The sequence below is a fragment of the Chelonia mydas genome, chromosome 7 (assembly GCF_015237465.2).
Source record: "Chelonia mydas isolate rCheMyd1 chromosome 7, rCheMyd1.pri.v2, whole genome shotgun sequence".
Classification (NCBI taxonomy): domain Eukaryota; kingdom Metazoa; phylum Chordata; order Testudines; family Cheloniidae; genus Chelonia; species Chelonia mydas.
The window spans coordinates 100,949,945-101,874,158 of NC_057853.1; the positions used below are offsets into that span (position 1 = coordinate 100,949,945).

At 41.4% G+C, this 924,214-nt stretch overlaps 7 protein-coding genes and 3 long non-coding RNA genes across 29 annotated transcripts; 5 read left to right on the forward strand and 5 right to left on the reverse strand.

Moving 5' to 3' along the window:
- Nucleotides 1-6,073: 6,073 nt before the first annotated feature.
- Nucleotides 6,074-223,098, forward strand: C7H10orf90 (chromosome 7 C10orf90 homolog). Of its 7 annotated transcripts, XM_043550863.1 has the most exons (10): nucleotides 58,822-59,087; nucleotides 71,682-71,777; nucleotides 168,328-168,422; nucleotides 172,536-173,634; nucleotides 194,391-194,684; nucleotides 198,393-198,586; nucleotides 199,658-199,859; nucleotides 217,899-217,962; nucleotides 220,435-220,534; nucleotides 222,203-223,090. In XM_043550863.1, the coding sequence occupies exons 4-10, from the start codon at nucleotides 172,563-172,565 to the stop codon at nucleotides 222,239-222,241; spliced, it is 1,965 nt and encodes a 654-aa protein (XP_043406798.1). In that variant the 5' UTR covers nucleotides 58,822-59,087; nucleotides 71,682-71,777; nucleotides 168,328-168,422; nucleotides 172,536-172,562; the 3' UTR covers nucleotides 222,242-223,090. The 7 variants fall into 7 exon arrangements, 6 of the variants coding, with proteins under 6 accessions (XP_043406795.1, XP_043406798.1, XP_043406797.1 ...); XM_043550860.1 differs by lacking the exons at nucleotides 58,822-59,087; nucleotides 71,682-71,777 and adding an exon at nucleotides 6,074-6,756; XM_043550862.1 differs by lacking the exon at nucleotides 71,682-71,777.
- On the reverse strand, nucleotides 217,874-254,493 carry LOC114018882. 2 transcript variants are annotated; one of them, XR_006292130.1, is made up of 5 exons: nucleotides 253,968-254,493; nucleotides 251,482-251,538; nucleotides 222,334-222,412; nucleotides 221,452-221,620; nucleotides 217,874-218,808 (listed from the first exon to the last, which is right to left on the reverse strand). It is a non-coding gene; the product is annotated as an uncharacterized LOC114018882 (long non-coding RNA). The 2 variants fall into 2 exon arrangements; XR_006292129.1 differs by lacking the exon at nucleotides 253,968-254,493 and having other exon boundaries at nucleotides 221,452-221,615; nucleotides 251,482-253,577.
- On the forward strand, nucleotides 253,578-595,180 carry ADAM12 (ADAM metallopeptidase domain 12). The gene is made up of 23 exons (XM_007053046.4): nucleotides 253,578-253,699; nucleotides 284,825-284,958; nucleotides 349,319-349,392; nucleotides 472,148-472,226; nucleotides 477,886-477,962; nucleotides 497,923-498,106; nucleotides 504,524-504,589; nucleotides 505,545-505,616; nucleotides 508,240-508,409; nucleotides 510,235-510,319; nucleotides 516,661-516,809; nucleotides 542,376-542,553; nucleotides 546,275-546,364; nucleotides 547,877-548,072; nucleotides 558,922-559,030; nucleotides 559,127-559,325; nucleotides 562,600-562,677; nucleotides 570,169-570,277; nucleotides 575,258-575,393; nucleotides 576,012-576,120; nucleotides 576,606-576,788; nucleotides 586,156-586,286; nucleotides 589,223-595,180. The coding sequence occupies exons 1-23, from the start codon at nucleotides 253,582-253,584 to the stop codon at nucleotides 589,278-589,280; spliced, it is 2,784 nt and encodes a 927-aa protein (XP_007053108.2). The 5' UTR covers nucleotides 253,578-253,581; the 3' UTR covers nucleotides 589,281-595,180.
- Nucleotides 586,395-666,036, reverse strand: FANK1 (fibronectin type III and ankyrin repeat domains 1). 2 transcript variants are annotated; one of them, XM_037905738.2, is made up of 12 exons: nucleotides 665,805-666,036; nucleotides 624,848-625,025; nucleotides 622,354-622,478; nucleotides 612,529-612,610; nucleotides 606,906-606,980; nucleotides 606,456-606,521; nucleotides 602,470-602,635; nucleotides 600,374-600,517; nucleotides 599,592-599,669; nucleotides 599,463-599,507; nucleotides 599,272-599,361; nucleotides 586,395-597,137 (listed from the first exon to the last, which is right to left on the reverse strand). In XM_037905738.2, the coding sequence occupies exons 1-12, from the start codon at nucleotides 665,818-665,820 to the stop codon at nucleotides 597,042-597,044; spliced, it is 1,161 nt and encodes a 386-aa protein (XP_037761666.2). In that variant the 5' UTR covers nucleotides 665,821-666,036; the 3' UTR covers nucleotides 586,395-597,041. The 2 variants fall into 2 exon arrangements, with proteins under 2 accessions (XP_037761666.2, XP_043406800.1); XM_043550865.1 differs by lacking the exon at nucleotides 599,463-599,507.
- An 18,638-nt stretch (nucleotides 666,037-684,674) lies between these two features.
- On the reverse strand, nucleotides 684,675-701,548 carry LOC119566843. Its single transcript, XR_005226268.2, has 4 exons — nucleotides 699,283-701,548; nucleotides 697,986-698,068; nucleotides 697,813-697,868; nucleotides 684,675-684,994 (listed from the first exon to the last, which is right to left on the reverse strand). It is a non-coding gene; the product is annotated as an uncharacterized LOC119566843 (long non-coding RNA).
- Nucleotides 701,549-706,813: 5,265 nt separating this feature from the next.
- LOC102941461 (BRCA2 and CDKN1A interacting protein) lies at nucleotides 706,814-727,113 on the reverse strand. Of its 2 annotated transcripts, XM_027819295.3 has the most exons (7): nucleotides 726,982-727,113; nucleotides 721,834-721,908; nucleotides 720,929-721,009; nucleotides 718,720-718,815; nucleotides 716,537-716,724; nucleotides 712,506-712,683; nucleotides 706,814-707,228 (listed from the first exon to the last, which is right to left on the reverse strand). In XM_027819295.3, exons 1-7 carry the CDS (start codon nucleotides 727,102-727,104, stop codon nucleotides 707,058-707,060), a joined length of 912 nt encoding a protein of 303 aa, XP_027675096.2. In that variant the 5' UTR covers nucleotides 727,105-727,113; the 3' UTR covers nucleotides 706,814-707,057. The 2 variants fall into 2 exon arrangements, with proteins under 2 accessions (XP_027675096.2, XP_043406461.1); XM_043550526.1 differs by lacking the exon at nucleotides 720,929-721,009.
- Nucleotides 726,683-763,981, forward strand: UROS (uroporphyrinogen III synthase). Of its 7 annotated transcripts, none has more exons than XM_043550527.1 (10): nucleotides 726,683-726,718; nucleotides 732,439-732,527; nucleotides 734,029-734,112; nucleotides 740,494-740,590; nucleotides 745,293-745,367; nucleotides 749,373-749,447; nucleotides 755,836-755,919; nucleotides 756,483-756,568; nucleotides 758,882-758,980; nucleotides 762,892-763,981. In XM_043550527.1, the coding sequence occupies exons 2-10, from the start codon at nucleotides 732,465-732,467 to the stop codon at nucleotides 763,015-763,017; spliced, it is 789 nt and encodes a 262-aa protein (XP_043406462.1). In that variant the 5' UTR covers nucleotides 726,683-726,718; nucleotides 732,439-732,464; the 3' UTR covers nucleotides 763,018-763,981. The 7 variants fall into 7 exon arrangements, with proteins under 7 accessions (XP_043406462.1, XP_037761706.1, XP_043406464.1 ...); XM_037905778.1 differs by lacking the exon at nucleotides 726,683-726,718 and adding an exon at nucleotides 727,082-727,217; XM_037905780.2 differs by lacking the exon at nucleotides 726,683-726,718 and adding an exon at nucleotides 727,446-727,645.
- An 11,564-nt stretch (nucleotides 763,982-775,545) lies between these two features.
- EDRF1 (erythroid differentiation regulatory factor 1) lies at nucleotides 775,546-823,953 on the reverse strand. 4 transcript variants are annotated; one of them, XM_037905762.2, is made up of 25 exons: nucleotides 823,692-823,953; nucleotides 818,415-818,623; nucleotides 817,365-817,431; nucleotides 812,147-812,272; nucleotides 811,466-811,590; nucleotides 810,852-811,011; nucleotides 808,537-808,638; nucleotides 808,108-808,229; nucleotides 806,767-806,878; nucleotides 805,087-805,234; nucleotides 804,892-805,000; nucleotides 804,410-804,521; nucleotides 797,322-797,579; nucleotides 795,505-795,576; nucleotides 795,244-795,394; nucleotides 792,872-793,060; nucleotides 791,549-791,749; nucleotides 790,868-791,086; nucleotides 789,634-789,857; nucleotides 787,224-787,382; nucleotides 786,722-786,871; nucleotides 782,296-782,449; nucleotides 781,332-781,447; nucleotides 779,853-780,019; nucleotides 775,546-776,425 (listed from the first exon to the last, which is right to left on the reverse strand). In XM_037905762.2, exons 1-25 carry the CDS (start codon nucleotides 823,806-823,808, stop codon nucleotides 776,281-776,283), a joined length of 3,714 nt encoding a protein of 1,237 aa, XP_037761690.1. In that variant the 5' UTR covers nucleotides 823,809-823,953; the 3' UTR covers nucleotides 775,546-776,280. The 4 variants fall into 4 exon arrangements, with proteins under 4 accessions (XP_037761690.1, XP_037761691.1, XP_027675490.2 ...); XM_037905763.2 differs by lacking the exon at nucleotides 808,537-808,638; XM_027819689.3 differs by lacking the exons at nucleotides 818,415-818,623; nucleotides 823,692-823,953 and adding an exon at nucleotides 813,539-813,596 and having other exon boundaries at nucleotides 817,365-817,413.
- A 20,714-nt stretch (nucleotides 823,954-844,667) lies between these two features.
- TEX36 (testis expressed 36) lies at nucleotides 844,668-854,373 on the forward strand. 2 transcript variants are annotated; one of them, XM_037905066.1, is made up of 4 exons: nucleotides 844,668-844,804; nucleotides 847,442-847,573; nucleotides 851,154-851,234; nucleotides 853,382-854,373. In XM_037905066.1, the coding sequence occupies exons 1-4, from the start codon at nucleotides 844,754-844,756 to the stop codon at nucleotides 853,718-853,720; spliced, it is 603 nt and encodes a 200-aa protein (XP_037760994.1). In that variant the 5' UTR covers nucleotides 844,668-844,753; the 3' UTR covers nucleotides 853,721-854,373. The 2 variants fall into 2 exon arrangements, with proteins under 2 accessions (XP_037760994.1, XP_043407258.1); XM_043551323.1 differs by having other exon boundaries at nucleotides 844,683-844,767.
- A 37,576-nt stretch (nucleotides 854,374-891,949) lies between these two features.
- Nucleotides 891,950-905,278, forward strand: LOC122466700. Its single transcript, XR_006292426.1, has 2 exons — nucleotides 891,950-892,031; nucleotides 902,648-905,278. It is a non-coding gene; the product is annotated as an uncharacterized LOC122466700 (long non-coding RNA).
- The last annotated feature ends 18,936 nt before the right edge of the window (nucleotides 905,279-924,214 follow it).

Genomic DNA, 924,214 nt, shown 5'->3' on the forward strand with positions numbered 1-924,214 from the left:
TAGCTACTGTACAAAAAAAAAAAATCTGAGTTCCCATTTCGCTTGGAGGATGAGCACAGCATAAGCTCACCACAGGTGTATGCTGGTTCCAGACAAATTTTGGCCTGAATGCCCCAAATTATAAGCCTAAATAAAGAACAAGTCTAGCTGCTCCTGTTACACCAATACATTCTGGACCCTGGCATACCAAGTGCATGAGAGCCACAAACAGGAATTATTTTGGAGAACTGCTCCAGCCTGTGGTTTATATAGGAGGTCAGACTAGATGATCATAGTGGTCCCTTCTGGCTTTGGAATCTATGAATTCCAGATCCGACACATGAATCAGTTCTTGGTCTTAGCCCTTCATATTCTATGGCATGGATAGAGAATAAGTATTGCCGCTCCTGCTGCACTAAATAATTCTGGGCGCTGAGGTATCCTTGTGTACATGTGTCACAAAGATGAAGGAGTGTGCTTGTGCACAAGGATGCAACAGGATTCAGAAATTTATGGTGAGCAAAAGCAGTCACACTGGTTCCCTATTGGTGTCATGTCATTTGGGTGATGAGGGATGAACACTGGATGGATCTTGGTTTTTGGTTTGCTCAGGCATCAAAATGTTTTGGTGCAGCTGGAAAAGCTAGATTTCGTCTCTATTTAAGCATTCTAGGAGACAGGTTTTTTTCATTTCTACTTGTGTGGGATCTGTTTTTTTACAGCACTCATGCTCCAGAATGTGTTGGGGTCCAAACTGCTTTTGGTGCAGCAAGAATGGCTAGACTTCTCTATTTTAGAGTTTGGTAAATAACTTGTCATATTTGTCCTTCCTAGGAAATCAAGCTACCTCCGTCCGTCCCATCGCCAGAGAAACTGAGCCCTTTTAAGGCACTGCAGCTGGGAGTGAGACAGACTTGTGCTTGCTCAGCTCAAGCTAATACACTAAAAATAGCAGTGTAGAATTGGCAGCTCAGGCTAGCCACCTGATCTCAGACCCACAGGTTCAGGTGGGCTTGAGATCCAGAGCTGCTGCTCAAGCTGCAACATCTACACTGCTATTTTTAGTGTGCTGGTTTGAGCCAAGCTAACCTGAGTCTGTCTGTGCAGCTTGGGAGGCTTGCTCCGAGTTGCAGTGTAGACATACCCTCATTCTCCTGAGACAAGGTGGGTGAGTAGACAATGAGCCTACACCCTATTCCTATGTTATTCCTACAAGCAACCAGCCTGTTTGCCTCTCATTCTCTATTCAAAGCAACTAAAATTCATCTCTTTTCCCTCCAAAAACCAATTTTCCTCTGCCATAGTGTCCTCCAAAGCAACTGCTATCCTGTTTCTCCTGGCCCTAAGTTCTTCTTTCTCTTTTCTTCACAGAGAAAAGAGGTGATAAGAAGAAGTCTAGTATCTGAGACTGGCAATGTCTTTGCCAGCAGGCTGTCTGTGAGAGTTTCCCTGGAGTTATCTCTCTGTATGGATCTATTCTATGACTATAAAGACTGGAGATCATCACTGCCAAACCCAAAGTTCTGGGGATTCTCTCAAAATTAGAGTATGTCTAGCAGCTATTCCGTGTGTGGGGTGTTTCAGTTATGAGCGGGACAGGTGAACAAAGGAGCTGAGCTTCTCCACCTTCTTCCCCAAGTCCTAGTTCCCTCAAAAAACCTGAAAGGCAGCATATCTTTTGAAGTAAAGCAAAACGTTCTTATTGTTTTGCTTTACTAAGAAGAAAATGGGGGAAAAGTAGTGGAGAAAGTTAAACGGATAAAATTTGGAAAGAAATAGAGAGGGGAGGGGCAAAATAGCTATGGAAAATCTGAACGGCTATATTCTGCTACAAAAAAAACTGACAACCGTAGGACCTTTGTGCGCTGATGCCACTTCTTCTCATGCTGACCAGTACTGCCTCATTATTTCCTTGTACTCCCCTGTCTATCCCTCTGTATCCACCTGTTGTCTCTTGTCCTATACATAGATTATATCCTGGAGACAGGGACCATCTTTTTGTTCTGTGTTTGTACAGTACCTAGCACAACAGAGTCCAGCTCCTAGGGGCTATGATAATACTACTACTAATAATAATCATAATCATAATCATAAAACTACACTAAGGATAATTAAACCTAGTATTTTTAGGGTGAGACCTAATCCCTTGCAGGGGTCAGGAAAAAATCTTTACATTCACTGCATTTTGTGTTGAGCCACCTCCTGAAGCATTATTGCCTATTGTTGGGGCATTGTTCCAGTATCTGATCCACACAGCAACCCATTCCTACCTAGTCTTTCCATACACCCTCCCTCCCACCTTCTTTGTGTTTTGTTTCCCAATTCAGAGGTATGCTGCACCATAATATAGATTCCACCACCTAGAACATTGTCTGCCAAGGACTAGACTGAGACCCTGAATCTCATTGCTCTTTTAACTAAAGCAAGCCTTTAGAATTCAAAGGCCATTGCAATGTGTTGAACCACTGTACCCTTAGGCATTATTCCGTGGGGTGAGGAGATCAAAAGTGTTTCAACAGCAGTCTCAGCTCATTATCTTTATCCTGCAGTATTGTGTAACTTTGATTTAAAGAGTTTATATTTAGTAAGATGAATGAAATCAAACTGAAACATTGAAACAAGTGTTCTTGTTCCATTTACTGCTTCTTATCTTTGTTTTTCCATGCAAATGAAAGAACAAATAAAACAGAAATGCAGCACAAGTATTTATGTCTATGGATAAATATTTTGCAATGCTATACAGTCTATTCAGTTCCTCTGGTGCTTCTCTATTTGTGAAGGGAGGCTCCAGAAGAGGTTGGCATCTGAAGCCACTGTCACATGTTGGCTCACAGATCTTCAAAACTACGGATGTAGTAGTCTTTTCTAGCATTTACAGAATAAATGCTAGTCTGGGATCCGATTTGCTTCTCTCTTATCCTGGGGTAAATCAGGAGCTACTCCACTGAAGTCACTAAAGGCATAAGGAATGAATGTGGAGTACAGAATAGTGCCCTTAGATGAAGTTCAGTTAACTGTGGTTTGGTGGTCTAGCCTTTTTGTATGCACTATTGTTTCACATCTCGGGTCCCACGTTCAAATCTGAAATTAAATTTGATGGCCTCAAATCAGGCTATAACTGCACAGCTGTCTACATGATGACAGCAGCATTGGCAGTGTTTGTTCAGGTGGCAAGTAAGGGCCAGATTATGCCTTCAGACTGGCACATACAACTTAATTGGCATATGTATATGTATGTATGTATGTATGTATGTATTGGCTAACTGCAAGTACCTATCAGAGGCAGAATTTAGGCCTAAAATAGGAGGAATCAGAATTCAAGAGAACTGGAAAAACGAAGGACGCTTGTGCAACTCCTACCTGCACAATAAGCTAAATCCTTGTTCTATTTAAGCCAGTGTCAAAATTATCTTTATCTTCACTGAGAGTAGGATCTGGTTCATTGTCTAGTTATACAGCCAAAACTGTTCATTCTTTACCTCTGTAAACACAAAATTCACATAATTAAAAAAATATATTTTATAGACTCACATGAGGATTAATAAAATCAAGTACTAATTATGATCCAGATCCTACAACAGGATCAGCACAGTTGAACCCATACACATATATTGAGCCCTGTTAACTTCAAGTGAGGCCTATATTGCATTGAGTACTTTCAAAACTTTCATTTTAGTGAAAGCCTGTTAAAAACAGGAAAAACCCAGTTTAAACTATGATAGCCAGCAAATAAGATTCCTGCTGATTCATAGTGCACAAATATTCCTCTGGTACTTTCTACAACAAGGGAAAAGTATGTAGTGTGACAAGACTATGAGACTGAAAGTATGAAAACTGTTATTTTTTTTTCAGTAGTCAAATAATATTATGTGTTCTTGGGAAGAAAAACAATAATTTTCCATCAAAGTTTGAAATGTTCTAGTTGACAGATTTTCCATACATGTACATAACATGTTTCTACATACTGCGTATATGGTGTGCATTACTTACCAATCTAAAGCTCCATCCCACTGCTAAACAGCACATCATATGCAAAATTAAAAATTATCTTTAAAAAGTGAAATTAAAATGAGTTAAAAAATAAAACTCAAATCAGGGAATCAATAACAAACAATGTCTGCAAATTTTACAATATCACTGCATCAGCTGTTTGGATCTGCAGGTTCTGTGTAAATGCACCACATAAATTAAGGGTCAACTCTCTACCAGTAATATAACATCAGTTTTAACATTAACTCCAACAGATACTCACCAGCACTGGCCACCAGTTGAAATTCTTGACAGAGGGACTGGGGATATCTTCTGAAAAGGAGGAATAGAGACAGATCTGTTAATCTGGGTCAAAAATTTGTAATAAATAAGAGATACCATATAAATGTACCAAATGTACCAATATAGTCAAGATATATATTACACTTACTGAATACAACTGCATAAGGTGGATGCTTGTTCTGCTTCAGTTAAATGTCACAATTTTTGTAATTAACTATTTCACTGTCTATGCCAGTAGGTGGATTGAATACTTGTGGACACACTAAATATGAAATGACTACCTGCATAGTGAAGTCCCATTGAAGATATTGCCTCCCTGGAAGTGGCATGGACGGTCAGTAGATTCCTAGCTTTGCATAACTGTTTTGCTTTTTTACTTCTGATAAAGATATCCTGTTAGAAATTATATTTCTCCCAGACCAGATAAGAGCAATCAGTTTTTACTACTTGCACCAAATGACCTCTGTGCTCAATAATTCTCTGTTTCATTCTCTGATGAATGGCTGCCTTTACAACCTTGTTTAGCTACAGACGTGGTAAGAGATATTCATACTTCATTAACACACTTTTTTCTTTTATATCTTAGTTTAAAAATATTGTTGTCTTGATCCAAATGCAGATATCAATTATATGAATATTCTGTTGCACAATATTACTTTAACATGTAAGCCTAGTCTTGCAAACGTTTATGCACATGCTTAATGTTGTGTGTGTGAGCAGTCCCACTGAAGTTAGAAGTTGGGGACCACTGGCAGCTGAACACGTTAGAGAAGCCTGTGGTCTGTTCTAGTCTCCATCAAGGATGAGCAGAGAGAAGCAAGGATACACAAATAGCTTCCTGTTGGCCTCCTGTCTTGGCTTCATAGAGCCTAAGATTTGGCAAAGCAGAGACTATAGACCAGCATCTGGGGCTGACCATACTTCATACTCTTCCAAGCTGTGTCCTTGTATTTTGAATGCCTGGCCATTAATAAATTACATTCATTTGAATAAAGGAAAAGGAGTACTTGTGGCACCTTAGAGACTAACAAATGTATTTGAGCATAAGCTTTCGTGAGCTACAGCTCACTGCATCGGTGAAAATATGCAGTGGAAAATATTTCAGAATATCTGTATTCAGTAACATTTTCTAAGTTGAAATGCTTCCTCTTTTACCTTTGTAGAAAAATTTTGTCTGTCCAGTGAATACATTTACGTGCTCTTCACCAACAGAATGTCATTTGGGGCCATTGTCATAACTTGTACAAAACGTGCCAAATGGGAGAGGATAATAAAAATATATGGAGGAACTGTCTGAATTATATGGTATTTTTAAAGGAATAGAATCCATTCTGTGAAGTTTGTCTGCTAGAGTATTATGTGGTATTTAATATCTTTTAAATTGGACCAAATAGAGGAACACATCTCATTTCATTCTGTTATTTCCCAATCAATGTTTACTTCCTTCTTCCATTGAATTTTGATATTTATTGATTATGAGAAGATTCTATAAATCTACAAAAGTGGATGATTTCTTTTTAAAATTGAGAGGGTGAAATGAATTTAATTATTAAGTATTATTTCTCTATTTAGTTTGCCCATATTTTATCATATTTGGCCTGGCTGTATGCAATGAAAATAATTTTGTGCCATGGGTTGTATTCTTTTTGAAGTTGCTCAGGTTGTTTTAGATTATTATGGAAGTGATACAAATGAGGAGAGAAATGTGATGAGTTTGATGTCAAGTGTAAATGTTTGAAGGTCTCCTAGTAATTAGGGTTTCTGTAAGAGCTTCCAAATTGAGGGGTTTTTGGAAGTGTGTGTGCACCAGAGCCATAGCCCAGATTACACGACTCTAGTGTCTTCTCATGTGTTCTAGGATACAGGTTTTTCCACTGGACTTTGATAGTGTTATTTAATGGCAGACAATCAGTGAGAGTCTCTCTGTTTCTACTTGTGGAAGAGGTGTACACTTGAGCATGCCAGGATGTAAGATGTTGCAGTTGTGCTATAAGAAAGTAAAGTAGAAAATTATGAAGGGCCATGCCCCCTCTCAGCTGCACAACTCTCATTACCTTTTTAGGGTATTGTAACAGAGTGCAGGGAGTGATCCAAGCACTAGCCAGGCCCAGCAGGATGGTTCACCTTCCAAGGTCAGAGGTGTTCGGTCTGGTATAGCTGTGCAGGGGGTGAACAGGTGATCCTGCACTGCTAAGTAGTTCCCCAGGAGAAGCTGATTGGGGTAGTTATCTAATCAGGCTGGCAGACTGGATGGGATAAAGAGCCAAATAGCCCACCCACCCAAGTCTGATAAAGAGGCACAGGAAGGAAGTGCTAGGAGAAAGAAAGAAAGAAAAAGAAAAAACCAAACAGGGCTAGCTGAGCCTAATCACATAGATGCTTTAGAGAAGAGAGACCTCTGGTCCTGTCAGGTCCTGAGGAGAGGGCTAAAAGCACTGTAGATATTGTAAATAGACTGTTGCACAGGGACTGTAGTGATATTGGTGGAGGGAACTTGAATGAAAGGTCAGTAACTACACACTTGGTGGGGTTGCTGCAGCTTCTGTAGGGGAGAAGCCAGGAGCAGAGCCAGGCCCTGTTACAGATATATATGGGGATTTTTTTTTTTTTTTGCTCCATAAAAGGGATTATATTGGAGATTTTTTTTTATTATTTATTATTATTATTATTTTATTACTATTATTTTTATGTAGAGTAACTGGGGTAGTGACAAAAAGTAGTTAATTTTGGAAAGAACTGTCACCTTAATGATGTTAACTTTGTCAATAAGTGTAATCAGAATGGCAGGCCACTTTTTAAATCCTTAATAATTTTATCCAGGAGTGGAATGTTAAGTGGAAAGTGTATTTACCTTAATGTCAACTTGTGGTGGAAAAAAGTTGAATTGGGCAGGATTGTGGGAGCTGTGCTATCTAGAAAATTACAGTAACAACTTCTCACACTTAAGGATACAAGTTAATAGTTCACCAAATTTCAGGCAGAGATGTTTAATGAATATGTGAATAAAGTGTTCTGGATTCTAAATCACAGGAAACTTAATTGTTCAAAGCTTACTCATGTCAAGTGGACTTTAACCTTTACTTGAAATCAGTGGAACTACTCACATGAGTAAGGATGCGACAATCAGGCTCAAAATAGTGACATAAATTACTAGTATAAAATACCTCAAAAGGTAAAGGAACTCATCTTAACAGTCAGTCTTTTATTTGCAACCTGATTCTCTTTGCATGAACATTAATGAGCCAACAGAATAGTATTTTATATTCTCTTATTTTAAGAGACATAATATTACCTGTTTTAAGTTATTGCTGAAATATTTACAAGCATTGGACATTCTCGTTCAAAATAAAATAATAAATCCCGTGTGCATAGTTTGAATGGAACTCGCAGACAAGAACAAGCAGAACAAAAAATATCTTTATAAAAGTTAGAGAAGTACCATGCAGGTAAAAACAAGTATTTTGTTTTCAGAGGACCATCTGTTTTATTGTGTAAATTCCAATTGACTCAATATTTTTAAAAAGAATGAGCTAAATGTTTCAAACTTTAGCATCAAAACTGAAAAACATTTAAAGAGAATAGGTGAAAAAAGATTACTTGAACTATAATGTATGCGAGTAAAGTCATAACTGATTACAAGCTAGATAATGATGAGTTAGAGACTGACAAACTCAAGAGGAAAACATGCATTATCCTGTTAATAATACTTTGCACTTATGTAGCACTTTACATTCTCAAAGCACTATAGAAATATTAACTTTCCTTCAAGAGAGAGAAAAGTATCATCTCCATTTACAACTGAGGCACAGCATTTTCAAAACAGGCAGGCACCCAGATGCTGAAGAATCCAAAGTCAGAGACCACTTTTTGAATACTTTTGCCTAAGTGACGTTCAAAAGGCCACAGAATACATCATTAGCAAAGGCAAAGTTAGACTTTAAGAACTCCCTAATTCTATCGTCAGTTCTGTAGCACATGTTCTCCTTACTCTTTTACTGTCGCATGAGTTGGCTGACCATTATATTTGTGAGGCCATGGGCTGTTACGAAGGCCATATATTATGGATATGTCCAGGAACCCAGATTTTTCTAAAACAGCATTTACTCAGCTTTCTGGATTTAAACAATGGGAGCTTTGCTTAAACAATAGATCTTAATAGTTTCAACTCTGTCATTGAGTAACTTTGTTTTTGTTTTTTTTACTTTTGGCTATTTTTAAAGTGCTTCCTGAACTATGAAGGAGTCTCTGTAATATGTTCACAAGTTCACCTGGAAACTATTTCAAACATCATGGGGAGTTGATACTTAACTGTACTAAATTTGAATACTACATTCCTTCAGTATGGTCTATATTTGTAGTTCTTTAGTTCTAAACCTATATGTTGCATGCACATTCCGTTAGTTTCTTTCAGGCCGAAAGTATGGTAATTTGACGTTTCTGGAAGCTTTCTTGTTGAGGCTGATTAAGGTGTTACTATCTGATGGCTGTTATGATGACCTATTGCCCTATTGTACGCGAAAGGAGTCATGATCTCTGTCCATTGCATGGTGGAGAGCACACATTATAAAAGCCACCATCAGAAATAGTATTGTTTTGGACAGTCTGAGGGCAGAGGCCAAGAACTTGGATAACCATGAAGGCTCAGCTATTTCAGCATTTGTGGCGACCCTTCTAGGAAAAGGTTAAGGCATTTTTATTGTGGGGTAATTCATACCGTTGTTCAGTGTGCTTTGGGTCAAGGCCCAAAGTAAACAGAAGTCCGTGGAAAGACTATCATTGACTTTAGTATGCTTTGGATGACACCCTGCATAAATCAACTGAGCACTTCACTCTGTCTAGTACCTTTCATAAGCACTAAACTCACTTTTTTACAAATATTGCCAGTTGTAAAAATTTCCATAGGCTATGTTCGCTCTATAATGTTATGTTTTTGTTCATTCCAGTTCTTATATTCTTAAAAATTTAAAAAGGAAAATTATCAAATTATAAATATATGGATGTACCTTTTCAATCTCTTCAAAGCAAAGACAAAAAAATGGTAAGGCAGTTTTAAAAAGATTGAATAGTTGCATGGTGCTGAGCTTTACATCTAAGCCTGGTGTGTATCTGTGCCATCATTTCCCTTTTTGAGGGATTTCTCTTCGTTCCTTTTCCCTTTATTATCTTTGCTTTCAGTCCTCACTTCTTAGCAACCTGTCTACTTGTCATTGAGGGTGTGACTCACACTCACTTTGGTGCCTGTCATTTAATATTACCTAGATGAGTAAACCAGAGTCAGTCTTCTCAGCAGGTTGAGTTTATTGCCTTTGCAGAGCTGCCATGTCCTGCTGGACTAGGAATAAAAGATCAAGTTCATGATCCAAACTCAATTCTCTTGCATACAGCACAGATTAGATGCTGAGCTCACTGAATTGAAACAAATATTAATGCTTTAGATGGAATTGTGACAGAAGATGAAGATTGTCAAGTTTGGATCAGAAAGAAAGATGGTTCTTAAAATGGCTTCTCGAGTCAAGGCTACTCATGATCTGTAGTGACTTCAAAATACCTGCTATGAGAAGGTCCAGTTATGGCTGAAAGGGACCATCCTGCCTTGAAGGGCTTTACGGAGTTCCCCAGCACACAGAGTGCACCTACTGATCCACGCGCCAAAGGGGTACAGCATATTACAGAGGGGTATGCCTAGCCAGCTCTGATTGTCAGTGCATGGAGGATAGGAGGGTTTCCAAAGCCCCGTTGCCTCCTCAGTTCTTCCTAGCTGCTGACCACACTGCTTGTCAATGCCAATGTCACTTTATAATACAATTAATTAAACTTTAGAATTTGAGAGGTCTACACTTGGGTGTGCGAGTTTATCATTGTGTGATAGCTCTCTTAATACTGTACAAATTTAAATTTCAGTTCAACAGAGTAAGATTTTTCCCCCCTAAAAGCTGGTAACGTATTTGTGTGTTATACCTATCTGTCTTTGGGGTAGACAAGCAGACACAAGAATTGTCTTGTAAAATTGTAGTTTCTCTTTAACAAGCCACATTGACAGGCAATTATTCATGGAGGCTGTTCTGTGCTAAATGTTTTTTCATGCTGTGCATCCCTGTCTCTTGATTGCAGGAATGTGCTCCTGTGAATTCTAATTATAAGTAAATATGAACTGATATGTTCAAAATAACTTACTAGAAATTCTGCTTCTCTGTAATATTGATTCTATTCTCCTGCATCATAGAGATATATGAGCTCTGAAAAAGAGTATTTAAAAGGAAATTTATTCTTAGGAAACAGTTTATTTATTGTAAAACGGTTTCATTATATTCTTTCACTGGCATAAATTTTGTTACTGCTTATCTTTCAGAGTAAACTCAAGTGGCCAAATTCTGCCCTGAAAAGTCAGTGGGCATTGCATAGATGTAACAGAGGGTGAAAATAATCTAATTCTCCTCTCTCACTTATAAATCAGGAGGTTCCACAGAGGTTCTCACACAAAGAGTAAAATCCTGACCATCTTGAGGTTAATGAGAGTTTTGGATTGAAGTCCTGGCCCCACTGAAGTCTAAGTGTTTTATCATTTACATTAAAATACTGTATTCTGAAGAGTTATGGTATATCTGCTATAAATCAGGCTTCCATATGGGAAGAGATTAGTAAGAGTGGGACTTTTCAGGTTTGAAATGAGACAATTAAGGGTGGATATGATTGAGGTCTATACAATCATGACTGGTGTGGAGAAAGTAAATAAGAAAGTGTTATTTACTCCTTCTCATAACACAAGAACTAGGGGTCACCAAATGAAATTAATAGGCAGCAGGTTTAAAATAAGACAGAAAATATCATATTGCCGCTATATAAATCCATGGTATGGTCACATCTTGAGTACTGTGTGCAGATGTGGTTGCCCCATCTCAAAAAAGATATATTGGACTTGGAAAAGGTTCAGAAAAGGGCAACAAAAATGATTAGAGGTATGGAATGGCTCCCATATGCGGAGAGATTAATAAAACTGGGACTTTTCAGCTTGGAAAAGAGATGACTAAGAGGGGATATGATAGAAATCTATAAAATCATGACTGGTGTGGAGAAAGTAAATGAGGAAGTGTTATTTACTTCTTCACATAACACAAGAACTAGGTTTCAGAGTAACAGCCGTGTTAGTCTGTATTCGCAAAAAGAAAAGGAGTACTTGTGGCACCTTAGAGACTAACCAATTTATTTGAGCATAAGCTTTCGTGAGCTACAGCTCACTTCATCGACAGCTCACGAAAGCTTATGCTCAAATAAATTGGTTAGCCTTTAAGGTGCCACAAGTACTCCTTTTCTTTTTACAAGAACTAGGGGTCACCAAATGAAAATTAATAGGCTGCAGGTTTAAAACAAACAAAAGGAAGTATTTCTTCATACAATGCACAGTCAACCTGTGGACCTCTTTGCCAGAGGATGTTGTGAAGGCCAAGACTGTAAGAGGGTTCAAAAAAGAACTAGATAAGTTCATGGAGGATAGGTCCATCAGTGACTATAAGCCAGGATGGGCAGGGATGGTGTCCCTAGCTTCTGTTTGCCAGAAGCTGGGAATGAGCGACAGGGAATGGATCACTTGATTACCTCTTCTGTTCATTCCCTCTGGGGCACCTGGCATCGGCCGCTGCCAGAAGACAGGATACTGGGCTAGATGGACCTTTGGTCTGACCCAGGATGGCCGTTATGTTTCTTATACATTGAAAATTGGTACTTGATACAGAGTGAGAAGCTCCAACTGCAAAAGTTAGATCTGGTTCTGGAAAATCTGAAGCGTTTGGCTCTAAAGGTTTGATTTGGCCCACTGTGCCAGCACTTAACCTTTGAATCTGGGTCTGGATTTATAACATCCCCAGAGCTGAGGGACATTTGGATCTGGAATTTTGTTTCAGATCCAGACTGATGTGCACTACAGTGGTAGATGTAGTTATCTGTGTATACTTACAGTAGGTTCTGTCACAACTTAAAGCAGCACCTTGGGATTCTTTGCCATTGGAAGGCACTATATATGTAAACTAATGGGCCAGATTCACACCCGTGGGCTCAGGGGGTGAAAACTGCAACCACACTTTCACCTGAAGACAGCTGTACTGGGCAGGAATTTACTCTTGAAAGTCAATCACTGCTGTACCTTCTTTGATAGGTTCGGCCAAGAAAAGCTGCTCTAATGACATCTGGAACCCTGTCAGAGGAGGCTGCCCTTGAGAAGTGCACATCTTTTGAATAGCCTACCCTGACCCTTTCCTGGGTCAATCCCACTCAGTTTGTGGGCTGCGTCTGCCAGTTCAGCAAAGCTAATTTATAAATTAAATTAACAAGGCAATGTGTACATAGTGACAGGAAAGTACCATTTAAGAGAAATCCTTCCAAATCAATGATGCACATCTGCTAGGAAGAGTGTGTGTGTGTGACAAATAATTTTGAATCGTAACCAACATGTGTAGTATTAATTATGTTTAATTTAGGAAAATGTTTACTCATGCAGAAACAACTGTTTTAGATCAGATTCTATGTTTATTTCTATAATAAGGTGTAGAATTAAACATTTGCACTTTATAGCAATACTAAATTACATTAAAACATTTTTTAAAATGTAATTACGCTGTTTTGTTAGTGTCAGCTTATCCTGTCAAGTACAAAAACAAACTGCATGATAAAGAAGCACAAGGAAAGCATGCCAGTAAAAATATTATAAAATGCTTCTTACTTGTAGGAGAAAAGCTAAGTGCTGAAATGTCATGCTGCCTCAGTAAATATAGCTCTATAAGGTCATATAACTGACAGAAGTGGCCAAAAGGGGTACATCTCAACATTTTATTTAACTTAAAAAACTAATTTTACATTGATTTATAAAGAAGAAATCCTACCAGAGAAAACTGTTTTTTTTAAATGAATTATGCAATTAGTGGATGAAGGGAATGGACAGCATGTAAAGTATCTACACTTCAGTAAAGCATTTGACATGGTGTTTCACAAAATCTTGCTTGACAAATGACTTCAAAATGGATTGGATACAAACACTATTACAAGGATCAGTAAATGATTTAAATAATGTAATAAGCAACCAGGGTGAAATCCTGGCCGCACTGAAGGCTTTTGTCCCAAGAAAGGAGTTTGGGTAGGTTTCTAGTAGAATGCAACAACAGTCAAACCTTGCTTTGTTTTGATTATATGACATTCATTCTGGGTGAAATATAACTTTATGACCCAGGCCTGGACAAGGGCTATTCACTCTGCATTTGACATAGTGACCACATAAATTAATCTCTGTGGGATGTACCAGGGAAGCACCTACTAGTTTTCCACTAATTTTCTTTTTCTGATATGACTAAGTCACTACACTGTGTCTCAGAATAGGATCAACACCCGATGGGGAATTGGACCTCATGTGTTGAATGTTCACTTTCCTTCTTCAAAATTGCATAGTTTCTAAAGCTTCTGAGACCATATAGAATTTGCATCTTGTGTTCCTCTTACTATGTATGTCTGGTAATGAGTCACGCTGCAAAAATAACACAAAACTTCTGATGATGTTGCATCATGAGATGGGAAGATACTGCACATCTTAGACAGATCTACTTTTGATCTCATTATTGCTGGTGTACATCAGGAGCAACTTCTTTGAATCAGCCTCATTAGTATTTTAACTAGATCTTGTGAATAGTGATGAAGGTCATTCATCATATATGCAGGAAATTAAGCAGAATTACCATATGACACCAAGTGAGATATATTGTTCTTCTTTGAATGCTTGCTCATGTCCATTCCACTGGAGGTGTGTGTGCTCACCACATGCACTGGTGCCAGAAGTTTTTCCCTCAGTGGTATCTGTAGGGGACCAGCTCTGGCGCCCTCTGGAGTGGCGTGCATATGTGCCGGTATAATGGATGCTGATGCCCCCCCGTTTCAGTTCCTTCTTACTGCCAGTGACGGTGTTGAAACATTCCCTTGCCTCAGCAAGCTTTAGCTTTTTCCAGTGTTCTTGACATTTCTACTGTATATAGTTGTTAGAGTAATGTTTGTATAGTTCTTCCTAGTTCCGTTAGTGTTAAGTGTAGAAATAGTTTGTTAATGCCTATCAGGTGTTAAGTGTAGAAATAGTTTGTTAGTGCCTATCAGACTTTGCACAGGGTTGGGGCATGGCTGGTCCCCGGCCTTTAAGTCTTGTGACCGCTGCAAAAAACCTATGCCCATCAGTGATCCCCACCAAAGCTGTCTGAAGTGCTTGGGGGAAACCCTTCATAAGTGACAAGTGTCACATCTGTAAAAGTTTCAAGCCTCACACCAAAAAGGAGTGGGACATTTGGCTTTGAGCGCTCCTTATGGAGTTGGCCCTCACACCGGCCTCCATGCCGGCAAGATTGGACTCCGCTCTGAGGACCTCTGTGTCCCATAAAGGGGAAGGAGAAAGGTGGAGGTGAACAAAGACCCGCATGGAGCAGCTCATCCTCTCTGGATTATAGCCAGGCTTCAGTATCCACAGAGCTGTCGAGCCTCCTCTGAGATCTGCCTGCCACCCCATGAAGCGGCAGGAGCATCTGGCACCTGGCAGTGCCATCCACACCGCAGGCCTTCCAGGCTGCTAAAGACATATTGTCTCTTCCATGCTGCTGACACCTACCAGAGAGGTTGCCAGTTTTGGAGGCAAACCCGCCCTGGGGCCCTTCCAGCACTCCCCATCTGGGCACCGCGGCAGGTGGCATCCCGACAGTGGTCTCCAGAGCAGTGCCACCGACCCTCTGATACAAACCAGCTTACCTGCCAGAGTTCCCAGCTCCGCTTCCCAGACTCTAGGCATCGTTCTCCAGGATGCCAGCATCAATCATTGGCTGTCTGGCGCAGATATCACCAGTGCCCAGAGATCAGGCACCAGTCCCCTGAGCATTTGCGTTGCTCTCCGGACTCATAGCATCAATCACTTGAGTCATGATACCGGTCCCTGGAGTCACATCACCAGTCTCTGGATCGTCTGTACCGGTCTCCAGAGTCAAGACAAAGGTCTCCATGCTCCCAGTCAACAGAGCGGCACTGTTCTCAAAGAGCGAGGCATCAATCACCAGGTTACCATTGCCGATCTGCTAAGCACTGTCACCAGAGATGAGGCACTGAGCTCCACCATCCTGGTCCCGGTCCCCAAGAGAAGAATACGGGGAGAGTCGGCCTGGAAATGGCAAGGAGGAGGCTGTGGTACTGCCCTGGTCCCCAAGACAAGTTTCTTCCTCCTCAGGCCTGGAAAGCGAGGAGGACCATTGCCTGTGGGCCGAGGACACATTGCCTGCGGGCCAAGGTCACCTGCCTGTGGCATTGGGATTTCCCCTGGCACTGACAGGAAGTACATGGCCACAGAGCCAGTAGCTGGCTTCTTGGCAGTTCTGGAACCCTGGGGGGTCCCTCAGATGTTGGAGCATGTGCACTGGTCAGTCTTGGGACATCTGAGAAATGGTCAGCGATGGTCTCCCACCTGCCTCCTGACTGAGAGGAGGAGTTGGAGCAGGGTGCCTCAGGGTAGCCAGCCTCAGCCAAGGCTCCCCCAGCAGGGGAAATGGAGTTGACTGACCACCTGTGCCCACCTCCTCATCCTCTTCACCTTATGAGACAGTAGCAGGGCCTTCCCATGCAGTTTCCCAGGACGAGGTGAAAGCTTACCGGGAGGTACTTAAAAGGGTGGCAGCAAACCTGGGGCTAGAGGCCGAGAAGTTGTCACAACCATCTAGCACCCTATTTGACATTTTGAGTGTAGCCCCCTCTTCTCAGGTGGCCTTACCCATCCACGGGGGAGTGGTAAAGCTAATCAAGGCCTTTGGCAACTCCCTCCTCCCTGCCTCCCATCTCCAAGTGGGCGGAGATGAAATACTATGTCCTGGCCATGGGCTTTGAAAATCTTTATACCCGTCCCGCCCCAAGCTCACTGGTCGTATCTGTGGCCAATGAGCGTGACAGACAGGTGCAATCAGGTCCGACCCCCTCCCAGTCTGAATCCTGGATCCGACACCCCGTTTGTTTTCCAACAGTTTATTGCCCAAGCTGGGCTTGGACTTCAGTAACATCAGACCAGTGAGTGCTCAGCACTGTGATAGGGAGGCATATCCTCCAATTCCTTTCTATCCCTCCCTCCCTCGCTCCCTCCCACCCCATTCCTCTCAGGGACCCTTCTCATGAGCTTCTGCTCGCTCATGAGTTGCAAGGCCTCCTGCGGGTGGGAGCCGTAGAGGAAGTTCTACAGCATTTGAGAGGAAAAGGATTTTATTCCTGCTATTTTTTTATTCCGAAGGCCAAGGAGGGGTCTAAGCCCCATCCTTGACCTGCGGAACCTCTACAAATATCCCAAGAAGTTGAAGTGCCTCATGGTCTGTCTTGCCTCTATCATCCCCTCCCTGGATGCAGGAGACTGGTATGCCGCCCTTCATCTGAAAACACTTTCATATTTTGATATTTCACGGCCACAGAAGGTTTCTATGATTCATAGGAACACCCACTACTAGTTCACAGTGCAATGTCAGATCTGATTGCCCAAGTTGCTGCCCACCTGCTCACCACAGCCCAGGTCTGCCTCAGGCTATTTGGGCAGTGGTTCTCAAAGCCAGTCCGCCGTTTGTTCAGGGAAAGTCCCTGGTGGACCGGGCCAGTTTGTTTACCTGCCGCATCTACAGGTTTGTCCGATCGCGGCTCCCACTGGCCGCGGTTCACCACTCCAGGCCAATGGGGGCTGCGGGAAGGGAAGCCAGCACATCCCTCGGCCCGCGCCACTTCCCGCATCTCCCATTGGCCTGGAGCAGTGAACTGTGGCCAGTGGGAGCCGTGATCGGCCAAACCTGCGGATGCGGCAGGTAAACAAACCGGCTCAGCCTGCCAGGGGCTTTCCTTGAACAAGCAACAGACCGGCTTTGAGAAGCACTGTATTAGGGCACTTGTCGGTATGCATTTACGTTGTCCCGCATGCAAGACTGCAGCTCAGACCCCTCCAGATGTGGCTGGCATCAGTCTAGTCCCCAGCCAGACATCACCTGGACAAATTTCTCACGATCCCGCCACGGGTACTCAACTCCAGGCAGTGGTGGATCCACCTGGATCCAGTGTTGGAAGGTGTTCCATTTGTGAATTCATGACTCAGTGTCCCTGGAGTGAGATGCGTCTGACCTCGGTTGGGGAGTGCACCTCGGGGAGTGCACACTCAGAACTCGGGGCTATGGTCTCGAGAGGAGCTGTCACTCCATCTGCCTGGCTTGTAAAGTGTTTCTTTACCATCTGTCTGGTCGTGTGCTGCAGGTGTTGACAGACAACATTGCCTTCATGTTCTGTGTCAACAGACAGGGCCAAGCTCAATCAGCAGCCCTTTATCAGGAAGCCCTTCGCCTGTGGGACTTCTGCATGCAGCATGCTATCCACCTGGAAGTCTTGCACCTCCCTGGCATCCAGAACATGCTGGTGGATCGCTTCAGCAGGTCCTTCTTCTCTCACATGAGTAGTCCCTCCATTTGGAGGTCATCAGGATGCTCTTCCAGAAGTGGGAAGCTCCCCAAGTGGACCTGTTTGCCACCAGACAGAACAGAAAATGTCACCAGTTCTGCTCTCTGCAGCGTCTCAACAGCAGCTCGCTATCTGATGCCTTCCTCCTCTCATGGTCAGGCGACCTGATGTATGCCTTCCTGCCAGTCCCACTGATCAAAGAAGTCCTCTTGAAGATCAAGAGGGACAAGGCTTGAGTCATTATGATCACCTCGGCATGGCCGCACCAGCATTGGTTCGGCACACTCGTGGACTTAGCGGTGGCAGCCCATGGACGCTTCCCAGCTGCCCAAACCTGCTGTCTCAGGAAAACAGACAATTACTGCACCCTAACCTCGCTTCTCTCCACTCCACAGTGTGGAGGCTGAATCCCGAGGAGCAGGCCTGCTCTAGTCAGGTCCAGCAGCTCCTCTTAGAAAGCAGAAAGCCCTCTACCAGGGCGACTTACCTGGCAAAGTGGAAGTGCTTCTCCTGCTGGGCATCAGAAAGCAATATCTCTCCAATCCAGTCATCTCTACAATCCATCCTGGATTACCTACCTCACTTAAAGCACCAGGGCCTTGCCTTTTCATCAATCAAAGTACACTTGGCAGACATAACAGCCTTCCACCCTCATGTCCAGGGTAGATCCGTATTCTTGCGTGGGATGACAATCGGGTTCCTGGAAGGCCTTGAAAGACTTTTTTGCCACCAGTTTGGGAATCCGATTCACCAATAGGATCTCAACTTAGTCCTCTCCAGGCTCACTGGCCCTCATAAGAACATAAGAACGGCCATACTGGGTCAGACCAAAGGTCCATCTAGCCCAGTATCTTGTCCTCTGACAGTGGCCAATGCCAGGTGCCCCAAAAGGAGTGAACAGAACAGGTAATCATCAAGTGATCCATCCCCTGTTGCCCATTCTCAGTTTCTGGCAAACAGAGGCTAAAGATACCATCCCTGCCCATCCTGGCTAATAGTCACTGATAGACCTATCCTCCATGAATTTATCTAGTTCTTTTTTGAACCCTCTTATAGTCTTGGCCTTCACAACATCCTCTGGCAAAGAATTCCACAGGTTGACTGTACATTGTATGAAGAAATATTTCCTTTTGTTTGTTTTTAAACCTGCTGCCTATTAATTTTAATTTGGTGGCCCCTAGTACTTGTGCTATGAGAAGGAGTAAATAAGGAAGTGTTATTTACTTTCTCCATACCGTCATGATTTTATCGATTTCTATCATCTCCCCTCTTAATCGTCTGTTTCCCAAACTGAAAAATCCCAGTCTTATTAATCTTTCTGTATACGGGAGCCATTCCATACCCCTAATCATTTTCATTGCCCTTTTCTGAACCTTTTCCAAGTCCAATATATCTTTTTTGAGATGGAGCAACCACATCTGCATGCAGTATTCAAGATGTGGGCACACCATAGAGTTATATAGAGGCAATATGATATTTTCTGTCTTATTATCTATCCTTTTTTAATGATTCCCAACATTCTGTTTGCTTTTTTGACTGCAGCTGCACATTGAGTGGATGTTTTCAGAGAACTATCCACAATGACTCCAAGATCTCTTTCTTGAGTGGTAACAGCTAATTTAGACCCCATCATTTTATATGTATAGTTGGGATTATATTTTCCAATGTGCATTACTTTGCATTTATCAACATTGAATTTCATCTGCCATTTTGTTGCCCAGTCACACAGTTTTGAGAGATCCTTTTGTAGCTCTTCCCAGTCTGCCTGGGACTTCACTATCTTTAGCAGTTTTGTATCATCTGCAAATGTTGCCACCTCACTGTTAACCCCTTTTTCCAGATAATTTATGAATATGTTGAATAGGACTGGTCCCAGTACGAACCCCTGGGAGACACCACTATTTACCTCTCTCCATTCTGAAAACTGACCACTTATTCCTACCCTTTGTTTCCTATCTTTTAGCCAGTTACCAATCCATGAGAGAACCTTCCCTCTTATTCCATGACTGCTTACTTTGCTTAAGAGCCTTTGGTGAGAGACCTTGTCAAAGGCTTTCTGAAAATCTAAATACACTGTATCCACTGGATCCCCCTTGTCCACATGCTTGCTGATTCCCTCAAAGAATTCTAGTAGATTGGTGGGGCATGATTTCCCTTTTCAAAAAATATTTTGACTCTTCCCCAATAAATTATGTTTATCTATGTGTCTGACAATTTTGGCCTTCCCTTCGAGCCTCTGGCTTCCTGCTCTCTTTCCCACCTGTCGTGGAAGGTCACATTCCGTGTACCTATTACCATGGCGAGGCGAGTCTCCGAAATTAAAGCCCTGACATCAGAGCCTCCATAGACAGTGTTCTAGAAGGACAAGGTCCAACTGAGTTCCCATCCGGCCTTCCTGCCAAAGGTAGTCACGATTCCATGTCAACCAGGATATCTTCCTCCCAGTGTTCTATCCAAAGCCACACACCTCCAACAAGGAGAGGCATCTTCAGACACTAGATGTCAGGTGTGCCAACTTGGAGCGCACCAAGCCCTTCCGCAGGTCTACTCAACTCTTCGTTGTGGTGGCTGACAGGGTGACGCACCTCCTGGTGTCCTCCTAGAGGATTTTGTCCTGGATCAACACCTGCATCCATACGTGCTATGAGATAGCACAGGGTGTGCCTTCACCGATAGTGACGGCTCATTCCACAAGAGCTCAGGCATTGTCGGCTGACTTCCTGGCTCAGCTCCCAATCCTGGACATCTGCAGAGTCGCGATGTGGTCATCAGTACATACCTTCACGACACACTATGCCATCACCCAGCAGGCGAGAGATGATGCTGGCTTTAGCAGAGCTGTGTTGCAGTCGACACGTCCATTAACTCCTGCCTGCCTCCAGAGGTACTTCTTGGGAGTCACCTACAATGGAATGGACATGAGCAAGCTTGAAGAAGAAAACAACTTGCAGAAGAAAAAATGGTTACTCACCTTTTTAAGCTGTTCTTCGAGATGTGTTGCTCGTGTCCATTCCATGACCCACTCTTCTTCCCCTCTGTTGGAGTTCTGGCAACAGGGAATTGAATGGGGTGGGGCAATGGCATCCCTTATTCTGGCGCATATGCACGCCACTCCAGAGGGCGCCAGAGCCGGTCCCCAATGGATACCACGGCAGGAAACACTTCCGGCACACGTGCATGTGGCAAGCACACAGACCTCCAATGGAATAGACATGAGCAACACATCTCGAAGAACAACAGTTACGAAAGGTAAGTAACCTGTTCCTTTTTCAGTGACAATAAGAAACAAATATAAACACCCCCAAAACAAATAGTTAATGAAATGGTCAATTTGTTGAAAAATGTATTGTGACATGTTGAGCACAAAATCTGTAAAATGGAAAACTTGGTAAATATTAGCTTTTTAAAACAAGGGGAAAAAACGTTGAAAAAATGCTCTGCTTAACCCCAGGAATCTATGATATTGCTCTGATATTACCAAACATGAAAACTTGCTTCCTTTAGTTTGGTAGGAATCCACTCACTTTAACTCTTTGCAGGATTGAGTTCAAAGGGTGATAGCACATCCTCAGCTTTCCTAAGAAGCTTAGCACTTTGCAATATTTGTTTAACTAACGGCACATCTACACCGTCAGCAGTGAGCCTCAGAGCCTGACTCAACTGACTTGGGCTTTTACTGTGGACCTAAAAGAGCAATTTAGCTCTTTAGGCTCAGGCTGGAGTCCAGGCTCTGAAACCTGGTGATGAGGAAGGGTCTCAGAGCCTGGGCCCCAGCCTGAGACCAAACATCTACACTGCTATTTTTAGCCCAAACATCTACACTGCTATTTTTAGCTCAAGTCCTGCGATCCCAAGTCTGGCTCTGAGAATCACTGCTGTTGGTGGGGGTTTTTTTGGTTTTGGTTTTTGCTATTTAGACATACCCTAGGATCCCATTTAAAAAAAATCCTTTCTATATCTTCCTTATTCATGGAGATATTTAAAACCAGCCATGTAACTATTAAGTCTTGTTTCTTGAACTTGTCACTTCAAGAAATAGAAGTGACTTAACTTCTTAACGGATTGTCTTTTAAAGATAATCCACGTTATCTGACATAAGTATTTGAAATGGTAACACCTTACAAAGACAACATAAGTAGCATTATTTTCTGTTTCAGTTCATTTTTATTGGAGCTAGCATTGCAGTGAAAGGTCTGATATTATACTTCCCACAGTATGCAATTGGAATTATCAGAGTTCATAAAACTTGGAGAATTTTGATAATTAGTTTTGGTTTATTAGGTAAACCCTTTGCAAAGTTAAATTACAATTGTGAAATATTAGAAGATAAGTGTATTTAGGTGTCCTGATAAAAATAAGTTTAGTGCATATCTTCCCAGTCATGGATCTGTAAAGAAACACTCCTTAAAATTCATTATCTGTCTTTCACAAATTCAAGATCTTAAAGATGCAACATTTCAGAAGCAACTGGGAGATTTGCCCACCGTAATTCTGTATAAACAATATACTTTTGGGACTCAGTAAAATCCAACTAAAATCAATTATGCATTGTCTTCTTTATCAGTGCTGGAAATTATGATGTTGCAAAAGACCTACTTTCCATGATTTATCTAGGTGTGATTTTTCCCAACTGAATGAGTATATGAAAACAGAACATAGTTTTTGTTCACTGATACTTACCTTTTATGGCTGCACTTAGTGTTTGCAGATAGCTGTATCAGCACCGATCCTGAAGACTGCTAATGAAGACTGACATATTCTGCCCTTTGTATTGCATACTACTTTGTGGGTGAGGGGTGGAGATTTTGGTGCACTCACAGAGAACTAGGATTTTTCAAATATAAAATGGGAAATTAATGTTTTATCATACACATGAATTTTTTAATGTAAGACGATAGCTTGAAATCGACATGTGGGAATGGATTTAGCATTATGCTGTGTTTGTACCTACAGTCTTGGAGAACTATAAAACTCCACCCATCCTCCATGGGAATTCCATTAAATAACGTTGAGTTACTGTACAAAAGTCAAACCTTGCTTGGAATTTTAAGGTGTACCCTATCTTTAGGCTTATTATGAAAAGTAAATTTTCATCGACTAACTTCCCTAGTGGCATTAGTGGGTGCAGCTCCATGACATCGCACTAGTTGTCCATTTGGACAGTGGATGTAATCATTTTGTGTTAGGGACAACAACCTCATATTCAACATGTACCTGTAACCATCAATTATAACAGAGAACTTCATAAATAAAGTGAAAACAGATTAGTTCAATTTAGATTCACACACTGGAAGAAAATCAAATACAGCCAAATCCTTTACATACAACTCTCTTCCCAACCTTACATGCTCTGGGCCAAATTCAGCATACAGAAACAGCCCTGTCAGCTCCATGTCAAGTATACTAAAATTTGGTCCAAAACTGTGTGAATGTGGTAAAACCGTATAATTTGCACAGACCTCGCACTCAGAAAGAAGGAAGTTGGGTCCCCATATTTTATTTTCATCCATCTGCTATTTGCCTTTCCTTCCACACCCTTCCATCTACTGCCAAATTGCACCATTTTTATAGTTCCTTTTCACATTTTCTGACCAACTTGCACATAACACGTAACTTGCATCATCATTTATATCACCACTGAACTTGGCCAAGAGACTTTCATGGGAATTCCACCCACTTACTCAAGGCTTATCCCAGTCTGACTTTAAACCTCTCTCTCTTCCTTCCCAAGACAGGGAACATTATATAAAAAAATAGGAGCTTTGGAGACATAGTTGGAAGCAATTTAAATTAATCTATTGCTTGTGATCTTGGCAGGGATTAGGACTCAAAGTGAGTAGATAGTCTTGGAAATTCTTTTAAATATTACTATCCTTGTTCATAAATATGCTGTCTATAGTTCTATAATTATTTCTACAATTTCTAACTAATTCAATTCAGTGGTAGGCACCATAGATCATGACCCTGATTCTGATCCTGCATGCACTTGTGTTAATTGGTGTAACTTAATTCCAATGGTATTACTCTTGATTTACACTGCTGTAAAAAAGATTGGACTCAGACCTCCACATCTCCACACTAAATAAGATTTTCTGCCTGCTCTTTCATCTCTTCAACGCCTTTGGCTTTTTCTGAAGTAAAAGCACGTCTCACTGTTTCCTCACAACTCACTCCAAGAAAACACTAATTAAATAATCATAGAGATGAAGGGCTGGCAGGAACCTTAAGAGATCCTCTAGTTCAGCCCATTGTGCTGAGGCAGGACCCATGCGTGACAGGTGTTTGTCTAACCTGTTCTTAAAAACTTCCACTGATGGGGATTCCATCTGTGAAACCTATTCCAGTGCTTAGCTGACCTTATTGTGGAAAACTTTCTAATTATATCTAACCTAAATTTCCCTTGCTGCAGATTAAGTGGCACTTCAGTAATCAAGGAAAACAATCTCAATCCTCTCTATAACAGACCTTAACATATTTGAAGACTGTTATCAGGTCTCCACTCAATCTTTTCTCAGGACTAAACATGCCCAATATTTGTAAACTTACCCTGTAAGTCAGGTTTTCTAACTCTTTTATCATTTTTGTAGCTCCACGCAGGGATCTCTCCAATTTGTCTACATCTTTTCTCAAGCTTGGTGCCCACAACTGGACACACTACTCCAGGTGGGGCCTCACAAGTGCCAAGTAGAGTGGGACAATAACCTCCTGTGTCTTACATAGGACACTCCTGTTAACGCACTCCAGAATGAGAGTAGCCTTTTTTCAACTGCATCACATTGTTGACTCATTCACTTGATGATCCACTGTAAGCCACAGATCCTTTTCAGAAATATGACTGCCTAGCCATTTATTCCCCAAGTCAGCTGCTTGATAACTGGAACATGTTAATGGGCAGGAATGAACGCTGGTTCGTTCTAATTGCTCAGAGTACAGCACCACAGAGGGGAGCAATCTGGTGATAGAGGGCTCTAAACATTTCCCACTAAATCCTCTCAATGTGGCAGAAATGTTGGATCAAAAAAAAAATGCAGTAACCAGTACAAGATGGAATCTGGGCTGTAGGCCCCTAGAAAGATGTGTATTCTTCTAAAAGGTCTGAATGGTTGCCTCACTAGGACTTTATCCAAGTTTGGGGGAAGTTATAATCCAGCAGTAACCTATACTTGGCAGGATAGATTTGGACGGGGAACTCTACTTTGTCTGTTTCTGACACTATTAAAGCAGATGTTGGGGTAGTTAGACACTTCACTTCCTACAGGTTCAATCAGCCATAGCCATGTGCAGTTAGCTACATACTTATTTAAATTTACCATACCTTATTTTCCATCTGCAAACTCCAGACTTACTCCCTCACCCTACATTTAGGTGTCTAGGTAGATTTCAGACTCTCATGCTTCTGAACGCTTGTACCGTGCAACTTACATCTTCTCAGTATTTACACCCCAAGGTCCAGACCCTGGACATCACTGTGTGCCATTTGCGCCATGCTGGTGGAACAAAGGGGATAACTTTGAGTGACAAAGGTGAATCCCTTGAGTAACATGAAACTGGCTCTACATCACCTGTTCCTGTGGAGAGCAGAGCAGCAAAGAGAGGAGAAGAGAGGTTGGCCAGAGCAGACTGCATACCAGCAGTTATAGGATGGAGGATCAACTTAAGGGAGCCGTTACTGCTTCCTCAAATTAGAGCAGCTATACGCCTTTTGTAATTATTCTGGAGTCCAAACCGGTCTTGTCTGCCCTTAGGATGAGAGGTACCCACTCAGCCAGATCCAAAAATTAGGTCCCCCAACTGATTAGTTTACATGATAGGTTTCAGAGTAGCAGCCTTGTTAGTCTGTATCCGCAAAAAGAACAAGGAGTACTTGTGGCACCTTAGAGACTAACAAATTTATTAGAGCATAAGCTTTTGTGGGCTATAGCCCACTTCATCGAATGCATAGAATGGAACATATATATATATATACACACACACATACAGATAAGTTGGAAGTTACCATACAAACTGTGAGAGGCGAATTAGTTAAGATGAGCTATTATCAGCAGGAGAAAAAAACTTTTGTAGTGATAATCAAGATGGCCCATTTAGACAGTTGACAAGAAGGTGTGAGGATACTTAACTTAAGGAAATAGATGCAATATGTGTAATGACCCAGCCACTCCCAGTCTCTATTCAAACCCAAGTTAATGGTATCTAGTTTGCATACTAATTCAAGCTCAGCAGTTTCTTGTTGGATATCTTTTTAAGATATCTTTTTTATGATATCTTTTAAAATACCTAATGTAATTGCCTCGGTGTTTGATACTGAAGTGGTAGAAGTGTTCTTAGAGATGCATATCTTGAGTTCTTAGTTCCTGAGTGAATGAACACCAATACTGAGCAATGCATTGTTACAGCCATGGGTAATTAGGTCTGGGGAGCTTCAGTATTTGCTAAAAAATGGAGATTGTGCACCTCTTCTAAAGAATTCCATGTTTCCCTTGAATCATTAAATACCATAATGAGATGTTGTGTACGATTAAGGTACATCTGGTGAAAGTTACAATTTAACTAGTACTGAAACTTTTTAATGTTTGGTGCTTAATCCTCATTTATGTATGGTATACTCATAGCACGCAAGAGAGAATGACAGACTTGAATCGCAGAGTTGCAGTGACAAAATAGGGAAAGTAAAAGGCCTTAAATTGGGACTTGGAGAGTAGTTTTCAGTTAGTCCTTCAAGAGAAGGTCAGTTCTTAATCTGTGAAAAACAGAATATATTTCTGAGAGATTCTATTCAAATAGACAGAAAGTGTTTGGAATATAAAGAGCCTATATTTGTCCAGGGTATTGCTGTTGACTTTTGATGAGAAATTTCCTCATTGATAGAACATGTTTTATAACTGTTTTTTGCACGTTTGGAGTAGTACGCATCTCTTCCTGCTGATTAGAGCCTTTTCCTCTCTAGTTATTTATTTTTAGCCTTTTTGATAAATTGGACTCTCCAGAGGAGCACTCATGGAGTTTTTATGCATTACTTACATGCATTTTAAAAACAATATAGCATATTAAAAATTAATGGAAAAGTTAAATATGCACCGATCACTTGTACTAACAGGAATCTGCAAAATATATATTGGAGTCTGATATATGTTTAGTATTTTCAATTCATTGTGTATGCCAGTCTTCCTGTCATTCAGAGCAGTCCAACAAGATGTTAAATCTTTCTGCTCTCTTTAAAGAAATGAATCTCCTGTGTCCAATTAGGTTTTTCTTTTTTTAGCATCCGCAGGGTTAATATCTACAATTAATAATATACACTTTAGTTAATAGATACTATTAACAGACTTTGTAAGAATTAGTCTTGCATTTAAATCTCTCTGGTCATACTAACAAATAATTTAGGACTAAATGAGTCTGAAGCCTTAAGCATTTGATTGCATTATAGTCTTATTTATACAACTCCATAGGTGTTCGTGGTACTATACAAGGGATTCACAGTCTAAGATACTTAACACAGCAAGATCTTTATGGAGATCGTAGGAAACAGGAGGAGGTGTAGGAGTGTGAGGGTTATACAGTAATGATACTTCATGAATTATGCTCATTGTTAGATTCTTGTCTTGTTAATACCTTTTTCATTTATTAAATACTGGGGACAATGTCTGGAATGAAGGCCAGGGGGAGATCAATGATGGAAAGTTAACCAAAATAAGATATTTTGAACAAGGTCTAAAACAGTGGGCATATGTGGTACACAGGTTTGTAGTGTGGACTTATATCCAAAGCAGTTTTGTTTCCGTTCTGGATTTTCCTCAAAAGGTGATCCAGGTTTTCTTCCTACATTTATTAGTTAGCCTTCCATGAGGGTTTTCCATGCAATGTCTAATAGGTCAAAAAAAAGACAGTAAACTTCACCCTGAAATAATTTTTTAGCCAGTGAAGTTCATGGAGACCAGATGAAGTGTGCTCCCTACAGAAAATACCAAGGTGCCCTGACTTCATCCTTTACCAAGAGGAGGTGGGTCTGTGCCAAAAACATAATCAGTCAAGGAGACCTGAAGACTCTGGATAGCATGGAGCTGTCCCAAATCAATTTCCATCCCCGCTCCCAATCTTCACCAAACAAGAGACAACTCAATACAATGTTACAATCTAAGAAACTTCAATATCAAACGTCAATATCAAGAGATGTTTTTAGGAACGCTCTAATAATTGTTTCTTTTTAAGCAGCTGGGATCTTTCCCGCCTGAAGAAAGCATTAGCAATCAACCACAGCAATGGTCCCAGTATCTCTCTGTTTACCGTCACTAGCCGAGAGGTTCATGACTCATTAGGCCTACTTTCACGCCAAAGCCCACAGTTCCAGTAGCACTTAAAGAATCACACTGGACAAACTTGGAACACTCTTTGCCTCTTTTGGGTATGAGACAGTACAAACATGGAGGGCATGCAGCGATTTGAATTGATCCTTGTTGCAGCAGGGAGGATTATGGCTACAAAATGATTTTGAAATAGTCTGTTTTTGGACCTCAAGTTTGCCAAACATCATATACTTGTATGAAATCCATGGTCATTTCTCAAAGCAGAATTTTACCTGAATTTATTAACACCAGCAGAAGTCTCTACAGAATACTGCTGCTTCTTGCATAGTAACACATTCTGGTATTTTTATGTGATAGACTGATTTATGCTTTTGCACCACAAATCATTTCCCCGCCCCCCCCCCCTTTTTTTTTTGGCCTTAAAGCAGAATCATAGGATTGGCGGGGACCTCGAGAGGTTATCTAGTCCAGTGCTCTGTACTCGTGGCAAGACTAAGTGTTATCTAGAATAAGACTTTCTCCTGAGATTTTTCATCCTATAGACTTGATCCCTTAAATAGCTTCTTAGAAAAAACAAAGGATTCAAATTTTATGATCAGAGGGAACTTCTTTCTTTTTGAAAAACTGATCAATGCCCACCCATTTACCATGATTGGTTAAATGTGGAACTAAAGGGGAAAAATGAAAATAGGTGGGAGAAATAATTGGATGGGATATAATTCTCTTTTGTCACAGCTGGCATTTCTCTGGGTTTTGTGCTACCAAAATTTCCATGACTATGGATCATAATTAGCACAATTCTGATTTATTAAATCCATTATAAGTCAGTTGGCGTTGTAGTACAGTTAATCAGTGTCTTGTTATACTGTTCATTGTGAGGGCCCAGTCTTCAGATGGCGAAAATTGATACAGCTCGACTGGCTTCATGAAACTATGCCCCTTTACACCAGGGAAGGATATATCCCTGTCACAGGGTGCTCTCTCTCACCACAGGTAGCGCTGCCTCCTGGCTGTTTGGAGAATTAGCTCTTTCAGGTCCAACACCTCCCCTTGTGGTCTTTCCCACCATTGTCCTCTTTCTCACTCCGCAGCCCCTCTCTCACTCCAGGAGCTACAGCTTCCACTGTGTAAGTTAGCCCTCCGGTCAGGTGATGGTGTGGTTTCTCCTTCTGGGGTAGAGAGTATCACTGGACACTCTGTCCAGGCAATGCAACTCCATCATTGCCTAGTAGGAAGGAACCCAGGCCCACCCACTACTCCAGGTTCCTGCCTAGGGATCCTACAACACACAGCCAAGGTCTGCTTAGTCCCCATCCTTGCTGCTATCTCCTGGGCTGCTTCCTACACCACCTCCCACAGGTTCTCTTCTCCACTGTGGTCTGTTCAGGGTATACCCTTCCCTCAGGGGCAGGCTCCTAGGGATTCTACTCGTTCCAGAGGTTCCCTTCTTCCAGTACTTAATTTGTGCCAGGGCTGAGCCCCAGCACTCTGGGCTTGGCAATCCATAGCTCCAGCACCTCTTGGCTTGCCACATCAGTTATGAAAGTAAAAAAAATGCTTGAGTTCTGCATCTCTTTCATTACAAATTAAGCACTGCCTCCATCTCTCTATAATACACAGAGGGTAGGTGCACTGTTTCCATTTCTGTTGCCAGCTTCCTGGCTTTATATTAGCCCAGCCCACACCTGCTTATCTGAGCTTCATCCTCCATTCAGGGGTTGCTTCTCCAACCTAAACCCTTCATGTGTGACCTATCACACTAACTGGCTCTTACTCGCCTTCCTTAAACCTTTCCAGGCTGGTGTGGAGTGAATACCCCATCACCCATGATGTCCTTTTTGTTTTTTCAAAAAATCAAATAGTTATGTGTAATAAAAAAATGATCCAAAGCCAATCACGGTCAGGAATTAGCATCCTAAATAACATAATGTGCTTTTACATGTTTGCATTTATTTGATACCTTGTTCACTCAATGTTCTTTTCCTTTTGCAATTCCCTTTTCTTTATATCGTGTTTTCATTGTCTCCTTTCTTAAGTTCTTTACTTCATTATTTTTTCTTTTCACTTTTTACTTTGATATTTCTTTCTTCATGTTACTTCCCATGTCTCTTCAAATATCAGTTCCTCTTCCTATTGTATATGTTTTACATATATTTTTCTGCATTTGTTTTTCTTTAACTTTTCTATAATTTTCATGTTTTTTCCCTTCTATGGCAATTATATGACTAAGTTGACTTGAATTCTGTCAAACTGTGAGATGATGTGAATGAATAGGTCATTTTTGCAAAATTTCTGACTCATGATAAAAAAAATAGTGTTTTTTAATCATGTACAGTGATGTGTTCAGCACATCTTCATGAGTATGCATAACATACATATAAATGTTCCAGAGCCATTGGTAACCTAAGAAAACTCATAAGTCTCCTTGAAAAATATGGCATTTTTTCTTCACATGTAAAAATTAAAGTACCATTTTAGCCTTTATCTTCAAAATCGTACAGTGGATTGTGTGTTTGGGAAACCTCCTTGATAGCTTCCAGAGACTGCACAGCCTTATTCTATTTTTCCTCAATCTATTTCACGTTTGATGGATTCTCTCATTTTTTTTCAGACTTTCTATAACATTCCCATTTCCCATTAGGAGACTCCCTTCTAATAAGTACATCCAAAAATGCTTAATAAAAAGACTTTAGAATTCATTTGGAAATGCAAGAGTTATCATGTCAGAGTTCAAAGGGAACCTTTTGGGAGTGGAAGCTGAGATTCTTATACAGTATTTCTTTTGTACACAGAAAGCTTGGAAAGAATCACTGGAGTTGGTTCTTAAATACTTGTGACACCAGCAAACAGTGAGGTTTCCCATTTCAAAGTGGTCAAAAACTGCTGCATAGCTGTTTTTATTTAAAATGAAAAAATTCTATTATTGAGAACTTATTCTCAAGCGCTGTCTTTACTAAAATTGCTCAGAAATGACTCTTCTGATGAGATTTTACTGAGAACAAGATGGCAGTACTTTTTACTGTATAATCCTCACAAGGAAATAATGAGGCCTAGCTTTCTTCTCATGGCAGGAGTTCCCAAATACAAAAGATCAGCTGCATAAATCATTATTGAAAAATAATCTTTCATCTTCAAGACATAATCACTAGTCAGCCAGTCTTCTACACTTGGTCTCCATGACTGTCTTGAAGTGCATAATTTACCAGCTTTATTTAAAAAAAAAAAAAAAAAAGTGAACAAGAATATAAAAAAGAGTGACAATGGGAACAGAGTGGTTCTCTGCTGCTGTTTGCTAGACACTGAAATTCCTGGACTGAATAGAGACACTGGATTTATGGCTTATTACAACAATCTGTAACCCACTATCCCTCCCTCCCTCAGCTTTTTCCCCTCCTTTCCCCGCTGTGACTGGAAAGATGGCCATTTCACCTTGAGTGGTTCCCTGAAATATGTGTTAACTACTTATGCTAAACAATGTGTTCCACAGTGTATGTTTATACTGCACCTAAACACTGACATCTGGCCACACTGGCATCTGGCCTGTGCTAGCTGACTGAGGCTCGCAGGACTCAGGCTAAGGAGATGTTTAATTGCAATGTAGACATTTGGGCTTGGGCTGGAACCTGAGCTCTGGGATCCTCCCCCCCCCCCCCGAAAGTACATTTCCTAGACCTGAAGAAGAGCTCTCTGTAACCTCAAAAGCTTGTTTCTCACCACTAAAAGTTGGTCCAATATAAACTATTACCTCACCCACCTTGTCTCTCTGCTTCTCTAGCACTCAAAGAAATGTTCGATGCAGAATATTTGTGCATGTTTTATAAAAGACCAAAATACATGAAGTATTTTAAGGGGTACTGTTTCTTGGGAATATTTTTGTTTAAAATGGGATCATGAGAGTATATAATAAAGTACCTAGCTCAGTATTTGTGTGTTCACTTTCCCAGTCCAAATACATAGTCACAGTATTTATGCATGTAAACCTGAGAGTGCATGGGTGGCGTGTGAACCGCTGGTTGGGGGAGGCTAGCCCTGAGTCCCACCTCTTCTGTCCCCCACTACCAGAGCCCAGAATCCCCCACTGCAGCCACCTGCCTCCCACTGCAGAGCACTGGGTGGCATGGCCCTAGCCCCCACAGCCTCAGCCCCAGGGTTCTGGGTGGGTGGCATGGCCCCGTCCCGGAGCACCCGTGGCCCCAGCTCCAGCCCGGGCGATGGCACAGGGGAAGAGCTGCAGACAATGGGAAGCTGGAGGGGGCCTGGGCCCTGGGAGTGGACTGTGGGCGGGGCCATGTCTGGCTATTTGGGGAGGCTCCTCTTCCCCCAGCCTATGATACCCGCTGCCCATGTGAGAGTGCAATTACACGCAGACTTCAGGCTTCCTTTTTAAAAATGTGGCCCTTGCTGTTTGAATGTTGTGTCTGTATCTAACAACCTCAAGGTCTTTAAACTCTCCCAGTGCTCAAACTGAGTGCAGCCAGCCTCAGGACAGCACCTTTTTGGAATACGCCCAATAATTCTTGCACCTCTGATGGAGTATCTAGGCCAAAACCTCACTCCTGACTCAGCCTCGTCTAAGATCTGAGGTCATGGCCGCTCTCTGGATCATCAGTCAGAGTTTATCCTGAATACAACAGTATAAATAAATAACCAATTTCAGCATGTTTGGAGATTTCCTTCATCTGTTACCTAGGGGCTTGTCTACACTTATGGCGCTGCAGCACCAATGCAGCTATGGTGCTGTCGCGCTTAGTGAAGACGCTACCTATGCAGTTGAGGAAGTATCTCCCATTGCCATAGGTACTCACCCCCCACCCCCACCCCCCAAGAGGTGATAGCTATGTTGATGGGAGAAGCTCTCCATCGTCATAGCACTGTCTACACCGGGAGTTAGGTCATTTTAACTGCGTTGCTCAGGGGTGTGAATTTACCACACCCTGAGCAATGCAGTTTACTGACATAAGTTTGTAGCGTAGACCAGGGCTAAGATGTCAATATACATTCGAAAGGATCTCTACGCTATATTTAATCATGTTCCTGATACACAATTTCCTGCTGCAAGCCCAGGCCAGTGAGTGACCTGCACTCTGTCTAAAGTGCCTTGGGGAAACTCAAGTATAGAGAGAAGTGCCAGATCTGCAGGGACTATAGACCACCCACTCAAAAAGACATTTTTCTGAGGGCCTTGCTCATGGAGGCAGTGCTCAGACTGGCCTTGGAGCTGAGTTGCTCTGAATGAGTACCGAGCACTTTGGCTTACATGCGAAGTGCTCCACGAGTACCATGCTCTTCCCTGCACTGTTCTCCCTCCGTGGTGCCAAGGAAGAAGCATAAGAAACAACAAGCCAAGAGAGGGCACTCTCCGGTGCTGAAGAGGGACAAGCAGGGAATGACTAGTGCAGTGAAATCCGTGCTGAACCACTCATCCTCCCCAGAGCCATTGTTGGCTCTGGTGACTCCGCTGAGAGCACCGAGTACAGTCCGGGACCTACCTCCGACTCCCAGGAGTGGTCATGGGACCTCACGCCTGCAGCCCCCTTCAGCTCCAGAGGGTTACCAGGGATAGAAGGGATCAAGGGGCAGTGAGCTCCATCACAGCACCGACCATCCCAGCACTGTCAAGAGGAAAGCCCTCCTTGGTCCCATTGCAATGGTCTCCAACCCGTCATAAGTCACCAGTTCCCTGGCACCCCCTGGAGGTAGAAGCAAGTACTACACCACCAGGTCTCTGCGGGAAGAATCCTCTTCACGGTGCAAAGGGGAATCCTTCACCCTGTTGAAGAAGTATTGGCACCCGACCTACGCACCGGACTTCGATACCAGCCCTGCAGCCAGCGCTTGGCTACTGGGCCACTAGCAAATGCAGTGGCAGTACTGGAACCTCCGGGGGCTTTCCCCGGTACTGGGGGCCCCTTCCCACCATTCATACTTGGTGGTGTCTGAGAGGCTGTTATGCTTATAAGAAGCACACTGGATCTTTTTCAGGGGAGAAGGCAATATGCCATGTTTATTGAAAATACAACAATTAGCATATGCATTCAATCACACACACACACACAGTTGTCCCACCAGTCGATGTTATAGTTACCAGTCCAGAGTCCAGATCAATCTAGTGGCCAGGGAGGAGCCGGAGTCTGTCGGTCATGACAAAATGCTCTGGGGAAGTCTTGGCAGGACGAACCCAAAGTTTCATGGCAAGGCACCCTGTTTATACAGTGATTTTCCTTCATTGGGACCAATGAGTTTTGCATTGTTATTCTGTAATTAATTATTGTTTAACAAGGGCTTGTTTTTTTATTAAGTTTTTTAGAGAGTTATCACATGGTGGTTTTGATCACAGCTATTTTGTCCCCGTTGACAGGTGCCTGTCTTATTTTTAGAGTTGTTAATCTGCCCTCCTTTGACAGTTCAAAAGGGGCGTATTGCAGCCTCCTGGCGCCCTTGCGTTTGTTTTTGGTTCCTCCCAAGAACATCTGGTTCGGTGATGGCCTTCACACTTATCTCTTAACACACACACTCCTCATTCACACACAAAACAGAACTGATTTACACAAAACATTTTGAACAGGGACATCAAGTTGCAATGCAAAAGAAAAACAATCATTGCATTCTTTTACTTATTTTAAAATGCTAAACCTACAACAAAGTAGTGACTCTAAAAGGTCTGTTACTGCCTTGAAATCAGCCCAGACACAGATTCTGGTTGATGCAACTCTACCAATGGCACATTAGGCCATTTCTTTCTGCTGTCTAAAAAGTGTGGCTGGCAAAATATGGTCAAATCATACATTAACACATTTAATACATGCTACATTATTATTTTATTATTTTTTATTCTTAATTCTAAATTAAACAAAATACAAATATAAAATCCTACTACTACATGTCCCCCTTTTGACCCCTCAAGAACAATTCTTGAGTGGGTCATATTTTATACAACTGTTTCGTAGCAATATACTCATAGGCAATTTGAGCTTGTGATTGTAATTTAACAAACTTTTTTTTTTGTTTAATAGCACATGCAACACATTTTTAGCAAGCAAACACAGGACAATACTAACATAACTAATAATGGGTGAAACATAATAGACAATATGCCTTTAGAGGTCGGGAGTGAGCCTGTAAAAAAACAAACAGTGATAGACTGATTTTTTTTTTTTAGATCTAGCAATTTTTAGCATGTTTTTATTTGCATGTAATCTTTGAATGACACACTTTTTATATTTTTTTGTCTTTGTTGTAAAAACATTTTTGGTTTTGACACGTGATTAGTGAGTGTGCCAATTTAGGTCAAGAGTAACAGAGAAATTAACCGGGGTGGCAGGTATAGTGCTTTGTGCTTTTTTTATTTTTGGTGAATAGTATGTGTGATTGCTAGTATATAATATATGGGCATTATATTTACATTTATTTACTGGGGATTGGCTAATACTTGCATTTTTTTTAAATATTGTTTTTTAGGGTGTAACGCATACATATTGTTTGTTGTACAAAACACATTACATTTTTTAGTTTGTTTTATATATATGTTTTTAATTATGTATTTTTGCTGCATGGTTTTGTGGTGATAGGTAGGGACAAGCACACCCATTTTTGAGGGCTTTACTTTGTACACCCTTGGGTGTTTAATAATTTATTTTTTTTTAGCCCACTGACTCATAACCCGGGGTAGCCAAAAGGATTTTATGGTTAATTTTGGGAGCGGGCTTATTTTTTATATTTTTGTTTTTATAGATTGTTGGTGAGCAACTTTAATAATCATTTTACTTAATAACAAATTAGGCTTAACCATGCTGGAAACATATTGCATGTATTTATGTTTGTAAGTGTTAAACAAAGACCTTTTTTGTTGTTTTAAAAGATGCGTTAATACCTGAATATTTTTACCCAGAACATTTTGTGATTAAGTGAAGCTAAACCAAGAATTTGCATTTTAGTACATTTTATGGCTAAGGCAGTTTTATTTGTATTAAGTTTATAGTAGTATTTGCTTGCTTGTGAATGAGACTATTTTGCAGTTGTGATAAGGAACTTAATTTATTTTTAATTATTTTTAGATTTATACTATTTATCATTTTTAGTGTTGATGTGTTTTTATTTAGGCTGTTATAATAGGAAGGGAGTAGGGTGAACATTTGGGTTTTAATTTAGACATGTTTAATTAAGTTTAATTTTATACTAATTTTTATTTTTATTAATAGTGGATTTAATAAAAAATTTATTGGATTATTTTGAGTTATAAACAATTTTGTTTTTTATTTTAATTGAGGGTTTTTTTTTTTTTGAATGCATAGTTTTGGTTTAGGTTTTGGTGCATATGTTTGGGAACCATAGGTTTAATTTATTATGGAGTATTGGATAGTACCCCACAATAATTGTTAGTATTGTTTTTGTTTTAATAGGCTTAATTTTTATTTTTTAGCGGCTTGGTATTTTTTTGGTGTTTATAAGGTGAATTTTAAGTTTTTTGTTTTGTTTTATTTTTTAAAGGCATACACATTGGTATTTTTTAAGGATTTTAAGATTTGGCTAATATTTTTATTCTACCATTTTATGTGGATTACTGGATTATGGGTAGAAATTTATGATTGGTTGGCAGGGAGTGAATTATCTTTTAAATATTGGCTTATAAGGAGGGCTGAATTTTTTTCCCCATGATTTCTTTCATTATTTGGTCACTAAAAGTTTTTAGTAGCAGGTAAAGCTAAAATTTACACTGGAGTTTTATTTTTTGTGGATTAAAATTGTGGTGGTTAAGTAGCGCTTTGTGCTTAGGTTTGGGGATTTTTTTTTTTTGCAAAGAATTTTATCATTATTATTCATGTAAACAATTTAATTTGTGAAATATATACTTATTTTAGTTTTTTTAAATATGGCATATTAATGGGCTAAGGTGGTTTATTATGGAGTAAGGGCCTATTTATTTTGATTTTAGTGAGTGATTTTTTTTTTTATTTTAAGGTATATAATTTGTTTTTTTGTTTTTTATAGGGTTGCCTTTGTGGGCCTTTGTTTTTGAATTTTATTGTTTATGTGTTTGATGGCCTGATAACCCTATACTGGAGGGTGGTTTTATTTTTTTGTAATTGTTTGAGCCATTGAAAATAATTATGCTGGGTTATATTAGAGCTCTTTTTAAAATTTTCTGTCAGGTAATTAGGATTATTAGGCGCACTGAATGTTCAAACGGAATTTGAAAGGGTTGAATTTTTGTTTTTAGTTTATTATTGCTGCGGATGGCAGCCAAAATTAGAGGCAGTTTATTTGACCAGGTTTTTTTTGGCGTGATTTACTACTTTTTGGAGTGCTTTTTTAATAGTGTGATTTATGCGCTCTACTTGGCCTGAGGACTGAGACCGGTATGGTATATGGAGCTTTTGTTTAATTTTTAAGGCTTGTATTATTGTTAGAATTTATTGTTATAAAGATTTTTTTTATAAAGGCTTTTTTATTGTTAGAATTTATTATTTTAGGGGTGCCATATTTGCATACTACCTTATTAAAGAACTTTTTGGCTACTACCCTGGTGCTATTATTTTTAGTAGGAAATGCTTCCACACATTTTGAAAAGGAATTACCGGTAATTATTACCAATTAATATTTGATTTTTAAAATTTTTTGGCAATTTATTAATATAGTTAATTTGAACCCTGTGCTATGGCCCAAGCCTTTGTTGGTGCATTGCAGTTGCCAGTGCGGGAGACGAGCCTTGTCCTGAACGCAGCACACACAATTTCGGACCTATGTTTTAACATTTTTATATACTTTTATTTTGCTACTTGCTTTAGCTTTTTATTATTATTATTTTTATGCATAAATTGATGGGCTACATTAAGTAACTTTTGATTTTTAATTTTTTTGGCATTTGGTTTCTTGTATATTGTTGTTTGTAGGGTTCCATTGTTGAAGCTTATCGTGGTATCCAGGAAATTCATGCTAGTGTGTGTGGGAGTGTTCCAGAGAGAGTTTAATGTATGAATGGTGTTAGTTGAAGTTGTGGTGGAAATCTGAGGGAGTTTAAGTCGTTTGTCCAGAGGATGAAAATATCATCGATGGATCTCAGGTATATCATTTGATTACTACTTATGCTAAATGACCTTGTATTTAGCTATTCCTTTCTTTTGTTTTTTGTCAATAACCCTGCATCAGAACTGGTGCAAATTTTGGAAGCCTGGTTGTTCATAGATAGGAAGTAGTTGGATGGGCTAAATTAGTATATTCATCAAGATTCATCTCCACAAGCAGCATCAAGTATTTGCATTGGGTTTGTTATTGGTATATCACCCAGCAGAGAAGCTGGAGTTTAAACACAGCTGCAGCACTCTCATTTTAGTAGAGAGCTGTGATAAAAGGTTTTCAGGATCAGGAAGGTTTTTTTTATATTGTTAGGGTAGTTTATATGTTGGGACTGCAAACCTTGTTATCATTAATAATGTCTTTTATATTATAGTATACATCTTATTTCATGTTCAAAATTAAATTAGCAGCCATCAGCACATCATAACTCCACAAGCATAAAGGATGGGCAAAAAAATAATAGAAAACTATTTGTGTGGGAAGTGGTAGTTTTCAAATAAAAACATGTGCTAACTATCAGTTTCTATCACACCAGTTGGTCTTTGCTTTGAAGGATCTATTTAATTATCTTCTTTGTTTAAACCCTGCCGGGTGTAAATTCAAGCATATTTGAGGGAAGAATGCTCACAGAAAATCAAAACCTTTCTGGCAAGAGCCCCATTCTGCTTTTATTTTTAATATACAGTGGTGCTGTTTTCAGCACTGTAGCTAAGGATCTGTGTCATTGTTCCTACTAAAACATCCATCATCAGGGATTATAGAGTGACTGTGAAAAATTTTCCCTACGGCAATGTCATGCAAGTGTTGTTTGGATTGAAAACTCTTTGGTGCATGGTGCAAAGCACACTATTGGCAGTCCACTAATAATAAAACTAACAGAATACAACATTTTAATGGTACAGCGCATTGAAAACACTCAAAGGTAGAGAGAAGTTAAAGGTAATTACAGCATAAGAAATTGAGACACAATACAATCACACTAATTGTACTGAATATATATATTGTACAAAAGGGATATTAATACAATGCATCCATGAACATACATAAAGGATCCAGTCATCAGGCAAAGACTCCCATTGACTTCAGTTGACTCTTGTGCCTGGGTAAGGCAAGATCAGACACAAAAGTACATTTAAATACTGCACTTTTTGTCTGTTATCATACGTCCCACTAACCATTACAAATACATGCAAACAGTACTTTGTCTTTGAGTAGGGATTTTTTAATGTCTTTTGATTCAGCCTGCAAAACAATTATAGAACTGTGTATTACAGGTAAAAAGGATATGTGATGGGAATACATCCAGGTCCCAAGAAACCCCCAGACAGTTTTACCAGAGTTGTCCAGCTGGGGCCAAAACCTAAAAAGCAATTTTCCTGGCAGTCTTTGGGAGAGCAAACAAGGCTAGCAAGAGTTAAGTGGCTGAAGGCCGATTCAGTAGGGACTCTTTAAACTAGAAGACCCTGTTCTGAGGAGTAGGAAAGGAGCAGTTGGTGGTGATCCTGGTCCTAATCTGAGGGGAGAGGGAGAGTGCAAGTGCACTGTCCTGACTGTTTCCAACCTGCACAGGAGGAACAAAGTTAAACCCAGCAAAGGGCAGAACTCTGTGGCTTGTGTATTCTGTGAGCCACTAGGAAGCCCACCCAGGGTCATATTGTATTAATTTATCATTGTCTCAACTTGGTCATAAATCCCTGTATTTCCTTAAACAGTGATCCTCGCCTGCTAAAAAAATCATTTACTACTTATGTACTATTTGTGTCCTTATTTTTTTCTTCTAATAAAGGGAAGTTTTTATCCTGTATATTTGACATGTTTTTGAACAGGTATAAGTTCCACTACTACTCTTATATGGATCACCTGGATCGATCAGTCTTCAGCTGTCATTAAGACTGACTCGATCACAACACGCCCTCCATTCTTCTCACACTCTCGCCTTTCATCTGTTAAATATATTTGTTACCAGGACTAAAACTGACTGGATATGTGTTTTGATGTTTTTTGCCATAACTTATTCCATTAGTTCCCCCTCCCCCTTCCCATATTCACCCAGCTCATGTAACTAGGGCAAGAGGTATGTAGTTGGGAATGGAAGTGAATAATTAATCAATATAGTCATAATATAACTTCTCTGGTGAATTTCATGAATATTTTCAAATTAAATATTCAGTTTTTTGGGTCAATGTTCAGTTCTAGATAGACTTTTCAAATGTATAAACACAATTATATTTTCAGTCACTGGCAGGCGTCAGGAAGGGATTATTTTTCCCTCAATATATTATGGGGTTATTTTTAATCTCCTTTGTCTGAAGCATCAGGATGGCCAGGACTGGAGATGGGACACTAGGCAAGTTGATCCAGGGCTCTGAGGTGGTACTGAGCTTTCTCTCTTTCTCTCTCTCTCTCTCTCTCAGGTGTTTGACTGGCTGGTTCTTGCTCACATGTTCTGGGTTTAACTGATTTGCCATATGTGGGGTAAGGAAGGAATTTTCCCCTAGGTCAGATTGGCAGTGACTGTTGGGGGTTTCGCCTTTCTCTTCAGTGTGTTGGTGCAAGTCATGTGCCAGGATTATCTGATTATATCTTACTTAATCATTTCCTTTCCATTGCAGGGGCTTCAAACATTAGTGCATTTCGGAACGCCCTATTCTCTCCCTCTGGCATGTAATACTCTAGTCTCCTGTGGGTGTCATTTACTTTGGTCTCATTTCCATTGCTGCATTTAGTGTGCAAGTGCTAGGTGGTGTTGGTGGTCTGTGATATACAGGAGATGATCTAATGGTCCTTTCTGGCCTTAAACTCATGACTCTAACTAGGACTGCTCATGTACTCACAATTACTTGATGTGAATGTGACAAAAGGAAATCGAACATATAGTCTGCTGGACAGTCAATAAATCAGGCTAATACATTTCTTTCTCCCTTAATCAGACAAATCTGGAGTCTACTTACATAGACAAGTCTAATATGAAAGAACAGGAGAAGACTTAAATCCCCCAATATTTTTTAGGCCTGATTGTCTCCTCTTAGGGCTCCTCCCTAAAACTCTCCTTTCTGGATGGAAGTCACATGTTCAGCACAATAGGAGAGAATTTCTTTGAAGCACAGAGGTTTGTCCTGATCCACTGAAGGGAAAAGTGGCCAGACTCTAGCAGAAATGGAATTACAACGATTCCATATGAGAAAGTTGACCCAAAAGGAGAAAAGATAGGAAGAAAACCATATTCTGGCATTTTCTTTCTTAAATGTCTTGAAATAAGAGACAAGATGACAAAAAAGTAGAATAGTGCTGGGAGAGGGAATTGTTCAAATATGAACTAGTTCTAAGATTAAGTTCTGATGAAATATGAATGATTTTCCCACTAAATTCAAGTCCTCTAAAGGAACAGAACTGCTGGCTACTACTAAAGGTACTGAATGCAATAGACTCCTAGAAAGGGCCACCAGATTGGAACAGACTGTTGGGGCATTGACAATTAATGGGGATATTAGTGACCAGCTTCTAGTCAAAGGATCTATAGAACTTTAATCTTTTTTTTCCCCTCTGTGAACTCACTCTAGTTTTTGGTTGGTTTGTTTTTTTACTTGTAAGGAAGCAACATCTTAACCTAAGCTAATGTCACCTATATTAATCTCAGTGGAGAGGAATGAGTAATTGGCACATTAATGTAAATTCTTTGGAAGAGGGGAAAAACACTTACTTTGAGTTTTAATATTTCAAGTCATCCTTGTTGTTTCTCAATCTGATATACAGTTGTTTTTTCCTAATTCTGTATTTGCTGTTTCTTTTGGGGATCAGGTTAAAAAGGGAAGATCTTATCATAAAATTTTAGAAATGGATGGAAGTTTGCTGGTTTACCTTTAATATTGTTTCTCTGAGAAACTGCCAGCTCTCCTGAACAAGTTTTCCCCTTAGATATTTCTTCCCATGGGATCTTACCTGCCAGTTCTCTAAGTCTGTTGAAGTCTGCTTTTTTTGAAATCCATCATCCTTATTCTGCTGCTTTCAATCCTGGCTTTCCTTGGAATCATGAAGTCATCATTTCATAATCACTTTGACCAAGTTGCCTTAGGTTCACAACTAATTCTTCCCTGATTGTCAGAATCAAGTCTAAAATCTGCCACTCTGGTTACTTCCTTCACCATCTGAAACAAGAACTTGTTCCTAGCACATTCCAAGAACTTATTCAACATTTTGTGTGTTTGCCATATTTTGTCTGGGTAGTTAAATTCTGCCATCACTACCATGTTTTGGATATGTATTTGTTCTGGCTTGTGAACTAGAATCCTTCCTCAAATGGGGTCCAATACAATGCCCTTCGAATTCAGATGCTCAATTTATGAAAGCATCTATATTCAAGATAGCAGAAACTAATTATGCCCCCCAATTTAAGCACTTGCTTGTTTAGAAAGCACTTCAGCACATGTTTAACTGTATATGCATAAGTCCTGTTGAATTTAAAGCAAAGTTTAAGTAAGGGATATGGTTATTCATGTATTTAAGTGCTTTTCAGAATCAGGCCCATAATTAGTTTCAAGATAATAACTATTAAGATTTGTTTGGTATCTGAACTGACCTGTGACTGTTGCTTCAGAATTATAGAATTTAGAAACAGAAAATCTCTACTAGATTATCCATTCAATTTCCTTAAATAAATGTTTAATTTAACTGTCTATGTCCATACAACACAGCACCCAGCATTTCCCCGAGAGACATCCTAATGAATCCCATTGTCGGGAAGTTTGTCCTGATATGCAGCCTAAATGTTCCCTTTCTTCATTAAACCCAATTACTCCTCATCACATCCCTTCTTGCTATCCTAAATAACTCACCTTTTATAACTGAACCTAACTACGGATGCATAAATTAGCTTTCAACAATGTAGCTACAATGGTATGTGAAGATTCATAAAGATGTATCAAAGTACTTGGGAATTCCAAAGGTCTGAGGAATACAAATGAGGACACTTGTGTTGTTATATGGGGTTTCATCTTTTTCAAGGTGTACATGGAGCCAATAGGTAGGTTTGCAAAGAGTCACTGGCTCTGGTCTTTTCAGTATGCTGGTGATTTCCATCTCTATTGCATTCTCATCCAACTCACTAAACACTGCCAAACCCAATAACCACCCATACACCTAACTGAGATATATAATTTGAACACTGGATGTAGGAAATACCTTAACCTGCTTGTATAGGCTGTGCTGTGTGGGGGAACATAAGCAAAAGAGCTATGAAGTGAAGTGTGATGTGTGGTTTGTTGGGAACCATCAGCAGATGTTCAAGGCCTGGCCTTGCTCCCTAGCTATTTCCAAAATACTACATCTGTTCCCTCTGGTATTCTGTGTTAAGTTTTAAGTTCAGCAATAGAATAAATTCTCTAATATTATTATTCCATATAAATTGGTTGCTTATCTTTTCAAGAAGTTTAAAGATCTGTGTTTGCTGAAATCTAAACAAAAAACAAAGTGGTCCATGTGACTTTTTTGCTTGCATTTTAAGTCTTTAATCAAAAGAGGATTTCCCAAAATAGAAAGAGTGAATGGATGTGAGAACTGGCAATTTTTATTTTAGAAAAAGAAAGCTACTTCAACTAGAAAGGAAGCAATTTCAACGGAGAAATTTCAATGTATCTTGTTCTGTGTACTCTCTCTCTAACATAACAGAAATGACCTATGAAGGGGCATGGAGAAGTGCTTCAACTTAATGTATTTTTAAATAATTAATAATGCCTTTATATAGGGCTGTGTTCAAGAAACAGCAAACTTCCTTTTATCTTTTATCAGTGAAAGGGTAACTTAAGTTTTGAGATCAGATAAATCTGAGTCAATGGCTAGATTTTCCTCTGGTTTTTCTGACACTTGTATGAATCAGAAATATGTTTGGAATGATGTACAAAACAATCACAAGTTATCCAAAAATGAAGATGCTTTTCAGAATAAAGATATTTTTTTTTGGATTGGTGAAACCAAAAGACCTACCCAGTCCATTCTGCTGCTCTCCAACATTTGTGGTCTGCTTCTCTGGATGTGATTCCAGTTATCGTATCTTCCTAAAATGTCTTTAAATCCCTCCATGCTACTTGCCATGGTCATTTGACTCTATCAAGCTGCACTAAAGCTTTATGCCACATATCGATAACCTTGGTGAAAGGTTTCTCAGGGATGCCCTAACTATTTATTACTTTCTTCTTCTATTCAAACTGTGACAATGTATTGTTCTTCTTCCTTGCAGTGGGATTAAGTCTTGCCTTGATAAACTTCTTAGATACTTGTGACCTAATTGTGGTCTACTTGTCCATCAGATTTCAGTAAGAATGAACATGTTTTAGCTCCTGAAGTTTATCCTCATAAGTGTGAACCTTGTTAACCCTCTTTTGTACTCCCCTCCTCCCTCATCATCTGAAGGTCTCTTTATAAACAAGGCTACCAATAGTTAGGAACAGCTTAGCTACTTTTCAGTCTTCCTCATGTTCCTGAATCTGATATTTCATCCAGGGAAAAGGATGATAAAGATTTTTAATATTAACACAGTGAATTAAGATCCATCTGGCCCCATCAATTCACAAAGTCTAATAGAAGGGCCTTCAGGCATTGAGAGGGGGAGGGCAATGAAGCAGGAATAATTTCCCAAAGGGATGAGAGAGAGTTGAAAAAAGTCTGAGTGTGAGGTGTGGGAGGCAGTGGAATTATTTTAATGATCTATTAGCCGTCCTTCTTTGTGATTGCATTGTGATGTTTAACAGTCTCTTCTCCTGCTGGGCACTCACACCAAATTCCACCCTGCAACACTGTTGCAAACAAAAAAAAAATGTATTTTTCCTCTTTTGAAAGTTGCGTAAAAATGATGTGCAATGGCTTTAGTCCTAGCACCCTTTTTGTAAGAATATGATTTTAACAGTAATGTCAAAACTAGATTTCAGAGTAACAGCCGTGTTAGTCTGTATTCGCAAAAAGAAAAGGAGTACTTGTGGCACCTTAGAGACTAACCAATTTATTTGAGCATAAGCTTTCGTGAGTTACAGCTTATGCTCAAATAAATTGGTTAGTCTCTAAGGTGCCACACGTGCTCCTTTTCTTTTGTCAAAACTAGAGTTAGTTAGAAAACAAAACTGCAAAAATGTTTCCCCCTGCTTTTTAAAAATGTACAGCTTCTCAAGTTGTAGTCTTCTCTTTCAGACCACAGACTCCTTTTACCTATCTTAACTCTTAATATGAGCACCTGAGACTCCCTGCAGAAGTGTGGGTTTCAACACTCAAATATATCTGGATGTTTTTCAGAGTTTAAGGAATGGCAAGTTACTATTACAAATGTTACCAAACAGCTACTCAGTTTCATTTTGAGCTCAGGTTCCTTACAATCTGCCACACCAGTCCTTCACACAAAGACATGCCATGCAGACATTGAAGATAGACGCAGAACATGAGTTAGCCTAAAACAGTACCCTCTGTGACACCCTTTGCCCTCTGTAACACCCGTGGAACCTCACGGAAATCGCAGATGATTGAATCAGGCCCCATAAGATTTTCAGCGGGATGTGGTAACTAATGGCTTCCCACGTCACAAGAGAGCAGAAAGCCACTGACTTGGTCCAATCAGAAAAGTTACTCAGCTTAAGATTCTTTAAAATCAAAACCCAACCCACAACCAGTGACCACTTTCCTTTAACTTGTGGTTTCCAGCTTCAGCTGAAAAACGTTTCAATGATTTCGTGGGTGATATTGCTGCTACAAAATACAGAAAGAAGGAACTAATATCACTTACCACTATGTATATGTCTACATCACATGCTTCTTTTGGTGGTGTGGAGTGCATACACAGGTAGTCCTCCATAGCATAGGTATAAATAGAGACTAGAGTGAAGACATACCTGGAGAGTGTAGGTTTATATGCCAATACATACCCTACATGGCTTTCTACTCGCCCAAGCTGTGCCTCCCCATTTATGCTGCTGGATCCCTTCTCCACCTCACACAACTCCCCGTAGGGAAAGACTCTGGCAGGGGGAAAAATCTCTCCCAGCTCCCCACTGCTGGAGCCCTTTCCTCCCTCAGGGAAAGACTTAGGCAGAAGGGAGCTGCCGAAGCCTTTTCCTGCTGCCTTCCCCCATGCCAGAGCCTGTCACTGACACGCGTAGCTACAAACCACAATGTGGATGCAGCCTGTGTTTCACTGCTTGTGTAGCTACATGTACCCTACCCACCACTGGCAGTCGCATGTAGTGTAGATATAGCCTGTGATTAGCTTTAGAGTTTTACTCTATGTGCACTTTTAGCTATCCGCTTGTGCAAATGCACAAGTTGTTGAAACTTTCTTCCCAATCACCTGCTATGAGATATTCATACAGAAATAGGATTTAAGTAAAGGATTTATTCATTGACCATTGAAAAAAATGCAGCAGAAGAATTTGAAAGTGACTCCATCACAGCTTTAACTTGGGTATAACAACATCCAAAGGTTTGCACGCTGGTCCCATGTTTGTGTGCAATATGTTGTGAGGACTGGTTTGTCTGAAAATGAAAAATAATTTTGTTCTAAACTGCCGTGTCCCAGGACACTTTTTTAAAGGAATAATTTTTTAGTCTTCAGTGAAGTATAAGAGAGCTTACATCCAGAATCAGCTAGGATTTGCATGAGTCACTTGCCCTTTTGCTTCAGGGCAGGAGGTGCCAATTTATTGAGAGGGTTCTGTTGATTAGTCTGGATCCAGGAAACCAAAGAAAAGATAGCTAAAAACTGGTGGTGATAGGGAGGGAACACTACATAATTAGTACAGCAATGAGTAAATTATATTTATTTGTCTGATAATTTATGATTATTACATGATAGTTTCTCTTCTTGCAGCCATTGCTTTTGGAAAGAATCTATTAGTTTAACATGCTGTTTCAATTATCCTATAACTGAGTCTTCAGCAGCCATTTTAAAACATGAAAATCACATCTCCCATCAGTCAGCTAGTTACATAAGCCAAGCGAAAGGATCTAGAAGAGTGTTTTTTGAATTTTACTGCAGAGTTTTCACACTAAGTCAGAGAAAAAATAATTTGGACTCCCCCCATGGGATTTTTTTTTTTAAAGAAGCTGGTGGATTTCATGCTTTCCCAGTCTTTACCAGGGAAATAGAACACTTGTCAATTATTGATGAGATGTGAAATAAGGGAATTTGTATTCTCCAAGTAAACCCATAGTGCATTGGCATATGGGGATAATTTTCCAAAATGAATTTTTGCTAATTTTGATGTGAGTAAGCTCTTTATTGCTGTTCATTCTAAAATAAATAGTTAGTAGTTTATAGAGGAAAAAATGATGCAGGGCAACTTTGATGTTAGATTCAGGAGCCAAAATTCTTTTAGGATTCTCCCATGGTGCACAGACCAGTGCGAGGGTCTCCTCACCACTTAAGCCTTACAGTGGTGGTGCACAGGAGAGCCACCAGCAAAAGTGTCTCTGCTCTAACTCTGTATACAACAGTGTAGAGAGCAGTGATTGAGTATGCCAGGGCATGGCATCCAAGTTAATACACCTCACATAGAGGGGAACTGGTTTTACTACTTGGGGCATTCTGTGACTTGCAAGTAGTGGTAGGATTTGCCCCTAATTGAATGAAACTAAGTGTGTTCTGCAGTTTATTTGAATGAGAAATTTTTAAGTCATAATTATAAAGGTAGAAGGGACCATTGTGATAATTTAGTCTGTCCTCCTATATAACACAGGCAATCAGTCTTCCCTGAATTAATTCCTGTTTGAACTAGACTATGCAGGGCCAAACACATATAGCAGGGTCTCAGCTGGAGTACAGATGCCAAGCACTGGCTGACAGCCAAGTGTTTCTTGAGTCTGGCCCTGGAGAATGGGAAGCAGGAGGGATTTTCCTTTGCCAACCTCTCTCTTACCCCAGTCATTCCATCATTGCGGTGCTGATAAAGTTTTGATTTGGGATTCGGTTCATCTAGTTCAGGAAGCTGAGCCTTTTCTGGATCACAAGGAGTGTGAGACGAACACTATCATCCCCATTTTGCAGATGAGGAATTGAGCCAGAAAGAGAGGAAAAGACTTGCAAAAATGCCCAGTCATTTTTGGATGCTTTGTATTTTTTTTGCGGGAGGGGTTGTTTGAGTGCTCATCTTACAACACCTTTAAGGGTCCTGATTCTCATAGGGCAGATGGTAAGCACCCTCTGCAAATCAAGTTATTTTATGGTATTTCAATTTGAGTACCCCCATATCTTTAGCTATTTCTGAAAATCCTGGTCTAAAGTGACTTGCCCCAAGTCACACAGGAAGTCTGAGTGCTAAGAATTTAACATCGGTCTCCTGTGACCCACTCTAGTGCCTCAATCACAAAAACTTAATCTGTAAACTGAAAACTGGTTGATGGGAATATCTTCTTCCCAGAATGCTTTTCACTTTTGGAGAAGAGGGGCTAGCATAGAAGGAAATAGTGGGCTGGATCCCAAAGTGCCATGCAATCACTCTGCACTACCCACTGACAAAACCTGGCTGTGGAGCTGGCATAACCAGCTGCAGGAGTGTTACCCCAGTACAGGGGAAGTTACTGATGGCATTCAGCCAGCATAGCAGCACCTACATCACCACCTTCCTTGCTACTAGTGTAGGTGGTTTAGCCAGCGTGAAGGGGGTATGGGTGGATTCCTAATCCACTGATCAGCCATTAGAGCATGTAGCAGGCTGCTGTCTATGAACACATCCCCGTGTGGTATGGCATGCTACCAGAGCCACCCTACCTCAATTTCTTTCCTGAATCTTCACCACCAACTCTCTCAGCTTTCAGCACATTCAATTACCAGCTTTCAGTTGCTGAAGTGACTTAGTCCTCCAGCAGAGTTATGTACAAGTCCTAACCTTCCAGGGCATTAGAGTCTGAACAAACACACATATTACAAGGGCTCGACTCAGTTTCTCCCACTCTTTAATAGAGCACTGACTCTTACAGCTGTTCTTGAGCCCACCCCCAATCCTCTCCCCTAACCCAGGGGTTTCTGTGAAAAGCTAGCTGAGTTCTTCCACTCATTTAAGCTCCTCATGACTTTTTATGAGCACAGGTGCTCCTCAGCTTATTACCTGATTTAGTCACCAGACTATTCAGCATCTCCTCCACCTGGGGGAAGGCTTGCCAGGTCTGTTACAGATGCAGTTGGGTCCAGGGACCTCTTAAAATGGCCAGCTCACCCTTTGACCAAGATTTTGACAGCCACCATAAGGCTGTTCTGATTTCTGTCTGGGGTCTAGACCAGCAGCAACACAGGTTCAGGTTTGGGGGAGTGTAAAAGTGAGCTGTATACCACCTTTTGCATCTTCTCTATCCTGAGTTTCACCAAGTACAGCTGGACCTAAAATCTGTTCCTAAATTTAGTCATCATTTGAACAAATAAATTGGGATAGCCTGCTGATTTTTATCACTCATTTTCACTTATGGCTCAAAGGCCAATTTCTACCTCCTTTGCATTTATACAACTTTAACTAGGGTTGCACAGACATCTTCTGGGGAAGAATTTGGCCTAGGAAAAGCAGAATCCTGGATGTTCTGTCTAGGACATACCGCTCCATTTCTGTGGATTCTTTCAAGAAAAAAGATAAAAGAAGAAGAAAATGTATTAGCTTTTTCATTTCTCCTGAGCGTCCTTGAGTCTCCTTTGAGAGAGATAGGAGCTCTCCCAAAGATGCCATGCAATATGAGAAAATGAGCTTCCAGCTTGAGAAACACTGACAGTGCACTCCCACTGGAAAGCTTCAGATGTGAAAGTTGCTAGGGGACAGATATAGTCTAGGTATTTGAAAACAACCAGGGTCTTCCTCTCTTTGCTCTCTTTAGTATTTTGCATTGTGATATTTACATAGTGATGTTTATATAGCGGTCACAGGCTGCCATATGCTATACAAACTCCATGCAATAAACTCAATATTTTTTCAGAGGTTCCCAGGCTACTGACCTTACTCTTGTAAAAGACAAGCAATTGTGCTACTCCATGTTTTCTTGGCTTCTCTTCGCTTTTTGAGTACAAAGAAGAGGAGCAAGCAGCAGTGTATCTGTGAAGAAACACAGTGGACTCTACTGCAAAACAAGCTGTATTCATTAATATGTATTCTATGGTGATTTTGTATTTCATAAGCTTCTTTTCTATTTCTTCTCAAGCCCTCAGGAGATGGCAGATGTTTCCAAGTATCACATTGTGAGCAGTGTCTCCCTTTACTGTGAAGATTTCTTCTCACTTTAAAGGATTAGGAGAGGAAAACCTTAGTTGTTTGTCAAATGTTTAGTCAGCCAACACACCTGAAATTTCTGCAGTGGGAGAACATTCTAGAGCTTTTGCTCTTTCAAAAGTCTAAACCACTCATTAAAGCAGGCTACATATAAGTTTAGACCCCTTACATTTTAGAGGACACAGCAGATCTACAGTAAAAAATCAGAAGCAGGAAAGCTGCAGAACATCTCTGGGTACACATTTCTTTCATTTATGTATTTATTTTTAAAGCAAATGGTACAAAATATTTTGGTAAATCAGATCCACAAATTTGTTTTCTAAAAAAGTATTTTCTGTCATGTAATGTCTATAACTAGAGAAACATAACATATCAATACAAATTTTTTCCTAGTTGAATCTCACCTACATTTGCAGTAAAACACCATAATATTTTTCCAGATCTGAGAGGAAGAAAAGAAGATAGGAACACTAAAAACCTGTTTTTTTCTACTATTAAGTTGTTATATGTTAGTATTCAGACTCTCAGATCTGATCTGTGACTTTTCTTTTTTTTTCTGGTGGTTGCATTATTTTCATTTGTAATAGAAAATGTTCTTATAAGTGCATGGGAAAAACTTTGTGTAAACAGCTTTTTTGATAAATTACAAGAATTAGTAGCAATAAACCCTTCTTGGGGTAAAACAGCTGATCTTAAAATGATCTAAATGCAGAAAAATATCTACCACCAGAGGGCACTAACATCTTAATGAACAAAAGCTGATGGGCAATTGGCACCATAGAGTATGTTTTTAATACTGTTCCTGAGCAGTGACTTGTGTCAAGACACTTACATTCTCTGTCATGAAGGCAAAAGCCTGCTGAATAAAATTCAGAACCATTAGTCACTTAATTTTACAGGATTCTTACATGCTTTGCTGGAGTATTGTACCTCAAAGGAAAAAGAGGTAGGCCTAAGGCGCATTCATTCATCCATGATGGATGAGCATACGGAAGAGTGCATGTTTTTCAATGGTATACTCAATTGCTGTCTTAAGAATGCCTTGTGAAATGGGGATAAATACTAGAATAACGCAGGCAATGCTTTACCCATTGGGTATAATTAGTGCTAAGTTACTGACTATCTAATAATAATCAAGACTGGAGGCTAGTTAACTTATAGAGAAGCTTTGCTTACCTGCACTAGCAATCAGTGAAGGCAAAGCAGTGGTATAATAAGTTCAGGAGATTTAAATAATATAGAAGATGACCACTGAATAAGTGTTAATTGTACAGCTCAGGTAAAACCCAGATCTTGTTCACCTGGGCTTAAAATGCAGCAGATAATTTTTTTTTTGAAAGGACAGCAAACATGAGCAGTTTCATAAAGTGCTATTTGTTGTATTCTATTATGGAGTTTAAGAATAGCCTCTGATTAGGGGTCTCTTGTACATGGAGTGTCAAGTCTCTGCCAAATATTCTACCCTTTTGACATTTAAAATACTTCACTGCAAGACTATCCAAGGTTTAAAAGGACATGGTCAAGTTGTAAGGCCCTAGTATTCAATTACCTTACTTTAAAAATTATTCTTCTTTTCAAGTCTGAAGATGGGGACTCTGTCTTTTTAACTGAGCTTTCTTTCTTTGAAAAGAAAAGAGTCAGAATATAATAATATAACAACACAATTTATTTTTATATAATGTCCTTCACATAAAGTATTTAGAAATGTTTTACAGAATCAGGCTGGGTATCTTTCAGACCTGGATAAAGTAACTTGTACAAGCAGAAAGAGATGTGAAATAGTTATATAAAGAAGGGAGAGAGAGAGTTTACTTTTAAGAGATGGATTGTGCCTCACAGGCACTTCTGCATGTTGGCTGTGGTGCAAAAAAGGATTGCCCCAGCAAGTGCTCCAGGGGGCATTGTGTCTGGCGTGTAGGTGGAGAAACATAACAGCTGTGCCAACCATAAGAAAGTGCAATATGTTCTCCTGATCAGGGTGTGTCATAGCCCTACCTCCTTCTTTGCCCCACTGCATCCCCTGAGGTGACTAGCGGCACGAGCTTCATGCAGTCCTTGAACACCGGGGAACCCAAGGACTGTAATTTGGCCTTGCTCACAGTTAAAAATGGGGTAAGCTCCTTGTGCAGTTACATTAGAATAAGATGCAACCTACCCTTAAAACTATAGAGATGCAATTATTTCTGGAGGCAAGCTACAGAGACAGGAGAATAGAAGTAGGTATTGCTGGAGGAAGGGAAATATGAGGGAAATTTAGTATCGGACATAGGCTAAACTGAACAGGATAGCTTTAAGGTGAGACATAGAATCATAGAAGATTAGGATTGGAAGAGACCTCAGGAGGTCATCTAGTCCAACCTCCTGCCCAAAGCAGGACCAACCCCAACTAAATCATCCCAGCCAGGGCATTGTCAAGCCAGGCCTTAAAAATCTCTAAGGATGGACATTCCACCACCTCCCTAGGGAACCCATTCCAGTGCTTCACCTCCCTCCTAGTGAAAATAGTTTTCCTAATATCCAACCTAAACCTCCCCACTGCAACTTGAGACCATTGCTCCTTGTTCTGTCATCTGCCACCACTGAGAACAGATGAGCTCCATCTTCTTTGGAACCCCCGCTTCAGGTAGTTGAAGGCTGCTATCAAATCCCCCCTCACTCTTCTCATCTGCAGACTAAATAAGCCCAGTTCCCTCAGCCACTCCTTGTACATCATGTGCCACAGCCCCCTAATCATTTTCGTTGCCCTCTGCTGGACTCTCTCCAATTTGTCCACATCTTTTCTATAGTGGGGGGCCCAAAACTGGATGCAATACTCCAGATGTGGTCTTACCAGTGCTGAATAGAGGGGAATAATCACTCCCCTCAATCTTCTGGCAATGCTTCTACTAATGCAGCCCAATATGCTGTTAGCCTTCTTGGCAACAAGGCACATGAAGAGAGGAAGTGACTCAGTGGATCAGCATGTATGCCTGTATGACCCACTGAATTTTTGAACACCACTAGCCCCAAATCTGTTTCTAGGTCTAATTTATTTAGCTAAAGCCTTTTCTTTTTTTTCCGGAGATGAATATTCCAATGTTTCAGAACCTCCCATTACAGTACTTTAAAAATCACAGTTCAATTAGCTGCCATTCCCATCATTTATTGTAGAGTTCATAGCTTTTCACATATAGTTTATATTTTCAACTCTTCCTCATATGCACAATGTACTGTAAATGAAATTAAAACAGGACAGCTGCAATGGATTTCGCAGCTGGCATGAGAAGCTGCCATGACACCCTTGAGAGAAGGTGAGGAACCTGAGTAATGCTACAGATCATTTGGCAATGGTTTTGTTTGCAGTTTCACAGAGGTTTTTACATTTGTATGTATGTAAGTTGAGTACATTGTTGCTGTGGATCTCCCACATGTGAGTAAGAAATTGAATTCTTATGCAGATGTGTGTCAACAATACGTAAGTATGAGGTTCAGTGAGCATGCAATTATGTGTGAGATTCAATTTTGAGCTTTTGAAGGCATCTTTTTCATTATGAAAAATACTTATATAATTTCTGCAGGATACACATTGCACCGTTCTCTCCTTGTTTAAACTAAAAGAAAAAGTACTGCCAAGACAAAAATTCAACTTGCCTTTGCCCCCCTCCACATGGATTCTTTTGTAAATGCAAAGTGGTATTCAAGAAAATTCTTGAAGCAGCAGATTCATAATTTTCCTCTCTGTCCCCATGGCACACTCTCTTGAAAGAACACACATTCATTCTATCATTTCATATCACCCCTGACACTTTCAAATCACACTTCACTCTGCATTTCAGAATAACACATTCCACACTAGTTTTGACAGCAATTTATTTCCTTCCCTCTTTCAACAAACAGTCAATATCAAACATTACAGCCACAACAGATGCAAAAGTCACAGTCACACTGATATCACACATTGTCATGGATTGGCAGACTTTGTCCTATCACCCAAGAAGTCCTGGAATGACTTAATAGCACAGTGTTTGTCTGGTTTTCAGCCTCCATCCAAGTTTTGGGAAGACTTTCAGAAAATAGCTTTATGACGTGATAGTTTAACTTTTTCCAGCTCCAGTTAGGCTAAAATTGAGTCAAATGGTCTCCAACACTAGAGACTAATTAATAGTTAATCAGTTGGTGGAGTCCCCATTAGCTGACTGGAGCCAAGATTCAAACTGGGATACTTGTCATTGACTGCAAACAGCATTATCAGGTGAGCTAAAAATCAAGGTTGGATCCAAACTACAGTCCTTGACCTGAATATTCCTGAACTTTGAAGTGATTAAAATCCAGATTCAGTTCATAATTTTGCAAATGGTCATTGTCTCTACAAGTATTGACATTCTTCCACCTCCTCTGATTGATCTGTAAGAAAATGTTTCCTCAAATAGATATGTAGGTAAGCTGCAAAATTCTGATCAGATTTAGATTCAAATTCCTCCAAAGTATGATTGAGTTTGGGTGAGGTTCCAGTTTGGGCCATCTCTATCAAATCCTACAAATCACTTCCTCTTTAGAGTAATAAAATAATCTTTCTTCTCACAAGCTTTATTTCTTTTGCCATTGTAAAGTATTGGTCCTATATATAAATATAATGTTACTCTATTAAATCAAGTCTACTATCTTGATTAAAACACAGTTATTGAGATTTATAAAAATTTTAGATGGTTAAATAAAGGAAAAATAGCAAAAGTTTTAAAAAGAGGCTTGGAAGGATTAGATTTTTATTGTCAGTAAACATCTATTTCACCATACCCACACAAAAACCAATGAAAAAATATTTCCATGGATGATAATAGAAGCTTACAAACAGATAAAGTACGAAAAATGCTGCTTGAGAACTTTAGAGCTTGATTTAAGGATACTTTGTATATTTGGACATGAGATGCTGAGTATTCATGTTTTAACGGTTAAGGTTTTAACTTCCTGAATCTCAGTCTCCGCTATCATTAAATAATTGCCTGAAACACCACCCTACTCCATAATTTCCCAGGACTGTGAAAACTTAAATCAATATTAATGTGTATTTTAAAATACTTTTTTATCTGTCAAAACTATAAAAAAAATTAAAATTGAATTCTGCCAAACCTGTTTAAAAAGGACTTGAGATAAGCAAGGCTGCTATGACTGGAATAATTCAACTCCAACTTCTTATTCCGTAAAACAGTGTTGAAATTTGGAGGTATTTCCTTTTAGAAATTAGAATCCCAATAAGGAACTCTATAAGATATGATAATCTTCTATAATAACTTTCACCCATACATTTCAAAGCACTTTACAAAGTATCATTAGACTCATTTTACAGACAGAAATCTAAGACACAGAGAAGTGAAGTGATTACTCCAAGATCAAGGGCAGCAGATGAAGGATGGCTGGTCAGTTGGAAAGCCAGAAATAAAAACTAGGTGTGAAATCCTGACCCCACTGAAGTCAGTGGAAGCGTTGCCATTGACTTCAGTGGGGCCAGTATTTCACTTCAGGTCTCCTGACTCAGTCCAGTGCCCTATCCACAAGAGCATGCGAATTTCCCTACACATAGCTGCTGTCCTAAATATATCAGAGTGGCTGTGAATCCATTCCTTTTTGCAGATGTCAGCATTCTGATATCCCACATCAATTGCACTTCTAAGGATAAGGCTCAGTGCTCAGATACTTTTTGAATAGTGTCTTTGTATATGAACATTCAACACTCTCTTTTCATCTCTAACAATATTTTTTACAGAAGATGGAAACCTTCCCTGTCAAAGGTTTAATGAGTCACACTGATCATAAGTACAATTCACTCTGAATTAAGCTTTTGAAATCTCATTCAACAGCGAAACATTTTCTTTAGTTTCTTTGCTTCCTTTAAGGTGTTTTATGAATGAATTATTCCACCAAGAACATTCTTAATTTTAAAAAATAAGACCTCCTTCTAGCTGTTCAGTTTTTAAAATGTTCATATTAATCTAGATCAACATGGCTCTTATTTTCATTTGTATGGTTCTTAATTCAAAGTGTATTTTTGTTTTCATATATTAAAAATATAATTGGGAAGATGGATAAAGCTCTGGGTAGAGATTTGGGCCAACTTTGCTAATGGCATAAGTGGGTAAAACTCCATTATAATGAATCTGCTTTCTGTTAGCATGAGGCCAATGCCATCAGAGCATGGAATGTTGTTTTTCTCATCATTTATTTTTAATTTTTTAAATAGCACCACAGGTGTGCATGCTGCTAAATTGGCAAATGCTTGTTCATTTATCTCAGCTTCTGAAAATGTCCTCATCCAATGCTCAGAAAACATGTAAAATCTTTATAAAAATACAGATAACAAAAAGGATCCAGTTTTCCAGAAACCAACACCCTGTTAGGTCTCATAATTTAAAACTTAAAGGTGGATTTTCAGAAACACCCAGTCTTGGCTTGAACTCTTCTTCTAATGAAAACCTCACTCTCTTTCTCACCACCCTGGTTATCTACTTGTTGCCCAGCCTGCAAAAGCCCAGGACAACATATGGGTCTTGGAATATGACCTGAAAGTGAATCAAGTTCAGCGTCTGGTAGCTAATGAGAGAAATAAATTCTACATTCCAAGACTTTTCACTGAAAACCACCTGCCTCCAGTCCCTGGTAATTAAATCAGGGGACTGTTAATTCAGGTACCTCAGCTGATCTCAGTTACTGAAGTATCCCACCGGGAGGGATACAGGCTATGGAATAATCAAGACCCAAACCCCTAACCCAACAGCTAAAGTTAAACCGAAAACACAATGAAAGGCAAACCGACACAGAAAGGTGAGAGAAAAAAACTGGGTGTTTAAGAAGCACATTTCCCCATGGACAAATAAAAGTTGCATCACAGATTTTTTTCTCTAGTTACTCTATTAATTTTTATACATATTTGCATAAATATATAAATGAGTGAATCATCTTGAAATGAAGGACTAGCATAGGTAGTCTTTGTGGAAGAATAGAATTTTAAGAAGAGATTTGAAGGAGAGCGTGATCTAGCCAGGGACTTCAGCTCATAGAGGACATGAGGCAACTAAACCACAACTCCCATGAGGCACCATGGCAGCATTTCCAAATCAAAATATTTTGGCTGAAGGCATCAGAGTGTTTTTGGTTTTTGACAAAAAAGCAGATACTTCTTCATGAAAAATTCATTTAGTTGGAAACTCAATTTTCCATCCAAAAATAGTTTAGAAAGAATTTTTTTGACCAGCTTTAATTGCAAGTCTTCATAAATCCTACTTAAATTCTTAAATCCCACTTAAGCCTTACTTTAAATGGTATACAGTCCTCTTGCTGGCCATCTGCATATGGGTGAATTTCACTCTCAGAGCACTGGAATCCAGTCAGGAGGTTAGGTTGAGTACTGCACTTCTCTTGAAGTGCTAGAAGCTCACAGAAGGTTAAAAAGATTTCAAGGAAATAAATCCTAGTTAAAATGGGGAATTGAAAGGAAATTAGATATTCTATAATCAGAATTTCAGATTAACCAGTAACACTGAAACTTTTAAACAAGCATAGTCCAAATGCTGCTTGCCTTAATGTCAATGGTAATCTCCGTAGAGTACATCCTTGAGCTAAAGAAGTTAATAGCTCACCTTTCCTGATCACTCTTGTTACAGTCTGTATGGTAACACCCATTGTTTCATGTTCTCTGTGTATATAAAATCTCCCCACTATATTTTCCACTGTATGCATCCGATTAAGTGAGCTGTAGCTCACAAAAGCTTATGCTCAAATAAATTTGTTAGTCTCTAAGGTGCCACAAGTACTCCTTTTCTTTTTGCGGATACAGACTAACACAGCTGCTACTCTGAAACCTAAAGAAGTTAATTTCAGTTATAGTAAACTACTGCATTGTCCGTGTGTGTGTGTGTGTGTGAGAGAGAGAGAGAATGTAATATATGAGGCTTGTTTGTTTTTAGTTGGGGAGGGGGGTTGTGGTGATGGAGTAAGGAGGTCGGTAGGGTGAAGTAATAGTATTGTTCTGGGTAATCAGTAAGATGTCCCTATGGTTTCAAAACTTAACCCTTTGATCCTGATTCTTCACTTGTGCTGTCATTGTTTACACCAGTGCAATGTGAGTGCAACATAGGACGTCACCAAACCAGAATGATTTTACAGCCATTTTACCCTCCCTTTGTCCAGGTGGAAATGACTACACAAAGTACAAGGCAATGGAGAATGAGGCACAGAGTCTTTATTTCTGTATTTAATTGTGAAGCACTATAGGACCATGAAGTATTTGAATACTTAGTTTTGAGAGAAGAATAAAAATGAAATAGTGAAAGATTGTATCCTTGTTTGCTTTCCATCTGGTAAAACACTTCTAAATAAACTAACTGACTAAACTGTACTCCTCATAATAAGCACAAGCTCTTGATCTAAAAACATCAGCCAGCTTTTAAAAATCCAGTTAATTATTAAACAACTCATGAACATTTTGGCTGCATGACTGGCTTTTGTGCATTAATCTGATTAACCGTATTTCCTTTTTGAGTTTATTTAGATAACCTGAGCTTCTCTTCTTCTGAACGAAAATAATTTACTTTAATTTTTTTTCCAGGACAAGGAAGACAGTAGGTCAATTTTATGTAAGATATACTTTTAAGAGACACTATGCAGAAATGAGACTGCTCTAAAAATGTTAAGAGAAGTGGAATAACTGGATTGTGGCTAACGGCCATTTTTGGCACTTGAAGGTCGCATGCAGAGCTCGTTCTCAGAGGGTATGACGGAAGTGATGTAGGCAGAGGTAATTACTTTGCTCATTCTATAGAAGAAAATTAGATGTATAATCATAGTCTTTCCAATTAAAACATTAGCATGTTTCAGTTAAGTGGAAATACTGATTGCAGTTATATGTACATTCCACCTTTCTAATGCAGCTTCAAGGAAATAGGACAAAACTGTCAGTACTAAAGCCATGCATATTTAAGGGCTTCTGTTTTATAAGTCAGATCACTTCTTGATTTTATTTTTTGTTTTTAGTTTTTTGCATTTCACTTCTTAAAAAGAGATAGCAAATATTTATCCTATTGCTGCTTGATCTTTTTGATTGTGGATTCTTCACAATAATACTGCAAAGCTGTAATGTTAATGTGTGTATTTTCCCTGACAGTGTGTAGCTTAATTTGGGAATGCATGTAATTAAGTGGGTGAATTTTTCATAATGAGCTTTTATGATTCCTTCCAGAGTGTGGAACATACATTTCAAAAGTGGAAATGATTTATATCACAGATCTTCTTATGAACACTATTCTCTGGGGGCTGTTTACATATGTGCAGCATTGCTCTGGGAGTGAACTGCTCACTGCCGCTATCATAGTCCTCTCTTCTGCCCCGTATGTATGAGCTCTGCTGGATGGTCCTCATTAGCTAGCACTAGTTTGGTGGTGGAGTCATATCACTGTGCTGTAGATAAGGAATGAATTTTGTATGAAAATGAAATCTGTGGACAATAATATCTATAATAACAAGCCACTTGGGATCCAGGACAGTAAAAAACAGTTTGGCATTTGAAACATACCAATGATAATGACCAGCTCATGCTTACCTTCCCTTTTATTTTTCCTAGTACAAATTTAGGCTCCAATTCTGCCTGCATTGAAGTCAATGGGGCTCCCTGCATGTGCACAGATCTGTCTGTGTGGATCAAGTTGTGGGACTGGAGCCTTACTACTGTGCAGTATTTCAAATATGTGATTTTGATATGGGGGAGATTTTCAAGGGCTCTAAGGAGAGCGATGTCAATGGAAGTTAGGTGCCTAACTGTATGCCAGTGGGAGTTAGGTGCTGTAGTGTAGTGTATAGGGTAGTAAAGCACTTCTCAGGCTTAATTTGTAGCATGTTGTATGGTTAGTAATAGTAATTTTGAGAGAGAGGCATTTGTAACTTTTTTGTCCTTTACATTAATTCAGGGTATGTTGACACTGCAGCTGTGATGATGATTCCCAGCATGGGTAGACAGACATGTGCTAACTGAGTTCGAGCACTAAAAATAGCAAAATAGCAGTGTGGCCACTGCAGCTCAGGCTAGCCACCTAAGTACGTACCCAGTCAGGCAAGATTATACTCCATCATCTAGCACAAACCACTGTCCATACCACCAGAGCAGCACTGCTGTTTTTAGCACACTAGCTCAGGCAGCTGTAGTGTAGACATACCCTAAAGGGGAGTTGAATATACTGTATAGGAATAGGGTAGTATCCCTTTAAATAGTTGAGTCTGCTAGCGGTGTTCACTGTGTTCTGTGTTTAGCTCATTGCTAGAAGTGAACCCAACCAGAGCAGCAGTGTTGTTTATATTCAGTAAACACAGTTGTTTGAACCCCAGCATGCCAATATGGTTCCTAATATTATGTTTGTGTAAAGAGCAAAAGGCATAATAGGCAATTAACTCCCTTTTGTGCCTTTTTAAATATCCCCCATTATTCTTAATAATTTGATATAGAGCTAATCAAGGTATCAGCTATAATCTAGATTTTAGAAAACTCTTGGCTTCAAGATGATATCATGTAGCAATGAGTGCCACTGTTTTTAAAAATGATAGAAAATAATTTTATCTTCATCATAATTTCAACCCATTCCAAACACTTCAGAGTTCTGGCTAACTCAGAGGTAGAAGTAAAAAAGCAGAAACACGTGCAGGAGCTGAACATTAAAACCAAAAATATTAACCTAATTTTCAAACTGTTAAACATATGAATTGGGTTTTGTCTCAGAGAAGAGATAGGTGAAGTCTAATCATTCTTATTTCCTCAGCCAGTTACCCACCCACACACAAACTCCAACTGTAAATGTCTTTAGAGGTTTAAAAAAACCTACATGCAGTATATGAATTACATTGTAAAATATATTATGACATAAGCACATCCTTAGCTGTGAGCTAATAATAGTATAATGCAACCCAGCAGTGAATGAAATCAAATTTTTTAAAAAGAGGTTGTTTGCAAGTGTGCGACTCCCCAGACAATTGGAGATGGGCCTGAACTACAATAATGGTTCCAAATGCCCCCCTAGATTTTGGGCATTTGGGATCTAGAAGCCAAATGTGTGACTTGGATCCGTCTCTACAGAGGCTAATTTTATTATTGTGTTCAAATAGAAAAATCCTTTCTGATCCTTGTTTAAGTTAGTCATGGTGCAGGACTTACCCCAGCAGCTAAATGTGTTTCCTGGAGTGAGGCATACTAATGTCCCAATCCTGTAACTGAGAGTGTGTTGAGCAGACTGCTGGTCCTGCGGGGAGCCACCCTGAACTCAGTGGGATCCTGGGCAGGCTCAGCAGTAATCTCATCATCTATCAACTAAAGGATTGAGATCTAACCTGTTGCATCACACAAAATGCCAATGTAAGCACGGATAGCACACTTTGAACCTGCGTGTCTCCAAAGTGGGGTGTGGTGCCCCCGGCATCACAAACCTGAATGGAAAGTGGGGTTATTCACTGCCTATCGGTTGGGAAATGCAGCTTGAATTTTGAACAAGTACCATATGTTCTGAAGGCGTGAAGCATGTTTACCCCTAGGGTCATTGCTCTCTTGTGTCTCTAAAGCTGCCACTGCCAGTGCCTTATGTGATTTCTACAATATGTTCCTGAATCATTGATTCCCCCCCTCCCCATAACTACCCACTGTTGTAGTCCAATTTCCAGCTACATGTTTGATGTTTTACTCTTTCAGCCTATAGGGTCTTTGGTGCTCCTCATGTTATTTAAACTGATTAATGGGTTCAAGCATCACATTTATATTATCTTGTCTAACTCCTGCTTTCCTTCTATCAATTGAGTAACTTAAAGTAAGATAGCTTAACATACAATAGCTTATCCCTCTCCACATTACTTCCTTCTGTCATTTGTTATTCCTACTCCTCTTTGCATCTTATTTTCTTTTAAGGATTAAGTGGATATCCAAATGTTTTTAAAACTATTTAAACAAGATATCAGCAGCATATTTCAAAAATACATTCATAAACACAGTGGGCTAATTCTTCCTTCATTTGTGTCTGAGTAACGCCATATGTGCAAATGCAGTTGCTCCATAATGCACACTTAGGCCAACTACGTGTCCTATAGTAGACATGACAGAAAATTTGAGTCTTGTCAATGAAGAGTATAAAAGCTTTTTGTAGAAGCATTTGTATCAAACTTTCTTAGTATAAAATGGACACACGGAAGCATAAACTGGGTCTTAGATGACAATGGTTAAATCATAACTTTAAATAGTGTCTTATGATGGTAAAATATACATTGGAGATGTCAAATCAGGGTGCATGCTCTAATGGCTGTGTCATAAAAATAAAGGGAGGGGAAACCACCTTTCTGTATACAGTGCTATAAAATCCTTCCTAGCCAGAGGCAAAACCCTTTCACCTGTAAAGGGTTAAGAAGCTAAGATAATCTCACTGGCACCTGACCCAAAATGACCAAAGAGGGGACAAGATACTTTCAAATCTGGAGCGGGGGGAACAAAGGGTTCATCTGTCTGTGTGATGCTTTTGCCGGGAATAGATCAGGAATGCAGCCTTCCAACTCCTGTTAAATTAGTAAGTAATCTAGCCAGAAATGCGTTAGATTTCCTTTTGTTTAATGGCTGGTAAAATAAGCTGTGTTGGATGGAATGTATATTCCTGTTTTTGTGTCTTTTGTAACTGAAGGTTTTGCCTAGAGGGATTCTCTATGTTTTGAATCTGATTACCCTGTAAGGTATTTACCATCCTGATTTTACAGAGGTGATTCTTTTACCTTTTCTTTAATTAAAATTCTTCTTTTAAGAACCTGATTGATTTTTCATTGTTCTTAAGATCCAAGGGTTTGGGTCTGTGTTCACCTGTACAAATTGGTGAGGATTCTTATCAAGCCTTCTCCAGGAAAGGGGGTGTAGAGATTGGGGGGATATTTTGGGGGAAGACGTCTCCAAGTGGGCTCTTTCCCTATTCTTTGTTTAAAACGCTTGGTGGTAGCAGCATATAGTTCAAGGACAAGGCAAAGTTTGTACCTTGGGGAAGTTTTTAACCTAAGCTAGTAAGAATAAGCTTAGGGGGTCTTTCATGCAGGTCCCCACATCTGTACCCTAGAGTTCACAGTGGGGAAGGAACCTTGACAGGCTGTATGTTTCATTTTCTCTTTATTTAAATATGTCATGTATAATTTTATATTAATGCACAATCATAAATACAAAAAAGTTTTAAATGTTGGTGTTTTATTTCATTGTTAAATTACAATGAAACTAAAATGGATTTAATATTCACATCCAGCTTTATACTAAATAAAGTTGTCATGATTAATGTTACGACAAGAAAAACCAAATTAATTTTTAATTAAATTGCTCTTGCAAGATCAAGCTAAATGTCTATAACCAGACCTGGCAGCCCTTTCTAGTTCAATATGCCAACTAAAAGTTCATCCTATATTATATTTAATATAGATTACACCAGCCATTCATTTTTCAGTAATACAGAACATTCTCCCTGTTCAGCTGCAGGGGTAGATTTTTTTTAAGCCCTTCTTGGTATCGCGTCCCCTTTTCTTTGTCACCACTTACACACTCTGGGACCAATTCTCAGATTCCATTGATCTGTACTTGGTGCAGGACCTGAGGAAGAGGAGGAATAAAGGTAGTTTTATGCCCTCTTACCTTCTCATTCCCTCAATTCTGGGATTGGCTGGGGGCCAGCTGGGCTCCCCCCACATTTTAGAGCAGTTTACAGTGGTTCTAAATTGCATCTGCCTGGCAACAACCCTAACAGGTCATTCTGTCAGCTGGGGAATAGTTGGATTATAGCTGCATTCCAGCCAGAGACTGCAACTTCTTTGAGGCAGGGACCATCTTTTCATTATGTGTGTACAGCACCTAGCACAATGGTGTCCTGCCTTCTAGGGGCAAACACAATATAAATAATTAATAATAAATAAGGCAATAATATGCTGAGGATTAGGAGGTGGAGTTGGTACAGAGCCAGTACACCTGGCTCAATGGACACCTGCGGTTCCCCCACATCAGGACAATCATCATTTGGCTATTTAAAACAGCTTTACAGCCCCTGGAATATACAGAGTGGCACAAAGGCGTCATTGCAGACCTGAGACTAAGGTAATCTATCTTTTATTTAACCTCTTATGTTTTTATTACATTGTGTTTATAATTTGTCATACATAAGATATAATGTATGGTGATGTCGTGGTGGGAGTCTGCTATAGACCACAGGCCAGGGGGATGAGGTGGATGAGGCTTTCTTCCAGCAACTCACGGAAGTGACCAGATCGCAGGCCCTAGTTCTCATGGGAGACTTCAATCACTCTGATATCTGCTGGGAGAGCAATATAGCGGTGCACAGACAATCCAGGAAATTCTTGGAAAGTTTAGGGGACAATTTCCTGGTGCAAATGCTGGAGGAACCAACTAGGGGCAGAGCTCTTCTTGACCTGCTGCTCACAAACTGGGAAGAATCAGTAGGGGAAGCTAAAGTGGATGGGAACCTGGGAGGCAGTGACCATGAGATGGTCGAGTTCAGGATCCTGACACAGGGAAGAAAGGAGAGCAACAGAATACGGACACTGGACTTCAGAAAAGCAGACTTTGACTCCCTCAGGGAACTGATGGGCAGGATCCCTTGGGAGAATAACATGAGGGGGAAAGGAGTCCAGGAGAGCTGGCTGTATTTTAAAGAATCCTTATTGAGGTTACAGGGACAAACCATCCCGATGTGTAGAAAGAATAGTAAATATGGCAGGCAATCAGCTTGGCTTAACAGTGAAATCCTTGCTGATCTTAAACACAAAAAAGAAGCTTACAAGAAGTGGAAGATTGGACAAATGACCAGGGAAGAGTATAAAAATATTGCTCGGGCATGCAGAAGTGAAATCAGGAAGGCCAAATCACACCTGGAGTTGCAGCTAGCAAGAGATTTTAAGAGTAACAAGAAAGGTTTCTTCAGGTATGTTAGCAACAAGAAGAAAGTCAAGGAAAGTGTGGGCCCCTTACTGAATGAGGGAGGCAACCTAGTGACAGAGGATGTGGAAAAAGCTAATGTACTCAATACTTTTTTTGCCTCTGTCTTCACGAACAAGGTCAGCTCCCAGACTACTGCGCTGGGCAGCATAGCATGGGGAGGAGGTGACCAGCCCTCTGTGGAGAAAGAAGTGGTTCGGGACTATTTAGAAAAGCTGGACGAGCACAAGTCCATGGGACCGGATGCACTGCATCTGAGAGTGCTAAAGGAGTTGGCGGATGTGATTGCAGAGCCATTGGCCATTATCTTTGAAAACTCATGGCAATCGAGGGAAGTCCCGGATAACTGGAAAAAGGCTAATGTAGTGCCCATCTTTAAAAAAGGGAAGAAGGAGGATCCTGGGAACTATAGGCTAGTCAGCCTCACCTCAGTCCCTGGAAAAATCATGGAGCAGGTCCTCAAGCAATCAATTCTGAAGCACTTAGAGGAGAGGAAAGTGATCAGGAACAGTCAGCATGGATTCACCAAGGACAAGTCATGCCTGACTAATCTAATTGCCTTCTATGATGAGATAACTGGCTCTGTGGATGAGGGGAAAGCAGTGGACGTGTTGTTCCTTGACTTTAGCAAAGCTTTTGACACGGTCTTCCACAGTATTCTTGCCAGCAAGTTAAAGAAGTGTGGGCTGGATGAATGGACTATAAGGTGGATAGAAAGTTGGCTAGATTGTCGGGCTCAACGGGTAGTGATCAATGTGTCCATGTCTAGTTGGCAGCCGGTATCAAGTGGAGTGCCCCAAGGGTCGGTCCTCGGGCCGGTTTTGTTCAATATCTTCATAAATGATATGGAGGATGGTGTGGATTGCACCCTCAGCAGGTTTTCAGATGACACTAAACTGGGAGGAGAGGTAGATACGCTGGAGGATTGGGATAGGATACAGAGGGACCTAGACAAATTAGAGGACTGGGCCAAAAGAAATCTGATGAGGTTCAACAAGGACAAGTGCAGAGTCCTGCACTTAGGATGGAAGAATCCTATGCACCGCTACAGACTAGGGACCGAATGGGTAGGCAGCAGTTCTGCAGAAAAGGACCTAGGGGTTACAGTGGACGAGAAGCTGGATATGAGTCAACAGTGTGCTGTTGTTGCCAAGAAGGCCAATGGCATTTTGGGATGTATAAGTAGAGGCATTGCCAGCAGATCGAGGGACGTGATCGTTCCCCTCTATTCGACATTGGTGAGGCCTCATCTGGAGTACTGTATCCGGTTTTGGGCCCCACACTACAAGAAGGATGTGGAAAAATTGGAAAATGTCCAGTGGAGGGCAACAAAAATGATTAGGGGGCTGGAGCACATGACTTATGAGGAGAGGCTGAGGGAACTGGGATTGTTTAGTCTGCGGAAGAGAAGAATGAGGGGGGATTTGATAGCTGCTTTCAGCTACCTGAAAGGGGGTTCCAAAGAGGATGGATCTAGACTGTTCTCAGTGGTAGCAGATGACAGAACAAGGAGTAATGGTCTCAAGTTGCAGTGGGGGAGGTTTAAGTTGGATATTAGGAAAAGCTTTTTCACTAGGAGGGTGGTGAAACACTGGAATGCGTTACCTAGGGAGGTGGTGGAATCTCCTTCCTTAGAAGTTTTTAAGGTCAGGCTTGACAAAGCCCTGGCTGGGATGATTTAATTGGGGATTGGTCCTGCTTTGAGCAGGGGGTTGGACTAGATGACCTCCTGAGGTCCCTTCCAACCCTGATATTCTATGATTCTATGATCCACCTTTTATGTTTGTGTAGCCAGTGCTTAATGTATTTGTTTTCTGTTTTTTTTTAACTGTTGTAACTCTTCCTTTGGATCCTAGAAAGAGGAACATTTTTTTTTCCTGGCCCTTTTGCCTTTTAATGTTTAGTCAATGTCATTGGACCAATAGAGAGTTTCACTTAAAAAGTGACAGCCCATTGACTTTTCTGGGCCTGTTCTGAACGGAGCTGAACGTGACAGGGTTTAATTTGTTCAGTGATAACTTCAGCTTAGAAAGATTCTTTCTGAGCCAAAACATCGTTGTGTTGCAGTGTTAGAGACATATGAGACCACAAATAACATAGGGTACAAGCTAAATGCAGATCTATAGTATAGCTGTGCATAGCATTTGTAACAGAACTTGAAATCAGACAAAACTGTCATGAGCTGGGTTTTTTTGTTTATGAACCTGAAACTCAACCCAGTTTGCAATGTCCTATTTTATTACCACAGAACATTCTGAGGCATTTGTTTGTCATTTTTGGTGGGGAAAAAAGATTCTTTAAGTTAAGTGATCCCACTCATGTACCTACTAAAAATATTTGTAAAAGGAGAAAAGTGCAGTCTTTAGGTAGGTTCTGATTTACACCAGAAATAGATTAGGATTAATGTGCAGTCCCTCATCCTCCTACACAATATTGCTGATTACTTCCTACCCTCTTTTATCATGCAGTTGTTCACTGGCCCTCAGACTAACATGCTCAAACCATTCTGAAAGTGGCAGCTAAGTATGCAGACGTGCTTTATGCACCTGCCCCACAGTCTTTACATCTCTGATTTTGTTCTGCGTTCCTCTTCTATCGTGAGAGCTATTATTTTCTATGTTTTAATTATAGGACTATCACCAGTTGTTAACTTTAATAACTATTCCTTGCTCTTGAGGTAGGCAAGATACATGACCCTCTTCCCCCACTCAGACTGATTGGAGAAGGCAGTGCACATTTAGTGCAAAGACTGAACAACATATATAAAGTCGGGGAGGAGGGGAAGGGGAAGAATCCAGCCTTTTTGACCCTTGCTTGCTGGAACTTTTTAGTGCTGAGGAGTGTTGTTAAGGCTGCTAAGTTGTTAATGCTGCTCGTGCTGCTTTTCTTGGATCTCTGGTGTTAGCTGCCTGAGCAGGGAGTGCAGCATCCTGATTCAACAGACCTCAATATTATTCATAAAGCCAGACCACGGGCTTGGTTTGGCGGCGAAGGTGCTTGGCCAGGTTTATTGCTGGCAAAGCATGATACTAGTACCCTATAGCAGGGGTTCTCAACCTTTTTCTTTCTGAGGCCCCGCCCCCGACATGCTATAAAAACTCCACAGCCCACCTGTGCCACAACAATTGGTTTTCTGCTTATAAAAGGCAGGGCCAGTGTTAGGGGGTAGCAAGCAGGGCAATTGTCTGTGGCCCCACGCCATAGGGGCCCCAATGAAGCTACATTGCTCAGGCTTCGGCTTCAGCTCTGGGTGGTGGGACTCAGAGCCCCAGGCTTCAGTCCCATGCGATGGGACTTTGCTTTCTGCCCTGGGCCCCAGCAAGGCTAACACTGGCCCTGCTTTGCAGCCCCCTTGAAACCTGCTCGTGGCCCGCCAGGGGACCCCAGACCCCTGGTTGAGAATCAATGCCCTAGACCAGCTCAAAGATGCCCCTCCTATGACTTCTCCTTTTATACATTGATACCAACAAGTTAGGTATTACGCTCCAGATGTTGTTAGTTACCACCCTAGTCCTCATACCTGCTAGTTCAAACAAAACATCCTTATCCATTATCCTGTCATGCCCTCCTTATCTTTGTGAGGGGTTGGTATGGTCTTGTACCATCTCTTAGGAATGCGTTTATGTAGTTACTTGAGAAATCTGTGTGTTTTTGTACCATAACTCTCTGGTCAGGAATGTGCTTACCTGGTTAGCTGATAACCAGTGTGTCACTGTTCTGCCAAGGCCAGGCCTTTTTGGTTCACAGCCTTTGGTTCACACTGCTAGTTAAGCCTAGGCCTCCAGCAAAGCCTATATTACTTACTTTTCACCTACAATAATATACATTGTTGTTCACTGCAGCAAGTCTTTGACTCAGTGAACATTTCTATTTCATAACAAAGTCAGAAATCCAGCAACATTTAAAGCAATTTACAAAATTAAATTAATGAGTAATGAAAAACTTGGGATCTGGTTTGCTGCTGATAGAATCGCCATTACTTTCAACATGCTAAGGGCTAATTTATACCATTATGCACAGTTCACACGTAGAGATGAAGCGGAAACTGAGCCATCCCTAGAGTAGCCCCAGAAGAGGCTGAGGCAACATTCCCATCCTTCTTCCCCTTTGCTTTGCGGGTGGCTAGCCTACACAAGCAGCAAATTACAACCCACCCCTGTGTTGGTGGGTCTGCATGATCTGGTGCACTGATAGCTGGAGCCAAGACTCCTCCCAATCCCAACCCTCCCCATCCAGTCCTAGAATACATATGACCAGTGCACCTGATCTAAAGTCCTTACTCCTCGTTATTCTTCTGCACAGACATGCTGTCTAAGTTAATGACCTGCAGTGGGACTGGGATCCCACAGGTCCTGCAGGACCCGCTGCCATAATAGTGGGAGTGGATAAAATATACTTTGTTGCAGGTGGGATTGGATGGGCAAAAAAAAAAAACCCCTAACAGATTGTAGTAATTTATGGGAAAACACTATTTTTTTTTTAAATAAAGGTTTTAATATTTAAATTTAAGTGAGGGACAGAAGAAGATCTGGTGTCTAGTCATAACAGGAGTTAAAGTATTTTTATATGATTTAAGCAAGATTTGTTTTATTCTTTTAGTGGTAAAAATTGTGTCTGAATTCCAGTTTGTGTGTATGTGTGTATATATATTTATTATATTTTGTATATATAAAATTTTATATATAACAGCCTTTTTTTTTTTAGTAATCTGGGGGAATCTGTCTCTCTTGCAGGATTTGTGGGACAATACAAAACTAAGGTTTTTGCAGGTGGGAGTCGGATCACAATGAGGGAGTGCATATTGGGGGGCAGGATGGGAGCAGGATTAAAAAGATGGTGTCACGCAGGACTCTAGTTTAAGTCAAAATATGGTGTCATGAGTATATATTTTCAACAGAATGAACCACTTGCCCCACATTTAAAATGATTAGTTTAGTATAAAGATGTGTTATATGTTCTATACTAGTGTTTTATTACAGTAAACAAATTGTTGCCGGTTCGATGTCTTTAAACATGGAATTTGAGATAAATCCTCTTACATGTAAGAAATTTGCCTAGGTGCAGTCTGTCATATACAGGGGCTTGAAGAAGGCATAGGTACCACTTAAGTGCCATTTTGAGGTTTTACGTAAGACTAAAATGAAGTCTAGGACATGTACTGGTCCGCTGCATGGGGTTAATTTCATTCCATCTGTTGAAAACATGCATGTTCTTATGTTATAACTTCCTGGTTTAGATGCTGGATTTTTTAATTGAGATGCACACTTTCAGTTACTGTACAATACTTGACATACCTTTAATGATTAATAAAATTTGGGGATGTAAATATTTGAACAGTGCTCTTTTAATTATCCGTATTTAACGTGATGTGACTCAGTGAGCTGGTATCACAAGTTATGGGATTTGGAGTCTTTCACCTCTACAGGTCAGAGGTTTATCTGTTTCTATACACCACCACTTATTATCCTTTGATAATTACTTGGATTATGCACAAGCAATACAGTTTCTACTGGGTAGGTGTCCACACCACTAAAATTATCAGAGTAATTTGCACCCTTATTAGTAAAGAGGCTAAAGACTGAATGGGGTGATGACAACTGAACTCTGACATCCTTCATAAAGTTAAGTGAATTAGGTTAAAACATTTTGTCAGGGCAATTTGCATCATTAAATCCAATTGTTGCTTGTTCTGTGAATTGACTTGATTTGAATCTCCAAGGCTGCGCAATTTGGTACATTTCATGAGCACTAAATTCAATTTTAAAATCAAGAAGAAACCACATTAGTTCAGAGCAAGCTAACGTAAGTGAGAGAAGTTGTATTTGAATTTCTGTATCCAGTGTTTTCTGCAAAGATCAAAAATAGAACAAGATACTAATGATATCAGCACTTTTTTGTTTTGGTAAAGAAACAATAGTCCTCTGCTAATTCCATCTGCACAGCTCTCTCTTACACTGCAACAGAGCTGTCCTTTGTTCGCTGAAGGAAGAACACAGTCACTGTTCATATTAGGGTTAATGATATTCTGTAAATTCTTTTAGAAAAGGGTAAACATTGTGATGGGATCTAAATCAGGCAAATAGTTTTACAAAGCTTTTCAGGCAAAACACCGATCAGGGTTACAAAAAAGTTTTCAATTACAAGAAGACAGAAAAGCTCTTAAATATAATAATTATTTTCACTGAATTCACTGAAGAGTTAGTGATAGATAAGCAAGAGTGATGTTCCTTAAAAAAAAAATTGATAAGTAGCTTGAATGTTTACAACTGATCTTCTCTGGAGAATAAAGTCCTCACATGTTCTATTCAAAATGCCAAGGGCATCAAAAGTATAGAAATATTTGTTTCCTTAAGAGGAAAGTGCACACCAGTAAACATAGAACTGGTTCTCATTTTACAGTCGTCATACACTATGATGTTCATACTTCTGCTATCTGACAAGGATCCATTATTTACATGCTGCATGGGGATTTCATTCATGCATAAGTCTCATCAGGTAAGGAAGAATTTTGTCATGTCCTCTGCCTGGATATATTTTCTCTCTGTGTACCAGTCACTATATAGTCTAGGGATGTGGCATGTTGGCGCAAGGCATTCATATTGTGACTATTTTAAATAAACTGAATACTGAATACTTTTACTGAATACTGAATACTTTTACTTGATGCAACACCAAACTAACTATGATGGGTGGAGACCATCCATGGTATATGGGCTCAATGTAAAGAGGGCATTTGTTTGAATTCTTTTAATAAGGGCTCTTGTTTCATGAAGAAGGCAGGAACATGAATCCACTGAGCTGAGTAGTCAATGAAACTCCCAGAAGTAAAAAAATAACACCATATCTCCTCAAAAGAAACTAAATTACCCATTCATGAATTCATGGTAATCTGTTTTTATTGCTACTTAATGGCTTGTTGGATCTGTTCAGCCCTCTGCAGATAAGCTCAGAAATGCTACCTACATTGGAACATCTTTCATAGCTGTAAATGCTGATCTCACTGTAAAACATATTAAGAATCCACAGGCATGAATTTCTGGCATGCTATACCTGTGGTTTCTTTTCTTTTTGAAGAATTTTAAAATACTTAAATTCGTATCAGATACTGCATATCCCATTTCATTACAAGCAAGGAAGAACAGATTAATCCCATATGTGTTAAAACAGACATTGGAGCTCATTTATCATAGAATCATAGGACTGGAAGGGATCTCGAGAGGTCATGTAGTCCAGTCCCCTGCACTCATGGCAGGACTAAGTATTATCTAGACCATCCCTGACAGGTGTTTGTCTAACCTGCTCTTAAAAATTTCCATGGAGATCCCATAACCTCCCTAGGCAATTTATTCCAGTGCTTACCCACCCTGACAGTTAGGAAGGTTTTCCTAATGTCCAACCTAAACCTCCCTTGCTGCAATTTAAACCCATTGCTTCTAGTCCTATCCTCAGCGGTTAAGAAGAACAATTTTTCTCCCTCCTCCTTGTAACAACCTTTTATGTACTTGAAAACTGTTATCATGTCTCCTCTCAGTCTTCTCTTTTCCAGACTAAACAAACCCAATTTTTTCAATCTTCCCTCATAGGTCATGTTTTCTAGACCTTTAATCATTTTTGTTGTTCTTCTCTGGACTTTCTCCAATTTGTCCACATCTTTCCTGAAATGTGGCACCCAGAGCTGGATACAATACTCTAGTTGAGACCTAATCAGCACAGATTAGAGTGGAAGAATTACTTCTCGCGTCTTAGAGTAACAGCCGTGTTAGTCTGTATTCGCAAAAAGAAAAGGAGTAATTGTGGCACCTTAGAGACTAACCAATTTATTTGAGCATAAGCTTTCGTGAGCTACAGGTAGCTGTAGCTCACGAAAGCTTATGCTCAAATAAATTGGTTAGTCTCTAAGGTGCCACAATTACTCCTTTTCTTTTCTCGTGTCTTGCTTACCACTCTCCCGCTAATACATCCTGAATGATGTTCACTTTTTTTGCAACAGTGTTACACTCTTGACTCATATTTAGCTTGTTGTCCACTATGACCCCCATATCTCTTTCCTCAATACTCCTTGCTAGGCAGTCATTTCTCATTTTGTATGTGTGCAACTGTTTGTTCCTTCCTGAGTAGAGTACTTTCCATTTGTCCTGCCAATGAAATACAATTGGTAGCACTGCTATTCTTTTACAGGTAGCACTAAGGATTCAGTTTAGAAGAAATTTAGGAGTAGGGTGACTTTGGTCTTGTGCAAATGCAGGAGTAGGGGTTAGTATAATGAGGCTTCCCTATCACCTCTATCTCTGTACAGTGGGCAGCCATTATGTAGCAAAGGAGTGTAGTCCCTGCGCTAGCATCATTGGTAACAGCAGCCTCCCAAAGAGAAAAGGTCAGAGGAAAGGCTGAGGCATGTTCCTATCCCCTTCTATACCTTACTTAGAGCTTGGTGAGCACAGAGAGGAATGCATACTATACCCAGCAAAGGACAGCTATCTCCTGCCTACACCATGGGCCTGCTGAGCTCCAGGAGGAATGCTGGTGGAGTCCTCCTCCTAGGAATGCCACTACAGTGTCACTCCCTTGACAGCCTTCTGGCATAGGGCTGTGTCTTAAAGGCACAATCTGTCCCCTAGTGTAGGAAGCTGAAGAAATTCATAGATAGATTTATACACCTGGCTTTTATTTGGTATTAGGACTTGGCTGGTTTCTTCAGAGACTAGAGAGAAGAGGACTCACCCTGGAAACACCAGCCATGAATGGCTACCTAATCAGAGATGGATAAAATATTGTATTTTTACTTGTTGCAATGTTGTGAAATATTTTGTGGGGTTTTTGAGTTTTTCCCCTCAGAAATCCTAAACAAACCAAATGTAGAGGTCAGAGGCTGCCTAGCTCTGCACAAAACAGCTGGGGAAGGAGGATCTCCCTCATAATGTTTAGTCCAACGATTAGAGCACTGAACCAGGATATGGGAGACCACTGGTTCAAGTCCCCCTTCTGCCTGAGGAGAAGGAATCTGAACAGGGATCTGCCATCTCTCGAGTGAGTGCTCTACACATGAGGCTACAGAGTCAAAGGAGGGATGGCAGTTCTCTGCAAATGGGAGGATAGAGGGGGGAGTGAGGGGAGGCACTAAGACTCAATGGAAGGGGGAGTAGAGCTGGCTGCAAAAGAGAGTCTGGGGATTCTATCTGGTCCTAGGCCCATTCCAGCCCCTCTGGTTCCCATTCCCTGCTACCCCATCGTATCCTGGTTGCTGCTATAGCTGCTTCAGCCCCTCTGGGTCCTGTTCTCACCTCCACTTCTCCTGGGGGTATATGAGTTTTCATATTTCCATTGTGGCTGTGCTAGCCTCCCCCCACCCATTCCCATTTGGCTGCTGCTGGAGTCATTCTCACTTTTTCTCTGGCCCAATTAATATTTAATCTGCCAATTATTTAATTAAACTGGAACAATTTCAAGAGGAGAGACAGACTATTCAAGTGGTTTAGTGGTTAGGGCACCCACCTGAGAGGTGACGGGTACTTGTTCAGATCTCTTCTGGTCCTCAGGCAGAGGAGGGACTTGAATTAGTGGTCTCCCACATTTCACATGAGGAGTGTTCTAACCACAGGGATAAAGGTTAAAAGGAAACTACTCCTCCTCCTCTCCCCCAACTCCCCCAGCTGTTTTGTGTGGAGTTAGTTAGCCTCTGAGTCTGCTTACCAGATTGGGCCTAACAGGTGACTTAGGTGGAAGAGGCCTATCGTCTCCTGGTTCTTGGATCATTAGCAGAGATGGGCACCTCCCTGCAGCCAGGACTGAGGGCATGTCAACTCTACAAGTGCTACAGCAGTAGAGCTGCTGTGCTGTAGCTAGCCACTGTGGTGTAGACACTCACTACAGCAATGGAAGAGGTTTTTCTGTTGCTCGAGTAAATCCATCACCTTGATAGGTGGTATCTATGCCAACAGAAGAATTCTTCTGTCTATCTAGCTGTGTCTACAATGGAGGTTAGTTTGACCTAACTATGTTGCACAGGGCATGAAATTGCACAGTTCTGAGCAATGTAGCTAGGTTGACCTAAGTTTTAGATGTTGCCCTGGCCTTAGGTCTCCCATTGGCTAGTTTAGGTAGCTCACCACCTAGTGTGCTTACTTATGGATTGCATTCTAAGGCACCTGTCTTTCTTCATTCGTTGTACAGGAAGCCTAGGTGCCTCATCCTAGCTGGGATGATTTAGTTGGGGATTGGTCCTGCTTTGAGCAGGAGGTTGGACTAGATGACCTCCTGAGGTCCCTTCCAACCCTGATATTCTATGATTCTACGATCTCAGGCTTTGTGGATTGCAGAGTAGTTCCTATGATTTTCTCCATGCCTAAAAGTTAGGCAGTGTGATGCTGAGCATCTTAATACCTAAATCACTTTGTGCATCTGAGCCTTAGGCCCCAAACCTGCAATCAGATCTACTTGTGTGGACCCCCTGCGCTTGTGTGAAGCTCCTTCCAAATTAATTATGCCACTGCTGTCACCAATATGAGACCCAGTCTACACTACAAAGTTTTGCTGGCTTAGCTATGTAGGTTAGAGGTGTGAAATGGTATGATTCCCTGACAAATGTAGTATGCTAGCAAAAGCCACTCGTGAAGAGATCGATTTATTATGCCAGTAAAGCTGTGTTGTTGCTGGAATTGCTTATTTTGCTCAGCAGGAATGGGAATAAACTATGCTGCCAAAATCACAATTTTGCTGGTATAAGCAGAGTCCACACTAGAAGTGCTTTACTCTATATGTACTGGTCTAGCCATACTGGAAAAGTGCTCCTAGTAGATCTGGCCTGAGGATGTTAGCCAGAACTGAGACTGTGTAACTTACAGCAGATGCAAGTAAAATTCTAATACTTAAAAAATATTTATAGAGGATGTCCATCTGTTTTGACATTCTTGATCTGCTGATTATATAGAATAGCATTAGTTTAGTCATCTATTACTGCTGCCTGTTATTGCAGTTGAGTGCTCTCTATCACCATGTCAAGGAGTATGGTTTGGCCTGGTCCTCCTTTAAGGCAGCAGAGAATAGACGAATGGGATCAAAAATCATCTACCCATGGGCAACTCATCTCAGCGTAAAGGCCTGGAGTTGGCTTTTCTACCTATATGGGTTTGGGCTTGTTTTGAGTGAGTTCATTGTGGAAAAACCATATTGTGCTACTTCACTGTCTTACCTCAGCTGCTATAAAGGCTCACAGGAAGAAGGTTGGTCTCCTAGATAGTGAAGATCCATCTTCAAAACACTTTGTTAAAAAAAGTGAATAAAACATGATTTTAAAAGCTCCCCCACATAAACATTGAGTAATTTAGATATTCTGTGTGTACATCACTGTTTTTGTAACATGTGTTCAGTGCAGTCCTTAATATGTCCTCCAGAAGATCTAGATTCCATAATGGCCATCAAGGACCAGTCTCTCCTCCTAAAGTAGTCAGGTATGGTCACAGCCAGGAATAAATTATCTGCAGTTGAGTTAGAGAGTATTTTGTCTCCAGAATCAGGATTACGTTTATACAGTATCCACAGTTGTCATCTAAGTTCTTTGCATTCTTCCTCATAAGTTCTACAACTGCTAAAAAGTTAAATAGAAACAAGTGAAATATTAATTTATGATATTTTTTGGAGATGAAATGTTTCATCAAGAAATCACTTTCATGTATTTACCTAGTGAAGTAAAATATGACCCAGTCAGTTACAAATATAAGTATTTTCGTATTTATTATGAAATATTTTCTGTCATAATTGTAACTGACCAATGAAAAATATCATTATTTGGCAATGTGTGAGTAAGCTGAGGAGTACAGAACCCACAGAAACCCACAAAGTGAAAGGTTAACTGTCTTCAGAGGGAACTAGTCAGAAAACTCTGTGGTGATGGGCATCTATATACAAATCTGGATGGGTGAATGAATAGTGCCTGCCCTTCCCCAGAGAAGCTATAATGGGAGGATCCTTTCCACCAAGGTTCATTATGTCAGATATATAAACATGAAGAGGAAATGCCTTGGGGCTTGCCAAGGAAGATGGACATGCTATGTCTCTTTACTCTGTGACAGGGTTGGGCCAGACGGCTATAGGAGAGTAATAGAAGGCAGATATATTAGCCCCAGGTTAAGTAGGTCCCTTTTCCCTGGGTAAGGTAACAGGGAAGGTTCCAGAACAATCAGGAACCTTCTGGAGACAGTTAAGACAGACAGGCTGATTAGAACACCTGCAGCCAATCAAGAAGCTGCTAGAATCAATTAAGGCAGGCTAATCAGGGCACCTGGGTTTAAAAAAGGAGCTCACTTCAGTTTGTGGTGCACGTCTAAGGAGCTGGGAGCAAGAGGCGCTAGGAGCTGAGAGTGAGAACGCATACTGTTGGAGGACTGAGAAGTACAAGCATTATCAGACACCAGGAGGAAGGTCCTATGGTGAGGATAAGGTAGGTGTTGGGAGGAGGCCATAGGGAAGTAGCCCAGAGAGTTGTAGCTGTCACACAGCTGTTCCAGGAGGTGTTCTAGACAGCTGCATTCCACAGGGCCCTGGGATGGAACCCAGAGTAGAGGGCAGGCCCGGGTTCCCCCCAAACCTCCCAACTCCTGGTCAGACATAGGAGGAGTTGACCTAGACTGTGGGTTCACGAAAACGGCCAAACTGCGGGCTACCGTGAAGCTCCAAGGCGAGCAAATCCGCCAGTAAGCACAAGACCCACCAAGGTAGTGGAGGAACTTTGTCACAACTCCTAGTTCGGGGATGTAATTGGGTCAGGAGATTCCAGACCAAGCCCTAACCACAAAGCAAGGAGAACTTGAGAAACTGACTAACTTATTCACAGTAGGGGGACTGCATTTTTTGCCAGACAATTTAAGGTACGGCTGTTTACTTCATCTTTATTTTGGTTTCCCCTGGCTGAAGCAAGGCTGCCTACATTAGACACTGGACTCTCCCCTTTGGGCCAAGATGAGGAAAGCTTTGGCCTGACTGTGGAAGTTGTCCAGGGCAGAGGGGCTCCATGCTTAAAGCCAGCTAGTGTGCTAAAAATAGAATGTAGCTGCAGCTAGCTGCCCCATGCCTGCACACATTATCTGAGATCCTAGGCACATGTATGCTATTTTTAGCACACTAGCTCAATGAGAGTTAGTGCAAGTAGGTCTCCTTGAGCTGGGAATAACTTGAAGTGTAGACTCACCCAAAGAGACAATGGGTGAAATTCTGGCCCCACTGACGTTAGAGAGTTTTTTGTGATTGACATCAATAGGGGCAGGATTTCACCCAATGTTTTGTTTTTCCTTTTTGTTGTGTCCCTCCCTTTTGTTGGTACTGTAGCCTTAGGCTGCCCTTGTAGAGGGAGCTTTAGAACCTCAGTTCCCTGATGAGCTAGAGCAAAGTCCCATGATCTCCTTCCAATCAATAGTTTGTTTATGATGGAATTATGGTTCAGGTCAATGGGTCTCTGTAGAATTCATACAAGGTTCATGCGCTTGGCAACATTCAGGGCACACCCTGAGTGCTGTGTGGGAGCAGTGCACACACTGCTCATGGACCATGGGAAGTCTCTTAGAGGACATGAACCGTGAGAAGCTTCCTTGGGATGGGCTCAAGACCTGAGAGCAAGGACAGTAGTAGATAGAGGCAAGTAAATAAGAATATTAATCAAAGTCATATTATTTCCTTTGTTGTGTCCTTTTGCGGTTGAAGTATGTAATGCGCAGGGGGGAGAGATAATAAAAGGGAAGGTGGAAAGCTGACAGGCGGCAGCCCGTTAGCAGACCAGCCGCTTGCTTGCTAAAAGCTGTGTCCCGTCTTGTCATTGAACCGCCACAGGTCTCTATATGTGGCAGAATCTGATGAAGTGCATGGCTTTTTTAATTTCATCCTAGACAAAATGTTGCTGGAAGACCACTGTAAAAAGCTCCACCGACTTACTTACAGCTTTCCATTCTGTACTGGGGCCAATAGACTTTGGTAATGGGTTCATTTTAAGTAAACTCTTCCATACTGGGACCATCCCTTTGTTATGTGTTTATACAGTGCCTTGCACAATGGGAGTGGGGCCGCTAGGAAATACCATAATAAACATAATATAAGAGGTTTTTTTAAAGTAAGGAGTTTGCAAAATATATCTAATAATCTAGAGTTGTAGATTTGTAAAGACATAACTGGCCTAATTTTGTGCAAATCAGTGCATAATTTGTCACTGCAGCTTCATTATAAATGAAGTTATTTCATTACAGAATGATTGCTGGAATTATTTTCTCTATGTAGGAAGTTTTGTTTCCTACTCAAACGTGTATTTTGTCTCTTTCCTTACCGAGGACATTCACTATACCGATTATATAGTATATGCTCAATTACAAGTCACATTTAAAAAAAAAAAAGCTTTTGCAGAATTCATATAATTGCTGGAGACTCTCTTACGAAGGCCTTTTAAAATTATTTGGATCCAGGGGTTTTGGTCTGAAAAATACAGCATCTTGCTTTGCAAGTGGATAAAATCATTGGTTCAGAATACTTTACTGTAATGTGAAGTAAAACTGCTCCTTTGAAATCAGAGAAGAACTTGAATTTAAGTGATAATCGTGGAGCAGTGGAGCTACCCTGCAAGCAAGCAGATGAAATATAAAATATCAAATGGTGTGAAGGGGCTTACTAAGACAGTGTAAGACCACAGGTGAGACTTCTGCATTCAAATTCTCTTTCTTGATCTTTGGAAATAATAAGCTTGAAAATTTAACTACTCGGTTTGTACATTTTTTGGAAGTGTAACAAGTTAGTTTAATAGCAGTGCCTTTTCAAGAGATTTTCAGTACCTGAACGCTAAACAAAAAGTCCTGTTCATCTACCAGACTTCTTAACAACAGCAACAATATTGTCAATAACATGCAGTATTCTGGAATCTGTATTCACAACTGTTGCAAGAAATATTCTTCAAGGGACATAGAAAGTGTGGCCAGGAAACGTCCAATAAAAACCTAATGTACAAAACTAAAAAAAAATGCAATAACAATGGATTTTGGGGAAAGTAACTGGTTTTCCAGACAAAGCAAAGCTAAAATGTGTTTCATGTACACTTTCTGACAAAATAGAGAGCACGAAGTTTGTACAAGACTACTTAACTATAGGAAAATGTCCATCTGTATATTTAGTGGAAATTATTACATAGTAATAAAAACTTTTAAGATAATCTGGTGATGGATGTCATGGAAATGCCAAAAATGGATGTATACATTAAACTGCATGTTTAATTTATTTATCTGATTTTTCAGTTTAGAACAGAAGCCATACATATGCCCTTACAATGTGCATTACTGGCTATTATAATGTTCTTAATACAGAAAAGGCTGATGAATAAGAGTCTGATCTTGCAATTGGATTGCTTGTTCAAGTAAAATTACTTGCTCGAGTAAGTGATTGTACCATCAGGTCTTTTACATTATAAATTTAGATATAAGACGAACAACTCTAAATTACACAAACTTATAATAGTATCAATTTAAGAGTCTGTTGAAAGTAATTTATTTTCTTCGCCTTTAAAATTCTAGGGGAAAAAATCTGAAGTTAATTTTTTTGATATGTTTCTATTGTTTAATTTAGGCATATGTAATACACCTGAATGGTCTTTATATATACTGAATGTTTCAAGCAATATAACTCATCTCATGTTCAGGAGAGATTATTCTCTTATAAAAGAGAACTGCTATGTGAAAATAACAAGGATAAGAAAGTTTTAAAGATTAAAATGTCAGGGAGATAAACACATTACTTTGAAACATATTTGTATTCTCCAGCTAGTTCAAACACGCAGGCAATTTATCTTTCAAAAAGTAAACATGCATGAAATCTGATCAGCTTTTTATTGTACATGGAATAAATTAGGCAAGACATTGTAATAGACTCCTATATAGCTCATTTACACATCTTTTGATAAATGTAATATGCAGCTTCCCAGTACTTTGTGAGACATTAACCTTCTTGCATATTGATGCTGCTGTTCTGAAATCTGACAGGCAGTCAAAGACCTTTCTTTCACCCTTTGGAAGAAAGCAAGTCTCCTACACAGGAACGACTTGCTCAGTATTCTACACATGTAGTTTCTTCAGAGTCCAGTGTCTTCCCATCTAAATATCAAAGATTTAAGGAGATCAAATAATTGCAATAATAGTAACACAGCGAAGTGTTATTCACAATATTGCAATTATCCAGTGTGGAAGATGGGCAATTAGAATACAACCAATTGGTGCTTGATGGGAAGATACTGCTTATTCACCAGTAATTAACAGGAACCATTTAAAAGTTTTTTTGGTGTTGCAAGATAATACAGTTCATTCAGATCTGATTGAGAGAATGGTCAAGATCTTCAAGAGTGACTAGTGATTTTGGATGCCCCAATTTTTGGATGCCCCATCTGAGACACCTTAAATGAGCCTGACATTTGAGAAAGTGATGAGCCCACTCTCAGAAAATCAGTTCCCTCTCAAGTTAGGCACTCAAAAACTCAAACAACTAAAATCAGTAGTCACTTTTGAAGATCTTGTCAAAAGTGATTGTTACATATGTGTCCTGCAAGAGAGTATGTAACTATAGGTTGTTTCTTTTAAAACCCTTGGTTTGATATATTAGAGGAACTATGCAGCTGTGTCTAGAGAACTTTGAGAAATGGTTATAGAAAGCTTGCTGATAAATGACAGTGAATTTCTACATTGTGTGTGATGGTCTGATTGTGGAAATAAGTTTGCAAAAGTTATTTTTTCCTGCAAAGAGAAAAGACAGCCAGGAAACTGCATCAGAGGCATGTTATAGGTTTTTTATTTTGGTAAGTTCAAAATCCTTACTAGAGAAATACTAAGGAAAAAGTGTAAGAAATCATATTTTAAGGCCAAGAGGCAGCCAGGGATGGACTAAACTTGTTACTATAGTAGGAAAAAGATGCAGTAGTAAATGTAGCAGTATTTGTCCTTCCTTATTTCTGTACTGAATAGGAGGGTTGATGCAAACAAAGCTAGACCTCTCTGCAAAGCAATTGACTAGGCATTCCATCAGGAATGTCTAGATTTTGATGTGCAGCCTTCTTTGCTGAATCATGTGCCATGCAAGCTTTGACTGAGTGGTGAGAAGATGCTAGATAATGTGTCCAGAACTAGTGTAGGCTAGCCAAAGGAGGCTTCTTTTGGGGGGAAGAGTGGGAGCTTCCATTGCGCCCCGTCAGCATTGCAATAAAAGCAAAACATATTAATTCCTTGTGGAGTTCAAATGATCACCCCAGAGCTCTTAGTCAATACATATCAGCTCACAGTATCCCACAGGCCATTAAAGCACGTAAAGTGAATGTCACACTAGAACTGGCAGGGCCATATTAGCTGCAGACCTCTGTGACTGCAGGTTTAACAAAGGTTGAACCAGCCCTGCTGAGGTGTACTGTACAAAGGAACAAGAATAGCCACACAACCTGTTAGTGCTCCGTCTGACCCTGGGGATTAGACTGGAGATAGAATCACTTCTATGGTTGATGCTACGGTCCAGTTTATATATTCTAATTTGCCAAGAGTGAAGGATGAGTAACAGATCAAGTACTGATGTTGTAAAATTAGAAATTAAAATGGATGGCATAGATGATGAGACTACCAGTCACTTTAACCCTAAACATGGATTGAACAAAGTTTAAGGCTGCAGGTTTATGGATGCAGTGGCAGTGGGAGTGAACTGCATAATTCTTCTAGGAATAAGACAACCAGAGTAACGACTGACAGTTAAGCAAGAGAAGAAAGGACTCTTCGTGGTGATGGAAGAGGAAGAAGTTCAATCACAATATTTTACATCATTGAAAAACTTGGAAATATTGATGAGTTACCAGAAACCTTTGCCCACAGTAGAAATTATTTAAAATGACCAAAAATTCATCTGCTCATACTTTGTATTATGGTAGCTCCTAGAGGCGCCAACTGAAATTAAGTGTCTCATTAAGAAATCATGCTAAGCCACATATCTGCTTGTGACTGTCCAGAGCTAAGTGACCTGGCAAACATATGGCTTTGGACCCAGGGACAAACATAGACCCCTCTCCCATCACTTGAGGAAGTATGAAAGACTATCCAAAAGTTATGGAATGGATGTGCTACAGGACCTGATGGTTTTCCGCCAGAGTTGCTCAAAGGTGCCTTCAACTAATGAGCATTGGCCTGCATCAACTGTTCTTAATTGTGTGGGCATCAGGTAAAATACCAGCTGAATGGAAAGATAGCATCATTGTGTCCTTGTGCTACATGCAGATCTCATAGTTACTGGTCCTTGGAAAGATCTTTGCTCACATTCTGCTTGGTAGGATTCAGCTGCTCCTTAACAGACCTTGAGTTCCACAGGAATCAGGTTTCATTCTTGGGTACACAATGGATGTTATCCTTATCCTTCAGCTTCTGGCTGAGCTGCACCAAGAATTTAACTGCCCACTTCATGTGGTGTATATCAATATCAAAGCGACTTTTGATTTGTTTGATAGGTCTTTGCTTTGGCTCACACTGAAAGGAGTTGGTATCCCAGATCTTCTGCTAAATCTGGTAGGTGATCTTCACACTGGCACACCCGGTGCAAGAGTGTGTGTTGGTTCCTGGTATATCATTTTGTCATGTTTCTATGCAACCGCAGGTGGGCAGCAGGGATGCATTCTAGCCTTGCCTCTATTCAGTGAAGCTATTTCTTGGCTATCCACTTGCCGCTATGCATGTCGGAATCAAGGTTGGTCAAGAAGTGTTTGCCGATCAAGACTATGCTGATGACAATGCCTTGCTTGTGGAGAAGTCAGAGAATTGCTGCCATGCCCTTCTTGGTCCCCAAGACTCCACCCACACTGTGGGGTTGAATATCTCATGACAGAAGACCAAGAAGAAGAAGAAGAAGAAGACCAGAACCTCAGAACTGGGCCACCAAAACTACCGATGTAGGTGGGGTCAAGTACAATGCAGTGTTGACAGGTTGTCAACCTAGGCTGCAAGCAGAGTCCAGATGGTTGCGGCAAACCAGACATTCTTTGATAAATAGGTCTCCTCACTCCTTGCATAAAGGTCATGTCTTGTTTATGGACACAAAAACATCTTCACTCAGACAAAGCTCAGGATCTGCCAAACCTGTGTATTACCTGTATTGCTATATGGTTCAGAACCTGGATTCTCTTTCACGCAGACTTGGAGCGGCTAGAGGCATTCTATATGAACAGTCAGTGCCAAATTGAGCAAAAAATGGTTCTACTTTGTGCAAAACATTATAATCTTGCAGATACTAGTCTTCCTTCAGTAGCTCATTATATTCAAAAGCAGCACTGCACGCTCTTCAATCATATCACCAGGATGGATAAAATACCCCAGCACACCATGCACTCAGATGCTTCACTGTTGCCCAAAGGGTACCTGACATGACCCTTCCTGGCATTGCCCGTGGGGCTGCCCAAGAGATTCATAGAGTTGCAGGATTGAGCCAGATCTGGGAACTTCACTCCACAATGCCTGGTGTGACACCATTAACCGTGGACATTCTGGCTGGTGCAATGGTCCTCAGTAAACGATGCATATTTGATGATGATGACTGGGCTAGGCAATGTACACACATAGTAAGAGAGAATCCCTGCCCCCAGAGAGCTTACAGTCTAAATAACAAATACTTTAGATTTGAAGGTCTGCACATTTCTCTATAATTTGTGAAAGAGAGAGCACCATCTTACCTGCCACCACTCTGGTATACTTTCCACCTGGCTAACTTTTGCAAGGTGGCTGGCCTCTTCAAGGGGAGATGGGTCCCAGCCCAACCTGTGATACACCAAACTCCCTTGCCCAGGTGGAGAGAATGAGTAATGTCATGTGACACGTGAGTCATGTAGATAAATCAGGCCTCTGGGGATAGATAAGAGAGGCCTGTGGAGACTATAAGACAGAGAATGTCCTGTGTCCTTTTGAAAAGGAGACTCCAGATAAGAAGTTTGGGAGTTGCTCCTTGATAGGGAGAAAGTTGGCATGATCAGTCCCCCACACAGATTATTCTTAGCTCCTAGGGACCAGGACAGGAGGTAGTACCAGCAGCAGAGCTGGAGAACAGGAACATGTGAGCTGAATGAAAAGCTTCAGCCAGAGAGTTGTTTTTTTAAAGTTCAAAAACAGCCCCCAAGAAAAGGTGTTCTAAAAGGCCACATGGAAGCCTTTATGAGTTACTGAGGAGCCCAAGAGGGGAAACTGGGACAGCAGCAAGGGTAAACCCCATCCAGGCAAGCTGCTCAGTGCCTCTGTGCCCAAACTGGAATAGAAATAATTCAGCACATATGATTGCTGAAAGGTCTTGGAAGCTACTGCCCATATAAAATTCTTGTTCTCATTTTTCAGGCATACCTGATGGTCAGTGATTGCGTGACAGGCATCATCTGCTCCAGAGCATTGGATTAATGATGAAAGGTTGTTCTCTCACTCCCCTCACATCACAGTACAATTGTAGTTAGTGGACTGTATGCTCAGTGTGCAGGCTAATAGCAGTATTGTCAAACTAAACATTCAAAACATGAGACTTTTTAAAAAATGGAATTTTATTTGCCTTCTGATTTTTGAACATGTAAGGTAGATTTAGTTGACATTTTCTGGCTTTTTTCCAAACTCGGAGGCTGAGGAACATACTTTCACTTTTAAAATATGATCCATAAGTCTTTACCTCTAGGAGCTAGGGCTTTAAGAAAAACCTATAAACTGGTGAGACATGGCAACGCTGTTTAATAGTGCCAAAAGATTGCAGCCAGCGGGATTAATTCCTGGTGTCTGTCAATCTCTGTCTGAGAAACTGTCATAAATATAAAGGGAAGGGTAAACCCCTTTAAAATCCCTCCTGGCCAGAGGAAAAATCCTCTCACCTGTAAAGGGTTAAGAAGCTAAAGGTAACCTCGCTGGCACCTGACCAAAATGACCAATGAGGAGACAAGATACTTTCAAAAGCTGGGAGGAGGGTCTGTGTGTCTGTCTATATGCTGCTTTTGGCGGGGATAGACCAGGAATGGAGTCTTAGAACTTTTAGTAAGTAATCTAGCTAGGTATGTGTTAGATTATGATTTCTTTAAATGGCTGAGAAAAGAATTGTGCTGAATAGAATGACTATCTCTGTCTGTGTGTCTTTTTTGTAACTTAAGGTTTTGCCTAGAGGGATTCTCTATGTTTTGAATCTAATTACCCTGTAAGGTATCTACCATCCTGATTTTACAGGGGTGATTCCTTTACTTCTATTTACTTCTATTTCTATTAAAAGTCTTCTTGTAAGAAAACTGAATGCTTTTTCATTGTTCTCAGATCCAAGGGTTTGGGTCTGTGGTCGCCTATGCAAATTGGTGAGGATTTTTACCAAACCTTTCCCAGGAAGTGGGGTGCAAGGGTTGGGAGGATTTTGGGGGGAAAGACGTGTCCAAACGACGTTTCCCAGTAAACCCAGTTAGAGTTTGGTGGTGGCAGTGGTTATTCCAAGGACAAAGGATAAAATTAATTTGTACCTTAGGGAAGTTTTAACCTAAGCCGGTAAAAGTAAGCTTAGGAGGTTTTCATGCAGGTCCCCACATCTGTACCCTAGAGTTTAGAGTGGGGGAGGAACCTTGACAGAAACTTTTAAAGAATTTTCTTATCCATGCAAGAAGTTGGGCCAAAAAGGGATCTGAGAGTAAAGAACAATTAAACAGACTTGCTATTTTTCTGGAATCTTTGTGCCAAATTTTAGACTAATTAGCAAAATCATCCTAATAAACCCTTGACTTGGTAAAACATTTGAAAACTAAATATTTTCAGCTAAATTTACAGTTTATTTGATGGGTTTAGGACTTGTGTGACAGTGAAAAATTGCTCATTAGTGAAATTATTTGCTGGCTGCTGGGATGGAAAAGTGTCTCTGTGTTTCCCTACCTTGGGCATGAAGTGTCAGCTGCTGAGCCTATTGTCTGTCTGCGGTACTTATACGGTCCTGGTTATCAAAGTATCTGAGACCTTCATAATCTGTCTAGTGTGTTTATCCTTGCAACACTCCTGTGAGTTGGGGAAGTGCTATTAGTCCATTTTACAGATGGGGAACTGAGGCACAGAAAGACGGGCTCAGAGTTTTAAATATATTTCAGTGGGAGTTATGTGCTTTTTAACATCCCACTAACCACCTGTCTGCATCTTTAGGCACCAAGTGACTTGTCCAGGGAAACTGGCAGAACAAGAAGCTGAATCCAGATCTTTTAGAGTCTCACGGTAGTGCTCTAAGCACTGGACCATCCTTCCTCTCCAGAGCTCACGACTCTGAAATCTCCCACTAGCCAAAGGCTACTAGTTTTAATGAAATCAAGTTTCAGATAATCTCAAACAAAATCAACATAGTGAAATCAAAAAGAAGGATCGTAATTGGCAGAGCTCTCATAGGCTCTGCAGGTTCTTCTGGGTCATCAGTCCAATCTGACTTACAGGAACTTACTGCCTCCTCCACGGCAGCTATCACTACAACACTGATCATCAAAACTCTTGAAGAACATGAATGTCAGCAATGACTGTCAGGATGGGAAAATCAGTCATGCAGTTAGAGAAGCCATGTGAGTTGGCTTCACCCACAAGATTAACATTTTTCAGAGTAGCAGCCGTGTTAGTCTGTATTCGCAAAAAGAAAAGGAGGACTTGTGGCACCTTAGAGACTAACCAATTTATTTGATGCATCCGATGAAGTGAGCTGTAGCTCACGAAAGCTTATGCTCAAATAAATTGGTTAGTCTCTAAGGTGCCACAAGTCCTCCTTTTCTTTTTGCGAATATTAACATTGTAAATGTGGTATAATAGCAAATGTGTTACTTAAGCCATTTTCGGAGGGGGGTCAGAAAACCCATCAAATCAGTATGAACAACTTCATATTTAAGAAAAAAGGAAGTCAGATCACGTACTTGAACAGCTCTGTAAATCTGTGGCCTACTTCATTAGAAATTATTCAGTACTACAGAAATTGAGTAAACTAAAGCAGAATGGGCTGTCAGTTTTCCACAACTTTTAAAGGTGTCTCTAAATTTAGCCCTTGCCTCCAGGCTAAAATTGTCAGCACGTATTGATTTATGAAAAAAATAGAATAGAATAAATTTTATAGCTTCTTCCATGAAAAATGTAAGTCAGTACACTTTGTAGAGTTAACCAGTAGCACTCTAGAGTTTAACAAATCAAGAGGAGTTAGAAGATATAGGCAAGGAAGAAAGGGTCATTTACAACAGCAGGTTTGGGGAGGAGCAGATCATCCCCAAGATGTGGAGAACAGACAGGAACACAGGCCCTTGTTTCCTCTGCACATTACATTGGGATTGGCTGGATATGCAACGGGACTGAAACGATGGTACATTGTGCATGTTCCCGCCACACAATAGGGAGCAACTGAGCTCCAGTGGATAGTGCTTAAATGGCACAGTTTGGTTCTCAGAACTGTATTGAGAAAGCTCTCCTTCCCCCAAAGTGGCTCTTGTCTTAGATTTTTAGCTGGAGGAAGCTGAGATGAAGTTTCTGTTTTCAGTTCTCTTGTGATTTTAATAGTCCATTTTTGAGATTGGTAAGTGTACTGAAATAAATAAGAAATTGTCATTACTGTGCCTTGGTCTAGGATAACTCTCAGAATACAACTGTGACTGAATACTTCCCTGTATTCACACCCTACACACCATTATAATAATGTTTATACAAAATATGCCTTGTGAGGTATCATTTGAAAAAGAATAAGTTGCCGGTCAATAATATCTTGGTTAAATGTGTGTAGCAATGTTATATGTAAAGTTCTGAACATAAGCTGAAATTCACTGAAATGTGTTGCCCAGATAAGTCTGAGGAGCAGGTAAACATGTTTCTCAAAGACAAAGGACAAGCTGATGCTTCTAGCTATGTGTCATCAAAATTGATTGGCAATTACCAGTCAGGTGGCCATTCTTTGGCATCGGGGGCGGGGGCAGGAACAGGTCAATCTGCATTTTAACAAACAACAACATAGAACCTCTTTCACCATGAGACTGTCTCCATCCTCACAGCAGGAAGGAACTTTATCTAGGAACACTTTATCTACCTCGGGAAAATGCATTTCACAGGGGGACTGGACTATAAAAGTGAGGGGCAAAACACGTCAGGTTCTCTTTCTTTCTCTCCCTCTTTTTTCTTTCTCTTTCACCTAAGATGACAAAGGAACCAGTCTTTGGACTTTGTGAAGGGTTATGACCTGAGAATTTGGTCAGCCCTATTTCTGGGAATGGATGGTAAGGATTTTACCTTGAACCAAGTCTGTCTTTTTAAGTTTTAGTTACTAGAATGCATTTTATATTTATTTCTCTTGTAACCATTTCTGACTTTAATACCTTAGATTTTAAGTGACTGCAAGTATAGCACTTTGTAGTTATACATTTATCTTAGTTTTAATCAAAACTAATCTACTGTTGTGTTTGAACTGTACTGTTTGGGTAACTCCAGTTGAAGTGGCAAACTGTTGGATATTGACCCCTTACAGGGGCAACAGGCCTATAATATCTCAACTGTCCAGGAGAGGGATGGACAGTGCAGAACACAAGTTTTTTGGGGGAAATTTGAAGGCTTGGCAGTGTGTTGGGGTTGCCCTGCAAGTGTCATCCGAAACTGGAGTGTGACTGGAATGTTGCTGGCAGGCTGCAGCTATACACAGGCAATCAGGGTGTGACCTGCATGCTGTTTGGTTGTTTGTGAGGGGCCCAAGTTGGGAGATACAGCAGCAAAGCATTGCGAGGCACCCAAGATTGCAGGGCAGGTGGGGATGCAAGTCCTCACTAGTCTGGACTGCACCCCAGAATGTGCTAACTTACAGCCCAAACTTTGATTACGATAATGTCATTATGGTAGTTATATAATTATTTATGTACACAATAATTAGTACTTCATAGTATACCCTACCGTCTCACCCATTCCTACAGTTCTTTGACTTACAAAACTCTCATTGATTTCATTGTGGTTATGCACACTGCATATGTCATCCAGTAGATGATCTTAAATTAAAATTTCCTCTTGGAAATTGACGTGCATAGATCAGGAGGTAATAGTAGTGAAGACTGATGCAGAGGATGTGCTATTGAATTGGGATAAAAATATTTCACGGGAAAATGGTAAAATCAAAGACCAAGACCTGCATTCACTAGTCCTGCCATTCTCTCTCCTTTAAAAATCTTTAAACTACTTAAACTGTAGTTGTTGATGTACCAAACAATCTAAAAATCATTCACATAGCTTCCAAGCAATCATGCACTTGAAGAATGTGAACCAGCATTTTAATCTGACCTTTATGAACCTTCAGAAACCAAAAAAAAATCACATGGGAGAAGAGTTTTATTCTGTCTCTTCAGTCAGCACTTTCTGAAAAGAATAAAATCAATACAATGTAGGATCTACATTGGGTTTTGGATGAATAGGTTATAAAAAAAACCCTACAAACTGTTCAGATAAGGTCAAAGGAAAAAAAGGACTCAAATAGCAAATTCACCAGTTTCCATAGGAGAATGCTCTTCATGTCTTTATATTTACCTTGTGACTGCAGTATTGACTAGGAATACAGAAATTTCAGGTTGAGATCTGTGTATTCAGTATGCAAAGGTGCAGGATATTCTAGATAATAGCATTTACCACTTATGTAGAACTTCATTTTTCCAAAATTCTATACAAAACAAGTTTCATACCAGTCCCAGGAGAAGAGGGAACTGAGAATTATTGTCACTTTATGGGTGGAAAGTCTGAGACACTCAGAGGTGAAGTGGTTTGCCTAGGCCCACACAGTGAGTCAGAGGCAGCTCTCAGATTAGACTCCGGTTTTCTTGGCACCTGGTGACATTATGCAATCTGCTTGACTGCCCTGCCTCTTGGAGAGGCCAAGAAGGCTAACACTGTATTGGGCTGCATTATTAGAAGCATTGCCAGCAGATCGATGGGAAGTAATTATTCCCCTCTATTCGGCACTGGTGAGGCCATATATGGAATACTGCATCCAGTTTTGGGCCCCCCAATATTTGGGTGTGAACAAATTGGAGAGAGTACAGCGGAGGGCAATGAAAATGATTAGGGAGCTGGGGCATATGACTTATGAGGAGAGGCTGAGGGAACGTGGCTTATTTAGTCTGCAAAAGAGAAGAGTGAGGGGGGATTTGTTAGCAGCCTTCAGCTACCTGAAGGGGAGTTCCAAAGAGGATGGAGCTTGACTGCTCTCAGGAATGGCAGATGACAGAACAAGGAGCAATGGTCTCAATTTACAGTGTGGGAGGTCTAGATTGGATTTTAGGAAAAACTATTTCACTAGGAGGGTGGTGAAGCACTGGAATGGGTTACCTGGGGATATGGCGGAATCTACATCCTTAGAGGTTTTTAAGGCCCAGCTTGAAAAGCCCTGACTAGGATGATTTAGTTGGAGTTGGTCCTGCTTTGAGCAGTGGGTTGGACGTGATGACCTCCTGAGGTCTCTTCCATCCCTAATCTTCTATGATTCTAATTGTATACATCTGGGAACAAATAATGTAGGCCATACTTATATGATAGGAACATCATCTTGGGAAGCAATGACTCTGGAAAAAAATGTGGTTTTGGTGGATAATCAACTGAACATGAGCTTCCAATGCAATGCTGTGGCCAAAAGGGCTAATGCAATCCTGGGATGCATAAACAGGAGAATCTTGAGTAGGAATAGAGAGATTATTTTACCTCTATATTTGGCGCCAGGGATAACAGCTGCTCCGGCGGCCCCAGAAGAAGTCCCAGAGGTCACAAAAAGTCCCGGAATCTGTGATATCCATGACAGAATCTTATCTTTAGTCATAGTGGTCTAGTGAATGAATGCATTCTGAATACTTCCATGCTCAAAGTCATGGCAACCATATTAGATCTGGATATATTTCAGACTGCTCAGAAACACAACCAAGGAAAAGAAGGCAGTGGCAGGAAACAATTCCTCTGTAAAGAGGTTGTTGCATCATACAATGAGCATTTTGGAGTGCCTACCACGCAGGGGAATATTATAAATTAGTTTATATGAAAAAGAGTGTAATTGCAATGAGACACCCACTAACACAACAGAACAATTGTGAGTAGCCACAGATCACACCTGCAAAACACAACCACAGGGGTAGTTTATTGCCAGATCAGGTTGATACAGATGAATTTAAGTAATCTATTTATACAAATATTTTTTAAATTCACAAAACTATTTAAGGTAGAAATTCATTAATGGAATCTGTGCAGACTGAAAATACATTGATTTCTAATTTTTAAAACAAAATATTTGAAAATTGGTACCACATTTATTAACTTGGTTAGACCCAGCGCAGTGTTTCTCCATCTACTGTTGAAGATGTTGCAAAGTCCTGAAGTAGTATACAGAATGCAGCTCCCTGGTCTGCTGTAGGTGTTGGTAACGTTATCACATTTGTAGGGGAAGTACAGACCTCTAAAGTCGTATCAAAAGTTTTTTACTACGCCTTTTAAATTCCTACGTCCCAATTCTCTGCTGGCCTAACTCTACAGAAGTCAGTGGTGTTAGGCCAACAGGGAAATTAAACATGAGTACAGCCATGCTGGGTGAAATTCAGCCCACTGTATACATCCCATACAAGCGCCTATGCAGTAAAATCCTATTTAAATGGCTTACGTGATCCATAGGGTGTCTACACCAAGGTGAATTTTGTTCATAAAAGATGTCAAACCGTTGTTAGTTTATTGTTATAAAAGCACTCACCTATAATAAATGAGTATTCTGTGTCAATTTGGGGTAGGTTCAGAGATGTCCGTGCACAACTAAGCCAATTCATCTCAGTCTAGTGCAACATTTTTTAAGGCAAAATAAAAATGAGGCTCATTTGGATTGTGGAACCATAGCATTTTGATTCATATCCAAACAAGGGAATAATCTACCATTTAAAATCAGACAAGGGATATTATCTCTGTAATAAAAGGCAATTGAGAATCTAAATGAAAAATCTAATGCTTTTTCATGCTGATTTATTTTAGATTAGAAAAAGTTAAACCAGCTGTAAACATGAATTGATGAAGCATGAAAAGAGAATAACTGCAGAGTGATAAATTTCTGTTTCATGGTATAGGTTCAGACTTGCGTTAACTAAAATAAGTTGATCCATAAGCTTCTCCAATACTTAATTACTGCTGCAGAAGAAAATGTAAGAGATCAGTTGTCAACATGATATGCTGGCATAGATCAGTTTGGTCTAGGTTAACCATCAAAGATTTATGCTATCCGCAGAAGGGTGAAATGACTATTGTGATGGAACAAAAAATTCAGTTCTATGCAGGCTGTCCACAAGGAGCCATCAGAACCACTTACACCCATAGATGGATGTATGACAAATGGGTAAACTTCACCCACAGAGCTTGGTAATGCAGGCAGTATGTGCTTAAGAACACCCAATTCTGTCTTCATCTGTGCCTGTTTGCATATCATGTTGAAATGAATGAGAGGCACACGAAAAAGTGATTAGATAAGTAGTGTGTTTTTAGCTGCAATTCGGCAGCTAAGGGAAGGAAAAACCAACACCCTATAACCAGCCATTTCTCTCTGGACAACTGTGTTAAAGAGCATCCATACACCGTATAGGAGAATACGGGGTCTGAACCCCAAAGACTAAGTAATTGAATCAACTGATTCTATACAACATTATTGTACTATAAAAGTGCATTAGTAAGGTTTTTTATGAAAGATGGTGACCCTCTGGTCATTAATATTATTGTGTGATGTATATACAGTTAGTGTGTAAAGAGTTATGTGTGTGTGCTGGAAATATGTTCCTAAAATATGTTTTTGGGGGCATTCCTGATAAACATTTATCCTAGACAAAGGTATGTGGTTTTTCCTGGTTATGTGTGTCTCCAGTGTAAATTGAACAAGTTGATGCCAGGCATACGAGTCAGCAGGGAGATGGGAAGTCAGTGGAAAAAGACAAACAACAAGGGAGGAAAAACTTTATCTGGGGCATACACTTCAAAAGAATACATTTCTAAGGTTTACTGGACTTTAAAAATAAGAGAAGAGAATCCCTTAATTATTCATCTCTTAAGGGCTAAAGAGGACAGCACCCTCTGATGCTGTGAATGTTGAATCCTCCTGCCAGAAAGACTGGAGATGCTTGTAGCTTGATGTAAATGAGAAAGCTGTTTAGGTTAAGATTGTAGCTTGCTAAAGTTAAGTTTTGGCACTAGAAAGTGTGTTTTGTTTGTACCCATACCCGTTTCTGTTACCTCTGCTTATAATCATTTAAGTCTGTGGTCTTGTAGTGAGGCAGAGTGGCCTCCCTCCGGACGTGAGGCAGAGGGACCACTATGCTCTCCCTGGTGGGTGGAGCCAAGCCAGCCTTGCCCCCTGTGCCGGAAGCAGAGGGGTGGGACAGGAAGTATAAGAGGTGGGCCCTTCAGCTCAGTGGAAGCTGGAGCCAGTGAAGGAGGCAGATGTCTCCAGCCTGGCTGCAGGACTCTGGACCAGCCCCTGAGCCATGTGACACTCTGCTCCCAGGGGAGACTGAGAGTGGGGAAGAGCTGCTGTGACTGCTGTCTGCCACTTACCCCAAGGAGATTGAGGACCTGCAGACTATGGAGTCACACCAATGGACTGGGGTAGGAAGTAGCTCAGGGGAACCAGACATTAGTCATGTTGTGCAGTTGCAATAAAAGCCAGTGTGTTTCGGCAGGATCCTGCTGACCCAGTGGCAGGACTCCCTGCCACTCTTAGGGCCCTGGGCTGGGACCCAGTAGTGTAGGATGGGCCTGGGTCTCCCTATTCCCCTGCCACCAACCCCAACCCTAGGGTGGCAGCCTACTCACCGTAAGCAGAAGGCCTGTGCCTTGCTTGTGGCTTGCCTCAACCAGAAGGCTGCAGGCCCTTAGACTGTGTTTGGTGTCTGCCTTAGCCAAGAGGCTAGGCTAAAGACTGCTTAATTGCTTACTGCTCTGCCTCGCCCAAAGGGTTAGAGCCCAGACTGTAGTTACTGCCTGCCTCAGCCGGAAGGCTCAGGCTAAAGATTGCTTGTTGCTCTCCCCTACCCAGGGAGTCAGAACCTCGTGTGGTAGGCAGTTGAGACACAATTTAAGCTCCTGCAAAGCTCTGTCTTGCTGAGGGAGAGGGGTAACACAGTGGTTCCTGGTTCTGGGCAGCCTGAGGAGAACCTCACAACAACCAACAGTCCACTGGTCACAGTGGGCATAACTAGGAGCAGCCAATGTTGATAGAAAGTGACTTCTTTTCCAGGACAAGAGAGTGTACTGTTGATAGAGTGGGGCTTACCGTGTTGCAGTTTATCTGTAAGAAATTCACTTGGGAATATAGTTGGTGAGGCAAAAAACGTTGCTTCCTCTCATCGGGTAGTGTCTTGGGGCACTTTCTCCATATATTTAATATACTTACATTTTTAGTGATAATGTTTTTTTAAAAATCAGATGCAGTGGCTAGAATATTTTGTATTTCATGTTTGTGCAACACAACTCACTCTGTCTTTACAGTGGGAGCAAAACAGGCAATTTATATTTGGTGCTTGTCTCTAGATGTACATCAAGTGCTAATCTCAAATGTGAGTTACTTCTATAGTTGATATTAACTTACTTACATATATCACACATCATTTACGACAGGAAAAGATTGAAACAGTTGCCCTGTAATGACCTATTTAAGATTATCCTTGGTTCATTAACTTACTGTATATATTGATGGTGACAATTGGCACCATCAATACCTAATTACACTTTATACCTAATTACTTTTTCTGGTGAGCAATTGCTACAGTTGCCACAAATGGTCAATGGGAGGGCAAGTAGTTGCCTCCTTAGGAATACGAGGGTAAGTTGTCCAGGAAAAAAAGTTTGAGAAACCCAATCCCAGAACATCTGTCAGGCATATTATACACTAACACAATTGGCTGATGCCACAAGAGATGATGTATTGTCATCCACATGACCCTTCTTCTAGATGAGCTGCCAGCACTTCCATGACATCCCAAAGCAGTTCGGCCTCACTTACAACAATAGTGAGGGAGTCTGAAGATTGTTTTAGGAGTTTTGGCCCCATTCTAACACTGACTGGCTGAATGGCGATAGAATGTTGTGTGGCTATAGCAGGGCTCAATCTCTCCTCACACTTGGTTTGTAAATGTCTGGGGAAAAGAACACAGCTTGGAGTGGGCTTCAGATCTCTCCAGTTCAATTGTATTGCTCAAAACACTGTTCCATTTTATATTCCTAACCAGATAACCCTACTTTCTTTTTTAAAGGATTCCTTTGAAGATGTTCTTAATTAAGTAGAAAACAAAATTGCATACAATTCATATAAAGACACACAGCTAAGCAAATGTCCTGTGGTTTCAGACACCTGCTTTAAGGGAATGGTTACAGAAGTTTAAACTTCTATTTAGTGACTCTGTAACCGTTCCCTTAAAGAATTTATCATTTGATTCGATCTTTCCATTTAATTTCTAACTAGATAATAGACAGATCCTCATAAAATATATTAATTAAATATTACTGAATTGATGCAAATGGCATAAGGGAATTCAGTCTGATAAAAGGTATCTTACTACATGTTTGTACAGCCATAGCACAAGAGAACAATTCATGGCTGGGGCCCTCTAGGTGCTACTGTAATACAAATAATAAACAGAAGTCCGGTAACCATTGGGGGCTGTTTAAGTCAATAGTTCACTCTGACAATCCTGCAGCCACCACCCACAGTGAACTGGATTCTAAATTAAACAGAACATCTTCTAAACAGCTGATAATTACATCAAGAAAAATGGAAATAACATGGCCCCACCTCTCCAACGTTGTTGTCTTCAGTATTATATATGTACACACCATTACTAACTCATTATATCCTATAGAAAAATACCAGAGACTTAAAATATGTTTTTCTCTCCTCCATAACATAGCATAATCTTCATCGGAGGGTATTTAAGTGTGTAGGTTGATCATGGCTTGTTGTTTAGTCTTTGCTGTTTCTTTGAAGTCATCCATATCCCAGCTTCGTTTTCTGTTAGAATTAGCTCAGGGGGAAAAGAAGAAATACATGAGTATGATTCCACAGCTAACTGCCTCTTTGGAGTCCTTAATCAAGCAAAATTCCTACCCTTAGTCCGAAAATGCTAAAATGCTCTAGGATACTGTTTTTGCTTATTTTTATACTGGTATTAATGATTTTAAGATTATATATCTTGTAACACAAGTATGTGCAAGAGTGAGAGTTTTGTTTTTATTTGATCAGTACAGATTGTTCTCATCTCAAAAAGATCACTGTCTATGGATCAGAAATTAAAGTCTTTCTTATACAGACAAAGAAAACTGTTTTCAGGCTATAGAAATATTCGGTGGAGCATTTATTTACCACTTCATTTACTAACTAGTAATAAATAATGATACATTATCTTTGAAGTACAGGCTAGCCACAAATATAAAAATACAGTGCAATGGTAAGGACAAGATGTGAGGCAGATTTGAATTTCTAAATAAAAACAAAAGCTTTCAGAATAAAAGCCACTGAAAGGAAAAGAAATGCAAAAGAAAACTTGTTGATTTGACTTTTGGGATTATGAGAAGATTGCTAATTAGGCCAGGTTTGTACCAGCCATATTGCAGTGTGCCATATAGCATGATTAATGGAACACACAGCACATTTTTTCATGCATGATGCATTTTAAATGTAGATAAAAACCCTTTTTTTATAAATCATGTTTAATGTAATAATGGTACCACTAATGTGGTGTAACTAAATTGCAACCACACAAGTGAGTGTGTCAATGTAAATTGTTTGCAAATCAAGCTTTATTTCTTTGATGAGATCAGTTCTCTATGTGGGGGCCAAACTGTCTAATGTGTATTCACTCATTGCTATTAGGTTAATGGAATGTTTCAGTTCAGAGACTGCAGCAAGAATAAATACAGAAAGAATACTGTAGGGCAGGAAAGTAGGATTTATTAAAATAGCAGTCCCAGTTTCATTTCCAGTTCTCCTAAGTAACAGATTGGTGGCCTAGCTCAGAAAAGGAATTTCTCTTTCATGCATAAAAATGATACCTATGATCAACTGGGGCGTGGGATCAAAGTTGGTATTTCAGATGAGACTTTTGTACCCCACCCTCAGCTGAGAAAGTTTCTTCTTTTTGGAATGCTTGCTCATGTTGATTCCAAGTAGGTGTGTGCGCTCCATGTGCACAGTCGTCAGAAGGTTTTCCCCTAGCGGTACCTGTTGGGTTGACTGTGGAGCCCCCTGGCGTCACGCCTTCATGGCGGTGTATATAGTTCCCTGCCAACCCGCCACCTCTTCTTACCGCCAAGGACAGTGGGAGCTGCTCTCTTCTCTTCCTACTGCAAGCGCACCTAGGCAGACTCAGGGTCTCTGGTCCCAGACAGAACTTTCGCTGCACATCAGCGTCTGGGAGCTGAGAGCGATTCGCCTCGTTTGGCAGATGTTTCAAGCCCATCTGGAGGGCAGATGTTTATTGGTATTGACCGACAACACAACAGTGATGTTCTATATAAACAGACAGGGTGGTGCTTGCTCCTCTCCCCTGCTCTGGGAAGCCCTCAAGCTGTGGGACTTCTGCATTGCCCACTCAAAACATCTAGAGGCATCATACCTTCCAGGCTCTCGGAACGAGCTGGCTGATCATCTCAGCAGGTCCTTTCACAACCATGAATGGTCCCTCCACCTGGATGTCAACCTCTTCCAAAGGTGGAGGATTTCCCAGATAGACTTCTTTGCAACATGGAACAACAGGAAGTGTCACCAGTTCTGTTCCTTCCTGAATCACAGCCCAGGTTCGCTCGCAGATCCCTTTCTCCTCCCTTGGAAGGGGCACCTGGTTTATGCATTCCTGTCCTTCCTGCTCATACACAAGGTCCTGCTGAAGGTCAGAAGAGAGGGAGTATCAATGATCTTAATAGCACCAGAGTGGCCATGTCAACACTGGTTCACCACGCTTTTTGACCTTTCGGTGGACAAGCCTATAACACTGTCGCTGGTCCCAGACTTGATCACTCAGGACCACGGCTGCCTCTAGCACCCCAATCTGGAGTCTCACCATCTCACAGCATGGAAGCTCCATGGCTAAACACTTCAGAGCTCTCATGCTCAAATTCTGTTAGGGAGGTTCTCCTTGGCAGCAGGAAACCATCTACCAGGGCCACTTATTTGGCTAAGTGGAAGAGATTCTCAATTTGGTCATTACAAAAGGTCACTCAGCCTTTACAGACATCAATTCTTCTTATCGTGGACTATCTATTACACCTGAAACAGCAAGGCTTGTCAGTGTCATCAATAAAGGTGCACCTGGCTGCCATCTCAGCTTTCCATCCAGGGTCAGCCGGCCAGTCAGTTTTCGCTATCCCCATGGTTGGCCGATTCCTCAAAGGACTAGATAGACTGTACCCTCAAATAAGCCAGCCAATCCCCGCACGGGATCTCAACCTGGTGCTCTCAAGGCTGATGGGCCCTCCCTTTGAGCCCCTAGCAACATGCTCTCTCCTCTACCTCTCCTGGAAAGTAACGTTTTTGGTAGCTATAACTTCAGCCAGGAGGGTGTCTGAGCTTGAGGCCTTGACTTCTGAGCCCCCCATACCATTTTTTATAAGGAGAAGATACAGTTGTGGCCACACCTGGCTTTTCTCCCAAAGGTAGTTTCGCAATTCCATGCGAACCAGGACATATTTCTTTCAGTGTTCTGCCCTAAGCTGCACGCTAGCAACTGGGAACAAATGCTCTACCCCCTGGATGTCAGACGAGCATTGGCTTTTTACATTAAACGAACAAAGTCATTTTGGAAATCGACTCAACTCTTTGTTTCAATTGTGGAATGAATGAAGGGACTCCCCGTGTCATCCCAAAGAATCTCCTCCTGGATCATGGCCTGTATTAGGATATGCTACGACCTGGCAAATTTACCTGCCCCCACGCTGACAGCACACGCCACAAGGGTGCAGACGTTCTTGACGGTGTTCCTGGCACAAGTCTCATCCAAGACATCTGCAGGGCAGCAACATGGGTATCAATTCATACGTTTACATCACACTACTCCATTACACAGCAGGCCAAAGATGATGCAGCATTTCAAAGAAAAAAAACCGGTTATCTACCTCCTCTTAACCTTTGTTCTTTGAGATATATTTTTCATGTCCATTCCAAGACCCACCCACCTGCCCTTCTGTCAGAGTATTCTGGCAGGAAGAAATTTCAGATGCGGTGGGTCAGCATGGACCTATATACACCACCATGAAGGTGCAACTCCAGGGGAGGCCTCCAGAGCCAACTTGATGGGTGCTGCTAGGGGAAAAATCAGATATGGTAAGTGCTGTTAGAAGTGGAAAGTGACCAATTCCATGTTCTCCATGTCCAGTTGTCACAGAACTTAGCAAAGGCTCTCTGCCACTATCAGGTAGGATTGCTGTGAGGGGGATCCAAGCTCAGAATTCCAAAAGTCTGATGCAAAATATCTGAGGTTGAGGGCAGGAATGAACAACATCCAAATAATAGTCTTGGAGGATGTCAGAAATTCCCTTAGTCACTGAATTCCAACTGCCATCTGAAGGGAAAGCAAACCAAAGCCTAGTGAATTCCCAAGAGTTGTAGGCCATTAGTGGCTTGGCAAACCAGGATGAAAAGGGCATTCCATCCACAGAGTTGGGGTGAAAAAAACCACACTATGGACCAATTTCAGGCTGCCTCTTCTGTATATAGAAGAGTAAGAAATGAGTTGAATGGAGGGAGAACTGTGGGACACAGCTATCAACCAGCAGAGTTCTCATTGCACGTGCCTCTTGATGCCAGAGAGTAGGATCAGGGGTGTGGTGCTTTTTAATACATATGCTGCCTGACTCAGCTGTGCAGACTGCTCATATAGATTGGCTGCCTGTCTCCTTCACTTATATAGTTTAATGGCAATATCAACTTTGTGTGATCATCTTGGGTTAGGGTCTCATTAACAAAGGGACTGGCTAGTAGCTGGAAATAGGATCTTCAAGGAAAACCCAGAGTTCTGTTCACTTGGAAGCAAATCCTGCCCTCTTCTTTGGTGCCTCAAAAGATCCCTTGTCAGTAGACCTGGTGCAGTTCTGCTTCCCAAACAGAGGTGTTACTGAGGGGATGATATGGCCATGTCTCCCACTGGCGGGAAGGAAAGAAGGGTCCAAGAAGTGCTGCTTCAGTCTTTGAGTTGAAATCTGCATCTGCTTTGTTGTTGCTTTGTGGCCTGCTCGGAAGATTAGTTTTCCTCCCATTGCATCTGCCCAGGTACGTGAGTTGTGTGTGGAGGATTTGGGAGAGGTTTATGCCATTAGTTTCCCTTAGCAATAATAGGAGATACATGTACAATTCCCTGTGTGTCGTACTCTCAGCTTAGGTGAAAAAGAATTTTTCCTTGCCGTCTTCTTGGTTTGTCTCAAACTAATCATGCAAGGACATTCAAATACCAAGAGAGGTGTTGCATATTGTAAACAGTGTATCATGAAATAATGTACTGTATAAACATCATGCTTTCCTCAATAATTCATGTATCTGTTTAGCTTCTTGTTTCTTCTACTTTTTTCCAAAGCCAGAGGTTAAGATTTTGGATGGTTGGGTTTCTCCCCTTGACTGTGTTTTTAGGAGGCGGTTGTGTCTGTGGCGATGAGCTAAGAAATGGTACTCCATTTTATCATATACTTGTGTCTAGTGATTTGCTATGGCCCAAAATGTAGTCTAACACTGGTACTGGCTGATGCTAATGCTGATCAGGTTCAGCTTTTTATTTGACAGCTAGACAAGCAATTTTTCAGACAGCAACGAATATTCAAGGGCTTCTGTTGTTTTGCCTTATTACTTCAAAACTGATGTAAATTTACTCCAAAATTAATGCAAATTAGATGCAGCACTCAAACTCTTGACAAGTTTCCCTTGCAGCCCCAAGTAGACAACTCTTTATGGGAAGAGTGATCATGTAGTCTGGCCTCCTGTATAGCATAGGCCATAGAACCTACATGAAAAAATTCCTAAAGCATATCTTCTAGAAAAACATCCAATCTTGATTGAAAAATTGCCATTGATGGAGAATGTATTGAAACCCTTGATTAATTACACTTACTGTTAGGGGTTTTTTTTTGTATTCTTTATTCGCAGTCTCAATGTGTCTAGTTTCAATTTCCAGCCATTGGATCATGTTATCCCTTTCTCTGCTAGCCTGAAGAGCCCACTAGTAAATATTTATTCCCATGTAGGTACTTAAAGGATGTAATCAAATCACCCCTTAACTTTCTTTTTGATCATTTAAATAGATTTTGCTCCTTGAATCTACCACTCTGAGGCAAGTTTTTAAATCCTTTAATCATTTTCATGGCTCTGAACCCTCTCCCATTTCTCAACACCCTTCTTAAATTGTAGACACCAGAACTGGATGGCAGCAGTGGCACCAGTGCTAAATACAGAGGTAAAATAATCTCTCTATTCCTACTTGAGAGTCTCCTTTTTATGCATCCAAGGATTATATTAGCCTTTTTAGTCACTGCATCACACTGGGAGCTCATGTGCATCACACTGGGGCTGATGATATATCCACCCTGACCCCCAAATCTCTTTTGGATTAACTGCTTCCCAAGATAATCCCCCTATCCTATAAGTATGGCCTGCATTTTGTTCCTAGATGTATATATTCACATTTAGCCATATAAAAACACATTGCTTGCTTGCATCCAGCTTACCAAACGATCCAGATCATTCTATATCAGTGACCTCTTCTCTTCATTTTTCATCACTCCCCCAATCTTTCTGTGATCTGCAAACTTACTGTGTTATGTTACATAGAAATGACACTATATTTTCCATAGACTACAGTCCATAGTGGTGCTCCAAACAGAATAAGTATAAGGAAGAATTCTGATCATTTGGGGTCCTTTTTCTCACTTTTGTGAGCCAAAGCAGCATTGTAGGCATTGGATTTGAAGGATTGAGGGCAGTAGTTTTGAAAGTGAAATACATCTTCCTCTTCTAGGCTATCCCCATGCACTGCATCATCAGTTACTCTTCCAAAGCAGTAAGGCATCCTCAGAGTATTTTTTGTTCGTTTTTTTTTTTTGCTAATGATAGACTTCCTGTTGGCAGATTTGTCTGTTTGGTTTGAGTAGGGGTCTGGTCATTTGAACTCTTGGGATCTGTTCCCAACTCTGCTATTAACCAAGTATCCCAATTACTATGTAGCTCAGTTTACCCTTCTGTAGAATTTCCAAACTCTGCCATGGCTTACCAAGGGCTATTGCAAACATTAGTGTTCGTAAAGTGACTTGAAATCCTTGGATGAAAGGTACCATTTAATTTTAAGCATAATTCTGATATCTGTGGGTGAAAAATACAATTCCCCTGGGCTCCCCTATCTGGTTTAATACTGCATATATGTGAAGAATGCTCCGGAAAAAAATATTTATGGTGACTAAGCTTCAAAAGTAACTGATTCATTCATACAAAAAAATTTTCAGGCAATTACTGTACATGAGTCATTACCAAATCCTGCTGTTTGCTGCTTGATTGCTTGTCTTAGTGAAATGTTGTTAATACAGCAGTGGATGGAAAGAGTTGATAACGAGGTAGTGTTTGTGTATTTTTGTGACACTTATGCCAAAATGATCATTTAGCATATTATTATTTTAAAATAAATAGTGTGTGGATTGAAACAACCATGGAACAAAATGATATGTTAACTTGTGCTGATAGATGATAATTATTCATCAGCTATTTGTTTTTATTTAACGCACCAACAATTCTATATTGTCCTCCTGATACAAAAAGGAAAGCCTGCCAAGGGTAATATGATAGAAGCCACTAAACTGAATTGGCTCTTGGGTCAGCTGGAAAATGTTTTCCTCAGATGAATCTACAATATTAAAATATCCATTCTATTACAAGGAGTTGTATATGTTCCCATTTCAGAATAGTTAATGCTTAGTAGCAACAGGTTCTGCTTAGCAATTAATATATCTGTAATAGTAATGAACAACTGTATAAAACCTTTGGTAATATGAAGGATCTATAGAATCATTTTTGTTATATTATTTAAAGTCTTTATGAAGGCTATAATGGGAGAAAAGTTCAAAAGCAGCATGTAATGTTCAACACACAGTCTCTCACACCTACATTTTTAACAGGCTTGAATTTTGGATGGGTAAAAGTGATTTGCACATGCAAAATAGGGAAATACCTGACAAATCAATTTACTTGTGCAAACCCCAGCTGTGAATTTGCAGAAACATGCAATAAGGCACAAGTTTGTAGAATTTTATGTGCCATTTGGAGCCCATTTTGAAAATGTGTCTCAGTGACAATGAATGGCTTTTTCAAATAAAAAACTGTAACTGATTGCATCTATTATGTAGATTGTGGCAGTGTTCAAATTCACAGGTGCTTTGCAAAAACTGAGGAAGACACAGTCCCTGTCCCTTTTTAGATCACCTAGAAAGACAGATGGGAAATAGTAGTAGTTCACCGCTCATGTCAGAGGTGTTTGGAGCCTTTCATACTTCTCAACTCATACTGCCCACTCAGTCTGTGGGCTCCCAAGACTGGTTTCACCTCTTGTAGAGGGCAGGGGAGTCCTGGTAGCCTCTTGTACCTTTGCTGCTACTGCTACCTAGGAATCCACACCCCTCATCATAATGGCTGTTTTGACAGTTGCAAACTCATCTGCTAGTTTCCCCTGGGCAGCTCCACGCCCACAGCCTCAGATTAAATAGAGTCTAAAATCAGCACTGAAAACCATCTGAGCCCAGATTAAATGAAGTGGTTTTAATATTCCTCTAAAAGATTTCTCTCATTGGCAGTGAACCGTGGACTCTATCATCCACGCCTGGAAATCTTGAAATTCTTAAGGACCAGCCTTTCAAATGCAATGAGTTAGAACTGGCTTCTGATGCCCCGGGTTCAGTTTTCACTGTGCCTGACAAAGTCCAGCTGCACCTGGTTATATTTCCTACGACTAACTGAGGCAATAAATAGGCTCAGATTGGGGCAGTCACTGGGTTCTCACCAAACTCCATATAAAGGAGTTCCGTTTTTTTTCTTACACCCATTAATGGATCAGATTATTTGCCCTTCACCCAAGACAGTTTCACCTTTCCCAGAATTTCCCTATCTCTTCCAGATACAAGACAAGGAAAGGCAGCTTTTGCCAGACCCATGCTTTTAATGATACGCTCTTGAGTGGGTGTGGGGTTGCTGTTGTAGCAGAATCAGCCCCAGGGTTTTTAAGCTGTATTCTCAACTGACGCTGGGCCAGAGAATGAGACAGTAAAATGTAAGGTCCTGGTCCAACTTCTATTGAAGTCAATGAGACTCTTTCCATTGACTATAATGAAAGTAGGATTGGGCACAAAGGGGATTGGGCACAAAGCCTCAGCTGGTTTAAAATGTCATAACTCAGTTGAACTTAATGGAATTATGATTATTGAATCAGATGAGTCTCTGCCCTGAAATTGGTGCACTTCTCCAGGAGCACATAGCTCTGTGTCACAGCCAGAAGGATGATCTGTTTTCCAGCTATTATAATGAAACAAATTCTGACATGCAGAATGGGTAATCATGCAAAAGTACCAATGAGAGAGAACTAATGGGTTAGGGCTGATCTTTTTGAAAAAGTTACATTAGCGTAGCCTCACATATCAGGGGTGCGAAAAATTCACACATTGGGAGACATAGTTAAATGGACCTAACCACCCATATAGACAGTGCTATGTTGACAGAAGAAATCTCTCAACCTAGTTACCATCTCTCGGGGAGGTGATTTACCTATTAAAGAGATGGGAGAGGTTCTCCCATTGATTTAAATGTGTACACTGAAGAGGAAGGCTGCAGTTGTATCACTGTAGTGTTTTCAGTGTAGACATAGCCTTACAGATGTACATTTATATACAGCATCTTCAACTACCATGATAAATAGTTCACTGTATTAGCAGAAAATTGGAAGTCTTTATTTTTTAAATGATGGATTGTTTGGGGGAAATCTTCATTTCAGATACAAAACAGATTTAAAACCAATTATTATTATAATCACCAGTAAGATGATATATAAGCAGAGAGATAGAAACTCCATCCAATAGAAATTCTGAGAGGAAGGCAGCAACTCAACCCACAACCAGCAGATGCTGAAACCCACTGGCTTTTACTAGGCTTCTACTAAGTACATTTTGAAAAGGGATAAAATACTGTATTATCCTGAATGGCCATTTTCAATATAATACAAATACTGTGTGCTTTCATATTGCTACGCAAGGGTCTCAAAGAGCTGTACAAATATTAATGTCCATGTCCAGTAGGGAAGTGGTGTTCTCATGTTACATAGGGGAGAAATGAATCAAAGAGAAGTTAGGCAGCTTGCTCTGCATCACAGAGTATATATATCCATGGCATATCCAACCACAGAATCCACATCCCCTGACTCCTAGCTCTGTGCTTTAGCCCTAAGGTAAAGTCCAGCCAGAGCTATTTGAGTTGCAGATACTTTGCCTTTATCTTCATTTGTAAAGTAAGTCTTATTAAAGGTCTTCCAAGAGGATTCTGGTTATTGCCCTATCTATGGAAAGGAATAACTAGTTCTGAGATGATAAGTCTAAACTAATAGTTTTCTTCATAGGAAAGCTAGGTTAGCAGAACTGTCAAGTCAATTAAATAGAGCTGCAATTAAATATTGAACTGTATCAGAAATGACTGAAAAGCACTTGGTCTGACTCATGGGAATCTGAACTTCTTCTCTGTAATGCTAGTCATGCAAGATAATCTGGTTGGGGTCAGCACACCAGACTTTTCTGACTAGTTTTGCATGTGTAACTCCCTCCATTGAAATGCATTTGCCTCCTCTCTCCTCACTTGCTTCCTTTTAGCCATGACTACTCTCTTTAGTCTCTTTAGTAGTAGGTTTCTTTAATCTCTCTAGGATTAGTCTCTTTAGATCATGACTAGTCTTTTTAGTAGTAGGTCAGCCAAGCATTTAATTGTACTTCAAGAACTCCAAGTGGGTGAGCACTGAGTTAAAAAAAACCCAAAATAAACAAAAAACTAAGCATTTACCATATATGGTAACCCAAAATTAGCATTACTTAGGGCACAGGCTAGTGCAGAAGAGGAGACTTAGGAAGTTCTCACAAAATCTGTTGTGATTGCTAATAGGCACACTCACAACTTTTGAGCTACCAGAACTATTAGATTCATATGTATTTTAAATTGTTGACATGCTACATCAAACATGCAGAGTAATTTCTCAGTGGTAGTAAAACCACCTCTAAACAATAGATATAAGCTGTTAAATTCAGAGAGAAGTTACTTTACATACATTAAATTAAAGTGAAGGTGCATATGTCACAGATCTAAGCAGTTACTGAACATAAAAGGTATTTTTGCCCTATCCTTGCAGATGGCAACAGACTAGTTTAGCCTTTTTTTTGCAATGCCAAGGACAGTTACGCTTTCACATAAGAAGAATCAAGGTTACAGGGCTTCTGTTGAAGTGGTTGTCAACTCAACCCTGTTTCTTTAATTGCCAGTGCCGTCTAACCGTGCAGCCTGCAGCAGTTGCACCACTACAGCTCTGTTCATTGATCCTTCTGATTCAGTATTTTTGCTCAGAGGCATACGTCAGCACGTTTAACAGATCAGTTAATGGTTCAGGATCAGTCATTATTTCTCCCTCCTGATCCATTTTAATTCTGATATCAAAGATGGAGTAATCCTCACTTAGGTTAGAAGATATCTGTAAAGCCAGGGCAAAATTATATTATAAAAGCAGTAAGACTCTGATATGCAGATCTAAAGGAAAATCTAAACCTAAGATCTGACTTGAAATTAAGCAGCCAGTGATGCTGAGCTTAGCTTAAGCTATTACACCAAGCAATTCAGTAAATACTTCACCTTTCACTTAGAAGCATTTGAAATATGGAAGGCAGCTTTCTCTCCAGGACAATGGAACTCTAGGAAAATTATTAAGCGCAGACTCAAACTCTTTGTTTTGACATTCAGGAGTGACCCAGTGTGCTGATGGATTCTGGAACATTTGTAATTATAGGTCTGATTTGAACTTAAGCTTTTTTATTTTTAAAGCCCTTCTAGTATTCAACTGGAATTGAAGATGAAAGAGAATGAACATGTCATCACAAAACTGTGGTACATCTTTTGAAAGACATAACAGGAACTGGATGTGGTAAAGACCAATTAAGCCATCTTGTCAAAATGCCTGCTACTGTAGGCATTGCTCTACAGTATTTTTTCTAGAGCTTTAAATATTCAGCCCACAAGGTCTTGCTCTCAAATATTCCATAGAAGAGGCTTGGAAACCTCTGAGTATCCCTTCATGAAAATGGACAGAAACACACACACACTTGTCAGAGAAGTGAGATTTGTGCCCCCTAAAGAAAATAATCTAACCCCAAATTTGACAAATATCCTGGAAAACTCATGGAAGCCCTGTGCCTCAACACCAGCCCTAGCTTCCTGGCAGCAAATTTCCTAGTACCTCCCTTTCCCCTTAAATGGAGGTCCACAGAAAAGATAATACAGCCCTAGGCAAGGCTGTCTTTCCTGACTAATTTCCATGTGTCTGGAAGTAGTTTCCTTGTGGCTAGAAATGGAACAATGTGTGACTCTCCCTCCCTCACACCCCATTGCCAAGTCTACATCTAATACCTGAGCAAATCAAAACACCCAAGTAGCCTCTTGGTTTGGCAGACACTGATTTTTTTCTATATGGTTTTTGTGAAGCATAGGCTCATATGACTCAATTTCATTAACTTCTTTGTTTTCTCAAGATCTGTTTCCTTCTCAACTGCCAGTTTTTCAGGAATGGATAATTCTGCATTTAACTGAAATTGCAACACTCACCTCTGGTTATACAAAGAAGCATTAACATACACAAATCAGGTAATATATCTAACTACCCAACTGGCGTGCACAAATGGGCACTGATGCAAAATCCAGACACACAAATTTAAATGAGTTTGAGCCTGGGAATCAGTGGCAGAGTGCCTTCATTAAGATGGGGGTGAGGGAGAGTGGAAATGGAACAGAGGGAATTAAAAAAATTAGGAAGAAAGTGTTAGCACATAAGGCTGGAGCGGCAGAGAATAACAGAAGGGAAGCAAAATGCAGATTCAGTGGAATGGGAACACACATCAGGTGTTTGGACAGCATACAGGCAATATTAGATGATCTTGTGGCAGGCCAGCAGTAAAATGAGGTCATGCTGCAGACAGATGGAACCTAATGGGCAAGGTTAGAGGCCTTCAGAAATTAAGATGTACAAAAAAGATAGGAGATTAGAGGTGGGGTTGACACTGAACTGCAGAGACAATGAAGATGAGTGAAGAGAAAAGGAGGATGAGGAAGAAGAGATGGATGTTTACTCTCTAAAGATAAATATTCCAATTTGGTAGATAACCTTTTAATAGGCAAAATCCTTTGAAAAAACAACGAGGAGTCCTTGTGGCACCTTAGAGACTAAATACATTTGTTAGTCTCTAAGGTGCCACAAGGACTCCTCGTTGTTTTTGCTGATACAGATTAACATGGCTACCACTCTAAAAGCCTTTGAGACTTTCCTAACTGTAGAGGGAGCCCAAACCCTAACACTGGATGAATGTGGGGAAATTTTGGGACTAACATAACCTGCATGGTACAATCCCAACTCTATAAAGTGGAGCCAGGCCAGGACCAGACACCTTTCACTTTGAGAAAGTTCAGATTCTGCTTTACTAATAACTCATTTAGGTCTGCTCAAAACCCCCAGAAATAAAGAGATATGGTATCCAGGATCCATATTCTGATCCCTGTCTTGTACTCCAGGACTGTCTCTGCTCCTCACCTTAATAGAGAGGGGATAGCCACATCCTATATATTTTAGAAGTCATTGGGTTTGACAACTTCTAAATGACTGAGCTGTTCTCTTCCCCCCACTCCGTCTTTCTGTGTGGAATGAGCTATAGGGCTCAATTCACTCTCTATCTCCTGACATTTTCTGCTCTCTTCCTCCCACCTTGGAGGGGAGAATTTATGTGCCTCTCTTCCTCATTCCCCCCACCATACAATCCTATTTTTTCCACCTGTCTATGTCTATGGCTGTATCTGTCTCTGTCCCCTGCATGTTATTTGTCGGTCCTTCCTCTCATTTGTGCCCCTTGTCTTCCCTTACTTTGCCTATCTCATATTTGTCTCCCGTTTCCTTTTCTGAGTTCTCCCTTTCTTTGTGTTCTCTCTGTTTTGGCCCCCTTGTATGTGCCTTTGCCCTTTCTGTGTCTCTTTCCTTCCTTCCCTTCACTACAGCATACGGAAAAGGGAGCTGATGCTTTCATGGCCTTGAGCAGCAGTGAGGTGAAGGCTGAGAGCTGGGTGCTCCTCTGGTACCTGCTTGAGCCTTTGCTAGCTGATGTCTAAGTGCCCAGAGAAGCTGAGGAGGAAGGAACACTGCTGCAGGATGCGTTGCTTCTGCTTTGCACTGCACCTTCTAGTGGCAGGGAAATATACTTACTTGCTGTGACAGCTGCCTGGAATTGGACTGGGGCTGAAGAGATTCAGGAGTGTATTTGAAAACCCTGGGCAGTCCAGGCCAAAATGAAACAGCTGGCAAGAATGTTCTGTAATTGCATGGACGCAGGTGTGTTTTGTTTTAATGAAGGTTAGCCTCTCCGCACTTGCCTGTGGAGAGGCAAGTTTGTAAAAACACAAACAAAGCACAACCCCTACCTCCACATACACAAATATCCATGAATCAATCTATCAAGTGCATTTGAATAATAAATAACTAGGAGTAAATAGCGATCTACTAGAGAATGTCTGGAAGCAGAAAGAGGCTGAATTCATTAAGAAAATTATTTGCTGTGACTTATTCATGCAGCAATATATGCTCTATGGGAATTCCTATGCATTAATACTGGAAAAGGAGGGCCAGAGAACATAATGCGATGCAATACCCCTGACTTTCATCAGAAGGACTATTCCTGTGTGATGGTGGGATGATTATTTGGGCAGAGCTGAAAAAATTTGGAGTAACAGCTGTTAAAGAAGCAAAATTTCCTAATGGCTATTTCGGAAAATAACTGATTTTATTAAGAGGAAGACATTAATTTAAATGAAACTTCACAAGCAGGCTAGAGAGGGAAATTTCTAGTTTCTTCTGGTTCCCTAAAAGCTCCATCCACTAAAACTACTGCATCTGTCTATTAAAGCAATATATCATCAGAAGGAACTCATCATGGATCATCAAACCCTGTAGACTTGACACTGTTGCCTAGCTGCTGGTGAAAACTGTGGCTCTAGCTTTATACAAATTACAGTTTTTATGGGTATTACATAGATGGTCTCTCCTGGGGCATATATAAATGATTAAATTTAAGAGTGGTCCTGAGTCCATGTTTGGAGGGACATGAATCTTCTACAGTTAATTTGTCGCAACATGAACCAAAAATGTTACTGTTGGAAGGGAATCCATTGCAAATATACTTCACATTCTCAGGATAAGTTTCTTGTTATCTAACTACAGTACTTTAATTCTCGATAAATCCTGTTATAATTAAGCTCCTTATAACAATACTCACTCCTCAGAATGTTGGGCCCCTGCGGATACTGGTGTAACAGAGCGCAATATATCTTCCTGCTAAAAGACAGCAACAATTTATGATCAGATGAGAGGGAATTCATGATTTAAAAATCTCTGGTGGTACTTGAATAGCAGAAAAAGAAACGAATATGGAAGACTGATGCTTCAAATGGAATGCTAGCAGTTGTATTGGTTGCACAGTTTTGTATCCCCAGCCACGCACTATAGTTGGCCTCTACACATTCCCTGGCACATAGACAGTGAAGTACTGAAGACTTTGTTGGAATTGCAAGTTATCACTTCAACAGGGTTTGTTTGCGGGAGGAGAGAAGGGAAGGTCCTTGTCCTGTTTGCAGGCTAGGGGACTCTGTAGAGAAGTGTGTGATCAGCAGTTAGTCTGGACTTTGGAAAGAATCAGCCTAAAGATGCCTTCAGGAGCAGCCTGCTTTGTGTCTTTCTGTTTTTGATTACTGTGTATTGTTGTTCTGGAGTCTAAGAATAAAATAGAGTTTCTCTGTAACCTTCCAGCATGATTTTTTTCTCACTTGTCTCTGTATATGCCATGGACATAACATAGACCCACATATAAGAGTGTACAAAGATAATTATTTGATTAAAAATTAGCTGCTGAAGGGCCTTGTCCTACAAATTCTCACATCAGAGTTCAGTGCTTCCAATGGAATTACTTCTGGTAGCAAGCTCATGCTCAGTAATAAGTGTTTGTAGGATCGGGCATAAAGATAAGTGCCTTCTTTATAAATGCAATAAGATGTTTTATTTTACTAATATGATCTAAAAAGATTCTTGTTTGCTTGTTGCTGGAGTTACTTTATGTTTTTCTCAGCCAGTATGAGTAGATAGGTGATTCTGGATATTACCTGTTTGTACTTCCCCCCCAACACAAGCATATCCTTGAAAGAATTTACTGAAGTTACCTACTCTGTGCCAAGAACTTAGAAAGCATAGTCAAAACTTTGTTTCACATAATAAATAATCAGATCTGTTATTATGCAAAGTGGTTGGAAAATTTTGGTGGTGAAAGCTAATTGGTTTTTATCAATACACACTGTATCCACAATAATACTTAACTTTCTCTGACACCTTTAGGTACTTATGGCCTCCATCAGAGAGTATTTGAGCACTTCCCAAAGTGTTTAAAAATAGAAGGACAAATAACAATCTCTCCCATCTTTCCAGCCTGGGCAAAGTAGCCTGATCAGTTTGCAGTTTTTGTGTGTGGGTGTGTTTTCTGTCTGTCATGTGTGAGTTTGACAAATTTATTGGAGGAAAGCTACATCAGAGATGGGTTTTGCATTAAATTATTAATGTGATTAGGTCATTGGTCATTCTTATCTGTTCTGGTACTGAGTTTTGTTGTCTTAGTGCAGTTCCTGTCAGTGTTTTGTCTCCTGCACTCACAAGCCTCTCTGTATTCTGTAAAAAGAAAAGGAGGACTTGTGGCACCTTAGAGACTAACCAATTTATTTGAGCATAAGCTTTCGTGAGCTACAGCTCACTTTAGCTATGAAAGCTTATGCTCAAATAAATTGGTTAGTCTCTAAGGTGCCACAAATCCTCCTTTTCTTTTTGCGGATACAGACTAACACGGCTGCTACTCTGAAATCTGTATTCTGTATAACTCTTATAAAGAAAAAGGCAGCACAAGTTAGCTAATAAGATAAAACGCTCCTTTAAAGATGTGGTTCATGTTTATTGCATAATGACGAGAAAAAAGTACAGTAATTAATATTAACAATTGAAAGATTATAGCAAAAATCCCCTATTACCAGTTTCTCTAATCCACCTATAATTGTGTACCAAGCTACCACTGAAGCACTTAAACCTTAAAAAGCTTTAGTAAGAACCAGAAGGCAATTGTCTGCTCTAGCATCTCAGAGGAGTGGATGTGGACATAATCCAACTGCTGTCTCTTACTCTTTCCTTCCAATATTTCTTCCATCCCTTGGACAACTTGACAATCTTATAATTTTGACTTCCAAAATGTGATAGTTTGGCTAGCTACTAAGGCTCATGAAATCCACTGTATAGTTTTTGTGGGAGCTCTTACAAGGAGACAGCTGAAATTAGAGTGTAAGGGTCTTCTCTTGTACCATTGAGGCCAATGGGAGTTTTGCTCTAATGGGAACAGAATCAGGCACAAATTAAGCAGGTGTGTATTTTTTCTGGCAAAAAGCATATTCTCTTTTTTGTTTTTAGTTATAGATTATATTAGATATACATGTATATCTATCAATACACAAATGCATGCATGAATATAATATACTGGGGGTAGCTCATCAATGGGTCTATGACAATTTACATCAGCAGATGATTTTCAATATTCTAAAATGGTGATAAGTAACAATAGTTTGGTTTTGTTTTTATGTAATTCCTCTGTAGTTTGTCTTAAAAAAAAATTGAATGATGTAGATCTGATTCCCACTAGTTTGTATTACTTTTTACTGAATATCGGAAATGGTAAAGCTCTAGTAAACTAATTAATTTTACTCAATTTTGACATACTGCTTAAATCAGCTTAGAAATGCCACAGCTGAATAAACCCATCTAAAAGTTTATGATTGCTTCCTTTTGAAGGACCTGGTCACATGCCAACAGCAACTGAAACAGCACACTGAAAAGAACCACTTAATTAAATAACTGTTATAAAAGCAGACAATGGCAAAATGTGTAACATTCCTGATGATATTTTTAAAAATAATAAAATGAAGGGGTTTTTCACTTATATATTTTAAGGAGCATGGCTGTGATTCAATAGTTAAGGTTGTAAAACAGATTCTGTTCTAGCCCAGACTTGATCACACCTTTAATTTTTGCAAAAATATTGGTTCATCCTTAATATTTACATATTGTAGGTCCTAATTTTGCAAACAGTTAGGGATTGCCCATATGTGTAAACTTAATCGTGTGTTTATCTGTTTACAAGATTAGGGCCTTAGTCATGTTCCAATAGAAATTTGTTTTGACACTGGGAGTGGGAAATGCCAGGTTAGTTAAGAAGGATGTTTTTAGATTGCTTGTTTTTAGAAAAAAATGAAAGGGCTCAATTCTCCTCTCACTTTCTTTGGTGTAAATCAAGAGTAACACCATTGAACATAATGGAATTACATTGGGACAAAAGTAATGCGAGAGGGGAATCAGGCCTCAAGTTTTTAACTTTTTGATGACTGGTCTAGGGCTGGGTGTGTGTGTGGGTGTGTGTCTCCCAGCACAACTCATGAGGAGATTGGTCAAAAGACTTCAAACATATTTTACACTTTTATTCTCAAAGTAAACCAGTGCCTATGCCTAATTTTACTATTTTTTGGAGTTCCTTTTTCATTTGTTGCTTTCTTAATTTTCCACCAATATTTTAAATTCTAGTCAGTGTTTGTGTAGATCATTAATTCTGTGTTTATTCCTGCTGAATTTGCAAGGCCCACAAGTGCAGTCTGTGGGCTTTATGAGCTCTATGCTGACTACTGTAGAGTTTAATAACTGTGGACAAAGATGCAGCCATTAGAAGTTACAGAGCTCCTAAATTCTGTATTCAGCACTATGATGTTGTTAATCTCCAATGCAGTGCAACAAAGCTTCTAAGCTTTGTAATATAACCACCAGTCTTCTAAGTTTAAGTATGACCACTCCTGAGCCACATGTTAATATTTCATAGTATAATTATACATCCACCTTTGTACACAATTTTCTGACCTGTGCTCTGTATAGTTCAGCCACCCCCAATGAACTTCTTCTAACTTTCCTACATCCTCCTTAAGTCTGCCTCACTATCCTTAACCACATAGCCCCATCTACCATAAACCACCTCTATCCCACAGAAAAAATTTGCTTGTTACTGCGCCTACTACTTAGTGACTAGAGACCCTTCCACTCTTTGCTCTCCTATTATGGGCAGCAGCTCACATCTTACACTTGGCACACTGTCACTGCTGCCACTTATCATCCCATACGAGATGAAAGCCTAGTGTACCCCATTCACACTCCCCATTATTGTTCAGGCAAGAAATTCAGTTCAATCACATCTAATTTTCTGACCTGGGACAAAATTCTGTTCTTGATTACACCTACTGAAATTGTAATATGTATTGGGTGATGGGGCTGCTTGATCTAACTGTCTTTTGCACCTCTAATTTCTTTGACTTTGAAAAATATAGAGAGACGTCCGCATTATTTGCACATGCTTTATTTTTATTACGTGGAACCCTCCACTCACACCCCATGCAGACATCTAAATTAGTCATATAAGAGTGGGAATAGCATTTGCATTATCCTTAGCACATAATCTTGTCAGTCAACCTAATTGACCTGTTTTAGGTTTTAATTTACCTCAGACCTCTCATTCATTTGAACTCCCTGGGAAGCAACATCCTGCCTAGCATCCTTTGAAATAACAGACAAACCTTTATCTCCTAGTTGCATTCCCCCCTTTGAATTATTTGAAGAGGTCAGTGGTTTCTCAGCTGACCAGGCAAAAGGGCTATACATTTTTAGTGAAGGTTAGTTTTCATAAGTTTGCATCAGGGTAATAATGTAATTAGTAGAGTTAGGAAATAGGATCATGGCCAAAGGGAACTGTGAAACTTCATACAGTGAATGATGGAGTTACTCCTTGTAGCCAATTGTTCTTGGTCATATAGGTTGTCATGCCTGTACATTTCACTTAACATAAAGCACAATATCAACCAATAACAAAGCAATCTAAGTATGCACCAAAGAGATGTATAGTACTTTACAAGGCAAGCAAAGACAGGATGAAATACTGGTCCCATTAAAGTCTGTGGGAATTTTGCCATTGGCTTCAATGTGGCCAAGATTTCTTCCAGGATCTTGAAGAGTTTACAATCCAAACTGACTGTGGGAAATGCAACAGAGAAAGATAAATGGAACAGTGATTCTCAACCTGTGGCCCATTGGCCGCTTGCGGCCCAATCAGCACAGAGCTGCAGCCCATGTGACATCCTCACGGCCATACAGGTAGTATTGGATGCAGCCCACAATGGTAAACCAGTTGAGAACCACAGAATAACATAATAGGTTGCTCAGGCACATCATGTTAGCTTACTGAGTTTTTGTTTTTTGTTCTTTTAAATTTATTAGAAGATCTAATGATTAACTAACTAAGAACAGGAAGAACTGAAAATGCTGAGGTAAGGTTATTTAGTTATCAAAGACAATTGAAAATTTTAAAAGACACCCATGGTACTTTCTTCTTGCTCTGTCTTGCTTGCTGCCACATAGTTATTTTTTCAGAAGTAATGGCTGACTTTCACAGGCTGAGGAGTTGTGTGTTGGTGTGTGTGTATGTACATCTGTTTCTGAATGAATGAGCTAGATTTATTGATCAGTGCTGTGGAGAGGCCAGTTTCCTTAGAATCAACTGGCAAATTTTAGAAACATTTTAAGACCTGATTCTGATCTCAATGACACCAGTTTAATTCCATTGATGTCAGTTACTCTTGACTTATATTGATATATGAGAACTGAATCTAGCCCTAAAAATGTGGCATCACATTTCAGTGATCTACTCTATTAGCACACATTCATTTTCTGAGTTCTTTAACACAAATCATATTTATTTCTTCCGATTTCTAAAATGTAAGTAGAGATGACCACCTTGTGATCTGGGTGCTTAGTCTATAAACTAAATCACAATAATTCAGAAAGATGGTCCATAAACAATAGCTTTATAAAAAAGATAGGGCTGGTCGGGTGGGGGAAGATGGGCTTTTCACCATTCCTAGAAGGCATACTGGGCTCTGACAGACCAGGGGCCTAGCAGTGAGTTCTAAACCTGAGGGTCTCTCATAGAGGATGTCCTCTTGTCTCATTCTTGACTGTGGTGCTATGTCATGGGAAATTATAAATAAAGAAGAGAACCTTAATGAGGCTCTATTCCAGGTATTTGAAATAGGCCATGAATGGCTTCTCTCTCTCACTCACTCATCATATATCCTGGAATATACACTAGATGTACTGGCCACACAGCTTTTCAACAGGGACATCCAAAATAGCCAACTCTGCTTTAGAGTGGAATTATGCCAAAGGTGGATTTTAAATGGAAAAACTGCACGTTTCAGCATCAAATTATACACTCTCCTTGTTACGCAGTGACAGGGAGATGACCTAGTACTCCAGAGCTAATTGGTTTTATTGAACAGTGTATGAACATTACCAAAAGACAGCTTGCTCATGCTACTACTTGTGGTTCTGTGAAGTTCCTGGGACAGATGATTAATATTCTTTGTATTGTAGTAGCACTTAGCAGCTTTATTGTGCTAGGTACTGTACAAACTCATAATAAGATGGTGCCTGCCCCAAAGAATTTACAATCTAAGTAAATACTGAGATAACAGGTGACTACAACCATATGACAAGGAGAGCACAAGATAACAGTGAGACTATGATGATCAGTGTTTAACACTATGCAGGAGGTCAGACTAGATGATCACGATGGTCCCTTCTGACCTTAAAGTCTATGAGTGGGATAAGCAACAGTCACAGGATACTAGTTGCCTTACCCTTGTCAAGTGTTTTTTAGGAGTCATGGCAGAGGTGAGTTTTAAGGAAGGATTTGAAAGAAGAAAATTAGGTGGCTTTGCCAAATGTTCCATGCAGCCATAATGGCTGGCCTCGGACACAGAACAAAGGTGTTTGTTGGAGAATATGGCAATGAACGCTGGCACTGTTGGCAGACTGGATGGCGGAATCAACACTTCAGTAGCATATGAGAGATGATAGAAAAGGTGGAAATAGGTCATGAAGAGCCTTTAAAGTGAAGACCAGTAGTTTGTTTGATGCTGCAGACAAGGGGGAACCAATGGAGAAGTGATGTGGTTTAAGTGAGGAGCTGGAAAAACAATCATTGTAGCCGCAAGGATATAAATGGGGCAGGAAGAGATTTCTCAAGGTCAGAGAGGAGGAGGTTGCGGTAGCCAAGACAAAAGATTATGAGGGCCTGGCAAGGGTTTTAGCTGTGTGGATGGAGAGGAAAGATGAGATCTATCTTAGAGGAGATGTGCAGGAAGAAAGAGCAAGATTATGGACTAAATTCTATGGAGCTACACCAAATTATGCCATTTGATGACATGGCCCCTCTCTTCACAAACTCTGCTCTTAATGTTACTGTGAAGCAGGGGCCTTTGGCAGGCAATATATTAGACAAGATCATTTATTGAAGAGATTGTACATTTATATCCATTCCCATAATTTTCATTTACATGTTTAAGTTTTTTTATGGTAACATTCCCTGGTTGACATGTTTCCACTGTAAATGCAAACTAGAAAATTTAAGTTGAGGGTAAACAAATATTGTTTGTTAATAAACACAGGGATGCTGCAAAGATCAACCTGTGTCCCATGTCCAGAGGTTGTAGTATTTATGCTAGGTGTACAGTGTTGTCAGCTACCGTATATATTTATTTAAGTGCTATGAGCACAATTAAAAACAAATATTTACTAGGCAATGAAATAGCTCGTGTTAAATTGTAAGGTCTTCAGGAGAGAACTAATTTAATAAGTACAGGCCATTTCAAGTGCATTGTCAGTTTAGACAATAAAATTGACTCAACGTATTTTTCTGTTTATTATGGGAACTAAGATGATGCAAAAAGCAAATGCTTCTCCTTTGTACAAATTGCTCTTGAACATAATCATTAAGCAGTAGGCGTGTCTGCTTACAGAAAGAGTTGTTCTGTTTAGCTTGATCTCTATGTCACAGATTCCTGGTAATACAGAAAATGATTCATAAATACCCTTTTCTGCTAAATTAAGGTGAAGAATTTACAGACTGCATCTGTTTTTAATTCCTCAAAATTAGGAAGGATACAGGTCTAAGTTTTAAATACCCTTTGCACCAGGGCCCTGCCTGAATAAAGAGATTCCCTGTTAACATAATTTATTGTAATTTTGATATGAACCTTTCCAGGGTGCTTTTATGTCTTTTTAGGTCCCAGTCCTGCAATTGAAACAATGGGACTTTCCATGACCATAGGGATCTGTGTTAGTGAATCTGGTTGCAAACCTTTAATATCAAATGCTGTGTTATAACATTAGCATTCATGCTGCAGTATACTTAAGGTTATATTATTTTTTCCAATGAAGTTTGTCAGCTAAGATGATTATTTATTTGTATTAAGATAGCATCTAGGAACCTCAAACAAGGATCAGCGCCCCATAGTACTAGCTACGCACTGTAGATATATGTAACAGAGAGACAGTCCCTGTTCCAGAGGCCTCAAAATCTAAATGACAGACCAGATGCGATAAGTGGGTGAAACAAACAAAAAAGATTTAGAGTGAAATCCTGTCCTCAATGACGTCAATGGCAAAATGCCGACTGATTTCAGTAGGGCCAGGATTTCACTGGTATTATACAAGATCTAGGGGAACATCATTGATAGTCAAAACTGAAATGAACTAATCTGCCAATTTTTAAATTACAGGATTATGAAAGAAAGATATTTTGTAATTTCAGATTTTTTTGCATTCCTCTAATGGGAAAAAAGCCAAGAAATTTGGGGGAAAATATCTAAATGAAGTTTAGAAAAGTAGTTTTCATGGAGAATCAGAGAGAATATTGTGGGACAATAGCAGTTAAATTGTTGAGGGCAAATGGCATTTGGTTCAACTCCCTTTTCCTGTGTGAAAGCTTTCCACTTATGTTTTACTGTAAAATTGTTGCTGATGACTTTTCAGCAATAGAAATGCCAAATTGTAAAGCCAGAAAAATTACTAAAATTTTGGCTCAACTGTTGACAACTTGAGAAACTGCACCATCTTTTAGATACTTATAGGAAATGGAAATTTGTGCCCCACTCCTACAATCAGATCCACAAACAGCGAGTCTGGATCCATGCAGAGACCATCTGAAATCAAAGAGGTTTGATATGGATGCAGGGCTCTGTGCTCATAAAGTCAGTTACCAGACTGTGGCCTAAATAAGTGTGGCATAGAAAGTGCTGGGTCCTCTCATCTCCCATTGACTTCTATTGCAACTGAAAATGCTCAGCACCTTGTAAAATCTTCTCCTAAAAAGGAAAGATAGAAGGTTAATTATACTCCAAGTGAATATTTAGTTGCTTTATTTAATGCATAGAAGAAATAAGCCAGCATACTATATCTGTAGCCCAAATATCTATACTGCTGCAACTATCTGTGTCTGTCTTTGCAACCTATCTTAAGGTTATTTTTTTCTCATTGTACTGATTTATACAATGCAGTAATTATATGTCTCAAACAATGGAGCAGAAATAAGACAAATGCATTTTGTGTATTCATACGATCTTTTTCTTCACAAAAAACTACTATGCAAAGGGTTTTATTGTATTAATGTGTAGGCAAAGCTACTTGCTTAATGGCTCTTTTGAAAGTGCCTATAAACATATTACACAGAAAAACACATGTTAAAAGAACATTATTAAGTCTGTAAAATCAATCACTCAAAAGTTAAGAAATTCCAGAATTAAGGTTGCTTCTGCAGAAGGAATCTTCAGGGACTTCAGCTGTAAATCTGCAGCAAGTTTCTACTGGCTACATGTGAACTGACTTTTTCAAAGGCTTATGACTTGGCTAAAGTTTGGCTGACTTTTGCCATGGAGAGCAAAAGGTACATACCTGGCACAACAGCAACCCCATGCCAATTTCAAGTACTTGCTCCAGAGCATGGGGGGCGCTAGAGCTTCTGAAGGAAATAGTTTCCAGAATTTTTTAACTTGGGCATAATGATGGATCTTTTGCTAAACTCATTCTTAGAAACAGCTGAGCCAGTTTTGCTGAAATTTCCCCCCAAAAAATTCAATCTGAGGCAGCCACGTGACATGGAAAACTTCAGCTCAAAGGCTTAAAGTTTGGCAAGGTTATAAGCAATTGAAAACAGAGTCTTATAATAGGAAGTATCGTACAAGTCCCCAGGGTGATGCTACTAAACCCATCTATCATCTATCCAAAAGAGGCTTTTCACTCTAAGGGGTAAATAACTTGTTGCTGCAAAATTTGTGTATCTATATATGTAAGTCTAGGCACAGTCAGTGAGTTTGTTGTGGGAAAACAGCCCCTTTAAGCATGGGGATCAGTGGGAACTGTAGTCTCCAGAATAGGCACAGGATGATGACAGTGAGCTGACTGAGTCATGTGTCTGCCTGATGGAAACTCTATAAAGGAATACTGTTGACTCGGTCTTGTGAAGTTGAGTGTTCAGGTGAGAACCTGAAGGAAGCCCCTCCATGGGGACCAGGTAGGACACCCCGGGAGGGTGTGTCCTCTCCTTTCGTAGCCTGGAAAAAGATGGAAATACCTCTGCTGGCTAGAATCAAGTATTCTGAGTTTCTTTGCTTTTTCTTTGAATCCTTTTGTAGTAAACCAGATCTGAGCAAAGAGCCTTGGACTGAACTACAGTTTGGGCTTTATTTTACCTTCCTTGGGTGGTGTATGTGCCCGCCAGCTTACAAAATAATGTATCAATATGTGCCTCCTAAATGTTCAGAATGTTTAGGCAAGATACAAACCAACAAAAGCTTGGAAGTTCCATTAAATGCTGCCATTCTAGGCTTAAGACCTGCTCCTGAGTTAATGGCTCGAGTTAAGGAATCAGCATTATCTTTGAATTTTCTAGCTTTTGTCATTTGTTTCACAGCTTGACACTTTAAAAATACTTTGTTTTTTCTGGAATTTTAAAAATACAAATGGGAAACAGTGTCACAGTAGAATGACAGGTTTCAGAGTAGCAACCGTGTTAGTCTGTATACGCAAAAAGAAAAGGAGTACTTGTGGCACCTTAGAGACTAACAAATTTATTTGAGCATAAGCTTTCGTGAGCTACAGCTCACTTCATCGGTTGCTTTCCGAGTAGAATGAATAACTCCATTGTAAATCAAGGCTTTGCACTGCTACTGATCTACAAAGCCTTAAAGGGATATGCCTGTACTATCTCACTATCACAACTCATCGCAATATCTATAATCAGCTAGTTTGTTATTCTGAAGCTCACTTAGTCAGAGACCTGAGGGAACTGTTGGTAGGGCTTTTTCAACAATGAAGTCTATGGCTTTGTCAAAGAACCAGCGAAATAAGGCATAAAAAACAGGCCACACATTGAAAGACAGATAGCAATGATGGGTAAACCAGAGGGTAGAATGGAGAATTGATTGATTGACTGACTGACTCACTGATTTTCTGCAATTGAACTGCAGCAACTAGATACTATAGTGATAGCTACTTTGGAGATACCAGTAGACATTTGGTCCCAGATCTCCTCACTCCCAAACCTGTTCTGTAGTTAAATGATCACCCTTTCTCTCCATAAACACAAAATATATTTTCTCTAGGTACTATTATATAAAATATATATTCAACTATGAAAAATCTGGAACATGTACAAACCATTTCAAATTCTATGCTATAACTTATGTGACAAAGCTCCGTCCTTGCCTCTGTGGGTCCCACGTTTCCTGGCAGATTTCGCTAGCCTCAGAGGCTCACAGTGACCCTCCATGTAACCCTTCTCTCTCTAGAGACAAGGGTCACAGTCTACTGAGCCATTTTCATCATAAGCCAGCAAGGGAGGTGAGGAGAAGCTATCCTTCCTTGCACAGTCTCTGTTGTCTCCTAGTCTCAGTGATTAATCAGGGGGCAAAGTAGGGGGGAACCTGGGCCCACCCCCTACTCCGGGCTCCAGCCCAGGGACCCTAATAGTATCAGCTATGGTAGCTGACCTTTTAGAAACATGACATGTACAATTCCCTGGACTACTTCCCCCACAGCAGCCCTCACTTCCTCAAGCTCCACTTCACCATTACCTCAGGGCCTCCTTCCTTGAGCCTGATATGGTGTGTACTACTCAGTCTCTCCAACAGCACAACTTCCTCCCACAGCTCCTGACATGCACACCCACCTGACTGGCTGAGAGGCTTTTAACTAGTTTCAGCCAGCCCCTGATTGGCTTCAGGTGTCCCAATCAACCTAGCGTTCTCCCTGCCTTCTGGAAAGTTCTTAATTGGCCCTAGGTATCTTAATTGACCTGGAGCAGCTGCCATTTCACTTATCCTGGTTCCAGGGATTTGTTTCACCTGGAGCTAATATTCTATCTCCCACTACTTTTCTGTAGCCATCTGGCCTTGCCCCGTCACGCTTAATATGTTCTAGATATACTCTAGAAATAACTATCTATATGGGTTACAATTTTAATATGGTAAAACTGAAGTATGTGAATTTTGGTGATTGATACATTTGTACAAATACAATTTATGAACTATACAGTATAACAGTACATATCTTTGTTTTGTACTGAATACTATCTCTTTGATCTTAGCAAAATCCTTGGAGGGGGTAGCATTTTTGTGATCTTTTCAGTATAGAATCAAAGAATTGTAGGACTGGCAGGGACCCTGAGAGGTCATCCAGTCCAGTCCCCTGCACTCATGGTAGGGGATCTAGATCATGCCTGACAGATGTTTGTCTAACCTGCTTTTAAAAATCTCCAATCATGGAGATTCCACAACCTCCTAGGCATTTTATTCCAGTGCTTAACCACCCTGACAGTTAAGAAGTTTTTCCTAATGTCCAACCTAAACTGTCTTGCTGAAATTTAAGCCCATTGCTTCTTGTAATGTCTTCAGAGGATAAGGAGAATCATTTTTCTCTCTCCTCCGTGTAACAATCTTTTATGTACTTGAAAACTGTTATCATGTCGCCCCTCAGTCTTTTCTTCTCCAGACTAAACAAATCCAGTTTTTTCAATCTTCCCTAATAGGTCATGGTTTCTAGACCTTTAATAATTTTTGTTGCTCTTCTCTGGACTTTCTCTGGTTTGTCCACATCTTTCCTGAAACGTGGCACCCAGAACTGGAAACAATATTCCAGTTGAGGCCTAATCAACACGGAGTAGAGCAGAAGAATTACTTCTCATGTCTTGCTTACAACACAATATATCCCAGAATGATGTTTGCTTTTTTTGCAATAGTGTTACACTGTTCACTCATATTTAGCTTGTGATCCACTATTGACCCCCAGATCCCTTTCCGCAGTACTCCTTCCCAGGCAGTCATTTCCCATTTTGTATGTGTGCAACTGATTGTTCCTTCCTAAGTGGAGTACTTTGCATTTGTCCATATTGAATTTCATCCTATTTACTTCAGACCATTTCTCCAGTTTGTCCAGATCATTTTGAATTTTAATTCTATCCTCCAAAGCACTTCCAACCCTTCCCAGCTTGGTATTGTCCGCACACTTTATAAGTGTACTCTCTCTGCCATTTTCTAAATCGCTGATGAAGATATTGAACCGAATCGGACCCAGAACTGATCCCTGTGGGACCCCACTCGTAATGCCCTTCCAGCATGACTGTGAACCACTGATAACTACTCTCTGGGAATGGTTTTTCACTCATTTATGCACCCACCTTATAGTAGCTCCATGTAGGTTGTATTTCTCTAGTTTGTTTATGACCAGGTCATCTGAGATAGTATCAAAAGCCTCACTCAAGTCAAGATATACCAAATCTACCAAACCTTCATACCTATCCAGAAGGCTTGTTATCCTGTTGAAGAAAGCTATTAAGTTGGTTTGATGTGATTTGTTCATGACAAATCCATGCTGACTGTTACTTGTCACCTTATTATTTTCTAAGAGTTTGCAAATTGATTGCTTAATTATTTACTCCATTATCTTTCCGGGTTCTGAAGTTAAACTGACTGGTCTGTAATTCCCTACATTGTCCTTATTTTCCTTTTAATAGACGGGCACTATATTTGCCCATTTCCAGTCCTATGGAATCTCTCCCATCTTCCATAACTTTTCGAAGATAATCGCTAATGGCTCAGATATCTCCCCAGTCAGCTCCTTGAGTATTCTAGGATGTATTCCATCAGGCACTGGTGCCTTGAAGACATCTAACTTGTCTAAGTAATTTTTAATTTGTTCTTTCCCTGTTTTAGCCGCTGATCAGACCTCATTTTCACTAGCATTCACTATGTTAGATGTCCAATTGCTATTCACCTTTTTGGTGAAAACTAGAACAAAAAAGTAATTTACCACTTCTGCCATTTCCACATTTTCTGTTATTGTTCCCCCTCATTAAATAATGGGCCCGCTCTGTCCTTGGTCTTCCTCTTGTTTCTGGTGTAATTATAGAATATTTTCTTGTTACCCTTTATGTCTCTAGTTAGTTGAATCTCATTTTTTGCCTTGGCCTTTCAAATTTTATTCCTACATACTTATGTTAATTGTGTATATTCATCCTTTGAAATTTGACCTAGTTTCCACTTTTTGTAGGGCTCCTTTTTGAGTTTCAGACCATTGAAGATCTCCTGGCTAAGACAGGGTGGTCTCTTGCCATACTGCCCATCTTTCCTACACAGTGGGATAGTTTGCTCTTGTGCCCTTAATAATGTCTCTTTGAAAAACTGCTAACTCTCTTGAACTGTTTTCCCCCTTAGACTTGCTTCCCATGAGATTTTACCTACAAACTCCTTTAGATTGCTAATATGATTTCTGATAGGAAGGAAGCTTCAGAGGGGTAACCGTGTTAGTCTGGATCTGTAAAAGCGGCAAAGAGTCCTGTGGCACCTTATAGACTAACAGACGAATTGGAGCATGAGCTTTCGTGGGTGAATACCCACTTCGTCGGATGCATGACAATAATACAATACTTGCAATGTAAAGAATTAGCTATTGAACTGTCAACAGCACTAGTGGCAGTAAAAGATGACGTCCTCACAGCAATGGGTATAGGGGTCATATCTTAATACGGATGCTACTCAGCATCTCTGCAGCTTTCAAACACAATAATGCAGAAGCTGCTGCCTACCCACATATATTATATAGGTGAAGTAGATGGATTACATTGCAATTTCCCTAATCAATCTCTTGAACAGGACCCAGAGAGCAGTGACAGGTAACTTCTCTTGTTTACTGGAATGATTGACAAACATCAATGTTAGTATTACTTTATCATTGAAATTTTAGATGAAAATGAAATTGTCAAAATGGAATAAATGACCTACAAAATATCACTTGTTGAAAGCTGATATTTTTTCTTTGCAATTTTTTTTCACAAGTGTTATCTAACAAACCAAGAGATCATTAGAGAAACATGTGCAAGCATTATGCCTCTAGATCTGTTCTTAATTTTGCTCAAGAAGGCACTCAGAAACAAAGAACACCAGCTTAAATATTAACGTCAAGAAAATGAAACATTCATGTGCTGCAGCCAGATATTGTTGCTGTAGCTGCATGTAACAGTGCCTGCCTGAATAAGGTTGGAAAAGCACTGACAATGTATTATTGTCAATAAAGCCTGCATTTAGAGACACAAATACTAACTAATCAGACTAAATAAATCAGCAGACCCAGGTTTTATCTTCACAGATAACCCTCATTAATCCAGTGAGCTTTTTCTGAAGACAAAAGAAGAAATGAATCGCTTCATTTGTGTTGCTTGAATGGAATGCTAATGATGGGAGGTGAAAATACATTAATTATTCATGCCTGTCAGGACTGAGAAGGCAGATCCTGGCTTTTCCTGTTACCATTGCAACAAGTGGCCGCTGGCCTAGTCAGAACAAGGCCATAAAACATTTCAACTGAAACAGACTAGAGATCCCAAGTATGCCTTCTGGAGAAAGGAAACCCATGTTCCTGAACTGTACAGAACACATTCAGATGGATTTAAAAGCTAAACCTTATGCAAAATGGACCCAGGAAATGAAGCCTTTTGTGTCTCAAATTTACTTTACCCTAAACAACTCTTCTTTGGAGAAAGAATGTTGCTTTGGTAAGTTTGTACAAGTTGAGCTTTTCCAAATTAGTTGGAAACTGTTTTATATTTCATGGTAAATGTAACGTGCAATGTTTTTCTGTGTCTTGCAAAGGAATATTGAATAGCTTGCCTTTTTTTAATTTCAAAATAGATTTTAAAAAGCATACAAATGATAATACTGATGACACACAATTCTGCACATTGTTTTAACCCTAGAAAAGATGTAACAGCAATTGCCTTTAAAAGTTAAAATCAAAACTTCTAAAAATTGCTCTGCATTATTAAATAAATTTTCCCTGACAGTCAAATCCTAATAAGATTTAAACAAAAAAATAAATCTTTGATCCAATATCTGGTTTCTTGCAAGCAAAAGAAAGACTAATGCAACATAGTATCAAACTAGAGAGGCCAAAAGAAATCTGAATAGCACTCTGCAGAAGGTATTTTGGTTCTCTGCTTTAAGTTGCATATTTATGTACACTTTGTATTGTTGCTGCTTTGTGCAGTAAAACACATTTTTGATTGATCTGGGCATAGAAATAGAGAACAGTGTAACATTCTTATAGGTTACATAAACTATACTGATGTAGCATAAATTAGTTGAAAGCAAAGTTAGTAATGAATCTTATTTTTCTAGGTAAAGAAATGACAGATGCTGTGCATGTAAAACACATAACAGTGGGGAAGCAGTGTTTGGTGTCTGTTTCCATTAGCATAAGGAAGAAAAGCATCTGAAAGTTTTTATTTGTTAGTCAACACCACTACAACCGTAAAATTTTCCATAGTCTTGATTGAGCAATGAAAAAAATCTTAGTATTTACACTATTCCAATAGAATTCACAAGTCAACTGACTAAGTAGAATTTTTCATCATAAAAAGAATTGGAAATAAATAATCAATGTCTAAGATGTGAGGCCAAAATGTTGTTAACTTTGTCTTGTGAAAATATTGATTGTTTTGGTGTATATTCTGCTTTTGATGTACATTGCGATAACTGTCAAAGTGAAGAAAACAATCTTTTTATTTCATGTCCAGAAGAATCATATTTATAAGAGTTGAAAAGAGCATGTATTAAGGCAATGTACTAAGGCAAATTGCTAGGTAAATTTTATGCAAAAAGTGGGGAAAATAAGGATATGTAGACAGGGCTACACAAATATGGGGTGTGACCTTGCAACTCTTACTCACAGGAGTATGCACATAAGTAGACCTATCGTCTTCAACAGAGTTACTCACATCAGTAAGGATTGTAGCAGAGGGCCCATGTTTTACCAGGAAATAACTGACTGTCTTAGGTGGCTGTTGTGCAATGTAATTTGAGCAATGGTTTTTTAGTGATGTGTTTAAATGACTTAAAGTATTATGATTAAACTAGAGTTTACAGAATGTCTTTTTTTGTTGTTAAAAGTACAAAAAATAAAAATGGAACAATATATTAGATGTGTCAGTAACAAAATACAAGAAGCACATGATTTATTGTAGAGATGTGCTACCGGTGGAACAGCACTACTCACCTTAATTTATTTTATTTGTAAAAGAGATTAATTTTCAGTACATGAAGCATGCAAACTTTACCTTGCTTTACACTGGTGAGGGTGCATCATTTAGCATAGAGAACACAATGACACCATCTCAAGCTACTTTAAGCACTGGACTATAACACAAGTAGAGTTGGTGTCTCTCCCTCGTGAAATGTAATGACTCCATGCCTGTCAAGACTTTATTAGTGGAAATAGAACTCTGGAACCTGTGTTTCTGGCACCGAAGTTCCTATCACTTGGGCTAAAGGAAAGGGTCTATTAGCTGTATTAGTACTAGGGCTTACATCAAATTGTGAACTGGAGCTGTTGGCCTGCCTTAGTGATGATATGGAGCCACGTTGACCCGTGGGGAGCTCAGGGAAAAGTGGTGCCTTTGGGGGCGCAGCCGCTCACTGATCTCTCCCGGGTCCCAGAGGTGTGGTAACATTGCACCATCCCTCTGAAACAAACTTGCTTCTTTGTCCATGAAACAGTACAGAGAGGAGGCGTACAGCCTTCCCTTTGGGGGTGAATAAACCCCCCAGGGGTGCATGGTGACTAAGGGTATAGTTGCACTCCAGCAGCACACCTGCAGCTTTGCTGCTGTAGTGTAGACACTTGCTATAGCGATGGAAGGGGTTTTTCTCTCACTGTAATAAATCTGCTCACTCCAGAAGTGGTAGCTAGGTCAATGGAAGAATTCTTCTGTCAGCCTAGCAGTGTCTAGATGAGAGCTGAGGCTGGCTTAGCTATGTCTCATGGGGTGTGAATTTGTCATACCCCACTGAGCAATATAGCTAAGTCAACGTAAGTTTTAGGTGTAGACTGGTGCTAAGATTGTTCTGTCTCTCAGACCTGGATGCACAAAGAAATGCAAGTTTCCATATGCATTTGTAACCTATCCCATGGTGTACTGGTGCTTATATACACTGCAGGTAGGTAACTTGAGGAGGTGTGCCCACATACACTTGAGGAGGTGTGCCATTCCATCCAGCAGAGGGCAGGGAACACATACACCCTCTGTGCATTAACTGGTAAACATTACAGTGGGAGATTGTGAAAATTCATCATTGAGAAACTCTGTATGATGATAACAGTAAGAACAAACAGTCCTTAGACACTCTTGGTACCCTCAACCTGTATGGTAGCTGTGATAATAGAGCTGTTGCTGTTGAAATGTAAACATGCCAATAGCTGCAGTGATAAAACATTCACGTTGTGGAAACATTCTCCTTTGTACTTTGAAAGGACAAGAACAAAATGGAAGAGCAATACTATGAATATCATAAAACCATAGTTCTGGATGATAATGTATCATTTGCAGATGATATGAAACACCTGTTGGCTTTTTGTAATGGTGTTTGCATTAGATAGAAAACAACAGCTTGACTAATTCTCTAATTTTTGATCTGTTACATGAAAATAATTCTCTTGTTTGCTAAGTGCTGAGTTTTGTTATATTATTTTTACCCACTCATGCAGATTTGTTGCATCCTTGTCTTCTAGTGTTCCTCATTTCTCTTTGCTTCAGTTTGTTTAAAATTTTTAAAATAAAACAAATCAATAGTTTTAAATTTTTGCAATAACTCAGTAAGGATAATAATGTGACTAAAGAAGTTTATCAGGGGAATTTGATATCAAATATTTCCTCAATTGCTATAGGGTTCAATCCTGCTGTAGTTCAATCCTGCAGCTCTCCCACTATAGGTCACCAGAATTATGTGTAGAATCCACAGCTCTGAGCCTGTGGGGTTCATCCTATTTTTAGTTGAAACATAGAGATTTCATTCAGATCTTTGTTTAATGGTCTCCTTCTGGTGATAGACAGTATCAAGTATCCATGCTGATTTTATTAGCCATTTCAGTAGTCTCTGATATGACTGAACATGAGGTTTTATTTAAATGCCTATGGGACCAGGCAAAAGAGAATGAGGCTGCTCTAGAAAGTCTCTGCTCACTCAGAGAGGTGCAGTGCCAGTTGCTCATCTTGCATCAAGAACTATGCTTGTGCAGATTTAATTGTGTATGATAGCCCAGAATACCCCATAGTATACCTATAATTAGTATGCTGCTGATGATTCTCACTACAGCATATCCATTTTATGGAGGATTCTTTAGTCTCCTTTCACTCCCTGACCAAGATAGGTACTTGAATGGGAATTGGATGCTTAGACTTTATTATAGGGCTGTTGATTAATCGCAGTTAACTCACTCGATTAATTCAAAAAAATTAACTGCGATTAACAAATCATAATTAATTGCAGTTTTAATCATACTGTTAAACAATAGAATACCAATTGAAATTTATTAAATATTTTGGATGTTTTTCTGTATTTTCAAATATATTGATTTCAGTTACAAAACAGAGTACAAAATATACAGTGCTCACTTTATATTTTTATTACAAATATTTGCACTGTAAAAATGATAAAAGAAATAGTGTTTTTCAGTTCACCTCATACAAGTACTATAGTGCAATCTCTTTATCGTGAAAGTGCAACTTACAAATGTAGATTTTTTTGTTACATAACTGCATTCAAAAACAAAACAATGTAAAACTTTAGAGCCTATAAGTCCACTCAGTCCTATTTCTTATTCAGCCAATCGCTAAGACAAACAAGTTTGCTTACATTTATGGGAGATAATGCTGCCCGCTTCTTATTTACAGTGTCACCTGAAAGTGAGAACAGGTGTTTGCATGGCACTTTTGTAGCTGGCATTGCAAGGTATTTACATGCTAGATATGCTAAACATTCATATGCTCCTTCATGCTTCAGTCACCATTCCAAAGGACATGCTTCCATGCTGATGATGCTAGTTAAAAAAAATGCATTAATTAAATTTTGACTGAACTCCTTGGGGGAGAATAGTATGTCTCTTGCCCTGTTTTGCTCGAATTCTGCCATGTATTTCGAATTATAGCGGTCTCGGATGATGACCCAGCAAATGTTGTTCGCTTTAAGAACACTTTCGCTGCAGATTTGACAAAACACAAAGCAGGTACCAATGTGAGATTTCTAAAGATAGCTACAGCACTTGAACCAAGGTTTAAGAATCTGAAATGCCTTCCAAAATCTGAGAGGAACGAGGTGTGGAGCATCCTTTCAGAAATCTTAAGAGAGCAAGACTCTGATGCAGGAACTACAGAACCCAAACCACAAAAAAAAAAAAAGAAAAAAAAGAAAATCAACCTTTTGCTTGGCATCTGACTTTTTTGCTTGGCATCTGACTCAGATGATGAAAATGAACATGCGTCGGTCTGCACTGCTTTGGATCATTATTGAGCAGAACCAGTCGTCAGCATGGATGCATGTCCTCTGGAATGATGGTTGAAGACGAAGGGACATATGACTCTTTAGCGCATCTGGCACATAATTATCTTGCGACGTTGGCTACAACAGGGCCGTGTGAACGCCTGTTCTCACTTTCAGGTGACATTGTAAAGAAAAAGCAGGCAGCATTATCTCCTGCAAATGTAAACAAGCTTGCTTGTCTGAGTGACTGGCTGAACAAGAAGTAGGACTGAGTGGACTTGGGCTCTAAAGTTTTATATTTTTTTATTTTTGAATGCAGTTATTTTTTGTACATAATTCTACATTTGTAAGTTCAACTTTCATAATAAAGAGATTGAATTATAGTACTTGTATGAGGTGAATTGAAAAATACTATTTCTTTTGTTTTTTACAGCACAAATATTTGTAATAAAAATAAATATAATGTGAGCACTGTGCACTTTGTATTCTGTGTTGTAATTTAAATCAATATATTTGAAAATGTAGAAAGCACCCAAAATATTTAAATAAATGGCATTCTATTATTGTTTAACAGTGCGACTAATCGTGATTATTTTTTTTAATCGCGTGATTAATCACGATTAATTTTTTTAATAGCTTGACAGCTCTACTTTATTACAATATTATATAATAGTTGTGTATAGTGCCATAGGTGTGTCTGATGGATTTCCTTGTTTGGGGCATGTAGCTGGGGCTATTAGTTCTGTTGTCAGGTAAAGGTAGGCAGGATTAGACTGACTTGCTGTTCATGGTAGCCACAGTTATTGATTTGTTTTTATTCTCATGATGCACCCAGGAAATTGAGCACCTATAAGCACTATACACCTTTAAGCAAACAATAATTAAGTATTGGCAAATGGTTTCTGACCTACTATACTGTTACTTATTAACCTAGTGTAATATTTAAAACGTGCCCCAGAAAGCAGTCTGCACTGAAAATACATAGCAGTAATTTACTGACAACAGGACAAAAAGTACATGTTTTCTGAGTGCAAAATTGTTTAAAAGGAATAAAAAATTAGGGAAACCGCTGGCAAGGCAGCTCGCTTTCCCTTCCTACAGTCAGAACTGAATCAGCACAATGCAACATGCACTATAGTATTTAATTTGATATTTGGTGGACGGTATGGGGGTATCTCTCTCATACATCTCCTTTCATATGAAATCAAATGGTTAGCGTGAGGCAGAAGAAAGCAAGGAAAAAGGAAAAACTAAGTGCCAGAGTGGATACATCAGACTGCTGACTGCTTCTCCAGTAGACTTAGGAGGGTTGCTATAGTTTCTTTTATGAAACTCCTCCAGCCATAGAAATGCCTCCAGTTTCTGGCCTCCTGCAGACAGTTTACATATGTAAGTGTATGGAAGTATTTAATACATACAGCATAAGTTGGTGGGTGTGTGTGAGGCTTTTATGTTGAGGCTGATCCTATGAGATGCTGAGCACTCTGCTATGTGCTACATGTCCTAAGTTTGATGCAGCCATCATCTTCCCCTCCTTCAAATCCTGCCTTAAAACTCAACTCTGCCATTAGCACATACAGAAAATTGCCGTCTGATTATAAATAGGCAGGTGGTGAGCTGAGATTATTGCTACTGACTGGTTAAGAGTTGAGCGCACAACTCCTCTGTGCTGAACCCCTATTGTTTTGGTACTCTGTCCTCTTCTGCTTGTTTGTCTCATCCATCCTTTATTTCTTGTTTGTCCTCTCAGCGGTGAGCTCTTTGGGTCAGGAACTGCAATTTACTATAAATTTGTACAGTGCCTAAAACCTGGCTTTGTCCTCTAGCTACTACCACAGAAAGAATATTAAATAATGTATGCAATTCCCATTGGAGTCAACAGGAGTTGAAGATACTCAGCACCTATAGGCATGTGTGCACTAGAAATATCTCACATAATCCAAACCTGATGCCTTGATCACTAAGATATTTCTTGGAGTCACAAGTTCAGACTCTGGCAGTATAAACAGCACTTCATCTTCCCCAGATAGATATGGTAAGTACTGTGTTGCGCAGTTTGACACGCTGGCCTATCAGATGGGACCTTAAATACAGAGATGGGCTCCAAACAGAAAATGTAATCTGAACCAAAACATTCTCTTCTGCAGCTTTCTGCTTACAAACCAGTCTGCCTGCAAGCAATGTGTTCTAACTATCCCACAGGACTTCTCCTATGAACAGAGGTTTGTCTTGTTCGCCTAAACTAGTATCTCCCCCACCCCTTGCTCCCCATGGTGAAATGGGCTGGTTACTTTTGTGGTTGCCTCCAGTCACCCCAAAGGGGGATGCGCCTCAGAGGTGCTGTGTGTACACAGTTTGTAAAGCACTTTTAAGCCTTTGGGAGAAAAGGCAAGAGATATGTACATATTTAAAAATGTTATTTATTATCCTTCATTAAATTTACTGTAGATAGTGCCACATGTTATTCGCAGAGTAGTCATATTACCACTGTCTTATTTTATCAAAGTCAGATTTGGTGTACTATCCAGTTGTATTTTGTTAGCTAAATAAAATGCCATTTTGTGCCAGGATGGGTAAATACTGAAATAATATACCTAGAGAAATGATCTCATAGCATGGTGGGCTAAAGGTGCTCTAGTAATACAGGGAAGAGGCCATCTAAACTTAATACAGATACTCTCATGCTAATATGTCAGACCCAAAAAACCCGAAACCAAACCCTACAGTAAACTGGAGTTAAAGTTGAGAGTACATATAAGCAATTTAAAAAAATCACAGTAATGTTTTAATTATTCCAGCTATAAGCATTTCTACAACAGATCATTCAAAGTTAAGGTTAAACTTATTTAAACATATGGAAATGCATAGTTAGGGCATCCAAACAAACTTAACTCTACCCTGTAGATTTCAGAGTAGCAGCCATGTTAGTCTGTATCCGCAAAAAGAAAAGGAGGACTTGTGGCACCTTAGATACTAACGAATTTATTTGAGCATAAGCTTTTGTGAGCTACAACTCACTTCATTGGAGACACTCTGTAATAACTATACAAGTACAATAGTTCAGTGTTTGTTGATCCAGATTAGGCTAAACTGATTAGATTAGTTTATTATTTACTTCATGGCACCATCAGAGAAGAGAGGTAAAATCATCTGGGTACCATAACTTCAATTACTGAGATTATTAGGGACAGTAAAAGCCCCAAGAAGTGCTAAATTTCTTACAAAGGATCCATTTAAATTTTCCTTTTAACTCAAAAAGAAAAGGAGTACTTGTGGCACCTTAGAGACTAACCAATTTATTTGAGCATAAGCTTTCGTGAGCTACAGCTCACTTCATCGGATGCAACTATAGCTGTAGCTCACGAAAGCTTATGCTCAAATAAATTGGTTAGTCTCTACGGTGCCACAAGTACTCCTTTTCTTTTTGCGAATACAGACTAACACGGCTGTTACTCTGAAACCTGTCATTTTAACTCAGAAACAGATTTAACTGTAAAATCTCAGAAAATTAATTCTGTACTCAAAGAGTAAGTCGTGTATATTTGGGGAGAAGACACTATATTCTTCATCCATAACAGAGAGGTTGAATCCTTTCTTCAAGGGCAAAACTCAACCTTAATATGGATTTATGACTGGTGCCTCTATGATTACATCATCTTATCAATACCATAGTCACACCTATACTAGCAACATGATACCACAAAGGAAGATTTAGTCATCATCATTGCTCTTTCCTTCCCATATATCTTTCATAGGCTCTGTCAGTTGTAGGGAGAGTCTATGTTGCGCTCCTTCTCATCTTCATGTGAAAGAGGACCCAGAAGCTCCCATATTCCCTGTTCTTTTGCTACACTCTATCCACTCTGCTTGGAATGATCCTGTGAGAGGTACTCTGTTCTCTGTGACTGAGATTCCAGAATTTGGCTAATTCTGGATTTATTGGCAAGGCTACAACATATAAATTACTCTATGCCACAAGAAACTCCTCTTCAATAAATGTGTGTGCATAGAGTATACAGGCAAATACAGTCTATGGAAAGAGTACTGTGAATGTCAAGCTTTTGGCACCTTTGTGGAAGTGAAAAACTATTTTGCTGACTTATCCTGGCAGTTAGACCAGAGTAGGTCTCATTATCTCCAGCTCAGGAAGATTAAAAAGGTAAGGAAGAGACCTCCAACTCAGAGAGAGAAGTAGGTAAGAAAGAGCCAGAGTGAATTCCTGCAGAGAGAAACCCAAGGAATAACTAACCTGGGACAAAGTTCATGTTGCAGTCTAGGTTGAGCTGTCTGTAAATACAGTACTGCCCCAGCGCTTTACTACTCAAGATTTGTCTCTAAGGAAAAGGAGTGAGTTTGGACAAAAGCTTATCATGTGCTAGGAAAGGATGGGAACCCTGTTCCAGGTAGATTGCAGTTGAGCTTGGCAGGTTATCAACCATTGCAAAATCATTAAGGTTTGATCCTGGATGTTTTCTACCTGTCTGGATTTTGAATGTGCTAGCTTGCCTGCTAGTCACATTGGGTTCTGCTTTATTAGTTTTAATGTTTTTCTTTTCCTTTCTGCCCTCCTGTTAGCTAGTCCCTTTTGGATTGTTTTGGAATTCAAAAGTAATATTTTCTGAGACATTTTATTTCTTTAATTTGTTGTTGCTTGTTGTTCTGGTGTTTGACGTTTCCTAATCATGCACAACTCTCACTGGACTCAAGACTCTTTCTGCAGTGCTACAGATTGTAGACACAATTTGCTTTAATCAGGGCCCCTGGAATTTTGTAATACTTCAGGCCAATTTCTACAGCAAATTCGAATATGTTCAGCAACAACTTTTGCAGCCATGATCAAATATAATTGCCTACAATTTCACACACACACACAGGATACTTGGTTGACTACAAAATTCCCGGAACCTCAGCTTTTCACAATTTCATCACCATGGAATCACTCACTTGCTAAGGAATTCAAGACTTTTTAATACCTTGAATATAAATTGTGGGATGAATTTTCAGCATGACATGGGCAATTAGCTATGCAACACTCCTGTTACTGTTTATTAGAGTAACAGAGATGGAAGGATCAAAAAATAGTGATTTGCAAATCTCAAGAGGCTCAGCGGCCAAGTATAATATAGACAATCATCCCAATATTCTGAATCTTACCTCCACCTATGGAGCATCAGCTGGAGTTCGAACAATGAGTTTCACATGAGACCTCTGCCACCTACACTTCTATTTGTGATTAGAATCCTGAATTCAAGTGCTTCTTCCAAACCTACCATTGTTGTTAATAGAACTTGGAACCTAGGTCCTTGTCCAGGTCTTAATATAGTAGGGAAAAGATCTTGGGAAATCCAAACTGCTAACACTTAAAATGATTAATAACAGTAGAAATAGAACAGAACCCAAAGCTCAGATGTGGAGTTGGTTGAGTTTTCATCAAATATGTTATTCAACAAACGTCATCGTTATTCATAGGAATAGAGGAATTTACATAGTGGGTTAGAATGGTGATCCACCTAATCCAGTGTTTTTGCTCAGACAGTGACCACGGCCAGAAGCTCAAGAGGAAAGTGCAAGAAACCTCTTAGTTGACAATGAAGGGGAAGTTTCTTCCTATCTCTTCTAAGTTAGAGGTAGGCTTATGCCCTAAAGCATGAGGGTTTATTTGTGTTCCTTTTCCTTATGTAACTGTGGATGTTCCCATTACCCATAGAAGTGTCTAATCCTTTTGTGAATCCTACTGTGCTCTTGGCCTCAATGATATCTTGTGGGAATGAGTTTGATAGGAGAATGCTGCATTATGTAAAAAAATAGCATCTCCTTTCATCAAATTTACTACCTTTCAGTTTCAGTGATTATCCTATTGTTATTGGATTATTAGGAGGGGTGAATAGGTGCACATGATTCTCCTTCTCTCCTGAATTCATTGTTTCGCATAACCCTGTCATGCTTTTTATTGTTCCCCATCTCTCTAAAGTAAATAGACCTACTCTTTACATTCTCTCTCCATATGGACGTCTTTCCATGCTCCTAGTAACTGTCCATCTCTGAACTATCTCTATTGAAATCCCTTTAGAGATAGAAGGTAAACATTTCAAAAGCACCTAGGTGTTTTAGGCACTTGTGAAAATTTTACCCAGAGGACCAGGACTGGACACAGTATTCTAACATACTATCAGTTTATATATAGACATGATTACCTTTTTAGCATTTTCCATCCCATTATTTATGCACTCTAATATGTGGTTTGCTTTTTTTACTGCTGTTGCATCCTGAGCAAAGTCTTCCGCTGAGCTGTTTACATTGACACCTGATTATTTTTCATCATTCATTATGTGATTTTCTTTCTCCCCACATCTGACTTGCTCTACTCTAATACCATCTCCAAAGTTTGGAGCAGTTTGGTTATGCAGCCAGAGCTGAAATCAAAAATTGATCTTGTATCTCTGCTTGCTGAACCAAAAACCCTCGCTCTGAACACCTATAAACTTTGAGGAAGTTTCAGATCCAAATGTTGAGGCTTGGATCCATCTGTAATATTCAGGTTCCATTAATTGTTGGAAGTGTAACATTCATGGACAGTATAAAAAGTCTTTGTAAATGGAATGCATTTTGTAAGCAGTGCTTGTATATAGGAGAAAGTGGTGCAGGGAAATATAAGTACTGGAAGTTCAGAGAAGAGAAAAAAAGCTATATGTCTGTAAGAAACATCCTGGGTTCTCTTTTATGCTCAGTTAAAACAGAACAAAATGTAACTGTGGGCTGTTATAACTGAAGTCTCCTTTAGCAAGCTCAAACAGAGTGAAATTGCAAGGAAACAAATCCCAAAGCAAAATGGATGCTTGAGATCAGAGCTGGGGAATGGGATAGTTCTACAATTTCAAAGTACAGAATAAATTTTGGATGGAGAAGAAAATAATAAAACTGTGGCTTGGTAGATAGGTGTTGTCAAGACTTCGGGTGAAATACTGTCATCTTTGAAATCAGTGGCAACATTTCCAGTGTCTTCACTGGGGCCAGGATTTCACCCTTGGTTGTCAAAGATACAAAAAACAAAACAAAAGCCTGAAAATATCTGTGTGTCCAGTAGGATAGACTGTGCATCATGGAAAGATCACTGCTAATTGCACCAAATTCATAACCAGGTCAGTTCTGCATGAGGCATCCAACTTTGCATTTGTTATATTTTTATTGATTATGCAGCAGTATTGAAGGGTTTATAAATTAACAGCAAACAGCACAGGAAACCAAGCTGGTATCCAGTTTAAATTGTCATCTGAAATTCTTAGTTCCAGCTCTAAGCAGCATGTCACCACATCTCTGTATGTATTTGGCCAGGAGAGACAAGCCAAACCAAAAGGAAACGTCAGAGAAGTCGTGAGGATAACTATAATGAATGGGGAACTACTTCAATCAAAAGACAGCATACTTGAAGTCAACAAAAAATTTGCACCATAATTTTGAGGCTTTTAAAAGACCATTCCTCTTTTATTTCCTCATCCTTTTTTGTTTTATTTGTTGTTTTATGCTGCCAGCATGAATCATAATGAATCATCACGCTTCTGTTGGGGCATGGTAGCTTTGGTTCATTCTTACTAAGCTATTCAGAATCCTGGAGTTAAAATCTTGGCTCTAGTTTGTGTGGATTGCTCATGTCATTATTTTCCCTTTGTTCACAGTCAAGGAAGAACTTGAATTCCAGAGAGGTGAAAGATTCATGGCCACCCTACTTGTTTATTTATCAGGATTTCAATTGATTGTTGGGAGGCGGGGTCCCCTACTTCCTCCTCTCCATATTTTTCTCCTCTCCTCTTTTTCATAATTTTTTAGAGTCCAGAATTTGGGAATGAATAGAAAATATTCAAGTTCTGGTTGCCCTTCATCCTTCCAAATTTCCCTTCTCCTGGTTTTTATTTTATTTTATCTTTGCACCAGCCTATTCCCCTTCCTCCATTCTTGTTTTTCTCCCCTCCCTTACACAGAAGAATTTTCTGTGTAAAGTTACCAGCACTTGAGAGCCTAATGGCTGCCAAAAGTGAAAATTTAGTTGCTCTCCAATATTCTTTGGTAGCCCATATAATTTTCAGAATAAATATTTTGTTGGGTACTAAGATAAGTAAAGAAGAAGAAAAAAGTTCTTGTCCAAGTACCATTGTCTACTCCTGTACCCTTCTTCTGTATACCTCTCACCTGACCATTTATAGTTTTTCTCCTTATTTGTATCTACTTACTGTTTTCCAAGTTTGTCTTTTTCCTCCTCTTTATTTGTTTTTCCTTTCATTTCTACATCTACCCTCTGCTTTGTTTCCCCCTCACTCACTTTCTGATGACTGTCCTCTGTTTATTTCTCTTTTTTAGCTCTCTGTTGCTTCTTTTAAGTTTGCCTTTGAACCAGCTGGCAGCTGCAACAGAATTCTGTTAGTGCTGGGCTTCTAAGAACAAGTGCTTTCCCATCAGAGCCACCTGCAGAGTGAAACTGACTAGGAATCTACTAGCGCCAGGAGTACAATGCTAATAGAGTTCTTCTAGTCTAGCTGCAGGAACTGGTGGTCCCGTGGACTTAAAAAGGTAGCCCACTGACAGTCAAAGTCTGTACTGATCTGACAGACAGTGGCTTTGTTCACCCTGCAAGCTTGTGATTTTGTCATCAGAAAAGAGTGGGGTAATATGATCAGAGTATTATTTTGTCATATGTAACTGTTTGGGGAAATTTGATTTTATACTGTAGTTGGTGGGGTACAGGGATGGTATTCTTGGAGGGATATGCAGCATTCAGCTGTAACAGGTTACTTTTACAAAGTAATTTGAAATATTTGACCTGACAGAGGGAGTCTCCTGATTAGCACATACCACAAATACTTTCCCTATGATTTACCAGAAAGGACAATAGTACAGTAGTTGGAGATAAACACCTGTTATGAGATTGAATCCATTCCCCTGTACAAGAAATTGTCCACCAAACAATGACCTATTGAATACTAAACACATTGTCACCTGGTTTTGGTATTATGTTTTCTTAGGCAAGACAAGGAGGGGAAGGATGATCAATAGTTAGGGTGTTAGCTGGAGCATAAAAAGACCTGGATTCAGTTCCCTCCTCTATCGCAGACTTCCTCTGTGACCTTTGGCAAGTCAGTTGTTCTCTCTGTGCCTCTCTTCAACATCTGGAGAAAACAGAACTTCCCTACTTCACTGGGGAGTTGTGAGAATAAATACATTAAATACTGTAAGGTGCTCAGATACTATGGTGATCAGGGGTACATTAAATATTTTCAAGAGTAGGTACTTCAGGTTAGGCTCCTAAATCCATATTTACACACCTAAATATTTGGCCTGATTTTTAAACCTGTTAAGCACCTAAGCAGCTGCACTGAAGTCAATGGCAGCTTCTGGTATTTATGCCTTTCTAGAGCACCGATTACTGTAGCATGTGGGTTTGATACAAAATTGAAATATACTTATTATTCTATAAAAGGCAGAAATTTCCGGTACTTCCCCAGTTATATCTGGTTTCTTATACTGATCGGATGGCAGATGACTTCCCCAAGAGTAGCAGTTGCTTAGAAGATTTTTTTAAAAAAAGTCTAGAACCAAATCTGTGGAGAACTTGTAACCTAATATGCGTTATACATTTTCAAAATGACTCACATACCCTAAATGACTTATCCTGCAGGGCCTACGTAAGTCAAAAATTCCTGCTTGGCCTACAGCCACAATACCTTGTGATATGATTCCTTCAGCTCTGGTAAACTAAACACAGTCAGGCTGGATTCATATATGGATGGGGAGACCACCAAAATGCACTTGCTGGTGGGTGCTTCAGGACATGTTGCTGGTGCTTATTCCTCATAGTCATAACTGAGCCATTGCTTCAGCGTTGTATTCAGGGTGCTCATTAAAGCTATAGTGCTGTTTCTGGAGGACATATAAAATTAAGGTCCTGACCACATGTGCACAATTAAAGAATCTGTTTTTTTTTTTAATTTTTATTTATTTATTTATTTATTTATTTTGCAGTAAATAAGAGTGCTAATGCTGCTGTCCTGGCCAAAGATCAACTCAAGCCATTACAGTCTATTTTCTTGAATTCCTCAAGTGTTTTCCGTTTGGTGTAGTATTCGGCCACAAATTGTTGTGTAGGGTAGATTTGCAGCTGCCATGTTTGAGGCATTTGGTGGTGGATAATGTGACCCTTCTGTATAGTTTCTATATCTGTTTGTTTGTGAAACACTGTGGAGATCTTTAAGATGAGAAATCAGATATGCATGGAAGATGACATCAACCCATGCGTACACGATTTACATAGTGTAAGTTTAGCAAAGTATCATGTAACATACACACTGTCAAGGTTTCCAAATATTCTTGCTGTTCTATATGTTAAAAAGTTCTTAGAGTGTAGTTTCAGTTTGGTAAATTAGTTTTCCCTTCTCTTCCTAAAAACACAAACAGGATGTCTTGGGGTTTTGTCTACAGTGTTTATTTTCCCGGCCTATTTTTCTGCACTTTGTACCTGGGCAGAACTGTTGTCTGGGTATCTGCCATCCTACAAACTCTATTTTAAAACAGACTCCAAATCTCTTTGGGCTTGGCAAAGTATAATAGTATAACACAAAGTCAATGAAGCACAACATGATGTTGTGATGGACGGTGTTTGCTGGTGGCATTGCCTACTGGTTAAGAGGTTAGGCCTCTGTTTGCCATGACTCTCATCTTTCCCCTAGGCTATCATCCTGCCCTGTAGTGGTCTGTCTTTTGATGGAAGATGACCATACCCTCCAGTCAGGTCACCAATCAGTCTTATTTCTCCCCACGATGATTGGGTTCCCAGGAAGATATGGGTTCATCTATTGACCCATGTGGGTGTCCAGTTCAAGCCAGGGGTTTCCAAGGGTTTATACCTTTCCCTTCCTTCCTGCAGGGAGGGAGAGTTTAGAACAGGAATTGGCAACCTTTGGCACACGGCCCGCCAGGGTAAGCCCCCTGGCGGAGCAGGCCAGTTTGTTTACCTGCCACGTCCGCAGGTTCGGCCAATCGTGGCTCCCACTGGCCACGGTTCGCCGCTCCAGGCCAATAGGGGCTGCGGGAAGAGGCGCGGACCGAGGGATGTGCTGGCCACCACTTCCCGCAGCCTCCATTGGCCTGAGCGACGAACCGCAGGCAGTGAGAGCCACGATTGGCCAAACCTGCAGATGCGGCAGGTAAACAAACCAGCCTAGCCTGCCCGGGGGCTTACCCTAACGGGCCAAAGGTTGCTGATCCCTGGTTTAGAATCAAGAGTTTTCATGCCACTCTTAGTGAGAGGGGTTGGTAGAGAAGCCAGGGCCCTCCCACTCCACCAGGCTCAAGCCCAGAGCACTGTAAGAGGTACCAATGTCCAGCACCCAGCTTGGTAGCTGCCTCCCTGGCCCACTTCCTACCACCCACTGTCTTGCCAAAGTCTTATAGTTTGCCTCACGGTAGTAAAGGAAAAGATAATAGTTGAACCTTCAGCAAACTATGAGCTCAGCAGGCAAGTTCTTGATCTCTGGAAGAAGGTTTCTGCAGCACCCTTCCCCAGGAGCTCTTAGGGAAGGTCTCTCTCCCTGTCCTGTCAGGCCCTTCTGCACTGCCTAGCTCCCTTTTAAGCATCACCTCCAGCTGCAGCTTACTCTGCAGGTGTGGCTGGGCGGGTCTCCTGTGGCCAGACTTGTTCTTTAACCCCTTCAGTTCCAGTGTGGCGTTTATATACTCTGTCACAGGTATAATCATGTTGTCATAAAGGCAACGACCCTAAACTTTACTTGCAAATTTCTTGCTCTGGGCTGGATTATTACTTTAAGCCACAACCTGAATTGGAGGAGAAGGAGCCAGACTGTAACCGGAACCTGAGGAGGAACTCCAGCTGACTCCTCCAGAATTCTTCTTGAGGCTCGGAAGAAAGCATGATACCACGGAGAGTTCACCACCTTGTGCTGGCCCATGTGAGCTTGTTGGTGCAAAGGAGAGCAGGGTTAAAGACCCATAACCTTGCCCCTTTGCAATGATAGTAATTGCTGTCCTGGGAACTGTGATTCTAAGCCTGCCCTGCTCTTTGGGAGGTGTGGGAGAGAGGTGCAGGCTGGAGCCACAATGGGTCTGCTTTATCTCTGACCAGACAGGAGAAAGGGGAGCCTACTTTGTTCTTAGCAGATCAGTCTCAATCCCAAATAACCCTGTTAGTAGTTTGATTTTTCCCAACAGCTGAATTGTTGCCCCAAGACCACGTCCTCTATCTCAGTCCCCCACTGCCACTCCATATTGTTCAAGTAATGGGTGTATCATGATAATGTAGTAGCATATGCTTATAACATTTGTGGATGATACCACACTGGGAAGGGTTGCAGGCGCCTTGGAGGACAGGATTAGAGTTCAAAATGACCATGATAAACTGGAAAATTGGTCCGAAATCAACAAGATGAAATTCAATGAAGACAAATACAAAGTACTTCACTTAGGAAGGAAAAGTTGAATGCACAGCTCAAACTGGGGAATAACTGGCTACGTCGTAGTACTGCTGAAAAGGATCTAGGGATTATAGTGGATCACAAATTGAATATGAGTCAACAATGTGATGCAGTTGCAAAAATGCTAATATCATTCTGGGGTGTATTAACAAAAATATTGTATGTCAGACACAGGAGGTAATTGTCCTACTGTAGTCATCACTGATGAGGCTTCCGCTGGAGTACTGTGTCCAATTCTGGTCGCCACATGTTAGGAAAGATGTTGAAAAATTGGAGAGTCCAGAGGAAAGCAACAAAAATGAAAAAAGGTTTAGAAAACCTGACCTATGAGGAAAGATTAAAAAAAACTGAGCAAGTTTAGTCTTGAGAGAAGACAGCTGGCGGGGGGTGGAGGTTGTCGGGGAACCTACTAATCGTCTTCAACTATGTTAAGGGCTGTTGTTATAAAGAGGACAGCAATCAGTTATTCTCCATGTCCACTGAAGGTAGAATAAGAAGTAATGGTCTTAATCTGCAACAAAGGAGGTTTAGGTTAGAAACCTTCAAACTATAAAGGTATTTAAGCTGTGGAACAGGCTTCCCAGGGAGGTTGTGGAATCTCCATAATTGGAGATTGTCCAACCTGTTTTACTTGGTCCTGCCCGGGTGCAGGGGACTGGATGTGATGGCTTCTCAAGGTTCCTTCCATACCTACAATTTCTATGATGGTGTGAGTAGTGGAACTGGAGTCAAAGGGCCCATGCTCCCTGAAGGGAGTGTTATGGACGACACACCAAGGGAACTGGTGGAGATAGGAGTTAGGCTGGAAGCAACTCAGCCACATGGTCAGAGCAGTCCACAGGATTTAATAAAATTCCACTTGTTCAACTTAACCTGCATTCAGCTTTGCTCTTCACTAATGAAACAATGGGTAGCACTGGCACAAGACAGTTCCTCTCTTGAATCTTAAAAAGCCAGTATGCCCTACTACAGTTGTCAGCGTGGCTCTTTCTATTGTATGTCTATGTATGAAGAAATCTACTAATCTTCATGTGTGTCGCTTATTCTTTCTGTAACACAAAGTAACATAAAGTGCATAAAGCTAAAAAACAAAGCTTAAGCTTGTCAGTAACTAAAAGCAGAGAATCCTGCAAACTCATCAAAGAGAACACTGCAGTATTTAATCTAGTCTATGAAGTTTCTACCACAGATGCCTCTGCCATGATTGGGGCACTGAAGGTCATTTGTGAGCTCTGAATTGCTGGTTGTGTGACAGCAAAAAAAGAGGGCTGAAAGAAAGGTTAAGTTAGAGAGGCAACTGGAAGTTATTCTTGTATGAAGAAGTACATTAGCTAAATTAATGACAGTAAACCTCCAATTAGCCGAATGTTGATGCTGATTTACAAATTTACAAGGTAAATACGTGCTTTTTCCAACTAAAGAATTGGATAGGGAAATGTCTAGCCTGCACCATTGTAATAAATGGATGTAAGTAGTCACTTGCTATGTATCAGTGCATACTAATTTCATTGATATTATTCACACATTTTATGTTTACAATAAATCTCTCTGGATTTCTGACCACAGTACAGAAAACATAATTTATGACCACATTTTCTAAAATGTCATCCCATAAATATGAGGGCGGACAAAGGCATGGGAATAGGTTCAGTATCCCTTCACTTTACAGTAAGCAGTTTACCTCTTATTTATAAAACAGGGAACTCCTAGTAGGCTCAATGTACCTGCATTTAGCTGATACAAAAAGAAAGTGGAATTTCCAAGTCAGTATCTGTTTCATAATTAATATGAATGTATTGAATGCTGATATTATAGTAAGTAGAGACAAAAGAGAATAGCTATTATAAATTACATCAATTGTTTCTTTTACTGTGTGTTGGAGAGTAAAATAACTAAAATATGAAGCTCTTAATTGGGCAGTGTAATTGTGAAATAGCTATATTGAGACTGTATAGGAGTTTCCTACAAGGTGTCTTTCAGGGGATAATGGGTGTAAACCGCTTGGCATTGTAGAGATTTCTAATAGGAACAAAGCTTTGTGGTTCCCTATACAGTAAATATTTGCAGTGTAGTGCTTGCCTGTGAAGAGGAATTTATTAATGGATACAGGCTTTGCATAGTATCATTGACAGCGGCTACTCAGTCAGTTAATATATAAATCCTTCATGTTATATTATCATGTTTTCTCGTCTTCGAGCCCATAGCTCAAAAGAAGATTTATACAATGGCCACAGTGTATATTACACATAGGATGTGGTATTTTCTTAGCATCCACATATCTTCAGGCCACTGTCTTAATAATAACAAGGAGGAGTCAGGTGGCACCTTAAAGACTAGCAGATTTATTTGGGCATAAGCTTTTGTGTGTAAAAAACCCACTTCTTCAGATGCATGGAGTGAAAATTACAGATGCAGGCATTATTATACTGACACATGAAGAGAATGGAGTTACCTTACATAATGCCTGCATCTGTAATTTTCACTCCATGCATCTGAAGAAGTGGGTTTTTTACCCACAAAAGCTTATGCCCAAATAAATCTGTTAGTCTTTAAGGTGCCACCAGACTCCTCATTGTTTTTGTGGACACAGACTAACACAGCTGCCCCCTGCTACTTGTCCTAGTAATGCTCTTTCATATTGATTCATTTTAGCAAGGTATTGAGATATAAGGTGCATTACCAAAATCCATAGCTTTTCCTCCTAATAGGTGTCCCACCTAGGGTCCTTTTGTATCTTCTTTGAAAGGTCACCTGCAGGCTTGAAATACTTGAGCATCTAGATGCCCGCTAATATTGACTGCATATCTGAAATCAATGAACTAGCTCATTAGAAGAGAGTGTAATCTAAACAAAATAAGTGGTTATATTTGCCTATCTCTGTAAAGAGAGAATCATAGCTATATGTTGTTGCAGGTGCATTTTGTACAGGTAGATGTCCACAAAAATGGCTCATGGATTGGACTAGACAGTGTAGGGAACTAATGTGCAGAAGAACTTAGTTCATATAATGTATTAAAAGTATATAAAAATAAATAGTTGAGTGAAAGTTTCTGATAGACTTTATGCTGAACACTTTGCAGTTATCTATATAAGATAAGTAATGTGGTGTCACTTTAACTGTGGTTCATAGAATCATAGAATCATAGAATATCAGGGTTGGAAGGGACCCCAGAAGGTCATCTAGTCCAACCCCCTGCTCGAAGCAGGACCAATTCCCAGTTAAATCATCCCAGCCAGGGCTTTGTCAAGCCTGACCTTAAAAACCTCTAAGGAAGGAGATTCTACCACCTCCCTAGGTAACGCATTCCAGTGTTTCACCACCCTCTTAGTGAAAAAGTTTTTCCTAATATCCAATCTGTACACTGCAATTAATACAATGTGATGGTATATTGGTTGGTTTGTGCACTTGAGCAAGTAAGAAGTCTGGGTCACTTTGGTCAACATATTGGCAATGTGTCGTTCGCTGCTGCACAATTTGTTGTGGGTATATTGCAACGGATATAATATTAGTAGAGATTTATTTATGGCTGGAGGGTGATCTTGACATCCTTTCACCAGTTCTGGCTATAATATGGATTACTCAGTTCACAATTTTACAGGCATTCAGAAATATTTCACAAGTTTTTATGATAGATTAATATGTTAAATTGACTCAGGTGGAGATGAACTTTATTGAAAAAAATTATTTGTTTCTCATATTTATGAGGATTGGGTAACTTCCTAAACCTTATTAACTACTCAAGTAGAGAGAGAGAGACAGAGTGAGACAGAGAGAGAGAGATCTGCGTTTCTGGTTAATGCTAATTTCATTTCACACTGACCTAAATACGAGTTTGGTGCAGTTTAATTAGCTTCTTTTAAACTTTGTGATGAAAATGTGTAAATTTAAACATGTTACATTGGTACTGTTTTTCTCTGAGCTTTATGTTGCTGTCAATGAAAATTGCTTTGTTTATTTTTTGCCTTCAAAATCTGCTCCATTTCACCTGCAAATTTTCGTCAACCTCAGGTCAAACTACCTGTTAAGAAATGAAGTGCAGATTAGAGAGACTGGACCATATGGTATCATTTCCCTCTTAAGTCATTTAGTGGGAAGGTGCAATAATGTAAACAAGACAAATCACTGCTGAGAAGGTAATTTATTTAGATTGTGTTGTCTCTAATACAGAAATGTATGATGAAGGGAAATGCCCCTAACACTTTTAAAGATGCTGAAATATGGGAAGTACTTTTTGGAATTAAATGGCAAAATATAATGGCTCTGTAAGCTCCACTTTCAAAGAGCTGTCAGACTGCTTTTTGTAATGAATAACATTTAAAGAGAAAGGAGCTAAATTTTATGTTACCTTTTTGGCAAAAAAATTAGCATTTGTTTTCTGTAAGGTAATTAGTGTCTGCTATAATATCTACACAGGCAGCAGTACATCAGCTCTTTTGTAAAAAATGAAAAATGATGGCATCTTTTGCATATTTGATTCATGAAAAATAATTTGTCCCAGAGAAACTCCGTAACGTTCTTGGATAATTTTATCATCTGGTATTTGGCAACCATACATTTTAGAGTAACCATTTCCTGACTGTTTTTTGATACATTATTTTACTATTCCAAAAGTGTAATGCACCTGGTTTAGAAAAAAGAAATGTGTCCTTTATTTAAGATTTCTTTTGCAATAGTTATTGCATCTTTTCAAATTTAATTATGTCTTAGTCCTTTCCAAATCACATAAGTTAAAGGTCCCATCCTACCTCTCTCTGAGGCATCATTACAAAATGTTCCCAGATGGAGTCTACTGCTTAACTGATGATTTTAGAAGAGATTAGCCCCTATGTGATGGTCTTACTCATTGATGAGGTTGTATTTTATGAATTTGTAGCTGCCAAATTATCCTCTACTGTAATATATAGGTCACTTCACCGTAAAATGGACTGAATTTTACAAATGACATGCCCTTTCTGCCAATCATTTGCATTTTAAATCATAATTATTTCTGGCTCACATTTCCATCAGATGAGTCTTTATTAATCTGCATTATTATATCAAATGAGCAGGTATTGTGTGGCTGGTAAAAAGGATGTAAGTAAAGAACGGAGTGAGTGCAAATTGACATAGCAGAAGTGTAAATATTTCTTAGTGACTCAAGCCTTTACTCGGGGAGTTAGGTGACAACAGTAGGTTGGCTCCATTATATTTAGCCCTGGCTTGAACCATCATTCTGTCTTTCATGTGCAATGACCTTCATCGTTCTTTAAAATGAATGACTCAGCATTTTCCCCTCCCAAAAGGAATATTGTATTTTGAAGTCTTTAATTCCTGAAGGTGTTGGAAGTCTAATCTAGTATTAGCCCGCCGTTGAGTCAGCTCTTTCAAGCACTGAGAAGGAGTGAATATCTAAAAAGGACCAAATAACTACATTTGTGATTTCAGTGCCATACATGGTGGAAGTCAGTAGTATTAGCCATTTATTTCCTCACACAGAGAAATGGCCTTAAGCAGAACACACTCTAGGCTGAGTTACTAGCAGGTTGTTCGTTGACGGAAATCAATTTTATTATAACACTGCTTGATATTATGTAGGTTTCTTTCCCTTCCACCGATTTTCTTTCTCTAGCTCATCAGTACTTAGCCACACTGAGGCTACCATAGAGGCTTGTGGAAGAGCGGACGCCACACAAGCACCCCCTGTGGCCAGGGGTGGCTCTGCCGCAGTCTGCCTCTTATATCCTAATTGAGTGATTGGTATATTATTGATTAACCTTTTAGAGCACAGTGGTGTCAAGGGGTTCAGCCATTAAGTCAGCTACAGTATTCTGATTGTCATCAGAGTGAGAGACTTGATGAGCACAAGAGAAATAACTTGAAGTAATTATACTTGTGTTTATTAATATGTTTATTTTCCAAATAGCTACTGCCAAGAATACTCTGGGTACGTCTTCACTGCTACGAACCACCCACCACATGGCTGCGGCTAGCCTGGGTCAGCTGACTGAGGCTCGTGGGGCTCGGGCTGTGGGGCTCTGAAGATAGACATTCAGGCTGGGCTGGAGAGCGGGCTCTGAGGCTCCATGACAGGGGAGGGTCTTGGAGCCTGGGCTATAGCCTGAATGTCTACACTGCAGTTTTTAGCCCCAAAGCCTGAGCCTGGTGAGCTCTGAGGCTGTGTCTACACTGTTTCTCCCGCTGACACAGCTACTGCCTATCGTGGAAGCAGGAGTTATTAAGCCAGTGGGAGAGCTCTCTCCTGTCGGCTTAGAGTGGCTTCACCAGAAGCGCTACAGCGGCATAGCTGCATCAGTTCAGCTGCGCCACTGAAAATAAAGTAGTGTAGACATAGCCTGAAACTCAGTGCCCACTGGTTTTTTCATCTCCCTATAATATAAGAGATGACGTACCCTATAATATAAGAGATGAGAGAGAGATAGTACAACATGTCCAGCACTTGTATATTCATCACTTATGTCTTCTGGTGGTAGAAACCCAGAATAGGTGGGGTGATCATCAGGTGTACATCAGTCTGGAATGTCCCAATGTATCTCACATGGCACGCAGGCCAGGTGACAACTTCTATAATTAGTTATGCTGATTCCAGCCTTTAATACATGCTTATTCATCCCCTTTTCCTTATCTGAGTTTCTGGTACCCTACTAATATTGGGGTTCCCATCTCCTCTAAGCTACTTAATCAGTTTTGTTTTACTTATCAGCATATATGTCAATTACTTGCTGTGGCATTTCTGAGGTTAAATATCTACAAATTTAGATTACACCCATTTCTTAGAATTGCCCAAATATCAAAAACCTGTGCTTTCTGGTTGCTGATAGAACACGCATCAGCCCACTTTAGCCTACTTGTTCACTGCAGAATTTTATCTTGTGATACAGGATCACTATAGATTAGCCTTTTATGTCAAGCTAAATCCAGGCCTTGGCCTTGATCAGTTTGGCTAAGCTAAGTATCTTTCAGGCCTGAAGCCTGTATTCCTCTACCTCCTACTCCTACAAAATCGCTAACATGATATAGTTAGCTACACTCTGTTTCCCCTCTTCAGAGCCCCTTAAAACTTCACACAGTCTTTCCAAATATAAAGCCCTTTGCTGGGTTAATTTATTACAAGAGTGCCATGCATGAAAATCATAACAAAAGTCCAAAAACCATAATCCAGAGTTCCCCAGCACAGTTCAAATATTATATCAGTCATCACACGAAGTACAGTTCTGGCATCTCTCACAAGGGCTTGGCATTCCAGTATGGCTCTGGTGTCTCTCACCATACCCCACCCGCCCTTGTATCTGGGGTGCTTCTCTGCCCTGTTTTTCTTAACATGTATGGTTCTAGCTCTTGTTTGAAGACATCAGCAGGCTCACCGTTCCATCATTCCCCAGCCTTCAGTCCTCTCTGAACCTACGGTTTCAGCTCTCCAGCTCAGAGAGCCAGCCTCTCAGCCTTCAGCTCTCTCCAGCCTTTTCTAGCCATGGTTGTCTGGCCTGGGGAAATTTGTAGGTGACCAGCCCCTTCCCCTTCTCTCCCCCCACCCCCAATGCCTCCCTGCCTTCAGCTTTCAGCAGTCTGATCTGGCTCCACTGCTCACTAGGGAATTGGTTACAATGTGTATGGTAACACCCATTGTTTCATGTTCTCTGTGTGTATAAATCTCCCCACTGTATTTTCCACTGAATGCATCCAATGAAGTGAGCTGTAGCTCACGAAAGCTTATGCTCAAATAAATTTGTTAATCTCTAAGGTGCCACAAGTACTCCTTTTCTTTTTAGGGAATTATAAACACTCTCTGAGGAGTGGTCCCTCCATGAAGATCTGACCCCAGCCTCTGCTCTTCTTCTGAAGTCTCTCTACTTCTTTTGGGGCTTTGAGTGCTGAACTCTCTGATCCCTCTGGCGTTTTTTCTTCTGGGTTTTGAACTCCTTTGCTTTTGGGCTGTCTCTCATTTACAACTCCCAGGGGAAGCTCCGACATTCTCATTACACCAGCCTTGGGTGCACCTGGACTGGAACAGGAGAGCTGGGCCCAATTTCATTTAAGAGAACATCCTCTTCCCCTCAGCATCCAGAGCTGAACTAAAAGCAATCCATGGCCCAAGGCCAGTGGTCCCCAAACTGTGGGGCATGACTCCCTAGGGAGGCATGGAAGAACTTTATGGGGCTGCAGCAGGGCCTACGCCAGCCCTCACAGGGTGTGGGCAGATAGCGCCACCCAGCCCTGCTCTACCCCTGGCCTCAGCCCCCAGCCGCAGCTGTGCCCCGGCTCCTCTCCTGCCCCCGCTCCTGGCTGTGGCTCAGCCGTTGGCCCTTGGCCCCCAGCTCTTGGCCCCTGGCCCCTGCTCCTGGTCGTGGCTCGGCCCCCACTCCTGGTCTCCGGCCATAGCTCTGCTTCTGACCCCCCACCCCATCCATGTCTCCCTAGACTCAGCTCTGGCCCCAGCCCCAGGCCCATCCACAACTCCACTCCCAGCCCAGGGGGTGAGGACACGTTCTATTGCTGGTGGGAGGGAGTGAGAGAGAAAAAGTTTGGGCACGACTGCCCTAGTCACACAGTGACATGCTTCCCTCACAATTGCTGTGCCTCCAGAGTCCCACTCCTGCACTGCGGCCCTGCCTCTGTGCCATCTTCCACATGGTCCCATCCTCCAGATCCTTACCACTTCACTGAGATACCTGGGGCAGTACAGACATCTAAGGGCTGTTTCTTCAGGCTGTCTGATACTGTATCGGTTACATTCAGGTCACATTTCCAAGATCTTCTCCCTAGCCAGAGGGCAGGAACTTACTTTTTCTTTTAAATGAAAGCTTAAATTCAGAAGTAATCATCTGGCTCTAGGAACTTGGGAAGTAAGCATTAGCCTCGAGCGTTTCTACTAGGGCTGTTGATTAATCGCAGTTAACTCACATGATTAACTCAAAAAAATTAATCACGATTAATTGCACTGTTAAACAAAAGAATGCCAATTGAAATGTATTAAATATTTTTGGATGCTTTTCTACATTTTAAAATATATGATTTTAAGATCATTAGCATGGATGCATGTCCTCTGGAACGGTGGTGGAAGCATGAAGGGGCATACACACATTTAACATATCTCTTTAGCTCATCTGGCACATAAATGTCTTGCGACGCTGGCTACAACAGTGCCATGCGAATGCCTGTTCTCACTTTCAGGTGACATTTTAAACAAGAAGTGATCAGCATTGTCTCCTGTAAATTCTAACCAAACTTGTTTGTCTTAGCGATTTGCTGAACAAGAAATAGTACTGAGTGGACTTGTAGGCTCTAAAGTTTTACATTGTTTTATTTTTGAATGCGGGGGGAAGAGGGTTGTACATAATTCTACATTTGTAATTTCAACTTTCATGATAAAGAGATTGCACTAAAGTACCTGTATTAGAAGAATTGAAAAATACTATTTCTTTTGTTTTTTACAGTGCAAATATTTGTAATAAACGTAAGTATAAAGTGAACACTGTATACTTTGTATTCTGTGTTGTAATTGAAATCAATATATTTGAAACTGTAGAAAGCATCCAAAATATTTAAATAAATGGTATTCTATTATTGCTTAACAGTGCCATTAATCACAATTAATTTTTTAATTGCTTGACAGCCCTAGTTTCTACTTTAATCCAGCCCTGTCAGTATGATACAAGTAATTCCCATTACTTTCAAAAGGGCCCCAGTAATAAGGTAGGACAATTCAGAAGGAAGCGTGGCCTCGTAGGTAGAGCACTGGACTGGCACTCAGGAGACCTGGGCTGTATTCCCCACTCTGCCACTGGCCTATTGGGTGACCTCAGGTAAGTCACTTCTTCTTTCTGTATCTCAGTCTCCACATCTGCAAAATGGGGATAATGATGCTGACCTCATTTGTAAAGTACGTTCAGCTCTAGAGATGAGAGGCGCTCTATGAGAGCTAGGTATTATTATTTTATGATATTGGGTCTTATCCTCAGCTGCTGAAATCAGTGTAGCTCCACTGAAGTTAATACAGCTGTACTGATTTACCCTAGCTGAGGATCAGGGCCATTACCTTTTAAAAGAAATGGCATAACTAAAAAAGGCAACTCTCTTTGAAATAAACTGATAGTCTGAAAATCTCTGTAAAGCTCCTAAACCCACACACCATATCTAAAAAACCTGCACCTACTCCCAAGGCACAGCCACACCTGGTCCTCAGTCACCTATTTAAAAATGCCATAGGTGCATAGATTGTCCATATATACCAAACGAGGTGGATTAGTCTGTGTTTAGGTGCCTATTCAGCTTTAAAAATACTGGTCCAGTGTCTGTAGCAAACGTACTATCGCTAATGCAGTAATGCATCCTATGCAGTAATGTGATACTGAATAAATGTGGTAACAAGTTACGGATCTATATTGTTCCTCCAAAGAAGCATTTATGCACTTGGGTGTCAAAAAATTAACCCTTTAAAATCAAAGTGCTTAAGAATGGTTTGACCTTACACTATAGATGTATAATACCCAATTTTAAAATTGTCCAAATACTTATTCACATTATTTCACTTATTTCACAGGTGTTTTAAAATAAGACTTTTTTAAAAAAAATGAAACTGATCCATAAAAACCCTATATTTCAATCTGTTAAATGAGGTAACAACTTCCAGAAACCAAGCAATTCCATTATGGCTAAGATACAGCACTTAATTCACCCAGTTATGTCTACTGTTATAGTTGTCTTTGAACAGTGTGTGACCTTACCTTCAGTACGTGCTGTAAAGACTGGGAACAACAGAACGTATAAAGAATTGTGCAAGAGAGTATTTTCTTTTACTCCTTGGTTTCTCAGACCCTTGACATTATTTGAACTTAGTCTTTGTGATTAATTGAAGTTAAAGTAATGTATGAACCTCAGGTTAATCTATTAAAGATTATTTTAATTAGTAAAATTCTAATTTACAATAAATTCTACCCTAGTAAAAGTCAGCACTATATCCTCAGCTCTTCTAGTATTGCAATAATTTGTAATGAATCAGTGTCTGCATATGTACCAACACCATCCTTGCCAGCCAAACAGCAGACTTGTGGCATGGAGAAAAGAAAACAAGAACTTTGAGCTCTAAAAGGAAAAAACAGGCCTCTACATGTCACTTTGACCTAAAATAATGTTGGTTGTCACTTGATGTATTTTATCTTCTCTATGGGCTGGCCATCAGAGGGTGCTCTGATCCCATGCTTATAACTTCACCAGCTGGGATCCTGTTGTTCTCCATTTTTTTCATGCTGTATGGGAGGTCTGTGAGATTATCCACAGATAAGCTTTTTGACTGTGTGGAAAACATGTCAACTATGCAAACTAATGGAAAGAACAGCAGATCTTTCCAGGTTTTTGAAATTATGAAAAATAATTGTTTTGTTATGCAGCAGCATAGGCTGATACATACATGACACACACAAAATGTAATGAATACCTTCTACATGTGTTCTGTTTGTTACAGATTTTCAATGCCGTACTCAATTAATACTGTCATTGCAAAATTATTGTTGTAGATTTGTCTTTCAAATATACTTCACTCTCATTAGAAGACTCTCCATTTTAAAACTTTCTCTTCCTCTGATATAATGTTACTGAACTGCAGCAAAGCCCATCAATCATTCAGGCTTTTATAATATCTCAAACAAAATGCTCTGTTAACCCAAGGATGGTGTTTAGTTTTCTAAATAACTTGACGTTGTGTAAAGGCACTTGCAGTTATTCCCAATTGATCTGAGGCTCTGTGCACCGCCTATAGGGTGATACTCCCATGTCTGTGGGGACAAATCCAAGATGTAGTCACGAGAGCTGATCAAAAGACAGAATACTATCCTGTGCAAAATTCTGATATTTTGACATTTATTTTCTTCCTGAATTGGGACAAGAAGTCAAAATATTGAAATTTTTCACAAAACAAAAAGTTCAGAAGAATTTTTATTTGGAAATGTTGCAATGCTTTATATTGACATTTTGGATCAAAACAAAATGTTTCAACCTTCCCCATTTGAAATGGTTTGTTTCAAGTTGACATTCATCTCTGCATCTGCTTGATCTCCCATGGCGCTTGTTTCCCACGAGGAAACCTGGCAGCTCAGCCACAAGGACCGAATGTGATACATCATGGATGTAGAATGAGGACATGAGGGACCCAGAGCTACAGCTCCCATGAGAAGCACAACAGCTCAAGCAGAGGTAGAGATTAATGCCAAGCCAAACTGAAGTGTTGCAGTCAGATTTTCCTGACAGAAAATCGCACCAAAATCAAATTTTAGCTGTTGAAAAGAGACTTAAGTAGGATTCAGTGCATAAACCTTGTGGTGGCTCTCTAAACAGGGGTGAGTTTTTTTCCCACAGTGCAAAATTCATAGGTCTTGACTTCACACACAGCAATAATTTTTTTTGAAAAATGGTAGGCAGAACGAACCCTTTTTCTCTCCTCTTTTCTCTTTTTTATCTTTAAATACTTCAGAGATGCTTCATATAAAGGAGCATATCAATCAGCTATCCCTTTGGCTCATATGGGCCTGAAAATCTTCACCTTGTGATCATAGAAACTGTTCATGTTCTAAAATTATTCCAGCCTAAGGCTCAGCTTAACTGCTGCAGAAGTCACTCCCTCAACAATACCTGAGGGCCTGATTCTCCAGCATATCTGCTAATGATTATGGTCCTATGTAAGCATTATACTCAGCAGTAAGTATTTCCAAGACTGGGTCATCAGCCTACAATACTTGTACTCCATGTCAATCTTTTAAATACTGTATATTGGCCTGAAGACTTTCCATGGTTCTTAATCAGTGAGTTTGCCACTAGTTATCATTTCAGAAAACCACCATAATGACTTAAGAAATTTCCTAAGCAGAGTATACCTGCTTTAACTAGTTGTCATAAAGTTATGTTATGGCTTGAGACTCTCAGCTAAATTCTGGTCCCATTGAAGCCAGTGGAAAACTGTCATTGAATTGAATGGGACCAGAATTTGACTTTGAGTGGAAGTTGGGATTGACAGAATACAAATCACTTTTCAGATTGTGATACACTTAGGCTCTGTGGGTGCTTAGTCCATGATTCTCCATAGAGAGAACCAGTGAAACTTCCAAGCTTTGATTAATACATGTACTTAAAATAGGAACCAGTGGGCTAACTGTAGAATGGCCACCCTTAAAAACATTCTGGTTTTGCTTTCTTAGACGAATATATATGGTTACCTTAGCACTTACAGGATTAACATTATCTAAACTGTGCACTAGTTGCTATAGGAAATACTTAAAATAATGCAACCTGAGGTAAAAAAATTTCATTCTCCAATGCATTGTAAAGAATAGCTGACAAGTTTTTAAGGGTGACCACTACAGTAATCACTTAATAAGTGATTGTACATGTGACATGTATTCAGCATAGGGTGACAAGATAGCAACTGTGAAAAAACGGGATGGGAGTGGGGGGTAATAGGCGCCTATATAAGAAAAAGTCCCCCCTAAAAAGAACAACTGGTCATCCTAATTCAGCATAATTAATCAAAACAAAGGTAAAACAATAGTGAGGGCAAACTACTAGAGAGATGCTACTGAGTCACACTTAAGCACCTAACTCACTTTTGTGTTTTGAAAATCCTCCCTTAAAATTGTACAAGACAAAATTTGACATTTGTAACATCAATACAAATATTACCATGATTTTTAATGTCCTAATAGATACAGATATTTTTAAAAGTATGCATTGCAGTGTTTTCAGCCTTCGCATGAAAATATTATTACATGAGAACATAAAGGATGAAGAATAAGCTGACAAAAAAAAAATGTACCCAGGCAGAAAGAAATGCAAAAAGCCAACGGAGAAAGCACAGTGTAAATGGTAAATTAGATTTGTAAAATTCTTTCAGTTTGAATAGTGCATCAGTAATAAGGGGGAAAAATCATCTTTTTTTAAAATACACAGTGACAAATTCTCTGCTAGCATAACTCTACTGGTTTCAGTGCACTGATGCCAGCAGAGAAAGTAGCCCGTGATGTTTAACCCAACAGTAACTCTTTAAAAGACCAGTCATGAAAATACTTATGCATGGGAATGACTTTTGGCCTGTTGTGAGTCAAGTTACTTGCATATGTAAATGTTGGCAGTATTGGCCTCAAATCCATATGTTTTAATGCTCATGAGAAGATGTCACATTGCAGAATAGGAAAGTCCTTTAGGAGATAAAAAGTATAATCTCATTTTCTTTGCTGCTTATTTTGCTGTTGAACGTGTCAATTTGGGGTCTGAGGTTTTAGGTTTGCATGAGATTTTGGTTTGTTGCTAGGCAACTAGCTTCTTGCTTCTTGAAAATGCTACAGAGTCATTGCCTAGTATGAACTACCCTGCTTAGATAGAGGTAACAGGTAGAACTGCTAACAATTGAGAACTTTTACTCATTTTAATTCTGGTAACAGCTCCAAAATCAAATATAATTCTTTGGTAACTCAAATGTCATTCTTTGTGATTTCCTCTGCTGCTTGTGATTTTTTTTTTTAAGTTAAATTCTACGGGGGTTATTTAACTACTAGTATTTTCTAAAAGAATAGAAAATTAAAGAGCTGGGGCCTTAACATTTAAGCCATAATATCAAGCTTTTCTACACTCACTACCACTTTTAAATTTAAAGCTTCAGTGATAAAAAAAAACCAATTACCAGCTATCTTTTGTTGAAACTAGAGATAAGCACAAAATCCGCTTATGTTCTGTTTTATTTTTATATGATTGCATTTTGTTTTAATCTTGGCAATCATCTGTGTTTCTTAACCTGTTGCAGTGGAATTGGAAAAATAGATTCCCAAGACCAGACACATCAGTTGCATGTTACGTAGGTCTGTGAGTTACTGAGTGGGAGAAGTGGAGTGGCTTTAAGCCGCTTGGCTCAGAAGAGACTGTGGTGGGTAGGATGTTTCATTCAGAAGGGTTGAGGTTAGCATGCGCCATTCTTCTGGTTCCCCTCACTGTTGCTGTAGGATGAGTACAGCTCAACTGATGGAAGGAAGGGGGTATATGGATGACAATGGGTGGAACTTGAACTGAAGAAAAAAGTAAGAGTGTAGTTGTGAAGCGCTCCCACTTTATCTCAGCTCTCTGACAGCCGCAGTCAGAAATGGATGTGTGTGACATAATCACCTTTTATCCCAGCCCTACAATTCAAGCACTGAGGAAAAATAACAATGCCAAATGAACTGACTATATAACACTATCCAGACTGAACCTTTCACCTCTCCATGTGTCTCAGGTATTTTATCTTTTAGACCTAAGCAAGCCTCTGCCGCATGCCTATCTAGCTTTCATGATTGTAAATTAAGCATGTCAGAAAAGCTGCCTGAGGGAGCTGTGATGGACAATGTTATATGAGCTAAAGACATCATTTCCATACTATTTAAAATCTTGCTGTAATATCTTCTTTGCATCCCTCGGTTGGAATCATTGTCCTGCATTATACTCAGAGAGTAGATGGGCTCAGCAGGTGAGGAGAGTTCGTCACTACTTCAGGGAGCTGAGAAGATCTGTTAGCATATCCCAGTACTGCAAAGCGAAGCACATGCTTGGGTTCTTCCCTACACAAATAGAAATTTTTTAAAAAGGGACTACCTTGTTAAAAATAACTCTGGATGGCTGATAAGCTGCAGGTAATCCCATAAAGAGGGCACTTTATTTTGTTAAGTAGGGATACAAAATAATAGCAATGTAGAATGAAAGCAGACTTCACAATATAGGTCCTATGCCAATGGCACTCTTGCTAGCCCCCTGATGAGAGCCTTGCTTCTAATAGCACATATAATGAGAGATTTACGACTTTTGGCTTTCTGATAGCAGACCAGAACTCATTCGTCCGTTTCATGGCAGATCCTGTAATCATCTCTGCAGGCAGTCAACTACTGCTTCAAGATGTGCAAGCAGTGAAAGATAATTCAGTTAACAAATCTCATGATGCTCCTTGTAATAAAAGTAAATTTATCCTGACATCTTAAGAAAATAATTTTCTACGTTGTTTACACAATGAATCCTCTTGCGGAGAGGACTGACTTCAGCTTGTTTTGTTTACTCTGTTTTGAAAAACTTCCCCCATGAAGCTGTATTAAAGTGTTGATACTTCTTTAGCACAGACTTGAAGCACTTCATTTTGGGGTGGTTGGTTTTTGGTTTTGGTTTTGATTTTTAATTTCTTTTCTCGGCAGAGTGGATCAGTTTGCAAAAAGGAATCAAAGGAAGGAGATGGCTGTTATTATATTCCCCAATTAAACCAATACTTCACTCTGACCTACATTACAAACTTTTGTCTGTTGCTCTGTGTAGAGATGCTGAAAGAGATACAATAGCAGTGCTGATGCCTTCTCTCTCTCTCTGGCCCTGTTAATTCAATTGAAAAGCTCTCTTAATGCTCATTAACACTATGACTAACTGTAAAAAATAGGTGTGTATTTTTTGTTTAGTGGAGATATGGCACAGGTGGTTTTCAACTCAATGTAGTTGCTTGGGGTAAACCCCAGGTGGGGAATACAGGGTTTATATATGCAGGATGGGATTTTCAAAAATATTCACCATTTGCCTACCTCTATTCCCATTTTAAATGTTGACCTCAGCTTGGTTGTACATTTTTGTGTTAATAAAGATGGCCTGCAATTGAAGAAAAATGCAATTTTATTTGCTTCTTGATGAAATATAAAGAAACCTGAAAAGTGCTGAGTAAGTTTGGCTTTTACCTTCGGCCTTTTTCTACATTAGAAAGGATTTGCTGAGCTCGGAGGAGGAAGGGCTTACCTTCGGCCTTTTTCTACATTAGAAAGGATTTGCTGAGCTAGGAGGAGGAAGGGAATCCCTTCTTGACCCCTGCAGGTGATGGCTGGTATAGCTTATACCAGTTCAACAAATAAAATAAGCTGTACTTGCTAAAGAACTTTTTGCCAGTATAACAGCCTTTATGCTAGGGCTTTTGCTGGCACAGCAATGTTGGTTAGTTACTGACTTGTTTCACATTCTTAACTGACATAGCTATGCTGGCAGAACTTCACAATTTTCAGCATAGAACAGGGCTTAGAAATATCAGGAATGTCAAATCTGGTCTTCCCTGGTCTTCCCTGGTTTTGCTGGATGACTCACTGCAGATCTGAGATGTGCACTGGGAGCTTTCTTAGCCTTTCATTGTGGAGGCTGGGGTACTGAATCTTTGATGATTACATCTTTTCCCCCAAGTATTTTTCAGGTTTTTGAAAATTAAGTATTAAGAAAAACAACAAAAACCCAAACTGTTTTAAACAGTATAAATAAAACTCCTTACATGTCTTTGAATGATGCTATATATAAATATATGCATATAGCTTGGGATGGGAGAGTTGCATGGCTCTCTTATCTATAGATAAAATGCCTTAAACAAAAGTTTTAAATTATACCTGAGATCATTTTGGTTTTTAATGTATAAGTTACAAGCATCTTCAAACATCAATGTCAAATCAAAACAACTTCTGTTAATTACCACAAAAGTTTTGAAGATGGAATCCTAATATAACTGTCCTAGTAACAAACAGTATAAACATTCCAGTGACTTGGGTACAATTTAGAACTTTGTGAAACTCTTTAGCCACAGAAGTGGAAGGCTGGGAGCCTGACTTGCCTCTGAGATATTTTTGGATCTTAAACTGTCGGTTTTGTGCTACTTGAACGTAACATTTATCAGCTGATAAAAGACCTTGTATGGTTTTTAAATCTTTAGTTAAATATGATCAATGAAGGTGAATTTTCGCTTTCTAATATTATTTATATAGTGCTAGAAATTATTTGTATAGTGCTAAGTGTTTTACAGACAACCAAAAAAGTCCCTGTCCTTGAATACTTACTATTTAAACAGACAATTTGGAGATATAGGATAAGGCTCGAGGATCAACAAAAAGCAGATGATTGAGTGGAGATGTTTATCAGCTTTCTTGTTAGTTCCAACGTGTGTGTGTTCCAACATTTCTCTACTAAACCCTTATTTAAGAGAGAACTATAGTTGAAGGACTCTGAGAAGTTTGTTCTGAGGAGAGACTTAAAGATGGAGGTAAGATGAAGGCAACACAGGTCAAGTCAGGGCATAAAGTATATGGGGTGGGCTGAACAAGCAAGAAAGAGCTAAAGGCCCAGTTAGTCAAATTCACTTCACCACAGTGGTCATTACGTAGTTACCTGTCAGCCAGACAAGGTGGGACTGAAAGGATCAGGTGAAAACTCAGCAGACCCCTGGGACTTATAAATAGGCTGAGAGTTCAGTAAAGAGGGAAGGAGCACAGGGAGCAGGCAGGGTTGCTTGCTTGCTTGCTTGCTCACTCGTTTGTTCACTTGCTCACTCTGTGAAGAGCTGAAATGCCAAAGACTGTGGGAGGCTAGAGGCCTGAGAAATACTTTGACTGGGCAGTACAGTGCTCAATACCAGAGGCAGGGAAATACAGTAGATTAAGCTCAGAAGACAGGTTGATTCTCTGGGACTTTGGACTACATTGAACATTTTGTTAACTAATCGCTTCTCAGCTGGAGGGCTGAGTGGCGCATAAAGGCAAACTACCTACAGTGGAGAGCTAGAGAGGAAGAACCCATGCAACACCGTGTCATGACACGAAGAGATGCCCACAGAGTGATAGCATGGATGGGAGTTTGAAGAGAGAGGAAGAGATCAGAGGGTAGTGGGGAAGTAAATTTGAAGTTGTCAACAGAGATTAATGTTGTCAACTGATTGAAAGTGTGCAACTTGCACTACTAAAAATAGGGGTGCTAAATGCTTTTTGGTGCCCCCACACACAATTTCTTCCAATGACAGGCATTCACCCCACTGCTTTGACTGCACTTGCTCTGAGCGAGGTATACCATGTGTCAAGGTTCCTTCTCCACTCTGAACTCTAGGGTACAGATGTGGGGACCTCCATGAAAGACCCCCTAAGCTTATTCTTACCAGCTTAGGTTAAAAACTTCCCCAAGGTACAAACTTTGCCTTGTCCTTGAACCGTATGCTGCCACCACCAAGTGTTTTAAACAAAGAACAGGGAAAGAGCCCACTTGGAGACGTCTTCCCCCAAAATATCCCTCCAAGCTCTACACCCCTTTTCCTGGGGAAGGCTTGATAAGAATCCTCACCAATTTGTACAGGTGAACACAGACCCAAACCCTTGGATTTTAAGAACAATGAAAAATCAATCAAGTTCTTAAAAGAAGAATTTTAATTAAAGAAAAGGTAAAAGAATCACCTCTGTAAAATCAGGATGGTAAATACCTTACAGAGTAATCAGATTCAAAACATAGAGAATCCCTCTAGGCAAAACCTTCAGTTACAAAAGACACAAAAACAGGAATATACATTCCATCCAGCACAGCTTATTTTACCAGCCATTAAACAAAAGAAAATCTAACGCATTTTCTAGCTAGATTACTTACTAACTTTACAGGAGTTGTAAGGCTGCATTCCTGATCTGTTCCTGGCAAAAGCATCACACAGACAGACCAAACCCTTTGTTCCCCCCCCTCCAGATTTGAAAGAATCTTGTCTCCTCATTAGCCATTTTGGGTCAGGTGCCAGAAGGGTTACTTTAGCTTCTTAACCCTTTACAGGTGAAAGGATTTTGCCTCTGGCCAGGAGGGATTTTATGCACTGTATACAGAAAGGTGGTTACCCTTCCCTTTATATTTATAACACCATGTCATTCTGCAGCATGCCCATTTACACAAGTGTAGTGCCAGCCAAGACCAGAAGTTCTGGTGCCATAGTTGCAACGGTGGCCTGTCTGGTTGAGTTTCTATCAAGCTTTCTACAGAGTCCCTGCCTGTAAAAATTGTGCTGTGTACACCTTAGGTTCATAACATACTGTTTCTCACCAGCATACCCATCTTTGTAATCTCTGTGTTTTAACAAGCCAGTTTCAGACATCACCTGAGTGTGCTGCCAGTTGGCCCAAGGCAGATATCCAGGCATTTGTGAGTTGAAGATTCAGTTCCAGCTCCACTCTGTAATTATGAACACCACAGGCTGTGCTATGGTGTCCAGATACCAAGGAGTGTATCATTTGGCCCACAAACAGGGCTGTGAGAAAATAAAAGGGCTAAAGGTGCAATATAGGTAGCAAGGGACAGGATGCCAACAGCTGCCTCCCCCATTTTCACGAACTGGACTGTACATTCAGCATGCAGCCATCTACAGAGCCTGAGGATACTGTTGGAAGTACTGAGGGACCAGAAAAGTCTTCCTCAGCCTTAAAGACAGGGTCTGTGAAAATAGGTTACAAATGGAATAGGATAAAACAGAACTCCTCAGGACTTCATATCAGGCAGGAACAAGCTTTCTTTTCTCCCCACACTGATAGGAAATACTTGAAATGCCATGACTCCCATAGCTGTGTGTCAGGGAAATACTGAACTTTATATTTTGTTGAAAGATAATTGTTATAGCACAAAGCACTTTGTCAGCAACAAGAACCTGTATGGGTGCTCTGAGCCTGACATTTACTTCTAATCTAAGCTGCTGTTATTTCATGCAGTGTCCTCATTTTAAATGAGGAGCTTCAAGCTCTTTTCATAAGGTCAGTATTGGTGTTTTTACTGTTCACATGAATTAACAAACGTGAGGCTTCCAAGAATATGTATTTGAATAATAGCAGGAAGTTGGAGGAGGTTTATTCACTACTTTTATTAATCCATTACAGCAACTGTTAAATTGTTTGCCAAAAATATCTGCCAACACTGGGATTCCCATGGTAGCATACGACTGTCATTACCCAGGATACTATGCAAAAAACCGAACTGAATGATTTAGCAGACAGGAGAAACATTCACTTCCCACTTCTCTTCTAACTTTCTCCGACTACAAAATGGCTGAACAAACCTACACCAAGGAGATCTGTGTGGAGTGAAGAGGTTGAATCTGTGGACTGTAGCCACAGCTGTCTATGTTTTCACTGTGGAAAAAAAGGGGTGTATTTAATTCAGGTTAGCTGACTCAAGTTAAAATATCAGTGAAGACATGGGAACTTGGGTTAGCAGCTCAAGTTAAAGCCTGCAAGTGAGCCTAGGGCTGGACTTGAATTAGCTAAGTTAAGTTGAGGACACATGTTTTTTTGCTGTGAAAACATATGCTAGGAGAGGTTACCTTGAAAGCAGTAATTTACATCTTACATATTTCTCTGTAGACTTCGACATCTTATCCTTGTTTGACCTTGTAGTGTTTCTTCTTTCTCTTGGACTTTGAATACAAGTCATCTGAGAGAAACACAGGGGAAAAAAAACATCTGGTACAGCATGCTTGCTCAGTTTTGGTTTATCTTTATCCAGCCTTCCAGCTTTCCTTGTACGCTGTGATTAGCATTAAAAAGTCAGTATTTACCCACAGTTGCCTCACAGAGCTATCTGAGAGAACTGCAGTTTTCCCACTTTACTTATAATAGGAAACAATTGAAAACTGTAGGTTAATGACTTTTCAATTACTACCATTGCATTTGGCAAACCTCTGATTTTCTCCTGAACTAATTCTTACATTTTGCTTTCATGACCTACCTTGGCCACTTATCCACATTTATTTATTAAAATTAATATTTAAAAAGCACAGAGGAGAGTCACATTTGACAAATAATACAAGAAAATGAACACATGCAACAGTCTCTCTTCATCGAAATATCCACATTTAATTTATCACTGCAAGCACCCCTTTCTCCCTACAAACACCAACCCACATTGTACTTCCCCTTTCCCAAACAGTTGTGGACATCTGTAGGTTTTGCAGCTTCCTCTGCAGGTCAGCAGATTTGTTTGGCCTCTTTCAGACAAAGGGGAGTTTCAAAGCTGAGGACCCCTCCTAGTCACTTCCGTGCCAGCAGCTCCGGGTGTTTTAAACCAAGGAAGTGGCAGCTCCAGAGCATTCATTAGTGGTGGAATGAAGCTGTTATTACTATTTATGTGGCACCTGAGAAGGGTTAATTTGTCACCAGGAATCCTGTGTTGCTAAGTAATTCTGAAAGAATCTTATTCCAAACATCAATCCTGAGTTCTCTGCCTATTTATACCCTACTTCTTGGAGCTTTTATTGGTGTAAAACATGACTCCATGACCTCTGTCTTTCACCTTTGCAAGAACTTCTGTTGGCTCCCATCAAACCCACTCCTTCCTGACTCCCTTCATCCCCCTCCTCATTGCTGGATTCTTCAGCCTTGGTATCTTCTCTGTGGCTCCATGACTGTGCACTTTCCATGGCAACAACAGCCTTCTTTTAATATGGTGACTAGTACTGTACATAGTGAGATTGATCCACCACAGAGTGATGTCAGCCGAGCCCCCGTGGTGGAAACTGTGCCCATAAGAAGCAGTGCAAAGAGGTCTGCAGCCAGTCAGCACTGCTCTCAAAGTGAACTAGGGGCACTCCAAGAGATATTCTGTATCACTGAATCCTTCTGGGCAGCCTCTGCTAGCAGGCCTCCTAGGGCCTTGAGCCCCAGCTGCAATTTGCAGCTGCCTTCCCGCAATGGAACTCTCAGAAGAGCAGTTCTCACTGAAGCAGATGGAGTCAAACAGTACCCCCGCCCCTGAACTCTGCACCAGTGGGAAGGAATCAAACCTGCTATTGCAGATGAGGTTTAATAAGCAGTTTCTACACTTAGAGGATCTGACTTCTATTCCTCTGCTAATACAACAATGTATGTAAAATGAAATTACATGTAGTAAAAACTGCAGCCTTGTGCAGTGTGTTGCGAAAACTAAAGCCTATGTTCCGACAGATTTTTACTGTAGAGTTAGTTGGGCAGAAGAGTGAAGGAATTTTATGCCATTTAAATACTTATTTTATTACTTTACAGATTACATTTTCAAATGAGCACTGAGAAGCAAAGAAACGTAATTTATGTAAAATGACTCACAAGGTGTGGTGTTAAAGAATGCCCAGTTACAGCAATCCCAGACACCATGCTACCCAGAAAACTAAAAAACCCCTCAAACCAACAGCCAAACAAAATAAATCAAACAAAAGTTAGACCAGATAAATATACTGATATTTACTAATGTGATTTATGACCACTTTAAGGCCCCTTTGCACTGCCAGGGTAGTTTATAATGTCCTTAGTTGAAATAAAAACAAGGTCCATAATGTCTTGTATCCGACACTAGTCTCAGACTCTGTAGGCTGCAAAAGACAGCCAATTTGTGAAGACCTGTACTCCAAAACAATGGGAAACGTTCCATTGTCTTCAATGGACTTTTGATCAGGCCTCAGTACAGTGTGAGACTGTCCTGGAACCAATCCTGGGAGCAGCCTCGCAGTGTGGTTTAAAGTGCAACCACTGGAAACAGGGAAATGCGATCTCTCAGATAAGTGGATCCCAGACCATTCAGAATCAGTTAGTAATACCCTTTTGCCTTCTATTTGTACTCGGTTTTATACCCCATTTTAGCTCTACCATCATGTAGTTGACAGTAACGTTTCTACCTTCTTTCCTCCCCCCAGGAATCAGAGAAAAACAGTGTGGTGCTAACGATCCAAAAGAACTCAAAAGCCATCAGAACGACAATGCTGCAGAGAGAGATTCGGACTCCACTAAGGTAAAAACAAAAAAACCCCACCATTGAGCTTTCATAGTAGTCAGCAGAATTCATTTAGGTTTAAAAAATGATCACCCTGTCTCCATATAGTGTGTTTACAGTTGTTTTTTTTTTAGTCACACTCAACTTAGGCAACAGAAACACCAAATAAAGTGATGGCTAAGTGGTCATAATTCTGTTTGCAGTAGATGTAATTCATCTTTTTATCTATATTCTTGTTGAAGAAAAATAAAATGCATATTTTGGAGAAAAGTAAGTTTTTGAGAAATATCCCAGGCAGGCTCAACCAACGATACAAGTGAGCTAAGCAATGTGTGGGATACTCCCATCCTCTGATCCCCTGAAAATAAAGCCATGGATTTGCAATTCACCAGAATTCTCTTTCCTTTTGCATTAAGACTATGAAGCTTGGAAACTCCCAAAAGAATGTAGGGCCAGGTCAGAGAGACTCATTACCATCTCAAAACATTGGGAGGAGACATTATTTGCTATTTATTTTTATAATTTACTCATTCAAAATACTGTTACATGAGCTGAAACTAATCAGAAGCATTTCTGACTTGCATTTGGACCATTACGTGCGATTTCCATCAGTTTTGTACTTAACAAAAGAAATTAAGTAATTTTCATGTTAATTGCTGGAGCACACGAAAGACATACAAAATAATGCATTTCAAAGAACATTTATCCTTATTGATCTGTAAAAATCGAAGGGAGATTGAGAAGATTGGAAGCCATGCAAAGGTCTTAAAGATGCAAGTTGAGGTAAATATAGTACAATACAATATGAAGAAAATATTATTCAAGCCATGGAAAAAAATTAGGGAAGGGAAAAAACACATTCCCTGGAGCTGGGAAGATATTGAATTGTCAGAGTCACAAACAGTTAGTTTAGAAGACAGGGAAAATTTCCCTGGATTTGCTCTAGATTTGATCTGCTGTTTAAGTCCCAAAAATCTACCTTCCTGAAACCTTAATCTGAGGATTATTTAAAAGACAGTATTCTGTGCTATTTTCCTGTTATGGCAATACCACAGTAAACAGGGGAATAGTTTGCACAGAGTGTGATGGTCTTCAACATGGATTCCTCCACAGGAGATACCCCATGGACCTCAGACTTACCACTCTGAGCCTCCCATCTCAGAACACTAACAGCAGGAGGCCCTGTGATCACCTGAGATTTCAGTGCTCTGGTGTGAGGCTCTGGAGCTGGTGCTACTGTTGTAGAAATAAATAATAATGTCAAGAGAAGGAGTTTAGAAGTGCGGAGGGAGAGAGACAAGGGTCTGAGATGACACAGGGAAAATTTCAACAGAAATAGCAAAGCAAGTACAACTTGACTCCAGGGCCAGAAACAAGAGAAATAAACAAATTTCTAAAGTGAACATAGTTCCTTGGATGGAATAGATTGCTGTCAGCCTTCAAGAAAAATATTAAACCTCAGGAGAATATTTTCTCCCTCTCAGGCTATATTTTACAGTGGTTGCTGTCCAAATTAGTCAATATTTATATAAAATGATTGTTTTATCATTGAAGTCTTGGGTGCTCCAATACCATTGTGACAGGTGTGGTATAAGAATAGAGTATTGAATACCACCTAAACTCATGCAAACACACAGTCCTTCTAAAAAAATAAAACATTCTTCCATCTTTCATCATCCCCTTTATATTCATATTCTCCTCATCTACCTAACAAATTCCAAAGCTTTGCATAATTAACTGGATACCAAAGCTTACTACGCTTGTTGTTACTTGCAGCTTGACTATGGTGGGAGGGATGGGGGCAGATGATCTTTGTAAGCAGGTGAGCAAGCCACCTTTCCCCTTTCTTGTTATGACCAATCTGATAAGGGCAAGTAGCCTCAGCAAAGACTTTAAGAAGGCCATAAATTTCTGCCATAGTCCTGTCCCTACTTATGATTTAGCAGAACCTTGTGACCTTCTGTGTGTAATGTGTCATCTAATACCTGGTACAATTACAAATACACAGGGATGGTTCTCATAGATTGAGGGAAATTAGAGTAGCATTTTGTGGCTATGAAGTCAAACTATATGGGTGTTTCATTTTTGTAATATAAGCAAAATGTGTATTAAACGATTTTCTAATATATGAAGATGTCCTGTACTTTACTCCAGATATTCATAACTGTGGTTATCTAAATCTGAATATATATTTATCTAACTATGTGCAAATGTACATCCTGAATACTCTCATGTTCAAGTCAGATAATAGCAGTGTGTCTCTGAATATACAATTGCAGTAGAGTTTCAGAGTTATGAACACCTCAGGAATGGAGGTTGTTCATAACTCTGAACAAAATGTAATGGTTGTTCTTTCAAAAGTTTACAACTGAACATTGACTTAATACAGCTTTGAAACTTTACTATGCAGAAGAAAAAAAATGCTGCTTTTAACCCTCTTAATTTAAATTAAACAAGCACAGAAATAGTTTTCTGTCAAACCTTGTCAAATATTTTTTCTTAATATTTCCCTTCATTTCTTTAGTAGTTTAACTTGAACACAGTACCTGACTGTATTTGCCTTTTTTGGTGGGGGGGCGTCTCAGCTGTTGCCTAATTGCATACTTCTGGTTCCAAATGAGGTGTGTGGTTGACAGAGTTTGTAAAACTCTGGTGTTTGTAACTCTGAGATGATGGCTGGCTGAGGGGGTTGGGTAATGGGCTATGGAGCCTTTGACTTAATGGTCACAGGATTGCCTTTAGCCATATTGGTAACGATCAATGATTTTGACCAATTGTTTGGTGCCATACATGACATGGATTTATACCTCAGCATAGTTCCTGGTAGACATGTGTTTACATCACACAACCCATCACCTCAGTTGGCTGCCTGAATGGCACACACCGCAGAAAAATTAAGGACAGAAGGGATATAAAGAAATCCTGCTTACCCCAAAAGATTGTCCCTCAAGAATAAGGTTGAGGTGTACTAGTGAAACTGTTTTAGAGAAGTTTGGATGGTGGCTGACAGTGGTATCACTTTCAGTTGAGTTTCCAGGGCTATCAATCTGGCTAACTTCATGAGCAATAAAATATCTCCCATAAACCACTTAAATAAAAAAATAAGTCATTCAGATGAGAATTCACCATGGTCCAAATCATGTAGAATTTACTTTGTGACTCAGTGCGAACTTTGACTAAGTGAGGACTGAGGATGCTCAGATCATACGGCCAAATTCCCTGCTGGTATAAATTGATGCAGCTAACATTGACCTTAGTGGAGATGTAACAATTCACAGCAGCAGAGAATTTGGGCCATATACGCTGCATGAAATAAACATTGTGTAACCAGTCATCTAGATAATAATTGTAGGTAGAGTTAAACTTCATGCTTACATTTATCAGATAAATTTTAATACAATACCACACTCTTTGTCACATCTAAGGACATCAGGTACATTATGTTAAGATAGATGGTGATTGTTGTGGTTAGAAAAATGAGTCTGGACTGCTGTCAATCAATCTTGGGCAAATGCCTCCTTACCCTGTCATTTTGTGCATCCAGCAAGTGTTAAGCTCGTGAATTAAATGGTATCCAAAGCACTTACAGAAATCTGTGCATATCTTTTATTGGAGAGAACATGGAGGAGTTTCCCCCTCAGTCATATTTGATGCTTTTGTGCAGCAGCACTGACCCAACTCCCACATAAACACTCCACAGAAAATCACAGTACACCTACGTTGTTCATTTTGTACGGGTTGTAAGTGCTTAAAGCACTTTTAATATTTCAGTAGATCAGCATGAAAGAGCAGGTTATAATCTGAAATTGACAATCACCATTGACACATATATTGTTAGACAAACATAGGACCAGATACTCCAACTGAGAGAATTAGTTAATCATTCACACTAATGGTTTCCGAATGTTTAATTTTTGTGTAAAATGGATCCGATTTTTGCTGAACTTTTCTAGACAATTCTGAATTGATTTTACGAACATGTCTTTGAAATGACAGAAAGCAAACTGAAATTTTGTTAAAAAGAAATTTAACAAGAAACCTTGACCAAACCCTATTATAGACTCTGAAGGAGAAATAGTTGTATGTTTGACAATAGAATATTTTAATAATATGGGTCTTTTTCATTTGCAGGAGTCTGTGGCATCACAAAACACAAAAATGATTTCATCCATAGTCATTTCACAGTTGATTGATGAGACTAAATCAAAAGAAAATGTGTCTGCTTTGCCGATGCAGTCTGTGATCACTCAGCCTAATGCTTATCATACGAAGCAATCTCTGGCTAATCATAGTTCAGTCAACATTAATAGAGCATTCATGTTACTTTCCAGCAGATTAGGAATTCAGGCATCTTTCGATGACAACGTATCTAGAACAAACTCTCGTAAAAAAGGATTCGCATCCATAACAGTTACCACTAGACGGGTTGTTCCACCTTTTAACAACCCAGTGCAGGTAGCTGTTACTGATTCTCTGTGTTTGAAATGCTGGGGAGGTGATGTACTAATGAACACTACTGCTACTTCAAACAATGCAGGACGAGCTCAGCACTGCAAACCTTTGCATAATCAAGAATCTTATAGAAACGGATATGCCACCAGATTAAAGGTTTCTGAATCTTATTCACAAGTATGTGAAGGGCACGGAGACTGGATTTTTAACATTGAAAACAAAGAAAACAGAATATTTCCTCCAGGCAGCAATCACAGGAAAAAAGCACCAGTTTCATTCACTTCATCTGTTCACTTCAAAATTTCCCAGGATTGTCCAAATACAATGTATTACTTCAACAAGTTACTTTCTGTATGTATTGACCAACTTCAAATTAAAAGCCAAAAAATTCATAGATCAATATTGTCCTTCAATATAAATTGCAGTTCACCCAGATTAACACCAGATGGAGCAGATGGCATAGCTAATGGAGAGTCAATAGCAGAGATACTTAAAACAAAGCTCCCAGAAGAAAACAAGACTCCACTCAGAGCAAATTCAAATGCAGATTTAAAAGAAAATAATGTAGATAAAAAACAGACAGCAGAAAAGGAATATTTGGGTACTGCATGCCCTTGGAAAGGTACATCTCCCTCTGAATGTCCAGCATTTGTGGATACAGCCAAAGGAATTAATACTTTAATAGTCACAAAGCAAAAAGAAGATAATTCTGATAAACAGTGTACTGGCAATGACATCAAATTGTCCATTCAAGTTCCTAAGTGGAGTTATGAGACAGGTGAGTAATTTGCATAAACTTGAGTCTGTTTCAGAGATTCAGACTGGAACAGACCCATCATAGCATTATTATGTAAGCAGGTAATACAAATCTTTGCTTCTGCAAGAATAAATCCATGATGAGTCTGAGTGCAAACTGGACATTTTAAATTCTAGGATTGCTGTGGATATAATGTTTACCATACCAGTGATGGATGCCACCTGCCACAATATAGGATAAAGTGGTACCTATGTTTTCAGCATAAAGCCCCTATCTTTAAGTGTCTGTAACTCTGATATATTTGTTCCAAACAACATATAAGCTCTAAGCCCAAAAGAGAATTTCAACAAAGTCTTTGTTCTTAAGAATTCACTTTTAAAATAGAGATTGTGGAAAATAAGAAATGAATGGATTCAGCCTGGTTTGTGCTTTTTATGATTAAAAAAAGGTTGTTTCTAGCTTTAATTTGGAAGGCCATAATAAAATAAAATAATAAGACCAGTCATCTGGCAACTAAAATAGATGGCAATTTTCCACGTGTAAAGGCTGCGGCTTCATCCCCAGCAATGTTTTGCAAGGCTTTAAAATATTTCTTCCAAATATCTCAAAGCATTTGACAAATATAAAATTAATCCTCACATCTGTGAGTTAGGTGAGAAGTAGATGTTGTAGGGATTGCTTTAGTCACTGCTGAAGCGTAGCCTCCACTGGAGTGGAACGCAGCAGCTGTTTTACAGTGCACAAGCAAAAACTATGGATCAGTTTAGGGCAAGAAAAATATTGACCATGCAGGGAGAGAATGCAGAGAGGCAAACATATTCAGATGAGTTGGAATTTGGCAAAGACACCAAAGCTAGCACACTTTCTCTTGTGAACAATACCATCGGATGTAGTAGTGATCGTAGGTGGGCAGAACCTTGATTACATCCCATCTGAAGTACTTTGCCTTTGATCACAGTATGAACATTAATTAATTAAACCTCACAACAACCATTGCATTTTTTCCATTTACGGATGAGGGGAAAAATGAGACACAAAAGGATTTTGTTCAGAGTCACACACTAGCTCAGTGGCAGAGCAAGGCATAGAATCCCGGTGGACATGTTTCCTCGTCCCCTGTTGTTGCCACTAGACTCAGTAGCTCCCCATCTCTGAAATGTGTAACAGTAACCTTTACTGTTATAATTAGTATTATTATTTATTATTTATTTCATTTTATTTATTAAGGCAAAATTATTAAATAGCAGATATTCTATACAGAAAAGCTGCTGCTGTATATCCCGGGTAACTTATCAATGGGAACTTTCTGCAGGATGGATCAGTGAGGACAAGATTTTCAAAACAGAGGACAAGGTTTGGTTTCTAAATCCATATTTAGGCACTAAATCAGTAGCTGGATTTGCAAAGGTGCTAGGTTCCCAGTGGCAGAGTGTTTAACACAATTTGAACATGAATAGTTATTAGACACAAACCTCTTGCCATTGGAAGTCACAGAAACGACAAACCATAGTAAGGAGGATAAGGGAAATGGGGAGGGGCAAGAAGAACATAGGAGGAGCATCCTCTCTGACTGATGCTATTGATTTAACTCTTTCACTTCTCTGCTTAGCCATGATACCTGTATATCTGAGGCATTTGCAAGCTTACTTTGAAGAACAAATGTTCTGTTGGTATTTTGAGAGGCAAATGCTATGCATGCAAGGCTCTGCTGCGCATAGTTTAGACGCTGCATGTGATTTACGCTAGAAGTGGTTATCTAGAATACTTTTTGAGACTACTCAGGGGTCAGGAGAAACAGTGGTTTCCATTAAAAAAGTCTGCATTTGCCAGAAGTTATTAGAAAATGAGGTGTGAAATTATCACAATTTATCCACCTATACTTTAAGAGGAAATAACTGTGGTAACCAGGTGGGAAGTGTTGTCTTTTTAAATTGCTTACACTGTTTATACACATGACAATGTAATATGCAAATGTATATGTTTCTGTATAATACATAACAAGATGTTTTGTCACCTTACTACAGCTTTCCTATGTGAGATTTTTAAATACAACTGATATAATGCCTCCAAAAGGGCATGGTCTTTCTTGTTAGGATCCAAAAATTAATGAGCACTCAAATATTGTCAGACTTTAACTGTGACAAATCTTAGGAAACCTAGCAAAAGTCATGACTCATGTAAACTGCTCATTAAAATGAAAGGAAATTGGTTTGATTTTTTTCACCTGTGAGAAAATGAAAAATAGAGCTCTTTTGAGTTCATAGAATCATCACAATGAGAGATGGAGAAGATCTATTAGGTTGACTAGGCCATTCCACCGCAAGTGCAGTATGTTCGTGCCATTTATCTAGGCTTTTGTCTAAACTAGTTTTAAATATCTCAAGTGATGAAGCCATACCTTCCTGTTTCATGATGTGACACCTCTGTGTATGCAGCCAAAATTGCAGGAGCCTTTTTAGATGCCATATCACGTTGTAAGTAAAACTAATCAACTATCCACTGTCATCTCTAAGTATTTTTCACAATTACTGCTTTCCAAGTGTCTTTCTCCCAAAACGTACTAGCTTGAATTTGTCCATGTTGGAGTCTGAGTACTACTAGATGTGTCTTCTAGACCCAGATAGGTCCAGTTGCATGGAATGTCTTCTTACAGCTAACGCTAACTAGAAGACTCTGCCTATACCTCTGAAGAGGACTAGCAACTGTGATTCATACACTCTTCATTTCAGGCCTAGACTATGACAACTTTCTTTATCTAGTGCTATCAGTCAAGGTTAACAAGAGACTCCAGGTGGTGTAATATGTGGCAGCCTGCCTCTTGAGGATGACTAGCTGCAGGAAGCATATTGTCCCATACCCAGTTTTCCATTGGCTCACCATATACTTACCTTAGACCTTAGTCCATCCCGTGCTTTGTTGCACATTGGGCTACCCACATTTGCCATCCTGGCCTGTCAACTGCCCTTCTCTCCAAATCTTCCCATTTTATGTTGAGGTGCTTGATGTCGTTCAGAACTATTTGTTTCCATGTTATTCACGGTCTTCCAAATGCAGTATTTGCCTTTCCGATTCACCATATGCTACTGGGTCCAAATCAGGAACCTGATCCTGATTTCTACAACTTTTAATGGGCTTGAACTGGGCTACCTTAATGATAGCCTTTCTGTTCTTGATGCTCTGAGACCATTGGAGAGATAGAAACTATCTAAGCCTGGGGTGAAACTACTGAGAGCTAGTGTCAGTGTTTCTTCAGTGTTGGGTCATGGGGTATGTAACAAGCCTACTCACATTATGGTAGCTGAGAATAACATTTGAGTATGAGGGAAATATGTAGAAGGAAGGAACAAGAGAAGAGGAGGATGAGAGAAACAAAGAAAGAAAAGGAATGATGAAGAGGAAGAAATAGTAATATTCCCAGTATAAATGACTGAGCCCAAGAAATACAAGTGGAGTTCCTTCATTTTATACTCGTATACCACTTTTATTCTACCATATGTAGTGCCTATCTATTACAGTGACTGATACTCTATACAGTAGATAAAGTTTTTTATTTATTTTTGCCCTTTCTGGTTAAAATGGAAAGCCTTTTTAACTGCACCCACTAAAATACCTAAATTACAGAGTTAAAAATTTCCAAGGCCAACACTCATTTTCCTTGTCCCCTCTTATAATATTGACTGGTTTGGTTTGAAGATGGCCATGTCAAACTGCACTTCATCCCATGCTTCAGTTAGGGCTGTGCAAGGAATGCAGGATCAAACCATTTGACAAGCAACCCATGCCACCATACAGTGCATTACTACATTAGCTGGCTTGCCAGCTGAGTTCACAGCAACTTAAAACATTTGAACTTATATCAATTTGGAGCACTACATAGTTAGCCAATAGCTTTCTTGGGAATGTGGGAAAGGCAGTAGGTGGATAATATTTTCACCAGGATAAGGAAAGAGAAAGTCAATAAGTGAACTTTTATTTTGGCTTCTAAAATTTTGGCATATTAAAACAAATTCAGTTTTCATGTGACCTGATTTCATGTGACCTTGATATTCATCAAGCAATAGTTAACAACCCTTAGCACTTTTTATGTTTAAATCATTCTAAAAACATAATCTAATTCAGAGGTGCTAAAATGTTTATGTTTGTGTGGGCCTCATGTTAATAAAATGTCTGGTGAGCCTCTTCCAATTTGTGATCACATATCACAGTCACCTCTTCAACTACAGCAATTGCTTACATGGGAAAAAAATTAGAAAATTATTTGATGTGTGTTTAGCTGCCTTGTAATGCAATTTGGAAGCTGTAAACCAGCAGGAGAGCCAGTACCACATCACCAGACGGGTCTCCATGGACCACCCAAGGTGCCTAGACCACAGTTTGGATTGGGCAAGTGAATTGTGCATCAGGAACATCCATCTTGTGGAATGGGAAGGTATCTTCCTTTTCCATAGGCAGGTGATCTGATCCTCCACTGTTCCTTGCCTTGTGTATTAAAATTTACACCAGTGCAAAGTGCTTGAAATGGGGTAAATCATTAACATTCTGAATTGGTAATGTGTTACACTCACTTTGCAATGGCACAGGTGACTATAGAAGATGCAGGGCAACAGAGAGGATCTAGCCCAGTATTCACACAGCTTCATCTCATTCAGCGTTTTACATTTAAATTTTGTTGTCAGGCTTCCTGACAGTAAGTTGTTCATGCTGCAAATAGAGTTTGACTTGGATTTCAACAGCTGAGTTTAATAGTGGGTGGCATCTAAAGAACTGTCAGCTAGCAATAGGCCTGTTCGCTTTTGATGTAAATGTGAAATGTCTGATCTCAAGTTATTGAAATTTTTTGTGTATATCATACCATGAATGTATTTTTTCTATAGCATATTTTGGGGTGAAAATCTGGAATATGTTTATAGATGCTAATTCTCCCTAGTAAACCAAAACTCATTATCAGCTAGTGCACAAAGACATGTTTCATGGTTGTGACATTCAAAAGCCTTGTTTTAGAGCTGTGATTTCACCTCAGTTGACTTTGTATTTTAATTAATCGCATTGTAGAATTTAAATAAATGAAAATAAATGGTGTCTATAGGGGCTTAGTCACTTCTGAAGCTGCAGCTCCTGTATCCATCAAAGAGCTGTACTGTAAGTGCCTCAAATCCATGTGTTACATGTAAAAACAAGCTAGAACATCAGAGGTGGGATTTCTGAAGCTTCCTAAAGGCCTTTGGGCACCTAATTCTTATTAATTTTAATGAGAATTGGACATCTAAATCTCTTAGGCAGCTTTCAAAGTCTCAGTCTGTATGTGCATTTAATACAAAATAGTTTTCTTGTTAAAATCGGTAGAATCCATCCCCATACATAAACTACAACACAGACTAAGCCTAACAGATGCTACATACACACCTCAAGTTCCTGATGATATCACAAACCACGTCAGCTTCATTCTCATGGTGATCATGTTGACATCAGGACCATCTGAGGTCATAATCTGAGCCCTCAGCAATGAAATGTTTGCTAGTCTGAGTCTGGTCATAACTTTTAATGAGATATTGCCTTAACCTTTTTAAGTTAACTTAAACTTTCATTGCAAGCTGTGTGGTATCATGTATCTTACCTGATGTCTCATAAATACAAGGTAAGTTTAAAACTACAAAAATAATTTGTCTTATTTCAACTCAAGACAGGAATATAAAGATCTTTTTAAGTCTTAATTTCATACCCTAGCTTGCAAGAAGAATAACATGGGATCTTGCAGGTTGTGTGTGTGTGTGTAATTCTGACGCTTCCTGGGTTTACACATGGTTATGAGCCATCTCACTACCACGTGCCCTTAACATGAGGGAGCCTTGTCTGTGCCTGCCAGGTGTCAGGTCCCTGCGCCACCTGCCACAAGTCACACAAGCATTCCCCTCTCAGCCCATGTGGGCTTTATTGCCCCTCTTGCAGGCTAGCAACAGGTGCTCCAATCCTCAAGTCCCCTGAGTGTGCATGTCATATCTAGTATCCAATATCTCTCCCCTTATCCACTAGATACTCACAGAATTTCCAGGCCTCCTGTTCCCAAAGGAACAGTACATGGCAGCTTACTAGTCACACCTTGGTACACAGCTCCACTTAACACATAGCACTTATACTTGCTTTCACTATAAACCAATCTAAGTTTAGCAAAGCATAGGGATTTGTATGATAACACTTTGTTTCCAATATTTCTGTTTGCTATGTATACAATAAAATCATAACATGCATTGTAGAATCTACACTCAACTAAAAAGATGCACTCTTATCTGATAAGACACTACATACCCCAAAGTCTTTCTCACAGCCTTTGTCACCAGGATTGCTGAGATCCTTCTTTCATGAGGTCAAGACTGCTGACAGATTGCCTTACCTAGGTGAAGGATGCCAGAGTGTCTCTCTTCACCTCCAGATATACCAGACTAGTCCTTTGGTGTTCACCTCTAAAACAGGGTGTCCCCTCTCCCACCTTTCCCCTCTCCCCCTGCTGTTTACCCTTTCCTGGTAATTTCCTTCTGAAGTCCCTTGGAGCTCTTAATTAGCATTGGACTCAGTATGTGAATAGACTTCTGTGGTAAGACACATAACACAGTTGTCAGCCAGGGAGTTGAGTTTCTCCCATCTCCTGAATGGAGAAGTCTGTTTCAAGGTGCTACTTCTGAGTGACCACCTTTAACGTCAAGGCCTTAAGAACATATTTTCCAATACGTATATCTCACTGTATATTGTCTGCACACATATTTCACAAAGACTATGATGATCCGTGTCACACAGGCTTTCAGTAGAAACCCTACATGACTCTCTTTGGTGAACTAGAATGTAAATACCACACCCCCAGGATTCCTGTAACCTGTATGCCCCTTGTGCCCTCTGCCAGTTGTCATCCTTGGCTCACAGTAATATATACATTTTACATGTCCTATTTGGTTGTACAGACTGAATCTTTAAAAGGAGCAAAGAGAAATAAATTAAACTGTTTTAAAAGTTCTTTTTAACCTTTGCATTAAATAAAAGTCTTTTTTAAACTAATGCAGATTATTAATACTGATATATCAATCTTAGTCCTGTAAGGTGACTTCGTGAGTCTCTGGTGGTCATATCTATAATTTAAACTGGGTTAATTTGAGCAGAACAGTTTATCTATTAAGCCAGTACAGATCAGTCCTTCTGCTGGTGTTATATCTAAAACCAATGACCAGCATAACATAATGAAGCATAGCAGAAGCAGACAGAAACTGAGGTGTGGGAAAGGAATAGAGAGAGCAAATTGTGATATGCAATGTAAGTTCAATAAGACACAGGGATACAGGAAATCTAATTCAGATGGTAGAAGCAGCAGAGAACGCTCTCACACTAAGAGTGGTGAGTAGGGTTACCAATTTTGGCTGGACATACTCCTGGAGGTTTCATCACATAACATAATCTTTAATTAAAGATTAATATTTAATTCCTGGAGACTCCAGGACAATCCTGGAGGGTTGGCAACCTGAGTCATGAGGATAAGTGAAGCCAGAGAAAGAGCCAGTGCTAGATAAGTGAGGAGAGCAGAGAGGAAAGTGGAGATGGGCAAGTTCTGTTGTGATGAAGGGTGGAACTAATCCATGAAAGACACTTGAAACAGGAGAAGCAATTTTGAATAGGGTTATGGAATGAATAGGGAGCCATTGGTGATGTTTGAAGATGGAGGTGTTATGGTCGCCCTTATTAGTGTGGGCAAAAAGGTAGGCATCAGAATTCTGTACATGCTGGAATCTAGGGAGTTGAGACTGGTGAAGAGCACAGAGAAGGAAGCAGCAATAATGGAGATGGGATGTGGCAAAAGCATTCTGCAGATGAAGTCTTCAGTAGAGCTAAGTCATGTGAGGTGGCACATGCATAAACAACTCTGCAGAATTGGGGATAGGCAGACATAAGGGTTGGGAGAGGAGTGTTCAGGATCAAGGATGACACCCATGTTACACATGGAGGTAGTAAATGGAAGGTGCGAATCAATGAAGGGTACAGAGCAGAGAGATGGTGTCATAGACCTAAGAGGAGTGTTTCTGACTGTCAGTCATTTAGTTGAAGGACTGTTGAAATGAAAGCACAAGTTTACTTGATCAAGGCAGCCTAAGAAAATGGATGAGGAAAGCTAAGAAAGGAGCTGATCTTGTGGAAAGCTAAATGTCTCCCAACACATTGTAAACTTGCTTCATTCTTGAGCAAAAGAGTTCCTTCAGCAAATGCTGGAGCAAAAAGAGTCTTATCAACTAGTACTTGAACTTGAAGAGTTCCAACAGCTCTTGGGTGGACAACATAGATATCTGATCACAAGTCTTGGTTAAAGGGGAAGAGAACTGGTTTTCAATTATTTTATTTCAAGATCCCATGTTTAAGTATGTGTCTTGTTATTTGTTTAAAAATATTTAATATTTGTATTTGGGCTATAAAATAATTATTAAAATGTTATTTAAAACTTCATCGTATAACAAAAAAAAAAGCTTGTCATTTGCCTGAACTCCCGTGTCCTGGTCTCATAGACCATTAAAGGACAAACACCTGTGACATCCCAGAATGCATAATTCTGGGATGTTATGTGCACTCAACTACCACATTCGGTGAGTGTGGTAAAAATGCTGAGCTAGATTCCAGAGAAGCTGACGTATCTTTGGGGTACCTGAAATGCAAAAAAAGTCTGTTTAAAAATAGTTATACATTGAACTCTCCTGGATATTTGGAGCATTCAGCACATAAAGATAAAATTTCTTCATTTTTATTGAAATATGTATTTGTCACCTTTAAACTAAAGGGAGCTCATGGTTAGCAGGCTAACCTAATCTGTTACTAAGGCATAGGAGTGGAAAGTAGTGTTAGCATCGTATTTATTTTCAGTTACTGAATACGTTGGAAAGGTTACAGTGGAAAAAAAAAAGTGAGCTTCTGAAGGTTTTTTTGATCATCTGCCCTTGAGGAAGTCACCACACAAAGGCCTAGAATTTAAGGTTAGAAGAAAAAATGATTTGGTGTTTAAAATATTACATGAGAACCATTAATTACAATATGGAATTTATTGTTCAGCAACTCGAGTAGCTGCAGCTGGTGCCAATTTGTTCTCAAGTATTAGTATGAGTGTAGCGGTAGTGGCGGTGAAGACAGCAGAATGTGAAGTGTGACGCAGAAGATTTCACTTTAGTGTACACTTGCTAAACATGAGGGACCAGATCCCCAGATGGTGCAAATCAGCATATATCTGTTGACTTCAGTGGAGCTATGCTGATTTATCCCAGCTGAGGATCTGGCCCAAAATGTTCATAATGGGGCTTTATGGAAGTAGTAACTGGTGCTGACTTGTTCAGAGCCGAGGATCACATGCCCAAAAACATATTAAAAGGAGGACTTTGATGTTTTACTTCAGCCGTTATACATTTAAAAAGAGGGAGCTTGTCAGTTTTCTCTAGATCTAAATGTTTCGTGTCATTGTGTATATTTCACATTAGATTATTTTAGTTTAACAATTTTAGGAAAATGTCCCAATCCTCTAATCTACTGAGTAACTTTTGTAAGTACTAAGCACCCTCAATTTCCATTGACTCTAGGAATCACTCACCACTTGCAAGATGGAGGCCTAGTATTATAACTTGTAGTCAGCAATGTCAAGAAATCCCTTATTCTTGGTTCCCTCTTCTCTCCCCTTATGCTTTTCAATATAGAATGTCCCCTAATCTCAGGGCAATCCTTTTAATTGCTTTAAATAGCCAGAGTATTAAACCCTATAGTTTTGCTCTCTCATTGAAACTATGATTGTCAATTTCCCTGTCATCCCAGAATCTGGTGAGGTGAAGTGAGAGGATGAGGCTCATCATGTCTAAAAGGAAAATGAGGGAATAGCTCAAGTTGTTTTTTTTTAACAGAACTTGCATGAATTTAATTTGGTTAATTATTTATTTGGAGAAAATGTGGGAATCAAAGAACATCTTGTCTTGCCCCAACCCCACTCCTTGTTGATATATAGCTCACATTAGAGGTCATGGGAGATAAACATATACATGAAGGGGAGAATATACTCCCAATTGCATAAACCAAAGCAGCCCCTAGACCTGCTTTCAGTTACATGACTGGTACTTCAGCAGCAGGTCATTAGATGCTTCTGTGACCTTGGCTGTAATCACAACCATAATATTTTCACATGGAACTAATTGTTCACAAACAATTTCTCCACTGTATAAGACTATACAGAGCCCTTCACATTAGCCATGGAGTCCCTCTCATCCCACTCATTTGAGGGCCCAATCCTGCAGCAACTTGTAAATTGACTGGGAAGCACCTTGTACAATCAAGCTTTTATCCTGCAACAAACATTAGGCCCAGTCCTACACTCACTGGAGTGAATGATAAAGCTCTCATTAACATGCATGATGCAGGCTCCATTATTTTCTCTTGATGATGAAAGGAAAATCACATTCATTTGTGTCTGGAATTCCTTTCTGCTCCATTTATGCTATTCTAGGCATTAATCCAGTACAAGATTGTATTCCAAGTTCCTGGAATTTTCCAAGGAGCCTCTTTTAATTTTCCATAAATGAAACTGATTGTGTTAATTGCTCTTTTATTCAAAAGGAGAACAGCTTGTCTGGTAGGGACAAAAGTTAAAATATAGACTGTTCTCATTTTGGCATGTGAAAATCGAGGGCCTGATTGTTTCCTGTCTTCCTACTTTTTCATTCATTTGCACTTGTTCAAAGTGAGTGAAAAATACCATGGTTCTGATCTGCCTACACTTTGTACAGATGTAAAATGCTGTGCAAAGCTGTGGATGATGCTAAGGTAACCTCAGGCATTCATTGACACTTTCAGGACAAATAGTGGAGGACAAGATAGCATTTTTAGGTAATTAGAATAATGTTTTGAAGTGAGCTATGTGGCGTCGCTAACTGTATGCTTCTTTGATGGAGTCAGTGGACCCAATTCTCCTCTCACTTACACTAGTGTAAATCAATAGTAACTTCACTGAAGTCAATGGAGCTGTTACCTGGGGTTCTCTCTACCCAAAGCTCTTGGTAACTGTACTTTTTGTGAGATGGTGTCAGGAGATAAATCACTGGGGACAAAGACTGTCCATCTGGTTAAAGATTGGCACAAACCCAAATTGCTTTTATCCAAAATTTCTGTTTTATTAGCTCTCCAGCACACACACATATGCAAAAGTGTTAGAGTGCCCCCAAGCAATAGTTACGCATGGTCTGGAAGGGTCTTGAGTGGTCAAACGACAAGATTCAAGTGGCCAGCTATCCGCCTGTCACTGGGGATTCCAAGAGCTGTCCCGAAGGTCAAATCCAAATTCCTCAGACCTGTCTACCCCTTTTATGTTAGTAACTGCTAAAATTACATCAACAACATGTCAATCAAAAACAAAACAAAACAAAACAAAAACCATTAAGCAAGCACTTTTAATCTGTTAGTCCAGCAACTGTATTTCCATACAAGAACAGTCCAAAGATATAACTAGACTTCCTGTTTTTTTTTAAAGAGACAGACTTCAGCAATTTCAAAAGAGAGCCTAACTAGGAAGGCAGCAGGGTCATGCTCACTTCTCATGGTCACTCAAACTGCTCCCCTCTGGCTTGCCTAGTTATGCTAAGGCTGCTACAAAGGCCTACTAACTTAGATGTGTTTGTCAATAAGCATAATAATCAATATTCCTGTACTGACCTAGGAATTTTGTTGGGCTGTCAAAATCTCCCTAAGAGCCACGCTATTGGAAATGAGATGAGAATCTGGCTCAGTCTGTCTATAGCAAATTACCAGAAATAGTTGATGAATAACAAGATACCCTTAATATGCTTTGATTAGAATACCATGTGGCCAGTGTATCTCTCTTGTCACTTTAAAATCCCAAGAGCCATTTCACTGTATTGAGTCACACTGACATTTTTTTATAAAAATTAGGACAAAAAATACCTTCTCAGCCACTACGATATAGTGTAACATCTTCTAGTAGGACATCATTATGATGTGAATATGAATGTCTAATCTAGAGAGCATATTAAAATGTTATGAAAAAGCCTCACAAATGCATCAGCCAATTTGAATAATTTTCTTAATAATAACCATTTTCATAATTCTTCTTAAAAATATCAACAGAGACCCACTCAGCCTAAGGACCAGCTACCTGGAAATGTTTGGTTTGTAAAAGATATTGCTTTGCTACAGCATGACCAAAAAGACACCACAAGAAAGGCAACAAAGATGGTTCGAGGTATGGTTCTAGGATTAATTATGATGGAAAGAAGAATAATTAACAGGGGCTTGATTGAGGTATTTAGAATTATGAAGGGGTTAATGAAAACTGAACAGTTCCCCCTTTTATCCTGCCCCTAATTACAAGAAGAAGGGGGAGGACTCAAAACTATAACCACAGTAAATATAGACTAAATAAAAGAAATCTGGTTTATGCAGTGTAGAATTAATTGCAGAACTCATTGGTGCAAGAGGATGAATCAAATAATATTAGTGGATTACTTCATGGCCACTAAAATATTCTGTAGCTGTTCAACATAAGATTCCTTATGGTCAAATCTAATGATTCAAGGCATAAGATGATCTCCTGCAGGTGCAGGTGTTAGGCAGAATTATTCCCCTTCATTCTGATGCAGTTGTTCCACATTGTGCTCTTATTTCATCAAATCTCTCAATTGAGCAGCATTGGGCTAGATCAGTACATCATGTCCTTCCTAAACTGCAGTGCTGTTATATAGTATCTGTATAATTACACTAGTGTTGAGTGTGATTCCTTTATCTATCACAAAATAGTGCTGAGAGGCTTCATTAATTAAGTGCTTTTGAGATCTTAAATTGGAAGGCACTATGGAGTGCTTATTACTATGTGAAGCATTATTAGCCAGTTGTTTAGATACATTATGGGATTATTTTCACCTTCCTGTGAAACATCAGGTATGGCTTAAACCCCAAACCTGCAATAAGCTGTATGCAGGTGGAGCCCTCTACCTCTGCTGTGCACTGAAATCAATGGGCCTCCATCCATTCAGCCCCAGGTTCAGGGCTGGAACCTCAAGGGACAATGCCTACGTCAACCTTTCTATTGCTGTTTCGCAAATACAGCTTTTCACAATCAAATGTTAGTTTTCACAAAAGCATGCCATTTTTATCCTAGAAACTGAAAATATGTGATTCCTAGAGCACCACTGTCATTTTTCCATTTTAACTACAAAATAAGCAATGCAATAGATTCAGCTCCTAAAGCATTTTTTGAAAAACCATTTATTTTCAGAGTAAGAAGGATCGTATACGCCCACACAAAGTGGTGTGATTATTTGTAAGCTAATAGTTCAGGCAGATGTGCCACAAGCTTCATGCAGAGTTCTACTCGTGCCTTTTATTATTGTTGCTATTATTTATTATTGGTATTATAGTAGTGTCTAGAGAGCCCAACCAAGATCTGGGTCCCATTGTACTAAGCATTATATGTACATGTAATAAGAGGCAGTCCCTTGCCTGAAGAGCTAAACTCTAATTAAACAAGCCAGAAAAATGTGAGAGAGGAAACAAAGACAGACAGGGCTGTAGTGACTTGGCCAAGATGTCACAGCAGGTCAGAAAGCTGGGAACAGAACAGAGGTTTCCTGACTGTCTATCCAGTGCTCTGCCCACTGGACCATGATGCCTCTCAAGTATTCCTCTTTATTTGTGACCTAAAATGCTCTTATTAAACTTGTTCTGGGCCTTGAGCAAAACTGGCCAGTTGGGATGAATTTTGTGGTGGTTTGTGATGTGTATAAATGAGGAGTGAGATGGATGGTGGTCACGAAATACATCTTTGCTTGGAAGTCAAACGAGGCTTTGTTGAATTTGTAGTAGGTTTCCAGAGGTGAAAATTCTAAATGGCATACCCTGCCGCCCCACAACCCATTCATTCATTTATATTGAAAAATTAACTTTGAAAGGCAGCTAACGAGATATTTTGGCTTGAGTGCCAGGCAATGGGACTCAAATGTCCGGCTAGTCTCTGCTAAACAACTTGGGCTTGATTTCTTCTTGACTGGGTAAAAAAAAGTGATGATATTGTTCCAAGGGTCACCCGCAGTAGATTGTACAGATCTTCACAATATGTTTGCCACTATTCTTTTACATGCTTTGAACAACAGTGAAATAGTTAACAATATTGACATTTATAGTAACATAACTGGGCATCTGAATTAACACCCCATTAAGATCACCTCTGGGACAGTTCCCACCTTTCAGAGCTATTGTTTCAAGCTCTTTGTGTACTGCTAGATTCATGTTTTGAAGGTTTTGTTTGCAATCATAAGAGCTTGAGACTTATGTTTTTGCTTTAAATGAAAGCTTCGATTCTGGAGCAGAAGTTGCCAGCTTGGGGGAAGAGGTAATACAGCATATAAGCGCATATGGCCTCAATTTGAGCTTTGTACAAAATGTAAACCATCCAGAATGTTTTAGGATTTTTAAAACACTGTGTTATTATATACAGTGACTGCACTTAAACGGTTCCTTTCCAGTTTGAGAGACCATGTGGGTTTGAGAAAGAGACTATGTCTACAGTAGACTTCTGCCACCATAGCTATGTTGGTCAGGTACATGAAGAGGTGTGATCCCTAATTGGAAGTCCCTAGTGTAGATGCAGCTATGTGAGCAAAGGTGTCTTTTTACCAGTCTAGCTTGCTTCATTTTAGGGGAGAGGCATTGGTGGTTTTACTATACTGGTACAAAGAGGAGCTTTGCTGGTATACCTGTGTCCACGCTAGGGTCATGTCTATACTACAAACGTACATGGATATAACTGTCGCACAGGGGTGTGAAAAATCCACACCCCTGAGTGACACAGTGATACCGACCTAATCCCTGGGGTAGACAGCACTATATTGACAAAAGGGTTTCTCCCATTGACATAGCTACTGCCTCTCACAAAGGTGGATTTGTCGGCGATCCCTCGAGGTTGAGGATGATCTTTTTCACAGGTTTTATTTTGTATGGGTCCTTTGGTGACTGAGGAGTCCAATCCTTGAGCCACAGGCTCATTGGCATATGTTGCAGGTGGTGTTGGAAGTCAGAGTTGGGCCACGATTGCTGCATGACAGTTGTCTTTCCTTCCTTTTCTGGTGTTTTTCTGCTACCAGGGCAAGGTGATTTTCCTCAAAAGTGGACGTTCCCTCTCTGACAAGTCTTTGCCAGTTATCCCTATCCTGGGCTGCTGTCTCCCAGTGTGTGGTTTCGATGCCACATGTCTTGATGTTTACCTTGAGGGTGTCTTTAAAGAGTTTCTTTTGGCCTCCCCATTTCCTTTCTCCTTTGTGGAATTGGGCATACAACAGTTGTTTTGGTAAGTGTACATCAGGCATGTGCACACAGTGCTCTCTCCACCTCAGCTGGTGCTGGATTATCAGGGCCTCTACACTGAAGATGTCGGCCTCTGTGAGGAGACTGACATTAGTGCAACGATCCTCCCACTGTATGTTGAGAATCTTCCGAAGAAAGTGCTGGTGCTGGCGTTCCAGGTTTTTCGAGTGTTTTCTATAGGTCACCCAAGTCTCACAGCTGTAGAGGAGAGTTGGGATGACCACTGCTTTATAAACCAGAAGTCTAGTATGTGTTCTGATGTTGTGATTGTTGAACACGGGGCAAGACAGTCTGCCAAAGGCAAGGCTGGCACAGCAGAGTCTGTGCTGAATCTCGACGTCTGTGTCTGCCCTCTGTGAAAGATGGCTGCCAAGATAGGCAAAGTATTCTACATTTTCCAGCTCTTCTTTGTCGATGTAGATCTTCCTTGCTGGATCTGATGAATGACCGGGCACTGGCTGGTGGAGAATTTTTTGTTTTGCTGAAGTTCAGAGTTAGCCGTAGGCTTTTGTAAGCTTCAGAGAAGCAATTAAGGGCTGTTTGTAGATCCTCCTTTGAGTGTGCAACCACAGCACAATCATCTGCGTACTGGAGTTCGGTTATGGTTGCCGATATTACTTTAGTTCTGGCACGGAGACGAGAAAGGTTGAAGAGGTGGCTGTCAGTCCGATATTGGATGCCAATGCCCTGTGGGAGACGGTCTTGGGTTAATGTTTTCATAGCTGCTAAGAAAATGGAGAAAAGGGTGGGTGCCAGCACAGAACCTTGTTTTACATCAGTTTGGATGACAAAGGGCTCAGAGGTAGAGCCACTGCACAGGATGGAGGCAGTCATTTGGTTGTGGTGGAGTCTTACAATGGTGATAAATTTGCTTGGGCAGCCAAACTTTAACATGATTTTCCACAGAGCCTCATGGTTGACAGAGTCGAAGGCTTTGGTCAGATTGATAAAGACCATATAGAGCTCCTGGTGTTGTTCTTGGCATTTTTGCTGGATCTGCCTGGCTGCGAAAATCATGTCGGTGGTGCCTTGTGATGGTCTGAAGCCACACTGGGACTCTGGAAGTACTTCCTTTGCAAGAGGGAGCAGGTGATTCAGTAAGATTCTAGCAAGACTCTTCTCAGCGATGGAGAAAGAGGATTAACTATGCCAATGAGAGACGCTTTCCCGTTAGCGTAGTAGTATCTTCACTGAAGTGCTACAGCAACCCAGCTGCAGCATGTTAAGTGTAGATCTGCCCTAGGAGAGATTTGCCTTTGTAGTATATTGGTACTCCTGTACTAGTAAAGCACTCATAGTGTAGACACAGCCAGAGAGTGCCTCTACTTAAAATGGGACAAACTATTGGAACCAGTAATATTTCTCAAAACATAAGTTTTTAATTGCTACCCCTATGGTTCTGTCAGAGCTTGAGTTGCTGAGCACCATCAGTTCCCACTATCTTGCAGGAAGTGTTCAGCACCTAGCTGGATTGGACCATTATATAAAATGGCCAGTGGCCTAGAAAGAAGATCAGTGGTGTGATCGTCTGACTTCAGTGATGACACAGAGAGAAACAACCTATGCATCTCTTTCTCTGATCTTATCCTGTCAAGCTTGTTTGCTGATCATTGATAATTCATAGTTCCATACAGCTGTTAAAATGATCTTTGATCCATTTCAGAGTTATTTTGTCATGAGTTGTAAAAATCGCTGAAATGAAATAAGAGGAAGCAGCCTAAAAGCCTCCTTATAATGCAGTAAAGCAAGGAGGAATATTTAGAGACAATAGCAAAAGAAGTATATTTTTGCATAGACTGGACAATATTTTTGGGATGATGCAGTTTAATCTATTCTAGTGCAGGACAAAGTCACTTTCTTTTAGTTCCAAGCAAATACTCAGCAAATAAAATTAAAAAACACACATGACAGTGAAAAATATTTGCATTTTACTGTCATCAAGAAACTAGTCACATTTGAAAACCTACCATCAATTTTACAGAACTGTTCTAACCTTTTCCCTCTTTTTGTTACAAGGCTGGGTTTTGGAGTGGTACTTTCATCAAGTGCTTATTTGAAAAATGATCTGCTGTATTCTGCTTCGTGCATCAGGAGGCAGAAATAACTTTTCTTCCAGTTTAATTAATTGCTCTTGCTTTTTCTTTTTTAGTTCAACTTTTTACAACTAGGATAAATATTTTTAGCAAATTTTATTAACGGCAGTCATTCTGCTTTCTCTTTCTGTGGGCTTTGTTCTCCTGTGTTTCCCAAAGCATTACACTTTCATGTCTTTGTTCATTGGTTTTAAAGTCTTTCTTCAGTTGGGATAATAGAAAAAACATCCCTCTACTCAGCCAGTGGCGATTCTAGCTGTTCTCAGAGGGGTATATATATCTCCAGTTTGTTGCTTGGGGAGTTAGATATACAACTCCAGATAGACTTAATGAGAGTTACATGCTTAATTCCCCACACAGTACGTGGAAAATGTACCCAGAATGTGAAGAGTGAGACTCTGTGATTTCAGTTTTAAGCATCTTTGCCTTTTTCTTTTTTTAATGCATTATTTCATCTGCATACATTAACTAAAATTATTGACAGCTGGTTTGAGTTTTTTTTTCCATCTTCTGAGTCTGTGTCTGCTTTTTTTCTAGGGAAGGGCTGGGTTTGGCTGCATCTTTTGAATTGAAAGACTAGCTAATTCATAAGGTGGGGAGAGGGATTTGCCAGATTGGCTCTGTTCTTAACCTTGGCTTTATGTGTGAGCCAAGAACAAGGTACATCAAGGTCCATTGTCCTTAATTACAAAAACGCCCACTGTGAGTCTGACTGTGAGTTATCATATTTAGATATTTACACTTGTACAAGTACTGCGAAAAAATCTGGGTGCAAGGGAATATGGATTTACAGGGGCTGTTGGGGGTTCTGGGTGCAACGGTAATGGGACTCTGCAGGGGGGGTCCAGGTGAAAGTGGTTGGGGCTCAGTGGGGGGGGGTCTGGGTATGGGGGAGATAGAGCTCAGCAGGGGGGTCTGCGTGGGGGGCTCACTAGGGTGGTCCAGATGCAGGGGGAGTGGGGCTTATCAGGGGGTTCCAAGTGTGGGGGGGTGAGGCTCGGCAGAAGGGTCTGGATATCGGGGTCTGGATGCATGGGGGTTGAGCAAATGGAGGTGCAGCTCCCTGTACAGGGATCCCTCCCCATGCAGCTGAGAAGCAATGGGTTCAGAAAGCAGAGGGAAGGGGAGTTTGCAGCACGTGGGTGCTCCGGGGCTGGAAAAATTAGTGGGTGCGCTGTACCCACCGGCAGCCAAGCTCCCCTCACCGCTAGCCCCACCTTCTCCTCCTCTGAGAGCGCCACATCCCCGCTCCTCCGCCTACCTTCCTGCGTTTCCCGCCTGGCTGCCACCAAACAGCTGTTTGGCAGGGTTAGCATGCTCCAGGGGGGCGGGGGGTAGGACCGGGAACGTGGCATGCTCAGGGGAAGAGGCAGGGAAGAGGTGAGGCCGGGGCGGGGATTTGGGGAAGGAGTTGGAATAGGGGTGGAGTGGGGGCTGGGCCGGGGCAGTACGTGGTTTGGAAACCTAAGACTACCACTTCACCCCAAACCTTCACTTATCCGTAATCTGTTAGAGGTGGGGGAGAGCCAAACATGTCCCTGATCAGTCATCTCTTGCTTCGTGGCAGATTTTATTCAGGGATGGAGTGGAGGGGGAAAATTAATCCTGTCATTTGTGTCTCCTCTTCAGGGAAGTATTGGGGCTGGAAAGACAGAGGGTCACATGGCCAGTATTTCTAAATGTGATTTCCACGACACATCAGTAGCTTGTTAAATGTACTTCTATTTGTTGCAGACAGAGGACAATAAAATTCCTGTCTCTTACTTTTGGCCTGAGTCAGGTTTTTCTCTCCCGTTCCTGCCCCCACACCACCTAAGTCTCCAGTCTTCCTTCTCTCTTAGATTTGTTCTCCAAATATTAGATGAATCCAGGTCATTTTCATCCCCCTCAAATCCTCAGGTCCTGGGCCAACTTCCTGTTACGGATCACCAGCAGGCAATATATGCACATCACTAACAATATAAGGCCAGAACCATGCTGATGGGTGCACGGCGGTGCAACTGCACACCTCACAGGAATATAGGGACCGGTTCATGGGGACTTAAAATAAATCTCACCTAACTGATCCCCTTTATATCTTTCTTTCTCTCTCTCCCTCTGATCTTGATGCCCTTTTTCCATGCTGCTGCTAATTCTTGGAATTCTTCTCTCTCCTCATTCAGATTTCTCCTCAGAGCACTCTTCTCATGTGAGATTTACACTGTTGTTCTGTAAAGTGTGTGTTTCTATACACATATATTGTTTGTCTGCTTAGACTGTAAGATCCCTGTGTCAGGGACCATTACATCCCTGCAATTTTGTACAAGACAGAACACATTGTCAGTAGTCAATAAATAATAATGCTAGACTGACTCATGCTTCTACTGCTGCTGCAACAGGCTTCTGCTACTGCAATGGCTGTGCTTCTGGCAGCAGCAGTTTGAGGTTGGAGAGGATCAAAATGGAAAATGCACCGTATGCAAGTTACGCTCTCTGCTACTGGTGCCTGCTGCAGCTTTGTGTGGTGATGGAACATGGCAATTTCCCTTTAATTCTGGGACTTCCAAGGTAATAGCCCAACTATATAGGACAGTACTGAAGCAATTAAAGTTCTGGTCCTAAACTCCTAACTACTTAGGCTGTGCCAGTCATCATGGATCTCACATCTCATCATCATCACCATTGCTGCTGTGGTCCTTACTATGACTATGCATTCAACAATCTCTCTTGAACAGTTCTGCCCAGCCCAAAAATCCATTAGCAGTGAGAGAAAGAAGCAGGAAAAAGTCAAATAGCAGCTGTGTGTGTGGAGTAGCCTTACACTGACCCCTTCCAAAATATCTCAGTAGAATATATGTGTGATTTAGATCAACAGTCTATCCGTTATGGAGAATAGCCTTTGCAATAATTTTTCTTCACAGTTTTTTTTAAGACACAGATAACATTGCATTCCAAACAGTCTGCATCCCGGTGGCAGTAATGCATTGGTATTTGTATCAGATCTGAAGTTTCTAATTTATAATTGCAGGCAGTTGTATTAGGAATAAGAATAACATGCTGAAAAGCAATTTATAGAACAGGGAACTGAGGAAGCTAATGATCTCACACACTGCTTTCTTATGGCCCTGGTACATCATCCCCATTGCAAAGTTATATGGTGATGTTAATTATTATATTATTAATTAATGAATTATTAATTTGATGAAAACATTACTTGTGAAGTAGCAAACTGCATTAAAAAGAAGCTCGCAAAAATATTGTTTTCAGTAGCTGTTAGTGTGAAATGGGCTCTTTTCCCCAGGTGCTTCTTCCATTTGCTTTTACTTTATTTTTTTATAGGAATGCAAACTTTTTCTGGAAACCACAGGAGGCAGTACACTAAAGACAAGTACAATGCAACTGCTCCTGCTTCCCTTATGGAGCGAGCTCCCAAAGATGAATTCAGGGCTGATGTTGGTGGCTCTTTGAAAGACAGAGATCCATCCAAAGGCACTTCAAAGTCCAAAGAGAGTCGAGCACAAAGCTTTCTGAAACCAAAAATCTCTGTGTCTGATTGTGTATGTGATATAAAGGCCTTATCAAAAACTGCACTGGAAGAAAATGATATCCACAGGAAAAATCAGTTCCCAAAAGGTAAGCTGTAAATCTTGTCTTGGATCTTAGGAATGCAATTTCAGTGTTCAAACGAGGTGAGACTTAAAGGTATAAGTGAAATAATACAAAGTCTATCCATAGTTGTCTAGTTTTCAAAACTGTATAAGAGTTATTTGGTGACAGGTCACTTCACATAATTGATCTGTATAAACACTGTACATTGCCGAGGTCTACAGAGACCAAAAAGAAAAAGGAAAAGGAAAAGCCAGTGCCTTTATAAATAGATTACACACACAAATAACTACCTTAAAAATGTTACGTTCGTAGAGTCAAGCACTGAAAAGGAAATGCCAGAATTCAGGTTGTCCTTGCAATCTTGATTTGGCCCCCTTGTTTTAATTACATGATCACATACTGTTTTTTCCACAGGACCCTTGCCTCATTCAGCATGCAATCTCAGCATGGAAACACTGCCTAGAAAATTTCAGCCCAAGTATCTGAAATAGGAACATTGCCAGCAGATCAAGGGAAGTGATTATTTCCCTGTATTCGGCACTGGTGAGGCTACACCTGGAGTATTGTGTCCAGTTTTGGTCCCCACAGTACAGAAGAAATGTGGACAAATTGGAGAGAGTCCAGCGGAGGGCAACGAAAATGATTAGGGGGCTGGGGCACATGATTTACGAGGAGAGGCTGAGGGAACGTGGGTTATGTAGTCTGCAGAAGAGAAGAGTGAGGGGGGGATTTGATAGCCACCTTCAACTACCTGAAGGGGGGTTCCAAAGAGGATGGAGCTAGACTGTTCTCAAGCTAGGCCGGTATCAAGCAGAGTGCCCCAAGGGTCAGTCCTGGGGCCAGTTTTGTTCAACATCTTTATTAATGACCTGGATGATGGGATGGATTGCACCCTCAGCAAGTTCACAGATGACACTAAGCTGGTGGAAGAGGTAGATATGCTGGAGGGTAGGGATAGGGTCCAGAGTGACCTAGACAAATTGGAGGATTGGGCCAAAAGAAATCTGATGAGGTTCAACAAGGACAAGTGCAAAGTCCTTCACTTAGGACAGAAGAATCCCATGCACCGCTACAGGCTGGGGACCGACTGGCTAAGCAGCAGTTCTGCAGAAAAGGATCTGGGGATTACAGTGGACCAGAAGCTGGATATGGGTCAGGGATGTGCCCTTGTTGCCAAGAAGGCTAATGGCATATTGGGCTGCATTAGTAGGAGCATTGCCAGCAGATCGAGGGAAGTGATTAGTCCCCTCTATTCGGCACTGGTGAGGCCACATCTGGTGTATTGCATCCAGTTTTGGACCCCCCGCTACAGAAAGGATGTGGACAAATTGGAGAGAGTCTAGCGGAGGGCAACGAAAATGATTAGGGGGCTGGGGCATATGACTTACAAGACAAGGTTGAGGGAACTGGGGTTATTTAGTCTGCAGAAGAGAAGAGTGAGGGGGGATTTGATAGCAGCCTTCAACTACCTGAAGGGGGGTTCCAAAGAGGATGGAGCTTGGCTGTTCACAGTGGTGGCAGATGACAGAACAAGGACCAATGGTCTCACGTTGCTGTGGGGGAGGTCTAGGTTGGATATTAGGAAGCACTATTTCGCTAGGAGGGAGGTGAAGCACTGGAATGGGTTACCTAAGGAGGTGGTGGAATCTCCATCCTTAAAGGTTTTTAAGGCCCAGCTTGAGAAAGCCCAGGCTGGGATGATTTAGTTGGTGTTGGTTCTGCTTTGAGCAGGGGATTGGACTAGATGACCTCCTGAGACTCTTCCAATCCTAATATTCTATGTTTCTAAGTCTGGCAAAAGGTATAAGAAACTGAAAACAGGGTTTTATAGTGGGAAGTGATGGGCAACCTTAACGATATGCAGCACTACATGCCATGCCTAAAATACTGCCATCTTACAGAATATATCTATGTATTTTCTGTTTTTCAAAATGTAAATACATCCTTTTCATGTCATTATATTAAAACACATATTTTCTTAGGGTTCAGTTCCTGCACAAAGGTTTTACCTCCATACACATTCATATATCTATAACTGAGATGACCCCAAGGGGCCAAAATCACCCTGGGAGAGACACCAGAGTTGAATTTGGCTCTAATATCTATTGGTTTCTAAGAAATTACTCCAGGGATGATTTGGCCCAAGGCACTATGAAGAAATATACTGGTTTTGCTATGATAGTAGCAATTCAACGTATTTTTCCTTATAATTTATGACTGAATAAAACTATAGTATATAACACCTGTTTAACTGACAGAGGACACAGTTTTCAAATATCAGTACCTAAAGTTAAATCTATTTTAATCCACCAACTAAAAGTGACCTGATTTTGCAGATTTGCTGAACATTCACAAATCCCATTGAAGCAATAGGTTTCAGAGTAACAGCCGTGTTAGTCTGTATTCGTAAAAAGAAAAGGAGTACTTGTGGCACCTTAGAGACTAACCAGTTTATTTGAGCATGAGCTTTCGTGAGCTACAGCTCACTTCATCGGATGCATCCGATGAAGTGAGCTGTAGCTCACGAAAGCTCATGCTCAAATAAACTGGTTAGTCTCTAAGGTGCCACAAGTACTCCTTTTCTTTTTATTGAAGCAATAGGCGATTAGCATCTTTGAAAATAAGACCCCTTTATTTAGGGGCTTAACTTCAGGTATATCAGTTTCAAAACTTTGCCCAAAAGAAATAAAGCAAACCATTAATATGAGAGGGGAAATGCATCAAAAACTTTTTTAAGACATGTGTCAAATAACTTAGATAATTTTGATTTTTTTTCAAGTACAGCATAATGTTTATAGTATGTCACGAGGGAAAATATTTTCAGTTTACTGCAACCAATCAATTGAAGCAAACAGCAATGGGCTTTATTTCCAGATATAAAAATCTCAGAAATCGTACTGTTTGGCATGAGAGATGCAGTTAGTGTTGCTGTTTTAGAGCAGTGCATATGGGGGTTGTTCAGAAGTTAATTTGTTAGTCTGGATTAATTCTGCATTTTAAATCAGAGGCATGTCAACTATTTTGAAAAGGTGTCTTTTACATTTTGGGCACAGGTCTTCTTTTGGATCTACATTATGCAGGAAATATTGATTATAAAAGAGCAATAGAGCATAATCATAAATGAGGAAAATCTTTTTAAAAGTCTGATTACAGGACCTATTGGATTAAGTCCAGTTATAATGAATTGCTGTAATGTGTTTTACCTTTTCTTTATTAGCATTTCATATAATCACACCAAAATAGGCCTAATGAATGCCCCGGAACAATACAAAGAAGGAAAACCAATATATTAGAAATTAAAAAACAATACCAATTCTCATTAAAGCCTCAGTTTGGTGAGAGAGAAGTGATATGTGATTAAGTTCCATAGCAGTTTATTATTTTTCATTGTCAATGCAATAATTTTAAACGATCTCAAAGTCTGTGAGTTGCAGTGCAATAATATTGCTTCATATAAAGTCAGTGTGTTATGGAGGTATCTTGCTTTTCAGGAAGCAAACACCAAACAGATCTAAATATCAAAATGGTATATTTACACTTAATTGTGAAGACTTGCTTAATATGAAAGATACTTCTGTGTCACAGGGCAGTGACTAGCACCTATGATTAATGAGGCCTATTATTAACACCTTGGCATTCTTATTTCAGAAATTGTCCTCCATGTCTAATGATGTACGGAATCCAATCAAAAATTAACCACGCACCCTTAATGAACTTTTAAATCTCTCTAAGGTGATTACAAATTCTGTGGTTCAGTTGACAAAATAAAGGATTGTAAGAAGAGTGACAAACAAGAGACGGCCAGCAGGGTAACAACCTCCGCAGCTCACTCACCAGATGTTACTCATGAGAAACAAGAAGTATTCACACAGCCAGAAATCTATGCTGTGCCTGAGAAAATTCCATCCAGCCTACTGTCTCTAAGGGTAAAATATCAAATGTTTCTCTACTGTTAATTCTGGGACTGATTTTTCATGAATGCTGGTTCCTTCCTGGGAACTCACCAAGGGCAGAAGTTCACCATTTGTTCTGTGTTCCTTTTTCACTTAAGTGTTTGTCACTTGCATCTGCTCTTGAATTATTCACAGGACCATCTTGTCTGACTGCAAAAGATACGCAGTACAACTGGTTGCATCTAGAACAAATGCCATCTCCACTGCTTCAGAAGCCAATGGAGTGATGATAAGAGCTGGGAGCTCAGTGTTCATAAAGAGACAGTTTCCATATGCTCTAGAACTGCCCCCCAACCCTTCATGAGCCTGGGCATAATTTACACAAATCCTAAAATGACACTACTCAAGCACAACTCTTAGCAGTAATTATTAGTACATGCTAGCTGTAATGTAAATTGTTATTGGCATTCAGGAAGATGCAGTGCTTGGGCAGAGGCAGCAGCCATGGCAGGAAGGGTAACAGGGAGTGAACTCCTGCCCAGACTCCCACCAGGCCCTGAAAACTGTCTCATCTATTGCAATAAGCTACACCAGCCCCTTTTCTCCCCCATGCCTCAGTCTCATTGGTTGAGCAGGGCTGCTTAGGCTATGGTGCTTCCTAAACATGTCACTGACAGCAGTTTATTTTCTTCGTGTATCACCTGTGAATGAGTTTTCAAGAAGATTTAAATATAAGGAAAGTTTGTGAGCTGCTAGTGACAAGCTGTTTCTGAGCTGTTGTTTTTTTTGAGAAACATTGAACAAAAAGTCAGAATCTTAAATCAGGATAATTTCATAAAAATCTGAAACTCAAAAACAGTTTAATACACTTACTTCAAATTTGGCAGCAATATTCCCCTTTGCCTTTAGAATAAATCTGGCAATATTCAAGCCAAATCAGTTTTCCAAGCTAAAGTTAGAGGGGAGCAAATACAGGGTTGTTACCTTAACTGTTGAGATGCATTGACTTCTCCATGATAATCCTTTACTAAATCATATTTGATGAGCGTCTCAATGTTTTGTATTCCTTATTCTAAAATGAAATGTTTTGACTGTTTTTTTTAGGAGGCTCTGGAAGTCCATAAACCTCAGTTTATTTCTCGTTCACAAGAACGGTTGAAAAAACTTGAACACATGGCACAACTGAGGAAAACCCAGCAGAGTGACACTCCAGAAAAGCAAGAAGGAGCTCTTCTTCCTCGCAAACTTTCCTCAGCATCCATTTCTAACAAAAAGAAGCAATATACCATTCCTCACCCTCTCAGTGGTAAGATGAATTGTGATTGTTGCATCAACATCAGGTTTGTAACTGGATTTGAAATCTCAGCATGAATGCAGTATTTCTACATTAACTTTGGTGAGAATCAGACACAACTGTCAACACGCCAACCTCTATTCTAATGTTCTAAACAGAAGCAGTGCTAGGATGCAGAGGGAGAGAGAGAACAGTTTTAGGGACTGTGACACAGATTATTTAGGCACCTGACTCCCATTGAAATCACCCGTGGCCTTATCAAAACCTTGGAAATTAACCAGTTATGAGGTTACATCGATATACCATGGTGCTACTCAGATGCTACAGAGATGAGCACATGGGAGACAGACTGGTGGATCAATACACCTTAAAACTGGTCACTTTCCTAAGAATAAACCTGGATATGCAAGAGAAGTGGAGAGGTTCTTAGCCCTAGTGAGTAACATACTGAATTGTTTTGGTGTGTGCAGTAGCTGTCCGCCTGATAGACCTCATTGCTCAGATCACAGAGGTGTCCAGATAAATGACAGCAAACCACATTACGTAAAACTTTTACTTTTGGACTTTCTTAGCTTCATCATCCATGTTTTTCTTTATTAATACCATTCACAAAAGAAAAGTGTGTGCTTAAATTTCAGATGTATTTACGTGGATAGCATTCCTCTTTATATTTTTAAGTTCAGTTAAATCTGCAGGCTTCTGAAACCACAGGTTTATACCAAAAAACCAAAACAACGGAAGGCCTCATTAAACAAGTACACAATAAGAAGCTTGTCCTCAGCTATTCTGCTGACAAAGCATTAAAAAGCAAAAATGCAGTTGTTTTTCTTACATGCTAAATTAGCTAGTAGACCACATGCTTGAATGATCTCTTACTGTAGTGTTCATGCCACTGTTTTGAAAGGGACTCTGTTTTCTTTTAAAGTTATAGTTGGACCAGTATGTTGGCAGCAGTGCTCTGCGCTGGGCCAGCAGAGACTCAGGTATGTAACCTCCAGTCCTCTGCTCCCCAGCTACTGAATACCAAACTCATTCCAGGAATGACATGCTTGATACTCAAATGGTGTGACAGGGAGGAAATTAGACGTTTCCTCCCAATTGCTTATGAATGAGAGGCCTTGGAAGAGATGGCAAGTTCTGGTTCTCCAACAAGAGGCAAAATCCTGCACTGAGAATTAGCAGGAGGTTTAATTCAAGTTTTGATGGAGTAGTGGGGAGATGAAAATCCCAGAAAGATAGTTGCAAGGTGCTCACTCATTCAGTCCCAGATTGGCAGAAGCCTTAGGGGGATTTGACTTTCATCTGAACACAGCTGCCACTAAAGTTTTCACTTTGCAGGCCAAGTAGAAATTAGTAGATTTCCATGGCTCAGCTTTTTCTCCTCTTCCCCCGCTGTCTCTTGGTAGTTGGAGTATTGAACCTGTTCTCAGACTCCTGATGCCTTAAATGCACAAAAATAAAGCTTTAAAACAAAATGTAGGGTGTTCTATAGTTTTCAAGGTTACAGCCATTCTATCCTCAACCCCAAGTGACATTGTTAGTGCTAATGCATTTTGGATCATTGCTTTGGGGAATCCTAATTCCTGGTGCTATTTAATGTATAGTATAATACAGTCCATTCTACCTTGGCTGTAAAACTGGTATATAGATTATTGCTTCACAGTTCCATAGATGTAAAAACAAAAGCCAAAGAAATACTTTAAAAAGGTGAATAAAATTAATTCCCCCATCCAATTAATCAGGTTCATGTATTTACTTGTTGCGAAATTCTGACCCCATTGAAGTCAATGGCAAAACTCCCAGAAATTCACCCTTGGAGATTGTGATGCCATAAACCTACTGGTTTCCCAGTCCAAGGAAGGCAGGAAGGCAAGACCTGGATTTGTAATGTAAAAAACAAGAATGAATTACATGGTTGTGGCTGTTTGGGTTTTTGTTTGGTTGGTTGTATTTGTTTGGGGAGGCAGTATTTGGACGGTATTGGAGGGGAACATAGGATGTGGGATATCAGGTTTTTGTCATACATCTTGGAGAAGAAGCAAAAAAAAAAAAAAAAGACACAACTCCATGTTTTCCCTTTTTTAGGTCATGTTAAAGGCCCAAAAGTCCAACTATACAAAGATTTTCTGAAATAAAAATGAAAAATTTAATCTCTTTCTCCTTGAATGATTATTAAATATTAATTTATATGCTTGTTCAATGAGAAAAACGGAATATTGAAAAACATTCATTAATGGCTCAAGTACATGGCTGTTTCCATCTCGTATTGGTTAGTTATTAAAGATAAATGTGTCTAAAGAGGAGCTTTTGTTCCCATAACTCATCTGCCACAACTTGTTACTCATAGAAAGTCTCATTGGATTTTCTGTTTGTGATATCTTGTCATTCTTATCATGACAGAAATAGTCACATATCTGCCATAGTAAATTAGCATATGGATAAATAGTAAATTTTAGGTGTCTGACTACGCATAAATATGTAGGCTACAGATAAGAAATGGTTTACTAAATTGGTAATGACCAAGTAAAACTTTTTAAAAACGACTCTGTTTACTTATTCAATTAAACACAGCCACAACAAAAAAGAGAACTTGGGAAGTATACAAATACACTGAGCATACTTAATCTGTACTGAGTTGTGACCATGGGCATTTTGAACCTTCTACTGATAGTGGCTATTAGGCAGAGCCTCCTGTCATTAATGGTATTAGCAGTGCAGGCAGAGGCCTTTCTAGTAATAGGCAAACTTTGCAGCTGCCCAGGGGCAGCAGATTTCTGGTAGAAGCAGCACAGCAGTCTGGTTTATTGGAGGAGATAGATTAGGGTGGGGTGAATTGCAGAACGATCTAACTGGTCTGTGTGGACCTGGCTGGCACTAACTAAAAGGTACCTACTGCCTGCTCATATAGTTCACAGGACTACATCAATGTGTACTAGATACCTTTTAGTTCACTGCAGCAGGGTGCACATAGGCCAGTTAGAGCACTACACATTAGAGTGCTTTGCAATTCACACCCCCATAGACCCTGCCTCTAGGCAGCTGCCTCCTGAGGAAATAGCTACTTAGTTTGCCTATAGCAAGAGGGGCCTCTGGGTGAGAAGTACAGGGGCTGGAGAACTGTAGCACAAAGCGGCCAGTGTGGCACTGTGTCTCTCGCCTCTCCCTGATCCTATCATCTCCCCTTTCCCCTTTTTGATTCTGGACACAAATATGAGTACTGTTCTGTACTCAAATGTTGAAAAAAGCAGGCAGCTGTCTGGAGCTGTAAATTACCATCCATCTGGGGATGGGGAAAAAGGGAGGTTCTGATGCACTCGAGTCAAACGGGGGAGCCTGGGACCAGGCCTTTAAATGGTAGGCTGAAATGACAAAACATGCCCCCCCCCGGAGCTGGGGTGACCTGGAGCAGAGAGGAAAAGGGGAGTCCTGCAGCAGTCTGACTCTGGGGTATCAGAGGAGACCCAATCTTGCTCCTATTGGCAGGAGAGGAGAGAGCTGCTGACTAACCCCCTTAGCTCAAAAAGAAAAGAAGTACTTGTAAGCTTTCGATGAAGTGAGCTGTAGCTCACAAAAGCTTATGCTCAAATAAATTGGTTAGTCTCTAAGGTGCCACAAGTCCTCCTTTTCTTTTTGCGGATACAGACTAACACGGCTGCTACTCTGAAACCCCTGAGCTCAGTTTAAGCTCCACAGTTTGCTACCTGTTTGCAAGCACCAAGCTCCTCATACCACTTGCTGGGAGGGACAGCGGGTCCCAGTGGAGGGGAGTAACAGGGAGCTGGGTTCCCACTAGTGGCCACAGGTGCAAAAGACTAAACCCTGAGGTGGTGACACCTGTTACTCAGGAGTGATTCATTGCCTGGAGGGTAGTGGGGTGTGTGTCTGAGAACGAAGATGAATGTGTGTGCAAGTTTGTTTGTGTTCAGGCACGTGTGTGTGTGTGTGTGTGTGTGTGTAAAAGTAAATTGAAATGGTAGCACCAAATCCATCCAAAGGCAAATGCCCTGGGCAGGTGGCCAGGGGAGGTGGGGAACTGTCCCCCATGTGGACTTGGGACTCTTTCTGACTCCATACTGCCAGGGCCCCACCAATGAATATTTTATTTAAAAATAAATATTTTAATTCCTGGTGACTATGGCTGAGCACTGAATGCTGCATGAGACAGAGCCCGGCAGCTAGGAACCCGCCAGCTCCCCTTCCAGCTTTTCCACCTACCCCTTTTGCCTTGCAGCTTCCCTATACTTCTCTTTCTTCCCCTGCCTCTCTCCTGTCACCTCCAGCCCCTCATTCCTCACCTTGTGATCATTCCTTGCTCACCCATTCATCCCAGTTGGCTGGTGCTGCCAGCTCCGCAGCAGGCAAATGCTTGCACAGCACCTCATACCCCCTAGAATCAAACGTGCTGCCAACCAGGCAGGCCAGTGTTCCCAGCGCATGGAGCCCAGGCTGCCAAGGGCCAACTGGGGAACAAGCAGAAAGTTAAGGCTGACTGTCATCAGAGCCTGGAAGTGTGGGCGTGGCCACCAGTGTGTTGAGGGCTAGTCTGTCCCTGCCCTCAGCCCGAGCGTGAGTTGGTGACCAGCTGAGCTGACTGGAGTGGGTGACTGAGGCAGGTAAGGCATCTCCAGGACCTGCCCAACTACATGGGGTATATATAGCAGGCAGAGACAAAGGGCAGGGCAAAGCAGGCTATGTGGGGGGTTGGGAGGGAAATACCTAGGGCTACCAGGGGAAGGCGGGTGGTCCAGGAGTTGGGTGGAGGGGCTGTGCAGGGCAGTGCGTCTCAGTGCTGAATCCTGACCGCACTGAGCCTAAACCACCGAAAGGCGGGAGTGTGATCCCTGCTGGTGATCTGTTCCTCAAAGCAGGCAATAAGGGGGTCAGCCTGTCTCAAAGTCTTCAGCTCCACTGTCATTTGGCAGAGCCCCCAAATTCTGATCACTCCAGCCCTCCACTCAGTCCTAGGTCCAGTGTTGGGCAGAAACGGCTGCCTCTTTGTACCCCGCACAGGAGCATGGGCCAATTGTTCTATGTGGGAGCAGCCTGTGGTGCGTATCCCCGCTGATAAATTATAGAACAACTTGACTCAGAATTAAGTACACTTGTGCTGAAGGGCTAAGCCAGCTGTACACTCCCGAGCATGGGAGAGGAGCCTCTCAGTGAGACCGCATTGGTAACAAATGGCTACAGAGTGCAGGCTGCATTGGTAACAAATGGCCCCAGATTCCAGCAGGCTGTCGGAGTGCATTTGTGTGTGTGTGTGTGTGTGTGCGTGCGCGCGCGCATGCCTGGTTCCATTCCACACTTCTGTTCCATGGCTGTGCTGCAATAAGATTTGATAGTCTGCAGTAGGCAGAGGAGCAGCACACTGAAGTTTTGCATAGTGCATCAGCTTGTCTTGAGTAGCCTTTGAGTGCAGGATCCTTATTTAGAAGGTTGTGGAAGAGTTATTGTCCTGCATTAATACTATATAATCTAGCAGATGTATATGAAAGTTTAAAGGTTTGCTTTTAAAACAATTTGAGGCTTTTTAAAGATATTTAATACAAAATTAAAATAGAATGGAGATGGATCCATAGGCTGTTTTGGGGATTTCAACCAATTCACATTCATTTTAGTGGGAAATGGCATCTGTATCCCCTAGGTAGCTTCAGAAATCCCAGCTGTAGTCTCCAACACAGTTCTCTCATGCTACTAGTACAGTGTGCTCAAATGATGTCACTTTGCAACAGAATGCCTGGAAGTCAGTCAGTTCAGAAAAGGTAACATTGTATGACTAATACATAAAGCTGGCTTTCCCCTTTACATGCTCGTGAGCCTGAGGCCAACCCAAAATGCAAGCTGCTCAGATAACAGTAAGTCATCTTAGTTACCTGCAAAGCATCATGCAGAAATCTGATCCTACGTAAAGAATAATATACTCTGGCAATGGGAATATTTATTGTGAACTTAGGTCTTGACAGGTAAGAAAGGGAAGAAAAAATTTTCATTTATTTTGTATTAAAATGTAAGTGTGCTTGTTTCAGAGTGTAAACTCATTTTAGGGTTGTAAGCTCATTGGGGGCAAGGATGGTCATTTACTATACCTTTGTATGGTTTCAGAGTGGTAGCTGTGTTAGTCTGTATCAGCAAAAACAATGAGGAGTCCTTGTGGTACCTTAGAGACTAACAAATATATTTGGGCATAAGCTTTCGTGGGCTAGAACCCACTTCATTTGGTGCCACAAGGACTCCTCGTTGTTATATCTTTGTATGGCACTCACCACCATAGGAACCTAACCTGCTTTGAGGCCTCTCTGCACTATCACAATATAACTGTTAGTTTATTATTTATTATTATTACTTGTTATTTATGGGCCATATTTTCAAAAGTGCTAAGTTCTTCGAAAGTCTGATTCTGTGGGAGACATTTTAAAAGGCAAAAATGACAATTATGTGCCCAATGGTCATTAAAAGTTAATGGGAATTGTCCACTTAACTGAGATTTTGACTTCAAAAATTTCTTAGTCTAATCCGGTATATTCTGTTAAAAAGCTGGGACGTTAAAGTGTTTTTTTGTTTGTCTTTTTTTTTTTTTTTTTAACAAATGCACTGAATTTCCTTTTTAGTGCACAAGTCCTTTGGACGGCTGCTCCGTTCTTTTATATTAGCACTGGCTGCTCCGTTAGGTTAGCAATGGCAGTAGCCTTGTAACCTCACTTCCATTCTCTCTGCTGATCTAAAAGGAATGCTACAGCCTTTAAGCTTCTTCTCCCAGTATCACTGGAGATGAGAATGAATATCCTGCTGCAAAAATTCCAGACCTTGGTATCCCTGAACTGTGAAACAGGTTAAATTAGTATCCGTGCAAGTGTTCATTACCCTGAAGTCCACAGGGCACTTAGCAAGGGCAGTGCCATTATCAAACACTAAGAACTATTGGAATAAAGAAAATAACATGGCAAGGGTTAAACAGCTAATTCTTAACCTCTAAACTAGCATCTTCTGGGGCCATTTTCACAACAGCTGAGGGAAAACTGCAGGGACTCTGCCAAATCCAGCTTGTCTGCACGTTTCTTGGTCTCTGGGGAACAGTATGTTCTTTCAAAACAATAGACATAAAAACAGCATTAGAAAAACAGAGAACCCTAGAGAATAGAATGATGAGATGGAAACCAGGTTAAAGCATATACTGTATTTTTTTAATAGGGTCCATAGGCTTCAGAGTATGGTCTTTTGATTGCCTCTTTAGCCTGAGAATGATGATTTACACTCTTTCCTCCTTTCCTGGGGTCTTTGTAACCATGTCAAACACACAGCTCCTTTTCAGCATATCATCAATGGTAATTCATGCATTTGCCAGCAACTGTTTTTGTAAGGGCAACTTGACTAGCAGGCATGCCTTCCACTGGCCAGGACATAAGTGACCCCGGGGATAGGTTCTGAAACTCTCTCTGGCTGGGCAGCACAGCATCCTTATTATACTCCTGGGCTACTTACAGTGAGTAAACTTGCAGGTGTTACCCTACAACTGGAGAATTGTTAGCATAGTTCCTATTTTTAAGAAAGGGGGAAAAGTGATGCGGGAAATTACAGGCTTGTTAGTTTGCTCTCAGTTGTATGCAAGGTTTTGGAACAAATTTTGAAAGAGAAAGTAGTTAAGGACATAGAGGTAATTGGGAAAAAATACATCATCGTTTTACAAAAGGTAGATGATGCCAGACCAACCTAACCACCTCCTTTGAGATAACTGATTTTTTTTTTTAGACAAAGGAAATGCAGTAGGTCTAATCTACCTGGATTTCAGTAAGGCATTTGATACAGTTCTGCATGGGAAATTATTAGTTAAATTGGAGAAGATGGGGATTAATAGGAGAATTGAAAGGTGGATAAGGAACTGGTTAAAGGGGAGACTACAACAGGTCATACTGAGAGGTGAACTGTCACGCTGTAGTAGAATTCCACAAGGATTTGTCTTGGGATCAACCTTATTTAACATTTTTATTAATGACCTTGGAACAAAAAGTGGGAGTGTGCTAATAAAATTTGAGGATGGCACAAAGTTGGGAGGTATAGCCAGTACAGAGGAGGACCGGAATATCATAGAAGAAGATCTGGGTGACCTTGTAAACTGGAGTAATAGAAATGGGATGAAATGTAATAGTGCAAAGTCTTGCTCTTAAGGACCAACAACAAGAATTTTTGCTCTAAGCTGGGAACTTATCAGTTGGAAGTGACAGAGGAGGAAAAAGACCTGGGTGTATTGGTTGATCACAGGATAACTACGAGCTGCCAAGGTGAGGCACCATGAAAAAGGCTAATGCAAACGCAGGGTGCATCAGGAGAGATATTTCCAGGGTTAGTAATATTATACAAGGCACTAGTGAGACCTTGTGTGGAATACTGTGTTACTGGAGGTCAGACTAGATGATCATGATGGTCCCTTCTGTCCCTAAAGTCTGTGAGTCTCTTTAGTCTATCCACTGCAAATCCCAGCAGCCACTACTTCATCAATCTTTTTTTCTCCTTCTAATTCACATCTAGCTTCGAGTAATTTGACAGATGATTTTATCAGAAAGGTTTTAAAAACTGTGATTGAGATGCTGTTTGTCCTGGTGGCTTGAACAAATCTGTATGCTGTTGTACTGAAATTGTTCCTAGATAAGCAGGGTCTACACCTATTTCACCATGAAGAACACATACTTTTTATCTTAATGTTGCTGTGAAAAAGAAACATGGGCATTTAGAGACATCTCTTTAACATCACTTTAACAGAATGAAGTGTGTTTATTGAGAATATAGGATTGTTAGATCACACATAATCTTCAAACCATTTTGCCCATGTTGTTATAACTTTACTGTTTCTCGCAAAGGAGAAAGATTGGTATCCAATATCATTTCCATATAAATACCAACATCTGTGCAGCTTCCCTGTACCTTCTCATCTTCAAAAACAAGTTGTTTACCATTTCTAATTGTAATTCATGAACAGAATTTCACAAAATGCCCGAAGTAATGTTACAAAAATGTGAATGTTTATCCATCAGAAGATTTTATCATCACAAGTACATTTCTGAGGCAAACAACCTACAACTCTTTTACTAGCCTTTGTACTGTGCACTGTGTACTGTTAAATTTCTAGAGTGCTAATTATTCCAAGAAACACTATTCTGCTGTTGACTATGTCAAACAAATTAGAGATCCCACTGTGATGAACTGAATGGAAACAATGTTCAAATAACTGGATTTAAATCTCAAAAACCATGATGTAATTACTTTAGTGACTAGACGACCAGCTGTTTATAGGCCTTTAAATCCTCCTAATGAACAGCTTTGTGATCGTAGTGTACATAAGCACTTTTAGAGGGTTGTTTTTTTTTAATTCACAAGAACATATTTTTATACCCTCTATTTTCCTTTCCTTTTGGGAGACTGTTTACTGGAAACAGCAATATAGGAAATCATAAAGTTACCATCCACCCCCTCAATAGATGTCTGCTGATTTCTCCTGATTTATATTAATATCCAGCAGTCAGCCTCAAATTCTCTATCTTCAAAAGTATTTTGGAAGCAAATGCATGGAACACCTCCTGAACTGTGTTCAAAGTGACTGTAGAAAACAGGCTTTTTCCTTTGGGCTGTCCTGAGAAGAACTGTATAGACCTGATTCTCATTTAGATTATAGGTTTAATAGGGAATGTGGACAATGGCAATCAGAGAATATGGACCAAAAAACAAACAAACCCACAACCAACCAATCACACAGCTGTTATAATGCAGCCTGCCTGCCTTCAGGTGGCCTTGGTGGTTGATTAAATGTTTGCAGCCACATTTCCATTGCAAGTTGTATATTACTCCCATTTTGACAAGACTCTGATTTTTCCCCCCCAGACATTATTCATTGCTAGCAACAGCATCACTCACACTGTTGGCACCTTGCTAGTAGTTTGGAGCCAAAAGTGATGAATACAGATGAGGGTATGCTCAGGAAAATCTAATTGAGAACAGCAGCCACCTATTTTTGTTATTATTTTATTAACCATGTTTATTATGGTAATGCCTGTGGGCCAAGCAAGACTAGGGCTCCATTGTGCTAGGCACTGTACAAACACAGCCCCCAAGAGCTAACAATGTAAATAGACAAGGCAGACACAGAGTATGGGAGGGGGTAGAACACACAAGCAGAGTGAACAATGGAATGATGACACACATGTTAGTTCCACATTTAGGGGAGGGAAGAGGGGATAAGCTACATGAAAAGACAAGTGAAGGTAAAGGGGATTGAAGGGAGTGGATGAGAGGGACAGGGCAGGGGAGAAGAGAGTAAGAGGGGCAGATGGGCAGTGAAGCTAAGGTGAAAAGGCTGTGAGGGAGGGGAAGGGAGAGGGTTGGAGCAAACAGCCAATCAGCACAGGTCAGAGAAAGTCCAGTCAAAACTGTAGAAAGTTCTCTGAATGTCCAAAGATCCCTGATTTGGCTGCTTCTGCAGCTGTTCCTTCTGGCTTGTTCCTCTCTGCAGTTTCTCCTCAACCCCACATGGGGGGAGGAGGAGAGAGACATGCTTGGGTCCTATTGCCCCAGAGTGCTATACTGTACAAGACAATTGTTATTCCAAAGTTTTCTGACCTATGGGTTAAGCCCTCCAGAAGATCTTGAATGACAGAAAAGTAAATTTGGACAAGGGACTGAATTCATCCCTGGTGTGACTTCACTGAAGTTACACTAGGGATGAATTTGGTCCAGAAGCTTTTAGCCTTACACTGGCACTATCTGGATTTCATAAACAAATTTGTCAGGTTTTATAGGTTTCAGAGTAGCAGCCGTGTTAGTCTGTATTCGCAAAAAGAAAAGGAGTACAAGTGGCACCTTAGAGACTAACCAATTTATTTGAGCATAAGGTTTCATGAGCTACAGCTCACTTCATCGGATGCATCATGAAAGCTTATGCTCAAATAAATTGGTTAGTCGCTAAGGTGCCACTAGTACTCCTTTTCTTTTTAGGTTTTATGGGATAACTGGTGAAGTCTCCCATCGTTGGACCTGTCATGTTAGGAAAGGCCCGTGAGGATGGATATCCAGAGCACAGATCAAATTTGTACAGGGGGAAATGATTAACAAGGGGTGAAGAAGGAGAGAATCAGGCTTACACACTTTAACTTACACCTTCTTCTGGCCCTTTGCCATATAAGTTACACCAATTTAGGACAGATTCTCCACTGTCACCAGATCAAAATGGTAGCATGTTACTCCTACACTTCATCCATTCTGCACTGATGTAAATTACCACATGGGCTGCACAACAGAGGATAATCAGGCCCTTAGACTCTCTTCTACTTCTTTAGGGTTTGTTTTGACTAGGATAAAAAGTGTGCTGGTAGAATGTTTTCTAAGGGTGTAGTATACACTAGGCAGTGTAGACTTAAACATGAGGTAGCTGGTTGAGTTGAAACTTAAGCAGGAGCTCATGTTAATGTATCCACCATGTTGTCCACACTAGACCTTTAGAATGTGTTAGTTAGCATGCATTAGCTAACATGTTCTTACAACACTCCTTTAAATCCTGGTCAAGAAAAAACCCTTTAACTCCCTTGCACAGCTGACCGGCATATAACATATAGCACACTGAATTTGGCTACTCTGAAAACACCACAGGGAAAAATTCTTCCCTCAGTTAGCAGCGTGGCATGTGTGTCACTAAGCAGAATTTGGCCCATGTATTCAGTTTATGTTCAGGGTTAATTTTCTTTTTAAAATGGACACACAGACTAATGATTTAAAAATGCAGTAGCCATGAAGTCTGTATGTACTCAACGGCATCTCTGCAATAGACAGCATAGTGCAGTGCCAGACATTAAAACAAATATTCTGCAGTGCATGTTTGCTGCTGAAGTTTTAAAGAAAGTCAAACCACTGAACTGGTGGAAGTAATTGGCTAATTTGTCAGTCAGTTTGTGTGTTTGGTAGATTCCTGTTTTAGTTGAACGGGAGAGAAGCCCATGAGTATAACTACCTGCAAGTGCAACACCAAAAGTGCAAGTACTTCTCTTTCTAGTGGCTGGCAAGATACAATGCAGGGTCACGTTCTAGCTGTGTTCCCATTTTTAGGGCTCCCACTCATAAGTGGAAGGCACATCCATGTACCAGTTGGCAGAAACTAGCCCACCGAACATTTTGTCTCTCTTTATTTCAGTGGCTCCGTGATTTATTTCTACGTTGGAAGCCAAGGAACCTATTCCTACTCTTCTCATTCCTAAGCTATCTGTCCTCTGTCTAAACATTTAATAGCTTCCCAGCCAGGAAATGTATTTTTCTTCTAAACCATCTCTGGGGTTAGCATTAGCATGTGTTAAAAATATATTGATGATGATGAGCTATTTATCTTGGTTAGCAACTTCAAGACCTTGGTGTGGCTTCCTCACCCCATTAAAGGAATGTCACAAATAAATCACTGCTATGCATGGTATTGTTATAAATACCAGTATCTCAGCAGCCTTACAGGATTTGAATAAAACATGGATGAAACATCTCATAGTAACTTTTTTTTCTGTGGAATTTCTCAGCAAAAACCCTGAGTAGCTGTCAATCTTAGAACTCAGTACTTTTCCCTGCTTCGAATATTTTTCACATTAAAAATCAAAGCTATGAATTTGATGCTGAATTGTAATAATCTAACAAATGTAATTTAGAAGGTGGGCTATTGTCATCTTGGTGCATTGTCTACTTTATGCCTTAGTCTGATCTTCGCTCAATAGGGATGTTAATTCAGGTTTTGATTATGCATTTGGTCCGCTTTTATAATTCTTAGCATGGTGGCCCTTTTGAAGAGCCAGCATGGCAGACTTCCACTTGGAACTGTATTTTGCTGCTTGGATGTTAACAATAATTAAGTACTATGCACATATTATTTTTACTCTATAATTTGCATTGGCTTTTCATTTCCTTTTTAAACAATTTTAAGATTTTCTCCTGGTGCAATCCCCCAAGGTTTCACCTTTTTGTAAAGCCATATTTTATTTTAAGTTATTTTTTTATCTTGAGTATTGCCCTGAGAGTTAGCTGAGAGACGCTATGTGACTGGGTATTGCATGGTTTGCCTATGACATTGAATTATAAGTCTTACGGCTGTTCTCTTATACAGCAGATATTTTTTATAGCAAGGTAGTTTTTTTTTTTTAATTTTCCAGGGAAGATTTTTCAGGATTCACCCTTTTATTCTTCCTCTAGAAGCCTCTACCATGGCAACCTCTCTTTCCTGCCAAGGTGTGCTGGCTGTGTCTTGTTCCAGTGCCCTTCAAGACAGCTCCTAGGTCAGCTGGAATTATTGCTCTAGAGCAATAGAAGGCATATGCTACAGTTGCAGTCCTGCTTCCTGCCTCTGTGGTAATTCTCTGTAATTCAAACATGGAGGCCATTTTGTCACATTGACTTGTGGTAAAATTAGAGAATAGTCTCAACCTATTATTAAGGTTTTCTTTTTGCGAATACAGACTAACACGGCTGTTACTCTGAAACCTATTATTAAGAAGTCACAGAAAAGTCATGGCCCTGCATTTCAGAGCACACCCTCTTGTACCCTGTTTATTCCCAGCTTTATGTGCTGAGGCACTGAGGAATAGTTTACTCCTTTCCTCAAGAGTCCCTGAAGAAGACGCCTTATCCCCCACTACTTGAGCAGGTGGGCAGCCTTATTCTCCATGTCCATCTCTGCCCTGCTGGTGGCCCTGCTTCTCTGCAAAGAAGCCGCTTGGTGCTGGCTTGACCTCCCAGTTCAAGCTGCAGCTCTTCTGCCATTTCATAACCGGAGGGAATAGTATGTAAATAGCATTTGCGGAGAAATCTTATGTAGGCTGGGGGACATGTGTGGCTGGACTAGACACATAAATATGAGTCCCAGCCTAACCTCATCTCCCAGTTGCAGGAAATTCTCCTTCCTCTTCTTGCAATTACTGACCAACCACCCCTTGGAAATTAGCCAGTCCTCAGGTGAAACCTACCTGGAGATTAACTGCTTTCGGAAGAGATGAAGCCAGCTGCCGTTGTCTTCACTGCACTCCAGGGCGAGGAGCCCAAAGCTCGTGGCAGGAGTCTGATTAGTCTGAAGCCAGCTGATGTTTCTTCACTGTGTTCCATGAGTGGGAATCTGGAGGGAAGCCTTTCCAGCTTGCTGGCTGGAAATGTCACTAACATAGCTTTTTATTAAAAAAGTAAAACCTTTTAAGAGATTATTTTTGTCCCAGCAGTCCCAGCTGTGAAAAAATCACTGCTCTCCAGACAAAAAATTAGAGGTTTCCGCAAGTGCTAATCTTGATGTATAGGGAGTTATGTGAGCAAATGCTCTGTGCACACAAATGACATCATTCATCTTATCAGTCCAAATCCACTGCTTGCCCCAAGCTGAATTTGAGTTCAGGAAGGCTCAGTGTAGGACTATCAAGGCCACTGCTGGGGCTACTGGCTCACCCTCACTCCTCCCCGGCTGTCTCCTGCTCTGCACAGGAATGTGGAGGGAATACTCCTGGAGCTGGACTCTATGCTGGGCAGGGGTATGAATCCTATATACTGGATCCCCACATCTTAGTTCTGTGCAACCACAGAGGAGGGGAGTTTGTCCTTTATTTTTAAATATCTGATCAGCCAAATTCTTAGTTCTGCTGTGTTCCTTTGCACCCTTCCATTGCAAAGGGCCTGTTAAGCTGACTTAACAAGACCCCAGAGGATTAATGTGACCTTCTGCAGGTTAGAGGATGTGGCTTAGGGAAAGGAGGAGAGGCAGCTTTAGGGATCCCTGGCTGCCAGAACTGGCCTCTTGTGACCTTAGGCAGCTGGATGCATTTTAGAGCATCAGTGAGGCAGCTCTAAGGTACATGAGGAGCCGAATTGGCCGCACTTAACTTTGCAGCCTCCATCCTGTGCCAAGCTTTGCTTGGTCATACCAGACAATGTGTCCTCATATGTATGGGGGGATATTGTTTGTTTAAAGTTTGTAATACAATATGATTAAGTTTAATTAAAATTTGGCTAAATTACAGGTTTCTTTGCCAGTTATAAAGCATTTGAAAAAGGGTTAATCCTCAAGCACAGAGGAGTTTCTTTTTGCACAACTTTCATTCTGAAAACTGTATCAGCTCAGGAGGGAAATTGCTGAACGGTTCCTTCCATTGTAATTCAAATATGTGAATGACAGTGCTCTTAAAGACAAGTTCCTTTTTTCCTCAGTAAACTGAATGTAATTGAGATGCTGGGTGTGGCCCCTTTAAATGGCTCTAGGCTGTTTGGTTGCCAGGGGCAACCTCCATAAATACCAGTGAAACATATGTGGTGTCTTAAAAAGCTAGGAGCAGAATGTGAAGGGGGAAGGTCTGTACTCAGGGCAGTGGATACAGGCTCAGCTCTGTATGTCAAGTAGTTCTGGAACTTAATATTTATTTCTTCATCTTCAATATTATTTTCTCTTATTTGTAGTGAGACAAAAGAAAGGCACATTTGTCACTTACTGTGAAATATACTGTCTTCTACATTCCTTTGATATGCAGTGGTATTAAGTAATATGCATGTGTTTATCATAAAAAAATAAAGCTAGCTTTGATGACAAAACACTGAGAACATAGGGCCCCTGGATCCGTATCCCTCTAAGTGGTCCAGTAAACTTGCATTACTGAAACCACCCTGATCCAGGGTGGATAAAAATCAGTGATTTTTTTTATTTATATTGGATTTTTTTGATAAAATGCTTTTTGAGGAAAAAACCTAAAGATAGTTTTAATTAAGATACATTATTGCTCAAAGATATCTCATCATGGAATATGGATTATAAATTTCAATTCTATAGTATGAGACAATATATTCATGTAATGTTTAAGAAAAGTTTTGTAAATGAGTTCCAATAGTTCATGGATTAGGGACTCAGTCTTATGGGGGTCCACAGGCTTCTGTATAGATTATTTAGGTTAATCTTTCTATCTAACCAATGGGACTCAGTGCTCAGTCAAGAAGATACCATCAGAGATGCTTTGTTTTGCAGTTGTCAGACTGTGGATGTGTGGCTCCAGAGGTAACGTGCTTGTTAACAGCAAAAATGTTTTAAAATAATAGAGCGGTGAGAAATAACAGACCTCAACTCTATTGCCCCTCTGCAAATTTGTGTACAGAGAGTCAATCCCTTACCTCTCTCTAAAAATGCAAAGTTTCAAAAAGTTAAATGAGTAGAAGATTGTTGGGGGTGGAATAGATCTTGACAAGGAGAAGAAGTCTGGAGATAAATGTGAGAAGCGAGGGACATATGCTTGTTTTGTTAAAATATTATATGTTTGCTGTTGAAGAAAAAAAATCCAGAATACTTAACACTGTTGTTTTAGTTAAATAAAACAATTTAAATGTCTGCTGATGTTCTCCTTCTAATACAGCATGGCAAGAAAATCCTCCAAATATTAATTATTAACCTGTTTAATTGGAGGGAGATAGTTCACTTCCCAATGACTTCATAAATATCTGCTTCAATTACCTTTGGTAAATGAAATAACCAAACAATCGTTCATTTTCTGATATAGCTGTAAAACTAATCTGAAAAAAGTTTTCAAAATGAATCACTGTTTAAAAATGTATAGTGTACACCTTCTAAAAATGAAACCTACATCTGTCTCTGAGTTGTGAAGAATATGTATTAAAGGTTATAACAACCAACAAGAATGCACTTTTATGTAGAAAACCATGATTAATTGAGTCTTCCTGACTAGTGATTTAAATCAAATCCACCTGCCATGACCTTGCTAGTAAATACCCTGTGATGGTCTTTTTTTAAAAAAACAAAAAAACACATGGGTCCAAGGCCCAGTGAGGATCTAGAAACTCATGATATGAGGACCCAGCTTTTCAATGATATGTAGCAATGTTTTCTGATGATAATTTGTAAAATATTGGGTTTTCAATTTTAATTATTTGGATTATACTCTGCTTTGTTTACTGTGTCCTGTACTTTTATAAAAGTCTTGTGTAATGTTTGCCTTTTCTCCTGACCCATCCACTCTTCCAATACAATCCTTAAAATACATTCCCACTGCAGTCCTTCCTCTCATTCCCCTCCTGCACATTCACACTCCTGCAATAGATGTAAGGTCTTCACCCTCAAATCATGAACCAATTCCTGATACAAGTGGGATGACTACTCAGCCACCCTGCTACTAAAAGCCTAGGGGATAGCAGAGTTATTATAAAATTGTAACACATATGTACAACAGGGCAGAATTTAAAGTTGCTGTCAACCGGCAGGACTCAGGAGCAGGGAAGGTGTCTGGGTTAAATTGTCTACCTTTACTTTGCATTAATAAGAGTTTATGAAAGAAGAATATAAAAATTACCTATCTTAGGAATCAAACTAACCATTTTGATCCATAATTATTTCCCCTTGGCCAAGGAAGTGCTGGCTGAGGTTGTTGTGAGAGTCCTCATATCTTGTCAGCAAAGACTACTGAGCCTGATTCTCCACTGCCTTGTGCAGTTATTTACACCTGTGCAAAGTGGGTGTAAAATTCTGTCAAATCAGAATTGCACCCACTGGGCCAAGTTTCTGCAGGTGTAAATCAGATGACACTGGCAGAGAATCTCACCCACTTTGCAAAAATGTTATTTACTACGGAAGATGCAAGGCAGTGGAGAATCAGTCACTTGTGCTCTCCAATGGCAGGAAAGAATGACAGAAAAAGAGGTCATCTTATGCCAGACTAATCATCAGCTGGTTCGTGGCTTGAATTGGAGGTATGCACTGCTGCTTGTGACAGTGACAAAAGTTATATGCATTTAAAATAAATGAACCATGTAATGAGACTGGTGGCAAGAGGTCTTATCCATCCTTCCCACTCTAAAGGGCAGCTTAAGGGTCTGATTCAACTCAAGATGAAGTCATCAGGAGTCTTTCCTTAGACTTCAGTGCAAGCTGGATCAGGCAGTAGGTCAGCAATGATTTAATCAGAAATACCACCATGTGAATTAATTAGGGAAAGCAGTGCTGTTATTGTTTCATTAAAACATGCTAAATAAAGATTCCTCAGAAATTAACTATATGTTTCTTTTATTGAGATAACCTGTTCAAACCAAAGGAAAGGTTCATTTCGGAGAAGGAGATGCACATGAGATCTAAAAGGTACAACACATTTCAGTTTAGAATTCACTGATTCCCTGGGATCCAGTGCCAAGACTTTGCACTTCCTAATTAGCATCATAATATTGAGTTTGTGGTACATCTTGCCTTGTGCAGTATGCACAAACATGGACAATGTTCTTCCCCCTAAAATGACTTGAGTGAATAGGGGCTGTAGCCCTACTTAGTGAATGGTCTGGAGCTGTACTGTCCTACCAGAAGCAACAGGAGGCTCTCCCCTGCAGGGAGAAACAATGGTTCTGGGGGCTGTTATGAGCACTGAGGGAGAGGGAAGAGAGAATACACCCCCTATTATCCCCCTTTATGGAGTGCAGCTTACATTGCCTTGGATGGACACCAGTTCTTCTGCCCAGTGTGTGTAGGTCTTGGTTCTGCCTCCTCACACCCCTTTTTGGGGTATCTAGTGCCCTGGGGGTGATGGCAGGGAGCATCCCTGCACTCAGAGAGCATAGGGAATGCATTTATGGCTGGCCTCTGTGGAGGGGTATAATTTGGGAGGCTTCTGTCTTTGTTTTGTGGCCCATAATGCTCCACTTGCTCTTACATGTTATCTGATGATCTTTAGTAATTTACTAAATGTTATTTCTTCAAATCTATTCATTAACAACATTTTAGAGATTTGTGATAATATTGTGCATTAATTGTAGCCCTCAAAATATACCAGAAGTTTCAGCTCTGTAATACATAATTTCACTTCTCACAATCCCACCTATGTGGAAAGTCCAAAAGCACAATGAAGTTTGCACCACATCCTTCCGAATATTCCTTTGGGGGCTCTTATTCTGCAGGCTGTTTTCTCCATCTTCTGCCATACTTGTTGTTATTCATCTACCATAAAAAATCCAGTGCATTTTCTTGTTAACAGCAGAAGTTAACTTCTTAGATAAGCATTGAATGTGAATAAGGAATCTTTTTCTCCAGTAGTGAGAACTGTCTTTCTGCAGAGGAGTATAGGTCAAGATTTAATAGTGACTAGTGATTTTGGAGGCCCAATTTGAGGCACCTTAAAAGGACCTGATTTTCACGTATTCATCCTGTGAAAACTAGGCCTCTTTAAGGTGTATTAAGTTGTGCACCCAAAAGTTGAAGGCAGAGTCACTAATTTTTTAAAATCTAGACCATAGCACATATCCCAGCAAAGACTGCAATTTATTAGATACTTCGGGGTCTGATCCTCCATTGCCTTGCACCTTATATAGTCATTTACAACAACAAAAAATGCAAAAAGTGATGTCAAGGAGTTTTTCTGAATGTAACCTAATGTCACAGAGATCAGAATCTGTCCCACTGTCCTTAAAAATAAAACACTTCTCATAATGTATAAGTCAGAATAGGCTGCTATATGGACTCTGTAGTGCAAAATTGGTTGGGGGGAAAGTAAAGTTTTATAGTCCACTAAACTAATTAAGTCTGAATACTTGTGATTTAGATCAGCATATACACAAAGAGCAGAATTGTTGAGTAGGAAGATATTTGTTACAGAGAGCCTAATCCTGCTCCCACTTGAGTCAGTGGGAATTTTGCCATTGACTGCAATGGTAAAAAGATCAGACCCAGAGTTACTTTTATGATTGTAACCAAGAACTGCAATTACATTAAGAATTGACTGTTTTGTTTTCTGGTGAAAGGGTCACAGTGACAGTGAGAAAAATCTTATCAGTTAATATAATTATCATTTTATTTTTCTTACACATTTTTGAGCAATCACTGAAGGTTATTGCTTGGAATCTGTATTGTGATATACCTACAAGAAGCTTATGGGACAGATTCTTGTCTCAGTTACACTGCTATAAATTTCAGAGTAACAGCCGTGTTAGTCTGTATTCGCAAAAAGAAAAGGAGTACTTGTGGCACCTTAGAGACTAACCAATTTATTTGAGCATGAGCTTTTGTGAGCTACAGCTCACTTCATCGGATGCATACTGTGGAACTGCAGAAGACATTATATACACAGAGACCATGAAACAATACCTCCTCCCACCCCACTCTCCTGCTGGTAATAGCTTATCTAAAGTGATCATCAAGTTGATATAATGTCTTCTGCAGTTTCCACAGTATGCATCCGATGAAGTGAGCTGTAGCTCACGAAAGCTCATGCTCAGATAAATTGGTTAGTCTCTAAGGTGCCACAAGTACTGCTATAAATCTAGATTACCTCCACTGAGCTCAGTGAAATTACTCCAGAATTGCACAGACATAACTGAGATAACCTGGCCCTCTACTTACAGTTAATCATTTCAGAATAAAGACCATTTCTCAAGTTTCTCAGTTCAAAATCTTTCATTGTGATACCAGTGTTATTGCTAATATCTACCTGTCTGAAATCAAATTCAGATATTTACAAATGCATAATACCACCAGTGATCACCTAGAAGAATTTTTTCCACTTTGAAAAATTAAGTTAGTGGTGACACTGTAGAATGATTATAACTTTATATTCTGAATTTATGCCAGGATTTATAACAACTTGCCTGAAGTGAAAAAGAAAGAAGAAGAAAAACAGAAACGAATAATCATACAAAGCAACAGACTACGGGTGGAGGTCTTCAAAAAGGTAATGGTTCCATTGTGAATAGGCATAATTTGGTTATAACTGTGCCCTACTACATTAAAATCATACCTCTGGTCCCATAACCTCCAAGAAACCCCACTTACCTATCTATCTTATGCATTTCTATAGTAAGCACCTCACAGTCTTTAATGTATTTATCCTCATAACACCTTTGTGAGGTAGGGAAGTGCTATTATTTCCATTATATGGACTGGGAATGGAAGCACAGTGGTTATGTCTACACTGCAACAAAACACACATGGCAGGCCCATGTCACTTGCCTCAGGCTTGTACGGCTCAGGCTACAGGCCTATAAAATTGTAGTGTAGATGTTTGGGCTCAGGGACCCTGTGAGGGGTGAGTCCAGGAGCCCAGGCTCCACCCTGAGCCTGAACATTTACTTTGTAGTTTTATAACCTTGCAGCCCAAACCCGAGTCAGCTGACAAAGGACAGTCACAGGTGTTTTATTGCAGTGTAGGTAAACATTGCCGGAGAGACTAAGACCCAGATCCTCAAAGGAGAAATCAATGGGAGTTAGGCTTCTAAATACATTTTGAAGACCTGGGTTTAAGTGATTTGCCCAAGGTCACACCTGGACGTGAATCTGGGTCTGAGTCCCATGCCAGTTCCCTAACCACTGGACCATTCCATTTCACCACTGTATTCCAATACTACTGGTCACACCCTTTTCTCCCCTGGATGGTGGGCTCAAAGGGAAACCCTGTCTCTACACCCAGGTCCAGAGCATCTGGCTCCCATCTCTGGCTAGTAGAAGGAAATGCAAGAGAGGAGGAAAAATTAGTGCAGTTACAAAACAAAGAAAAAGAGGAAGAAAAAACAAAACTAAAACAATGCAATATATATGTTAAATGATAATAAAATGAGTAAATTTATGAAATAATGAATCCAAATTCCTTACCTCCTCAAGAGCCACTAGTCAAAGATGTCAGAGTTCATGATCCCCAAACCTCCAGATCCAGAGTTGCTCTGGCAGGTGTTTATGGGGAAACTGGTGACTCTCTGCCATGAATTTGCAAAGCCAAGGATTTAGCAGGGTATAGCCTCATGGTTCGTGTGATGCCTCTGTCCTGCAGAGCGATCAAGTATCCAATGGAAGAAATGAAAAAATATCAGCAGGTGCAAATAGAGATTATATGCCATAGACATCCCAACCTGTTCCAGGGAGCTTTGCTGGGAACTGTGGGATAGATAGATGCAACACTCCAAAAGCCCTAAAATGTTTGTGAGCACTGCTGCATGTGGACATGGTGCAATGGGAGAACCAGAGATGAGATGGTTCGTACAGATGATGTGCACAGTTGTAACTTTCAGTTCTCTACCCCTAACTATTTTGACACTAGAACTTTTCAAACATGGAGTCACAATTTTTTTTATAATAGGAAGGTATTGTTTATTCACTGCTGTCATACTCAAATATCAACAGTTTTACACACACACACACACACCCCTGTTGAGGAGAGACCAAACCAGGAACATATGTGGCTGAAGGGTGAAAGTTTCAGAAAGTTTTGAGTGACTGAGGTCAGTAGGTTAGAATGGAAACTGTTAATGCAACCCTTAATTATAGTGGTGACTGTGGCTTCTGCTATGTGTCCCAACCATGCATCCAAATTGTGACCTAAGGGTTTGTTCTTATTTTTACCCTCTAGCAACTACTGGACCAGCTTCTTCAAAGAAATACGGAGTGACAAAGGAGGCCATTGGATCTTGAGTGTCTTTGACTATTAGATAAGACATAAAATTTAGCATTATCTTAATTACCTGGAAACATCTTTCTTACCTTTAACTCTCTATGTAAAGGAAGATAATTTGTTCTTCAGTAGGATTTGAATGAAAGTTCCAAATAACCAAGAGAGAACCTATAAATGAGAAAACTGCTTTAGGACTATCATCTTATAGTTGGTTTACCCAGGGAAAATAATTTTAAGAAACTTTTATGCAAACATTGGATTACAATGGTATTTATTTTCACCTTTTAAATATATATACCCTTTTAGCAATAGAACTGGGTTTACAAGACCTAGGAAAATTATGTTTCCAAAGTATTCTACTCATTGATTTCCTGAGAGTAAAATCCTAGAAAAATGAATATCATTATTTGTTATGTTTAGAAACTAGCTGAAATGGCGTTACCACAATCATATGAGCAGCAGTTTTAAATTAATGGTTAACATACCAAAAGGGACCAATATTTTAGTGCTCTGAAGGGAGTTCATTCCTGTTTATGTAGTGAACCCAAATAGCAGGGTTACCTTGTAGAAAGCAATATTTAGAACCTCAGTAATAATACTTTTTACATGTTCTTCACTATTACATATAATTCTGCTTGCTTCTATGAGCATAAAGTATTTAAAGAAATAGCATATTAAGAAGTGGCGCAGACCCATGCAATGTTTTCCACCAAGAAATAAGTGTGTGTAAAGATTACATAATTAAAAACATCTGTAATGTTTCCTCCAACAATATTTAAATCTTTATTTGTACATTTTGGAAGTCAAATCTACCAATTTTCAAATCAAATGGAATAAACAAATATAATAATCCAAATGCGATTTTTATATTCTTATTTCAGAGCATTTATAAAATCATGGCTTAGTATTAATAAAGAAGTCCTCATTGTGCCATAAATTCTACTGTGAGAAAAAACTATATAATAGGATTATTATACATTGGGCAAAATTCTCATTTTATGTACCCCAATGTAAATCAGAAGTAACTCCATTAACCTCAGTGGAGTAAACTGCTGATTTCTATTCATGTGAAGGAGATCCGAATTTGACCCTTAGCTTCTAAACTCCTAATTTAGATTGAGATTTAGGACCAGATTTTTTTAAAAAGCATCCTCCCTTTTTGCAAGAGCATTTATTTGTATAGGCCATTTAGATATCCTCCAGCCTTGCTCATGTGGAACAATAGTAACTTAGTTCACAAGCAGTCTCATTGCAATCTATGGAACTAACTGAAGTAAGTTACTACTCATTGTGAGAAAGGGTAAAGGAGTCTGGTCTTCAATGCACCCACGTGCTTGGTCTCCCACTGACTGAATCCCACATAAAATATCTTTCAACATTGTTCTTTCCTAGTTTTCTCAGGTCAGTTCCATTCAGGGAGTTTCCAAGGATGAAATCCTAATAGTATTGAAGTCAATGGCAAAATTTCCATTAACTTTCTAGGTTTGAAATTCTGATCCTATTATTTTTCACCCTTGTGATCATACAGTCTTAAATACACTGCTCTGTGATTTCTTGGTTTGACTTTGTGCCCCCCCACCATGGAGTTATATTTGCCCTGGTTATCATGGGAGACTTCAATCACCCTGATATCCGCTGGGAGAGCAATACAGCGGTGCACAGACAATCCAGGAAGTTTTTGGAAAGTTTAGGGGACAATTTCCTGGTGCAAGTGCTGGAGGAACCAACTAGGGGCAGAGCTGTTCTTGACCTGCTGCTCCCAAACAGGGAAGAATTAGTAGGGGAAGCTAAAGTGGATGGGAACCTGGGAGGCAGTGACCATGAGATGGTCGAGTTCAGGATCCTGACACAGGGAAGAAAGGAGAGCAGCAGAATACAGACCCTGGACTTCAGAAAAGCAGACTTTGACAACCTCAGGGAACTGATGGGCAGGATCCCCTGGGAGAATAACATGAGGGGGAAAGGAGTCCAGGAGAGTTGGCTGTATTTTAAAGAATCCTTACTGAGGTTACAGGGACAAACCATCCCGATGTGTAGAAAGAATAGTAAATATGGTAGGCGACCAGCTTGGCTTAACAGTGAAATCCTTGCTGATCTTGAACACAAAAAAAAAAGGCTTACAAGAAGTGGAAAATTGGACAAATGACCAGGGAAGAGTATAAAAATATTGCTCGGGCATGCAGGAGTGAAATCAGGAAGGCTAAATAACACCTGGAGTTGCAGCTAGCAAGAGATGTTAAGAGTAACAAGAAGGGTTTCTTCAGGTATGTTAGCAACAAGAAGAAAGTCAAGGAAAGTGTGGGCCCCTTACTGAATGAGGGAGGCAACCTAGTGACAGAGGATATGGAAAAAGCTAATGTACTCAATGCTTTTTTTGCCTCTGTCTTCACGAACAAGGTCAGCTCCCAGACTACTGCACTCGGCAGCACAGCATAGGGAGGAGGTGACCAGCCCTCTGTGGAGAAAGAAGTGGTTCGGGACTATTTAGACAGCTGGACGGGCACAAGTCCATGGGGCCGGATGCACTGCAGTGTGCTAAAGGATGCTGCAGAGAGTGCTAAAGGAGTTGGAGGATGTGATTGCAGAGCCATTGGCCATTATCTTTGAAAACTCATGGCGATCGGGGGAAGTTCCAGACAACTGGAAAAAGGCTAATGTAGTGCCCATCTTTAAAAAAGGGAAGAAGGAGGATCCTGGGAACTACAGGCCAGTCAGCCTCACCTTAGTCCCTAGAAAAATCATGGAGCAGGTCCTCAAGGAATCAATTCTGAAGCACTTAGAGGAGAGAAAAGTGATCAGGAACAGTCAGCATGGATTCACCAAGGGCAAGTCATGCCTGACTAATCTAATTACCTTCTATGATGAGATAACTGGCTCTGTGGATGAGGGGAAAGCAGTGGACGTGTTGTTCCTTGACTTTAGCAAAGCTTTTGACACGGTCTCCCACAGTATTCTTGCCAGCAAGTTAAAGAAGTATGGGCTGGATGAATGGACAATAAGGTGGGTAGAAAGTTGGCTAGATTGTCGGACTCAACGGGTAGTGATCAATGGCTCCATGTCTAGCTGACAGTCGATATCAAGTGAGTGCCCCAAGGGTCGGTCCTCGGGCCGGTTTTGTTCAATATCTTCATAAATGATCTGGAGGATGGTGTGGATTGCAGCCTCAGCAAGTTTGCAGATAACACTAAACTGGGAGGAGAGGTAGATACGCTGGAGGGTAGGGATAGGATACAGAGTGACCTAGACAAATTAGAGGATTGGGCCAAAAGAAATCTGATGAGGTTCAACAAGGACAAGTGCAGAGTCTTGCACTTAGGACGGAAGAATCCCATGCACTGCTACAGACTAGGGACCGAATGGCTCGGCAGCAGTTCTGCAGAGAAGGACCTAGGGGTGACAGTGGATGAGAAGCTGGATATGAGTCAACAGTGTGCCCTTGTTGCCAAGAAGGCCAATGACATTTTGGGATGTATAAGTAGGGGCATTGCCAGCAGATCGAGGGACGTGATCGTTCCCCTCTATTTGACATTGGTGAGGCCTCATCTGGAGTACTGTGTCCAGTTTTGGGCCCCACACTACAAGAAGGATGTGGAAAAATTGGAAAGAGTCCAGCGGAGGGCAACAAAAATGATTAGGGGACTGGAACACATGAGTTATGAGGAGAGGCTGAGGGAACTGGGATTGTTTAGTCTGCGGAAGAGAAGAATGAGGGGGGATTTGATAGCTGCTTTCAACTATCTGAAAGGGGGTTCCAAAGAGGATGGATCTAGACTGTTCTCAGTGGTAGCTGATGACAGAACAAGGAGTAATGGTCTCAAGTTGCAGTGGGGGAGGTTTAGGTTGGATATTAGGAAAAACTTTTTCACTAGGAGGGTGGTGAAACACTGGAATGCGTTACCTAAGGAGGTGGTGGAATCTCCTTCCTTAGATATTTTTAAGGTCAGGCTTGACAAAGCCCTGGCTGGGATGATTTAGTTGGGGATTGGTCCTGCTTTGAGCAGGGGGTTGGACTAGATGACCTCCTGAGGTCCCTTCCAACCCTGATATTATTCTATGATTCTATGATATGAAGCCGTGCTTTAAGACAACAAAAATTCTCTCTGTGGCAGACCTAATTTCTCATTCTAATCTTGTGAGAACAGAATATCCTACATTATATCCAAACAGTTCTGACACTCATTTCAGTTCTACAGTCAGGTTATTGTAATAAGTCATAGGCCTTCAGGGAAAAATGCTACCTGATAAAATTTCAAACCACCTGAAAAAGCTGTATAGGTTTAGAGTCTTTGTAACCAAAGAATAAAGTTTAGAATTACTGCCAAAGTTTGCACAATTCCATTTTAAATTTGCACCTGCTTTACAATAAAAGAGAAATTTTGCCATTTGATATTATTCAACATGGAAAATTCACAGGCTTGATTCTGATTTCAGTAGTTATATACTACTATAGTTCCACTGACTTAAATAGAATTAACCCAGTCACACTGGTGCCTAAGTTTGTATGCCCAAACCCTTATAACTTAAGTAAGGACACTCATTTTATCGCTGAATATTAGATATTACGATTTGTTCCTCAGTTTTGACTAGGCCAGACCAATTTCTGTGTATAGCTTAATCCATCTTTTTAGTCCTAATATGTGAGCTCCAGCAGAACAATATTGTGCCCTCTGCCAGTTGGCAGATAGAAGTCCCTGGTTCACAGTTGATGCATAGAGTTTTACAGGGATCCCCGGGGTCTGATATCTACATAATAGTTCACCAAAGGGTGCCATGTGATGTTCCTACCACAAGCCAGAGGTCCACTGGTCATCATAATTATTGCAAGATGTTTGTACAAGAAATAGTTTGAGATATGCAAAATATTATGTTCCAAAACTGTTGAAGTAAAGTTTGTCACCTAAATTGAGGCAAGCATGAGGGCTAACTCAGTGAGCACACAGAACAATGGACATCTGTGGAGACAGGCTATGTTTATAGGCTGGGATAGGTGTGGGCCAGAGGATTTACAGAGACAAAGGAACCACAAGGTAAATCTTTGAAGAGCGGACCTCCTGAGGTAAGAAACAATAGTATGTAACTGCATTATTTTTTATTTTTTATTTTTAAAAAAGAGGGAGGACAAGATTTTATCCTTCACTGAGGATTAAAAAGGGTTGCCAACTTTCTACTCACACAAAAATGAACACCCTTGTCCTGGTCCTGCCCCTCCCCTTCTCCGAGGCCCCACCCCCGCTCACTCTATCCCCGTCCCTCTGTCGCTTGCTCTCCTCACCCTCACTCACTGATTTTCACTGGGCTGACTCAGGGGCTTGGGGTGTGTGTGGGGGGGGGTGAGGGCTCCGGCTGGGGGCACAGCCGAGAATGAAGAATTTGGGGTGTAGGAAGGGGTTCTGGGCTGGGGGGTGGAGCTGAAGCATTTTGGAGCATGGGAGGGGGCTCTGGGCTGAGGCAGGGGGTATGGACAGTGGGTGCAGGTTCTGGGATGGGGCAGAGAGTTGGGGTGTGGGCTCCGGCTGTGGGTGCAGGATTTGGAGTGCAGGAGGGAGCTCCGGGCTGGGGTAGGGTGTTGTGGTGTGGGGGAGGGATGAGGGTGCCAGCTGGGGATGAGGGTTTAGGAGGGTGCTCCAGGCTGGGATTGAGGGGTTTGGAGTCTGGGAGGTGGCTCCGGGCTGGGGAAGGGGGTTAGGGTGCAGGGGTGTGAGAGTGCTCCTGCTGAGGGTTTGGGCTCAGGAGTGGGGTTTGGGATAGGGCGTTTGGGGTGCAGGAGGGTGTTCTGGGCTGTGGTGTTCAGAGGGCAGGAGGGGGAAATCAGGGCTGAGGCAGGGGGTAAGGAGTGCAGGCTCCATGCAGTGCTTACCTCAGGCGGCTCCAGGAAGTAGGGGCATGTCCCCCCTCTTCTTCGTACAGGAAGGCACGTCCAGGCGGCTCTGTGTGCTGCCCTGTCCGCAGGTGCCACCCCCGCAGCTCCCATTGGCTGTGGTTTGGGCAATGGGAGCTGCAGAGCTGGCGCTTGGGGTGGGGGCAGCGCGCGAAGCCCCCTGGATGCCCCACACATAGGAGCTGGAGGGAGGACATGCTGCTGCTTCCAGGAGCCTTGCGGAACCATGGCAGGCAGAGAGCCTGCCTTAACCCCGCTGCACCGCCGACTGGACCTTTAACAACCCTGTCAGCAGTGCTGACTAGAGCCGCCAGGGTTGGTTTTCAACTGGGTGTTCTGGTCAAACACTGGACACCTGGCAACCCTACTGAGGAAGCATGCTGACAGCATGGTTGTCTCATGAAAAGAGGGTCACAGTGGCTGTAAAGCACTGGTGAGCACTACTTTATTTGACATGACTGTACCTTGTTAATTAAGTCAAGGCTCTAGAATGCATGTTATGATTTTATATGTAACTGTTTCCATTACTTCTACTTGCTATTACTTGAATCTCTATGCTTTGTTAAATAACCCTATGTTTGATTTCATTATAAACATATCTAAGTGCAGCGCGTTAAGCGGAGTGATGAGCTGAGGTGGAACTGGTAAGCTACGGTGTACCTTTTCTTTGGAAAGAGTGAATCTGTCAATACTGTTAGTGTCCAGTGGACCAGGGGCTGGACATTCCAGGAAGACCTTCAATGGGCTTGGGAGTTGGTGTGTACGTATTGCTAACCTGTAGCGAGACAGTGGCGCCTGCACAGGCCTAGAGGGAAGGGCTTGTGTTGCCCATGGCTGGTGGAGTTGGGGAGTTGACCCCCAGGAGATACAGACAAGGCTTCCTCACACTAAGGGCAGGTGGTAGTGCAGTGCCTCACAAGAGTGGGTACCCCTAGGAAGTGTCACAGTGGCGTTTGCAGTACCTGAACCCCATTTGCTGGTTAACCAAGGGTCACGCTCCAGGAACTTATATACCCGATAAGATGGATATAGATTCAAAAGTGAGAAGGCTGGAAACAGGAAAAGAAAAAGGCTTTGATTTGTTATTTTCTGTTTGTTTTGGGTAAGGGAAATAAAACAAGGAAAGGACAGGATGAGTAAGCTGGAGACCTGTGCTAAATATACCAAATTGCATTTGGAAAAACTATATAGAGTGTGGCTTGGAAACTTCAGGGGAAATGGGAGAGGAGATCAGAGCATTACTCATAGACTATGATGAGCATCAGGAAAAAACCTGTTTAATCTACTGATAGTATCTGAGGCCAAAGAGGATGCAGGCTCAGGAAACTAGCCTGGTATAGATTCCAATGCTGCAGCCATGCAGTTAGAGTTGGGCAGAATTCAGCTCCAAAATCTGGAAATTGTGGAGAGAGGTAGAGAGCAGGAAGCAAAAGAGAAAGCCCAGAAAAGGGAGATGCTAGCAGAGAAGTAAAAAGTGGGAGGCAGAGAAAGCAGTGCAAGAGGAGGCCTATCAAGGATTACTGGAACTGGAAGACTGAAAGTGCAAAGCCTGAAGAAAAATGAAATCTTGAATCAGAGGAGTAAAAGCGGTGGCAGAAGCCCAAGAAAGGGAGATGTATTGCATCAATGAATATCTGACCACCTTTAAAAGCGTATGCAGGATATACACAATCCCTGATGACCAGAGAATGACTGTCTTACTTCAAAACTGACTGGTAAAACTTTACAAGTGTTTAATGACATGGATATAAATTATGCTATGTTGTGTGATCTGTTTAAGAGGTCTGTGTTAAAAAGGTTTCAAAGTATTTCAGAGGCATATTGCCTGACATTTAGAAACTTAAAAAAAAACTTGATTAGTCACAGGAAAATAGGTTTATAAAATGGGGGATTATTTGAGAAAATAGATAAAAAGTAAAGAAGCAGAAAATTATGACAAATTGGTAGATCTGTTTGCTCCAGGAGCAGTTCTTTGATGTCTGCTCTGATGAGGTGAGAACAACAGTGTAGGGAAAGTCCTCACAACTGTGGAAGAGGCAGTTGATACCACTGACTTATATCTGCAAGCGAGACCATTCATAGAGTGCAGGTCCCAAAGGGAAGAGAAAAACCTTGGCAGAAAAGGGTGTCCCTGGTCTGTTCTTGGGGAAAAGGAGGAAGGGGAGGGGACTAAGAGCACACCACCCCAATACCAATTCCTTACTGGTAACCCTAATTATCAGACTGCAGCCCCAGGGGAGGGCCCAAGAAAGTGCTTATTATGTGGGTCCCTTGACCACATGAAGAAACAATGTCCTAGGTATGGGGTATGCAAATACAATGCCCTATCCATCGAGGTTAATGTAGCTAACCTTGAGTCAAAGACTTCAGTGATGGCAGATAGGGCTTAGTTGACCTCCTGGAGGTAGAATTTATCAAAGAGGCCAAGGTAAATGGTAAAGTGTGCCTGGGGTGGAGACACGCTGATGCGCAGATCTCTAGTCAAGAGAGAGGTGATTAATGAGATTGATATGCTCCCAAGGGAAGAGGTAAAACTCCTTTGCTTGGGGCAATTTTGAACCATGGTGCTTTCAGGCAGCATTGAATTAGAGTCGGAAGATTTAAGGGGTACTTTGAATGTGGAGATTCTTAAGAATTTATCATGTGATATATTGATGGGAAATGACTTCAGTCCCCAGAGCTGTTAGCATTGTGACCCATAGCAAGAGGGAATATGTCCCAAACTTCCCAGAAGTAAGGTCTGGGGAGGAAGAGGCAGCTGCAAGAGGAGAGGAGTCCTCTGCAACTTTATCAACAGAAAGCGGCAATAAGAGACGAAGGAGGCGGTGGCCCCCTTACTTGAAACAGCTCTCAGTGCAAGCAAAAGCCAAATGGAGTTTGCTTCAGAACGAAGTGCAGACACCTCCTTGGAGAGCATAAGGGAGGCTACCCCAGTAATGCCTCAGAGAAAGATATCACAAGGGGAGGTTCTTTACAGATGAGGGAAGGATTTACATGGAGCTCCTGGTTTGGAAGAACAGAAGCTTCATGCTGAGTTAATGATGCTAGCCCTTTTGCCGGTGACTTGGGAATGAAGAGGGCATATGAAAGGCTAAAGAAAGATGTATGTTGGCCCAATATTCAAAATGAGGTAAAGGAATACTGCAAGCCTTGTAACTTATGTCAAAAGCAAAAAAAGTATATAGGTCTCTGCAAGGCTCCTTTGCATCCTTTACTATTAGTCAAGGAAGCATTTATCAGGGTTGCTATGGATATCATAGGCCATTACCCAGGCCAGCCCAAAGAGGAAAAAGATTTATATTAGAGGTGGTGGATTTTGCCAACAGGTATCCAGAAGCCGTTTCTCTGTCAAACGTGGAAGCGGAAACAGTTAAAGCACCTTTTTCTATATTCAGCACGGTAGGTTTTCCAAAGGAGATCTTATCGGATCATGGGTCAAATTTCAAATTTCAGCTATTTGGTGAGTTGTGGAGGGTAAAATCTGCCCTATATCACCTAGAAAGAAATAGATTAGTTGAGATGTTCAATTGGACCCTAACATTTCTGCTGAGAACGCATGCAAGCAAGAGGGGAAGTGACTGGGATATAATGTTACCCTATCTGTTGTTTGCTTACTGGGAGGTGCTCCAAGAGTCCACCAGTTTTGCCCCATTTCGCATCCTCTATGGGAGAAAGGTCAGAAGTCTTCTGGATTGCTTAAGGGACTCCTGGGAGGGTGGCACTGAAGCAGAGGGGAAAGCCATTTAAACAGGATGTGCTGTGCAGAGGACAGAGACAGCCCCTTCTATTGATTTGATGACTGAATGTCATAATGATATCCCCGTAGAGAGCATGGATTTATATGAAATGTTAACCTGGACTGAGGAGAGAGATTATGGCTGTGCTGAAAAGTCACCCTTAGATATTTTCCAGCAGGTCAGGCTCACAAAATGATCCTAAATGGTCCATAACATTTCCGGCTTACAGCCTTTGCACCCAGAAAAGCACACCAAACAACTGATAAAATGATGCAGCAAGTTTGTAAGGAAATAGCAAGCATGCTGGACATGAGAATAATTACAGAGCCAAAACAATCCCAGGGTTTCTCCAGTAGCTATGGTCCCCAAAAAGAACAGGACCATAAGACTTTGTATTAATTACAGAAAGCTTAACATTGGCACAGCTCCTGTTGCATACCTTAAGTCCAGAATCAATTATGTGCTAGATGCTTTAGGCAGGGCAAAGTTCCTAAGCACCCTGGATTTAATAAAAGGGTATTAGAAATCCCCTTAGACAGTGAAGCACAAAAAGAATAATCCACCTTCATTACTAATTCAATGCTTTGAGTTTAAAGTGTTACCTTTTGGATTAATTAATGCAGGAGATACATTTCAGGTTAATCAAATATTAGTCAGGTTATAGGACTTTGCTCAGGCCAGCATTGATGATATTGTAATCTTTAGTAGTGCCTGGCAAGATCAGAAGGATCATGTGGAGATGGAACCAACGAGACTCAGAAATAGAGTAAGTGTAAATAGGAGGGAAAACTCCTCAATCTATGTTACTGGGTAGGAAGAAGCTAGATTTGCCCAGATCCACTGAAAGTAGAATCCACTGTTAACTAGTCTGTACCCCAAACCAAAGTGCAAATCCAGTCTTTGCTATCCCAAGCATTTCTGCCTTCTCTTCCTTTGCTGAACTCTCTCCTTTAGAGCAGGCCTCCTTTCCTCTATTGGCTGCAGCTGTGGGTGCCTGCCTCCTTGCTTGGCAGCTGTATGGAGGTGTGGTCTGTAAACAGTAGAGGCTTTCCTGCCCCTTCTATCTATGCTCAGTTTGGGGTTTGTAGACACCATTAGAAGCCCTCTTCAGAAAGATCTTCTGACAAAGGTGGTGTCATAACCGTACAGCTAAGGGTAGCCTAGAATTCCTCCTTACCTGTAAGGCGTTAAGAAGCTCAAATAACCTGGTTGGCACCTGACCAAAAGGACCAATGGGGAAAGAAGATACTTTCAAATCTGGGCGGAGGGAAGGCTTTGTTTGTGCTCTTTGTTTGTGTGTTCTCTGGGGAAGCAGAGAAGCATCAGAGCAGAAAACTCCTTCTTCTAAAATGAGTCTGAATATTGCAAAAAGAGTAAGTAAATAAGGCAAGGCATGTTAGATTATCTTTTGTTTTTAGCTTGTGAATTTTCCCTGTGCTAAGAGGCAGGTTTATCCCTGTTTTTTGTAACTTTAAAGTTTTGTCTAGAGGGGAATCCTCTGTGTTTTGAATCTGATTACCCTGTAAAGTTACCTTCCATCCTGATTTTACAGAGGTGCTTCTTTTAATTTTTTTTCTTTATAATAAAGTTCTGTTTTTTTTTAAGAATCTGGTTTACCTAATTGGTTGGTATATTATTCTCAAGCCTCCCCAGGAAAGGGGGTGAAGGGGCTTGGGGGAGGATATTTTAGGGAACAGGAACTCCAAGTGGTCCTTTTCCTGAATCTTTGTCTAACTCACTTGGTGGTGGCAACAGTACCCATCCAAGGATAAGGAAGGATTTGTGCCTTGGGGAAGTTTTTAACCTAATCTGGTAGAAATAAGCTTAGTGGGTCTTTCATGCAGGTCCCCAAATCTGTACCCTAGAGTTCAGAGTGCGAAGGGAATCCTGACAGGTGGTTTGGTCTACAGCCTGTTGGGGGGGCTTTAATAAAGTGAAAAGAATTCTGTCAGAGAAACTGGTCCTAGGCAGTCCAAACTTTGATAAGGTACTTGAACTCTGTACTGGTGCCTCTAAAGCAGGCCTGGGGGCCATGTTAATGCAAGCAGGCAAAGGCAATAAAAAGCATCCTATTGCTTTCTTAAGTAAAAAAAAGTGATTCCCACTGAACAACATTACTCTACAATAGACAGACTTGTGTGGTCTGTCAGGCATGTAAGGTCTTACCTATTCAATAGGAAGCTGAGAGTCCTAACAGACCACTTTCCACTGGTTTTTAATTTTCACATTATTCAGAAAGGGGACAAAATTAAGGTTGCACAATGTTTTAGGTGTGCAGGATCTAAAGGCTCTCAATGATGTTGGCACCAACAGTTTTATCTGAAAAGAATACATCAGTTAGGGCCAAAATCATGACACCACAGGACACCAAGGGTTATGGTATTCTGGGCATTTATTTTAAACTAATAATTTCTTGTATGTGTCTGTGCAAGACAATAGTTACTTAGGATTCTACTAGAATACTTTAGAATTTAGAATAATTCTAGAATTTACTTAGCTGGTCTGATATATCAGTAGACTCTCTGCATAAAGGGACTTGCTATTAATTTTGTTGCTTACTTGAGTATCTGAGATTTGGTTACATTAGTCTAATGAATTCTGCTATGGAATCAATTTACAAGCAAAACAAAATGGCAAAGGGGGAGAATCTTTCTGGTGGCTCTGTTCATAGGAAGCTGTTCCATGCTACATCATCAGTAGTCACAGGAACACCAGGGCTGAAGATCAGCAAGCTTGCATAAAGATGTTTGACCTCTATGACTTCAATAACAAATAAAACCTTCCACTTATTCTGATAGAGTGGGTAATCGTGTGTTCAAATTGATTTCCCACCTACTTGTTCACTGATAGAATAGATAGTTACACATGTATCTCAATGTACAATACGTCATCTCTCATGTAATGTATCAAGTTATGTGACATGAGTCTATATAAGAGAGACAAGATTGGTCCGTTAAAAGATATTGCCTCATTCACCTTGTCCCTCTCATATCCTGCGACCAACACGGCTACAACAACACTGCAAATAAGCCTGCATTGTTCACTACTCAATAAGCTTTTCGTTGACTTCTCTTCAGGCAGATTGAATGCTTTTGAGGTGGATTTTTTCCTCTGTTGCTCTCTGTCTTGACTTGTTTGTGATTTATAAACAGACCAGGAGGTTTCTCAGATATCAGCCACCCTTAGAAGTGATTGGTTTAAATATTAAATGCTATTGTCACATTTGGCATTCTTCAGTTTGAAAACTGACAAAATAAGATGCAAGAGCTATGCTTTAGTGTTTGGTACAAGGGAAAAAATCAACGTAAAATTAGACATGCAAAATCTGTCAGCTATATTCCTATTTATGGACAAGCAAAAATTAAGAAGCCAAATTCTGCAATTGGACATAAATATGCAACTATCATTAAAATTACTGGGAGCTGATTGAGAAAGTTGAGGAAACAACTATAGGGTCATCCACTTTGGATCTGGCTTTGATCAACAGGGATGAATTAGTTGCAAATATAAAGGTAGTTGGGAACTTGGGAGGAAATCATCATAATCTGATAGAATTAAAGATCCAGTGGAAAGGAGGACATGAGAACAGCAAAACAAGGACACCGCACTTCAGAAAGGCAGATTTCAACTGGCTCAGAGAAATAGTAGGCAACGGCCCACGGAAAGACCAATTAGGGAAAAAAGGAGTAGAAGGGGACTGGCAGTTCTTAAAAGATGTAATGCTATAGGCTCTACATCATGCTATTCCGACATAAAAGAAAGATAAGAAGAGCCACAGGAGGCCAATGTGTCTGCACAAAAAGCTTTTTAGCTATCTAAAAAACAAAAGGGATACATACAGGAAATGAAAGGAGGAGCATGTCACCAAGGAAGTATACATGGGAATAGCGTGAGTGTGTGGGGACAAAATCAGGAAAGCCATGGCATGGAATGAGTTACAGCTGGCAAGAAATGTTAGAGACAAGATGAAGGGGTTCCTTTAGGGTTGCCAACTTTCTAATGGCACAAACCCAAACACCCTAGCCCTGCCCCTGCCCTGCCCCTTCTCCCAGGCCCTGTCCCCGCTCACTCCAGTTCCCCTCCCTCCACCTCTCGTTCTCCCCTACCCTCATACACTTTCACCAGACTGGGGTAGGAGGTTGCAGTGTGGGCTGGAGGTTGGGGCTGAGGGATTCGGAGTGTAGAAGGTGGCTCTGGAATAAGCCCAGGGAAGGGGGTTGGGGTGCAGGAGGGGCTTTGGGATGGAGTTTGAGTGTGGGAGGGGGCTCCGGGTTGAGCCTGGGGCAGGTGGTTGGAGTGCAGGAGGGGGTGTGGGCTCTGGGAGGGAGTTTGGGTGCAGGGGGTTGGGGTGCAGAAGAGGGTGAGGGCGGGTGGTGCTTACCTTGGGTGGCTCCCAAAAGCGACTGGCACCGGTTCCTAGGTGGGGGGGAGGGGCGAGGGAGTGCCGCACACTGTCCCTGCCCACAGGCACAGCCTCCACAGCTCCCATTGGCTGCAGTTCCTGGCTAATGGGAGCTGTGGAGGCGGCGCTCAGGGCGGGGGAAGCTCACGGAGATTCCTTGGTCCCCCCCACAGGGGCCGCAGGGATGGTGCACGGGCAAGGGTAGGCAGGAAGTCTGCCTTAGCTCCACTGGGCTGCTAGACTGTTAGCGTCCAAAATCTCCTGGTTTGGCTGCAGTAGCCTCCGGGAAATAAGGCCTGATTCTGGGAGACTCCTGGCAAAACTGGGTTGGCAACCCTAGGTTCTTCAAATATGTCAGACAAAAAGAAAGATCAAGGATGTTGTGGGTCAGCTCAATGGAGAAGGTGAACTGGTAACAGAGGATGGTAGGAAGGCAGAACGGCTCAATTCTTCTTTGCTTCAGTCTTCTCACAAAAAATAACATATAACTGGATGACTGGTGAAGTTACCATCGACAATAAAGGGGAAGGGATGCAGATTGGGATAAGTAAAAAACATGTCAGAGATCTTCTGACCAATTTGAATGAATTCAAATCAGCGGGACTGGATGCTATTCACCTAAGGGTGCTGAAGAAATCTCAGAGTCTCTGGCAATAATATTTACAAACTCATGGATGACATGAGAGGTCCCAAAAGACTGGAGAAGAGCTACCATAGTGCCCATCTTTAAAAAGGGGGGAAAGGAGGAGCTGGGGAACTACAGACTAGTCAGCCTGACTTCCATACCTGGGAAGCTACTAGAGCAATGAATAAAACATTCAATTTGTGAATACCTGGAGGATGAAGGGGTGATCACTAGCAGCCAGCATGGATTTACCAAGAACAAATCATGCCAAATCAGCTTGATTTCCTTCTTTGACAGGGTAACTGATTTGGTGGATGGGGGAATGCGGTAGACATAGTATACCTGGACTTCAGCAAGGCTTTTGACACAGTCCCATTGGCCATTCTGATAAGTAAGCTGGAGAAATGCGGGCTTGACAGAGCTACCAATGAGTGGATACATAATTGGTTAAACAACTGCAAACAAAGAGTAACTATTAATGGAATGATTTCGGATTGGAGGGAGGTCTCAAGTGGGGTTCCACAGGGAGCTGTTCTATGTCTGGTGGTGTTTAACATCTTTATTAATGACCTGGATATAGGTATAGAGAGGATACTGATCAAGTTTTCAAATGAGATAAAGCTAGGGTGGGGTTGCCAATACTGTGGAGAATAGAGCTAAAATTCAGAGGAATCTTGATAAATTGGAGAACTGGGCTATAGACAACAAAATTAAATTCAACAAAGACAAATGTAAGGAGCTACACTTAAGGAAGAAAAACCAAATGCACAAATACAGAATGGCGGCAAACTGGCTTGGCAGCAGCACTGCTGAGAAGGATCTGGGAGTTGTGGTGGATCACAGCCTCAACATGAGTCAGCAATGCAATGCTGTTGCAAAAAAAGCAAATGCAATTTTAGGTTGCCTTAACAGAGGCATAGCATGCAAGTCATGGGAGGTGATAGTACTGCTCTATTCAGCACTCGTTAGGCCTCAGCTGGAGTACTGTGTCCAATTTTGGTCACTAATGTACAGAAAGGATGTAGAGAAACTGGAAAGGATCCAGAGGCAAGCAACAAAGATGATCAAAGGGATGGAATGAAAGTCATATGAGCAAAGGCTGAAGGAACTGGGGATGTTTAGTTTGGAAAAAGAGGAGATTAAGTGGGGACATGATAGCAGTCTTCAAATACTTGAAAGGCTGCCATAAAAAAAGATAGAGTAAAGTTGTTCTCTTTTGCCACAGAGGGCAGGACAAGCAGCAACAGGTTCAAACTACAGCATAGCAGATTTAGATTAAATCTCATGAAAAACTTCCTAACTGTAAGAACGATAGCACAATAGAACAGACCGCCTCAGGAGGTTGTGAAAGCTTGTTCACTGGAGGTTTTCAAAAGGAGGCTGGATAGCCATCTGTCTTGGATAGTTTTAGATGCAACAAATTCTGCATCTTGACAGGAGGTTAGACTAGATGACCCTTGTAGTTCCTTCTGACCCTATAATTCTGAAATTTGGCCCTACAGGACTATTTTCCTGATGGGCAAGGGATTGTCACATGCCACTACTCCTGGTTAGTGTTACCAGGCCAAATTCTGCTCTCAGTGACATCTCAGTGCATCCATGTCCCTAAGAGTATGATTTAGCCCAAAGAGTGTCACCTGTACAAATATCCTTCATATTGATGGGAGAATATACATATTTAATATTGAAATAATTGTTCAATGAGTCCTGCAAAATATTTTTAGAGTATGGTGCATAAGAGAAGATAGGATTTCGCTTCATAACACAACCTTGCCTTTTTGTATAGCCTTGACATTCTTTCTAAAAGAGAAAAGCCTATTTTGGTTGTCTGTCATGGCAGCACTACTAGCTGACAATAGAATAATATTTGATTCCATTTTGTAAGTGAAAATCCTTTACCAACCAAACCTACTGGAAATATTCCGTGTTTTAGGAGATCATGACTCCAGCCTCCAGCTCACATCTGCTTGGCTATGACAAGGCTGTTGAAAGAAGTATACCAAGTGGAACCATCTCTTGTTCTATTTTGGAGGAAAAACAAATCCTATTTCTCAAGAATCTTGAATCTCTTTTTCACTAGTTCTGTTTGGCTCTTTACCAAAGCTGTAGGAGGTAAAATTGCTCGATATCCATTTTCGATATCCTACAAAATCAGATAATGATGTGTATCATCTGTCTAGCAGATGATGAATGAGAAAAGAAGAAGTAAATGTACCAATGTGCTCATTGTACATGCAATATAAAACACTAAACAGAATTGTTCTAAGGTTAGTGTAGTAAAAGCTTTGTTATCTGGCATGTTGGTGGAATGGGGGGTTAGTCAAAAATTCCAGTGAACTAAGAGTTATACTTACGAATATAGGGAGGGAGTTTGGGTGTGAGAGGGGGTGCGGGGCACAAGCTCTGGGAGGGAGTTTGGGTGCAGGAGGGGGTTTGGGAGAGGGGGCTTGGAGTAGGGGGTTGGGGTGCAGGAAGGGTTTTGGGGTGCCAGATCTGGGCAGCGCTCACCTCAGGCAGCTCCATGCAAGCGGTGACATGTTTCTGCTGCTCCTAGGCAGAGGTGCAGTCAGGTGGCTCTGTGCACTGCCTCCGCTCACAGGCGCCACCCCTGCAGCTCCCACTGGCCGTGCCAACTGGACTTTTAATGGCCCGGTCAGTGGTGCTGACAAGAGCTGCCAGGGTCCCTTTTTGACCGGGCGTTCCAGTCGAAAGCCAGACACACCTGGCAACCCTATTGAAGATTTATATTGGGAGAGATCAGAAATGCCAGTTTCTAGAGCTTTCCGGTTGGTAAAGTGACGAATAACACAGCTTTTACTGTAACTAGAGAAGCAAAATAAATTACTTGTTGATATCACTGTTTCCTTTATAGGAACAAGAAAAAATGAATCCACTAATTACAGAGGCCTTTTTCAGTTTATAAATTAAAAGACACATTTATATGAAGAAACTTCATCTTTTATATATTTTACAATTCTTTTATTGTCAACATTTTACAACAACTGGACATTAATGTGAAATTAAAAAATAATTCATATGCATTCACATATTACAGAGATGCTAATAAATGGCCCTGGATTTAATACAATGCTACAATTCACTTTAGCGAGCTCTAGTACAAAATGGCAATGTGTCTGTTGAATGAATTTTAGTCTTATATTCTTTCTTAGGCCCTCTAATGTTGTAATGATATGTAATGCTTTTTAAGAGAAAAGCTCTGAAGATTTATTTTGAAGTCCATGCTTAAGAAATAACCACACGGACAAAGAATGGGGAGAAAGTTGCAATTTTATAGCTTTATTTCACATTTGGCTTTGCTGTTCTTACCTTTTAGACTTTTTAGTGCACTGAAATAATTGAAATTGTATTGTGCCTGATATCACTAAAAAGGTATTACCCTTTCACTCGTGTTAAAAATACAGGATATTCTTACCACCCTCCCACTGATGTCAGGGAGGTTTTACAGCCTTCCAAAGATGTCAGTGAAAGGGAATTACCAGTGTGTTCTCTGCTGACGATTTACAAAGAAATAAACCAGTATTTAAATATTATATCCACATTAGTTCTTCATGACTAATGTTATTACAATGCATACGAAAGGAATTAGTAATGAATACCCACTTAGTGTAAAGTGTTGCCAAATACATACTTAACTTGTAATGCTACTCAGAGCACATATATAATTTTTGTATGTTACTGTGTAAAAATATAATTCTGAGGACTAGCTGGTCTTAAATGTAATTATATAATGGCATATGTTAAAGCGCATGGAAGATATACAATTATGGGTTAAATGTTCTATCAAATATTATCAGCTGATGTTACAAAAAAGCCAACTTTTTACTTTCCAGCTTTTAGTTTCGCATATTTCACTTGCTTTGTCTATGGTCTGAAGGATGTGAGAGAAAGGTTTGATTCAGATAGTAATCATCAGGAAACCACTAATACCACCAATAATAAAAACAATGATACCCTACTCTTCATTTCATCCCTAACCGGAGATACAGACATTTTTCTTAACACTCACATCACATACACAGCAATGCTTTTTACTGAGTACTGCATGAGGGGTAATTTCTTCTTTTTCATTATAGTGACAAATTTCTCTAGGGGATTTAATATTTTTAGAAAAACATTGTTCATTGTCCCAATTTTTGGTCATCTTATGAATTATTGTATTGCTTTCTGATTGTACACTGCAGAGGATTACACGAGCACAGTAGAAAAAAAATCTGATTTAATTATACTTTTGCCCTGGCTTAATACTACTGTCTCTTATCCTGGGAAAGCTTTAAAAAAAATAATTTTATTTAAATCATCAGAGACACAGTAACATTAAAGTGGAAATAACAGAGACTAAAAGTGTTAATTTTTAAAGTCTGATTAAAGGAAGGAAAATTAAAAAAAAATTTTAAATGGTGTCAAATAAGGAGACTTACTTATTTGGGGACCAGCAAGCATCTGAAAGTGAAATGTCTGAATAAAGGACTCCTGGAGAAGAACATCCTCCCTCTAGATAGGTAGGCTTCTGTCAAGTGGATAGGAAAATTTAAAGTGCTTCTCCCCAGCACCCCAATAGGCTCAAACTGCACATTTGTTGCCCTGCCAGTCTAATAAAAGTAAATAATAATATCTAGTTCTTATAGCCTTTTTTCATCTATAGATCTCAAAGCACTTTACCAAGAAGGTCAGCCTTATTATCCCCATTTTACAGATAGGGAAACTGAGGCACAGGGCAATGCTGTGACTTGTCTAAGGTCTCCCAGCAATCCAATGACAGAGGTGGGCATAGAACCCAGGACTCCTGAGTAACAATCCAGTGCTTTATCCACCAGGCACTGCTGCCCCAGTGGGGTACTATGTGGTGAGTACAGTCTGTTCCTGACCCGTGGCAACAAGTTTCATGGGCTTCTCCATCCCAGGACAGAAAAGCACTGGGGTGGAACAAAGCACTGAGGGAACCAAGGAGGCAGTGGAGAAGCTGCAAAAGCCCTGGGGCTAGGTCGAGGAAACACACTTGGGATCCTGGTTTTGGACTAATAGTGTGAGTTGGAAATAATTCTTGCATGTTTTAAAATCCACATTAGTGCACTGGTGTGAAAACAGAGTAGAAAACAGATGAAGACAAATTGACAGGCCTGATCCATTCAGGGTCCAGCCCATTTCTCCACAGAACCTTGGTTTGGGGGAGTCACTGCTTTCTTTAGCAGTGGTAGTTTGGTATAGGACAGAGGAGGAGCTAATCTACAGCAGGCGGGGACTAAAGCCAGACTTTTGCATGGCAGAGAAGATTGTGACCAGGGCTGGGGGAGGTGAGCTATTGCATAACCCTATTGTCTGCAACAGCCCACTCTAGAAACAGGGCCAGTTCAATGCTGTGTCCTCCTTAACTTCCTGTCCTAACAACTCCCAGTTCTCTCTCTTCCAGCAAGCAAAATAGGGTTCACGCTGTGCTGTTCTCTGGCTCTCCTTTTCCTGTAGGAGGATAACTAGCAACTCTTCAGGTGGGTCTGATTTGTTTGTTTGATTGACTGGAGGGGAAGGAGCTGCAAAGAGAAAGGAACAGGTAGGTGGGTCAAAACCCATGATTCTCTGGCCAAAACATAGCCCTTTGGATTTTTTTCTAAATATAGTCTTGTAGCAGGTTGATGGACAAAGCAATCACAATTTTTTTTCCTTCCTGCAAACCAGTCTTCCCTCATCAGTATAATAGAGGGACAGGTCTGAGAGAGTATAAAGTTATACAAAGCAACAAACAATTTTCCAGAATACTGTGACAAATCTGATGAGACAGAATTTACCCAGTATCTCATATGTCATGGCTACTGTGCTGAAAAGAGAGTCCATCAATTATTATAACAGATTTGATTAAGAAAATGGCAGTACAGGAAAAAAATGATGGGAATTTAGAGAAGCATATAAGTATTTTATTGAGACAGCTTATAGGCTTTGAGAGACAAAAGATTTATGGAGATAAATATACAGATGTGTAGCAGGATATTAAAACAGAAGACAGTATAAATGTTTTGAAACAAATCTGTTGCTTTTTCACAAGAGGCTGGAAGAGGAAGGGAAGTGATATTTCAAAGATTTTAATTCTGTACATAATGAAATTGAGAGCTATACTTGAAGGATCATCAGTGATTTAAAGTTTTAAAGTCCAGTAGTTAGAAGTATCCAGGTGGAACAGGGCAACAGAGACAGTGTGAGAACTTGATGGGGGAAATGGCTCCAAGATTCCACGCTTACACTGCTGGTAGCTAAGCTTGTGAGAATGATAAAATACCCAATTCCTTGGAGTAAAAGTGATACTGTGACAAGGAAGGAGTATGCATCTTTTGATACCTTTGCCAAGGGACTGTGGAGTTACAATACACCCTCTCCCATGAGTGCTCCTAGCAAGAGGCACTACTAAACTGGGGCTTTTTACAGGGCTGGGAGAGAGGGGAGAGTCAAATCCCCACAGGGCTTTTCAGTCTTCTCAAGGAAGAATTCTCAGCAGGGAAGTGATTAGGTGCAGCTGAAACTAGTTAGGCTCAGAATTGTATTAAGAGACTGGGTTGCTGTAATAGAGAAGAGAAAGGAGTTGTTGTTTAGGGGCTGTGGCAGAGAATTTTAGAGGTAAAAGTGCTGGCTTGTTTATGTCTGTGTTTTTTTTTTTTTTTTTATGAGTGAGGGTTTATGCGACAAGAAAAGGATGTGGTTGGAGATTTTGTGAGGTTTGGATTTATGTTTTAATTATATGAAAAACTGATGGTGTCTTTTTGTTTTGGTTTTAAATAGCTTTGAAGTCCTAGTGAGGTGGGTTTATTTGTTTGCTTATGTTAGAATATAGTTTCCTGCAAACTCTCTCTTCAGTTTCTCAGACTCTGGTTCTGTTCCATTTAGCTATAACAATTCTAACGTATCCTCCCTGTTAGGTAACATACAGAGCTTTATCAGAACTGCTTTAAGAAATTAAGCTTATTGTGTTGCCTCATACCTAAAGGTGAGTTAGCCTAGAGAAAAGGCAAGAAGTATCAAGCTCAACAACTTTTTTGGGGAGTGGGGGATGGGAATGAGGTATTATAAGAGCTATACCTCATGTCCTGGCTGTTCTGATTTGAAATTATGCTTGGTAGCAACTTATAAGTGCTGTTTAATGAAAGAAAAGGAGTACTTGTGGCACCTTAGAGACTAACCAGTTTATTTGAGCATGAGCTTTCGTGAGCTACAGCTCACTTCATCGGATGCATAGCATATCGTGGAAACTGCAGAAGAGCAGTTTCCACGATATGCTATGCATCCGATGAAGTGAGCTGTAGCTCACGAAAGCTCATGCTCAAATAAACTGGTTAGTCTCTAAGGTGCCACAAGTACTCCTTTTCTTTTTACGAATACAGACTAACACGGCTGTTACTCTGAAACCTGTTTAATGAAAGGTGTTTATTCTTTCAGAGTAAGCCTTAGCTTTGAGACAGGCTGCTGCTAAAAGATTAAAATTGCTGCATCTCATTTTGTTATAAATGCATAAATAACTTCAGGATGGCTCTGTTTTATTTATATGTGAAAATAATTTTACAGTGCTTTATGCTTTTAATAAGAAACTATGGCCTGGCACATTTCCCCTCTGAAGCTGAGAATGCTGTTGTCTCCTAAAAAAAAACAAAACCCCACAATAATAATCGGGTGGTTTTTTTAAATACTTAACAGTCCAGTCACACTAATGTTGAGGACATACAATGTCTAGTAGTGAATGTGAATTTGGCACAATAAATTCATTAGAGACTTGAAGAAAATATTAATCATATAGGATCTCTTGGGAGTAGCAAGGCTTTTTACAATAACGACAAACACATGCATAATTCATAGATCATAAGGCAAGAAGAGATCATTGAGATCAGTGTAACCTCCTGTGTAATATTGTTCCTTCTATTAATTCCTGTTAGACCTACAGCATAACTTTTAGAACGACATACATTTGTGACTCAATTAATTCAAACCCCTGCTATACATGTCTGAAAAGGAAATATAGTTGCCAGTGGAGTGAAATGCATTTGTGTTAGTGTCCCTTTAATTATCAACTTCAAGTTTTTGAAATTCCCAGACTACAAAAATCTAGTTTGATTGAGCACCCTTTAAACAATGTCTGAATTTTCCTACATTCCTGAGAAAAATTGTTAATTTTTTTGCCACCTTGATTATAAATGTTTGCAGCATTGGAGAAACTGAATAATGCCCTAATTGTTAAATGAACTCCATGCAGGCAGCCCCCTGTGCTCACGCAACCCTGTTGAAGCTAAAGGGCATCTATATGGGCGCAGAGGCCTGCTTGTGCAGAGATCATGGTAGGAAGGGGATCATTAAAAATTAAATCAAGTGTTGTCAATAAACAGAGACAACATTTACTTCCTCCAGTTCCAGTATTCACAGCTGTTACTTGTAAATGTAGAAAGTTCAAAATTTTTACACAGAAATATGACTTTCAATTTGATGTCCTTTTACGATAGGCAGTGAAGAATGCTGTAACCAATGTGGGGAAAGTGCAAGAAGATTTGAGGCAAAGGTTCAATAAAGGCTTGGAGAATAAAATTCTACTGTGTTATACTAGTGAAAATCCAACCAACTTCATTGAAAAGTGAGCCCAGAGAGAGAGTTTTCTACTGAAATCATTCATAAGGTGAGCATCCTATTTGTACATATATCAGCATTATTCAGGGAAACTTAATTTCCTTTTATTTATGTATAAACATTGTGTGATGAGGCATATAGGGGTTAGCAAGTCTACTTAGGTACAGGGACATGTCCTGTTTCTAATAGTCTTTTTCAGACACCACAAACCCACCTGCACCCTCCTTTTCACATTATTTCTAGAACAATGTGACACTTACCACTGTACTTACATTCTACACATTGCAAAACAATCTGACGGATCCCTGATTCCATAGGGAGCCAATGAAGAGAGGGAGACATGATCTCATTGTCTTGAGTTCTGAATTGAGTCAAGCTTTATATAAAGGACAAGCATTTCATTCCAAAATACAGAGAATCTTAATCATCAATCCTTTAGGCCATGAATACACAGATGCCTGCGGAAACAGTCAAAATGTGAGAAGAGCGGATGTGGACTCCTTGCCAAACACAAATGGGCAGCGGTATTTTTTTGTCCCTTGGGCTGTTACGGGTATTTAGAAGAAGTTGAGGATCTAGGAGAACAAAGTCTATGTATGATCCTTAATGATCTGAGAGCATCCTCAGTGGAAGACAGTGTTATAACCTTGGGCTAGTCACTTCTCTCCCTGTGTGTCCTTTTTCCCCATCTGTAAACTAGGGATGATGATACTGACTACCTTTTGTGAAGTGGTTTGAAATCTATGAATGAAAAATGCTACACAAGAGTTGGGTATTATTATGGAGGTGCCATCTCTCCACCAGAAACCTTTGTCTTTCTGGAATCCAGGTTCAGCCAGCCGCCCTTATTCCAGTTGCTGATCTCAGCCAGACACGTAGAACCATTTCCCAGGTGTCCATTTCCATCTGATGTGAAGGGGATGTAGGGCTGGGTACCACCTATATATTGCTGTCAATGTTTCACAATCCACCTTAGTGGCTTTGCACAGATGTTGAGCGGAATGCAGGAGAGGATGATGAATTCCTGTAGGACCCCACAGGTGGGCGCTCTGGAGGCCGAGGAGTTAGTGTCATCAAGACTCTTTGGGTGTAGCCTTAGAAGAATGATTGACACTATCTCAAGCACAATTGTGCTAACTCTTGCCATATATCTGTGATGAGATGCACAGATTCCACAGGTGACTATATCCAATTCCGTGGAGAGGTCGACCAACATGACTCAATGTATAATATTGCCTAGCTCTGACACAATGCTTTTCATCAGCAGATCGTAAAGCACTCTACAAAGGAAGCAAATATCCTAATTTCATAGTCCTTCTTCATTGCCTACTGGAGAAACTTCAGAAATGGTGTTGTTTGCAATAGATAAGAAGGGTGTTATTTAGCAGCTGCAATGGTGGAGGAGAGCTCTATGATGAGAGTGTCAGCTTGCAAGAAACTTTTTTTTTTTCTTTTTCTAATTCTGAATCCTGTCTGCATCAGTTTTTCTTCCTTGTGACCCTGGAAAAGTCATTTTAATCCCTCTCTTTCTCACTCTCCTCATCTGTCAAATGGGCATAATACTTGTCTACTGCACAGATGTTGTAAGGCTTGATCTAGTCATTTTAGTGCCTTCCATCTAAGGATATCACAGCACTTAATGAGTATAACCTATTCCTTGTGCACTGCTTTCTTTAGGCCATGCTTGTCTTTGGGTGACTTCTGCCACACTTAGCATCTTTCTGCTGCCTACTCTCAAATCTACCTTTTCTGCTTCTGAACATACAGACATGTTGCATTTATTATAAAATAATACATGCAAACTTTTGGATAACCAAGCATTTCAATTAGCTTGGATTCTGGTAATCAAAGTGGACCTATACTGATACGTGAACAAAATTTCAGACCAAGTGTCCCCTGGACATGCTTGTCTGGCACAGGCAGGTTGTCTACAGCTGTGAATGACAGCATGTGGTGTTCTTGTGGCTTGAATGTAATACTCCCTGTTGTTACAAGCATCTCTTAACCTCTCAGATTCCTGCTGTTACAGCTGATGTGCTGCTTATTTTTTCATTGTGCCTTATTTTCAACTACTGGTATATTAATCAGTCATAGTGACAGTGCACACCTTCCTTGGGCAAAGTTTTCACTCAATCACCCTAAGTTCTCTTTCAGTAAAGAGATCAGGCCCAGGCCAAGGAACAGGGACTAATTCCACAAACAAACCCTCTTTCACAGGTTTAACACTGCACTCAGAAATATTTTAGCAGCTGTGTTTATTTAAAAACAAATTTATCTGAAAGCAGAGGACGCTAAAGCTCTGTCAATTTTCATTTGATACAGTAATAGGCAGTTCCATGCAATACAGTAAGAGGTGGTTGGGAAGCTGGAGAACAAAGCACACTTTCCTGGCCCCAATGCATTAATGGAAATAAGTTATGATACTAAGCACTTATATCGGATTTAGCCTTTTTGAAGTGCTGTACAGATGTTAACTAATGAACTCTCTCAAAATTCTGTGAGGAAGAATTCGTCTCCAATTTACAGATTGTGGAGATTGAGGTCAGGAAGTGAGGGGACTTGCCCAATCATATAAGATTAGGGTTGGAAGAGATCTCAGGAGGTCATCTAGTCCAACCCCCTGCTCAAAGCAGGATCAACACCAACTAAATCATCCCAGCCTGGGCTTTCTCAAGCTGGGCCTTAAAAACCTCTAAGCATGGAGGTTCCACCACCTCCTTAGGTAACACATTCCAGTGCTTTACCACCCTCCTAGTGAAATAGTGTTTCCTAATATCCAATCTAGATCTCCCACACTGAACTTGAGACCATTGCTCCTTGTTCTGTCATCTGTCACCACTGAGAACAGCCGAGCTCCATCCTCTTTGGAACCCCACTTCAGGTAGTTAAAAGCTGCTATCAAATCCCCCACCCCCACCCCACTCTTCTTTTCTGCAGATTGAACAAGCCCAGTTCCCTCCGCCTTGCCTTGTAAGGCATGTGCCCCAGCCCCCGATCATTTTCGTTGCCCTCTGCTGAACTGTCTCCAGTTTGCCCACATCATTTCTGTAGTGGAGGGCGCAAAACTGGATGCAGTACTCCAGATATGGCATCACCAGTGCCGAATAGAGGGGACTAATCACTTCCCTCGATCTGCTGGCAATACTTTTACTACTGCAGCCCAGTGTGCTGTTAGCCTTCTTGGCAACAAGGGCGCACTACTGACTTATATCCAGCTTCTGGTCCACTGTAATCCCCAGGTCCTTTTCTACAGAACTGCTGCTTAGCCAGTCGGTCCCCACCCTGTAGCGGTGCATGGGATTCTTCTGTCCTAAGTGCAGGACTCTGCACTTGTCCTTGTTGAACCTCATCAGATTTCTTTTGGCCCAATCCTCCAATTTGTCTAGGTCACTCTGGACCCTATCCCTACCCTCCAGTGTATCTACCTCTCCCCCCAGCTTAGTGTCATCTGTGAACTTGCTGAAGGTGCAATCCATCCCATCATCCAGATCATTAATAAAGATGTTGAACAAAACCGACCCCTGGGGCACTCTGCTTGATACTGGCTGCCAACTAGACATTGAGCCATTGAGCACTACCCATTGAACCTTACAATCTAGCTAGCTTTCTATCCACCTTATAGTCCATTCATCCAATCCATTTTTTTTTTTTTAACTTGCTGGCAAGTATACTGTGGGAGACCATATCAAAAGCCTTGCTCAAGTCAAGATATATCATGTCCACCGCTTTTCCCATATCCACAGAGCCAGTTATCTCATCATAGAAGGCAGTCAGGTTGGTCATGCATGACTTGCCCTTGATGAATCCATGTTGACTGTTCCTGATCACCTTCCTCTCCTCCAAGTGCTTCAAAATGGTTTCCTTGAGGACCTGTTCCATGATTTTTTCCAAAACAGAGCCAAGATTACCTCTCAGAAGCGTTTGACCCTTAAGCCTTCACTGTTTTTGTTTTTTCTAGCTCACAGTGCCTCTCAGGTGGGTCAAAATGTCACACCAGTCTAGAAGATTCCATCCAAGCATGTCCATATTATACCAGTGAGACAGGGCAGCTATCTGAGGCTTGACACCAAATGAGGCTGAATTGTCAGTTCAGTTGTGAGTTAGTGATTTTGTTAATGCAGGTTAGTGTCATGTTACCACACGCCATGGAGACCAGCTACCTACCTTTTGTCTCTTCTTCTTCCCTCCCCCTTCTCACAGCACAAGAGAAGTAGTGGCCCAACTGTCAGGAGGAGAAAACCAAGGGGCTGCACAAGTAGCAGTTGCCTGAAGAGCTGCTACTGTCACAGGATATCATGTGCCCCAGATAGAAGGGGGTGTGGGTCCCAAACATAAGTAGTATTGGAAGCAAGGGGGGCAAAAATGGGTGGGGGGAAGGGGGTGAGAGTAAAATCGGGGTGAGAGAATAAAACATGACTGATAAAGGATCACAAACAAGAAAAAACACTGATACCTTTAAGTGGATAAGATTTTTAAAAATTAAAAAAATGACTAGCCAGGCATTTGCTTATATGGAAAAATCTGCAGGACCAGGGCCTACCTTTGAAATATCCAGGGCGCCTAGCAACAGCAGTTTGATTTGCTGCAGGAGCAACTCACTCTTTCATTCATCTAAGGTAGATAAGTTAAGTTTCATAAAATTTATTGCAAGAGGGTTTTTTAGTATGAGTCCTTAAGAAATCAAGGGTTGTTTCGTTTTACGTGGTCAGTAATGAGTTTGTTTTTAATGAATGAGAGTTTTGTTTTAGATCTTTGGCCAGAATTGTATGTCCCGCATTTTTGAGAGTTTGCCGCTGTCCTCTACCCCGAGATGGTTAACAAAGCACTCTGGATTCCTTGGTGATAAAAACTCTGTTAATAGATTCACTTTAAACCCCATGAAAATAACTTGAATTATATATTCCAAGTAGTAGGACAGGAATGATAGTATTCTCAGTTCCCTCATTTGTGTGCTTTGGGCGGGGGGGGGGAAGGGGCAAATCCACAGGTCTCTTCCCCCTCCTCACCCCCCCCCGGCAGACTTGGTGAATTAACAAAAAATAGGGCAACTGGTGAATACTTAATTAATACAAATCACAACATTGAAATGCATTGCCAGTAGTCTACATGAGCATAAAGAGGAGCTGTCTAAAAGCATTCGTTGCTTTTTAATTTTTTACCCTATGTTTTAAGAAAATAGACCTTCAAAGGCCAGAAGAGCGACAGCCTCTCCTGACTTAGTTGGGTGTTATCAAGGGGCATTACTGAAGAATCTTCTGGCTCTTTGGACACAAACGGGTGATTGTTTTTAACCTTCATGTTGAAGGTATTGGGATACATACAATAAATCACCCCTTCAAAAAAAGTCAGTGGCATCACTGACTAGATTTTAAAATTAAAAAGTTGAAATTATGTGGGTCAATAAAAATGAGCACTGGCAACCTTACACCTTGACACTTAACTGTTCCAAAAAACAGATCTGTGGGATCAGGAATAATCCTAGCATAAACCAATTTAAAGTTATACTGGAAAATCATAACACCTGCCTGAGAACTATAGTTGTATGTAGGCAGGGTAGAGAATGAGTTATTTCCATTCAGAAGTTTTCTCTGTTTTTAGGATACATTTTCTCACAATTACTACTTCATTTAAACAACCCTGCATGAATCATTCTACATTAGAGATGACCTGTATTTTGGATAGCAGCTTCCAGACAAAATCTGGCTATTCTGGAGTGTGATCATTTGCAAATTCAAAAAATTGTTTTGCTCTTATTGGGTTTAACTCATTCAGTGTGCTTTGTGCTGTACAGTACACAAAAATGAGAGACTCTGCCCAAAGGGGTTTATCTAGCTGTATAACTTGGAATAAGGTATCCATTAAAGACATACAGTTTAGATTCATCTAAAACTTATCCAGATTTCACCTGCACAAAAGGAAGAAATGGACAAAATGAAACCATATTACCATTTGGTGAAATTTTATCAGAAACATATCCTTGCTCACCTCTCAGACGCTCTCCTTGTCTGTGTGTCCTCCACAGAGCTCAATTCATAGAATTTTCTAGTGGGGGTGAGAAATACAAATCAAAACTCTGAGAAATGAGAGAAACAGAGTTCTGAGAATGTTTTGACACCTTTTGGTGGAGGTGGGGGAATATCTTAAGTCTGAGGAGAGGCAGGAGGCGAAAAGGATTTGTCCTATCCAATTCCAAGTCAGAATGTATAAATCTTTCAAACCCATATGTGATCTGAAGATACCCTTCATGGTAGGGTGACCAGATGTCCTGTTTTTAAAGGGACAGTCCCATTTTTGTGGACTTTTTATTATATAGGTGCCTACTGCCCCCCACCCCCTGTCCCGTTTTTTCATAGTTGCTATCTGGTCCCCCTACTTCATGATGTAACTACTGTCTTTAAACCCTCAAGAAGAGTGGCTCTCAACCAGGAGTGCGGAGTCCCCTGGGGGGGGGTGGGGAGGCTGTGAGCAGGGTTCAGGGGGTCTGCAAAGCATGGCCAATATTAGACTCACTAGGGCCCAGGGCAGAAAGCTAAAGCTGCACCACTTAGGGCTGAAGCCTGAGCAACTTAGCTTTGCAGTGCTCCCCAGCCAATTGGCCGGCTTGCTATCTCCTAAGGCAGGCCCTGGCTTTTATATGTAGAAAAGCAGTTATTATACCACAGGGGGCCATGGACTTTTTATAGCATGTCGGGGAGAGGGGCGGGGGCTCAAAAGCAAAAGGTTGGGAACCCCTGCCTTAGAACAGTCACTATTTACAAATTCAAATTTGCACAGCTCCGTGTGGTTTGTGAGTGTGGTTTTGTCTTTGTTTTTTGTTGGCAAAGGCCCAAGCTTAGGCCCTAATCCTGAAAATTGTTCCATGGAAGAAGAATCTTGAGTGGAAAAAGTTGCAGAATTAGGGCCTGACACATACAAGTTACTTTATGCCTATGAGTATTCCCCCTGATTTCAATAGAACTGTGTGTGTAAAATGCAGGCAGCTTTGTGTTTCCAGGATCGGGGCCTTTCTTTCTCCCTTCCCTGGGAGAAGCCCTAAGATGCATCCATTGCTGCATTTATATGTATTTCAGTGGCAGGCCAGGGGTTTGATGGGCATAATGTACTGTGGGTTTTTTTTGTTTGTTTCCCAGACAACTGTTGACAATGTGAATGAGGAAGATATCTTTTTAAAAAAACAACAAAACAATTTTGTTTGTTAATCTTTTAAACACTGTAAAGTAACAGCCCTGAGCATCAGAAATAACCTACAATATTATGAAACCAATAAAGAATTTCTCTGTTCTTATTACACATTCAAGTTGTTTTTCAGAATAAGCCACCACTACCCTGTGTGTAACAGAAATCACTAGCACACACACTATACAACCCTCCGGGAGCAGGGAGAAGCTTCATCCAGATCACTTATCACTAGAGGGGGGAGACTTCTAACACATAGACCAATCACTCCAGCAAAAGAGGGGGAGACTTTAAAGCCAACCTTAAAATTAATCCTACAGGAGGGAGCCTCCTTCCAACTGAAGGAGACTTGGCAGGTCTGCGAATGGGGGATGATGTGTCTTTTCAGGAACATACCACCGTGCCTGAGTAACCTCTCCTCAACAGAGTAACTGTTACCGTGTGCACAGCGGGAGTGGAGGGCTGTAGGACCCCGCGGAGACGCCCTGAGGCGAGGCAGGAGGACAATAATTTGTTCCATTGTAATGAGAACTGTAAATGTTGGCAAGGGGCAGATTTCCCAGGCAGGCCTGCCTTCTTTCACCAACGATCTTTAGTGCCTCCTGCTAGCCAACACGGACAGTCTGCTCATTTATTGCAACGGTCAACAGATAGTTCTTGCCAAAAAAAAAAAAAAAAAAAAAAGCCAAACCCCAAACAACTTTTTTTTTTTTTTGTTATTTATATATATAAAAGCAAAGCTCAGCTCATCAGCAGTCCATGCAGGAGCAGGAGGGGTTTGGGAGTTAACTGCATGCAGGAAATCTCTCACATCCTGAGTCCCAGCTCGCTCCTCTCTGTAACTGTATATTATGGTGCTATTCTCCAGACCTAGCTGATGAAAGTTTGTCTCTTTCAGTCTGGGCTAAGATGTCAAAGCGTCTCCATGCAGAGCAGCGGCGCTTCCCTCCTCCTCACCCCCCAGCCCAGATATTCATGCTGCTGCTGAGCCTAAGCTGGTTCTTTATAGCATCATCCAGGGCTCAAGGTAAGTTGATTATGCTTTTATATATATACACACACACACACTGCCAGGTCACAAGCCAGCATATGGCCAAGTTTGGACCCCTTCACCCGCGCCGACGCGGTTAGAAAGAAGCAGAGTTTCCCTTGGCTTTTCCCCACCACCCTGGGGCTTCTGCATATTTGCATTTCTCTTCCCCCCTCCCCAAAAACAAAAACAAAAAAAGAACAAACAAACTTCCCCTCCTCTCCTGGCTGCTTTGCAAACGTTGCAGCCCTCCTCTTCCAGTTACCATGCCGTCCCATCTGCTCTGCAAATCCAGCTCAGCCGCACCGCGTTCCCCAGCCTCCCCGGCTCCTCTTTCGCTCTGGTTGTGCCGCTGTGTTTGCGTGTAAGGGGGAGTTAGCTGTCGCCTGGGAGTGAAAGCATTCACGCTGCGTCGGCTGCTCATTGCAGCCCACTGAGCCGGGCTGGAGGATTGCTGCCCGCTTAGCTGCAGCGCCAGCTCTCCAGCCGCAAAGTACCCAAGCTTGCATTGCACTGACGCTTCTCATGCCTCCTCCCGACCCCCCGCACCCCCCCTCAGCCGGGGCAATGTGGCAGGCGATTCTCGTTGCTGATGCAGGGGACGGAGGGACACACACCATACAAAAGTTGTCTTTACTTTCGAGTTTTGCCTCGACAAAATCTGTCCGCTCATTGCACAAATCAGACCTAGTCTCACCCATTTGGGGTTGAAGGAGCATGGGAGACCTTTTTCTAAAGTTTCTCTAGTTTCTTAGGAATGAAGGATTTTGCTATGTGTTTCAACGAGATACCAATTACACTCGAGATTGCTTTGAAACCTCACCTCATTTACATTGTCCTAGCAACTTGAAATGCAGACCTGCATCCGATGAAGTGAGCTGTAGCTCACGAAAGCTTATGCTCAAATAAATTTGTTACTCTCTAAGGTGCCACAAGTACTCCTTTTCTTTTTACAAATACAGACTAACATGGCTGCTGCTCTGAGACCTGCATAAATAGCTCAAGGACTAAAGAGTATTCACACCATAGCCTTTCTTTTGGGTCCTGTTCCAGTATGTAGGGAATCTTCAACTGTCCCCCCGCCCCTTAAACCTGTTGCTTTGGGCTATTCACCTGGTTCCTGTTTATTTTACAATAAACACTTGCATATCTTTAGTGTTCAGTTGAAGATTCCAAAGAACTTTACGGAAAATTTAGCCTTACAACACCCCAGTGAATTTCGTAAGAATTATTTATGGAAGGGCCAACAATTTACAATGAGTAATATATTAAAAACAGTTTGCTTCTCTGTTTATGAATTTTCTTCACATAAATTGGGGAAAATGGATTTATCATTCAAAATCACTTGTGAATACAGCTATTAATCCTGAGTCTGTAGACTCAGTGGAGGACAGTTCCACATGAATATTTGTACTTTGCTGGTTAGTTTCCTGGGTCATGTGGTATTGCTTCTGGTCTCTGAGTGGATAATTTCTGTAAGTAACCACCAACAGTAAGAATTTTGAATTGCATGTTGGTGCAGAATTTGAAATCTGAACTGTTAGTCAGATGTGAGTCATAATCCACTTTAGATGAGTATCTGGGCAATTTGGGTTTAACATCTGTTTTTTTCCCCCTCATTAGTGAAAGCTTTATTTTCTAGCTAGAATATTCATGCTAAGGGAACACAGAGAATTTATTTAAATATTTGAATAAATATTTGCTTAAAATGTTTAACAGTATTGGCTTAGCTCTGTTATGCCAGTTTCACGGATATATTTGGAGTCATCTTGTCCCCAGTTCACTCAGCAAGTTAGTGACAGAGTCAGGAATCAAACACAGAGGTCTGACTCTGTCCCCTGCTTTAACGAGTAGCTGACACTGTATAATTTAAGAGAGAGAGAGAGTTGTTAAATTGCATAAATATATAGCACAGCAATGAAAGAAGTACCTGTTCCTACAGACCTGATTGCATGTGTCTACTATTTCAATTTGAAATTTAGCTTTTGTTTAGTCCCTAAATTTATGCACAGGAGATTTACGCTGGGATTATTGCTTTATCTTTGTTAGGAAAATTAACGTTATGGTTACTAACATGGGTTAATCCATGTTAACTAACGGGTTAAGAAAACATACCTTTATCAACACACTAGTTAACAAGGGTTAACCTGTGTTAGTTAACATACCGTTATCATTTTCCTAGTGAAGACAGAGCCATAGTCCTATCACAAATAGAGCTTCATGATCCACTTGATTTGAGAACACACATATTCTATGTAATTGTGTCTGAGTGAACTGGGGTCATTATTTTAGTCAACTGACATCCCCAGATAGTGAGCTAGGAAGACATCAACTGGTCATGGTCAACTGGTAGCATACAAACCCATCAGATGTGAGAACTAATCCTTGTCTTCAGTAGAACTCTGTGTGGGCCCAGGGGACAACGATGCATATGAGCTTGTGGGATCAAAGCATGTCTAGTGCTTCTTCAGTGACTTGTGTTGCAGCTGGCCTAAAAACTTGCTATGCGGGGTTCATAATATAACCTGCTTGATTTTTGTATTTTGAAGATGGAAAGATTTATACATCTGAGATATTAAACCATATATAGTGGTTTCTGTGCTTGCATAATAGTATTTCACATGGACAGTTTGAGAGTTTAAGTGCCTAAATATTTATACAATGAATGTAAATGGCTCCGAGAGTTTAAGATCATGGATAACTATAACTTCTCTTAAGGGGCAACCATCTGTCAAGAGCCACTTATTGGATTTGGCTCTTTCTTTGTGTCTTCCTATTTCCAATCCTAAACCTTCTATGTTAATAACTATTAGTTCTTACAATTCCCAGTCTCCTGCCTTTCTTACAGTTGCCGTTGAATGTGTCCTTCTCTTTTTTCCCCCTCTTCCCCCCGCCCCATCTTCTCTTCTCTTCTCTTCTGTCATGTCATCTTCTTTGCTGATACCGTTGGATGAAATTTACCCTTTGTGTTGGTCCTCAGCACAGGAATAGATTTCATCCTTAGTCAACCTGCAAAATTAAACGCTGTTACTTTGTCATATTGCTCCCTCTGGAGACTTTTTGGAGTCAATAGATTGAGCCCTACTTGATTCCCATGTAACTCTCAGAGCTCTTTTTAGTGTCATTTTGAAACTGTTGCTGAGGTTGAGGGAGATGAGCACATGGTTGTACAGAGTCTAAGCTTGTTTGACTGTTGACCAAACTGACTTTCCTACAGATATTTTGGACATCCTGGGTAAGATATGTAACTGGTGTACATAGGCGTGGCTCCATTGTCTTTGATGGAACTGTGCCAGCTTACACCAGCTAAGGATGTACCTCTTCTGTTCCCGCCCTGAAAATGCTCTGTTCCAGCTGATCTTGTCTGTTTCCCCTGCCTGCAGTTTGTTTGTTTTTGCCAAGTTTCTAATCTCCCTTTTCCCTTGAAGGTTGTTGGAAATGTTGCTACCTAGCTATGAAGAGCAACTTCTAAGTAATGATCTACTGCATACATTTCAGACTACTTGTCATCCTGCTCACTGCACTGAGACTGCCCTGATAGCAGCTCTCTAATGATCTGTGAGTGACTGTAACAAATCAGGGTTATGTTTATCTGTTATTCCTACTGAAACTGTCAGCTGGAGTTGACACACTATTGATCATGAAATTCTGTTTTAAAAAGTCTGAATTCCTGTAATAGTTTATCTGGATCTTCGCCAGTCTGGTTCAGATCTCCCATTTCCTAATCCTGACAGTTTTATCACTAGTGGCCCTTATGCTTCTAACATTTCTCAAATTGCCAGTGTAAATTGTCCATGGAGCCTGCCAGGGTTTCATTTTATTCAGTATTCATATGCTTCCTTTTGGGCAGTATCATTTCTAGTAAAGGGCTTCATTGTAACATGCAAATTGACAACCGTGAGATCTATTTTTCAAGCAGACCGTGTGTCACTTTCAATCCTCTGCTAGTTCAGAGCCCGTAGGGGCAATGGAGCAATGTGCACATGTGTATCTCTGAAAAACCCAGAGCTGCTTGTTGTTGTTGCCAAGCCTTGCATCTGAGTTCTGAGAATCTAACTATTAGAGCCTGTGTCCCTTACAGGCTGAGAGAATTATTTTGTTCTTGGCTCTTCACAGCGAAAGGTGTCATTAAACTGGAAAATGCCATTTTTAGGGGTGTGTTCAGTTTAGGTTTGAAATATTCTAATGCTTACAAGGCCACGCTCCGTTTACATGGGCAAACTTTCCCTGACTCTCTATCTCCTGCAACAACCAATTCTGCTCAGAAGGTATGACTCTCTTCTTGGTATTCATTTTGGAGGGATCTCTTGTTTGCTCTGATCCCTTTTTCCATTTCCATTTTTCTCTCATTCTGTTTTCGCGTTTTTTCCTGAAGCCTACCTCAAATATTGGGTTTTTTTTAAGTTTAACGTTCAACCATATATAAACACACACATTATACGTTGTGGTGTATCATTCATGTCACATTCAACATCTCTAAAATTCATATGACAAGGAATCTTGATCACAGGAAATCTCTAATATGAAAAGAACTAAGTAAGGTCTGAATTGTGCCTGCTAGGCAGAAACTTTCATTTGGGGCACTACTGAGCCCTGGTCTACACTACAAGTTTAGGTCGAATTTAGCAGCGTTAGATCGATTTAACCCTGCACCTGTCCACACAATGAAGCCATTTTTGTCGACTTAAAGGGCTCTTAAAATTGTGTACTCTGACGAGGGGATTAGCGCTGAAATCGACATCACTGGGTCGAATTTGGGGTAGTGTGGATGCAATTCGATGGTATTGGCCTTCGGGAGCTATCCCACAGTGCTCCATTGTGACCGCTCTGGACAGCACTTTCAACTCAGATACCCAGGCCAGGTACACAGGAAAAGCACCAGGAACTTTTGAATTTCATATCCTGTTTGGCCAGCGTGGCGAGCTCATCAGCAGAGGTGACCATGCAGAGCTCATCAGCACAGGAGACCATGTAGTCCCAGAATAGCAAAAGAGCTCCAGCATGGACTGAACGGGAGGTATTGGATCTGATCGCTGTATGGGGAGATGAATCCATTCTATCAGAACTCTGTTCTAAAAGACAAAATGCCAATATATTTGAAAAAATCTCCAAGGGCATGATGGACAGAGGCTATAACAGGGACCCGCAGCAGTGCCGCTTGAAAATTAAGGAGCTCAGGCAAGTCTACCAAAAACCAAAGAGGCAAACACCCGCTCTGGATCAGAGCCCCAGACATGCCACTTCTATGATGAGCTGCATGTAATTCTAGGGGGTGCCCCTAGCACTACCCCACCCCTGTCCATGGACACCTTCAAGAAGGGAGTCTCATGCAACAGGGATGAGGATTTTGGGGACGAGGAAGATAGTGCACAACAGGCAAGCAGAGAAACTGTTCTCCCCAACAGCCAGGAACTGTTTATCACCCTGGAGCCAATACTCTCCCAAGGTGGACTCCTGGACCATGAAGCAGGAGAAGGCACTTCTGGTGAGTGTACCTTTGTAAATATAATACATGGTTTAAAAGCAAGCGTGTTTAATGATCGATTTGCCCTGAAGACTTGGGATGCATTCGCGGGCCAGTACAGCTCCTGGAAAAGTCTGTTAATGTGTCTGGGGATGGAGCGGAAATCCTCCAGGGACATTATTAAGGGGACATTCAGAGGTGAACATTCTTGCTGGCTTTTTGCCTGTGGCTGAAAAGAAATCATCCCCGCTTTTAGCCACGTGGGGGTGGGGAGGCTGTTCACGCTGAACTGTTCGTGTTTGGCTGGCAGGGATCTTCCCTGATACTAGTTACGTGGTGGGAGGAGGGGTGAAGTGATCATCTCAGAGAACTGGGTGTGTGTGTGTGTGGGGGGAGGGGGGTTAGTTAGGTTTGTGCGGCACGTTAACCCGAAAACCGCAGCCCCTCCTTCTAAATGGCCAAGCCAGCGGGTGCTTGGCATGGGAAAGGAGGGTGCTGCTGTTTGAAATCATTCTCACATGTTATGAAGGTTGGAGAAGCCGAAAAACTGTGGCTTACCATGGCTGCCTGCAAGGTGAATTCTGTTGCCCGGCCCTGCGTGCGTGATCTCTCACACCAAACGGGCAGGCCCTCAATATAAGAGGCAAAATGTGACCTTGTACCGAAAGCACATGTGCTGTGTAATGTTAGCAGCTTGGTTCACTGTGAAAGAGTCTCCCCGTTGTTCTCTAAAATGTCTTTTTAAATACTACTCTCCCTTTTTTTCCTCCCGCAGCTTCAAATGTTTCAACGCTCCCCCTATCATCTCCATCCCAGTGGCTAGTGCAGATATGAAGGCAAAAAAAATGCACTCGCGATGAAATGTTCTCTGAGCTCATGCAGTATGCGTGGAGGCAGAGTCCAGGAAAGCAGAAAATGAACGCGAGGACAGGAGGGGCGAGCGAGATGAGAGGTTGCGGGAGCAAGAGGAGAGGTGGTGGCAGCATGATGAGAGAAGGCAGGACGCAATGCTGAGGCTACTGGGGGATCAAACTGATCTGCTCGGGCATCTGATGGAGCTGCAGGAAAGGCAGTAGGAGCACAGACCGCCGCTGCAGCCTCTGTGTAACTGCCCGCCTCCTCCCCAAGTTCCATAGCCTCCTCACCCAGACACCCAAGAACGCGGTGGGGGGGCTCAGGGCACCCAACCACTCCACCCCAGAAGACTGCCCAAGCAACAGAAGGCTGACATTCAATAGGTTTTGAAGTACACTGTGGCCTTGTCCTTTCCTCCTCCCCTCATCCACCACCCCACTTGGTGTTTTCCTCCTCCCCCACCCCTCCCGGGCTACCTTGGCAGTTGTCCCCCTATTTGTGTGATGAATTAATAAAGAATGCATGATTTTAAAACAACAATGACTTTATTGCCTCTGCAAGTGGTGATCAAAGGAGGAAGGATGGTTGGCTTACAGGGAAGTAGAGTGAACCAAGGGGGCTGGTTTTCATCAAGGAGAAAGAAACAGAACTGTCACACCATAGCCTGGTCAGTCATGAAACTGGTTTTCAAAGCTTCTCTGATGCACAACGCGTCCTGCTGTGCTCTTCTAATCGCCCTGGTGTCTGGCTGCGCGTAATCAGCAGCCAGGCGATTTGCCTCAACCTCCCACCCTGCCATAAACGTTTTTCCCCTTACTCTCACAGATATTGTGGAGCACACAGCAAGCAGCAATAACAATGGGAATATTGGTTTCACTGAGGCCTGACCTAGTCAGTAAACAGTACCAGTGAGCTTTTAAACATCCAAAGGCACATTCTACCACCATTCTGCACTTGCTCAGCCTATAGTTGAACTACTCCTTACTACTGTCCAGGTTGCCCGTGTAAGGTGCCATGGGAGCAAGGGGTAGGCTGGGTCCCCAAGGATAACTATAGGCATTTCAACATCCCCAGTGCTTATTTTCTAGTCTGGGAAGTAAGTCCCTTCCTGCAGCTGTTCAAACAGACCAGAGTTCCTGAAGATGTGAGTGTCATGTACCTTTCCCGTCCATCCCACGTTGATGTCGGTGAAACGTCCCTTGTGATCCACCACTGCTTGCAGCACCATTGAAAAGTACCCCTTGTGGTTTATGTACTGGCTGCCAAGGAGGTCCGGTCCCAAGATAGGGATATGCGTTCTATCGCCCCACCACAGTTAGGGAATCCCATTGCAGCAAAGCCATCCACTATGACCTGCACATTTCCCAGAGTCACCACCCTTGATAGCAGCAGCTCAGTGATTGCATTCGCTACTTGGATCACAGCAGCCCCCACAGTAGATTTGCTCACTCCAAATTGATTACCGACTGATTGGTAGCTGTCTGGTGTAGCTGTCTGGTGTTGCTGGTGTTGCAAGCTGCCAGAGGGCTATTGCCACTCGCTTGTGAACTGTGAGGGCTGCTCTCATCTTGGTATTCTTGCGCTTCACGGCAGGGGAAGGCAAGTCACAAAGTTCCATGAAAGTGCCCTTACGCATGCAAAAGTTTTGCAGCCACTGGGAATCATCCCAGACCGCAACACTATGTGGTCCCACCAGTCTCTGCTTGTTTCCCGGGCCCAGAATTGGCATTCCATGGCATGAGACTGCCCCATTGCCACCAAGATGTCCAAATTGCTGGGGCCCGTACTTTGATAGAAGTCTGTGTCCATGTCCTCATCACTCTCATCACCATGCTGCTGTTGCCTCCTCACCTGCTTTTACAGGTTCTGGTTCTGCACCTACTGCAGAATAATGCGCGAGGTGTTTACAATGCTCATAACTGCTGCGGTGATCTGAGCAGGCTCCATGCTTGCCATGGTATGGCGACTGCAGGAGAGCAGAGTTGCAGTGGAAGTGGTGGCTGATGACGGATGCTGCGAGAATAGATCTTTATAGAGAATGATGAGAGGATATGCAAGGTGGATTCATGAGAGCACAGTTGCAGCAGAAGCGGTGGATGACGACAGTTAGCACCGCACATTTCCCAAGGAAGAACACATGTACCTGGGAGCCCATGACAGACAATATGGAGAAATTCACTATTGAGACAATAGCAGCAGAGCAGAGTTGCAGCAAAAGCGGTGGATGATGACGGTTAGCAATCCTACTGCACCGTCTGCTGAAAGCAGTATGGCGTCCACACGGAAAGAAGGCGCGAAACGATTGTCTGCCACTGCTTTCCCGGAGGGAGGGGCGACTGACAACATGTACCCAAAACCACCCGCGACAATGTTTTTGCCCCATCGAGCATTGGGAGCTTAACCCAGAATTCCAGTGGGTTGTGGAGACTGCGGGAGCTGTGGGATAGCTACCCACAGTGCATCGCTCTGTAAGTCGATGCTAGCCATGGTGGACTAATGCGCTTAGTGTGGACATACGCAATCGACTGTATAAAATCAATTTCTAAAAAAAGATTTCTATAATATTGACCTAATTTCGTAGCGTAGACATACCGTTAGCCTCCAACATTGGAGGTGTTGCATCAAAACTGTAGCCTACTGAAGTCACTTAGAGTGTTGTCATTGACTTCAATGGATTTTGGACTAGGCACATTGTGCCACAAGCATGCAGGCAGATTACTGTATGTTGATTAGTACAGCCTTGTAATGAGTTGCAACATGCACTCCTTTCTTTGTACAGCTAGCTGTAGTGGCCAAAGGAGAGCAAGGATTGTGGTTGTGACAATGTGGGAAAGGTATGCTCCTTTCTCCCCCAGACAGAGACTGGCCACAGTCTGTCCTTAAGTAGAAACTGAGAAGTACTGGTGGTAATGGAAATACACTCAGTGTCACGTATAAATATATAGCTTTCAGCTATATTTATTTCCAGACTGCATTTTCAGAAACCAGTGTCACGTACTCAATGGTTTTTAGTAAAGTGTAATTCTGTCTCCCTAGAAACTGTCAGTCCTTAGTGCTACAGATACGTTAACTGATTAAAGCATAGAATGCTGATTAGCTCCTAGCCTATGTGTAATATAGCTGGTTATTAATTTTATTAATTATATTAACTTTTGTTTAAAAGACAACAAGGAATTAGGAAAATGCCGTCTTCTCTCAGGAGAATCCAAATCTGTTGGTCAGGGTTGTTGACCCATATTCCATTTAGGAAAACTGACCGAGGAAGTTCAGCTGCAAAATGTCCTGCATATAACAGTTTGGTGACATCTGTAATTGTGATAATTAATGCATCTGTCCCGATCATAAGCAGAAACAGAATACCTTTCTTCTCTGCAGTAGCTGCATTTCGTAATGACAAAAATTAAAGATTACTGAAAAGGGCATTAAAGCCCTTGGAAGTTGTAGACTCTCGTGATGGCTATTTGAAGGTTCTAATGCTTGTGATCATCTTGTGTGGTAGGCTAGCTGATAAGCATTTCTTGTGATGACTGGGGCCTTGTGTAGCTCAACCTTAAATTGAGTTTGGGCCAGAATTATTGGAAATCCTATATCCTGTTTTCTGTAGGAAATTAGATTAGATGGTCACAGTAGTTCCTTCTGCCTTTAAAAATCTGTGAATCTACACTTGGTTTGTAACGATCCGTGTACCTGTATTGGGGCAAACCCTAATGTACATATGATTTACACTAATGTAATATAAAACCATATTACTGTAGGGCAGGAAGGGACCTCAAGATCATCTAGTCCATTTCCCTCTCCTTGCCCTGGCGCTAAGTTAGGATTAAATATGCCTGGCATGAATGTCCAGGTGCAGTTTACTCAGGCTTCAAACAGAGATAAGTTGCAACAATGTAAATCATGGGCCAGATCCTCATCTGGTCTGAATTAACATAGTTCTAATGATGTAACCTGTAAATTGTGATGTAAGCACAATTTAAACTGGCTGAGGACTGGTTCCTTGTAGATATTTGAAATTTACACCAGCAGTTAAAACCCAGGACAGACAAGGTCCAGGACCAGCTGCTGAGACAGAGATGCACTTAGGTCCAGATCCTCAAAGCCATTAGGTGCCAAACTCCCGTTTAAATCAATCGGAGTTAAGTGCCTCAATACCTTTTGAGGATGTGGGCCTTAGTCTTTATCCCTATGAGTAGGGGATCTCACCAGCTCCATGAGGCTTGAACTGGTTGGGGTTCCCAGGTGATGGTGGTAGTTCAGGGTCCTGAGTGCTGGAGACAGGCAGAACCCCCAGCACAATCAGTCAGGAGAAGATAGAGTCCCAGTGGAACTGATGCATAGTTTGGATCTAAGCATCAGAACATTTACTTGGGCATAGGTAGGGGTTTTTGTAGAGAAAACACAATGGTTCAAGGGAGAATGCTAGAATTGTTTATGGGTAAACTGATGACTTAAGGGTTTTCTTTAGGCTAGACAATAGGAGCTGATCACTCTTGGCTATGGGTGGTGTTTTCTTCCAGGGACCTCACAATTCAACTAGGCTGCTCAGTATTTTGGATATCAATTGCGGATTTATACTAGAATTGGTCTGATAATTGCTGAGCTGGGTGTGTGCAGGTGTAGGTTCATTAACATCTGGAGCAGAGAGCCCCCAGGATGCCGTGCTTCCCTGCTTTTCTGATCCCAGAGTTCAGTGTGGTTCTCTGTTCTCCATTCTGTATGCAAATTGAAATGTCTCCCTGTCCCATCTTTCATGCAGATGAGGCTAGGGGAGTTGTCTCTGTTTTCCATTCTGTATGCTAATGGAGATGTCTTAATCTTGTCACCCTTGTCAAGAGGGGTCTAGGTGTGTCTCCCATCCACCCTTCATTGCTCTCTGTAAGTCTTTTCTCTGATGGGTTTTGGTTTAAACAGAAGCTGGGGCCGGGGGGTGGTGTCTTTCATGAGTCAGACAGGCTAGATACTGCGCCCTGGTTCTCCAAGAACACAGAGCTGACTGGTATCAGCCCTCAGTCACCAGCTGGCACTCTCCGGCCACCCAGCTCTGAAGGCAGCAGCTCAGAAGTAAGAGTGGCATGGTATTGCCACCCTTACTTCTGTGCAGCTGCTAGCAGGGCACTGTTGGACAACAGCCGGGCACTTGGCCAACAGCCGCCACTCTCCGGCCACCCAGCTCTCAGAAGTAAGGGTGGCAATGCCATGACCTCCGCCTAAAATAACCTTGTAACCCCCTCTGCAACTCCTTTTTGGGTTAAGACTCCCAATTTGAGAAACGCTGGTGTCCCCAATGAAATCTATATAGTATAGGGTAAAAGCACGTAGAAGACAAGATTTCACAGGGGAAGACCAGATTTCACAGTCTGTGATGTGTTTTTTCATGGCTGTGAATTTGGTAGGGCCTGACCTGTGCGATTTTTATCTACTATGAAGAATTGGGCTGTGTGATAGGCTGGTACTCTAGGACTATTCATTGGAAGTAACAAGTGAAGCATCTTTCTGTTGGTGGAGAAAGGCCATATAATTCTACTGAGTGCTAAAATTATTGTTCAGGTGGAAAGTGTTAATTGATGGGAATCCTGTTTGTGTGGCTAATAGCAAGTTTCTCCTCTATTAGTCACAGGGTAAAAACTGAAGTTTGGGCTTTCTTCTCTCTTGGGCTCCCGTTTAATTATAGGTTTCAATTTTAATGTTTGTACTCAATCTTAGGAGATCATTTTGGCCTAGTAACTAAAGTCATCAGTCAGATGGAGGTTAAGGGTTTTCCTTCACTAGAGTCTTTACTTTCGGTTATCTGCCCATTGACTAGAGGTAGTTAACATCAGTAAAGGCTAGTCTGCCATTCCAGAAACTTCTGTTCCAGACAACAAATGCTTGTAGTTTACTCTAGATTTATCCCAGGATAAACCACAACCATTTGGGCAGTTTCCAGACTAGCCTTGGTAAATGTGGTAACTTTTAGTGAAGTAACTTGAGGTAAAAACTCTAGTACAGATAACTCAACTTTTACGTTACTTTACAGAGTTTTAATTTTTAGTAGCAGTTTCTTTTTTTTGTTTTTTTTGTTAAATAAATGTAAGAAATAATTACACTTACCTGACAAAATGGTTTGCCCCTACACAATCATTTGCTGGTACTTTCAGGATCAGGGTCCTAAGGAGGTTGGAAAAGAGAGAACAAATCATTTTGAGAATCATCAGGTAAACTTTGCAGTAAGCGTCTGCATGATATAGCACAAGAAAGCCGTTTATTTGACAGAGAGCATTGCCAGTGGAACGAATGTTATCATGGGAGTTGAGTGGTGGAGTTCTAATTCTTGCTCTGCCATTGCTTTCTTTTGTGACATAGTTAAGTCACTTAACTTTAGCCTCAGCTTCTGATTTGTGAAATGAGCACAATAATACTTATCATGGAGGACTGTTGTCAGAACTAATTGTCTAATGTTTGCACATCTCTTTGAAAACACGTTGCTATCTAATGTGAAGTATTAGTGTCAATGGTTCAGTGAGTGACTTAGCAACTTCAGAATCCAGTCTGTAAAAACTATGTCCACTGTTTCACTTAAAATCTTTAAGCAACCTTGACCAATTTTCCAAGTAATTCCAAAGCCAAGAAATGCATAAAAATGACTTAATTTAAGTGCCCTCCCTGGTTTGGAACTTGAATAAATATGAGAGAGCTGTGGGTTGATTTTGTTTGTTTGCCCATCCAGAAGTTCAACATGACGAATCCATAGACTGGATAAATGCATTCTTTCTTGTACCAAATATATGATCTAATATGGCAACAATGGAACATTTCATGGCCTGTTAACCATGCTGGCTATTCTACAACGAGGCATAAAAAAGCTGGATGCAGAACTTGGCAAAAAAAAGGGTCATCAGCTCGTTTATTCCACAAGATATTTGTTAACAGTTAACATTTGTCATCATTAAAAATATGTTGTAGTTATGTGTACACATTAAGAGAAAAAGTCTTTTCTGACAATATGATAGCAGTTTGCTATTTTCTGTGTTTAAAATCTCTTGTTACTCTGTAGAGAGAGAACTGCTGATTGAGGGGGGGGGGGGGGGGGGGCGGGAGGGGAGAAAGCTCACGTGGCAGCCTATCCTTGAAAGATTTAAGTATGAACTTCCCTGGGCCCAAATGTTGATGTGCCTTTTTTTTTTTTTTTAATACAATCATGAAAAATCCTCCAGCTCCCTTGTATTAACACCACATTAAACAAGTGAAATGAACATACACACATAAATAGATGTGGGGCTGGGCATCATCTGAGTACTATTATTCATCAGTAGTCACAGAAGTGTGCTCCTGGGCATCCACTAATTTCTTAGGTTTCAGAGTAGCAGCCATGTTAGTCTGTATCTGCAAAAAGAACAGGAGTACTTGTGGCACCTTAGAGACTAACAAATTTATTTTTGCCGCAAGTACTCCTGTTCGTTTTACTAATTTCTTAATGTGCCTAACTCTCTGAGGTACTCCTGCTAGTTCATTTAAAAAAATGAGTATTGTGACAAATATTATTTAATCTACATTATCTGAGACTAAATTCTGTCACTGGTTTCACCCATTAAAACTGCTAAGATTGCACACCTGTAGCTGAGAGCAGAATTTGACCTCAGATATAGTCTACTGAGAAGTATTGAGCCATGTCATTTGTAACTGGTGCTTCTCTATGAACTGGAGGTCATATTTATGACCTCCAAATGAATCTTTCTTTTCTTGTATTTTTGCCAGGGCACCTAGAAGACACGACGGATATCTCTCTTGGCTGGAACGTTTGTTATCTTTGAAAGAATGTATAAATAAAATAGGAAAAGATTTAATGGAGATCAGTGTATTTCACAGTTCCTTTGAGTCCCACTAAGGGGAGAGCTCCGAGGCGAATGCATGCATTTTAGGTGTGCTAATAGAATCATTGCTGTACCTTTCAGGTTACAGAAGAAAGGATTTTGTGTATTAATGGGCCAGATCCTCAGCTGGTGCAGATTGGCATAGCTCCATTGATTTGGCCGACCGTGTGTAAATCCACGGATAGGACACCAGGCGTCAACGAATCTTTTATGCCAGAAATGTTACCCTTACTTTTGACTTATATATATAAATTTATCAAAAAGACTTAACTGGTAACTTTATTAGTACAGGTGAAGTAAATTTTCTGTTTCTATCATGTAGCACCAGTAGCAGGTATAGCCATAAAAACAAAGGTGCATTATGGACATACTACCCATCTTAGAATCCTATTCACCAGACTTGGGTAAATGCCACAAAATGCTTCTTTTTAACATTGACTTGAAGTAATGCTGGAATGTGCTTCAGTCACATTCTCTCCTCCTTTCTATGTGCTTTCTGGGAACATTGGAACAAATGACTTTCATGCACACGAATGTATGTGAAAAGCACATTTGAAGCTCACACTCAAGGTATTCCTTACTGCTAGTGGTATATGGGATGGAATACTACCTGACACAGCGGAGGTCTGGGTTCCCTACCTCCCTCACCAGAGCCCTGGCTCAGAGGCTATTGAATAATCCAGAAAATGATCTCACTGCACCCTCTACAACTAGGATTGAGAGAACATTTAAATTTGAGTTCTGCACCCAGCCAATAAATCTTCGAGCAGTCTCTTTCTGAGGGTCCAGAAAGGAAAAGTTTTAATGTTTTCCTTCTGCGTGGATCTCAGCACCTGCGGGGGGGGGAGGGGGGGAACGGAAGGGGGAGGGGGGGGAGAGGCGGGAAATGCTGTCACTAATTTAAAATGGAGTTACTTCAGATTTCTGTTGGTATAATAGTAGCAGAATGAGACTTGTGGTTTAATATAATAAGCTTTATGGTTATTGTGGCTGGGCAAATAATTTGCTGCTAATATTTTACTTGACACACTTCACTGCTTTTTCTGCTCATAGACCGTCTCTGATTTATTTGCTGTTTGATTTTTCTTTTTCTAATTCTGTAGATTGATCACAAAAAAAATCTAAGTATATTTGATACTTGCTATTTAATGTTTGAGCTGTATGGATTACTTCTGATTAACTGATCACAAAAGATACTTGTTTCAGAGTAGCAGTCATGTTAGTCTGTATTTGCAAAAAGAAAAGGAGGACTTGTGGCACCTTAGATACTAACAAATTTATTTGAGCATAAGCTTTCGTGAGCTACATCCGATTAAGTGAGCTGTAGCTCATGAAAGCTTATGCTCAAATAAATTTGTTAGTCTCTAAGGTGCCACAAGTACTCCTTTTCTTTTTGAAAAGATACTTGGTATTTCTCTTCCCTGTAAGTGTTCCTCCTGTTGGACACTATCAAACCCCCTTTGAGATCAATGAGCTGCTTTCCATTGATTTGATTGTGAGATGGATGGAGCCTGCAATCAGAAGGAAGGCTTGGATTTTCTTACGGAGAGGGAGCATTTGAAGTAGAAGAAACAGATGTGCCCGAATAGGGCATGGGTGGGGGTAAGTGAGGTGGGATTGTTCTCCACCCTCAGAGTTCAGGGGGAAAAGACAACACAGTCTTAGGCAGTAGTATCTTTCAGTGGCTTCCCATAACCGTGAGGATTGGAATCATGTTGCCAGGGAGTGAGGCTGCTGGAGACCCAGTGCTGGTGTAGGGACACAGCACCCCCCACACTTGGCCTTGGCCTCCTACGGGCCTCGTTTAGGTGGCAATCCCATGGCCGGTTTCATGAGAGTGGGCTAACTCTTCACTTCCTCCATCCAGCAAAGCAGTTGGGGAAGAGGGCGGTATCCTTCATGGAAAATCTCACTGAGATTTCCTCCCCTTTAGCTTTTTCCTGCTAATTTTTTCATTGGCTGGGACATCTGGGAACGTTATTATTGTAGTCCACGTTGTGTGTGTGTGTGTGTGTGTTGTGTGTGAAGCACTCCTGCCCCTGTGTCAAATCCTGTCTTCAACTCACTTTTTTTCTAAGGCCTTGTCTACACTACGAAATTAGGTCGAATTTATAGAAGTTGGTTTTGTAGAAAGTGTTTTTATACAGTCGATTGTGTGTGTCCCCACACAAATGCTCTAAATGCATGTAGTCGGCGGAGTGCGTCCACAGGACTGAGGCGAGCGTCAACTTCTGGAGCGTTGCACTGTGGGTAGCTATCCCACAGTTCCCACAGTCTCCGCCGCCCATTTGAATTCTGGGTAGAAATCCCAGTGCCGGATGGGGCTAAAACATTGTCGCGGGTGGTTCTGGGTACATATTGTCAGGCCTCTCTTCCCTCCCTCTGTGAAAGCAAGGGCAGACAATTGTTTTGTGCCTTTTTTCTTGAGTTACCTGTGCAGGCGCCATACCACAGCAAGCATGGAGCCCGCTCAGCTAACCATCACCGTATGTCTCCTGGGTGCTGGCAGACGCGGTACTGCATTGCTACACAGCAGAAGTTTATTGCCTTTTGGCAGCAGACAGTGCAGTATGACTGGTAGCCGTCATCGACGTAGTCCAGGATGCTCTTTTAACCGACCTCGATGAGGTCAGGGGCGCCTGGGCAAACATGGGAGTGACTCAGCCAGGTCATTTCTCTTTTAAGTTTCGTCTCATGGCGATTGAGTCCTACCGGCAGTGCACAATGGAGCACTGTGGGATAGTCTTTTAATCTGCAGCCAGCAGAAGATGATGGCCAGCAGTCATACTGCACCATCTTCTGCCGAACACCCAGGAGATGACGATGGCTAGCGGTCGTACTGCACAGTCTGTTGCCAGCAAGATGTATAAAGATAGATGAAGTGGATCAAAACAAGAAATAGACCAGATTTGTTTTGTATTCATTTTCTCCTCCCTCCCTCTGTGAAATCAACAGCCTGCTAAACCCAGTTTTGAGTTCTATCCTTGAGGGGGCCATTCTGTTTCTCGCAAAGCCACCCCCTTTGTTGATTTGAATTCCCTGTAAGTCAACTCTGTAAGCCATGTTGTCAGTCGCCCCTCCCTCTGCCAGAGCAATGGCAAACAATCGTTTCGCGCCCTTTTCCCTGGATTGCCCAAGCAGGAGCAGACGCCATAGTACAGCAAGCATGGAGACTGTTCAGCTCACCGCAGCAGTTATGACCATTGTAAACACCTCGCACGTTATCGTGCAGTGTTTGCAGAACCAGCACCCAAAAAACCAGGCAAGGAGGCGACGGCAGCCCAGTGATGAGGACATGAACACACTTTTCTCTAAAACTGCGTTCCCCTGCAATTTGGAGATCATGGTGTTAATGGAGCAGGCTCATGCCGTGGACCGCTGATTCTGGGCCCGGGAAACAAGCACAGCGTGGTGGGACTCCACAGTGTTGCAGGTCTGGGATGATTCCCAGTGGCTGTGAAACTTTTGCATGTATAAGGGCACTTTCATGGAACTTTTGTGACTTGCTTTCCCCTGCCCTGAAGTGCGAGAATACCAAGATGAGAGCAATTTGGAGTGGGCAAATCTACTGTGGGGGTTGCTGTAATGCAAGTAGCCAATGCAGTCATTGAGCTGCTGCTATCAAAGGTAGTGACTCTGGGAAATGTGCAGGTCATACTAGATGGCTTTGCTGCAATGGGATTCCCTAACTGTGATGGGGCTATAGATGGAACGCATATCCCTATCTTGAGACCGGACCACCAGGGCAGCCAGTACATAAACCGCAAGGGGTACTTTTCAATGGTGCTGCAAGCAGAGGTGGATCACAAGGAACGTTTCACCGACATCAACGGGGGATGGCCGGGAAAGGTTCATGATGCTCCCGTCTTCAGGAACTCTGGTCTGTTTAAACAGCTGCAGGAAGGGATTTACTTACCATCCCCAACGGTTATTTTCTGGTCTGGGGAAATGCCTATAGTTATCCTTGGGGACCCAGCCTACCCCCTAATGCCCTGGCTCATGAAACCGTACACAGGCAACCTGGACAGTAGTAAGGAGCTGTTCAACTATAGGACAGAGCAAGTGCAGAGTGGTGGTAGAGTGTGCATTTGGACGTTTAAAGGGTTGCTGGCGCAGTTTACTGGCTCACTCAGACCTCAGCAAAACCAATATTCCCATTGTTATTGCTGCTTGCTGTGTGCTCCACAATCTCTGTGAGAGTAAGGGGGAGACGTTTATGGCGGGGTGGGAGGTTGATGCAAATCGCCTGGCCGCTGAATATGTGCAGCCAGACACCAGGGCAGTTAGAAGAGCACAGCAGGAAGCAGTGCGCATCAGAGAAGCTTTGAAAACCAGTTTCATGACTGGCCAGGGTACTATGTGACACTTCTGTTTGTTTCTCCTTGATGAAAACCCGGCCCCTTGGTTGACTCTAATTCCCTGTAAGCCACCCGCCCTCCCGCCTTCGATCACAGCTTGCTTGCAAAGGAAATAAAGTCACTATCATTTAAAAAAATGTATTCTTTATTAATTGATTATAAAAATAGGGAGATAACTCACAAGGTAGCCCGGGTGGGGTGTGGGAGGAGGGTAGGAGAGAAGGAAAAGGCCACTTTAAAACTTGTTGAATTCCAGCCTTCTGTTGCTTGGGCTGTCCACTGGAGTGGAGTGGCTGGGTGCCCGGAGCCTCCCCGCCAGCACCCCGCGTTCTTGGGCATCTGGGTGAGGAGGCTATGGAACTTGGGGAGGACGGAGGGCAGTTAAGCAGAGGCTGCAGTGGCAGTTTGTGATCCTGCTGCCGTTCATGAATGTCCACCAGACGCCGGAGCATGTCCATTTGATCCCGCAGTAGCCCCAGCGTTTCCTCATGCCGCCTCTGATCTTCCTGCTGCCACCTCTCCTCACGTTCATCAGCCACCGTCCTGTACTCTGATATTGTGTCCCTCCACACAGCTCTGTGAGTGCCGGACGACTGCATGAGCTCAGAGAACGTTTTATCGCGCGTGTGTGTTTTTTCGCTGCCTTATCTGAGATAGCCTTTGGGACGGAGGAGGGAGGCTTGAAACATTTGTAGCCGCTGGAGGGAAAAAAAGGGAGTGAAGTATTTAAAAAGATACATTTTACAGAACAATGGCTATACTCTTTCACAGTGAACAACACTATTCACATTACATAGCACATGTGATTTTGGTACAAGGTCGCATTTTGCATCTTATATTGAGTGCTTGCGGCTTTGGTGTTAGAGATCACACAAGCAGGGGCGGACAACAAAATCTGGCTTGCAGGCGGCAATGGTGAGCCATAGTCTTTCGGCTTCTGCAACCTTCATAACAGCAGCCCCCTCCTTTCCCATACCAAGCAAAGCCTGTTGAGTTGGCCATTTAGTGCTGCAGTTTTCCTGTTGACGTGCAGCAGCAGAAACCAAACTAATCCCCTCCCTTCATCCAATTTTCTGGGATGACCACTTTTGCCCTCACTCCACTGCCTGGCTGGTATCAGGGAAGATCCCTGCTAGCCAAACACGAACAGCTCAGCGCCAATGGCCCCCCCCACCCCACCGTGTGACTAACTGCAGGGAGGATTTCTTTTCATCCACAGGCAAACAGCCCAGTAGGAACGGGCACCTCTGAATGTCCCCTTAATCAAATTCCCCTATTTCAACCAGGTTACCATGAACGATATCACTCTCCTGAGGATAACCGAGAGAGATAAAGAACGGATGTTGCTTGAATGCCAGCAAACACCAGGACCATACGCTGCCAGGCTTTGTCATGCAATGATACCAGATTACTTGCTACTAGCATGACGTGGTAAAGTGTCCTACCATGCAGGACGGAATAAGGCTGCTCTCCCCAGAAACCTTCTGCAAAGGTTTTTAGAGTACCTCCAGGAGAGCTTCATGGAGATGCCTCTGGAGGATTTCTGCTCCATCCCCAGACACGTTAACAGACTTTTCCAGTAGCAGTACTGGCCACGAATGCATCCCAAGTCCTCAGGGCTACTTAATCATTAAAAAATACTTGCTTTTATAACATGTATTATATTTTAAAAGGTACACTCACCAGAGGTCCCTTCTCTGGCTTCGTTGGGTTGGGAGGGTATTTCAGTCAAGGTGATAAAAAGATCCTGGCTGTCGGGGAGAACGGTGTGCTTGCTGTGTGCTCTCCCCAAGCTCCTCCTCATCCTCATCTTCCCCATCTGTAAAATCCTCAGCCATGGCAGAGAGTACCCCATCATCAGAGACCACGGACAGGGGGTGGGGTAGTGGTGGTGGACCCCCCTAGAATTGCATGCAGCTCAGCGTAGAAGCAGCATGTCTGGGGCTCTGTCCTGGAGCATCCATTTGATTCTTTGGTTTTCTGGTATGCTTGTCTGAGCTCCTTAAGTTTCACCCGGCACTGTGTTGCGTCCCTGATGTAGCCTCTGTCCCTCATGGCCTCTGAGATTTTTTGAAATGTTTTGGCATTTCGTCTTTTGGAATGTAGTTCTGATAGCACGGATTCCTCTCCCCATACAGCGATCAGATCCTGTACCTCCCGTTTGGTCCATGCTGGAGCTCTTTTTCATTTCTGGGACTGCATGGTCACCTGTGCTGATGAGCTCACCTGGCGAAACAGGAAATGAGATTCTAAAGTTCCCGGGGCTTTTCCTGTACACGTGGCTAGTGCATCTGAGTTCAGAGTGCTGTCCAGAGCGGTCACAATGGTGCACTGTGGGACAGCTCCCAGAGGCCAATACCTTCGAATTGCATCCACACTACCCCAAATTTGACCCGGCGATGTCAATTTCAGTGCTAATCCCCTCACTGGGGAGGAGTACAGAAATCAGTTTTAAGAGCCCTTTATGTCGAAAAAATGGCTTTGTTGTGTGGACGGGTGCAGGGTTAATTCGGATTTAAGGCTGCTAAATCCGACATAAACTCTTAGTGTAGACCAGGCCTAAGATGCCATATGCTGCTTTCTTTACAAGCTGCCTTGGTTTTGAATCTTGTACTTCAAATTCATCTGAGACAGACTGAACTCCAGGAGGCTGGGCTCTTAACTTTTTCCATGTCATGGGAAGCACTGTGCACACGTGGAACACTTAACAAACAATATAGCTTGGTTTACTGAAAAGTATTTTATTTCAAATTTTTTATAGTCTTTCCCTCTCGCTGAATTCTGAAATGCTCAATCCAAAAAGAACCAGAATTCTGTTCTTTCACTGACCCTGATTCAGAATTCCTTTGTCAATCACAAACAAACTGCAAACAGGAATGGGCAACACTTTCCTCATCAGAATATATTTATATTGTATTGAATATACACATTTTATTTATTTAAAAAAATATAGAAATAAAATGTGTGTATTCCATACAAGGAAACTAAGCATAGATCCTGCTTGTTAAAATGCACTATAACACTTCTGGCCCCAAACAAATCAATGGCAAAATTTTATTTTCAAAACTCCACTTGTCACAGTTCATTGTGGTGAACAGGCAGGATATTGAAATATACAAGACTCCTGTCTGAGTGCATTAGAGTAGGATTCTTGTGCATTTCAGTATCCATTCTGCCTACAAATCAGGCTCACATTACTTTTGTTTTAATCACCCCAAACACTCATGTTTGCCTTATTTAATCATACTGAAGTCTGTGGGACTAATTGTATAAGGTGAGGAGGGTTTGGTCTGAGACCAAGGCAGAGAGTCAGTGCATGAGCATGAGCATGTATAAAACTGAAACTTGAGAGTTAAGAATTGTCCTGGCTTTAGTATAGAGCCATCTAGCAGAGAACCAAAATTTGAATATTAGCCATGTTACAGCACTGTGATCTGAGGAACAAATAGACTTTCCAGAATCAGGACAGTAGGGTGAACAAAAGTTATTGTTAAAGTTGTTTTTAAAAAAAAAAAAAAAAAAAGTAATTAATCGGAAGGTTAAAAAAATTAATGAATTGGGCGGTTAAAAAAAATGTATCGGCTGATTAATCATGCTGTTAAACAATAATAGAATACCATTTATTTAAATATTTTGGGATGTTTTCTATATTTTTCAAATATATTGATTTCAATTACAACACAGAATACAAAGTGTACAGTGCTCACTTTATATTTATTTGTGATTACAAATATTTGCACTCTAAAAAAACAAAAAAAGTATTTTTCAATTCACTTCATAAAAATACTGTAGTGCAATCTCTTTATCATGAAAGCGCAATTTACAAATTGAAGTTTTTTTTGTTCCATAACTGCACTCAAAAACAAAACAATGTAAAACTTTAGAACCTACAAGTCCACTCAGTCCTACTTCTTGTTCAGCCAATCGCTAAGACAAACAAGTTTGTTTACATATATGGGAAATAATGCTGCCTGCTTCTTGTTTACAAGGTCACCTGAAAGTGAAAACAGGCGTTCTCATGGCACTGTTGTAGCTGGAGTCGCAAGATATTTACGTGCCAGATGCAGTAAAGATTTGAATGTCCCTTCGTGCTTCAACCACCATTCCAAAGGACAGGCGTCCATGCTGATGCTCTATAATGATTCAAAGTAGTGTAGACCGATGCATGTTCATTTTCATCATCATGAATCAGAAGCTACCAGCAGAAGTTTGATTTTCCTTTTTGGTGGTTTGAGTTCTGTAGTTTCCTCATTGGAGTGTTGCTCTTTTAAGACTTCTGAAAGCATGCACCACGCCTCGTCCCTCTCAGATTTTGGAAAGCACTTCAGATTCTTAAACCTTGGGTTGAGTGCTGCAGCTATCTTTAGAAATCTCACATCGGTACCTTCTTTGCGTTTTGTCAAATCTGCAGTGAAAGTGTTCTTAAAATGAACAACATGCTGGGTCATCATCCAAGACTGCTATAACATGAAATACATGGCAGAATGCAGGTATAAAACAGAGCAGGAGACATACAGTTTCTCCCCCCAGAAGTTCAGTCACAAATTTAATTAAAGCATTATTTTTTTTAACGAGCGTCACCAGCATGGAAGCATGTCCTCTGGAGTGGTGGCCGAAGCATAAAGGGACTGTACTGTAGTACTTGTATGAGGTGAATAGAAATATACTATTTCTTTTATCATTTTTACAGTACAAATATTTGTAATAAAAATAATATAAAGTGAACATGGTACACTGTGTTGTAATTGAAATCAATATGTTTGAAAATGTAGAAAAACATCCAAAAATATTTAATATCAATTGGTATTCTATTGTTTAACAGTGCGATTAAAACTGCAATTAATTGCAATTATTTCTTTTGAGTTAATTGCGTGAATTAACTGCGATTAATCGACAGCCCTAATTTTTTGGCATGTGTTAACTTCGAAAAAGTCTCATGCAATCTAGTGCAAGAGAGATCATTTTGTAATTTAATGACATGATACAAGAACTGAAAAGTTATATAGCTATTACACCAATATATAAACCATATGTGTTAGAAAGACAAGTTCAGTTTTGAAATATTTGACTTAACTATGCTTTTCACTTTCAATCTGTGCCAAACATGTGCTTGAATGACTGATGGAGTCATATGGTTCCCTGAATAAAGCACTTTATTGTGCACAGTCTTAGAGCCTTCCAACTGTTGTATTACAGAAGCTGGGAGATTAAGATGATCCAATGTCTTAGGGGGCATGTTCCACAATGAACATTTTATTTTTGTGTAAGGATATTTCCACCCCTCTTTTAAACTGTCACTGGTTTGTTCAGCTGGCTTGTCAGTGACACTGACCACAGTGACCTTCAGCTTAGAAGAATAGCATACTTTAAAGCTTTCATTCCCACGTTCATGTTAATTTTTTTAACATATATTTTCCACAAAATTTAGGGGACTGTTTTGGGAGCTGTTCTCTTTTGCAGACTATTTCATTAACAAAAGTTAAATTTAGGAAGAGCAAGTGGTGACATGAAATAGTTCTTAGAATTAGAAAACTGAAATATTGAAGGGTACGTTTTTAATGCTGCTTAGTTAAAGGGATCAGTAAGACTTAAACTCCTATTTCTCATCTGAGCAGTCGAATCTCATGAAACTGAGCAGTGTGAAAGATCAAGTGGACATGCTACAAAACCATACGCAGCTTAGTTCAAAGTTGGCAGACCTGTCAACTTAGAGAGAGGATCTTTTTTGATTAGAAGCAGAAGGAACAGAAAATTAAATTCAGAAGTGCACGGAGTCCATCTCTCTACTGCTTGTCCTCAGGCTCATCAAAGGCGTTTGACTTTTTTTTCCCTCTTCTTCAAAATTTTATACAAAAGTAGTTATTTTGCAGGGGGAAGGAAAGAGTTGTTTGTTTGACAACTTACAGAATTGTTTCTCAGAAGGCATTGGTGCTTAAATGCCTTGGGGAATGGGTGAGAGAATTTTACAAGTTAATACAATTCTGTGTGTAGTAGATAGGATTATTTTTAATGTGTCTGAGTACTGTTAGTAGGGTAATGGGAAGTACCTCAGCAGACTGGTAGGTCTCTATTGTTTGAGCCAGGTAAACAGTGTGCGTTTGGGCTGGTGGTTAGAACAAAATACTAGATGAGTTGTAATCCAAGCCAAACTACCAATCATTTGACTCTTACTTGTGCCTCTGAAACCGGCCAAGACAAATATGCGCAAGAATTCTTACAATACAGTACAACAAAATAGTGTCCAGTGGATCCTCTCTCTCAGAGCCTTTGAAGCTGATCTGTGAAATACTCTTCATATCTGTCATGGTGACCTTTTGATTCTTGTTTCAAGACACAGTGAAATTTTTATGTATATACACTTAATGCACTCTATGACTTAGGGATATTTTACAAATGGCACAACATTTTACTAAGCATAGTGCTAATAGTAATGTTGTGATCACAAATCCTGGTGCCGAGTCCTTTCTTATGAACCATGGACTGTGTTCTACCTTAATATCAGGAAAGCATAAAATCTACACAGCCAATATGAAAAGGCTGAGTCATCTTCTCAAGCACAAAAACCATAAGGGCCTTATTCTGATCTCACCAGAGTAAACTGTGCAATTCCATTGAAGTCAGTGAAGTTATAAGCAGTGCAAGTGAGATCAGAATCAGGCTCTTAATTATCAAAGGGTGACTCTATTTTGAAAGGTGACTGTATAAAAATGGCTCCTCTTTACTAATCAGAACTTCTTCCCTTGTGTATTCAGGATCATATCTGCTCACTTCTGTGATTAAAATAACATTTTACTAGTTTCTACACTTGTCAGCCCTGGAGAGCCAATAGGATAGGGAACATAACTGGAGACCAAGCCAGACATGTAGAGCAGGCTGGGCTGAGTTGTGAAGGGCCATGAAGGTGAGGGCAAGAAATTTAAAATTTCTTCTGATGGTCAAGGGGAATCCAGTGAAGCAATTTAAACTGTGGGAGGAGTGACAAGGTGTAACTGATAGACAAGGACATGGTTTTGTTTGTAACATTTTGAAGTATTGGAGGAGAGTGAACTTGGTATCTGGGAGGCAAGAGAGAAAGAGGTGCAGTAGTCAAGTGGGAGATGACATGGAGGGTGGACGAGTGTTTTACCTTTGAGGGTGGAAAGGAATATTGTGGAAAAAGTAGCAACAATATTCATGCATGTGTGAGACGAGGAAGAGGTCAAAGATGATGCTGTGTTAGTGAGCCTAAGAGACAAGGAGGATGGTGGTGACAGGGATTGGGAATAAAAGTAAGTTGCATTTTGGTCATATTGCGCATGCGCTGACAGTGGCTGTCCAAGGTAATACCTGTTAGAGAGGTGTGGCTCTGAGTGCAGAAGAACAGGGCAGGCTCAGAGAGGTAGACTTTTATCTCTATGTTGACAGCTCACTATAGTAGAAACCATGGGAGCAGGTGAAGTCTCCAAGGAGTAAGATGTAGAGTGGGGAAAAGGAAGAAGCAGGGAGAGAACCCTGTATTACTTTTATGGAGAAAGGAGAGGGAAGAGGAGGAAAAGCTACCAAAGGAAGCAGTAAAAGAGGTAAGAGAAGTAGAGAGAGAGAGAGAGAAAACAGTGAGGGGACTGGATTACAGAAGCGAAAGGAAAACAAGGTGTTCTAAAAGCATATGTGATCAACAGCACTTCAGTAGAATGTGAAAGAAGTAGAGGACTTGAGACTTAGCCCTGGTCCGCACTCCATAGTTAGGTGGACATAAGGCAGCTTATGTCGACCTAACTGTTTCGGTGTACACACCACAGCCTTGCTCCCGCCAGTGTAAGTGCCCTACTACACTGTTATAATAACTCTGCCTCCACAAGAGGCATAGGGCTTATGTCGGTATAGTTAAGGTGACGCAGTGTCCATGTAGACACTGTGTTACTTACATGGGTTGTTGGCTGTCATTCATATCAATTTCATGGCTCCATGCTGGAGTCCTTACCAGGGCTCTATTACATCAGTGCATACTACATTTGTGAATTTTTTCCACATTCTAATCACCTTGCTCAGATCTGTATGCGAAGGCTGGATTTGGCTGTGAAAAATTCTGGGATAGAATCATTCATATAAAGTTATGTAAAAATAACCTGTGTTGGAGTCTATAAAATACTATAGGCCTGATCTTCATGACCCATCCACCAGTTTAACTCCACTGATGTTGGGAGAGAAGAATACAGTCCTTTTGTCTAGAACTGTTACAGGTTCTGGTTTTGTGTTGGCTGGATTAAGTTCTGGAGTGTATTGTTTTCTACCTTTACTGGAAATACCTTGCCTGATGCATCCTAGCACTGCAACTTAGCCTTTTTCACAGCTGCCTCACATTGGTGGCTCATAAGCATCCTGTGATCTACCCATAAACCCAAGTCTTTCTCCTCCTCTGTCACATAAATCCCCAGCTTACACCAAAAATTCTTGTTGTTAGTCCCGAAGTGCGTGACTTTGCAGTTCTAAATTTCATCCTGTTTCTATTACTCCAGTTTTCAAGGTCCTCCAGATCTTCTTGTATGATATTGCGGTCCTCCTCTGTATTGGCTATACATCCCAATTTTGTGTCATTCTCAAATTTTATTAGCAGAGTCGCACTTTTTATGCCAAGGAATGAAAATGAAATGAGACTGTTCCCAAGAAAGATCCCTTAGGAATTCCACTAGTAATCTCTCTCCAGCCGAACAGTTCACCTTTCAGTATGACCAGTTGTAGTCTCCCCTTTAACCAGTTCCTTATCCACCTTTCAGTTCTCCTATTAATCCCCATCTTTTCCAATTTAGCTAATAATTTCCCATGTGAAACTATATGAAATGACTCACTGAAATCCAGATAGATTAGATCTACTGCATTTCCTTTGTCTAAAAAAATCAGGTATCTTCTCAAAGAAGGAGAGATTAAGTCTGGTACAATCTACCTTTTATAAAACCATGTTGTTTTTTTACCCATAATTACTGTTTACCTCTATGTCCTTAACTACTTTCCCTTTCAAAATTTGTTTCAAGACCTTGCATACAATTGAGGTCAAACTAACAAGCCTGTAGTTTTGTGGATCACCCTTTTTCCCTTTCTTAAAAATAGGAACCGTATTGGCAATTCTCCAGTCATAGGGTATAGTAATATAAACCCCAAGTTTATAGATTTATTAAAGATTCTCCCTATTAAGCTTGCAATTTAATGTGCCAGTTCCTTTAATATTCTTGGCTGGAGATGATCTGGGCCCCCCCGTTTTAGTCCCATTAAGCTGTTTGAGTTTCCACCTCTGCTGTGGTAATTTCTACTTCCATATCCTCCTCGTTCTACTTAGCCACCCTGGTATCATCCCATGTTGAGCCATGCCTAGATTCTCTTTAATCTTCACCCCATCCTCTGTGTTTAGCGGTCTCCTGAGTCTCATTCCAGTGCCTTAATCATAAAATCATTTTCCCGCACTTGAGTGGAGTTAACTTCTGTTTTAACCTGACAACATGGCAGTAAAACCAGGCTCAATATGTGTGGGTTGAGAAGGCAATTAACAGATTAAGGAGAAAAGCAGGTAAATCCATAAAAACCAGACACGTCTCATGAAATTTTTTTCTATTCAAGCTGGCTAATGACTTTTGTTACCCTTATATACAGATTCTCTAATTAGTCCACTCATGGCGAAATCAGCACCAAATGTTAATTGAGCTCAAATTGATTTAGTTGGTGCTGGTCCCGCTTTGAGCAGTGGATTGGACTAGATGACCTCCTGAGGTCTCTTCCAACCCAAATATTCTATGATTCTGTGATTCAAATACACATTGGGCCGCCTTTTCCCTTTAGGAGGAAAATCATGGCTCATTGCCTTTATTTCACATACCCTGGAGAGAGCCCTTGCAGTGGAATCAGGGGGGTTCTACTGTGGAAGAATGTAGGCAGGATTCTGGGGTCCAATACTGGTGGGCCTCATTCTATGTGGTGAGGATTCCCTGATGTTCATTACTATGGTGGAGGCTGAGGGAGGAGAACTGCTTCAGCCATCTAATGCTTCCACCAATTAGCTCTGCTTCACCACCAGCATATCTGTCCAGTGTCCAGCTCAGCGACTCAGGCTGGACACTGATATGGGATTGCTTGGCTGTGTCTGAGGGCGAAATAGGGTCCACCGTTCCAAGCTATCCTGTATTTCTGTGTTCCTTTTCCTTCTGTTCATTGACTCTAGACACCCTTTCTTTCAGGCTTCTTTTGACTGCTTGACTTCTGTTTGCATTCCCCCTTTTTAATTGGATTGTTATGGACTCTATTTTAATTTCTTACTATTTACTTATCTCTCCACCAGACCCCCTACTATATATCTATATCCCTTTATTCAGAATAGGCACCATAGCTCCTTTTCATATCCACACCTTTTCTCATCATATTAATACCTCCCCTCTCTCTACTTTCTTCATTAGCTCCTTTTTTTGTCTCTCCAGGTCATACTTTAAAGCATTGCAGTCAAAGTCTCATTTTAACTCTTTCTCTTTTTAGCCTGCAGCCTACTTAACTTTTATTTCCTGGAGTGTTTACATTTTTTGTCAGTTATACACTGCTGTACCACTGAGCAATGAGTGGGTATGTAGATTTGTAGTAAAAGCATTGCATTGACAGGTGTACTCTGTTTTGTACAATATTTCAAGAATAGGAACTACTTGTGAGGGACAAAGATAGCTGTTTCTCTTCCTTCACCTGTATGCAGCTGTGTAAAGGATAGACCAAAGTTTAGAGACTTTGCAAAGTACAGAGAAATGATACTGCAGCTGGAGGTGCTCCATATCCTAAAGAGGGGGCATGGCTGGGTGGTGTGAGGCAGGAGTGTAATAAGAACCTTGACTTTCTTCCCTCCCTCCCCACCCCCCATGCCACTTGGGAACCATCCCATCCTATATAAATTAAGATTTATTTTTAGCACCAATCCAGAGCCTGTTACAGGGATTTTTAGAGCTGTTCTCTTTGACAAGCATAATACCATTAGTATTTTTGGATAGAAAAATGCCCAGTAAATTATGTTACATGCAGATGGCTTTTTTATTTTTTGACACTGTAATATGAACCTAAGTAATCTGACTGTGTAGGTAGAGCATTAACTCAGTTAGGGCTTATGTTCTCTCTCTCTCAGATATTTTCTTCACTGATGTGCATCCTGGACATGTAGGGATTCTAAATACTTTGTAACTTGCTTGCGTGTCTAGATAGAGAGTTTGAGACCGCTAAGATAAGTGAGTATTAAGGCTTTTGGTGAACAAATTTCATATTAACTTGTTAAGTGGAGCACAACTGCAGATTTCCACATGGAGAAGGATAAGATGGGGTAGATTAAAAGGTATTTGGGGAATAATAAAAAGTCTAGGATTAAAATTGCTAAACCCTTTATGCACAATAAACTTGGAGGCTTCAGTAACCTAAAACTGTATCATTATGTCTGTGCAATGACTCAAATGCTCAAACTATGAGGACCAACTGACTCAGCCAAAGAAATGGAAAGAACATAAGAGGAAATCTGTGATCATCATCTATCTTTTAGGAACTAATATTATGTAACAAGCATAGTAGGAAGCTTAAATTACCCAAGAGAAATCGGGGATCTGGTTACACAGAAGAGAAACCCTATCTACATTTTTATGTACACGGTAGGTCTGATCATGCGAACATGCAGCTGAAGGGCAATGATCCATCTCCCTGTTAACTTCTTACCTTGAATATGGAATAATAATCCTGATAAAATCTGAGCTATACTAGCTCATCCTCTTTCACGTCCCTCTTTAAGGCTCCCCTTAGCCATGAGGTCTGCAGAACCCAATCTGTTGATTGTGGCTAGACAGACCAGCTATTTCACTTGCCCTTCTTTCCTTCTCCTACCCCAAATTTAAAGACACAAAAAATAAGTACAATGTAAGTAACTAACAAAACAGGGTCAATTCTTTACCAGGTTCATTGCTCCTCATGTTGTATCTCCATGTCCTGCCCTTTGTCTGTGTCTTTAGACTGTAAGCCTTTAAGGGTAGGGATTGTCTCTTTTCTGTGTTTGTACGACATCCAGCACAACAGGGCCTCAAAACTGATCAGGAGCTTTGAACGCTACCGTAATACAAATATTTACTATAACTACTACCTCTGTGTCATATTAAATAGAGGCTACTGTTATTAATTAATTACTCTACTTTGCAGTATGGAGTGGGGGTGCAAATATTATGGTATGGCACCAGGGCTACACATCTCGTTTTAAGATTGAGGGGTTTCAACTGCTCATGAGCTACTGTTGCTCTTGTTCTGCTACCTCGAGCCACTGAGTCCTTCTTTTCACTCTCCCATCCAGCCTCTATTTTCATTGCATTTTTTACAGACGTGCAAAGTTTGCTGAAAAGTAGAAATAGCCTTAACAGCCAGAGGGTTCTGTCTCCTGTTCTCTTAGAATTCTATGAGGATTTTGCCATTGATTTCAATGGAAAGAAGCATCTGCCTGTTATGTTTTAATATTTCATTCTTCCTTGAACTTACTGTGTTTTGAAATATTCTGCCAAGTCACCTTAATAAGGATTATGTTGTCAGATCCTATTTCCTACTAACACAAAACTTTTTTTTCCTATCCCAGGAGAGAATGTGGCCAGTAAATTGGAATCCTCCAGGCAACAGATGTCAAAGACCCAGTCAGAACATTATGAGATAATAATTCCCTACATTTTGAATGGAGAACAATGGAAACCAATAAATGGCATTGATTCAAAGGTTAGTTTTCATTTTTCTAACTATTATAGTACAACATTGTGCAACAACTGAAAGACTTTACATGAAATCAAATGACTATATACGTCACCAATAAAATGTCTGCCAGCTAGACATGATTATTTGCCTGATTTGAATGAAATCTTAAAAAAAAAAAAAAAAAAAAAAGTGAGATCTTTGAGTGGTTAAAATGAACATTTGCCTCAATTCAAAGTGACATTTTATTTTTGATAGAAAAAAGTTAAATTTCAAGAAACCTCTCTCAGAATACTGTAGCTAACATTAATTGCTTGAAATCTATTGACAAGTTTTGACAAACATTTGTGGGTTTTTTGTTCTTCAGATAGGAATCTGGGAAAGAAAGCACAGGGATAACTTTGGAAGGGAAGGAGTTTGAAAGGTCGGTTAGGGAAATGGAAGATTTTAGGAAGGTTAGGGAAGATATTTTTGTAAAAGGCAAGACTGGGCTTAGTGAAAAGTCAGTGTATGCAACTGACTATATGCTACTTTTACGCACCCGCTCCCTTACAAATCCTGAGACCATTTACCCCTGGAGTAACTTAGAACATATATGTAGGTACTCTGTGACAAGGACTGCTCCCTGTTGCTTACCGTAATGTTGCTTGTTAGAGCTAGCTCAAGACATTGCGTATCGCCCATAGAGAAATTTCCACCTAGTCATGCTGCTCAAGGAGCAGCTAAGGGAAGGAATTCTGACCTGAGTCACAGTTGCTCCCTGCTTTCCTGCCTTGCTTCAGGGGGGAAATCTGCAACTGGCTATAACCAGTTATATTGCTTCCCCCTTAGCGGTGGCTCAGATCTGGTGGTCAGCACTGTAGAGGATGGTGGAGCCAAGCACTACCCATTCCCAGCCCCACCCACATTTCACCCCCCTACATGGTGGAGGAGGACCAGCCCCACTGAGCTTTCTCTCCCCTCTCATGCACACATTGATGATGTTGGTGGACTACACAAAGGAGTAAGAGGACATTTTTATGCCCCCTTAGTCTTCTGCATGAGCATACAGATCAAGTGCCCAACTTGCTCCCTAACTTTTGTATGCAAATTTTTGTTTTGTTCCAGTTCACTTTTTGAATTATTCCAAAAGTCATGTATGAAAAATAATGTGTAAAATGAAACAGAAGCTTAGCGCACACAAAAAGCAGAGTTGTCTTGTAATTTAAAAACCTTTTACAGCGAAATGGTATTAAATTACCTTAAGAGTTCTCCTTTTGAGGGATACTGCTTTTGAGTTGTGCTAACTAGCAACTGACAGAAGTGGCTGTGAAGAGATTTTAAAGCAATGGACGAGACTTCTTTTAAAAAAAATTCATATTTAAATTTTGCTTCCTTTTTTTTTACCCCCTAAATTGGAAAGAAAGAATAGTCGTATCGTTTTTGAATTTGAATGTCGGTCCTGACAAGACTGATGATGTTGTGAATCTATAAAAACATGTGAAATATTATGAGAGAGAACTGGGATGGCTTTGTCCTAAATGTATGTGCAAGTCTATTTTTAGAACATTTAATTGGAAACAGACGTTCTCCTTGTAGAATACTTTAGGCTGCTGTAGTTTTCTGAAAGGGTTACAATTGAGTACCTTTTATGTAAGTAATGATAATGATTTATATCATTAATTTGTTTCCCAGATTTGCTTGCAGTTTAAGATGAACATTAGAAAAGATTTGTGGTTTGGTAGACAGATCCATTTGCTGTGTCAGCACTTCTTAAAAATATTTCTCTTCCATGGAAACTGTTATAAATTAAATACATAAGTGCAGATCAAGCTGTGGGAAGAACAACAATGTTATGCTGGTTGAGGGAGAAAAATTATGAATAGCTTTTCATGTTATTGATCAAAAGCAGGAAAGTTAAACAATGTGTTGGAAGTTAAATAAGATCCTTTGTTCTTTACCTCTTTTGAAAATGTGCCACCATTTTTGTTTTGTTTTACTGTATATGCTAAGTGAGAGGTAACCAGGGGAGTTACACTGTTGTAGAAAATATAGAAAGGTAAACAATTCAGTCATTGCATGTGTGTAATGCTGATGTATTAGTTACTTGGGTACATACTTCAAAATAGATAATTACACTCCACTCTATTCACCCAAGCAGTAATCTACTTTGATCTCAAAAACTTTAAGGTAGGTTGATCCTGCTTATCACTTGTATGGGAGACCATCGAATTAAACACGCAGAATTGTGTTGGTCGTTCAGTAGATCACAGTAGCTCTGCCCCCTCAAGGAAGATTCTCTTCTCAATTATTCCAGTGTTTGGTGGAGCTACGCCTGATTTACATTGGAGTATCTGAGATCAAAATCTGGTCCTGAATTAATACTGAAGCAGTGTCTCATGCAAGGGTCCACCCATGCAGAATAACCAGCAGAACTGGGGCAATAGTGCCCAGTCTTGCTTAACTGAAATCAGTTACTCTGTCACTGATGGTAGTAGGATTGGGACTCAAACTCTCAGCAACCAGAATTGTTAACCTTCTTAATTGCAGCCTATTTTTTATAGACATAACTGACGCATGAACTTTCAAGGATACTTAACAATATGGGAAGTTCAGAGAGAAATTACCAGCCATTTTCAAGCAAGAGGGGATTAAAAAAAGTGGTAGGGGAAAAAACCAAAATTTCAAATCAGGATAATTTGAAATGACCTATAATTCAAAATTAATCCAGTGATTTTTTTTTCAAACTGTGCAGAAACAAAGAAGAATTTTTATAATGGAAGTTGGAACATTACTATGGAAACGGTACTGCTTCTCTGTAAAATATGTGTGTATGTGTATATATATTAAACATACATATCCACACCCACAAGCTAACTTATCACTTTATATTTAAAAAAATAACCTAGGCATCTTTGACATAAGTTATAGAGAGACGTATATCTGTGATTGTGAATATACAACTCTATATTTGTGATTGTTAGAGAGCCCCAATGTTGTTTGCAGTATTGTTGTAGCTGTGTTGATCACAAGATATTAGAGAGACAAGGTGGGTGAGGTAATATCTTTTATTGGACCAACTTCTGAAGTTAGTCCAATAAAAGATATTACCTCACCCACTTTGTCTCTCTAAAGATTCACAAGGCATTTTTGGTAAGAGTAGAGTTGTTAGCCCCAGTGTTCTGTCTAACCTCCAGTTTGGATGTTTAATTATGCCCAACTAAATTCCTTTCTTAGTTTCAAGTAGATATAGTATTTAATTTCTTGTGCTGCCCTAGGACCCAGTCCTGCAAACACTTTACTCCCAGGAGTAGTGTCTACTATTGTGAGTAATCCAGTTGTTTCCAGTGGAACTACTTATGAGTAAGGTTATTCATGTGTGTGCTTGCAGAATCAGGCTCCTAAACAGTTGTGTGGCATTGCTGTGTGCTTTTAAGCAGCTGCCACATTACACTGAGATATGGCTGCTTTTTAGTGTTTAGTGAAATTATTCCTAAATATGTGTGCATTAAAGAAGGTGCTGATAGTGGTATTATATTTTAAGGCTGAATTCCAGCTTCCATTCTAACTCCCCATTTTTACTTGTTCAAAACTTTCCCTAACAAATCCATTTTAGTGCTGACATTTTCCATGCTTGGTCTCAACCCAAGGTGTTAGCAAAATCATTTCAGGCGCTTTTGTTATTCAAGTGAAGAAAAAAATACTCTCTCCCCAGTTGCTCCAGGCTGAATTTTTTCTTCAAATCTGTTTTGAGTCTTAAAAATCAAGCCAATTTTGATGAAAGTTGGGCCAATAACTTTATAGTGCACAGTAGGACTTTTAAAATAAGAACGTTAAGGGACCATCTGCTTGGCCTCAACCTTCAGTCCTATACCTGGGGTAATAACACCCTACCGATTAAGTATGTAGGCCGGATCACTCAATCACAGGGAACTGAGAAAATCAGGTAATTATGCCTGAGTTAAAAATGGCTCTAATTGGAGCTGGGGCCGGGGCCAGAGCAAGGGTCAGGAGCCTGCCAAGCCTATCAGTACCACAGGGGAGAGAATTGCCAGGCCATCGACAGGCTAGTTTACTAGCTCTGCTGCTGAAGCAAGTGGATCATGTAAATCTCCAAAGCCAGTAAGGTGCAAGTGGGTGGTGGGAAGGAAAAAGCCCTAACTAGTGGGAACAGAATGAATGTAAAGAAGGCAAAGTGCATGAACAGGCAGTATTGTGAGTGGTTCTTCATGGTTTTGTTTGTATGGGTGGTCCACATCAGGATGTGCATACACCGGGCTTCTGGATCAGAGATTTTTTTTTTTTTTTTTGTCAGCAGTGTCCATGGGTCTATACCTGTGCCCAATGCATCCTCCGACTCTGGAATGAGGGTATAGAGCAGTGATTCTCAACCTGCGGCCCATGGGTCGCTTACGGCCCAATCAGTACACAGCTGCTGCCCATGTGACAATCTCAGGGCTATACAGGTAGTATTGGATGCGGCTGACACAATGGTAAATAGGTTGAGAACCACTGGTCTAGAGGGAGGGGCGGACCCCTCCCTCTGCAGCTCAAGACAGAGTATTGTGGTGTCTGCGAGTTAGCTACACAGCTTACTTTGTTTTATTCTTTTATTTACTAGTATTCCTTTTTGTTTAGTTTTATTGCTTTTTGTTTTTTAGCAGAAGCTTGTGCTTTTAGGAGCTTTCCCCCCTCCCCACCCCTTTTCTGTGCCTCCTTGCCCTTGGTCCCTGTTTTGTTTGCAGCCTTTCCTGCACAGGTTATGCCAAAATCCCTGGGTTTAACAGCAGGTCTTCTTCCCTTAGTGACAGGCATTCCAACTGCCTTGGAGAGCCCCACATCCCATCTAAGTTCCAGTTTCAAGAGTAGATTTATAAAGCTGAGGGAAGATAGATTCAAGCCACTTCTTATGGTATGTTCCCTAAGACCTGCTGGGTCCATCACCACCTAACTCTCTGGTATATTGGCCTCAGCCACTCATAGTACTCCAATGATTTCTCCAGCCCTGGTAAGCAGAGGCCATGGGGCAGCTTCAGACACTTCAAAGTCTCCTAAAAGGAAAAGACCCAATTTCCCAGAGGGAGACTCTAAAAGAAGGGAAAAAACCCACCTCTATGGCAGGGAACAAGGAGACCTTGCATCCTGGTGCCTAGTGCTGAGATACCAGTACTTGCAAAAAAGATGTCTGCCATGCCTCACACTGAAAAGTCTTCTGGCAAGCAGGTCTGCATGGCACTGTTGTTGGTGCCAGGATCAGAGCCCTGCAAGCACAAGGACTTCAAGCGCTCCTCAAAGAAATTACCTTTGACCCAGGCTTTGGTACGATCTTCCTTGGGTCCTGGTCACAAAGAGTATAAGAGAAGATTCTTCTCTACCATCTCTGGTACTGCTTGATGTTTTCCTGAACGTTGTTCAACATGAAATTATAGCAAGTTACATATGGCACAATGATCTTGCCAATTCCAACACCAAACCTCCGTGAGGCCAGTAGGACCACCCAGAAAGAGGTCCAAATTCCTAGTAAGGGGACCTCATCTACAGTCACCTCCCAGTCAATGATGATTTTGACCTGTTGGTTGGGGGTTATGAATCTGGATCTCATGCTGCACACAACCACGCTCCTTCCACCCTATGGAAATAGTTTCTCCCATTTCCTACCTACCTGAGAGCTCATTACTTCAGACAGATGGATCCTAGAAGGGATATTCCATCCAATTCAGCTGCATACCCCCTCCTTCCCTCCCTCTGTTCCTATTTAGGGACCCTTCTCACAAGGGTCTCCTAAGGCAGAGGGTAAATCTTTCCTGCTTCTGGAAGTAATTGAACCCATTCCCCCCAATCCGATCAGAAAAGGGTTCTGCTTCTGGTACTTCTTGGTTCCCAAAATAAAAGGAAGCTGGAGACCTCAGCACTCTGAATACCTTTATCCTTACATAAAGGTTCAGGATGGTAACTTTGGCAACACTAATTCCATCTTTAGATCCGGGCTACTGGTTCGCCCAGTCCTCCAGGGTGTATACTTTCATATAGCTATGCACCCATCTCATTGGCATGGATCATTACCAGTACCTTCCCTTTGACCTTTTGACCGCCCCAAGAATGTTCACAAAGGTCCTTGTGGTCATTGCAGTACATAGATTCATAGATACTAAGGTCAGAAGGGACCATTATGATCATCAAGTCTGACCTCCTGCACAACGCAGGCCACAGAATCTCACCCACCCACTCGTGCGAAAAACCTCTCACCTATGTCTGAGCTACTGAAGTCCTCAAATCGTGGTTCAAAGACTTCAAGGTACAGAGAATCCTCCAGCAAGTGACCTGTGCCCCATGCTACAGAGGAAGGCGAAAAACCTCCAGGGCCTCTTCCAATCTGCCCTGGAGGAAAATTCCTTCCTGACCTCAAATATGGCTATCAGCTAAATCCTGAGCATATGGGCAAGATTCACCAGCCAGATACTACAGAAAATTCTTTCCTGGGTAACTCAGCTCCCATCCCATCACAGGCCTATTTACCATTAGGCCTATTTACCATGAATATTTAAAGATCAATTAATTATCAAAATCATGTTATCCCATCTTTCCCTATCTGAATAACTGGCTGCTCAAGAGTTGTTCCTTTCTCGAGGTGCAGTCAGGTACCAACCAGGCCCTAACCCTCTTCCATTTCCAGGACCTTCGTCTCAATGTGGAAAAGTCTATACCCGGACATCTGTAAAATGCATAGACTTAATCAGAACCATTCTAGACAGCTCAACTGACAGAGTGTACTTGCCCGTAGACAAGTTCACCACAATATCCAGCCTCATTTCCAGGCTACAACAGAACCCACAAACCACAGAAAGGGCTTGTCTTCAACTACTGGACCCCATGGCAGCCTGTACATTCATAACAGCCCATGCAAGACTGCATTCTCTGTGTCCTGAAATCTGGATCAGGTCTGTTTACACTCACAACAAGCACAAACTTTTCAAACGTGTGACTATACCTCAAGGTTCTTGAATGCCTGAACTGGTGGAAGGAGCCTTGCAAGATTTGTGTGGGAGTTCCATTTTTGTACCCTCCCCCAGCAGAGGTGTCTTTCTACTGGATTAGGGTGTCCACCTCTAGGACTTCACAGCTCAATGCAAATGGACTCCCCAGGAGTCATCCCTCCATATCAATTTTCTGAAACTCTGGGCAGTGCGCTACGCTTGTCAACACTTCCTACATAACGTCAGGGCCACTCGTCAAAGTGATGTTGGACAACAGAGCAGCCGTGTACTATATAAATTACAAGGAAGAGCAAGATCCCAGTCCTTATGTGCAGAGTCAGAAAGCTATGGAACTGGTGCATATCCCACCATATAGAAATCTCAGCCTTTTATCTGCTGCATCTGCAAAACATCATAGCCGACTCCCTGAGCGGACGTTTCCTTTAGGACCATCGAGGGAACTCAGCAATTGGGGTTTTTCAGGAGATTTGTCAATCCCAGGGTCTTCCAGAGAGAGATCTCTTCGCAGCATTGTCCAACATGAAGTGCCGGTGTTTCTGGTTGAGGGGAGGGCATGATTACCACTCAATGGGGACATGTCTTCCTAACCCTTGGCCTCACATTCTGCCACACACTTATCCTCTGACACCATTTCTCTTCCAGGTTCTGAACAAATTAAAACAAGAGAGAGCAGGAACCATCCTTTATAGTGCTCTCATGGCTGAGGCAGTTACGGTTCCTGGACCTGTTTTTCCTCTCTCTCCAACTGCCTTTTCTCGTTCCTTGGACAGCGGATCTTCTTACCCAGGAATTGGGCACCATAACCCACCTCAACTTCTCTTTGCTGCATCCCGAGACCTGGCTCCTTGATGGATGGTAGGCATAGAATAAAACTGTGCTCTTGAGCTACAGAGTCCTGCTTAATAGCAGAAAATGCACCAAGAGGAAAAGTACTCCAAAAGTGGAAGTGTTTCCATGCCTTGTGGGCTCTTCAGTCCATGTCTCCTTCTGACTATGTCCTTACGAGCATACTCAATTACCTGCTAAATTTTAAAAACACCAGGGTTGTCACTGAACTCTGCTAATTCAATTTTCAGACACATTACCACTGGTAGATTCCTTAAGGGTTAGTCTAATCTTTCCTCATCTATTCCCCCTTGAGATGTTAATTTAGTGCCTTAAGAAAACCCTTATTCAAACCTATGTGAAGCTGTTCATTTCTTCATGTGTCCTTCAAAACTTTGTTTCTTGTAGCCATAATCTCATCCAGAATGGTTGGAGAACTAGGGGTGCTTATGGCTGACCCACTGTACATGATAGTCTACCACAGGGGTCGACAACCTGTGGCACGCATGCCCATTTTTACTGGCATGCTGCTGCCAGCCGGGGTCCCGGCTGCCGGCCCCACTCAGCCCGCTGCCTGCCTGGGTGAATGGAACCCCAGGCAGGCAGCGAGCTGAGCGGGGCCAGCGCCCGGGACCCTGGCTGTCAGGAGCCGGTGGACGGAACTCCAGACCGGCAGTGGGCTGAGCTGCTCAGCCCGCCACCAGTCTGGGGTTCTGTCCGCTGGCCCTGCTCAGCCCTTGGACGGTCTAGAGTTCCAGCCGCTGGCCCCTTGCCAGCTGGGGTCCCAGCCATCGGCTCTGCTCTGCCCACTGTCGGCCTGGGTGAACGGAACCCCCGGCCAGCAGCAGGCTGAGCGGGGCCGGTGGCTGGGACCACGGCTGGCAGGAGTCGGCAGAACCCCAGACCAGCAGCGGGTGAGCCACTGCCGGTCTAGGATTCTGTCCACCACCCAGCTGAGCCCGCTGACGGTCTGGGGTTCTGGCTACCGGCTCCTTGCCAGCCGGGGTCCTGGCCATCGGCCCCACTCAGCTTGCTGCCGGCCTGGGATACCAGCCGCCAGCCCCGCTATCCTCGCTGCTGGTCTGGGGTTCCAGTCGCCCAGCCCCCTGCCAGCTGGGGTCCAGGCCTCCAGCTCTGCTCAGCCCTCCTGCCAGCTTCGGGTACTGGCAGCCAGCCCAGGGTTCTGCTCCCAGCCTGGGCCCAGCACTCTGCAGCCCTTATCAAAAATTACACTACAATTAGCTTAAAAACTTGAAAACTTAAAAACTTTGTATATTACCGTAATCGTTAAAAAATGTATATTGTTAATAAATACATATGTTTGATGAAACAAAGTAGTTGTACTTATGTGCCTGTGCTTAATTTGTGTTTTCGATGATTTACCTTGTAAAAAAATCTCATGTCTCGCACCCCCAGAAAGGGCATCTCGCATCCCATGGGGTACGTGCACCCCAGGTTAAGAACCACTGCACTAAACTGATAAGATCAGCATTTTAATTTAATTTTAAATGAAGCTTCTTAAACATTTTAAAAACCTTGTTTACTTTACATACGATAGTTTAGTTATATTATATAGACTTATAGAGAAAGACCTTCTAAAAACAATAAAATGCATTACCAGCACGTGAAACCTTAAATTAGAGTGAATAAATGAAGACTCGGCACACCACTTCTGAAAGGTTGCTGACCCCTGGTCTACCACGATCAAGTGACTTTACATCCCCATCCTCATTTCTACCTAAGGGCTCATCGGAATTCCACATCAATCAGGATATTTAGCTGTCAGTATTTTACTCCAAGCCTCACTCTTTGAAAGAGAGAGCCAATCTTGATATTCTGGATGTAAGAAGGGCTCTTGCCATCTATCTTGATAGGACTAAACCCTTCAGGGCTTCTCCTTTGCAGAAAGAATGAAGGGCTTTGTCTCCTTTGCAGAAAGAATGAAGAGGTGACGGAGTTCCACATGCAGACTATCATAATGGGTTTCAGGATGCATTCTGACATGCTGCTAAGCTTCTGCAGCTCACCACCCAGCTAAGGTTGACTGCCCATTCCGCTAAGGCCCAATCCACCTCCACAGCCCGACTTAAGAACATACCCATCACAGACATTTTCAGGGCTACCACCTAGCCATCTGTTCACACATTTTCCCAGCACTATGCTATCATGCCTGCTTCTGGAGAGGATGCAGTCTTTTGTGATCCTATCTGCACTGAATGCATCTCCCCAGCACCCTCCTCTGTACTGAGGAACTGCTTGAGAGACTCCTGGCATGGAGTATCTGTAGGGACAATAACTCAAAGAAGCAGTTTTTCTTACATGTACAGTAACTGGAGTTCTTCAAGATGTTTTGTCCCTATGGGTGCTCAACCACCGCTCTCCTTCCCCTCTGATCCAGAGTCCTTGCCTCTGGACTTTGTGTTTGAGAAGGAACTGGAGCGGCAGTGGGTCTGCCCCTTCCCATATACCTGCATACCAACATGAAAATGTATAGGGCATAGGTGCGGATCTGTGGACCGTGCTGACAAAAAGCTGAGTTCATGAGACCATGCTCATGCAGACCTTGAGCCTCGATAGGGACAAAACATCTTGAATTCCAGTTACTGTACAGATCAGTAACTTCTCGCACATCCTACAGTACTACACCACAGAGGTGCACACGGAAGCGCATGTGGCTAATGCTTCTGGCTGTGGACAAAACACAAATGGGAGGGTGTGAAAAAAGGCATAGCCAGGCCAAAATACCAGCTATCTTCACACTGCCGTAGTATGTGCAAATCACCATCCAGAGCAGAGATGAAAGAACATGTGCCCTGCAACACATTAGGCTGTCCCAATATAGAATCCTACCCTCTGCCGACAGGATTTCTGTTAGAAAACAGACACCTGCTGATGCTCCTGGCTTTTTGTCATTTGGCCAGAATTTGGTTCAGTTCTTAAAGCACTTTGGGATCCTTGGAGATGAAAGGCATTTTAAGTGTGCATATGAACACATGAAATAGTCCCCATGTCTTACTAAATGAGTATATACCTTGGGTATATACTCTTAAAAAATGTGGGCTACTTTCCCCCCCAATTTTGTGGCCTAGCACGTGAGGCATTCAAATGCTGGTTTTCCCTTTCTCATTCTTTATGGCATTCATAAGGCACCCACTGGCATTTTGGGGAAATAGGCACATGTGAAGACTGCAACAGGATCAAGGATCAAGATTTACAAATGTATTTAGGTGCCTAGTGGGATTTATACAACTGCATAAGTAGGCTGGGTGCCTAATTCCCATTGGTGTCAGAATGGAAGGCAATGGGAGTTAAGTGCTTGGCCTGCTTATGTGTTTTTGTAAATCTCACTACGTGCCTATTTAAATCTTTTTGTACCCAGATACCACTGTAAATCTGCCCCCTAGTCTTTAGAGGTGGAATATTAGACTACTCCAAATGTTTTTTTCCCTGGTGTCCTCCTTGGAGAAAAGTTCCTCCTTCCTGTAGTGTTTTTATATGGTCCCATGGCACCCTTCTGTTAACTTTTCACACTCAAGCTTTCTTTGACCTGAGCCTTTCAACTGTCAGTGCCTGTTTTCCTGTCAAGTGGCTGTGGTTTGTCTTCATTACTGGTAATCAGCCTAAGCCTCACTGCTGTGTTTCAAGAGGCTCTGATATATTTACATAATCTGTCAACATAGGGCGCATCCATGGATGAAGAGAAAATAGTTTTTAAGGCTATAATTTGGGACACACACAAAGGATAAGAGAGAAATTGATCCCTGGTTTCTTATTAAATGGTGTGAGTGGTCATAAATAGCTAGACACACATAACAAGCTTCCACAGACTATGAGCCTAATTCTGCCTGCTTTAGGCACATTGAGTATTACTGTTTTGAGTAGTGCCAGCGATTTCAGTGAATAAAAGGAACTACTTGAGAAATAAGGTGTTCCTTTAGTGTGCATAAGGATGGGAAAATTGGACTCACAATTAGAAGGAGGAAGCTCAGTGAGTCTCCACAGGTGGAGTTTCTGTTCTCTCTATGGTGTGTGGAGGGCTTAGCTATGCAGCATAGCAGGCAGAGGTGAGACCGACCAAACACACACAGATCTTGAAATCTGCAGAAAGATCCTTTGGCTCTTGGAATCCAGGCAGAAGGCATGGTCATTTGTGTGGATCCCCACTGCCTCCACACAGCTTCTTACAGGGACAAATATGGTTCTAAAACTCTTTGCTCAAAATGCGGGGGGAGGAAGAGTCAGCAGATATATTTGGAGATACGTTGGAAACATTTTCAATACAAAAGAAATTGGCAAAAAATGTTTGACAAAAATTACTTTCTCTAACATATTTTATCTAGGGCTTTATTAAAAATAGAGACTCTTCTAACTCTATTAGAATGCTGTACTGTGATTATGACTCCAGTACTGCTGACTTGAAAATCCAAATATACTAAAAATTCATTATGACTAGAAAAAGTGATTTTGTGTGCTGTTAAGTGACTAACCAAGTTTTAAACTCTCAAGGCCAGATCCTCAGCTGGTATAAATCAGTGTAGCTCCATTGTCTTGAGCTGATTTACACCAGTTGAAGATATGGCCCTCAAACATGCAAAACAAAATCTGGGAGAAAATACTTGGAAATCATAAAAATTGAGTTTCATTTCTCATAGCAACTTTCTTATATTTTTTCCTGGTGTTAAATTATGCTTGAACAGAAACTCCAGCTCCGAACTGCAAAGATGAAGACCAGCTATAAATATGTAGTTAAGCCATATTTCTTCTATTCTTTAACTTGTATTGGTGTCCTACCTCAATAGGTTGTGCATGTAAATTGGCAAGAATATCGTCGTTTTCTATTGCTTAGGGCTTGGATACACTTGCAAGTTAGAGCGCATTAAATCAGCCCCAGGTGCCCAAACTCCTGAGGTGTCCACACTGGCAAGGTACATAGAGCGCCTGGACTCTGCAGCTGGAGCGCTCCTGGTAATCCACCTGCACAAGAAGCACAAAGCTTGCTGCGCCCTGGCTGAAACTCCCGGGCATCAGTGTGGACGACATGTTGCATTACTGTGTTGTGATTGGCCTCCAGAAATGATCCATAATCCCCTGAAGTCAAGCAGCCACTCTTGTCATTGTTTTGAACTCAGCTGCAGGCATGCGGATATCCCCTTTCAAAGCTCCATTTCTGACAAGTCAGCCAGCATGCTTATCTGCTCTGGGAAAAAGCAAACCATTACTGTGGAATTCTGCTGCCCCCCAGGCAGGCGCGTGTGTGAGAGAGAGGGTGGGGGCTGATGTCGGGGTTTCCCCCTGCTGCTGTCTGAACTTACAAGACAGCATGCTGACACACTCTCTGCCCCCCAAAACACACTGTCTCTCCCCCCACATACACACAACACACTCCCTGTCACACTCCACTCCCCCCCATTTGAAAAGCATGCTGCAGCCACTTGCACACTGGGATAGCTACCACAAGCACTGCTCTCTGTGGCTTTGCAAGAGCTGCTAATGTGGCCACTCCACTGCGCTTGCAGCTGACAGTGTAAACACGGCAGCGTTTTCCCTGCTGCACTCTCCAAAGGCTAGTTTAACTCCCAGCGCTCTACATTTGCAAGTGTAGCCAAGCCCTTGTAAGTTCAGACAGCAGCAGGGGGAAACCCTGACATCAGCCTCCTCCTCCCCCACGCAGACACGCCTGCCTTGGGGGCAGCAGCATTCCACAGTAATGGTTTGCTTTGTCCCGGAGCAGATAAGCATGCCAGCTGGGCTGTCAGAAACGGAGTTTTGAAAGGGGATATCTACATGCCTGCAGCCGAGTTCAAAACAATGACAAGAGTGGCCACTTGACTTCAGGGGATTATGGGACATTTCCGGAGGCCAATCACAGCGCAGTAATGCAACACGTCATCCACACTGACACCCAGGCATTTCAGCCAGCAAGATTTATGCTTCTCGTGGAGGTGGATTACCAGGAGCGCTCCAGCTGCAGAGTCCAGGCGCTCTAAGTGTGGACACCTCAGGAGTTAGGGCGCTTGGGGCTGATTTAATGCACTCTAACTTGCAAGTGTAGCCAAGCCCTTAGTGTGTATTTCACTTGGTTGAGTTTAGGAAGAAATAGTTTTTGTATTTTTCCTTGCCTCAGTCATTCAGTTCTTTACGAATTACTCTGATTAACACATACTACATTCTTGATGATCTGCATGTAATCAGGATAGCCTTGAATGTAATTAATAGTTGTCAGAGGATGTGATGCTATTTCACAGGTTGAGTTTCAGGTTGAGGTTTGAGTAAAAAAGTTGGGTTGTCCTTTTTGCGTGCTTCAATGTTCATCTCTACTGTGAGGGCCCAATCCATTGCCTGTAGAAATGAATGGGAAATTGTCCACTGACAGAAATGGTAGCTCAGTTGAGCCCCAGTGGAGGGTTCAGGGAGGAATGTGAAGTAACACTGAAATGGGGGAATGCAAGTTAACAGGTCACAATAATTATGCAAGGTGATCCCAAATCAGAGAAACTCTGAATTTTTATTTGTTGTTATAATGTACCATTAATTTAGGATTTGAGCCTACAAACCCATCCTTACAGGAGAAGTCCCACAGAAGTTTTTCATACAGAGTATAGCCCTCAGGCAAGAGATAATTGTTTTCATTTGCTTCAGAAGAGCTGTGAAAGAAGATGATCTGCCCCTTTAAGGGCAAGAGGCTTTTTTGTCAGTCAGCCCTGTTCAGTTAGCCCCACCATGCTTCACCTGGACAGGCTATGGGACTTAAAAGGAAGAAAGCCCAGCAGCAGAGGGTGGCAAGGGTAGCAGAGAGTGGATAGGTTCCTGCAGGAGACCCTGAGACACAAGGGGAAAAAAGACTTCAGCTAGGTATGGGTGGGAGTGGCCTGGCAAGGAAGGGAAAGACTCCAGGTAGGAGGATCTGGGAGTGGCTGACTGGAGAGGGGAGTTCAATAGCTAAGGACAGAGACCAGCTTTGTAAGGGCTGGGCACAGAAGAATCACTTGCTGCTACATTTTGTTTTATTGGACTGTATCAGGTGGACTCTATTACCCTGGAAGTGGTTTAACATTCTCAGGAAACTTAACTGGAGGGTCAAATCACTGTTATGACATAAGCAGGTCACAAGCTGACAAAAGGGAAATTGAGGCAGAGCTGCAGAAACACCCCATTCTGTCATGAGGTGGCGCTCTGGGACTGTGTTGTACAGGCCCCATGCTGCTCCTTCTGAGGTAAAGTAATTTACAAAGCTTAGACTTGGAGTTGTGTCAATGGAGTTTATGCAGCTCAATCTAAGCAACTTTTCGAAAACTTAGGGGACAGTGTTCCCATTTGTGATGCTGCATACTTTAGAGGAGATACCAGTAAATAGGATATCTGAGCAATTAGCAATTATTTTCTAGAAGATGATAATGTGATAAGTAACAGTCACCATGGATTTGTCAAAAAAAAAAAAAAAATGATGTAAAACCAACCTGATAGCTTTCTTTGATGGGGTAACAAGCCTTGTGGATGGGGGGAAGCAGTAGACGTGGTATATATTGACTTTTTAGTAAAGCTTTTGATACTATCTCACATGACCTTCTCATAAACAAATTGGGAAATGCAACCTAGATGGAGCTACTATAAGGTGGGTGCAAAACTGGTTGGAAAACTGTTCCCAGAGAGTAGTTATTAGTCGTTTACAGTCATGCTGGAAGGGCATAACGAGTGAGGCTGGGCTTGGTTTGTCCCATACATGTCCTGATGAAGTGTGAACTGCCCCTCTGCTCTTGGAGAGTTTTGCCTGGGCCTGTTTTAAGCCATGAGGACACATTTTCAGCCTCATAACTATGTACATGAAATTATAACCTATAACATTACTATAACAACAATGTTCAGTGCATCAGGAATCTTCCGAAGACACCCGACATGACAAATTTTGCATTGGATACCACACAATCATTTTATAAGGATGAACATGGAGACTGGGGTGTTCCATCGAGGTACAGAGCACCACAGCAATATAATGTTATATTACTTTATAATAATAATATGTTATATTACTTTGCATTTATCAACACTGAATTTCATCTTCCGTTTTGTTGCCCAGTCATCCAGTTTTGTGAGATCCCTTTGTAACTCGTCACATTCTGCTTTGGACTTAACTATCTTGAGTAATTTTGTATCAACTGCAAATTTTGCCACCTCATTGTTTGCCCCTTTTTCCAGATTGTTTCTGAATATGTTGAACAGCACTGGTCCCAGTACAAATTCCTAGGGAACGCCACTATTTGCCTCTCTCCATTCTGAAAACTGACCACTTATTCCCGCTACAACGAGCCCTAAGAAAACTGAAAATAAGTATTTAGTTAATTTTATATGTGTACTTACTTTTTTTTTTCATTTACAACAAAGGTTGTTTCTTTAAAAACTTTGCTTTCATTGTATTTGTAGCATTCCACATCTTTAGTAGAGAAAATACAACAGTGATTATATTAAGTTACCAAGACAATTGACCTTTTTAAAGGTAATCACTCTGCTTTCTTTTTAGCATTTAGTGTTGGAATAGCAGCCATTTTAATAAAATAGATATTCATTACAGTCTATTAAACCCTGTTACAGAATGTACCCCTGTATTTGCACCTTATACACTATTGCAATACCTTTGTACAAAGTATGCCTTGTAAAGTATCATTTGGAAACTCATAATTTTCTGATCAGTATCATCCTGATAAAATGTGTGTGGTTACATTGTATGTGAAGTTATAAGATTTCACTGTATGGTGTTATTAACACATGTTCCAAACTGAGATTGGCACACAGGTTGGTCTCAAACAAAGGAATGTGTGCTCTTCTTACTTTGCATTTAAGCAGTAAACAGAGTCATCAAGCAGGAAGGGAAACAGTGGAAACTCAAACAAGTGAGTAAAAAGCTGCAGGGAACATCCTTCCCCATTGATGTTTTGTCTCCTGGTACCCAGCTGGAAATATTTTTCAAGAAGGGTACTGAAACTATAAAAAGGGAAAACACCTCATGATACCCTGCTCCTCCCCATCCATGACATTCTCTATACCTGAAGCAACAAAGGATGCCTTCACTGGATTCTGGAAAAAGGGGTCCTGACCTAAAGGGTTTGGTCGGTAAGACTGTTGAAAGAATATGGTGAGAAACTTTGCCTGAATCTGTTATAGTTTTAAGTTAGGCCCACCAGTAGCGTTTTAACTTTATTTTCTTGTAACAATTTCTGATTATTATGCCTCATTACTTGTACTCACTTAAAATGTATCTCTTTTTTTAGTTAATAAACTTGTAGTATTGTTTTATCTAATCCAGTGTGTTTAAATTGAAGTCTTCAGGAAACTCCATTTGGGGTGGTAAATTGTGTGCCTATTACATCTATTAAAGAAATAACTGATTTTATATAAACTTTGTCTTGTCTAGGACAGGGCTGGGCAATACAAGACATACATTTCTGAGGGAAAAACCTAAGCTTGGGAGTGCGATGGGGTCACCCTGCAGTATAACCCAGACTGGTAGAGCCGCCGTGTGGCTGAGTGGCAGCAGCACAGGAACAGACATAGCTGGGAGTGACTTGCATGCTGGAAGCTATTTGTGAGCAATCCAGGCTGGAGGCTACAGCAGCAATACATTGTAAAGGGCATCCCAGGTTAAAGGACAGGAGTGACACAACTATTCATTAGTTTGGATTGTACCCTGCTATGTCTCAAACCCATATTTGCAAATCAGGTAAGAGCTGCTTATGTCCCATAATGAAAGTGAGTCAGTATCAAACTTCAGAACTAATAGAGGAGCCACTTTGGCCTAGTGGATTGAGCAGTGGACTGGATGCTCTTCCTGGTTTTGCCACTGGCCTTTTTGGTGACCATTCTCACCATACCTCAGTTTCTCCTCCGTAAAATGGAATAATGATACTGGATCTCCTTTGCACAGCATTTTGTTATCTACTGATTAAAAGTGCAATATAAGAGTATAATCCACTTTTAAAAAGTGCCTAATGCAGTACTTCCCATATTAAACTGCAAAAAAATGCATCCTTTAGTACCTACGTGTTAGGATCCTCTTAGATCTACCAAGCTAGGGAGTGTTAGACTTGAGTTCTTGGATTGGAGATGTCAGAGGACTATTAAGAAGTGATGTTGGTAATTCAGTAGGGGATGTTGTTTTCCATTAGTCAGTACTGAACCGATGCTCCAGTTTCAACTGGATATAGTGTTCATTTCCTGCCTCTAAACTACTTGGGTACTGAGAGGTGTTAAAGCATTGTTGGGTTTCATCCTAGAATATGGTGCAATGTGTTAAGTTTGTAAAGTTCTGTGGGATGCTTAAGCTCTATATAAAAGGACCTTGTTATTAAGAGGCATTGCTGCTTCAATATACAAAAAATGTGGGGGCAGGGTTCTATTAGATAATTTATCAGCCTCTTCGTCAGCATTTTGGAGTCCCCTGCAGGGTTAAAATCTCTTCCATAAGCATATGTCATGCTGAGAAGTTTGGCTGGAACTTAGTCCTACTTGGCCAGTGAAGGTTGGCAGTATGATGTGTGATGGTCTTGGCCAACTCAGTTTTCCCACTGATCCTACTACCCTAGTTGAACTTGCCAGGGATTGTTGTATCTAATGGTGCTCCTCAGCGGTTCTTTGTCACATTTGTTGCCTCTGACCCACCAACGATGAGGTAGCGTCTCAGACTTCGGGCCCAGAATCTGTTAATACATTCCTGTGTTACATGATGTAGTCTAATGTGATGTTCTTTAATGTGAATTTTCAGACTGGTATTAAAAAATCCCCAAATCATATTTTCCATCATAAAGGGAAAAAGTAATTTTGATCTTACTTAGGAATACAGTTAAAGCCTGTAACCCAGTAACCCTTTAATCATATTAAAAGCTTCAGCTAATTTGCTGCAATTTTGTTGCATTTTAGTGTGTGTGTAAAATGCTTGTACTGAGACATTTTCATATTGAATTAATTTAGCCCATTCTTGGCTATTTCTTTCTTGTAACAGACTCTGCAAGCATAAAGTATGAATTTCGATGCTGGAAAGTAAAGTCTTATTTTATTCCAGCTGTGAAAATGTGATCTTTCCTCTATAGGCAAAAAGGAATGTCTCCGATGTTCATACGCTTTCATCGTAACATACTTTTAGTGCTTGGTAATAATAAAGCACATGGGCTGCCTCTAGTAAAGTTGAATACATTCTAACTGCTGTGTAAGGTTCTCTCCTGTAATAATAAACCTTAAAGGTGATGAGTGCCCTGAGCTCCGTCGCAGCTGAGAGTAGTATACATCTCACAGAATCAGACCCTTATCTCATAGCATTCCACAGATTAAACTGAGTACAATGCAGCTTACTGTCTTTGAAGGATGAAGGGCTGAACTGAACCTGTAGCTTCAGTAAATCCAGCTATTGTAAATGTGATGTCTGGTTTGTATAACTGGTCGTTTGCAAAACTGGCATTCGTAAAATCAAGGCTTTACTATACTCCGTTTTTAATGCAGCACTAATATCAAGGGCCTTACCTATGAAGAGTTTTCAGACAGCGTTAGCAATTGGCACCTTTCTACAGACTGTATTTGTTTATTTAGGTGTTTTGTTTGAAAGTAAGAGTCTTAACAACAAAGATGCTGTTGACGCATAGCTAGATCCCAGCTCACTTGAATAGTTTCATTGAAATCAGTGCGACCATTTGCATAAATAAGGCAGGCAAGGATTTAGCGCTCAGTTTGTAGACAAGTCTGAACTATGTTATAAAATGGCTTAAAACTCCATAATATAGTCTAGATCCTAAGAGTCATTTGAGAGTCATTTTTATAACACAATCTTGGTCAAGTATTTAAATTGTATAAAAACTTTTCTACCGGAAACTGATTTTGCAAACTGATCTCAAGGAAGCTGCTAACAAAATTAGTAAATTTTTTATATACATGGTTTAGAGGTGGTGTTTCATGTGTTGAGGGGTGCGGGGAGAGGGCGCTGTTAATTGTATTAAATTTCTGCCTTAAATAAATTCTGAGTCCCCCCCTTTTTTTCTCCCCAAGGATGTAATTTCAGAATATAGTTAAGCTTTAGAAGCTCAAACTGTTGCAAATACAGTCGATTCTGTGAGGCAATGAAGCTAAGTGAACATAAAACATGGTTATAGAATACAAGTTAATAATAATAAAGACTTAGGTATTTTGGGTTTTTTATACTTTTTGCCTTATTTCACTTACAAAATCCTTTTTGCTACTTACTTTCATAGATTCCAAGGCCTCACTAGTCACCACCATCACTGTTAATAATTTGCACCTTATTTCCAGTCTGAATTTGTCTAGTTTCAAATTCCGGCCACTGGATCATGTTACTTTTCTCTACTAAATTGAAGAGCCTGTTACCAAACAGTTGTTCCCCAGGTAGGTAGTTAAGGATTGTAATCAAGTCACCTTTTAACTTTCTCTTTGTGAAACTAAATAGATGGACCTCTTTGAGTCTATCAATATAAGGCAGGTTTTCTAATCCTTTAATTATTCCTGTAGCTCTTCCATGAACCCTGCAAATACAGAGGTAAAATAACCTTTCTACTCCTACTCCAGATTCTCCTCTTTATGTATCCAAGGCCCTTTTGGCTCTAGAGCTGCAATGGGGGTTTGTGTTCACCTGATTATCCACTGCGACCCTCAAATATTTTTCAGAGCCACTGGTTCCCAGAATGGAGTCTCCCCCCATCGTGTAAGCACGGCCTACATTCTTTGTTCCTAGATGTATACATTTATATTTAGCCATATTAAAACACACATTCTTTGCTTGAGCCCAATTTACCAAGCAATCCAGATCTTTCGATATCAGTGACTTGTCCTCTTGATTATTTATCACTCCCACGATTTTTGTGTCATCTGCAAACTTTACCAGTGTTGGTCTAATGCAGGGGTGGCGAACTATGTCCCGGGGACCACATCTGGCCCTTTAGAAGTTTTAATCTGGCCCTCGAGCTCCTGCCAGGGAGCAGGGTCCAGGGCTTGCCCTGCTCTGGTGCTCCAGCTGGGGGCTTGCCCCGCTCTGTGTGTGCTGTGGCTCTGCACGGCTCCCGGAAGCAGCAGCATGTCCCGTCTCTGGCTCCTAAGTGTAGGGACAGCCAGGGGAAACCACGGCCAATGGGAGCTGCAAGGGTGGCACCTGCAGACGGGGCAGTGCGCTGAGCCACCTGGCTGCGCCTCTGCATAGGAGCTGGAGGGGGGACATGCTGCTGCTTCTGGGAGCTGCTTGAGGTAAGCGCCGCCTGGAGCCTGCACCCCTGCTCCTTCCCATGCCCCAACCCCTTCCCGCAGCGTTGATCCCCCTCCTGCCCTCCGAACCCCTTGGTTCCAGCCCAGAGCACCTTTCTGCACCCCAACCCCTCATCTCCAGCCCTACCTCAGAGCCTGTACCCCATCCGGAGCCCTCACTGCCCTGCCCCCCAACACCCTGCCCCCAGACCAGAGCTCCCTCCCGTACTCTGAACTCCTAATTTCTGGCCCCACCCCAGAGCCCACACCCCCAGCTGGAGCCCACACCCCCTCCCTCACCCCAACCCTCAATTTTGTGAGCATTCATGGCCCACCATACAATTTCCATTCCCAGATGTGGCCTTCAGGCCAAAAAGTTTGCCCACCCCTGATCTAATGTTTTCTTTCATATCACTGAGAAAAATGTTACATAGCATGGGACCAAGAACTGATCCCTGTGGGACCTCACTAGAGACACACTTGCTTGATGGTTCCTTGTTTAAAGTTTCATTTTGAGACCTATAATTTAGCCAGATTTTAATCCATTTAATGTGTGCCATGTTAGTTTTTGTGTAGTTTTTTTTAGATTTTTAAACAAAATGTCATGTGATAGCAAGTCAAGTGCCTTACAGAAGTCTAAGCATATTACATCAACACTATTACTTTTATAAACAAAACTTCTTATCTTCTTTTGGTGAGATTGCAAGTTAGTTTGACAGGATCTATTTTTCATAAACCCATATTGATTAGCATTAATTATATCCCCCTCCTTTAATTCATTACTAATTGAGTCCTGCATCACCTGATTTATTATCTTGCCCAGATCATCCTGTTTACTCTTCTTGAATACTGGCACAACATTACCTTTCTTCCAGCCTTCTGGAATTTCCTCAGTGTTCTAAAATCAACATAAATGGTAGAATGAAGTCTTTTAGAATTCTTGGATTATCAGGACTTGCGGATTTAAAAATGTCCAAGTTTAGTAGCTGCTGTTTTAACATTCTCCTAAGACACTAAGGGAATGGAAAGAGTGCTATCACCATATTATATGACTACATCATCTGTTTTTTCCCAAATAAACAACAGAAATATTAATGAACATATCTGCCTTTTTTGCATTATTATTGATAATGCTACCATTTCCATCTATTAATGGACCAATATCATTGTTATGTTTTTTTGTCTTCCTTGTATACTTAAAAAATCTTTTATTGTCCGTAACTCTGCTGGCCATAGATTTATTCTTGTCCCTTTGCTTCCCTTATCTATTTTCTACAATGCCTAGCTTCTGATTTATATTAGTTACTATCACCTTCTCCTTTCTTCCATTTTTGTTAAATACTATTATATTTTTGTTTTTATAGCTGCTTTTACTTTGCCTCTAAACCAGGTTGTTTTGTTAACCAATATCTTTCCTCGATTGTGGCTTTTTGGCATCCAGTACAGTATTCTTAAACTATTCTCAATTTACTTTTCACTTTTTACAATTCACTTTTTTTTGCTTAAATTCTTCCTCCAAGCTGATCTGTCTCAACATTGTTTTCAGCTGTGTGAAATTGTCCCTTTTTAAAACACCAAATATATGTAATATGAATCAATGCTTTGGACCGTATTCTGTTTGCACATAATAAATGTGAACAAATCATGATCACTTATACCTCAGTTATCATTAATTCTGTGATTAGTTTGTCTTTATTCGTTAAGATGAGATCTAATAGATGGCAAATTGTACATTTAAACTAAATAAACCTTGAATTCTTGAATCTTAAAATAATTTTTGATTTTGGGGAGAAATGTCACTAAAGGAACAAAACGGACACCATGTAGAATCAAGCACATGGGTTTATTACGCACAGCACTGGCGGAATGTTACCTTGCTTATTAGGCTCAGAGACACTGCCAAACCATTAATTACAGAGGATTATATGGATTTTCCATGGGTGGACAGAAATGACTGGGTAGATAGTCCCAAACCCCTGCATAGGTTTAGCAGCAAGACAAGATAAGCACAGTAGCGAATAGTTAAAGATTACATAATGTCTCTGCCCATAGTTTCAGGTTAACAAGTAACATACAGTTAGTACTTTAAACAATGTATAAAGTGTGTTAGTATAAAATATATATGTTAAATTCTGATTTGGGGTTCATAGGAATAAAGTAGCTCCTTTGATTGTCCAACAGGTACGTACCTGGGGATTAAAGCAGAAAAACAGTGAAAACTATATGGCAATAGAAATTGTCTTTCAAGTTGCTTATTTGTGCTTCTGAAGGCAGACACTGGTATCGTGGGGGGTGAGGAGGAGAAAGCCATATCTCATACTGGCATGCTTGAACTTCTTTCATAAACTCAAGGTTGGTGTGTGGGGGAGCATGGTTACCTCCTCTGCCTGAGGATTGGACACAAACATAATGGGCTTCTTTGGTCTGTTTGCAGCTTCAGATAAAAGCGCCAGTTATTGCTCCCCACCTGGCATTTTGCTGACCAAGCTTATTTTAGTAAAAAGCAAGGTTGTCTTTTGTTTGTTTTTGCTTCTCTTAGCTAATATTGTTCTCTGTTTTTACTGGGCCTCTTGACCAAACTCTGGACTTTGGGCCTGTAAAAAAAAAAAAAAAAAAAAAAAGGTAACAGCCTATATCAGGTGTTTATATTAGCAGTACATGGATTTTGGCCCTTCAGTCACTTATTCCCTTGATTTCCGCCCACTACATTAACTTGGTCTTCGTAAACGAGGAAGAAATAGGTTTTTACCTAGAGCAAAGGAATATATCCATTCTACTTTAAATTCCCAACCTATTCCCCTCCTTGAGTTTCAGATGAAGCCAATGGGGTAGGTTCTTGAGATATAAGTAGGTAACTTCCATTTAATCTAATATTGCTGATGGTTTTTTATATTCTTGTTTTAGGACACTTTCGTTATGGACAAGGGCACTACCAATATCCATTTACTAAGCAAAATCCCAGGGTTAGGACTGCATGTGATTGTGATATTTATATGTATGCTTGTTTTGCTTTTGCCAGTGTGTAAAACGTTAGAGAAGATGTGTCGGACTCCAACTTACAGAGGTTCTCATCCAGGCAGATGCTATTTGGTGATGCTAATTATAGTCCTATTACTGATATTAATTGAATTAAAATGTACCCTTCACCACTTTGAGATGGGATTAGGCCAAATCAATGTATTAGTGGCAGCATTTTGAAACAGGGTTTAAAGTTAGGCACCTGCCCCCGTATTTCTTGATGTTCATGAGAGCTGTGGGTGGTTAATTTAATTTAGATGGAATATATGGGCCCAAAGAGTCAAAGGTATTAACATGACCCTGTCACTGCCCAACATTAAACAGTTTTAAACAATGTTTGGGGTTGGTTTACTGAGCCTCTGCTTAGTACCATGGCAAACACACCATTAAAATCCTTTTAACCTTTTATTGAAGATACAGAACAGAAGGGGAAAAGGTTAAAGCATTTGAAATGTAAACCGTTAAGTAAGGCTTTCATTTTAACAACATCCCGTGTTTCCTTTCTCACTAGCAGGACAGAGGTTTTTAAAAGGAACATCCCTAACCCCATCCTGCTGATTTGACACTCTTTTAGATTGTATTAAAATTGGTGGTAACTGTACTTTTGGGGGGTTGGGGGGGAGAAGAAAAAAGTTAGTTGAGATGGACCGGAGCTACTGTTAAAGTCCAATCCTGTTTCCTAGAGGACAAAACAAGACACATGCACACAAAAGGGGAAAGAAGAGAAGAGCAAAGATAGAAAATGCAACTTCTGTTTTTGGTACGTTGACTTGCACTTGCAGTCTGACACCTGGAAAAACACAAACAACTCACAGTTTTAACAACTGCTCTAAGACCTGGCAAACTTTTATATCAGCAACGGGCTGTTTTAGGGTATTACTTTTAGCTGCCTTTTCTGGTCACAGGCTCACAGACATGTTGCAGAAGGTTCAGATGCCCAAACTCCTATTAGGCAGAGGGAAAAAGGAGATGCATAGGAAAGAGAAGAAGTAAGGTGGGAACACATGGGTGTGGGGAGTGGGAGGACAAAGTCCAACATCCCGGATGGTGTTCAGGATTTGGCTGGAGCTGGTGGAGGTGATAGTGCCATCTGGGTCCCTCTCTTTGGCCTGGTCTGGTAAGGACATCTCTCATGATTAGAACGACAAAACCCCAGTGATATCACAGTGGATCCCTGGGCTCCAGGAGATGATGGGGGTGGCAGCTTGCTCCTTCCCATTCTCTCATTTTTCAGTCAGCCAGTCTCTGCTTCTTTCCTAATTTTCCCCCAAAATCCTTTATTTTAAGGACCCGAGAAAGGAGTGATGTGTGGAATAGCCTGCCCTCTTATTATTTGGTCCATCAATTAGGCCTCATAGCCAAGGCACCAATTCCTGTTCACTGATTTCTGATACCACAATTCTCTTATTTACCAAGCACGATCCTAACATAGTCCTTGAGTTATATCAGTAGGCCTTTTTGTTTGGACTAATTCAGTTACTATCTCCCTTTTGCATCTTTTCCCAGTAACATTTATCTTCATATTTGACTGGAACTTTTTTGTAAACTTTTATCTACTTCCCCACAGTTGAGCTCACAACTAGGGTAAAGTTGTAGGCCCACTTATTACAAGTGTACGGTACCTCAAAAGGGCAGGCCCCTAAAGGGTATGTCTACACTGCATTTAGACACCTGCGGCTGGCCTGTGCCACCTGGCTTTGGCTTGGGCTGCAGGGCTGTTTAATTGCAGTGTAGATGTTCTGTCTTGGGCTGTAGCCTAAGCTCTGGGACTCTCACCTTGAAGAGTCCTAGAGCCTGGGTTCCAGCCCAAACCCGGATGTCTACGCTTTAGATAAGCAGCCCTGCAGCCTAAGCCCCCTGAGACTGAGTCAGCTGGCATTGGCCAGCTAAGGGTTTTTAATTGCAGTCTAGACATACCTTTAAAGGGCTTGATCCTGTACTCCTTTAAACTGCCATTGATTTCATGGGTGCAAGATCAGCCCTTTATTTAGGTGCCTAACTTCATCAACCAAAGCTGGACAATTCTTTTTCTTGTGAATCTGTGTGGGATTGCAAGGTCTTATGCGGCTGAGAACGCAGACCATATTCTAAACTGGTACAAATTGGCATAGCTCCATTGAAGTCAATGAAGGTAAACTAACTTCAGCTGAGGAATCTGTCCCATCATCTTTCTCTGTGCACTGTAGCATTAAGTGCACATTGCATCGAATAAATAATATTGAGAATCTCTTCAAAGTTTGACAAATAAGAATGAGACAAAAGTTCTTAAGTTCATCAACCCAAAATAGGCTTAGCAACATTTCCCGCTTAAAGGGGCTGTTTTTCATTGCCAGGTATTGAACCTCTCCCTTTTTCAAACTGGGAAGGAGTTTCTGGAAATCAATCTGTCACAGAAAAGCCAGTAATAGGAGCAGCATAATTCTATCCTCCTTTGAGTTCCATACAATTATATTCCTGTTTCTAATACTGCATCCTCCGCTTACATTGACACGGTCATGTATATTTTTGGTTAGAGAGGACAGGAGTGGTATACTTAAATCAAATATCATAACCAAATACCATTTTGCTGGTTACAACATACAGAAACATTGTATAAAAGACTTTTTTTTTGGCATTTATGGACATTACTGAGGAAGAGTTGGCAAGGAAAGTTGGCAGATGGAAATAAGCTGGAAAAGCTTTAAAGATATTTTTCTGTAAAATAAATGTCCAGAAGCTGTGTAAATGTACTTTTTTTTAAGTTAAATTCCTGAAACACAACAAATGTACATTTTTTCACTGAAACCATAACAGTAAACAACTGCCCATGTCCTCAGACTCAAAATGGCTCAACAAACAGCCCGTCGAATTGTATTCAAACCAGCCTATTATATTGATTAGCTTGCAAAGAAAACTCTTTTTTGCAGTCAGGGCAAAGTGGATTTTAACCATCTATTGCCAAGAGGTTGGGACTTCAGAGTGCTAGCGCCGCAGCTGCTGGAGTACGGGGGAGGACATCAGCAGTGGAAATGTCGAATATAACTAAGAAGTAGGGATGCATCCTTTCCAGGGAAATAAAATCTTTCATTTATACTTAATTTGGGATATTTGGATGAGTATTAGAGACTCATATTTTCTTGAAAATTAGAAGAAAACCAGAGCAAGTGTGTTCCTCAAATTATTTTTCTGGGATAGCTATTCTCTGATCTCACTCATGCAGCTCCCTGTTTTCTGTTTACTATGCGCAAACTTCTGTTTTCAGTACAAAACCTGAATAACCAAGCTGTATTCTAGCAAGTTCCATGGGGGCAGGGAGAGAAAGGGTAGTTTAGGGAGTTTATGTGACAAGAAGTTACACAGGGCAAGTTACTGGTGAAGCAATCAAAGGACTCAGAACACTAGGGTAACGAGTTTTTGTTTTTTATTGTTGGTTCTGACATGGCATTTGAGTTTTCCTCTTGCTAATGCATACGAATATCAGAGCAGCTCCTGGATCCCTGTCACCCCTTTATAAATGTACATGCTTTTTAGTATACTGAATTGTAACAAGTATTATGGTACAGTATAAAGATATTAATGTTACACCATATTGACCTTCATTTCCCCAGTTTAAGTTTAACCAATAAGAGCAACAAAGACATATGAGCTGTGAAGCTTAAAGCACAGTGTAGTATTTCCTCAGAGCCAAGATGTGTTGCTATTGAGCAAAATGCATGCTTGAGAGTTTATTGCTGGAATGGTTTAGGCCCAGATTGTGAAAGCTGTCCATAAAAGACAGCTCCCCTCCCACCCTCTAAGGGATCAACCCCATGAAGGGCAGTTTAAGAAAAGGAAAAGGTAAAATATTTTACCCTTTCCTGTTCTGAATTAGGTATCTGGATTTTAGGAATGGCAAGTGCTGTGCTCTGTTAAAGAGCTGTGGATTTGGACAAGTCACAGAAGGGTATTTTCAAAGGCACAGATGGGAGTTGGGTACCCAAATTCCACTGATGTTGAAATTGGGCACCTAACTCCCATCTGTGACTTTGAAATTTCCCCCCATAATCTCTTTCCCTCCAATTTTCCAGTTGTAAAATTGGGATTTCATTTACTTGCTTCCATGGAGTTCTGTGCAGATTAATGTTTGTAAACAGCTTTTAAGATTAAAAGTATTATGAAACCATATTATTATTTTTTGTGTGTAGAAGATTGAGGTGGCCAGTAATATGTTATAGTTTTGGGGAAATAGAAATATCTTTCAGGGTTGGGGAAATGAGGTGCGTTTTTTGCAAGGACAGGGAAAACTGTGTGCTCTAGGGATGCGTTCACTTGTGTGTCTGAAGAATTTGGTGTGTGCTGTGTGCATTGTGTTGCATGCAAGTAGTTCACTATTAAATTATGGAACAGTTTATTTTATAGACAGTTCTTAAGTATCATGGAGAATGTTAATTGGAAAGTTATAGTATAGCCAGAGCCCAATACACATTGCTATGGGCTTCACTGCTGAACCCTTCAGTTGAGCCCCCTTCCCTCCTACAAGGCCCAAGACTCAGTGTGAACCTGTCCTGCTGTCTGTCTCAGACTGCTGTGCTATGCCAGTTAGGAGGGTCCCCTCTCAGGGAAACAAGGGGAGCAGGGGTAGTCAATAGGGAATATGCCTACAATGGGGTATGCTGGGAATGGTGTTTCGAGATTTGTTAGAGAGAGGTGTCCCCATCCAGGCCTGTGTTAAAAAGAGGTAGACATTCTGATTTTACTGGGGACTCAAGCTAGAGTCTTCAGATACTACAAAGCAGCTTGCCCATCTTGCCACAGGGCACTGTACCATATATATAGCATGCTAGCATTTAGACCAGTCCCTGCTGGCATGCAGCTTTATGAATGAGTATGAGCTTGCTGCTGCAGGTTTGGCAGTCTTGTCTACCCCACCTTGGTGACACGTTTTGGTGTCTGCCCACCTAGTTTGCTCTGAGTTGTGATGCTTTTTATTGGGAAGTCTTCAGTTCTTTGTCATTCCCTTGTCCTGATGTTTTTCAGAGTTGTGGAACAGAAAACATGGTTTTTATCTCCCCTTTATATTGAGATGAAGTTTAACAGAAGTCAGTGTTTTTCTTTGCTCTAAAGACATGCAGCCTAAACTCTGCAAGCATGTTAGAATGCCATACAGGGGATTACAACTTTCATTAGCCCCTCTCCACTGTAATCCCCCTTCCTCCTGGCAAGGTAAGGAGAAAGGTCCTGAATCAAGAAGCAGCCAAGCTCTGGGAAAGCAGGAGCTGCAGGGAAGCTGGAGACAGAAAAGATTCCCCAGGCAGAGGCACTGCATAACTGTTGATGGGGAAGGGGGCACAACTGAAAGGTTCCGGCGGTATGCAGAGGGGTTCAGGGCAGGGCATATAAACCCTGGCAAAAATCTGGGGAGGGACATGTGACCCCATGTGGCCCCCCACCAGGCATCTCTGTCCCAGGAATCATATGCAGAGCTGTGTGTGGAATGGGCTGGAACTGCTGGACATTATAGCTGGGGGCAGATCTACGTGGGATTTATGAGGGTGGCAGCAGTGGCTGGCCAGGGAACCAGTGCAGAAGGTGGCCTCAGTGAGAGACATTAATTGAGCCTCGCTTGCAAACCTGCAAACTCTTACTTGCTTGGATAGAGACTGGAGAGGACACTCTGTGTGCTAGGCTTGAAGAGCTGTGACTCTTTATTGGATTGTCCCAGGGACCCAAACATTTACCACTATTGCTCACTTTGAACTGTAACTGTTAAGTCTCTGTACCAAGGATATTTGCAACCTTTCCCTTTCCTGTCAGCCCTACTAAAATACCCTTTCACTTAGCCATGTGTCTGAATGGTTACTGGGACCCACCAGGGCTAGTGCTAGCGAGTCTTAGCTGCTGACGCACCTACAGTGCTTGCCTCTACGCTGTGGTACACCTGGCATGCTACTGGCAACTTACAGGTTTGGTCTACTTCAGCACTGAGCAGCCTCAATATTTATAGAAATTTGGATTTTAACTTCCAGAATGGAGAGGAAGACCAGTGCAGTGGTTAGGGCGGTAGCCGGAAACTTGGGAGACTTCAGATCAAGTCCCTGTTCTGCCAGAGATTTCCTGTATTAACTTGAGCAAATCACTTAGCCTCCCTGTACCTCAGTTCCAGGGGTGGCAGGTTTGTATAATTTTTGGTGGTGCCCGGAACAGGTCCAAGTCATGCCGCCCCGTCCTCCCCGCCCCGTAAGCCAATATACAGTAACTCACTTAAAGTTGTCCCGGTTAATGTTGTTTTGTTGTTACGTTGCTGATCAATTACAGCAGTGGCTCTCAAACTTTTTTTTCCGTGGACCACTTGAAAATTGGTGAGATCTTGGCGGACCACTTAATGACCTTTCCAAATGTTGTTTGTACCGTTAGCTAACTATTGCAAAGCGCTTTGGATGAAAGTGCTATATAAAAAAAGCCCTTAATAATAATTAACTTTTTTTGTTCCACATAAAAGCACACAACTCATATTTTAATATCAGTAGTCTTAACCTTTCTAATGTGATGGATGTGCCCTCTCTCCCCCACCGCAGCAACCCCCAAGCTGGGGCTGGGAAGGAGTGGTGGTGGGGTCCCTGGAGCTGGGGAAAGTTGCCTCTTTCTCTGGCCGCTGTAACCCTGCACGTCCAAAATTCCCCTCACCCCCTCTTCTCACACCACTGTCCCCTCCCACCTACTCCCTATTCTCCACAAGGCCACCACCTCACCTTACATGTCTATCTTCTCCAGGGTCCAGGCACCTAATTAGTGGAGCCACGCCTGCGCGGCTCCACTAATTAGGTGGGTGGCCCTTCATTCTCTTGTGTGCGGCTGCCCAGGAGGGCACCTTAGAGGGAACTATCCGCGGACCACTTGAATGGAGCCACTTGAACTATCCGTGGACCACAGTTTGAGAACCTCTGAATTAGAGACCATGCTCATTTAAAGTTGCGCAATGCTCCCTTATAATGTTGTTTGGCAGCCGCCTGCTTTGTCCACTGCTTGCAGGCAGAGCAGCCTGTTGCAGCTAGCTGGTGGGGGCTTGGAACCAGGGTGGGCCAACAGCCCCCAGGTCGGCTCCCCTAAGTTCCCTGTGCGGCTGCCGCCCAGAGGACTATCAATTGCTGGGCAGTTCAGGTGTCCCTCCCTCTCACTGCTGTGTGCTGCGCCTGCCCTCTGCCTTGGAGCTACTCCCCGGAGCCTCCTGCTTGCTGTGTGGGGGCAGGGGGGGAAGAGAGGTGCTGATGTCAGGGTGTCCTCCTCCCCCGCTCCTGCCCCCCCTCCACAGAGCAGAGGGGGACACGATAGGGCTCAGAATGGAGGGAGCTTGTTGGCAGCAGCTGCTATCTCAACGTCTCTCTCTCACACGCGGGGTGTGTCTCTCTGTCTCTGTCTGCCATGCTGTCTCCCCTCTCTCCATTCGTGCTGCCTTGTAGAGTGTGAGGCTACATTAACAACAATGTGTTAACCCTTGAGGGCTCAGCCGAGTGCTAGTTCATCATTTGGCAGTAAGGCATTCACTGGGAAATATCCCACCCTCTAACTTCACCACCTCAACCAAGTTTCACAATCATCATTGCTGTGTACAGTATTAAATTGTTTGTTTAAAACTTATACTGTGTGCGTGTGTGTGTGTGTGTGTGTGTGTAGTCTTTTGTTTGGCAAAAAAAAGTTCTTTGGAACCTAACCCCCCCATTACATTAATTCTCATGGGGAAATTGGATTTGCTTAACATCATTTCACTTAAAGTCGCATTTTTCAGGAACATAACTACAACGTTAAGCGAGGAGTTACTGTATATTTTTTAAAATAATGTAAAAATGTGAGAGCTCTGAGGTGGGGCTGGTGATGAGGGGCTTGGGGTGTGGGAGGGGCTCAGGCAGAGGGTTGGGGTGCAGGGATCAGGGCTGTAGATGAGGGGTGCAGGGGTGTGGGAGGGGGCTCAAGGCTAGGGCAGAGGGTTGGGGTGCAAGGGTGAGGGCTCTGGGGTGGGGCTGGGGATGAGGGGTTTGGGGTGTGGGAGGGGCTCAGGGCTGGGGCAGGGGGTGAGGGCTCTGGCTGGGGGTGTAGGCTCTTGGGCGGGGCAGGGCTGGGGATGAGGAGTTTGGGTGCAGACAGGCTGCCCTGGGGCAAGGGCCAGAGAGGAGGATTCCCCCCAGCCCTCTCCACGCAGGCAGCAGTGAGCTCCGGGAGAGGGCCCCTCCACTTCTCCCCTGCACCACACTCACCTCGCACCACTCTCACTGCACATGCTCCTAGGGCCCCTCTCAGGTACAGGAAGCCCCCTCGCCTCCCTGCAGTGGGTGCCACGGGGGTGGGAGGGCGGCCATCACATGTGTGCCTCTTCCCCTGCTGCTGCCCCTCACTGTAGCCTCGCTGGGGATGGGGCTGCCCCTTGTCCAGCCTGGGGCAGGAGCGGCGAGGGGGCCTCTTGGGCTGATGGAGGGTCCTGCTGGAAAATGAAAGGGTCTGAGGGGGAAGGGCAGGCTCAGGGTCAGTCTGCCCCAGCAGTAGGGGATTGCGGGCACTAGGACCCTGCGTCAGCAGTTGATGCAGGTAGGTAGCATAGAGCTGCATGGGAGAGGCAAGGACACTCTGTTCTGGGGGCCCCAGGAAGGTGTGCTGGGGCAGCAAGTGGGGGCCAGGGGACACTCAGGGGAGGCGCGGGGGCAGCAGGGGGCCAGGGGAGAAACCCGGCTCTGAACATTGGTGGAGCCAGGTCCTGGGATCCTGAATATTGCTGGAGCCCGGGCACCATGGGCCCATACAACTCGCCGCCCCTGCTCAGTTCTCCATCTATAAAATGGGGATAATAGCACCCCTCTACTTCACAAGGGTGTTTCAAGGATAAATTCATAAAACATTATGCAGGGCTCTGATATTACAAGGCTATATAAAGTATTGAAGAGCGATATAGTCATAGCCAATAATAACAGCCAGCATGAGGAAATGGCAGCTCCTGGGCCATGGGGGTTCAAAAAACATACAGCAATGTAAAGGCACCTCTCATTTCCTAAACCCACATAGACAGGATATGAATAGTCTCTTACTTCCATATCTTATTGACACCAGTTCCCACAGTATATGTTCTTACACCATTTTCCTCTGTCTCCCTTCTTAAACTAGTTACTTTGCAGTGCAATGAACACAAATTACGTGCACAGATTAATCTAATGAAAGCAACTGAAATCTGCTTTGTAACTCCATAGTGATTTCATAGAGAAATTGTCACACAAAAATCATCACTGTTGACCAGAAGTATTTTTTGGCTTTTCTAGGAGTATAATGGCCATAAGCCATGTTTTGATGGCAGTGACAGAGCAGTATTTCTGTCACGTATTATGAGAACCATGAAAGCTCTGAAATCTCTTCAGGAAGGGTGGGGTGAGGGCAAGAGGGTTTAACTGCTGTGCCACAAAAATACACAAAATCCTAAAATGACAATTTGACTGTTTACAATGAGCACAGGGTAATTCAAAACACATGCTGGGACATTTGGGCTATATAGGCCTTCTGGTAAATCACACAGGCTATGTCCCTGAACTGTTTTATTTTCAATTAGCAATTAGCTGAAATGTGAGAGCTTTTTCTATTTTAATTTGATGTGAAATGCTCGCACAGAGAGGTGTTCTGCCTGAATTTGCTTTCCGGGCCTTTTTAATTTTTTTTGCAGCACGTGCTTGCTACATTTTACCATTGGTACCTCTGATACAGGCAGCGCACTGTGGAGTACTGAAATATTTTGTGACTGAGGTGGTGGTGCTCCTCTTAATAAAATTTTTCAGATGTTCAGCAGATTTTCACTAAACACTGTCTTGTTTCTTCAGTGTAATTTGTAAAGGGCTGCCAGCTCTTCCTAATGTTAAACTGGAAAATGTTGTGGAGTGTGTTTTTGGTCTTCTACCTGTTCCATTTCTCTTTTATTTCTATTGAGGGCTACTCAGTTTATAATTCCAGATTGTTCTAATGAGGTTTCTAAAACAGGCAGGGAAGAGAACTCTTCAAATAGTGGGGATTTCCCCTTGGATAGAGTGCAGGCCCATTGCTGATGGAAAGTCAGCAGCATTCAATATAGTAGGTGCCTCTAGTATAAATAGCTAGATACTTCACTGGTATATAATCCCTACTTCTGAGGGTCAACTCCTTGCAGATGGATGCCATCAAAGTCTAATCTTTGGACACTTTTTTTCAAATCTGGTTTCGTTTTTCATTTGGTTTTAATATGTAAAATATTCTCCATTCTTTAAATATGTAATCCAGAACTTTCTGATTGAGAAGATAAGCAATGGTTAAGTCATGTTGTTTAAACTGTGAAAGAGCTAATACATTTGTTTAAACAAAATGATACATAAAATAGGCATATCTGTCTCTGATGATCTTAACCTTTTTGTAGACCTGTATTGGTTGTGACAGGGTGAGACCAGATGGCTACAGGAAAGTGATAGAAGATAGATATAAAAGCCCCAGATTAAGCAGGTCCCTTTTCCCTGAGGAAGATCATGGGTTGTTCCAGAACAATCAGGAAGTTGCTGGAACCAATTAAGGCAGGCTAATTAGGACACCGGGAGCCAATTAAGAAGCTACCAGAATCAATTAGGACAGGCAGGCTAATCAGGGTACCTGGTTTTAAAAAGGAACTCACTTTAGTTAGTGAGGCACGTGCGAGGAGCTGGGAGAAGAGGTGTGCAAGAAGCTGAGAGTGAGTAGGCGTACTGCTGGAGGACTGAGAAATACAAGCGTTATCAGACACCAGGAGGAAGGTCCGTTGGTGAGAACAAAGAAGGTATTGGGAGGAGGCCATGGGGAAGTAGCCCAGGGAGTTGTAGCTGCCACACAGCTGTTACGGGAGACACTATAGACAGCTGCAATCCACAGGGCCCTGGGCTGGAACCTGGAGTAGAGGGTGGGCCTGGGTTCTCCCCATCCCCCCTCAACTCCCAATTTGAGGCAAGAGGAGGTGAGCTGGACTGTGGGTCCCACCAGAGGGGAAGGTCCCTGGCCTGTCCCCCGACCCACTAGGTGGGTCAGCAGAGACTGCGGGTATTGTTCTCCTCCCTTTCCCCATGCTGGCCAGTGATGAGGTTAGCTGAGTAAAGGGCAGGTTTGAGCCACTAGCAAAAGTGGCCAAACTGAGGGCTGCCATGAATCTCTGAGGCAACCAAATCCGCCAATAAGCGCAGGACCCACCAAAGCAGAGGAGAAACTTTGTCATATGGTATACCAGTGTCTGGTATTACTTCTATCAGACACAACAGATGGGGTATGAGAAACTTAGAATGAGCTATGAGAAAATGGAAAAATCCATAACATTTAATTTAGGCCAACTCTTTAACTCAAGTTAGGTTGGCACAAGGGGATTTAAAGCTGTCCTGAAGAGGCAGTTGGCTATTCCCCTATCATAAAGGAATACTCTGGTGGCAAAAAGCATGCGTAGCCAGTTCCATGCTGCTCCCCTCTCCTTTTGGGTATGGAGGTAGGCCAGATGGGGCATGGTCAGTGTGCTGAACTCTAGCAGTTCCTAGCTAGCAAAAGAAGTCCCTAGGGGGCAGTTCCCATTTGCATAAATTAGAGCAGCCCTGTGGCTGCTCTAACTAAAATAACACCTCGTTCTTGTGTAGCACTTTCTGTCAGTAGATCTCAGAGTACGTTATAAAGAACGTCAGTATCATTATCCCCTTTTTACAGATGGGGAAACACAGAGAACAGAAGTCATTTTGCCCAGTGTCGCTGAGTAGGCCAAGGGCAGAGCCAGAAAGACTCAGTGCTCTATCAACTAGGACACATTGGTTTCCGAAGACTGGTTTATCAGCGGGCCTGCACTGGTACTGTGGGAGATGCAAAGGTAGCTTAAAGTCACCTTTGTCTTCCTGCCCCTTCAGCTGTTGTGGATCATGCTGTTAACATCTGTTATATTTACAATGTAAACCAAAAATTGTTTATACCTTCACCCACCAAAAGTATCACATGAGACATCAATGAATATTGATTATTGTCCATGAAGCTTTTGAGGAAATGGGGATTTCACCTCCCTGTGCATCCCAGAGTAAACGTTCATCTTGGAGAAAGGAAAATGGAAGTAATGTTTATGGTGAGTTATTCCATTAGCTCTTCATCTTCTGTAATCCCATGATTGATTTTCAGGTGTTTAAATTATTGTATCTTCCCACAATTCTGTTGGGTACAAGACCCCAGCATCTACAGAGTTTGCTGAAAAATAGTCTCATTCATTCTACTCCCTGGAACTGAGGTCAGGTAATTAAAGTGCTTTATGAGCCTCCTGCAGAATTTCCCTTTTGTACTCTGCACAGTCTAACAAACAAGCAATGTATTTTATTCGTTTACATCCTGGGGTAGAGCTGTAGGAAGGTGACTGAACTTTTATAGTATGGTTGCAAATGACTTTTGAGATATTTTTCCTTCTGTTATCTCAGGCTGCTGTAGTGTATTGATTTTTGTTTTCTCTCTAAGGGGCTAAAAGTTTTCAGCAATGACCCTGAAGCCAGCTCTGATAATTGATTGTTACCTCCCTGTTGGTTATTTTCCCTCATGCCCTTCAAATGGAGGAAGGATGTGATATTTTTAGTTGGTTTAGCATGAAGGGCTCTTTGCTGATCTACAATATATTAATTTGTGTAACCTTATTCTTTTTTTTTTTAATGCACAAACTTTTCTGGTATATCATGTGAGAGAGCTTGTCCTAGAAAATACTATTTTGTAGGTTTTTGTCTTTGAGTTTTGTGGTCTATGTTAAAATATTTTTTAAAAGTAACCTCTTTTAAAAACTTGTTAGGAAGATATTTATTGCACTGTAACACTTTCTGATGTACTGATATTGTACAATGGTTAAGCAGATCTCTAGTTAAAATGCTGCAGCAACGCAGCTGCAGCGCTTCAGAGAAGATGCTACTATGCCGACGGGAGAGCTTCTCCCATCAGCATAGTTAATTATCCTCCACAAGAGGCGGTAGCTATGTCGACAGGAGAAGCCCTCCCATCAGAACAAGAAGCAATGGTCTCAAGTTGCAGTGGGGGAGGTCTAGGTTTGATATTAGGAAACACTATTTCTCTAGGGGGGTGGTGAAGCACTGGAATGGGTTACCTAGGGAGATAGTGGGACCTCCATCCTTAGAGGTATTTAAGGCCTGGCTTGGCAAAGCCTTGGCTGGGATGATTTAGTTTGTGTTGGTCCTGCTTTGAGAAAGGGATTGGACAAGATGACCTCCTGAGATCTCTTCCAACCCTAATATTCTATGATTCTATCAACATAGCACTGTCTACTCTGGGGGTTAGGTCAGTATAGTTGCATTGCTCAGGAGTGTGAAAAATCCACACCCCTGAGTGACGTAGTTATACCAATGTAAGTTTGTAGCGTAGACGTGGCCTCATGTTAAAGTGGTGTCCCTTCTGTGGGATAGAAATGAATTTATAATGAAAAGAACTCTCAGGTTCTCTTTTACTAGCTCATTTACCAATTTAAAATATGTTGGGAACTTCTCTACAGCAAAAGTATTTATGTATCACTCTTCTACATAAGCTGCCCTCCTCATAGATCATATGTTACCCCTCATTTGACCCATGTGGCTAGCCAAAAATTCAATGCAGTTTGGTTTATTTACGAAGAGTCTACAAAGTTTTGTGTCTCTGAACAGAGAAGGGAAACAACTTCTTTTGCTCACAGTACCAAGAGCACTCTTGTCAGCCTGCATCCATGACCCAAAAACCTTTCCCCAGGTTTCTTCCAGGGTTATATACCATCCTTTCAGCTGCTCCTTCAGGCTGAGTGTCTCCCTGGTCCCTCTGTGGTCTGTCTTTTTACATGCAGCACAATCCCCTGTCCCCCACACGCACACAAAAATCTCCCGGCTGGATTCCTGTGGTCTTCGGCGGGGGCTTGTGCATAATTTATTTTTAATTATGTTAACTGAAGGGTGCATTCCCATCCATCAATTTCAGCAAGGTTTTAAGTAGACCCATAACAGGGTTTTGCCCAGCTCATAAAGTTATTAGTGACTGGAAGACCCACAAACTGTCAAAAGAAAGTAAATACAGCCTGTTTCCCCTTGCTTTTTCCTCCCCCCCCCCCCCCCCCCCCCCCCCCCCGACATTCTGGTTAAACTTGGATTTATGCTGGAAGTGGCCCACCTTGATTGTCATGCACAGTGTGGGGAGAGTGGTCAGTTTGGATGAGCTATTGCCAGCAGGAGAGTGAGTTTGTGTGTGTGTGGCGGGGGGGGGGGGAGGTGAGAAAACCTGGATTTGTGCTGGAAATGGCCCACCTTGATTATCATGCTCATTGTAGGGAGAGTGGTCACTTCGGATGAGCTATTACCAGCAGGAGAGTGAGTTTGTGTGTGTATGGGGGTGGGGGAGTGAGAAAACCTGGATTTGTGCTGGAAATGGCCCACTTTGATTTTCATGCAGGTTGTAAGGAGAGTGGTCACTTTGGATAGGCTATTACCAGCAGGAGAGTGAGTTTGTGTGTGTGGTTTTTGGAGGGGGGTGAAGGGGTGAGAGAACCTGGATTTCTGCAGGAAATGGCCCACCTTGATTATCATACACATTGTGAAGACAGTGGTCACTTTGGATGGGCTATTACCAACAAGAGAGTGAGTTTGTCTGTGGGGGGGCGGAGGGTGAGAAAACCTGGATTTGTGCTGGAAATGGCCCAACTTGATGATCACTTTAGATAAGCTATTACCAGCAGGAGAGTGGGGTGGGAGGAGGTATTGTTTCATGGTGTTTGTGTATATAATGTCTTCTGCAATTTCCACAGTATGCATCCGATGAAGTGAGCTGTAGCTCATGAAAGCTCATGCTCAAATAAATTGGTTAGTCTCTAAGGTGCCACAAGTCCTCCTTTTCTTTTTGTAAATACAGAATGTTACCAACGTGTGCATCCAGATCTTTTGTGAAAACATATTGAAAGGCCATAATTCTCCCTTGATGGCCGCTAATATTTTGAGGTATGGGGTATTGCTCAGAAGAGAACATTGTTTATTTTCTCTACCCAAAGAATCTAAACGGTGTCCTTTCATCCTAAGGAATGCTTTTTTGGACAACAGTTTCTGAGCTTTCTTGGCTAGTTAGTGTCAGTGATTCATTTTGTATAAGAATGAAGATGTACAGATGAGGTATTTGGAAATAAATCCCATTTCTAATTTCTCAGAAAAATGTGGGAATACAGTTCATGGATTGGTACAGTCATTCATTTTCCTAGAAAAGCTACAGATCTTTATTTTAAGTAGAGCACAGTCCAGGATATAAAAATGATTCATTGGTCTTAGGAATGGAGCTTTGGAAAGTTCCTTGAAGTATCCTGAGTAGTCTGAGAGGAGAGGTGAAATCTCCTCTTCCATTAGTTTATAAAAAATATGTTATCTTTTTTTTGTAGTAACTAGTTTATCATCTTCAAAAGATCATCAAAGACAAATTGCAGTTTAAAGGAAGAGAAATTAGATACTGACTCTTCTCTTCTGGCTCGTATTCCATTATTTCTCACGCAAAAGAGAACATTAATCCAGAAGCACATGTGTGATTGCAATAACAAATTAACAAAGAAGATTTAATCTGAGCCACATATTATGGAGCAGTGGTTCCCAAACTTGTTCCACCGCTTGTGCAGGGAAGGCCACTGCCGGGCCGGGCTGGTTTGTTTACGTGCCGCGTCCACAGATTCGGCCGATCGCGGCTCCCAGTGGCCACGGTTCACTGCTCCAGGCCAATGGGAGCTGCTGGAAGCGGCGGCCAGTATGTCCCTTGGCCCGCGCCGCTTCCAGCAGCTCCCATTGGCCTGGAGCAGTGAACCGCGGCCACTGGGAGCTGTGATTGGCCAAACCTGCGAACGTGGTAGATAAACAAACCGGCCCAGCCTGCCAGGGGCTTTCCCTGCACAAGCGGCAGAACAAGTTTGGGAACCACTGTTATAGAGGGATGTTTAAAGAGCATGAAGTCTGAATTAAGGGATTTTTGCACACAACTGGTGTAGTGAAACAGTGACTGGTCTGGAGCATGGAGGATCCAAAAGGAGAGAACAACATGCAAATTAAGCCAAATAATTAAGCAATTTAAGGATTCATCTGGGCAACCTTGAGAGTTATCTCTCCACAAGGTGGTTTTCCTGATGGATTCTTCCTCCCTATTCATGCTGGTGAGTACCCCTTTTATTCTGTTACGCCCATGCCCATAACCCTTATGCACAAGGGTTGAAACCTGTTTTCTGGACTTCCCAAAAATGTTGGGGTGCCCTGCTTCTCATTGGCTATCCTTTTTGTTCCCCATGTCTTCATTAACATTTAGGTCAATAAGTCCCCATGATAAGGATTGCAGGATTTCCCATGTTGTTATAATCGGGCATCTTGTGGTAGTGACAGGCACATTGTAGCATATTTTCCAAAACATCACCCATTAATACATCTTTTATGATAATCTTGCAACTTTGCTGGTACAAAGTTACCTCTGGGTCAACTACTTAGGCCTGGAAGCAGTTGACATAATGTCTGATATGGGTCAGCTGAAATCTGACAGGCCTCAAGCTTCCTTTACAGCCTTACTTATATCCCTTACCAATAATATATCCTTATCAATCCTATACCCCTATAATAGTATACTACATATTCCTACACTTATACCTACCACGTAAATCTATTCATCACACATTGATTACATATGAATTAACCACAACAATAGATAACACATTAAATTATTATATAAAGAGATTAGCTACAGTGAATTAATGCAAATGGCAAGATTGGAACTCCTTCCTAATTAGAAACCGTATATTTTGAGAAATATGAAAGAACCTAATTTAGAGAATGATATTTGGAGAGCATGAAATGTGGCTTGAAGGAGATGTGTGTATTTCATACAGGCTACTGAGCCCGCCTAGATTTTGTGTTGATGGGAGAGGCAACAAAGTATCTGAAATCCTACTTCAGTGGTAAAAAATAAGTTATGTTGGTCTTTTGAAGCATTCTGTATGGATCTTTAGTGCTCTTCTATTTCAGTGAAATGAGCAGAGGGCTTCAGTTCAGTTCCTAACAGACATGTGCAGTAATGCTGCAGTAATCACCATAGCACCACTAATTAGCAGCTAGAGCTGATTGATCATTTTTATCAAAATGTGTTCTGTGTTTCTGACTCCACCTTCTGTTTTGTTCCCTACTCCTGAAGGCATTCTGCACCAAAAAATTTAAAATTATGCGCCAAAAAATTAAAAATTCTGCACACAATATTTTAAAATTATGTAAGTTTTATTTGTCAATAAATAAATGCAGTGGCTCCAGCATGGCAGTGTGGAACGTAGACCACTGGCTTGCTGAAGGTGGGGGATCACCCTGCAGCCCCCACACCTCCCACTCCCAAGACATGCACTCAGTGGTGAGGCTGCACCTGACCCTGACACAGCACAAGGCCTGGGCCTGCCCCAGAAACACCCTGGAGCCCTGCCCCTCTGCTCCAGGCACACCAGATGTGGGGTAGGCAGCTCAACAAGGTAGGATCCAAGTGTGGAGGGGCTCAGTGTGGGTTGAGATGATTTTGTGTAGGCCAATCTGGATGCAGGCAGCTCAGTGTGGGGATCTGGATGCCCAGAGGCTCCTTGAGGAGTTCCACATGCAAGCGCAATGGGACTCTGCAGGGGTTTCCAGGTGAAGGTGGTTGGGCTCAGCCAAAGGGTCTGGGTGTGGGGGTCTTAGTGGGGGGCTTTTGGGTACTGGGGGAGTGGGGATTGGTGGGGTGGAGTTTTGGGTGCAGCTAGTTGGGGGTCACTGGTATGGGGGTCTGGATGTGCAGGATCAGGCTGTTGCAGGAGATGGGGCATCAGGGTGGGGGTTTGAGTGTAGAGAGTTCAGTGCGGGGTGGTCTGGGTGCAGGGGTGGGCATTCAGAGGCAGGGCGTCTGGGTCCAGGGGAGCTCCAGGTGCAGGGGTTGAGCTTCTGTGGGGTGGGGTTTAGGTATATAGGGCTAGGGGGGTTCTGGATGTACCTGGTGAGGCTTGGCAGGGGTGTCTGGGTATGGGGGTTGGGTGGATGGGGGAGCAGCTCCCTGTACAGTGACCCCTCCCCTTACAGTTGAGGAATGATGGAAGCAGGAACTAGGGGAGGGTGCTGAGCTTCCTGCAGCTGAGGGAGGTTTCTGGGGGTGGTTCTGAGACAGCCACAGACACTGCTTGCAGGAGAAGAGATAGTCCTGTCCTCTCCTGCCTCCAGCCCAGCCGGGACTAGCAGCTCAGGGTAGGAGCCACTGGCTGGGGTGTCCCCAGCCCTGCAGTGATTTACCTTTCTGCCATCTGTTCTGGGCCCCTGAAATGATATACCTGCGCAGCTAAGGAGTGATGTGTGACTGCTCTTGCAGCTTCCCTTTGCTTCCCTGTCAGAAAGTAATTTTTCTGTGGGAAAGCAAAGAAATCTGCAGGTGACATGAATTCTGCACACATGCAGTGGTGCAGAATTCCCCCAGGAGTAGTTCCTTCCAACCGCTTTGGTTCTCCCTCCTTGGGTGGAGAAACTGCCATGCTGAGACAGAAGAGTGTGAGGATCAGGAGGCCGATGACAGGTGGACAGATTTCAGAGTTGACTTCACAGTTTACTGATCCCTACCCTCCGATTTCCCCCACATATTCATCCATTGACCTAAGCACACCTGGACATCCCCCTTCTCCCAAACCAATTCCCCACTACTGCCAGGGCCCCACAGAAACTCATTTATTTTGATGCTCTGCTATCTCCCATCTGTTTGTGGTTTCTTCTTCCCCCTCTCACAACACAGCATATGGGTTGTATGGCAAGGGGGGGACAGGTACTCCTCTCTCAGGACAGGACAGGCAGACAAGAACTCAGCACTTTGAGAAACGAACAAGGAGTTGTTTAGTTCTTATAAATGTGAACCTTCAAGGAGTGTAATTTTCATTGTAAACCTTTTCCATCCTCATGCCCAGATGCTAAAGGGATGGGTGCCTTCTAAATGTGTGCAATAATAAGCAACCTTCAAAGTGGTGGAGAGGAGACACTTGTAGGGTGCTGACATTATTGTCAGGTTCATTATTCAGTTACAGGTTTGGGGAAGCGTGCTGGAGTCCTGGAGATGGGGTCTAGGGGTGGTGGAGTCTGCTAAAGGATTTGGCTGTTGGGAAAATATATTGCAAGATGTGTGGTGAATACAATAAGCATGGTGTTAGAAGCTGCTGCACATAGCCCTTGACTTACCTAGTCAGTGTTTGAATTTGATTTACTGTGTTCATTTTTTACAGTATGGTGATCCTTCTTAGGGCAGAAGGCAGCATTAAAAATGGATCATAGTATACTCTGTCACTAGAGAGGGGAATTGAACTTTACTTTTAACGCTATGCATGATGGATCATCTACTAAATGTGAATCTTTATATGAGAGAGTTTATCAAAGAAGTTTGCCTAGATTTTAAATTGGTGGTTATCATCAGCTGCTTGTTCCCATTACAGTTACTCAGATTGCAGAGGATCTTCTGTAAAAAGTTCTGTTTAATAACTAATACTATCCAGACAGAAAGCTATTGCTTTCTCACTGCCTGCTCTGTTAAGTTTTTGTGTTGTAAGACTTCACTGTAAAATAACATACTTGTTTTCCCTGCAGAGGCTTAGGCAAAGCATTGCATAAGCAGAGCAAAATGTGTTTCAAGAATGATGTATTCTTAATTTGTCTGTTTGATAGCAAAGTGAACAGGTGTGAATCAAACCTGAAGTATAAATACTGTATAATAACTATGAATTTTACTTATAACAAAATCTACTCTGTTTCATCTTAGAATCATAGAATATCAGGGTTGGAAGGGACCTCAGGAGGTCATCTAGTCCAACCCCCTGCTCAAAGCAGGACCAATCCCCAATTAAATCATCCCAGCCAGGGCTTTGTCAAGCCTGACCTTAAAAACTTCTAAGGAAGGAGATTCCACCACCTCCCTAGGTAACGCATTCCAGTGTTTCACCACCCTCCTAGTGAAAAAGTTTTTCCTAATATCCAACCTAAACCTCCCCCACTGCAACTTGAGACCATTACTCCTTGTTCTGTCATCTGCTACCACTGAGAACAGTCTAGATCCATCCTCTTTGGAACCCCCTTTCAGGTAGTTGAAAGCAGCTATCAAATCCCCCTCATTCTTCTCTTCCATAGACTAAACATCCCCAGTTCCCTCAGCCTCTCCTCATAACTCATGTGTTCCAGTCCCCTAATCATTTTTGTTGCCCTCTGCTGGACTCTTTCCAATTTTTCCACATCCTTCTTGTAGTGTGGGGCCCAAAACTGGACACAGTACTCCAGATGAGGCCTCACCAATGTCGAATAGAGGGGAACGATCACGTTCCTCGATCTGCTGGCAATGCCCCTACTTATACATCCCAAAATGTCATTGGCCTTCTTGGCAACAAGGGCACACTGTTGACTCATATCCAGCTTCTCGTCCACTGTTACCCCTAGGTCTTTTTCCGCAGAACTGCTGCCTAGCCATTCGGTCCCTAGTCTGTAGCGGTGCATGGGATTCTTCCGTCCTAAGTGCAGGACTCTGCACTTGTCCTTGTTGAACCTCATCAGATTTCTTTTGGCCCAATCCTCCAATTTGTCTAGGTCCCTCTGTATCCTATCCCTACCCTCCAGCATATCTACCTCTCCTCCCAGTTTAGTGTCATCTGCAAACTTGCTGAGGGTGCAATCCACACCATCCTTCAGATCATTTATGAAGATATTGAACAAAACCGGCCCCAGGACCGACCCTTAGGGCACTGCACTTGAGACCAGCTGCCAACTAGACATGGAGCCATTGATCACTACCCGTTGAGCCCGACAATCTAGCCAGCTTTCTATCCACCTTATAGTCCATTCATCCAGCCCATACTTCTTTAACTTGCTGGCAAGAATACTGTGGGAGACCCTGTCAAAAGCTTTGCTAAAGTCAAGGAACAACACGTCCACTGCTTTCCCTTCATCCACAGAACCAGTTATCTCGTCATAGAAGGCAATTAGATTAGTCAGGCATGACTTGCCCTTGGTGAATCCATGCTGACTGTTCCTGATCACTTTCCTCTCCTCTAAGTGCTTCAGAATTGATTCCTTGAGGACCTGCTCCACGATTTTTCCAGGGACTGAGGTGAGGCTGACTGGCCTATAGTTCCCAGGATCCTCCTTCTTCCCTTTTTTAAAGATGGGCACTACATTAGCCTTTTTCCAGTCGTCCGGGACTTCCCCTGATTGCCATGAGTTTTCAAAGATAATGGCCAATGGCTCTGCAATCACATCCGCCAACTCCTTTAGCACTCTCGGATGCAGTGCATCCGGCCCCATGGACTTGTGCTCGTCCAGCTTTTCTAAATAGTCCCGAACCACTTCTTTCTCCACAGAGGGCTGGTCACCTCCTCCCAATGCTGTGCTGCCCAGTGCAGTAGTCTGGGAGCTGACCTGGTTCGTGAAGACAGAGGCAAAAAAAGTATTGAGTACATTAGCTTTTTCCACATTCTCTGTCACTAGGTTGCCTCTCTTATTCAGTAAGGGGCCCACATTTTCCTTGACTTTCTTCTTGTTGCTAACATACCTGAAGAAACCATTCTTTTACTCTTAACATCTCTTGCTAGCTGCAACTCCAGGTGTGATTTGGCCTTCCTGATATCACTCCTGCATGCCCGAGCAATATTTTTATACTCATCCCTGGTCATTTGTCCAATCTTCCACTTCTTGTAAGCTTCTTTTGTGTATTTAAGATCAGCAAGGATTTCACTGTTAAGCCAAGCTGGTCGCCTACCATATTTACTATTCTTTCTACACATCGGGATGGTTTGTCCCTCAATAAGGATTCTTTAAAATACAGCCAGCTCTCCTGGACTCCTTTCCCCCTCATGTTATTCTCCCAGGGGATCTTGCCCATCCCCTGAGGGAGTCAAAGTCTGCTTTTCTGAAGTCCAGGGTCCGTATTCTGCTGCTTTCCTTTCTTCCTTGTGTCAGGATCCTGAACTCAACCATCTCATGGTCACTGCCTCCCAGGTTCCCATCCACTTTAGCTTCCCCTACTAATTCTTCCCTGTTTGTGAGCAGCAGGTCAAGAAGAGCTCTGCCCCTAGTTGGTTCCTCCAGCACTTGCACCAGGAAATTGTCCCCTACATTTTCCAAAAGCTTCCTGGATTGTCTGTGCACTGCTGTATTGCTCTCCCAGCAGATATCAGGGCGATTGAAGTCTCCCATGAGAACCAGGGTGTGTGATCTAGTAACTTCTGCGAGTTGCCGGAAGAAAGCCTCATCCATTTCATCCCCCTGGTCCGGTGGTCTATAGTAGACTCCCACCACGACATCACCCTTGTTGCTCACACTTTTAAACTTAATCCAGAGACTCTCAGGTTTTTCTGCAGTTTCATACTTGAGCTCTGAGCAGTCATACTGCTCTCTTACATACAGTGCAACTCCCCCACCTTTTCCGCCCTGCCTGTCCTTCCTGAACAGCTTATATCCATCCATGACAGTACTCCAGTCATGTGAGTTATCCCACCAAGTCTCTGTTATTCCAATCACATCAAAATTCCTTGACTGTGCCAGGACTTCCAGTTCTTCCTGCTTGTTTCCCAGGCTTCATGCATTTGTGTATAGGCACTTGAGATAACTCGCTGATCACCCCTCTTTCTCAGTATGAGGCAGGAGCCCTCCCCTCTCACGCGCTTCTGCTCATGCTTCCTCCCGGTATCCCACTTCCCCACTTACCTCAGGGCTTTGGTCTCCTTCCCCCAGTGAACCTAGTTTAAAGCCTTCCTCACGAGGTTAGTCAGCCTGCTTGCGAAGATGCTCTTCCCTCTCTTCGTTAGGTGGAGCCCATCTCTGCCTAGCACTCCTCCTTCTTGGAACACCATCCCGTGGTCAAAGAATCCAAAGCCTTCTCTCCGACACCACCTGTGTAGCCATTCGTTGACTTCCACGATTCGACGGTCTCTACCCAGGCCTTTTCCTTCCACGGGGAGGATGGACAAGAACACCACTTGCGCCTCAAACTCCTTTATCCTTCTTCCCAGAGCCACGTAGTCTGCAGTGATCCGCTCAAGGTCATTCTTGGCAGTATCATTGGTGCCCACGTGGAGAAGCAGGAAGGGGTAGCGATCCGAGGGCTTGATGAGTCTTGGCAGTCTCTCCGTCACATCGCGAATCTTAGCTCCTGGCAAGCAGCAGACTTCTCGGTTTTCCCGGTTGGGGCGGCAGATAGATGACTCAGTCCCCCTGAGGAGAGAGTCCCCGACCACCACCACCCGCCTCCTTCTTTTGGGAGTGGTGGTCGTGGAACCCCCAATCCTAGGACAGTGCATCTCATGCCTTCCAATCGGCGGAGTCTCCTGCTCCCTTCCCTCAGACGTATCATCTGGTCCACTCTCCGCATTAGTACCTGTGGAGAGAACATGAAAACGGTTACTTACCCGTATCTGCGTTGCTGGTACATGGACGTTCCCCTTTTGCCTTCTGGAGGTCACATGATGCCAAATTTCTTCACGATCCTCCTGTCCCCGATGTGCAGCCTGCTCTGAATCTTCAGAACCTTGTGCCTGTAGAAGCATATCCTGACTTCTGTCCAGGAAATCTTCAGTTTCTCTTATGCAACGCAGGGTTGATACCTGTTGCTCCAGACCTTGAACCTTCTCTTCCAATATGGCGACCAGCTTTCACTTTGTACAGACAAAGTCGCTTCTGTCCTGTGGAAGAAAGACAAACATAGCACATCCAGTGCAGGTCACAACAGCTGAACACCCCCCATCCATATTACCTTCCTTCTACGAGTTTCCTCAGGAGTTGTAGTAATTACTCAGAGACTTCGGCAAGATGTAAGCCTCAGTGGGCTCTCCCCAGGCAAACTCCTTCTGTTAGCTGCTGTGCTGTTTGCTGCTCAGCTGGTTCGCAGCTGACATGGCTTTTTATACAGTCAGGCCCACTTAAGGCTCACCTGGAACAAAGCACTCCCAGTTCCCGCCCTTTTCAAACAACCAATCAAGCACACGGTCAAACTGTCCTCACAACAAACACTCAGATACAAACACTCAGATACTCACAACAAACAAACACTCAGATACTCACCAACGTAGCCTCCTTAATGCAGCCCTTAGCGTACCTCCTCTCAGGCAGATCCAAGGCAAACTCCTTCTGTTAGCTGCTGTGCTGTTCGCTGCTCTTAATGTCACCTATTAGTGAAGTGTCAGGTTAGGACATGATTCCTCGCATAGGGCACTCACCATACAGCCACCAGTCTGTTGTGAGTAGACCTGACTGCTGGATTCCATGTGCTTCTAACCAGACTGTTCCTAGTTATGGGTCTATATGTCACACTCCCGGGCTAGAACCTCTTGTTTGAGTCCTTCCTTGGGATGTGGGATTCTGCAGTCCAGCACCTTAGACCCCAAAACCAGTATCTCAGACCTCCTGAGGCTCCCAGTTGCTTACATACCCGCCCTCCGCCTCCCACTACCGAATCCCACCTAGCTGTGGGAACTCTGGCTTCTAGTTTAACTTCTTTTGGGGACAACATGACATGAAAGCAAGGAACACAAGCTTAGCAAAAGAATGTCTTAACCACATTCACTTTACACTTAAAAGCATTTGAGAGTTACAGATCTTTGAAAATAAAAGTCTTGAGAAGCCCCTCCCTGTGGCTAATTTCACCTCTTACACATAAGGCTGAGGTTTGTCAGCATTCAAACTGGGCACAGTGCCTTCTGCTCTCTCTCTCTCTCTCACACTTTCAGCTTCCATGTGGCAATGATTGTCCCACTGCTCAGAGACTTAACCTCCCGCCTTCAGTATAGTCTCTCCCCTTTTTCCATGTGTGCAGGCTGAGAAGCTGCATATTCATCAGTCATGCTACTGCCCTTCTTAGAAAATCCATTGTTCCATGGGGTTTGTTCAGCAGTTGAGGGACAAATGGCCCTACATTGGGTTGTGGTGGCTTCTCAGTGATAGTCCTTCAATGAGGCAACAAACATTTTCCCTACATTGCAATAGACTATGGCACCTATGTTCAGCACATAGAACTAAGTGGAGGTTACAGGACAAAATGGAGTTCACAATTTGATGCAGACACATCCTTCTCTGTCACAAGTATATGATTTTTTTCCTCTCTTGGCAAACCTGAATTGTCTTCTCCATAAAACTCTTGTGCAATTCATCTTTGAAGTAGATGTCTATTGAAAATGAATGCAGTGCACTATATTTTTCTCCAAATGTGTTCTGTCCTCTGTTGCTTATGCTCTTTAGCCCTGGCCACTGGGACCATAACAATCAGGAAATAAGAGAACTTGGAAGGAATACACTAAAATGAAAGATGATCTTGTAGATGACATTGGGTTATTTCACTTGCATCTTGAGATAACCATTGCAGCTTTATCATCCTCTTTGGGAGGCTTCATTTCCACTGCTGCACATAAACTATTGTCATTTTTCTGTTTTTACAACCAAATGAACATTGTGGAGGAATATCTTTAGCTGTTCACAGAAGCCTAAAGTTTTGTCATAAAATAAGCAAAAGTCTAACTCTCTTTATTCTAGAGATAATTTCTTTTAAATGGTCCCTAGTAAAGGTAAATGTCTATAACTTGTCTTTCTTGATCATCAGTGGGAAAAGAACTTTGCAGCCCTGGAAGCTATAGAAGACTCATTTCAGAGTGGCAGCGTGTTAGTCTGTATCCACAAAAAGAAAAGGAGGACTTGTGGCACCATAGAGACTAACCAATTTATTTGAGCATAAGCTTTCGTGAGCTACAGCTCACTTCATCGGATGCATTCAGTGGAAAATACAGTGGGGAGATTTATATACACAGAGAACATGAAACAATGGGTGTTACCATACACACTGTAACAAGAATGATCAGGTAAGGTGAGCTATTATCAGCGGGAGAGCGGGGGGGAAAAGCCTTTTGTAGTAATAATCAAGGTGGGCCATTTCCAGCAGTTGACAAGAATGTCTGAGGAACAGTGCCGGGGGGCGGGGGAGGGTGAAGGGGGAAATAAACATGGGGAAATAGTTTTACTTTGTGTAATGACCCATCCACTCCCAGTCTTTATTCAAGCCTAAGTTAATTGTATCCAGTTTGCAAATTAATTCCAATTCAGTCTCTCTCATTGGAGTCTGTTTTTGAAGTTTTTTTGTTGAAGAATTGCCACTTTTAGGTCTGTAATCAAGTGACCAGAGAGATTGAAGTGTTCTCCAACTGGTTTTTGAATGTTATAATTCTTGACGTCTGATTTGTCCATTTATTCTTTTACGTAGAGACTGTCCAGTTTGGCCAATGTCCATGACAGAGGGGCAATGCTGGCACATGATGGCATATATCACATTGATAGATGTGCAGGTGAATGAGCCTCTGATAATGTGGCTGATGTGATTAGGCTCTATGATGGTGTCCCCTGAATAGATATGTGGACTCATTGTAGTTCAGGCACAGAGAGGGACAGTTGGTACACACTGAGCAATGGATTATGTTTATACTTATTGCAGGGATACAGGTGGGGTTTCCCTTATTTCTGACAGGATGTTTCATGTTGTTACAGCAAGTCATAGGATTGGGCCCTGCCCTATGGAAGGTGAACACTTATTCCTAATCATCGTGGTTATTAGTCTAAGTGTTCGCAGTATTGGGTCCCTCTTTTGTATTTCATTAGTCTTACTCCAACAACTTGTTTTTTAGATATCCCTGAATGATTTTTTATCTCAAAGCTTGCTGTAAAAATAGGGTATTGATTTACCTATTTTTAGCTTATATACTTAGGCTTTACCTTAATGGGATAGCCATTTTAGGAATGAGGTTGGGATCGTTGCTCAGTTGAATATTAATAAACAAAACAAAAAAATGAAAACACTTGACAGTTTAAAAGTTTTTAACTTTCTGAAGTTTCTGTGGATTCCTGTATGCTTGTCCAGAAGCACTTTGATATGGTTTAGTATAGTTCCTCATGGGATAATCACAGTTAGTTTGACTGTTGAATTAAATCTTTGGGCCCGATCCTTCTCTTACACCAGCAACTCAGTAGAGTTACAACAGTGTAAAATCAATGTGAATGGGAAATCATGCTCCCTATCTTTAATTCTGTTTTCAAGACCAAAATTAATTCATGCTGTTTTGATTGTCTGTTTCAGATAGTTAATATTTATTTTGAAAAGATTAAGAAGGATGCCTCTCGAAAAGGATGTAATAAACCTGTCAGTAGGCTTTCCCCAGAATAGGCATAGTGCCCTCATATGTTTTCCTGCACAGAGGTCATGAAACCTTAGTCCAGACCCTCAGCTGGTGTAAATTGTCATGGCTCCATTGACTTCATGAGAGAGAACTCCACTGGGACAGACAGAAGTTTCCTCCCAGGTAGGGGGATTTGCCTGCCCTGCCTACATAAGAATTTGTGTGGTGCTCCACCCTTTAAACCTAAACATGGATCTTGGGATGCCTATAGAGAGCCAGAACATCTTCAGTGAAACCCTTTGGATCCCCACCCAAGTGGAGCCAACTGGCTACAATGAAACCTGTCACTTGGGGGTAGGGTTGCCAGTTTTGGTTGGACGTATTCCTGAAGGTTTCATCACATGACATATTCTTTAATTAGAGATTAATCTTTAATTCCTAGAGACTCCAGGACAATCCTGGGGGGCAGGGACTGCTGACGAATGGAATTTTGGTTGGAAATCTGAGGTGAAGTAAGACACATTCAGCAGCTCTTTCCTGGCTCCACTCACTCTCCCCTCCTGAATCATGGAACCCCAACTCCACAGCAGAGCTACTGTGGTGGCTGAAAAGCAAGAGGAAAGGCATCAGAGCTGCTGCTTTCCCCACCCTCACTGCTTTGGGCCCAATATGCTACTGTGTACATCACCCAGCAAAGGGATAGCATGTGGCCCACCATTTGTGAACAACCCTTAGCTGTGTCTATGGCAGACTTACGGTTTGGGAAGTAGAAATGGAAGGGGAAAAGTTATGAATGTTTGTGGACTTCAAATTGCCTAAGTATAAAAGGAGAGGAGAAAGTCCTACATTGGATATGTTTCCTTTCCACACATTAAGAAAAAAAAATGGTGCAAACTTTTTACTGTGCATGTTTGTGCACATTTATCATCCCATAAATAAAGGTTGGGATTGCAAGTATTTTTGATGTCTCAGAAAGAAAATCTCCTTTGTGTGTGTGTGTGGGTTGTGTTGTGAAGAATTTCTTCAGGTTCCTACATTGAACTCACCCATGTCAACACGTTAAAGGACTGTGGTTCTTTGCTGCTTCCTTAAAAAATGAGTTCTGTTTAAAAATGCTGTGTTCTCTTTAGCTTTTAGTTATATACTTCCAGAGGGATGAGGGCATTGCGCTTTACAAAACACAGTAGAGTTCCCTACCCTGAGGAACTTGCAAAACAATATCAACTACATCTATATATTTATTCTCTTTGTCTGCATGAAATATCATTTGGTTCTATAGGTGTTTGTACAGAGTGTACTCTGCCAGTGTTTGTTTCATTTCCTATGGTTTTAGTTTAGAAAGAAGTTTTTAATAGGAGAGAGAAATAGTCCTAGCATGGAAAGTAGTGCAAACCATTTGTAATACTCTGTAGTAATTGTCTTAAATAGTTACGCTTGTTGGAGAACTTGTGTTTGTTGGGTTGCATTTTAGTTACCACTCTGATTCCCCATCAGGTAGTCTTGGTTCTGATGGATCTCCTTACACCTCTCTCTTTTAGGTAGGTGCTACCATATGTTGTGAGGTATGTAATGCCAACGTAGAAGTCTGACACCTGTAAACATACTTTTCAACCTTCTAGGGTCCCAATGTAGAACACCAATGTGTGACAAATAAGGGAGACAGATGTCCCTTGTACAGAAAACTTAAAATGATGTGGAATTTAGGCCCTGTAGTGTAAGACTTTCTGTAACATGAGTTCCTTGGTTCTGAATTCCTGATTGAAAAAGAGAGAGAAACCCATATTTGTGTGGAACATACCGGTAGTTAATTTTGGTGTCTCCACAAATGAGGGACATTTGAGAAGTAGGCCTGTGAGGTAATGCATATGTCTGACCTTGATTATTTGTGTTTAATTTTTTTCAGGAGCTTAGAGGAGAAAATAAACATGATCCTACCCTTACAGTGAATGTTTGTACTTCTTACAGAGATCAAAAAATTAGTGTGTGCCAGGATGCCCACATCAGAAGCATACCATTGAGCTTCCCTAAATGTCCTCAAGGGAACGGTCAGATCTGGAACTGACTGGGGCCCTGTTAATTCTTCTATTACCCTTGGTTTAAGGTTACCCAGGAGACACACTGTCTTTACTAGTTTCTCCCCAGACCCCTACCACTCCACATATGTGTCTTACACACACGCACTTGGATGTCTTCCTTTTCTTTGCCTTTTCTGAGAGGGCATCCTTTGGTCTGGCCCACTGCTGAGGCAGCTTGGCCTCCAAATAGGTATCTGTTTTCTCCACCGCCTCACCAGCACTGGCCAGAACCACTTGACCCAACTTTGGACTCCCACAGGCAGAATATACAGGAATTGCTCCAGGACCACTAGGTCCATGGTTTTTTTCTGTGGAGTTTGTCTCTGGAGTCAGCCAACAGCTCATGAGGTCCCAAAACTGTTGGGCTATTATCCATGGCCATACTCCCTGTGGGAATAGTTTGACCAGGAACTTTTGCTGATACCTCTTCTGAGTCAAGCCCAGCCAGCCCAAAATAGCTGCATATTAGCCCATCTGTTCATTACTCAGCCTGATATGCTGCCTGGGCCACTGCACTCAGGGGATCCTGTGGCTACCCAAGATGACTCCTCCCAGCTGGCCACCTGCACAGATGTGCAGAGGAAGGCCTCACTGTCATCTTCTGGACCCAGCTTTGCTGATCCAGCTACAGGCCTGCCTGAGCTACCCTTTCCTGATCATCAGATTTCTTAGAGCCTATTTCTCCAGCTTTTTAGGAGCTTCTCCTGGTGCTGTGCCCTCTGCCACTGCTGTTCAGCAGCAAGTTGTGTCTCCTGCAGGTTTTCTAGAAGTTTACAGGTGGATGGGCTGGGTCTGCTCTGCTGTTCCTGTGTTGCTGGCCTACTGCCATCAGGCATAGAATGGCTTCCATTTTTCATTCATAAATACCACCCCACCCTCCATAAAAAGAGGGGAAGGACAACAGAAAATACTTGCTAGTTATCTGCCTTCTATCACTGGCTCTTCCATATTTGTTCCAATAACTCCTTGATTCCAGGGATCTATTGAGTGTCCATGTTCTCCACTAGGTTGTCATTGCATCACCACACTCCCGATGTGCTTCTTTGTAGTGGAGCAAAACACTGCAGCTGCGATACCTCAGTTTCTCAAATGGAGTTTCTAGCCTGCTCTGGTCGTTTGTGGGTCTGCCTGCCAGCTTGGTCACAACAAAAATTCATCCCTCTTCTGCGGTAGCAGAGTCCAGCGCCATAGTCCAAAAGAAACACAAACTAATGGAGTCTTTGTCCTAGGTGGACTTAATTCTCAGCCTTTCTGGTGGTGTTTGTCCCCTTACTTCCCTTCCGGTGGATCACACTCTGCTGAATCCTGCTTAACAGCTGACAGGTCCAGTGACACACAGAGTCCCATGTCAGAGCCTACCTTCCTTCCATGTAGGCAATGACCGGCAGGAATTTTATCAGTTCCTGGCCCCAGCCTGGCTTCTCTCCCCAAGTTAGAGTTGTTGGTCTGCTCCCTTTCCCTGCCAGCTCCCAACTAAGCAGGCTGTCCCCTTTTTAGCCCTGTCCTTCAGGCCTGACATCCACTTCAGGTGTAGTGGTTGGGGCTGATGGAGCTCACAGCAGCTCACTGACCTTTTACAGGTCAGTGTGAGGTTTGTAAAACCCATCACAGTGCTTACCCCCTCACCCTCAAACTACCCTGTTGTACAATACTTTACTTTGACCACCAGATTATCAATTAGAATGTGACCTTGGTAAGTACTTGCTGAAAATAGTGACCATTTGGTGACCTGTCATAGTTGATATGAAACAGGGGTCTCAGTCCAGTTCCTAGTAGACAAATGTCCATGTTAAAGTTGACAAAAATTGTCACTATTACTGGCAATCTCAGCAGAGTTCCAGAGAATAGGCACAGATGCTGAACTAGTTATTCACCCATAGAGGTGCTCCCACAGGTCAGGTTGGAGGTATTCTCATAGGGTGGTGTTTGGGGATTGTTGCACATTCTTGTTCTAGGCATATAGGCTCTATCCAGCAAACACATAGACACCTGCTTTCTTCAAAGTACTTAGCAGGTGTCTAACTGCTTTGCTGGATGAGAGCTATAAGATTTGATTCAGAGTCAACAGCAATTTTCCATTTTGAATCAGGCCCACAGAACTTTAGGTTAGTATTTTCAGAGGATCCTGATGAAGTTAAGCCCCCAACTCTTATTGAAAGTAAATCTCCAATATCTTAATTCTCCTAAGAACTACATCACTTGATTTCCACTAAGGTCAAACTTGGGGAAAAAGTAAGTGTTTGTTACCATATTGGGGTGATTGGCAGGTTCTTGTGGTGAGTTAGGGATATAAACCACTTTCAATCAAAACAGGAAGGACTGAGTTAAACATGCACTAGATGAGTGTTAGAGAGACCATGACAAAACCAAAGAGATGTCTGCAAATCACAGAAGCAGAGCCAATTTCTAAATATTGTCTTGAGTGATTTATGCATCAGTCAGAAATTAATTACTGACTGAAATTTAAATGATATATCTATTTGGTTTCATTCTGAAGATTATTGGTTCCATTTAGAGTTTTATTCTAGTTTATTTATCTTCCTAAGATTTTTGCTTCCCCTCTCCTCTTATTTCTTAACTTCCATTAAGCACACATTATTTTGCCTTTTCCCCAACTCATGTTGCTGTATTACAAATATTGTACATGACAACCACCAGACTTGCTTGGCTCTAACCAACTCTGTCAAAATAAATGACATTAATCTTCCACATTTACAGGTGCTTGGTGCATTCTGTGGGGAAATCACATTCAGGCAGCTGTGGGCAAATCTAGTAATATGTATATTTGACCTAAGCTTTGCACACCGCTGAAACATCCCCCCAAACTTAGTTTCATGTGCTTGTGTCTTACAAGGTGATTTCTCCTCCCCTGAAGTAGAGCCCATGCAATTAATCATTGAATGTGAAGGTCTATGAGCTCATTTTTGTTGTTGCAAAGTTTTCCTGTCTATTTTGGATCCATGTTTACTCGTGGTATTTTTTTTTAGACAAAAGGTACCTGATTATTATATCCATATATCACATATTGTCATTAAATTGGCACTTGGGTGAACACAAGAGAAACCTATGTGTCTACATGCCTTGTACACTCTGATTTGTGCACTCAACTATGGGATTTGACATTTTATACAATTTAAATTTGGACTTCCCAAATTTATTAACACTGATACCTGAAATGTTAAAGAAGACATTTCAACTTTCAAGTTGTTTTGTGCTATTTCTCTAGTCTTTTTATTTAGACATTGTTTTATTTTTATTATATAAATGCTAATAAAACATTTTTTTTAGATAGGGGAGTCCCAGCATAACTCATCTATCTTAATCCAGTAAAAATGTTGAATCTTTTGATAGTGAGAAAAGTACAGAGTCTTATAATTTAGGAGTGGCCACTCCATCAGCTTCCTTTTCCTTCAGATGTAATATAACATTATTTAGAAGTTTTCTATCCTGATCTTGACAGCTAGTAACAAGGGGAAAGCTAAGAGCACTGCAGCATGATTACAGTAAATGCCAAATCTGCAGCCTAAAGCAAGGTGTAGTCCAGCTATGAATAATACTTTTTTGTAGATTACTTTGCAACAAAAATATGCTCTGTGCAATGCCCTTTGTAATTAAACTTGCAGTATGGATGCAACAAACATACTGAATAAATCTACTCCATTAATATTTTCACACATGAAAGCTGAAGATGATTGTATGGCTATTGCTATAGTAACATCTTTGCTGGTTAGTCCATCCATCAAGACAGGGACAGGTTCAAGGATCTGTTGTTAACAAACCAACATTAGGTTCACTTTGAGGCATAAGACGAAAACAAGTGCCAGTGAATATAGAAAAATATACATACTAATCATTATTTTTATTATTTGTATTCCAGAACTGCCTAGAAGTCCCAATCAAAATAGGGGATGCATTGTGCTAACTGCTGTACTTATAGGGTATGTCTCCATAGCATTTGGGAGTCTGCAGAGCAAGCTTCCCAGCCCAGGTTGACAGACTCTAAAAATAGCTTTGTAGACATTACTTTGAAGTTTGGGTCTCAGGCTGCAGCTTGAGTGCTGAAACCTAGGGAAGGAAGTTTCTGAGAGCAGTGTGGATGTTGGGGAGACTTGGCCTAGCCACTCAAGGTTAGATACAGGGAGCCAGGTGGGCTTGAGAGCCTAAACCTCAATGTCCACACTGCTATTTTTAGCATGCTAGCTCACTAGCACAAGTCTGTCTACCCGGATTAGAGGCTTGCTCCCAGCTGCAGTGTAGGTGTACCCTAAACGTGCTAGTCTGTCTCACACAGGACATCTGTGGCCAAGTTGGGATCTGAACTTTGGTCTCCTGAAACCCAATCTAATGCTTTAGCCACAAGACTATCCTTGCTGTCATCTAACCTTTTATCGAAATACCAGTAGATGTCTTGTTGGGAAATGACCTAGAATCCCACCCCCTGAATCTCCGGCCCCTTGTGCGGTTACTCAGAGCAAAAATCAGAAAGCCATAGCCCTTGGCTCTGACCCTGAGCTGTGAGCTTTCTCACAGCATAAGGCCTGGAGAGCTTTCCTGTGATTCTTTTTTAACTTAATAGTGATTTCTAAAAACAATATTTAATTAATTGTTTTACTTCAAAATTCTTCTGCCTGCAGTTTTCAATTTAAATTCAAAGAGGAAAGTTAAGTGCAGAATGACCACAGGAGAGCTCTCCTGAAGGCAGCTTCACTGCCAGGGAATAAGTCCAGACCAGGAAGCAGTTGTTTACAAAAACAGTTCCAGCCAATGATGGATATCATCAGAAGTTGCAGCTGCTTTTAGCCAATCAGGAGCATGGAATTTTTGAAGCCAGGATTTTTTTTATGGAACAAATGATGTTTCCTAGTCAACTTACATTTTCATTTGGCACAATATTGCGCTTGTATTTCTCAATCATTCATATTCCAGACGAGCAATAAATCTAAAGTCATTGGCTACTCTACTTATCAGGTAGACATGCATAATGATTCTAGTTCCATTATAAGAAATGAGAGGGCTTCTTCCCTGCCAGTTGGCTCTTGGATATGTCATATTTTTTTCTCTTTTGGTCTGTTTCTGTCAACAGTAGCCTAGCATCTCATTCACAAGAGATGATTTAAATTGTCCATTATTTGTTTTATCTATTTTTAGGGGGTTTGTCAGAGTAATTCCTGCTTGGCCTCAACTGAAGGTCGAATTCAAATTGTGTACAGTTTATTCAGTGTTTCAATATTTTTTTCTCAGATTACTAAATAAATTGCACTAATCCTAATTCAAACCTAAAGAAAAAAACAAACACCAAAAACCAAAACAAAACAGTGGACTGTAAATTTGTGCACACTTTTTAGAAAAAATTCCAGTACAAGCTAACAGAAGTATGTGCCTTAGAATTATGTCATGGGAGAGTGCATAATGAAATGAATTTAGGTACTCTGAATTAGGAGAGAAGTGAGGAAAACAACAGAATACTTTAAACGTCTTAGGGTCAGGGCTGTTTCTTAACACACAAACCATTCTCTGGTCTCATATGAGTACTAGTTGCGTACTGGAAAAAGCAGTGGATTGGTGGGATATCCCAACAGAATAGGTCAGAAAGCAATAGGCTACTTGGAAAGGCCGTTATAGACTTGGCACATCTGTAGTGTTTTGTTGTCGTGTAAGTAATGTTGTTTTAATAAAAGCATTTTAGTTTCACATTTTGTAATATTGAAGGATCTTGCACATGGAATAAGTGGTATCAGCATGGAAATTAATGGTCTATATCCCTCATTATTTTTCGCTTGTGTCTTACAACAAATGAGTGCAAACATTTTTTGGTTCTTTCTAAAAGAGACTGTACATAACAATTTTTACATACCACAACGATGTGGTGGGGTTTTTTTTTTGTTATTCTAAGCAGAAAACATAAACCATTTAACTGACATCAGCGTTTATCGCGAGTGGGATTTTTATTGAATCTTGCAACTCATTTTCAAAAAGTTGTCTCAAAGTGGAAATTATTATACTTTGCAAGAAACATATACAGTTTTGAAAGACTTGCAAAAACAAATGCCCTAACAGTTTGGAGGAACATTAACATAACTTCCTATGAAATAATAACGTTCAGCATGTTTCAGAGGTTTATACATTAAAACCCACCTTCTTCAGAATAATCCCTGATTCTCTTGCACATTTGAAATATATCTCTGTAAGGTGCTTATATGGCCTCTGTTATCACAACATCTGAGCACCTCACAATCTTCAGTGTAATTATCCTCTCAACATCCCTGTGAAATAGGGGAGTGCTATTATCCCCATTTATTTTCCAGATCAGGAGCAAGGCCATAAGTCACTTAGGACACATAGGGAGTCTATGGAGGAGCAGGGAGTAGAACTTGGATCTTTCATGGCCTAGGCTAGAACCCACACCACTGGACCATCCTTCTCTAGCAGTGACAGAAGGACTCACTATTATGGATGAAATATTATTTTAAATTACCTGTGCACCTTTTGAAGAGTGACAGTTTTATCTTTTGATGGCACGTTCTCCTCTGCATCATTTTTATATCACAGCCTTGTAGTGTTAATTGACTGTCAACGAAATTTTATTATGAACTCATGAATAAACATATCCATCATTTACATATTAACTAAAGGGCCTTAAGGCTAGGAGAACCCATTATGCTTCTGCAATATCTTAATTCTTTACTGTGTAACATTATAGTTAATTCTGTTCTGTCCTCTTAAATTCTGTGGTGTGCATATCTCCTGGGCTTTGGAATCCGTGCACTAATATTAAAGTTGTAATCAAAATTAACTCTAAATATTCATGCAAATAAATGACTCCCATGTGTCTGGTGAATGCCAAGGCTGCAGTTAGAAGCATTTATTTGGTATTGTAGAGCAGGGGTTCTCAACCTTTTTCTTTTTGAGGCCCTGCCCCCGACATGCTATAAAAACTCCAAGGCCCAGCTCTGCCACAACTATTTTTCTGCATATAAAAACCAGGGCCAGTGTTAGGGGGTAGGAAGGCAATTGCCCAGGACCCATCACACCACAGAGGGACTGCGAAGCTAAGTTGCTCAGGCCCTGGGTGGTGGGGCTCAGGACTCTGGTCATCAGTCCCATGTGGCGGGACTTTGGCTTTCTGCCCTGGGCCCTAGTGAGTCTAATGCCAGCCATTCTTGGTGGACCCCCTGAAACCTGCTTGCAGCTCCCGGGGGCCCCAGACCCCTGGCTGAGAACCACTGTTGTAGAGGGTTCTAGTTATTGCAAAGTACACTAGGACACTGTATTTTAATGTTGTTACTGTTTTGCAAGTGGGGGGCAGGGGGGAAGCTGCATGTGAATCTGCACTGGTGATGTTTGAAACAAATGATTTAAGATGGAAGTAACTATCTCTCTTTAAAAGTCCAGTCTGTGCTTCATGGTGTGTTTGAGAGAGCTTGAGTTTTGCCAGGTTTTTAATATAGTGAATTTGTAATTCTGCCTCAAGCTCCCATATACACACACATAGCAATCTTGCCATAATTATTTCAATTTTAATAAAGGGTTGTGATTTTTCTAAATCACTTATAATTAATCATACTCAAAGACATGCTGTCATTCAGTCAATCTGAGGTAGTACAGACTCTTTGGTCCATAAATCAGAAATTCAGAAACATTTCTCTATAAATCAGTGAAATGCGAAATCACTAAAATTCAAGTATTTCAGCTCTGATTGGCTGACCTAAATTTAGATAGTTTTTTCAAAAAGTAAATTAAATGTACAGGAGATCCATTGACTCTCTTAAACTACAAACAATTTCAAAACAAGAAAGTCTTTTCTAACAATTCAATGAAACTTATTTGTTAAGGTGCAAACTGAGCATAAATGGTCTGTGATGGATATACCAACCCGACACTTGGCAACAAGGGGTTAAGGAACTGCTCTGGGCTTAGGCAGCTCTGCCCCATTGCACCTGTACGAGATGCACAGACTGGAGGAGGAGGTAAAAGGGAGCAGAACAATTCACTTGCAGGCAGACAAGGGAAGAGAAAGGACCTCTATCTTGCAGCTTCTGAGGAAAGATCTGAGTGAAGGGAGGACCTGCTTCTGTTACACCCTCAGAGGGAGGCATTTCCCGCTCTTGCAAACTGACTCTGTTTGTTGTGTTAGTTTGCCTTGTTTTGTATGTGGACTACCCTGGAAGGGGAGAGTCTTAGAACAGACCTGGCCACCCCAAGAGGGAGAGAGCTGCCACGCCACCACCAGCTGCGAAGAGGCGCCAAGCGATGAGCTGATCCCCTTCACACCTTCCCGTTACAGGCTGTAAACTTTGGACATTAGATGGGTGGTAGGAAGTGGCCCAGGGAGGGCAGCCCTAAGGCGCTCCTGGGTGTCAATCCCTTTGGTCGCCCGCACAGGACCCTGGGCTGGAGCCCGGTGGAGTGGGAGGGCCTGGGCTCCCCTACCAAAGCCCCCCTCTGCATGTCATAGGGCCTAATCCCCTGACCAGTAGGCAACACTCCCCCCAAGCGAGATGATCACATGGTCCTTAATATAAATGTGGGCTTTGTATTAGGACTGACTTTGCACATGTAAACTGTAATTCAGCATTCAAGTGCAGTATTCAAGAATTACTGGATGGTTATTGGCTCACTAGGCAAAGTAGTTGTGATGGGTTGGGTCACAGAGACCCCCTTGGGACTGCCACCTGATATGCTGAGACTACCTCTGAGTTTTCCCTGCTAGCCTGGGACTTCAGTACCCTGTCTTATTGAATTAGACACTCCAGTCTGCTGCAAACACAGACCCAGATCTGAACCACATTTCCCACAAGCTGCAGACTTAACTGGAAACAGCTTAAGAAGTGCTTGTGTCTCTAGCACCCAGACACCCAGTTCCCAATGGGATCCAAACCCCAAATAAATCTGTTTTACTCTGTATAAAGCATATACAGGGTAAACTCATAAATTGTCCGCCCTCTATAACACTGATAGAGAGAGATGCACATCTGTTTGCTCCCCCAGGTATTAATTATTTGCTCTGGGTCATTTAATAAAAAGTGATTTTATTAAATATAAAAAGTAGTATTTAAGTGGTTCCAAGTAATAACAGACAGAACAAAGTAAATTACCAAGCAAAATAAAATAAAATCACGCAAGTCTAAGCCTAATACAGTAGGAACAGATGAAATCTCACCGTCAAAGATGTTCCAATAAGCTTCTTTCACAGACTAGAATCCTTTCTAGTCTGGGCCCAATCCTTTCCAATCGTACAGTCCTTGTTCCAGCTCAGGTGGTAGCTAGGGGATTTCTCATGACTGCAGCCCCCTTTGTTCTGTTCCACCCACTTATATATCTTTTGTACAAGGCAGGAATCCTTTGTCCCCTTCTGGGTTCCTACTCCTCTTTCTAAATGGAAAAGCATCAGGTTAAAGATGGATTCCAGTTCAGGTGACATGATCACATGTCACTGTAAGACTTCATTATCCGCTTGCCAGCTCACAGGTATACAGGAAGACTAACAAGTAAACAGAGCCATTTACAACCAATTGCACTCGTTAGTGGGAGCCATCAAGATTCCAAGCTACCATTAATGGGCCACACTTTGTCTAATTACAATAGGACCTCAGTTATATTTCATATTTCTAGTTGCAGATACAAGAATGATACATTTATACAAATTGGATGACTACACTCAGTAGATTATAAGCTTTGTAATGATACCTTACAGGAGACCTTTTGCATGAAGCATATTGCACTTACATTATATTCACACTCGTTAGCATATTTTCATAAAATCATATAGAGTGCAACATCACAGTAATGTTTTAATGCCCACTCCTCCACACTCGTAGAATCTTACAATAGTTTGTTTCAGGCCTTTAACCTTCTCTCTGAGTATCTCTTATTTAATGAATGGAGCCTGACACCTCCTTAATATAGGGAAGAATTATTATTGGGAAAGTGGGGAACAGAGAATTGAATATCTTGCCCAGTATCTCCCAGAAATTGTGTCAGAGTTGGAAATAAAATGTAGAAGTCCTGAGTGGGATTTTTAATTTTTTTGGTGCTGTTCTCCAGTTGACATCTGGTATAGAAAGTCCTCCTCTTAAATATTTGTGCATTCTTAATGGTGCTCTAACTATGACCGAGAGAGATCAAATAATTTGTCTGTTTTCACAGAGATTGTTGTGATTATTATTTTCTTTATTTCTGATCACTCTGCCTGGAATGGCAGTGGTGGTGGTTGTTTTTTTTAAGTTAAAAACCTTGGGAGGGAGAGGTTGGGTTTGGTTTGATTTTGTTTGGGTTTTGTTTTGTTTTATAGAAAGCTTATAAAAATACCTGTTAAAATTTACAAATATTCCTAGGGAAAAATAAATTAATTCAGCAGTGGTGCCTTTCCCACTGAAGTTCCAATGATGGTCATAGGTCTGTGCTACCCAGGGGGTCTACACTGTAGGTCCTGATTCAGCAAAGTACTTAAGCACAAGCTTCAAGTACATGACTATTTTGACTGGAGCCATATAGCTGACTCCCCAATCTCAGCACCGCAGATTTGGTTACAGGTGAGGAGGGAACTGGATGTGACTATGAACATTTTAATTGCAAACTGCCCCACAAGGCCTAAGGCTGATTCAGCTCATTTTAAAAGCACAACAGTGAGCGAGAGCTTTCATGAGGCATTAGTGGCAAGATGTCATTACACCAGCGTTTGAAGAAAAAGATTGTTTCAAAATTGTATTGGGGACGTTCCAGAAGGCCTCCCGAAACTGATTTGTAATGTACAGCTGTAGTTCTGTCTTATAAACTGAATCAGAGCTATATTCCTGCCACAGTCTGATCTCAGGAAGAGTGCAAGTGATATAATTCCTTAACGTGTATAGAGTCTTTCATCTGTCTTTATGAAGCAAGTGTGATACCCAGTTGATACCCGTACTGCTGTTCTCTCTATTTATTAACAGAGAAATATTGCTTATAAGCTGTTGCATTGCGAAGAGTTAATGTTCTCTCAACATTACGTTCTCCCTTCTAGGAACAAGGGCCCTATCGTGCCAGGTTCCCTGATTTGCCATTGTATACAGCGGGATTTGGGTGCTGAGCACATTGCAGCATCAGTCCCTAAGAGAATATTATTGGCATTGAACTTAGTTGTCCTCTTTTTCATTTTTCAGAGTCACCCAGCACTGTTGAAGTTTCTAATACAAACTGAAAGTAAACAACTAGTCATCAGTCTGGAGAGAAATGAGTAAGTAGAGCTGATTCATATTCCTTGCACACAGGAGGTGCTAGTGGAGGGATTATAGTCTTAAAACTGATGGGGTGTGTAATGCTTGGATCTGTGGGAAAGTCTACTTCCTAGCGCTTATGGAAACAAACTCCTGCCAATAGTGTTTCATTCCAGGTTGTATTTTGGCTCCTATAATTCTCGTTACCATGTTGTAAGAATCTAGTATCTCTATATAAGACATTGAAAAGAAAACCATTCCCTCTGTGTTTTCCATGTTATCAGCCTTTTGTTTTTCCAGTGGTAACTCCCTCTGTTTACATATTGAGGGAAACCCTGTGGGTCCTGGAGCATCTTCCTGGAGGGTCTGTTCTTCCCTGATACTCCCTGCTGCCATTGGCTGACTGCCTGTGCACTCACCCCCTGCCCCTGAGATGTAGAGCATGAGTCAGTCAGTATTAATCCCCTGCTGGAATTTTCAATGGAGGTTCCATGGGTTTCTTGGAGGGGGAGGGCAAATGATGCCACATAAAGCAGTTACCATCTGTCTTGGTCCCACCATCCCTGGAAAGATGATACTCCCAAACTGCAAAGCCCCAGCTGTGTGGTGTTCATGCAGTAGAGCCTCTGTGCGGGTGGTGAACAATTCCTATTCAGCTCTGTTCTCTCTAAATCTGCACTTACCGGCCACATGGACTGTGTTTTGTGCAAGTTTCAGCTGCAGTTGCTGGTACTGTATGATATGCCCATAGGTAGGCAGGACAGAACTGTGTGTTTCTCTTTGGTACCACTATTATTCGGTCCATTATTATGAGACTGAGGTCAGGGCCCCCTGGTACTAGGCTCTATACATACACATAGAAACAAAGGGTCCATGTCGTGAAGAATTTACAGTCCAGTTAGACAAGACAGACAAGGGGTGAGGAACAGAGGTACAGAGAAATTAAGTGGCTTGCCCAGGGTCACTGAGGAAGCCTGTGTCAGGGCCAGTAATTGAACACAGATCACCCAAGTTTTAGTCCTTTGACTTAACCATGAGGTCATCCTTCCTCTTTAGGCCTAAGTTCTCATGCCAACAGTACCAACCACATTCTCGGAAGCAGACAGAGGTGGAACCATTCAAGTTAACAGAAAATGACCTGTTGTGTTTCATACAAAATACTATACAGTGTGTGTTACATTGCAGATCCAGGGTCAGATACATTCTATGATCACATTTTCCTAAAACTATAGAATAGCGAAAAGGATTTTCTGCAGGTTTTCTAGCTGGTGAACTCTAGCAATAAATGCTTCTTTTCATCTGTCAGCGAAGCTGCAAGCACAGACATACAATGGTTGTACTGTATAAACTTGGGGGAGGGGGGGTAGAGTGGGGGATAAAAACAAATGTCCACAGTATGAAACATGTGCTGCACTCAAGCTCGTGACAAGTAACCAGTGTGGACCTCAGTGAGGGCACCTCTCGACTACTTCATGGTAAAACCAGGAATAATGCTTTTTATTACCATTCAGTCGGATGACCCGAACATCATCCCTCTGTGGCAGTGTCCACTTCACTCTCCCAGTCGGTGTTATACCCAAATCACAATGGTTGCTGATTTTCAGTGCTTCTTAGTAGTTCATTTCCTCTGTCTGAAACAAGATGCAGATTGCAGCATTCTGAGATTATTTAGTTCCAGTTGTTCACTGCAGCTAAAAGAAGACTGAATTTGCTTAGGATGGTATTAGTTTTATATTCTTTTAATCTTTGGCAAAGGGGATCCCTAGTTTCCTGAATGTAGAATATGCCACAATTGAGGAAGCTATTCATATTCTCTATCAAAGATTTAAAAGAACATAAAACCACTAATATTGACATTAGTAAACATATTAAATCCTGTTTTACCTGCAGTCAACAACTGGATTTAGATGTCTTCAGGCCTGCAAGTTGTGCTGACTTTAAGCGATAAAAAGCACATGAAAGGATTGCAGATCAGCTAATGTGAGAACTCAAGCATCTGCTTGATTAACAGGAATGATGATATCATGCATCAATTTGGGAATATGGGGGTTTACTTTTTAAAAAAATCCTTTATTTACAAATTATCTTTACTTACTATCCATTAAGTTTTTCGGGACCAAAATGTGATTTTTTAATTTATATTTTTTATTAATTTTTCTAAATACAACAAATATACTAATATACCAGATTCATCATAATACACAATGTAAATAAAGAGAGTTAGGGTAAACGGAAGGGAGGAAAAGTGACATACCTATCTTCAGGGTCTATGTTAATCCTAGAGCTCTAAAAAGTCATCCCTAATTGCTTTGCATGTTGGGCATTCCTTTTTTGTGGAATGCCAGCCATTTGCTTGCTGCGAGGTCAGCCATATCACTGAGCCAGGCATCAGTATTTGGTGGGGACTGACTTTTCCATTTTTGCAGGATAAATTTTTTAGTGACCAAAGCTGCACATTGGAACCACATTGCCTTGTCAGATAATCTCCAGGTACCAAGGATGTATCCCGAAATGAAACTTAAGTGGGAGGGCATCAGTTTAGCATCCAATATCAAATTGGTCCTCCTCCCCACCTCTTACCAAAAATTCTCGATACAGGGCCATTCCCAAAACATATGAGATAATTTAGCATCAGCAGTGGTCAGAATTTATGAGGTCCATTACCATTAGCCTATGTGGGGACCAGTATGTTAGAACAAGTATTTTTTTATTAATAATCATAGCCTCAGGTCTAAAGTTACTTTTTCAAAATTAGATACAATTGTTTTCCCTTGGGTCGGAGATAGTTGTCCATCCAAATCTCTATTCTAAACAACTCTCAAATTATCAATCTTTGGCAGAGATTTTGGGGCCAGAAAATTGTAGAAGGATACCACTGGCTGAGTAAATCAAGAAATTTCCTCCAAAATATGTAGTTCTGGAGCTCCCAATGCATCTGGTCCAAATACAATCATAAGTAAAAGCTTTAACTGGAGCTATTTCCATGCTCCGGAGCACAGCAAGCCAAATTATTGCTGATGATCTACAAATGGTTTAAATTTACAATTGTCAATTACCTGTGACATTGTCATAATGCCTCTGTCCATCAAATCCTACCATCAGTTTTGAATCCAACAGCAAAATTAGTGCAGCAACGTCAATAACTTGGTTAAGGTACATATTGGTGAACACCAGTTTTGTGTACATTGCTTCACAGTGCGTACTGGATGAATATCTGTGTGCTATTCATTATTACTGTTGACGTTCATGGCAGTATGCTGATGTATAAGAAGAAATAATCTATGCTTCACTGAGTTTACAATCTAAGGACTTGATGTTTTTCCCACAGAAATCAGTGGCTACATTCCAGTGGTGTCAATGGCATATGTAGAGGCAGGCCCTGTGTTGCAATATGTAGCTATAGAATGATGGGGTATGAGAATGGTCGGAGAGAACACGCTCTTGAAATTTGTATTGTTTAGAAGCAGCACTATGATTAACTTTGTTTCCAAGAACTTTGGAAGGTCGTTGTAGCTGGGTTCTCAGAATTATGAAGAGAAGCCTTCAGAAGAAAAGAATAGAATAGGCAGGATGCTTAACTAGGGTCAGATCATTCCGTAGGCAGATTATTTCCATTAGAATTATTTTGTGAGGAAGAGTGTCCCCACCCATCTCCACAGAGCTGGTTTGGATTTCATCTCATAAGTCTCCCCTGAGGATCCACTAAGGCAAAATGGAGCTGCTATACTTGATCGGTCTCCCCTCTCCCCGCACCACATGCATTCCAGTTCCCTGACAGCACAGCTCCTGCACAAGCTATGCTGTTAAGAAATCCTACACTGCCCTGGGATCTCCCTGAAAGGGAATTTCAGCCTCCAGGGCTGAAACCTCATCATCCCTGAGGTATATGAGTTTGTGGAACATGATGTCCTTCACTCCTTCCATCCCCTTTCTAGTAGCACAGCCCATATCCAGTAGAAGGGTTTCTGCGGGCTCACAATAGGAGGTGGGGAATAATTCAACGCAGCAACACAGTTCCTTTCAACTCTCCTCCATGCTGGGATATGCTGTATCCCTGTAACCTCTACTTGTGAATATGGAGGGCATGATATGCCCCCTAGAGATTATAGCTGCTGGGGACTGGGAGTTGGGTGGATTCTATTCCCAGCTCTGCCACAGTCTCACTTGCTCTGATGGTGATTAAATCACTTAACCTCTCTGCTTTGCATTTGCAATATGGAGATAAAGCCACTTGCTTCACACAGGCATTGAAGGCTTAATTGATTAATTTGTGTAAAGCCTTTTGAAATCCTCAGCTTAGCGGCACTAAAGTAACACAAAGTAGAAAGTACCAAAATTAACCTTTTGGAGAATGCAGTTTAACATATGAAACACAAACTGCCTATTACAAAGATGAGTGTTGGAAAAAACTATTGTCAGTGTGCTTGAAATAAAGTGGAATACTAAGTACAAATACCTTTACAATTTGTCCTTAAATAAATGATGACAAAGTCCTGACATGCATGCTCTGTAATGTTACTGCTGATTGTTTCGTGTAAAATATGTTATCCCTTGAGGAATCGGGGGGCAAAAACCTAAATGACATAAATTCTGCATTGGGTTATGCAAAACTGGGTACAGTTTTCCAGACTTAGCAGAAACAGCTGCTCTGAGTAGCCTTCATGTTAAAACCCATTTACTGAAAACTGTAGAGATTTTCCAAAGCTAGAGTTGTATTTCAAGAAATGATTTCAGATGCATTAGCTGACCCAATTGGGGAATGGTGTGTTAAACCATCTGTTATCTGTGGGAATATTTAATGTGAATTAAATAGTTTGTTGATTTTTAGGATCAGAAGATGTGTTCATGTTTTGTTTTTATGCAGCATTTATAGTTGGCACTGGGAAGGATTATGTAAATACATACTCAGACACATACATAGATTTCAGGTTTTCTTGATGTTCTTCAACTATTAAGCATACTTTAAATCTCCCTACATAAATTTTTGCTCAGTGTTTGAGAACTTTTATTTTAGTGACCAGACAGAAGTCATATTTGGTAAAAGCAGAATTATTTGCAATAAATTCCATTTGTCTGTCTTAGAGGACTATCTTGGGAATGTATGTTGCAGGCACATTTATGATTTAGTTCCAAAATATGATTGCACTTCTGGGTGCCTTGAAGTTCTTCAATACCTCAAAATATTTTAGAAACTCTTGTCATCTGAAGATACTTTCAAAATCCGCAAATCATCTACCATCTACAAAATAAAATTTCATTCGAAGTAGCCCTCACTGTATTATACTGCATTACATGAAATAATACCGATGCACTTTTATTGTGCAAGCTACAATAATTTATGTGCTTGCAAATTCCATTAAAGTTAATGGGAGTTATGCATGTGGTTTAAAGGGAGAGCAGATTTAATATGGTAAATGAAACCAGAAAAAAAATTAACATTAAATCTGAGTTTGTCAGTGGAGTGGTATGTGGCAAATCTGTAACTGTTTTCTAGGTGCAATTGTATACTGATAGCAGAAACATACTGTATACCTATGCAAAAATAGGCATCTATTCAGCAAAGCATTTAAGCACATGCTTAATTTGAAGCATGTGAGTAATCCAGTTGAAGTGAATTAAATTTCTCACTCACAGTTAATTATATACTTAAATGCTTTGCTAGGGTGGGCAATGATTAAGAAACACATCCTTGAACAGATGTTAGCCCTTTTTAACTTTGAATCACATGGATGTAAAAGGGTCAGTCAGACAAAGATGGAAGGTTAAAATAGGGTGGTAATTTCATAATAAATTAGAGAGCATATGAGGGAAGAGTGGGGAAGAAGGATGGCTTTGTTCTGAGGGCCCTTCCTTGAGACTCAGGAAATCTGGGGCTTGTTCCCAGCTTTACCACAGACTTCCAATATGACCTTGAGCATCTCACTTATTATGGAAATAATAATTCTCCCTAACCTGAAAAGAGTAATATGGCATAACTAAATGGAGATATAGAACACATGGATTTCACTGCCCATTTCCCTTCAAGTTTGTGTTGTGTTAAGTCCAATTTATAATGTATTTGAATAAAGAAATAAAGAACAGAAAAAGATGATCCTCTCCTGTTCCCCTTGCAAATTTCCCCATGCCTTTCTCTTGCTGGGGCATAGTCTGCCCCACTACAGAAGAGACCAATCATCTAACCCTGCAGATCCCTTGTAAGTGTACATATCCACAAGTCAAAGGCCATGTCTGACTATGCAGCGGCACTGTGTTCTGGCAGTAATGCTACAGTGGAGGCACAATACCAGGGATTCCTCTGGCTGTGAATACCACAAGGGTCCCCTTGAAAAGTGAATCCAAAAGCAGAAGTTTCTCATGGAAAAGACAGTTCAACCCTGGTATGTGTTAACTTTTTCCCTGTCAGCTCCTGGTGGCTGGAAACAGGACGATGTGTATGTCACCATTATTATTATAATTTATCATCAGTTTGACCTGTCTACTCCTGCCCCAATTTGTCTTCTTCCCAAGGGTAGATATCCAACCAGCAGAGAGGTGTTCAAGAAGCCTGGATTAAGCGGGGTTGTAGAGGCTACCTCTTACACAGGAGGAAAGGGGTTGATCCTCTCCATGCCCAGCTCAGGGGCACACTCTCTCCCTGAGATTTATTGTACAATGTATGCCATTACTATTTGCATGTGGGTGCTTTTATGGTTAAAATACAGGCCTGAGAGCCTGTGGATAGGCCATAGACTTCCTGCATGACCTTGGGCAAATCACTGACCTTTACTTTGCCTACGTTTCCTCATCTATAAAATGGCACATTTGGGAAGGAAGGAGATGACTAAAACAGAAATGAAATACCCCCATGGCAGATTTGCATAGTAGGATGACTAAAGCTAGGCATCTAAATCCATATTTAGGCCCATAAATAAAAGTGATCTGATCTTCAGAGGGGATGAGCATATGCAGCTCCCACTTAAGACAATGAAAGATGTCAGTGTTCACCGCCTCTGAAAATCAGAACATTTTATTTAAAGACCTAATTATGGCATCTGATCCAACTCCCATTCAAGTAAGTGGAAAGACTCCTCCTCTTGATTTAACTAGGAGTTGGATCAGGCCTTAAGCCCTTAACTTTAGGCACTCACATTTGAAATTTTGGCCTAAACCGTTCATCGAATCTTTTCTTAGTCATAAAAATACTTTGTGCATGCTTCTGTAGGGAAAAAAAATCCCGATGTTCCTCCCAACCTGTTCTTTCTGAATAGGAATCATGACTGGCCTCTTGATGATGCTCTAGCTGGCATGATTTAAAAGGAAATAAAGGACTTCTACTGCCAAAGAAAATAACTGACAATATTTGTTAATTAATTGACATATTTGTATATAATCATTGGCTTGAAATGTGGATAAAGAAAACGAGTCAAAACAAACAAAATTATTAAATGGAGAAATAGGGCCTCCCAGAATATACTTGCTGTTGTAATTCACTGCTGTAATTTGGTCAAGGAGACTGTAACTCCCTGACTATTTTATCTGCAAGTACAGGAGCCATACTGCAGTGTTTCAGAGCAAGCTGACAATTGTAGTTACACTTTAGTGGCAGTAAAAAGTTGTTCTGAAAGTCAAAAATGCAATTGACTTCCACATTGGTACCAGTCTAAATGTGTGCACTGCATTGAGATATTGGGAGTCAGTTATTAACAGTTAGTGGGAAAGGGTAGTGTTCATACCATTGTTTTATTAATTTTGAAAAAATGAAGTAAGGTCACTTCTTCTGCTTAGCATATGCACAACGTGCCTCAAGTGGCATGTGACCAGGATACATCACCAAAGTTGGTCTAGTTGTTGGATCATTAGCTTCCTTGGCCCGAGTTGGGTACTGATGGGGAGTGCAACATGAACGCCAATTCATGCCCCCAATAAGGTCACTTGCAACAGTTGTTTGGTTGTATAAGGATTGCATGTTTTATGCATAGAATTGAATACTGCTAAGTATTGTAAACTGTCATATCTTTGCTAAAAGTAAACCATGGTATTGTTTTCTAATGTCAGCAATTATTCATTAGTGTTAAAATGTGTGTGCTTTGATCTTTTCGCAAGTTTTTTTTTTAAATAAAAAGGAATATTCTGTGTTTGAGGGGGGAAAAAAGAGAGGTATCTTTCCTGATCAGATGGCTAGTGATGATTACAAATTTCGCTAGTCTCGTTAGTAACTTTGATAATTTTATAGGATAATTACCAACTTTATCTTGCATTAGAACTGGCAAGCAATTTACCAATTGTAGGCAAAAGCTATTGCTAAGGACAGAGTGAGACTTCCCATGTAATGCTCTGTATTCACACGTTTCAGAATAACAGCCGTGTTAGTCTGTATTCGCAAAAAGAAAAGGAGTACTTGTGGCACCTTAGAGACTAACCAATTTATTTGAGCATAAGCTTTCGTGAGCTACAGCTCACTTCATCGGATGCGTACTGTGGAAAATACAGAAGATGTTCTTATACATACAAACTATGAAAAAATGGGTGTTTACCACTACAAGAGGTTTTCTCTCCCCCCACCCCACTCTCCTGCTGGTAATAGCTTATCTAAAGTGATCACTCTCCTTACAATGTGTATGATAATCAAGGTGGGCCATTTCCAGCACAAATCCAGGTTCCCCCCCCCTTTTTTTTCCCACACGCACAAACCCACTCTCCTGTTGGTAATAGCTTATCTAAAGTGATCACTCTCCTTACAATATGTATGACAATCAAGGTGGGCCATTTCCAGCACAAATCCAGGGTTTAACAAGAACGTCTGAGGAATGGGGGGTAGGGGGGGTGTGTAGGTAGGAAAAAACAAGGGGAAATAGGTTACCTTGCATAATGACTTAGCCACTCCCAGTCTCTATTCAAGCCTAAGTTAATTGTATCCAATTTGCAAATGAATTCCAATTCAACAGTCTCTCGCTGGAGTCTGGTTTTGAAGTTTTTCTGTTGTAATATCACAACTTTCATGTCTGTAATCGCGTGACCAGAGAGATTGAAGTGTTCTCTGATTGGTTTATGAATGTTATAATTCTTGACATCTGATTTGTGTCCATTTATTCTTTTATGTATAGACTGTCCAGTTTGACCAAGTACATGGCAGAGGGGAATTGCTGGCACATGATGGCATATATCACATTGGTAGATGTGCAGGTGAGCGAGCCTCTGATAGTGTGGCTGATGTTATTAGGCCCTGTGATGGTGTCCCCTGAATAGATATGTGGGCACAGTTGGCAACAGGCTTTGTTGCAAGGATAGGTTCCTGGGTTAGTGGTTCTGTTGTGTGGTATGTGGTTGCTGGTGAATATTCACTTCAGGTTGGGGGGCTGTCTGTAGGCAAGGACTGGCCCGTCTCCCAAGATTTGTGAGAGTGTTGGGTCATCCTTCAGGATAGTTTGTAGATCCTTAATAATGCGTTGGAGGGGTTTTAGTTGGGGGCTGAAGGTGACGGCTAGTGGCGTTCTGTTATTTTCTTTGTTAGGCCTGTCCTGTAGTAGGTGACTTCTGGGAACTCTTCTGGCTCTATCAATCTGTTTCTTCACTTCCGCAGGTGGGTATTGTAGTTGTAAGAATGCTTGATAGAGATCTTGCAGGTGTTTGTCTCTGTTTGAGGGGTTGGAGCAAATGTGGTTATATCGCAGAGCTTGGCTGTAGACAATGGATCGTGTGGTGTGGTCAGGGTGAAAGCTGGAGGCATGTAGGTAGGAATAGCGGTCAGTAGGTTTCCGGTATAGGGTGGTGTTTATGTGACCATTGTTTATTAGCACTGTAGTGTCCAGGAAGTGGATCTCTTGTGTGGACTGGACCAGGCTGAGGTTGATGGTGGGATGGAAATTGTTGAAATCATGGTGGAATTCCTCAAGGGCTTCTTTTCCATGGGTCCAGATGATGAAGATGTCATCAATATAGCGCAAGTAGAGTAGGGGCGTTAGGGGACGAGAGCTGAGGAAGCGTTGTTCTAAGTCAGCCATAAAAATGTTGGCATACTGTGGGGCCATGCGGGTACCCATAGCAGTGCCGCTGATTTGAAGGTATACATTGTCCCCAAATGTAAAATAGTTATGGGTAAGGACAAAGTCACAAAGTTCAGCCACCAGGTTAGCCGTGACATTATCAGGGATCGTGTTCTTGATGGCTTGTAGTCCATCTTTGTGTGGAATGTTGGTGTAGAGGGCTTCTACATCCATAGTGGCCAGGACGGTGTTATCAGGAAGATCACCGATGGATTGTAGTTTCCTCAGGAAGTCAGTGGTGTCTCGAAGGTAGCTGGGAGTGCTGGTAGCGTAGGGCCTGAGGAGGGAGTCTACATAGACAGACAATCCTGGTGTCAGGGTGCCAATGCCTGAGATGATGGGGCACCCAGGATTTCCAGGTTTATGGATCTTGGGTAGTAGATAGAATATCCCAGGTCGAGGTTCCAGGGGTGTGTCTGTGCGGATTTGATCTTGTGCTTTTTCAGGGAGTTTCTTGAGCAAATGCTGTAGTTTCTTTTGGTAACTCTCAGTGGGATCAGAGGGTAATGGCTTGTAGAAAGTGGTGTTGGAGAGCTGCCGAGCAGCCTCTTGTTCATATTCCAACCTATTCAAGACGACAACAGCACCTCCTTTGTCAGCCTTTTTGATTATGATGTCAGAGTTGTTTCTGAGGCTGTGGATGGCATTGTGTTCCGCACAGCTGAGGTTGTGGGGCAAGTGATGCTGCTTTTCCACAATTTCAGCCCGTGCACATCGGCGGAAGCACTCTATGTAGAAGTCCAGTCTGTTGTCTCGACCTTCAGGAGGAGTCCACCTAGAATCCTTCTTTTTGTAGTGTTGGTAGGGAGGTCTCTGTGGATTAGTATGTTGTTCAGAGGTGTGGTGGAAATATTCCTTGAGTCGGAGACGTCGAAAATAGGATTCTAGGTCACCACAGAACTGTGTCATGTTCGTGGGGGTGGAGGGACAGAAGTAGAGGCCCCGAGATACGACAGCTGCTTCTGCTGGGCTAAGAGTATAGTTGGATAGGTTAACAATATTGCTGGGTGGGTTGAGGGAACCATTGCTGTGGCCCCTTGTGGCATGTAGTAATTTAGAAAGTTTAGTGTCCTTTTTCTTTTGTAGAGAAGCAAAGTGTGTGTTGTAAATGGCTTGTCTAGTTTTAGTAAAGTCCAGCCACGAGGAAGTTTGTGTGAAAGGTTGGTTTTTTATGAGAGAATCCATTTTTGAGAGCTCATTCTTTATCTTTCCCTGTTTGCTGTAGAGGATGTTGATCAGGTGGTTCCGCAGTTTCTTTGAGAGTGTGTGGCACAAGCTGTCAGCATAGTCTGTGTGGTATGTAGATTGTAATGAATTTTTTACCTTCAGTCCTTTTGGTACTATGTCCATCTGTTTGCATTTGGAAAGGAAGATGATGTCTGTCTGTATCTGTACAAGTTTTTTCATGCAGTTGATAGATTTCCACTCCATACGGCTAAATGCAGTGCCTTGCATAATGACAGGTTTCAGAGTAACAGCCATGTTAGTCTGTATTCCCAAAAAGAAAAGGAGTACTTGTGGCACCTTAGAGACTAATCAATTTATTTGAGCATAAGCTTTCGTGAGCTACAGCTCACTTCATCGGATGCATAAAAGAATAAATGGACACAAATCAGATGTCAAGAATTATAACATTCATAAACCAGTGGGAGAACACTTCAATCTCTCTGGTCACACGATTACAGACATGAAAGTTGTGATATTGCAACAGAAAAACTTCAAAACCAGACTCCAGCGAGAGACTGCTGAATTGGAATTCATTTGCAAATTGGATACAATTAACTTAGGCTTGAATAGAGACTGGGAGTGGCTAAGTCATTATGCAAGGTAACCTATTTCCCCTTGTTTTTTCCTTCCTACACCCCCGCCCCCCCCACCCCTCCCCGTTCCTCGGACGTTCTTGTTAAACCCTGGATTTGTGCTGGAAATGGCCCACCTTGATTATCATACATATTGTAAGGAGAGTGATCACTTTAGATAAGCTATTACCAACAGGAGAGTGGGTTTGTGTGTGTGGGAAAAAAAAAGGGGGGGGGAACCTGGATTTGTGCTGGAAATGGCCCACCTTGATTATCATACACATTGTAAGGAGAGTGATCACTTTAGATAAGCTATTACCAACAGGAGAGTGGGTTTGTGGGGGGGCGGGGGGGGAGAAAATCTGGATTTATGCTGGAAATGGCCCACCTTGATTATCACACACATTGTAAGGAGAGTGATCACTTTAGATAAGCTATTACCAGCAGGCGAGTGGGGTGGGGGGAGAGAAAACCTTTTGTAGTGGTAAACACCCATTTTTTCATAGTTTGTATGTATAAGAACATCTTCTGTATTCTCCACAGTATGCATCCGATGAAGTGAGCTGTACCTCACGAAAGCTTATGCTCAAATAAATTGGTTAGTCTCTAAGGTGCCACAAGTACTCCTTTTCTTTCTATATTCACAGTCTCTCAACTTTCTGAAAAAAAAATCTTTTTGATTAAACTGTTCATGCTTGATCTCAGACCAAAGATTATATTTTTGGGAGGTTTGAGCAAAATCTATTTACCAATTTTTGTTTTATGGGGAAGAAAATATATATACCACTACTCCTAGTGTTAAGACATTTCACCCCATACAACATAACAGTGGCTGGATTTTACAAGCTGAAACTTCACAGGCAGCCATCCTTCACCTAAGACTTTTCTCCAGGCCACTTTGTGCAATCAATGAAATAATAAGTAACGGGGTTCCAAGTAACATGGAATTTACACATGCACAATTTGAAATTTCCTCCAGTTGCATGGCCAGATTATTCCACAGTCCTGTAAGTAATACTGTAAATTGGTAATAGAAATGTTAGTTATGTACATGTGGATTTAGCTGCTACTCTGATGTGTAGCTCCATTGTTGTACCAGTTTTGGGTTATGTCAAAATGGAAGTACCCAATGAAATCAGGAGAGAGAGCTTTGATGGTTTGATCTGTCTCCCACCCTCCCTTTTTTTTAAACCCACAAAAAGGCAACTTGGGGAAAAGATGAATTACAAATATTTATATTAATAGAACACATAGAATGGGAAGGAGAAAAGAACCAAACTGCTGTTCTAGAGGTCGCTATTGTGACCACCATGGTGATTGCATGTCACCGTGTCATGAACATGTCCATGCCCTCTTTATCCCATGTCCTCCAATGTCCTGGAAAATAGCTGTTCTGTGTCACACAATGAATTTATGGACGAACATGTTTACACTACCCCGAGGTCAAAAGATTGTGGAGCCAGCTGGGAACTGAAGACGTGTGATTCACTAAGAACATTAGTTTTAGATGCTGCAACCTGGTAATAGCCTTGAATCAAGAGAACACAAGGTATTTTCTCTTGTAAAGTTTCTCTGTCACTAGCATCAGAGTAAAGCAAACAGTTGTATCTGCTAATGAGCTTTATAAAAAGTGTTAGGAGAACATACTTGCTAGTGTACTTAACAAGATAAAGGAATGTTAGCTTTAAATTCTTACTTCCTGTCTTTAATGTCATGTTTTCAGATAACTGTATTCTAACTTCACTTGGTAGGGAGGCTAGAGAAGAGACTCAGCTGTAATAATGCAGGAGGAATGTCTACTCCCTCTCCTGTGGCAAGAAACAGTACTGATGGCGATGTTAATAAAAACACAGACAAAATATAATAATCCATGGCTTCAAAATAAATAATTAGCAAAGAGGAAGGGAGAAAAATATCTTTACATAAATCTTATAAACACCCAACTAAATATTATGTTCCAGCACGTGAGGCACATGAGCATCAGAACTTAAATGAAGGCCTCTCAGATGCCACCAAGTCATTTTTCATTTTGGCAGTTGACACATTAATGTTCCAGCTAACCCCACACATTGTTTGAAAAGCTCTCAGACGACTTCTTGATTATTCCCCCACAATGTTCCCATCTCCCAGCCAGGTAGATCTCAGAGTTTGCAACCATATGGATTAAAGTGGAAATACTTTGGAAAAAGCATGCTGTTTTTCCTTAGGTGTTCAATGTTTTAGTGGCACTGAAAGTTAGGTGGTGACTTTGTCTTGCACTCTCTGATGCGTTAAAATGCTATGCTGAAACGAAGAGGCATCTGCTTCCCTTTGCAGAAAAGTTGGCAGGTACTACATTCTTGTTCTGAAAAGACAAAGAAAATTGTAAACGTTCAGCCCTGATTTTGAAAACATGCTTTAAATGAATTTTCTGCTAGGTATTTTCATTTTGATGCTCATTTCTTATTTAGATTCCTGGGACTGAGAGATGACAGTAAGTCCAGTGGCCTCTAGAATTTATCTTTTCTTTGCTCCTAGTGACACTCCCTGGGCTTGTATTCAATTTCTCAGAATTTTTAGTCTCTTCCAAAAGTTCTGCAGAAAAAAATTTAATTTGTTGCTTTGATAAAGAGTTTTATAGGGAAAAATGCCAGCTTATTAATGATCTTTTATTATTCACTGTTGAATTTTGTATATGTATTTTAAAGGTGTTAGTGACTATAGAATGCACTGAAGAGCAGTCCATCAAGGGGATTTTCCCATTATTTTATGTAACATCTAGAGCAGTGGTTCTTAACCTTTATTCCAGCCTGCACCCCTTTGGTTCTCAAAATATGTTCTCGCACCCCTTATCAAAAACCGTTGAAATAGGTCAGTTCTTTAAACCTGGATATATTTTTTGTTTGTATATTACAGTAATGGTTAAAAAATGTATAATGTTAATAAATACATAGGTTTGATGAAACAAAGTAGTTGTACTTACGTGCCTGTGCTTAATTTGTGTTTTCGATGATTTACCTTCTAAAAAAATTCTGGCATGTCTCGCACCTCCAGAAAGGGCATCTCGCATCCCCAGGGGGTAAATGCACCCTAGGTTAAGAACCACTGATCTAGAGATTGAAGGAATCAAAAAGAACAATACAATTCACTCCCTGGTCCTTCTTCTGGAACCCAAGCTACTGCTACACCATGTGTGGGACTTCAGTTAGTTTCTCTGGAAACTAAATGCAAGTTCACTCTCGGGCCCAGGAGGGCAACAGGATTTTTTAGCCTGCAGTTAAACTACACTAAGCTTTCACTGTAGCTAATGCAAGACCTAACTGGAAACTACAAGATATAATTTTCAAGTAGCATTAGTTGTTGGTCTTTTTGTCAATGTCTGATTTCAATAGACCCACCACTGTCAGCAAGGGATTTGCTGTTGCTGATTTCTTGGGTTGAGTTGCTTAAGACTGACTGGATGTACTTGCTCTTCCACATACCTTTCTTCCCCAACTACCATTCATTATTTGTCATATGTATGTTAATTTAGCCAGAGTTATGGTCTAGATTGCACGTCATTTTAAATATCGATGGAGTACAGTACATGTGCTATAGGATATGTCCCACCTAAAAAACAAAATAAAGCACAACTCATGTATTTTAGGAGTAGCACATCAAAGATTTCTGTAAATAGGTAGTGAATTTTATAGTCTTCCTAAAGCTGCATATTTTAATATGTGGTTCAATCCATTTATTTTATCTTAATAGTATGGCTACAACCAGAGCTGTCCCTAGGGGGGTGCAGGGCCCTGGACATAAGTGCCGAGTTTCTATCTGCCGTGGGTGCTCCACCCGACCCCACCCCCGCCCCACCTCTTCCCATCCTTGCTCTGCCCCCCCCCTTCCTGCCCTGCCTCTTCCGCACCCAATTCTGCCCTCTCCCCCGAGTGCTCTGAGTCCTCTCCCTCCCCCGCAGCGCCTCCAGATGTGGTGAAACAGCTGATTGGCGGTAGGCGCTGGGAGGGAGGGGTAGGTGCTGATTGGCGGGACCACCGGCAGGCAGGAGGTGCTGTGGGGAGCGGGAGGCTGGTAGGGGGGCTCCTCCTCTCCCCCCCACCTACCGCCCACCTCACCTCGCCACCCGACTCCTCACGAAGTGCAGGGCCCCCCGAAGCACGGGGCCCAGGGCTGTCACCCCAATTTGCCGTACCCTAGGGATGGCTCTGGCTACAACATCCATAAGTATTCTAGATCTGTTTGTTTCCAATAAGAAGTCATGTTCCCTTGCTTCAAAGCTTAAAATACATTTTGGATTTGAGGAACCAAGTGGAGGTAACACCACAGAAGGGAGAAGATAGGGTGAGGAAGGACAAGAGCTACAGTAATAAAAACACATGACTTATTGCCAACTCCAAGTTGTTCAAAAATTGAGTCAGACCCCCAACATCACAAGATTGCTTTAAAAATGATGAGGTTATTTTTAAAAAAGTAACAAACATTGAGTTTTTTTTAGTGCCTTCTCGGTTTTGAGCCTTAGGGTTTATGTTTTCAAGCTTGTCTCCACAATCACGAGGGCTGGAAAAATTCATTCTGTCTTTGAATGGGATTGTTCCTAGCAATTTATTTTTTCTCAGACCTCACTGGATCAGAGCAGGGATTGCCTGTTCCTTGCCCTGATCCACATATTTACACTGTCTAAATGTTCTTTAGTTATAGATAAGGGGCACACTGCCCTATTCCTACATGATATTCTATTTTGTGTCTAAGAAAACCGAGTTAGGACAGTTAACATGCAGGGCAGCTTTGATGTGGTATTTTACCTGATGGCTGTGGCAGATGATATTTTTCTAAACTTTCATTGTTGTTTTTAAAATGATGTTCAAATGTCAATAAAACAAGTTTCTAAAACATGTGACGTTGGAATGGTATGTGTCAGGCTCTCCTAACAAAATAAGAGTCTCCTGTCTAGACAAGTTATACTTGAACTGAATTTTACAGGGGTTTTGTAGAGTCAAATTTTAATAATAGACACACACACATTTTCAGTGGGAATGGTGTGCATTCACGTGAGCTGGATATGGTCCATATTATTCTCTATGACTGTTACAGTGCTTCCATTTGTTATAAAATAAATGGAAAGTTTATGTCTGGGGCTGAAAGAGAATTCCGACCCTTTGAATGTTGTGATTTTTGAAAGGTGCATGTGTTTATTTTTTATCATAGGCTTACCAGAAGTGCTGCTTCTTCCATGGTTTCAAAGATGCAATTTTATCACACTACCACAGTTCTTTGCATAAGGCTCTGGATTTCATTCTATTTTCCTTCACTGTTAGTTTTGTCAACACAGTTTTCGGGGATTGTAGTTGGCAGTGGGGATGGTTCTCCATTAACTCAGGATAGAACATGCTCCAAGACTACGTTTTTCTCCTCTCCCCTTTAGGTAAAGCAGGTCCTACATTTCCCCAAAAAACACAATTTATGCTTGTTGTAATTTAATATTGTGGCAATAAATGCCTTATCAGTCCTGAAACAGCAGTCTGGATAATTCTAAGCAGATGTTTCTCTCTCGTTAATCATAACATCATTTATTTCTTGGACAGTCCTGATTAGCTGATTTTTACATAATGAAAAAGGATAGTTAATGGCCACTCTTATGTGGGGGTGAACATGCTAAAAAGAACAACTTATCCGCTTGAGAATAAAAGACTGATGAGCCAGTAAAATTAAGCTAAATGGAATGTGTCTTCATTATGAGTCATTAGAAAAGATGACACTTTGGCTCAGAGATGAAAAATCTTTGAAGACCAGTTGTAAAAGCACAATCTAATGCTTAATAAATATATCATGGCGACTCATAAATTCTATGTATGCATTTTGTTTTTTTGCAGTAAATGTCAAGTTTGATGAAACAACATTTCCTGTATTAGACAGGACCCCTAGTTGGGTGTTGGTTTTGAAGAAACGCTTTTGAAATTATTGGCTGCAAAGATTAGTTTAACACTATAATTTAGTAACCACATCAAAAGTTGGAATAACAGTGTTTAAAACCCACTATGTTCTGCTGGAAACAGGGCATTACGAGTACCTGTTAATAAGCAAAATTTTCCATTATGGATCTGGTGCTCCAGCGTGTATGTGTGCGTACATGTGTGAGTGTGTGTTGAAATTTTACCTACATTTTCAAATGGATCTAACTGCATTTTGTCATGGTGGGGGTGATGATAGGATGGCTGGTTTGATAGACCTTAGTGGTGCTTTCTCTTGTTTCAATTGGACTAATAATAATAAGAATTAATAACTTTATTTATTTATGAACTGCCAAAGTACTCAGGGTGCTACACAAGGAATTAAAACAGAATATATCTCAAAGTATCCTAATACAGATCAGATAAAACCAGATAAAATATTAAAAAGCCACACCAAATGGCACCATTAGTAGGGGTTTGCAGCAGGGTCAACATAAACGCTGGCAATAATTATGATAGAAAACACCTCTGAAACAGAGTTTTGCATGTGTGTGAGAAATTGCGGAGGAGTGGGATGATGCGGGTTTCTTATGAAAATGAATGTGAAATGTAAGCATCTACTGTTTCCAAAGACTCATTCACCTGCCAAACTAAGGTGCAATGTTGCAACCCCTAAAATATGATGTGTCTATTACATAGTTTCTGGTCATTCAAAAGGTGACTTATAAACTGTAATGAAATGTTAATCAGCTATAGCTTTTTAATATAGCATGTACTGGATAATATTTTGTTTTGGAAGGGTGAGCAGGGGGTTGATGGTTAAAATTTGCCCTGACTTGATCAATGACTCGAATTGTTAGTTAAAATGAAAAACACTATTTTAAATAAATACCAGAAAAATGTTTAATTTGTTAAAAGTATAAGTAGATCATTGCTAGTCTGTGCTACTTTGATGAATAATAATAAGCTCTTATTTCATCTGTGTATCTCAAAGTACTTTACAAACCAAGGTAGGTAGCAGTATCCCTATTTTACAGATGGAGAAAATGAGACGTGAAGGGGGAAGGTTATTGGCCTAGATGGGAGTATAACCCAGGTCTCCTGATTCTCAGTCCAGTATTCTGTCTACTGGATAATGTTGCCTCTAGTGGTATTGTTTGTAGTAGGGACACTGTTTTATTGGACACTAATACTCTAATAAATATACTACGTTGCTGTTTTTGTTTATTTAGAAAGAAGATGATGAATCAACTTTTGAGAATCTGTTGCTGCATTTAGCGAAAGGAAAAGGGGAGAAAAGCTAGTATCTTGCCCTAGTGTCCAATTTTAGTGTTTTTCTGAAGTATCGCAAAAGAAAGTAATGCTTAAATAAGAAATGCACTTGATTTCCTTTAAACTCACAGGTATATTGATTTAGTGGAATAATAAGGCTTATTTGAAATGGGCTTTTCATAGTTGTTACTGAAAGGGTTTAGGCTAGCAGCCACTTTCTGATCTATTTAAGAATAATTGGTGTTATTTTCAGAAGAGACGTGGTTGTGTACATATTTGGAGCCATTTCCATCAGAATTGCAAGTGAATTCTTCTAAGAAGGTCACAAATGCGTGGACATGAAAGTGGCTTTGTATTAGGAAAGTTTGTTGGAGTGGTATTATCAGAGACAGAAATGTTGGTCGCTCAACCTGACAATTCTTAGAAAAAAAATGCATGCACATTCTCTTGGCAACGTCAGGACTATGGCACTTCAGTCTGGTTGGAGGCAGGGGAATATGCTACTTTGTTTTCGGGGGGGGGGAGGAGTTCGCCTGCATTGCAATATGCTGCAATTGACTATGGATTAATGTCACAGTCTCAGAAGATGCCTGTCTCCTTGCTGCAGTGAATGCAGCTGCTGTGAACCAAAGGAGTCATGCTAATTTAAAAAAAAAAAGCCCAGAATGAGGGGATGACATTTTTATCTTCTCCCCGCCCCTCACTGAAATTATCTAAGAATGTGTCACTGCCTTGAGGAAGTCAGAGATGCTTCCCTACCCCCACAATTGGCATGCACCCCAAATAAAGTAGGTACACTCTGGAGCAATTAGTTTGAACATGCATGTCAGTGACTGGTAGTGGAAGCAAATGGAATAAAAAAGGACCAGCAATAACTTTTGATAGGTAATGAATTCACTTAGTAGGAAAGGGCAGAGAAGAGACTAAATTGTTGAATGCATTAATGTGAATGTCTTTCACATCTTACTTATAAGCCTTTTAAATCCCTAGTGTGCAGTTCATATGGTGACCTGAGCCATGTTTTGTTCATGTACATGGGAAAGATTTCATGTTAGATTTTTCCAATTCCCATGCAGATAGCACAGAATTGGACTTGATTACATTGGTTTACTTATCAAGTGATAAGAGGCTTCTCTGGTATGCACTGGGGAGAGGAGGAGCCCACACAAATCAAAAGAACTGCTGCACCAGCACAATGTTTTGGAACAAAGTAATAATCCCTCTCTCTTGTGTAAGCTCTCCATGAAGGCCTGGATTCCAATAGCCTTGCTCATGCTGAATAGCACTTTTCTTCCCAAATACCCCTGCTGGCATCAGTGGGGTTTCCTAGGGAGTAATGCACTACAGTATCAGAATCCGGCCCTCACTATGTATAAGCTGTTTCTACTTCAATGGGCAAGCTATGTTTGCTGTGTTGGATATGCAAGGCGAGAGAGCCCAGAAGCCTCAGTGGTCCCTGAGTGCAAGGGCTGAGTGCAAGGTCCCTGAGTGCAAGGGGAGCCACTAATGTTGCAGACAGTTTCATCTCCCCCTTGGGGGCTGGGTGGGAGAGATCATGAGCTGGGTCCTGAAACTCTTTCCCTCATCTAGTGCCTGGAGAGCTAGTGCCTGGAAGGGAGAGAAGGGCAGTCATAATGAACTTGATTGCCACAGCCTGACTCAGTTGTTCAGGGAATAAAGCTCCCCTGCTAGTCCCTGCTCAGAGTGTGGCTCCCGTGATGGTGAGGAGATCAGGAGCTACTCACCTGTCATTCTTCATTGTGAGCCCTGGCTCCACCCCTTTATTCATAACCTACAGCAGCTGGCCAGGTTCACAGGGCAGAGAAAGCTGCTCCACAAAGCAAATGGGGGAGCAGGGGAGGCTTCGTGATTCTCTGAGTCACTCTCAATTCATTCTTTGTTCAGCACCTGGGGTAGTGCAGCTACATGCCAGCCTTATTCAGGGCAAATTTTAAGGTTACAGTGTAGCTCCACAAGTAATGATTTTGGGTGAGATTGTGATTCATTTGGGACTAGGGTGACCAGACAGGAAATGTGAAAAATCGGGATGGAGGTGGGGGATAATAGGAGCCTATATAAGAAAAAGACCCAAAAATCGGGACCGTCCCTATAAAATCGGGACATCTGGTCACCCTATTTGGAACTACTATATGAGGAAGGGTGGCAGAATCTAATTCAAGGTTAATATTGCTTCAGCCACAGTCCCCACTATGGTACACTAACGGTAGCGTTACCTCGTAGATAAGTAGTTGAAAGCACAATTCCTCAGAAACAAATGAATGTCGTTGGTCTTGTTCTCAGTTAAAGAGGGGAAGTAGCTCTTCTCTCCCCACCAAAATAGTAGAAGGCATTAGACAGCTTAGAAATTCTAAAACTGGGAATGTTTTTTTTAACATAACCAATGAACAACTATGTAATATTTTTTTTCTCCTGCTAATAATAGCTAATCATAATTAATTAGCCTCTTACAGTTTGTATGGCAACTTCCATCTTCTCTGTATATCTCTATATCTATATCTTCTTACTATATGTTCCATTCTATGCATCCGATGAAGTGGGCTGTAGCCCACGAAAGCTTATGCTCTAATAAATTTGTTAGTCTCTAAGATGCCACAAGTACTCCTATTTTTTTTATGTAATATTAAGTAGTTTTGCATTTTAAACCACTGGTAGGATTTCTACTGAGTACATTAAACAGAACTAATGCAAACATTACATAAATATTTTAATAGTTTTTTATTGCATTTCTTTAGAAAATGTTTAAAGACCAACTAGTGTATGGCAGGAGCACTTCATATCCATGCCCCTCTTAGTTCTTTTTTAATTGTTTTATTAACACTGTTTAATTGAATATTGACATATGGCACATTTCTGCACGGAGCCTATTTTATGTAGGGATTTCACATGAGCTGTTTAGATGTTGTTAAGTAGGACAACATAAGAATGTTGATTAATTGCATGTGCATTTAATTGTATTTGAACTAATTCCGTATTAAAGGTAAAACACTGATGTTGATATTACTGCTAGAGGTTTCTTTTCTGATTAATGTTCACTATTTTATATGTATACTTTATACCACTTAATTTAGGTACATTTCAGTTCTCAAGATGCCGAGTTAGCCTGTGTGATCAAATTCAGAACTAGGGGTCTAAATATTTTAGTCTACGAAATGTTCTCCCTTTTATCTGTCCTGGTATGAATAATTCACTTTCTGCTTATTTTCAAATCTGAATCCTCTTCTGGGAGAAAAAAAAGAAAAGAAAAGAAAAGAGGGGGTGGGGATGCATACAGATGAAAGTAAGTACTACAGTGTTGTTAACCTTGCCCTTAAAAACTATTCACACAGTATAGAGGTATGTAGATAGATGCATTGTCTTATGTCAACTGTCTCAAGAGCTTGTTGCGAATGTCCTTTACATGCGAACAGAGGAAGGGCTGGCAAGGCCATATATATTTAGCCATACTAACTCGATTGCTTTTCTCAGGGTAAATGGATTTTCTTGCTCTTTTGCTCATATCTTTGTAGAAAGTTGAGATAGGATGAAAGTCAGTCCAGCAGCAAGGGGACCTGTCCAAAATCATATGCAACCTTTAAGCTGCTCATTCAGACTTTGTGTGTTGTGGAGTACCTTGCATGGGCCCTCTGCACTGGGGTGAATGTTACCCTGTTTATAAGAACTTTTGAGCCCCCAAGATGGAGAAGATAATTTTATCATGCTCAGCAAGAAGGTTGAAATCATGACATCTCCCTCCCCTTGAGTAGTCATGTCAGGTGACTGTTTTTGTACATTGCCATGTTTCAGGAGATAAATATGTGCGTTCTGCATTTTCAGCTTTTTTTGATTTAGCTATGTCTGCATTTTAATTTAAAGATGCACTAAAACTAGAACCTTCAATCTGGACCACTACATGTTCTATGGGAAGATTAGATTCCCAGATTTGGACCACCTCTATGATTTTGGTCCTGTGTTAAATAAAAATGTATGGAGCATATTTTCTGAAAATCTTGTGAGAGCTGATGCGCCTATAAGAATTCCGCACACACAGGTAGAAATCTCATGAGAGCAGCAAATCCCACAAGATTTCCAGCACTTTGGGCTGAAATGTTTCTTGAGATGCTTTCGGGGCTTCAGTGATACTGAACCTGAACCTGAAACCTGGCTAAGCTGGGCCTCAAACATGAAATGTAGCCTAAACCTGACCTAGATCTTCATTCCTGCTCCCTAGCCCAGAAGAGTAAATTATTGCTTATGACACTGATCTTTTGTGCCATGTTTTAGTGCTCTTGTGAGATTGTAAAGAATGTCATGACACTGGTGTATACTATAGAAGTGTGTTGGAGGAGGTTATTGACGGACAGAATTTAAGGCCAGAAGGAAGCATTAGATCATCTAGTCTGCCCTTAAATTTCACCCTGTTACTCCTGTATTGAGCCCAATAATTTGTGTTTGACTACCAGAACTACCAGAACTACCAGAAAGACATTCAGTCTTCATTTGAAGACATCAAGAAATGGAAAATCCACCATTTCCCTTGGTAGTTGAGTAGGGGCAGAGTAGCAGACAGTTCTTGCCCCAAGAGCTTACCATCTAAATAGACAAGACACACAAAACGCGGGGAAAGGCTTGTAACACAGAAGCATGCTATGTTGGTGTCATGTTAGTTCCATAATTTTTGTTGGGTTTATGTAAAAGGAGATAAGCTAAATGGAAAGAACTCAGAAGTGCAGGGGAGAAGAGAGTAAGAGTGGCAGGTGTGGAATGAACATAAGAACAGCCACACTGGGTCAGACCAAAGGTCCATCTAGTCCAATATCCTGTTATCCGACAGTGGCCAATGCTAGGTGCCACAGAGGGAATGAACAGAACAGGTAATCATCAAGTGATCCATCCCCTGTTGCCCATTCCCAGCCTCTGGCAAACAGAGGCTAGGGACACCATCCCTGTCCATTCTGGCTAATAGATTGATCTATCCTCCATGAATTTATCTTTTTCTTTTTTGAACCCTGTTATAGTCTTGGTCTTCACAACATCCTCTGGCAAGGAGTTCCACAGGTTAACTGAGCATTGTTTGATTTAAACCTGCTGCCTATTAATTTCATTTGGTGACCCCTAGTTCTTGTGTTATGAAAAGGAGTAAATAACACTTCCTTATTTACTTTCTCCACACCAGTCATGATTTTACAGACCTCTATCATATCTCCCCGAAGTTGTCTCTTTTCCAAGCTTAAAAGTCCCAGTCTTATTAATTTCTTATGGCAGCCATTCCATACCCCTAATTATACTTGTTGTCCTTTTCTGAACCTTTTCCAATTCCAATATATCTTTTTTGAGATGAGGCAACCACATCTGCCCTCAGTATTCAAGATGTGGGTGTACCATGGATTTATATAGAGGCAATATGATATTTTCTGTTTTATTATCTATCCTTTTCTTAATGATTCCCAACATTCTTTGACTGCTGCTGCACATTGAGTGGATGTTTTCAGAGAACTATCCACAATGACTCCAAGATCTCTTTCTTGAGTGATAACAGCTACTTTAGACCCCATCATTTTATATGTATAGTTGGGATTATGTTTTGCCATGTGCATTACTTTGCATTTATCAACATTGAATTTCATCTGCCATTTTGTTGCCTAGTCACCCGGTTTTGAGAGATCCTTTTGTAGCTCTTCAGAGTCTGCCTGGGACTTAACTATCTTTAGTAGTTTTGTGTCATCTTCAAATTTTGCCACCTCACTGTTTACCCCTTTTTCCAGATCATTTATGAATATGTTGAACAGGACTGGTCCCAGTACTGACCTGTGGGGGACACCACTATTTACCTCTCTCCATTCTGAAAACTGACCATTTATTCCTATCGTTTGTTTCCTATCTTTTACCAATCCATATGAGCACCTTCCCTCTTATCCCATGACAGCTTAAATGAATCCTGTGAAGGAAGAGAAGACTGCGAGGGAGGAGGAAGGACAGGGTTTGGAGCAAATGGTCAAGCAGTACAGGGCAGAGAAAATCCACTTAAAACTGAAGAGAGCTCTCTGGATATCCAGAGGTTCCTGCTTTCGCAACTTGTGCTCCTACTATCTGTCTGGCTCTTCTCTGCACTTTCCCCCCAAGGGTATATGGTAGGAGGAGAAGAGGCACCACTTGGGTCCTAATACCCCCAGTGTGTGTGTGTGTGTGTTCCTGCATAACGCTGGGACCAGGGAGGTGCTGGGGGTGGGTTTAGCCCTGTCTGGGCCCCATTTTGCTTCCTTCCTCCAGTGCAGCGGCCCCTTCTTTGGCTGTTTTCTGCTCCTACCAGCTAATGTCTTGGCTGGCTCCTCTCTGCCATTTTCTTTCTTCCTGTGCTAGATTAAAGAGTCCTTCAGTACCCGTATTTGTGCCCCATGAAGGTACTTGTTCTCTGTAATCAAGTTCAGGGCAACTGTATCTGTATTCCTCCTTTGTGGTCAGAAAGGGCAACCACTCTAGGCATTTGGCTCCCCAGCTGTGGCCTCTTCTGGGTGGAGACACGTTTCTCCCTCCTGACCAGGATTTTTCCAGGCTGCACAGTTCCCTGCCTACATTGTGATTCCCAGCAAGCCACACTGCCCAAATGGCTTTGCTTTCTCCTCAGAGGCTATGTTAATTGCCTCTGGTTTTAAGTTACCTTACAGGCCTTTCTGAGCGAGCACATATATTCTTAATGTAAAAGCATTACAGAGAAAACATTAAAAACAAAAGTGCTAATAAGCTTATCAGAGATCTCCCCCTCCCAACTCCACAAGGGCTGTGGTCAGTGTCAGTCCATCCAACCCTTCCCTAAGGACTGGGGCCTTATGCTTGGAGAGAAGGTCCTGTCCATTTGACAGATCAGAAGGAAGGCCCTGAGTCTGTTTAAAGTCAGGTTATTTACTGAAATACCCTTACTTTGTTGTCTGGTCTCTAGAGAATCCAGTTTGAACCTGTGTATGCAAACATCCCCAAGAGATGGTGCCTTTCTGGAGGTGTTACAACCTGAGTGAATTTGCCTAATCACCTCCCACCGATCTTAGTTACCAGAGGACCTGTGGTTACCCTCTTTCATGGAATTACACACAGTTCCTTTACCACAATGTTTCATAAACTTAATACAGCAAGAGCTCCCAAAATATTGTAGGAAATTGCCATATCTGTCTCACAAGTCACCTCTCAAACTTCTTTTTGATAAACTAAATAGACTGAGCGCTTTAAATCTCTCTCTGTAAGACATTTTCTCTAGCCCTTGAATCATTTTATGGCTTTTTCTTGGACCCTCTGCAATTTTTCAACATGCTTTTTAAACTTGATGCTGTATTCCAGTATTGATACCACTAATGTTGTAGAGAAAGGAAAAATCATTTCCATACTTCTACTCATTATTCCCCTGTACATACAACTGAGGAGTGCATTGGGTGCCACAGCATTGCACTTGAAGCTCACCTTGAGTTGATTGTCCACTATGACCCCCTAGATCCTTTCCAGAGTCACTGCTTTCCAGGGTACAGTCCCCCATTCTATATGTATGTCCTGCACTGCTCATTTCTAGGTGTATGTCTTTGCATTGGCTGTGTTAAACCACAGAGGTCGGGGGTGGGGCGTTTAATTGGCCACAGTGAATCCAGCGCTGTGTGACAGCCCAGTCCTCATCATTATGTACCATTCCACCAATCTTTGTGTCATCTGCAAACTTTATCAGCAGTGCTTTCATATTTACTTCTAGATCATTGATGAAAATATTGAATAGGGTCAGGCCTAGTAACAATTTCTGCAGAATCACAGGAGAAACATCTACATTCAGTGAATCCCCATTGACATACTTCTTGAGATCTGTCAGTTAGCCAGTTTTTAATTCACTTAACGTGTGCTTTATTGATATTGTATAGTGCTATTTTTTTAATCGGTGTCACATGGTACTAAGTCAAACATCATAGAAGTCTGAATAGCATATATTATCAAACAAACTTGTAATATTCTCAAGTATGTGAGTTAACAGTAAAGCTCAGAGTACAGTTCACTATTGGCTCTGCATTGCTTTCAGAAGTAAAAAATGGTAAAAACTTATTTTTGTCAATATATTAAGCAGGTCTGACTAAGCAGACTTACAAAGATCAGATCCGTTAAATGAGATGGTATCATTAGAATATGTTTTTAATAACCACTCTAAGGAAACAATCACAGGTAGAGACTTGATATTGAGGACTAAAAGCAGAGGAGTCTATGGAGGAGGAAGTTGTATTTAGCTGGGGAGAAAAAGCAAAGCTGACAGAAAAAAAAACAAATCTCTAGTGGGTTTTGTAGCAGAAAAAGACTGCATGTGAGTAGGAGTAGGACTTGCTCTGTATACTGTTAATGCTGCGGAGAAGAAATGAAGGTGAAGGGAGACCTGGCTCAGGTTTAACATTAAAGGGGCAGAGAGGACAGTAGAAAAAAGAATGCCATTATAGAATTGATGGAGGGTAGGGAAATCAAAGAGTGCACAAGAGAGCTGAAGGCAACCCAGAAGTCTGAATGATTAATAGATTAGAGGTCTTGCCAGGGGCAATTAGAAGACATGTCATCATGTGATACACTCAGCCAGACTACAAAAAAATCTTGTTAACTATGTGGTATCCTGAGGGGTCTTTTGGAAGGAATTTGGTAGGGTGTCTTACATTCCTGCAGAAAGGGGGTGGGGGGATGAGGACAATGAATTTTATACATCAGTCCAAGAAAAAGTAGAATGTCATCTAAATAAGGCTAGTGGTGATGGAGGTATTGTTTGGACTACAATGTGCAAAATATCTTTATGCTGAATGTTGCAGACCAAAACAAGGTAAGAATGTCTGCCTAGTTTTGGAAGAGGAGATTGACATAAATGACATAAAGAAAAGGAGTATTTGTGGCACCTTAGAGACTAACAAATTTATTTGAGCATAAGCTTTCGTGAGTTACAGCTCACTTCAATGCATCCCATGAAGTGAGCTGTAACTCACGAAAGCTTATGCTCAAATAAATTTGTTAGTCTCTAAGGTGCCACAAGTACTCCTTTTCTTTTTGCGAATACAGACTAACACGGCTGCTACTCTGAAACCTGTCATAAATGACATAATTTCCTAAGGAGATTGACATAATTTCCCAGGCATGTGATGAGATGAAATCAACCTGAAATGATGATTCCTGACTACAAGCTGTACAGGAAGGATGCTCGGTCATGTGGAAGCATAACTCATTTAGAAGACCATAGATGGTAATAAGAGAGATGACCATGGGACAGAATCTGTTAGCTTACAAACCCTAGGTAACATAAAAACACAATTGGAGGATATGCAGTAGGCACATATATCAGAAAAACTAAATGAAACCTAGTAGGTTTGCCTGTTAGAGCCCCTATCAGACAAGAGGCAAGTCTGGTTTTGTGTGTGAGATGCACAGTATATTCTAACAGGACATGAGTGTAGGTGTTTGTAACAGGGCGGCAAGGTTCCCCTGTTGACCCACTCCATTAACAAGTGTTAGAGCCCTGGAAAAAGCTACTGAGTAAATTCTGCTGACTTATTGTGGCAAGTGTGTCATATTAATTTCACCAGGCTGTAAAGGAGAAAAAAGAGAATGAGGGTCTTGCGGGGGAGAGAGGTTTTTGCAAGGAAGCATTGGGAACATCCAAGCACTGGGAAAAAAGGACTAGTCTGAGGTTTATGATGTGCTATTGTTGCTTTAAATATTAATGAAGCCAAACTTCAAGAAGTAGGTAAGTTTGGACAGGATACTGACTGTATTCTATACATTTACTGTATATTCCAGGGGCAGCCAAACTTACTGACCCTCCGAGCCACATACAACTTTCTTCGAGTTCGAGGGCTGCCGGAGCTCAGGGCTTCAGCTCCATGGGAGGGGCCTGCTAGGGTTTCAGCCCCACTCCTGGTGAAGCCCTGAGCCCCAGCAGGTGCGCCCCATGGGGCAGAAGCCCCAAGACCCCCCTCCCCATTGGGCAGAAGCCCGTACCCCACCACCTCACTGCAAGGCAGAGGTCCTGAGCTCCCCTCTGCCCAGTCTGGTAGGTGGAGAATGGGGGGTGCTGTGCGGGGCTCTGCAAGCGGCGCTTTAACGGTAAAAGAGCCCCATGTGGCTCATGAGTTACAGTTTGGCTTCCCCTGTTCAGAGCAAAGTGGGAACTCCACTTACTGGACTTCAATGAAAAATAGTGATCATTGTACAACTAGATGAGAGCTACTTTAGTATTTAGATAGTGTTCTATTGGAATATATTAAATGGAGGCACTCGAAGTGAAATTTTGGCCCTATTTAAATCAATGACAAAACTATTGACTTCAGTGAAGCCAGGATTTCACCTTCATATATTTTATTGTCCCTTTTCAATCTAATAGATTTGAACTGCTCCAAATTACCTGTAAAACACTGTAGGGAGGCTTAAGCTGATGTTTATTTCCACAGCTTTTGTCAGTGTTGTTTATAATATATGTTTTTATTTTTATTTTATTTTGTTTGTTCATCAAAATTCACCCCAAACAGACTTGTATCAAGAAAAAATGAAAAGTAAAGGATATTTCTTTCATATAAACCCTGGAAAAATGTAACGAGGAATGTCTTTTCTATATCATTTTTAAAACAATCTCAGAAGTGAAATAAAAGACACATCATTTGCTACTGAATCCTATACGTTGGATTAAATGTGATATAAAGGCTATAAACTGCATGGTGCGTTTTTCAAATAATTTCTATATTACCCATTAGTTTTGGAGAAAATGTTCAAATGCAAAAAGGGCAGTTGGGCACCTAAACTCTTGTTTGTGCCTTTTGAAAATCTTTTCCTTCATCCCTCTTAAACACTATACATTTTTTTTCTCTAAGGAAAAATTACAAAATGTGCTGTAAACATTTTAGTTGCAGTATTTAAGCTTCACTGCATCCCTATGAGGCAGGTAAGTTTTATACCTACTTTAAGATGGACAAAGAGAGACAAAGGTGAAGTGACTTGTCCAGCATTATTGAGAAAAATGGGGCAGAACCAGGAATAGAACCCAGGAGACCGGACTCCTGGTGACACTGTTCTCACGGCTAACCAATACTTCCCTCTGTGGATAGAGTCTTATAGAAAATATGGTGATATTGCAGCTTACTGGAATTTAATGCAGAGTAAATATGATTTGAAACACATTAAAATGTATTTTAACAAAAGTCTATCCTGACTTCTATGTATTATCAGTGCCAGTGTATTAATCATTGCAAAAGGTAGGAAGTGCTGGGAGGATTTTTTAAAACAAAAACAAAAAACAAAAGCTTATTATTTTTCACATCCTGTCAGTTATGACATTTAATCTTAACTGTGTCTGAATTTGACTGATTTTATTCGTTTGCTTCAGCTTAGCAAGAGTTTGTTGTTGCTAGGACACGGCCACTCCATGTGATACCTCTATCATCTGTGTAAAAGATTAATTCTAAAATTGATTGCCGTATTTACACTCTCAAAGGTATTTTGAGTGGCGGTGTCCTAAATACATATGAGCACTGTCACCAGTCTGATTCTGAAATGAAGGCTTCCATAGCCAGTTGAGAGAAGCTCCTTTTTGGGGTGGGGAGAAAAAAAATCTCCCTGATATGTCTGAGATAGGTGCACTCTGTAACATTACCTATGTTTTCATTAATTCTTCACCAGCTGTTTATTGATCACAATCTAGATGTTGTTGTTCAGGGAAGTGAATCTGGTTTTATTTTGCTTCCATTCCACTGTATCTGAAGAATCTCTTAATATTATTCATTTCTTCCACAGAGCTCTCTTCTTCTTTTGACAATAAACTGTTTGTTTATTTCCAAGAAATGACTCATCTATAATGATTATGCATTCCCTTGTAAAATAGCAGTGAACTCATATAGCCTACTCCTTTTTATGTGATCATGACCCAAAGTACTTCACTGCACGTACGTACACACACACACACACACACACACACGTAAAATCTATTATGTTGACTTTCATTCCCAATTTTGTTAACTGTGGGGAGATTTCAATGCAAGCATTGAAGCTGGGGTTTTTAAAAGGCCTGAAGGGCTTTAGGTGCCCATATCACATTGAAATTCAACTGGGAGCTTGACTCCTGTAAATGCCTTTGCAAATACCAGCCACAATAAATAAAACCTGTTTACAATTCAAAATACCATTTGCAAGATAATGATATTCGATGCAGGCCATGGGAATTCCACATATAGTCATTCTGGAGAATCAGTCTCTGTATCTGTAGGAAATGAGATTATCTACTGTTTGGTTTGAACTGTCACTCGAATTCTTGATAGCATAAATAGCTAGGTAGTGGTTGCTTGATATTTCATTTAAATTCAGAGTGCATCATGCTTCCATTTATTTTTTTATGTCTGTGACCTAGCTGCAATGTTACAATACATTTTGAGCTGGCTTCATTTCAGAAATTGATAGCCTGACCTCAGTAATCAGACTTTTTCACCTGAGGAACAAGTGACTTTAAATACTGAATCTTTAAGACTATGCATTAGTGAGGAATCTGCCAAAATTATGGACACTCTTGGAGACTTGGCAACTTACTATGAAATCTGAATTGTCATACAAAATCTTTTGTTTTAGCTCAGTCTTGATTTAGTATTTTTACATCATTAATATATAGTTAGATGACAGCACAGTGACAACAGTGAACCTTTTCACTTACTAGCATTTTTCTATTATCTAATTGAATGTGTTTTGTCCATCTAACCCAATTCATCCAGCTACCTGAAACACACTGATCTAATTTCTGTATTTATTCTGTACTTATAACCGTGGTTTCAGAGTACCTTAGAAAACAGCAAAGTCTAAATTCCATTTGCATTTGATTTTCTTGCCCCTTCTCCCTTTTCCATGCATGTACATCTTTTGCTCTCTTTCACTTTCTCTCTTCATTCTCCCAGCAACATCTGTTAACTTCCTGGCAGAATACTGGGAAACTGCTCACTTGTACTGACTTACTGACTCACTTCTCGCTCAGATGTGATTTCATTCGGTTAACTCTCTTGACCAGTGTATGAAAGAGGGGGTTTAATAGAACTGGCCACAAATGTGTTTTTTGGTTTTCTGTTGTTTTTTGCATTCCCGCAGAAAACTTTAATTTTTTGATGAAAAATTGAAATCCAAAATATTTCAGCTGAAAACCCAAATATTTCAATTCTAAATCAAATGCATCTGCATCAAATGATTTGATCTGACTGGCAGATACTGTTTCATTAGGTTTTGTTTAATTTTCTCCAAGAACACTGCAGATTCCACCAGGATAAGTGGTTCAGTGGTGGCAATGCAGTTGGCAACTGGTAGAGAAGTGGAATTAGGAAATAGGCAGGGAAATTCTTCAGAAAGATGAGGTGGACTTTGCTTATGCTTGCATGAGTTTCTGTCTGAGGAAAATAATATAATGATACACAGGATGCCTTCCGTACCATAAGCATGCCACATAACTTTAGATTTTAAGATACCTAGAAAAGAGAGGGGAAAAAGTGTTCACATAATATTTTACTTCTATCTTTGCATGTAATTCTTGAGGACCTGGCACTAAAAACCTACAGACATCTACCACTTCACTCTGCCACTCCACTGTTCCGTTCCCCATTCTGGGATTGATCAGCCACCACATTGTGTTAGCAATTTTTTACTTCTGAAAGCAAATATGACAGTACAACATTTAGTGATGCACTGACTCCTACCTGTGATATAAATTAAATAATATATCTAATATGTATGTGCTACATACGCATTAGGGTACAAATCCAGTTGAGCTGTTGACAAGTGCTGTTGAGCATGTGCCAAGTTACAATTTAAAGCTTACATCATTTTGTTATTTAATTGATACAAAACAACGGGAGTTAATGTGTCTTACAATGCTGCCAAAATGCAGATTTTCCCTAGTATGTCAGTTTCTTGGGTTTGCGAGTCGTTTTCACTTGATCGTTCCCCTGGTGGACAATGAGTATTTTTCCTCTCAGCCACCTCTGGTTTCCCCTCTCAATGGCCTTTCTTTCGTTGCCCTGTCCCCCATATGTTTCCTCAGGATACTTCTTAGCCAAATGACTTTTAGCCTTTGGTCATTATTATTAGGGCTGAATCTAAGATGCATTACGTTGATATATCTAAAAAACAGAGATGGACTCAGACTGTAAAATTTAGATCTAGATTTTAAACACCTCAAAGTTTTGGGCATGTTTGAGCCTGAAGTGTTGGGTTTGGCCTGTTAAAAAGGACGGGGCATTTGAAAAGTTGGTATCTGGATCCAGATTTGGATTTTGAGCATGCTGCTAAAGTTTGGGAGTACTTGAAACTGTTGCTTTGGTTTGTGTCCATTCCTATTTAAAATTAAAAGCCAACACAACAATAAATAATTTAATGAGACTGTAAAAACTTAGTTACATACGTGGGTGCCAGTACTGCCATGTGCTGTGCAAGGATTGACTTCTGTGCCCACATGGGCCCATGTGCAGTGCATGATAGGATTAAGGCCCAAGGACTTATCTACATGGGCAGTTATTCTGGAATAGCTATTCCTGATTAACTGCCCGTGTGGATGCTCCAGAATAAGAGTGCGGTATTCCAAATTAATTTAATTCATTTTTGAAGTGGATTAAGCTAATTCAGAATAAGGTACTTTTATGCCATAATAAAAACATCCACACAGGGAGTTAACCCGAAATGGCCTTCCTCCACAACCATCGGAGAGGAAGTTTGATCAACTGTAGGGGAAGGAAAAGGACATGGCACTCAAGTGTGTGCATGTGTGGGGGGGAGTCAATGCGAGAGAGCGTGTATTGCTAGGAGAGGAGGGCGCCTGCTGGCTTCCTATTGGCTGGAGATGTGACAGTGGGCTAACTGATTGATTGGCTTCAAGGGCTCTCCCTTTGCCTATTCGTCAAAAGTTTCTTGTTCTGGCCAGCTACCTCACCCTCCCTCCTCTTGGTATGGAGTCAGTACTGTGTTGTTTATGATGTTGGCTGTCTTACCAATTGCCTGTTTTGAATCAGGATGGAATTTTCCCCGTTAGACCAAATTGGCAAAATGTGAGGTGGGCTTTTTCACCTTCCTTTCAGCAGCAGAAGAGACAGCTGGGTTACAACACTGTGGTTTTAAAAGGACTAACTTTGGGAAAATTAACTCTTTAGCTTGTTGCAGCTTGTGTCCAGTGCAGATAAGGAAAAAACAGTACAGTTACCAGAGGCAAATGATCCCTGTAATTGCGCTGGTGGTCATTTTGCCAGTTAGAAAAGGAGAGACCTGAATTCTTCACAGACTGAGGACTTCCCTTAGGAACCTCTCCTGTCCTGGTTCTTGAGGGAGGAAGATTCAGAAGTGAGATGATTCCTGGGGGTGAGCCCCTGTGGCTCTACTCCAAATTATTGGTTGTATGGTTGGAGTTCTGAACACCGCACTGGATCCAGTTAAATATCTGGTAGGAGAAAGCAGGGCACACAATGCCATTCTCAGTGTTAAATCATCAAAGTTGTGGACTGCCATTTAAATCCATCCCAGGTGTCTGTCATTCATTCACTTGCATGTACTGATCCATAGTTACTCTCCTTTAAATTCACACCCTAACTTAATCCTAATTAACTTCTCTGTGTAGACAAACCTTTAGTAATGTACAATAAGAGTATTTAGTCTATTGTCCAGCTGTATATTTCATGTAATACTGGAAGAAATTAAAGATTTATGATAGTGGAGGCAAGGAGTATTTTACTAGAGCCATTCACATCCATCAGTTGCCTGAAATTAAGGATGTTCTCTTATATAAAGTGTGAGTTATGTTGGAAGCTCTGGCAGCCCACATCTTGTTAGAGGCAAAGACTTAGAATGTGATGATAATGGAATAATACTTCAGAGATATATTACAAGATCAAAGTCAATTGATTTTAATATCAAATCTCCATTTTCTTTATCTTTTACAAGAGGTCATTACTTTAATTTTCTGTGATCCATATTGCAGTACTCCATTGTTTCTTTGGATTTTTGTGTAACCCTTGCAGGAAAAGTTGGGATGCATTTTTAACATGCATAAACTGCAGTTTGACATGGTTAGATGAGTTCTTCAAGCAGGCACCTTCCAGATGCAGGATTTTATGTAAAAGTGGGGTGTTCCTGCTTCCAGCATCTAAAACAGACATGCTGAAGGGGAGAAAGGGACAATTTATATTCTAAGAAGCTCTTACTTCTTGAGGGTGGAGTAACATCTGGGACTACAACACAGATTCAGATGTCTTGAAAGAATGCAAGCAGTAATGGTTTTAGCCAGAAAAAATTAAACTGATGTATTGCTAATAAAAAAAATATTTGTGTTATCACCCTTGGCTAACATTCCTGACTTTGCTTGTTGTTTTTATATCAATTATTGAAAATGGTGTTTTTGTGTGTAATCCCTGAAGAACGCTATTTATTATTCCGAATACAGCTGACAAATGTACAGCTTCCAGCACCATCTTTAGAAGATATGATCTTTTTACTCTTGCTGTGTCTTAATGTATACTAAGCCATGCCAGTGCAACACTGCATTAGGGAGGGAACAGTATATCAGATACTTTACATGCCATACCATGCTACCTTTGTAGACTGACACTAAATAGCACTTTGTAGGGTTTTGTTTGTTATTCATAGACACAGAAAGGATTTACCAACAGAACCTTAATTTAGGCAAAGCTGATAAAATGTGAGAAGGATGCTGACTCTGGGCCAGATCCTTAGTTGGTGTTAATCAGTGTAGCTTGATTGACTTGAATTGAGCTGTGCTGATTTACACTAACTGAGGATCTGGCCCAATATATGTTAAAATAAACCTAGGCAAAAGCAAGCAGATATCTTCCAGCAGATATTTGCTAGAGGGAAATGGCCCATTCTGAAGAACATTCAGGCTCATGACTGGCTGAACTGATGCATGCCTTGGGTCAGTTATGCATGTATTGAGTCAATATTATGACCTCCATATTACGACCTGGGAAAATGTTAAGCAGAGCCATCCTCACTGGCATGCCAGAGAATAATAGCTTTCCCTGAATGCATGCTGCTACCAGTTTGATCACACATGCAGTTCTCTGCATCATGATTTGCTCATTAGAGGGATTTTTAGGACCACATTGTTCACCTCTTCTTCAAAATACTAGAACGATCTACACTAGAGTAAAGCATTTTGCACTTAAGAAACTAATGGTTGTAATGGAGAGATTTCTAGAAAAGTTTGGATGAAAATATCCTGAATTCTTTTGTAACATCTAATGATAGATAACAAAACCTTGATCCAAAAGAGCCTGAAGCTTCACAACATGCTCATGGTGCAGGGCTCATCACTTTAAGAGGGCTGCTAAAGAAGTGAATATTGTTCTGGAGTGACATATAGGGAAAATGGGGGGGTATATGGGGTGTGGGTTGGGGACTGTTTTTTTACTGCATGGCTTTTCAGTACTGTTTGTTGTGGAGATGCTATTTATTTTGACTATGCAGATCTGATGCATTTTTAAAAGATTATCAGAAGTGCCTAGCATTCTGATAAGCACCTCTCATTAATTTAGAAATCCAAATAAATGCATCACCTTTGTGTTTTAGTGTCAGACTGTGAACCTTTTATTCCCATCGGTGAATCATTACTCACATGAGTAGTTTCACTGCAATCACTGGGACTGCCCTTGTGAATACCTCTTCACCAATGGGAGTAAAGAGTTCACAATCTGAGTGAAATATCAGGATTTATTGTTCCTATATGTAAATATCTCTATCTATGGTAAACACAGATTAACTTTAACCTTAACAGATATCAGTAGTTGCTTATAGTTACTGTGGGCCTGATCATGCAAATGGCTTTGGAAGTTTTGTATCCAGAATTAACTATTGGAACAATTTACCAAGGGTGAGGGAGGATTCTCTATCACGGATAAGTTTTAAATCAAGATATGATGTTTCTTCTAAAAGATCTGTTTGAGAAATTATTTTGGGAAGTTCTCTGGCCCGTGTTTATACATGAGGCCAGATTACATGATCACAGTGGTCCCTTCTGGCCTTCGAATCTTGGAATCTATGGCCCTTCCATTAAAGTCATTGGGAGTTTTGCATGATGACTGAGTAAACAATGAGGCTATACTTTTATTAGGTCATCTTGGGTGTAGCAAGAACTTGTAGGAAAGAAGTCACATGGGTTTATATAACAAATTTTGCTGTACAATAAAATGGGACTAGAAACTGCCACATACCATGTTTTCTCCTAGTAACAGTGGAACCTAACTGTTTGAGGGAGAGATTTTAAAATAAGCCCAAAGGAGTTAAGTACCCAACTGCTACTGAAGCTCAATGAGATTTAAACACACAAATCCTTTAGGCCTCCTTGAAAATCCCAGCCGTAGGCATTTTTAGTAAGGAAATAGTAGGCTTTTTCTACTAAATGGAAATTGACACAGTACCTTAGTGTAAAATCAGATAAATGTCCATTAGAGAGTCAATTCTGCTATAATATATAAACTACTCATATTTTGTTCCAAAGGTTTGTCTTGCACTTAACTTTTCAGAATAATATTTAAGTACTAAGCTCACACTGACAAACAGTGTGTATGTGAGTTTGGATTGGCAGTTGCAGTATTGATCAGTACTTTTGCAGTCAGCACACAAGGATTTCAGAATAAATGTTAAATTTTCCTTTTTTTGTGCCTATGCAAGTTTTTGTATGCAGCAACACAAAGATGTCTGCAGGGGAAAAAAGATCTGTGAATATAAAATACTGGGTCAGTTTCCTAGAATATCTATCTATGTGAGCCAATACGTCAATAACATTTGCCGGCAGCCTTATTTGACAGAAATAATTGGCCTCTCATTGTTCAACTTACTGTCATAATACTTTTGCTTAATAATTAGTCATATTTAGTCAATTTCCAGTGAAATTTAGATGTTCTGCTGTGCTTTTCCTCACTGTTTTGAGGCTAGATGTTTTGAACCCTAACCAGTTTTGCTTTTTAAAACAGAACTTGCAAACATGTCAAGTTTCCTTTTTCTCAGTTTTTAATAAGCGACCAACTGGGCTGATCATGACAGCAGACTTTCTGGTAATGCTACAAGACTGTTGTCAAATAACTGGCTATAGTTTTGCATAACTGCAGGCACACATGGATTTTCTGTAGAGCAATGTGAAGTTCATTGGCAACACAGTGATCAGAACAACGTCAGCAGAAACATGTAGCTTTGCACCAGCATTTTGTGGTGTTTGGGCAAACACGGGGAAACAAGTAGAAATTTCTACTTTTTAAAATTAAAGAGATTATAAGTTTTTTAACCCATATATGAGAACAGCAGCACTCTAAGAGGCCTGTTTGACCCTTCATATATTGATTTGCCAGCTAGTTATTTTGAAATGTATATCAGCGTCCATTGCCAAGCATATGAATGCCTTGCATCCATTCAAAACAGGCATTAGCAAAAATCAAAATATAAGTCTTTCAGCTTAAAATGTCAAACAAAGAACCTCCTATTCCAAACCAAAAATCGTATAATGTCTATTACGTTAGACCACAGATGGGTCAAAAGCTTGATCCAACAGTTAAGATTTATATTTTATGTGGTCTCCACTGAGAATAGCCTATGAGCAGGCACAGCAATTTGATCCCAAGAACTGGCAACTGGAGCAACAAAGCCGATTTAACTTCTGCAAGAAGAGAGAGGGAGAGAGGGCAATCTCTCAGATAACTAGTTCTTGAGCCAATAAGGCCTTTGCTTGTAGCCAACACCTTGAATAGCTAGCCAGTACAAAGTACAGATCATTTGTGTTGTGTGCTCAGTGTGGGACACGCTGTTATATTTTGCCCTACTTAATATACTGGCTGTTTTTCAAGGATAGCCCCAAGTGGAGTATATTGCGGCAATGTAGACTTGAGATTAATAAAACTTAATTCACTGTGACAACAGTCTTTAGGCCAACCACAGTTGGGAAATGTTACTATGTGCTACACTCCAATAACAGTAATGGACCCGGTTTAATCTTAAAACTGCAGACCAGGACTGACACCTCTAAATAGGATGCATGCTCACAGTCCCCACCCACTACTACAGCCTAATCTATTTTGCACCCATTCATTACTTTACCTTGATGCATTAAGTTGTGCATAGGTCTTGTACCTGGCCCTCTACACTGGTGAATTGTAGGTTGAGAGCGCAGAAACCACAGTATCTGATTCTATGGAAAGGAGATATAGAGCTGGATGTCATTGCCTGTTAATGAGGTGATATTGCAGGCCAAAATGTAACAGGGTTCCTCTGAAAGCTTTGGAAGCCTCGATCTAATCTGCAGAAGAGTTTGGCTTTGGTTTAATGAAATATAGCCTTTGGTAATGGTTTATTTGTAATTTAACAGTTTTTCATGGTTGCTTAACCTCAAATGTTTTGGATTTTAGTGCTTTTAAACTTCTCTGTTGAAAAGTTGAATGAGAGAGCATGTATGGAAATATAACATGAACTGAGAAGACTTGAAAGACAATTTGACTGTTCAGTACCCAGTCAGAAATCGTTAGTTGTGTATCCTTTCATTTGCCTACAGAGGGAATAAATATCAGATTAATAAAGAAAGCATTCAGGTTTGGGGCTGAAAGGGCTGTAGCATTTGATAACAAAAAGATTCTAGACCTAGACAGACCGAGATTGTAAAGGGAGCTGAGAGAACTATGTTTGAATAACATGCTCTGTGTTTATAATCTGGTTTGTCTTCAGGGAATTAAGAATTGATCCATTTGGCGATTCAGCTGAAATTGCTGATACCTCATATATAATGTCATCGGGCAGGTTCTATGACTCAGTGTATTGCATGATAAAATACCTCTGAAATTCTCTAACTATAATTGATTATTTGATTTTGAGGAAACACGTTATAGTATGCTGAAGTAAGGAGGTCACAGGGTATAGGATAAACCATTAGTTTGGAACTCTTCCAAAACTGTAAATAAATGCCAGTCAGGAAACTTGTGCTGTAAGGGAAATGCTAATGTTTAATGATCTCCTCAGGAGTAGATCCTTGTTTGCAGCAGCAAAATGGACATTCCTCAGTTTGGCCTATGAACATGGCTACGTTTATGTCACAGAGGTCATGGAAGTCACAGAATCCATGACTTCCAGAGAACTCCATAACAATCTCTACTTCCGCCCCGGGGGCTGCGGGACTCTGGAGCTGGCAGCCAGCGGGGCCCTGGCAGGGTTCCAGCAGCAGGCAACAGCAGTGGCAGGGGGCCCCCTGCAAGGTTCCAGCGACAAGTGACAGACTCCTGAGGGGGCCCTCCTCAGGGTTCCAGTGATGGGCAACCTCGTGCGGTGGGAGGGGGATGCCTCGGGCGAGCGGCTGAGGGTGTCCCATTTTCTCTTTGGGAAATATAGTCACCCTGCAGCTTCCAACTGCTGTGGGCAGAAGGGGAACCCCACAGCTCCCAGCCATTACGGTGGTAGGGGAAACCATGGAGCCACAGCAGCAAAAGTCACAGACAGGTCACGGCTTCTGTGAATTTTGGTTATTGCCCATGACCTGTCTGTGACTTTTACTAAAAATAACCATGACAAAATCTTAGCCTTACCTATGAACATTCAGAATGTGCTCCTTTTACTGTGGCCCAAAAGAAACCACTGACATGGTGGGTGAGTGTTTCCAAAGTATTCAGCACTCAAGTAACTCATCTTCCATTGAAGTCAGTTAGAGTTTTACCATTGCTTCTGCTGGAAGCAGTCTTAGACCAGTACTGTGTGCTACTGAAAATCCCATCCAGTAGTTTTTGAAGAAGTAGTATGCAAGCCCAAGGGTCAAACAGATTATTTCTAGAAGATCAAGGAGCCACAATCAGTATATTAGGACAGATTATCTGGCATTTGCATTATTCTGGCCTAGATGAAGGGAGCAGAAACCTCCCATAAGTCCCCTGCTGGTCATTCCCCCAGTGAATCTGGTTCGCTACAGCCTCTGGAGCAGGAGGAGCATGACAAAGACAGGGACAGGAGGTGGCTGGCGCATGCCGTGCTGCAGCTATCTCTAGCTACCAAAGTAGTGTTACCATGGGCAGCTGGTACAAGCAAAGAAGATCAGGGAGCTGTAACTAGTTTTGTTCTCAGCTTCTCCTCCTCCTCCTCCCCCCTGCCTTAGCTGGGATTCTCTAGTAGGCTGAGTAGGAGTGGAGGGGGACACACACTTGGGTACAGCTGCCCCTAAGCTCAGTAAAAGCCAATCAAACTACTCTCCTTGGGGCTCTTACGGCCTGGCAGAGAAGCAGACAATGGAACCAGCCAGAACTACTCTGTTCTGTCTTAATTGGCCACCTGCTTCATCACAAGGGGGGAGCTGCTATGCAGCTAGAGCAGAGAAGGAACAGGAGCTCCTTTCTTTTGCCAGAGCTGTTCCTGGAGGGGGAAACAGTGCCTTTTTCTGTCAAACAGTTCAAGTCGGAGTTGCAGGGTGCAGATCAGGAGACAAATTTTCAATTCATAAGCAAATATAAATTTTCTTGTTTGCCCAATCACAATTTTTAGGCTCAGTGGTCACATGTCTCTCGGGCCATAGGTTGGACACCATCTTGTAGAGCTTTCAGAGTGGCAGCATCGGTACCATGAGCACGAGAAGACAATTTAGAGTCCATTTTCCACCCTCAACTGTGAAACCAGCCAACTTCTGCTCTCTACAGTCCCTGTAAGAGTTGATTTGGTGTTCGTAATTAAAAGGTAACATACTCAGTCAGGGTTGAAGTTTGTGCAGTTCTTTGATATGGTTAACGAAAGGGGAATCCTACCAATATTTGTATCTGAACATGAGAGCATATAGTTGGTCAAATCAGCCCACATTCTGCTCTAACGTCCACTGTGTGACACCCTGGCACCCCGTATTCACCACTGTCATACAATTAGGATATGTTGTGCATAAAGTATGCCTTGTGAGGTATCACTCTAAAAGTCTTGATCCGCTAGACATTCATATCTCATTGGATTGTAGGTGCTGTCATTGTATGTGAAGTTATGAAATTTGGCTATGTTTGTGTTACTGAAACATGTTGTGAGATAGAAAACACCCACAAACAGCCTTTCAGCTACAACAGTAAAAAGGCCAAACAACTTAATGTCTTATTGCACACAAGCACAAGGATTACTCCAGGAACTGTGTATAATAGAAACCTCTCAGAGATAGCGCTACACAATGGGAACTGTTTGACCCAGGTTACAGCAAAAGAGCCTTCCAGCAAGTGAGAAGAAGATATAAAAGGGGGAAATGACATCATGATGGTACCTCACTTTCCCTACACAACACACCTGAAAACACCTGAGGAACAAAGACTGAACTGTGGGAAGTGATGGTCCCAGGCTAAAGGAATTTCTAGCCTGTGTATGAAAACCTGGGAAACCCAAGCTGCAAAGTAAGGGCAGCTTGTGCCTTAAGAATCTGCCAGCCTGTTTATCACTCGGGGTGAGAATTTGCTAATTCATATCTTACCTATCTAGTATGTGAAGCTCAGTTTGCATTTTTGTTTATTTACTCGGTAATCTGCTTTGATCTGTTTGCTATCATTTATAATTACTTAAAATTTATCTTTTTTAGTTAATAAACTTATTTTATGTTTTAATCCAAACCAGTGTGCGTTTGACTAAGGTGTGTGGGGAAAATCTCAGCATGGTTACCACAAGTGTGTATGGTCCTCTTCACATTGAGGGAGAGGCAGGCTGGGTAATAAACCCATATACTGGACAGATTTGACCAGGGCAGGACGGTTCTGGGGTCCCAAGCTGGGGGGCTGGTGGTTAGAGAGCTTGCATGTAACTGCAGCTGGGTACTGTGTCCCTATCTGTGTGAATGCTCGTGAAAGTGCAAGCTTGGAGAGCTTTGCAGCTTGTCACAGCAGCACAGTGTGAGAGGGGGCCCAGGCTGGTGAGTCAGAGAGCTCAGTGTTATCCCAGTTCCAGGTGGCACCCCTGGGGGGAACCTGTCACTCGCTGGTCTGGAGCTTAAATGGGCAAAGTGGATGACTTTGAAAACATGGTTGTATAAATTCAATATTGAGAGGTCCAGGAATCAAATTAAATTGTGTGCAGGGGTATGGAACTTGCTTTGTAAGATTATTTTCCGGATTCCCGCTGTTGCTGAGAACACTTTCTATGTACGGTATGGTACATTGTGTGTCAGCCTTTTCCAGCTATTGGCAGGATGCAGCTGGTACAGCAGATGTAGAATGGGTTATAAACTCCAGTATAAGCATTAACAGACCTTAAAAAATCATTTATATCAAGAGAAAATAAAGCATTGTACAGTTCCCCCAGGAAAAAGTTTGTCCTTGTGTGCGTGATCACTTGGGACAATGGGGGCAGCTCTCTCTTTGCCTTCACTTCCCCGTTCTACCTCAGAAAGACTGTTCTGCGTCCCACAACTGCTTGTCACTTAACATTACAACAAATTGGAATGGACATGGCCCAGACTACAATAGGATGATCTGTCTGTGGTACTTGTACGGCCCCCATTACTGTAGTACTGAGCATCTCAGTCTTCATGAGTGTAACCATACTATGCCCTTGTGAGGTAGGACAGGGCTATTATCTCTATTGTACAGATGTTGAACTGAGGCACAGAGAGGCTAAATAACTTGCTCAAAGTCACATGAGAAATCTGTAGCAGAGCAGGGTCTTGAACTCTAGTCTCCTAAGTTCTAGGCTAGCAGCCTAACCACTGGAACCTTTCGCCTCTGAAAGTCTTGATTTTAAGTGAAGTGCTTACTTCACAGGAAGTGGATGGGAAAGCACAGAGACAGTTTTGAGACCCCCCCGGAGATGTTGGCAAACTGGAGCCATTTATCAAACCTCAAATGAAGATTTGGTTTGTGGTGGTTATTTGGATGATTTTCATTGAAGTAGGGAAGGCACTTATTTCATTCAGACCTCTTCACCCATCCCTACTGTGAGGCACATAGATGTGAATTTAGGAACAGAGCGAAGTATCTCTGAAATACTTTACTTTAATGACCTTTGTCTTCAGGCATAGTAGTGTGACCCTGGTTGCAATTTTGAAAGAAATTGTAATTTCTTTGTAATACTAAAGAAAATTAGTTATTTTTTATAGATTTTATTACAAATCAATAAAAAGGCAAACTTAAAATTAGGGCTGTCAAGCAATTAAAAAAATTAATCATGATGAATCGCACGATTAATCGCACTGTTAATAATAGAATACCATTTATTTAAATATTTTTGGATTTTTCTACACTTTCAAATATATTGATTTCAAGTACAACACAGAATACAAAGTGTACAGTGCTCACTTTATATTTTTTTTATTACAAGTGTTTACACTGTAAAAAGACAAAAGAAATAGTATTTTTCAATTCACCTAATACAAGTACTGTAATGCAATCTCTTTACCATGATAGTTGAACTTACAAATATAGAATTGTATACAAAAATACTGCATTCAAAAATAAAACAATGTAAAATTTTAGAGCTTGCAAGTCCACTTAGTCCTACCTTTTGTTCAGCCAAGTTTGTTTATATTTGCAAGAGATAATGCGGCACTCTTCTTGTTTACAATGTCACCTGAAAGTAAAAACAGGCATTCTCATGGCACTGTTGTATCTGGCATCACAAGATATTTACCTGCCAGATGTGCATGCTTCAACTACCATTCCAGGGGACATGCATCCATGTTGATGCCGGGTTCTGCTCGAAAACCAAAGCAGTGCGGACCAACACATGTTCATTTTCATTATCTGAGTCAGATGCCACCAGCAGAAGGTTGATTTTTTTTTTTTTTGGTCGTTGGAGTTCTGTAGTTTCCGCATCGGAGTTTTGCTTTTTTAAGACTTCTGAAAGCATGCTCCCTACCTCATCCCTCTCAGATTTTGGAAGGCACTTCAGATTTTTAAATCTTGGGTCGAGTGTTATAGCTATCTTTACAAATCTCACATTGGTACCTTCTTTGAGTTTTGTCAAATCTGCAGTGAAAGTGTTCTTAAAACAAACAACAACATGTGCTGGGTCATCAACTGAGACTGCCGTAACATGAAATATATGGCAGAATGCAGGTAAAACAGAACAGGGGACATACAATTCTCCCCAAGAAGTTCAGTCACAAATTTAATTAATGCATTATTTTTTTAATGAGTGTCATCAGCATGAATGCATGTCCTCTGGAATCGTGGCTGAAACATGAAGAGGCATATGAATTTTTAGCATACCTGGAACATAAATACCTTGCAGTATTGGCTACAAAGGTGCCATGCAAATGCCTGTTTTCACTTTCTGGTGATATTGTAAATAAGAAGAGGGCAGCGTTATTTCCTTGAACATGTAAACAAACTTGTTTGTCTTAGCAATTAGCTGAACAAGAAGTAAGACTGAGTGGAGTTGTGGCCTCTGAAGTTTTACATTGTTTTGTTTTTGAGTGCAATTATGTAATAAAAAAATCTACATTTGTAAGTTGCAGTTTCAGAACAAAGAGATTGCGCTACAGTACTTGTACGAGGTGAATTGAAAAATACTATTTCTTCTGTTTATCATTTTTACAATGCAAATATTTGTAATCAAAATATACACTTTGATTTCAGTTACAACACAGAATGCAAGATATAATTATAAATGTAGAAAAACATCCAAAATATTTAATAAATTTCAATTGGTAGTCTTTTGTTTAACTCTGCAATTAAAACTGTGATTAATCGCAATTAATTTTTTTAATCACGAATAATTTTGTTGAGTTAATCGCATGAGTTAATTGTGACTAATCGATAGCCCTACTTAAAATCCATTAGACTTCATGCTCAAACTATTATAATTTTTAGTAGCTAATTAAGGATTCAACAACAGAGTTATCAAATCAGTATTAGAATTGAATTAATAAATCAATGAGTGGGAAATACTGTGAAATGTAATCAACAATTGACCAAATTATTGGATGAACACAATCAAGATTTAAATAATGAAGTTAACATGACACATTCTATCCTGGAAACCTAAGGAGACTCAGTCTACTTCTCAGCCCTTGTTAGCAGTCTCTAGACTCCTTCAAGGTTGCTGTTTACTAGACGACGTCCACAGTTGACTTTCTCCGATTAATTTATGTCTGCTATAATACAGAATGATTAAGAACCCATAATTTCCCTTGTGAGAGCAGAGTGATTTCTGCACACACATTTTTGCAACCTAGGCTAAGAGTAATTTAAGATAGGATTTATTTAGAATATGGATGCGCCTGTCCAATTTCTTTCTCTCTCACTCACTCATACCCCTTAAAAAGTGTTAGAGAAAAAATTATTGTGAGTGACAGACACCCCAGCCAAGCCATAAGATAGGAAAAAGAGAAGAAGTTATTTTAAGAGGAAACTGTTAACTCTTGAGCTTGTGGGTCTTTGGAACATCAGAGTGAGGACTACAGTTCAGGGAACCAAGTGATGTCATCTATTGTTTGTACTTTATGCTGGTCAACAGGCATCCTCTCGGCACTTGGCTGGTCAAGCTGGGATAGCCTGTAGAGTCTTGGTCTCGACCTTCCTGGGGACAGGTGGGGGATAGCAGCCCTTCTTGGTGTTGTGGTGGCCTCGGAGGATCACATCACTTTCTGCATTTCCCTGGCTCTTTAAGATTGCAATTCTAGCTTGCTCCACCCGATGATACCTCCCTTGAGATCGTTCTAAGCAAATCAGATGATCCTGATCCCAATAATATGGTCAAATCCAGATTGAAAGCGGGCACACTTGAATTTTGGTCAGTCTGGACAGTCCCATCTCTTCTGGGCATTTCTGTAACCAGATGTACTTCACAAATATGGAGAGCATGGGATTAACAGAAGATGACTCTGTGGGTGCAGTTTCAGACCCCTCCTCTGTGATAGAGGTTAAAGGGTACAGATGGGTGAAGTTTCTCTAGGCCGCTACACATTCTGGATGTGATCAATTTCCCTAATAAGTCTATTATTAATACTTCATTGATACTTCCACTCATCCATATTTCATTTTCTGCATTTCTTAAAATATTTTGAGCCTTTTACTGGCAAAGAATTGGTGATCTAAATGTTCATAGCCTGACTGGGTGAAGGGTCATCTCCTAGCAAATGTTCTGTCTTAGACTCTATTAATATAAACCTTACATAAGCTAAAGAAAAATTAAGAGTTTCAAGAAAATTGAGATGTATAGACTAGGTTTTACTCAGATAAGCCCATTTCCCTCACACTAGTAATAATTCATGTTTCTAAGAATAGTAAGTGCTTTATGTTGAAACTCTGCAGGAAATGTAAAATTATTCAAGCAGGCTCTTGTCACTTAAACTTTTTATGTGTCAAAGCTGTAAAGAAAGAGTCAAAGGATATTCGTACTGCACTAATTTAATCCAGCCAACCTGAATTGCCCCCTTTAGTTGTTATAGTTTCTGAAGCCTGTATGATTCATTAAATTTTATTCGGTCAGGTGTGCATGTTTTCTTTCTTCTTGGAAGAATCATAAGAACTATTTATGCTAACAATGATGTGGTAATGTGTCATCTAAGTCTTTGTCCTATTAGAAATTTCTTCTCTATCGAAGGACTTGTCTACATGGGAAAGTTATACCAGTATAACACAGGATGTGAATATAGTTGTATCGGTATAACTCACCTGTAGGTCAGTCTTTTTCCAGGATAGCTTATGTCATTTTGGAACAGTTTAAGTTAAGTGAAAAAAAGCCTCTTGTATACTACAATAAGCGTGTCCACATAGGGAATTGTAGTGGTATAACTGTAGTGGTTGAACAATATCAGTATAATTATAGCAGTATAACTAGAAAAAAAACCTCCCTTGTAGGTAAGCCCTAAAAGTTCTTGAGCAGCCTTTTTCATTTCAGTAGCATGAATTTGGAATACAGGAGACTGGAATATTTAAAATGATTGATTATTTGATTTTCTGAAACATGTTTCAAAGGAAACTCATTCAGGAGGTTCATGTTTTCATTTCCAGGTTCAGATCAAATTACATGTTCTAGTCAATGCACCTAGAATTTTTAAGTATAGGAGAGATCAAATCTTCACCTAGTCCTTGATGGAAGGACATGCAATATCCAAAATATACAATATGATGTAGTGTTTAAATCTAACTCATTTTTCTAACAAAAAACAAAAAAACAAAAACAAAAAACCACCACAAAACAAATGGGGTGATGGTGAGAGGAGAGGGGTAATTGTATTTTCATTGTCAGCCATGAACATTTTAGATTCATGTTGACCTTGAATGAGTAACCTAAACAAAATATCATAGATTGATCCGTGTATTTATTAATTCTGTACTTGGCCACAAGCAAGATGCAAGCTCAGATCGGAGCTCCTCAGTGGTCCTCTAGTGGTTCTCAACCTTTCCAGACTATTATTCCCTCCCCGTTTTTTTTTTTTTGCTGACAAAATCAAACATAAAAATACAAATATGTCACAGCACACTGTTACTGAAAAATCACTTACTTTCTCATTTTTTACCATATAATTATAAAATAAACCAATTAATCAAACTTGGTTTATTGTTCACTTGGGAGTACAGCTTAGGTGTTGACTGAAGCCATTTTTGGTAACATTTACTGGGTCTTTAGTTTTGTGTTATATCCTTAGTCAACCAATGGTAACATTATGGTCTCAACACCAGATTTTAAAGCTATAATATTTAATATCTAGTTTGCAGTGAGAAATAGGGTTTGAGCAGGTTTAAAGGACTGCTACTAACACTTACGGTTAACGTGTAAATAGCATCAGTAGTAATTTGTTTTGCAGTCATTCAAGGAACGCTGATCAGAATACATTAAATTAGCATTAGTGTTATTATGTCACATTGAAATATTTAGTAGGATTCGTCTCATTCGTTCTTTTGTAACTTACGCCTTCTAAAATGGTAAGCATTCCACATTGTATATTTGATTGCATAGGCCTGAGAAAGACATGTCAAATGAATAAAAACATAAAGAATGATTACTTCCTTCAGTGGTAAAATTCTGGCCCCACTGAAGTCAGTGTGACTTTTGCTGTTGACATTGATAGAGTCAAGATTTCACCCCAAATATCTTAACAAGATGCAGAATAAGCAACATAAACTGATCTTCAAGTTGTGCAGGTCCAAATCCAAATTTTTCTGTTGGTAAGGGTCCAGGGTTTTGGGCTGGGTCTAAATGAAAATTGAAAATTGTGACCAAAAGCAAAGCAATATTTTAAAATGAATGCTTTTATGTCAATGCGTAATTAAGGTGCAGGGAAAACTACACAGAAAGTAGTTTTACACAAATAGGCCATCAAAGAAAGAAACATAAAGGAAGCGACTTGTGCATTCAGGTAGATTTCATGATAAAATCTTATTTTTCAAAGGAAAAAGATCAGTTATCCAAAAATGTGTGGTGAGCTGATCTGAAAGCCTAATGTCAAAGCAACAGCATGCCCTCCGGTTACAGAAGGAGCTGCAACAGCAGCAGGAATTACAGAGTTGGGAGTCTGACGCAGAGCCCGTGTAATGACAGCAAAATGGGTAAAATTCTCTCCTAAGATCATGTAACAGATCTCAGCTCCGTTCTTCCCAAGTTCAGTATGAAAGAGAAGAACATGATATCAGAGTCAAGATCCATCATGCAAATCTGAGAGGAAATTTTGCCCATAAAGGATTATCATTAACCAGTGGTAAATAAGTGACAGAATTTTGTTCATGGTTTGCCACCAACCTCTGATAAATAAGCCATCTGATAAATAGGCCATTGATGAAGAGTACAGATTCTACATGTAGAGTTGTGCATCTAACTTACTAGTGAAAAGTAACTGCTTCTCCATTATCTTACATTCAATATGAAATTGGCAGTAAAATGCACAACAAGGTAAACTTTCTAGATCCCTGTGCACATTTACAAAATTGTTTGGCTTGTAGAATAAAACAAACATGATGAAGACTGGATTAGTTTGTGCATATATAATCACAATGTCCTTTCTGGGGGAATATCTATGTATAAGTGGAAATTTATTCACCGATTTGCATTCAGGCAAAGCCCCCTGTAGTGTCTCATAGATTAGACTTAAATTATGCAGCTAGTCCCAATAATTTATGTGGCAGGCGTGCACTGAATTATGTGGTTATGTTAGTTAATTACACAATCATTCTATAGCTTTCAGTTTATTGAAACACTTCCCAAAATATATCCCAAAGTGAAAACAGAACAAATGTATGTTGTTATCAGCATTGTAGGAGAGCAGTGGAACAAAGATTTCCTGGCATTTCCACAGTGGACAAGTTGAAACACTATTCAATGACAAGTTCTCCTGCCCATATGTGTGCAGTAAATTAGTTACTGTATTGACTCCAACCAGAAGTTTGTGAGGGTTTGAGAGTCAGTGTTTCTAGCAGCACTTAGAGTTACCTTTGGATTTATTGCTCAGCGAGGCAGTGTTGCCAACTCTCATGAGTTTATTGAGAGTCTCATTAAGTTTGGTGTGTGATCTTAAATCTCCCTGGGAATCTCAAATTTATTTACTTATTTTTCTTTTTTAGAGTAAGTTTCTAGCCCTTGTGGTTATGGAGAAAAATTGGAAAATGTGACCCAACTGCACCGCCAAGGCCCAGAAGCCAACAGGCAAATAAAAATGTATTCTTCTTCGAGTGCTTGCTCATGTCAAATCCATTCTAGGTGTGTGTGTGCGCCCACGGTCACAGTCGTCCGAGATTTTTGCCTTAGCGGTATCCCTAGGGCTGGCTGTGGTGTGCTCTGGAGTACCACATTCATGCAGTGGTATATTAGGTGTTGCCGACCCTATCTCCCCTCAGTTCGTTCTTACCTCCCATGATGGTTGGTTGGAACACCTTGTCTTGCATCGCAAGAGCGTTAGCGGTTCTTACAGTCTATTGTTCTGTCTCCTTTGTTGTTAGTTTATAGGTACTGAGTTAGACCTTTAAGTTAAGTGTTAGAGTAGTTGTTTCAGAGTTAGAGCCCTGGGTGGGACTTCGCCTCGGAGTGGGACATGCCCCATTCCCAGGCTTTAAGCCATGATCATGCAGCCAGCCAGTGCCCATTAGTGGCCCCCACAAGAGCTGTTTGGAGTGTTTGGAGGAGTCCCACAGAAAGGACAAGTGCAGGATCTGCAAAAACTTTCGCCCTTGAACTCAGAAGAAGCAGGATATCCGCTTGAGGGCCCTCCTCATGGAGGCTGTGCTTCGTCCTGCCTTGGAGTCCTCTCAATCAGACTCCACACCTAGCACCCTGGCGTCAGCGTGCAGCACACCACCGGGACACACCCAGCACCATTCCTCCTCCCCAGTGCCTAAGAAGTGATCAAAGTCGATGTGCCTGCCAGCACCGCAGAAAAAGGAGGTTTCAGGCCCAGTGGCCAAAGAGCAAGTAGATCGACCGGCACCACAAATGCCAACCAGGCGACTGACCCGGCCAAGACCCCGGCATCTATGGGCAAGCCGGTTATGGGACTGCCCCCTAAAGTAGCAGAGCGTCCCCGATTCCCAGACTGCAGGCGCTGGTCCCCATCACCGTGGCCTCAGACCCTGGCACTGCAGCCTCGGTCCCTGATTAGAAGACCCAGGTCCCTGACGCCAAGGTCTCTGCCTGCAAGGCATGGGACACCTGAGTCATGACACCAATCCCCGTGACCATGGTACCGTCGGGCCTCCTGCCAGAGTTCACCACAGTGCAGATCACCATCGCCTAGGAGGTCTCCCAGGCATCAATCCTCCCCGGCGTGGGATCATTCCTGGTTGCAGCACCAGTCTCCGGCTCCCCAGTACCACTCTTCAGGCAGGCACCGGTCCTCGCCTTCTTGTTACTGGTCACCGATGATGGTCAGTCGGCAGACTCAGGCATCTATGGCTCTGCCCTGGTCACCAGAAGGGCAATGGTCTGAGCCTGAAGGGGGGTTCAACTCCTCACCTATAAAGTTACTGTATTGACTCCAGCTAGAAGTTTGTGAGGGGGCGAATCACCACCTGCTCGTGAGACTGGCACAGATACTGCGGCGGCAGCATGGTGGCAGGAGCAATGGTCCACTCAGTGGCAATACTGGAACCCATGTGGTGTACCGGTTATGCTGGTCCCATTCCTCCCAGGCCGCATCAGACAAGCTGCCCCCGGCACCTGCGTCAGAGCACAGTGCCAAATCTGACACGGCACTTGGGGCGCCAATGCCCAAGGAGCTGTCGCCGGATGAGCAAGGGGAAGCAGCCCCTCCTCCTGCTGTGCAGTCATCTTAATTGTCGCTGGACGAAGCTGTGGTGGGCCCCTCGCAAATGAGCAACCCCCCCAAGACTTCAAGGAGAACCAGGCCCTGCTCAAAAGGGTGGCTGCCAACCTGAACTTGGAGGTCGAGGAGCTAGTGGAGGAGTCCAGCCTCTTTAATGTTATACCGTCTTCCACCATGGCCCAGGTCACATTGCCGGTCCAACCAGAGGTCCTTAAAATTGCCAGGTCTGTGTGGCAGACCCCCCTCTTCCATTCCACCTACTTCCAGGAAGGTGGAAGAGACGTACTATATCCCTGCAAAGGGATTTGAGTACCTGTACAGCCACCCTCCAGCGGGGTCCCTGGTTGTGTCCGCCATCAACAAAAGGGACAGGCAGGACAGGTTAGTGGCACACTGAAAAATAAAGATGCCAAGAGGCTGGACTTTTTTGGCAGGAAAATTTATTTGACAGCCAGCCTGCAGTTTCGAGTGTCTAAGCATCAGGGCCTACTAGGCAGGTACAGCTTCAACCTGTGGGACTCCATCAGCAAGTTCAGTAAGGGCCTTCCACAGGACCGAGCCCAGGAGTTCGCTGCCTTGGTGGACGAGAGGAAAGTGGTGACGAGAGGTGCCCTTCAAATGGCATGGGACGCTACAGACTTGGTGGACAAGGTAGTCACCTCCGCGGTGGTCCTGAGGCACAGCTCCTGGTTACAGTCCTCTCGGCTCTCCCAGGAGATGCAGACTACAATTCAGGAGCTTCCATGTGAGGGAGCAGAGCTCTTTTCAGAGCTTACTGACACATGGCTCCACAGCCTTAAACACTCCCGTGCCACCCTTTGTTCCTTGGGCCTTCACACCCCTCAGCAGGCTAGAAAGCTGTTCAGTCACCTGCCTCCTCTGCCTCTGTCCAGGTCCTGGGGTGTACCCCAGTCCAGCTCCTAAAGAAAGAAGGACACAGACAAAGGATTTAAATGGCATCACCCTTTGTCTTCCTGTTCCTCCACCCAGCCTGTTTCTTCCAGAGGCCAAGGAAGCCAGAAGCAGGCATTTTGAGGATGCACCCGAGGATGGTGCCCCAGTCATTTCCCAGGATCCATCCTCTTGCTCTTTCCTCAACCACCTGTGCCCCTTCCAGTCTGCCTTGTTGTGGCTGACCTTGGATCATTGGGTGCTTGGCATATCATCTTCAGGCTACACCCTACAGTTCATGGCTGACCCTCACTCCCATCCACCCCTTTCCCATCCCTCTTCAGGGACATGTCTCATGAACAACTCCTCGTTCAGGAAGTTGAGCACCTCCTATGCCTGGGGGCAGTAGAGGAGGTCCCTCCAGACTTCAGGAGAAGTCTATTTCCTAATCCCAAAGGCAAAAGGGAGCCTCAGACCCATTCTGGACCTGCATTGCCTCAAGTCTCTCAAGAAGTTAAAGTTTTGCATGGTCTTTCTGGCCTCCATTATTCCCTCTCTGGATCCATGAGACTGGTATGCCACCATCGACTTGAAGGACACATATTTCCACATTTCTATTTTCCCGAGGCACAGACATTTCCTCTGTTTTGTGTTGCCACCGCCGTTTTCAATTCATGGCACTGTCCTTTGGTCTCTTGTCAGCGCCAAGATTGTTTACAAAGTGCATAGCACCTGTGGCTGCTTACCTGAGGTGCTGAGGGGTGCAAATTTATCTGTACCTCGACGTCTGGCTAATAAAGGGCCAGTCCTGGGATCAGTTATGTTAGCATCTCGATCTGGTTTGCTCCACCTGGTGCAACCTGGGGCTGTTGATAAACAAGAAAAAATCGCCCTTAATGCCTGTACAATGCATAGAGTTCATTGGAGTGGTCCTCAACTCTACTCAGGCCAGAGCCTTTTTCCCCAAAGCTTAGTTCCAAGCCATGGTGGACTTGATCTCATGCATACAAGCCCATCCTCTCACCACTGCTCACACGTGCCTATGATTGTTGGGCCACATGGCAGCCTGCACTTACATGGTCCAGCATGTGCGGCTCCGCCTCAGGCCCCTACAGGCGTGGCTGGCATCGGTCTATGTCCCCAACAGACACAGCATGGACTGTGTGATCAGGGTCCCGGAACACGTACTGTCTTCACTCACATGGTGGCGGAACCCTGCATCGGTACTGGAGGGGGTTCCCTTCGCAGCTCCATCCCTGTCGGAGATGCTCATCTCCGCTGCCTCGAACCTGGGGTGGGGAGCCCACCTAGGTGATACCAGCACTCAAGGTCTTTGGTCGCATCACGATCACTCCCTACACATCAACGTCAGGGAGCTCAGAGCAGTTCGCTCTGTTGAGCCTTCCTACCTCACATAAAAAGCAGGGTGGTCCAGGTCTTGACAGACAATACAGCAGCTATATTATATAACAGTGATTCTCAAACTTTTGTACTGATGACCCCTTTCACATAGCAAGCCTTTGAGTGCAACCCCCTTATGAATTAAAAACAGTTTTTTATATATTTAACACCATTATAAATGCGGGAGGCAAAGCGGGTTTGGGTTGAAGGCTGACAGCTCGCGACCCCCCACATAATAACCTCACGACCCCCTGAGGGGTCCCGACCCCCAGTTTGAGAAGCCCTGTTCTATAACAACAAGCAAGGCAGGGCCAGGAAGCCCTGCCCTTTGCCAGGAAGCCTTCAAGCTCTGGAATTTCTTTGTACAACACGGCATCCATCTCTTAGCTGCACACCTCCCTGGGGCCAGGAACTCTTTGGCAGATTGCCTCGGCAGGACCTTCTCGTCTCACCACAAATGGTCCCTCCATCCGGAAATGGCCAGATTCATCTTCCAGAGTGGGGAACTTCCCGGGTGGACCTGTTTGCATCCAGGCAGAAGAGGAAATGCCACATTTTCTGCTCGATTTGGGGGATCAACAGAGGTTCCCTGTCAGATGCTTTTTTGATCCCAGGGTCAGGGGCTCTGTTATACGTTTTCCCTCCGGTGCTGCTGATTCACAGAGTCCTCATGAAAATCAAGCAAGACAGGGTGAAGGCGCAGGTTGGCCTCACCAGCACTGGTTTGGCACAGTGCTGTACCTCTCAGTGGCTGCTCCGTTACATCTATCACTCAGGTTGGACCTGCTGTCCCAAAACCATGGCATCCAAACCTGGCGTCTCTGCACCTGATGGCATGGCTGCTGCATGGTTAAATGCAGTGGAGCAGGAGTGCTCGGCTGCTGTCCAGCAGATCCTGTGAGGCAGCAGAAAGCCCTCCACCAGAGCGACCTACCTGGCCAAATGGAAGTGTTTCACTTGTTGGACCTCAGATAAAGGTATCTGGCATGGGTGGACTTTGCTACAGTTGATCCTGAACTACCTTCTGCGTCTCAAGCTCCAAGGCCTGTCCCTTTCAACTATCAAGGTCCACTTGGCCACTATTTCGGATTTCTGTCTGCCGCTCGAGGATAGGTTGGTTTTCGCCCAGTATGTGGCTGCCAGGTTCCTCAAGGGCCTTGAACGCCTCTACCCACACGTCAGGGACCCTGTTCGCGATTGGGTGCTGTCAGAGCTCACAGGACCCACCTTTGAGCCTCTGGCTTCCTGCTCTCTTCTCCTCCTGTCCTGGAAGGTCACATTCCTAGTTGCTATAACATCCACCCTCCAGCTCTCCAAGATTAGGGCACTTTCCTCAGAACTACCCTATATAGTCTTCCACCAAGACAAGGTTCAGCTGTGGCTTTCCTGCTTAAGGTGGTCTTGCAGTTTTATATGGGCCAGGACATTTACTTACCTGTATTTTTTCCAAAGTCACATAAGTCAGAGGAGGATCATGCATTGCATTCCCTCGACTTCAGGAGGGCGCTAGCCTTTTACATTGAAAGGACCAAACCATTCCACAAGTCAACGCAATTATTCATTGCGGTGGCCGACATGATGAAAGGTCGTCCAGTGTCCACTCAAAGAATTTCTTCTTGGATCACTGCCTGCATTCACTGCTGTTACAATCAGACAAGCGATCGTAACCACGCATTCAACCAGGGTGCAAGCCTCCTTGGCAGCTTTCCTAGCCCAAGTGCCTATCCAGGACATCTGTGGGGCGGCCACCTGGTCATCCACCCACACGTCCATCCATTACGCACTTACCCCAGCAGGCCCGGGACGATGCTGACTTTGGTAAAGCAGTACTGCAAGCTCCTAGACTGTGAACTCTGAGCCCACCTCTGAGGATACTGCTTCTGAGTCACCTAGAATTGAATAGTCATGAGCAAGCACTTGAAGAAGAAAAAAGAGTTACCTACCTTTTCATAACTGTTGTTCTTTGATATGGGTCGCTCATGTCCATTCCATTACCTGCCCCCCTACCCCTCTGTCGGAGTTGCCGGCAAGAAGGAACTGAGAGGGTGTAGGGTTGGTAGCGTGTAATATACAACGCATGAACACAGCACTCCAGAGGGTGCTACAGCCGACCTTACAGATACAGCGAACGCAAAAATCTCTGATGACTGTGCACGTGGGTGTGCACACACCTAGAATGGGACGGATTTTAAAGGCAATCTTATTATTTTGGGTTGCCTGACTTTCGATTTTATTTTTTTTTGAATGCTGAGGGTTGGGAACACAGTTGAGGTGAATGGGCACTGTAGTGAGATAATTAGGGGTCACCTTCTGACGTTCATGTTTCACTTGAGAGCATACAGGGAGCAGAGAGGCAGTTCACATTTGCTGCTGTTTGTGTTTGGAGATGGTGTTGTATTGTGCAAGGTTGAGAGAGTAATGAAATGAATGGAGCGTAGGTATGTTCAGAGGGAAGGCTGCATGGCAGCCATCATATTCAGCAAGCCTCTCCTAAGCCTACAAACCCAGCAGTCACTTCAGGTCCTCCTTCTCAACTCCTCCACCTGGCCACAGTGCCTTCAGTCTTGTGGAGCTGCAGGAGGGGAGCAGTGTTTAAAGATGGCTCATCTCACCCTGGCACAAATGGTAAATCCTACCAGACCACTCCTTCCAGTACCTACACAGAACCCTGAGAGGAGGCTTGGACAGGCTGGCTATTGCTTGTCATTGATGCTGTTCTAAGTGGGGAAGGAGCTCCTTCTCACTGGGCTCTGCTCTGTTGTTTTAAATGCAGCAGTGAGGGAGTGGATGCAGGAATCCCCCCAATCTTCTCTTTTTGGGGAAAATCCCAGAAGAAAAAGAAAAACTGACCAGGGTCCAGAAAGCAGGAAAGCTCAATGAGACCCTCAAGTGCAGGAGGCAGCATTTTGTTGATCTGTGTGATATAAACAGGGATTTAAGCTGTAGCTTGAGCAAAAAATGAGTTGTGTGTCCATTTGCATTGTACAACAAATCACACTGCATGTAGGGACCTGCCTAAAGAAATGGGAAGGAGAATCTTTTTTGCATGTAAAATAACCGATCATATTGCGAACAGCTGACATTTAGTTAGATGCTGATTTAATAAACAGTAGTAACAGCCCATTCTGCAGTCCCACATAACTATCTGGAGTGACACATAACAAAGCTGTCAACTGGCATCACCAGCTTTCTTTTTTATTAACCCCTTTTTAGGTCTCTTTTTTTTTTTTAAATGGGAGAAAGCACAAAGGGACTTTAGCTTACGGAGACTTCAACACTTACCCTTCGACAAAAGATTGGCAATCTGGCCAAAATGTGCTACTATGGCAGCAAATTCTTAACAGATATTTTTTTCAAAATCTCAAGCACAGATGTTCACATGTTGTTTCAATGCTCCTATGATTTTCACAATAGTGTTCTGTTTATTGCGAAGCCGTGGTTGCAGAGTAGATCAGAGTGTGCACTGGTAGGCATTAGCTGTTTAATAGAAGACTTAGTACATGTACTTAAGTAAACATAACTTGGGTCTGAACTTCACAGTAAGTGATGGGGCTACTTGATGCGTTTGGAAGAATTTTTTTTTAAAAGAACTTGAGTTCTAATATATAATAAAATACAGAATGGAAGCCTCCATTAGTGACCACAGTCATCCTCTTTTGTAATGGGAGGCTTCTCCATTACAAAATCTGAGAGGAGGGTTTATTTACACATCTTGAAACAAAGCACAGTGATTAGGGTGACCAGACAGCAAGTGTGAAAAATCGGGACGGGGGATGAGGGGTAATAGGAGCCTATATAAGAAAAAGACCCCAAAATTGGGACTGTCCCTATAAAATCAGGACATCTGGTCACCCTAAGAGTGATGTACATTGTAAGTTCTAACAGATTTATTTGGGCATAAGCTTTTGTGGGTAAAAAACCCCACTTCTTCAGATGCATCTGAAGAAGTAGGTTTTTTTACCCACAAAAGCTTATGCCCAAATAAATCTGTTAGTCTTTAAGGTGTCACTGGACTCCTCATTGTTTTTGTGGATACAGACTAACATGGCTACCCCTCTGATGACAGTAAGTTGATGTGAGGCAGGGGACCATCTTTCTGTTCTGTGTCTGTAGAGCATTTAGCACAACTGGGTTCTGGTCTGTAACTGAGTCTTCTATCTTCTAGGATATCACAATACAAATATAAATAATAATAACACTAACTTGAAAGCAATAGAATCTCAACTCCATAGAGCAGGAAACATTAAAAACTCAACATTTTCCCATCTGTACCTTGGTATCTCCTAATCCAGGAGTTCTCAAACATTACCATAGCATAGGCCACAATTTAATAGAGTGTTTGCCTCATTGACCATCTGCCATTGCAGTCTTAAAAGCATGGACTGCCTTCTCTTCAGCTCATGATGACCTAACCTCCCTGTGAGAGCTCCATGGAGAAGTCATTTTAGGAAATTATGTAACCTCTTTTAATGTGATCTGTGAGTTGGAAATAAGGAATAGAGTCAGCATCATGAGACTGTACCACTCTGTACAGACCACCACTGAGTGATCCATGAAACACTAATGTTGTACAGACTCACTGTGTTAGTCTAATTATAGAAAGGTATCAGAGGTGTTGTAAATATATGGGGGCACATGGATGCTGGGTTCTTGATAGTTACCTGTGTGTGTGTGTGTGTGTGTGTGTATACACTTACCTATTGGTGAAAAGGATCTGAAATCTGCAAAACATAACTTTCTTGGCAGTGGTGTGTACGTTCTATAGAGGAATTCCACGGCAGTGTCATAGGTGCGGGAACCAGGGGTGCTGAGGGTGCGGCAGGACCCCCTGGCTTGAAGGTTTCCATCATATACAGGGTTTACAGTTTGGTTCTGTGGCTCTCAGCACCCCCACTATAAAAATTGTTCCAGTGTCCATGTGCAGTGGCTTTAAAAAAAAAAGAAGTAAAAAGTGTCTCTCTCAGTATTTTCATTAAATGTGAATTTAGCTGTGATTTGAGTTGTGGTTTTGGGGGTTTTGTAGTTCTGTAAGTGTGTTATTCTGTTAAATGGATGCTCAAAGAAAAAACACTGAAAGTCTGATTAAAAATTCACCAGCAGGAAATCCCTGTTACTGTTGTTACCATTATAGATCACATGTACAGCTCTCTGCAGGTGCTAAATCTGGGATGGTTTGGTTAAGAGACCATCAAACTTCAGAAGTATTTGGTGTTGCTTTATCTTTTCTACCTTTTTTACAACTAAGATGCTGAAATGTCATCTTTTATTTTATTTTTATTTATTTTATTTTTTTCCTATTCCAATATTGTGACTAGAGACAGTTGTGAAAAGTGTACCTGTTAAAATAGAAGACCTGACTCAATATAGAAAACTTGCCAAAGCCTGCAAAATAATCATGTAAATGTACCTGCTTAGAAATGGAACTTACCCACCCATCCTTAACGTGATGATGTTGCTATGTATCCATCAAAAAAAATAATTGCTCACTTCAGGCAAACTGGCGACTAGAATTTTGCAAGAGTCAACAGGGGACCCTCTATAGCTATTGAACTTTCTTTTAGGAAGTAAAATCCCAGCACTCTTCACTCAAACAAAAAAACAAAATAAAATGGCAGCCCTGAGATTAAATATGTTTTTTCTTCTCAGTGGTTTGAGGTTTTGAGTCTCATTCTGACCTTTTGAATAATTACAGAGAATCATTTCAAAGAGGCCTCGCCTAGCAAATGTGAAGCAGTTTGGGACCTCATACAACTTTGACGCCAGATGAGTCCTGTACAGCTCTTTCTGGGATAACAAAAATCTTGTTGAAGAAAAATGCTTTTGTCTTTTGGCACATACAAAATGTAACATTCATGTGAGACTGAACTTGTGTTTTCAGTTGAGGCTTTTGCTATGAAGGTTTAACTGCAACTTTAATTTTATTTGTCATAAATCTGCCTTTTGAAAGTTAGTCTTTGAAGTAAGCCCATCTCTGCTGTAATTATAATTCTGCCTAAAGTACCCTTATTTGTAATGATTTCAGAAACCCATTATGTATCTTATTTTGCTTGTTCTTGGATTATAGGGTGGAGTATTTTATAATGAAAAAGGCCATTTTTAGACCTCAATGAGTGTTGTAGACATTATAATTTTTCCATTATAAGCCAACAATGGGTCATATGGCTGGAACAGGCAAAAAGAGGGGAAGAAGTCAGAAAAAAATTAGATGACCTAAAACAACAACAATAAAAACTCTTAATAATTGCTTCTAAAATTAAACCTCATCAAATAACAATCATGATAGACATTACCCTGTTTACGTTCCTGAAGACAAGAAAATAAAACACAAGAAGTCCTTTGCAGATGTTATCACCAGGAGGGAACCTTAAAACTATAAACCAACTGGTTAGTGTTTTTGTGAGCCAAAAATCTACACACTGTCTTCTGGTTTGAAATTTCATGTTAGTTACACAACAGCTAAACTAAAATAAACACATATTGTCCTGTGTATTTTATGACTTATGTAACCTCCGGCTATTTAGCTGAAAAATATATGCTGTTGTATGGAATAGCAACTCAGAATACTATAAAAATAATTACTTTAAAATCTATGTCCCACATATGCAGATGGTTAAGACACTATAGCTGACTAAACAGATAAATGATATAGGGAAAATCCATGCTCTGGAGATGGACACGTTTGTAAACTAATGGTACTAATATGCAAAACATTGATGACTTGCAATATATACTTCATTCACATTGTTCTCCAGATGTTCTACTTCTTGCATCTCTTGCTGTATCAAATAGCTTTTGCTTAAAAGTTACGGTACACTACAGTCTTGTTAGACTATGATAAAGGTATATGTTTCAAATGTGGTAGCTAAAATGTTTGAACGATGATGTTTTAAAAGCCTGATACAGACAGGACGAGTTGTATTTTAATACATGCTACTTGGTCAATGTGACCTCTGGGGTCTCCTTTAAGGCTTCACCTTTATGAACTAACATCCACTAAAATGTTAATTGTCCTGTCTGCACTTGGGTTTTAAAACATGTTGTTGAAATTGTTTTAGGTAACACATTTTTTAAATATATCTTTTATCCTAATCTAGACAAGTTCAAAGGGTCTTAGCCAATGCCGATTGAAGTGAATGAGAGTTTTTCCATTAACTTGAATGAGCACTGGACCCAGGCACTAAGGGACAAATTCTTAAAAGTATTTAGATAGCTGACTCCCATTCATTTGACCCATTAAAGGTCTAAATGTGTAAATTTGGCCCTAATCGAATAGTCGGTACAATCTTGTTCACCTTCCTCCCCTGAGTAGTCTCACTGATGTCAGTGGGACTACTTGCCTGGGTAAGGATTTGTCCTCTTGTAGATTATATAGATTGTGCTATTATAGTTTAACAGGTTAGGAGAGATGCTGTATTCCAGGACCACATACAATTCTGTATTTAAATGTAGGCTTGAACCTAGATTTTACTGAATGGAAGTTGCTAACATAAATTATACTGCTTATATGTACTTTTCATCCTTATGAACCTTGCTTAGTATATTAGTATCTAATTATGGCATGTAACAGGAAGCTACTTAATCCTTTAGAATAATAGCTCTTTATATCCTTCCTTTGTGTGGGACCATTACTAAGGGGCCAGCATTCAGATTGTTTCACTCTAGCTATGAGTCATGTCAGACATAACAGAGATTTGCAACGGCTTCAATAGTCACATTTTTTAATGGAATGTGGTTAAAAAAGTGATTCCTTTAGTTAAATACAAAAGGTTTTCAGTGAATTTCTTCGTTTTTCTTTCTCGGTGAAGACAGCTTTTTCTAAAATTTATAAAGTGCAAGTAAATACTGGAGGTACACAAGGGGATTTTTATTATGGTTTAAATCTATTTGAGTTGTCATCCTTTATCCTTATTCGTGAGTCACTTAAACAGCAATTTCCAAGAGCTACCATAACAGTAGTAACTGTCACAGACATTATAGTTATCAGGAGCCATCAACCCTCCATCCTAACAAAATGTTAATGTTCCTGTTAGTTTACCAGACATTTTTTTAAAATGCTAAATGCTACCGGCATTGTTTTAAATTCCCTTAGAATTTCATAATGGAAGTAAATCTCTCTCTAAACAAGTATGGGCTGCAAATGTGTGAGTCTTCTGGACTATAATGCATTTTCCACATAAATATAATTTTTAAAAAAAGCCAATCTGGTTTAACAGGCATATGACAATTAATAATGCTCTACATTTTAATTTGTGGGGGGAATTGTTTTCTACAAAAAGGACTCATCTTTTTCTAGCCAGGGCTGTGACTTTTGAATATGTATTAAGTATGGGAACGATAGCTAAGCCAGGAATTTGGCAGTAATAGTATATTCATAAATATACATGAAATGTGGGGGGAAAACTTTACAGAATTGAAAGGGCACATTGTAAAGGGTAAGCATACATACCTTGAGACAAAAATTGCGAGCCATTACCAGCATATAAAACTTTTGCTTTAAATGGTTGAATGTTAGATATCATTAGATTTCTTCAGATATAGCACGTTCCTGCTATTCAAAAGGTGTTAACAATTGAATAGTTGTTTAAAAGAACAAACAGGGTCTTATACCAAGACAGTTCAAGCTATTTCATATCCACTGACTTTGGTTAAACATCTTTGGTCTAAATACTCTCCTACAGAAGCAACACATTTAACATTCAAGGAGGAAGCCTGGATTTTTTTATCCACTGATTTCACCTCAACAAACCAGGTGGCAAGTATTTCACTGAAAGAGCCAGTGAAACTAGTGGGAACATCTGGCCACCCCTGATGTCTTCCTTGCAGGAATGGGGGGAAATGATACAGACTAAGGCCTTTAGGTGAGCCCTTCTGGCCACATGCCTGGTTTTATTCATTTTGCATTCTGACACTTCATCAGGCCATTCTCCAGACAGTTTTTACTTATTCTCATTTGTAGCAGGGCAGAGATTGTCTTTGAAATATATTTGTTAACATGGTATTTCATGTGGCATCTGTCAACAGCATCTAAATGTATCTTCAGCCACTATTTATAAATTATATTAATACAAGCTTGCCAGTGTTTCATTCATGTCTGCAAGAGTCTGTGCCTCATCACAGGCATCTGTTATGACTGAAAGCCAGAGCTATTGTATAAAGAGATGCTTAATTTGTATCTTCAAATTTCTTACGAAACAGAACCATTAGCTTGATTAGCTAATATTAAGTAAGAGTTTTAAATCAAACTGCACTTCTAGTGTTAACAGTACACCATTGAACTGGCTAAGTTATGTTTTGATTTTCATTGTTAGCTCTACCACCAAATAAGGTGGATGGAAAGCTGGCTAGATTGTCGGGCTCAACGGGTAGTGATCAATTGCTTGATGTCTAGGTGGCAGCCGGTATCAAACAGAGTGCCCTAGGGGTCAGTCCTGGGGCCAGTTTTGTTCAACATCTTTATTAATGATCTGGATGATGGGATGATGATGATGCATCCTCAGCAAGTTCGCAGATGACACTGAGCTGCGGGGAGAGGTATTTACGCTGGAGGGTAGGGATAGGGTCCAGAGTGACCTAGACCAGTGGTTCCCAAACTTGTTCCGCCGCTTGTGCAGGGAAAGCCCCTGCTGGGCCAGGCCGGCTTGTTTACCTGCTGTGTCCGCAGGTTCAGCCGATCGCGGCTCCCAGTGGCTGCGGTTCGCTGCTCCAGGCCAATGGGAGCTGCTGGAAGTGGCAGCCAGTACGTCCCTCGGCCCACACTGCTTCCAGCAGCTCCCATTGGCCTGGAGCAGCGAACCGCAGCCAGTGGGAGCCGCGATCGGCCGAACCTGCAGACGTGGCAGGTAAACAAACCGGCCCGGCAGGGGCTTTCTCTGCACAAGCGGTGGAACAAGTTTGGGAATCACTGACTTAGACAAATTGGAGGATTGGGCCAAAAGAAATCTGATCAGGTTCAACAAGGACAAATGCAGAGTCCTGCACTTAGGAAGGAAGAATCCCATACACTGCTACAGGCTGGGGACTGACTAGCTAAGCAGGAGTTCTGCAGAAAAGGACCTGGGGATTACAGTGGATGAGAAGCTGGATATGAGTCAGCAGTGTGCCCTTGTTGCCAAGAAGGCCAACGGTATATTGGGCTGTTTAGTAGGAGCATTGCCAGCAGATCGAGAGAAGTGATTTTTCCCCTGAATTCAGCACAGGTGAGGCAACACCTGGTGGTAATAGCTCACCTTACCTGATCACTCTCGTTACAGTGTGTATGGTAACACCAATTGTTTCATGTTCTTTGTGTATATAAATCTCCCCACTGTATTTTCCACTGAATGCATCCGGTGAAGTGAGCTGTAGCTCACAAAAGCTTATGCTCAAATAAATTGGTTAGTCTCTAAGGTGCCACAAGTACTCCTTTTCTTTTTGCGGGTACAGACTAACACGGCTGCTACTCTGAAACCTGGAGTGTTGCGTCCAGGTTGGGCCCCCTACTACAGAAGGGATGTGGACAAATTGGAGAGAGAGTAGCGGAGGGCAATGAAAATTATTAGGGGTCGGGGCACATGACTTATGAGGAGAGACTGAGGGAACTGGGGTTATTTAGTCTGCAGAAGAGAAGGGTGGGGGGGATTTGATAGCAGCCTTCAACTACCTGAAGGGGGGTTCCAAAAAGGACGGAGCTAGGCTGTTCTCAGTGGTGGCAGATGACAGAACAAGGAGCAATGGTCTCACGTTGCAGGGAGGGAGGTCTAGGTTGGATATTAGTAAACACTATTTCAGTAGGAGGGTGGTGAAGCACTGGAATGGGTTACTGAGGGAGGTGGTGGAATCTCCATCCTTAGAGGTTTTTGAGGCCTGGCTTGACAAAGCCCTAGCTGGGATGATTTAGTTGGTGTTGGTCCTGTTTTGAGCAGGGGATTGGACTAAATGACCTCCTGAGGTCTCTTCCAACCCTAATATTCTATGATTCTATGAAACATTTTTAAATTAAGGGGAAAATTAGCATATTTTCTGTAGGGTTTTATTTTTTTCCTTCTGCTTCAGCATCTCACTTGAAACAGTCAAGAAATAAGAAAAATATAGTCTGGAAATTGGTTTCTACATCTTTTCCTGTGAGATTTATTTGACACTGATACTATTATCGCTGTTAACATTATCACATTAAAGGTTTGAACACCTACTGACTAACTGTGAACTATAGTTGTTAGGTAATAAATTATGTAAATTATGCCTGTATCTAAATTTTTGTAGCAAAGTCTAATAGGTTGGAAAAAATATTTCCTTTATTCCACTTATTCCCTCTTTTAAAAAAATATTTTATTTTGCTGTCCTCCAAGTAAGTAGCAACAGTCAGCCTAGTTCTGGATTATTCACAATACAAAAAAGCCCTGCTTTGCATTTACTTGAAGTGTCATCCATTACTAAAGTAAGGTACATGTCATTAGTTGAGTGACTTTTCTTTGTTTCTTAGTTATCTGTCCATGGAAGCATCCCTGCTTTGGAACTTAGGAAAGACACACTGTATCTTGCTGTGATATTTCAGAGTGATCTGGGTCTTGAACTTGTCATTGCCGTATATCTGAACATGCTAGAAACATGTGCAATGCAAATTCCATGTTAAAGTATGGGTTTGGGGATTTTCTGCGTGTTTAGAGTGTTTTTCTTCATAATTTAAGTTTTCATTTACAAAAAATAAGTTTATAATGTAGTCTGTTGTCTTACAAAGACAAACTCCATAAGTGAGCAGATGCAGTGTTGTTTTACTGAGTATTGAGGCTGACAGACTAACAGTAGCTCTGAATTGCCTTCATTCATCTTAACTGTTTGTTAACTCTCAGGCATAATTATGACAATTTTAATGTTGGTATTGTTTGTTATTTCATACTGATCCTCTTACTAGAAGGCAACAACTAATGTGTCTCATCCAGTTTGGTTTGAGTCCACCAGGAAAGTTTTTAAAAGACTTGAATGTTTTTATTAACATTTGCGGTTTGGGGTGAGAGGTGGGGGTTGGTTTTTTTGTCTTGCCATGCCTATGTCCTGTTATGAAAGAATTGCAAATTCTGTATAGCAAGTGGCTGGTACATATACATCCAAATGAGACAAATTCTCTACTGGGTGGACTGTCACTGGCTTCACTGGAGCTTCACCCGCTTATGCCAGTTTTGAAATTGGCCCTCTGAATCCCCTGAAACAGCAAAAGTGCATCTAATGTCCTAGTAGCAGCAGGCTCGGATACTGCAGTTCCCTTTCAGATTTCACGCTGCTGCTCATCCTGCTGCTCTCCAGTGTGTATTGATAAAAAGTGAAAATGATCTGGATGAAAGGAAGGGTAAGCTAAGTGAGATTTCCCTAGGGTGTCATTCTGTTGTATTAGCAATTGTCTACTATGTTAAAAGCTTTACATTCTATTATATTAGTGCTAAATTATCTTTTTAAAATTATCTTTTATGTGGTAACGTAACTATATATACCCTGCCATCTTGTTAGACAAATTAAATGTGGTGAAATGTGAAATCTTTGTACCACAATGATGTAATAAGAAGATAGAACTAAACTATAGCAACAACTAGTTAGGTAAAATAAAATGAACGCTGGAGTGCTGGTCTTGTCAGTTGCAATTCATTCACAGTAAAATCTTTACAGTCAGCTGGGATTCTTCTTCCAGTGATTGTTCACGTCAATTCCAATCAGCTTTGCGCGTGCCACGTGCACGGTTGCTGGAAACTTTTTCCCTTAGCAGCTCCCATCGGATCGTCCAGGGAGCCCCCTAGAGTGGTGGCTGCATGGCGCTCAATATATGACCCTGCCAGACACGACCCTCCTTTAGTTCCTTCTTACCATCCGTGGCAGTGTTGGAATTGTGTTTCGCTTGCTTACAAGTATTCTCTTAGCTATTACTTAGTTCTACACAGTTTTCTTTTTGTTTTGTTTTGTAGTTAGTTTACTGTTCGGTAGTTAGGATAGTCCTGGTGAGTGGGTCATTCTCCCTCATCCCGCCTTGGGCTTTGGGGCATGCTTCAAGCCCAAGGATTTAAATCTTGCCCAATAAAGCCTAAAGCCTTTGCCCAATAGCGACCCTCATGACTCGTGCCTGAGGTGTCTAGGGGAGGCGCATCAGTCCGAGCTCTGGAAGATCTGTAAGGCTTTCAAGCCCAGGACTAGGAAAGAACGCGACTTCCGTTTGAAGCAGCTATTCATGGAAGCTGCACTCCATCCAGTGGCACCTGACCACCAAGTCCCGGGCCTGAGCTTGGTGCGGACCACCCTGGCATTGGTCCGCAAACCAGTACCGAGGAAGGACTCTGGTTCTAGAGACCCTCAGTACCGGAGATCCCTGGCACCGGTCAACATCCCTGCCATAAGCATCAACATCCCCATCAACATAAGCACCATAAGAAGGCTGACAGAGGGCACTTGCCTCAGAGAGTGAGACCATCCGGGGAGACTTTGCTGCCTCAGAGGAAGGATTCAACTTCCAAACAGCAAGACCTCGTGCTGTCGACTCCGGCACCCCAGTTGGCACCGTTGAGCCCAGCGCTCAGTGACTCTCTGGCAGGGCAGTGCTTGGTGGAGGAGTTGGAACCCCCCTCCACCCCAGATACTTTCAAGGCTGCAAAAGAGCTTATAGAAAGTACTGTGCCTTAGCCCCTTGCTGTTAGAGAGAAGCCTCTGGCACCACCTAGACAGGTGCCATCTAGAGGCAAACCTGCAATGATGAGGCCCTCTTCCTCACCAGACTGGCATGGTTCACTGCACGGTTCATGGTCTACATCACCGCAACACCTCCTGGCACTGGTACAGGGAGCGCAATGTTCAGTGTCTCCAGCACCGAGGGGTTGGCACCGTTCGCAGTCACCCTCTATTGGCTGGCACCGAGATATGGCACCGGAACACAGGAGCCATTCTCTGGCACTGGACTCGCGCCAGCGGTCTAATTCACGGGACAGCTGGCACCGATCCTCCTCATGATCGTCGCGGCTCTGATCTCCAACTTCCTCTTCTTGGCACCGAACGCTGGCTCAGGGATCGTCAGCACCACCTTGGACTCTGAGGCCGAGTCCTGCTACTTGTGGCACAGTAGGCACAAGTCGGATATGCGCCGGAGACACGCTAAGCCGACCTGGCAGCCACAGTGGCCACCCGCTGCACAATGGCCCTTTTGGACCCCCGGGCTTACCATCAGGCCCAGAGTAACCCATCCAGGGTTTCTAGGTCCGTGACATCAGGGCATCATCCTTCACGGTCACCGGCAGATAGATCCACCCCTCGTACTACAGAGGTGACCCTATCCAGACTGACCCTTCATATTACAGAGGGCACATCGGAACCGGCCCACCCACAACCCAGGTCACATCTGACCATGCTGAACCACTTGACACCAATGCTACCCAGGACCAACCTGGGCACATAGTGGGCCATGACAACTCTGTACCTCCATTGGCCTCCTCGTCATCTTCGCCTGATGAGGCAGTGGCAAGAACGTCAGTTTCAGGGCCTCCGCCCATTGACCCCAGGGCTCACCAGGACCTGCTCTGCCGCATTGCCCGTAACATGGGCCTACAGGTGGAGGAAGTCATCAAGTCAGAGGACCTTGTGGTGGACATTCTTGCTCCAGAAGGTCCTTCCGGAGTGGTTTTGCCAGTCATTAAAACTATTTGCAACAATTATAATACCCTATGGCATACTTCAGCCTCCATTCTGCCCACCATCAGGGGTGTGGAAAGGAAATACTTTGTTCCCTCCAAGGTTTATGAATTCTTGTTCTCCCATCCACACCCTTGCTCCCCAGTAGTCTCAGCGGTAAATGAGAAGGAGCACCAGGGACAGCAGATGCTGGCTCCCAAGGCCAAAGAGGCCAAACATATGGACCTCTTTGGCAGGAAAATTTATGCCCTGGGGGTCTACAGCTGAGGATAGCTAACCAGCAAGCTATCCTCATCAGATATAATTTTAATTCGTGGGACTCCATGTCCAACTATAAGGAGTTACTCCCCACTGAGTCGAAAGCTGAGTTCTCGGCTCTGGTCGAGGAGGGGAAGGCAGTGGCCAGGTCATCCCTGCAGGCCTCACTCGACTTGGCTGACTCTGTGGCACATACTATCTCCTCGGAGGTGGTCATGAGGAGAACTACATGGCTTCAAGCTTCTAGGCTTCCACCGGAAGTTTGGCAAACCCTGCAGGACCTTCCCTTTGAGGGCGCAGGGCTGTTTTCGGACCAGACAGATTCGAGGCTCCACAGCCAAAAGGACTCGAGGGCAACTATGAAATCTCTGGGGATGCACACACCTGCTACCCAGAGAAAGCCCTTCAAGCCTCAGCCACTACAGCAGCAGAGGCAATATCAGCCTCGCCCAAGGCAGGAAACATACCGCCATAGGGGCAAGAATTCCAGGAGTAGACCCTCCAATCCTCCCTCAGGCCAAGGGCAGGGCCTGACCAAGCCATTGTTGGGATCCAAGCTAGGGTTTTGAAGGGATGCCCGAGGATGTCATACCAGCCACTATCCCGGATACTTCCCCCCGCTTTCTGAACCATCTATCCCACTTCTACCGTGCTTGGTCCCATATAACATTGGACCACTGGGTTCTTCGCACAGTAGAGGTGGGATATTCTCTCCAATTCTGCTCCTCTCCTCCCTCCCACCCCTTCTTCCCCGTCCCTCTTCAGGGACCCCTCTCACGAGCAGCTCCTTATCCAGGAGGTGCATTCGCTCCTTGCCATAGGGGCAGTGGAGGAGGTTCCTCAAGAGCTAAGGAGTAAGGGATTCTATTCCCGTTATTTCCTAATCCCCAAAGCAAAGGGGAGTCTCAGTCCCATTATAGACCTGCGAGGACTCAATCAGTTCGTTGTAAAGTTGAAGTTCTGCATGGTCTCCCTAAGCACAATTATTCCCTCCCTGGATCCAAGGGACTGGAATGCTGCCCTCAACATGAAAGACGTGTACTTTCATATAGCCATTTGCCTGGTCCACAGACGTTTCCTGAGGTTCGTTGTCAACTGCATACGTTATCAGTTCACAGTGCTCCCATTTGGGTTATCAACAGCCTCCAGGTGTTCACCAAGTGCATGTCCGTGGTTGCGGCTCCCCTCTCTGTCAGGAGGCTCTCCACCTCTGGGAGTTTTGTATAGCCCACTCCATTCACCTGGAGGCATCCTAACTCCCGGGAACAGGGACGGAGCGTGTGGACCACCTCAGCAGGTCATTCTGCAGTCAAGAGTGGTCCATCCAGCTGGACATCAGACATTCCATCTTCCAAAGGTGGATAGACCTATTCACCACCAGGAGCAACAGGAAGTGTCCAATGCTTTACTCCTTCCAGAAGCACAGTCCAGGCTCCATCTTGGATACGTTCACAATGCACTGGGGGGAACTGTCTACTGTATGCCTTCCCTCCGATACCACTCATCCACAAGGTTCTCCTCAAGATCTGCAGGGACAAGGCAGAGGTAATTCTGCTGGCTCCCAAGTGGCCGTGCCAACATTGGTACACCACGCTTCTGGATTTGTCCGTGGGCACCCCAATTGCGTTGCCGCTCCTCCCGATCTGGTTACACAGGACCATGGCTGCCTGCTTCACCTGGACCTCCAGTTCCTCCATCTCACAGCCTGGAAGCTTCATGGTTAAACCCAAGGGAGCTCAAATGCACAGAATCGGAAAGGGAGCTGCTGCTGGGGAGCAGGAAACCTTCCACCAGAGCCACCTACCTGGCCAAAGAGAAAAGATTCTCATGCTGGTGCGATCGCAGTCATGTATCCCCACTTCAGGATCTATACCATTCATCCTGGACTATCTACTGCACCTGAAGCTGCAAGGCCTGGCCGGATCATCCATCAAGGTACATCTCATGGCCATCTCAGAGTTGCACCTGGGAGAGTTTGGGCATTCAGTCTTCACCAGCCCTATGGTGGGCCATTTCCTTAAGGGTATGGAATGGCTATATCCACAGTCCCGCCCACCAGTACTGACTTAGGATCTCAACCTGGTCCTAGCTAGACTAATGGGAGCTCCAATCGAGCCACTGGCTACATAGCTTCTTCTATATCTCTCATAGAAGGTGGCCTTTCTGCTTGTCATCCCATTGGCCAGGAGGGTGTTGGAATTAAAAGCACTAACCTCTGACCTCCCCTCCCCACAAACACAGAGTCTTCCACAAGGATAAGGTACAACTCAGACCGCACTCAGCTTTCCTGCCCTAGGTGGTATCCCAATTCCACCTTAGCCAGGACATTTTTTTACCAGTCTTCTATCCCAAGCCACGTGCCAATGCACAGGAGCAGAGGTTTCACTCACTAGATGTGTGGAGAGTGCTAGCATTCTACACTGAGCGCACAAAGCCTTTCAGGAAGTCAAACCAGCTCTTTGTAGCAGTGGCGGACCGAATGAAAGGGCTTCCAGTCTCCTCACAATGCATCCCTTCCTGGATTATGGACTGCATCCATACCTGCTCTGACCTCACCAAGGTCCCAGCCCCAGCTATTATGGCCCACTCGACAAGAGCTCAAGCCTCATCCACCGCTTTCCTGGCCCAGGTTCCCATCCAGGAGATCTGCAGAGTGGCGACCTGGTCCTCAGTGCACATGTTTGCCACCCACTAGGCCATCACTCAGCATGCTAGAGACAACACAGCTCTCAGTAAAGCGGTGCTCTAGTCAGTGATTCCCAATGGCTATTAGCCAGGATGTGCAGGAATGGTGTCCCTAGCCTCTGGTATCCCTAGCCTCTGGGAGTGGGTGACAGGGCATGGATGACTTGATGATAACCTGTCTGTTCATTCCCTTTGGGGCACCTGCCATTGGCCACTATCAGAGGACAAGATACTGGGCTTGATGGACCTTTGGTCTGACCCAGTATGGCCGTTCTTATGTTCTTATGTAACTCCGACCCCACCCCCATGGGAGAGCTGGGGAGTCACCTCATTGGAATTAACGTGAACAAATACTCAAAGAAGAAAAGATAGTTACTCACCTTCTTATAACTGTTGTTCTTTGAGAGGTGTTGTTCACGTCCATTCCAATACCCATCCTCCTTCCTCTCTGTCAGAGTAGCCGGTGTGACAGAGTCGGGCCAGATGGCTATAGGAGAGTAATAGAAGGCAGATATATTAGCCCCAGGCTAACTAGGTCCGTTTTCCCTGGGTAAGGTAACAGGGAAGGTTCCAGAACAATCAGGAACCTTCTGGAGACAATTAAGACAGGATGATTAGAACACCTGCAGCCAATCAAGAAGCTGCTAGAATCAATTAAGGCAAGCTAATCAGGGCACCTGGGTTTTAAAAAGGAGCTCACTTCAGTTTGTGGTCTGCGTGTGAGGAGCTGGGAGCAAGAGGCGCTAGGACCTGAGAGTGAGAAAGTGGACTGTTGGAGGACTGAGGTGTACAATCATTATCAGACACCAGGAGGAAGTTCCTATGGTGAGGATAAAGAAGGTGTTGGGAGGAGGCCATGGGGAAGTAGCCCAGGGAGTTGTAGCTGTCGCACAACTATTCCAGGAGGCACTCTAGACAGCTGCATTCCACAGGGCCCTGGGCTGGAACCCGGAGTAGAGGGCGGGCCCGGGTTCCCCCCAAATCCTCCCAGCTCCTGGTCAAACACAGGAGGAGTCGACTTGGACTGTGAATTCAGAAAAACGGCCAAGCTGAGGGCTGCCGTGAAGCTCCAAGGCGAGCAAATCCGCCAATAAGCGCAAGACCCACCCAGGTAGAGCAGGATCTTTGTCACACTGGCAAGAAGGAACTGATGGGGGGTCGGGTCGGCAGGGTCATATATTGAGCGCCACGAGGGCCACTCCAGGGCACTGTTTTGGCCTAATTCTGCTTCTGTTGAAGACAATGAGAGCACTTCTGAAAATTGCACCTTAACAGTGTCCTGAAACTGAAGCCATGGATGATTCTGCGAGCGAAGGTATGCTTAGGGTTCATTTATTAAAATACAAAACTTCCCCTGCCTATCATTTTTTAAAAAAATAATCCAGTTTTTTATAATGTCAATTCAGTTTCTTTTTTCCTGAATCAACAAGGTTATGCACTGACATGTATATTTGATCCTGGATAGGGAGAGCAACTTGTAGTGAAAAGCTTGAGGATATAATGGTAGGGTGGTGTTCAGCTAGCAGGGAAACGTGAGTTTGAAGTCAAACTCAGTATTCTTAGCCTCCAGCGGCCAGCTCGTAAGTGGAAAAAGGGGGGCTGATGGCACAAGAGAATTGTGTGAAATGCACACTGAAAACAAATGTCTCAAGCCACAAACCTGTGACTGTAATATTGCCTTAAGGAATAATCTGTAAATAAAAAATAGATATAGGTGCTAGGGACATTTAGCATCGTCACAGCTTTTCCTTCTTCTCCTGGATCAGACCCATCAACATCTATTTTATTTTTACTTGAATTTAAGTTGATTGTATAGATTCATAGATTCCAAAGTCAGAAGGGACCATTGCGATTATCTAGTCTGACCTTCTATATAACACAGGGCAAAGAACTCCCCCAAAATAATTCATTTTAAACTAAAGTATATCTTTAAAAAAAATGCCAATCTTGATTTAAAAATTAGAGTTAGAGATGGAGAATCCATACTGATTCTTGGTAAATCATTCCAATGGTTAACTACCCCCACTGTTAAAAATGTGTACCTTATTTCCAGTCTGAATTTGTCTAGCTTCAACTTCCAGCCATTGAAGTTGTTTCCATTCCACCAGAGCTGATTTATTTTTATTTGAATTTGAAATGGATTTGTGTTGTATTATAATGGCTTTTAATACATTGAGCAATGCCCCTGTGATTTTGTGGGGAAATTGTTAGATTATCAAACATCAAGGGTGTGCTTTTCAAAAGTACTCAGTGGTTAGCCTAACTCTGTTCCCATTTGCTTCAATGGGAGAAGGTAGGTTGACGCTTAATACTTCTGAAAATTCCATCCGCCTACTATATAAATAAAGTGAAATATCATTATTTATATGGGCAAAATATAGGTTTATGGAAGAGAGCAGTAATGAGAGCCACTAAGTAGGAGGTTGAAGAAGTATCTGTACTGAAAAGATATAAGTAAGGTGAAGGGTTTGGCAAATTGATGATTACAAGAACAGGCAATGTTATATTCAGTAGATAAAGATGGCAAAATGTAGCACCATCGAAACAGTCATTAGATGGATTTTCCTGGAAGACTTGTGGGAACCTAAGTCTATGTTGAGTATGCTTTGCATTTCTTTGGCTGTACTCTGCATTGTGGGAACCACACTAAGGCCTTGTCTTCACTAGAGAAAGGTCTATCTTTAATGTTTGTTAAGTTGTTAAAACATTTGTTAGCTTGTTGTTTAACTTGTTAAAATCCTATTGTAGTCAAGGCAAGTTATAGTTTTAAGTTAATGTGTTAACTGGTTCAGCAAACTATGTTAAAATTACAACACGTAATTTGGGGAACATCTCTTTGAAGAAGTAAATTACTTCAAAAGGTCTTCTTTCTTATGATATTTTATGGTATTAAATATTTTTTACACTTAGAATAAATATCAACACTTCCTCCTGGTAACTCATCCTGTGAATCAGAGTCTTTTCTTTGTATAAAATGGGACAAAGAGGGTATCTGAGAATGTAAGTGAAATAATAATGTCCTCAAAGAGTTGCTTGGAGCTCACCAGCTACTGAAAATAAAATACAGGCTATGTGTCTGTTCCAGCTCACACTGTTCCAGCTACTGTTTTCATATTGGCTAGATGACTTTTCTTAAAGGTAATAGCTGCTAAGTATTTAAATAGAATATCATAGCCCTAAAGGAATTGTCTAAAGTTACTGTAGCGTGAATGCCTGACAGCAGAACATTGTACATTATAATGTTTGAAGACAAAAGTCAAAGAAGGTTATGGAGTAGACTTTACTGATGCAATCTTAAAAACAGTTAACAGTAAAAGAATTTATATAAATAAAAACAACCCGGTAATTGTATTTTTAGACAATTACAAATATACCTATGAGTACTTATTGAGGCAATAATTTATCCTTTTCCATTTTCCCATTACTTTTTCTCACCATCTGGCCGTGGCACTGGAACAATTTTCATAGTGGGGGTGCCAAAAGCCATTGAACAAAACTGTCAACCCTGTATATGATGGAAACTACTTCAAGCCAGGAGATGCTGCCGCATCCCCAGGACCCCTTGTTCCAGCACCCCTGCCATGTGGTTCTAATGCCTAATAACATTTCCTTCTATTTCTTGAAGTTGTGAAAGCTGAAAGATCCCAAGTAATGTTCCGAAAATATTTTTGCTACTAATAGTGTATTTTGTGCTGATACTTAATAGTAATGATTCATTCGACTCATCTAGCACTTTGTGTCTTTAAAGCACTGTACAGACATTATCTAATCAAGGTCAGCTGTAGGTTGTGCATGGTTCTATGTGAGTGACATGTGAGGACCCAGACAGCTCCCTCCCTATCTCTGACGGGCCGCCTCACTTTTGTACCCACAGTGCCTCCCACCTTCAACCGTCTTCATTTTATTGCAAATCTCATCTGTTTGTAGTGAATTATCACATCTGGTTATTCTTCCCAACCCCATCATTGCTGGCCCAGAGATCTACGTGGTGGCGCCAAAACCCAACTTTTGGGGCAGGGACAGGGATGGGTTACAGGAAAGTTAATGTCATCCATGCCCTATGAGCACTAAATTCTGATGAGATTATGAATGTGAAAATGATTACAGCGTTCTGGTTGGGGGTTGGGTGTATGTGTAGTGCAGGGCAACCTATACAGATGGCATAGGTTTATGGTTACCGCTGTAGTTAATCTTCACAACTTCCTTGTCACTCTGAGGCACATAAATATCTCCATTTTACAGATGAGGAAATTGAGGCTCAGATAGGGTAAGGGATTTATCTAAGGCACCTCAGTGGCAGAACGGGAATAGAAGTCAAGAATTCTTGACACCCATTTCTGTGCTTAATCCTTTTTTCCCATATCCCCTTCCAGTATTATGCTATGTACTGTCAACTGTTATTTCACATGCTTCAGATTTAACCAGTCTTTTATAGATCAAGTATGTTATTTCTTCACCCTGTTGTGCTCCATATTTAGGCAGCAATTTATTGTGCATTTCAGGTATGGTATATGCTAACTTATCTTGACTAAAGAGGTAAAAGAGATCAGGCAACCCCAGCATTTCCCAATACACCCAGTCCTCAGGAGGGATGGATAATTATGCCAAAAGATATGTGTTCCAATTTTCTTCAGCTAAGGAAGCACTTTCCTAGCACTCTTCAGCTAAGACAACTACACTCATTCACCTTTATTCTGTAAGGTACAATCCTGGTGCAATTCACAAAATGAAAGGCTGCTAGTAGGTGACTTGCATCACTTTTATGAAACAGTGATACATTTGCAAAAGTGTTTCCATAGCATAAAAGCCCTTCTTACATTGTGGGCATCAGACCAAAGGTCTGTTTTTATGGCAATAATTCTGTCTCATCAACCAATGTTATGGGCAGTTCGCAGGAGCCTTTGTAACTTAAGCATATGCCTAAGTATTTTGCTGAATAGTGTTGGACTTAGGCACATGCTTTAACTTAAACAGGTGGTGAAGTGCTTTGTTGAATGAGGACCTGAGTCAGTCAGTTTTCTTTTGTTTAGGTGGGTCTATCACTTAGTTACAAGAGGGGGGACATTTAAAAAAAATAAATCCATGTAATTGTAAAATTACAGAAAAGTGGCAGAGGAGCAAAGAGGCACGAGCATACTTGAAACTGCTTTTAACTATGTGTTTTAAATTGACTAGATTTCAAGTTCATTACAGCAGTGATTAGTGGGATGTTCTATGCATACCTGCCTTGTTAGGGGGCTTATTCCTTCACCCACTCACTTCCCTGGTCCTTCTCGCATGAACAGAGAGCAACAATACCCGAAGTCCAAAGGTGCAAACAATTCGATGTTTATTGGGGTGAACTTCCAGCAAGCATGATTCCAGTTTCCTTCCTTAGTATCCTCCTTCCCAGCTCTGACACCACAGAGCCTTACACCTGTGTCCCTGTTCCCATTCCTGCCCTTAGCAAAACAGGATTCCAGTTTCCCCACTCCCATTCCCTGTTCCCATCTCCCCCTTTAGCAAAACATGATTCCAATTTCCTTACCCCCATTCCCTGTTCCCATCTCTCCCACGCATGCCCACCCCCTCCCACCAAGGCCCCCTCACTTCCTCATTGACTACAGATTATATAGTAAAACTTGAGTTCTGCTTAGCTATACCTTAACCAATCATTTTCCTGAAATTTAACTAACCAATCCTAACATATTGTAACATGATTATGTAACCAATTATATCCCACCACCTTAATTAGTTTACACCCAGCAAAATTAATTATACAGCAGACAGGAACAATCACAGAACCAGACAGAGATTATACAGACAAACAATAGCAAAGTGGGAACTATAATGACAAAACAATACAGAAGTGAGGATTTCACATCCCAGTATTGATAAGTGAGTTCTTGCCAGACAGGATGCTGTTTCCTTTTACATTTTCTAGGCACTTCCCTTTCTCTGGAGGTGATAGGCATTATCAGGACAGGATTGTATTCAGGACAGGATTGTATTCCTAACAGCCCAATAGCACCTTATTTCAATGTGACTAGTTTGGAATGTGAGGATGTGACCGGTCACTTCCCAACTTATGGCTGCCTCTGTTGCTTAGCCAAAGGCCTTAGCCTAAGAACAGGGCCTCAAACTGTCACAGTAAGAGAAGGCCCTTACACCAGCAGACAGTGATTTTGATTCTCTTTTGTACCTCTATAACTAGTCAAGTGATAAGAATACACCTAAATTCTTAGAGTATAGGCCTTTACAGACAGGCCTGAATATCTATATCCTAACATGCCTCTTTGCAGATATTGCATAGCTCTGCCTCTCCCTCTCCTATGTGTTGTCCTGTTACATACACCCATGAATAAATATCTTCTACTGAATTCTACCTTCTTGCTCTGTCCAGCTATTAGTTAATTCTCTTTTCTTATTAAAGAATTGTGGGTGAAGTCCTGGCTCCATTGAAATAGATGGGAGTTTTGCCAGGTCAGGATTTCTCCCAAGAGTGGTAGAAAAACATCCTAATCAAACCAATTGCAGAACCAACTGCAGGGTAGAATAAGTAATCAGAGGAGCAAAACTGCTACCAGCTTCTGATGAGGAGAAGAATAATATCTCTCTGGAAATAAAATTAATCATACTATGGTATGCCTGGTTTTTAAGAAAGAGATGTAGAGCATAGGAAAGGGATTTGTCTACCTTTTGTCTTCAGTATTGCCACAATGGGCATTTTATAATAACTATATACTAGTTTCAAGGTTCTGCTGTAATAAGAGCTGCACCTCTTATGGAAGACACTAAGGCTATGTCTGCACTACGAAATTAGGTCGAATTTATAGAAGTCGATTTTTTAGAAAGTGATTTTATACAGTCGATTGTGTGTCCCCCCACACTAATGCACTAAGCGCATTAAGTCGGCAGAGTGCGTCCACAGGACCGAGGTTAGCGTCAACTTTCGGAGCGTTGCACTGGGGGTAATTATCCCACAGTTCCCGCAGTCTCCGCCGCCCATTTGAATTCTGGGTTAAGCTCCCAATGCCTGATGGGGCAAAACCATTGTCACGGGTGGTTTTGGGTACATGTTGTCAGTCGCCCCTCCCTCCGTGAAAGCAATGGCAGACAATCGTTTCACGCCTTTTTTCCGTGCGGGCGCCATACTGCTTTCAGCAGACGGTGTGATAGGACTGCTAACCGTCGTCATCGTCATCAACCACTTCCACTGCCACTCTGCTCTCCTGCTCTTCTGATGCTATGAATCCACCTCGCAGGTCCTTTTTATGACCATTGTCATCCACCACTTCTGCTGGCACTCTGCTCTCCTGGTGGTCTCGCAGGGCCACTTCCACTGCAACTCTGCTTGGCTGCTCTTGTCTCACCATACCATGGCAAGCGTGCAGCCCGCTCAGCTGTTGTGTTCTGGCAGCAGATGGTGCAGTAGGTCTGCAAAACTGGTCATCCAACCACTGCTTCCCCTGCAACCCTACTCTTCTGCAGACGCCATACCACGGCAAGCATGGAGCCTGCTCAGATCACTGTGGCAGTTATGAGCATTGTAAACACCTTGCACATTATCATGCAGTATATGCAGAACCAGAACCTGCAAAAGCAGGTGAGGAGGCGATGGCAGCGCGGTGACGAGAGTGATGAGGACATGGACACAGACTTCTATCAAAGCATGGGCCCCAGCAATTTGGACATCCTGGTGGCAGTGGGGCAGGCTCATGCCGTGGAATGCCGATTCTGGGCCCGGGGAACAAGCACAGACTGGTGGGACTGCATAGTGTTGTGGTCTGGGATGATTCCCAGTGGCTGCAAAACTTTCGCATGCATAAGGGCACTTTCATGGAACTTTGTGACTTGCTTTCCCCTGCCGTGAAGCGCAAGAATACCAAGATGAGAGCAGCCCTCACAGTTCACAAGCGAGTGGCGATAGCCCTCTGGAAGCTTGCAACGCCAGACAGCTACTGGTCAGTTGGGAATCAATTTGGAGTGGGCAAATCTACTGTGGGGGCTGCTGTGATCCAAGTAGCGAATGCAATCAAAGATTTGCTGATATCAAGGGTAGTGACTCTGGAAAATGTGCAGGTCATAGTGGATGGCTTTGCTGCAATGGGATTCCCTAACTGTGGTGGGGCGATAGATGGAACCCATATCCCTATCTTGGGACCGGACCCCCTTGGCAGCCAGTAGAATCATAGAATCATAGAATATTAGAGTTGGAAGGGACCTCTGGAGGTCATCTAGTCCAACCCCCCTGCCCAGAGCAGGACAAATCCCCAACTAAAACATCCCAGCCAGGGCTTTGTCAAGCCTGACCTTAAAAACTTCTAAGGAAGGGGATTCCACCACCTCCCTAGGTAACGCATTCCAGGGTTTCACCACCCTCCTAGTGAAAAAGTTTTTCCTAATATCCAACCTAAATCTCCCCCACTGCAACTTGAGACCATTACTCCTTGTCCTGTCATCTGCTATCACTGAGAATAGTCTAGATCCATCCTCTTTGGATCCACCTTTCAGGTAGTTAAAAGCAGCTATCAAATCCCCCCTCATTCTTCTCTTCCATAGACTAAATAATCCCAGTTCCCTCAGCCTCTCCTCATAAGTCATTTGTTCCAGACCCCTAATCATTTTTGTTGCCCTTTGCTGGACTCTCTCCAATTTCTCCACATCCTTCTTGTAGTGTGGGGCCCAAAACTGGACACAGTACTCCAGATCAGGTCTCACCAATGTCGAATAGAGGGGAATGATCACGTCCTTCGATCTGCTGGCAATGCCCCTACTTATACATCCCAAAATGCCATTGGCCTTCTTGGCAACAAGGGCACACTGTTGACTCATATCCAGCTTCTCATCCAATGTCACCCCTTGGTCCTTCTCTGCAGAACTGCTGCCTAGCCATTCGGTCCCTAGTCTGTAGCAGTGCATTGGATTCTTCCATCCTAAGTGCAGGACTCTGCACTTGTCCTTGTTGAACCTCATCAGATTTCTTTTGGCCCAATCCTCCAATTTGTCTAGGTCCCTCTGTATCCTATCCCTACCCTCCAGCGTATCTACCTCTCCTCCCAGTTTAGTGTCATCCGCAAACTTGCTGAGGGTGCAATCCACACCATCCTCCAGATCATTAATGAAGATATTGAACAAAACCGGCCCCAGGACGGACCCTTGGGGCACTCCGCTGGATACCAGCTGCCAACTAGACATGGAGCCATTGATCACTACCCGTTGAGCCTGACAATCTAGCCAACTTTCTACCCACCTTGTAGTGCATCCATCCAGCCCATACTTCCTTAACTTGATGACAAGAATACTGTGGGAGACCATGTCAAAAGCTTTGCTAAAGTCAAGGAATAACACGTCCACTGCTTTCCCTTCATCCACAGAACCAGTTATCTCATCAAGGAAGGCAATTAGATTAGTCAGGCATGACTTTCCCTTGGTGAATCCATGCTGGCTGTTCCTGATCACTTTCCTCTCGTCTAAGTGCTTCAGAATTGATTCCAGTACGTAAGCCGCAAGGGTTACTTTTCAATGCTGCTGCAAGCAGTGGTGGATCACAAGGGACGTTTCACCAACATCAACTTGGGATGGCTGGGAAAGGTACATGATGCTTGCATCTTCAGGAACTCTGGTCTGTACGAACAGCTGCAGGAAGGGACTTACTTTCCAGACCAGAAAATAACGGTTGGGGATGTTGAAATGCCTATAGTTATCCTTGGGGACCCAGCCTACCCCTTAATGCCATGGCTCATGAAGCCATACACAGGCATCCTGGATAGCAGTCAGGAGCTGTTCATCTATAGGCTGAGCAAGTGCAGAATGGTGGTAGAATGTGCATATGGATGTTTAAAAGCGCACTGGCGCAATTTACTGACTTGGTTAGACCTCAACTAAACCAATATTCCCACTGTTATTACAGCTTGCTGGGTGCTCCACAATATCTGTGAGAGTAAGGGGGAGATGTTTATGGCGGGTGGGAAGTTGAGGCAAATCGCTTGGCCGCTGATTACACGCAGCCAGACACCAGGGCGGTTAGAAGAGCACAGCAGGGTGAGCTGTGCATCAGAGAAGCTTTGGAAACCAGTTTCATGGCTGACCAGGGTACGGTGTGACAGTTCTGTTTGTTTCTCCTTGATGAAAACCCGCCCCTTTGGTTCACTCTACTTCCCTGTAAGCCAACCGCCCTCCCCTCCCCTCTTCGATCACCACTTGCAGAGGCAATAAAGTCATTGTTGTTTCAAATTCATGCAGTCTTTATTAATTCATCACACAAATAGGGGGATAACTGCCAAGGTAGCCCAGGAGTGGTGTGGGAGGAGAGAAGCACCTGGTGGGGTGGTGGAGGAGGGAAGGACAAGGCCACACTGCACTTCAAAACTTATTGAATGCCAGCCTTCTGTTGCTTGGGCAGTCCTCTGGGGTGGAGTGGTTGGGTGCCTGGAGCATTGTTGTTGGTCATCTGGGTGAGGAGGCTATGGAACTTGGGGAGGAGGGTGGTTGGTTACACAGGGGCTGCAGTGGCGGTCTGTGCCTTTCCTGCACCTCAACCATATGCCGGAGCATATCAGTTTGATCCTCCAGTAGCCTCAGAATTGCATCCTGCCTCCTCTCATCATGCTGCCACCACCTTTCCTCTTGATTCCGCCATGTCTCCTGTTGCTCCAGCCATCTATCCTCTCGCGCGTCCCTCCTGTCCTCATGTTCATTTTGTGCTTTCCTGGACTCTGCCATTGTCTGCCTCCATGCATTCTGCTGGGCTCTTTCAGTTTGGGTGGACTGCATGAGTTCAGAGAACATTTCATCACGAGTGCATTTTTTTCGCCTTCTTATCTGCGCTTGCCTCTGGGACAAAGATGCTAGTCGCAGCGTTGAAACATTTGCAGCTGCGGGAAGAAAAAAAGGAAGATTAAAATTGAAAAAGACACATTGGCCATTTAAAAAGAGGGGCTGATGTTTTCGGGTTAACGTGCAGCACAAACCCAATTAACCCCCCCCCACACACCCACCCAATTCACTGGGACGATCGCTTCACCCCTCCCCCCACTGTGTGGCTAACAGCAGGGATGATTTCTTTTCAGCCATAGGCAAACAGCCCAACAGGAACGACCACCTCTGATGTCCCCTTAATAAAATTCCCCTATTTCAACCAGGTGACCATGAATGATATCATTCTCCTGAGGATAACACAGACAGATAAAGAACAGCTGTTTCTTGAATGCCAGCAAACACCGGAACCACATGCTGCCATGCTTTCTTATGCAATGATTCCAGACTATGTGCTACTGGCCTGCCGTGGTAAAGTGTCCTACCTTGGAGGACGCAATAAGGCTGCCCTCCCCAGAAACTTTTTGCAAAGGCTTTGGGCGTACCTCCAGGACAGCTTCATTGAGATGTCCCTGGAGGATTTCCTCCCCATCCCCAGACACGTTAACAGACTTTTCCAGTAGCTGTACTGGCCGCGAATGCATCCCAAGTCTTCAGGGCAAATTAATCATTAAACACGCTTGCTTTTAAACTGTGTATTATATTTACAAAGGTACACTCACCAGAGCTGCCTTCTCCGCCTTCAAGGTCCGGGAGTCCGGGTTGTGAGGGTATAGGCTCCAGGGTGATAAACAGTTCCTGGCTGTTGGGGAGAACGGTTTCTCCGCTTGCCTGGTGTGCGCTATCTTCAACCTCCTCCTTATCAGGAGTCCACGTACAGGGGTGGGGCAGTGGAAGGGGCACCCCCTGGAATTGCATGCAGCTCATCATAGAAGCAGCATGTATGGGGCTCTGACCCCGAGCGGGCATTTGCCTCTTGGGTTTTTTGGTAGGCTTGCCTAAGCTCCTTAAGTTTCACTTGGCACTACTGTGGGTCCCTGTGATAGCCTCTGTCCTTCATGCCCTTGGAGATTTTTTTCAAATATTTTGGCATTTCGTCTTTTGGAACGGAATTCTGATAGCACAGATTCATTTCCCCATACAGCAATCAGATCCAGTGCCTCCCGTTCAGTCCATGCTGGAGCTTTTTGCGATTCTGGGACTCCATGGTCACCTCTGCTGATGAGCTCTCCACACTGGCCAAACAGGAAATGAAATTCAAAAGTTCGCGGAGCTTTTCCTGTCTACCTGGCTAGTGCATCCGAGTTCAGAGTGCTGTCCAGAGCAGTCAGAATGGAGCACTGTGGGATAGCTCCCGGAGGCCAATACTGTTGAATTGCGTCCACACTAACCCAAATTCCACCCGGCGATGTCGATTTCAGCGCTAATCCCCTCGTTGGGGAGGAGTACAGAAATCGATTTTAAGAGCTCATTAAGTTGACAAAAATGGCTTCGTTGTGTGGACGGGTGCAAGGTTAAATCGATCTAGTGCTGCTAAATTTGACCTAAACTCGTAGTGTAGACGAGGGCTAATTCCCAGACATGGACAATTGCAAAGGAAATACTAGCAGAGTCCGGACTATCCAAGAAAAGCTGCATCAGTGAATGTTGACCAACATGTAATGTATATATTACAAGTATCCACTGCTCTGATTCTGTACTATATAGAACTTCATATCTTCCCTTGCTATTTACATACCTTGCTACACACATTTTTAGATTGTTTTGATAGGAACCTATAAACCTATACAACTTGTAAGATTGTTTGTTCTGTTGAGAATCTCTCTAAGATTTCCTCCCATCTGTGATTCAAAGGACAGAATAACATCCTTATGGGAAAACAGTAGACCTTAAAAGAATCACTGATACATTCTAGATTTGCCAGTATTGTGCAAAAGTATGGAGACAGAATGTCAGTATGCATTATATAACTATTTATCTAAAGATTTCATGCAAATCTATGTCTGAGACAATGATATTTAGAATCATGTTAAAGGAGTAAGTCAAGTTTCCCTCCCTCTTTCTGCTAGTTCATTTGTATCTGGCTTCAGAAGCTGTGGGAATGAATTGTACCCCTGGTTTGGCTACTTACCACAGATCCTCCCCAACCAGTGCAGTATAACAGCAGTTTTGGACTGCTCCTTGGGCTGATCCATCTTAAATTTGGTGATGAATGGGAAGGATACATAGAATATTGGTGTGCAGTGTGTTAGTTCTATCCTAGTGCATTGACTTTGATTGAGGAAACGGATTCATGCCTTCCAGAAGTCAAAAGAGAAACATGTTGGGAAGTAATTTGGACTGATACTGTTGGGATGGTGAAGTTTCTTGACATATCTGTTGTGACAGCTGAAGATGTGTGGAAGTAAAAAGTGGAAAAGAAAGACAGTTTTGAGTCCAATAACAAGATGAATCTATACTATTTATGGCAGCTGTTGGCAAGCATGATATCACTTTACTCATGCAGTCTACTGATACTTTGGAACATTACAAACTTCAGTATCATGTTTTTAGGCAACTTGTTAGAGGTAATGGATTTTGGCAGCTGCATGCAGTATTCACCAATCTAGATGCAGCCAAGGCTTTTCTCCAAATACCGGCCAACACATGTAACCTTTTTGTGGAACCTTTATTACACTACTTGGTCACCTCTTCCATTCTGGAGCTAATTACACCTATTAGACTTCTTTGCTTCCAGCCCTTCAAAACCAAAAAGCACATGAGGAAATAAGAGCGGAAACAACATCAGAGTCGTCTGAGATGAAGAGAGATTTTTGTTGCCTTTCTTTTGCTAAAGCTCAGTGCCACAGACCGATTGGTGTGTTATACACTGGGCCAACTTAGAGAGCTTTTCAAGAAAACAATGCCTTAAAATAAAGACAGTAGCAAATGTTCCAGATGCAAAACACTGTTGAAAACTGACATAAATGTGTGTCTCCTCCCTGCTCCCTCCTACCCTGCTGTTTTTCTGCCACCTGGGCTTTCAAGATGTATTAGCCAGGACACCTTTACCTTTCCAACTTTTAACCATCAGGAAGCTGAGATAGGCCAAATACTCTCTGGTCACATCTTGTTAATGTTTAAAATGTGTTGTTTTTGGCAGGCCATTCTGTAGCTTGGCAGATTTGGCTCCCTGTAGCTTCACTCATTTTGCTGTTTCAGTGACATTGTACACTAAGCCTTTCATCCTTCTGAGAGGATAAGAGAAATTTCCTCCAAGGATAGCAAATTTCAGGAATTCCACAATACCTTGGCTTTTTTTCCCCCCCATTCACAAGCTAAGATTACTGTCTTGTGTTGTTTTCAACAGTTCAATCATTTTGTTTGCTGCCTGGTTTTAATTCAAAGAACAGACCCTTTTGTGTGTTTTTTTTTTTCAGGACTATATCTTCAGCTGTGTGAAATGGTGTAGCTCAGGAGCTAATAAAGGAGCTATGCTGATTTACCCCAGCTGAGGATCTGGCTTAGAGTTTATAATGTGTACTGGGGTCACTGAGCACGTGTACAAAAATATCTCTGAAAACAAATACATATAGTCATCAGTTGAGTCATTATCAGCTAATGACAATTAAACCCTGTTCCCCTAAACACACACAGTCATGCACACATCCTTACCTACCTTACCAAACACACACATTTGAATCATCCCAAGGAAAGTCTAAGTCAATAAAAAGACCACGCAATGTGCCTAATAAATCAATGGTATTTGTATTAAAATAACAAGCAAGCTCTTTTGGATCAAGGCAAAGAAACAGCTGTTAAACAGAGGTCCATCTTCTGAGAAGGACTTCTCACAGTCTAAGACTAGAAAGCATCAGCTTGATTGCTACCACTGATTTCAATTGTCACGTTACAGTGTGAAGAGGCAGTCTGCCTCAAAAAGACAACAGGCCCAATTTGTTTTTTGTTGTTTTTTTTAAGCTATCTGGAAGCCACTGCCGTTTCTGGAGCACAGTTGGAATATTCATGCTGTTTGAAACAACACAAAGTGGAAAAGTGCAGTTCAGCAAAGAGTTGGAAGTTTCCAAGTTACCTTCAACTGCAGTCTCAAGTAGAGTAAATCTCCGTAGTTCAGTCTGGAGGAGACAAGCTATGGATAACGGTGCTCTCTATACAACCCTCCCTTCTTCATTAAAAAACATAAAGTTTGTTAAGTCTCTTGGAGAAGCTTAGGAGCTGGCTCCCAGGTGGAAAATTAGACCAAAATGAGAATAAAATGGAGATGAGTGGGTTCCTTTGTCTGCAGTAAGAGAGACATTAGGAAAAGCCAACCACTTGATACTCAAAATAAATAAAGAGGGGAAAAAAGGAAAAAAATGGCAAACCAGAAGATGAATTGTTCAGTACGTTAGAGCCATATAAAGTGCCTACTGCTTGTTGCTGTGGCAGTATTGAAATCTTTCTGACTTGATTTTTTTTCTTGAATTTATTTAATTGCAATGTTGGTTGCTGTATATGCTGGACTAACAGCCCTGGAAATGAAAGAGCTCTGTTCATCTACAGAACAGGTAGAGCATAGTTCAGCTTCAGTGCAAGCCTCTTCACATTGTCCTGTTAATGTGCCTCAGCTCTGACTTGCTGTGACGGGTCCTTATTCAGCCTTCTTTGACCCCTTAGTGGAGACATCAGCACCCTGACATTCCCCATCCAAGGAAAATACACCCAGACCAGGTAGGTGATCAACAAGACAGCCCTCCGGGAGGCATAGAAGGGCCAGGAGGAAATACTGACCAATCAAGAACCAGCAGGCCAGTTAAAAAGATTTGTCTGCTTTTGCTCAGGGGCAGAGCTGATACTGGGACAGAGGAGGAGCACCTCAGGGGCTCACACAGGCCCAGGCCATGGCTTTGACATAAATGCTCTAACTTAGTGCTTGCATTTTGAAAAGTTTGTTGGTTTTGTATCCTTTCCTCAGCTCAGACCAGAAATCCATTTGTCAGAGACTACACTGCAGCTATCTGATGCTAGAAAACTTTTCATTTATACAAAGACCTAATTCAAACAAGAGATACAGAGATGAAAAGCTCAGTATATCATTACCAGTCCTCCAAACCACTAGTTTTCATCTGCAGCTTTAACTCTGATAGTATCTTCTCTTTCTTCACCTATCTGAACATGGGATAAAACTTTTTCTGTTAATTGTGTCTCTACCTCCTTTGCAAGATGGCATCTATTTTTATAGTAAAAAGAAAAGGAGTACTTGTGGCACCTTAGAGACTAACCAGTTTAACTGGTTAGTCTCTAAGGTGCCACAAGTACTCCTTTTCTTTTTACGAATACAGACTAACACGGCTGTTACTCTGAAACCTATTTTTATAGTGTGTGTTTTCTCTTAATCTTTTTCTACAATGCCAGTGTTGACATGTACAAATGTCAAACAGACACAGTAGGAGTAAAACCCCTCCCTGCACACCGTTACTATGCGTTTAGTTGTTTGGGCACCTGGGAAGATATTGATAAAATCCTATCCTGTACTTCGCTATGGTTATTCCTGTTGTGCAGCACTGTGGCACACCAATGATCAAACAAGATATGGCCATTGTAGCCTTTTATTGTATTTAAAGTGCATCTAGTGATATTGTATTAAGCCACCATGAGTTCGGCTTCAGTTGCTACAGTTTCAAGCTCAACAGAACGAAAATGCTGCTGGTGCTTTTCTCAGATTTGGAGGCTCTAGGAACACACGAAATTCAAGGATAATGACCACAGACTCAATCACAAGTACAAAGACTTATCTGTACCACAAGTTTTTTATTAAAGCAATAAGTAAAGTTACAATTACCCATGCGTATAGAAATCCTACAGAAACCTATACAATAATTATAACTGTAATCATACTCACATCATCAAAGATATTCTGGGCTCTGATGGACTTCTCCACAGACGATCATCGGGGATAGTTTCCTCAGGGATTTCCCGTGAGTATTGCCTAGAGTCTTCCCACTCTACCCAACCAAGGAACCCTCTTTTATATTGTAATTCTGACTACACCTAACATCTTATGCATTTGCATGAAGGTGTCAACCCTCTTTTTCCTTTTCTGTAATTCCACAACTCCATGAATATTGGAGTGCTCCATTCTTCATAGGTTGTTTGTAGTGCCTCTTATTCTCATTAGCATCTACGCATGACATGTACCCTGCAGTCAAGACAGATGTTCAAAGATGTTACAGTCAGGTGTCTCATGGTCTTGGACAATACATTGCGGTCTATTGCAGTCCATTTTTCCATAACCTCACCTATTGGCACATCTCATGCATTAACCTTGTGACCTTTGGGTATAGGGTTATTCCTAGGTCACTCACTCATATCAAGTGTTCTATGGCCTAATATGGCTAAACTGAATCTTACAGCTCTCAGCCTGTAGGCCTTGCGTTCCAGCCATGTTTTACTTATATACCTAATACACACTCATCACTCCTAAATACTTATCAGTCCTATACTTCTGTAATCCTAACATTTAAATCTATTTAGTATACATTGATTATATATGAAATAGCATATAAATTGACCATAACATCATGTAATACAATGATAAATAGATGATAAAATGAATTAATTGGCTACACCATGGAATCCATATCAGTCTTTTAACTTAGCTGCCAGACTCTTGCTTAAATAAAGGGTGCCCCTTATTCAGAGTCTGGGACTCTAAAAAAAAAATATACTGTGTATTCTCTTGAATGTTGCTATAAGGAATAAATGTTCAGCAGTGTTTGTGAAGAAGTAAACACAAAGCTCCTATGTTGACAACAATATAAATTGCATATCTGTTTCCTTGAACACCAAATTGAAAAGGAATCCTCAGTCTGTGACACTAAGCTCTCAGAGTATCACACAAAGTTATTTATTTCTATTGAAGAGACAATGGAGTTGGGTTTCTCTTCTAATTTTTCTTTGGATGGGTAGTTTCTTGGCTCATCCAATGTCAACACATGGAGCGAGAAAAACTAGCTGGCAGGAGGTCGACGGAAATAAAACAAAGGAAATGTATAAGGTTTGAGGGAAACAACGAGAAGAAAGAGAGTGGAGATGGTATCTAGCTTTCAGCTGAAGGATATGCCTGCCTTTTGTTAATCTGGATCTTCAGGTTGCAAGCTTTACTTTTGGACATAGACCTTATGCCTTTGCAGGTCTGTTGTGAGGATTAACTAATGTCAGGGAAGCTCTTTGTAAATTTAAAGTGCTATAGCAATGGGTAGAATTACTGCAGTACGGTTTGCACATGGTTTATATATATATATTTTTTAGCGGATGGTGGGTTGCTATTCTTGGTTTTGGGAAAATTTAAGTGGGATTTTATTGTTGTTTGGGTTTGGGGAGTTCTTTTTGGCAGGTATCTATATTTTTAATATGTAAATGTCAATAATTTTAGTAAGCATATTTAAATGTCATATGTTTTGTGCCTAAAATGTCTGAGAAAAATAAATCAGTAATTATCTGTTTTGAAAACAGACTATTGACAATCTGAAATCAAGGGACTTAACCCCATCCATGGATATGAGGCTAGAAATTCCTTTATTCCTCTGTTCTTCTAAACTCCTCCCTCCCTTAGTTTACTACTGCTTCTAAATTCCCAGTAATCCCCTCCTTCAGACTTAGAGATCCTTGATTATGAGAAGACAACTTTGTTCCTACTATCAGATTCTTCTAGTAATAATTGAATCCATCAGTTTCAGGGGCACCTCTCTGTAATTATTAAAGTACTTTTGTTGTCACTTTATATATTTAAGATGAATGTCACTGTTGCTCAGACATAGTTTGAATCTGTGGAAGCTTTCTCCAGGATTGTGACAGTTTCAGACCATATATACAGGTGAACTGTCCATGGAATCTATAGCTATACATCCCTTGCGCATGGCCTACCCCAGAAGTCTCTTCTTCTTTCTGTTGTATGAGGAGTCAAATCTGAAAAAATGAAATTGTCTTATCTTTCCTGAAAGCTAGGTAAACTGCCACTGTCTAATCCCTGGAATTAGACAACATCCTTCTCTTTGTCCTGCTTGCTTTTCTGATTCCTTAGTGAGAATGGTTTCCTTGATTGATACCAGTAGGTGTAGGAATATTTTTATGTAGCTGCCAGAGCTCTGTGAAAAAACTATTTTTAAAATAAAATTGCAATCTACATGTGAAGTATTCAAATAAATGCAAAATGGAGGCGGGTTCTCTCTCACTGACTTTATTCCTTGGGGTGGGAGGAAACCTATGTGTAATCATTCTGTCTTTTATTAATTATCCAGTTTCCAGACTGAATTGACATATAAAACAGTCTTTAAAATATTGATCTGTTCCCTAATATTTGTCAACTCTCAGATTCTGGGTCAGATTCTACCAACTGTGATTTTATTTTTTTCTTTTCTTCTCTTATCTGACTCAGGCATGTTTCTCCTATCCCTTGTTACTGATGTAGCCTTTGTGTACTAATGCTAAATCATTGGAATTATATCCATACTAACAGTCATTAAACAACATCTCTCTGTGTAACTAGAACGTGGATTATAATGGGGGCATGAAAAAGGCATATATATGGAATGTTTTTTAATGTCATCTCTATTTACTTTTAGTTTTAGTTTTAAAGTAACATGGAAAGTCTTGTAAAAATATAAGAATCTGCTGATACTTCAGAGTCAGGGATCATTTATGAGACACAGTCTTCTCTAGTTGAAATACAGTTAAGTGCTCCAAAATTGAGCAGACCTCCACATGAGATTTTCTACTGCTGCAAACCAATCTTAGAAACTCTAGAGACAACCTGAATCTCAGGACTCTCTGTTGGCTAATAAATGTTACCTTAACTTTGACCCTTGTAAACGTTTTACAAATAATTTTATATAAATTCCAGTATCCTTGACTTATAATTGCATAGAAACAGTAGAAGACAATATGCATGATTGCTAACCCTGCTGTTTTTAAATTCAGGCTGTTAATTCAATGGTTTCCTGTAGAAATTTATGGCTTAAATTTATATTCATGGGAAGCTTTTTCTTACTACAAATCATCTAGGTCCTGATGCTGGGAAATCTAAATTAGTTCAGAGGTCTTCTGAAATGGATTTTACAGCTCAAAAGAGGTTTCAGTATAAATAATATAAAACTTAGTTCAGTCAGAATGACACTGTATAATTGTGTCCAGGTGGCTTTTCATATATAGGCATGGTTCTTCACTGCATTGTATCTTGTGTAGTTATTTACACTTGTAAAAAGTGAGGTAATAAACTACCAGATTAGATTTTGCTACTCATGTTAGCAGTAGTGTTGTTATACCTGCTTTGCACAGTTGTGAATGGCTGCATGTGATGTAAGGTAGTGGGGAATCAGATGCATATATATTTTATTATAAACACCTACCTAAAAATACCCATGACCAAGATTTTCAAGTCACTAGTGATTTTGGATGCCCAATTGAGACAACTTAAAGGGGCCTGATTTTCAGAAGCTGGGCACTCAATACTTTCTAAAAAGCAGGCCCCCTTAAGGTGTTTCAAGTTGGGCTTTCAAAATCACTGTCACTTTTGAATATCTTGGCCATGTGTATACACACACTCTGTGTGTGTGTGTGAGAATGTGTGTGTTGTGAGTGTGAGAGAATATAAACCAGTGGTTCTCAAACTTGTATACTGGTGACCCCTTTCACATAGCAAACCTCTGAGTGCAACCCCCCCTTATAAATGAAAAACACCTTTTAATATATTTAACATCATTATAAATGCTGGAGGCAAAGTGGGGTTTAGAGTGGGGCCTGATAGCTCACGACACGCCATGTAATAATCTTGCGACCTCTGAGGGGTCCCGACCCACAGTTTGAGAACCCCTGATTATATACGATTTATTGAAACTGTATTTTCTGACAGATGAGTCAACACAACTTTTTAAGACTCTGAACAATGACTCACTTTCCTGTGTTAGGGAAAAACCATTACAATCAAAATGAAGCATACTTTTAATTATCTCTAGTAATTTGGATGAAATATATAATGAGCTTGATAAATGCAAAATGCTCTAGGCATCAATTCTTCAAGCTGAAATAGAACCAAAAGTGTCGGAAAATGCATTGTTAGTTCAGAATACACCATATTTTTGAGCAATTGGTTACCAGAAATTATTAAAATGACTTATGTAAGATAACTGTCATCTGTGTCAGTGACTATATGTTAAATGAACAGGAGTACTTGTGGCACCTTAGAGACTAACAAATTTGTTAGAGCATAAGCTTTCGTGGGCTACAGCTCACTTCATCGGATGCATAGAATGGAACATACAGTAAGAAGATATATATATACATACAGAGAAGGTGGAAGTTGCCATACAAAAACTGTAAGAGGCTAATTAATTAAGATGAGCTATTATCAGCAGGAGAAAAAAACTTGTAGTGATAATCAAGATGGCCCATTTAGACAGTTGACAAGAAGGTGTGAGGATACTTAACTTAAGGAAATAGATTCAATATGTGTAATGACCCAGCCACTCCCAGTCTCTATTCAAACCCAAGTTAATGGTATCTAGCTTGCATATTAATTCAAGCTCAGCAGTTTCTCATTGGAGTCTGTTTTTGAAGCTTTTCTGTTGCAGAATTGCCACCCTTAAGTCTTTTACTGAGTGGCCAGAGAGGTTGAAATCTTCTCCAACCGGTTTTTTAATGTTATAATTCCTGGTGTCAGATTTGTGTCCATTTATTCTTTTGCATAGAGATTGTCCGGTTTGGCCAGTGCAGAGGGGCATTGCTGGCACATATCACATTGGTAGATGCGCAGGTGAACAAGCCCCTGATAGCATGGCTAATGTGATTGGGTCCTATGATGGTGTCACTTGAATAAATGTGTGGACACAGTTGGCATCGGGCTTTGTTGCAGAGTTTGGTTCCTGAGTTGGTGTTTTTGTTGTGTGGTGTGTAGTTGCTGGTGAGTATTTGCTTTAGGTTGGGGGGCTGTCTGTAAGTGAGGACTGGCCTGTCTCCCAAGGTCTGTGAGAGTGAGGGATCATCCTTCAGGATAGGTTGTAGATCCTTGATGATGCGCGGGAGAGGTTTTAGTTGGGGGCTGTAGATGACGGCTAGTGATGTTCTGTTATTTTCTTTGTTGGACCTGTCTTGTAGTAGGTGACTTCTGGGTACCCTTCTGGCTCTGTCAATCTGTTTCTTCACTTCACCAGGTGGGTATTGTACTTTTAAGAATGCTTGATAGAGATCCTGTAGGGGTTTGTCCCTGTCTGAGGGATCGGAGCAAATGCGGTTGTATCTTAGAGCTTGGCTGTAGACAACGGATCGTGTGGTGTGTCCTGGATGGAAGCTGGAGGCATGTAGGTAAGTATAACGGTCAGTAGGTTTTCCAGTATAGGGTGGTGTTTATGTGACCATTGCTTATTAGCACAGTAGTGTCCAGGAAATGGACCGCTTGTGTGGATTGGTCTAGGCTGAGGTTGATGGTGGGATGGAAATTGTTGAAATCATGGTGGAATTCCTCAAGGGCTTCTTTTCCATGGGTTATAAACCAATTACTTTCTTGAGTAGAAAAGAAAATTATATTCTTCTGCTGAAAGTACTGAAGGATATAGGGCCTTATCCTCCTCTCACACTGGCTTTATACCAGCGTATCTCCATTGATTTCAGTGAAATTATTCCTGATATAGCACACTATGAGAGGGAGTATTGGTCCTTGAGGGCCTGGAGCTTTGCTCAGTCAAAAACCCTGAATGGGTGAAATCCTGACTCCACTGAAGTTAATGGCAAAACTCCCATTGATTTCAATGGAACTAGACTTTCACCCAGTATAATTAAGAAGCTAACTTAGTATTCTGCATATATATATTTTTCCTGGATGTTCATCTGTTTAAAGTTGTATCAGAGACAAGTGCCAACTACCTCTTGGTTCTCAGACCAACCCTGTCTAAACAACATCTTCATGTAAACTTTTCTGAACCCTGCAGTTAGAAAGGCTGTATGTTTTTCCCCTGGGAGGGAGCATCAGTCTGCATTTAACACCCCAGCCCAAATGTTGCCTCTTTTGCTGCCTGCCCCCACACCCTAATACCTCTTTCCTTGGCCTTTCTCCTTAACTGCCCCCCATCCCTCTCCGAATAAGATTTTTGTAGTGCCTTCCAGGCCATTTTGCCTCCAAAGCGGCCATCTCTGCCTGTCAAGTGGTATCTGAGAGATCAGCAGTACTGCAGGGCCAGGCTTTCCCTGGATAGTGGCACCCCAAAATCCAGTGAGCTCTGAAGGGAAGCCCCAGTAGTTGGGATCTTTCTGTGGCTGATTTTATACCTTTCTAATAGGGCAGAATGTATAGCCAGAATAATGGCAGAATATTGAGGCAGAAGGCATTAAAAGGATTTTAATGTTTTCTAATGAGGGCATGGGGAAAATGGTGAAAAATGTAAAGTCAGGATACAAATGGGAAGGAAGAAGAATGGGAAGAAAGTAAAGAATGGAGAGGAAAAAGTGCAAGAAATATAGGGTGAGGGAATGAGGATGGGGAAGAGAGTGAAAGGAGACAGGCATCTTGATGGAATTTGTCAGGGTGTATATAACAGTAAGATGGTGTGCCCTTTTAGGATGGTTGCATGAAGTCCCTGGTCTTTAACAGTGCTTTTGTTTGCATATATTAATATTGCATTGTTCCAGTTTCAAATCAAATATTTAATCAGAGTTAGTGGAAAACTAGCCATCATCTTCTTAGAATGAAGCATAGTAACTGGAAAGCCACAAGTGATTTCTCCTTAGCCGTTTGAAATGTGCTTTGCAAAAGGCTGACACCGCTGGTTGGATAAATTGCAGTGGGTAGAGAGGGAGTGGGTAAGTGAACAATTTGGGATTTCCAGATTCTGAAGCATTGGCGGCTGAAAGGTGTGGTGAATTTCAGCAGAGGTGTCAGGAAATTTGCAGTTAGAGCTGTGCACAAAAGCTGATGCCACTAGTGAAACCAGAAAATAATCCAATTTTTGTTGGACTGGAGAAAAATTTTAAAATTCTGTGATTTCACTCTGTAAAGAGGAACCCTTACTCACTTGAAAACTACAGGAGTCTTGCCCCCACTCAGAATAAAGTGCACTTAGGGTATGTCTACAGTACAATTAGACACCAGCAGCTGGCTGGTGCCAGCTGACTTGGGCAAAGGGGCTCTGGCTATGGAGCTGTTTAATTGCGAAGTAGGTGTTCGGGTTCCAGCTGCAGCCTGAGCTCTGGGACCTTCCCACCTCGCAGAGTTCTAGAGCCTGGGCTCCAGCCCAAGCCTGAACTTTAACACTGCAGTTAAACAGCCTGTCAACCTGAGCCCCACAAGAATGAGTCAGCTGGCAGGGACCAGCCGTGAGATTTTAATTGCAGTGTAGACATGTTGTGGTAATGGGGATCCTTCTGTCTGTTACTCTGCTGCGGTGGAATTGTTGCCCAAAACACTGAAATCGTGGTCATGTTGAATTCAATAAGAATTTGTAATTGATTTCCATGGGACCAGGACTTCACCCTACAGCTCCCAGTAACTATACGTAAGGCTATGTTTTAGTCACAGGTATTTTCAGTAAAAGACAAGAACAGGTCATGGGCAGTAAAGAAAAATTCATGGCCTGCGACCTGTCCATGACTTTTACTAAAAATACCTGTGACTAAAACTTGGGCGGGGGGCTGCAGGGGTGGGGGCAGTCCAGGGGCACTGTGGGTGCTGGGGGAGGTGAGTGGGACCCCTGCTGATGCTGGGTGGGGAGAGCTGGGCTGAGGTGAGTGGCCCGGGATCACCGGCTCCTACCTGGCTCTGCATCTCTGAAGCTCCTAGGCGGTGGAGGGGCACAAGCATTGGCTGCCACAGCTCCCATTGGCTGGGAACCACAGCCAATGGGCTCTGCGGGGGTGGGGCCTATGTCCCCGAGTCGAGCAGTCCCTGAGCCAGGACCAGCCGCTGCAGAAGTCACGGAGGTCACGGAAAGTCACGGAATCTGTGACTTCTGTGTCCTCCGTGACAGACTCACAACCTTAACTATAGGTGTTGCCTTTAGTTTCAATATATATTCTTAAATCACAGCTGAAATTTTGCTGTGGAGCCAGATTGATGGATTTGCATGGAATTCTTTGTTTTAACTGGAAAAGAAAATTGTAAGAAGAAACTGGGAAAGCTCTCTTGGTTCTAGTTCCAGCCATAAGACTCTAGCCCTACAAAGGCTTCCATGTGTGCTTAACTTTAAATGAATATGTGCATAAATCTATGAAGAATTGGGGCCTAATTTAAGATTTTTCAAGGGTGGGTGCCAGAAGTGATGGCCATGCCTTGGTCTCTGCACAGAGTTTTCCCTGCACACATCTCTCTGTTCTTAACCTTATGCTTTTAGGTAGGATGCGAAAAGTGAGCAAGAAAGACAGTAAAGAAAACCAGGGACATAACTGCACAAACTAGCAACATTTTACAAGTAAAATATGAACACTGAGAGGTCATGTCATATAGTTCATTCTTGTGCCAGAAGGCGAATTTGTGGATTTAGAAAAATAAAGCTAAAATATTATTTTTAGTTCCTGTGACTGACAGCTTCATATGAAGTGCACACACATAAAAAGTAGGACTTAAGGGTGGCATTTTCAATGCGGCTGTAGGAGAGTTAGCACCCAAGTCCCATTGATTTTTCAATCAATCTCTAATCTTAAAAGCACAGAGCATTACAAATACAGGGATAGTGCCTTTTGTACCCCTATAGTATTGTTTAAGTTCTGTTAGTTATTTTTTAATAACTGTAAATTTCTTCATTGGAGTTACTTAAATTTCTGTTTTATAGATTTTTTCCATGTTATGGCTAGTTTTCATTGACCCTTTAAATGGAGTTCTGTGCTATTCTGGAAGCGTGCAGATGAAGCTGAAGTTTATCTTGTGTGACAGGATCGGGCTAGATGGCTATAGGAGAGTAATAGAAGGCAGATATATTAGCCCCAGGCTAACTAGGTCCCTTTTCCCTGGGTAAGGTAACAGGGAAGGTTCCAGAACAATCAGGAACCTTCTGGAGACAATTAAGACAGGCTAATTAGAACACCTGCAGCCAATCAAGAAGCTGCTAGAATCAATTAAGGCAGACTAATCAGGGCACCTGGGTTTTAAAAAGGAGCTCACTTCAGTTTGTGGTGTGTGCGTGAGGAGCTGGGAGTGAGAATGCAGACTGTTGGAGGACTGAGGTATACAAGCATTATCAGACAGCAGGAGAAAGGTCCTATGGTGAGGATAAAGAAGGTGTTGGGAGGAGTCCATGGGGAAGTAGCCCAGGGAGTTGTAGCTGTCGCACAGCTGTTCCAGGAGGCACTCTAGACAGCTGCATTCCACAGGGCCCTGGGCTGGAACCCGGAGTAGAGGGCAGGCCCGGGTTCCCCCCAAATCCTCCCAACTCCTGGTCAGACACAGGAGGAGTCGACCTGGGCTGTAAATTCAGAAAAACGGCCAAGCTGAGGGCTGCCGTGAAGCTCCAAGGCGAGCAAATCCGCCAATAAGCGCAAGGCCCACCCAAGTAGAGCAGGAACTTTGTCACACTTGTCAGATGATGTCTCTTCAGCAGCATAATTTTATTTGGACAAAAACGACATCTTTAATTGAATGAAATGTTTCAAGTCTAGTTTGTCAGCTTTTCAGTCCAGTATCTCCCATCTTGCTGTTCAATGAAAATAATTCATCATAGAAACATCACACTGTTACAATAAGGAGATGTTTATAAAGAAGGTCAATGCTAGTGATGTTAAAAAAGCACACATGAAAATATTACTTTTGCCCCTGATAATATTGCCATCTTTTAAAACATGTTGAAACATCTGAACATTTTTTGATTATCTGTTTTTGAGTCGTCACTGTGTAGTATTGTCTGAGTACCATGTATATGTAATTCTATCTTGTATTCTGCATGCAAGATGAGTATGTTAAATGAAGCCATTAGATTATTTGTGTGGGTTTTAGTAGATGTTTTATAATAGGAAGTATGCATTTCATATGAAACCACAGGGTTGTCATCTGAGGAATAGATCCACCGATCCATGGCAGGTGAGCCAGAAGTTTTAGAGTTGTGTTAGTCTTTAGTCTAGCCAAAGCCAATTCAGAGAAATGAAGTAATACTCTGGATTGTGTAAATCTGTCTGGTTTCAATGTACATTACAGCAATGCACATTACTTTTTGCTCTGTGCCTTGGATACCTCAGTGATGTAATGGTTTAGTAGTTATTTCTAGCATAATATTTTAACTTTTTGCACTTTCCTTCAGAATTTCACAGTCACTGCCATTATGGTAAATTTTAAAAAATAATTTAATGTAACTGATATAATAAAATAATGTGAAAGCAGTGTGACTGCAAGGCTTGCCTAAATATATGGAATTATATTTTCAATCACATTTGAATTAGTTAATAATCCCTGACATTCTTTTTAACTAATATTACAATCTGTGGCCAGTGGTGTTCTGTAGCCCTTACTGAAGATTTCTGCTTTTCATGGCATAGCATAATATTCTATTACTTAGCTAAACTGATAAGGTGGTTTATATTTTACTGCTACAGTGGGAAGACCATGGAGGCTTCATAAAATATTCCAAGCAGTTTGTACAGGGTAGTTGGCTACTAGAGAGAGACTGAAAATTAACTACCAGATTCTTTAACTTGTCTTGAAATCTGGGGCATTTGAATTAGAATGAAGAAAATGTTTTAGGGCATCTGTGAAATGTTAACACAGAATAGATGCTGAGAGAGAAATTCTGACTTGAGCTATGTGATCATGTAACGGGGTAAGGAGATGAAGAATGTCCTTCCACTCCTACGTAGACTATCTTGACCAGACATGGATGTAAGCAGGGCTGCTCACTCTCTGTTTGGAGAGGTCTCATTACCTCTACAAGTCGTTTCACGTAGATACGGAAGAGGAACATGTTTGTGCAAAAATGTTGCATTCACATAAGTATTGCAGAATTGCAAATGTAAAATCTACTCAAATATAAATTAATCTCAGCCACCTATTCAGTAGCGGTTCAACTTGCAGGAATTAGTCTGGGAGCTGATTTTCACCATAAAAGTCTGCTGTGGAGTGGTGATAGAGGAATGGGAGTTCCAGGTCTCACTGGCTGCAGTGATTATGCTGTTGGAAATTCAAACATGTCTGTTTTTATTTGAAATTGAGTAACAGTTGTATTCATTATGAAAATTCCTCAGGATCTTAAAATGTCTCTTGCTGTTATGGCCATGGGACAAATCTCCAGTAATTATCCTAGATTGTGGGCAGTTAGTCATAGTCATACACCTTTAAAGCCTCATGGCTTCTTTCAGCAGATATTAGTATTTTCAGGTTTCCACAGTTTGTCATCTGCACAGGCTATTATTCACCAGACACATTCTCAAATTGACTACAATACAGAGAAGACCATTTCTGACATTTCTTTCATTGCTTCATAGCCCACTCAGCAGATCTTTTGGGTTTCCCCTTGTCCTTTCCTTAATGGCTATGTCAGGCATATGCTCACTAATGACATCCCATTTTATCTCTCAGAATGTTTGAAACAGATAAAAAAGAAGAAGATTGATCAAGGCCAATTTGAAGGGCCTAGGTCATTTTAAAGAGAACTTGTCTGGCCATTTCTAAGCATTTAGGAAATATTAGGCTGAGGAGTGTGTGGGGAAGGGTAACTCATGATGGAAAAAGTCATTTTTGCCACACTATCAATTATCAGTAGATCTCCTCATCACTGATTTGGAATTGGGATGAAAAGTGTCTGCTACAGTTGTCACACTTTCTTCTAAATGGCTTAACAGCCATAGAACCAAGATATTTGGCACAGAGCTTTAATCAGAATGGAAGACTGTAGATGTTTTTTAGTTAATCAGTCCCTAACCAGTACATCATAGGAATGTACAAAATAGCCCTGTTGTTTGTTTTAAGACTTTGCATAACTTAGATTTGAGTCTCTGGGATGAAAGATAACATATTTGCTGCTGCTTCTCTGTAGGTTTTTTTTTTTGTCATTATCTACAATTCTGAAATTTCCTTGGTGAGATGGGAGCTGGGAAACAATTATCCTTAGATTCAAAATCATCCACTGACCACCAGCTGTAGTTAGAAAGGATTTTTCCCTATAGTAGTGCACAATTGGCTGGATAAAATATTACTTGCTTTGCTTTGCTTTTGTCTCAAACATTAGATAGAGACTACTTCTGAAGGAAGGTTACTGTCGTAGATGGACCATTGGACTTTTCCAGTATGCCATTCTTAAATAAGTATGCATATGTCTCCTGTCTATTTTTCTCAGGGTTATAAGAAATAAGAAATCATTGAAAATATTTTGTTTAAACATACTGTCTGGAGTCAAACTTTACCAGGCTTCTACATTGGTCTTACAAATTCGTGTGTGTAAATTGGGTGCTTAAACAAAATACTGCTGAGTTTTTGCCTGACCGTGCGGCACTACAGTCAATGGGGAGCATTAACATTGACTGCAGTGGATGTTGGATCACACCCTCTGTGTACACAGTGTAGCAGGTAGAAATACAGAGGCCTATTTTCCAAATGCTGATCATGATTGACTCAAAAGTGTTACCTGTTGGCTGTGTAAGAAATAAGGGAGTGGCTACTACCATACATACAGTATTGAAATTTTGAATGCTTGATTGTTTTCCTAGTTCTATTTTATGCCTCTTTTTCCCTCAGAATCACGGTGCTAATTAAGCATGGTAAGTTTCAGTCTCTCAGGGTCTTTAATTATGACATTGCAGTTCTTCCATAGCAACACCCTGGAGTATAGCAGATAGGATATTATGAAGTGGATATATTCAGTGGAAAAATGTCCAAAAGCATTCCAAATCACTTAAGATAATTAAACAGGGGGGAAAGAATATGGTGTGTTTAAAGAATATGTAGTGATTGTACGACTAGGGTGATGTTAGATGCATGAGCGTGGGAAACTCATTACCATGCTTCATTCATCCTGTATATTGTAATGAAAAACAAAAGTTGAAAAATGCCACTGCCAAGCTAGCCCAGCTGAATATTTAAAGATATTTTCACTGAGACCACCGCTGCAAAAAGACAACGGCTTTAATAGACTTGTTTATTTCACTGAATGCATATGGTAATCCAAATGGTTACCGTTTGGAGAAATAACTAATTCCAATGTAAAGGTCAAGATGACCAGGACTGAGATGCTGCAGCATTAATGGATGACATTTTAAGTAATAGTTTTTTGGTATATCTCCCTGCACCCCTGTTTCCGTCCCCCCCCCCCCCAGTATTTACAGACAAGATTTCAAAATATATATCAAGAATTTTTAATAAGAATTCTTGCAACTGAGATTGAGAGCAAGACAGGGAAAACGAACGGACACTTTATCATTCAGAATCTTTATCTGAGGGAGGGGCAGGAGTAGCAAAGTTAAATAAAGACAAAGGGCCAGCTCCCTAACTGCAGTAAAGCTCTGGCAGCACATCAGAAGGGAAGGTGGAAGGTGGCTCTAAGGCGCCTTGCCAGTGCTGTCTCAGGGCGATTTCAGCTCCTGGAATAAATTAGAACAGCCTCAGACGCTGTTTTGTCAGCCAAGGATGACCACAGTGGAAGGTGTTCTGGACCATCCCCTCCTTTCGCTGCCCATGACATGCCCCTTTACTGAGAATTGGAGGAGTAGGTCACATAAACCAGATATGCCAGGTTTACACTACACAGGGACTCCCCAAATCTGGGAGCAACCCCTGTAGGGCAGCTCTCCAGCTGTTTTATGCTTGAGTGGTTAGATGATGGTCCAGAGATCTGGAAACTGAGCCTTAAAATGATGCATTGCTCTCACAGAATAGTTAGAACACAAAAGAGTGTTGCTAACTCTCATGATTTAATCATGAGTCTTATGATATCTGGAGGTGTTCTTAAGGCCCCAGGTCCTAGAGTCATGTGATTACAGAAGAATCTGCTTTCATTTAAAAACAAAGAAGTAAGTTGCAGAGAAAAGCTTAAAAACATGAGCCCTAAAGGCTCAAAAATCAGGAGGCAAATAAAAAGAACCCCAAATATACTATTTTAAGTCAATCTCATGATTTGGGGGGTTCATGAGTCTTGTATGCTTGGGGTTGGCAATGTAGGGCATTAGTTACAGAGTTAGAATTATAAATAAGAAAATAAAGGAGATCATTGATATAGCAGGATTTAATTAGGTATATAAAATGAAGCTAATGGGCTGCATTTCCAAACCCCTTGCAGTGGGGTTGAGTGCTAGAGATGGGAGTATTGCAGAAGAAATCAGAAACAGATCGTACATCTCACTGTTCTTAGATTAATGAAATCTATATGCTGCATCTCCAAGCCCTATTCCCAGACCTGTCAGCCCTCAAAATCAAAGTGACTGTCAAAGATGGATGTGTATGCAGTGGAGGAGGGATTATGTCTCAGCTTTTCTGGTTACTTTCCACCCACTGGAGAATTTATTTATTTATTTACTTATTTTTAAGAGCAGCTTTTAAAGAGGTTTGGGGAATTGCTTAGAGAATTTCTATTTTAGGACAAATGTGGGATTTCTCCTATTCCTTCAGTTCCTGCTTCACTTCACCACATCTCAGAGTTCTGATATAATTCTTAATGGAACTAACCTGAGAATGACTGATCACAAATACTCCATGTTGTTTTCAGCCAGCCTATGTGGTGTGCCACAATGCGCATTTCAGAGAACGGAAACCCAGACTCCCAACATTGCTTTTGAATGCAGGCTGTTATACAGTGCTGCCAGAAGCAGACCAATATATGGGTTAGTTGTTTTAAAAACTTCTCATCCCTCTTTCCCATAAGCTACTATTCCTCCCAACTTTAGAAAACCCCACCAAACTGATACTGTACGGATTGTAGCAGTGGAAGCGTCATCGTACTGCCATGCCAATGAGTCCTGTTCCAGAGGACATCTACCTGCTGAAATTTATCAGGCAGGCACGACTTAGTGCCAATAGTATTAGCTGTTTTTTGTAATGAGGACTCTTATCCATTGGGGTTGAATGGAGCCCACAACCATGTCTCATGTAGCCCATTGAATCAGTTGTGATTGACTTTTGGACACTAGCAAGCTGAGGCAGATTTGAACCCATAACTTAGAAGTGAAACGTGTCCCAGGCCATAGAATGATAGAAGTGTAGGACTGGAAAGGATATCGGTAGGCCATCTAGTCCACTCCCCTCACTCAAGGGAGAACTAAGTAATAACTAGACTACTCCTGACAGCTGTTTGTCTAACCTGTTCTTAAAAGCCACCAATGATGAAGATTCTACAACCTCCCTAGGCAATTTGTTCCAATGCTTAACTACCTTGACAGAAAGCTTTTCCTAATGTCCAACCTAAATTGCTGCAATTTAAGCCCATTGCTTCTTGTTCTATCTTCAGAGGTTAATGAGAACAGTTTTCCACCTTCCTTCTTGTAAAATCCATGTATGTATTTGAAAACACTGTTATGTCTCCCCTCAGTCTTATCTTCTCCAGACTAAACAAATCCAGTTTTTTCAATCTTCCCTCTATAGGTCACGTTTTCTAGACGTTTTATTATTTTTGTTGTTCTCCTCTGGACTTTTTCCAATTTGTCCACATCTTTCCTGAAATATGGTGCCCAGAGCTAGACGCAATCCTCCAGCTGAGGCCTTATCAGCTCAGAGTAGAGTGGAAGAATTACTTCTAGTGTCTTGCTTACAACACTTCTGCTAATATATCCCAGAATGCTGTTCACTTTTTTTGCAACAGTGTTACATTGTTGACTCATACTTAGTTTGTGATCTACTATAACCACCAGATCCCTTTCCACAGTACTCCTTCATAGGCAGTCAATTCCCATTTTGTATGCACGCAATTAATTGTTCCTTCCTAAGTGTAGTACTTTTCATTTGTCCTCATGGAATTTCATCCTGTTTCATTTAGTTTTGACCAGTGGTTCTCAAACTATGGGACAGGCCTCACAAGGGAGGTGTGGGAATGTGTCAAGTGAGGCATGAGGTGTGTGTGGGTTTGTTTTGTTTGCTTGTTTTTGAAGACTTCTGGTTGTCAGCCCTGGGTAGCTGCGGCTCATGCAGAAGGGCTGTGCATACCCAGGAGGTGAGAATAAAGGAGACAGCCAGAGCCCTGCCACCCCAAGGCTGATAGCTGGAGCCCTGCCACTCTGGCTCAGGCTCTTCTTCCCCCACCCCATCTCAATCCTTCACCTGGAGGCAGACAAGGCTCAGACTCTCCTGCTTCCCTCCAGTCCCTCGCCTGGGGGTGGCAGGGCTCTGACTGTCAGCCCCAGGGTGGCAACAGCAATGCAGAAGGGTGGCAATTGGGGTGCTCAGTCTGCAGTGAAAAGTGATGACAAATATCACTTTTCACATTGCCACTCTTACTTCTGCATTGCTGCTGGTACAGCACTGCCTTCAGAGCAGGATGCCCGGCCAGCAGCTGCTGCTCTCCACTCTGCCTTCAGAGCTGGAGTGTGTGGAGGGCTGTAAACAATTACAAACACAAAGAAGCGGAACCCGATCAAATAAGTTTGAGAACCACTGGTTTAGGCCATTTCTCCAGTTTGTCTAGATCATTTTGAATTTTAATCCTATCCTCCAAAGCACTTGCAACCCCTCCCAGCTAAGTGTCAGCTGCAAACTTTATAAGCATACCGTCTATGGCATTATCTAAAATATTGATGATGATATTGAACAGAACTGAACCCAGCACTGATCCCTGCAGGATCCCACTCAATATGCCCTTCCAGCTTGACTGTTAACCACCGATAAATACTCTCTGGGAATGGTTTTCCAATCAGTTGTGCTCCCACCTTATAGTAGCTCCATCTAGGCGACAATTCTCTAGTTTGTTTTGGAGATGGTCATGTGAGACAGTATCAAAAGGCTTAGTAAAGTCAAGATTTATCACCTTTATCACTTCCCCCACATCCACAAGGCTTGTTACCCTGTCAAAGAAAGCTATTAGGTTGGTTTGACATGATTTGTTCTTCAAGTACTTGCTCATGTCAATTCCATTCTAGGTGTGTGCGCGTCCACGTGCACAGTCGTTGGAGACTTTGGCCTTAGCAGTATCCTTAGGGTCAGCTGTGGTGCCCCTTGAGTGCCACCCTTATGTGTTGGTATATTAGGCACCATCAAATCTATGCCCTCTCAGTTTCTTCTTTCCGCCTATGATGGTTGCTTGAAGTGCCTTGTCTTGCATCGCAAGAGTGTTAGCGGTTCTTACAGTCCATTGTTCTGTCTCCCTTGTATTTAGTTGATAGGTACTTGGTTTAACCATTAAGTTAAATATTTGAGTAGTAATGTAGTTGTTTAGAGTCCAGGCTGGGACTTCGCCTCAGAGCAGGGCAGACCCCGTTCCCCAGGCTTTAAGCAATGCTCATTGTGCAGCTGGCTGATGCCCATTAGTGACCCCACAAGAGCTGTTTGAAATGTTTGGGGGAGTCCCACAGAAAGGACAAGTGCAGGATCTGCAAAAACGTTTGCCCTCAAACTCAGAAGGAGCAGAATATCTGCTTGAGGGCCCTCCTTATGGAGGCTGCGCTTCATCCTGCCTTGGAGCCCTCTCGATCAGACTCCACACCTGGCACTTTGGCATCAGTGTGCAGTGCACTACCAGCACCAGAATCCGCCTGGCACCATTCCCCCTCCACAGTGCCTAAGAAGCTGCTGAAGTTGAAGGGCTTGCCGGCACCATAGGAAAAAGAGGCTCCGGGCAAAGGACCTGTGTTAGGCCACATGCCCACCTCATAGTTTCTCGGGGGGTACCCCTCCAGTCAGACCCCCTAACCCAGCTAGTGATCCACCTCCAAATCCCGGGAGCGGCAGGGGCCCGGTGGCCAAAGATCAAGTAGGCCTGCCGGCACTGCAGACACCAAGCCACACGACGAACCCAGCCAAGGCCAAGGTATCTTTGGTCAAGCTGGATATGGGACCATCCCGTAAGGCAGAAGAGCATCTCCAGTCCCTGAACCACAGGCGCCGGTCCCCATCACCACATCCTCGGACCCTGGCACTGCAGCCTCAGTCCCCGGTTAGAAGACCCTGGTCCCTGACGCCAAGGTTTCCGCCTGCAAGGCATGGGACACCTGAGTCACGACGTCGATCCCCATACCCACAGTACTGTTGGGCCTCCTATCAGAGTTCGCCACAGCGCAGATCACCATCACCTAGGTGGTCTCCCAGACATTGATCCCACCGCCACACCTGGTTCCCGGTTGCAGCACCACTCTCCAGCTCCCCAGTACCACTCTTCGGGCAGGCACTGTTCCTCAGTCCCCGACAATGGTCAGTAGGCAGACTCAGGCATTTACAGCTTCGCCCTGGTCACCAGAAGAGCAATGGTCCGAGTTGGAGGGGGAGTTCAGCCTATAAAAGCCCCTCACCTGTAAAAGACGAATTGCCACAGGCCCATGAAACCAGCGCAGCTCCTGCAGTGGCGGCATGGAGGCAGGGGCAATGGCCCGCTCAGTGGCAGTACTGGAACCTGTGGAGCGTACCCGTTATGCCAATCCCATACTCTCACCCTTCCTCCCAGGCCGCATCAGATAAACTGTCCTCGGCACATCAGGCACCACAGTCGGAGCATGGTGCCGAATCTGACATGGGGGCGACACAGCAGGCCCTGAGGCCCAAGGAGACGTCCCCAGATGAGCAAAGGGAAGCCGCCCCTCCCCCTGCAGTGCAATTGGCTTTCGTTGTCTCCAGACAAAGCGGTGGTGATCCCTTTGCAAAGGAGAAGCCTTCCCCCCACCTCCTGGCGATTTCAAGGAGCACCAAGCCCTGCTTAAAAGGGTGGCTGCCAACCTGAACTTGGAGGTTGAGGAGCTAGTGGAGGAGTCTGATGACCTCTTTAATGTCATACCCTCCTCCACCCCGGCCCAGGTTGGGTTGCCTGTCCACCCGGGGTCCTAAAATTTGCGAAGCCTTTGTGGCAGACCCCCTCTTCCATTCCACCTACCTCCAAGAAGGCGGAAAAGAAGTACTACGTCCTGGCAAAGGGATTTGAGTACCTGTATTCCCACCCTCCAGGGGGTCCCTGGTTGTATCTGCCATCAATGAGAGGGACAGGCAGGGATAGGCAAGTGGCACACTGAAAAATAAAGATGCCAAGAGGCTGGATTTGTTTGGCAGGAAAAATTATACAACAGTCAGTCTGCAATTTTGGGTGTCTACCCATCAGGCCCTGCTGGGCAGATACAACTTCAACCTCTGGGACCCCATCAGCAAATTTAAGGAGCGCATTCTACAGGACTGAGCCCAGGAATTCGCCACCTTGATGGAAGAGGGCAAAGCAGTGGTGAGAGGTGCCCTCCAGATGGCCTGGGACGCTACGGACTTGGTGGCCAGGGTAGTCACCTCTGCGGTGGTCATGAGGTGCAGCTCCTGGTTACTGTCCCCTGGGCTGTCCCAGGAGATGCAGACTACCCTTCAGGACCTCCTGTTTGAGTGAGCAGGGCTCTTCTTCGAGCTGACCGATGCACGGCTCCACGGCCTTAAAGACTCCTGTGCCACCCCGTTCCTTGGGCCAACACACCCCTCAGCAGGCTAGAAAGCTGTTCCATCCCCCACCTTCTAGGCCTCTGTCAAGGTCCTGGAATGTCCCCCGGTCCAGCTCCTACTGGAAGAAGGACAGAGGCAAAGGGTTTAAGCGGCAACACCCTTAGTCTTCCTGTTCATCTGCCCAACCTGATCCTGCCAGAGGCCAAGGAACCAAGAAGTAGGCATTTGAGGTTGTGCCTGAGGACGGCACCCCAGTCTCTTCCCAGGATCGACCCCACCCCACCCCCCGCTCTTTCCTCAACTGCCTGCGCCCCTTCAGGTCAGCCTGGTTGCGGATGACCTCAGACCATTGGGTGCTTGACATAATATTTCGGGCTACACACTGCAGTTCATGACTGACCCTCACTCCCACCCCACCCCTTCCTATCCCTCTTCAGGGACTCTTCTCATGAGCAACTACGCGTTCATGAGGTCAAGAATCTCCTGCACCTGGGGGCAGTGGAGGAGGTCCCTCCAGACTTGAAAGGGAAAGGGTTCTATTCCCGCTATTTCCTAATCCCAAAAGCAAAAGGGGGCCTCAGATCCATTCTGGACCTGTGCCACCTCAATAAGTCTCTCAAGAAGTTGAAGTTTCGCATGGTCTCTCTGGCCTCCATTATTCCCTCCCTGAATCCAGGAGACTGGTATGCTGACTTAAAGGACACATATTTCCATTTTCCCGGGGCACAAGCATTCCCTCCATTTTGTGTTGGGCCACCATCATTTTCAATTCATGGCGCTGCCCTTTGGTCTCTCGTCAGCCCCAAGAGTGTTTATGAAGTACATAGAGCCAGTGGCCGCTTATCTGAGGCACCCAGGTGTGCAAATTTATCTGTACCTCAACGACTGATTATAAAGGACCAATCCTGGAATCAGGTCAGTGTGGCATCAGCTCTACCTGGTTTGCTCCACCTGTCGTGACTTGGGGCTATTAATAAACAAGAAAAAGTCAACCTTAGTTCTGGCACAGCACATAGAGTTCATTGGAGCAGTCCTCGACTCTACTCGGGCCAGTGCCTTCCTCCCCGAGACCCGGTTCTGGGCTATGGTGGACCTGATCTCATGCATTCAAGCCCACCCTCTTACCACCGCTCAGACGTGCCTGCGGTTGTTGGGCCACATGGAAGCCTGTACTTACATGGTCTGGCATGCACGGTTCCACCTCAGGCCATTACAGGCATGGCTGGTGTCAGTCTACGTCCCCAACAGACACAGCATGGACTGTGTGGTCAAGGTCCCAGACCATGTCCTGTCGTCACTTGCATGGTGGCAAAATCCTGCAGCAGTGTTGGAGGAAGTTCCATTTGTGCCTCCCCCCTCCCCCATCGGTTACCCTGGTCTCCGATGCTTTGGACCTGGGATTGGGAGCCCGCCTGAGCAATCTCAGCACGCGAGGTTGTTGGTCCCATCTCAGTTGTTCCCTGCACATCAATGTCAGGGAGCTTAGAGCCATGCCTTCCTACCACACCTAAAGAGCAGGGTGATCCATGTCCTGACGGACAATACAGCGGCTATATTCTACATCAACAAGCAAGGCAGAGCCAGGTCGTCTGCCCTTTGCCAAGAAGCCCTCAGGCTATGAGACTTCTTTATACAACACAACATCCATCTCATAGCTGCACTCCTCCCCAGGGCCAGGAAAACTTTGGTAGATTGCCTCAGCAGGACATTCTCATCTCACCATGAGTGGCCTCTCCATCCAGAGGTGGTCAGCATCATCTTCCAGAGGAGGAGTACTCCCTGGGTGGACCTGTTCAAGTTCAGGCAAAACAGGAAATGCCACGGTTTCTGCTCCTTTCGGGGGTAGACTCTTTCCTGCTCCTTTGGTCGGGGTCTCTAATGTACGCCTTCCCCTCAGTTCTGTTGATCCACAGAGTCCTCCTGAAGATCAAGCAGGACAGGGCGAAGATGATCCACATAGCGCTGGCTTGGCCGTGCCAACACTGGTTCGGCATGCTGCTGGACCTCTCGGTGGCTGCTCCATTACAGCTACTGCTTCAATCGGACCTGCTGTCCCAAAGCCATGGCAGTCTTCTGCATCCGAATCTGGTGGCGCTGCACCTGATGGCTTGACTGCTGCATGGCTAAATGCGGCAGAGCAGGAGTGCTCGGACGGTGTTCAAGAGGTCCTGTTGGGCAGCAGAAAGACTGCCACCAGAGTAACCTACCTGCCCAAATGGAATTGGTAAGCTTGGATAAAGGCATTCGGCCCGAGTGGGCCTTGCGGCAGTTAATCCTGGTCTATCTTTTGCATCTCAAGCTCCAAGGCCTGTCCTTTTCAACTGTCAAGGTCCAGTTGTCTGCTATATCGGCCTTTCATCTGCCGCTCCAGGGTAGGTCGGTTTTCACCCAGGACATGACTGCCAGGTTCCTCAAGGGCCTTGAGCGCCTCTACCCACACATCATGGACCCCAACCCTCCGTGGGACCTGAATCTTGTGCTGTGAAGGCTCATGGGACCTCCCTTCAAGCGTCTGGCTTCCTGCACTCTCCTTCTCCTTTCCTGGAAGGTTGCATTCTTGGTTGCAATAACATCTTCCCACCGGGTCTCTGAGATTAGGGCGCTTACCTTGTAACCACCTTTTATGGTTTTCTACCAAGAAAAGGTTCAGCTGTGGCTGCACCCGGCTTTCCTGCCCAAGGTGGTCTCATAGTTTCATACAGACCAGGACATTTACTTACCTGTTTTTTTTCCCAAAGCTGTATAAGTTGGAGGAGGAGGAGCATAGACTGCATTCCCCAGACATCAGGAGGGTGGTGGCCTTCGACATTGAAAGGACCAAGCCATTCTGCAAGTCGACACAATTGTTCGTCGTGGTGGCCGACATGATGAAAGGTCATCCAGTGTCCACTCAAATAATTTCTTCTTGGATCGCTGCCTGCATTCGCTGCTGCTACAGTCAGTCAAGGATGCCACCTCCAGTGATCTTGACTGCCCATTCAACCTAAGTGCAAGCCTCTTCGGCAGCTTTCCTAGCCCAAGTGCCTATCCAGGACATCTGCAAGGCAGCCACATGGTCATCCGTCCACACGTTCACATCCCATTATGTGCTTATTCAGCAAGCCCGGGACGATGCTGATTTTGGTAGAGCAGTGTTGCAAATGCAAGATCGTGAGCTCTGAGCCCACCTCCGAGGATACTGCTTGTGAGTCACCCCCCGGTAAATCGGCCTGATTCAGCGATGTGTCAGCCTCCTTCTGCTAAGTCTGACACTGGTGCTAGAGAATCTACCCCCAGAGGCCCTCTGACAAGATCGTCTGAGGAACCCAGGAAACACTCTCATATGCATGAGTCTAAGTCTTCCTCAAAACTCACTTAGAAGAAATCAGATGTGACTTGGAGCAAGCCCAGCACCTCGTCCCAAGAGGACTTCGTATGTCTTAAGTCCCAGAGGCTTGACAAGAAAATCCATAAACATTGAGCTTCACTGGTACCGGAACATGATCCATCGGTGCCATCATCCTCAACACTTTTTGCTACATATACATTTTTGGAGCATGGAACAAGAGCAACCTATGGCCCATGAAGTGGAGCATTAAGTACAAATAGTGGATGACGGAGTCAAAGCTGTATTGTAATATATTTGCATTTTAGTAAAGCATTTGATACAGTGTTTTATGAGATCTTATTCTCAAAATTAATACAGATTGGCTTGGATATGAACACTGACAGAGAACTGCCTAAAAGACTGTCAGGAAAAAAAGGTGTAAAGAGACAGAACAAAAGTAGAGTAAAGAAATGTACCAGGGATGGCTTGGAAAATCTACTAGAGACCAGTTATCTAGAGGACTAGCCACAGGTAGATATGAAGAGGCCCACCAGCAAGGTCCAAAAGTGATGCCCATCTCCACTGCTACCCAAGCTGCTGGGAAGGAGGATGGTGGCTAGTCTTTCTATCAGGCTGCTCTCCCTGGAAATTGCTTGGGATTTCCACCTTTCGTATCTGACTAGTGGGTCTTTTTATTTGTTTAAAACTCTCCCCTCCCACCTCAGCTGCTGGAGCAAGAATGAACTTTCTGTCTCTGCTTACCCCTCCAGGATAAGGCTGGTTGGAAATTGCTAATTTTCCACAGGAATTTTCAAGACTGTTTCTTTATAAGTATGTATTTGATACAAAATTCAAACAAAGAATGTTTTTCAAAAAACTTTTGTCCACATTTTCTGGTTTGGAAAACCTGAACATTTTTATGGGCCCCCAAATTTTTGCTCAACACCCCGCTCCCCTCTGCAAAGGGAGGGACAGGTGAACCAAAATTAAAGTTTAATTTTAGGCAAAAGCCATGTTTTGTTCAACAAAAAAAATCAGCCTGCTTGCTCTACTCCATGGGCTAGTGGCTGCTGGGAGAGGGAGGGTCTCTTACTCTTCCCCTCTTTGCTTCGAAAGGATATAGAAAGAGATCACTGCTGCTCTGTCCCTGCCGCCAGTTCCTTCCTCCCCAAGAATTATTCCATTGTCTGCCCCTGCTGTTGCCAGTCATTGCCCAAGTAGCAGGAGTGTGAAATGTGCATGATTCTTGGCACTTCCATATCCTCATGGGAGTATTACTTGGTTAAGTAATGGTTCAGAGAGGACATGGTAACGGTCTACACCCATTTGAAGGATGTATGCACCAAAAAGGAGAGGAATTATTTAAGCTAGTAAAAGGGGTATAACAAGGAGAAATTAAAACATGGAAAATCTATGCTGAATATCAGGAAACAAATCATGACAGTCACCTCTGCAAAGCAGTGGAGGCTGTATCGCTTGTGACATTTGAAACTAGGTGAGGCAAAAATTAGTTGCTGTACAACATCTTGCGTTTGCAGAGAGATTTGTCTGTTTGATCTAGTAGATCTGTTCCATCTCTGGCTTCTCTGATTCTATATCTCTTTGACATTCCCAAACTTATGGAAGGATCCTTATGACCTTTGGAAATAATATATTTTTGCTGGGGGGAAACACAGTGTGGTTTTCTTGTTTTGGAGATAAGAGGCTAAGTTGTGTTGTGCTATCAGACCTGTTAGTGAGTGGATTGAAAAAAGATCCTGTTTGTGTATTTGAATGCAAGATTAGCATTTTTGAAAAATCAACAGCTCAAGTTTCTGGGTCATTAACTTTTTTGTTAAATTATTCCATTATGTACTCTGCGCCTTAGACCAATGGAGGTAGCTAACACCTGAAAGTTTGTAGGCAAATCTGATAGGTAAGTTTAGAACTAATTTACAACTGCACTATATTTGACTTAGCTCAGGGCAGGCAAAGCTTGTCCTGCCCTGCCCTGAGAAGCTTCCACTTGTTTGTTCATAGAGACAGAAAAGGAAGAGCTGTTTCATGACACTGTCATTGACTAAGCAATTTAACTCAGGAGGAGCATGTTTCTCATCTACAAAGAATTAATCAGGAAGCTCTGGTGTTCCATTAGTTTTCTTTCTTTCTCATATGTCCAGCAAGTAATGCGGTTCCTGATACTATTTCCCTTGTTTCCACTTCTTCGTGCAGTGCAAAAAATTGATCATCATTTGGCACTGTTGAACATTGTGGATTGATGGTGTTTGGAACTTCAGATGTAGGCATGAACTAAACCAGAGCTCCTGCACTATGATGTATTAATGTTATTTTGATCCATGTTCTTTCTGAATTACATTGATCCAATTAGGTTAAGTAGCTTGCCATCTAAATTGATTTACTTTCCTGTATTAATCTCCTTTGCTATGAGTCAGAAAAGGGAGATGTAAATCAATTTAGTGAATTACATCTCTTTCTGAGGGAAGCAATTAAATTACCTAAGGGATATATATGTTAGATTTGTTGTTTAATATTAGTGCCATAATGGAAAGTTCAAGCACACCTTTCCTGATTGCTGAACTTGAGTGCTTGTTATACTTTTTTTATAAGCTTTCAAGAAATGCCCTTACATGACTTAGTCTCTTGATACTCATGCTAAATGCTTATTCTACCAGACAGCTTTTAAGGCATTAGATGTTTTGAAAGAGGGGTTAACAGCTATGCCTGCCAAAAAATATTGGCTACCCTATGGGCTGTTGTATTAAGTTAGATGGAATATATGGTCCAAAGGTGTTAACGTAACCCAGGCCCTGTCCAAAATTAAACAAGGTTTGGTGTAGCGAGACCTTAGCTTGCTTAGTACCATGGTGCAAACACGACTAAAAATCATTTTAACCTTTTATTAAAAATACAGAAGAACAGTTAAAGCATTTGAAATGTAAAATATTAAATAAGGCTTTCATTTTAACAACATCCCTTTAGCTGAAGAGAGTTTTTAGAAGGAAAAAAATACCTTGGTTGACAGTCTTTTAGGTGGCATTAAAGATGGTAATAACTATCCTTTTGTGGCAGTGGTTTTCAACCTTTTTTCATTTGCGGACTCCTAAAATGGAGGCACGGACTCCTTTGGAAATCTTAGGCATAATTTGCAGAACCCCAGAGGGTACACGGACCACAGGTTGAAAACCATTGTTTTATGGTTACCGACAACCTTTCGTGGACCCCTTAGACATAGTTTGCAGACTCCCAAGGGTCTGCGGACCACAGTTGAAAATCACTGTTTGTGGGAAAAGAGCAGAAGTAGAGATGGACAGGAGCTGTCATTGTTGCTGCTGCTGCTAAAGTCTGATCCCGTTTCCTAGAAGACAAAACAAAATGAAGAGACACAAGGTGGGTGAGGAAATATCTTTTATTGGACCAATTTCTGTTGGTAAGAGAGAAGCTCCGAGATATCCTGAAACCGACACAGCTACAACACTGCATAAAACAAAATGAACACAAAAAGGGGGAGAGAAAATAACAGCAAAGATAGAAAATGCAGCATCTGTTTCTGGTGTTTGACTTTCACTTGCAACCTGATTGCTAAAAAACACAGCACATGGTCTTATCAGGCAAACTCATACCAGCATTGGGCTGTTTAGGGCATTGCTTTATTTGTCCCTTTCTGGACACAGGCTCACAGCAGTGTTGCAAAACATGCAGTCTTGGCTGGCTAAGCTAGACTCTTATTAAAGAGGTAGAAAAAGGAAAGGGATAGGAAACAGCAGAAATAAGATGGAGCAGAACAAGGCCGCTCGTGTGTGTGTGTGTGTGCGCGCGTGAGAGAGAGAGGTAAGTTTTACATCCTAGGTGGTATTCAGGTATTAGCAGGAACCAGTACAGTTGGCAAATGTCCTCTTGCTCCCTCCTTCTGGCCCAGTCTGGTCAGAACATCTCTCAGGTTCAGGATGACAAAGACCCATGTTCCCAGGAGACAGTGGGGGTGGGTGGTAGGATAGGGAAGCTCGCTTTGATAAACAATTTTTCTCCATATGTCTCTTTAAGGACCCTAAAAGGGAGTGATGGGTGGAGTAGCCCATCCGGTTGTTTTCTCACCAATAGACCTAATTTCTGACACTAATTTTGGTTCATTAATTTTAATTTTGCTTCTCATACTGTGTGTTTACTAGGCATGATCTTAACAAAGTCCTTGAATTATATCACTGGGCCTTTTATTTTGGACTAATTTAATTTGTTGTCTCCCTTTTGTACATTTTTCCATTAACATTTGTTATATGTTATTGTACCATTTTATGAACTTACACTCACTTTTTATAGTTGAGCTTGCAATTAAGGTAAATTTGTAGGCCCAATTTTAACAACAGGGCATGCATTATACAGTCGCCATCTTTACATCATAAGGAAAATCTGTCTGTCTTACTATCAAATTAATATTCATGTGCCACAGTATATGGCAAAAGAGCAAAAGGAGAGGTCTTAAGCAGGGAAATTTCAATTCCAGCTTTAGTAACTAGGCTCAGAGCTACTCAAAAAGCTTTTTTAATGACTAGTATTATTACTGAAACCCTCTGTAGTGAGGCAACGACTCACTGGTGCAGCACCTCCTGCTGGTTGTCTCAGGAATAAGCTCTCTAGCCTTCGGCGCACCCTCTGAAGACCAGCGTCTCACCTGCTCCTGGCCCACTGTCCCTCCCAGACCATGGTGCCCTTTACCCTGGGGTTCTGCCCCAGCAGTACCCCCACACTCCGGGTCTCCCCTCCCTGGGGAACCCCCACCCCTCTAAACCCACATTGCCTCAGTGGCTACTGCCTGTCATCTAGCCCCCACTCACTGGAGCAGACTGCAGTCTGTAATTGCCACTCATCACAGGCAAGGGGTTAGGACCAGCTGCCTCTGCCTATTCCCAGGCTGCCCCTCTGCAGTCCCAGTACCTTTCTGGGCCTTTACCAAGGTCTGCAGGTTTACCAGGCTGGAGCTCCCCAGCTCCCTTTTCCCTTCCCCAGCACTGCTCCACTTCAGGTACCTTGCTCCCAGGCTAGAGTGAGACTTCCCCAGCTCCTGGCCCCCAGCCCTCTTATAAGGGCTAGCTGGGCCCTAATTAAGCTGGCCACAGCTGTGGCTGCTTCCCCAATCAGCCTAGCTTGGCTGCTTTTAACCCTTTTTCCCCAGCTACAGCTCTCTCCAGGGCTGCTTTTAACTCCTTCAGGGCTGAAGCGGGGTGACCACCCCGCTGCACCCTCTCACACTTTTAAAAGTAGAATCGTCCTGAGCAGGCCCATAATCTGTACAGGAAATGTGCAGATCTTCAGCTGCTGCATTAGGAGCAGATCATTTCACCTGATTATCTTCCTTTGGGAAAGTCTGCTGGTGGACTTCTGTTGCCACAGGATTTTTGCTGACCCTTTACCACTCTTAGACTATTCAGCCTTACAGTTCAATCGACTTTTTCAACAGACTAGTATCAGGCTACTGACCCAAAAGGCTTTGAAGAAAGAAGCCTGCCAGGGATTGATAGTAGCACCTTTGGGAGTTTGTTTTGCTTGGTAAACTTTCTTAATTCAGGAGCTGGAACTTTCCAGGAAAGACACAAGAGAAATGAAACCAATGATGTCAGTGAATAAGATCCAGTGGCTGGAAGTTGAAGCTAGACAAATTCAGTCTAGAAATAAAAGACACTTTTTTGACACTGAAGGTAGTTAACCATTGGAACAACATGTGAAGGGTTGTGGTGGATTTTCCGTCACTGGAAATTATTAAATCAAGATGGGATATTTTTTCTAGAAGAAATACTCTACATCAACCACAGCTACTGGATTCGAAGCAGGAATTAATTCAAGGAAGTCCATGGCCTGTGTTATGTAAGAGGTCAGACTAAGGGCTTATCTATACTTACAGTGCCACTGTAGCACTTAGTAAAGATGCTACCTATGCCAATGGGAGAACTTCTCCCATCGGCATAGATACACCACCTCCACAAGAGGCAGTAGCTATGTCAAAGGGAGAATCACTCCCATTGATGTAGCATTGTCTACAGCAAGGGTTAGGTCAGTAAAACTACGTTGCTCAAAGGTGTGGATTTTCCCCATGTGATCATAATGGTCCTTTCTGGCATTAAAACCCATATAGCCTTTCCTGAGCCCTCTCTCGGGAGTTCACCCTAGTCATCATTCCCATTGTTATTATTCTCAGTTTTTGATCTTCGTAATGATGATATCAACATCAACAGTCTCCCTCCTCCAGTACCCAAGGAAATGAGCTTTCCTCTCCAGTCTCTTCCTTAAAATTCCCTTCTTCAGTCTAGCACTCCAGCACTGAGTCACCTCCCCTGGATCCATCTCTCATCTCATTAGATCACTACGTTATTGTGAAACCCTTGGGAATAACAGGGCACATGCCAAGAGTACTGTTCAGTCACTTTGCCTCTGTGTTACATCTCTTACCCTGTCCAATGTCAGTATTTTGTCTGTTTAAATAGTAAACCCTCTGGTGCAGGCATCTTGGGTGAAATCCTGGCCCCATTGCAGTCAGTGGCAAAACTCTCATAAATTTCAATGGGAACAGGATTTTATTCTTTGTCCTTACATGTCTGTACAACACAATGCTGACCAGTGTTGCTATATAAATGATAACACTAATTAATAAAACAGCTGCTCTTTATGATGATGCTTTCAGAAACATTGGCAGTAAGGGACTCTAGATACTTAGGGTTGCCAGGTGTCTGGTTTTCGACTGGAATGTCCGGTCGAAAAGGGACCCTGGCAGCTTCCCCGGCAGCACTGCTGACCGGGCCGTTAAAAGTCCGTTTGGCAGGGCTGGCAGGCTCCCTACCTGGCTCTGTGTATCTCCTGGAAGCAGCAACGTCCCTCGGGCTCCTAGGCGGAGGGACGACCAGGGGGGCTCTGCGCTTTGCCCCCGCCCCATGCACCGGTTCCACAGCTCCCATTGGCCAGGAACCACAGCCAATGGGAGCTGCAGGGGCGGTTCCTGTGGACAGAGGTAATGTTTACTGTGCAGAGCTGCCTGGGCACGCCTCCGCCTAGGAGACAGAGGGACATGTTGCTGCTTCCTGGGAGCCCCCCGAGGTAAGCTTTGCCTGGATCCTGCATCCCTTACCACACTCCTGCCCCAGCCCTGAATCCCCTTCTGCACCCTGAACTCCTCATTTCTGGTCCCACCCCAGAACCCGTACCCCCAGCCCAGAGTCTGTACCCCCTCCACACCCTAACCCCCTGCCTCAGCCCAGAGCCCCCTCCCATACTCTGAATCCCTTGTCTCCACACCCCCAGCCCAGAGTTCCCTCCTGCACCCCAAACCCCTCATTCGCCCCCCCTCCCCAGAGCCCACACCCCAACCCTCTGCCCCTTCCCGCACCCTAAATCCCTCGTTTCTGGCCCCACCCCGGAGCCTGCACCCTCAGCCGGAGCCCTCACCCTCTCCTGCACCCAACTCCCTGCCCCAGCCTGGTGAAAATGAGCAAGTGAGTGAGGGTGGGGGAGAGCGAGCAACAGAGGGAGGGGGGATGGAATGAGTGCGGGGCGAGGCCTTGGGAAAGGGGTGGGGCAGGGACGGGGTAAGGGTGTTCGGGTTTGTGCAATTAGAAAGTTGGCAACCTTAACTATACTTTCCCTTAAATTAGCAGCCATTCCAGAGACTGTAAATGCCTGGGGTATGTCTACACTGCAATAAAAAACCTGCGGCTGGCCCATGTCAGTTGACTCAGGCTTCTGGGGCATGGGCTAAGGGGCTGTTTAATTGCAGGGTAAACATTTGGGCTCAGGCTGGAGCTCAGGCTCTAGGATCCTGCAAGGTGGGAGGTCTTAAGAACATTAAGAATACCACAGTTAAACAGCCCCTTCGCCCGAGCCCCATGAGCCTGAGTCAGCTGGCACTGACCAGCTGCAGGAGTCTAATTGCAGTGTAGACATACCCTTGGTGTGGTGATAATATCTGCTGCTTTGCTACTACCCAGATTGCCTCTTGTGCAACCCAGTGAACCACTGAAAAATGTTGCTGGATTTTAACATAAAATATGACTATACAAAGAAAAGTACCCCACACATGCTGAAATTTGGGATGAGATCCACGATTAAAGCTTGTGGTGCAAAGACCTGCTTTCTTTAGTGTTACTTCATCCTCCTTTTCTCCTCATTTGCTTGATTCCTCCACTTGTCATTTTCTACTCTCATCTAGGTTGTAAGGTTTTTGGAACAGGGACTTCATTTTTTAAAAAGTGTTTGTACAGTGCACCCTTCTAGTGCAATGGGTCCCTGATCTTGATTGGGCATTTAGGCACTACCATAACACTAATCATAATAATAATAATAATTAATAATAATTAATAATAAAAATATTAGTCTACCAGAGATGTTAACATGTGTACAAGCTGAAAAAAAGGTGCGTTAACGAAGATGCAAACATCACCAATTTTGGAAAATATGTATTAATTTCAAGAACAATTCAGTCCATACTTTGCAATATAAAGAGATGGACCAGTTTGGACAAATGAACTTCCCAAACGAAAAACACATTTTTGGAAGAAAGCAGAACATTTCAAAACTCTATGCCAAAGATATATTCTGTAATCTGAATTCTCTGGTCTATTGCAGGTGCGCAGATGATATTGACATTTAGTTTTGATATCATCATCTGTCTGGAGCTTTTATATTTCACTAAAATGTTTGTCAAAACCTCAAACACTCACAGATGGTATTTTTTCACCTATGTTGAGAGCCAATGTAAATATATATTCTTCCTTCTGACCTTGTTAGAAATGCTTTCTAGATGAAAAATTGAAAAACAGTCAATACCTTGACTGGAAGGAATAAAGTCCCTGAGCAGAGACTGCACTCAAAAGTAAAGCTTCCCTATTCCCTGGGCTTTTCGCAAGGAGCAACTTTATATACAAAACTGCAGTTATGAACTCCAAAAATCTGTGCCAAGACCTTTGTTCTTGGTGTGGTTTAAAAGAAGGTACAGTTAGCATTGAACACTTACAAGGTTTGGAAATTCTTTTCCAAAACACCTTAGACCACTTACATTTCCTTGCTGACATTCCTTTGTCCAGGAACCTTTAAGTGCCATGATTATAAATCTTCCTGAGAACTTGAGTCAGAAGTGGAAAGTCTTTTATTAATAACAACTCTTTCTTCAAGAAACAGTTTTATGGGTACCCATAGTAGAACCTTCTGATTTTTTTTTTTAATATTCTGGGGACAAAAAGGTTAATTCTGCGAAGCATCCCTCTCATTTATTGAAAACTAGTCTAATGCAACTGCCAGTCTAGTGGAGCCAATCTCTCTCTCCTCAACCCAAACTGCATTTCATATACTTTTTTCTTGAAAAGTGAACTGCCCAAATAGCTGTTATTTTACATTAGAAACTTATTTCCATAGCAGTGAATTTCTTGTTCCCCTTTGTTTACTTGGATAAATTATTAAGGTGTTGTCTGAGTCTCTAACAAATGGAGGCCCACCTCACAGACATCATATTCAGTAACGGTAGATTTTTCAAAAGTGTCAAAATGACTTAAAAGCTCAAGATTCAATAAAAATAAATGAGGCTTGTACCCTTACGTTGCTTAGGTACTTCTGATAAGTTGCTGTGGGGAAAAAAGAATCCCATTGTGAACATGTTCTCCTTTTGATGTATCCTTGCAAGTTATTGACTGCTGTGTGTGGTAATCCAGTTTATTAGGAGGAATTCTTTCATCTCCTCCTGGATTCTCTCAAACCCTTTCTATCAATCGAACAAGTTTGTTTATTTTACTCTCATGTAAACTAACCTTAGTGCTGGGAGATCATGTTGCTTTTGCCTAAAATAATCAATTATCCTACCATCGCAGGAGGAGAGCCCTCTAATACTTTGGCTAGAAGGCACAGTGATGCCTTGATGAGTAAGTCACCTTATTATGGCATAAAATATACCCCTTCCATAGAACAGGGCTGCTTGCACCATGAAAAAATAATGACAATGTTGGGATGTGTTTATTACTTATAATTACAATTTTTAATCTTAAAGATAAAACCTTATCCTTAGGGAATCTCTGATGGCAGGAGCTGAATGGTGTTAGAAAGTAGGTATCTCTGAATTTCAAAGACAGATGATATTGCCCTGGCACTACAATAGCAATGGTCAGTGATGCTAAGCTTAATACGGTCAGTTGCTGTATAATCACAAGATGCTTCAGTTGTTACGTTCTGGAATGTAACAAAAATTAAATGGGCACTGACAGAGCCCAGGAGATACAAACATATAATCCTCTTCCCCTACCTGCTTGAAATATTTGAAGTTTTAAGGTTTGTGCTCCTTGAAGTTGTGGGGTAAAATTTTCAGAAGAACTCGTCATTGGCCTGACTCTGCTCCCGCTGAATCCAATGGGAGTACCATTGACTTCTCAGGGAGCAGAATTACACTAGAGCTGAGCATTCTTGAAAATCCCACTGATGATATTCCAGTGACCTCATTTCTCCCACCTCTCTGTTACCCAAATACACCAGGCCAATAAATCCATGGTATTTTTCAAAACCAATGTTTTACATTTTTGTGAGCATGTAAATGTGGCAGCAGTGGCTAGCCATTGGCTGATGTACACAGTGCATTAGACAGCAAAGTGAGGGATAGAATGTGGGACACATTACCTTTTTTCCAATGTGTGTCATTTTTTCAGCATCTTTACCATGACTGAATTACTTTTAAAATATTCCAAATGTCTAGATTTCCAGTTTGATTGGAAAGATACTAAAAATGACATGAGGGGTTCAGTATTGAGCTGTGCTTATTTTTAATCTTCATTTGGAAGAAAAGACATCTGGCAGCTTGTAGTAAATTTCAATCAGAACAAAAACTTTTTATTATTAATCGAGGAACTTTTTATGTTCCAGCCTACTAACCTACTAAGTTTCTTTGCTGTTTCGAGTGATTACCCGTCACATTTTTTTCCTAATCTCGTGCACAGTTCTGCACTAGTTCATGCTCTAGTCACGGTGACCTGTTATGAGGCTTTCTGTTTCCAGGCTTGTTAATTTTAAACTTCTTATTCTATCTCAAATGGAACCATGGAAGAACAAAAGTCATGATTATTTGATCTTAATATGACAGATGTGTCATTTTGTTTTGTTTTGTTTTTTCAGAGGCCTCTTAGCTGATGGCTTCACAGAAACGCACTATTTGAAAGATGGCACTGATGTCATTCTCACACGCAATTACACGGTAAGGTTTGTGTCTTGGGGAATAGATGATGCTTCATCATTAAAACACCCACCACGGGAGAGTTGCCAGGATGGGGGGGTGAAATAAAATAGCTAGCTGGGTATTCTTTTTAGAGTGTTGTCTTTGGCAACTGCTTGTCCCTGTGTACCTAAGCAAGAATTTTGAGGGGGAAATTTTCAAAGTGAGGCGTGGGGAGTTTCACCAATGACTGTCATTGAAGCCTATAAGATTTTTGCTGTTAAAGCCTTACACAGCTCTTTGAAAATGCACTCGTTAGAGTTTTCTAGTAGGCCACAAACAGCCATTGTTGCACAAATGAGGAGTGAAGGCCTGATTCAATTAAAAAGAAAGCCCTAAAAAGCTGGCTTCCGCAGGCCAATGCCAAAGGTCACATAAAGGCATTCCAAGGTCTGCGTGGGTTTCCACAGTGCAAAAGCAAGATATATCTTTTATTTTTTGTTTTTATTGAATCAGGCCCTAAGGTATTTACAAAAAATATATCTGGCTAACTTGCTCTTCATTAAAATTAGCATAAAGTGCCCTTTTTTCTCTTTTAAAAAATGCTTTTTATAAATAAAGTACTGTTTTAAGGCACTCACATTTTTGTCCTCTGATGGCAAATATTAATTCCTTAATTAAAAACAGTGCAGCAATTGATTTTAATTATGAAGTTTATCTTTTATCTGGCTTAGTAGATCCAGCTCAGATGGACTATTTCTTCATTTATTTATTTACTTACTTACTTAATCAGTAGAAGCATCTCACTCCATGTTATCTGTAATGATTCTGTAAAGGAAGTATTTTCACTCACGTCTTTTTAATGCTAAGAAAAATTTCCTTATGAAAAGCCAGTCATGTCCAGACTAAAGCAATCAATTTTGAAAGTGATCAGCCTCTTTCTCTGTGTGTGCGCGCACACGTGCATGCATGCATGTGTGACTGTGTGCACGTGTGCACACATGCGTGTGGTGGTCATATCTTATTGCAAATTAGTGCAATGGAAAATGGCTGATCACTTCCTTCAGAAGATTGTATAACATCAATAGCTATCCCATGGGCTAACTTTATAAAAGGAGGGCTGTATAGTCTGTGCTATAAGTAAACAGCAAAAAGGCAAGTAAATGAAAAATTTCAAAATGGTTTTAAAATTCTTAATATTCAAATGAGGAAAGAATATACAATTTTTTGTGGTTCACTATTGAAGCAAACTAATCTCAGCTATGTGTACTGCTGACTGTAGAAAGTTTCCTCTTTACAAATACATTTGAAAGAAAAGTTTTAAGTAGGCAATGTACTTTGGTACAGTGATGATGTCAGAAAGACCCTAAATAAATAGTACTAACGGTGCAGTTTGCTACCAAAAATAGTTTGAAGAGACCAGTACAACACATTTTTGATCAAGAGCAACTGCAATATTGTTTAAAAGAAATGTCTTTCTGAGGTTCTATAATTTGATTTTACATCTTTTTTCATTCAGTATTCCTAAAGTGCCTGAATGGTGCACTCTAAACTAAATCAAGTTACTGATTTATAGTTACCTGGCTGTGGAAATGAAATCAGGTTTTGGTCCCTGTGCTACTTGCAGGTCTGAGCATTTGCTTGGTGCAGATGTTAGTGTTGTATTCTCTTCACATTTATACTAAAAACTAAATAGCCCCCCCCCCCCCCCCCCCCCCCCAAATCTGTCAGTCTCAAAGTTAACCACTGCTTTATTAGTTAATGGTCTGCAATAAAGCCAGAGCACAGCTTTAAATACAACAAATCAGCTAACTGTAATAACTATTCGTTTTTGGAGGGGATCATCTATTTCATTCAGTAATTTAAAACAGCAAAAGTCTTTTTTTGGTGGGTGAAAAATTCTGTAACTCAGCTGAGTTACTGAGCTAGAAACCAATTTTCCAGCAGTCCAATCACAGGATGTGATCTGATAGGTTTACCGTTTTCAATATTGAGCTCAAAGGAACCTTACCTTCTTGCAGCATGTGGATCTTGAAGAAGTTATGAAATGAATAGACAAGTTCAAAGTTAATGAAATATCTAGTTGCATGCCTGGAGTGGGAAGGAATAAGAACCTTTTCTATAATACACTCTTTGATAATGTCAGTTACACTTTAGGTGCAGTCTGTATGAGCCTGGGAATCATCATCCCCTTCCTCTTTCACCAGACACTTTCACAGACCAGGCAAATCCACAGTTAAAAGGCTGCATCAGCTCAGCTGTAGCACTTTAATGAGGATGCTCTAAGCCAATGAGAGAGAGCTCTCCCATCAGCGCACTTAATCCATCTCCCCAAGTAGCTATGTTAATGGGAGAAGCTCTCCTGCTGACATAGGGCTGTCTACACAATGGGTTAGGTCGGTATAACTACATCACTTGGGTGTGAAAAATCCACACCCCTGAGTGTGACATAGTTCTACCGATATAGGTCTGTAGTGTAGTCCAGGAGTTTGCTGCATACAGCTAGAGCATACAGATATCTGGCTTCCATGAGCAGCACCAGTTATAAATTGTGCTCCTGCCTGAGACTCCAGACTACTAACCCTTATGACTTTTAGTGGATGTTTATGTAACCAGGCTGTCTCAATGTCAAGCAGAAATATTGTGGCCATGCCTAACAGCTACATGCCCTTAGTTGTGAGTAAAGCAAACCTCTAGAGAGAATTCAGTGTGTGGAATTGCTCCTCTTTGTGATTTTCTTTCTCATCGGAGTGTTACTAGCACTTTACTGAGGCAGACAATGAAGACACACTAATAATAAGTCACTGACACACCATTTTTCTCATTGCTTTAACTATGGCAAACCATATAAATTCAGGTTTCAGAGTGGTAGCCATGTTAGTCTGTATCAGCAAAAACAATGAGGAGTCCTTATGGCACCTTAGAGACTAACAAATTTATTCGGGCATAAGCTTTCGTGGGCTAGAACCCACTTTGTCAGATGCACAGAGTGGAAAATACAGGAGCAGGTATAAATACATGAAAAGATGGGAGTTGCCTTACCAAGTGTGAGGTCAGTCTAACGAGACAATTCTATTAACAGTAGGATACCAAGGGAGGAAAAATAACTTTTTTGTAGTGGTAATCAATGGAGATACGCTGGTGTAAAGCCAGTGTGAGATAAGGCCCTATATCCTTCAGCACTTTCAGCAGAAGAATATAATTTTCTTTTCTACTCAAGAAAGTAATTGGTTTATAACCCATGGAAAAGAAGCCTTTGAGGAATTCCACCATGATTTCAACAATTTCCATCCCACCATCAACCTCAGCCTAGACCAATCCACACAAGCGGTCCATTTCCTGGGCACTACTGTGCTAATAAGCAATGGTCACATAAACACCACCCTATACTGGAAAACCTGCTGACCGTTATACTTACCTACATGCCTCCAGCTTTCATCCAGGACACTCCACACGATCCATTGTCTACAGCCAAGCTCTAAGATACAACCGCATTTGCTCCGATCCCTCAGACAGAGACAAACCCCTACAGGATCTCTATCAAGCATTCTTAAAAGTACAATACCCACCTGGAGAAGTGAAGAAACAGATTGACAGAGCCAGAAGGGTACCCAGAAGTCACCTACTACAAGACAGGTCCAACAAAGAAAATAACAGAACATCACTAGCCGTCATCTACAGCCCCCACCTAAAACCTCTCCAGCGCATCATCAAGGATCTACAACCTATCCTGAAGGATGATCCCTCACTCTCACAGACCTTGGGAGACAGGCCAGTCCTCACTTACAGACAGTCCCCCAACCTAAAGCAAATACTCACCAGCAACTACACACCACACAACAAAAACACCAACTCAGGAACCAAACTCTGCAACAAAGCCCGATGCCAACTCTGTCCACATATCTATTCAAGGGACACCATCATAGAACCTAACCGCATCAGCCACACCATCAGGGGCTCATTCACCTGCACATCTACCAATGTGATATATACCATCATGTGCCAGCAATGCCCCTCTGCCATGTACATTGGCCAAACTGGACAGTCTCTATGCAATAGAATAAATGGACACAAATCTGACATCAGGAATTATAACATTAAAAAAACAGTCGGAGAACACTTCAATCTCCCTGGACACCATCACATTAGGCCTGAATAAAGACTGGGAGTGGTTGGGTCATTACAAAACCTAAACCTAATTTCCCCCATACTAATTTTCCTCTACTGTTACTCACACCTTCTTGTCAATTGTTTGCAATGGTCCACTCTCATTACCACTACAAAAGTTATTTTTCCTCCCTTGGTATCTTATGGTTAATTGAATTGTCTCTTTAGACTGACCTCACACTTGGTAAGGCAACTCCCATCTTTTCATGTATTTATACCTGCTCCTGTATTTTCCACTCCATGCATCTGATGAAGTGGGTTCTAGCCCACGAAAACTTATGCCCAAATAAATTTGTTAGTCTCTAAGGTGCCACAAGGACTCCTCGTTGTTTTTGCATATAAATTCAATTCAGATTATAACCCACTGTTCTGAATTTTGTTACATTCTCATGTTAAAAAAAATGCTCCAAATAAATATTTTCTTATGAGGGAAACTAATTTGCTTAGGATTCATATCTGAGCTATTCCATTTTACCCTGGTCTTTCTCTAGATTATTGCTTTCTTTAAGAAATCAAGGTGGGCTTTAGAAGTGTGCTGTGAGCGGCTGTGTAATTGAAAACCATTCCCTGACACTGAAAAGGTTAATTAATGCAGCTAGATGTGAATGAACCAAGTAATAAAAAGGCATAGTGAGATGACTGTCAGTTGAAACATGAGTGATAACTTTCTTTTGCACTAATAAGATAGCAACCTTTTAGAATAGTATTTTCAGCTTCCAGATAGCATTTAAAGGAACTGTGAAAAAAAGAAATGCTGAACGTGACACAATCATTACTTTCCAGCCAGTCACATAATTGGGGATGTAGTATAACCTTTAGTCAACAATAAAATTAATTTTGATTGCAGCGAGAGTCAGTAGCTGTGTTGTGGTTACCTTTTGCAAGCAGATGGATTATTAAAGAAATACAATAACCCAGCCACAAAATGAAAAAGGATTGTTGCCTTTCAAAATAGAATAAGACCCTCTTATTTTTGTTTGTTCGTAATAGTGTGCGGCTACCTGGCTAGTTCATTTAATAAAATGCTTCCTTTCCAACCCACTTTTCATTTGCCCTGTGAGTTTCTCAAGCCATAGATTTGAGACTAGTTTTAGTACATCTCACAGTATGCTTAATTACCTCCTATGAATTTACATCTTATTACTAAAGAAAACTTATGTCTAAGCAAAATGTTGATGACAATGTGATTTGTTCAGCTGCTTAATTTTATAAAATGCCCCATATCGTAGCTTTCAGATAACATAATCAAGGAGAAAAAACTTGTCACATTTTAAATACACTGTTGATTGTCTTTTAGCAATTAGGGATGTCACAGGTACTTGTGTGAACTCCTTTGGTCCAACATTAAACCTTGAGAATGCTCATTACAATATTTCATGGAGGCAAAATGATTGCTATCAGTGGGATACTGGATGCTGTCGCCTGAAATCAGACAAGGTTTTTAGATAGAAAGGAAGAACCTTATAAAAACGAGGCACTGAATAGAATTTATGATTACCTAAATGTTTGCTCCTTCCTTCCTTTTTGCAATTAGGGTCACTGCTATTACCATGGTACTGTGCAAGGGTATCCTGATTCTGCAGTCAGTCTCAGTACCTGCTCTGGACTTAGGTAAGTGAGCTTTTCAAAGACATCTTGGACATCTAAAAACACATATAATCACTACAATCAAATCCCATGCTTCAAGGCTTCAGTTGGTTGCCTGCAGGAGTCAAGAAGGATTTTTCCCCCCAATAAATAATTGGCTAGATGTATTCTGGATTGATGTTTTTTCTATCTTCCTCTGAAATACCAAAGCTAGGCCAAACCTGGAGTTGCGACATCAGACAGGGTGGACCAGTGTTCTGAGGTGGTACCAAAAATCCTCTTCCTAGATGCTTGATTGGTGTGTCTTGCTCAGGGTCATACTGCTCTCTAGATTTGGGGTAAAGAATTTTCCTCCAGATCACATTTGGAGGGACCTTGGAGTTTGGTTTCTTGGCACCTGAGTCTCTCCTGTTCTCTGGCTGTGGCAGACAGTTTAGTCCTTGATGACTGACATGCTGTTGTCTCTAACTAGAGTCTCTGAGCTCAATATATGGGAATGTGATTGAAATTTAGTGGCCTGTGATGTACAGAAGGTCATGGTTTGTGCATGATTTGTGCAACCTAAATATTAAAGCTAAACGTGGGGACTAGGAATGAGAATTCATAGAATTTAAGACGAGGAGGAACCATTAGATCATATAGTCCAACCTCCTGTATATCTTAGACCAGAGGTGGCCAACCTGTGGCTCCGGAGCCACATCCGGCTCTTCAGAAATTCATATACAGCTCCTTGTATGGGCACCAACTCCGGGGCTGGAGCTACAGGTGCCAACTTTCCAATGTACCGGGGAGGTGCTCACTGCTCAAGCTCTGGTCCTGCCACAGACCCTACCCCCACTCCACCCCTTCCCGCTGCCTCCCCTGAGCCTGCTGTGCCCTCGCTCCTCCCCCTACCCCCAGAGCCTCCTGCACGCCATGAAACAGCTGATGGGGAGGGAAGGGGAGGTGCTCATTGGCGGGGCTGCTGGTGGGTGGGAGGCGCTGAGAGTAGTGGGGGAACTGATGCAGGGCTGCTGACGTATTACTGTGGCTCTTTGGCAATGTACATTGGTAAATTCTGGCTCCTTCTCAGGCTCAGGTTGGTCACCCCATCTTCGACCATTACATTTCACCCAGTTATCCCTGTATTGAGCCCAATAACTTGGTTTTGGTAAAAGCATATTAACAGGAAAGGCATACCGACATGATTTGAAGACATTAGGAGATGGATAATCCACCACTTCCCTTGGTGATTTATTCCAATGGTTAAATACCTTCCTTTAAAAAAGAAAAAAGCCTTATTTCTACTTTGAATTTGTCTGTATTTGGCTTCCAGCCATTGTTTCTTCTTCAGGTGATGGCCTCTATTTGTATTCTACTGTGGGTGCACATACGCTCCATGCACCAGCGACTGGAAGATTTTTGCTAGAGGTTCTGTTGGTCTGTGCCTTTGTCTTTCTCCTCTTCATGCTCCAAACCAAGGGTATAAGGGGTGATGCAAACTGACTGATTCTACAGTTCCTTTCTACCACCCATGGTCCAAGATGGAATCCTTCAGTGTCCACAGTGTTTGCTACAGCAGCATTTGCTTTATTCAGTAATTACCTGTAAATAATTGTCTATAGTCTTTAGATAGTTGTAGATGGCATCTTAGTTCTTAGCTTAGCTTAGTTAGTTAGTCATAATAGATGAGGGAAATCTTCCTCCAGATACACCTCTAAAAAGAAGATTTGTTCACCGACACCATCTAAGTCTGCACCCCAGTACAGGAGGCTAAGGAGGTCAAAAGAGGCATGGTGCCAGTCTCCAAGATCCTAAGAATAAGAGTGTTTTGAGGCTGCCACCACCCACAGGAGCAGGACCATCTCTGGTACCAACAAAGGAAAAGCATCAATACCCCTGCACAGGCGGTACCACTGCACTCTGATAAGGACTCGTCAGCACCTAGAATTCTGGCCAGAGTGACTGTGCCTGTAAGCAAGAATAGGCATCCTCACTCCCCCCAGCCCTTGTCAGGGGAGAAATACATTACACCTGAGGACACAATCATCCTTCCCAGATCCCAAGTCTGCCATCCTTTCAGATCCAATCATCTCAAGAAAGATCCTGACGCCAATGGCCCAGGGATGGCACAAGAGAGCACGCGAGCTGCTCTCTGGTACCTTCTGCCACTAGGGCATCACAAAGTCTGTACTGACAACAAAACCCATGGAATCAGAGCCTACTTTTTCCTCCTTAAGTGAATCAAATATTAGCGAGACAGCATTACTGCTGAAAGAGGAGATCTAGCTGGATAGTGGATCCAGAGTCTCCTGGGGCTCCCCCCATGCAACCTCATAAGACAGTGTGCTAAACTTGGTACCAGTGGCACACAATGTCATCAAGACCAATCCAGCCACCTTTTGTTCCCACTTACCTGCCTTATTGGGGGTCATGGCACCCATACAAGAACTATTCCGAGTTAGTAAGATGTTTTTGAGAATCATGTCATTCTTCTTCTCACAGGGAGGAGATGGAACCCCCACAGGAAATGGATGAGGAGTGAAGAACCAACATCAATGGAAATGCCTGCTCTGATGGGTCTGTTCTCATCTTCATCCCCTGATTAGAGAGTGGCACCAGCCTTGCCTTCTCCACCTGATGATTGCAAGCAATTCCAAGGCTTGCTAAAGAGGGTGGCAGACGTACTCCAGATTCCCCAGAGGAAGTGCAAGAGATATTTCATTAACTCCTGGGTATCCTACAGAGTGTGGGCCCAGGAAGATGGTGCTTCCCATTTTGCAGACTGCCAGCATGGTCTGGCATACCTCAGCTACATGCACTCCTATGCCAAAAAGTACAGAAAAGAAATACACTTCTACCCCAATATAACACGGTCCTTGGGAGCCAAAAAATCTTACCGGGCTATAGGTGAAACCGCATTATATCGAACTTGCTTTGGCCTCGAGCATTTCCGTTATTAATAGTCACTTCCCGCCCCCTGACTGACCCCTCAGAACCCCCGACCCATCCAAAAACCCCCACTCCCTGTCCCCTGACTACCCCGACCCCTATCCACACCCCCGCCCCCTGACAGCCCCCCCCGGATTCCCCCACCCTATCCAACACCCCCGTCCTCTGACCGTCCTGCCCCCAGAACCTCTGAACCATCCAACCCTCCCTGCTCCCTGTCCCCTGACTGGCCCCTGAGACCCTCTGCCCCTTATCCAACCCCTCAGCCCCAGCCCGGCACCCTTAACACGCCACTCAGAGCAGCGTGTCGGAGTCAGACATGCTGATGTGCTGCTTTACCGCGTTATATCCAAATTTGTGTTATATCGGGTCATGTTATATTGGGGTAGAGGTGTACTTCATACCAGACAAGAGAGCAGAGTTTTAATTCATACCCCTTATCCTGAATTCCTTAGAAATCCAGGCTGCCACTGAAATAAATAGGCAATGTCATCCTTACAGAAGGGATGGATCTTGGAAGCTAAATATTTGGACCTATTTGGAATGAAGGTTTTTACTACAACCAGCCTGCAATTCCACATCAAACTGTCATGCATTAGTGTCTAAATATGGTTTCATTCATTATTCCAAGTTCATGGAATTCACTGACAAACTCATGCAACAGGATTAAGTGCCATTCCAAGCACTTATTGAGATAGGTACAATGATTGCCAGATAATCCCTTCAAGCTTCACTTGACACAGCATCCTAGTCAATGGTTATGGCTTTTTTCATGCATAGACTGTTGTGGCCTCAATCCTCTGGATTCCCCAGGGAAGTCCAATCTACAGTGAAGGACTTGCCCTTCTAAGGGAAAAGCCTGTTCAGTGAGAATATGGATGATTCATTATGCTCATTGAAAGAAGAAAAGGAGTACTTGTGGCACCTTAGAGACTAACCAATTTATCTGAGCATGAGCTTTCGTGAGCTACAGCTCACTTCATCCGATGAAGTGAGCTGTAGCTCACGAAAGCTCATGCTCAAATAAATTGGTTAGTCTCTAAGGTGCCACAAGTACTCCTTTTCTTTTTGCGAATACAGACTAACACGGCTGTTACTCTGAAACCTGTCATTATGCTCATTGAAGGACTCAAAGACAACCCTCCACTCCATGGGAATCTACACTCCACCAAGGAGGAAATTCTATAGACCACAGTCTCATAACCAACACCTCAACCCTTTTTCCATCAAAGGGGCTATGAACCACTACAAAAATGGCAGAGGATGCAGGGGAACAAGTACAATGTTCTCCCCTCTTCCTCCTTCAAACCCCAGCCTCGCACTAAGAAACACTTTCGAGAGATCTGAATCAAGCCAGTTGCCAATCTAACTACCCAACATTCAGATACCCAATTTGGTGACCATCTAGTTCATTTCTCCCAAGCCTAGCAAATGATAACAGAAAAATGGATCCTTGACATCATTGATATCCTCTACACTATAGCGTTCCTCTCTTCCACTCCAAAACCCGCAACTGCATCTATCTTCAGGGACCACTCCCATAAGAGGATGCTCATTCAGAAAGTAGACTCCCTTCTTCAACAGGGACCCACAGAACTGGGACATCACCAACATTGGGGAGAGGGGTCTTACTCACAATATTTCCTCATTCCCAAAAAGAAGGAAGAATGGAGACCCATCAATATCGCGGGCAGCTTGATGCCTTTATCTGCAAATTGAGGTACAGGACAGTAACCGTGGCATCAGTAATTCCCCCTCTGAACAACTGCAGCTGGTTCACAGCTCTTGACATGAAGGATGCCTGTATTCACATAGACATATACCCCACGCACAGAAGATTCCTGAGTTCACTGTAGGTTTGAACTATTGTCATTACAGAGTGTTCCCCTTTGGCCTCACAACAGTGCCAAGAATATTCACAGAGGTGTTATCAGTTGTGGTAGCCTACTTGCACTGCCACAGATCATCACTTTTCCCTTACCTCGAAGACTGGGTATTGCTAGGGAGCTCTCATCAGGAGATTCTGACAGTGATCTCATCTCTGCTTAACCTTCTATGCTTACTGGGACTTGGTGTAAACATAGAAAAGTCCGTTTTTGTTCCCATACAGACTATAGAGTTAATTGGGGCAACACTGGACTCTGTCAGTGTCAAAGCATACCTTCCTCAGATCAGATTCCAATCAACCATGGTATTCAGCTCCAGATGAGCCTGTTCAGTCTGTTCATTTGTCATCCTTCTAGGTCATATGGCCCCCTGCACCTATGTTACTCCCTTTGCAAGACTTTGCTTCATTGCCTACAAGCTTGGCTCCAGACGGTATACGTGCCAAGCAGACACAATATGGAAAAACTAGTCTCTCTCTCCCACAAATCTCTTGGGAGAACAGGGAGCAAGTGTGTGTGGGAGTTTTCTTCATCCCCCACCCCCTGAGAAGACATTGATCACAGACATCTCCTTGTTAGGATGGGGCACCCATCTAGATGAGCATACAATGAGAGGGACATGGAAAGTGGAGACTTTCCAAATGAGTTTCAGGCTGCATGTTATGAGTTAACAAACACCCCTCCTCCCCAAGGTCTGAGAGTCCACTCTACTAGGGCCAAGACCCCATCAGTAGCCTCGCTTTGGGATGTTCCTCTCACTGAAAACTATAAGGCAGCAACGTGGGGTTCTGTCCATACCTGTAATAGACATTACACTCTGCTGCAAGCTTCTCCAGCTGACGCACCTTTCAGCACAGAAGTACTCCAGGCATTGGTACCACAGAGATTCTTGCATCTTCTTTCTCAATTAATACTGCTTGTCAGTCACCCACAGTGGAAAACACATAGGGACTATCACTTGAAGGAGAAAGAAGGGTTGCTTATAGTGTATGGTAACTGGAGTTCTTTGAGATATGTGGTCCCTATCTGTATTCCACTATCTGCCCTCCTTCCCCTTTGCTTCTGATCCTTGATGCATGGTTCATGGTAGAGAAGGAACTGAAGAGGCAGGTGGTCCACACCGCCCTTTATACCCTTGGTTCGGCACATGAGGAGGAGAAGGGTGCAGGAACAGACCAACGGACACTGTTAGCAAAAAACTTCTGGTCTCAGGCGCATAGAGGCAAGGGACGCCCAAAGTGGAATACAGATAGGGACCACACATGTTGAAGAACTGTAGTTACTGTAAAAAATAAATAACTTTTATTTCTTATTGTACCTTTCTCCACTAGATTAAAGATCCCTTTTAAACCCAGTATTTTCTCCCCATGAAGCACTTATGCACTAATCCAGTCACCTCTCACTCTTCTTTTTGATAAGGTAAACAGGTTGAGTTCTTTAAGTCTCTCACTATAAGGCATTTTCTCTAGCCCATGAATAATTTTTCCAGTCCTTTCTCCAATTTTTCAAACATCCTTCTAAAAATACAGACACCAGATCTATACACAGTATTCCAGTATCAGTCTCATCCATAGAGCTGGCTGAAATTCAGGATTGCTGGTTTATGAGAAACGTTGACTTTTTGAAATTTGGTTCCTAGAAAACCTGAAAAAACTTCATTTCAGAAACAGCCACATGGTGTTTCCTAAACAAAATATGCTCCCTGGACCAGAAGCTGCTGATTGAATTGACATACTTGTGAGGGGAAACTGACAAGAATTTCAGTTTGTCCATAGTTGCTGGGATTCCCAAATCTGTGACTCTAGGGCAGACTTGCGCTTGGAGCAGAAAGTGGTGAGGTTTGTGATGGTCCTTTGTTCCTGGGAGGACGGCGTCTTTGTCCCAGAGCTTTAGATGATTTTGTTAGATATCCTGGGCCCAGACTTTGGAGCGCTTTGAAGATAAGGACCTAGACCTTGAACTTGATTCAAAATTCTCTGGTAATCCAGTGTAGGGTGTGGGTTCTCCATTGACAGCTATGTTTTGAGATCTGTCAGTTAGTCAGTTCTTAATCCATTTAATGTGTGCTTTATCGATATTGTACAATGCTATGTTTTTAATCAGAATGTCATGCAGTACTAAGTCAAAAACCTTACAAACGTATGATACTACAGCTACACAGTTACTTCTGTCAACCAAACTTGTAATGTCCTCAAATAACAAAATCAGGTTTGTGTGACAAAAACTGTTTTCCATAATTGCATGTTCCTGCCCTTAATTCTCTTTTAATGGAGAATACATATTCCCTGCAGCTGCATCAAGGGGGACATCAACAGGATAGTAGAATTTTGGGGAGTCTATATGATTGCCATTTTCCCATGGCAGTTGTGCCCAGGTGATGCTATATTTTATTCTGACAGTACACTGGTTGGCATCTACCAGACTGTGACAGAACCTGGTTGCCTTCCGGTCCTTGTTTAGCTGTGGAGTCCTCAAACATGTCCCCCCGGGGTAGTGAGCAATGGTATACACTAGCAATGACAAGAACTGCTGTACCGCTGTGAACTCCTACAGCTTCCAAGAGCCCAGTAGTTCTGAGAATTTGCTTCCTAATGTGGCTATAAAGCTCAATAAATTGTTGTGGTGAAAGATATAACATGTAGCAAGTAGTTTAGATGCTAATGTTAACACACACCAAAAAAAAAAAAAAAGAGTGAGAGAGACACACGTCAAGAAAAAAATTAAATTAACCAATTTAATAATTTCTCAGTCAACTTTCAGAAAGGTACTGACTGATGGTAGTTTTTAAATACACCATAGACACAATTCAGGAACCAATTACCCTTCCTAGTTGGTCAATCACAGAATGGTATTTACTCACAGAGCAGTTCCAAATCACAGTAATTAACTGTAAACTGGCTCTAGTGTTCTCCCTGGAAAACCAGTTTTCCTGTCAAATTTCCAGCTGTCTCAGACTTTTCTGGATTTGTTTAATTTATCTACAAACAGCATGACTATTTGAGCCTTTCCCTCCTCTGTTTTGCATTCTGTATGGTGGTGGTATTGTCAAGGCTTTTATATTATAGCCTTGGAGATCATAGGAGCAGAGGAGGAAGAAAACATAGAGTTTCAGAGTAACAGCTGTGTTAGTCTGTATTCGCAAAAAGAAAATGAGTACTTGTGGCACCTTAGAGACTAACCAATTTATTTGAGCATGAGCTTTCGTGAGCTACAGCTCACTGCATCGGATGCATACTGTGGAAATTGCAGAATATCATTATTATAGACACAGACACCATGAAACAACATAGAGTGAACAAGCAATTTGTTACCAAAATTCTTTTCCTTATTAAAAGGGCAACCTTGGCCATAGTTAGTAGGATTCCACTGTCGTCTTCCAGCAAGAAAACATTTTTTACGGGTGCTTTTCCATCTATCTGGCATTGCCACTAAATTTTATTCTAGTTAACCTATTACGTTTGTGGTATTTTAAAGTGCATTAGTCAAATATAAGCCATTGTCATGGCAGGTAAAAAATAATTTAGTGCCCCTTAAATATTTTAAAGAATTGCATGATTACAGTGAGAGCAGTGCTAGGAGTCTACTGCAGCTAGGGAAAAATTGCCCTTTGTGGGGAAAATAAAAGATCGTATTAGTCCTGCACTCCAGAGCTTTTTACAAAGAAAAAAGCTAACAAGAACAGTTCGGCTGTATGTTAAATGTGGTTTCTCTCTTTTCTCTGATTCCTTCTCTCTTTCACTTTTGGTGAATTTTGTGCTCACAACTGACTGACAAACCTAATCCTCTCTTTGAGTCCAGTCACTGTTTCCCAGCTCCTTACACAGTCATTTATGCCAGTACAAAGTGGATGTAAAGCCTTATCCAGTTAGAATAGAATAGTCAGAATAGAAACATTTTTCACTCAAATTGCACTGGTGCAAGTAACTACGTACAGGGCAGGTTGGTGGTTAATGGGCCCCTTATTGGTGTAGCATCTTCTTTGCCAGGGCAGGCTTTCCCATTTCCCTGCTAACCTTAGCATGCAGGGAGAACATCTAGGGTGAGGATATATCTCAAATCCATGTAACCGCTGCATTCTCTCTTGGGACTGGCCATATGAGTGCCCATGAGTGATAGCGGTTTTGTGATAGGAACACCTGTTGACTTAGACCCCAAAACTCATTTCACAGCCTGGTAACAGATAATAACTTTGTCAGTATCTGAGCTTGAACAGAAACATACAGTTGAAAGACTACATATTGCAATATCAGTTCCCTGAACCATCCACTTCCCCTCATTAAGATAAGTTAGGAATAAAAGGCCAGATGATGCAAAATACTAAGGGCCTGCTGTGAAGTCGTAAGGGCACTGAGTACCTCACAGATTTGGGCCCACCATTCACATAATACCTCTCTCACAAAAACATTTTTAATAATCTCTTTAGTCAGAAACGTTAAAATGCATATTATTAATATGAATGTTTTACTAGTATGCACAAAAAATAGTTTAAAACAGTACAGGAAATTCAGAGCTAAAGCAACCACTTGGTCCTTAACACATTCCATTGTGCCCGAGTATTGTAGAAATTAATGTCTAATGTATTACATTAGAAAGCTAACATGCTGCACTTTCCTTGTTTATGTTGCTTTTCCCTCCAGGGCTCTGTTTTGATCTGATATAGTTCCAGGAATCCTAGCTCCACACGGAGTTTCACAAGAAAGTACTGGGATGCAGTCATGGGTTAAAGAGGGCAGCCTTGCTTAATGCTCCAAGATTCTGTTTCTGGCTCTGCCACACAGTTGCATGAATTCGGACAAGTCACTTCTGTGCCTCAGTTTTTCCATCTGTAAAATGTAGATAATAATTCTTATCTCCCTCCCAGGAGTGTTGCATGAGCCTTAAAGTTTAAATACCATGTGATCCCTTGATGAAAGGACGCACAAACTATTATGATTATTTCATTTAAATTTCAGGATGCCGTCATCTTGCCATCTGAAACTAGCAGTCCATCTTGGACTCCTTTCCATCGATACTGGAGAAAGACACGTGCCTTTCCCATAGACCAAGAGAATGCATTAAAAGGCATGAAACTGACCCAAAAGAGAAGGTTGCACATTTTAGAAAGCTGTGAAGCTTACATATACAATGCAGCCATGTGGCTAAGCATTTAAGACAAATTATTAGCTTATATATGGCATTTGATTGCCTATCCAGTATTGCATAAGGAATAGTGTGAAATCTGAAAATTAAGCTGGATTTGAAAAGCACATGTTGCTCATGCAGGAGGAAGGGGGTTTGAAGGTCATTTTGCCATCCAAAATACTCTTCTTTCTTTCCCAGGAAAAGGGGACCTCCTGTTTAGTAGCAAATACGTGAGTCTTCTGGGGATATATTTGCACATCTGCAAACCCTTTTGCATGCAGGGTATAGAATATACACACATAAAACCTATTTGTCTGAAGAGGATTTGCATGCACAAACCCCTTTACCTGAATGCACAGGAGCAAGTGCTGGAAAAGCTCATATGCAGGTACACGTGCATACACTAGAGGAAGCCATGTTGAGATCTCACTGATCAGCAGACCCTAGGTGGGATTTTAAAAAGTGCCTCCGTGATGTAGGAGCGTGTGTCTCATTGAAAGTCAGTGGAACTTTTGCTCCTGGGTTGCTTATGTACTTTGAAAACCTTACCCCATGTGCCCAGGTGCACCATATTTGCTAAATAATAAGCACAACAGAGTCATACATACATGACATTTTTAAAAAAGAAAAGGAGTCCTTGTGGCACCTGAGAGACGAACAAATTTATTTGAGCATAAGCTTTCGTGAGCTACAGCTCACTTCATCGGATGCATGCAGTGGAAAATACACTGTAAGCTCACGAAAGCTTATGCTCAAATAAATTGGTTAGTCTCTAAGGTGCCACAAGTTCTCCTTTTCTTTTTGCGGATACAGACTAACACGGCTGCTACTCTGAAACATGAAATTTTTAGTCACTGCACAAAAACAACAAATAGAAAGTAAAATCTTCTCTGTAGGTCCTATGGTATTTAAAATCCCGTCTTTATCGACTCCAAATCTGGGGCCAAGTTTGACTTCAGTGTCTCTTTACTGTTTTCCTATATTATTTATTATATAGTTCTACAAAATAACATACTAAAATGGCATTGTTCCTCTAGTTCCTTGCTATCTTCCCTGGTCTGTCTTGCCATTCTAATGGTAAAGCTCACTCATAACACTTTATCTGATAATACAGTTACTGTGCCTTGACTCCCAAGTACAGGACATTACATTCTATTGTCACTCTGTGTAACTCCATCCTTGAATTCTGGGCACCAGGATTTCAGACCAATAAGCAGTGACACTGGATAAATCTGACTTGCAATGTGAAAGGATTAACCTGCCTAACTACGTGTTACAATGGTCTCTGTACATGGGTAATTTTTATATACTGTACTATGGAATAGATTTTCAGATTGATGAAGGCCATTTTGCTAGCATAAAGCAGGTTCATGTGACTGTGGGGTGTATCTAAATGAGAACTCCCTTATTATGCTGCAGTACCTGAAAACAACACAACCATTGTTTTAGTGGTCGCTTTGAATTTCTCTCTGTTGTTGTTTTGAGTCAGACCTTTAAGTTCTGATGTATGTAATAATAAGCTCCTATATTGTGCTGTTCATCAGTAGAACTTATAGCTCTGTACAAAGAAGGGAAGTTTCATTACTTCAGTGAGATGAAGTGAATTACCAAGGGTCATCCAGCAGGCTGGTGGTAGAACCTGGATAAAACCATGGTCTCTTGAGTCCCAATCCTGCGCTATATCCAGTAGGCCATTATGTTACAAAGGGGAAGGAAATAATGCTCTTAAGGCAATGTAGGTCAAATCTTGGACTACTTATTCAGGCAAAATTCTCATTGAAGACAATATAATGTAGATTGGCCTCTACATTTGGAAAATTGGTACACTTCAACACAATAAAGGTTATGTTTCCTTTTCCTTTCAGACGGCCTTCATTTCATGCTCATCCAAAACTTGAGCAAACGCCACATTTGTGCACCCACATGGGCAATTGCACATTTCCGCTGTGTAATTGTCTGCACACTTACCGGATTGGCTTGCACTCTTGAGGGTTCCCAGTGCTCATAAAATGGAGGCTGGCAGAACATTTTCCCCTACAAGTATAACTGAAAAGGAGCTGAAACAATTTTAGAAGACTCTTTCCAGCTGAGCTTGTCTGCAGAGTTATGAACCTTTGAGAACAGTTATACAGAGGAAATACAGAGAGACATTAACTAATGGCAGTAAAGTTTCCAGAACCAGGATGATGTGTGGGCATGGGGAATAGGCAATGAGCATGAACTACTGAAGCTGCAATATTCATAATTAGTTAACTTCACTGCTGAGCAGAGGGGCAGCATGAGATATTCTCAAAACTTAACTCCCTTAGACTTAAGTGGAACTTCACTGATACATAGGCCTTGCATTGAGCCTCTGTATAGAGATGAATTTCACCCAAAATGAATATATAATATATACAAATGAAACAGTCTTCTATTTCAGTACATTTCTTATGTACTAAGGCAAATTACATATACATTCTTCTTCCAGTGGTAATAGGATTTTTTATTGTTTTTATTTAGAAATGAGCATAACTTTGAGCTTCATTAAAACCAAATGTTTAATTGCATTCATGGGTATCAGATTTATTGATTTACTTAACTCTCCACTTGCAATGCAGCAGAATAATATATCATAGCTTCGGATAATGCTGCCCTAGCCAAGTTTTCCTTTAGTATCTCAATTTCTCAGACAAGTATGCATCAATGGTTTATATTGGCAGGGCCCACCCTTCTGCTGACAGGTTGGAAAAGAAAAATCCCTTTTGTATTTTAAGATTTCCAAAAGCCTGTTGATTTATGAAATATTACTGGCTTTGCATTAGGTTTTGTTTTTTAAAAAAAGGAAGGGAATAGACCATTTCACTTTGTCATATTAAATAAGTCGAGTTATTCCCTCTAATTACACTTCCCCTCAGGAGGTTCCTGGCAAGTTAACCAGCAATTAATAACTGCATTTGTTATTTTATGTTTTAAGTTTCCTTTCAGTGGGATGGAGAGAGAATTCCACGTTGTGTTCCCTCCCACTCCACAGAGGGGGATCTGCCCATCCTGAGGAGGGATCAATCCTCTGCAGCCTTGTTTGCCTTGTCAAGGCAGTAGTGAAGGCTAATGGGGCTCAAATTCCTCCTATTTGGGGATGTGGGCAAGGGATTGTTTCTCTTGAGGGCAGGAGAAGGGGAAGGAGTTAACTATGAGGCCAAGGAACCCCTTCTTTTCTGTAGGAAGGAGTAGGAGTATGGAGGTTACTGAGCAGGAAGATGAAATGGAGAAAGTGTGATGGGGCTTTGAGGACAGAGATAGGAGGAGGAGGTGAAGATATGAGCAAGAAACCGTACCCCTGTGACAGATGCTAGTCATGTCACTTAAGGCAATACTGGAAGGTGCTCAGGTACTCTGGTGATGAGGGATTCTGAATTTTGCTTTTGTTGTCACTCAGCTATTCAAGAGGGAGTCCTTTCGGTGGGCAAACTCCTTCCCACCAAGCACAGCTTCTTCCAGTTCCCTCCATGCTCCTTCACAGGTTTCTTCCAACTTCATGACCCACCACTAGCTGGAAGGATTGGGGAGAAATGAAGAGGCACAGGGCCTGTGTGCAGGTAGCACAAGCCTTTGGTAGATCTCGGGAGATCCATGATGGATCCCCATCAGCTCTTTGAGCTCTCCCTTTTTGATACTTCAGTCTCTAATGCTGACGTAGAAGGACACTGGGGTCCGGGAGGGACACCGGCCTGCAGAGGGCGCTCCGAAGCTGGAAAAGAGCTAATTCCCAGGACGATCAGCAGGAGGTGCTGCACCGGTGAGTTGTTGCTTCGTTACATTTACGCACCTTTTATGAACACCTATGCCTTGTCTACACTTGTGGCAGCGTGTAGGATACAGGTAGCTACACAGGGGAGTAAAAGGCTTTGTCAGGAGAGGCAGTGGCAGCTGCCCACTGCCGGAGCCTTTTCCTGCTGCCCCCTTCCTCCGTCCCCCACCACAGCCTTTCCTTGATGCAGTGAAAGGCTCCGGCAGTGGGCAACTGCCAGAACCTTTCCCTGCTGCCACTTTGCTGCCCGTAGATTTTCCCTGCTGCTGGACTCTTTCACTGCAGCAGAGAGAGGTTTTGGCAGCAGGACACTACTCTGATATTTTTCGGCAGAGTAGGTGTGGGAGGCACTGCTTGGGCATGCAGAGAGCCATGTAGGGTATATAGCCTAAGGGTTCTGGCACGTCAACTCTACTCAACATAGCAGTGCCTCACTGTCTACCCTGATATTTATACCTGCGCTAGGGAGGCATGTAGTGTCTGTACCCTTCATGCTGCTGTAACTGTAGATGGATCTTAAGACACTGCCAAGATACTAGGTACCCCTTTCCATTTTCAAATTCATTGCCCAATTTTGTTTCCATTAAAATGGCAAAATTCCCACGGGCTTCACTGGGCACAGGAGCTGGCCATTAACTATTTACAATCTCAAAGGAAAGTTTAAAGAACTGCACCAAAATTGAGCACTCATGTTGCACAATGTCACTTGAATCCTTTAATGACTCCTCTTGTCATATTTGCTCAGGTACATGTTCTGTACGTTATGTACTTATTGCATTTGTAAGGCATGGATCAATGAGCATTAGTGCTGGCTGGGAAATGGAGAACAAAACATAGAATACTGTATAATTTCAATCTGGCATCCTAGCCCTGTACAGTAATACCAGTACTGGGGCCTAAAATAAAAAATAAAGCTCCAAACAGACCACCATCCAGAACCCAGGACAAATCCAACAACTACACCACCAAGCAAACAGGAACGTTCCCAGTTAACACAAAATTTCTGGAACAAAAAAGATTGCTGTAGCCTAGAAAGAAATAGAAAAATGAAAAATAATGGAGGGAATCTAAAAATGGCCCAGGCTAAAGATTACTGCAATCAATGGACTTTACATCAGCAAGGACCCGTGGATAGAGCATGGGTCTGGAATGCAGGAGATTTGGGTTTTATTCCCAGTTCTGTCACTGGGTTGGTGACTAATCTTGAGCAGTCATACCTTCCTTGTGCCTCAGTTTCCCCATCTGTAAAACAGGGGTATACGTACTGACCCCCTTTGTAAAGCTCTACAGATGAAAAGAACTAAATAATTTAATTATTATTCGACATCGTGTTGTAAATGCAGCCAGAAAGGACCTCCAGGAGAGAGGACTGCCAGAGAGGACTGTCAACTGAGAAAACTACTCTTGGCTGAACTCCGATACAAAGGCCCTGACACAAAACTCACTGAAGTCAATTAAATTCTGCCTATTAACTTCAGCAGGCACTGGATTAAATACAAAAAGCCAGCTCACCCCATTATATCATAACTGCTGGGCAGGAGCATAGGGTAGGAGGCATTCTCTCCGGTAAATAGAACCTAGGTTATGGAGGGGTTCATATTCTAATACGAAGTAATAAAAATGTGGAATATTTTAGATAACTGGCCTATAATAATAATAATTCTTCCCCAGCTGTTTTCCAAAATTGGAATGGCTCTTGGTAAAAACTAGTAATATACAATGCAGTGGTGGTAAAATCAATAAATGTCTCCCAGCATTGACTAGTTTTTATTCTTTAAAACAAAAAGGTATTCAACAGAAAATCCCAACTGTTGGCTATTCTGCTTTGGAAGAGATCATCCCAGCGGAGCCATATCCTGTCTTGGCTTTGAGAATGTGTACACTATGCAGGAGTGGGAGAAACCCATGCTCTTGAGGAAGAGGCAAAAGCAGTGTGGGAGTAATCAAGCCTCTGAAAAATCTGCGACAAAAATGTGCAAAGAAAAGAGTAATTTTGGATTTATTTGATTTGAATCGGATTCTGAACACTGAAAGGCTGTAAGGTACAATTATTTTCATCCCCCACCAAAAGAAGGAAAGATGTAGAAGTTTTCAGCTAACTACATTTTTAAGGTGCTGTATTTGGCACTGATTATTGCAAAAAAAGGCATTTGTAGGAAAAGAAAATTAGTGAGAAAACAGAGAGCCAGCCAAGATAATACATATTTGATATTCATTATCTTATTACAAATGGTCAAAACCAGGTGTTGATATCCTGTAGGCAGCACTCAAAGAATAACAATACATTAAACTGAAAGTTATATTTTTCCTTTATGTTGAATTTGCAGATTTTTGTACAGCATGATGGCCTGTATGCAGAGGTAGAGCTGTTCTTAAAAGGTGGTATTCTCATTCAAGATGGAAATTTCAGCAGCACACTGAATTGAGGGTCCCATTCTCGCTACTTTAGTTGGAGAATGAGATTAGTCTCTCAATTAGGTGTCTCCTCTTCTCTTGCATCCACATTTCCTGCTCCTGGGGAAAATACAATGGAAGGGAAATAGTGCTTATTGAGTGACTTTGGACAATGGTTGGGATTACAAAATGATACACTGGGAAAGCTGTAGTAATGATACTACCACTTGCAACTTGTGCACTGTACAGTGTGAGCAATTTATTCTATAAACCCCTGTGATCATGATGCTGATGGAGAAGTGAGAGGTTTTTAACCAATTGTACAGTACAAATAAGGACTTTGTGTAAGTTTAAATACAAAATATAACATGTATTTTAGCAATCTGTATAGTTTAAGAAACACCTAAATGTTGTGTAGTATTTAGTGTTATGTAAAGCTCTGGGGTGGAGGGGGGGGGAGGAGAGAATAATGGTTATCACTGAATTATAAATGCTCCAAAACAGTGCATCTCAGCCTCAGCTATATGGGTTGCTGTAGAAATCTAATACCCATATCTGATGCTTTTAATCTTCAAAATGTTTTTATAAAGGTTTAACAGTCCACAAAACATGCCTGTGTGGTGGGTAAATATGAGTCTCAAGTGACTTGCCAAAGGCTACCGAGGGAGTGGCAAATGAAGAATTTATTGGGCCCTTGTTTTGTTCAGAGCAGTAAATTATGCCTCTCTCTCTCGTAAAGATCTTCTTGTGGATATTACACAGACTTTTTAATATGGTGGAAAAACCCAATCTTCATCCTCAAAGTAAAGATCATTAGCGTTAACAGAAATGAACCTTGGTTGAGCAGGCTGAACCACAGTTGTTTTATCCTAAAACTGTACTGTCAGCTTAGCACCAAACTTTATTTAATTGGTTATGAGACATGGGCTTTGATTTACTTCATTTTTTCTTTTAATTCCAGCTTGTGGTGGGGCAGCAACTCACCGGTGTGGCGCCTCCTGCTGGTTGTTCAGGGAATTGGCTCTTACCAGCCCTGGAGCGCCCTCTGCCAGCTGATGTCCCTCCTGGACCCCAGTGCCCTTTACCCAGGGATTCTGCCACCACAGAACCCACAATCTGGGTCTCCCCATTCAGGGGAGCCCCAAAATCCCCACCTCACCGGCTACTGTCAGTCACCATCTAGCCCCCGCTCACTGAGGCTGACTGCAGTCTGTAAAGGCCACTCATCATTGGCAAGGGGGCGGGGAGGGGTTTGGACCTGCTACCTCTGCCTATCTCAGGGCTGCCCCTCCTCAGCCCCAGTACCCTTTGTGGGCCCTTAACTCAGCCTGGGGTTGTGCTAGGCTGGAGCTCCCTCTGCCCTTCCCCAGCACTGCTTTACCCTAACAAGGCCTACAGCCTGGGGTTTTGCTAGGCTGGAGCTCCCGGCTCCCTCTGCCCTTCCCCAGCACTGCTCCACCCTAGGTGCCCTTCTCAGCTTCCCAGGCAGCTAGGTCCTTCCCTCTCTAGAGCCAGAGAGAGAGTCTGAGTCCTTCTGGCCCATTGCCCTCTTATAAGGGTTAGCTGGGCCCTGATTGCACTGGCTACAGTTGTGGCTGCTTCCCCAATTAGCCCAGCTTTCCTCCCTGCAGCCCGCTCCAGGGCTGCTTTATCCACTTCCGGCAGGAGTGGGGTTACCACCTCACTACACAGCTGCATTGCTTTTTTCCTAATAATTCTGGTTTTTATTATTATTTCTTAAAGTCTGTGTTTATGGTGTTCATCAGTCTTCTGGGACACTTTTCGCTCACTGCCCCAGGAAGCATACAGAGATCCATGGTGCCATAATAATAAGTATAATATCTTATACTTACGGAGCACCTTTATCACAAGCACAAACAGACATATTAAGAGTATACACTTCATATACACAAGGATACATATACACCACTGAAATAAAGCCAGCTCTGGGCTGAAAAAATGTCAGCTGTTTCACAGCACACATGGACAGTACACAGCAGATTAGGGCAGGAATTAAAGAAGAATGTCATAGTCAGTTCCAGCTTTCACAGGAATTTTAGGCAGGCAGAATGCAATTACCTCTGCTGTAACTGTGCCAGTGTTCAGGGATTAAAACTCCTTATGTTACAGATATGGTAAAAATTAATTATACTATGCATTTTTGTAGTGCTTTTCAGCTGAGGTGCTAATTAATTAAGCGTCACAACAGGCTTGTTAGCTAGGTAAATGTTGTCCCCATTTTACAGAAGGAGAAACAGCTGTAGGGAGCTGATTTGCTTTTGTTTCACTGTAACCCAGTAAAGCCCGATCTACTGATGTCATGTGCCATAAGTCTTCAACAATCTCTCTGCTGCCTTTTGATACTGCCTGACAGGTGTTCCCCTTCTGTAACCCTTAATTAGCAAAGGGGCCTGAGAAAGGAAGAAACTGTCTCCAGTGTCCTGCCCAGCATCACCTTTCTAATAAGAGCAGGTGCTAATAGCCAAAGCTTTGAATTCAATTGGTTCTTTTATCCTCTGCTTACCGTTATGTAGTCACTGCACTAAGGATGCAACTCATTGTAAAGCTCTTTGCAATACCATCCAATATGAAAAATAGCTAAATGTCATACTCTCTCTTCCTACTTTAACTTCCACCTTGGAGCTGGAGTCCTGGCTTCTAAACCACCTTTATGCCCATCTGTGCCAGTTTCATGCCAGTCTGGTCCATGATATAAATTAGAGCAACCTTTTGATTCTGTGGTACAACCTTACATGGGCAGCTTTAACTATCCGCTCAAATGATATTATCATACTATGAGTCTATTGTACTTTACGCTAGCCACCAATAGCCCCTGAGGGGCTGTTCCAGCTACTAGGGATTGCTGGGGCATCGGCACACTCTGGTCACACTCCCTATGCAGTGGGGAGTAAGTTGGAGGTGGTGTAAGAGCACTGTTTTAGCGCTCTGACACCAGAGGGGGTTCCCTTAGGTAAGGGGAATTTGCTGTACTGTGGCTATGAATGTGGCAGGACGGTATCCAATGTGATAAGCCTATTTATATGAACTGTAAGAAGTGTAAAAGGAGAGTGGTTTTCTGGCCAGAGCACAGGACTAGAAGCTTGGAAATATGAGTTCTGTTCCAGGCTCTTCCACAGACTTCTTGTGGTACTTCCATCAAGTTACTTGTTTTCTGAGCCACTATCTCTCCATTACATACAATAGATCTCAGGTGTTTAGCAAGGGTTACTTTATTAATGTGTGTAAAGCTCTTTGAGATCCTTAGATGGCAGGTAATATTGCAGTACATGTTATTATTCTTGGGGTTGATTGTATTAAACAGAAATCCAGTGGTTAATGCATCTGGGCTCCATTATAATTCCCTATCATACAGTATCCGATAACTCATTCTGATACTGAGGTGCATCTTTGACCTGGCAGATTTGCTGCTTGCAGCAGCATTCACTTAAAAAGTTATAATACATATTGCTGATCATAATGAATTCGGTATTTTTTTCTTATAGAAGTATTTCACCACATTCTTGTTCGTTCATATTTGCTAGGAGTCCTTCCAAACAGATGCAGTGGTAATGCATCACGGGAAGAATGGAAAACACATCAAACACAAATGTAATTTTGCTCTACAGCACAACATTTCAGAGGAGGAATATTTTCTCTCTGCCTTTGCTTCTTGTAAAGTACAGTATGCCTAGATGACACATACATCACTGATGTCTAAGACCCCAGTAGGTTTTGACATTATAAATCAGTACTTTACTGTTTCATATTTCATCATCATTATTAAAACCTGTAGGTTGGCTGAAAACAAACACACATCAGCACTTAAAAGCAATGTGTCATTTTCTGATCTTTTATAAAACAGGGGACTTATTTTATTTGAAAATAAAACCTACATTCTGGAGCCATTGGAAAATGCTACAAGTGAACACAAGATCTACCAAGCAGAGAACCTGAAAATAGCTTCCGGATCTTGTGGCAACCAATTCAACGTCTCTGGCATCACTATTGACGACACACCACAGTCTTCTCAAGCATTCACTAGCAGGGTAGGTGGAAAGATAGTTTTATGTTTTGGAATTGTTGATCATCTCTTTATGCTAATTTCCAGAAATTGGTGAAATATCCAGATCAAAATTAATTGCTGCACTACATGTGTATCATTTGAAGTAATGCATGGATGGGGACATCAAGGCTCCATTGAGTGGGGCCAAGATTTCACCTTGAGGTGGTGACCATCATGAAATCAAGTAAAATAGAGATAATTGGAGAAGACCCAGCTAAATTCTCTCTTCTTTGCTTGCTGGATGGTTCCCTACACTACAATATCAGATGATTAGCCCAGCCTAGTTCTAAACAGCCCAGCAAATGGAGCTTCTGCCATTTCTCTTGGGATTGAGATTCCATTTTTATATAGAGAGATTTTCCCATTTCTAAATTTCATCATGACTTCTGGTATTATACCTCTCTGGATCTACCTGGACATGTGGTTTAGGACAGTGGTTTTCAACCTCTTTTCATTTGCAGATGCCTAAAAATTTCAAATGAAGGTGCATACCTCTTTTGAAATCTTAGATATAGTCTGTGGACCCCCCAGGGATCTGCGGACCACAGATTGAAAACCTCTGGTTTAGGAGGCTATCACTTCTCCTCCCATACTTAGGTCAAAATGTGGCTTTTTCCAAGGAGAGGCATTGGGGAAATTGTGCAGTTTCTTGCTGCTGCTCCCTACGCACAGCAGGAGCAGTTTGTTCCTTGCATTAGGCAGAAGTTTCCCTGTGGTGTGCCAGCCCTGCTCCATTGACTGACGTAGAGGGAAGAGATGCAGTCACAACACTGCCTTCAACATCCTGCTCCCCTAGGAATAGCAGGAGCAAGCAGGCCTTATGCTGCTCAGATTATGAGTGAGCCCTGGGGAACTTTTTGCGCATCCTTCCAGCCCTGCACAGGGGCCACTCACAATCTGAATCTTACTGCTTTCACAATCAAGCTTGTTTAGTTCTTTTACACTTTGTCCATGAGTTAATCTCTCCAGTTTCTTAGGCTTCTATTCATCAAAGCATTTAACCACATGGTAAGGTCTCTTAAAGACAGTGGAACATAAGCATGTGTTTGAAGTTAAACATGTGCTTAAGTGCTTTGCTAAATCAAGGCCTTTAATCATTTTTCTTGCTCATATTTTAATTCCTCCCTGTTTTCATTAATGGGGTGGTGCAGAATTGTAGGCAGATTACAAATTTTGGTAATATATTTTGATTTCTGTGCCACTTGCAATTCAATCTTAAAGAAAGCAGCTGACAATGTCTAAATAGCTTTTGGCCCACACAAGGAGGAAAGGAGAGTGTTATAGCCATGTTACTTTCCTAATAATACATGTTGAAATTTAAACAGACTTTTACATTGTAATAGGAAAGTATCTTATGCACCCAGAACATGTTCTCAGCATTTTATTCGAGGGATATATCATTTCTAATTGTTTTTATGTAGGAGGAAATGTACTTGACTTGCAATGCAACTAGCTAATGGAAATTGCATAAAATAAATGACTTTCAAACCAGATGGAAAAAATACTGCCACAGATTCATTGGGATTGGGATTGTAGAAGGGAATGTTTGAGATGTTCAAGAGTAACATAGTAGCACAAATCTGTGCACAGGTTTTATTAAATGAGCAATATTAGTGTTTATAGCCACACTGCCTACCTAGTTCATTTAGTCTTTACATTAAGTTCAGTGTTAAGGAAAACAGCTTAAAGGTCACCAAGGGATGTTGTTTATGTACTGGAACAAATTCGTTTGCCTTGCAGGAACATTAAACATTACATTTCCAAATTTCTTTTTCTCCAAATGCATGTACATTTGCTGTAGATATGTTGCTGTTTCTTTTTCTAATGCTGTAAGTATGGATAAGTCAGAACATAGACTGCACCACAATGCAATTAACTGCAGAAGACAAGCTGAAAGAAGTGATAATTAAGTAGTTTTTATAAATAAATAAATATTGTACCTGAGGAACACACACAGCCTCTGGCCAAGTCACGGGAATAGATTCAATATACTAATACATCACCACAGGCTCACATAATTATGCCCCTGCAGTCAACTGTTCAATTTCTAAATCTTCCCTGTTCCAAGCAGTGTTACTTTGGGATGGCTTAAATAGATTGGCATGCCTAGGGTGACCATATTTATGCTGAATACAGGACACCTGGTAAAATTACTCGTATTCAAGCAAGTTCAACGGCAATCAATCAGAACTATGCAGTACAAACATTCAAATTAACATTAAGTTGACTGAACCCCTATTAAAAAGAAATACTGCATTGGATTCTTTTATTTTACCTTCTTATCTTTAAGGCTTTAGGGTTCACATGGGGGGGTGACACACACACGCCCCTACCCCCCCCACACACACACGGGGAGAAGTGACATAGACACACTCCCGTACACCTCTCTCACATGGGGAGGTGACCGACCCTCTCTGTCCGGCGCGCTCCATCTTTCATGCCTGGCTGGGCCCCCAGGATGGACCCACCTCTCCCGGTACCTGGCGCTGTATCTTCCCAAGGCAATAGGGGGGGCATGCAGGGTCACAGCCTCCCCCTCCTCAGATTTCTGCCAGCATTCACGTCAGAAAGTGGCCAGCAGCAGCCTTTCAGCACTGTGCAGGAGGAAGGGATGGGAGCTACTTCCATCCTCAAGGGAGAAGGAGCAGGGGAAGGGATGACCTGGCCCATGTCTTTGCAGAGCTCATCTCTTCTCTCCCCCCCACTCCCCCTCGCACCACGGGGCTGGAGACAGCTTTTCCCTTCCTGCCTGCACAGTGTCGAAAGGCAGCTAACACCTCCAGGCTGCTGCTGGCCACCAACATAACCCAGCCGCCTCTGGTCCCCTTGGCTACAGTGCGGGCAGGAAGGGGTTAAGCCCTAATGATGCATTGTGCACCAAGGCCCAGGGAACCTGAGGGCAGGGGCTTCAGCAAACCCAGTCACAGAGGTGGCTCAGTAGGGGAGGGTGCCTGGGGACAGAGATGCGAGACTTAATGATGAGTGGTTATTTAAAACCAATTTCATCAACCAAAGGGTTCCACTGATCCCAAAGGACTAGTCGCATACCCAGGTCAATATATAACTCAGATCTGACCCAATAATCATGCTGTTGCCAATCCTTTAGTATCTAATATCTAAAGGTTTATTTATAAGAGAAAAGAAAGAGGTGAGAGTTTAAATGGTCAAAGGAAATCAAATACATACAATAATTGCAAAGTTCTTGTAGCAGGTTTGAAGCAATGATGGAATAAACTGCTGGCTTATAATGTCTCTGGTAACGTCCAAAAGCTTGGAAGGTCCTCAGACCCTTGGTTAGAATGCTCCCATTAGTATAGGTCCATAGTCCAGAGATCAGAGCAGGAAAGAGGCAAAATGGCTCTTTCCAGGCTTTTTTATAGTTTCTCCCATGTGGAGGGAAACTCATTGTCCCAAGCAAAGCTCCCAGCACAGTTTGTGGAAAAGTACAGGCACAAGATTGAGTCTAGTGTCACATGCCCTTGCATGCTTCAATGAATCGTAGAAGCAGTCATTACCCATATTTTGGCTAAAATGTCCACAGGAAGACCCATCAGGTGGGAATAAGCTTCTTCTGTGACCCATTGTGCTCATTAATGGGTCAGCAACTTGAATGATCCATTCACAATCGGCTGGCTAGATTGGATGTAAACTACCTGGTGGGTGTCACCCCAGAAGCAAACGCATTTGAAACATTGGTACATAGTCAATATTCGTAACTTCAGATACAAAGATGATACACATACAAACAGGATAATCCTATTCAGCAAATCATAACTTTTCCATTGACATGTTACATGACATACTTTGTGTAAGATTTGTTGCAGTTTTATAACAGTGGTAGCAACAATGATGTACTTGGTCATATTTTAATCATATAACATCACACCCCCATCCTGTAAGTATGACCTACATTCTTTGTTTGCAGATGTATAAATTTACATTTTGCCATATTAAAATGCATATTGCTTGCACCCAGTTTACCAAGCAATCCAGATCACTCTAAACGGTGACCTATCCTCTTCATTATTTACCACTACCCCAATTTTTGTGTTTTCTGCAAACTTTATCAGGGATGATTTTATGTTTTCTCCCAGGTTATTGATAAAGATGTTAAATAGTGTAGGGCCAAGAACATATTTCCCATTTACAGCTACATTTTGAGACCTATCAGTTAGCCAGTTTTTAATCCATTTAATGTGTGCTATGTTTATTTTATATCATTCTAGTTTTATAATGAAAACATTTTGTGGTATCAAGACAAACGACTTACAGGAGTCCTAAATATATTACAGCAACACTATTACCTTTATCAACCAAACTTGTAATCTCATAAAAAAATAAGATTAGTTTGACAGGATTTATTTTCCATAAACCCACGTTGATTTGTATTAATTATATTACTCTCCTTTAGTTCTTTATTAATCGAGTCCCATATCAGCTGCTCCGTTATCTTGCCTGGGATCGACGTCAGGTTGACAAAGCTATAATTACCCAGCTCATCCTGTTTACCCTTTTTAAACACTGGCACAGCATTAGCTTTCTTCCTGGCTTCTGGAACTTCCTCAGTCCTCCAAGATTTATTGAAAATCAACATTAACAATCCAGCAAGTTGTTTGGCCTGCTGTCTTAAAACTCTTGAATGCAAGTTATCTGGACTTGCTGATTTTAAAATGTCTAACTTTAGTAGCTTATGTTTAACATCCTTCAGAGATACTAATGGAATGGGACGTGTGTCATCACGATATGATGAGACTGCATCACCTCTTTTTCCCCCAAATACAGAACAGAAACATTTAGTGAACACTTCTGTCTTTTTTGCAGTATTATTGATAATTCTACCATTTCCATCTATTATATTTAACAAACTCCCTCTTATTGTCCTTAACTCTACAGGCCATAGATTTCTTCTTGCCTCCCTTGGCTTCTCTTATCAGTTTTCTACAATTCCTAACTTCTGATTTATATTCTTTACTATCACCTTCTCCTTTCTTCCTTTTGTTATATATTATTTTATACAGCTGCCTTCACTTTCTATCCAAACCAGGTTGGCTTTTTAACCAGTATAGCCTTCTTGCTCTGCTGTGGGATTGTGGCTTTTTTGAGCATGTAGGAAGATGTTCTTAAATTATTCCCAATTATCATTCACATTTTTCTGATTACATTTTTTTCTCCCAAAGATTTGGCTCATAAATATTTTCAGCTTTGTGAAACTGACTCTATTAAAGCACCAAACATGTATATCACTGGTCTGGACTTTATTCTGCTTGCACATTATAAATGTAATCAAGTTATGATCACATGTACATAAGCGACCATTGATTTTTAGTTCTGTTGGAAGTTCCTCTTTATCTGTTAGGACAAGGTCTAATATAGAATTCCCCCATGCTGACTGCAACACTTTTTGAATTAGGAAATTGTCATCTATAAAGTTTTGAAATTTGAAGGGCGTTTTAGTGCCAGCAGCATAAGACCTTCAGCATATGTCACTCAAATTGAAGTCCCTCATGATCACTCGGTTCTTTTTCCCTACACATTATAGATAGCTGTGTGAGAAGGCAGTTATCCTGTTCCTGTGATTTGGTGGTCTATAACAGGCACCAACTTGTACCCCATCTTGTGCCTTATTTGTTAGGACATTGATCCATAAGCATTCAAGCTCATTTTCTTCTGAGCTATCAGTGACTTGAAAACAGGTAATGTCATTTTTAAGATAGAGCACCATTCCTGCTCCCTTTTCCTCACTCGATCCTTACTAAATAGGTTAAAACCATTGTTTTTAACATTCCAGTTTTGTGAATCATCCCACCAAGTTTCAGTAATACCTACCAGATCAAATTTATGCTGATAAATGAGCAATTCCAATTGCTCTTATTTGTTACCCAGGCCCCTAGAAGTGGTGTACAGTCAATTCAAGAATTTCTACTTCTTATGTCATTTGGTCCCTTGACTAATTTTCATCTCAACATCTCGATTTTGTGCTAAGTGATTAGTTGACCATTATGTGAAATATTACAAGTTGTTACCACAGTGCATCTCTGAAAGTATTGCAAGAAACAGCTGAGGTCTTTCCACCAAAAAAGATTTTCATCGTGCAAGGGTCACCTGAGCATTTCAAATAGAGAAAGGTGGAAGGTTACAAATTACAGAAAGGCCATTTGCCTACCTGTACTGCCCAGCTTTCTTGATGATTGGGTGAGTGTCATGTAAACATCCTCTCCTTTTATTGAAGAGGGAGAGGGTTATGTAAGGAGGAGAAAAGAGACCAAGAATTGAGTGGCATGAAGCTTGAGAAGGAAATTTTTACTCTCTTTGACAATGTCTTTGCTGGGGTGAGCGAGAGCTGATACTCAGGTGTTCAGGGTCATTTGATGCAAAAACAAATTTCTATTTGTTTTGGCAGCACAAAAGGGAGACTCTGAAGATAACAAAATATGTGGAGCTTGTTATTGTTGCAGATAATCGAGAGGTAAGAAAGTTTTAAAGAAAAGATGCAGTTGGTACAGGGAGTATTCGAGGGAAAGTGATTGTTTAGTTCAGTTTTCATGGTGTTGCAAACAACTGTGCTTAAGAGAACAATACCGTGCATTGCAAAAACAACAACATTTGTCATCTAAGTAGGGCTATAGTAACAGAAAGGACTATTTAAAAACAGTGTAAGAGTGACAAGTATTTGTTCCAAGGCTAAAATGTTCCTTGCAACACTTTGGAAGGAATGTAGTGCTCACAAACATCGGGGGCCTCTTGCAGTAATTTAAATGGACGCCTGTAAATATTCACTGGCCATGACCCAGTGAGGTGGTTGAGCCCCCATTGCACTATTTAACTCTGACCTCTGGAGACCATTACTGTCTAGAGTAAACAGCAGAATTCAGTGTTGTTGGTTCTTCAGCTGTAGTTTAGCAATTATGCTGAATTAAGCAAGACTGTATGCAGAGTTTGCAAAGTGGGTTTCAAAACAAATAAAAAAGAGACATTGTTAAAAATATCTCAACGGGCTGGAGTGAAACCAAAGATGTGAAATCTTGGTACGAACTATTTTCCAATTTACATTTTTTCTTTCAAAATGTGACAGATTCCTCTTCTTGAACCTTGCTGGTTAAATAGCAAAAATCATTTTCTTGCAATAGCAAAGACAGCTAAAAGAAGAACCTTTCCATTTCTTTAATAAAAACAATCCTAGGGAGATTCTGCATAGCAGTGTAAGGGATTTTAGAATCTTTTCTGAAAACAAAATCACTTAGCCCAATTTGTGCCAAATTTTGTGCCATTTTGAGACCTGTGGAAGTCAATGGGTCTTTGGCCTTTTATGCATTTAAACCCCAAATGGCAATGTTAATGTCAGTCTGACAATGGTAGGTGATTTTTGCCAGCAAATGTGACAATACTAATGCTGATTATGCATTACTCTTTTACATTCTAAGTTTCAGAGACAGGGCAAGGATGTGGAAAAAGTTAAGCAGAGGCTGATAGAAATTGCAAACTATGTCGATAAGGTAAGAGCATCAAAAATATTTAATTTTCTCAAGCCTCACAAATATTTCCAAGGGGTATTGCTGTGAAATCTATGCCATCTAGGCTTATTGGGAAGGAAAAACATTCTGAAATTCAAAAATTATTACACACCATTTTGCAAAGACAAGAAAATGGCTTCTCAGTGAGAATGTGTCAGCCAGTAAGAATGGCAAGACCTCGATTTCCAACAGATTTTTTACTACGACAACCATGGAACAGTTTGGGGGTGCTGTACATGTGGCAATGGGATGACTACGGTTCTGTTAATGCAATTTTTGAGGCAAACATTAACCTAGACCTGACAAATTTCTTTCGAAGTGCAAGAGAAGAACCACAGACCTAACTTAGACAAAGATACTTTATTTAGGTAATGACCAACTTGGGCATTCCAGTGGCTGTAATGAAAGTTTGTTGCATTCTGAGGCCTTTTCTATATTAGAACATTTGTATGTTGCCAGCACCATTGCAACCCCTCTGCATGCCTGTTACATACCACATGTCCATAAACAGAAGTGCCTGCAACACTATGCAAAAATGCACCCCACTACTGTGACTGTCCTTGCTCTGAGCAAGGCTGTGCACTACATGATCCACCAGTGTGTCACTTTGTACTGTTGCAATGCTAGTGTAGACAGCAAGTACTACTTCAGAGATTGCATTGGTGCAATTAGTCATCCCAGCATAATTCCACAATGCTTTTGCCCATCCTTTGTCACCTCTCAGTCCACCCACCAGCCAGTTCCATGCAGGTCTGAAAGTACCCATTGCAATACTTGGCTGTTGTTGATTACCTACACAAGGGCAGGTCCACAAGTGGCTATGGCTTCTCTGTTTCTGCTGCTCTCATGTGTTGGCTTCTCAAATGCGGTGCTCACCCCATTCACCAATCTTGCAGAATAATATCTCCAGCCAAACAGCAGCAGCAGCAAAAGTATGAACTACCCCACCATGTCCTGTTCAACTCAGTAAGTTGTGAACTCAGTACCCTAAATATCTCAAAGCCTAGCTGGAACCAACATCGTTTTTGAGGCACGATTCCTTCCTTGCAATGCTCTTGGGACACTGCACCAATGTGAAGCCTCTTACACAGAGCCTGTGGTAGAACCACAATTTAGGCCTTAGATTTTATTAGGCTGGCCTGAAAATGTGGGTCATTGTTGGACAGATTGTGGAAAGAAGTAGGTTTTGAGGAGGGATTTGAAGAAGGAGAGTGCGGTTGATTGAAGGAGCAGGGAGCATACTCCAGACATAGGGGCCAGCAAGGGAGAAAGCTATAAGGTATTGTGGAGGTAAGTTAGAAAGAAGCAAGAAGGGAAGTAAAATTAGCAGCACACAGATCCCAAGTTGTGCGAATGGCAGGAAACAAGAGTTGAGATGTGGGCAAGGGCAGAGCCATGTGATAGTTTGAAGGTGACGATGAGGAATGAGATGTAGAGCTAGACTTCTTGTATTTAATGTGGTTTCTTTTAAAATACTATATACATCAGGATTCTTCAGGATGAAAGGAATTGTATAATGTTCAGTGTTGTTAATAAGAGCTTCTTGAACACAAACCAACCACCATGTAAAATGGGATTAAATCTTACAGTACTGCACCATATGTTCAGAAAATCTAGGAGAGTCCAGAAATGGAATTGTGACTGAGTCTGATTTAATTGAGAACTTATCAGCTGGTATCTCAAAGACTCTTACTCAAGGTTAGGCAATTTTAGATTAAAAACAAGGTGCTGGACTGAATTTGGCTTGTTCTGTAACTGTGTTGCTGACTTATTAAAGGAAGGAGGGAGTTTATTTGCTACCTGTTTGAAACTAATTTTGCATGTTATAGTCATTTTGGCTTCAGTTTATGTTCTCAGTAAATTGCACTGCCACCCAAATGACTGCAAAGCATACAAATCAGACAAAGATGCTCTATATGCCTGGTTTTGTTTGGACTGTAAGCCATAACACTGCTAGAATGGTTGCTGCCTACTAGGTATTCTCCATACTAGACTTATTTTCCTAAAATTTCCTGCCATTGCTGGCACTAGTGCAAGTTTATCAATGGTCATTGATATTAGAACCACTTTGTCATCTAGACCTGCTTTGAACAGGATTAGATGACTCTGGCAACTGACATTTTAGTTACAAGTCTTTACTAGCACTCCCACCAGTTGTGCTGCACTGGTGGTAGCAACAAAGGGAAATTTTAGGGGTCACTTGGACTTGCAATGAATTTGTTTGGAATTTCATTGGGTATGGAAGCCATTGCCCTGTTGCACCTTGGAGGAAAGTATCCAACCCTGGCCAGGACATGGAGATTCTACCATGAGGCCTGCCGAGAGTTTTAATGTTTTTTCCTGAACATTTCCTAGATAGTTAGCCATGGTCAGATCTTTCTCTGGGTCAAGGCAAATGTTCTATTTGATGACAGTGATTTCAGGTGTTCATTTATGTGGAGAGACATTGTACCCTCCTCTTTCATCCTAAGAGAAAAGGTTTTTTTCTGGGACCAAATAGATTTCTGGGAGGATTGTGTGAACATTATGATTTTGTTAACGTGCATTGATTTAACACATTCCTCTAAAACAGAATATAGAAAGATTCATTTGTTTGCCTCACTAGTTCTACAGGCCATTAAATATTCGAGTAGCCCTGGTTGGAGTGGAGGTGTGGAATGACATGGATAAATGCTCTATAACACAAGACCCCTTCACCAGCCTCCATGAGTTTCTGGATTGGAGAAAGCTGAAACTACTACCTCGTAAACCCCATGACAATGCACAACTAGTGAGGTATAGCCAGCAGTGTATTTAATATTTGCATGACTATTAGCTCGGGTTTCCAGGAACTGAGAAAAATCACACAAAGTTCTGTTACTTTTTTTTTTTTGTTAAAATGTTTGGGTGATTGTGTTTTTGAAAGGAAAAAGCAGCCCTCCATCCTCATAAGCTCACAATTTCTTCCCAGGACACTGCATTAGTGTGGGCAGATGCTATGTCCGCTTCCTCACACAGTTCTGCAAAAAACTATTACTCATGGGTCTCCTCTGAGCAGCGTCTGTGTAGAATTGTGCCTAGGGCACAGTCACACAAACACTTATTCACGTGCCTAACGTTAAGCATGTGAGTAATCTCAGTGAAGTTAATGGGACCACTCACATGCTTACAATTAAGCTTGTGCGTAAATGTTCACAGGATTGGTGCCTAGTTTTATCCATTTTAACAGACAAGAGGCTTGATCCAAAGCCTGTTGAACTCAATTAAAGACTCCTCTTATTTGTTATTAATTATTATTATGTTATTATTGTAGCACCAAGAAGCCCTAGTCATGGATCAGGACCCTACTGTCCTAGGCACTGTACAAACACAGAACAAAAAGACATTTCCCTGTCCCCACAGACCTAGACTGAGATTGGCATGTTCATTTTTACAGTAGAACCTTGATTTTATAAACACCAGTCTTGTGAAGGACCAGTTATACTAACCATTTTTGCAGATGGAAAAAAATATCCCATAACAAAAGTGTTGTCTACAAAGAACAAGCTGATATCCCTTCACATTCCATTGCCTTCAATGCATTGGAAGTTGCTTTGTAAGTGGTCTGAAAGACATAAGAAATTGATGCAGTCCACTATTCCTCAACTTATGCACCATTCCTATTGTAATTTTGAGATGTTCAATTTTATGAACTTTTCAATTTTTAAGAACTCCTCTGTTCATAATGTAAGGGTTCTACTGTATTTGTGACTTAAGTAAAATGAGAAACCTGTCATTGTATAGCTTAACAAAGAGAGGCAAAGTGGATGAGGTAATATCCTGGGACCTACACGGCTACAACAACTCTGCAAAAATTATATGGCTTAGATTGATTTATTTTCTACAGACAAGTGTTCGTAGGTATAATTACAAAATCTTCCACTGGTCACAATGACAATCAGATCAAGAAAGTATATTTTTATAGAGAATATTTATACTTGACCAGAGCTAGTATACGTTTTCTCTTAATTATTTTAATTCAGTAGACAATAATAAGTTGAAAGATCAAACGTTCACTGTGCAATGACTCTTAGCAATTAAAACAAAAATGTATTGAGGCATTCAGTATCTTACTTAAAGTACAGGAGGAGGTCTTCCAAATTGTTGCAATATCATTAATTGCTCTGTAAATACAAAAATATTTCAGTTGGATTAATGAATTTTAGGGTATACTTTATAGCGAATACATTATAAATTTGCACTGTGTTGTACTGACACTTGCATGAGCTGCAAGCATGTCTATATGCATTTCCCAAGTTAAATAGCAATGGCAGTTTTCAATTGTTGGCATGGTTGTAATATATTGTATTCCAAAAAAAAAAAGTCCTACTACAGCAGAAACTCCAGAGGATGTTCAAATGCATCTTTCGTATAGCAGGGATTCTGTCATTGTCAGTTCCACAGATTTGCATGACTAATTTCTGATCCTCATTGTTTTCAACTTTCAATGTCTGGAGCTGGCATTTTGAAAGTGGGATGGTTGCCTAAGATTGGCAGGAAAAAGAAGTTATAAAATATTAGGATCCTCTCATTTTGTATTAAATGGTGATTATGTGGTTTGTCTTCCCCTCCCCTCCTTCAGTGGGGTGTACTTCCAAGGGACTACCATCGGCATGGCACCTATAATGAGCATGTGCACTGCAGAGCAATCTGGAGGAGTTGTTATGGTAAGTATTGGGAGCACAAAAGTTGAATTTGGTCCATCTTGTGCAAAAAGTTTTCATGTTATATAATACTGTATCTTGTCATGGAAAGTCTGCTTTTTAGTACTGTTTTCAATCTAAACTCTTGCTTTGTCTATATCTACATACAGTGTATGTGTAATTGTTTTAAGTATCATATTTCACAGTGAATGAAATAATACCTTGCATTAAAATATAGTTAAGCCTCTTTATAGAAATCCTTGAAATCAATGGGAGTATTCACAGGGTTCTGAGCATTTTCAAGATTAGGATCAAAATGAGCAAGTTTGCTGTGCACATATGGATATCAGTGCTATGTGCAATGAAAGCCTCTCATAAATCTTTGATAAGAAATAATATTTTGAAATACTGCATTTACCATGCACCAAGGATATACATTTACAAAGCCTCCAGTGTAATAGTTTATTTTCCGTGTTTCTAGTAAAGTGGTTTTACTGTAATTGTCAGACTTCAAGCACAATCTACACTAGCAACAGTGGCAGCATTCATGTTAATTACATTTCTCTCACAAAGGGTATTACTGTTGCTTTTGTTGTCAGCGTCCAGCCATGTGACTAATACACATAATCCATGAGTTAGAACATTTTGGCCTTTATCAGAACTTGTCACTGGTGGTAAATGCAACATAATTACATGTCCAAATAAAGAAAAGATGCACCGAAACCAATATAAACATTGAAATTCTGACTTAAGCTAAAAGAAAAGGAGTACTTGTGGCACCTTAGAGACTAACAAATTTATTTGAGCATAAGCTTTCGTGAGCTACAGCTCACTTCATCAGATGCATCTCTAAGGTGCCACAAGTACTCCTTTTCTTTTTGCGGATACAGACTCACACGGCTGCTACTCTGAAACCTGACTTAAGCTAGCTACTCAGCTCATAACATCCCCTGTTGTGTTGAGTTATTTAAGGATCTTAAAATAAAATATTGTTTTATATACGATGCTTGGCATATACAGCAGGTTCTGGACTGGCATAAAGAACTATTGTTGATTTCACTGAAAGTTACATGCATTGAAAGTCCTCAGAATATTGTATAGTAGGAGCTGGTAACCTGGAGGACCATCCACAGTAGAATTCCTTGATTTCTTCCTTTTAAACTATCTCATACCCCCAGTATTCCCATACTGTGTTACTTCGTATTTTAATGCAAAGTTTTACCTTGTTCACTACAAAAGTTCACTCTATAAACAAAAACTAAATTACTTTATTCAACTGGTCATATTACAAAAATGAATGTCTCTTTAAAATGTTTTCGGGGTTATAGGTATTAGGCTGATAAATAATGCTTTATGTTTTCTAGAACTATACAAAGAGCTCTAGAAACCGTGGGCCAGCTTGTGCAGCTTTATTCACATTGAGTAGTTCCCTACTTCTTAAGAAGTCCCATTGAAATAAATGGAAGCACTTAAGGTCCTACATAATGTAATGCTTGCACAATCTTGGCCCTAAGTGCTTTTCTAATTTTTTAGCTAAATCTTTCTGAAAAACAGACAGTTGGCCCAAAACAAAACAAAAACCTACAACCAAACCAAATCACAAGCACTGAAATTTAATTCCTGTATAAAAATGAAATACACAAAAAACAACACTTCAGAAAGATGGATATGTAGGTGAATTAATCACTGGTTTCTAACCCTAGAGTCTACAGCGCTCAAACCCTCCAACACATGGCACATATTCATGTACATGCTCTTCAAAATGCTACACGCCCTACTCCAAAAGGGCTTTCACCACTCTGGAAGTACATTTCTAAGCACAGAGGTGGTGGAAGTCACTATATACCAAATAATCTGTAAATATCAAAAGAGGGAAGGATCACAGAATCCTAGGATTGGAAGGGACCTCGAGAGGTCATCTAGTCCAGTCCCCTGAACTCATGGCAAGACTAAGTATTATCTAGACCATCCATGACAGGTGTTTGTCTAACTTGCTCTTAAAAATCTCCAATGATGGAGATTCCATAACCTCCCTAGGCAATTTATTCCAGTGTTTAACCATCCTGACAGTTAGGAAGTTTCATCCAATATAAACCTCCCTTGCTGCAATTTAAGCCCATTGCTTCTTGTCCTATCCTCAGAGGTTAAGAAGAACAATTTTTCTCCTTCCTCCTTGTTGTACTTGAAAACTGTTATCATGTCTCCTCTCAGTCTTCTCTTTTCCAGACTGAACAAACCCAATTTTTTCAATCTTCCCTCATAGGTCATGTTTTCTAGACCTTTAATCATTTTTGTTGCTCTTCTCTGGACTTTCTCCAATTTGTCCACATCTTTCCTGAAATGTAGCGCCCAGAACTGGACACAATACTCTACCTGAGGCCTCAGCAGCATGAAGTAGAGCAGAAGAATTATTTCTTGTGTCTTGCTTACAACACTCCTGCTCATACATCCCAGAATGATGTTCACTTTTTTTGGAACAGTGTTACACTGTTGACTCATATTTAGCTCGTGGTCCTCTGTGACACCCGGATCCCTTTCCGCAGTACTCCTTCCTTGGCAGTCATTTCCCATTTTGTATGTGTACAACTGATTGTTCCTTCCTAAGTGCAGTGCTTTGCATTTGTTCTTATTGAATTTCATCCTATTTACTTCAGACCATTTCTCCAGTTTGTCCAGATCATTTTGAATTTTAATCCTATCCTCCAAAGCACTTGCAACCCCTCCCAGTTTGATATCATCCGCAAACTTTGTAAGTGTCCTCTCTCTGCCATTCACTAAATCATTGATGAAGATATTGAACAGAACCAGACCCAGAACCGATCCCTGAGGGACACCACTCATTATGCCCTTCCAGCATGACTGTGAACCACTGATAACTACTCTCTGGGAATGGTTTTCCAACTAGTTATGCACCCATCTTATAGTAGCTCCATCTAGGTTACATTTCCCTACTTTTTTTCTGAGAAAGTCATGCGAGGCAGGATCAAAAGCTTTACTAAAGTCAAGATCTTCCACTTTCCACCATCCACAAGGCTTGTTACCCTGTCAAAGAAAGTTATTATCCTTGTCTGGTCTGATTTTTCTGTCTGCACTCTTATTCAAATCTAATATCTAATCTATCTTGGTTCTTTTATCATGCTTCTCTGAGCACCTGTCCTGCTATATACATTCTAGGTGGTTTGATTCTCTTTGTGATAGATGAGGCTCATATTTTCCATGAATATTAATGCAAGTTAAGTGTAAAGGTAAAATGTTGCTTTCTTGCTCAGACATATTCTGCTGCACACATTCAGGCAAAAACTTTTTACTCTCATGGGAGGTTAGCTTGAGTGAGAAGTACAGAACTGAGCCACTAAGATTTATTTAACTTAAGAAACACCTCAGTGGAAAGTGTTTTTTTGTAAATGTCCCAGTTTACAACTTAATGAGCCTGCCTGGAGTTAGTTCTAGGACTGAGGTGCTAGTTTGGAGCAGCATTAGACAAAGTTATTTTATTATTAATGTTCAAGCTGAATCTCAGTGGAATGCAGCAGAGTTCAGTTGAAAGCAACTGCATATTTGGTATAACAGCCTATAACGTGTTCAACAGGAGAAGATTTCCTGTTTGGCGATTGTGAAACTGTTTGCTAATGACTTTTACTACTGAACTTAACTTAAAAAAATGTAGAGGAATAAATCAAAGCCTCATTCCTTGTAAGTCTATTCATTTCTCAAGTGCTGCTGAGCTTAAATGGTCTTGCTATCAAACTGGGCATATTACTGTTTGTTTGGATAGTCTTAATTTATGCTGTCTTCCAATAACCTCTTTTGCTGAGACATCACATTCTTTGTCTTTAAAAACCCACTCTAGAAACCTGATAGCATTCAGAATGATCCAAGCAAGTAATGAGAACCGCATGTGCTGTAATAATTACATTTCCGATCATTTCTTGCTCTAATTTTGTCATGGACTGTGCAAATCATTATTTTAAAAATTATTATCTTAGGAGATGTTGAAATAAGAAGAATCTCACTGTTTGTACAGAGAAATGGCTGTGAGCATGAAAGTAACAGCTGGGTTCTGTAATAGGGTTGCCCCTTACTGAGCACCCCCTCGTGGCGAGGGGTCACTCTTCAGAACCCTGCCTCTGTTTCCCCTTATTGAGGGCCTCTTACACAGGGTCTCCACACTTTTTCTGTCGTCAAAGAACCCCTCCTTGCAAGTCTGGGTTTATTCACAAAAAATAATTCAAAATGAAATTCAAACTCCCAAATTGACATCCAACAGACAAATGTTTCTCTTCCTACTCCTAGGCCTCCCTGCCTGGAGAACTTTTGCACTCTCTCCCCTGCTTGCTCAGGGTCTCTCCTGACTTAACAGGCTACTCCCAGCCCTTCCTGGCTAGAGTCTGTCCCAAAACCCAATAATCTCTACTTTCCCTGAACATCTCCCCCACCTCCACTGCAGCTTCCAGCTGCTCTTTATAGGAGAAACACCTGATCCCTCTCTAGCGGGGCTCATGCTCTAATCAGAGCTGGCTTATCCACAGGCTTTCCAGCTCATGAGGCAAGCCACCCTGTTACAGGCTCAGTTTATTGTCTCTCTAAGTTGTTCAGGATTTGAAGAAAGTTCTAAATGTTGAGCACATCTAAAAGTGAATGCGGCTGCTACAGATCCCTAATTTAAAGGCATGACTTTCTGTGCTGCTTTGTTAAAATGTGGGGGACATTACATCATTGTCCTGTCAATCCTCAGCCCTGTTTTACTTTTGGTTCTTCTGTGTAGTCAGGTGTAATTACAGCTATTGATTAAATATTTGGGAAATTCAATGCATGCACCCACAGAGATCAATCAAACTAGATATTAAGACATCTTGGTGTGTAACTAAGTGTCATGAGAGAACATTTTTTAAAAAAACATTATAAATGTACATGTGCACACTGCAGTTTGCCATAATAACAACAAAAAATTTGCTGTTCAGCTTCCCCGAAAACATCCATTTTAAAATACGATACACTCACAGCTCAAGCATAAGTAGAATTTTAGAAACAACATTTTTGTATTAAATATTGCAAGATTCAGGAGAGCCTGAAATGAGAGCACTTTGTGGTTGTTTGTTTTGAAGATAAAATTCCTTGAATTTACTCCATGAGCCAAATAACAGTGGCCATTTGCCTTCTGAAATGATTACATTCTTTTTTCAAATGTGTTTTCTACTTGAGAATTGATTGATTTACTAAAAATATTAGAGAGTTGTAAAAGGAATCTATAAAATCTAAAACAGATTATTTATTAAGGATTTCTCTTATATAAGGCTGATATTTTAGACACTTTTTTACCTTTCACTTTTTTTTAGTCCTAAGGCTGGCTAAGACAATAACAGAAGTTATTTAAGCTGAATATATTCATTTATGCTTTTAAAGCAGGCAGCAGTACATACTAATTCCATTTACTGACTGATAAAATGTAAATCATGCATTTCTATTACATGTTTTATGCCTTTTGGGAGAGCTTTTATAAGAAAGATGGTTTTTTTCCCAAGGAAAGTGATTGATGTCATACAGAGCTTTGTGGAAAGATCTCTTTTATTCACGGCCAGGCCAAAACATTAATCTGATCAGTAGCCCCTAATCAAACCACACAGTGCATTTCTCAGAAACATTTGTTTGGGAAAACAACATTCCCACAAGGATCAATGCCAATGTTTCTATTTTTTTACTTTTACACCAAGTAAAACGCTTACAGGAATTAACTAGAGGCTACGTGAGGACTGTGTCTTTTTTACTTTTTTAATTAAAAATGAGGTCCTGTAAAATGGTTGCTTGAGCTCACAGCTGCTATAATTTCTGCTTCAGCTTCATAGTGGATGTTAGAGACAAACCCAAACATCTTCACTGCACTGTGGGGATTGACCTCCTAAAGTGCAGGATGTCCTGCCCTCTTTCACCCATTCCCTCCTCTTATGCCACTGCCATCCCCATCCTTTAGGACATGTGCAAATCATTTTCTGCTGTTTATGCAATATCCAAATTCTTGGACATAAAATGAGCAGGGGTTACGAGAGAATTTCTAGCTGTAGAAGAGAGACTACGAAGATAGTCAAAGCTGCCTCAGCTATCTGAATGCGTAGTTGCCATGAGGAGTTGAATGTCCCGATGCCACAGGCTACTTTGATAATCCCAACCTAAATGGCTTGTTGAGGGAAGAGGGGACGTTGATAATTTGTAATTTTATCCATTTAACAGCAATCGAGTAGCTGCAATTATAATGGAGAGGCTTATAAAACAATTTAGGATATTGAGGATGGATCCATAGCAAACGTGTATTCTTTTATCCGTCATTCCTTCTTGTATATGGGCTTCACGATTCATTTTTTTTCTTTGAGGATCATTCAGACAGCCCTCTTGGTGCAGCAGTAACCCTGGCTCATGAGCTGGGCCACAACTTTGGGATGAATCATGATACGCTGGAGAGGGGCTGTACCTGCAAAGCATCTACTGATAAAGGTGGCTGTATCATGAACCCCTCTACTGGGTAAGTGCAAATATTAGTTAGCGTTAGTTGGTGGGGAGGAAATTATGCTGTAGTTTGTTATCTTGGGAAGCTTTTGAGCAAAAGTTTACACAGTGAGGCCAGTCAAAGCTTCCCACAAAAATCCCTCCAGAAGTAGAAACAATAAAACTTGTTAGTAGAGCAAAATTTCTCATGTTGAGTTCTCTGGTGTGGAAGAGAGAAAAACGCCATAAGAAGCAATGAATTGTTTGTCATTTTGAACAAGCCCTGTTATAATACAGTGCAGGCGTTTGTATCAGAACTTCCAATGCTGTCATCTTGCCAGTGTGACATCACAAACAATCATAAGGGGAAATGACCAGAATAAAGGCCATGACCAAAATTAGTATGTAGGAAATAAAGTGCTAGGTTTTCTGTTATTTCACTTTTGGTGAAGTTCATTCCTGTGCAGATCAGCACAAGCATGATGCACCACATAAGTCCCAACTTAACCCTGTTTTGATGAAGTCTGAAATGGGATGTGAATGCTATGTAGGCTTTGCATGGGGTGAGGGATGAACTTTGCTCTTATTTTTTGCAACTATACCAGCATGAGCTGTGAACAAATCAGATCTCATAAGCTAAGCAGAGTCAGGCCTATTCAGTATTTGGATGGGAGTCTTCCGAGGGGAAAAAAAAGGCAATCTAGGAAGTTATGGTGACGAATCAATAGGTGACACTCTTCTTTCTGAGTCAATACTGAGTGGATACTCAAGCATGGTGTTAGGAGGCTGCTGCTGACAGCCTGACCTTTTATGGACATCAAAGATACAATGGTGTTTTCTAAAAGAGGTCTTGGACTTCAGGCCCAGTTCACTAATTTCAGCCTGTTCTACAATATTAGAAACTGAAACACACCACCTTGGATGCGCATATGTTTTGTCATCCATATTACGTATACGTGGGCTTTTTTGTATATTTTACTCTGTCAGTTACGAAGCTTTTCAGTCTTAGGATTTGTGAACATGCTCAGGGCTCTTTCGTCTCTGCTGGTGCAGTGACTGCATGTTTCTTGGAAAGGAGGTAGGAGAGGAGAGGGAGTGTCATGCAGGAGAGCTCCCTGCTGAACAGCCAAACAGCAGCTTTGGCATCTGCTTCAAAGGCAAACTGTCATTCGTGTTAAGAAAAGAAAAAGGTGCTGGCCAGTGGCCAGTCATAGCAAGCTAGGGGACAAACAATGAAAAGAGATTGGTGTGTTTGTGGGGGAAAGTGAGCGATTTCTAAAGTTTGCATAAGAAAAATAGCTTGGCTTTTCTAAAACAATAGGTAATAAATATCCTTGCAGAATTCTGTTCTGCAGCACATCACAGCTATTACACACACTAGAAAAACAAACTGAAATTGGTAACATGACCACAAGGAGCGGTAATGTGATTGGTAACTCCTGACTTCATATCAGCAATGGGCAGACAGATTTTATATCTTAGTGCCTGAATGATATACACAACCTTTAACCATCAGCCGAATTCGTACTTGTGCACCTGGTCACCCCACAGCTTCAGAAGAAACCACAAGAGGGCCCTGCGGGAGGAAACCTCATGAAGTTTTCCCCAAGTTATTCTGTCAGTTTGCCCTACCTCTGTGGATTAGGAAGCAGTGCTATGCACAGAATTCTGTAAATCCGCACAAAACCCCAGTGTCTCTACATTGGCTCTGCAGCCCTCTGCCCCTATGGGCTCGCTGACAGCTCAGGTCCATTAACTGCTAGGGTTTCCCCTAGCAACCACAAGTTCTGGGCCTCACCTGCCCTCAGTGATGGTTCACCCAAAACAGAGCCGGTTGGGAAACAGTTAACATAGCCTCAAGCTGCATTAGCTTTTCACTGGCTTTTATGCTTCTCCCCATCCACCTCCTGGCCCTCCATGGATCTCCAACCTCTGAAGGGCTCTCCTTGGGGGTCTGTTCAGAGGGAGACTATGGGAGGTTGAAAATTAGAGAAGAGCCAGATTATTTAAACTACTAAAACCTTCTTTTTTTATTCATCCAGCTTCTTTCATTTGTTCTTCCCGGGATGCATGATAAGCACTGAGTGAAGTGAAAGGTCTCTTTAGACACCATATAACCATGCTATGACATGATAAAAGGTCAGGTCACGGACCATGTAGAGAATAGGTGTCTCAGAGCCACCTTTCTGCTCCCCTAATCTTGAGGCCATCTAGAGGCTAGTTTTTCCAAACATACTTCAGTTCTAAATTATGCCAGCAACAATGGCCCACCAGACATGGATCACAACCCCCTTTCCTCCATGCTTCTCCGAGGAGCTGGCCCAAAGGTTTTTAATAGTAATAACATTCTGATTTCTAAGTCCCTGGAGGACTAAGTGCATGTTTCTAAAACAAGGCATTTTGGAGTTAGGAGAGAGAGGAGGAAAACTGAGAACAATTGTCAGAAACCAGAGTACACACAAACTCAACCCTAGGAAGAGATGTGACATTCAGAAATCCGAGCGGATCCGGTTTACTTTTTCCCTGGAAGGCCCAGTCACACTGGTGACCTGCCGAAGGATTGATGTCTTGGCAAGATCTGTGAGGGGCACTACAGTGAAGTTCCAGAAAAAATCATCTTAGTAGCTGGCTACGACTAAAAAGGACCACACCACTGTTTTTAGTCTTTGGGATGGGAGTACTACCCATTTTCTCTACCTTGGTTTCTTGCTTGCCCACCTGGCACTTTTTTGGGATTTACTGTGAGATTGACCTCATGGAGGACTGCAATATTGCAGCCAGATTTTAGAGGTGAATAAGCCACTCCTGGCGGTAGACCACAACATTATCTAGAAGTGCCACTGCATAACAATGGTGAGATCGTAATACCTGCTCTGTCAACTTCTGGAAGATGGCTGGGCCCCATGTAACCCAAAGTCATGGTGGAAAGTGGACAAAGTGGAACAAGCCTATTGAGATAGCAAAAGCTGTGTTTTCCTGAGAGTGAGGAGGAAAGAGGAATCAGCCAGATCTAAGAGGAATTTGGTCAGATCTAAAATAGTAATATATGGGGTCTGGCTAAGACACTCTAGTAAATCATCCACCCGCAGCATAGGGAAGACATCAAAGCAGGAAATGGCATTTACCTGTCTGAAGTCCACACAGAAACAGATGCCTCCCTAGAGTTTCAGGAGCAGGACTACCAAGGGTTAAACGATTCCTTGATTACCCCCAGTCTCAACATTAATTCAACTTCCTAAATCAGTACCTTCTTCACCCCTTATGATATTCAGTAGGATTTCTGTGCCAGCTTGGCTCCTCTTACTATAAGGGAGGTCCACCCTTGTAGCAATGAGAATATGTCCTTAAATACCTTCCGGAGTTTATCCATTTTCCCTCACTGTGCCATAGTTAGCTGCAGCCCTAGAGCTACATTCTCAACACTTGCAGGTTCAGGAATCTGGGTCCTAAATCCTCCGCACCATCCTCTGAGGGAATGAAAACACCCTGCTGAGCCCTCCAGGGTTTTTGCAAATTAATATGAAAAATGTGTCTTTGTTTTTATTTGTCTGGGCACTGCACCTTGTAGTCTAGAGGCCCAACCTGCCAGAGTGCCTTGCCACTTAGCCAGGAGCTTGCTCCAGGGAGATCAGTTTCTTTTGGGGAAAGGTTATTGACTTACAATGGGAATTTTTAGCCTCTGTCTTTACCTTCAAGCTTAACTACGAAGTAGCTGCTGCCTGTCTGTAATAGACATTCCAGGAGATATACTTTGCACTTTTATAAAAGAATTCGAACAATATTTTGTTAGTCTAAAATTACCAATCTGAATATTTACCAAAATATATAATCTCTGGGACTATTCTTATATGTAGGTTACTCGCTGAACCCTGAAATGTTTGCAGGCTTGGAGGCTAAGAGTGCCATCAGTTGAGAAAATGCTAGGTGAATGTTCCCTACCTGGAAAACATTCTTGGAACAGTAGAAACATCAGAAGAAAGAGGATATAAAGAAGCCCCAATACATTCCTAAGGCAGTCTCTGCTTCCAGCATATGTATTCTCTTCCCATCCATGCCCTCTAATTTCTGTTAGTTTAAGCAGGGTGTTACAAAACTATAAAAGAAGAAAAAACTCCCTCAGGTTGAGATTAAGCTTTAAAATAGGATCAGCCCTGAAGAAGTCTTTATTCAAGATCTATAAAGGGTAGGAAAAACATAGGTTGGAATGGACAGTCTCCTGCAGCCTTAATTTTGGAGTCACTAATGTGGTTCTGTAATGAAGGAAAACGTTTGAGGTTTTTTCATTTTAAAGTGATTTCATTAATTATTGCGATCTTCTTTCTTTGAAGAATTTAACATTAAAAACTTGTCTTGGAAATTATTACGTAGTGGAAGCAGCCTCCTGGGATCAGGAACCTAAACTCTGTTGGATCTATCCATTAATGAGCTTCCTGTAGCTTTTAGTCTTAAAAGGTACCTGAAAGATGTGTATGCCACTTTTGTATGAGCAAGAAATGCTTTAAAGAGTCAAACACTTTAGCAAAGTATATTTGGCATAATATTTCATATAGAATTATGGATCAAAAGAGCAACATGGTCCCTCTGCTGCTCCAGAGATTCAAATATCATCTAGCAAAAACATACATCGCAGTACAAGAGGGGGGCTTTTGTGATAAATAAATTGTATCAACAAAAAAGTGTTTAATAAGGCACAATTTCCTTTCTAAGCTTGTCTTTTAATTATACTTTTTGCCTCTTTTAGTTCTTTTGAATTTAAACTCTTTTTGAGAGAGGAAGAATGGTGAAAAGCCCACATGTCAGATCTAGAGTCTTAATGAGTGCTGGAGATAACAAGAATGAGCTGGAGCCAAAGGGATAGAACTAACTGTGGGGCCATTCCTGTATTCCATGTACATTTTATCTTCTTAACAACTTTAATCCCAGAGGCATAAGTATCAGTTTGAAGAGAAAAGCATTTTATAGTTCATATTCCTTGATGTGTCTGTGTTTGGCCTTACACAGCAGACCCACCTTTCTCCTAGATACAGAAGGAGGGGGTCACTGTGGCAACATTTCAATGACAGAAAGGGGGGGGGGGGGTCTAAAAAGTGGCCGCCTTCGAGGCTATGATCCAGTCCTCTTCGTGTCCTGCTGTAGAAGAGGTAAAGATCTCCTTAAAGTCTGCCCCCCAGCCCACCGTGTACTTTATTTCCTATCCAAGTAACTTTACGATAAAATAAGTCCTATTCTCCTAGAAATGTCTTGAGCATCAAGAATAAGGCATAAACAGCCTTTACAGCTGGCAAAGAAACCTGGCATGCGCAGCAAACTAGCCACTTCAGCAATCCGTACTAACCTTACTGCATTCCTGCATTCACCACAGAGCGTACAGGTGGGAATTGAGAACCTTCATGCAGCTGGTTAGTACATAAGAACGGCCATACTGGGTCAGACCAAAGGTCCATCTAGCCCAGTAACCTGACTTCCGACAGTGGCCAATGCCAGGTGCCCCAGAGGGAATAAACAGAACAGGTAATCATCAAGTGATCCTTCCCTGTCGCCCATTCGCAGCTTCTGGCAAACAGGCTAGGGACACCATCCCTGCCCATTCTGGCTAATAGCCATTGATGGACCTATCCTTCATGAATATAACTAGTTCTTTTTTGAACCATGTTATAGTCTTGGCCTTCACAACATCCTCTGGCAAAGAGTTCCATAGGTTGACTGTGCATTATGTGAAGAAATACTTCCTTTTGTTTGTTTTAAACCTGCTGCCTATTAATTTTCATTTGGTGGCCCTTAGTTCTTGTGTTATGAGAAGGAGTAAATAACGCTTCCTTATTTATTTTCTTCACACCAGTCATGATTTTATAGACCTCAATCATATCCCCTCTTAGTTGTCTCTTTTCAAAGCTGAAAAGTCCCACTCTTACTAGTCTCTTCTCATATGGAAGCTGTTCCATACCCCTAATCATTTTTGTTGCCCTTTTCTGAACCTTTTCCAATTCCAGTATATCTTTTTTGAGATGGGGTGACCACATCAGCCCACAGTATTCGAGATGTGGGGGTACCATGGATTTATATAGAGGCAACATGATATTTTCTATCTTATTATCTATCCCTTTCTTAATGATTCCCAACATTCTGTTCACTTTTTTGACTGCCGCTGTACATTGAGTGGTTGTTTTCAGAGAGCTATCCACAATGACTCCAAGATCTCTTTCTTGAGTAGTAACAGCTAATTTAGCTCCCATCATTTTATATGTGTAGTTGGGATTATGTTTTCCCATGTGCATTACTTTGCATTTATCAACATTGAATTTCATCTGCCATTTTGTTCCCCAGTCACCCAGTTTTGAGAGATTCTTTTGTAGCTCTTTGCAGTCTGTCTGGGACTTAACTATCTTGAGTAGTTTTGTATCATCTGCAAATTTTACCACCTCACTGTTTGTCCCTTTTTCCAGATCATTTATGAATATGTTGAATAGGACTGGGCCCGATACAGATCCCTGGGGGACACCACTATTTACCTCTCTCCATTCTGAAAACTGATCATTTATTACTACCCTTGTTTCCTATCTTTTAACCAGTTACCATTCCATGAGAAGACCTTCCCTCTTATCCCATAACATCTTATTTTGCTTAAGAGCCTTTGGTGAGGGACATTATCAAAGGCTTTCTGCAAATCTGAGTACTCTATATCCACTGGATCCCCTTGTCCACATGCTTGTTGACCCCCTCGAAGAATTCTAGTAGATTGGTGAGGCATGATTTCCCTTTACAAAAACTATGTTGACTCTTCCCCAACAAATTATGTTCATGTATGTGTCTTACAATTTTGTTCTTTATTATAATTTCAACCAGTTTGCCCGGTACTGAAGTCGGGCTTACTGGCCTGTAAATGCCGGGATCACCTCTGGAGACCTTTTTAAAAATTGGCATCACATTAGCTATCCTCCAGTCATATGGTACAGAAGCTGATTTAAATAATGGGTTACAGAGTACAGTTAGTAGTTCTGCAGTTTCACATTTGAGTTCCTTCAGAACTCTTGGGTGAACACTATCTGGTCGTGGTAACTTATTACTGTTCAGTTTATCAATTTCACAGATTCATAGATACTAAGGTCAGAAGGGACCATTATGATCATCTAGTCTGACCTCCTGCACAACGCAGGCCACAGAATCTCACCCACCCACTCGTGCGAAAAACCTCACCTACATCTGAGCTATTGAAGTCCTCAGATCATGGTTTAAAGACTTCAAGGAGCAGAGAATCCTCCAGCAATTTGTACCTGCCCTGTACAATAGTAGCCACAGTGGGAGGAGAGTTGTGCTAGAGAATTTTCAGGGGAGCTACTGCCATTGTCTGGTGCTGAATCCTGAAAATCAATGAACCAAGTTTTAATCAGCTCCTCTGTGTTATGAGCTGAGCTTTACTTAATAAATAAATGCTAGGAAGTGATTCAGAGAAGAGCAATGAAGATGATCAGGAGGCTGGAGTGATTGGCTTGTGAGGAGGAGGAAGAGTTGAAGGGGGTATGTATATGTAGCCTAGCTAATGGGAAATAAGTGCACACCACACACCTATCTGAATGGTATAATGTCAAAGAGGGCCAGGGATGCTTTAGGGTTGTACACAAGGGTATAGCAAGGAGAAAAGGATGAAATTAAGAAAGGGGGCAATCAATGAGCTGTATGCATCTATGGCTTTGTCTCCCAATGGGACTGCGTGAATCCCCAGATTTTGGAAATTTGAAAAAAAGAAAATGGGACAAAACACTGTTAAATATGCTGTAGGAAACAATTCTGCATTAGCAGGGAATTGGACTGGATATCCTTAACAGGCCTTTTCCCTCTTTCTATTCCAGGCACTGTTCATGCCTGTGTCCATATGGAGGCCAATGTACTACCTAGGGTTGCACCACTAGGAAATAGCTGCCCCAGCCTCATTTCCCACCATGATGCACCTCTGGCACACCCCCTGCAGTGGGGGAGCACCTTTGAAGGGGGTAGAGAGTTAATTATGCCACCTGTGGCAGCATAAAGTGGCAGTAGCAATACCATGAATTTCTCTCCAAAAGTCTGATTCTTTATAGCTCATCTGCACCTTTACAGCGAGAATGTAAACTGGGTGGAAAATGCTACCTTTCTTATATGGTAACATTGTAAAGCCACCTGGTGTGGATCTAGATGACTACACAAGGTACAAGGAAGTGGAGACTCAGACACTATGATTCTCTGATGACGGTATACTGTTGAGTGTTGGCTGGGCACGTTGCTGTATTAAATGGGTTGTGGCCTAGGGAATCTGGTTACTTGTGCCGTGGTCATAAACTCAGTGAAGAAAAAAAGGAAAATGGAATTGGAACCAACTCTTCGTTAACCTCTTGGCTATTGTTAATTAGTTTACAGGATTTTAGCAGGACTATTCCTCTCAGTAGGAAATGACTAATTTTGATTAATTGCCTTTCATCTCACTTTAATTATTGACTTTGGGGGGGGGGGGAGGACGAGAAGAATATGGAGAATATGAAACAAGTTAGCACGCAGTAGAAATTCTACCTGAGGTTGGAAAAAATATGTTGATTGCACATTCATTTACTGCTGAGGTTTGGAGAAAACTTTTTAGAAAAATCATAAAAGCATCCCCCCCATCATCAACACATTTTTAACTAAAATTGAAACCTTTTGCAGTTAGATGAGAAAGAAAATGACTATGGGGAAGGAGCAGATGGTGTAACCTGGACAAGATAAAAATATTACCTGGTTAGAATCTATTTAGTTACCCTCCCAAATTAATTTAATTGGCTCAGTCTCAATTTTGTTAAAAGAAAAAAGAAAGCTATTGAGGGATTCTTTAAAATGCTGTTTTAAAAGAGCATTACTTTTACAAAGTATGTTCTAATTTCCTCTAGGCACAATTGGATGTTCCTCACTCAGAGCTGGGGTACATTAGTTACAATTAAGGCTAAATAAAATTTTAACATGAAAACATAATTGCGTTTCTGTGTTGATACTGCCAGGTATCCACAACTCCTTTTTTTTTTTTTCCCCCATGAGAGGCTAAAAGAGACTTTGCTATGAAGATTTCATGAATACAGGTTTCCCATTTGCAACATACTGTTTGTGATTTCTTTATACCGTCAACCCAATTGTCCAGGTTGTATTAGATCTAGAAAAATTTGCTCTGGCTTAGAAGTAGAGTTGTTTTGAAAATGTAACCCTTTTGTGCACTTTGAAAGAGTGGGATTTTTTTGTTTTGTTTTGTTTGTCAAGGGGCAGTTCCCATATGACTGAAAAACAGTTGAGTTAAGCTGCTGTAGCACAGAGGGATCGCAATGCCTCTTTGGATGCCTTAACTTGGGTGTCCAAGTTTGAACATTGGGCCCTATATTATTCTTTCTTTTTTACCATTAGTTGCATGTCTGTATTGCTGCTACTGAGGAGAAATTGGTTGTGGTTGATGTGCATACATCTAGCCTACATTCTAGCAAGCTGATTATTAGTGCAGTTTGTTGTAATGTTTTCTGTGCGCATCTGACTTGCAATTTTTAATAATTTACTTTCACTTTTTTTTTCAAACCTTCCCACATTTTTGCATTGGTAATTCTCATACTTTTTGTTCTCTTTTTTTAAACTGGGTCATCCTGTGCTTTTATTAAAAGCCAGATTTGAAAGTGCTCAATACCTGCCATTGGGGCCAGATTTGCGAAAGTTCTCTGAACCCAGTAGCTCCCATAATGACACTTAGGACCATATTTTCAAAAGAGCTCAGCACCCAACATGCACCTACTTTGCTGACCTTTTCTGGCCATTTATTTAGATTCTTAAATGGAAGGTGAGCCCTTTTGAAAATTCCAGCCATGGTCACTAAGGCTTCACATTGCTAATTATTACACTTGTTCTCTTAAAAACAATGCCATGGACAGTTTTAGTAATGTGAATTATAAAGGCTGCATGTCTGCCAGATGAACTATCTGAATGTCAAATTCACTGTCATTGTGTGAATTTCTTTTTGTTTTCTCTTTTTTCGATAATGTGTTGGGGGAGGGGTCTGTTCCCACCTCTTGTGTATTGCCTATTAGTGTTAATGCGTTTTAAGAATGCATATCAAAGGAAGTCTGGTAATAATACAGATTTTATAACTCATCTAAATATATATTTGCATGATAAATGGTTGATTAAGGTCTCTGGAGGATCCATTCTGCTCAGTAGTGTCAAACCTCACAAAAGTTTGGGGAGCTTTGTTATTTTGTCATCTGTTTTTTGTTTTGCTTTTGTTTTTATGACTGACATAGAACAAAAGAAATTAAATCCAAAAAGTACACTATTAACGATAAAACATTTAAATTAAAACCCATTAACAACAATCTAGAAAAGCTTAAGCCTATGCTTAACCGTTATATATATTAGGTGTTCCAACACAATCCCATTTCTGAGCTGTGAAAACATTCTCTCTCATGAGATTTCCAGCAAGCTGGCTCCTGGTCTCAGCCAGATGTGCCATGAGAACAGCGTTTTGGCTTTGGTACCAATCTCAGCTTGAATCTGGAAGTGAAAAACCATTTATCCCAACACTACAGAAAAGTTTAAAAAAAAAAAGTTGGTCTGAGGTTTAGTGCTAAAACAAGCAAAGAGTCATGATGGAAGTGGGACAGAGATCAGGGAGTATGGGGGTCGGCAGGGAGGATTTTTTATTTTATGCAAATTGATTCTCCCCTCCTTATTCCAGAGACCTTTTAGAACCTAGTCACCATAGGGCTAGTCAAACACTGAGTTAACTCTGAATTTCCTAACCTCCCTTGGATTGCTTTCAGTTGAACAGACTTTGCTTTGCATTTCTCAAACCTGCTGTTTACAGACTCATAGACTCTAAGGTCAGAAGGATGTTAAATTGCAGAGTCAGCGGACCCATCTGGAATGATATCTTTAACCATTTGAAGAAAATGAAATTATCTCGTAGATGTAAACAGACCCTAATTAAACTCTGGAGCTGTTTGTCTCCAGCCCAGTGCTAGCTGAGCTCTGCACAGAGGCAGACTTTATTTAAAAAAAAAAAAAAAAAAAAAGTTGAATTACTGATGTAATAAATTGCTTGTGACAGAACTAGCTCTGTTTTGCCAGCAGTACAACTGCTTTTTTAAAAACCTAAGCAACATATCCTTATGCCCTAGTAATTTAGTACATTGTATTCCAGTTCTTCCTTTAGTAGGAAACAACCATGAGATTACAGAACAGACATATGTCAGCATTTCATTTAGCTTCCAGAAAATCCCTGTGTGCAACTAGGAGACTATCAGTGCTCATTTGGCATCCTTTATTAATAATTCAGATATATTACAGATACATTTAATTGTTTGGGGGGAGGGAGAAAGATCACAGTTCAAGTGTTAGTAGCATTAGTTATAACAGGCTGTAAATTTTCCAGCCCTCCTCAGCAGTTTGTCACTATTAACAATTAAAACACAGTGCTGTGTTGTTGGTATGTTTTTTTTAAACAGTTTAGTAGACAAAATTTGTGCTTCTAGAGACCCTAGTACATTACTTTTGTGGTGCATTCCTGATCAGAACCAGAGTTATCCAGAACCAGATCATATTCAGATTTACAGCAGCCATTTTCTATAATTGCCTTGACATGGACAAACATTACTTTTCAAATGAAAACACATTTTATTTTGTTCTAGTTGTTTACAAGAAATGTTTAGGAACAAATCATGTTGTCATGAATATAACCTAGGGTGACAAGATAGCAAGTGTAAAAAATCAGAACTCTTTTTTTCAGGGGGTGGGGGGTTAAGTTGTGTATATAAGACAAAGCCCCTAATATCGGGACATTCCTGATAATTTAGGGACATCTGGTCACCCTAATGTAACCAAATCTGTACTGTTTTGCTAGCAGAGACACTAGTATGTAAGAGTATAACTACATTTTGTCTTGTCAATATAGTATAAATACAGAATATAGCTCTGTTAGGAACACCTTTTCCCCTAGTGCTGTGACCCATATGAACAAATCATATAAAGACATTTCCATTTACCTTTGTCTTGGCTTTACATTTCATCAGTGGAACATTTCAATCTGCAGGGGTGAATATGCAGTGAAGTGCATGGAGAATTAAGCACACAATTTCTATTGTTAATTGGTTGATGAATGCCAAATTCCCTATGTGTCAGTGGATATTTACCCTAAAGGTTATATCCTAAGGTCACTTGAATGCTCCTTTGTTGGGCATATGCTGTATGCCCTGAATCACTTAAGGAGTTGATGTTGACTTGGATGTCTGAATCACTATATTTAAATGACAGGTTTCAGAGTCACAGCCATGTTAGTCTGTATTCGCAAAAAGAAAAGGAGTACTTGTGGCACCTTAGAGACTAACCAATGTATTGGTTAGTCTCTAAGGTACCACAAGTACTCCTTTTCTTTTTATAGTTAAATGATGCTTAAGGCTGCATTTTTGCTACAGCTGTCATGAGAATCAGAGTCCATCATGTCTGGGAGGGATGGGACAAAAACTTCAAAAATTTGAGAGAATTTTTCAAAAATTTGAGAGAAAACTTCAAAAATTTGTTTTACCCGAACAATTACAGCCTGCAAAGTAGCACAAGGGTCTTTTTCTTTTCTAATGGCAAAGTATTGTCGAACTCAGTGTGCACTCACACTAGTTTATTAATTGCAGAAATGCGAGAGTTTTCCATTTCAGCTGTTTAAATGGATTGTACAGAATAAAAATGACCTCCCCTTTTTAGACAAAACTACTGAGAATACAGTGGCAAAACAACTCTGGCATCCAATAGAATCCTCAGGTTTCCCTGACCTCTTTTGCTATGGAGACTGCACTAATCTTGGTCAGTAATATCCTCTTGGCAATGGATAAACGTCCAGGTGTGAAATCCTGGCTCCACTGAAGTCAATAACAAAACTCACCTTGTCTCCAGTGAGATCAAGATTTCACCCCAGGTGTCCATACTGATCCTCTTTAGATCTATCAGCAGCATTGGATTCCTTTTGAATGCAAGGTTTTGTTGGCTCGCCTGAGGACCCTGATGGGATTGATCTCAACTGGGTTCACTCTTCTCCTCTTAAGGTACATCTTCACTGAAATGGGGAGGGTTGATTGTAGCATGTGTGGACATACCTAAACTAGCTTTGATCTAACTGCTCAAGTATGTACCCATGGTATTGGGCAGGCAGGACTAGTCCATGCAGCCTCTCATTCTGCGCACACAGAGAGAGAGAGAGAGCTCACTCTGGAGGTAAGTTGATTGCTGCTAAGTTGACCCGGTCTCGTATCTCCCACTGCTGCTCTCTTATTTTCCCCTTCTTGATCTTCTCAAAAACTGCATGAAGTCATTTGCTAGTCAAATAACGTGCCTTCTTGGGGTCTGGTTTATTAAGAGAACATTGTAGTTCAAGTGTCAACTGAAAACAAGTCTTCCTTCAACTCTACAATTTGTTCAGCCCCTGGCTGGGCTCAAGAGTTCCTTGCCAAAACCCAGGTCCTGCTGACTGGCATGTCCTTCCTCTTAAGGCTTCTGTTCCTGTCTCTCACTGCAGGTAACTTCAGCCAGGCTTTTTCATCCGCCTTGTGTTGAGATGTCCTTCCCCAGTCCTCTCTGTCCATAGATTTTCTTTAAATTCACAGCAGGTCACTCTCCTTCTCTTCATGGATGGAGCAGGTTCCCTCTTCAGGAAGTCCTGCCCCTTCCCTGTCCCCTCAGGCTATCAGATGATCAACTGATCCAAAGGCCAGGCTCAAGCCCAAAAACATCAACCAACCAGTCCTTTCTCAGGGCTGAGTTTGAAGTAGCCCTCTCTTGCATTTGGTGCTATCAGTAGAATGTACATCTCTCTCTTTTAGGGACATTTGCTCAAGCTCAACCAGAAGAAATGGGCTTGATTCAGGAATTACTTAGAGAAATACTGTGGCTTCCCTTATGCAGACTAGATGCCATAGTAATTTCTTCTGCACTTAACCGTTGAGTCTAACTAGCAACATCAATCAATCAACATCAGTCATCCGGCATTATCTTTGAAGTTTCCTACGCTTTTCAGAACCTAGTGCTATTAGCAGTCTCTCACATGGACCCACATATGGCATCAGCAGAGCAACATTCTACAGATGCAGTTGCCACAAGCCATTTCAATACCTCCTCTGTGATGTTGTGGGTATCATCCAGTTCACCTTTGAGTGCTTATTTGGAACACTGTGTTATGATGGGTTCAATGGTTTGGATGTTCTCACCGCAGTCGCACAAAGGGGAGCCTTTGATTTTCAACTTGTGCATCAAGTAGCTGCATCTTCCAGGGTTTGTTCAGATGTAGTTCAGTGTGCTCCAAAATCTGCATGTCAGGTCAAAACCAGGAAGATGGCTTGTTGGGTCAGTAATAATGTGCTAATTTGGAATGGTAGATGAGGTTCAGACACTTTCGCCATTCCCTGGCCAGACACAGAGACATGAGCTGGTTGTGTGTGGCCCACAGTGGTTTTCGTGATTTCAGGTGTTGTTGAGGTACGTTATCCATAACCTGCCAGATGGGAAGTTCAGGGTAGTCTTTGGTATGTTTAAATTCTTGTGATGTAGCTATATCTTGATGGGTAGATGGAGGTTCGATGTTTGCTAATACAGAAACTCACGGTAGAGGTGTTGATTTTAAAGTTCCCATGATGAGTCACACGGTCTGATGCAGCTGCCTGTCCACAAGTTGATTATGGCAATTTCTTGTCCACACTAGTGCACAGTACTCTGCAACTGACTACACCCAGGGCCAAGGCCAACATTCATAGGACAGAGCCATTGATCCTCAGCTTTTTTCCCACTAACTTTTGAATAATTTGACGTGAGACTTCACTTTAGAGGCTACTTTCTTGAAGTGATCATGAAAGGTCAATGTGCGGTCAAGAATGACACCGAGATATGTTAGCTTTGGGTCATAACGCACAGTTTCACCACAAAACTCGATAGAATGTACTGTGCAATTCTAATGTCAAGGTGGAAAGCAGAGACTACCGATTTCTCCAGATTTGGTCTCAGGCACCATTTCTGGAAGCACTCCTCCATCATTTTAAGGTCAAAAGTAAGGGCCACTTCAAATTCTTTAAAGCTATGGAGCTGAGTTGCATCACTGCTAACAGCTAACAAAATAAGCTTTTAGCAGTGATACTACAGTATACACATAAAGGACTGGAAACAGGGAATGAATATATTTATGTTTGGGTATAAATTTCATGAATTTATTTTGGTTTGCTTGCAATTAACTGGGTTTGGTAATCCCACTGTTTGGCGATTCTACTGTATCATCCTGGGTCCATCCCTGATCAGCCTTTCTGGGGGCTGACGTAATCAGTTAGTGATCCCCAGCTCCCTACATTCAATTTTGCCTTGGTACCCAATCTGCTCCCACTATCTGGTATTAAAAATCATTTCCATAGTCCATCAAAGGACAAAACCACATTATAAATGTATTTTTTAAAAAGTCAGAGTCCTGAAATCATGTCATGAGCTAATGAAATTCCATCATCAGGCAATACAGACCTGGTACTTCTCTGAGACACTTGTAAGCCATTCCAGACAGGGTCCCTGTAATCTAACCAAAAAATCAGTAGGAAACAGAATGTCAGCTGTGTATTTTGAACAGCAGCATTAGTCATGTATCTTCATTCACTTATCACTTGTGGAGGATGTTCCGTTTTGTGCAACAAATTTAAACAGAGAGTAATCTAGTTTCGCTTCTTATCTACAATTTCCTCAGATGCTGGGAATCATTACAGGGCACAATGTAACTACTACCATGTTTCTCCTTATCCTAGCATCACCATTGGTCTGGCCTTTTCATCCCTTTCTCTAGTATTTGTTCCCTCTTTAATTTTTTCTGTAGTCAGCATTGGATTAACATCAAGTACTAAATAGTAAACTGTGTAACCTGAACTCTCAGCAATCTGGTAAATTTTTATTAATGTGGTAGCAGGCTAAAAGGAAACAGAGCAAATGATGAGCCAGAGGTGAATTCAAACTGATTATAGCTACTTTCCCTGGCTGTCTGGTTTCCAACAGGAAAAACAGTTGTTTAAGCACAATTCCCATAGAGCTTTTGCAAGGCAGATAACTCCAGAATACAGTTAGAATACTGTCAAGATTGATAAATTGGTTAGTATTGCTTCACCTCCGGAATACAGGAATGAAAATCACAATAGGCCTCTCAACAAGAAAAAACTTTTCTGACTGTACATTTGTCAAAATAAAAGTAACTTCTAATAATGTTTTACTTGGCAGTTTTGTGACTGCAAAAATATTAAGCCGTGGGAGTGTATACTGTACAAAACCATAAGTGTTGTTCCTCTGCCGAAAGTATTTTTCAGAATCATCGAACCATGTTTCATTACTACTTTCTACACGGAAGTCTTGCATTCAGCATTCTAAATCTGCCCTTCAGAATATTTCTAGTAGTTAAATTCTCACCCTGAATATTTCAGCAGAGGACAAATCTACCAGCGGTTCTGGCAATCCAGTCTAGGCACCTGAGGTGAATATTATTTGAATGTAGACTGGGAATCTTCAGAATTACGAGGGCCCAATTCAAATAAACCTAAAGCATTTATGTGTGAAATTTAAACATTTCGGTGAAAAGGCTTTCTTTTTATAATCCTGGAAATTTCATTGTAACACAACAAGCTGTTATCGCCACATAGCAATTCAATTAGCCACTAGCCTGACCTTCACAATTACATATTGGGAGTGTAAAAGCTACATTGTAAAGAACATGCCAAAAGCTATATAAGAAATCTAGGCTTGCTTTTAAACCACTGACCATGAACTATACAAGTGAGAGCTTTGATGTCATGTGTAACAACATGGCCCAATTTCGTGCTCTACTTTATTGATGCTCTAGGGATTAAAACTATAAAGGAGAGAAAGAGTAAAAAATAGGCTAGAAAATAAGTGTGAGTTGTCACACATTGGGTTTCTTTTGAAGCAAAATTCATATTTTAATACTATATAATAGAAAAAGCTCTATCCCTTTAGCCAAATCCTCTCCATTCAGCTGAAGAGGGATAGTGGAAAGATGCCTCCTATCCCCAACCACTCCTGGGATTGGTTGGCTGCTGGGTCAGTCCCCAGCAGGTTGTTCTAATTTATGCCACCTGTCAATAGCCTCAAGGGGCCATTGCAGCAGCCAGGAATCAGTGGAGTGCAGGCATGCTCCAGCTATCCCCCTTTTCCCAGCCACGTCCCCTTTGCCTGTCACGGGCAGTGAGATTGTATAGGAGGGGGGCTCTGCAGAACCGCATGCTTCTCCAGCGTCCAGGTACGCCTCTTTAGGAATGCTCTACACTGCTTGAGCCACATAAAGCTGCCTTAATACCCAGCAGGATCCAGCCCCTAATCTTCAAGCTGTTTGCTTGCATTAGACTTGTGGGATCTACTTTAATTAAATGATTCTGATTTCTTTTAAAAATACATAAATGGATCCATCATTTAAATGGAAGACTGAGACATAACATCCCCCATCTGGCACTTGTCTAACTTGAGACAATTTCTGTGAAAACCTGAGTTATACAAAGGCAGATGTAATGTCAATGATGAAAATCTATAGTATTTAAACACTTGTTTAGATATCAGATAAGGTTGGGTTTTACCTGCTGCTTAGTGCATGACGGCTGCTACATTCCCTGTGCTTATTTAATTCATTACCAGAAGATGCTATACAGGACACTTGGAGTCTGCGAGATCCTGTGTAATAGCAGGATGAAACTGTATTTGCTATGTTTAGACATCTCAAAGGAGGCCTTAAAAAGTTAGTTTGGAAAGATTAAAAGAACATTAATGTCTTGAAAGCTAAACCAAACCCAAGCGGATGATTGTTTTACTGAAAGGGAATGTTGCGTAGTGGGTCAGGAGTTTGTGTGTTGGGAAGCGGGTCCTCAGCCAGTTTAAGTTGTCATAGCTCCATTGAAATCAACACCCTACTGCAGTCAGCGGCACGAGGACACTTTATGCCAGCTGAGGATCTGCCCCTCATAATCCTGAATTCTGTTTCTATCTCTGACATTGATTTTTGCTATGTGATCTTGGGCAAGTCGCTTAGGGATAGATTATTAAAGGTATTTAAGACCTAGCTTCCATTGATTTCAATAGGAGCTAGGTATCTAAATACCTTAAAAAATCTGACCCTTAGGCCTAAATTAACCTCAGGATCGTTCCTCAGCTTGTTCTCTGCAAAGGGGGTGGTGATATTTAAGCCACCTTCATAGGGCTGATGTACATTTTAATTGATTGTTTGTTTGTAAAATACTTCAGGTCCCTGCCTGAAAGGTTCTGTATAAACATTGTTAGAATAGTGGACATCAATGAGGATGGAGAGAGGGCTGAAATAAAAGCAGCATAGAGGTACTGGAATTGTGGTGAGGAAAACTGTTATGGCAATGTTCTAAAATTCCTGGAAATAAAAACACTGCAGAATATGATTCTAAGCAGTGATAGTCATAATAATCTGAATGTTCCTGTAATGGGGATTGGAGGTTTGTAAGAATAAATGGAGCACAGGAAAAAATCTGCTCAGAACAAGTGCAGCTGTTTAACATCAAATTGCTGAAAAGGAAACCAGCTAAAGTTCAAAATGTTACAGACTAGTACATGAGTTTAAGGGCACTGGTGATTAGGAAGACAGGAAAATAAAATCACATTTTACTGAAATGAGAAGCCAGGAGAATCTGAGGCCAGATGGGGCTTGATCCTGGAAGGTGAAAAATGATTCTTTGAGATGCTGAGCATCCTGTACTCACAGTGAAGTCAGTGGGAACTAAGGGTGTTCAGCACCATTGTGGTATCTGGCAGGATCAAGCCCATAGTCATGGGGTCAAATGCCATCTTGGTATAACTCTGATGACCTCAAATAGGTGTGGAGTCAACAGAGTAACACCTGGGCTGAACTGTGCCAATTTTTTCTAGAAATGTGTGACTAATGCATACATATGCTGCCGCTCGGATACTCAAGGTGTCACATCATGGGGAAGATAGAGACTTTGAATTTGGGAGGCTGTGGGTTTGATTAGAATATAACAGAATCACTAACCAATCTAACCTTTAGCAACAACCCAAGCAGGACTCTGAGACACCGCTCCTGATGGGCCATGGTGTTGGGAGTCAGGCAGGGATGAGTGAAGACTGGTCATGCTGGTGCAGCTCTTCTACCTGCCTTTCTCTCAGCAGCTTTTTCACAGCATCCTCCAGTCTGGGAGATTTAAGAGGGACCCGAGCCGTATGGGTAACAAGAGGCAGGTCACACAAGGGAGGTTTGCTAGGAGTCTCCACTGTCTCCTTCATGATGTTCCCTGGGCAGAGCCCGTCTGTGAGAAACTAGCTACCAGGGACAATCCTCAGGAGGATGGCTTAGGAGTGCCACTGATTGAAAAGGGACTCAAATTCTGCTGTCTGGACTGGAGCACCCAAGCTCAGGTAGACTCAGTGGTGAAAATCTAATGATTTCTGAGGGTATGAATCGAGGTCCAGCCTGGCCCTAGAACCACCAGAACAAACTCATGATCCTGTCATTGGAACTCTTGCCTTCCTCTCCCCTTACCCACTCTTTTGGGGTGTGGTCTCCCTTATCTTTATTGTGAATGTAAATTGTATGGAGCCAGGATCTCTCAGGGAGGTCCTACAAGGCTGGTTGGCAGTGTAAAAAAGAGTAAGAATAATCATCTTCAGGTCATCATGAGCCAGGGGTTTCTTCTCCTATGCAACATGCTATGAATTACAAGATATTTTAATAATAGTATCTCATATGGCACTTTTTTGCCATTTATTTAAAAACAGTTTACGAAGGAGGTATCATTATCCTCGTTTTACAATGGGGAAACAGAAGCATACGGAGAAGAACCAGAGTTTTCAAAGTATTTATGTGCCTAAAGATGTATATAGGCATCTAATGTGATTTTCAAAAGCACCTTGATTCCCTGAAGTGACTTGCCCAAGATCACCCAGCAGGCTGGTGGCAGAGCTCAGAATAAAACAGAGGTCTCCTGAGTCCCAGGCCAGTGCTCTATCCATTAGGCCATACTGCCTCTTGTGGTATTCATTGGTGTGGACAATCTGAGAGGCAGTGTGGTCTGGCGGACTGGACATGACTAGGAGTGAAGCTGTCTGGATTCTGCTCCCAGCTCTGCAACTGACCTGCTGTGTGACCTGGTATGAGTTGCTTCACCTTTTGGTTTCTCTTTCACCTTTTGTCTTTTTTATCTATTCAGACAGTAAGCTCTGTGGGGAGGGACAGTCTCTCTTACTGTATTTGTGTACAGTGCCTACCACAATATTCCTCAGCCCTGTTCTAGCAGGTCCACCCCTGAAATTGAGAGGACAAGTTAACCTCTGAGTTCATGCAAAAGACTCTTGACTGCCAGAGTGTACAGGGCAGTAGTGTGTGCTGCAGTGGTAGCATTAACAGAGGATTCTGAGTTTCTTAAAGGGCACTCTCAATGATGCCACTTCATGTAGTTAATGAAAAGAACAGGTCAACAAGGGCTAAACTTAAAAGCAGATGTATAGAAAAAGAGCTGGCATTTACATGGCTTAAATATTTGAAATAATAATGAATGGAAAATGTTCTGAATGGCGCTGTCACATCACTTACTACTAATGGCATCATCTTGCTAAAATGAATGCCTCATTTGTAGATGTGAACAATGGCATCTTGCTTCTGATGGGAACTAGAGCATTAATTTCATGAGACTCTGCACCCAAGTTTCAGTATTAAAGGAACGTGGGTGATGTTGTTACAGAATGCTGGTAATTCAAGAAAGCTAGATGTTGTGGGCCAAACTTGTCCCTGCCGTAAGCCCACTGAAGCCAGTGGTGGTGTACCAGGGATGATTTTGGTGCTATGGGTGTATATCTTCAGCAGGCATGTTTGAACTGAAATTATCCATGGTGGGTAAAATTTACCCTTATGCAGAAAATCTGTGCACCATTTACATGCCACTTAGGATCTCAAAATAAGTTGGACTCAAGTAGTGCTTAAACTGGCCTTGTGCTGGGCCTCTGCACAGCGGTGAAATAAGATATATAAGAAACATATAATGATAGTGGCTTCAGTGATGTATAATGAGCTATATGGTGTATTTTGCTAGCGGTAGGTCAATAACCTGAATCTGCCACAGGACTGTAGTTATGAAAGCTGTTACCTTCTGAAAGTTCTTTAGTGGCCTCTGTGAAATGAGCTGATGGTCTGGAGTGAATTCCTACAAAGGGAGGGCCTGCGATACCATACAAGCTGTCACCACCCCCATTTGGCACCTGTGTTGAAAGTTTCAGGAGACAGATAAAGGACTGCATGGAAGGTGGAGACCAAACTACCTTCTCATGTCTAGAAGTGCTTGCTCTAGGTCAGGTTTGAAGCATTTTGGCAGAGCGGTGTGAGGAAGCTTGCTGTATCTGTTCTCTGGAGGACTACAGTCCACATGATGACTACCCCACCAACTTTCACAAGCTCTAAATTTGTTTAAACTGATAACATGCCTAATGCTGTTGACATATGATAGTTATTGCTCCATCCCCGCCCCCCCCCCGCCAAGTAGCTCATGGTGCTGCTGAAACAGCATAAAAATAACAGAGCCAAAACATCATAGCCTAAAAGCAGAAATATCAAATGATATGACTGTTATGTGGGGAGGTAACATCAAAGAAATGGGAAAAATCTTTACATCAGAATGTCAGTGATGTCAGAGACCAGTCCTGCTTCCACAGAAAATTTCCAGTGGCTTCAGTGGATGTAGGATCCTCCCCTTCATGGGTGAATTCACTTTTCAAATGCTCTGTTTCCAGTTGCTGTGCTTTTCTCATTGTTTGTTTATTTTTGGATTGCTTGGTTGAAGAACAAATATTTTCAAAAAGTTAGTCTTTTCTTTCGTAAATAACACGTGCTCTACTGATGTCAGCTGAGGAAATCAGTGTCAAGAGCAGGAAAAGCCAGAAGATGAATGGGCCTCTTACTTAAAAATAGGAAACAGCTTGAAGTTACTTTTGGGGGATGGCGGGGGGGAAAAGAAATCTCATTCAATAACAATGACATTATTTTGTCCCTGGGTACAGAATAAGGGTTCTGTTCTCCCAGTGGTGGACACATGCACCTTCCATTCATATGAACAATTCTGGGCATTCATAAAGGGAAAGATATAACCCTAAATATTCAGAGTTTTGACCAGCATGCTGCTATAGCAAATTTACTGAGCTGTTGAAACTGTTTACAAAAACAGCAGAGAAGGAAATAAAATGTATTATCTATGTTCCCACAACAAATTTTGACTGAACATATATGTCTTTATGTCTCGCTTCACGTTGGTGGGTTTCAAATAAACCCTTACCAAAAAACTGCAGGATCAAGTATTCAGATATTCACAGCTTGAGGCAAGAATCATGCCTAGTTAAATCATAGAATCCTAGAATATCAGGGTTGGAAGGGACCTCAGGAGGTCATCTAGTCCAACCCCCTGCTCAAAGCAGGACCAATCCCCAACTAAATCATCCCAGCCAGGGCTTTGTCAAGCCTGACCTTAAAAACTTCTGAGGAAGGAGATTCCACCACCTCCCTAGGTAACGCATTCCAGTGTTTCACCACCTTCCTAGTGAAAAAGGTTTTCCTAACATCCAATCTAAACCTCTCCCACTGCAACTTAAGACCATTACTCCTCGTTCTGTCATCTGCTACCACTGAGAACAGTCTAGATCCATCCTCTTTGGAACCCCCTTTCAGATAGTTGAAAGCAGCTATCAAATCCCCCCTCATTCTTCTCTTCCGCAGACTAAACAATCCCAGTTCCCTCAGCCTCTCCTTATAAGTCATGTGTTCCAGCCCCCTAATCATTTTTGTTGCCCTCCGCTGGACGTTTTCCAATTTTTCCACGTCCTTCTTGTAGTGTGGGGCCCAAAACTGGACACAGTACTCCAAATGAGGCCTCACCAATGTCGAATAGAGGGGAACAATCACGTCCCTTGATCTGCTGGCAATGTCCCTACTTATACATCCCAAAATGCCATGGGCCTTCTTGGCAACAAGGGCACACTGTTGACTCATATCTAGCTTCTCGTTCACTGTAACCCCTAGGTCCTTTTCTGCAGAACTGCTGCCGAGCCATTCGGTCCCTAGTCTGTAGCGGTGCATGGGATTCTTCCGTCCTAAGTGCAGGACTCTGCACTTGTCCTTGTTGAACCTCATCCGATTTCTTTTGGCCCAATCCTCTAATTTGTCTAGGGCCCTCTGTATCCTATCCCTATCCTCCAGTGTATCTACCTCTCCTCCCAGTTTAGTGTCATCTGCAAACTTGCTGAGGGTGCAATCCACACCATCCTCCAGATCATTTATGAAGATATTGAACAAAACCGGCCCGAGGACCAACCCTTGGGGCACTCCACTTGAGACCGGCTGCCAACTAGACATGGTCCATACAGAATCTGTGAATCATGCATATGTATGATGCTTGCATTTATGCCAGAATTTGAAAATGCTGTATGTCTGCCTACCTGTTCGCATTCACATACACAGAATGTTCTGTGCAACTTTTTCCCACCAAACCAAGAGTTGTCAGGAATCACCAATTGAGAGAGCTGTGTGTGGCTCAAAAGCTTGTCTCTCTCACAAACAGAAGTCAGTCCAATAAAAGATATTACCTCACCCACCTTGTTTCTCTAATATCCTGGGACCCACAAGGCTACAACTACACTGCATACAATCAAGAGTCCACAGTTATGCTAATCTCCCCTGGTTCTATACAAGGGTAGGTAGGAAGGTTTCCCAATTTCCCTTCATTTCCTTCCCCATTATCCCCAGATCCCTTCCCTGTTTCCCCTAAGAGCCCAAGGCTTCTGAAAAGTAGCCTGACTCCTCTCTCATGCTCCTCTGAACATTGATAGTTTCTCTTCAGCACTGTCATCCTACTAAACGTTAACATTTTCCAGAAACCAATTCCTTAAGCGAAGATTCCTGTTCGCTTATTAGAGTCATGTTTCAGTGAACCACAGCATTGTTTAGTTTAGCAAGTCAAGCCCCATAAGTGTTCGGTGAAAATTATTTTCTTCTTCAGAAGCACATCTGCATCCTGTGCTAGAGAGCTGATTATTTTATTTCAGAAGAATCTGTGAAAAGGTAATTTTAAATAGGAGCAAATTAATTCTTTGTATAAGGTACTCTCCACCTTACTGTAAGATCCTAATTAACCTTTCTAAATCAACATAGGAACTTAAACCTCCATTACATTTACAACTGTTGCAGTCTGGGTTTTTTTAACTAGAAAGGATCCTTTCTCTGCTGTCTCTGGGCATGGTCTCACAGGCTCTGAGAACACTTTCTACTCTCCGTTATTAGAAATAACAATTGATTCATTAAATTCTGTAAATCAACAGCATAGGACTTTCATTTATTATCTTATTTGCCTGTTAAGATTATACCCTGTTCTTAATAATATGTGACTGATAGAAAGCATTTAGGGAACAAAGCCCAGTCATCATCAGTCTGGCTTCCTGTGCTGCCATGATGTTGAATTACTGCCTGACTGCAGAGTGGTGGTGAATAGTGTCCAAAGTCTTCAGGGAAATAAGACAGCTTGCATGTTATTTGCCAGCTGGTTGCGATCCAGATCTAATGTAGCCATACACGTCCCAGTGGAGAAAGGGAGCTTTGGCATTCTTTACAGGGTGATAGCATGATTTCCACGGTAATGTACCAGTGACCAGATCCAAGTACCACTGAAGTCAGTGGGCCTCGGGGGCCTGGGCCTGTTCTCTTTGAATCAAGTGATAAACATCCATTGACAACAGTGGGTGCAGACTTGAATCCTCTGCAGTAAAAGCACAGAGCATTGCAGAGCATGTCTGTAGACTTGGTGCTAACACCCTTTGAGCATCTTAAAAAGGAAGTCAAAATATTCATGCCCATGACCAGTAATCAGGGGAGTCAAATTGTGCTTTTGCACCAATGTAAATCCATAATATGGGTGGCTTCAGTATTTACTTTGGGTCCATCCTGGTATAAAATGAGAACAGAATTTGCCTTAGATCCATGGTCCCTAGGCCTTGACTTCAAGGCGAGTTTTGCTTGCCTGGGGATTGCAGGAGTGGGCTTGGTATTTAAATAACTTGGTATTTTTCTCACTTGATTTCCCTAAGAAAACCATGAGTCCACCAAGATGAAGGCAAAGGGGCCTACAACTTCTCTCTAATAAAATGTGGTAACTTTAAAATGAGAGTGAAATCTATAATTTTGGGCCAAATTTTCAAAGGGGCCTTAAACTAGCTCCTAAGGCCCTGCCGACGATTCTGCACTTGTGGACGGTGCAGGATGGCCTAACCTAGCACTCACAATTTTGCATGCTAATCAGCTATGTAGACATCCAGCTCCTGATTTGCAGGCACAAGTCTTGTTTGCATCCATAAGTTAGGTGGTTAAGCATGGAAATTCTCTTGGAAATAATTGAGTCTAGTCTCAAAATGTTTCTTGGAATGGTTCAACCTACAATGAATTCTGTGTGGAATGGTGAATAATGGAAAGCCTGGTGCTTGTTTGTGCATAGAGGTACAGGGGGGTCATCTGAAAATGCTAATCTTCCTCTTTTTCAATCTTTTTCTCTCCCAGCTATCCATTCCCCATGATGTTCAGCAGCTGCAGTAAAAAGGACCTGGAAAACAGCCTGGAAAAAGGAGTGGGGATGTGTCTCTTTAACCTGCCTGAAGTTAAGGAATCATTTGGTGGACGGAAGTGTGGGAATGGCTATGTGGAAGATGGAGAGGAGTGTGACTGTGGGGAACCCGAAGTAAGGCTGTCTCTCTCTCTGTCTCTTAGAATTACTGCTTTTCTCCTTGCTACCAATCTTTTATGGAGAAGAGGGCAAGAGTGCTTACAAATTAGTCAAAGTACTTTTTTGAGACTGATGGGTATTAAATAAAATTCTCCTTCCTCCTCCTCCTCCATTTCTCAATCTCAAACCTTAATTAAACTCCCCAAAATAGCTGTTAGACTCCGCTTTTCATTGTGTCTGATTGCAGTGCAATAGGCAGGCCTAAGTGTCATATTAGTGTGGTTTTACAAACTACCTGTATCTCTTAAGATTAGTGCCGGAGAACTTTAACCATGTTCCTATTGGGATTTGCAACATGGGAATCCCTTTCAGTACTACTTAATGACCTGAAACCAATACAAATTAGTTAAAATTACTGAGATTTCTCAAGATACCATATATTAGCTGGAGATTTATTTCCTTGGATTTGGAGCTACTTGTTTTTATAAACTAAATAATATCATAAAACATTGCTCCCAGGAAAACCTGCTTCCATTGTCATGCACAATAGATTTCCCATTTTGGTTTGAATGTTTTCTTTGCTGCCATTTGATTCAGTTGCCTTACTAATAGAAGTAACCTACACTACTTACAAAAAGGTTACTGCTACTTCAAAGCTGATTCAATTTAGTTTAGTGAAAGTGTCAAAGGACTGCTCGAATCAGGAGAGATGATGCAGAAAACCAGGATTAAAATGATATCTGATCAGACATCCGTACTTCTTTTGGCCTCAATATTCATTGGTCATATTGAACTTCTCCAAGACTAACTGAATTGAACACATCAGCAGATGAGGCATTTGTCTCCTCTGATAAATATGGAACTGCTGACAAAATAGACCTAGGGCAGTTAAAATAGCAAACGACTGCTGTAGCCTTTCCATACAGTCTATTGAATTTGTACAGCCCATAAGGATTTCCTGACAGCTCACTCATTCTTTGAGGTAACAGGATTGAAGAAGTAGGCTTATCTTCTTGTTTAACTCCTCTAGAGTGTCAATAGCTTGCAAATATCTTTCTAATCCAGTTATCTTTCTCATTTTTACTTGAGTGTTAGTGACACCTTTTTAGAGTTGAAGCCACTTAATGCCATTGAATAGTACCTTGATCTGCCTCTTCTTTCTCTGTTTTCTTAAATATGTTAGAAAACTGTGACTCAGGTACAATGGATTTAACTTGCAGTCTCCCACTATAGTCTGAGAGGTACCAGCAAATCTGTTATATTAGTTAATGTTTCACTGGTCAAGTCGTTTAGACCAGTGTCAGTACACCAGTGCTAATGCAATACTGTATGGCACCAGTCACAGTGCACCTCGGGATATGAGACTGTAGCATGCTGCACATTATAGTTCTTTTTATCAACTTTCAAGATTAAATATCATTGCAAACGTATTTATGTACAACAAGTGGTTTGTCCAACGTGTTAGAATCACATACTACAATTTTCTTTGCTCTGCTCATAAAAGCTTTACCCAGGAGTAGAGGTTTCAGAGTAACAGCCGTGTTAGTCTGTATTCGCAAAAAGAAAAGGAGGACTTGTGGCACCTTAGAGACTAACCAATTTATTTGAGCACACAAGTACTCCTTTTCTTCCAGGAGTAGAGGTGTATTTAATGTCCAGGTTTAAGAAGTTTGTGCGCTATGTGATGATCACACAATGACCTTGAGTTTATGGCTCTGCAGGACCTGTTAACCAGGACATTAGGACCAAGTTCTGAGACCCTTATTCATTGAGTCATTGAGAAGTATGCATCTCAGTATAAGGGTCAGCTAAGGGTAGCTGATTACAGCCCTTGCTACCTTACCACAATTAAGACAAGAGGTGAAATCCTGATTAAGACTGATGTCAATGCAAAATACCAGTTATGTTCAGCATTCCCGTTGTGGCCCACATTAAAGCTTTATGTACAAAGAGAGCTGAAGGATGTGCTGCAGGCGTATTCTGCAGCACCTGCTTCCTTCTTTTATTTTAAAAATTAAACAGTTTTGAAACAGACCACAGAAAACGTGTAAAGTACTGTAACATCTTTTGGGCAGCAGAGAGGTTCATTGTAAACCCCACGTCCTGGAGACAATGGAAGAAATGATGAGAGATGTTGGTGCCTTGTGATAACAAGATGGTCTGTATTATCAGTAACTAACATCTCTTGTGGAATGCAGGAGTTGTAATTTGTTTGGCTGAAATGCTGTCATAGGCCAGGAAACCTACTCCAAGAAACCCAAGTCCTACGCTTTTCTGTTCCTGTGAACAAGAAATATTTTGAAGTAGCAGCCCAGGCTTGTGACTTCCCATCTCTCCTCCATCACAAAACTCTCTTGCCAGCATTTAAAAAACAACACCACAATTATGACAATTTACCAGCCCAGACACAAAACCTATTTGCCTGCCCTTTACCATGATGAGTAACAGGGGAGTGAGTGATTAGAATTTAGCAAGAGGGATTTTGATTTTTGGTTGGAATATCATTCATAGCCTCTATCCTACTTTTGAATATTCTGTAGCATGGATAGATGGCATGCTGACTTAACACTGCTGAACAGCAGTTTCATCTGCTGCTATTTTAGATCTGAGACAGATGTGATTCAAGTGCTAGTGATTTAGCTTGCAACTCATGACTATAATCTCAGAAGCAAATCCACTAGTTTCTTAAAGTTTTTATTTTTTCAGTCTAAGACAATAAAGTTTGTAAAAATCCACCTACATGGGAAGTGCTACAATCTATGCACCAACATGAACTGAAAATGTATCAGTTAGTGATAGTGCCGTTTATATTTTCTACAAAGCCCTATTATCAGAATAGCTCTGATATAAGACTATTGCACTTGCATTCTCAGCAGTATTGAACAATATTATTATCTCATTCTTTATAACAGCCACCAATCCCCTTGCAGTACAGAATTCTGATTAGATACTTTCTTAAAAGGGAGGACTGTAATGCTCATGTTTAATGACACCATAGAGCCCATGTGTCAGATTCTCAGCTGGGGTAAATCAATACCGCTCCACTGAAGTCAGTGAAACTATGCTGATTTACACAGCTGAGGATTTGGCCTCTAGTTATTCTCTAAACTAGTGCAATATCTGTTCAGTATTCTACCTAGAAATAACTAACAATTAAGGTGGGTTAGGTTCATTTTTTTCTTATTCTATCTACGAATAACTGACAATTAGGATTGGCTAGATTCATTTTTTTTTTTCTTATAATGTCTTGGAGACTGTCAGATATCTTTAGGGTTAGATTCGGTTATCAGTGATCCAGTGCAGCCTCATTGACAACAGTGTCACTGCCCACACGTAGCTGAGGTCAGAATTTGGCAATGAGGATTTGGGCCTAATTCACCACTACATTCCTCCAGCTTCATACTAGTGGAACTCCATTGATTTCAGTGGAGCTATAACCACTGGTGAATCTTACATGCATATATTGTACATGTTAATAATATATGGGGCCTGATGGTCAGTAAATAGGCATAGCTCTATGACCCTTGCTGGTTTACTACAGTTACTTATGGGGTCACAGATTTCAAGGCCAAAAGGTCAACTAATTTGAACACCTACATATACTTTCACAGTATTTCTTGCATCGAACCCATAACTTCTGTTTGAGCTATAGCAAGCTTTTTAGAAAAATGTTGACTCTTGATTTATAGCCAATTTTTATTTAAAGTTGTCCAATGTTAATTTACTCTCCATCTAGGAATGTACAAACCGTTGCTGTAATGCTACGACCTGCACTTTGAAAGCAGAAGCAGTGTGCGCACATGGACTTTGCTGTAAAGACTGCAAGGTGAATTTGTAGAAAGGTTTCTTATTTCTGTGGAGTGGCAGAATTCCATAATCCTCTTAATTGCAGATTAGTAAACAAGGAGGCAGAACAAACAAATTGGTATCATTAAGCATTAAGACACTTGTGATGTTTCATGTAAGCAGTTAAAAAAAAAAAATCAGCCAGAAGCAGCAGCTGAAGATACAGGGTCAAATCAATAGGCCCACCTTAATTGTGCCTGCAGTATTTGTGGCTGTTTCCACTCGTGCATGCAAAATCCCTGCATTTGTATGAACTTCTGCATGCAGATTTTTGCAGACACTTCTGGATGCTATGCCATGGCAGGCAATCAAGGTATGCTGGACATGCTTCATATGCTGTATCTGGAGGGGTTCTTAAGGAGGATGAATGTTAATGAATTCTATTAAAACAAACTTTTTTGTTGGCAAGTCACAAGTGACAGCAAATCTTAGCCTTGTGGCTACGGTTATGAGCACCCAGGCAGGGTTGCCACAGACAGTAATATTCCTAAATTCTCAAAATAGCTTTTGAGTTTGAGCTAGTAAGGTATCTAGGCGGGGTTTCACTGAGGCTAGCAGGCACTGTTTTAAGCCTGCTTAGATGCTTTTCTAATGCATACAGTTTATCAGAGTCAGTACTGAAGCCATTCTGTTTGTTGTCTAGAATACCTTGTTGATGCAGTTAAAAATTTAGCTCGACTCCAGTACATAACCCTTGTCATCTTGTTGATAAGTAAGTACTCCAAATGGCTAGGTCCCCAGTTACTGATTAATTGCTTTCAGCTCTGAAGAGAATGAAGTCATTCTGTTAAGCAATGCAAGGACAGGAGCAGCTATCTGGACTGGCTATACTCTATGGAGGGTGGGGAGATTTGAAACATGTAAAGAGAAGCATCTTTTATGAGAAACAGGCCACCCAGAACAGTATGCAGGAAAGGGGGAGAGGAGAACCTGTTCCTGAGTTAGTTGTATTAATTAAGGCCAGTACGTGTAATGTTACATGGTTAGTTTGCTGACTCAATAGTTATGTCATTACAATCACCTTGAGCATGTAATGTAGACGCAATATCGACAGTGAACCACTGAAAATATTTTCAGCCTCACTTTTGATCCGCACGTACAGTTGCCGTTTCCCATAAAACACCACATGCTTTTATGTCTGCAAGAGCAATTAAGGAGGCCCCTTGAAAAATTGATGCTAATTCTTTCTCTGTCCATTTAAAAACCAAACCAGTGTGAAGGTAACTAAAGGCCAAATTCTACTCTGAGGTGTACTACATGATCCATACACTTTCATCTAAGAGCAGAGTTGTGCCCTTGCTTTGAAAATGTGCCAAAAACCTTTACACAATATGTCAAATAAATTATATATAAAGTGCTCTATTGTCTTTATGCTGTGCTTAATGGTCAGTTGGTGCAGAGCTACTGAAATAAAACATTAATGTGTTGCATAAATTATACCACTGGATATCTTTTATTGATTGGAATTACAGCAGCTTTTTTCTTCCTTCAGTTGAAGCCAGCAGGGATTTCTTGCAGAGATTCAAGTAATTCCTGTGATCTTCCGGAGTTCTGCACTGGAGCCAATCCTCACTGCCCAGCTAATGTATATTTGCACGATGGACATCCATGCTACAGAGTAGATGGGTATTGTTATAATGGCATATGTCAGACTCATGAACAACAATGTGTCACACTCTGGGGACAAGGTAAGTTCAGAGTACAAAGAGCTGGGTATTCTAGGTATTATGTCAATTTTTAATAAAATAACGAATATCATATGACTTTGGAAGGATGTGCAAGAAGTGTTATGTAATGCAATATGTACCCATTGTGATCAGAAATACACTTGAAGAAGATGTGCCAGTTTTTTGTTCACAAACATATTAATAGATTTTAAGACCTCTGTATTAATAAAGTTCAGATAAGTAAAGAAGTTTAGTTTTAGGGGTTTAGGGCCGATCCTCAGCTGATGTAAAGCAACATAGCTTCATTGAAGCCAATAGAGTTACTCCAATTTACACTCTCTGAGGATCTGGCCCACAGTATTTTTTGTTCTGATGGAACAGTTTTAGGATTTGTTTTCCCCTTTTGTTCAGAGTGGTGTCTAGTGGTTATAGCAGGAAACTGAAGACAATGTTCCTGGCTACTACTAACTGGCTATGTGACTTGAGGCAAATTACTGTACTCAGGCCCTGATTCTGCCATGACTTCACTGGGACTTAAACGCATATTTAAAGTTAAGCACGTGCTTGAATGCTTTGCTGAACTGGGGCCTTGTGTCATCCTGTAAGATGCTGAGCACTCGCAACTCTCTTTGAAGTCATTAATGCAAATGGAAATGAGGCATTAAGACCTCAGGAGTTTACAGCCTGATTTGTGTGTTTGTTGTGTGTACATACACAGTCCCACACAAAAGTTGCATCTGAACTACTCCATCAAACCCATCAGTACACTAGCAACCTTACTTGCAAACCATAGACATACTCAGTGATGAAATCCACTTTTAAATCCCATGGATACAGGAAGTTGTTTCATGTACAAAACAAAAACACTTTGTAAAACAGTTTTCTATACAATGGAACGTTACTCAGTTGAATTGTTAGTAATTCCTGTCACTGAGATAAATCCAGCTGAAGGTCAGGAAGCTGAATTCTCAGGGCTCCATTGCCATCTTCATTTCCTGAGGAAGAGGTTCCTCTGGAAGCTCCGGTGCTCAATGTCTGTTTTCTCACTACCATCTTTAAAAAATCCTGTGTAATGTGGGCTGTGCTGCATCACAAGCCTACAGCAGAGAGGAGCTACTAGGGCACACTTATTGGGAAAACGGTCCAAGATCTTGTTGAGCCCGGTTGGTCATGAAAGACCTTACCTGGAATTACCTCATTTGTCTCATGATTAGTTTCAATAACATGTGCATGCACACGCACACCCACACCCGTGCCAGCTCTGCACGAGAACAATGATTCTCTGAATTACAGCAACAGCCAGAAATGGTGCAGCTAAACAGGAGGGAGTAACAGTATAAGGTTTTTATGGCATGGTGATAAAACCCCTTGAGACTTTTAGCATTTGTGACGTTGCACTGTTGCCAACCCCAAATCGAGGGGTCTGATTCTGATCTCACTAACACCTTTGTAAATCAGAAATAACTCCACTGAAGTCACAGAGTTACACTGGTGTAAATCCTCTCCAGGTAAGATCAGATTCTGCCTCCTTTATCCCATGAGAATATGTCAAACAGCCTGAGTCTTTCTTCCTAAATGAAATTACAGATACCTGGTATGGTTGTGGCTTCAATAGCTGTGTTATTTTTAAGGCACAAGGCCTGTACCTACTCCTGAATACAGTCGTGTTTGTGAGAATCAGGGCGAGATCCTCAGTTGGTATAAAATGACAAAGCTTCATTGATTTCACAGGATCTACCCCAGTTTATACCAGCTGGCCCAAGGCTTTTAAATAATTGTTGAATAAAACTCCAACACTGAAGGAAAGAAAAAAAGTACAGCAGCTGGGAGTAAAACAAAATACAAAACCACTATGGTGAGTTTGAGGGCTGGATATGTGGACTAGCTTCCAACTAGACCCCACTTAACTACATTAGAGAGGCACATTTTGGGCAGAGAGCGGTGATTCATAATAAGCATCAGTGAAAACTGGAGTATGGTTAACCAGAAGACTGTATATTCTAGGTACTTAGAGGGCCTTGGTTACTGTAGTAGTGAGTGCCTCATAATCTTTCTTTGAGGTAGGAAAGTGCCGTTATCCCCATTGTTCAGGTGGGGTACTGAGATACAGAGAGACTATAGGTAAAATGACTAAAGTGAACCAGGCTTTTCAAAAGCATCTAGATGATTTTGGAGCCTTAGTCCCAATTTTAAAAGTAACTTCGGCACTTGGCAGCTTAAGTCCCTTTGTCTTTCAATGACATTAGGCTCCTAAGAGTATGTTTACACTGCAAAAAAAGCAAAAACAAACAAACATGGCAGTGAGTCTCAGAGCTTGAGTTTACAGACTCAGGCTTGCAGGGCTTGTGCTATGGTGCTAAAAGTAGCAATAGACCCAGGCTCGAGACTTGCTGCCATGGGTTTATTTTTTGCAGTGTAGATATATACTCTGTGCTTAACTCATTTATGAAAATGGGATATAGGCCCTGAGCCACTTTTGAAAATTCTACCCTAAGTGACCTGCCCAAGGTGTCACAGAAAGTCTGAGGCAGAGCAATAAATAGAATCTAGTCTCCCAGATTAATATCTAACCACAGGACCATCTTTCCTCTACGCTATTCGGTGAAAAATGGGAGCAGGGTAGAGCAGAATTACAGTAGAGAGAGAAGGAGACTCAGGCAAAGATAGGAGGACTTGTGGCACCTTAGAGACTAACAAATTTATTTGAGCATAAGCTTTCGTGAGCTACAGCTCACTTCATCGGATGCATTCAGTGGAAAATACAGTGGGGAGATTTATATACCTAGAGAACATGAAACAATGGTTATCATACACACTGTAAGGAGAGTGATCAGGAAAGGTGAGCTATTACCAACAGGAGAGTGGGCGGGGGGGGGGGGAACCTTTGTAGTGATAATCAAGGTGGGCCATTTCCAGCAGTTGAGAAGAACGCTATTCCTCAGACTGCTGGAAATGGCCCACCTTGATTATCACTACAAAAGGTGCTCCCCCCCCCCCACCCCGGTCTCCTGCTGGTAATAGCTCACCTTACCTGATCACTCTCCTTACAGTGTATATGGTAACACCCATTGTTTCATGTTCTCTGTGTATATAAATCTCCCCACTGTATTTTCCACTGAATGATCCGATGAAGTGAGCTGTAGCTCACGAAAGCTTATGCTCAAATAAATTTGTTGGTCTCTAAGGTGCCACAAGTACTCCTTTTCTTTTTGCGGACACAGACTAACATGGCTGCTACTCTGAATCAAGCAAGGATGTTAATCAGTGAAGGATTATAGCAGAGCTGGAAATATTTACCATTATAAATAGCAGTAATGTAATGCTGGCACAAAACAGTCTCTCTTAGAGCCTAACATTTTTATACTAACCTTAAAACAACAGATGTGTAGCTTGACTCTTTTATAGAAAAAACAGATTTTACACTTGATTGTACAGCAAAACTCCCAGCTGGTGCCAATAGATCTCAGATGTGTGAGTTGAGAGCAATTTTTCCCGCTTTAATTCAATGCCATGTAAGAAAGTGAAGTTTAAGTGGCCTCGTCTACACAAAAAATTTAGGTTGACCCAGCAACCTCACTCAGAGGTGTGAAAAATCCACACCACACAGCGGCGAAATTAAACCGACCTAACCCCAGTGTAAACAGCACTAGGTTGATGGAAGAATTCTTCTGTCGACTAGCTACCCTTCTCAGAGGGGTGAATCTTAATGGGAGAACCTCTCCCATCAGCATAGGTAGTGTCTACACTGAAGTGCTACAGCAGCATAGCTGCAGTGCTGCGGCTATGCGGCTGTAATGTTTCAAGTGTAGACAGGCCCAATGTTTTCTGTTGTTCTTTTTATACTGCAGTAATGTGGGAATCATAAAAATACTTCCTGTAAAGCAAAAAGAGAGCCTGAACATTCTACGATGCTTTTCTTAGCCACATCTTTATAATATTAACAGCACCTTACAGTGTATAAATTTCACATTTGAATCCAAATTGTTATAATTATTAAAAAAAACCTACTGTAGCCAGAGAGAAACACAGACCCTGGTTCACTCTCTCACTTGCACACATCACCTGCTCTTCTTTTTCTTCCCAATAAGCAAGTTGGAATAGCAGGATGTCGTGTGGGATAAAGCACAGTAAGGTTTCCTATATAAATATATTCAGGTCCTTGGTCTGGGTGTCCTTTGTACATGTTTACTTACAAAGGCCCAGTACCCCCACTCCATGATAAATGTTGATCCTACCTTTGTAGATCTAGTTAAAGAAAAGCCATGAGAGATTTGAGTTTGTTTAAATTAGGGAGAGCAATGAGAATCTGTTTCAGGAACAGAAGAACTACACTGTATCATGTTTCTTCAATGCTTCAAGCAGATAAGTCCAGTTTACATGGAGAAGTACTTTTCATGACCCTGCCACCCAATAAAACCAGCAGTATTTTAGGGTTGAGCATACCAGGATATCATCTTTCTTAAAATAATTTGGCATGTTTTTCCAGAGTCCATTTAATCTTTGTAAATTAAGTATCCCAAGACCAAATCCTAGTCCACCGTGTATATCCACACAGTGGAGTCCTCAAGAGCTGCCTAGGTGTCACAGAACCTTGCACTTGTCTTCAGGACATTATTTAGTGCTTACATGACTGACCATTCCCTGACAGGGAAACTGTGTGGCTCATCTTGAGTAAGGCTTTGTCTACACTGGCAAGTGAACGACAAAACTTTTGTCATTCAGAGGTGTTAAATCGCCCCCCACCCCAAAAAGGGAAAGCACCGCTGTGAACAGCCCTTTGTCAGCAGGAGCACTATCGCCACTCATTGGGGTGGAATTTTTTTTGTTGGTGGGAGAGCTCTCTCCTGCTGACAAACAGTGGCAACACTGCATGCCTTGTAGCTGCATAGTGTAGACATAGCCTAAGACAGCACCTGAATGACAATTTAGCATTAGAGCTACCAAACAAAGAAAGTAAGGGCTTGTTTGGAACATACGGCATGGGAAGGAGTTTTGCAATACTCATTGAGACCCCCAAACCACTTCCTTCACTCAGTCTTTTGCCCACAGGAGCACAGATCATAGACTAACATGTAACTTCTGGCCTTCTCTTCATTCAGTCAGTTGCAGCCAAAGACTGCAGTGATGTTAAATAATCTAAGTGTAGGAAAGAGAAGCGCAAGCAGCCTCCTACCCCACACCTAGACACACTTGGGAAAAGTGCATAACCTCCTGGAAGCTCAAAGGCCTCCACAGCTAGAGTTTGGTCCTAGATCAAGGCCACTTACAAAACATACATTGTGTGTTTCACCAAGCCTTTGGCTGGACAGAAAACACTGCTGCTGGTGGAATAAAAGCATACGCAGGGAACTGTCTTTAAAAATAAAAGTAAACTTGTTAAAGAGCATCCACATTGTGCTCAGCCCCCCGTACGCAGAATATTTTTTTCCTATTTCACTCTTGCATGTGTAAGTGACCAGGTGGGTGAGGTAGTATCTTCAGAAGAGCTCTGTCTCAAAAACTTGTCTCTCTCACCAACATAAGTTGGTCCAATAAAAGATATTACCTCACCCACCATGTCTCTAATATCCTCGGACCCACACAGCTACAGCAACACTGCATACTTTTGCATGTGTGTCATTTTTAATACTAAAAGGGTAAACTGCTTCTACTTGAAACATTTTTAATTCTAAAAAGTCATATTGCCATTGATTTGACCTATTGACAGTAATATGACTGAAGGATATATCAACCATAAATGCCTTTGTATAATGTCTGCTGCTCCATTGGCATTTTCTGGAAAAGCTAGATATGCAGATAAAACTATTGGAAAGAGACAAATTATTGATTTCCTGGGAGTGGGGGAAATGTTAACCTTTAGACTGCTGGCATTTTTTACACTGACAGGCAAATGAATCTTTAGAAAGGGGGTGTGTGTGTGTGTGTGTGTAATGTGGGGCAGATTGTGCAGCCGAGTGACACATGGCATTCTTGTTGGATGGAGTCTGTCTGCTGGTGCTATAGCCAGCCGTTGCAAGTAACAGGGATTATCATCTGAGCTAGTACCCCATTAGTATGAGAGAAGAGAGGGCTCTGCTAGATGACCATTCACTCCCTATGAGGAGTCTGTGACTCTACAACATGCTGGTGCTTCAGGACATGCTGCGGTGCTCATCTTCTTCCCGGCCTTTTCCAGGCATGGTGTAAATGAGGGCTTTGGGGAGCCAGTTGCAGGCACTGGCTTTTTAATAATTAGCGGGCAGCTGATTTTGTTATGTGGCTGTTTGAACAGCCATGGTCATTTCTTTAGGAAGAGTTCTTCAGCTTGTATGTGTGTGTTTGCTGTGGGTACCTATGCTCAAGGCAGAAGCTCTTAAGAAAACAAAAAACCTACAGCAGTAAATCAAGATAAATTAGGACATTATAATACAGGTTGCCCCCATCCAAACTGGCTGTTTAAACTATGGTTAAATCATTTTACCTGGAACTCTGGTCTAACCAAGCTTTAAATTGATTTATATCTATCTGCATGACCAGTAAATACAAATGAACTTTATATACCCAAATTCACAAGTACTTGAACATGATAAAACATGATTACCACAAATTTAGGCCCAGTTCCTCCAGTCCAACTAGAGCTACAAAGTTAGTATCAAGCACAGACTGGGACTCGTTGGGACCCAGCATGTTCCCCAGTGCAAAGCAGAGCAGCTTAAAAATTGGGCTGTCTTACACAGACTGCTAGCAGCCCACCAGAGCCCATCCAGATGGACAGTTAAGGGCCAGTGATGCAGGCACTATACCAGCTCTGCACCACCAGACTATTCCCCCTATACAAAGAGACTTCTCCATTGGCCAGAGAAAGCAGGTTGAGGTCTGCTTTGCACCACCGAAACAGCACAAAGCAGACTTAACAGGATGGAGAATCACGGCTTTAGCCTGCAAAATTTAGGATTCCTGCGTGTCTTTCTTGTATTTATTTATACACGCTTACATGATTGATACTCATTAGTGTAGTGTCTGAGCTTCAGGTCTCCCACTCACCCTATGGGGTTATTTTCCCCATTTGAGAGACCAGGCACAAAGACACAGAGAGATTAAACATCTTGCCCAAGGTCCCACAGAAAGTTTGTGTCAACATTGAGAATTGAACCTACATTTCTTGAGTCCCAGTCTAGTCTCTTAACAAGACCATCCCTCCTCTCCTGTCTGCTTTTCATTCCAGCACCTGGTACTTCTGTGTTTGTACCCTCCTCTGCTATCAAAACTCTCTCACCTTCCCAGATTCGAACTCTCCTTCTTCGCCTGGACTGTACTCTTTAAGCTATTTTTTTAATTAAAGCCGGTCATGGAAGCATCTGAAACCACACAACATTTCTCTGTTTCTGTATTATAACTAAAGAAATGAATTTATCAGTTTGCCCATCTGAAAAAAAAAATCTATCCAGGCTGACCACTTTAATGGCATGTTTGCACGTGATGTGATTTCAGATGTCTGATTTAATTCCTTGGAAAAAGATTTGGACAGGAAGGGCTGATAGGACCTTAATTATAGGGTTGCAATGCTATAATTATCAATAGCAAAGTGAAATAAACTCCGCTCATCCAGATCAAGGAGCTTAATATCCACTGGAAATATTTTCACAAATCATTTTGTTTCTTCCTCTTGAAGTAGCAAAATAGAGAAAGACAGCTCTTTCTGCTTCAGTTTATGTGCTGAAATTGTGATAAATGGGCTTCTTCAAGAAACACAACATTATGATTTTCTTCCATAAGTGTCCTTTGAAATCTTTCTTTTAACCCAGTAACTCCATCTGTTCACTTTCCTCACACATTTATATGTTTGCAACTATAATAAATCCAAAGCTGGTAAAAAGACCAATCTGGAGAAGGCTTCAGCCATCTGAATCCCAAGCCAATGAATGTTGTGCTTTCAATTAGGAGACAGAAATTTAGAGCTAGGATTTGGTTTCCAGACCACAGTTGACCAGTGGGAGTCAGGTGCTTTTACACGCAGAGTATTCAGAGCCTGGTAGGAATGGACGTTCTGTTCTCTATTATTCTCTTAATAAGTAACATCAGTTGGAGTTGAATGTTCCTGTTGCCCTAGAAGAGACAGATATGTTCCCTGTCCAGCAAGGCCTCTTTTGTCATCTTTAACATGCTGGCTGCTTCCACATTAAAAAATATTGGTGGGTGTCCCACTCTAAAGGTTCAGTCAGAAAATAAAAATATACCCCAATCTGCTCTTCTTCTTCATCCAGATCCTTATCCAAGGAATGGCCATTGCCTTATTGAACCCTGATTGCTGGTCTTGAGGCAGTGCAGATGCATGTATGCAAGCAATGCTTTTACTCAGCTGAACCCACACACCATTCTGGTGCAAACATATCTGTGCTTTGGACTGCCAGAGTGAAGCATTCTCTTGATACACTCTCAGGGGAAGTGTTCATTACTGTAGTAATATAACATACTACGTAAGAGGTTTCCCAGCTGAGAAGAAGAGACCAGAATCAGGTGCACAAGAACTATTCAGTGCTGCATTCCTTTGGTCAGTTATGAAAGCTGGGGCTAAATAATTAGGTCTGTGCAGATGTAAGAGGAAACGGAATTAGGCATACTTGGTTTTTTAACTTATCTTCTTCCCCATCCCACTTTCCCTCTCAAAAACCAGTCATAGCCTGTGCACGTTTTAATGTTAGTCTGATACTGAATAGCCATTGGCCCTGAACTGGAAAGTCAAGAAGGAAATCTCATAGAAAGTGAAAGTCGCATTTTGGCTTTCATCTGGGTAGTTTATTTGTCTAGATGCTTCAGTCAATTCACAATTATTGCCTGTGGTTTTCTGAAAAAAGTGCAAGGATTCTGTGTGAGACCTTTTTAATAGTCTCAGATTTGAGAAGTATCCTGAACTCAGCAAGCTTGTTAGTAATCATTAAAAGATTTCAGTCTCTTGTCCTTCTCTCCAGGAGAGCAGCAGCTCATATTTTGTTCCCCCTATGCCCTATTTTCTGGGTTTTCCAGTTTCAATATGTAAAAAGTTAGAGGAAGGTGGGGAAGCCATCTAAAACCTCTCTTTAAGATTGCAAATTTTGTCCATTGTAGCATTACCTTGCTGTTCAGTTAAGGATATTCTATTAGTCAAGCTTCTGACTGTGAAATGTAGATAATTAATTGAGGCTTTAATCTTTGCATTATTAGTGAAAAGATTCATACTAACTGTAACTTTTTTCAGCATATTTAATTTTATTCTCCAAGAGTATGAAACTCTTTTTTAACCTCCCTCTTTTAAAAGTTTTCCCCCCAAACTGCAGAATTTTTACTATATACACACGTTTGGAAGCAGCTCAAAACATTTGGCAATTGTAATGCTCACTAGGATATTCTGTTTCTGTTGTTAAGGAGTAGGGACATAATGTGCTAAAATTGTAATATTCTCAGCCTGCAGGTTTTCAAATAGTTTTGTTTTGTTCTTTCATTTTCCTGATCTGGACAAAAGTCCAATGCTTGTTGGCTGTATTCTACACGAGGGCTTTTTTTGTTAACGGCCACTGGCATAGCTACATCAATGCTATCAATGGTGTGAGTGCTGGTACAAGCAGAGGTCCAGGCATCTGCTTGAACTTTAACCACTGTGTCATCTAACTCTTCTCAGAGCAAGTCATGGTGCTTGGAATGCCAGTGATGACTTGCACACACTGTTCCCTCTAAACTGTGCACATGTGCGCGCACACACAGATCCTAAACCCCGCACACATGGCGAAACACCGCGTGCACAAAAATTTGCACAGAAGCACAAAAATTTGCACAGAAGAAATTTTTTGCGCACAGGGCCTGTCAAAAATTAGAGGGAACATTGCTTGCACATGGTGTATAAGTACTTCCATGGGGAGAAAATATCAGTGACTAAACCTGTTTAACCTAGCAGATAAAGGTGTAACAAGAACCAAATGGCTGGAAGTTAAAGCTGTGCATTCAAATTAGGTATAAAGTGTGAATGTCTAACAGTGAGAGCAATCACCATTGCAACAACCTACCCAGGGCAGTGGTGGATTCTCCATCTCTTGAAGTCTACACATCAAATCTTGGGTGCTTTTCTAGAAGATAATGCTTTAGTCAAATACAAGTTATTGGGCTCAGTACAGAAGCAACTAGATTAAATTCTATGGTCTGTGTTATACAGGAGGTCAGACTAGATGATCTAAAGCTCCAATCTGGCTTTAAAATCAATGTATCTGTGACCTGTCTATACAAGCATTCCCACCTTTGCTATAGCCAAAGAAGCTGCACTGGTGTTGGGAAATATTTACATTAAAAAGGCTAGTGTAAATAAGGTGCAGGTGTCATGTAGCTTAATGGTCTCCTAGCTCAGTCACTTCATTAGAGAATTACCCTTCCCTCAAACCAGTCCTTCCTCTTGTTTGGAATTTTGAAGAACTGCATGTGATTTATGAGCTCTTTACATATCCCTTTCTCCCCATTTCGCTCAGTGACCTAGCACTTCTCTTTAGCTATTCTTTAGCTCTTAAGTTCTCACTTAGCTACTCTGAAGGGAAGGAAGCCAACTGGCAAACTATTCAGTATCTTTCTTAGCCAAACTAGTTACAATTGTTGTGTCCTAGGAGGATACATGAGGGACACCATCTAGGCATCTTAAAGGAGAATTAAGCCTGCCATGCTTATCAGTTAGCCTAGCCAAGAGAGACCACCAACTGCGGACAACCCACACATTCAGGTTGCTCAATTAGCAGGCTGAGCAAGCACAAGTGTTTTGCTGTGCTTTGTCTGTAGGCAGGCTACATCTTACCTTCACCTAAAACACCTATGGAGCTCAAAGACAATTATTAAAAACACTGCATCAGATGAAAGTCTTGATTTGTTTTTGTTTCAGGTGCTAAACCCGCCCCTGGGATCTGCTTTGAGAGAGTCAATTCTGCAGGCGATCCTTATGGCAACTGTGGCAAAGACTCCAAAAGTTCCTTTGCTAAATGTGAACCCAGGTAGGGTCTCTCTTTGCACCCAGAACAACTGACATTGCAACACAAGCCTCAGGTTTTGGATATCTTTAAAATTATTTAAATCATTTTTCCCTTCAGAGATGCTAAATGTGGAAAAATTCAGTGTCAAGGGGGAGCAAATCGACCTGTAATTGGTACCAATGCTGTTTCCATAGAAACAAATATCCCGCTGCAGGAAGGAGGCAAGATTCTGTGTCGTGGTACCCATGTGTACTTGGGAGATGATATGCCTGATCCTGGTCTCGTTTTAGCAGGCACAAAATGTGAAGATGAAAAAGTAAGATTCAAAAATACTCTCCAAGCAGCCAATTCTCAATGTATAAAAGTGGAACTTTACCATCCTTGTGTTTCAAATCTCTGTGTACTAAGACAAGTGTCACTTTTTAATTTTATTATTATATCTCACTGTCTTCCACACTCTCATACTGTGCCAGATTTTTACCTACTCCTTCACTTTGCTTCTGTTTTTGAACCCACAGTTTTGCAAGTAGAATGTAAATCACTTAGACATGTGATTTATGAGCACAGACAAGTACTTTTTGTACACACAGCAGAGATTTTACCTCCTGCAAAATAATTCCAGAAGCCAAAATAAAGGCCAATTATTGAAAATCTGGCTAAGTATATTTATTGATGGGAGCTACACCTGGACATTAGGATTGTAATTAATCAGGTCTGCATGTTGTCTTGATTCAAGATTTGTTGTTTACAGAATTCATTTGTTAGGTCAAAAGATTTACATACACAGGGTACCCAGTACTTCCTGAATGTCCTTTAGACCCATTCAGAGCAACCAGTTTGTGTTTAATGAAACATAAGATTCAAAATATAAATGTTCCTGAATTTTCATACCAATATCCAAAACTTTCAGAGTCCATGAGGTTTCTTGGTATTTTTTCAAAATTCTGATTAGCCTCACACCAGCTTCGTAATGTGTTCATGAGATTTTGCTAATCATTGCTCACACTTCCATATTTCACTTTCAGAAAAAGCTGTTTATTGAAATTGAGGCAATTGCTAAGAAGAAAGGCAGCTTCTGCCTGCAAAGAATGGCCTTTCACTTCAAAGGGAAACATAAACCAATTGTTGTGCTGCCACCAAAGCAGATTTTTGCACGCGCATGCGCGCACACACACACACATTTTGCAGGCATTGCTAATTGTTTTGCACATTTGTAGTACAGTTTCCATCTTGGCACCACATCCATAGTTTTGGCTGCAGAGGAAAAGAGCAGAGGGGGTAATAGGAGACAGAAGAGCCCTGTGGACATTGGAGTGCTATGAATTTATTGGGGGAGGGAAGAATGGTGTCCCGGAACTACTGAGGAGCAGGGGGCAGTCATGCTATTGGAGGATTGTGGGCAGAAAGGAAAAAGGGGAAGAGCCTAGAAAAGTTTAGGTAAGTTAAAACAAAACCATTCATATATCCAAATGCTTGAGTTTTGCTGAGTTATCATAATTTGTTAGGCATATTGGCAACCAATTTAAAACATGTCCTAATCATGACTACAAAAACTATATTATAAGAAAACGCACTACCCTCCAAAAATGTTTTCAAGTAATTCTGTTATAAAATGGTCTATAAAATGGCTTTTCAAAGAGAAAACTAGTGAGGAATCCAGTGGTATAAAATCCCCCCATTCAAGTTCTGTAGTGAGTATCTAATCTTTCTAATCTGTCTAATTGTATACATATACACAAACTATCGAATATACAGCCTAATACTTATGAAATTGAATGTTTTACTTTGAAGGCATTACCACATTGTATTACGGATTCAGAATATGAATTTAAATATTCTTGATTTTTTTTTGTGCTGAAGATATACAGTTTGAAATGCAGCCATTTTAATGGGCTCAGAATTCTCTGTGATAGTGTACTCTGAATATCTGAATTGTGAATACTGCTGTAATCAGAGCATATTCACTACATGCATGCACGTGGATGCCAATTCTCTCTAATTTGTTTCCCGTTTTTCTTTCCCCCAGGGGATAACTTCCCTGATTAGACATCCCTTTTGTCTACTGCCATCACTTTTACCCAGCCTGCTGCTAATTATTGTGACTGCCTTGTAATCCTACTAAACTTTGAACTACAGAGTTAAAGGAGAGCAGAATTTATACACTGGGTTTTTTATTGTTGAGCTAGTATAGTAACAGTCATTCCAATCGTACTATTTGTTTCAGCTTGAATTGGATAACTTTTCATTACAATCAGTTACATCAGTCATTTCAATTTGTATTGGTTGGTGTTTTTATTAGATGGTGCTAATCTTGCTTTATCCCAACCTTCAACTGTGTGGGAAGAGTGAAGTTAACTCTCCGTAATGATTGCAAAACAAAGAACTTTGCACGTGATTATATATGACACTCTATATTTGTTAATTTCTATTTAACAGAAGGGTAAAAGCTCTTCCCCTAGGCTAATGCTAATTTGTAATTTCCTGTGAGATGATTATTTTACCTGATCTGCAACTCTATTTATAGTTGATTTAAAAAATAATTTCTCTTGAAAAAATTCAGTTAGAAAGGTTTAGATTTATCAGATGAGATTAAATTATCCGCGCCCCCTCTCCCCCCGCATTGATCAGTATTCTTTTGAAAATATTCAAGAATTTCCAGACATCCCAGGCCATCTCCTCCACTGGTGTAAATCAACATAGCTCCACGTACTGGTGTAAATTGAGCTATGTCAGTTTATACCAGCAGAGGATCCGATCTTTTAATTCAGGAAGTTGTCTGTTGGCTTGTGAGAATTCTAATACAGCCAGTTCAAGTACATGAAAGAATCCGGTTTGGCATGGTCATAATTCTGGAAGAATAAGAACACAATTACGTAAATAATAAAGTGTTTTAGTAGTTGTTAATTTTCAAAAACTAAGAGACAAATCCTCACCTAGTATAAACTGGTGTAGCTCCATTGAAGTCAGTGGAACTATGCAGATTAACACTAGCTCAGGATATAGCCTTCGATATCAGATATATCTGAAATTCAATCTTGCAATACCCTACATGCTAGTCAAGAGTGATACCAACCTTTACCCTGACCTGGGATTGAAGTGGATTTTAACCCCAAGGATTTACAAGGATGATAATATAAAGGGCATACTTTTTAAACGTATTTAGACATTGCTGAGCTCAGTGTCACAATGCCTAACTGATTTAGGAACCTTAGTCTTGTTTTCAAAAGTGATTTAGGCATGTAGAAGCCCAAAGCCCATTGACTGCCATGCATGGCGCATAAATGCCTAAATTCCTTTTGAAAATGAAACTTAGGCTCCTGAACCAGTTACACATTTCAACACTGAGTGCAACACCTAAATATCTTTAAAAATCTGGGCCATAGGTTCTGATTCTGATCTCCCTTACATTGCTGTAAATCAGGGATAACGCCACTGGTGTGAAATCAGTTGCTGCATAGGCAAATCAGTACAATTGCTACTGGAAAGGTGATAGATGAACAAATGTAGCTGTAAGGATATAATAGTTCACTGTGTGCACCCTAGGTATGTTTTTTTCTGCAACATTAAAGCTGTTCTTTCTCATTTTGCAGATCTGTCTTAATCGCCGGTGCCAAAATATTAGTATATTTGGTGTTCATGAATGTGTAACAAAATGCCATGGACGTGGAGTAAGTATTACAGAAACAATTTTTTGCAGTCAGTCAATACCCAGCTGAGCAATAAATCATTCATTTGTCACAGCTCTGGAATCTATGATTCTTTGTAATATATCAGCCAAAGTTTTTTCAACATTTCACTCTAAAGATATTAATTTTCAGTGCCCTTTATACACTGCGAGAAATTAAATGTGATTTTTATTTAACAAAAAAAATTGATCCAGTAGTAATTAATCTTTTTTTAAATTAACATTCTGTGATGAAAAGGAATTGTGTCATCTTCAAAGTGATTTTAAACCTACCCTTCCTTCATGAAGAATTTCCTATTAACATTTCAAACAAGTTGTCTCTCTGTGGTCCCAGCAGTGAGTTATAGTATGCATCTGAATTGAGATTTTTCAAAAAGCACTTCAAAAAGGATTAAAATAAAAAAAAAAAAAAAAAAAGCAAAACCATGCTGACTGCAGTGTATGAATTACAGGGGAATTACAGACCAGTCACCTTAACTTCAGTACCCAGAAAGATAATGGAGCAAATAATTAAGCAAATCAATTTGTGAACAACCTAGAAGATAATAAGGCTATAAGTAATAGTCAGCCTGGATTTGTCAAGAACAAATCATGTCAAACCAACCTAATAGCTTTTTCTGACAGAGTAACAAGCCTTGTGGATGGGGGGAAGCGGTAGACGTGGTATATCTTGACTTCAGTAAGGCTTTTGATACCGTCTCGCATGACCTTCTCATAAACAACTAGGGAAATAAAACCTAGATGGAGCTAGGTGGGTGCATAACTGGTTGGAAACCTGTTCCCACATAGTAGCTGTCAGTGGTTCATAGGCAAGCTGGAAGGGCAAATTAAGTGGGGTCCCACAGGGATCAATTCTGGGTCTGGTTCTGTTCAATATCTTCATCAATGATTTAGTGAATGGCAGAGAGAGGACACTTACAAAGTTTGCAAGTGCTTTGGAGGATAGGATTAAAATTCAAAATGATCTGGACAAACTGGAGAAATTGTCTGAAGAAAATAGGATGAAATTCAATAAGAACAAATGCAAAGTACTCCACTTAGGAAGAAACAATCAGCTGCGCACATACAAAATGGGAAATGACTGCTTAGGAAGGAGAACTGCAGAAAGGGATCTGGGGGTCCTAGAGGATGACAAGCTAAATATGAGTCAACAGTGTAACACTGTTGCAAAAACAGCAAACATCCTACTGGAATGTATTAACAGGAGTGTTATTAAGCAAGACATGAGAAGTAATTCTTCTGCCCTACTCCATGCTGATTAGGCCTCAACCAGAGTATCCAGTTCTGGGCGCCACATTTCAGGAAAGATGTGAACTAATTGGAGAAAGTACAGAGAAGAGCAACTAAGGTCTAGAAAATATGACCTGTGAGGGAAGATTGAAAAAATTGAGAGGGGACGTAACAGTTTTCAAGTACATAAAAGGTTGTTACAAGGAGGAAAAATTGTTCTCCTTAAACTCTGAGGATAGGACAAGGAGAAATGGGCTTAAACTGCAGCAAAGGAGGTTGAGGTTGGACATTAAGAAAAATTGCCTGTCAGGGTGGGTAAGCACTGGAATAAATCGCCTAGGGAGGTTGTGGAATCTTCATCATTGGAGATTTTTAAGAGCAGATTACACAAACACCTGTCAGGGACAGTCTAGATAATGTTTAGTCGTGTCGTGAGTGCAGACGACTGGACTAGATGACCTTCTGAGATCCCTTCCAGTCATACGATTCTATGAAAGTTACATGAGAGAGGTTATCATAACTTGTTTAAATCTAAATCTATTTCAGTTCACAAAACGTTTTAGCGATAAAGAGCGCATAAATGTTTTTAAACACAATTTATATTTTTCATGAAAGTGTTAATTATTTCAAACTACATCATTTTAATCTTGATTTTCTGCATGATTGGTTCATTTGTTTCTGTGAAAGCCTGTGCCAACAGAAATCATGCTTCAAGAACTATAGGAACTAAAAATCCCTTTTTATAATTAATAGATAATAGCTTGTGTTTTGAGAAGGTTTGCAGAGTCAATGATAATATAAGTTCTTCTTCAAGTGCTTGCTCATGTCGATTCTAGGTGTGTGAGTGCCCACGTGCACAGTTGTCAGAGATTTTTGCCTTAGCGGTATCTGTAGGGTCAGCAGTGGCACCCTCTGGAGTGCTGTGCTCATGTGTCGGTATATTAGGCACTGCAGGCCCTATGCCTCTCAGTTCCTTCTTACCGGCCATGATGGTTGGTCGGAGTGCCTTCCCCTTGCCTTGCAAGTGGATAGCGGTTTTCTTTAACTCTCATTGTTGTTAGCTTTGTATATTGTTTCTTTACAGTAGGTAAGTGTTAAGTAGTGTTACTTAGTAAGTTAGAGTCCCAGCGGGGATTTAGCCCCAGGGCGGGGTATGCCCCGGTCCCCAGGCTTTAAACCTTGTTCTGCCTGCAATAGGCCTGTTCCTGTTAGTGACCCCATACCAGCTGTCGCACATGAAGTACAAATGTCACATTTGCAAGAACTTTCGTCCTCGAACTCAAAAGCAGCACAACATTTGTCTAAGGGCCTTCCTCATGGAGGCTGCACTTCGCCCGGCATCAGCACCTTCCCACTCTGACTCTACGCCCAGCACCTTCACCCTGGTGCACAGTGCACCGCCAACACTGGGCTCTGCCTGGCCCTGCTCCCCTTCGCCGGTGCCCAAGAAGCATCTGAAGAAACGAGACTCCCCAGCACTGAGCAAGAAGGGTCAAGGGAACCCTTGTTGGGCAAAGGACCCAGTTCAGGCCACCTGCCCACTCCGTAGCCACAAGGGGGTACCTCTCCGGCTGGATGCCCCAGTCCCCCTTAGGGATCCACCACCAATTCCCGGGAGTGGTAGGGCACCCAGGCACTTGGCAGGGCCGTCGACGTCTGAGGCCCTCCCGGTGGCCAGGGATCAGAGAGCTCTCCCAGCGCCGCCAGTGCAGCCCATGGTGTTGGATCCAGCTAAGGTTTCCCGAAGGGGTAAGCCAACCATGAGACCTCCTCAGAGGGAAGCCAAACGCTGTTGGTCCCCAGAGCAGATGCAGCATTCCCCATGCCTGTGGCTGGGATCCCTGACTCTACAACCTAGGTCTCCTGTCTTACAGCCCAGGTTGCCAGCACCGCGCTTGCGATCACCATTGATGTGCCTATGGTGAGACGTGGTCTCTGTACATCTGACACAGATCATCCTCCTGCCTGCCTACCTCTCGGCGTAGATCTCCATCGGTACATCGTTCCCCTCGGAAATGGGATCAGTCATTGGCATGGCACTGATTTCCCTGCCTCCAGTACTGGTCTTTGGAATGGCACCGGTCCTTCAATTCGAGGCATCAGTCTTCCACGGCTACGGTCAACTGCCAGACACAAGCTTCTATGGCCCCACCCTGGTCCCTGGAAAGGGACTCGTCCAGATCAGAACAGGACTTCAGCCCCTCGCCATGACAGCAGCAGCCCTTGTGGCCGCCCGAGACCACCTCGGCTTCCACAGTGCCAACCTGGCAGCAGGGCCAGTGGCAGGCGCAGTGGTCATATTGGAACATGTCAGGCATGCCAATGCCCTTCGCGCATCACTCCTCCCTTGCTGCCTCAGAGAAGCAACCCACAGCACCGATGGCACCGGGCCCGGTGCTCAGAGCAGAATCCGATACTGCAGTAGAGGAGCGGGCACCCACTCCAAAAGAACCTTCCCCCACGGGGGACAACGTCCCAGGCCCTCCCCGCAGTGGTCTAATCCTCATCCTTGTCACCAGACAAGGCAGTAGCAGGCCCTCAAGCGCCACACCTCCTGATGACTTTAAGGAGCACCAAGCCTTGCTCAGAAGAGTGGCTTCGAACTTGGGCCTGGAGGTGGAAGAAATGGCAGAGCAGCCTGATACTTGATTCACCGTGCTTCTGAAAGTTTATTTGACAGCCAGCCTTCAGTTTAGGGTGTCAAATCACCAGGCTTTATTGGGGAGATACGATTTTAATCTGTGGGACTCCCTCAAAAAGCGTAAAGACTCGCTACCCCAGGGCTTGGCCCAAGAATTCACCGCCAATTTGGAGGAGGGTACCACAGTGGCAAGGACCTCCCTCCAGATGGCCTGGGACGCAGCCGATTTGGCAGCCAGGGTCGGTGCCTCGGCCATGGTAATGAGGTGCAGTTCCTGGCTTCAATCCGCAGGTCTGTCCCAGGAGATACAGTCCTCCACCCAGGACCTCCCATTCGATGGGAGCGGTCTCTCCTCCGAGCAGACAGATGCGAGGCTGCATGGACTTAAGGACACTTGAGCCAAATGCCCTTCTGCACCAAAGTCCCTCCCAGAGCCCACACCCCTCACCCTCTCCTGCACCCCAACACTCTGCCCCAGCCTGGACCCCTTCCTGCACCCAAACTCCCTCCCAGAAAGAAACTAATATAACAGCTGTTCTAAGGTAAGTAGTAGGCTATTTTGAATTAACTTAACTATATTTTACATGTTTTCAGATTGAAATGTAACCACAGAAGGGCTTTATGTTAATTAAAAGGCAAGTTTCATTTAGCGTTAATAGCCTCGATGCCATAATTGTGATCATTTTGTTTTAAATTAGGAAAAAGACTTGTATTCAGGGGCCCCACAAAATCTAATAGTCCCGGGCCCAAGGAGAGTTAATCTGGCCCTGACCAGGGTATCCGGTGCAAGCAGGCTTCACTGTGATTGATCTTGGACTACCTTCTGCACCTCAATCTCCAGGGCCTGTCTTTTTCCTCAATTAAGGTCCACTTGGCACTATTTCGGCCTTCCAGCCTCCATTGCAGGGCAGGTCAGTCTTCGCTAACAACATGACGGTCAGGTTTTTGAAAGGTCTGGAGCAACTCTATCCCCATGTTCATGACCCTGTCCCTCCTTGGAACCTGAATCTCGTGTTGACGCGGCTCATGGGTCCCCCTTTTGAACCTCTGGCTTCCTGCTCCCTTCTTCTACTCTCCTGGAAGGTCTAATTCCATTTTACAAGGACAAGGTCCAGCTACAACTGCACCCGGCTTTCTTGTCCAAGGTTGTTTCACAGTTTCATACAACCCAGGACATATACTTACCTGTCTTCTTTCTAAAGCCTCCTAAGTCAGATGAGGAGCGTAAATTACACTCTCTGGATGGCAGGAGAGTATAGCCTTTTACATCAAAAGGATCGAGCGATTCCATAAGTCGATGCACTTGTTTGTCACGGTGGCGGACAGGATGAAAGATCTTCCAGTGTCTTCCCAGAAGAATTCATCATGGATCCCCTCCTGCATCTGTTTTGCTATGATCTGGCGAAAGTGCCTCCACTGGCGATTGTAACCACCCAGACAACAAGAGTGCAAGCCTCGTTGGTGGCCTTCCTGTCCCAAGTGCCGATTCAAGATATCTGCAGGGCTGCTACCTGGTCATCCATTCACACGTTCACGTCTCATTATGCACTTACCCAGCAGGCCTGAGATGATGCTGTCTTCAGTAGAGCAGTGTTACAAGGCGTACCTCCATGGATACTGCTTGTGAGTGACCTAGAATGGAATCTACATGGGCAAGCACTCGAAGAAGAAAAAACGGTTACTTAGCTTTCGTAACTGTTTTTCTTCGAGATGGGTTGCTCATGTCCATTCCATTACTTGCCCTCTTACTCCTCTGTCAGAGTTGCTGGCAAAAAGGAACTGAAAGGGTGTAGGGCCGATGGCGCCTAATATACCGACACATGAGCGCGGCACTCCAGAGGGCGCCACTGCCGACTGTATGGATATCGCTAACGCAAAAATTTCTGATGACCGTGCACATGGGCACACACACATACACCTAGAATCTAATGGACATGAGCAACACATCTCAAAGAACAAGTTACGAAAGGTAAGTAACTGTTTTTTGTCAATGTGCGGAAATAAGCATCGACTTACAGATTGGCATTTGTACCTCAGTGCTATGGAGAACACATGGTGACTTTTAAGAAGCAAAACAAGAATTTGCAGAGTTGTAGATGGTAATCCTTGTAGAGCTGTAATTTATAAATTACTGTAGCCTACATAATATTTTTAACTGTCCTCCTGTATGTTGAAAACAAATCAGTTGTAATGTTTTATATGACTCTGGAACATTTCCTTTAAAAGTACTGTGAGAGGAAGCGAAGGCTGAGTAAATGATTATTTTTATTGAACTATGCAGATTCCCCAAAATACGGCCTTACTGAAAGCATGCAAATTGGCTTCCTCAGAAAAAGCATCTTGAGAGGTTATTTGACCTAACTAGATTGTCTTAAGCAGGATTCTACTGATCAATCTGTTGTCAAGTTTTCCCATGGCAAAGGTTCCTGCAGAGCAGTGATGATCAATGTTAGTAGGACTAAGGACCCCCTTGGCACCTTGCCATAAGTGCAAGAGTGTGAGAGTGATACAAGTGTAACTCTGCCTTGCTTAGCCCTATGCAGCACAATGTTTATCTTGTTCAATCGTACCATAATGGCAAGGGTGCATCATTAGCCGCTGCTTAAAATCCCGGCAGCACCTCATTTGGATGGGAGGAGAGGGTCTTCTCCTGGGCGAGAACTGAAGAGCTAGCCCTTCGTTGGAGAGCTGAAGGTTTCTTTTTTTTTTCTTTTTAGTATCTCTCTCAAGAATAAATCACTGGGATCCTGTTAGCTCATTCTCCCTTGTGCAATGGAAACAGGTTGTTATTATCCTATTGGGTCTGTCCCTTGGTGCTCCCTCATGCTGCAGGTCATGCAAATCTAGTGTCAAGAAGAAAAGTTTTAGTCGCAGAAACCTGGGGCAGGTCAGGTCTGTTCAGAGGTGCCCACCTTGCACCATCCTTCTCATCTGTCAAGATCCCTCTTCGTCCAACCTGCATACCCAGTGTGATCAAACTCTGTCCTGCTTCCAGTTCCCTGTCCCCTCCCTTTGACTGAGAATGTTGGTCACCCTTAGAGCTGAGGCCTGAGAAGTGGCAGTATCAGTCGGCAGTCCAGCCCAGATAGATTAGGACTGGGACCAGGAAGCAAGCTGCTCAGGCATTGTTGGGGCATTAGGAAGGTGAGAGGAATCTTGTTCCTTTCAAGGGAGAAAGAACAGGAGTTGTGAGAAAGTGGGGCTCCTGCTGGAGAGGAGAAAGGGAGACACTGAAGACGACTGTACTGAGTGTTATTTTGGATGATTGAAGATGAACACTACTCCTCTTTGATTCTCTGAGGTTTATAGTTCCAATAGAGGTACTATATGGCACTTACAGTTCAAGTTATCAATACGGGAATAGTGATTTAGGTTCCACATTGCTATTAGGATATACACATTTTGAAAAATGTGTAAGCAATTATATTTAATCGAGGTGGTGGCAGCAGGCTGATTTGGATGTGTTCCTGTTGTGACATGAGCTTTAATCCCCATGCATCTACCCCTGCCTGAGTGAAAGCTCCTATAGTCTGATAAGAATCAATCTAAGCTGCCTGGAATAACTTTTCATATTACTTCATTTGTCGTCATTTTATTTTGAAGGTCTGTAACAATAAAAAAAATTGTCACTGCGAAGCTGACTGGGCCCCTCCCCATTGTGACAAGCCAGGGTTTGGCGGCAGCATGGACAGTGGACCAACTAGACAAGCAGGTTAGTAATAGCTGATGCTTTCCTGCCATTCCATGGTAGAAAGGGAAAATCCAAATGGGTTTTAATGAAATAGGTACTGAGACTGCAAAACTATCAATAAATTAGTCAAGCTAGTCCAAATGAATTGGCACTAATTAAAATTTAATGAAGCAAAAACACTGCCAGTTGATTGTAGCAATGTTACTGCATAATTAAGAACACAACAACCCAGAGATTTTGTTTGTTTTTAAGAGTACATTATCCAGTTAGGTAGTTCTGGGATGTGGGGTGATGGTATATTGGTGTGAGCAAAAGATTACGAACCAGGAACTCAAGTTTTAACCCTAACTCAGTGGTGGACATGAGCAAGTAACTTAACTTTTCAACTGCTGTAAGGGCTTACAGGGTACCCTGTAACAGTTCCCACGTATTTATTGGTTTCAGAGTAGCAGCCGTGTTAGTCTGTAACCAGAAAAAGAACAGGAGTACTTGTGGCACCTTAGAGACTAACAAATGCTCTAATAAATTTGTTAGGCTCTAAGGTGCCACAAGTACTCCTGTTCTTTTCATATATATGGTAATATGATAAGAGACTCAATAAATAAGAGAGAGAGAGACAGTGTTTCTGATCTACCTTGAGATACATCAAACTCCAAAACATCCTCCATTGCCTACAGCATCACTGTATCAGCATGGGTTTATGGAAAATAAATCTTCACAGACTAACTTGATATCTTTTCCGGATGAGATTACAAGTTTGGATGATAAAGGTAACAGTGTTGATGTAATTTACTTAGACTTCTGTAAGGCATTTGACTTGATACCACACAACATTTTGATTAAAAAACTAGAATAAAGAATTATCATCACACACGTTAAATGGATTACAAATTGGCTAACGGAGAGGTCTGAAAATGTAACTGCAAACAGGGAATCATCATTGACCAGGTGTGTTTCTAGTGAGTTTTGGGGATTGTTTCTTGGTTTGATGCTATCTAACATTTTTATCAATGACCTCGAAGAAAACTTAATATTCACTTATGACACACAGACTGTGGGAGTGGTAAGTAATGAAGGTGACAGGTCGTGGATACAGAACGAACTGGATTACTTGCAAACCATGTGTATTTTAATATGGTCAAATGTAAACAAAGAATGCAGGCAAAACTTACAGAATGCGGGACTCTGACCTGGAAATAGACTTGGAGGTTATGGTAGATAATCCGCTCTACATGAGCTCCTAGTGCGACACTTTGACCAAAAGGGCTAATGTAATCCTTGGATGCATAAACAAAAAATCTCGAGTAGTATTAAGGATATTACCTCAGTATATGGCATTGGTGTAACTGCTGTTGGAATACTGTGTCCAGTTCTGGGGTCTACAATTCAAGAAGGATGTTGATGATAAATTGGAGAGGGTTAAGAACAGATCCACAAGAATGATTAGTGGATTGGAAAACATGTCTTACAGTGATGGACTCAAGGAGCTCAATCTATTTAACAAACAGAAGGATAACAGATGACTTGGTCACAGTTTGTAAGTGCCTATGTGAGGAACAAAAAATTGACAATGTGCTTTTCAATCTAGCAGACCAAGGATATAACAAGATCTAAAGGCTGGAAGTTTAAACTAGACAAATTCAGACTACAGATAAAGTGCAGATTTTTGACAGTAAGGATAATTAACCCCTGGAACAATTTAGCAAGGATCGTGGTGGATTCTCTATCACTAGCAATTTTTTAAAACAAGATTGGATGTTTTTCTGAAAGATATTCTCTAATTCAAAAAGAAAATAATTCAAGGAAGTTCTTTGGCCTATGTTATATAGGAGGGCAGACTAGATGGTTACAGTGGTCCTTCTAGCTTTATACTCTATGAATTATGAGACTGATTTTCAATAATATATTTGTACAGTTTGTGCATGCAAAGCCACACCCACAATTGTGTGCCTAATGTAAGCCTGAAATTACTGTCGTTACAAGTGCAAATTGGGAAATTGTGCACTCATGTGACCAGACATTCATGCATGCTATTAACTGATTTGCATGCATGCACTTTTAAAAATCGGAACCTCAGAATATGACAAATCCAGAAAAATAAGTAACTGTCATATGGTGGCTTTTATAGTGGGGGAAACTTCTGAATATGTCACAAACATAAATCCATTTAACTTTCACATATTTTGAAAATTTGATGCTAATGGAAGATATATATATTTCCTGTACCCTGTGCCTTCAATTTCCCTATGAGCAATCCCTGAAATACCGGCCGTTGCATCCTATTTCTCCTCTAGCCAGACACAGATTTTTTCGATATGTGTTGATAATCCTTAGATACATGTTACATTTCAGAGTACCATAACGTTAGTGATTTCAGTGGAATTCTAATTTATATCAGTGACAGGAGAATTAGGCCCATAGTCTACTCACATTTGCATATGTGGCCTATGATTTCCTGGGAAGTAATCTGAGCTCCTTTCATGAATAATGCTATTCAAAAATAAATTGGATTGTATTCTCTACATACTGGATCCTGCAGTGAATTGTAATGCTGAACTAGTGACCTCACAATCATTTCCATGGCAACAACATGACATGATTTCACTGCAGGACATAGCAGAAAGAAGGTTCTGAGGGAGAAAGATTTTATTCAAACACCAAACTTCTGACAAAACAGTAAAGAAACTGAGCTCAAGAAGTGAGCAAGTACAGTTATTAATGTGTAAATATTCTCATTTTTCCAGGTGTGCTCTAACATAAGTCCTTCTTAAACTTACCTTGCTATGGCTAAGTAGTGCAGGGAACTACAAAATCTGACTGTACATATCATGTAGAATGTGCTGCAATACACAGAAGTAACTGGGGAGAAGGCAAATATAGGGTGTCTTCAATAATTCAATTCTCTACTTTGAAAGGAAGCCCTTTAATGTTACTTTTAAAATTAGTTTTCTGCAGTTTTATATATCATGATACTTTTGCCATCTATTTTCAATGCCCATGCTCTACTCAGTAGTACTGGGAATAAACAAATATAGAATTTGCTAGGGGAGCTAATTTTTCTTCCCTGACACTTGTGATTTAAATATGAGCAGTTGATACAAGGTTCGGATTATGACCTGAATAGTTTGCACATCTATAAATCGAACGGTAGAAGGATTAACTCAATAAAAAAGAAACAAACAGTCGTTTACCTTAGTTAAATGAGACACACAGCCTGATTTGTCTTTAGTAACTGATTTCACCCAGCTAACTTTTACTAAATCCGTGTACTCAGCACACTATATCTTTATTAAATAGCAGCACTAAATATTTAACAAAATCGTTATGTAAAGATAAATTAAATGTAATTGCCTATACTCAGTTTACTTATTTTATTTAGCTTTTAGGACTGGAAAGAGATTTATTACTGTTACTCTGAGCTAAAGGGCTCTGTGTCGCTGTCAGTCAATGCAATCAATACTGTCAATTGCATTGGCCAATGTCTAGTTGAGGTTGGGGTACGTTAAAAATCTAGCTGGCTGAAATTCAGTCAGGATAAGACTGAGATAATGCTGGTAGGTTGCCATTATAAGCATTATAACTGTACCTTTTACTGAGGGTGAGAAATTCCATACATTGTTAGAGTTTGTAGTTCTAGAGTATTATTGCATCTCCAGCTGCTGGTAAATGATCATATAGCAGACCTGTCTACCAGAGTTTTTTCCCATCTCTTCCCGACCACAAGACTGTGACTGATTTTGGGGTTTTTTTTAGTTGCAAACCTTGCAGGCATGATTGATTCATGTCTTTGTTACCTTTAGACTATTGCAATGTACTCTGTGCAAAACTGCACTTTAAATCATTCTGGAAACCTAAGGCAGTGTAGAAAGCAGCAGCCTGCACATTAAATGGTGTGTCTCATCACAAGCACATGATACCATATTCTTACATTGCTTACTCCTTGATTTCCAAATTGAGATTAAGATGTTGGCTTTCACGTATAAAGCTCTAAGGGCTTGAGACCTTCCCACTCCCCCTGCCATACTGCCACAGCTGCAGTTAGCAGAGAACCTTGAGCTGGAGCTCCCCATTAGTATAAAAGAGAGAGAGAGAGAGAGAGAGAGAGAGAGCGCGCGCGCTCCTGGCAGGGTTTTCTCCAGATTGGGTTGGATGGAATCTTTGATTAGATCATGTTCTGGTTTTGGAAGAGCAGAAGCTGCCAGCATTATTCATTATTGCATATTACTGTATTTAGAGCAAAGGCCGCCCATTATTCCAATCCATCTGTTGTTACTGAGCTCAAGGAGCATAACCATTGTCACAGCAGTTGCCAACCTGTAATGTAAAGGGCTGACATTTGGACTGTAAAATCCAGAGTAATGCAATCCAAATAACACTGTGAAGTGGGCCACTGGAATACAGTGAATCTGGTAAAGAAATTGCCATTCTGTAGCGTCTTAAATAAATACAACCATGAGTAGTCTTATTACTTCATTTGACCCTTAAATGGTAAGAATTATGTTTTTCCACCATAAGACAACTGATTTTTACACTTTCACTAATATCCATTTGAAGGGGAGAAAACTTTAGTAAATTGAGACACAACCATTTTGCTATCAGCTGTTGACTTTTGAGTCATAATCTCAAACTGAAGCTAACAAAATATCAAAGTTTTTAGTATCTGTATCACTGAGAGTTGATATTTAATTGACTCTTCCATCTTTTAGTGCACCCTCTGTATTTTTTTTCCAGTTTTCTGCTTTGGATATTTATACAGTTGAGGAATGGACTGAGTCTATCAGCGTGTATTTAACCATTTTGGTTTTGGAGTTGACCGAAACAAATGATGTGAGAATTAAGTTCAAGCATAATCATAGCAGAAATAGTAATAAATTATTTACTAATTTCATTTTGTATGTTGCTAGAAAGCAGGCCTAGCCAGCAATATCCCACTTTTGATATCACACAAATTTCATCATAACTGACCCCTACCACAAGTCAAAAAAATGTGTTTTATTTCAGATAATAGAAGTTTAACCATAGGAATACTCGTAACTATTCTGTGCCTTATTGTTGCTGGTTTAATCATGTATCTCAAAAGGAAGACTTTGATTAGACTGCTATTTACAAATAAAAAGACAACAATAGAGAAACTAAGGTATGATGATTTTCCTTAACTACTCACTCATTTTTATAAACTTCAGTAGAAATTGACTGTACTCATTCCATTTCTCAATACTTGTGGTGTGTATATGAGACATTGAGTCAAGTTTACTAAAAGTTCATTCATTCATTAATTGAGTATTTCAGAAATGTTCTTTCTTCACTTCAACTTCATTGACGTCAGTAAATAAAATGGGGTTTGACCATATGCCTTTTTATTATGCTTTTCATGATAAGCAATTAAAAAGTAAAAAACTTCATTATCTGGTTTGGCCTTTTATCTAAACTCAGTCAAGTGAGCTAAAACTTCCGTATCTGAGGTCATTACTACTTAAATGTTAAACTCATTAGAACAGTCTCTTGGGAGCTATAAAGCTGCATTTACACAGATTGCAAGAGCTAATTTAACAGACTAGTGGCTTCAAAAAAATCTATATTTTTATTCTTGCAAGATTTTTAGAAAATTTTTACATTTCCTTGTTTTCCATAGAGAGAAAAAATAAGAAACCCCTTTCAAAGTGTTATTCTGAGAAAAAAGTATACTGTTATACTGTGAAAAAAGTAAAGTTGTAAGAACAAAGTTGCATTCAATAAGTGTATACTTGTATTGCAGGTCTGTGAGTCCAGCAAGGCCTTCCAGTTCATTTGAGCCTAACCATGTTCATACCACAACTCTCAGTAAAAATCTAGTCATAAAGCCACAAAATTTAAACATACATCAGGTGGGTTATTAAACAGTCAAAATATCATTACTAGAATTTTATATACATTTCCTGTATGTTTGAAGTAATTATGACACTTAATGATAATAAGTATTAAAATTATATAAAACTATGAACAAGTTAAACAAGAGCAGAAAAGGTGGGCCCAAAATGCACTTTGGCTTCCAAGTTCCAAACAGACGGAGACTTCAAACGTTGAAAGAAAATACAATTAGTCTCTGGGATACAGCCAGCCATCTCAGACAGAAGCGCTACCTTCTGAACAGCCAAGGATTAGTGTTTGAATAGGCTTCAGGAAGTTGTTAATTGCTTGTTCTCTGGCTACAGAAAAGGAGTTTAGGGGTATGGTAAAGCAGGGAGGGAAAGAAGGGGAAAGCAAGTGCAGAACAAGGAAGATTACAGTGTTTCAAACAATATTGTTTGTATCCATAATATTCATTGGGAAGTTTTAAAATTACAAATTTTATTATTTTATGGCTCTATAGAGAGATGGTACGAGAAGATTGCTACCATATCAGACTATTGATATCAGTAACCCTGTAAAGACATCTGATGTACTGAGGTTAAAAACACCCCAGCGAGTCCTACCACCCCTTCACCAGCTACCCTGTCATCAAACTGTACCTGCACGACCACTGCCAGCTAACCCAGCTCTTAGACTTGCTCAGGTAAAGCTACATTTTCTTTCTTTCTGATATTTACAGATAGTGATGTCAGGCTACAGACTGCAGTATGAATAACGGCATATAATCAATCAGAATAAAATGTTTTATCACTTTTCATATATGGGTTCTCCCACAGCATTTCCTATGTGATTGATAGTGTGGTGAGTGGATAGCCAGACAGCAGTCATTATGGCTTCACTCCTGAGCTTGTGTAAAGTGGTGTAGCTCCAGTTAAGTAAATGGAGCTGTTCTGATTATTCTGAATGAGGATTTGGCCTTAACTATTCCTTGTACTTCAGCCAATTAAAAGACCAAGTTAGAACATGGTTGCAATATATAGTACAGGTGGGAACTTTACCATGGAACCTTTCTGTAACTGGTATTTTCTGTAAGTGGTATTGTCAACACTAAAATTTGCAGTGGAGTTTTCCTCTGTGTTGTAACTGGTTTCCCTTTCTTGGTTATATGTGTTGTTTAAAGTCCCTTTCATCAAGTGAATGTTGGCCAAGTGACCACCATTATTGCTGCTCCTTCCTATAAGTAAAGATCCTTTTTACCATTAATCATGTGAGAGGAGATCATCTTGTGGCTGAAGTGCAAGACTGAGAATCAAAGGTACCTCTTCTCTGCAGAGTTAATTTGCATGACCACCATCCAGGTTAGCCTAGCCTGGGTGCCTAGCCGCACTGCAAATCTCCAGATGAATTACTGTGTGCTCCCTGGTGCTGTACTCACCTATATATAGTGTGACAACTTCTCAGGACATATCCTTTTATAGTTCTTTGTGCTGAGGTTAAACTGAACCACTCTGATTCTTTCCTGGTGAATTCTGGAAGAATTTTTCTGTCCTTCTGCACTGATACACAAGGAATTGTGGGAAGGCACTGGAAAAGTGTCAGCACTCAAGTGATTTAGCTTTTGTCCTAACTGCAAAGTGGGCAGGTTACTAGCCCGAGTGAAAGCTTCACTTGAGTTTTAGCCTGCAGCCCCAGATAAGCCAGTTAGCTCAGGCTGAAGCACCACAAAACTTGAATGATACAAAGTTTTGTATGTGAACAGAAAGGGAACAAGGGAAACACCTGAGTAAGATCCTGATTTAACTCTGCAATGAAGACATACCACAAGAGGTGGCGACAGTGGTCACAGCCCTCTCCTTGCTTCTGGCCCCACTGGGCGTGTGTGTCAACATGGAGAAATCCGTGCTCCTCCCAATGCAGACAATCCACTTCCTAGGAGTGCGCCTAGACTTCCTTCCGACATACTGCTTCGCCACCTTCCTGGCCCTCGTGAAGATCTTGCACTGCAACCAGTGCACAATGGTGTGCGGTTGTCTCTGCCTCCTCAACCACATGGTGGCCTACACCTATGTGACGTCGCACACGTGTCTCCATATATGCTGCCTACAACTGTGGCTCATCTCTGTCTACAGGCTCCATTAAGACCACCTGGAGTCAGCCTTGACCATTCCCATTGTGACGGGTTGGATCACAGAAACCCCCTTGGGACTGCCACCTGATATGCTGAGACTACCTCTGAGCCAGTTTTACCTGGCAGCTTGGGACTCCAGAACCCTGACTGGTTGTGCCAGTCACACTAGCCTGCTAAAACACAGACCCAGGTCTGAACCATGTCCCCCAAAAGCTGCAGGCTTAACTGAAAACAGCTTAAGAAGTGCTCCTGTCTCCAGCACTCAGATACCCAACTCCCAATGGGGTCCAAACCCCAAATAAATCCATTTTACCCTGTATAAAGTTTATACAGGGTAAACTCATAAATTGTTTGCCCTCAAAAACACTGATAGAAAGGTATGCACAGCTGTTTGCCTCCCCCCCCCCCCCCGGTATTAATACATACTGTGGGTTAATTAATAAGTAAAAAAGTGATTTTATTAAATACAAAAAGTAGGATTTAAGTGGTTCCAAGTAATAACAGACAGAACAAAGTGAATTACCAAGCAAAATAAAATAAAACATGTAAGTCTAAGCCTACTACAGTAAGAAAGTGATTATAGATGAGATCTCACCCTCAGAGATGTTCCAGTAAGCTTCTTTTACAGACTAGTCTCCTTCTAGTTTGGGTCCAGCTATCACTCACACCCCTATGGTTACTGTCCTCTGTTCCAGTTTCTTTCAAGTATCCTTTGTGGGTGGAGAGGCTACCTCTTGAGCCAGCTGAAGACAAAATGGAGGGGTGTCCAAGGACTTTATATAGTTTCACTCTTGTGGGTGGAAACCCCTCCCTCCCCCTGTGTAGAATCCCAGCTACAAGATGGAGTCTTGGAGTCACATGGGCAGGGACGTTCCCAGGAAAGCTCAGATGTGGATTGGTGTCTATCAAGGTCCCTTGTTCACCAAGTACTTCCATTTACTTGAATAACCCCTTCACACTATGTTGATCAAATCTGCCTTAGGTGCCTTCTACAGCAAACATTTTAAATACAAGCATAGAGCCAACACTCATAACTTCAGATATAAAAATGATACATGCATACTAATAGGATGAATACATGCAGTAGAACATAACCTTTGCAAAGATATGTTACATGGCATATCTAGCGTAAAACATATTCCAGTTATGTCATATTTACATTCATAAGCATATTTCTATAAAGCATTATGGGGTGCAACATCATACCCATCTGGGTCTGTGCATCACTCACTTGGTGGACTGATCCTACAAAGGTGCTTGGAGGCACCCCTTTTGCCACCCTCACCCTGGATGCCGCCTTCGCAGGGTGGGGCACATATTTGGGGGGCTGCAATGCACAGGGGAGGTTGACTGCCAGGGAAGTGCGCATGCACATCAACACGCTGGAGCTGCATGCAGTCCTCCAGGCCTGCCACGTGTTCTTGCCTCTTCTCCGCGACCGACACATTCAGATCTTCTCAGACACCACCACCACCATGGCAAACAGACAGGGTAGCACCAGATTCCGGTCACTTTGCATGGAGGCCGTCCACCTCTGGAACTGTTGTCTGGCAGAATCATGGCACACTTCAAGCGGGCACATGCGACTATCTCTGCCTCCCTGGCAGATGTCCCTTGGCACAAGATCTGCCATGCGGCAACATGGCGCTCTGTCCACACTTTCACAGCACGCTATGCCATCGACTAGTAGGTGGCCGCAGAAGCCAATATAAGACACGCTGTCCTATAGCGGGTTTTCTCCATTATGTCCTCACACCCACCTCCAAGCTGATCATTACTCCATACTCATCCACATTTGGAATACATATAGGTACCATCACCTGAAGAGGAGGAGGAGGTTACTTACCAGTAACTGGAAGTTCTTCAAGGTGTGTGGTCCCTATTTGTATTCCAGTACCTGCCCACCGTCCCCTCTGCTGCGGAGACTCTGTGCTGCGGTAAGAGGGAGACTGAGGGTTTGTCACCCCACATAGCCTCTTATAACCTTACACAGAGCATGTGGCATCATAAGGAGGTCATGCGGGTCAACAGACACTGCTGCTGAAAAAGCTTCCAACTCAGGCACATGGCACGCCTGTGCACCAGTGTTTGGAATACAAATAGGGACCACACATCTCAAAGAACCTGGTCAGTAACCTCTTCTTCTAAATGTTTGTCAAGTGTAATAGTTAAAAGTCTATGTCCAATATAAAATTTTCTTTTGTACAGAAGTCTTCATGAAACAGTTTGATTATCCATAAGTTAGATCTTCAGCTGATGTAAATCAGCATAAAGTTATAGCACTTAGTGGATCCAGTCCATAATTTAGGTTAAGTTCATTTATGTTTTTCTTGGTTATTCTGTAATCAGTTGCATGCTATTGCTGTTTTGCCACACCACAATCTCATCTAAATCAACTTGTTATAGGATGTCCTTACTGTAGGACAGTGGTTCTCAAATGTTTGTATTGGTAACCCCATTCACACAGCAAGACTCTGAGAGAGTATAATTTATTTAATTATAAATCAAAAACACATTTTAAATGCTGGAGGCACCACTGATGGATCCTGACTGCCAGTCTGAGAACCCCTGGTGTAGGATATAGTTGGTAAGGCACCAGACCTGTATTTACTGTCTGCATGTTCTGCCACAGTCATCTCAAACTGGGTTTACAGTCAGCTCCCGGATACAGAATCCATTGAAGCACCTTCTTCAAGACCCCTCTTTCTCACAGTGCATTTTAGATTAGAAACCTCTTCCATAAGCATACCAAAGGAGCTTTGGTCCGAACATACCAAAGGAGCAAATCAGAGTTGATATGCATTGTTTATAGCTGCCTAATATATAAGAAATACACTTTTTTCCTCTCCTAAGCACAGATGTAACAAGAGCTAGTGCCATTATTGAAAACAGCCCTTTCTCCAAATATAGATGAAAACCCGACATGCTGAACTCGACTCTAGGTTACTGATATAAAACTGGAGAAATAAATCTGTCCATAAACACTTTTAGCTGAGGCTCTGTAGTCGGGGAAACAGGGTCAGGGAAAGGGCCTTATTAGCAGAGATAACCTGAGCAGAAAAGCACCACCTTTTTGGTACTGGGGGCCATACTAGCAAGTTGCCAGGAGCTCTAGGGTTACAACTAATTTCCATGTTCATTTCCATAAATTGACATGGCTTGTGTCAATTTGTATTCCCTGTGATATGCTGAGAATATGAAACACAGCTGTAAAGATGCATCTTTTTTGTTTTCTGTTCTCTCAAACATGCATTTCGCTCCTTCTGAGGGCCACTGTTTTCGTATTGCATTTTCTCCCAGTTAGGTGATTTCTTCTTCGGCCTCTCTTTCCTATCACATCACTGTTTTCCAGTCCATTCTTTGTCACCTCATCCTCTGTAACTCCCTCCTTCAATCATCTGCCTCTACCGCCAGTCTCACCTTTTTCCTGTGCCCCTTCTTGCTCTATTCATTTTTCTCCTCTTCTCCATTCTGTTTTCCCAACTGCCATAATTACCACCCCATGCCCATCCCCATTTTTCCTTTGTCCATCTACTTCATTGCACGCTGCTAATACCATGCTTGTCTCCATGTGGAAGATATTCCAGAATGAGAGAGGGTGTGAATTTCAAGTGAAATAGCTATTCCCAAAGAGCTCCTAATGTGCATGTTCCTTCCAGTGTAGCTCCCTCCACTTTCAAATTTTCCCATTAAGCTCTATCTCAGGGACGGGCAAACTACAGCCCGCGGGCCGGATCCAGCCCCTCAGGGCTTTGGATCCAGCCTGTGGGATTGCCAACCCCATGGTGCCGTGGGCCCCGCGCTGCTCCGGGAAGTGGCCGGCACCACGTCCCTGCGGTCCTCGGGGGGGGAGGGGGGGGGCAGAGAGCTCTGCATGCTGCCCTTGCCTGTAGGTACCTCCCCCAAAGCGCCCAGTAGCTGGGAACGGGGAACTGTGGGAGCCTGCCCTGGCCCTGCTGCACACTGCTGCCACCCCGGTGCCACTCCAGGTAAGTGGCACACCCCAAACCCCTCCTGCACCCCAACCCCCTGCCCTGAGCCCCCTTGTACCCCAACCCCTTGCCTGCAGCCCAACCCCCTGCACCCTCAACTCCCTGCCCTGAGTCCCCTGCCCCCCAACCCCCTTCCCTGAGCCCCTTCTTACACCCTGCACCCCTTCTCTGCCCCAACCCCTTGCCCTGAGCCCCTTCCTGCACACCGCACCCCAACCCCCTGCCCAAGCCCTATATTCATAGCCCTGCAAGCAATTTCCCCACCCAGATGTGGCCCTCAGGCCAAAAAGTTTGCCCACCCATGCTCTATCTACTACCAATGTGAATTAGGCTAAACCCCCCCAAAAAGACACTTCAGTGGAATGGCTATTCTGGAATAATTTCCCCATGGAGGCAAGTCCAAATGCTGATGATCTGTAACCAAGGTGCTGACACTTCCTTGTTCTGTGCCCCTCAGCTACACAGTAAGCAGTTCCATTTCCTACTGGGCTTGGGGAAAGGAAGGTGCTACTAGCAGAGAGCCATGGGAGAGAAGCTATGAAATGGTAGCTACCTACCACTTAGGATAGGTAAAATGGAGAAAGTAACATTCCTGCACTTTGTTGATCTTGTCTGTAAGATCTTCAGGCCAGGGCCTATTTTTTTTTTTAGCGTGCCTACTCCATTCAGGTCCCCATCTTCATCGTGGGCATCTAGATAGTGCCATAATACAAATAAATAAGAGTAAAAGAATTTTCATTAAGGCCTGATCCTGCAAACTCAAGTGAATAAGTAACTTTACACAGATGAGTTAGAATGCTCATCTGAGTAAAGCTACTCGCATGCCTAAGTAAGTAATTGCAGAAGCAGGTCACTTTCATATTATTGTAGGCAGTCAATGGAACAAAGGTTTTATGATGCAAGAAGACTTATTTCCTTCTAATTTCTTGCCATCGCTGTAATACTGATTTTTATTTATTTGGTCATTAACTCTTTGGCAAAGAAAGACCAACTGCAACCAAATATGATATAATAAAATTGCACACAATCTCTCATGTGCCAACCATATTGAAAGGTGGTTTAAAAAAAAAAACAAAAAAACACCACCACCATTACGTTAGGGAACGTAAAATATTTCAGTAAGAGGCAATTCCACATAGATGCATACATGCAAGTTTTATTCCTCAAGAAATCTAGCACATCTGGTTTCTTGGAACAGAAAAGCTGCTTCTCTCTTACAGATTTCAGGTTGTCCATTTTATATCCACTGAAAATTACCAAATTTTGAACAATTTCATTTGCTAATATCTATAATTGACTTCATAAGCATCATCATTGTATTCCCATCACATAGAAAGATATTTACAAGAAATTGCTGTTTTTCCCCACCATGGCTGATTACTTCATTACTATTTGCAATATCCCTCATATTTTCCTTGTATGAAGTCTATTCTATACACACAAAACAGCACTGATAAGAAAAAATGTTTGTTCCTTTATTTTAAAGGAGGAAGTTGATAAGAGCTCAAAATTCTTTTGGATGATGGGCAAGATTGACTTTTATGGAGTCAGAGATTGGCTACTATGATAAGTTAAAACAAACAGAAAAAGAATTTTATTTCATGTTGCCATTCCCCACTTACACACAGCATTAGTACAAGTTATGGGGTGACTGCAAGCAAGGAGAGGAGGGACACAAAACTCCAGTTTCAGTTTTTAAAACTATTCTAAATTTGAGCTGACTGAATCCAAAGTTCACCTAAAGTCCAGCTTTTTAATTCTTTGTGATCAGCAGGTTTAGTAGTGGTCATTCCCCATTTCCCTTTGAAAGTGTAATGCTTATGTTGAAAATTAGATGCTTAAACAGATAATGAAAATGCTATACCTCTTTCTGAAAGAGTAATTAATGTACCTAGTTGTTCTTTGTCAAATCTTTCATTGTTTCCCTACTTATAGTACCTCTTTAAGCTGCTCTTTTTCTTTTTCATCAACTGCACCTTTATTCCGCCCTAATTTTTAGTAGTGGGGAGTTAGATGATGTAACTCTCAGATTCTTGAAATAAACAATTTGGGGGATTTTGAAGAGGAAGGATGGCCTTATGGTTAAGAAGAGCTGAGTCCATTTTCTGACTCTCAAAAATGTCCTGTGACACCTTGAACAACTCATTTAATCTATCTGTAAACTGGGGAGATGCACAGATAAATTCATTATTTGGCAGATGCTCACTAGTGAGGTCCATAGTCACATAGCTATTTTTAACACGCATTAATTTTTCTAGATTAAACAAACATTTAGTGAATTAGTTTGTACAGTTGAAGCCCAGGTTGCACAGATCCACTAAGTTTCCATTAACTAAAAATCATTGTTGGAAGTTTCAGATTCTGGAATAACTCTTGAAATTTGGTATTCAGAAACCTTTTTTTGCTCAGCTGCACACACGCCAATTTGCAAACAATATTAAATGGTGGTAGTTTTTTGGATCACAAACTGTGCAACAAAACATCCTTCTCTCTAAGACCAATGAAACTATGCAAACATCTTTGCAGCAGTTTGAGGACCACACAGTAATGACATTAATTCATGCCTTGCAGCAAGATTACTATTGTTCTCCACTAATGAACTACTTAATTCCACAGTTCTTTTGGCTGAAATAAATTGCAGCTGCATTTATAACAATTCCATGAATGCTCACCAGTCAAACTGGAATCAGAAAGTTTGATTCTAGGGTCATCCAAAATTTGCATTTTGAAGTCATTTCCACTGTTGTCATCTCCTGCAGGAAACCTTGTATGTGTTTACTAATTGTAAATTAACCAGGCCAAAAACACTGCCCAGGAAACAATGGATGATGGAAACTCATTCTGGAGACCTGGATGTGCTATTGGAATGCAGCTGCATCTAGATTTGCAGAGGAAGGGGGTTGTAAGAAAATAAAAGTTGAGCTTGCGCTTTTTTTTTTTTTTTGCGCTCCTTGTAATGTATAAAGATGACCTGAAAAATTGTTTGCTTTTTTAAAAATTTTAAATGCTAGACATTCAAACCCTGAAAGACACTAACTAGTGAAATTATGACATCACATGAGTTAAACAAATGAAAACTGAGCAACTGAAAAAGGAGGGGATGTTTACTCAAGTTGTTTAAAACTGTTTGTTTTGTTTAGTTTTACATTAACACCTGCTAACTTTCAATGATTAATTAAAATTTTGGACAAAAGATGTCTTTTTAACACCACTGCTTCTTCAATAAAGGAGTGAAGTCACAATACACATGCAATGAGACCCATCAAAGGTTCTCCCACAAAGGTAGTGAAGATCAGATTTGTTATTCACAATATTTCTAAAATAAAAACAAAGAAGGAAAAAGACTAAAAAGAAATCCTTTGCAGCCCTCTTTATATATCATAAGACAATAAAATATAGTAGAAGTTCATTTATTTAAAAAAAAAAAACACTTTACAGATCAACCTTATAAACATATGTGGACACAATGGACTAAATTCATCCTTGATCTAATTGCATTCTTGTTACCCACCCTCCTTTGATTTGCTACTTTCTTTTGTATGGCATGAGCATAATTGAGGGCAGAATATGTCCCACCGTCCAAAACATGAATTATGGAATTACCACATTTGCAGTAGGAAAGTTAAGAGTGAGTTTTATCTAAAAAGGTCTTTTGGTCTAAGTACACCATAGTTCTGAAAATATGCAATATAAAAGATTTGAAAAATTTACATTAATTACATTTGAAGTGTAAAAATTACATTCTGTAATTTGGACATCGTGTGGTATGCTGTAGGCTTAAAATGCACCTCTCTGATGAGCATTTAAAAAAATAAAACGACAACAAACCTTAGTGTTCCATGTGTTCTATCTACTGCATACAAAATAGTCTAAAGCAACTCCATTTAAAATCAAGAGTTTATTTTTTCATTTTGTTTATAAAGATTACATGATCTGATATCTTTTTATAGGAAACTCTCAAACCAAACCCTCCTCAAAAGCCTTTGCCAGCAAATCCTCTGAACAAAACCGCTCGGTTTAACAATGCCTCCAGCCCAATACTTGGACATCAGAAACTTGTGCCTCACATTACTCCTGTAAGGTTAGTTTTGCTAATCAAAATGTTTTTATAACCTGTAGCAAATTCTTTACTGGAACTTGTAGACTCTCCCTTACTTAAAGCTGACTTACCATATTTTTGGAAAAACCACCATCCTCTCCATTTAAATGGTCTGTCATCATATAAGGTTCCCTGCACCTCCTTTACCTAGATAAATATGTTAGCATTGTGTTTGTATCTTACTCGGTAGTAAACAAGTATATCACAGAGGAGATCAAAAATGAAGACATCTATTATATAGCAGTGAGATATTATACCATAGTAAGTTATATTCTAACTGCACATAAAATACCATTGTATAGCACCTTTATTTATTACTAAGATACATAGCAATCATTTTCTCTCTGTTTACCAAATATGTGAAAGATAGGGCCAGATTCTCAGCTACTATAAATAAATGTAGCTCTATTTTTTTTTCCAATGGAGGTATCCCATTTTATCCCAGCTCAGGATCTGTCTTTAAACGTCTAATTCACTTTATTTTTTAAACTCTTATGTAATGGTAATTTCATATTGTACATTACTCAGACTTTAAGGTCAGAAGGGACCATTATGACCATCTAGTCTGACCTCCTGCACAATGCAGGCCACAGAATCTCACCCACCCACTCCTGCAATAAACCTCTCACCTATGTCTGAGCTATTGAAGTCCTCAAATCATGGTTTAAAGACTTCAAGATACAGAGAATCCTCCAGCAAGTGACCCGTGCCCCATGCTACAGAGGAAGGTGAAAAACCCCCAGGACCTCTTCCAATCTGCCCTGGAGGAAAATGCCTTCCCGACCCCAAATATGGCGATCAGCTGAACCCTGAGCATATGGGCAAGATTCACCAGCCAGGTACCCAGGAAAGAATTCTCTGTAGTAACTCAGATCCCACCCCATCTAACATCCCATCGCAGGACATTGGGCCTATTTACCATGAATATTTAAAGATCAATTAATTGCCAAAATCATGTTATCCTATCATACCATCTCCTCCATAAACTTATCGAGTTTAATCTTAAAGCCATATAGGTCTTTTGCCCCCACTGCTTCCTATCGTGATCATCTAGTCTGACCGCCTGCAAGGAATGATGATGAAAGACTGTGGCATGGAGCACAAGGAAGAGATAGAGAGCCTTACTCTACAGCCCTCATGAAGGCAAAACTCATGCAAGAGCTATTTGATCTTATATAATGTATGAAAGACCACATGCAATAACCTTGCACATTGAGATGATATTCTTCTGGATCAACAATGCTTTATTGGCAGGCACCTCCTATAAGGAAGCTTGCCATTATTTTATAGTTTCAGCATTACCAGAAAGTAATGTAGTTGGCAGTGGTTCAGAAATTTAGTGTCACAAAGGATGTGAGGATTTCATTACATTACTTGGGAAGAATTCTTGGTGAATAAAACAGAATAAAACTAAAAACATACAAGATAAATAAGTTCAAACAGGCATAGCAAAGATTTGCAGTAAAGTCACCCATACTGTAGATAGAGAAAATTGTTTTGAAGCTTCAGTGCTTTGCTTTGTGGTTTCTGTGTCAACACACGATTTAAGCTGTGCCCATTAAAAAAAAGCAAATACAGTTTTTCTTTCAAAATCAGGGCATTGCAGTTACTTTTCATGAGGAAAACTGTGTGGCAAGATAAGTGTTTGTTTTTACACACCCCTGCCTCCTGCCAAAAAAGTGAATAACAAGCAGATAGTGATGTTGCAGCACAAACTGAGATTGTGAAAATTTTTCAGTAGCACAAGAGAGATGTCTCTTACAGCAGCTGCTTTGAAAGAATCCAGTAGCTAGCCTTTTCAGACAGCACAGTACTGCTGCAGACAACTAGAACTGGGGATGATAGCAATTTAACAGAGACTCATATTTGATAGAAAGGTGGGGTTTTTTTTAACTAGTGTAGTCCTGTATATTGGAAATGTACACTGAGAATCTTCATTATATTCCTCCCTGAGCCATCTGAACCCCATACCTCCTCCACACACAAACATTTAATCCTTTTAGGTGGTATTTTAAAGGGTACCTCTTAGACCTTATCTTCACTAGGAAGTTTTATCACCCTTTATCTAGAAATTCTCACCCATGTTAACACCAGTTCATCTCCACCACTAGTAGCACCAGTGGGGGATCTAGTATAAATAAGGCTCCATTAACTTCCAAATTTCCATTTTATTATTGTATCATCTAACCCTAGAGTTTAAATCTTCTACGCATTTAAAAAAAAAAAAGTCTCAAAGAAATAAAAATAATGGCGTTGGAAGTACATAGCAGTTCTACCCTGAGGCACCTAGTGTGATGCTCAGCTCAGAAAACTGAAAAATAAGACCAAAATAACATTTTACTTTCCTAATAATTCTGTATGTTATGCATAGCTCTTAACTTACCAGTATGACTCTTCCATGTGGAAGATCCATGGGAGGGAGAGAGGAGTTCCTCTAAGACCCTGTATTGCGTCCCGGTAAGATGCTCTTAAGAAGCAGTAACAGTACTTCAGAGTGGCATCTTTGAACTGATAGCTACAGTACAGGACTAAGCAGCATTTTTTAGAAGTGTCCTAAATTAAGTGACCGAATAGGGAGCTAAGGAAGGTTAGAACACACACGTAAAACTTAAGCCTAGTTCTGCCACTGGTCAGAGGAAAATGTTTTAACAGCTGAAGGGACTTGTATGAGGGTCACACAAGGAATCTGCTTCTGTCACAAGAGCAGATCTGATGGTGGCTTCAAAAGAAGTTGGATGTCCTATCTTTTTCCAACATAAAAGTTCTGTGCTTCTTCTCCACAAAATGAAGATAAAATTGGTAAATCCCTTTATTGCTGAATGAATTAAGCTATACATCCTAATGCCAAAATTAAAAAACAGAAGAAGTTTAACAATTTGACATTTTCATTTATATATTTCTAATCTTTTTTTAAACAGACCTGCACCTAAACATCCACAAGTGCCCAGATCCAGCAACACTGCCTATGTGAAATGACAAGAAAATCTGACACCTTTCTGAAAAAAGTGAAGACAGAAGTTTGCACTATCTTTAAACTCCAACTAGAGTGGGTTTAAAAAAATAACAATACTTAGAATTTTTAATGTTTAAAACACCATTATTTTTAAGAACTCTGAGCTACTGCTTTTGGTGCTGTGCTGTGCTATGGTGCTCGTGTACTTGCTCAGGTACTTGTAAATTATTAATTTATGATTAATATTTATTACAGTGCAGTGCACTGTAGTAGATATTTTTTTTTACCATAGCTGAGTTTTCCTAGGAAGGAAGCCTTTTTTATAATATTTTAGTGAACTTGAAACATTCTGCTTTGTGTCTTATGTAGAGTGTTTAGTTTTGATCTATTCTTTATAGAGTACTGATACTCATGGATAAATCAATGAATAAACAACTCTAGTGATTTCAATGGTTTATAACAAACCTTTGAATGATTACATCAGGGTGAGCCATGTTTTCTGGAATCCAGTGAAATGCCCGATATCTGCACACAAATGTATACCGTATCTGTTTAACCAAAATAACTGTTACTAGTTGTACTGTAATTTCAAGAGGCCTGGTGTCACTGTTGGAAATTGTCAGGAAATCTGTACTTAAAGGGAGCATATTGGTTTTGGACAAATACTATATATCATAAAATTGTATTTTTAGCTCACGGTTTTATCAAACACAACACAATCATTCCATATCAATGCAGATTCAGGCCTTCCAATAATTACATTTTTTGATGCTTTGGTAATTAGATACATTCAATATCATATAAGATAGCGACATCTTACTATGCAATACAGCTATACAGTCAAATACATTGAAAACACTAAGATGCTATATTTACAAATAATTGTTTTAAAAAGATTATATGTATTTCTGCTGCCTCACTTCTGCTTATCAACTGTATTTTACATATTTACTACTGTTTTGTATCTAACTTCTAAAATGTTATTGTCCGTCTCTGATGGATTTTTCCCCCTTTTTAATCTCCAAAATACTCATACTCCTGTGAACGAAGTGTTAAAAAGACATACTTTAGTATAAAGACATGATGTATCTGAAAACATGGACAGGATCTTCATATCTCTTGAGTACCATTCAGTGTAAAAAGAAAAGCTACTTTTGCCCTTCATCTGTATATCTAATCTTCATCAAAAAGCAGAGATTGGAAATCAATAGCTTTCTGATTTTATTTCTTAATTCACACGGCTGAAATTGTTAGAGGAATATTTTAAGTCCCGCTTTAGCTCCCTCAAATCACCATGTGGTGGATCATCTCTTTTACAGTGATAAACAAATCAAGCTACTACTGACCATTGCTCCACATGTGGGTTAAATTATATTAGGAAAATGGCCATTTTGCGGCAAAGGCTCAGTGACAGCTCCTCCCTACCTTTTCCACCACCCTGACCTAGCGCAACTAATGTTGTAAATGCTTTCACTGTGAGCGTAGATGCAACAAATTCATTTTCAACACTGCTACAGGAAACTTGAGTGTGTGCGGTCCCTTCCACACTCTTTCTGTAACACTGCTAAAAATAGTTTGTTTCAGCTACACTATCAACAAACTTTTCTTTTCAATACAAGTTGAAAAAGACTAAGTGGGAGCCATTACTAACATTATTGTCAAAAATGGGTTAGTTTCCTGTTCATAGTTTTTGTTTGTTCAAGCAGAAAGAAATGTACAGAGGCCTTTGGTTCTCATTTCAGTGAGTGTAACTCTTTCTTAATCTCCACTGTATCAAGACAACAATATAGCAGCCAGGTTTATGGATGTACTAGCTAGCTAAATCCACATTACCAACAAAACAAATAAACCAAAATAGAATCCTCCTCAAAGACATTTCAGTTCCTAAAACATGCATGTTTAATAAAATTACCAGTGCTTTATAAGACATTCTGAATAATGCGAACAAAATATTTATGATAAACATGGAGACATGGTGGCACTCTACTTTTTTTTTATATTGGATTTGGCAAACACCAAAACCAGGTGCTGTTGTGGCTATTTAAACAACCTTTTTATGAATTTTGGATGGGTATTTTTGTTTTTAAAAGCCTCAACTCCTCAGTGGCATCTTGTTCTGTTGCCAGAATTAGGAAAATACATCACTTTTAAAACACACTAGGTTTCATATGGACAAGTCATTCCTTTCATAGGCTCCCATTGACTATACTGTGTCAAAATATTTCTGTATTTCTGATAACGTTTAAAGACTGTGTGTGAAACTCTGGCCACATGGAAGTCAATGGCAACACTCCCACTGACTTTAGTGGGGTTAGAATTTTACCTAAGGGTTAGCTTCTCAGCTGGTGTACATCAGAGCAACTTTGTTGACTTCAATGGAGCTGTAATAATTTACAGCATCTTGGGACCTGAACCCTCAGATTATACTGGAGGAAGTTTTCAGTATGATATGCAGGGACTTAGTCCTAAAACTTCTATTACTATTAAAAGGACACAAAATCTTCTGTATCTTTTTCTTTGTGATAATACCCTTCTGAGGTAGGAAAGTATTCAGTATTTTTGCAGAGCTTTGCACATGTAAAGTATTCTATGAAAGTGTTATAGTTTTAGAAAATCCCAACAACCACATCATTTGAAAGTAAATATTTTTTCTTCGTTACCCTTTTGCAAATATTAAACTTTCCCCATGTTTCTAATACAACAGAAGACAATATGGCTTTCCTGTCTATTTCCTTATTTATGTATTAGCTTCCCTGCATAATTGTGTGCAGTGATGGAAATACTGTTTAGTTGCTGCTTCAGACCCTGCAAAGGAAGCATGGCGAGTACTAAAATTATAGCTGTAAGCCCAATAAAGGGGTTTTTGAGGGGATTGGGATTTTTTTGTTTTGTTTTTGCAACTCTTTCTTGATTTCTCAATGAAAAGGTTATACTTCAGCAGATTGTGAATGGGTCAAATTATGGGCCTATATAATAGTGGTCTCAAGAGCTGAGAGGCTAATTTTCCAGTGCCTGCAACTAAAATGTATAACTTAATTCTTTCTGAAAATAAGGTATTTCAAGACTAAGAAGCACCATGAGACAAATTCTTCCTGGTGTAATTCCATGCAGATGCACCAAGGAGGATTTTTGGCTACTATATAAAAAACAATTCTTTGTCAAAATATGTAAACAGAGTGAAGAGTGTACACTGCCTTACAATCTAAATTTCTTCAAGTTCACCATCACATGAACCACACAATCAACAAGATATAAGAAAATAATGGCTACTTACAGAGGGAACCCTTTTATGCCTATTGGGCATTGTGAAACTAAAACTAAAGGCCATTGTCTCTTGTAATTGGCAAAATTTTGTGACAAAGTGGCACACACTGTAAAAATCAAACTGCTGCAAGGAACCTAATCATTTGAACTGGTACTCTTTAGTGGTGCTAAGGCTTATTAGGATGATACATGTATGATTCTTTAAGTCTACTTTTGTGAAAGATGTATTAGCAAGAACAGTTTAACATGATATAGAGGAATAGAAGTTGAATGACTGGTCTGAAAGTTTTTTAAACCAGATCAACTTCCCCTCATCATCATCAATGTGTTTAAACACAAAGGTGCACTTCTTAAATAACGTGGACTTAAAAAAGGTTCCATTTGCATGTGGTATAATAGATGTTACTACTCATGTTTTGAATATGCTTGAGTAACACCAACAGACCCCAGTTGTCAGGCAGGATCGAACCTGGGACCTCTAGGAGCTTAGTACATGACTCTCTACTGTATGAGCTAAAAGCCATATGGCTGTAGCGCAGACTCATTAATTTCTCTCTAAGTGGTCTCAGTGCCACTAGATGGGACAGAACACCACACCCAGAAGGTGTATGGGTTACACTTGCATATATTACAGGTGGTTATAGGCACATCAATAGATGGTTGTAAGCACAAGTAACCTATTAACCTGTTGGATTCTATAACAATTGATTAACCATGTATCAAAGCATCTGTTAATCACCCATTAACCTTTTAAAAACTATTTATAAATGGAACCTTAAAGTGTAACCAGCATCTCTAAGCAATACCCCTTTAACAAGCCGGAATTCCTAGCATAAATATTGCAATGCCAAATCTACGAATGCTTCATGAATCCAGTGAGGTTGTGTGTATGGCTCTTATTACAGGATCAGAGCCTCAGTTAACACCCACGCTGACAAAACAGATTTACAAAGATCATAGATGGGTTAAAACTAATCTGAACCATAACAGTTAAGTCTCGATACTTTAAGATTGACCTCCATATGATCATGCGTTTTGCTTATATGACCTACAGTGAGATGATGCATCATTACTAATAAGACAACGCTTGCTATCCTACGGTTCATCTTAAGTCTGCATGAGAAATCTCTGAAAAACACCTTTAACCAACTTGTAAATTAAAAATTTACAACTACTTAAAACAGCTGACTAAACAGGGGGCCATATATCAACAGTTATGAAACATTTAAACTTCTTAAAGCAAAACAGCTCAAGAACACATAATAATTTTGAGATTAATTTTACAGTTAAAGGCTATGATACAAGTATGTATGACCTACTTGAAACTTGCTGACTCATGTCCTGGTTGGGGAATGCCAGAGAGATCTGGACCCTTTGAAAGCATTCCCTCATTCTAGAGAGGTAAAAACTTAAAGCATTGTTGCTGCTGTTACTGGTAAACAACACTCTCCTAGGGAAGAGCACGTACATGGGCTCTCCACAGAGCAATGCATGAAGTTGCATTATGTTAGTGCATGGGACTGGAAGTACAAATGACCATCAACAAACTAGTGAAAATTACTAAATATGCGAAGTACAAAAACTGTATAAAACAGACAGATATGGGATTTTCCCATCTAATATCTTTCAGTTTTAGTAATCATAGGTATTGCTTTTATATAGATACAAGTGTGATTTTTCCACCTGAGCGTCTTCTTTTAAATGCCTAGTTAGTTCAAAGCTGCTGTACATGGCTTTATTTCCCTGGCAGTTACTTTTTTTAGCATCAGTTCTGTTTGGTTCCGATTATTTGAAAATGTAATGTTATTGCGCTATTTGCTAATGCCCAATAAATGTTACTAGTTATAGTTTGTTTTTAATGCATTTAGACATTTACAATAAGGTTGAAGGAAGATTCATTCGTTAATTATCTTTTAGTACACTAGGAAATTTACTTTTGTAAACTCTTTAGTGCCAGAACTCATTCTACATACAGATTATCCCTTCTGAACAGCAACTAAATAAATCTATCCACAAGAGATTATGCCCCTATGGATCATCATCACATTTCGCAAAATATAGCTAAATATAAATTTAGCTAATAGTAAACAAAATAAAATACTAATCTACTACAGATTTAAGAGAGTGTGGGGTCTAATGGTTTAAATATGGGAGTAAGAATTGGGAGATCCTGAATTTTCATCCTTCTCTTGATACAGATTTCTCCTTTTCATCTTGCACAAGTTACTTAACCTCTCAGCATCAGTTTTCCCCATCCGTGAAATGGATATAGTAACACTTAATTACCCAATTCATAGGGTGGTTTTGAAGCGTAATTAGTATTGATAAAGCACTTTAAAAACCATTGAAGTGCTGCACGTTATCTAAGTCACCTCATAAACTTTCATCTCGCTGTCAAATTCCTGCTTTCACATACTCTCTTCTGCATGGTGTTTGCTTCTCCAACATGCCTGAATATGCCTTTCCAACATACATTCACATCTATTTCAAAACACCACAAGACTTTTGTATGTATTAATTTAGGCTTTTAAACAAAGCATTAAAAAGTGTGACCAGTGACTGTAAACAGTCATTAACAGAGCAGTCACAGAAAAATATTTTTAAAAGCCCTTTAAGGCAGGATATATAAAAATACAAGGCATGTTTTCATTTGGTTAGACTCTGGAAAAAAAGGTGCTATTGTTCTTTAAAAAAAAATGTAGCAACTGATAAGTAATTTTAACTGTTTAAACTGCAGACCATTTAGCACAGTATGATCTGAGATTAAACCTACATAAACCAGCACATTACTTTTTATGAACCATTCATTTATCATGCTTCAGTTAAACTTAAGTGTGCTTAACTTTTCCACACACTTAGCTATATAACAGTTTGTGTTACTTTTGTATACATTTCTTATAGAATTTGTTATTTTAATGTATTACAAGTGGACACAATGTAATGTTGCAATAGCAGGACACTCTATTCATTGTTAAGAATACTATATTCAATAAACAATAAACACATTTGTTTTGTTTTGTCTTATGTAATTACCAAAATTGATTTAAAAAAAATGCAAGCACCACATCAAGAAAAAAATATAAGATACTACCTAAGAAATCAGTACGATAGCATCTTTCTTTGCTAGGTATGTCAATTATTTCATTTTGACACTCTAAATAACTGTAAAATTTCACCATGCAACAGTATTATTTTTCTTATAAATCAGCATATCACAGGCACTTTTTTGTTATACATGTATGCAGATATTTTCTAAATATGTACTTAAAAATTTGAAAAAAATTTATAGGAGTTTGAACTACCATCTTTACATATGGTAAACTAATGGAAAAAACTTGTTTACAAATAGTGTTTTCTTTAGCCATTGGGAGTCGCAGAGCTACAAGCTCCCATTTTTAGAGCTGCATTTGACATAGCTTATTGAGCATATGAAGGAAACATAGACTTCTAACATAAGCTTAATTTCTCATACAACATTCCTTGCTAAAGCGTTTGCAAAACAGAAATTACGTTAATATTGAAGGAGCAGTTTATCTGCTTTTCTATTATCAAAGGTTATGAGCAGCTTTAGGCAGGCTAGATAGCTACTTTTGGTGTCATAACTTTGGGTATCCTGAAATTTCCTTAAACAACTTGTGTTTCAGCATTATGTGAGTTTGTCATTAGTTTAAGAAGCTTCCAACTCCCTCCCAGCTGCAAAGCAACCCTGCTGCACACCTTGCTCTGTAAGTAGATCTGTACATCTAATATATACATTACTGCTATACTTGTTTTGAACATTATATAGGGAGTACTGTGGAGAAAACAGTATGTAAATGTAATTAAAGACGTTTCCTAATTCATATGGATAAGAGAGCTGAATTAAGGTTGCACAAGCAACTTTAATTCTAGTATTTCTTTTTCAGTGCTTCTGTTTGCAACTTGAGAAACATTCTTCTAACACTTGTGTGTGTAATTTCCTAAATTTTTAAAAAAGCGAACTAAAAACAAGCAAAAAAATTTAACTCCTTCTCCCCCTGAAATTCCATGTAGTTCTTCAGCAGGGTTGGAACCTTTAGATTCACCTCATAGATCCCTGCTATTTGAGTAAATTCATTATAAAGCGAAGGAAGATTGTCAAATAAAATATAAAATGACAGAAGAGTAAGAAATAGCCTAGTTTCCCTCCAGCACAAAGTGAGAGATAAAAACATCCTGTGTTAGATGACAGGTGTGTAAAGAGCCCATCCCTGGAAAAAATGTAGATGCAGAGGATAAGCATAAAAACAATCAATTATTTGTTAGTTAATTGCCATGCCTAACAGTACTATTGTTTTAATGGTTCCATTTCGACTTTACATCTTACAAAGGTAAACAGAGTGGAAAAGAAAGTTAGCATCTGCAGCAAAATGTGAATCATATTAGTTGGCTGACAGTTTTTTGAAAGGCTAGATTAAGAGAACAGAATTTTCATTGCAGACATTATCTTTGCCTTGGAAAGAACTAGGAATGCTTTTCGGATTAAAAAGAAGATTTGGCTTCTAGAAGAAATAGCACAAATGGAGGAAAATCCTAGAACTGTTGTATTTTCCCCTGCCCCCCCAGCATCTTCCAAAGCTCCTTCTGCTGCATAAAACCTGAACAGGAAAGAAGAGTCACAAACAAGTTCTTCCTTAATGAGGAAAATATTTCTGATAGTGCAGTCTCTTTGTTATCAATCTTCTTCTTACAGGAATTTCAAGATACTGAGGTTTATTTTTTTTCCAATTAATAGAATTTTAGCATACATTTATTTTTTGAATTTTAGTAAATTGCATCCATATTGGCAGTGCTGCTGGGCAATTGGACTGCTTAAAACAACATAGCATCAAGGATAGGAATGTTGGCTGCATTTGGGTTGGGGGGGAAATCCACAATGGCAGTCTTGGTACCTTAAAAGGTAAAAAAACAAACAAACAAAAAAAAAACAGTCTAGCCCACCCCACAAAATGAAAGTCACTTCTTGTGGAAGCATACTTTGTGTTTCTATATAAAGGTAAATTGAAAGCAAGTCCAGCTTATGCTTTAAAACATATGATAGCATTATCAACAGGACAGAAAGTACGATTGACACTTAAAAGTAAACATTTACACCTAAGAGAACTGATGTGCCCCATTGCAATATTTCATTGTAGAAAGGAAAGTATTGCAACCTATCATGATAAAGGAAAACATCTACATTTTAATGTCAATCAGTGTATATTTTAAAAGTGACAACATGCAGAAGACTATCAAAATATAGTTATGTGGATGTGTTTTATATAAAAAATGTCAACTATAATTACCATATGAAATATGGTAATTGTCAGTAAATAGTATTGATGTGCACTCTCCCCTCTACAAATTTAAGAGTACTTTAATTATATTTCAATGGTCTTCCCATTGTGCAAATTTAAAGCATTCAAATTGTATATAACTCTGCTACTTGTTTGCTCACTGTTGATAGTAAATCAACATTTATCTCATTATTTGTACAGTTTACATTGGCTGCTACTAAAATTGTGTTGATTTTTAATTTTTATTATTAATGTTTAAAGCTTATCACTATTTAGCTCCAATTACCCATTTCTGGGTTTTCTAATACCTTGTACACTATATTGTGAATGCAAGAGTTACAAGCAATTTTTAAAATAATAAAACATTATTTGGTGACCAGGCCAGGTTAAATGTTACATTAATGCTTTGGAATTCTTTAGCTTTGAACTCCAAAAAGCTGTTAGACTGTACCTTTAGCGATGAGTAGACTGTACCTTTAAGTGACGATTTCCTCTTACCTCCCCGGTATAGGCCTTGTCTTCTCTACTGAAAAAGGTAACTAACACACATGAGCTATCCCAAGGTAAAAACACAGAGAAGACCAGGCACTTTATTTTTACCACAAAGTGAACTTGGTGAGGTCAACCCCTTGAAGTGAGTATAAGGCAGTTTATCTTGTGATAAAACTTAAGTGCTTGGACTTCATTGCGTTTCTACTGCAGGATAGGTTGTGCATGCGTGTTAGTTGCCCCCTGATGCTGCAAGACAGTGTATGAGGAGGTCCCTGATTATTTACATCAGATAATAGTTACAGTTAATGTCACAATTCAGCTTCCACCCTGAAATCCACATTTCAACTTAATTTATTACATACACCTTCCTAACCTAACACATTATCCTGGAAGGATATTACAGTTCTTAAGACTTAAACTTAGTCCTTCACTCCTATGGCTGAGTCTGGGCATGCTGCGCAAGCAAGATGCTCATTTCCTCGGGAGAAAGAAGGGACTTCCTGGCTATTTTAAGAGTGACAATAGGCATCAGTGGGAGTTACTGAACATTCTCTAGCCAGAGGGACAGGACTAGGACAAAAAGGAAAAGAAAAAGAGGGAAGTAATAAAAAATATGTGAAAAACAATCTTTGTCATGAGCTCTAAGAAGGGCTTAGAACAGGAAGGGGAATGATATACAAACTACATTTATGACAACATTATTTTGTTTTACATCTAACTCTAAATGCAAGAGAATATAAAGTAGTGTTAGGGAACAATGACAGTACAACATACATATACATTTAGATACAAGACAACATCCTTAAGAAGAAGCTGAGCTACACATTTTAATGAGCATCCAAGAATCTGTAACAACTGAACAGTATAAAGTAAAACAAGCAAATTCTAGTGCTTAACTGAGGGCCAGTCTTCATGTTTTCACATTACTGGTAGAAAAAGCACTCCTTTTCTTTTATTTAGTTACCTCACGTGACTGTGAGCCAAGAGCTGGTGGAGGAAAATTGTTTTTCTCATTTAATTTTCTCTTATTTTCTTCTAACAAAATGACCACGCTCTAAACCAAAAAAAAGCAGAAAGATTAAGGGAAAGGGAAGGATTTTAAAAAGCAAAACCAGTAGAAACCAGGAAATCAATATGTAAAATAATTATTCATACATGTCTGTGAAAACCTCTAGCCATTTCTAGGAGACCTTTGCCATACTGAAAGACAAAACAATGGCATATTCAAAATCTTTTAAATATTTTTAAATTTTTTTTTTAAATAATATAATTGTTTTTAGCTACCTCATTTTTAACAGTAGAGTCTGCTCCTTTATCCAGCAGCAACTGAATCAACTCTTCATGGTTATTTAATACTGCCACCTGCAATATAATACAATACTAGAATACATAGCCTCATATTACAATGTTGTTATCTGCCACAAGTTAGTGTATGTATGTTACATTACACAGGCCTAAGTCTTATACCGGGATCTGCTAATGTGGACTCCAGTGCCCATGCAGAGTTCCACTGGCTTCACTGAGATTCCAAATGAGAGCAGAGATCAGCACTAGCTGAATCTGAGGCAGGATCTGGGTTTTAGACAGCAGAGAGGGCTCTGCAATAATATGTAGACTTACAAAGATCAAAATATCACATACACGTATTTCTAAATGTTATGAATTTAAAATGTACAGGCTATGTTCCTCTGTGATGACTGAAATAATAACATGATATAGATAGCATTTTATCATCTCTATAGAACATATGAATACAGTACTTCAGAAAGATAAATTCTGAAAGGGTGAGATAATCAGAGGACTCATCCTAATAAAAATACATTTGAGCCTCTGAAGTCTACTCCAACTAAGTACTGTTATTTTACAAACCAAACCAAGAGTTTTTTTAATGTATTAGTAGAGGAATACTGGTAGTTTTTTCCCTTGAATAAAAGCCCTCTGGGAGTGAATGCATAACCATTGCTATCCTACTGCATATCTGAGTTAACAAGGATTTTCTAATTGTAGTCAAATTCCTGATCTTAATTGCAAGTACAAAACTAAACTGGTTATTGAAAAAGGCATACCATTAAAGGTGTTTTGCCATCTTTATCTTTCATATTCACATCTGCTCCTGCTTCAATTAAAAGAGATGCCACATCCTTATTCCCTGTTACTGCAGAAACTCTCATCAATGGTGTCCATTCTAAGACTGTATCTTTAGTATCTACCTATAGTAGAAAGGAAGACATTTCTTATACTTGAAAAAAAAATCCCTATTTAACTAAACAAAGATTTTTCACATTGCTGAGCAATTGCCGAGTTGAACAAACTCACAACCTCTCTGAGGATGCCATATTTTTATAATGTGAAATCAAATTGTGCCATAAACCTAAGGGGAACTAACTCACATATTTAAAATAAATTATATGCTAAAGAGCTTTGCTGGATTAGGGCTACAGTACTCAGTACCTTCCTTGCTGGATGAAGCCCATAGGAGTTAAGATTGTGGCCAGCCTCCCAGAGGATATTAGTAGTAGTATTTCGGGTACATATTTTAACTGGAACCCCAGAAAGTTTCTCCTGCAAGCTCCAGTGAGTGCATGCTCCTTTAAGAGGAGGCAATATATTCCTTGCTCTGCACCCAAGTTACATGGTAACTGCTTTAAGAAAGAAGACATTGGAAGTGACTCCTGTATGTTTTCAGGCCTTTGAAGCTTGTGCATTGAGAATAAATTTCTTCCTCATCCAAAAGAATCATAACATCATTATGTATTTATTATTTATTGCAATTTAAAATAACAAAAATGCAAAGCATTAGGCACCCTAAACATATAATTAATATTACAACAAAACCTCAGCAGTATGCCAATCACTTAAATAAGACATCTTCTACCAAGTCCCCTACAAAAAAAAAAAAATCTCCTTTCTACTTCTTGATTTCAGAACCTTTGTACTACTGCTCCAGCAGTAAACCTGAATATGGCTGGATATCTGATAATTTAAGTATTCCAAGTCCATACTCTTTTATGGTGAAATAAAAAAAGATATTTTATGCCAAAGAAGAACACGATAATAACCTAGATAAAATTATTTTAAATCTGAAAAATAGAAACATGTCATTTCTATGTCAATATTCATATTTTTCAGACTGCAATATGCAAGTTTAGGTCCTGAAAATATAAAACTCATTTTCCTTTAGGTTGGAGTCATTGTGGAATGCAATAGGACCAAACTTCACTCCAAGATTTGCAGATTTTTCAGTTATCAGTAACCTCTACTACTCTACTCACTGGGCTAAGAATGCTATGCGACAATAAAGTTATAATGTGAGGTTTAATTTCGACCTACCTAGCACATAATCTCCTTCTCTCTCACTTTGCACTCTTGCAGGAGCCTCTATCAACATGACTTTTCTTAATCTGAATTTGTTTTACAGGTTATTTCTCAGTTCTTTACAGTTCTTGTATTCTCAATTAGAATAACATTATACCCATCAATCTTTATCTCCATATCTTTAACTTTTCATTTAGCCTTCCTGCAGTCTTGAACCAGAGCTTTCCAGCATCTTATCAACTGCAACCACTTGATTAAATTATATCCATCAATTTGCTAATATTTGCTGAGCTGTTACTAAGCATATCCCATTTTGTTTGCTAATGCAAGTTTGTGTCTCCAGATGGTGCGAAATCAATAGTAGGCAAGACTGCCTGTCTTCAATTTCATGGTGGCTTGGGAGCAAAACAGAATGCCAGATTTTTATTAAAACTATAAAACCTTCAATTTCAGGGTCTGTCTATTTCCCTATTAACTATCTACAAAACAATTACCAAAGTATAGTAATTTAATTATAAAAAAACAACAGAGCTAAAAGGTAGCACTTTCCCCAGCCTCCTATAGCAGATTCTCAATGTTCCTATCAGAACTCTGATGACCTGCACTTTCCCCCATTTTTTCTTCAAGTTTCACAATTCCTAGATGTTCAGGACCTATGTCATGGTCACTATCCTTCCAGCCAAGGGGTTTCCACCCAGCAATAAGATGTACTCCTTTATCCCAAGGGGCTCAGAGATATACTTAGAGAGCACTAACATTCCCAAAGTATCACCAGGCTATCAGACAACCTCTTTATGTCCCATAAAAATGCTGTTTTCTCTTAAAAACACACAGATAAAATGCATACCTGACAGCCATCATTAATCATCCATTCAATAACATCACAATGTCCTCCATCCACAGCCCAGTGCAAAGCTGAACAACCTCCCAGATCTCTGACTTCCCAAGAAGCTCCTTGTTCTCTGAGGTATTTAACAATACCCAGGTGACCAGCAAAACATGCTAACATTAGGCTGTAACATAAAGAGAATTATTTTGCTGGAAGAACGGGATATCATTATTTTACTTACATTGATGATGTACTTTAATTTGGGCAGCCTTTTCTCATCAACTATTAATTTTGAGCTGACAACCACCAACTTTACTGATATTTAATGTACAGCTAAGCTGTAGCTGTCCCTGGGAGAGGGTGAAAGAAAGGCACGAGACCCTTCACGTACCCTGCTGCACCCCACTCTGCCTCCAGTGCTCCAAAACAGAAGAGAACCATAATGCTACAGCCAGCATAACCCAACTACAGAGGAGAGAGCTACTAGTACTGAACACCATAGTGGCACCTTCCTGCATGCTTGCAAGCAAGTGGAGGTCAGGGTGTAGAAATGGCCATCAATGAGTTCATCTTCAGACAGCGACACTGGAAGCATTATGCCTTCTCCAGCCCTACACAGGCATAAGAGGCAGTATGTTTCTCAGCCTCTCTCAGGTTGGCAACCCCTTATTCAAAGTCAAAAATGTTTGAAACTCCTTTACATTTACCATAAATGTTACAGTAAAAAAATGTATCATTAATAATCCTATTAGTCTGTGTATCTTTGAGACGCTAACCGAGAATACTAGACCTTAAGACCGTAAGGGTGTACAGAGAGTGAGGGAGAAGATTTTTTCTTTGCTTTAGATAGTAATATAATTTTCAATGCCTTGCGATCACCCTGACTGCCATTCATGATCCCCACTGTGAAATTCTGATCTAGTGGATGGGAGCACTGGACTAGGAGTCATGGAATATGGCTTCTAGTCCCTGCTCTACCACTACCCTACTGAGTGACACTGAGCAAATCACTTCACCTTTCTGTCTTGTCTATTTAGACTGTAAGCTGCTCAGGGCAGGAACTGACTCTTCCTATATTTTACCACCACCTAGTACAATGGGGCATAGGTGCCAACTCCGTAGGTGCTCCAGGGTTGGAGCTCCCACAGGGAAAAGATGGTGGGTGCTGAGCACGCACTGGCAACCCCCCTATCAGAACCAGCCCTCCCCACAGTGCCTCCCACCCACCGGCAGACCCATGGATCAGCGCCTCCCCACCCCCCTGTGCCTCCCACCCATCGCAAACAGCTGTTTTGCAGCATGCAGGAATCTGGGAGGGAGGTGGGGAGAAGCAAGGACGCAGCGTGCTCGGGGGAGGGAGGCGAAACCAGGAGGGAGGCGAAACCAGGAGGGAAGAGGCGGGGCAGGGGTGGAGCAGGGGTGGGAAGGGGTGGAGTGGGGGTGGGCCCTGGGGTGGAGACAGGGGTCGAACACCCCTCAGCACTTTGGAAACTCGGCACCTGTGCAATGGGGCCCCTGATGTTGGCTGGGGCATGCAGGCGCTACTGTAATATTAATAACAATAACACTGTCAAAGTGATAAGGTGGGTGAGGTAATATCTTTTACTAATAAGATATTACCTCATCCACTTTGTCTCTCTAATACCCTGAGACTGACACAGCTACAACTACACTGCATACAATAACGCTGTCACTGAGGTGATGCATTTCCTACGCTAACACAGTTCCAGCTCTTAAAGCCTTAACTGAATCCTTAAGGTGAAATGAAAATATAAATATGTTTTTTAATCAGAGTATTAAAATTAAAACAAGATTAGCCTGTAATAAATAATAATAATATGATGATATTTTAACTGGCCATCTGCCTAGATAATGTCTGGACAATTGTCTCATTAGTGATTAATATCTCTTTCTCACTAATCTCTTTTAAATAAAATAAGTATGTAGCTACCAAACTGTACATTCAGCTAATATACTCACACTTTGTATTTCTATTATCCTTGTCTTTTCCCTCCCACAAAATTTGGTTCTATACCCACCTGTCCTGTCTTGTCCCTATTTAGACTGTAAACTATCAAGACAAGGACTTATTTTATTTTTGAATAGCACCTGTCACAAGGGAGCTACTCAAGTACACAAAATGAAATCACACCTTTAATTTTTGAGCCCTTAAATTCATTGTCAACCAAAATAAAATTGTTCTATGTTAATCTCACAAGAAACATGAAGCAGTGACCAATTATCAAAGTTTTCCCTTTACAGTACTTTTAGTTGGAAAGAATCTAATTTATATCACAATGTTGTGTGTATACACTTGCTAATCTCAGATGATATCCGACAGTCTTCAGATTTTCCCAAAACCATGACCCCTGGCATCAAATGTGTGCATGGACAGAGATGGAAACACATTTTACCAATGCACAGGAAAACAAGACAAATACATTTATTTGGAGCATGTGGAATAAAATTCATTGAATACTGATGCTTTGTGTATAAGAAAAGTATTGAGCCTGCCAGTTCATTACCAGGCAAAACACATGTATGTGTGCACACTACAACCCCAGAAAGCCATAACTGGGCCATTGATCATCCAAGGAGGCAGGGAAACAGATTCGTGATCTAACAAATAGAGAAGCAGATGGACAAATATCCTAGGACACTTGAAAAGTTTCATCATTGGGAGCATCTGTCTTTTGGATCACGTATGGAACCAGGTAACTCTACCTCTCATTGTCTGATTTACTAAGTACCAAACAGAGTAACCTAGTTATGAGTGGAGAGGACAAGCAGGATAACGGAACTGCCGAAAAGGGCCGCCTGGAGCTAAGAATGCAATGGGGAAATCAGAGTGACTACACTAGAAACTCAAGTAGCTACAAATGGACTGGGCTTCCTGAATGCTTCAGGGATGACAGCTGTAAGGGATTCCAGCAGATTGGCAGCAGTCTCATCAGAGAAGGAAGTAGGGTGACAGCTGCAAGCAAAGGGACAGGCACAGTAAAGAACATACCAGGAGGAAATCACTGGGGAAGCCAAGTTCAAAGGAAGACGTTTATGTAAACCGCCATGAGGCCAGACTAGAAGGAGCCCAGACAGCATCAAGATAGTAGCACAGATAAAGACAAGGTCCAGCAGAAACAGAAAGACCTAGCAGGCTTACCTAGATTTTAGGAAGCACTGCCTTATGCAAATCAATTAATTGACTAATTTGCATATTTAAATTTGCTTATTACCATAAACTTGTTTTTAAAAATTGTGTGCGAAATTAGTGATGACTAAAGGCACTGTCATGATAGTCCTGGTAAATGATACCTTCTGTTTACCTCGAGGGCAGCAGCAGCCTCCATAGCCCATGCACTTATCAGTATCTCTGTTGAGACTGCCCATTATTATACAGCGTTGTGGTGACTTTGTGATGTGGGAGCAGACACACACCAAATGTATCTCATATAGGGGCCACCAAAGAGTCACTAGATGGGATCAACTTTCAGCTGAATATGAATTTTGTATAGCGGCTCTAATACAGAACAGCATACGGTGCCTAACTACATATCTATCATAGCTATCAGCCACTTCTCTTATCTTACTACAGTCTGTTCTAGTGTTTATTTGAAGAGAGGGTTGTTCCTTGAAGATATATTTGTAAAGAAAAGAGACAAATAAAAAATGAGTGAATTTAGAGATTAGAGCCAGGCAGTGAGAGTAAATACTGTGTAAGCTTCCTCTTCAGACCTCTGCTAATGCAGCTGACTCCTGATCTACAATTCTCTTTTCTAATGAAGTCCTGTGTTCTTCCTGAACAAAGATTGCCAGTTTACTGAATTTTGTAGCAATTTTATGATGTGATCAAATGGAAACTAAGATTAAATCAATAAAACTCATTTTCAGTTGTGACCAAAACTAGAATTTGAATATCAGTTTCCAGAACTGAAAAAATAATGATGCAATAATGCATAATACCAGTTCCCCAAAACCTCTGGTGAAGCAATATATCTGTGCAGTACCTGTCCTTTCCACTTCCATTCTTCTGATTCACATCTGTTCCATTCTGTACCAATATTTTCGCAAGCCTACATAGCAATAAATATTTTCATCAAGAACAATGCCCAGTAAACTAACATTTCTCATTAAAATAGAAACTCTGAAAGAGTAAATAAAAACTTTGTTTTGCACACACAGTCTATTACCGACAGTGAATAAATAAATAAATAAATAAAAAATAATCCTAAAAAGGGACTTCTTTGATTTTCAACAATAAGTACACAGAAGAATAAAATAAACACTCTGGATGAATTTTATAAATTGCCAAAGTTGCCTTTATATTACAAAAAAACAAAACATCAATAATATTCTACTTTTCCTAAACTGACCGTCTATTATTGTGCTTCAAATATATTAAACAAGTGTAAAAATCAATCCTACACAACAAAGAGGTAAAATAAAAGCAGTAATACCTATCATATCCTTTCTGAGAAGCAACCATCAGAGCAGTAAAGCCTAGTTTATCAGGAACATCCACCTTCACATGTCTTACAGAAGGAGAAAAGAAAATGTTACAAACTAGTGTATCTCAAATATTTTCAGAGACAACTATAAATCTTTCCATAACATATTTCTAAAGAGTGTCTTATAAATTCAAAGCATTGTAATCACTGATTAATTTTGCCACCAGTGTGAAAGTAAAAACCATTGATCGTTTTATCAAAAATTCTGACTACTATTCTTGCTGATTTCTATTAGTTTGTTTTTTGTTGTTTTTTCCATAGAAATTCATTTACAAATACTTTTCAAGTTTCATTTTTCCAAGAAAAATAAGCTACTTAAAAAATTATAGCTGCTTAGGTAAAATGATATTTTTAGGGAAAAAAGAATTTCACCATCTCAGAGTTGAGGTTGGAAATATAATGGAAGTCAAATAATAAATAGAATATTCTAATAAACATTTGAAAAAAATCAGGAAAATTGGACAGTTTCACAACAAGCTTATTCTAACCCTGTTGACTTAACTAGGATACTAATCTATTATACAAATGAAAGCAACTAGAAATTGCATGTTACTGACTGCAACTGAATGGGATGGTAACTTGCTAGTGATTAAGATATATACACTTTTATATAAATAACTTAATGAGTCTGTGTACATCTCTATGATTATGTTACTCTATGACATCTGTGGTCAATTTGTGACGAATAGACAAGAGAGATGTGCCTATCATATGGGGAGGATGGATGAGGTTGATACAACAGGTGAAGTATAATGGATTCCTTTACTCTCACTGGTCTGCTAAACTGGGATGGTATCTCTGTACATGCAAAGAGCTGTGGAGCTAAATCCTGGAATCAGAGTAGCAGCCGTGTTAGTCTGTATCCGCAAAAAGAAAAGAAGCACTTGTGGCACCTTAGAGACGAGCCTTTCCCTTCCTCTGTGAGATACAGTAGGTTCAGGCCACCAAATTCTGGCCTTATCTCTCAGTTTTCCCAAAAAACTTTGCTCCTGCTGATACATCCTATACTTTCTACCCTGCACACCTGCCAAAAGTGGTACAACAGCACTTTAAACAGCTAATTACTAACACCACCTGTCAAGGTTCCTCCCCCACTCTGAACTCTAGGGTACAGACGTGGGGACCTGCATGAAAACCTCCTAAGCTTACTTTCACCAGCTTAGGTTAAACTTCCCCAAGGTACAAATTAATTTTATCCTTTGTCCCTGGATCTCCACTGCCACCACCAAACTCTAACTGGGTTTACTGGGAAATGTAGTTTGGACACGTCTTTCCCCCCAAAATCCTCCCAACCCTTGCACCCCACTTCCTGGGAAAGGTTTGGTAAAAATCCTCACCAATTTGCATAGGTGACCACAGACCCAAACCCTTGGATCTGAGAACAATGAAAAAGCATTCAGTTTTCTTACAAGAAGACTTTTAAAGAAGTAAAGAAATCACCTCTGTAAAATCAGGATGGTAGATACCTTACAGGGTAATTAGATTCAAAACACAGAGAATCCCTCTAGGCAAAACCTTAAGTTACAAAAGGACAAACAGACAGGAATCGTCATTCTATTCAGCACAGTTCTTTTCTCAGCCATTTAAAGAAATCATAATCTAACACATACCTAGCTAGATTACTTACTAAAGTTCTAAGACTCCATTCCTGGTCTATCCCCGGCAAAAGCAGCATACAGACAGACACAGACCCTTTGTTTCTCTCCCTCCTCCCAGCTTTTGAAAATATCTTGTCTCCTCATTGGTCACTTTGGTCAGGTGCCAGCAAGGTTACCTTTAGCTTCTTAATCCTTTACAGGTGAGAGGATTTTTCCTCTGGCCAGGAGGGATTTTAAAGGGGTTTACCCTTCCCTTTATATTTATGACACCACCTAAAACAAACCAAGTTTCTCAGGCACTAAGTAGAGAGTGATAAACACCTATGGTCCCAGCTATGCATGTGAGGAGTGCAGCCAGCAGAAAGAGTGCCCTGGCTCCGCCACATCACACCCCATGAGGGCCATTCCCTACTTACCAGGTGAGAGCCACAATCCACCATCTAGTATAGGGAGGAGGCAACAATCTTAGTTCTATATATATAGATGGTAAGGTGAGGGTTGTGGTTACTACTGGAAATGCAAATGAGCATGAAAGTTTGTCATGGATAGGGGTAGCAGACAAAAGTTGATCTGGGTTTAAAGTTCAGATTGTCTTCAGAATCTGAATACCACAATTCCTAGCTTTAAAATATTTAGAATTTTTCACATCTAAAAGTTTTAGTAATGAATTTTATATGTATTTAAAAGCTTAACTCTATCTTAACAAAAAGGTTTTGTCTAGGTATTTCCTTTTCAAATATAATATTTAGAATATTGATATGCGCCTACTTGATGTAGTTGGTTATTTTGTTTCAATTTCATAAGTTCCTTGGATCTAATTAGTTCAGCTGAAGAGCTTTCAAACTCTCACAGTAATTACTTTAAAGGGAAGGGGGGGGAAAGACACGCCCCAAAACATAACAATTTAGGTTTCAGAGACATAGCCGTGTTAGTCTGTATCAGTAAAAACAATGAGGAGTCCTTGTGGCACCTTAGAAACTAACAAATGTATTTGGGCATAAGCTTTCGTGGGATATAACCCACTTCATCAGATGCATGGAGTGGAAAATACAGTAAGCAAGTATAAATATACAGCACCTGAAAAGATGGGAGTTGCCTTACCAACTGGGGGGTTAGTGTCACCCCTTCTTGTCAACTGTTGGGAATGGGCCACTTCCACCCTAATTGAATTGGCCTCATTAGCATTGACCCCCTTCCCCCTATTTGGTAAGGCAACTCCCATCTTTTTCACATGCTGTATATTTATACCTGTGTCATAAACATACAGCTGAGGGTAGCATAAAATCCCTCCTTTACCTGTAAGGGGTTAAGAAGCTCAAATAACCTAGTTGGCACCTGACCAAAAGGACCAATAAGGGAAGAAGATCCTTTCAAATCTGTGGGGGGAGGTTTTGTTTTTCTGCTCTCTTGGTTGTTCTCTTCGGGACAGAGAGAGACCAAGGCAGGAAAAACATCTCCTAAAACTCTACCTGAAATAAGCACCTAAGATTACAAATTGTAAGTAATAGCAAGGGAATGCATTAAATTATCTTTTGTTTTAGCTTGTGAATTTCCCCTATGCTAAGAGGGAGGTTTATTCCTGTTTTTGTAACTTTGAAGTTTTGCTTAGAGGGGAATCCTCTGTGTTTTAAATCTTATTATCCTGTAAAATTACCTTCAATCCTGATTTTACAGAGGTGCTTCTTTTACTTTTTTCTTTATAATAAAGTTCTGCTTTTAAGAACCTGATTGGTTTTTAGTGTGCTCAGCTTGTTTACCTATTTGATTGATATATTATTCTCAAGCCTCCCCACGAAAGGGGGTGAAGGAGTTGGGGGGATATTTTGGGGAAACAGGAACTCTAAGGATCCTTTTCCTGAATCTTTGTCTAACTCACTTGGTGGTGCCTGCAGTACCATCCAAGAACAAGGAAGGATTTGTGCCTTGAGGAAGTTTTTAACCTAAGCTGGTAGAAATAAGTTTAGAGGGTCTTTCATGCAGGTCCCCAAATCTGTACCCCAGAGTTCAGAGTGGGGAGGGAACCCTGACAACCCGCTTACTGTATTTTCCACTCCATGCATCTGATGAAGTGGATTATAGCCCATGAAAGCTTATGCCCAAACAAATGTGTTAGTCTCTAAGGTGCCACAAGGACTCCTCGTTGTTATAACAGTTTAGATTACTCCTGATGCCCAACTTCACCAGGCACAGATGGAATTTTCCCAAAAGCTCTAAGTTTCATATCAGTTAACCCCAAAATTTATCACCTAGCCCTTCTAAAAACATTAGTTCTCAAGGACAATATACTAAAATAAATTTAGAATTTATAGACCAACCTATTTTTGAAATATAACATTCCAAAGTAAATGAGAAAACTTTTCCAAAAGTAAAAAACACCTCTATTTTTTCCATATCTCATTCTTCCAATATGTCTTGTCCAATTAGCTTCAAAATTTTGGAGAAAAATATATCTTCTGGCAATGGAATATACATAATAAATTTCAAGGAAAAGATACTTTTTTCCCCAGATAGTTGACAGAGGGGAAAAGAAAAAACAAATATATAGTTTAATGCTAGTTTAAAATGTATCAGTGAAGTGACCAGCGTGGCCCTCTAACACAGTAAATCTGGAGTTAGAAGAGTTTCTTCATTTCTGCTTAGCATTACAGAATATTTGGCATTGTGTTCCGTCTGGGCAGTATCTTGCAAATTCTTTTTCATAAAAGAATAGATAAAGATTTGAAGACAGACTATATTATGAAATAAAAACGAACTAAACAATATTTTTTCATATAAGTATAGTAATTACTTAGAACTTTACATCATATATTAGAACACACACTAGATCAGATCAGTGGTCATTCTAGCCAGTATTCGGTCTGTGACAATGGCTAGTATAGGCATTCAAGACCTTTTAGAATACCAAAAAGATAATGGTTGGCTTATGCCTAAAGCATTAGAATTTATATTCCTTCCAAAATTCAGGAATTTTATTTTTGAATCTCTGGATGTTCTGATTATCCATAAAGATTATCTTTTTTGAATTCTGCTAAATTCTTGGTCTCAGTGATACCTTGGGTCAATGAGTTCCACAAGCTAACTGTGCATTGTGAGAAAAGAGTATTTCCTTCCATTAGTTTTGAATGCTCTACCTCAGCAGATCTCAAACTGTGGGTCGGGACCCCAAAGTGGGTCACAACCCCATTTTAATGGGGTTGCCAGGGCTGGCGTTAGACTTGCTGTGGCCCATGGTCAAAGCCCAAGCCACATCGCCTGGGACCAAAGCGGAAGCCCGAGGGCTTCAGCCCTGGGTAGCGGGGCACAGATTACAGGCCCCCTGCCTGGATCTGAAGCCCTTGAGCTTTGGCTTTGGACCCCTCCCCGCTGGGAGACTCGGACTTTTGCCGCCCCACCTGGGGTGGCGGGACCTGGGGGGTGAGGGCGAGCTTAGGCTTCGGTCCCCCTCCTGGGGTCATGTAGTAATTTTTGTTGTCAGAAGGGGGTCATGGTGCAACGAAGTTTGAGAATCCCTGCTCTACCCTTCTGTTTCATCAGAAGTCTCCTCTTTCTTGTGTTATGAGAAGGGGTGAATATAGGTGCCCATTTTCTTTATTTTGTACCCTTTTATGATATCTCCTCTGCCTGATTTGTCAACTCTGTAAAATAAACACTACCAGTTTCTTCAATTTCATTTCACATGGAAGTGTTTCCATGCTTCTGATCATTCCCATTGCCTGTATTTGGATCCCATCTATTTCTGATATACACTTTTTAATGAAGAATGACCAAAACCAAATAGCACATTCAATTTGTAAAATGATATTACACAAAGCAAATTTGTAATTTGTCACTTTATCATAAAATGTAAAATCTAATTTTTAGGACATGGGGAAACTAGCTCATTGAAACAAAACACAATAGCATCAGGCAGTTTACATGATTTCATGTCCACTGTAACACTTTATAGATATTTTATAATCTGAATATTTTCTCACCCTCCCTGAAGAATGTTAAGAACTGCCTCTACATCATTCATACTGACAGCTCGATGAAGTTGCTCTCCACTCATCGGCTCTCCTGTAGAAAACAAAATAGGGAAGTACAGTAACTCCTCACTTAACGTCCTCCCACTTAACGTTGTTTCAAAGCTACGTTGCTGCTCAATTAGGGAACAGGCTCTTTTAAAGTTGTGCAATGCTTCCTTATAACGTCGTTTGGCTGCCTGCTCTGTCCACTGCTTGTAAGATTTTGTGGAAGAGCAGCAACTTTACAAGGGAGCACTGCACAAGTTCCTCTTCTCCACCTCCTCCCCCTCCCTCCCAGAGCTTCCCCCCACCACCAAACAGCTGTTTGGCGGCACTTAGGACTTTCTGGGGGTGGAGGGGGGAGGAAGGAGTGGGGATGCGGCATGCTCCAGAAAGGAGGTGGAGTGGGGGTGGGAAGAGGTGGGCCTGGAGTGGAGCGGGGACAGGAAGAGGCGGGCCTGGAGCATCCCCCGGCAAAGTCGGCGCCTGTTCTTCTCTGGGTAAGCTGCCACTGCTGCTGCAAAGGTGCTTCCTAGCGTCCTTGCCTGCAGTGGGCTGTGCCTGTGTGGGGTAAGCCGGGGCACTTCCCAACCACAGTACAGTACAGTACTGTATAGTATATAATGCCTTTTGTCTGCCCCAAAAAAATTTCCTTGGAACCTAACCCCCTGCATTTACATTAAATCTTATGGGAAAATTGGATTAGTTTAACATCGTTTCACTTAAAGTTGCATTCTTCAGGAACATAACTACAATGTTAAGTAAGGAGTTACTGTATTTGCAAAACAGTTCAAAGATTCATTCTAGTAGTGTTGGCAAGTATTGAAATGCTGCAAATAAATGATTAGCTTTCATATTTTTCAGTACCACTTTTTGGATATTTTCTAGATTACTAAATTAAACAACAGAATCTGTATCACTGTTACATAGCTGTTTTTATTTAAGAGGTGACTCCTGAAGTGTGGTTATACTCACTGGCATCATTCTCACAATACAGTATGCTCATTACTAAATCTTTGTCTTTTTTCATTACCATTTTTAAAAATCAATTATTTTGGTGGAAGACTAATCCCTTTATATACGTCTGTACTGGAGGTGAACCTGTATCTGGGAACTATCATGTTAGAGATTAAACATGTGCAGGACCTACTGCTCAGTCAACATAGTATGGTCCCTTGAATGCTGTGGTGATTGGGAGAGATCTGGCTTCCAGTTCTCTCTTCATTTTGTCTTGAAGGGCAAAACTGCCGTGTCTGACCATGACTCCCTCCTGACTAGGGTTTGGACCATGATTAGCCTACCTTTACTCACTAAGATATCTTCCTACAGCCCTTTGCCAAAATAAAAATAAGAACCAGACACTGCCCAGAACTGGATTAACAGCTGTTCTAGATATCTTCTCTCATAACAAAAGCCAGCTGTAAAATGGTATTTCCTAAACAAATCAAATTTATTGTTCCTCGTGCCCATAAATGTTCCCAGTTTCAGTGGGCCATCTCTAAAACATATCAGTTCCTGTGGCAATTGGTAACGACCACATTTCTAGTCCATATGCCACATCTTGTGTGTTAGTCTAATGATGAACATGGGCATTAATGAACCAAAAAAATAACAACCTTCTTTTGGATGCAGAATGATCTTTTTCCTATTTACAGAGAATACAGCTACAGTTGTAGTTGTTGCTATCTACCCAAGCCATACGAAAGACGACGAGTAGAACACAGCAAATAGATTTGATTGCTCAGTCTCTAGGTCCAGCACAAAGTGTTGCAGGTCTCTCTCATGAAAATTAACCCTTGAAATATCTGGTTGCGCTCTGAAAAAGTAAGGGCAAGGATGAAAAGGGCATGTAAAGCCTGTGTTGTGGAAATAATCTTCAAAAAGTGGAAGATTTTAATTTGATTATTGGATAGGCACCTGATGACAGCATGCCAAGTGAGGCACATCCTGTTGCAAAACAAGCAACTAGTGGTTAGCCACATTTCAGTTTAAGAAGCTTCAGACTGCATATTTTCTAGAACCTGTATGCCTCTGCATTTTTGGAAACTACATGTTAAAATGCAGTATTGACTCAAAGCAAGATTAAAATTATTCTAATGAGAGCGTGTGGAAGTGTTTAAAGAAAGAAAATGTGGAGGGTTCATGTGAAAATACTGCAGTTGTCATCCTTTGAGATTTTACAAGATAGCTACAGAGTTGATGACTTAACTTGCTTGTAGGAGACATTTGTTAACATTTTTCAATTGCCAGAATATGCTTATTTTATTTGCCTGAGAACCAGCTTCAATAAAAATTATAGAATTTGGCATATTACTTTAAATCTTAATTCTGCAATGTTTATATTGTTTGAAGTTCTTATTAGCTAGGTATCCTAAAGGTGGTACTTTTTAGGGCAGTGCATCTATATTTGAAAAGTACCACAAGTCATTCAACAAGACTCTAAAGTCAGCCATTGCATCAGGAAGACCAAACAAAAGCAAAGAGAGTGGACACTACAAAAAGGGAGTGATGCTGTTGTAGCTGCTAAAACAGTTTACCATGAAAGAAAAGGAGCGAAGGGAACAAGAGAGAAAAAGAAAAAATTAGAAAGAAAATGGAGAAATCAAAAGAAGATAAAGATAAAGAGGAAAAGACATAATAGCATTTTGGTGAGTCAGATTTAATTCATGCATTTTACTTCCTACATTTCACTGTACTTCTTTGGAAAACACTTCACAGTTCTATTAGGGATAGATTGTGACATTTAGCCACAACCCTGCATTCTGGGTAGTGAAGAGACATACCACTCCTGTAGAGTGGCATTGTGAGGAAGAAGTTTCCCTGGTATACTACAGATTCTCTCTCTTGGGTTCTTGGTTGGCTGCCTGAATCTCCTATTTTTCAGGCAGCTTCTTGGGAGGCCATGCAAATGTGCCTGACATCAGCTCAGAGGCTCTGTGCTCTCCACTCATGTCTCCCTGCATACCCATTGGGCAGGTGTTGAACTGCTGTTCAGCAACACAAATAAAGGCAGCTTTGCAGATGCAGCAAAAGGAGCAACAGGCTACAACCCAGACCAGGGTTTAGGGAGGAAACCTTCTTAGCAGTCTGTCCCTTTCCAGCACATAACCAACAGACTGACAGAGCCAGAAGAGTACCCAGATGTCACCTACTACAGGACAGGCCCAACAAAGAAAATAACAGAATGCCACTAGTCATCACCTTCAGCCCCCAACTAAAACCTCTCCAGCGCATCATCAAGGATCCACAACCTATCCTGAAGGACAACCCATCACTCTCACAGATCTTGGGAGACAGGCCAGTCCTTGCTTACAGACAGCCCCCCAACCTGAAGCAAATACTCACCAGCAACCACACACCACACAACAAAAACACAAACCCAGGAACCTATCCTTGCAACAAAGCCCGTTGCCAACTGTGTCCACATATCTATTCAGGGGACACCATCATAGGGCCTAATCACATCAGCCACACTATCAGGGGCTTGTTCACCTGCACATCTACCAATGTGATGTATGCCATCATGTGCCAGCAATGCCCCTCTGCCATGGACATTGGCCAAACTGGACAGTCTCTACATAAAAAAAATAAATGGACACAAATCAGACGTCAGGAATTATAACATTCAAAAACCAGTCGGAGAACACTTCAATCTCTCTGGTCACTGGATTACAGACCTAAAAGTTGCAATTCTTCAACAAAAAAACTTCAAAAACAGGCTCCAAAGAGAGACTGCTGAATTGGAATTAATTTGCAAACTGGACACCATTAAATTAGGCTTGAATAAAGACTGGGAGTGGATGTGTCATTACACAAAGTAAAACTATTTCCCAATGTTTATTCCCCCGCACCTCCCAACTGTTCCTCACATGTTCTTATCAACTGCTGGAAATGGCCCACCTTGATTATCACTATGAAAGGTTTTTTTTCTCTCCTGCTGGTAATAGCTCACCTTACCTGATCACTCTCATTACAGTGTGTATGGTAACACCCCTTGTTTCACGTTCTCTGTGTATATAAAATCTCCCCACTGTATTTTCCACTGCATGCATCCGATGAAGTGAGCTGTAGCTCATGAAAGCTTATGCTCAAATAAATGTTAGTCTCTAAGGTATCACAAGTACTCCTTTTCTTTAAACAGTTCCTTGGGTCCGTCTAGCATTCAGGGGGGAAAAGTACTTCAGTCAGGGGAGAGAGGGGCAAAAATGGGGGGCGGGGGGACAAGCATACTCAAGAGAGGAAGGGGAAGCCTTAGAAAGGGAGGGACCTGGGAAAAGCCCAAGGGAAAAGTCAAACAGAAGAGGGATAGGAACCTCAAGAAGAGAAAGATGGGGGGACATCTAAACTCAAGGGAAAGGGGAAGGCAGAGGGGAACCAGAGAGAAGAAGGGCTGGGGGAATACTTAGGGCAGGGTAGGGGATATGGAAGACAGATACAGAAGGAGAGACTGGGGAAAACCTCAAGGGAATTGATGGATGACTTGGAAGAGGAGAATTGGTACAAATTGATGGCTTGGGGAAAAACTGATGGAGTTGACAGTGAAGGGGAACATTATACAAATGAGGTACTGCACCATCCTGAAATATGCAAATTTGGGCAAAATATAATTTGCATAAAAGCTCCAAATTTCTAGACCTTCCAAGCCTTAACAATTACTAAGAAAGGAAAGGAAAGTGATGGCAGGATATTGTTGATGATGACTGATGATAAACAGAAATATCCGAAACACAAGACCCAGTAGTAATTGGGGACTTTAACTACCCACACATCTGTTGGAAAAGTAATATGGCAAAACACAAAATGTCCAGTAAGTTCTTGGACTGTATTGGGAACAACTTTTTCTTTTAGAAGGAAGTAACCAGCAGGGCAACCATTCTAGACATGATTCTAATTAACAGAAAGAAATTGGTTGAGAATCTGAAGATTGAAGGCAATTTGGGTGAAAGTAATCATGAAATGATAGATTTCATGATTCTAAGGAAAGGAAGGAGTTAGAGCAGCAAAACAGGACAGTGGATTTAAACAAAACAGAAAAAACAAAACACAGAGAACTGGTAGGTAAGGTCCCACAGGAAGACAATCTATGGGAAAAAGTCATTCAGGAGAGTTGGCAGTTTCTCAAAGAGACAATATAGGTGCAACAGCGAACAATCTCAATGCAAAGGAGAGACAGATATGGCTGCATCAGGAGATCATTAAAGACCTGAAAATCAAGAAGTGCAAACATGGGCAAATTGCTAAGGATGAATACAAAAGTATACCACACACATGTAGGGACAAAATCAGAAAGGCTAAAGCATAAAATGAGTTACATCTAGCAAGGGACATAAAAGGCAATAAGAAGAGGTTCTATAAATTCATAAAGAGAAAGATGAAAAAGTGTAGGTCCTCTGCTTGGCGTGGAAGGAGAGCTAATAACGGATGACACCAAGAAAGCTGAGGCTTTTAATGCCTATGTTGCTTCAGTCTTCACTAAAAAAGCTAATAGTAATCAGATACTTAGCACAATATTAACAACAATATTAAGAGGGAAGAAACGCAAGCCAAAATAGGGAAACAACCTCAGCCAGAGGTTATGGGTCTATTACAGGAGTAGCTGGGTGAGGTTCTGTGGCCTGCAATGTGCAGGAGGCTAGACTAGATGATCATGATGGTCCCTTCTGGCCTTAAAGTCAATAAGCCCGAGAGATAAGATAGATATATTCACGTTGACAGGGCCTGTTGAAATTCACCCTAGGGTTCTTAAGGAACTAGCTGAAGTAATCTCAGAACGGTCAATGATTATCTCTGAAAATTCATGTAGGAGGGGTGAAGTCCCAGAGGACTGGAGAAGGGCAAACATAGTACCTCTCTTTAAAAAGGGAAACAAAAGTAGAATTACAGGGAATTATATACCAGTCAGCCTAACTTCAATATCTAGAAAAATACTGGAACAAATTACTAAACCATCAGTTTGGACAAGCCTACCTACAGTAGGGTAATAAGTAATAGCAAATATGGAATTGTCAAGAACAAATCACGCCAAACCAAACTAATTTTCTTCTTTGACATGGTAACTGCCCTAGGGAATGGGGGTGGGGGTGCTGCAGACTTGATATACCTTGATTTTAGTAAGGCTTTTTACACCATCCCACATGACATTCGCATAAGCAAATTAGGGAAATGTGGTCTTGTAGAAGAAATCAAATCCTCTTTCTCTGTTTGGATGCAGTAAGTCAGAGACAATTTTTATTTCAAGCAATTGCAAGGGGAGACTGCAAGGCAGGAGTTACCCTGGCCTTAGACAAGTCTCCGAACAACAAGCAGTTTATCACAAATATTTATAGTTTTTGTTACATGCATTGACGAATAGCAATTGCACTTTGTTCATACATTTTCCTTCCTGATATCTTATTATTAATTATTATTATTATTATTAATGATTTTCTGCTACCACTACATTCTATGTGCACACCCGGATGAAAGACCATATCCAAAAAGCAGGTATCAGTGGTTCACTGTCAAACTGGAGGGACGTTATCTAGAGGGGTTCCACAGGTGTCTGTCCTGGGTTCAGTACTATTAGTTACTTTCATTAATGACTTGGAAAATGGAGTGGTGAGTACACTTATAAAATCTGCAGATGACACCAAACAGAAGGATTGCTAGTGCTTGGAGGACAAGATTCAAAATAACCTCGACAAATTAGACAACTGAAATCATCTACATGAAATTCAACAAAAATAATGCAAAGTACTACAATTAGAAAGGGAAAAAAATCAAATGCACAACTACAAAATGAGGAATAACTGACTAAGGACTGAAAAGGATCCAGGGGTTACAGTGGATCACAAATTGAATATGAGTCAATGAAGTGATGTAGTTACGAAAAGGACTAACATCACTCTGGGGTGTATGGACAAGAGTTCATATGTAAGATATGAGAGAGATAGCTGTCCTGCTGTAATCTGCACTGGGGAGGCCTCAGACGAACAGTGTCCAGTTCTTGATGCCACACTTCATGAAAGACATGGACAAACTGGAGAAAGTTCATAGGACAACAACAAAAAATGACAAAAAGTTCAGAAAACCTAACCTATGAGGAAAGATTAAAAAGAACTGGACATGTTTAGTCCTGACAAAAGATGACTGAGGGGGGAACTGATAATACTCTTCAAATATGTTAAAGGCTGTTAGAAGAGAACAGTGATCAATTGTTCTTGTCCGCTAAGGTAGAACAAGTAGTAATCAGCTTAATCTGTAGCAAGAAAAATTTATGTTAAATGTTAGGAAAAACTACCTAACTATACAGATAATTAAAGACTGAAAGACTTCCAAGAGAGGTTGTGGAATCACTGTCATTGCAGGTTTTTAAGAACAGGTTAGACAAACACCTTTCAGGGATGATCTAGGTATACTTGTCCCTTCCTCTGCACAGTGGGGCTGGACTAGACGACTTCTCAAGGTCCCTTCTAGACCTGAATTTCTATGACACTATAGTTAACCACAGAACAAAGATAAAAGGTCAGGAATTTTTAAAATGGTATGCCATAGTAGCAGGTAATTTCTCCCTGAATTTCAAGACCAAAGCACCCATTAGTATGTACGCCAACAATACAGTGAGAGTTATTTAGTCTACAAACAACATATATCACAAACATTTTCAGGACACTCTACTTCAATTAAAAATAAGATAAAGTTTCTAAATTGCATATTAAAATGAAATATATTAAATATAATATATAATTTTGACCAGTAAATAATCGAATAGTGGGAACATTCAAATATATTTTAATCCATAATTTGGAATGAGTGTTTGCAGGGGTACAGAATTCTTATGCCCTTTTTCCACTTAGATTTCCTGAAAAAATATGAAAGTTGTTAATTATGCATATTAATGTCTAATAAAACAAAGATATAAACATAAATCTAATTATTTACAGTCTTGCATAACTGGCATAAATAACTGGAGAATTAACTACCATTAATGTTGTCTACCTGGATTCATCATTGCAAATATCCGGTCCACACTACTGAAACATACATATTTTAAAATAATCTTCAAAACTCTAAATTCTTCCTGAGCATTGCCACTGCAAAACCTCCCTGTCAAGGTTACATCGCCACATGGCAGGGCATCTAGTTCCCAAGATAACCACAATGTGAATCCGCAGGGGTAATTTATTTGGAAAAGAACAGTTATCTGGTTGTGTAGGGGGCCAAAGTAAGAGTCAGGGGAAATAAAAGTGAAATTAAGGAAATTTTTTAGTGCTGTTCCAAAATTTAATGTCAATATTTTTAAAAATTAACATTTCATATGGTGAATTTAAGCATGCATGCCTGTGCTTTCATATGAAAGTTCTGTCCACTCACTATAAAACATAATAATTACACAAGCACAATGAATCTGCACAGGTGAAAGTCATACATTTCTCTTTTTAAATGAATCCTTCCTGTATTATAAATGAGTCATTTGGTTACAGATGTGCAGGCAGTCATACCATAATGTGGTGATAACACCTTTATTTATGGAATTTAAGGCTCCATTGAAAGCAGTGAATAAATGATGAGCTCACTGGTGAAGACATTCACCAATTAACAAGCAGCAGCTGTTTGTTTCTCTTTTTTTAGGGCCCAATTGATTAAAATTGCATGCCTCATTTAAGCAGTATTTTCTTGTATTTTTCCTGGAGGAAAAAAAAAGGCAGAACACCCTTTTTTTCAAACAGAGTAGTTCCTTTTCTGATTTATTAAACCACTATCCAACTGAAAGCAAATTAGAAACGTAGAGACATAGTCTGTTTTCATGTGCACAGCCTATTTTATAAATGAGTTAATGGAAAATAGGTTAAGTGAGCATGTACCACTTGTGGCCCTGTCTCTGTCACTCATAAATTTGGAAGACATCTTTCACTGATTAAAGTATTTTTGATATCACATTCACTGACATGTTTCTTTTCTAAACACAGGAAACAAGAGATAGATTATGTCATGAGTGTTTGCTGTCCCTTCTCCCGTTAAACCTTCTTTCAAATCTCCAGATCTACTCTCCCCGTTTCAAACCACAATTCATACCATCTCTGCTCTTAAGGCCATCCCCTGTGACCATACCTCCTCCACACTGAACTTCAATCTCACCACTTGAGATACCTACTTATACCACCTTCTCTTAAACAGAACCCCAATCCACCTATATCCTTCCATCCTTGAGTCAGCTCTCCCACACAATACCCTCCTCCCTCCGATTCTTTCCCTTGTGCTACTCCCCAATGAGACAATCCAAACCACAGAGTCCCATGACCCACTCTCTCTGGCACAGAGACATTCTCTAGCCTTTCTTGAAACATGTGGCTGACAGACTCAGACGTATTTTCTGTTCTTCCTCTTTAAGGGACAGACCTTTATTTCAGTTTGAGAATAAGCCTTGTTTCGAATTTAAGTGAAGTCAGTAAAAAAAGAAATCACAGTAGCATTTGGTGGAACTAGTAACACTTCTGGCCTATTCTCTACTCCAACAGTTGGGGTCTGAATAACATGAAGAGGAAATTGAAATAGCCCACTATATTTTGTAAAATGAAACTACTATTTTAGAAAATACAGAACTACTCAGTCTGTAGGTGACTCATAACCCATAATACTCTTAGAATAAGTAGTAAACATATGCAATATATTTATGTTTACAAAATATACATTTCAATTTTTGTGAATTCCTAATACAGTTTTCAATTCAACAGCTATTTTATATCAATTTTTAAAAAAATAGTAAGAAATTTTGTAATTTTTGTCACTTTATAATAAATTAAAGTCTATACTTACTAATAGTGGATACAGAGACAGCTGGACTATAAGCACACTCCCCTGTAGGACTAGTGATCTTTAGTCGAAATCTGTAGGTTGTTCTCGGCTCAAGACCTTCCACGACATGTTGTCTAGCATATCCCCTAAAAAATTTCTTATATAATAATTCAGATAGTATTTTTCAAACATTTTGGCAAACAACATTTAAGCATAATGTCCTGATGCATAACTGCTCAAGCAAAAATGCACATACAATTTTACACCACTGCTCCCATGCTGATCTATCTACAGGATCTAGACCTTATGGCTGTGTCTACATAGGGAAAGTTTTTGCAGTACAAGCTAAGTTGTGAATTTAAACCAATAAAGTTATACTGATATAAATCCAGTGAGGACACACTTATTCCAGGATAAGAATGACTTTTTTCAGTTTATTTTATGTCACTTGGGAAAGGATTTAAGCTAAACTGACAAAAACCACTCTTATCCTGGACCAAAAGCATCCACACAGGGGATGACTATACCTATAGAACTATATCAATATAACTGGTAAAACTTTCCCATGTTGACAAAAGCCTAATTTATACACCCACTTAAGGTTAAGTGCGCATGTAAATTAGATATTTTCAGATGGAAACTGCTCATTAGACGCATAAACAGCCATTTGCCTATAAAAATGCCTAACCTGTGCATGCAGTTGCTGCAACTGTATCTGAAAATTAGGCACAGATCTGTGTGCATCTTTAAAAGGCAGGCGCTGAATATATACAGTTTTGTCATCATTTATAGCTTAAATACATTTTGCAGCAGTAATACCCCAATGGAAAAAAAACAGGTGTATAATAAGTTTCTTTTACATAACAAATACAAAGTGAAAGTGCTAATTAACTATTTACAAGAATTCTAGAGAGTCTGCCCTTTGACACCTACTGCATCCAAGATGCAAAATTTCTACTTCTAAAAAATGCTATAATTATTAGAATTTTTTTCCCAAAACCCAATGTCTTAAAAACATTTTAAATATGAAAGAAACTGCTTCGGCGGAGCATAAAAGGTCAGTATTAATACAGTCTAATTCTGCCACCTAGTGACAAATTTTACACCGCAAAGTTTTCTAAAGATTGGGAACTATATTATATGTCACTGAAGAATCTGGAGTCAGTGCAGCATGCTATACAACAGTGCAATGCAAGAGGCTTGAGTTAAGAAGTGACTAATCTTAAGAAGTTTAATCTCCTGGGGCTTTAGGAGAAGGCAAGTTGTACTGTGAAGAGCAGCACAAAACATCAGTCCTTTGACTGCTTTACAAACAAGCTGCTCATCTTATAGATCTTATGTTGGTGTCCACTGATATACAGATATGAGCAAAAGTGAAGGGATGGAGCAGATCCTACATCCTCTGCCCTCTAACCCTAACATCCCTAATCACTCTTAGCATCATCTTAGCCCCTTACTCCTACAGAGGCAAGTTCTGCAGTTTGCTAACTAATCATTATTCAAGTTAGGTGCAATGTGGAAGGGAAATAAAGGGATTCAGTGCTCATTTTGTGGGAGTAGGGTATGAAGCCACTTTTGGGAGGTGGCTAGTGCCCCGCTCTCCCACATTTTGCCTATACAGACCATAACCCAAGGAAAGAAAAGAGAGGAAAAAAGAGGTCATCCCTAATAATATTAAATATAGTCTCATGGGAATTGGCCATCTTCTCCCAGATGATTGCACCACTTTGGAGCTGTCAGCCAGCAGGTTGCACGGTAGGTTTAGTTTTATTTCAGCTATCAGTCAGCCAAGCAGAATCCACACCTCTCAAACACACACACTACGTGAAATTCTGGCCCCAGTGGAGCCAATGGAAGTTTTGCCACTGACTTCACGGGGGGGCCAGGATTTCAACCATTGTCTCTGGACATCACCTAACATACTGACAGCCAATATACAGCAGTTAAGGGGACAGTCACTAATTGTGACCAAGGGAAGTGAATGGAAATTCATAGATACTAAGGTCAGAAGGGACCATTATGATCATCTAGTCTGACCTCCTGCACAACGCAGGCCACAGAATCTCACCCACCCACTCCTGCGAAAAACCTCACTTATGTCTGAGCTATTGAAGTCCTCAAATCGTGGTTTAAAGACTTAAAAGAATAGTGAATCCTCCAGCAATTTGTACCTGCCCTGTACAAATTAACAGCCATGTAGATGTTACTCAGTTGCTTCAGGTATGCACCCCTCATGATCAAAGCAAGGTGGAGCAGAGTAACAACATACTCTTTTTTTACAAAAATTATAGGTCATAAGTGGTATTACCTCAAAAATTGTGCTTATATTAAGTAATTTATTTCAAAAGAAATTAGATTTTAAAAATTGAATGAAAAATGTAATAGTTTTCAGAACATAACAAAACCAACATTGCCACCATAATAAATATTTAGCATTTCTTCACCACTTTTCATCTTCAAAATGCTTTGCAACCCATAACTTATTAAGATAAAATTTCATTAACATTTCACCTACGTATAAATGGTACCATAGGTATGTAATTTGGGGTCCTCTTCTTCAATTGACATCTTTAGCCATTGCTCTTGAGGTCCTTTTCTTTGTGCTATATTTTCCAAATCCCAAGAGAGTTGAATGCTGTGATGGGTCACCTCACCTACAACTGGAGGATGTGGTTTTGGGACAGTACGTTTTCCTAAAAAATATATTTCAAAATGTTATTTCTACAACATAGAATGTAAATGTAAACATAGAATGTTTCATATGTGTGAAACTTCATTTCAGGTGTTCATTGATTAGTTTTGTTATTTCTATTTTGATTAAGATCTTGCATTTTTCAAATATTTTTGACATATATCCAATTTACCCAAGAGTACACACTCATGTATAGAGAAGAACACTCTTAAATTTTGCATCCCTTAATCTTGCAAGTAAGATCATATTTTAATTCATCACTTGACAGGGAAATAATACACAATTATTGTGCAAAGATTATTTTAGAAACATAATGCTGAATTGGTGCAGTGGACATATGTGTAGTTTGAAGTGTGTACTGAATGTGTATTAAGTACACTACAGTTTGTGCATGAAAATAAACTCAAGAAGGAGAGTTCTCTACAACATCCAAGATGCCACAAGTTCTGGAACACATTTTAGGAAGCCTACAATGTTACAGTTTATCAATAGTAAAGTGTCCCAAGTCACAAAACAAAAAAGTCTAGGAATAAAAATATAATAACCAATAAATTAGGCTAAGATTTCAGAAGTTACATACATTTAGTTAACATTATGCTCATTTAAACTAATCAGTGAAAGTGCCCTTATAATTTGTTTCTGTTCCATTTTAAATGCCCGTCACATATATAGTCTAAGGAACATACTGATACTATTTCAAATTGTTCATTAAATGTTCAAGGGATGATGTCTCTCATGCTATCTGAAGGGGCTCAAAACTCTGAGTGCCTATCTCAGGGCAGACGGTCAGAAAACACGGTAAACACCCCAAGCTGGTATGTTCTATAATTAGATTTCATCAAACCAGTAACAAATATGAATTCCTGGGTCACTATACCAGTTTTATCATGGAGTCACAGACTTAGACTCTACAATCTCTCTTGCCAAGCAAACTGAACTTTGTGATAAAAGTTTACTTAAACCAAAAATCAAACCACATCAGGCTGCTCCCAGTCTCAAGAGACCAATCACTAAACCCCAGATCTTACACAAAAGATAACACTGGTAGCCAATTTTACAGTTAACTAACTGAAGGTTTATTAGCTAAGAAAAGGAAGTGAGAGTTATTTAGAGGTTAAAGCAGGTAAAATATATATATATAAGGTGAGTCACAGTTTGAGATTCCAAATGGTGGCAGTGACATAACTGCCAGACTCCCAAAAATCTTTCAGGGCTACCCAGAATAACTCTGGGAATCTCTGTCTTCTTGTTCAGTTTTCCTGCCCTATTAGAATACAAACAGTTCAGAGATGCAGGCGTTTTCCTCGAATCCATATTTAAAGTTTCTTCTGACAGAAAGCAAGCTGACAGTGTCTCTCCCCACATGGGCTTTTCCTTTGATGACGGTGAGTGAGGAAAGCACTTTGAGTCTCTGACCTTCAGTCACCACACACTATGGCCACTTGCTTTGAAATTAGCCTTTTTGCTGTTAAAGTTCTTCATTTGCATTTCATAAGGCTTCTTTCTTGTCTGATGATTTATTCAGTTATAGGGATACTTGCAATGTAGATGTTTGCTATTACATTATAACATGACACACAAGCAAAACAATACATGAAAGATCCCATTAGTTTTCATGTAGTTTAAACACCAAATACACTCTTTTTATACATTTAACAATTACTTTGATCTATACTAATACACAAGTGAATTGACCTGATTACACTCTGGCATGACCTGGTCTACTAGCATCACAATGTCAATCATCTCTTCAGCACTATGAGTAAGCAACTGCTGCATAAACCAATACCAGTTTTTTCTCAAGTTTTGAGTTTTTCAGTTGTGTAAAGGTAGGTTCTTGTCCTGAAGAGAGACTAGCTGCAGCAAAAAGAGAGAGAGAGAGAGAGAGAGAGATGGGGGCTCGAGACTATTTTAGTCATACATCTGAACCTAGCCCAACTGTGGGAAGCAATGTATAACAAAGAACCAAAGGTACATAAAAATTATTTATGCAGGAAACTTAAAAATTACATGGGATTCATTCCTTTACTGTAAATGTGTTTATCACCTGTTTCTTAATTATTTGGTTTTGATGAAGATAATTTCCAAAAATAAAGATGAGGGACACTAAATTTGTGCAGATCATAGGTGATCCTGGATCTAAAATGAGTGACATCCCTTGAAATGTGGGATATATAAGAGGTAAGGACCTGGTACCCGAGACTAAAAATACAATTAAAACTGGTTCAAGTCCTTGCCTCTGACCACCAGCAGTCACTGCTCCAGCTGAGCAACCAGAGAGTTCCATTTTGCTACTGTCATTGCCCTCCTCATTGCTTTCCATAAGCCGGAGACAGCTACAAACAGCAGCAGCTTCAGCTAGCCTCCACATTAACGGAGCTGTAATCCTATCACGTATCCCACAATGTGGAGAACGACAATGAGATTTCTCAGCGAAATGGGAGAAAAAGGGGAACTGTTAAACCCTGTGTGGAGGCGGAAAGAGGACAACAGGATTCGGAGACGGGAGGAGGGCGAGAAACAGGGAGAGAAGATGAAGATTATACTGGGGATAGGCAAAGATAAAAGGGGACCCAGCAAAGGTGGCAGAGGGAGAGTGAAAAGAGGGAAACACTATACTGAGGGATAATTTGGGAGAGGGAGAAGGTGATTAGCGCCCCCATAAAGTTGCCAAAATGAGAGAGCAAAGTTATTGGCTGCCCCAATCACACTAGATAGATAGCAGGTTGCTAGGTTTTTCCCCAGTGAGTTAGGGCCTAAACGGGGAAAGGTGATTTTGTGGGAGATGATCACAAAATATTAGGGGGAATCTATGGATTCAGATTCACATTTTGGAATGTTTATTTCATCTCAGAACTTTTGAAGTTCTCCCAACAATAGTTTTACGTGTGCTATATGAATGTCAAAGTCTATAGTGCCAGCAGTATACCACTGTGATGAAACAACACACACTGAGGCAATATCAAAAGTCTACATACATTGAGTGTAAGATTTAGTGGATTTCTGGCTTGGTAGAAGAGCAGCTCTTTAAGAAAACTGTATTAATTTTGAAGTTTTAAATGACAAAATATTTTTATTTTTAAAACCCGTATTCACCAGAATATGCACTTGACCCTCTAGTAGCTTAGGGACCAGCTATATGGAAATTGTTCCTAGCAAAAATATGATGGCAATTATGAATGTGAAATGAACTCAACTTCAGCATGAGGTTTTCTTAGAATATTTTCAATACCACCATTATGAACAAATAGTTTCTCCATAACTAAGACTGCAAACAGGATTTCATTACAATAAGGTGATTTTCATATGCATTACTCTTAATATTCAAGACTCTTATGTACGGTAAGTCCCAGGCTGTAACAGTTTTTTCCACTAAATCTGAAGGAAATTCAGAGAGACGCTTTTGGAGTTAAACAGCTAAAATGGATGCAGTGGATCGAGGGGTGCAGGAGGTTGGGGCTTTTCAGGTGGAGGTTTTGAGTGGAGCTCAGTGGGGGTGGTCTGGGTGCAAGGGTGTGGGTCAGAAGGCAGGCGGTCTGGGTGCAGGGGGCTCCAGATGCAGGGGTTGAGGTTCAATGGGGTGGGGATCAGGTATGGAGGGTCGAGGTGGGTTCTGGATGTACTGGGTGAGGCTTGGCGAGGGTGTCTGGGTACCGGAGGTCCAGATGCATGGGGACTGGGCAGATGGGGGAGCAGCTCCCCATACAGTGACCCCATATAAGGAGCGATGGGGGCAGGAAGCAGGGGAGGATGCTGAGCTTCCTGCAGCTGGGGGAGGTTTCTTGTGGTGGTTCTGACAGCCCCAGCCACTCCTTGCAGGGAAAGTGGAAATCCCATCCTCTCCCGCCTCCAGCTAATCCCAGGGTAGGAGCCACTGGCTGGGGTGTCCTCAGCCCTGCAGTGATTTATCTCTCCATGGCTGCTCCAGGTGCCAGAAATGATGTACCTGCGCAACTAGGGAGTGGTGCATGACTGCTCTTGCAGATTCCCTTTGCTTCCCTGTCAGAAAGTCATTTTTCTGCAGGGAAGCAAAGAAATCTGCGGGGGACATGAATTCTGCATGTAAATTATTGTGCATATAATACTTTATTTATAAAATAAAATGGAAAAAATTCTCACTCTTAGCCATTAATAAATGTACATCACAGAAGTCAATAGCAAAAAGTTTATAAAAAGCATACACATTGATGATGTTCTCAGTGTCAAAACTCTTGCAGAAAATTATGTGTGAGGTCTTTTGACAAAAAATAAAAAAGAGACAGTTACTTACCTGTACTGTAACTGTTGTTCTTCAAGATGTGGGTGCACACAAGTATTCCACTTAGGTGTGTGTGTTCCCAGCACACCAAAGTCAGAGAATTTTGCCAAGCAGTACCCATACAGGCAGTGCATGTGCCAATACCTTGGCTATATAACGGTGGAGCTGTCCCCCACCCCCCAGTTCCTTTGCACCGAAATCCTCAGCTGGAGACTCTAATGCAAAGGGACAGACGGTGGGTCACAGAGTATATGTCTGTACCCACATATAAAAGAACAGCAGTTACAATACAGGTAAGTAACAATCTTTTCTTCTTAGAGTGGTTGCAGACATGCACTCCACTCAGGTGCACAAGCAGTTCCAGCAGGAGGTGGGCTTAGACTTTATTTGAACAGTGAGTGCAGGACTGCCTTCCCAAGGTTTGCATCCGATCTTAATGTTATGGTGACAGCATAATGTCTAGCAAAAGTATGCACAGAGGACCACATTGCAGCCCTGCAGATATCTGCTATGGAGACATCGCTAAGGAATGCAGCTGATGTTGCCTGAGCTCTTGTTCAATAAGCCTGCAATGACTGTGGAGGTGTCAGCTGAGCCACTCCATAAGACATGGTAATAGAGGCGGTTATCCATTTGGAAATGGTCTGAACAGAGACAGGTTGTCCCTTCATCCACTCAGTGTAGGACTCAGAGTCAAGGTGACGAACAAAACAACTTGGTCCTTTCTAAATAAAATGCTAAACATCACCTCACATCTAAATTATGTAAGAGCTGCTCCTCTGCACTTGAATGTGGTTTGGGAAAATATACAGGTAAGTAAATAACCTGGTTAAGGTGAAACTAAGATACCACTTTGGACAAAAAATATTTGAGTGTGGTTTTAAAGCCACCTTGTCCTTGAAGAACTGAGTGCAAGAAGGATCTCCCATTAAAACCTACAATTCACTAATTCTTCTTGTAGATGTTACAGCCAAAAGGAAGGCTATCTTGAATTAGGAGAGCCCATGAACATGTCCCAATTGGCTCAACCAGAGGTCCTATCAGTGCTCCTAAAACTGTATTAAGGTCCCTTGATTGCACCATTTCCTTCACTGGTGGAAAAAGATGGATAATCCCCTTGAAAAACCTCACCATCAAAGGGCTAGAGAATACCAACATCCTTTGAATGGGAGGATGGAAAGTGGAGACTGCCACCAAGTGAACCCTCAAGGAGCTCAGAGCAAGGCCTGAAGTTTTCAAAAGCAGCTAACAATCCAAACTGTCCTAAATCCACGCTAACATGGCCTGAATTTGCTTAGACGTTGCCCAAATCAAGAAACATTTCCTTAGACAAGCAGGTGGCTCTCGTGGCCAGTTTTCTACTATTAAGGAGAATAATTCTGTTTCCAAGAACTGCTCCTCTTCATCTAGCCATGCAGCATCCAGACAGTGAGGTACAGACTGCTCGAAGTGATGATGTTGAGTGAGTAGATCAGGAAGAAGAGGGAGAGGCTTGGGAAGTTGAGCCAGTAGACAGAGGAGGCTGAAAAACCAACATTGTCTTGACCATGTTGGTGAAATCAGAATTAGTTTGGCATGATCCAATTTGAGCTTGAGGGTAACGTGAGAGGAATGGGGGGTGGAGGGACGGCATATATCAGGCTCCCTTCCCAATTCAGATGGATGGCATTGGTAAGAGACCCAGAGCTTAGTCCAAGGGTGGCCAACCTGTGGCTCCAGAGCCACATGCGGCTCTTCAGAAGTTAATATGCAGCTCCTTGTATAGGCACCGACTCTGGGGCTGGAGCTACAGATGCCAGCTTTCCAATGTGCCGGGGGTGCTCACTGCTCAACCCCTAGCTCTGCCATAGGCCCTGTCCCCACTCCACCTCTTCCCGCCCCCTCCCCTGAGCCTGCCGTGCCCTCACTCCTCCCCCCCAGAGCCTCCTGCACGCCACAAAACAGCTGATCGGGAGGGAGGGGAAGACACTGATCGGCAGGGCTGCCGGTGGGTGGGAGGCGCTGGGAGCGGGGAGCTGGGGAGATGATGGGGGGCTGCTGATGTATTACTGTGGCTCTTTGGCAATGTACATTGGTAAATTCTGGCTCCTTCTCAGGCTCAGGGTGGCCACCCTGGCTTAGTCCTACTTTAGGACAGAACTGATGACATTTTCTTTGGCCCTCTGTTGAAAACAAGTCTATGGAAGGGATGTCCCATCATAGACAAATGGACTTGAATACACTGTTCTTTAGAGACCACTTGTGGTTGATCGAAAACAACCTGCCAAGTGGGTATCTCATCTTCCTTGGTGCAGAGATGCAACATCTTTATTGCTATCTGACAAAGCTGATTAGAACAGGCACCCTCCTTCTTGTTCACGCAATACACTGCAGTGGTATCATCAGTGAGAATATGGATTGCCATTGCCTAGATGTGATCCCAAAAAAACCAACAGGCATTGTATATTACTCAAAATTCCAGCAGGCTGATATAAGTTTCTGACCACAAGCTCTGAATTTTTAATGTTCCCAGATGTTCTCCCAACCTATCGTGAGGCAACAGTAACCACTGTTTTGGTTGGTGGAGGGTGGGAAAAGGAGACATCCTGACACACATTGTTGTATTCCATCCACCACTGTAAATAATGCAGTTTCTCTGGGCACCGAAACAAGGGTGTTCAGTAGCTGGCAACTTGGGCAATAGACTAACTTCAGCCACTACAGAAGAAGGCGAAGGCACAATCTCGCGTACTGCACTATGTACATGCATGTGGCCATATGGCCCAGTAACCTCAGGCATACACAGATTATGGTCAAAGGGTGCAAATGGAGGCCCTGACAAAATTTCTGAATTATCTGGAACTGTTCATATGGAAGAAAGACTCTACAAATTTGAGGGCCTATCAGGGACCCAATGAACTCTATTTTTTGAGTTGGCTGCAAAGTTGATTTGCCCCTGTTTAAGATTAGACCTAGTTGATCAAAAAATGTCTAGCATGAACTTGACATGACTGAGAACTCGTTTCTTGGATGAGCCTCTCAGTAGCCAATTGTCCAGGTATGGGAAGACATGAATTCCCCTTCTCCAGCCACCACTGGATACACATGGTAAAGACGTGGGGCTGATGACAGGCCAAAGGAGAGGAGCGTTAATGGTGGCTGACGACGATGAATCTGAGGAACTTCCTGTGGCCTGAGAAGATTGTCACATGAAAATAAGCATCCTGGAAATTGAGAGCAGCAAACCAATTGCTGTGTTTCAAAGCGGGGAGAACAGTAGCCAGGGTAACAATGTGGAATCTCATATGCTTAAAGTATTGAGTGCAGAGATAGAGGATGAGTCTTATTCTTCCCTTGGATTTTGGGATCAGGAAGTACCAGAAATAAAACTTCTTTCCACGAAGGTGATGAGGAACCTCCTCTATAGTCCCTGGAGTACCCAGCGTCTATACCACCTGCAAAAGCAGTGACTCATGAGAGGAGTGCCTGAAGAGGGCCTAATAGGGTAGGGGGATGGGAGTGAGGAATGGGTAGGAATGGAATGGCATAACCCAACCCCATGGTACTTAGGACCCATCTGTCTATAGTTTTTGTCTCCCTAACACCATAGAAGCAAGACAGCCTGTTCCCAAATAGCTGGTGCATGGATATGACACTGACAACTACAGTGCTGCTCTCGAAATGATCATCAAACAGACTGCTAGCAGAAGCAGGAGGAGGACGACAGGCCATTGGACTAAAACTAGACACAGAAGGTTTCCTTCCGCATGATTTGTGCCCCTTTCTGGGGAAATCTTGCTGCCTCACAGAGTAGGAGGATTGATGGAATTATCACTGAGGATACTACTGCTGTTGGTTCACACAATAGAATCTCTTTATGGCTTGTGTATAAATCCACGATGAGCATAAGGTGACCTGGGATGAAAGAATGTAATGTCTCCTCAGTTTTCCCTGTGAATAGGAGGCAATCAAATGGCAAGCCCCCTATGCTTCCCTGGATCTCAGGAGCTATGCTGAATTCTGGGACCATGAGATTTCTCTCATTATTACAATCAAGGCCATGAGCCCGGTTGAAGCATCTGCTATAACCAGGGCTAACTATAAGGATGTCTTGAGCGCTAAATGGCCTTCCATAACAAAGGCCATAATTTCCTCTGGTTCACAAATTTGGACGTGGCATCCAGTTCACAAAATCCTATTTCAATAACAGAGCTTGCTGGCTTGCAAAGCACATCTGCAAGGAGAAAATCAAGTAAACCTTTCTTCCCATTAAATCTAGCCTTTTGAACTCCTTTTCTTTAGGTGCAGATTTATATCTTCCCCGTCTTGCTTGCTCATTTGCCACTGTCACAACCAGGGAATTTGGAGCTGGATGAGAGAAAAAAAAAAGGACTCAAAACCCTGCACTGGCACATAGTATGCTTTGCTGTGGGCTTTAACAAAGCTGGGGTATTCCATACAGATTTAGCAAGTTCTAGTATTCCTTCATTTATAGGAAAAGCAACTTCCCCAGGAGCCAATAGCTGGAGCATATCCACCAATTTATGGGTCTTCTCCCGTAGAAACTCAGCCTGAATACCTCAGGCTGATGCCATGTGCCAGAACAGAAAGTATCACCAGTTGTGGTTTCTTTAGGACTGTGTGTCATTGTTTATGCTTCTGTAAGTTAGAAATTTAACACTAAAAAAAATGAACTTATTTTGTGTAGTTTAAAAAAAAAACACTAAAAATGATAACTCACAGTTAGTGGAATAACATATGTTCACTTTTGTCGGTGCTGTCTAAATATCCATTAATACAATTTATGGACTACACAGGCCATATCATCCACATATTAGAAGTACAGTAGAAATACACATGGGGAAAAACAGGGTGGATCCCCCCCCCCCAAAAAAAACAACAACATATGGTTTCAGTGTAGTAAGGCAGTTGGTTACAATGCTCAGGCCAAACACAAGATTAGGGGATACAAAAATCCAGTGACTTATTGCTTTTCACATTAAATTTCTATTTGTTAATTTTCCAAGAAAAAGGTTTGCATGTCTCATTTTACACAGCAAAAGCACTTTTGGGCCTTAAAGCTTGTCTTTGCTTATATTTTCCTTTGTTGGAGAATAATTTCCACAGTGTTTGCACTAATTTGTTTATTCGAGCTCTGTACAAACAGTGGAAGGTGACTTAAGAGTTTGGGGTTTATCGAGGCAATGAATCATTTACTGTTTGGTCAATATGTCAGTCTGTAAGAGACTGGTTATAAATAAATACATTTCATATGAAATATTGATTCAACAGTTTAGACACATACCTTTATGAAGCTAGCCCAAAATTAAAATCAATTTTCATTTATATTTTCAATGTTGTGAGATATTCTTGTGGTTATGAAACAATGATCAGAAAATAAGTACCATTTTCTGACAGTCATTCATATTGCACCATAGTAAAGGAATAAAGAATAGGATTCCTTTCTTTATTCGATGAGTAAACATAACTCATTAAGTTCAACAAGAATTACACATACAAATCAAGGGAAGACTACATTATACCCTTGCACTCTTTTTATACAACCCTTTTTAAATTGTATCAATTAATTAAACTACTTCTCTCAGAATATTTTCACAATCAGTAAATGTTAATTCCAGACTATCTCAATTTAAAATGATGATATGGTAACTGGAATGCTAGTTTTAATGAAACTATTTGTTTTAAATGAAACAAATGAAACATTTAATGAAACATTTGTTTTAAAATTAATACAGAATAAAAAGAAACCCAGGCTGTAATTAGATATTTTACAAGCCGGTAAAAGTAAGAGGGGTGGGAAGCAAGCAGTTCTTCCCCATATTCACAACTACTATTTCTCTAACCTACCAGCAAATGTTAAGAAAGAAAGGTAGCTAGGCACCTTCATCAAATAGTACAGAATCATAAAGAAGAAGCCATCATCTCTTGACTAAAATTGAACCTTATACATTTTCACCCTAAGAATCTGGTACAGAAACCTAGAAAAAGTTTGACATTCTGAAAGACAATTTATCTCCTCTCACTTCTTTCAGTAACAATCCCAATCCAGCTATCCATATCCTCTGAACAAAGTAATTTGGCGCAAGGTTTAATGTAATAAAAATACTTGATAACACAAAACTCTTTCGCTCTATTCGATGAAATTGTACAAAATGTTGTCTGTCAGGGAGCTCAAAGTTAGCATACCAAACATTTTATACTCTATCGTCTTTGAAGAGCTATGCCTATTTTCAAATTACGAACAGTTAAAACATTATTCTTGTTTTCGTCTAGTAGCAACTTGGCATGGAGCAAATACTGGCCATTGATCCTGGGCGTACCATGTAAAACTTTCAAATTAGTCCTGTGAAATTACCATTGGCAATTAACAAAAGCAACTTTATTGCTTATTTGCTGCCTAAAAGAACATTATCTGTCAGTATGACAGCAAGTGATACTATAGTTTCACTGGATGGATTTGTTGGCATATTAAAAAAAATATCAAGCCAAATAAACGGTAATATAATCTAAGTTTTACTGTCCCATCTTTTGAGAAATCTATATTGAATGAGGAGCTCAGCCAGAAACAGGATTTGTAATATGCATGACAAGTACTGATTTGTTAAATGCTTATCACTTCCATGGATAAAGTGCAATCTATAATACAGTTATTCTCCATATACTGATTTAGTTTGGGCTCATTTAACACCTGATGATATGTTTCTATTTTTATATACATATATATACACATATAATAAAAATCCACACACATATATATAGCTATGCATATAAATACGTATCTCATTTTCATGAACATTAGATGTGTTGTACAGTAGGTCAGCCAGCCAGAGGCCAGAAAGACCAAACAGCCTTACACAATTAATACAAAACTCAATCTCTTGGTTTAATTTATTTTTTAGGTCTTTGTGTGTGTGTCACGAATACTACTGCCACAGAAACTTGAAGTAGGATTTTCTAGGCCACAAGCAGAAACTAAACTAGAAACCTACTCCACATAGGAGTTTTCTTAAATCCTCAGATGGAAGTTGCTTTAACAAAAAGTCACTAAATTCTCTCAGTTTCCTCAGACACATACTGTGAACGACAAAAAGACAGAAACAACAGACCTTATGAAACACTGTATTTGCTAGGGAGAGCTGTACTAGGAAGCATCAGATCAGCTTTTTAAAAGATATTTTTTAAATCTGTCAGCCAGAATCTAAAGTTACTCACTCTTATAATCCCTTACTACAAATTCAGTTTTGGAGTTTACTTTAACTTCTCTGGAGACAGCTGAAACTCATAAATAACCTAAAATAAAATAGACGTGAGCCTCCCTTTTAGTGTAAATCTTTTTAATTACTTAAACTACTTTAGCAGAATTACTCAACGTTTAAGGATTTCCTTGCTTTGCATTATCAGTTATTCCTTCTTTGAATCTGATATCTGAATCAGGAAAGGAAAAATAAGAGGGGAAAAAAATCAAGACTAAGGGCTAGACTTTCCTATACTTACTTGCTGTGGCAAATTTCTGCCATCCTTACTCAAGCTAATTTCAATGGGACTCTCGCAGAGTATTGTGATACACATGGCAAGTAAAGGTGCCAGAATTTGGCCCTAAAAGAATAAAATCACGAAAAGTGATAAAAATAAAAAAAGATATTCATATGAAGGGTTTAACCTTAAATTACTATATATACAAACACATACTTATACAGAAAAAATATTTCTAGAACAGAAAACTATTCCCTCAGTTTAAAAAAAAGTGATGTATTCTGGAATAAAAAGTTCAAAGGTGCAGGTGCTGAAGGCATTGTTGCCCTCTAGAGTTAACTGTTTTGACCCAAGAGGAAACAGTTTTGTTCATATACTGAAAAATTTATTTTTGGGGTAAACATGCTGCTTCAGTTTGCTACTCCTGAGGGAATTCTGCGCCTAAAAATTCTGCACACAATATTTTCAAATTCTGCAAAATTCTGCACATTTTATTTGTCAAAATCACACAATATAATCACACCAGTTTCAATTATTTTTGGTCATTTATTTAGAAAAACCTGTCAGCAAGTATGTCTGTAAGAATACAGACAACAAAAAAGATTCAGGAAATGTTTGACAAATAAATAAATTCCTTACTAGGCATATTAATACAGAACATCCGAGTAATAATTCATTTAAATTACAATACAGAACCGTATTTTCCACACCCCTCAGAAGCACTGCAAAGGCTTGGGGGAGTCAGGAATAACAGAAGAGCTGAGGGAGAGGAAAGTAATTGCTGGGAAGGAGCCTGGGTATGAAACTGGAGGGTTGTTAGGTATGGGTGGGAAAAGTATGGAACAGGGTTTTTGGGGGGGGGGGGGTGGGGAGGGATTGTGAGGGAGCTTCCCCCATGCAGACCTGGCTGATCCCTAGACACTCCCATTCAGTCAAGCACATCTGTTCCTGTCCCCATGTGCCCCTGTACCCCATATGTCTTTGCACCCACTGTCCACGTGTCCCTCCACTCCCACTCAGACACCCACTCTCCCCATCCCCATGTAGCCCTGCACCCCCTCCCCATGTCTCTGTGCACCCACTCAGCCACCTCCCATTCCTATGTGGCCCTGCACCCCCGCCCGCATCCCCATGTGGCCCTGCACCTGCCTCCCCCATTCATCCCCTGCCCCAGTTTGTCCTTCCCCACTAGCCCTTATGAGCCCGTCTGACCCCTCACCAGTCCCATGCTGTCTGTCTTCCCATATCCCCTGTCTCCTGACCTGGCCCGACAGATGTTGTGAAAAAGGCAGCCTGTTTCTCTTCCCTAGCTGCTCCTCTGTTCTAGCACCATAGTGCCTTCTAGTGGGCAAAAGGTGGAACTGCAGCAACTTTCCAGCAGAAACTCTTTTCTGCACAAAACATTAAAAATATGCACAGCTCATTAATTATGCACGCACAGTGGCACAGAATTCCCTCAGGGGTAGTTTTCCTGTTGCAAGTTTTTTCTGTTTTAAGTCACAGGATGTCTCAATCATAGCACCAAGACCAGCTGGAGGACAACAGTAAAAACTTTTACATCACAGATTGCATTTGGAAATCCAAGGTTGGAATATATTTATTAACATGAAAATTATCAATCAGTTCTATAAGCTTCATCAGACCTGTGAAGTTTCCTGATTGGTTAGGAGACTCCCGTTTGAGGCTGTGTCTACACTACAGAGGCTCTACTGGCATAGCCACCTAGCATAGACACAGCCTTTACCAAAAAAATCCATTTGTTTTTCAAGACAAAAGCACTCTTCCATCAACATAGCTGTGCCTACACTGGGGGTTTCGTTGGCAGAACTATGTCAGTCAAGGGTGCGCTTTTTTATACCCCTGACCAACACAGCTATGCTGATATAACTTTGCAGCACAAAACAAGCCTTAGCTGTTTTCTGCACAATTGCTGCCTACCTGCTTAAAGCTCCTGATGTGAAGAGGTGAGGAAATACTCCATGCCAGTAGTGGGCAACCTTCAGGCCGCACGCAGCCCATTAGGGCAAGCCGCTGGCAGGCTGCCAGACTGTTTGTTTACATTTGCACAGCCGCCTGCAGCTCCCAGCCAGTAACACAGAAATTTCTGTTAGTAAAACTCAGGCCATACTGCAGCCTTATCACAGTGTTACATTTGCTGCAATTTATTGAAATAAAGAAATGCATATTTACCTATGCAAATTAGGTTACTGGTTCTTTGCATTAAATCTCCAGACTTCTGAAATTTCAGCCATAACAGGTATGCCCCAGAGCCAGTGAGATGCATCTTTTACCACATGAAGAAGGGAAGCAAAGATGTTTTAGATTTACAGCTCAGCAGATTTATCTATCTGTGTATGTTTTATATAAATATACACAGATACATTTTATAAAAATAAAAAGATCATATAATTCTTTTGGATTATCTTCATAGTTAACATGGATATTAAAGCAAGAGATGAGACAAGTCTGGAAGGTCAAGAAAAGACAACATTTAAAAAATGTTTTGCAGTTTTAGACAACAGCTCCAATCACCATGGATTTGTTGTGGACATCTATTTACAACCAAGGCATAAATAACTAAATTAAAGAATGTCATCTTAAAAAGACGAGAGTCTTTCTTAATACATTAGAGTTTCTGTTCAGTTAGAGTTTAAGCTTATTTTCTATACTGTCTTCCAAGACTCAGATGACACTGACAAATCTCCCTTAATTTCATTCTCTATGCCCACATACTACGGATTGCTGATTTCCCGTGCTTCCTAAGAGATGTCCTTAAAAAATAGGCTCTCTTAAAGGAGCTGTTTGGGATACTGTCTTAACATGGTGACAAAATTTCCAAGCTGACAACATCTGATACAGTGCCTGAAAACCTCTTCTCCACATTTTCCATACTCTGTTTCTCACAGGTAATCTCTGCTCTCACACACAGAGCTGGTCACCACTGAGTTCTTCACTCGAGGAAGTAGTAGGAAAATACAGGTGCTAATTCCTATTTTACGGTATTGAGTTTCTTTTGGCTACCAATCTAATTAACGAGGATCTTTATTCAGATTACTATCCAAAAAGAACTCAGAAATACAACTACTTACTGAAACTTTTAAAATTCCCCATCACACTTAATAAGATGTGTTTGTAGAAAATTCCCCATGCCCCAAATACAAAAAAAAAAAAAAAAAAAAGGATTCTCCCTTCATAGGAATATACACTCTCTACAGTTATGCTACAATTAGGAACTGCTACATTTTCCTGAAAAGAGTCAGGCACTTCTCCTGAAAAGTTAAGCTAAGTTTCAATGTCTCAAAATGGAGAACTAGTCTAAAATATATGTATATACACACACAACCCAATGTTTTCCATTTAATGAACAATAAGATTTGCTTTCACTAATTCTCAACAGGTTGTCTCATATCTGTGGCTACACTCAGGCTTATTTTACTTTTTTGTGGGTGAAAAATATTTTCCCCCTTGCACTGGCTCTGATGCGTTGGCTGGTGTGTTAAGGGGTAAACCAAAGCTCCACCCCCCCTGCCCACCTACACAGAATGGGGAGTAACAGCCCAGAAATGGCTGTTCTCATTCCTGTGCAGGCTCCAGCAATGTGGACACCCCACACAGGGAAGCAAGGTGGTTCCATGCACACAACCCAACTCCCTCTGTGCATGCACAAAGAAGGGCTCACAAGTGAGCCCTTAGGCCCAGATCTTTGGCACCTAAATAGTTTTGAGGATCTGGGCCCTAGTGCTAGAAGTTTTTTGCTTAATAGAAATTCCTCCATTGCAATTAGCATTCAATTTCTTTTTGTTTTCTTTTCTTAAAGGGCCTTTAAAATGCATCTTTTAAACAAAATCTCCTTACTATGTTACCAATACACTAGCTTATTGACATTTAGAGCATTTTAAAATCCATCCACTTTTCACTTTGCTGTTTATTATTTCCTGCATTTCTCTCAATTTAGGCAATGAAAATAAATTAAGTAATTTTCGATTTTGTTTCAGTTTAAACTTTCAAGTTTTCAATGCTTGGGCTGCAAATACTGCTGGGAAAATATTAATTTAAAACAACTGTTTTCACAGGAATATTGTAATTTCACATCTGTGACTGATCCCCGCTCCCCGCTAATGGCTGAATCAAGACTGAAGATGAGCTGGGTCACAGGGAATATCCTTTCTCCCAAACGTCGAATAATAGCAGAGCAGCTGTAACCTGTAAATTTAAGCCACATCCCTCCACAGGGATGCAGAAGAAGAGAAAGACCAGAGAATCCGCACAGTGACAGCCCACAAACCCCTTTGCACAAAAAAAAAAGGAAGCACATGCAGAGTTGGGGGAGGGGTAGTCTAACGTAAGAGGGCCTCACTTTGTACAATGGAACCACAACTGTTGCATTTCAAACCCTTCAATGAAAAGGAAGCATATGCTCCTTTAACAATACAAAACAGCAGATAAACAACAGATCAAGAGCATAATATTTACTAGATTTTACACAATATTTACTTTCTTTCATTAACTGATTGTTAACATAGTTAGTTCTAGAAGTGAATTATATTTTCCAGGGAACAATTGGAACGGCTTTTTGCACTACATTCACATTTCCCACTGTTCCCATCACACCATAACTATTTGCATTTGCTTCAGGAATTGCCATTTTCTGGCTTGTTTTTTTCCTTCCCCAATTCAGGCTATGGCAGTGAGTTATTATCTAATTCTGGAGGCACAATTAAATCATCTTGCAAACAGTTCACTGATCACGCTAATACTAAAATCACTGCTGATGAAGCTGAAGCAGATAAAGATTCTAACAAGAAAGAGTGACAAAGAGGAGCACATGCAGTTTAGGAAAACTATAAAAATATTGCAGTACAGATCACGGAAGATTTTTCCCACCCATTACAAATTAGTTTAGTAATTTTATTCCTAACATTTATATAAACATATTTAAACTTGACGATCCAGCAATAATTAGTTTGGCTATCCCCTTCCAGGACTTCAGACTAGGATCTTGTGGGACATTTCCAAGGTTTATTTCTATCAGTAAAACTTGTAAACACAAATCACTTGTAGTAAAAATAAAGCCTTGATTCTCCATTGTGTCCAAGCACTTCCCTGTGGAGAAGTGGGCTGTAAGGGAGCTGGCCATGTCTCCTTGATGCTTATTCACCAGGCTGCAGTGCAAATTAAAGCTGCCGAGGGACAACTTTAACGTATGCCACTGACATACACGAGTGGAGAATATCAGGCATAAGTCCATGCTTGTCCACGCTCCCTTCACTCATTTCTCTCCCTCATTACACTAACTTGGGTTCCTGCACAGGAAGAAACAGAGCTGCCTCCATCAGCTAGCACAACGAATTTTCTTTGTATTGATTAGGCAGATCCTGTTGATAATGACAGTTTAAATCCAGTTACCTACAGAAGGAGCTCAGAATAAATACCTTCAGATGATTCCCCAAGGTCTGCAAGTTTAAATGTGGTCTGTACAATCTCGGTATCATTCCAGTTGCCTCAGGTCAATAGAATATCATAGGAAATAAGTCCATGCTGAGATATTGTCTATCACGACTATAACAATTTATGGCTACTGTGTCCATTAGTCACATAGAGAAGCAGAGCATTTACTCAACCTCTGCCAATATTAACCATAACACAACACTTGCACTTGTTACTAAAAATCAGTATGTACAAGGAAAACTGTCCTTTAAATTAAGAAGAAAAAATCACGTTTTCCACAGATAACACACAGCTTCCCTGAATTTTCTACAGTTTAAATCCACTGAATAATGAGCACAAAGGAAAATATGGCAAATCAGGTTAGACATATTACTTACTCATTCGTGTACAACTCTGAATTGGCTCCTTGATTCCATATCCAAGGACCCAAAACAAATTAGAAATAATATTCTTCAAATATTGTTGCTCCAATCTCATTACAAATCAGAAGTTCCTATTTACTAACAACTCAAACTATTACACCAGCTCTTGGTCACTGAATTTTACACCTAAGTGTCCAATGCAAAACAAACAAGTAAGTATGATTTTAATATTTTAGGCCTTATTCCTGCAAACACTTATTCTCACGATTAACTTGATTAATACCAGTAGTCCCACTTAAATAATTAATATTGCTAAAATATGACAAAATAAAAAATAAGGACAGTTCCATCATAAAAGCAGGCAATAGGTATTTAGAAATAACTTCTCTCATTGACTATGGTCCATAATTGCTTCTTTGGAGAGGTATAGTCAATTTTGTGAATTCGTATATTTAGAATCATGCAGGTCTATAATATGGACTACTACAAAGTTAATATGGAAAACAATACTTAAGACATACTGAAAAGGAATAAAGGAGTGGGTCTACCACTGCATACAAAAATATGGAGCCTTTCACCTTTCATCTGTATGTCACTGTTTGGAATTTGAACCAGGTCAGTAGTGACAAAATTGTTACCATTGTTCAGCGGTCTATGTGATAGGAGTTGGTAATCTCAGTCTAGTTCCTAGAAGCCAGATGTCTGTATTACAGAATCCAACATCACAAATGTGATCAACCCATTATCACAGAAGAAACAAAGATGCTGATTTTGGCATAAAAAGGTCTATACATTTCTCTTCTAGCATGACACCACAGGAATTAAGATCAGCTGATGTGCTTACACTAGTGGTCCCCACATTTAAATCAGCTGATAAATTAACTCTTCCAGCTGATGCAACAGAGCCCAAGCCTGCTGACCTAAGAAAATGCTGCAAACTCATTTATTTACACATTTTTTTTTTTACAAAGCGATATGCAGGAAAGGTTCAAATTTTCTTGATTTCAAGGAATGTAGTTTGGGTTCTTTAACATTATGGCAATATGTAAAATATTACTGTTTAACTGAATTTTGGATCTTATTGCACATATGCAAAGCAAATGTGTTAAGCAGAGCACTTTATAAAATGAAATGCATGCACACATAAATGTCACTCCTATGGGCAGCCTCAGCAAAGGAGCCCAAAACTAAGTGGGTATGGAAACTCAACTACTATGTCATTCCTAGAGCTGCCCCCCTTCCAGATGAAGGCGGAGTTACAGTGGTGGAGAAACTTTGTCCCTATACCTGTTCTGTAAATATACAGGGAATTTCAGTTTCCCATACTGTCAATCCAGCACCTCTCTCAAACAAAAGTTATAGCTAATATAAATAAATCTGAAAAGGGCTAAATTTGAAAATGTAAGACCTTAGAAAGCTATCTTCATAAACTGAAAAGTTATTAGAATCTAACTGAATCACAAAAAAACCCAATAGCAGGTCAATTTTTCATTAATTGTTTTCAGATATTGATAATAAAAATACTATTGACGTAATGTTCAAATATTTTGGGAGTAATTCCCATTTTATAAAAGGGTATTTATCTAGTTATATATTGTTCCTCATTAAGCAGGCAAGGCATATATTACAGTTGCTTGGCCCGGACTGCAGGAGACAGACCTTAGGAGGGCTTTATTCTTGCTACCCTAGGGAAGTTTGCTAACAAGTTAATCTCTTTTTTTGCACAAAAAATGTCCACACTAATAATGCATCATGTTATTTACAGACTCATTTACAGTTAGCAGCAGCCATGACAAGCAAACAATTAAAAATATAAATACCAAAAGCACAGTCAAAAACAAAGCAAACACGCAAGTCATTTTTGTAGAAGCTGTGGGAGGATTATGGTTTGCTGTGACCTTAAACATCTGAAGTGACTTCCAGCATGATTCACAATGGGGAATCACCACAAAAATCTAGGACATACTTTAGTTACAAAATTACAGGCAACATTTAAACAAGAACAATAAAATGTGTGTGTATTTTATTACCACCACTGTATGAACTCTGTTCATCTGAAAAGATACGCAAGCTTTTGTGTTGTAGAACTCTCTTGAAGTTACTAATTTGGCTTGAGGCATACTGGCTATTTTCAGCCAAGCACAAGACAAAGGCATCTTTAACATTGTTCCTGCTCCGTGTCACACATGGCCAGAGCAGATTGGTGAGGCTGTGAAGCTGTTTGCCAAATCTAACTTTCCACTGACTTTACCATCACTACACTATTATTTATCAGCTCAGGTTTTCAACTGACACCATAACATTTCAATGGTATATCTGACTTCTAGGAGAGATGAGATCTTTCTTATATTCATCTCAAATCACTGCACAATGTATAGGCCACATCCTGTGGTATTTCAATGGGACCACTGACAAAGTAGAAAGAGAGAGAGAGATCTGAAATGTTACATCCAGGAATCATTTCACTCAACACTATAGCCCTGATCCTGCAAAGACTTATTCATGTATTTAATTCTAGGCATTGAAGTACTTCCATTGACTTCAGATGTAAGCAGTGTCAGGATGAGCTCCACCCTGACATCTGGTGGTGAGGTGTGGCAAGTTGTCGAAAAAAAAAAAAACTTCAGGGGCCGATCTCATTTGCATAGGCACACCCACCCCGCCTAGACTGAGGCCATAGCTGCCCAAATGGTCACTTCAGCTGTTGTGGGATCCCCAGTGTCTGTTATTGGGGCGGGAAGAGTAAATTGTTATTACCCTGATTATGGGAACTGTGCTTGGAACTGTACTTGGCCTTTTGTTATGATGGAGGGACTCACCATCAACTGAGTAGCACTCGCTAGGCAAGGGTCATGGGTTCCAAAACTGTGTGAATTGAGAGAGACTTGAGACAGGTATTAGTACCTGGTGGTGTGGGCCCCTTTGTGAGGGCCTGAAGCACCAATTGCACCTCTGTCTCTCTCCACTGTGGAATGTCAGAGCTAATTTTGGGTCTATTAAGAGTCTTGCTACAGGTACTGGGCTGCATTCACGTTGGCCTTATGGTGCACCAGCACTAAGGCCCCCACTACTATGAGCTGAAATCACTGAGAGCTGAAATCACTGAGCACTGTGTCAAGTAGTGGGGAGCCGGAAGATCTAGCGTGCAGTAGAGCTGTTCGTGAGACGGCAAGCTGTGCAGAGCGGAGCCGTTCGTGAGACAGCGAGCTGTGCAGAGCGGAGCCGGTCGTGGTGGAGCGGAGCCGTTCGTGAGACAGCGGCGTGTTCGTGAGACGGCGAGCTGAGCAGAGCTGTTCGTGAGACGGCGAGCTGTGCGGAGTGGAGCCGGTCGTGGTGGAGCGGAGCCATCCGTGAGACAGCGGTGTGTTCGTGAGACGGCGAGCTGTGCAGAGCAGAGCCGGTCGTGGTGGAGCAGAGCCGTTCGTGAGACAGCGTAGCAGAGCAGAGCCCTGTGGGGCAGTCAGCTTCAGGACACGTAAGGTGCCCCTTACCCCTTTCCCCCACACACAGGCACATTTTAGCCAGACTGGGGAGTAACACTATGCAGATGAACTTTTGAACTCTGGGGCTGGACTTTTTGGACTTTGGGTGATTTGTGGATTGCTGGACTCAAGAGACGTTTGGGTGCTGGGACTCAAGAACCCGAGGGAAAGGGGCATGCCCCAATTTGCTTGGGGTGGTTTTTTTTGCTCATGGGTTGTGTTATGAATCCTGTTGGTGGTGTTTCCCCAACATAATGCCACATTGTTTCTCTCTGTTATTAAAAGGCTTTTTGCTACACTCAGACTATGTGCTTGCGAGAGGGGAAGTATTGCCTCTTGGAGGCGCCCAGCGGGGGTGGTATATATTTGTCCCAGGTCACTGGGTGGGGGCTCGAGCCGGTTTGCATTTTGTTATTGGAATGGATCCCCTAGATATTGAACCCGGCCCTTGTTGCTGCCAACTCTGATGGGCAGAAGGGTTACATTTTTGGGGGCTCGTCCGGGATCCCTGGGTCAGTACCCCTCGCAAGCACCTGTTGAGTGATCCACTACATTGGAAAACAATTTATATATTTTTTTGTTTGTGCTTATATTTTGAGGAAATTACTGTTTGTATAATGGCTAATTTGTCAGGTTTGTTGGGCCCCGGCTCAGCAGCTTCTAGCTCAGAGGCTGCAGCCTCGGCTGATGATTGGAGAAAAGCTCTGGAGCAAACATTGGAAAAGGTTGTACTGTCCCATGCTGCGTCAAACTCTTGTCGTAAGTTAAGATTATTTGCTGGGGAGGAGGAGTTTGAACCCTGGTTAGAGCATACCACTGAAATGCTGCAAGAGTGGGCCGTACCAGATGCTGAAAAGCGAAGATGCCTCATAGAGAGCCTTGGCGGCCCAGCATTAGATGTGATTCGCACCCTGAAGCTCACTGACCCTGGGGTCAGTGTGAAGGACTGCCTAGAGGCCCTTGAACACAACTTTGGGAGCGTAGAGGACCCTGAAGACAGCTACTGTAAGTTCCTTAATTCCCGACAACAAAAGGGCGAGAAGGCTTCAGCCTACATACAGAGACTGGAGAGACTGCTTCAGAGAGCTGTCATGAGGGGAGCAGTGACTGCTGAGCAGATGGATCAGACCAGACTGGCTCAAATTGTAAGAGGAACTCAGTATCAGAACCCGATTCTACTTCATCTCCAGCTAAGAGAACGACGGGAACATCCCCCAAGTTACTCCCAGCTGATGAAAGAGGTCAGAGAGGAGGAAGAAAGGCAGGCTGCCAGTGAGTTTTGGGAAGCCCAAACATCGGATCCAGCCAGCACAACACCACTGCAAGCGGCCAGTGTACTGATGGTGAGCACCAGAGAGGAACTTGCCCAACAAATGCAGGTCCTGACGGAACGGATAGCTGAGCTGCAAAGTACCATTGACCAAGTTAAGACTTCCAGGAATAAGAAGCCTCAACCGGTGGCAATTGAGAAGCCCGCACTTAGAGCCACCATCCCACCCAGGCGAAGGGGGAAAGGTCAATTCTTCTGCTACCGATGTGGTCAGGATGGACACAGTGCTGCCAAGTGCCGTAATGAAGAAAACCCCTCCTTGGTGTATGGAAAGCTGAGGATCAGTTGGGAGAGATCCGGTAGCTGCCAGAGGGTCGGGGGACGGGGACCCCCCAGGTCTGCAGGATTTGAAGATTCCCCCAGAAAAGACTGTCCAGCTGGGATCCCCGCAGGACTGATAGGGCCTCGAGCAGAGGTCACGGTGAGGATTGAAGGGGTGGAGTGTAAAGCAGTGCTTGACACTGGATCTCAAGTGACTATTATATTTCAGTCATTCTACCAGCAGATGCTTAGGCACCTGCCTATACAGCCACTGACTGGCCTTGGCCTGTGTGGCCTCAGCATGGATGAATACCCCTACCAAGGGTATGTCATAGTGCACCTGGAATTCCCAGAGGAGGTTGCTGGGGTAAGAGAAGAGGTAGACACAGCTGCCTTAATATGCCCTGACCCTAAAGGGACCTCTGATATGTCTGTGCTGATAGGGACCAACTCCAGTCTCTTCAAGGTACTCGCGGATTACTGCAGAAGGCGGGCTGGGGACCAGTACCTGAATACCCTGATGATCCATACGCTTTGTGCTGAAGCCTATAGGAAAATTGAGAGCTCTAAAAGGGAGACATCTGAGCTACCGCTTGGGGCACTGAAGTACGCGGGCACGACCCCCTTAGTAGTGCCTGCAAGGACGGAGCAAGAAGTGCTTGTCATGAGTACCTGTCTGAAAGGCAGTAAAGGGACGTTAGCAATGATAGAGCAGCCGATGGGAGGAGAGCTCCCTGAAGGAGTGCTGGTCCCCAGTGGAGTCATAACCCTACCTGCTGAAGCCCAGGAAAGGGTGACTATACTGATTGCTAATGAAACGAGTCGTGATGTTGTTGTGAAGCAAGGACAAAAGATAGCAGACCTCTTTGAGCCTGAGTCGATTGTAAAACCCCAGTGTGAAACTCAAGTTCCCACAATAGACCCAGCAAAGTTTGACTTTGGAGATTCACCAGTGTCCGAGGACTGGAAAGATCGCCTGAGGAAGAAACTTTGTGAAAGATCCAAGGTGTTCTCACTGCATGAGTGGGATGTGGGATGTGCAAAAGGAGTAGAGCACAATATCAGACTCCATGACTCTCGACCTTTCAGGGAGAGATCTAGGAAGATTGCTCTCTCTGAGATGGAAGATGTGCGACATCATCTTCAGGAGCTGGCTGCGAATGGCATCATTACAGAGTCCCGCAGCCCATACGCCTCACCCATTGTGGTAGTCCGTAAAAAGAATGGGAAAATTCGGATGTGTATTGACTACCGCACCCTAAACAGCCGTACTGTGGTCGACCAGTACACTATGCCTCGAGTGCAAGATGCCTTAGACTGTTTGCTGGGAAGCCAGTGGTTCTCTGTGTTGGATCTTCGAAGTGGATACTACCAGATCCCTCTGGGAGAAGAAGATAAGGAGAAGACAGCCTTCATCTGCCCATTAGGGTTTTATCAGTTCGAACGCATGCCCCAAGGGATTTCTGGAGCACCTGCCACCTTTCAACGTCTCATGGAGAAAGTTGTGGGAGACATGAATTTACTGCAAGTGTTAGTTTATTTGGATGACCTGATTGTGTTTGGAAGAACCTTAGAGGAGCATGAAGAAAGACTTCTTAAAGTGCTTGATAGGTTGGAGGATTATGGTCTGAAGCTTTCAATTGACAAATGCCAGTTCTGCAGAACCTCAGTGAAGTATGTGGGTCACATCGTGTCCCAAGAGGGTGTGAGTACTGATCCTGATAAAATAGAAGCACTCACTACATGGCCACGTCCCAGTAACTACAGAGAACTCAAGACCTTTCTCGGATTTAGTGGCTACTACCGCAGATTTGTGAAAAACTATGCTACGATTGTAAAGCCTCTGAACGATCTCACCAGGGGACATCAGTCCAGCAAGAACAAATCTAAGTCCAAGAATAAGGGGAGGTCTCCAAAGCCCCCTGTGCAGAGACACTATGGCCCATTTGAACCATTTGGGCCACGGTGGGATGAGAGATGTGAAAGGGCTTTTCGAGAAATCATTACTTGCCTAACTCATGCTCCAGTCCTAGTTTTTGCTGACCCAAGCAAACCCTTTATCCTGCATACTGATGCCAGTTTGGAGGGTCTGGGAGCAGTGCTGTACCAGGAAGTGGAAGGCAAACGTAAACCTGTAGCCTTTGCCAGCCGAGGATTGTCTGATAGTGAAACTCGCTATCCCACCCACAAGCTGGAATTTTTGGCCCTGAAATGGGCCATCACTGAGAAATTTCGAGACTACTTGTATGGTGCTCAGTTCCAGGTGTGGACAGACAACAATCCACTGACTTATGTGTTAACAAGTGCTAAGCTGGATGCTACAGGGCAGAGATGGGTAGCCGCCTTGGCTAGCTATGAGTTCAGCATTCAGTACCGATCAGGGAGAAGCAATGTAGATGCAGATGCATTGTCCAGGCGTCCACAGGCTCCAGAAGTTGCGGTGATACCCACAGATGGAGTGAGAGCTATTTGCAGTGTGAGTCGCCGAGAGCCAGAGGCCCGTGAGAGCCTTCAGGGATGTGTTGCAGAAGCTTTGGGCCTGCCCCCTGAATGCATGCCTTCTGCTTCAGTGAACTATATTGCATTGGACCAATCTCCTTTGCCCATGCTCAATGCGGCTGACTGGCAAGAAGCCCAGCGGCAAGATATTGACATTCGTGATACACTACTTGCCAAAAGGGAGGGGCGAAGCCCAGCTGCGGTTGTCCCACCTAACCCGGAGGGTAAACTACTATTGAGAGAATGGACCAAACTAAAACTGATTCAGGGAGTGCTACACCGAATGACCACTGACCCTTTACAAAAACAACGAGCACAACTAGTGCTGCCAAAAAAGTACAGAGCCCTGGCCATGAGGGCTCTGCATGATGACTTTGGGCATTTAGGGATGGAGAGGACCCTGGAACTTATTCGTAGTAGGTTCTATTGGCCCCGAATGGCTGAAGATGTTCGCAGGAAATGTGAGACTTGCGCTCGATGTGTTCAAAGGAAAACTCTGCCCACGAGGGCTGCATATCTCAAGAACATCACCAGCAACAAACCTTTGGAATTGGTATGCATTGATTTCTTGTCTGTAGAGGTAGACAAGAGGAATGTTGGGAACATTCTAGTAGTGACTGACCATTTTACGCGGTATGCACAGGCATATCCCACACGTGATCAGAGGGCCACCACCGTCGCTCGAGTATTGTGGGACAAATATTTCTCAGTCTATGGATTCCCAGCTCGGATACACTCTGATCAGGGGCGGGATTTTGAGAGTCACCTTCTGAAGGAGGTGCTGAAGATAGCAGGAATTAAAAAGTCTAGGACAACGCCTTATCACCCCCAAGGTGATCCTCAGCCAGAGAGGTTCAACCGAACCCTATTAGATATGTTGGGAACTTTGCGACCAGAGCAGAAGGCAACCTGGAGCCAGCATGTCGCATTTCTGGTGCATGCCTACAATGCCACAAAGAACGATGCTACGGGAGTCACCCCATATCTCTTGATGTTTGGGCGAGAACCAAGATTACCCATAGACTTGTGCTTTGGTGTATCAGAGGATGGAGATAGCTATGAAACTCACCAGCAATATGTATCCCGACTAAGAGAAAAGCTGCAGGATGCTTATCGCTTAGCTACCGCTGCGGCTCGGAAGAACGCAGACCGCAACAAACATCGATATGATGCTAGAGTGCGTTCGCAGGAGCTCCAGCCGGGGGACAGAGTCCTGCTGCGAAATTTGGGTATTGCTGGCAAACACAAGATAGCTGACAGATGGAAGGCAATACCTTACCTGGTGATGGAAAAGCTGGGAGATCTGCCGGTCTACAAGATCAAACCTGAAGACGGCCCAGGGCAAATAAAGACGGTGCATAGAAACCTTTTGCTCCCTGTGGGGGAACTGGTAAGCATCCCTTATGAGACGGGCCACGACAGGGCAGCCGGGCAGAACAGAGGTGCTAGACCCAAGCCGCCATCCAAAACAGACAGCGGGCCCCCTGCAGCTAACTTACCCCTATTCTGCACATCTGAGAGTGAGTCTGAGGAGGAAGACACAACCCTGGTGTATCCTGGGATGGAGACAAGATTTCAGTCTCGATCAGCTGAACCAAACGAGAGTTTTCCCTCTTCCGCCCTAAACCCCATGGCAGAATTATTTAGGCCCCTTTCTGACACCCCGGTGCCGCTGATGAGACCCCCCTGTGATGACACACACAGGTTATTGGACAGTGGAGACACACAGGTAGAGGATGCCCTGGGCACCTTGAACCCTCCAGCGTTAGAACTAGGAGTGCAGGGGCCTACGCCAGTAGCCGAGGGACCCTCCAGGGAAGCCTCTCCATCCGTCACTCAAGAGGATGTTCCCCCTACCTCGGCAACAGAGAGTCTCAATAGACGAGACAGGGTGATAAGACCAGTGAAACGGTTAACTTATGATGCACCTGGGGTGACTAGTGAGGAGCCAATACATTTAGCACACAGGCTTGTGGAAGCTAAAGTGGGCTTCCTGAGGCCCTTTGGAGGAAACCAATGAGTTGGTATAAAGGGCGTGTGATTTGTCGGGACGACAAATTCTCGGCTGGGGGGAGGATGTAAGCAGTGTCAGGATGAGCTCCACCCTGACATCTGGTGGTGAGGTGTGGCAAGTTGTCGAAAAAAAAAAAAACTTCAGGGGCCGATCTCATTTGCATAGGCACACCCACCCCGCCTAGACTGAGGCCATAGCTGCCCAAATGGTCACTTCAGCTGTTGTGGGATCCCCAGTGTCTGTTATTGGGGCGGGAAGAGTAAATTGTTATTACCCTGATTATGGGAACTGTGCTTGGAACTGTACTTGGCCTTTTGTTATGATGGAGGGACTCACCATCAACTGAGTAGCACTCGCTAGGCAAGGGTCATGGGTTCCAAAACTGTGTGAATTGAGAGAGACTTGAGACAGGTATTAGTACCTGGTGGTGTGGGCCCCTTTGTGAGGGCCTGAAGCACCAATTGCACCTCTGTCTCTCTCCACTGTGGAATGTCAGAGCTAATTTTGGGTCTATTAAGAGTCTTGCTACAGGTACTGGGCTGCATTCACGTTGGCCTTATGGTGCACCAGCACTAAGGCCCCCACTACTATGAGCTGAAATCACTGAGAGCTGAAATCACTGAGCACTGTGTCAAGTAGTGGGGAGCCGGAAGATCTAGCGTGCAGTAGAGCTGTTCGTGAGACGGCAAGCTGTGCAGAGCGGAGCCGTTCGTGAGACAGCGAGCTGTGCAGAGCGGAGCCGGTCGTGGTGGAGCGGAGCCGTTCGTGAGACAGCGGCGTGTTCGTGAGACGGCGAGCTGAGCAGAGCTGTTCGTGAGACGGCGAGCTGTGCGGAGTGGAGCCGGTCGTGGTGGAGCGGAGCCATCCGTGAGACAGCGGTGTGTTCGTGAGACGGCGAGCTGTGCAGAGCAGAGCCGGTCGTGGTGGAGCAGAGCCGTTCGTGAGACAGCGTAGCAGAGCAGAGCCCTGTGGGGCAGTCAGCTTCAGGACACGTAAGGTGCCCCTTACCCCTTTCCCCCACACACAGGCACATTTTAGCCAGACTGGGGAGTAACACTATGCAGATGAACTTTTGAACTCTGGGGCTGGACTTTTTGGACTTTGGGTGATTTGTGGATTGCTGGACTCAAGAGACGTTTGGGTGCTGGGACTCAAGAACCCGAGGGAAAGGGGCATGCCCCAATTTGCTTGGGGTGGTTTTTTTTGCTCATGGGTTGTGTTATGAATCCTGTTGGTGGTGTTTCCCCAACATAATGCCACATTGTTTCTCTCTGTTATTAAAAGGCTTTTTGCTACACTCAGACTATGTGCTTGCGAGAGGGGAAGTATTGCCTCTTGGAGGCGCCCAGCGGGGGTGGTATATATTTGTCCCAGGTCACTGGGTGGGGGCTCGAGCCGGTTTGCATTTTGTTATTGGAATGGATCCCCTAGATATTGAACCCGGCCCTTGTTGCTGCCAACTCTGATGGGCAGAAGGGTTACACAATAATAAACCAGTGGGGCTACCCACATGCTCAAGAGCAAGAATGTGCATGGACTTCACAGGACTGAGGACACAGTTTATCCTAGACATCATATTGTGCAACTGGTTCTACACATTATACATTGCTAGTGCCCTGATTAGCTGTCAGACTTTGCACAATTTGTGTGTATTTTTTAACGATTTAATTAACAAAGGTTATGCCTAAAAGGAATAGAAAACTAAATATGTGGAACTGATGGATCAGCCTGATTTGAATACTATTTCTAATTATTTCGTGGTATTGTACAATATGTTAAATTTTTAAAAACTTATAGCATACTCAGCTTAATCAACTTCCTGTTACAGTACTGTGCTTGTAAAAAAACATTTGCAATCACCTAAACAGGCCAAAGATACTATATTTACTTCGTACTCTGAAGCCATGTAAATTTAAAGCTTTGTTAAATAAGAAAAAATACATTTTCATTTTAAAACAACTGTTCTTTAATATATACCAGATTTGATTATTTTAATAACATTACAAATGTTTACTAACATATACTATGAAATGTTTCCATACATTGAGGTCTGTTTTAACAGTCTCCTAAAGGAAGTGGAAACCGTCCCATTTCTGAAGTCTTTCAGATTTATAATGGGAAAAAAAAGCATTTGCTAATATATCAGAGAGTACAATCCTAACCACCTTGGGGATGTCAGGATGACAAAATTACCAAATAGGTATTTTCCATTTTTAATATCTATATTTCTAGGTAGTGGTTGATCTTTCTCTAACAGAGGTGAACAGAACTATATAAAGAATGAAAAAGTGTACACTCAAGAACACTATTATTACAAGCCAAGAATATTATTTTATTATTTAACATTTACACTGCAGTAGCACCTAAAGGCAACTACCAGATTTGACCCCATAGATTATAATAAATTATTTTCTTAACCAATAATTCTACTAAATATAAACTATACTTTTGCAAACTTTTAGCCATAAATTTTCTATAGACATTTTAATTACACTTTCTGGGTGAAAACTTGGCTTATTTGAAACGGTAAAACTCCCATTGACTTCAACGGGGCCAAGATTTCACTCTGTTTTTGTTATTAATTAGAAATTTCAATTTGAGAAGACAGCCATTTCTTTATACTGAATATCATCTACACAAATTGTTAAAAATTTAAAACAAAGAGGGCCTGACTCTGCACATCACTGCCTAATATGCTGACCAATATAGTCTCATTGTTTCCTTGTACTCTCCCGACTACCTATATCGTATATGCCCTGTTTTATACCTGGATTGTAAATTCCTTGGGGCAGAAATTGTCTTTTTGTTCTGTGTTTGTGCCTAGCACAATGGGATCTCAGTCCACAACTGGGCTCCTATGCAGTATAATCATACAAATAATAAACAACAACATATGCAGGCAAATCCCATCAACTTCTCTAAAAGTTCGGTGTGGATAAGGCCACAAGGGTGAAATGCTGGCCACACTAATGTCAATAGCAAAGCTCTCACTGACTTCAGTGGGGCCATGATTTAAGTCCAAGGGTTCGTCTTCACTACCCGCCGGCTCAGTGGAGAGTGATAGATCTATTGGGGATCGATTTATCGCGTCTCATCTAGACGTGATAAATCGATCCCCGAATCAACGCCTGTACTCCACCTCAGCAGGAGGAGTAAGCGGAGTCGACGGGGGAGCCACCGCGGTCGACTTGCCGCTGTGAGGACAGCCAGGTAACTCGAACTAAGATACTTTGACTTCAGCTACACGAATAGCATAGCAGAAGTTGCATATCTTAGTTTGAACGCTCCCCTAGTGTAGCCCAGGCCCAAGTGTTCAAAAATTAATCCAAAATGGTGGCTGTAGTAACGTGGTGGGATTTTCTGGGTTCCAACAGGCTACCACATCATTAAAGTAATACCATTGTAAAGAAATACAAACACTGTCCAAATGTAGTTGAAAGTCACTATACTAGAACATCGTCCCAAGATAACAGTCTCCTGCTGCCAAAGCAAAACTAAGACTTCTTTTCAAAGCATGAGACATTGACCACATTCAGTTACAGTGACTGTGATTAAAGGAAACCAACCATGACAATTTCAGCTGCAGTCAAATCACAAGGGAAAAAGTGCCAAACAAAAAAGGACTAACTGGTGAGAGAAAATATTTTACTTGTGTGCTTCCCAGAGGATTACAAACAATAAAGAGAAAAACATTTTAAAAGCAATTAAATAATTTGACGGCTTTTTCAAATATCTGATTGCAGGGTAGGTTAATTTAATAGAAAGCAATTTAAATCAGTTGTTTGAATCAAAATTTAAAAAAACCTGCTTTAAAGCATTTTAATCATTTTTTTCTTTTCTAAACTATTTTAGAGCACAGGGTTCATCCCCCATGGTACCCTGTCCCCGCATGCGCGCGCGCGCGCACACACACACACTGTATCTAGTAACTTTACACAAAACCAATGAAGCCTGAATATTTTTGTATTAGTTGAAAATAAATTATTTTTCATCTCTTGATACATAAAACCAAGAGATAAATCAAATAACCGTCACATGTATATACCTTTCATTCTGGAAGATCCAAAACTTTACTAGCCATTTACAAACTTTATAAAGCAGTGGTCTCCAACCTTTTTACGCCCAAGATCACTTTCTGAATTTAAGGGAAACCCAGGATCTACCCCGCCCCTTCCCCGAGGCCCTGCCCCTTCCCCAAAGCCCCACCCTGCTCACTCCATGCCCGCCCCCCGTTGCTCGCTCTCCCGCACCCTCACTCACTTTCACTGGGCTGGGGCAGAGGGTTGGGGTTCAGGACAGGGTACAGGCTCTGGGCTGAGGCAGACGGGTTTGCAGTGTGGGAGGGGGCTCCAGGCTGAGCCTGGGACAGGGGGTTGGGGTGCAGGAAGGGGTGAGGGGTTCTGACTGCAGGAGGGTATTGGGGTGCTGGCTCTTGTCAGGAGGCACTTACCTTGGGTGGCTCCTGGTTGGCGGCGCAGCAGGACTAAGGCAGGCTCACTGCCTGCCCCGGCCCCACACCACTCCCAGAAGGGGCCAAAGTGCCCCTGCGGCGCCTGGGGGGGGCACGTAGCGCCACACATTTCCCCTCCCTGCAAGCACTGCCCCCACAGCTCCCACTGTCCACAGTTCCCAGCCATTGGGAGCTGCAGTGGCCATGTTTGCAGGCAGGAGCTGCACGCAGAGACCCATGCCCTCCCGCACCCTCCTGAGCCACTGGGGCATGCTGGCCGCTTCCGGGAGCGGCATGGGTCTGGAGCAAGCATGGAGCCTGCCTTAGCTGCTACCCCGCTGCACTGCCGGAGATCGCAATCAACTGGAAGAGTCTCCTGGATCGACCGGTTGGTGACCACTGTTATAAAGATTACTCAACCCCTATTCAGAAAGAATAGACACCTATGGAGAGGAATGTGGCACCTATTCTACATGAGGAACACTGGGGTTTGATTTTGTTGGATGAGACATGAAAAATAATCTCTTCAATTAACACTAGATGGAGAGGTTGGAATATCCCTATTGAAATTTGGTCATTAAAACAGGAAGTTCTATACAGATTGATGTTTCTTACCTGACAAATTTCCTTTCCACTAACAGTGTCTCCCACAATTCTGATACATATGGGCTATTTCCCTCTTATCTGCAGTTTCCAGAAGCAGTTCAAAGCTATAGCACAGCCAGTGCTAGCCTACCCCACTCTGCTATCAGATGTTTCATTCCAAGCTGTGTAAAAAAACTCACAGAATAGGATTAACAACAATACCTTCAGTACCAACCAATAAACTATGTACAATATGCTTGTAGGCCCATAGCCTATCAAAATGGAATACTGTCCCTCGGCTAGGAAGCCATGCAGAGACGGTAGAATTGTGAGAGAGACTGCTATCAGAAAGGAAATCATCATCAGGTAAGAAATTTACCATTCTGCAGCACAGCGTGGGAAGTAGCAGGCAGTGAACAGAAGAAAGGAGGAATAAGAAAAACAAAATAAGAAGGAAAGAAACACACACCCAAAATGGTAATGCTATTACTGGGCCACCACCTGCAGCAACTTCCTGCTAAATGAGGCCTTGGCAGAGGACTGAATGTCCATTCTATAGTAGCTAATAAAGGTGTTAACTGATTACCGCGTTGCAGATTTCTGTGGTAGTAGCACAAGCGCTTTCCACCCACAAAGTCACCATAAATAAATGTAGAAGGGTTTTATACCACATGAAATAGGAGCACCTGACACCTTGCATACCTCGATGATGCACAGTTTGATCCATCTAGCTAGTGATAGCTTGGATACTCTGAGCGCTTGGCACTTCAAATGAAAAGAGACAAACAAGGAGCCTGACTTTCTTGTCAATTTGGTGTGTTTGATATAAATCTTTAGTGCTCTTCAAATTTCGAAAGCATGCTACAGCTTTTCTGTTGAGTGCTAATGCTCTGGACAGAATGAATGTAGAGTGATCTCCTGTAAGGCATGGAAAGATGATTTCACCTTAGACAAACAATTCTGGGATTCTTAGCACCACCTGGTCATCATGGAACACACAGCGGGGTTCTGCATGTACAAAGCTGCCAGTTCAGAAACTCATCTAGCAGATGAATGAATACAAGAAAACAGGTTTGGATGAATACATAGAATGGAGATACTGTACTGATGTCAAAAGAAAAGGAGTACTTGTGGCACCTTAGAGACTAACAAATTTATTTAAGCATAAGCTTTCGTGAGCTACAGCTCACTTCATCGGATGCATTTCAGTGGCTCAAAAGGGTGTATGGTTAGGATTTTTAACATCCATGGTAATTCCCACTTAAGTGCCACAAGATTAGGCAGTCTGACTGTTCTGGTTCCTTGACAGAGGACCCTCAGGTATCCAGATTACTCAGCAGAGCCTGCAAATAGGATGCTATTTATAGCTGGTACCTGCTGCTAGTACAAGACTGAAGTCCCTTGTCTACGCCTTTCTGACGAAAGTCCAGAATAACTGGAATGTCCAGGTTTCTTGGAATTTTTGTTGTGTTCTTGACACCAAGTTCTCCAAATGGAGAGGTAGGCCTTTAGTGTTGAAGCTCGCCTGGACGAAAGGAGAGTTCCAGTCACTTTGTGGGACAGTCCTAGTGCAGTTAACATTTCTGTCAATAGCCAGGCTGTCGGTTGTAGACAGTCTGAGTCCAGATGGAGAAACGGCCCTTGTAAAGGATGTCTGGACTCACTGATAGCTGCAAAGGTGGTTCCAATTTCAGTTCTATCAGATTGGAGAACCATGGTCTCCTTGGCCCACATGGGACTAGCGCTGTCACCTTTGCGTCTTCTCGCCTGATCTGCTGCATGACCTTTCCTAGACTCAGAAAGGGTCGGAATGCATATGGCCATTTTGTGTCCCAGAGCATCTGTTCCCAGGAATTTCAGGAGTTTCCCTGGTGAAGGACTTCAGCCACATTTTGTTCTTGCAACCGGAAACAGGTCAACTGCTGGGAAGCCAAACTTTAGAGTGAAGACTTTCTGCTTCAGGCACCATTCTGAGTTGTTCACTATGTATCTGCTAAGCCAGTCTTTTGGTTGAGCTCTCCTTTTATGTGCATTTCTCTTACAAAAGAGAGAGTCCTCTCTTCCCATTCCATTATCTCTTCCACATCCGCATGTAGAATTACCCTCCTTCTTACCCCTTGGTTGTTGATATACATCACAGTGGCTGAGTTGTCTCACTGAACCAGAACACATTCTCCCTCTAGGTAGCTCTGGAACCTTTGTTCAGATAACTTGACAGCTCTGACCTCCAATAGGTTGATGCTCAGGCTCCTTTCCTTGGATTTCCAGGTGCCTTGCACATTCCTGTGCCCAAGATGCGCTCCCCATCCCATTAGGCTGGCATCAACTGTGAGTACCTGTGGGTCTAACAGGCATATGGGAAGACCCTTGCAGACATTTTATGTGTTTGTCCATCATGTTAGAGAGTTCAGACCCAGTACCTGATCCTGCAAGTGTTCTGGTGAATGGTTCCATACTTTCAGGAGACAGGCCCGAAGGCACCTGATATGGGACCTCACCCATGGGGTGAGTCCTACAGACAAAACCAGGAGGCTCAGCAGAAATAGACTTGAGCTAGGGTCAGCCTCGCATTCTTTACCAACATGGATATTAGGTTCTGGATCTTGTGGAATATATCCAGTGATGCGTAGACCATTGCAACACATGCGACTATTTCCACTACCACATGAACTGTCTTTGTTAAGGGAGTCAAAGAGCTCTTCTTGGTGTTTATCACAAATCCATGTGCTTGAAGCAGATCCAGCATCCTGACTGTGGCACGGTGTGACACTGCCTGGGTCAGAGCGCTGATGAAGATGTCATCAGGAAGAGATACACATTTGAGTCTGGCTGATATCGCCACCAGAAACTTGGTAAAGACCTTGAGGGCCAACGAAAAATGTTTGGCACTGATAGTGGACCACGCCTATCAATGCAAGGACTGGCTGACTGAGAACAGGCAGGGCACAATTCACCCTCTGAAGAGCCTGTAAAAGCTGTTTCATAGATAGAGCACCACTTGGATTCATGTTGGTGTTTCTGCAACAGCTCTTCCCTGTGGGGGTAGCAAAAGCGTCTGGTAGGTAGGCACTGCAGTGCTGAGTCCATACCCCACTACCTTATACCCAATCCAAGACAGGGAGAAGAAATAAAGGCAGCTCACTACTGTCAAACATACACACAAAATAGTTTAAATAGTAAGATGGAAAAGAAAAGTCAGGAGCAAAGTGAACTGCCACTTTGCTGCTGCAGAGGCAGAAGATCTGGCAACAAGCCGGCAAAGGGGGTATGATTAGCACAGGCTATGCTACAACTTTGAACTGCCTCTGGAAACTGCAGACAGGAATGGAGTAGCCCATGTGTATCAGAATTGTGGAGAGACACTGAACTGCAGAAATTATTACAACTCTGGCACCCAATCATCATTCACTTTTCACATCCACAATAATTATTGCAAAGTTGTATATTTGCTGCTAAAATCATAAAGAAAACTAAAGTAGTGATTTAATAGAGCTGTTGGTCAACTACTTAGATACAGTGTTTGTTGAAGTGGCAAACATTTTTTGTTTGCAGTAACCTCTTCTGCAGCTGTAGAGAGAATATTTTCTTCATGTGGACTATATAACTCTAATTTGAAAAACCAATGAGAAGTCAGAATAACTCCATCGCCTCTACCACCTTTCTTAACTCCGACTTCCAATTTATTTGCACTGTCTGTAACTGTAGTGTCAACTTTGCCTTTCAAGCTCTGTGGATGAAATCCTGGCTCCATTGAAATTAATGGCTAAATGCCCATTGACTTCAACAGGGTCAGAATTCCATATTTCATTTCCTCCGACAACTCTTGGGTCTGCAAATCTAACAATCTCTCTGTACCACTATCCATGTAGGCAAGTGCCTCACTGCCACCTCTGTTGAAATCCTCATCTATCCTACACTCCTCCCTCTGACTGTTGCCAGTCCCTTCTATATTTTCTTGCCTCCCTCGAAGGCCCCCTCCCCCAGCAATTCCTAGCAACACAAATTCCAGCATATGAGAAACACTTCTTCCTACAAGTGAGAAGACAGAAGCATGATCACATCACCCCACACAATTCAACTGGCTCCCCATTTATTTCAGGATCCTTTTCAAAACTGGCACCTCCTTTTTTAAGCTTGGGCTTTATTCAGCTGAGCTCACAGATCTGGTGTCTGTCGGCTCATCTACCATTAGCCTTCTCACTATCCCATTAGACATTCTGGTCCCCACCCAACCTTCTCATCTGCAGCGTCTTCCATCTGTTACAGACTGTCCTAACACTGTCTAACTGATTCTCCATCTAATTTCAAATCTCAACCGAAAGTATATCTTTTCTCCCTTGCCTACAGAGTACTTCAATTTCTCTCTTGTCCTGCTGTTGGTTAATCTCTGTAGTTGGGTTAACACATTAACACTCTAAAATGTTTGGGAATCAGTATGTATGAATGACTACATAAAAACTCAGTTATATTATATTATTGACTAGGGAACAGAAAAAGGAGGTCTTGTGTTTTCTAATAAACAGAACAGGCAACACATTTATCAGGGGCCCACTTCACCTTTCTACCATCAATTATCTCAACGTGTAGACAGTTAGACAGGACTAACAGCCATTCTACAGTCCGACTTTGAAATTCTACTCAACCAAGACAAAAATATTTGTGATGGCCAAATCTTCATCACGGTGGTAAACGGTGGGCAAACACATTTGGTGCCTGGACAGCCAATTTGCATGTTGCTGCTATATGGCTGCCACAGTGCAAGTTATAGGATATTGGCTTATTTAATAAATCAGACAACCGACACGTGTTATGAACACTATTGTGATGGTATAGATATACAACAAACAAGATCAGTCAACATTTTGAACTGTTTTTTTAAATCATGTAAATTATTAAAATTCCGTATACTAGTGACCTTTTGAAACAGGTGGATAGCAGCATTCTTTCCACTAATATATCTAAAATACATTCTAAGAATAGCAATATTCTAATAGAAATATTTCATTAATTAACAAAACATAATGTGGAAAATTACATACTTGAAATTATAGTTTTTGTATATTGCTATACAACTTACATAGTGGAAATGCAGTTTGTGCCTCACCATTCAAACCGACACATTGTTACATGTGCTTATGTAGTTATAAGATACATGGAGTGAAATCCTCGCTTCATTGCAAAACTCCCATTGGTAAAACTCCCACTGACCTCAAAGGGGCAGGATTTCACACATAATATTTATATGCTGTTTGCAGACCAAATATCAGGCCAAAACTCCACCATTTTCACAAAATTGCAACAAAGAAGAAGATTAAAACGAGAGAGAAAAATATTACGATGTCCTTTTTCAGACTATACAGTAACAATGCTCCACAAATAATTTAAATGTTTTTTTAAACTTGAGAGGCTCCACTCACAGAACCCAATAGTCTTCACCTATGATCAGGTACATTATTTTTACAAGTATGAATTATTATTTCTGTCCCTGTTCTATGTAGAAAAATAAACAAGGAGATTTTTAGCTCCCTGGAATGCATGAATCCAATGTCACTGAAAGGCTCTGAACTGGGAGTTTACTATAGGATTTACACCAACCTGTCACCAGGCTCCATTTTGAATTCTCTGGCTCATTTAGGCATAGAAAGATAGACCTCCAGTGACTGAGACCTCTTTAAAGAGTTTCAATGCTAATGTTCCTTCTCTCACTTCTTTTACACACACAAACACACCCTCCTCACATCCCCAGTGCCCTCTGCCACTCCACTACCTCACCCCCCACCAGCACCCTTTTCTCTCTCAGGGGTCACATCCCCAGTGCAAACTGCCATCCCACTACTTCAACCACCGCCAGCACCCTCCTCTCTCCACCGGAGTCACATCCCCAGTACCTCCTGCCATACCACTACTCCATCCCTTTCTACAACTCCCCTCCTCTCTCCAGGGTCAATCCTCAGCAGCCCCTGCCATCCCACTACTTCACCCCTGACAGTCCCTGCACCCTCCTGGGCCATTCCCCAGCACCCCTTGCAAGCCCCCCCATCCTCTCTCCAGGATCACATCCCCAGGACCCCTGCCATCCCACTACTTCAACCACAGCCAGCACCCCACCTCTCTCTGCCAGGGTCAGATCCCCAGGACCTTCTGCCATCCCACTACTCCACCCCCTTGCTACCACCCCCTTCCTCTCTCCAGGGTCACTCCCCAGCACTCCCTGCCATCTCACTACTTCACCTCTGCCAACCCCCCGCTCCATGTCACTGCCCAGCGCTCCCTGCCATCCCACTAATACACCGCTGCCAGACCCCCCCCCGGTCACTCACAGCACCCCGTTACCCCATTACTTCACCTCTGCCAGCCCCCCCGCCAGGTAACTCCCCAGTGCCCCGAGCCATCCCTCTACTTCACCTCTACGAGCCTCCCCGTCACTCCCCAGAACCCCATGCCATCTCACTACTTCACCTCTGCCAGCCCTTCTCCCAGGTCACTCACAGCACCGTTACCCCATTACTTCACCTCTGCCAGCCCCCTCCCCTAGGTCACTCCCCAGTGCCCTCGGCCATCCCACTACTTCACCTCTGCCAGCCCACAAACCCATCACTCCCCAGCGCCCCCAGCCATCCCACCACTTCACCTCTGCCAGCCCCCAACCCCATCACTCCCCAGCGCCCCCAACCATCCCACCTCTTCACCTCTGCCAGCCCCCAAACCCATCACTCCCCAGCGCCCCCAGCCATCCCACCACTTCACCTCTACCAGCCCCCAACCCCATCATACTGCAGCACCCCCAGGCATCCCACCACTTCACCTCTGCCAGCCCCCAACCCCATCACTCCCCAGCGCCCCCAACCATCCCACCTCTTCACCTCTGCCAGCCCTCAACCCCATCACTCCCCAGCGCCCCCAGCCATCCCACCACTTCACCTCTACCAGCCCCCAACCCCATCATACTGCAGCACCCCCAGCCATCCCACCACTTCACCTCTGCCAGCCCCCAAACCCATCAATCCCCAGCGCCCCCAGGCACCCCACCACTTCACCTCTGCCAGCCCCCAACCCCATCACTCCCCAGCGCCCCCAGGCATCCCACCACTTCACCTCTGCCAGCCCACAAACCCATCACTCCCCAGCGCCCCCAGGCATCCCACCACTTCACCTCTGCCAGCCCCCCAACCCCATCACTCCCCAGCACCCCCAGCCATCCCACCACTTCACCTCTGCCAGCCCCCCGCCCAGGTCACTCCCCAGCGCCCCCAGCCATCCCACCACTTCACCTCTGCCAGCCCCCAAACCCATCACTCCCCAGCGCCCCCAGGCATCCCACCTCTTCACCTCTGCCAGCCCCCAACCCCATCACTCCCCAGCGCCCCCAGCCATCCCACCTCTTCACCTCTGCCAGCCCCCAACCCCATCACTCCCCAGCGCCCCCAGCCATCCCACCACTTCACCTCTGCCAGCCCCCCAACCCCATCACTCCCCAGCGCCCCCAGCCATCCCACCATTTCACCTCTGCCAGCCCCCCAACCCCATCACTCCCCAGCGCCCCCAGCCATCCCACCACTTCACCTCTGCCAGCCCCCAAACCTATCACTCCCCAGCGCCCCCAGGCATCCCACCTCTTCACCTCTGCCAGCCCCCAACCCCATCACTCCCCAGCGCCCCCAGCCATCCCACCTCTTCACCTCTGCCAGCCCCCAACCCCATCACTCCCCAGCGCCCCCAGCCATCCCACCACTTCACCTCTGCCAGCCCCCAACCCCATCACTCCCCAGCGCCCCCAGCCATCCCACCATTTCACCTCTGCCAGCCCCCAACCCCATCACTCCCCAGCGCCCCCAGCCATCCCACCTCTTCACCTCTGCCAGCCCCCAACCCCATCACTCCCCAGCGCCCCCAGCCATCCCACCACTTCACCTCTGCCAGCCCCCAACCCCATCACTCCCCAGCGCCCCCAGCCATCCCACCACTTCACCTCTGCCAGCCCCCAACCCCATCACTCCCCAGCGCCCCCAGCCATCCCACCACTTCACCTCTGCCAGCCCCCCAACCCCATCACTCCCCAGCGCCCCCAGCCATCCCACCACTTCACCTCTGCCAGCCCCCCGCCCAGGTCACTCCCCAGCGCCCCCAGCCATCCCACCACTTCACCTCTGCCAGCCCCCCAACCCCATCACTCCCCAGCGCCCCCAGCCATCCCACCACTTCACCTCTGTCAGCCCCCCACCCAGGTCACTCCCCAGCGCCCCCAGCCATCCCACCACTTCACCTCTGCCAGACCCCCACCCAGGTCACTCCCCAGCACCCCCAGGCACCCCACCACTTCACCTCTGCCAGCCCCCAACCCCATCACTCCCCAGCGCCCCCAGCCATCCCACCACTTCACCTCTGCCAGCCCCCCAACCCCATCACTCCCCAGCGCCCCCAGCCATCCCACCACTTCACCTCTGCCAGCCCCCAAACCCATCACTCCCCAGCGCCCCCAGCCATCCCACCACTTCACCTCTGCCAGCCCCCCAAACCCATCACTCCCCAGCGCCCCCAGGCACCCCACCACTTGCCCGCCCCCCGCATCCCCTCTTAGAGGGCTGTTGTCCCGGCTCTTCCCCTCCGAGCTCGCTCACCCTTGCTCGACTCCATGGCGGCGGCGGCTGCCCTGGGATCTCTTACGCCGCCTCTGTTCACCTCTGGGCGAAGCGCGGCGTCCCGTCTCCACGGCAACGCTGAGGCGGGGCTGGTCGGCCCACAGCTAAGCGGAGACAGGCCCAGAGGGCTCCTCAAACATTGATGGGGCGCGGCAGCTCGTCTGCTCCCGCGGCTTGGTCCGCCGAGAGAGGGAGAGCGATAAGCTTTCGAACTCCGGGTATCCCTCCGCCCGCTACTTCTAGAACCGAACTTCCTGGCCTGCTGACCCACCCAGTGTGTATCCATGCGCCAGGAGCCTCCAAAGAGCCATCACCCACAATCGGGTTCCGTCGTAGGGTCCCCATCAACCAGCAGTGCCCTAGCCCCCTGACCTGCATACCTCATCGGTCCCCTTTACCCACCCTGAATGTGTTTGCTAATGGTCTCAAGGCTCCTGCCCAGCCCTGTATCTCTCCGCTCCTCCTTGATGAAGGGTTACATACTAGCTATGGGCCCTTTGGGTCCAGTGGGTAACACCTGTTGGGTGCAGGTTCTCAGTGACTCTGAGGGGAGGTGGCTACAGGGTGTGAGTTGCTCCCTATGGGAGGATTCGCTGTCCCTAATGGAGAGGGGTCTTTATCTTCCTGGGAAAGGCTAAGAGTTCCTGTTTCCCCTGGTGAGTAGAAGGGGGAAGTGCTGATGTCACAAAGATGTTTCTCTGTACCCCATAAGGCACACCTGGAGGCTACATGGATTTTTCCTCCTATTGTTAGGTCTGCAGATGCTTTCTCATGGTCTTCACTCTGGATAAGTGTCCCTTCTGGGGTTTACCAGGATTTATAGACTGCTGAAATTGCATACTTCCTTTTTCAGAACGCTATGGACTTGTCTGCACTAAAAAGTTTTGACACTTCAGTTATACCATCGTGCCTAGTTTATACAAGTATAAATTAATAGTCTGCTACAAACTATACCCCTATAGTGTGGATGCATTTATACCGGTATAAAAGTGCTTGTACCAGTATAGCTTATTCCCGTTCAAGAAGTGAAATAAGTTAAACCAATATAACCGTGTCCACAGAAGAGCTTATGCTGGTATAACTGTATTGTTAAAACATCAGCCCCCCAAACCTAAATAGTTATACAAGAACAACTTTACTAACATAGAGCAGGCCTAATTCAGGGCATCAGGGTCCAACTGCAGCTGTCCCACCTTCACTGTTTCAGTCTTGAGTTGATCTTAACTCCCACTATTGTTTCTCAGTCAGATAGTTTTTCCATGTGGATCTTCTAGAACATTTTCCAAAATGGGCCTAAAACTCATATTATTGCTAACTGAACACCTGGGGACAGGTGCTAGTACATCGCATCACTGCATGTAGTCTCATTTTGAGACCTGTTTTATTTAACATATATGTACATAAACACACCAAAACATATACACATAGTGCATACTAATAAATATGTTATACAACACACTGTTTGATCTTCCTGTTTCAGTGATTTTCTCAAATCACTGGTATATCGTATAATACTGTAACGATGCTGCCTTTGGTGGGACGAATCAATTACATACAGTAATGGCAAAATTCTTGGTTCAGGCTTGTAGCAATGTTGGAATAAACTGCAGGTTCAAATCAAGTCAAATTTAATACATCCACAGCTGGGATGGGTCATTCAGTTCTTTGTTCAGAGCTTCAGTTTGTAGCCAAGTTCCTCCAGAGGCAAGAAGCAGGATTGAAGACAAAATGGAGGCGTTTCCATGGCCTTTTATATTCTTTCTCTAGGGGGTGGAAACCCCTTGGTTCTCCCATGCAAGATCACAGGAAGATGGAGTTTGGAGTCACATGGGCAAGTCACATGTCCGTGCATGACTCAGTTCTTTACAGGCCGATGCCATTGTTTACATGTTAGTTTGAACATTCCCAGCAAAGCTCAGATGTGGATTAGCATCTCCCAAAGTGTATTGTCAGTTAAGTGTTTCTTGATTGGGCACTTACTGAGAATAGTCCCTTCTCAAGAAGCTGACCAAATGCTTCACTGAGACTACTTAGAATCAAAACATACTAAGATACAAGTACATGGCCAATATTCATAACTTCAACTACAAAAATGATACGCACATACAGATAGCATTATCATAATCAGCAAATCATAACCTTTCCATAGGCACATTACACAACAACCTTTGTACAATATTTGCTGCAAATATATAACAGTGGTTGCAACAATGATTTATACGATCACAGGTTATGTCAGTAATGTCTCAGTGGACTAGTGAGGAAACTATACCGTACTGAAAAAGTCTCATTTCCAATATGGGAGGAAACTCAAAGTACCTCTCAGTGACTGAGGTGGTGTTATTTTCCCTACAGTATAAATTTTGAGAGTATACTATGTTTGAACTCTCTCTAAGAAGTAGGTGGCCATGCTGTGCTCAGGCTGTGCCCACTCAGGTGGCCCATCTGTATTTGGCTGTATAGCCCAGGACTCTGTGGAGCCACATCTACACTAGGACATTGACCCATTCTTGGCAACCATTGTCATCAACAGGTTCCTTCTGAACTGATGTTGAAGTGGATAGTGTGCATGGGACAAAACTATTTTCAGCATTATTGAAGAAAGTATGATGGAACAGTGATGTAACAAGCTTTTGGTAACATTGCTAAAATGTTGTTGCCCCATCTACAGTAGCAGTCAAACTATTGTCAGCATGGTTCAAGGTAAAATCTGTTGCTGATAACCACTGTTAGTAACGGTCAGTGTCCAAGTGTAAATGGATCTTTGGAGTAGACAGAGGAGTTGAAATCTGTAGGAACTGTGACATGTTTTAACTTCTTATTGGAAGCCCCTGTACAGAAGGCTTTTGCTGGAAATGTGTTCACTGAATGAACAGAAATATATGAGCTATGTGTTCTTAAAATCTGTGTTCTTTGTAAGCCCGTGGTGCATTAAAGTTCTTCATTAAGGGTTCCTTAAAAAAATTTAATGAAATGTCTCTGATCTCTCCCTTTTTGGGTGAGACTATGAAAGGAAGGACTGGGGCAGTTTGAGATAGCTTTTCCCTGCGGAAAAGTTCTTGATGAAATGTACTTATATCCGAATGCTTGTTAAATATACTTCTCATACATGAGGAAAATACAATTGCTATGTGAAACATCTCATAAAGAAGTTGTAGAGATTTAACTCCATTGCATGTGCAATGTTCATTGTACATGGGCATTTTGTCATGGCTACCATTTTAGCATCAAAGCCCTCCGAAAATATGGAACAAGGGAATGAGGAGGGGTATGCACAAAGGAGTAGGATTTAATGAGAAGAAGGTGTCAAAATGAAAACTGGATAGAAAGATAAGGAAATAAGTTGGAGGAAAATGGAGATCTGAACAAAAGGAAGAAAAGGATATAAAAATTGCTTAATGGATACAACTGGAGACAGTTTTGTTATTAGCTGTAATTTAGGAATGGATACTGCGGTTTTCAAAAATGAAATGCCAAGCGTGTAGATTCCCAGATCCTTTCCTCCAAAGAATATGCCCATTTCAAAGAGAATAAACTAAAGCATTTGATTACAAAGTATAAAAAAGGTATATTCTCTTAGATAGCATTTGTTTTCTAAAATACACTGGTTCATATAACTGTTGTCTGGCTAAGTTAAAAGAAACATTTTGGGATCAGAGAGCTCACACATAGGGCCTAATCCAAAGCCCAGTGCAGTCAATGGAAGTGACCCAATGCAGATTTTGGATCAAGCACATCAGGAGAAATATTTGTTAGTAGCGTAAAGTTATTTTTTTTAAAAAATCAACTTTTAAATAATCCACAACACTTTTTGAAAAAAATCAGGGATGGTGAACCAGAGATATGTCTACACAACACACTAAGCCTGAGTCTGTGGGGCTTGGGCTTGTGGCCCCTGCTTGATCATCCACACTGCAATAGAAACTCAGGCCTCACAATGCATGTCCATAGTGCACTATGCAGATCCAAGTCAGAACTTCAGCTTCTGTGGTCGTGTACCAGGATTCCTAGCACCCCCGCCAGCTGAAACCGCTCTGTTGCTTTCTCCATAGTGGGTTATGGAAGAACTTGTTTGTTTGTCCATCCTGCAGGACTTGACTGGAAGAATTTGGGGTCATTTTAGCTCATGAACACATCCAGCTGCGCCATTTTATGTTCTCACACTCCCTGCAGAGCCAGAGCCAATAGGGATCCTGCCCTGGTGGAAGAACTTCTCTAACGCATTCTGTAAGTCCTGTTTCGGACACAGGCAGAACATCTGCAAGACACTGGTGGACATTTCAGCAGCAGTTTTTGACTTGCTGAAGGCACCTCTCAGTGGGGCATACTAACATTCCAGCTGCAAACCAGCTGCTGCTGCTCATGCCCATTGCCTTAGCTGCAGATTACCCCTATATAGACCAGTGCTTCTAGAGCGGGGCCACAAGCACAGACTTGTGTTGTATCACACTGTCATGCTTACCTGAGATGACCAGCAGGGGGCCCAGCACTTTCACATGAAGAAGCAGACATTTTTGGAGTTTTGGGATCAGTTTGCCCCTACCCTCTAGCTCCAGGACACCTACATGAGGGCAACTGTGCTGGTCCAGAAGTGAGTTGCTACAGCCATCTGGAAGCTGGCTACCTCAAACTTCTACAGGTCTGTGTCTAACCAGTTTGGAGTTGGCAAATCAACTGTGTGGGATGTTGTTGCAGAGGTTTGTGAGGTGATCAGAACTGTGATTTACCTGAAGATGGTGGGCATAATAAATGCTTCTGAAATAATTGCTGGTTTTCAGAGAATGGACTTTCCAGTCTGCACAGGGCCATTGATGGGACTCATATGCCTATAGTTTGCCCACCACAAGGAGCACATGAGTACATAGGCCACAAAGGATACCACTTTACCGTTATGCAGGTCCTGGATGACCACAAAGGCAGATTCATGGACACTAATGTGGATGCACTGGCAGGGTGCATGATGCCAAGGTGTTTTGGAGATCAGGACTTTACCTTCATAGAGAGGCTGGGACATTATTCCCATCAAATGACATCGTTATAAATGAAGTCACTGTCCCCACTGTTTAGGGCAGAGGTGGGCAAACTATGGCCCGCGAGCCACATCTGGCCCTTAGGACCATGCTGCCCAGCCCCTGAGCTCCTGGCTCGGGAGGTTAGCCCCCGGCCCCTCCCCCGCAGCCATGCCACCATGCAGGCAGCGCTCTGGGCGGCGGGGCTGCGCACTCATGCAGGGCAGTGCAGCAGCGTGTCTGGCTCCGGCTGGGCAGCGCAGCTGCCAGACATGCTGCTCTGAGCGGCATGGTAAGGGGGCTGGGGCTGGGGGGTTGTATAAGGGGCAGGGAGTCCCAGGGGGCAGGCAGGGGACAGGGAGCAGTTGGATGGGGCAGAGGTTCTGGGGGGTGGTGGTCAGGGAATAGGGAACGGGAGGGGGCTAGATAGGCGGTGGGGTCCCAGAGGGCGGTTAGTGTTGGGAGTCCCAGGGGTGATCAGGGGACAAGGGGGGGGGGGGGTTGATGGGTGGGATGTTCTGAGGGGGGCAGTCAGGGGGCAGGAAGTGGGAGGGGTCAGATACGGGGCAGGGGCCAGGCTGTTTGTGGGGGCACCGCCTTCCCTACCCGGCCCTCCATACAGTTTTACAACCTGACGTGACCCTCGAGCCAAAAAGTTTGCCCACCCCTGGTTTAGGGTGACCAGACAGCACGTGTGAAAAATTGGGACAGGGTGTGTGTGTGTTGAGGGGGGGGCGGGGGATATAGGCACCTATATAAGACAAAGCCCCAAATATCGGGACTGTCTCTATAAAATCGGGACATCTGGTCACCCTACCACTGTTATTCTATAGGTCCCTGCTTTTCCTGTTGCTATGGCTTATGAAACTGTACCCTGATTTCAGAGGACCTGCCAAAAGAAGGTTCAACTACACACTCAGTAGCTGTAGGACAGGGGTAAAATGTTTATTTGGTAGATTGAAATCCCATTGGCACTACTTTCAAAACTATTTGGATGCCAGTGTCATTAACACAGTGTACATTACTGGGGCTTGCTTTGCTCTGCACAATGCCTGCAAGGAGAAGGGGGAACCTTTTCACCAGGAGTGGACTTGGGACACTGCTAGATATCTGAACTGGTATACAGAGTCAGACCACACACCTGTCCAGACTGGTGCTAGATTCAGACACACAAATCAGGGATGCTTTGGGAGCCCACATAATGAATTTGCACAATCTCATGCATGAGGAGGAATGAAATTGCATACGAGGTTGTTCTGTGTGTGAGATTTTTGTAAATGTGTAGGTATCGTGCATCATAAAATCTGTCAACACTTTCATGAAATGTATGGGGATGTGTTATGTATTTTATCCATACTGGCAATATATTGCCATTTACAGTTTCTGGAATAGTTTGATGACAGTTCGTAAATTTTTATTCTGTAAGGTTGACATTTGGCATGGAATGACCTTCATTAAAGTTGGTGCCACTTTGATGATTACATATAATAAAATTTGTTATTGTACCCTGATGTGCAAATCCAACATTTTATTTTACAGAGGTAATTATATACTGTAATAACCAATAATGAAGACCAGCTGCCATCATGGCATGCAGTGCAATAATATAAACTAACGATCCAAAAAAAAAAAATAGTCAAAAGTCCATATTGTCCTCGGCCTTGCTGGCAAGTTTTGCACATACAAGCCATGCCTGGACCAGAGTGAATTAACGCACAGGGTACATTTGTCCAGTCCACGTACTAGTGTTTGCCTGTGATATGCTCCAGCCACCCCCTGAGTTGTCCAAAGAATGGATGCTCTGCAGGACTTGATAGTGGTGAGGGGACTGAGGTCCTGGGTCAGGAGCAGGAGATGAACCTTGCATTGGAGCCTGCAGTCCGGTAGCCATCAGCTCCAGAAATTGCTCAAACGGCTACTTCTGCTATGCTGTTTTCCTCCCTCAACCTGGTGGTCATGCTTCATGAATCTGTCTGCCAGTTTCTCCTCACACTGTCCAGCCTGTCTTTTTCTCCACCCAGTGGTCATCTTCATCCTTTTGGTAGCTGAGCTGGGCCTTCTGGAATTGGATCTTCCAATTTGTTTTATCAAACAGGTCTTCCTTCAGCTCATCTGAGACACTCTTTTTTTCTTCCTCTGCAGTAGGATGGTCTGCACATCCAGGCCGTGTGCTTGCTCTGTGGAGATGAAAGGACCTCAAAAGGAGGGAGACAGAGAACATTATTGTCTGAGCATGGTATAAAATACATTTTACAGTTTATGAAAGGGGTGCCATTAATACAAGGTCAAAAGATTATACTTTTTATCAGTGGGCTGTATTCTATTCTATTCACACAAAAACCAGCATCCATTTCAGACATCTTTGGAGCAACATTGAAAACCAGACATCATGGTAAGATACACATAGAAAATTAAATTAAAATTATTTATATACCCTCTTTTTGGGGGGAAGGAAGTTTATTGGAGGTGTGGAACTTATGAGTGGTCTAGTTACAAGCCATGACTGTTCGTTCATGTTAAGCAGGCAAGCTCTGGAGAATACTGATATTCTGGAGGTCCCCAAGTGGAACCGTGAACTTTTGGTCCAGGCCAGCAGAGGACAGCCATCTGTGTATGCTAAGGAGCTATTTTGGCAACTGGAATGGATGGGGCTCATAAGCTAAAAAGGCAGCCCAAATAAGTATGCTCTGTCCTGGAACATAACAGACCGTCTGGAGTTCCTGCTCTGTGAGAAGTTTGCTTTCATCACCAGCCGGCAGTGGGTGAAAATTCATGGTGAAATTCCAAAAGGTTCCCAAAGGTGCTGTTAGCTGTTACTTTTCTACAATAAGGTTTTCTGAATGGACCTTTTCAGATTATATTTATTAATAGTTCAAGCCAGTAGCAAAACTTGCATTGACATCAATGGGAACAGGAGCAGGCTCTAATTTGTCACTCATCTGCAATGTGTCTTCCATTCATTTATTTAAACTAGTGAGGTTCTGTTCTATACTAATTTTAAAGGATACCCAGTCAATATTTCTGAGCCTAGTATAAAGATGACCATCTTGCTAAAAAAATTAATGACTTGTGGAATTAGTAAAGAAAGAGAATGTAAACTGATTGTCGCCTTGTTTTATTAAAGGCTTAACAGTCAAAACAATTATTATTTAATTAATATTTCATTTTCAAATATTTTTCTGGCTTTTTAAACCATTATTCAAGAGATCTGGAAACTTGTTTAAACTTATTGTCGCCTTTTAATGATAGAATTTTTTTTAATTTACTTGCCAAGGCAAAACCTGACTTTCAAATTTGAATGAGCAACAAGAAAATATGGTGGTCTCAAAACTTATATTGTAGCCAGGGTCTGAGCCCCTTCCCCTCAACATACTATAAAAGCTCCATGGCCCAGGTGTGCCAAAACAATTGCATATAAAAGCCAGGGCCAGCGTTACGGCGTGGCAAGTGGGGCAACTGCCTGGGACACCATGCAACAGGGGGCACAGTGAAGCTAAATTGCTCAGGCTTCAGCTTCAGCCGTGGGTGGTGGAGCTCGGGGCCCCTTGTTGCAGTCCTGCGTGGTGGGGCTTCGGCTTTCTGCGCTGGGCCCTACCAAGTCTAATGTCAGCCATGCTTGGCAGCCCCGGACTCCTTGTTGAGAACCACTGCTCCATGGCACTCATAGCTTTAGTATATGAGTGCTTCATAAACATTAAATAATTAATCTTCACAACAACCCTATGAGATGAGGGGGTGTTATGATACCCATTTTATGGAACTAAGGTCAAAGATTAAGGTCAAAAGTTTCCACTAATTTTGGATGCCCAATTTCAGACAACTAGGACCTGATTCTTCCAAGTACTTGGCTTTATAAAGCCCTTCATATGTTCAAAGCACAGCTCCCATTGACTTCAGTTGCAGCTGTAAGTGCTCAGCACTTCCGCAAATCCGACCACAGGGCATCAAGTCAGGCAAACAGTGACCTGACTAACTTACTAAATTAGATCCCTCATGTCAGATAATCTGATAGGCTTTTTAAAATTTCCTCTATTTGGAGGAGACCTTTTTCATGAGTATTAAAATAAACCCAATTTGCTAATTTTGGATCAAATGATTATTTTTAAATGGATTTTAATTATAAAAAATAGTGACATATACTTATCATGTGGATGATATTGATTAAAGGAGAAAAGAAAATGGAACTGAATTATATGAGAGAGTTTAACACACTGTAAACACTGATAAGCATAGTATCTGAGGACATTTGATTCCCTCTAGTCCAGGAACAGTTGTGCTTTTTTAATGTACTTTTCTTTCATGTAATTTCCAAGCACATTTCTCCAGCCTGACAGTTAAGCCTATCTGAACCAATCTCTGGGTGAAAGTAGTTACTCTAATCTCCATTACAATATATCAACATGCTATTGAAATAGCAGTACAGAAAAATTATGAGACAGCCACTTAGACTTTACATATCAGTGTTCATATAGGGATGAAATAGTTATAGTAAGGATGAAATTAGCAGGTTCACTATCTAAGTCACTTTGGAAATTACTATTATGATCTTAGCCCAGTTAGAATTTAAAATATTAAAAATGTCATGAATTGTGTCTATTTAAAAAGCTTCCTTCCTATTTATAACTATTATATTGAAAGAGGCATGGACATTTTAAATTTATTTATTGAGGTTTTTTCCCCTCCAGTGTTAGGGTAATCATATTTCCCAGCACGTAGGGCTGGTCTGTTCCCTGACCCTCTTCCCTCCCCCGCGCACGGGGCTGGCATTGCCACTCGCCCAAACTCTGCCTACCCTTCCACGTGGGGCTGATGTCACCACTTGGCTCCCCCCCACATGTTCCTCTGCAGTCTGCTAGAGGTGCATGCCCCACTTTTTTGGCAAAAGTGGGCATTTGTCAAAAAAAGACAAGATAGCCAAGATAGAGCTTAAAAAAGGAACTGTCCTAGCTAAAACGGAATGTATGGTCACTTTATCCAGTGTCAGACTCTGTGAAGGGAACTAAAATAATGAAATGCTAAAAAGCTATGTTGTTGGCACATTAAAGGTAAGAATTTAAATACATAAAAGTCCAAAAGTTAAAGGTGAACTGCAAAGGTTTTTGGGATAGAGGGGATTCTTTTAATCAAGCAATCTCCTTTCACTTCCACAAAAAGTCTGCTTGCAAGATATTTTTAAGCGAGTATCTAGATATTGTTTTAAAATGTCTTTAGTGCTGTGTGTTTTAAAAAAACCCTGACAATTATTACATTCTTAAAATCCTGAGAGATCTGATCTGCACTTCCTGGTTTCTATGTGACACTGAGTGATATCAACCATCAGTTTGAAAGAGCCATTCTATCTAATACAGGTGTGAAAGAGCTATTCTGTTTAAATCCTTATTTCACTCCTACTTTCTTAAAGTACTTCCTTGAGAGCTAAAATATTGGACTAGTTTATAATACAAATCCAGTTACAAATTTTATGTCTGGCCTTGAACTTTGAACCACTAAATGCAGCCTGCTCAGTCTCTGCTTGCAGTCAAAGTGCTCACAAGAGCAAGAGAATTTAGGTCTAGGGTGGTATATTTTCACTTTAGTGTGCAGGAAATTACCCAAGTATTGCGTGTGTGTGTACGTATGTGCATATATATATATATAAAATATGTATGCACATCACTATGAAGTTATACCCCTAAAGCTCAAAACACAAAGCAGAGTCAGGGTAACAGTGTTGACAAAATGTCTCCTTGAAGATGCTCCATTGGCATCTAAGTTGACATTTTGAGGCTAGTTTAGCAACTTGGCCAGATACACCATAAAAGCTAAATTTTTCCTCTTAACTTATTCCATGTTTATGTTCAGGTTAAAAGACACTTAGAATCATAGAAGGTTAGGGTTGGAAGGGACCTCAGGAGGCCATCTAGTTCAACCCCCTGCTCGAAGCAGGACCAATCCCCAATTTTTGCCCCAGATCCCTAAATGGCCCCCTCAAGGATTGAACTCACAACCCTAGGTTTATCAGGCCAACGCTCAAATCACTGAGCTATCCCTCCCCTGCTTAATTGTTAAGGAACAATACACCAAATCTTAAACTTTAATTAACCAATAAAACCTACAATGGAATGTGAGTTATGGTGTAATAATTCATGCTAGATGTGATGTTCAGTGTGAAGGTGAAGATTAAGTGATCTCTTTTCAATTAGGAAGGAATTATCACACCAGTATGCAAGCTCCTCCACCCCCCTCCATAAACACTGAAAACTTTATGCTTTTCTCTGATTTTATATATTTTTCAATGCAGGCATTGATACATGCATTGGAAGGATTCATTAATGTTTGTAAATCACTTTGAAGATATAAAGCATTCTGTAAAAGCTAAGTATCATCATTATTAATAAAATTACATAGCCATGTCTTTCTGTATATAGCATGAAAAATAATTAGGGCTGTCAAGCGATTAAAAAAATTAATCGCAATTAATCGCACTGTTAAACAATAATAGAATACCATTTATTTAAATATTTTTGGATGTTTTCTACATTTTCAAATATATTGATTTCAATTACAACACAGAATATAAAATGTACAGTGCTCACTTTATATTTATATTTTATTACAAATATTTGCACGGTAAAAAACAAAAGAAATAGTATTTTTCAATTCACCTAATACAAGTACTATAGCGCAATCTCTTTATCATGAAAGTTGAACTTACAAATATAGAATTATGTACAAAAATAACGGTATTCAAAAATAAAACAATGTAAAACTTTAGACCCTTGAAGTTCATTCAGTCCTACTTCTTCAGTCCTACTTCAGTCCTTCTTCAGCCAATTGCTCAACAAACAAGTTTGTTTACATTTGCAGGAGATAACGCTGCACACTTCTTGTTTACAGTGTCACCTGAAAGTGAGAACAGGCATTCTCATGGCACTCTTGTAGCTGGTTGTGACGTTCCCCTGGTGTTATCTGGACAGGTGATCTGCTAGGTCGCTCCAATCCTTGACTCTGGGAGCCAGCGTTACCCTGCTTTGCTGTGAGAACCCCCAATCCTAGCCTGTTCACACACAGCCTCTAGCACGTAAGCTGCTCCCAGCTACGTGAGTGAGCACTTTTGGCCAGCCACTGCTTGGATTGTGCAACCGAATGATACTAGCCAATATGACCAGTTTCAGACACAACCCTAGGAACCTCCGTCTTGGAGTGTCCAGTCATGCCCACTGGATGCTGCAAGCTTGTATGAGTTCATCAATTTAACAAAGACATTGATATGTACCAGGCTTATCCCAATGGGAATCTCTGACATGCTTCAAACCAAACACACTGCTTCAGGTAGAATAAACAAACAAAACAACAAACAAACAAAAGAAAGATTTTAAGTGATTATAAGTCAAAGCACAACAAGTCAGATTTGGTCAAATGAAATAAAAGCAAAACTCATTCTAAACTGACCTTAATACTTTCAGTGCCCTTACAAACTTAGATGCTTCTCACCACAGGCTGGCTGGTTGCCCGTCAGCCAGGTTCTCCCCTTTGATCAGCGCTTCAGTCTCTTCGTGGTGCTGTCTGTAGATGGAGGTGGAAGAGAGAGAGCACGGCAACCGTCTCTCCCTTTTATCATGTTCTTTCTTCCCTCTTGGCTTTGCCCCCGCCTTCGGAGTCAGGTGAGCATTACCTCATCATAGTCCTAGACTGACAAAGGGAAGTGGGGTGACTCACTCGAGAGTCCAACAGATCCTTTGTTGCTGTGAGGCTGGGCTGGGTTTGTCCCATACATGCCCTGATGAGGTGTGAACTGCCCCTCTGCTCCTGGAGAGTTTTGCCTGGGCTTGTTTTAAGCTATGAGGACACATTTTGAGCCTCATAACTATATGCATGAAATTAAACCTATAACATGACTATAACAACAATGCTCAGTGCATCGTGAGCCTTCCAAAGACACCTGACATGACAAACTTTGCATTGGATACCACACAATCATATTATAAGGATGAACATGGGAGTGCAGGGCGTTACCCCGAGGTACAGAGTGTCACACCGGTGTAGCAAGATATTTACATGCCAGATGCACTAAAGATTCATATGTCCCTTCATTCTTCAACCACCATTCCAAGGGTCATGCTGATGATGAGTTCTGCTAATTAACAATCCAAAGCAGCCTTCTTTTTTGGTGGTTTGGGTTCTGTAGTTCCTGCATCAGAGTGTTGCTCTTTTAAGACTTCTGAGAGCATGCTCCACACCTCATCACTCTCAGATTTTGGAAGGCACTGCAGATTCTTAAACCTTAGCTACAGTACTCGACCAATCTTTAGAAATCTCACATTGGTACCTTCTTTGTGTTTTGCCAAATCTGCAGTGAAAGTGTTCTTAAAGTGAACAACATGTGCTGAGTCATCATCTGAGACTGCTATAACATCAAATATATGGCAGAATGCTGGTAAAACAAAGCATGGGACATACAATTCTCCCCCCAAGGAGTTCAATCACAAATTTAATTAATGCATTTTTTTAATGAGAGTCGTCAGCATGGAAGCATGTCCTCTGGAATGGTGGCTGAAGTATGAAGAGGTATAGAGATGTTTAGCATATCTGACACGTAAATACATTGCAATGCCAGCTATAAAAGTGCCATGCAAATGCCTGTTCTCACTTTCTGTGTGACATTGTAAATAAAAAGAGGGCAGCATTGTCTCCTGTAAATGTAAACAAAGTTGTTTGTCTTAGCGGATTGGCTGAACAAGAAGTAGGACTGAGTGGACTTGTAGGCTCTGAAGTTTTACATTGTTTTGTTTTTGAGTGCAGTTATGTAACAAAAAAATTCTACATTTGTAAGTTGCACTTTCACGACAAAGAGATTACACTACAGTACTTGTATGAGGTGAATTGAAAAATACTATTTATTTTGTTTATAATTTTTAGTGTGCAAATATACACTGATTTCAATTACAACACAGAATACAATATATATGAAAATGTAGGAAATCATCCAAAATATTTAATAAATTTCAATTGGTATTCTATTGTTTAACAGTGCAATTAAAACTGTGATTAATTGCGATTAATTTTTTTAGTTAATTGCGTGAGTTAACTGTGATTAATCGACAACCCTAAAAGTAGTACTAGTAGGGTGGCTTATATATATTTATCTTCTATGCGAAGACAATATATTGAATGCAATGGTGAATTCAGTTCCCTTTGCTGCAGCTACCACAGAAATCAACTCCTATAAGCGGAATTAGTGATATATAGTAGGAGGATAGTGCTGATCAGCAGGAAGAATAGTTTATTTTTATTTACTTTATTTCTTTTAAAATAATCATCCTGAAATATTGGTTCCTTGGAAACAGACAACCAGTTCGGTTTGTCTAATACGCAGCTTTCATTGAGAGGTCTGCTGGATATACTGGGTACTGTTAGAGAGACAAGGTGTGTGAAGTAATATCTTTTATTGGACCAACTTCTGTTGGTGTGAAGGACAAGCTTTTGACCTTCACAGAGCTCTTTTTCAGGTCTGGGAAAGATACTAAGAGTGCTGCAGCTAAATACAAGATTGAACAGATAGTTTAGCATAAGTAGTTAGCACATATTCTAAGGGACAAAATGTTTATATATTGTTGTAATAAGCCCTAAATCCATTGTCTTTAATAAGGCCATACATTTTAGTGGCTAGCAAAGTTATGTATTTAAGCTCCCAGGCTTATCTTTCAAAAGTGTTGTGCAGGTTTCCTTTGACAATGAGGACTGATTCGTTAGATATAGAGCGATCAGTTTGTGAAGTGTTCGCTCACAGGTGACAGGGTGGTTTTTTATCTTTTATTATTTTCCTGAGTGAATTCATTTGAGAACATAGTGATTGTCTGGTTTAACTTGAAACCAGGTACTGATGTAGCTCAAAAGCGTGTCTCTCTCACCAATGGAAGTTGGTCCAATAAAAGATATCACCTCACCCACCTGGTCTCTCTTATATCCTGGGACCGATGTGGCTACAACAACTGGACACTGTTAGACATTCCTGGCAGAGGCGTGACGTCCTGACATGGATTCTAGAGTTTTGCTGTGGGTATTAGTGGAGATGAAAGGAAATTAGATGACCAAAAACATGAGTGTGTGCTAAAGGGAATTGCCAAACAGACTGATGCCTTAACCCCTGTTCAGAAATAGTTCAGTCTTTTTAATGTGAAAAAAGTGTTATTCTATATCCAATCCATATATTTATAAATAGCAGGACGAAGTCAAATGCAACTTTGAAAAAGTCCATGAGTTGTTTTTTTTAAATGAACTTAATACAAACTGTTGTGAAGCACCAACCACACCTTTGGACACTAATCATTAGTTTTCATTAGTTTATAATCTATACAATGAATTTGGTAAAGGATACATATCCCTTTTGTGCCATTTTGACTCTCTGTTCTGTAAGTTGCTTTGGGGAAGTGAATAAAATCTAAAAATATGAAGAGATTCTAAAACGTTACTGGAGGTAGATCACCCAGTCAATAGGACTTTCTATTATGCTTTCAGTTTAAATTCGAGCAGCTTTCTATTCATCAGCAGCCACTTCAAAGCAAAAGTAAGTATTGTTTTAAGAAACACATTTTCAGGGATTCAAAAATGGATTCTATATTTAAGACTGAAATAGGAGCATTTTCATCACCAGCTGGACAGATCTTCTCTGAAGGCAAGAATGAGTCCGAGAAGATATTCAGTCCCTTTAAAACTTCAAAATGGTTCATCTTCAAGGGCAATATACTTCCCTTTTGTGGGAAAAGTCTGAGTGAGTGGCAGGTAACTCAGCAAGTTTCCATTCATGCCATTTCTTCCAAATCATTTTGTTTGGATGTCCAGATTTTCTGCACCCTAACTAGCAAGAGCTATTAGGCCAAACTCATAGATGTCATGATAGCTGCACAGATGTCAATCACTCAGAGAACAGGTATATCCATGCAGATGGCCAAGATGACCTCATCTATCATGCCATATGGTTTGTGTCAGTGGGTTCACTGACCAGACTTAGAGAGTCTTCAGCCATAAAGGGAAGTGCAACCAGAAATAACTTCCAGGAAGACTTCAGCTAGAAATCAATGCAGATCAGGAAACATGCCGTAGAAAGCAGCTATTTCCTACCTCCATCCCCAACCATCCCTGCTACAAAGCTGATGTTATATGGAGTGGCAACAGTAAGGCCTCTGCAGTATCCACTCCTATGCAGCTGTGGTCTTGGGTCCTAGTGTGCCACTTTTTGCTACGCTCCATGCAACATAGCAGAGGGGCATGTATGGCTATTCACAATAAATGATACTTCGTTGTGCTTGTCCATGCTGCCTATAGAGTATAGCAGCAGGTGCAGCCAAGCTTATCTGTAGGAACATGATATGGGGGAGGAGGGGAGCTGTAATGGTAAATGCAGTGTGGGAATGTTCAATGCCTCAGCTAAATCATGGTAACAGTATGCTTATAATTCATGTAAAGGCCTAGAAAAATGGATTATAGATTGAATCAACCATCTCTGATTTCTTCTCTGTTCACATGCTGGAGAGATCACAATATCATCCCTCTCTTTTGTATGATGTATCTCAAAGAGCAATCTTAAAGCAAACAGGAAATGGTCTTTTTGAATGCTGCAGGTGTATACAACTTCTGCACAGTGTTTGTTTTCCACTCTTATGAGGGGGATGCTACCATAAGTCTGACATTTGCTGGACACGTGAAGAGATATAACTATTACCAACTTCAGTCCTGGTATTGATATGAAAACATCTTTAAGAACTCCAAGTAATATATCAGTTGCAACTGTTCTTTCATGCGCTTCATCTAAGATGACTCCATAGCAGCTCAGAAGAACGGTGGACATCATTTCTCTCTGTAGTATATCATGTGAACAATATCTATAACACAGAAACACAGAAAACTCACTATACAAAATTTATCTTTAGTGAATATATAGACTTCACTATCTATAAGAAATTATATCATGGTCCTGGTGACAGCAGAATCCTTACATGCTGACAAGAAAAAAATTGGTAAAGAAGAAACTTAATGTAACACATCTATTTGGTAATTATAGTCCCTGTGAGGCTGTAACATAGAACATGTTTCCAGATCTAATTAAAAAAGGATAAATCTTGGAAATCACTTAAACTAAACTGTAATACATGGTTAAACTTCTCTGAAAAGAGATGTGGTGGACAAAAAGAGGAATACTTTGTGTAATATAAGATCAGAATACTTATTGCTTTTCAATTTCAAATTTTTTAATATACATTACAGTAATTATCACAATATCTTTGTGAGGCAGGTAAGATACTACCCACATTTTAGATGAGGTCATTGAGACTGAGTCCATCTCAGAGCCCAGCTTAGAGCACAACTTATTCCCAGTGTATTACTCAGATTGTATCACACTCTGGGGCTTGTCTACTCTAGCTACTGCACGGCAAGCCAGGGTGTGAACTACAGTCTATTAGAATGCCACACGCTAACTGGCTGTGTGGACCCTGCAACCACGCACTAATATGTCAAAGCACATTAAGGAACTGTTAGTGTGTGGTAGCAAAGTCCACACAGCCAGTTAGGGCTTGTAGCTTGTCATTGTATTTAGTTATTTTTTTCTATTACTCAACAAACTCTTTTTTTCAATATTATTTTTAATTATGCCACAGTTCAGTAGACTCTCTCTCTCTCTCTCTTTTCCTAGACCAGATTTTTACAAATGTTTTGTGTGTGAGCTTCAGGTCTAGGAGCCAACTCTGTCTTATCCTCTCCAGGGAGAGGCACTGAGCATCCTGCCTACCAAGCCACTGAAAGGTGTGCTATAAAATGGAGGGAATATTGCACAATTACATATCCGGGGAAGGGGCCTCCAAATTAAGAGGTAAGTACTAGTCCCACTGGGACTGATTTTTAGAAGTGCTGAGGACCCCAACTCCAACTGAAGTCAGTGGGAGCTGTGGTGATTGAAAATCTGAACCAAGATCTGAAATTTGAGACTTGTTCCTATCTCTTTAAAGAACCAGAGTAAGCCCCCTGTTCTGAACCTTCCCAAATGGTGGTTTTGTTCAAAATCTGAATCTAAATTTTATTGCTGAGGCCTATCTACACTTAATATTTTCTTGTTTTCTCAATCTTAAAATTAACTCTAAATCCAACTCCGGTTTCTCCCTTCTGACTGCATTACTGACTGCCTCCCTTGCTACCCTTCTGTTTTTTTTCTCATTTTGACTAGGATGCAATCTTCACTGCTTTTTAATTTTCAACTTTATTTCCTTTGCTCTACTCCATCTTTGTATAGAATTTTTCCTTTTCCTGCCTCTACAAGCATTGCTGAAACTACATCCATAAATGATTCACTTTAATTGACCATATCTCCCTTCCAAGCATGATGTGGTACTTTTGTACAAATATTGCTTTGTGGAATAAAATGTGTTCCGTTTTATGTCCATTTCCAAAGTCTGGGTCTCCATCACAAAAAACAGAATTTCAGGTTGGAGAAGAAGGAGAAAAAGAAAGGAAATTAAAAAAATGCCCTCCCCCCACAACCAACAACCCTTTAGTATACAGATATTGAGATTTCAGACACAATTTTGAACTGACCCCTAAAATAACCCTACTTAAATCAATGAGTTTGCATGGAATGTACTATAATTCAGCACAGACTCAGACTATGGCCCTCTGTCTTTCATAGGTTACTAATTAATCATGAAATCTCAACTAATTTGAAATATTGGAAATATTTTACTTGCTAAAACCATGATATTGTGTGATACATATTCTTATTCACTTTCAAAGAATACAGTAAAAATATTTCAAAATACAATTTTTTCCACACACCAATGGTCAATTTCATCCCTAGTTGTTGGTGGGGGGGGTGTTTGGATTGTGTGTGGGTTTTGGGGTTTTTTTTGTTTTGTTTTGTTTTTGTTTTGGTGAGTTGTGCTACAGTTCAGTGATTGGCAAAGGATTCCAGAGCTGCCATTTACCTAGGTCTAGTGCTTCATTTCAAGGAATGACATTCATACAATGTTAGAGGGATTAAAGACAAATCCTCAGACCTCTGAACTGTTTCAGTGGTACAGCAGCTCTCAAATGGGACAACATAACCCACTTCATGGCAAGTATTGACATCCATCTCATCAGCTACATGTAGTGCCAGCCGCATTGCTGTCTGCTTGTACACACTGCTGTCTCCTGTTGATAATGGGAAGAAAGACAGTACTTAGGACACCACTGGGGAAGAGAAGAATACACTCTGTATTTAACATGTATAGTACATAATATAAAATGAGCATACAATCTAGTATTTATACTGTAAAAGTTATACCAGCAAAACATCTCTTGCTTACTAGCTGTCTGGTTACTGGCAACTGAACTGCATACTAAACAGAAATTATCTGCCTGAATAAATGTTAAGAAACTGAATCTGTTAAATGGTCAAGAGTTGTAGGCACATGAACTGAAAGGCAGGTTTGGGAATTTCTTGTCTTAAAACAGATTAGTATATTACAGAAGTGACAGAACTGGTTTCTAGAGAGGAGGGAAGAGTGACCCCTCTATTCTTGATCCAGCAACATTAGAGCTGTTCCTGGTGAGGGCCTTCCATTTGGCTTCAGATAATTGTAGTAAATAATCCATTCCAGGAAGAAGAAGACCTCAAAATTATAAATAAAAAGTGATAATTACTTAATTTCAAATTAAGTTCTGTAAATAAACCTAGTTGTATATGAATTGTGCCAGAAAGGTACGTAATCTTTTTAACTGATAAAAGAAAAAATTCTAATAAATATTGAAAATATATTATCACATGTACGATGGAAAATAAGTACAACAAAATTGTAAAGCAGTGTTCCATTATCTTCAGAATCTAAAAGCATTTTGAGAAAATCACTTTAGTGAAAGTATTAATCAATTTCTAACTCAACCTACTTAATTTAACTCTGGAACTCTGGTAACAACTTACAACTAACTTACAAATTTCACCTTACTGGTTAAAATTCTGACTTAAGTCAAAGGACTAAAGGAAGGGCCATGCAAAATATGACTAAAGTTGCTTAATTCAGATTTTAGTATGTCCTACCATATGCTATGAAAGCTGTTGGATAGCCCCGACTGGTCATACAGGAAGCCCAATCAGCTTCTTATTTGATCAAAGTGAAGGGAACAGACTTTTTTTTTTTTTTTTTAAACGGTACCGTATCCACTTTTTTTTTTTCAATCTACACACACATGCTGCACTGATTGTTATCAGTGAGACAAAGACCTAGAGTTGCAATGGAGCAGAACATTATCTAACAATGTTGTGATTCTATCATTGGAAAAAAGGTGGAAAAATACTCCTCTGAGAATGCCTTTCCATTATATGGCATAAGGATATGTTTTGTGCTTTAGTAAGGTGCATTTCATCAATAAATGAGATTTATTTTAGCAGAGAATACAGAAATGCCGACAGAAAATAAATTGTTTGAGACACTGTCAATTCTCATCAAAGTGTTTGCAGGTCTCATTTTAAGAGCAATGAGACAATAGTGTGTCCAGGAAAAGAATCTATAGCAAAGTATTTTATGAAAAAACTACCAAACAAAATTTCAGTGCAAACCCATTTAGTATTTGTAGTCTTCATTTATTGAATACTGAATGTCTCCCTTTCACTTCAAAGGTATGCAGTCCTAGAATCAGGCTGCATTACAAGAGAGTCTGCTCTACCAATAAAAGCCAAGAAGATATGTGCAAGCAAATTCTGGGCACGTCTTCATCAGAGAGAATCACTGACACAAAAATAAATAATAAAATTAATATATACAATACTACAAAAAGCAAGAGAATTTTCTGAAATCTCTTACAGGCAAATTCTTCTGCCTGTACCCTGGATAATTTACATACAAGGAAATGAAATCATGCCTCTCAGCCGGAATACTGGAATCAAATCATGGTTCTTTTTCTGAAGAGGATGGATTTAGCAGGCTTAGGCCATCGGCTTCATAAAGAGGCCAGGTTATACCTTACATACCAATTTTCTTTACACGTCTTATTACATAGGCTATTGTATTTTCTTTAAGATTAATTTTATTTTTCACTGTTATTCACAAAGTTGATTTAACAAATAGGAGTTCCCCATCTCTGCTACTGAAGATATAATTTTATGGAGCAATTTGCCTTTAGAACTAAAACACTGTGATGCTTTCATTTATAAATAGTTGTGGTTGGTGAATTGCTTGCTCCAAGAAAGAGAATAAAATCTCAGAAAAAGAGAATGAATGGCATAATCAACTCAAAATCAATATTCAAAAACATCCTATCTGGGGTTCTTCAGTATTTGTACTAAGTAGGGCTGAGAGGCCCCAACAAAGCTTGGGGTTCCCTTGTGCTAGGCACTGCAAAAGCATAGCAAGATTCACTCCTTAACCCCAAGAGTTTACAGTTTAAATAGACAAATACATTAATTAATGGGTACATTTTCAGGTGATCAGTTTTGTCCTTAGCTCTGTGATGCATGAGAGGACATTGCTTAGGGCTTGTCTACACCACCACGTGGGGTCGATCTAAGATACGCAACTTCAGCTACGTGAATAGCACAGCTGAAGTCGACGTACTTAGATCTACTTACCGCGGTGTCTTCACTGTGGTAAATTGACAGCTGACGCTCTCCCGTTGACTCTGCTTGCGCTCCTTGTTCTGGTGGAGTTCCGGAGTCGACGGAAGAGCGCTCAGCGGTCGATTTATCATGTCTATACTAGACATGATAAATCAACCCCAGTGGGATCGATCACTGCCCGCTACTTTCAACATTTATTTAGTTCACTTATTCTGGAATTATATCTTTCTTCAGTACCTGCTAGGGTAATACAGAAGGAATTTTGTCTCTTTCATTTTAAAGAGCAGCAAGTCAGCTGCAGAGGAAAGAGCATGGTAACAGTGCAGTGTTAACACTATTATATTTTCACACCTGTCCTCTCATCATTTCCACAGCCAGTCATTTTAGAAATATAGGACCATACCCTCAAAATATTTTAAGGGACTCCCATTGGTTCCCCTTTCAATGACTGGGGCTTCTTCAGGTATTTTCTTCAAATGGACAAGATCAGTCCCTAGATGAGAGGGGGTTTTGCTATAGGCACAAGTTTTTAATGCCAACCCATGCTACCCTGAGGAACCTAATATCTTTCCAGATACAGAACAAATGGTCAGCTCTCACTAGAACTGGACTGAGGTGAGCTAGTGTTTGGCTTTTGACCCACACAAGGTTCAAAGCAGGGTCTGGAGTTCAAGTTCAAAGCTGACAGCACTGCAGTTTCATAAGTTATTCTCAGGGGACTTTAGCGAATAGTGAAGATCTCAGCTAATTTCATGAGATTTTGGTAACTCACTACTGTAACCTAATCTCTTGAAGGAAAGTCCTCACTGTGAGATGATCAACCTCATCTGTCTGTCAGACGGCAAGTCACTCAACCTGCTCTACAATGTGCTTTTATGTTGTCTCTATAAGTAATTCTTCTGTACTTCGCAGTAAACAAGTAGCCCTTGACCCTAACTAATGTGCCGCTGGCTGTTTTCCCCATTAGTTATACTGGAGTTTTTACTCTCTTAATGGATAGTAGCTTGACCTCCATTGTGTTTTTAGAGTTAGAAAATAAATAAGCTATTTACTTTATTATACAGATTTTAGTTTATTGCACTAACAGCTTGCTTCCTTCAGTACCAAACTCCCAAACAGTCTGAATTCCTCAGTGCTCATTCTGGGCCTGATCAAAAGCCCACTGACACCAATAGGATCCTTTTCACGGCAATGAATTTTGGATTAGGTCCTCTGGTACTAAACTGACAATGCTGGTCAGGGAAATAATCCACTTCCTTCCTTCCCTGATGAACCAAGGGACGCACCCCACTCATGTACTTATTCGCCACACCAATACTGAGTTGGACTCTAAATATATTCTATGGGTGGTGTACCCGAGATCACTTATTCACTGATGTCTTAAAAACTCCCGCCCCGCAATCTGGGTCTATGCTGGTTATGTGCTATGTATATATCTTATGAACCCTGTAACCGACACTTGTAATCCCTCATAACCCAAGCCTGACCCCAAATGTAGAGTACCTTCCTTCTTAGCTTGTGTACATTTGATTTTAAACATTAACTTTTTAAATCTACTTCTGTGCTAATTTCTGAGCAAAAAGGGGAAAGATTTTGTCCCTTCTATACATTCAATTACAATTCACTAGCCACGCATCTACTCAGTGCTTATCCCACAGAATAGTGGTTAATTCTCACTGTTGGGTGCTATCATGGGGAGCAGAAAGAATTTGTCTGCTGAGAGTGGATTAGGTCTCATGCATGCAATAGCATCCCATTTCCCCCCTACTAGATACCTGCCTGACAGAAGCAAGGCACATGGGGCAGTCAGGGGCTCAGGCAGGAGGAACTAGCACATTAACAGCAATGTGAGAAAGTGGGGCCAGTTTGGTGGTAGATGAGAAGCATAAAGCTCCTGGGCTCTTGAGGGGAATCATCTGACACACAATCCAGAATACCTTGTTTGACAGAAGTAGTCACTGAGTATACTTAGCTTCCATCCCTCAGTTTAGGCACATTCTAGTAAAAAGAAAATTCTAGGATAATTCTAGGCCTTGTGTGAATGCAAAAGAAGTTATGCTTGTGCAGTAGGTGGAATCAGTAGAGTTATATTAGGGAAAATGCTCTGTACTGCTAGACCTAGTATAAAAGTAGCATTATAGAAATGGAGAGGTTATCAAAGATGAATAAAATGCTATAGGGATTTTAGGATCTTCCATATAGGAATTGAGAGAAAAATTTGGTCTGTGTTTATGGAAAGATAGAAGATAAAAAGGGAATTTTGCTAATATTTACAAGATTGTGAAATAAACAGAGACTAGGTGTTTCAAGGCTATTTGGGATAAGGTCAGATACAAGATAGCTACTGCCAGCTAAGAGAACACAAGTGTGTGAACTCAGGGTAAAGAAGAGTTTGACGCATTTTTGGGGGTAGGGAGTGGGAAACAAGACTGTGGAACAAATAAAAACTGTGGAGTAAATAAAAGAAGAGATTTATAGATTCCCAGGCCACTATGATCATGTTGCGTGACCTAGTGTATAACACAAACCATAGAACTTCCCCAAAAGAATTCCCAGAGCATATTTTATAGAAGAACATTCAATCTTGATTTAAAAATTGTCAGTGATGGAGAATCTACCACAACCCTTGGTAAATTTTTCTCTCAATATTAAAAATTAGCTCCAGTCTGAATTTGTCTAGCTTCTATATCCAGCCATTGGATATTGTTAGATCTTTCTCTGCTAGATTGAAGAAACTACTATTAAATATTTGTTCCCCATGTAGGTACTTATAGACTATGATCCAGTCACCTCTTAACCTTTTCTTTGTTAAGATAAATTATTTGAGCTCTTTGAATCTTTCATTATAAAGGCAGGTTTTCTAATCCTTTAATCATATTCATGACTATTCTCTGAACCCTCTCAAATTTATCAACATCCTTTTATGATGATACCAGAACTGCAAACAGTATTCCAACAGCAGTTGCTCAAGTGCCAAATAAAGAGGTAAAATAACCTGTCTACCTCTATGTGAGAATCCCCTGTTTATGCATCCCAGGATTGCATTAGCCCTTTTGGCCACAGCATCGCACTGGGAGCTCATGTTCAGCTCATTATCTGCCACCAACCCCAAATATTTTTCAGTTACTGCTTCCCAGGATAGTCCCCCATCCTGTAAGTATGGCCTACATGCTTTGTTCCTTGATATACACATTTACATTTAGCCATATTAAAAAACACATTGTTTGCCTGCACCCAGTTTACCAAGCAATCAAGGTAGCTTGGTATTAGTGACCTGTCCTCTTCATTATTTACCACTCCCCCAATTTTTGGGTCATCTGCGAACTATCATCCATGATTTTATGTTTTCTCCCAGGTCACTGATAAAAAATGTTAAACAGCATAGGGACAAGAACAGCTCCCTGCGGGACCCCTCTAGGAATGCACCCACTTGATAATGATTCCTTGAGATTACCTGGATCAGAATCTGGCTAAGAACTTTGGCCCTCCAAATCCCCTGCTGGACCCTCTATCCTGTTAGTTAAAAAGAAGGATGGAACATTGCGCCTCTATGGTGATGATCAGGCCTTGAGTAGTATTACCATCAAGAACAAATGCCTTCTCCCTCTGATCAATGAGTTTCTAGAATGGGTTGGTGAAGCAACGGTCTTCACAAAAGTCAATCTGCGCGGTGCTTATAACTTGGTCTGTATCCTGGAAGATGATGAGTGGAAGACAGCTGTCCACACAAGAGATAGCCACTATGAGTACCTGGTTATGCCCTTCGATATCACTGGTGCCTTGGCCACATTTCAATATTTCATGAATGATATCTTCGAAGATATCCTAGACCAGTTCATTCTGATCCACTTAGATGACATTCTCATCTTCTCAGAAAACTAGACTTTGCATAACCAGCACATCTACAAGTGCTGGAATGCTGCTGGAAAAATGTGAGTTCAACCACACCACCACTGATTTCCTGGTTTATGTCATGTCACCTGATGGGATCAGTATGAACCCACAGAAGGTTTCCACCACTGTGGACTTGGCTACGCCAAATACCACCCAGAACATCCAGTGGTTCCCACTCCTCTCAAGTGCAGCATTTGTCTGCAACTGAGGACTGAGCCTAAATGTAAATAATCTATTATAATTTAAATTTTAAATTAATAGTTTTGGTACTGGTAGCACTGGAGCATGATGTACACATAAAAAACACCCATTAGAAGGGTGATAAGGGGATGGAGAGAAATGAGTAGCAGATTGAGGGAACTGAGCCAAATGGTCCAGAGAAAGGAGGATCCCAGAGTAACTTGGCTTAAAAAACAAAACAAAACAAAAAAGCTTTCAAACACATGTAGCATCTCTGTGGCTTTAGTTTCCTACACAAGAAGTAGTGTAGAAAAACCTCATGTTGTGGAACTATGATTAGTCTAGCAGTTCTACATTACTGAAAAAATTGCTAAGGTAAAGTGTAACACCGACAGACCCTGGTCATCGGTGGGTGAGATTGAACCTGGGACCTCCGGAGCTTAATGCATGAGCCTCTACTGCATAAGCTAAAAGCCTCATGCCTGTTAGCTAAGGCTGTAGAGCAGACTCATTAATCTCTCTCTTTCTAAGTGGTCTCAGTGCCACTACACAGGACAGAACATCACACCCAGAAAGTGTGTGGGTTACCAAAGCAATGTTTTGATTCATTGTCTGGCAAACCACAGCTGCTTATCTCTGTTCAAAACCCATGTCCCTTCACCTAAAGCTCCTATCAGCTCTAAAACGATTATAGGTACTTTTGCAGAAGTAAAAGCTCTACCAAGGAACAGGTATTGTATATGCACCTCAGAAATTTTCAAAACATGGGAAGAAAGAACAGGACCCAGCACTGTGAAACTGAAATAGGTACTGTCAAATCTGATCCTCTAAATAGGCAGCAATTAAAACTGGTGGACTGGAATTGAGAGACCTAGCTTTCATTCCCAGGCTGATACTTATTTACTATGTAACCTCAGGTAAATCACTTAACCTATTTGTCTCAGTTTCACCATCTATGAAACAGAAATAATCATATTTTTCTACCTCATAGGAAGGTTGTGATGCTCAATCATTTAGGCCATGATGCTGCAAAGACTTATACGTTTTACGTATACGTGATATACCTGAATACTAATTTAGGTGTGTAGGTTCACTTTAGATATGTGAGTTAGTTCAGCTGAAGTCAATAAAGTTAAGCACATGTATAAATCTTTGTAAGACAAGGGACGTAGGGTTAGATCAACAAAAGAACACAAACACTTAACTGCCACCTTAGGTGCACTATCTAGGCACCATCAGGATCCTCAAAACTCACACTCAGCTGCTGCCTGAAGTCCCCTAGGTGCCTAAAAATCTGCCAATGAGCATGTGCACAGCCACCTCAGTAAAGGCATCTAGGTGCCTATCTCAGGCCTAAGCCCTACTGGTATCCTCAAATGAGGCATTCCCCCACCTCTCACACTTGCAGGGTCCAATTTGGTAGGCATGCTCAGAGCACGCCTAAACCAACACAAAACAGTCACTGATGGAGGAGGTGCTGCCACCTCTCACCCCCTTTTAACTTTCAGCCCAGTGGTTAGAAGACTCACCCAGGACTTGGTAGACCCAGGTTCAGCTCCCCTCCCACCTCTGGCTGATCTGGAGAAGGGACGTGCACTTTGGTCTCCCCCTGAAAGAGAGCCCTAACCAAAGGGCTATGGGGAGTTCTGGGGAGCAGGCTTTCTCAGTCTCTCTTGAAGCAGTTCCACTGTGTATAAATAAAATAAATATGCATTGGCACAGAGGCATTAGAATGTGCCTAATGAATATTTATGTATTTATAAACAGTAGAACCGCTTTAATGGGAGAGATTGAGAGAGACCTGCCCTAGAAAACCCCACAGCCCAGTGCTTACACAAAGCAGAGAGGGAACTAGAACCCAGGTCTCCCATATCGTGGGGAATGCCAAACCACTGGACTAAAAGTTATAAATGGGGAGAGGAGCACCTACTCCTCCTCACTTTTGTGTGAGAAAGGACACAGGTGCTTAGCTCCAGGAGAAGGTTCATGGCTCTGTATCCCAAGTGGAGATAGACACCTAACTGTCTTTGAGAGGTGGGGCTTAGGTCACACCTGTCTCCTCAGCTTTTCACATAGACTAGCTTAGGCAGCTCCCCCTGGAGCATGCTGGCTTTTCTGGGTCCCATTCTTAGTTGCCTAACCCTCGCCCCCCATTGCACTGAAAAAGGGAGATTAGGCACCTAACTAAGGAGCCTAAGTACCTTTGTGGATATCTAGCCCATAATGCTTGTGAAGCACTTTGAAATCCTCACATAGAAGGTGCTATTGAAATGCTAAGCATTATACATAATTACATTTTTAGGTTGCAAAGTCCACCTACTTACTTATACATTATTTTCCAAAACAACTGCTTCCTTCCTGTTTTTCCTTTAAAAATGATCTATGACCAATTCAATATGAAGTAGTTAATGTGCACAGGCAATGGAAGAAAAATATCTGATAAGGAAACACTTTGCATTTTCAAACTTCCAGAGATTTAACAAGGAAAAATATGTAAACAACTACAGAAGTCTCGAGTTTCCTTTTAAATTTGTTTTTGTAGAAGTAGAAGTTGAGTCACAAAGCCTCGCAAGTTTGCCTTTAGGATAGCAATAGAACTAGCTTTGGCAGGCAGCCCTGATAATGACATTTTTCTCAGTGTTAAAAATCTTTTTTATAAAACAATGCAGATCCCTATTCCTTTAAAGAAAGCCTTTCAAATATAAGCATTTATGCTGCTCTTGTTTGCCTTATTTATGATGGGTTGTATTTAATAGGAACAATACCATAAAGAATTCTCAAATGAACATTTGCCATTTTTACAATGGCTTTTTTATTAGCTGCATTTGTGCCTGAAAATTCAAACTAATATCTAAAAATCCCTTCAATTTTTTATTGTATTACTGTTCCTTCACCTGTATAATCTGCATTTATTAACTTGCCCTTTCTAATATAATATTTTTTTCGGTTTTTGTTTCTTTAACACTGCTAGCAAAATCACAAAGCCATTCCTGCTTCTAAACTTCATGGCAACTAACTCTGTGGCATAAAAATGCAAAGCACTTAAGACTATCCAGGGACTGAAATTGGCTGACAACCCAGATGCTTATAAGGATGTCAGCCATATATTTTGTATCTTATAATGCAAACTGCTTTTTTGATTTATAGAAATTAGTTTTCCATGATTCCCTGGTAATTACTTTAAGTCTGAATAGCTATTCCCCGCCTGATCTTTTTAATCTTGTGTCAGTATTTTCTGTCACTGACTCTTGTTCTCTTCCCTGTTCATCAGCTATTACTTTTCATTTCATGGCTCAGTGGTAAAACTCAAACTTTTTTTCCTTATTATATATCCAACCTATTTTCTTCTCAGATGCTTTGACTTTCTCAAGGTCTCATCTATTATCATGTTAAATCTTGTATGCCCAGTAATAAATGCTCCCTATTACTAGAAATCTTTAATATTGTACAGGCAGGGATGTGAATTCTAATATTAAATACAAAACAGATCCAAAATACTGCTCTCTACATAAACACATAGCAGCTGAGTGGAATAAAGTTGTTCATTTGCAAGAAAATGCTGTTCATGTTTTTAATTTAACTATGGGCACAACACTATGGTGAAGTTATGCATCACATTATTTCTGGGTGAGCCTTGTAAAAGGAAAAGTAAGGGGAATTAATAATCAATGAAGACTTAAAAATAGACCTTTTTAAACTTGTTTTCTATTTTACTAATTGATTTTCTTTGACTCATTGCAGCCGGCTCCTCTCAGTGCAGAGTCCACTGTTAGCATGGTTGCACTATATGAACCATCAATGTAAACAAATAAAACTTTTCCGTTTCTTCCTCCTGGCTCAATTGGTGGATCAGAAGCAGTGTTGCAAGTGATTTTTAGTCATCTATCAGCGAAGATGTAAGTACTCGGCACTGGTGAGGCCACATCTGGAGTATTGTGTCTAGTTTTGGGGCCCCCACTACAAAAAGGATGTGGACAAATTGGAGAGAGTCCAGCACAGGGCAATGAAAATGATGAGGGGACTGGGGCATATGACTTTCGAGGAGAGGTTGAGGGAATGGGGCTTGTTTAGTCTGCAGAAGAGAAGAGTGAGGGGAGATTTGATAGCAGTCTTCAACTACCTGAAGTGGGGTTCCAAAGGGGATGGAGCTCAGCTGTTCTCAGTGATGGCAGATGACAGAACAAGGAGCAATGGTCTCAAGTTGCAGTGGGGGAGGTCTAGGTTGGATATAAGGAAACGCTATTTCACTAGGAGGGTGGTGAAACACTGGAATGGGTTACCTAGGGAGGAGGTGGAATCTCCATCCTAGGAGGTTTTTAAGGCCCAGCTTGACAAAGCTCTGGCTGGGATGATTTAGTTCATGTTGGTCCTGTTTTGAGCAGGGGATTGGACTAGATGACCTCCTGAGGTCTCTTCCAACCCTAATCTTCTATGATTCTATGACTCTATGATTATGTATGTGTGCATTTATTTCTGATTAAGTGATTCATGGAAATTTGTATGCAAATTGGGAGCAGGCCTTGGACACCTGGAAAGTTGTCAGTACAGCCACTGTTGTCTTGTAGTTTCCACAATGAGGAAAGAGGGCCAAATTCTGTTCCTGCTGAATTCAGTGGGATTTGCCACTGACTTCAATGGGACCAAGATTTAGTCCGGTACCTGAAAGACACAGAGAATCAAAGGCTCTCAGGTTTGAAAGATGAGGATATTGTTGTGATGATAATAGAACAATTGTGAATTTGAATGATCTGGAAGTCGGAAAGACATATTGGCACAGCCTAGATCTAAAATCCCCCCTCAGTCTTCTTTTCTGAAGACTAAATAGACTCAGTTTTCTTAATCTTTCCTCATAGGTCAGCTTTTCTAAACTTTTTCGTTGCTATCCACTGAACTCTCTCCAATTCTTTCTTAAAGTGTGGCACCCAGAATTCTAGCTGATGTCTCACCAATGCTGAGAAGCGTGGGGCAGTTACCTCCTGTGTCTCACATATGAAACACCTGTTAAAAAAACAACAACCCAGAATATTAAGCTTCTTTGAAACTGCGTCACATTGTTGTCTCATATTTAATTTGTGATCCACTATAACCCCAAGTGCATTTTCTGCAGTGCTACTGCCTACTCAGTTATTCCCCATTTTATATTAGGGCATTTGATTTTTTCCTTCCTACGTGTAGTACTTTGCACCTGCCTTTATTGAATTTCATCTTGTTGATTTTTGACCAACTCTCGAATTCGCAAAGGTAATTTTGCACTCTAATCCTGTCCTACAAAATAATTCTGACCCTTTCCAGGTTTGCTGTTATTTGCAAATTTTATAAGCATAGTCTCCACTTCATTATCCAATCATTAAAGAAAATACTGAATAGTACTGGATCCAGGACAGCCCCCTGCGGCACCCCACTAGATATCTGTTTCCAATCTGACAGTGAACCATTGATAACTATTCTTTGCACATCGTCTTTCAACCAGTTATGCACCCACCTTATAATAATTTCATCTAGACCACATTTCCCTTGTTAGCTTACGAGAATGTCATATAGGACTGTGTCAAAAGCCTTATTAAAATCAAGATATATCTATAAGCTTGCCACCATCCACTAGGCCAGTAACCTTGTCAAAGAAGAAATTAGATTGGTTTGGCATGATTTGTTCTTGACAAATCCATGTTGGCTATTACTTATTATCCTATTACCCTCTGGGTGCTTACAAATTGATTGTTTACGAATTCGTTCCAGTATCTTTCCCAGTATTGAAGTTAGGCTGACTGATCTATAATTCTCTAAATCCTCTTTGCTCTCCTTTTTAAACATAGGTACTATGTTTACAATCTGAAAACACTCTCAAGAAAAAACCCAGTTTCCTCTGGTCTGGCCAGTCTCGTTTGTATTGTCAAGGCAAAGTCATTCCAAGTTAACAAATTCTTTGATTGTCCTGCAGCTGCTTCCAAATCGGGTGTGTGATGTATGATATGGTCCCTGTCAGCAAATTGCTAATTTAATACACATTGAGGGTTAGAGTTATAGAGTTCATCAAATCAATCAATTCTTAAGTTGTTCATAGACAGATTCCGCATATGGTCTGAGGTGCATAGAAAGAACTTTGTTCTAGCAACACCTCTAACAACAAATGAGAAATAAAATGAGTTCACCCAGCAGAAAAGAGGCAGTGGAAGGTACCTGGCATAGTGGAATCGTGGCAATTCCATTGCATTCAGGGAAGGTGAATGCAGATGAAGTACATCCAAAGCCTATTTACTCGTGCTTTACTCGAGGGTATTGAACTTCACCCCTAGTAGGGGGATTCCCAGCTTTTCATTTTCGTTTACTGAATTTAAGTTCTTACCTGTCGTCTTTGAGTCATGTTTCCTTAGCATGTCACTTGAAGGATGGAACCACCATCTAATGTGATAAAAGTCTGAGTTACGACTCCATTTTTCACTGAGAAAAATTGTGGTTGACAAGACTTCTTATAACCTGGTTATCAGGTTTTGAAAAATGTAACAGAAATGTACTCACCAGTACCTGCATTTGTTGACAGAGTAATTCCTGTTCTCCAGTCTTGTTGCAGGAATCAGAATAGCTACTTATTATGGCATAATCTACAGGAAGCAAAAAACACAATATCAGTGAAAGACCTATGGTATACATATAGATTGACTTCACTTCCCACCCAGTTAGGTAGTTTGGAAGCAGAAACCCATGAGGACAGAGTTAAGGAGAAGAGGATCACTTGAAGTCTTTACATCTAGACTGGATGTGTTTCTAAAAGATACACTATAGCTCAAATAGCAATTATGGGCTTGTTGCAGGAGTCACTGTGTGAGGTTCAATGGCCTGTGCTATGCAGGAGGTCAGACTAGATGATCATAATGGTTCCCTTTTGATCTCAAAATCTATGAAACTGAGAGGGATACATGATGGGAAAAGAGAGTGGTCTCTGACAAACTCCTTCACCAGTGAAATGACCATCATCTACTCCCATCCAGGTAGAATTATCAGAACAGCTAGTGCAAATAATATGCTAAGTCAGAAGGTGATCTTACTTGAGAGATAGATTGGACTACCTTATGCCTAAAATCTGGCTCTGGATTTGAAGTCTATTCAGAAGTGTTTAATGAAGGTACGATCTTGAGGGTGATACTCTCAGCTACCTCCATCCTTGAAATAGAAAGGCATTTTGCTGAGTATGCTTTTGCTGGCAGTGGTGGAGTCCTACCCTCCTGTCAATAAATCATGTTATGAAAGGATTTTAGTGAGCCACTAATGGAAATGCCACTAGTGGCAATTCTTTCTTCAGACCGTGTAAGTATTTAGGTGAAAATGCATGTGATCATTTCAGCTTTAAAATCCAGTGTCAAATGCACACCCAAACATAGACCTCCCAAATGACTGCTCATGGCGGGAACTCCGCTTACTCTCTTCTAACCTCTGGGGTGAGGAAACTGCCATTCTAGTCTCCATCCCCCTCACCTACCATTGTTCTGACTCTCTCCCTATCCAACCAGCCCTTCGCCTCAGTCTCCTCCACTCCCCTCTCCCTTTCTTCTAACTCAGTTCCTACCCCAGCCCATGTCACTCCCTGCGACCCACAGTCTCCTGCCATATTCTCCCTCCTTTTCCCCCTCAGTTTTCTGTATCTTACATTCCTCTGACCCGCTAGTCATCCTCCCTACCCTGCACATATCCTGTCTCTACACATTCCCCTGTTCCCACACTGCCTCCTGCCTAGGTCAAACATAATAAATAGGGAATGGCTATCTTGAAAACAATGGGAGTCAGTGACTATCTTTACTAGAAACAGCCTCACTCCCACCTGCAAAGGCTATAGGGAGATGGCAGCTGTCTGTGGTGAGAGCAGCCTGTGCTTCAGTTCTGTGGAAACAATAGCGAAGGGCAGCCATTTTTGGTGAGCGTAAGATCATCCTCATCTTTCTTCCGACACTTGAGCAGTTATTAAAAAAACAAATACAATCACAAGGTTCACAAAAAAACTGGGAAAGTTGGCAGCTCTGTAAGAGCTTGCCCTTGGCTTTCCTCTTCGTTGGCTTCTCCCTGCGTTCAATCCTCTTCTTGGAATCGTCCCAGTATCTTTTGTCCACTTCCACTGAAAAGGAAGCAAGCAAAAAATGAATGAAGGGGTGAAGGAATATTCCTATTCCTCTCTTCACTGTCAGGCACCACAAGAGATCCCAGACTGGAGGCCAGTGTGGAGGGTACTATCAGAAAAAAGTTAATGGACTTGTTGCCCACTGTACATTGTGACAGGCACCTAGTGGTTTGGATTATTGTTGGCTTGATTTGTTTTCCCCTTTTCTAAAAGCACCTATCATCCATCCCCTGGAACAGAGGAGGTTACTCTTACCTGCTGGCAAAAAATCTTCCACCGCACAGGAGATCACTATACTCTTACCAATGTCTGCAAGGCCTACAAAGAAACGAGCACAAACTCCACAAGCCAATGTAAATGTGTACACCACACAAAAATACAGCATAGATCACAAAGAGACACAAAGTTCATTGCTAAAGGTTGGTTCATTCTAGAGTATTTGTGAATAATTCTTTCAAGTTGTTGTTAGACTCATTTCAATCCACAGGGGAGTAAAAAATTTTAAAATGACCCATAGTAGGTAGATATGACAATTTTAGCTTGTAAGGTCTATTTGTTTGTACAGAAGCCAGGACAAATTATCCCATTCTGACTGAGCTTTCTAGGCACTACACTAGCACAATAATAATTAATTTGTACTACCATTGCACCTAAGAGTCTCCATCATGCACCATGGCTCTGTACAAACACAGAACTAAAAGACTGTCTCTGCCCAAAGCAGCTTACAATCTAAGTATAAGGCAAGGGATAACAGATAGATAGACACTGAGATGCAAGAATACAAGGTACCAGAGCACCAGTGACTTAACTGTTGTCATTTTTTTTGTAGACCTCACAGCAAAGGAGGGTTTTGAAGGAGTGCAGTTGAGCCTCTCACCTCCAGAGCAACCCTCCTGTCAAGATAGGGTGTTGCAGGTGTTCTTTCAGTCTAAGGCCCCCTTTATCCATCCTCTAACCAGGTCACCTCTCAATCCATTTTGCTTCCAGGGTTAGCAGAAAAGTCCAAAACAAGAAAACCCAAAAGTCTAATGGCCTCTAAGCCCATTCCTTGGCTTCTATTTGGAACTCATAGTTCTTGACTTTTTTTACTCTTGATGCCTGAACTTCCCCTATTGGTCTGGGGGGAGTGATAAGGATTCTAGCCCAGGGACCCTGTTTAGCAATATTCCTTGCTAATTAATTTGCCTGTGCTAACACAAGTTTCTTGCTCTGTCGTCCCTGTGCTTGGTTCCTTGTCACACATTTCTACATGCTTTTCAGTGCCATGGTCGTGTATTTCTATTAGGTTCTGGAGTTGTTTTCTCAATGCCCCATGTGCTTCTGCAAATATGTGTCTTCTATCAACCTCACTGGCCAACTCAGCAACCTGTTGCTGAAGGGTACGCTGAATCATCCCTAACTCCAGCTATGGCCTGTTCCGATTTCTTCTTGTAGTGGGATGGGATTGGGGGGTGGCAGGGGAAGACTATTCTTCTGTAGCATGAACAGATATCTTGCTTCCTTCTATCTGTCCTCCAGACGAAAATCTCCTTTACCAGGCCTTTGTTCCGCTCAGCTTCTTTACGTATGTGTTCTTTGACATAGCTCTTCTCGGTTTCTGCAAGCTCCAACCTAGCATCAAGACATAGCCTTTGGCATTTCTCTTCTTGCAGCAACCCCTGGGTTGTCTGTAGGCAAACCTTCAAGTCCACCCCATTACAAAGATGATGAGTTAGTTTTGTGGATGTTTATGAGGAGCTCCTTCCAAGCATGAGGGACAGCATGGGAGAAAGTATGAAAGTGCTTGTTTGAAAATTTAGCAAATCAGTAATCACTGGCCAATTGGAAGCTGGAGTTGACATTTCAATAGTGAATGTGAGATGATAGGTAGGGTAGGGATAGACTGTGAAGGGCCTGGAAAGTGAAGCCCAGCAGTTAATGTTTGATGTGATAGAGAAAAGGGAACCAGTGGAGGGATGCAAAGAGAGGCGTGCCTCCCTCACAAACCCACACAGCCCAGTCTAGGTGGCAGTTAGATTTTAAAAATGTTGATGCATATTTTATGCTGGGGTTTATTTTGTTATAATTAAGGACTAAAGGGATGATCTGGTCACTGAATGTGGGAGAGGGATTTAATGGGTACTTATCAATTTTCCCCCCTTCATTATTTTTTGTGGTCTCTGTTTTACCCAAGCCTCCAGTATTTAGTCTATATGTGAGTTTGTGCCATCTAATTGTAAAGAGACACAAACCTGAAATGGTTAGGCAGCCTCAGCAGGCTAAATTCAGGATAATTTTATAGATATCTTTTGAACAATAGATCTGGATATTTGGATTTTCTGTTCTGAGTAACTTTCATTTTGGAAGATGTAACTGAAAAATTCTATAAAATAAAAATATATATAAAACACTAAGTAAAGACTCAGGAGTTGGCCCACTATGTACTTTAGATGCAAGCTAAACGAGGATAAGTTTTCCATGTGGCTCTTGGCCTCAAAATTTGGGCAGTTCTGTCAGAGACAGCTGCTCATCCCCACTCTTCTTTCAAGCTCTTGCACAGATAGAACTGTATTTTATCCAGGAGCCATGCCTCTGTGGGTAGGAGCAAGTGCCAAAGGGACCATCTACTTATTCTGCTACATCACATTAATGTACTTCCTACCCCCAATCTGAATTGTACTTCATGGCAAAGCAATATGCCAGGGGTGGCTAAACTTACTGGACCTCCGAGCCACATACCACAATCTTCAGAAGTTCGAGAGCCGGGCCACACCTGCTGGGAGCTGGGGCTCCAGCCCCACAGGAGGTACCTGACAGGGCTCAGGGCTTCAGCCCCACTCCTCCTGAAGCCCTAAGTACTGGCAGGTACACCCGCAGGACTGAAGCCCCAAGACCCACCTCCCCACTTCCCCGCTGCAAAGCAGAGGTCCTGAGCTTCCCTTCCCCCCAGCCTAGTAGGGGGAGAATGGGGAGGCGCGGGGGGCTCAGCAAGCCGCACTTTAATGGTAAAAAAGCCGCATGTGGCTCGTGAACCACAGTTTGGTCACCCCTGCAACATGCTGTCACTTCTTCTCCCTCAGACCATGATGCTGAGAAATGGTGTCATGTTTACTTCTTAAGCTGTTCTGCACTGAGGAGGGCAGAAGCTATCAGAGCTGAACTGGCAGAGATTGTGAAATGTACTGAACTTCCCATTTCAGAACCTGACTTTGAATCAAAAGAAAACACGTTAAGCATAAAGAAAGCTCTCTTATCTGGTTACTTTATACAAGTAAGGAAAAAATATGGTTTAGTTTAATTCTATAGATATGAATAAAAGACAGCACAGTATTTAAGTTAAACAAATTGCTCTTAGAGAACTCGAAATTAAGATAGATAATGGTATTCCCTTGATTCCTGCAAAGGATTACCGGTACACTTTTCTTCCATTTATTCAAATACTTATGATTTATACAACAAATTTCTCTTATAGTGTCAGCCAAGTTCACTTTTGTTACAAAGCTGTCATTAATTAGTATATTTTTAAAATTCTTCTACCCACTGTACTGGAAACATTTGTACGCCATTAATTCCTTAGATGATGTGACCAATACTCCCACATACTCTAGCCTCCTCCTCTGGTATTCATCTACCACAGCCTGATGGCTCACTAGGAAAGGGAACCTCTGTCCATACATCCATGTTAGAGGCTAAGAGGTGGTGTAGGCTTCCAGAAACATGTTACCCTTCAGCACTTCTCGTTACAGGGTTGTTTTCTCTTTGGGGTTGTCTGTATGAAATTACCCAAAGAATAATCTTAATTCCAACCAAATTTACAACAGAAAGACAACACAAAAGCAGCAGTTTGTTGAACATTTTTAGATTTACATTCCTCCTATTGTAAACTAGAGGAATCATTCTCAGTTTAGCTACAGAAAAAACAAGACGGAGAGTGGCTTATATCTGGGCCCCTACCAAAGTCATGGTCCATTTCAGTCAAGTAAATTTCATGATTTCAGCTATTTAAATCTGAAATTTCAGTGTTGTAATTGTAGGGATCCTGACCCAAAAAGGAGTGGGGGCGGTCACAAGGTTATTGCAGGAAGAAAGTACTGCTGTCCTTACTTCTGCGCTGCTGCTGGCAACAGCACTGCCTTCAGAGCTGGGCAGCTAGAGTGTGGCAGCTGCTGGCTGGGAGCTCAGTTCTGAAGGCCGGTGCCTTGCCAGCAGCAGCGCAGAAGTAAGGATGGCATAGTATGGTATTGCCACCCTTATTTCTGCCCTACTGCATGCAGAGCTGGGCCCTCAGTCAGCAGGCGCTGCTCTCCAACTGCCCAGCTCTGAAGGCGGCGCAGAAGTAAGGGTGGCAATAACTCAGTGCCCCTAAAATAACCTTGTGACCCCCGCCCTGCAACTCCCTTTTGGGTCAGGAACCCCAATTTGAGAAACACTGGTCTCTCTGTGAAATCTGTATAGTATAGGGTAAAAGCACACCAAAAAAAAACAACCAGATTTCACGGAGGGAGACCAGATTTCACAGTCCGTGATGTGTTTTTCCATGGCCGTGAATTTGGTAGGGCTATTCTTATAACCCCCTTGAAAACATTTGTTCTTCTCTGACCGCTCTGGTCTTCCTGTCAGCATGGCATTGCTTTCTAGCAAGAAATGACTCCCTCACTCACTCTGCTTATCAAGACTACCTCTTAACCGTCCCTAATCCATGGCAGCCAGGCCCATTTCCAAACTATATCCATCTGCATCCATACCACTCCCCAATCACCAAATCAACTGCTGGGACTCTGACCTCTACCTCTCTTGAGCTGGATCCTTGAAGGATGGCAGAGCATGTGCATGTGAAGGGGAAGTGTTCAGTTATGAAAGTGTTCTATCAAGTAGATGGTACTCTACCTTTAAGCCTGCCCCACTGGGCCTATCAGCTCAGGAACATTCCCCACCTTGCTCTCCAAACCCAGACATGCCAAATCAGAAAGTGAAGGCAACATCTGACAGAAGCTCATAGAATCATAGAAATATAGGACTGGAAAGGACCTTGGTAGCTCCTCTAATTCAGTCCCCTGCATTGAGGCAGGACAGATACAATGAATGAAGCTGATAAACTGAATTAAAAGCACCCCTTCAAGCTGTGCATTAACTACATACAATGCACATGAAGAGATGAGGCAGAATACATTGACAGTAATGCAAGAAAGTTAGGATCTGGACAATGGTCTACAATTATTTCTATGACAGTAGCTTTCCTAGTATTCACTAGATCCTGTTCAGCTATACAGTATTGGTAAACCAACCCCTACCACACTGAGTTCATGATCTAAAAAGGCAAACAATAAACAAAGGGTTGGATGAAAGACAAAACAGTCAGCTGATATTTATAGAAGGGGAAAAAAGTTAACTTAAAATGGCCCTTGACCTAGCCAGTAGTACTTGGGTAGTTTCTTTCAGCGATTTATGATAGAAATGGGTTTTCAGGAGGAGGAGAAAGGATCTCACCGTATGAGGTTTCAGTTTGTTTTTGTTCTGATGCACGGGGAGGAAGGACCAGACTCTATAGCCTGGTAGTTAAGTTACTGGTCTGGAGATGCAGGTTCAAAGTTCCTGATCTGCATTTATTTGGAGCAGAGACTGGAACCTGGATCTCCCACATCCCAACAACCAGATTACAAGAGACAGTCAACTCCTGCTCTCTCGTTCTGACCCAAGAATCCATCCTGGACTTCAGAAACCTTCCTGACTAAAAAGATGTCAAAACGGAAGTTTCCACAACATTTTGGTTTTGATAAAATAGCATTTTTCAACAAAAGAAAATTTAATCAGAAATATTTCTGCCTGCTCTCCTTATGGTTTTGTTTGAGAGAGGGGTCCAAGCATAACCAGTGCCCCTCTTGGTGGTGTGAAAAAGTGTGAAGATGGTCATGAAAGGAGAGGACAAACTGTGTGCATAAGTTCACGTAGTGGGACAAGACTGGCATGGTGAGGAATTATTTTCACACAGATTTCATAATCTGTTTACGAACATATGTGAAAGTGCTTGGAATTTTCAGCTTTTGCTGGGCCCAGTTCTGTTTTGTTTATATTTACTGGTCTATGCTGTGTCTTTGCATAACACTGTATGGTATATTGTATGTATACCAACCTTTTATTATGTTTTTCACTAAAAAAATAATACAGGAAATCAGACTGTACATTCCCTAAATCAGAGTGTACATTCTGTAAGCCACACTGCACCTTCCTGTACATTCAATACATCTCCAAGTCTGTCATTGTAATTGTACTCAATCCATTTAAAAAAGAATGCCCCTAAAATGATTAAACATGCATTTCTAAAAACCGAAAATGTATTTTAGCATTAAGACCAAAGGGGAGCTAAAGCAGCAAGATTCCTCTAGTAAAATAATTTAATTGAGAAAGTTAACCAGTTTTTCCCCCCCAAAATGACACTTCCAGCAAATGCTTTTTTTAATATGCCTATGCAACCGAATCATCTCATACAACTACCTGCGTCTACAAACACCTCTGCCAGTTCTGACATCTGCTCTGTACTGGGCATACACATTTCACCAGGAAAGTTTCCCTCTGACTTCTCCTTCCCAGGGCTCTACAGAATGCACCCTTTCTCTGTATTTTGTTGAGCATGCTGTGCACTCAAATACAGAAAAACGCCGTAATTAATATTTAATGTGATTCGCAGCACTGGGAACTGAACCCACTCACTCCAAGTGCAGGCTGAGCATGTTAATTTGCAAGTCTGCTTAGAGCACAAACATACAGCTACATTTTGGTGGAAGTTCTTCTTTTTGAACTAAACCTAATACTAATTGTTGATGCATTAAATATGCAGTTGCACATATCACTGGCTTCAAGCACTTTTTTGCACAAGCCATGAAGTCTGTATATAAAGCATTTAAAGTTTCATCTTTTAAAAAATATATTTTTTTAAACTGGCACCTCAATAATATTTTAGCAATCTGCCTCCTAGTGAAAGCACGGAGATTCTGCAGGAAGTAATCAATCATTTATCACCTGTTTCAACAATGAAAGAGGAACACTAAATAAAACAGTAAGACAAAGAATATGAAAAATATCCCCAAACTCCTGCTGAACAAAGATGAATTATTCAATGACTTTTACATCCAACTACTTTCAACCAAACAGAACCAGTATGTGCAATATGTCCCAAAATTAATCCATTCAATGGTTTTTCAACTTGAAGTATACAGGTATTTAACAGGAAAGAGAAGAAAAATTAACTTCTTTAGAAGTCTTAGGGATGTAGGAATTTTTTTATTGCATTCTTAATGGTGACTCCAAAGTCTACTAGGATATAGTATTTTATAGTAACAGTATGATTGACATTGTTAGTTGTACAACCTAGACGTTTCACCAGAATACAAAGGTGATACCTGAGGAACATAAAACTGATGACATAATAAAACTTTTGGGAAGCTATTCAAAAGGCATATAGTTTTGCATGGTTGCTTTATAAAAACATTATCCAAGGAAACTGTCTAGACTGAGAGATATTCTTTCAGTTTATCCATGATTGCATTCATCCTATCAGATGGAATCAACATAACAGTTCGCAAAGGTTTCATTGGTACGTCATCAAAGGACCATCTGCCTCCCAAACACGTGTCACACTCCTCTTGCACAGAATAGCTGAACTTCAGAAGGGCTTTCTAAAACAGAAATAAATAAATCTTGATTTTAGTAAGGCTTCTGACACAGTCCCACATGACATTCTCATAAATAAACTGGGAAAATGCGGTTTATATGAAACTACTATATGGTGAGTGCACAACTGGTTGAAAGACCATACTCAAAGAGTAGTTATTAATGGTTCTCTGACAAAATGGGAGGACTTATCTAGTGGGGTCCCACAGGGGTCACTCCTGGGTCTGGTACTATTTAATATTTTCTTTAACAACTTAGATAATGGAGGGAAGAGTATCCTTACAAAATTTGTAGATGACGCAAAGCTGGGAAGGGTTGCAAGCACTTTGGAGGACAGGATTAGGAATTCAAACCTAGCTTAACAAATTACAGAATTGGTCTGAAGTCAACAAGATGAAATACAATTAAGATAAGCACAAAGTATTTCACTTAGGAAAGAAAAATCAAATGCACAAATACAAAATAGGGAATAACTGGCTAAGTGATAGTACTGCTGAAAAGGATCTGAAGAACACTGTAGATCACAAATTGAATATAAGTCAACAGTGTGATGCAGTTGTGAAAAAGGCTAATATTCTGGGGTGTATTAACAGGAATATCATATGTAGAACCTGGAAGGGAGCTTCCCCACTCTTCTCAGCTCTGGTGAGGCCTCAGTTGGAGTACTGTCTAATTCTGGACACCATACTTTAGGAAACGTGGATAAACTAGAGAGAGTCCAGAGAAGAGCAACAAAAATGATAGAAGGTTTAGAAAACCTGACCTAGGGGAAAAGGTTAAAAAAACTGGGCATATTTAAAGCTGAGAAAAGAAAACTGAGGGAAGACCAGATAAATCTTCAAATATGTTAAGGGCTGTTATAAAAAGGACACTGATAAATTGTTCTCCATGTCCACTGGAGGCAGGACAAGAAGTAATGGACTTAATCTGCAACAAGGGAGATTTAGTTTAGATATGAGGAAAAACTTTCTAACTATAAGGGTAGTTATGCTCTGGGATATGCTACCAGGGAGGTTGTGGAATCCCCATCACTGGAGATTTTTAAGAACAGGTTGGACAAACACTAGTCAGTGATGGTCTAAGTTTACTTGGTCCTGCCTCAGCATAGGGGAAAAGACTTGCTGACCTCGCAAGGTCCCTCCAGCCCTACATTTCAATGATTCTACGAATTATGTTACAAAAATCAGTTTTAAGCTACTATGCATATCATATTAATTGAAGTAAAAAGAGAAAATTTTGTTTTGTGGAAGTGCAGGTTAAACAGAAAAAATCCCAATGAAAAATCCAATGAAAACTAAAACAGAATATTCAGTATCCTGTTTCACAAGCCAACACTTAGCATTTCATATTATAAATTCAAAACAAACTGAATTCATTGAGTAATGTGCATTATCATTAATGTAGGGGGACAAATGAGAGCATGAAACAAAGAAGAATGACTCCTTGGTCTACCAGTCACTAGTTGTGGATGGCCTTGGACAAATTACTTAGTTTTTAAAATCACAGATAATTCCTCAGGTGTTACAATCAGGTATTATAGCCAGGCTCTTAGGAGATACTGTGGCAGGGAGTTGGGATTTCTGGCCCGCGATGGGAAGGACATGTTCAGTCTCTTGCCAAGAATACTACCCACTGCTTGCTAGTGAACCCCTAGCTCCCTAAAGCCAGAAAGCAGCAGACCCGAGGCACGGGGGAAGAAGTTGATTCATAACAAGAGCTGAAGCAGGGCAAGGGGAGCTGGCATGCATCCCGGAGAGGTTCTGTATGGGGACGCAGGGCCAACAGTGCAAGGATGTCAGCTTGATACCGGGGGGGGGGGGGGGGGGGGGGGGGGGCCTAGTGCGTGGAGGGGCTGTAGCAAAGTATACTCTTCTCCAATCACTGCTAAAGAATCACTTCATTCGCAGCCTTACAGGTTCAAAGGTTAACATCTTTGTGACCCAATTTACCCAGGTTTAAAAAAAGATGTAGTAATTCCCTTTCTCTAAGGCCACGTACACTACCCGCCGGATCGGCAGGTAGTAATCGATCTATCGGGGATCGATTTATCGCGTCTAGTGTAGAACCAATAAATCGATCCCCGATCGCTCTGCCGTCAACTCCGGAACTCCACCAGGGCGAAAGGCGGAAGCGGAGTCAATGGGGGAGCGGAGTGATTCTAAGTCGATCCAAGATACATCGACTTCAGCTACGTTATTCTCGTAGCTGAAGTTGCGTATCTTAGATCGATCCCCCCCCCCAATGTAGACCAGGCCACAGTGGCATTAGGAATCTTTATGTTAAAATACCTGGATACCAAGGTGAGAGGCACTAAATAAAAACCTTACATACATCTTACATAGACAGAATCTTCATAGAGCCCTGAGAAATCCTTGGAAGTGCAAGTAATTTATAGAGGACACTTTTTCCAAATACTGTAAATAGGTTTTCATAATGTTTCTATTTATATTTATTGACTCAATTTGTATGTAATATATATCGCAGAGTAGTGTGCTTTTACAGAAAATGCAGCCTTAATTTTTCTTCCCCAGAGCTCACACAAATTAGAGAAGTACTATCCTAAACCACTAAGGGGAAAAACAATCTAATTTCCCATTGCTTCCTACAGATTTCCTATGTAGCACACATGTCTCAAGAATGTAAATTTCCACTGTGGGAGAGCCATATAACTAATCCAGAGATGATGTTCAAGAATGAACACAGTGAAGAATGGGGGCCTAAACGTTTAATTGATTCTAAGTCTGGGTATACTTGAAGCTTTTCTTCCACTCCCTCAATTACATTTTAAGGACCACAATGTAGCACAGTGAGTTAATGCGTGGGGGTTGGCTCCTCCATACTTATTAAATTCTCAGCCGCTCATTATACTTAACAGTAGTTTGTAGCAATCTGAAACCTAACATTATGTGTGATCAGGGAAGGATACATACTCAGACTATTTATTTTGTGCATATACATTATTAAATGCATCTAAGTTAATGTAACTTCCCTGATCTTACTTAAAATGACACTTGTATAACAAATGCCAGAAAGACTAGTTTACAAGCAAATAGTGTGTCCTGATTGGGGGGAGGGATACTCAGTGGTTTGAGCATTGGACTGCTAAACCCAGGGTTGTGAGTTCAATCCTTGAGGGGGCCATTTAGGGATCTGGGGCAAAAATTGGGGATTGGTCCTCCTTTGAGCAGGGGGTTGGACTAGATGACCTCCTGAGGTCCCTTCCAACCCTGATATTCTATGATTGAGACCTTCAAACGAGTTCAAAACAATTATAATTTGGAACAAACACAATTACTAAGTCTTGAAAAAATGCAATTTAAAATGACAGAACATTTGAGTGTACAAAAAGCCCTTTTAGAACACAAGACCCATGGTGACCCCAACTTGGAATTGAAAGTCCCTTTACTACATGCTGGTTTTTGGTCATTTGGTGTGCACAGAGTTCAAATTCAGGTGCTGGAGCCCCTGCTACAAAAACATAAAAAGAAAAACCCTTAGCTCCTTGTTACTTTTACACCCCACGGCAGTATTTCTTGCAGGCTCATAATGAATGTGCCCAGACTTTGAATTTAAAGTTTTTCTCTTCTTAAATGACCACTATTAGAATGATAGCCATTTCATAGACTGCACTAGGGAGAGGTTTCACATGCCAACATTTTACCCTGTCTGCACTGCCATCAGAGAGGAAGAACAGGGAGCTCTTGACATAGCAGCAGTGCTGTGGAATAATGTTTTTAAAGCTCTGAAAAAAGTAAAGAACGCTGAAAAATTCCATGCATTTCAAATTATATTTTCAATTTAATTTTCTGCATCCTCCCCCTTCTATATGGCTTGGGACCAGCAGAACTGAGTGGCAGGGTTCCCTCAGGAAATTATAAGTAATAGTTCCAGTTCACTATTTTAGTGCTTTTTATTAATGTACTTGTCCCAGATAGAACACACAAAACAATGGGATAGTGACATCCGTACATTTGGCTCTTCAGAAGATTTGTTCTGAACAGTCCTTTCAAATAAAAAGAACAAAAAATAATGGACAGTTCAGGGAAGAGTACAACACCAAAAGCAGCACAGATTCAGATCTTTAAATCTGCCAAGTTTCTTGGGAAGAATTCTCAGAGCATAAATTTGATGCCCGTTTGTGAGAAGGTGGTTTATTTTTTGGGGATTCAGAGGGGAAAATATTTATGTTTTATATGAATCATGCATGCAGCAATTTGATTTGGTCCTTCATAACACCACAGATTTATTTTTTCCTAGAAGCCTGAAAGATGCAATTGCTCTGATTCTTTGAATCATGTTCTGCCAAATAGTTATAACTTTTTATGCAGATTCAAATAGAAGACTAGAGAGAGGGTACAACTGCCTCTGAACTAAAAGGGTTTTTTCCACCCCTAGGATTAAAAACCTTGAAGGGCCAATTCATACGGTTAAACTCTGTGCTTCTGCTCTCTTCAGTCCACTCTTTTCAAAAACTTGGAAATTTCATTCACAGACCCTCAACCAGATGTTTCACTTAGTTCCGAATCCTTTGTTAAATCCCTTCAGCCTTACCCTCAAGATAACCAGTTAATTCTTTGTGACCAAGACACTGAAGGTAAGTCTACATCAGGCATTTTTGGGAAGTCTCCCACCCGTCTTTAAACTATGATTTGAGGATTTCTATAGCTCAGACAGAAGTTAGGGGTTTGTTACAGGAGTTGCTGGGTGAGATTCCGTGGCCTGCGTTGGGCAGGAGGTCAGACTAGACGATCATAATGGTCCCTTCTGACCTTAAAGTCTAGGATTCTATGATTGCACTGCCAGTGGTGCAGCTCCAATGGTGGTAGCAATGGTGGGAGGGCTACTGTAAACAGAGGCTAGGCACATGCCAGTGCTTTTATCAGCATGTCACTGAGACTTGCTGTAAATAATATCAATAAACTACTACAAAAAAGCCAAGTGCCATTTTATAATCTGCATCTGTAGTAGTGCAGCTCTCAGTGGTTCCCCCAAGGCAAAACATTGTTTACTTTCGTCAAGAGTTAGTGAGTATAAATATTCTACATTAGCAAAAATTGTTTGTTTGTGCATCTTTCAATAGTAATTACACAAAAAACAGCTGGATTTAAATAAAAAGATCATTTTACCACCTTTTCCTAATCACTGCAAGTCAGGTTTCTAAAGTGGCTCAGTAAGAAAGGCCATTGTTATTACTGAAAAAAAAGTAGAGTCAGAACCTTCATTTCCCTGCTCTAAAAAAAAGAATCAAACAATTGGATTTAACGGTATCAGAAGTCTGCTACCTCATAAAAGAATTCTTCCTCTGCATTTGCAAACATTAATTCCTCTTTCTGCTGTCTGCTCTGTCCTCTCTTCTTAGAGCTGCGCTTTGCTGTCTCTGTAAAGGTCTTGCTGATGAGAAGGTAGTAGTAGCACTTTCCACATGGCTTATTTGTTCTTTGAGTTTCAGCCAATTCTTTCCTAAAGACAAATATTATTTACATAAAGAATATTTTAACACCCCATCAAATGCACACAAATCTCATGATGCAATAACATACTGATGCTTTGCCCAGTCTTCATAGTTGTCACTCAAATAGCAATATTGACTTTGTACATGCATTTATGGCAGTAATTTTCTTTGAAGAGTTCTCTGCAGTCAGTTACTCTTCAAATCACCACCAACAAAACCAATTCCCTACTCCTCATAATACATTTCTCCTGTTATGGAACCCTCACTAAGGACACACTATGTTCTTGGGGTTGTAAATGCTTAGAACCTAATTAAACACTCACCATTAACTACCATTCATAGGACCGGTTTCCTCCCCAGCTAAAAACTAGCTCATTTCTTTTACCCTGGGTTTTATTTATTTATTGCCCCTTTCTGGAAGCCCTTAAAAATGACAAACTTCTGTCTGGCAAAGAAGACTGGATGCTCTCATCCCTCCCTTCAGTTGAGTGTGTTGTCACTGCAGTGCTGCAAGCCCCATCCAGTAAAGAAGCCCAAGACCTGAATTCTGATTGTGTGTGTCATGTTCCACTGGAAATAAACCTCAAATCTCCCCCAGCCCCTCCTCTGACAAGCCATTTAGAAGTTTATCAAACAAAAAGCAGAGACCGTTTAGGTTTTATCCTATCCCAAAGTATTCATTTCTTAGAGATCGATATTACTACTTAAAAGAGCAGATGAAAGCTCCCTAACAGCAATGGTAGATTAAGATTAAATGAAGCCTGGATCCAAGTCAAACAAATTCCCTGCTTCTTTCAATCCAAACAAACGAAAGGCGCCTTCCTTTACAAGAGTGCTCATAGTTCCCCTAGCTCCTGAACCTGTAAAGTCACACTGTGCTCCCTAGTCCCCAGGGTGGGCAATATCACTCTATGGCAGTGCACCCCAGCATATTCAGCCTCCGTGGGTTCAAAGACCCCTCCTAACCTACAGCTAGGATTTATTAATCCTACCTGCTTAATTCTGGATGTGTTAATAGTCTATTGATTATTCCCTCTTCAGTAGGGCATGGATTCACCTGTGTAAATTCCTCTTCCACTGATGGAAGAATAAATGTGTGGTTCCATCTACTATTCAGGAGACTGACCATTTCTGACTAGTCTTAATGAAGGTGGGGAGAGGAAGAGGCTCTGACCACTGCTAATTTTCAAGTCCTGCAAACCTTCATCTTCTTACAAATCTCATTATTTTACTGAAAGTCGCTCAACATTACCTAAAGACCCAGCTCATGAAGCCATGTCTGAGCATTTCATCCTTCATTTAAAAAAGGTATGTGTCTAGCCTTTATGTTTGCAGATAAAAGCTAGAAAATATGAACCATAAATGCTCAAATACTAGAAAGCAAATAAAAAGAACCCCAAATCTATTGTTAAAAGCCCCATGATTTTTAAGCCAAACTCATAATTTCTGAATGCTTGATGTTTGCAAGAACGATCTCCACTAATGCACAATTAGCTGCAATTGAGCCACTAAACCAGTAATGAACAGTGATGGCTGAGAATTTGTATTTCTCAGTTTGTTATAAAGTAATAAGGAAAAAACAAAGTAGATACTGCACCTTCATTGTGAGGCTCTCCCCTTTTACAGTCTCACTGACATAAAGCTCATGTTTCCTGGCTCTTAACTACATGTATCCCTAACATAATCACCATTCTATTCTACTCAAAATACTTGGATCCCACATTTGGTGTTAAAAATTAATTCTATAGCTAAAAATTAAAACTATAGGGTGAAAATAAAGTGGGGTCTAAACCGGTGTAAACTTTTGGAATCCTCAATTCTCTCCCAATTTGATACATCAGATTAAGAGATTAATCAGCTGATCTCTTACTTTCGGTTTCCCCCTCCCATTTCAGAGTAGAGTAGACCAAGCAGAAGGCCAGGAGAGTTTCTTCTGTGAGGAGACCTTCTCAGGATCCAGAGATAGGAACCCTATACTCCCAGATCAAGGACACTTAATTCTGCCAAGGGAAGGGGCTCAGTGTCTGGATAGTCTGGTGGTGCATCCCCATCCATCCCAACACGTCTTAAATCCTTCAGAGGCAGCCCAACAAAGTCCTCTTAAGCACTTGGGACTCAATATGTTGGGCCACTCCCACCAATCAGGGGTAAATCCAATAATATCCCCACAAACCCACCAATCCATCTCAGGAGGAAAAGCTCAAAGATCTCCCCTCAGGTTCTGAAGTGGGCAAGAGAGCTATCTGGCTAGGCATCTTTTACATCTCCTTTTCTTCCCAAGATAGATCTTGGCTCATTCAAGGACACACTCCTAACTCTTCCTCCCCTGTCACATAATGGAAAATAAAGAACACAAGGGTTAAAGACCTACCAATCTCCTGAGATAAATCCCGCCAAAAAGAGAGACACAACGAAGAGTAGAGAGACCAGAACCCCCATCGTGGGGATAATCATCATCTCTCAAAAGGCATAAGAAAAAGAAAGTCCAAAGGCCAGAAGACACAAAAAACACACTTTCTTCAAACACTTCTTACAATCTTTTCCCACAAGCTCCAGTGCCTCTGCTGAAGTGTTAGATCATGATAACTCCAAGCCAGAGGAGCAGTAGAAATTAATTCCTGCAGACATATTTAAAACTGTGGGGAGGAAGGCAGTGCTCACTGGGATCGAGACAGAGAAAGATGATGAGCAGGCTAAAGCCAAAGTCAAATATCTCCCAATTACAACCACAACAGAATTTGCCATTCCCCTTCAAAGGGGTTATTAATAAGGAATGAGAAACTCCAAAGGGAAAGGGGGAAAAGCACTGAAACTCCAAAGTGTCCTAGAACAAAAAAAAAAATTCTCTCCTGAGTAATAAGAGGAGGAGATGAGACAAATAGGAATGGAAAGGCAAACCTCAATGAGAGAAAACCCATCCCTGTGGGAGACTAGATAGTGTTTAATAGGACTAGAAGGCAATGCTTCAAAGAAAACCTAATTTGGCATTTAGAAGTGGACAAATTAGAAGGGCCAGCAAGTGATGTGACTTGTAATAGGAAGAGAGGAAAAAAACAGAAGAGCAAAGGGTGTCCATTTTCCCATTAAAATACTACCAGATTACCAGAAAGTTGTTTAAAAAAAACAAACCCCACACACCACACACACAAAACCTGAAAGGATTTCCTGTTCTCTCTCTCATCTTTCTACACCCTACATTTCAGTCAAAGCCACAAGCAAATTTAGATTCCCTTCCTTGACATCTCTGCTTACTCTTTCTTTGCTCATGTCTTTCCAAATCATCTGTCTTGATATCCCTGACAGGGCCTTAACACTGAACCCGGCTGGGAGACAAAGTAGTGCCTAACCCTCTACACTCATTTCAGACACTGATTTAAAAAATATTTCAATGGCTCATCCAGAGATCATGCACTTACAAATCTGCGGAAGCCAAGATTTCCATCCCAAAGCCTGAGTTAAGCACAATAAACAAGAATACCTCAGATAGCCATTATTAAAATGCTGTAAGTTGTTTAATTTTTAAAAAGCTAGCTCAATTTTCAAAACAAAGATCAACTACAAGTCATGCACTTATCCTGTTCTAGTAGTATGTGGCATAATTTTAAAGTGGCTTCCTATTTCTTCACGAGACAATGATTAGGAATTTTAACGCATAAGGAAGTAATATCAAATAAAGAAATTAAAAGTCAATATCAAGAACCTTACATAAAACAATTGTATTTTTTCTTTTAATCTATTTCTTACTTAAATCTGTGGTTTCATTCCCTCTCCTTCAACACATTTCCATTTAAATAAGGTTTCTGAAGACATCTGAAGGGAAAAAATTACTGTTCAAAATCATGTTTAGAATGACTTTCTTACTGAAGCTGCTGGTGCATGGGCAGAGCGATCTGTGGTGGTACGTTGATGAATCTTTCGTTTAGTAGGAAGCCCACAGGCTTGGTGGTGTCATTTAGGAGCTTATCCAGCTGTTCAACCATACTCTGTTCACAGTTCTTCTCACACAGGCTTAGAATCAGCTCTTTTATTTGTTCAGCACATTGAGTACCCTAGGAATCAAAGGGTACATTTTCTTTACATTCCAGAACGATTATTTACATAAGAAAACCTGAAAGTGAACTTCAAGAGAGTATTCAACAGGCCTGTGGGCAATTTCCTGCAATGGTCTCTAAAGTATTGTAGTATTTGTTTGACAGTTATTATTCACAAATCCTCAAGGTGATGGCAGGCTGAGGTTCCTAAATGATAACAATGCAGCTATGAGTTACAACTCCACTCTTCATAATAACCACAAAAACAGGGAACAACCCCAACAACTGAGAAACATGAAACATGAAATGACGGAGGGGCCAGTTGCTAGGGTACTAGCCTGGCAGTTGAGTGACCTGGACTGAATTTCCTATTCCATCACAGACTTCATGTGTGACTTTGGGTAAGTCATTTTGTCTCTAATGTCTGGTCTACACTGTGGGGGAAATCGATCTAAGTTACGCAACTTCAGCTACATGAATAACATAGCTGAAGTCGATGTACTTAGATCTACTCACCGCGGTGTCTTCACTGTGGTGAGTCGACTGCTGACGCTCCCCCGTTGACTCCGCCTTTGCCTCTCGCTCCAGTGGAGTACCGGAGTTGACGGGAGAGCGCTCAGAGGTCGATTTATCATGTCTACACTAGATGCGATAAATCGACCCTCGCTGGATTGATCGCTGCCTGTTGATCCAGCGGGTAATGTAGACAAGCCCCCAGTTCTCCATCTGTAAAATGGGAATAACAGTTCCCTACCTAACACAGCAGCCACACTAAAGACCATGGGGCACTCAGATACCATGCTAATGGGGGCAGATAAGCACTTACACCGTGGCTTTCATTACCATTTTCACCTAAATATTTTAATAAATTCTATACGCAAAAGTATCAAGTTAGCAAAAAAAATTTAATTCAAAGCACTAAAACAAACTAATGATATAAATCACGAAATTAGATTAATCCAAAACCCAAGATGAGTTTATAGAATAATGAAGGGAATATAGCTGGAAATATTAAACACTGGATTTTGTATTTACTGGCCTTTTTTCATCACTATTCTCTGCACATATTTTATCCCTTTTGACTGGTGAAGTTTGCCAGAGAATCATGGGTAAGTCATTGTGCCAGATCTAGTTCAGGCTGTCTGTATATTTCACATGGTAACTTTTATTTTATGGTACAGGTGACATGAATGCCTTTCTAGTTGCCTTACAAATGCATTAAATACATTTTTAGAAGACTGTACTGCATTGTGACATGACCTGTACAATGGTAAGGTCTAACAGAAATACGAGCTTTATTTACAAATTCTTTGTGGCCTGTCTAAAACATACAGCGCTTCAGTGGCGTAGCCAAGTGGAGAAACCAGGAGGAGCGGAGATTAAAAAAAGGTGCCACCCGCTAGTACTCACCCGGCGGCGCTCTGCGTCTTAGGTGGCGGGTCAGGCCGCGCTCCGGTTCTTCAGCAGCACTTCGGCGTCGGGTCCTTCACTCGCACTGAAGGACCACCCCCCTCCACCCCGGCACTGCAATGCCGCCGAAGACCGGAGCGAGTGAAGGACCTGATGCCGAAGTGCTGATGAAGACCTGGAGAGCCGCCTGACCCGCCGCCCAAGACCCAGAGCGCCGCCGGGTGAGTAAAAGTTTAAAAGGCGCCAAAGAATTTAAAAGGTGCCACTTCTGCTCGGTGGGGGAGCGGCTGCTGTCCCGCTCCCCCACTAGCTATGCTACTGCAGTGCTTGTCCGTTATTACCATAAAAATGCAGCCTAACTGCTTGGCCACACAATGTTCAGATACTTTACAGTGTAACCTTACAGAAGCAGAACACAATGTCAGAACAATTACATTATTTGTAGTATAAAAGGCATTTGAGTAGACTGTGACAGGGAAAAAAAGAGGGACAACCATCTGGCACTTGCCTTAATGTCTACAATGTAATTTTCAGCGAGGCAGGATGAATAGAGTGTTTTAATTTCTAGAAATTACCATCCAGAAGTTAACCTGTATTACTGACCTTCCTTTCAGTTAAGTTTAAGAGGCTTATGAAGCCAAAGACTTCATCTTCATCATCATCATCACCACCACCACTTTCTTCTTGAACTTCACCTTGCTATTTAACAAAAGTAAAAAGGACAACTAATACCAAGTTGCTTTTAAAAAAAAAAAAAAAAAACATAGCCATTATTCTATGTCCAGGATGTTTTACGCACATCTAAAAGCCATTCTGCAAGTCTATGGAATTGCTTAACAGACAAGAACATTAAAAGGGTGAAAAATTGTAGGTTGTCTAAATAATTTATTCTGTTAAACCTTTATAAGAATATGTTAAAACTTCCAATTTTTACTTACTTCCAAGAAGAACCTCACTAATTCACACCAATAACTGGGAGATTTCCATATTCAGCTACTTGCAATGGAATTGTTGTGTAAAAACAAATTTTAAGAAAGCAAGAACATGCATAATCAAGGTACTTTATCTGACCAGAGTAATTTAGTTTTATTCATAATACTTCACAATGATAAATAGTAATAGTAATAAATGTTCTGGGACATATTTTGTAAAAGTAATGAAGACTTTGAAATGAGACCATCTGACAGTTTTCTACTATTAAAACTCTCCTGAGCACTGGAGAGAGACTTGGGGGGAGGGTGTGAATTATGGGGTGGGCAGATTAACCAAATACAAATTACAAGGCTCTAGATTTAAATGATTAAGAAACAAAATCTAATAGACAGCTAGCAGTTTCTTGGAGGAAGGAACCACAGGACTAAAAATATGTTGGTATGACATAACCATGTATTGTAATGGTCTAAGTAGATACCACAGTTCACACTTGGAGTTTTATGGGTTGGGGAGGGGCAAGTTTTCATGTTACCATTTGCCTGACAGGAGACAGCTTTGCAAGGCAGGGTCAAAGACAAAAGTAGTAGTAACCTCGGTTTGTACTAGAAATAGAAATGTTTTAAAAAGTATATTATTTAGATTTAGAAGAACATAGCAGAATGCAGACCATAAAAATCGAAGTTTTTTTGCAGGGGGCAGAGCATTTTAGGGCAATTTATTTTATTCTGGAAATTGTTAATGTGTTTCAGTGAGCCATTTACATTCTCCCTAACCCAAGTAGTCCAAACAGAAGCATTTATCCATACCCAACCCTCTAGTCTGGATAGGAAGAAAGAATATGCAATTCTCTCTGCCCGCTACATCATCTCACAAGTGGGTTAGGGGATGGGTTTTCATTAAGCTATGCTAAGTTCTTAGGAGATGTCCAATGAATGTGCACAGAAACCATTTTTCACTTGCTTATAATTATTTTCCTCCAAACAGAAACCCAAGACAGAAATTTGTTGGATTCAGAGATTTAGCCAATTTTAAATTCGGGGTGGGGTGGGGTGGGGGGGAGTCAAAAAATTTTAAAATTAAAGCTCTCTCTTCTACCCCACTTACTTAACACTATTTCTCAGCTACTCCAGAATATCCCTCAATATCATAACCTCTCCCCGCCAAAAAAAACCCCCAAAACAAAAAACCTCCTCATTTGTTTGAAATGAAGAATGGAAAATTTCAGCCTCAAAAGGAGAATTTTTAACAACGTTATAAGCAAGAGAAAAGAGGGATTTGTAATAGGATATTATAAATAATGTTCAATACAGCGTTTGCTACTGTAAGTGCTATACCACCACCACAACTCTTCTAGTTAGTTACTCACAGAGACACAGGAACATAGATAGTCTGCAACAGTTTGACTTCAGCTCAGACTCGATAAAGGAAATAAGATTTAACTTACTATATCAAGAGCTGAGGTGACCCAAAACCTCCACTTTGCCCTCTGAAAGCAGTGTTTCTCAACCTATTTATAATTGTGGGCCGCAGGTTGAGAACCACAGTGCTGACCCTGCTAATCCACCCCCCCCACCCCAGACTCCTTATGCCCAGTGCTCCCTGCCCAGAGACCCCTCCACAGCGCACGGCCAAAAGCAGAGCCCTGGGCCCTGGCCAGACCCTGCCATGCGCAGGGCTGGGACCTGGGACGCAGGTTGAGAACGACTGCTCTAAAGAGGGGATTAGAACATGAAAATACAAGTGACATCCAAGTGCTTTATGTTGCAACAGCCTGAGCTCTAGAACTCTTAGTTACATGTATATTATGAAGGGGACCTCAATTATTCCATTCCAATTTAAAATTATACTGTGCTGAATTAGGAAGAATGGAAGCCCTTACCTTGATAACACTCCCAATGTGATTCTGTTGTATTAATATGTCAGTTAACTCAGCAGTGTCAACTGGAGCTTTTAGAAACAGCTACAAAAAATTAAAAAGAACAAGTACTGTGAAAACAGTCTCAAATTTTCCTGTTGTGAACTACTTATTAAAACTTGGATCCTCCTGTGAACCTCCTCCCAGCCTGCTCCCACATATTTTCTGAGGCAGCTATAGTGCTCAGTTACATGAAAATGTTAGGACAGCATTAAGAAGACAAGATCAAAATATATTCTCTTTAAAATAATCTGTTTAGATTCTTGTACCATGCTCTTAACCCCCACTCCCATTCAGTACATTTATCGTTTATTTCCTGACCCTGGGTGTAGGACTTCAAGCACTAATAAACCTAATCTCCCATAGCTGCCTGCAGCACCAACTACACTAATGTTTCCAAAGTACTTTGCATTTGGTTTGTCCTCTTCTGTATTTTCCAATTGTGGCACAGTCTGCAACTTTGTTTGACACTGAATTTGAAAAAAGAGAAACCATTGATCAAGAGAGGCATGAAGCAGCCGAACAGGCTGCAGATAGGTACTTTTTAAAGTTGCAGTTGGTCAAAAAACCTCTAGAAACCCAATGCACTGGGATACAAATCTCAGGAACCACCACTGCTTGACGACTGAGAATAATGAGAAAGAAGGGACTATGGTCTATCTGGGTGTGCATTGGGGTCATAGGTTGGAACCACTGCATTTAGTCAAGCGCATGTTGTAGCTGTAATTATTCATGTCTTCATCTACTGAGGCATAGTAAAACATTAAATCAATACTAGTAATGGTGACTGATGACAGTTTAAGGCTGTAGAAGCTATTTCTTAATGGAAGAAATCCGAATAGGAGCAAGAAAGAATATTCTGAGTCTACCTGTTGCAGTAATTTCTTTATCCCATCGTAGTCATTATCTGATATCGAATGTGCTTCAAATTCAACATTCACTTCCTGTGAATAAGCAGAAGACAGCAAGTATCACACATATGGTTGGCAAGCGGAATATATCTTAAAACAAAGTTAAAGCAAAACTGTATGACATGAAGGAGAGAAAAAAAGTCAATCAGCTTAATCTAAAGTTTTATTTCTATCACTCATTGATATCAGCCATTTTTGAAGCATTTTTACATCTCTTTTGTAAAATTCAGAGAGACTTTGTCAAGTTAACATTTGAGAAACTATTTTCCATGTTTGTGTTGCCAGCACCACCTTAAAGCCTTGATCCTGCAATCTGGTCCACACAGGTGCACTACTACAGCCATACAGAGCTGGACTCCATGTAGCTTTAGGAGTTCACCTGCATGGATCAGATAGGAGTCTAATTTTTTTAAATGACAAGTTCAAAGTCTATTTTTCCTCCATTTTTGCTCTTTTTTATACTTAATTCAGCTTATAAAATAGACAAAGACTACTGTTAGTGCCCACCCAGTAGCAAAATGCTTTAATGTTTATTTTGCCAACTCTATGGAAGTCCACCTACCAGTTAAAAAAAAAAAGTCCTCACTGGTATTTAAAAACAAGATTAAAACATTTATATTACTAGGCTCCCCTCAGATTTCACAACCACCAAGCTATGTATGACATAATTTTGAATACATTAGCCTGAATCTTAATGAGGATTAAGGGTATGTCTACATAGAAAAGAAAAGAAAAAAAAAAAAGACCTCAGTGAGCCTGAGAGCCCAGGTTGTACTATGGTGTTAAAAATAACAGTGTAGACATTCCTGCTTGGGCTGGAGGTCAGATTTTGAAACCCGGAGACGGGAGTGGGCCTCAGAGCACAAGTGGGAACATCTACACTGCTATTTTTAACACTTAGTGAAGACCCCACAAGCACAAGTCTGTAGACCTGGTCTCTGAGACTTGCTGCCACAGGGATTTCTTTTCTTTTCTTTGGCAGTGTAGATATACCCAAGAGGTCTATACCATCATGTAAAGCTAACTCGCTGTTACCATGATTCAGGGTGGATTTGATTTAAATCACTAGTCAGGAAGATTCGATTTAATGATGGATTTCTACATAAAAGTGCATTCTTGTAGGTTATTATAACCTTTAATACATATTCTTCACAACTCATAGATAGATATAGATTTCATTTTTAGAAGTTACATACTATACATTTTAAAGTGATTTATTTTGAAAACTTTTGAGATTAGTTTTATAGCTATATCAGAAAATGAATGATTGGTTCTCTCATTTACCAAAGGTAATTGAAGCAGATATTTATGAAGTCATTGGGAGGTGAACTATCTCCAATTCAACAGGTTAATCATTAATATTTGAAGGATTTTCTTGTCATGATGTATTAGGAGGAGAACATCACCAGACAGACATTTACATTGTTTTATTTAACTAAAACAACAACGTTAAGTATTCTGGATTTTTTTCTTCAGCAGCAAACATATAATATTTTAAAAAAACAAGCATATGATTTTTTTAACTTAGTTAAACATTCAAGTTTTTTAAAATCAGGTTTGTTTGTTTTTTTTAAATTGTTTTAAACTCAAATAGTTAATTAAATATTTTTAAAAAAAAACTAAATTGACTATGTCAGGCAGGTCAATCTGAGAAACTTAAAATATTGGCTTCTGCAGCTAACTCAGTCATCTTCATTTTCCTGTTTGTTCATAATTTGGAAAAGAAAAACAAGCTTTCCTGCTTTTTCAGGATTATCACTTCAGCAGTCTCTGAATCCAAGTGCTTAAGTGACTTCCACCAGTTCACTGGTGTGACTTTCTTTAAAACATCATCAGCAAACATATATTTCTTGAACGGTTCTTATTCTCAAACTGGGTCTCTTTTATGGCCTGCTGCCATTATAGGTTTTCCCTTCTAGTGAGAGAATGGTATAGTAGATCTCAAGTCAATGAAGGCTACACTCAAAGACCTCTAGGCTTCTGGAATATGTTGCTCAAACAGTTTCACTTCTGTTTCTACTGCCTATCCCTCCCTTCTCACATTTATCTCCAGACTTCTCCTTGTCCAGATCTAGTCCACCCCAACAATTTTCTATTCATTGAGCATTTGGAAACTTTGCACTTTTAGAGAGAGGTAAGGGATTGACTCTGTGTACACAAATTTGCAGAGGGACTATAGGGTTGAGATCTGTTATTTCTCACCTCTATATATTTATTTTAAAATATTTTTGCTGTTAACAAGCATGTTATTTCTCGAAAAACAAATCCACAGTTTGAGAACTGCAAAACTAAGCATTTCTGATGGTATCTTCTAAACTGAGCCCTACTGGCTAGATAGAAAGATTAACCTAAATAATCTATACAGAAGCCCCTGGAACTCCATAAAATTGGGTCTCTAATCCATGAACTATTGGAACTCATTTATAAAACTTTTCTTAAACATTACATGAATATATTGTCTCATACTATAGAATTAGAATTTATAAACCCTATTCCATGATGAGATATCTTTGAGCTATAATGTATCTTAATTAAAACTATCTTTAGATAGGTTTTTTGCTCAAAAAGCATTTTAACAAAAAAAATCCAATTTAAATTTAAAAAATCCATTTTTTAAAAAAAAGTCATTATTTTTATCCACTCTGCCACGATTGAAACATACTTCTCTCCCCCAATCAAAACAGGGCCTTAGGCTGTGTCTTCACCAGGAAAACGGGTGTGTTCTTAACTGGAAGTAAAATCCTAGAAGTCAAGGCAGTTCGTAGTTTTCACATGCGTTAGTGTCACCCACACACCTTCTAGGTGTGGTGTTTTGTCCCACCTAGTGGCACCAAAATCACTTAGGGCACGTCTACGCTTCCCTGCGGAGCAATCGATCCAGCAGGGGTCGATTTATTGCGTCTAGTGAAAATGCGATAAATCTACCGCTGAGCGTTCTCCTGTCGACTCCGGTACTCCACCGGAGCGAGAGGCACAGGTGGAGTCAATGAGGGAGCGTTAGCAGTCGACTTACTGCAGTGAAGACACTGTGGTAAGGAGATCTGAGTACATCAACTTCAGCTATGTTATTCACGTAGCTGAAGTTGCGTAACTTGGATCGAACCTCCCCCCCAGTGTAGACCAGGCCTTAGAGAGAGGTAATGAGTCTGCTCTACAGCCTTAGCTAACAGTGATATGGCTTTTAGCTCATGCAGTAGAGTTTCATGTATTTAGCTCCAGAAGTCCCAGGTTCAATCCTGCCTGCTGACGACCAGGGTCTGTCAGCGTTACAAGTGGGGGGCTCGTCCAGGATTTCAACTGGGAAGTCTCTAAAGCTTGGGATGTGCTTCTTCAGCTAGGGAAAGTATGTAACCCACACATCTTCTGGGTGTGGTGTTCTGTCCCATCTAGTGCCACCGAGACCACTTAGAGAGAAATTAATTAGTCTGCTCTACAGCCTGAGCTGACAGCAATACGGCTTTTAGCTCATGTATTTAGTTCCAGAGATCCCAGGTTCAATCCCACCCACTGACGACCAGGGTCTGTTGGCATTACTTTAGCAGGTCTAGCTGAAGACTTCAGGGGAGTCTTCTCTGTAACCTAACCTACTAACTCACATGAAAACTACAAACTGCTTTGTCTTCTAGGATTTTACTTTGACTTAATTAGCTTTAGTTAAAAACACGTTTTTCCCTACTGAAGAAAAGACAGTGTATTTTCACTATGATGTTCAGTGAGCACACCGTCAACTTCACTCAGCTCTGGAGGTACACACTGCAACCAGTGCAGAAATAATAAATTTTCTGGTATCCTGTGTGGTTTTCTCTCTTCCCTGTTTCTTCCAGGACTGAAGAAATTCTTTTCTCAACAAGTTGTCATCAATGGTCCTACAATTTGAATCCACCTAGGCAGACCCTTATTCCTACACGGTTTCAACGAGCTCCATATATATGTAGGGGTTTGCCCATGTGGAACTGATTGCAGGTTTGGCAATATAAACATTAAAAAGTAAAAATATACAGAAGTTAAGGCTCTAGCAGTAACCAACTCATTATACACACGTTGCATTCTGCATTGCTATTTAGGCTGTTAAATGTATACTTTAATATAGAGGTCCTAAAGGAGGCCTCCTTGAGACTACAGCTTGTTCTACATTCCAGGTTTGGGGCCACAGAAAACAGGTGTTTTCTTGAATTGGGTGCAATTAGGCCCAGTATATGCCACAAGGGCAAACAAATGTTGGTACTATAATCTTAATATTATTATGAGATGGCTTACATTTCCTAACTTTGAACTGTTCAATTTTTTAACTTTAACTTTGCATTTAAGCTTCCACGATTAGTGTTATTTTAATTCTGTAAAAATCAGTACATCAAATATAGAGAAAATACTAGTATATTATTAATATCAACACTGACATCACCCTCTCTCGGCATAAGCACTTGAGCCTGTTAGCTGGCCTTTCTTGATTTTCTAGTTTTGCTCAACTAACTTTGCTTTGCTCCAACAAAAATATTAGCCTAAAAATACTGTATGTTGCCTGAAAACTGCATTTAATTCTGAGTCTAGGAGTGCTTTTGTTTTGTTTTTTTTCCAGGAAGGGCAGAGATAATAAATCAAAAGTTACTCTTCGGGAAACAAAAATGGGGAGGAGATGAACATGTAGAAAGACAGACTGGAAAAAAGGAAGGGTGAGACAATATAAGAGGAACACACAGGGATACCATAATAATACCTCCTAGCTGCCATGTAGTACTTTCACCTGCAGATCTCAACGCACTTTCCATAAGACTTAAATGTAGCACCCCCCTTCCGCCACCCACGTTTACAGCCCAGGAAACTGAGGCACAGGCTGGTGAAGAGTGTAACTGGGAATAAGGGGCTGAGATTACGAAGGGGACCGGGAGAAGAAAGGCGTAGCCCCGGTGCTGTAAGAAGCGGGGGCAAGGGGGAAGAGAGGTGCAGCACGAGGGAGGGCGGCCACCCGCAGGAGGGGGCGGCAGGGGCCCTGGCAAGGGGACAGAAAGGGAGAAGGGCTCCGGGACCAGCGGGAGGGGAAGGCAGAGCGGGCCCCGCTGCCCACGCGGCTCTAGCTGGACCGGGGCCTCCGGCCCTCTCGCCAGTCACCTCGTTGCTCTCTTCCTCCTCGGAGGCCGAATCCCCCTGCTCCGAGTCCGAGCCCTGCTCTTCCCCGTCCGGCTCCCGCCGCTCAGGCGGCCCCGGCGCCCTCCGCTTGGCCCGGGTAGCCATGCCGCCGTCCCGCCGCCGCCGCCGCGCGCAGGCGCCCCGGAGCCGGAAGGCCGCAGCGCGGAGGAGGAGCAGGCAAAGGACCGGGGCGGCCCCCGCCGGTCCCCCGCACGCAGGTGAGCGGCGGGAGGGGCCCGGCCGCTGCCCAGCCTGGGGGCTGTGACTGAGAGCGGGCAGGGGAGCCGTGCGCTGCAGCCGCCGCCGCCTGTGTGAGCTCGGCCTGGGGCCGCGGCGGGGGCCAGAGCCGGGGGCAGCCGGGGGCGTAGGGGTGGCTGAGGGACGTGGAGATGGCGTGGCCGGGGCTCCTGGTGCTCAGGGTCTCGGAGCACGGAAACATGCAGGGTGGGGGCGAGGGCAGGCAGGGTGCGGGCCGGGGGCACGGTCTGCGGGACACGGCAGGAAAAATACCGGCTCTGCGTCTTTGTGTGAAGCCCAGGAGCTTGACAGGAGGTGAACTCCGCAGAAGAGCCCGGCCTCCCTGTGCAGAGTCTGAACAGCGGCCACTCTGTTCCCCGGTGTTTGCGAAACCAAAGGGGTTTAAAGGGTATGAGTTAAAAAAATCAACTCTCCGTTGTGTTTGTTTGTGTAATTTCGTAATCCTGGGAGGTTTCTAGTGATACGTGGCGTCTTACATGGTAGATAAAACCTGAATTTCTAATGTAAAAATCAAGCAGAACCCTCCTGCCCTTCGCTTTTTAGGCCTCCTTTATAAATCATAAAGAAGCAAAAAAAAAAAAGGACAAAAGCCCCTCCCTTCCCCCTTTGCAGATCACCTTATACAATTTACATTAGCACTGAAGGACAATCATTGCAATGATGGCATTTTGGAAGATTGGCTTTAGTTACTTGTTTTAAGGCAGGGGTAGTCAACTACTTTTTGTCAAGGTCCAAATTTCTTGATCAAGGTCCAGACTCCAGAGAAAATAACAAAAAAAAAGATAAGTAAATAAAAAGATTTTGGAGTCTGTTCAAAAAGCATCTGGCAGTCCAGATTTGGCCCACGGTCTGTTTTAAGCATTTGACTTTTAGGCAAAGAATTGGCAGTGGGAACATTTCTGCTTCATTTCCGATTTCCAGATGTAAATCGACAGCTGCTGAGTAAATGGACTTCATTTTCCATTGATTCTTCTTTACAGAAACTTTTTTTAATGTTGGTCACAAGTTTGTGTATATCTCTTGAGAAATATATAAAGGAGCGTAATGTTTAAGTTTATGTGGGAACAGACTGAATATATTGCCAAGGAAGTTGTGTGTATTATTCATGTATTTCCACCATTTCTAGGATACATAGGACTCTTCTATACACCAGAAATGTCTCATGGGGTTCTATACTCTTTCAGTTTATTCAGCAGGAATCCAGCTGTTCAGAATAATAATTCATTAGCCAATTTCAAGGGCTCCTTCTCAGAGTCTCAAGGGCTTGAAGATTCCATTATAAATACAGATTATTATTCCTGTGTCTGTGGCACCTATAACACATTGTAATAAGCCGCAAAAGATGTTACTTTTAAAAAGTATTATTTCTAAAGAAAATCCCAATTTATAGTTTAAGTACTGATGGTATATTCCCTTAGTCATGGGAGTACAACCTCAGCAATAACAGCTGTTTCAACATTTCTGGTTTGGGAATACCATGTTCAACATGCATATTTGCCCACATTCAGCTTCTTGGCTGTCTATACTCATCCCCGTCTGTTACGGTGGCATTGTGCCTACGCTTATGGTGATGTCAGTTGTCCTAGGGCATAATTGCTAAGAAAAATGAGTTTGGATAGGCTGTAGCCAAAACAATGCAAGGTTTGTCTCTTCTATGGGACATCCCTGCTGCGAGAGAGCATTGCCATACTGGTGCATTATATCACTTTATATTTTATCATACATGTCAATATATTTGCCAAATAAACCTGCCTGAACTGTGAAAGAAAAGACGACACAAGGTTCAGAGAGGTTTGTAGCTGCTTTTACAGCAGATGCACCAAAGTCCCTCAAAGGACACTAGCATGGCATGACAAATATTACAGGAGTGCACAAAGCCGCAGCCACTCTCGCCCAAATTCTGTTTTCAGTCGCACACTTTGCAATCCCTTTGAAGTCAGTAAAGTAGCTGCTTTCTGGCAGAAATTAAAGCAAGCCAAAGACATTCTTGGTATCAGGAGCAAGCAGGCTTACTCAAAATAAACCAGGTGGCTGAGTCCAAAACATAAGTTGTGTGTTTTCTGTGTAAAGTAGGCATTCAGCTAATTGCATATTAGAGTAGTTTGTGATATAAGACTTTTCCCAATAATTTTTCTTTAGTTTTAATATATATTTTGCTCACAAGAACTAAACAGTGGAATTCATTTGATAGTTGGAAGCCTGTAATAAGCTTATAAGTATGGATGCTTGCCTGTTTATTATTATTCGGTATTTGACAGACAACAGGCTACATGACAGGGAGATAATTTGGTTCTGACTACATCCAAAACATCAGTGACAACTCCCCTCCTTCCAGAATGGACCTGAATCAACTTTATGATTTCATTCTGGGGTTTTGTAGCTCTAGTTTGGCTTTTTCACTCTTCCCTAGTAGAATTATTGCCTTGGGAGGATTTTCATTTTTTCTTAGATTTACATTTTTGATGATTTCATTCTTAGTATTATTAAACATTATACATCTGTCTTCAAAGAGATGAAAGGATTTTTTAAAATGTCATTGTATGTATGTCATCTATTATTTAAAGTATGTAATTAGTGATGTATGTTTTGGAAAAGTTTGTAAGTTCATATTGTGGTCAGAGTTTATGTAATTTATGAAGTGTGTATGTCACTATTGTTAAGAGAATGTGTGAACTGTAAGGATGTTGGAGTACATATATGTTTCCTTAATAAATATTTCAATACTCTCTAAGGCTTAGACTGTTGGGTTTTTTAATTGTAATGTTCTTTTTATGTAATTTATATAACAGTTGTAGTAATTACTGGAACAACTTTTAAGAGTAAGTTAAAGTTTTTGTGTGTGAATTTCCTATGTTTAAAAAAAAAAGAAATGTGAAAGAAAAACCCAGCAACATGTATATACTCACAGACAGACAGATAGAGAGGCACATACCCTCCTGAGGGCTTGATGAAGTCTGCCAAAGTTGAGACCTACTTCATTAGTCTATGTAAGAGAATTTGGAGCAGAGCTGTTCTCCTGTGTATCTTATTTGGTCTGTCAGCGAACTTGGGCTTAGATCTTCCCCTGATATACTGCCTCCTGTGGACTTGCTAATGTCTGCAAGAGGAGAGCTGTGCTATAGGAAATTTAATAAATTATTCCAAAAATGGATTCTCCTTCAGGGAACTTTAACAACTCTGCCAGCTCCACCTTGCATTGCAGTGCTTTAAGTTCATTATTATTAAGTGTTAATCTGTAACTGGTTGAAGTTTTGAAATGCTTAAATTTTTTATGGTGGGGTGGCTAGTGGAGATCGAGTCAATAGCAGGAAAGATTGTTAATGCCTTTAGTTTCAAAATCAAAATTCTAATAACCTATACTCTGCAGAGGAGTATACAAAACTTCGTTTATTTTGACTTTGGGGTTTATGGAATTTTTTTTCAAAGTTATAAATGGATGAAAAATCACAAGAACACTTATTTTTTAAGAAAAAAAGTTCTGTGTTTGACACTCCCCAAAATATTTGCTCTGTCCTCTAAATTAAGCATAAAAATGTTCATGGGAATACCTTCTTCCTATGAAAAGTTAAAAGGATGTGTGTGTCAAAATTAGACTTCTTATCATGCAACTGTCATCACAACCTTATCTCAGGAGACATGATTAGCACCTCAACAATAGGAAGTATTATTATGAGTTCCAGTCATGGCTCTGATATTGAATCCTCCTGTAGGAGAGAATCACTTAGGCCCCAATTCAGCAAAAAGTATCTAAGCTCATGCCTGCTTTTAAGCACGACTAGCTGGTCTCATTGACTTCAATGGGGTCTGATTTTCAGACATTGAGCTCCCATAGCTTCTGTTGACTTCATTTGGAAGTGTGTGCTCTGAAATACACATATTATAAAAATAAATTCCAAGATAAAACACTACTACATACACTTTTCTTCCTGGGGAGAGGATGAAAGAATAAATGTGACAGATGTTAGTTATGTAACTTAGTGCAGGGGTTCTCACAACGCATTTTTTGGAGTCCTCAGAGTGCGGCCACCAACTCTTGCTGGTGGCCACTATGACAATTTTTCCGAAAAACTTAATTAACTTTAGGAAAAACAAATAAATATGCACACATACCTGTCCAAATCATTGTAATGTATTTATGTAGGGTTGTTGGGTTTTTTGCAGATTCAGTAACAACAACAATGTACAGTTCTTTACTGGACCTAAACAGAATAGAAACACAAATAAGGTGCTCTGCATGTTCTTGTCTTTTTTCGTGGTTGTTTCTTTTGCTTTTTCGGTTTCTGTTTTTTTCTTTTGAATAGAATTGCTAGCTAGTAAGTCTGCTTCTGTGAAAAATTATATTTGTATGTTTGTTAATATCACTTTTCACAGCAGCAGACTTGTTAGCCAGCTGTGAAGCAGTGAAAAGTGATATTAACAAACATACAAATATCACTTTTCACAGCAGACTTACACAGCCCTGGCAAGCCAGGGGACAAGTTAAGCCTTGGATAGGGTGGTGGGTAGTGAGGCATTGGGGGCCAGGGGTGATGGGGTGGATGGGTCAGGGGCTGAGAGAGGCAGCAGGGGCCAGAGGCAATGAGGCAGGTGGTGAGCCTGAACCCCAGTTTCCAGACGCTGCTGCCACGTGGCCGAAGCTTGCTGCCTGCCACCCCAGGGCTGAAGCTGGAAGCCTGAGTCCCACTGCCCGTGGGAAGGTGGGGAACTCACAGCGGCTGTCAGCTCCTCCTGTGTTTGTGGCTCCAGAGTGGGACAGGGCCCAGCCTCTACTTGCAAGCCCAGAGGAGGGGCTCAAATACCATGTGATGAGGTCAGTATAAGAACCAATATAGAATAGAATAGCAAAGCTGTCAGAGGATGCTCATTATATTACTATGTTAATATGTTACTGAGATCATTATTCCTTTTTAAAAGTGTTTTCTTTCAAAGTTCATTCTTTTTGTTGGTTTTCATTGTCGTTTGTTTCTCTGTAAGTGGTATCATTCAAAACCAACATGCTTTTTGCTGGCCTTATCAGGGTGGGTGTTCACTCCCAGAGAATGTTCGTTAATTGCTTACTCATTATGTAAACGGTAGTGCATCTGTCAATTATCCTGTTTCTTGTGATGCATAACTTTTACTGGCATTGTACAGAGAGAAGTCCTCTAGATCTAATTTAGATATTTCTTTGTTGTGTTTCAGTGATCTGTGGCCATTTTTGGTAAACAATGAAAGTTCTGTTACTGAAGGACCCCAAAGACAGAGACTCAGGACCAGATCCATATATTCAAGTAAGTAACATAGGGGTGGGGGAAGTTATCCCTTGCCTTGTTTCACTATTAAATTAATAATAATAATAATACTTATCAATTAAACAAGATTAATGTGATTGGGTGTTACAAAACTAGGAAAAAGTGTTTCAAATGTTAGTATCCATTGAGAAAACTAACTTTCCAGTGTAATTTGCACTATTACAAAGAGTAGTTTTAGATATGACAGTTAATGTTCTTAGCTGAGTAATCATCCATTGTTACTGAAGTTAGTTTTAAACTGCGTAAATGACTAAATATCAGTTTGCTTTCATATAGATCAGAATTAGGATTACAGTATTTTGTAATTGTTACAAACAATTGTTAGCAGTCTCCATTGAGAGTCCAAGAACATAAATGGATACTTAAATACCTTTTACCCCTATAATTGGCCTTTTCTCTGCAAACCATATTCATGTGGGCAGTTCTTACTTGTGCAGATAGTCCCACTGGCTTTAATGAACTTCATATACATGTAACAATTTGCAGGATTGGGCCCTTAGTAGTAAGGCACATCAGTAGTGAGAGACAGCTTATATCAGGGGTGGGCAAACTACGGCCCGCCGGCTGGATCCAGCCCACCAGCCATTTTAAACTGGCCCTCAAGCTCCCGCTGGGGACTGGGGTCTGGGGCTTGCCCCGCTTCGGCGCTGCAGGAGGGTCGGGGCCGCTCCATGTGGCTCCCGGAAGTAGCGGCATGGCCCCTCTCTGGCTCCTACATGCTCCAATGGCCCTGTTCCAATGGCCCCCTCCGGTGCTCCAATGGGAGCTGCAGGGGTGGTGCCTGTGGATGGGGCAACATGCAGAGCCGCCTGGCTGTGCCTCAGCGTAGGAGCTGGAGAAGGGACATGCTGCTGCTTCTGGGAGCCGCTTGAGGTAAGTGCTGCCTGGAGCCTGCACTCCTGAGCCTCTTCCCAACCTCCTGCCCCAGCCCTGATCCCCCTCCCACCCTCTGAACCCCTCAGTCCTAGCCCATAGCACCCTACTACACCCCAAACTCCTCATTCCAAGCCCCACCCCAGATCCCACACCCCAACCAGAGTCTGCACCTCTTTCCGCACCCCAAACCCCCACCCCAGCCCAGAGCCCCCTCCCGCACCCTGAACTCCTCATTTTTGGCCCCACCCCAGAGCCCTCACCCCCTCCCACACTCCAACCCCAATTTTGTCAGCATTCATAGCCCACCATACAATTTCTATTCCCAGATGTGGCCCTCAGGCCAAAAAGTTTGCCCACCCCTGGCTTATATTGTACCTGTTTAATGGATAAATAGAGGGCCTCAGTCTCAAGGGCTGTAAGTACAATATCTTTCAGCAGCACTAAATTAATCAACAAAAAAACAACCAAAAATTCCATAGATAGTTTTGGATTTTAGTTCAGAAAAGTAGTTGAATAGTTCTGTTGCCAAATAGCCCATTCTTATAAATATAAATAGACACTATTTGTGATGCATTCCAATGACTAGATATACTTTTATCCATAGGAATTAGGATTATACGGATTTGAAGCAGCTTTAATCCCTGTTTTGTCATTTGAATTTGTCTCTCTTCAAACTTTCTTTGAAAAGGTAAGCTTTCAACCTTGTAGTAGTCCTGCTGGAGAAATTATGCCCTATGACTGCCAAGCTACAAAGACTAATCCTGATTCAATAATACCTTCTCACTGCTATCTGTATTGCTGTTTCTCTCCTGAATTGATAGGGAGTTAAAGAACTTTTCCACAACTCCAGTCCCCTCCTTAGGTATATACCTTGTTAGTCTCATCCCTCATTGCCTAATTGGACCAAAAAGCTGCTACTAACGATGGTGAAGAACTTCACTGAGCATACCAAACTTGTCTCCCTGACATCCTTAGATGATGTAGTCCCTTCTCATGTAACTAACCTGACAGATTCAGCTGGGATGAGCTATATCCAGTCTTGCAGTGACTATAATACTAGGTCAATTGCCTAGAAATCTTTGCCATGGAAGTGTATCTGCTGCCTAGTTAGAAAACAGGCTTGAATTTAGAACTCTCTTTCTTGCTCTCCAAACGAGCGGGGGCTAGGACAGGGGTTCTCAACCTTTTTCTTTCTGAGCCTCCACCCCAACATGCTATAAAAACTCCATGGCCCACAACAACTATTTTACTGTATGTAAAAGCCAGGACCAGTATTAGGGGGTAACAAGCAGGGCAGTTGCCTGGGGCCCTGCAAAGCTAAGTTGCTTGGGCTTCGGCTTCAGCCCTGGGTTGTGGGACCTGGGGCCCCGGGCTTCAGCCCCATGTGGTGGGTCTTTGGCTTTCTGCCCTGGGTCCCAGCAAGTCTAATGCCGGCCGTGCTTGGTGGACCCCTGAAACCAGCTTGCGGCCCCCCCAGGGCACCCTGGCCCCTGGTTGAAAACCACTGGGCAAGGGGACTGCACACTTAGTGGGTTGAGCTGCTCATCAGTGACCTCTGTTTGTTAAGATCTGACTGTGCTTTCTTCTATGCTCCTGCCTACAGCATAGTGTGCTGTAACACTAGGATTTACATAAAGGAAGGTATATGTAGGAATGTGGGTTTATGCAAGAAAAAGATAGGCCTTCGTAAGAACTTGTTTGTATGATATGAACCACCTGTCGCCTAGATTCTAAGGACAGTGTTTTCTGTTCTAGTTTCCCTACCTGACAGGTGCCCAATGGTGTGTTCCACAGAATGCTCTAAATAATGGGGATTTTATGGACTTGAGAGAGTAGGGAAGGACCATGTGAGCTGGAGAAAGAAACAGAAAAGAAATGTGTTTAGTAGGGCTGGTTGACATTTTTTGTTTTGAAACATTTTGCGGACAAAAGATGGTCCTTTTCCTAAACTGAAAACTTTCACAAAAAGCTTTTGGTTTTTTTTAAAATTTTCTGTTTTATTTTTTTGTTGAAATTGAAAGTTTCAAAAATTTTAATTATTCATTGTTGCTCCCTCTTGCCTCTCCATTTTGTCATTAAATTAATCATAGCTAGGTTTTGGGGGGAGAGAGAGTCTCACTTTTTCATTTTTCCCTTTGCCACTATAACTTTTTAAAACTTCTTTATCTTGGAGAAGCTAGAGTGGCAAAAGGAAAAATGAAAATTCAGACTCTTCAAAAACTGGAGATGTTTGAATAATTACTGTGGCAGAATTAGTTTCATTTTTTCTTTTACTATTTTACAACTTTTCAAAGGTTAGGAAAAAAGAAAAGTTAATGACAAATGCACATAATTTATTTTATGGCACCTGGTGGCAAAAAGTGAGAGGAGGAAAACAAAAATTCAGACATTTTTTAAAAGGTATTTCCTGAAAATTTGTGGAGAGGGGAGTGAGAAATTGATCCGTTTTGAACCCTGCAAGCTAGAAACAACTTCAAAATTTTCAATTCATTCTCATAAAATGGATTTTCTTTCCTGTATTTTTTTAAACCCTCTACTCTGATGTTTGTTTAGAAATTCTTATTGAGTCAGTTGCCAAGCACCTGGGCCTGTTACATGATTATTAAAACTAAAAAACGAATATAAACTTTTTAATTAAACTGTAATGGAAACCACCTCTTTGTAACAAAGCCCCTGAATCCCTAATGACAGCCAAAAAGTTTTCAAAAGCTAGAGCTAAAACTCAGTCTTTTACTTTATTCTGTAAAGTTGGCTAAGTTCTGGCTGTGGTGAAGTACTTAAGGGGAAAGTTCTTGAGGAATGGATAAAAATAAAGTGGAAAACATCTGGGCATGAGTTCTGAAACACATTGGAAGAGCTGTTCATCCCACAGAGGAAGACTCCCCTTAGAATGCATTTGTTAAATTAAAGGATCATCTCATGCAGAAGCAATCCACTTTTCAATATACTTGAGGCAGATAGGCAACTTTCTGCAATATCTTTGGGAGACCCTTTTGTATTAAATGTATGAATGGTATCTCTCTGGGCCAGAGATTGTATCCTTTCCGAGAGGTGAGAGTTACCACAGCCCCTTCAGGAACTGAAATCAGTAAGGGATGATCAGCACGAATCATTCAGTTTATAACACCTCCAGAAAGGTACTACCACCGACGGAGGCTTGCATATTCTGGTTCTAACTGGATTTTCCAGAGGCCAACAGACAAGAAAGTACTTTCGGATAAACAGCCCCATCTTAAAATAATTCAGGGCCTTCATTCTGGTTCTTGATCTAAAGACTGAACTTGCACCCATGTGGAAAATCTAGTTGTCAGGTTTGAAGGACTGACATTACCAGTGACCTATGTTGAAATTGGGGGTGACCCTGGTAAGCTTTGTAGCATGTGTGTACGTTTTTTTTGTTGTTGTTGTTTTTATATGCTTTCTTTGTGATGATTTTACCTTAATAATAAATGTACTGGCTTAGAAGGAGCTGTGGGGTAATTTTTAAGTGCTGGCAGTACACTGGCCATATCCCTCAAAGAGGAAGCAAAGGACAGGCACCGACCTTTTAGGCAGACTGCCTTACTGAGGTATTGCAATATAAAGCTGGGAGCTGTTCAGCCTTAAAACCCCCAGGTCAGAAAGGAGTGAGACACTGGTTTCCATCCAGGAGAGGTGATGGCTGGAAGCCAGAAAGCCTTGAGGGAGCATGGATGGAGAAATGTAGCTGCAGTTACCCTGAAACTTTGAAATACGGCTTCATAGTTTTCCAACCTGATGCTGGATTTAGACTTATACATTATGAGAGTTTACATCTAAAATGTTGTGATACTCTGTACCTCGAGGAGCACCCTGTAGCCCGCAGATTCATCATCTATATATAATTGTGATATTGCATATAAAGCATGCCACGTTAGGTATCAGAGGAAAGGTTATGATCTTCTGAAACCCACTGTTCCATCTAAATATGTATATCATCAATGCATATGAAGTTATGAGAATTGTGTTGTATGATTGTCACTAAAATATGCTGTGGGTTTGGGAAGCGTCCAGATACTAGCTCCCCAAAGACAAGGAGGGGGTAACCAAAGCTCGGGCGGGTATCCAACAACCATCAACAGCCATTGTCCAGCAAGGCAGTTACAATTCAATGGCTCACTTGCACACGGCCACGCCAGGGGAATTACTTAACCTTGCCTGGGGACTCAGCAATGCCCACCGACATGGCTGGATTAGTGTTCTCCAAGCACATGGATTAAGGGTATAAAACAGAACACAGGGGCCCCATGCTTTGCCCTCTCTCCTCCCCGCACCTATGCTGCAAACAGCAAGGAAAGACACTCAGAAGACTGAAGATTCCAACAGAGGAAACTGGCCCAGGTTTCAAGGGTGAAACCTTTGTCATATGAACTGCAATATCCAGTGAGGTGAAAAAAACTGCTTAATCTAGATGTTGCCCAGTCTAATAGAGTTGAGAGTTTAGATTACGTGCTTGTATTTTCTTTTCTTATGGTAACCACTCTGACTTTTTGCCTATCACTTATAATCACTTAAAATCTTTTATAATTAATAAACTTGTTTTACTGTTTATCTTTACCATTGAGTTTGCCTGAAGTGCTTGATAGATCGGCTCAGGTTTACAGGCTGATGTATATCCACTTTCCATTGATGAAGTGGTGAACCAATTAATAAACTTACATTGCTCAAGAAAGGGTCTAAACAGTGCAAGACGGTATATTCCTGGGGTACAAGGCTGGGAGCTGGGGGGATTTGCCAGGTGCCTTTCTCTTTGTGATTCATGAGTGGCTCTGGGAGCATTCATGCAATCTAGCTGGGTGTGGGGCTCCACATGTGGTTGTGCTGAGTGATAGTGCCTGGAGGGGTTTGCTGATTGTCACTAGCAAAGCACTGTGAGGGATAGCCCAGGCTGGAGAGTTAAGGGGGCACAGGGGTCCCACAGTCCCAGGTTGCACCCTGTCACAAATGTATAAAGTTGCAGTAGAGTGAGTAACTTAAACTGAGCAGCAGAGTTGAAAATGATGAAAAACCATATGGAAGGAGTGTATTGGTCCTGTATACATTATGTTACTGTCACTTAGGTCTTAGTGAATGCATTAAATACAGAGCCTTTTTCTATAGAATAGCTCTTTCAATGTGCTTTGAGAAATCATGCTCAGGCTTAGACAGTATTCACATCTGTTCCCCATCTGAACTCTGACAGGGCCTGTTAGTCAGCTGAAGAGAGCTTTAAATGCTAGCTGGTTCAAAGAAAACAATGAAAGGAGACTCGTGATGGATGTTCTGGTTATATAGCTCTCAATTTGACAAGGGGGATTTCTCCTTCCCTCTCCTCTGCCCCTGGGCTGGAGGCAAAGATATTTTTAAATTACAATTGTTTTAAAGTTTGGGAAACCAGGTTGCTGAGGGTCATCCCCAGCTGTGTGAGAATTTCTCTAGCGCCAGGCAAGTGATGTTACTGTCAGTGAACATATTGAGGCTGCAGCACCTCTCCTTCCAAATGCTTGCTGTACATGCACAGTGTGTTTTCTAAATGTTTATGGAAGTTACTGTGGGGCAGCTCATTAGCACAAGTTCTGCACTTACGCATACTTTACCATGTCCTGCAGCTGCAGAACTAAAGACTTAAAAAAAACAAACCCCTTACTATGATACAAACTAATTAGCAGTGAATGAGTTGGCCAGTTATGAATCTAATATACACAGCCAGGGTTATGAGGCATGGGTGATCCCAGTTATATTCTACTTGAAAAAGCCCTAAGATAGTGCTTTCTTTGCAGCTTCAGTAGTATTAAATACACTTTATGAGGAGGTTAAATGAAACAAACAGCTTTGGTGAAATCCTGGTTTCACTGAAGTAAATGGGAGTTTTGCCATGGACTTTAGTGGGGCCAGTATTTAACCCTACTATAAATCGTATCCCTTTTTATTCTCAGAGTATGCAATATACATGCGTTTGTTATTAGCATTTTGTGTTGTAGATCTTTATATGATCTCTGATTGCTAACCCAAATTTATCTATAAGCCTCAGACATCCGACAGTCCTAATTTTTATTTTATCGTATGTAAAGAAATCATATAACTGAGATGATAGAAAATGGTATTTATGCTAAAGAAGTTTTCCCACATTATTTGAATATTCGTTATTTGTGTGTTCTATATTAGGGTTATACGCCTGCAGTAGGTTCCATACAGAGCCAGTTTCAGGATTGGGCGCTTAGTTGTTAAAAAGTATCTTAAAAAATTGCCCTGTACTCCTGTATAAGATGAGTATTTTACACTTTTTATGCCAGGTTTTGAAAAGAGCACCCAAAAGCTCCCATGCAGGAGCCTAAATAAAGTAGCGAGATTTTCAAAAGTGCTCAGTACTTTTCAGCCCCCCATTACGCTAGAACCAGGAGGGGGAAAAAGTGTCTTTAACAGCTGTCTTGCCCTGGGCTTCAAATTTTGTGCTGCACCCACAAAATTGCACACTTGATGTTCTCTCTACCATTTTAAAAATTGTTTTGTTTAAAATTTGAGATACATAGTTCTGTGTTTTCCTTGTTCTTACAAATATCCAGGGATATTTACTGAAATGCTGAGTTTAAATTTGTAATCTGTTACTTTGTTCAGACAAGGCCTACAATTATTAGGGTCCACCAGAAATTTTTTGGTTGGTGTTGTTTTTTGCATAGACAGTCAGTAATCTGAACTATTCTTCACCCTGGCAGTGAGGCAAGCACCTGCCCTCATGATACTTTCTGAGTTACTGCTAACAATAATTATTAGCTTCCCCTGTAAGAATTTTAAATCCATCATATACTTTTCTCACATTCCAGTCTGGTGAGAAGAATTTATGTCTGTTCCTATATTCAGATTTCAGAATTAACGTTGTCTTGTGTGAAAGTTTGAGTTAACCTGAATTCAGTGTTATAAATCTCATTAATATTTCTGCTACTTTTATTAAGTGATCAAAATATTTGACACTTTGGACTGTAATTTTCATATTGTAAAATTGTAACATTCACTGTATGTTTTTTGAACTTCCCAGAGTTTATCTAAATATATTTTCTAAATTGTTTTTTGGTAGCTCTCTCATCCAGATAGTTATGAGGGTTTAATTTTTACCAGTCCAAGAGCAGTAGAAGCTGCCAAGTTATGTTTGGGAGAGAATAGTAAAAATGAAGGTAAGTGCAGATTTATATCGTTGGTTCTGTCTTTTTAAATGAAGTTTTATAAATTTCATTCTCTCGCCCACTAGAAGCTACTTAGTGTGCATGTATGGGTATATTTAAAAAAAAAATTTAATAATTGACTTCGAATATTTAAAGGCACCATGCTGCTTTATGCTTAGGTGAGCTTTCACATGTAGAGATTTTGTTTGTTTGTTCCCCCCCCATAATAATATTTTTCTAGTTATTATAACAAAAATAACTCTGAGTGCAAATAACTCTAATTAGACTTCATTTTCCCCCATGAAGTGAATGAAAGTTATTCTTCTTAGTAATGCTAGGACAATAGTAAGCACCAACTAAGGAATCTGTTTCAGTTTTTAATATATAAAGGTATATTCTGGGACTGTACATAGGAGTTTGCTGAAAACTCTCTAGCCCACTAGAAACTGGCCATCCCCATCATCATGCATGTATGATTCTCGTGAAATCTTACTTGAAACAGTTTTTTCAAATCTTGAGTATAAAATCTGTCATGTGGATTGAAAAGTAGCGAAAAGACAGTGAACAAATGATAATGAATAAACAGCAATATACTAGGTTGGGTGGAAAAGTCTTGTGGAACATTATATAGAAATTGTCATACCAGATTAGATCAATAGTCTGTCTAGTTGGGTATTCTGGCTTTAACAGTGGCTAGTACAAGTGGGTAGTGCTTCAGAGGAAGGTGCAAGAAAGCATATAACTGGACAATTATTGGATAGCCTGCATATAGAGAGAGTTTCTTTCTATTCCCAGACAGTTAATAATTGGTTTACTCTCCATAGAACAAGGATATATACCCTTTAATATTTTTATCTAACTGTCCTGGGGTGCTCTACTCACTCCTGCGGATTAGCTCTGCCAGGACAACTCCCCTTCCTGCAGTGTCACTCCATCACTCTCTCTGTGCCTCAGTCTCTCAGGACTCAACTGCTCTCCCTTTGTGGCTTGGCCCTCCAGCCAGGTCACTTTAGTATTCCCCTTCCTGGGTATCAGAGTCTCTGTAGTCTCGCTGTCCCAGGCAGTCTTCCCATTCACTACCCCTTAATAGTGCCACTTCTCCAGCGGCTGGTAGGGGAACCCAGGCCCTCCCTCTATACTGGGTTCCAGCCCAGGGACCCTACAACAAGCTGTCAAGGTCTGCACAGTCCTGAACTTTACTGCTGTATCCCTGGGCTACATCCTACCTTACCCTACCCTGAGAGTGACTGTCGCCTCACTCTCTATATCCCCCATCTGCCCTCAGCTTCTGGGCTTTATACAGACCTAGTCTGTTGCTGTCCAGCTCAGCCTCATTTCTAATTAGTTCTTGCCACCTCCTCCAGGTGCCGCCTAGGTGTTTAACTGGCCCACCTCGCCACCTTAACCCCTTCAGGCCTTGTGTGGGGTGGACATCCCTTCCCACTAACATAACTCTGATAGTTTTATAGTTAATGAGAACAATCTTATCCTTTTTTAAAATCATACTAAACTCTGACAGGTTTCAGAGTAACAGCTGTGTTAGTCTGTATTCACAAAAAGAAAAGGAGTACTTATGGCACCTTAGAGACTAACCAGAACTCAATGTTTTATCTTCTGGCAATGAGTTCCACAGGTTAAGTATGTACTGTTTAAAAAGTATTTCCTTTCACAAGTTTTAAATGTATTTATCTTTTCATTTCAAATTATATCCTCCTTGTTCTTGTATTATGAGCAAGGGTAATTAGAAACACCTGACCTTCTCCATATTTAGGCTTTGATCATGCAAACATGTACATGAGTAATTTTACACATGTAAGTAGTACCAGCTCAGTGAAACTGTTCCTGTGTTTAAATGTTTGCAGGATTAGCACCTTAGATTTTAAGGTTTTTTGGGAAAAGACCATATCTTTATTTGTATTTGTACAATACTTATTACAGTTGGGCCCCAATTCTGATTCGGGCTTTTGAGCACTACTGGAATACATACATATTTTAAATAATTACATATACCTCTATCATGTTATCGGTCAGGGTGCAGTCCAGAGAAGTGAGGGGGTTGTATCACTATTTGCCCTGCAAACTGTGCGTCTTACAATGCTTTACTACTGTAGCTCCCAGTCTGGTATACTCACAGCCAGCCTACAAGAATGCAGGTCACACCCTGAAGTGTCTGTGTTCTAGACAGCCCTGGTTTAGCAGCTCTGATCCCAGCAGCCTGATTACAGCCCCTCTCTGGCTTCCACCAGCCTGGGTTATAACCAGCAAGGTGACCCCAACACACTTCCAATCCCAAATTTTCCCAGACCCATGTGCTGTGCACTGTCCAGCCCTCTCCTGGACAATTTAGAGGAACAAACAAACTTTCTTATTTCTTTGAAGACACAAAATCACATCACAGCTTATTTACTTAAATGAGGTAAATACACCTTTCCATTTAAACGCAACACTTAAGTTGGTTTATAGTAAAAATAAAACAAATTTATTAACATAGGACATAGGCCAAGTGATGCCAAGTAAAGGAATAAAGTTAGAAAGGGTTACAAGCAAATAAAAGTGAAAACACACAGCTAAAAGTCTAAAACTTAATCTAGAAAGGTACAGGCCTTGTTCAACATGGTTTCTCACCTATATTCAGTTTCCAGAGACTTCCACCCTTCCTTCCTCCCTCCCTCCGTCTTTGGTGGAAGGATCCATGTTCTCAGCTTGCAAGAGCGCTGTTCCCTTCTGTCTGTCTAGAGATGGATGCCAAAGATGACTTCTGCCCTTGCTTATATTTTCCTAAATTCAATTAACTTGTTTCAAGAGGCAGGATGACCTCATGCTGTTTTGCCTTTCCTGTGGTCTTCCCTTCCTCTTGCTGATATCTAGGTAAATAGAACTTCCAGTATATCTGGTCACACCTTGCATAATTTAATTGGAGACAGGTAGACAGCTGTCTGCATTCCTATCTGGGGGAAAGGATGTTTCTCCCTTTGGTCACAGACAGGAAAGCCTAATATCAATGAGTATCCATAATTTCTTTTGTACTGTTAACATATACAGTTCACACTGATATTAATCACTATTGTGTCATGGGGTTTCATAAAAGACCTCACTCTATACACTTTTATAATATAGTAATATTGTATACAATCAGTTAATTCAATTGCTTATCACTTGAGGTTCAGACCCCTGTCTTGATAGACTAATAAACCTTTTAAATGAATTCTTCTGAGGGTTACCCCTCAAAATAAAGTTTTTTTCAAACTACAAGGAAGGCAACATGAAGTCTGGTCATAAAGGAAGCTCCATGCTCTTTCTTCCCCGTCTTGTTAGTTTAACAGCTTTGTTTACCTAATATGTAAAAGTGGACCTTCATTGTCTTTGCCTGAAGAACAGGCTGGTCAGAGAATCAAATACACATTCCTTTGTCTAAGGCAGACCTGTTTACCATCTCCCTCGACATGCTTGGTTTAAACACACTTTAGTCGTATTTCCAGCATATATTCATAACTTTTTGTACACACCCTGTGCATACATCATGCAAAAATGTTAATGATCAATGTGTTATTAGTTTTGAAATGAAACCTCACAAAGATATTTATACAAAGATTGTTACAATAGTGTGTAGGGTCTGAATACAAGGTGTGTAGCATCACACATGTCTCCTTTTATTCGGACTCCTGTGTAAGCTAATCAGTCCCAATCTTTTCAATATCACCTTATATGGAAGGCTTTCCTTTCTTCTGATTACTATTATTATTATTTTATTTTTTTTTTTTGCACGACTCTCTCTGGATCTTTTCTATTTCTATTAAGCCATTTTTTAAAAAAACTGAAGGGCAGAAATGAACTCAGTATATTTCATGTGAGTCTGTGCTGTTGTTTTATATAAGGCATTATAATAGGAGACCTATCAGATCTATCTCTGCTCAATCAGTTTTTCAGGAATTGGGAAGAGGAGGCTGGAGCCAAACAACATTGTTCAGTGTGAAGCTATAATTTAACTAACATATTTAGAAAGAAAAGCTATTTCCTAGCCATTTTATTTTGGGGTCTGCTTCTCTAGGATTTTTTTTTTCCATATTGATAGATCTATTTTTCTTTTTATTCAAACCACAATCAGCGTATACATTTGTCTTCTTATTTTTATAAAATAATAGAGCTGTATACTGAAGTATTCCAGTGCATGAATATAGGATTTATTTACCATTCTTTGATTTGTTGGCATGAAATCTTGGATTTATTCTATGTCTAAGCTTTCAGTTTTATGACTGAATCTATACTGGATATCCTTATTGTGCAATTTGAAATTCATCAGTTTATCATGCACTTTTTGCTCTGGAATTCTTTTTCTTCTGCAAGTTTAACTGAGTTTTTATTCCTGGTTAACGTCAAAATATAAATGAGCATTACAAGTTACAGTTGATCTGGTACCATGCAAGTATGCATTAAAAATACTACTTAACACAAGTAATTGAAAACAGTCTTTGTTCAACCAAAGCTTTTTGAAGCATGTTATAGACTGTTTTTAGAGTGAACCATATATCTGATTTAAAATCTTTATTTTGTACACGTAGAATTGCTGACATTTATAGTGTAGTATTGGTTATTAGTATTTTGGTGTGCTCACAGATTTCTCAAGATAAATAAGCAATCTTTTGGGCAGAAGTCCAAATACTCTAGTGTTTATGCTTTATTGCCAAATGCTTACACATAATGTAATGTTTTACAGCCTGGAGAAATTCTCTACAAGAAAAATGGAATACCAAATCAGCGTATGTTGTAGGAAAAGCTACAGCTTCTCTAGGTAAGCCGGATTAAAGAAGAAACCCTTATACAAAGCAGCCTCGTCAGTACAATTCTTGAAGCGTTAACCTTAGCTCAAGGTTGCACAGAACAAAGGCATAAGAAGCTCCTTTTCATTAACAAGTGAAAGTTTCTAAAAAGTCAGCTTTATACATATCATCAGAACAACACCAGCTAAGGATATGGCCCTGGGGTGCACGTTATTTTCCCTATTATAATGCAATTGCGATTACATTAATGGTGATTTAAAAGATTAGTCAAAAAAAGAAAAAAACAGGTATTGAATTTATATGTATATTTTGTATGGATGAAATGCTGGTGCCATTGAAATCAGTGACAAAATTCCCATTGACTTCAAGGGGGTAGGATTTCACCCATTGTTTCTATGTTGTGATCCACCATCAGAGAGTTTAAAGAAATTGTATACATTGTTTTAATTATGTTGTACAAATAACTCATGCTGTGGACAAAGAATCCTTCTACCATATGTTGAAATCCTATTAATTGATAGCTAAGTTGTTTGCCTTTTGTTTTTGTTTTGAGAGCATTTCAAAGCAGCGGTAGGCTGGTAGCACAAATCAGCTATTATATAGTTCTCTTAATTGGAGTTTACTGCACTTTTTCAGTTTTATTAATATCAGTTTTATTTATTTACTTTATTTTATAAATGACTTATTCAGTATATGGTTAGCTGAATTAATTTTAACCACTTTATCTAATGTGTAGATTCACTGTTTGTTCGTTGGCCTGATACATTGGTTATAACTCTCTAACTCAGTGTTTATGTTTAAGTCTGACCTCGGGGTCCCATGCAAGTTCTACATTTCTTCTATTAAGATAAAAAGAAAAGGAGTACTTGTGGCACCTTAGAGACTAACCAATTTATTTGAGCATGAGCTTTCGTGAGCTACAGCTCACTTCATCGGGTGCATACTGTGGAAACTGCAGAAGACATCCGATGAAGTGAGCTGTAGCTCACGAAAGCTCATGCTCAAATAAATTGGTTAGTCTCTAAGGTGCCACAAGTACTCCTTTTCTTTTTGCGAATACAGACTAACACGGCTGTTACTCTGAAACCTGTCTATTAAGATACTACATCACATAGGTAAACAAGATGCAACATAGGCCTATAAAGAGACAAGCAGCACAGTTTGATTCTCAGTTTTTCTGCTACTGTTAGCTATTGTGTGTGTGGTTTTTAGTGTTATGGGTAACCAAAGTCTAAATCAGAAAGTGTAGAACATTTGACATTTAGCTGGGGTACTGCTGGATAAATCAATATTGTGTTATTTAAAGTGTACAGGACTGTGGGTTTTTTTCCTCCTGTTAGTTTGGCACATTTTAAATGATATGTTAATTTCATTTAAACCCCGTCTGCTTGTAAACTTCAGCGTGCTAGATGACATTTTGTTGTTTGAATTAGAAGATGAATTTATATGGCAACTGTTTTGTTACAAGTTGCATGATGTTCTTCATTAGCAGATGTCAATAGCTATGTGATGTGATTGCTTGCACCTATCTCATTGCCTATACCACCTCAATTTGGTTTAAGTACATAGCCTGAGCAATTGTTCAGTTCCCTGCAAAAATATCGTATAATCGCATGCCCATGAGGACAAGCAAGACTCCAGAGCTAGATACGGGGTTTTATTCCCCTCCGTATGACTGTATAAATCTCACTAAGTCTACCAGGATGTATGTGAGAGCCTCAAGGAGACAAAAGATAGCTTAGCTTTGCATCAGATGTTTTGCTTTTGTGCAAGAGACCTAAAATGTTTAGTGATATTTAGCATATATGGATTAAATAAAAAGACTGATACAATCTGATCCTGAATGGCTGCTTAGCATGGGGCTAATCTGGATTTAATTTCTAGAAGTGCAAAAGAGATTAATTTAACTGCACATAGAAGGTCACAATTCACAGTACCAGTCAAGATAAAGAAAATAATATGGACCGAAAGGAAGCTTGAGCCAGTCGCATCTGACCCTTTTTAGTTAATTTGGGATTTCCACCATATATGCCTTTATGGTGAATAAGAGACATATTGTACTCTTGGATTTTCAGTTTTTTATCCTGCATTGCAGAGGGGAGCTACACACCTGATGAGCTGTGTCTATATGCTCAGCAGGAGCACAGGTGCAATCACAGGGAGTGCACCCTGTTTTGTGCAGCAAGCCAACACGGGCACCTTTGCCCTCTGTAAATTTGGGGCCCATGATTAAGGGTACATTTTAGTCACAGGTATTTTTAGGAAAAGTCATGGACAGGTCACGGGCAGTAAACAAAAATTCACAGCCTGTGACCTGTCCATGACTTACTAAAAATACCTGTGTCAAGGTTCCTTCCCCACTCTGAACTCTAGGGTACAGATGTGGGTACCTGCATGAAAACCCCCTAAGCTTATTTTTACCAGCATAGGTTGAAACTTCCCCAAGGTACAAACTATTTTACCTTTTGCCCTTGGACTTTATTGCTACCACCACCAAGCGTCTAACAAATATATAACAGGGAAAGAGCCCGCTTGGAAACGTCTTTCCCCCCCAGAATCCTCCCACACCCTACACCCCCTTTCCTGGGGAAGGCTTGATAAAAATCCTCACCAATTTACATAGGTGAACATAGACCCAAACCCTTGGATCTTAAGAACAATGAAAAAGCAATCAGGTTCTTAAAAGAAGAATTTTAATTGAAGAAAAAGTAAAAGAATCACCTCTGTAAAATCAGGATGGTAAATACCTTACAGGGTAATCAGATTCAAAACATAGAGAATCCCTCTAGGCGAAACCTTAAGTTACAAAAAGACACAAAAACAGGAATATACATTCCATTCAGCACAACTTATTTTATCAGCCATTTAAACAAAACAGAACTGAATGCATATCTAGCTAGATTACTTACTAAGTTCTAAGACTCCATTCCTTTTCTGTTCCTGGCAAAAGCATCACACAGACTGAGAGAACCTTTGTTTCTCCCCCCCTCCAGCTTTGAAAGTATCTTGTCTCCTCATTGGCCATTTTGGTCAGGTGCCAGCAAGGTTATCCTAGCTTCTTAACCCTTTACAGGTGAAAGGGTTTTTCCTCTGGCCAGGAGGGATTTAAAGGTGTTTACCCGTCCCTTTATATTTATGACAACCTGTGACTAAAACTTGGGTGGGTGGCTGCAGGTGCTCAGTGCGCGGGGGGCGGCCTAGGACTGCCGTTGGTGTTGGGGGAAAGGGAGCCTGGCCGAGGGGCATGGCTTGAGACCTCTGCTGGTGCTGGGGGGGAGGTGGGCTGATGCACACGGCCGGGGAACCTTGCTGGTGCTGGGAGGTCGGGGGCGGGGAGAGAGCAGGGTTGGCAGAGCTGGGAGGGGCTCCCTACCCGGCTCCGTGTCCCTGCAGCTTCTAGGCATCAGAGGGGCACAAGCACCGTCTGCTGCAGCTCCCATTGGCTGGGAACCGCAGACAATGGGAGCTGTGGGGGTGGGGCCTGCAGGCACGGGCGGCCTGCGACGTAGAGCCCCCCCGGCCCCTGCGCTGCCTAGGAGCTGCAGGGCCATGCCAGTGGGAGGTCCCCACCCTGAAGTAAGTTTCCCCCCTACCCTATCCAACCCCCTGCCCCTAAGCCCCCTCCCACACCCCCAAACTGCTGCTGCTGGCTCTGGGGCTGCCCAGCTCGGGCAGCCTTAGCCAGCAAGAGCGGCTGCAGAAGTCACGGAGGTCACGGAATCTGTGACCTCCGTGACAGACTTGCAGCTTTACCCACAAACAGGCTCCAGAGTGAAGTTTAGATACTCAGTAATCCCCCATGTTGCTCTCCGAAAGCAGTTCCCTCTGTGTGATCAAGGATCCAATCCTTAGGTGGTACGTTACTTCAAAAAATGATTCAAGAAAATCTAAAGGAAGTTCAGAAAAAGATGGATCAAGTTGGATCTCCTTTTTCCATTCAAGTGTTTCTGAAAATAAATTCAGATTGGTTGTCACATTCTGTCAAACAATATATTTCTTTGTTACTTTTCGTACAGTGGAGGAGATTGGCCTTGCTCCACAAGGAGAAAAGTGTGGAAATGCTGAAAAACTAGCTGGATACATTTGCGCAAGTATGCAGAAATCTTTCAATTAAGGCAAATTTATTTTAAACTTATTTAAATTTATTTTAAAGTACTGCACGTAGTCTGTGTAGAGGTGTTCAGTAGAATCCTGAAACACCATTTGTGGGAATGCTTCAGATGTCCCCAACATGTTTTGGATAAATAGGTTTGTGCTATACAGAATCCAATCAGTATATTAGTTTATAGGAAGTAAATTGTAATAATAATTATAAAATATTTTATGGTCCAACAGACAAAGTGGCATTTACTGACCCTATTAGCCATGACTTTCATAACGTAATGAAAGGCAGAGCTGCAGATGTCGCCTGTTTATGTATCTTGGTGCAACTGATATTCCATGTCCCCTTGATACTGACTTTCCTTGCTGCAGAATTAGACTTTACCCCAAACCAAATGAGGCTGGCATTCCGCCCCCCACCCCATTGTCCAATGATTCAAAAGTAGATAAAGGGATAACCCTTTCTCCCTCACAATTAACCAGACAAGTCCCAAACGAGAATTGTTTTGAGAAAGTTATGAAAGCCGGGGTGGGAGGAAGGTTCCAATGGAAAGCTGAACTTAGCTTTTGTTATGGTGAAAGCTGTAATGCGGGACTACTAACTGCTTCTAACAGTATCAAACTCTTGTCTGTTCTATGTGATTTCAAGTCAGCTGGTCCAGTGCAAAATGCTAATTTAGAAAGCTTAGGTATTGTGTTTATTAGTTTTTGTTATACTGACCTGCATTTCATATAGCCATGATGTTAAATTGTTATGTATTGTATGCACAAATAGTGGGGAACCAACCAGCTCCATAATCAGAAATTTAAAGTATCAATTTTCCCTGTAGTAGTGTTTTTGAGAAACATGTTTAGGCCTGGTGGCTGATTATTGTTTATTGGGCAACTGTAAGATAGAACAACTACAAGCTGTACAGAGATGTTTCATGATCAAACAGCTGGGATTCTAGACTTAGGAGAAACCTATGCCATAAAAGATAATTGCTAGGGAAGTGAGATTGGCATCAGAACTTCTGATAATATAGTGTTTAGGAGAGTTCATAATTGATGTTCATACTGACTTTAAAGTGTGTGCAAATTCAGATTGATATCTGCTTGATGAGATACTTAACAAAAGAAGATCAACAGATTTAGGCAGGAATTAATGTTAAAAAGGCTTTGAGATTTATTGCTAAATTGAGCTCTGTGTGTGCGCCAGCTGTAGAAGCTCTATAAGGTTGTGCACCCAGTGTCTAGGTGCTCTGTACCCTAAGTCCACTGAATACTGAGTTTGTCCCTCTGCTGGCAATGCAAGGTATCAGGGAGTTAAGGAAACTGCACTGCAGAGTCTCAAAGAGATAGTGAAATTGAAGATTGGGGGAGATAACCATTCAACTGAAGAATTGCTTCTTACAGGCCAGGGAGATGAGAGCTTTCTGCTCCAAACATTGTGGGGGAGGGGAGAAAACATTGGTTTCGGTACATAGGCAGCATCCATCGATAGAACTGAGAATGACCCAGGCTGTGAAAAGTCATTTAATTTAACCAATAAAATGAAAATGGTCCACCTTTGGGCAGCCAGATGCAGAAACACAGATGGTGATCAGTGCAGTTATTCTAGCTGTTAGGTGAATTACTGTAGCTGCTGTCTTAAATACTTCATTACTTGACCACACCTTATCATCCTGCTGACTACATGTATCTTCTAGCGAGGTGCTAAAATACTGTAGTGATGGACACAGGGTCAGAACCTAGACAGATTATTTTTTGGCCATTGGACATAACATTTGTTGTGGGTGGAGGGTTATTAGTACAGTCTTTTATGCACAACAGAAATTTATGTAGCTAAATGAAAAAGTGGGATTAGAGCTGTCAAACTTTTATTTACAGAGAGGCTACAAGATTTTTGTTGAATTGCATAAGCAGGTTTTTAAATAAATTGAATCATCTTAATAATCAAGAAAGATAGCTGTGGACTTAAATAAAAACAATTCTGGAAATGAAAAATGTAGTAATATTTTGGCCTATACAAGACTGCACAAGGCATAAAAGAACAACTCATGGTCCCTGTCCTAAAGATCATGCAATACAGAAGGTTTTCTCTGAGATTATTTTTTAAAAATGTGTGGGTAACTGTAATTTTGGATTATAGGTTAGTATTTGTGGGTTTTGCAGAAAAGGTGCATTTTGAAGAGAATTTGAAAGAATTGAGGACAGATGTCTGGGCCATGTGATCTGAGAATGTGGAAAAAAATCATAGATTTAGGATATATGCAAGATAAGAAAAAAAAAAAAAAAAGATCTGTAATACCACAGATTACTCTCCAGTGCCTGGAATTGTGACATTTTTAGGAAATCCAATAATAAGAAAAGACCTGAACTGCACAAAAGAAAAATGACCTTTAAGAGCTCTATTGATTGCTCCAAGACAGTGCTGTATTACAGAAAAGGAAGTCTTTATCTGACCCCAATAAATGACTGTACCATTGCAATGAGTACAACAGCAGCCCTGGAAAAAATAGAGGATTGACTACCATGCTGGTTCAAAAGTGATGAAAAGGAGGGAGGGCAAACTAGCCCTTTGTTTTAAATTAAATCTAAAGAGATTTTTGGTTTGGCTGCTGCTTATATTACTTTTAGGAAGATAACCTGCCCCCACCTGGGTGTGTCCATTAAAAGCACTGCCCTCTCCCCAATAGACTTTGTCTCACTCCCCCCTCTGTAAGCCCCTTCTCTTCCTCCACGTGTGTTCTCTGTGGGTTGGAGGGACAGTGGGTTGCTCTGCTGATACACTTATCCCAGCTTATTGTTCACTCTTCTTGGCCCAGCAGCTGCTTCCCTGTTCTGCACACACTCGGGCAGTGCAGAGCAGGGAGCTGGTACTGATAGAGGCAGCCAGATGGAAAACAGTACCTTCTGGTGAGAGCAGGTGAACTACCTCCAGAACCAACAGCAGCCTCTGGAAGCCACCAGCAGGAAAGCAGGAACTGTACCTTTTACACCAATTTGGGAAAAATTCCTGGGCTGAGGGCAGCTTCTTGTTAAATGACAAGCAACATTTTAGAATACTACAAAATTGCAGGACTCTCAGTACACTTGCAAGAAATGCAATCCTGAATGTATCGTAACAATATAGAAAATTTCAATCAGTGGGGACTCCTGTTGCTGATATAAACATAACCAAACTCAGTCTTATCAGGTTGGGTATAAATAGGGGCAATCAATTTATCAAATTGTTTATAACAACCTCTGAGGTAAGAGTTAAATTATAATAATGTCCTGAATCAATGTTTTCCATTATGCACTTATTAGTCAACTATTTCTTTTTGCTTATACATAAAATTACAAATAAGGAATTAAATGAGAAGACTAAATCTAGATAGAGCAGAAGATTGTATGTCATTAATATTTGCTGTCAGCTCAGAAAAAAACCCCTGAAGTGGTTACATTTCTTTTGTTATTCACTTTCTATGTCTTTGGCTTAGCTAATCAGGAGAATAGATCAAATGACTCCTTAATTAAATAGGTAGTTTCAGTCTGTTTTCAAGACAAATCTTTTTAGCTTTATTAGAATTTAATGTCTTTGTAGTGTTGATTATGTAAGTTAGAGGATGCTTCTGGGGCCAGTGTTTGTTACATTGTATATTGATACAGAGCTATCGAACTATTATTCTTTGCTTTGTAAACACAAGTCAAAAGGGATTAGTGTTACTTTCCAGATATCACATTGGCATTTCAATTAACTGACATGAGCTTTGGTTGGAGTGATATTAATGTATTTTGCCTTTATCTCACAGAATACTCTTCTGCATTTTATCTCAATTTTTTGCTTCCTGTAATTTATTACAAACATGTCTCTGGGTCCTAATAAAACTTCAGTTTGCAATTAGGATATTCAGATCAATCTGTGTTGACTGCTAATAAGGTCCTTCGATTTGATTTTTACTATGGTGTCTGTTTTTTCCCCAGAGGCAACTCTGGTGCTTAATGCTGAAAACCAAGAATCTCCTTTCAGTGCTTAAAATAAACAACTCAATCTGTGGTTTATTGTTCCGATAGACTCCTGAAGAAAATTCTCTTTAAGGACCTCACTTATTTAAAAAAGAGTAATGTAGTTGTGCAGAATTTTGCCTCAGACCGTTGTGTGCCTCAGTATATTTTTTACACTAAGTATCCTATAAAAAAGCAAATGTGTGCACAGTCTTTATTAGAATATGTCCACTGCTCAGATGTTGTTTAGTGCTGAAAAAAATCACAAGGAGTTTGTTGTTCCATTTAGGAAAAAAGGAAGATTGGTAATTTCCATAGTTTCATTTGTTTCTGACATGGACCCCCATTTCATTAAAATATTAATTCCCCAATTGGGATCTCTTTTCAGCGGTAAAAATAACAATTGCAAAAACATTATTTAGAAACAGATACTACAGGAAGTTTGGTTAGAATATCGAGTATGGTGTAGTATTTCAAGTCGTAATATGGTGGAGGGAGCTGTGTTACTTCTTTTGTTAAAAGCACTCAAAATGTTAACCAAACGCCCGCCAAACCACTGTCTTGTTTTAAGCAGAAAGCAGTGATGGGCAGTAGCATAGAAAAAGACTGGGAAGACTGCCCATATACACCTGGCCTTCTGGTGAACCTTGAAATAAATAGTGATCCAGATTACACACACACACACACACACACACACTTACTTCCCCCAGCATCTAGCTCAATGAGGCCCTGATCTTGATTCGGGCTTCTGCACGCTACCATTTTACAGAGAAATATAATCATATCCCTCCTTCCTCTGTTATCTTTCACCTCTTTTTTATAAGTACACAATCTACTTGCAATAAACAGCAACAGTTTTCTGAAGCAATGACCTCAATTTATTTTAAAAATCCCTAAAATCCAGCAAAAGATTGAAATATTCCCAAAATACAGTTAATGTTATCTCATTCCCATCCAGTGGGGAGCTTCTGTTCACAAACACTGCCGTCATTCTTGTTGGAATGGGTTTTCACTTTCATGCCTGCCATATCAGATAGGGTTTGTGGGTACATAGATTCCAGTAATAGACCGTTAAAAATGCCAACATAGAGATCTGAAAAACCATCTGATAGTGCCTTATAGGATCTTATAGCTGTGTGGGTAAGGATCTTAGAGAGATTGTAATCCAAATGTATCATCTCCTTCTGAGCTGATGTCTCCATTTAACTGATCAGTCATGAAGAAGCAAGCATCAGAAACATACAAATCAAACATTGTCCCCTTTCCAAAAATCAACCAGGAAAGAGCAGCCTTCCTGCTCTTTCAATTGATGTCAGCAAGCTCCTCCCAGCATAGCAACAATTAGGGATGGGGGCCCTCCATCTCAAAAAGTAAGGATGGGCGGGGAGACTCCTTTGAGACACCATGGTAAAGGGAGTAGGAGTTGCTAGAGGTAGCTTTGGAATGCCCTTGCAAAGCATTCTGTCTCTTTCTTCAGTTGCCTGTTCTATCCTCTACATAGCATGACTTATCATGGAGTTATCCACGGCTCAGATGGCTGCAGCTACATTCTGTTGGATTAAGCCTTTGAATAGCAAATCAAGTATCAGAGTAACAGCCGTAAAAAGAAAAGGAGTACTTGTGGCACCTTAGAGACTAACCAATTTATTTGAGCATAAGCTTTCGTGAGCTACAGCTCACTTCATCGGATGCATACTGTGGAAACTGCAGAAGACATTATATACACAGAGACCATGAAACACACACACACAAACTCACTCTCCTGCTGGTAATAGCAGGAGTTTTTTTGGGGGGGGGGGGTGAGAAAACCTGGATTTGCGCTGGAAATGGCCCAACTTGATTATCATACACATTGTAAGGAGAGTGATCACTTTAGATAAGCTATTACCAGCAGGAGAGTGGGGTGGGAGGAGGTATTGTTTCATGGTCTCTGTGTATATAATGTCTTCTGCAGTTTCCACAGTATGCATCCGATGAAGTGAGCTGTAGCTCACGAAAGCTTATGCTCAAATAAATTGGTTAGTCTCTAAATCAAGTATGTGTCTGAAAATTGGGGAGTGACTGTCGAGAAGGAGATAACTTACATTTTACTTGGTATTCTCTATTGAAAGGCAAAGGAAATAGAATATAGGAATGCAATTTATCTTTTCACCAGATCTTTTTAGCCAATGTATTCACACTACAGCAATGGAATCATTTTTAATTTACATGCTAAATAGCCTCTGCCTTCTGAATTGCAGACGTGGCTTGAACTACGAATGTTTTCAGTGATCTTAGTTTTGTATGCACTTATGATGAAGCATACTGCATTTTCAGTATATATTCAAAATTTGACATTTTAAAGTGTCATTTGTGCCAACTGTTAAAAATGTAACCATGATTTAAATTTGCTAATGTGCTTGTTTACAGGGGAAACACCTAATTCATCACCTCTTCTTTTTCCTTGTGGATCTCTCAAAAGAGAAGTTCTTCCAACAATACTCAAAGAAAAAGGTTGTTGCAGGCTTTAGAGCTTTATTTTAATTTGTTAACTTATTGTGGAAACTCCCACCCTTCCTCAAAGTAATAGTAAAAGATTAAAGGCTTATTCTTCATTGTGAACCATCCATGGATTTGTGTGTATTGGATTTGTACTGTCTGGAGATTAGAGGACAGGACTGAGAATCAGGAGATCTCAGTTCTCCTTCCAGCAATGCTATTGAGTCCATCTCTGACATTGGGAAGCTAACTTGATCCTTCTCTTTAGCTCAGTGCCCCATTAGTAAAATGGCAATTACTATGTTTATTTTATTCACAGTGACGTTGCAAGGCTTAAATGGTGTTTGTAAAGTGCTTTGAGATCCTCAGATTAAAAATGCTCTAGACATGTAAAGTACTGTAGTTGCATCTTGTAACACGAAGTGCCCAGGAATCTTTTAAAAGAAATATTCCTACATCTTAGGCTTTAAAGTAATATATTTTAATGCAATCAATATTATAATAGTGTTGTATTGGAATAATGGGAGCTATTAAAATCCTGTTTAGTTGCTGATGTATTTTCTCTCTTCTAATTACAGGTATTTCACTGGAAAGCCTTACCGTTTATCAAACTGCTCAACATCCCAGTCTCCAAGAATCCTTGAAGAATTATTTCTCACAACAGGTATGGCACAGTCAATGGTCACCAGTGTAAATGTAAAGCTTTCTGATATATATATGAAACCTGATGAAAAACGTACTACTTTCCCCCTCAGTTATCTGTACGAGATATTATTGTGAGAAGAATTCCTGGGCTATAGCTTTAATCTTTTGAATATAGTGAATCGGTCCTTAAATTTGGGGAAATTACCCAGAAAATTTCAGTAAATACAATGGCACTTAAATACTATGGTAACAGACATTATAGAAAGTCCTAAAATATATAGATAATAATGCCTCTGTGGGAAGGAAAAAATACAACAACCTTTGATGGTAGACCTTTCAAATTTTTGCCCAGTTTCCAAGCTATATTTTGTATCAGGATTACTAGGGAAAACTATTTTATAAACAATTACATATTCACCTTGTTCTTTTTGATCTGCTTAATAAAACTGAAATTTTGAAAAAGTCTGGATTTAGATCATGTCACATCAGAGACAAATTTACTAACGGTATTTAATGATTTACTTACTTATGGCCATAGATATACGATCTCTGTCACTGAATGTGTTTGCTACAACTTTATGAATCTGAATTCAGCACTAATTATCAGCTCTCCATGATTGCTGAGCCATGTTCGTACGCTGATTATTCTATTTGAGAATGTGTTACTGATTCCATTTTAAGTGTAAAAATTTTGGATGATACCCTATCCTCACATAGATCTGTTTCTTAAAATCCATACTAAAGCTTCTTTTTGCCATCTAATAAAGGTGATTAGGTTGAGATCAGTGGATAGCAAAATAGATTTGGAGCCACTGATACACATTTTTGTTTTCTCAAGATTAGATTATTGGAATGTTTTTATTTGCAGGAACCTGCATTATATCTATGATTCAGCGTATTTTGAATGCAGCCTTGCATCCTTATAGACACTCGCTTGCCTGAGCATGTTATTTGCATTGACTTCCTGTTAAATTACATATTGATTTTGAAATTCTTCTTACATTCAAAGTCCTGAATGGCTGTGGTCCCCCCAGCCTTGCTGCTATGTTGTGCTAACTATATGTTTCAGATGAATATTAAAGTCATAATTATCAAATCATATGGTTTCTACAGGTCATAAATGTGAGTAAGTAGCAGCCAGGACATCTTGTAATTTTGTATCCTTGTTATGGAATTCATTTCCTGTTGCAATTAGAGGTGTTCATTCTTGTTATTCAAGGCTAAGCTAATACAATGTTTATTATAAGCTTCTAGCTCCTAAATTTTGATATTTCTATTGTGGTTAAATGTGCAGTGCCCTGCATAAATATAAGGTGGTGGTGGTGGGAATCTATCCCAAAGTGTACGAAGGGGACTTAGGCATTGTGATGCCTAATTTTTAGGCTCTCTGCCTCTTACTGGAGTTCAAAACCCTGAGTTAGGCATCCAGGCTCCCTATGCAATACATGGGGAGAGTTAGGTGCCTAATAAGGAATTCACTGAAGCCAGCATGCTGAATGGGGAGTCGCCTACGCTAGTAAATAGGAAATGCTGAGGAGAGGGGTGTGGCCTAAGCCCCACCCCTCAAAGGGAATTAGGTGTCTATCTGTGCTCAGGATTCACAGCTGTGAACTCTTCTCTGGAGTTAGGCCTAAGCCAAGTCAGCCCTTCTGCATGAAAAATAGAGGAGGTGGTAGTCTCCTTATAGCAGTAGCCCAGTGGTCACACCTTCCAGGAGAGTGCCCTAACCACTGGGCTATAGATATTCTAAGGTGGGTCTCTCTCAGTCTCTCCTGTTGAAGCTATTCCAGTTTGTTGGTTGTGAGAGAGAAAATGAGTGACTGGGAGAGTTTAGGGTGAACAGGGTGGACATGCAGGGTGGGAGGCATCAGGAATATGTCCAGAACGGACATGTTTGTGAAGGGAGTTAGGAGAATAATGTATCGAAGTTTCCTGTTTAACGGGAGTAAGAGAATCCAAAGGGTGCCCCATCTGGGTCATTAATAAAAAAGGAAACATCCTGATCCCCATATTGTTATTACCAAAGAGCTCACAATCGTCTCATGACCTTGGAAAACGGATGGTTAAAAAAAAAAAACGAACACACAACACTTGAATTTCAGTTGGTCCATTGTGTAGTGCAGTCTTGGCAGACTGTCAGCATCAGGTCAGGAACCACAGACTGTCCTCAGTAAATCTCTCCTGTTGGCTGACTTCAGCACTTCTCAGCTGACAGCATGGTGCCTACATAGAGAGACTGCTGAAGAGATTGATATGAAAACATGTTACGATATGCAGCTAGAGTCAAGAGAAACATGTTCCAAGCTGCTGTTCCTTCTTTACTTCTATACAGGGTATTCCAGCAAGCATCACATTCTTCAGTCCATCTGGTGTCAGATTTTGTCTCCAGCACATTCAGAAGTTTTCTGGTGATCTTATTAATCAAATTAAGGTAAAGTATCCAATAAAAGTGTTAAAACATAGCGGGGAGGCATGTGGTCTAGTGGTTAGATCAAGGGATTGGGAATCAGAAGAGGTAAATTCTATTCCTTCCTACCACTCGATTACTCTGGGACCTTGGACAAGTCACCATGCTTTTCTGCCTGTGTTTACCTGTCTGTAAAATACAGATTATAATGTTTACTGGCCATTGTAAAGGTCTTTGAGATCTTACGTTGAAAGTGGCTAATTAGTGCAAAGACAATGTTTCTTTTTTTTTTTAAATATCAGATTCCTTGTGCGAGTTAAAATGAGTTGTCTACCTCTTTCTTTTGTAAATCCCTTGTTGAAATCTGTGTATTTAACAGTATTAGAAATGAGTAATTCATTAATAGATTTTTAAACTTTGACCTCTTCAGTTTGAAAATTCCTTCTACCACAGCACTTTAAGTGAATGATAATGAATTAGGGTTTTTTGGTCTTCTTTTAAAAAAAAATTAAAAGTTCTACCATCACATTTCCTTTATGCATTTAAGATCATTGCACAAATTAAACTAACTGTACAACATAGGTCCCTTCTTAGAGTATAAATTACATAAGGTTGGTACCTTCAGAAAATAATGGAAATGGTCGCAAGGTGCACCTATTATGGAGATGGTCCTCCATCATGGGGTTAGGGAGAAATGAGGTGCAACTGACTACAAAGATAAATCTACTTCTGTTTGACTCGCTGCAATATGAATTTGAGCTGCCTCTCTGTGGTAATCTATTATCAAATGAATCATTTCTTCACATTCAGGATGATAATTGACAAACAGGGACACATACTTTTCTGGTCCACTTTCTGACCTAAGGTGAAAGATACACTTGAGCTGAAGGGAAATTTTTCTTCAGTCCCCCAAATTCTCATATTGTTTTTCCTCGTGACACAAGAAATGTCTTCCTATAGGAATTTACATTCACACTAGAGATGAGCTGTAAAGTTCAGATCAGAATATGAACTTTTCCAAAATGTACGGGGTTTGAAACAGCTCATTATTCAAACAGGGACCAGCTATAGAGGTTGGATCTGGAGTCATAGTTTGCCAAAAGTGGGGGCTGTTTGGATTTGGATTACCCTCTAGTTTAGACCTTTTATAACTAAAGAAATAAATCTACTTGACAATATAGAAAGACTTTGGCCTAAGTCCTGATTCTGGGTACACATACTTTTATGGTCCAAAAGATAAACTAGTAACTTCAAAGTCCAAAGCTCCAGGCTGAGGACTGTGGTCGACAGGACCACCCCACAAGCACAATGGAACTGTCCACTGCAAGGGTAAAGCTCATCTGTATAGGAGACCGAACTTTCTCGGCATCCAGTCCAAGACTATGGAACAAACCCACACAATCTCAAACATCATCACTTTCTGTTCCAAGGTGCACTGATTTGACCTTTCCAGAACAAGCACCCAGAGCACATTAGCCATAAAAAAGTAAATACACACAAAAAAATTTTAAAGAAAAAACCCTCACGAAAGGGCAGGGGGGTGAGGGGATGAGAGAATTACGTGACAAATACTAGTCACATCATGTAAAGCACTTGTGGAAGGTGCTCAGATACTATAATAAAAAGGGTGGTATAAGAACCTGAAAAGAAACAGATAGTATAGTGCATGTAATTTTAAAATATAAAAAGAAGGCCCTGTTATGGGGCACACTCATCTCTCGTGAGCGCCCCCCTTGGCTAACTGCATGTGCCTGCACTTTCTCTGTGGTGTGTCTTTGGTGACTCAGCCCTCGGGCTGAGTCACACACAGTCTGTCTGATGAAAGCAAAGCAAAACCCCTTCCGGGGTACAAGTCCAACAGGGGTCTCTCTCAGTGTCTCTGTAACATCTCTACAAGTTGTCCCTGGGTTCCCTCCCTGGTGAAAAAGCCTTTGCTCTCTTAGGACCTTTCTGGCCGTAGCTCTCCAGCTGAGCCATTGCAGTTCAGTTACCCCCTCTGGGGTGCGTCAGTGTCCAGGCCACGTTCCCCAAAGACCCTGTAGATAGCAGCTGTCTGCTGTGTCCCTGTATCTAAGTCACACTGCTGCTCTAATTCCCTGGGCTACTTCCCCACAGCCCTGTGCCATTTTCACCCTTGTCTCAGGGCCTTGTCCTGATGGAGTCCCTGCAACCAGCTCAGGGCTCCTTCTCACTCTTCCTGCTTCTGGCAGCACTACCTCGTCAGAGGTCCTGCAAGGTCCCTCAGCCAACCACACACCATCCACGCTCCTCTAACTCTAGCAAAGAACTGGAATTTACTCTGGCCCTGCAGCTCTTCGTATGTTGACCTGCTGTGCCCTGATTGGCTGTGTCCCACACAGCCACGCTAGACAGCTCGGAGGACCCTCTCCACTGCCCTTTACTGGGGCAGGGTGTGGCAGGGCCACGAAGCCTCCAGCAAGGGGCCTCAGAGGGTCTTATATACCCTGTCACAGGCCCCAACATATCTCTACTGTTACCACGCTTGCAGTGCAGACTAACAAAATCATACCATGTGAAACTTGACAGTGAAAATTAAGTTGTTTGCTGTATTGTTTTTCCTCTTCAGGGACACAAACCTTTGTACACTCTTTCATGGTGTTATGTGGTGGTATTTGCATTTAGCAGAGAGTAAGAGGGATAGGAATTCATATTTGTGTAGGCTAAAAGAATCAGTAGGCTGTATCCCGGGATTAGAAGCAGCTTGTGGGATGAGTTCAACAGCAGGGAAGTATGCACTGGATCATCATTTTTATGTATCACATCAGTTGCTGGGAATTACTACAGAGTTTCCAGGGAATATGGAAATAAATCATCCACCAATAAACAGATGAAATTATGAATTTAAAAAGCAACTGAAAGGGAAACCAGGGTGAAGTAAACAATTCTTTCAGCATCTCATGTGGATTATTGTTGTGAATATATCAACATATTTCTTATTGTGGCATGAAGACGACGAGAGATACATTAGATGAACTCTAGGTGCTGCTGGACTTGGAGTTAGTAACTACAAAATTACTTACAGGGCTTCTGGGCTTTAAATTTAAGGAAGTACAAATACTCTTACATATAACCTTAAACTCTGTGCTCTCTGTTGAGATTTTAAATTTTTCTTTGCATTCAGTGAAGATTCTACTAAAGCTGGTGCTGGCAGTTTCTGAAGATGTACCTTAAGGATTTGTTGGTGAATGACTGACTTGATGATTCAGTATATCTAGAGTAACTTGAACTTGCTCAAAAGGGCCACATAACTTTCTCTCTAGCAAAGTTTACAGCATTCTGGAATGTATGCACAAAGTGAGTTACTCAGCATATAGTAGGATTCTCCTTATGGGTGTGTGTGGGACAAACACAAAGTTGTAACTGATTCAGAAGCATCAATCTGTACACATTGCATTCCTGTATAACTACCCAACATTACTACAATCAGCCTTGTCCTTCTTCCCTCTTATTGACTGATACTGACTTGTTGCATCTTACTTGTAAGCCAAGCACCTGCAACAGGATCACCTAACATGAATTAGGGTGATGTAGCCTTGGCAGGGACATTTTTCCTCAGAAGGAGGTGTTTTTTTCTGACTTCCCCAATCCATTTCCTCCTTTGGATAGAATTTGATTTTCTCATGATTATTATAAGCCAAGAATAAGTGCCTGCTTGAATTGGCACTGACAAGGCTGACGCATGTTCAAATCTATCTTCTTTGAGTATGAAAACAATAGGATTTTTAAGTGTTTGGATCAGTGAACTAAGCCATAAGCTTTACTAAGTCATTACAAAGCAGCTAAATTTGGTCATGTTCATTAAGTTTGATTAGAGGCAGGGCAGAATGATAGAAGACACTGAGGTAATGTAGCAAGAGATGATGCTAATACCACATCTGATCATATTAGAGTAGAAATGTTATTTGTCATTTCAGTTTGCTGCTATAGGTCCAACAACAGCTGAAGCAATGGAAGCTGAAGGAATCCCAGTGAGCTGCACCGCAGAGAACCCTACTCCCCAAGACCTCGCTGCTGCTATCAAAAAAGCCCTTCACCTGTAGAATTGCCGTTTACCTGAGTAGAAGCACCACACATGTTGCTGTAATAGTCCTCCAGAAATTTAAGACAATTCATCAGTGTTTAACCACGATACTAACATTCATTTGGATTTTTTTTAAAAAGCCATGCTCTCTGTCTTATCATTCAAGCCTTCCTTGACCATCCATCTAGTAACAGCACTGTGTGGTGGGAATGGAAAAGCTAGATTGATCAGTCCAGATCAAATATATGGCTAATTTTGATGACCCACTGTAGTAATGGTCATTAAGAGAAGACAGTGATTTTCACCATATGTCAGCCAGCAGAAGTCCAAAACGTAAGAAGTCAGTCACTAATACCACCCAGCATGTTTAAGAAATCAGATTATTAAACAAGTATTTGGGTAGTGTTATATCTGCTATTTTTCATATTCAAGATATACTTTTACATTATGGCATAATACCTTTCAAAAATATGGCTCAGAGTGACTTGGAGTAAGTGAAATTGTTTCATTCAGTCAGTGGTCAGGTTTATAGAGGACACTTTTGTATTCTAAATTGCCCCTTTCTTCAGTACTCAAGAACGGCTGCATCTAAAACTTCACGGGTCAAATTCCACCCTCATACGCACACTCTCATTGGAAATAATAAGAGCTGCACTTTAGTAGCTGAAAGCAGAATTTGGCCACATAGGTAGCATGAAACAAGTTAGTTTTTTTTCCCTTTAATTTCAACCAGGGCTGGAGTATGGATAATTTGGTATCCATTAAAGTCCTTAAAAGTCAGTTGTTTACAAGTTGTGAAAGGCTAGTATTGGACTTACTTGCGCGCGTGCACACACAAAACCACATTGAGTAGCCGATAGCATATAAAACAGCGTTTTATGCTTTGGCTTCAATGTCACGTTGTTTGTGAGCACATTTTGGGGTTTAAAACAGATCATGGTAAATAATTGTAATTACAATAAAAACAATCTGTTGTGAAGGTTGCTTTGCAATTCTGTCGCCTATTTACCTCAATAAGCACAAATATTTGTTTAGATAATGGTTGGAGAGCATGGTAGTAAAATCTTTTGAAGCATTTATATAAATATTGCAAAAATTGTAGCAGTCATGGAGCTAAAAGTAGAACAATCCGTGCTACTATATACAATTTTCATGCTGTACCTTTCGACTCCAATGTCACCAGATCTAAATTTTTTGGTTTCTGCCCTTCAAAGAAAGGAGGCTTATTTGTAATAAGAAATACTAGTTTATTAGTGTTAATGAAGAAACATTATAAAGATACTCCTGTGGTTATATAGTTGTCCATGTTATATAGGGTTTATAGTTTGTTTATCTGAGGCAGGAGAAAATTTAGCACTATAGGTACTTTAAGCTGATGTTAACATACATTCTTTTTCAAAGAAAATTTAAATCAAGATGTGCCCAATTGTAATCCTCATTATTAAGATTTAAGTAATTAATCTTTAATGCGGGTAAGGGGACATGACATCACAGCACACCACAAAAATGTCTCATTTGATTTATGTTTCTGTTGATTTAATTCAAAGTGTCTGAACTGAATGACATTATTTAAACAAGAAATTCCTTACCCAAAATAGTAGTTAAAAATCAGATTCCAATTCTGCTCTACAATTCACCTGGGTCAATGGATGTTGTACATATGTATGTCACTATGACTCAGCCCAGTAAACATATAAGGGTTGTGACAAAGTACCTCCTCCGCCTTGGTGGGTCCTGCGCTTATTGATGGATTTGCTCGCCTCAGAGGTTCACAGCAACCCTCAGTTTGGCCACTTTCGTGGCTCAAATCTGCCATTTACTCAGTTAGCCTCATCACTGGCCAGCATGGGGAAAGGAAGAACAACAATCCCCACAGTCTCTGCTGATCAACCTAGTGGATCAGGGAACAGGCCAGAGACCTTCACCTCTGGTGGAACCCACAGTCTAGTTCAACTCCTCTGGTATCAAGTAGGGAGTTGGGAGAGGGGATGGGGGGAACCTGGGTCCGCCCTCTACTCTGGGTTCCAGCCTAGGGCCTTGTGGATTGCAGCTGGCTTCTGTAACAGCTGCATGACAGCTACAACTCCCTGGGGTACTTCCCCATGGCCTCCTCCCAACACCTTCTTTCTTTTCACCACAGGACCTTCCTCCTGATGTCTGATAATGCTTGTACTTCTCAGTCTTCCAGCAGTATGCCTTCTCACTCTCAGCTTCTTGCTCCCAGCTCCTCACACGCATGCCACAAACTGAAGTGAGCTCCTTTTTAAACCCAGGTGCCCTGATTAGCCTGCCTTAATTGATTCTAGCAGCTTCTTGATTGGCTGCAGTGTTCTAATCAACCTGTCTGCCTTAATTGCTTCCAGAAAGTTCCTGATTGTTCTGGAACCTTCCCTGTTACCTTAACCAGGGAAAAGGGACCTACTTAACCTGGGGCTAATATATCTGCCTTCTGTCACTCTCCTGTAGCCATCTGGCCTGACCCTGTCACAGGGTCCATAGTGGCTTGACTCCTTAGGCTGAGATAGGCTTGCAGAAGTATAACAGCTGAGGGAATTACTTTGTATCAGTTTTTGCCTAAGTGCATTGAAAATCCTCACAAGGTGAAATCTTTAATTACTCTTCTCAAGAATAGTGGTCAACACTGGTAGCAGAACTTCATCATAAAAATCTGCTAAAACTCTCTGGTGTTGCTGTGCTCTTTGGATGTAGGTGCAAGACTGTGTATAGACATGTCCCAAAGGAAAAGTGGAAGAGAACGATTAGAAAATAATTGTTGACCTTCTCTGTCACAATTTTCTCTAGCATGATTGAGTGTACTCTAAGCCAAGGTGTATAGCATTCAGCTTCAACTATGTAATATCATTATGCCGTAGAAAATATGCAGTTCAGCTCGTTCCTTCTTTCAAAAATAAAACTACAGCTGCTTGAGGATTTGGAAATCTGCTCAGATTCCCTGCAATATACCACTCAGAAAGCTTTAAACTTTCAGCACGTTCATAGTGTGAAATATGTCAGACATCTGAAAGCAGATTTATATGAAACTTACTGTTCAAGGGGGGAAAAGGCAGAAATATCGACTGGGAACAGAGAGATGAGCATAAGTTTCTCTGATGGTTGCGTTTATTCCCTCGACAGCATTAGTATAAGATGAATTCAACTATTTGCCAGTTACTAAATTTAGACCCCTCTTTTAAACTGTCTGTCTTTCTGGCAGACACCAACGTCTATAATCCAATCTGAGTAACATATTTAGCGTACAGGATGGTATAAAAGAAGTAGGGGAAGTGTAGTCCAGAAACATCATCCATTGCTTGCTGATAAACAGGAAATACTGACTGAATCACTTAAAGTTGCATCCTGTATACTGCAGTTATTAATGCTACTGCGTGATGTTTGTTGCAGGATACCTTTTAAAAAGACAATGATTAAAACTGAAACAGGTTCTGTTCTCGAGGATCTTATACTCGAAAGACAACAAGCACCTAATAATTTACAAAATAGCCCTTTTATTGTCTATTGGCAAGTAACTTAGGACTCAGTTACACCTTCCTGCAAGAAAACCCAGGGATGTAAACACTACCAGATTCTCCTCAAGGAAGTTTGTCCCCAGTCATTCTGTTAGGGGATTTGCTCTCCCCATTGTTCAAGCCCTAGGGTTGACCTCCAAGCCCTGTGGATCACAGGAAATCAGCAGGCCAGGGGTCATCACCATGGAGGACCTGCACCTTTTACGAGTTATGTAGCCATGGCCTTGCTTATCAGGGCTGCTGCAATCAGCAGCTGCTGCAATCAGCAGCTGCTCTGAGGTCCCCAGCATTGGAGGGAGGACACCATGGAAAGACAGCAGTCTGGGGCTAAGTTATCTTGCTCCCTGTAGGACTAGTGGGGGATGATGCACTCTCCTCCTAGTTTCTGGGATTCCTTAACACGGTTGTAACCTTGTGTTTGTAGTGTCATGACAATGGTGCCTAAAACAAGGGAACTGGGTAGTCTGGATCTCTATCAGGGGCTGGTCAGAACACTTCAGCTTTTGCTGAAAAGTATTTTGCGAATCCTTATTTGAAGGCCTGTTTGCGGGTGCATGGTCTGACAGGGTCGATGTTGCAAGTCAGTAACATGGCACTAGCAGGGCACACTCAGATGTGCATGAAGCACATGGATCATCTGGTCACCACTAAGGGAAGAAGTACTGCAGCAGATGGATTAGCCTCTCTTCCAGCAGACTCTGCTGGCTTACAAGTCCCAGTTATGGGTGGTCTAACAAACTTTTCCTCGGGTGAGATCTCAGCAATGGAGATTTCTGTTGTTATTGAATCCTATTCTGTCCAGGTAAGAGGAAATCACACCTTTTTGTCTTCATAAAACCTCCCACCAGTCTATAAGATGAAGCACTTCTGCTATTTTTTTTTTTTTTTTTTTTTTTTAGTTTCAAAGGGATCAATCCAGCCAAACTTGCCTTCTCAGCTTCTGGGGCACAGAAGCACCTCACCCCACCTCTGGTCTTCCACAGCCATGAAAGCTAATCCAAGGGCAAATTCCGTCTCCCAGCTGATAACCACGTCACTGTCTTCCCCAGAGCTCTCACAGAATTACCAAACTTGACAGGTGTGCTCTTGGGTATGAAAGTAAGTGACAGGGATCCCTCTAAAGTAAAGGCTGGTGCTTCTCAGACTGGTACCATTCCTATATTGGGGAGAAGGTTCTGGGCTATTACTAAATAACAACAATGAAGCACTTATTGAGATATTTGGAACTGCTGAGGCTGTATACTCCTAAAAGCCTGGCTGTGTGGGATGGGAGAGGTCATTTACTAGCTGTCTTTCCATGCAACCCTGCTGCAACGTCTCTTCACTCCAGAGGCTGCTGGGTCCGTATTACAGGCCCAGTCCTGTAGTGCCTTCTGCAAGAATCTGTCTGTGCTTCACAAACATTAAATTATATTCGGAACACTTCCTGCGTGGTAGGGTAGTATTATTATCCCTAGTTCACAGAGGGGGAAACTGAAGGACAGAAATTAATGACTTAATCAAGGTCACAGAGGAATTGGTATTAGAGGGAATAGGCTCCCTCTTATGCTTTTATGAAATACAGAAAAAGGCAAGAGATACAGGGGGGGAAAGGGAAGTCAACGGAGATTACCGCATCTGTGCTCACGCCACTAGTATACATTTTCTTCCCTGTCACACAGTTACCATTGTAATCCCATTCAGTTACTTACTTTAGAAATACCACAAACCACACCACTACCGCACAGAGGCCTCCTTAAGTATTAATGCCGTCCCCCCTGCTCTAAGACTGCTGGAAACTGCTCAGAAAGAGGCATCGTTACTGAGTTGCAATAGTCGTACTCCATTATCCCTTGCTTTTACTCCAGGCAGGATTTTTTTTATTGACTTCCATTTTTTCCCATTTTTCTCCTGCCTTTTTCTGTAACTCATAAAAACATAAGGTCGGCCATACTAGGTCAGACCAATGGTCCACCTAGGCCAGTATCCCGACTTCCAACAATGACTGGTGCCAGATGCTTCAGAGGAGTAAACAGAACAGGGTAATTTATTGAGTCATCCTGTCCCAGATTCTAGCAGTTGGAGTTTCGGGACAGCAGAGTATAGAGTTGCAGCCCTGGCCATCCTGACTAATAGCCATTGAAGGCCCTATCCTTCAGAAACTTATCCAGTTCTTATTTGTACCCAGTTATACTTTGGGCCTCCACAACATTTCCTGGCAACGAGTTCCACAGATTGAGCGTTGTGTAAAGAAATACTGCCTTTTGGTTTAAACCTGCTGCTTATAATTTTATTGGGTGACCTCTGGTTCGTGTGTTTTGTAAAGGGGTAAATAACACGTCTTTATTCATTTAGGCATTTCAAATTAGAGGCCAATTATGAAAATTTAGCCCCTATGTGTTGAAAAAAAGATGCTTAATACACCTGTCACCCTTCCTCCCACCTTCCCTCCGACCCCCTGCAATACTTAGTACAATAAGATTAGTTTCTGCTCTGTTTAGGTCAGAACTTGGGTTGTACTTGTGAAGTACACTGTATCAACAGCTCAGGGGTTTATACATGCTTGGTTTCTGGCACTTTTTTGGAGCGATGGGTGAGTTACGAGGGAAAATTTACTTAGCCTAAGCCGAAAACATTTGGTTCCCACGGCCGCCCCGCCCCCATGTATTCATAAAATCTCAGGCATTGAAAGAGTTAAAATATTTCTGTATCTATTAATGGGAAGGCATCTAAAAACTGAGCTAATGCTGGTTAATTTGAGTTCAGCTTAGTGAGAGCAGTTCATTCTACAGCTCATGTCCTAGAATTGTCGCCTAGCTGGAGCCCTGCTTGAATATATTCCCCATTAGATGGCGTTTGAACTGTATTTTAGAAATAAAGTACAGAAACGGTATGACAAGGAAGTCTGAGAGACCAGGTAACAATGTGGAGGTTCCTCATAAAAAAATGCTTATTATTTCACAGAGGAGAAATGTTTCACTTAACTTCCCTAAGTCTGTACTTTGAATTGCACCAAGACCATACTACCCAGCTACCAGTCCATTAGTAGCTGCTCCTAAGTCTCAGACAAGAGATGTGCTGCCTGGCCACCTCACTACAGAGCAAAAGACAAGGTACATCACCCAGGTTCTTTAGGGTTCTGGCTTGTGTCCTGACAGGCCCTGCTGTGTAATTTTGCTCAGATGCCAAAGTGCATTAACTGTGAGAAGACAAGAGAGTGAATTGCTGCTTATAAAACACAGGGAACAGAGTTATAGGCACTATAGCCATTCAGCTGTTTTTACAATGACTGGTCCACATGACCAACAGTGTCCACATAAACCATGTGAATCACACCTTGATGGGGGAAGTTGGTCCCTATCCCAACAGGCAAAAATACATGGCTTAAGTTATGTTTATATTCCTGCAACAGCCATCTGTAATTTACTAAGGGAGAATGCTCACAGGACTTACTAATTTAATTAAAATGACAAAAATAGAGACCCATACGTTGGAATGGCAGTTGGGTTAGAGGGAAGAGTGGTAACGAGGTGAAACACAGGCCCCATTGCAGTAACCTGGTTTGATAACAACAGGTAACCTAACCACGTCATCAGCTATAGCGATAAACAACAAGGAGAAATAAAGTCACAGGCGCTTCCTAGAGACATCGAGCCACATGCATAGTGCTTTGCTCCAAGTTTCATTCATCTCTCCGTGCCCAAAGAGTGGCCGACACCCGCTTCTGAAAAACCCCAAACCCCGCAGAACAATTTGGGCTTGCTCCTGTTCCAACTGACATCTTATGGCAAAGTGACCTTCGAGTTTTGGGGGTTCTAAGGTGCAACTGATGAGAATTGGAATGAAAACCCCCATTTATGTGGGCTAACAAGAGTCAGCCAAAAATCAGTTCCTCGGCTGTTGCCCAGCTTCCTTGTTTACAGCAAACAAAATCTGAGCACAGCAAGCAGTCAGCCTGGCTTCAATTTCAAGTGTTATTAATTCTGATTTAAAAGAATTCAAGTATCTAAAGATGCTAGATGTAGAAAGGTGCTTTAGCGGACAGACTGCAACGTTATTCTCCAGGAAAGAAAAGGTGATACGGAGAGTTAGAGATTTAATATTTACTTCTTTTGTGGCAGTTGGTATTGGCTTCATGAGAACTACAATCACAGAACACTCTGAAGTGGCCCAACCCTAGCCAAAATAGCAACATGGAATTGCAGCATGACACTAGTGCCTTTGTGCATGTCTGGATACACAGAAAAAATAAATAAATAAAGGAATAAGTGTCCACTTCAAGGAACAAAGGAGAATTTTGCAGTGTTGCCAATGCTCACTGTTTTAGCATGAATATCATATTTGGTGCTTTTCTTAAAGGCAGAGTTCCTAGAGTCACATTATACTTAAGACACTCAGCTTTCATTTAAAGTAAGGGCTTGTCTACAGTTACTGAGGGATCGACCAGTGGTGGTCGATTTAGCGCAGGAGTGAGCAAACTTTTTGGCCTGAGGGCCACATCTGGGAATAGAAATTGTATGGCGGGCCATGATTGCTCACAAATTTAGGGTTGGGGGTGAGGGCTGTGGTTGGGGGTGCAGGCTCCAGGGTGGGGCTAGAAATGAGTTCAGGGTGTGGGAGGGGGCTCTGGGCTGGGGTAGGGGAATGGGGTGCAGGGGGGAATGAGGGCTCCAGCTAGGGGTGTGAGCTCTGGGGATGAGGAGTTTGGGGTATAGGAGGATGCTCTGGGCTGGGACTGAGGGCGGGAGGGGGAGCAGGGCTGGGGCAGTGGATTGGGGTGCAGGAAGGGGTACAGACTCTGGCTGTGAGTGCAGGCTCTGGGATGGGGCTGGGGATAAGGGGTTTGAGTAGCAGGAGGGTGCTCCGGGCTGGCATTGAGGGGTTTGGAGGGCAGGAGGGGGATCAGGCCTGGGGCGGGGGGGGTTGAGGCATAGGTGCAGGTTCCAGGCGGCACTTACCTCAAGTGGCTCCCAGAAGCAGCTCCCTTCTCCAGCTCCTATGCAGAGGCATGGCCAGGTGGCTCTGCACACTGCCCCCATCCACAGGCACCGCCCTGTCCACAGGCACCATCCCTGCAGCTCCCATTGGAGCATCTGAGGGGGCCATTGGAGTGTGTAGGAGCTGGAGGGGGGGCCATGCCACTGCTTCCGGGAGGCGCATGGAGCAGCCCCCAACCCTGCTCCCCAGCAGGAGCTCGAGGGCTGGTTTAAAATGGCTGGGCCGTAGTTTGCCCACCCCTGATTTAGCAGGTCTAGTGAAGACCCGCTAAATCGACTGCGGATTGCTCTCCCATTGACTCCTGTATTCCACCTGACTGAGGACCCTACTTACTGCGGGGTCCACACTACGCGTTATCGATGGGAGACGCTCTCCTGTCGACATTGCATAGTGTGGACCCCGCAGTAAGTAGATCTAAGCTACGTCGATTTGAGTTACGCTATTCATCTAACTCAAATTGTGTAGCGGAGATCGAATTTCCCCTGTAGTGCAGACAAGGCCTAAGTTTCTACCTTTCATGGGTTCAGAGAACAGCTTGCAAACATGAACCCTAAATACACAAAAACTAGAAGACAAAAACAGTTATTCTTTTAATGCATGATTTTGTAGCTGCCTGACTTTCGAATGGTTCAGGTTAGCCATACCGCATTTGGTAATTTGAAGGGAAACAACAATCATTAAGGATATTGTGACACATATTGCAACCCTGTACATTATCTCTTGGAACCACTGTATTATATTCGTTAATGTTTTCTGTATGAACTGTGTTCTACTTCATGGGGGAGGGTTACCACAACTCCTCCGAGAACTAAAAACAGTGTGTGGGGGTATGTGTGAATACCCTGGGATTGTAAACCGATCTAGAGCAAAACCACCCGCTGGAATGGTTTGCATATACTCATTCAGGCTGGGTGTTCCAGACACTACGAATCAAAGAAAGGGCTTATGGTATAAAAGGATGAACTAAATGACATGAGGTCTTCCTTTTGATTCAACAAACAGACAGGAGTTGGTCCTAGGGAAACCCCCAACCCTGGAGGGAAGAGTTGGAAGGCATTGGCCTACCAACGTCTGAAAGACTGATGGGCAATTTCTGATGTTTATTAGTAAGTGTATAGGAACTTTTTTTAAAATAGGTTTTCCCTCTAATGCTTTTGCCTTAAGAATAAACATGCGTGCTGAGAAAGCAGTATGGATTATTGATACAAATGTCATTGTCCTCAGAGAAAGCACAGCTTAGGTGCTGTCATTAGACAAACTGGCTTGCTGGGATATCACAATGTACAGCAGGAAATGTGCAACCTTAAAAACCTCTGGCCAGAAAGGAGTAGGACACAAATCCCTGCCAAGACAGGTGATGGCTGAACTCCTGAAACCCGACTGGGCACTCCTGGAGTGGACAATGGAAGGGGAATATATGTGCAGTTACCCCTCAAACTGTGACAGACACATTGGTGAAGGTGTAAACCCCAAAAGAAACACTGCCTCAAACAGTGTTAGAACATGTATTAGGAAGGGAGTGGGCTGGCTTTACGGATTTAACATCTTCATGTAGATGACTCATATGGCCATATCCACTGTGCTATGTTCTAATCAGCTGGTGCAAGCTAAACAGGGTCAGGCTGGGACACACCTGGATAGGAGACTTCCTGGGAACATGTGGAGGAGCTGGTGCTTATGATTCAGCAGTTAGTACTGTTATGGTGGAGGTCCTGATCCTGCAAAGACTTACACACATGAATAACTTCATACCTGTGAACTCCTAGGGATGCTATTTATGCATAATTTTTTGTTGGATCAGGACCCAAATTAGTACTGAATTAATGGCCTCGTGTTTGAGTGTACCATGCTGCCTTGCAGATCAAGGCTTAAAAATGAGATCTTAAGCACTTGTAGCAACTATTGCACAAGTACTGGGAGGTGGATTTAAATCCTGATGCCCTGCTGAAATTCCAGTTGAGATAGTCAAAAGTCAAAGTGATAAGCTCAACCAGCTGCTAAATAGCTGAAAATACCTGACCCTGCTCTTATAAATTCTGCAAATATTTAAAACTTCTTAAAAATTGCATTAGTTTACAGTACTAGATTGGTCTCTAACTGCTAGAAGCCCAATGCAATAACCAACGACAACTGGCCGTTAGTTTCAAAGTTTTATACTTGGGCATCAGTGGATGGTTGTGAGCGCATTTCCTGGCATTCCAGTATCAGCACCAGTTGAGGAGCCAAGGAAAAGCTTGTTCACATTACTATGCATTTATTTGCATAGTTAGAGATTGTACACAGATGAAATGATAGCTACGTGGGTTTTTTTTCTCTCATCAGCTATTCAGTATTAAATATAGGATCATGAAAGATTAGATATCCAAAAGGTGAGGCAGTGAGCAAGTCACGATGACGCCCACAGAATAGGGATGTTAACAGACGAGATTATGTATATCAATGGGATTATCATTCCAAACTCTCACTGCAGCAAGACAAAGTTGTTTCCCAGCGCTTCACAGAAGATGAGTTTTCATGCTTGAGGAAAAAGTTGTAGCTTGCTAACCACAAATGCCTGGTGAACACGTCAAAGAAGAACTTCTGTTTTCCAATCTAGTTTCCACTGCAGTGTGGAATTGTATCATGATTAGCCATTAAGAAACTACAGAAGTTACCATTTTTATAGGGAAGCAAACTCAAAGGATTAGATTAGAAGTCTTTAGTCTCCTAGTTTACTTTTTGGCTCTAATTATAGCTCTTAAAAAACAAAACAAACAAAAACTCCAGAAGAATCTTACCCCTTCTTACTTCACAGATGTTTGCTTTTGATGTAAACAGGAAAATTAAAACAAAACAAAAACACTGAAGTTGCTAATCGTCCTCGGTTGATACTTTCCAAGCAATTGTATGGCCATCCTAGCAGAAATCTAGATTCAACATATTATTCATACGCATGCACCTCTGATTAAATGGCAAGGTCCAAAGTGAGCCATGACAATTCTAGAACCACTTGGGTGGCTGCATAACAATAGGTATGATTTGAAGACAAGGAGGTTGTAAAACGATGTTCCCTTCGTGATACATTTGGTTTGTTCAATTGCTGGGTCCTGATGTCTAATGAAAAAGATCTACCTTGACCTGCTGAGTCCAGGTCAGGTTTGCAGGGCTGACGAAAAAAATGTCTTATTCATAACATGAGCAAATTTAATACTAAAAGCAGCGAGATACTCTAAAAAATTATATGGCTTTTAATATCACTTTTCAGAGTAGAACTACAATCTAACATGATGATAATCAGGATTTCATGATGAGACCTACTTTTTTCCCCCCCCTAATATAGGATCTTCCAGAATAAATACTGTTCAACTCTCTCCCTTACCCTCCCCAGTTCTCAAAAGAAAGGCAGTGAAATATGTATCAGTCTTAAGCACAAAACACTGCTTTGATTTTGCACTAGTATTCAGAGAATTTCTAAACAACTTCAGACACAATTTCTTCTTGCTTGATGTGAATATGGAGCAGACAATTAAAAATAGTAATGGAAGGTGCGGCCCAAGATTAACACCACTAGTAGATAGATTGCAGGGAATCCAGATTAATGACGAACACATATATAGTACTGTTTAACTTGTGGCTTCCAAACCTATTTTGATTCAGGAGAGTTAGGAACAGGATAGCTATTCACCAAAATAAAAACTTGCATTTAAGAACTTCTGACAAATCAGATGACAAATCATTGCTGTACATACATAGTTGTAATACTTCTAATTTTTAGAGCAACACTAGTAAAAAGACTTCATATCTCATGCTTCTGAATTCCTCACTGACACTTGGGGAGAGATAGCTACATGTTTTAAGTCCTAACATATTGAGATGAGACTAAAGCCTGATTTTCAGATTTCCGAGTGAAGTTAATTAGAGCTGCGGATGCTCAGCACATATGAAAACGAGGCCTGTGGTTTTTAAACCTGTTTTCAATGTGATTGGGCAGTTTGTGTCTCTTGGACAGAAACATTAAATGATAGCAAAAATTAAAAAAAAAAATCTCTTAGATTTGTATGTTCTAGTTTTAATAAATAAAATTTATTTAAAATATGCTTTATCATTTATTCACAGTTTCAAGTTTGAAGAGAGGATAATACTATTCCTGATAAAAAACATCAAAATACAGCTAACTCCATTTCACTCTGTGGTGAAAAGGACATTCCAGCAAAGGCTAATATCCATGGATAATCTTGTATTGAAGCTAAAAAGGCACACATTTATTTTTGTGCATGGTATTAACTGTAGTTAAAAAGGAAATATGTTTGCATATATAAGGGAAATTTCTTTGTACAGTTTCAGTTAACATTACTGGAAAAAGTCTTCCAATACCGCTTTGCTTACGAAGTAACATTTTATACAAAAATATCAAACTGATCCAACTGTAACAGATTACATTTTTATGCTAAACATTTTATTCTGCATCACTGCAAAGCCCACTGCTTTTCAGAGAAATCAACTGTATTTCTTAAATGTAAAAGATTGGAAGCTTTACCTATAGATTTCCATTTTAGCACTTCACAAATGTAAAAACATTAATAACCAAATCATAATTGAGTTGTCATGGGATAGCAATGAACTCCTGTTCTTTCCCAGCTGTACTATGTTATAAATAGGCAATGCTTACCTCAACTTCAATAAAACTAAGCACCACATGGGACAAAGCTACTGACCCCATGTTTAACAAGGCACTGATATTTCTGCTATCTGTAGCAGTTTTATATTTAGTAAGTCACCGAATTCCTGTCTTATCGGCTTCACTGTTGAGTCAGCTGCTCCAGCAAATTTAAAATGACTTCTATTCTTGCTAGCAGAGTCACACTTTTGTTGGCAGTTGCACGCAATAAAAGGGAGTAAACTTGCTTGTTGGTCTTAAGAACTTCCTCCTCTTCATTACTGCCACTGAAAAAGGAACCATAGGTATCCTGAACTATTACATTGTATCAAAGCATAAACAATTACATTGTGCAAATACTGATTAAAACAGTGACTACCCATCAAAAATCTTCTTGTCCCTGGGATTCCATGACTCCTGGTTCTCCCACTACCTCTCTAATCACTCTTTCAGCGTTTCATTCCAAGTATCCACCTCACCCCTAACTCCAGCTTTCAGAAAGAGTCCTATGGGGCCCTGAGCCTCACCCTGTCATCTTCCTTTACAGTTTCTGGGCAGCATATGCACAAACATGACTTCAAAGTACCATCTCCATGTTAACTCCCAGAGCTATTTCTCCATGCTATACCTGTCTCCAAATTGAAATCTCAGCCTGCCTTTCTGACAGCTCTTCATGACTATTGAGCCACCAGTTTAAGCTCAATGGGGCCAACACAAAACTCTTAGTCTTTCCCTACACAAGCCCTTCTGCTTTCTCTGTCACCGTAGGCACCACCACCATTCTCCCTGTCACTGTTATCTGGGCATCATCTTTGACCTGGCCCTTTCTCTAGGTCCTCAGACCTAAGCAATGTCTAAATCTTGCAGATTTTTCCTGCATAACATCTTTAGGATCTTGCCTTTCCTCTCCATACACAGCTAAATGTGTCATTCAGTCCCTCGTCATCTTGTGTCTTGGCTACAGCAGCCTTCTCCTTTCTGGCCTTGACAAATACCATCTTGCCCCACTTATCCATTCAAAACATTGATGCGAAGGTAATTTTGCTGGCTCATCGCTTCAACTGTATTACCTTTCTCTCTGAATTCCTAAACTGGCTTCCCCTTCTCCAGTACATTTATGCCACTTTAGGAAATAAAACTCCAAAAGCCAGTTTTTAAAATCTCAGAAAAATAACAATGTTGCCACTGATATTACAGGTAATATATATGACTAGTTGGTTTAATTGTAAATCCATCAAGAATTGCTAAGAAACAAAGCAGCAATTAGTTCATAACATTTGGCACAAAGCGGTGGAAGGTTTATTTAACACAGAGAACAGGTATACAATAAAAAAAGCCACTGAAATGCAAGCTATTGCCAGGATAAATTACAAAAATGCCTGGGACAAAACATCACTTTGAATTACTATTCCCCTGCTTACAATTTTACACAGCCAAATTCAGTTCTGCTTAAGCACTTAATTTTTAAAGACGTCTTGCTTTTATGCAGGTTTATAGCCAGATTGTAACTTTTGTGGCTTGAGCACTGCAGTTTCAAAGATGGGGTAAAAATTTCCCTTCTGCATTCCCCTTGAATGACTGCATCAATAACCATGGATCAGCAAGAGGAATTACTCAATTCCCACTCTGACCAAGCTAACCATTCTGTGGAGGCATGGGAGAGGGTAGGCATTCCCCCCAACCCTATAGACAGAAAATGAACTGGGCATATACTATTTGCACATTACATGTAAAAAGGTTAGAGAGAAGGGAATTTAACTTACCCTCAATGCACTTCTACAGTTTTTGAATGACACACATTAGCTGTATTAAGTTTGTATGACAATAGCATTCTGCTTTTATTTTGCAGACCGTGAAAAATTAAACACTATAACAATTAAATTGAAGTGTATGTACCATGTATAGCCTATCAATTTAAACAGAATATTAGTGATTAGAACGGTAGATAGGAAAAGAAAGTCTAAATATTCTACTCTGACATCACACCCTCTTCAAGGCTATGAAGTATGATCGCACAAAACCAACACAATTACTAGTGTCAGTCAATTACCATACATGTCAATTTGTTTAAAAAAAGATTGATTATACTCTGGTCCTTGGCATTTCGTATATTTACACTGCCACCCTGTGGAAGCTTTTTTAAAAATTAAAGGCACCTTACTGCTGCTACACAAAAAAAAAAGTCAGACTCTTTTCTAGTCTTTTGTCCTTCCACACACACACACACACCCTCTTTCCCCCCTCTGCTTTATGGTCCTTGTGTACAGGAGGATGGATGCTTCCCTAAACGGCATTTAGCCACACAGCATCCAACATGATAGTACATCAGCTGCTTAAAACCTGGCCAGCGACTGTATTCCAATGTGAAAATACAGACAACTGTACTTCGATCTTAATGCCAACTGTGCAGCTAATACAGCATTCAGCAATAAAGAAAAAAACTGTCAGTGTACATGACCATGGAACTAGCTAGCAGAACAGGTTTTGTAAACATGACTCCAAAAAGGTGATTTTTGCTATTTATGCTATTTCTGATGCTCTGCAAGCTGCCATAGTGTCTACATAGTCTCAGCTGATGGGGTCACCACATATTTGCAGCTGATGAGATAAAATGTATTTTCTGGGTCCCCCTAGGAAAAATTAAATATAATTACATCCAAGAGGAGTGATACTGGTGTCGGCAATTATTACACTGCCATGACTCTATTCAAGACAGCCCTTGAAGGTCAACACAAAAAGAAAAAGAAAAAAAAAGAAAGAGGCCATGTTTTTGTTTTGAATTAAATCCTATCAGTTAGATACTGTTTGAGAACATAAGGAAAATGCTTACACAAAAAAAAGATAATCCTTTAGGCTGCCACACCAATACGTATTTTAGAAAATATTACAGTTCAACCTTACTAAGCATTAGCCCAAAATTTGCACATAAAAACATCACTTCATAATTTTTTAGCTACAGCGGGGACTTCAGCATACCCTAAATGTCATACTTCAAGCTACATAGTCATCTGCTAAGTTCAGTAATTTGCAGTGGGTCTCCCAGTGTCTGTTTGCAACGTTTGGTCATAGGTGGAAACGTAAGGTAGACCCACCCATGTCAAAGGAAAGCACATCCACCCAACTTGCGGCACAAACAATATATCACTATAGAAAGATGATGCCAAAGTCGGAGAGATTTTAGGCTACCTGCCAACAGCTGATTGCTGTGCAAGTTAGAGATGATCTCTGTACATGTGTATGCACATCCCTCCCTCCCTCCCCCCGCCCCCCTGCACACACAAAACACACAGCTCGGGATGAGGGGCAGACAGAGAGAAGGAATGTCTGTTTCACCATGTTTCATAATCTACTAGGGACAATATAAAGTTTTGATCATTTTTCTTTTTGTTATGGCCTTTATTTTCTCTTCTCAAAATCTTACGCAGCTCTTTGGAAATAACAGATACAAGAAGCTGCCCATACACAAGGAGCAGACAAGTTTTTTAGGTCATTCCCTCAGTTACACAAATCACAAAACAGTAAATTCTCAGAAGAGTAAGTCAGAGTTGACATGTAGCTTGATCGTTTACACACACACACTATCAATCTTTCCAAAAAATACAAATTGCATATACAATTGCATTTTCTTGTGTGTATATAATATGTATAGATGCATCCTGGATTATATACATTGTAATTTTGCATTTTACCAAAGCTTAACAAGTCTCAACTTACCCAATTTTCTTTTTTGTTGATGTTAGCAATTTAATTGACTGGAGGAGGAGGAATGACAATCGAGATTCATATATAGTGAGAAGTTTTATTACTTCATCTTTATTAAGGTTAGAAGAGGAGTCACCAGGTGGTGTCTTCTCATCACTACTTTTGACATCCTCATTTATCTAAAAAACAGAAAGGCATTTCACCTCACCCAGCTAGCAAACTATATTTTTTAAATCAGGTTCAAATAGCACAATTTCAATTTAATTCACTTGTTAAAATATACAATGTTAATGTCAAGACTATTATTCCATGCTGTTTATGGAAATTGTTTTGGTAATAACTTATATCAGCACTGACAGGTTTCAGAGTAGCAGCCGTGTTAGTCTGTATTCGCAAAAAGAAAAAGGAGTACTTGTGGCACCTTAGAGACTAACAAATTTATTTGAGCATAAGCTTTCATGAACTACAGCTCACTTCATCGGATGCATTCAGCATTGTTCACCAGTTACATAAGGCTGGCTGTGAAATTTTTCAAAGTTGCTTTAATATGTTCTATGTACTCCATCAAATTTAGTTATGAAAATAATGGGAAAGCATGGATTTTGGTAACTGGTTATCAGCTGGCACTGGCAATCTGAGCATGACAAATGTATCTCTGAATAAGTAAATATTGCTGCTTATGCTACCATTAGGATCCCTGTGATAGGGCTCAACTGCAAATGACCTTCCAAATTTTTAACACTTCAGTGACATGGTGAATCTTAGTGGACAAATATCAACCTTGTTCAAAAGAAGTGTACATGCAACTCTCAGACTTCAGGGGATCCATAAGTGTACTATAGACGACGACTACTACTACTGGAAAGGAAAAACACATGTCCCATTATACAGAAATACATTGGTCCTAATCAATCTCTGCAGAACTATGAGAATTCAGAACTACATTTCTCTTTGAAATTTTGGCAATTAGCTTTAATAAAACTACAGTTAGGTCCAGTATTACTAGGATTACATTAAAACTTGTCTTATAAACTTGAATTCATCTAGCCGAGTTACAATATGTCACGCTAATAATATATAATGATGTTTGCATATACTATTTTTGTCCTCAACATTTTAATGCAGAACTTCAGTTCTACTTAGATCTCCAACTATTCCGGTGCTGTCTGACAAGGCAGAACTTGACAGGATTCCAGAATGGGTTTAGCCTCAAAACATAAGATTGTTTAACTTTTGCCTTCTCTTTGTGCCCATAGAAGGATACATCAATTAGAACTGGTCAGAGAGGAGTATTTCTGGCATATATATGCTTATCCAGACACAATGAAGAGAATTTAACAAAAACCTGAAGATGAACTGTAATAACTTAATATTTAAAGAATAGTTCAATTACAATTTCAAAACCAGTATTTTATTCCCAAATGAACAGGTATAAGTGACTACACAAGGTTCAAAGCAATAGACAATCAGATCACTTGTCCTTTTGCTTACCTGTTCACATTCAGCTAAAAGCTCCTTTCTGATCAGCTGGAATGCACACTGGGTCTTTATCAATATGTCTAGAGCCCCAAACAGAGTCTTTAGTTTTCCAGCACTACTGTTTTGACCTAAAATTAGAAAGACATAAGCTCTGGACTAATACAGCTAATTTCATGCAAGGATCTCAGAGTGTCTTACAAAGGTATTACTATTTGTATTACTGTGGTGCCTAGGAGCCCTAGTCATGAACCAGGGTCCCACTGTACCAAGCATTGTACACACACAATACAGACAGCCCCTGCTCAAAGGAGCTTACAGTCCAAAGTATAAGACAAGAGACAACAGATGGATACAGACAGGGGAGTACAAGTACACAATATAACAAGACTGGTCAGCATGACAGGCAGCGGTCTCAGCACTCCAGCAGCCTAGCTGTTGTCAAGGTTGAGGTTTTGGGGTTTTTTTGGCAGGCATTGTGGAAAGAGGAGACTGCTAAGGAGGCATTTTAAAAGGTGGCTAATACTTATGGGGAGTGCCTCCCAAATGGGTGGGGACAACATAGGAGAAAGCACAAAGGTGCTTGCTTGAAAATTTCACACGTGGGCAATGGACTAAAATAGGTCTTTCCCAGAATGTGGTTGTGTCCCAAAGCAGTGGAAGATTATTACTTTCTCAAAAAAATGGAGAAGTGGACAGTAACAATTTTAGTGTTGTTGTGGCCATGTTTGTCCCAGGATATTAGAAAGAAAAGGTAGTTAAGGAATATCTTTTACTGGACCATCTTCCATTGGTGAAGGAAATAAACTTTCGAGCTTACACAGAGGTCTTCCTTCAGGTCTGGGCTTGAAAGCTTGTCTCCTTCACCAACAGAAGATGGTCCAGCAAAAGATATTACGTTACCCACCTTGTCTCAGTAACAATTTTACTCTTTTTTGAGATTCTCCCACAGAGATTCTTTATTTGTAGTCCAACTCACTTGCCATCTGAAACTCTGCAAATGCTACTCTTTCCAACTGTACACGAAGGAGCTCACAGGGTGCATCCTTTAGGAGTTGAAAAAGCTTTACTGCTTTACTGTAATGAAGTTCAGCTAATACTCGATGCTGTTTCCTTTGATGCTCATCGCCAACCTGTAACAGAAGTACATTATGTAGTAAGTGTTTAGGCATTCAAGTAACAGATGCAGTGAAAAAACTGCTTATGGGGGCATATCACAGCCACAATCACTCCCCTGCTTAATCCACAATTATGAAATTTGGAAGAAAAAAAATGCAGGGTTGGCAATTTCCCAGGAAAAGCTAGTTTAAGACAGTGTGCTGGTAAATACCCATTTAAACTAGGAAAAAAAAAATTCTTAGAATATACTAATGAAAATTACTGAAAAATACTTAGCCATTTGATAACAGTTTTGCAGTAACAGAGTCTGTAATTTCAATTAAAGGAAATAAAACAAACAGCATACAACTTTAGATTGATGCTATTATCTTTGCTACCTCAAAGAAAAACTTCTGAATCTGGGAATTCCCCTTCTTTGTCCGGCAATGAAAATTACGTGTTTGTTTAGCAAATTAAGAAGGGGAATTCCCAGATTCAGAAATTTCAGTTTCTGTTTGAGATGAACTGTCCAGTCTAGTACTCTGCCTCTTGATCTGGCTGGCTGGAGTGCAACTACTTCACCTGAACTCAGTGAGGACTCAAGTCAGAATATTCCAACAGGAGCAAAGATGGAAGACGACTTGACCCAATTCATGGCTATTTTGAGAAAGTTCATGAAGATGGCAAAAAGAGTCTTAGATACAGAAATTAAAAGGAAAAGTGTGTGGAAAGGCAGACAATATGAAGAAATGTGATAGCAAAATGCAGTTGAAAGAATAAAGACACCAGAACCACTGACTTTGAAACGTATGCGAGTATCAGAATCAGACTGAGGATGAAAGTACAACTACTACTACACTGCCATTGCCAAGTACATCAAAAGAAAGCCAGATCCACGTCGCCCAAAGACAATGAGGATGAAGTATCACTTTTTAAAAATCACATATGGATATGTTTGAAAACAAAAAACTCTTTCAGAACCGAAACAAAAGAAACTGGGGGGGGAGGGAAATCATTTATTTATCTATTTTTACGGCTATATAAATAAAACAGGAAATGCTCCGCTCCTGCTCTCTGGTAACACAGAAACCTGCTCAGACTCTGCCAGTTAGGTAGCAATGTTATGTAGTTTTTTTTATGTTCCCTCCACCAATACCTTTACAGTTCCATGCAGCAATGCTATTTACAGTGTCCTTTGTATCTTAATCCCTTACCTCAGGGTCTGAGAGGAGCAGACATCCAACTTCTCTGAGATAGCTGGGCCTAGACTGATGGCAATCCCTGTTCCTCTCCTCTCCCTTCCCCACCCCTTAGCATTTCCTTCCTGCCTCTTTTTATCAATCTTTAGCTGGTGTGCTAATTAATTCTTTAGCTCCCCCATGCTTCCCCACATTAATGGGTGCCAAAGCGATCAGAGTGCTGGCTTGTCTGCTAGCACCCAGCACTCTATCACACTGTAATATTTCCTTTTCTGTTACTGACCTTTTCTGTTTTCAAGGAATGATCAGCTGTCTCAGGCTAGGCTACAAAGCACTCAATCGAAAGCAGGTAGCAGACGAACGGTTAGACGCAGTTACTGACAATTTGAGTGTGGAAACACTCAATGAAATACATGAAAAAGCAGTTACATTATTACAAGATAGCTGGAGTAATGTTCACAATGACCCGGTGATAGCTAACTGTGTGCAGATAGGGAATACGGTGGTTTCTGTATCAGTGGTTGATAGTGGAAGCAGTAAGACTGGAAAGAACTGTGCGACATTGACAAGAGAAGCCAAGGCATTAGCAAATGAACTGCACGATTGTGATGCTAAGAGCTACTTGACAGACACAGAAAAAGATGCGAAGTATGGGAAGTGATTTGGAACAAGACGACATATGGGTTACGTACTGATGTGCATCACAATGGCTAAATCCACTTGGACAAGACTTTCCTCAAATCATTTGGTGTAAATGTTGTAGATTTACAAAAGAAATAAAAATCTGCAATCACCATCAGCCTGTAGCCTAGTTAAAAGGCCAAGCATCTGTAAAACCCCAAATTCCTGGTGACGCATGATGAAACAGTCAAACGACATGCCTGGAAACACATTAAAAACTGGCTGCATTATTTCAGGATTGGGAGTGATTATGAGGCAGACCGTGAAGACAAAGTGGACAGTATAATTAATAATCAAGGAATTTACCAAGAAGCAAAGACCTCGGTCAATTGAAACCAGTTGCTATGGCACTTGACACATCCCAAAGAGACATATCAACAATTGCTGTTGTATGTGAACAATGACTGATCTACTGATGAATGAAGATCTTGCACCACACAAAGCAAAAGTACAAGAGAGAGACTGCATGAGGCAATTACTCCTCCACACATCTTGCCCATCCTCCTTCATCCAATACGCACAGGAAAGAAGAAATTGCAAAGCAGTGGTTGCTCAACCAAAATCATAACTTTCTCCCTTTACTTGAATTAAAGTAGAAGCTCTGAATCCAAAAACAAATGTTCTCACCCATTATCAAGGAAAAAAGTTTCCGCTGTAACAAAGGTGGAAAAATCTGAAGAATGATGATAATCCATCTGACTTCATAGCACTAGTTTAGGACTAATTTTTTCAAACTTTGGATACATCCATTCAAAACTGAGCAATAGGTTTGGTCTATCCACTACACCAGAGTTGGTCTTCTGCTCCAGAATGCTGCGTGGCGAAACGGACCTGGACTAGCAGTCTGCAATTCTGCATGCTTCTGACTGCTTAATGTTTCAAGCCTACAACTCTGCATTGTTGTTGTTTTCATATAATGAAATTGGCTTTTCTTTATATAATATTGAAAAACTGAGTCATGACATTCAACTTCTTTGAGAAAACATCAAACCAAAAGTATACAGACATTCCCATGTTTAACATTATAATTATATATTAGTATGTCCACTGAAGATTTGTGTGTACAATCCTAAATTAATCTCTGAATCTACTGCTTTATGTAACCCATTTGAATCCATATGTAAAACAGTGTAATGTGTGTGCAAAAGCAAAATAAAGTTAGAAAGCAACAAGCACTTTTTAAACCATTTCTTTATGTGATAAGCAAAACAACCCACAGCTATGAATACCAACCTTCAGCAAAAATAAATAAATAAAATTGGATGAATGACATAGAAGGCAAAGAAACTGCCAGTCTTCAAAGAGATCAGAATGTGTCTTATTAAACTTTTATACCGTGGTAATGCTAGAGGCCATGACCAGGTTGGGCCTCATTGAGTTAGGCAGCATGCAAACACAGTGACAGCCCTGGCTTCAAAGAGCTAGTAAATGTCATAGGTCAGGATTTGTAAACAAAAATCCACTTCAGATTACAATCATTAAAGATATCACACACGTGTGTATATATATACACACACACACACACACACACACACACAGAGCATACTCTCCATTATCTGACTACCATGGAGGGCACGGATTATTAGGTTAATCAGGTGTTCAGATAATCGAGAGAGCAGGAGCCATTCAGCAGCGAGGCGGCCTTCCCTGTAACCAGGGACTCATCATCCTCCTTGCAGTCTTACCCTGGATTTTCTGCTCTACCCAGCTCACTCACTTCCATAACAGCGTGGCTGCAGAGGGATCCCTGCACTGTCACAAGATCCCTAGATTCATCAGATGTGGGCAGAACAGAGTTCTCCTACCCCCAGCCAGGACTCTGCTCTCCCTTCCAAGACCACAGCTTCCCCCTACCGCATCTTAGCTATCACTAGCCCTGTGGCAGGACACGAAGCCCTCTACAGCTCTGCTGTCATGCCCCTGCTGACACTCCCATGACAGTGGCTGCAGAGCGCTCTTTGCACTGCTGCAGGAGCCATTCAGCAGCAGGGGGCCTCCCTCATGGCCAGGTTCACCGTCCTCCTCTCGGTCCTGGCCAGGGGTTTCTGCTCTATTATCCGAAATGCTGCATTATCCAAATCCCTTCCTTGTCCCCCAGCATGAGATACGTGATGAACAAGGAAGGGATTTGATAATGCAGATGTTTGGATAATACGGTTTCAGATAAACAGGAGTATAATGGACACACTGTATTTATATTTGTGTATACACACACACACACACACACACACACACACACCCCCCCGCACTCCTCGTCAGTACCCAGCTTAAGCCGGGGAAGCTAACGAGTGGACCAAATCTGATGATGAATCCTGGTCATGTGCCACCTGAGACATGTTGCGCATATGCTAAGAAGATACAGAGCATAAATTACAGCATACAAGAAAAAAAAGATCTACAATGCAACTCAATATTCTGGACTATTACCTGGTTTCTCAAACAACTATGATACATGGAAGCCAGTCTGTGGTGAATAGTTGCAGCCCGATACTGGCAGAGGGGTTGTCGTGCAGACTCTGTATCAACATCACAGTATTTCAAAGATTTCATCATGGCCTCACTAACTTCCTTCTCTATCTACAAAAACAAGATTTCACGATGCAGTGTCAAAACATTTACTTTGAAATCATGAAGACCCAATATAAAAAAGAACAGGTTGCAGATGTTTACATAGCACTTTATATTTTAGGTTTCTACAAAAGAAAAAAAAAAGATATGACAATATGATCATTTACAGTGTACTCTTCTTAATGTGCCATATTCTGTTAGCAATAACTGCTACACAACAGTTTTTAATCATATAAAGATTTACAAGTTATGTATCCACTTTAGCTCACAGCAGGAGTTCTCTACCATTCCACTTGTTCTTCACAAAAAACTGAAGAATGGTTTGTTTCAGTGGATGTTGTTATAAATCCTCCTTCATTACCTGTTCCTGAGCCTTTCTAGATAATGGTGCATAATCCTGCTGCAAAGTTGCCATAGTAAAATAGGTAGTGGACAGTTCCCAGTTCACAGAATCCCAAACTGCTGGATGCATCTCTCTTTTGCCCAGTGATCTTAAAGCCTTCAGATAGTAATCAATAGCCTATAAACATGTTGTAAAGTAGTAGTTATTGACACGGGTTTATAGCATAGTGAGTGGCAACAATCCAGTATGCTCTACTCATTCTAATACGAAAGCATTTCACAACTCATCTGGACATTTTCTTAGCATTTTCCTCAGAACCACTTTTGTAATCTATTTAAATCATGCATCTCCTACATCTAACAACTGGCAATACCATGCAAATACAAAATTGGAGTTTAATTCAGACTAAAAATATACACAACACAAATTACGTTTACATTACAGTGTGCAGGTATGGAAATGGAAGCAAAATTAAGCAATAAGGATAAAATCCTTATCTCCTGTGTAGAAGGGAGGCCTTGGTACAAGGTAGCTACACACGGGAAGGGACAGAATCCACCCAATCCTGGAAGCAGAGTACATTATACAATGAGCAGCTAGCCCCCACAAACGTGGGACATGTGGTGTACTTTAGACACTCCCTAGTCATGGTCCATCCAGCTTCCCTGTCCACCCATAAGCCTACCTCCAACATGATACTGCAAAGACACTGCTTCAGAGCCAAGCTTTATGTACAAGAGGCTGCCAGGGCTATCCAGCTCTTTTTCCTGCAAAAATGAACTGTCCAGTTCAGATATTTTGAGCTCTCTGAGGCCAGGAGGATTTCTGCCCAAGACCTAACACACTGAGGTCTTGTTTATACAGATACTAAAGATTCCATAGCATTATTCACAAGAGTTGGAGGGTTTGGTCCCAGTGTTCAGGTCAAAAAGGTCCCTCTATCTTAAAAAGTGATGTCAAATTCTACTTTAACAGTATATCAGTGGTCTTCTATGTACTTTAGGAAGCCCTGAGAATCCTTTTGAATTAAAAGTGCTACTTAAGTTATTTTCTTCTGAGATCTTTACCCATCAGTTAGCAATGAGATGGAGAAGACTGAATGTCCCCAGCTTCTCCTAGTAGCTTAGGGATCTGTCCAATCATTAAATGAATGATGCAAAATCTAAAAAGGACAATATTTAACTATAGCAAGGGTGATCTTTAAGTTCATTGGTTACAGTGTTTCCATCAGATATGTTCACAATTTTTGCTCTCCTTTCACTGAGGTCCTAAAATCCATTAAGGACTGTTTTATAGCTAATCTGAAAACTCAATTTTTAATGCATTTTTTGAATGTTTAAAATATCAAATTTTTGGTTCCTAAAAGAGGAAAAAAAGTAGTTTAAAGAGTTAAATAAAAAGAAAAGGAGTACTTGTGGCACCTTAGAGACTAACCAATTTATTTGAGCATAAGCTTTCGTGAGCTACAGCTCACTTCATCGGATGCAACTCACGAAAGCTTATGCTCAAATAAATTGGTTGGTCTCTAAGGTGCCACAAGTACTTCTTTTCTTTTTGCGAATACAGACTAACACGGCTGTTACTCTGAAAAGAGTTAAATGTTAGTTTAAGGTCATCTGTTGAATACCACTTTCCAAGTCCCAATACTACTGCCGCATGTAATAATTCAAAAACACTGCACAAGGGGCATTGTAGGCCTAGGACAAACAGAAATACATATGTTGAGAAATATCAAAATTATTTACCTCTGATAAATTGTGTGTATAACATAAGGTAAGCAAGGTAACGGCAATCTTTTTAAAGATGATCAGATCTGGAATAAGTACTACTAATCAAAATACTACGGACCTGATTTTCTAAACTCGGACATGCCTCTTCATGCTTAATTTGAATGTGTAACTGCAAATGTAAATGTCTATGCGTAAGTGACCGTATGCACATACTGAAATCGGCACATTGCTTCACAGAAATTGCTCTCACAAATTAAGTGTGCATTTGTGAGAGCAACTCCCTGCTTGTCGGGGGAAGGAGGAAAAAAAAAAAAAAAAAAAAAATCAACCATCAACTTCACTTTTTGTAACTGACAAAACACATACCTGTTATTTTTCATAGTGAGCACTTTTACATAGTTATGTTTATTCTTGGTATTTTCCTATACACTTTCAATTAATATGAAATCAATACACAAAATATTTTTAGTTTCTACATTTAAAGCTTTACCTGAAATAGTCATAACATGTCTGCCAGTTGACCCAGGGGCCAATCCACCACTCCCCACAATAAAAATTAGTTTGAAAATGCTGAACTACAGAAAATGATCCATCCAGAGAAATGTATTTTATGCACATGCTTAGTGGGAAATCACTGCAAAATAGCAAGGCCCATTCTTTTAAGCAAGGAACTGCAAGCTGATCAATAAGCCTTTTACCTTATTATAGTAAAGGGCCTCTTCTGGGGAAAATTCTCGCTTAAAAGCTCCTCCGGCAGCACAATGTGCTTGAGCACAAATTCGCATCAGTCTTCCAGTGTTACATAGAAGAAGGGCAGAATTGGTTGCATCATCAATTGACTCAAAGTTATGAATCCCTTCTTCAAAGCAAGAGAAGCTTTTCTTCCACAGTTGCTGCTCTGCTGTAGATACACTTTTGCTCACTAGATCAAAAGGGAGGGGAGGGGGCAAAAGGTCTTACAATTTCATTCAAGCTTCTTAAAGATTTTTAAACCATCAACATCTATATTAAATTATTGTTCTCCTGTTTCTATAGTGTTAAATTCCAGAAAAGCATACAAGTCAAGACTGAAGACTTAATAGTTCACCAAGAGTGCTCGGTCTTGGCCAGAGAAAGGAAAACTTAATTCATTATCTTTTGGCAACTAGCAATGATGTAGGCTTTGTGGTTAGTGTCACAAAGTGGTTGAAATTGTGAATAAGCCAACAGACGCTACCCTGTACTGCCTTGCTGAAAACAGTCAGTGCCTTCTGATAACATTAAGTCAAAAACCACTGAAAGTTAACAAAGAGCTAGTAAGACAATGACCATTAAAAAGACAATTAATTTTCTCAGCTATCTCAAAGTACTCAGATACCACTTCTTTCCTACTGTAAGTAAGTAGATAGAAATAACTCAGATACTATGCTATGAAGTAACCATGAGTAATTTGTTTAAATAACCAATTGCCTACAGTTTAACATTAAGATTCAATTTCAGCTAAATATTATTCTGTTAAAGAAAAAGAAAGGACAGCAAAGTAATCATCAAATCAGAAATTTGGCAACAATATCCTACCCTACAGTAACAGCCTGACTATAATTGGGCATTTTTGTGAGGACAATTGTGCTAGTATTCATATTTTTTCCAGGGAATTATAACTACTATAAAGTTTCTCCAGAGTCTTATATTCCATATTTTAGTACAGACTAAGGTGTTCACGTGTAAGGTAAAGTACCCTGAAAAACACTGCTTGTAATGGAAGCACTAATATGCCATTAACTACAGGAGAGAGCATCTGTTACAAAGAAGTTCTTTGAAATTCCCTTTCTTCCTGGAATGAAGAGTTCCATCTCTCAAATACTGTTGCTGAAGATAATTACTGTTACACTGTTTGATGTAAACCTCTGAATAGAATAGTGTATGTAACAAGTGGAAAAAAAAAATACTTGCCCACTCTCTCAGTCTGCACTGCAGCAGCCTGGTTCATGTAAAATACTCCAATTTCATTTCTGATGTTACCCATCCTCTTCAGTACTTGTGTATGCTGCTCTGGATTTTGTTTTTTTAAGTTACTAAAAAGCAAGATTTCGTTAGCTGCCTCATAGCATTTGCAGCTAACCGAAAGCTGACATTCCAAGTCTGTAGACAAGTCAGTGGCCCATGCAAATACTAGAAAAACAAACAGCAAAAACTGCATGTCAATTATAAATTCTTTCTAAACAAATGTTATTTATTTTAGGGACTATGAAAAAAGTGTAATAGTAAAGGTTTGATAAAATGACTGAGTTGTGCCCAAAAATCAAAGGGGTTCCACAGAGCCTAAAGAAAGGCAGAATTTGGCCATTACTTGAAAGATGTGAAGAATTTTTTTTTAAACTCTAGATATATTTAAAGTACATGATTTTATCATATACTCTCCAGAAAAGCCATATGCCTAAAAAGCTATTTTAATTTCTATGTTCAGCTTTCTTTTTGACAAGAAAGAAATAGCACCAAAGCACCACAAGGTTCCCCCACCCTCAGGAGTGATATACTATACCGTTTTGCCAAAATCTGAGGAAACACTGTGGGATAAGTATTGGCTGATAGGACCACACTAATTCAGCCAAATATATTATTTTGATGTTATACCTTGACAGCTGGATTCTCTATGAAGACTGTGCAATATTTCGTGATCTTCTTTTGTTTGGTAGTTATATTCTTCAAGATACGCAGCTCTGTTGTTTGCATTCTGGGCAAGCATTAGCTGGATATCACCACAAAGGGTTAAACATTGACAAAGAAACAGTAGCACTTCAGCAGGCATATTGGTGCAGAGGCAGCAGTAAGTATCTGGTGGGGGGAAACCCAAGAAAGCAAAATTAAGCACTAAGAGATTTGAGACATGTAGAATCCAAATTTTACTATTTGTAGAAGAGTGACGATGTAAGACTGGTGACATCTTACACAACAGTTCTGATCCCTGTATGTGTAGTCCGAGTCAGGTACTTCTTTTTATCCCTGTTAGAACTGCACAGCAATTACAGATAAGGAGGATGGACTGAATTCTATCCCTGCTCACACAGAACTGTTAACTAAGCTACAAATGCAAGGTCTAAACCTGCCCTCAGTTATAACTGTGTAAAACCACTGAAGACAATAGGATTTTCACAGGTATAACTGAAGGCAGGATTTGGCCTACAGAATTTTTATTACTAACGATGATGTACGAACCAGGAAGAAGAGTTTGACTTTCAAATCTCAGACTGATTTTCTAGGGATGACAATGAGAAACTATTCCCCTCACATATTTTTACTAACAAATAGAGCTTGATCTCAATTCACTGAACCACAATGAATTTGGCAAGTCACAATGCACTTTTTTTTTTTTTTAAACAGAATAGAATTTCACTTTAAAACTATTATATTTTCTGATTATTCAAACTCTCAGTGTTATAACCAGGAAACAGAATCAGAATATTCTCCATCATTCTACTCAAAGTCTCAGTATTAGTTGGAGACGCACTCCACTCTATGGGTATCTACTTAAAGTTTCTGAGTGAATATAGCACTTCTGAAAATGAGGAATAGGTAAGAATAGCTCAAGCCAAATATAATGAATAAAGGTGCTATTTTAGCCTTTCTACACACTCCAGGCACCAGACTTCAAGTCCCAGTCTATACGCTGATTCCTGCCCCTCTGCCTTCAAAGTGAAACTGCCACTTGTGCAAATTGTGATCATTTTGTAATGGGGACAAAGGGAATGAGACAGAAGAAACCTATGATCTAAACTAAAAGGCTTCCCTGCGTCCAACTAGCCCAAGCCAGTTCTTTATTATAATATATTTGTTAAAAGCATGGGATTTATGTGCCTAATTCAGTCCTCAGATGCCACAGACTTTTTCAATGTGCGGCAGAAGTATTTGCCATTGTCTATGTGCACTGTTTAAGAACAAAATACTCCAATTACTTACCATGGCACTGTAAAGCTAACTTAATGTATCGTAATGCTCTTCCGTATTTCTGAAGACTCATAGCAGCATCAGATAGAACATAATAAGCCTTCGATGACTTCAGAATCAGCTGGAGTTTCATTTTATACTGCCAGGATCCAGGAATCATTCCTGATTGACTGGAATGTTTATCCTTTTGAAATGAGCCCACTATAAATACAAAAGTAAAATAAGTAAATCTTAAATCTAATCCATAAGAATACGATTTAGTCAGAGAGGTCACGGCAGTCACGGATTCCATGACTTGACTGGAACCTCACTGACTTCTTTGGCTTCAGTTGACAACTGCTGAAGCAGGGAATGGAGCTGGGACTGTGCGCTGGAGCGGGATCCACAAATGTGACTTTTTTGGTTTGTACTGAATCGTTGCAACCCTAATATTAGCTCAGAATCGACAAACTGTACTGTCCAATTTCAGCCTGGAAGAAGGAACTGTTGAAATCTTCCACCCTGTTAGTGCCAGGACATCCTTAGACTCTTCTGATGAGGCTGTTTCCTTGATGCTGGAGTAGCCCTGGTACCAGACCAAATGCGCCACTGCTTTGGGCCAAAGGCCCTGGTCCTGGCACCAAAGGCTTCTGCCGCACTAGTTCAGGGGGCTTTGAAGCAGATAAAGTTCTACAATGTTCAGGCCAGAGACTCATTTCTGTACAGGAAGGCAGACCCCAGGGTCTGGCTTATAGGATCACATCGTTAAGTCAGCCTGGAGAAGAGCACACCTCTCTTTCTGGACAAGTATGATACATCATACAGACAACCTAAACAGTTCAGACACAGTGCAGTGGGTGTCAGCAAAGATTCTTTTTAAAACATTAAATTTGAGGGAAAACTACTGTTAATTCTGCCTCCCCCAACTCTTTCTTCATGTATGGGAAAGATTTCAGGAGAAGCATGATACTACACATGTTTTGCACAACAAAGCATAGGTACAATAAAGGGAGAAACTTTCTCTCTCACCTATCTTCAAAATTTCTGGTCTAGTTTAAATTCAATCTCTATTATCCAAACACTAGCTGGTACTCTGAAAGACTTGAGTTAGTTCCTTTTGCTGCTACCAAAAGTTGAAAAGGGAGACTTAAATCAGAGGTACTGCTTAGGTGTTTATCCTAGCCCAGATTGTAATGCAGCTATTTGGTGGTATATTTAGTCTTAAATTCTGGACCAATTATGGGGAAAAAAAACCCCTCAATATGTCCTTTGCAGATCTACAAGTCACTGACTTCCAAGTGACACCATCAGTTGTAAATCAAAGTTGGAGGAGAAATAGTAGACCTTTTCAATGATTATTCATTAAGAAAGACTTGGGAAATTTTAGTACTTTTTTTGTTTGAGAGTTGACAAAGCATAGCGATATTATTTTATATCTTGGAAGCAATAGTCACTACCTACCTTCATGGCAATAATCTTCTTAGTATTTCATTTACCACAATATAGCTATTTAAAGCTAGATTTCAATGTTTAATATATATTCTAAAAAGTTAACTCTTAAATACCTTGTCATTTTCAGCTCCCAGGAAAAAAAAAAAAATTAGCAGCCAATTCAGCTTTCAACTAAACTACTAGATTAATGGAAGGAAACTCCAACTAAAAGTTAAATTTTAATTACACATCTAAGAACCCCTACATTTGTTTTTTGAATTATAGTTATAGGACAACTGTGTCTTATTGCTCTTTTACATAGAGCCAGAACACTATAGCAAGGTGCTCCGATACGATGGTGAAGCAGTAAATGCAGGCTATTGCAGCTTTCGTGATTTAAACACACTCAACTAAGACATTTTTATTCAAATATTTCCTACAGTTCTTGCATAAAAGGCAGAATTATAACTGCAAGGCAAGCAAATAATATCCTTGTTAATGTTTTATACGTTGGCAACATGCGCATGTGTAGCACAGCAATGAGCATGATGTTGACACTAAAATTATTGCCAATCCATAGTCTTATAAAGATAATATCTAAGTGACAAAACCTAAAGCTGCCAAAAAAAAAAAAAAATTCTAAAGGGAGCACTACATCACAATCTATGAACAAAATGAAATCTTTATGGAAGCCAGTGGCAAGCCACATCTAAATAAAATGCAGTAACCTTATATACTTACTATAAAAGGATCTTTAATATGCTAAAAGAATCCCTACTGTCCTGTTTCTTTTCATATTTAAAAGGAGAGGCCTATATTCTCCACTTCTGTTTGTGTGCAGTATCCTTTTTTTGCTTTTTCAGTGCATGGCGTAATTGATGATTTACAAGTACATTGTTTAGACGATCAGAATAAAATAGCAGCAGTGTGCCGTGCCATTGAAAAGGTCCTATTTGCAAAACAATTCAGCTTACTTTTGTCTAAAAACAAAGCCATCTGTTTTTCCAGACACTCAGGACCACCACTCGTGGATTCATCTTCATATTTTAATGGGATTGGGGTGGTGGGGTCGGCTGCAGGGAGGTCACCGTCTTTTTTAATGCTGCTGTCAACAGATTTCAAGCCCTTTAAAAAGAAAAAGCCTTTCATTAAGTATTTACTTGGAAGGTGAACTAAATATAAACATACCAAAATCCACACATTTTACCAAGACCCAACAGCATTAGGAAACTTACCTCTAGAACATAGCTGAGCACAAGTCTACACCGTTCCTCAGTGTCATGGCAAACAGGAAATGCACAACTAGGCTTAATTAAAAAAAAAAAATTTTAGGAAGGCAGAGCCACTTAAAAAAAAAAATACAAGCAAACTAACTACGAAGCTTTAAAAGATAGACAGCAAAATCCAGTTTACTGGGATATGTTAACAGACTATAATGAAGGCCATTCATGGAGTATGCTAAACTTCATACTATATCTAGACCACAACATTTCTTTCCTTTACTTCAGCAACTGAAGATACTTTCATTGTACGGTTTAACTAGATTTACCAAAACTGACCAAAATTCATAACCAGTCTGTTTTAGTGACCCAAAATCCTAAAATAAGGGCCACAGAAGGAAAGCAGCCTTTTTCCAGAAAAGCAGCCATACAGTGACTGCAATGAAGCCCCACACCCTAGAAGGAGGTAGGGGAGGGAGCAGGCGGGCAGGTGTGTAAATTTTATTTCCCTCCACATAACCCATTACTCTAACTGTGCAACGAGGGATGAATTTCACCCTAACCACCTTTTCTAAATGACAGGAACAATCTTCATTGACCAACTTTTAGTATGGGAAAAAGATGAAATCCTGCCAGTATAATATCAATCCAAACCCTGCAAATAGAAGTGCAGTACCCTCCAGTAATGAATCTGAGTTTTAAGAAGAAAAATCAGTGTAGGGCTTCCACCACCAACAGGGTGCTACATTTTCAGCAGCGGGGCCTTGAGGTACTAAAGCTTGCAGCATATCAACCAGCATGGGTGATTGATTTTGCAGAATATCAGTTTCTCTCTGTTATTTGGCATAGGGACTTGTAAGAAAAGTCAACCTTTTTGATATGATATACATGTTGCAGAAGGATAACTAAGCATGAGGCAATCAAGCGCTTCACTGCCACAGATATGGCTTAATTAACTGTCAAGAGGCAAAGTGAAACATTGTTAACATTTGGGAGCTAAATGACAAAACTCAGTTTCACATTATTTGGTTGTTTTAGATATTGTACTAAAGAAAAGCTGCTTTGGTGAAGTCTGACAGATGGTAATTGCATTATATTTTTGTTCATCTACATATTATGAAAGCATATACCAGACAAGTTTTTGGAAAATTTATGACTGAGGTGCATGCAGACAGCATTATGGCTTACACTAACGCTGCCTAATTCATCTTTTCATACATGTAAGTGGGGCAGGAGGTAAGATTTCTTCCCTCAGAATGGCTTCAACACAACCACACTTTTAAACAAAGATTCCTAAATTCTGAGAGAGGACAAGGAGGGAGCTGAGGAGTAACCTCCCCACAAACCCATGGAGTAACACTCAGATTCTCTGCATGTCAAGCTGTTAAGATACATTCCAGAGATATGCTGGGAAATCACGTTTTAGTATGGACCGCCCTTAATTCTCCACAGCTGTTAAGTACCTTTCCATATTCAGAATATTCCTACAACAAGGATGAGTAATTTCTCTATAGATGGCTATGCAGAAATTAACAGGCAAGTAGAATACACACACAAGATAATAAAACAAAAATAATATTCATTTGCATCTGCAATAGGATAAAACTCAGAGAGCCACAATTCGGCCCAAAGTTTTTATTTCCTTTCTGCCAATATTCCAATTCATCTGAGGTACACAAATAACTGGTGGCATAAAGGTGTTTAGACAGTTCCTTTTTTAATAAAAGGAACTGCTTCCAGTTAACTATATTTTGACAATACAAGTCGCACTATGTTCATTTCAAGCTTCCCACCCACCCTCTTAAATTCAGCACAGCTTGTTAGTAACTTACCCGTATTTGGTGAATAGATTTATATTTTTCTGGTACTGATAACTCTCCAACAGATTTGATTACAGCTACTGCTTTATTGTCATCTGGCGGATCGGAGCTGGTGCTGTAGGAACCATTTTCATCACTATCCGGCATTTCTTCTTCCTCTTCACTATAACTTTCATCAGAGTTCCCATTTAAAGGAAACTCTGCACCTTCTTTTTTAGGCTCATCTAACTGGAAGAGTTCTGAGAGCATGTAATTTGCTGAAGCAATAATCTTATTAAAAAAAAAAAAAAAGTATTTTAGTGTACCCCCCTACTACAAGTTACAAGTTTTTAAATAGGCCACTCAAATAGAAGTTTGCATCTTTCCACTCTGAGACAAAGAACAAGTTTAGAAAAGGGTCCAATAAATGCACGCACAAGACTGTACAGGTACCTGCAAAATCCCTAACCAGTGCATGCAAATAGATATTAATACGCTTAAAATGTCATAGCCAATTTAAAAAGACTGCCACTACAGTAAAAGAATAATGGTCTGTGGGGTTTTTTAAAGTGTATTAATACATTTAAATTTACAGCTGTTTAGTGGTCAAAACTAAACTGCTCTTCCAGGATCACTTTCCCTTAATAACTTTTAGTCATTTTTAATAGTATTTGACTTCTACTAAGATACAGTCCACATGGACTGTACAGATATGGATGTTACACCTTTTGCACTGTAGAAGTCCTGTAATGGAACATTTAATGTTAGGTTAAGAAGTGACTCTACAATTGAAAGGTAGCAAGACGAACAGTTGATCAGAGCAGTGTCTGCACGGGGGGGGGGGGGGGGGGGGGGGGGTGTAGATGACTTCTGGATTCTATTTCTGACTGCTTCAGATTAGCTGCACGACAGTGTTCAGCTCAATGTCTCAGTTTATTCATCTACAAAACAGGCATAATATATTTGAAAAGGTTAATTAATATTGTCAAAAGCTTTCAAATACTTGGATGAAAGGCACTATTGATATACAAGGTATTATATTCTGATTATCCAAAGGTATTCTTCATTAGTAACCTTCACATTGATGAATAATAAGTTTAAATCTGCTTAAATTTACAAGAACATCCTCCAACCTTAGCTCCATTATCAAGAAAAATCAAGCTCAAATACATCCATCACTGCGAACACTAAAACTTGAAATTAGAATTTTAAAGATAAACACACCACTGGTGCACAAAGCAGAAACTGGCTCTGCAGATATGCGTGACAAAAACAACTTACAGGAAACTAAGAAGTTACAACCTATAAAGGGTCAAGATCCCAACTCTACTCTCAATACAATGCACATATAACAGGTTGTGGTCAAAATTTATCCCATTTTGGAGGTTTGCCTTTATTCTTTATAAAGTAACAAAACTCCTGAGGTAGGAATGTAGTAACAAACTTTAGCTTCAGCTCCCTCCTAAGTAGATTGTTCCTGGCGATCCTCTCCATATTACTTTGTATCCCTCTTGCCACATTTCTTGACACAGAAAGTAACTCGGTCATTTGAGATCAAACCTGACTACCAGCAAAACAGCACTACACTTCTACAGAGTTTCAAAGCTAACTTCAGGCTGCAGGCCTTTACTTCTACCTCTCTACTCGAGACCCATCTCTTTCTGTTCAAACTACAGTCTCATTCTCTTTCTCCAACAGCTCCTTGTGGATATCTAACCATCAGCTTGAGCTCAATATAGCTAAACAGAGCTCTTAATCTTGCCTCTCCAAACCTTCCCTGCTACCTCCTTTCTCAACGACTGTGGACATGATCATCATTCTACCGGTTATTCAGACCTGTAACCTGGGTGTTATCTTCAAGTCGGCCCATTTTCTGGGTCCTCACACGCAGGCTATGTTCAGTATTGCCAGCCTGAAGTTATCCCAAAAAAAAAAAAAAAAATCACAAACCAGATCCCCCAAAATCATGAGATTGGCCCCAGACAGCATGAGGATATCATCATACCATGTATTTTGATACTTCTTGACTTAACTTCCCTTTATTCTTCTGTGTGTGTGTGAATTTTAGGTGAAAAGTCAACCTTTAATGCACACAAAAATGCATGCCTCGACTTGGCTGCTCAGATGGAGACGCCACTTACTATCTTAGGAGTGAGCAGAGGATAACAGGGAAACTGCCATATATTTTCCTATCTTGACACTCCCTTCTCCTCAGTCTGGATCGCAAGTAGAGAAGTCATCCCAGGCAGTGGGAGACAAGAAAGCGTAGCTGCTGGGTCCGGACTTTCCCCTGACTTCCCGCTCCACACTCTCTCCAAGGACCATCCTCTCTGCTATAGGGCCATGCAAGGCAGAGCTCAGTGGCAAGACCCATCTGTGTCCTGTGCTCCAAGGCTCTCACACAGCTTTGCCCATGTGCCCAGCCCTGAAAAAAAAAATCACAGGATCAGAGGAGCTGCTTGCATCATTGTGAGAGCTCCTCCTGCAGCTGCCAAAATCTCATGACTCGTGATCTATTTGCAAGAGCTGGCAACACAACACTGCCTTCCCCTGGCTGCTCAGACAGGACTGCCCACACCCACCACTATCCCCAGGCTGAGGGAGCTCCCATTCTATAGTCTTTGTCTCCAACCCCATCGCTGTTCTCTGAACCCCCATTCTGCCTCCCATATGCCGCCACAGCCCCTGTTCCCCATTCCCTTATAATTCCAAAATCTGCCTCTTGGGCCCCCCAGCATCCCACTCCTACTCATTCTGTTTCATCCATCTTGCACAGTGTCTCAGCTGACCTCATAGTCCCGGTGTCCTGTCTAGCCCTCCTGAACCATAGCATGTCAGCCATTTTGCCTCTCAGTGCAGCTTCAGCCTCACTGAGAGCAGTGCCAGGTGTCAACCAACTTCATTAAGGGCACTTCCACATGTAGATAGACTGTAGGGAAATAGAGGCCATCTTACTGGTTTCAGCCCCATTGACAACAACAGAGTTGGTAGCCACTTTGAATAAGAGAAAATTCATGAATTGGCAGCCTCTCATGTTTTCATGAGACAGGTTAAAAACTCTCAACATTGCTAGAGTTGCGATAAAAAAACATCACAGGAGCTCACAATACTGCATTTCTAGGGGCATATCTACAGAAACATGTACTGCATGGCAAGGTGAGGTGTTAATCTACAGCCCTCTAATAGGGACATACTAGGGACCTTTTAGTGCACAGGAGTAGCATCCTCACAGTCAGGGCACAACACAGTGGAGTGCTATAGATTTAGAGCACAGTTTCATATGCAGGAAGTGTTCGTGCAGACATGCCCAACAATATGTTCTTTCTTAACCATCCACACAGCTAAGACTCGTGTCCAGGCTCTCCTCATCTCATATCTTGATTACTGCAACACCCTTCTTTGTGGGCCTGACAAATGTAATTGTGCCCCACTGATATCCATTTGGCACGCAGCTGCAAAGATAATTTTCTTAGCCTGTAGCTATGTCATCCCTTTCTTTGGGTCCCTTCTATGGCACCTTCTTTATCATATGAAACAAACTACCTGTCTTCACTTTCAAGGCCCATCATGATCTATTCCCACCCGATCTATCTCACTTTCAGTATTGAAAGGTCAATTCTCACCTCCAGTTGGCCCATTCCGCACTTGTTAATATTTCATACTGGCACCTTCATTCTTTTTGCTATGCTGCCCTCGTGCTTAGGAGACGCTCCCCATGAAATCATTATCCTCCTTCAAAACCCTCCTTTCCTGTGTTGCCTAGATTGCTAGTGTGCTGAGAACACAGTCTATTATATTTACTACTACTATCTCATTGTTCCATTATATTCCATCGGTCTGTCTCTATCCATCTGTTGTCTCTTGTCATATACGTAGATTGTAAGCTCTTTGGGACAGGGACTGGCTTCTTGTTCTGTGTTTTTTACAGTGCCTAACAGGTTCACGACAGGGATTCTTTGTAGAATACTACAAATAAATAATAAAATACTACATTTGTCTTCTCTCTTATATAACCTTCTGTTTAAAAAAAAAAAAAAAAAGGTTTTCTGATCATAGCCACACTTGAAGATTAGTTTAATACAATTCCACACACAGTATATCCAGATTTTCTCAGGCATGTAAATAAGTCCATGACTATGGTGAGGCAAACCTCTGGATAAATCAATCAATGAACTTTTTGGCTAATCATCTGGCTTTATAAAAGTTCAGTTCACATATTGGCATAAGTCAGCTGCAAACTATTGCGGTGGATGGTAGTATAAAACCAGAGAGAGATAGATTACAAGTTATTTTTGAGGTGATGTATGTATGTACTGTTAGTTATCTCGATTTAAAAAAACATTTTTTAAAAGCAAGTGAGTGTTCATGCAAAAAGCTCATATCAGCTCCCATGGTTTATTATATTTTGGTCTTTAGTTGTATTTTGTCTGTTCAGCAGACTAAACACCTCATTTGGAGGAAGGCTGTAAAAAAGTCATTAACACCACTGCTATGAAGTCTCTTGTGAAAACAAGTTTGAAAGTCTCACCTATTATATCTACTTTTTCTGCTCTTCTCCCACCCCCACCATAAATTTTTTTTACTGCTCAAGGAAGGCTTTGTATTTAGTGGACATCTTTGAAAACTGAAGCCCTCTATGTATCTACAAAACAGGTACTTCAGGAAATAGCAGTAGCTGTTTTGAGGTCACAATGCATGAATAAGAGCAACCAGTGATGAAAACCAGGAGATGGCGGTGGTCACCACCTAGGTGCAAGGAGGAGCAACAATGAATTTGGAACTAGAAGTCACTAGATTAGTGATTAGGTAAGGAATGGAAGACAGTTCAGGATCCCTTCCCTTACTGCCCCCCACAACACGATGTTTAATACCAAAATCCAGATGTAATGAAGTAGACAGCGAAAGCTAACATTATGGCCTTTACCATGGTGATACACCATTTAAAAAGTGATCCATGAGCTGTAATACTATATTTTAAGATTATTTTTATGTCACTTCACAACTCTGATCCAGAGCATCCTACTGATAATTTAATTCAGTATGTTCTAAGCTATACACCGAGTCCAGATGACAACCACCATTTGGTTGTTTCATGATCTGCTTTTCACATATACAGAGTCAGTTTTCAGTTGACAACAGTAACAGTCTGAAGAAAATGTTTTAAATCTAGGCTAGGAAACCACCAACATTAAGTGACATTTTAGAGTAAATGTATGACCTTCAATGTTAGATATCTTTCTAGATAATTTTTCTTTGCAAAGTTTATGATGTTTCCTTAAAAATATTGTATCGTGGTCTGCATATGATAATACATTTTACTGTCCGCGCAGCTGCTTCAGAGACATCATGGTCCATTCTGCAATTCTATATCTGAGCCCAAAAGCCTCTTTAGATTCTCACAATCTAATACATCAGTCCCATAGGGAACAGACTCTGACAGAGGATGCTGAAAGAGACACATAGATGCCATTAACCTCTGCTGCCAGAAGGGAAGCAAGCTCAGGTTTGTCAGCAGGAATACTCAGGGCCAGATTTAGAGCACCAAGTCCAGACCTGAGCACCTCAAGTGCAACTTCCCTGCATGGCCTCCCCAAACCCTGTAGTTAGCTCTTTCTGGGTTGGGATTGACTCTCCCCAGTATAACCAGATTCTGGTTTGGTTTAGCGTATGAACAGAAACTGCCTCTACCTCTGAAACTGCAGCTTTTTGAAGCAGCATAAGCCTTCTGTGTTCTAGCTTTAGACCAGTGGTTCCCAAACTGGGGTTCATGAAATGTTACAGGGGGTTCTTGGGAAAAAATTCCTTAATGTTGGACAGAGCTGTCCCTAGGGACCCCGAGGCCAGCAGCCCGGAGCCCCTGGATTTCCAAGAGCGAAGCAGATCAAAGCAAGCATATCTAATCCCACTGAGGAGATTTAAACTTCAAGACTCCTTATGAGAAATGGAAAGGGAGGTGGATTTTTTTGCTGTTTTTAAAATTAAATAGGCAGCTAGTATTGTTTTTAAAATTATTATGAAGAACAAGTTTATGCTTTGTTGTAACGTGTGTTGTTTGCCTGGACTGCTCAAGACCTCAATGCTTGTGTAGGAGGAACTCCGAGTTGGCTTCTTAAATATCTTCATGCCGTTTCACCTCTGATACTCCATGATGAAACATAGGAGCCTTGTCTCATAAAAGGCTCATTCAAAGTGATACAAGCTACAAAAGTGAGATCTTGGAAGAGTGTTGCCATTTTCATAATGTAAAAAATACTGTAATGATTAATAATAATAATAGTGTGTAATAAGCATGTCATAAAAAAATTTTGTATTTCCAAGATCACTGCTTTTATAAATTGACACTCAGGTTAAGGACAAAATCCCTGGAAATATTCACTTTTAGGAGGGGGTTTGCGGGACTTGACATTTTATTGAAAGGGGTTCACAGGTTGTTTAAGTTAGGGAACCACTGCTTTAGACATTTCTACTGCCTTTCGTACTGCTGCCGGATATGTAAGATGCCAATCAGCCAGCAACTTGGGAGGCATCACAGTCTAGTGTATAGAAGTCAAGAGATTTCGGTTCTATTCCTGGCCCTGTCACTGACCTGCCGTTCAAGTCCGTTTCTCCCTCCTACCTTCTGACTGTCTTGTCTATTTAGATTGGATGCTCTTCAGTACAGAGTCTGGTTTCTTAATGTGTGTTTGTACAGTGTTAAGCATGAAAGAGCTTTGATCTTGGTTACAGAACTTCCCCCAAGGAAAAGTTTATGTGAAGTTTTAATTTAATCATAAGGAGGGATTTTAGACCCATACTGGTGATTTGAGCTTCAAAATAAGAAAAAAGTGAGGTTCTGCACAAAAAAAAAAAAAAAAAAAAAAAAAAAAAAGCATGCTCATGCAGGGACATTTGAATTGTCACTTTTCAATCCAGAGAACTTTTATAACCAAGATCCACTGCCACTGCATAAGAGGATGAGATTAGCTCACTAACATGTTGCAATCACACTGTAATTAATATAGCATTTGGTTACCTTATTGGTGCTTTTAGTTGAAGGTACATCATCAATATCCGTATTTTCATTATATACAAGCTACACATCTCTCTGTAGTAAAAAAAATGTATTAAAATAGAATTCTTACTTGTGGATGTCTGGCTTTGTCCAATAACTTAACACAATTAAGGAGTAATGTTCTGATAGTGCCATAGTGTTTCTTGTTCTGGTTTTTTTTCATCATCATATTGCAGGCAACTCTAAAAAAAAGTTGATCAAAATAGACATAGAAATGTCATTGAAGCGTCTATTACCATTTTTTTCTTATTATTTCCTGCACATCTAAGCATTCTGCAAAGCCCATCTTTTTGAGCAGGCTTCTAGAGAAGCACTCAGGTGACAGAGAAATGTGAGAAATAGAGAGACTGATTCAGTTAATATCATGATTTGATTGGCTGATTGTTGTACGTATAAGGGGAATGTGGTGATGTTTTGGTTTTATGATTTTTGGATTGCATTTTTAACTGGTGGCCAGAGTACCTAGTGCCCAAGACAGACATTTAATGTCTTACATTTAAATCTAAGTAAATAAAATATTGCAACAGTTTTGCTTCTGTAAGACACGCTTACTTGTACAAGAGAATTGCCACAGGCATTGTGAAAGGGTTTTGGTATTTATCTTCGGTTTCTTCACAAAGAGTGGTGAGGTCATAGAGCTTTACTATATCGCTTCCACTTGCTGAAAGAGAAGATTTTTCCATTAGCCAATCTGACAATATATAGGACTCAAACATCATTTATTAACCCAACCAAGGAATTACTTACCTTTAAATAGCCAGTAAGTATGCCCTTCTTTGGTGCAGTTAGATTTCAGAAAAGATAAGATATTTTGAGCAATATCCTTTATCACTTTGGTAGAAAAATTGGAGTTTTCCAAATTGGGAATATCTTCAGTCTTGATCATTTCATATTTCTGTATAGAATGTATTTTAAACATATTGAAAAATCCTCATAATATATACTAAGGTTGGCTATACAGAGAAGCCTTTCATCATCCACTAAATTGAAAACAGGAGTTCCATTATTAATGTTTACTAATACTGAAAGCCCTCAAAATTGTGAGTTATGAATTTAGTGCTGCATCCAATTATGTTTGTATAATTTTACTGCTTATACCCTTTGTTTTAATATAAGGACTTATTAGGGCCAAACTTAAAGTGAAATTCTGTGGTCTGGCATTTAACACATACAGTAATCTCAATAAAATGATGCAGAATGAATGTGGTTATGCTGAACAGATTGGCTTAGATTATACGGTTTACAGTTAATTAACAACTCTGTTGCCTCAGTATATATTAGTAATTTAAATAAAGTATGGATCTGCCCTCCAGTCAGTACAGACTTTTACTACACACTAGTTTATAACCACATTTCTGTATTTTCTTTACAAATTTCAAGACTGCTGTATAATTTAAGATTGTTCAAATCTGCAAAATTAAGTTTACAGTGAGTTTAGAATTGTACACTTCTTAAAATTTGGAGGTAGTTACAAGATACACCTATATATATATATATATATATATATCTCAACAAAGGATAGTTCAAAATGGAAATGCTGACACTGGGCCCTTTCATGTTTACAGAGCACTTCACACAACAGACTTCCACCTACCTGGCTTCTAGGTGCTACCACAATATATATCCTAAATACAAAGATTATGTTAAAAGAACATTGTTTAGATTACAAAATCAAGCACTCAAAAGTAAAAAAAAAAAAAAAAAAAAAAAAATATCCAAGAGTTACAGTTGCCCAGGCATCCTTAATTCTACCTCCTTGTGCATCCAGTTGTACACTAAATGAGGCAGGAGTCCTGTGGAAACAAACTACATATGCAATCATGTAATTAAAGACACTATCATAATACACAAGGAGAGAGAATATTAAGGTTTCACCTGAAAGTTAGGACATTCCAGATTTACAAGTGCTTGACTTTTCAACATTGATAACATTCTTTTAATGTCTGATTTGTAATTTCCTAGGTTTCTGTATTTGTAAGGAAACAAAGCGAACTAAATGTCCCCTTCATGCATCTTCAGCAGGGCTTGAATTCTGAATACCTTCAGCACTAAACCACACAGTCCTGTATTTCAAATGGTAGAAGTATGTACATTAGCTAGCAGCAGGACGTGGCTGTTAACCCATTTTCGGGTGGTGGGGGAAGAGGGGGTCTTTTTAAATTGTTCATCAGTTCAGCCACATCTGAACAGAATTTCATGGAACTAACAAAAGTGACATCTCTAGCCCCAGGACTTTGTTTGCAGTCAGCCTTTAAAATAAGGCAGGGACAAACAATGGAAGTATTAAGAGTTTCTCAAAAAAAGGTTTATAAGAACTTTTCTAGTGCAATGTTGCTACCAGTTCCCACATATCCATTCATAATAGTGAAGTTGGTAATTAATCAAAGAATTGGTAAAGTGGACATAATGTAAGATGTCAGGACTTACCTGAACAATTCCATTAACATGAAAACACATCACAAGCTCTGGGACGTTACATATTAAGTTGTCCAACCAATAGTCAATTCCTGTTAGCACATTTATTGGCTTGTTGTTATCCCTACAACAAAAATATTTTTGGTATTGCTTGGAACAAATAAAGATATTTTTTAAGTCATCAGGGTACATCTAGTAGAGGTTTTGTTTGTTTTTTTAAAATCGCCACTTACAATAAATGTCTGTTGAGACTTTAGCTATGTGTGTGTCAGTACGAGGAGAACAGAGCAACCTTAAAATTGAGGTAAAAAAGCTTTCATTTGTGACTAAGGTTATATTTTAAACTAGCACATGGGGGGAGCTATACTAACCACTATGATATTAGCATCTGTTACTGCTAATGGAATGCATGCACATTACTGCCCTCACCACTTTAAAATTACAGCCCACATTATTACTGAGATCACCCACAATTTTTCCCCTAAAAAGTGTTTAGAAAACTAAGGGATTAATAGAATTAGCTGGAACCAAGCATATTGCAAACTTTCTCACACAGTTCTTCCAAAGGCACCTCAGTTCTGGGCTGCATTTACAGTGCCCAGCTACGTGAACCTTGAGTGTCTTTTGAGCAAAGATGGCCCAGTATGCCAAGCTGACTTCAACTTTTTAAGTTTGCCTCCATCTCTCCCACCCTATGAAAGGCATACTGGTCTTTCCTCCCACCCTTGCTGTGGGAGACCAGGCTCCTTCACCTCTGCATGGGCAAGAAGAGCCCACAGCAAGAACAAAAAAGAGTCAGAGAACAGAGTAACCACAACATCAAGTACACGTTTTCAGTTATATATGGACAGTAATCCGTAACTATATTTTACATGGCATCCAATACTAGCATTTGAGCATCTCACGAATATTAATGTATTTATCCTTACAACATCTGTGCAAAGCAGAGAAGTGATACTCCCATTCTACAAATTGGGGATTAGAACAGAGATTAAGGGCCCTAATTTTCAGAAGTGTTGAACACCTACAACTCCAACAAAGGCAATGGGTTGCAGATAGTTGGCACCTCCAACCATCAGGCCCTAAGTGTTTTGCCGACAGTTACACAAGAAGTCTGAGGAAGAGCCAGAAAGAGAACCAAGACATCCTGAGTCCCAATCCAGTGCCTTAAACACCCTTCTACTACTTTATGAAACCATTACCACTTCAATACTAGAGTATAAAATTAATCTTTAAATGCAGATTAAGAATTAAATTATCCTACAAACTTATATATACACAAAACTGAATATGAAACTGAAGCAACAAATGAGCCAGGTTTGGGATACACATCACATTAGTTTAAGAATTCACCTGAGACGCAAGCTCACAGCAGGGTATCTTCCACCTCCAAATATAGGCATATTTGATCCTACTAACATGTGAATGTCTTCAAAGGTCCACAAGATGTTCCGAACAAAGTCATTTTTAAGTCCCTTTGTTTAAAAAAAAAGAAAGTGTCTAAATAATCCACTCTGTTAATTTTTTCTCCATCACAATCTGCAGAATTACTATGAGAAAGCAAGATGCAAAAAAGGCAAATAAAGGACAGCACATAAAGACTATGCTATGCATTCACAGTAACTTAAAAGACCAAGATCACTGATGTCACAAGAGCTATTGATACAGAAGGATTTAATTTTTCTCCCCTCGCCACCAACCCGAATCCAATTTAGACCAAATTTAAAACGATTTGTTAAACTGGGGATTGTTGTTTCCGCTCAGATTCCACAAAAAGCATACCTGACTGTTTTCCCCGTCATTGAACAAAGTACTCAGGTTTTGTTCTTTGGGGGCTGAGGCCACATGCCCCACTACATATGAGGGTTCAAGAGGCACACTTCCCTGTGAAAAGCACAAGGACATAAGGAGTGATTCTGTTGCTGAGGTAAAGTCAGGCCATTTTCAAAAGTGTATATATATCCTGAACAGCAGAAGCATAAAAAGTGAAAACCTTAATTCCATCCTTATTTTGTTTAATGTATACAACTTTCTTCAGCCAGTGGCTTACTTCAATTCTTTCTTACTGTAGCTACTGCATTGGAATTCTAGTACAATTTGTTCAAAGTAAGTCTTCATTTACATATAAAAAATAGTTTAATTTCTCAAACTTTGCAAAATTAAATACAATAGGAAAGTGAAGAGAATTAAAAAAAATAATAATTTGGTATCCAAGAAAGGTAACACATTCACAATCCTGGAGATTTAAATTTTCTATCCCGAAGTTTTAATTTATCCACAGTAAAAGCATAGAATGTGCTGCAGCAGTGCAAGGTTTTCTGCACCACCTTGCAATGCACCTGAACCACGACTTGGAAACAGTGCCTCCGTGGAGGAGAGAGAGCAGCAGTTTTCTTTCTTTCTTTCTCCATGCCTAATCAGGCATCAAGGTGGCTTTCTGCTGTGAAAGGATGGCATTTATGGTTCCAACTCAAAGCACATAGAATTGTTACAACTTTACCAATGCAATCTAGATTCTATGTGGTGATCTAGAGCAGAGAATCTTCATAATTCTTTATCAATCTGAGTCATCTAGTGTCCCTATTAATGGTAGAGTCTTCACAAAGGTGGGTGATCATTACCATCTAAATGTAAACAGAATGCTGGAGTTTTTTAAATGTATTAAACTTACATTAATTAGGAGGCTACTCTACATGCACAAGAAATACTACTTTTCATAATGTGTTTAAACATCCATTGCACAGACTGAACTCTTAAAATGTTGTACAAAGTCCCTTTAACTTCAGAGAACCTTAATATTCACTTCTACTGTCTAATAAGATAAAGAAAGAAAAACCTGGCTCCTATGTTGCATGCATATTTTCAGCCACAAGTCAATCTCTTTTTGGCCCCTTTGTTAGCATTTAAACTGAGGTCTGGAGCAATACTAACCAATCAAAATGCACACGCAATTGCTTGTATTATATTGTATGAGTTCAGTGGAACCTATTCTACGCAGGGTAGCAGATACCATATGATCTCTGCTTACTTTGATATATAATCACAAAATAGATATTTGCTTAACTTTCTCTCCTTCATTAGTGTTAAATCTCTTACACTTAATAAATTCATGACCATAATGAAGAAAATTCCAGGTATGTTCAATAAATACATTCTGAATGACTGATTTAAAAACTAACTACCTGTCTACAGACACTCTTTTGGTGAGCATCTTAAACATAAATACAGTTTGACCAAGATTTTGCTTCAGTAAGTCTGGATGTTTGCTTCAACATCAATAAATATTGGAATAATATTAACATGCACTGTGGAAAGACAAAGTATTCTGAAATTCTTCCAGATTTCAGGTTCATTCATTTCAGCCCATGTCAATGCTACAAAAGATGATGATCACCACGCCTTAGCACATCCTCACAGTACCAGGAAAAAGGCTAAAACAGAAGCTCAGTGGAATCAACACAGGAAACAGAATAAGGAAAGAGTCATCTTTTTTCAGTACGACTGTTGAAGAAACAAATTCTCAAAATATAGTTCCTTTAAGATTGCGATTGACAAACCAACAAAGAGCAAAAATGTGCAAATACGATTTTTCACACTAACTCAGTATTGCAACACAATGTATGAAAAAAATCACTTTTCTCAGACCCTCCCATACTTTTGTTTTCTAGGAGCAGGCAGGACATTCAAGTTACATTTATATGGCTATATTTTTATTCCAGTTTTTTTATGACCAAGTATACTAAAATGGAGCCACAAATGGAAGGCAACGGCTCATTCTGGAATGAAACCCAACATTAGAATTATATATAGAAAACACATTAATCCTATTTAAGGAAAATCAATTATAAGCAAAATTAGTTTCTGATGTCTATCTGTATACAGCTCATAAAGCATTAGGTACCATATATTACTGCTCAAAGAAAGCCAAAAATGGTGCTTTTAGAGTCTAGTTGAGCAAGGCTTCTTCTATACGTTAGATTCTGCTTCTTTAGATAAAAGGAGGACTCTTGACTACTACATTTTTATAGCTTATATCAGACACCAAATACCTCTCTCCTATAAAAATTAAGGTCTGTTAAGATTTAATCCACACTAACCTGGTTAGAAGAACCTGGATCTTCAGATACTGATGAAGGCATTTCAAAAGGGGCTGGCCAGGAAGCCCTTCCTACTTCATCACTCTCATCAGGAACTGGATCTTCATGATGCTGTTCTGCAGTGGAAGACACTGGCTGAGCCGCTCCATCACCATTAATGCTGACAGAAAGACAAATTCAAAAGAGACTGAATTTGAGATTGTTATAATATTTAATGCCTAACCGATATTTACTGCATTTTATTTTCACAAAAGAGACACAAATGCGGATTTAGTTAAAAACTACTCAGCCACACCCATCTTGTAAATTCATCAGTTAGAGAAGACAGACAGGTGTCCAGGATCATGTTAAAAATCCTTGAAAATTACGTGTTTTTCCGAGAGAGCAGTACTGCAATGTGTTTTCAACTAAATCATGCTTCGATACTAAAATATTTTAAATAAAGAACTTACTTGTATCAGCGTTATGTTCTTAAAACTACATCCTCTGGATTTTGTTTTAGGATAAAGAGACAATTTCACATCTTTAACTTTTATTTCAATATAACGAACTAGAGAAAAGTAAATTGGGTAGAAACTCCCAAGTTATGCAAATAAAATATATAATCAAACTACCTGTAATACAAAAACTTGGAAAGTATAGCCTTCTGGTACCAGTGTTCTTTACTCTTCTTCTTTCTTTGCCACTTCTGATCTATTAGTCTTTGATAGAACTCTTTAAGCCACGTCCAGTCCCCCGTCTAAGCAGCATAAATAAGCATGAAATTAATGTGAAATAACACATGAACAAAAGAATCTAAGTTAAGCATTTAGCAGATACAATATACCCATCCCACATGAAATGGCACAAAATAAAATAAAATAAAATCTGTTAAAAGATAAGTTTTTACAACAGTGCCTTGACATCTGAACTCTGAAATCAGTTATACTTAACATATTTCAGTGAAATCTACTCTTCAAAAAACAGATTATAGTTTCATGCAGTGTTAAAAGACTGAGTAACAGATTTGTAAAACTGTCCAGCAATATCAAAGACATTAAATGAAAAGGTGAGAAGGGGTATTTTAAGCATACAATGCCCTCAGTTAAAAAGATGCCTGATCTACTAGTGCAACCTGTAGTTCTATAGCAACTAGAGAGAATCCACAATAACTAAGTGCTTTGTGAACACCTTTTTCGTCTTTGTATACAATTCTCAACAATTTTGCTACATTTACTATACCTTTATGCTGATAACACTGCACTTGAAATACATATGCCAGGTGGCCAAAGACATTAACAAAACAAATGGTTAACCTGAGATGATCTCATGAAGAGCTCCTGAATATCTAGCTCATCCAGTAAAAGGGTTCGTCCAATACGGTGTACTGCCATGCTCACATGTGACTTGCTGTAAGGTATCTTCAGAAGTTTTTTAATGTTCTTGCAAAAAGACAAAACAGAAAAGTTATATTCCCCACAATTACACTGAATTATAAAGAGAAGATTTACTAATTAGAATGTTCAGAAATGAAAGAATCTATCATGAGTGAAAAAAAAAAAGTACATTTTTTTTTTAAAAGGACAAGTCACCCCCCCCCCTTTTTTTTTTTTTTTTAAATATCTTCATTCAGCCATCTAATACTCCTGAACCAAGTATGCCTCAACTAGGTTTTCAGAAAGCCTCGTTTCTCATCTGACAAACACAAAAGGCACCATTTATGATGGCAAAAAGACCATCTTGTATCTCCACCTGTTTTCCACGTTCTGTGTTTCTCCCTCTGGCTTTCCTCCCCTTCCTCTTGCTCCTCTGGCCAAGCCTTGCTGCTTTTGATTTTAGCTGTAGTTCTAATAGTCCCCTCTGAGGGAGTACACCATGCTGCCCCAATGGGTTATCAATAAGGCTACGTTTTAGTCCTGGGTATTTTTAGTAAAAGACATGGACAGGTCACGGGCAGTAAACAAAAATTCACGACCCGTGACCTGTCCATGACTTGTACTATACACCCGACTAAATCTTAGGGAGTGGGGGCAACCCAGGGTGCCGTGGGTGCTTGGGGGCCCCAGGCAGAGGCATGGCCAGGCAGCTCTGCGCACTGCCTCCACCCAGAGTGCTCCGCAGCTCCCATTGGCCAGAAGCCACGGCCAATAGGAGCTGTGGGGGCGATGCCTGCAGGCGGGAGGCAGCACGCAGAGCCACTGGCCATGCCTTCACCTAGGAGCTGAGGGATGTCACCGCTTCTGGGGAGACCCCCGGATATAAGCATCACCCAGAGCCCTCACCCCCTCCCACACCCAAACTCCTGCTGCTGGCAGGTGCAGCTGGCCCAGGGGCTGCTTGAGTTGCTCAGGGAGCCCCCAGGCCAGCCATACCAGCTGCTGAAGAAGTCACAGAATCTGTGACTTCCATGACAAACTCGCAGCCTTAGTTATTAAGCACAAGAGATCAGGATTGCTTGTCTATGAAGTTAAATCAAATGTATGTGCTCATCATTAGTTTGAGCAGAGCCCAATCCTATAGAAGTATATCTGAAAAAAACACCCAAGCCTTTGATATCAGCTGTCAGCACTCAAGAGATTACCACTCAGTATGCTACTACTTAAACTGCAGAGATCTACTTATTATATGTATTACCACAGGGCCTAAGGGTCCTAGTCTTGGTCCCATTGTGCTAAGTGCTATACAAACAAAACAAAAAAAGTCAGTACCTGCACTAAGAAGCTTACAATCTAGGTATAGGACAAGAGACAACCGATGGATACAAACCTATAGACAGAGGAGTAAAAGGAAAAAATGAGACAAAATTGGTAGCATGATGAGCAGTGGTCTCAGCAATCTAGCCATCATCAAGTGTTTAGTAGGCTTCACAGAAATGGAAAGTTTAAAGGGTTTTGAAGGATGTTGATGTATTAGCTCCTTGTAAACATCTAGAAAACTATCTCCCATGCACCTCCTCCATGGTTGGGAGAAAGATGCTTGTTTGAAACTTTAGCAAATGGGAGATGATGGCACCATGGGGCCCCCATCAGAGGCTGGAGTCAACATCTCAGGAGTGAATGAGAGATGAACAGGGCGGATAGGCCATGAAAGGCCTTGAAAGCGAAGACAAGCAGCTTATGTCTGACTTGATAGAGAAACAGGAGCCAGTGAAGGGATGACATGGTCAAAGCATGGTGGATAGGAAAATTATCTTTGCAGCAGCACTCTGAATGGATATGAGCAAGACCAGAGAGAAGGATGATGAATTAACTAACACCATGAGAACCTAGACCAGAATTTAATTGTAGATGGATAGGAGAGTCTGTACATTGCATATTTTTTCAGTCTGACATCTCTAAGATTTAGACATAGCCTAGATGTGAGGGAAGGAGGCCCGAGTAGAAGCGGACACCCAGTTCAAGAGCCTAAATGACAGGCAGAATGGAGATGATGTCCACGGTGATTGAAAAATGAGATAGTTGGAAAGGGGGAGATTAAGAACTCTGTTTTAGCTGCTTTGAACTTGAGCCCACAGCTAGACATCCATAAGGAGATGTCAGAGAGATACCAAGATTTTAGATTGGACAGAAGGAGATGGTCTGGAGTACAGAAGTAGATCTCAGAATTGTCAACATAGAGATGGCAGTTGAATTTGTTTGCAGATGAGATTACCCAGAGATAAGGTGTAGAAAGAGAAGAGAAGGGGACCAAGGACGGATCCCTGTGGAACTCCCATAGAAAGTTGTTGGGGGGAGAGGAGGATCCTCCAGAGAACATGCTGAAGGAGTTATGCGAGAAGTAGGAATAGAACCATGAGAGGACAGAATCACAAAAGACAAGATTTCAAGAAGAGGAGCATGGTTGACAATGCTGAAGGTGGCTGACAGGTCAAGGAGCTTGAGGATGCAGTACTGCTTCTGAGCTTTGGCTAAGAAAAAGGCCAACAGTGACTTGAGACACACAAGGTGGTCCAATAAAAGGTATTCCCTCACCCACCTTGTCTCTCTAATATTCTGAGACCAACACAGCTACAATTACAATGCACACAACAATTAATGACTTTGGCAAGGACAGTTTCAGTGAGTGGTCACACAATGAAATTAATAGGCAACAGGTTTAAGACCAACAAAATGAAGTAATTCTTCACACAATGCACAGGCAACCTGTGGAACTCCTTGCCAGCAGTTGTTGTGAAGGCCAAAACTATAACTGGATTCAAAAATGAATTAGATAAGTTCATGAAAGATAGGTCCATCAATGGCTATTAGCCAAGATTATCAGGGATGCAACCCTATGCTCTGGGTGTCCCTACATCTCTGACTGCCAGAAGCTGGGAGCGGATAACAGGGGATGGATCACTTGATATTGCCCTATTCTATTAATTCCCTTTGAAAGATCTGGCATTGGCCACTGTCGGAAGACAGGATACTAGGCTAGATGGATCATTGGTCTGACCCAGTATGGTCATTCTTATGTTTTGTTGAGTGCAAGAGGGGGAAACCAGATTGGAGAGGATCTAGGCTGGAACTGGAAGAGAGAAACGCCAGACTGCAATTGTAAACAATGTATTCAATGAGCTTTGAGTTGAAAGGAAGAGGGTGGTAGTTGGAGACGCAAATAGGATCAAAGGGAGGGGGTGGTTTTTTTCTGTTTGGTTTGGTTTTGAAGATGGAAGAGACTAAAGCATGCTTGTATTGTGAGGGGAAAGAGCCAGAGGAGAGTGCGAGGTTCAGGCAAAGAGTAAGGGAGGAGATGAGAGTAGGCACAAGGGAGATCAGCAGATGGAATAGGGCCACTGGAGTGTTAGAGGAGCAGCGCAGACAAGAATCTTCTGTGTCTGTGATCGGGAAGAAAGAGAAGAGAGTTGTTGAAAAGGAATGGAAGGCAAACTGAGCAGGAGAAAGATTATTTATTTTGTCAATTTTCTTTTTGACTAAATGTACAAGATTCTGTGTGGAGACAAGATGGTAAAAAGGTGTCTGAGACTACAGACATGGGATTCTCTTCCAATTCGCTCCCCAGATTTCCTAGTGGGAATCTGACACAAAAATAAAAATATTCCTAAACAGCACTTGCAAAGGACTTGTGGGTTTCCCAATTTGTCTAAGTTTCATCCATTAGCAAATTATTGCAAATGGATTAAATATTATAGAGCTATTTCAATTAGCATATGCTAACTTAGAGCTCACATAAGTCCCTTTTAGTTGATGTTAACTGAAAAGAAAACCTCCAACGCTTTTAAAACAAGAGAGGGATTTTTAAGTGAAAAAAGTTTGCACAAATACGGTGACAGCAAGCTGATAGAGTTATTATTACTCAGGATCATGAAAATGAAAGTAAAGGAAAGAAGTTGAAAACATAAAGGTAGATGCTGAATATGCTACAGTAAGCCAAATTCTCATAATGAAAACATTAAAGAGAAATTGTGGATTCATGTTTAAATGTTATTGCATAATGCCACCACAGAAAATACAAGGTTATAGAATATTAATTATGAAAAGAAATGTTTTAAATGCTTGAATTTAATACAAGAGATTTGCAAAGCAAAAAAGAAACCCAACCCCCCCGCAAGAAGTTATACCAAAATATTGTACTTCTGCAAGCCCTACAAATATCTTTATTTGGAGATAATGGTCATCTTATGCTAATGCTTTTGAGAGTATATATGACAGCTATCTTATCTGTTAAGCAAACAGTAAATGTTTGAGTATTTACCAGAATGTTTAATTATCAAAGTAAAACTGGAGGCTCTATTTTTAAAGCAGAAAAGGTTGGTCCCATAACAATGTTATTCCACCGATAGTGTTTTCGGTATAAAATGCCTCACTTAGATACAATTATTTTGTTGGAGGGTCATTGGCATAGCAGATAAGCGGTTGTCCCCATACCATTACTGACCTACTGAGTTCCAAATAAGAGTATTAGGGAACAGACCTCTTGTAGGAGCTTTGAGACAGCAAGTCAGGGAACAGCTTGGCAATGGGTCTTCCTTGCAACTATAACCTAGATACTAATATTTGACTTGGCATGGGTATAAGCTACTAGAATGCTCTTCCCCTATTGTTAACATGAGTTAGATATAGTAAAATTTACTGTAATGCATTCAAATAGGCTACTGAAGTGGTCCTCATCATGCTCTCATTCAGGTCAATAGCAAAACTCTGACTGACTTTATGGGGACAATATCATGAATGCTTGATTTTAGCAGCTCACCATTTCAATTTTTTCCCCAAATGTAAAATTATTTGGGGTACCCCAATTTTCTTTTCCCATCCTCTTTGCTTCTCACTTTTCCTCAGTGCTCTTCTGTCTATCTGTATCTTTGGGTATGTCTACACTGCAAATAAAAACTCGAAGCTATTTGTACTTTATTCATTCAGTTGTCACAACTTCCTTTGAACGATAAGCAAATAGCCAAAGTGAAATGAAGTTTTCTTAAATAATTTAACTAAAATAAAAGATTAGTAAAAACAAAATCACTGAGCATAAAGCCATTTTCTTAATCAAGATACCATTACAAAACTGAAGAATTATTGAACTACAAACGGCACATACCTCAGAATCGGACACAACATCCACATCATTTCCAACTGAGTCAATGAAGTCATATGCCATGCCAAAGCTATTTTAAAAAAATATTAGAAGTTTAAACCATTGCATTTTGACATTTAAAACATAACTGCTTGTTCCTCAAAGAACTTAGTGCCTCTTTAAGAAAACCCATTCTTTCATAAAAAATAAAAAAAAAAAAAGAGTTTGTGCATTTCCATCTGTGAACAATTCCAAAATAAAAAAAGGCAGAGAAAGTAAAAACAGGAATTCACTAACCTACCTAATTAAAACACATGTATTAATTCTGCCCACTGTTTAATGTTTTTTAAAAATTCCCTGCTGCGCACAGGGTCCACAAGAGTAATGTGCCACTTAAGCCCTAATTTGGCAATTTAAGAGGTGTGAGCCCTGTGCATAGTGATTTTCATCCAAGATGCCAATCTGCTTTGAGTGATTTGCACGCATTCAGCAGATCATCCCAGACTTGACACTGGCTGTGATACCAGAGACATCTTTTTTCATTGCTGAACTTTCCTTGTCCAATTTCCAAAATAGCAAACCACCACGTTTTACTAATTATTTTCCTTAGGTATTTGCCACCTATTTTTATTTTTTAAAACATACATTTATTGTAGGCACTGCAAGAAAATTTCCATAAACGTGTCCATTCTTATTCCTGAATTTCCAAGCCCACAGCCAATTCCAGACTAACAGTAAGGAGGCTACAGATTTGTTTCAGAGTACTATTCCATTTCCTTACATGATCAAAGAGCTGAATTCCTATTACTACCTCAGTCAATCTAGCCTGACCAACTAATGCCATCCAATTGCAGGTAGTCAACATGAAGTGAGTTTGATTGTCTCAGTCCATTTGCCAGCATACACAACGCAAAAATCTACCATCATAACTGGAATTCTTAATCACCTTCTAAGCAAGAAGGGATTAAAGCATATTGGGTGAGGGAAGGCAAGGGAGAGTGCAAAGACAGAGAAAGAAGGAGAAACAGAAGGGATAACAGAGAATAGGACAATTTGTAGTGATGTCAGTGTTACCTTGAAAATAGTTTGCTTTTCTTGCTGTTGCCAAGAATGGTTGTTCCTGCCGGCCCCAGTTTGGCGCTTTCACGTAACCAATTGGCAGGTGGAAGTTTCAAATCAGTCTTCTCTTGAAGACGGGCAAATGCTGCTTGTGGTGGGGCAGATGAATATTTCACCACAGCACTGCTTTTTACTTCATTGCCGCCAAGAAATAACACTGATCCCTAGTTTGCAGAAAAGAAATTAGAGTCCTTCATTCATAAATTAGTTTCTTAAAAAGTTATTAGACTTTACTTGATGTCAGTTCAATTCCATTAACTGATGATACTAGGAATACAATTAACAACAGGCCATTTTCTACCCAACTTAATTAAGGCCTAATCCTGTAAAGATTTACACGTTTAACTTCCCACATTGTGATGAGTTCCACTGACTTCAGTAGTATTCTTAAGCTTATGCTTAACTTTATGTACTGTGAGAAACGCTACTGAAGTCAGTAGAACTTACCACAGAGCATAAAATGAAGCACATGCTTTATAAATCTTTGTATGATTTAGACTAAGAAAACATACTGCAGAACACTGGTCTCATTACAGATTAAGTATAATGCTTTTCACTATTATGTGCTGACAGAAATAAGGGTTTATAATTACATTTTTAACTACCATACCTCAGTCCTGGTGTAAATATACAATTACTAACACAATTGAAGACAGGGTATTACACGTCAGACAACCTTAACTACATGTGCTGCTATGTGCTCTGCTTAAATTAGCGCCTTTCATTTTAAGCCTCCCAAAGTGTTTTATATCTTTATTCAGAATATGTATCATTCCCATAAGATTAGTAATAACCAACCTGTATCAGCATATCACAGAACATCTGAACATCAGAAGAACAAACAGCAACATAAATGCACTTTAAGTATTACCACATAGAAAACTGAAACAAGCCCTCATTCTGGTGTTCAGCTGTTTTGCAATGTGCCAGTTGCTCATTTTCTACCCCAGAGGTTACTGCTTTGTAGCAGTAATGTGCATGCTGTGTGTAGGAAAGGTCCTGATTCCGCAAATGAATCTGAGCGAACAGATCCGTAAGCCCAGGCAGACCCCCAAAGACCTGAAGTGGGGCCTGTCCAGGGTCTCTTTACTAGAGCTTCTGGTTTCCCAACGCTGCATACAATAGGTGTAAAGTCTGAATATGCAACAGTCATGCATAGCAAAAGTAACCAGTACTCTCTTATTTCAGAGTAACAGCCGTGTTAGTCTGTATTCGTAAAAAGAAAAGGAGTACTTGTGGCACCTTAGAGACTAACCAGTTTATTTGAGCATGAGCTTTCGTGAGCTACAGCTCACTTCATTGGATGCATAGCATATCGTGGAAACTGCAGAAGACATTATATACACACAGAGACCATGAAACAAAACTTCCTCCCACCTCACTCCCCCGCTGGCAACAGCTTATCTAAAGTGATCATCAAGTAGAGCCATTTCCAGCACAAATCCAGGTTTTCTCACCCTTTCCCCCGCCCCCCCCCACACACACACATACAAACTCACCCTCCTGCTGGCAACAGCCCATCCCCCTTTGAAACCCCTCTTTATAATGCGCATGATAATCAAGGTGGGTCACCTCCAGCACTAATCCAGGTTTTCTCACCCCCCCCACCCCCCCCCCTTTTCCAAAAACCACACACACAAACTCATTCTCCTGCTGGCAACAGCTCATCTTACAATGTGCACAGCAATAATCCAAGTTTAACCAGAACGTCTTGGGGGGGGGTTTTGCAGGAAAAAAACAAGGGGAGACAGGCTACCTTGCATAATGACTTAGCCATTCCCAGTCTCTATTCAAGCCCAAATTAATAGTATCCAATTTGCAAATGAATTCCAATTCAGCAGTTTCTCGCTGGAGTCTGGATTTGAAGTTTTTTTGCTTTAAGATAGCGACCCTCATGTCTGTGATTGCGTGACCAGAGAGATTGAAGTGTTCTCCGACTGGTTTATGAATGTTATAATTCTTGACATCTGATTTGTGTCCATTTATTCTTTTACGTAGAGACTGTCCAGTTTGACCAATGTACATGGCAGAGGGGCATTGCTGGCACATGATAGCATATATCACATTGGTGGATGTGCAGGTGAACGAGCCTCTGATAGTGTGGCTGATGTTGTTAGGCCCTGTGATGGTGTCCCCTGAATAGATATGTGGCACAGTTGGCAACGGGCTTTGTTGCAAGGATAGGTTCCTGGGCTAGTGGTTCTGTTGTGTGGTATGTGGTTGTTGGTGAGTATTCGCTTCAGGTTGGGGGGCTGTCTGTAGGCAAGGACTGGCCTTTCTCCCAAGATTTGTGAGAGTGTTGGGTCATCCTTCAGGATAGGTTGTAGATCCTTAATAATGCGTTGGAGGGGTTTTAGTTGGGGGCTGAAGGTGACGGCTAGTGGCGTTCTGTTATTTTCTTTGTTAGGCCTGTCCTGTAGTAGGTGACTTCTGGGAACTCTTCGGGCTCTATCAATCTGTTTCTTCACTTCCGCAGGTGGGTATTGTAGTTGTAAGAATGCTTGATAGAGATCTTGTAGGTGTTTGTCTCTGTCTGAGGGGTTGGAGCAAATGCGGTTGTATCGCAGAGCTTGGCTGTAGACGATGGATCGTGTGGTGTGGTTGAGCTCATGCTCAAATAAACTGGTTAGTCTCTAAGGTGCCACAAGTACTCCTTTTCTTTTTACCAGTACTCTCTTATGTGACAACAAACATGCAAATTCTTTTAGACGAATGCCTCAGGGCAGCTTCATCTGGTCTACACTGGGATTTCTGACACTCTGGGCATAGCTACACTGAAAACTTCAAAGCGCTGTTGCGGGAATGCTCCCACAGCAGCCTTTGAAGAAGTGAGAGTGTGGTCACGCGCGAGCGCTGGGAGAGAGTTCTCCCAGCACTCCTGGTAATCCACCTCCACAAGGGAATTAGCTCCCAGCGCTTGGAGCCTGCCTACACTAGCGCTTTAAAGCGCTCAGACTTGCTGCGCTCAGGGGTGTGATTTTTCACACCCCTAAGCCAGCAAGTTACAGCGCTATAAAATGTAAGTGTAGACAAGCCCTTAGTGTAACTACACCATGCAAATCCCTACTCTAGACAATTTATACTGGTTCAGTTTACTTTAATTTGAAACTGAAGCGAACTTCCCCAGATCAGATCTACACTAGGGATCTGCACCAATGAAGCTATACTAGAAGCTGACATCCTAATTTAACAAGGCTATTTTTGTCTGTCTTGTACAGAACCAAATACTCTGTCAGTGCACAGCAAATAAATAATAAAAACTGATTACCCTGTAGAGCCAATCATTCGTAATATTCCTTTTTATTAGAAAGGTTAGCAACCCTGAGTTTAGTGAGACCAGAGGGACTTCTATATTTCATTTCTAATGACTATTTTCAGAGGGCTAGGCTTTGCAACCCAATGGGGCACACAAGCATAGATACCAACAGTTACAGTACGGCTAAACACAACAAAGATTCAATAGCCATGCCCCAAACCCTAGTTTTGGCTACTGCATTAAAATACCAAAGAAATATTAAGGAGAGTAGGATTTGGGGAGCGTGGGGGGAGGAAGAGGGAAAGGCAGAGTGAGGAGAAGGAAGACAGGCAAGAAGGGGAAATGGTTCGAGGGGGTGGAGGGGAGAGAGAATTTAAGGCTATGCTGATTTCTTCATTGAAAAACATCCAAATGGTGGCTTTGGAGAGCTCCTCTTCTTTCCCCTGCAGCTCAGGCACCACACCACTACACAGAGTAATTTGGCATACTAGGAAGTTTGCACTGTGGTAGCAGTTCATTATTATCCTCACAGGGTATGTCAGTTTACTACATGTTTGCACTGTTGTTTTAGCTGTGTTGGTCCAAGGACACAAGGAGGTGAGGTAATATCTTTTATTGGCTCAACCTCTGTTGGTGAAAGAGACAAGTTTTCAAGCTATACAGAGCTCTTCTACGGGTCTGGAAAAGGCACTCAGAGTATCACAGCTAAATACAAGGTGGAACAGATGTCTAACTGCAGTGTAGGCAGCAATGCACCCCACCTACTAAACGGTCTGAACTGTACCTAATGGGTGTTCTCTAGAAGCCATTCCTACTGTGATAGAAGAGAAAGTGAAGCTAGATGTGTGGTGTTATAAGTTTCGTTGAAAGAAGATGGCTAATGAACCCTAATTGCATAGAGGACGCTTATTAATAACTGCCAATATTTAAAAGGTCACCTTTACATGTTTACCCTGAAACCAGGTCACCTCTATGAAGCAGAATCCAATGAAAGAAACTGAACTCAGTAGTGATCATCGCAATGTGCAACGTTGACAAGACAAATAGATGTCTATTTTATCTAAATTTAGCACATTTTATGGAAGTACTTTACAAGCTCTCCCTCATCCTAGAGAAATATATTCCCAGCAGCTCCTCTGGAGTAGGCCCATATTTGTTTCCCCTCTTCAAGACAGGAGAGAGCTGGCTTATTCACACTCCTGAGGGCCATAAATTATAGCAACGTAAGTGGTAGTGTGTATGAGCCCTAAGTGCAAAGTAGGGAAGAGGAGCATAGATTGATCACACTCAAATTCATTCTAGACACTGACCCTCTGACTTTGGGAAACAGACTTAACCACTCTTGTTTTCCTGTCTTGAAGAGGGGAAGGGCCTGTGGCAGAGCCAAGGGTTGAGTAGTGAGCACCCCCCAGCACAGTGGAAAGTTGGCACCTGTAGCTCCAGCCACGAGTCGGTGCCTATACAAGGAGCTGCATATTAACTTCTGAAGAGCCCCATGTGGCTCGGGAGCCGCAGGTTGGCCACCCCTGGCGTACACTATCCCGAAGCGGCAGCCCACTCCACCTGTCAAAAGAAACCGGCGGGGCGGGGCGGGACAGCCACCTCAGGGCGCTCTCTTTCTAACTGTAAGCCTGGGCGCTGAAGGCTGACGCCGAGGCAACGTGAAACTGCCACCCTGCCAGCGTGCCGGAGTGACACCTGGTAATCCCACCGGTGCGGAGCGGGTGCCCAGGCCCCCTGGCTTGCTGACACCCCCTGCCCCGCACCTCCGGGGGAAACCGTGGACGATACCCCGGCTATGGACACCGGCGCGAGTCCGCAGGGCAGACACCCCGGCGTGTGTGTAGACGGGGGAGAGGAGCGGGCGCCCCGGCTCCAGGACATCGGGTGAGGGAGCGGAGCCCACAAGCGGACCGGGCCGCAGCGAACCGCGAGCTGGCTGCGGGCTCGGAGCCCGGGGGGAGCCTGCCGCTCACCTGCTTGAGCTCCTCGGGGTCTCCCTTCACCGCGACGGGCCCCCCTAAGTCGCTTCCCGCGGCGGGGCCCGCTTCAGCACAGGCTCCCCAGGGCGGGGGAGCCCCCGTGCCCTCCATTGGCTCTGTCCTCGCAGCCAGCCCGGCCCCGGCGGGGGCAGAACCGGAAGAACCGTGAGGCCGCAGCTGCCACTAGCGGCCCAAGAAGCGGAGGGGAAGGAGGAACGGAAATCTCGCGGAGAAGGCTTCTTCTCGCGGGACTTGCCGAGCGCGGCTGGCTGCCGGCGCAGCCCTTGTGTACGCTCGCGGCTCGCGCACGTGTTTCGGCACGTGCGTGTTTGGCCCGGTCTGGCTGCGGGCTGCGCGCTGAGGCGTCAGGGAAGGCTGCGCTGTGGGGAGCGGTTTGTTTCATGTCCGTGCATGTGGCCCTCATAAAAGTAACAGCAACGAGTCTGTTGCATGTTGGAGTGCGTGGAAGTGGCGCCCGTGTGTGCAAAGTGCAGCAGCCAGTAAGATTTCAGAGTAACAGGCGTGTATTCGCATAAAGAAAAGGAGCACTTGTGGCACCTTAGAGACTAACCAATTTATTTGAGCATAAGCTTTCGTGAGCTACAGCTCACTTCATCGGGTGCATATTGTGGACAGTGTAGAAGATCTTTTTATACACACAAAGCATGAAAAAATACTTCCCCCCACCCCACTCTCCTGCTGGTAATAGCTTATCTAAAGTGATCACTCTCCTTACAATGTGTATGATAATCAAGGTGGGCCATTTCCAGCACAAATCCAGGGTTTAACAAGAACATCTGGGGGGGGGGGTAGGAAAAAACAAGGGGAAATAGGTTACCTTGCATAATGACTTAGGCTTGAATAGAGACTGGGAGTGGCTAAGTTAATTGTATCCAATTTGCAAATGAATTCCAATTCAACAGTTTCCCGCTGCAGTCTGGATTTGAAGTTTTTTTGTTGTAATATCGCAACTTTCATGTCTGTAATTGCGTGACCAGAGAGACTGAAGTGTTCTCCGACTGGTTTATGAGTGTTATAATTCTTGACATCTGATTTGTGTCCATTTATTCTTTTACGTAGAGACTGTCCAGTTTGACCAATGTACATGGCAGGGGGCATTGCTGGCACATGATGGCATATATCACATTGGTGGATGTGCAGGTGAACGAGCCTCTGATAGTGTGGCTGATGTTATTAGGCCCTGTGATGGTGTCCCCTGAATAGATATGTGGGCACAGTTGGCAACGGGCTTTGTTGCAAGGATAGGTTCCTGGGTTAGTGGTTCTGTTGTGTGGTATGTGGTTGCTGGTGAGTATTTGCTTCAGGTTGGGGGGCTGTCTGTAGGCAAGGACTGACAAGAATTTACAAATCTTGGGAGACAGGCCAGTCCTTGCCTACAGACAGCCCCCCAACCTGAAGCAAATACTCACCAGCAACCACATACCACACAACAGAACCACTAACCCAGGAACCTATCCTTGCAACAAAGCCCGTTGCCAACTGTGCCCACATATCTATTCAGGGGACACCATCACAGGGCCTAATAACATCAGCCACACTATCAGAGGCTCGTTCACCTGCACATCCACCAATGTGATATATGCCATCATGTGCCAGCAATGCCCCTCTGCCATGTACATTGGTCAAACTGGACAGTCTCTACGTAAAAGAATAAATGGACACAAATCAGATGTCAAGAATTATAACATCATAAACCAGTCGGAGAACACTTCAATCTCTCTGGTCACGCGATTACAGACATGAAAGTTGCGATATTACAACAAAAAAACTTCAAATCCAGACTCCAGCGGGAAACTGTTGAATTGGAATTCATTTGCAAATTGGATACAATTAACTTAGGCTTGAATAGAGACTGGGAATGGCTAAGTCATTATGCAAGGTAACCTATTTCCCCTTGTTTTTTCCTACCCCCCCCCCCAGATGTTCTTGTTAAACCCTGGATTTGTGCTGGAAATGGCCCACCTTGATTATCATACACATTGTAAGGAGAGTGGTCACTTTAGATAAGCTATTACCAGCAGGAGAGTGGGTTTGTGTGTGGGGGGGGGGGGAGTGAGAAAACCTGGATTTGTGCTGGAAATGGCCCAACTTGATTATCATACACATTGTAAGGAGAGTGATCACTTTAGATAAGCTATTACCAGCAGGAGAGTGGGGTGGGGGGAAGGTATTTTTTCATGATTTGTGTGTATAAAAAGATCTTCTACACTTTCCACAGTATGCATCCGATGAAGTGAGCTGTAGCCCACGAAAGCTTATGCTCAAATAAATTGGTTAGTCTCTAAGGTGCCACAAGTACTCCTTTTCTTTCAGCCAGTAAGAGAATATCATAATGCCATAAATCCATGGTATGCCCACACCTTGAATACTGTGTGGCATTCTGGTCGCCCCATCTAGAAAGAGCAATATTAGAACTGCGAAAAGTAGAGGGGCTAGACAAATGATTGGGGTATGGAACAGCCTCTGTATGAGGTGAGTTTAAAAAGACTGGGACTGTTCAGTTTAGGAAAGAGGTGACTAAGGGGAGGTATGATGGCTATACAGTCATGACTGGTGTGGAGAAAGTGAATAGGGAATTGTTTTTTACCTCTTTGCATATCACAAGAACTAGGTGTCACCCCATAAAATTAATAGGCAGCAGGTTTAAAACAAACAAAAAGTACTTCTTGAACTCATTGATGGGGGTGTTGTGAAAGCCAAAAGTATAACTGGGTTCAAAAAATCAAGTATCGGAGTAGCCAGGTTAGTCTGTATCTACAAAAACAACAAGTTGCCACCAGACTCCTTGTTTTGGGGTTCAAAAAAGAATTAGATAAGTTAATGGAGGGTAGGTCCATCAATGGCTACTAGCCAGGATGGTTAGAGATACAACCCCATGCTCTGAGTCTTCCTAAACCTCTGGCTGCCAGCAGCAGGGACTGGACAACAGGGGATGGATCATTTGATAATTGCCCTGTTCAGTTCATTCCCTATGAAACATCGGGCACTGGCTACTCCTGGAAGACAGGATATTGGGATAGTTGGTCTATTGATCTGACCCAATATAACTATTCTTGTGTTCTTACAGTAAGCTATCTCCATGAGCTTCCTTAATATTAAGACTAATGGCATCCAAATTATTGCTTTGATCTGTAATTACCAGACATTCTTTAGCAGATGCTTACAGAAGTTACAGTACTCTGACTAGTCAGTTTAACTTGTGTTGGGAACTAAAGCCTGGAGGTATGTTGGGTAGTATAATTTAAAATTGAATGACAGCTTCTTGACACCTGGATGAGGTTAGGTAGTTACCTACAAATGACAGATCTTTGCACTTTTATTTACATTTTCTTTTTAGTTAATGCAGTTGTTATTCACAGATCTCACTATCCATGTGCGTTCTTTTGTTAGCTAATTAGTAAGATGAGATGTAGAATATTAAAGCACCAGGAGCTTTGGCCCAGAATCTCAAAGGCACGCAACTCTCATTAAAATAAATGGTTGTTAGCCGTATAAATACCTTTGAGGAGCTGGACATTTGTACTTGCCTACAATAAATGCCTTGCGATGCTCCAAACCATTCATATTTAGTGTCAGTTTTTTCTTGCTGCATTTTCCACTATGGCATTTGGTTCCCTTTAAAGTTAGACTAACCCATCCACATTTTATAAAACAAGCCAGCATCATCTAAAATGCAAATGTCATTCTCTGAACAGTTTATAAGAAGATAAAGACAAGTCTTGTTTAGTCTCTAGATTAGTCAGGACTTTTGGGTTCTACCTACAGTAGTGCCAAGACTCACTGTGGGACCTTTAGTAAATACTTCACCTCTCTATGCCTCCTTTCTCTGTCTGTAAAATGGGCAAAGCAGCCCTAGTATTCAGTTGACTGTTATTCTTCACTTACCTTCACAAAAATTTTTTTGAAGTGTTGCTAAAAAAAGAAAATGGCTGCCACGTCCACCTCAGATGAAGTGATCCCACTGTTTACAGATTCCTTCCAGAGAGAGATGTTGCAGATTATATCCCACTGTCATCTGACAATTTCACCATTTGTTACCTTGAATTTCTCATTGACAGCTCTTTCCTTGTAGCCTGATTTGTCCCTGTGATCTCATGGGGCTATTTTCAGCAGACAGAGCCAACTAGTGACAAGTTTGCTACATTTGTTCACTAGTACAATTCCCCAAGGATTTACTGGGGAGGATTTAATAGACTTCTCAAGTATCAGTGAAAGAAAGAAATATCTAATACCTATCTTGATATCTCTTTACCTAATTAGATGTTTAATTGCTTGGGGAACTAGTGTTCTTCATTTAAAATAAAGATAGTGGAAATTCTAATATTTATAAAAATGAGAATGTTAAACAAAGCATGTGTTTATTGTTAGTTTTAGAGACTGTTTATCATATCTAATGTTAACAACAGTTGCTCCACTATTTGTGAGGTTCTGTCAGCCCTTCCACTGTAAGTCCCATCTTGAATGCATATAAAATATTTGCCATAAAAATTAATTCCAGGATGAATCTTGCATATAGATCTTATATGATAGGCACAGTTTCTAGTTACATAGTTCAGAGGGCAAATCCTGAAATTCCTCATTCACCCAGTTTTATTAGGTCTCGCTACAGTTTCTGTGGAATCATCTCTAGCCTTGACTAACCTAAATGATTTTATATTTGCAAATTTTACCACCTCAATGATCACTCCCTTCTTCAGCTCATCTAAAGCAATTTAATTAGGTCAAGAAAATATTATGGATTTCATGTTATGGGAACCCTTGAACATATTATGGGGTATATGTATGTAAACCTTCACTCATGGGGGAGGGGGAGGGGAAAGGGAAAGAAGTGGTTCAGAGGAGCTCAGCACCAAATGGAAAATGTGGAGGAAGGTTAGTTTTGTGGCTACAGCACCAGACTAGGATCAATTCCTGGCTCTGCCACAGACTTCATTAAAGATAATTAACTATCAGACATTCTGCAGCAGAATCAGAATGTAGCCCAGGCTGCAACTTCAAAGTGCTGTCTATATAGCTATTTTCAGAGCGCTAGCGCAAGCCCACTAACCCAAATCTGTTAGCCTCCCAGATGGGAGGCTTACTCCAAATGTTGTGTAGACATACCCTTAGGGCAGGGGTTTCAAACTCGCTGCCCGTGGGCCATCTGCGGCCCGCAAACCTCCCCAATGTGGCCCGCAGAGCTCCAGCAGTTTTGCGGCCACGTCTCTCCCTTGGCCCCACCTGCTACTCCCAGCACTCCCCCCCCCCAGGGGCCCCAGCAGCACAGGGGAGCGGAGCAGCATCTGCCTACTCGCTCCACTGGCTGCCAGCCCCTCCCTGTGGCCCCGGGGCGGGTCGGGGCGGGGCTGAGCTTCCCCGCTCTGCCCCCGCCCCGAGCGCCCCTGCAGCCAGTGGGAAGCTGCGGGGGCGGTGCCTGGGAGCCGCAGCGCACGGAGACCACCCCCGGCCCGCCCCTCTTTGGAGCCCCAGGTAAGCACTGTACCCCCACCCCCTCCAAGAGCCTGCACCCCCCCACCCACACCCCCCAGCCCCCAAACTCCCTCCCAGAGCTTGCACCCCCACCTCCTCCCCACATACTCCCTCCTGCCCCAAACTCCTTCCCAGAGCCTGCGCCCCCTCCCCACACCCCCCAACCTCCCTCCCAGAGCCTGCACCCCTTCCCACACACCTCTTCCAAACCCCCAAACTCCCAGAGCCAGCACCCCCCTTCCCACATACCCACTCCTGCCCCCTAACTCCCTCCCAGAGCCTGCACCCCCCCTTTCCGACACACTCCCTCCCACCCCCAAACTCCCTCCCAGAGCCTGCACCTGTCCCCCCTCCTCCCTCCCAGAGCCTGCAACCCCACCCCCTCCTCCTGCGCCCCCACTTCCTGCCCCAGCCCAGAGCCTGCACCCAACGCCCAAACTCCAGCCCAGAGCCTGCACCCCAATCCCCTACCCTAGACCTCCTCCCCCACCCAAACTCCCTCGCAGAGCCTTGGGCAGGTGTGGGGCAGAGTTTGGGGGGGCGGGTTCTGGGTGGCATGAGTGACATTATTGGTCTGCTGGGAGGATCTGAGGACTGGCACTGGTCCTAAGGTAAATTCAGTTTGAAACCCTTGCCTCAGGGGAAGATTCTGCCATCCTTATTCAAGGTGCTACTCAACAAGAATAAGAGGAGCAGATCTAGCACTCACTCCTGTGCTTCACTGCCCCATTTGTAAAATGGGAGAAAATACTTCTTTGCTTCATTGGGATTGTAAGGATAAATTCATTAATGTTTGGGAGGTGCTCAGATACTGGCAAGATAGAGCCAGTATAAATTATCTAGATAGGGAGAGCATTCTTACTGCCTCTGCCAGATTACTGGTGGGAGAGTACACAGCAGGATCTGCGTTAACCTTTAACAGGGGGCCATGTGTTTTCCTCCCAACTCTGGTTCAGCTCCCTTAGCTGCTGTTACTGAATAGGCAGGCCCGTGATACACCCTTGTGTTCCCTACATCTTTGACGGTCTAATACTGCTGCCAGTAGACGTTTCTTGTTCTTGCACGGGTGCAGAGACTGAGATTGTAACTCAAACCATCCATCAAGGTTGTAAGCAGCAGGGAGAAGGTTCCTTTCACCCATCCACTCTTTGTGCACCTGTGCAGGCCAGCAACAGTCCTGCCTTCAGTATTCTCACTACAGTTGGGCAAATGTATTTTTTGCTTTTTTTTTTTGACTATGACATGTAGGAAATTTATTTTAATGTATGTATTTATTTTGCAATGGAAAAGAACCTAAATGAATATCTTGTGTTTCCATTATCTGGCTGGAATTAAGGCATGTTGATGATGATGATCATAGAATCATAGAATATCAGGGTTGGAAGGGACCTCAGGAGGTCCTCTAGTCCAATCCCTTGCTCAAAACAGGACCAATCCCCAACTAAATCATCCCAGCCAGGGCTTTGTCAAGCCTGACCTTAAAAACTTCTAAGGAAGGAGATTCCACCACCTCCCTAGGTAACACATTCCAGTGCTTCACCACCCTCCTAGTGAAAAAGTTTTTCCTAATATCCAACCTAAACCTCCCCCACTGCAACTTAAGACCATTACTCCTTGTTCTGTCATCAGCTACCACTGAGAACAGTCTAGATCCATCCTCTTTGGAACCCCCTTTCAGGTAGTTGAAAGCAGCTATCAAATCCCCCCTCATTCTTCTCTTCCGCAGACTAAACAATCCCAGTTCCTCAGCCTCTCCTCATAAGTCATGTGTTCCAGTCCCCTAATCATTTTTGTTGCTCTCCACTGGATGTTTTCTAATTTTTTCACATCCTTCTTGTAGTGTGGGGCCCAAAACTGGACACAGTATTCCAGATGAGGCCTCACCAATGTCGAATAGAGGGGAACGATCACGTCCCTCGATCTGCTGGCAATGCCCCTATGTATACATCCCAAAATGCCATTGGCCTTCTTGGCAACAAGGGCACACTGTTGACTCATATCCAGCTTCTCGTTCACTGTAACCCCTAGGTCCTTTTCTGCAGAACTGCTGCCGAGCCATTCGGTCCCTAGTCTGTAGAGGTGCATGGGATTCTTCTGTCCTAAGTGCAGGACTCTGCACTTGTCCTTGTTGAACCTCATTAGATTTCTTTTGGCCCAATCCTCTAATTTGTCTAGGGCCCTCTGTATCCTGTCCCTACTCTCCAGCGTATCTACCTCTCCTCCCAGTTTAGTGTCACCTGCAAACTTGCTGAGGGTGCAATCCATGCCATCCTCCAGATCATTAATGAAGATATTGAACAAAACCAGCCCCAGGACCGACCCTTGGGGCACTGCACTTGAGACTGGCTGCCAACTAGACATGGAGCCATTGATCACTACCTGCTGAACCCGACAGTCTAGCCAGCTGTCTATCCACCTTATAGTCCATTCATCCAGCCCATACTACTATAACTTGCTGGCAAGAATACTGTGGGAGACTGTGTCAAAAGCTTTGCTAAAGTCAAGGAATAACATGTCCACCACTTTCCCCTCATCCACAGAGCCAGTTATCTCGTCAGAGAAGGCAATTAAATTAGTCACACATGACTTGCCCCTGGTGAATCCATGCTGACTGTTTCTGATCACTTTCCTCTCCTCTAAGTGCTTCAGAATTGATTCCTTGGGGACCTGCTCTATGATTTTTCCAGGGACTGAGGTGAGGCTGACTGGCCTGTAGTTCCCCGGATCCTCCTCCTTCCCTTTTTTAAAGATGGGTACTACATTAGCCTTTTTCCAGTCGTCCAGGACCTCCCCCGATCACCATGAGTTTTCAAAGATAATGGCCAATGGCTCTGCAATCACATCCACCAACTCCTTTAGCACTCCTGCAGCACATCCGGCCTCATGGACTTGTGCTCGTCCAGCTTTTCTAAATAGTCCCAAACCACTTCTTTCTCCACAGAGGGCTGGTCACCTCCTCCCTATGCTGTGCTGCCTAGTGCAGCAGTCTGGGAGCTGACCTTGTTCGTGAAGACAGAGGCAAAAAAAGCATTGAGTACATTAGCTTTTTCCACATCCTCTGTCACTAGGTTGCCTCCCTCATTCAGTAAGGGGCCCACACTTTCCTTGACTTTCTTCTTGTTGCTAACATACCTGAAGAAACCCTTCTTGTTACTCTTAACATCTCTTGCTGTCTGCAACTCCAGGTGTGATTTGGCCTTCCTGATTTCACTCCTGCATGCCTGAGCAATATTTTTATACTCTTCCCTGGTCATTTGTCCAATCTTCCACTTCTTGTAAGCTTCTTTTTTGTGTTTAAGATCACCAAGGATTTCACTGTTAAGCCACGCTGGTCACCTGCCATATTTACTATTCTTTCTACACATCGGAATGGTTTGTCCCTGTAACCTCAATAAGGATTCTTTAAAATACAGCCAGCTCTCCTGGACTCCTTTCTCTTTCATATTATTCTCCCAGGAGATCCTGCCCATCAGTTCCCTGAGGGAGTCAAAGTCTCCTTTTCTGAAGTCCAGGGTCCGTCAAAGCTCTTCTTTCTTCCTTGTGTCAGGATCCTGAACTCAACCATCTCATGGTCACTGCCTCCCAGGTTCCCATCCACTTTAGCTTCCCCTACTAATTCTTCCCTGTTTGGGAGCAGCAGGTCAAGAAGAGCTCTGCCCCTAGTTGGTTCCTCCAGCACTTGCACCAGGAAATTGTCCCCTACACTTTCCAAAAACTTCCTGGATTGTCTGTGCACCGCTGTATTGCTCTCCCAGCAGATATCAGGGTGATTGAAGTCTCCCATGAGAACCAGGGCCTGCGATCTAGTAACTTCCGTTAGAAGTTGGAAGAAAGCTGGAAGAAAGCCTCGTCCACCTCATCCCCCTGGTCCGGTGGTCTATAGCAGACTCCCACCACGACATCACCCTTGTTGCTCACACTTCTAAACTTAATCCAGAGACTCTCAGGTTTTTCTGCAGTTTCGTACCGGCGCTCTGAGCAGTCATACTGCTCTCTTACATACAATGCAACTCCCCCACCTTTTCTGCCCTGCCTGTCCTTCCTGAACAGTTTATATCCATCCATGACAGTAGTCCAGTCATGTGAGTTATCCCACCAAGTCTCTGTTATTCCAGTCACATCAAAATTCCTTGACTGTGCCAGGACTTCCATTTCTCCCTGCTTGTTTCCCAGGCTTCTTGCATTTGTGTATAGGCACTTGAGATAACTCGCTGATCGTCCCTCTTTCTCAGTATGAGGCAGGAGCCCTCCCCTCTCACGCTCTTCTGCTCGTGCTTCCTCCCCGTATCCCACGTCCCCACTTACCTCAGGGCTTTGGTCTCCTTCCCTCCGTGAACCGAGTTTAAAGCCCTCCTCACTAGGTTAGCCAGCCTGCTTGCGAAGATGCTCTTCCCTCTGTTCATTAGGTGGAGCCTGTCTCTGCCTAGCACTCCTCCTTCTTGGAACACCATCCCATGGTCAAAGAATCCAAAGCCTTCTCTCCGACACCACCTGCGTAGCCATTCGTTGACTTCCATAATTCGACGGTCTTTACCAAGCCTTTTTTTTCCACGGGGAGGATGGACGAGAACACCACTTGCTCCTCAAACTCCTTTATCCTTCTTCCCAGAGCCATGTAGTCTGCAGTGATCTGCTCAAGGTCATTCTTGGCAGTATCATTGGTGCCCGCATGGAGAAGCAGGAAGGGGTAGCGATCCAGGGGCTTGATGAGTCTCGGCAGTCTCTCCGTCACATCGTGAATCCTAGCTCCTGGCAAACAGCAGACTTCTCGGTTTTCCTGGTTGGGGAGGCAGATAGATGACTCAGTCCCCCTGAGGATAGAGTCCCCCACCACCACTACCTGCCGCCTTCTCTTAGGAGCGGTGGTCGTGGAACCCCCATCCCTAGGACATTAATGACATGATGATTATTAATATAAAACTATCATATTTTCAATGAGTGATTTCTCTTTTTTAACTGCTGTGGAACATGTTAAACTTATTATCTTGTTTTCTTAGGATTCTTGTAATTTTCTAGTTGCCTAGTTGAATCTTTTACTTTAACAACTGATAATATATATTGATTCCTGTATTCCTTTTAATACACAGGTGGTGCTCAGCATTGGCCTAAACACACTCCCATTGAAATCTGATTTAAATGGGAGCAGAGTTACGCCCAGAATAAGTGCCTTTGAAAACCTACATTTGTATCTCATTGGCTGGCACTATTGTTTTAATCATTCCTGTATTTCAGAAGCGAGCTGTACAATATACTAATTTTGTTAGATGAACTGGCTTCCAACCAGCTTGTTTTAGGAAATGGTTGGGATCCTAAGGATTATTTAAGATCTGGCTAATGTAACTAGCTTCTTAGAAGATTTTTCATGGACAGATGTTTCAAGATTGAGTGTAAGCAATAAATACCAGTAGGTGGTGCAAACTGACACAGTTTAAGCTCAAAATGTAATTTAAAATTGTATCGTGAATAGCTTCACATAAAAACAATATTGTAACTTGTTTGCTCATTTTATACAGTTTAGTTTTAACTTCACAGAAATTGCATTTCATACACAAACGTAATTTTGTTGGCCTCTCCTTCCTTTTGTGCTAATGTGGTCATCTCAGAGGTTACAAAATACATGGGGACACAGGGAGAGAGGTTAGAGAAATGTTGGGTCATTGTGAAGCGTGTGAGGAAATATTGCTCTATGTTTGGTTAGATGTTTTCTGGAAAAGATATGTATTTTAACTGAATACTCAAAAATAGCATTGTTTAAATACGTTTGAGTACAGTGAGTTTATTAATGAAAATGAAATTATTATTCATATTAAATTAATATACTAGCTTTTCTCCTGCAGCAACCTGCATTGTATTGCTTTTAGATTGTGTGTAATTGACTTTTGTGATCTCCTTGTTTCTCAGAGTAGACATTTGTCAGCATAATGAAATCATAATTGAGCACATCTGCAGTCTCTGCTTAGGGGAGGCCTGTAAAGTTTAGAAAGAAGCCTCCGTATCCATAACTAGGATGCTGGCGGGGGGAGGGTACAAAGAATAAACAGGCCTTAAGATATCTCTACTAGGTTTTACACAGGGCCCATTGACTGATTGCTGTAGAGGTGGAGAATATTAGGGCTTGATGCAAAGCCCAATTAAGTCAATGGTAGTCTTTCTGTTGACTTCATTGGGCATTGGAGTTGGCTCTTATGGAATTATATGGCATTGTCAAGCTAGAGTGAATGAGTTCAATAAGCTAGAGAGTTCTTTATGTTGAGTCTGGGGATAGATTCTTGATAGTCTTTTGTGAGTGTATTAGAACTATATGAGGATATAGGGAGTCTTTTCCCACAGTACATTCATATATATGACAAAAGGACCGTGTTGCTGATAGTGCTTCCTGAGCACAAAAGGAAATGTGGCTAGTGCACTTAATGAACCTCCAAGGCCCGTAAATTGGTGAGGTCAACCTCCCTTGTGTGCCTGGAGACAGGTGTAGAAAGGAGCCCACATTGCACTGTTCTGCAGCAGGCATAAGCTCTGCTGTTTGAGTCATCCTGACTGCATCTGCCTTGTGCAGACAGAATTTCTCAAAGTACCACCCTCACCAACACAACTTCAAGGAACAAGAGCATAATTTTGCCATATATTTCGTGTTATAGCAGTCTCAGATGATGACCCAGCACATGTTCTTTTTAAGAACACTTTTGCTGCAGATTTGACAAAACGCAAAGAAGGTACCAATGTGAGATTTCTAAAAATAGCTGTAGCACTCGACCCAAGGTTTAAGAATCTGAAGTGCCATCCAAAATCTGAGAAGGACGAGGTGTGGATGGAGCATGCTTTCGGAAATCTTAAAAGAGCAACACTCTGTTGCAGAAACTACAGAATCTGAACCACCAAAAAAGAAAATCAACCTTCTGCTGGTGGCATCTGATTCAGATGATGAAAATGAACATGCATCAGTCCACACTGATTTGGATCAGTATCGAGCATGGACGCATGTCCTCTGGAATGGTGGTTGAAGCATGAAGGGACATATGAATCTTTAGCGCATCTAGCATGTAAATATTTTGCGATGCCGGCTACAACAGTGCCATGTGAACGCCTGTTCTCACTCTCAGGTGATGTTGTAAACAAGAAGCGGGCAGCATTATCGCCTGCCAATTGTAACCACACTTGTTTGTCTGAGCAATTGGCTGAACGAGAAGTAGGACTGAGTGGATTTGTAGGCTCTAAAGTTTTGTATTGTTTTATTTTTGAATGCAGTTATTTTTAAGTTCAACTTCCATGATAAAGAGATTGCACTATAGTACTTGTATGAGGTGAATTGAAAAATACTATTTCTTTTGTTTTTTACAGTGAAAATATTTGTAATAAAAATAAATATAAAGTGAGCACTGTACATTTTGTATTCTGTGTTATAATTGAAATCAATATTTGAAAATGTAGAAAACATCTAAAAATATTTAATTAAATTCTGTTCTATTATTAACAGCGCGATTAATCACGATTAATTTTTTAATCCTGTGATTAATTGCGATTAATTTTTTTAATCGCTTGATAGCCCTACTTAAAAATATAGTTTTACTGATTTCAGCGATTCATGGATTCCAAAGCCAGAAGGGACCATTGTGATCATCTAATCTGCCCTCCTGTACAACACAGACCATAGAACTTCTGAATTCCTAGAGCATATCTTTGAGAAAAACATCCAGTCTTGATTTAAATATTGTTGTCAAGGTTCTTTCCCCACTCTGAACTCTAGGGTACAAATGTGGGGACCTGCATGAAAACCTCCTAAGCTTACTTTTAGCAGCTTAGGTTAAAACTTCCCCAAGGTACAAACTATTTTACCCTTGGTTTTCCACTGCCACCACCAAACGTTTCTCTGGGTTCCTGAGAAAGCGTTGTTTGGAAACGTCTTTCCCCCCAAAAATCCTCCCAACCGTTGCGCCCTACTTCTTGGGGAAGGTTTGGTAAAAATCCTCACCAATTTGCATAGGTGACCACAGACCCAAACCCTTGGATCTTAGAATAATGAAAAAAGCATTCAGTTCTTGAAAAGAAACATTTTAATAGAAGAAACAGTAAAAAGAATCACCTCTGTAAAATCAGGATGGTAAATATCTTACAGGGTAATTAGATTCAAAACATAGAGAATCCCTCTAGGCAAAACCTTAAGTTACAAAAAAGACACACAGACAGGAATATTCATTCTGTTCAACGCTATTTTCTCAGCCATTTAAAGAAATCATAATCTAACACATATCTAGCTAGATTACTTACTAAATTCTAAGACTCCATTCCTGTTCTGTCCCCGGCAAAAGCATCACACAGGTGGACCCAGACCCTTTGTTTTTCTCCCTCCTCCCAGCTTTTGAAAGTATCTTGTCTCCTCATTGGTCATTTTGGTCAGGTGCCAGCGAGGTTACCTTTAGCTTCTTAACCCTTTACAGGTGAAAGGATTTTTCCTCTGGCCAGGAGGGATTTAAAGGTGATTACCCTTCCCTTTATATTTATGACAATTGTCAATGATAGAGAATCTATCATAACCCTTGGTAAATTGTTCCAGTTATTAATTACCCTCATTGTCAAAAATTTACACCTTATTTCCAGTCTGAATTTGTCTAGCTTCAGCATCCAGCCATTGGATCATGTTATACCTTTTTCTTCTAGACTGAAGAGTACATTATTAAATATTTGTTCCCTATATAGATTCTTTTAGATTATAATCAAGTCACCCCTTAACCTTCTCTTTGTTAAACTAATTAGAAAGAGCTCTTCGAGACTATCACTGTGTGCAGCATGTTTTCTAATCCTTTAATCATTCTCGTAGCTCTTCTCTGAACTCTCTCCAATTTATCAATTTATTTCCTTGCTCAGTGTCTTGTTTTCATGACATACTGTGTCTAATGTTAATGTGTTACCAATAATACAGCACTAATGGATAAGTGAACTCTAATTGCTCCCCTATAAAGGATAGAGCTAAACATGTATTACAAATATTTCAGAAAGATACTGAGACAACATAACTGAACTTAGACCTTTTAAGACTGAAAATCTCATCCACAGCTATAGTGTAGAGCCTTCCCTGGCTCTGTTTTCTTTATTACTATTATTTATATTTCCTATAATATAAACCACAATGTTTCACAACATTCATCCTTCAACATTCAAGCCCCCTATCTACAAAATCTAAATCTTGCTGTGCCAGAGTGTGTGGTAGCAAGAAGACAGAGAAAGAAAGCATTAATATAGAAATGGTGTTATCATGTCTCCTTGGACACTATAAATATAATAGAATCACACTTACTGGCTAAACTAGCCAAATTATTTTTAACAGCTTCTTCTTCGTTCTTACATTAACTGCTGCAATAGAAGCATGGAGCAGGGAAAGAGCTGTCAAAACCCTAGAACAGCCTGAAGATATGGGGCCAGTTCTCTTATTTACACCCAGGTAAATTGAGAGTGACTCCACTGAAGTTAATGGAATTACACTAGTGTAAATCAGATGTGATTGAGAGGAGGAACAAGCCTATGGTTTGAGCACAAGCAAATCCACTATATGCACAGTGTGAAGGAATATAGGAGAAACAATTTCTAATGTTCTAAAGCAGAGGTGGGTAAACTACGGCCCGCGGGCCACATCTGGCCTGCGGGACCATCCTGCCTGGCCCCTGAGCTCCTGGTCCGGGAAGCTAGCCCTATCCTCTGCTGTCCCCCCTCCCCCACAGCCTCACCTCGCCACGCCACCGGCGCAATGCTCTGGGCGGTGGGGATGCAGAGCCCGGACTGACCCAGTGCTCTGTGCTGCGCAGCGCGGCTGCCTGTCCTGGTGCAGCTGCGCTGCCAGCCACCAGTGCTCCAGGCAGCGCAGTAAGGGGGCAGGGGGCAGTGGGGGTTGGATAGAGGGCAGGGGAGTTTGGGGGGTGGTCAGGGGCGTGGATATGGGTTGGGGCGGTCAGAGGGCGGGGAACAGGGGCGTTCAATGGGGGCAGGAGTCTGGGGGGGCAATCAGGAAGGAGAGGAGGGGTTGGATGGGGTGGGGGGGCAGTTAGGAGCAGAGGGTCTGGGGCAGTCAGGGAGAAGGGATGGTTGGATGGGGCAGGGGTCCCGGGGGGGCAGTCAGGAAGGAGAGGAGGGGTTGGATGGGGCGGCGGGGGGCGGTTAGGAGACGGGGAGCAAGGGGGGTGGATGGGTCAGGGGTCCCCGGGGGGGCAATCAGGAAGGAGAGGGGGGTTGGATGGGATGATGGGGGGCAGTTAGGGGCAGGGGATCTGGGGGCGGTCAGGGAGAAGGGGTGGTTGGATGGGGCAGGGGTCCCGGGGGGCAGTCAGGAAGGGGGGGGGTTAGATGGGGCCACGGGGAGCAGTTATGGGCAGAGGGTCCGGGGGCGGTCAGGGGACTGAGAGCGGGGGGGGGGGGTGGATGCGGTAGGGGTCCCCGGGGGGCCGTCAGGGGGTGCGGGCCGGGCCATGCCTGGCTGTTTGGGGAGGCACAGCCTCCCCTTACCGGCCCTCCATACAATTTCAGAAACCCGATGCAGCCCTCAAGCCAAAAAGTTTGCCTGCCCCTGTCCTAAAGGACTGGGTGGAAAGTCCAACCCCAGCTCCCTTAAAACAAAACAAAACATGATTTAAACTATAGCAATAAAACTGTAAGAGTGGTCTGGCACAAATTGTATGCACACCCCTTCAAAGTACTAAATGGAAAAATTAATGTCATAATCTGCAACAACAAAATGATAGAAAAGAGACAAATCAACGTACAAAGGGGAAATGCTTGATTCATCACAAATGGTTTTGATTTCTACTTGCTAGTTTGCCTTCCAAAAGATCCCTTGGTAGACTTTATGAAATATAAGAAGCCTGATTCAGACCAATATAATAACAATAAAATAACCCAGCTCATGGATAGGCCTTGAGAACATTTGGAAGGAGAGTAGTAAAGAAAGCTAAGCAAAAGAGGACTCAAAGAAAGAGGGTATTATGTGATACAAAGGATGTCATAAGCTGGTCTAGCTGTGGTGCGCAGCATAAAAATGTCATGGTAAGAAGAAGAGAAAAGGCAAAAGATGATATTCAGATCTCAGGTACTCCAGCGTAACTCTGGAGTAGCTACCTTAAAATCAGTAGAGCCACACCCAAACTACACCAGTTTAATTAAAATCATATAGGTTTTTTCATTTAATTTCTTTGGTTTTAGTTGGAATATGGTCTAAACTTAGATACAATCACCTAACACACCACTATTTTCTTTCTCTCTGTATTTAAAAACATAATAATTTAACAATTTAAAAGACTGATGAAAGATGTACATCCAATATAGAATTCTTATTTACCTGTTACCTTGCATTGTAGTTGTTATAATGTTTGGACCATATTCTGCCATCAGCGAGTCACATATAATTCTCTGTGTGCCAAATCCTGGTCTCCTTAACGCTAACAGCAAACTCTCAAGATTTGATTATTGACTTCAGTGAGAGTTACACAGATGTATTTGAGGACTGAACTGGACCCTTTGTATACATTTGCATCTCTAATTATGAAGGGTTTTTCCTTTAGAGTATAATTTTAGAATTGAAGGTATTGGTGCCAAAAATCACCAATTTCACAAGAGGGAGCTTCATGTTGAATAAATTCTGCTATATGAGATGAATAATTTGTTTTTAAAAGTAAATATAGTGCCCATGAAAGGTTTCGTTCCAAAAGGACAAGAAACTAAGGTCCTTTCTGTTTCCACTTTTAACACGTACAGCACAGGCAGCAGCAGTAATGTGCCACAACCCTATTTTTCATAGATTACCAGTGATGAGTGTTTGTTGATTATCCTTAGCCTCCAAGACTGGCATTGTCACAAGGGTGCCATCTCTGGGGTGAGTTTTGTAATGAGTGTATAACTTAATCATGGGCAGACAAGCTTTGCCAGAGTTGTAGTTTTCCAGTAAATTGAGTGACATTTTAAAGGCAGCTGCAGGCTTTTGTTTTGAATCACAGGTTTAAAAGCAGATGGCATGATATGGACCTATGGATTTTTGGGATGCCAGCCTCAAGTTGCCTAAACAGAAATAATGAGCTAATCAGGACATCCTGAGTCATCCATGGTAGAGTTTGCTTCAAGGACTCACATTGGGTGGTGGAACTACGGACTGGATGGGGAAGCCAATCATTGCCTACTATTGTTAAGTTCTTTTACCATTTCAGCAGGTTTTTTTCTACACTTCTACAACATTACCAAGGTACATATTCACAAGAAGTAATGCAATTGTTTGTTATAGCTTTCAACATAGAATGGCAGGCTACTATGTTAACTAAGGAACAAATGTCATACAGTAATGAAAGGATATTGTATTTTGACTATAACTTTAAAACTATGTATCACATAAATTAAGTTTTATGAAGAGCACAATAAAAATTTCATTCTGTCAAAATCAATGGTGGAAACAAGATGTGTTTGTACATTGCAGATCTATTTTAATTAAATTTGCACTAATGAAAAAGAAAATAGGAAAGTAGATTGGGGAAGGTTAAATTTGTGGTGCATAAAGTATTCTTAAAAGTTACAAATAAATGGGAGAATGTTTAGATAAATCTTTTAAACAGATGGTTAAACAGTAAATAAATCTTCACATACATAAACAAGTGTTGTTGGAGAACAGTCAAAGAAAATTTTCAGATCAAAGATGTGATGTCATCTAAATAAGATAAAGCTGCATCTCCCCATTTGACTCATGGTTATAATAATAGTTAGCTCAAAATCACTAAAATCCTATTAATGTTAATTTTCACAGTGTGGATCTCTGTTTATCTGCTCACCTGCACTTAACTTAATTGTTAAGTTCATAACTTAATTATGCCATTGTTCATATGGACATTTATAATCTAACTTGAAAACTTTCCCTAAAATTGTTCTAAAAGCAGGGGTGGTTCAAAATATTGTTTACTTCCTTCCTATTCACTTGAACTGGTAAGATGTTGAGTATGATGAAAACCTCCTTACTGGGTGCTGAGTATTTATTTAGGTCCTGATCTTGCAAAAATGTATGCACATGCTTGACTATGCACAATGGCATAATCTCACTATTTTAATCACAAGATTTGTGATATTTGATGTCTTTCTTAAAATACCAGCTCTTGGAGTCCTGTTATTTTTTGAGACTCTCAGCTTTTATTTTATTTATTTATTTAAAAAAATAAGTTTCTAGCCCTCATAGTTACAGAGAAAAGCTTGAAAATGTTAACTTTACAGGCTCAAAGCTAGAAGGTAAATAAATACAAGGCCCTTAAATTTATTATTTTTTTAAATCTTGTGATTTATTTTAAGTCAATACCATGATTTTTTGTGGGCCTTACTCATGATTTTTGAACACTTGGATTTGGTGATGCTGGAGTTGTCCCACTGAACTTTATGAGACTACTCACAGTGCATTAAGTTAAGCATGTGCATAAATTCTTGCAGAATTGGGGCTGTAGTATGTAATATTTTCCTTCACTTCTGTTAATACTGAAATTTGGTAGGTCATCTTTTACACTTCCTTAATTTCTTGCTTTTTTTCCCAGCAAGTAGCCTTGCTTATTCATCTGCATTATAAACTGGTTTTCCATTTTTTTTGCACATCTAAGAAACTGAGATTTTTTAAAATGAACACTGTATACAATGTATTCAATTAAGATGTGTGTAAGTCTAAAACAATTCAATATAAGTACACAGAAATTTATCTCACAGACAATACATTGGTGAGAAAACAGCACTTGTTTTATACACAGCACTATCCTATGGCAACAATTAGTATAACAAAGTTTAAGTGTGGAAGTAGCCACAGCTGAGTGCACAAACACTCTCATAGGGGGAAAAAATAGCAAGAAAAAAAAGGCAGGGAGAGAGGGCTTATTTCCACCGCTAATGTTCTGCTTATAAATAATTTTTACTTACAAAAAAGCCAGATGTTGACTTTTTAACATTAATCACTGTTATAGCTATATTTTTTCTAAATCAAGTAATATTTTATCTGATTGGAATTTTTGTATTGTTTCTGTTTCAGTCATTAGAATGGCCATACTGGGTCAGACCAAAGGTCCATCCAGCCCAGTATCGTGTCTACTGACACTGGCCAATGCCAGGTGCCCCAGAGGGAGTGAACCCTAACAGGTAATGGTAAAGTGATCTCTCTCCTGCCATCCATCTCCATCCTCTGACAAATAGAGGCTAGGGACACCATTCCTTACCCATCCGGGCTAATAGCCATTAATAGACTTAACTTCCATGAATTTATCCAGTTCTCTTTTAAACTCTGTTATAGTCCTAGCCCTCACAACCTCCTCAGGCAAGGAGTTCCACAGGATGACTAACATGGTATCCTAACATTGTGACAGCCATACTGCTTTCAAGTGTCCTTGTTTTTATGGTTAGAATTCTTTCTTTTTTCTACAGATATTATCATCCAGATTGTAAAATGTTATTGAAATGCTTGTTTTAAAATACTTTATTGGTTCTAAACAAATTAAACATGTTTCAGAGTCTCTATTGCCTTTTTCAAGAGACTGTCCAAGATTTTGTTTTTTTATCTCATTTTTGTCCAGCTGCGTTGGAACACAGGAAAAAATGGTTTTGTCTTCACTTGTGTGTTGATCTGGACCTCATTGAAATATCAGAACCCCATGACAGCTTGATTTACATAAATGAACATGCAGGAGATTCATAATATAACTTGGTTGATGTTACACAAAGCTTCTTGGTGTACAGCCTGAACCACTTAAAGTGTGGCACAGACTCATATCACAAAATACATAGAAGGACAAAGGAAAATGACCCCACTGATGTTTTCTTAGCTGATTCCTGAATTTTAAAAATAGCTTCCTTTAAATAAGGTATAGCGCCTTTCCTTTCCCAAAGGAGAGGAGTTTAGAACAAATGTATCTGTAGCTGAAGCAGAAGAACCCCCTTGTATGGGGGATAAGCCCCACCATTCTCCCTGATCCTTCACTTTGGGGAAGGCATCCACACAATGGGGGGGGGGGGGTCTCTCCTACCCCCAGAAGATGGAGTCTTCACCCCCACAGGTACCCCCCCTCAGAATAAGGGGTCCTACACGTGATGAATAGCAAGGTCTCACCAACCATAAAAGGGGTCTCTCTCCCTGTGCCAGAATGAGGGCGGGGGGTCTCCTGCACCCACAAGGATCTCCACCTCCTCCCTGAGGTCTCCCCAACCATAACTTACGATTATGGGGGAGGCTGTCACTTATGGTCTATAAGTGAGAGTCGCCCCCATCCCCTGATGCAGGGCTTCCTCAATCCCCTTAAATGGGAACCTCTCTCACCCGCTGGGGATCTCCTCCGTCCCTTTTAAGGCGTTGGGTCCCCCTAATCCAGGGCGTTTTCCTCCCCCCGTAGCAGGGCCTCCCCAGCCTGTAACCGGGGGGGTCTCGCTCAGCCCGCGGGGGGCGTTCCGCTGGCGGAGGAACTGCGGCCCCCGGAGTTCCAGGGGTCGCGGGGCGGGCCGGTGTCTATGGCAACCACTGTCCGGCGGCTGAGGCCGCAGGCTGGCGGCGCGGCACGGCAGGGAGCGGCGGCAGCCCGGGCCCAGCGATGCCCAAAGGCAGGTTGGCCAATCCCAGCACTGCGCGGGACGGCGCTTGGGTGAGAGACCGGCGGGGGCGGGGGCGACCCGGCGTCTGTCCCCGGCCAAGCAGGACCCGAACCAGCCCCCTCCGCTCCGGGCAGGAATAACCGCCCGTGGGGAGCGGGCGCAGAGCCCAGCCCGGTGCCGTGGCACGAGCAGCGGCACGCGCTGGTCCCTGCGGGGGCAGCTCATCGCTGGGAAGCGGGCGAGCAACCGCCCCGGTTGCTGCAGGCTCGCAGCAGCCCCGGGGCTGGCAAAGCGCCCCATCAGCGGGCGGGAGGGTTTGGCCCCGGTCAGCCCTCGTGCTGGCTTTAAAGAGCGCGGGCCAGCGTCCGGCTGGCTCACGGCCCTGAGCCCCACCGGCTTCCCTGCCCCTGAGCAGCTCGGCGGCCCTGGGCACGTTTCTTAACCGGGCCCCGCAAAGAGGAAGCGTGGCCGTGAGCCTGCGTTCTCCCTGGGACAGGGGAAGAAGGCCCGTGAGGCTGCTTTTGTCTTTGTCCTTTATAGAAATCCATCCAGGCCTTGTCTACCCTGGCAGGCATCTGTTAAAACTGGACCGACTATGTCCCGTCCTGTCCACCCCGTGACAGTTTTTGATGGAAGCAAACAAAAACAAGCCTTTCGTTTTCATTGACAGATCCCCTGGAATTTTCCAGTTTTCAGCAGAAAACTCACTAACCAAAAGGTTTTGGCCAAAATATTTGAATGATAAAACAAAATCTTCTTTGGAAAGGAAACACTTCATGCAAAATGTTTTATTTTATCAAAAACCCTTTTTTCCATTTAAAAAACAGTTTTGTTGAGAAATTTTCAACCAAACCTACTCTGTGGTCTGAGATTTTGACATTACCAATACCAAGAAAATGAAACCTAGTTACTTGAGTTAGTTTGACTAAAATTGTGCCCTATCCCTAACTTTGTTTTTGTTAAAAGAAAAGGAGTACTTGTAGCACCGTAGAGACTAACCAATTTATTTGAGCGTAAGCGTTCGTGAGCTACAGCTCACTTCATCACTTTGTTTTTGTTAATACTTGTTTAACTGAAACTTTTCAATGAAAAAGATATTGGAGGATTCAATTCCTCTACTCCTACTAAGGACCAAGACAGCTAACAGTATACATTTCGGAGTCAAACAAATTTTTCAACCAAAAAAGGAAGAGTCTGGGAAGTCTTGACATTACTGATATTTCTGGTGTGCTCAGATCTTTTTTATAGGTGATAAAGAAATAGAAAGAAACACAACACCAGTGTTTTCTTTATAGATCACCTTTAATCTCTCTTTCCACTTCTCTGAATGGAGATAATCATGATTATTTCCTTACATCACAGCATGTGGATTAATTAGTTTACATTTTCAAAAAGTTGCCCCAAAGTGAAGTGATTTGGAAAGGAAGGATAGCTCAGTGGTTTGAGCATTGGCCTGCTAAACCCAGGATTGTGAGTTCAATTTGTGAGGGGGCCATTTAGGGATCTGGGCCAAAAATTGGGGATCGGTCCTGCTTTGAGCAGGGGGTTGGACTAGATGTCTTCCTGAGGTCCCTTCCAACCCTGATATTCTATGATTATTATTAATTTCTATTTGTAATTAGTTTGTGGTGACAAGGGTATTATCAAGTTACATGCTGGAGCTGTTGATGTTAAATCCACATGAAACATTTTTTAAAAGTGCTTCCCCTTTCCCATTGGAAACTTTTTGCAACATTTTCATGAATAGGACAGCAACATAGAAAGAAGTGAGATGAATTTTACAGTTATTGAAATTGATTGAATAACTTTTAATATCACAATCTCATCACCTTCTGGTGTGCTGTTCCATATGGGTTTAGAAATCAATCTGTAAAGACATACTAAACATCACTTTATGAACCTAGATCCATTTTTCCTTTGCAACTTTCTTAGACTTTCACAAAAAATCTCTACGTTCAGAGCACATTTTCAACAGATTTTTTCCATGTTTCTAAGCTGCCTTGAATCCTCATCTTTCTTTTTACTTATAGGTAATTTTCTGTTTCTCCTCCAGGAGAATTCTACCTTATACTTGCCTCAGTTATAGGTTACACAAGAGGAGCAGCAGCTTGATCTCACTGTTGCTGAGGTCTAGGCTCCTCAGCACTGTGAATGTATGTACACACACTGTCCACGAGTGCTTTGCTTCCTCGTGCAGGTTCTAAGATCCTGAACCTATAATGTGCTAGTATCTCCTGCAAGGTGCTTAGTGCCATCATGTCCAGTATCTTTCCATATAGCAGCAAGAGCAGCAGTAATAGTAAATATAACAACCTTGCAGCTGTGGCTGTGTAAAGGATGCTCCTGCAACATTAACTACCACTATATAATCGACTTTCAGAAAAACCCCTGCAGAACTAACATGATGTTTGCAACCCATCATTCTAAATATGCTCTTTGTATGTTACATCCCTTTCTCCTTCCTTCATCTATTTTATGTATCTACATCAGAAGCGCCTCAAGGCAGGGATTGTGCTCTCTTCTGTGTTTTGTATGGTGGTAGCACAGTGGGATCCCGATCCTGACTGGGGCCCCAAGTGCTACTTAATACAAATAATAAAAATAAATGAAAATAAAAATAATAAAAATAACTGCTTCTCTGATGCTGATGTGTTTGTTTTCTGGATCAAAACATTTATATTTTCTAGTTCCCGCACCTTGGATTATTCCATAGTCAACCCGAATCGATCACAGACTATATGCTAAAACAGGTACAAAATCCAGAAGAGGTTCGGTATATTGAGAAGAGATTGCCACTAGTATACAAAATTCGGGAGCAGGTTAGTTATTGTGGATATATAATTGACTTATGGAACTCCTTGCTGCAGGATGTTATTGAGTAAATGCTTACTAAATTATCTGAATAAGAACTAACATAAAAAGTGTAATGGCTTTCAGTCTTCATGCTTAACGGAATAAGTTGTTTGTCATCTGTGGTAATGAAAAATTTATCCCAAGATATACTGTTGTTCAAATTATCGCTATTTTTGTTAGTGCTGATAACTTTCTGAAACAAATTCTTTATGTGCTGAAATGTACTATAATTGGTCTCAGTCCAACAAATGTGGATAAAATATGTATGTATGAAGGTTTGATTGAAATTTGGTAAGCAATTTTGAATTGTGTGGGAAATATGTATTCCCTTGAGGAAGCTTGTTTTGCTAACTGAAACACTTAAAGCCAGCACTTATTTTTTTTAAATACTTCACTGAGAGTAAGAAATCAAACCAAGTTTCAAAATAATCAGTGCAATGTTTTTAAAGTTATGAACATTTAAAGGTGACAGTTTCATGCATGCACACTGATCCTACAATTGGATCCATGCATGCAGACCCTTGCTTTTTTTCCCTCCTTTTAAAAGACCCATGGAACCTGAATGCAAAAAAATAGTGTTTTGCAACACAAGGGTTGCAATATTGTGCACTCCAAACGCAGGAAATTTCAAAGTTAAAGTTGTACCCACAACATTAATTGTGCGACATTGCTCATGTAGAGTATTTTCTGTTGTATGCTTTTTGTAAGGGCAACTCTTAGTACATACCATAAAATATATAGAATGTGCTTTGGGGCCACACTTACTTTGTGTCAACAATCTTAATTTTTAGAATGTCCTGATTTCTGAGTCCATAAAGGCAGAATTAATGGTAGTTGTGTTCATATTAATTATTTATAGATTGCTCTTGATATCTGGTGAATGTTATCATTTTAACATGATGTCATAGTAAAGCAAAAGAAAGCCATAACTAGCTCACATAGTGCCAGTTTTGGATAACTTTACTCCTCAACTAGACTAATGTTCTACTTAGTGTAAAGTTTCAGAATCTGCAGCATACATAGCACACTGGGCTCCAGTTCTAGAAGGCAGGCTGTCTTATACTCAGATCCCTGTCCCTCAGAAAGTATGGAACTTAGCCCACTTTCCTAAAGCGTTGAATGTCTTGGTTTCATTGAACACCACTGTTTGGGTTTATCCAGTATGCTTTTTTGGAAGCTGGCATATTTAATCTGAGAGAGACAACCAACTGCATCCTTTGTTGCAGTTTGTCATCAGTTTGTCTCTGGCTCTCCGTAGGGCAAAATTCCTTCCCCTCCACCGAACAACTCTGTAGTTTTCTTGATGATTTCTCTTGTCCTCCCTGAGGAGGTGGCATCTTCATATTACATGAGACCAGAGGCCAAATTCTACTTCATTTATACTTGTTTAAAACCAGAGTAACTTCACTGACCTCAGTGTATTAAGAGCAGAATTTGACTAAAAGGGAGTAGTTAGGAGGGGAGTTTGGGAATAATGAGGAGAGGAATATAAGGTTACAGTGCATTATGGGGATTTTATACCTTTCTCTGGAGCATCTGGCATTGGCTACTGTTGGAGAAGCAATACCAGGATAGCTGGGCCATTGGTCCATACTCATATGATCTTTCATATGTTGTTGTGACATCCATTTATTTCGTGTAGCTGTTTTCACTGTCCAGAAGAATTAATGATGGCCCTTTCATCCATTTATGATGGATTAGAACAATGTCAGTAGAAAGATATATTAAAGAGACTGGAATGTGAAGTCATAAAAACACAGTTTGAGAAAGTTTGTGTTGCTTTGACTTTTAAAAAAACCCTGCAGATGAAAACTGTTTCAGTTTGAAAGGAGTTGGAAGGTCACTGTGTGCCAGAGCTGACTGTCTCTAATCTCTCTGTGTGAGGGAACTTCCTGGCTGTGAGGTTAATTACTTTTTTCAGAGGCAGGAATACAGTTCGTACTAAGATTATATTATTCATTGTTCTTACTTTGCTGTAATCTTAAAACTATTTTACTATAGCTTTTTTTTGCTGTAGTTAATTTGTTAAATGGTTCCCAGAGATATTATTCAATATATATGTATCTTTTGTTTTTCAATTTTCCCACACCATATAGAAACTATAAATAAACTCACTATTCCTTTTTAAAGGTGTAAATGACTGGGTCTTAACCACACTGATGTGTTTCAGTGGTAGCTCTGTGCATTTTATCCATCCAGGAGACATTACCTAGGGCCCTGATCCTGTAAGCAAGTAAACGTGAGTAGTCCCACTGAACTCAGTGGGAGTACTCACATGCATAACACAACTCTGGTGCATAACTATTTGCAAAATTGGGGCTTAGAGGCATATTCATGGTGTAGCTGATCTGTTTATGAAAATCCCATTGACTTCACTAGGAGTTCTATGCATGGAGTAGCTATAGAATTGGACCCTTGAAAAGTACTATAGATCTATAATTAAGCAAAAGCATGTGTGGCTACAGACTAGTTGAATTTATATAAGAGATTATATGGTCATGAGGCACACAGCACAAGACCAAACCAAGATCTATAAAGTGTACCAAATGGAGATCTTCAGTTATAATCTAGGCTCTGATCCTGCAGCTGATTCCATGCAGGTAGACTCTGGCATCTGCCTGTTCTTCAAGATTGGGACCATAATTATATTTTTCTTTATAATTGATTTATATTTTCTGTTACAAACCACAATTTATTTCAAATAGCTTTTGTATTATAGCACAGTAAAACTAGATACGCCCTCTGGAGATGAAGATCTACAGTTATAAACTGGAATATTCCTGCCTCCGTATTAAGTGTAAAAATCATTAGAGAAGTTGTAAAAATGAACAGAAAGTTACCAACACAAAACCGAAAGATGGTGCTTGGAGAAGCAAAAAGGACAAGTCTAGTAGTCCAGAATAGTTTTTGGAATTTCATATTTTAACCATTTTATACACATAGGACTGAAATTTTATATAATGCACAATTAATTTGTAAATTATTAAATTTATTACTTTCCTACAATTCTGTTCATGCATTTTCAGATGCTTTTTTAGTCTTTTTTTTGTAGTGGTTTACAAAATGGATAAAAAGTATGCGCAAGAGGTTAGTTTAAAGACTAGTTCTGTGCTTAATGGGCTCCCAGAGCCTGGTTACTGGATGACATTCAACACATAAATCTCAGATTAACTCAGTTTTGAGTTCCCTTTTGTAGTTCAACTTTCATTTATTGTGGCTCACTAATGAGCCACACAAAAAAGTTTTTACATTTCTGTAATATCTTGATGCTTCTATAGAGAATATGGTTTCTCTGATTTGGAAGTTTGCAATTAATCGTGTGCATGTTCAGTAAGTCTTGTGAATATTAAATTCTGATATTTTGGAGAAAAATACAGAGACCCAGTTTTGCAGGAATAAAGCCATGTGGAAGAAGATTTAACAGATAATGCCTCTGTTAATAAAAACATAATTTTTGCATCTGTCAGAAAGTGCGAACTAAGATTATAGCACACACAGATGGCATAAGGTATATTATAACTTATCTTTTCTTTATCTTTTTTTCAGAAAGCTGTAAAAAATCACTTTCCATTTTCAACCCATGACAACAGGAATTGTTTACAGAATGTGGGAGAGTACTTTGATTTTGTGAGTATCCAGCACTGAGAAAATCAGCAAGTTCATATCTCTCAACCTGCCAGAGATTAAACACAATATTCTTGCAAAATTCATGGATGCTCAAAAAGGTGATGAGAGAAAATGCACAGTAAACACCAATGATAACATGCACAGATTGTTGGGACATAACTTCTTATGTGTAATGACATATGGGTATGTCTTCTGAATCCTCATAACAATATAATATGGCATTTACAGATACCCAGAATAACATGTATCTGGCTGGAGTGATACATACATAATTGACTTCTTGTGGAGCATAGCAACCCAAATTGTGTCACTTTCTCTTAGTCTACAGGTTTATGAGTTAACCACTTGCAAAAGTGTTTTATACTGATTTTTAATCTGGATACAGTGATTGCTTGGTGTGCAAATGCAAATCTGGCATTCTGTTTTGGAAGCAAGAGTTTTGGAAGTATTCTCACACTGCTGTGTTGGTGAAATTCATCTCTTCTCACAAAAAGTTAGTATAAATGGTCTTTTTGTAGGCAATTAAGTAGGGATTGTAAGAAACAACCTGTGAACAAGCTTCAGGACTGCAGCACAGCCTCTCTGGACATGTCTATACGAACAGTTAGTGCATGGCAAGCTAGGGTGTAAATCTACAGCGCACTAGCCTGCTATGCACTAACTGTCCATGTGGACCCTGCTACCATGCACTAAAAGCTCCATATTGTGTTTTAACGTACTCTACTTTGATAATAGCATACCTTGCTACAGTCTGTGGGGCTGTAATAAAGGCTGCTTTGCTATTCCAGACTCTAGATCTGCACAAGCATAGATCATGTGCCCCTCTGGCACAACCCCATTTCTCCCCGCTTATTTGGAGCTAACATGGAGCTTACCTCTGTGGTGAGCAAGAGTTATAGGGGCCTCCCTATGTAGCTGCTCTGCCTGGAAGTTTAGTAGACTAGAGAAGCTTATAGGATATGTGTTTAAAGGTATCTTAAGGCAGTGGTTCTAACCTTTCAGAGGTCTGATTTGTCTTGCATACCCCAAGTTTCATCTCACTTAAAAAGCTACTTGTTTACAAAATCAGACATAACAATACAAAGTGTCACAGCAAAATGGCTTACTTTCTCATTTTGTTTCTATGAAATTGTAGTTTTTACTGACTTCATTAGTGCTTTTTATGTAGCCTGCTGTAAAACTAAGCAAATATCTAGATGAGTTAATGTACTCCCTGGAAGACCTCTGCGTACCCATGGTTGAGAACCACTGTTTTAAGGGAACCACCATTCTGAGTGAATTTTTAAAGTTTCCTCTTTTTTCTTTTACGTTTGCATGTGTAATAATTTTAATTTTGATCTTTTTTCCTTTTTGGAATGTTGATATGTTTCTATGACAACAAAAGAGACAGCATGATCTACTAGACAGTGTTCAGAGTAGGGAGTCAAACTCCTGTGTTCTGATTCCTGCTCTGCTGCTGAAATTACTGAAGTTGTGACCTTCGGCAACTCTTTGGCCCAGATTTCCAAAAGCATTCATTAATGTTGAAAATCTTCAATTCTTTTGCCCAGTGTGCTATAATCAATGCCTGATAATTTTCAGAGACGCTGATCACAAGGAACTCTAGTGGGAGTTCAGTGGGAGTTGTGGGCTCATCACATAAGAAAAATCAGACTCTCTGGTCTCAAGTTTGGCACACAAAAGTAAGGGACACTTTTGAAAAACTTGGTTTTACACTTTGTATGTTTATCTGTAAGCCAGAAATAATGTTATTTACCTAACTCAGTGGGCTGTTCTGAGGATTCATTTATTTAGTACTGCACTTTGAATAAAGTGCTATCGGAATGCAAATAATTATTATTTTATTCATAAAAATAGATCAAAAGTCAAGATGTCTGTTTCTGGTTTTCCTTTGTCTGTGCACCAGCATAGTTAATCATGCTACCAGAAAGGTATATATTGGTAGGTCTGAGAATATTATTTATAACCTAACTGCTTGCAGCAGATCAGTAGTGGTTCTCATAATCACTTTGGTAAGTGCTTCTTTAATTTTTAACTGCTCCATGACAAAGTAGAGGATTTCTTTCCTAACATTCCAAACTTTAACAGTGAAACTGTGATCCTGAAATGTACATTTTCATCAGTTTTTCCTTCAATCTTTTTCCTAGAACGTAGGACGAAAGAAGGTTGAACCAGAAAGAAGGCAACAGAATTCACAAAACTTCTGTCTATGGGCACATGAGTACATTCCTAGCAGTCATGATGGTTTTACCATTTATCAAACATCATTCATAGGTGATCAAGATACCAGACGTCCTTTTTGTAGACGATATCCAAAACAGCACTTAGAAAGGTGCTACACTGATACATCTATTCCTGAGAATGAAAAACACATGTCAAACCACCATGTTAATTGCAGAACTCCTTATTTAGTAACTACTGAGACTGATCAATATCCTTTCTCTGGGTCTGAACTACTCTTACCCCTCAAACACATGATGGAATAAATATCTATGTAAAATGGATACTGCGGAACAAGTTGCATATATTTACAGTTGGCAGGTTCATTGAAATTAGCAATTATCTTGCTGTTTGAAAATTCTTCAGTTTTACTGGAAACTAAATTTACTATGAAACATAAGTCACAATAAAGTAATGAATCACAACATTGGGAGGTAAAATATAGCTGTCTTTGTATAGTTATATTTTTAAAAATAGCAATATTGGAAGAAGAGAGGCAGGCCCAGAACCACAAGGGGACTTAAATGTTGCTCTGAGCTCACCTACCAGATTGGTCGAGATAGGCTTCCCTCCACCTATCTTCACCTGGTTTGAGGATCCTCTGGGGCTTAGGCATGAGATATTCACTCAGATGGCTAGAGTGTAAGGCAGAAACGTAGGCATCAAGGGGAAAAAATTTAGGCACTGAGGGATTTTAGGCACCTACTGGGTTAGGCAGCAGCCAAGCAGGGGTTTTGAGGTTCTCTGGTGCCTAAATTTTGGACTTAGGTGCCTAAAGTGGAGTTAGGTGCCTAAGTCCTTTTGTGGATATGGGCCACAGTAAATATACTTGTACAGTATAATTTGAAATTGATTTATGCCTTTTGGGCACAAATCATGGTCCCTGTCTCTGCTGCTGCAGAAGCTCCTCCAGCAATGGAACCAGTAACATAGGGGGCAATGAGGGCTGTCCCCAGCCATTTTTGTGCCCTCTGCAGCCCCCACACCAGGGGGCTGTGTGGGGCCCCAGGCCTCCATAGGGAGGGGCTGGGGGCAGGGTGGAAACCACCCTCTGGCCCCAGCCCACTCCGCTCTGCTCCCCTGGCTCCCAGCCTTGGGAGTGCTGGGGGGGGGAAACCTCCCCCCAGCACTCACCGGCAGCAGGGCTGGGAGCCAGAGGAGCGGAGCAGGCTGGGGCTGGGGCGCTCCACTTACCACGTGGTGAGTGCAGGCCTGACCCCTGCAGCAGTCCTCAAGGGAGTGGGGGCGGGGCTGGGGCGGGGGCTAGGGGGAAGAGGCAGAGCAGAGGCCGGAGTAGCACGCAGCTGTGCAGGGCACCAGGAAATGTGATGCCCCAAATTTCCTGGTGCCCTACGCAGCTGCATACTTTGCGTATGGGTAGGGACAGCCCTGGGGACGATGTGCAGGAGCTGATGGGGACTGGGCAGTCCGGTGGGTACAATGAAGCTGGATCCTTGGGACCCACCCCCACACAGGAACCATGTCAGGATTATACACGGTAGTTTCAGACATGCAGATGAACTTTGCTGTGCTGTATCATGGGTGTGAAAGGGGGATTCCTTTCTTTACTTTCCCCGCAACACATACACCTCTGCCCAGGTTTTAATTATGGTGGATATGGCCCATGAGAGAAACTACGTAATAAAGCAACTGAAGTCTATATTATGGTGTAAAATAAGTGTAAGCATAACAAAGAAGGAGAAGGACAGAAAGGGATGTCACAATGTGTGTATGTGAATACATATAACATTGATAGTGGTACATAAGAATGACCCTACTGGGTCAGACCAAAGGTCCATCTAGACCAGTATCCTGTCTTCCAGCAGTGGCCAGTAGGACAAGGAGCAAATAATTTAGGGAAAGGTTTAGAATGGTAAGCTGTGTGAAGGCTTTTATAGAGCTTAGCGTGGATGGGGTCTGGAAAGAACTCTTCTTATGGTTAAACACCACCACCAGCAAAATAAACTAAAGGCTGATCCTACAAGCCTTTTGCACAAGGACCTCCTATGGATTGCAACATGTGGAAGAATTGTAAGATTAGTTCCAAAAACAACATGTTTTCCTTCTGCAGAGCATTTTAACTCATATATTTAATCATCGTTCCAAAACCAAAATGTACACATCTTTGAACAATCTGTAAACAAATACATCACCATGCAAAATAGTGAAGAACAGGCAACTAAAGCACAAACTTCTAGGAAAGGTTGACTTGACTACTAAGTACATTTATTTCCACTTTGAATTTCACTGAGTTGGAAAGATGCAACAAGAGTTATTTTTGACATATTTTTAATCTATGGATGCCAACATGCAATGGACAATTACTCACGTCACATCAAAATATATTATATTGGAAGATTTCCAGAAGCATGTAGTAATTTCCTTAGCACATGTTGAAATAAATAATAATATAATAATGATTTTATTTATAAAGTGCCCCCCTACTGAGGTACTGCACAACATTTTGAAATACAAAACATCATTAAACCATAGGAAAAACAGATAAAAGGCCAAGTAACATAGGGTCATTAAAAAAGAATAATTTTGTTTGTTTGTTTCAGAGTGAATAGAACCAATCTGACAGCTCTAAAATCAGATTTTCCAAAGCTTTAGCCAACAAATTTCACCCCCAAACTGATTCAAAGCCAATGTACATGCCAATTATATGGTATGAGAAGTACCCCACACTGTTACCCAAGAGGGGTAATCTCAGGCCTTCACCAGAAGGAAGAAAAACATTACAAATATAGAAAGAATGTGTATCTGTGGATTACTATTACAAATGAATATAGTGAAATGAGTCTCTGGGTTGATATGCTTTTCTCCAACAATCAAAAGATTTCAAATTTGTTTCTCTAACTTATTTTTGCTTTGCTTAAATTTTGACTTAAACTGTTTAAAAAAAAAAGTAGTTTAGTGTGTCAGTAAGTTCTCAAACAGGATTGTAATAGATGCCAGAGGAAAAAGTGGAGGAACCATGTTCTCTATCCAAACTGGAATTTAAATGGTCTTAGTTGGGCTGAGTAAAACTGGTGATTTCCCAACTCCCACTGATACTCTAAAGAACATGTTTATGTGTTTTTAGATGAGACAATATATGTAACTATATGTAATTTTTAAATGACTGGTGAGAAGCCCAATCTATTGGAATGTTTGGTCTTCTGAGACCAGTTCCGCAAAGGGATTTAGATATCTAAAACCAATTTTAGGTGGTACTGCAATCCACAAACCCCTGAAATAGGGAACTGACTGTTCAAATCCCTTCTCGTCAAGCTGTGGGAGGAATTGAACTGAGGTCTCCTGCATTTTGGATGAATTTAGCCTGGATGCAGTTATAAATGTGGTTAATATTAATATAGCTTATTCCCAGTATAAGACACTTCTACACAGGTATAGCTGTGTCCACACTAGGGTTTGTACTGGTATTTTTTTATTTTAAAATCTCTCTCTCACATCCCTAAGTGACACAGTTATACCAGTGGAAGATATGTGTGTAGCTCAGGCCTTGGACCAAGTTAGTATTAGTTTGGTCAACTTAGAATTCCTAAAATAAGTAGAAACCTCAGAGAAAGTATTTGTGTGTTTACACCTGAGCTACCTGTGAACTTTCTCTTGTTCAGACACTCCCTGTCTGCTGCATTGCCCAGGAAGCACTAGCTGGCAAACTGTGGAAAACCATTCTACTGTGGAGCAAGAAAGGAGCACATTCAGCTACCTCCTCCCAGATTTGTTATTTTATTCCTACCTTCCCTACAAAGTATTAAAATAGTGAGATGTTCCAACGCTTTATCTCTAGAACATCTAATTAAAGGGAAATCTATTCATCAGGGTAGTAATCCTGCCTGACCTTAATTTGGACGCATGGCAATTGTGGGTGTGGATGAAGCATAAAAAAATACCCAGCTTATGATTCATTCAGGCAGCTGTGTAATATTTATGACAAGTCAGCAGAGGTGGTCAACTCTATCTTTCCTCCGATCAATGTTTTCTAAATTTCTTATATCTGAGTAATACAGATTTGTAAGTGAAATTTCTAGTCTATATTTAAAAATTCTTGAGTATGCTGAGTAGTGAGACTTCAAATGAGAAAATATCAAGAGAATATTTTTTGGTTTGGGGGAGAATTCCATTCCAATGCAAAAGAGCCCCAAATCTCTAGGTTCCACTTAAGCCCATAGGGTGAAATCAACTTGTCATTAGACCATCTTTGGGAGAGGTGCAAACAGGTTGGGTAAGGTGAATCCAGCCTGCTATGTAGGCCCCTCTCTCTTCCTTTTCTACCTGTGGGAGACATACTGCTAACTGAGATGGAAAGCTTTTGGGAGAACCCCTCACTAAAAGTTTGGCAGCACTGAACTGAAGTAGTATTGTGCATCCTTCTAAACAATGCCAGTTATTTCTGCTCCATATTGCAAGTAATATCTTGTAATGCTTTTCTCCAGCAATGAGATTTCTAGAAATAGCAAATGTTCATCGTCCCCTTTAATATTCTCTAAAAATGCAAGGCAGTTTTTACAAGTGCAAACTTCCTATTTCCTTAGGTGAAAGTAAATACTGTTTAATTTTTTTATTTTAAAAAAATCAGAAATAAAGATCTGTGTTATGGGCCCAGACTGACAAACCATAACTGCCATAGAGCACAGGGCCTGCTACTGTGAGCAGTGCAGCTAGGCTTGCCACCTGTCCAGGTTTTTGCAAGATTATCCCTTTTTGAGGTAGCTGTGCTGAGAAATCTGTAAGGATGCTTATTATATACTGTCAGCTGTCCAGTTTTATGGGCACAGGATCATCTCAGATGCCCTGATTTTTCATACCTCAGAGGTGGCAACTCCAAGTCCAACACTAGTGAATGGTTGGAGGATTGGTTCTATAACAGTTGCAGGTCATTCATACCTCGAAAGGCATCATAGGCATGCATTAATGGCCCTATACACAGAGCTTCTCATCTTATTGGATAATTAATCAATGCCCCAGTGGCACTTTGGCAGTGCTTTTTTTCATTCTGTGCTTCCCCTTAGATGGTAGTCAGATGGTGTATGGCTGTATCCATTTATGGGGAAAGTCAAAAGACAATAAAGTTTAATTTCCTGATTCTCATGGGATACAGTTCTTTAACAATGATTCTTCAGTGGAGGAGAAATTAAAAAGCAGCATGATCAACATATTGCATAATATTTCATGGTTGGGGTTAAGTACCAGATTTAAAGACTAATTTTTAACAAGACTGTAGTATAACTGAGCAAAACCTTTTATCAAAGGTGTCGAAAGCTAATAACAAAAGTAAGAGTAGACAAAGCACCATATCCTTTGTACACTTCTTATGAGGCCTGTCTATATATGTGGTTTTAATTTTCTGCCTAAACTTAGCTTACTGTTTGAAACTAAATTTCTAACAAATAATATAAATTTCTGATACGGTCATCTTAAAAATATTTTGTAGCTGGTAATAGTTACATACCACAAGAAGACAAATAGCTGTACATACCACAGTTCTAAGTAATAAGGAAAGAAGAGCTTGATTTGAGTCTCACACCAGTTGTACGTTAGTGTAACTCCACTGTTGCCAATGGAGTTAGTCCTGGTTTACATTGGTGTAAATCAGACTAGGAATGCAAGTAAATTGATTCAGACTCGGATTAAGAGACTTATGGACTTTAAGGTGTTTTTAAATTGAGTTTTCATGTTGTTACAGGGTTCAAAATCTTTCATTTCGCTATTGTTTCTCTTTTGTCTTTATGAAGCTCTGTAACCCGGCCCCATCTATTTAACTGAATCAGAATGAGAAAATACTATAAAGTAGGTAACATTTAAAAGAAGTTACCTATGAATTTAGTTTTAATTCAACATTAAATTATGTTTCTGCAAGTTTTGGATGTGAGCTAACCATGGGAACTAATAGGATCCCCTTTAGAACATACGCATATTGATTTTTGGAGAAAGCTATGGATAATAACTCCAATTTCAGTGTTAGCTTAAATTTTTGATTTCCATATGGGTTCAGTAAAACATTACCCTTCTAAAGCTGCTAGAGTGTGTCTTTATATTACAAATTATAGACTTTCTAAAGTATCTAAATACCCTATTTTAAGTAAGGGTTAACTAACTACCTGTGAAATTTGGAATTCTTGTTAAGCATCATTTTCCTTTTCACAAACAAGCAAGAAAACTAGAGTCTTTTTTGCTTTAATTCTGGTTTTGTACTTTTTTATTTAGAAAAAAATATTTATGCATATTCATGAGCTATATGATCCCCTCTCACAGAGAAATGTGCAGGAGGGTCACACATACTATGGAGATGGATGCCAGTATGAAAACCTAAGCACTGATCTGCAACTGGGTCCATGTGGGGAGACCCTTACTCCCATGTACAGCCTCACTGAAGTCAATTGGGCTCCACATGCTCTGTCGATATGGATTCAATTACAGAATCAGGGTCTTTGTTAGCTGGGTAACTCCACAAGAGAATAAAACCTTTTAAAAAAAAAAAAAAAAAAAAAGGGTTGGGGGAAGGATCAAAAGAATAAGGTGACCCTTGCCAAGATCTCAAGTAATTAAGTCCCTCAGGTGGAAGGGGAGTGTTAGGGGAGTGAAGACAGTAAGAGCCACACTGCCTCCCAACCTTGAGGATTTGAAAGATCTACATTGAAGACAAACCCCAGTTTCTCAGATACAGAAGCATCTGTGTGAAGGACTGGGGTCCTTGCTGTTCTGCTGGCTCTGCCTTTCCCCTCCTGAGAGTACAGTTCTATATTGGCTGATTCCCTACCCAGCTATGCAGAGTTAGTGCAGCCTTAACTCCTGAGCAGCTATGTAAGTGGGTATTCATGGGGTGTGATTCAGCAGAATGACATTCTACCCCTTCCCTGCTACTGGCTCTACCCTCAAAGTACCACAAAAGAGAGACTCTGCTGAGATATGGCAAGGAGACACCCCCACTTCCTCCTTTGTCACCAGAATCATGGTCACCCTCCTTGGTGGAGGGGGTGATATCATTCTAGGTCATTGTATCATGATATAGTCTAGGACTACCAAATTCTGCTAAAAGCCATTTGTGAATTAGGTCAGCAGTGGAAACGGTCTCTTCACCTGAATTATCTAGTTTATTTTCATCTTGTTCTTAAATTTAAAAATGTCTAGACTCTGATCTCGTTGCCAAAGTATAAAAATGTAGGCCCAGATCCACAAGTGTATTTAGGCGCCTAACTTCCATTGATTTCAACAGTCCCAAACTTGCTAGGGTGACCGGATGTCCCTATTTTATAGGGACAGTCCCGATATTTGGGGCATTTTCTTCTATAGGCGCCTATTACCCCCACCCCCTGTCCCGATTTTTCACACTTGCTATCTGGTCACCCTAAAACTTGCTCACCACTCTGATCTGTACACTAGTACTTACAACATGAAAAAATGTATGTCACGACTACTGGCATCCTCCAAAATATTCTACCCCCATATCAAGCTTATCTTAACATGTTTGTTCTGCATCAAAAGTACAGAGAATGTATAAAGTGTACTTGTGAAAACCTTTGCTAATGAAGACTTCCATTATGTTTTCCTAAACAGCTTTACTCCAGAGCTAACATGCTGATTATAAAAATGCAATAACTTCTAAAACCAGCTATATTTTGCTATTTTTCCCCTGTAGGTTTTTTGCAATATGTTTCTAGAAATATTTTATGCACTCTGACACAAAACAATATCTACAGCTGTAATAATAAATTAGATGCCGTGGGAATTTAAGCTTGTTCTTTTGTTCAAGGTGATATAGTGGAAATCATTCATAATGAAGAAAAAGTCATTATTATGCAGAATTTTTTTTATTAAACATGCTCCCAAATTATCCTGAGTATATAACAGAATGTTTCTAGGGCTTTGTTACAACCATGGTCTAGTAAAATCCATATGAATAACCCCATATTTGCATAACTGAGATTTCTAAGAATATAAACCTTTCATATTTTAAGCTCTGCCAAGCCTTTCTCCTTCTCTACATATCTGTCAGTTTTATCATGAAAAAAAAACAAAACAAAACCCAGAATCAATAACATGCATAATCAGGCTCCTTCTGATTCCAGTATGCAAATGTACTACATATTGATGAAAATTTTCTGAGTCTAAAGTTGTTTTGTTCTTTTTCCTCTCAGCAGTCCCTGTGCCTTTTAATTTTAATATTTCATGCACTGGTGCACAAACAATATAAACATGAAATCATGTATCAAATAACTAGCTAAATATATTTGTTAGATGGTTCACTTAATAGATTTTTTTTCTTGACTAACTTTAAAGACAGGTTATGTATTCTGAAAGGCCAATAACAAATAGATCACAAAGGCCCAAATCCTGCAATTGGAAAGGGGATTGCTTCACCTGTGTACATGCTATCAATTGGAGGATCAAGGCTATCCCAATACCAGCAGTTGGTTGATCAGTGAAATTCGGTCATTTGATCACCAGCTGCATGGCACAGAGCTAATCACAAATGCCTGTTAAATTGTGAGGTGATGAAGTTGATACTCAATCAAGACACAGTTATGTCCTTGATGCACCCAAATGAGTGAACTTACATTCATTAGTCACCTAAGCAGGGGCAATGTTCAGATGGGATATGGATTAATTACTGTAAAATGTTCAGGAGATGGTTTTCCATTACACAAAGTCAAAAATTATCAGATCATGATTATTGCAATATATTGTAGTACTGTTCTATGTATTCTTAGACTGCCCACCATGCACACACAATATGCTATAGGAGATATATTATTGTTTTCTTAGGACATACCTCTTTTTATTCTTGTGTGTCTTTCCGGCCATCTTGGTGCCCCTGACAAAGAAGCAAAACAAACACTAAAAATGAGCTTTGTAAAGTTCATATAAGCAGCAGATAAAGATATTTGACTTCACAATCCAACACCCAACAGTAACAATCATGCTGAGTGTGAGAGAAACCTGTCCCCGTGCCTGAGACATGGGCCTTTGTATACAAATGCATGATTTAGGTATTAAATGCAAAGGCGATATTGGCTATGGAAGGGGATGGAAAGATGGTACAACTACCCTTGTTGCTCAAAAGGCAAAAAAATACGACCTGATCCTGCAAAGTGCCAAGCATCCATAACCCAAAAATGAGTCTGTTACAGGTCCTCCTCTGCGCTTGAACAAAGGATATGAGCCTGTTACAGAGCTACTTAAGGAGAGTTGTGTTTTTAGTTCAAGCTGTAGCAGCTGATAGTTTTAGTTCTGAAGGTTGCTGGTTCAATCCCTGAACTGTCAGCTAAGATGGTGACTTTCATGCAACCTCAACTTCCATTGAAAGAATGGGCCTTTAATGAATAGTCTGAAAACTGACAGCACTAATTCAATAGGCAATGAGCACTCGGTACATGAAAAATTCCAAACAGAAGATGTTAGCTTTAAAATCCACTCTGTTCAGGATATCTTCTATGACCCCCTGAAAGCTCAGGTTTGCAAAGAATGGAGCTGCTTGCCTCCTACACAGGTTAGGACCTCTGCTATTCTCATTGCAACCCTATGGGTGTCCACTGGAATTTGGCCCCCTCATGTTTTTGTGCATGCAGCTTCTCCATAGCCCCCATTTTTCCATCTCTCATATTGTCACTGAGGTTAGTATTAACTCTCATCAGTGTAAGACACATGACAAAAATCAGGTCAGAATGTTATAGGGTCTGGTTTAAGGGTTTGATAATAGGATACAGAGTCCTTTTCACCTCTCCATCACTGGTGGGGATCCACAAGCCATTATCCTATTAAATAGTGCAGGTACAAGCAATGATTTATGTTACTTATGTATTTATTACTTGTGTTATAGAGTCCACAAACAGGATCCAGGTGCCATTGTAATAAGTCTGCATCAATACAGTGTCTCACGCAAGGAGACACTAACAACATGTACCCATGTAATAATCCTAGTCTTTACATACACTTCAGCTGCTTTGTGTGCCATTGCTACCTTCCACACAAAGGCAAAGATCACACTAATGCAGTATTTGAAGTACAGGATGGGGAAGATACTAGCTTCTCTGCACATTTTTGCAAACCTACTTTAGGTGAATTGCTTTCAAGCCTTCACAAAAAAAACATCCTCCTCACAGTTGCCAAATTCAGAGACACCATAAATGGAATGGAGACTGATCCAGTCTCAGGATGGACCTCTGAAGTTCCTTCCCCATAAAAGCACATGGAGGCAGCAAGGGGAAGGTTCTACAGCTGTTGCTTATACTGTGCTGTATCTGTTCCATGGGCAGGGAAAGGAGGAGGGAGGTGTAATGTTTATAGCAGGAGTCTCAGGACTCATGGATTCTATTCTCTCATCCTCTACTGACTTGCTAGGTAACCTTGAATAGGTCACAACCTCTGTGCCTTGGTTCCCCATCTGTAAAATGGGTATAGTGTTACTTTTCCTTCTCCAAGAAGTACCCTCGCTTTCATGTTTACATATGTCCAAATAACAGGAGAAAGAGGGGGAAAAATCAATCAACCCCCCCAAAAAAATTACCATCAAGCCTGTTTGTTTCTGGCAGGGAAGGAGAGAAAGTTATCACTGGTATTTTATTATTACTCATGGGAGCTGCTCAGATACAGTGAGTAAGAATAGAACGTGCGGGGTGGGGGGGGGAAGGATGGTGACAGTGATTAATGTTTTTAAAGCACTTTGAAATCTTTGGATGAAAAGATCTAAGTGCACAGCATTATTAATCATAAGCAAAGGATTTCTGTTTCCAGGACTGTCGGTCTGGCACCTTCTATGACCATTACATTAAAAAGAGAAGAGAACAAGAGAACTAACCTACACCCCGGTAAGATCAAAAACCATTGTAGAGAGCTATAACCAGGGAGATCTTCCCTTCCAGGCAAGGGGGTTGTGAATTCCAGCATAAAGCCCCTGATGTGACTCTAATGAATCAGACTCATTGGGTTTATTTATCTCTTAATATCACACATTGTCTGTGTAGTTAAAGCTTTACAATAATGCTTTGCATTTCTATAATACTTTTTATGAGGATCTCAAAGTGCTTTTGCAAACAATAATTAAGCCTCTCAGCACCCCATGAAGTATTAACTCAGCTATTTGGCAGAAGTGGGAATAGAACCTAGGAATTCCCTTGCTTTTATCACCTTACCCCCATGTGAACAATTCCGTGACCTCTTTTGGAACAATTTTAATTAAGCAGTATGGAACAGCAAACTTTTTTCCATGTGCTCCTCTCCCTACTGCACACTGTGGTTTGTTTTAAATAAGCTCAACAGTAAAGTCATTTAAGGAAATTAAGATATTTCATAGCACTTTTTAAGCATTTGCATCTGAATATAGGCCACCCTGCTGTTTGATTAAACTGAAATTTAAGAAAACTATAAGAATCCAGGTTCATATACAGTACAGTACTTTACATTCACATTGCAAAGGTTGTTGGAGAAAAAATGATGATAATATCCTTGGAAGCACATGACTAATGAGAATATATATAGCACTTCTGAGACAGCTCAAATGTATAATTATTGTGAAGATTTCACAGACACATAAATATAATGATCTTCAGCTAAGCAAATTGCTAGCTACCAATGAAATAAATACTGTCCCTTCAGAATTTGAAATAATTTGGTACTGTAGGTGGTGGGAAATGATTCACCTTAGCTGTTATCTCTGGAACAGTAATATAGAAATATATCTGCCAGCACTGTTGCATTTACATTGTTCTTCATATCCTGTGGAGTTTGTCAGAAGATCTCTGGTCCCTGCTGATTTCCAACCCCTTATTTTGATAAGCCGCTGCACAGCATGACTCAACAATGGGTTGGAGCAGCTAATATTGTTTACCACAGTAGGCATCACAGCCATAATATTTTTCCAAGAAACACTGATGTGTTTAAAGGTCATGTTGTTACTGATTTGACTGCTTAACATGAATTCATCCTTCTAGGAGTAAAATGGTGTACATGCCTTGGGATAAAGGTTAAACTGTTTGTGCACTGGATTGGTGGAATACACAAGACTTTTGCACAGAAACAGCCTATTCTGGTCAGTCAAGGAGATGTAGTGCTTTACATTGTAATATAAGTTTTGAAACCACTGGCATCCTCTGACTATATTTAGTTGCAGAAGAAAAATGATTGAAAACTTGCTCCCATAAGACATTGTCACACGTACACACCAGGAACCCACACTTGGCAAATCCCCCCTCCCCCCAGCTGCTGTTGTTCCTTCTTGGGCACCAGACTTCAAAGGCAGGACCTGTTCTGGCTGTTTGAAAGACAGCAGTCAAGGGTGCCCTAGGCTGGAAGAGGGTCTCACAAGGAGGCAGAGAGAGACTTTGGCTCCTGCTTGCTCAGTTCCACATTCCTCCATGTGGCACGTTAGGAATGCGCATGAGTTCCCTACACTGAGCCTCACCTGACCCTCAATCGCCTCTAGGGCTTGCCCAGAAATTGGAACCTCTCAGAGCTGAGAAGCAGCCCCCACCCACAGACATCAGGGGAACGGATACGTGTGGGTACGGGTTGGTGTTCTCTCCCCTCCTGGATCTCATTTCTAGGCATGCGTGTTCCTGCCCCAGACAAAGTTTCCTCCAGCCTCTGAGCCCATCTGGGACTTAAACTGGACTCCTGCCTGCTTTCTAGTGGCTGCTCCAACACCCTCAGAGAACTTCCTTACCTCTTCATGCTGCCTCCTGGCCTGCCAACCCACCTCTCTTGCAGCCTCCTTATGTTTTCCAGTCCTTGTCTCCTCTCAGCTTCTGTGTCTGATGTTCCCCCTATTCAGACAACCTGCCTTTCTGTGCATCTTCTCCCAGCCTCTGGGAAAATTGTATTTTTAACGGTTGTTTTTTTTTTAATTTGTCCAGCAAGGCCTGATGTGTGATAGCTGGGGCCATTGTGTCAGATTAAAAACAAGTAGACAATGGGCTAATAGGTACAATTTTAAAAAGGGACCAACAGTAGCTAAAAAGAAGGCAACTGAATAGAGCTGATACATATTAATAAAGTAACTAACCTGAGCTTATCCCCCTGATGTTTATCCCCTTTCCCTAAACTTTTGTTTGGGGGTAGGGGTTAGTCTATTTAGGTTGTACGTTATTCAGAGAAGGTACAGTTTTAGATATTTGTACAGGTAGGGTTGCCAAGTGTCTGGTTTTTGACTGGAAAGTCCAGTCAAAAAGGGAACTTGGCTGTGTCTGCTCAGCACTGCTGACCGAACACTGAAAGTCCCGTTACCTGCAGTAAGAGGCCTCCACCATCGGAAGGCAGGAAGAGCGGCAACCGCTGCTGAAGCCTGGATGAGCAGTGGAACACTCAGGAATGGCTCCGGAGAAGAGAGGTACCGGCAGCTCCCCTGCCTAGGGTGACCAGACAGCAAGTGTGAAAAATTGGGACGGGGGTGGGGGGGTAATAGGAGCCTATATAAGAAAAAGACCCAAAAATCGAGACTGTCCCTATAAAATCGGGACATCTGGTCACCTTAGTCCCGTCCTAAGTGCGGCTCTCCCTGCCCCAGTCACCCTCCACTCCCGGAGCACAGCTCTCCCTCTCTTCCCCGCCCTGCCCCAGTCACCCCCCCACCCTTGGAGCGCAGCTTTTCCTCCCCCATCCTGCCCCAGTCATCCCACCCCGCTCCCAGAGCCTGGCTCTCCCTCTCTCATCTTGTCCCAGTTACTCACCCCCGGAGGCTGGCTCTCTCTCCAATGTCCTGCCCCAGTCATCCCTCCACCCCTAGAACCCTGCTCAGCTGGCAGGGGGAGGGTGGTGGAGAGAGCAGTGAGTGACATTGTGGGGGAAGAGGAACGGGGGGCAGGACCTTGAAAGAAAGAGTTGGAGCAAGGGGCGGGGCCTTGGGGAAAGAGGCAGAGCAGGGGATAGGGGAGGTTCTCGTGCTCATTGTCCAGTTTTCACAGATGAGAAAGTTGACCACCTTATGTACAGGGCCTAGCACAATGGGGTCTCTATCTTGACTGAGGCCCTTGGGTGCTACCACAATGTAAGTAATAACAAAATGGGAAGAATATTTTTAAACCTAAATTTTCTTTTCATCATTGAGGCTGTCTAACTTTTGCATTTGCCTGTACATAGTATGTGGACAAATCAGTTTAGCTTTTGTTTTGAGTTAGGGCTTATTGACACGGTGCAGCAATGGTTACCAAAGCACTGTAAATTGTAGAGTGGTCTATAGCGTAGCACTAATTGCCCCATACAGACCCTGTTGATGCACTCTAAATGGTACCTAGTGCACACTGATTTGAAATGGTACTATGTTATTGTGCTCTAGCAACCTTTTAGAACACATAAGAAGAGTCTACATGGGTCAGGTACAGTGCAACATTTTAGAGAACTCTCCAATTTATACCCCCATTTACACACTATGTATATAAGCCCTTAATTTCACTTTCTGATTTTCACCTAGTAACATACTGCTGCAATGGTTGGGTTGCAAATACCACAGGAAAGTGTTTAAATCCAAACAAAATAAAGATTTTAATTGAAACTAAAAAAAATCTAGAAGACATTTGTTCGTATTTTATTTATCCAAATTTTGTAACTCAAGAACTCCAATTCTGGCACCACAGTTCAAGTCAATCCTTTGATCTTGTTTTCGGGGGCATATGTTAATACCTTGATCATCTTGGCATTTGCTTTAGGAACAGATGGAGAAAGTAGTCCATAACGTTCCTGTTGGCCTAAAAGCAGAGTGAGTGTCTACTAGAGTCACGAGTAGCCTGCTGGCTAGCTTCAATAGCACATGACTGGTAGCTGACGAGCTTTGCTTTCACAAGAAAGAAATGCTGCATTGGTTTGAAGAATTTGTTCAACTGTATTAGCAAAACTTAAAAGTACCATGTAGGTACATAAAGAGAACAAAAGTGAAATAGTGAAGATGTCATGAATAAAAAGGCTTGCACTAGAATTTGAATATCAAGCACACCTTGAACCTGTCTGAGGTTCAGAAAAGCTTTTGGATTTTTTCTGACAGACCCATCTAGAAACTCTACAGAAGAAGGATGTGTGATTTAAAAAAAAAAAAATCATGCTATAGTTTGGTTTGATGTTTTAACTCAGAATTATAGATATTCTCACATCAAGGATCTTAGCCTGAATCCTGGAATTATTTCAAATACTGTAGTGTGATAGTAACAAAAGAAATCCCCTCTAGGATGTCGCTCCTAGTTGTTGTTTTTGCCAGGTTGCCTCCATTCCTCACTCTGAGCATGGCAGGTCAAAAAGGCGATGCTGTTTTCTTTATGTTTCAACTAGATTTCTCAGAGGAAGGACTCCATGCATCTGAAGAAGTCGTGCTTTACCCACAAAAGCTTATGCCCAAATAAATCTGTTAGTCTTTAAGGTGCCACCAGACTCCTTGTTGTTTTTGTGGATACAGACTAACACGGCTACCCCCTGATATCAGAGGAAGGAGTATTTCATGAAAGATATACAAGTGTGGGGGGCGGGGTTTGATTTTGTTTAAGCACCGGGGAGCAGGCCCCTCTTGCAGAAGCAGCACCAATGTAAATGAGGATTTTTATTTCTTGTGTACACTATAGCTTCTTCGAAGCCAAAGCCCCTATCCCTGGCTTTATAAGTATTCCTTCTCGCCTTGCTATCTGCTAACTGCCTTCATAGAAAGGCATCTTTCTGACTTCCTCATAACTGGTAACTTATCAGTTAAATGTGAAGCAGTGGTGACAGCCACTTGTTAGATTAATTCCAAATATGTATTTTGCACGGTTAAGTCTATGTATCTTGAGCACTTTAAACAACTATTAAGAGTACAGTACTGACAAAAAATGGATCTTTCTACAGACTTCTAGCAAAGATTTTCATTGGGTTGTTATCTTAAATCTATAATCTTACAGATATTTCTGTAAACCAGAACACTGAAAAATGAAACAAATATCAGTTCATGTAGTTAGGAATAGTTTCAAGTCTTTTCATCCAGAACAGTGGAGTTGGGGGTGGAGTTGAGGGTGGGCGCAGGAGGAGGACACTTCTCTTAAAAATGTGAGCAGAGAGAAATTCTAGATATTTTTTTTAAAGTAGGAAAAGAGACTTGCCAGAACACAAGGTTTGAAATATTCATTTGAATAAAAGGTAGAGAATTATATTTTCTTTTCTATTCCATAGAGATGCTTATATTGCCTTCATCACTGTAGTATCTGAGCACTTTCCAGTAGTGCATTAAATGATGTGATTAACATCTGACATGTATGTGGGGGAAAACTGATGGGAAAACCCAAGACTTGCAGATGCAAGGTGAACTGGAGAACTCTAAGGGGAGACTGCTGACTGAGAAAAGTGGCCAGTAGAAATATGTGACTACAAGAACCAGGTTGCGGGAGTGGGGGGGGGGGGGAAGACCAGCTAGTGAAGGAGAAATAGAGCTGAGGAACAGGTTTGCTGAGTTGAAGGGCCACAGCAGGCAGTAACAGAAGGTAGGAAAGCAAGAATGGGATAAGAGGGAAGGTTCTCTCATGGATTGGTAACTGGTAAAAGATAGGAAATAAAGTGTAGGAATAAATGGTCAGTTTTCAGAATGGAAAGAGGTAAATAGTGGTGTCCCCCAGGGGTCTGTACTGTGACCAGTCATGTTCAACATACTCTTAAGTGATCTAGAAAAAGGGATAAACAGTGAGGTGCCAAATTTGCAGATGATACAAAACTAATCAAGATAGTTAAGTCCCAGGCAGACTAGGAAGAGCTACAGAAGGATATCACAAAACTGGCTAACTGGGCAACAAAATGGCAGATGAAATTCAATGTTGATAAATGCAAAGTAATGCACATTGGAAAACGTAATCCCAACTATACATATAAAATGATGGGGCCTAAATTAGCTGTTACCACTGAAGAAAGATCTTGGAGTCATTGTGGTTAGTTCTCTGAAAATATCCACTCAATAAGCAGCAGCAGTCAAAAAAGTGACCAGAATGTTGGGAATCATTAAGAAAGGGATAGATAATAAGACAGAAAATATCATATTGCCTCTATATAAATCCATGGTACGCCCACATCTTCAATACTGCATGCAGATGTGGTCACCTCATCTCAAAAATGGTATTTTGGAATTGAAAAAGGTTCAGGAAAGGGCAACAAAAATGATTAGGGGTATGGAACGACTTCCATATGAGAAGAGACTAGTAAGACTGGGATTTTTCAGCTTGGAAAAGAGAGGACTAAGGGGGGATATGATAGAGGTCTATAAAATCATGACTGGTGTGAAGAAAGTAAATAAGGAAGTGTTATTTATTCTTTCTCATAACACAAGAGCTGGGGTCACCAAATGAAATTAATAGGCAGCAGATTTAAAACAAACTAAAGGAAGTATTTTTTCCCACACAATGCACAGTCAACTGTGGAACTCCTTGCCAGAGGATGTCGTGAAGGCTAAGACTATCACAGGGTTCAAAAAAGAACTAGATAAATTCATGGAGGATAGGTCCATCAATGGCTATTAGCCAGGATGGGCAGGAATGGTGTCCCTACCCTCTGTCAGAAACTGGGAATGTGCAACGGGGATGGATTACTTGATGATTACCAGTTCTGTTCATTCCTTCTGGGGCACCTGGCATTGGCCAGTCAGAAGACGGGATACTGGGCTAGACTGACCTTTGGTCTAACCCAGTATGGCCATTCTTATGTTAAGAGCAGCTAGTCCTACAAGAAGAAGGGAAGAGTCAATGGAGATAGCCAGAGTTTAGAGCTCTAAAGGATGACTCGCAGAAGATTGCAAGGAAGAACAAAAGACAAGAGGACTTGCAGCCCAAAAGAACAGAAGGGGGAAGTCTGGAGAATTGCACCAACACCAGGAAGAGTCAGGTCTATGTGGCTGCGGACTCCGTACTAAGAAGAACAGATAGGCCTGTCACCAGAGCTAAGCCAGTCAACAGAAGGATGTGCTGTCTGTCGGGAACAAAGATATAAAATGTGGACCTGAGGAGGATCCTAATGGGAGCAGAAAAGAATCCACTGATTGTCCTTCATGGGGGAAGGACTGACCAGCTAGATTCTCACTGGAACACATCAAGGGAGACTATGCCAGGCTGAGAAAAATGCTGAGGGAAATGGAAGCTCAGGTGATCTTCAGTGGGCTTCTACCTGTCCCTACAGGAGGAGAACAAAGGCAAGACAAGTTTATGATGATCAACAGATGGCTCAGGCAGTCCTGCTATAAGGAGGGCTTTAGGGTGTTTGACCACTGGGAGGCATTCATGAACAGAGGGCTGTTCTTATGGGATGGACTCCACCTGAATAGGGACGGAAATAGATTTCTGGGGTGGAGGACAACTTATTAAAAAATAGCTTTAAACTAGGAATTTCGAGGAAACAGCTAGGAGATGTTCATGTAATCTCCACACCTGATTCTAACATTGAGCAGGAGGATAAAATCAAGTAGAGATGATACTTTTTCCATTTACTGTAACAGAGGGTAGGAGAATGGACAACAAGGGAAAGATAGTGCCAATACCAATGACACTAACAGCTGGGTAGGCAATACTGGGAGTAGAATGACTGTACCTACTTAGGCAAGGAATCTGGTCAAAAACTACTAAGATGTCTGTACCCCAATGCAAGGATCCTGGGTAACAAAATGGAGGAACTAGAACTACTGGTGCAGGAAGTGAAACCAGATATTATAGGGATAACAGAAACATGGTGGAATAGTAGTCATGACTGAAGCAGATATTGAAGAGTATATTTCGGTCTTACCTGAACAACACGAAAGGTGGTGGAGTAGCATTGTATATTAATGTCGAGGTAGACTGTACAGATATTAGAAGTGATGGAATGGATAAAACAGAATCACTTTGGGGAAGAAAGATAACAGAGGCTCCTTTGGGATAGTGCTTGGGGTCTGCTACAGCCCCTTGGGATCCAATTTGGATATGGATAGAGATCTAATATTTTTAATTAAATTAAACAATACTGGGAATTGGGAAATTAGTCTCCCGTAATCACATAAATATAGATTGCAAGACAAGTGCTGCTAATAATGGTAAGGCCCAGATATTCCTGGATGTGACAGGATTTCATCACCAAAACAACAAGATGTCATTTTACATTTAGTATTGGTAAGAAGCAAGGACTTCATAGAAGAGCTGCCTTGTAGAGGACAGCCTTGGTTTGAGTGATCATGAGCTTGTTCAGTTTAAATTAAATGGAAGGAAAACAAAAATAGGTCTGCAACTCGGGTCCTTGATTTCAAAAGGGCAAACTTTTAAAAAATTAAGGAAATTAGTCAGGGAAATGGATTGTACTGAAGAACTCAAGGAGCTGAATGTGGTGGTGGCTTGAAATTAGCACCTGCAACTTTGACTTAAAGAATCTGAAGCATGCATCACACGCAAGGGGGAAAAAAATCACAGGGAAGGGTTGCAGAGCAAACTGGATGAGCAAGTCATCTCAGACAAGTTATTAAGAGAAAGCAGAAAGCCTATAAGGAATGGAAAGGATCAGCAAGGAAATCTACCTCTTGGAAGTCAGAAAACATATGGGAAGAGTGAGAACTGCCAAAAGCCAAGCAGAATTGGAACTTGCAAAGGGAATTAAAACCAAGAGCTAAAGGTTCTATAACCATATAAATAAAAAGAAAATCAGGAAAGAAGAAGTGGGACTGCTAAGCACTGTGGATGGGATGGAGATTAAAGATAACCTAGGCATGTGCCAACACGTAAATAAATACTTTGCCTTGGTTTTTAATGAATAATGAGGAGCTTAGGGGTAGTGGCAGGGTGGCTAATGAAAATGAAGATATGGAAATAGAAATTTCCATGTCTGAAGTGGAAGTCAAATTCAAACAGTTTAGTGGGACCAAATCAAGGGGCCCAGATAATCTCCATCCAAAATATTAAAAGAACTGGCACAGGATATTGCAAGTCCAATAACAAGGATTTTTAATGAATCCATAAACTCAGGGGTCATACCCTATGACTTGTTAATATAGTACCTATTTTTTAAGAAAGGGGAAAGAGTGATCCGGGAAGCTACAGACCTGTTAGTCTGACCTCAATTCAGTGCAAGATCTTGAAACAAATTTTGAGAGAAAGTAGTTAAGGATATAGAGGTAAACAGTAATTGGGACAAAATACAACATGGTTTTTACAAAAGCCCTCGATCATGCCAGACCAACCTGATCTCCTTCTTTGAGAAGATAACTGATTTTTTAGACAAAGGAAATGTAGTAGGTCTAATCTACCTAGATTTCAGTAAGGCCTTTCATACAGGTCTACATGGGAAATTATTAGTTCTATTTGAGAAGATGGGGATTAATATAAGAAATGAAAGGTGGATAAGGAACTGGTTAAAGGGGAGACTACAACAGGTCATACTGAAAGGTGAACTGTCAGGCTAGAGAGAGGTTACTAGTGGAGTTCCCCAGGGAACGGTTTTGGGACCAATCTTATTTAATAATTTTATTTGTGACCTCAGCACAAAAAGTGGGAGTGTGCTAATAAACTTGGCAGATGACAAAGTTGGGAGGTATTGCCAATATGGAGGAGGACTGGACTATCAAACAAGAAGATCTGGACGATCTTGAAAACTAGAAATGGGATGAAATTAAAACAGTGGAGAGTGCAAGGTCATGAACTGAGGGACTAACAACAAGAATTTTTGCAATAAGCTGGGGATGTATCAGTTGGAAGTGACAGAGGAGGAGAAAGACATAGGTGTATGGGTGGATGACAGTATGACTATGAGCCACCAATGTAAGGAGGCTGTTGAAAAGGCTAATGCAATCCTAGGATGCATCAGGTGATGTATTTCCAGTAGAGATAGGGAAGTGTTATTTGCCACTATACAAGGCACTGGTGAGACCTCATCGGGAATACTGTGTGCAGTTCTGGTCTCCCATGTTTAAGACAGATAATTCAAAGTGGAACAAGTACAAAGAATGATTACTAGGTTTTCCATTCCTCTGATCAACCTATCTTACCAGAGGAGACTCAAGAAGTTTGGCTCACAGGTGCCAACTTCCCATTATTCCCTGGCACTGCTCCAGGCCCTGCCCCACTCCACCCCTCCCTCAAGGCCACACCCTGCCCCTGCCCCTCCACCACCCCACCTATTCCCACCCCCACTCCACCCCTGCCCTGCCTCTTCACGCCCCGTTCTGCCCCCTCCCCCGAGTGTGCCACACCCTCGCTCTTCCCCCCCTCTCTCTCCAGCCTCCTGCATGTTGTGAAACAGCTGATTGCGGTGGGCAGGAGGCACAGAGAGGGAGAGGAAGGCGCTGATTGGCTGGGCTTGCCAGCGGGCAGGAGCCGCTGGGGGGACGGGGAGGTGCTGATGTGGGGCTGCCGGTGGGTGCTCAGCACCCACCCTGTGGCTTGGCTTGTTTAGCCTAACCAAACAAAGGCTGAGGAGAGATATGATTACTCTATAAATACATCAGAGAGATAAATACCAGGGAGGGAGAGGAGTTATTTAAGTGAAGTGCCAATGTTGACACAAGAACAAAAGGATATAACTGGCCATTGTCAAGTTTATGCTTTCTAACCAGAGGATTGAAGTTCTGGAACAACCTTCCAAGGAGAGCAGTGGGGGCAAAAAACCTAACTGGCTTCAAGACTGAGCTTGATAAGGTTATGGAGGGGATGGTATGATGAGACTGCCTACTAGGGTGACCAGATAGCAAGTGTGAAAAATTGGGATGGGGGGGGAGTAATAGGAGCCTATATAAGGAAAAAAAACCCAAATATTGGGACTGTCCCTATAAAATGAGGACATCTGGTCACCCTACTGCCTACAATGGCATGTAACTTACCTGTGACTGCCAGTAGCAAAAATTCCCAATGGCTGGAGATGGGGAGGGCACAAGTTACTACAGAGAATTCTTTCCCAGATGTCTGGCTGGTGGGTCTTGCACACATGCTCAGGATCTAACTGATCACCATGTTTGGGGTCTGGAAGGAATTTTCCCTCAGGTCAGATTGGCAGGAACCTTGGGGTTTTTTGCTTTCTTCTGCAGCATGGGACATGTGTCACTTGCTGGTATAAACTACAGTAAATGGTGGATTCTCTGTAACTTGATGTCTTTAAATCATGATTTGAGGACTTCAGTAACTCAGCCGGAGGTTATACATCTTCTGTGGCCTGCAATATGCATGCGGTCAGACTAGATGATCACGATGGTCCCTTTGGGCCTTTGAGTCTGAGTCTCTTTATTTTCTCTCCTCCTCTCCCCAGAGGTAGATTTGTGTGTGCAGTGTAGTGTTTTGGCATGAGGACTTTTGTTTTTTAAAAATGTACACGCTGTTCTGTGTTTATATTGGAGAAGGCAAATCGAAGAGATGAGCCTTGCGTTTGGAGCAGAAGGTGATGAAGTTTGTGATAGTCTCGGATGCCAAATTAGCAGCTGGCGAAAGTAAAGGGCTGAGCCAACAACCCATATCTGAACACCTTCAAACTTTAGAAAAGGGAGGTTCCAAAATTGGATCCACACTCTGTAGCTTCAGACCACCTCTACTTAAGGATGCTTTATATTGCCAACCAACTAAAGGTAAGCTACCTTTTCAAGGCGTGCCCACCAAGCCTCACTCACAAGAATAATGATTTGGGAGGATATTTCTAGCCCTTTATTGTCCTTTTGCTCAGTCTTGTGGCCTGAGAGTATAAATGGTGAGACTTCAAGAAAGCCTACCTGATTTTTCTTGAAACTGAGTTTGACTGATGTAAATGGGAATTTTTCCTGAGTAAGGATTGTAGATTCAGGCCTATTACTGGTTAATGGTCTTATAACAATGAAGAATTCTTGGAAACTTTTGCGGGAAATAAAACATTTCCTCTCCATCTCTACATAGTTGTGTATAGTGCCTTTTAAGTTTTCAGTTTGTTGTATGTTAAATTATTTCAAGTTAGGTGACAAAGTTACAAACCCTATTACTATTCACACCCTCTATGGCAAATAAAATTTCATAATGGAGTAAAAATGGACCTGAGAAAGAATCATCTTAAATTCTAAATGACAACATGTAGAGATGGAAATAAATCTGTAACAGTTGCTGTATAATTCAGAATCAACGGGGCCATATTCTGTGCTTATTTACACCCCTACCCCCGCATCTGCACTGAGATCATCAGAATTTCAGGTGTGTAAGTCAGAGCAGAATTTGTCCCATATCAGTTATATAGAAGGAACTCTATCCTAGGCCAAACTGGCTAGTTACATATTAGTTACATTAAACAGTCAGCTCTCTTGTCAAACAAACTATATTGGGCTAAATTCATTCCTGGTGCAAGCTTACTAAATTTAGAAGAGTTACATTAATGATATTTAAGCCCAATGATTTTTCAATTAATAATGCCAACATTTGCTATGGTGCAATAAGAACAAGAGCTTGGTCATATACCAAAATGTAACTTTTAAGCCAAAGGTAAGGAATAATTGTCGTGGTATATTTATCTAAACACTGGATCTCCAGTGTATGGTATGTTTATTTTAGTTCTCTGTTCCCTGTGGACATGTACTCTTTTTTTTTTTTTAAAAGAAGCCCCTGAAAAAATAATCTAACGCTGCATAGTACAAGCTGACACACAGTAATGTAGAAACACCAATAAACTGCACTGCAAGGAACTGGGAAAGCCAGCACTTCCTCAGTGATAACACAATATAAACAAATAGGGCTAAGATTAATATTAAACTGAGAGGATGTAGTTTTTGTTAATAGTTAGTATAAGGCCAGGGTTGTGGACATATTCAGACTAAAAAAAGTTTCTCAATACTTATTCTACATCCAGCTAGCATGCTAGTTAGGACTGTGCTGTTCTCCTTCCCTGGTATTCCAGCCCAGGGAGATAAGAAAGTGAGTGAACCCACTGGAAAGTTCATTGCTTCAGAGTTCTGGTGGCAATGAGGGTCCATCCCATCATCTGCTCATCTCAGTAGTCACATAGGGACTATTCAGAGAACCCAAATGACCTGATGAGAAGTTCAGACTAGCTCAGACTTGGCTAATGGGGCTTAAAAGAAAAATCTGATGTTACTGAATTTACTTAGCCAGATTTCTGGTGACACTTTTTAAAAAGGCCATAAGTCAGTCACTTGTCAGTGTACTTTGATTAGCTTGCCTGAAAAATCTTAATTGCCCAATCAGAGCAGAACAGCAGATTTTTCCTCTACTGGCAAAGAGTAAGAGGTTATTCAAGCCAAACAAGGATTCTTCAGGAAATGGAAATCCAGCCCAAATTGAGCCAGTAGAAAATAAAACGAGGGCCAGCAGAAATAAGAGGAAAATTAAGTGGGGTTAAGAGGGAATTTAAAGATAAATTACCAAAGAGAGAAAAAAGAAATTCTTTCAACTATACCAAAAGCAGAAAGATTATGAGTCTTCAAGTCTGCTGGACTATCAGAGAGATAATGGAACAGTTAAGGAAGATAAGGATACGTCAGACAAGCTAAATGGTTTCTTTCAATCAGTTTTCACCATTAAGGATGTTGGGAAGATGCCAGACAAGAGTAGTTCAGAGGTAATTGATCAAGATGAGGCAGCATAAGATACCTATGTACAAAGAGAGGAAAGGCTGGAACTGAAACTAAAGAACAAGCCACCTAGACCAAATGGTATTTTTGTGATAAAGTTCCTCCTCTACCTTGTGGGTCTTGCGCTTATTGGCAGATTTGCTCCAACAGTACGCATTCTCACTCTCAGCTCCTAGCGCCTCTTGCTCCCAGCTCCTTACACGCACACCACAAACTGAAGTGAGCGCCTTTTTAAACCCAGGTGCCCTGATTAGCCTGCCTTAATTGATTCTAGCAGCTTCTTGATTGGCTGCAGGTGTTCTAATCAGCCTGTCTGTCTTAATTGCCTCCAGAAGGTTCTTGATTCTGCTGGAACCTTCCCTGTTCCCTTACCCAGGGAAAAGGGACCTGCTTAACCTGGGACCAGTATCGCTCTGTCACGTCCTCTCGTTCCGCCGGCAAGTGCAGCTTCAACTGCCGCCGGTGGCGTGTGAGGGAGAGGTGCTCGAGGGGTCATTCCTGGTCCCCTACCAGGGGGCCCATTACCAGGTGCATTATTCCACAGGGGAGGCCCGGTGCTACATCTGCCGGGCGATGGGGCATGTCCAGAGGGACTGCCCCCTGGCCCGGCAAGGGGGGGCATCTGGGACCCCCGAGCCCCACCAGGATGCCAGCCCCGTCATCGCCGGTGCCCCTGGCTGCCCAGCGCCCAGAGCCACCCCTCCTCCTCCTCTGTCCACCAGTGCTCCTGCTCGGGCCCAAGGGGTACTTCCCCCAGCGCACCCAGACGAGTGGGAGAGCCCCGCCTCTGCTGCCTGCAATCCGGTGGGGCCCCTAGAGGAGGGTGCGGCAGGGATACCACCAAGCATGGGAGAGGGCCCGCCCCAGGGGGAATCTTCCCTCCCTCATGCCGCCCCATCGCTGCCTCCCACAGTCCCTGAGCCATCGCCCCTGCCCCCCGACCCAACCCCTGTTAACCGGCTCCCAGATGATGCCATGGAGGGCTGGGCCCTAGTCCAGGGGAAACGGGGCAAGCGGAAGGCTCGAGCTCCGCTCCTTTCCACCTATGTGGAAGCCCCCCGGAAGACAAGAAAGGGGGGCACCGATGCCGAGCCTTCTGCCTTGCCTGCGGGTGCATTCCATCAACCGATACCAGCTGGGGAAGATGTGGCAGCACGGGAGGGCAGTACCGCCCCTCCATTGGAGTCCCTTCCCTCCAAGGCCCCCGATGGAGCCTCTCCTGCCCCGTTACCATCTGGAGCCCCTGTGAGCCCCAAGGCGAGCGTCGCTTCAGGCACTAGCGGGGAGAACTCCGGGGTGGTGGAAGGAGAGCTCCCTTCCATCTATGAGGAGACTGAGGCCCTGGGTCTGACCCTGGTCACCCAGGGGGAGGATGACCCTCTGCCAGCAGGCCTCGATCTGAGCGACCTCACCCCGGCCCCCCCTTCTCCATGCTCCCTCCCCCAACCGCTGTTTCCGCTCCCACCTCCGAGGGTTCCCTGGGCTCCTCCATCTCCCCGGCCGTGGGTGGCACCCTGCTGACGGCCGCCGAGCCCACTGAGGAGACGGCCGGTGCCATGTGGCTGGGACCCAAGCCCCATGGGATGTCCCTCATGGGCATAGGGCAACCGTCCTCCTTCCCGGGCGGGGACCCCACTGAAGGCTGTCCACCTTTCAATGCTGTGGCTATTGCGCTGGCCATGGAGCCAGAGCCCGGCATCACGGAGGGCCCCCTTCCCTGTCCCGACTCACCAGGGGCTGCTATCTTCCCTTCGCCGCCCCAATTGAGCCAGGGTTTGAGGGAGGCCGCGTGGCACCAGCCCATCGGGCACAATGTCGGGGGTCTGCCCCTTGCCTGCCTGTCTCAGTGGGCCACGGGGCTGTGTCAGTGGTCCCTCCGGAGGAAAGCAGGGGGCTAGTGACCCCAGCCCCCCATACGCTGCGAGAGGAGCTGCGGGAGTTCCTTGAGGACGTCCGTGTCTCCCGTAACAAGGTGCAGCTCGCTCTCCAGCAATGGGGGAACTTCCATCAAATCCTCCGGGCCGCGAGGGCCTTCATGGGGGTGGGTAAAAGGACCGGGAAGCAGGCCGCCACGGCCTACCAGCGGGTCCTCCTCTTCCATGATGCCTTACTCACCCACGGGGTAGGTCACAGACTGTTGCGCGGCCCATTGGGAGCCGCGAGCGTCCCTGCCAGCAAGGATCCCCCCCAGCCCTCCTCATGGCACCTCTCACCGTCACAACGCTGAACACCCGAGGCTGTAGGATGGGTCTCCGCAAGTGCCAGGTGCTCTCCTTCCTTTGGGAGGGGGATACTCTGCGATCTTCCTGCAGGAGACCCACATGGATCCGGCCGTCGAAGACAGCTGGCGGCTGGAATGAGGGGACAGGGTCTACTTTAGCCATCTCACAGTTCATACGGCTGGAGTGGCGATCCTGTTCTGCCCCGACGTATGGCCCGAGGTGCTGGGGGTTGCCGAGGCTGTGCTGGGCCGTCTGCTGCACGTCCAGGTCCGTCTGGAGGGGCTCCTGGTCAACCTTGTTAATGCCTATGCCCCGACATTGGGCCTGGAGCGGCTGCAATTCTATCAGCAGGCGTCCGCCTTCCTCGGCACCTTGGATCCTCATGAGTGCCTGGTCCTGGGTGGAGACTTTAACACCACCCTCGAGGAGCGGGACCACTCGGGGACCGAGCAGTGCCCGGCCACCGTGGACGTCCTCCGGGAGATAGCTGAACACCACTCCCTGGTGGATGTCTGGCGCGACCACCACCCAGATGACATTTCCACGTTCACCTTTGTCTGGGTGGAGGCCCATCGGTCGTGCCACTCCCAGTTGGATCGCATTTAATTATCACGCTTCCACCTTTCAAGAGCCCTCTCCTCCAGCATCCGGCCGGCCCTATTTTCTGACCATCATTTAGTCACTATGACGGCCTCCCTCTGCGCGGAGAGGCCGGGGCCGGCCTATTGGCATTTCAACAACAGCTTGTTGGAGGATGTGGGCTTCGTGATGTCCTTCCGGGAGTTCTGGCTGGCCTGGCGAGGGCAGCGGCGTGCCTTTCCCTCGGCGCAACAGTGGTGGGACCTGGGGAAGGTGCACGCCCGGCTCTTCTGCCGTGACTACACCCAGGGCGCCAGCTGACGGAGGGATGCGGCGATAGAGGAGTTGGAACAGGAGGTCTTAGAGCTGGAGAGGCGTCTGGCCGCCAGCCCCAAGGATCTGCCCCTCTGCGGAGCGTGCCGGGAGAAGTGGGAGGAGCTCCGGGCCCTCGAGGACCACCAGGCCCGGGTTGCCTTTGTTCTATCCCACGTCCGTCTCCTTCGGGAGATGGATCGCGGCTCCCGCTTCTTCTACGCCCTGGAGAAAAGGAGGGGGGCCAAGAAACACGTCACCTGCCTTCTGGCAGAAGATGGCACCCCCCTCATGGATCTGGTGGAGATATGCGGGAGGGCGAAAGCCTTCTACGCAAACCTTTTCTCCCCGGATCTGACCGATCCTAACGCTTGCAGAGTGCTCTGGGAGGAGCTCCCTACGGTCAGCACGGGCGACCGAGACCAGCTAGAGCTGCCTCTCACTCTGGCTGAGTTCTCGGAAGCCCTCCGTCACATGTCCACCAATAAATCTCCGGGCATGGACGGGCTGACCGTAGAGTTCTACCACGTGTTCTGGGACATCCTCGGCCCAGACCTAGTTACCATCTGGGCCGAATCTTTGCAGAGCGGGTTCCTCCCTCTTTCGTGCAGGCGAGCCATTCTCGCCTTATTGCCGAAGAAGAGGGACCTCTGCGATTTACGAAATTGGCGTCCCGTCTCACTCCTCAGCACGGACTACAAAGTCGTGGCAAAAGCAATCTCGCTGCGGCTAGGCTCCGTGCTGGCAGACGTGGTCCACCCAGACCAGACCTACACCGTCCCGGGCCGCAGCATCTTTGACAACTTATATCTGGTCTGGGACCTTTTGGAACTTGGGTGTAGAGATGGTCTATCGTTCGCCCTCCTGTCCTTGGATCAGGAGAAGGCGTTCGACAGGGTGGACCATGGGTATCTCCTAAGCACTCTACAAGCGTTTAGCTTCGGACCCCAGTTTATGGGTTTTCTCCGGGTGCTGTACGCCTCCACAGAGTGTCTGGTCAGGCTCAACTGGACCCTGACTGAACTGGTCAGCTTCGGGCGAGGAGTACGGCAGGGGTGCCCTCTCTCGGGCCAGCTGTATGCTCTGGCGATCGAGCCCTTCCTCTGCCTCCTCCACAGGAGGTTGATGGGGTTGGTGCTTAGGGAGCCGGAGCTGCAGCTGGTCCTGTCGGTGTACGCCGATGATGTGCTCCTCGTGGTCCAGGACCCGGGCGACTTGGCGCAGGTGGAGGCTTGCCAGGCCATCTATTCGGCAGCCTCTTCCACATGGGTCAACTGGGTCAAGAGCTCTGGCCTAGTGGTCGGGGACAGCTGGCAGGCAGGCTCCGTCCCACCCACACTTCAGGCCATCTGGTGGAGCGTGGGTCCGCTGCTCTATCTCGGCGTTTACCTTTCTGCCACGCATCCCTCTCCGCCAGAGAACTGGCACAATTTAGAGGGCGCGGTGATAGAGTGGCTCCGGAGATGGACAGGGCTACTCCGGTGCCTCTCCCTTCGAGGGAGAGCGCTGGTGCTTAATCAACTAGTCCTGTCCATGCTCTGGTACCGGCTCAACACCCTGGTCCCGGTGCTGGGTTTCCTGGCCAACCTCCGGACGTCGATTCTGGAGTTCTTTTGGTCAGGACTGCACTGGGTCCCTCCAGGGGTTCTCCATCTACCCCTGGAGGAGGGAGTGCAGGGCCTGAAGTGTCTGCACACTCGGGTCCATGTCTTCCACCTCCAGGCCCTGCAGAGGCTCCTTTATGGTGCAGGTAGTCTAGCATGGAGCATACTGGCGCACACCTTCCTGCACCACTTCCGAGGGCTCCAATATGATTGGCAGCTCCTTTATCTCCATCCGAGAGGTCTTCCGCGAGACCTCTCCGGGCTGCCGGTCTTCTACCAGGACCTCGTCCAGACCTGGAAACTGTTTTCAATGACCAGGTCTGTGGCGGCCACCGAGGGGGCAGATCTCCTCGCGGAGTCCCTGCTACACAACCCCCAGCTTCGCGTGCAGGTGGCGGAGTCCCCCTTGGTGCGCCAGAGGTTGGTCCTGGCAGAAGTCACAAGAGTCGGAGACCTCCTGGACTACGACTGGGGAGACTGGCTGGATCCCTTGACGCTCACTCAGCACATGGGGCTCTCCAGACCTCGTACTCCCCGGCACGTACTTCAGGAGGTGAGGGCCGCTTTGCTGCCCGCTGCTCGGGTTTACCTCGACCGGGTCCTGCGTGCCCCGCCCACCCTCCACCCCAGGCCCGCCGGACCTTTTCATCTGGCCCCTGCCCTGTGGACCCAACCGACCCCCCCCCCACCCCTTTACCGTGAGGCAGCTGCTTCCAAACTGCGCCAAGGAAACATCTATACACGCTCGTGCTCCATACCCTTCACCCCCTCACCCTCGTGTCCCGCCCCGATACAAAATGGCAGGACCTCCTGCCACCTTTGGAGGGTGAGGAGCCCCGGTGGGCCCGCCTATATTCCACCTTGGTCCCAAGTCCTGCCGGGGATATCAGTTGGTGGCTCCCTCACAGAGCCATGAGCACGGGCGTGTACTTGGTGTGGTTCACCCCATCCCAGATACCTGCCCCTTTTGTGGCATGAGGGAAACTCTGGCACACATATATTTGGAGTGTGCCAGGCTGCAGCCCCTATTCTGGCTCCTCACCAATATTTTATTACGCTTTTGGTTGCACTTTTCCCCTCACCTTCTTATTTATACACTCCCTATCCACGGCCCCACAAAGTCACAGGATCTCCTGGTCAACCTCCTCCTGGCCCTAGCTAAAATGGCCATCTATAAAACCAGAGTGAGGAGGTTGGCTGATGGAGTCTCCTGTGACTGTGGGGCCTATTTCCGATCCTCGGTCTGTTCACGTATCTGGGCAGAGTTCCTCTGGGTGGCGTCCACTGACTCCCTTGACGCCTTTGAGGAGCAGTGGGTGCTGTCCGGGGTTCTCTGCTCGGTGTCCCCGTCCGGTTCCCTTCATTTGACCCTTTGACCGCACTCCTGTCCCTGTTATTTCATTAGTTGTCCCCCATATTTATTTCGTGTCCAGGTCCTGTGGATCCCCCTCTTAGGCTGGGGGCGGATCCTTTAGCAGTGGGATCCCAATAGGATTACTCTCCTGTAGCCCGGATCCCAATAGGATTACTCTCCTGTAGCCATCTGGCCCGACCCTGTCACATCTGAAGGTATTTTAAAATGAAATGGCTGAGCTGCTACCAAAAATATGCAACCTTTCATTAAAATTAGCTAGCATGCCAAAGTATTGGAGGGTAGCAAATGTATCTATCTTTAAATATGGTACTGGGGGTGATCTAGAGTGTGTTACTTTGGTATCAGAATAATTGTTTGAAATGATAATTATGGTGGGCCAAAATTTTCCATAAAAATCGAGTTGGATGGAAAATTGGGTTATTAAACAGAAACATTAGTTTTTTTGTGGGGAAAAAACAGTTTTCCATAGAAAACACTTTTTTTCTCAAAAACAAAAAAGACACAGTTCTGAAAAAACCCGTATTTTTCTTTTTCAGCTGGAAGTGTTCCCTATTTTGATGAAAGATTTCCACAGAAATATCCCCTTTTCCAACCAGCTCTAGTGATAACAGAATTATAGAACTCCTGTATCAAGTTCATATAATGTTAGGGCAAACCAATACAGCCTCTTTAAAGGAAAATCATGCCTCTCTAGTTCACTAGAATTCTTTTGGATACCAGAGAACCAGCTGATGTAGTTTATTTGGACTTTTCAAAAGCATTTAAAAGATGATTAAGAAAGCGAAAATTGTCATGGGGAAGAAGCGAAGTTCTGTCATGGATTAGAAACTGGTTAAGAGGTGGAAAACAACATCTCAGAAAAAGGGTCAATTTTTGGCATACTATGTTTATTAAGGATCTGACAAAGGGGCAAGGATAGTGGAACCAGGGTTCAGGGGATGAGGGCCTAACACCCCCACAACAGAAATATCAGGGGGGCAAATCTATGCATGTGCAGAGGGTAGAGATGAGAACAGGATCCAGAGGAGAGTCTAGAGTGGCTGCTGCAGGGTACAACATTGGGCCTGCTGCTGGGAAGCCGGTAGGAGGAACATAAAGGCATAAGGCGCCTGCTGCCCAGGGGTGAAAGTAACTTAAAGGACCTACTGGTACGCCGGCGTCCTGAGCGGGGGCGTGGCCTCAACCGTAAGAAGTGTGGTCTCAACTGGAAGAGGTGGGGCCTTTAAAGATTTAAAGGCTCTGGGGCTCCGGCTGTGGCTCCGGGGCCTTTAAATCACCGCTGGAGCTCCTAGCTGCAGAGGTGGCTGGGAGCCCCGGGGCTCAGGGGCGATTTAAAGGGCCCGGGGCTCTGGCCACTGCAGGGAGCCCTGGGCCCTTTAAAGCGTCAGCCTGGGGAAGCCGGTCTAGTCTGGCACGGCGTACCGGCTCTTGCCATACGCCATACTGGACCGTACCAGCTTACTTTCATCTCTGCTGCTGCTGCTGCTGCTGCCCAGGGAACTACCACTGGGCACCAGCCACCAAGGAACTGCTGTGGGAACCACTAGTGGGATAGTCCCCCCCACTCTACCTCCTATCTCTCCACCAACCGCATTCACAGGGAGTTCCCCCCCCCCCCGCTCTCCCCCCACCCTGCAAACAAGTGAACAATGAGGTGGCAAAGTTTGCCAGTGACACCAGGTTACTTAGCAAGTCAAGACTAGAGAAGATGTAGGGACTTCCAAGGGACCCAGGGTAGTTAGGTGTATAGCCACCATGATGGCAGATGAAATTCAGCATTGACAAAACGCATTAATGAATACTGAAAGGAAACATCTGAACTACTCAGACACATTGACAGGTTCTAAATTAAATGCAGCCCCTCAGGACAAAGATCTGTGGTCACTGTGAGAATCTTAATGGAAAACCTCTACTCAGTGAGCACAAGCAGTCAAAAAAAAAAAAGTAAAGCAAATGTTAGGCTGTATAAAGAATTGCTTAGAAAAATACTAAAAATGTTATATAGCCATTATAGAAATTCCATGTATAGCATCACCTGAATTGCTTTGCTTGATTCTGATCAACCTGCTTCAAAGAAGCTATAGCAGAAATAGCACGGATACATTATTAGACCCATGGGAAGGCTTCTACAGAAACTGGAGTAACAAAAAAACCAAACACATAATATCAAGTTAACCAGAAACATTGAAATAATTAAAAAAAAAGTTGTAAATTCAGTAAGAGAATCATATAATCTTCATAATGAGATTTTCTTGTTTATTTATTTAAAGCTCTTCAGTTTGAGTCTTTAATACTTTGCAGGTTGTGTTATGTGCTTTGAGGTGTTTGTGAGAGAAAATAAACAGCTGCAATTTTCCCCCTTTAAGTACTCTGTCTGCCATTTCTGATTTAACTGAAAGATAGAAGGTGTCCCTTAGAAACTTAATGTTATTAAGATCAGCAGGAAGACATCTGACATGGTTTGCCATTGTTCTTAAGAAATAATTAGACTGCCTAGTGAATAAGCCTCAGTGGAACACAGGTATATCTGTTTTATAACCCTTAAATCTTTAGTCTTAATTACACAGTAGCAGTCATTTTAGCACTTCAGCCCATTTTGTTATATATTGACGTTACTAAACTGTCTTTTGTTCTAAATGAGAGTGGCAATTTTCCTGCAAATTTACTTCTTAGGAACCAAAAGATGGATTAGTCCAACTCCTATTTCAGTAGGAACTTACTCCTTTGGTGACAGGAACAGTGTCCAAATTAATTCAGGTAATTCCTTTAGAGTGTGGGTAGAAGGGGCAATTGTGGCTACATTGTGAAAGAGGGGCACATACACAAGTAAGACAGGCTTGCTGCTATACTTGCACACAAGTTAAAGTTTTCAGCGGGCTGTGCTTATGCAGCTATATAAGAACAGAGAAATAAAGTGGGTGGGCCTGGAGACATGGGCAGCTGTTTAAGAGCCCAATCCTGCTTTTGAAATCAGCGGTAAAATTCTAGGTACTCCAGTGGAAGCAGAATTGGTCCCTAGAAGGATGCAAGTGCATTTTCAACAGTTAGGTCCCTTCATTTAATCAGTGTGTTTGTAGGTATAAATAATTAGAATTGATTTTTGTCTCTCCTATTATATATCCATATACACACACAAGTCCTGTCATTAATATTTAGTCCAGTATCAGTGCAAGACTTTATAAATGCCCTGCTTTCTCTGGTTGAGTTTTGAGGTTTGAATATGTTGGGGAACTTGCAAGTAGTATCTTTTTCCCTTTACAGATGGTAAATCTGAGGCAAAGAACTTAAATGACTTATCCAAGGTCAAGCAACGAGTCCAGGGAATAGCTGAGAATACAACCCAAGTTTTCTGGATCACACTGTCATGTCCTATCCACTAGACCTCCTTCCATCTGATGATCTCATAATGTCTTACAAATATTAATACCTTACTCCTTTTGAGGAAAATAGGTATTATCTCCATTTTACAGAGGGAAAAACTGAGGAACAAGGAGTTTAATAGCCCAAGTCTCAGAGCTGCTAACCACCGAAAGATCACAGTATCTTCAACAGGAGCTGCAGATGCTCAGTGCTTCTGAAAAAAAGATCAGATTAGGTGTCTTGCCTCAGTTTGCATGAAGTCTGTGGCAGAACTAGGAACAGAAACCCCAATACTCTGGGCATAGGGGCTGGAACTGGAGGTGCTGGGGGTGCAGCAGCACTCCTTGATTCCAAGTGGTTTCCATCTTATACAGGGTTTACAGTTTTGTTCAATGGCTTTCAGCACCTGCACTCTACAGATTGTTCCAGCACCCCTGCTTCTGTGCTTTAAACTCGGAACTATCTTTCTTCCCCTATCCCTACCTCCATTTGCCTCCAGGGAAAGAAGAATGCATTTCTCTAGTTTCCTTGCTGGCAGGTTGGAGGGCTCAGGAGTCATCCAGTTTGTTTAGCCAGTGCTCCCTCTGCAGCCTCATCTGACACTACACAGAGAGGAAAGTGGCTCCTTTCTGTTGCATGGACTTCCTGAGAGCCACAGGTTGCATATCAGTGACCTCAGTGCACAACATTCGACTTAAAAAACGTGTGCTGAAAGTTTTAAGTTTACAAAGAAAACTCAATGTAATAAAAATATTTCAGTGAGCTCCCCAGTAGATGGTGCTGCTGTAAACTTTTGCATGACTCAATATGCAAATCATCCCTGGACAGGGAAGGGAGGGCTGCCCATAGAAATTTGTGCATAGGCTAAAAACATGAGTCCTTGCTTACCAAATGTTACCCAAAGGGGCTTTCACATTTCCGGATATTCCAGAACAATTTATCCTACTTGTTAAGGAATATGGCAGAGAGTAATTTGGGCTCCTTCAGCTTAACTATGTAGGCTACGAATTGGTGACAGGACAATGTAATAAAGCTGATCTAGCTAATGGCCCAGCCATGCCTCTGGCACTTATTCCCCAGAAAGATCAGAATGAATGTGAACCTTGATGCCCTCAGAGTGAAATGTAAGACCTACTTCATTGACCATCAAAACCCACCAAATCAATACAAATAATTCCCCCAGACCAGGCATTAGAACTGTGTGAGCTCCCTTTAATGAATTTGTAAAGGTGCTCAGATACCATGGTGATAAAAACCTAGAGAGCTAGGAAGATATCTATGCTTATAATAGTCCTTTGTAATCTCTAAGTTTAGTTACTGACATCTGTTGTGTGATTAGACTAAGAAAAAGAAACAGGTATGATGGATCTAGAAAGTCAAGTTCTTTCCTGAGTACTTTTCCTTTCAATATTGTAATAATCTGTACATTGGCCACCTGAGTAATGGGGAAGTATGAAAGTTTTTATAAAGTCCTATTTGAAGAATTGAACTTTACTATAAATAGACAAATCTTTTCCAATGTAGTCAATAGGAATTTTAGCCCAGACCTATGGGGAGTACAAGACCCTGTCACTCCTAGAAGCCTCACATGTAGTAGGGTTTAGAGCCACAAATGTAGAGAGCACCTAAACTGAAGTGAAAAACAAGTTTATGCAGATTAAAAAATCCCCTGCATCAGACGGAAGCCATCTTTGGAGAGGAAGTTATCACTACAGTTGTATTTTAAACAAACCGTCCTTGTTACCCATCATGCATCACTAAACAAACCTCCTCTCAGGAACTGCACTACACTCCCACCTCACCCTGGAGCGGTCCACTGAGGCCAGATTAATCAAATCCACTAGCAAGGCAATTAGATCAACATTATTTTGCATCCCTTCCTCTCTAATTTAAACAGAGATAGTTTATAGGGCTGCTTTGATTAACATTTTGTATGGATGGATACACCTAAAGCAATGACTTCCGCTTTAATTCCAAGAAAGCAGCTAGACCAGGGATGGGCAAACTACAGCCCGTGTATTGGATCTGGCCCGCAAGCCGTTTTAAACTGGCTCACGAGCTCCTGCTGAGGAGCTGGGTCCGGGGCCACACCACGCGGCTCAGCCCTGCTCCGGCGCCCCAGCTGGGGCACCGGGTCGGGGACCGCACCACACAGCTTGGCCCTGCTCCAGTGCTCCAGCCGGGTCGCTGGGTCGGGGGCCACACCACGCGGCTCCCGGAAGCCACGGCATGGCCCCGCGCCGAGGGCCACTTCACGCGTAAGAGGTGGAGAAGGGACATGCCACTGCTTCCGGGAGATGCTTGAGGTAAGCGCCACTCAGAGCCTGCGCCCCTGAGCCTTTCCCCACACCCCAACCCTCTGCCTGAGCCCTGATCCCCCTCCTGCTCTCCAAACCCCGCAATCCCAGCACAGAGCATCCTCCTGCTACTCAAACCCCTCATCCCCAGCCCCACCCCAGAGCCTGCACCCCCAACCGGAGCCCTCGTCCCCTCCCACACCCCCACCCCAATTTTGTGAGCATTCATGGCTTGCCATACAATTTCTGTTCCCTGATGTGGCCCTCAGGCCAAAATTTTACCCATCTCTGAGCTAGACTCACCCTGTGGTGCACTTAGAATGCATTCCCTGGCCTAAAACTCCTCTGTTTTGATTAAATTGGTTCAATCATGCTAGATCCTTTGGAACATTATCCTGGTGGAGCAAGACCAGGAGGAAGCAATTGTGCTTAAGTTTTCACACGCACACTGTGAAATGCAGACTTTCATTGTGAAGTTAGATATTCGAGTTTCAGTAAGACAACAAAAATAAAAATAGCCATGAGAGCCCACAGCATGTTTTCTGCTGTGACTGGCTAAGGTTCTGATCCTGCAAGATACTCACAGGGGCAGATTCATGTGTCCATGCAGAGCCCCATTATCATCCTAAAAGCAGAGATCCACCTATGCAGAGTAACTGGCAGGATTTTTACTGCTTTTCCTTTTAGGCTTTCAAAGGCAATACAGCTAGGGGTTGCCTTCATTGCAAGAGTTAGCCCAAATCAGTACACTCACTCCTCTCAAGCCAACTGAGTGACAGCAACCACATCACAAAACACTTGAGCCACACAGAGTGACTGGATTCACAGCAATGAATTGTAACTCATGCTGTTGCATCCCTATTGCATTATTAGCCTAACCATCTGTAGAAGCTGAACTTCAAACTTCCCTTCCTACCCACCCATCCCTGACAGGCCAGCTATCTTGAGCATAAAGCAGCACTTAATTCAAGCTAGAGATTTGGACGGGAACTGGGTTAAGGACAAAACTTGAGTTATAGCTTGATTTAACAATGCAGCAAAAATAAGCCCTAGGAGAGAGTGAGCTGTATTCTATGGCCCAGATGCTCCAAGGTATTTAGGTACCCAGCTCCTGTTGATTTAAAAGGGAGTTAGGTAGCAAAATACCTTTGAGGATCTGGGCCTATGTCTTGTACATTTTCAAAAGAATTACTTCCTATGCTGCAATCCATTACACCTATGCATGCATACCCCACCCCGCCATGAAGGCAATGGCTTTATCCAGGTGACACCTAGGTCATCATTTCAAAGCAATATGGTTGCACAGGTGTCACCAAGAATCTATTACTGGTGGCCGTGAACAAGATGGAAATAATTTAATATGAGTTTCAGATTCCAGGCTTGGTTTGCAGGGATGACAAAGAAATCATTGTTGAACTTGCAAACAGAGCACATTTGATACAGAAATCATAGACACACAAACATAGAGCCACACAATGTCATTATTAGAGAGCTGAACCATACTTTAAGGCGGCCAGAAAGAAGGATTAGGAAGAATAACAGAACATTCAAAGACTTAAGAATAAGATTTTCAGAAGAGCTAAGTATTGGCCTAACCCTCTTCCATTAAAGTCAAAGGGTGTAGAACAAGGCCACTTGCCATTCTTTTGCCAATCTGTGGCAGAAGTGGGCTGAAACCTCTAAGGTGTTGTGTTATGTTTTGGAAACAGAGTGTTCCACAGTCACAATGACATCACAAAGAAGTTGGCTTGATTTAAGTACAAACCAAGCTCCATCATCTCCAGCTGGTGCTGCACAGTCAGCTTTCCCCAAGAGCTGGGCTCACACTTTCCCATCATCTTCAGGGCACTCAAAGGCAGTCCAAGCTAGCATATAGCCACTTCAGGGTAGCCCCTACTGGGGAAAGTAGGGACCAACTGAAAGACAACTATACACTGAGTTTCTCTGGCTTGGTAGAGATGTTGGAAATATAGAATCAGGTGCTAATAATCCTAAAATTAGATATTTACCATAACTTATCCGGGGAAATCACAATTTGTGCATTTATCTGCAAGCTGTTACTGTATATTTATTTTCAGTAGATGGAGTTTTTGTCTTTACTAGGAGCCCGTGTGGTAAGGAATTCCAAACCAGGCATTTGTAGCAAGCCCCTGAATTGAGCGATTGCTATATGTTAATTCTCTGCTATTAACTGAGGGCGGGTGTTTAGATTTTAACCCAATTAACAATTTGGAAGGATGGTAGACACCTGGGAACTTTAGGTTCCCGCAGACTCTTGTGAGACAGAGTACTAAGCTTACTAAAAGGAGTTTGGGCTGGAAGTGAAAGTGTTTCTGGTTCAGTCCTGATGGTGAGTTGGTTGGTTCTGGTGTGCTTCAGGGTGTATAGGAGCTCTCTCAGAGAAAGAGGACTTTTTTATTATCATTTGGCTGGAATAAAGGGCATTGAGAAAGGGGAGGGAATACATGAATAATGCCACAGTTATTAACAGTAGCCTGTGAACTCTGCTAATACCTACTTCCTGAGGCTGCTTGAAAGTGAGACACTTTCCTTCATTGTGGTTAAGATATCTCTGCTGCTTTCCTGGTGTCAAAATTAACATAATGTTTTTTGTTGCACTCTTATCACAACTGGCAAGTGACTAGTAGTAAAAGGGATATTGTCTAATCACAATAATTACCTGTGGTAAGAAGCAGAGTTAAAAGCTTATGATGCTACTGTACATTATATTTTCCTGTAAATTTGATCCTTCCTTCCAGCTCCTGATCCCTTTTTGTTTGTTTGTTTGTTTGTTTATTTTAAAGTTGAATTTAAGTTCTCAGCAGTAAATATTGCCTTGTTAAAGGTTTTTGGTTGGTTGGTTTGTTTTCCAGAGGGAATAGGTTCTTTCAGGTTGTCTCGGTGCCCCCTTCACTGAACAACAGGTTGGTGCCTTCATGTTCTGCCAAAAAAAAAAAAGGGTTGCCTTATGTGCCTTGTAGTATTTGGTGTTTTCTGAAAGTCCTAGCTCCTGGATTCATGCTATTTGAGAATATCAGCTTTCATTTTAAATAAGTGCCCAATCCTCATGGTTGTGGGGGAAAAGCTTGAAAATGTTTCCTGAATGTGCTCCAAAGGTTCAAAGACTAGAAAGGAAAACCAACCCCAAATATATAAATTGTATTTTTTTAATTGTCCCATAATTTGTGGGGTTTTGAATTATGAGTCTTCAATGCTTGAGGCTGGCAATACTGAGACTATTTTAGTGCATCTCCAATAGATAGTGGCTCAGACATATTCTGCTCTGTGTGCATAACATATACTTTTTTGGCCCTGAGGAGGGAAAACAAGAGATTAAGTCCCTCACACAGAATTATTTCTGGTTTGGCGGTTCCTGTTCTGATGTTGGTTGCCAGGAATTAGTCATAGTTCTTTAGTGCCAGAGTATGCTTGCTTCTCAACATGCTGAGTTTACCAAGTCACTGGATTAATTAACAGAGACCACCTCCTCTATGGCTGCCTGCACCAGCACTGAAATATGAAGTTGCTTTTAGCATAGCTAGCGTCAGCTGTCATACTAAATATCTACCTTAGCACAGATCTACAGTGGCTGCAATGGAATAGACCATAGGTCCATTCTATTCATATCTTGCTTCTGGCAGAGGCTAATATTTGATGCTTCAGAGTAAGGGAAAACAAAACCCAAACAAACTATAATGTTCAGACTATTCAGCAGCTCTGTGCATGGCTGTGGGGAAAAATTCTTTTCTGAGACCTATAGGCAATCCTCTTACAGTCCAGAACATGAGATCTGATGCTTATTATTTGCTTGAATAACCACAAGTGTTATAAATGGTCAAAATTCCTCAAACACCATTATTTGGGTCTCTGACCTGTGATGGGAGGGCCGTATGAAGGGGCAGCCTGCCTGTTTGGGAAACAAGATGCCAAGATATTATGCTATAAGAGGCATAGCAGGGCCATGAGTTTATGGTCTCGTATTTAGGGATCTACTTCAGCAGAGTGTGCTACCTTAACTTTCTGTTCAGTGTATGTTGTGGTCCTGCTCTGTGTCTGATCCACTCCGGATATGAATTTGTTACAGAGCCTGGCTCTTTTAGTCGAGCTGCAGAAACTGATGCTTCTGGCTCTGGAGGTCCCTGGTTCAATCCCTGCTGTTGGCCAAGATGGTGGAAAAACACACTATAACTTAAGAGAGTGATTTTATTCTCCAGTTTGCAGAAGTGACAACTGCAATTAATTGACAGCCTAACTAACTCATATGATTAACTCAAAAATATTAATCATGATTAATTGTGGTTTTAATTGCACTGTTAAACAATAGAATACCAATTGAAATTAAATATTTTGAATGTTTTTCTACATTTTCATATATTGTATTCTGTTTTAATTGAAATCAAAGTGTATATTTTGATAAATATTTGCGCTGTAAAAATGATAAAAGAAATAGTATTTTTCAATTCACCTCATACAAGTATTGTAGTGCAATCTTTGTTATGAAAGCGCAACTTACAAATGTAGATTTGTTTGAGTGCAGTTATGTAACAAAAAAATAAAAACTGTTTTTTTAAAAAAAAAACAAAACCTTCAGAGCCTACAAGTCCACTCAGTCCTACTTCTTGTTCAGCCAATTGCTAAGACAAACAAGTTTGTTAACATTTACAGGAAATAATGCTGCCCTCTTCTTATTTATAATATCACCAGAAAGTGAGAACAGGCATTTGTATGACACTTTTGTAGATGGCATTGCAAGGTGCCAGATATGCTAAACATGTGTATGCCCCTTCATGCTTCGGCCACCATTCCAATGAACATGCTTTCATGTTGATGACGCTCATTAAAAAGTGTTAATTTAATTTGGGACTGAACTCCTTGGGGGAGAATTGTATGTCCCCTGCTCTGTTTTACCTGCATTCTGTCATATATTTCATGTTATAGCAGTCTCAGATGATGACCCAGCACATGTTCTTCATTTTAAGAACACTTTCACTGCAGATCTGACATAACGCAAAGAAGGTACCAATGTGAGATTTCTAAAGATAGCTACCGTACTCAAACTAATATTTAAGAATCTGAAGTGCCTTCCAAAATCTGAGAGGGATGAGGTGTGGAGCATGTTTTCAGAAGTCTTAAAAGAGCAACACTCCGATGTGGAAACTACAGAACTCAAACCACCGAAAAAGAAAATCAACCTTCTGCTGGTGGCATCTGATGCAGATGATGAAAATGAACATGCGTCGGTCCGTACTGCTTGCATTATCGAGCAGAACCTGTCATCAGCATGGACGCATGCTCCCTGGAATGGTGGTTGAAGCATGAAGAGACATATGAATTTTAGCGCATCTGGCACATAAATATCTTCTGACGTTGGCTACAACAGTGCCATGCGAATGCCTGTTCTCTCTTTCAGGTGACATTGTATACAAGAAGCAGTCAGCATTATCTCCTGCAAATGTAAGCAAACTTGTTTGTCTGAGCGATTGGCTGACCAAGAAATAGGACTGAGTGGACTTGCAGGCTCTAAAATTTTACATAGTTTTGTTTTTGAGTGCAGTTTTTTGTACACCATTCTAAATTTGTAAATCCAACTTTCATGAGAAAGAGATTGCCCTACAGCACTTGTACTAAGTGAATTGAAAAATACTATTTTGGATTTTTACAATGCAAATAGTTGTAATAAAAATATAAAATGAGCACTGTACACTTTGTATTCTGTGTTGTAACTGAAATCAATATATTTGAAAATGTAGAAAATGCTCCAAAACTATTTAAATGGTATTCTATTGTTTACCAGAGCAACTTCTCGCAACTTTTTTTTTTTTTAAGTCGCTTGAAAGCCCTAGTGCTAAGTAGAACTAAATACTAGGCTTCATTTTAGAGATGTCAGGAACCCTGCCTTTACATGCCCTTGGTTATTTATAGCGGTTGCATTTTTTTTTTTTTTTCAGTTAACATAACTCACTTGGATGACGCTATTCCTACTAGTATAACTTGACAGGTCTGTTTCCATTTGCACTGGCCCGCTAGAGGAAGCTTCACCAATACCACAGAGGGACAACACAAAATTCTCAGTACCACTTATGCCTCTGTAAATGTGTGGCCTTCTCCTGGTCACCACCACCCACCTTGTGGCTTCAGGGAAACCCTCTAAGTGACCCCCTTCACCTCAGTTTCCCTCAATTCTTCAAATAAGCTCAGTACAGCTTTCAAAGTATAGAAATAAACTTACCCCAGAAAAAGGGCTATTACCCAAAGTCCTACTACCATAAACCAGAATCCAGCCCAGTCCAAACCATACATTTGTCCCATCCAGTGCCTCTCCCCACACCTGACTCCACCCCACCTTCCTTAGCTAGGGTTGTTTCTCTGCCCTGTCGGCTCACCAGGTATGGCTCCAGCTTTTGTCTGGCAATATCAGTGAGCTTACCTTTCCATTGTTCTTCAGTCCTTTCCAGACATAGCTGTCTGGCCTGGTGAAATTTGCAGTGATACCTGACTACCTATTTTCATCAGTCTGATCTGGCTCCGCTGCTCAGCTACGGAACTCTCACTGCTCCCTCCTTCAGGGGTATTCCCTCTGTGAAACTCCCAGCCCAGCTCTTCCTTACAGTGCTTCATCATTTTCAGGACTCTAGAATGTCTCCTGTTCTAAACTCTCACTCTAAGGGTTCTGAACTTCCCTCTTAAGAGATGCTGTCATTTGTAACTCCCTGGGGCAGCCACCCACTTCTCATTACACCAGACTAGGATGCAGATGGACTGGAAAAAGACCACTGACCCCAATTTTATTTAAGGGGCCAGCTACCCTGTTACAGTCCCATAGCAATCACCCGAAACAAAGTTGTGATTTTTCCCCCTTCCCCCAAATAGCTAGAATGTTCATTGAAGTTTTACAAGAAAAGCAATTAGTTAAACAACCCAAGTTGTAATGTGATTGAAAAGAGACTCCAGAAACCTACATAGCCATTGTTATGAAAAAATATTTTGAAGTGTCGCTAAAGGAGGTGAGAAATGAAACAGTGAATCCTGGCCTAACCAAACAATGGCCAATCTGTGAGAGAGAGAGACTTCAAAAGCAATTTGTTTCCACTTCAAAAATGACAATAGCATAGCAGTTGGTAAGGTTGAACTGGGTCTACATCACTGATAGATGATGAGTCATACTAGGAAGTATGTAATTTGGAAAAAAACTGGCTCTCAGCTTTGTGAGGAAGCAAAGTTCATGGCCCAGATTCTGATCTTAATTATACTGGAATAAACTTTACTGAAGGTATCTATACCAGTCTGAGTTCAGAATCTGTCCTAATGTTTCCACCAGAAAAGCTGGAAGAGATTTCTCTGTTCCACTTTGTCTTATCTTCTTAGGTTATTAGAACTTCAAGTTCTGAACTGTCACATACAATGCCGTATTCATTCTTTCACCTGAAACAATCAACACTTAATAATCAGTTGCCTTCTAAACTGGAAACTTAATTACTACCATTAAGCAACAATTTCCCACCACCTTATCCTTCTGTAACACAATACATATACTAAACTCCTTGTTAGATGTAGGAATGAAGTAGAAAATATATTCTTTGAAGACACAGGCAGGTATTTTAGATCAATTTATCTATCCAACATCCTGTAATACTGCATTTTGGTACCAGCCCTCTCCTCTCTCTAAATAAATTCAAGGCAATATGTGCACAAAACCAAACCAAACACCATTTCACAAGACAGAACTGTATGCTTGAAGTCGCAGAGGATGGAAAATAAAATGTTATATCTAATAGAGAAGACTGGAGAACAACAATGGATTTTTGTATAGTCTTAAAGTAAAAATCTCACTTGACAGCCATTGGAAGCAGGGAGGGAGAGGGACCAGTCCTTAGGCAAAAGCCTCATTGAAGTCAATGGGAATTTTGTCTTACTGTACATTGTGTCTGCTTACTCCATATGTTGGATTTTGGTCTTCTGCCTAAACGGGGAAAGAAAATGAAACAACGAATTTGAAAATATTGGGAGGGAAAGCACCAAGGAAAGACATCACAGAGGACTAATGAACAGTGAAGGTTAATTCAATGGTGGAAGAAATACCTATAATTTTTTCTTAATTTTAAAGCAATACCTTTCAAACCAAGAGAGCCAGATCTACAGACCCATGTTCAGTACGAATGTGTAAGTTAAAGAATTCTAGGTAATTCTCTATTAAACTTCAGTATTATCAGATGCTAACAATCAGCAACTACTGTGGTCAATTTTCCCCAGTACAGCTTATTGCCTCTACTTTCACAATACATACATTTCCTAAATTGCAGCAATTAAAACCTATGCTTGTTCAAGCCCCTTTAATGTGAGCAGCTAAATGTTTATCTTGAATCCAGTTACATATAATATATCCCACTTGCAAACAAAGGTGATTTAGATGAAGATTAACAACATTTTCCTACTGGAAGGAGTTTGGCCCTGGAAGCTGTCTTCAGTCTCGAACTATGTTACTCTTGGGGGTTTCCATGAGTGGATGTGACATTCCCTACTTGCCCTCCATAGAGAGGGTGAAATACTGACTCTGCTGAAGTCAATGGGCATTTTACCATTGACTTCAATGTGGCCAGGAATTTGCACAGTCTTTTATTGCCATGGAAAAATGTTTGTCTATAATGTTTAGGCCTTTAACAACTGTCTGAGTCATCTTATATATAAATTAGTGAAGCTTCCAAAATGGCGAAGCTACGTTAGCTGGCAACATTTAGTTTCAATTTGAAGGGACAAATTTTGCACCCTCAGATGTGTGCAACTTCCACAGTCTGTAATGGATTTGCAGAAAGAATGTGGCCCATCGAACTGTGTTTCAGGACAGATCAGGAACACTGTGTCACAGGAGACTATTTCAAAAATGCAGATCACGTAGTCTGTTTCTCAAAAGTAATATGTCAGTACCATGTTATGCTGTCTGTACACACACTTAAACTTTTCAAATGGTTAAGGCTAGAAGTGACCATTAGATCATCCTGTATACAGGTCCTCCTGTACAACACAGGCCTTAGAATTTCACCCACTCACCCCTGTATCGAGCCCAGTAACTTGTCTTCTCCATTTAAAGGGAAGAGTATGAATTGCACTTTATTCAAATCCTCTTTGTTCTTATATAGGAGGAGCATATAATCAGTTATATTATTCTAGAACTGCTAGCCACTTTTCCTACAGCATCAAAAGCCTGGCTTGAGGGCTGGATATCAACCAACCAAGGGAATAGGCTCATTTTGGTGGTGGTTTATTTTTTAATTTTTTTTCCTGCTACTTTTAAGCTTTTTAAAAAAAAACAAAAAAAAAACCCCACACACAATTGGAGGAGCTATTTTTCTGCTTTGTGCACTCTTGCTTTAAATCAGCTATAAATGTTCCCTTTACTAAGAGTGCTTAAAAAAAAAAAAAAAAAAGCCTTGATTGTCAAAAGATATTCAGAAGGAATATGCATTAAAATAATGGTAAAATCTGCAGAGCAGAAAGAATAAACATAAGAGCGAATACAGATGAAGTGCAACTGTTGATAGAGGAGTTCAGTCATCAGAGCTAGCAAATTAATCTGCACATAATGAGGACTATGTTCAACTTGCCTGTGGAAGAAAACTTCCATTAACAACAAGGAAACATTGTTGGAAAAATACAGAAAACCATATCCACTTGAGGCACTTGATCATGTTACACTTGAAAATCCAAAGGAGAACCATGTATCCTGGAGAGCAATCTTGTATTCAGCCTAAAGAAGATCTGTGTTAGATACCGGCTAGGCATTTCTTCTGACCACCTTCTTAATGGAAAAAAAAAATACAAAAATAAATTCCAAATGAAAAGTTCCTGGTTGCTCAGTTGTTGGAGTGACCTCTCCAGACACTCTTATACATTTTCAACCTCTGTGTCTATGGTTTGAAATATGAATTACAAAAAAAGAACTGGGGGGAGGGGAAGGCAGAAGAATGTGTGTCATTTCTTTTGGTATTTTGTTTCTGACTCTAGCCTTTGATCTCTGCGGCAGTGTAGTTCAGACAATCTGTAGGAATATTGCTAAATCAAATTACTTTGTTATATTTTACTACAGTCATTTGTCAGCATATACCAAATTTTTTTTAGTTTTTCTCTCTTGATCTTTATCAGAGATTGCTGCTTTCTCTTTGATGTCTTCTTTCTTATTTGACATTTAGGTCTGGTTTCCCATTTAATTATCTAACTCTCTATTGCTATTTTAGTTTAAAAGTTCACTGCAATATTTTACTCCTTCTATTTCTCAATTCATCACTCTGCTCCAGCTGATTCACCAGAAACTGACTGGGATAACTACTGGGCTAGAGAGTTTTATACATAAATTCTCTGGGGAACTGATTGGAGCTTAGACTCTTTAATCAGTAAATATGAACTGGAAATATAGGCTCTAATTTTGTGGTTCTTAACAGATCGAAGTTCCGATTTACTACAATGGGAGCTTTGTTTGATCAAGGACTGCAGAATTTAGCTCATCTAGCATAAACTTGCCTTTAAAATAGCAACTATGTAGTAAAAGAACATCTATTAAAATATGAACATAAAATGTTCTGTCACTTAATGTAGATTCAGTTACATGCAGAAAACTACATTCTAAAAATGATATGGCTGATATTTAAACATGGAAATATAAAGTTGTTTCCCACAACATTTTTAACTTAGCCCCTTGTGCATGGGTAGTGTTGTTAGGTATTAAAGCCAACACTGTATACTATAAACAAAGTAACCATGTGTTTGTTGCACAAGCTTTAATTTTGGATGTCATGGTTTACATTTTTTCTGATTATCAATGCATATAAATATCCGTTAAGTTAATATGTTAAGACAGAAGAAACGTCATTATGTGTATAACTTAGGTATATAATGTCAAATAAGCTGATACATCATGTAGTAAGTAGTAGTCGGTTTTGTTTCCTTTTTGAAACAAGTCAATCTGCCACTTCTTTTGGTCTCTACATGGTTCTTATCAGCTTAGTATGCGTGTCTCACAGATATTAACAGATTTATCCACGCTATATGCCTGTGAGCTAGAGAAATCTTCATCCTCATTTTAAAAGAGGGTATACAAAGTCACACAGAGAGAAAGAGATTTGCCCAAGGCCACACAAGAAGTCAGACAGAAGCAAGAATTGAACTCGGATCTACTGCATCCCACCCAGTCCAATACCTTAACTGCAACACATTTCCCCACGAATAAAGGTAGCCATTTGTCCAGAATAAAGGCCTTGTGTTGATTAGCATGACCAGATTTTTTTTCATCAGGATTTAATCAGTTCTTGCTTAGGGTGATCCATTTAACTTAGGTGGGAAGTTGTTCAGTATTTTCATGAATTAATATGTATATTTTAGCTAGTACATACAGAGATCTTATGCATCTCTTTTGGAATCTTCTTTACACTGTATTTTCCGGTGTTTTGCACATTAACTCCAACCAGAATTTTGTACTAAGATGATTCTCTTTATTGAATCTATCTTTCTGAGGAAATAAAAAAGGGAATTCAGATGTTCTAGTATGTGTTGTTTGACTTAAGTGATCAATAATGTTGATAATATACAAAATCAGCATTTTGAGGGACTGTGCAAATGCCTCTAGATACCAGAATCAGTGTATGCACAAGGAATTGCCTCAAAGCATCTGCACACATCTCAGGATATCTGTCAGATCTGATATCTCAATATAATTCCTCTAAGCTGTGGAATGCCAGGTGCATCAAAGAGAGGTTACGTGTGATTGGACTTTTTTTTAAGCTGACTGTCCTTTACTTGAATGTGTAATTGCTGAAATAAATGCAAATCTCTGTTTCAATGTGTGATGTTCCAGATAAGATATGATTGTGTGTAAAACCAGAATAGTGCAACTCAGCACATTAAAAAAGCACACATGCGTGAAAAGCACCTTTCTTCTTCCTATAATTCAGAAATGGCTTAAGAGGAATTTTATCAATTTTCCTAAAAGTTCATTTCTTCCTTAGGACAGACCTTTTTAGCAGAAATTTCTCATGAAAGTTTCAAGCACCTGGAAAATAGAACGTTATCATCAAAGTGCGTTTTCAAACATGAATAGCATAGCTAACAGATTGTATGACACTAATTCTAAGAACGTGTATATAAAGCACTGAGATAACAGATTGTGCCATAATACTGCCCTGAGCTCAAATCTAACTAATAGTCTCATTCCAGCGCTAATCATCTTTTATTCATAGCATCAGTGGATAGGGGAAGAGACTGGCAGTGGGGATACCTAGTTTCTAATTTTGGGTCTGCTAGTTACGTGCTGTGTGATGGTCAAGTTAGGCAAACTGAGGCACACAGAGGCTATCTACTTTTATAAAGTGTGTGGACATTTACAGATTCAGTGTTTATATAATTATTAAAAACACAATTTCAATGAGCCATGTACACTTCCAGGATTAGTCCTTGAAAATGAACTACATTTGTCCTATAGTAATAGAAGGAATGTGTTGCAATGGGCTTCCTCATCCCACTGTAGCATTTGCAGGTGGGTGTGGATTGAGAGACAGCATGGAAATCAATACAAACCGTGCTACTGGTGTGTTGTGCTGCCTGTTGCCAGCTCTAGAGGAGGCAGGTGCTACTGTGTAAGGGCTCTGTCTGCGTTAATGTTTGTCTAAATATCCCTCGTTCCTGCAAAATACCCCAATGATACACTCTCAATGTGTGCTGCAAAGCGTTCTGGCTTTTTTTTTTTTTTAAAGCAATAGTATAGGAAAAACACATATCTGTAAATACTCAAGTATATACCCACATATACTGAGGTTCATAAACTGTTTGCAACATTTTACAGCTATGGTCTTAGTCTGGGAATAATTTTAATTACAAAGGGCTTGAAGGCTGCATGTTGATACCCACATAGAAGAGGCCCTTTGTGTGGATCTGCTCTCTTCCTTTCCCCTGTGATCTTTTACTCAGTCCATATCCTTGTAGGTACTTCTCTGCGAGGGTCCAAGTGGCTGGAGCTCTGTGGACTCTAGAATGAAGGAAGGTGATAGGGGTCGGAGAAGGAGTACTCGTGTCTTCTGCATTGGCCTCTGCTCTCAAGCATCTACGCAGAAAGCAGGATGGGAAGTAACAGAACTCAGTATTGGCTGCCTCTGGGTCCCCGCCATCACCACTCTGTCCAGTTGTGGGGGACCCAGCAAAAGGCAGAGCAGCTGCCAGAATGGCAGGAAGGCCACCAGAGCAGCAGATGAGCCTAAAAGATGGCTCCTGACTCAGTGCAGAATGTGTGTTTTTTTCCCCCATGGATCTTTGAAATGAGGTTGGGCCCAAGCCATAGTTCCATAACCTCTTTCCACAGTGCAAGAAGAATCTCGGCTGTTCTCCTCATTCTCACCTCTCCAGTGATCTTTATTCACAGAGGGAGCCAAATCAGGCAAAATTCAGTTTGTGCATGAGTGTTAGAAACTCAGCTGGCTCCAAGTGCGCCCACCTACCAGCCCAATGAGCTTGGCTGGGCTCAATAAACTCTCACTGTGTGATTGTGCTCCCTGACTGGACCCAGCTGCTCCCCATTTAGGCTTGGTAGCAACAGCAGCACACTGGCTGCTCAGTGTGTTCTGTGCCTGCTGCTACACAAGACCTGCTTCCTGTATTGCCCATTGTTCCAAGCTCCTGTATCAGCCCTAGTCCCAACCTTCCTCAGAACTCCTGGCTTTGACCAGTGGCTTGTCTCCTGACCATGACTTTTTGGTTCTGCTCCAACCATTAGGCAAGACTCCTGTTCAGGCCACTAGGTCACATTGCCTACTGCCAGTGTCTTACAACAAGCTATGATGGTTGATGGCAGGGGTGTGGTAAGCAGGATGGGAAGTAACAGAACAGTAGAGTGCTGTTGGGAGTTGGTGATTCTTTAATATTCAAGAGAGATGGCTGAGTAGTGGGAGCAATTTCTCCAGCAGTAATGGCTAATAACCTGGGATATCTTCACATAAGGAAGGAAGGGAGCTTCATCAATACTGAATCATTGGACTGAGACTGGACAAACCTCTGTACAATGTACTGTAGGGAGGCTCTTATGCTGGCTAGAGGAGGATGAGATGGCCTATGGCAATCTTGTCCTTGATTTTGTCCTCATCATCATCCCCCTGTAACTTTTTTGCATGTACAAAATGATATATTCCTAAGGAACAATGGCACATTGATGATGAAGGAAATTAAATAGCATCTTAGGACCTCATGGTGCAGGATACTTCTACCACAAGAACCTCAAGTGAAGGAGCTGATTTCTTTTTGTACTTTAGGCCAAATTATGTCCCTCTCCCTTTCCTTGTCTCACCTCCCAGCCCCAGCTCCTTTGTTGACAAAGCCCTGGTGGGGCAGGGAGGAGGAGGAGGAGGAATACAGTGATTTGGCACTAAATGCCTCTACAACAGTTTCACGTCCCCGGTACAGGCTATGGACTGCTGTAGCATATGAGGCCTGGGAGTACACCTTACAAAGGGAGTTCAAACTCCTGGTTCTGTGTTGTGGCATATCTCCTGGCTCACCATGCCATCACCTGCTGTCCCTCCATTCTATTCTGCTATGGACAGAGATATTAGGTCTCTCAGTCATCTCTGTGGCCAACACTTTGCTACAACAGAGCCAAAGTGGTTCCACTGTACTCCACACCTTGCATGCCCATAGGGACTATGCATTTGACCCTTAACCATGGAAGACGGTGTTTAATATCTTTCAGCATTTCCTTTGAATGTGACTAGAGGAAATAAAATTGCTAAGGCATTAGGAACTTTACAAAACCTGGCAGAGCAGCAGGGTGCATAATAATAGAAAGACAAAGGAACTTAATCGGTGATATACAGGATGGGGATGGAGGAGGGGAGGAAGCATGATGTAGTTATAATGAGAAACCGCAAGATTGACATGAAAAAGATGGGACAGGCAGCAGAGTATAAATAGTAGCTGCAGCTTATTTGTAACTTTCATTTTTAGGTGGGGATGATTGACACATGGATGGGCAGGATGAAGGTAACCTCCCTGATCTTTAACTTGCAGGTCACATGCAGAAAACTTTGAGAAAATACTCCAACATGTAGATGTCAAATTGAGTGACAGCCTCGTGTGAGGTGAATTGCATTTACTGGCTTTTTTACATGCATCGCTTCACAGAAATGATGGCTGCCATTTGAACAAAAAGACATCCTTCCCGACCAGGGTCAAGAAACTGACAGTGCCCACCCATTAATAGAAAACACTGTCATTTAAAATAAAATGCTGTGTGGAAAACTTCAGAAATCTATTAGCCAACACAGAGGATAGTATCAGTTTCTGCACATGAATTACCGTATACCATTCCAGTGATAATGTACAGCACAGCGTGTGGTACAATTTTCATCTGTAACAATATATATAGAATGCCATATGGCTGACAGCATGTACTACACATGTCAGGCTGTTCTATTTTCTAGCTATCTACATTTTATTTGCTTCTGTCTAATTATCTTATTTTGCTGGAGGGGCGGGAGAGAGAGTCAGAAAAGCCCATAAGAAAGATCAAAGGCAACTAATTGTGTGAATGATTTAATTCAAGTTTCAAAATATTTTTGTAATTTTTTTAAAAAGAGGCAAACTTAAATTCGTTGCTAGAAATGCCAATCTATGAGTGCCTCTTCCTGAGATCTCAATAATACTGTGCCCTTTGTTGTCCATTTATGTTTCACTCCCAGCATTACTTTTCTAGCTACTAAAGTGCTCATACAGCATGTTCTTCAGTCATTTTTTTTAAAGTGGTATCTGTAATGATTTTTTCCCCAGCAGAAGAAAAATTGTCCTACAAGGAGCAATATAAAATGGGACCCCAAAATCTGAGTGTGTCTGAAACTCTTTGGGTTGGGGTTAGATTTTGAGCCCTGAATCCAAACTTAACTGAGGGATTAGACCAAAAGTCCTAGGATCCATTCTTGTTCAGATCTCTACTAGTTCTGAATTGAGCAGTCACTCCTACTCTACTCTGAACTCGAGCGATTTGCCCAGATTCTCTCCTTGTCATGACAGCCTTGGGCAGAGCTAGGAGTACTATGAAGACGTGTCTCTACTATTATAAAGAGTAGAAGATGGTAGATCCCACCTGTTCTCCAATGGGAATGGGACATAAAGACTGCCACTTCCCCACTGCCTGATGGAAGAAGCTAAAGAAACCCCAGTATGAGAGACACAGTGGGCCTACCATCCACTTCAGAAGATGCTGGGTGGGGGGAGGGGGAGATGGAGGGTTAGGGTTAGGAGGCCATCTGTTAAGAAGATGTAAGAAGAGTCTCTGTGTAAGAAGAGACGGTTGCATGGTCTGATAAGGCTACCACCATAGCTTTTGGTACTCTACAGGTAAATGTCCAGGCCTTTGGAAACACTGAACTCTTGAGGTTCTCCTATTATTAGGTGTGGTTTTCCTTCCCCAATATCTCCCAGCAGAAATACTGCGAGTTTGGTATGATTTTTTTAAAAAAATTATTACTGTTATTTATTCCTTGATATAGTCCTAGGAGGAGGACAGGTATTACTTAATGGACAACCAGGGGTGGAAGGAGGGAGAAGGAATGAGTTTGTAAGTCACATGTGAGCAGTAACCTGTCAAGTAGTAAACACTTACAGGGTGTGCTGCATGAGTGTTGAGGATACCACAGATCTACTTAGAAGCTGGAATGTTGTCTGTCACAGAGAGCAGCTATAATCTTCAGGTTTTGCACTTGTGTAGAGCTATAAAACAAAACAGTTAATTACATAGTTTAAAATGATTATTTGGGCCAATAAGCTTAAAATAGTGACATTTTTGGATCATTAATTCTTGCTAGCTGCTGTTTTTTAAATGAAACTCGACACCATAGTGAAAAGTCAATGTAGTTTTGAAACAAATTATCAAAGTGGTCAGGAAAAACAAATGCACACAAATAATTGGCTTTGTATACTGTTTTTTGGGTGGCAGATGCTCAATAATACTAGTCTGTGAGTTTAATATAGTCATGTTATGTGTAAAAAGTGAACTCCTTTTTTAATCCATGTGGTGTAGTCTTTCAAGCAGGTAAATGTATATAATCCATTAAGATGATATTTAATGCTACCTTTCTAAAATACCCCAGATCTGCATGATGATTGGAATATTCCACAAGGGGGCATTAGTAAGATAGTTGTCCTCACTGCTTACAAAGGCAAAATGGTATTTATAGTAGAAAGCTCACTGAAAATTCAAAAGGCAGACAAAATTAACAGTACTCTGCTCTGTGGTATGAGACTCTGTTGCCATATTTTCTCCTAAACCTAATTAAATGTAACTGTCCATTTAGGATAAGAACTGCTGGCAACATTTTCTAAAAGTTGTCCTTATTCAGTAACTTATCACTTAATACCGTACCAGTTAGTGCCATTTCTACTGACTCCTAGCATGACTGCTACTGTAATTCATCCTCCCAGTAATGTTTGTTCTTACTTTCTGTTGTGTTGAGCTTTGTGTCAGCTCCAAATACACAACCGTTCATTAACACGAGTTTCTCTTATGTGGAAGAAGTATATTCCACACACTCGTTTGGTGTGAAACCAGTTTCTGCAAATGGTATATAACTTCTCTCTTTCCTGGCCTTTCAGTGAAGAGATTGCCTTTCTGCAGCTGTAAACACCTCTGGTGTGAAATTTTAATCTAGTGCAGCAAGGCAGAACCAGAAAATGTCTAACATGACAAATATGAATACTTCCTACAACGGACAGTCAAAGCTGCAACTCTATGAAAATGTTTTGGTTTTTGTTCTGAAAACAGCACAAACAATATGACTTTTCCACCCCAATTATGCCGAGTGTGAATCAAGATTGCACTGTTGCTACCCCCTGGTGAACAGCCCGTGGTACAATGCCTGATGGAGGGGGCCAGAGCATAGCTTTGCATGATCCTTACAGAGTCCACTGCAATGTAAGCATTCTGGGATGAGTTCAGAATGGGATAGATGGGGAATGAGGCCATGGTGGGTGCGAGGAGGCATAATCAGGACAGTTTTTTGTGTGCTAGCTATTCCCTGACTGTTGCCAAGCCCACAGAGGTCAGAGTACCACTAAGGACAGCCCTGAGAGACCTACTCTAGGGGCCATGCTGGCCCCTCAGAATTGGGGAGGAGTGAGCTTTCTCCCCTCACTCCCTGTGCTTGTCCTAGCATGGGTACCTAGATGCACTCACCTCTCTTTTCCCCCCAAAACAAAGGTCATTATGAAAGTTAAGATATTAAAAATTCCAGAGACCGAATGGCTTACTAAATAACTTATTAAAATTTGATAAGATATTAAATAATTTTACAAATGATCAGTTACACACAATGGGCTAAATCTCACTTTTCTTGATCATGCCAACTTCATTGAAGTCTGGCCCTGCATCAACAGACAATCTACAGCAATGCAATGTCAAGACTGAATAATATTTCACCCATACGTGCCAAAATACAGGGCAAATTCTGCTGTGTTCCATCAGTATAATCCATAGTAACTCCAGTGAGTTGATTGGCATTACTCTGGGTTTACACCAGAGTAACAGAGCAGGATAGAGCCCCAGTACTTAAAGCCTGTCAGGGTGTTGAGGATCAGTGGTATTGCGGAGGTGAATACGCTATGTTTACAGCAAAATCACACCATTTACCTCTAATAGTTAGCACACACAGACACTGACTTTTGTCTCAGTAATCTGACCTGCGAAATATATTATCTCATCTTCTGTTCAAACTACCTTTGTTTATGTACATGTCTTTTGTGATTATAATTAAATGTTTGTTTCTTTTGCCCTTTCAGTTGGCTAAATTGTTCTTGTAGTCCTAAACTCTGCTGGTGTTACCGGGTATTGTTAAAGAGTTGCTGTGTTTCACCATGTCTGCTTTGTACAGTGGGGTTTTGGGCTCTGGCTCTGGCTCTTAGGCACTATTGCTATACAAATACTTCTTCACTTCCCCCCCATCCAGGAGGAAAGTTTCCTTCCTCCTCTCTTATTATGACCTGGGTAAGTAGGCTGTTTCCCCTTGCTCATGCCTAAACTGAGTTTTCACATGTAAACTTGTTTAAATTGTTTCTTAAATGTAACCCAGATGCTTTTTATTATCCCTCAAGAATTTAAAGGGCCCCATGTTCCCTTCTGCTTCTGCCAGTTAACTCATATCTGGCAGCAGGAGGCATGGAAGGGGAGGTGAAATCCAGCTTGACAACAGCCCACAGAAGCTACTTTGTGACAGCTCTTCAGTGGTCCAGATCTGCTGGTAGTCAAGGCAGGTGGCTTTCCACACCCAAATACGTGGTAATGACAGGTGGCAATTACTGCAGGCTCGGGATGCTGCCCGTGCAGTTTCCCACTCTGTACCATGGGACCCACCATTTCAGGGGGGGAAACTCTTGTGTGCATAGCTTTTATGGGACCCGTGCTGTCTAGGGTGTTACAAGAGAGAGCCCACCAACAAAGGGTTGCTATAGTATGCTGATGTATAGGGTAATATCTAGGAACATAGAGAATTTTTCGTTCAATAAATGTTGATGAGGCCAGTACCTGGAAGGAATAAAGCCTGAATGTTGCACTGGCTTTACTTTCTTGCTGCTTATGCCTGAACACAAAGGCCTTGATGAGCTGGGTGCAGTGGGCCTTTGTTGACACCTGGATGGGAGAATTCCAGGGAAATCTGCAGCTGCAGTAATGTTTGTTCCTAGTGGTTGGCTTGGGACGCTAACAGAGAGCAGGAGCTGAAGATCAATAAATATAGGGACACAAAGGACCAGACCGATGAATTCTCAGATGCTACATAGTGGGGTAGGGTGAATCTCAGTTGTGTAGTGACTGTCATGGAAAGTGAGTGCATAGGGGTCTGTTTTGGTTTTTAAATAACATGACATAAATCCCCTGGGAATGCTGTCACCCTCCCCTGGATACTCTGCAGATCCTCGACAATGAGCTGTGTTTGGAGGATATTTTGAATTATCAACAATGGCTGCAGCTGTCTAGTACTGTTCATGGGCTGACAGCTCAGAGGTGGCTGAGTAATCTTTATCCAGTTTTTATTTCTGCATTCAACAGTCAATGTTTTTTCTCAGGCTGATGTTCATATGTCAACAGACTTCTCTTTACTTTCACAAACATCAGAGTTCACCACTTCTTGTTAAGCCCCTTCCAGGAGATGTTCACTTTTTGGGACGTGCAGAACTTGTGCTCTTCCTCTTGCATGATTGCCACTGTATTTCAGTTTGCCCCCTTGAGCAACAAACGGCCATTGGACTGCCTACTGTACCAGTGGCATACCCCAGTTATATGTATTTGACCAGTCAGCAGGAGGAGGGTACTCTCAGAAGGTTTGCAAGAAACCCTCTCCGATAAAAGCTTTCTGACATGCGGATGTGCCCATTCATTTTCCCCTTCCTTTCCTTTCCTGTATGTGTTCTCTATGTGCAAATGTCAACAGGTGTGATCAAGTGTAAAGAGGCATGTGGTGTCAGTGTGTCACTGCTGGCACAGAAAGACTTTCTGAAGGAAAAAGACACCTGCGGTGTTACAAAAGATGCCAATTTAAAGTCATCGTTACCTGGCACCTCTCCCCTTGGTACTGACCAGCTTGTGAATGGGCAGCATGTCATGTTTGAGAGCAGCCAGCCAGGACACCATGTATGTGCATTAGTGTTTTGTTAAGCAAGTGATTCCCCAATGGGTACATTGGAATAGCTGTCAATCCTGATCTTGCAAGCCTGTGCTTAGATGAATGTCCCATCATAAATCCAGCACCACCTAAGGAGATTTTTAAGGCCGGACTTGACAAAGCCCTGGCTGGGATGATTTAGTTTGTGTTGGACCTGCTTTGAGCAGGGGGTTGGACTAGATGACCTCCTGAGATCTCTTCCAACCCTAATCTTCTATGATTCTCTGGGCTGGTTTGCTGTTCAAGGATAAATAGCATTGGGTTACACAAAGCTAATACAGAAGAAGCATCTGAGTCCTGATTACTTTTATGCCTTATCACTAAAGCTCCAAAACATTTTATTCATTTTCTTCTAGGGGAATCAAGTTTAGAAATACTGGGACGTGCCTTCTATGGGACTTCTTACAACCTAAATAGCTGATTTCTCTTTCCCCTCACCTCTTTCTACTATTCTCCACACTTGATGTGCTTAAAATTAATCACGCCTTACAAATTCAGGAGCTATAATGGGGGACAATTCCGCTCTTTGTATTATTTCATCATCCGGCTTGGATCTGTACCATATGCTAAATAATGCTGTTTAAGTATGGTTTTGATTTTATTGCCTTACAGTCTTGTAACATTCCTAATTTTGTCTAATCTTAATGATGTTTGTCTGAGAGTTTTACTCATTATTTAAGCCAACCTTTTCCAAATTGTCTTCTAATTCGGAGGCCTCACTTTTTTGGGGAGCCCAACTTGGGATACCTAAAGCCTGATTTTTTTTTTTTTTTCCGGAGATGCTGAGCACTTTCACCTTCCATTGACGTTAATGGAAGATGAGGGCACTCAGTACCTTGCTGGATTGTACCGCTAGTGCTGAGTGAAAATGCCAGTAAGCTGCACTGGCTACTGTGCTTTCTTTTGAATGAGATGTTAAAATGGCTATGTGTGGTTGTTATAGAAATGCCATGCAACTTTTCACAAAAGAATGGGTGTTACCCTGGTCAAATTCCATCCTGAATAACTACATTTTGTCTACCTAAATCCCTGCACCTTCAATAAGAGAAAGCATTCATCTACACTTTCTTTCCTAACCTACTGTAACTACTCACTGTTAAACAGCTGCTACCTTTCATTCCCAAATGGCTACATTCCAGTGGTGGATACAGCACTTTCTATCTTACCTATCTTGCAGGGGGTTTGCAAAACTTAAATAATGCTAGTAAAGCTCTAGGATCTTTCACTGGAGGATCAGCTGTAGTCGGGCAACTGGCATGCTCAGGTTGCTACTTGTCAGGCTGACCAATATTTGTTTGTTTCCTGGTGCTATCCCCGTCTGTATTCACCTTTTGTGTTTATATATGGATTGTCAGCTCCTTGGGGCAGAGACTCTTTTTGTTGTCTTTGTACAGTACCTAGCACTGTTGGATCCTGGCCCTTGACTAGGTCTGTCACAATACATATAAATAATAAAATAAAGTGCAAAGTCTTGTTCTTCAGTTTGGGATGGTAACCCAGCAGTCTGTTTTGGAGCAGTGTAACTAGGATGTATATAGTTTCTGTAGCTCGCTATACCTTGTTTTACCTTTATCCTTTCATGTTAAACATGGATATGGTGGGATGAGGAGATGCTGAATCACAGAGCATTAGCAATACAGAGCAAGCTGACTAGCACCACAGTTACTTTAAATGTGTCTATTTGTGAAATCCCATATGTTTAAAAAATAGTTCAGTACTTCATCTGGCTATGGTACAATCCAGTTCTCTTGTGTCTGACTATGGAATGCTCATCTACCCAAGTGATCTGATTAGCTGAGTGGTGTGATTCATACTGCTGCAAACGTTTCACTGTTCTAACTCTGGCTAGGAGGTGAAACCATAATGAAGGGGCGATAATATCTGGGAGACTTTTTATTTTAGAAATGTATATGGAATAAATAAATAGGTTCTCCTGCATATATAAAGCTATAGTTTTATGAAGCCTGGTTAACAGTAATCCTCTTTTCATTGAGATGACAAGACTAGTCACACAGCCAGCTGTTAGAAGTAGGATATGTTTATTTCCCATCATAAGCGCAAGATGTGGCCTTAATTCAGGAAGACAAATATATAGACCCTCATTTTAAAAGGGCACATGCTGACAGCAGGAGGAGGTTTATTGTAAAATCTAGTATACTCAACTCTGTCTCCCCACTTTGGTGATGAATAATTATCATTCCATGAATGTAGAGGGGAAGGTGGGGCATTCCTTGATGAATTAGTGACTAGATGTTATGAGCACTCTATTTAGAGAGTATAAGGGGAGACCATTTTTACTGCCTGTTGCAAGTAGACAGAGTAGATCTTCCCAAAGATCAAAGTATGTCTCTAGGGCAGCCAGTAAATTAGTGGAGATTATAAGTGAGAGTGCAGTCACTGAAGTCTTGAAAGCTCAGCTCAAGAAATCAGAGAGTATTCTTTCCCCTTTCTGCTTGTAAGTCTCGCGCTCTCTCTCTAGAATAGATTACTTAAAAGCAGTATTCTTGGACTTCATAAGAACAAGTATTTCAGTAGGACATCATCTGATCACATCACTCCCTGTTGTCTTTGTTCTTATTATGGGCTGATGCTTCCCTTAATATGGAGTCATAGGGACTGATCCCAGTGATGTCTGTTTGGGGAATCTTATCACTTAACTAATTACAGCATGTTTTATAGCAAATCTAGCCACCACCGGAACTTTTAGGCAGACTGAGAGCTCTTCAAGGCTTTCTGATTGGGTATAATGAGTGTATGAGACAGAGAGAAAGCAAATAACTTGAAAGAGGAGATAATAGCTATGGTGGGGGAAGGAAGTGTAAAACAAACTATCCTAAAAGTTGCAAAGAAAAAGACAAGATTAAACTTCTCCATTTCAGGAAGAGCTGTCAAGTTAACTTCTAACATCCAAGCAGGGAGATATGTTGGAATAGTGTCTTTATACAGAGGACGGGAACAGATGTCTCATTTTCCATAACACATCTAAATTCTGTATATTATAACAACTTCAAAATAAAATGAATGTTTAGCAACTTTTTAAAAGTTAGTGCATGTGCAACTCCACATGGGATAGAGAAATTGAACTGTGAACTTATCTAGACAACTCACCTGTTGGGGAAATATTTGGGACAGAAATTACCAGTGAGGAAATAACTGAGGGCCACATTGTATCATCAAGCTTTAAGCTGAACTCTCTATTGGAATCAATGCAGCTAATCCATAATGTGTTTTTTAGAGGTACCATTGGTTCATTTGTGCTAGCGTTTTGTTACAGGAAGCCATCTGCAGCCATGCCTGTGCATGCTCTGATTTGTGTCACATCTGAGAAGCTTAACCCAGTCCGTACTCAGCTAAGAGATCTACAAGGAGCACTGAAAGGGCAGCAGGGAGTACAGTTGGCAGTTCAGATAATTACCATCCTGCAAGATGCTTAGTGCCTCCTCCTAGTTTGGTATCAATCAGTTAATTTCTTTTAAAAGCAATAGACCCCTAAAACACTGAGTGACTGGGGCAAGTCCACCAGGCCTATCTTGAAGTCTTTACTCAAGCAAAAAAGACCATGGCAGTTTGCTTAAGTAAAGACTGCAGGAACAGCTCCTTTTGTTTTTGTTTTCTTTCTTAAATGAGGACCAGTCCTCATGCGAGCACTTCAGAGGTTCTGAGGCCTAAGCCAAGGAAATCAAATTTTGATGTGAAGGCAGTCTAAATAATAATAATCCTAATAACTAGGTCAGTTGATATATTAACTGATCCTCTATTCCTGCCTTTGGGGATAACTATATCTTTGTATTGTGGACAGATCTGGTACTTGCTGTATTCAAAAGTTTTTTTTTCCATTAAATCTTTAAGGGCCAGACTGGGATACTTGCACAAAGTACTACCTTACTCCGTGTGTTGCCCCGTTGAAGTCACTGGGACTAATTATGTAGTACGGTACTACCAGCCTTGATTAAGGGTTTCTCAATCTGGCCCTAAATATTGTTTCCCACTTGCAGGTTCTCTTTTCCTGGTTAATCCACACCCAGGTCTTTAAACTAGCCAGAAGACAACAAAACTTTGTTAAAAATAAAGAATTACTAAGTGTTGATGAAAGCTGCCATGTTGATAGTCATGCCAACAAATCCATAACAGGATTGCCACTATGAGCTTCCTCATGATGCATTGCTAATGTGCCTCAGCACTAACCTGGCGAGAAAACCCATAAGAATGAGAAGGTTTTTCTGTCTTATGCCAATTCCATCCTTAGTTCTTCTGCTGACTAATCATGTCTGTCAATTACTGTCAGCTGACAGGTGGGTTTTTATTATGTGGGCAACCGGCTACTTGGAACTGGACTAAGATCAAAGATTCATTTCACTGAAGTCACTAAATAGTCTTTGGATGTGTCTTGGTCCCTACCAAGCTGGATGGCTTAAAACGTTTACCTAGAAGATTACAAAATTAAAATTAGTTATCAAAATGCCTTAATAAAGAAAAAACAAGCAAAAAAGATCTTCTTTAATGTTAAATATTACTATGTTAAATTGTGTAAAATAAATTGTCAGTGGTAAATAAAAATGCTTAGAATTTTAGAATTGTCTGTCGTGTTCACAATATAACACAACTTAAGTGAGTGACATGACGCAAAGTGACACCTACAATGGTGTGTAACATGCATCACTTTGTGCAAAATAGCTCCTAAGGGCTCAGATGAAAACATCATCTTTCTGAATATCTTAAGCTGTAACATCTGCTCAAAACTGTGGCAAAAAAAGATGTCATTAGTTTTTACAGTCAGAAATTCTTACCACCCCAATGAATTTCCTGGGTGACATTCTCTATCTTGTTGGGGGAAGGGAGGAATTTAATGAGTGATAAAATGTCATGTCAGTCACAGGTTTGATACTTCCACTTTTTTCATATGGGATGGTGCTTTCTTACTTGTAATATAGACCCTATTTTCTAAGATTTTTTCTGGAGCAAATTAAGATATTTGCAATTACCATAATGTGGTGGTTTTCCCCTTGGCCCAAAAAAAAAAAAAAAGCTTTTGTATCTATTTTTGAGGAGCAATTTGATATTTTCCTAAATGTCAATTTGTATCAGCTTGCTATGAAATCCTGTGCTGCTCACTAGTCTACTTAAACTCAAAACAAAACACTTTAATTTCCTCTGTTTTTTCTCTCTTTTTGTTCAATGGTCTTGATTACCCGCTTTGGCTGTTACACAACGTAACTATTTGCTTTATTGTTAAGACCCATCTGAGTTCAAGCTAGGATGAATAGCTAATGTAATGTAAACATGTGTGACTAATCCTTGTTATACGGTATCTTTTTTGTCCTGGATATTCTGGTTTTAAAGATAATGTCTGGACATGTCTATAAGGGAGGTGGGGGCAGAGGGGGAGAAGAAAGCGGTTTCCTCTTGTAGTTGAAGATTAATGTCATTGACAAATAATTGGTAATTTGGGACTTGAACTTCCCATTGAAATCAGGTGCCAAACTTTCTGTTTCTTGGAAGAATGGTTGGCAAAGTCAACTTTGTTCCTCCAGGGTCTAGGTATTTTAGACATATTTAAGCGAGTCAATTATCCCTTCCAGCATCTTGTATGTGAAGAGAAACCCCATATATGCTTAACCATATGTAGGCCCTTTTAATAATTTTGGCCTTTAATATATAGGGCCGAATTCTGCTCTTGGCTACAGTGGTATAAATCTATGGATGTAAAGCATTCCTGGATCATTTGGAATGACAGGAGAAATATAAGATATTTGTTTTATTTCACTTAGTGTAGTGCTACTCTGACTTTTTAAAAATTAGCTCCTGTAAGGAAATGTACATCTAGTACTGATGCTTCTCTATGAAACATTTACTGATTGCACTGGAATATTTGCTCCATGAAAATGTGTGAATTGCACCAGCAAAATAGCATTTGACTTCATAAATGTAAATGCAAAATGTTATGTACGCAAGTACAATTAAGTTGTGAAATTTGGCCACAAGCAATGATAAATTCAGAGATGTTTGCATTTGTTCCAGCTAACAAGGGATGATCTTTTTCCTTCATGGGCCTTGATTTTGAATAACTTTGAATAACCTGAGGGAGGAAATTGTGTTGGGAAGATGAGCATGTATCTGGAATAAAGGAAACCAGATTCACAAAATAATGAGGCTGTAAAATCAACAGAAGGAATAGTGCATTTATCTTGATGTAATAATTAAAGTTCAGAGCCTCCTTTTTATATACTGAAAGAAACGGAGTTGCAGTCCAATTTGTGTGAAGCAAAGTTGGGATTAAGTTGTGAAGCTATATAGTATGGTACAGGGTATATCTGTGGGCAAATAAGAGGACTGAATTAAGTATATCTTTGCAGTACCCTGGACAACACTTCCCCACAGATGATGGGCTATGAGCTGATTCATATTGATTGCAATGCTGCTGACACCTGCTCAAAGCTCCCTCTTCTGTTTCCATAGTAACCAAGAGAACTGAATACTTGTCCACATACTTTAGGAACCTCATTAAATCAGGCAGCAGGACAGCAGCTGTGTTCTCAATGTGTTACACTGACAGCCGTGGACTAATTTTATGATGCTCAGGTGATTTTTGGCCCTCTCCAGGCCTAAGACATGGAGATAGTGGGACAGATGGCAGAATAAATAAATATTGCCAATACGTTCAATGCACCCACATCTTCTGAAAGGTGCAACTGACCACAGTAAATTTTATCAACTCCGGTAATTTTTTTAAAAAGCATAAACAAAATACTTTTGACTGAAAGTACTCTTTTTTTTTTTAATTAATTTGAAATAGGTTTGCAAGTTAAATGAATTGAACATAAGGATCATAGCAAAAAAAAGTTACATAAGTACAGTGTGTAGAAAACTATTTCTCTTGCCGCATCCTGGTTAAAATACCATGGCCCAAATTCAGCAAAGCTGGCACCAGCTGTAGTAGTTCCGCCTTCATCTTCCATTAATTTCCAGCAGAGGGCAGCAACTTTTATTCCTAATGGGGGAGTGTCCACAGTAGCAGCACACCTTTTTGTTTTTTGGCCCAGCACCACTCTTTGGGTGTTGTGCTGGCTCCCAATGGACCCCTCCCTTCACAAGTCAAATTGCAGCTGCTTTGGGCAGCTATGTTCTAGCTCTCTGCTGCAGTTTGCTGCACCAAGGCCACCCATCAACTGTGTGAACAAAGGTATAAAACAGGATACCGTGTGCATAATCCAGAGGTAAATTTAGTCTAATTCCTCTTTAAAATACCTTGCAGTAATTAGAAAGTTTTTATATTCTACATTATAATGATTTCATATTAGTCCTTTAGCATTCACTTATTATCTTTAACTTACTCATCAGGTGAGAAAGCAGTAAGATCAGAATTGTAATCAGAAATGTATGGAGCCTGGACTTACGCCCCCACATAATTCTGATTTTCTTTTGCATAAATTAAGTGGAAAAGTGGTGGCATGTGGTTCTCCCTTTTTAATATAATCCAAATTTATATTAATCACCAATGTATTATTCACTCTGCATTGGGATAGAATAGTCACCCAATATGTGTGTGTGATTATGTTGAATTAAAGGGCCAAAGAATGCAAGGAAAAAAACTAAAACTGTACAGAATAAATTCACAAACCACCCTTAATTTCTCAAATCAGAGGTACCAAAGTGAGAACTGAATAGCAACAATTCTAGGACATTAATTTTGCCAATGAAGCACTTATTAACCTTGCTAATACTTTCAGAACAATTCATCCATGTAAAATAGTGATTTCTGCTACATAATACTAGTTACAGTACTTTCTTTGCCTTGTCCAGGTTTACTACTTTGCAGCCAGATTTCTAGAATGTATTTGGAATCCAAGGATTAATCTCTTTCTATGTAGCTTGTGATCAGTTGCAAAGATAGTGTGAACAGCTAGTTTTGTTCCATCCATTGGAAAGAAATGTGATGCAAATATGCTTTGTGATTATACGAGCAAAGTGACTGAAGGGAAGCCAAATTTAGTGGCCAAATCAGGAGTAAGGCAACTTGGCACTTGAGTAAATGAATAAAGTGAACAGAATCTAGCCTTAAATATAAAAATTCTATCTGAGGGAATTGAAAGAGTTGCTTAATGGTCCTTTCTGTGAATCCTGCACAGGGGAGAGAGAATATCACTACATATGCATATACTTTACTTTGTGATCAGAAACTGGAAGTAACTGTGCTGACCAGGTTTACTTGCCTGCACAGCCCCTCAAGAGCTCAAGAAAAGCTATTGGGACGTGTCACTAATATAGATGCTGTAGAGTACTGTTGATAAACAATCTCTCTCAGACCAAACTTTGCTTTTTTGAGTCGAGCAAAATGTATCTGACTCATGCGTGTCAGCTCCATTCTACAAGTAATTTGTAGTAGTGTCAGTGCTGACTATGAGCAAACTCTTGGGGAAACAACTTCAATATGGCAGGATCCAGCTCTGAATCACCAATGAAGTGTTCAATCGCTGGGCACCAGGAGACCCTGATAAACAATTAAAATAACTCAAGTGTATAACAACTTTACTTACAATAGCCTAACATTAGTAACTGACACTATTCACACTAGTAACATAATCTGTCCATTCTACAAGTGATTTGCAGTACTGTTTAGGAAATGAGAGCAATTTCAATTATTCATTTTCTGGATTTCCTGGATGGTTGTTTGCTTTACATATAAATATTGTCTAATTAAAATGGATTGATGGCTTTCCAAAAAAACATGTATTAATTTCAAATAACTCTAAGGCCATGTCTACATGTGCAGCAACGCAGCTGTGCTATTGCAGCACGTCTGGTGAAGACGCTCTATGCTGACAGGAGAGAACTCTCCCGTCGACGTGAGAAAACCATCCCCGCGAGTGGCATAAGCTGTGTTGGTGGGAGAAGCTCTCCCGCCAACACAGCGCTGTGCACACTAGCACGTGTCTGAGCGTAACTTCTGTTGCTCAGGAGGGTGGAATATTCACACCCTTGAGTGACACAAGTTTTGCTTGCTGTAAGCAGTAGCGTAGACATAGCCTTATTAAAATGAATTAAGCAAGTAATTGTTTTACTTTATAGGGGTAATTTTAAATCGGCTTTTAAAACTGAGGAGCGGAATATGGATCAGCTGATACTCCTGTGTTTCATAGTGTGCAGTACATGCTTTAAAAATAAAATAATAAAAAAGCTAACAATTCTCCTCCCTTACTCCACCCCCTTGCCTTGATTCAGCACACATGCAAGTACATAGAATCATAGAACTATAGGGTCAGAAGGGACCGCAAGGGTCCTCTAGCCTAATCCTAACCAAGATGCAGGATTTGTTGTGTCTAACCCATCCAAGACAGGCAGCTGTCCAACCTCTTTTTGAAACAATTCCACAACTTCCCTATGTAGTCTCTCCCATCGCCCCATGCTTAACTTTATGCAAGTGCCTTGATCTCATTAACTTTCATCTCATTGATTTAAGCATGTGCTTAAGAGCTTTGCTGAATTGGGCCCTAAATAAGGAGTAACTCTATTGAACTCTGGACTTGCACTGGGTTAGGAAAAATAATCAGACCCAGGGTTCTTAATTTCTTTTTCCAACTCCAATATTTTTTTGTTTTAACTTTATTAAACATTTTACTTGATTGCACTGAGGGCTAACAACATGGGCCCATTTCTGCTCCCACTGAGGTTCCAAGTAGATCTGGATTCACACCAGTGTGACTGAGAGCAGAATTTGGCCTAAGTCTTTATTCAGGTTAAAGTTTTGTGGAAGTTGCTTGGAGTTTTGACTGAGTCGTGCAAACTAAATGTGGAGATATGTTAAACTTTCACAGAGTTCTTGGTCTTCCAGTTCTCTGAAAGGGCCAGGATATGTTGTAGAAGAAACTTAAAGTATTAGACTTCTGGGACAAAGGGTCATTCTCTAGTTCTCAGTTTAAACACATACAGTCAGTTGTCTTTCTGCTGATGCAACACACAGAAACCTGTGGCCTAGATAACCCACTCACATGGAATTACTAGTAGGTGGGAGTTGGGGCAGCGGAATCTCTGGAGTCTTCCACAAATTATGTATTGTTTTGGACAGCTGTCCCACCACACACATCCCTGTGAGATTAGGATTTGGCCAACACCCTCTAAGTGGAGGTTAGTGAGCCCACTGACTGGCATAGAGGATCTTAAGGGCTTGTCTACACCTACAGCTATCGGAGTTCCTTCCCCACTCTGAACTCTAGGGAACAGATGTGGGGACCCGCATGAAAGACCCCCTAAACTTATTCTTACCAGCTTAGGTTAAAAACTTCCCCAAGGTACGAACTTTGCCTTGTCCTTGAACAGTATGCTGCCACCACCAAGCGTTTTAAACAAAGAACAGGCAAAGAGACCACTTGTAGACATCTTCCCCCCCATCCCCCTCAAAGCCCTACACACACACCCCTTTCCTGGGGAGGCTTGAGAATAATATCCTAACAAATTGGTTACAAAATCATCAAAGACCCAAACCACTGGATCTTGGAACAATGGAAAAATCAGTCAGGTTCTTAAAAGAAGGATTTTATTTTGGAAAAAAAAAAAAAAAAAAAAAAAGGAAAGGTAAAGATCAAAATCTGTAAAATCAGGATGGAAAATACAACCATGTAAACAAAGAGCACTAACAAAAGCCTTCCCCCCCACCCCCCCAAGATTTGAAAGTATCTTGTCCCCTTATTGGTCTTTTGGGTCAGGTGCCAGCCAGGTTAGCTGAGCTTCTTAACCCTTTACAGGTAACAGGATGTTGCCTCTGACCAGGAGGGATTTTATAGCGCTGTATACAGAAACGTGGTTACCCTTCCCTTTATATTTATGACAACAGTGCTGCAGCAGCATCCCTGTAGTGCTTAGTGAATATGCTACCTTTGTCAATGGAAGAGCTTCTCTTATTGGCGTAGGTAATCCACTTCCCCAAGACATAGTACTGTTTACAGTGGGGTTTGGTCACACCCCTGAGCAACCTAGTTAGACTGACATAATTTGATAGCGTTCACGCAGCCTAACAATTTCCCTCGTTTTCTGCTAGTGTGGCCCCATTGGGGTGTGCTGTCAAACTTTCCCATGAGATACCCCCACTTTTAAGGGGGCTTTTTCTCAGCACCTAGCAGGGTGCTGTGGGTTAAAGGCACCATCAGGAATTTAGCTTTTTACAGGGCTTGTGTAACAAGGAAGATGATGCGTGTTCATAGAATCATAGAATATCAGGGTTGGAAGGGACCTCAGGAGGTCATCGAGTCCAACCCCCTGCTCAAAGCAGGACCGATCCCCAATTAAATCATCCCAGCCAGGGGTTTGTCAAGCCTGACCTTAAAAACTTCTAAGGAAGGAGATTCCACCACCTCCCTAGGTGACGCATTCCAGTGTTTCACCACCCTCCTAGTGAAAAATTTTTTCCTAATATCCAACCTAAATCTCCCCCACTGCAACTTGAGACCATTACTCCTTGTCCTGTCATCTGCTACCACTGAGAATAGTCTAGATCCATCCTCTTTGGAACCACCTTTCAGGTCGTTGAAAGCAGCTATCAAATCTCCCCTCATTCTTCTCTTCTGTAGACTAAACAATCCCAGTTCCCTCAGCCTCTCCTCGTAAGTCATGTGTTCCAGTCCCCTGATAATTTTTGTTGCCCTCCGCTGGACTCTCTCCAATTTTTCCACATCCTTCTTGTAGTGTGGGGCCCAAAACTGGACACAGTACTCCAGATGAGGCCTCACCAATGTTGAATAGAGGGGAACGATCACGTCCCTCGATCTGCTCGCAATGCGCCTACTTATACATCCCAAAATGCCATTGGCCTCTTGGCTACAAGGGCACACTGTTGACTCATATCCAGCTTCTCGTCCACTGTTACCCCTAGGTCCTTTTCTGCAGAACTGCTGCCTACCCATTCGGTCCCTAGTCTGTAGCGGTGCATTGGATTCTTCCGTCCTAAGTGCAGGACTCTGCACTTGTCCTTGTTGAACCTCATCAGATTTCTTTTGGCCCAATCCTCCAATTTGTCTAGGTCCTTCTGTATCCTATCCCTACCCTCCAGCGTATCTATCACTCCTCCCAGTTTAGTGTCGTCTGCAAACTTGCTGAGGGTGCAATCCACACCATCCTCCAGATCATTAATGAAGATATTGAACAAAACCGGCCCGAGGACCGACCCTTGGGGCACTCCGCTTGATACTGGCTGCCAACTAGACATGGAGCCATTGATCACTACCCGTTGAGCCCAACAATCTAGCCAATTTTCTACCCACCTTATAGTGCATTCATCCAGCCCATACTTCTTTAACTTGCTGACAAGAATACTGTGGGAGACAGTGTCAAAAGCTTTGCTAAAGTCAAGGAACACCACGTCCACTGCTTTCTCTTCATCCATAGAGCCAGTTATCTCATCATAGAAGGCAATTAGATTAGTCAGGCATGACTTGCCCTTGGTGAATTTATGCTGACTGTTCCTGATCACTTTCCTCTCCTCTAAGTGCTTCAGAATTGATTCCTTGAGGACCTGCTCCATGATTTTTCCAGGGACTGAGGTGAGGCTGACTGGCCTGTAGTTCCTAGGGTCCTCCTTCTTCCCTTTTTTAAAGATGGGCACTACATTAGCCTTTTTCCAGTCTTCCGGGACTTCCCCGGATCGCCATGAGTTTTCAAAGATAATGGACAATGTTCTCCCTCTGCCCCAAGGGCACACCCTACCCAGCTGCAGATTGTAAATTCCATGTGATATGGGTGTCTTCCACATGGGAATAGGCTAATCCTGTGGCACCCTCTCTGAATTTAGTATTGTACATCAGTCAGGTTAGTAACATTCGTTGGAGTTATACATATAAATACTCATGCATCAGGATGATGATTTATTATTTAGTAGGTGTAACTAAACAAACTAATTTTCAAGCACTACCATAATTTAAAATAATAAAAATCACTTTAAAATGTTCATTTTAAAAACAAAGTTCAGCATGGCCTAATGTAAGGGTTCTCAAACTGGGGGTCGGGACCCCCCAGGAGTTGCAAGGTTATTACCTGGGGGGTTGTGAGCTGTCAGCCTCCAGCTGTCAGCCAAACCCCGCTTTGCCTCCAGCATTTATAATGGTGTTAAATATATTAAAATGTGTTCTTAATTTATAAGGGGGATCACACTTAGAGGCTTCCTATGTGAAAGGGGTCCCCAGTACAAAAGTTTGAGAACCACTGGCCTAATGTATTATGAGTTGATGGTTTGGGAACTTTTGTTCATGCAGCTAATCCTGACAATGGTGGGGAGGGGAGGTAATTAACAAAGACAACTGAACTTTCATTTGTGTTAATAAAGGCTGCGAGTTAAAGTGTTTTGTGCAAACAACTGCTATTTATGTTTCCAAACAGCATTTTCTTCTATTGTCACATCTTCTAAAGATGCTTTATTGTTTGGGATTCTACTTGACATCATGTGTAATCGATTTCTTGGAAATAGAGTTTAACCATTAAAGATGAGGAAGTGTGTCATTACTTTCTGCAGTTAAATGCCTGAAGGTGAAGCTGAGTGAATTTAATGCATCAAGAAGGGTAATTATCAGATAATCTTGATTACCAAGATTTTTCTTGCTCCAACAGAAAATGGTTAGCAGCATAATCTGTGTACATAAAAACTATTCTTTTCTAACGCCTTCATTTTTATCACGAGTATATGGTGATTTTGCTGTCTTTTTTTCCTTTCAGTGTTTTGGCTGCATTTCTCATCTGTTTTGCAGCCTGATTCATCCCCATAAATTGTACTTATTTCCTTAGTTTTTTTTTCTCTCAGCAATAATTATATGGTCAAATGGATTGCTCTGCATTAGGGGCTAAAAGAAAAAAAATTGGCAAAAATTCTAGCAGCAGA

Bases quoted from the DNA above. Each gene is read 5' to 3' on its own strand.
- TEX36 (XM_037905066.1), top strand. From the start codon at position 844,754: ATGCCCAAAGGCAGGTTGGCCAATCCCAGCACTGCGCGGGACGGCGCT. The intron at 844,805-847,441 runs GTGAGAGACCGG...TATATTTTCTAG, and splicing joins CTGCGCGGGACGGCGCTTGG to TTCCCGCACCTTGGATTATT. The intron at 847,574-851,153 runs GTTAGTTATTGT...TCTTTTTTTCAG, and splicing joins TATACAAAATTCGGGAGCAG to AAAGCTGTAAAAAATCACTT.
- C7H10orf90 (XM_043550859.1), top strand. From the start codon at position 127,468: ATGCCTTCTGGAGAAAGGAAACCCATGTTCCTGAACTGTACAGAACAC. The intron at 173,635-194,390 runs GTGAGTAATTTG...ATTTTTTTATAG, and splicing joins TAAGTGGAGTTATGAGACAG to GAATGCAAACTTTTTCTGGA. The intron at 217,963-220,434 runs GTACAACACATT...AATTTATGCCAG, and splicing joins ATGCACATGAGATCTAAAAG to GATTTATAACAACTTGCCTG.
- LOC102941461 (XM_027819295.3), bottom strand. From the start codon at position 727,104: ATGGCTACCCGGGCCAAGCGGAGGGCGCCGGGGCCGCCTGAGCGGCGG. The intron at 718,816-720,928 runs GTAAGGGCTTCC...TTTGTTAAATAG, and splicing joins ACATTGGGAGTGTTATCAAG to CAAGGTGAAGTTCAAGAAGA. The intron at 707,229-712,505 runs GTAGCAGACTTC...TTTCTGTTTTAG, and splicing joins AGGAAGAATTCTTTTATGAG to AAAGCCCTTCTGAAGTTCAG.
- UROS (XM_043550527.1), top strand. From the start codon at position 732,465: ATGAAAGTTCTGTTACTGAAGGACCCCAAAGACAGAGACTCAGGACCA. The intron at 749,448-755,835 runs GTATGCAGAAAT...GCTTGTTTACAG, and splicing joins AGCTGGATACATTTGCGCAA to GGGAAACACCTAATTCATCA. The intron at 756,569-758,881 runs GTATGGCACAGT...ACTTCTATACAG, and splicing joins AGAATTATTTCTCACAACAG to GGTATTCCAGCAAGCATCAC.
- EDRF1 (XM_037905762.2), bottom strand. From the start codon at position 823,808: ATGGAGGGCACGGGGGCTCCCCCGCCCTGGGGAGCCTGTGCTGAAGCG. The intron at 795,577-797,321 runs GTAAGTTACTAA...TTTTTAATTAAG, and splicing joins AATCTATTCACCAAATACGG to CCTAGTTGTGCATTTCCTGT. The intron at 789,858-790,867 runs GCAAGTATTTTT...CTTTTGATCTAG, and splicing joins AGTGCAGACTGAGAGAGTGG to TGAGCAAAAGTGTATCTACA.
- ADAM12 (XM_007053046.4), top strand. From the start codon at position 253,582: ATGTCAAAGCGTCTCCATGCAGAGCAGCGGCGCTTCCCTCCTCCTCAC. The intron at 575,394-576,011 runs GTATGATGATTT...CTTGTATTGCAG, and splicing joins ACAACAATAGAGAAACTAAG to GTCTGTGAGTCCAGCAAGGC. The intron at 586,287-589,222 runs GTTAGTTTTGCT...TTTTTTAAACAG, and splicing joins CCTCACATTACTCCTGTAAG to ACCTGCACCTAAACATCCAC.
- FANK1 (XM_037905738.2), bottom strand. The intron at 622,479-624,847 runs GTAGGTGAAATG...GAAATTTTTTAG, and splicing joins ACCTATGGTACCATTTATAC to GGGATATGCTAGACAACATG. The intron at 597,138-599,271 runs GTAACTAAATAA...TTTCCTGTTCAG, and splicing joins TTGGCTCACAGTCACGTGAG to GTTTTATGCAGCAGAAGGAG.